This window comes from Stenella coeruleoalba (genome assembly GCF_951394435.1).
Source record: "Stenella coeruleoalba genome assembly, chromosome: 9".
Classification (NCBI taxonomy): Eukaryota; Metazoa; Chordata; class Mammalia; order Artiodactyla; family Delphinidae; genus Stenella; species Stenella coeruleoalba.
The window spans coordinates 54877160-55983700 of record NC_137155.1 but is presented as its reverse complement, the minus strand read 5'-3'; the positions used below and the strand labels follow the sequence as shown (position 1 = coordinate 55983700).

The window sequence follows — 1106541 nt, the reverse complement described above, 5'->3', positions numbered from 1 at the left end:
GTTTAAAATAACTCACAAGGTATTGGGGAGATTCCCAAGAGACTTACAACTCGAGGCTTGATTAGGACTATTAGGGCAATAAATAGTAAGTGCTCAATAGCATATATTCTACGACATATATAATACCTGCTCAAGCAGTGGTCATGGATATTAATATACGCAGGGTTGAGGATGAGATAGTAGGAATTTTTCTTCCATGTTATTAGTCCCAGTAGCATAGTCTAACTGCCTTATGCATTTCTTGTAGATGAAATAGGCAATTCTGGCCCTAGTTCCAAACAGCTGGCTGATAAATGAACTATTAGAAAATAGCCTCTTCATAAGTTAAAGGCTGCTGCTGCTTTTTTACTTGCTATTGTCAATTTTGATTACCAGATACCTCAAATTTCAAGTGTATATATAGTCCAGATTGGTGAGAAATGGGAATTTTCTCTTCATTTTATAGCCAGAAACAGAATATAATTGTTCGTTTGTTAGCTCACCAGCACATAAGAATGACTGGAAGAGGACTTTGCTTCTCAATGACTGCCTGCTCTTCAGAGCCGTGCTCCATAAGGTGCATCCCAGAACCAAAAGAAGCCAACAGTAATTAAGCAAAATTTCAAAGAGATTGTGCCTTTGCATGACCAAGATATCTTTCCCTTTTCACTCTAAGGCAGGTGCAAATAAGACTTGTTACTGTAGATTGAGTTAAGCTGCCTTTAAATTCTCTGTACTGGATTTTAAATGACCTGAAGCCAGACCGGAGCTACCAACCTAAGCAGTGCTGTTTCTTCATAACAACAACAACAACGAAAATAAGTAATATGTAATATATAATATGTGATAAATCGCAACAATAGTGATATAATATGTACATTGTAAATGTAAAATAGTAGTAAAATGTCATCTGTCAAGCCTTTTCACAGGTTCCCTAATACTCTTAAAATACAAACTAATTCTTCTGGACAGATTTTTAAAAAGACATCTCTCTGAGTTTCAGATGTCTCTTCTTTAAAATGGGAATCGAGGCTTCCCTGGTGGCGCAGTGGTTAAGAATCTGCCTGCCAATGCAGGGGACACGGGTTTGAGCCCTGGTCCGGGAAGATCCCACATGCCGTGGGGCAACTAAGCCCATGTGCCATGACTACTGACCCTGTGCTCTAGAGCCCACGGGCTGCAACTACTGAGCCCACATGCCACAACTACTGAAGCCTGTGCGCCTAGAGCCCATGCTCCACAACAAGAGAAAACACAGCAATGAGAAGCCCACGCACTGAAACGAAGAGTAGCCCCCTCTCGCAGCAACTAGAGAAAGCCCGCGCACGGCAACGAAAACCAATGCAGCCAAAAATAAATAAATAAATTTATAAAAAATAATAATAAATAAAATGGGAATCAGAAGTCCTTATCTGCCCATTGCAAAGGTTTGTTTAAAGAACCAAATGAAATCATGCATGCATAAGAAGTTTGTGAATAGTAACAGTTGTACAGATATAAAGCTTTGGTTTTGACTTGAGAAATATTTCCAGATCCACCAGCATTCATCTCTATAGCCATGATGAGCTCCCACCAGCTAGTTGTGTCAAGCCAAAAATTAATGTTTTGGTTATAATAAGAATTATAATGACTTAAATAGAGAATAATAATAGCAACAAACACTACATACAGACATTATTTTGAGTGCTTTGTATATATGAACTTATTTAATTTTTATAAAACTTTATAAGGTAGTACCATTATTTTCCCCATTTTATTAATGAGAATTTTGAATCATAGAGTGTTTAAGTAACTTGCTCAAGGTGACACAGCTAGACCCTTGTGTAAACAGAATGAAAATAAGGGGATCTTCTGATGTGATGCAATCAGAAATACACAATATCACCTATGCAGTGTTCTTTCTAAACGATTATGAACAAAGTATTGCCTTTCTTTATTTTCTCTAAATCAATCTAATTATTATCGAGTCTTCATCCCACCACACTGGTGAGAAATTCAATCTCAGTCATTATTGGGGCTCCCTTACCTTCCTCACAAGACACTGGAGGGCTCCAGGGCATCTAGAAAACAGAGGACCTCAGATTTCTAGGTCATATCCATTCCATCAGTCACCACTCATATAATCATTTCCAAGCCACATGGTCCCTGTTAAGTCTGGCCACCCTGCGAAGTGCGAGTGGGGGACCAGGAATGCCTGCAGAGGCTAGGATCCCTTTGTCTGGGTCTAGCTTGCCTGCCCCCTGCTGGGGACACTACCAAGTTTGTGGCCTGTTGCCCACCTCTCCCGGGATCTATTCCCGATCCACTGTCCTCCATGCCCACTCCTGGATTCCTAGCATAACTCTTCACAAAAGGCAGGAATAGCCATTTTCAAGAAGTTTCTTTCTTCAAGTCCTGTAAAAAAGACATAAGACAAGGACATTTAAAGAGCCTAACTGCCTCCTTGGAGCGCAGAAATCAAGGAGAACAAAGCATAGAAAGTATCCAACCGCAAATCTAAGTTGTCCTGCTGATACCTGAAGACCGGATCCTTGCTGGTCCTAACAGAACAGTGGTGAAATTCCCTGTAAGATGATGCATCGTCCCTATCTGCTTATGTGGAGCAGATCCAGCCACAGCCACGCCATATAACGTAAGCACCAAATCTAAAAGATGATACTGCATATAAAACCTTGATTGATTTATTTTCTAACTTGAAAGAACACCTAAGTAGAGGGCTTCTAAATGTGACAGCAACTAACCAAGTTCTCACAAAACCCCTTTGGAGGACCAGTGAGAAAAGGATAATTCTACTGCATTTTTTCCCCTTAAAGATCCTCCTCTGATGGCAATCCTTCAATAGTTTCCCACTACAGAGTAAAAGCCAAAGTCCTTTCAGTGATCTACAAGGTTCTACATGTTCTACCACCTCTACCCCCAGTAATGTTAACTTTAAAACTTATTATCAAGGGACTTCCTTGGTGTCACAGTGGTTAAGACTTCGCGCTCCCAATGTAGGGGGTCCGGGTTCAGTCCCTGGTCTGGGAACTAGATCCTGTATGCATGCTGCAACTAAGAGTTTGCGTGCTACAACTAAGGAGCTGGTGAGCCGCAACTAAGGAGCCTGCTTACTGCAACTAAGACCCAATGCAACCAAATAAATAAATAAATATTTTTTAAAAAAGGACAACTGGAGTCATATCTGACTTAAGAAAAACAAACAAACAAACTTATCATCAAAAGCATAAGGCCCCACCTGTGATGACCAGTGCCTTGATGTTGTCAGAGCATTTTGGGGTCTCATGCGTAGATTTGTGGCTCTAGAAATTTGCTTTTGTCCATAAGCCACAGTTAAGCAGACAGACTTAGGTTAACCATACCATGTCTATTTGTTAATTTTACAATGAAGAGCACATAAGTATCCAGTGAAGGGAATAGGCATGTCCTCTATCAACTGTATTCCTCTTCTGCCCAGGGGGCAGAATTACTGACCAAAAGGCTTCCTGGAAGCATGGAATCAGCGTATGGATTTATGGAGGTGAGGGTGGGGACGGTCTGACAGAGGTATATTTACCTTGAACCACAAGGGTTTGAACTGTGTTGTCTACTTATACCAGATTTTGTTTTCCACTAAATACCTACTGTAGTTCTACATGATCCACATTTCTTTGAATCCCAGGATGCAGAACCACTTATATGGGGGGCCGACTGTAAAGTTATATGTGGATTTTGACTTCGTGGAAGTTGGCGCCCCTAACCTCCGAGTTGTTCAAGAGTCAACTGTATTTAATCCACGAAGTGGATGCTCTCATACACTTTGATGGCAATGCAGATTGGTATACCTTGGGGGGCAATTAAGTACAATCTATTAAACTTTAAAATGCATATACCTTCTGGTATAATGATTTCACAACTAGGAATATAGTGTGGCTTTCACTTATGGAAAGGACTTCTACCCAAAGATATTCATTGCAGCATTGTTTAGAAACAATCTAAATATCTATTACCAGAGGATTGGTTAAATAAGGAAATGGAATATCAGTTGATAAAAAAGAATAAGTTAGGGGGCTTCCCTGGTGGCGCAGTGGTTGAGAGTCTACCTGCCGATGCAGGGGACACGGGTTCGTGCCCCGGTCTGGGAAGATCCCACATGCCACAGAGCGGCTAGGCCCGTGAGCCATGGCCGCTGAGCCTGCGCATCCGGAGCCTGTGCTCCGCAACGGGAGAGGCCACAACAGTGAGAGGCCCGCGTACCGGAAAAAAAAAAAAAAGAATGTTAGTTATGGATTGAAAAATAATGTCCAAGATGAATTTGTAACCACTTTGTTAAAAGTTATGTAGAGGCACTATCCCTATACTTATATAACCCAGGAAGGACAGATGAGAAATGGTAATAATGTGCAGCTATGGACAAACCACTTGGGTCCACCCCTACCAGTCAGGGGGCCACACCAGCTTTGAAGTCAGGTAGATGAAATCTGCTTAGCATCCCTGTGATAGGAAATAATGTAAAGCCCTTTTAGTGGCCCTTGTCTCTTTGTGTCCAGAAATGTCCATCCCTCTATCTTGAAAATAACTTTTGGGCAGTGTGATTAGATTATAAGCAAACGGGCTGTGAAGCCAGACCATCTGGGTTTGAATTCCAGCTCCACGGTTCATAAATCCTGCGACCTTGCTCAAGTTACTGAACTTTCTGTGATACAGTGTTCTCAGCTGAAAAATGAGATCATAAACTCAACATATTCTGAGAGTTGGGGGGGAGTTGAATGAGTTAATACTTGTAGGAAGTTTAGCTTCTGGCACGTAGTAACCACTAAAAAAATGTGAGCTATTATCATTACTATACCTAGAGAGGGAAGGAAAGCAATGTCTAACTCTGGCAATCTTAAGACAAGGACACTTGCTTTTTGCTGTATAAATATTAGTAATGTTTGATTTTTTTTCCTTTGTGAGCATGATTTCCTTCGGGAGAAAAAAATTATTCTGCTAAATTGAAAAAAAATCCAGGTCATGGTAGGTTTGAATGAACTATCTAGCTCTCCCCCCAGGGTACCCTGGGGCAGGTCATTTATTCATTCATGAGCATTAGGGTCAGGTTCCCTCTCCCCTCCATACAACTGGCTAAATGCACCCAAATTTGTCATGCATATCGTCCTCTTTTTGTTAATTCTTTCTTAAACCACAATATAAATGATTCAGTTTGATCTTTCTTAGTGATAACCACATCAGTCCACACTGTCCTGATATTTCATCCAGATGATTTTAATTGGATTTTGACTACCCTGAAGTGCCAATCCCACCTTCACAGCCTGCTTCACACCTCAGTACTTCGCATCAGGTCTCCCTGCCTCTAGGCCTCCTCCTGAAACTCCAGCCCTCACATTGATGAGCAAAGTCCTTCCTTCCCTGCTCAGAAGTTTCACTGGCTCTCTCAACTGCATATAGAAATAAGTACTAATTAAAACCAAGATAGAATAGCAAGCTGAGGTTTTTATTTTGTTTGTTTGACTATCTGGTTGGCAAAAATTAAGAAGACAAGGAGTGCCCATTTTGGTAAAGATGTTGAGAAACAAGAATTCTCATACCCTACTGGTGAGGTGAACCATCTCTTGGGATAAATCTGGGAATATGTATTAACGTTTTTAATGTGCATGTCCATTGCCTCAGCATTTCCCCTTCTGGAAATTTAATTTAAGAAAATAATCCAAAAATACAAAGGTGGTTGTACAAGAATTAAATGTAGCTTTAAATGATAATAGTAGAGAATTTGTTAATTACTTACGGTGTATTATAGCATGGAATACTGTGCTCCCATTGAAACGATTATACAGATTTATATTTATTGACATGGAAAAATAGTATATAAAACAATGTTTTATATACTATTGTAGATATTCAGTAATATTTATTGCATGAATTCATTTATAATATATTAGGTTTAAAAAGTTATAAAACAATATGTATGTTTCCATTTTTTGTTTTTTAAAAACATACATATCTCTGTGTTACATTATATTATATATATTATATATGTCTCTGTCTCTCTGTCTGTCTCTGTCTCTCTGACTCCCCACTTTCTCTATCTATCATCTATCTCTACCTTACTATCTGAAAAAATCCTGGAAAGATATTGATAAAACAGTGGAGAGTAGAGTTGGGAGAAGCAGGGTTTTCACTTTCTGCTGATTGGTCTTTGGTACTGCTTAATTTTTTAAATTAACATATATCAATTTTATGATTTATTTCAATTCTGAAAGATCAAAACCATATTGTGTGGAATGTACAAATAAATAGAAATTCATAGTATGATGGAAGGGTAAATTCCTACAATCAAAGATAATTTGACATTTTGTTTCAAAATCCTTAAACATTAGCATATCACATGATGCAGCAATCTCAGTTGAAGGAATTTGTGCTAAGGAAGCAAATAAAATTCCCACTAAAATATCTAATAATAGAAGGTAGTTAAATAAATTATAATATCCATATGAGGGAATAAGTTGCAGTTGAACAAAATGTAATTATGTTTTGGGGAGATTAAGAAAGGATCCCCCACATTTCCTAGAACCATTTGCTCTCTCCCCATTCAATATGTGGTGGTCATCTCAGTGGAAGAGATGAAGATTTTTAAGATTCAAAAGTTGAGGAAGGGGCTTCCCTGGTGGCGCGGTGGTTGAGAGTCCGCCTGCCGATGCAGGGGACGCGGGTTCGTGCCCCGGTCCGGGAGGATCCCACATGCCGCGAAGCGGCTGGGCCCGTGAGACATGGCCGCTGGGCCTGCGAGCCATGGCCGCTGGGCCTGCGCGTCCGGAGCCTGTGCTCTGCAACGGGAGAGGCCACGGCAGTGAGAGGCCCGCGTACAGCTAAAAAGAAGGGGAAAAAAAAAAAAGAAAAAAAAAAAAAAAAAGTTGAGGAAGCCAGTGTAGATAGATGAAAATGAGCTCAGACCTGACATTAGCCTTCTCTTCCCTCCCCCCAGCCTTGGGCAGAGAAAGGGGAAGGATATTAACTCTACTGAGAGTCAATTTCTACTCCTAGATGGAAGGGGGCTTGAAAAAAATATTAAGTTCATTTATATAGAAGAGTTTCAAAAGTTACAGTCCTTGCACAGCTGAGTTTATATCTAATATGATTCTAAGATTTTTTAAAGTATGCATGAAAAAGATTGAAGAATATATATCAAAATACATAGTGAATTTTTCTCAGTTTTAGCATTTCTTTTTTAGAATGAATAAGAATTACCTTTGGAATTGAAAAATAAAACAATGCTATTAGAAATGCTTCTAAGCACAACTTCTCCTGCTTTGCCTTTAATAATATACTGTAAATATTCAGTTTCCACTTTGCTCTTACCATCAAGGTGTTTTACTAATAGTTCTTGCTCTGCCAAGCTTGCCTTTTTTACTTTGTATTAAATCCAGTTTTCTGGGGATTTTTCTCTCAATTATGCTTGTGTTTTTCCATGTTCCCATGGTGAAGGCAGAAGTAGGCACTGAAAGCTGTTGTCATGGATATAGATGACACCATGTTGGCTCAGAAGTATGTGATGATATGGAAGCAACGTAAATGCCCATCGACAGATGAATGGATAAAGAAGATGTGGTACATATATACAATGGATTATTAGTCAGCCATAAAAAGGAACGAAATTGGGTCATTTGTTGAGACATGGATGGATCTAGAGACTGTCATACAGAGTTAAGTTAGTCAGAAATAGAAAAACAAGGATCGTATATTAACGCATATATGTGGAACCTAGAAAAATGGTACAGATGAACCAGTTTGCTGGGCAGAAATAGAGACACAGATGTAGAGGACAAACGTATGGTCACCAAGGGGGGAAAGCCGTGGGGGGGTGGTGGTGTGATGAACTGGGAGATTGGGATCGACATGTATTCACTGTTGTGTATAAAATGGATAACTAATAAAAAACCTGCTGTATAAAAAAATAAATAAAATACAATTCAAAAAAAAACGCAAGAAAAGATGGTGAGCATAGAAAGTGATTGACTTTTAGGTAAATCCAAACAAATATTTCCTTATAAAAATAATACTGTTTAGGGACAAGGGTACTACTTCTTCGTAGCTTTTTCAGTTTCATCACTGGAGATAAGAGATCATGGAGCTGTACATATTTTCTGTCAACCACCACCTCCCACACCAGCATGTATGCTCCCTGAGAATAGGATCTCTGTCTGGTTTGTTCACTGCTTGTGTCCAGTGCCCAGAACAGTGCCTGGCACATAGAAGGACTCAATAAGCGTATGTGATGACAAGATAACAAAAAGTAATTATGTAGTCCCTGAGACAAAATAGTCCTGTTTTAAAAAAAATTGTCAGTGAAAAATTTGACTGGTTTCCCTAGAGTATTTTATGCTTTCATTGTTCTTTTTAAATTATATGGCTATGAAGAGAGATGTCTGGTGGTGTGAAGGTCAAACCTGGACATGACACAAAGCTGATCTTACTTCCGTCACCTGGACATGACACAAAGCTGATCTTACTTCCGTCACTAATCCACTGTGTTCAAGGTCCTCTGAGCCCATTTCCAAAAGGGTTTTAAAAAATAACCTGGGAAAGCCTCGCAGTGTTCAGAATAGTGCCCTAGCTCCAGTTTTCAAAATCTTTTTGCGTGCAGATTTTTGTGCCTTTCTCTGTACGTTATATATTCTGAAAACAATAAGGTATTTAATTTACAGATGATGAAATTGCGAAAGAGATAGATTAAAAGTTGACCGAGGTCGCTTAGCTGGGTTGGGAGACAACAGAGATCCAAACCCAGGACTTCAGCCCCTGGAACACTAATCACTACAGGAAAAATACACAAGCAACAAACGTTTGTGAAGTACATCCCGTGAGCAGGCATCGCAACAGGACTCACTCATGGTGCTTTAAATTTCCCCACAGCCACGAAGGCCATGGGAGAATTATCATTCCCATTAAACAGATGAGGAATGGGAGGCACAAAAAGCATTTGTGACTTCCCCATAGGAAAGGGCAGATCTCAGGCATGAACCCAGGACTTCAGGTTCTATGTCAAATGACCTTGAATGGATTTTTGAATAACCTTTTCCCCACGGCTTGTGGGATCTTAGTTCCCTGACCAGGGACTGAACCTGGACCCTCAGCAGTGAGAGCACAGAGTCCCTGGACTGCCAGGAAATTCCTGACCAACCTTTAAATATTAACATTATGGTTAAAATGAAGGTCAGATGACCTCTGGGGTGGGGGTGAGGATTGGCTGGAGATGACCGTGAATGAACTCTGTGGGAAGAAGGAAACGTTCTCTACCTTGATCTGGGTGAGTGTCCAATAGCTGTAACCCTATGAAAAAGTCATTGAGCTGTAAACTTAAGATTTAGGCATTTTATTGTATGTAAATTATGTCTCAATAAAATACTGTAAAAATATTGCTCACTGTTCTACCACAACACCTGTATTATATCAGTGTCATCAGTGTGTATGTGCAAGGATGTGATATTTTCTTTTTCACTTATTTTGAAAACATTTTCCCACGTTGTTTCATAATGTCCATATTTGTCATTTTGAGATGATGATGTTGACATGTTTAGAAATATTTTCCTATTCTTTCACTTGATTCTTAAAGCCCCTCTGCAAGATAGGAGAGACTGGCATTATTTTCTCATTTGGTAAACAAAGAAATAAGACTCGGAATTTATTTTCAATCTGCTTTCAAAAAATATTAGAAATGGCAGTTAAGGGACTTGTCCAAAGCGCTGAAGAAGTAGGGGTAGAACTAAGACTAACTCTGGGATTGCTACTCATTCCCCTGGACCACAGGTTCCCATAGCTGCTTCCATCTGTGCATCTGACAGGGGTGTGTACTAGGGCTCAACACCACTGTCCACATGCCACCTGGACACCAAACTGGCCTCTGATTGTTTCAGGCAAGAAGATAAGAAAGAATATGCAGCACAGTTGTATGCCTAAGTTTCTCCCCCTTTTTAAAATTCCATAAGATGTACATTTTAATTGTAGAAGAATTGGAAATCCAGATTAGGCAAAGTTCAAATAATCACCGAAACAGCAATGCTCAGACATAACCACTGTTAATATTTCGGACTGCATCCTTTCGAACTTTGTGTTGGTATATGCATAGCTGTATTCTCTTTAGGTTAGCATCATATTCAGCAACATTTATCCATATTTATAAACATAAATCTGCATCATCTCAATAACTATACAGGTCTCAGGATGTCACCACACAGTTCTCTTGATGTAACTGACCCTATTTTTAGCAGCATAGGTTACTTCTAATATTTCTCTATGATAAATAATGCTTATTTTGAATAATCTTAAATGTATATTTTTTCTATTTTATTTTTTTAGACTACATTTCTAGAAATAGAATTGCTGAGTCAAATTTCTAGGTTTAAAAATATTAATATATTTTAAAATTACTTACACAAGCATATTTTATCAATAAAGGCAATTCATGAAATAAAGTCATTTTAATTCTACCACCTGAACAAACTTTTCTGATCTTTTTGTTTTTCTTTTTATTTATTTATTTTTAACTTAAAAAATTTATTTATTTATTTATTTATTTTTGACGGCATTGGGTCTTCGTTGCTGTGCGCAGGCTTTCTCTAGTTGCGGCGAGCAGGGGCTACTCTTCGTTGTGGTGCGCAGGCTTCTCATTGTGGTGGCTTCTCTTGTTGTGGAGCATGAGCCTTAGGTGTGCGGGCTTCAGTAGTTGTGGCGTGCAGGCTCAGTAGTTGTGGCTCGTGGACTCTAGAGTGCAGGCTCAGTAGTTGTGGCATACGGGCTTAGTTGCTCTGCGGCATGTGGGATCTTCCTGGACCAGGGCTCAAAACCGTGTCCCCTGCATTGGCAGGTGGATTCTTAACCACTGAGCCACCAGGGAAACCATGTTTTTCTTTTTAAACCTTGTCCATAAACATAAATGATTTGTATAGTTACAGTTTACTTACTTTTCTCTCTTTTTTTTATTATAACTTTACTATAAACTTATTAGCACCTACTCTTTCTAATTTTCGTTTTTAATGACTGTATGCTAGTTTATCAGCTTGAAACACTATTTTTATTTAACAGTCCCTTATTGTTGGACATTCAGATTGTTTCAAACTTTCAATTTTATGCTATTTTCGTTGCTGTGGATGCAGGCCGAATAACATTTTGGCTAGTTTTTGAAGTCCAGGATTAGCCTAAAAGGCATGTTCTTGTGTTAGTCCAGTGACCGACCACAGCTTCATGATGACATGGGACATACCAGATGACCTTGCAAAGCAGGGCCTTTAACACCTGGAGCTATAGCTGGTCCCAGTATCAGCACAATTAGGAGAGGCTAGCAAGGGCCTAGGTTGGGCTCACGTAGTCCCTGCATCTCTTGATTCACCTCTGCCACAAGAAATGGTCTTAAAACCCACTGCCTCTAAGACCCTCTCTAAAGACTCCCCATCATGTAGAGTTACCTATTAATACCACCAACCCCAGCCCTACCCAACCATGCTTGGTCGTACAGATTTTGCTCTGCACAACCCTAGGGGGTGCAATACAATGGGATACTCCCATTCTTACCACAAATCCAATCCCAAACTAAAATATATAGTTATGAACTCAACTGTTAAATTATCTGTGTGGCCCCTACCTTGCAAGGAAATTAAAATCACTTAGAAATTTTTAAAAATGCAGTCATGAGTAGGGGTTATGTAATAGGTGTTATCTATTTACTAATACAGACGGTCCCCGACTTAACGGTGGTTTGACTTATAATTCTTCAACTTTAAGATGGTGCAAAAGTGATACGATTCAGTAGAAACCATACTTTGAATTTTTTTTATTGAAGTATCGTTGATTTACAATGTTGTGTTAATTACTGCTGTACAGCAAAGTGATTCAGTTATACACGTACATACATATTATACATTCTATTTTTTTTAAATTACTGAATTTTTAAAAATATTTATTTATTTATTTTTGACTGTGTTAGGTCTTCGTTGCTGTGTGCGGGCTTTCTCTAGTTGTGGCGAGCAGGGGCTACTCTTCATTGCGGTGCGCGGGCTTCTCATTGCAGTGGCTTCTCTTGTTGCAGAGCACGGGCTCTAGGCGTGCGGGCTTCAGTAGTTGTGGCACGTCGGGCTCTAGAGTGCAGGCTCAGTAGTTGTGGCGTGTGAAGCTTCGCGGCATGTGGGATCTTCCTGGACCAGGGCTCGAACCCGTGTCCCCTGCATTGGCAGGTGGATTCTTAACCACTGCACCACCAGGGAAGCCCTAAATGCATTTTTGACTTAAGATATGTTCAATTTATGATAGATTTATTAGGACGTAACCCCATAAGTTGAAAATCGGTACTTTATATCTTTGGTGTGTCACAGACATCTTTCTGTCAGTTATCTGTGATTTGCCATGGTGATAGTTTAGTGGGCAAGGAAAGGTGTCTTATTTTGTTTCTTTTTATTATGAAAATGATATGTGTCATGCAGAAAATACAGCGAAGAGAATATGGTTGTTAACTCGTTGCTTGTTTAATATATAACATGCCCTTGTGCTAAATACATTACCTGTATTTTTTCATTTAATCTTCACATCAATCTTATGAAGTAGGCACTGACATTATTAACATTATCCCCATTTCATAGATTAGGAAACTACAGCATAGAGAGGTAAAGATTAACTAGCAGGCCAAAAGTTATATAGTTGTTAAGTGGCACAGCTAGAATTTTTAACTCCAGACCTACTGGTTATATTATCCTATGAGGAAACACCTCCTGCTGTACCTGCCCTACCAAAAAATTCTCCTATAATCTCACTCCCAGTGACAATCACAATTAAAACTTCATGCATACCCCTTTTCTTCTTTAATGTATATTACTTAGTATTACATTACGTATTCTATATATATATAGTGTAATACTCTATAGGTATAGTTCTATATTAGCAGTAGATCCATAATGTTTCTCAATTTCAATGTTCTTCATCGAAATTCTTTCAAATGGTTCCATTAAAAGTCCATAATATATCTGTGTCATAATTTACCATTCCTCTGGTGTTTGACATTTTGCTCTTCATGTGCCATTTGAATTTTATTTTTATACCTCATTTAATAGTTTTATAGAAGTAGAAGTTCAATGTACAATTATTGAGTGAGTCGCCAACCCCCTGAAGACAAATGAGGGGAAGTACATAAGTGTTTTCTCTCTCCTTTATCTCAGCAGACATGCTCAACCTAGCATAGTTTCATGGGTGTAATGAAAAATTTTTGAAGATTATACAGATGTTAATACTTCATTAATAAAGAATAAACACTATAGGAGCCATCTAATGAGGTAGTATTCCTCCTTAAAGGATTATTCACTTGCTTGATTTTTTGTCCTAGGTTTATTTATTTTTTCCCATGTTGGTGTTCTGCTAGATTAGCAAAACTAACTTCATCCAGTTTTCTTAGAGTTCTCTCTGTGAAAGACAAGGAAGTCATCTGTATTAGTTATCTATTGCTGCATAACAAATTATTCCAAAACTTAGCAGTGTAAAACAGCAATCATTTATTATCTCATACTAGTTTCTGAGGGTCAAGGATCTGGGAATGGCTTAGCACAGTGGTTCTGAGAGTATCTCCAGAAGGTTGCAGTAAAGGTGTTGGCTGGAGCTGCATTTATCTCCAGGCTCATCAGTCCAGTCAGAGAATCTGCTTCCAAGCTCACTCGCGAGGTTGTTGGCAGCCCTCAATTCCTCACTGGCTGTCGGCTAGAAGCTTCAGCTCCTGGCCAGGAGGACCACTCCGTAGGACTGCTCACCACAGAGCAAGTGATCTGAGGGGGCAAGGGAGAGGGGTAATTTGAGAGCACCCAGACAGAAGCTTCAATCTTTTATAACCTGATCTTGGAGGTGGCATACCATCTTTTCTGCTGTATGCTCTTGGTCACACAGACCAAGGCTGGTACAATTTGAGAGAGAACTACCTAATGGTGTGAATGCCAGGAGGCAGAGTCCTTGGGGGCCATCTTGGAGGCTGGCTACCACAGCACCTAACCAACGCTTCCTGTCTCTGCAACCTGCCTATGCCTCATGAAGATCAGTAGAAACAGGGGAATATAATTTCACTTTTAAACAATGAGCTTCCTACTCAGTCACCCGGGGAATTGTAAGCTTACCCATGGTTCACCAGGCCCTATCTGGTTTGTAGAGGCATATGTTGCTGGGAGTGGAAATTTCCTTGCTCTTTTCGTGGTATTTAATTGGCATTTTGTGCTTATCTGACACCCGGACGTTGTATACAATGTACTGTTGGTATTCGTTATTTTATCGTAGGTCTCTATTTCCTTACTGAAGAAACTAGCTTTACATAACATTTTACCAGTTCTTGACTTATAAGATTACTGGTGGGTTTTTTTTTCCCCAGAAGCTTTCTACCTTTATTTTAATAATTATGACATCTTTTCATAGAGTCTTTGTTTTACTGTGAGCTCAAATTCACATATTCCAGCATGTTTTAGAAAAGAAACACACATACCATTGTGGACATTGTGGGCATGCAGCTATATAATTTACTCTTAAAGTTTCCTATACCTAAATAAAAGCTTCTATTAGTTAACCTACAATTTAACTTAAAAATCTGTGGATGAGGACTTCCCTGGTGGCGCAGTGGTTAAGAATCCGCCTGCCAATGCAGGGCACACGGGTTCAAGCCCTGGTCCTGGAAGATCCCACATGCTGCGGAGCAACTAAACCTGTGCGCCACAACTACTGAGCCTGCGCTCTAGAGCCTGAGCGCCACAACTACTGAGCCCACATGCCCCAACTACTGAAGCCTGCGTGCCTAGAGCCCATGCTCCGCAACAAAACAAGCCACTGCAATGAGAAGCCTGCGCACCGCAACAAAGAGTAGCCCCTGCTCACCGCAAGTAGAGAAAGCCCACACGCAGCAACGAAGACCCAATGCAGCCATAAATAAATAAATAAATAAATGTTTTTTAAAATCTGTGGATGAAAGGTATTTACAACTAACATTCTACAAAAAGGGATGAGAGATCATGGAAAAAATACTAATACTTTTGCTTTCTCCTTGTGTCATAGGATAATAGGCATTCTGTTTCTCAATAAAGGATACAAATGCCCAATAAAGGATATTAACTGTGATGGTAATGGTGTAATCTTAGGTAACTGCTCTCTACAGTTAAAAAGGAATTATAGATAGAAATCCACATTTTATTTGTTTTATGGCTTACTTTTCTTTTGCTTACTAGATTTTTGCACAATTCAAGTATTTCTGCACACTGTCCAAGGACGTACACCCACTGTTGCAGGACTGAGGGGATTCCTTTCTGGGCCGTTACGCAAATTGGAGGAATGACGACTTCTGACTTCTTTTCAAACAATAAGCTGTCCTCATTCCGGAGTTCTGGCTCACAGCTAGGAGTGTGCTGCTTTCTGCACTGGGGTGCCGAGTAAGATAGCCCACTCCTCAGAAACAGCCACACTCATCACTGACTTTTGGCCTTTCTGCCTCTCTCCCATTCCTACTTTGCGCAATAACATTAACAACTTCATCGCCCCTCTGCTCCACCAAATCCTCCAGCTGCGGGTGCCTGCTTTGGTCTTTTGCTTTGGTCTCTTGCTTTGGTCTCCTTCGTCCTCCACATCCAGCCTCAGCAGGCCCCACCATTCTAACCCACCTGAGTCTAACTCGGATCTTCATTCCCTCTTCCCGAAGCCTCCATTGAAATGCAACTGCCTGCAATAGTGTTCTCACCAATATAACGTTCCTCTGACTCCAAACTCAGTCTGACCCCTCATTATGGCACAGCTGACACAGTTCATGCCTGTCTTCCTGCCACCACAGCGCTCATGTCCTCACTTACTACGATGGACACACAGCTTGGTGCTGTGTTTCTTGTATGTCCTCTCCCGTAAACTAAACCAGTCTCTTCAAAGCAAGAAGCATTAGGGAATAATGGTGGCCAGGGACTGTGGCAGACACTTTATATAACACCAGTAGTCCTCAACCAGGGGTTGTTTGTGCCCCCCAGGGGAGAATTGACAACATCTGGAGACATTTTTGGCTGTCATAGCAGGAGGGGGTGTTACTGGCATCTAGTGGGTAGAGGCAAGGGATGTTATTTAACATCCTACAATGCACGGAACGGCACCCACAAGAAGAATTATCCAGCCCCAAATGTCAATAGTGGCAAGGTTGAGAAACCGTGCTATACACTGTCTCGTTTAGTCCTCACAGAAGCCCCACAAGGATATTATCCTCTTCTTCCAGATAAGGAGGTTTTCCGCTCCTCAGTTTCCTTTTCCAAGAAACTGAGGCTGAGAAGTTTTTGCCCTAGTTTCACCCTGTGGTGGGAGGAGAATTTGCATTCACGTCTTAGAAAAGCTATGGTCTTTTTTCTACCACCTCCTGCCTGGAGCAGGGCTCTCCTGACTGCCAGTCAGGAACAGCTGGGCAGGACTGAGCATGATCTATGGCAGCATTGTTCAAACTGCAGGCTCCCATCTATTAGTGGGTTGTACGTGAAATTCGTGGTGGTCTGGGACCAGCAAAATAATAATTATAATAATAAAAATTAGAAAACGTATTGTTTTGTGAAACTTTAATTTCAGGTATGTGTGTGGGTGGGTGTGTATACTTATTCTCCTGTGACATTTATATCTTACTAAGATTTACCATCAAAATGTTTCAGAAACCTGCTCCATATAGTTGCTGAGTTGTGGGTGTAACCCCTTAAGGAATCCTTAGCTGTGATCCCTGAGGATCATGAAGCCAATTGGATCTAATCCATGGAGGATAGGAAGGGAAAGGTAAAGTTGGGTTAATCACATACTGGAGACACTATCTCCCCAGTAATCATTCGTTCATCAAATATTTACTAAGCATCTGCTCTACCTGGGCTTATTCTAGGTGGTAAAGATACAGTGGAGAACAAAACAGTTATGCTCTAATAGAGCTTACCTTCTGGTGGGGGAAGGCAGGCAACAGGTAGACAAAAAGTAGAAATGACCCACCTAGTACAGACTGCAGTCACTTTCAGAGCTGCTATCTTCCTGGGAACTTCCCCGCCCCCCCCAACTCTCCAGTCAGCCATTCCATTCACAGGCTCTACCCTGGTTTCTAGCGATTCCAGTTCCTATCTCCCTTCAGAATCAATGCAGTGATCAGCCTCAGCACACACAGAATTTAGAGACAGGAAAAATTAAAAGAAAAGGGCTGAAAATGAGTGAGAGATCGGATAGTGTAATCCCCAAACCTTATTATTTACTATAGCTTTTAAAATACTGTTAGGATGCTTCAGAGTTGCCATCAGGAGATGACAATAAATTGTAGAGCTTTTAGCCCTCTAGTTAAAAATATTATAAATTCAAGCAATTTGTCCTCCCTCCCAATTTGTTTTTTGAAGAGTGGGTTTCTTTACAGCTTTTTGGGCATCTATTTCATGCTTATAGATAATGAACAATGGATTCTGTACATAGGAGCAAGTGAGCTATGAATTATTGATATGGAGTCAATAAATAATCAGACTAGTGCTTCCCTTGTTGCTGTGATACAGTAACAACTGTGTGATATAGATGTACTGTTACAATATGTTGGACATATTTGGAATTTTACAAGATGTTGTGTACATACATGAACTGCATCCGTCTAGGGCTGGAAGTGTCTGGTTTGTGAAGTGAGTTGAATTGTTTTGATCAAAGGCGGGTAAGGACATTATGAAGAATAAACCTGTAAGTTTAGATGGAAATGGTCTTTAGGCTCTGGGAGCATGTGGGTGTGTGTGGTGCTTGAACAGGGGTAACTGGTTGAGATTTTATTCACATCTTTGTCAAATGGTTAATAAGAACCAGTTGTGTGTGTGCTAGACTGAGGCTCAAACAGTGACCAGGACACAGTCCCTGTTGCCTAGGAGCTTGTCATAGGAAAACAGGCAAATGAACTAGCAATTACAATACCATGAGAGGTAAGAGGTGTGATGGGGTAGAGACAGGAAACTCATGGCAGGAAGTCTAACTCATAAATTTCTTTTTAGGGTAAAAGTGTAAATTAGTAGGTAGAGGGTAACTGAAGGCAGAAAGAATCTGGTAAGAAATGGAGGAGGTAAGTAAAAGAAGGGAGAGATCACAGAATGGCAGGGCATGTCTAAGTCTATATGAGCCTTCAAAGGGGCACTTTGAGTCCTCTAGCCTACCAGTAATTCCAACTTTGCGTTTGGGTATCGTTTTTATGACACTGTTAAAGTGCACACATATTTAAAGGATGAGGAAGGAGGGCCAAAGTATTTCCTTAGTTTGCCTAAATACTGTGGAAAAACAGTATTTTTGGAGGAGGGGAGTGGGGAATATATAACTCTTTTTAACATAGTAATTGAATTCCACCACAGAAGACAGTGCAAGATTATTTCCCTCTTTTCCATTTAACAAATACAATTGAATAAAAATACTTTCTTTGGCAAGGAGACTTCCTTTCTTCCTTCTACGGATTTCATGGAAGCCGCCTGCGCCCACTCTGATGTAGCTGCTGCACCCACAGCTCCAGCTCCAGCTGTGTCCATATCTTCCCACACAAACCACCTTTCCCCTTTATGCAGAGGGCTGCATCTCATTTAACATGCCTGCAAATGTTACTTAGACATGGTTCTGAAAGATAGGAAACAGGATCTGTGGGTTTGCAAAATGCTGCAGAAAAGAACTGAAACACTAGTCTTGAACCAACTTTTGGTTGTAGAATTAATTGAGAATATGTTCCAATTATGGGCCACTTCCCCAGACACACACGTGCACACACACACACACACACACACACACACACACACAGAGTTTTGCATTAAATTCATGGGGTCTCTGGCATCAGGTTAAAAAGGCCCAGCTTAAAGCACAGGTGTGGATAGTCCCCAGTGGAGGAGAGCTGGGGCAGCTGTGGAGGAACCAGTGAGGGCACGGGGAATCTCGGGAAGTGAGGAGGAGGGACTCAAATAGAAATCTCACGATTTTCCAGACATTGGCCCTGGAAGGTAATAGTGTATGATGATTAAAAAAAAGCTATGCCACGCTGATAATGTAGGGTAAAGATTCTTAGCCATTCTTTTAGAGAGAAGGTTTATCCACACGCTTAATGCTGTAGAACAAGCATTGGCAAACTACAGCCTTCAGGCCAAATCCGCCCGTTTTTCTGTGACCCAAAAGCAAAGAACGGGTTTTACATTTTTAAATGGTTGGGAAAATATCAACAAAAGAATATTTTATGACTTGTGAAAAATATATGAAATTCAAATTGCAGTGTCAATAAAGCGTTTTATTGGAACACAGCCACCCTCGTTCATCTATGGCTGCTTTCCTGCTACAGTGGCAGAGTTGGTAGTTACCACAGAAATCATATGGCCCACAAAAGCCTGAACTATGTACTATGTGGTCCTTGATAGGCAAAGTTTGCCATCCTCTGCTTTAAATAAAGCTAGTAGGCGTCGGAAGACCTAAGCGGTGATGTGAATTACTGGGGGCTAATATCAATAATTATTCTCATAAAACCAGATCATTGCACTTCTTATACACCAGTTGGACTAGAGAGATATTTTACAAAGATCTTTCTCATGTACTCACATTCATATTAATCCTTAGGGAACATATCACTAAAGCTAAGACAATTTAAAATATGCAATAAATCTACATATGAACTATTAATCTAGGGTGATTCCTTATTTAAAATATAGGGGGAAATCAAGGGATATAACATCAAGGTATAATTTTAGAGTTGACTCACTTCACCTTCTACCCCCTTACTGGAATTGTCTGTTCACTGATTGGTATGGGTAGCCATTCTGCCAGACTGCAGTGCGGTCCTATTTATTTTAGCATCTCTAGCAACTTTCTATGCTACAAATACAAGTACTATGACAATCACAACTTAAAAAAAATTCTTCTAAAATTTAGTTGACCACTTTAGTACAAGAATCCTTTCAATGAGCATGAAATGTGACACCTCTCAGGAAAATTTCAATCAAGGACTCTTCTATGGTCTGCAAACTTCTAGAGCCTTTATCCTAAAGAGATTTATTTCTTGTGTTTGAGAATTAAACTCCTGGCTTATTGCTGCATAGGAACAAATTGGTAATAATAGTTAACTTTAGGAGACACATTAGGAGAAATTATTCCAAAAATTCACCAGCTTTTTTTAGTACTTTATTGTAGGGTTTTTCTTTGGGTTACTTTAGAAATTGCTTTGCATGTTGATTTTGGAATTTGGTTTGGGGGAGGGGGTCAAGGAGAAATCAGTAAAAATCAATCCGTAAACAAACAGTAAAAAATGGGATATTTTTTAACTTTCTGTTGAAAACCTGCCAAAGCTCAAGAATTGTCAAGCCTACCTCAGCCTTTTCTTTAAAAGAAAAATAAACTATTGAGATATAATTTATATACCATAAGGTTCACCTGCTTAAATTGTACAATTCAATGGCTTTGAATATATTCAACTGGAGGCATGACTCTTAAATGTGGCATATTCTTTCTTTCGGCTGGCTGAACATGGTGTCACAATTGCATGTCTTTTATTCAATGCTTTCTTTTCAGGCCAACCTGATTGGGTATTCTCACCAGTGTTCATCTTAAAATGTAAATGCCAGCAGGAAGAGAAGTATGTCTGTCTAAAATAGACCTGGGTCCAACACCTAGGACAGTACCAAGCAAGAACAGAGCAAATGGACAACACTTATTTCATAATAATTATACCATTTTTAACTGGAACCTGTTTGTTGGAAGGGATGATAGTGATTTCTGTGGTGTGTTCCAAGGACAAAGAACAAGATAAACTCAAAAGGTCGGAACAAAGAGTTACAGGACTCCTATTGCTCTGTCACAATGAGACCATTGCAATGTCCCAGAGCCCTCCAAAGCAGTATGCCTTGCTCCTTTCCCATCCCATATAAAGGTATTCATCCCACTGGAAACATGCAGACCCTGCCCAGTCGGCAGGTGACTCACAAGTCCCTTTGTTCCCTGGCTATAAAAAGACAAGCAACCCATGCTCATCATCGACTTTGCCTGGCTACCAGGAAGGTGACCCGCTGTTCTTGCAGCGACCGGTCTCTTTAATAAACTCTATCTTCCTTACATTCTGCCTTGTGTGTGGAAATTCTTTTCCAACCTGCGCTCAGACCATGACAGTTTCCACCATTGATTTAATTCATCCATGAAAATGAACATGTACTCACAATCTCTAAGTTCTTCTCACTTCTCCTCCTTCCTCTTACTTCTTTCAGGTCAAAATAGGACGATTTGAATCCAGTTTTCTTGGAATATATATGCTGAATGGGGAATGCATATTTGCTACGGAAGACAAATACGCTTTAGTTAGACAAATTAGAAGTAATAGAAGGAGAAATTATAAACAGTTTAAAAACACTGATAAGCACAAGGAAGGCCATTACAAATTACATGGGAGTAAATTCAAGTAGGCTTCATGATTCTGTAAAAAAAAAGAGTGAACATTCCCAGATGTATTTTATTAATTCAGGCACTTGACTCACCCAAACGACAGTACTTTAAATTTTAAAATATATAATTTTGCCCTTTTCAGCCTTAATATGAGGTCCATATACTGAGCTTGCTCTATTTTAGGGATTTACTTTATTTTTGCCTTTTTAAAATTTATTTATTTTTGGCTGCGTTGGGTGTTAGTTGCTGCGTGCAGGCTTTCTCTAGTTGCGGTGAGCGGGGGCTACTCTTTGTTGCGGTGCGCGGGCTTCTCATTGCGGTGGCTTCTCCTGTTGAGGAGCACGGGCTCTAGGCACGCGGGCTTCAGTAGTTGTGCCACACGGGCTTCAGCAGTTGTGGCTCACGGGCTCAGAAGTTGTGGTACACGGGCTTAGTTGCTCCGTGGCGTGTGGGATCTTCCCAGACCAAGGCTCGAACCTGTGTCCCCTGCATTGGCAGGTGGATTCTTAACCACTGCACCACCAGGGAAGTCCCTGCCTTTTTACAATTAAATTAAATTAAATTAAATTTCTTTACTGAAGTATAGTTAATTCACAATGTGCTAATTTTTGTCATACACCAAAGTGACTCAGTTATACACATACATACATTCTTTTTTTATATTCTTTTCCATTATTCCAGGAGATTGGGTATAGTTCCCTATGCTATACAGTAGGACCTTGTGGTTTATCCATTCTAAATGTAATAGTTTGCATCTCCTAACCCAAACTCCCAGTCCATCCCTCTCCCTCCCCTGCCTCCCACTTGGCAACCACAAGTCTTTTCTCTACGTCTGTGAGTCTGTTTCTGTTTCATAGATAGGTTCATTTGTGCCATATTTTAGATTCCATATATAAGTGGTATCATATGGTATTTGTCTTTCTCTTTCTGACTGACTTCACTTAGTATGGTAATCTCTAGTTGCATCCATGCTGCTGCAAATGGCATTATTTCATTATTTTTTATGGCTGAGTAGCATTCCATTGTATATATATGCTGCATCTTCTTTATCCATTCATCTGTCAATGGACATTTGGGTTGCTTCCATGTCTTGGCTATTGTGAATAGTGCTGCTATGAACATAGGGGTGCATGTATCTTTTTGAATTATAACTTTGTCTGGGTTTATGCCAGATTGCTGGATCATATGGTAGTTCTATTTTCAGTTTTCTGAGGAACCTCCATACTGTTTTCCATACTGGCTGCACCAACTTACATTCCCACCAACAGTGTAGGAGGGTTCCCTTTTCTCCACACCTAGTTTACGCGTTTACTCTTTTGGCAGATCCATTTTCAGTTTTTGAATGGTAAAAACACTATATTACAAGCCCAAATTTAAATCCAGGGCCCTCTCTCTCTCCATCACTCCCTTCCTCAAATTGATGCCAGGCCCTCTTGTAGGTACTAGGCACACTACAGTGAAAAAAAAACAAGTACTTGCTCCCATAGCACTTACATTCTAGAAGGGAGAAAGTAGAAGTTCAGGGTCCTCCTCTGCCCTCAGTTGCATAACACCCACCTGTAGAGAGATCAATATTCTATTTATCTATGATAGTATGAGAGAAGTGTAATTTAAGAATCCTCTCCTGTTAGGTGTAATGTTCTGGTGCTAGAAGGTTGCTGAGAGTGGCTTTCTCTGGAGAACAACTGAGATTTCAGAGTAAAACTGAGTTTTTCATTGTGTTACCACTCTGTATAGCAAACTGCAAGAAAGCTACAGCACTCGCTCTGCAAAATTTACAAACACTTATCCCTTTCAGCACATCAGAGATAAGTTTCTAGTACTCCGAAAGTTTTCCTGGTGTAGAGGAATCAGATACCCATGAAAGCTAAATAGAGAGACCATAGGAGTGAGGAGGTATAATAGGAGCCTCATTGTGACACTATTTACTAGAAAGATGAATTCACTTTAAAGTGAGTCCACCTTGGGATCTATCCAAAGGTATTCAGTTTCTGAAATACCGAAAAAGCCTTGTTAAGTGCTAGCCTGGATCCTGAATGTAATATGAATCTTCTTTGGCTTACCAATCTCATTCTCAAATTTCTCCATGCCCATTCTCACCTAGATTTTTCCCCTGGATATCTGCCCCTCGTTTCTCTTCCCACTTGATTCTCTCCTACTGCTTATCAAAATGGCTAAGAGCTTTGAGATACTAAAAGTGACCTTGGAGCTCTAAAAATATAAGCTTAACTTATACAACAACCTCTTCAGGACATTGTTTTAGGGTGTTATCAGTATCCAATAAAGGCGTCAGGGGAAGAGGTAGGTAGGAGTTGGTGGATACCAATGAGCTTGATCTGTATAGTCACACTGAAATATCACAATAATGAAAAAGGTTGCTGTGCAAGGTCACAATATTAGTTTCAGTGTCATTATTTTCTCCTTTAAGAAGGTAAAATGCAGGACTTCTGAATAAGGATAAAATGTTGAATGTATGGTTTTATTTTTAAAAAGTGAGGAATGACGTCACCAAGATGGCAGAATAGGTCATTCCTGACTTTGGTCCCCTTCACGAGAAGAACGACTAACAACCATTCAAGAACAAGACATCACTGAGAGAATCCTAGAACATAAGGGTGAGGCCCCTGCACCAGAGGGCCATGCTGAGAGGTCTCCCTTGAACCTCTAGTTCCTGCAGTGGAAAAAAAGAACCCAGGGAGCTAGTGGAGGGAGCTAACCCCTCTAGCCTTGGGTTGCTTTGTGGGACCCCCAACTCTGATTCACTCCACGAGGAGTGCTCAACAACTGTGAGACTCAACCACTGGGAATCTGTGATGGAGAAGAGGGAAGGGCTTGCAATAACCAGTACACAGATCTTGGCAGACCAAGTTCAAACCTGAAGTGCCCAAGTAGTAATCCCAACCAGCAGCTTTGCTCATATGCAGAACCAAGTCTAGGGTGCACTCTGACCAGGGAACTCAGCAGGGTGCAGCTCTGCCTGATTTGGATCCTCAAATGAGGAGTTTTGCTGGCCGTAGAGCTTGGTTTGCCCATGCCCAGGCAAAGAGCCTCATGCACTGTGAAGAGAGTCTTCCAGCTGCATCTGACCAGAGGGGCTGGTGACAATTTCCGGAAACTGTGTCCCAGTGCTGTTGGAGCTGAGAGGTGGGGGAGCACAGTCAGTTGCCTCCAGAGCAAAAGCCAGTACAGGGAGGGTTCCCATGCTATGAGTAGGCAGGGAGATTAATCCGTAGCCAAGGCTAAGGGTAGCTCCTGGCCCCTTCCAACCAGAGAGCTGGTTTGGGAAATTGAGAATAGCCTGGAGCAACCCCTCCCCCTCACACCCAGGAAAGGAAGCTGAGACATAGTCCCACTCACTGTGGAGAGTGTCTTCTGGCCCCCTGACCAGAAGGGCTGGTGACAACTCCTGGAAGCTGTGTGGCCCAGCAGTGCTTGAGCCCAGAGAAGGGCAGGCAGAACAGATAGTTTGCCAAGTAAAGCCAGTGGCCTTATCCCGCCAGGGAACTTGGGATTTGGGTTGGCTTAAGTTAAGACAACAGACAAAACTCTTCCTCAGCTTTAGAGCTACTTCTCCTGTTGCACTGGGCAGGGAATCTAATTCACAGCCCCACTCATTGCTGAATACAGCCTTCAGCCTGTTAGACCAGGGAACCTAACACAGTTAGCTGCATAGGCCATTCAGCAGCCCTGTGTACTGTGGCACTTGAACAGAAAGCACAGCCTATGGCTTCCCTTGTCTGCAGAACAAAACCGGTAGCCTCACCCAACCAGGGAATTCAGTGCACACTTTGGCCTGATTGAGGTCCCCAAACAATGAGCTGGACCCTATCCTGTTGCCCTGCAAGGGCAAGGAAGCTAATTCATAGCCCATCTACTACTGAATATAATGCCCAGTCCCAACCATGTAGTAAGCCTGACCAGAGAATCCAGGCAGCCACAGAGCTCATGCTGCAGCATCTCTTGGGTATGGAACCAAGCCAGCAGCCCTATTCAACTGTTCTCACCAGAGACACCCCACCCCCATCCTCAGAGCTTGAACAGTTGCCTTGCCCCAAAACAGACCATAATAGCAGGTCCCACCTGCCGAAGGACATTACCAGCAGGCATACCCAGAAACCCATACTGAGCTGACTGGTGTAGAACGGTCTCTGCCAGAGCAAACCAGTAAAGTCTAAAAGAGGAGGCTGATCATGAAAAATTAGGTAAATAGGACACCTCCAAAGAAATCTAATGAAACTCCAATAACTGACCCTGAAGAAATGAAGATCTATGAACTGTAGGACAAATAATTCAGAATAATCCTCTTAAGAATGTTTAGTGGGGGCTTCCCTGGTGGTGCAGTGGTTAAGAATCCACCTGCCAATGCAGGAGACATGGGTTCGAGCCCTGGTCTGGGAAGATCCCACATGCCACGGAGCAACTAAGCCCGTGCGCCACAGCTACTGAGCCTGTGCTCTAGAGCCCATGGACCACAACTACTGAGCCTGTGTGCCACAACTACTGAAGCCCACATGCCTAGGGCCCGTGCTCCTCAACAAGAGAAGCCACCGCAATGAGAAGCCTGCGCACCACAACGAAGAGTAGCCCCTGCTCGCAGCAACTAGAGAAAGCCCACGCACAGCAATGAAGATCCAACACAGCCAAAAATAAATAAATGAAATAAATAAATTTTAAAAATAATAAAAATAAAAAACTAAAAAAAAAAGAAAGTTTAGTGAACTACAAGAAAATACAGACAACAAAATTAGGAAAACAAGGCATGAACAAAACAAGAAGGTAAACCAAGAAATAGCAACCATAAAACAAACAAACAAAAACAGAAAACAAAAAAACAGAAGTCCTAGAGTTAAAAAATACAATTACTAAACTGAAGAATTCAATAGAGAGTTTCAAAAGCAGACTCAATCAGGCAGAAGAAAGAATCAGTGACCTTGAGGATAGGACATTAGAAATCACCCAGTCAGAGGAGCAGAAAGAAAAAAGAATGAAAAAGCGTGAAGAAAGGGCTATGGGGATTATGGAACACAATAAGAAGAAACAATATTCACATTATAGGAATTCCAGAAGGAGAAGAGAAAGAGAAGGGGACAGAAAGTATATTTGAAGCAATAATGGCTGAAAACTTCCCCAACCTAGGGAGAAATGGACATTCAGATCCATGAGGCCCAAAGAACCACAAGTAGGTTGAACCTCTATAGGGCTACACCAAGACACATTGTAATTATCAATAAATTGCCCAAAGTCAGAGATAAAGAAGATGTCCTTCAGATACACAATATAAAAGACATGTAAATTGTAACAGCAATAACCTAAAATGTGAGGGGAAGGAGGAGTAAGAGTGCAAAGCTTATGAATTCTAGTGAAGTTTTTATCAGTTTAAAATAGGATGCTATCAGTTTAAGATGTTTTATGTAAGCCTCATGGTAACCACAGGGAAAATCCTGTAGTAATTATCCAAAAGAACATAATAAACAAGTCAAAGCATACTTATACCAAAAGAAATCAAAACACAAAAAGAAAGACAACTGGATAGGAAACAAAGAACAGTGGATCTACAAAATGACAATAAATCAATTAATAAAATGGCAATACAGGTTGTCCCTCAGTATCATGGGGAGTTGGTTCCAGGACCTACTGCAGATATGAAAATCTGCAGATGCTTAAGTCCCTTTTAAAAATTGGCATAGTATTTGCATGTAATGTAAACACATACTCCTGTATACCTTATTTATTTATTTTTTTTAATCATTTAAAGTATTTATGTTTTTTTTTTTAGCTTTTATTTATTTTTTTTTAACATCTTTATTGGAGTATAATTGCTTTACAATGGTATGTTAGTTTCAGCTTCACAACAAAATGAATCAGTTATATATACACATATATTCCCATATCTCTTCCCGCTTGCGTCTCCCTCCCTCCCACCCTCCCTATCCCACCCCTCCAGGCGGTCACAAAGCACCGAGCTGATCTCCCTGTGCTATGCGGCTGCTTCCCACTAGCTAACTGCCTTACGTTTGGTAGTGTATATATGTCCCTGCCTCTTTATTGCTTTGTCACAGTTTACCCTTCCCCCTCCCCATAGCCTCAAGTCCATTCTCTAGTAAGTCTGTGTCTTTATTCCTGTTTCACCCCTAGGTTTTTCATGACATTTTTTTTTTTAAATTCCATATATATGTGTTAGCATACGGTATTTGTCTCTCTCTTTCTGACTTACTTCACTCTGTATGACAGACTCTAGGTCTATCCACCTCATTACAAATAGCTCAATTTCGTCTCTTTTTATGTATACTTTAAATCAGCTCTAGATTACTTAACACAATGTAAAAGCTATGTCAGTAGTTGCAGTCCACTGTCAAGTTTTGCTTTTTGGAACTTTATGGAAAATTTTTTTCCAAATATTTTTGATCCACATTGGTTGAATCTGTGGATGTGGAACCTGTGGATATAGAAGGCTGACTGTAGTAAGTCCTTACATATCAATAATTAAACATAAATGGATTAACTTCTCCAATTAAAAGACAGAGAATGGCTGATGTATATTAAAAACAAGATCCAACAATATGCTGCCTATAAGAGACTCACTTTAGCCTTAAAGACACATGTATTCTGGGAGTGAAGGGATGCAAAAACACATTTCAAGTAAATGGTAACAAAAAAAACAGACAAACAAAAAAACACAGTTAGCTATACTTATGTCAGAAAAAATAGACTTTAAAAATAGTAAAAAAGAAACAAAGAAGGTCATTATGTAATGATAAAGGTGTCAATCCATCAAGAAGATATAACAATAGTAAATATTTGTGTGCCCAACGTTGGAACACATAAATATATGTAAAAACTAACAGAACCAACAGGAGAAATAAACAGTAATACAATAATAATTGGGGACTTTAATCCCCACTCTCAACAATGGATAGCTCATTCAGAGTATCAATAAGGAAACAGAGGATTCAAATAACATTATAGACCAAATGGACCTAACAGACATATACAGAATGTTTTATCGAACAACAGCAGACTACACATTCTTCTCAAGTGCACATGAAACATTTTCTAGGATAGACCATATGTTAGGCCACAAAACAAGTCTTACGTAGCAAATTCAAGAAGATTGAAATCATACCAAGTATCTTCTCTGACCACAATGGCATTAAAATAGAAATCAACTACAAGAGGTAAACTAGAAAATTCACAAATACATAGAAATTAAATAACACTCTTCTGAAGAACCAAAGGATCAAAGAAGAAATTAAAGGGGAAATAAAAAGTTTGAGACAAAGAGAAATGGAAACAGCACATCAGAACAAAATGTGTTGAAGCAAAAGCAGTTCTAAGAGGGAAGTTCATAGCAATAAATGCCTACATTAAGCAGGAAGAAAGATCCCAAATAAACAACCCAACGCTACACCTTAAAGAACTAGAAAAAGAAGAACAAACTGAGTCCAAAGTTAGCAGAAGAAATGAAATTATAAAGATTAGAGCAGAAATAAATAAAACAGAGAACAGAAAAACAGTAAAAAAGATTAACTAAGCTAAGAGTTGTTTCTTTGAAAGGATAAACATTATTGACAAACTCTTAGCTAGACTAGCCAAGGGAAAAAGAGAAAGAACCCAAGTCAACAAAAGTATAAATGAAAAAGGAGACATTACAAGTGATAACACAAATATTCAAAGGTTCATAAGAGGCTACCATAAACAGCTATACACCAAAAAACTGGAAGACTACCAAGACTGAATCAGGAAGAAATAGAAAATCTGAAAAGACCAATTACTAGTAAGGAGACTGAATCAGTAATCAAAAATCTCTCAACAAAGAAAAGCCCAGGACCAGATGACTTCACTGGTGAATTTTACCAACCATTCAAAGAAGAATTAACACCAGTCCTTCTCAAACTCTTCCAAAAAATCTAAGGGGAGGAAGCACTCCCAAACTCATTTTATGAGACCAGCATTATCCTGATACCAAACTCAGAAAAGAACACTATAACACTATTAGAAAAGAAAACTAGAGGCCAATATGCCTGATGAATATTGATGCAAAAATTCTCAATAAAATACTAGCAAACTGACTTCAGCAGTATTTTAAAAGGATCATTCATCATGATCAAGTGGGATTTATCCCTGGGATGCAAGGACGGTTCAACATATGCAAATTAATTAATGTGATCCATCACAGTAATGGAGTGAAAGAAAAGAATGATATGATCATCTCAACTGATGCAGAAAAAACATCTGACAAAAATCCAACATACATTCATGATAAAAACTCTTAACAAATTAGGCATAGAAGGAACATATCTCAACATAATAAAGGTCATATATGACAAGCCTACAGCTAACATCATACTCAATGGTGCAAGGTGGAAAGAGTTTCCTCTAAGATCAGGAACAACACAAGGGTGCTCACTCCCACCACTCCTATTCAACATAGTACTGGAAGTCCTAGTTAGAGCAATCAGGTAAAAAAAAGGAAACGAAAGGTATCAGAATTAGAGAAGAAGAAGTAAAATTGTCTCTGTTTTTCTTTTTTTAAAATATATTTATTTTATTTATTCATTTTTGGCTGCACTGGGTCTTTGTTGCTGCGCATGGGCTTTCTCTAGTTGCGGCGAGTGGGGGCTACTCTTCGTTGCGGTGCACGGGCTTCTTATTGTGGTGGCTTCTCTTGTTGCAGAGCACCGGCTCTAGGCACATGGGCTTCAGTAGTTGTGGCACGTGGGCTCAGAAGTTGTGGCTCGTGGGCTCTAGAGCACAGGCTCAGTAGTTGTGGAGCACGGGCTTAGTTGCTCCGCGGCATGTGGGATCTTCCCAGACCAGGGCTCGAACCCATGTCTCCTGCATTGGCAGGTGGATTCTTAACCACTGCACCACCAAGGAAGCCCAAAATTGTCTCTATTTGCAGATGACATGATTTCATGTATAGAAAATCTTAAAGACTCGACCAAAAAACTTTAATCAATGAATTCAGTAAAGTTGCAGGATATAAAATTAACATAAAAAATCAGTAGCATTTCTATACACTAACAATGAATTTTCTGAAGAAGAAAGAAATTGATCCCATTTACAGTAGCACCAAAAACAATAAAATACCAGGAATAAATTTAACTAAGGAAGTGAAAGATCTCTACTCTGAAAACTAAAGGACACTGATGAAAGAAATGGAAGAAGACACAAAGAAATGGAAATGTATCCTGTGTTTATGAATGAGAGGGATTAATATTTTTTTAAATTTATTTAAGTATAATTTATATGAAGTATAGTTGATTTACAATGTTGCATTAATTTCTGTTGTACAGCAAAGTGATTCAGTTATACATATATATATTCTTTCTCATATTCTTTTCCATTATGGTTTATCACAGGATATTGAATATAGTTCACTGGGCTATACAGTAGGACCTTGTCGTTTATCCATTTTATATATAATAGTGTGCATCTGCTGATCCCAAACTCGCAATCCATCCTGTAATACCTGAAACCGTAAGACTCCTAGAAGAAGACATAGGAGTAAAGCTCCTTGACATGGTGTTTGTAGTGATTTTTTGGATATAACATCTGACGCACAAGCAACAAAATAAAAAATAAGTGAGATTACCTAAAACTAAAACCTTTCTGCACAGCAAAAGAAACCATCAACAAAGTGAAAAGACAACCTATGGAATGAATAAAAATATTTGCAAACTATATATCTGATAAGGGGTTAATATCCAAAATATATAAAGAACTCGTAGAGCTCAATAGCAAAACCCCACAAATAACCCAATTAAAAACTGGGCAAAGGACCTGAATAGACACTTCTCCAAAGAAGATATATGAAAGACCAACAGGTACATGAAAAGATGTTTAATATCACTAGTCATTAGGGAAATGCAAACTAAAACCACAATGACCTATCACCTCACACCTGTTAGAATGGCTATCATCAAAAAGACAAGAGATAACAAAAATACTGTTGTAGATGTGGAAAAAAGAGAACCCATGTGCACTGTTGGTGAGATTGTAAGTAGGTGCAGCCACTATGGAAAACAATATGAAGGATCCTCAAAAAATTAAAAATAGAACTACAATATGATCTAGCACTTCCACTTCTGGGAATATATCCAAAGGAAACAAAAACACTACACTAACTCAAAAAGTAATCTGGGGGACTTCCCTGGTGGCACAGTGTTAAGAATCCACCTGCCAATGCAGGGGACATGGGTTCGAGCACTGGTCTGGGAAGATCCCACATGCTGTGGAGCAACTAAGCCCGTGTGCCACAACTACTGAAGCCCTTGCACCTAGAGCCCGTGCTCCGCAACATGAGAAGCCACCACAATGAGAAGCCCGCACACCACAATGAAGAGTAGCCCCCACTCACCGCAACTAGAGAAAGCCCGCACCCAGCAATGAAGACCCAACACAGCCAAAAATAAAATAAAATAAAATAAAATAAATTTTTTAAAAATGTAATCTGCATCCCCATAGCAGCATTATTTATAATAGCCAAGATATGGAAACAGTTTGTGTCCATTGATGGATGAATGGATAAAGAAGTTGTGATACATATGTGATATCTATATCTATATCTATCTACAGTACACACACACAGGAATATTATTTAGCCATAAAAAATGCGGAAGTCCTACCATTTGCAACAATATGGATAGACCTGAAGGCATTATGCTAAGTGAAATGTCAGTGAAATACTGTATGATCTTATGTAAATGTGGAATCTTAAAACACAAAAACAAAAACTCATAGAAAAAGAAATCAGACTTGTGGTTTCCAGAGGTGGAGGGTGGGTGAGGGGGAATTGGAGGAAGGGGGTCAGAAGGTACAAACTTCCAGTTATAAGATAAATAAGTACTAGGGATGTAATGTACGACATGATGGCTATAGCTAACACTGCTGTAGGATATATAGGTTAGTTACTAAGAGAATAAATCTTAAAAAATTCTCATCACAAGGAGAAAAATTTTTTTCTTCTTTCTTTTCTTTTTATTGTGCCTGTATGAGAAGATGGATTTTAGCTGAACCTATTGTGGTAATGATTTCACAATACATGTAAATCAAACCATCATGCTGTATGCCTTAAACAAGTAATGTATGGTAAGTACTTCTCAATAGAGCTGGAAAAAAAAAGTGAAAATTCTCTATGCACTCATAGAGCTACAAGAGCAGTTTTTTTTTTTTCCCATTTTAACATCTTTATTGGAGTATAATTGCTTTACAATGGTATGTTAGTTTCAGCTTCACAACAAAATGAATCAGTTATATATATACATATGTTCCCATATCTCTTCCCGCTTGCGTCTCCCTCCCTCCCACCCTCCCTATCCCACCCCTCCAGGCGGTCACAAAGCACCGAGCTGATCTCCCTGTGCTATGCGGCTGCTTCCCACTAGCTATCTACCTTACGTTTGGCAGTGTATATATGTCCATGCCTCTCTCTCGCTTTGTCACCGTTTACCCTTCCCCCCCCCCATAGCCTCAAGTCCATTCTCTAGTAAGTCTGTGTCTTTATTCCTGTTTCACCCCTAGGTTTTTCATGACATTTTTTTCCTTAAATTCCATATATATGTGTTAGCATACGGTATTTGTCTCTCTCTTTCTGACTTACTTCACTCTGTATGACAGACTCTAGGTCTATCCACCTCGTTACAAATAGCTCAATTTCGTTTCTTTTTATGGCTGAGTAATATTCCATTGTATATATGTGCCACATCTTCTTTATCCATTCATCCGATGATGGACACTTAGGTTGTTTCCATCTCCGGGCTATTGTAAATAGAGATGCAATGAACATTTTGGTACATGACTCTTTTTGAATTATGGTTTTCTCAGGGTATATGCCCAGTAATGGGATTGCTGGGTCATATGGTAGTTCTATTTGTAGTTTTTTAAGGAACCTCCATACTGTTCTCCACAGTGGCTGTATCAATTTACATTCCCACCAACAGTGCAAGAGGGTTCCCTTTTCTCCACACCCTCTCCAGCATTTATTGTTTCTAGATTTTTTGATGATGGCCATTCTGACTGGTGTGAGATGATACGTCATTGTAGTTTTGATTTGCATTTCTCTAATGATTAGTGATGTTGAGCATTCTTTCATATGTTTGTTGGCCATCTGTATGTCTTCTTTGGAGAAATGTCTATTTAGGTCTTCTGCCCATTTTTGGATTGGGTTGTTTGTTTTTTTGTTATTAAGCTGCATGAGCTGCTTATACATTTTGGAGATTAATCCTTTGTCAGTTGTTTCATTTGCAAATATTTTCTCCCATTCTGAGGGTTGTCTTTTGGTCTTCTTTATGGTTTCCTTTGCTGTGCAAAAGCTTTTAAGTTTCATTAGGTTCCATTTGTTTACTTTTGTTTTTATTTCCATTTCTCTAGGAGGTGGGTCAAAAAGGACCTTGCTGTGATTTATGTCATAGAGTGTCCTGCCTATGTTTTCCTCTAAGAGTTTGATAGTTTCTGGCCTTACATTTAGGTCTTTAATCCATTTTGAGCTTATTTTTGTGTATGGTGTTAGGGAGTGATCTAATCTCATACTTTTACATGTAGCTGTTCAGTTTTCCCAGCACCACTTATTGAATAGGCTGTCCTTTCTCCACTGTACATTCCTGCCTCCTTTGTCAAATATAAGGTGACCATATGTGCGTGGGTTTATCTCTGGGCTTTCTATCCTTTTCCATTGATCTATATTTCTGTTTTTGTGCCAGTACCATTCTGTCTTGATTACTGTAGCTTTGTAGTATAGTCTGAAGTCAGGAAGCCTGATTCCTCCAGCTCTGTTTTTCGTTCTCAAGATTGCTTTGGCTATTCGGGGTCTTTTGTGTTTCCATACAAATTGTGAAATTTTTTGTTCTAGTTCTGTGAAAAATGCCAGTGGTAGTTTGATAGGGATTGCATTGAATCTGTAGATTGATTTGGGTAGTAGGGTCATTTTCACAATGTTGATTCTTCCAATCCAAGAACATGGTATATCTCTCCATCTATTTGTATCATCTTTAATTTCTTTCATCAGTGTCTTATAATTTTCTGCATACAGGTCTTTTTTCTCCTTAGGTAGGTTTATTCCTAGATATTTTATTCTTTTTGTTGCAATGGTAAATGGGAGTGTTTTCTTGATTTCACTTTCAGGTTTTTCATCATTAGTGTATAGGAATGCAAGAGATTTCTGTGCATTAATTTTGTATCCTGCTACTTTACCAAATTCATTGATTAGCTCTAGTAGTTTTCTGGTAGCATCTTTAGGATTCTCTATATATAGTATCATGTCATCTGCAAAGAGTGACAGCTTTACTTCTTCTTTTCCGATTTGGATTCCTTTTATTTCCTTTTCTTCTCTGATTGCTGTGGCTAAAACTTCCAAAACTATGTTGAATAAGAGTGGTGAGAGTGGGCAACCTTGTCTTGTTCCTGATCTTAGTGGAAATGCTTTCAGTTTTTCACCATTGAGGACGATGTTGGCTGTGGGTTTGTCATATTATTATGTTGAGGAAAGTTCCCTCTATGCCTACTTTCTGCAGGGTTTTTATCATAAATGGGTGTTGAATTTTGTCAAAAGCTTTCTCTGCATCTATTGAGATGATCATATGGTTTTTCCCCTTCAATTTGTTAATATGGTGTATCACGTTGATTGATTTGTGTATATTGAAGAATCCTTGCATTCCTGGAATAAACCCCACTTGATCATGGTGTATGATCCGTTTAATGTGCTGTTGGATTCTGTTTGCTAGTATTTTGTTGAGGATTTTTGCATCTATGTTCATCAGTGATATTGGCCTGTAGTTTTCTTTCTTTGTGACATCCTTATCTGGTTTTGTTATCAGGGTGATGGTGGCCTCGTAGAATGAGTTGGGGAGTGTTCCTCCCTCTGCTATATTTTGGAAGAGTTTGAGAAGGATAAGTGATAGCTCTTCTCTAAATGTTTGATAGAATTCGCCTGTGAAGCCATCTGGTCCTGGGCTTTTGCTTGTTGGAAGATTTTTAATCACAGTTTCAATTTCAGTGCTTGTGATTGGTCTGTTCATATTTTCTATTTCTTCCTGATTCAGTCTTGGCAGGTTGTGCCTTTCTAAGAATTTGTCCATTTCTTCCAGGTTGTCCATTTTATTGGCATAGAGTTGCTTGTAGTAATCTCTCATGATCTTTTGTATTTCTGCAGTGTCAGTTGTTACTTCTCCCTTTTCATTTCTAATTCTATTGATTTGAGTCTTCTCCCTTTTTTTCTTGATGAGTCTGGCTAATGGTTTATCAATTTTGTTTATCCTTTCAAAGAACCAGCTTTTAGTTCTATTGATCTTTGCTATCGTTTCCTTCATTTCTTTTTCATTTATTTCTGATCTGATTTTTATGATTTCTTTCCTTCTGCTAACTTTGGGTTTTTTTGGTTCTTCTTTCTCTAATTGCTTTAGGTGCAAGGTTAGGTTGTTTATTCGAGATGTTTCCTGTTTCTTAAGGTAGGATTGTATTGCTATAAACTTCCCTCTTAGAACTGCTTTTGCTGCATCCCATAGATTTTGAGTCGTCGTGTCTCCATTGTCATTTGTTTCTAGGTATTTTTTGATTTCCTTTGATTTCTTCAGTGATCACTTCGTTATTAAGTAGTGTATTGTTTAGCCTCCATGTGTTTGTATTTTTTACAGATCTTTTTCCGTAATTGATATCTAGTCTCATAGCATTGTGGTCGGAAAAGATACTTGATACAATTTCAATTTTCTTAAATTTACCAAGGCTTGATTTGTGACCCAAGATATGATCTATCCTGGAGAATGTTCCATAAGCACTTGAGAAAAATGTGTATTCTGTTGTTTTTGGATGGAATGTCCTATAAATATCAATTAAGTCCATCTCGTTTAATGTATCATTTAAAGCTTGTGTTTCCTTATTTATTTTCATTTTGGATGATCTGTCCATTGGTGAAAGTGGGGTGTTAAAGTCCCCTACTATGAATGTGTTACTGTCGATTTCCCCTTTTATGGCTGTCAGTATTTGCCTTATATGTTGAGGTGCTCCTATGTTGGGTGCATAAATATTTACAATTGTTATATCTTCTTCTTGGATCGATCCCTTGATCATTATGTAGTGTCCTTCTTTGTCTCTTCTAATAGTCTTTGTTTTAAAGTCTATTTTGTCTGATATGAGAATTGCTACTCCAGCTTTCTTTTGGTTTCCATTTGCATGAAATACCTTTTTCCATCCCCTTACTTTCAGTCTGTATGTGTCTCTAGGTCTGAAGTGGGTCTCTTGTAGACAGCAAATATATGCGTCTTGTTTTTGTATCCATTCAGCCAATCTGTGTCTTTTGGTGGGAGCATTTAGTCCATTTACATTTAAAGTAATTATCGATATGTGTGTTCCCATTCCCATTTTCTTAATTGTTTTGGGTTCGTTATTGTAGGTCTTTTCCTTCTTTTGTGTTTCTTGCCTAGAGAAGTTCCTTTAGCAGTTGTTGTAGAGCTGGTTTGGTGGTGCTGAACTCTCTCAGCTTTTGCTTGTCTGTAAAGGTTTTAATTTCTCCATCAAATCTGAATGAGATCCTTGCTGGGTAGAGTAATCTTGGTTGCAGGTTTTTCTCCTTCAACACTTTTAATATGTCCTGCCACTCCCTTCTGGCTTGCAGAGTTTCTGCTGAAAGATCAGCTGTTAACCTTATGGGGATTCCCTTGTGTGTTATTTGTTGTTTTTCCCTTGCTGCTTTTAATATGCTTTCTTTGTATTTAATTTTTGACAGTTTGATTAATATGTGTCTTGGAGTATTTCTCCTTGGATTTATCCTGTATGGGACTCTCTGTGCTTCCTGGACTTGACTAACTATTTCCTTTCCCATATTAGGGAAGTTTTCAACTATAATCTCTTCAAATATTTTCTCAGTCCCTTTCTTTTTCTCTTCTTCTTCTGGAACCCCTATAATTCGAATGTTGGTGTGTTTAATGTTGTCCCAGAGGTCTCTGAGACTGACCTCAGTTCTTTTCATTCTTTTTTCTTTATTCTGCTCTGCAGTAGTTATTTCCACTATTTTATCTTCCAGGTCACTTATCCGTTCTTCTGCCTCAGTTATTCTGCTATTGATCCCATCTAGAGTATTTTTCATTTCATTTATTGTGTTGTTCATCATTGTTTGTTTCATCTTTAGTTCTTCTAGGTCCTTGTTAACTGATTCTTGCATTTTGTCTATTCTATTTCCAAGATTTTGGATCATCTTTACTATCATTATTCTGAATTCTTTTTCAGGTAGACTGCCTATTTCTTCTTCATTTGTTAGGTCTGGTGGGTTTTTATCTTGCTCCTTCATCTGCTGTGTGTTTTTCTGTCTTTTCATTTTGCTTATCTTACTGTGTTTGGGGTCTCCTTTTTGCAGGCTGAAGGTTCGTAGTTCCTGTTGTTTTTTGTGTCTGTCCCCAGTGGCTAAGGTTGGTTCAGTGGGTTGTGTAGGCTTCCTGGTGGAGGGGACTAGTGCCTGTGTTCTGGTGGATGAGGCTGGATCTTGTCTTTCTGGTGGGCAGGTCCACGTCTGGTGGTGTGTTTTGGGGTGTCTGTAGACTTATTATGATTTTGGGCAGCCTCTCTGCTAATGGGTGGGGTTGTGTTCCTGTCTTGCTAGTTGTTTGGCATAGGATGTCCAGCACTGTAGCTTGCTGGTCGTTGAGTGAAGCTGGGTGCTGGCTTTGAGACGGAGATCTCTGGGAGATTTTCGCTGTTTGATATTATGTGTAGCTGGGAGGTCTCTTGTGGACCAGTGTCCTGAAGTTGGCTCTCCTACCTCAGAGCCCCAGCACTGACTCCTGGCTGCAGCACCAAAAGCCTTTCATCCACAGGGCTCCTTAATTTGGGATGATTCGTTGTCTATTCATGTATTCCACAGATGCAGGGTACATGAAGTTGATTGTGGAGCTTCAATCCGCTGCTTCTGAGGCTGCTGGGAGACATTTCCCTTTCTCTTCTTTGTTCTCACAGCTCCCAGGGGCTCAGCTTTGGATTTGGCCCCGCCTGTGCATGTAGGTCGCCGGAGGGCGTCTGTTCTTTGCTCAGACAGGATGGGGTTAAAGGAGCCGCTGATTCGGAGGCTCTGGCTCACTCAGGCCGGGGGGTAGGGAGGGTCACGGAGTGTGGGGCGGGCCTGCGGCGGCAGAGGCCGGCGTGACGTTGCACCAGCCTGAGGCGCGCCGTGCGTTCTCCCGGGGGAGTTGTCCCTGGATCCCGGGACCCTGGCAGTGGCGGGCTGCACAGGCTCCATGGAAGGGGGTGTGGATAGTGACCTGTGTTCGCACACAGGCTTCTTGGTGGCAGCAGCAAAGGCCTTAGCGTCTCATGTCTGTCTCTGGGCTCCGCACTTTTAGCCGCGGCTCGCGCCCGTCTCTGGAGCTCTCTTAAGCAGCGTTCTTAATCCCCTCTCCTCGTGCACCAGGAAACAAAGAGGGAAGGAAAAGTCTCTTGCCTCTTCGGCAGGTCCAGACTTTTCCCCGGACTCCCTCCCGGCTAGCCGCGGTGCACTAACGCCCTGCAGGCTGTGTTCTCGCCGCCAACCTCAGTCCTCTACCGGCGCTCCGACAGAAGCCGGAGCCTCAGCTCCCAGCCCCGCCCGCCCCGGCGGGCGAGCAGACAAGCCTCTCCGCTGGTGAGTGCCGGTCGGCCCGACCCTCTGCGCTGGAATCACTCCGCTTTGCCCTCCGCACCCCTGTTGCTGTGCTCTCCTCCGCGGCTCCCAAGCTCCCCCACTCCGCCACCCGCAGTCTCCGCCACCCGCAGTCTCCGCCACCCGCAGTCTCCGCCTCCGAAGCTCCCCCACTCCGCCACCCGAAGTCTCCGCCCGCGAAGGGGCTTCCTAGTGTGTGGACACTTTTCCTCCTTCACAGCTCTCTCCCGCTAGTGCAGGACCCGTCCCTATCCTTTTGTCTCTGTTTATTTTTTTCTTTTGCCCTAACCAGGTACGTGGGGGGTTCCTTGCCTTTTGGGAGGTCTGAGGTCTTCTGCCAGCGTTCAGTAGGTGCTCCGTAGGCGTTGTTCCACGCGTAGATGTATTTCTGGTGTATCTGTGGGGAGAAAGGTGATCTCTGCGTCTTACTCTTCCGCCATCTTCCCGGAAGTCTCTACAAGAGCAGTTTTAAATTCAATGCTCTTGTCCTACTCTCTCAGGTCAATTTTTCCCCCAATACTTAAATTTAAGTAAAAGGGCAGATTTCAACCTTCATTTGAAAAGTAGAGTTGGTAGGAAGTTCCAGGGTGTTCTAAGACACTGAAAATATTCACATTAGAAGTTTTCTAAAAGGCAAGGACAGAGGGTATTTTAAGAAGGTGTTTTCAAATTGGCTGAAATCCTTTGCATTAGTTATACATTTTGTTTATATAAAATATCCACCTTTTTTCTGGAAAGCACTCTTCCGGTGATTGATCCAATTATATTTCTCCACACATTTGGTTATAGTTGATAGTTCCAGGGAGGACATCTGACCCAAGCCTAACAGACCTCTTAAAGGATTTTTGAATTGGACGTCAGAGAAAGAAAAACTCATCGTTTCTTTAGAGGCAGATTTGGAGATCTGGGAGCTGTCAGCACTTCTGTTTTTGATTTGCAGAGATCAGTTCCAGAGAAGAGAGCCAATAAACCAGAGATGGCAAGTCTTGGGGTTGTGCCAGTCCAGGGTTGCAGTCATCCTGAGGTTTACAGTGGAGATTGGTAATAATATTTATCTGGTCCTTATTAAGTACTGGAGATTCAGCTCTGGGTGTTTTTTATTTAACCTTGAAAATCCCATGAGATAAATACCATCAAGATCCTCCTCCTAGTTTTATAGATGCAAATATTGAGGCATAGGGGTTAAGTAACTACAATAAATAGCTGAGCTGGGATGCAAACCCATGGGGTCAAACTCCAGAGCCCATGCTCTGAACCAGTTATTATTTTTTAAATAAATTTATTTATTTTTGGCTGCATTGTGTCTTCATTGCTGTGCACAGGCTTTCTCTAGTTGTATCGGGTGGGGGCTACTCTTCGTTGCAGTGCATGGGCTTCTCATTGCAGTGGCTTCTCTTGTTGTGGAGCACGGGCTCTAGGCACGCGGGCTTCAGTAGTTGCGGCGCACGGGCTTAGCTGCTCCGCGGCATGTGGGATCTTCCCAGACCAGGGCTCGAACCTGTGTCCCCTGCATTGGCAGGCGGATTCTTAACGCTGTGCTACCAGGGAAGTCCTGAACCACTGTTATTTTGTCTCTAGGCCAGCAGTAATTTCCCTTATCAAAGCAGGTTTGAATTGGGTATCTCCTACTTCTGGCCAAATTATGTAATGTGTTGTAAGCATACTAAGTAATATACTAATCAAAGGAATACCTCAGTATATGTCCAAAGCCACTTTAATATCCTCCCCTTCAAGGTTTCTCCTAGGTTCCCTTTCTCACTAAATCACATTTTCATCCATCCCAGAAAAAATGAATACTTGGGAGTCATTCTGGATCCCTTTCTTCCTGACCTCCACATCACCTCATTTTATATCCAAAACCACTTTATTCTACAAGCACATATTTGGGACTTACTATGGACAAAACCCTATCCTCAAACGAGTCCCCTTCTCTTTATTCCCGTAGTTAATGCTCTTGTTCATACAACTGACCTTGACCTTCTTCAGCCTTTTTGTGCCCTAGTTTCCTCACCTGTAAAATGGGGTCAATCATGCCTACTCTAGAAGGCTATTTTGAGGATAAATGAAATAAAATATAAAAAAGTATTCATCAACTGTTATTTATTCTACGAATGAAACAATTCTTATGTGTGATCATGGAGATTTTCATACTGTTTGCTTTTACAGTAAAAACATGGGCTGTAATGGGAAAATAAAGATTCCAAATGAACAGTTTCATATTTTTGTATTTTCCAGCTGACATGATTGCCTGCAGAAATCTTTTAACGTAATATAAATTCTTAAAACCCCACCAAAAAACCCAACAGCCCTAAATCCCCCCTCCTTATTCGCTATTAGCAGATATGCTGATGACTGTCATGTATCTGAATAGTGCAGCACATTTAGAGGAGATACTACATCCATAAGAAGAATCAAGCTATGAAGATTGGCATCTGCTACAATTTCCTTGATTATACCAAATCACCTACTGGAGCTTTAAGTTGTTAACACTGCTCTCCTTGATCAGTGAATACTCAAAGGTACAAATTCATTTTTTCAACAAAAGATGAAAGGGTCTATGTATCATATAGGTTACATACAAATATACTATTCATATTCAGCTTTATGTTAGAGATTTTTATCTTTTGCTCGATGCCAATATTTGTCCAGGTATTGAACACATTTCAGGCCTTTTACGAAAAAGAAAAACTTCAGTTTTATATGCTGGCCAAGTCTTTTTGTAGTGGCGTAATGATTATCTTCGATCCATGAGATTAGGGAAACTGCTACCTACACATCTACTTCTTCAGAGGCACTGATGTCCATCTCGGGAAACAAAAGTCAGAAGCCTTCACATATTCAACAAAATCTCAGATTAAAGACCTGACTATAAAAATGAAATGAAGAAAATGAAAATAGAAGAAATTTAAAAAGACTATCCATGTAACTTCAAAATGGGAGAGGTATTTTGAAACAAGACATGAAATCCAGAAGACATAAAGACTGACAAGGGTTGACCACATAAAATTTGGTACGACAAAATGGTTATCATAAATCATGTCAAAAAACATTGGCAGAAAATATTTGCAACACAAAAAATTAATAATTACATAAGGAACTGCTACAAATTAAAAAATCTGTAAAATTGGCAATTCATTTATAGATGAGGAAATGCAAATAGTAAGCATGAAAAGAATGTTCAATAAAAATATCACAGACATGCAAATTAAAACAAGATGCCATTGAATTGGCAACAAAATCAGTCTTAGTATTATTAATCTGCAGTACAACTAAGGATATGGGGTAATGACTACTGATGGAAGAATCGTACACCAGTACAAGGCCGACTTCATTAATTTCTGGAAATCCATCTGTATCTACTTAAGTTTCACTATGTATTATGTAAAAGAATGTTCACCACCTTGCTTCCCTGGAGTCCAGTGGTTAAGAGTCTGTGCTAGCAACGCAAGGGGCACCAGTTCAATCCCTGATCTAAGAACCTTGGAACTAAGATCCCACATGCCTCATGGCATGGCCAAAAAAATAAAAATACCTAGTAATAAATCTAACCAAGGAGATGAAAGACCTGTACTCTGAAAACTATATGCCACTGGAGAAAGAAATTGAAAAGACACAAAGAAATGGATGTTCACCACATTAATCTAACAGCAAAAAACTACAAACAACTTAAGTGTTCATACCCAGCAACTGATTAAGTTGGGGAACCTCCATACAACAGCCTACGGTGTCCCTACTAAAAATAGGTAATACACATTGTTATTACCACATACAAGGCATTGTTTTAAGTGTCTCATATGCTTATATTTCATCTTGATTTACCTCTATTTTATAGATGAGGAAACTGAGGTAGAGAGAGGTGAAGTAATTTGTTGAGAGACTGTGCTATACTGGTTTTGAAGATGGAAGGGGCCAGGAACCATGGAATATAGATGGCCTCTAGGAACCAGCCCTAATACCTTGACTTTTTAAAATTTTTAGGCCATGCCGCATGGCGTACGACGGGATCTTAGTTCCCTGACCAGGGACCAAACCTGTGCTCCCTGCAGTGGAAGTGTGGAGTCAACCACTGGACTGCCAGGGAAGGCCCAATACCTTGACTTTGTATTTTGGACTCCAGAAATAAATTTTTTGTTTTAAGCCATTCAAGTTTGTGACAACTTTTTATAGCACCAGTAAGAAACAGATACAACATAAGGGGTATTAAAATACATGGACAACAGTTTCCAGAAATGCTCTCACTAAGCTAAAATTCAAGGTACAGTCATCAATTTCTGATCTGAACAAAAGGTTCTGTATTATTTACAAACCCACTGTTGAGAGCAGTGCTAGGTCTACAAAAAATTGATAAACAGCTTAGTATAGATAATTTCCTTTTTTCTGTATAGATTTTGGAAATTAGAAGAAATATATCACAACAGGATCAGTCCTATCAGAATACCTGTTTTTTTTTTAAGATGGCAGCTTCAACAAACTAGAGTCTGGGTATCAAAATTTCACTTTAATGAAACAAGTTCCTCTTAGGCATCACCTGAAACTTATTTTTTTAAATAAATTTATTTATTTTTGGCTGCGTTGGGTCTTCATTGCTGCACACGGGCTTTCTCTAGTTGCGGTGAGCAGGGGCTACTCTTCGTAGCAGTGCGTGGGCTTCTCATTGCAGTGGCTTCTCTTGTTGAGGAGCACAGGCTCTAGGCACACGGGCTCAGTAGTTGTGGCACACGGGCTTATGTGCTCCGCAGCATGTGGGATCTTCCTGGACCAGGGCCCAAACCCGTGTTCCCTGCATTGGCAGGTAGATTCTTAACCACTGAGCCACCAGGGAAGTCCCCTGAAACTCATTTTAACAAGAAAACCTTTTTGTGTTAATACATGTTCTACTTGAAATTCCTAAACTCAAAGGATCTAAAACAGGTACTCTAATGCCTTAGTGATATCACACTATTTACAAATATGAAGTTAATACAGTGAATGTGTTTCTACTCCCACTATAAAGTCATCAGATTAAAAAAAAAGTCTAATCAATCACATAAAGGAATATAAAACTATTTATTGACCACTGTTCACCAGTATTTACAATAAAGTAAACAATATACAGTTGAATAACATTCTGATTACTACAAAGTTATTGTTTTTCCTGGCTTCTGCTGAACCAGTAACCCAAAATACTGAGAAGACTGAGCCTACATGTAAGGAATGGGTTGGGGTAAAGTTTGAAAAAACATGCAGGTCAAGTTTAGATTAGAAAACTTTGTTCACTCATTTATTCCTGCAGATCCTAAACTGCCAACATCTCTAACCATCTGATTAGGTTTCCATTAACAAGTCTGAGACATTGCATGTATTACAGTCTTTCATTAAATACAGCACACGGATTTCAACTTCTTAGAATAGTTTGCCAAGAGGAAGCTTTAAATGTCCATTTAACTAAGTCTTGCTTGGCTAATGAAAACATACCAGAATTTTTCTATTTTTTTCATTTGGGTTGACAGAGATAAAATTTTCCTTTCAGGGAGGTTTTACATATAAAACTGCATTTATATGATGGTAGATATGGATGCAGATTCTGATAGGGCTGCTTTAAAAAATTATCCAATTTAAATTGTTTAATTTGTCTCATTAATTACAAAATTATTTAATTTGAAAGGTTAAGACTTAAATTTTCAATTTAAGTTGAAGTGATTTCTTATATTGCTCAAAATGATAGAACCCCAGAAACATGGGCTCATCCATGGTTGTGAAAGGCTGTTTTTGTTTTGGTAAATGTGTTTAAACAATAACCAAAAAAACCCCAAACCATTTACATATGTATTTTATGTATACACATACAGAAAACCCAGAATGGTCCTTAGGCATATATGAGTTAAATGCAAATTCTAAATTCTGATTGAGTAATGACTATGGAGATTTTCCCCAACATTTAGAAAAGCTGTTCTCTAATGCAGAGGAAATAATATACCATGGTATATTATTCTTTTCTGCTAAAGGAAGCAACTTTAGCTTGCTTTTCTTTTCTGCTAAAGGAAGCAACTACAGAAAGCTTTTATTTGTTCAAAGTAACCAGTGCTACAGATGCAAAAAAACCAAAAACAAAACCCCCAAAAAACCCCCCAAAACCCAACAACTTCCCCAATACTACTTCAAAACGAACATATCAAACTTGACTTTCATTAGAATGTAGTTATTTCTTCACACTAATAAATCAAAAAACCAAGAACCAGATTTTATATATATATATAAATATATATAAAAAGCAATGCAAACAATTATTGAGCTTCATCTTCTGGACAAGAATGCCAAGTTAGTCTCTCCTCATAAAAAGCAATTACAATTTGAGGACACCTCATATTTGCCTCTTTTGCCAGCACCAAGTCCGCCTCATCTGAATCTTTCCTGTTGTGAGGGAAAAAAAAATTCAGTTAAAAAGTCTAAACTGTTTTTTGTCAATTGATAACCATTCACTTAAGGATCATAACTCAATCAAAAGGTATTGCTTCAGGGTTATGTGGTTACTTGTGGCTGTGTTCCAATAAAACTTAATTTTCCAAAACGGGCCACAGTTTGCCACTTGTTGCTTTAGCAAGGTAACTAGAATCATCCTTCTAGCAGATAATTACTCTCTACCTAATGATGCTCAACTATTTATAAAACCTAGGTAGATATGTTTTCTAAAAATTCACAAGTTTTAAAAAAACATTATCTATTCTGACTGTAAAATATAACAGAAATTACCCACACACTTACCATTTCATGAGAAACATTAATTCTCCACTGCTGTCTGTGGCACCAATTATTCGCTCTGGGTCAAGACCTCTGGCAAAACCTCTTGGTTTATCAGCCTATTTAAAAGAGGTTAAATGATTATTACATAAATGTTCCCACACATTTTTTTCAGAGAGCAAACTAACAATGTTAACTTCCAATTTGTTTTCATGATATATAACTTTTAAATAAAAACCTTCTGATGGTGAAACAAATGACCAGAGCAAGAGCCCATACTTAGTACTAAAACACATATTAATTTCCATTAAACTTACAAGCAGAAAAAACAAATCTGGATGTCTAAAATATTCTGAATCATAAATTAAGAAAACAGACAAAACTTTCTTCATTCAAAGACACCAAAAGGCAGGGAAAAAACCCCAATCTCTTTTTTTCTGGTAATTCTAAATCAATTAATAATTATAAATTCTTGAAAGTCAGTATTTCAAATTACTTCTAGGAATCCTCTAAATTACCCACGTTATTTTTTAAAGCACACAGAAACTATCAACAGCAAAGTAATAAAAACTTTAAAATGAGACTAATCAGTATTGTAATCAATCTGAATTACAGTAAACCTTATAAAATACTTAGTATAAACCAAAACTGTGGCCTGAGAGACTCCTGGGGATGCCTGAGACCTTCTGGAGTACCTGTTTATCTGCAAGATCTCCTCTTTTCATGTATCTGTGACTTTAGATTGTCTTTGCATATTTCCACCAAACAACATAGCACAGCAAATCGAATACAGGACTAATGCCTTATTAAGACAGACACTGACAAGATTTGCAAAAATGTAAAATGCCACTCTTCTCATTTAAAGTTATTTTTCATGAAAAGTTATGAATAACATGTAATAGTATTCGTCATTCTTAACTGAATATACAAAACTGCATAAGTTTCTACTTTAATTTCTAATGCAGTTAGTACAGATAGTTATAATCCATATAAACAAGTTTTTTGGGATCCTCAATAATTTTCTAGAGTGTAAAGGGGGCTTGAGACCAAAAAAGAGAAGTGCTTACATAACAAATCCTTTCTCCCCATGAGACTTTTCACATCATTACCTCGAGCTCTGGAGTCAGACTGCCTAGGTTATAATGATGACTCTAACCTTCACTCGCTGTGTGGCTTTGGGCAAGTTAACCTCTTTGTGATTCAGGTTCACTTTCTATAAAATACATACAATTAATACTATCTGTTTCACAGAAATTTTAAAGTATATGAAAAGCAAATTAAGTCATTTAGAACACTGCTTGGCACATTACGAGGGCTCAATACAGGATGACTATTGTTATTAAACAGTGCTTCTGTTGAGCATGTGGTTGACTTCCAATTTACTTACAACTGATTCTTAAGATTGTTACCTTTTTGCCTTGGCTGCTAAAGTGTTCAGAACCAAATTTGTAGCTCACTTCTGTTTCCCTTCTGTGAAAAATGAGGGTAATACCTATGATCTTGACAGAACTGTCATTAAGAGTTATTGGACTGGGATGTCCCTGGTGGCACAGTGGTTAAGAATCCACCTGCCGACGCAGGGGACATGGGTTTGAGCCCTGGGCCAGGAAGATCCCACATGCCTCAGAGCAACTAAGCCCGTGTGCCACAACTACTGAGCCTGTGGTCTAGAGCCTATGTGCCACAACTACTGAGCCTGCACGCCTAGAGCCCGTGCTCCGCAACAAGAGAAGCCACCGCAATGAGAAGCCCACGCACTGCAACGAAGAGTAGTCCCCACTTGCCGCAACTAGAGAAAAGCCCGCATGCAGCAACGAAGACCCAACACAGCCAAAAAAAAAAAATAAATAAATAATGGACTGCGAAGTACTTAGCATCTAGTTCAAATGATCAAATTTTTTTTTTTTTTGCGATATGCGGGCCTCTCACTGTTGTGGCCTCTCCTGTTGCGGAGCACAGGCTCCGGATGCGCAGGCTCAGCGGCCATGGCTCACAGGCCCAGCTGCTCCGCGGCATGTGGGATCTTCCCAGACCGGGGCATGAACCCATGCCCCCTGCATCAGCAGGCGGACTCTCAACCACTGCGCCACCAGGGAAGCCCCAAATGATCAAATTTTAAATCCAAAGTCCTTATCAATAAATCTGTATTGTATGTTTAGTCCCTAAGCCTAGATGTAATTTAGACCCAAGACCTTTTCCCAAATTGCCGTGTTAGGCCAAAAGGCAGGACAAGTATGTTTTAAAGTTGAGGGTAAAAGCAAGGATTTATGTAATTTGCTCAAAGCCACAAAGAAATCAACGAAGAAAAGATTGGCTCAAAATACACATGCAGTGAATGAACCAATTATCTCATTTTATGCTAATAAAAATTAATAAAAAAAATTATTATCCAAGATTATATACTTCAAAATCAAAGTACTGTTTGGCAATACAAGGATCATGTGCCAAAGTTTTGGTCACTACCACTCACTAATGATCTATAATCAAAATGTGCTATGTAGATTGTTTTCACTGTATTGTAAGGGATTTTCAATGATCAATTTTGTATTGTTTTTACTTAAGACAGCTGGTCTAGATCAGAGGAAATTGTCTGATCTGAAGTCAAATTCATCAATCTATCCAAAGTAACACTAGCACAATTTTAAGTGGTGTAAGCACTTACTAGACATTTACACAATGTAGGGTAAACCATGCCTATCCTTTCTGTCCCAAATATTAAATATTAAGTATTTAACAAAGGCCTTTTAATGATATTTTTAAAGTACTTGAGTTTTAAAAAGCATTTAAAAAATCAAGTCATCCTTTTACAAAAAGCCAGTTTGCTGGCCAATGTTTTATACGTACAGCATCTCTTTTCTTCTTTGATTTGCTATCATCAGATTCACTGTCAGATAAAGATTTTCTTTTTGTTCCATCTTTTTCTTTACCAGCTTTTTGAGAATTAAGAAATGCTTCAATTAACTCTGGACAATCTAAATTTTCTTCGGGTTCCCAAGTATTGTCTGCACTGTGTTCAGTTAAAAAAAAAAAAAATTCATTCAATTAAACATGGTTCATCACCATCATCCAGATCCATTTAATACATACCTGACAAAAAGTCCTCTGTACTGCAGATATTAATCATTTCCCCCCTCCCCTCACATTCTTTTGAGGAAATCTATACTTCCTTTTGTGTCTACTTTCACAGATCGTACTAAGTGGGCAACGTTATTACCTCCAAGGTTAACTGAATCTGACTCTAGCAGAATAACTGGAACCAATATTTTTCCAAGTTATGCGGACAACTCACTTTAGAATTCCTCTGGAAGAGCCTTTAAAAAAGGTGGATTCCTGGTTCCCACCTCAAATTACTTTATCAGATTGTTCTTAGGGTTGAGGCCTCCAATACTGTGTTTTAAAACACAGCAATTCAGAGGCGCTCTCAAATGTGAGACAGTATTTTCAATTTCTGCTGGGTACTCAAATTGGGAAGTGATATAAAACAGGGGTTGGCAACTCAAAGTCAAATCCAGCCTTTTGTATGGCTGGCAAACTAAGACTGTTTTTTACATTTTTAATTGGTTGGGAAAAAAATGTCACAGTAAAAGTCATATGGAATTGAATTTTGGGGCCCATAAACAAAAGCATTATTAGAACACAACCATGTTCATCTGTTTAACGTATTGCCTATTGCTGCTTTTGTACTGCATTCTCAGAATTGAATAGCTGTGACAGAAGCCCACAAAGCCTAGATTATCTACTATGTGACTCTTATTAAAGTCTGCCAATCCCTGATATATGGCAGAGATGACCATTTCCATGTGTTTTTCAGAAGGGCTGGAAAGAAAATGAATATCAATTACCAAATGTGAAAGTAAGATCACCCTACACCACTAGTTACAAGATTGCTAACTTTGTGTGGTCTGATCCAGAAAGCCTTTACAGAACTAGACAGAATGAAATAAATCATTTTAGAGATGCTAGGAAAGATACTTTTAACCTCTGATTACAACTTGGTCTATTGATGCCCAGATTCTACTTCTTAGAGATTAAGATACAGTAAACCTAGTGTAGAATCTGAATTATGATGAGCACTTCTGTTTAAGACCTACTAGTATACCTTACATAGCTTCACTATTTTTTAATGTCCTCTGTAGGAAAACCGTGTACATTAGGTATTCTTGGTAGTACAGTATCCAAAGACATTAAAAAGCAAACTGTACTCTATATTATATAAATCTGACTCTCCAAGGTAATCAACTAGACTCAAATCTGCTAGGTTACCACTGCAGGCAAAAGACATGGATGACTCTTTTTAAACATACCTCAAACAAGATACCCTGGGTTAAAGGTGCTTTTAAATTTAAAGAAACTTACAGAAAATGGATAAAAACATCTTAGACTAAAAACAAATTTTAAATGTTACTTAAGTGCAGTTAAACATATAATAAAAGCACTGAGATCTCTTACTCTGTAAATCCCTTCCACTTCAGGAAATACTCCACCTTCCCATTCACTACACGTCGGTCCAGTACTTTTTCTACCACAAATTCTTCAGGTTCTGCCTCTTCGACTTTTTTACTTTTTCCATTCTGTTTCTTTCCCATTTTTTGCTAAAACAAAACAAGACAGATTTAAGAAATGTCTTTTTTTGATTTTTTCAGTACATTTTAAAGGCTAGAGTACTTATATTACCGTTGCATTTGACACCTAAATTTCCACTTCTATATCCCAGAGCAGATACCTTCTGAAAAGGTAAAAGTTAACAGATAATAAAATAAGGGAATTCTTGATTCTGTGGGTTTAACTCAAAACTATCACCCACCACCCTTCACTGAAATAATACAATCAAAAACATTCTTTGAAAGCACTGTTTTATCTTTTCCTGGTCTTATTTCTATGTAGTCTACAAGACCAATTTTTGTAGAGTTTTCACTCATTTTAACCACAGGACAGCAACAAACAACTATTAGAAACTACTAGAGAATGATACAAAGGAGAATAGCTAATAGTGACAGGTCTTATTAGTGAACCATAGACCCATTAAAACTACAGCCCCCAAACACTAAGACCCCCTTTCCCAATTGAAACACCGATGTTAAAAGCCTCGACAATTTAAGAGAAAAGAGAACTGCAGAACAAAAACATGGTTCAGAACCCTGATATCAATTGCAGGGTCAACCAATGAGACCATAAATAGGTTAAAAAGGACAAGATCATTTCCCCATAATCTCTGCACATAATGTCACTGACCACTCGGAACAAACCTATAATGCTGTCACTTTAAGAGGCCAAAATGCTGGATCATTTTAATTATCTAATGTGAAAAAATCCTTTTCTTGGCTTCTCAAGAGAAAGACTCTAAAGTGGTAGCCAATGAAACTAACTTACAAGTTTTTAGGTTACATTTTTTTTTTTTTTTGGTATAACACTCTGAGAGAAGCAGGAGACCAAGCTCAACAGACAAATAACTCAAAACAGATTTGTTATTGAAAATGGATAAACTTTCAAAAAAACCCGGAAATGGTTATTAAGAGATTAAGGGGGGAAATCCCACATGTTATGTTCATCTTGGAATCATTTCACCTTAAAACAGGTGCTATTAAAAAAAAAAATTAATTGCTCAGTCACTAAAGTCATCCCTCCTAAAGCATGTAAGCAGAAAAATTAACAGGTATGCCTCAAGACTGCAAAGGACATTTAAAAATACGTAATCATTTAGAGGTGTACACACACATGTAAGAAATAAAAATCCTCTGAAACTTAAATAATGCAGCAAACACCTGATTTTGTTGGATACCATTCCCCATGTCAGGTCTTATAAGTTTCATTAGTCAAGATACTTGGGTACTGCACCCAGTCAAATAGCCTTCTGCCTCCGTACAGTACAAGGAAGGTAATGATGGTGGTAGTGGAAAGAGTGAAGAAAAACTGGTATAGACCAAAGCTTATCAGACACTGATCCTAAATGAAAAACAAAAAAAGTATGTCCATGAAACTAAGAGGCTAACAGGGTAAACAGGAAAACAAAAACAAACACAGAAAATGAAAGCTAAAAAAAATTTGGTCAAAGAAATAAAGTATTTACTACTATGGCACCCATAAACTAGTTTCAAATGCTCATCCTTTTCTTTTTAAAAGAAAATCCACCCACTTTCCCATTTAAATTACAGCACACATTATCTCACAACACTAACAAAATTATTTTAAAATGCAGAGTTAGGTAGATTCTGAAGACTATCAAACTGTATGCAAAGCAATTTAATTTTAATAGAAGCATCTATTTGCTTTCTGTATCTATACTTATCCTCACAGTCTCAGGGACAGCTATTTCGTTTCCCATCCAATACTTCTGATACTGGTGATTGTAAAGCCAATTTAATTATCTACATTTTGGTTTACTGATTATGAAATTTGAAGGACAGTTCAATCCTGAGGAAGCACAGATTATGCTTTGTGCTTTTTCCATTGATGGCTTTGATGGGAATAAATTATGCCACCAGACAGGCTTTATATTTAAATGTTTCTCAGGATGTTTGACTTTAAAGTGCAATCTAATGATGAAACAAATTAAAAATCACCAACGTGCCCTTTATATTGCAAAACTCAAGGGGAGAATACACAAACCAAAACCATTTTGCTTTATTTAGATGTTTACACTCACCTTTATATACTTGCAATTGTTATTAACGCAATGTGTTAGAATACCGTGGGAACCATAACTTTGAATTTCGTGATTTTTATGTGAATATTCCAATGACTATGTTAAAACTCCAAAGTTGACATGGCTGAATACATACATGTCTACAGGTTTACAGAAGTTTTAATGAAGCCTAAGAATGCAAACTGTGGGTTTAAGAAAACTGCTGGAGAGAAGATGCAGAAGATCTAGTTTCCTCTTTCCTGGACGTATGTGTGATGTTTTTTCATGTCGTGTATTAAAAAAACCACACTGCAATGATTTAAAGACCCTTCTGTATTTTAGAATAAGCAAGTTTGAAATATGACAGTGACCAAAACAATTCGAAACATTCAATGACTTTTGTCTCCATCTAAGCGTACAAGGTAACCGTTCTTTAAACAGGGCAATGCTAAAAATACCTGCTTTCTCTAGAATTCAGTAGAGTGATTTCGAGAATAGTATGCCAATCAACAAGGGCTTTATTGCTTTGTCTGTGTATGCTTCTAACATTCTTCCAGGTCACATAACTTTTTGTATCTTTATTTCAAGATAAGAATACTTGGTAAAAATTTATTTCGTGCTACTCTCCCAAGATTAGGTTTCCCTAAACGAATCAAGACACTATTAAACCAAGTCAATAAATATCTCAATGTAGTAATTTCCTTTTTGCTCCTAACTCTCCCCATAACAACAGTGGGGAGAGAAGGGACTGTAAACTATATATGGATGTAAATTTCTCAACCACAGAGATGCAAAGTTATAATATTTGAAGAAAAAGTTTGTGTTAGATCCTTAAATATTTTAGGTTGTCATTAACTTACCAACGTAGTTTTATTGGACGCCATTTTTTATTGCAGACTTGAAGAGCTATTACTAGAAAAATGCATGACAGTTAAAAAAGTTTGCAAGACACAAAAAAGTAGCTAAACATAAGCTTTGTTTGGATTCCAACCCCCACCTAGGTAACTCACGTTATCAAACATGTATACAAATCCACAGAGAAGCAGTTTTGAGATTCTGCACAAACTAGTGATACATGCCTAAGAGTATATCAGTGTTGTAACCAAGTGTACCTAGATAACCTTACCGGGCACGTTAGTACCCGAGAAAGCTTTAGGTAAAAAATAGACAATTTTTTTTCCCCAGTCCAAATCCCACTTATAACCATAGTCAGAATTTTTAAAAAATGGCCAAATAGTTTGGTTCAAAATCAAACGACTGCCCGAACGATCACAATAACCAATTATTGTGTATTTCTCCTCTACACTTAACAGTCCAAAGAGTCGCCTATGTAATGTAATCCCAACCTGGTTTCTTCTTAGCAACCCTCCCTTTCCAATCACTAGTTAAAAAATTAAAGGAAAAACACACCGAGATGTTCCAGTCCCATTTCGTGCCACTTTTGAAACCAAATCACTTCTTTTCTGCACTTTCATCCGCTCCCCTCAAGCCCCTGCCCCACTCGGCTTAACAAGGCCTTAGCGCCCGGCCCCCGCCCCGCCCCCTCCCCCCCTTGGGAGCGCGGGCCTCGTGGTCAGCGCACACGCGGGGAGAAACAAAGGCCGCGGCGCGGGGGCTCAAGGGCACTGCGCCACGGGGCCCGCGCCTCCCCCGACCAGGCGGCGGCCACGTAACGGAGCGCCCGCCGCAGCCTCCGGACATCGGGCCGCGCGGATACGGGAGAATGCACCGCCCTCCCTGGAGGCCCAAGTCGCCGACCGAGGCCGGGAGGGGAAGGAGAGCCCCTCTTCTTGATCCGGGATGGGGGAGGGGAGAAAGAAATGCGCTTTGTCTAGAAATAAGGCAGTTGTCGCCACAGCTTTCAACCTTGGGGAGGAGTCTCGTCCCCTAAACCAACTACAGACGCCGGCCCAGCGCCAGGCCCGCCGCGGGGTCTCTGTTCGCTTCTCCTTTCCTTCCCACCAGCTCCTGATTCAGGGTCGGGCGGGGAAGGGATGGGAAGCGGGGGAACTGGGGGCCTCTGGGGCGCATATGGTATCTTAAGCAACACCACCGAGTGAAAGCTAGAGAAAAAGAAAGACACCGACTTCACCGCCTCCGAGCTGCTCCGGGTCCCGGGTCTGCACCGTCTCCGGCCCTGCGCGCCTCAAGCTCCAGCCACATCCGAAGGGGAGGGGGCTGGGGAGCTGCGCGCGGGGCCGCCGCCGGGGGGAGGGGAAGGTGGCACCGCCCACGCCCGGCGGCCGCGAGGGGCGGGGTGGGCGCGCGCCGCGCAGTGCCCGCCGGGAGCCCGAGCCCGGGAGGGAGAGGGGGAGGGGGTGGCGACGGTGGCGCTTACCGTTCGTGGCGTGGCGCCTGGTGGTCCCCGGAGGGAGGGGAGGGAGGGGGAAGGTTGGGGGGGGGTTTGAGGGCCGTGACCGAAGTCTCGGCGGAGGTTTTTCCTGGTTTGCAGCAGTAGTGGCTGGCGCCAAAACAGGACTCCGCCCACTTCCTTGCCCCTGGGGTTGGGTGCCTCCGAACGCAGGGGGTAGGTGGCGGGGTGGGGAAATCGGGAAATAAAAACGAGCGCCCCTTTCGACTACCCGCGAGGTCGACCCCAAAAGCGTTGGACAGGGTTGGGTTGGTGGAGCGTGAAGTGTAATTTTTTGACTAGAAGCCGCTTCGGGTGTTTCCGGAAGGGGCCGAGTCGGTCCTCCGCGCAGAGGAGGAAGGGTGGGGGAGGGAAAAGGCAGTAGAGGAGGCTACTAGGTTTTTTTTAAGACGAGGGTGGGGGGAGATTATCAAAGTGTTGCTATAAAGACCACCTCCGGGGTTGAGGGGGCTGGACCTCTGGGCTGAAGATTAAGCTCCTCCCAACAGCGTTAATTTGAAAATGCGCGACCGTTTCTCACCTGCCCTGCGCTAAGGCGGGGGCTGGACCCAGTTCCGAGAGTCAAATACGCAGAACTCGAGCCTTCCACAATTCACAGAGCCCTTTTACGCAACTGACGTCAAGCACCACTACTGGCCGCAAGGGGGAGGGGCACGTAGTTGGCGCAAGGAGGTCGTAGAGCGTTCCCGCCATTGGCGGCGGTTAGGGCGTTTACGCAACGGCCTGACGTAGGGGAGGACGCGTTAGTCGGGGGGAAGGTTCTAGAAAAGCGGCGGCAGCGGCTCTAGCGGCAGTAGCAGCAGCGCCGGGTCCAGAGTGGAGGTGCTCCTAGCGGTGTTGTTTCTCGACCAGCGGCAGTTCTCACTACAGCGCCAGGACGAGTCCGGTTCGTGTTCGTCCGCGGAGATCTCTCTCATCTCGCTCGGCTGCGGGAAATCGGGCTGAAGCGACTGAGTCCGCGATGGAGGTAACGGGTTTGAAATCAATGAGTTGTTGGAAAGGGCATGGCGAGGCCGTTGGCGCCTCATTGGAAGTCGGCCATCCGCCTCCGTGGGAGAGCGGCAGCGAAATTGGGCCACTTCAGAAGCGGCTGGTCTCAGGATGTTTTTGAAGCGGGGTCGTTAGTGGAGGCCTGATTGTACAGCGCTTTCCCCACCCTCAGTCTCCCGGCGCCATTTCCCTTTGCTGGGGGTGGGGGATGGGGAGCTTCCACATGGCGGACGCAGCCCCACTTTAGTGAAAATGGGGCGCGGAGGCAGGAATTCTTACTCCCTTTTTACAGCACGCTGGTTTGGGGGCCCCGGCGTCTCCGCGCTTGAGCGTTTCGGCGGGCCTCGGGTCCTCGCGAGCGGGACTGCGGAGCTTCCCCTCCCCCCTCCCGGGAACCGGATTTGGCGGCCGCCATTTTCATTTCTCTCCTTCCTCGCAGTGTTTTCCTTTTAACTCTCTAAGTTCAACTAGTTTGACTCTTTTAACAAAGACTAGAACTGGTTAACTATTTTTTTTTTCTCGGACTGTTTTCATGCCGTTTCGAGGTGGACTCCTAGTGTCTTGTGAGCTCGGGTCTTTAAAGTCTTGCGCACCTCATTAGAGGCTCGCTCCCTTCCCCTCGATGAAATGGCGCCATTGCGTTCAGGAGCCGCACCGAAGGGCGGGGGGAGGGGGCGGCGTTCTCCAGGGCGGGTTCGCAAGGCTTAGGAGGTAAAACCGTATAGGGTGTCGGGCCCGGTTTAAGGCGAGCGGTAGTATGAAGACCACATTTTGTTTTCCAGCCCTTGTTTATTTGAGTAACGGTTTTATCTGGGTCTGCGGTAACTAAAAAGGCAGTTGAATCGTAGGAAACTTAAGAAATGAAGAATCAGATTTAGAGCCATCAGCTTACTACCGACTGTGTGGGAGGCCGTGGGGGAAGGAGGTCTGTGGGGGGCGGTATTTGGTTCAGAATCCTTTATTTTCCTGAAGGATTCTCTTTGAAACGTAGTATTTGTATTTTAAATATTATTTTTACTGGGAAATTTAATCTTTACTGGGCAAGACCACAGGTATTTATTAGTGATAAGTTAGAAATCATGATGAAAATGAAATAAAAATGACTTTATAGTTGTACTCTGGTTAAAACATGGTTCAGTCCTTCAATGCGTGTATTGCTATATACAAAACTTTTAGGCTGGGCCGCTATGTTTTTGAACTTTGTCACTTGCTTTTCTCGTTTATGTTTGCAATCATGGTTGATGATTACATTGATAAGCATAAGGTCTCAAGCGAAGGGGGTCTACCTGGGTATTTTCCTTGACCCTAAGCACGCTTATAAAATAACTTTGTTTGTAATCGATAGTGGACAGCGGGTAAGTTTGGAAAATGAGGTAAGTAATGAGTTTTTGCCTTTGTTAGTGATTTGTAAAAGTTGTTGTAGATGTATTTTTTAATCTATTTAATTTATTTGGGTTTTAAAAGGCCTATTAACTGACAATATTTGGAGTAAATAAAATTTGCTTAAGAGTCCAAATATCAGTATGCTAAGTAACTTCTATAATTGTTTTTTAAGTGTCTCAGGAGCTAGTTTGATAATTTGTTTTCAAAATTTTCAGAATCCTGAAAAGTTAACTATATAGGGAAAAAACTGAATTGCTTATCGCTGTATTTTCTGAGCTGTTGGGAGAATGTCATGCATGGAGAGAGGAACTTCATAGAACTATGGGTTGAAAGTTGTAATGCTGTTTGATAACAGTTGGTCACGGACATTGTGACTAACTTTCGTTTCTGAATATTCTTAGTTTTTTAACCTAGTCAACTGAAAACAATGACCCAGCCTGCTTTAACTCATAGCCCCAAATACAGAGCTGTTAATGCAACTTATTTGCTTGCTGGTTTGTAAGGATTGAGTTTTCAGCCCAGGCTCTTTTTCTTTTCACATGTGAAAGTTGTTTATGCTGTGTAATTTGCCAGAAGACCACTAAGTTCAACATGGTGAAGTGTAAATTGTAGTACTTTGTAGCTACGGGATAGTCACAGTGGTCATTTAAATATTTTTATGGCTTTGAAAAGTGAGATGATCACAGTGTCTTAACTATGTTTCAGCTTTTAAGCTCAGTAACGGTTCAGATTGTTTGTGTTGTCTACATGTCAAAAACTAGCTATGTTAAAACTTTATTAAGTTTTAGACACCGTTAATTATGAAAGTTATTCTGCCTTGGTCAGAAGAGAGGTAAATTTTACGGATATTTTGGTACCTACATTGAACGCTTAAAATTTTCTGTAATGGAGAGTTGGTGTATGGGGAGAGAACAATACTAGGTTTTTGAAAATTGCTTTGCATTAGAATCACCACCAGAGGGAGCAACGAAGAGAAACTCACTTTTCAAATAACTGAATCCTGAAATAAATGGCAACTCTTGGTTATAAAAAAGCAACAATTTTTATATTTTAAAAATTTATATTTAAACGGAATATTTAAAAGTTCTCTGTTCTGGGTTATAGGATTGAATGCAGATTTTGATAAGAATCTTAACTTTTCAGTCACCAGGGAGTAGATTTGCTCCTTTTTCTTCAGAAAGTTTTTTTTAAACTAAGTTATGCTAGATTTGTTTAAAATAATTTAATGTGAAGTAAATTTAGATCAAGCGTTAATGATTTTGAAACTTGTGTAGTTCAGCTGAGGCAATTTTTTTGGTGTAACACAACTAATGCAGTTTAACATATGGTTTAAATTTGATGTAAGTTTTTTTTTTCCCCCCCAGAAAACTTTAGAAACTGTTCCTTTGGAGAGGAAAAAGGTACTCTGCCAGCAGGTCACCTCATATTTAAGAATTTAATTTCCTGCATACAAAGAGAAAATGTAAATAAAAATTGAAATGATGTTTTCCTTTGCAGAGAGAAAAGGAACAATTCCGTAAACTCTTTATTGGTGGCTTGAGCTTTGAAACTACAGAAGAAAGTTTGAGGAACTACTACGAGCAATGGGGAAAACTTACAGATTGTGTGGTACGTTAAGTGTGGAAGTGCTTAGGGATAGTAGTCCTTCAAGTTTTGGGTTTCTCTGTTTAAAATGAGTGAATCATGGAGAAAATCACTTTAAAATTCATATTTATTATTTTAAAATGCTGTAAGTGATGAGATTAAATGGTAACATCACTCCTTTGGATTTAAAGGTAATGAGGGATCCTGCAAGCAAAAGATCAAGAGGATTTGGTTTTGTAACTTTTTCATCCATGGCTGAGGTTGATGCTGCCATGGCTGCAAGACCTCATTCAATTGATGGGAGAGTGGTTGAGCCAAAACGTGCTGTTGCAAGAGAGGTGAGCAAATACATAACTTGTTTGTTCAAACAGTTTTGAGGAAAATTCCATTTTGTTCTTGCTCAAGATTAGAAAGTGATTTTTGAAAGAACAAAGTTATCTGTATTTAGCTCAAGGTGTTTTTGTTTCTTTAATAGAGCTTCGTTGGGTTTCTGTACTTATAATTTCCTAGACTTAAGTTATTTCAAAGATTAGGTTCTTATTCATAAGTTGCCTTAGTATTTGGTCACAGGGTAGAAGCCATGTGTGTTACTCAGATAGTGTGCCTTTGTTTATGTTTGTGGTTTCTTCAGTCAGGATGATTTTTTCTGTTTCAGGAATCTGGAAAGCCAGGGGCTCATGTAACTGTGAAGAAGCTGTTTGTAGGTGGAATTAAAGAAGATACTGAGGAACATCATCTTAGAGATTACTTTGAGGAATATGGAAAAATTGATACCATTGAGATAATTACCGATAGGCAGTCTGGAAAGAAAAGAGGCTTTGGGTTTGTTACTTTTGATGACCATGATCCTGTGGATAAGATTGTGTGTAAGTGTCCATAAGTGCTAGGGGTGTGGCTTTTTCACATTTTAAGTTTTGAGTATGTTAACACCTAAAACTTTGTTAAAGTAAAGTTTAACTTGTAACTTGGCTAATATTATAGGATGCTGACTTAATGGACTCTGAACTTTTCATTCCAGTGCAGAAATACCATACTATCAATGGTCATAATGCAGAAGTAAGGAAGGCTTTATCTAGACAAGAAATGCAGGAAGTCCAAAGTTCTAGAAGTGGAAGAGGAGGTAACTTCAATTCCATTTTTTTCTTAAGATTTATTTGTATAAGTGTTTGTTACTAACCAGGGTATTTATTGTAGGCAACTTTGGTTTTGGAGATTCTCGTGGTGGTGGTGGAAATTTTGGACCAGGACCAGGAAGTAACTTCAGAGGAGGATCTGGTAAGTCCGTCTTCTAAGTTTAGAAGGGTGAATGTGCTTGAAAACTATGAGTGAGTTTTAATTAGAATCTAGGAAATCCAGCCTGATTTTTAAAAAGTTATTCTTAAGGTCTAATGTAGGTTCTGTCCTGATGGGATATTCTGATTTGGCTAGGCAAGAGGTAACATTTTAAAAGTCCTGTAGTTATAGTCAAGGGCAAATAATTGCATAGATCCTTTATGGTTTTCAGTTTCTGGAAAAGTTAAGATAGTGCAGCCATCTTAAATTTATGAGGTATTCCTGAATAGTCGGTGGAAATACTGTAGAGGCTTATATGTGTAGGTTTGAAGAGGTCTGTGTCTTTGTTTTTTGCTTTGGGCTTTATATGTAGGTTAATCTGAATTAAAGTAGTGGGGTGCCAACAGAAATACTGCCCCTGTCCATTGTCATTTCTTTTCATAAATGAATATCTTAAGTGGAGGTTTGCCAAGTGCAAGCCCCAAATCAGGCAGTTATCCTGATGATGAAATGGAATCATACTTTAGTGTATTTTTAACACTAAAATACAGCATAAAATATACAGTAACACCAGTGTACAGCTTAAGGGGAATGGGTTCCTAATAATTCTTATTCATAGATACTAATAGATAACGTGGAGGAAGGGAGGGTAAGGAATTGAGTGGCATGAACCACAGGAAAATAATCTTCTTTTTCCTGCCCATAACAGATGGATATGGAAGTGGTCGTGGATTTGGGGATGGCTATAATGGGTATGGAGGAGGACCTGGAGGTCAGTTTCTTCTACGCGTCTTGAGGTTTAATCACACTGTGTTGTCCGTTTTTGAGTGTATACATGAAATTTTTCTTAATGTTTTATCTTTTGTAAAGGGATTAGGTGATAATGGTTCTGTTTTGCATCTTACTTGTTGTAAATTATAAAAGGAAAAATATGGTTTGTAGGTGTTTGTACTTTTGCAAAATCAATTGGGTAGATATTAAATGAGAATTTAAAAATGCTGTTTAAAGCTGTCCTGTTGTTTTTCAAGCAAGAGAATTGGAGATAGATGTGATATTTTGTATACTGTTTTCCTGAAAAAGTATAGAAAAGTGGTTACGAGCAAGATCAACATGTAAGGGGAATGTATATAAGAGCCCTGTGTTGTCTTAGCTCTTACCAAGATGAGTCCAGGAGGATAATGTTCCAAAAGTCCCCGAAGGAACTTTTCCAAAACATACACAAGTGTGCTTCTGTGTCTAGCTAAGATGGTGAGCCACTGTTAAATTTATCAAGTGGTATGTTTTGTTGAAGTACAGAAAAGAGTGATACTTGCTGACAAATGTCTTAATAGAAAGGAACAAGACATTTAAAACTGATCTAAATAATAGGCCTTATTTCTGGTTTTGATCTCATTAGGCATGACTTAGGAGTCACATAAATCTCACTATTTCCAATATTGCTTTGAAATCCAAATATTGATTTGGTTTGAGAAAGATGAGTTTTTTTACTTATTGCAAGCAATCTGAGAATACCAGTTTAAGTTTAATTACATGTGCAAGTTTGCTAATTTCTGGTCCTCCCCCCCATTTCTACTCAGGAGAAGGGTGGTGGGCATTTTATTTAAGAGACATGGTAATTCACAAGGAAACATGAGTTGGGAACATAATCTTTTGGACCAGCAGGAAGATGTGGTACTTCTACTTTGTTCCATTAGTCTACACATCTTGTCTGCCCCACCCCACCTACAACCTTACACAAAACATAAATAGGATTTCAGGATACCTTCCAGAGAATCCATGATGTGTCTTTAGTTTTAGGGGAGACCCGTGGCATTACAGGTATTTGTTTCTAAAGGTTTTATCCAGTTGTTAGTGGGTAGGCACTCCCCACCGTTTACCAAGGATGGATATTAGAATCTGCCCTTGAGGATTTTAGAGATTTTGTAGAACGAATATCTTACTTAAAAAATACGTGTTTTGGAAAGCTGGAAGTGGGTGTTCAAATGGCATTGAAAATATTAAGTAATTACTTAAAGGCTTATTTTATAATAGGTGGCAATTTTGGAGGTAGCCCTGGTTATGGAGGAGGAAGAGGAGGATATGGTGGTGGAGGACCTGGATATGGCAACCAGGGTGGGGGCTACGGAGGTGGTTATGACAACTATGGAGGAGGTAATAAATTCACCTGCATCTTTATGTGGGAATTTGGATTGGAATTAATGATTTTCAACACGTGAGATTTTTCATTTCATTGTTGTTGATGGTTGTCTTTTTAAAAAAATGTAGAATTGTAGATAGGTGTTTTGCATTTATTCTGATTTGTTTCTGTGGGAATTTTAAGTACTTAGCATGTACCACTGGTTTTAATATTTGGTTGTGTTATGGGGTTTATTGTACAGAAATTTCCAAATTTTTTACAGGAAATTATGGAAGTGGAAATTATAATGATTTTGGAAATTATAACCAGCAACCTTCTAACTACGGTCCAATGAAGAGTGGAAACTTTGGTGGTAGCAGAAACATGGGAGGACCATATGGTGGAGGTAATTTATTAGATTTTTCAAATTTGTGATGAAAATATTAAGTGTTCCATGACTTTGAAGAGAGATAACTTTCAAGTTTATTTATGCTTGGGTAACACTTCCCATCAAATACAGTGTTATTGAGAGTAAATTTTTGGGAAAAGAAAAATGTAACATCACTGGGGGGGGGGGGGATTGTTGTGGTGGGATGTTCAGTGATATAAAATATTTCGGGGTTAGTGAAGTGGATTAGATGTTTTCAGTGGCTTTGGCTGATTAAGAAAAAGCCAGATAAAATTGCTGAGCATATTGCAAGTGGTGTAAATTTTGTATGACTCTTAGAAAGCTAATTTAGTAAATCTGAACTTTTCGTTCAAATCATCGTTGAGAGTTGTTAGTGGGACAGAAATAGATTCCTTATGTTTATGCTGGGTATACTTTCTTAAAAAATCATTTAAATGATCATGGAAGAGAGCCCTCTAAAGGAGAAGCAGTAGTAAAATGTTTTCAAGTTTAAAGGAAAAAATTGAAAAATCTGTGAATCTGGATAATTTAATCTTGAGTTAACGATGCTAACTAGAAACAAGTATGGTCTCTGATCTGCATGTTTTAGGGAGTGTATGGCTGTAAAATAAAATCAACTGTAGAACTTGGGAAATCAAAATAAGTTTGCTTTCTCTTGTTCTAATAATTCTAGGAAACTATGGTCCAGGAGGCAGTGGAGGAAGTGGGGGTTATGGAGGGAGAAGCCGATATTGAGCTTCTTCCTATTTACCATGGGTAAGTAGCTTTTAAGTTTCACGTTATTAATGTCTTGGGAGACCTAGCTGCCAGGAGTTAAAAGCTTTTTAGGATCATGTTATCTTTCCTTAAAATCTGGTTAGATGGATAATTTCATAACCTATTTTTTTTTTACTCTTTACTTCTGTTGAAACAGGCTTCACTGTATAAATAGGAGAGGATGAGAGCCCAGAGGTAACAGAACAGCTTCAGGTTATCGAAATAACAATGTTAAGGAAACTCTTATCTCAGTCATGCATAAATATGCAGTGATATGGCAGAAGACACCAGAGCAGATGCAGAGAGCCATTTTGTGAATGGATTGGATTATTTAATAACATTACCTTACTGTGGAGGAAGGATTGTAAAAAAAAAAAAAAAATGCCTTTGAGACAGTTTCTTAGCTTTTTAATTGTTGTTTCTTTCTAGTGGTCTTTGTAAGAGTGTAGAAGCATTCCTTCTTTGATAATGTTAAATTTGTAAGTTTCAGGTGACATGTGAAACCTTTTTTAAGATTTTTCTCAAAGTTTTGAAAAGCTATTAGCCAGGATCATGGTGTAATAAGACATAACGTTTTTCCTTTAAAAAAAATTTAAGTGCGTGTGTAGAGTTAAGAAGCTGTTGTACATTTATGATTTAATAAAATAATTCTAAAGGAAATTGTGTAATTATAGACTTTTTATTTTAAATAAGTTAAGGAGTGGGTAGTATAATTAAGGTCCATTGCAAAGCTGTTGTTATATTTGTGTAAGATAAATGCTGGTCAGATACAAGTGTGTTGTCTGCAATTCATCAGGATTAAATTATCTAGATAACTTAAGGGATATCTCTGCAAGGAGAAACACCTTTTTAGATCTTTTAGATGCTGCTTCTTCAATGCAAGGAAAGGAAATAACCCCAGCGAGGTACTCTTCAGGGATACAGGTCTAGTACAAGAGAACTCTTGACGGCTACTAAGTTCAGCCAGTCTTAAGAAACTGTGCTGTTTCTACAAAGCTTTAACTACAGTAGTTTATAAGGATGCCAACGAAAGCTGAGGGTGTAGAGCAAAATAGTTCTAAGCTTCAGTTAAACTTCTTTAGGTAAGATCTCATTTACTTTTCCTTTCTTAATTTTCCTCCCCAAAAGATAAACTAATACTCTTTAATGGTCTTTCAGTATAGTGGTTCTCATGTAGTTTAACATAGCTATAAATTGAGTTTAACAATTTATAAACTCAAGAGAATAATTTTATAAACCCTGTTTTCCAATCTGTCATTTACTTAAATTATTTTGGTTGTTTTTTTTCCCCTTTTTTTCCTTCTTTCCCATCCCCCTCCCCCTCTATGAAGATTCAGGTGCTTAACATATCATTTTTTTCCCTGCTGGAATTTTAGCATTGATATGAACCATGGACACGTATATTCTGCTGCCACAAAGACTGTAAAGTGCTTCATTTCAACAGCTGAGGCAAGCCAAGTGATCATTAATAAAGCTTTTCTTGGTTCCTTCAGTGGTGTTGGTAGTGAAATGGTAGGTAAAAGTTAGGCTGCAAGTTGAATGAATCATGAAATTTCCCATCGTTACACCCTTGTGTATTCACATTTCTTGGATCAAGCGTTTTGAGTGAACTAGGGATTTTTTTTTATTAAAAATAAAGACGTTTTGTTCTTCTGTTATTTTGATACGGTTCTAGCTTTACATGCTTATCAGGATCAGGCTAAGGAGAAGGTAGGGCAAGATGGTTAAATCTACTTTCAGATAATTTATATTTATGAATAAAAGTGTCTACATTATAAATCTTGTATATATCCAATTCTAAATACTTAGGTTTAAATGTGGTAATTCTTTCCCAATCCCTAACCTATAGGAGAGACGTAGGTTGGCTGCTGAAGTTTCATTTCTTAGATGTCATCAGAGATTGATTGCCTGGCTTTATTGCCTTTTCAGGAATGTGATAATCAGGGCATATTCTACTGTATGCACCTGTGAGTCTTCTTTGATCCTAAGACCACCACTGAAATTATTTAGGTTCTTTGGACAAACATGATAAACTTCTTCAGATACTTTTTTTTTCCTTTGGCAGGAAGGTGTCTTGCTGCAGGTAACTAATGAAGAAGTGGTCAACCACAGAATCTTCAAGAAATAAGAAATTCTGTACCATCTGAAAGTAGTTCTTGTTGGTGCCTTCATTTTAAAAAGCACTCTTTAAGATTAAAGGGAAATGTTTTCTGATAAAATAACAGACTTCATTTAGTACAGGTTCTTAATATAAAACAATTACAAATTGAGTATTGTTTGTAACAGAGTAACATCAGTTCAGCTAGAGAGAGAAATGTATCGTGTTTTGAATTAGGTTTTGTGAGTAGACAGATTAAAATTCTATTTTAAATATAAAGTTTATTAAAATAAATACTTTTGTATTCAAATACTTGGTGTAATGTTTACACATAAAATGTGAATCTTGTTCTATGAACATTAAGTTGTCTAAAGGATTGCCATCCACTAGATTTCTAAAGCAGTTTCACAAAGCAATGCATATTGCCATTTTCCTTTCAATATGGATAGACAAACGAGAAAAGCACTGTGGACATTATTGGCTGTCCCTAATAAAATGCCATTCTTTATACACTGTATATTCAGCGTTTGAATAATGCTACAGATTTCTGGCTTTGCCTTGTATGTTTAACATTGCTGGTGGTGTTTTAAAAGTCATTACAGATTCTAACCAGCTAAAGTGGTCCAACCAAGTTTAAGTGGCTATGCAAAAGGCACTGAGACAAAATCTGTCATTAGTTTCTCTCAAATGTGAATTAGCTCTGTTTCGTTATACACTTAGTATCAGGTGGTTGTCTTGAAGGGTTAAACATGGTGGATAAAATTTAATAGCAAGCAGTGAGTTTCTTACTTGGATGTTCACCTGAAATGATGAAAAACCAGAAAAATAGTAGGGGACAAAGTAAAGTTGACTTGTTCTAACTATCTCTTTTGGTTTTGATATGAGGTATCTCACAGGTAAGTCAAACTAATGATGGCTAACGGAAGATGAGCTTTGCGTCCATTGTCAGCTATAAATTTGTTTACATTTGGCTGTGGATTTACTAGGAAAAAATAATTCTTAATGTCTTAAAAATGTCTGGCTCTTCAAAGAAGTTAACTTCTGAAGATAAATCAAGTTGGTATAATACAACCCTAAAATACCCAGCATTTAACACTAGCACAAATAGGGGAAGACATCTGTATTACGTATTGACGGGGCGAAATGACATAGTTTATTGAAACATGCAATAGGTAATGTTGAGTATTTTGTGTGTGTATATGTTGTGTGTGTTGAGCTGCTAATTTTCTTTTAGAAATTGAGATTTAAGGACGGTTTTGTTCTAAAAGGAAATATTTTAGAGAACTTAAAATTTTCACCTCACTGTTTTTGTAGGTCAGCAGTTTGGAAACAGCTTAGCTGTGCGATTTCTAGCTGAAACTTAGGGTTGTGTGTAAGTCAGGGAAAACATGACTTGGGCTGGAATATTTGAATCCAAAATGGCCTGCTGACAGGACTGAAGGTTGGTACTGGCTATTTCCTTTACCCATAGTGAAGCAACAAAAGAATCTTCAAAATACAACCACTGTTTTTGTAAGTTATCGTGTGATCACAGTGTGGGAGGGGAGGGTTTTACTCACATGACGACCAAAAAGCACGATATTGGGAGCCATCTTGGGGGATGGCTCCCATACCTGGAGTGTTTTCCTCTTTGGTAAAAGCTTTTGAAATTGGATCTTCTGTGTGGTTTTCAGTATTGCGATTAAGTGCATGAGTATGTTAAAGTTGGTCTGAAGTGATTCTTAATATTTAAAAGTACTGAGGCAATTAAGGGAGGCTTTAAAAGAATCGTGTCTTGGTTCCTTAGTAATGACAATTACTAGTTCAAACGTATGGATATGTGGTGCCTTTGCAGAAGGTAGAAAACATCACTAATCTCAGTATACCCAAAGTGCGTGTGTACATTGTGGCTTAGTTATATTTTAAATCAGTCTAAAGTTCGGAACAAATATTCTCAGGTGGTATACCCAATGATTTTTTTTTTTTGGCGGTACGCGGGCCTCTCTGTTGCAGCCTCTCCCGTTGCGGAGCGCAGGCTCAGCGGCCATGGCTCACGGCCCCAGCCGCTCCGCAGCATGTGGGATCTTCCCGGACCGGGGCACGAACCCGTGTCCCCTGCATCGGCAGGCGGACTCTCAACCACTGCGCCACCAGGGAAGTCCCCCTACCCAATGATTCTAATGCTGCTCTGCTATTACTGCAACTAAACTATTTAAGTGAAAAATATTTAAATTATTAAGCACTAATATGTACTCCATAGGATGACTTTGTTCACTTTGTTGTTCTGGCAGCTGGGCTGACTTCTTAACTGCTCCTGTATTCTAAAGGTCAGTGCTGAACTGGAGCCAGCCTAGAAATGGAACCCAGATATCCAAATCATATTGAGCACACGTTGCTTGAAGATTACACGCAATAGTTCTATTTCCCTGTGACGATTTCATCATGGCCTGTTGTTAGCTACGAAAAGTAAATAAGGTTTTAATAGGAAAAGGACAAATGAGATGCTGAGAGCCTGTCGGAACCAGATTTCACTTTTAATTCTCAACTGATAGGGATGATTTCAGGAATAACAGTATTTTCTATAGGTAAGGAAGGTAAGACTGCTTTTATGTTGGGAGTAGCAAAAAATGTAAGTTTGGGCCAGTCCACTGAAATCAGGAGGGAAAATGATGCCTAGCAAAAAACATGCTTCAAAGAGGCCGAAGGCCAGTTATACAGACTACCAGATTTACAGGTGTAAACACTGCTGATCTTACCTAGTTCTGTGGGTCCTTTTGCGGCTACAGTCTGTATTTAAACCCCCAAACAAATACTTAGAGACACTTGGGAACTTAAGTTTATCATCCCCCTAACCTTGATTGATGGAACTGTTTCTCAATTCAAGTAAGTCTTGACTGTTTATCCATGTCTTGTTCAGATTAGCTGAAGAGTGATTTCACTATTTAAGGAATGGGTCAGATAGCTAACAGCTGTTCAACAGTCAGTAAAATTAAAATGCATATGGCTTCCATTAGAACTTGACATTTTGATCTGTTTATAAAAGCTTGAGAATCAAAATTTCTCAACATTCCACCTATTCCTTTCAACTGATAAAACCTGGCTTTTTTTTTTTTGAAGACTACTGAACTAGCAGAATATTCAATCTTGGTGTATCTTAATCTGTAAGTAGGGAGCTTAGGCTAAAATAGTGGTGTGAAAATTTCACTGCTGACATCAGTGATGGAAAGCAGTGTGGTATTTGTTCAAAGGGACTGTCCAGAAACTAGACTATGGCAAATGAGATGAAACTGGCTGGTGAAAGCTGCATTCGTTGACCTTTGGTCACTAGTGCACCAAATACCTCATGGATCTTAAATTTTCAGTTGCTGCGAATGTTTTGAATCCCAGCTGTCTCTGCTGTGCGCCTCTTTTTTGCCCGTTTGATGTTCTGGATATTTTCAGGGATTGGGGAGAATGCTGAGCCTGACAAGAGCAAGCACTGAAATTGAGCAAATTGGGATACCTGCAGTTTCAAAACTTATAATTGGTTGTGGCATTTTACATTGTATGTAGACTTGAAAGAATGTGCCTTGAAGCTCTGTATTTAAGAAGCTAAGATATCTGAGGTGGGCTCCCTTGCAAAAAGCCAGCCTGTCACCATTGAAAAAGTGGTTATTGCACAAAACTGGTCAGAAGAGCGAAACTTGCATCTAGAAGCATTTTGCTACTACGTGGGGCTTGGAACAAATTGCTAGCTCCAATTTAAAGTATAAAGGTTTACTATAAAAACCCACACCCTGCATTTCTGTAACCCAAAATAACTTTGACTTGTGACATTTACGTTTTGGGGCAGTTATAACCGCAGAAAACATCTGACAACCTTGATTCTAATTTTGATATTAGACTATTCATGTTAATGTTCTCAAACCGTGACAGGGCAGTTGTCTTCAGAAAATTCTTGAGGTTTCATTTCAAGTGCCATTCCTATTGTCCTTTTTATCAAATGGCTGTCTTTTTGCCTCTGAATATCTTTCATTTTGCTTCAGTATTTTCATTTCTTTACAAAGTCTGTGCTTATCATCCCTTAGTGGTGGTCTGAGTTCTTGTAGGGCCTCCTGTACATTTTTGATTAAATAGGGTTTTTTTTTGGTGTGAGCTGTCAGTGTTCTAGATGTGGAGCTATCCCTACAGGCTGGCTTTTACTGTCAGGGAATTAGTCCTATTTTTGTATATGCAGGCAACTCTAGTTATGGGAGGCAGGGAGGCTCTTTGTCTTCAGGTGTTAAAGCCTAATGCAGTAATATTTTAAAGCTTCTGTTTGTTTTGTTTGGGCATCCTGGTGTAGAGCTTGGTCTATTTCATGTCATGTTTTATGTGTTAGGTCTAAGGGGGGGTGGGATTTCACTTGTCAGTTCAGTGTTGACTATATTCGGTTTGACTTGAGTCTGATCAATTTGTGTAGTTTTTAAAATTTAACACTGCTGCCTGATTTGCTAGATATTCACCTGTGTTTTTAAATGTGGGTATTTTGGAAGAGAAGTTTGCTTAGAATTTCTGTATAAAAGGGGAAAGTTAGTACTTTATAAAATCAAATACAAAATTTATTTCCACAGAAAAAGCAACATAAGTTTTCATCAATTAAGCTAAAACAGTTCTTGAAAACTCTAAATGAAAATATTTTAAATCATAAAAACATGTTTTGAAATGTGTTTGCTCTCTTTGAAGGGACCATCACGTCACCCTATTTCTACATTAGTTCATGAAACAGGCCCCCAAGTCTGATATTGAAGTCCTAAACTGGTCCATATAAGCTTCAAAATGTAGCCTTAACTGAGTGATTCAAGTAGCAGTAGATAACACTTGAGCTAAACTTCGAAGCAGATTCAATGGTTTTTGATCAGTTTCTGAACATTACGACTTTATGCGTATGGATGGAATCCATCTTCAATTTCTTCTCTCACTTTTTCGTTTTCCTTTTTGGTTTTCCTTTTTTTGGCCTGGGGTCACCAATTCCTTGGGTACAATCAAAACACTTCCATCACGGCTGCACTGAAGAGCATACTGGTTTGGATTGACTGGCCTACCTTCATCATCTCTTAACCTACTAAAAACATCATGATAGAGATCGTGCAGTTTCTGTTTCATTATATTTATAGCTTTGTGACACTGGGATCGCTCTCTCTTAAGGGTTTCCTTCTTTGCTTGCAAGTTACATACGTCATCTTCCAGATTCAAAATTACATCCAGTTTGCGCCTACGGCAGTTCTGAGCAGCAACTTTATTCTTCCCTCTTCGTCTAATATCACGGATGAGCGACACTTGAAAATCTGTCAGATAGTACCTGCTTAGCATGCTGTTGAAAGAATCTACAGGCATCTGGACAATTTCATCCACAGAAAAAGGGATGTGCAGAGCTTTAGCACGCCGTTCATCACGGCTTAAGTTTCTGTCTGTGTCATTGAGGTACCCACGCCTTATTTTCTGTGACTTGCCAGGCCATGAAAAAGATTCATAAGTGGATTCTAGTGCACTTGGCTGTAAGTGGTAAGTGTGGTTATGTAATACAGGTTGAAATGCAAAGTCCCCATGAAAATGAGAATCACTTCTGTGATCCATGTGACAAAGTTTAGTGGGCTCTGGGTAGTAGCCTCCTACAGCCCCTTCTAAGTCACGGTGGGAAAGAGATTCACTACTAGAAAGTGAAGCACCTTCACATATAGAGTGCGAGGAGTTAGACTTGGTGACAGAAGTGCTATTGTGGCTTGAGTTTAAGGAAAGCCCAGAATCAGAATCTGGTTCTTCAAAAAGCTGAGAAATTTCCATTGGATCAAAACCTTCTTCTGTGGCCAAAGACATTAAATTTATCTCATCAAATATGTTTACATCAAGGTCATACAGAAGGTCTTGGTTTGTTAGGTCCCTCACCTGATTGTCAAATGGAAGAAATCCTGTCAAATTAGTTCCAGAAAGGGTCTGTTCAGGATTGGTAAGAGGAGAATTTAACTGCAGAAATAGTTCTTGTGGCTGTGAAGTCCTTGCTACTGGATCCCTTCTAAATGTATTGTCAGGACACAACAACATGGCCTCATGGAGATTTACATCGTGACTTACAGCCTGGCTATAATTTGCATTATAATGTGTAGGAGAATTCATGCCATCATTGATACTTCCTGGGAGAGGACTGTCTCCCAGTGAGATGCCCTGAAAAAGGAAAGGAAAAAAGAGCACTATAACATAAAACTATTTTAGTAGCAGTTCTAGTACCTAATACAGTACTTGTTCTTCTCGTGTTAATTCCTCTATGTAAGTAAGGATATGCTGTTGGCTACGAATAACTTCCCTTAGTTAAATAATGCAGGCAATAGAATACATGATGTGAGCCCAGGTGAGAATATGCTATGTCAGGAAAGACCTGTTCTTTGAACATCATGAGAAATTAGAAAGATTTATGTTAATGTGAAAGCAGGTCTTGTTCAAAAATTCTAATACCTTACTAGTGAAACAGTCTTAACTGCAGGGGGAGAGGTATCTAAAAGCAAATTGGACCAGCATAAAGTGTAATGCTGCCAGAAAAACTAAGGTGTGCCTTAGTTTGTCAAGTTGTGTACTGCCGTTTTGATTCAATATGGATTTTATGAATTTGATTATATCTTTGTGATTATTTGGAAGGGGGAACTATACATATTTGGCTAATTCTCCAAAGAAGTGTTTCTATAAGAAGTAAATCTTAAGTCTGTGCTTAAATAATGCACTAGAAACCGTTATCTAAGTATTAGTTTAAACTGCTGTGTATCCTAGGTAATAAGGTTGTGTTTATTCACAGAGAGAGGTCACTGCAGATATATTTCCTGCAAGGATAAAAGCCAAGATTCCCATTACCTCCAGTGGATTTTCAGGCTGTGATGAAAGCAACTGAAATAAGTCTTCCAGAGAGAAAACTGTGTCTGTTCCATTTCGATGTATCTAGAAAAAGAAGGTGCATCGTTCACTTAAATTAAGACTGAAGTGGTTGACTCGGGCTTTTAGGCTTAATCTGGAAAGGGTAACCAGGTGTTATATCCATGCTGGATTTTTATCTCTAGTTTTAAATTTTTACGTTCTATTCCTTTTTTAGTACTCAGTATTTTAACATCCTGCTGTAAACAACCTTTTAACTTGATGACTTCTCCATTCTTGCCCTAACCGTTCTTCATCTTATGTCTTTAGCTTATATCTTAGTTCCACCTTATTTGTCCCTCTCCAGCCAACTTTCCAAATTGATTACAAGATATTTAGAGTTACCAAAATTCTATCAACTTGTTATTGCTTTGTCTCCTGCCTTAAGGGTTTAAGTTTGTTGAAATAATTACTTTGATAGTTCTCTAGAGTGGCTCCAGGAACTCTTTAGTCTTTGTAACCTGCAATTATTTTGCCTTCATGCTTAAGTGATAGTTTATCTCTCACGCTTAATGTTTTCCCTCAGCCCTGTCTTATGGCATTTATTACTAATATGCTATCGGTCTGTCATTTTACAACAGCTAATCTTTTTTTCCCTTGGGTAGTTTTAAAGATTTTTTTCTTAGTCTTTGTTGCCCTGCCATTTCACTGTGATATGTCTGGGATTTAACTTACTTACTCTGCTTGGGACTCTGTATTCCTCTAATCTGAGACATAAGATCATTTTAATTTTGGATATATTCTGCCATAAACTCTGAATACTGCTTCTCCTTCATACTTCCCTGCCTCTCCTGGGACTCCTATTAGAAATAATTTAGATTTTCATATTCTATCACTTTTTTCTTTCTTTATGTAAAGGTGAGCTTGTCTTTGAGAACAGTTTCTATAGCAATGACACATACCAAGGGTTAGTATGAACTAGGTTTTATACTTTCCTCTGCAAGGACCAGTTTTTGTATCATTTTCTAGACCTTTTCTTGACTCAGGATTCCTAATGGTGATGGTAGTCGGAATCCACACCATTTAGTGTTCTGATTTCTAAAGGTTGGATGGACAGCTTCCTTGCTCTGTCTCCTCGCTGGTGGCTAGGATTGTTCTATTCCTCATTTCCTGAACCAGAAAAGGCTTTAAACATTGAGCTTTAAAGCAGGGAACTCTCCAACTCCAGCCTCTGTCATGGCATCTGGATACAGTTCAGCCTTGGGTGCCTGATTGTCTTAAATTCTGGATTTGAGTTCCCTCTTTGCTGCTTGTATCTGTAGAGTTCTGTGTCTTGCTTTTGAGTTCACTTATACATTTGCAGATACTATCCATTCTGTCTTATCCAGGATTTGTGCATCTGATGTGTCAAAGGGATGTCTTTACATGTTAGCAAGTTCAAACTCCTGACTTGTGCTGTGTGTAATTCCCATCCCCAACTTTTTACTTTAGGGGTTTCTCTGTCTGCAAAATACCTTGGGTTCTATGAAGCCATGTTTTCAAGGCTTCTATTTCTATGGATGCTATAGGACTTACTTAAGGTAAACTGGTGAATAATAAGATTTCTTGTTCTTCTTTAACTGGCAAATGACACATTCTTAGTGGGTAGCAGACTTCTTCACCAGTTGGATTATTTAAAATGATTCCTAGTTAAGAAATTTCATAAACCTGATTCATCAGTCCTGGCTAGCCATTGACCAAAATCTGCCTGATGGTCACAAGTGTGAGAATGAATAACAACACCACCACAAATCTGCATTCCTGCAAAAACAAATCTTAACTGTAGGTAAATAACACTTTGTAGAAAAGAAACCCGAAACCCTTAATATGCAGAATATGATGTATGAAGATCATTCTGCTTAAAATGAATTATGGACTTCTCCTTAGCTAGTCAAAGATGTGTTTTATTTAGATACCTGTTTTCCTCTTCAGTGCCCCTGGAGATAGAGGTCTGAGGAGCTAGCCCCCTGGGTGATCCACAGGAGACAGAGGCAAGAGATGGGAGGGTGCAAGGTGTGACAGAGTCCCTTAGACACCTCATCGAGCTGTATTTCTCCCCAGGTTCCTTTCTGCTCTTGAGGGTGGTATTGGCTGTGTTGGCTTCAGGTAACTGCTAGTCCATGGGGGGGCCTCCCTCTTCCTTTGTGTTTCCCTTAAACCTGCCTTCACCTCTTAAAAAAAATCTCATTCACTTCTCTTCAGAATCTCACGGGCTGATGCCTTCTACTTGAGGGCTTTAACTATGGACAGCATTCTGTTTGCAGTCATCCTCCTTCCTAAATCTTCACATAAAATACAAACAGTTCTATTTTTCGTCAAGAATTCACTGCATTTTGAACAGAGATCACTAGGAGTTTATACCTTTTAAAAGATGAAGCAATATATAAATTCAACTTGTCTTTAGTGAGAGGAAAGTATCTTCAGAGCAGTATATATATATTCCTATATATACTGTGTATTTTACTTCATTAACAGCTAGCCAAGTCCAGGCTTGCAGTGGGGCTAGAAAGAACTTACTGTTAAAGAGTGAATTATGTCAGTCATCCTAGGTATTTTCAAATGCTAGTGATTCACTTTGGTCACAGACAACTCCCTCCTAAGTAACATATCTCAGTAAGAGAGCAGACGCGTTGTTAGACGCTTCTACAAGAAATGTGTGTAATTGTCATGTCATGTTCTAAGTGATGTGTTTCTAGAAGGTTTTGTTCAAATTGATGTTTGTCTCAAGTCAAATTTTAAATTCTGAGGAAAGCTCCCTACTTCATCTATCTCTTCATTATTATTTAACGAGTGCCTGTTACCTAGCAGTGATAGTAACTACCTTAGTTACTATAGGTAATTCTAGAGAACACAGTTGCTATTTTTCTGGGAAGTCTGGTGAAGGGGTGTAATTGCAAAGACATACCCAAGAGAAAAATGAACCAAGAGCATAAATCTATACACAGTGAAGTGGTAAAGAGACTGGTAAAAAAAACATCTTTTGCCTCAAAAAAGATAACTTGGGAGGCATTCAGGAAAGTGAGCTGAAATGTCTCCTTCAAAACAAATATGGTTCTTTCAGTGTTCACTGGCACTGATGTGTGTGTATAAGCAGGTGGTAAAGCCACAGAAAGGTACATGAATTACAAGGAAAACACAAGGCCTGGGGAGAACAACAGTGGGTAAGAGCAGAGGCAGATGGAAACACCTGCATTTCACAGTGAAATGCCAGGCCGCAATGGGATCCTCAACTGTAGGTCATAAAACAGCCTGAGAGGTAAAGTGAAAATGGGAGGGTTCCTTGGGGTGAGCTCCCCACTGTGAGACTAGCAAAAAGGGACTTAGAAACCACATAGAAACATGGTGTGTTTAGGGAACACAGCAGATATGCATCCAGAGCTTGCCTGAAAAATGAGGGCAAGAGGCCAAGCAAGGGCTTGTTAGAGAAGTGATTGGACTGATAAAGGAGGTGAGGTGCAGGTTTCCAGGACCAGCACGTGGTTGAGAGGCCACCTGGAGGTGGAGGTGTATGTGTCCTTGTGAAGAGAAGGGCAGGTGAAGGACTCCCAGCTGGGCGGTGGGGTCTCCAAAGAACCTGTGAAGTGAAAGAGCCCATCCAACAGAGAAGCAGTTTTAAATAACATCCTACAGTCCAGGGAAAACAGTTTCAGGCTGGCACCAGTCAAGGAACACCTTTCCTAAGCTCCTACCACCCATCACACCCTCAGCTCCAAGACGGCTGGCTGTACAAGCAAGGGAGGAAAAACGGGGGAAAAAGAGAAGCTGGCCACACACACCCCTTTCCACTCAGCCAGGCTTTGAGGCTGCAGCAGGGATAGGAGGGGAAAAACTAAATTTCAGTTCAGTTTTTGAGAATTAACACTGGCTATATTTATCAACTGCTGCACTGGGATGACACGAGAAAAATTTTTGTCTGATTATCTAGAAGTCACAGGGTCTGTCCCAGGTTTCACCCAGCGTGTAGGGGAAGAACTAGTTCCCTAGAACAGCTTAGAACAGGCTGGAGGGGGTGGGGGCGTGGTGGGTGGGCAAAGGGAGCAGAGCTGTTTTCTGACTCCACTGTCAATCATGTGATGTTCGGTGTGATGTTACATAGGTAATAAGGCTACAATGATGGTGGGCTGTCTGAGAAGGGCCAAGGCATGGCCCAAATGCCACCTGGGGCAGTTCAGGGCTGAGAGAGACCCATCAGGGCAAGAAAAACCTGCAAGGGTGCCAGGGGAAGTGTCAAGTGGCTAAAGGTCTGTGGAACCTCCAGACCCGTCTGGAGCATTTGTTTGCCAGGCTTGTGGGCTAGGACCTCAGCAGGGATGAGCAGAATTATGTTCCAGGTGAAAGGAGGGAGGAAGCACAGGCTACAGGAAGAATCCCTCCCTTCAGCCTAGCTTCTGGAGTTAATCTTTCTACACACCCTTTTCACTGCTGATGAGTGTGGTCATAGAGAGGAGCCAAGGAGGTTATCCTACTCGGCCTGGTCAAAGATGCAAAGTGGGCTCCTGGACTGCCCCTTCAGCATGGCATACCAGGAGACTAAGTGAGGACTTGCGCCCGAGTCCCAGCTGACTGAGGGTGATATGCCTGCAGGGGCCAACCTGGCTGCTTCTGCAAATGGTTGGTTGGTTGGTTGAGGATTCCTGGGTTCAGGATGCCAGCCATCTCTTTATCCCTTGCAAACACAGCAAAACCTGCTAGCAAGTTTCTGGATGGGGTCTGTGAGTTTAACCAGATACAATGTTCTGTGGACTGATTCCTTCGTCAACCAAATAAGCACATCCACAGTTTTAAAAAAACATGTATTTTCATGTATCAGGTTTACTTAATGGTAAGGCACACATACACAAAATTCATTCTCAACACAAACTATCAAAAGCCGTAAAATCTACCTTAAAGCCAAAATGGTACGGCCAGGATATTCTAACTTGCTTACCTCGTTTCTAGGTTCAGAGGTCTTTTCTGCCTCCCAGGCAGGTTTATCTGCTACTTTATTTTCTTCATTCTTCTGCTGTAGTGATTTCTCCCTCTGGGTTGATGCTCTTTGCTCATTTTCCTCATGCTGGGAACTGTGATCCACAGCTCTTAGTACCTCATTCTCCTATAAAAGGACCCCAAAATGTGCTAAGTACAAATCCGCATTTCATCAATTAAGTCAGATCTTTAAAACCGTTGTGTACTTAACTGCTCAGTGATCAGGAAAACCCACAAGTCAAAAGCTACATTATCAAACATTTAATTCTGAAACAAAGGTCAGTTTTGTGTCCTGTCCTTTTTAAGAACTCACTGTGAGACAGGCTGTTCTGATCTGGATAATTAAAATTATATGCATTTATAAAGCCCCTGGACTTCAGGGTGGGTTAGAAGAGCTGACTTCACTTTATACATTTCTGTACTGTTTGAATATTTTACAACAAACATGTATTTCTTTTACAATCAGGAAAAGTAAATATATTTTTATTTTGAAAAAATAAAGTTTAACAATAAAGCTTAAACTAGCATCTCTGATATTTTCAACTATGCTTATTTACGCAGATGAGTCCTTCCACCTTTAACTGAGGAGACAAAAGGCAAGAGAATTTTTCTGAACATTCAAATAGTTATCATTTAGCATATACTGTATATTCTGATACTTTCAATTATATTAAAAGTTCTCTGTATAATGTTTCCCCTATAACATAACATCAAGGCCTCTTAAATCCTTTCAAAGGATCTATTTTTAATTTCTTCCAGCAACAAAACACACTGGACTAATAACTCAAGGACAGCACCACTGCCCCCCACTCTAAACCACAGAAATGTTCATCTTAAAAACAAAAAAGTGAAGGTCAAAGAAATGGAAATCCACAGATGCCAGAAACAAGGAGAGAAATCAAAGCAAGAGCAGAAAAGGAAGTTGATGTGCTGGTGGCCCACTTGGTTTTACTTGCTTCTCTGTTCACTGTACCAAACTATACAACAAACTCAGCCTCCCTCTTGACACTGTGGATGCTAGTCTTCCTGCCTCAAATGATCTCTCCGTTCAAGTACTTGATCACAAGGAGCTCGTGTGCTCAAGAACATTGCTTCTGCTGCCCTATCCTCTTTTCTGCGTCAAGTTGTTTCTTGTCTATCAGCTAATTCCCATCAGCCTACTAACACACTAACACCTCCCATCTTGAAAAGTTCCTCCCTTGGTCCCACATTACTCTTTAGATCCCATCCCATTTTTCTGCTCCTCCGGAGAGCAAAATCCTCTAAAGAGTCATCCGGACTCTGCATTCTCTCTTGAACCTATTTCAGTGAGGGTTTGTCTCCACCCCTCCACTGAAGCAGCATATCAGAGTCCCGCAAGGCTACAGTTCTCCGTCTTCAACCTATTTGACCCATCAGCAACATTTCACTGAGTTTACTCCCTTTTTCTGGAAACAGGTTCTTCACCTGGCATCCAAGTACCTTCTCTCTCTACTCTCCTGTCTCACCGACTACTTCTCCTTTGCTGATTCTTCATCTTCACCATATAAACATGGCAAATGCCCCAACGCTCAGCCTCAGGCACAGCAAGCACTCTCTCAACTTCCTCCCCCATTTCCCCGTTCCTGCTGCTTGTAAGGTGCTCCCTCTGCTCACCTCCCCCCATCTCTACCCCTCCCAGCGCCCCGGCCCCCCTTCCTTCAGGTCCCTATTCAAATATCACCATCTCACTTTTCTTTCCTAAGTACTCTATAAAAAAGCACACCCCTCCCATTAATATCAGTCTCTTTTATCTTGCTTTATTTTTTTTCCCATAGCATTTAGCGCCAGCTGATATATTTGTTGTCTATCTGACTAGTATGCAAATTCCCTGAGGGCAGGGACTCTGTCTGCTTGGTTCTTGCTGTATGCCCACTGCCTACCCCTGAGCCTGACACACAGTAGACCCTTAGTAACAGCTGTTGAATAGATGAACTCCCAAACACAACACCCTAAGACTTTGGTAGGGATCTGATTTCTGATGGGTGAGATACCACAGTCTTGCTCTTTCCTGCAATTAAAACACTGATTCCTATCTAAATTCAGGGAAGAAAGGAAAAGGTAGACTGGTCACCACTCTTTAACCTCAGTCTTTTGCCAAGGGAAGGTTTCTTTTGTTAAACCTTAAGAAAATCTAACTCAAAATTCTAGATTCCTGAGGCAGCTAACTTTGTTTACAAATAAATTTGCTGTTGGTGGGCACTGGAGCTGCTTATCTCTAATTCACATGATCTATTTTAGAGCCATGAAGCAGGGTCCTCTTAATCTGTAATATTTGAGTTAACACATGTGGAGACACACATGAACTTGCAAACATAAGAATGTTATCTTTAACAATATATAAATAAACAATAACAGAGGGAACAGGTGGCTAATACACAACTAGATCAAGCCCATAAGGAAACTGATCAAAACTTTTAGAGTGTATGAGAGTTTGGTAACAAACGTATGTAAGATGGGCCTGCCTAAAAACTCGGGAAGAGGAGAACGGAAGGTAGAGAAATTCTGTACGACTACAAATCACATGGCAAGAAGCAGTTAAAGGACTTGCCTGGTGGCACAGTGGTAAAGAATCCGCCTGCCAATGCAGGGGACACGGGTTCGAGCCCTGGTCTAGGAAGATCCCACATGCCACGGAACAACTAAGACTGTGCGCCACAACTACTGAGCCTGCGCTCTAGAGCCCGTGAGCCATAACTACTGAAGCCCGCACACCCTAAAGCCTGCACACCGCAACTAGTGTCCCCATGCACCGCAACTGCTGAAGCCAACATGCCTAGAGCCCATGCTCCACACCAAGAGAAGCCACTGCAGAATAAGAAGCCCACGCACCACAATGAACAGTAGCAGCCCCCGCTCACTACAGCTAGAGAGAAAAGCTGGCGCGCAGCAACAAAGGCCCAACGCAGCCAAAAAATAAATTAAAAAAAAAAATCATAAATGAACGCTAAAATTAGGGAATAAAAATTTGATGAAAATAAGATAAACAGTCTCAAAGCGTCACTCCACAGATTACTTTTTAAACACAAAGAAAAAGATAATAACACTTTAGGAGAAACCTGGCAAACACCATCTAAACCAAGTGGTCAAATCTATCATCACAATATGGCGATAAACCAAGATGCCTCCTGATACGATATGAAGGATACAATACCACGTCTGTAGTATTCATCATCTCAATGTAATGAGGAAACATCAGATAAATCAAAATTGGGAGCCACTTTACAAAATAACTGATTGATGCTCTTCCAAAACTTAAAGGTAAAGAACTGAAATACCTTTTCCAAATTAAAGATGACTTACGAGATTTGAGAACTAAACGCAATGTGTGATCCTGGGTTAGATGCAGACCCAGGAGAAAAAGTAGTTTACACAGGACGTTACTGGGGCAATAGATAAAATCTGAATATGGACAACAGATTATAGTCTTAAGCTTATATTAAATTTTCCTGATTTTGATTAATTGGTTATAGAAAAAATCATTTTGTAGGAAATACTATACACAATAGCTTCAATTCATCCTTAAATGTTTCAGAATGAAATAATTATATGTGTATAGAGATGTAATTATAAATAGGTAAACGGGGCAAAATGTAAACAATAGGTAAATCTAAGTAAGGGATATATACTATTCTTGCAACTTTGAAGTTTGAAATTATATCTGATTAAAGCTATCCCAAAAATCCCTACATAGCAAAATCACTTTGGCCAGGGCAACAGCAAAAGGTAGACTCAGGAAAACTATTCTTCCATTATAATTTCTGTTCATCTTTATTTTTCCCCCAAAGTATATATAGTCATAACAACTGCTTTACTAATTATTTTCACCTCTTCCTTCCCAACATTTAAATTTATTTCATTTTCTTGTCTAGTTGCTTTGATCATGCTTCCAGAATACTCTTCAACAACAATGGTGATACCTGACGTAAAAGAGAACACTCTTCGCCCCTCTATTCTCAATAGTCTACTACTTCACTACTTCACTTCTGACACCGGATGTGTGGGTCTTCCATACACCTAGCAATTCTGTGACATCAGCTGGGTGTCCTATAATTTAACTCAGTTCTGACACCATCTAATTGGGGATAATATCAGATCCCACAGCTTAAGGGCTCGGTCTCAAAGACGCCACCTCCCCCTTCAGAGGTCAATTCCAAGTCCAGGTTGTCACCTGTGCCTCCCACCAAGTGCCTATAAATAAAAGGTCCCCACAATCCCTCCTCCTCCAGTTTAATTTGCTAGAGTGGCCCACAGATCTCAGGAAAACAGTTTACTTACTAGATTACCATCTTATTACAAAAGGACAAAACTCAGGAACAAACAGATGCCTAAGAGCAAGGATTGTGGGAAGGGGCACAGAGCCTCCATGCCTTGCACCACTCTTCCAGCACCTCCACGTGTTCCCCAACCTGAAAGATCTCCAAACCCCACCCTTCCGGTTTTTTATGGAGGCTTCATTACACAGGCATGGTTGATCAAATCATTGGCCATTAGTGACTTAACTCAGTCTTCAGTTGCTTCCCCAGAGGTCTGGGAGGTGGGGTTTAAAATTCCAACCCTCTCATCACTTGGTTGGTTCCCCTGGCAACCAGCCCCCATCCTTAGGGGGCTCTCCAAAAGTCACCTCATTAACATAAGTCAGGTGTGGTTAGAAGGGGCATGTTATGAATAGGAAGACACTCCTTTCACTTTTATGGCTCTGGAGCTATTTCAGGAACTGAGGACTGAAAGACCAAATATTGTAAAAAAAAAAGTTGCTCCCATTGCTCTTAATGCTTAGGAAATTCCAAGGTCTTTGATAGCTCTGCCAAATGCGGACTGGGGGGGAGATGAGGACCAGATACACACTAAATCACATTACCACACCTGACATTCTTTATTTTTATTTTAATGTTTCACCAATAAGGATAACATGCAGTTTTATTTGAGATTCAACAGTCTTTTTTAAAGTCGTTCATTCAATCAATACATATTAAGTGCCAAATATTGGGTTGGCCAAAAAGTTTGTTCGGGTTTTTCGTAAGATGTTATGGAAAAATCCAAATAAATTTTTTGGCCAACCCAATACTATGCTATTGATAGATGCTGGGGATACAATAGTGAAAAAAGAATTCTAGACTGCCCCTTCAGAGCTTACATTCTAAAGGGAGAGGGAGCTCAAAATACAAGTGAACTAAGAAAATTTGCAAGTTATGGCAAGTGAAAGAGAGAAGAGGGGGCCCTCCTTTAAAAGACTGGTTAGGGAAAGCCTCTCAGGGGAGGTGATATTTTAGCTGAGATCTAAAAAAAGAGAAAGAGCTGTGTACAGAGGAGAGAAATGAATACATTCCTGTTACCATAACGTATTTGATTAGTTTCTTAATGATGGATATTTAGATGTTTCCAGTCATTTCTTTAAAAAAAAAAGATACTAAAATATCCTCACACATACTACTTTGCACTCATGTGCAAGTAGAATAAATTCCTAGAATGTATGCTAGGTCAACAGATAACTTGTATTTTTCATTTGATGGAATGTTTGTGGTAACTTACAATAATCCTACCAACAAAAGTGCCAGTGTGATAGATGAAAACTGGCATCTCGCTGTAGTTTTAATTTCTATTTCTCTTATTATGAATGAGGTTGAACATCTTTCACAAGTTTGAAAGCATTTTTATTTCCTTTTCTGTGAACTATTTGTGGTCTTTTCCATTTTCCTATCCGGGTCTTAGTCTTGATCAGTAGTAGCTTAAAATTTTTACTCACCTTCTCCCATTCAGTCTCCGATCGATGCACATATGAAACAAGTGGTGACTATGAAGACAGCAGGGGAGAGAATGCCTGAGTACGCCTAAGGATGGAGGCATGAGGAGCAAAAGGGCCAAGGAAGGAAAGTCACAGTCAGAGCAGGAATCTGAGCTTCCTCTGCAGCCACACAGCAAGGGGCAGAAGAGGCAGCGTGAGAGCTGGGGTGAGTCACCCCAGTGCTGAAAGCCTGGTTTCAGAAGAGGGCCCTTTCTGACACTCCAAGCGTCCGTGAATAAGTGGCTATATGATATATCACCCAAACCAGCCCATTTCTGAGAAGGTAAGAGGGTGCTATTAACAATTAAGCTGGACAACAGGCATAAGCCAAGACTGTCCCAATGGCCACCCTACCTACAAGGGCACAGGGGAAGAAGACCGCGTGACTGTCAAGAATCTTGGTGGAAGAATAAAAAGCACTGACTGAATGCCAAAGCCCTGGGGAAGACAGATACTTTAACTTGCACAGCCTTAGTTATTCAGTGAGTATTTTTTTTAGCTAGTCCTTCACTTATTCATTCAACAATCATTTACTGAGAGCCTACTATAAAGCCAACAGAAACAGGTGTAGTAAGAAGTGACGGACGAGAATTTCCCCAGGTCAGCGTAACGCACATGGTGCTGTGCAACCCAGACGGCCCTCAGCTGGGCCTTTACGGAATGCCTCACCTACCCAGGGCCACCTCACCTAGGGCCACACACTTCCCAAGGCACCCACATCCAAGGACTGAGCGGGGAGGGCCCAAAGGCCTGGCCACCTCGGCCCATCACGGGATAACTGTGATATGCCACTTTAGCCCCAGAGCTCCTGGCTTTGTCAGCCTGCTCCGCAGCTTCACTTCTGCCTCTGTCCAATGTGCTTTCTTATACTTCCTTCCACAGCTGTAAATCCCAAAGGTATTCCCTTAGAAACATCCTGCCCACTAAACTTGGGCTCAGAGTCCCCTTCCCAGAGAACCCAATTTGTGACAGTCAGTAATCTGCAGAGGGGAGAGGGGTGCAGACACCAGGATCTCAAGGCAGGGAGGGGTGAAGGGTCCAACATTATAATATTTCTCTTTAGAAAGTGAAAACGGCCTATTGCACTTATAGTATAATTTGCACAGTCTGCAAGGCCCCACGAAAGCCTTGCGGCTAGGAAGGCTCAGGTCCAAAACAGGCTGAGTAAAAGAGGCCCAGCTATGTGACCTTGGGCCATTCTGACCCTCAGTTTCCTTGTCTGTGATGTGAAAGGGTAATATTTCTAATTCACATTTTAAGGAATTCGTTGAGAAAAAGCATTTTATACATTTTAAGATGCTGTATAGACATTAATCACTACTCCTTTCTACTGCTTTTTGATTCTGAAGAGTTGCAATTAATGACTAACTGGTGACAACTCAATCAAAACCCCAAGAGAAAGTGAGTCCAGCCCTTAGTAGCCAGTAATTACGACCTCTTTGCTCTCTTCTTTTCCTGTCTTCCTCAACTCAGTGACATGGAGCTGAAATAGACGGTGCATGTGTTTTATTAGCACTGTTGTAAATACTGGAGATTTATGGCCCATGCCCTTAAAGAATGGGTTAGCTAAACCCATTATTAGGTTACTTTTTATTTGTGTGTAGGTAGGTGATTTTTACTCTCATGGGGCTGGGACTCAATTAAAAAAAAAAGGAGAGAAGAAAGTTTCCACGCTCACCACAGGAAGCCATCATAAACTTGTGAGCTGGGGTGCTTCATCACAACTAAACACCCAGGGACTTGTACTGAACTGGCAGCTGCTGGTAAGGCAGGCCCTGCCCACCACAGCCCTGGCTGTTGGAAGCTGACCCACCCCATCCTCTGCATGGATACAGAACCTTCTCAGTTTGGGCCCCTTAGCTAAAACTGGGTTCTTCTGTCTCTAAAATCCCATGGCTTCTAGGGTTTCTCCTAAGACATTTCTTCTACTCTACGTAAAATTACAATTATTTGGGTCTCTTCTTTCCTACTGGGCTGTAAACAGCTTTAAAATTTTTTTATTTTATTGGGTTGGCCAAAAAGTTCATTTGGTTTTAGGTAAAAATAACACACACTTCATTTTCACCAAGAACTTTATCGAACATATTCATTAACCAAACGAACTTTTTGGCCAACCCAATATATTATAGTTGATTAACAATGTTGTGTTCATTTCAGGTGTACAGCAGAGTGATTCAGTTATACATATACATGTATCTATTCTTTTTCAAATTCTTTTCCCACTTAGGTTACTACAGAATATTAAGCAGAGCTCCCTGTGCTATACAGTAGGTCCTCGTTGGTCATCTATTTAAAATATAGCAGGGTGCACATGTCAATCCCAAACTCCCTAACTATGCCTCCCCCCACCCTTCCCCCCTGGTAACCAGGGCTGGAAACTTCTGACACCTGTCCTGCAGCTGTGAACTCACCTTTGCCACCAACACAGGGAGCAGAGCTGAGCCTGGCATGAAGGGTTTCTGAGACAATGAAGGTAGTGGGAAGGTGAAGAAAGAAGCAAAGCTGGGCTTTTCTGCTGTCTTTGCTAAGTCTCTGAAGCTCCTGATAACTGACAACATGATTTCTGAGTCTGTACTTACTCTACTGTATTGGGACCTGAATAGTATGATGGAGAATTTGACCCTGAAAACACTCTTTGTGAACAGTCCCAGCTGGCTTAGCTGGGCCTTTCATTTAGTCATCTGGGGTAGGAAGGACTGAGACCTGCTGTGACCTTCAGGGCTGGATGAACCTTCAAAGACAAACAACAGTGCGGGGCCTATGAGAAGGATGACATCAGAGGGACAGGGGTGAAGGCCAAAGAATTCTCAGGCCCATCTCTAGGCTGGAGGCAAGCTGGAGTCATCAGGTCTAGAGAGAAGCAAGGAGCCAGGTAAAGAGAGAGTGTGACCTGTTTGGCCCGGGTGGTATCTAGCAGCAGTTTATAATAATTAGAGCTCACACTTACTGAGCACTCACTGTGGGCCAGGCAACACATACATGATCTCACTTAAGTTGCTTGGCATCCCTGTAAGGTAGGTACTGCTGTTATGTCCTCTTACAAAGGAGGAAACTGAGGTACAGAGAGGTTAAGCAACTTGCTTTACGTCACAGAGCTAGTAAGTGACAGGACCAGGGTTTGGCTGCAGGTGTTTTTACTTGATAGCCAGTGCTTGGACACTGTACTGATTCTTGTTTGCCCCTCCAGGTCCCCGCGTGTACCCCAGAAGCTGACCCCTGCGAACTCCGGGGCTCCCAGCAAGTTTCACCAATGGGAGGCTGCAGCAGGACACTGGAGGGGGCTGGGGAGAGGGGGGAGAAGCCCGGGCATTCCTCCCCGTATGCCGGGCTCCGGTAGTCACCGGGTGTCCCAACATCCCGGTCCGCTCCTGTGAGGAGTCATTCACTGAAGACTCTTCATTTGAGCCACTGGGGTGAAGCGTGCCTTCGGCGGGGATGCCGACTGCACAACCACCCATGCTGGCTCCCACTTGCTTCACACAGTTGAGAACAGCAGAGGTGGGAAGAGCTCATGCCGCCCAAATAAAGCAAGTTCCTCTCTGTCTGAATAGCACCTCATCAGGCAGAACAGCTAGCAACAGTGCAAGGGCGCTGATCTTACTTGGATTGCGGGTCCAACAAACCAATTGAGAAAAAACGTATCATGAGATAATTGGGGTTAAATACCGACTGGATATTTGGTGATAACAATTTTTTGTTGTCTTTTTTAGATGTGGTAATGGCATTGTGGTGATGTTTAGAAGAGTCCTTATATTTTAGGGATATACACTAAAATATTTGTAAAAGATTTTGGGAGTTGATGAAGGTTGTGGGAAGAGTGAGAGAGGAACAAAACCAGGCTTTCCTCTTCTCTTGGCTAAGTGCCTGCAAAGAGCTGGTATAAGAATCACAAGAAATGATGTCTGGGACTTGTTTCAAAATAACGGGGGGAGGGCCGGGGGAGTGACGATGAGCTAAGACTGTTAAGCTGGTGACAGGGATGGGACTCCATTATCCAATCTCCATTCTCTCCCCTTATTATATGTGCTGGAAACTTTCCACCATAACATGTGATATAGACTAAACTCACTTCTGAAGGTCCCTGGAGAAGACAGGGAGGCAGCTAGAAAACTGGCAGGCGTCCTCCACGTGGTCGAAACAGCCATGCAATGTGACTGCCCACCAGGAGAAGCTGGGTATGAAAATAACCAGTTTCTAAACAGGAGCCTCAACACCTAGGACACAAGGGCGTGAACGCCAACCTGCAGGCTTTGATTTTAAAAGGAGCTGCTTCTCCTGCAAGTCACCCCTGGTGCAGGCTGAGGGACCGGGAGAGGGTGGGGCAGGGGAGCAACAGAGATTCACTTATGATTCATTTAAGGCTAGATTACTCCAGCAGGCAGGACAGGACAACTGGCTTTCAAAATGCATGATGTTTTTGTATTTTCTTTATAATAGAAAATTTCAAGCACATAAAATAAACAGAAAGCAGAATACAGTAAGCCCTCCAGGTGCCCATCACACCCAGTGGCAACAATTACCTGCCATTCTTATATCACTAATACTGCCACCCCGTCCCCATCACTCAATTATTCTTTCAGTTTTTAGGCAGGATTTACACCGGCCAGAAATGCATAAACTTTAGCTGTACAATTCTGACAAAAGCAGGCACCCATTTAACTCCCACCTCAACTGTGAGGTAGAACATTTCTACCTCCCCAGAAAGTTCTCTGCTATTCTTACATTTTTACCTTAGCATCACCTGTTCTAGAACTTAAGCACGAGTTAATTTTAAACTGCACTGATTTGCAAGTTAGTTCTGCATTCATATTTAGTTTTGGGGGCAAGCTAGTTCCCCAACCCCAGCAAGGAACTAAAGAGATCTGGCTTTAACTTTAAAACAACAGCTGGCGTCTCGCAGTGAGAGACTGAGCGAGGAGGCTGGAGCTGCTGCTGGACTGTGCGCTTGAGGGATCTTGGTTCCCAGGCCAGAGGTCGGGCCTGAGCTCCTGTGGTGGGAGCTCCGAGTCCAAACCGCTGGACTAACAGAGAACCTCACACCCCAGGGAATATCAGTCGGAGTGAGGCCTCCCGGAGGTCCTCATCTCAGCACCAAGACCAGGCTCTGTCCAACTGCCTACAAACTCCAGTGCTGGATGTCTCAGGCCAAACAACCAGTAAGACAGGAATACAGCACCACCATCAAAAAAAAAAAAAAAAGAAATAACAAAAAAATTTGTCACAGATGAAACAGCAAGGTAAAACCCTATAAGACCAAATAAATGAAGACAAATAGACAACCTACCTGAAAAAGAATTCAGAGTAATGATAGTAAAGATGATCCAAAATCTCAGAAACAGGGCTTCCCTGGTGGCGCAGTGGTTGAGAGTCCACCTGCTGATGCAGGGGACACGGGTTCGTGCCCCGGTCCGGGAAGATCCCACATGCCACGGAGCGGCTGGGCCCGTGAGCCATGGCCGCTGAGCCTGTGCATCCGGAGACTGTGCTCCACAATGGGAGAGGCCACAACAGTGAGGGGCCCCGCATACCGCAAAACAAACAAACAAACAAACAAAATCTCGGAAACAGAATGGAGAAAATACAAGAAATATTTAACAAGGATCTAGAAGAACTAAAGAGCAAACAAACAGTGATGAACAACAGAATTACTGAAATTAAAAATACTCTAGAAGGAATCAATAACAGAATAACTGAGGCAGAAGAACGGATAAGTGAGCTGGAAGATAAAATGGTGGAAATAACTGACAGGGAGCAGAATAAAGAGAAAAGAATGAAAAGAATTGAGGACAGTCTCAGAGACCTCTGGGACAACACTAAACGCACCAACATTCGAATTATAGGGGTCCCAGAAGAAGAAGAGAAAAAGAAAGGGTCTGAGAAAATATTTGAAGAGACTATAGTTGAAAACTTCCTTAACATGGAAGAGGAAATAGTCAATCAAGTCCAGGAAGCACAGAGAATACCATACAGGATAAACCCAAAGAGAAACACACTGAGACATATTAATCAAACCATCAAAAATTAAATACAAAGAAAAAATATTGAAATCAGCAAGGCAAAAGCAACAAATAACATACAAGGGAATCCCCATAAGGTTAACAGCTGACTTTTCAGCAGAATCTCTGCAAGCCAGAAGGGAGTGGCAGACCATATCTAAAGTGATGAAAGGGAAAAAGCTACAACCAAGATTACTCTACCCAGCAAGGATCTCATTTAGATTGCACGGAGAAATCAAAACATTTACAGATAAGCAAAAGTTAAGAGAATTCAGCACCAACAAACCAGCTTTACAGCAAATGCTAAGGAACTTCTCTAGGCAGGAAACAAAAGAGAAGGAAAACACTTACAATAACAAACCCAAAACAATTAAGAAAATGTAATAGGAACATACATATCGATAACTACCCTAAATGTAAATGGATTAAATGCTCCAACCAAAAGACAAAGAATGGGTGAATGGATACAAAAACAAGACCCGTACATATGCTGTCTCCAAGAGACCCACTTCAGACCTAGGGACACATACAGACTGAAAGTGAGGGGATGGAAAAAGATATTCCATGCAAATGGAACTCAAAAGAAAGCTGGAGTCACAATTCTCATATCAGATAAAATAGACTTTAAAATAAAGTCTATTACAAGAGACAAAGAAGGACACTACATAATGATCAAGGGATCAATACAAGAAGAAGATATAACAATTGTAAATATTTATGCACCCAACATAGGAGCACCTCAATACATAAGGCAAATGCTAATAGCCATAAAAGGGGAAATCGACAGTAACACAATCATAGTAGGGGACTTTAACACCCTACTTTCACCAATGGACAGATCGCCCCAAATGAAAATAAATATGCAAACACTAGCTTTAAATGACACATTAAACAAGATGGACTTAATTGATATTTATAAGACATGCCATCCAAAAACAACAGAATACACTTTCTTCTCAAGTGCTCATGAAACATTCTCCAGGATAGACCATATCTTGGGTCACAAATCAAGCCTTAGTAAATTTAAGAAAACTGAAACCGTATCAAGTATCTTTTCCGACCACAATGCTATGAGACTAGATATCAATTACAGGAAAAAAACTGTAAAAAAAATACAAACACATGGAGGCTAAACAATACGCTACTAAATAACCAAGAGATCACTGAAGGAAATCAAAACATACCTAGAAACAAATGACAATGAAAACATGACAACCCAAAACCTATGGGATGCAGCAATGGCAGTTCTAAGAGGGAAGTTTAAAGCAATACAATCCTACCTCAAGAAACAAGAAAAATCACAAATAAACAACCTAACCGTAAACCTAAAGCAATTAGAGAAAGAAGAACAAAAAACCCCCCAAAGTTAGCTGAAGGAAAGAAATCATAAAGATCAGATCAGAAATAAATGAAAAAGAAATGAAAGAAACAATAGCAAAGATCAATAAAACTAAACGCTGGTTCTTTGAGAAGATAAACAAAACGGATAAACCATCAGCCAGACTCATCAAGAAAAAAAGGGAGAAGACTCAAATCAATAGAATTAGACACGAAAAAGGAGAAGGAACAACTGACACTGCAGAAATACAAAGGATCATGAGAAATTACTACAAACAGCTGTATGCCAATAAAACGGACAACCTGGAAGAAATGGACAAATTCTTAGGAAAGCACAACCTCTGAGACTGAACCAGGAAGAAATAGAAAATATCAACAGACCAATCACAAGCACTGAAATTGAAACTGTGATTAAAAATCTTCCAACAAACAAAAGCCCAGGACCAGATGGCTTCACAGGCGAATACTATCATTCAGAGAAGAGCTAACACCTGTCCTTCTAAAACTCTTCCAAAACACAGCAGAGGGAGGAACACACCCAAACTCATTCTACGAGGCCACCATCACCCTGATACCAAAACCAGACAAAGATGTCACAAAAAAAGAAAACTACAGGCCAATCTCTCTGATGAACATAGATGCAGAAATCCTCAACAAAATACTAGCAAACAGAATCCAACAGCACATGAAAAGGATCATACACCATGATCAAGTGGGATTTATCCCAGGAATGCAAGGATTCTTCAATATACACAAATCAATCAATGTGATACACCATATTAACAAACTGAAGGATAAAAACTGATAATCTCAATAGATGCAGAAGAAGCTTTTGACAAAATTCAACACGCAGTTATGATTAAAAACTCTCCAGAAAGTAGGCATAGAGGGAACTTTCCTCAACATGATAAAGGCCATATATGACAAACCCACAGCCAACATCGTTCTCAGTGGTGAAAGACTGAAACCATTTCCTCTAAGATCAGGAACAAGACAAGGTTGCCCACTCTCACCACTGTTATTCAACATAGCTTTGGAAGTTTTAGCCACAGAAATCAGAGAAGAAAAAGAAGTAAAAGGAATCCAAATCGGAAAAGAAGAAGTAAAACTGTCACTGTTTGCAGATGACATACTATACATAGAGAATCCTAAAGAAGCTACCAGAAAACTAAAAGAGCCAATCAATGAATTTGGTAGAGTAGCAGGATACAAAATTAATGCACAGAAATCTCTGGCATTCCTATACACTAATGATGAAAAATCTGAAAGAGAAATTAAGGAAACACTCCCATTTACCAACTGCAACAAAAAGAATAAAATACCTAGGAATAAACCTACCTAAGGAGACAAAAGACCTGTATGCAGAAAACTATAAGAAACTGATGAAAGAAATTAAAGATGATACAGACAGATGGAGAGATATACCATGTTCTTGGACTGGAAGAATCAACATTGTGAAAATGACTATACTACCCAAAGCAATCTACAAATTCAGTGCAATCCATATCAAACTACGAATGGCATTTTTCACAGAACTATAACAAAAAATTTCACAATTTGTATGGGAACACAAAAGACCCCAAACAGACAAAACTATTGAAAAAGAAAAACGGAGCTGGAGGAATCAGACTCCCTGACTTCAGACTATACTATAAAGCTACAGTAATCACGACAGTATGGTACTGGCACAAAAAGAGAAATATAGATCAATGGAACAGGATAGAAAGCCCAGAGATAAACCCATGCACATACAGTCACCTTATCTTTGATAAAGGAGGCAAGAGTATACAATGGAGAAAAGACAGCCTCTTCAGTAAGTGGTGGTGGGAGAACTGGCCAGCTACATGTAAAAGAATGAAATTAGAACACTCCCTAACACCATACACAAAAATAAACTCAAAATGGATTAAAGACCTAAATGTGAGGCCAGACACTATAAAACTTAGAGGAAAACATAGGCAGAACACTCTGTGACATAAATCACAGCAAGATCCTTTTTGACCCACCTCCTAGAGAAATGGAAATAACAACAAAATAAACAAATGGGACCTCATGAAACTTAAAAGTTTTTGCACAGCAAAGGAAACCATTAACAAGACGAAAAGAAAAGCCTCAGAATGGGAGAAAATATTTGCAAAGGAATAAATGGACAAAGGATTAATCTCCAAAATATATAAACAGCTCATGCAGCTCAATATTAAAAAACCAAACAACCCAATCCAAAAATGGGCAGAAGACCGAAATAGACATTCCTCCAAAGAAGACATACAGATGGCCAAGAAGCACATGAAAAGCTGCTCAACATCACTAATTATTAGAGAAATGCAAATCAAAACTATAATGAGGTATCACCTCACACCAGTTAGAATGGGCATCATCAGAAAATCTACAAACAACAAATGCTGGAAAGGGTGTGGATAAAAGGGAACCCTCTTGCACTGTTGGTGGGAATGTAAACTGATACAGCCACTATGGAGAACAGTATGGAGGTTCCTTAAAAAACTAAAAATAGAATTACCATATGACCCAGCAATCCCACTATTGGGCATATACCCAGAGAACACCATAATTCAAAAAGAGTCATGTACCACAATGTTCATTGCTGCTCTATTTACAATAGCCAGGTCATGGAAGCAACCTAAATGCCCCTTGACAGATGAATGGATAAAGAAGATGTGGTACATATATGCAGTGGAATATTACTCAGCCATAAAAAGGAATGAAATTGGGTCATTTGTAGAGACCTGGATGAATCTAGAGACTGTCATACAGAGTGAAGTCAGAAAGAGAAAAACAAATACCATATGCTAACACACATATATGGAATCTAAAAAAAAAAAAAGGTTCTGAAGAATCTAGGGGCAGGACAGGAATAAAGACACAGACGCAGAGAATGGACTTGAGGACACGGGGATGGGGAAGGGTAAGCTGGGACGCAGTGAGAGAGTAGTAGTGACATATATGCACTACCAAATGTAAAATAGATAGCTAGTGGGAAGCAGCTGCATGGCACAGGGAGATCAGCTCAGTGCTTTGTGACCACCTAGAGGGGTGGGATAGGGAAGGTGGGAGAGAGACGCAAGAGGGAGGGTATATGGGGATATACGTATACGTATAGCTGATTCACTTTGTTGTACAGCAGAAACTAACACAACACTGTAAAGCAATTATACTCCAATAAAGATGTTAAAAAAAATAATAAAAGAAAACAACAGCTGGCAAACCAGGGCACTAGCCCAGGTCCTGCTGCCGAAGCAGGTAACTCTGGCCCAGTCCATGAGCTCTTCTGGGCCTTCAATTCACAGAAAGGCAGTTTTCAGTCAGGCACCCCCTCCATTCACACGTTGCCGGGTAGTCAAAGGCCCTGGGGGAGGAACACCATGGCTGAGGTCAAGCTTGGGCAGCACAAGTATCACCTGGAGGTCTTCTAAACTGCAGAACCCAACCCAGGCCCCACCTGAGAGGCTCTGATTCAGCCAGTCAGGGGTGGGCCCTGAAATCTACATTGTAACAGGCAACCCGGTAATTGATACAGTCACTGGGATGAGAAACTCAGCTCTAAGAAAGGCTGAGAAGCTCTTCCTTCAGATGAGCCTTCAGGCTTCTGCCTCCCCAACACGCCCAAGGCCTCCTTCATGACCTAGCAGTCTTCCGTTATGTCCTCTGGAAGACAGGACTTTCCTGGGGATTCAACCCCCAGCTCAGGGGCACTGAGAGCAAATCATCAGTTGAATATTTATTAACATGCCAGGAACGGTCCTAGTCCTTTAACATACAGCATTATTTAATCCTCAAACTCTCCCAGAAAGAGGTTAATATTCTCCTTTTACAATTTGGATACCACGGCTCATGGAGGTTGCCCAGGAAGAGACGGAGCTGGGATGGGGTGACGACGAGTTTTAGGTGTCAGCGTGCCCAGGCTTTCGTACCTAGAAGTCAGTCGAACACTAACCTAGGTGTTGCTGTGAAGGTATTTTGTAGATGTGGCCAACAGCTGCAACCAACCAGGTGACTTTCAGTAAAAGAGATTAACTTCTGTAATCTGAGTGGGCCTTATTTCATCCAATCAGTTGAAAGAAAGCCTTTAAGGGCAAAAGTGAGGTTTCCCCGAGGAAGAAATTCTGCCTCAAGCCTGCAGCATTACCTCCTGCTGGTGGTTTCCAGCTGCCCTAGAGTCTGGATGTGCCCAGCCTCCACAAACACGCTAGCCAATTTCTTGAAATAAGTGTCTTAAAAACACACACACACACACACACACACACACACACACACACCTCATACTGGCTGTGTTCTCTAGAGAACGCTGGCTGATGCCAATGGGAACCCGGGTCCACCCAATCTCAAAAGGCCGTGCCTTGCTTCTAGCCACTGCCCGTACTCTGCCAACCACCACCTGCAACTCAACCAAAATCCACCCAGCTATGTACCTGAGGCCCAGCCTGCTCCAGCTCTCCAGAAGTGTATTTGAATATTAATGCAGATCCTTAACTAGATTTTGAGGATAAATTATTCATATCGAAAGGCTGCCACAAATAGGAGAAGCTTGTTTTTACGTTTTAAGTTTTGTAGTGGGTGGGAGGGAGGCATGGTTTACTCAGTGCTTAAGAACAGTGACTTGTGTATTCCGGGCAAGGTCACTAACTTGCTATATCACTTTAGGCAATCCTGAGTTTCACCACCTGATTAATTATGATGCCAACCTGCAAGTCTGCTTGCCACTACCCCATCCGTTCAAATTGGCATTAAGTGGTCAGATGGCGCATCAGGATTTCGGATATGACCTACTTTCTGGTTGGGACTCTGGCCGTGAAGGTCCCAAGACATATTCAAGCTCACAGCATCTTGGAAGTTCTGCAGAGCCAACGTGGAGGATGGATGAGGGGCGCTCAACAGACGCTGGCTGAACTGGCCTGTGCTCCCAACCCCGTCCCTGGGCGCCATTTGCAGGTTAAAAGCAAAGATCCAGTTTCCACACTCAAGACACTGCGGTTCAAAGTAGAGAATGCAAGTCCCACAGAAGAAATGTCACAAAGTGCAATAGGGCTCAAAGGAAAGAACAGGAAGTGCTTGTAGATGAGGTGATAGTGGAGAGAAGTCAGAATTTAACAGTAAAAGACTTGAGAGGAATGAAAGGAGGCATTCTGGGCAAAGGCAACAAAGTAAATGGCAGGAAAGCACTGCTGTCTGGGGAAAAGGAAGGGAGAAAGTTAGAGCGGGAAAGTAGGCTACAGGTGGAGGATCAGAGGGAGATGAGCTCAGCTCGGGGAGCCACACTGGCCAAACGGGGAGCCTTGAATGACAAAATATCAAATTGGTAGGTAACGGGGACCTAGTGGAAGCTCCCCAGATGAAAATGGTAAGGACCAAGGCGTGCTTTGGAAACCTGCACGTGGCAACGGAACGCAGAGGAATAAGTTGGGAAAGGGCATTAGAGAGGCCCCGCTGAATTGACAGCAGCTGCTAACATTATCGAGGGCTTACCACGTACCAACCCTGCTGAACCTGCGTGATCTCTTTTAACCCTCACGACAGCTCCTGCATCCCATTTTACAGATATGAGAACCAAGGCACGGGGAGGTCAACAACTGCGCTCTGGGTCCTATAACGAGTCAGCGGTGAGCTGAGACCTACAGCTACCCAAGCTGGTCTAACTCCAGGCCCGGCACACTGACCACTAGAACGGCCTGCCGGGGTCTGCTCGCCGGTGCAGATTCTGAGTTGAGCTGAGAAGCAGGGGGAGCAAAGAGGAGACTCATACACCGCAGAGATGACCTCTCCGTAACCTACCACTTCGGGTGAAGGGGGCTGACTGGGAAGAAGTCTGGAGTAAGGTTCCTGGGGGTTGTGGCACATCAAGCCAGCAAAAAACCCCGATTTCCTCATGAACGTATACCAAGTCCTTCTGCAAATGCCACTACGCATAGCCTAGCTGCTTCCAGGACGGCTGACTTCGTTTTCAACAACTGGAGTATATACTTGATAAGCAAGCCGAACACCCCAAGAGGTGCCAGGAAAGAGAGATGGTGACTGCATAACAGATTGGCTTGAGTCCCTTGAAATTCATATGTTGAAGTCACAGCCCTCAGTGCCCCAGAATGTGACCTTATTTGGAAACTGGGTCGTTGCTGACGTGATTAGTTAGGATGAGTAGGGTGGGCCCCTAATCCTATATGACTGGTGTCCTATAAAGAGGGAAATCTGGCTACAGACATGCGTACAGGGACAATGCCACGTGCAGAAGGCAGAGACTGGGGTGGTGCAGTAGAAACCAAGGGTTGCCAAAGATTGCCAGCAAACTACCAGAAGCTAGGAGCGAAGGAATCCTGCTGAGACCTTATCTCCAACTTTTTGCCCCCAGAACCGTGAGGCAATATATTTCTTGTTGTTTAAGCCACCTGGTTTGTGGTACTTTGTCGCAGCAGCCCTAGGACACTAATGCAGTGACCCATGCCATCCTTTCCAATAAGACGACCATAGGTGCATCTTCACTGCATATTTTAGTAAGTAAAACAAAGTCTACTGTGAAACCTTGTACTGCAATGGATGTAATTACATATAAGACTATCTCTGTACCATGGCTGTGAGCTGAAAACTGGCAAGTGTTTGATATTTCGTCTATCTCCAATTGCCCGGGCATCAGGGACTATCTTTGATTTTGAAAGAAAAACCAACTTTTACTTTATCATCAAGGACCTTCTTTCCCTTCCCTTTACTTTTAGAAGCAAATATTGACTGTATCAGATTCTTCCTGTGACCTGAAGACACCAAGTCCAAAGGACAGTAAATCTGAGGTCCTGCTGTACCCCTCTCCCAGCAGAGGGTCCCCGGTCTGTCCCAGGGCATGAAACCACATCAAGATGACCACAACCCCTCTCAGTTGTAAAGTGGCAACAGTTCTCTGAAATACGGATACTGGCTTTTAGCAGTCACCCCATCTTCACATATGCTCACACACACGATTCCGCAACAACTGTTCATTTCTTTGTTGAACCCATGCATGACTTTGAAGAACATGCGCTTCACGGGTTGGGAGTGAATGGCTGTGGTTAAGAAGGGAAGCTTGTCTACCCTGGGGAATTCCCCGTACTGTTTGCAGCTAATGATTAGCCCCACTAAGAAGTGACACCAAAGCAGTACTTCTTTTGATACTTGGAAAATCCCCTACTCCAAAATATTTTTGCACATGTACAAAAATTATGGAAAGTTACACTATAAAACTGGAATCTCCTACAGCTCAAATGTAAGCCACCAGAATTATCTATTTTAAAACAAAACAAACCTATGACGTTCCTATGGGGCACAGCACTCACTCTTCGAAGTTAACATTTATTGAGCATTTAAGATGGGACAGGCGCAATTCTAAACCTGTTGCATGGAATGAACTGTTTAATTCTCACAACAACCCCCTGTGGTAGGCACCATTATTATTCCCATTGTGCAGGTGCGAATGAAGCACAGACTGCTTAAGAAATGGCCCGAGGTCACACAGCAACGTGTGGTAGAGCTGGGATCCCAAACCAGGCAGTCTGGCTCCAACACACCCCACCCCCTTAACTAACAAACAACCAAGCCAGACATATAGACAAACAAGACAAAAGGGAATAATGTGAGTGGGGACAGGTTAAGGAGGGTGGGTTGAGGATGGGAACAAAAGAAGAACAACGATTACATCCCAGGCACCGGGCTGGCACCTCACACGTGCTTTTCCTACTTCACTGGCACACCCTTGAGGGTAAGCATTACTTTCCGACTCAACAGATGAAACACTGAGACTAGGGGAGATTAAAGTAACCTATAATGAGGGCAGATTATTACGTGACGCCCCAACAGGCAGCTTTGCTGACTGCAAAAACCAGTGCTGTTTTTTCAGCTCATGTTCTCCAGAGTCATGGTTCCAAACTGTAACTTTGGCATTACGGATGGTGCAATCTGCTTTTCAAAGTCAATCCAGCATCGGAGAGCAGTGGTGCTGGGGTCAGGAGTGGGGCGCATTGCCCCATTCCAGCTGCAAGCTTGCACGGAAAACCTGAGTACAGCGTAGATGCTTAATGTGCCAGCCCGGGAGCCAGGAAGCTCAGGGTCTAGACCCACTTCTGGCACTCATTAACTGTGTTGGTTTAGCCAAGCCCCCCAACCTCGGTGGGCCTCTATTTTCCTTAAATACGAATTGGATATAAGGATGCCTGGCCTGTGGACCTCATAAGGGCATGTAAAAGGTGTTACCAATAAAGGTGAATTGGCTGCGAAAACTGTAAGATGCTCGACAGCTGATCATCGTCAGAATGAACAAAATCAGGTCATCCCAGCAGCTACCACGTCCAGCAGGTCCACACATGCCAGCTGGGGAAGGCAACACCAGAAGAATGGCCCAGCGTGAACCTCACCCTCTCCCCCAGGAAATCTGGGCTCAGGGCATCCAAGGTCTGGCTGGGCCTAGGTCCTCAGAGCTTCCCCCAAGGCAGGCTTGCTGGTCTAACTAGGTATCACAGGAGAGGCTGGGCCGGGGAGGGAAGTCCTTGAAGAGCGAACAGCCTCATCTCCCTCACCGCACATTTTGCAGGCCGGCTGGCATTCAGCAGTGATAACGGCAGGGTGCCACCTGGGCCGGCAGCCCGCACTGGCTTTCATCCATGTATGTCGCAGGATCGGGAAAGGTAGCAGTGCAGTGCGTACCACTCCTGCAGGGGCAGGGGATGCAGGTGAGACCACCCCACAGGGTAGAGAGAGACTGGACGAGTGAGCTGAAAGAATCTTTCCCTCCTGGTGTTCTGAACAGACAGGAGCCCACCGAGACTCTCACCAACCCCCTCGCCATTAGTTCCGGCCCCAGGAAGAGGAAGGGATCAGATCTGCATAACACTGAATCACCCAGCACTTCGGCACAATGACCCCTCCAGGAGAGGGTGGAGAAGCTCGTCTGGCAACTGCCTACACAAACAGGGCAATTCTGAAGAGCAGCAAACAAACCAGTCTGGCCCCAATTCCCATTTTGCATAAGATTGCAGTCCACAAAAAACAACGTCCGAGGAACCCTTGTTGATCACTACCGACTGTTAACACTAAGGTTTGGGCCAAGAGTGAATGAAAAAGGCCCCTTTAAGGGAACTGTGGATAAGGCCATTTTGTGGAAATTGCTGTGCTGCGTCTTTAGACTCCAACTGGCCATTGGTAGCACCAGATGCTTCAGTCAACAGATCTCAGTGAACTTTGTTTTAAAAGAAAGTTACACTGAAAGGTTTGAACCTACAAACCAAAGGGGACTTGTTAGTCACTAGGTGACTGTCAGGGTACCTGTTTTCTTTATGCTAAAAAGGGGTTACACGAGTTCCGGGGGCTGGAGGATTGTTAGGTGTGGGGGATGGTTAGGTACGAGCAGGTCCGTTTGTGTGCTAGCCTCGGAGCTGACACTCACCACAGCTGCTTAATCCAGGGACGCATCAAAACACGAACTGCAATGGGTTAAAATCCAGAGGGGGCCACCGTGTTGGGCCGGTGCATGGTTCTTAAGAGAAACGTGCATCCTCCCGGGGGCCAAGGCCTCCTTCGGTTCCAGAAAAAGACATCTCAGCTTACACGAGGTACCGAACGAAGAGAGTGGGCCAGAAAATTTCCAGCATACCGTCTCCCCTCCCCACCCCCGAACTACCCTTGATCACCGTCAAACACAGCTGAAAGGTGTTCTCTAAAACCTAACGGATGATTTCACGCACTTCATTCCCAAAAGCCTAAGAGCCACAGCGACAGCACTAAGAGGCTTCGTTCGGATTCACAAAAAAGGGAGGCGCACAGTCGTCCGCAAACCCGCAGTCCCCCGGGGGTGGAGGGTGGAAGAACGCAGGGGTGCCCCCCCAGGTCCCTCGCTACCCTCCAGGGCTCCCGGCCAGGTCCCCCAACACCCCGCTCGCGTCCCGCTCTCCTGTTACCTCGCTCGCGTGTCCGCCGGCGTCCGACACTTGAGCCGTCGGTTCCGCGGGAGCCTTCTCCTCCTCCCCGGCGGCCAAGGGGCTACTCGGAGCCGCTCTGGGATTTCCGCCGCTACCCGGCGCAGCCTGGCTAACGCCGTTCACGCCGGCGCCCACTCCTCCGGCCGAAGAGGCGGCGGCGGCGCCGAGCAGCGCGTGGGCCCCGTCGGCGTCCCCGGCAGCCACGCTGTGCACCAGCCACGCGTCCACTCGGGTGCAGGGAATGAAGGGGACCCCCAGCGCGCGCACCTCCCGGAGCAGCTGGCTCTCCGGCGGCGCCACGGGGTCCCGCTCCCGGCCCTTAGGGTGCAGGAGCTCGGCGCGCCTCCACCCTCCTGAGGCCGGGAAGGGGCTGAGCGCGTAGGCAGGGCTCGTCGGGCCGCCCGAGAGCAGAAGCTCATCTCCGAGCAGGGTCCGCGGCGGCAGCAGCAGGTAGAGGTCCAGGTCCAGGCGAAGCCCCGCCAAGCTAAGCAGGATGGTGAGGTGCAGGAGGCTGCCGCCGTCCGACCACCACGGCTTCAGGTACTTCATCCCCCGCCGCGCGCCCGGGGACGCCCCTGCCGGCGCCCGCGGGTCCCTGCGCGCCGGCCGCCGCTTGGGCACGTGCGGCCCCTGCGCGCCGCCGGCACCTGCCCGGAAGAGACAGAAACAATGGACCCGGGCGTGCAGCGGCCGTCGCGGGCCCCCGGAGCCGGGCACAAAAACAGTTCCACCGCAGCCGCCCAGGTGCCTGCGGCTCGGGAGAGGCGGAGGAGGAGGAGCTACCTACGCGCAGAGCTGGCCAGCTTAGCCGCCCCGCTGCCCCGCAGCCGCGCGCTGCAACCAGGCCCCGCCCCGGGCCGCGGGCGCCGCCGCCGGGGACACGCCCACTGCCGCCCCAGGCCTGCGTGGGGCGGGGCTCCCGGGCTCAAAGGCTCTTTATTTGGGGGGAACGCAAAGCTTTCTGGGAGCAGAAGTTGTTCTGGGCGCCAAGTGGCCCCCAACCCTGTGGCCGTGGGCTGGGCGGTTGTGGCTGAGTGCGCGGGGTGGGAGTAGGGGGTCCGCGGTAAAGGTGGGTGGGAATGGACCAGATGTGTAGACTGGGGGCGGGGGGGGGGGGCGAGGAGGGGGGGAGTCGAGGCACTGGGCAGCATGCAAAGGGCTTCCACCCACACGAGAACACTGAGCTGGCACAGTGGGTTCACATCCCAGCGCCACTACCAGTCGTGTGACCGTGAATAAGTTACTTCTCTGTGCCTCAGTTCTCTTATCTGTAAAATGGGGATAGTAGTACCTGTCCAATAGGGATGTGGTGAAGTCAGAGGAAATATTAAATGTAAAGCCCAGAATTTGACATATAGATTCCACTGCTACCGTAAGGATCAAACAGCACTGCTCTCCGTTCCCTCCCGCCTCCCCCAACTCCCGACCCTGTGCTCCAGCCTCACAGACTCCTCCCTGTGTCCTGGGCTACCCCTGCATGAGGCTATGCCTTCCCTCATGGTCTCCTTTGCTCCTGAAGTGACGGTTAAGAGCACCAGCGCTAGAGTTATCGTGCATGACTTCAAAGCCCCCTCCATTTCTTACTAGCCTGGAACCTTGGACAAATTGGTCACTCTCTGTGCCTCAGTTTCCTCATTGCGAAATGGGACTAATAAGAGCACCCCCTCAGCACACCTGTTGTGAGCCCCAAATGAGCTGTATGTATACCACCAACCACAGTACCTGGTAGGTAGGAAGCAGTCTCTGAGTGTTACCCATTATTTGTACTACCTATCCTCCAAGGCTTAACCCAAAGATAACATCCTCTGAATTTTCACCATTTGTGATTCTCTTCCCCCATCTGTTCTCCCACAGTGATTTCTCCATATGCCAACATTGCAACACTTGGCACTTTTCACTTTGCATTGTAGGTGAAATTGTTCTGATTTGCCCATTATGAATTCTTGAGGGCAAAAAACCTGTTTGGCTCACCTTTGTGCCCGCGTGGTACCCAGCACTGGGCCTTGCCATTGTAGGTTTTACTAACTCCCATTTCATTCCGGGGCGGGGTGGGGAGGGCAGAGAGGCAGAAGGTGGTGATGCCTACCTGAGGGTTGGCAGTTGTGTAAGAAGTTGAGCAAGATTTGTTTTTTGTTTTTTGGGTTTTTTTGCGGTACGCGGGCCTCTCGCTGTTGTGGCCTCTCCCGTTGCGGAGCACAGGCTCTGGACGCGCAGGCTCAGCGGCCATGGCTCACGGGCCCAGCCGCTCCGCGGCATGTGGGATCCTCCCGGGGCACGAACCCGTGCCCCCTGCATCGGCAGGCGGACTCCCAACCACCGCGCCACCAGGGAAGACCCAAGACTTGTTTCTAAAGGCCCCTTCCTCCACCTGGTTTTCTCCTCTGTCTTGGGCCTACTGTAATGAGAACTTCACACCAGATGTCAGTTTGCCCCGTGAGAACCAGGGGAGCTGAAGCAGACTTCTTCAAAGTCGCTTTCGCTTTAAGCCTTGGGGGTGGGGTTATGGGGTGGTGAAGACGCTGGAAGAGAGACACTCGCAGGGTTAGTGAGATTTGGGACAGTAGCCCTGTTCACAGCATTTAGTCCCTGGACAGGGATTCAGGTTCTGGGCTTGGTTAACGTCTGCTGAATTCAGATATTTACCTCAGTTTTTACTGAGGACCCACTGAGCTGCCTAACACTGTGAAGGATAGGATATGATTTCATTAGGGACGGAAAGAATGTTCTCAAATGCCTAAATATTTTGGAGATATAAATGACTATACGGGAAGTGCCGTAACCCAGGTGAGAACAGAGATGGTACCTTCTTTAAGGTGGTATCTCCTAGAACCTTGCACGCAGTTGGAGCTCAAGACATATTTTTTTCAGTTGAATTGAGGCATTTACACTTGAGATGAGTTTTGAGGGATCCTAATAGACTAGGAACAGGAAGGACCTTCAAACTTCCTTCCTAATGTGGTTGGCGATAGAGGTTGACCCTCCACCTTTAAAATGTGAGCTGATAATCACAGTATCTGTCAGACTGCTCAATTCAAATGTGTGGATTATGGACTGGTGAGAAGGGGGGCACAGAAAGGACCTTGAGGCCAAATATGAAACAGGAGACTCATAATCAGTCCTACACACCTTTGACCTTCAACGTAACAAAAGCTCCCATTTTTAGGAAGGCAGAGAGAGTGGAGTGAGAATGGGTTTTTTTGTTTGGTTGGGGTTTCTTTTTTGTTTTTTTTTTCTAGAATACCTCCACCATTGCCTTGTAAAAGTCTTGAAAAGTCATCTATGTTTATTAAAATCCTTAAATCAGTGCTACTCAAGGGATAGTCCAAAACTGGGATCAGTCCATAACTGTTTGTTTCTGGTTCAGATGAGGGGAGTAATAGAATTGAGAGTGTTTAGAAATGTTTATAGTAATTCGACATTGTTGTAACAACCAACCCATGATCAGTGGGTTTGCTTTTGTATACTTTTGTTACTTAATTTTTCTAGAAATGAATTTTTTTTTAATTGTACGGAAGTACTGACCTATAACAAATTGGGGAAAAAAAGCTGGTCCTTCACCAGGATTAGTTTGAGATGAGCTTAATGCATTCCTGTGAGGTAGGCAGGTTCCAAGATGACTTCTAGTCCTCCCCTTTCCTCGAGTGTGGGCTGAACCTGGTGACTTGCTTCTAACAAACAGAATATGGCAAAAGTGATGGGATGTCATTTCCAAGATTAGGTTACAAAAAGACTCAGCGTCTTCTGTCTTGCTTACTATCCTAGTCGGGCTGCTATAACAACATACCATAGAACTGTGTGGCTTACAAACAGCAGAAATTTGCTTATAGTTCTGAAGGCTGGAAGTACAAGGTCAGGGTGCCGGCACGGTTAGGTTCTGGTGAGAGCCCTTGTCTGGGTTGTAGACTGCTGGCTTCTGATTGTATCCTCACAGAGAGGAAGGGGCAAGGGAGCTTTCTCAGCTGCTTTCTTAAGGACACTTATCCCATTCATGATGGCTCTGTACTCATCACCTAATCACCTTCCAAAGGCCCCACCTTGTAATACCATCACCTTGGAGGGTAGGTGTCAACACATGAATTTCGGGGGGATAAAAGCATTCAGACAGCACTACCTTCTCTCTCCATCTCTTGCTCTCTCCCTCTTGGAGAGGGCTGCCGTGCTGTGAGGATCCCTATATAGGAGCTCACGTGGCAAGGCACTGGTGTCTTCAGCCGACAGCCAGTGAGAACCTGAGGCCTGCCGCAGCCATCTGAGCGAGCTTAAAGCAGATCCTCCCCTGGCTGAGGTTTGAGATGATGGTAGCCCTAGCCAACTCCTTGATCGCAGCCTTGTGAAAGACCCAAGCCAAAGGATGTACCTAAGCTGCACACGGATTCCTGACCCAGAAATGACTCTAAGATAAGAAATGTTTCAAGCCACTAAGTTGTGGAGTTAATTTGTTACACAGCCTAGTTAACTAACAACCTGTGTCAGAAGTGGACATCAGACAAGTGGAAGGAAAAACTAAAAATGCAACTGCAGTTGTGTAGTATGGTTAGTGACATTCTCCATGAATCAGTTATAACTGTGAAGTAACATTACAGTAGTACATTCTGGGTCCTTCATGCAATAATCTGGCTTACCCCTATAAATATAAGATTGTAACTTGGCATGAAAGATATCACTAAAACACTGGCACTGTCAGCTGGTGTGAGGTGACCACAAGCATCAGCATCTTCTCCCATGGCAATTGCTTTTATCTATCCAAAATAAGCAAGAGGAGCTTCCCTGGTGGCGCAGTGGTTGAGAGTCCACCTGCCGATGCAGGGGACACGGGTTCGTGTCCTGGTCTGGGAAGATCCCACATGCCGCGGAGCGGCTGGGCCTGTGAGCCATGGCCGCTGAGCCTGCGCGTCCGGAGCCTGTGCTCCGCAACGGGAGAGGCCACAACAGTGAGAGGCCCGCGTACCACAAAAAATAAAAACAAAACAAAATAAGCAAGAAAGAAAACAGGTCCGAACATTGGCATCCTTCTTTTAGAAAGTTTCTGCTAATATTAGCTACAAGAAATTTAAATTCGTGGTAGAAATTCCAGGGTTAAGCAAAAAAAAAAATTCCAGGATTAATAGCATATTAAAAATCTAAGACATAAATTAAGATATAAGTCATATTATCTAGGAGGAAGAATTAAGCATAGCTAGTTTCAAAACAGGCACAGTCACTAGAATTTAAATGACTCTGCAACTGTTGAGACATTTTGCCAAAGGCTTCTGCAAAATAGGTTCATGAATGGCCTAATTTGCGATCTAATATCTAACAGTCTTGGTGATGATGAATCAACTGATACTTCGTGAAGAGGAAGAGTTTATCCTCATTCTCTTATCAGTCTATAATCTTCTGAAAGTTGCTCTGGACTTTGGGATGGTGATGCTCACCATCTGTGTGTTCACACATGGCATTCATTGGAGGAGCTGCGACGTACTGAACCCTGCTCTGTGCTGGGACCTTTCCAGGCACAATCTCATCTACTAGTCACAGCAACTCTATGAAGTACGTATTACCTCCATTTTGTATTATCTAGATAAGGACACTGAGGTTCAGCGTCATGATACCCTGTGCCCACAGACATGCCGGTGGTAAATGGCAGAGTCAGAATTCAAATGCGCAATCTCTCCACTTTCCACTGCAGTTCACACCTCCTCTGTGCTGTCTGGCTTGTTTATTCATGACTCAACCTCCTGCTCCTGCAGGAGAGAATGCCCTTCCTCAATCACTGCATTCTTCCACAGCTTTTGAAAGTGTAAAATCTGCTCGCAGTTTATCTTCTCTGCAGAGTTTCAGGGGAGTTGAAGTATTGGTTTTGTCTCTCCGTACGATGCTCCACCTTCTTGATCTTTTACACAAAAATAACCATCTCTGGATTTAGAGCAGCCTGTGCGGTTCGGTGATCCCTGCACAGTTTTCACTCCTCTGGATCCACGTCAGCCTCAATTACCGTCAGTGACAAAGCAGGCACCCGTTTGGTGACAGTCATTGGGATACAAAGACATGTAAGACAAGCGCTTACAGTCTTATTAGGGAAGCAGGATGTGCACAGGGTGAAATGCATGCCACTGATCTGGAGGCATAAGACTCCTCATGTGAGAAGTATGTTTAAGGCCAGGCCTGTGCCAGGGAACTCACAAGCTAAATAGCTTTGCTGCCCGCCACCTAGTCTCTATGGTGTGAATTCTTACATTCAGGTCAAGGTTCCAAAGTCTGCAGTTGCTGTGTGTGTGTGTGTGTGTGTGTGTGTGTGTGTGTGTGTGTGTGTGTGTGTAAGGGGATTGCAGGGACAGAAAGGAAATTAAGAAGAGAGGTCTAGGGGACATTGGAGTGAGGCCGGTCGGCAGGGAATGAGAAATCTACAACAAGTTTGCAGTAGAGACATTTGGGAGCAAAGGGGAACTGCCATTGCCAACCCTCGTCCTGTCTATCACATCCAGAATGCTGGACCCCTAAGCTATCGTGGGCCTGTTCTGTTTAACCACAAACCTAGTCAGTGTGGCGAACCACTATAATAAACAACTCCCAGACTCAGTGGCTTAACCCAATGAAAGTTTACTTTCTTATTTCACAGTCCAGAAGAGGGTTTAGGATAAGGGGAGTCTGTGCTCTCTGGGGTCATTTGAGGACACAGGCCCTCTTCTTATGTGGCTCTGTCCTCCTCTGGGTCCTCAGCATCCTCTCCATTCAGCTGGCATATGGAGAAAGAGAGTAAAGAGCAAGCAGAAGAGGATTTTATGGGCCAAACCCAGAAGTGGCCCCCATGACTTCCGCTCACATGCCATTGGTCAGAACTTGGCCATGTGGCCTCACCTAAGTGCAATGGAGGCTTGGGAGGTGGGCCTAACTGTCCTCCCAAGACCAAAGGGAAAGGGTGGATACCTGTTTTTGCCACATCTGTCCCTTGGTCTTATTTTGCATTCTATTCATTCAGAAACCATTTACTCAGCACTACTGGGTATCTAGCTCTTTTTGACTAAAAATATTATTTTAGCCACTCATAGGCAATTAGCACACAAACGCAAAACTAGAATGGCTTGTTCAAGGCAGAGCAGCACTTTACACTGACAGTCTGAGTGTTTAAGAAATGCTGACTGAAACAACATGGATGGACCTAGAGATTATCATACTAAGTGAAGTAAGTCAGACAGAGAAAGACAAATATTATATATCGCTTATATGTGGAACCTAAAATATGACACAAATGAACTTATCTACGAAACAGAAACAGACTCACAGACATAGAGAACAGACTTTTGGTTGCCAAGGGGGAGGGGGTTTGGGGTTAGCAGATGCAAACTATCAATATTATATATAGAATGGATAAACAACAAGGTCCTACTGTATAGCACAGGGAACTACATTCAATATCCTGTGACAAACCATCATGAAAAAGAATGTATATATACGTATGAATCACTTTGCCGTATAGCAGAAATTAACACAACATTGTAAATCAACTATACTTCAATAAAATAAAATTTAAAAGAAAACAGAAATGATGCCTGATGAGAATGGTCAAAGCCGACGGTACGTATGTGGCGAGAGCTTGGGATTCCCCAGTCTAATCCCGGTTTGGCCCAAGCAAGTCATTTTGGGAAGGGCACCTATATCTCTGGACGCTGCACCTCTCACCTGCACAGTCAGAACTTGAACTGGCCAGGTTTCTAAGTTCCCTTCTCACCTTGAGTGTCCCTGAAAGTCCTGGTGACCACTGATGACTATGTTAGATGACTACTAAATTCAGGCACTCGGCAGCGACCACCGCGCAGACCGGACTTCAGCTCGCTCGCAACTCACTCTGCTTCCTCTGCAGCCGTGTCTGACAAACCCGATATGGGTGAGACTGAGAAATTCAATAAGTCGAAGTTGAAGAAAACAGAAACGCAAGAGAAAAATCCACTGCCTTCAAAAGAAACGATTGAACAGGAGAAGCAAGCAGGTGAGTCGTAAATGAGGCGTGCACCGCCAATATGCACTGTACATTCCACAAGCATTGCCTCCTTATTTTACTTCTTTCAGCTGTTTAACTTGGTAAGATGCAAATAGGTTGGATCAAGTTTAAATGACTGTGCTGCCCCTTTTCACATCAAAGAATGGAGAACTACTAACAACAAAGGCCGCGCCTGCCTCTCCCGTCCGCCCGCCTGTCTGGCTGGCAGGGAAGGAAAAGAACTTGCATGTTGGTGAAGGAGGAGGCTGGGTGGGACGACAGTGAAATCTGGAGTAAAGCGCAAGCTGGTCCACAGTGTCCTGAGGGCTGTAAAATGCAGTTTAATCAGAGTGCCATTTGTTGTTGTGCAAACGATTTTAATTAGTGGAACGCACAATTTTTTAAAATATGCAAATAAAAAGTTTTAAAACCTGAAAAAAAAATTACTACCAGGTCTGTGTTCTCACTTAACTATGAGGCTATCAGGCCTAAAGCACCACCGCACAACTTTAGAAAAGAAAGCAAAAGACAATACACTCCACTCTTAACCATCTCCAACTAGAAGAAGAATCTGAAAGGCATCTCTCTCTGACAAGTTTGCATCTTTGTGATGCATCTTCCTTACTTTTTTTGCACATGCCCCGTCTGATGACATTCTGAAAGTCTAACACTCCAACTGATCTTCACTCTCCAACTTTACACTATCTGATGATAGGGAAGCAGCACATAAGTTGGGTTGTGGGGCAAGTCACTGATCATTCACAAAGTAGAAAACCCAAGCAACCACCATTGAGAATTAATATAGGTACAGTTTACAGAGGACTGATGTATTGCTCCTTTGCTATAAGAAACTCGTTTTGAGGCCAGTGACCCTGATCATTATTCCATAAGGTTGACGGTTTTTAAAAATTACCTAACAGAGGTTTCGTTTAGCACCTGAACTCTCTCATTTGCTTAATCATCTCCCTTAAGCATATTTGTAGTTTTGATAGCAGCTATAATGTTCTCTTTACTGATTCACATCATTAACCAGTTCCTGCCTAACTGTTTCTTTGTCCCTGCTGGTTTTCTCTAATTCCTAGTTTTATCTTCCTGAATTCTGGAATCTCTATCTGATCTTAACTCAGCAGCAGCCTTCTGATTGCCAAACTATTGATGCAAGAACAGAAGGCGGGGCTTCCTGGGCCATCTAGATCTGCTTCTGAGCCCCTGCCAACCTCTGCCTGCCTTCGCCCACCTTTTAAAAAGGTATATACTAGTCATAGTTTCTGCTTGCTGACCAAATGTTGTCTATGATATTGTAGTAGGTTGGATAGACCCCCCTGATTTCATGTCACCACACAAAACCTCAGACTGTGACCTTTTTTGGAAATAGGGTCTTTGCAGATGTAACTAAGGTAAGGATTGAGGTGACATCATACTGAATTAGGATGAGCCCTGAATCCAATGTGAGTGTCCTTTTAAGAGACAGACAAGGACACACACACCTATAGAGAAGGAGGTGATGCGAAGACAGAGGCAGAGATTGGAGTTAATGCTGAACAAGCCACCAGAAGCTGGAAGAAGGCAGGAAAGATTCTCCCCTTGAGCCTTCAGAGGCAGCACAGCCTGCCCGCGGTTTGATTTCAGACTTCCAGGTCCCTGGAACTGTGAAAGAACACATTTCTGTTGTTTTAAGCCACCAGGTTTCTGTGTCATTTGTTAGGGCATTTCTAGGAATGGAATACACATAATTTTACAATTTTCCTTCTCTTTTTGTTTTGTTCTTGTTATTATAGAAGAATGATTTTTGTCCCTGCGTAAAGACTGGGATACTCTGGGTACTGTCACGTTCATGGCAACCTCAGAGGCAGGATAGAGGAAGGAGCGTCGCTGAAACAGGAGTTACGACATTAGCACTCAGGAGGCCTGTTCAGGGAAGGGCAGATGGGTGGGTGGCTCGTCTTGGAAACCACCTGAACCTTGGGCCTCATCCTTGTGTCTTACCTTCAAGGCTCCATCTGCACTGACTCTTGTCCTGTCCCCCACCTCTCACCTGCTGGGAGGCCCCAGCAAAACACTGCATCAGGCTTTTGTAAGAGAAGTTGATAAAAACTTATCTCTGACTTCCTTCCTACAAACTTGAAATAACTTTCAGTTTTCCTCCTGATGATAGAAGTAATATGTGCTCCTTGTAAAACAACACCAACAGATAAGAGAGAAAGGAAATAGGAACTTGAAATCACCTAGAATTTCCCCACCCAACATAGTATACACACCTGTATTTATATTATTTTTATGAAAATAATTTTTATAATTTATATAATACCATATGTAAGTTATATAACAATTTTTATAAAAATAATTTGTTTTTGTAACAAATTGTTTTTGTAACTGCTTTTTAAAAACCACTATAAGCAAATACAGTTCCACACTGTCATCTTTATAAGCTGCAAAATATCCCAGAGCACAGATGTGCCTTGATTTAGTTAGAGTTTACTACTGATAAATTTTAGGTTGTTGTCATATATTTTCACTATTATAAACAATTTTACAATAAACTTCTTTTAGACCTAATTTTGGGCACATATCTGATTATTTCTATAGCATGAATTCCCCCAAGTTTTTGAGTGAAAGAATATAAACTCTTAGAGGAGTTAGATATAGTCTGCCAATTACTCTCCCGAAAGGACCATGTATGATGACTTTAAGTCCTTTTCATCAATATATCCGAATTTTGAGTTACAGTAAATATTCCCTAATTTTCTGAATAAAACTATCATAACCTTGCTGTTACTAACATCTAGATTAGAAAGGATCTTAAAAAAAAAGAGTTTCATACAGTAACTGGAATTTTTTTGGAGTGCATTTTCCTTCAGTTGTCTCCTTTCTCCCTTTCTGTCTTATTTCTGTTTGAAAGTGCTTTGTGATCACAGTGTGTTATTTACTACTTTGTGACTCTTACAAGCATCAATTAACCATGAACATGACTCACCCTGATGTATGTCTTTCTTAATTCAGTGGTAAGTGCACTTTCCCAATTCCGTTGCACTAAATATCTCCAAACCTTCAGAACTGCCAGAATGAGTTAGGAAGAAACAGTATCTGGATCTGTTTCCTACAGAAGTGTCAATATTTGCTAAAACAAAGAGCTGGGACTACCCCCAATGGAACGCCATCTGTCCTTGTCTTTGAGAGGCTGCAGGAAAATCCTTTCACAGCCAAGAGATGGTTATTTGGCATAACTGATACTGAAATTCAGCAAGGTGGCTTTCAGAGGTGAAACAGGCCGATAAAGAGAGACTTTGCTGTGTGAAAACGGGAAGTTTAGAAATGTGTTTCAGTTTTGAATCTATAAACTAAGGATTATTTACTTTACCAAAATATTTCCCATAGGAATCTTTTAATCAGCACGTCACCTAGCTGACTTAAACATTCCGGTCATGAACATGTTATTTTCTTGTACAGCTTTTCAGGAAGTAAGCAGCTGGTAAGATGAGACACAGCTTCCTTCTCAGAGTCTCATTATTTCAACCATGCTGCTTCTTAAGCAGATAAGCTCCCTACTTTGTTCTACGATATATGGAAGCTCAGTTCTGTTGCAGTTTTAGGGTGGAGGCATAAGACACAGAGTCCAGCTTCTGAAGTATGGTTAGTTGCCTGACTCGGGTTCCAAAGGAAACCTGGTCACCTGGCTTCCTTTGGAGAAAACCCAGATTCCTTTGAACAGCAACCTGAAGAATAATTGAAGAGATCATCTCAGGTTGGAGTGAAATTCTTCAAAATACATTCGACGGCTTTCAGGGCCCAGTCCTCCTCCAGAGCACTGCTCAGTGGGATGTTTGCCCCTTAGAATTTCAGTCCATCTGTGTAGTGTCCAGCTCTCCCCTGAGAACACATTTATTTGGGAACCTCGAACATTCCATAACATTCTTATGATTCCCCACTTTATCCAGCTATGTCACTTCTTCCAAGTTTATTTCCAGCAGATGCTGCCAGCCCTCAGTGGGACCTTCACCTAATCTCATTCTTCTCAGGAAAAGAGCAGTCATCCCAGCCCCAAGAGGGCTGTAGGCCACCTCCTCTAGCTGTCCCTGCTGTAGGCTGGAATGAACCAGGAGGGCAGATCTTCCCACACTGCTCTGCATCTTGGACATCTTGGCCCAGGTTAACTAGATCCAGCTAAACCAGAGGGTCTTGGCCACTATGGAAACATATATTTCAGCCCCCAAAGATACATGGGTATGTTTCTCTAATGGCTTTTTATATGGACTAAATTTATGCATTCATTCAATAAATACTTAGTGAACATTACTATGCGTCAGGCATTGTTCTGAGAACATGTTTCTGTGAATAAAACAAAGCGCCAGGTTTAATGGAGTCTGTAATCCACTGGGGGCAGACAGACAATAAATAATTTATCAGAGGGTGATACAAAAATAAATAAATAAAGCAGGGAAAAAGGGTTGAAGGGGAGGAGAGTGATGGTGGGTGTACGGTGCACACACCCGTGTTACATAAGGAGGGAGACATGGAAAGTCTGACCTGCAGGAGGTGAGGGAGAGCACCAGGCAGTTCAGTGGGGAAAGGCATAACCCAGCTAGTGAGAATAGCAAGGTCAAAGGCCCTGAGGCAGAAGAGCACCAACTGTGTTCAAGGAATAAGGGGAGGCCATGCGGAGGAAGGGAGAGCAGTATCCGGTGCCAGCTCACGCTGGACATGATAGCATGGTGAAGATTCTGTATTTTACTCTGAGTGGGATGGGAAGCCAACAGAAGATTGTGAACAAGAAATTAATACATGTAAGACACTTCAAACACTGTGCACAGTAAGTACTGAAAATTCTAGCTTTGTTTTTACTTTTCTTGACTCTAAAGGTAACTAACCTCCATTCTGCATTATGAGAATGATAATTTTTAGCCTAAAATATGGTACAAAGGATAGAAGTCCTGATCTGACAGATCAGATTTGTGGCTACCAGTGGCCGGGGTGAGGGGAGGAGAAATTGGAGGAAGATGGTCAAAAGGTACAAACTTCCAGTTACAAGGTAAATAAGCACTAGGGATGTAATGTACCACATGATCAACATAATGAGCACTGCTGTGTGTTATAGATGAAAGTTGTTAAGAGAGTAAAGCCTACGAGTTCTCATCACAAGGAAAAAATTTTTTTCTATTTCTTTAATTTTGTATTCATATGAGATGTTTACTAAACATATTGTGATAATCACTTCACCATGTAAGTAAATCAAATCATTATGCTACGTATCTTAAGCTTATCTGTATAAGTGCTGTATGTCACTTACATCTCAATAAAACTGGAAGAAAAAACCTCATTAATATTGAAAAATCCTGATCTTACAAACTTTAGGTCCAATTTTAACATCCTACATTTACAAAGAGGATTGATGATTAGAAAACTACCTCATGTCCAAGACTAGGTTCTTTTCATCTGCTGCTTGGCAATTTATTTTCTTTCTTTCTTTTTTAAAATTTATTTATCTATTTTTGGTTGCGTTGGGTCTTTGTTGCTGCGCACGGGCTTTCTCTAGTTGCAGCGAGCGGAGGCCACTCTTCGTGGCAGTGTGTGGGCTTCTCATTGCAGTGGCTTCTCTTCTTGCGGAGCACGGGCTCTAGGGGTGTGGGCTTCAGTAGTTGTGGCATGTGGGCTCAGTACTTGTGGCTTGTGGGCTCTAGAGCGCAGGCTCAGTAGTTGTGGCGCACGGGCTTAGTTGTTCCGCGGCATGTGGGATCTTCCCGGATCAGGGATTGAACCCGTGTCCCCTGCATTGGCAGGCGAATTCTTTTTTTTTTTTCAAAAAGCAGAAAAATCATTCTTACTTTTTATGCAAATGCAGCATAACTCTCCATTCTACACCGTATTTTTCTTACTTATTGATGTGTCTTAGAGTCCTTCCCTATTAGCACCTTTTTTTTATATACAGCAGGTTGTTATTAGTCATCAATTTTACACACATCAGTGTATACATGTCAATCCCAATCTCCCAATTCATCCCCCCACCCCCCAACCCCCGCCGCTTTCCCCCCTTGGTGTCCATACGTTTGTTCTCTACATCTGTCTCTATTTCTGCCCTGCAAACCGGTTCATCTGTACCATTTTTCTAGGTTGCACAGATATGCGTTAATATATGATATTTGTTTTTCTCTTTCTGACTTACTTCACTCTGTATGACAGTCTCTATCTAGATCCATCCACGTCTCAACAAATGACCCAATTTCATTCCTTTTTATGGCTAGTAATATTCCATTGTATATATGTACCACATCTTCTTTATCCATTTGTTTGTCAATGGGCATTTAGGTTGCCTCCATGACCTGGCTATTGTAAGTAGTGCTGCAATGAACATTGGGGTGCATGTGTCTTTTTGAATTGTGGTTTTCTCAGGGTATATGCCCAGTAGTGGGATTGCTGGATCATATGGTAATTCTATTTTTAGTTTTTTAAGGAACCTCCATACTATTCTCCATAGTGGCTGTATGAATTTACATTCCCACCAACAGTACAAGAGGGTTCCCTTTTCTCCACACCCTCTCCAGCATTTGTTGTTTATAGATTTTCTGATGAAGCCTATTCTAACTGGTGTGAGATGATACTCATTGTAGTTTTGATTTGCATTTCTCTAATAATTAGTGATATTGAGCAGCTTTTCATGTGCTTCTTGGCCATCTGTATGTCTTCTTTGGAGAAATGTCTGTTTAGGTCTTTTGCCCATTTTTGGATTGGGTTGTTTGTTTTTTGAATATTGAGCTGCATGAGCTGTTTATATACTTTGGAAATTAATCCTTTGTCCATTGATTCGTTTGCAAATATTTTCTCCCATTCTGAAGGTTGTCTTTTCGTCTTGTTTATGGTTTCCTTTGCTGTGCAAAAGCTTTGAAGTTTCATTAGGTCCCATTTGTTTATTTTTGTTTTTATTTCCATTACTCTAGGAGGTGGATCAAAAAAGATCTTGCTGTGATTTATGTCAAAGAGTGTTCTTCCTATGTTTTCCTCTAAGAGTCTTATAGTGTCCAGTCTTACATTTAGGTCTCTAATCCATTTTTAGTTTCTTTTTGTGTATGGTGTTAGGGAGTGTTCTAATTTCATTCTTCTACATGTAGCTGTCCAGTTTTCCCAGCACCACTTATTGAAGAGACTGTCTTTTCTCCATTGTATATCCTTGCCTCCTTTGTCATAGATTACTTGACCAAAGGTATGTGGTTTTACCTCTGGGCTTTCTATCTTGTTCCATTGATCTATGTTTCTGTTTTTGTGCCAATACCATATTGTCTTGATTACTGTAGCTTTGTACTATAGTCTGAAGTCAGGGAGTCTGATTCCTCCAGCTCTGTTTTTTTTCCCTCAAGACTGCTTTGGCTATTTAGGGTCTTTTGTGTCTCCATACAAATTTTAAGTTTTTTTGTTCTATTTCTGTAAAAAATGCCATTGGTAATTTGATAGGGATTGCATTGAATCTGTAGATTGCTTTGGGTAGTATAGTCATTTTCACAATATTGATTCTTCCAATCCAAGAACATGGTATATCTCTCCATCTGTTGGTATTATCTTTAATTTCTTTCATCAGTGTCTTATAGTTTTCTGCATACAGGTCTTTTGTATCCCTAGGTAGGTTTATTCCTAGGTATTTTATTCTTTTGTTGCAATGGTAAATGGGAGTGTTTCCTTAATTTCTCTTTCAGATTTTTCATCATTAGTGTATAGGAATGCAAGATATTTCTGTGCATTAATTTTGTATCCTACAACTTTACCAAATTCATTGATTAGCTCTAGTAGTTTTCTGGTGGCATCTTTAGGATTCTCGATGTATAGTATCATGTCATCTGCAAACAGTGACAGTTTTACTTCTTCTTTTCCAATTTGTATTCCTTTTTCTTCTCTAATTGCTGTTTGCTAGGACTTCCAAAACTATGTTGAATAATAGTGGTGAGAGTGGACATCCTTGTCTTTTTCCTGATCTTAGAGGAAATGCTTTCAGTTTTTCACCATTGAGAATGATGTTTGCTGTGGGTTTGTCGTATATGGACTTTATTATGTTGATGTAGGTTCCCTCTATGCCCACCTTCTGGAGAGTTTTTATCATAAATGAGCGTTGAATTTTGTCAAAAGCTTTTTCTGCATCTATTGAGATGATCATGTGGTTTTTATTCTTCAATTTGTTAATATGGTGTATCACATTGATTGATTTCCATATATTGAAGAATCCTTGCATCCCTGGGATAAATCCCACTTGATCATGGTGTATGATCCTTGTAACGTGTTGTTGGATTCTGTTTGCTAGTATTTTGTTGAGGATTTCGCATCTATATTTATCAGTGATATTGGTCTGTAATTTTCTTTTTTTGTAGTATCTTTGTCTGGTTTTGGTATCAGGGTGATGATGGCCTCATAGAATGAGTTTGGGAGTGTTCCCTCCTCTGCAATTTTTTGGAGGAGTTTGAGAAGGATGGGTGTTAGCTCTTTTCTAAATGTTTGATAGAATTCACCTGTAAAGCCATCTGGTCCTGGGCTTTTGTCTGTTGGAAGATTTTTAATCACAGTTTCAAATTCATTACTTGTGATTGGTCTGTTCATATTTTCTATTTCAACTGGTTCAGTCTTGGAAACTTATACCTTTCTAAGAATTTGTCCATTTCTTCCATTTTATTGGCATAGAGTTGCTTGTAGTAGTCTCTTAGGATGCTTTGTATTTCTGCAGTGTCTGTTGTAACTTCTCCTTTTTCATTTCTAATTTTATTGATTTGAGTCCTCTCCCTCTTTTTCTTGATGAGTCTGGCTAATGCTTTATCAATTTTGTTTATCTTCTCAAAGAACCAGCTTTTAGTTTTATTGATCTTTCCTATTGTTTTCTTTGTTTCTATTTCATTTATTTCTGCTCTGATCTTTATGATTTCTTTCCTTCTGCTAACTTTGGGTTTTGTTTGTTCTTCTTTCTCTAGTTCCTTTAGGTGTAAGGTTAGATTATTTATATGAGAGTTTTGTTTCTTGAGGTAGGCTTGTATAGCTATATACTTTGCTCGTAGAACTGCTTTTGCTGTATCCCACAGGTATTGGATTGTCGTGTGTTGTCATTTGTATCTAGGTATTTTTTAATTTCCTCTTTGATTTCTTCAGTGATCTCTTGGTTATTTAGTAACGTATTGTTTAGCCTTCATGTGTTTGTGTTTTTTACATTTTTTCCCCTGTAATTCATTTCTAATCTCATAGCATTGTAGTCAGAAAAGATGTTTGATATGATTTCAATTTTCTCAGATTTACTGAGGCTTGATTTGTGACCTAAGATGTGATCTATCCTGGAGAATGTTCCATACGCACTTGAGAAGAAAGTGTAATCTGCTGTTTTTGGATGGAATGTCCTATAAATATCAAGTAAATCTATCTGGTTTATTGTGTCATTTATAGCTTCTGTTTCCTTATTTATTTTCATTTTGGATGATCTGTCCATTGGTGTAAATGAGGTGTTAAAGTCCCCCACTATTATTGTGTTACTGTCGATTTCCTCTTTTACAGCTGTTAGCAGTTGTCTTATGTATTGAGGTGCTCCTATGTTGGGTGCATATATATTTATAATTGTTATATCTTCTTCTTGGATTGATCCCTTGATCATTATGTAGTGTCCTTCCTTGTCTCTTGTAACATTCTTTATTTTAAAGTCTACTTTATCTGATATGAGTATTGCTACTCCAGCTTTCTTTTGATTTCCTTTTGCATGGAATATCTTTTTCCATCCCCTCACTTTCCATCTGAATGTGTCCCTACGTCTGAAGTGGGTCTCTTGCAGACAGCATATATATGGGTCTTGTTTTTGTATCCATTCAGCAAGCCTGTGTCTTTTGTTTGTAGCATTTAATCCATTCACATTTAAGGTAATTATCAATATGTATGTTCCTATGACCATTTTCTTAATTGTTTTGGGTTTGGTTTTGTAGGTCCTTTTCTTCTCTTGTGTTTCCCACTTAGAGAAATTCCTTTAGCATTTGTTGTAGAGCTGGTTTGGTGGTGCTGGATTCTCTTAGCTTTTGCTTGTCTGTAAAGCTTTTGATTTCTCCATCGAATCTGAATGAGATCCTTGCTGGGTAGAGTAATGTTGGTTGTAGGTTCTTCCCTTTCATCACTTTAAGTATATCACGCCACTCCCTTCTGGCTTGTAGAGTTTCTGCTGAGAAATCAGCTGTTAACCTTATGGGAGTTCCCTTGTATGTTATTTGTTGTTTTCCCCTTGCTGCTATCAATAATTTTTCTTTGTCTTTAATTTTTGCCAATTTGATTACTATGTGTCTCGGCATGTTTCTCCTTGGGTTTATCCTGTATGGGACTCTCTGCACTTCCTGGACTTGGGTGGCTATTTCCTTTCACATGTTAGGGAAGTTTTCGACTATAATCTCTTCAAATGTTCTCTTTGGTCTTTTCTCTCTCTCTTCTCCTTCTGGGACCCCTGTAATGCGAATGTTGTTGCATTTAATGTTGTCCCAGAGGTCTCTTAGGTTGTCTTCATTTCTTTTCATTCTTTTTTCTTTAGTCTGTTCCACAGCAGTGAATTCCACCATTTTGTCTTGCAGGTCACTTATCTGTTCTTCTGCCTCAGTTATTCTGCTATTGATTCCTTCTAGTGCATTTTACATTTCAGTTATTGTATTGTTCATCTCTGTTTGTTCTTTAATTCTTGTAGGTCTTTGTTAAACATTTCTTGCATCTTCTCCATCTTTGCCTCCATTCTTTTTCGGAGGTCCTGGATCATCTTCACTATCATTATTCTGAATTCTTTTTCTGGAAGGTTGCCTATCTCCACTTCATTTAGTTGTTTTTCTGAGGTTTTATCTTGTTCTTTCATCTGGTACATAGCCCTCTGCCTTTTCATCTTGTCTATCTTTCTGTGAATATGGTTTTTGTTCCACAGGCTGCAGGATTGTAGTTCTTCTTGCTTCTGCTCTCTTCCTTCTGGTGGATGAGTGTCTCTAAGAGACTTGTGCAGGTTTCCTGATTGTAGAGACTGGTGGTGGGTAGAGCTGGCTGTTGCTCCAGTGGGCAGAGCTCAGTAAAACTTTAATCTGCTTGACTACTGATGGGTGGGGCTCGGTTCCCTTCCTGTTGGTTGTTTGGCCTCAGGCAACCCAACGCTGGAGCCTGCCTGGGCTCTTTGGTGGGGCTAATGGCGTACTCTGGGAGGGCTCCCGCCAAAGAGTACTTCCCAGAACTTCTGCTGCCAGTGTCCTTGTACTCTCGGTGAGCCACAGCCACCCCCTGCCTCTGCAGGAGACCCTCCAACACCGGCAGGTAGGTCTGGTTCAGTCTCCCCTGGGTTCACTGCTCCTTCCCCTGGGTCCTGATGCACACACTACTTTGTGTGGGCAGGCAGATTCTTACCCACTGCGCCACCAGGGAAGTCTCCTTGGCAATTTATTTTCTAAAAAACTTCTTATTATGGACATTTTCAAACTTAATACAAAATTAGATAGAATACCCAGTTTCAAGCAATTATCAATTAATGGCTAATGTTGTTTCTTCTGTATTACTATTTTCCTCCCCCTCCTCACACTGAATTACTTTACAGCAAATCCCAGACATATCTTTTCGTCTGTGAATGCCTCAGTACATAGCTCTGAAAATAAAATCTTTCTGTTTTGCTTTACCATAAGACCCTTATCACACCTACAAATTTAATGGTAATTTCTTAAGATCATAAAAAATCCAGTCAGTCATCAGATTTTCCTGGTTATCTCGTTAATGCTTTTTAAAAATAGTTGATTTGTTTAAATTGGGATCCAGACATGCACGTTGCATTTGGGTGTTAGGTCTTGTAAATCTTTTAAAATCTGACTATTCGTCTTTCCTGTTTGTTTTCTTGTCATTTATTTGTGAAGAAACTTGGTCTTTTGTTCCTTAGTTGTCCCTCATTTTGGATTTTGCTGAATTCCTCCCCACGGAGTTGTGAATATGTTCCTCTTTCCCCTTGTTTTTCCTGTAAACTGGTAGTTGGCTCTAGAGGCATAACCAAGTTGGATTTTTTGGCAAGACTACCTCACGGGAGGTGCTGTGAACTTCCTGTTACACCCTATCAGGAGGTATGTCCTGCCTCGCTTTCTCTCTCTTATATTTGGTAAAATACACATAACATCAAATTTACCCTTTTAGCCACATTGAAGTGTACAATTCAGTGGTATTTAGTACATTCACCATGTTGTGCTACTACCACCACTATCTAATTCTGGAACTTTTCCGTCACCTCAAAAAGAAACTCTGTACCCATTAAGTAGTCATTCCCCACCTCCCTCTCCCCAGCCCCTGGTAGCCATGAATCTACTTTTTGTCTCTCTGAATTTTTCATATAAATGGAATCATGTAATACGTGGCCTTTTGTATCTGGCTTCTTTCACTTAGTATAATGTTTTCAAGGCTCATGCATGTTTGTAGCACGTGTCAGTACTACATTCCTTTTTGAAATTAATTGATTAATTAATTAATTTTTGGCTGTGTTGGGTCTTTGTTGCTGCGCGTGGGCTTTCTCTAGTTGTGGTGAGCGCGGGCTCCTCCTTGTTATGGCACGTGGGCTTCTCATTGCGGTGGCTTCTCTTGTTATGGAGCACGGGCTCTAGGTGCGCGGGCTTCAGTAGCTGTGGCACACAGGCTCAGCAGTTGCGGCTCACGGGCTCTAGAGCGCAGGCTCAGTAGTTGTGGCACACGGGCCTAGTTGCTCCGTGGCATGTGGGATCTTCCTGGACCAGGGCTTGAACCTGTGTCCCTTGCATTGGCAGGCAGATTCCTAACCACTGCGCCACCAGGGAAGTCCCCTGCATTCCTTTTTATGGCTAAATAATATTCCATTGTGTGGAATTTTATTTATCTATTCCTCAGTTGATAGACATTTGGGTTGTTTCCACCTTTTGACTTCTGTGAATAGTGATGCTGTGAACATACACGTACCATTTTGCTGGAACACCTGTTTTAACCCCTAGGAGTGCCTCTCTTTTTGTGGTGTTAGGACTCATCGGTGGGTTCAGTTGGCCTCAGCCTGATCCATATATGATAATGTTCCCTGTGGGCCTTTCATCTATTGATTTTAGCCACTATTGATGACCACTGCCTGTTCCAATAGGGTTCCAATAACACACTTCTCATAGAGGTCAAGGTGGTCTAACCATTTTACTTTCAGTTAACATTAAAGCAGCACTGTTCTGGGCAACAAAGTTCATGCATTCCTATGAGGGGAAGAAAATGGGGGGCAGGGGGGCTGGTGACCAAAAAGTGTGAGAAAAGCTGCATATGATGGATGCCCTTGCTGCTCACATGCAGTGCTCACTCACATGCTAAGGCCCCTGGGAAGCTGTGTAGTCAAAAAGCCTGTTTAGCTTTAACTCTGTATTTCCCAAGTTTATTTGACTATGAATATTTTTTTCTCTACACTTATTCTAATTATTCATCGGAACATGCTTTGGAGAATATTGTTTTAGAGTCTAGGTTACTTAAAATACTACTAATTAATTTATACCTATGTGTTTCTTAGCTGTTTGGAACTGACCTGACAGTCCCCAGAATCTTCTATTATCACTTAGTGGCCATAAGTTAACCATATTCTTGCAAAATCCCTGGACAGCAGAGTTGGCAATATTTCTGGCAAAGTTTCACCTGGAAACTCTGAATTGAGATTATGTCCTTGGGAATGAATGCTTGAGTCAAAGAAGCAAATATCAATTTCACCCATCACCTCCATCTTAAGTGTTTGATGGACACCTGTGATAAACCTTAGAGAAGCACCATACTGATGTGTAAGCCAGAGCTGCTTATCATTCCTCTCTGCTCTTCATTGCTTTACTCTGCACGGCCCCCAAACCATGCCGAGGTCCCCCTTCATGTTTCCCTGGGTCACACTGCTGGGGGCTCTGTCCCACCACCCACACGTCAGTGTGGTTAGATAATGCTAAACACTGAGGTCATGTGGAGAGAGGGTCTAGCAGACTCCTTGGTTGACTTTCTAAGGTCAGGGATTTGACAGAGCTCCTTTCCCGTGGTCACTTAAATGCATTTCACTTACTAGTTTGTTTTTAAAAGTTTTTAACCAGTCAAGCTGCCATGCAAAATGCTGTGATCTGCACCTTTGAGGCCAGAAGAATGGCACAAAGGTGGTGCCTGCCCTCACCACTTAGGTGGGCTCAGCAGGGTAGCAGGGGCTTGTGGGGAGTGGGAGGAGCTGGTAGGAGGAAGAGTAGTGAGCAATCCAGTGCGGGGAAAGTGGAAACCCTGGGCCATTTCACTGTTAGAGAGAGGACCCAGCTCTGTGAAGTGTGTGCTGTAACTGGGGCTTCTAGGTAGAGGTGGTAATGAAGGTCAGCCGGAGTATAGAGTGGTTCCAGGTCAGAGATTTGCTGGGGATACAGGGGAAGGGGCCTGGCCAGAGTTGGGCAGGGTGCCAGGACCCTGGAAGTCATCTGCCTTGGTTCTGATGGGCTCAGGAGTTAAGCAGGGCCAAGTATGCTTGCGGGAGGCCTCACTGGCCTAACCTAAAAATTAACTTATACAACCTAACATCCAGCATCCTAGGACAGGCTGGCATTGAGAGGCAGGATAATGGAGTGGTTGAGAGCACAGATGTCGGTGCCAGACTTCCAGGGTTCAAATCCTAGCTCTGCTGCTCACTAGCTGTGTGACCTTGGGCAAGTCACTCCACCTCTCTGTGCCCCTGTCTTCCCAGGGAGGAATAAAAGTAAGACCTACCTTATAGGGTTGTTTATGAAGATTAAAGGAGTTAAGATATGCAAAAGCACTTAGAACCATGCCTGGCACCTAGTAAAGTGTTGAGATTTACCTGTTATGATTAAATGGTGGGCTTAGAGGACAGATCCGTGAGCTGCTGGGCACTGAGAGCTGCTGGGGTGCTGGGTAAGTAGTGGGGAGGAGGGGGGCTCCAGGGCAGGTGGGCAGGAGCAAAGGAGAGAGGGAAGGGACTCTGCCTGTGGGCAAGCCAGGGAGGGAAGAGCTGGATCTTGAACTCACCAGACACCCCACCGTTTTTGGAACAGGGAAGGTTGCAGAGCCCTGTTCTGTGCCAATAGGCCCAGATCACAGTTTGCTCCTGTTTCCCTAGGAAAAAGGGGGTCATGGCCATGCTCACATCCCTGTCCCTAGGTTACCTGAGTTCCCCTCCTGGCCTCCTTCTCCAGTGGTTCCCATGTGTCGCTCATCTGTTCTCTTTAGAACAGTCACAAAAGTTTCAACTGAACTTAGTATCAGGTTATAATTCTTTTTCCTGATGACTCAGCTTGCTTTTCCTTTTTATTTTCTGCATGAGAAAAGGGAAAACCTTCCCTAGGATCACTGAACACAGCCTTCCTTTCTCTTGATAATAGCCTGGTGAAGGTGGGGAGGGGGTAGTGCGCAGAAACTGCCAGGCAAGTAGAGCCGACTGTCCACACGTCAGTGTCCAGGGGCTTCCGTGTCCCCGTGTCCCCTGCTACCTGGCCTGTCGGCACCGGCTCCAGGGGGCTCTGCGTGCTCACTGGCCCAGCTTTCAGAACCAGGCCCCCAACAGCCAGCCTGGTGGGGGGCTCCAGCTCCATCCCCCCATGGTGGCGTGGGATCTGTTTCATCTCAGTATATAATTAGCTAAAACTAGACCAAGTCACTGCTTTTAACAGCCCTTTTGCCTCCTGATCTTACCCACTCCCATTTTTGTTTTGGAAGGATCTTCCTTTCCACTTCAGGGTCCAGAAATATACATTTGGTTTTGTTTAAACATTGTTTTCTAAGAATATCTATGCAACTGCCTTACTCTCTAACTTTGCCAGCACCCTCCTGCCTCTGTTTCTTACCTGTGCCATTTCCTCTCTAGGTCGTGTCCTCAGCCTTGTGTTTGGGCATGAAAGCATCCTGGACGTTGGGCATCTAGGTCTTCTCTCAGCACCACCTCTGGACCAGTTCGGTGGACCCCAGCCCTTGGTTCAGACCTTTCTGTTTTGGGGTCACACGGCAGCTTGGTGTGTTAAGGGCAAACCTCACTGGCATCTAGGTTTCCCCATACATTGCTTTGATGTTCCCTCGTCAGCAGCAGCCTCAGTCTCTGTGTCACACTGAGAGCCAGCCCCTATTTCATAATCACTATTAACTTTCAAAAGTAGGTCCCTATTTGGCACTGCCCACTCAGCACGAGGTGCTAACGTCGGCACTACTCACTGCTAAGTTCTTTGTGCGTCTGAGTCAGCTCCTTACTTTCCCTACTCCGTCTCTAAAGGTGGCCTCTGCTTCTTTTCCTGGCTTCACACTCTGGGTGAGGAGAAAGGTAGTGAGATGCTCCTAAGACCAAAGTCATGATTGCTCCCCTTTCCTGAGGGTCTCCAGACACAGGTTCAGGGGCACGTGTAGGTGGTGTAGGTTTGTATGTTCCGAGGGGAGAAGTGATTCCACAACAGAAAGAAGTGGCCTCACAAGAATGAAAGGACAACTTCAAACATGCTGTCAGTAACTCATCAAATGACAGCGATGCAGTAACCCTTCAGGTCACGCCTGGCAGCCAACTGATCCTGGGCAGGGGAAACCAATGGCCAAAGAAAGGAGGAAGCACACCTGAGCCAGCTTGCTCACAAGCTGCAATATGTAAACGTGGGTACAAAGCGGTTACTTAATTCCTGCACCTGTTCTGACTCAGCACACGCTTGAAGTACTTTTTTTTTTAATTGTAACATCTTTAGTGGAGTATTATTGGTTTACAATGTTGTGTTAGTTTCTGCTGTATGATGAAGTGAATCAGCTATACGTATACACACTTGAAGTATTGGGCCAGGATCTGACAGGATGCCAGTGCTGGCAGCACACGCCGAAAATTTCATGGTGACACCACCCAGATGGTGCCAGGAAAGGGACACAGAGCCCAGTGGGCTCTGCCTGCAGCTCTGGAGGAGAAGCCTTCCTCCTGCCTGCAGGGAAGACTTGGGCTGATGCCTGGCTCCCCTGGAGTAGCCTGCAAAATAAACTAGCATGGACCTGACATTTAAAAATTCGTCAGCTGTAGATTTTCAAAGTGTATCAATGGGGTTTGGGTTTCATGATTGCTGCTAAAAAAATGTGAGCAACTCTCATGACTATATTCAATTTTCACTGATTTAATTACTGCTAAGAAAAGAAACTGCCAGATGGAAAAGACATCGGCATCACATTTCTCACGGTGTTCAAGTTGGCATCAGCATTGATCAAAACCTTGCAGTGGCCTCTCGTTTCCATTCGTGGTTTTAAAGTGACTGTACTTAGCTGACTTATTTGTGATCCCCTCTTCATTACTGTGTCTTGGACAGTATCAAAGCAGACCTGCCTGGGGCTTCCCCGGTGGCGCAGTGGTTGAGAGTCCGCCTGCCGATGCAGGCGACACGGGTTCGTGCCCCGGTCCGGGAATATCCCACATGCCGCGGAGTGGCTGGGCCCGTGAGCCATGGCTGCTGAGCCTGCGCGTCCGGAGCCTGTGCTCCGCAACGGGAGACGCCACAACAGTGAGAGGCCTGCGTACCACACACACACAAAAAAGACCTGCCTGTGGCTGTTTATATAAATCTTTAAGTTCAGTATCTTGTGAGCTTCCAGAACTTTTGTTGGCAGAATATGGTAGTGCTTTATAAATGCATGTGGGAGAAAACCTTGAAAAGATGGTAGACTCGTTTATAGAAGAGGTAGCAAACACTGACCTTTCTGGAACATAGAAAAAAAAATATATGCATCTGCTTTAAGCAGCTTTTTATTAGTGAAATGCACGGCTTACGTTATAAGTAGTAAAACCTAAGCCTTGGCAGCAGTTTTAATTCTCCAAGGAGCACAGATTATGTTCAAAGGGCTAAGATGGTTCATGGTAAGATCAGAATGGGTTACGGAACAATTAGAGAGAAAATTCAACTCAAAATAAATGTCGACCGAGTGGTTCTAGGACTGAGCATTTTTACTGGCGGGTGAGGTGTCTAACATTTGGATGCATTTGAATTATCGTCACAGAGTGAGAGAGGACCTTAGCTGTCATCTTCTCTCTTTTCCCCAGCCTCCAGTCCTGGAACCTCTGACAGCCGATATGGTTGACCTTGCCCAGGACCTCACAGGCAGCCTACCTCGTGGATGCTTGCCCAGATCTAAGCTTACACGGTTTCCCTGTCGCCTCTAAATACCCAGCTTCCTCTCTGAATGGCCCACAGCGAATGCATGTCTATAAGACAGGTTTGCTAATACCTGAAGTTAGGTCTCAGGTGTCTTCCAACTTGGCTTTTCCTTTTTCAGGCTGATTCTGTGGATCTGGATCCTTCGTGAGGTGGCTCACTTAACCAAAGAGAATGAACTTCCTGGAGAGAAGAGAAGAGTGCTTCAGCCAAGCAAAGCTTGTGTAGCTGTGCTTCTAAACCAGACTGTCCAAAAAGCCCATGAGCATTTTCTAGACCAGCATCCCATCTCATTCAGCCTTTCCTCCCTTTCAGAGTTTCCAGAACTTTCACCATCCTGGAGGTCCAGCACTAGCTGGTATCAGTTAACCAATGGTCTTAAAAGAGATAATAATATTCCATTGTATATATACATATATACACACAGCATTTTGTCCATCTGTTCGTCCATTGATGCATGCTTGGATTGCTTCCACCTTTGACTCTTGTGAATAATGCTGCTATGAACATGGCTGTACAAATATTTGCTCAAGTCCCTGCTTTCATTTCCGTGGGGTATATACCCAGAAGTGGAATTGCTGGATCATATGGTAATCCCATGTTTTGAGGAACTGTTATGCTGTTTTCCACAGGAACTGCACATGATCATTTTTTTTTTTACTGCATATGCTATAGTATAATTATAACAATTTATTAGATATTGCCAAACTTTTTTCTAAAATTATATATATATATACACACACACACACACCCCTACCAGCAGTGACCCAAATCTTTGCCAACACTATTATCAGATTTCTTAATTTTGGCAAATTTAATGGTTTTAAAATGATTATTTTATCATGGTCTTAATTTTTATTTCCCTAATTACCACTGCAATTACTCATTTTACATGTTTGTAAGTTTCATTTTTCATATGGAAGTCATTAATCCATTAAGAATTAATTTTGGGGGCTTCCCTGGTGGTGCAGTGGTTGAGAGTCTGCCTGCCGATGCAGGGGACACGGGTTCGTGCCCCGGTCCGGGAAGATCCCACATGCCGCAGAGCGGCTGGGCCCGTGAGCCATGGCCACTGAGCCTGTGCGTCCAGAGCCTGTGCTCCGCAACGGGAGGGGCCACAACAGTGAGAGGCCCGCGTATCGCAAAAAAAAAGAAAAAAAAAAGAATTAATTGTTGTGTATGGTGTATGATAGAAATCTAATTTTACTCTTTTTTTTGATTTAGTTATTTTTTTTGGCTGTATTGGGTCTTTGTTGCTGTGCACAGGCTTTCTCTAGTTGCAGTGAGCAGGGGCTACTCTTCATTGCGGTGTGCAGGCTTCTTATTGTGGTGGTTTCTCTTGTTGCGGAGCACGGGCTTTAGGCATGTGGGCTTTAGTAGTTGTGGCTCTTGGGCTCAGTAGTTGTGGTGCACAGGCTTAGCTGCTTTGTGGCGTGATCTTCCCGGACCAGGGCTCGAACCCATGTCCCCTGCATTGGTAGGCGGATTCTTAACCACTGCGCCACCAGGGGAGCCCTTCACTCCTTTTTATGTGGATAACCAAGTGTCCTGGCTCCATCCTTTTCCCATAGCCACCATCTCATATGTCAAGTTTCCATATATGGTTGGTCTGCCTCTGAGCTGTTTGTTCATTTGGTTACTTTGTCAACCTACGTTAATGGCATCTGTTTTCTTTATAAGGAGGGGACAATGAGGTATTGAGAGAGACTGATCCTGGGTTAACTGGGCACTTACTGTCCGGCATTGTAATTGCACCTGGCTATGGACGAGGTGGTTGGAATTGGCCTGCTAGTTGAATAAAGTCCATGCACTCATGGAGCTCAAAGATACACATATTTAAATCCCGATGATGTAACGTGGTAAGTGTGGTAATAGAGGAATAGCTGACATGATATGAGAAAAAAACAGCAAAGAAACAACTAACTAGTATTTGGGTGTCCAAGAAGGTAACAGGGGGGTGACCATTTCAAATGAGCTGAGGTCTAGAGGTGCACAAATTTAATATCAAATCCCAGTGCTCCTACTTACTAGCTGTGTGACCCTGAAAAATTCTCAAGACATCGTTGAGCCTCAACTTCCTGTCTATTCAACAGAGGTAATAATAATACTTACCTCAGAAGGTTGCTGGGAACATTAAAACAGACCATATATCAGGAGCACTTAGCCCAGGGCCTGACACAGTGGAAGTACTCAATAAATGTACACCTATCAATTCATTCATCCAATAATATTAACTGAGTACCTACTATGTGTCAGGCATGGTAATAGGCTATAAGTACAAGTGTGAGAAGGCAAATGGTCTTTGCTCTCATGTAGCTTTTGGTCAACCAGGTTACACATATGCTTATAAAATATTCACACAAATATATCATTACAGATTTGATGAGTGCTATAAAGGGAAATTATAGCATGCTAGGACAGAACAGAAGAGGGAAACCTGATTTATGATGAGTGTTTTTATTATCACTACACATTTCTGAGCTGGGACTTGAAGGGTGGATAGGAGTTTATGGGCACAGCAAGCGGGAATGGCCATTCCAGGCAGACTAGACTTCAGAGGAAAAGGCATGAGATGCGAAAGCTTTTCTCTAGGTCAGGGGCAAGTGCCCCCTCACTCAGGACCCCCCTCACTGCCCAAAGACTTAGAGGGATTCCTCATGTCCACCTTTTCCAGGGAACAGGCAGGAGAAGTTGAGTGCCTGTGGCCCCCAAACATGTCTGGTGGCTCAGTGAACTCTGATCTTTTGTCAGTGTGATAAACTGTTCTCAGTCCACTGACCAGCTCCTTGGTAATACTGGGCTGAAGATAAATGGTGAAAATGGCTTAGATGAGCTGGATTACAGTGAAGTCCTTTTGATGTTAATGTTGGTCAAAAATGTATTTAGGACTGACCTCAGTTTGGCACTCCAAAGCTCAAAGATAAAAAGAAGTGCTCAGAGAAAAGAAAGTAAAGTGATTAAAAGATTTTCCAAGACGTATGTGAAGTATTTTTACAAGCTAACGGTGCATACTGTTTGCCATTTAGAGCAGATGGGACAAAGAGTTATATTTGCAAGAAGGGAAATACAGATGCTTGTGAGGAGGTTTTCTGGAACAAGTACAATTCAATAGTTCTCAAATTGCAGAGTCCCTCCAGGAGCCTGTTAAAAATTTAGACTCCCTCTGCAGTGATGGCCATTGTCAATGTGCTCAGGAGTCTGCATGGGTTCTCTCCCAGCTGGAGAGCCCTGGCTCCGCCCACTCCACACCACAGCTTAGCGCTAGGTCTGGGGCAGATGCGTCCTGGGAGAAGTTTGCCACAGAGGCAGCCCAGATCCCAGGGGGCAGCACAGCCACCTCAGTTCCTGCAGCCACTATGCCCCGACCCCCAGCCCCAGGCTACTCCACACCAGAGCCTTGCACTAGATCTGGGACAAACACAACAGAGAAAGGGTTGGGCAGCTTCTGAGCAGAACTGAAGCTGCCTGTGTGGGCAGTGCATAGGTCCTTACTTGCTTCAGCATCACCTCCTTTGAGGCAGGGCTCACACTCACAGGCAATGGATCCTACTGAACCCAACCCTCAGGGCTTCTAATCCAACAACTGGGGGTGGGGGGGCAGACCCCACCCCTGCCAGGGTGGCAAGAGAGGAAGCCCCATCTCATATCCTGCACAGGCTCTAGATACTACAACACCTACCACACCCCCTGTCCAGGGGATAACAGCCAGCACACCCTGAGGAAAGACGTGACTGGTGTCCATACTGAAACCAGCCCTTGCATGAAAACGCGGGACATACGTAGTCTACACAGGGATCTTCTCACATAAAAACACCCTTTCAAGACCACAGCAGATAACTGTTTCTCTTAAATTCATAGAGACAGAGAAAGTTAAGTAAAATGAAAAGGCAGAGGAACTACACCCAATCAAAAGAACAAGAGAAATCCTCTGAAAGAACAAATTATGAAACAGAGCTCATCTGTCTACTAGACCCCAAGTTCAAAAAGGTGGTAATAAAAATGCTAACTGAACTAAGAAAGATTATCAATAGAAACACAGATCACTGTAACAGGAACTAGAAACTATAAACATGAACCAATAAAAAATAGACAATTCCATTGCTGAGATAAAAACCAATCTAGAAGCAATGAATAGCAGACTAAATGACACAGAAGAATGAATAAGTGATCTGGAAGATAGGATAATGCAAATCACCCAATCAGAACAGCAGACAGAAAGACAAATGAAAAAAAAAACCAGAAAGAAAGCAACATATAAGATCTATGGGATAATATAAAACATGCCAACCTATGCATAATAGGAGTTCCAGAAGGAGAAGAGAGAGGGAAGGGGATCAGAAAATGTATTTGAAGAAATTATGGCTGAAAACTCCTCAAACCTAAAGAAGGAAACAGATATCCAGGTACAGGAAGCACAGAGTCCCAAACAAGATGAACCCAAAAAGACCAAGACACATTATAATTAAAATGGCAAATGTTAAAGAGAGGATTCTAAAGACAGCAAGAGAAAAACAAAGAGTCAGTTACAAGGGAAGCCCCATAAGGCTATCAGTTGATTTCTCTGCAGAAACTTTGCAGGCCAGAAGGGAGTGGCATATATTCAAAAAACCTGCAACCTAGGATATTCTACCCATCAAGATTAGCATTTAGAATAGAAGGAGAGGTAAAGAGTTTCTCAGACAAGCAAAAACTAAAAGAATTCAGCAATACTAAATCTACACTAAAAGAAATATTGAAGGGTCTTCTCTAAATAGGAAAGAAGGGCATCCGGCTGCAAGATTGGCCTGTCCATCCTCAACAGCGACCTGGACAGTTTAGGGGCCGATTACCCGCACCTGGATGCATTTTGTTCCCAACATCACCTCTGGTCACCCTGTGGTAGAAAGCGTCCTAAAGCAGCTAGGCCAGGACCCTTTCTTTCTTTCTTTTTTTTTTTTTTGCGGTACACGGGCCTCTCATTGTTGTGGCCCCTCCCGTTGCGGAGCACAGGCTCTGGACGTGCAGGCTCAGCGGCCATGGCTCCGCGGCATGTCGGATCTTCCCAGACCGGGGCACGAACCCGTGTCCCCTGCATTGGCAGGCGGACTCTCAACCACTGCGCCACCAGGGAAGCCCAGGACCCTTTCTTTGACATGCATATGATGGTGTCCAGGCTGGAACAGTGGGTAAAACCAATGGCTGTAGCAGGAGCCAATCAATATACTTTTCATCTCGAGGCTACTGAGAACCCGGCGGCTTTGATCAAAGACATTCGGGAGAATGGAATGAAGGTTGGCCTTGCTATCAAACCAGGAACTACAGTTGAGTATTTGGCACCATGGGCTCATCAGATAGATATGGCCTTGGTTATGACACTGGAAGCTGGGTTTGGAGGGCAGAAATTCATGCAAGATATGATGCCAAAGGTTCACTAGTTGAGGACCCAGTTCCCGTCTTTGGACATTGAGGTTGATGGTGGAGTAGGTCCTGACACCATCCATAAATGCACAGAGGCAGGAGCTAACGTGATTGTATCTGGCAGTGCCATTATGAGGAGTGAAGACCCCAGATCTGTGATCAACCTGTCAAGAAATGTTTGCTTAGAAGCTGCTCAGAAACGCTCTCTCGATCAATGGAACCACAAGGAGTCCAGTGTTTCTGCTTACGAGATCTAGTTTTTACTGGAAAACAAGACTATTACCTACCAAATCATACCACAGTTCAGGCAGTGCTGCTTTTCTGAGCAATTATTCATTCCAGTGACTAAAATCCATTTTGCAGAATGTTCCAAGAGGTTAGAAATTGGTGTGTATTACATTTTCAGTGATGCAATTTAAAGATTAGTGTGGTAAAATACCATTTTTACTGGGAGACTTGATTTTTATAAAGAGTAAAAATATGGCAATATCAAGGTTATGAACAGAAATGTGTCTTAATGCCTAAGAAAGGCATATTAGCTACTATGAAAAAAATTTTTTTTCTGAATTTCTAAAAAGAATTTTCTTTGCTTCTTGGCTTTTCTGAAAGCAAAGGAAGTCCGGTTTTTCCTGTTTCATGCCATTTTTGACTTGTGTATGTGCGTGATAACTAAGTTGGGATCTGGCTGGGATGGCTCTTCTAGCTTCAAAAACATCTATTTTTTACTTTGCACCTTATATTTGATACATTAAAAAAACAATGCATTATGAAGTCCAGGGATTTTCAGGTGGTCTGTTGTAAAACGCAGGCACAAGTTTTATCAGGGTGTTTTCTTTGTTAGCTTTGCTCTAGGGGCAGGTTATTCAGTGGTTCTTCCCCCAACCCCCACCCACCCTCCACCAACCCCATTTCCCCTTTTTCTTAATCACACCCGCTATTCTTAAGTACATAAGATGTTTTCCTAGCTCTATGCTAAAAGGAAAGGAAGGCCTCTATTTGGAAGTAATATTAAGTTGAATCCTGACTCTCTTCCCCTTTCTATTTGTTTGACCTTAGCAAACCAATCCAACCAACCTCTCTGAGCTGATTATTAACTGATTTATATATTGAATATAATCATAACAACAGTGGGGGGTTGTGTTGAGGATTAAGAGATACTATTAATTATATATGTAAAGCTTCCACTACTATTCCTAGAATTGTAGGGTAGTAGAATTTGAGGACGCTCAATACAAAGTAGCTATCATATAAATTTATGCTTTGTAGATTATAAAGTATGTTGATATAATCTCATTAAACCTACAAATCAGTCCTAAAAAAAAAAAAGGAAAGAAGCAAGACTCTATAAGAAAGGGAAAATCACAATAGAAAAGGCAATATATGAAAGGATTGAAGATCACTTAAATAAGCCAGTACCAAGATTAAAAAATAATTAAAATTATAAAAGAGGTTATAACCACAATAAACAGTAAAAGGATAAGCATGAAGATGTAAAATAGGATGTCAAAATCACAAAATGTAGGAGAGGGGAGTATAAAATGTAGATCTTTTAGAATGTGTCTGAACTTAAATGACTATCCATTTAAAGCAAGTAGATATAGTTATGGGTCAACATACTTGAAATCTATGGTAAACACAAATGAAAAACATACAATAGCTTCACAAAAACCAAAAAAGAAAGGAACTCAAGTATACAAAAGAAAATCATCAAATCACAAAAAGAAAAACAAAAAGAAGAAGAAATGAAAAAAGAAGAACTACAAAAACAACTGGAAAACAAGGATTAAAATGGAAGTATCTATCAATAATTACTTTAAATGTCAATGGACTAAATGCTCCAATCAAAAGACACAGAATGGCAGATTGGATAAAAAAACAAGAACCTACAATGTGCTGCCTATAAGAGACTCACTTCAGGGCAAAAGTTACACAGATACTGAAAGTAAGGGCATAGAAAAATATATTTCATGCAAATGGAAATGACAAGAAAGTGGGAGTAGCAAAACTCATATCAGACAAAATAGACTTTAAAACAAAGGCCATAAAGAAAGACAAAGAAGGCATTATATAATGATAAAGCAATCAATACTAGAAGAGGATATTACACTCGTTAACATATATGCACCCAATATAGGAGCACCTAAATATATAAAACGAATACTAACAGACATAAAGGCAGAAATTGACAATGATACAATAACAATAGGAGACTTTAACACCCCACTAACATCAATGGACAGATCATCCATATAGAAAATCAACAAGGCAACAGAGGTCCTAAAAGATACAATAAACCAGTTGGAATTAATTGATATCTACAAGACACTACATTCAAAAAACACAGAATACACATTCTTTTCAATTGCTCATGGAACATTATCTAGGATAGACCACATACTAGGTCACAAAATAAGCCTCAACAAATTTAAGAGGGTAGAAATTATTTCAAGCTTCTTTTCTGACCACAATGGAATGAAACTGGAAATCAACCACAGAAAGAAAAATGAGAAAAAAACAAACATGTGGAAACTAAACAATATGCTACTAAAAGAAACCAACGGGTCAGCAGTAAAACCAAAGAAATCAGAAAATACCTCGAGACAAATGAAAATGAAAACACCACTTTACAAAATCTATGTTTTGCAGCAAAAGCAGTTCTAAGAGGGAAGTTCATAGTGATACAGACCTTCCTCAAGAAACAAGAAAAATCACAAAGACCACAAAAGACCTAGAATTGCCAAAGCAATCCTGAGGAAAAAGACCAAAGCTGGAGGTATAACTCTTCCAGACTTTGGACTATACTACAAAGATACAGTAATCAAAACAGTGTGATATTGGCACAAAAACAGACATATGGATCAATGGAATAGAATAGAGAGCCCCAAATAAACTCACACATCTAGGATCAATTAATCTATGACAAAGGAGGCAAGAATATACAATGGGAAAGACAGTCTCTTCAGCAAGTGATGTTGGGAAAGCTGGACAGCCACGTGTAAATCAATGAAATCTGAACATTCTTGCACACCACATTCAAGAATAAACTCAAAATGGCTTAAAGATCTAAATATAAGACATGACACTATAAAACTCCTAGAAGAGAACACAGGCAAAACATTCTCTGACATAAATTGTAGCAATATTTTCTTAGATCAGTCACCCAAGGCAAAAGAAATAAAAGCAAAAATAAACAAATGGAACCTAATCAAAGTTAAAAGCTTTTGCATAGCAAAGGAAACCATCCAAAAACAAAAAGACAACCTACAGAATAGGAGAAAATATTTGCAAACAATATGACTGACAAGGGGTTAATATCCAACATATGTAAACAGCGCATACAACTCAAAATCAAAAAACACAAACAACCCAATTGAAAAATGGGCAGAAGACCTAAATAGACATTTTTCCAAAGACATACAGAAGGCCAATAGGCACATGAAAAGATGCTCAACATTGCTAATCATCAGAGAAATGCAAATCAAAACCACAGTGAGGTATCACCCACACCGGTCAGAAAGGCTTTCATCAAAAAGTCTACAGATAATAAACGCTGGAGAGGATGTGGAGAAAAGGGAACCCTCATATACCATTGGTGAGAATGTAAATTGATGCAGCCACTATGAAAAACAGCATGGAGGTTCTTTAAAAAAACAAAAATAGACCTACCATATGATCCAGCAATCCTACTCCTGGGTATATATCTGGAAAAAACAAAAACTCTAATTTGAAAAGATACATGCACCCCAGTGTTCATAGTAGCACTATTTACAATAGCCATGACATGGAAACAACCCAGTGTCTATCAACAGATGGTTGCTTTAGGAAGATGTGATACATATACATGTATATATGGACTATTACTCAGCCATAAAAAGAATGAAATATTGCCATTTGCAGCAACATGGATGGACCTAGAGAATACCATACTAAGTAGGTCAGTCAGAGAAGCACAAATAATATATCACTTATATGTGGAATCTAAAAAATAATACAAATGAATTTATATACAAAACAGAAACAGACTCATAGACACAGAAAACAAACTTATGGTTACCAAAGGGGAGAGGGAAGGCGGGGGAGGGATAAATAAGGAGTATGGGATTAACAGATACACACTATTATATATAAAATAGAAAAGCAACAAGGATTTACTGTATAGCACAGGGAAGTACTCAATATCTTGTAATAACCTATAATGGAATATAATCAGAAAAAATAACTGAATCACTTTGCTGTACACCTGAAACTAACACAATATTATAAATCTACTATAATTCAATTAAAAAACAGGGGAGAGGATCAGCAGGTGGTAGGTCCATTTGTGCCACAATCTATAAACACTTAATAACTGAGTAAAAACATTTCTAATAAACTTCTCGGGCTGTAAAAAATAATTTAGACTCCCTGGCCATTCCCAAGGCTCAGCAGGTGTTCCCTGGGCTCCATATTTTTAACAAGCTCCAGAGAAGATTCTGATGCTTGAGGACACCCTTTGAAAAACCTTGTAGATTTAGCATCTTAAACTTTTCCCTTTTTTTGTCTTTGATTGCAAATTCTTCTTTAGAAGAATCTCAAGAATTGCTCTTTCTTTTCCATTCCCCCTTCCCCTGCCTCATCGTCAGCTGCGGGTCCCGAGCACAATTCCCGGGGCAGGTCAGCTGTCATGTCGGTGTCACTGCCCCTCTGTGGCTCCACTCTGAGATAGAGCCTGCTCAGAGACCCTTCTCTTTCCACCCCAAAATAGAAGGACACTCTTTTCAAGCAACAGTGTTCTCAGCCAGCAGTGGACAGTCTGCACTGAACGTGATCACTGTTCCAAGGGGCTGGGCTGGGGGCAGTGGCAGGACACACCCCATGCAAGTGTCTTTCTCTTTCTCCTTTGTCTTGAAATAAAGCACACAGATTTCAAATTTCCTGTATCCTAGATTTCTCTCTTCTGGAGACACTCTCCAAAAGAGTGGCTTTCAGGGGCCGAACCTCGGGTCTGGGGGCTTGATCTTTGATCCCCAACACCCTTCCCTTTCCTCCCGGGAAGCCCAAGGTCTTTAATGCACTGCGCCCTCTAGAGGCCTGCTGTGGCATGCCAGTTAAATCCCGCGGAGGTTCTCACTACATCTTGACGCCAAATGAAAAACCCAGCGTAAGGAGCCCGTGGTGAAATGGGTCAGGGAAATGGGGAAAACGTTTCAAAGTCGCTGTTTCGCTTAGAAGAAAAATCTTGGCCTTAACTCTGACAACCAGTTTCTCTGGACAGCTCCCAGTTTCTTTAGTACATTTTCGCGTGAAGTTGGTCTGCCCTGTCCCAAAATTTTCTGAGATGCCCAAACGCCTAATTTTCAGTTTAGATTCCTTGTTTGTATGAATCTCTCCATAAGTTTGTCAAATCCAGGTTTTCTAGGCTGACTTGATTTTTTTATCCTTTACAAAAAATCTTACTCAATTTAGGATGGGAGAAAAAAACCCCATAAGAAACATCCACACTGCATGGATGCGTTTTCATAAACTCACCTACTGTCTGCAGATAGTTTTTGTGGTGGTCTTGATGAGTTGATGAAAGAGAAGAACCTGAGGTTTTGCAAGGTTTTCTGCAGGAGGAAACTGAGAAGGACCTGAACTCTCTCCTGCCTGCACCCAAGATCTACAGACGTGGCCTTTTCTGGAGAGCCGGACATTTCACAGGACCAAGACTCAGCAAAAGAGACTCGCAGAACTGCGCATGGGAGCCAGAGCCGGAAGACCACATGAAGTGGCCTACCCCGGAGAGAAAACGTGCCCTGGTGTTTTTAGTTAAGAGGTTGCTAACACTCACCTTGAGGAGGAAATTCACATCAGTTTAACCAACCTTGTATGCTTCCAATTCAATTCAAAAAACCTGATGTTGCCAAATAGGAACGTAGGTCCTTATGCATTTCTCAAGTAGAATGAAATAAAATTGACTGTCTATAAAATATTTATCAGATCTAGGCTACTGTTTGAATTATAATGTCTCCTGCAGGCTTTAAAATGTCCTCTCTCTGCTTATTTCATTATTGATTAGGCAGACAAAATTTTTACTTAATGCAGTCAGTGACTGTAATGTGTTTACTGGGATTAATTTACTCACTCTCGAGGATTAATTTAATTCTTTTATGATGGCAATTTTTCCCGGGACTTTTTTTCTCGCCCAAAGGGTCACATCCAAATTTATTAGACTGTTACATGGTTCACAATAATCTGGATATAACTGAATAATTTATGCCTGTGTTTGCCAAGCCTGGCTGCCCATCAGAATTATCTTGAGGAATATATTTTTTTCTTTAATATTCATTTTTATGTATTTATTTGGCTGTGCCAGGTCTTAGTTGCGGCACGTGGGATCTTCGTTGCTGCATGCGGGATCTTTACTTGTGGCAGGCGAATTCTTAGTTGCGGCATATGGGATCTAGTTCCCTAACCAGGGATGGAACCTGGGCCCCCTGCATTGGGAGTGTGGAGTCTTAGTCACTGGACTACCAGGGAAGTCCCTCTTGGGGAGTATCTTATAACTATTTTTTTGATTTTTGGCTGAGTTGGGTCTTTGTTGCTGCGTGCGGGTTTTCTCTAGTTGCGGTGAGCAGAGGCTACTCTTCATTGCGGTGTGCAGGCTTCTCACTGCGGTGGCTTCTCTTGTTGCAGAGCATGGGCTCTAGGTGTGCAGGCTTCAGTAGTTGTGGCTCACAGGCTCAGTAGTTGTGGCTCACAGGCTCTAGAGCGCAGGCTCAGTAGTTGTGGTGCACGGGCTTAGTTGCTCCGCGGCATGTGGGATCTTCCCGGACCAGGGATCGAACCCGTGTCCCCTGCATTGGCAGGCGGATTCTTAACCACTGCGCCTCCATGGAAGTCCCTTGGGGAATATCTTAAAAATAGAGATTACCAGGTCTCACCCCAGAGCCAGTGAATCAGAATTTCTGGGGGTGCGGCTGGGACATTCTTCCATTTAAAGATGCTCCCCAGTGATTCAGGGGCAGTAGCCAAGCCCCTCTTGATGGACTAGGGTTTGGGAATTGATCAATACAGTTTAGTCTTGGGTAATTTTAAGGTTAAAATGTTACTGACTTTAAATGTAGAGTTTTCTGCTGGTAGCACACATGTCCTTATTTCTTTGCATTTTCCCGTTCACTGGAATTACTCAAGCACCCCTCAGTATATTAGAAGTGAACTTCAGAGGAGGAGGATAAAGGAGGTGAATGAGGTTCAGAGTGGAACCGTGTTGTCACTGGCAGTAGTCAGTGTGGGTGAGGAGGCAGCCCAAACAAGTGGAACAGCCACCTCGTGGGCTCTCTCTCTCCCTCCTGCTGGATTAAGCTCTTCGGGTCAGTGTTGCTCCATTAGACTGGATCCCTAAAGATCCTCAGGAAAGCTAGGTGGGTCCCAGGTTATGTGCCAGGGGAATTCACCATATTCAGTGATATGAATTGGTACCTGGACACAGGACTTGAAGAATACTGACCTGTAAAGTCACTCGATGAGTAGAGACACAGTCAGACCATTTCAAAGCTCTCAAGACTAAAACACTCAATTATATCTCAATTTAAAAAAAAGGGCTTCCCTGGTGGCGCAGTGGTTAAGAATCCACCTGCCAATGCAGGGGACACAGGTTCGACCCCTCATCCGGTAAGATCCCACATGCTGTGGAGCAACTAAACCCGTGAGCCACAACTACTGAGCCTGCGCTCTAGAGTCTGGGAGCCACAACTACTGAGCCCATGTGCCACAACTACTGAAGCCTGCACACCTAGAGCCCATGCTCCACAACAAGAGAAGCCACCACAGTGGGAAGCCCGCACACTGCAACAAAGAGTAGCCCCTGCTCGCCACAACTAGAGAAAGCCCATGCGCAGCAATGAACACCCAACACAGCCAAAAAAAAAAAAAAACCAAACATTAAAACATGACAAGAAGAGATTGGCTCAAGATGGCAGAGTAGAAGGATGTGCTCTCACTCCCTCTTGCAAGAACACCAGAATCACAACTAACTGCTGAACAATCATCGACAGGGAGACACTGGAACTCACCAAAAAAGATACCCCATATCCAAAGACAAAGGAGAAGCCCCGATGAGATGGTAAGAGGGGTGCAATCACAGTAAAATCAAATCCCATAACCACTGGGTGGGTGACTCACAATCTGGAGAACACTTATACCACAGAAGTCCACCCACTGGAGTGAAGGTTCTGAGCCTCACGTCAGGCTTCCCAACCTGGGTGTCCGGCAACAGGAGGAGGAATTCCTAGAGAGTCAGAATTTGAAGGCTAGTGGGATTTGATTGCAGGACTTCAACAGGACTGGGGGAAACAGAGACTCCACCCTTGGAGGGCACACACAAAGTAGTGTGTGCATCGGGACCCAGGGAAAGGAGCAGTGACCCCGCAGGAGACTGAACCAGAACTACCTGCTGGTGTTGGAGGGTCTTCTGCAGAGGCAGGGGGTGGCTCTATCTCACCCAGAGGACAAGGACACTGGCAGCAGAAGTTCTGGGAAATACTCCTTGGTGTGAGCCCTCCCAGAGTCCGCCATTAGCCACACCAAAGAGCCCTGGGCAGACTCCAGTGTTGGGCCGCCTCAGGCCAAACAACCAACAGGGAGGGAACCCAGCCCCACCGATCAGCAGACAAGTGGATTAAAGTTTTACTGAGCTCTGCCCATCAGAGCAAAGGCCAGCTCTACCCACCACCAGTCCCTCCCATCAGGAAACTTGCACAAGCCTCTTGGAGAGACTCATCCACCAGAGGGCAGAAAGCAGAAGCAAGAAGAGTTACGATCCTGCAGCCTGTGGGACAAAAACCACATTCACAGAAAGATAGACAAGATGAAAAGGCAGAGGGCTATGTACCAGATGAAGGAACAAGATAAAACCCCAGAAAAACAACTAAACGAAGTGGAGATAGGCAACCTTCCAGAGAAAGAATTCAGAATAATGATAGTGAAGATGATCCAGGACCTCGGTAAAAGAATGGAGGCAAAGATGGAGAAGATGCAAGAAATGTTTAACAAAGACCTACAAGAATTAAAGAACAAACAGAGATGAACAATACAATAACTGAAATGAAAAATGCACTAGAAGGAATCAATAGCAGAATAACTGAGGCAGAAGAACAGATAAGTGACTCGGAAGACAGAATGGTAGAATTCACTGCTGCAGAAAAGAATAAAGAAAAAAGAATGAAAAGAAATGAAGACAACCTAAGAGACCTCTGGGACAACATTAAACGCAACAACATTCGCATTACAGGGGTCCCAGAAGGAGAAGAGAGAGAGAAAGGACCCAAGAAAATATTTGAAGAGATTATAGTCGAAAACTTCCCTAACATGGGAAAGGAAATAGCCACCCAAGTCCAGGAAGCGCAGAGAGTCCCATATAGAATAAACCCAAGGAGAAACACGCCAAGACACATAGTAATCAAATTGGCAAAAATTAAAGACAAAGAAAAATTATTGAAAGCAGCAAGGGAAAAACAACAAATAACATAAAAGGGAATCCCCATAAGGTTAACAGCTGATTTCTCAGCAGAAACTCTACAAGCCAGAAGGGAGTGGCATGATATACTTAAAGTGATGAAAGGGAAGAACCTACAACAAAGATTATTCTACCCAGCAAGGATCTCATTCAGAGTCGATGCAGAAATCAAAAGCTTTACAGACAAGCAAAAGCTAAGAGAATCCAGCACCACCAAACCAGCTCTACAACAAATGCTAAAGGAATTTCTCTAAGTGGGAAACACAAGAGAAGAAAAGGACCTACAAAACCAAACCCAAAACAATTAAGAAAATGGTCATAGGAACACACATATCGATAATAACCTTAAACATGAATGGATTAAATGCTCCAAACTAAAAACACCGGCTTGCTGAATGGATACAAAAATGAGACCCATATAAATTCTGTCTACAAGAGACCGACTTCAGAACTAGGGACACATACAGACGGAAAGTGAGTTGATGGAAAAAGATATTCCATGCAAATGGAAATCAAAAGAAAGCTGGAGTAGCAATACTCATATCAGATAAAATAGACTTTAAAATAAGGAATGTTACAAGAGACAAGGAAGGACACTACATAATGATCAAGGGATCAATCCAAGAAGATATAACAATTATAAATATATATGCACCCAACATAGGAGCACCTCAATACATAAGGCAACTGCTAACAGCTATAAAAGAGGAAATCAACAGTAACACAATAATAGTGGGGGACTTTAACACCTCACTTACACCAATGGACAGATCATCCAAACAGAAAATTAATAACGTTACACACGCTTTAAAGGAGACTATAGGCCAGATAGATTTAATTGATATTTATAGGACATTCTATTCAAAAACAGCAGATTACACTTTCTTCTCACGTGCACATGGAACATTCTCCAGGATAGATCACATCTTGGGTCACAAATCAAGCCTCAGTAAATTTAAGAAAGTTGAAATCATATCAAGCATCTTTTCTGACCACAACGCTATGAGATTAGAAATCAATTACAGGGAAAGAAACGTAAAAAACACGAACACATGGAGGCTAAACAATACGTTACTAATTAACGAAGAGATCACTGAAGAAATCAAAGAGGAAATAAAAAAATACCTAAATACAAATGACAATGAAAACATGATGATCCAAAACCTATGGGATGCAGCAAAAGCAATTCTACGAGGGAAGTTTATAGCTATACAAGCCTACCTCAGGAAACAAGAAAAATCTCAAATAAACAATCTACCCTTGCACCTGAAGGAACTAGAGAAAGAAGAACAAACAAAACCCCAAAGTTAGCAGAAGGAAAAAAATCATAAAGATCAGAGCAGAAATAAATGAAACAGAAACAAAGAAAACGATAGCAAAGATCAATAAAACTAAAAGCTGTTTCTTTGAGAAGATAAACAAAATTGATAAAGCATTAGCCAGACTCATCAAGAAAAAGAGGGAGAGGATTCAAATCAATAAAATTAGAAATGAAAAAGGAGACGTTACAACAGACACTGCAGAAATACAAAGCATCCTAAGAGACTACTACAAGCAGCTCTATGTCAATAAAATGGACAACCCGGAAGAAATGGAAGAATTCATAGAAAGGTATAACCTTCCAAGACTGAATCAGGAAGAAATAGAAAATATGAACAGACCAATCACAAGTAATGAAATTGAAACTGTGATTAAAAATCTTCCAAGAAACAAAAGTCCAGGACCAGATGGCTTCACAGGTGAATTCTATCAAACATTTAGAGAATAGCTAACACCCATCCTTCTCAAACTCCTCCAAAAAATTGCAGAGGAAGGAACACTTCCAAACTCATCCTATGAGGCCACCATCACCCTGATACCAAAACCAGATAAAGATACTACAAAAAAAGAAAATTACAGACCAATATCACTGATAAATATAGATGCAAAAGTCCTCAACAAAATACTAGCAAACAGAATCCAACAACACATTACAAGGATCATACACCATGATCAAGTGGGATTTACCCCAGGGATGCAAGGATTCTTCAATATACGCAAATTAATCAATGTGATACACCATATTAACAAACTGAAGAATAAAAACCATATGATCATCTCAATAGATGCAGAAAAAGCTTTTGACAAAATTCAACGCCCATTTATGATAAAAACTCTCCATAAGGTGGGCATACAGGGAACCTACTTCAACATAATAAAGTCCATATATGACAAACCCACAGCAAACATCATTATCAATGGTGAAAAACTGAAAGCATTTCCTCCAAGATCAGGAAAAAGACAAGGATGTCCACTCACACCACTATTATACAACAGAGTTTAGGAAGTCCCAGCCATGGCACTCAGAGAAGAAAAAGAAATAAAAGGAATACAAATTGGAAAAGAAGAAGTAAAACTGTCACTGTTTGCAGATGACATGATACTATACATCGAGAATCCTAAAGGTGCCACCAGAAAACTACTAGAGCTAATCAATGAATTTGGTAAAGTCGTAGGATACGAAATTAATGCACAGAATCTCTTGCATTCGTATATACTAATGATGAAAAATCTGCAGGAGAAATTAAGGAAACACTCCCATTTACCATTGCAACAAAAAGAATAAAATGCCTAGGAATAAACCTTCCTAGGGAGACAAAAGACCTGTATGCAGAAAACTATAAGACACTGATGAAAGAAATTAAAGGTGATACCAACAGATGGAGAGATATACCATGTTCTTGGATTGGAAGAATCAATATTATGAAAATGACTACACTACCCAGAGCAATCTACAGATTCAATGCAATCCCTATCAAATTACCAATGGCATTTTTTACAGAAGTAGAACAAAAAAATTTTTTTTTTTTTTTTTGCGGTACGCGGGCCTCTCACTGTTGTGGCCTCTCCCATTGCGGAGCACAGGCTCCGGATGCGCAGGCTCATCGGCCATGGCTCATGGGCCTAGCTGCTCCGTGGCATGTGGGATCTTCCCAGACCGGGGCATGAACCCGTGTCCCCTGCATCAGCAGGTGGACTCTCAGCCACTTCAACAGGGAAGCCCACAAAATCTTAAAATTTGTATGGAGACACAAAAGACCCCAAATACCCAAAGCAGTCTTGAGGGAAAAAAACGGAGCTGGAGGAATCAGATTCCCTGACTTTAGACTATAGTACAAAGCTACAGTAATCAAGACAATATGGTATTGGCACAAAAACAGAAATATAGATCAATGGAACAAGATAGAAAGCCCAGAGATAAACCCACGAACCTATGGTCAACTAATCTATGACAAAGGAGGCAAGGATATACAATGGAGAAAAGACAGTCTCTTCAATAAATGGTGCTGGGAAAACTGGACAGCTACATGTAGAAGAATGAAATTAGAACACTCCCTAACACCATACACAAAAAGAAACTCAAAATGGATTAGAGACCTAAATGTAAGACCGGACACCATAAAACTCTTAGAGGAAAACGTAGGAGGAACACTCTTTGACATAAATCACAGCAAGATCTTTTTTGATCCACCTCCTAGAGTAATGGAAATAAAAACAAAATAAACAAATGGGACCTAATGAAACTTCAAAGCTTTTGCACAGCAAAGGAAACCATTAACAAGATGAAAAGAAAGCCCTCAGAATAGGAGAAAATATTTGCAAATGAATCAACGGACAAAGGATTAATCTGCAAAATATATACAGCTCATGCAGCTCAATATTCAAAAAACAAACAACCCAATCCAGAAATGGGCAGAAGACCTAAATAGACTTTTCTCCAAAGAAGATAAACAGATGGGCAAGAAGCACATGAAAAGCTGCTCAACATCACTAATTATTAGAGAAATGCAAATCAAAACTACAATGAGGTATTACCTCTCACCAGTTAGAGTGGGCATCATCAGAAAATCTACAAACAATAAATGCTGGAGAGGGTGTGGATAAAAGGGAACCCTCTTGCACTGTTGGTGGGAATGTAAATTGATATAGCCACTATGGAAAACAGTATGGATGTTCCTTAAAAAATGAAAATTGAATTACCATATGACCCAGCAATCCCATTACTGGGCATATACCCAGAGAAAACCATAATTCAAAAAGACACATGCACCCCAATGTTCACTGCAGCTCTATTTACAATAGCCAGCACATGGAAGCTACCTAAATGCCCATTGACAGACAAATGGATAAAGAAGATGTGGTACCTACATACAATGGAGTATTACTCAGCCATAAAAAGGAATGAAATTGGGTCATTTGTAGAGACACGGTTGGATCTAGAGACTGTCATACATAGTGAAGTAAGTCAGAAAGAGAAAAACAAATATCGTATATTAACGCATATATGTGGATCCTAGAAAAATGGTACAGATGAACCAGTTTGCAGGGCAGAAATTGAGACACAGATGTAGAGAACAAACGTATGGACACCAAGCGGGGGAAGCAGCGGGGGTGGTGGTGGTGGTGGTGTGATGAATTGGGAGATTAGATTGACATGTATACACTGATGTGTATAAAATCGATGACTAATAAGAACCTGCTGTATAAAAAAAAAAAAGAAATATGGTGGAATTAGATAGTGGTGATGTCTGCACAACCTTGTGAATAAAAACTCCTGAATTATACACTTAAAAAAAAAAACACAACAAGAGCAAGCACAACAGTGACAACAAAAACACTAAAAAAACTAGTGTTGTTTCTTTCCCCCTCCTGTCAATCAATAGGCTTTTCTTTACAGAACAAAGCTCATCCATCTATTTATAGATCAAGGATTTCATGAAAATAAATGTATCTACTAGAAATGGTCCAAACTGCCGCCCCCTCACCTCTGGGGGTTGTGCCAGTTTACCAGTCACCGAGAGCATATGAGAGTCACCTTACTGAATGCTCTTTTGTCTGTAATAGTTTTTCTGTTGATTTTCTGTTTCTGTGTTTTTCCAGTTTTACAGTTCATCATCCCAGATAAGGATAATTTTACCTCCTTATTTACAGTTTTTTTTTTTTTTTTTTGTGGTACGCGGGCCTCTCACTGTTGTGGCCTCTCCCGTTGCGGAGCACAGACTCCGGACGCGCAGGCTCAGCGGCCATGGCTCACGGGCCCAGCCGCTTCGCGGCATGTGGGATCTTCCCGGACCGGGGCACGAACCCGTGTCCCCTGCATCGGCAGGTGGACTCCCAACCACTGCACCACCAGGGTAGCCCTATTTCCAGTTTTAATACCTCTATTTCTTTCTTTTTCAATGACTACTAATTCTAGAGCAATACTAAACCATAATGGGGAGAGTGGGTGTCTTTGTCTTTTTCCTGACTCTAATGGGAAAACTTCTATTATTTCCTTAGTAAATAAGAAAATTTTGAAACTTTATTTTCTTTACTGAGAATTTTAAAAATTGGACATAAAATGTTAAGTTTTATCAAATGCCTTTCGGGAATCTATATAAATTATTTATTAAAATAATTTTTTTATATTAAAATAAGATTGCCCAGGAAATCTAAGACTTCTGATTACCCTGAATCTATCAAAAAAATGTTATGGTGACAACATTACTTGTCATACAGCACAAAAACAAAAATCTAGAAACTGTGAAAATGTCTCTCAATGGGGAAATGGTTAAATATATTATACCACTTTCATATAGTGGAAAATGATTTACCTCTTAAAAAAAAATGAAGTAGATTATATATGCCAAGATGGCTCAATCTGCCGTCTGAAATCAAGTAAAAGCGGCAAGCACAATATAGTGTGTGTCCTCATTCGTGTAAACAAGAAAAAGGGACATGCACATATCAATATGCATGTATATACAAAGGAAAATTCTGGAAGGACGTGGAAGGAACTATCAGAAATGTCTGCTTTTGATGAAGGATATGTGTTTGGGGATTTGAGATAATATGCTGTGTTTCAATTTTTTTAAAAAAAATACAAGCATTATTCCTTTTTCAATGAAAAAAAAATAACAAAAAAGTAATGATTAAAGTTATTTTAAAAGAAAAAACGGAGTTCCCTGGTAGTCCAGTGGTTAGGACTTGCTGCTTTCACTGACACAGGCCGGGGTTCAATCCCTGGTTGGGGAACTAAAATCCTGCAAGCCATGCAGTGTGGCCAAAAAAAAAAGAAAAAAATTTTTGTTCATGTAAAAGGTTTAAATGCTAGTAACTAAAAGGCGAAGGATAAGCAATATTAATCATAACTCATGATGGGTCAAATTTGTCATGTAGAGGTTTTTGTGCTTTTTGGTTGTTGTTTTGTTTTGTTTTTGCACGTGAGGTGGGCACCTCTCTCCTCTTACCTTAGTTCCAGTTCTAGGATGGAGCTCCAGCTTCTGGAATTTTCCACAAGCCCCTAAGCCCTCTGCAGTGGGTGCTTATTCCAGCTGAGTTGGCCTCACTCTCGGGGAGTCATGTAGAGCTTTTATAGTAAATGTCCTCCAAATAGAATTCCCAATTCCATTCTTAATAGAAAATGGAAGCTTCTTTGGCTTTGTGCTAACAGGGGCTCTTGCAACCTGAATTAACAAAAGGAAAATGAATTACTAAGTTAGGGCCAACAATATGATGACATACGCTTTTGCAAAAATTATGATTATGAAACTTGAAACGGGAAAATGCCTGCCATAATGATAAGTGAAGAGAGCAGACAAACAGATCACATATACAATATGATTTTAACTTTGCAAAAATAAAAGGAGGAATAATTTGATAAAGTAGCTTTGGTAGAGCAATTTGGTAAAGTGATGGGTTTTCCTCAAACATCTTTTTAATATTCATATTACATCAGTATATTTTATTTAAAAATTAAAAAGAGGTGGCAAAATAAATTGTTTTTGAAATCCTGATATGAAAAGAGGAAACATATTTTCTTGTTTCCTTTTAATGCCCAATACGGAGAAGGGAAGTACCCAGGCTCAAGGTCACACATAGCTAAGACATTTAAGACAGCAAGTCAGGGAGGACTTCTTATTGGCATTTCCAAGCAAACGAATTGAGTTTCTGGCACAGCAAGGCTGGGCACAACTCTGAGCATGAAATTAAGGAGGGATTCCCCTTTGGAGCTTCCAAGGTTGCCACCATGGTTATAGTTTATACCAGCATGACTGGTCCTGCTGCTCATTTATCACTTGCAGGTGATCTGTCTCACCACCAGACTCGCTTTTGGGGGGATCTACCCTCCTCCACTGCCCACTGTCAATCAAGGGTGGTAGGGAGGCAGGATCTGAGACCCAAGTGAGCCAATCAGACTCTTCTGGGAGTTTGGATCATGAGTGAAAATGACATCAGGTCAGGAAATCAATTCAAGTCCAGTGAGGCACCATTAATTCCCACTACTTAAAGTAGCATATGGAGGAAGCAGTGTAGCCTTCAGAGTATGGTTTGTGGAGCTAGGTTGAGTGAGAAACCCAGCTCTGCTACTTTCTAAGCTAATGAACCTCCTTATGCCTCAGTTTCCTCAGGTTGTAAGCAGGGGATAATAGTACTTTCCTCACAGGGCTGTTACATGAATCAATGCAAGTGTATCAGGCAGAGCTCTTGTCAGGAAACAAGAACCACTCTGCATATTTGAAGCAGAGAAGGAATTTGATGCATGGAATTAGGAACATAAAAATCAATGAAAGGCTAGAGCAGCAGGGTCCAGGCTGCAGGAATGGCTCTGGAACACACTTCCAAACAGGCCTGCCTTTTGTGTCACCATCAGGAAGGCGGACCACTGGACCATCACAAGGACTGCTGACTTCAAGAGCTCAGTCCCACAGCTGTGCCCCAGGGACCAGGATGGCACTTGGCTGTTACTGTGCCCACCTCTCGTCACTCAGGAAGTTAAGAACACAGGCTCTGGAGCCAGACCCACTTGGATTCAAATCCAAGAGCCACCATTTCCTTGGCGGTAACCTTAGGCAAGTCAATCTCTCTGTGCCTCAGTCGACTTATTGGTAAAATGTGGGTAATAGGACCCATCTCAGAGTTGTTGTGAGGCTTAAATGAGCTAACCCATGTAAAGTGCTCAGCACAGTGCCTGGCCTGCAGTAAGCTCTCCATAAGTACTAGCTATTATCACAAAAAAAGAGCCCATGTATGAGTGAAGCACAAACACATCTGCAAAACCAATATTATTCAAGTAAGCCATGGTCGTTTAACATAACAGATGCTGCTATTGTTCTGAAACTAACTGGTTGTGCTGGGTTTAACAGTAGAAACATGTGGTCTGAGGTCCAGTTCTGTATTTATTTTGGCCTTTGGGTTCAAGGCTAAAGCAGAGAATGCCAGTTAACCAGGCCTTATTTGCTAGTGCAGGATAATTAGACCTCATAGTTAATTAAAATTCTACCCTTTGAGCATTCCTGAAATGCCAATTTTAATGAAATGCCACTTGATAACTCTGTGGAATCATCTCATTCATTCATAGGTAAGGTTAGCACTGCCACATCCTGGAAATCTGCATTAAGTGAATGTCTAATTGCATTATTGCCACAGTGAGGAACAGAAAAGTTCTTCATTGTTCATTTACGGCTACATTCACAATAAATGAACTTTTACAAACTCGCAGGTGCAAAACAGACTCTATGAACAGAATGAGAATGTGGTTCTCACTACTACAAGCTTTCTTTCAGTTTGGACACCAAAACACTTGGCATTCTAACTACTTAGATTATTCAAATTATTTTGGATCCTTCATTGTTCATCATAACATAGTATCATTTGGCGTTCACTTGATGAGAATATATTTATGAATATAAACTCTATATGGCAGAATATCAATTAAAAAAAGATTATCAAAATGAAAACAGAAAATTGAAAAAAACAACAACCACCAATACTCATTTGGAGAACTGAAGTCTTGGGAGTCCAAGGACTTTCTCACTTTGGTTACTCAGTGCCTGGTATACAGCAAGTACTCAATAAATATTGGTCTGATTGAGGAAAAGAGACTAGTAAGGGAAATGAAGGCAATAGCCATTTCTGTGGTCTGGGTCGATATGGCAAGGTGTGTAAGATGCTGGGACTTAAGAGATCGGTGGACCCACAGGGCTCACTTCTGGCACTCTGGCTTGGGGCATCTTCAGGGAACAAGTAGGAGGTGGGCTGGTTGGGCCCAGGATGTCAGGTCTGGAAAGGATGACCTAATTATCAGTCACCACGGGTAGAAGGTGGGGCTGAGATCCTGCCGTTGGGATTATGGCAGAAACTGGGAGTGCTAGCCCTGCAGCTGGGGCCCGTGTGTAAGACAGAGTCTGGGAAAACCCGTCCAGGGTACAGGCAGGGAGCGAGAGAACCTCCACCCATAGACCACATCTCAGTGAACAGCGGACAAACCACACCAGATACCTGTATATGAAGACTGTCAGTGCCTCTATTTTGTTCAACTGGAGAAGAATTCATTTTAACCGGACGTTCCCTGCAAACAGGATCCAGGATGCAACAGTTTCTGAAGTAGATCAAGATGGCCCACATCCACAGCAGTGCAGCCCAAAGGGTGATTCCTGGGCCCAACCCTAGAGCTCAGGATTCCTTCTGGCTCTTCTGGAGCCTGGTATCTGCATTTTAAACAGGCTCCCACGTGATCCTAATGCGGGAGGGCCATTTCCTTGAAGGCACAGGCAGACCTGATTTAGCTAAATAAGCTCCTGAGTTAATTAAACAGCCAGCCAATCTTTATTGATTGGCTACCCCACGCAGGGCTCTGGGGCTGTGTCTCTGCAAGAGGCGATTGTTCAACCGTGTCCCCAGTCCTCCCCTCACTGTACGCCCCACACTGCGCTACTGCTGTCTTTTTCCTGTAATTAAGCCTCCCTCTTGTGCCCTGGTTTTTTCACTGGCTACCTGTATTGTTCCCCTGGGCCAGAATCTGTGCTATTTGTCTCTTTGTTCCTCTGGGATCGAATTTCCTGAAGCAGCAGGAGTCTCTCAGGTTTGGGGAACTTGCCTGTCCTGAGCCCCACTGGCCAAAGAGCCACGCCAGTCCCACGGGTTCCGTTCTCTCTTCAGCCACGGCCCATTGGATAAGTGACTCAAGGACACCATTCTGCTTGGGCTGGAGGTGTGTGCTGCTGGGAGAGATGAGCTGGTTCTTGGGAATTTGGAGTCTAGTGTCATCACAGACCATGAGGAACTTCGGTGCCAGTTTTGTAGATCTGTTGGATTAATTTTGAAGTTGTTTAATTTATGCCTAGATTTGAGGAATATAATCAAAAGGACAGACAGTAGAAAGAAGAGTGGCCAGTTCTCAGTTGTGGCAATTCTAAACGTCCTGAGATCTGGCTGCCTTTCCTGGGACCCTGGGCATGTGTGTCCTGTCCATATGCCTTGTTGTGGACAGGACCACAAGTCCTGACTAGCTCAGCCTACCTGACTGCCACCCTGAGCCAGTGCATCTCACCTGTGTCTATACTGCGCATCCCTCCCTACCTGCATGGACGACCCCCAACCTCAGTCAGCACTCTCCGTATTACTTTATTGCTCTTACTCAGATGGACTGCCCTCACCTGTGTGGGGCGTGGCCCCAGGGTCTCAGGCGCCTCATTTGAGGAGTCTATCCCATGACCAGCCGTGCTCCTGAAGTAGCCTATATTTAGACTTCAGAGTAAAATGTTAAGTTTTAATTTCTGATCCATTCTTGCTTTTTAGAAAAGAAATATCACTTCCTAATTTTTTAAAGACTGGACCTTCTCTATTTCCATCTTTTCATCTAACATCAGAATTAACTGAGGAAAGAAATGTGATTTAAAAGGAAATGACAGAGCTTCCGCAGTGGCGCAGTGGTTGAGAGTCCGCCTGCCGATGCAGGGGACACGGGTTCGTGCCCTAGTCCGGGAAGATCCCACATGCCGCGGAGCCGCTGGGCCCGTGAGCCATGGCCGCTGAGCCTGCGCGTCCGGAGCCTGTGCTCCGCAACGGGAGAGGCCACAGCAGTGAGAGGCCTGTGTACCGCAAAAAAAAAAAGGAAATGACATTTTTCTTTCAGGAGGCCGAAATTTTTACTTGAAGCCCTAATTATGTAAAAATTCTGGCACAGCTTTTTTTTTTTTTTGTAGGGGGGACTAGAAAACAAAATGGTTCCCTAATTGTGATTTCTGATGTAAAAATTGCTAACTTTCATGCTTTCTATATCCTGCTATTGCAAAGTGACAATCCATAAAATTATACTTGTTCTTTTCCTTAGCAGTTTGCAGATACCTGTCACGTTTCATGCTCCTAGAAGTGATTGCTGATGTGTAGTTAGTGCACACCTGTTTTTGATTCTAGAATGTATCTGTTCCCCATTTCCCCCACCCCACTTCCCTTGCTAGAGTGTTCATCCCTCCAGAAATTGAACCAGATTGTTCCTGAAACCAGGAGTGTATCTCAGTGTCAAAGTCTGCATCTGCAGAGGCTGCTGCCAGCATGGCTGTGGCATTTATGGAGCTCTCTGAATTCTCTCAAGCTGAAAGGCAATGATATTCAAGAGGCTATTTTCCTGCTGGTTGGTACAGTCACCCAGCTCTGGGACTTCCGCTTCTGTTGGAGATGAAAGATAGCACCAAAGTTCATGTTGGAGTGTGTTCTTGTTGAATGTGCTGGAATATAAGAAACATTTATTGGGAGTGAACTAACTGTAAGGCCCCGTGCTGGGTGCTATGAATAGGGCAACAATAACTTTTATTCTAGGATCTTTTACAATAATAAAAGAGAAAAACCAGTTACAAAACTGACTTCTGGGGCTTCCCTGGTGGCACAGTGGTTAAGGATCCGCCTGCCAATGCAGGGGACATGGGTTCAAGCCCTGGTCCGGGAAGATTCCACATGCCGCAGAGCAACTAAGCCCGTGAGCCACAACTACTGAGCCCATGTGCCACAACTACTGAAGCCTGCGCACCTAGAGCCCATGCTCTGCAACAAGAGGAGCTGCCGCAATGAGAAGCCCATGCACCACAACGAAGAGTAGCCCCCGCTCGCCACAACTAGAGAAAGCCCACGAGCAGCAACGAAGACCCAACGCAGCCAAAAATAAAAATAAATAAATAAATATTTTTTTAAAAGTAGGTTGTAAAATAATATTAAAAAAATGAATTGTGAAAAAAAGGAAAATGAGATCCAATAAAATATGTATACACATTAAAAAAAATGACTTCTGTAGGACTGCAAAATTCTAGAGTCAGCAGGAAAGTTAGAGATGATCTAATCTGTTGGCTTTAAATGTTTGCCTGCAACCCACATCAAGCAATAAATTCGACATTGAGATCTGGTAGACAAGGACATATAAAATTGAAACATGCTTTACAAACAACACTTCCCTGCCATGTGCAATGTCCTCTAGTAGTTTCTATTGGGTTGGCCAAAAAGTTTGTTCGTGTTTTTCTGTAACATCTTATGGAAAAACCCGAATGAACTTTTTGGCCAATCCAATACTTGTTTTGTTCTGTTTTATTAAAAAAAATTAAAAGTGCTGTTCGTACCATAAAACTCCTAGAAGAGATCACAGGCAAAACATTCTCTGACATAACTCGTACTGATGTTTTCTTAGGTCAGTCTCCCAAGGCAACAGAAATAAAAACAAAAAATAAACAAATGGGACCTAATCAAACTTACAAGCTTTTGCACAGCAAAGGAAGCCATAAACCATAAAATGAAAAGACAATCTATGGAATGGGAGAAAATATTTGCAAATGATTTACAAAATATACAAACAGTTCATACAACTCAACAATAAAAAATCAAACAACTCAATCGAAAAATGGTCAGAAGACCTAAATAGACATTTCTCCAAAGAAGACATATAGATGGCCAATAGGCACATGAAAAGATGTTCAAAAGATGTTCAACATCGTTAATTATTAGAGAAATGCAAATCAAAACTACAGTGAGGTACCACCTCACACTGGTCAGAATGGTCATCATTAAAAAGTCTACAAGTAAATGCTGGAGAAGGTGTGGAGAAAAGGGAACCCTCTTACACTGCTGGTGGGAATGTAAATTGGTGCAGCCACTATGGACAACAGTATGGAGATTCCTCAAAAAACTAAAAATAAAGTTGCCATATGATCCAGCAATCCCACTCCTGGGCATATATCCAGACAAAAGTATAATTCAGAAAGATACATGCACCCCTAGGTTTATAGTAGCAGTATTTATAATAGCCAAGATATGGAAACAATCTGTCCATTGACAGATGAATGGATAAAGAAGATGTAGTACATATATACAATGGAATATTACGCAGCTATCAAAAAGAATGAAATAATGCCATTTGCAGCAACATGGATGGACCTAGAGATTATCATACTAAGTGAATAAGTCAGAAAGAGAAAGATAAATACCATATGATATCACTTATATGTGGAATCTAAAATACGATACAAATCAACGTATCTACAAAACAAAAACAGACTCACAGACATAGAGGACAGACTTGTGGTTGCCAAGGGGGTGGGGGGTGGGGGAGGGAAGGAATGGGAGTTTGGGATTACTAGAGGCAAACTATTACATATAGGATAGATAAACAACAAGGTCCTACGGTATAGCACAGGGAACTATATTCAATATCCTGTGACAAGCCATAATGGAAAAGAATATGAAAAAGAATATATATATGTATAACTGAGTCACTTTGCTGTACAGAAGAAATTAACACAACTTGTAAATCAACTTTACTTCGATAAAGTTAAAAAAAATAATAGTTCCAGAAAAGAAAAAAAAATGCTGTTCGTAATCCAATAAATTGATTTCATGACCCATGAAAATCAAATTATTGTCTGGTGTTTGAAAACTATGATGTGTAAGTTCCTTACTTACACTTGATGGTCCTGAGGCCCAGGGTGGCAAGTGCGGTATGGCCCAGGCATCACGGTGAAGTTGGGGCCTAGAACTTGCCTTCGTTTTCTTCTCTTAACCTGCTAGGTCACAAGCTTGGGAAGATTAGTTTTTGGAGGTGAGCACCAGACAAATAGACAAGATGACCTGACAGATGATGTCAGGAGAACTGTCTTCGATTCCTCATGGGCAGCTGTAATATATCTTACGGCCTCAGATGGGCACCTATTTCCTGTGATCAATGATTTGCTCTAATTTGCCTGGAATTGAGGGATTTCTTGGGATGTGAGACTTCCAGTGCTAAAACCAGAACAGTTTCTGGCAAACGGGGACAGTTAGTCACAGTAGGAGACATTTATGTCCTATCACTCATGGAAAAGGAATGGATGCCATTTAAATTCCACGTGCAAACGGCTATATGCACGAAGAGAGCTACTATTTTGATCTTGGTGTGTATTTTGACGACCACTGGGGAATGACTTGTCTCTTCAAGGTAATACTAACCCAGTGCCATAGACTTTCCCACGTGCACCAGTCTACCTGGTGCCACCAGAAAACACTACTTAAATCCTCACCTCCAATAGGTTCCAAAATTGTCCTCGGGGAGTGTTGGTGGCCTAGAAGTTCTTCTGGTTGCTCACAGGTATCTTGTAGGTTGTAGATATTTGATGCCACAATTATGTCTGGGTGAAAAGGATGGGAGGTAAGAGCTCTTAAGAAATGATGACTCGGGACTTCCCTGGTGGTCCAGTGGTTAAGACTTCAAGCTCCCAATGCAGGGGGCCTGGGTTCCATCCACGGTCAGGGAATTAGATCCCGCATGCCGCAACTGAAAGATCCGCCGTGCCGCAGGTAAGAGCTGGTGCAGCCAAATAAATAAATAAATAAATATTAAAAAAGAAAAAGAAATGATGAGTCTAATGATAGTAACAAAGATAATTTGGAATTAGGGTTTTACATTTCTTGCGGTATTTTAACTTCCTGTTTTCCCCTTTTGTTCTGTTGGCTTAGCATTTGTGTGGGATAAGGAGGTTTCACTCACGCCTACATAACCTAGTTGAAAGATCACATCCCTGTTCCTGCTACTGAGTTGCCACCTTTACCTCTAAATTACATACTTTACCTTGAGGCTCTTGTGGGTTTGGGGGGACTTGCTTAACTGCTAGAGGGACTCACCAAAATTGAGGACTATTGACACATTTTCATTGTTAAGTATTTAAAAATATACTTTACTAACTGTAGAACGTTACAAAAAATGGTATTAATATTCTACTTCCTAGATGCTTTTCGAGGCTGTACACATCACAGACCTGTACTGAGACCTGGGACAGGGGGAGTTAAGAAGGGTGAAGAAGGGTCTGTTATGCTGAAGCTCATGGTAAATGATAAATCCTAACACATGGGTATTCAGTGTAATGACACTTATGATGTGTTCTTTGTTCTGGTTTTGTCCCCTCTCTGGAAGTCAGTAGACTGACTAAATCAACCCTCAGAAACCACTTCTGGACCTGCTCCTTGAGATTTGCTTTTAGGGCCAGTTTATCAGCTACGTTAGAAAATTGTCTCGTTACATGGTAATCACATTCTCCTTTTGGCTTTAAACCTAGAATACTCAATCACCCATCCGTTCCTAATGCCTTTTACCTGTCTAAAAGAATCAAATTTACCCTCCAAATATGAAGATTTGTCACAGTAACAGATACTAAAAAGACTAGGCCTCAGGCTCCATACAAAGTTTCTAAAGAGGAACTTTTAAATGCTTTGAGCAGTGGTGTTGTTGGAAGAAGAGGGTAGACTCCTCAGGTTTGCACTCATGAGGATGTGTAAGTTTGGATGGATTTGTTTAAACATCTGTCCCATGACTTAGCGTCTCTAGACACAAATACTACAATCTGAACCACGTATCAGCTTGTTGTTGTTTGCACACCGTCTTCAGCCTGAAGGAGTACGCGTGGCTCTCTAAATTATTCTTAATGGAGCATGAACATTTTCTATAACTCAAAATAATCATGTAATTTCGTAGGATTCTTCATCTTTTTGTGATTTGAACCTGTCAGGCCAAGCTGGTTCTCGGGACCTGTTTCATGGATGTTAGGACAGATTTGAGTAAAGAAAGTAATTTATTGGGCCACGTAGTAAATATTTACTGAGCACTTACTCTGTGCTTGGCTACATGGAAAGAATGATTTGAATGCCTTATGGTTCTAATGAGTTGGATTTCCCTTTGTGTTGGAGGATTTCCTCTAACCTCAGGCCTGGAGTGAAATTCAAGGATTGTAAACACTATTCAAATGAGAACAAAAAAATCCCTGCAAGTCCTCTGTAAAGTGAAACCTTGCTTCTCCCAGCAGGCAGGATAATTCTCAGATGACATGGGGTATAGTTTTCCTCCTTGGGCTCCACTAATCAAAGCGGTAGCTCGTCTTGGACAAGCTTTACCCGGCTCTGACACCTTTCATTGAAGATGCTGAGGTTCTCTGTAAATAGCAATTATGTCTTATAACAGCCGTGTTGGCCCCATTTGACGGAAAAGAAAAGTCAGCTGGTGCAATATTCCATTGCTCACAGAGGAGCTACTAGCGAGGGATGATGCCTTGTCTGCTGAGTCCGGCTCTGTCTGTGGGTAACCGAAAAGCACCAAGTAACTCATTATGCTCCAGTTCACACCTCAGTAAATTAAATACTCTGGTTTCTTGGTTTGATTTTCTGACCAGCTGGGTTCACAAAGTGGGCTTCTCAACATCCACCCTAGGGAATAGCAGGGACCTGTGATGAGGTTCTGTAGATCCATCCCTTTTCTTTGTATGGGAAAATTGCTCCGGCCTCTTTTGGAATGAGTATGGACCATGTTTTCAGAACCCCAAATTGGGGTAGTATGGAAAATATGAGTGAATTCACAAGACTGATGGAAGAGAGATTCCACACTGGGGTTGTACTGGAAAATCCTGAGCATATGGCAACCCTAGGCACAGGAAGTGGAAGTGTCTTTAAGAGGGATATACGGAATAGGTGATTTTGGATCTGCCAAAGTGAATTATATTGCATCCCAGCAAATGTGGTGGTAAGGGGGGAAGGGGAATAGAAATTTGGTAACCTTCAAAGGTCAGGCAAAAGAGAAAGAGTTTGCACAGACATGGAAAACAAACTTGTGGTTACCAAAGAGGTAAGGGGGTGGGGGAGGGATAAATTAGGAGTTTGGGATCAGCAGATACAAACTACTATATGTAAACTAGATAAACAACAAGGTCCTACTGAATAGCTCAGGAACTATATTCAATATCCTATAATAAACCATAATGGAAAATAATATAAAAAAGAATATGTATATATTTGTATAACTGAATCACTTTGCTGTACACCAGAAACTGACACAACATTGTAAATCAACTATATTGCAATAAAAAAAAAGAGAGAAGGATTACAAATTTATGATGCTCAATGATGGAGTGGCAAGGAGGGCATGATAATCCAGGTAACGTATGCAATGATTTATTTAAGCAAATATATACATTAAGCTCAATGTAGTTGCAGATGATTAAAGATTTTCTGGGTTTCAGCTATCATTAATGCTTAAAAGTAATTTAACATCATTTTTTCTGCACTTGCTGACGCTTTGGAAGCCTTGGTAATGACACACACAGACACACACATACCTTAAAGGAACATCTCTCTCTAGCTCCCCTTTCTTGGAGCCCTCTGGTTTCTTTCTTTAACTGAGTGAAGTGCCCTAGCTGTAGACTACCACATTCCCCAGAAGAAAGCCAAGATGCTTTGGACTGAGGAGTTAGAGGTGTGGAAGGCAAAGGAAGAAGGGCTGTGGGTAAAGGTGGAGCCTGGGAAGGTTGTAGGGTTAACACAGCCATCATTAATTGCTCCTTGAAGGGGAACAAACACAAACTCTTAAAAAAACATGTTGGGAGATGGTATTCTAATATGCCCAAGAGAATCGAATTGCTTTGGGTTATGTGAGTTATTGTGGTAATGATGATGAGGACGGTGAAATTATACTAATAGTGATTATCTACTTTTTACTGAGTACTTACGTGTTCGGCATTTTCAACACTTTAATTCCAAAAACATCTTTTACATCAAGGTTGCAGACTTCACACTATTACACTCATATATGCAAGAAAACGTAGTATCTTTCTTTATAACTAATATGATATTATTATCCCCATTCTACCAAGTATATGAAAACTCCTATATTTAAGTCTAACCTGAGTCCAATTCAACAAGTGAATCTTTTTTTTTTTAAAAATAAATCCCATTATCTGTTAGATAAAATGGTCAGAGTTCTACATCACCTCAACAACTCTCCAAGATGCCACCTCTGTTGGGGACAGATGGCTTACGAAACCTCATGGCATAAGAGGGGGCAAGGGGCTGTGGCCTGGTGTTGACGCTTGGGTGTCCAGTGATGTTTGGTTGGTCCAGTCCCATTCCCCATTCTGCTGGTACCCACTGCTTGAACTGTACCTCCTTCAGGGCATGGTGACCGTCTCTGCTGAGCAGACCCTGTCTCTTTTAGGGAGTAGTATGGATCCCACTGAAATTTGGGCTGTGACTCCCATTTGGAACAGCTCTAGAATCTACCCTCTGACCCACAGGTATAGCATCCCCTCACTCCTACCACGGGGGCCACAAATGCCAAGGTCCTTAGCCAGTCTCTCGGCTCCCTCCTGCATCCTCCACACGCACTGCAAGGACATTTGAGAACCTCTGGATACCGTCTGAACTCCAGGGTAACAGGGCAGCTGGGGAAGCAAATGTTGGGCTAACCCTGCTGCAGCATGAATTTATTTTGATGTGCACACGCACTAGGAAGGTGGCCTGGGGAGACTGTCCATTAGCAGGGAGGGGGAGGATGCCATGCGACGCCCCCCTTCCCTTCCATGTCCCCTTTCACAGAGTCCCCTCTGCCCTTTGGAACTTGAGCCCAGAGAGGGGGGAAGGTTGGGACACAGAATGGATTGCCTCTCTTCCCTCCTCTGTCACCCCTTTAATCCTTCTTGGTATATTAAATAGGAGCTAAAGGAGTTTAGAAATTTTCATCTCTCAACTATATCTGGCTTTCATGAACATTGTCTTATTTCCTGAACATAAAAATAAGACAGATTTAAAATTCAAAGGTGCTCCCTGGCCTCTGTGTTCTAGGCAGTCCCTGCCGTGTTTGCCGCAGTATAAAGCCATGGTGAAATATCCAGAAAAGGCAAATCTATGGAGACAGAAAGTAGGTTAGTGATTGCTGAGGGCTGGGATGGGTAGCGGGAGGGTGAGGTGGTCAGAGACTGCTAAAGTGTTAGGGTTAGGGTTAGGTTTCTTTTTGAGGTGATGAAAATGTTCTAAAATTGTGATGATTGTTGAACAACTGTGAACATATTCAAAGCCACTTTAGACAGATGAACTATACGGTATGTGAGTTATACCTTCATAAAGCTGTTATTAAACAAAAAACAAACACACCACCTGGCTTGGCCTTGGAGGAAGCAGACTGCAAGGGAATATGATTTGAACAACTGTGGTCTATTCATACAAGGGAATAGTATGCAACAGTGAGGAGGAACAGCCTACTGCTTGTCACAGCAACATGGCTGTTTCTCAGGTAATATCATACTGAGTGCAAAGAGCCAGATACAAGGGATACATCATGTATGATTCCATTTATATAAAGTTCAAATCAGGCAAAACTAGTCTATGGTGTTATTTTTCAAGATAGTGGTTATTCCCCTTGTGCACTGTTGATGGGAGTGTAAGTTGGTGCAGCCACTGTGGAAAATAGTGTGGAGGTTCCTCAAAAAACTAAAAATAGAACTACCATACGACCCAGCAATCCCACTCCTGGGAATATACCTGAAGAAATCAAAAACATTAATTCAAAAAGATACACGTGCCCCAGTGTTCATAACACCTACAATAGCCAAGACATGGAAGTAACCGAAGTGTCCATCAAGAGATGAACAGATGAAGATGTAGTATGTATATGCAATGGAATACCACTCAGCCATAAAAAAGAATGAAATTTTTGCCATTTGCAGCAACATGGATGGACTTTGAGGGCATTATGTTAAGTGAAATAAGTCAGAGAGAAAAAATACTGTATGCTATCACTTATATGTGGAATCTAAAAAATACAACAAATTGGTGAATAAAACAAAAAAGAAGCAGTCTCACAAATATAGAGAACAAACTAGTAGTTACCAGTGTGGTGGGGGGAGGGGCAATATAGGGGTGGGGGGGTGGAAGGTACAAGCTATCCGGTGTCAGATAGGCTCAGGGATGTATTGTACAACATGGGGAATAGAGCCAATATTTTGTAATAACTGTATTGGGAAAGTAATCTTTAAAATTGTATAAAAAATTTAAAAATTAAATTTAAAAAGTGGTTATTCTTGGGAAGGAGGGAGGTGCAGGCTATGTTTTTTCTTTAACCTGGGTGTGTTAAAAAAATATCCACTGAGTTTACGATCTGTACAACTTTTCTATGTAGCAATATATGTTATACTTCATTAAAACGTTTAGTGAAAAATGTATCCATTTACTGTTTGCAGAAAAGTATCAGTTATACCTGCAAGATGGATTTTGTTATTCCCATTTAACAAATGAAGAAACTGAGGTCCAAGCGTTTAAGTGCCTTGCTGAAGGCCACGCTGCTACAAGTATTAATAGAGTCAGGGTGGGATAGGGAGGGTGGGAGGGAGGGAGACGCAAGAGGGAAGAGATATGGGAACATATGTATATGTATAACTGATTCACTTTGTTATAAAGCAGAAACACACCATTGTAAAGCAATTATACCCCAATAAAGATGTTAAAAAAAAAAAAATAGAGTCAGGTTCTAAGGGGGCCTGCCTGGCTACCGGGAACACAACTTCATATCCTTCCCCTGGGCTCCTCCCTGCTAGGTCTCCAGCCCCTTCGCCCTTTGGCCATGAGTGGAGACTGCTATGGAGAAATGTGTTCCTTTTATATAACAGCTACAGAGCTAGAAGGCCTTCCATTCCATTCCCCCCAAGTCTTCTTAGGCCTGTCCTGACTTTGTGACCAGCTCTGCCGTGTGAGCACCTTTTACCAGCTCTAAATTCCCCTAAAAGCTTCACTAAGGGGAGCAGCATTTGAAATAGACGGATGGTATTCACCTGTCACATAACAGCTAAAAATAAAAAAGGGGAGGTGATAGTGAGATGCCATTGGTGGCATAATACCAGCTGATTGACACATTCTCATTGTTATTTCCAGTGAAAGGAAATAGCTAATGCACAGCTGGCCCTGTCATCCAACATGGCAGTGAATTCTGGTCACTCATTTAGTACAGTTTGAGCCAGAATGAGGGTATTCTATGTCTCCTTTGAATACAAAGGAGAATGATACATTGTGAAAAAGTGAAATTTAGATATGCTTAGCATAGGATAATTGGATCAATGCTGCATCCAAGGATGACTCTCTTTTACATCCCGGAGAGGTAAGTAATGAGAGGCTCAGGCCAGGATTCTGCTGGAAAAAGACAGAGCTGTGTTTGGGCTGATGTGCCTTTCATTTGAAAATATGTTTTTCAACATAAGTTGACTCATTGAACTGAATTAGAATTTTAAGTGGAATTGTGAGATCTGAATAATTATTGGAAGTTCTTGAGGCTTTATTTCCATTAGGATCAGTCTCTTCCTAATGAGCCCCTTTTTATGTGGACGTGTGTTTTTAAGTGATGAAATAGGAGTCGATGAGTTTGCCTTAGTGGTCAGGATGTAAGAATGTGTCACCATAGAAACCTGAATCTTGCCGGGAACAGTTTGCCTGGGGCAGGTTTTGAGTATTTGGCACTTGACATTCAGAGGTTCTGGTTGAGAAGGTTTCCTTGTCTCATGAGGGTCATGCTTACCGAAAAGAGTTCCAGCAGGACTGGCCTGCTTTGACACGGGGAAGCCATTTCTCAAAGCCCATGTGGATATATTAAAGATGGGACCCCAATTTGTTTAGGGAGAAAAGCCTCAGCAAATATTATTATTTTCATTTAATTTTAAAATTCAGATTTCTTGAGGGGAAAAGGCATAGCAGGAAGGAAGTAACAGAACCTCTGAACTGCACTTTGGGAATATTTTAAATGAAAAATTACTGCCATCATAAGGTTAAATTCTTTTTCGGCAGCTCTTCTACTATAGGGACTTTCTAAAGAGGGTGTTCCATCTCTACTCAAGCTGGGCTTTTTAAATTATTAACAAAAGTTGGTCCATTCAGAAACTTTTACTTTGAGAGCCCAGAAGTTCACTTTTATCCTTGGGATGAATCTACGTTCCTTAAGCTACTTCTGCCAATTGTAGCGAAATTTGCCAATGAGTAGGATTTATAGTAAGGACTAAAGTTGAGGATAGCATATTCTTTAGTATAAGCTTGGTTTTATAAGATTTACTAGATATGGGCAAATGAGACTTGAATGCTGATTTTTTTGGAGATACAGACACTAACTCATTGTATTTCTCATTTAAAAATTAAGGAGGAAGGAAATTCTTTGCTTTTAGACAAAAGCATGTTGGGATCTCTGGGGACAAGTTGAGAAAGGGTTTTCTTTAATTGGATCTGAAATGTAGTGGCTGAGAACGGGGCGAGCGCTATTCATTTAGGAAAAACAGAGACATCTGCTGGTGGATTGGCAAACTTACTTTTCCAGATGATCCAAAGGCTCCTGAAGGGGTAATACTTACAAGACAGGGACAAATCTGTCACAGTTTATACATTTTAAAAGAGCTGTTGTTTAATCATGGAATGAGAATGTTCAATAAAAGGAAGAAAATTTACACATACCGTTTTCTGCGCTATGCTGCTTTAGTAAGACTTCCTCTTGACTACACCCGGATCAGAAAGCCAGAATTCTTCCAGAAAAGGTGTGTTTTTGTCTACTCTGTTTTCTGACTCCTTTTAATCCGCAGCCTGCGGTGAAAAGTCCCTGAGGGAGCAGAGAAAGGATCGCTCATTTCCAGTCCAGCCAGCGTATGTCCTGATGTGTGCAGCTTCTGGAATAGGAAGTGTTTGGGGTCTAACCCAGCTTCTCTACCGGCTAGCTTCTGAAGTTGCAGTGTGTTACCGTTCACAGGGACTAAGCAATACTCACTTCTAGGACTGTCATATAGATCAAATGAGATTTTTGGATGCAAAGGTTAAGCATGGTCAAGTAAGGCTCCCAGGGCCGTCCTAGGCACAGTCACCATCTTTAAGCTGGACTCAATGTTCAGAGATGAGCTCTGTTCTTCATCTAGTATTTTAAACTCTCTGCACAAATGCACCGTAAGCTCAGACCCAACTAACCCCAAACAGGATCCATCACCTCCAACTGCCTCCCTGCCCTCAACTGGATTTGAAGCCATTCAAAGCAGTCATTCCTGCTAAGAAGCTGAGGCATCTATTTGTTGCCAGAGCCTGTTCACGTCACTATGAGCACAAGCTCCGGAGTCAGGACCTTGGTTTTCTCTTCTTCAGAATGGCGACAATAATACCCCTGCTGTCAGGGTTGCTGTGCCGATGCCACAAGATGAGCTCTCAGGTTCTTAGCACAGGGCCTGGCTGACAGGTGAACTCAGCGTGGTTACTCACTTTTTAATACACAGTCTCACGTATGTGTCTTCTTTTCTCCATTTCTACTGCCTCCAGGCCTGGCTTAATGCAGCTGCTGCCATATTGATCTCCTAGCGTTCAAGCACTGCTCTCTTCCATTCTTCTTTTTTTTTTTTAATAAATTTATTTGTTTTTATTTTTGGCCGTATTGGGTCTTCGTTGCTGCACGCGGGCTTTCTCTAGTTGCAGCGAGCGGGAGCTACTCTTCGTTGCAGCGCGCAGTCTTCTCATTGTGGTGGCTTCTCCTGTTGCAGAGCACGGGCTCTAGGCGCGTGGGCTCTAGAGCTGAGGCTCAGTAGTTGTGGTGCACAGGCTTAGTTGCTCTGTGGCATGTGGGATCTTCCCAGACCAGGGCTCGAACCCGTGTCCCCTGCATTGGCAGGTAGATTCTTAACCACTGCACCTCCTGAGAAGTCCCTCTTTCATTCTTCTTACAGGATGTTGCCAAGCTAATGTCCTCTATAGCCCTTGCTGGGCTATTTCCTACTCAAGAAGACAGATATGCTTCTTAAATAATCAGCCAAACTCCCTTGCCTGGTGTAAGTCCTTTATAACCTGACTCCACCAACTATTATCCAAACTAACTCCTCACTAATCCCTGATGTACAGATTCCATCCCTGACCATACCCTCTGCATCCTGGTCCCTGTGCCTTCCTTTATGCTGTTTCCCTTATCCCTTATGCTTCCCTCTCCTATCTCTTAGTCTTGCCTGTATTTTAAGATGCAAATAATCTCACTCCCACCATGAACTTTTCTCCAGTTCTGCAGCTTATAATGATTTTTCTGAAGGGCTAACTCCTATTACCCTAATAATCCTTAATTCCTATTGCACTAAGAAATCCCACCCAAGAGCCATAAGTTAGAATTTACTTGTTCTCAATATTTTATTACAAGCTCTGTGAAGAAAGGGCCTGTGTTATTTCACCTCTCTGGGTCTCAGTTTCCTCCTCTGTAAAATGGTGATAAGGACAGTTCCTGCCTCATCGACTTGTTGTAATGATTAAGTTAATATATGTAAAGCAAGTGTCCAGCACCTTGAAAGTGTTCAATAAGTGTTAGCTTTATTATTATGGTTCTGAGCACATAAATAAGGGATCAATACAGCTTGTTTGATTACCAGCCATGTTTCACTAAGAAGCCATCAGGTGCTACACTTGGGCCCTTCACAGCCATCTGACCCAACATTGTGTATCTTTTAAAGAAGACAGTAATTTACTTGACAAATAATTGAGTGCCTACCATGCTCCAGGTATGCACTGTACTGTAAGTGCTGGTCTTAGCTTTGTTTATTTTTACATATGTGGCCAGCCAGCCATTCACACTTGTAATTAACAGTGTAGGTCAAATATCTTCATCAAAGAGGATTTGAATTCAAGTCTTGGCTCCACACATATGGCTTTGAACAAATAATTTACCATAGCTGACCTTTAGTTCCTCTACTGTACAATGAATCCTAAAGTTTGTTTCTCTATTTTGTGATACGTCAAAAGAACCAACTATAGTTTAAGTCACATATTTTCAGGCAGATAGTGGCCGTCTCTCTGCTCTTGTTCATGTCGGCCCTGGATATGTGATCTCCTTGTCCTGATCTGACACTCCACTATCTTGTTCTGTAACTGTTACTCCACCTGCTACTATTTAAGAAAGGGCCTCCGAGGAACTCCCTGACCTCATTCACATCACTATCCTTTTTTTGTGTGTGTGGTACACGGGCTTCTCACTGCTGTGGCCTCTCCCGTTGCGGAGCAGAGGCTCCGGACGCGCAGGCTCAGTGGCCATGGCTCACGGGCCCAGCCGTTCCACGGCATGTGGGATCTTCCCGGACCGGGGCACGAACCCGTGTCCCCTGCATCAGCAGGCGGACTCTCAACCACTGTGCCGCCAGGAAAGCCGCCACTATCCTTTTTTAATTGTAGAAGAATAGAGGAAATCTAATCTTGCTCCAGAAACGTTATAGGAGAGGAAGGGACGTGTATGCCTTTATCCATTTGTCATCTCCCTCTTCCAATTCCCCCATTTCCCTGCCTTTCCTAATTAAATTACACACATGCACACACACACACACTTCATCTGTCAAAAGAACCAACTATGGTTTAAGACACATATTAGTTAGGCAGATAGTGGCGCGCGCGCACACACACACACACACACACACACACACACACACGAGTTCATTTACATGCTCCTTAACCCAAGGCTCTAAGATATATTTTAAAAAAAAACTATCCATGCCCAGCGCCCTCCTAGTTCCTTACTGTTGCTTAATGCATACTTAGCGACAGATGGAAATTGCCCTGTCATCATGGAAATGGAATGTTTTGTTTTTCCAGTGGTTTCCAGGTATGGGTGGGCTGTGAACTATTATCATCTCCCTCTCTCCCTTCCCTGTCTGAGTCAGAATTTCTGGAGATAGGGCTCGGGAATCCATGTTTGACAATAATGCAGGTGATTCCTCTGCACATTAGAGCTGCAGGCCCAGGGAGGCCGGCCCACCTGTGTCAAATTCAAATCAACTAGAGCTGCACATAAGCTAGATGTGGATAAGGGCCCCATTTATTTCTGTCTTGTTGGATGGCCTGAACTACCAATGCTGCCTTGTTAGATGCCAACTCTCTGTCACCCAGTGCGGAAGCATGGTGTCCCCACGCACTCCCTCAGGGCTCTTAAGTCACCAATCGTGGCTTTTCCTTCTATTCTTGGCCTTCATGATGTGGGCTCTCCTAAAGAGGTTTAACTTCCTTTGAATGTGAGGTCTGCATACCTGGGCATGGTCCGGTTGCTTGGATTTTTCAGGAATAGGTTGCTGTATTCTGGAAAGGAGCATATCCTAGAGCAGATTCTGGATTTCAAAGTTTTTAGACCATGACTCAGTATGAGAAACCCATTTTATGTGGAAACTCACACCTGTATAAATATGCCCAGTGAACAAACAAATATATCCATCATATCTCTGCCCGGTGATATTTTCTATTCTATTTCATCAAAAAGAGTCTTTAGGTGCAAAATCCAGGCAGATCTAGAGTCTCTGTCAAAAATCTGATGGAAGCTGTAGCTCTAACCTGCATTATTTGCAAATGATTTCGGGGTCCACAATCTCCCCAAACCGTCTATGGATCACAGATGATGCAGTTTCTCGCTTGCACTCAAGAAAGCTCTCACCACACTTCTAGTGAAGCAGGGCAGCACTGGGGTAGGCCTCTCCGAGCTAGACGTGGAATATCAGTATGCTGCTCCCCCAATACACCTTCAGAATATCTGGGGCAAGGTGGGGCTCTCAGCCTTAGGAAGAGTAGTGGAAAAGCTTCTCAAATGATTTCTACCTGAACTGGGAGCGGGGTATAAACCTCCTTATAAAATCACTGCAGTTGGAAGCCGGCTTAGTATTTTAAGGGGAGACAAAGCTGAGACTCCTTCTGCTATTAATAACAAAGTACTACCAGTACATCCCACAAGCAACAGTGTGTGGTCACACCACGGCCAAAAAGCTGGTTCCACCTGCCCTGGCTCTACCTCCCCGTGGGCCTTCAAACCCGCCTCCCAGCCACCGGCCTCGCCTTTCCTCATGCCATTCCCTTTCCCACCTGCATTTCCTCCCTTTCTTTCTGAATGGTTCTCACCTTCCCAGATTTTTCCCGTGCCGTCTGTGCTGGGTAACTCCCAGATTGCATGACTGATAGCAGATACATGCTTCTTAACTTCAAATGAATGGACAAAAAGACTAGGTCTTGCTCTTTTTTTTTTTTTTTTGGATTTACCGCCGCACCCTCGAAACAGCAAATGCTCAATGAGACTTTCCCCCTACAAGCCCAGACACTGAGGTTGGCACCCATGCCTTCAGCTTACCTGCTCACTGGTGCCCAGAGGCGATCTGGCAAATGGTCATCAGCACATATTTGGGCGCTGGGTAGTGTGGTTCAAGTTTCAGCTCTACATACACGAACACAGAAAGTTCTCTAAAAAATATTCAGGGTTGAGGGGGAGAAACAGCTATAGGGCAGTGTGTTTACTCTTCTACCCTGTATGAGTGAAAGATCATGTGCGCACACGTTTGTTAATGTATGAAATTTCTTTGGATGAATCCAAAAGAAACTAAGTAGCAGCAGTTTCCTCCATTGGGGGAGGGAGGAAAGGAGATTTGCTTATTTTTCGCTATATACCTTATAGTTACACACGCATGTACTGCTAAGTCAAAAAGTTTAAATTAAAAAATTTCTGGTTTTGCTGCTTAGGGGTGTGACTTTTAGAAAGTTGTTTGATTTTCCTAATTTTCATTTTCTTCATCTGTAAAATGTAGCCAAGACAGCCTACCTAAATGGATTGCATGGGTTAAATATGACAATGCATACAAAATACTCAGCAGACGGCCTGGCACATTTCTCGTTAGAATTCACGAAATGGTTAACTGACCCAGGTCTTTAGAATTCTGTTCCATGCTCTCCTATTTTAACCCAAAGCCTGGAAGTCTGGAAAGTTAAGGCCATTCCACCTCCATTGCAGTGTTTGGTGGTTCTTACGAGGTCAGCATCTGGTGGAGGGCAGTGTAACCCATCCGCCTGCATCAGGGGCTGACCCTCTCTTCATTTCGCCCCCTCAATAAGTCTCCTGTTTCCCTTTTTACACTCAAGTACTCTCAGCTTTTTTCCTTCCAACATTTGTTCTTTAATACTTCACATACGCCTCAGGTGACACCAATGAGCATCTTAAAAAACTGGAAATTCTTGAATTGAAGCAATGAGCTTCTACCCCAAGGTGCCTAACTTCCAGCTGGTTGCTTCTGCCAAGATGAGAGAGCTCTTTAAGCAGTGATTCATTTCAGCTCACGTTGCCTGAGTCGGTGTAACTTTGTTAGAATTATTTGTGCGTCATATCACTTTTCTGCCTTAATTAACTTTTTCTGTTAAAGTGATTATAAGATGATTTATTTGCTTTTACTTAAGTAATGGGAAATAAGTAGAAGGTTGAATTTCTAGGGGTTAGCTGTTGGTGCAAAATGACTGTCAACTACTGTTATGCAATTGCTTTTCCTGAAATCTTTTGGTAGTGGCGGCTATACCGAATTGAATGACTTTCCAGAACCTTGTTCAAGAACAAGATGTATTCTAAACCTGGAATGGAGGACAGGGAGGCGTGGAAGAATACTATTATGTGCCAGTGTCTAATCACATTAAAACAAAAGTAGCTAACATTTATTGAATGCTTACCATACACCACACTCTGGGCTAAGCACTTAGTTTGGTTCTTACCCTCACTCTCCAAGAATTGGTCCCCAGTTTTCAGAAAAGGAAAGTAAATGACTTGCCTGAGAATTTACTCAGTGTCAGTGAATCCACCTGGACCACTGGCCACAGAGCTCATGCCCTTAACCATGATCTAGATCAGGGATCCAAAACCCTTTTCTGTAAAGGGCTAGACAGTAAATATATTAGGTTTTGAGAATGGAAAGTATGCAAACAAATGAGAGTGTCTGTATTCCAATAAAACTTTATGCGTAGTGAAATCTGAAATTCATATAATTTTTATGTGTCATGAAGCATTCTTCTTCTTTTGATTTTATCCCCCATCATTAAAAAATGAAAAAAAACATTCTTAGCTCATAGGGGCAAAACAGGTGTTGAACCAGATTTGGCCTGTGGGCCATAGTTTACCAACCCCTGTTTTAGATCATTGAAAACAGACCAGTTGCGGGAGAATCTCTGTAAGAGGCTTGCTCAGCCTATTCCAGAGCCTTCTGGACTTTAGCTAGGGCCTCAAATGAAGAGACGGGAGAAATGTGGCCTCCCCCGTCTGCCCTAATTTCTCACACTTGCAGTTCCTTTTCATCACCTGTCACCCGAACCCGTTCTTTCAGCTCCGAGCTCCCCGCTCTCCTGGGCTGCCCAGAGCCTCTCTTGGGTGCCCCACTTAGATCACACCTCTGTAGGCAGTTTTCCTTCCTCCCTCTCCCCCAGCCTCCCATTTCCTCAGAGAACTGACATAGCTAAAATGCTTTTTAAAAATTGGCGTTAATGTATTTTCATCTTATAGGAAGCTTCTGGACAGGGCGATTCAAAGATATGACTTTATGAAGCATTTATCTGGGGCAGATGAGTGAGGTGGACTGAAAGTGGGGGAGGAAACTACTCATATTACCTTAAAATCATACCTGGACAGACCCATAGGTGAGGCTGGTCCTGACCAGAGAACCTAGGGCTTCCTTAAGGTCCCTGGACTAAGCTTGGATGTGGGTGATGAGCTACTGGAGGCGTGCTGTGAGAAACCTCAGGGGCTCTTTACCAGACAGACTGAAGAGGACAACTTGGTACAGAACTAACAATTAAGGACTGATGAGCTGAGGGCTAGATGTAGGAGGTGGTGACTTCCTGGGCCCACTTAGGCAGATTTTCCAGAGGTAACAACCACTCCAGGCACTTACCTCGGCATCCATGCAGCCCATGGGAAAATGCTGCAACAGCTCCACTGTTCTTTTAGTTCCATCTGGTGGTTCTCAAGTACTGTATGCGGTGGAGGCTGTCTGAAACCCTGGACACAGCAGAGGAGGACAATGCCCATCTTCTAAAAGGGGCACGTGCTTCCTGGGTTGTTTTACATTTCCTGAACTTTCCTACATCTTGTGGTTGTTTTCTCCCTCCTACCCACCTCCTCTCCAAATAGAAACTACTGACACTTAATCTTGTGTTAATTACAAATATGTTTCTGAGCCTACCAGACCATCCATGTCTGGATGTTTCCTCTTTTAGCCCATGCCAACCTCACCAAGCATAAATACAGGTCCTTGTCATTAGCCTTCCTGGGAAGGCGGTAGGATACATGACTCCTTTTGTTATGGGTCCAGCTAAGACTAGACCTGTCCAGGGCGCTTTGTGTGTGTGTGTGTGTGTGTGTGTGTGTTAGTAACTGCAGCAGGGGAAGGACAGTATTTGGCAGGCCCATGTTTAAGGAATAGCAAGATAGGGAAAAAATGCCTGACCATTAACCTCACAGAGGCAGAATTTTCCCAGGAAAATACCTTTCTTTGCAATACGCTGTTTTGTTTTTTTGGTTTTTTTTCCTTTCTTTTTTGGGGCTAGATAAATGTCTGTGTGTATTTTTGGACCTGGAATGCACTGTTGTATTTTAATTTTCTTAGATATTTTTTGCTGTCTTCAGGGTAGGTCAGTTTGCAGACAGACTTTTACAGTCCCAGAAATATCCTTTCCTGGGGAGGAAAAAAAGTAAAATGAATAGTTAATCTGTGATATTATTTGACATTTCCATATAGCTTCAGAAAGGAAATGTGTATAGAAAATATCTGTCTTTGACCCTTCCTCCCCCCACGCCCCTCAAGTCTGGCTTTCGGATGTAGCCTATAATATCTTTATACTGACACACTGAGTTCAAAACTCATCAATATTTGAACAACATTCCAAAGCGGATGGTATGTGGGAAGTATTATATTTGGCTTCTATGTCAGCCTCTGAAGTGTTGATTTAGGATGGATTGATTAATTCAGAATGTTAAGGTTAGAATGAAATTTTGGGTGGCTCCGAGTTCAGAGCTCTATATATAGAATTTTTTTGCAGCTGAACAGTTTGCTCCACTCACCCATGCTGCTTTTTAAAGACCTGTGCTCTTTTAGTACACCCACAGATTTGAATTTCTGTTCTTGTTTGAACAGAGGAAGAGAGCAGTGAATACACAGGCAAGATAAAGCACAAGGGCGGACAACCCACTTACACGACTCCATTTTCAGACGTTCCAAATTCTAAAAGAATTTCTGAAAGAGGGATGGGTATTATTTAAATTTATCTTTCAATATAGTTTTCTACACGATCAGTCTACAGACAGCAATGTTGCATGGTGATGTCCCTTACATATCTGGGATGATGATTAGAGCTAATAAGGTGTGTGGTAATAACGAATACCATTTATTGGGCATCTACCACATAACAAGAAGCTATACACGTATTTCTCTTTAGTCCTCACAATAACTTTACCAGGTGGCACCTGAGGCTAAGAGCGATTACGTCACTTGCCCCAAAACACACAGCTAGTGAGTAGCAGAGCAGCATTTGTACCCAGGTCTGGCGGACTGCAGCCTGGCGGTGCTGTTTCAACCTCATTGCCGGGCGCCACCTGATCCTGCTGGCACAACGCATGCGCCAGGGGGAGCGTCGGCCCTCCTTTGTCTGCAGCGACTGGTCTGCGCCCCGCGGTCTGAACCAGCCCGGCTTTGTTTTCTTGGCCGTTGTGTTGTTTGCGAGCCCTTTACTCTCTGAATGGTATCTTCAGCGCACAGTTAAGAGACATTTAATGTTATCGCAGTGTATGTTCACAATCTTGTGACATGAAATGGTTCTTGGGGTTAAAACACAAAAGCTGGCTCACAGAGCAGCAGAACTGCTGGCAAGGAGTAACATTTAATAAATTGTTACAGAAACACCTGGTAGCATAATGAGTTATGTGAGATTAAAGAACCAAATAGGTGGATCTGGGTAATGTAAAGACTTATGGGCTGTAGAAACAACAGTAAAATGGTGATAGCACAAGCCCCTGAGGCTGATCTCTTGCATCCGATTATTATTTTACAATGCATTCTTTGAGATCCCGTTCCTATTTTTAATAATGCCTTACTCTATTAGAAAACAATCCTTCTTCTATCAAACATAATTTATTTTAAATTGCTTTTAAGAATAACTGGGAAGGAATACTGTTTCAGAGAATAGTTTACAGAAATCTCTACCATGACAGTTGCTTGTTAATAACCGCTATTCGGGAACTTGGGGGCACTCCGTTAGAGCTTGTAAGTTACCCAGGGTCTCGAATTAGAATCCTAAACAAGTGCACTGCTGATTTAAAGTGAGCTGTGAGAAACGAAGACGTAGGAAGAAGGAATTTTGAATTTGCTTGGTCATTTTATTTTCAAAAATAAATTAAAATGATAAAGCATCACTTTTTATCTTGTTACCTAGCTTTGTGTTTGACACCTATCTACATTTCCTAAATACTGTAAAAAAAAAAAAAAAGGCAGCATCCTAAATACTGTTAAGTTTAAGACTTCCTCCCTCCCTCACCTTCCTCTCTTCCTTCCTTCCTTCCCCCCCCCCTTTCCTTCTCTTCTCCCTGGTGGGAATGAGACAAGCACTTTAAAAAAAATATTAATCTTTTTATTTGTTTACAGATGTCATCTGAAGCGAAGCTTCCATACTTTTCTTCCTTTATGTTAAAAAATAAAATGTTTATCTGGAAGCCAGTCTTATTGAAGACTAAAAGATAGACATACCTTAGTTATAAGGCATTTTTATAGAGACTCTGATAGCAAATGAATTGAGAGAAATGCTATTTGATGCACCGTGGAAATGTAATGTTATTGTCTTCCTGTCAATGTAACCTGGAGTGATATATAGCCACCTCTCCCTGACATGAGAGATTAATGAAATGACTCTAATTTTGGCAACACTTGCACACTGAGAGTGGGTAACATAACTCTAAGTTGATTTGTGTAAAGGGTGGAGCTGACTTTAAACAGCACATCATAGCATCTAGTCATTTTGGTGACATTCAAACTGCTATTTCAGCCCTATTCAAGGAAGGCTGTCCAAAACCCCTCTGCCTCTTTTGTGTCTGTACCACGATGACACTGTGACTCTAGCTGAACTCTCATCTACTATCAGATGATATGCCCCTTCAATGATTGTGTTTGCCAGTTAATAAAGTTACTTGGTGCTATGATCTATCTTTAAAAGAACAAATGTATACTGTGTTTTTAAAGATTCAACCATTTTTTGGTTGTGGTTTACCCCCACTTCTTTTAATTATTTATATTACCTAAGGTGCAAGGGCTTCTCCTTTTGTAGCCCATGGGACCCGCAAGGTGATTTGTTTCTGTGGCAGCTAAGAGAACGGGCTTTGGAGGAAGACTGACTGGGTTCAAATCCTCCCCCAGCACCACCTCATAGGGGTGTCCCAGTGATTAAACGAGGCACTGTGTGCTGCAAAACACAGTGCCTGGCACAGAGTAAAATTATTTTTATTGGTTTGTTTTTTTAAACAAAACCTTCTGAATGTTTTGGTTCAGTGCTTTTCTCTAAACACCCTATATTAACAGAGAGCATCGATCATCAGTGACCACTAACATCACAGAAAAAGACAACCAGATACCATGACGATTCTGATGGAAGTACATGACACGTCTAATAAAGTGGTCTTGTCAAAAAATCAAATCTGAATCTAATCAGGCTCGATCTAACCACCACTTCTTAGAAAATAATAGGGCACAGAGGGCAAAACCCAGAATGTGGGAAACTCTAGGACAAATGACTCTGTGTCTTCAATAAGTGAATGGCCAGGAAAATTAAGGTGGGGAGACAGGGACCTATGGACTAAAGAAGACACAAGAGCCATGGCAACCAACTGCAACATATGGACCTTATTTGGACAATTCGAACAAACTGTAAAAAGCACTTAGGAGACAACTGGGAAAAATGAACACTGAGGGGATATTTGATGAAATTAAATAATTATTGTTAATGTTTCAGTGGTGATAATGGTTTTGGATTTGTGGGTTTTTTAAAGTTTATTTTTAGAAATGTGTACTTAAGTATTTTAGAGACATGCACATAAGTATTTAGTTAAAATTTGTGGGTGAAATGATATGATGTCTGATTACAGATGAAACAAAAGTAGCCCTGAGTCAGTAATTATTGAAACTCCATGATGGGTAGGTAGGGATATTTAATAATGCTTTCTTTACTCTTATGTATGTTACCATTTCCTTGAGAAGAATTAAAAATAAATCAAAAGAAAGCAAAACAATCTCAACCACGGAAAGCAAAAATTCTGTGATAATTTAGTCGGTACTTGATCCAGAGTAACAAACCTCCAGCATCCCAGAATCCTTGGGGCTGTGATACTTTCTACCCAAATCATGGTGCCCGTTTCTAGGTCATTGATTACAAGAGGCTTCCTTACTCAGGTGGGTGATTTTCTCCCAACATGGTTTACTATCCTGAACAGAATTTGAGAAAATGGCTGTTTCAGGTTGGTTTCAGTCACCTGCCTCTGAGGTCAAATACTGCTATCAGTTGACAGTTGCTATTTGGCTCAAAGTACTTGAGGTCATGGTCATTCCATTATCTTTCTAAGACTGCAGTTTTTGAATCTGACTTGACTGGATATCAGGTGCTCGGTTGGCCATCTTTTTATAGAGGACATCAATATCAAGTGGTACAGAAAAGCTTTCCCAAACCATGATTGCCTTATTAATGAACTCGTAAAACTGACCAGGAAAATGTTAGGGAGTCTGTTAATGTAGTAATTAGGAAATAAATCTAAAACCTACCTTTGTTGGATAAGTAGGCTTTGAAAAAAGGAGTGGTGATGAAGTTCCAAGAAACAAATGCACCTTACTATTTAATTTGCTCTTCTCTCTCTTGACCTATACTTTTTGCTCCACGACAATGTCTCCAGTTAGCAACTAAAAATATTTCTCTTTTCTGAGTGAGAATAGCCATAATTTGACAGCCTGGGTTCCTTTTGCTGTTATTTTCCTATCTTAGAGAAACTGGGCATAAGATTCCAAGGTTATTAGAAGAAATCCAGAGCTAAAAGATTACATTTTTTTAATTTAAAAATATCAATTCATTTGGCATAAATAAGATCCTGTCTTTATGCCATCACATTTAATCAAGATGGGCAACGTGAGTCTTTCAGAAATAATAATCAGTTTATCAGGATCCTGGACCAAAACATTTACTGTTTAAATAAAAGAAAAATACTTATTAAAAATCAGTATATTGGGAAATTCTGATTAGTTATTAAAAATCCATGGCCACATTAAAAGTTGAAAAGAATTATACTTGATCAGTAAATTGTACAAACATTATATCAGAGAAAGAGTGGTGTGAGTACAGTTGTTATAATCTGTTAAAAATTCCTCATTTTTTAAAAAATATATTTTATTTATTTATTTATTTTTGGCTGTATTGGGTATTCGTTGTTGCGTGGGCTTTCTCTAGTTGCAGCGAGCAGGGGCTACTCTTCGTTGTGGTGTGCGGCCTTCTCATTGCGGTGGCTTCTCGTTGTGGAGCACAGGCTCTAGGTGTGCGGGCTTCAGTACTTGTGGCACACGGGCTCAGTAGTTGTGGCTCATGGGCTCTAGAGTGCAGGCTCAGTAGTTGTGGTACACGGGCTTAGCTGCTCCGTGGCATGTGGGATCTTCCCGGACCAGGGCTGGAACCCGTGTCCCCTGCATTGGCAGGAGAATTCCCAACCACTGCACCACCAGGGAAGCCCAAAAATTCCATATTTTTAATGAAGGATATTAAATTTCAACATGAGGTTGGACTTTAAGAGTTTCTGATCCCTGCCAGCTTTGGAAGTTTCTAGATCTGCAGAACATTGCGTCACTCTCCTCCACAAAGCTTGACTATACATGTGTTCCTGGTTCCTGATAGCAAATCAACTGCATGTTGGTCATTTTCTCCACCTCCTTTCAGTGGTCTCAGGGCCAGAGTGGTCACACATCTGGATGGACTAGGAGTCTCCTTTCTCTGTTTGTCTAATTCTTCTACATTCTGCAAGAGCTGGTTTCAATGCTCTTTATTCTGTGAAGTTTTCTACTTTGCTACCCCACACTTCCCACCTCCCCAGCTGAATTATACTCCTCCTCAGCACTTAATCTGTTGTGTAAACACTGCAGAGTTTAGATAATCCCCAAACTCAGCCCTGAGCTCCCCCCAGGTTGGGTTGCTCCTCTTGGTTACTCGAAGGGCCCCCATGGATATTTATTGAATGAAGGTGTTTCCTGTTTTGCTTTGGCCTCCATTTTGTCTTTTTTTAAAAAAATAAATTTATTTATTTATATTTGGCCGCACTGGGTCTTCGTTGCTGTGCGCGGGCTTTCTCTAGTTGCGGTGAGCGGGGGCTACTCTTCGTTGCGGTGCAGGGGCTTCTCATTGTGGTGGCTTCTCTTGTGGCGGAGCATGGGCTCTAGGCACGCAGGCTTCAGTAGTTGCGGCGCACGGGCTTAGTTGCTCCGTGACATGTGGGATCTTCCCGGACCAGGGCTCGAACCCGTGTCCCCTGCATTGACAGGCAGATTCTTAACCACTGCGCCACCAGGGAAGCCCCCATTTTGTCTTCTGAGCCTCCTTTTCTATTTGCATTTATAGGTTGCCCTTTGCTTCACACAGGGCATTCCTTTCAGCTACCCCCTTTAGCACCTCATACCCACCCTGAGAAGTGGATATAGAAGCTGTAGCCCTGAGTTTACAGAGGTGGACAGTTTACCCAAGGTCCAACATCAATTTGTGGAAGAAATATGACTGCTACTCAGGACTCTGTGTTCTCCTAGGATAGGTGTTCAGTTTTATTTTGTTTTTTGTTTGTACCAAGCAGCTGTGAAAATAATTTAAATATGAATAATATTTCTTACATATTCCCCACTCCTGAGAGAGAAGACTCGAACCATTGTGCATTCCTCCAGAGCAATCGCTTGGCTGACTTTGGAGCTGTGTACAAAGCCTCGGAGAAGCACTGGACCTCAACTCTCTCCACAGGCTCCTGGGGCTCCTGGAAGGGGAAGTAACCTGAGATGTGGCTGAATCACCTCTGAGCCCTCAGAGTTTTCAAGTAAGAGTAAGATTCACAATGGAGAAAGGAGACTACATCACAGTCCCTTGCATACCTCTTTCTGATTGTAGAACTCTGGAGTCATGAGTATTTTCACTAAAGTGTGTCAATAAAATAGGACAAACTCCATCTCACAAGTTTGGCTGCTGCTACCTGAACAATGTAGCCGAGTTCCTTACAAAAGAGAGAATCAGTCAGGCTGGGCAGTCACTGAGTCAGGTCTGAAATCACCGGCCTGCCTTGCCTTCTGGGGGACCGACCTGACTGATGTTTTGGGGCTGAAGTTAGACACACTGCCTATGAACACACTCCTCTTCAGCTATGAAGAATCAGAGCAAGGACTCCCTGTGGAAATCGCACATGACTCTGCGTCCCAGTTTATGATAATCATGTAATAAAAACTGCTATGCAGCTTGCTTCCAACACTGCATTTACAAAAATTACATATTTCATATAATCAGGCCTGTCTCTTACTTAATCATCCCACACATCATATAAATCTTTAAAGTGGACAGGTCTATAAATCACTAGCATTTTTCATTTACCACTTATTCTAAGCCAGGCAGTTTCTTATTTAAATTGCCATATGAATAAATCTAATAATCCTTATTCACTTACATCATCTCAAACTTTAAATCTTATTCCAGCTGAGGTCATAAGTGAAATCAGTATTGAGGGCAAAACTAGCAGCTGTAACAACTATAATAGCTTGCCAAATTATATTAAAGGGCCCAAATAACATTAAAAAAATGAGGAAGAACTGAATTACATTATTAAAGTGTGATCTGCTGAATCAGGCAAATGCAGGGCCTAAACAGAGCTCCTGCATGGGGTGTAGCTTCTGTGCAGGGCTTGTACCAGTTGGAAGAGAGATACTTGCCCGAACCCTCTCATTTGCACACCCTGATTAAGATCTAGATCACAATTTCTCAACCTTGGCACTATTGACATTGTGGGTCATGCAAGTCTTTCTTGTGGGAGTCTGTCCTGTGCATAGCAGGACGTTTAACAGCATCCCTGGTCTCTGCCCACTAGATGCCAGTAGCACTCCCTACCCCCAGTTGTAATGATCAAAAATTTCTCCAGACATTCTCAAATTTCCCCTGTGGGAAAAATCATCCTTATTGATAACTACTGGCCTTGATGATCCGACAGGATTGAATTGGGGCCTCTCCCAGGGAGAACCCAGGGATGTTCTGAGGACTCTGGGTTTCATAGGGAGACATGCTCCACACCATACCACTTTCCTTAACATTGGTGCTGCCAACTTTGGTGCATGAGCAGTGAGTCCAGTACAGTTCTCAGATTAATGGGAGGAGGATCAGGGAGAGGGGCCAGTGAAGCAAGAAGCACAACAAGGAGAGTAGGGAGAACAGTCAGTGACAGGACAACTCTCGAACTCAGGCAAAACGTCTCCCATGTTGGGGCAGACCCTTTCCTCACCTTTCCCATCGAATTAGCAGCCTGCATCTCTAGCCTTCATGAGAACTCAAGGGCATCACAGACCTGACATTCACAGCATCTATATCAGCATGGCTGTGGGATACAAATTACTTTTGTATGCATCTTAAATGGTTCAGAAAGGTCATGTGATTTTGTAGCGATCAAAGGAAAATGGTGAATGTTTGTCAAGGGGACTTTCAAATCTGAATAATTGGTTCACGAGAAACTTAGCATTATCAGGCATGCACAAATGCTGAGAATGAGGAATCTGGTTTCCTCTCCTCTTATGGTTGGCAGATTGTACCTTATGATAGCTGGCAGAGATGCCGATAGTTCAACTCCAAGCACTGGAAGGAACTGGCTGCAATTCGTTTTCCCAGAAAGGTTCTGCCAGGTCTTTGACAGATTAAGGAGTTATACCCCATATAAATCATTCTTGCTCTGCCATCTTAAATGCACACGCTTTTCTAGAAGGGCATCCATCCTGTATCACCCAAGCCTAAATAAAGCAAATAATGCCATTACAATTTGGAGATGAAACCCACTGACAGCTCGATGTAACAGAGTGCTGGCCCAGGGGCTCGGTGTGGGGGGATTTGTAATTATGGGTTGGCAGTACCTCATGCCTAACTAGTGGGAACAGTGATATCACTTATAATGGGGACCAAAAAGAAAGAACCAGGAAACAATATCAGAATGAAATCTATTGTGTTCAGGAACTCTCCTTTTTGAGAGGTTTTTGATTAGCATTGAGAAGGGCAAAGCCATTCCACTGTCTTAAACCTATGGTGACTTCTGAGTCATTGAGTCGTCAAGCCCATCCACTTTGTATAGGAAAGAGGTTATTAATTTAGCTCAATTTTACCTGTAATTTTGGGAACCTCACTCCATCTTTCCCTTTATTTCTCTGTATAAAATAACATTTTCATTCGTGCTCTTTTAGAGATGAATTTAAAGCTCTCAGCGATTTCATTTAGTCATTGTATGGAAGATACAGATTATACCTTCTACCTACTTAAAATGCTCCAGGATGCCTGATATTTAAGATGGCTTTATTACTTCAAACACGAAGAGGATGAATCTTCCCCACAGCCTATTTTCTACATGTCCCACAGTAGATGGAGACAGGATGAGATGGCGGGGAGCATCAGATGCTTCCTTGGTGGAGTTGGGCCCCTTTGCCGTGGTCAAGTCACTATCTCAATCTCTGCCTTATCTTTCTACTAACAACGTATATTGGCAGTACTTGGCGTTGCTGTTTTCAGAGGGGTCTCTACATCTTAGTGAAACATGCTAATGTGTTTTCCGAGTTCCAGCACTGATATTCTGTGATGCCAAGGCCTGGAATAAAAAGGAAGAGGTAGAGAGACAAGATTCCTTGGCCTCTAATTAGCACCATCCATGGGCTCTGCTCGTTATCAGGACATGAACCCCTTCATCCAAGGCTCCATGTCAGCAGTGTGGGGAGCATGTGTTATTCGAGAAAACTCTCCTTTAAAATAAACTTCTAACAGTAACACCACTGCCTTTTTAGGAAAGTATCAAATACTTTAAAATCAGACATGCAGCCAGCTGTATAAACAGTACATTGACTTACCCTCTTATCAGGGAAGATGATTGAGCTGATGCCTATTTTATTGACAGATCATTTTGTGTCTCATGTAAGAATGTTTTGCATTTTTAATGACCCCTTTATTCTAGGAAAGTAAAAACATTTATAAGCCAATATCGGCCTGTTTTTCTCCATAAACATTGATGTCTGAGGGGATGATACTCATGTTCTGACGTTGGCACTTGAACCATCATGGTGGGATAACACCCACTAGAAGATTTCACTCCGGAGGCCCAAATTATCTGTCATGGCTTAAAAAATGGGCTACTTGCTGTGGGCGGAAGAATCTGTATCTTTTCTATTACCCATGCCTAGTCCAAGGCCTATAATATATAATAACAACGATAACTTTCATTAAGCACTGTTACATACCAGGCACAGTGCTACATACTTTACTTATATCTCATTTAAATCTCACAGCAGCTCCATGAGGTCCTGAGCTGGTTGCTGGCCTCTTTGCTGCTCCCAGATCCAGTCTCTGCCCTTTTCCTGCTCTGCTCTGTGTCACATTTCTCAGGCTCCTTGGCTTCTTGGGTTCAGCCAATTAGAGGCAATGGTAAAGGCTGATGGGCAGGAAGGGACAAGAAGTGAGGGAATTTCTCCTTTCTTGCTCTGACGCAGGTGGTGGCTCTGGAAACAGCTGGGTCTCCTCCATGGATCCAGCTCCCTCTAGCCCTGGCTTCTGAGCTGGTATCACTACCTGCTCTGACACCTATGAGGGGGAGACAGTAGCTTCCTGACGCAGCTAATCTCTGGGTTGCCTCCCCCTCCTATTTGGCCTCTTAGCCCTTCCACCATCCAGGTAATCAATTCTCCATGGGAAGTGCCCTCTCTTTGAAGTTCCTGGAGTGGGTTTTCTCTCCTGACCGGGACCTGACAGAGGCAAATACCATAGTACCCACTCTCTCCATATAAGGAAAACAAGGCTCAGAGGCATTAAGAAACATACCTAAGTCTGGTCATTTAGCCCATGCCTCTTAACCACGAGACAGTCCTGCCTCAATGTGCAAATGAAAAGTTATCGGGTGATTAACCTATCTGCTTGAACTTGGGCTTATGGGGCTAAGAAAACATCAATTACACCCAGATCAGGTCAATCGAGAAGACCTCTGTTCTAGCGCTATTTATTTCTTCCTCTAGTAAGTTGTGTGATTTTGGAGATATTCCTTAACCATCATAAAGCTGCCTTGATCATCTCACAGAATGATTCTAATATAAAATATAAGGCAAACAGGAAGTGAGACAGCAATTTGGATTCTTCCAAGGAACTGTGTCCTGCGGGCTGGATCTTAACCGTGTTATAAAGTTTATATGGTACCTGTATAAAAGATGCTGCATATCTCATCTTGGTTCAACCAGAAGTTCAACAAATATTTCTGAGTGCCTGCCACATCCCAGGCACTATTCTAGGCTCTTGGGGTTTAGCTGTGAACTAAACAGACAAAAACCGCTGCCCTCAAATACGGTCCACTTTCTGTTTTGTTTTGTTTTAAACACCCACATGTTAACAGTACTGTTCCTTAGAACCTCAATGCTGAGGTGTAGTCTTAGACACCAATCGCACTTAAAAACACATCATAGGGTTTTGTCCAAGAGCATTCTCTCTAAAGAGTATAAAAACCAGATAATACTGGATGTACCTGTGGGTTGAAAGGGGGAAGAAGGTGGAACGTTCGTCCTTCCAGGGGGTGGTACAATGAAGAGGTTAAAAGCATGGGCCCTGGAGTCAAACTGTCTAGGTTCAAATATCTGAGGTACCACGTACCAGCTGTGTCACCTTGGGCAACTCACTTAACTTCTCCAGATCTAGTCTCCTCATCTGAAAGATGGAAATGGTAATACTAGTAAACCTAATGCATGGGGCTATCAAGAAGATTAAACAATAATACATGTAAAGTCCTCAGAATGGTGAGAACCGCTAACATGTATTATTTTTACTTCGTGAAATTAATCGGAATAGAAAATTTCATGGAGGTCCCTCAGGCCATGTATTGAAGCTTTAAACAGACTAGTTCCATTAAAGTGGAACACTGCTTGTGTTTCTTAAAATCTTACCATTTGGATTCCTTTCTTCTCATTATTAGAAAATGTCCCTGTTTTTCTTTTCCTGTAATTCTCATATCCTCTGTGCAGAATAATTCCCCTTCTTCTGAGGTACTGGCACCAATAAATATGCTTTTTTTTTATAAGAGCCTAGGCATTTGGGACCCCACTAATAAGGTCTCATTGTAATTTAACTCAGTCCAAAGGGTTTTTATTAAGTATCTACGAAGGGCAACTGGATCGCTGAGAGAGCTATAGGGACTGATGTACACTGAGGTGATAGGAAGGGGCCCAATTTAGTCAGGATTTACATGCAGGCAAGCTGTCTTTGGCAGCCTTTATAATCTACATTTGCTGGTTATTTTGTTTACTTTATTCGTAATTCACCTTCACCAGTTTTTCATTCATTCATTCAGTCAACACCTACTATGTGTTTAAGCATCTCGCTGGGTTCTCGGGGGTACAGTGGGGAGCAAACAGGCTCGATCGCAGCCTTTCGCAGCATCTCTGAGGTTGGACAGTGTACCCAGTTGTGTGAAAGCACATTCTCTTACATAAGAAGGGTAATTTACTCTCCTAGCCCCCACCCCCATTGTTTTCTGGGAAGACCCACTAGGCTCACGGAGAGATCTCTCAGCCCTAGGAAGTCTAGTGGAACAGCCCGATACGAGAAGGAACTTTGCAAGGCGTAACATCGACAGTGTCTCAGGATTCTCAGAGGTTCTTCTTTCTTGGGAGCAGCAGGAAGGGCTTTTGCACCCCATCCATGTTCCCCAGCTATGAAGAGAATGAGGGTGACTTTCGAAGATCACTGTATTCCTGACGGTGGATGAGGGCAGGGAAGTCTTTCAGCAGTTGCTGAAGCCAGATTAGTGCTGGCGGGTTGGGGAGTGGTATCCCTCTGTGTGTGGGAATCCAATGCGATACATTAATCTCCTTGGGGGACAAATGAAATTAATCCTCTCTCCAGATGGCAGCAAAGTGACAAGGGTGTGGAGATGAAAAGAGATTGTGAGGTTGTACGTGTGACAGCACCATCAATCGGGTTATGAAACCCAGCACTTTGTTCTCACCAAAGGCAAATGGTACCATCTCATTTTTGCAAGTTGGATGGGTTTGGGGTTCTGGAGAAAAGCCCATTCCTACTAACTTTCCTCAGATTTAACTCCTTTAAATTTCAGAATTTCTCTTTATTAGAAACTATTTTCATTCATCTGTTAAATACTATTTACATACTGATTTCCTTGTGTCCAACTCTTCCTTTTTTAATTTTTACTGGCTTTCATAATACAGTGCAGCTGTTGGGTTCCCAGGGAAGCAGACTGTGAGATGGAGAGCAGCTTGTGGGAAGTTTACTGGGGGTGCTCCCAGCAACAACACCTGTGTGGGGAAGGGAAGGCAGGAAGACTGGGTGAGGGAGAGGCTGGGCTACGATGCAGTCCCAACGCTGGTCTCAGCTGATTCCATGGCGAGCTCTGAAGCTGGGATGACTCTTCTGAGTTGTCCATATTTGTGTGAAAGGACTGGGTCTTCATAACTCCAGGTCAACCAGTCAGCTGCCCCAGGAAGGGGCATGACCTTAGACAAGATGGCTTTCCTCAGCGAGGCAGCTGGCAGCTGGCAGCCTGCAACTTTCTCTGGGGAATAAAACCTTGGGTCCTGAAGGGGAAACTGGGTGGCACAGCATTCCTGACTGACACTTAACAGATGCCTTCAGGCTGACCTGCGCGTTTCCAAGACTCTATCAATAACTTCATCCAAAGGCATATTTAGTCATTCGTTACCTTGTAGTAGCATTTGGCAGTAGCTTCTCCGTCTTTCTCAATAATTCGCTTCTCTTGCTAGCCTTCTAATTCTTCCCTCTCTTTCACTGGCCTCTTTCCTATCCGTAACTATGCTCATGTCTCCTGAGATTCCTTCTTAGAGCTCTTCTTTCAGCCCCTTCTCTCTTGGTTATGTCACTCATAGCAAGGGATTCCAAACCCATCTGGATGCCCTTGTCTCTCTCCTGAGCTCCAGTCTGGCAGCCCTAATTGCCTGTCCACTTCAAACTCAGCATGCCTCAAATCAAACGTGCCTGTCTCTCAAACCAATTCCCCTTTCTGACTTCTCATTTTCTCCCCATTTTACTCTTTTCCTAATTGTCATGCTTGAAATCTACACTCGTTTTGAACCCCTTCATACAGCTCATTTACCATCTTATTGTCATTAAACTAGCTGCCCCTTTTTATTCCATTGCCACAGCTGATATTTGTTCAAGTCATCACATCACAGCTGGACTACTGCAGCAATAAAGATAATAAAAGTGTGATTTTAAAGACATTACTTTCATTTATGTAGCATTTATAAAGTGCCTGGCATTGATCTAAGCACTTTATACATAACATTAAGATATTTATTTCTTGTAACAATCCTATGAAATAGGGACCATTATTAGACCCATTCTACAGATGAGAAAACTGAAGAACAGAGAAGTTAGTAACATGCCCGAGGTCACACAGCTAGTAAGTGGTAACGCCAGCATTAAGAACTCCAGCAGCCCAGCTCCAGGGCTTGTGCTCTTACCCATTAGGCTAAACTGCCTCAAGCTGGTGCTTGGCTGCTGAGGGTATGAGCTTCATCATCTTCATCATCATCATTTTTGCCTACACCACTCAGCAAACACTCACTGCCTCCTAGCTCTTGTGAATTTAATTTAATATGTGTCTATCGTACTTCCCCAAGTTGGTTGAAAGCTCTCTGAGGGCAGAGATCATCTCTTATTCTTTGAACCTCATTGTGAATAGCAGGAATCTGGTAAAATTCATGGATTGAATTGTTTGAAATAGCATGTAAATAGCCTCCTAATGGGCTGCTCAGATTTCACAGGTGCAGTTAATTCTCCTTGTTGTACACAGAATGACCTATTTAAAGTGAGAAGCAGATTCACTTAATTCTCTGTTCAACACTCTGCAGTGGATTCCTGTGAAATCCAAATTTCCTACCATGCAAGGTTCTGTATCATTGGGCTCGTCTCCTAACCCACTCGCTAGCCGCGTGGCCTTCTGGCTGGATTGCTAACAGGCCCAGAGCAGCCCACCTCGCTTGGCGCCTTGTCTGGAATGCTCCTCCCACAGATCTTCCTCCCACTTCCTCCTTAGCTTCATTCAGTTCAGATGTTCAGTCTTCTGTCCAAAATAGCATCCTCCTCCCATCACTCTCTACTTCCTCTCCCTGCTGTGTTGTAACTCACAGCTCTTCTGATAGTATTTATCCCTACTTGACATGATATTGCATATTTATTTGTTTTCTGTCTCCCCTTGTACAATGTAAGGGCTCCAAGAAGGAAAAGACTTTGTCTGTCTTGTTTAACACGTTATGCCCAGAGCCTAGGACAGTGTCTGGCACATAGCAAGCCTCAACACATATTTGCTGCATGAATGAAACGGGAAAACGGGGATGTCTCAAAATGACTGCCCTGGTGCCCATTCATGGCTCTTCCTTTTTCAGCCAGCAGGGGGCTCTTCGACTCTCTCTAGAATTCAGTATAGTCTACAAGTACCTGGTGAGTTTACCTGAAATTCTACAGCCTCATGCAACCAGAAATACTCATCTCTTCCTTTTTTTTTTCCCTCTAAGTAGGATTTTTCCAACTCTGGTAAATATTAAACTTTGTGTTAGCAAACAGGTTTTTTCTTTTTATAGGTGGTTCTTCAAGGATTTTTTGGTTTGGTTTTTGAAGGGTATACGGTTTGCTGCTAGAAATTATAATTTTTAATTCACTCACAGACATGTTGTTGTCATAAACAAAATGTGTGTAACCAGGGGGACAATAGCTTAGCAGTAATGTAAGTTTATGTAAGTGCTTAAGCCCCACAAATTAAACTGCTGACTGAATGAAGCCAATCAATTACAACATGCATTTATATCCTTTTGAAAGGGAGATGCCTCTCTCTCTCTTTTTTCTAGCCACCTTCGCCCCAATAAGCTGGCAATATAATATATCTTGTTGAAAACAGATGTCAGAAATATATTGGTAAATATTAACATCTTCTTTTGGGAAAAAAATCTTCCCCTACTTAAAATAGGGTGGTTTTAAAGTTTGTATCAATTTAAAAATTGAAAAATCCCCACTGGAGACACTGCTAATGCACTTGAATGGGCTTATTGTCTCTTGGCCATTTCCTTTAGAGTCGATTCTGGCAGGAGAGCGCCAGCCTTATTGCCAAGACAAGAAGAACTATATATTATGATGTGTGCTCTGCCAACACAAAGTAAAGCTAGTTTGGCAACACTTAACTGTTGTTGGGAAAGCCCAGGTATCATAAAGATATTAATATGGCTAATAGACTCTTATGTCTGTTTCTGTAGAAATCGTCCTTAATTTTGTACACAAGAAAATTCACCTCTTCTGTCAGGCAGCAGTTTCCTGGAAAAACCACAGCAACCTTCTATAAATGAACCAGAGTAAATGGATTCTTGTAGAGGAAGGAGCAAAGAACTCATGGGAATGGATAGCTTACCTAGATGGAGAAAGTTGCCTATCAGGTTTTTTGTTTTGTTTTGTTTTTTCTGCAGTACGCGTGCCTCTCTCACTGTTGTGGCCTCTCCCGTTGCGGAGCACAGGCTCCGGACGTGCAGGCTCAGCGGCCATGGCTCACGGGCCCAGCCGCTCCGCGGCATGTGGGATCTTCCCAGACTAGGGCACGAACCCGTGTCCCCTGCATCGGCAGGCGGACTCTCAACCACCGCGCCACCAGGGAAGCCGTATCAGGTTATTTTTAACAAAGAAAATCCCCTCATTGCCATCTTCAGCTTGCAAATGGAAAACCAATTTTTGCGTGTGTGTGTGTGTGTCTTTTTTTTCCTTTCTGGAAAAAAAATGATTGAAACTGTTGACTCTAGGCAGGGGGGAAATGAACCCTATGACTTGTATGGACTGAGGACGCAGGTAAAGGTGTGTGTGTTGAGTCTGACGAACTAACTCAGCAGCTATTGTTTCAAGGGATTTCTTGGAATGGAGTGCTTCATGTCTAACTGTGTTAAAATAAAATGATATTCTTTGTCAACTGATAGTGTTTGCCTAGTGTGGGCAGAGATCCTTACCAGGAAGGCAGTATGTGTGAGCAACAATTACACCAACAAAATAGACACAATGCTGTCCTTGGAGAGCTTATGAAATTGTGCATGTAGAATAGGCACACCTGAAAGAGGCTTAAGATCATTACAAAGCAGGATACCAGTGGCTGTGACCGAGACTCATCTATTTCTGGAAAGTGTGGTCTTGATCCCATTTCTAAAAACTGAAATTGGGCTGAAACCTGGGTATATCTGGTCTCCAGAAAGAACATCACAATATATCCAAAAGTATTTAGCAGTGTGGCAGCTCTCCCAAGCACAAAGGTGTCACCTCATAAGTTAGAACTGGAGGTGGTGGGATGAAAGGCCAGTGTATTTTAGTCAGTATCAAAAAGTTAATTCATTCCAAGGTATTTACTGAGCACCTACTATGTGTAAGGCACAGTGCTGGGGCCTCATGTTAATTGGAAAGAAGATACGACATGTGCATAAACTGCTAAAATAGAATGGACATAGGGATGAGTGTCTCAAAGGAGGTACATATAAACTGTTGGAGTTCAGAGAAAGGTGGACTACTCATAGATGAGAAACCTCGTGACGGTGTCAGTGGCAGGTGGATCTTATAGAACAAATAGGGCTTGAACACTTTGGAGACAGGCATGGCCCTAGGGCTAAGTCCAGATCCGTAACAGGTTCTGAAGCTATGGTCCTCTGTCTTTCTGTATCAGATGCCCATCCAGAACTCCACATTGATAAATCAAATCTGGGACTTGACTGAAACTTCACTTAGTATCTTGCCCCAGTCATAACTGTCTCCCTGTCTAACCTTTAGTAGTATTTCTTCAGATTATTTTAGTTCACTCTCAGAAGCCATTTCTTCTGGTAGGAGTGAACGAATAAATGGTGTCTATTTTCCTAATCCTTTCATATCCTCTTTATATACAAGGACAGTTGTCACTCAAGCTCATAAGATGATGGGCCTTCTTACAGAGGTAGCAGAGCTCTGTTCTGAACAGAATGATGGTCCAGGTGCTCTATGCTTTTGTACCACTTATTTACATGATGGCCTGTGCTATCATCTGGAAAACTGGGGACTGAAAGCTGTCTCCACCTCCCGTTGCCGAAACAGCAAAACTGATGGACATCTTTTGAAAGAAAAGTAGAAAATGGAAGGGAGTGAATTATACTTGCGTTTGGGGGAATGAAACTGCCTGTCTCAACCACTAAGCATCCCAGCAGGGGTGTCAGCTTCCCTGAGAGACTTCCCAAAGAAACCCCAGGTTTTGAGTGGATTCAACGTTGCCCCGGGAACCTCATTTTACATAAAATGGTAGGATGGCAAAATACTGAAGCATACTGGGATCACCAGCCAGGAACAGGGCTTGCTCCAACACAACTAAAACTGGACTTACATGTTTTGGATGTAGAAATGACATGATAAACAGAGAGCTTTTAAGACACAGGAGCACTTGAATAATAATACTTCAAAGCCAAGAAGGGTTAGACACATACCAGATGCTTTACAAATGCCATTAGTGTTATCTTCAAATGTAAAGCATGACTTTACAGAGAGCTCGAGGTTACTGTCCACCTTCAATGACTGGTATCAATATTCTCAAATAAATCAAGCTGTGACCACACTTCAACATAACAGTAACTCAGCTGTTCCCCGGTCCATATGGTTTTGTACCCATTTCATGTATTTGGAATCCCTCCAGAATCTTCCTAACTATTTGCTGGAAAATGGAAACAGCCAACTTTGCTGATTGCCAGTAGACTTTAGACACCACCAAACAACATGACTATTGCACAAGTCTGATTATTTCTACATTTATGAGAATACCCACTTGCTTTCATTGTCCATCAGTTGTGCTGCCATGAGTCATTGTCATGCCTGAATTCTTCCAAAATATGCTTCTTAGGTGTAGAGTAACAGACCAGCTTGGGCTCGCCCCCTGGTAAACCTGTAACTACTACTTCTATGCAGCTTTGCTGAAGCCTCCTCTCCACCAGCAGGCTGCTTCCTGTCAAGCAGGGCAGTTTTCCACCTGGAATATTTCTAACCATCAGTTCCTCCATACTCTGCCTGAGCTAAAACTGATGCCTCCTTTTGGATGTGCAGAAAAAAATGTGGCCACACCCTGCACTTCTTTAGACTCAGCTAATTATGAATTTAGAAACTTGGAAACAATTACAAAACATTCTTCAAAATAAACTGCCGTCCAGGTTGCACTCTGTTATCTTCGAGAGCGTTATGTGCTGATTCGGATTACGGGCATACAATCCATATTTTTGTTTTAAAAAATGGATGTCCTTTTATGCAGCACCCGAATTTAATTACTCTTAAAGCTTTTTAGGATCCCAGATGAAAGATGCTACTGCAGTGGGAAGTTGTAGTATTATTTATTTCTCTAGTCATCAATATTAGTTGGTTTCCCCTTTCTTGAAACCTATTTATCATTTGTATAAATATAGTATTTGGGGAGCTTCCTGCATTAGATCATCTCCCGTCCTTTTAGTGCCCTTGACGTTCATTGCACTTTCCTGGTGAGGCTTGCTGAGCCATTAATGCAGTGGCCCCTCCTATTTTAAAACCTTTGGAAAGTCTTTAATGGTGCTTATTGCTATTGAGATGACAGTTAACAAATATTTTTCTTGCTTTTGTCCTATGTAGAACACAGTCTTCTTTCTTACCGGGGTGACCAGGCTTTTCTCCTGATGTCGATATTCGTTCACAAACGTTTATTGTTGTCTCCTCTGGGGCTAGATACTGCTAGGTTCTGGGGCTGCCAAGCAATTTCTGGGCCCTTACCCTTCTTCAAAAGCCAGCTCACATTGTGTCTCCTCTGAGAGGTTACATCTAGCATGATCTCTCCCACCCACTCGCCTTGTAGTATGGCAGACAGACTCTAAGGTAGCTCCCCTGATCCTGTCTCCTGGTATCTATGCCCTTCTGAAATTCCTTCCCCTTGAGTGTAGGAAGATCCTGTGACTTGATTAACCAAATAAAATACAGCAAAGGTGATGGGAAGTCACTTGCATGATGTTACATAAGATTTGTCACATCTCCCTTGCTGGCTTTGAGGAAGTAAGCAGCCATGCTGGGGAGGTGTGTGTGGTGAGGAACTGAGGGCCGCCTCTGGCTGACAGCCTAAAAGGATTCGAAGCCCTCAGTCCAACACCCAACAAGGAATGGAATGCTGCCGTCAACCACATAAGCTTAGACACAGATCCTTCCCCAGTTGAATGTTTGAATGAGGATCCATCCCTGGCCAATACCTTGATTGAAGCCTTAGAGAGGACCCAATTAAGCCATGTCCTGACTCCTGACCTACAGAACCTCTGAGATAATAAATGTGTGTTTTAACCTGCTTAGTTTGTGGTAATATTGTTGCACAACAATAGAAAACTAAGATATGTAGCTAATTTCCACCTCCTCTGTGTACCTGTGTATATAGTACATAGCTCTATAACTGTATTTAGACTGCACTGTAATCTTTTTTTGCATGTTTGGATGGCCCATAAACAATAAGGACCACAATAATAATACTAATAATCACTGAAGCGGAGAAGAATTGTACATCGTAGCTCTCAAATGTGTAGAAAAGAAAAAGTAGCTTTTTTTTCTTTTTCTTTTTTGAAAAAGTAGCTTTCTATTGTTTTCTCTAACTGCCCTCATCTCAGTCTCAGGGTCCCATCTTGCTGATGGCTGTGTGCATGGGTGAGGAGTTCCTTAAACTTGCTAATGAAACATAACTCTTTATGTCGGCTTGGTCTTTAGTCAGTCAAATTCAAGAATCAATTCCCTTATCAGAGCTGTTTCTCTCTCTTCAAAGCTTTCCTCCCTTCTCTCTCCAAAACTGTGTCAGGTATAGGGAAGGCTTATGTGTCTCATGGCCACTGGGGAAAATGGCTAGTTCATGTGATGGTCCTGTGCTGTTGTCTGCACCTGCACTGGCCTCCTCAGAATTGCACATTATTCCACCTTGTTGCCCGGCATCCTGCTGGCATCTGCAGGATGTTGAAGTCTGCAGCTGACATAACTCACGGCCAATCTCAGCTTGATCACGAGCTGGTAGACTTTTCGCTGACTAAGCGTCACACTGGCCCTAGCTGGCTCTGCAGATACTCTGATTCTCTTCCTTGTTCTCCATCAGATACTGGCCTGGAGTGTCTATTCTGTGGTCTCTGCTATGGATCACTTTGACACCAGCCATGCCAGCACTATGGCAGTCCTTTTGGTGCTCAGTGGTCAACTAGCTTCTGTGTCAACCAGTGGAGAGCCCACTGTATCATATGAATTCCTATCAGGCTACGAGGAAGCCAGGAGAGGCTCAGGATGCCTTCTGCCCCATTTTGGCAAAGGGATACCCTGTGAAGTGGCTTTCTCCCACAAGCCCCATCTACTTTCAGCTTTCCTCTTATTCTGTACAATAACATTATGGCCAGTGTGAGGTCCGGGAGAGGCAGTGCTTAGTCTTTGAGAGATTCAGGTACAGTCTTTTCTTTACCTGTTTCTTTCCAAATCTCTATTATCATCACTTCCGGAAGGACTTCAGGTTCCTCATTCTGCCTGGTGGGAACCTTCCCTTATGTCCTTATATCATTTCCTTCTGCTTTCCTTCTTTACTCTAAATGGGACTTGCCCTTTTCTTCCCTGGGACACTAAACCTCATGCCTTAACCTTGATGGTACATAGGCTGCGGGAAAAGGAATGGCTTACCAATTACAAAAGATGCATCAGGAGTTTTGACTAAAAAAGCATGCCATGATGGAAAAGATGAATGCATTTTACTCCACTGAAATTAAGAACTTATGCACATCAAAAGATTCTATAGGGCTTCCCTGGTGGCGCAGTGGTTGAGAGTCCGCCTGCCGATGCAGGGGACACGGGTTCGTGCCCCGGTCCGGGAAGATCCCACATGCCGCGCAGCCATGGCCGCTGAGCCTGCGCATCTGGAGCCTGTGCTCCGCAATGGGAGAGGCCGCAACAGTGAGAGGCCCGTGTACTGCAAAAAAAAAAAAAAGAAAAAAAAAGATTCTATAAAAAGATTGGAAATATATGTCACAAATTGGGAGAAGATATTTGTACACATACAACTGACAAAAGGTTAGCATCTAGAATATACACTGTGTGCCTAAGAGGAAAACAGAAAAAGTTAAATTGCAAATAGAAAAATAGGTACAGGACACAAATAGGAATTCTATAGAAGAAGTATAAACAGATGTTTAACCTTCTTAATAATCAGTGAGATGGAAATTACATCCACAGTGAGATACTATTTACATCCACCAAGTTAGCAAAAATTTGAAAGTCTCACAATGTTTAGTGTGGCAGCACAATGGGGACTCTGATATACGGATGAGAGAACAGATTGGTACAACTACTTCAGAAAACATGTTGCCATTACCTAAGTTTGCATACCCAGGAATTCTACTCCTAGATAAATCCTGAGAAACTCTTGCACCTGTGCACTAGAAGCCATGCAGAAGAATGTTCACAGCAAAGATCTGGAAACAATTCAAATGACCACCAATAGGGTAATGGATAAACACTTAAGCTGTGGTATACTCATACAATAGAAGACTATTTGGCAGTGGAATGGAATGAATGAACTACAGCTACACAGGTCAATATGGATGCATCTCAAAAACATTATTGAGTGAAAAATGGAAAGTCACAGCAAGAGAGAAAAAAGGCAAGCATGAATTCTTTCATCAAAGGTCAAAAACAGGCAAAACCAAGTGATATTTTGTTTAGCAAACAGACATTAAAACTGAAAATGAAAACAAAGTAACAAGACATGATGCAGGAAAGGTGACCTCTTTGTGGGGAAGGAAGGAGGGAGGGAGAGGCAATCAGGAGGGATGGATACCCCAAAGCTTCAAAGATAATGGCATCTTTCCATTTCTTAAGTCAGAGGTCTACACACTTCCAATTTTCCAGGGCCAGATAGTAGATATTTTAGACTTTGAGGGCTGTATAATCCCTGTCACAACTACCACTGTAGTCATGCTCATCGAATGTGCATGACTATCTTCCAATAAAACTTTACTTAGGGACATAAACTTAACTTATATATAATTTTTAAATGTGATGAGATATTATTCTTTAGATTTTTTTCAACCATTAAAAAATGTAAAGCCATTAGCCTGTGAGTCATACAAAAACAGACACAGGGCCATTAGAGTTTATATGTATACTGTATATGTGTGTATATCTATTTATCATCTACCTATCTTTCTACACTTTTGTGTACGCTTCATATTGTTTATAAGGAGACTCTTTTTTTTTTTTTTTTTTGCGGTACGCGGGCCTCTCACTGTTGTGGCCTCTCTCGTTGCGGAGCACAGGCTCCGGACGCGCAGGCTCAGTGGTCATGGCTCACAGGCCTAGCCGCTCCGCGGCATTTGGGATCTTCCCGGACGGGGGCATGAACCCGTGTCCCCTGCATCGGCAGGCGTACTCTCAACCACTGCACCACCAGGGAAGCCCATGGAGACTCTTTTTAAGAATAAAAAATTGTTATCCATCTCATTCTATCACCTATTTATCATCTGCTTTGTGCCAAGTACCATGGTAGGAGCTGTGCATATTATTTTTAATTTTGGCAAAAAGCATGAAAGATAGGTACTTAAAATTTTTTTTTTTTTATTTTTGGCTGTGTTGGGTCTTCATTGCTGCATGTGGGCTTTCTCTAGTTGCGGCAAGCGAGGGCTACTCTTTGTTGTGGTGCGCAGGTTTCTCACTGCGATGGCTTCTCTTGTTGCGGAGCATGGGCTTTCGGCACGCAGGCTTCAGTAGCTGTGGCACGAGGCTTCAGTAGTTGTGACTCGCGGGCTCTAGAGTGCAGGCTCAGTAGTTGTGATGCACGGGCTTAGTTGCTCCGCGGCATGTGGGATCTTCCCGGACCAGGGCTCAAACCCATGTCCCCTGCCTTGGCAGGCGGATTCTTAACCACTGTGCCACCAGGGAAGCCCTGTTCACTGCACTTTATCTAGAGTATGGAAAGCATGGAGTAATGGGAACACAGAATGCAAGGACAGCTTGGACTCCAGCACCTAGAGGTGCTGGTTCTTCTTGGGTGCTATAACCAAGGTGACAGACAAAATTTTAGTTTAAGAAACTGTAGATTAAGAATTTGTACAGAATCAAACAAGAAAAGAAGTCTTAAAATGTATAGTGTTTTGTTCTATTTCTATACATTGAAATAACAGGGTAACATTTTGAGGGGCTGTGGGGAGAGGGGTCAGTGATGGGTTTGTGCCCTCTTTATGACCTCCCCAAAGATATCTCCATATAGTTTACTAATATAATGATACTTATATACTATGTCTGAATATTTAATTATATTAGTAGATTCAGGATATAATTATTTAGTAGATGACAATTTCAGGCATGGTTTTTGGTTTGTTTTTGTTTTTTAAAATTTATTTTTGGCTGCATTGGGTCTTCGTTGTTGCACGTGGGCTTTCTCTAGTTGCAGCAAGCAGGGGCTACTCTTCATTGCAGTGTGTGGGCTTCTCACTGCGGTGGCTTCTCTTATTGTGGAGCACGAGCTCTAGGCACATGGGCTTCAGTAGTTGTGGTGCACGGGCTTAGCTGCTCCGCAGCATGTGGGATCTTCCTGGACCAGGGCTCGAACCCGGGTCCCCTGCATTGGTAGGTGGATTCTTAACCACTGCGCCACCAGGGAAGCCTCCAGGCATGGTTTTGGATATGTGGATTTAAGTAAGACTAGATTATCTTTAAACAAACAAAAACTGGATGTAAAATAAAGTGTGGCCTGAATCTTTAGAATGATGATATTGTTAACTCTGATGTGCTCAATTTTGAAAGTAACTTTTGAAAATACAATTATTAAATGAAAATATCCAAGAGGAAAACAACTGAAGGTCAAGAGATTTGCTGAATGCCAAATACGAGAGCAATTGGCAATATGATGGGTAAAATAAGATGTTGTCTGAAGCAGTGACACGAAAGCAAATTCAAATAGCTTAATCTATTTTGAAGAAAGAAATCTAAACCCAAAGCACATGATTTAAAATATTAGAAAAGATGTCTCATGGCTCTCAGGGAATGAAAAAGGAATAAAATGATAATCATAAACGTGGCACTGAGTCACGCCAGTGGCCCACAGCCCCAAATTCTGTCTTCCTTGACTCTGTGGGATATTTTGTGGCAGGTCAGGCCTGGCCCTGGATTCCCAGGTTACACAGTTATTGAGCTATAATTTATGAATTGATATAAATGTCTATTACTTTTACTCTCATTTTATGTCAGCTTTGGTGTAATGTTTTCTGCAGATAGTATTTACCTTGTATTGAACCAAAAGCTAGTATTTTGAAACATTAAATCACATCTTCATACTTCAGAGTTTTGGGATTTGGAGAACAGATTGCTGATCTGTGCATCTGTTTCTTTCACGGTTTCTAAACTTCAGTCTTAGACACTCTTGGCTAACATCCATTAGCCTTCTCTATTGTATAGAAATCGTACTGTTTTGGTTTCTCCTCTCTGATTGGTCTCCAACTCTTTTACATCTTCCTTGAGGTGTAACCACAGAAATCTTATGCAGTTTTCCAGGTAAAGCTGCAGCATGACTCTGTACAAGGGTGGGCTAGTGCTACTGCTAAAGGTGTAATTCAAGGATGTATTAAATAGTACAATACTGTAGCACTGACTGCTGGGTAAGGTACACCGGAATGGATGACTGGGACATTCCTCTGACAGCTAGGTGACCTTGGGCAAGTCATTTTGCCTCTCTGAGCCTCAGTTTCTTCTGTTTTATGTACCTCCCAGGGTAGCCACAGGATCAAATGAGACAAAGTACAGGCCTAAAGATACAAGTCTCTATTTCCTCTAATATAAAAAATCAATACATTCTCATTGTAAAAAAATATATATAAAAGGAATATGTAATGGAAAGCAAAATTTCTAGAAATAACCACTGGGGCTAGCTTGGTTATACTCCAGATTTTTTCCTCCCTCTCTGGCTAATAACATGTAATACAACTGAAAAAGCAAGATCATTCTACATGCTATATTTTCTCTTGTTTCATTCACTTCATACACTGTGACATCTTTCCAGGTCAGTGCCTAGAGGGCTACCTACCACATTCTTTTTCATGCCTCCATAGGATCCTAACTGCATGGGTGCCCCATACTTTAGTCCATTTCATAGTGGTAGTCATTTTAGCTTGTTTCCAATGTTTTATTCTAGCTTGTTTCCAATTTTTAACTTTTTGAAACAAAGCTGCAACGAATAACTTTGTGTTATGGTATTTTTACATATTTGAGTGATTACTGCCATATTCCTAGGAAAGCAATTGCTGGGTCAAAGGTATGAGCATTTAAATTTTAATGGATATTGCAAATTCGAACAAGTGTTCTAAGGCGTGGGGCTCTCTAGAAATATTTGTTATTAAACTAGGTTCTAGAAAACAAGCAGCTAGGAGAGGTCACAGAATGGTACTGGGAACAGAGTAGGTTTAGGCACACGTCACTTAACCTCTCTGTGCCTCAGTTTATTCATCTGTAAAGTGGAGATAAGAGTAGTTCCTGTCTGGTAGGATTGTTGTAAGGATTAAATGAGATAATATATGTTAAGTGCTGAGAATCCTGCCTGGCATAGAGAAAGCACTATTTAATGAGAGATGTTGCTGTTATGACTATTTTGGATCAGAACTGTGACCTTGGAATAAGTTGTTCTTCACCCGCCAGTGCACGGCTGGACTCAGCCAGTGACCAGGCACCTTGGGGAACCCTCCCAGCATGAATTCTCATGGCCTACACCTGCCTTCTTTAGATATAATCTAATTCCTTTCTTCTCCTTCCATGGCCTCATGAAGTCATTTTACAGTGTATTTGTGAGTTTGGCATGTAGGGAGCCAAAAGAGCTTTTATCACCAGCCTCTTTCAGAACATTTAAAAGTGAGTCCAGCCCAAATCCCCATGATGGAAGAGAGAAGGGGGGAACTACTATTTACTAAACTCCTGCTGTGTGCTAGGCCTTATCACACGTATAAACATATATATAAAACTTCTTTTAATCTCACTGTAACCTGTGATGTCAGTATCACTATCCCCATTTTAAAAATGAGTAATTGGAGGCATGGTCATCTTAAGGAATTTGCCCAAGGCCACAGAGTTAATAAGGGGCAGAACTGGGATTTGGCCCAAGTCCCTAGTTCTTCCACGGTGCCTCAGCTCTCAGCCCAGAGATGTACTTCGCCATGTGCACAGTCTGTGTCCTGATTCAGAGCCACTCCTCTGTCTATACTTTTTAATAACCTTTGGTGGGGAATCTGGTCTAATACCTTTCAAGTTGACATAAGCAGCACAGATCATTCAGGGCTGTTAACAAGTCCAATCATTCACTCATCTCCTACGGGATCACAGGGGCTATAGCACCACAGGCCCATGGGCTCTCCCATAAGCACTCAGGTCCCACCCCTTCCACGCTCAGCAATGCGAGGAAGGGGACTGTAGTGTGGTTCCCAGAGTATTCCTGGTCCTTTGTCATGGTGGTCATTGTTAATAGTTGTATACTTCTTCCAGACTATTTGGAAATAGGACTACTTTCCTCCTTAGACCAAAACAGAAAATTCTGAGTTGCCCTGCTTTTCTTATGTCTTCCTGAGCAACTTTTTTACACTGTGGCAGTCAAATCGTCATTGACTCCAATGTAAGCTATTAGGCGCTTTGAGGCATTTAAAGGATCATTTCATATCACCTTCTTTAATTCTTGTTTACCTTTTGGGGGGGCATTTTCTCTTGCTTCCTGTGGATGAAGTTCAATTTTTAAGCTGCTCCCCCGCCAACCTTAGCAGCCCAATATAACTCTCATCAAATCAAATGAGTTTTTTTTTTTTTTTTCAAATGAGTTTTTTAAACATCTTTTTTAGAGTATAGTTGATTTACAATGTTGTGTTAGTTTCAGGTATACAGCAAAGTGATCAGTTATACACACACACACACACACACACACACACACACACACACACACCCATTCTTTTCGGATTCGTTTCCCATATAGGTTATTACAGAATATTGAGTTCCCTGTGCTGTATGGTAGGTCGTTGTTAGTTATCTATTTTATATATAGTAGTGTTTATACATTAATCCCAATCTCCTAATTTATCACTTCCCTCCACATTTCCCCTTTGGTAACCATACATTTGACTTTAAGATCTGTGAGTCTGTTTCCGTTTTGTAAAAAAGTTCATGTGTATCATTTTTTAGTAGATTCCACACATATGTGATATCACATTTGTCTCTGTCGTCAGATGAGTCAAATGAGTTTTGAATAGTCTTTGTATGGGGGGAGTTTGGGCCAGTTGATCTGTACCACTCTCTTTTCTAGTCCTTTTCATAAGTAATGTTAAAGCAAACTCCAAACCTCCTGAGGGTTATTTTCTTTTTTTTTTTTTTTTATTTGCGGTACACGGGCCTCTCACTGTTGTGGCCTCTCCTGTTGCGGAGCACAGGCTCCGGACGCGCAGGCTCAGCGGCCATGGCTCACGGGCCCAGCCACTCCGCGGCATGTGGGATCTTCCCAGACCGGGGCACGAACCCATGTCCCCTGCATCGGCAGGCGGACTCTCAACCACTGCGCCACCAGGGAAGCCCCTGAGGGTTATTTTCTGATCTCTTTCTCTGGGAGCATCCAAAACAGATGTTCCTGATGTTCTTCTTGAATTGAGTGAGGTCCTGGTGATGCTTTTCTTTCCTTCTCTATCCGGAACGGTGACTATGACCATCCTTTCGCACAATACTTCCTGCATGACTTTCTGTTTATTACCTGGAACTATGTCTATTGTATTTTCTTTCCTTGTAGTTTCTAAAACTACCTGTACTTGGAAGATATCATTGAAATCTCTCTTCCACATAGGGCTGGCTGAGCTTGCCCACTAAAGGAACTGACTGCAGAGACAGGTGTAATTTAAAAGGTGCCACAAAGGACTTCTCCCCCAAATCTTCTATCACGCCTCTTCATTCAGTGAGTATTTATTGAGCACTTTCTCTGTGCTTGATATAAACTGGGATGTAACAAGGAACAACAGAGGCAATATCCTTGCTTGCACAGAGCTGGCATTCTAGTGGGAGTTTATAGGACAGTGGGCATGTGGGGAGACGGATAACCAAGCAAGGGGGTCTAAATGGTGCCAAGTGTGATGAGTAACTAAAAAAGGTGGTGCAGCAGAGCACAGTTAGGAGGGGCTCTTTACATTATGAGGGTACTCTCTGAGGAGGCGACATTTAGGCTGACACTTAAATGATACAAGAAGCCAATCATGTGGCAAGCCCAGGTAAGGTCTTTCCAGGCAAAGGGAAAAGCAAGTGCAAAGGCTCTGAGGCAGGACACATTTGGCTTATTCAGAGAACTGAAAGTAACACAGTGTGGCTGGAGCACAGTTAGCAAGGGCAACAAAGACAGAAGCTGAGGTCAGAGAGGTGGTGGGGCCTGATCGTGCAGGTAGTAAGTCTGGATTTTATGTCCAGTGCAATGGGAAGTCATTAGAGGAGAGTGCCATGACATAATTTTAGTTTTCAGGAGGCTGCTCCGGCTGCTGAGGACAGATTGTAGAGGGGCAAGCAGGGAATCAGGGACCAGTTGCAAGGACACTTCTAGCCCAGTTATAAGATGATGGTGGCTTAGGCTAGGAGACGGAGAGACATGTATGGGCTTGGGCTATATTTTGGAGGCAGAGAAGACACTGACTGATGGATTAGATGTAGAGGGTGAGTCGCAGGAAGAATCATGACCACCACCCTAGGTTTTTGGTTTGAGTGCCTGAATGATGCTGGATATTATTTATTGAGATGGAGGATGAGGAGCTGCTTGTGGGGAGAAGACGGAGTTTTGTTTAGGTCAGAAGGATCAAGTAGGCTATAAACTCAGCCTAACTTTAGGTCACTTATGCCAGAAGCAAGACTCTATCACGGAGAGCTCACAGCAGTAACATAATGCTGGACATGGAGGATATTTCCCAAGTGCTTACTGGATTAAATTGTCCTCACTAAAATGTAAATATTCCCCCAAAGTGATAATTCATTGTGTGTTGTTAGTCATTCTCACCTTAGCATGAATTTACATGTTTATTTTATAACAATTATTTAAAAGCTGCTGTTTAAAAAGGGATAATGGACTGTAGGAGCAAAGACTCCTTTGAGGGTACAGGCTGAGCATTATGGGTATCCTCAGGAGGGAGAGGAGGAAAAGTACTAAAGAAAACGCAAGAAAACACAAATTATAGAAATAGAATTTTGCCTAGGCCTGCTATAGTTTCTTCATTTTCAGACAAGGTACAGTCTTTTTCAAATATATAATTGCTGTCTGGCTTGTTTTTTTTTTTTTTTTTTTTTTTTTGCAGTACGCCGGCCTCTCACTGTTGTGGCCTCTCCCGTTGCGGAGCATAAGCTCCGGACGCGCAGGCTCAGTGGCCATGGCCCATGGGCCCAGCCGCTCCACGGCATGTAGGATCTTCCCGGACTGGGGCACGAACCCGTGTCCCCTGCATCGGCAGGCGGACTCTCAACCACTGCGCCACCAGGGAAGCCCTGTCTGGCTTGTTTTAAAAAAAACTACTAATCATATGTATTTCCAGTTTAGTCTCTTTATTCTAGTAAAATGTTCTATTGCATAGCTGCACTATGATTTTTAAATAATGTATAGAATTTCTACCCACAGAGATTCATAAAATGTTTTGCTTGCTTGGTAACATTGTTGTATAATAATATAATTAAAACCTGACTTACCAGTCCTCCATAGCTAGTGATGTATGTTTCATCTCCCTTTTTGAGGAAATCTTCAATAAGCACTGAATTCTCACTTGGCGACAGGTATTGTATTTAGCACTTAGTTCTGAGTTCCTTGAGGATGGCAACTGGGCTTAGTCTCAAAGACTCTCTGGGGCTGGTCCAGTGGAGATTTAATGAAGCTTTGGATGAAAAAGACAGATTTAAAGTAAGGCCAATAATAACTAATGAAACTGTTCTTTGGGAATCAAAACTAAATAAAACAAACCAACAGCTTCTGAGTTAGGCTTTCAGGTAACTCTCTGCCCACTGGACCCAATTTCTCCATGCTGTGGGTTTGAATCTATTCCTCTACATTGGGTGCAATCATTGTCTCATTACTCCTATTTTCTAAGTGGAATTAAATGACTCTGCCTGCCTGTGACCATGGTAAAAAGAAGCTTCATCTTGGGAACGTTTTGAGGAGCCTTTCCCCTTGTTAAGAGAGTTTTTAAATAAAGGTAAAATCATGATTCAGTAAACATAAAATGAACAATGTGGAAGATTTTATTTAACTCATTAATTAATGAGGAAATCAGATGTTACCACAGGTTCAAAGGAGAATTTTAAAAACCACACACAGATACAGGCCATCAGGAATGCTGAAATGGATTTACAAATAGATATAAAACTGGTCAATATCCACTGGGAGATAATCAGCTGTGTTTCACTGGACAAAATTCATTTGCATTTCAGTGGACAAGAGTCATCTGCATTACAACCTATATTAGTTTCCTAGGGCTGCATAAGAAGTACCACAAACTAGGTGACTTAAAGAAATTTATTGTCTCACAGTCTGGAGGTTAGAGGTCCAAAATTAAGATGTTGGCTGGGGCTTCCCTGGTGGCGCAGTGGTTGGGAGTCTGCCTGCCGATGCAGGGGACGCGGGTTTGTGCCCCGGTCCGGGAAGATCCCACATGCCGCGGAGCGCCTGGGCCCGTGGACCGTGGCCACTGGGCCTGCGCGTCCGGAGCCTGTGCTCCGCAACGGGAGAGGCCACAGCAGTGAGAGGCCCGCGTACCACAAAAAAAAAAAAAAAAAAGGATGTTGGCTGGACCAAGCTCCCTCTGATGCTGTAGGGGAGAATCCTTCTTGTCTTCGCCAGCTTCTGATGGTTTGCTGACAATTCTTGGCATTCCATGGCTTGCAGCTGTAGCATTTCAATCTCCGCCTCCAACACAACATGTCGTTCTCCCTTTATGTGTCTCTATCTCTATGTCTTTTCTCTTTTTATAAGGCCATCAGTCATATTAGATTAAGGGCCCACCGTACTCCAGTATGACCTTATCTTAACTAATAATACCTGCAGTGACACTGAGGTATTGAGGGTTAGGACTTACAACGTATCTTTTGAGGCAACACAATTCAATCCATAATACTACTCGTTTTCTACAAGTACAGAATTGTAAAATAGCTCAAAGGTAATGAAAGACATGACACCTAGTAACTGTTCTTTGCTCATTTCAGTCTTTCACAGTTTTTCCTAATACTCATCCTAGGTTGCCCCCAAATGTGGAGATCTTTACTCCACGCTGGCCACCACTGCTATGCTTGTTGAAAGACAGGAAGCTTTACTGTTTCTGGACTAGGTGGGTACAGAGGCCTTTGCTGCAGCTCAGAGGAGCCCCAGTGCTCAATTCCAGGTGCTACCGTAAGGTTGCCAGGTAACCAGGCACACACTTCTGAGGTGGTGCCTCAGAAGTCTGCTGCAAGGGTGAGGCCAGTGTCTGTGTAATACAGAAGAATAAATCTGACTCCATATTAGATCTGTTTCTTTTACTTTAACCTTTGTATTCTATTGCTTTTGCTTTGAGTTAAGAATATTGCCTATAGCCTGAAATACATAGGACAGCCCATTCTCAAAGCTCTGACCTTTCAGGGTACATACAACACTTTTCCATTTATATAATCAGTTGCAGAACAGAGAATAACACTTGTCTTGTTGGAGGTTTACAGGAACACTGTGACCTGACCTACCTACGTGGACAGCTACAAGAACAAAGGATTCCTACACCAAGAAGTCTGCAACAACCAACAACGCCCCTCCCTCAACCTTGCCTTTAAAAATGTTTTCCTGAAATCCTTCAGCGAGCTTGGGGTTTTGGGGGCACGAGCAAACCCCATGGTTTGCATGGCCCTGTGATAAACCTTTTTCTGCTCCAAACTCCGAGGTTTTGGTTTGGCCTCGCTGTGCGCTGGGCACACAAACTCGCATTCAGTACCATCTGCTCTTCCTAAAATGGCCAAACTCTATCCTGTTCTCTGTCTTAGGGGCATCCACTGTCTGCTCTGCCCTTCCCACACTCCATTCCTTTCCTGGACAGTCTCTCAAGGTGCCTGCACATACTCTTGCTTTCTTTCTCCCCGCTGGGGTGAGAGTCAGAGGATGAATTTCTCTTTCTAACTCATCCTTGCAACATCTTTCACTGACCCTGTACAGGGAAAACTGTGATGGGCTTTTGCCATCAGAAGACGCTGAGTCAACAGCTGTGCTGCATTTGGAGACTGGAGAACAGACTGGTGAGTCTGAGAAAGGTTGATGTTGAATAACAGGGGTTTCCAGCTCAGCTTGGGTTAAGAGCAAAGCACTCCATTCTGATGATACCAATTTTATCATGCTGCTGCTTAAATTGCACCCCTCAAATAAAACTGCCTCCTCTTCTCTCCCTCCAGCTTATCCTTCTCTGGGAAGCAATGGCACCCAATTGGTAAGCAGAGGAGCCCAGTTCCACTACTTCTGACGTTTTTCCACCTTCTGTAAGAAAACTGGGCCTGGTGGTGCTTCTCAACCAGTTCTGCTTGTCCCCAGTGGGTCATTTCATTAACCCCTGACTGTCTTGCCGGGCTTTTAGCAATCTGTGTGTGGTTCGACATTTGTTGTTTAGAAATGCTTTGTCATCCTTAACGTATTTAATCTTAGCAGCTTGATGACATTTTCCCTAGTGAATACTCATTTACCTAAATAGACTCCCAAACCCCTCCAAGACCCCGAATCTTTACTTTAAAACAGATGTGTAAAAAAGTGATTCGGCTTCCTTCCCCCACAGGTGGCATTTGGCAATGTCTGGAGACATTTGTTATTGTCACAACTGTGTGGCTGCTACTGGTATCTAGTGGGTAGAGGCCAGGGATACCACCAAATATCCTACAGTGCAGTAGACATGCCCCCGCACCCCTGACAAAGAATCATTAAGTCCAAAATATCGACAGCGCTAAGGTTGAGAAACCTTCTTTAAAAGAAAGAGATAATTACCTTTAAAAAAAATTACAAAATAATGCACGATCCTTATGGAAAACATTTAAAATAAGACAAGCTAAAAAGAAAAATGTAAATCTCTTGAAAACTCACAAAAGTACATTTTCTGCTAAGGTTAAAATTTTTTTTTCTTAAAGATATGTTAAGAATAATTTGACTCCTTTCTCATTCCCAGTAAAACTTAGAAGCAAAATATTTATTCTTGTTTTTTTTGTAAAATGCAATGAATTGAAGCAAGTTGGCCCAAGTGCTTATGGGCTAGTAGGAGGGAAAAGCAAAGTTACAAATAAGGACTAAAGCTCTTTCTTTAATGCACTGGACTGATTCCAGATGTATTTCTAGATATGAAATGCCACCAAAAGTGCAGAGCCAAGAACCTTGCCATAGGTGTAGGAAATTCCTTGGCCTCCTGCTTCCCAGTGAGCCGCTGGAATGTGAGAACGTGTTAGCAGTAGACCATGGGGCTTCAGTAGTAGGAGGAGGCTGGCTATTGGCTATTTTTAAAATGGAAGGCTTCTAAAATAGTGAGATGTTAAAATAATAACCTGTGAAAGGAGAGAAGCCCTTCTGTGGAGTATAAAGCCAGAGACAATGTGGCACCAACCTGGGAGTGTCTCTGAGTGACGTTCTGGCCACGTGGGAATACAGGAAAGTGGGTGGCTGAGTGTACATGGGGACTCTGTCTGGCAGCAGCTGAAGTAGCTGAGTGTGAGCAGACGAGTGTGGTTACAGAGAGAAGTAGACCCAGTGAGCGCCCTGCTGTTCCGGAATATCTTGGAGAAAGTGGAGTATTGAGGGGACCAGACACATTTCCTCACCAAGAACTTCCTGAGCTCCCAGTCTGTGGCAGACTGTGCAGGGCTAGATGTCAGGGGCACAAAGATGAATCAGGTTTTTGTTAAGTGGAGGAAGCCATAGAGTTTGCTGAGTCTGGGGCTACTTCTTTACTTTCCTAAACAGGAAGTTGCCAGCTCTTGAAATTTAGGGCCAGTGCAGAAATTTTAGAGCTGCTTTTCTTCGACTAGGTTGTATCAACATAATTAACTGAGACTGAATCTAGGCAGAGGCTGTCAGAAGTTTATCAAAAGGGCTTTTTCTTGTAAAGGAAGCATGATGGGACGGGTCGGTGCCTCTTCGTGAATTAAGTTCCCTCAGCTAAAAAGTGCTTCAAGTCTCAAGCTGTATAAGTGGAAATGGCTGCAGACAGCAAGGCAGATGTGAATAAAAGCAAGTCAGCAAAGAAGGAGTGAGAAGCTGAGGTTTGAGATCCAGGGTGGAGTGGAACTAGAGTAATAGCTTGTTTAAATTAAAAAATTTAGGTGACATCAGTGTGGTTTGTAACAAGACACTCTATACTTGTAATCTACCCAATGGCTATGTAATTAAACAAATTATTATGGAAAATCTGAAACATAAATAAAAGTAGAAAGGATAGTATAAAGAACCTAATGTACTCATCACCCAGTTTCACCACTTTTTAATAAATGGCCTATTTTGTTTCAGCTCTCCCCCCACCTACTCAATTCCCCAGTAATTTTGAAGCAAATTCCAGACAATTTATTATTTCATTTGTGTATATTTCAGTATGTATCTCTAAAATGACACAGAATATAATTTGAATTTCGGGTCTTTGTGTAGTGCAGAGCTATGCTCTAAAATAACACTGTAGATATGAAAACATGCTGAAGAGAAGGGAAAGTATCATCTCCTCAGAAAGGCTTCACCTGCTCCTTCCTAGGCTGAGGGGAAGGTCCTTCATCTGTGCTTCCCTGGTGCCCTGTGCATACCTGGATCACTGCCCCCAACACACTGTGTAGAAATGATTGTTTGCTTGTCTGTGTCTCTGCTAGTGTCACACTGATATTTAATACTCAGTAAAAATCCATGCACTCCCCACATTTCCCAGCCTCCTCTGGAGTTAGGTTGGGGCATGTGACCACTTCAGGCCAATGCCCTGTAAGTGGGACTAATAGGCCAATTTGCACCCAAGCCTTGAAAAACCAGTGTTCTACCTCCATGCTTGTTCTTCCTTTCTTGTGGCCCTGGAAGCCACATGTGAGATGGTGGTGTTCCAATACGGAGGGAGCCTGAATCCCTGTGTCACTGGATGGACAGGAGTCTTACTGGCCTAGGACTCCTAGGCCAGTAAGCCATAGGACTTTGTAGGAGTGAGAAATGAAATTCTGCTGTGCTAAGCCACTGATGTTTCAGGGTGTATTTATTAACTTCAGCATAAGACAGCCTATCCTCACTAATACAAATTAGACTGAAACTTCCTCTAGGTCAGGGGCTATGTTCTCCATTACTATATCCTTGGTACGTCTCATTGTGCTTGGCACATAGTAGGTTCTCATTAAATGTTTGACAGGAAGGAAAGATTAAAAAGAAGGAGGGAAGGAAGAAAAAAAGAAAGGATGAAAAGAAAGAAGAGAAGAAAGCGAGTAAGCTAGCTTGTTCGGAAGTGCCAAGATTAAATATGAGTTCAAAATTTCTGACTCTTTGGGGGCGATAGTAGTAAAAACCAACCAACCAACCAACCAACCAACCAACCAACCAACCCATAGAGCTCTCTTTCAGAAGTTTTCTGAAGCCCTATCCTAAGAAGTGTATCTTATACTATCGCTTTGTTTTGCCGACTGATACATATACAAAACTAAGATTTACAAGTCAAGTGTCTCATCAGTGCTACATTCCTACATTTGGGGACTTTGTTTGTATCTTCTTGTGCTCATTGGCACCACCTCCCTCAGCCCTTCATTTGCCTCTCTGGTACCCTGGCTCAATGCATACCTCCTCTGTGCCAGACAGGTTCCAGGTGCTGGAATGTTGGAGTGGGCAAGAAAAGGCACGGGCCTTGTCCTCTAGTGAATGGCACGACAGTGCTATGGGTGCGCTGGAGGGACCCCAACTTATCTCGGGGTAAGAGGGAGGGCTTTCTGGAGAAAGCATCTCTGGCACATCCTGGAGTAGAAGTTAGTCAGGGTCAGGGTTCCATCGTCAGTGCCTTGTTGTGTCTCCGGTATCCAACTGTCTCACCTCTTCTTTTCCTCCTTGCCCTCCTCTCTACTTAGGTTTTTCTCCTAAAACCTAAGTGGTACTTTGTGTACTTCCTCCTGCACCTGCAGGGCAACAGATGATCACACCAAGTGTATCTGGTGAAAAAGTTCTCAGTCTAGTTCCCAGCATTTGCTACAGATCGCTGGGAGATGTGCTTCCAGGGATGGTGTGTGCATGTGTGGTGTCAACAGCCATCAACGTGCTGGAAGGCAGCTGCACTCTGCAGGGATTCAGGGAACCAAACCTGATGTTACTACCCCTGTGCCTGGAAAGGGAATCGCTGGGAGACAGGAAGGGAGGAAGTTTCCATCGTAACCACTGTGTCATCTTCATTTCTCATCCTTGTACATATTTCACCAAAAACTTAGTAATGATAGAATTTCCCAGTCTTCTTTTTGGCTCATTTAGAAAAGATGACCACATAGCTCCAGAAAGTGTCTGTGTCCACGGAGCACTGTGGGTAATCTCCTAAAGCTGGTTTCAGCAGTTACCTAGCTAGGTTTGGTGTTAGGAGAGGGTTTAAATTTTTTTCAGTGCAATATGGTTTGCAATATCCTGCAGCTCCCATTAGCTTTAGCCTGACCCCTTCAGCATGTGAGGATGGGTCTGAAGAGCTGGGAGCCTCACCCTAGATGGGGCCGTGAAGAGTTTGGTACCAGGCTGGGCTTTATCTGACGATGCTGCACCTTTTTCTTCTAAGCTAGCTCATTCCCTGTGGCTAAAGCTAGAACCTTAATTTAGCAAATGCCAGGAACTAGGTGGCCTTTAAAAGAAACCATCTTCTGGTTATCCTTGGCAAAAGCAGGAACGCTTTTAAAGAACCCACTTTTGCATTTGGCCCATGTTTGGGAGAAAAGGCCTATTATGTTGAGGGATGTGGGAGAAATTACAGGGATATTCCTCCCTGACTCCTCCTTTGCTTCTCTCATTTAAATCCAGTGAAGGATCTCAGCTTCATTCCCCCACAGAGAGAGAATTTCCAGAAGGAGGGAACGCCTACTCTTTTTTAAAAATAGTTGTTACTGTGATGCTGATTCTGCCATAGTACACAGCACAGAGCAGCAGTGAACACTCGGTGGAAAAGGCAAACATTTTTCAAAAGTGAGTTTCTCGAGGCTACCGTCACCCTGATACCAAAACCAGACAAAGATGTCACAAAGAAAGAAAACTACAGGCCAATATCACTGATGAACATAGATGAAAAAATCCTCAACAAAATACTAGCAAACACAATCCAACAACACATTACAAGGATCATACACCATGATCAAACAGGATTTATCCCAGGAATGCAAGGATTCTTCAATATATGCAAATCAATCAATGTGATAAACCATATTAACAAACTGAAGGAGAAAAACCATATGATCGTCTCAATAGATGTAGAAAAAGCTTTTGACAAAATTCAACACCCATTTATGACAAAAACCCTCCAGAAAGTAGGCATAGAGGGAACTTACCTCAACATAATAAAGGTCATATATGACAAACCCACAGCCAACAACGTTCTCAATAGTGAAAAACTGAAACCATTTCCTCTAAGATCAGGAACAAGACAAGATTGTGCACTCTCACCACTATTATTCAACATAGTTTTGGAAGTTTTAGCCACAGCAATCAGAGAAGAAAAAGAAATAAAAGGAGTACAAATCGGAAAGGAAGAAGTAAAGCTGTCACTGTTTGCAGATGACATGATACTATACATAGAGAATCCTAAGGATGCTACCAGAAAGCTACTAGAGCTGATCAATGAATTTGGTAAAGTAGCAGGATACACTTTTAACGCACAAAAATCTCTTGCATTCCTATACACTAATGATGAAAACTCTGCCAGAGAAATTAAGGTAACACTCCCATTTACCACTGCAACAAAAAGAATAAAATACCTAGGAATAAACCTACCTAAGGAGACAAAAGACCTGTATGCAGAAAACTATAAGACACTGATGAAAGAAATTAAAGATGATACAAATAGATGGAGAGATATACCATGTTCTTGGATTGGAAGAATCAACATTGTGAAAATGACTCTACTACCCAAAGCAATCTACAGATTCAATGCAATCCCTATCAAACTACCAATGGCATTTTTCACAGAACTAGAACAAAAAATTTCACAATTTGTATGGAAACACAAAAGACCCCGAATAGCCAAAGCAATATTGAGAAAAAAATGGATCCGGAGGAATCAGGCTCCTGGACTTCAGACTATATTCCAAAGCTACTGTAATCAAGACAGTATGGTAGTGGCACAAAAACAGAAATAAAGATCAGTGGAACAGGATAGAAAGCCCAGAGGTAAACCCACGCACATACGGTCACCTTATTTTTGATAAAGGCAGCAAGACTATACAATGGAGAAAAGACAGCCTTTTCAATAAGCGGTGCTGGGAAAACTGGACAGCTACATGTAAAAGAATGAAATTAGAACACTCCCTAACACCATACACAAAAATAAACTCAAAATGGATTAAAGACTTAAATGTAAGGCCAGACACTATAAAACTCTTGGAGGAAAACATAGGCAGAACACTGTATTAAATCACAGCAAGATCCTTTTTGACCCACCTCCTAGAGAAATGGAAATAAAAACAAAAATAAACAAATGGGACCTAATGAAACTTCAAAGCTTTTGCATAGCAAAGGAAAACATAAACAAGATGAAAAGACAACCCTCAGAATGGGAGAAAATATTTGCCAATGAAGAAACTGACAATGGATTAATCGCCAAAATTTATAAGCAGCTCATGCAGCTCAATATCAAAAAAACAAACAACCCAATCCAAAAATGGGCAGAAGACCTAAACAGACATTTCTCCAAAGAAGATATACAGATTGCCAACAAACACATGAAAGGATGCTCAACTTCACTAATCATTAGAGAAATGCAAATCAAAACTACAATGAGCTATCACCTCACACCAGTCAGAATGGCCATCATCAAAAAATCTACAAACAATAAATGCTGGAGAGGGTGTGGAGAAAAGGGAACCCTCTTGCACTGTTGGTGGGAATGTAAACTGATACAGCCACTATGGAGAACAGTATGGAGGTTCCTTAAAAAACTAAAAATAGAACTACATACAACCCAGCAATCCCACTACTGGGCATATACCCTGAGAAAACCATAATTCAAAAAGAGTCATGTACCACAATGTTCACTGCAGCACTATTTACAATAGTCAGGACATGGAAGCAACCTAAGTGTCCATCGACAGATGAATGGACAAAGAAGATGTGGCACATATATACAATGGAATATTACTCAGCCATAAAAAGAAACGAAATTGAGTTATTTGTAGTGAGGTGGATGGACCTAGGGTCTGTCATACAGAGTGAAGTAAGTCAGAAAGAGAAAAACAAATACCATGTGCTAACACATGTATATGGAATCTAAAAAAAAAAAAAAGGGTACTGAAGAACCTAGGGGCAGGACAGGAATAAAGACGCAGACGTAGAGAATGGACTTGAGGACACAGGGAGGGGGAAGGGTAAGCTGGGACGAAGTGAGAGAGTGGCATGGACATATATACACTACCAAATGTAAAAGAGATAGCTAGTGGGAAGCAGCCACATAGCACAGGGAGATCAGCTCAGTGCTTTGTGACCACCTAGAGGGGTGGGGTAGGGAGGGTGGGAGGGAGACCCAAGAGGGAGGAGATATGGGGATATTTGTATATGTATAGCTGGTTCACTTGGTTATAAAGCAGAAACTAACACACCATTGTAAAGCAATTATACTCCAATAAAGATGTTAAAAAAAAAAAACAAACGAGGAAAAAAAGTGAGTTTCTCCTACCTACCAATCTCTATGATATAGTATGAGGCTTAAAGATGTAATGAAGTTATTTCTAGAAGATAAAAATGAGTAATTTACTTTACAGTGGTCATAAATCTTTAACGGCAACATATTTTTATTTAAAAAGCATATTACTCTGAATCTATTCTACAGACATAAAATGTCCCAGTAAATAAGAATAGATGTATGAAAGATAGCAAAACTATGAAAATGAAATATCAACGTCTATTGATAGAGAACAGCTGAATAAATTATGATTCATCCATGCAATGCAATATTACACAACTATTAAGAAGACAAGTTTGATCTATGTATATTGCCCGGGAAGATGTTTATAATGTTGTTATGAGAAAAAAAAGTTTGCAGAGTGCTTTGTATGATATGACGCTATTGTTTTTTTTAAGGTGCAAATCCCACATTGTGAATATATGTTTGTGTGAACCTAGTGACGAAAAGATACACACCAGTCTTTAACTCTGATTTTCTCTTGTGGTTGCTGTGGGAGCAGAGCTGGAAAGAAGTTTATTCATTTTCTTATAAACCACTTTTGTGTTGATTGATTTGTTTCAATGAGCACGTTATAGCAAAAATTAATCATGGAAAGGCTTAATTTTAAATTAGAATATAAGTATAATATATGCATTGAGAGAAAAATGCAACATGTATCTTCTTGTTGCTTGTAAATCTTTGCTAACAAGTGGTTTTTATTCTAATAGCTTGTGGATGTCAAGTTCACAGGTATAAATCTAAAGTGGGTACTTTGGATGATAGGATAAGCCATGCAAATTTAGAAGGCTTTGATCTAAAGAGAGGGGAAAAAAAACTGGCAAGGCATATGATTTGGGGTGATTAAGGTGAGGCCATATATTATTAAAGGGGTGAAGTGGTATAGTAGCATTGTGGGTTGCCAATGCCCATAAGGGCCAATCGTGTTACTTTCATGTTGGGAGAAACTTGTCTGATTGGTTCCAAGGCCCAACAGGTGAGTTGTTCAGCTTACAGACATAGTTTCTGAAACTACAGCACTTATTGTGAGAGACAAGACAAGGAACAGATGTGGAGAGGACTTGGGGAAGGGGCTGGATGGGTGGTGGCACCCTGATTTCTACTGTGAAGAGGCATGGGGAGAATTTTACAGAAACAAAATCTTTACTCTGAAGTGCAGCATTCAATGCCCCTCTTCTCACTTCAGTACCCTTACGATGCCTGTCTTAAGGATTATTTGGTAGCAAGAAGCAAAAGCTCATTCAAATGATCTCAGGTGAAAAAAGGATCCATTACAAAAACATAGGACAATCGCATCAAACCTAGCTGCAGGAAGTACAAGTGGGCCTCCTAGGCACTGGAAAATGGTCAGACAACTTGTCTGCATGAGGGCCACCCTGGCATCTTTCATATCTGCTTCTTTTTTTCCTTCTTTCATTATCTCTCTCCCTCTCCACTATTGGCTTGCCATGGCTGCTCTGACGCCACATGACATCTCAAAGGTCAATGCCAGCATCTCTAGGCTGTAGCTTCTGAGTCTCTTAGTTCAAGACCACAGGACCAAGCACCTGATTGGTTGCTGGCCAGCCCATGAGTTAGCTTCCGAGAAAGGGCACCAGCAGGTAGACCATTGTCCACCATGTATGGCGCATCTCATGCCTCTTCCCCCACCACATCCTTTCACTTATTTTCCGTTCAGATCTCTGATCATCCTCGAACACTTAATTTATTCTCAAGCCTCTTTGCCTTTGCTCAAGGTGTCCCCAAAGCCTGACATATTCTTCCCCCATTCTTTGCCTCTCTCGAGGCACCTCATACTCTCAGACCTAGTTTAAATATCATCTCCAATATGTAACATAACCAAAAATCTCAATTCAAAATGAATTACTTCTTCCTCTGGGGCCACCACAATTTTTATTTATACTTCATACATCCTGCTTGCATGTCTCTGTGCATTTACTTCTCCACCTTCCCTCCCCCAAACGGGGGCACGTCCTGCTTATCTCTGTACCCTCCAAACCTTTCCCAGCAGCAGCAGGAGGGGCTCATAGCCGTTTCCTGAATTCAGGTGCCCTATAGCTTAACTGAATCATGCACATCTGGATTTACTTCCTCATTAGCATTGTAATAAAATGACAGAAAAGATTTCACCATTCTCTGTTAAATTCAGAGAAGTCACCATGTACATTTGAGATGAATTTTCCTCATCAAGGCATGAAAAGATATAAGGACAACAATGTGTTTGCACTTTTGTTTTCCAGAAAAAATGAAAAGTAACAAAAAAGGTGGTTTTTCAATGAGTTCTCAATAAATCAGAATTATTTAAAAATTAGCACCCTTATGCCCAATCAGGTTTCCTAGGGTTAGGTCTAAAGTTGCTCAAAGCTTCACTTGGGCAGTGTAAACAATGGTAATTACTTCTTCAGTGTCTGTAGTCTTTTGTTTGTTGGTTGGTTTGGTTTTTGGTGCTGCCTGAGTGATAACAGTGCCAAGTCGGCCCAGATGAGCTACTGTCCTTATTATGTCATTCTCAGGAAATGTCATTCATTCCTGGCCTTCTTTTCCTCTCACACCCCATATTCAACCCATCAGGAAATCCTATCCTCAAAGTAACTGGGGAGTCTGGCCATTTCCTGTCCCTTTCACTGTGACCACAGACCCTTTTACCAAGATCACTGCAAAACCCTCCTAACGTGTCTCCTTGTGGCCACCCAGTCTATTCTGGGTACAGTGGCAACACAGACCTCGGAAAACACAGGTCAGATCTTGCCACTCCTTTGTCCACAATCCCATTTCACTAGAAGAAAATCCAAGTCCTTCTCTAGACTGACTGGGTTCTGAATGACCCCTCCACTTGCTTCCCCGACCAGAAGCCAAAGGTCCTACATGAAGGTGTTAGTAGGACCATGCTCCCTCCGAAACCTCTAGGGGAGGATTCTTCCTTTGCCTCTTTCAGCTTCTGGTGGCCCAGACGTCCCTTGGCTGTGGCAGCATCCCTTCAATCTCTGCCTCCATCTTCACGTGGCCATCTTCCCTCCATGTGTGTTTCCACATGGTGTTCTCCTTGAGCGTCTGTGTCCAAATTTCCCTCTTCTTATAAACGCATCCGTCATTGCATTAGAGCATATCCTAATGACTTCATCTTAACTTGATTACATTAGCAAAGACCCTATTTCCAAATAGGTCACAACAGATCTTTTTTTTGTGGAAGGGGTGGGGGGTGGAGAGGATGACACAATTCAACCTGTAACAAACAAACACCAGGCAGCTTCTGCTCCCCCAGTTATCTGCTTGGCCCACTCCTTCAACTTCTTCAGGGTTTTGCTTACACATCATCTTCTCATAAGAGTATCTTTCAACGAAGCCTCTTCCAATGACCCCTTTTAATACTCCAGTCTGCCCCACCTCTCTGCACCAACTTCCAATACCTTTTACACTGCTCTTTTTTCCTCCCATCACACATATTATCTTTTAACATATTAGGTCATTTACCTGTTGAGTATGCTCACAGTTAGCTGTCTGTCCCAACACCACCACTCCCCTGATCTTGAGGAGTGGGGGAGACCATCTTTGGCTGTTATTCACTCATATATCCCATCTCCTATCACGGTGCCTGGCACATAGACACTCAATATATATCTGTAGAACTGACTGCTTTTGTATTTTTTAAAAGGAAAATGTATATCTGTATTTTTGGAGGTTCACTGTTTTCTAGCAGTATTGTCTATTTAAAAGAAAGTTAAATTTCAGGTTGATGCCATACTGAAGCACAGTATGTGATTAAGAGTTATGTGGGGCTTCCTGGGTGGCGCAGCGGTTGAGAGTCCGCCTGCCGATGCAGGGGACACGGGTTCGTGCCCCGGTCCGGGAAGATCCCACATGCTGCGGAGCGGCTGGGCCCGTGAGCCATGGCCGCTGAGCCTGCGCGTCCAGAGCCTGTGCTCCGCAACGGGAGAGGCCACAACAGTGAGAGGCCCGCGTACCACAAAAAAAAAAAAGACTTATGTGAACCTTTTCTTAGGCCGTTTTCCATATATTTATTATTTGTTCTGGGTGCTTTAAGAAATGGCAATCCATGTACTTACATTTCTCAATCCCATACTTAGGACAAAATATATAATAGTCTTGGGTTGTGGTTTCAATTAGCATAGCAAACCCAGTACATACTTTCTTCCTGGCATCTAGATTAAAGAGGCTGTTTTCACTTTCTAGCCCAGTTTTTATTTCTGCTTTCTCTTTTTCTCACTAAAAACATCTATGGTATCCACAATATATTGGTAGTTTAAAAAAGCAAGTCATCAGACAGAATCTACATTATTATTCCATTTTTGCAGATTAAAAACAATGTAGGTATAGATCATATATGTTTTACTATGAAAAAGAAAGAGTCTGGAACCATACACATCAAACATGGGATAGGGAGAGACTTTATACATTTTTATATTGTTTGGATTTTTAATAAAAAATGAATAGGTATTACTGTGGTAGTAAAAAGATTAAGAGGCAAATAAAAATCATAAAAAGCCTTCCTCGAGAGAGTGAGTTTTCCATGGCAGAAGGAACAAAGCTGTTGGATACTGAACACAGCATATTCTTCCATGAGGAAACCTGAGGAAGAAACTTTGTGCTTTTCTATTTACTGCCCTGGAAGCCAATCATAAACATGAATACAGAACTCAGCCATGTCTTTCAAATGTGTACTGAAAGACAGGAAGGAGATATAACAGTACCAACTGGTCATCATGGTGTGGTGGGATTGCAGTTGATTTTTTTGTTGAGTATTTTGCTTTTATTTTTATTTTTTACTGTATTAAAAACATGCATCCACGTACATGATGCTGACCAGGGATAGGAATGTCTTGGTGCCCCCCTGACTCCTGGGCCCAAGGAAATCCTTTCCTGCCACATGCAGATGAGGGTCTGCGTTCATGGGCTCCCACACAGCAGATTCACCCCTGGGCGTTCCTTCTGGGAGGGGAAGCCACTTTAAGGCTCCAGACACAAGCCCCCACTTTAGAGATATGGAAGTTCTGCAATCTCAGGGCTGCTTCCTAGCCCAGAGAGGATTTGGGAAAGGGACTAAATTGAGGAACCCACCTCTCTTCCTGTTGGGTTCACAACCACCCCCCACCCCCAAAGGAGTCATGTATTATATAAGTGGGCCACGTGGGCACCCTGAGCAAGGTGATTCTTGAAATGGCAGGGCCCAAACTCCGGAAGTGTCCATTGTTCAGCCCCTCCAATTCCAGCAAGGCAGTACACTTGGCAAGCTGGTTAACTGCCAGAGTCCAGAGACTAGTGTCTCTGGCAAAATGAACTCTGGGTTTGATATGGAGGTTGCCAAAGCAGAAGTTGTGATAGCGCTTCTCAAAGGCTGGCGTGCCTCACCATCACCCCGGGGGCTTCCCCTGCTCCACCCACAGTCTGATTAAGCAGTTCGCACTGATGAAATAAAAATTCGTACTCTGAGCCAAGTCAAGGAAAATTTAAACATAAAAAGTTTTCTCCGGGCTTCCCTGGTGGCGCAGTGGTTGAGAGTCCGCCTGCCGATGCAGGGGACACGGGTTCGTGCCCCGGTCCGGGAAGATCCCACATGTCGCAGAGCGGCTGGGCCCGTGAGCCATGGCCGCTGAGCCTGCGCGTCCGGAGCCTGTGCTCCGCAACGGGAGAGGCTGCAACAGTGAGAGGCCCGCGTACCGAAAAAAAAAAAAAAGTTTTCTCCGCCCTTTGGCTTTCTCTCCCCCCTCTGCTGTGCATTGTGTATCTGCATTAAGTATCGACCAAACCTCCCACTGGCAGAAACACCTGCTCAACCATAAAGAACATTCTCCTACCACCAACAAGGCAGCTCCTTAAAGATAACATTCCTTCTTAATCTTGCAAGAGGTCATGACCACCCATCACTTGGTACCTGCAGATCTGGACTGTACAAACTATCTACATCCACAGCCCTCTGTCTCAAAAACCTATAAAACTGTGCTTTGACCTCAAATGAGCAGAACAGTTCTCCAAGATTTCTGAGAGGCTGTTCCCAGGTTCTAATCCTCAATTTGGTGCGAATAAAACTTCTCATTCCTCTCTTAGATTGAAATTTTCGTCAATAGTACTCTGGGCCTAGGAATTAGAATTTGAATAAATACCCGTATACCGTTTTTCAACACGGGCTCTCGGACAGGATCCTCCTATTCTGCATAAATTACTTGCCCTTAGCGTCAGACTCCACAAGTTTAAGGAATCGGTCTCACAAGACGCCCTCACTTCAGATGCCGGCTGGGAGTCCAGGTCCCCAGGCCCCCCACACTTCTGTACGGTTCGGCTACAAATTCAAAGGTTCTCATACCAACCCCCTCTCTCCCGCCATTTTCGATAATTCACTGAAATGACTCATAAAACTCTGGAAAGCCCTATACTTACAATTACAGTCGTCCTTCAGTATTCTCAGAAGACTGGTTTCAGGAGATCCCACAGGTACCAAACGCCACCGACGTGCAGGCCCGTGCAGGCCCCCGACATAAAATGGCGCGGGGCAGTGACTACAGTAAGCCTTCCCTATGTGCGGGGTTTCGCATCTGCAGATTCAACCAACCACTGACCTTCAATTAGTAGCAGGTCGAATCTGCTGATGCGAAACGTGAGGTTATGGAGGGTCGACTGCACTGCTTTATTATAAATGACACAGCTCAGGATCAGACAAATAGATCTATAGGGGAAGTAGGAAGTAGGGGGCACAGAGCTTCTGTGCCTTCTCTGGGTGTGCCACCCTCTCAGCACATGAAATGTTCACAAATCTAGAAGCTCCCAGAACCTCATTATTCAAGAGTTCTTATCCAGGCTTCGTCAGTGGGCACAATCGATTAAATCATTGGCTGTATGTGATTGAACTTGATCTACAGCCCCTCTCCTTTCCAGCGCGTCAAGGGTGGCACTGCAAGTTCCAGTCCTCTAAACACGTTTAGTCTTTCTGTTGTGGCCAGCCCCTCCCCAGAGACTCAGGGCCCACCAAGAGTTGTGTTGCCAGCACACACTCAAGTATGGTTCAAAAGGGGTTTGTTATGAATATCAAACATGATAGCACTCAGAAAATTCCAAGATTTTTTAGGATCTCTGTGCCAAGAACAATATATTTTTTTGTTATATGCCACCACCCTTCCCTGCCCCCACATGATTCTGATGTGGGTGATTCTTACATGTTGAGAACCACTGTGTAAGAAGATATTGATAACACTTGAAAACTCTAAGTATCAGTACCATTTTGGTAGGCAGAGAATTCTTTTTTTTTTTTGCGGTATGTGGGCCTCTCACTGCCGTGGCCCGTCCCATTGCAGAGCACAGGCTCCGGACGCGCAGGCTCAGCGGCCATGGCCCACGGGCTCAGCCGCTCCGCGGCATGTGGGATCTTCCCGGACTGGGGCACGAACCCGTGTACCCTGCATCGGCAGGCAGACTCTCAACCACTGCGCCACCAGGGAAGCCCAGAGAATTCTATTTTTGATGTAGTCTTCTCTCTCTACCTTATTATGTCCTTCCCTCCTCTTCACTAAAGTCCTTCAAGACACGGTTGTAGCCCATCTTTCAGTACCCATCGAGCTCCCTCTTATTGGTGTTCCATGGTGCCGGACTGATTTGTAGAATTCTCTTTGGCCCATTACATGTTTGCAATGCTCCTTAATTCTTGTGTGTGTCTGCCTGTCTCATCTCCCCAGCTGTCTATGGATCCTGCCTTACTCTTTATTAAGTCCTAATGCAAGATTTCTTATCTTTAGAGCATGGTGCTAACTCAAAGGAAGCTTTCAATAAATGCTTAATGGGAATAAGTGAAGGTATGAATGCTGGGCCTAATATAGTAGGAAGGTACAAGTGTCTTGTGTTCAATTTGGATATCATAAATTTTTGCCAATCACCTGAGTGAATTCAACATTATGATTAAAGTCCTTACCTTGAATCAGGTAATTTGTAATGAATGTCTAAGCAGAACTCGTACTTTGGAATGACCACAATGAAGTACCAGGCAACCAACTTGGGGGACATATCAGTAGATATGATGATCGGTGGAATGATAACTAGACTTGAAATCAGAGAATGTAGGGTCACAGCCTCCATCTGTCCCTTGCTAACTGTGAGGCCTTGGGGCAAGTTGCTTGCTTGAGTGTTTCATTCACTTACTCATTATTTCAGCCATCCATCATTGAGAACCTATTGTATGCCAGGGACTGCACTATATACTTTATATGTTATCTCACTTAATCAGCATGACACCTCTCTAGAGTAGATAGGCATCGTCCCAATTTATAATTTTGTACTTGAAGAAAAATCACATTTCTGTGTCCTCCTTGGCAATTGCACCTTTCAGCCTCCAGACTTCCTTCTCAGGATTCCTGAGCTCTGAACCCTGGAGCAGTTATCATCATCCTGCTTGGCCTCTGAGGCCTTAGAGTCTAGAAAAAGGACTCAAGGTTAAATAAAATTTTAGCATTGGAAGGAATGTGAGAGGTGGTCTAATTCACCCGCATTCAAATGAGGACTGGAGCCAGGGTCCCAAATCAGGGAATGGGAGGAGACATTTCCAGTAAAGCTTCCAATGCCCTGGGTCTCTCTCATCCTGGCTTCTCCCCACTGCCTTTGGGTTGAAGTTGTGGCAGACAGAGGGCCATAGGGAGTGCTATCAGATCCAGGACATTTGCAGAGGCTGGCAGCTCTGAAGTTTCCATCCAGACTCCGAGGACTAAGGTGGAATCAAACATGGTCCTTGCCTGGTGTCTTCATCCTAACCCGTATTTCCATTTCTCCACCAGGCTAACCAATGTAAACCAACCAAATCTATGTGTCCTGGCCGGGGTGGGCCAGGGTGGAGTATAGATGTGTTTGTCAGAAGAAACCCTTGAATGTTCCTGAAGCAGATGTAAGTTATGTGGTTCCCAGCAAAAACAAAGGGTTTCCCTTCAACTCTGACCACTGGTAAGGTTAGAAGACCAGAGTTGAAAAAAGGCAGAGTTAAACTACAGCTTGGCTAAACAAAATAAAGACACAGTGTTTAACTCTCACTTCAAAATGTATGAGCATTTGTTGTTATGTTAAAAAAACAAATCCTGTGGGAAGTGTAGTTACATGGGGCTGGTTTGGATAGGCTGCACCACTTCCCTCACCCCCAGAACGAAACCAGCCAACAACAACAAGAATCCTACAGCTGGAATGTATTCTGGACTTCTAATCTGAATATTTACCCGTGATTGTACTTTTTTTTTTTTCCTCACAGCGTTCCCATACACATAAGCGTACATTTGAAATCAAGACCCCAAATCCCTGGAGTAAAACCTATTTCATGAGTCACACTTTTCATCTAATTCAAGCTTAGCGGCTTGAAGAAAAAAAAGAACACTAACTACAATCTAAATTCACAGGCAAAGCCATCAACTCCAGTTGACTCACCAAAGTCTTATTTTAGGAACAAGAAGTACTTTCTTTTGCATGTGGGCTCACATAGGAGAGAGCTCTGATGATGCAAATATTGTTTCTGTTGGACTTTGGAAGGAGTCAAGTGCCCTTTCTGTCGTGTTGTTGTTAGCAGCAGATTTGCCCTCCAGATTATGGTGGACATAAGCTGATGTTAAAAATCATTTTGCTTTCCCAGGGTCACCCAGGTCACAGGCAGGAGAAGGGACATATGGCACAACTTGAGGAAACACCACTGCCCAGTGGGGACCAACCACATAATTTTCTGGATAAGCCTGATGCCTAGGAGGACTATAGTTTTTGGAAAAGCACATTTCTTACGTTGAACTGAATTTTGCCTTGGGCTTGTCCTGTTGCTCAGAAATAAGACACTCTCTGCAACAGGCGCTGGAGAGGTCTCTGCTGTACATTTGCTTCAGGGCTTTTCCTCAACTATCTGTGCCTGAACAAACACAAAAACTGCAGTTCTTGGCTTCCTGCCCATCTGGAGCAGGGAAGCATCCTGCTACATCGGCAAGATATCAACCGGAGTTTACAGGAAAGTGAACAAGAATGGCCTCTTATCCACGTCTGGAGAAAAATCCCTCCCAGGATTTGAGGTCTGCTGTGAACCACAGAGAAAACACCTTATCGGTAGGTAAGGGAGCCTTCCCGTCATTCTTATAACAATGTCCCCTCAGTCCAAATGTCATGCACACTTTAGAACAAGCCAAAGCCTTCGCTAAGAGGCGAGAAGGAGGTAGGTGAGCAGTTTGTGATTTGTGGTCAAAGTGGTGGGTTTTTTAAAAAATTTATTTTATTGAAGTATGTTGATTTACAATGTTGTGTTAATTCCTGCTATACAGCAAGGTGATTCAGTTATACATATATAGACATTCTTTTTCATATTCTTTTCCATTATGGTTTATCACAGGATATTGAATATAGTTCCCTATGCTATAGAGTAGGACCTTGTGGTTTATCCATTCTATATGTAATAGTTTGCATCTGCTAATCCCAAACTCCCAATCCATCCCTCTCCTCATGCCACTTCTGCCTTGGAAACGAAGTGGTGGGATTTTCAAGAATCCTGATGGTGTTAACAATCTGACCTTTAGAGGTTGCCTGCCACTGAATGGGCACATCTGGGTGTTCAGTGAAGTGAGTGTTGCCAGACTTCCAAAGTCTTCAGCACAGGGTGGAAAGGTAATGTGGAAGCTGCTAGGGTGAGGCAACAGGGGTGTGGGACTTGGAGCATACAGGTGGGTCCTGCCTTACGACCCTCAACGTCAATTCAAAGCAACAATAGCAGTAGCAGCAACAGTGGCATTCAACAGTGACCTATGTGGTCCCAGCTCTCAACTCAGACATTCGTGCTTATGGGCCCCTGAGCCTGGTACTGTTGGGGGTAGGCAGAGCAAATCTGGTTCCTGGAGGATCTCGCAGGTTTCATGTCTTAAAACATCACTAGTCCCATGTTCTGCTAATTAGCAACCAACAAGCAGCCACAGATGGTGCTCACTACCATGCCGTAAATTGAATGGATAACCAATATAACAATGAGTGTCACCTGAGCATCTAGTATTATGTACCAGGGCTTGAACTAAGTGTGAGGATTCATTGAACCTTTCCAACAAGCTTGTGAAGTTGGCACTCTTACCAACCCAACCTTGCAGCTGAGGATACCAACACTCAGGGAGGTGAGGTGACTTGCCTGAGGTCATGCAGCATTGCATGCTGGGCATTTCTGGCATGTAGGCAGCACTGCGGGGGTGGGTCACCATGTCCATGGTGGCCCCATAGCTCACTTTACAGAGAGAGCCTTTGATGATCTGACCAGTAGGGAAGGCTGATCTGCTGCAGCATTTCAGAGCTACTAGATAGTGGATCCTTGAAGGCAGGGTCCAGGCATGTAGTAGAGGCTTAATAAATATTGATAGGGACTTCCCTGCTGGTGCAGTGGTTAAGAATTCACCTGCCAATGCAGGGGACGTGGGTTCGATCCCTGGTCCGGGAAGATGCCACATGATGCAGAGCAACTAAGCCCAAGTGCCACAACCACTGAGCCTGCACTCTAGAGCCCAAGTGCCACAACTACTGGGCCCATATGCCACAACTACTGAAACCCACCGCCTAGAGCCTGTGCTCTGCAACAAGAGAAGCCACCACAATGAGAAGCCTGCGCACCACAACAAAGAGTAGCCCCCGCTTGCCGCAACTAGAGAAAGCCCGTGCACAGCAACAAAGACCCAATGCAGCCAAAAATTAAAATTCAAAGAAAAAATATTAAAAGCAGCAAGGGAGGGCTTCCCTGGTGGTGCAGTGGTTGAGAGTCGGCCTGCCGATGCAGGGTACGTGGGTTCATGCCCCGGTCCGGGAGGATCCCGCATGCCGCGGAGCAGCTGCGCCCAGGAGCCATGGCCTCTGGACCTGTGCGTGCAGAGCCTGTGCTCCGCAATGGGAGAGGCCATAACGGTGAGAAGCCCGCGTACCGCAAAAAAAAAAAAAAAAGCAGCAAGGGAAAAAAAAAAACATACAAAGGAATCCCCATAAGGTTATCAGCTGATTTTTCAGCAGAAACTCTGCAGGCCAGAAGGGAGTGGCAGGATATACTTAAAGTGATGAAAGAGGAAAACCTACAACCAAGATTAACTCTACACAGCAAGGATCTCATTCAGATTTGATGGAGAAATCAAAATCTTTTCAGACAAGCAAAAGCTAAGAGAATTCAGCACCACCAAACCAGCTTTACAACAAATGCTAACGAAGCTTCTCTAGGCAGGAAACACAAGAGAAGGAAAAGACCCACAAACACAAACCCAAAACAATTAAGAAGATGGTCATAGGAACATACATGTTCATAATAACCTTGAATGTAAATGGATTAAATGCTCCAACCAAAAGACACAGACTGGCTGAATGGATACTAAAACAAGACCCATTTATATGCTGTCTACAAGAGACCCACTTCAGACCTAGGGACACATACAGACTGAAAGTGAGGGGATGGAAAAAGATATTCCATGCAAATGGAAATCAAAGGAAAGCTGGAGTAGCAATACTCATATCAGATAAAATAGACTTTAAAATAAAGACTGTTACAAAAGATAAGGAAGGACACTACATAATGATCAAGGGATCAGTCCAAGAAGAAGATATAACAATTAGAAATATTTATGCACCCAACATAAGAGCACCTCAATACATAAGGCAAATGCTAACAACCATGAAAGGGGAAATCGACAGTAACACAATAATAGTAGGGGAATTTAACACCCCACTTACACCAATGCACAGATTATCCAAACAGAAAATAAATAAGGAAACACAAGCTTTAAATGACACAATAGATCAGATAGATTTAATTGATATTTATAGAACATTCCACCCGAAAGTGGAAGAATACACTTTCTTCTCAAGTGCACATGGAACATTCTCCAGGATAGCTCACATCTTGGGTCACAAATCAAACCTTGGAAAATTTAAGAAAATTGAAATTGTATCAAGCATCTTTTCTGACCACAACGCTATGAGATTAGAAACCAATGGCAGAAAAAATCTGTAAAAAACACAAATACATGGAGGCAAAACAGTGCGATACTAAATAACCAAGAGATTACTGAAGAAATCAAAGAAGAAATTAAAAAATACATAGAAACCAATGACAACAAAAACATGACGACACAAAACCTATGGGATGCAGCAAAAGCAGTTCTAAGAGGGAATTTTATAGCAATTCAATCTCACCTCAAAAAACAAGAAAAATCTCAAATAAACAATCTAACCCTACACGCAAAGCAACTAGAGAAAGAGGAACAAACAAAACTCAAAGTTAGTGGAAGGAAAGAAATCATAAAGATCAGAGCAGAAATAAATGAAACAGAAATGAAGAAGACAATAGCAAAGATCAATAAAACTAAAAGTTGATTCTTTGGGAAGATAAACAAAATTGATAAACTCTTAGCCAGACTCATCAAGAAAAAAAGGAGAGGATGCAAATCAATAAAATTAGAAATGAAAAAAGGAGAAATCACAATTGACACTGCAGAAATACGAAGGATTATAAGAGACTACTACAAATAACTATATGCCAATAAAATGGACAACCACGAAGAAATGGACAAATTCTTGGAAAGGTACAATTTCCCAAGACTGAACGAGGAAGAATTAGAAAATATAAACAGACCTATCACAAGTAATGATATTAAAACTGTAATTAAAAATCTTCCAACAAACAAAAGTCCAGGACCAGATGGCTTCACAGGTGAATTCTATCAAACATTTAGAGAAGAGTTAACACTGTTCCTTCTCAAACTCTTCCAAACAATTACAGAGGGAGGAACACTCCCAAATTCATTCTATGAAGCCAACATCACCCTGACACCAAAACCAGAAAAAGATATCACAAAAAAAAGAAAGTTATACACCAATATCACTGATGAACATAGATACAAAAATCCTGAACAAAATACTAGCACACAGAATGCAACAACATATTAAAAGGATCATACACCATGATCAAGTGGGATTTATCCCAAGGATGCAAGGATTCTTCAATATATGCAAATTAATCAATGTGATATACCATATTAACAAATTAAGGAATAAAAACCATATGATCATCTCAATAGATGCAGAAAAAGCTTTTGACAAAATTCAACACCAATTTATGATAAAAACTCTCCAGAAAATGAGCAATAGAGGGAACCTACCTCAACACATAAAGGCCATGTATGACAAACCCACAGCAAACATCATACTCAATGGTGAAAAACGGAAAGCATTTCCACTAAAATCAGGAACAAGAAAAAGATGTCCTCTATCGCCACTCTTATTCAACATAGTTTTGGAAGTCCCAGCCATGGCAATCAGAGAAGAAAAAGAAATAAAAAGAATACAAATTGGAAAAGAAGACGTAAAACCGTCACTGTTTGCAGATGACATGATACTGTACATAGAAAATCCTAAAGCTGCCACCAGAAAACTAATTAATCAATGAATTTGGTAAGGTTGCAAGGTACAAAATTAATGCACAGAAATCTCTAGCATTCCTATACACTAACAGCAAATATCAGAAAGAGAAATTAAGGAAACACTCCCATTTACCATTGCAACAAAAAGAAAAATACCTAGGAATAAACCTACCTAAGGAGGTGAAAGACTTTTACTCAGAAAACTATGAAACACTGATGAAAGAAATCAAAGATGACATAAACAGTTGGAGAAATATACCATGTTCTTGGATTGGAAGAATCAATATTGTGAAAATGACTATACTACCCCCAAGCAATCTACAGATTCAGTGCAATCCCTATCAAACTACCAATGGCATTCTTCACAGAATTAGAACAAAAAATTTTACAATTCATATGGAAACACAAAAGACCCCCAAATAGCCAAAGCAATCTTGAGAAAGAAAAACAGAGCTGGAGGAATCAGGCTTCCTGACTTTAACCTATACTACAAAGCTACAATAGTCATGACAGTATGGTACTGGCACAGAAACAGAAATATAAATCAATGGTACAGGATAGAAAGCCCAGAGGTAAACCCATGCACATATCGTCACCTAATTTACAACAAAGGAGGCAAGAACATAGAAATGGAGAAAAGATGGCCTCTTCAATAAGTGGTGCTGGGAAAACCAGACAGCTACATGTAAAAGAATTAAATTAGAACACTCCTTAACACCATACACAAAAATAAACTCAAAATGGATTAGAGACCTAAATGTAAGACCGGACACTATAAAACTCTTAGAGGAAAACATAGGAGGAACACTCTTTGACATAAATCACAGCAAGATCTTTTTTGATCCACCTCCTAGAGTAATGGAAATAAAAACAAAAATAAACAAATGGGACCTTATGAAACTTAAAATCTTTTGCACAGCAAAGGAAACCATAAACAAGACGAAAAGACAACCCTCAGAATGGGAGAAAATATTTGCAAATGAAACAATGGACAAAGGATTAATCTCCAAAATATACAAACAACTAATGGAGCTCAACATCAAAAAAAAAAACCAATCCAATTAAAAAATGGGCAGAAGACCTAAATAGACATTTCACCAAAGAAGACATGCCGATGGCCAAGAGGCACATGAAAAGAGGCTCAACATCTTATTAGAGAAATGCAAATCAAAACTACAATTAGGTATCACCTCACATGGGTCAGAATGGCCATTATCAAAAAATCTAGAAGCCATAAATGCTGGAAAGGGTGTGGTGAAAAGGGAACCCTCCTGCACTGTTGGTGGGAATGTAAATTGTTACAACCACTATGGAGAACAGTATGGAGGTTCCTTGAAAAACTAAAAATGGAACTACCATATGACCCAGCAATCCCACTACTGGGCATATACCCTGAGACAACCATAATTGAAAAAGAGACATGTACCACAATGTTCATTGCAGCACTATTTACAATAGCCAGGACATGGAACCAACCTAAATGTCCATCGACAGATGAATGGATAAAGAAGATGTGGCACATGTATACAATGGAATATTACTCAGCCCTAAAAAGAAACGAAATCGAGTTATTTGTAGTGAGGTGGATGGACCTAGAGTCTGTCACACAGAGTGAAGTATATCAGAAAGAGAAAAACAAATACCGCATGCTAATATATATATATGGAATCTAAAAAAAAAAAAATGGTACTGATGAACCTAGTGGCAGGGCAGGAATAAAGACGTAGACATAGAGAATGGACTTGAGGGCAAGGGAGGGAGGGGGGAAGCTGGGGCAAAGTGAGAGTAGCATCGACATATATACACTACCAAATGTAAAATAGGTAGCTAGTCGGAAGCAGCTGCATGGCACAGGGAGATCAGCTCAGTGCTTTGTGACCATGTAGAGGGGTGGGATAGGGAGGGTGGGAGGGAGGCTCAAGAGGGAGGGGATATGGGGATATCTGTATGCATATGGCTGATTCACTTTGTGGTACAACAGAGACTAACACAGTATTGTGAAGTAATTATACTCCAATAAAGATCTATTAAAAATAATAATAAATAAATATTGATAAATGATGAACTGCTTTCCTGACCTTACCGGTCTCCCAAACTCCCTTCCTGGAAATGAGGGCTATTGGCTGGCCCATTGGAGGAGTCACAGGATGCTCTCTGGAGCCTGCATTGGTAAGGTGAGGTCCTTGAGGATGGCCATGCAGAGCCAGGTTGGCCTCAAAGGATTGAGTTCCCAAACTCCCACCGAACAGCCAGCTTCACCTGAGCAGAAAGCTGGGTAAAGAACTAGAGTGGAGATCCTGAAAATGTCCTGAAGAGCCAGGATTATCCCTTTTCCTCTAAAGCCTAGAGGAAGAGGACTATAGGCCCTTTAACTCACAAGAAACAGTCAAATCAAATGAATTCTGAATAATCTGAGAATGAGAAATCATTGAGCACAAAAACAGGTGGGAAATGAAAAGTGTTTCATGTACATTCTCCATGCTCAGCATTGTAGGTTGTAGGTGATCTATGTAAGCAAGAACCAAGTGGACTTTTCTTTTGAAACTAATATGTCCCCATTACCAAGTAATGCCCTTTTATAACTGTCAGTATTTTAACACAAGGGCACCCCAGTGTCACAAAAGAATCGAGCTTTAAAATTAACAAAATCTTTTGTAACTGCTACACTAGCAGAGGAAATTGCTTCAGGGAACAAGAAAATGCAAAGAACCACTTGCAGTGACTTCTAAGGCAAAAAATACAATACGAATGCAAAATACTTCCCGAGTGGTTTAGTGAAACTATACCTTAGGTATTTAGTTAAAGCAACCTGTTAGAACAAAGTGAATTTCCCCAGATTAAGACAGTTTACCGGGAACCAAGACATTTCCCATGGTCTGGGGAAGGATTGGACACAAGCCATATCCCATTGGAAAGATCCCAGGACCGTGAATAGACAAAGCTGATTGCTTCCACAGTAGGGCGAAGGGACTGAAGTTTCAATAATGCAGGTGTTAGTGCTTTGTGTGACATGTGGTCTGGGTGGTGGGGCACTGTTTTTCATAACTGGGTGGTTCTGAGTGACTGATTCTTCGTTTTGTCGCTATTTGTGCCGTGCATGACAATGTGTCACGTCTTCCCCAGCATTGGTTTCCCCGGTGCTGACTCATCATGAAGAGTTTGCTTTGCTAGTTTACTCTGACCCCATCAATTATTTTTAGAACGACTTTGGGCAGGCACTACACTGGGGGAGAAATGAAAGAGGGGCTTGGATGCGCTCGTCTGCTCTTTAGTGGCTAATTTTGCCATCATCACCTCACACGTCGGGGAGTGGTGTAGCCTGGTGGCTAAGAGTGTGGGTTCTTGGGAAATATAGCCTGGATTCTCCTCCAGCCCCATCACTTACAAATTATGGGGCTTGCGGCCCCTTGGAGGGCCTGCTGAGCTCCTGCAGGTTTCCTCAGGTGGGAAATCAGCCTTCCTTTTATGAGTTGATCTCCATCAAGCGCTCAGAGCAGTGCCTACCTTTGCTGACTCCCCAGTCTGTATTCATGGTCATTGCTGTTGTTATTCAGGAGTCCACTGTATAACGTCTTTGCCTGAAATTCAAATTCCCCACCTGTTTGCCCTCCCTCACAACCTTATTTCTCAGTATCAGCTCTTCCTTATGCCAGACCCATCTCTCGCACATGTCCCCTTAGCCTAGACTCTCCTTGTTTTACTCATTTGTGCCTTTTCCCCTTTGTTCTTACTTCTTATACCAACTCAACCCTGGACTTGTCTTCCTCCTTCATTTTCTCAGTCCTTCCAAACTGAACCCGAATCCCCACTTAGGCTCCATCACACCCTGCCTGGCTCCTCCCACCCCTCCCATCTCTCCCTTCTCCGCAAGCTTGTGGAACTTATCTCTTGGCACACACATGAGTGCTGTTGATTGGAAGCCAGCGTACATTTTCCTGCCTCTTTCAAGGACCTCCTGAGAAAGAACACCGGTCCTGCAATTGTCAACTTTTGCTGAGGCTTTATCTCCGTTCTTGTTTTCCCAGGTGTAACCTGGCCTTGGAAAAGAGTCCTACTTAGCCGAAGGGTGCAGGACAGGGTTTCATTCATTCAGTCAATGAATATTTATGGAGCACAAACTAAATGCTTGGTATAGAACCAGGCATCTATCATTCCTTCCCCACAGGAGTTCACGTCTTCTGGAAATGACACTGAAATATATATTAAGTGTTCGAGAGGCAGCTGTAGCCTGGCTTACCTGGATGAGCGTGGCCTCGGAGGCAGCCTCACTGGGGGCTGAAGACTGGCTTTGCCACTAACTGGATATATGACCTTGGGCAGATGACTGAACTTTAGAGACTCAGTCTCCTCACCTGTAAAAATGGAATGATAACACATACTTCCAGAGTTACTGTTTTCTATTTTCCTGTATTTTCTACTGGTCTTGGGCTTCCACTCTGCGGGGTAGCCCAGGGACGGGTGTGTGGCTTGGAGGGCCTGCTTCCTTAAACTTGCCAATAGTGGTACCTTAGTTTCCTCACGCTGTGGAGTCTCAGTGTGAAACTGTGAGCTCTGGGTTGGATGCTCAGCTTTCAGAGTCTCTTTCCTCCTCCTCCCCTCCAAGCTGGTGTGTAGGTCTAGTGCAGTGGTTCTTAATCAGCAGTGATTTTGTCTCCCAGGGGACATTTGACAATATCTGCAGACACTTCTGATGATCATGAGTGGGGGAGCTGCTGGCATCTAGTGGGTACAGAGGCGAGGGACGCTGCTACATATCCTGCCGCGCACTGGACAGCCTCCCTCAATAAAGAATTATCTGGTCCCAATGTTAATAGTGCTGAGGTGAGGAACCCTGGTCTAGTGGGTAGCGTACGGGACAGCATGTCTTGGGTCCCCTTGTTGCTTTCTGTGGCTCAGTGGTGTGCCAGGCCTCTGTTCTCGCAAGCTCTCCACCTTGGCTCTCTCTGGCCTGGCAGACCTCTCTGAAGGTCAGCTTTGACCTCTCTGGTGGGGTCGACTCACCCCTCAACACCTCAGCTCGTTGGCAGGCCTGTTCTCTCCACTCCCCACACCACACAGGAACCAAGGGAGGTGCAGGAATACTGACTCAGGACCCTTCTCTGCTTTGCAGGACGGCAATTTGACTCTGCTGTGCTACCCTCTGCTGGCATAGTGATATCCAGGCCTGGGAGTCACTTCCTGGAGTCCCTGTAAAAAGCAGGTTCTGAAGCCTTCCAACTCCCCACCCCAACTATCAAAAGCCCACTCCACCTAGTGCCGAGATTTCTGTCCAGAGTGGGAAGAGGGGCAGGACCCATGGGTCCGATTGTTTGCTTCCCCCGTTCTTTCAGAACTGGAAGGCTTTCTTTTACTTTCCCATCCTTTCTGGCTCATCCACTCCTCTGGGTTGTATTCTTGTCCTTCCCAGATGGCATTTCCTTTCTCTCTTTCCTGGAGCTCTGGAATGTCTGCAGGGAACGTGACGGTGGGAGTGGAATAAAAACCCACACCATCAATACGTTCAAAATATTATTCATGTTATATAACATACGTGGCATGTGTTCTTTCTAGCATATAGTCCTAGACCATCCCGGGCCTTCCCTGAGAGTCAGCTTTTCCCTCGCTATGGGAACGGAGCAAAGGCAGTGAGTGACAGGACGACATCTCCTCAACATTCACCCGGGAACAAATCATTCCTAGGTTTCTCCTGAAACTCATTCTTCCTTTCCCTGACTTAGGATGGTGCCCTCTGATGAGGTCACCTGGCTTGTTCCTAGACTTTGAGCGACAGTAGGGCAGGTCAACACCTGCTCACTATTTGCCTGGGTTATCTTTTTTTTTTTTTAATGGGAAAGGCTGCAGCTTTTCAGTCTTAATAAAAGAGTATTAACTGCAGTCACCTCATGACAGGGGTTGAGACTTTGACCATGTGTTATATTTAACAACCACCCGCTGCTATGCAGATGCTGATCTATCTTTGGGAAACGTGTCCCAAGAAATCAATTGCACTAATCTTACTGTGGACTCCTGAAATCTTAAAATAAGAAAAGATATACATATACATACCTATCTTAAGAAAACACTGTTTCATTACATTATAATTTCTGATTTCAGTAATTATGACTTGGCAAATTTAGTTTTCATCGTATAAGAGGCAAAATGCAATTAAATGGTGTCAAGTGTAAAAGAAAAATAATATTTCTTTCCATAAATCATTTTCAAAAAACCCTTAGGACTTCACATGCTTTTAATGGTTTTTGTAATTTAAAACTCCTGCTTATATCACTTTATCTTTATGAAGGTGATTTTCAAAAAGCACAACAGTGTTCATTTTATTATAAATTATCATTTTATGAACATCAGAATTGCAAACTTGCAAACTCGTGTTCACGTTTATATGTCAACATGCTTAAGTGCCAGCAGATGTTCTGTGATCAATAAGGCACAATTTATATACATTATCCTGAAGTGTCCTTGGCTGGAAATGTTGGTTGGCAGTAGCCAAACTATGGCTGAATATGAGTGATGATAACCAACAAGAAGTGTACCATCCATATGGCTATTGCAGCAAGTCTTATTTTAGAGGGGAAGTAAAGTAGCTATTGATTGAGTTAAGTTGGTAAGCTCAACCATGATTTTAAATAGAATGGTGGGTCCAGTTGGGAGTTTAATTGTGCTAAAATTAACCTTTGTGTTGCAAGGGACCTGTAATTGCTAACAATCTTGCATTATTTCACATAAAGTTTGCTCCTGGAGTACATTTAGACCTAATAAAATATCTGAAATGTCTTGTTTGCCTTTGTTGTGAGCAAACAAAATACACCAGACCTTCCTTCTGATGTCTGGTAATCTCACCAAGAATAGAGACTAATGCGATTTATTAAATATCTTGAATTTGGGCTGCTGTTTCATCCTAAGTCAATGGTTTCCAGCCTTGACTGGTATTAGAATCACCTGGGGAACTTAAAAAAATTAAACAAAAATCGGTCAGACCAATCAAGTCATCTTTCTGGGGGTGGGTCCTGGGCAAAAATATTAAAAAAAAATATATGCTAGGTATTTTTAATGTGCATCTCGCTATTAGAACTTCTGCCCTAGGTGAAATATACCTGACACGTAGGCTTGTTAAGGAAAGCTTTAAGTAAGTAGTTCAACTGGTGTGCAATTGAATTAGTTTCTATTGTAGTTTTATTTTAGCTAACATTCAAGTAGCATTAAGAACAATAACGTGTGTAAGATCAAAGGAGGGTGTAACTTAGGTTTTCCCTGTGTTTCCAGAGCGTTCACAAAAACAGGTGAGTCTGATTATGATCATCTGGCAATCTCTGAGTTAATCAGTCCATGGGGATGATGAGAATCTATCTGGTTCTCAGTGGGCCCTTTCTCCTTTTGCTCCTTGTGAGGGTGGAGTGATTTCTGATGGACTCCCTGAAAGAGTTAAAAGAATTCTTGATCATGAGTCTAAAGATTCAGGTTCTGAGTCTCAGTCCCGCTGCTTCCTGGTCCCGAACCTGTTGACTCCCAGCATCACCTGGGAGAGCTTAGAAAGGCCAAGTCTTGGGCCCCATGCAGACCCACAGAATCCGACTTCTGCATTGTGACAAGATCCCCAGGGGATTCTAGGCACACCTAGAGCAAGTCAGTGGATCCCTCTGAGCCTTACTTTCCGTATCTTAGCAATGGGGGATCTCCTCTGCTTCCCCACAGGGTATTTGAGAACAAATACATGATATAAAAGCATTTCCATAAATTATCCTTTTACTGTGGTATAATATACATAAAACGGATCCCTTTAACCATTTCAAAGTGTGTAGTTCAGTGGCATAAAGTATATTCACACTGTTACCACTATTCATCTCTAGAACTTTTCATCATCCCAAACTGAAACTCTGGCAAAAACTCTGTAGACAATAATTCCCCACTTACCCCTCCTCGCAGCTGCTGCCAACCAACATTTTTTTCTGTCTCTATGAGTTTGACTACTCTAGGTATGTCATATGAGTAGAATCATACGGAATTTGTCTTTCTGTAACTGGCTTGTTTCACTTAACATGATGCCCTCAACGTTCATCCATGTTGTAGCATGTATAAGAATTTCATTCCTTTTTAAGGCTGAATAATATTCCATTTACATATATATATATATATATATATACATACATATATATATACCACATTTTGCTTATCCATTTATCTGCTGATGGACATTTGAGTTCTTTCTCCCTTTTGGCTATTATGAATAATGCTGCTATGAACATGTGTGTACAAATATCTCTTTGAGTCCCTGCTTTCAATTCTTTTGGGTATATACCTAGAAGTGGAATTGCTGATCATACGGAAATTCTATGTTTAATTTTTGGGGGAACTGCCTGTGTTTATTGTTCTTTCAGGTAGGCATGACCCTCAGACCATAATAGCAGCACCCCGTACCTGAGACTTTGATCTTGAATATTACTGCTGTTTACCTTTTGGGGAGTACCTTGGATGTTTACAAAGTACCATGTAATCAGTTGCATTTAGTTAAGAGGTAAGATTAATTAGATTTTTGAGGCAAGCAAGGACTGGACTTGGCTTTGAAAAGCTCAAGCACTAAAGGAAGTGGTGCTGGAGGCTCAGTGGGTGATTCTCTCTGCAAATCTATGAGGTGTGATCTCAATAATATTTTTTAGTATGCAGAACACCATGCCAAGAGTTTCCCCAAAGGGGTAAACCTGCCTTCAAGAAGGTTACAATCTTACCCAGGAGAGGTGGGAATGCTGAATTAATACAGCATGGAGTATTTTCAAATATACTATTCAATACTCATGGAAAGTGCTGGGGACGGGGAATAAGGGATTTGGTATGAGAGAGGCCATCCTCAACCCCACTACAGTTTAACAGAATCGGCAAAGAATGACTGTGTTTCTAACAGATTGTCTGACTTTCTTCCGTTTTTAATTAAAATAATGTAAAAGTTACTAATACATTTCTGTTACTTCACATACAGCATATCAAACTAGATGGGAGAACAATAAACATGTATTTACGTTCCCATAAAGAGAACTAATCATTTAAAGTAAAAGTTTCTGTCTTAAGGAATGGGCTATTCGTGGCTTTTGGTAAATAAAAATTTCATTTGGTTTCTAAATATATGTTTGAATTTTATAAATTGTACTTTTCTTACCAAGAAACCTAGTTCAGCTTATTTTTTATATGATACGATTCTATAACTAAGGTGTTAGACATGGTTATGTTAAACAAATAAGTGATTTTAATTAAGGTGCCAACAGGATAATGAACAAATTTCTTCACTGCTGTGAAGAATTCTGAAGTCTTCAAATTTATAGGACATTCCACAGTTATATACATGCCAAGGGAAGTGATTTAATTCAAGGATCATTTATGCAAAAGGCACTCTTTGGGTATGAAACTTACATTCTAGTAGATATCATTCAGGGTTCAGTTAGAAAAACAGAAACCACCTTAGGTATTTCAAGTAGGAAAGGATTTAACAGAAGGAATAAGATGCTAATAAAAAGAAGTTGGGGGCTTCCCTGGTGGCGCAGTGGTTGGGAGTCCACCTGCCGATGCAGGGTACACGGGTTCATGCCCTGGTCCGGGAAGATCCCACATGCCGCGGAGTGGCTGGGCCCGTGAGCTGTGGCTGCTGAGCCTGCACGTCCAGAGCCTGTGCTCCGCATCGGGAGAGGCCGCAGCGGTGAGAGGCCCGCGTACAGCAAAAAAAAAAAAAAAAAGAAGAAGTTAGAAGGCTGACATTGCAAATGAAGTCAGGAGAGGCAACTGCTAGCTTTCAGCTTCGCCACAGCAGTCTTATCACAAGAAGCTGCTGGTACCACCCAGATCAGGAAAGTACAAGAACATGCTGCCTGTGGTCACACCTGGTCATAGCTGTCCTGCAGCACCCAGGCAGATAACTAGAAGGGAAAACTTAGAAGTTGCTGCGAAACTTCACATCTGCTAATCCCTGAACTTCCAAATCTTGCGGAAGGTCATACATCTCATCGTCAGAATGTATTTCTTTTTGAGAACCATGAAAGAAATGGAGTCTGAGACATATAATTACAAGCCTTTCAGTCCTGGGATATGGGGGAGAGCATGTAAGGGGTGGGGATGAATGCTGGTTGCCAAACAATAATAGACAAAAGAAATGTGGATATTATTCCCATTTTATAGATGAGGAAACTGAGGCATGGGAGTCAGTAACTTGCTCAAAGTCCCAGAGTATGAGATTCAAAACCAGGTCTATCTGATTTCAGTACTTAGAGATATTTAGCAATTATATTGGCAAGTATCTATCATATGGCAGATAGCTCCAAAATTTAATTTGGTTCCTTGGCTTTAACCCTCATCAGCTCACATTTTTTTTAGGCTATATAATTCAAAACAGACCATTACAAAGGGATTATTTGGCAATCTACTTGGTGGTTTTTCCAAATTTGCAAACCTTTTCAACTCCTTCCAGAAAATGCGATCTGCGTAGCTTTTGGAATTAGGGTAAGCTTCCTAGACACAAAGCCTTGGTTTGGTGATATCTCTGGGAGTGGGGTAAAGAATTATTTGTGCCACAACTCTTAAGTCCAGGCTTAAAGCCAAATTGTACCACAGACAATATGTAAGAAATCTCTAAAACATGTCCAATTTTCCTTATTCTTTGAGATCCTTATCAGTCTTGGTTTAAGATGAAGTTATAAGCTAAGGAACAAAATTGACATTTACTAATTATGATACTCCGCCCCCAACAAAAACATAAGTAGAAAGAATGTACATTCATTATAACTTATTTATTCATGCATTACCATACATTCATTACCATGTACCCTGCTGGGTTCATTTATTCATTCAACAGACATTCACTGTGGTGCGTACTGGTTATTCTCCATTTGTTGACTCCACTCCCTTCTCCCCACGCCGCACAGATCCATATCTCTACCACTGCTTGAGTTCTGACTGTGCACAGGTTTCTGTGGGTGGTTGTTTCAACTTGCATAGATGCCAGATTTTCTAGATCTTATTGCTGGGTGATCATTTGTTAGCTCATTTGATGAGGCAATGAGCAGCAGTAAAGATTCTGGAGATTATACATATAAACATTGCAACAGAGACAAACACTAGGAGAAGGGTTACAGTCAGAGTTTGTAGTATACTTCTGTGTCAGGAGCCAGGAGTGCCCAATTCAACCAAGAGAATAGACTCCTCCCTTGTCCAAGAGCCCTCAGAACCAGATATGGTGGTATTACCCAAATCACCTAATTTTACTTTTTGTTTGTTAGTCTGTTTTTGCTTTCTGGATCTTTTTTAGGAATAGCAAAGATCCCAGAGGCTTCTATGGGGAAGTAAAGATAACATTCTTCTGCTAATACAGCTCCCTTTCCCCCTTGATAGGCCAGTATCATATCTAAAGTGTCTCTACTTGACAGATGATGGGAGACAACCCAGTTGGAAAGAAACAGAAGTGGAAAAAGTGGCATAAGTGGGAAATAGAAGGGGCACAAGTGGGTAAAGAAGGGGCTGTAGTTTGGTCTGGAAATACTACCTGGATTTGATTTAGAAGCTGTTTTCATCGGTGGCTCAGAGACTCTAAAGTTAGCTGGAAAATCTTCTTAACTTTCAATTCTAATATTTGCTCCTTTAGTCCTAATACTTTTAATCTGCTACATGGTTAGCTTGTTTCTTTACATTTTTAAGGCATTTTATACTCACCTCTAATATGGCCCCCCAAATAGTAATGTGATAACATTTTATTATAATTATATATTTGCTTACTGGTCCGTCCTGTAACTGGACTGTGAGGTCTCAAGGGCAAAAGGTGTACCTTAGTCATCGGTTATCTGAGGCATTTAGCACAATGCCTGACATGTACTATGTCTTAGTAAGGCAGTAAGTTATGAACACTGGTGTTCTTCGATTCCAGTAACCCAGGTATTAGCCGGGGCTCCAGGGCAGGCTCAGTTCTTGGCCTCTGCCCACCATGGAGAAAGAATTTGGTACTTTTATTGATTCCTCTAAAATAAAACCATAAGTCACCAGTGAGAAATGAATGTTTTCTTGCAGATGATTGCTTTCGTTGGTAGGGAGGGTTCACTGCATCTCTCTCTCTTTCTCTCTCTAGTTTTATATACATGGAATCACAGAATATGTACTCTTTTTATAAGGCTTTTTTCCTCTCTATACTGTTATTTTGAGATTTCTTCGTGTCATTGCTTGAATCAAAGTTCATTCCTTTTTATTGCTGAGTAGTATTCCATTGCACAGATATAGCACAATTTGTTTATCCAGGCTCTTGTTAATGGACAGTTAGGTTGTTTACAGTTTTTGGCTATTACTGAAAAAATTGTCATATACAAGTCTTTGTATGGACACATATTTCCTTTTCTTTTGGGTAAATACCTAAGAGAAGAATGGCTGGATCAAAAGTAGGTATTTAACTTTTCAAGAAACAAATTCTTTTCCAAAATGGTTCTTCCATTTTACATTTCCTCTGTAGTGCAAGAGAGTTCCAGTTTCTCCACATCCTTACCAACATTTGATATGTCAGTCTTTTTAATGTTAGCCATTTTAATAGATGTGTAATAATATCTCATTGTGATTTTATCTTGCATTTCCCTAGTGGCTAATGATGTTGAGCAACTTTTCATGTGCTTATATGCTATTTGTACATCTTCTTTTATGACGTGTCTGGTCAAATCTTTTGTCCACTTTTTATTGGCTTTTTCCTTATTGTTTAGTTTTGAAAGTTCTTTATGTATTCTGGATATAAGTTATTTGTCTGATATGTGCTTTGCAAATAATTTCTCCTAGTCTGTGGATTGCCTTTTCATTCTCTTAACAGAAGAAGTTTTTAATTTTAATGCAGTCCAATTGACCAATTTGTTCTTTTATTAATTATAGTTTTGTTGTCATAAGAAATCTCTGCCTAACCCAAGGTCACAAAGATTTCCTCCTATGTTTTATTCTAGAAGTTTCTTTTTTTTTTGAAACTATTATTTTATTAAGGAATCCACTTCTATGACTCATGAAGCCCAGGTTGAGTTAACAGTGACAAGTTCTGGAGGTAATGACACCCCACTCTGGACTTTCTGGTTATAACCACTGTCTTCTCTCTCTCCCTCAACTGAAAAACCAGACTCATGAGGCCTCAATCCTGCCCTTCTTTTCCTGGAATATGCCAAAGCCAACTATGTAAGAGGCTTTTTCAGAGGAGAAGACGAATTTGTCTTCCCAGAAGACACACCCTCTGCTTTATGAGGCAGATAGCAACCCCAAACCATAGACATGTTGGGACCTGCACAGGCCTCAATTAATAGAAGTTTTATAGGTTTAGATTTTATATTAGGTCTATGATAAATTTTGAGTTAATTTTTATATGTAGTGCAAGGTATAGATCCAAGTTCACTTTTGTTTTGCATATGGATATCTAATTGTTCCAACATCATTTGTTGAAAAGGCTATCCTTTTTCTGTAGCATTACCTTTTTGCACCTGTCAAAACTCAGTTGTCCATATATGTGTGTGTCTATTTCTAGATTCTGTTCTTTTTCATTGATCTATTTGTCTGTCTTTATGCCAAACACACTATTTTAATCACTGTAGCTTTATAACAATTTTTACAGTCAGAGAGTGTTATCCCTTTAAATTTTAGATTTATTTTGGCTATTCTAGGTCCTTTTCATTTTCATATGAATTTAGAATCAGTTTGTCAGTTTCTACAAAAAAAGCTTGCTGGGATTTTGATAGAAATTGCATTGAATCTATAGACCAATTTGAGGAAAATTGACATATTAACAATATTGAATCCTCTGATCCACTTTCTATTTATTTAGGTATTTAAAAATTCTATCAGCAATGTTTTACATTTTTAGGGTATAGGTCTTACCTATCTTTTGTCAGATATATCTCTAAATATTTCACATTTTTATGCTATTGTGAATAGTATTATTTTTCAATTTCTGATTGTCACTAGTATATAAAAGTACAATTGATTTTGTATATCGAATGTAATGTATTCCCAGGATAAACCCAACTTGGTCATGATGTATTATCCTTTTAATATATTGTTGAATTAAATTTACTAACATTGTGTTTAGAATTTTTACTTCTATGCTCATGAGGGATTTTGGTCTTCAGTATTCTTTGTTTTAATTTTAATTCTTCTGTTTAATCCTTCCTGTTTGATTTTTGGGGAAGGATTTGTAGGATTGATCTTATTTCTTCCTTAAATGTTCGGTAGAATTCACCGACGAAGCCATCTAGGCCTGGAGTTTTCTTTGTGGGAAGATTTTTAACTACAATTTCAATTTTTAAAATAGATATAGGTACTAAGATTATTTATTTCTTCTTGACTAAGTTTATGTAATATATGTCTTTCAAAGAATTTCCTATTTCATCTAAACTGTTGAATTTATAGACATAAAGTCGTTTGTAATATTCCTTATTGTCCTTTTAATATCTGTAGAATATATTGTGATATTCACTTCTCCCATTCTTGATATCAACAACTTGTATCTTCTCCCTTTTGGTCCTGACCAATATGGCCATAGGTTTGTGAATTTTTTTTTTTTTTTTTTAGGTTTGTGAATTTTATTGATCTCAAAGAAACTTTTGGTTTCATTGATTTTCTCTATTGTTTTTCTGTTTTCTGTTGGGCAAAACAATTTTTTTATAGGCAGAGATGAGGGAACGAATGAAAAATGTCCTGATGATATTTTTGATTTTTTGATAGATTCTGACCTTGATTCTGATTCTTCTTTTTTGCTTAGATTTGTGCTTAATGCATAGCAGGTACTTGGTTACGTGGTGGACCTCTTCTCCTTCTTTTGATTTTCCTTTTAATTTTTAAGGAATTGATTTAATATACCCAACACACCCTATTGGCCATTCCCCATTTAGTATTTTGATTGAACAGAATCATGTACTTGCTAGGATATTTTATGCTTCTCATGATTATGTGATTACCTTGAACTAACCTTACTCAAGTTATTTACCACAGTGTCCTCTGATTTTCCCATGTTTAAGGCGAGGGAGCTGGGATTTTTTTAGTGGGTGATGATCCATTAATGGGTCATGAAACAAATAAGGTAGGTCACAACCATTTTTTTAAAAATGAAATAGAAGTATCAGATGTCTTCACACATAGTAAGGATAAGTATTATCTTGTGAAAGTATTGTGTTGGCCAAAAAGTTCGTTCTGGTTTTTCTGTAAGATCTTATGGAAAAAACCGGAGTGAAATTTTGGCCAGTCCAATATTTATGGGGGGTCAGGAGAAACAAGTTTACAAAACACTGGATTAGATCATCTCTAAGGACCATTCCTTTGATTCTCTAATTCCTGTAATGGATGTGTTTCACTTTATCATTACATAGTATAAATTTCTACATGCTTCTGAGCAATGTTCTACGTGTAAATAAAAAAGATAAATAGTCTTGTGGTTTGGAAGGTTACGTTTGCAAGAAATTGAAGTGCTTCATCAGACTGGTTCTTCTAGATTTTCACCACAGAACTTGGATTTTAAAATATTTGGTCTGATTAAAACCATAGAAACTTTCTTTAAAAGTTTATAAATGAGCGATTTTCTTTAAAAAATTTTAAACATGTTTACTTTCTTTTCAATTTTCTTCTCATCGTTCATGTGTACATACACATTTTATCTGGTTTTTTTTTTTTCTTTTTTTTTTAGCATAGTGGATACAAAACGTACTTAGTGGTTTCCAGATTTTAAACTATAAGTTAGATGGTTGTGTCTAAGTTTTTGTTCTGTTTCAGCTTCTCTTCCATTATGGTTTATTACAAGATACTGAATATAGTTCCCTGTGCTATACAGTAGGACCTTGTTATTTATGGTTTTTTTTTAAAGCATATATTTATGTTCATGGTCACATTTTCTTATAAAGATTTCTACATAGTGAAAATCGACCCACTTTAGGGCTGTTACAGCTATATAGTATTGAACTGTGTTAATATGTAAATAGCTTGATTTAAAAAAACACAGTAATTTATACAGTCAGGAATTTCTGCATTGACCATCTGTGACAAAAAGGTGAGTGTTTTCTTCGGTTAGGCACTGTGCTAGTTTTAACGACTGGCAATCTATGATGTTAGCTGAGTACAGTGTTCAGAAGAGCAGGGATCGATGCCCCTATCCTCAGAGCCATGTAAATGGTTTCTGTCAAGCTGGGATACAGGCCGTGGCAGGGCCAGGAAGGATGCTCAGATGAGGGCTGTGGCCAGGAGAACTAGATCTGGAGGGGAAAAGTCCTTTATAGCCACAAAGTATCAGAGCTAGAAATTGTCTTGAGTACCTCCTAACTGAATCTAACACCCATTTTTCAGATAGGAAACAGGCTCAGGTGGTAACTTTCCCTGTTTATATAGTGCAGGTAACAAAACTTGGATCTTCTGATTATATGATCTTAGCTTGAAGTTTTAGGAGGTAAAAACCATTCAGACACTGGAAATGCAGAAGAGGCAGGAGAATACAGAAGGCATGCAATTAAGAGAAGTCAGACATAAGTCAGGGACTGGGCCATTTTTCCTGGTCAAAGAGAGGGAGGCAGTTGGGAATACAGAGATCTCTCAACCCAGAAAGTAAGGATAGTAGATGTAAGATGACCATCAGTGAGCTTAGCATTTAGGCAACACGTTTTGGGGCTAGTTGCTCCCTCTATACCAATAGGAGCTGGGGTCATGGCATGAACATGCCCAAGTCTGCAGGGAAAGGTGAATCCTTCTGCTGTATGGTTCTGACAGAGACTAAAGCAAAGAAAGTTCGAGGTGGGGAGAGGGAGCAAATTTCTTCTTTCAGAGAAAATATAGGACACCCTGTTAAGCTGGAATTCAAGATAAACCACAGATAACTTTTTTTTTTTTTTGCGGTACGCGGGCCTCTCCCGTTGCGGAGCACAGGCTCCGGACGCGCAGGCTCAGCGGCCATGGCTCACGGGCCTAGCCGCTCCGCGGCACGTGGGATCCTCCCGGACCTGGGCACAAACCCGTGTCCCCTGCATCCGCAGGCGGACTCTCAACCACTGCGCCACCAGGGAAGCCCCACAAATAACTTTTTAAGTGTGTCCCATGTATTATCATAATAAAAGTTTATATATAATAGGCTCAAAATCAGGTTTTTTGGTGCCATATAAAGTATCCTGACACCCTTCATGCTTGCACACAACAAGTATACGAACCATTGCTGGAGTTTCATTTCCCTATTTGAATAAATAGCTGATAGTTTTACGAAGGACGCTATTACTAACATGGTCTTGAGGCTGAATATTCAGACTTTTATACATCTCTGTTAGTTTCCAGAATAGTGCAAGTTCACAAACCAGTTATAGAGCCTGCAAATGGGGAAAACTGTTCCCAGTGTGGCGAGGCCAGGGGATGATCAAAGCTTTGCAGGACAAACACTTCCTGGGGCACCAGTTCAAGATGGAAAGCTGGCTTGCAGTCTGTTGGTACTCAATGGATGCAAAAACATGCATTTTAAAAAGGAGGGATAGTAGTTTGCTCCAAGATATTTCTATGCTCTATTAAAGTCAGTTCTAATTATTTTAAGGAAAACTGATATGAAAAAATCTAAACTTGGAGAGTAAGCACAAGAATTGCTGGCCCTTGAGGAAAAGCATACCAGAATGCTTCTTGCAACATTGTTTGCAGTGGTTAAAAAAATTTAAAAAGACAAGGAAAAAACAGAATGTCTATCTAAAGGGGCACGGTTGAGCAAATCATTAGATGTCCTCCCTGTGGAATATTTGGTAACTATGGCTGTTAGCAAACATAGTAAGATAGAATCATGAGTACTGAAGTGAAGGGATGACTGTACTATATAGGTAAGTGGAAAAAAAAGGAATAAAGTGTAAAATAGAACTTGTTTTAATCAAAAGAGTGAAAACAAGAACAAAAATTCCACCAACCCTCAGTAAGTATATGTATGTATTTGTATATATTGTGATGAGTAGAGTATGGAAGGATCCACATCAGAATTTATTAATCACCTGGGATGAAATGGGAGCTGCCGGGAAGGTTATTAGCTTTTTTTTGTACCTCTCTGTATTCTCTGGCTTATTACAACATGTGTGTATTACTTATCAAATTAAGAAAAAGATACTATCAAATAAAATTTAAAAATTATATGACATGTAGATTAAAAAAAGATTCACTGATGGGCTTCTTTAGACAGTGGACTCCTTACCAAACTGCTTCTTTCTCATTTCATCATACACATCTAAAATACAGGTCAATTCATAACATTTCAGTTGACATACAAGTATTCTAGGAATGGACTTTTGCTCTGTGGTATACCTATACCTTTTATCTAAGGAATTTAACCAGAAGTAGATTTTGGCTTACTGGGAAAAATGCTAGATTTTATGAGAAAACTGAGATGAGTTAATGGTAACAAACTGAGCTTTACCAGGAATCCCAGTACAAAAGCTCTGGCTCAATTATCTGTGAAGCTGCCCAGACGCTCTACATATCTTTATTGCAATGAAGGAACAGTACATGTTTGCATATATTTGTAAAGTCTTAGTTTTAGGGATGTGTCCATTCTCTGTTTGTACCATCTTTCAACGAGCCAGCATCCACAGGTCCCTTTTCTCAATACGGAATACTAATTTGGTATTTTATAGGTTAACCCATCACTAAACATCTGCTGTAGAAAGTTTTATGTACTCAGATCCAAAACCAAAAATGTATTAGATGCTTTTTTATATCTGTATATTTTATATATTTACATTAAAAATTATGTATTTTTTCTTTGCATGTTCTACAACTATCACAGATTCTTTTTGGAATAAGAGGCATAAAAGAAAATAAATATGAAACGTATAACAATGTTGTTAATGGGGAAAGGGAAGATGTTCAAGGCGGTTGATAGGTAAATAGAATGAGTGTTATCACCCTTGTAGCTCCCTCAGTTCCCCACTGAACTGAAGTATTGAGTTGGTTTCCAGCTAATAGGCGATTATGGGGAAGAGGAGGTTTTTGCTTCTAACTTACTGCAGATCACTAAGTTTGTCAGGCACCTGCCCTGTCCATAGGATTGCAAGGGGGGGATGTCAATGCCCAAACCAAAAGTTACTGTGAAGACAATGAGATAACAGGTATGAATTGTTCTGAAGTCCTTGGAAATGGCTAGATTGGTCCAAGGAACACTTGTTAATTAGCTGCCCTGTTGGCCTCAAATCCCAATCAAAACAAAACACCCATAGGTATGTATTTAACAATATTCTATTTTGCATTCATTAAAGGTATTTTTCGGTTATATGAGATTTATTAAGACACGAAAAGACTCTGGGCTCCCTCCAGGTTAAGTGCTTACAGCTCTAGGAATGAACTCAATGCATTGTAGCGCTTTAAACAATGCAAAGCAGAGCATTTCCTGCTTTGCTTTCCTTCAACATGTGAAGGGACTTGACCCAATCTGTTCCAGGTGCAAAGATGTCTCCTGTCCACATAGCCCTTTTCAGCCTGAGGTCCTTTCCACAGCTTCCTGGAGGCCTTGTGACTGGACCACTTCTCAGTAGATCCATATGATTTCTAATATTTTGAAGCCATGGGAAACAAATTATCCTTTGGACTTGAACTTTTGGAGGAAATTAAAATATATGCAACTTTTAAAATGCACTTTACATATCTGAAACAGTTTTATGGACACAAGAGAATAATACTGGAATGTACATAATTTGGTTTCCCCATAAAGTTTGGTAGTTTTGAGACTGAAAGAGCTGAAATATTTTTTTTGTGAGATATGTGAGCTTTTCTTGTAATCACAAGATTTAAGAAAACATTTAATTTATTATTCCATTTTTCCAAAAAACAATCACCTTCAGGATTCCTTTCCTTTATGAGAAGAGAAAGAATTACAGCAAGGACAGCCCTCCTTTAGCAGAGGGTCTGCTGGGCTCATTGCGTCAGTGTGAAACAAGCTACACCTGTCCGTGGCTGTATCTGTTCCCTAGCTCTGTTGTCCACTGTTGTATATTCTGTTCTGCACCCTTTAGGGTGGAAGGGAGAGGTGGTGAATACATTACCCAAACCACCTTACTATTAGCCAAATAGTACACACATGGACAAAGTCCAGAAGAAGGAACAAAACAGCTCGGGTCTATTCCAACCCATAAGGATCTACAAGGCAGAGATTTGAGAAGGTCTCCTTTGCTTTGCTCAGTTCACACAAGCTCCGCAGAGGGTCTGGTGTAGGCCTGCCAGATAAAATACATGACACCCAGTTACATTTGAATTTCACATAAACAAGGAATGCATGCAGTATTTGGGACATATACAAATTTAGTATTGCATGCATTCCTTGTTTATCTGAAATTCAAGTGTAACTGGGTACTCTGTATTTGTATTTGCAAAATCTGGCCACCCTAGTCTGGGACCTTACTTCTGGACTCTTGAGAGACCCCGCCCCCCGCATTTCTTCATTCACTCACTCATTCATTCCACAAACACTTACGGAGCATTTGCTCTGTGCCAAGCTCTGTTCTTGGCTCCAAAAAGAGAGCTGCAAATAAGACAGGCAGAGTCCCTGCACAGTCTTAGAACTTTCAGTCTTGTAGGAAAACAGACCAAAAAAAAAAAAGTTTTAAGAAAGAAAATAAAGAATCAGCAGGATAACTTCAAATGGTGATGAGTGATATAAAATAATGAAGAAGAGTCAGTCTGGCCCAGGTGGTCAGAGAAGGCCACCTGGGAGCATTTGCACTGGCTTGAGGCTTGAAGGATGAGGAAGAGACAGCCATGGTTGGAGCTGAAGGGAGAGCAATCCAGGCAGAGAGAACAGCAATTGGATAGGCCCTGAGGTGAGAGCATGATTTGATTTACAAACAACAGAAAGGAGGCAAGTGTTGCTGGATTTGTGAGCTAGTGAGCAAGTGGTTACAAAAAAGGTTGGGGAGGAACTGGGTCAGAGGGGGGAGGGCAGATCACAGAGAGCATTGTTAGTGCTGGGGAAATTGGTGCTGATTTATGGTTTTAAAAGGTCACCGTGGGACTTCTGTGGTGGCGCAGTGGTTAAGAATCCGCCTGCCAATGCAGGGGACACGGTTCGAGCCCTGGTCCGGGAAGATCCCACATGCTGCGGAGCAACTAAGCCCGTGCGCCACAACTACTGAGCCCACGTGCCAAAACTACTGAAGTCTGTGCCTACAGCCCGTGCTCTGCAACAAGAGGAACCACTGCAATGAGAAGCCCGCACTCACTGCAACTAGAGAAAGCCCGTGTGCAGCAAGACCCAACACAGCCAATAAATAAATAAATAGATAAATAAAATTTATTAAAAAAAAAAAGATCACTGTGACTGCTCCATGGAGAATGCATTTTAAGGAGGAAAGAGTGGGAGCTGGGAGACCCTTTAGGAGACTCTGCCTCTACTGGGTGATGATGGTGCACTGGACTGGGGAGAAGAGGGGCACACAGAGGATCCAGGGTGATTCCCCAAAGTTTCTGGAAGGGAAAACACTTTCTCTCTTCTCCTTTCCCCCTCCCCTTTATTCCTTCCTTTCTTCCCTTATTCACTGGTTTTGTTTGTCCCGGCCCTGGCTTAACCCCCTGATCCTGCTCTTCTGCTGGCCTCCAGGCCAGGTTTTCATTGCTTGAGGTCCAGACCTGGCTTTTGTTGCTGGTCAGGGCTGGAGCTGGGGGAGAGGGAGGTGCTGGATTCTAAGGTCAGAGAAGGAGAGGAGGAAGGGGGGCCCCCACCACAGCTGACCTTCCTCTGGAATCATCCTTTGTGTGGCCTTCTGAATGTATTGGGTCTTTCTCCCCTTCAGCTATTGTAACTTCACCTATCATTCCAGGCTCCAGAAAGGGGCAAAAGATGCAAACTTGTCTGTTTCATATTTCGCCAAAGAATAGCTACATTTCAAGTAAAAATTCCAGACAAGAGTGAGAAAACAGTCAGTGGCTGGCACTCATCCCTTCAATCCTAAGCTTGTAGTAGTTCTGTTTGGATCGTGATTCCAACCAAGACATTTCTTTGTCATTCCCAAGGTTCAGGAAGAATGGTAAATATGGTAAAAAATGGTAAATATCCCAGAGAAATAATGTATGGAGGAAGGAAAAAAGGGAGGAAGGAAGGAAGGGGAAAGGAAAGGAGAGAGGGAGAGAGAGAGAAGGAGAGAAAAAGAGAGTAAGAGCAAGTTTTCTCACAATAATATCTGAGCAAAAATTTACTGCTTTATTTTCTTAATCTAATGGTGACCAAACCCCACCAGCACAGACATAAAGCAGAACTAGTCTGAGAGCCAGTACTGATTCATATCTGGGAGACAGGGAGGCAGTGACTTAGCAGGAAAAAAAACCCCAACAAGATGAGAACAAAACCAAAACCACTCTAACTTGGATTTGATAATGACTCTGTAATGGCTGGTGTCGAGAGCCCAGGAGGGCAGGGCTGCCAGCGTCTCCCCACCTTTGCAGCCCTGTGTTTCGTAGAGGATGGTCCGAGGCCAGCGTTCACTGCCTGTACAAGGGAAAAAGGAAGGAGCCAAGAGCACCTCTCTGGGCCCCATTACCTCATGTTTAAGGGAAGGGGTTGGACCAAATGAGCTCAAAGGTCTCTTTCAGCTTCAACACCGTGTTCCCACACCTTTTCTGTTTTCTCTCTCCTGCTTCACTCACACATTTCTCTGTAGCCAGCACTGTTCTGAAAACGTTCGTCCTTTTCCTTGCCTCTCTTCTGTGCTTCAGGCATTGACCAGGGTTCCAGCAGTTTCTGACTTCTGATGTTGGCAGCTTATTATATTTAGACCTTGGGGGAGACAGATAAATAAAACCGTTTGCTTGGTGGGTCAGAATCATGTACACTAAAATCTTCATATTAGTATATAATCAAGTACCAGAGAAAAGATCTGTGAAATTTAGATTTTCAATATTGGTTCCAAAAATGCAGCAGACTGTGATCATCACATCAAGCTTCCTTCTCCATGAAGCCACAGAAAGTTGCTTTCAAAGACAATGGCTACCAAGTTCTGCGTGGTTTGGAGACTGGCAGCTGGCCAGGGAAATGGCTCCCTCCCCACCATTTACAGAACTCAGGGTAACTGCGTATGTGTTACTACATAAATGAATCAATCCTCTATTGCCTGACCAGGCCTACTCCTTATTTACATCTTGAAAAAAAAGAGAATAGAAAGAAAAAGCGAAATAGAGTATTAGTCGGGGAAGGTATTATCCTACCAAGCCATTTCAGCCACTGAGGATTTTTGTTTTTCCACAGACATGAAGGATGGTGGTATTTGGGGATAGATCAGAAAAGAATTATCCAAATATTTCTCAAATGTCCCCCTTATTTTTCAGATTATAAATGAAGTAGAGAGGTACCATACACGGAGATAACAGCCTTCCGACACTGTTGTCGCTAGATGAACCAGTTAGAATAGTTTTGTCTACAAGGAACAGGAAATCCATTTATATTTGGCTTTAACAATATCTTTATTTATTTAACATTAAAACCATAATTTTAACATCAAAACTCTGTGGGTTCAGAGGCTCAGATGTGTCATCAGGGACACAGTTTTTCTCTATCTTTCTACTCTGATTTATTTTCTGAAGCCAGATGCCCTCAAGGTACCAAAATGGTTGCCATTGTTCCAGGCAGCACACTGTGATGACAGTATACGGCAGAAAAAGGAATGTCACTTTCTGTCTTATGTTCTATCTGAAGAGAGAGGAAGAACCTCCCAGAAGCCTTGCCACTGACTCCCTCATTTTCGTTGGTCGTAACGGCATTATATGCACACACCCTCCTAGATCCTTTACTAGGTAAGGGAATGAGACCACCATGATTGGCTTAGACCTGTGTTGTCTAGTAGAAATATGTAAGCCACATATATAATTTTAAATTCTCTAGCAGTCCTATTAAAAAAGAAACAGGTGATATTAGTCCTAATAATATATTGACCCCAATATATCTAAAATATTATTTCAACATACAATTAATACAACAAATGAATAATGTTATATATTACACTTTTTTTAGGAAGAAGTTTTTGAAATCTAGTGTATATTTTACACTCACAGCACATCTCAATTTGGATTGGCCACATTTCGAGTGAGTAAGAGCCACACGTGGCCCATGGCTACTGCATTGGACAGTGAGGGTCTAGATCTAACAAGATTTATTGTGTGGGTGCTGGAAAGGGGTCCAGCCTCCCTTGAAGTCAGAGCCCCTCAAAGGAGGGTGAACAAAGTTGGGGTTCTCTTAGCAAGGAGGACGAAGGGAAACGGCCACTGGGGTGGCAGCTAACCTCATCTCTCCAGACTGTACCTCTTCCCATGGCCTCTTGTTTGGAGAAAGGTACTCCCACCTACTTAGTCACCAAGAGAAATATGGAATCATTCTGGACTCCTGTCTTTCCCTCATTCCTTCGACACAACCACTCAGTGAGTTCTAGCAATTCGACCTCCTACATGTCTCTTGAACATGTCTTCTCCTCTCCATCCCCTTTGCCATGGCCATGATTCAGGACCCTCTATCAGAATCCCACCTGGATCTGATCACGTCACTGACTTCTGTAAGGCTCCTCAGTGGCCCTCAAGCTTTCAGGACACAGTTCAGACCCTGTAGCACAGTACATATCAGCACGTGTGGCCTTATTCTCACAAGTACTCTCCGCTCCAGCCCTGCAGTGCCAGAATTCTTGGAATGTCTTTGCTCTTTGATGCCTTCATCCTTTTTCACATATGATTCCCTGTCTTTAGATCACTCTCTCCCTTCTCCTTCTTCCTCTCCCTCTTCCAGGGTCCTCTTCTTGGGAGTCTTCCTTACCCCTCCCCATCCAGGTAGGATTAAGCACCACAAAGCCATGCTCATTTTCTGCTCTAGCACATGTCAAACTGAATTGTGCTCGCTGTGCCCTTTTTCCATTAGATGGTGAGCTCCTTGAGTGCAGGGGCTGTGCTTTGATTTCTAGAAATCCACTGCATAGCACACGGTGCCCACCTGGCACACAGGGAATGCCTAGCAGGCCACCTGGCAAAGTAAAGCCTCCACGTCTATTGAATGGATGGATGGATGGATGAGTGGAGGAATTCTATTCTCCTTCCCAGTTTTTCCTCATCCATGATTGGAAAGCAGCCCTTTCCATCTTCCTCTTGCCTTTGGGAACCATATCATTTTCCAAGGGCTGCCAAAACAAAGTACCACGAACTGAGCAGCTCAAACAACATAAATATATTGTCTTAACAGTGCTGGAGGTTAGAAGTCCAAAATCAAGGTGTCAGCATGGTTGGTTCCTTCTGAGGGCTGTGAGGGACAGTCTGTTCCGTGTCTCTTTCCTCACTTCTGGTAGCCTCAGGCATCCCTTGGCTTGTAGATGGCCACCTTTTCCCAGTCTTCAATATCATATTCCCTCTGTAGATGTCTGTGTGTCCAAAATTTCTCTTCTTATAAGAACACCAGGCAAATTGGATTAGGGCCCACCCTCATGACTTTATCTTAACCTGATCATCTGCAAAGATCTTATTTCTAAATAAAGTCACATTCACAGGTACTAGGGGTTAGGATTTCAACATCTTTTGGTGGGACACAACTTAACCCATAACAAGAGTCACAGGTGAAGGCAGGTGTATTTATTTTTTATTGCTGTGTAACAAATTACCACAAATTTAGCAACTTAAAACAATACATACTTTTATCTCGCAGTTTCCATGGGTCAGGAGTCCAGGCATGGCTTAGCTGGGCCCCCTGCTTGTTCTCACAGGCTCTAATAAAAGTGTTGGTGGATGTGTTCTCATTTGGGAGGCTTGGGGAAAGAATCTGCTGCAAGCTCATTTGGGTTGTTGTCACAATTCATCCTTGTGGCTGCAGGACTGAGGGCCCTGGCTTCTTACTGGCTGGCACCTGGAGGTTGTCTGCAGTTCCCTGCCCGTGGTCCTCTCTGTAGGCAGTTCACAATGGGGAAGTTTTCTTCTTCAAGGCTGGCTGGAGAGAGTCTCTCTGTGGCTCCAGATGGAGTTACTCACTCTCTTATGCTCTCTTTCTCACTCTCTCTCCTCTTTCCAGTCATGGGAGGGACATATTCTATTACCCTATTCTATTGATCATAAGCAAGTCATAGGTGCCTCCCACCCTCAAGAGGAGGGGATTATACGGGGAAGTGACTAATTGAGGTCACCTTAGAGTGTGTCTGCCACAGTAGGTGTGTTTCGTGTGTTTCTTTCTTGGTCTCCCCAACTTGCCCATAGAAGCTTTACTCAGCTTTATTTCAGGCTTCAGATTCTAGAAAATCTAAGGAATGGGGGAGGAAAGGGGTCATGTTCAAGAGAATCCAGTGGCCCCAAAGGAGAGCATAATTAAAAAAAATTAAACTCTCATTAAATTGATTTTAATTTAATATTAAATGATATGAAGTATTTAAATGCATTCAAATTGCATTTATTAAAAAGCATTATTTGATATTGAAATAACTATACAGACATAATAATGACAACAGCTGATATCGAGGGCTGACCATGTGCCAAGCACCATTCCAACACAACTTAGCATATGGTACTCATTTCATCCCCAGAATTGGCCTGTTATTCCCATTTGACAGATGATGATACCGACATATAGAGGGGCCAGTGGAATGCCCTAAAGTCACACTGCAGTAGCAGCTAGTAGCCATGAGGTTCAAACCTCTGACCCCTAAAGGCTGCTTCATGGCACAGCCCACATACTTAACTATTAAGCTTGATTGGTTGCCCCTGGAATGGTGTTTCTCAAAGGGGTGATGTGAACCTGCCAGCATTTGCCACTGTGATTCTCTTTTCCTTAATCTATGACTGATCTATTCTTCATGAATGATGTCCTCATTCAGTCAAACTATAGCAAAAAGTATAAACAACTTACAAGGCAAAAGGGCCTAGTTTGTATTTAGATATTTGTCAGCTGGTCTTAGAGAGATTCAAATGGTTCTCTACAGTGAGACATCTTTAGTTTTAACTTTATCCAACGTCAACTTTCCTGCCTTGTTTTGCCTCTGTCCACTCAAATTTGGAAATATTTAAGAGTACTGTCAGTCATACCACTCAGGAGTCTAAATCTCTGTGAACATATGAGAATATTTTATTTCATTTTAGAAAAATGAAGACAAGAAGCAAACATTGGAAGGCATAATTTCCACAAGGATGTTTGTGACACTGGAATTTTTCGAGAGCACTTTGTATTTATGAAGTATGTGTAATGGTCACATAGGTGGCTGAAGATTCATTGATACCCAGAAGATAAACCACAGGAAGAGAGGTCAGGAACATCTCTATGCGGGCCGACTTTCCCCAGGCCCTGGGTGTCTTACCTGGAAATTTGTGCTTTGACTCAGATCCTAGTTCTGAGTGTGAAATCTCACAATAAAAGAAATTAATCATTAAAATTCTATGTGATGTTCTAGTCTTTTTTTAAAATTATTATTATTTATTTATTTATTTTTGGCTGTGTTGGGTCTTCATTTCTGTGCGAGGGCTTTCTCTAGTTGTGGCAAGCGGGGGCCACTCTTCATCGTGGTGCGCGGGTCTCTCACTATCGCGGCCTCTCTTGTTGCGGAGCACAGGCTTCAGATGCGCAGGCTCAGTAGCTGTGGCTCACGGGCCTAGTTGCTCCGTGGCATGTGGGATCTTCCCGGATCAGGGATCGAACCTGTGACCCCTGCATTGGCAGGTGGATTCTTAACCACTGTGTCACCAGGGAAGCCCGAGTCTATTAACATCTTACATATTGTGGCTACAGTGATATAATTCAGGATCTTCTTAAGAATGTGAAACTTTTGCAAGAAAAAAATATTTTTTTCTCTATCTAGTGACTGGGAACTTTCTATTTTCAATCGGATGAGGTGTCATTTGAGGTGCTATGAGCTTTACATACTCATTTACACATCCCCTGACAATTAAAACGAAAAATGTAGAGGAATTAATCAAAACACAAGGTTGATTTTTTTTTCTTCTTCTGAATGTCAGCTTTGAAAAACTCTTACTGCTAAAGGCCAGAATAAATGTTAATGATTCAAAAGAAGGAAGAAAGAGTTGACACATTCATTAATTAGGTTGTATTTGTAGCTCTACTGTGAAAAACACTTGTTAGCTTGAGTGATATCCTTAACTTGTCACAAGTTTTTTCTCTCAAAATGCAAATATCTTTTTCTTTTTGCTAATTTTGAAAAGTGATATAGTACACTCTTTCTCAATCCTCCCAGAGTTTCAGAATCACCTTGAGAAGTAGTAAACCTAGTAGTAGATTACTAGTCCCAGAGTTTCTGATTTAGTAGGTCTGTAGTGGGACCTGAGGTTCTGGATTTCTAATAATACAGAATGATAAAGCTCCAAATGATACAAAAGAACATAAAGGAGAAGGTTATAGATCACTTAGAATACTATCTCTAAAGACAAACGTTGTTAACTGTTTGGTGTACGTTCTTTTGATACACTCCTGGGGCAGACACTGCCAGGTACCTGGTCTGTACCATTGACTGCATTCAAAACAACAACAGTGTCCAACTGAAAATCAAATCACACAGCCTCCCTTGCAGCTAATCATGTCACAACAGTAATGGACACAATTTTGGCAGTGAAGTATAAGCAGAAGTGTACATGGGGAGGACCTTCTGAAAGCACTGTCATCTTCCTTGGTTAGAAAAAGAAAGATTCAGCTGGTCTATGCTTTTCGTAATTTGCCTTTCCTTCTTCACGCTGCCTGGAGCTTAGATGTGAAGCCTGGAAGGACAGCTGTCATCTTGTGACCTTACATGGAGGATGATGGTCTGGGGAGATGGAAGGTGGTTGGTTCTTTGAGCAGCTGCACCAGCTCTATACTGCCTACCCTTTGCATGTGAGAAAAATACTTTCCACGTCAATTCAACGATAACTTCTACATTTGTTTTAATGTCTACATAGTACTTTACTGTTTGGATTTACTATAACTGAATTTTTTAAACCAATCCTTCATTGATAGATATTCAAGTTCTAATTTTTCCTTGTACATATGAAAAAGAACACAGTTCCTGAGGTTTGTTCTGGGAAGAGGAAGACTTGATCATTTTCTGCCCCTTCTGCTCACAAAGATTGTCTGAGGTGTGTTCCCTTCCTGTCCCAGGATGATCAACTACAGGAACAGGAAAATATGCACCTGCAGTATATGGTCTTGCTTTTTTGGCTTGAATAAGGAAATTCCAATAATTGATTATATCTAAAAATTGTGATATACCTGAATTAGGGGAGATGTGGAGGGGGGGAAGGGTAAAATGATAAAATTCTGGGTCATTTTAAGAACAGTGTGTGTGTCCCTTGTAAATTCAGTCCAGACAAGTTTAGTCCCTTTTCACAATCTGGCATAAAGAGGTCAGAAGGATAGGCCTCCTGGCAACATCCAATCTTATCTCTCACAGGAGCAAATACTTGTACAAGAAGACAGACATCCATCCCCAAAACCAATTTTCAGAGATAGTTTATTCTAAACCCATATAGAAAGGAATTATAATTTAAAAATTCTCCAATAACATGATATTACTTAAAATGAATCCAATTTCCCTCCCTAAACACACCACTTAATCGAACAGCATTCAGAGTTAATGGCAACCTCACAGGGTGTTGTTTTAAAACAATGAGTGGGTATTGCTTTACATTTGGATAAAGGGATCATTTTGGTAATTTTTACCCAAACAAAGGAAGCAGACTACAAAGGCAAATTGATCTTTTCTTCAGAGAAAAGTTTTGCCAGCAGTTAAATAGATAAAATGAAATTTCTTCAGTTTCAAAACATTTTAAGCCCCACTGGGCACCCCAGTAAACTTAAAACCTTTTCTTTTTCACTTTGGCTTCTATGAACTCAAACCAAACTTGCATCCCACTTTTGAATAATCATATGAGACTTTGTGACACAAGATTCTGTAGACTAATTAGCCCTTAACTACATGTAAGGAAAAATTTTGAGACTTTCAAATGGGCAAAAGCGATTACTGGATATCCTTTCAAAGGAACACTAAAACCTCTGGGATTATCTGATCCTATAGGAATGTATATCCCTGTTTATCTTTGACTAGGCTTATTTTACAACTCCTTAAAAATTTATAGAAAACTGATAGGAATGTGAATAATTCTTGTCCATAAAAATATAAATAGTTTGTCTGTAGAATGTAATTGATTCTTGCTCTATGGAGAAACCACTTTTTGCAAATTCATTTCAACAGTTTTTATTGCATTTGTAGTTTGTAGTTCTTTGACTTCTCCTTTGAACCAGCTGTAATATCTTACTGGTTCCCTCATTTAATTAATCTTTGACATGTGTCATTTTATATTTTTATAGGAGTCATGATTTTACCTTTTTTGGAAAATCATTTTTTAAGCTACATCAAACTACACAAACTTTCTTTTCACTTATTTTTATTTCATTTCAAAAATAAAATGTACTTTCTAAATTATAAAAGTAATACATATTATTTATTAAAAAATTGGATAATATAGAAAAGAATCCCGAAAGAAATTAGAATCATTCATAATCATACTAGCCACATATAACCGCTGCTAATATTTGAGTTATTTCCCTCTATTCTTTCTTTTTTTAAGTTAAAATTTAATTTTTATCAAAGTAACAGATATATGTGATTTTAAAAAGTCAAATAGTACTAAATGAAAAACTAGAAATTTCCTGTTTTGTCTCTCCCCAGCCCACCAGTCCCACTTCTCAGAGGAAATCACCTTCAGCTCTTTTAGCTGCATCCCCAGGTGTTTATCTCCATGTTTAGAAATAACTTGTTCTGCTTGCTATTTCTTTAATTGTCAGTTTTATATATGAACTATTGACTTTAACATCTTGGTAAATGAGGACTGAGCTCTCTCTCTCCACTCTAGTCTTACCCCTTCCCTTCTCCCTATTTCCCTAAGTCAGTAATATCACAATTTTGAGTTAGCATTTACATCATTTTGCCTATACAAATCTTATTTGCTTCTGAGCAAGCAATGACTATGACTATGTCCCCTTTCTTGTATGAATGACTATGACTTGTCCCCTTTTTTTTTTCCTGGAGTTGAGAGCTGCTTATTCTTTTGAATCTGCCTGATTTTCTGTTTTTACATTCCCTCCCTTCAATGAAAAATTAATCAGTAGTCAATCTAAGAAAGAAACGGAAAATTTCATTTGAGCCAACTTGAGGATTATAACCCGGGAGACAGTCTTTCAGAAAGCTCTGAGGACTGTTCCGCCTGTTTGAGGTCAAGGCACAGTTATATAAGTTTTCGAGACAAAGGGTTATACATCAAAGTAACATATTGACAGTTTACATAGTCCAACAAGGCAAGTAGTGGATTATTCTGACCCCTTACAGGATTGAGAAAGGAATGTTATCTCCTAAGGAGTTACCTTGCTGGCGCCAGGAGAAAATTGTGTGTGTGTGTGTGTGTGTGTGTGTGTGTGTGTGTGTGTGTGTGTGTGTGTGTGTATGAATTCCTATGTCTTCTAACGGGATCTAGTTAATGTGTAATGCAGAGGAGGGGGTTAGTGGCTCAAATGGGCAGAGAGAGATTTTATGTTTAAAAATTATTTTGTCCTGCCTAAAAAAATTTTTATTTCATCAACCACTCTCCTGAATGCTCTGTCTCTACTGCATGCTTATCAATAATATTTTCTATATACTCAATTATATCAATTCAATTTTTTCCCCTTGGGGTCTGTCTTCTAGAGCCCATATATACGGAAGGATTCTTGTTATCTCTATTTTAGAGATGGAGAATGGAGGCAAAAGAGGTCAAGTAACTTACCCAAAGTCACACAATTAATAAGTTGGGTTACATGTCCAGGTAGCTGTCTCCAGAGTTTATACTCTTAACTACACTACGTTACCTGCAGTGTCATTCTCTTTCCAATATTTTCTATGTGGCCTGTATTGTCTTTCTGGGAAAATTTAGGTCTCCTCTTTAGTTCTGGAGGTCTCAAATTGCAGAATGATGAGCCTTGGTTGTGAGTATTTCATTTGTCGTGCTAGGTTTTCAGTGGATCATTATTACCTGGAGACATGTTTCCTTCAGTTCCAGAAAAATTTCCTTGATAATTTTTATTACTGTTATTATTGCTATTTGATAATTTTCTTTCCTCCATTTCTCCTATTACTATTTGGCAACTCCTACTATGCAGATGTTAGAATTCCAAATTGATCCTTTTCTTTTCTCATCTCTTTATTTCCTTATCTCTTCTTTCCTATTTTCTAACTCTTCAACACTTTGTTCTACTTTCTAAAAGATTTTCTTGTCTTTATCTTCTAATGTTTTGAATGAGTCTTAATTTGTTATATTTTTAATTGCCAAGAAGCCTTACTTATTCTCCAGTTGTTTTCTTTCTATCAAATTCTGTTCTTAATCTCCCTGAGGATATTAATTACTGATTTTTAAAAAATGTTTTTTGGTTCCTTTCATTTTCTCTGTTTCCTCCTGGTGCCTTTGTTTATTCATGTCATGCCCAGCTTTCATAGGTTTTCTTCTAGTGTCTGATTGTCCTTTTGTATTTAAGAGTGAGATGTTAAAATCTCACTTAAGTTCTATAAACACGGGCAAGAATTGGTGACTGGTAGGAATCACTACAGTATAGCCAGATATGAAGACAATCTTTTGTTGGGGAAACTTAAATATCATCACAAGATATTCCCCTGATGCTGTTTGGGTCTCCAAGTGTAGAATCTTCCAGCCTCCTGTCTTTGTATTTATATTTCCAGTTGCAGGTGTTCTAAGATCTGGGTAGGGGAAGGGGACTGATAGTTCACAGGGCCTATGGGCTTTCACTAATATCCCTGGTTTTAGCTCTGTGCCTACCCCCATCCCAGCCCTCTGATAAGCCTGGTGTCCTCTGAGTTGGGCCTTTCCATCTCGATCTCTCCAAAAATAAATCTCCTGGTTCTTTTAGGAGGCTGCTTGGGAAACATGGTCATCTGGCTGTGTGGGGTGGGGAAGAGGCCCAGTGCCTCTGAATCCAGACTGTAAACCCACGTCTGTGTCAAGCATCTCGCCTGACCCCTGCCTTCCCCGGCATCTGGCACCTCCCAGTACAGGGTCTCTGGAATGCTGTGGAGTGATAAAATGCCTCACATTTTATTGGCCTTGAGTTGTAACTTCATTCTTTTCTGCCAGGTCAGTTCCCTCTCCTCTCTCTGCTATCTACCCTCCATCTCCTATCGACTGTTGTCTTCCCTGGAGCTTCTTTCTGCACATGGATAAATAACTTTTTATTTTCACTTAATTAATTTAGTGAGGTTTTAGGAGGATGAATAGATAACTGTGTGTGTTCCGTCTGCTGAGAATTCCCCCATGCTTTCTTCATTTCCCTTTTTGTTATGGGTTGAATTGTATCCCCTCAAAATTTGTGTGTTGAAGTCCTAACCCTCAGTACCTCTGAATGTGATCTTATTTGGAAATAAGGTCATTGCAGATGTAATCAGTTAAGATGAAGTCATATTAGAGTAAGGTGGGTCCCTAATCCAATATGATTGATGTCCTTGTATAAAAGGGGAAATTTGGAAACAGACATGCACACCAGAAGAATGCCATGTGAAGATGGAATTATGCTGTCAAAAGCAAAGGGGCTACCAGAAATAAGGAGAGAAGCCTGGAACAGACACTTCCCAAGCTCCTTCAGAAGGAACCAACCTTGCCAAAACCTGATCTCGTACTTCTAGCCTCTGGAGCTGAGAGACAAGAAATTTCTGTTATTTAAGCCACCTAACTGGTGGTACTTTGTTATGGCAGCCCCCAGAAACTAGAACACTTTAAATATCTTATTTGATGTATGTATCTTATAGGTCACCACAAATCTTTTGTGGAAGGTGGGGAAAAAATAAATTAAAAAAAGATTGAGGCTTTGATTACATCCACCAGCAGTTTCTGCTCCTAGCTGGAGAGCGTGCCAGGTAGTGTGTCAACTGTTTCATAGGTTAGCATGGTCCCTGGAACAAACTGTGTTCAATATATTTTAATTGCCGTTGGTGGTAGTATTGTTATTATAATTAATGTATTTGGTAGTTTTCAATTTCTTTCAAAATTTAATTTAGAGAATTGTTATAACTTCTCTGAAGGGACTATTTCATTCAACAAATATTTGAGTCTCTGGGACAAGCAGGCACTGGGCTAGATTCTTGACTATGGGAAAGGGAACTTGGGACAAATACAAATCGGGTGTGGTTCTTTCTCTTAAAAGGCTAATAAATAGCATTGTTTTCTCGTTGGTTTTGTTAAGGGCCTCAACTCATCCTGGGCTGGGTGACAGGTTTTAGGGAGACAATACAAATCAGAAACCAATAGTATGTTGCCATTTTCTCTGCTAAAGCACCCCTCAAAAGGAGAAGGTCTGGTACACTTAGACATAGAAGGTCACTCTAAAAATTCCTACATTAGAGCTGCTGTATGGTACCTAACAACTGTACACATTGGTTATTGGTGATTTCTTAATGCATCTTTGAAACCAGCTCAGTGGTTGGGACACTTCCACAGGCAGTAATACTGGAAGCACAGGCTCTTTAGGGCAATTGTTAGGGGCAGTCTTACGAAGGCTTACTACAGTGGTGACCATCCTCTCCCCACTCAGTGGGTCTCCCCTCTGGATGGCAGCCCCCGCCCCTCTGTGAGCTGTGGGATTAGCCAGGCAGAATTTGGGTGGCAGGAACGTGTTGTGTGCCAGATGCGCTCCAGTCCTTTGCTGGGCAGCTGAGGCCATTTGCATAGGCCTGTGCTATTTATGACTGCATATTTGCTCCAAAGAACCATCTCATTTTCTGACTGCAGCTGCCCACACTGGTCTGGCTGCCGCTGGGGTTTTCCAGCAGGCCAGCATGCTGCCACGTCACTTCAGAGCGTTGGTCATGTGTCCTCTGCGGTTCTTCTGCTCTCCCAGTGTACCCAGGTTGCACCCTCGGCCCATTTATTCGTTTAACCACTATGCGATGATCACCTACTGTGTGCTAGACACTGTTCGAAGCCCCGGAACTACTAAGACAAATGAGGTGCAATTCCTCCCCGAGTAGCTTGCAGCCTGCTGGCGGCGGGGAGAGGGGGGCAGGGTTGGGGGAGAGTGGAGAGTGGTAGACGGTTGATTGTGCAGTTTCTTGGCCGCAGGTGTTAGTCTATCTCTTTCCTCCGCTTTAGAGCCAGAAACTTTGCGGAAACCTGCCACCCTGAGAGCTTCTTTTTGTCTTTCCATTCATTGTCAGACTTTACAATGTGATGACACCTAGTCATTAAACACAGTGTGGCTCCAGCCTAGACTAGGGCCATCCTGGTAAGATCATGAGTCACTCACCTGCTCTCCTCCCCCACCGAGGAGTCCAGTGCCTTTCCCCGGGTTTCACTTATCTTTTGACTGCAGGTATGTGGTGTTTGACCCAGTAAAACTCCTGTTTTTCTCCATAGATGGTGCCTGCTCTGCCCTGGAAGCCTTGATTTCATACTGATTTTCCTTCTTTCTGAAGAAGAACCCAGTCATTTCCAGGTCAACATGGTCTCTCCTCTCTCATGATCATTCATTTGGCAGGTGTCCTGGTTTCTCTTGTGGCATCCTTCATATTGATGTCTTGTAGTGTTATTTTTGTTGTATCTTAATTTCGCTTTCTATGTAGATCATGCGTGATCCTTGTTCTCAGAGCTAATACCATTTGCAACCCCTTCTTGTTGAATCTGCTAGGACTGGGATTAGATTTTTTCCTTTTCTTTTTAGTTAATTGGGTAGTGTGTCGGGTCTGGCTTGTGAATCCTCAGATCCATTCCTTGCCCTTCCCTGCTCTGCATCACAGGAGGCTGATCTCTGCAGGCTGAATTTCCTAGGATCCTGTGTCAGCTTGTTTCTGGCTGGGTTAGGTCAATGGAAGGCATCATGGTGGGAGAAAGGGAGAAGCCACGGTATTTCTTCTGTCCTTCCCTGAATCCATAGATTCTTCTCTGATGGCAGCTATGGCAGCTCCTCCATGGCTCCAGTCCTCAATGGACAGGCCCACTGTGGTTCCAGCTTCCACAGGGTGATCTGGCTTCTGGCTTCTGCTAACACCACCTCCTCTTTTTGACCCTCCATTCCAGGGATAGTAGTAACTTCCTTCTGCTCCTAATTTCTGAGTTGCCTCACTACCTCTTAGTAGCTACTCAGAATTTTTGTTTCTTGAGAAGTCAGAATACTCCGAGTGCTTTCTGTTTCTTGGTTGGACCATGGCTGGTATGGTTATTCCTTCCTCTTTCTTTTCCTCCCTTCCTTCCTTCTTTCCATCTTTCCTTCTTTCACTCCTTCCTGCCTTCCCTTCTGGAAGTGGTAGAAATCATCAGGAGATTGTTCTGGGGTCTTGTGCCACAAATTGTCTTCCCAGGTGTGACTACTACTCTTTGAATCCTCCATCCTTCTTTGTCTCTCCCAACACCATCAGCAAAACATGAAGGAAACAGATGTCTATGGGTTGTTCCGGGAACCTATCAGTTTTATATTGCTTAGACGAGCACCTATACTTGACACTCTGTAATCCAAATATACAGTTGAAATTTTTGGACACAATCCATTTGTAAATGACCAACTTGCTGGGATAACAACAATCACAAGTCTGCTTTTTGGAGAACTGTTGATTATTAAAATTGGAGAGATTGTTGTGCTCTTCCTGGCTGGGTTCATTTCACCCGGGACTGACATTAAAGGAAGTGTATTGTTCACAGTACAGATACAGGCTCTTCACTGCATCTATCTGTTGGGGATGAACTAGAGCATTAAAGTCAACAAAAAGACAATATTATTTCTTTAAAGGTAACTATCCTTTTGGAAATGGTACTTAATTTTTTTTTTTTTTTTTTTTTTTTTGCGGTACGCGGGCCTCTCACTGTTGTGGCCTCTCCCGTTGCGGAGCACAGGCTCCGGACGCGCAGGCTCAGCGGCCATGGCTCACGGGCCCAGCCGCTCTGCGGCATGTGGGATCTTCCCAGACCGGGGCACGAACCCGTGTCCCCTGCATCGGCAGGCGGACTCTCAACCACTGCGCCACCAGGGAAGTCCCTTAATTTTTTTTTAATGTCACTGAATTGCTACTGTCATCAGTAGCGGATCTGACCTCTGGGACCTCCTCTCCTCCATACTAGTAGTCATTCCTGTGAAATGCCACCTCCTTGATTGTATTGAGTTGTGATGAGTTACATTGCATCACTCAAAGAGTAGGTGAGAAATGAAACAAACATTACAGATACCATACTTTTATTCAGGTAGAAGAGTTGGTATTATGTTTTCTTCTGAGTATTGATTATTCTCCATCTCATGGCAATTTCTACGTCTGTCTTTGAAAAGAAATAAAGCAACATAATGAGAGGGAAATGATAAGTTGTAAATGTTGATCCCTTCATAGACATTGGGATGGATTACATTCTGACATATTTGTCATAAATACGGATATGGAAGACTGCCCATTGCAAGAGTCACCCATGTGTCTGCCAAAACAAATGTAAGCACTATTTAAGATGTCTGTCTTTAGAAAGTACAGAAACATACCAGTTTTTAAAAATTGAGTTTTAAAGATTATAATCAAACCCTCTGATTTATTCTTCCTATCCCGCCAAAAGGGAATCATTTCTTACACAGTTGTCCTAGCATTTAGGGCTTGGAAGAGACATGACATTTACTGTGCTATGCTGAGGTAAGACCAACGGGAGAGGGTATAATGTTGCCTAGGGGTTTTATTAAAGAAGTTGCGTAGCTTGGAAAGTGAGCCAGAAATCCACACTCCAAGGTAATTTCATAATGATCACAGCAGGAATTTTTGTGGTAATTTTGCATAGATAACTTTCATACCTAATTTTCAGTGCTTCTGCACATGTGGTCCACATGTTTATCCCAAAGTGGTTTTTTGCCTCCAGCTGGAACATGCTCAGAAGGGACCTGTGACATTTTCACATTCACAAGCTAAAAGGACCTGTATCTATTCCTCAGTGTCCCTTTACTTCTGTGTCATTTTCTGTTCTGTTGCCATTTCACAGGAATAGGTTGAAAGGTGCCCTTAAGGTGATCTTCATGGCTCCCAGTCAAGTGCAGAAAGCCAATGTAAAGACAGAGGCCAATTGTTGGAAAAGGTCATTGCTGCTTTCATCAGCTGACACATGAACCAAGGAACAGGTACCATATCAATGAAAAAAAAAGCCACGGGCAAAATCAGCCCGCTGCATCTTCAGTTCCGTATCCTGGGCAGGCTGGAGACCAGTCTTCCTTCTAATGAGAGAGATGGAGATAGTATTTGCTTTGGCTGGAGTAGGCTTTTTTTTTAAAAAAACAAAAAACGAAAAAACCCCAGGATAAAAATAGGTGGAACAGGAAGGCACGCATGCCTTATTGAAGGAAAGTATGCTGGTTGCTGAAATTTAGGGCTTTGTTTTTAAAGACTAACTTATCTTAATGGAAATACTACTCTTAGAGAGGTAATGAGGTCAGAGTCAACTGCAGTTACTGTGCATGCAGCCCTTGAGGGTAAACCATCCAATAATGATGGGCTGTGAGGTTGCTGAGCTTTGCTGAGCCTGTTCTAGACTCGTACTATTACCAGATGTCTCTAGATCCCAGCTGCAGCCCACCCTCTTACTCATACCTCCATAGAGTCCCCTAGTGTAACTGAGATCACAGAGATGCCCACCGGCGCTTCTTTGACCAAGCAGGCTTCACTAAAGATCTTTGGAAGGACTGGTTGCTTGGGGTTTTTTCTATTGCATTATAGATTTCAGTGAGAGGAAGTGTACATGAACCAGCAAATTGGAGCCAAGCAGCAGATGTAATTTAAAACATTCGTAAAACAAACAAACCCACTACACACACACACACACACACACACACACACACACCCCACACACACACACACAGATGTGTGTGTTTAAATATGTAGAAAGACTTAGCCCTCTAGACAACTGGAGTTTGCGACTGAAAAATGATATGTGTGTGAGGATTTGGGGGGTGACATTCTATTTCGTTCTTCTTTGAGCGACTTTAATTTTCCACTGTTCAAAAAGAAGAGCTATGTGTTTTGTAACAGCACGCACCCTTCACAGTACTAGCACAGCACTTGCTCATCCTTTTGCAAGAAGAGTGTTTATCATTAATAATTAGCTAAGTTAGATGATTTCGCTACCTGGGTTTTGGCCCTGGTTCTGCCAGCAGGCAGTGGCTCTGTAAGCTTGTCCAGATTGCTTAACCTTTCTTGACCTTGATTTCCTGCTCTACAACGTAGGGGATTAAAGTAGATCGGTGATTCTCAAACTGTTGGCCCCAGCCCATTAGTGAATCATGAAATCAATCTAGTGAGTTGTGATCAGAATTAAAAAAAATATATATATATATATAATAGCATAGAAAATATTAGGGTGCATTGCATGTCATATGACTAAATATTGTTTCCAGAAAAGCTTTTTAGTTAAACTTATGCTTATATAGTTATGTGTGTACACATAAACTATAGTTTATATAAACTATATAAACCTATGTTTATATAGTTATGTTGTGTACAACGTTGCAATGAGAGGTGCAATGCTTCACCTCTTACTATGAGGTGAAGTCGAAGTTTGAAAACACTGAGATAGATTATCTCTAGGGTTAAAACCTAAGATTCCCTGAAACAGGCACTCCTGGTCATACTAGTATGCATACTAGTATATATCAAAGTGCTTCAAGCTTGGTTGAGAAAATGGGACTAGAAGAGCTTGTGCAGCTCTCCCCTTGGTCGGGGTAAGCCTTTAGCCTACTGAGAAGAGGACTCTCCAGAGAGAGTACACGTTGGTGGCTATCACCATTACTGGCCAAGATCAAGGAGAAAAGCAAGCAGTATTCCAAGGCATCCAGACCGTGTTGTCAGGATATTGTTGAGATCCCAGTAGGACATGCCTCTCAGCCCCTTCTCACGCCTCTCTTCATTCCCTCTCCGCGTTCCGAAGAGTGTGCAGGAGGGAGAATAGATCAAGGGTATTTTTAGACAGTCTCAGGCACAAGAGAAAAGCACCGTTCCATTTTTCCCTCTTGTTTTCGTGGAACGCCCAAGATAGAAGACCAGGTCCAAAACAGTGAGAGGTCACTGAATAGCTGACAACCAGCAGGGCACACACTTAAAAATCATGTCTTGTCTCTAAAAAAATCTCTTTCATGCAAAATGTTGACCGGGTTCCATTTATTCTGGAAGACATTCGGTCTTTACAGGAAAACTTTCACTATTGTTAACAAGATAGTGTTATATCTCGCAATTGAACTAAGCAATGAAAAATATTGTTGTTGACGGATCCCTCTCCTATTTTGTGGTGGAAGTGTGGGCACAGGAATAGGGAAGATGAGTGTCCTCTCTGCCCTAATTTTTCTCCGGAACTTTATAAAAATACATAGTTGGTGTTATCCCATCTTTCTCTGACTCTCCCAGAGGAATGGGTGTCTTTTTCTAATTCATACAAAGGTGCCCTATGGGCTAGCAGTGATCCTGGATGTAAATTATTGATCTCAAAACACTGTGATAGGTGCTCTAGAGAGATTTGTGAAAGTGTTACTGAAGCATAAAGGAGAAAGCAACGGAATGGTGCCTGGTAATTCAAAAGAAAGTTGGAATTCCAGGCGGGAAGAGCAGGACACTGGAGCAGCTGTGTTCTGCCTCGTGTGAAAGGCTTTCCTCCACTGGTTGGAGTGTTGATGTCATTGAATCTTGCAATCAAAACCCCATCAGTGGGTAGAAATAAGCCTGAGGATCAGTGCCAGCTCCAATAGTGCAACTCATACTTAATATGCAAAATTGAATCCAGAGCAGAGTTATCCCTGCTGTATAGGTTAGTAAATTTGAATGCAGCTACATTTATAATGCCCTTATCAGCTTTTGATTTAACAAGAGATTCCTTGATCCTGAGTACATCAAACACTGTAGTGTGGCATTGACAGTGTATGGAGAAATAAAATTATAAGAGGTGAATCATTCTGGAAGCTTAAATGAGGTTGTAACATATTCTTCTTCCTTTCCCTCTTCTTTCATTTTTTTAGAGAAACAAGCTTTCTGACTAGTTCTGAACCTTTTAGAAAGTACCGTATGATTCTGTAGCCAATAGTTTAAAGGATATTGCTTAAAAAGTCACATGTACTCTTCATATGATCTTTGGTGAAAGTGACTTTTCTCAAGAAAGATAATCAAATTACTTTAAGAGGTATATCTGGTTGTTGGTGGTTGAGGTATTCAAAGAAAGAAAAACTCATTGTTTGATAATATTACTCCATATTCTCTGTTTTACATAACAATGCTTCACATATTTGTCTAAAGATTATTTCTTTAGAAAATAAAAAAATCCCCGCAAAGAAAGTCAGGCTACACTATATGTCTGAAAGCAAAAGTCCCTTTTTTCCCTGCTTTATTGAGGGATGGGTTCAGAACGTCCTTGACAGTTTTAACACCCATTGGGTAATTCTATAACCCTTTGCGAGATATTCATCACACTGTTACATGGAAAAGTACTGGAAAAGTTGTTTTATGTAAGTTTGTTCTTCACTCTCTTCATTTATATCATCCAATCTAGCCACATTTATTCATTCATTCAACAGACATTTATAGATTGCCTACAATATGTGTGTATTGGCCTCTGGCGACACAGCAATAAAAGACAAGTCCTCACCCTCAGGCGGCTTACAGTTTTGGGAGAGTGGGGAGGAAAAACATTGAGTAAACATATATTGTTAGATGATCAGAAGAAAGGTAAGAGAGGTGGGGAGCCCGAGTGTGGAGGTGGGTATGTTATTTCATAGAGTTCCAGGCATTCTTCCAGAAGGGTGGCTATATCATTATTTTATCACTAAAGGAGAAGAAAAGCTCTTTGGAGCAGAGAGAAACAGAGAAGAGGAAAGTTATAAAGGCCAGGAAAAGGGCGCTTGTCCAGACCTCTTAGCCCCAACGGAAATCTGAACAGGAAATGAGGTATCCAGTAGCCTGAAAATCAGGGGAGAGGGTTCTAAGACCTTAGAATTGGCGTCTCCTTTTACAAGTCTGTGCTCTATGGCTTTCCTGAGTCCTTGGGGTTTCTGAGGTCTCCCAGAAAGAAGGGCTTCTAGAAAAACAGTCTCTCTTATGTTAGAGCAGGAGGAACTGAATTGAGGGGAGGGAACAAAACAAGAGTAACGAACTGGGGTGCCCGGTAGGGGTCACCATGCTTTGTAGGATTGCAAGCAACTGAAGATAAGACTCTGCAAGATACCCCAGCTAAGAGAACTGATCCCCCAAATCTCTCTTCCCTTGAAAAGAAAACTCCTGAGAACCTGGAGAAAAGGAAGAACAATTCTATTAGGAATGTACTATATTTCCACAGACACAAAATTGAGAGATTTAAAGAGAGGTTGAGGGTACTTGTATGTGTGGTTTTGGTCAGGGTGGGAGGTTGATCTTCAAAAGGTGCTGTTAAGGGGGCTTATATTAGGAAGCACATGGTAGATTCCACTTTATAAGATCAGCATCTGAGGGGTAACATCCATACTGATTATGAAGTTTAAAGACTGAGTTTTTTCTGACTATGGTGTTAGAAAAGTTAAATCGTTTGAGATTTGTAACAGAATTTCCCAGTGATTTGTAAACGCAAGATAACACCTGACGCCATTTGATCAAAGTTGTTTGAATTTAGGGGGAACTTTTGCCCTTCAATTTGGCTCTGCTTTCAGACCTTGGAAGCGAGGATTCTTTGTGTGCAAATAGAAAGTTAAGTGATTCACAGTCTAGTCCAGCTTCTCTACTTCCTCTACCTTGGAAATAATTATCTCTACTGAATATTTAGTTCAGAGCACTTCATTTTGCAAAGACTCTTAGGAACGATCTTTCCCACTAATAGGTCTGTTTCAGGAGAGTCAGCAAGCAACAAGCAGGTCTGAGCTGATTTCAGGAATAAATCGTCTCTTACAATCTCCTGTTCAATTTAACTAAGCAAACATATGGAATAAGAGACTTGCTGGGCAGGATTTTGAGCTGTGTTTCCATCTACTTTAAATTCCCCTTCTCCTTGAACTGTGATTCTTGTGTACATATAAACTCCTCACTGGAAATTTGGCGGTGGCTGCGAAGTCTGGGCTGCACGCTACACACTTTACTCACGCTGTCTGAGTCACTTGTTCACTGCCGTTACGTAAGCTGTACAAATGACGGCCACCCTTGGGGGCTTAGCTTTGGTGCTTGACCCTCTGTGGAAGCAGCCCTGGTCAGCAAGAAGGTTCCCGGGTGGGCAGATCTCTTTGGCTTTATGAGGGACACTGACGTCAGCTCCTCTTTTTCCTCTGATTGGTGACATCATCTCTAATGTGACACAGACCTAACTATTAAAATTTCCTAACTTCTTGGTTGAAAGTAGCTAAAAATGACTTCTTACCATGGAGAAAGAATCCTCTATGAAACACTGTATCAGACATCAACTACTGGATAAAGTTTATCTAATTTTCTTGTTTCTCTTTCTTCCCCCTCATTTTTGATCTACTGTACTGAGCTTTCCCTCAAGTTTATAAACCTGATTTGAATGGAATTTGTGCTTCTGATTTGACCTCAGGATCAGATTGCCTGCCTAATATTCCTTCCATAAACAACCTGTAGACAGGGCTTTATGTCTCTTTCTCTCGCTCTCTCTACACATATTCTACAATATGCTAATATATATGTATATTACAGATACATATATGTACAATATATGTATTGGGTTGGCCAAAAAGTTCATTTGAGTTTTTCCCTAAGAGCTTATGGAAAAACCCGAATGAACTTTTTGGCCAAGCCAATATATGTGTATATATACAATATAGTATAATATTTACATACATATACATATATTCTGGTTTAAATTCTGTACAACATTGTTTGTAACCAAACAATAGTCCCATACACATTTTCTAATGCCTACTTTAATGTCTTTAACAGTGGTGTACTTGAATTTTAATATTAGTCAATCTCTGTGTATTTTAATTAAATACCTTAAAATAGGTTGAAACCATAATTAATTGCCATTTTTGTAGGTCAAAAAGGGACAAATACTGGCAATTTGATATGGAAAAACCTAGTATAATATCTACTCATTCCACAAATACCCAAGTGCCTAAAGTGTGCATTCCGCCAGTTGCCACGGGAGATGGAAAATGAGAATGAGAGGCTCCTCCTTGGAGCCTCTAGTCTATACACCACAACTTGAGTACTAGGTAGAAAGTGATTTGTTCTTTAGGAGGGGAAGAGCAGCACACTGTCTTGGAGGAATGGACCATGCTTTCAATGGTAATTCCCTACATCCCTGCAGTACCTGGAAGTCCACAGAATCCCATGACAAAGCCCCATTTTCAAGAATCTTTGGTGCCCCAAAGCCTCCTAAGTCAAGTTCAGAGCCCTTAGTCTGGCATTCAAATCAAACGCCTGACAAATCAAACTACCTGACATTATTCCCTTCCCCTTATGTTTGTACCTCTGCTCTCCTATGTTTCTGCTATTCCTGCCTCCTGGAAGGTTCTCTCCTCTCACTTGAGACGCAAAAGGTGTGGGCGCTAGACGTATATCGTCTGGGTTCAAATCCCAGGTCTCCACTTCTTAGCTGGGCAACCTCTGACACGCTGTTTGATCCTGGGTACCTCAGTGTACTCTCCTGCAGAAGAGGGGTAATAGTGAAGCCTCATTGGACTGTGTATGCTGCATCATTTATTATATGCAAAGCACTAGGGCAGAGCCGGATGCAGAGTAAGCACTCGTTAAATGTTTATTATTATAATTTCTGCATGTCCAAATCTCACTCATTTTGTTTTCTTTTTAAAATTTTATTTATTAAACTACAGTTGATTTACAATATTGTGTTAGTTTCAGGTGTACAGCTTCAGATTCTTTTCCATGATAGGTTATTATAAGATACTGAATATAGTTCCCTGTGCTATATGGTAGGACCTTGTTGTTTATCTATTTTATATATAGTGTTTGTCTATTAATCCCATACTTCTAATTTATCCCTCCCCTCCCCTTTCCCCTTTGGTAATCATAAGTTTGTTTTCTATGTCTGTGAGTCTGTTTCTATTTTGTAAATAAGTTCATTTATATCATTTCTTTAGATTCCACATAGAAGTGATATCAAATGATACTTGTCTTTCTCTGCCTGACATACTTCACCTAGTATGATAATCTCGAGGTCTGTCCATGTTGCTGCAAACGGCAATATTTCATTCTTTTTTATGGCTGTCACTTATTTATTTATTTTTGGCTGGTTGGGTCTTTGTTGCTTCGCGCAGGCTTTTCTCTAGTTGCAGCGAGCTGGGGCTACTCTTTGATGCAGTGCGTGGGCTTCTCCTTGTGGTGGCTTCTCTTGTTGCGGAGCACGGGCTCTAGGCGCGCAGGCTTCAGTAGATGTGGCTCGCAGGCTCTAGAGCACAGGTTCAGTAGTTGTGGTGCACAGGCTTAGCTGCTCTGCAGCATGTGGGATCTTCCCAAACCAGGGCTCGATCCCATGTTCCCTGCTTTGGCAGGCAGATTCTTAACCACTGCACCACCAGGGAAACCCGAAAAGCAGCTATTCTGGTTGTCTTTAAATCCCCTCCCAAGTCTAGTACAATGCTTTGCACATAATAGACACATTTATTAAAGGAATGGGCAAAGTTGTGCTCTAGGAAGATAACTGTACGTAGGATGGGTTATAGAGACCAGCTAAGGCTACGGTAATAGACCTGATGTTGTTTCATTGACCCTTTCAATACTCTGTTGATGGTGAGAATGAAGAAATAAAAACCTTACAAAAGTTAAATCCTTCTATTGCTCTCCCCACTCCCTCCGACTATAAAGTTCTGCAGTAATTCCCTGTATCTTGAATTTATCCAAGATAGTCCTCCACTGAGAAGTTAAAAGTAGTCTTAAGTGGAAGAACTCTTGCCTCTCATTTATTTAACTGATTTTAAAAAATAGCTTGCAATAATGTTGCAAAGAGAGTTGTACTCTATATTGCCATTAATAATGCATAGTAATGTTATGTTACACATCAAAGGAGAATTAAGGTAGCAGATGGAATTAAGGTTGCTAATGAGCTGACCTTAAAATAGGGAAATTATCCTGGGTTACCCGGCTGGGCTCCATGTAATCACAAGGGTTCTTAAATGTAGAAGAGGGAGACAGAAAAGTCAGTGTGGGAGTGATACAGTCTGAAAAAGACTCCACCAGCCGTTGCTGGCTTTAAAGAATAAGGAAGGGGACCATAGCCAAGAAATGCAGGCAGCCTCTAGAAGCTGGAAAAGGCAAGAAGACAAATTCTCCCTTAGAGTCTCCAGAAAGGGCCACCACCCTGTTGACATCTTGATTTTAGCCCTAGGTGATAGATAGAATAATGGCTCCAAAGTTGTCCCCATCCTAACCTCTGGAACCTGTGAATCTGTTACCTTACATGGCAGCAGGAACTTTTCAGATGATTAAGAATCTTGAGATGGAGAGAATATCCTGGATTATCCAGGTGGGCCCAGTGTAATCACAAAGATCGTTTTCAAAAGGAGGCAGGAGGGTGAGAGTCTACCGAGAGATGTGACGACAAAAGCAGAGATTGGAGTGCTGTGCTCTGAAGATGGAGGAAGGGGCCACCAGACAAGGAATGCAGGCAGCCTCTAGAAAAGGCAAGCAGACAGATTCTCCCCTTGAGCCTCCATAGGGGAGATTTTGGCCCAGTGAAAGCCATTTGGGGACTATCTCCAGAACTGTAAGATAATACCTCTGTGTTGTCTTAAGCCACCAAGTTTGTGGTAACTTGTTACAGCAGCCATAGAAAACTAATATACTTAGTTTACAGCTGATCACAGCCACATGGCTAGTTAGTGATAGACAGAGATTTGTGTGGTGTGCTCCAAGGACAAAGAACAAGATAAACTCAAAGGGCCAATATTGCTGGGACAAACAGTTACAGGACTCCTATCGCTCTGTCACGATGTGACCATTGCAATGAACCAGAGCCCCCCTCCCAAGCAGCGCGCCCTGTCCCTTTCCCATCCCATATAAGGAAAGACATTTGCCCTGTTTTTCTCCCGCTCAGCACACTGAAAGTATATATACTCTGCCCAGTCAGCAGATGTCTTGCAGGTTCCCTGGCTATTAAAAACAGACAAGCAACCCAAGCTCACTGTCGACCTTCCCTGGCTACCAGGAAGTCGGCCCACAGAAAGGTTCTTGCAGTGACCCTTCTCTTTAATAAACTCTATCTTCTGCCTTGTGTTTGGAAATTCTTTTCCAACCCACACTTGGACCACAACAATTTGAACTCAAGCCATCTGGCTCCTTTACCATGATGAGATATACATAGATAGAGATTTAAACAGTACATGCATTTCAATAAATGCAAATCTTTGATATTATTTTAATATCCATTCAACACCACCATATTAAATAGTTGTGTCCCACTGAATAAATACCATATTTTATCTAATACATCCCCTATTATTGGATACTTACATTGTTTCTAATGTTTCAGTATTCTAAAATTGGCAATGATAAACATCTTTCCAGTGATATTAATCATTTCTTTAGGAAAAACTCTTAGAAATGCTAGGTCAAAAGAAGTGCATTTTAAAAAATGGCCAAATTACCCTCATAAGATTGCACTGGAATATAATTTAAAAGAAAGTAAAATACACAGCTAAGAGCAGGAACGTATCTATCTTCTGTTTCTGCAACACTTCTGGTATTAGTCTATTTTTCTTATCCGTGAAATAAGAAAAATATTTTATTTTTGTTTTTGAAGGTTTTAACTATTTTATATATATATATATATATATATATATATATATATATCTTTTTTTTTTTCCTCTGTAGAATCTTTGGTGTTAGAGCTAGAGAGTATTTAGAGGTCATTTAGTATAACCCTTTAATTTGTAAAGTCCCTGAGGCTCAGAGAAGTGAAAAGATTAGAAAGGCATCCCCAGTGGGCCATGTCCGGCCAGAACCCACTGGCCTGACTCTACGCCCAGCATCTTTCCACATCTGCTGCAAATGTCATGAGGATGGCCCCTAAGTTGGTACAATTATTTTTTTTTTCTTCAAATCATGCCAGAAATCTCTTGTCCTCATTAATCAAAAGCATATTTTAGGGGCTGTAGATTAATAATGATCCGTATATCCAGTATTAAAAGATGAACTCTAGTCCTTTCCTGGAGTGAGCCTGTTTTTATTTTCTCATTGTGAAATTTGGTAGGATCGAGGCAGACAATAACTTCCCCTTCTCCAATGTCTTACCGTAGGAGTTCTTAGACTGGATAATCGGACGTTTCCATCACATTTTTGCCTAAGAACATAACTTTCTAACTTGGTTCGCATGTCACCCAACAGCACTGTTACTCTGTCCTGGAATTTGATGTACACAACGGTATGCAAATTCCTTCCTTCTCTCTGAAGCAAACAATGAAATAGGAAAACACACTGCCATTTTCTGACTGATCTCAATCGCTGAGGGTGGACCCCACATGTTACATCAGCAGGCCGGCTCCATTACACTGCCCTGCGCTGTGCTCGAGCTACTGAAATATTGATTTTTACAGAGCCGGCGCGCACACACTGAAAAATCAATATTCCAGTGCACACAACAGAGCAAGCGGCAGAGCCGGGACCAACTCCGAGGCCCAGCAAGCACTGCCGGCAGGCCTTGGCCGAGGACGGGAGGCCGGTGGGGGGGGGGGGGGGCGATGCTGGACGAGACAATGCCAGGGGAGAGGCCCCTGCAAACCTGGGAAGGGTCAGATAAACCAAGTGTGCAGAGCAAAGAGAAAGGAGAGTGGAAAAGATCCTTGAGGATAAAACAGTTGGAAGGAGCAATGATTTATCTTTCCATGGGGGAAATGGGGAGAAGGAGAGAGTAAATTAAGAAGAGAGGATGGGAAGAATTTTACAGGTAAGAATCTTCCCATGAAAATGTATCTTTTGCTTTTCTGTATCATTCGGTCAGACTTATGATAGAAACATGATAAAGATGATACAGATATTTTATTATAGGAAGGAAAAAATAACTAGGCCAATTGTGAGAAAGATTTATATTTTTAAAAATGCAGCCCCTTTCCTTTTCCTTGGTGACTAAAAGCTGGCAGATCTTACAATAACCATCAGAGTCAGCATTTATAATATGGGCTCTACCTTTGCGTTGCTGTTACTTTCTTTTCCTTGGGGAAGGGGGAGGGAAGGAAGAGGTCCTGGTCATGTGGGCCATTCATCGATTCCCTTTCTTTCTAGAAAAGCACCTTTCTTGGCATGCTTGGGGAACCACGTTAAGAATTGATTCCTTTTACGTGCCCCGTGACTTCTCACGAAATTCTGAGCTCCTCAAGTCACAGCTCCACCCAGATGTAGAGAGGAGAACGCGTCCTGTGTTCCACCCTCGGCTGCCCAGTACTCAGCAGAGGACGGGGTGGAGATGGACCGGCCTTTCGGTTAGTCCTTGTAGACGTGTTAAAAAAAAAAAAAATCAGGAGTGGTACTTTTACTTTTAGTATTTTGGCCTCTTTTTTATTGGGGGTGGGGTGGAAGGCAATTAAAAGGGAGTACTTTTAACCCCTATGAATTCTTGATTTTGCTTTGTCCTAGAATTCTCTTACCGGGAATCTCGCTATTAGTTCTCTCAACTCCCTGCCAAAGGAGGAAACTGCCCTCCCCGAGGTTTCCATTTCGTTCTCTGCCCTGCAGGCAGCCTCCTGCCTCCTCTTTCCCGGCCCAGGAGACATGAGGCCCAACAGGGCTCGGGTCTGGTGGAAGGGACTCCGGAGGAAGCCGGCAGTGAGGGGCACCTTACAAAACCCGGCTCCTCAGGCCCTGCGGGGCGGGCCGGGGACGAGGTTCTGCAGACTCACTAGAGGTAGAAAGGGTAGGGGGTCCGGGGTGGAGTGGGGTGGCAAGGGGGGCGGGCCGGGACGCCGAGCCAGGTGGGCACCTGGAGCACCCCGCCCCTCCCGGCCCCTCCCCCGGTCCGGCCGGCGAGCCGAGGCCCCGCCCCCGCCCCGCGCGCCCCCGCCCACTCCCGCCTCCGCCCCGCCCCCAGCCCCGCGCGGCAGCTCTATTTGCATAAGGAGGTGGCTCCAGGGCCTGCCCGGGGCGCACGTGACCCCGGGGAGGCGGAGGGAACCTGCTGACTTGACACGAGCCGCTGTGCGGCTCCCCTTGGCGCGGAATAGCGAGAGCAGCCGTGACCTCCGACCCCGCCCGCCGGCAGCCAATAAGAGCGCAGGTCGTCTCCAAACCCAAAATTTCCACGTCGGCAAAAGTCAAGATGGAAGGGAGCGGAGCGGAGCGCGAGGGGGGGAGCCCGCCCGGGAATGCCTGGCTGCCGGTGCTGGAGGGGCAGGCTGGGGAGCTTGCGGCGGGCGCAGGAGGGGCCACGCGGGAGGGCGCCCCGGCCCTGGGAGACCGGAGCCCGACCACCCGCCCCCAGTCCCCGGCGCCTCTGGGCACCCCGCACTTCGGCAGCCGCCTGTGCACCCCACTGCCCCTCCGGCCCTAAGTCTCGGGGGTCGTAGGGTAGGGGACGGTGGCGAGCGGTTGGGGGGGAAGGTGGGGAAGACACTTTCCAGACCTGTTGCACGGGTGCAACAGCTGTTCAGGTGCGGTAGGTAGGGGGAGTGGGCTGTCGGAGTTGGGAGGGAGGATGGCCGCAGAGACTGCAGGGGCAGGGGGTACAGGGCGGGGGCTCAGAACGGAGGGGTGGTGTTGGGAGCTGGGTGCAAGGGGGAAGGTTGTGTGCATACGGGGTCCGCGGGGAGCTCGCTGCCTACTGGGGCAGGGAGAATCCCACAGAGTGGGTGGGTGGAGTGGAGGGGAGAGGACTGCATAGACTCGAGTTCTGGGGCTGGGCGCGGGCTGCGGGAAGACCGGGAATAGAGTGTTGGGAATGGCTGGGGGAAGGGGAGCCGCTGTGGAGGCCCCGCACCACCTTGCTTTCCTGCGCGGTCCCGTCCGCGGGGCATTTCCCGGGCCTGTGTTCATCTCCCCCCACACCCCCCCCCTTAACTCTTCCAGCTCCGAGAATTCGTCTTCGTGCAGCCCCCCTCCCCCACCAGCTTTCCAGATGGGAAGGTAAAAAGTTGCCACAAGTTAGATGGAGTGAGTTAGCTGCTTGCAAAAGTTTAAATAGCAGGACCGAGGAGGAGGTGGGGTTCGATCGGGAATAGGTTCTAATCTGGGATGGGTTGGAAGGCAGGGGGAGGGTGTGTGATTGCTGCAGCCAGCTTGCTGTGACATTGCGACCAGAATTTGTCGTACCGGGCTGTTAAAACACCATTTCTGTTGGGCATTTGCTCCTGCTGACTGCGGCAGTAACTTTCCATAATTAATGACCCGTTCCATTATCTGTCGCATCCTGAGCTAAATTGCTTTCAACAAGTTATTCTTCTTTGTCTTAGCTGGGGGTAGGGGGGAGCACACCTGCAGGAAGAAACTTCTGGAGGAAGACGGGCTGTTTGGTCTTTTGAGGCAAAGTTCTGAGACACTCCGACTCTGAATATGATAGAAGTCAGTGCACTACAGAACTTTGTCTCTAGAGACTGTGATCGCCGCCGCCGCCGCCGCCGCCACCACCACCACCACCACCACCCGCCGCGAGGGTGTCCGCCGACACCCGACGGGCTAGACGGGTAGCCCTGGTGGCCACGTCGCAGCGCGTTTCCCTTGGGGGAGGGGCGACACCAGAGGGGGGTGTCCAAGTACTGCTCGGGGAACGTGGCCAACTCCCTTGAAGCTGGTGGGTTAAACCAAAATCCGAATTTCCCTTCGTTCATCTTGCCCTGGTGGACTTCTGACTGCAGAGTTCTTGGTTTTAAAAAAAAAAAAGGTTTGGGCTTTTCAAGGTTATTTAAAAGGTGCTCAAAAGATGGACTTCACTTACTGAGCGAGGAGAGGAGAGCCACAGGTTTATAACTGGGTCTGTGGGTGCGCAGTGCCTTACAGGAATTTAAACTCTCTACCCTTGAAGAAGAAAATGTATTTGTACAAAAGCTGCGGATAATGGTCCTTTTACTCAAGTGACCTGTCAGATAAATGAGATCCTGCAAGGATTGAGTTTGGCGATCTATTCTCAATTCTGTTTCCGATTCAGGTCCAATTCACTCTTATTTTTTAAAATAGGTTTTATTAATGGAAAGGAAGCACTTTTTTCAAGAAAGAATTTTGAAGGGCAGCTGGGTGGGGGGCAAGTGGGGGAAATATTTACTTGTTGGGGCTGTAGAGACACTTTGCACTGGAGACACTGCTCTTCTCATTACTGGAATGTGGGCTTTGGTTTGGGGAGTTCCTATCAATAGCGTGCCCTTTGCAATGGGCCATTGGTTTCTAGTCCTGTTCCATTGACACTGCCCTATTTTGATTTTATGAGCTTTCGGCTGGAGAGCTGATTGCTCCAAAGAATTACAAAAACTATATTAACAAAGTCATTTATCTAACAAATATGCTTGACGTGCTTGCTGGGTGCCGGGCACAGGGTGGTGAGTAAAAAGGAAACGGTTCCTGTGCCTTGTTGCTGACAGTCAAGTGAAGGAGGGACTCACTTTTGATGTAGGATTCTCCAGAAGCCTGGGGGGTTGCCTGTTTGTGTCTCTGAGAGGTCCTTGATTTTATAAAAGCCACCATCTTTTTACCTGTGTGTATTCCATCAGGAGAGGGTGATAATGGAAGGAGGATCAGTGGGGGTTGGGGGGTGGGAAGTATTCAGTTGCTTGGTATCAGAGCTTAATGGTAGGACTTAGTACTTGCTTTTCACAGGAATGATGTCTCCTGATCCTAAGACATCCTGGATTCTCTTTTACATGGCTCTTAGCCATCCTCTCACCCACCTTTCCATCATCAGTGACCGTTTTACTTCAGTTTCTCAATCCTTTACTCAAAAGATGGCTGAATTATATCTGTGCAGTAAAATAAAGTGTTTCGAACTCATGTACTTGTATTCATTTGAGATGTAAGATGTGCTTACTTGTAAAAAGGATTCTTGCCCGTTTTTGTGTCTGAATATGTCCACGAGATATTCTGAAAGTACTAACCTCCAACAAAACTTAAACCAACCTTGCAGGAGAATGCAGGTGGTTCTTTGAGGGTGGGGTTGTGGAGTGGTTGACTGGGAGAGCAGTCATCCTAGCAAAGAGATGAGATCAGGGTCTCCCCTCCAAAGAAGTGTAAGGTTTGGAGTCCCCTGATGGGATTATGTCTGCTTTCACTTTATGCTTAAATGATTTGCTTAGGAATCTTTTGCCTTGTCTCCTGCCTGTGATTCTCGGTGAGTTAAAGGACTGAGTAGACAGGAGGGCTGTGGTATACTCTGGTGATGACGTTGATGGGGTAGGAACAGGAAAACTGGCATTCTGGGGGTTCTGACCATAAACTTGGCGTTTTCTCATTGACCTTGGTCATTCAGCAACCTGTGTCTTGTCACCTCCTGAGTATCAGGTGTTATTCTAGATGCTAAGGATTGGGCAGTGAACAAAATAAGCCAGAATCCCAGATCTCTTGGAGGTTATCCTCGTGCCAGAAGCAGACAATAAAAATATAAAGTAAAACGAGAGAAAGCACGCCAGGAAAGGGAGAACAGGGAGCGCTGGGGAGGCAGGGTGCTAGTGGAACCTGGGTCGCCAGGCTGAAGAACGCCACCACCGGCAGCCTACTTGGCATGGCCCAGGCCTCCCGTCTTTATTTTCAATTTTCAAGTGAATGAACCAAACAAGAGGTGCAACAGAAACTGTATATTATTAAACATTGGTACCTTTCACTTTTTTAAAGAGCATTTTACTTTCAAGTGCAAAGGTTGGGAAATGTGAGGGTGCTAGAAAATCTTCCCATGAGGAGCTGGGGAAACACAACACTAGGCCACACCGATTCCGCACCTGAATGTAGTATCTAACCCCATCTTCCAGCAGCAGAAGTCTAGGATTCTAGGTAACCTTGCATTTCTAAGAATATGTATTCCAAAGAACTCCTAAGTGCTCCCCCAACATGCTTCGAATAGTGGCGGGGAGGGGTGGGGGGTGGACACGTTTTTTGGGATCCCCAGGAGCCAGAGGAGTCTACCATCTAGGCCACAGGAGATTTCAGGAGTGACGCTTGCTAAACTTCTGCTACTTGACTTAGATTTTTCTTATTCATGTGGGCAGTACATACAGGGTGCTTCCATGGCATAACTGCTACAGACACAGAGAAACCTGACACAAACAAAAGCTGTGGACAGGAAAAGAAAAAGGCAGAACTCATTGTTCACGCTGCTATATGTGATGTGTCAGGAATAGAAACCTGTGTCGCTTTGGTCACCTTGGTGGAACCAGACGGAAGGACGGTGTGTCTTCAGCAGACCCCTGGCAATATTAGACACACGTCTCATGATTCTGACCTGTGACTTAATTAAGTGGGCGCTAGGAGAGCTAGCTTTGACTTCAGCACAGCAAAAAGCCACTCTTGAAATGATCTGTCTGCTTTGCTCCTCAGACATGCCTCTCTTTTTGCCATTTAATAGGGAAAATCTAGTAGTTAAATAGTACTTCATTTGTGCCAGGTGCTATTATAAACATTCGCATATGTTAGATCATTTACTCTGAGGTCAATTCTGTTAATATCATTCCCATCTTACAGATAAGGAAACTAAGGCACAAAGAGATTAGATAACATGCCCATGGCACAAAGTCAGTGGCTGAAGCAAGGCCCAGGCCCAGGCAGTCTAGATCAGAGCCTATAATCTTAGCAGCGGTGCTGTACTGAGTATCATTCAGTTGCCTAATTGGTTGCAGCATAGGACAAAGCCTGGGCGTCTAGGTTCAAAGTTAGAAGCATTGAATATAATCAGGGTTTATAGCTCAATGCAAATCTTCCGGTCTGTCTTTAGCATGTGAGGTCGGTTCCCAGGGCTCTGTGGTAGCACTGCTTTGAGGATTATTTTACAGTCTTCTGGTCACTTTTGCCACTGGGCAGAACTGAATGCTGAAGAAAAGAGAATGGCAGTTTCTTCAAAGTGTGCTGGGTGATACAGTACAAAATAAAAAATTGAAAATAACTAAGCTGTATTAATGCATTCATTTAACAACTTTGAGTTCCTACCATGAGTCAACCCCTGGATGCGAGCAGCTTCAGTGTAGTGTGAAATGCACAGAGTACTGGGAACCACTGCTCACTAACCTGGAACATCCAGGAAGGCCTCCCAGAGGAGGTGATAACTGAGCTGAATGGTGTAGGGTAAGTAGGAGGTAGCTGAATGAAGGGAGGGAAGGGCATTCTAGTTCAAAGGCACAGCAAGTACAGACTCATGGAAGTGTGCAACAGTATGATGTGTTTAGGAATCTGTAAGTCCTTATGTGTGGCAGGCATAAATGTCATGTGTGAGTGACAGGAAATGAGGCTAAGGAGATTGGCAGGGTAGACCATGAAGGGCCTTGTGTGGTATGTTTAAATTTTTGAACTTCAGCCTGAAAACCATGAAGCAACTAAAGGATCTTAGGCCTGATGAGCTCTGCTTTCTTAGATAGATTCTGGAAGCAAAGGGAAGAGGGTGGATTGTGTAGACGTAGATGAGCCAGTTAGTAAGCTATGAGAGTAGTGCAGGAGACAGAGTGAGAGCCAGTGGGATGCACAGGAGGGGCGTGCCTGGGTTTAGGATGAGAGCAGGAAGGCCAGCTGACCTGGGGCAACCGTCCAAGGCAGGCTGCTCCTGAGGCCCTTGCATACATTTTGTTGGTCGTACTTACCCAGGGAATAAAATTGGCACTAAACTGCACTGTGTGTGATATTTCGAAATATTGAATTGCTTGGCTATAATCTCAAGTAAATTCCGGAAGTGTAATATTAGAAACATCTCTTTAACCCTTTATGGCATATTGGAAATTTTACCCTAGTTCAGCAAATCTGAGAAGTCAACAATTTCAAGACGCACCATCATTTACGTGTCACTAAGAAAGAAAAAGTGCTGCCAGTTAAACTGACACAGTGCTTATGTAACGCTTAGATTTTCAAAGAAATTTTAAAAGTCTCTTTTAGATTAAGATATAGATTAAAAAAAAAACAACCCCAGCCAGAAACAAAGAGCACCCTCAAAAGGTGGGGGACTATAGAGGGTTTGATGAAAAGAATACTTACAAGGGATATGGGCAGGGTTGGGGGAAGCCAGTAGGGAAGAGTGAAGCGGCCTGGGGCTGGTAGTGGTGGAAAGCAGGTACCAACCACTCCCAGGCCGCAAGGGGTGAAGGACAGATCCTGGAGAGGGCTGAGGCTCTAGCAGACAGCTGCCCCACAGGAGCTGGGGCCTTTGGTGAAGGAACGCAGCTATTACCAACACACAGCCCAGCAGGGAGGGAGCCAGGAGAGTAAATACTCAGAATTAGGAGTCAGTCCATAGAGGTCAGCCTCCCACGGGTAGGAAAGGGTGGAGAGTGCATCTGCGGGGTCAAATAGGGAATTTGCCAGAACAAAGTTTTGTTGTCTCATGTCCTCCTGTGCATACATAACAAAAAAAACTATCAGAGAGATAAATTGCTTAAAGTGTTCCTGGAACTTCCTACTCAGGGTCCTCAGTGGCTAATGTTTTCACACAGTCTCATCCTCTGTGCCAATAAGAGCACAAATCAAGATGCAGTGTTTCTGAGAACGGTGCCCCACTGTGGTCTCTGCATCCAAGCCGCCGATACCCTTTGTGCAAGGTTGATGCTGGGCCTTTAAAAATGTTTTTTTTAATTTAAATAACACGAAATTTACCGTTTCATTTTCAGTACACATTTTTAAGTGTACGCTTCAGTGGCATTAAATACATTCACACTGTTTTGCCACTATCACCACCATCTGTCTCTAGAACTTTTCATCACCCCAAACTGAAAATCTCTTCCCATTTAACAGTAACTTCCCATGATGCTGGGGTTTTCCTGACCTTACCAGAAGGGGCCAAAAGAAGATTTTCAGATTGAATTTGTGCAAAGGTAGAAAATGCCAATGAAATGATGCCTGCTGCTTGGCTGACAGTGCTTATAACGTGTTACCAGTTGTCAGATGCATCTTAATTTCAGAGATAAAATGTGAAAAAATATGTTGCTTAGAATCAATGAAATATGATGAACCTCTCTAGAGTATTACTCACAACCAGTGTTCCATGAGTGGGTTTCAAGTGGGCCAAATACTGTTCTCCTCTGCCCTCAGGGACGCCAGGCAGCTGGAACCCCTAGTCTGGAAACTTGGCTGTGAGCAGCGTTATCCATTTACCCCCCTGTGCCCTAAAATATTATCATTTACTGTATGCAATATTATGTGAAAAAGGCTAGGAAGCACAGCTCTGGAAGGTTCCTATCTTTAGTCTGGCCAGATTTCTGATTTTATTTTTATGACAGTATCATCTGTGTGCATAAGAAGGCAGGGGATACTGATGGAAGAGCTGTTCAAATACGCTTGGATGAATGTAGCGGTAAAGCTCCCCTTCTAGAGGACGGAAGATGCACCCAAAACAATGAGGTCCTTTCCGTATTTTTGCTATGAAAAGCTTAAACAGAAATGACTTTAGGGTACTTATCAGAATGAAACCCCTTTCATACCCTTTCAACCAGCAATCCCATTTGCATTGGTTAAGATAGTTTGGGCTCTAAGTATTACAAACCCAAACTCAAGTGGCTGAAAGGAAAAATAACTTCTCTCACTTGACAAGAAGCCCAGAAGGAGGGAGGCTTCAGGGGTGGTTAATTCAGCAGCTAAACAGTGCATTAAGGATTTGGGTTTTTTCATCCTTCCCCTCTGCCATTCTCAGCTCCTTTGCCTCATTCTCAGACTAGGTCCTCTCATGGCTGTGTGAAGGCTACAGCAACTCTGGATGTGACCAGAGAATGTCCCTGAGCCCCTTGTTTTCTCAAAGGCCCAGCCACTTTCTGCTGTTTCCCATTGGGCAGAATCTAGTTGGATGCCCAGCCATTAACCAATGACTGCCAGTGGGAATGGGACCATGTGACTGGCCTGGACCAATCAGGACTTAATTCGGACTCAGGAGGAGTTGAGGTGGACCCTGATCCAAATCTATTCCGTTAGCAAAGAAAAGATGGGGGAGGGTGTGTCTCTTGGGTAGGCAAATGAAAGTGTCTGTTGAACCATTTTTAGGGAGCAGTCTTACAAAGCTGCAACTCCATGGTGAGTGTACACTTGTTGCAATATTATTTTTAAAGGCAAAAATTTAGAATTAACCAAAATGTCCATCAGTAGAGGACCTGATAAACTACGGTATCGGCGTACAATGGAACAGCTATTAGGAGAGAGTAAGGTAGACATGCATGCAATCAACATGGAGGGATCAATGAGATGTAGTTTTCAGCAAAGAAAATGTTATAGAACAATAAAGGGAATTGATTCTATTTTGATCCTTCTAGGTGCACTCATCTACATATACACTCAAAATAGGCGTAGAGTTGGTATGTTCTGGTCTGAAGGGGATTAGGATGGGAGAGGTGGAGGTGGTGGAGAGAGGAACTTTCACTTAATAGGTTTTGATTTTTTAACTTTTTTAACACAATATAATGCTTTTGTGATTAAACATTAATTTGCCACGTGATAAGAAGGCAAATAGAATATGACCATGGCAATAGTATATTGCTAGTAATGAGATCATACTCTCCCACATCACAGCCACATGTATAAATAAATTAATCACTATTTTATTACTATCTTTTTTGAAGTCTCATGCCCACACTGGATGTACCTAATCTTTGGTAGTTTACAGTGTAGCCTCTTGAGCTGGGCTGTCCAACACAGTAGCAACTACTCACGTGTGGCTATTTAAATTTAGATTAACTAAAATGAAAGAAAATTAAAAATTCACTTCCTCAGTCACACTAGCCACATTTCAAGTGCTCAGCGGCCACACGTGGCCAGTGGCTGCCGTGTTGGACAGCTTGGGTTATAGAACATTTCAATCATCGCAGGAAGGTCCATCGGACTGTACCGCTCGAAGCCTGGCCGCTGGAGTTCAAGTGTAGGCTTAGCCTCTTAGTTCTGTGGCTCTGGGAACGTTCTTTAACATCCTTGTTCCTTAGCTTTCTAGTCATTAAAACAGGGCTAATAATAGTACTTACCTCACAGAACTGTTGAATAGATTAAAATTCTTAGCGCCTGGTATATGGTAAATCATCAATAAGGTTACGCATTCTTATGAGATTTGTTGTTAGGAACATTTCTACCCACAGTGATTGAGCACTTGCTGAGTGCTGGGCACTGTCCTCACACCATCATTTTATGGATAAAACTGTGGTTTGACAAGTGAAGTAAAGCTAGCCTGTCTATCCAGTAGAGGCAGGGCAGAGTCTGAGCCAGGTCACATACCAAAGCTTGTGCTCCTAGGTGTTTTAATATGTAAATGACTTCTTTTTAGGGGGGTGGGGACGACTGAGTAGTTAACCCTGCCTCTGGCATCCTTGCCCCCCTCCTGCCCTCCTTCTCCCTTTCTGAACAAGAGCTGACTGATTCCAAAGGACTATAAGATTTTAGATTTGTGATTAGCTTTTTTATTCTTTCTACTTTTTTGATGGCGTAAGGCTTGGAGATGAGAGAACAGTGAAATTTATTAGCAGCTGAGTACCCATTTTCTGTGGTGTGTGAATATTCTGTTTCTTCTTGTGGGTTTTCCAAAAGTCAAACAGTTCTTTTAAAAGGAAACCACTTTGTGACCAAATTAAAGAAGGGGAGATCTTGTTAGAGGATGAAACAGGAAGAGACAATTATCTTCAAGAGCTCCTAATCAAAGTTTAAAATCATCATCTATATCTGCTTGAAGGTTCAGTTACACATCCCTTGCTTGGGGATGGGAGGTCTATAGAAAAGAACGTGGATCATGCAGACATTTATTATGAAGACTCACGAGAAGCGGCTAGAGGTGTCGTTTTCACTTCATTTGGGAGGGGACTTGTGTCTGTCACAACTTCTTGGGCTGGACCTGGGTTCACCTTCATTGGTGAAAATGGCACCCTTAATTAGAGGACCTTTAGAATTGTTTTCCTGATTATGCTGCATGCTGTCAAAAAGATGTGTTCATCTCAATGGTGAGGATAAACCCCTGTAAGCAGCACAAAAAAGAACTAGTATCTGCAGATAAGGTCTTGCTTTTTATTTCATTTCTTAAGCTACAATTCCAGTTGGCTACTGTTTCCCTGTGAGTCAACATTTATATTGAAGTTATTACCATGAGCTGAAGTGCTATGGAAAATACGCCTTCAGTTTTTTCAGTCTTCCTAAGCTGTGTGTATGTGTGTGTGTGTGTGTGTGTGTGTGTGAGAGAGAGAGAGAGAGAGAGAGAGAGAGAGAGAGAGAGAGAGAGAGAGTGTGTGTGTGTGTGTGTGTGTGTGTGTGTGTGTGTGTGTGTGTGTGTTACGGGAGAGGAAAGACAACTAATGCAGTTTTGAAAGGCCATTGAGAATTGGTTTCTTAGGGTGTCATGATGTTGTCTGGGGATTAGAGAAAAGGAAGAAGATGGTTTAGCAAGACCAGCTCAGGCTGTTAAACCATCTGATGTTAACAGATTTATCTGTACCCTGTGAAAACTGAAAATTGAATTCAGTTCATCTTTCTAGCTTCCAAACAGTGAATTTGAAATTATCTGAGGCACTTCACTGTATAATGAATTGTAAATAATTTATCTTGAAAAACTGAATTTGAATAGAAAGGCAAGAAATAGTAGAAAACTTTTACTCTCTTATTTTATTTCTTCCTCCCCAATGCAAATCATGAGTTTTCTTTTTGTTTCTGAAATATGATTTATTGAAAACAAATTATAGCACAATGCCTAGAACATTGGCTACATTGGCTTTGATTCTAAGCTCCATGAGGGCGGGGCCATTTGTGCTTGATTTGTTGCTACATCCCAACACCTATCACTGTCCCTGGCCACTCCATAGAGATTTGAATGTGTGAATGAGTTTGTGCATCTTAACCTTATGTATGTGTGTGTTTTAGTATCTTGAGAGTTAACATAGTTTCAATTTATCTTCACTGATGTGGGCTCCTTAGATGTTTGATATGATCATAGGTGAGATAACCACATCCTTCCATATATTTGCTTTCCAAGGTTTTCTTTTGTGGAATTAGTGAAAGCATACATTTCTCTTCCAACATTTCTTTTTAGGTTGACCCTGGATTCGGAAGTTTCCAGCCTGAAATGATTATAATCGAAAGAAGCTTTTCTCCTTATTCTTCTTGATGCCAACACACCCACTTCTCTCTTTTAAAACAATAGCATGACATCTTTGATTAATATTATGAAGCCCAGAGATCTTCAGACTGGGTCCTGCATATCCAGGGAGGTATATGAAGACTTTGTAGGGGTTACTTGGGAACTGAAATGTCAATGGAATCGATTCTGTGTCCTCAGCTTCCCTACTGATGATTTTCTGAAACTGACCTGCTCATCTGGGTTCTGGGTGATTTATCCTCTCCTATATCTCCTATTCCCAGCATCCTTCTCCCACTCTACAAAAGAAGGGCACTTTCTTTCTTTTTCCTTTACCCCAAATCTTACTGAAGTGCATTGCCTGTGGTATAAAAACCTCTGAGGCATCAAACAAAAAAACAATTTCCTTTGACAACATATATTTATTGAATACCTACTATGTGCCGGGCACAGTTCTAGATGGAACAAAACAGTAAAGAGTCTTTCCTCATGGGGCTTCTATTCTAGCAGGAAGAGATGGCCAAGGAGCACAAAAGTGTCACCTGGGTTGCTTCCTTTAATCAAGGCCCTACAACTTTCTGCCTAACCTCATTGAAGAAATGGCTTCCAGAAAACGTTTGCTTCTTATGTTTAATAATTAATAATCAAAACTTATGTTTAGGGCTTCCCTGGTGGCGCAGTGGTTGAGAGTCCACCTGCCGATGCAGGGGACACGGGTTCGTGCCCCGGTCCGGGAAGATCCCACATGCCGCGGAGCGGCTGGGGCCCATGAGCCATGGCCGCTGAGCCTGCGTGTCCGGAGCCTGTGCTCCGCAACGGGAGAGGCCACAACAGTGAGAGGCCCGCGTACCGCAAACAAAAACAAAAACAAAAACAACTTATGTTTACATTAGTTTTGTACTCATAATAATTGTAATGAAGGCTCAATCTAGAAAAAATATTTAACACTTGGAAAGTCATGGTCATGGGAAATTAAAACCAATTTAAATCACAATTCATATATGCATCTTAATTGCTGAGAAGTATGACAGGATAATCAATAAAAATGTAAAAAATTAAATCAGAAAAATTCTTTGGGGAAAGTGTTATTAATTACAGTTTCAAAAAGAACAGTATAAATATTCTAATTATTAAATAAGAGGTTGTTCATATATTTTTCAAATGGGTAATTTGTTGGTATCAAATTGCTATGACTTTTAAGTTTCATTGGATACATATAAAAGAGTAATGTCACACTTTAAAAAAACCTCAGTATTTCCAATGACCAGAAATTACATCCTTTGTAGTTACAAAGTTTAAATTGTTGTTTAAACTTATGAAAAATGTTAAGCATCTACTTAAATTTGTGCTTGGGGCACATAGTTTTTCAAAGTTCTTGAGGTGAAAGGGGGTCGGGGGGATATATAAATAAACTTGTGAAGACCAAACTATAGGTTATGTTTTTTGGAAAGGGAGCTGGAGGTGGAATGGCACAATATATACATGACAATATTGCCTGGTTGTAACTGATGCTTCGTAGAATCATACTAAAACTTTTCCTGGAGGGCTAGGAAAAAAACCTTCAGATCACTTACAAAATATTGACTTAATAATCACTGGTTTTAAGTGACCAACATATAAATACAAATATTTACATTTTACAGTCACTTTGGACTGTCAAGTCTAGAGGCCAGAAAGTGGTGATAACGTAATTAAGATACTGTTCTTGCTTGATGAACCACTCTGAGGCTATGATCCTAAAACAGTTCATACTCAGGCACTAGCATCGGTGGATGCAGGGTACCCTTCACAAGAAGCTTGCACAAACAAAGTTAAATTTCACAGAAACTTGCTGTAGGAACAGTGTGCTGGTTATGGACTGCCCCCTATGTTGTGCAACATGGTTGTCCTGTTATCCTTCATGCCTGGAACAAGTATTTATTGAGCACCTACTACGTGCCAGGCATTGTGCTAAGGGATAGTAATATACTGGTGAGTTAAGGGATGTGACCTGTCCTTGGCTGGGCTCAGTGTCAAATTCCTGGGGAGGATCCAGGGAGCTTTGCTGGGGAAAAGATAGGCAAGGAGAAACTTCCAGACTAGCATGAATGCCAGCATAGAGCTAGCATGCAGTAAATGTCAGTTGTTTTTAATTAGTAAAAAGTAATGCTGCTGCTATTGCTTACTAGTACTACTAGCATTAACTGTAACCCTCGTTACTGCCACCAATATTACTACCTAGGTCCTGTATATCTTACTTGTAAAAAGCTCTGTTGGAAAGAGCACCACCCTGAAGGCTTCCTTTTTCATGTGACAGGTGTTGTTTTAAACACTTTACAGACTTGCCTCATTTATTCCTTGAAACAACCTGATATTACATCCCTTTTACAGCTGAGGTAACTGAGGCACAGAGAAGTTGAATAACTCGCTCGAGGGCAGACAGGTATGAAAGAGTGGAACTAGGGTCTGACCCCAGGCAGTCTGCTCCATAATACTGACTCTTCTCTCTTAATCATAAAAGAATTAAACGTTAACATTTATGGAGCACTTAATGTGGACCAGGCCTTGTGCTAGCCACTTTACATAAATTATCTAATTTAATTTTCACCATAAAGTAACTCTGGTGTATTGTCTCCACATTATAAGGAAACGGAGGCATAAAGCAGTGGAGTAACTTGGCCAACCTTGCAAAGCTGGTAAATGGCAAAGCCATGATGGGGAGCCAGGATTCCAATCCAGAGCCCCCAAAGACCACTTTGTCAAGCTCCATTGCAGCTGGTCTCCATGGGTGCTTCTGTACCTGATGACATCACTTAAGGGCTCCTTCCTGAGAGCCTCCCTGACCACCTTTCATCCCCTTGCTTACCCACCATCAGAAGCTGTCACAGGGTCTTAACACACCATTTAAATAACTTCAAATGCCTCACCCTAGTGTCACTTTACTCAATGGATTGAAAGAGTGCCAAAGACTGCTCAGGGCAGGAGGCGCAGAATTCACCTGGAATCTGAATCTTACTAGCTGATATCACAAACCTCTGTATGTTGGTGTTTTCACATCGGTACATTTCAGGGTGGGGTCACCATTAAACCTCATGGTAAAATCTAAAGCTGGATCTTGCATCCACAAGGGTCATAATTTGACTGTGAAATGGTAAGAAATGGTGGCTTGTTTTACAAATGAGCGCTCAGAAGGAAATGGATGTGCCCCCCAAATAGCTGTCTCTTGGGTCAGGCTGCCTGAGTAGTGCACAGCACAGTTCAAGCAGAGATTCTAGCCACAGAATCAGCCAGCTGGCACTCAAGAGCAAAAAGACACACGAGTGCAGGCGTGCTTGTGTGCCGCAGGGGCTCCAAGCTCAGGGAGAGTCTCCCCATCAGCAAAGGATTTGTTTAGTTAATAGACGTTTACTGAAGACCTGTTATTCACTAGATGCTGTCAAGCACTGGTTCCACAAAGATAAGTAAGATGCAATTCTTGTCCTACAGAAACTCAGAACCTGATAGTAGAGAGAAATGTGTAATCAAATCCCTGGGCCATACTGTGGCAGATGGGTATTTATAAGGTTGGGATGGCAACAAGAGAGCAGTGATCATCTAGTTCCAGAAGTGAGGGTCCAGGAACACTTCCCAGTCTATAGACTGAATGTTTGTGTCCTCTCAAAATTCATATGTTGAAACCTAACCTTCTAGGTGATGGTATTAGGAGGTAGAGCCTTTGGGAGAAGATTAGGTCATGAGGGCAGAGCGACATGAATGTGACCGTGTGAGGGCACAGCACAAAGATGACTGTCTATAAACCATGAAGGTGGCTCTCTCTAGGCACTGAATCCGCCAGTACCTTAATCTTGGACTTCCCAGCCTCCAGAATTGTGAGAAATAAATGTCTGTCGTTTATAAGCCACTCAGTCTATAGTATTCTGTTATAGCAGTCCAAACAGGCTAAGACAGATGGATACTCTAGATCTGGGTCTTGAAGGATGAATAGGAGCCCAAATGGAGAGAAAGGAGAAGGGCACTCCCGATAACACAACATGCAGAAATGCATGGAGTCACTGAACTGCATGGTGGGTTTGAGACCTCATGTAGCTGTTGTGCAATAGTATGGGCTTGTAAGTGTAGGAGACAGACGACAAGGCAAGAGAGACAGATACGGACCACACATCATGGGTGGCCTAATATTCAATGCCAGGATATTTGGACTTTATGCTGAAAGCCAAGAGGAGCCCCTGAAGGGCTATAGGCAGGAAGAGACATGGTGAGCATTTTGAAAAATAGCTCCTGCTGCAGAGAGAAGTATGATCTGGAATAGGTTTGTGGAATATTGAGCAGGGGGTACGGGCAGTAAGTCTGGAAGATGGTAGACGCAATAGGAAGTTATGGTAGTAGTAACTCTTTTTTAAAAAATTTATTTTATTGAAGTATATTTGATTTACAATGTTGTGCTAATTTCTGCTGTACAGAAAATGATTGTTATACATATATATACGTTGTTTTCCGTATTCTTTTCCATTATGGTTTATCACAGGATATTGAATAGAGTTCCCTGTGCTATATATACAGTCGGACCTTGTTGTTTATCCATTCTATGCATAATGGTTTGCAACTGCTAGTCCCGCATTCCCAATTCATCCCTCCCCCACGGCAACCACAAGTCTGTTCTCTCTGTGAGCCTGTTTCTGTTTCATAGATAAGTTCATTTGTGTCGTATTTTAGATTCCACATATAAGTGATATCATATGGTATTTGCCTTTCTCTGTCTGACTTACTTCACTTAGTATGACAATCTCTAGGTCCATCCGTGTTGCTGCCAATGGCATTATTTCATTCTTTTTTATGGCTGAGTAGCATTCCGTTGTATATATGTACCACATCTTCTTTATCCATTCATCTGTTGATGGACATTTAGGCTGCTTCCATGTCTTGGCTGTTGTAAATACTGCTGCAACGAACATTGGGGTGCATGTATCTTTCTGAATTAGAGTTTTCTCTGGATATATGCCCAACAGTGGGATCGCTGGATCATATGGCAACTCTAGTTTTAGTTTTTTTGAGGAACCTCCATACTATTTTCCACAGTGCTGCACCAATTTACATTTTCATATGGTAGTAACTCTTATGTGAAATTGCTCAAGAGACATTTAGGAGGTATGAGAAGCCAAACTTACTTTTGGCCTGAATGTGGAGAATAAAAGAAAAAAAATGAAGCTTAGGCTGACACTCAGATTTCTGGCTTGAGAAGTCTCTGGACTACCACTTTTGGAGGTGTTGGTGATGGCATAAAAGAGAAGGGAATTTGGAAGGATAGGTGGCAGAAATTCAATACAGAATGCTGGGATGAGGACCATTAGTTCTCTCCTAAGTCCAATCTTCTCTTCTTCTGGAGCAGTAGAGACTCTGATTTTTAGTTGAGCTAAATAATTACATTGTTCAGGTTTCTTTGTATCTAGGTATGGCCACGTGACTAAGTTCTTGCCAACAAGGATAAAACTGAAGTGTCATGTGGTAAATCTGGGAATCATCTTTGAAAGACAGCTGATACACACTTCTTACTCTCATTACTTTTAAAGAAATATTTATTTACTTCTCTCTAGTTGTGGCACCCTGTGGCATGTGGGATCTTAGTCCCCCGATCAGGGATCAAACACACATCCCCTGCATTACAAGGTGGATTTTAAGCCACTGGACCACCAGGTAAGTCCCTTACTCTCTTATTTTTGTTCCCTCCTCCATCCTGCTGCCTGAAACATGGGAACCAAAAGAGGATCTTGGGATAGCTCAGCCTGAGCTCAGATGAGCCTGGATCCCTGAGGACTCAGTGGAGAATGCCATAGCCGCCCCGGACTGCCTGCTTCGAGATTTCACTTACATGAAAAAGACGAAGCTTTTTACATTGTTTAGGCCGCTGTTAATTTGATTGTGAGCCAAACCTAACTCTAATGAATTCACAACCAAGGGGGGGGAAGCGGGGGTGGGGTGGTGGTGGTGGTGGTGGTGGTATGCACTGGGAGATTGGGATTGACATGTATACACTGATATGTATAAAATAGATAACTAATAAGAACCTGCTGGCTTCCGGGAAGATGGCGGAAGAGTAAGACGCGGAGATCACCTTCCTCCCCACAGACACACCAGAAATACATCTACATGTGGAACAACTCCTACAGAACACCTACTGAACGCTGGCAGAAGACCTCAGACCTCCCAAAAGGCAAGAAACCCCCCACGTACCTGGTGCGCGAGGAGAGGGGATTGAGAACGCTGCTTAAAGGAGCTCCAGAGACGGGCGAGGGCCGCGGCTAAAAGCGCGGACCCCAGAGACAGGCATGAGACGCTAAGGCTGCTGCTGCCGCCACCAAGAAACCTGTGTGCGAGCACAGGTTACTATCCACACCCCCATTCCGGGGAGCCTGTGCAGCCTGCCACTGCCAGGGTCCCGGGATCCAGGGACAACCTCCTCGGGAGAACTCACGGCGCGCCTCAGGCTGGTGCAGCGTCACGCCAGCCTCTGCTGCCGCGGGCTCGCCCCGCCCTCCGTGCCCCTCCCGCCTCCGCGGCCTGAGTGAGACAGAGCCCGCCAATCAGCTGCTCCTTTGGCCCCGTCCTGTCTGAGCGGGGAACGGACGCCCTCCGGCGACCTGAACGCAGAGGCGGGGCCAAATCCAAAGCTGAGCCCCTGGGAGCTGTGAGAACAAAGAAGAGAAAGGGAAATCTCTCCCAGCAGCCTCAGGTGCAGCGGATTAAAGCTCCACAATCAACTTGATGTAACCTGCATCTGTGGAATACATGAATACACAACGAATCATCCCAAATTAAGGAGGTGGACTTTGAGAGCAAGATTTATGATTTTTTCCCCTTTTCCTCTTTTTGTGAGTGTGTATGTGTATGCTTCTGTGTGAGATTTTGTCTGTATAGCTTTGCTTCCACCATTTGTCCTAGAGCTCTACCCGTCCGTTTTTTTGTTTTTGTTTCTCTTAATAATTATTTTTAAATTTTAATAACGTTATTATATTTTACCTTACTTTATTTTATTTTACTTTATCTTCTTTCTCTCTCTTTCCTTCCTTCCCTCCTTCCTCCCTCCCTCCCTCCCTCCCTTCTTTCTTTCTTTCTTTCTTTTTCTTCTTCTACTAATTATTTCTACTTTTTCTCCCTTTTATTCTGAGCTGAGTGGATGAAAGGCTCTTGGTGCTGCAGCCAGGAGTCAGTGCTGTGCCTCTGAGGTGGGAGAGCCAACTTCAGGACACTGGTCCACAAGAGACCTCCCAGCTCCACATAATATCAAATGGCGAAAATCTCCCAGAGATCTCCATCTCAACACCAGCACCCAGCTTCACTCAACGACCAGCAGGCTACAGTGCTGTACATCCTATGCCAAACAACTAGCAAGACAGGAACACAACCCCACCCATTAGCAGAGAGGCTGCCTAAAATCATAATAAGTCCACAGACACCCCAAAACACACCACCAGACGTGGACCTGCCCACCAGAAAGACAAGATCCAGCCTCATCCACCAGAACACAGGCACTAGTCCCCTCCACCAGGAAGCCTACACAACCCACTGAACCAACCTTAGCCACTGGGGACAGACACCAAAAACAATGGGAACTACGAACCTGCAGCCTGCAAAGAGGAGACCCCAAACACAGTAAGATAAGCAAAATGAGAAGACAGAAAAACACACAGCAGATGAAGGAGCAAGATAAAAACCCACCAGACCTAACAAATGAAGAGGAAATAGGCAGTCTACCTGAAAAAGAATTCAGAATAATGATAGTAAAGACGATCCAAAATCTTGGAAATAGAATAGACAAAATGCAAGAAACATTTAACAAAGACCTAGAAGAACTAAAGATGAAACAAGCAACGATGAACAACACAATAAATGAAATTAAAAATAATCTAGATTGGATCAATAGCAGAATAACTGAGGCAGAAGAACGGATAAGTGACCTGGAAGATAAAATAGTGGAAATAACTACTGCAGAGCAGAATAAAGAAAAAAGAATGAAAAGAACTGAGGACAGTCTCAGAGACCTCTGGGACAACATTAAACGCACCAACATTCGAATTATAGGGGTTCCAGAAGAAGAAGAGAAAAAGAAAGGGACTGAGAGAATATTTGAAGAGACTATAGTTGAAAACTTCCCTAACATGGGAAAGGAAATAGTTAATCAAGTCCAGGAAGCACAGAGAGTCCCATACAGGATAAATCCAAGGAGAAATATGCCAAGACACATATTAAACTGTCAAAAATTAAATACAAAGAAAACATATTAAAAGCAGCAAGGGAAAAACAACAAATAACACACAAGGGAATCCCCATAAGGTTAACAGCTGATCTTTCAGCAGAAACTCTGCAAGCCAGAAGGGACTGGCAGGACATATTTAAAGTGAGGAAGGAGAAAAACCTGCAACCAAGATTACTCTACCCAGGAAGGATCTCATTCAGAACCTTAACAAACTGAAGGAGAAAATACATATGATCATCTCAATAGATGCAGAGAAAGCTTTTGACAAAATTCAACACCCATTTATGATAATAACCCTGCAGAAAGTAGGCATAGAGGGAACTTCCCTCAACATAATAAAGGCCATATATGACAAACCCACAGCCAACATCATCCTCAATGGTGAAAAACTGAAAGCATTTCCACTAAGATCAGGAACAAGACAAGGTTGCGCACTCTCACCACTATTATTCAACATAGTTTTGGAAGTTTTGCCACAGCAATCAGAGAAGAAAAGGAAATAAAAGGAATCCAAATCGGAAAAGAAGAAGTAAAGCTGTCACTGGTTGCAGGTGACATGATCCTATACATAGAGAATCCTAAAGATGCTACCAGAAAACTACTAGAGCTAATCAATGAATTTGGTAAAGTAGCAGGATACACTTTTAATGCACAGAAATCTCTTGCATTCCTATACACTAATGATGAAAAATCTGAAAGTGAAATCAAGAAAACACTCCCATTTACCATTGCAACAAAAAGAATAAAATATCTAGGAATAAACCTACCTAAGGAGACAAAAGACCTGTATGCAGAAAATTATAAGACACTGATGAAAGAAATTAAAGATGATACAAATAGATGGAAAGATATACCATGTTCTTGGATTGGAAGAATCAACATTGTGAAAATGACTCTATTACCCAAAGCAATCTACAGATTCAATGCAATCCCTATCAAACTACCACTGGCATTTTTCACAGAACTAGAACAAAAAATTTCACAATTTGTATGGAAAGAGAAAAGACCCCAAATAGCCAAAGCAATCTTGAGAAAGAAAAATGGAGCTGGAGGAATCAGGCTCCCTGACTTCAGACTATACTGCAAAGCTACAGTAATCAAGACAGTATGGTACTGGCACAAAAACAGAAAGATAGATCAATGGAAAAGGATAGAAAGCCCAGAGATAAACCCACGCACATATTGTCACCTTATCTTTGATAAAGGAGGCAGGAATGTACAGTGGAGAAAGGACAGCCTCTTCAATAAGTGGTGCTGGGAAAACTGGACAGCTACATGTAAAAGTATGAGATTAGATCACTCCCTAACACCATACACAAAAATAAGCTCAAAATGGATTAAAGACTTAAATGTAAGGCCAGAAACTATCAAACTCTTAGAGGAAAACATAGGCAGGACACTCTATGACATAAATCACAGTAAGATCCTTTTTGATCCACCTCCTAGAGAACTGGAAATAAAAACAAAAATAAACAAATGGGACCTAATGAAACTTCAAAGCTTTTGCACAGCAAAGGAAAACATAAACAAGATGAAAAGACAACCCTTAGAATGGGAGAAAATATTTGCAAATGAAGCAACTGACAAAGGATTAATCTCCAACCTTTATAAGCAGCTCATGCAGCTTAATAACAAAAAAAACAGACTACCCAATCCAAAAATGGGCAGAAGACCTAAATAAACATTTCTCCAAAGAAGATATACAGACTGCCAACAAACACATGAAAGAATGCTCAACATCACTAATCATTAGAGAAATGCAAATCAAAACTACAATGAGATATCATCTCACACCAGTCAGAATGGCCATCATCAAAAAATCTAGAAACAATAAATGCTGAAGAGGGTGTGGAGAAAAGGGAACCCTCTTGCACTGTTGGTGGGAATGTAAATTGATACAGCCACTGTGGAGAACAGAATGGAGGTTCCTTAGAAAACTAAAAATAGAACTACCATATGACCCAGCAATCCCACTACTGGGCATATACCCTGAGAAAACCATAATTCAAAAAGGGTCATGTACCAAAATGTTCATTGCAGCTCTATTTACAGTAGCCTGGAGATGGAAACAACCTAAATGTCCATCATCGGATGAATGAATAAAGAATATGTGGCACATATATACAATGGAATATTACTCAGCCATAAAAAGAAACGAAATTGAGCTATTTGCAATGAGGTGGATAGACCTAGAGTCTGTCATACAGAGTGAAGTAAGTCAGAAAGAGAAAGACAAATACCGTATGCTAACACATATATATGGAATTTAAGAAAAAACAAAATGTCATGAAGAACCTAGGGGTAAGACGGGAATAAAGACACAGACCTGCTAGAGAATGGACTTGAGGATATCGGAGGGGGAAGGGTAAGCTGGGAGAAAGTGAGAGAGTGGCATGGACATATATACACTACCAAACGTAAAATAGATAGCTAGGGGGAAGTAGCCGCATAGCACAGGGAGATCAGCTCCGTGCTTTGTGATCGCTTGGAGGGGTGGGACAGGGAGGGTGGGAGGGAGGGAGACGTAAGAGGGAAGATATATGCGAACATATGTATATGTATAACTGATTCTCTTTGTTATAAAGCAGAAACTAAAACACCATTGTAAAGCAATTATTGTCCAATAAAGATGTTAAAAAAAAAAGAACCTGCTGCATAAAAAAATAAATAAAATTAAAAAAAATTCACAGCACATTTATGGAAATGACTGATACATACTCTACTTTGAAGACTTCCACGTATTATCAGCTCAAATGAAAGGTTTTATTGTTATTCAGTGAAAAGTCTTAGACAAGTAGGATTTCATTTCTATGCTTCAGTTTTCATTTCTACGAAATTCTCAGAGTCTTCCTGGGTTCAGGAGAAGTGAGGGGGTGAAATGCATGTTTGGACCTTACCTCTCACTTCCTGTTTAGTTCCAGAGAATTACAGTTGGTATGTCTATTAGTCATGTCTTTTTATTCCGCATTTTTGGTCTTTGACATCTTGGAGCTTTGTTGACCCTGGAGAGGCTGCCCTTCCCAGAGCCAGCTAATGCTATCGCTGGTGTAGCGACAGCAAACACCTCACCTGCGAGCCTGCCTTTCATACGCAAACCGACCAATCCAGAGACCCCATCCCCAAACAAGGCCTCTACTGAGTTCTTACTCACTGAGCCACTCTTCCCCTGCCCTCATCACCGCAGAGCCAGACAACTAGAGACAGCCCTACACCCCCGAGACCACTGAAATTATTCAAACTAGCCAATACTAAACCTGCTTACCTTGTCTTGTCCATTTCTTCCTGCAGAAACCACAATAAAGGCTCTTGCCCATGTTTTTCCCTCTCTGTGCTTCCTACTGACCTTTTTGTGTGGGTGTGTGGTGGGGGATAAATTCTTTATCGATACATAGGTTACAGTGAAATAAATAGAGTGATGGTGTTTAGGGGAATAAAAAAAGTAGTATCTCAATCTCTCTCCACCATGCCTCTAGCTCTCGGCTTCTGCCTTCTTACTGGCCACCTGGGATGATTAGGACTTGGTGGGAATGCCAGACCTTCTCAGGCCCTTGGGGGCCTCTGCCTTCCTGGCCAGTGGTACAGGCGCCATCTTGGATGCAACACCCTCAGGAGAAGCAGAGTCCTTGGCTTTTGGCCCCTCCCTGGCCCCCTGGGCAGCAGCCTCTTTGTTCTCCATCTTCTTTTTGGCTGGGGAAACAGCACCATTCTCGCCCTTGGCTTCCCCACGTGGCCCTGTATGGCATGCTATGCCTCCTGTTTCTAAGGCTCTGTAAGTATAAAAACCTTCTTCCTTTATGGCAGTCTTTTCTGTGTCTGCCTGCCTTACCATACTTGATGGTATGGTAATCCCAGGTGCCCGTAAAACAATGTGTGCCTCGATTTACCCTGCTGAAAGACCAGTGTACAATTCTTCAGCAGGACACATTGATAAAATGTTTTGGAAAGAGAAAGATGCAAGAGGGAGAGGACTCAATAAAATGATGTACATTCATTCATTCATATTTATAACATTTGTTTTACTGAAATGTTGATTCAGTCTGGCTGAGAATTTGTGTCTTAGATGTGATGCATAATTAGTTATTAATAAAGGAATGTTATTGAATCCTTAGAGTAAGTACATAATCTTTTAGGTGCTTACTGGGTTTTTTTGTCTGAATATTTGTTCTGTTAATTCATGTTTACGTAGCACTTATAAACTGCATGTCGTACTTTTACACAGGTAAGTTATATGCTTAATAAGAAATAAAATATCTGTCCCTGGGAGCCAGTAGTTAAGAAAACTATGTTATTTGAAATTAATGTAATATACTAGGTGGTTATAACTAAGATGGCCTTTCGTTTAAACAGGTGGAAATCCTCTTCTTGAGGACCACAATGGAGTGTGTTAGAATCCTGAGTGAGTCATTGCCACACATGGCTGGAGGCCCGATCCACTGCCTTCCTTCTTAATCCCAATTGCTGCTGTCAATGCAATCATGCATTGATAACAGCAGTTTGTTAGCTGAAGTTGAGGAATAAATCACTCCTGGGGCCCCTTCAGTTCAAGTATATATATAGTTCAAGCAAACCCAAAATATAAAAATCTGTATTTACACAACAGATAGATTAAGGATAATAATTCACTTTCCAAAGGATTTACTGCTGCAGGTTCTTTTAAAATGAACTAACCCTATATATTTAAAATGTGATTTGATTTTCAAAATATCCCTTCTATAGGCAATTTTGGAGGAAGTATCTATCGTGTAAATGAAGGCAGTCAGGGGTGATAGGACTTATAGGCTAGCCATGGAATGTGGCAGGTTGTTTTTTAGTTCCTTTGTGAGTTTATCTCCATGCTCTGTCAACTTCAAAGTTGAGACATTCTTTAGAAAGTGTCGTGGTGTACAGAGATGGAGGCGTGAATACAAACTATTAAAAGATTAATTGAATATATAAAGTTCTAGCATTCCTTAATGTAATGTGAATGCTAACAGTTTTTGCAAAGGTCTAAATAACTCTGCCTTCAGTAGAGCAGTTTATAATTGAGCACATTATATGCATTATCTTATTAGCTCTTCAAGCAATGCTATGGGGTAGAAGGCAGGGTGATGTTTTCATCTCCATTTCACTGATCAGAGTCCAAAATCAGATGGATCAGAAGAGGTGGAGCTGGGTGGTGAACACAAATGTTCTTTTCCTAGTCTATGGCATGTTGCATTACCCTAGGAGTACCCCCTCTAACTGCGGTTGGTTTTAGAGTGAGCCAGTGGCCCCTGATTTATCATTTTAACTCCTTGATTTCATAAATTCTCATCATCTCTGCAAGAAAACCAGTCCTCCTTACTGCTTCATTGGTGTGTCTTAATCAGCTCTGCAATGCAGATTTAATGATTTCTGGATTGCATTTGTGACTGTAGTTATTGATAGTGGAAAATATTTATTCCTGAAGCCCTAAGGGAAAGTAACATGAGTTGCACTGCTTTCCTGCCAAATACTCATTAGCTTCTTCAAAGTAAGGAGAAATGTTGAGAGATCCCTTTATTTATTTGTGGTGATGAATGTTTATATAAGATGAGAATTTGAAAACTACTTGGATAATAATCCAAATTTTTAGAGAAATTATATTAATAGTGTTCTCTTTAGTAGTACATGGCAAATACTTTCATGAGAACGGAAAATTCAATGCAATCATTATAAAATAATTCTGCTGCAATAAAACTTATTTTCAAAAGAAAGACTTTTAAAAAGTCAGATACAGTTATTGTCCAATAAATGCATAAGTTAGGACAGGCACCTTGGGAAGGTCAACTTTGCCTAGAGTAAGATCTTTGGGAAGAACCATCTTCACATCCTCAACTCAGAAGGAAATTCTCCTCAGAGTAATGAACAGGTACTGAATTCAAATCAATTTGACTCAAGTACAGATAACAGCAATTACCCATTGGTAGCAAGAACCTTCTGGCGTTTCTCTTTTTAGACAAGAAATGGTCCCCTGGGACCCAGCAGTTGAATGCTGACAATAGAAGGAGCATCATGTCCTACTTGATTGCAGAGGGAAAAATTGTTGATATCATGATGATTCTCAGAACAAGAACTTCTCTGAATGCATCACAAGTTTTCAAGACAAACAATTATGTGTCATATGTGACCTTCCTACTGACTAAATTTTGTTGAGCTTTATGCATAAAACAGCCTTGGAATTTGTGGCCAATATCCCTTTGATTTCTGTTTTTTGACTTTGTAAACATTCTTAATTTTTTGAACAATCTCTTGACTTCTTGACCAAATACACTCTAAATGTAAAATGAGACAATAAAGTAGTACCTATTCTGTAATTAATTAGCATAATGCAGTGGCAATACAATGTGGTAGAAAGGCCATAGGTGTTCAAATCCTCACTTTGCTACTTTCTAACCATGTGATCTTGGATAGATTATATAGATATTTATGTCACATTTTCCTCGTCTTAAACAGGAATAAAGATACCCGATTTGCTAGATTGTTGTGAATAGTACATGTGGCAAATATGTGTGGTGTTAATGTCAACTTGGCATATAGAAGGTGCTCAAAAATGTAAGTTTGTAAAAGTTAGAAGTAAGCTTCAGCACGAGAAGATTCAGCCTTGATCTATCTACATATTCTAGCTTTAAACCATAAACTCCTAAAAGCTGACAATGAGAAAGATTTTGTTTGCTGTATATTCGACATGGTTTAGCCAAACCATGCAAAAAAGCTGTTCCCTCAGACAGGGATGTGAAACTTGTTTTATCTAATGTGCCCTCCCAATCCATTGGTATACCTGTCTGGGAACTGTGAAAAGGGTACTGAGACCTTGTGTGGCCTCAGAGGGAAACAGTGCTATCATTGATTAGTCATGCCTGCTGTGGAGTTGGAAGTAGGGAGTGGTGGCATGTGTGCAGGCATTTTCTGTGCCTGGCCCAAGATGCTTTTCCTCGTGTCTTTGCCCAACACCAGAGAGACAAATACCTAGTTCTACTACTGCTGAACTGCATGCAAAATGCCCAGAGGTAACCCTTCATTATATTGGAAAGGCAGAGAGCAGGAAACCTGTCTCACTGGCTTCATGCCTCCACACTCCATGCCATCCACCTAGTGATTCAGCCACATTGAAATGTCTCCGATTTCCCAGGATGGACCCTGCCCTTTCACAGCTAAATACCTTGGCACCTGCTGTTTCTACTTTTAAGAAAGCTTTTCCCCATCTTTTGCAACTTGGCAAATTCTACTTATCCTTCAAGATCTAGCTCAAGTGTAGCTTCTTGTAAGGAAAACTGATAGATTCAATCCCTGATTTTCCTTGTATCCTGATGCCCAGCTCATAATTGTCACTCAATAAATGTTGATTGAATAAGGTACACGGATATAAAGAGGAAGATGTTGATGTGTTAGAGGTCAGGAATTTTCCTGAGAAAATAATCCAGGATTGGGGACTATATTGTTTCTGTCTGGAGTTTGTATAAACATCTTGTTTGGGCTCCTCCATATTTTAAAGGAGTACTAGCTCTGATTAAGGGTCAAGACAAAAAACAAAGCAAATATTTGAAATGGACTTATTGAATTACGATGATTGAGACTTATAGGAACTAAGACTTGATTTGAAGCTTTAAAAAATTGTGATAAAATACACCTAACATAAAATTTACCATCTTAGCTATTTTAAGTATACAGTTCAGTGGCATTTACGTAGTTACACAACTATCACCACTATCCATCTCCAGAAATCTTTTTCTCTTGCAAAACTGAAACTTTGTATCCATTAAACAGTAACTCTCCATTCCCCTACCTCTAGCCCCTGGCAACCACCATTCTACTTTCTGTCTATAAGAATTTTATTACTCTAATAACTCAGATAAGTGGAATCTTATGTCTCCTTGTGATTGGCTTATTTTGCTTAGCATAGTGTCCTCAAGGTTCATCCATATTGTAGCATGCATCCAAGTTTCCTTCCTTTTTAAAGCTGAATAATATTCTATTATATGTGTATTTCATATTTTATTTATCTATTCATCTGTCCATGGACACTTGGACTGCTGCTACTCCTTGGCTATTGTGTATAATGCTTCTATGAACATGGGTGTACAAATATCTCTTCAATATCCAGTTTTCCCAACACCATTTGTAGAAAAGAATGCCCTTTCTCCATTGAACTGTCTTGGTATCCTTGTTGAAAATCATTTGGCCATAAATGTTAGAGTTTATCTCTGGGTTCTCTATACATCTCTATATGTCTGTCTTTATGCAAGTACCACAATTTTTTGAGTACTGTCACTTTGCAGTAAGTTTTGAAATCAAGAATTTTTTTTTTTAAGATTGTTTTGGCTATTCAGGGTCCCTTGAAATTCCATATGAATTTTAAGATGGATTTTTCTATTTCTATTGGAATTTTGATAGAGATTGCACTGAATCTATCTTTGGATACTATTGAATCTTAATAATATTAGGTTTTCCAATCCACGAACATAGTTTGTCTTTCCATTTATCGGTGTCTTCTTTAATTCCTTTCAGTAATGTTTTGTAGTTTTCAGTATACAAGTCTTTTACCTCCTTAAGTTTATTCCTAAGTATTTTATTGTTTTTGATGCCATTGTAAATGGAATTGTTTTTTTAATTTCCTTTTCCAGTTGTTTACTGTAGGCATTTAGAAACAACTGGTTTTTTGAACGTTGATTTTTTATCCTGAAATTTTTTGGAACTTATTTATTAGTTAAAACAGGTTTCTGGTCCCAAACTTTTCTTTGTTGGGAGTTTTTTTGATTACAGTTTCAATTTCCTTAGTAATTATAGGTCTGTTCAGATTTTCTATTTCTTCATAATTCAGTCTTGGTAGCTTTTTTGTTTCTAGGAATTCATCCATTTAATCTAGGTTATCTAATTTGTTGGCCTACAAATGTTTAAAGTACTCTCTTATAATCTTTTATATTTCTATAGAATCAGCTGTACTGTCTCTTGTTTCATTTCTGGTTTTGGCTGAGTCATCTCTCTTATTCTTAGTCAATTTGGCTAAAGTTTTTCAATTTTGTTGAATTTTCGAAGAACAAACTCTTGATTTAGTTGATTTTTCTATTCTTTATTTTGTTTATCTCTACTCTTTATTATTTTCTTCCTTCTGCTAGCTTAAATTTTAGTTTATTCTTTTTATAGTTCTTTCTGGTATAAATTTACGTTGTTTAGATCTTTCTTCCTTTTAATGTAAGTGTTTTGTACATGTTTAAATAGCACTATTGACATTTATTTATTCTGGTAATTTTGCAGGAAAAAGTAGTGAGCTGTTGGCATCATTTCACCCCAGGTGTGATACCATCAGTAAACACTTTCCCACTACTTGTATTTCAGTTTCAGACTTCCATGCAACTTTTGCATCTAAGACTTTGGAGGGACTCTTCCTGTCTATGTAACTCCATCAAGTTTGCACTAATCAATTTTATTTTAGACCTAAGTGATTTTATTTTATTGTGATTATGTCTATATTTAACAATGGACTCATTTTGTTTGAAACAGCACTTAGAGGAAATGAGTCTACTTTTGCTTCTAAAATATTAAATATGAAGTGCTACCTTAACTTCGTTAAGAACAGATCAACTGCAGTAGTATTTAAACAACAGTAAAAATAGTAACTCTTCAGGGAAATAGGTGGCTTAGAGTTTTATTGGCTCTCCCAATTTATAACCCGGAGGAGAAATGTGTTTGGCTTGTATCCATTTGCTTGGGAGGGCAAGTAAATCCATCACACCAAGGGCTGGAACACTCCTTCGTGGCAAGAACATGGATGGGAGGGGTATGTAGATTAGCATGTTTTTGCTGCATTTAACAGAAAGGCAGACTCAAAATGACTTAAGTAATAGAGGAAAAGGATACAGTCTGGATTACCTCATGGTCCTAAGGTGGCTGCCAGCAACCACAGGGGTGATATGTTTTCTTATCATAGCCTGGAATACCCCCTTCTGTCCATCCCATTTTAAAACATGGGATTAAAGTCCTACCCTCTAGCATTATACTGTCCATTATGGTAGTAGTAACCACATGTGGCTATTAAATACCTGAAATATGACTATTCCAAATTGACATTTGCTATAAGTGTAAAAAGCACGCTAAATTTTGAAGACTTTGTATGAAATAAAGGAATGTAAAGTATCTCAATAATTTTTATATTGATTATGTGTTTGAATGATAATATTTTGGATATATTGGGTTACATAAATATATTTTAAAAATTAATTTCACCTGTTTCTTTTCACTTTTTAAGATGTGTCTACTGGAAAACTTAAAATTACATTTGTGGCATGCTTTATGTTTCTACTGTACAACACTGAGTCTAGTCTTTCTTTTTTTTGGCCATGCCACGTGGCTTGTGGGATCTTAGTTACCCGACCAGGGATCAAACCCGGGCAGTGAAAGCACGGAGTCCTAACCACTGGACTACCAGGAAATTTCCTGCACTGCTCTAGTCTTATGGGAAAAACTTTGGACAAAATTTGGGCTGGACAGGAATGCCATGTGTTAAGTGGCTGAGGGGGTGAGTGGCCTGGGGGTGAGTGGTTATTGGTAAGAATCAATCACAATGTCCTGCACAAAGAGAGAGGAATGGGGGGGGCAACTATGTGTCTCTGTGCTCATCCAGTTCTGGGAGAGATGAAAAACCACTTTTCCGTACATTGAGTGTGTTCTGGGATGTGAAACAATGCCAATCCTCCCAACTCAACTTGTCTTTTTCTTCTTTCAGGCCTGTTTTCTAGTATACAGGGAGCCATTCTCTACTCTGGTCATAGAGAGGATAAGATGGATTAAAGAGTGATGGGAAGAGGAGGGTGGAGTGAGGGTGCTGGCAGCAGAGGGTTAGCTGCACAAATAGCTAAGGTTCCATCACAGGTGAAAAGACACATTGGAAATGCCATGTTAAAACTGCTTTGCATTAAGGTTGTCATTTCCCCCTTCATATGACGGAACATTCCAACAGATACGGCTTTTCTGCTGGCTGTGTTTGTCTGGCTTGAAAAAGCACATAGAAGGACTTGGTTAGTGGGAAGGAGGTGGTCACTGGATTCTTTCCTGGTGCGCTGTCTGCGAGTGGGAAGAAGCTGGGGCTGGTGGAGCTGCACTAATTTCCTGTACAATCCCTGAGTTCTGATTGCTTCCCAGGGTTGCCATCTTAATGCTTTCTATTTCTTTTCTACTCTCTTAGCCCTATACGTACTAACCATTCTTACCCACCACATTCTTTACTATGGAGTTTCTCCAAATGCTCTCTGGCTTCCTCTCCATATAAAACCTAGTGTGTGTTACTCACCATCACATGTTCTCTACCATTTCTGTCTAGTCTAGTCAACTGGTTTTTCGAAGTGTCATCCAGACTGCCTGCTTCAGAATCATCTGCGGAGCTTGTTTAAAAGCAGCTCATCAAAACTACTGGATTAAGATCTCTGGTGGGGCTGCGGGGGTGGGGGTGGGGGACAGGAACTTCCATTTCTAACAGACTCTCCAGGCAAATTCCATCCTTGCCAAAGTGCAAGAGCTTCAGAGACTCTTATGGAGAGAGTGGGTGCAGGCAGATGTGGAAAGGATTGTTTTCCAGTGTGGACCCTTGTGAGGGTTAAGACCTAATCCAGACCTAATCTCTGGATTTCTGTCAGGAAAGCAGGGCTAGCATCTGGTGGACTGAGGGGCAATGGTGCCCAGTAGTGTGGCCGAGAAACTGTGCTTTTTTGGGGGCACAACAACCGAGGCCCGGAGGCAGCTCGTCTCTCTAGTGGCTCAAGGGCTCCCACAAGGATGCCACACCCTGGAAAACCCGGGTGTGTTTGTTTCTGAGAAAATGGGACACTAATTGGGGATTTTCAGGAATAACTATGGAGGTAGGGGAGGACGTGAGGCCCTTCCGTTGGGCAGGTATGTTTTCCCAGGGCTTCTGGGCTCGGTAAAAATTGTAACCTGCAGTCAAACTAGTAAGGCTGGACCACAGTTAAGTCACAATCAAAAAATTTTGCAAAATAGCAGGAAAGCATCACTCGTAACGCGTCTCCCCCGGCACTTCTGTGGCTTCAACCCACACATTTGGAGCCACATCTGTCTGGTAGATGTGGGTAGAAACATTCATGCTTGTTTTCCCAGCTCTGCTCAGATCTCTGTGCCCCGCTTTCCACTATACATTAGAGGACTCAACCTTTTCCTTTGAAGGGAGGGCCAGAGCTCCCCAAAGCTGGCAGAGACATTGGAGTTGCCCCCAGAAGGGAGTATCCTGGCATTTCCTGCTTCCAGGAGAGGCTGGAGAAGCAGCAGGCATCGGAGTCAACGGCCTATCCTGGAGCCAACATAGGCCTCACCTCTGTACTTCGCTGCTGCAGCTTTTGGGGAGAGACCCAGAAGAACTGGGAGCCGCAGGCCACGCTGTGAACATTTCACCATTCCCAGAGAGCCCAAGATCTGAGTCTGCTCCTTGGGGTGGAGGTGAGCAAAGACAGAAGCAGCCTGGCAACTTCCCTTCCATGTGTGCAAAGGAATCTCCTCTGCGTCAGCAGGAGGATTCGGCCTCTAATCTTCAGGCTTCTCCCTTGTAACTCCTCCACCCAAGAAGCCTTTGAAATTGCCACAGTACCATCCAGTAAACTGAAGTTTCAGAGCTTCGGACTTCCAAAAACTGGAGGCTCCTGGAAAACCAAGTCCACAGATGGGGATGCCTATGTGTGAAGGGAAGGCTGTTGTGGGGTAGGAAGCACCATGAGGTTTGGAACTCTGGGTGGCCCAGTGCAGGTCATTCCCTATTGAAAAAACATTTCTGTCCAGTCTAGTCAACTGTCTTTGGATACATACATTTTGGCCTTTGACAACATGAATTATTAGAAATACTCCTGCCTATTCTCTATTGATCTTACCTGTGTATAACACTTTTTATTATATTAAAATTCAATTGCTAGAGAACACGTTGGTATCCTCTAGATATAAAATGCAGGAGCTGCTTCTGTTTGGGTGTTTAAGGCAGTTGAGGTCACCATTCTTTGCAGGCTACATCCGATGAAACGTATGGGATTTATTCTGCCACTGGAACGTCTAAGAGTTATTACTTTTCCCACAGAGCACGTTTATTTCTTTTTGACAGTATTTGAGGTTATGGACTCTATTTCTATCTGTAGAAAGGAAACAGTACACAATAAAATCTTGTGACATTAGACTAGGTAAAACCAAAGGCACTGATTTTTTTTAGATGAGGACACCCATTGCAATAACTGAAGGAACTGAGAATGTTTAACATTCTGAGAACATACTAAGCTGAATTTAAATGAAAGATGATCCCTGCTTCTTTCGTTCTTGCTTTAAAAATCAACTACATAATTAAATGGATACAGATACTTCTCTTGTGGGGAGGAAAACAGCAGTCAAGATTTTTTGCATTCATGCCAACAGGGCAGGAGTTTTCCTAACCCTTTGGCAAAATAGAGAATCAATACCAATCAGAAAAAATGCTAACAAAAGGCAAAAATCTCACGGGAGCCTCAGGCGATAAAAGATTTAAAATGTGAATAAAACATCATAGGTCAGCATTAAAATAGACAATACATTTCTCTGCCCAGGCGAAGTATCCAGCCGATAACTAGTAGCGTAGAATGGACCTAACCACACTGAGAGGCCAAAGAGAAAGCCCTAGAACATCCACTTCACTTCCCCCTCATTTCCATGCAGAAAGATGTCCCTTTTCAGGGGGAGACAGTTACTCCATAAGCAGCATTTGGGGTCAGATGTTTTTCCCCCCAAGGTAAAAATCTCTGGAAATATAAACCTTGCCCATGCATAATTTCTAAGATTTGAGAGCAAAGAAACCAGACTTGCTTTCAAAATGAAAAGATGATTACCTATTGGTTAGTTTTGCGAATAAATAGGACGCTTTAAAACACTTACTGGGGAAATGATGAAGTTAAAAAATGGTCCATTATAGACAGGCTGACTTCTGACTAAAAGGAAATTGAAGCCATCTCCAATTGGAAGGGTTTTATGGACTCGGTGGAGAGGAACTCTCAGTTGTTGGTAATTATTCAGGATCATCCGTTCTTACTGAGTGGCCTCTCAGCATGGGAATTTCCATATTTCAAAGTCAAATCCTTAAAAAAACAAAACAAAACAGAAAACACTGTTTTGGCATCTAGCCATTATCAAGGGAATGCATTTGGCAAATATAAATCAACTCTATTATTTTTTGCCAAATCACGGAGAGTGCATCTGTATCTTCACCATTTGAAAGAATGCAGTCAACTTCCAATCAGAGGCAGCCTATCAGGGGTGGCCCAGGTGACCTTGGTCTCATGTCCCTCCAAGTCACTGGCCTAACTGCACCCATGCCTAAAGGTCTCAGTTCCACGATGAGTCTGGCCATGACAAATTAAATATCTATCTTAGTGACTAAAATCTAAGCTAGAAACTTGCACACAGATTCATAGTACTTCAGAATTTAGAATGTTTTCAAAGTGGTTTGTAGAACCCAGTTTACATCCTTGTGTTAAAATGACTACAGAGTTTATCACAGAGGCATAATAAAAACATCTAGTTCCTACTCCTGTTTCTCAACTAGCCACGTGGCTTTTCTTAATCTCTTGAAGTTCATGTAATGATGGCTAACACTCACTGAGCACACACAAATATGCTAGGCACTATGCTAAACCCTTTATTTACACTGGTTTTTGCATTCAATTCTCAGAGCATCCCTAAGAGGTACAAGATGTTATTAGAGCCACTTTAGAGATGTAGAGACCGAGGGCTGGTGAACTTGGCCAAGGCCACCCAGCTCTACCACTGAAATGAAGCCAAGGCATTTTGATTCGAGCGTGGGCTTTTAACAGGCACTTCATGCTGCTTCCCTGAGTTCAGGCAGTGTGGACTGTGTCAATATTCACATGCATCTCACCTCATTATTCAGCTAATATCCCTGCTCTGGAACTGCCAGTATTTTCAGTCCTGATGAAGCTTGTCCAATTTTCTTCATTTTAGTTTCACCCATTTATTTCCTGTTTCCAGAATTGTCTTCCATGATATGTAGTTATCTAGAAACGCTTGTTTTCCCGGTGTTAAATGAAACTAATGTTGTTGTTTGATGTATTGTTCTTGCTGTTCTAGCTGGCCCAGCTTCGGTAATATAGTTTTTACTTCAATTTAGAGGCAGCCTGCAGAGGAAATAACTCGACATCTCTTATGTATATACTGACGAGTGAGATCTACAAATAATAAGGGTGGCATCTGGTAATGCAGTATCTGTACTGCCCCCTTTTTTTTTTTGGCTGTGTCACGCGGCTTGCGGGATCTCAGTTCCCCAACCAGGGATTGAACACAGGCCAGCAGGGAAAGCCCGGGATCCTAACCACTAGGCCACCAGGGAACTCTCAGTACTGCTGTTTTCTTAATTCTTTCTAAAATGGTGATACAAACCATTATCACCTGGCTTGATGTTTTCCTGGAGCAATCCAATATTTGTAGAAAGATCTACAATGCAGGGTTTCTTTCTTTGTTCAAAATTATGGCTATTCTTCCTTCAGATGAAGTTGTTGTATAGCTGGTCTCCAATTGGGAGCATTCTAATTAGGAAACAGAAGAAGAACTTAATGGTGCAAAATATATTTGTGAACAATGAAGTAAAAATAGTAATGTTTCAAGTTTCAAGTTCATTATAGCACTAGTTATAATAGTTGAAAATTGAGAATAATGTAAATTCTAAATTTACATTAGATTTAGTGCCTAAATAAGTGATTGGTTAAATAAATTGTCATCCATATTTTAGAATATCATGCTGCCCTGAAAAACCATATTTTAGAACATATTTTAAAGGTATATGAGAAATGTTTATGATAGATTATTAAGTGACAAAAGCAAATGATAAAGTCATATGAGTTATTCTTTAGTCCAAGAATTATTTAGGTGTCTATTTTTTCCTTTCCCAAAATAGGTCTTTTATTTTTGTTCTCATGTTTATTATTGGTTTATAATTTTTACATTATTGCGGACAGACAACACTGTCTCTATGATATCAGTTCTTTGGAATTTGTTGAAATTTTCTTCTGGTTTGGTACAGACCTTAGGGGCAGCCAATTTTTATACTGGTGTATTGGCTGGATTTTCATGTCACATGATAACTCAAAATTAACTTCTATACACAAGACTGGGCTTGGCGCCCCTATCTTTCTCAGATATCTCCCAGGTATACCTGGTATTAATATTTGTGCTAGATTTTTGTCTGGATTTTGGAACATAAAGACACATCTTTGGCCAGTTCTGGTATGCAATTCAGAGCCTACGGGATTAATCATTTTCTTTTCTCAGTTTGATATTTTATAATGTAAATATTAATCAACAAATGATGATCAATTTATTGGTTGACCTTGGCTATAGATCAGGATTTCTTATCTTCAGTACCACTGACATTTTGAGAATGTCTAGCAGCATCCTTGGCCCCTAGATGCCAGTAGCAAGGCCCCCCCTCTCCAGCTGTGACAATTTAAAATATCCCCTAGGGGGCAAAATCACCCCCAGTTGAGAACCACTACTGTAGAGAAATGGCAGTTCCCTTTTAAAACTAGTGACTAAGTGTGAGTTTCACTGAGTCAATAAGCACATTTATCGAGTCTTTAATGTGTACAAGGCACGGTGCTTTTATAGAAGCAGTTTTATTTAGGCATGGAGAAAGGAAGCTATGGTCTGCCTTATTCTCATTAAGCCATTTGTGGGGCACAAGGACATTGTAACACCAGGCTTCACTCCGTACAAAGAAGGCGACAATTCTGTCCTCTTAGAGCCCTTGGGAGGACGTGTGCACAAGGGCCAAAGCCTGCTGGGACGTACTGTCACTCAACAAATTGCAGCTTTTACTATAATTATTATTATTCAAGCTGACTTCATGCAGATAGACCAGGGCCATCAACCAGCTTGAGTAGTCTGCCCCTTCAGCTGATGATACACACCACACCCACACGTCTTTCCTAATTGTTTTTACCAAAATAACCTCAGCATCCATGAGCAAACAAGCAAACAAATGCGTTAAAAAACAATCATGTGAAGCAGCGAAGTGTTTGGCCAATAGTTAAAAGTTCACTCTCCAAAGTCCCTCTGTGCATCGGAAGAACCGTGGTCTCTGCATCCGCGTATGACCCACGCGCCCTGTTTCTGTCTTGGGTGGCGCATAGATTCAACTGCTGGGGGAATGAATGGTTGTTCGGAGGTTTCTTTAGCCTGGTTCATTATCTGTTTCAAACTATCAGGGCTCCATCTGAGCGGGCCAACAGGAAGCCTGCTTTTGATTTAACAGTGCTCTGAACAAGCTCCTTCTATGGCTTTCCAAGAATTAATTACAGAGCTTAGTAAAGGCGCCGGCCGCAAAGTCCCGCGGATGCCTTTATGAGCAATTACAGCAGCGGCATTGATGCCAGCAGAATAAGAATTTCCTTGGAGGACTGCTTGGAAAGAGAGGACTGGCTTGTGGAAATATAGACACACGGTGTTCCCATCTATAGCTTACAGGGGAATTTAAATTCACAAAGCGAGAAGAGATTGGTTCATTGGCACACAACCTTTGGGTTATTGGACACTTGTAGACCTAGGCTTGTGTAATTTAACCAAAGAAAAAGAGATATCATTTTGATATGTAGCAACTGGAGCACTATAGAGGGAAGGAAACACCAAAGTGCTCACCAGGGAAGGGTTCAAAGCCTAAGAACGCTGGGATCTCATTGCACCGCCCTGCAGCGCGGAATCCTTGACCGCTCGGTTTACAGCTCTGGGGATAAAGCAAATCCATACAGTGGCTCTTAACCAACTGCAGCAAACAAGTGGGTACTGAGAGCACGTTTACTTTAGGAGGGTAAACTGAATATTGCTGAATTCCTTGCCCAAAAGTTTCCGTTGTTTGTGTCGGCAGCATGGGACGGCAGGATGCAGAGGTGAAACCAGTGGGAAGACGATTGAGAGAAGGTTGTTCCTTTGCTGAGCAAATAAGTGTACGAGGCGTCCAGGGGCAGGTGCCAGCTATCTCTTACAGGGCAGGCTCACTTCTCCCGTGTTGGTGGATGGAGCTGAAATGGCTTTCCATAGCTACTTAGTGAACGAATGAAGTGATGAATGACTCCACACTGGTCACTCCACAATCCAGCCACTTTCACCATTTGGAGGAGATGAGGAGAGTGGGAGGGCCTTGGTCTCCTATTCACGTTGGTAACAATGGTAGATTTTAAAAGGGCAAACGTTGTAACATAAATATCCACCTGTGCAGTAGTTACACGGGCTTTAATTAGGTGTCCCACTCACCAAGGACCTGTGTGTCCCCTCTCTCCTCGTGTCTGGGGCTGTTGGATGCTGGGCCAGCTGTGCAGATGTGCAACTTAGTCTCCCAGTAATTGAAGAGTGTGGCCTCTGGGATTCTACCGCACTTTCTGGTTTTGCCTGGTGCCAGTGTTTTCATGTACACAAGAAATTCCACACTTGCTTCTTGCCTACACATTTGTGAGTTTTCTGTAGAGGCCTGGGTCCCCTGGCCAAAATCTGTTACCATAACTGAGAAAAATAAATTTAAAAATTAAATTTGCTCCCACGATTTTGTTTTCCTTTGGGGGGCTGTTCAGAAAAATAAATCATTGTCAAACAATCCTGTTGCTCTTAATCATTTCTCCCTGTTCTTACAAGTTTGGGGAAATGAAATTCTCCAAAGAATGGTAAACCAGCCGTCACCAGACAGCATAAGCTCCTTAGTGATCTCGTCCCGTCCTGCGGTTTTGGTAGAATGTAACACCCAAATTCACATCTCCAGCCCAGCCTTTCCTCCTAAGACAGGCTCATGTCTCTAACACAACCACACCCAACTCCTGAATTCACTGCTGCAAATCTGTGCCACCTGGTCTTCCCCAGGAGATGACAAGTTCAGCCTTCCAGCTGCTCAGGTTAAAAACTTTGGCATCCGTATAAAAGAATGAAATATTGCCATTTGCAGCAACATGGATGGGCCTAGAGATTATCATACTGAGTGAAGTAAGTCAGACAGAGAAAGCTGAATACTATATATATATATATATATATAATATATATATATTATATATAATATATATATAATATATATTATATATAATATGTATATATATCACTCCCACGTGGAATCTAAAAAAATAATACAAATGAATCTATACATAAAATAGAAACAGACTCACAGACATAGAAAACAAACTTATGGTTACCAAAGGGGTTACCAGGATAAATTAGGAGTATGGGATTAACAGATACACAGTACTATATATAAAATAAACAACAAGGATTTACTGTGTAGCACAGAGAACTATAGTCGATATCTTGTAATAACCTATAATGGAAAAGAATCTGAAAAAGAATACATATATATATAATTGAATCACTTTGCTATACACCTGAAACTAACACAATATTGTAAATCAACTACACTTCAATAAAAAACAAAAACACTTTGGCATCTTCCTGGACTCTTTTCTTTTGCTCACCTCCCCTACACCACACCGTCTAATCTGCTAGGAAACTCTGTGACTCCTTCTTCAAAAATCTATCCAGAATCCAATGATTTCTCCCACCTCCTCTGCTACCACCCAGGTCTAGGCCACCTTTGTCTCTCACCCGGATTACTTCAGTTAGTGAAGATTCTGGACCAGTTCCAGTGTGTGTGTGGGGTGAGGTGGCGTTGAGTTTCTCCACATATCCAACAAGAACTCTGCTTCGTCAGCTGGGTGTCCTACAATTCATTTCAATTCTGACACTGCCTACCCAGAGATAGCATCAGATTCCACAGGTTAAGGGCTCAGTCCTACAAGACTGTCCCCCTCCCCATTCAGAGGCCAGTCTCAAGTTCTGGTTGTCACCTGTGCTTCTGTCCGACCTAAAGATAGCAGCTTCCAACGCCCTCCAATGCCCTCCTTGGGTTTGATTAATTTGTAAGAGCAGCCCAGAAACCTCAGAGAAATGTTTTACTTACTAGATACTGGCTTACTCTAAAAGGATATAACTCAGGAACAGTCAGATGGAAGAGATGCTTAGGGCAAGGTATAAGGAAAGCGCAGGGACCTTCCATGTCCTCTCTGGGTACACCAGTCTCCCCAAATCTGCATGTGTGTACCAATCCAGAAGCAATCTGAACCCTGTCCTTTTGGGCATTTATGGAAGCTTCATAGTGAAGTCATGTAGTATAGGCATGATTGATTAAATCATTGGCCATTGGTGATTGATTCAACGTACAGTTCCTCTCCCCTCCTGGGAGGTCTGGGGTGGGGAGAGGGGGTTGGAACCAAAAGTTCCAACCCTCTAATCACCTGGTTGGGTCCTCTGGTGACCAGCCCCCATCCTTATGTGACCCAGGAACTTGCCAAAAGTCACCTCATTCAAAGACACCTGTACTGCTCTCCTCACTTAAGAAATTCCAAGGGTTTTAGGAACTCTGTGCCAAGAAGAGGTCGAAAAACAAGTATATATTTCTTATTATAAATCACAAGATCACAATTAGAGATTTAGTGTCTCCTGACCAGTCTCCTTGCCTCTACCCTTGCCCCTGAAGTTTTTCTCAACAAAGCAGCCAGAGCGGTCCTTTTATTTTTATTATTATTATTATTTTTTGCGGTACGCGGGCCTCTCACTGTTGTGGCCTCTCCCGTTGCCGAGCACAGGCTCCGGACGCGCAGGCTCAGCGGCCATGGCTCACGGGCCCAGCCGCTCCGCGGCATGTGGGATCTTCCCGGACCGGGGCACGAACCCGTATCCCCTGCATCGGCAGGCGGACTCTCAACCACTGCACCACCAGGGAAGCCCTAGAGCGGTCCTTTTAAAACCTGAGTCTCATCATATCACTCCTCAGCCCACAGTCCCTAGGGATGCCCCATCTCACTTAGAGTAAAGCCAGGTCCTTCCAGTGGACCATGAGGCCGTGCCTGATAGCAACCCTCACCCCCTTATCTCTCTGAGATCTTTCCTCCTCTCTCCCTCTTGCTCATTCTGCTTCAGCAACACGGGCCTGCTTAAAGCTCCTAGCTATCTCCTTGCACTGACTGTTGACCTTGCTGGAATGTTCTTTCCCCAGAAATCCACAAGGCTAACTGACTCACGTTCAATCAAACTCAGATATTCTCCGCGAGGCCTGCTCTGGCCGTCCTCTTTAAAACTGCAATCTGCCCCACTGCCCCTCCGAATTCCAAACTCCTCTTATCCTTCGATATTTTTGTTTTTCTCTAACCCACATCACCTTCTAATATAATATATAATTTCCTTATTCATTGTGGTACTTGTTCATTGCCTGTTTCTCCCAATTAAGATGTAATCTCTGTGAGGACAGATATTTCTGACTTTTTTGTTTAGCGATGCATTCCAACTACCTAGAAGTTTCCTTGTAAAAATATCTGTACAAGGTAACGCCTTCCTTCACCGTATGTAAAAATGTACCAGATACTATAGAAATAGGTACAGGGTTCAAGTATTGAAAGGGTACTATTATAGAAATCAACAGTTTGAATCAACTTCACTTTTTTTTCTCTTCACCCATGGTGTATGATAAAAGAGTCAAATTCATCAAATTTTAGATTCATCAGGCTGAAAACTGCTCGCCTAGGCGGGGACCAATCAGCCCAGTCTGGCACTGTATTCTGACCCTGACCTTGAGCTCTGCACTTGGTAGGTGCTCCAAATTGTGAGTTGAATGAACAATGAATGAATTTAGGGCTTGGCCTTTCCACCCACACACAAAAGTATATGACAGACTGCTATTCTAGATCATTGAAACATTTAAACCATTTATCTTTTTTTTTTTTTACTAAGAGGTAAATTCACTAATGTGAGTTATTTTTTAAAATGAGGGGTGGGGTAGGGTAGGGGGATGTTATGGTGGAAGAGAGAGACTTGGGAGTTCGAAATCCTGGATACAGGTTCCGGTCCCAACATACCGTGTTTGGGTTTTACTTATTCAAGGTACTACATAACATTGTGAATGCCATTTCACTTGTCTGAGTATCTCTTTCCTTTTCTAAAAAGTGTGGAAAGTAGCTGGAAAATCTGGAGAGTTGTTTCCAGCTCTGAACATTCTTTCTTTCTAAGAAAAAGATGCAGCAGTAGATTTTGTTCACTTCCCTTTCCTTCCTTCTTCCATCTTTCCCGTTCCCTTCCTCACCAGCAAAAGGATGAGGCTATATATATTAAAAAAGACATATTAGGGCTTCCCTGGTGGCGCAGTGGTTGAGAGTCCGCCTGCTGATGCAGGGGACACAGATTCGTGCCCCGGTCCAGGAAGATCCCACATGCCGCGGAGTGGCTGGGCTCGTGAGCCATGGCCGCTGAGCCTGAGCCTCCGGAGCCTGTGCTCCGCAACGGGAGAGGCCACAACAGTGAGAGGCCCGCGTACCGCAAAAAAAAAAAAAGACATATTAGTGCTGGAGTCGCTGGACCAGGTTTGAATCCAGGATCCCCTTCCTACCAGCTGTATGACTTGGGGTAAATTATTTAACTTTGCTGAGCATCTTTTCCTCATCTGGAAAATGGGATGAATACTTCCTGCCTTACAGGATTGTATCATATGGATTATAGGAGATGATGTTCACTGCACTGTACAAAATCTGGCACAAAGGAAGCATTGGGTAAATGGTAGCTGTGTGAGAGGGTGCGTGAGAAGGAAAAAGGGCACATCTGGCATTTGAGAAGTGGAATAACTCGGAGGTGGGAGCCTCTTGTGAATAGAGTTTGAGGGGTTTGCAAACTGACCTGCAGGGCGGAGTTTCTCAAACGCATTTATTTTATGACACACATAGAAAATGACAGAAGGGTTCTATAATTACATTTTTGTTAAAAAAAAAATTGCCACTGCCTTTTCCCTTCTTATGTCATAATTATGGAGAAGAATGTGGCCTCTCCATGGTGGGTGGATATATTCGACCGAAGGCTCTCTTTCCTGCCCTAGAGAACAAAATGCCCATCTGCATCGGAAAGTGAACACGTGCCCCTTGAGACTGTGACCTGGGCTCGGTAATATAAGGCTATGATTTTCTAAGACAAAGTAAGTTATTTAAAAAAAAAAAAAAAGAAAGGAAGAAAGAAAAAGAAGCCCAACGGAGTGTTTTTCCCCTAAAGCAGAATTCGTGAGCAAAACTGGTGGCCTGAAGGCTGTATCATTCATGTCTCCTCTTTTTATATAGGCCATAATTAACCTCTGTTGGATCCGAATCCCGATGTGTCTAATTAGATTTAATTTTTGGAGATGAAGGAAAAATGATTAAATTATCCAGACTCCAGAAAAACAAAAGATCTTTATTTCAGCCATCCACCAGGCCTTGACATCTAGAGTGTTGCATGCTATAATTCAAATGAAAATATTTCACCTAAAAGTATAGTGTCCCTGTCCATGATATCATTAAGGGAAATCATTAAGCATTTATGCAGCACTTTGTGCTGGAAAAGTGCTTTACAGTTATTTTTATTGCTCACCAAAACCCTCTGAGGAAGGTCCTTCTCTACTTAAACCAAAGCAGAGAGAAGAGATTAAATTACTTAGGGTCTGAGAGAGAAAGAAATGACTGGATCGGAATGAGATCGCTGAGTGCCAAAGTCAGCTGTTTTATTTTATCCACTAAACCATTCTGTTAGAAGTTTATTCACTGTATAATGCATTATCTGATTTGGGGTTGACTGTTTTTTCTTTAATACCTAGATCATCGATGATGTAGTCCTAGTGCAAGAATCACTCCATTTACAATCACTTCCTTCCATCATGAGCATCTCTGAAGAGCACTGACGCTATGTTCTGGAAGAGATTTAATTAAAAAGAAAAAAATAATCAATGTATTTTAAAAGATAGGCTTTATTATGCTCTGCCATTAAGTGAGCACTGGACTCTTTGTGACTTAGCCCTTATACTAATGTTTGCCTTCCAGGTTGGAGGGCACTCCTTCATCAAGTGACTCAGGGATCCAGGCTCCCTCCATCTCAATGCCTGGTTTCCAGGGTCACTGAAGCAGGAAGTAGGCAACGGTCAGGGGACTCATTCCTGTTCCTAAGTCCTCTGGACCAGAGTGCTACACAGTCCATCAGCCCTTCTGCTTGTAGTCTTTTGGCCAGAGGCAGTCACACAGCCCCTGCTAACAGCAACAGAGGCTGGAAATGTCGGGGAGCACATGGACCATTTGGAGAGCGCTCAGGCCTCTTTTGTAGACTGATTTTGATTGGATTCTAATTCTCTCTTTTGAACTTTGAATTCAAAATGTTAGTAATTGCATTTATTCAACTTTTGCCTGAAATCAGTGACAGGACACCTCTTGCAATACTTCTTTTATGGTCTCACATTTTCTCACACTTCATCACTTTCAAAGTCCTTTCCCATGTTTCACCTCATTTGATTGCAGCAGAATTTCTGATAGTCAAGGGGACTGCTGGACTTCCTTTCCATTTTCTCAGGTTCAACAACCGTGGTACCTGGGAAGCAACGTCTACAAGCTTACGGAGGGTGTATCTTGTTAGCTCAACCTCTGGAACTGGGCTATCACACAGGATTATAGTCGGAAGCAGTACTTCTTTCATGACTGGAACTACATCTTGGTAGACTGTTACCTCGTCTTTTGTTCACTATTAGTGACATGCGTGACGGGCTCAGCCTCATCCAGCTTGTGTCTGTGGAAGCTGAGACGATTGGAGGAAGGACTGGAGGGAGGTGGAGGGATGGGATGGTGCGACTGAGGCTGGGAGCCAGGGTAAACGTACACCGCTCCCCGAACCGTGCAAAGCCAGGGCTTGGAAGCTGTTTACAGCTTTACCTAGTATCTCTGTTTCAGTAATTATGACACAAAGTTCTGAGGTGATTCTAAAATTAAAAGAGAGCTAAAATGGAAATGAAGTGTGAAATGGCATGTACACAATTACACAAGTAATTGAAAGTTCTGGGTTGTGGAATGATTTCCTCTGGCAGTGGTGCGGGCAAACTTAGAGTTCAATTTTTGCTCCTAATATGTTTTCTAAGAAAATTATTGCCAGTAGAGCAGATAGAGCCCATGGACTGGTTTCTGAAGAAGGTCAGTAATGAATGTGTTTACAGACTGGCTGGTCAGTATTCTGACTTTAGCGTCTGGGTCCTCCACTAACGTTGACAATTTTGACCTAATTTTGGGAGGCGATTATATCTGGCTGGGTGGCGGTGCTCTTTCTCAGAACCTCCTCTCTGGACAGTTGCCAACAGCTCTTTTTGTAACTGTGTTGTAAAGTCTGAGGAAAGTTGTCTTGGGTCATTGCCCAGGACCTAATGCCCCAATTGTAGACATACATGGTTGCAATCTTTATATTCCATTAGAGCTGCAACCAGGCATCACCAGCTTCCTCCCACGCTTCTCAATAACTAGAAAGGTTTTCTGAACTCCACCTGTTGCTTGATGGGAGGCGAAGAATCTCACTTCTCTATTATGGTAACAACACCCAACTCCTGCACAGTCCTTTTCGATGCTTTGAAAACCAGTATTCTCTCTTGTAACTCACACAAGATTTCAAGCTTCATGTGCTGGAAAGGCTGGTACAGCTCCCTTACCTCCATTCTGTCCTTTGACTTGAATAATTTGGGTAGCTTTCTGTTTCTTGCAATCACACATTGCTTAACTAAGCCTCTGGAAATTGGAATGTATCTAGAATTGTCAATAAAACATCATCAAGTTTCATCTCTCCAAAATGTGAGTAGGATATTGTTGTCCTCAGAACATTAATATTTCTTTGGGAATCATAATGATTATACAGAAATGCAGCCTTTTTTTTTTTTTTTTTTTTTTGCGGTACGCAGGCTTCTCACTCTTGTGGCCTCTCCCGTTGCGGAGCACAGGCTCCGGACGCGCAGGCTCAGCGGCCAGGGCTCACGGGCCCAGCCACTCCACGGCATGTGGGATCTTTCCAGATCGGGGCACGAACCCGCATCCCCTGCATCGGCAGGCGAACTCTCAGCCACTGCGCCACCAGGGAAGCCCAGCAGCCTTTTCTTTCGTTTGGTTTAAAAAGAAAAAAAAAAGTGACGTTTGATCAGAAAGAAGATATATATTTAGCAAGGAAGAATAGGGTGAGGAAAAAAATGAAAGAACAAAACTGTCCACATTAGCCTTTGCCTCTGGGCTGTGAGCTATTCTTATTCTGTCGGCGCAATTAATGAGGGAAAAATAATCCCCAGAAGAAACGTGGCAGGAGGTACTGACCTGCCCTCCATCCCCCTCACACCAAGGGGGACAAAAATCTAGAGAAAGTTTCCCCAGTGGAGTTACTGGGAAAGTGACTCCTTGGCCCTGGGTAAAAGCTTCTCTCTTTATCAACCTCAAGGGCAAGTTAATTTAGGGCCGAGAGTGCGCAAAAGCAGAGGAAGAATCTCTCTCCTCAAATCGTTTAAGGTGTATCTGGGGAGGAAATATTTACACACTAGAAATGATGAAAGGACCTCACAAAGCAGTGGGTAATCCGGAGCTGACTTGTGAGGTTCACAGGTAAGAAACCTGCGAAGGGTAAGCTTTCACTCTGGGGCACCTGGGAAAGACTTCAGGAGAAAGGCGGTCCTGGGTAAACCTTAAAGGAAATACAGCTACAGACGGATGGGGAGGAGGAAAGAATATGGACGCAGGGTCCTGCGTTGGAATAATGGGAACAGAGCAGCCTGATCAGACGGATGGCTTTCAGCTGTGTTGCGGCAGTGACCATTGAAAAACTTCTTGAGTTTCTGCCACCTCCAACTAAATGACAATTACATTTGAATCCACTTTCCATAAAAGTGTTAACTATTGGTTTAGTTTGCGTAATCCAAGACAACTCCAACTTTATTTCATACATTACAGTAGGCTCATCTGAGATTTCAGATACCGCCTAATTTTTGTGTGTATGTGTGAGCTCAGAAAGAGATGTGAGAAATTATGCTGAGAAAGTCACCTTCTCTTAGTTTTAAAAAGGAACCTTAAATCAGTATTTCATCTTTTATTTATAATTTGTTTACTCAAGTCCTAATTTGTCTTAGGTACTATTAGCAATGGGTAGGTGCCTTGCAGTAAGTAATAAAAAAAACCTTACGTTTTACATTTACAAAGCGTTTTTATTCATTATCTCACGTGGGCAGCCATTACTGTTCCAACTTTTCATCCTTCCTGCTAAGGGTTTTCCACAGAGTCGCAGAGCTAACTGACGGAAGAGCCTAAATTCAAGCCCAGGTCTCCTGACTCCCAGCCTACAGCCCTCCTCACCCCTGGGCCACACCACCTGTTTCAACACCAGAAGTATCTATTGTATTGACCAAGGTAGGAAAACAGCACTCCTCCACGTGGATGAGAACACGGCTAACTGGGGCATCTCAGTCACTGCTGGTGGAAGCACAAATGGATAAGCATTCCTTGGAAAAAAGAGTTTGGCAAAATGTATTAACACTGCTCCTACACTTTGACCCAGTAATTTTACTTCTAGGAATCTATCCTAAGGAATTAATACTTAGGATATGTGGCCAAAGATTTACATAGAAATATGATTACTGGAATGCTACTTATAATATCCAACAATAGGAGAACGGTTAAAAACATTATGATACATTCCAATGATGGAATAGTATCGAAGTCATTAAAAATCTCATTTTTGAAGATTATTGATAGTAAATAAATATTGAGAAGATACTTATGATATAAGATGGAATGAAAAAAATCAGCATGCAGACAGTGTAGCTACCAGAGGAAAGAAAGAATATACGGAAGTGTTAACAACACTGAACCGTGGGTGATGAAATTACAAATAATATTTTAAAAATTTTATACTCATTTCTCATGTTCCCTATAGAGAAGGTAGTAATTTTATGGTTAGGAAAAGATTATATTTAACTTTTTAAACATGGTAAAAACAGTTAGAGTAAACGCTAAAAATCAATAGTGATTAAGGGATTGAAATGCATCATCTTACCTAGATTGATCTATTAACTGTGTATGTCTCATGTAAAGAGAAAAACAAACCAACAAATGTAGGGCTAATTTGTTATGTTTCCAAGGAGACGATGATGGATTTATGATATAAGATTTGCAATAGAGCATGTGGCAAATGTTTAAAGCTAGAGAAGTTTGGCTCGAAACAGTTGACTCTCTTCCATGAGCCAAGCCAGTTTCACTAAATGTGCAGGAGCTGGGCTCTAGGAAGCCTTGCTACGAGAAGTTCTTGAAACTTCCTCTACCACGTAGTCATTTGGCTTCTTCCTTCACTGTCTTTGGCCCTGGCTTGTTCTGCGGGATCAAGAGAAGCAGACTCATCCACAGCAGGCAAAAACCAGAGATATTCGGGGACTTTCTAGGTAGGAGAGAAAGAAGTAGAGACCCGGAGGGAAAAGCAGCCGAAGGACTCAGGGTTAACATTCCGCTTTTGGAGGAGACTTTAGTCCTTGGAGGGCTTCCAGTCTGAGCCTGGAGAATTCATCAACAGGAAAACAAATAGCTGGCATGCTCTGTATTTACTTTGCCTTTCTCAAGGTTGCAACATAAATTTCCCAACTTTGCAAGCTCTTAAAACTGAGGAGATATTCTGCGAGTTCGGAGCCTTTCCTCCAGTCTGTGTGACCCACGTGGAGCCCCGTTTGGGGAAGATCTAGGCCCCAGCCCTCAGGATGCTGGGAGAGATGGCGCAGGCACTCTCGGACTCTCCTGGGGCAGACAGTGTTGGGGGAATCGAGGGCCGGAGAACCTGAATTCTCCAAATGAGAGCTGCTGGGCTGCTTAGGAAAAAAAAAATCCACTTATGCCACAGGAGCGAAAGCCCTGAGATCTTCTCGCTGAATTTATGGTAGGCTGGCCGTGCAAAATACCCAATGGTGTTTTAGTGAAGTGGTGTCCGAGCTGTGATACAGCTGAATCAATTCCTGAAGCAACCTTTTCCCACACCACAGGAATATTTGTGTTCTCACTCCCCACATTTCCAATTAGCAGAGCAGCTAATGCTGAAAACCACCACATATAACCCAGAAAAATCTGTCAACGTAACATTATAAAGATTGAATGTGTGTCAGAAGTGGATTTAGATTCTTTAGGTTAATATTATTTTTGCTATTAGGTAATGAACTGACATTAATTTACTTGCGCTGTGTGATTAGGTTAATTTACTCCAGAATAATCTTGCATTTTAAAAATTAAAAATGGTGGCTGTATCTTCTCGTTATCAATCAAAGCAGCAGCAGCATTACAGAAACCATGGCCATTTTGTACTCAATTGTGCGCTTATAGGCAGTCAAATAAGCACTAAAAATGACAAATTATCATGCTTGGATAGATCTTCACGTTTAAGTACCTACAAATAACTATCCATTTGTGAATGGCTAAACTTAATTATTTTTCCTATAAGCAAGATAACCTCTTTCATAAATAGAAATCTACAAGTAACACTAGAGCAGTTTAAATCTTATACATAATAATGTCACGGTACGTGAAAACCAAAACAGGCTGACACACAACAAAAGAAGACTTAAGAGTTCATCCTTTTTTTTGACCTTCACAAATATAAGTGCTCCCTCCATGGCTCTATAAATTGTTTAAATTCTTTAATGATTCAAATGTGCTGATAATGTTCCTGCACTCGCTGGAACTATGGTTCTGTTAATATTTTGAAAATTGCTTTAATTAACCTTATTTCGTCTCGTAGTAGTTATAGAACACGTTTATATATTTTAAGTATGCATTAATTTGTTTCATCATTAACCTTGGATTTTACCCTTGGTAATTATGGTAATTTGTAATTTGGGTTGAGTCAGGTGCTAGTGCATTAGAACAATGTATATTGTGGGTCCTGTCAATAGCTTGAGCTTACGGGGGACAGAGATACAGCATGGAAGGGTAGAAGCAGTGGGGGGCATGTTTCAGCAGAAAACCCCAGGGATGGATTTTATTTGGCCAGTGATTTTGGTGGGGGAGGAGAGATTCTGAATGACCAAACCTGGGTCAGACATCCCCCTCTGTCTACGCCACTTCCTCCTGAGATCAGAGATAGAATCTGTTATAGACAGAGGGGAAGGAGGAAAATCAGTGGCCAGCTCTAAAACAGTGTCCACCATAATTGTTAGTCGAATTTAGTTTAATATTTAACGTTTTAATATTAACAGCATCTACTGTGTCGCTGCTGATCTGACAACTTTCTCTCCTCTCCTCCTTTTTTTTTTTTCTCCTTTCTTTTCTGACACATCCAGACAGCAAGTACTCCCAGCATATGAGTCCTGGATTTTTACATCTGCACCCCCATTTATCACAACTCTCAAAAACCCAGGTTTCAACCCTCACTGGTTTTTCTAGAAACCCCAGTGGTATCCAATTCAAGACACCCTGCCGTGGGCACTGTGAGCCCCAGGGACACAGAGCTCCCTGCCCTTAGGTGCAGAACTCTTGAAGCAGGTAGGCAGCGGCAGGAGTGATTTGCAAGTGTTCACATCTTGTCTCTGGAAGTGCCAAGCGAGGCCAGAAGAGGGCGAGATTCATCTCAGCATAGGGGACCCAGCTGGAATCACAGGTGCAGCGAGCAACACACTCCTTTCCTGATTTGGTCTGGAGTCTGTGCGGTTAAAATCCTCGGTTCTGCCTTTCTCTCTATTGACATTATCTTCATTTTGCACACATAGTATTCAGTGACAGAAAGCGATATCACAGGAGCCACTGAAGATACTCCTATTAAATATCTTAAGTATAGTGTTTTATAGATGTCAAAGTGAAACTATTTGAAGAATCAGTGCTTTCAAAGAGCAGAATTCCTTCTATTTATTCTGATGCCCAACTGTTTTCAAGGTCTTGGTCTACAGTCAGCCCTACTCTTGGAGGAAGATGCTTCTGTCCCATGCAGACCATGGAGGAGGCAGGACTGGGAGGTTATGAAGTGCCCGGCGTGAGCCATTCGAAGACACTCATCCTACTGAAGGTACATCTTACATCTCACGTGGCCGGCACAGCTGAGGGGGTGCCCAGCAGATGGAGGAAAGGTGTCACACGAAAAGGAGACCTGGGTGGGTAAGAGTCTGGGCCAAGTCCTTCCTGGTCCAGGCAACTTTGCTCCTGCAGATAAGGATGCGTAGTTGGGGGTGGGTAGGGGCTGCAGTAGGTGAGGGAGGGGCACCACACAATTACAGGACGTTCTCAGATCACGGAAGGACCTTAAAGATCATTTGGTTCAGGAATTCTCTGGCGGTCCAGTGGTTAGGAGTCCGCGCTTCCACTGCAGGGGGCACGGGTGTGATCCCTGGTCTGGGAACTAAGACCCTGCAAGCCGTGGGGCGTGGCCATGCTCTTTTTTTACTGACACCCAGGAAGGTTGTGACAAGTTCATGATCAGAGAATTAGAGCAAGGCCCCCAGGCCCCTGGGTGGGTGAATGGAAGCCTTCACAGATGCCATCATCTTTCCTTGTCTATTATTATGTATTGAAGGTTAACTAACACACAACCCCAAATCAGAGTGGCTTAACACAACAGAAGTTACATCTTGTTTGTGGAATCATTTAAAGTCAGTGTCTGGTGGGTACCTTCCGTGCAGTGATTTAGGGATGCAAACATCTTTTGTTCCGTGGCTCCCCCATCCCCAAGGGCCTCGAAGTTAGTTGTTGGACTGAGACAGGGAGAGAGGGGGAGTGAAGGATTGTGTAGGAGATGGGCAGGCCTGGAAGTGGGGTACCTCACTACTCACATTCCACTGGCTGGAAGCCACTTACAAGGCTGCCTTCCTGCAAGGGAAGCTGGGAAATGTAGCCCAGCTGTGTGCCCAGGAAGAAGGTGGGATGGGTCTGGGCAAGCACCGTCATTTTCAGGCTTTGGGAGGTTTATGTTGAGCAGCAGAGGGCACGTGATCTTTGCAGGTAGATGGACTTGGGTTTGGATACTGGTTGTGTGTCCTTGGGCAAAGAATTAAACTCTTCCAGCCTCAGTTTGCTCAGCTGGGAAATGGGGGCAGCTTGTGGGGTCACTGTGAGGATTAAACGTTAATGGTTGTGAATGTCTACGTCAACGGTACACTCTCACCTTGATTTTACAAACCATTGGGACTAGATGGAGGGGGGAGGAGGAGGAAACAGACTGACTACATCTTATTTTGACCAACCCTGGGTGCCAGGACTGCCAAGCAGGGCCCAACTGAGTCCAGAAGGCATGCCTCATCAGATGCCAGGAGTGGTGGCATGTTCCTGTGTCTTTTGGTAAATTTCAACATAATTCATTCTAACTGACATAGGACTTTGAAAGGAAAATAAAAACAATAACTCACAAGCATCTATTTTATTCGATTAATAAAAATTCAGTCACTTAGCATGTAGGTCCTGCATGAGAATTGTAAGCTCTCGTGCTCAGGCTGAGACTGTCACATCTAGAGAGCAATGATTTAACTATTTTCTTTTGAAAAAAATAAATTTCTGGAGAGCAGTGAAAAGAGAAATGGTCTAAAACAGCAGTGTCACCTTTCACTTAGGGATTTTGATGCTCTAAGAACAAATCTGGCTCGCAGGAGGGAAGAGAACTGCTTTCTCACCCTGGATAATACCCTGGGGGGAGGGACGTGGCTCAAGTCTCATGGCATGCCCAGGGCCGGCAAAATAAGGGCTTAATAAATATTTGTTGATATTGAATTAATAAATGAATGAAGACAGGTAATAATGAGAACAACCCGTTTACCTGAAACATCACGATTTGGGGGGGAACTCCCTACATTGTAGTTTTGGGGACACACACACACACACACACACACACACACACACACACACACACGGCAACATTCTACAGGGAGGTAAAGCCAAGAAGCCTGATTGTGTTTTCTTTTTATGGCACTGTTCTTTAAAATAACCTTCCAAGCCCGGTTAGTTAAGATGAGTGGCAATGGCATATTGAAAGTAATAAATACAACGACATCCGGGGCTCAGAAGGTTAAAATTTTTTTCAAGAAATTATTTTCCCAAGTCCAAGGGTAAAATGGCGCCTAGAATTACAAAATGTGGTCCTGTAGTGCCCTCTGGTGCCTCTTCTATGGAACTGCCAAAGCCTGTAATTGTGCCCGGCTTCAGTTATTAGCCTGATTCTTGATTTGTTTATGAGTCTGGGTCTTTGGGGGCCGGGCTTACTTAGACGGGGAGTGGGATACACAGGAGGCTGGGAAAATCCTTTCTTTCAACACTTTTTCAAATGGGTTACTACCACAATGTCAATATAATCAATACATTAACATTGGTATAAGATTTAAAAACTGAAGCCTTGTGTTATCTTGAAAAAAAGCTCTTTCACCTCCAAAAAATGATTGGCTTTTTTTTATTTGTCAGAAGGTGCATTATTAAGCAGTTTCTTTTGCCTGTTAAGAGGTTCTTTGTAAATCAGTTGGACAGAGGACAGTTTTTAATTTCAGAGATTATCACACATAATAATTGAGCCATTCTCTATGTTTTTCTTGAGACCTATTCATTTAAATAAAAGACATACAGAGCTACTCTATGAAATGAGAATGAAGATTGTGGACAAAATGTAAAAGACAGTATTTTGCCATTAAAAAAGTGTTGTTGAAATTTATTGCAATAAGGATATTCTTATTCCCAGGAAAGGGAAACCAGTTAAATCACACCTATTTAGCGAGTGAAAATGGTGAAAAGTAATTGTCAAGAATTTGAGGTTATTGGGTATCTATGGATGAATCTGGCTTAACTCTAAATGCTGCAGCCAAAATTACAAAATATGATGAAAAACAAAGGGCCTTTTCTTCTTCCACTCCCTCCATGAACACAAGTCAGTTTAATTCAGTTTGCAGATATTTTTTTTCTTTTTGGCCGTGCCACATGGCTTGTGGGATCTTATTTTCCTGACCAGGGATTGAACCCACGCCCTCAGCAGTGAAAGTGCGGAGTCCTAACCCCCGGATGGCCAGGGAATTCCCTCATTTTGCCCATGTTTAATGTGCAGCTCTGGGTGCCAGGTACTGCACTTGGCCGAGGAATAGTGGGGCCCCTGACCTTCGGGAGCTCCAAGCCCAGGAGGGAGACATGCTGGCAATTCCCACCATTCCCAAACTGTGGGATGGATGCTGGGCTAGAGGGGGAGCCTGCAGGCTGAGCCTTGAAGGATGGAGGAATCAGGGAGTGCTTCCCTGGAGGACATGACCTTGGGAGACAAGAAATAGCCAGGGGGGAAAGAGGGTCAAGGGTGTTATAAGAAATAGGCACTGGCCCAGGCAAAGGAGCCAGCATAGCACTTCTGTCTAGCAAGCCCGTGCAAAGGGAAGAGGAACAAGCCTTGAGAGGGTCCCCAGCATGCCGTACTAAACCGAGGCCTGGGATGCTCCAGAGGGTTTGGCAGGAGAGGGACATGAGCAGCCTGGTAGCCCCTGGAGGCTGGGTTGGAGAGGGATCAGCAGAGGCGGACAACAGATTTTCAGAGCAATGACAGTGTGGCATCTCCAACTCTCTCTCCTGGCTTTGTGAATAGTCACCAGAGATCCCTGCAATAGGAGGAGGGAGTTCAGGGTAAAGAAGAAAAACAGGAGGTATGGAGTTGTTGTTCCTCATTCAAACCCTGGCTTGGCCCCTGCAAACCTCAGGCAGGTTTCCTGGCTGCTCTCAGCCTCAGTTTTTCTTACCAGTAAATTGGGCACGATAATCCCTACTTTACAGGATTGGGATGTGATCGGCAGAGGAGCTGGCACATTGCAGGCGTCCTTTGTAAATGGCACTTAACTTTGATTAAAGTGAAAACGATTCGCATCATAAATGCTCCAGACCAAGCCAGGCCCCTGTGTGCTCTCACAGCATCCTGAAACCATCCATAGTGTGTGGTTATGTAATTGTATGATTATACCATTAAGGTCTGCTCCTTCTTCTGGCCTGTAAGCCCCATGAGGTCAGGGGCTGTATCTATTTTGTCACCATGGTTCAGGTGCACCACAGGTGCTAAAAATTGCCGTCAACCCAAATCCAGAACGCTGACAACACCAAAGGCTGGCAGGATGTGGGGCAGCAGAAACTCTCATCCAATGCTCGTGGGAATGCAAAACGGTAGTCACTTTGGAAGACAGCTTGGCGGCTTTCTAGAAAGCTAAACATACTCTTACTACACCATCCAGCAATGCATTCCTCAGTATTTACCCAAAGAAGTTGAAGTCATGTCCTCACAAAAACCTACACAGGGATGTTATAGCAGTTTTATCGACAATTGCCAAAACTTGGAAGCAACCAAGATTCCCTTCAGTAAGTGAATGGATAAATAAACCGTGGTACATTCAGACAATGGAATATTACCAGTGCTGAAAAGAAATCAGCTATGAGGCTGATTTCACGAAAAGACATGGATAATCTTAAATGCACATTGCTAGGTGAAAGAAGCCAATCTGAAAAGAATACGTACTGTATGATGCAAACTGTATGACATTCTGGTCAAGACTGTGAACACAGTGAGAAGATCAGCTGTTGTCAGGGGTTGGGGATGGCAGTGGGGGACATGAATAGGTGGATCACAGAGGATTTTAGGCAGTGAAACTGCTCTGTCTGATACTGTGACGGTGGACACGTCATTATACTTTTGTCCAAACTCATAGAATGTACAACACAAGGAGTGACCCCTAATATAAACTATGGAGGTAGAGTGGCAATGATGTGTCAATATACAATAGGTTCATCGATCGTAACAAGGCACCACCCTGGTGCAGGATGTTGATAGTGGGAGAGGCTGTCTGGGGGCAGGGAAAATATAGGAAATCTCTGTACCATCCTCTATATTTTGCCGTGAACCTAAAACTACTCTAGAAAAATTGTCTTAAAAAAAATAGCCGGCAAACGACGGACAAAGGACAATATCTGGGGACAGTTCTGCCAACATCTCATCTTGCTAGGGTGATGACAAAACTAAAAACTGGTAAAGGAACCCTCTATTCGGGGGGCATTATTTCCCATAGCCCTATGATCCTGGGACTGATAACTTGTTTTGGAAAGTGCAGTTGAATCAGAGGCATCAGCATCCTCATTGTAGCCAAGTGTGAGGGCAGAGCAGTGGCTGAGAGGTCTGGCTTCTGGGGAGGAAGACCTGGCTTGGAGCGCCAGTCTCATCACCAACTTCTCCCAGCCTCCATGTACTCATCTGCAGAATGGGGATAACACGCTTTATTAGCAGAATCTTTCTGAGGATTGAATGAGATAATCCATTTAAAACCCTTAGCACACATTCACCTCTGTTATTATTGATTATTGAATTTACTGACAAAAAAAAAAAATCTCTGGTTCTGGTTGACTGTCGTGTAATAGCAGTACCCACATTTATTCTCTGCAGTAGAGACAAAGTATCCTATATTCAGCTTTACCTTTCAAAGAAATCTTAAAAACAATAACTCCTCTTGCATCATTACATTCACATCAAAACTTGTCAGTGTATAGATGAAAGCTGTAGATAGTTGTAATTAGTCAATGTTTATCATGTGCCCTTTTCAAGTTTCACATAGCATTCTTTGAACATATATTTGTGTGTGTGTATTTTCATGAAATAAAGGAATTAATGCATTTCTCTATGTAGAAATGTAAATATAAAAAATTTTTATACAAACATGAAAACAACAAGAGACTGGATGAGTTTGATTGCATTCCCATGCCATGTACTGAGTGCTTGATAAATATACTATCCCTATTATTATACTATTTATTTTTGTTTTGGAGTGGGTCCATACATTCATCCCACAAATAAGGACCAAGTGCCCATATGAAAGAGACTGGCTAGGCTGGGAGCTCCAGAGAAGAACAATGTCCCTGCCTTCAAAAATCGAAGGCTCTGGAAGAGGAGACAGGGGAGTAAAAAGTTGCCATGGAGGGTGTGAAGTTCTATGGCAGAAATGTGCCCAGCAGGATGTGGAAACTCTGCGCAACAGTTTTACGTGCTCTAAGTGCTTATTGTGGGGAGACTCCGGTTGGGCGTGAGGATAAAGGAGGGGAGCTATCAGAGAGGGCTTCCTGGAATGTTCTAGGCCTTTGTCTGGAGGACAAAGTGGAGCTGGCCAGGTGATGATGCACCTGGGTTCTCTGCCTATAACTGGGGGATGCTTGTTCCACATTTGCCGCTGAGGTAGTCACGATGGGGATAGATTAAAAAACACATGCCTGCCTTAAACAGGGCATCAAATGCCACCAGGAGTGACAAGACACAGCTCTGTTTTGCTCAAGTGAGACCAAACCCATATCATTGAAAAATGCCACCATTCCTTTCCCTAAAGCCAGGGCTTATCCCTAGGAGGCATATGGGGCGTGCGCCCCGTGTGTGATGCCAGGCAAGGAGGCGTGCTGTGTCTATTGCTCGGTCATCCCCATGGGCCTGGCTCTCACACCATCCAGAATCCAATTAGGATGACATTTCCATCTACTCGCAATTTGCTAACCAAACAGCGCAGACAAGCTCCCTCCCGCACGTGAGCGGAGATTCAAAGCGATGGGCCTTCCTCTCTCCGCCCACATGAGCACTTGAGTTAATCTGTATCTGGGCCTCGTGACTCAATAAATTATTTTGTGCATTTGCTTTATTGCAGACTAGTGGTTTTAATAAAATTAGTTCTATTCCACATTATTGGTTCATAATTAGAATTGCATGAACAAAACAGATACAGTCTCACCAAGTCTTCTATGGCTGAACAATTGAACTGACTGCACAAATTCTTCCTTTTTTTTTCTCCCCACTCCTCCAGTTTCATTTTCAGAGTGTTTTCAAAGCCTTTAAAAAATAAAGACCTATTTCAAGAAGCTGGGTTTTCCTACAGCTTTTAGGTAGGCTGACTATATAATTTAGCATCCAAACTGGGACAATTGTGAAAGTGAAAGAGAAGCTGTTAATAATCGAGCCAGGACAAGAGCCTCAGCCAGAACTGCCCCAGGCCAGCTACCCTGGTGTTTGCCCTACTTTTAGGGATGAGCCGCCCTCCCCAACAGTCATAGATTAGTCTTGCTAGGCAATGCTGCTTTTCCTAATTGTCTTTTTTTTAATGTTAATTTGGGGCAATCATCTTTGTCAATTAAAAATTTCCTCTTGCTATATGGATGGCTATGTTGCAGCTTCAGAACAAATTTGAGAGATTGAGATGACAAGAAGCAAAGTATATATTTGCATCCAGACATACGGATGCTGGGGACTTTCTTTGACATGACCACCGCGAAGGGTGGGGAGAAATCTGAGCTTGCAATTTGTTTTTTTATTCTAAACGTGTGACCTGGACCGAAATATGAAACTATACTCACCTTCACCTAAGGCATAGGGAACTTTGCACAAAGTAGCTTTATAATCTCTCTCCACCCCCACAAAAATCAGATCACACAAATGAAATTTCACCCTTTGGCTTGAAAATGGAATATACATCAGTAAGTACGAGAATGTGTTTTTCTGGGAAATAACTGTCCGTAATATCTGGGTGGCATCCAGCTATCCTGACCTCGACTCCTGGTTGATTCAAGTGAAACTAGCTGCTTAGCATCCCTGCCTTTAAGGCTGCCACCAGCCATCCGTTATCTACTCTTGGCCAGCCAAGGAATGGTTTTGTGTGTTAAAGTATGAGACCTTCTGCTTTTGGTTTCTCCAATGATCCTGAAACACGTGAACCTGGGGCAGAAAAGTAAAGTACCTTGGGGCCCTTGAAGCAGCAGTGATTTTTCCAAGTGCAAGGACAGCGTGTAGGTTATGTCCTGCCTACTGCCCTGTCACCCATGTCTGTGTGAAGACCAACTGTGAAAACAATACATAGTAGATGGACGTATTTTGCTAACTGTAAAGCACCGGAACAGCATGAGTTATTATTCTCATTTCATTGTCTGCTGGATGGAGGTGAACTATCTTGGCCGTCACAGAATGAACTGTAGATTTGTATGCGAATCCGTGTACAATAAATCATGTTTTCACAAGGTTACGCTTCCCTGAGATGTAGTTTACATGTTTCCCTATAACTGTCAAAAGCAACCTACACTTAGCCAGGTGGGCAATGGCTTTAAGTTAAGGCATATATGGAGTCCTGGAGAACTCTAGAGAATAGATGGCCGCCAAGGAAAGAAAGTAAGGAAGAAAAGAAGAAAAAAAAGAAAGAGAGGAAGGAAGGAGGGAAGGAAGGCAGGAAGGAGGAATTCATGTTGGTTTCAAAAGAACAGTTTGCAATTCACCCTAAGTAACCAGGGGCAACCACCCCTATGACCAACCAAAGGAAAATCTTGTTAGAATGAGGTCATATTTTCCCTCAGAACAAGACGATAGAACGTGGCAGCTGAGTTTGCGTTGTACTACCACCTTGCAATGTGTGGGAGAGATTTGATTTCTCTCTACTGTGTGATGGTCTCAGGCACCCATGCAGACAGGGGCAGGGCAGCACTGCAGAGGGACAGCGGAAGCCCACGAGCTAGAACAGTTGATAAACAAATTTTCATCAACGTACAAATGATCATCTTTATCAAGATCGTTCTCTCTTCTATCTCACAATAAACGTGTCTGTGTTTTGCGTGTGTGTGTGTAGCAGTTGGGCGTATGCTGTTAAGTGAGTGCACGTGTGTGTGTGTGATGGCTTGAGATCTCATCTGGTGTGATGAAGGGAGAAAACGGGGCATGCGGGGCCTGTTCTTTGTTTATTTTGCAGATAAATCTCATTTCTAATCCGGATGCAGAGCAATGTTTTGTGCAAAGGAAAGGAAGCCCTTACACCACCCTGATGACAGCCCTATAAATCACAGGCTTTATTCCTCTGCTCTAAGGGGCATTACAGACAGGAGCAGCATTGCAGACTCTCTTTGGATGATGCTTCATTACTTGGCGGAAAATCCCCAGAGCCGAAACATTATTTAAATGTGCTATGAAAATAAATGTGATTTATATGTGTGTTGTCTGCTGAGATGTTCTTGCCTATTACTGCCCATGCCGTTGTGCATCAAGATTAGGGCCTCGATTTATCGCAGTTCAAGCTACACACATGTTCCATGACAGGATGTTGTCTACATCCCCGAAAGTTCCAGGAAGGAGATAATGTTTGCTGAGTGGTGGGTTTCAGCTATTCAGAGGTGTCGTTGACTTTTATGGGCCGGGGATGCGTGTGCGTGTGTGCGTGCATGTATACTTGTGTTGAACCTGGACCACATTTGTTTGAAGGGTGCAGGGAACAAACGCTTTGTATTCGGGTGCATCAGTTTCCGACGGCAGCAGAATGGTGTTTCTGGTCAAAAAAGAGAAAGAAGCAAGCACGATGTCCATTTCGGTCCAGGGCTGAGCCCCACATGTTTAGCTCAAAGTGAGTAGAAGTTTCTGAAAAACAGGTTTGGGCTAATAAATGTCAGCAGGTGTTCAGCCCAAATGGGGTTTGGTGAGCAGGAAGAAGTGCAGTTGGGATGTTTCTGTTACCAAAGAAAGAGATACAGGGTAAGGCTTGTCTTAGAGGGTGAAGACAATCCCCCAGGCGCCTAAGCAGAGCCTTGGTGATCACTGCCTTTCCCACTGGGCTTCCACCAACACTCAGAAAACTTGGGGCCAACTGTGACCCCTACCACATGCCATGGGTGCCATCTCAATGCTCCAGACAGGACAGGAGAGGTGGCAGAGCTGAGACTAGACACCCATCATTGAGCAGGTGACAGGCCCTGCACAAGACAAAACATCCTAAGCTGATCCTCATTACAGCCCTGCCTTTATGCCCATTTTAAAGATGAGGAAACTGAGAGACATAGAGGTAAAAGTCCCATAGCTTGGAACTCTATAGGCCTGGAGGATCCAGGTCTTCTTCCAGAATCTCCCTTCGCTGGACATTCTCTTAACTGATAGCTTTACCAGTCTTGTCTCCAGCTCCCTATCCTCTGTTTTTCAAGATTAAGTGCTCTAAATGATATCCAAAATAGTGAGAACCTACATCAAATCATTTTTAGATTGATATGGGGAAACAAATAAAGAAACTTACAAGTATACTCTATTGGGCTTTTATTTTATTTTTTTCCCTTTAAACTTTATTTGACTGAGTGGTAATCTTGTTTATTTTAAACCTCCCAAACTATGTTTACAGGCTTTTATTTTAAATAAGAGAGTGGGGGGCTTCCCTGGTGGCACAGTGGTTGAGAGTCCGCCTGCTGATGCAGGGGACACGGGTTCGTGCCCCAGTCCGGGAAGATCCCACATGCCCTGGCCGCTGAGCCTGCGCGTCCAGAGCCTGTGCTCCGCATCGGGAGAGGCCACAACAGTGAGAGGCCCACATAGCGCCAAAAAAAAAAAAAAGAGAGTGGGGAGGTGAGGAGTGGGCTAAATGGGTGAAAGTGGTCAAAAGATATAAACTTCAGTTATAAAAGTCCCAGGGATGTAATGTACAGTGTGGTGACTATAGTTAATAATACCATATTGCATACTTGAAAGTTACTAAGAGTAGATCTTAAAAGTTTTCATCGCAAAAAAGTTTGTAACTATGTGTGGTGACGGATAGTAACTAGACTTATTGTGGTGATCATTTGGCAATGTACACAAATATCAAATCATTATGTTGCACACCTGAAACTAATATAATGTTATACCAATTATACCTCAGTTAAAAATAAGTAATTTAAAAATTTAAAAAGGCTAAGTGACAGTAACTCTGGGCGGCCTAAATAGGAAGGCTTTTGTTCAAAAAAAAACTTTTACTTTTGAAATAACTTCAGATCTACATTAAAGTTGCAAAGATAGTAACAAGAATTCCTGTAAATTCAGATTCTTCAAATGTTAGTAAGTTACCTCGTTTCCTTTCTCATTGTGTGTGTGTGTCTGTGTCTCTCTCTGTGTTAATTCTTTTCTGAATTGTGTGGGAGTTGTAGACATGCTGCCTTTTATTCCTGATGCCTTGGTGTGTATTTCCTAAATTCATTTACTTAACCACAGTGCAGGTATTAAATCCAGGATATCAACATTGCTACAGTATTAATATCTGGCTTAACAGACCTTTTCCAAATTTCAGTAATTGTCCTACTAATGTCTTTTCTAGAAAAAACTTTTTCACGTACTTTAGGTTTGTGTGAGACGTGTCCCACTTGTGGGGACTTGTGTGAGTTTGCTAAAGTTTTAGGCTATTTAACTAAAAACTCAACATCACTCATATATATATATATATATATATATATATATATATATATATAGCATATATATATATAGCATATATATATAGCGTATATATATAGCATATATATATAGCATATTCATATAGCATATATATATAGCACATATATACATATTTATATATACAATTCTCCTTCTATGGTTGCAATGAAATGTCCATACTGACAAATTCAAAATCTTTATATCCTTGAACCAAAAAATCAAACCAGATTCTGGATTTCTCCGTGCATCTGCATTTAGCGTGAGTCTCTTCACACATCTGTTTGGTCCCTCTCCGGGGCTGCACCTTTGCCTGTTCAAAAGATTTCTGAAAGTCTCAGCCATGACTTCGCCTCTGAACCCAGAGTGGGTAAAACAACGGTCTGAAGGGGTTTTTTGGCAAAGTGTGACGAGAAAGGGCAATTTGGTCTGTAAGTGGGTTTCCGTGAAACTCAGTTCCTGGTGAAGTTGTGACCCTGGGGACGTCACACCTTACAGCTGCTGAGAGCAGGTCATCTGGCTCCCGTGATCAAATTGTGTGTCCTAAGACCCAGGGGTAGGCAAGTGACAGAATGAAAAGACAACACCCGTCCAGGATTTCGTGCTACCCACGAGGAAGATTAGTGAGACGCCTTTACAATGCCGGTGTTGACAGACAGGACTAGCGTCTGTTTTATGGGCTATCTACTGAGCTATATCAGGCTTCTCCTGTGGGTAGCAGTTATGTTTCAGCCGACATGATTTGACCTGTGGTTTATCCAAATCGGTGTAATAATAAGCCAGGTTATAAGGGCGTTTACTTTTCCATATATGCTCCAGCGTAGTCAATCTGTTACAAAACCAAGCAAATCAGGGCTTCTGTTTCTCCCTCTGGTACACAGTGAGGGTGTGAGAGTAATCAACTTGTCCCCCTCCAAGACACATCCATCCAGAAAGTTTGTAAACGCTCTTTATTCCTCGTAGGGAAATGATTTTAGTCTTAGGAAGGAAACACATGGCTTTCTTCTTACAGCTTCAAACTCCGTCTTACCAGCTGTGTTGATTTCCCCCGGCGTGGCACTCATGAAAGGAGACTTTGATGAGCTGTGTGAACGGTCATTCCAGAGGGAGGGATGCAGAAAGACTCGACTTTCTGGAAGGTGCACATTTGCGAGTATTTCTGTTTTATCTCTAACACACATCCCAGCGAAACATCACTGGCACTGGACGGAAAGCCCATGGGGCCTGATTTACCTGCCAGAATGGCTTTCTTTGAGTTGGAGTCCGCGGAGAAGTGATACAGGGAAGGCAAACCAGTTTTCACGTTCTGACGGCTTGTGTCTCTCCTGCTCCCTGCTGGGCCGGGGACACTTTAAAGCAAATTCCTGCCTTTTTTTGGTTTAAATGTTGTTGTTTTTTTTTAAGGTGTTAGCAATCTGTCTTACATTCTCCCACCCCTGCTGGGATTTATGGTCCAGTTCATATTTTACTACACGGTCTTGGCAGGCTCCCCTCGTTGAAATTCAAACCGAAGCAACCTGATGGGGGAACAGACATAAAAATATTAATTTGGTGGATATTAAAAAAAAATCACACTGGTTATACATCAGGGGCTGTCCACTGGTTCCTTTCATCATCTAAATGGTCCTTCTAACCAGACCACAAATCTTACTGGGGAGGAGGAGGGGGCTTGGAAGGTGGGGTTTCCTTCCTGAGGTTTTGGAGACAGCTGACATCCAACACTTCCTCAAACCTGGCTTTGTTTTATTAAAGGTAATAAAAAGTGAGTACTTCTGGTACAGGCAGGCTAATTAGCTGGCCTCACAGAACAGAACAGGCTTAAAAGAATGTTGGTTTGGTCTAAAAGAAATCAGGTTGTGGAAATGTCTAAATTTTGATTAAAAATAAGGTTTGGGAGACTCAGGAGACATGTTCTGCTCCTCCAAGGCTGTGGTGGTGGAGAGTGGATGAAGCAGGGCTGGGTGGCAAGGATGGGATGCATGTACGTATCCTCACCGAGGATAAGGCTGAGGACGGTGTACCATGTCTCCACTGACCCCTCCCACGCCAGCCCTTGTCTTCTAATAGGGAGCCATATAGGTATAGCTGAGGGAGGAAGGGCAGTTGCATTCCTGTGGGGTAGAATTAAGAAAAAGTGGCAGGGAATTTCTCTTCCTATAATGAGATTTTAATGGACTCTTCCATTTCCATCTTATGGCTGATCTCTACGGTTAAGAGACTTTTGATAGACAATTTAAAATTTTATGAAAACTCCAGGAACTGCTTTTTAAAAACTGTGGCTGGTTGGAAGGCTAAATACTTCTGTAAGAAGGTGCTGATACCAACTGAATGTGCAAATCTTAGTGCTGGTGCTGAAATCTCTTCAGAATAGTTACCATGATCTTAAAGTTTGTTTCAAAATTTGCAAAGATCAAGTGTCAATCAAAAATGAAGATGAGTGCTTCCCTGGTGGCGCGGTGGTTGAGAGTCCGCCTGCCGATGAAGGGGACCCAGATTCGTGCCCCGGTCCGGGAACATCCCACATGCCGCGGAGCGGCTGCGTCCGTGAGCCATGGCCCCTGAGCCTGCGCTCCGCAACGGGAGAGGCCACAACAGTGAGAGACCTGCGTACCGCAAAAAAAAAAAAAAAAGAAGATGAAACACTAATGAATGTTGAATCCTCATGCTTTAGGTGTAATTACTTTTTAGATTAGTTGGTTCTCTGCTATTTTTACTGTACAGTTTCATTTAAATTTCCTACATGCTAACTTCTTTTTGAGATTGAAATTAAATTGCAGTATATATTAGAAAAAAGTGTTGAGTGTAAATCTCATACTAAATGTTCTTAACACAATAAAATAAATTTAAACAAAACAATAAAAGGAGGTGCTAATAAAAACAGAAAGCTGTCCCTATGACCAATATCCACATACACAGATGGATGTGTACTGTGATGTGAAATTCATCAGCGTTCTAGAAGCCCAAGGTTTTATTTAATGGCACAAAATCTAATAAAGCAAACAAACCAGAAATTCACCCCAGCCAGGCTCACAGCTAGAGTGTATGCTGTAACGGAGTTCCAAACACATCTGGATCTTGGGATTAAAGAGAAAGAAAATTCAGTAGCTGGAAAGGGGGCAACCAGTTTTCTATAGAAACCAAAGCAAGTTCTTGATTCAAAATACTACCATGATAGTAGGAAGGAAAATGATTATGAACCAATTTTTTTTTTAAGGGAAAAGATTTCTAACCAACAATTGGTTCATATTACTTCTCTGCCACCTTTATAGGCAGCATTAAAACGGGGGCCTCATTGTTTTCCTAAAGAGTGTAATGATGGGATTATCTCATCTTAAACAGAGGTTTTCCTACTTGGTCACCACGCAATCTAATACTGACAGTGCCTTGGACTTGAAAAATGATATTGAAATGGGAGGCGGGAGAAGGCACAGTCGTTTTGAGCTTCACTCCAAAGCAATTATGAGCCCTTCACAACGCTCAGACAGGAATTGATTTTTATTTTTAGATTATTAAGCTGTGGGTATGAGGAAGTCAGGATATGTGACCTAGCTTTGCCCTTGTCGATTGAATTCTTCTTGAATTGATTCAGTATTGACAAAGAAAACTTTTTTTTTTTTTTTGGCGGTACATGGGCCTCTCACTGTTGTGGCTTCTCCCGTTGCGGAGCACAGGCTCCGGACACGCAGGCTCAGCGGCCACGGCTCACGGGCCCAGCCGCTCTGCGGCATGTGGGATCTTCCCGGACCGGGGCACGAACCCGTGTCCCCTGCATCGGCAGGCAGACTCTCAACCACTGCGCCACCAGGGAAGCCCCAAAGAAAACTTTTTAAGAAGCATTTCTGCCTTATAATCTCCCCAAATTTACTTTGTGTTTTTCTCACCTTTACAAAAATCTTCATGTTCATAAAAATAGTTGAATAAACAGGACAGCAAGTGCAGGATATTAGAATATCAGAATTCATTGCAATGTCCTAAAGAAACCTCGAAATAGGGAAAACTTCCAAAAGGTAATGATATGTTAGATTATGTTTCATGCCATCATCAAATACATTTCCTCTCATGCATCCAGAATACTAAGGTGTCCAACTTTTATACTCACATTGTGGGCACTCACTTTACTAATTGCTTTTAGAAGTAGTAGTGTTTACATATACATTTATATGCTGAATTTAATTGCCTTAGTAAGCTTAGAAGGGTCCTCTGGCTACATTAAGGGCACCACCCAAGAGGTGGAAGGACCCTCGTGACTATATGACCATTGGGTCACCATGCTTCCTTCTTTGACCCCTTGGAACAGCTCAGAATGTGCCCAGATTGAGCCAACTTCCAATGTCTAGACTGTGGAGTCTGGAGCCCACTGGCTTCTTCCCACTCCAACCTGGACCTTAAACAGGCCAGCGCTCTCACTGCTCCCTGAGAATGTGTTCTGTTCATTCATCACTTAGATTCTCTTCTGGAATGTTCTCTATACCTACAGCTATCCAGCTCTTACCAAAGTCTTCTGTGTGTTTCCCCAAACCATCTATCCTAGCTTTTGCTCATCTTTCTCTCTTCTCAGCCTCTGCTCCATTTCTGGCAGGGATGGCCTGGCCTGGCACTTAAGAGTCATATGCTCTTTTCAGTTGTGTTGCTTCTCCCCTAGAGATAACTTAACTTCTTTGAGTCTCAGATTCATCATCTACAAAATGATAATATATGCAGTGTTGTTGTGAAGATGAAACAAGACAGAGCACAAGGCCTGGCTCATAGTATGTGCTTAATAAACATTTGTGGCCCCTCCCTTCTTCCTAAGGACCGTGTCGCATTTCTGCTGTGTCTTCTTCTATACCTCATAGTGTACAATAAAATGTTTTTGGGTGTTGTTGTTGTTGAATGGTTCTGCAAAAGTCAAGCCACTCTGCTGTACCCTACTTTATTGTAGGCAGGCTATAATTTTCCTTGATTTTTCAGGAAGAGAATAGTCAAATGCTTGGATGGGAATGACCCGGTCTGATGTGGGTTAGCCTAGAGAAATGATAGAGTCCTAGAGAAATGATAGAAACCAAGCTACTCATGACAGAACACTCCTGAATTCTGAATCCCGGGGTTAGAGGTACCTTGTAGATCAGCCAATGCAAACTTCTCATATTCCTGAGAAGGACAGTCTCTAGGATAAACTGTGACAAGGGGCAGCCCCAGTAGTTAGTCCAAAACAATCACAAACACAGTATTTACTATTTAGAGGAATGAGATTATGACAAGGAAGGAGTCCCGAGGAGATGTTGACACCTCCTTCTGACAAGGAATCGGGAGACCTGGAAAGGTTTAATTTTCTGCAGAGGTGTGTCCTTGCCAACCAGACTACTGAGCTGATAGCGGTGACTAGGAGCACAGCCCCCTTCTTGGCACTGCTCCTGAAGGGACCTCCCAGCAAAGCAGAGCTTCGGAGGCCGTATCCCCGCCAACCTGTGAGGTGAGCGCAGCCTCCCCGTGATTGCACAAGGCAGAACCATCTCAGCTAAGCAGGCCTCTTGCTGGAAACAGAAATCGGAGACTTGAATTCATATTTCATGTTCATTGTGTTTGGTTTAGTCTGAAAAACAGAGTAAAGTACAATGCATGTGCATACATAAATGCTATAAAATTAGTGCAGACATCTGGCAGATCATTAATTAACAGCAGTAATGGTCTTCAAATAGCACTCTAGGGAAGCCACAGAAAGAGGAAGTTCCTCGGACCTGGTTTCAGTTTTGCCCATGACCCGAATTCATCCTCGTAACATAGAGAGGAGGTGGGACGGGGAAGGGAGAAAAGCCACGTAAATGCCACTCTAACACCTTTTAGCCCCTCCCTCCTCAGCAGCCCCCAAAAGGACAAATAGCAAACAAGCCATACCACCCCTCTGTCTGCAGGGCATCCCCCAAAACAGACAGATGCCAAATGAGCGGCCGGCATGTGAGGATGTGCCCAGCACAAGATAATTGCGCCATAAATATAATTAAAGTCAGCAGGAAGACCATTGTGGAGAAAACCAAACTTAGGAAAAAATTAGTACTAGTGAAGAAAATATCATACATTCTTTTTATTTCAGTCTAATTTTGTTTACATGATTCATACAGTTTCCAAGAGGATCCCTGGAGAACATTAGGCAGGCACCACATGCACTAACATTCATATATAACATGTAAATTAGAAACAATCTCAGGATTTATATAGAAATTACAGCCACTTCTAGCAAATTAATTCAATGACAGAAAAAAGTGTTACTGTCTCTCTTCAGATCAAGAGGGGGAATTATTAGGTAAAGCAAATTTATTTATTCAAGAGGCTTGTTCCTTGCCAGGAGCTGATGTCCCCTTGGCCTAGAGATTTCCATTTTTTTTATTGGATATGTATTGGTGATTAAATTTGCTTTGAATGCGGGAGCAGTCCGTGAGGACCATGGTGGGTGGTTTTAAGTTATAGCATTGCTAATACAGTCATAAAGTCAATGAGGCTGCAAGAGTTTGCTGGCGGGAAATGATGGAAGAAGGCAAGTTGCTTGAGTTAAAATATTCAAGAATATCGAATCTTAGAACTGCAAGGTCCTATGAGTGCAAGCTTACCATTTTATAGATGAAGAAACTGAGCCCCAGAGAAGAAGTGTTCTGCCCGAGGAAACAAAGGAGATGATTTACAAAGCCAGCCTAGAACCCAGGTCTTCTCCCCTGTAGTTGCCAGCCTTGAACACTTCCTCTTCTGTATTTGAATAGAAGGGATAAGTGCCGTGTGAGTACATTTTCTTGTAGGGCATTGTACCCACGTATTTGGCTAGTGATTTTGCTGTTGGGGACCATGGTAGATGGTTTGTCAAAATGGTCCCAACTTTCAACTTTTCTGTATCTATGTCTTTCTCAGTATGACTTTACAGTCCTTGAATCTGCGCTGGGCTTGTGACTTGCTTTGGTCAATGGAACACAATGAAGCTTCAGTTCTGAGCCCAGAGCCCAAGCAGCTGTGTGTGCTTCTGCTGTTCTTTCCCCAACTCGCTGCGGAAACACGCCAGGGTCACCTGCTATTGGGATAAAAGAGACACGTGGGTAGGGTTACCAGATTTAGCAGATATTTGGGACATACTTATACTAAAAAAAATATTTTTTGTTTATCTGAAATTCTAGTTGAACTTGGTGTCCTGTATTTTATTGGTCAGCTCATGTGAGGAGATCCCAGATGGTTCTATTCTGTATTTGTCAGCCAACCTCTAAACATATATGAGGGCCCAGCCAAGGTCAGCACATCTGTCTGCCCATCCCATGGCTGACCACAGGTGCATAAATGAGCCCCACCAAAATCAGCAAGACTTCCCTTTGGCTCATGAGCAAAAATATTTATTGGTGTGTGACACTGAGGCTTGGTGTTTGTTTATTATGTAGTATTATTGTGGCAGAAGCCAACTACTGATACTTAGGGACTATCAGTAAAAAATATTTTAAGAAAAGGAGTTCGATTTGGGCTTCAGATGAGGATGATCTAATTGTTGTGATGCCCTTTACGCAAACAGAAATGGCAAGAAAAAATATACTGATGTACATTCCAAGGCTAGAGACTCAATACATAAAGACACATGAATAGAGTTTGTGTCTTATGCATATTTCTGCCTTTTTGGGATCTGGCCATTGTTCTGGTGGTTTGTTTTAAATGACTCACTTTGCGGTTATGTCTTTGTCACAGAAGAACACGCCAGAATGAGACAATGTGGCTTTTCTGACTTCCCTAGACCTTTGCCATATTCTCTCTGGACTAGTGCTTGTTTGTGCTGTAGCTTTCCTGCCTTCATGTGTCTCCTTTCCTGTCCTTCAGGGAGGCAGGTGATTTAAGCGAAGGTTCATCGCAGAGCCTAGTAAATGTGCCTGATCTCCACTTACGGTTACATTTTCCAGAGGTCAGCTTCACTTATCAGAGGCCCTGCACTATATATCTTGTCATTGTGTAATATTTTGTACTTTTCAAAGCCCTTTCACATTTGTTGCCGTCGGGCAGGCATTGGAATCTCTCTTTTGCAGATTAGGCAACTGAGGCTCAGAGACTTCAAGTGACTTTCCCAAGGTCACACAGGCTAGTTAACGGCAAAATTAAAACTAGAACCCAGATTCTTGTCTCCTAACCCTGGACTCTTTCTGGTATGTTCTGCTGTCTCCTTCATCCTGGGGCTTTGGATAATTGATGCCATAGCCAGGTGTTCATTGGGCACCTGAATAATGCTTCTGTCTAGGACTGACTCAAGTGGAACCAGGACATTCTTAAAGAGGCCATTAGAAATCCCCAGACCTCCACTAAAGCTGGTTTTGTTACAGATGACTGACGACTGTGTAAATGCTTTCACCTTGTAATAGCTGGTCTCAGCCTCCAGAATACAGTTCTACATTGTGGATTAATCAGTCCATATCTCTGTTTTAAAATCATGTTATGGTCTTTTAAAGGTATGTTTTAAGACGTAATGTTGTGTAAGAAGGCATGGTCCATTTAAAAGCAGGGCTGCTTGCAGGTTGCTGGTTGAGAAGAACAATTGAACGCAGATGAAGGGGAAAATACCAGGATATTACCCCAGGAAACTTCTTTTTCTCCAGATCTATAAAGTAAGGGCATGAGCCACCCACTCAAGGCTAGTACTTGCCTTGATTCTCTGCTTCATCTGGATTCAGGAAGATCAATGATGTTATTACCAGTCTTAGAGTGAGCAGCTATCCTGATTTGCCCTGGGCTGAGGTGCTTCTTGGCATGTGGAACGTGGAACATTCAGTGCTAACACTGGATCAGTCCTGGGCAAACTGGGATTGTCTGTCACCTATCTGGTCCTCTGTACAGCCCTTTGAGATGAGTTGATGGACACCCCTCCTCCTCCACTGAGAGGCACCAACTCTCCTTTGTGTGTTTGTCCTACACACAAGAATCCTTGCACAGAGGAAACACAAAATACATGTCTGTTGAAAGAATGAAAGAAAGAATGACTTTCTCTGGCTTTCAGAACAGGTCTGTCACCTACCCAGGGAGGAGGACTGGCTTGGGAATTAGGAGAATGACTCCATTACTCACTGGTTGTGTTGACTTTTGCCAAGTCATTAATTCATTGCTCCGCAGTCTTCTCATCTGTAAAGAGGGGCAGGGACTAAGGTCCCTTCTCTGTTACACATTCTAGGGTTTTACTGTGTATGAACCAATGAGGTGAGTCCACCCTGCCCCAACTCCTTTCCTCCTGATGCCCCAGGAGTCTTCACCAGGCCCTCTTGGAGACCCCTCTTGCAGCTCAGCCCAAAAGATGAAGCCCAGCTCGGGGTAAGACAGGGGACAGATTCCCAAGGCTCTTGCTCAGGGATAAACCCTTTAGATCAATGTTGTCTCATAAAATTTCCTATGATGATGGACATGTTCTATATCTATACTGTCCAATATTATAGCCACTAGCCACATGTGACTATGTAAGTAATTAAAATAAAATGAAATTTAAAATTTAGTTCCTGAGTCTCAATAACCACATTTCAATTTTTACATCCACATGTGGCTAACGGCTACCATACTGGACAGTATCTATATAGGACATTTCCATCACTGCAAAAAGTTCTATTGGACAGCACAGCTGTAGAGGGTTATCTTGAGCATTTTCTCAGTAACCTGGGAGGTAGCCAGGGTAGGAAAAAGAGGAGGTGGGTAGGAAATGAGAGGGATAATCGCCTTTCTCACCAGTAAACGTTATCTCTTGGTTTGGTATCGTGGGAATGATGTAGCCAGCTTACTGAAGACGGACCATCTTAAGTCTTGCATTGGCAGTGATTTTGTAAAAGTTAATGAAAAAGGACATGAAAATATATCCTTCACTGACACCAAAGCAAAAGGACGTGGTAACTTTCTTTTCACCAATACCCCCCGACTGGGCTAACTCTTTAGTCAGCTATAGAAAGCACCAGGAAATAAAATTAAATAGCCAGGCGACTTCCTTGGTGCTGCAGTGGTTAAGAATCCGCCTGCCAATGCAGGGTACATGGGTTCGAGCCCTGGGCCGGGAAGATCCCACAGGCTGCAGAGCAGCTAAGCTCATGCGCCACAACTACTGAGCCTGCACTCTAGAGCCCGCGAGCCACAACTACTGAGCCCATGCACCTAGAGCCAGTGCTCCGCAACAAGAGAAGCCACCGCAATGTGAAGCCCTCGCACCGCAACGAGGAGTAGCCCCAGCTCGCTGCGACTAGAGGAAGTCCGCGTGCAGTAATGAAGACCCCCAACACAGGCAAAAAAATAAAAATTAAAAAAATTAAATAGCCAAATGTAAAAGTTGTGGAAAATTCTTTCTTTTTGCAAAGATCATGATTGAAGATTTTTCCAAGCATCTTGTAGGATGAAAAAAAAAATACATGGATACTGTTTTGTTTATCGTTGAGATTAATTGTGCAACTCTTGAAACCACCATTACTGTCCTTGTTTAGGAAGTAAATATACAATGCTTTGTGGAATTAGAACCCCCAATGATGACATTGGCAACGAAGAACTGGAACTACAGGAGCAGATTCTTAGTTCCAACTATGCCACTGGAAGCTGTGTGACTTTCAGTGAGTGACTTACCCTCTCTGGGCTTCAGTTTTCATCTTTAGTTGGAGAAAGATGGTGCTGGACTGGATCTCTAGTATCTTTATCTTTCTCGGATCACTCTTGTGACCATGTTTTTGACTTTTGCTATAGACATTAGAGCTTATATCTGTTATCATAGCCATAAACATTGTTTCTTATTAACACAGATCATCAGTGTTGTCAGTTGCCCCCACTTACGGCTCCCATAATCAAACCTCCAAGTGTCCAGGGCCTGGCAAACCTCTAGATTTTCTGGAAGCCTCACGCTTAAGAATGTTCAGCATTTAGCTACTCTTTCGAGTCAGGAGCAAACATGTCTCCCTAAAGTAGAAGCCCCAGTAACCTGTGTTTACACAGGTGAACACAGAGACTCCACCCTACTTCTAAGTAGGGCCGTGGTGTCACACAAACAAGGATGACTGGCAGCTGGTTCCAGCTCGGGCCACTCATGAGCTGCACACCCTGGGACAAGTTTTTTCCTTTCTCTGAACCTCCATTTCCCTGTCTGTAGAGCAAAGATGATGACATGGTTGTAGGCAGGATGGCTTACCTGGTAGTAACGAAGCTCAGACCTCAGGACCCTCATCTGCACAGGCCCTTTTCAAGACTCTGTACTTCATTTTGACTTTTTTTTTTGGTAATTTCCTGATCTTTTCCTCAAAGAGGGGCCCCCAAATTGTTTGGGCTTCAGGCCCTACAAAACCTGGTTGGCAGTATTTAAAAATGAGATGGCACAGGGGTAGGCTGCTCTCTCTTAAAAGAGATCACCCATCAAACAAGATCTTGCCAACCCAGGAGGTCTGCAGCTTTTCTATTTCTTCCAGATGCCATCCTCTCTCACATCCTGGCGCACCTGTGGGCCGTGCTGGCTTGCGCCTCTGGACACCACGGGAGAGGTTGCACCTCCTCAGTCACGAGTGTCTCTGAGCATCACAGTGCACGTTCTTGGAGGTCGTATAATTATGGAATCTGAGAGCCAAAAACACCGCCAGGGACGTCAGGGACCCTTTACACACTCCCCCTCCCCACAGATGTTCCTTCCTCTCCTTTCCTTCAAGTTCCTCCCAAATAAAGATCCCCCCCCCCCGCCCCCCATCTCCTTTCAAAAACTGGTCTAGGGCTTCCCTGGTGGCGCAGTGGTTGAGAGTCCGCCTGTCCATGCAGGGGCACGGGTTCATGCCCCGGTCCGGGAAGATCCCACATGCCGCGGAGCGGCTGGGCCCGTGAGCCATGACCGCTGAGCCTGCGCGTCCGGAGCCTGTGCTCCGCAACGGGAGAGGTCGCAACAGTGAGAGGCCCGCGTACCGCAAAAAAAAAAAAAAAAAAAAAACTGGTCTGGTATGATGTCATAGATTCTTAGGAACATCTTCCTTAGGGTTAACCCTCATTTCTCTTCTAATTCAGATGTGATCGTACCTTTAGCTTTCTTTTTAATTCTGCTTTATGTAGATGACGTAGCACTTTCACAGACGTACACATTTGCTGCTGCCATAGCATCCTCCTTTTAGAGAGAAGTAACCGAGGTTCAGGTGGTACCACACTTGCCCAGCAGAGTAGCTAGTGGGGCTCAGGACCCTGAGAGGACAGCTCTACTCTCTTATCCCCACTGTCACCAGAGGGGTGTGTTAAGCCTCGCAGATCTTACACAATGTGTTGGGGGGTCAAAGCTCAGGAACAACTTGCCTGACTCTCGGGGTTGTTTCCGCTTAGGTTAACTGTCTCTGCTTCTGTCAGCTGCCACTGGCTCTGTTATTAGAACCTAGCTTCCTCGGTCACTGGACTCAGAGTTCTCAGTTTCTGTCCTTGGCGATGATCCCAACTTCCTGCAGGTGCTAAGGGAGGTACTTACTTATGCCTCGACTCTTCACATACACGACCCCCTTCCATCCCCTCCATTATTAAAAAATGAAGTCATAGTCCATTCTTTCTGCATGCATTTATTATAAAGTTATTTATTGGGTGCCTTTTATGGGCATGGCACTAATCCTATGCGAAAAAAAAAGAAAGAAAGAAAAAGAAAACAGAAGAAACAAAGAGAAAAGAAAGCATGTAAACAGGCCTAAATACAGTGAGTGACATCAGCAAGATGGAAAAATAGGAAGCCCCTGGCCCTCATTTCCCCAGGGAACACCGACTTAACCACAATATATGGACCCAATTTCCTTTGTGAGAACTCCTAAAGAGGCCTAAATATCCTGTTTTCTAGGCAAAGCGAATTTCTAGTGTTTTTAGTCGCATAGGCTACCTAACACTTGTAGTCTTAGGAAAAAATAATCTTTTGATTGCTTGCTATGTGTCAGGCACTAAGAGCTTTATGAATATTAATGTAATTTCCACCCCAGTTCCTTGAAGTTGTGGACACTGGATTCTTCTCTTTGTACTGATGAAGGAAATAGAGACATAAAAAGCTATACAACTGGCCCAGAGTCACACCGGTGGCCAGTGGCCGAGCCAGCAGCGAATCAGTCTGGCTCTAGGGTCTACACTCCAGATTGTGTTTGAAACTAGAAGTTGGCACAAGATGGGCACGTTTCTGGACTGTTCAGATGAACAGATGCTCGAGTTATGCTGCTTGTAGAGATCTGCGTTTCCAAACAAAGATGTGGTCTTCAAAGGAGTAATTGAATACACCCGGTCTTGACTCTTGATTTAATAAACAGAAGATGGAAGGAAGGAGCTGGTTTAAGTTTGAGGTCTCCATCTTTGATCCTACTCTTGATGGGTTTTACCAGAAAAAAAGAACAGAATGATCAATTAAAGCTGGCAACAGGCAATGACAGGGAGAGCTCTTTAAGAATATTTCTCACAAATGCAATCTCCTCGGTCTAGAATTTCACTATATTTGCACATGGATGTAGGAAGTACTTTACTACTCTAGGCACTTGGATATTAGCAATGCATACACTCTGACACACTTACAGACATTTAAATAGATAGACACACTCATACTCATTGTTCCTAGATTCTTCTACAGTTCAGAAAGAAATGAGGGTTTAGAAAATATCTAGTTAATGCACAAAATTGAAAAAAATTAGAAAAATCTGGGTGGCTTAAATTGAGGAGAGACTACTGTTGCTCATATTAATTAGAGAGACAATAAATAGCTCCCGTCCTCTGTGCTCTGAAGGTAAACCTCAAGAAGGATGCACGTGCAAAGATTCAGTTTGCTTGTGGACAATACGGCACCAACTCTGATGCCACAACCTAGGAGTTCTATGGGATTTTTTTTTTCCTGAAAGACTTGATGCCTTTGCAAAGAGACTACATAAAGAGGAGCCAGGCATTTCTGAAAGATCGAATGTGTGTCAGCACCTCTAATGGAGCAATAATAATTAATTTCCCAGTGCAATAAAACCATATAATTAGAATGGGTTGGGTGTTCTCAAAATTTTCCAACATGGGATGAGCAAACAGAAAAGCTTTCTTTTTTTTTTTTTTTTTCAGGCTCTTCCTTAACTTTTTTGGAGTTGGTGTGAAATACAGAGAGGAAGTGAGCCCATCTGTTTCTGATACTTCCAGGCTTGATGTATCAGAATGTTTTGTAGCAGTTATTTGATGTCTAGTATGCCTCTAAAGTATTTTCCATAAGTTTGAAGCCTGTGCCTTTACTGACAGGAAGTTTATTTTCATGGCGTTTTAGGAACAGTTTGACACTCAGAAAGGAGAAAGGAGTAATTGGTCAATTCCTAAGTTCCACTGTTTTTAAGTCAGTTCAGTTTTGTTGATTTATGTACTGGGAGAAATTTGGAAAAGAAACAAAAATGAATGGAATTATAGATTATTCTTATTATTTACATAGTTCTTCCTCTGCCCCTCTTCTTTATCGTCATTACCACCCCCGCCCCCTTGCCTCCGCTACACCCCTCCTTTATGGTAGGAAAGAGTGATCCCACTGGGGATAATGGAGGATCTCACAATGGAAGGAAGGAAGCTGGAGACTCATCTTTGCGTAAAGGTCAGGAGGAAGGAGAACGAGGTGGCACCGCTATGACACAGCTGTATCCTGTACTGTCCTCATACTCATCTGCCTCCCCTGGCTTGGCGTCGGGAATGTGTGGGTCAGTGGGGCAGGGAGCGCCGGGAAGGCGACTTTGCTCAGGGGATCGCGTTATACCTGCAAGAAGCACTTCAACGTGCTAAGTCCTCCTTCCTGAGCCCTTCAACTGCAGCATCCGCTTCACTAAGAAGGTAACAGAGGTCTCCTTCCATTCCGCTAGAAACCCCACGCTCCCGGATCTCCCTCTGCCTTCCCCGAAACTAGGAATAAGGGAGTGGAAGACTCGAAATTCACTTCTGTCACTCCTACTTTCTGAGCATTATTGGTACTTACTGAGGGAATTCTGTTCTACTTAGTTCTAAAATTGCTTATTAAGACAGCAAAGTCCAGGCTTGGTGTTCATTTTCTACAAATCGCTTGGGCATTTCCTAAGGTAATATTGGACGGTGCCAACCAGAATACACAACTGCACGCTGTAGGACGGCTAGGGATTTGATTCCAGACTAGGAATGACTCTGCTTGGCAGTCCAAGGGCCTCCTCATCACCTTTGTGGGTTGAATAAACTGCGGGCTGACTTGGCACTAGGTAAAGAAAGGATCACTACTTTTTAAAAAACTCTAAGCTGCCTTCTCCAGTCGTGGAAAGGAAATAAGGAAGTCAGTACCTTCTTTAACTTAGCTTATATATTTTCATTTTGCCTGATTACCAAGCTTTTAATTTCTCTCCCTCTCTTAAGGGATGTATGATCATCACTGAGAATGAGTGCAATTCGAATTATTGTAATCGTATTTAAGACTCTACAGCAGTGTGATATATTTTCTATATGTACATGTATGTTATCTGTAAATGTATACAAAAAGAAATAAAAAGCTACACATCAAACCGAGGAGGAAGAAGCTCGTCTATGGGAACTTTAGGCTTTTTAAACTTTTAATGTTTTGATTTTTCAAAGGAAGAAGAGAGTATTTATGGGTCACTTTTAAAATAAAAAAACAAAACAAGCAATCAGTCTGAAGACCAAAACCAAAACACACTGACACACACACACCCAAAAAAGGAGGAAGAAAAGAGGAGGAAAAGAAAAAAAATGAAAAAGAAATGAACAAAAAGCTTTGAAAATATGCCATGTCTCTCACAGGAATTACCCTACAAAAATAGTCACAGCTGCTGACGAAGATGTAATGTCATGTGTGCTGCAGCTCTCTTCATGATGCCAGAAAATTCGACATAACTTAAATGGCTCACAATGTGGAATGTGTTGAATAAACCCAGTTATGATCATTGAAAATAGACCTGTCAGCTAATCCAAATATTGTTGCAGAAGAATCCTAGACCATGGGAAGATTTCCATTACCTATTAAGTGTAATAAAAAACTCAACAGTTTACAAAATAGCATGTGCAGTGTTTAATTTTTTGAAATGAAAATATATACACAGAAAAGCAGTGATTCTCTACTATTGGGGTGAACTTTGCTTGCCTCTGTGCTTTTAAAATTTTCCACAATGCACACATGTTATTATACATGTATTATATAATATAATGCTATATATATATATATATATATATATATATATATATATATATATATATATATACACACACAGTTTTGAAAACGCATAAGCCCATACATGGTCATTTTCAATGATCAATGACTTTTTAAAATCAGGACAAACAGACCCCAGATGTATTAAGTCATCTGCCAACTTCATACTTTAATTTGGTCATCAAGATACCATTCATGTGCCTTGAATATCCCTTCAAATATTCTTATGAATAATAGTGACATTTTGCGTATGTTGCAGAAGATAAACTAAAAAGAGAGGGAGAAAACTGTAGTGATGACATACATTTATTTTTCCAGGAGTTTTCCCCTCAAAAATATGTAGCATTACCACCTCTAGAAGTTACAGTACTATTTCACAATTTTAAAAAGAAGTATAATTTTGCCTGGCATTCAGTTGTTCAGCACCATGAGAATGTACAAATAACACTGTCACCGAGAAACTGATCCCTCAGGGATCCTGGATTTTTTTTTCTATACAAAATTCATTTCACAACCAAGTTTAAATAAATAAGATCGCTTAGTTTTGGGAGGCTGAATATTACTTTGAAACCTCACTTGACTGCCGCAACTAAGACCCGGCACAACCAAATAAATATATAAATATTTAAAAAAAAAAAGAAACCCCATTTGAACTCCTCTATGATATGAAGGGAGAAAATTGAGGCAATTTTCAACATAACCCAAGCTTAAAAGGAAATGAAAAAATTGTTCATTTTGCATTTTAGAAATAGACTGTATGTTTCTTTCTCTCTTCAGATAAATTTTGTCTTTCCATGGAAAGTTGGTGTTCTGGCACTATTTTGTTTTTATTCTATATATTGCATTTTTATAGCAAATGAAAGTTAAATTATTTTATAATTGCTTCACCACTTTTTAGAAATGGCCATAGAATATGGGATCCTTAAATAAGGTAATTATTAGTAAAGCCACTCATTTTTTCAAGAGTCTGTTTTCATTACTTAATGATGGCACTTTGGCACAAAACACTTCTTGTTTCCACGAAAGAAAAATTTTCATACACACACACACACACCCATCTTCAATGGTGAATTCATGCTGTTAAAATATTTAAAAACACACTCATGATGAAAGAAACCTGAAACTAAGAAAACAAACACCCCTACTATGTTCTTAATTTTCTTTCTTGTGGATGGTGTTTACCCACAAAGTCAAATGCAGTCTTTTCAAATGTATGTGAAGCAAGCACCTTCCAGCTGTGAGCATGTAATTGGTCAATCAGTTTTTATTTAGAGAGTTTCTAAAATGTCACTGTATATTCTTATTCAGTTCTTGGATTCTTGCATCCATAAAAAGAGTGGCTTTAACTGTTGCTCTTTTATGAAGCATATCAATTTCCTTGTCTTTTTTTCTTATAAAACCATCCTGGAAAATTGAGGAAAGTATCCACTTCATACATTTAAATAAAACAAAATAGCACAGGACACAGATTTAAACTTTCTTGCAGTTGGCAGTTTAGTTTAGAGAAAGGTTCAAATCTATCATTGGAACTCTTGTTAGAATATGTTAGAGTTGGATATTACCGTAAGTTGAAGGGAGCCAAGATGCAAAAACGGATTTCTCTTTGCAAAGTTCTGCTGCCACAATGAAATGATTTGGCTTAGAAACTTACGGGATATGTGATATATTATAAAGACTGTATTGTTATGAGTTTATGATTTAATGATTAACAGGGTTATTTGCTTTGTTACTGGAATCATAACATCAAGATGGGGAAGAAGTAAATAGCACTAGAGACTGTAAAATGAAATGGTGAGATACGAACTTTTGCTTAATGTAGTGGCTTAGTCATAGCTTAATCATGCATCTGGTTAAATACTTGCTTGATGATATTCTTAATTACATGTCCTTTGTGGCTTGCTGGTATTTTCAGGTGCTATTAATAAAATCAGTATTTCTAAAAGTGCAAATAGATTGGAAGCAGATGCTGTTAGTAGAACATAATTGGACTAAAGGGAAATTTTTGCAATTTGAAAACAGACTAATGTCTTTAATGTGTTGGTTTGCCGTGATTATGCATTCTTACAGGATTTAAAACAGGAATAATCAACAAATACATCTTAAGAGTAGTAGAAAGTGTAGTGAAGAAGAATTTTTGTAAAACTCAGAGAAAATGTTTATATGAACAGTATTGGAGTTGCTAGTATATGTTGCAGAAGATAAGAGAAACATAAAGAACACTCAAATTAGCCTTTCCTAGATTAGAATATGAAAATGCAACTTTTAAAGGTCTGCAAAAAGGTAAATTAATTTAAGGGGTACTGGTTTGTTTTTAACCCAAAGGTCCCATTAACTGTGTTTAAAAATGATAATACTGTGTTTTTTAAAAAATTCAAACAAGTGACAGTGGGATTATTTATGAACAGATCATTATACCTTATTTCTATTTTTTGGTAGGTTGAAATGGTTATTTTATTAACATATTTCTATATAATAAATCAAGTTTAAAAAATATGAATGTAATAAAACTATAAATTCTTACAAAGTTAAATTACAGTTCAAGCAGAAAGTAAGAGCAGTATAAATCTGAACTTTGAACAGTGAGTTCTTAATATAGAGTCCAATCTGAATTTTATTTATTTATTTTGCGGTACGCGGGCCTCTCACTGCTGTGGCCTCTCCCGTTGCGGAGCACAGGCTCCGGACACGCAGGCTCAGCGGCCGTGGCTCACGGGCCCAGCCGCTCCGCGGCATGTGGGATCTTCCCGGACCGGGGCACGAACCCGTGTCCCCTGCATCGGCAGGCAGACTCTCAACCACTGCGCCACCAGGGAAGCCCCCCAATCTGAATTTTGTAACAAAACAAAACAAAAGAACAATCCTAGTACTTATACATAGCGAAAGTTAGAAAGGAAATACAGGAAAATGTTTAATTCTTGATTGTGCGAGTATGTGTACATTTTGAGGGTTTTTTTCCCCTTATGCCTTTAAGTATTTCTCAGATTCATTTCAGGAACATATGTTACTTCAGAACTAGAAAAGCCTTATTCATTTAAAAGAAAGAAAGAAAGAAAGAAAAAACAATTTGATAACTTGGATTAAATAAATTTTCATTTAGATTTGTTAAATTGGTATTTTATTTATCATCTCAAAGCTTATTAAAACAGAACCAACACAGTCATATGGAGCTAACTCCTAAAACTGATAAACCTGAGCATATATTTTTTGCCATTAGACTGTAAAATTGGCCACTTATAATTACTAAGAATTGAGTGTATAAAACTGCTAATGTTTAATTTGTCTATCTTACCTGGAGTTCAATTTCAAGTAACAATTTTGACAAATTATCAACTGACGTAATGTTTCTTGGCTTAAAGATGGATTTGCATTATTTTATTGCTTGGAATATCATAGTTATTAACATGTATTTTAACATTAAATCACCCATTAGCAATGGAATAATATTTCTGAATATAATTTCAGGAAGGAGGCATAAAATAATGTTTCAAGCCATTTACTTTTAAGACTACAAAATTAAATAGGAGTTGAGTTAAATGTAATCAACACATTGATAGAACTCCAGGAAGGCAGTAAGTAAGCAAAGTTTTCTACTTTTATTACATGTCAAAAGTGTTTCAAAGAAAAAACTTAGACCACATTGACCTATCAAGAAAACTTTTCCTTTCCCCTTGATCTTAATTTTCCTGGAATCATTATTCTCCGTTTAGAGATCGATCAGGATTTTACTAATGTAGTACTTGGAAACCTCTTTTACTTCTGCGCTGGAGGATTAGGAGTTGGAGAAATCAAACGTGTCATTTGTCTTCTAGTACGGAGATCCACCCAGAATTTAGGGACGGGATGCTATATATTCGTTATTGCTATAAATTTTAATTTCTGCTTAAATGAAGCCCCGCAAGCCCGCCAAAAGAAAGCAGCCCTTTCTTCCGTCTTTACTTTATGAACTGGCCTGAGAGTAATCTAAATCAAGGAACAAACGCCCCCAAATTTTAATTTTCATCTAACTATGGTAATTATTTGGGTTGGCCAAAAAGTTCGTTCGGGTTTTCGCTGTTACAGACGAACTTCTTGGCCAACCCAATACTTTTCTGATAGATGTGGAAATGTTATCCAATATTAACGCACAGATGGTATTTAAAAATACTCAGGTTCCTGGGATCCGTGTTCGTCCTTTGCTCTTCCAATTATTTGCCACCTGACATCTTTTTTCATGAGTCCTCAAAAGGTTAGTCTATGTTCAGTTGGACATAAAACAGAAGGGAAATTTTTGTAAAATAAAAAAACACAACCCCCAAACAAATAAATCACACGAATAATTCTCTTATTTAAAAAATGTCAACCGAGTATCCTTGGGGTATATCACTGTTGGAAACAATTTTAACACTTGCATCATTCACAAGCAATTCACGAACGCTCACCCTGCAAGAATTTTCCACCCTTTCTTGGCTTTTTACACACTTCAACTCGGCTTTCTGTAGCTCCACTAGTGGAAAATTAGGGAGACAGGTAATTCATAGCAAAGACAAAAATGAATTCTGGTGAAAGAGTAATTTATCACAAAAAAATTTTTCCCCCTCACGAAAGGCCACGGGGAGCCGCGGACCTTACGCAAATTCAAAGGAAATTTTCTTTTTGGATGTATTGGTAATGTCTATTTATTTCATGGTACACCCCTGAATGACTTGTAAAAATAAACGAAAAGACCCATTTAGAAATACGTGATTTCCTTTAAACGGTGAATTAAAACGAATCTTTCCAGAAAACCGTTTGTTTTTCTAAGCTCTTGGCGGAAAGCTGGGCGAGGCTGGTCGGGATCCACCCCCCGACCCGCCCACACACCCCAGGAAGAGGGGCGGGGCACCCGTTCTCGAGTTACAGCGAGAATTCCGGATGCCCCCCTCCCACCCTTTATGCGAAATGAGCCCGTGCTGCCTTCATTAACCCAGCCAATGACCAAACGGCATCCCGCCCCGCAGGAGGTGGAGCCGCGGGGGCGGAAGCAAGGAGGTAAACGCAGTCCCACGTGTTACGGCTCTCCCCGCCTCTTCCTCATCCCCTCCCTCCCCCCGCCCTAAATCGGCCCCTCCCACCCAGTTTAGTTCTCCCCGCCCCGGGAAGAGGCGGGGAAGCAGGCGGAGCGAAGAACGCTCGCGGTCTTTCATTTACATGCAGCCACTCTATTGGCTAAGGCTGGCTACGAGCGGAGGAAGGAGGGGCGGAGGAGTTGTCAAAGTGAACTTCACGGATTGGCTTAACAGTACGACGACGTAAAAGAGGGCAGTCTAAGCAAATGAAAGCGCCTGGCAAATGCGTCTCCTCCCTCTTGCCCCACGTAGTTGGGAGCAACCCAATGAAAGAAGAGCCTGTGAGGCACATTTTCTTGAATATTTAAATGAGAAATCTAGAACTCTAATTATTTGAATATTCACGAAGAGGCGGGGAAGTGTAGCGTGTCCCCCGGAAACGCTTCTGATTGGCTGGTTTTCTCAAGCTTTAGCTTCTGGAAACACGCTTGCCTCTCACCGAACAATTAAATGATTGCTGCATTTTTTTTCCCTCAAAAGCGCCATGTCATATACACCTACTTTTTTTCTCGGAAATTGATTTCATGTGTGGTCCGACTGGCTCAACTTTGTCACTCTTTCGCTCTCAATATATTTTATTTTTTGTAACTCAAGTTCCATTTTCATCAATTTTTAAAATGCAGAGTTGTGGGACAGATGGAAACAATTAGAACCTCGCTCTGCTGATGTGTATAATCTTATTAGTTTAATGGGTCACAGGGCGCAGGACCCATTTCCTATGGATCAAAGTGAAAACAAACACGGTTAATAACCCATTTTGTTTTAGAACCACATCGGATCGGGTTCCCTCTGTCGGCCGTGGTAATGACAATATTAAGAGATCTTGGGTTGCCTTGAAGTTTAGAGGGCAAATGGAGTCATTGAAATATTCTGGCTTAAAAACGCATTAATATTAACACCAGGTAGCCGTTTGCCAGTTCCCTGAGTTCTCTTGAGTTTATCACAATGGCATGGTTATTAAAGGATTTCAGTATCGCTTGTTTTCATATGTTGCGTTAAAGCAGGCGAAAACTCGTGGCTAGTTCGCTGCTAATTATACCAGCTTCTCAGATTTCGTCTATTCAGGCCCAACATAAGGCTTCGGAGCTCTTGGTGTAAATTTCAACTTATGGCTTCTTAATGATTTTTTTTCCTTTATCTGTAGGTGGTGGTCACAAACTTTTTTCAAAACTTGATTTTCAAGAAGTTAAAGAGCCCCACAACTGCTACCCAAAATTTAACTTTCCATTTGAGGGAGTTCTAAGGCCAGTTCGCAGATCCCTAAGCATCCGTGGACCCTAGTTAGCAATTCATGCCTTAAGGAAATGTTTTTCATATTTTGGGTTGTGTTTGAGTGTGTTTTTCCGAGGCAAAAATATAATCTTCCAAGCACGTAGGGGTTGGGCCGCGGCCTCTCTCTTCGTGCAAAGGCCCCCTTTGGAAACCCCCCCTCAGTAACTTCTCACCCCAATAAATTAAGTGCAGCCACAGTGTGGTCCATTACCCGGGAGTGTGAGGTGACGGCGCCTGTCAAAGGTGGCCGGCTGAATACAGACCCTTAAATATTCCTACAGATAATAAATATCTGTGCAAGAAACGGATGTAAATAATAGGTTCCTATTCGTTTAGAAAGCTCTGAAGTACAGCAATGAAATAACGCATTGCAGACTTGATGAATGCTCCCAAGTTCTTCACAAAGGTGGGGAGGCATGTCTTGGAAATATTTTGCCCTGGGCCTGAAGGCCCGGTGCAGAGCTCTAGGCACTGAGGACACCAGCACCTCTGCGAGTTCCTCAGCGAGGCCTCTAGGAATGTAAATACTACGAGTTTAAACAGGCCTGGGCCCCGGAAAGTGCGAGCAGTGCTTATTAGCAAATCATTTTAATTCCGAAGCTGTCGAGAGAATATCTGCTCTCCCTTTACCGCGCGGGGCTGGGATTGCTAAGAGAGGGGCTGGGATTGCTAAGAGAGAAAGCTGTTCTTATCATTCTCTCCTTGTGAGTTAGGAAACAGTGTCTTTGAGTCCTGGGCTCCGTATTCATAGTTTCTGGGGTGAGTTCACACACGTGCCCAGAGGCAAAGGCCACCTTGCACCCTGGGGCTGCAGGCGCTCCCTTCCCGGTACTCGCTGCTGTGTTCAGAAACCAAAGTTGAAAAGCGTGGAGCACACTGCAAGGAAGTCTGACATCTGGGACAGACGTGGCTACTCCATCCATGGCCGTGACGGCCCCGCAGATAAACCCTGAAGGCCTTTTTAAAATTTGCCCTTGAATTTTATTATTTTGGTGCTTAATCTTTAAATCTTTAAACATGCATCAACATATCACAGTCCCCCCACCTTTTTTGAGGGGGTTATATCTCTCTTAAGGTTCTCTATGCCTTTAACTTTATTTTGGGAAACTATTATTCCCCTCCATTGGGGATAATGATCAAATCTCCAATCTGTTATTTCCTGGAATTTAATCCTGCTTTTACTTATGGATCATAAAATATTTAAACCGTTAAAAATGTATCCAGCTCTGAACAACTTTAGAGTTATTTTAAGCTTTTAAAAATGGAAATATAATCCTGGTGTGTGTGTGTGTGTGTGTGTGTGTGTACCTTATTATAGACAGACCATGTTAATCTCCCTTCCACGGAAAAAAGAACATTTACATGTGTGAATCCAAGTAATTATTCATCTATGATAATTAATTCTAACAGGCTTGATTTTTCGTTTTCGAATACACTTTTTTTTGGTATCTAATATTCAGGGACAATAACAACATTAAAAAAAATCTTCCGGTGTAGTGAAGGAACCTGGCTTAGGTCCAACAACAGATACCCTTTCTTATTTTCTTTTTTGTTTTCTTTCTTTCCTCCCCCCCCCCCTTAGTCAACAGTCTCCTTCAGTTGTTTATTTTAGCCTGGTGAGCCCAAGCTGTAAACTCCACGTAAACCAGGGGTCGGTTTTGAGACACTCGCGTCCCTCTCGGGATATGACACGCTTAAAATTTTGTTTACTTATTGTTACTGCTGGGAACGTGGGCCCTTGTGATGAAGACCTTCCTGGCCTTCCTGGGCAGGTCTGCTCCCTAGCTCCACCGCGATGGCTTTTATTTAGGGAGGGCTAGCCTGTGGATTCAGGTGATATTTCCCTCAATCTAAGAGTCAACTGCAAGGTGCTTGGTCCACACCTGGAGTTTTCCGCGCGGAAAAGCCGGCAGAAAATCCTCGACTTGATTTTTACCATCACACCGGGATGGCCCCCTCCGGACTGGAGGCGGACCCTTCACCGCTTCCCCGGCGCTCCTGGCCCAGCGGTGCCACTAGCGCGCTGTCCAGCGCTGAGTTACAGGCCTCGATCCAGCCAAGATCAGAGGCTGCAGGACTCGCTCGGCTTTCAAGGGGGCTCTACTACCGGAAGTCATTTGATAAATCTGAGTCAGGCCTTTCCAATCTTTACTGCTCGGCAGAGCATTGCGAATCTCTAAACACGCTGTAACCTTCTTGTAACAGTGCTCTAGACACACTTGAAGGTTGGGTTTTATTTTAGGGCCCAGCGGAATGGAAGTGGCCACTTCAGGGGCCCCCTCTGTGGTCGGGCCCGCTCCCTTTCCAGCGTCTTCCCGAGACCATCTCCTCCTCCAGTAAGCCGATTCCCGCGCATCCACCCGCCCACCCAGCCCCAGGAGCCCTTCTGCCCCGGGAGGCCGCCGACGACCTCGGGCTGGAGGATCACCCCGCGCCCCTGCAGCGGGCGATGGGGAGAGAACCTCTCGGGAACCGAGCAGGACCGGCGGGGGTGGGGCGGGTGATTTATGGCCCTGATCAACTTTTTAGGAAGCAGAAATTAACCTGAAGGGGATTAGGCTCGAGCTTTGAAGTTCACGGTTTTGTTTTCCTTCAGCTCAGCCCTGCGATCAAATAGTTCTTAGTTCCTCTTACCCGCCGCCTCCTCCTCCTCCTTGGGTCTCTCATCACCCCACTCCTATTCCCCAGCAACGCTTCCTGCACGGATTTTCGTAATTTCAGGTAGAAATATTTCCAGACCAGCGACTGAAGTTCCTGACTGTGACCTAGCCATCAGAGACACTGTCTGTCCACATCCCTGACTTCTTGGAATCATGTTTTACGTTTGAAACTGCCATTTGTATTTGGAGGTCGGGAGTAGCAAATTTGTATCCGTTTTTTCCTTTGCTCTTTCCCGCTTATTCTACCCCTGGTGACTGGTATTCCCCCGCAGAGCAAAAGTGCAGCCATTGTAGGGGTGGTCGGCGGCTCCGTGGGTGACCGCTAACTTCTCAGCGTGTTCTGCAGGTATTGTGGGTTTGTAGATTCCTCCCCTTGTTGGCCCGAAAATTCAAATACAAACTTGAATGATCTGCCTTGCCGCCCTGCACTCTTACCTTGGCCCCCTTTATTCCATACCCCCAGACTCCCCTCCCCCGCAACTGCAGGTTTCCAAGGGGAATCTGTCTCCTGCGGTTCTTTCCCGCAGGCGCCTGGTGAAAAGGCAATTTCCTTGGGGGTGTGGTTGGGGCGAGAGAAAAACAGAAACCAGGATTGTTTGGGGCCTGAAACCATCCAAGTTTTATTGCATCCGCTACAAAGTCAACTAACTCTTAATGAGCATCCAAGCGGAAAAAGGCCGAGGTTTACTCCTTGTTAAGGCGGGGGGGAGGTTGGGGGGGATACTTTGCGTATTTCTTTCTCTTGTAACACCTTACCGAGAGGCTCTTACCAACGTCAAGAATACAGACACGAAAGTGGAAGGCATCAGGTTTCAGCTCCCTGAGTGATCGAAGATCATTCGGCCACGAGGACCTTCGAAGTTGGCCCTGTCTACAGCTTGTAATGAAAAGGATAATCTGTCTTGCAATAAAAAACAGGACCCACACAAACAAACCCGGCATCCAACTACCTTCCCCTGCGCCTCACTCTTCCCTAATAAGGGCCAGTGACAAATATTGCCATCCAGTTCCACGCTAAAAAGAGGAAGCAGTAGATCTTCCTTTTAATAACTTCCCAAAGTGTTACAAATAATAAAAGGGACGCATAAATCATCGCGGGGGCGGCTGAACGTGGACCACGGAAGGATTTACCCCTCTCAATCCTTGACTTTCAACCGCGATCTCATTGGCTGCTTCCTTGTAGCCCGGCCCCCAAATCCGCCCTCTTATTGGTCCATCAGGCGGGGTGACGCACGGAAAGGGCGTGGGGTCGGTAGGGGCCGGAGTCCATCAGCGCGCATGCACCTTATGGCGCGAGCGTGTGATTGACAGCGAGGGGGATGTGCGCGCGTGCGCGTGCGTAGTGCGTGTGCGTGTGCGTGTGTGTGGTGGTGGTGGGGGTGATGGTGGTGTTAGTGGTGGCGATGAGCGGTCGAGTTGAAGCTGCTTCTGCCGGTTCGGTGGCTGCAGTCCTCTTTGCGGGCATTTTCCGCAGAGTCAGAAGGGCTGACAGTTACAGACCACGCACTTACCGGCTCGGGAGACCGTCTGGAAGCGATTTACTGAGGAGGGTCTCCAGCAGCAGGCTAATTGGGGAAGGAGTAAAGAGAAGTAGAAGGCATGCATGCTTTACTGGGTCTGAAGAAGATAGTCAGAAATCCTGAAAAAGAGATTTAATTTTACTACCTTGTCGATTTGTGCGTTCCTTGTAAAGCACACACTAAATCATGCTTCATATCAAAGCCGAGCCTTCATATGCACCGCACACCCCACTTCCTCTCAGATTGACACAGACCGGTTTGGTCCCTCTGCACACGGGTACACACGTCTTAGCTTCCTGTAGTTATGCAAACCAGCAATCCAGGGCGAACTTTCAAGACCCGGAACACTGTGATCCTTAACTGGAAGAAAGACAGAAAAAAGAGGAGTAAAGAAACGAAGAAGAAAAGAAAACTAGAAATATGTAGCCACCAGTAAAACAGTAGTGTCAAAGATAGTGAAGGAAAAACCCGTTGGCTATTGAATGTAAAATTTGAAATTAATTTCCCAATCCGGTCAATGCCGTAGAAGCAACTCCAGTTTATTGCAATGCTTGTTGTTAACGCCTCGTACAAAATTCTTCAGAGGCGAGGGCTGGCTTAGTGGAGAGGAGAAACGTTTCTCCGTTGCCCTGTTGCTGCCAAATTCTGGTTTCGGAGAAGTTTCTTCGGCGTGCTGGAGCTGGGGAGGAGGCTGGAGAGTGTTTTCCTATTACAAGGTGTTATGTCGTTGGTTCGTGTTTGCACATATTTTAGGGAGATAATAAATGTCTCATAGCTCTGCACATATTTTAAATTACACTAGCCCTAGCTGAATTTTGTAGCTGGCAAATCAAAGCTTCGGTTTTACGAATTCTGAAATTTAAAACTTGCAATTACCTCTTCGCTGGCCCTGAGATTTTTTTCTTTTGTTTTTATTTTGGGGTGTGTGTGTGGGCGGGGGAGAAATGTACAAATACAAGTATTACAAAATCTCCATTCAAGTACTCTCCTGTCTGTGAGTGCACGGTAAATAAATTTTAAAAGCAGAGTGGTGGAAATATATGACTGTTAAAAGCAAAATAACGTTCTTTTAAATCCCCCCCTTGGTGCATTTTTTTCTTTTGAAGCAGTGCTTTCAGCCTGCCTAAGATTGAATGTAGTGTTTTTACATCCTCACAGTAATTTTATTTAGAAGCCCCATGTTCACCTTTAATTTTAAAATTATCATTTATGACACGAAATTATTAGCACCCATATTCTCTTAGCGTTTCAATATGCTTTTTACTATTTATGTATATTTTAAAACAGCAACCATTAAATAAAATTAGTAAACAAGGCTTTGATAGCTGCTTATTTTTGTTTAATCGAATGTCTGTTTTATTAGATAAATATACACTTAAATTTATTTTGAAATAAAGAGCAAAATAATACTTTTCTTTCGCTTTGCTAGAACAAACTGATTTTTCATTCTTCTCCGTCCGATTCTTTCCCTTCAGCTGCCACAGTCGACTGAAAAGCTCCTACGGACCGGCCGACTAGTATGCAAATTTCAGATGATTGACACGTAGGGTAGAAACCAATCACGCTGTAGTAGGTTGCTGATTGGTTGACAAATATTTGACGTAATATTGACGTTTTAAAAGACTAACATCCAATCAAGGCAATTCATGCAAATAAAGGAAGGAATCAGATTACTAGCTGCCGGGGAGACTTAAGCGCGCCCTCACGTGTTCAGTGGTGGATATTGCACAGATGCCTGCACAGTGAATAAACGCAGCAAAATATTCAACTCCACAGTTCGCCTTCACCGTTCCCAAACTTCTATGTTACTGGAATATAATCATCCGTCTTAAAAAACCAAGAGTTTTGTCGTGCACATATATGATAGTTTAGATTAGACATCTATGCTATGTAACTGCGGACTTCCAGCGCACACAATTTCCCTCTCCATTTTTACCAACACAGGGAATCTCTGTCTTTAAATTTATCCTTGGAGAGGGAGGCTGTTTTCCCCCTTGATTTCAAAAGGACGAGATTTACAAAGCCTTTCCAGGCACAGATGGTCGATAAATTTAGCTCCTTCAGCGAAATTCCGCATGGCACCGCCAGATGGCACAAGGATCGCCTTCCAATCTCCGTACCAACCCCACCCCTGTACTCCGTAAGTAATTTAGAAAAATTGAAAACCAAACACTTTTATATTTTATAGCCAAATGAAGTGAGAAGGTACTGGCACTCTTGAGGAGCTACATATTATGAAAATAAGCCTTGTTGGTTGTTGCTTTAATGTGGAACTTCCTCTTGAGATTTTACCCAAGAAAGTTTGCGAGGAAAATACTCATGCAGTGAAAGTGTTTGCAAAAACATTTCCTTAAAGCAAAGTGTGCACCAGAAGCACAGCACTACGCGAGTTAAAGAGGTAAGAGTAAAAGGCGTAAGAAGTGTTGTGTGCAGGGCTTCTTAGGGATTAAAATGAGATTGAGGGTGAACCTAAACTTCTTTCCGAATGATCTTCCGTAGCAGAGCTTGGCTAGACCAGTGGGGCCGAGGTTGGATCAAGCTGCTGTTAGAGCAGCGTGGCTTTTTTGAAGGGTTCTTTTTGGCGTCCCAATTACAGATAGAGACTTTCTTTCCATTCACATGTCACTGTAGTCGGAGGCAACGCCTTTGTTTTGCCAACCCGGGCAGTGGCTTTGGGGATGGGACCCTGGAAAGTATTGACCTCCACTTCTTATGCCTTCGTCTTTATGAGTATATACGTTTTTCTGTTTGGGTTTATCAGGAAGAGGGGTGTTCGTGCTGCCCATAATTCAAGGCCAGACTTAGAGCTAATGGTATTTGCACAGGGGAGAAGGGAAGAAAGAAGAAAATACCCAAGAAAGCCCATTTACAAGTTGATGCTCTCTTCCTGGGAAGCTTCAGGTTTTCTTCTCTCATTTATACAAGCAGGACAATTGTATTTTTGCTTTCGATCATTCAACCCCATAATCTTGCATTTTAGAATTGCAATCAGCAGTTCAAAGTAGATCGTAAGTTGGCATATTTATTATCTTAGAAAATCTTTCTGAAAATAGCCATTAAGCCTTCACCTTACAAAAAGGAGGATTCATTGAGTTTGTTGCTTACGCTTTGTCTGTTGACTTTTGTTTCAGGAGAAAGTAATGGTTAGGGTGCCCAGGTGAACTCACGTCTCGCTTGACATCCTAAATATGGGTAACTGTCTGACCTAATACCATATCCTTAGTGTCTGCAGAGCAAGAATCTGCACCAACTCCCGTTTCTAGTGATCAAACTGTCGGTAGGAAAACTCATCACACCCAGCCAAGTATACGTACAAAAATTGAATAAAATGCTTTAGAACTACCACTTCGGATTTCTTAGTTCAAGTTGAAACCATACGTTTATTTCACTATTTGCACATCACCCCCTGCCCCCCGCCCCAAGTGAAGTTTGATCAGAGAGCATCTTACAGAGGCTAAAGGAAAAGCCGAACTTTTAGGGAGTGCTTATTTCTCTGAGGTAGTAAGAATGATGAGTAGAGGCAGAGAACTCAGCAACGAAACTCTCGGGCCATTTAGAAGAGAACCTTAAGTTTCTAAGCACAGTCTCGCTGCTCTCTTAGTGCTTATTTTCTACGCTGCAGAAAAAGGAGCAAATTGTGTTTAAACAGAGGTGGAGCCTAGGGGCTCTCCAGGATTCTCCGGGGACCTCCAGGAGCTAGCAGCTCCTCTCCCTAACCTCTGTGTCTAAGTTTCTTTTACCTCCCCCCAATAAAAGCGGACCCAACGGTGCTAATTTGGCGCCCCGCGTGCGGTGGGACCGCAGCTTTCGGGAGCTGGGCCGGCCCGCATGCAGAATGCCCGCGAACTGCGCGAAGGGCGCGCGGGGCAGCGGTCCCCGGGGGCGAGGGTCGCCCAGCTCTCCCCGGAGCTCAGTTCCCGACGAGAAGGTGGGCAGAAGGCGGGAAGCTGAGTGGCCGCGGCCTCCGCGGCCCAGCCCGCGCGGGAAGTGGAGGCTGGCGGTCCCCCTGGCCCCTGCGCCAGCGCCTCTCCCCTTTCAGGGCCTCTTCCGGGCTGAGCCTTGGGAGTCGGTTTCCCCGGTCGCAGAGATTTCGCTCGAGCCCGCCCGGCGAGGCTGTAAATTACCCTCCCCGCCCAGACCCCCCCGGCCGCCCTCCGGAGCCGGGGCGGGGGCGCGGGGCCGCCGGGGGGCGCGGGGTCCGGCTCGCAGCCACCCGAGGCCAGCGGCCGCAGCTGGATCGGCCACCTCCAGCACGGCGGCGGGGGTTAAACGCCGTGAATCAATCAATCAGCCCACGCAGCCCTCCCCGAAACCCGGAGCGCCGCCCGCCGGGCCTGCTTTGTGTCTGGCCCGCCTGCCTGCCCGGGGCCTGGGAAGCCGGGCCGGGCCGCTGCGGGGTCCGGGGGGCGCGGTGCGTTCCCACCAGCGGCCGAGGTGGCCTGAAAGCCACCCTATCTTGCCCCACCCGGTAACGGGGACAATTCAGGCCTAGGACAACTATGTCGCGCCGCTAGCCCCCTCCTTTGATCACTCCCTCTTGTCTTCCAACAGAATAAGGCCTACTCTCCTCAATCTTTCGCGGCAGCTTGAACCCCCAAGCCCTGTCATCCCCAAAAGAGCAGCGTGGCTGGGATTACGGAGATTAGTCCATAGCAACCAGGAACCCCGAGCAAGTCATAGTATCTTTCTGGGCTTCAGGTTCCCGTCTGTTTTAGTACCTGCATTTTTTGTCCAGCTCTAATGAATTTTTGTTTGGGGGTGGAGAAGCCTGAACCCCTTTGGCTGGGTGAGTTTCCAGAAGTTCCCTTTCCCCCTATGTTTATTTTTCCTGCAGCCCCCTCCCTCCCGACACCCCGGCTGGCACCAGGGCGTCCCAGAGAGCTCCTCCGGCCGCCAAGGGCGGGACCCTGCAACCTTTGAGGAGCTGAGCCCTTGGCCATGTTTGTTTCGGAGATGCCACCAGGGGGCGATAGAGCCCAAGGATAGAGCAGCAAGGCTCCACAAGGTCTTTCCGAAAGTTTATCAAACTCGGAGTTGATTCCTTTTTCTATTTGTGTGACTTGTAAATGACGCAGAGTTATTTCTTTTAAGATTCCATTTGGTCATCAGCTCTGGATGCAGTCTGAGATTCATGGGGAATCAAGTACAAAAGCATTAATGAGAAACAGACTTGTACACCCCCAAGACCCAGCGGCCCAGCAAAATGCAGTGGAACGTGCGAAGTACTAACTTTAAATGCAAAACTCTGGTTCTGAGACTGAATACTCAGTGGGCTCGCAGGCTCTGAGAAAGCGATGGAGGCAAAGGCCAGAAGGCATTGAAACAGCGAGGACACACAGTAGTGGATATTTTCCTAATTTTTTTTGCAAACATTGGGTTCATTTTGGGATCCTGAGTAGGGGGTAGGCTGATGGGGTGGGAGAATGCAGAAGGAAGCAATTGAGAGAGAGACCTTCTCAGGCTGGGGGAGGAGGTGGGGATGGCTTAGGTTAGAGAGACCCAGTGCGGCGACGTTCGTAAATTCTGGAAAGTTTCTGTCTGAGTACAAAAGGGAAGAGCCACATCCTGGCCCCTGTCTGCGACTGCCCTGTCGGATAGTTCTTTCATTTGTTTGCTGCAAATGTATTACAATACGGATTACCGGGGCCTTAGAGCAAACTGGGACTTGTTCACTGCAAACAGCCAAAGGATCTTCAAGAGAAAACGTGTTAGGCTGGAATAGCATCTTTCCCCACATGTGCAAGCCTCTTGGATTGTGTTTGCTTTCAAAGTCCATAAATGTTTTTATTAAACTGTATCTTTCTTGTGGCCCCTACACATATAAAGTATTCTCGGCGTATGTAATCGCTTCCATTTTGGTCCTCCTTTAGGGAAACTTTGTAACTCGGCAGTAAATATTTGCTCTAGGGTGAACCTTGGCAAGCCAGAGCTAAAGCCTAAAATCTGGTTTCACTGTATGTGTTTGTGTGCATGCGTGTATGTTTTAACAGTGTATGTATATATATTGGAAAATTGGCGGGAGAGCTTGGTATTTTTACTTCTTTGCTGCACATGGGGAGGTATAATGACTGTAATTACTTGGATGACATTTAAAAATTAACAAATTCTCTTTCGGATTCGATTCTTCCTTGTGTGCCGCCAGCCCCCTCTCCCCCAATCATGTCAATTAAATGTTCTTACAGTGTCACCCTTTATAACACCCTTTAATGTAGTGATTTTGGAGGTATATTTTAAAGCAATTAAATGTAGTTTTGGCTTCCTAAATTATGCCTTAATAATAAGAATGTAAAAATATCAAACAAATCATGATCTTTATTGTTCTTTTCATGTTTATAGTTTTATTTCCTTTAACGTTTTAATTTGTAAGCCGTGCCAAAAAATTTCAGGGAGAAAAATGAAGACAGCTCAGTAATATGGCGCAGATGGAGTTAGAATTTTGGATTCTCATCCCTGGAGGAAAGTTTGAGTTGAAGCTCTTCCTCTGTAAAGAAAGGGACTTTAGTTTTATGAAGACGTTGAATCTGCTGAGGTTGATTAAAGAGAACTCCACGGAAAATTATTTTAAAATATGAACACTGTAGACGAGGGCTGCGTGTTAGTCATCTTTGAAGGAATGATCAGAGTCATTAACTCAGTTCAGCCTCACGAGCCTGGGTAGAGTGACTGAAGTCTGCGGATTCCGGGGTCTCCCGCCTCACTAACAGCTGAGGTCCACCGCCATCCAAAAGGCAGTCTCTCCTTTCTTCCTTTCCTTTTGTTTTTCTTTTAAACAACAATAGAAGCTAATGGGAGAAGGCTTTCACATGTGGAAAATTCAGTTATGTGTTTGTGTACACCCGTGTATGCGCTTTCCTTCTGTCCTGGAGGGGATGGGATCACAGGTTTGTCTTTTCTGAGAGCGCCTCCCTGTGGAAGAATATAACTCATTGCTTCTGGGTGATGGGGACTGTACCGACAGGCCATGCTTTTTGTTTCTTTTTCCTTTTCTTCATCCCCTTGCCTCCAGCATTGCAAAAATAGTGTGTCATCTGCTCCTCATGTTGATGGTCAGGGTTTTATTTATTCTAATGACCGCTGCAGAGAGAGTATGCAGCTCTGAGCAGAGAGAACAAGGCCCCCTAGGTCCACGTTTGCTGTGAGGTGGGCTGGCGGTTGAAGTTGGAGTAGCCTTTGGCCAGAGAGCCGAATACACACCTCCCCCTCCCATGAAAGCATCGTCCCTGTATAACATCATGTGGGTTTGAGTCAATCTCTGGAGGACCTGCTTCTCAGAGTTTGGTTTGGCAGTTCAGGCAGATATAATCCTTCCTTTCATATTTTCCCTGCCCTTTTGAAGAGCAGTCACTTTCAGTCTCCTCACACCAGGGGCACTTTGGGAGATGGCCTCGGACCCCATGGAGGAAGTCCCTTTGGCTTGGCTTTTTGGGACCTGGCAATATTTGAGGTTGTCCCAAATGGGGACTGCACCCTTTGAATGAAGTGTTACACAGATGTGTGATTGAAACCATGGGAACGGAGGCTGTCGGTGCAGATGTTGGGGAGTTAGAGAATTCTGAGATGTGTGTCAGTCTGAAGAAAGGCAAGATTTCCTTTAGGTGCAGCACGTGAGTGCAGTTGTCCTCGAATTGGCCTCGATTCATCCACCCTTGGAAATAACTAGTTATCTGACCACTGAAAGTGTAATAGAACTTAAACCAGGGGCAGGGGAATACATTTTATGGGGACTGTAGATGAGGCTTGGGCAAGCAATCTATGCATATGTGCATCTTGTGTCTTAGAAAGATGGTAGATGGAGAATTGAATCACACTTTGGCAGAATTTTCCTTTTTAGATCATTTAAGTCTAATAGAAATATCATGTGAGCTACATAAGTAATTTTTCATTTCCTAGAGGCCACATTTTAAAAAGTTAAAAAGAAACAGATGAAATTATTTTAATATATTTAATTTAACTCAGTATCTCCAAAATATCCTTTCAGTGTGTAATCCATATAAAATTATGGCTGGGATGTTTCACATTCTCTCTGTCTTTTTCTCCCCACATTTTCAAATAGCTGGTGGGTACTTCACACTCACAGCACATCTCAATTCACATTTCAGGAGGTCAGGAGCCACATGTGGCTAGTGGCTACTGTATTGGACAGTGCAGTTCTAGAGAGTTCCAGCTCTAGAATGTCTAGATGCATGTGCAAAGTCCGCAGCAGATTTCCTCCCACATGTCTGATAGGGTCAACAGAACTTTCAAGTATCAGGAAAAGGCTGAAGAAAATAGGTTCTAAAACAGAAATACCTTTTTAACAGTGTCATTTTCAAAAGCTTCGAAAAGGAGAATCCTAGGCCCCAAGCCATGAATTTAGGAAAAATCTGGACGGGACACCACACTGAACCAGGATTGTGTCAAGAGAACAATGAAGGGACACTTCTTTTGAAAGAAGTAGGTGATGTCTTTTAGGGATTTTATCTTATTTTAAAATATTATTTTTAATTATAAAATGAATCCCTACTTGTTATAGAACACCTAGATGACACAAAGTATAGAAAATAATAAAAGTCATCCATAAGTTCAGCACCCGTAGATGACCACCATTCAAAGGTTGGGGTGTTGCTGTCCATGTAGGCAGACTGTCCCCATAATTGTGATTACACTGCAAATGCACTTGTCTATCTTGCTTTTAATTCTTTTAATGTTGTTTCAGAGCATTTTTCTATGGTGTTAAAAGCTCTTTGTAAGAATAATTGTTAGTGTTAGCATGGTATTCCATCATTTGGGTGGCCATTGTTTACTAAAGTTGGTGACTTTTGGTAAGGTAAGTGTTACAGTATGCTTATTAAATGGTGACCAGGACAAATAGACTAGTTTATGGAAAAGTAGTTGCCCTACAGTGTGGTCACCCTCATCTCTCATGTGGGGAACTTGCCTTCCGTGACCATAGTCACCCCAGGCAACCACTTCTGCTGATCAGTTTTTAGAGAATAGATGTAAATATCGTAGAAAAGAATTGCTGCTTCTCGTGCCCAGTCATCCACCCAATCAACCTAGGTGTGTGGTTAGTACTTTGCCACAAAGTACTAACTTTATGGCAAAAAAGTTATTATGACTTAAGGGAGAAAAGTAAATTTTTCCAAAGAGGTTTTGAATGGAAAACAAGAACATTATGAAGATACTCAGAAAGCATTTTCTTTCTTTCTTGTTGAATCCATGCCCCCTAAGATCTCACGGTACCCACTGGGTATAGGTACTGGGCCACCTTTGGTTAAATCATAGTTGGATTGATTTTTGCTTCCCCTTTTGGCCCCCTTTCCCACAATTTGTCATTTTCGCAGCCTTTCATGACATAAATCTTGTGGAATGTTGGCTATGCACATAGCATGAAGGATTCAAACTCTCCCATTTCAGGCAGGTTGGCCAACGAAAGCAACAGAGGGTGGTGGAGATCGGCGACAGATACGGCTGGAAGAGGCAGGGGTAGACGGGCTCTGGAAAGAACACATGACGTATGAAAAGGACAGCTCTGAGATTGCTCCACTTCTGGAAGTTTAGCCAAGGGTGATTGCAATTGGCTCATGATCGCCCGGTAATAATAAAGTCCATTGGAAGCGGCACAGTTATGAGCTGTCATTATATATATCTTTTCTATCTATATGCAAAGGCCTGTGGACTGACTCCAACCATCATTTGCTTCTCTTGACACAATCCTGGTTCAGTGTGGTGTCCGGAGGTTGTAGACGTCTTCTCTGGGAATCCAGAGACTTGCCCTGAAGGATAGCTCAGGACCGTATTTCTGTGGCCGGTCTATTCTCTTGCTAAGCTCAGCTCCCCAAACTTCCAAGCACAGTTGGGCTGGAGGGGGCAGGAGATTTTTGACAACGTTCTCTTTGGCCTCCCACCTTCTGTCACAAAAGAGCTTTTTCCTGACTTGTTGGAGAATCTGAAGGCACACAAGAGCTGGGGGGATTTTATTAAGTTGGCAAATATTAATACAAGTTTACTTAAAACCAGTGGCTCTTCTCTCTCTCAGTCTGGCTGAGTTTACGCTTTTTTCCTCCGGAGCTCTTTTTGGCCCAAGCAATTCAGGGCAAGGAGTTTGAAGGGTATTTTGTTTCTGAAGTGGGCAGTCTGTAAGATAGTGGACCTTTTAACATCGCACTGACAGACACTTTCAGGGCTAATATAATTGATGTATGCATAGAAGCTTAAGCAAAATAGCTTTCCAAAAGGGAGAAAAACTTGTCTTTTCACCTAAGCACTGACCGATTTGTGGTTTGGATGCTTACACGAGATATTAAACAGACTCGATGGAAAAGGTTTGTTCGCCTCAAGTTTGCCTTTCCCTCCTCTTGTAATTTTTGGCCGTGAGTCAAGTTTTTGTCCATTTCCCCTGCACTCCTTGGGTCGAGGCCAGAGCCACGGGCTTGCTCTCTCCATGGTGTTGACAGAGTGTTTTTCAGCTGTACCAAAGGCCACAGATTTTATGTCAGACTGCGAGATGCACAGCTTGATAAACATGTCTGCCTCTGGCGATTGGCAGCATTCTTTCTGGAAAAGAAAACAAAAATTGTTTTACATAAATAAGGAAAGTGGTATGAATAGCATAGAATAACACGACTTGGAAGGTGCGCCTGAGTCCTGAGCTTTTTTGCAGTATGTTTTGCTCTTTAGCTCGATTTATTTTTGAATTCTCTTTTCACCCCACCGCCATCTGATGGCTTTCAGCAGCCAGATGTGTCTGGTTCTGTAATGAATAAACAGATCAACAACTGATTTGTTTAGAAAGTTGGAGGGTGGTAAATAACTCCGGATGGTGTTTTAGAAAAGTATCTTGGCTTTGCGTCGATATTTTCTTTTTCATGAAATGGCACCGAAACACTTTTCATTCACTGTAGTTTAAAGAAACTCCACGATGCTCCGTCCGTCTGATATTTCCTAATTGAGATTTTTAAACATTCACTTTTTTCCCTTGGCCAGAGGTCAGTCAGGCCACCAAATCTGGGTAGGGGGTCAGCACGCCGTTATGACACAGAATTCAACTCTGTGTTAAGTAGAAAATTCACCCTTTAGGGTGGCAGCCAGCTTGTTACTGATCCCCACCATAGGAGGACTCGATAACTTCTTTTGACAACTCCCGATAATAGGAGAGGATTCTTGGTGTACTACTTAAACTTCCAAGTCTCTTGTTTGGGAAGGAAGAGAGAAAAATACACCCCAATAGCCAGCACCCTCTTCCTAAAGCTGCTTTGCCATCGAGCGGATGCCCTGGAAACCTGCAGGTAGTGCTGACTTTCAGGTTGCACCTCCCTTTGGAAGACTGATGGGAGGCTGGAGGACCCTTCAGCAAGCCTGTGTGGACATGGGGCTCGGGGCCAGCCTCTCCGATAGGTGCCAGCTCACCTGGAGGCTGGCTGCTGAAAGACGTGGGCTGTCGGGTCCCTTGGCAACGGCTCACTGGGTTCCTCAGTGGCACTTAACATTCACCACCCCTCCCCCAGAACCTTCTGGAAAGCCCAGCGCTAGTCCCCTGTTGTCATTGCACGCCCATGATTAAACGCCAGCTCCGAGAGCAGCCCAGTGACAGGGAGGGTCATCGGTAATGGGTCTGAGAGGGGCTTCGAGGCCCGGGGTAATATTTTATTCATTATCAGTGTCGGTGGAGGAACTGTGAATCTGTCTGTTGGTTGGGGGCCCTTTATCTGACACCTCCCCAGGGTCAGTGCAGAAGCTTCTGGAGGCTGGAGTGTAGTTTTTGTTTGGTGAGAGTGTGTGTGTGTGTGTGTGTGTGTGTGTGTGTGTGTGTGTGGTGTCGGGGGCGTTGTAAACACTTGATATTAGTATCTTATCACCTAACAGAGCTGGATAGAAGTGAAACAGTCCATCAGTTTTAATCAGCTTTAGAGAGCTGCATCAAAAGTAAAAACTGGGTGAGTCCTAGTCATGGTAATTCATACATAAATACATAGAGGTAAACATATATATGTGCTTGTATATAGACACATCTGTGGTGTTGTTTTTTGAGGTTTTAGAATGAGCTCTGAATTGAGGACACCCTCTGTCACATCTTGAAGAGCCCTTGTGTGCACCTGTTCTGTCTGTGGGGGGCAGGTTCCTAACCTGGGGACCTGCTCAGTAGTCCACGGTTGGGCTTTAGTAAAGTCTGGGAATCCCTATAATCATAAACAAATTTTTCCTGGGGTGCTAAGTTACTCAACCTCTCCAAGCTTCTAAAGTCACCCATAAGATGGGGGAAAATAATACCCACCTCGCTGGGTTAGTGTGAAGATTAAATGGGAGAGTGCATGTAAAGCACTTAGTACTATGCCCAGCCCCAAAGCGTCCTCTAAATATTAGCTCCTATAATTATAATGATTGGGGTTATTAGGGTGTACCTATGTGAATTTTAAATGGATGTAAGTGTCATAGATTTTTATCAGATTTTCAGGGGGAGCTTTGGACCAAACAGGTCAAGAACCACAGTCTTTGCTAGAGCCACTGAGAATAAACCTTTAACAGAGTCAAACTCGCTTTGTCGGAAATGGAAGACGAAGATGTGTGATTTGTCAGGTTGACCAATCTGGGGAAATTCCTACGATCCCCCCAAAGCAGGAAGACTCAGGCAAAGTTTTATGTCACTGCTGTTTTTCTTCCACCTTCTGCTAGTTAAAATAATTTTTATCTTAATCTCCCCACGCTTTTTCTCCGAATAAAGTCCACAGGGCATAGTCATTTGTCTTGTACATAAACAAAGCCTGTTTTCTCACATCTTGCATTCTTTTGGTGTCTTGCCTATTACAACAACAATAATAATACCTTTGCATCATTTAGCTTCATTTCATAATTATCAAATACAAATTTCAACACTAAACTTCAGCTTTTCTTGTGACATAAGTAAGTGTTGCTATTTCTACTTTACAGATTTGCAAGCTGAGCCAGAGGTGGGCACATTTTCTCTATATGTACTAAGTCAGAAATAGTTACTCTCAATTCAGGTTATGCCAAACCCATGTGCCAAGAAAAACATCACAAAGGGGACTTCCTACAGTCCAGTGGCCCCAGGAATCTACTGACCGCAAACTCTTTTGGGGAGGAAGTGTCTCCCTCCCGTCATAAATCTGCAGACCCTGTAGACATGGCTGAATGGTTGAAACTACACTCCTGATTATCTCCATGATTTTCCACGTGAAAATGAAGACCAATAGCTGTGAAAGTTACAGAATACCAAATTCCACATAGTAAAAATAGACGGTTAAGCCCTTCATCTAAAAATTAACTGCTTGAGGAAAGATATGGTTATAAAGTTAAATGGCATAATTTCATGTATGGAAATGGTTGTCCTTTCTTATACTTAAAATTTACCTTAGGACATGATTAGCTCTCCACAAAGCCAATTTCTAAATGGGAAACATTCCTCTGGCTGGATGTTCTTTCCATTTCTTGGGGCCCCTGTGGGACAGCGCTACTCAGTGATCCGGGGAGACGGTGTCAGTGCTCAGAAGCACACTTCCTCAATGAAAGCCTCGCTGGAAATGGACCTCATTCATCATTATCTGTTCTCATCTGGAGGCAGCACACCAGCTTTCCATCCTGTGGAATTTGGTGGGAATTCTCTGAGACGGCCGTTCTGGGGGGTGAGAAACTGACCCCATGGGCAGAGGGGTTTCTGGTAGAGTTGCCAAGGAGGAGACCAGAGGAATCCCTCTTTAGCCCACTCACTTTGCTTCCCCCATATCTTCAGTGTTGTTCCGAATGCAGGACCCGATTGTGTACCAGCAAGATGCTAATTCGGGATCATTTTGCAAATGACATTCTGCTTTTCTATTTGCAATGACACCTTTTCTCTCTGGAATTTGGTTTATCAAGCCTTCCTTGTTCCCACAGCTCTTCATTAGCCCTGTAGAAAAGTCTGATGTTGATTTTGTCTGCAATTTTCTTGTTATCAAGGAAGTAGAGGTCTTTCGTATTCTTCTAAACTTAATTGGAGGGGAAGTCCCATTCAACAACATCATGACTTATAATGCCAAATATCTGTGCTGATGCTGGCCCCCTGAGTTCCAGAGACAGAGGCAGGAGCTGCTTTGTTCATTAATGACACATTTGTTCAGCCCCGACTTCATGCGAGGCACTGTTCTGGGTGCTGCGGAGACTGCAAAGGTGGATGGGACCTGGATCCTGCTCCGGGGGATACAGATGCAGTGGGTAGGATGGGCTCGTGCACATCGAAGCATAAGGTGAGCCTGTACAAGGTGTACTGGGGAGATGCAGAAGAATTCCTACGGAAGCTCAGAAGCAAGAGAGATTGTTTCTAGCTTCTAGATCGGGCAAGACTTCTTGGAGGAGGTGGCACTGAACTAGGTCAATACTGTGGGCAGATCCAGAAAAGATGAAATAAAGTGGGAATGAGATTTTGACTTTTTGTTCCCTGAAAACATCATTCTAGGCACTTATATTCTTTATGGAAATTAGGGTTGGATGATGATCAGAATGGACCGTTCTTTCAACTTCCAACTTAGGTGCTTTCGCCTAAGCCATGTGACTTTAAAGCAAGAAAGTGGGAAAAAATTAAAAAGGCAAGAAAAAAGAACAAGTCAACGTGGGCGTTATGGATCATAAAGTGCGTCTCTTCACATTGGAGTAATTTGTCAGGTCATCGTGCTAGTTAAATATAATCTCTGGAGTTGAAAAACATGACCAAGCTTTCAAAGTCCTTCATTTCCAAATAGCTGTCACGTGGTCTTGACCTGTTTACAGAAGGAATCTCAGCAGAGTAAGGCAATCACCCTTTCCCGGAAAGCAAGAAGGATGCATTTCCTGGCGCCGTAAATAGAACCTCTGTGAGCCTGGCCACCCCCTCTCCTCCGTAGACTGCAGACGGTGGAGGGTAACAACCCCCCCACCCCCGCAGTTATTTGGGCAGGAATAATTAATGGCATAAGTGTAGGTTTGTGGCTTACAAGCAGCCAGGGTGAAACTGCTTGTCCATTTCAGCTTTCGCCTAAACTGCCAGGACACTTACTTCCTGAGTCAATGGTGATCCCGCAATGCTAACAAAAGACCCCCATTGATCACTGCCCTCTAGTAATTGCTGCCAGTGTGAGGCTGTCCCTCACAACTTGTTGACATCTCCTGACAATTTAAATACGGCCCCTGCTAAAGACCCAAAGCCACCATAACACACAGGGTGAGGAATGAAAAGGCAAATGTGAACTTTTCCAGCAAACTCAAGCTGGAAGGTTGAGTGTAAAAATGCATCTCCAGTGATGACATTTTAACGGTGTATTAGGAGCGTTTTCTAAGGAGCCTCCAGGTCCTGCTTGTGCCGACAGGTTGCTGATAAGCTCACATTCAGTGGTTCCCGTAACGTTTTGTAAACGAGAGCTCAGGAAGCAGTAATGTATCCGATAGCACGTGAGCATCCCTTTGGAGATTAAACAAAGGTGTGCTAGGAACCACCAGAAGGAAAGGTCTCATTCCAGGGGCAGGGGTGGAAGTTGGCAACCATTCATCTGGACTCGACACTTAGCCCTCACTTAGTCATGAGGGCTTAGCAAACAGTCATGAGGGCTCAGCAAACTGGGCTTTGGCCACATCTAGCCCAATGCCAGTTGTTAATAAAGTTTTACTGGAACACAGTCACGCCCATTTGTTTACATCTTGTTTAGGGCTGCTTTTGCTCTATAAGGACAGAGTTGATTACTTGAGGCAGCGGCTGTATGACCTACAAAGCTGAAAATATTTCCTATCTAGCCCTTTATGGAAAAAGTTTGCCGACTCCTGCTCTAACATATGAGGCCCAATGACAATTTGCATACTAAGTCACTGAACTGAGGTTCTGTAATCTTAGAGAAGCCGTGTGATTAATTATGGGCTTTGAGGACTAGAAGGCTGGGCTTGAGAGAAATGGGGATACAGTCTGGGCTTATTATGGAAACTTTAAAATTTTTTTGCATTATTCTGATACTATTGCCCTAAGATACTAGTGCTTGTAGCTAACCGGTCCAGCCTCCCATGACTTTAGGGAACATGGGACAACTGGTGGAATCTTATGCCCCTTGGAGCCCCCATGGTCTAATCTGCTGATTTCCTATTTATTTATTTAAAAATTTATTTTATCAAAGTACGGTTGATTTACAATGTTGTGTTAATTTCTGCTGTACAGCAAAGTGATTCAGTTATATGTTTATGCACATTCTTTTACATATTCTTTTCCATTATGGTTGATCACAGGATATTGAATATAGCTCCCTATTCTATTCAGTAGGACCTTGTTGTTTATCCATCCTATATATAATAGTTTGCATCTGCTAATCCCAAACTCCCGATCCATCCCTCCCCCACCATCCTCCCCCTCGGCAACCACAAGTCTGTTCTCTATGTCTGTGAGTCTTAAACTCCTGATTTCTTAAATGGAGATGTAAAAGTTCAACACAGGATTTTGATTGGCATTTGGTTTAGACGACTATAAAAATTCCCAGGGCCACAGGTAGATTTAGTTAAAGTTAGGTGTACTTGTTCTGGTATTCTATATTTAAATTCAAACTTTTTCTGGACTGCTTAGAGAAAGAATTCTTCTTTATAGCTGGAAAGGAATTGCCCTTTAAAGCACCAGATTGCTATAATGTTAAAATTTTAGTAGTTGTTTGGGTTGTAAGCTCTCTAAAATGTACTATATTCTTACTATGAAAGTCCCCAGTTTAGGTCTGTCACCAACATGGGCACTGAATTGAAACTCAGCACTAGAGGCTCCCCTTCCTGTTTTCTTCCACTTTCTACCACCAACTTCGTAAACGCTCACACAAATAGAAAAGATGTCCTTTGCCTTGGATGAAAAACCAGTGGGTTGTTGTGTTGAGAAAGATTCTGAGGATGCATCTAGGAGGAGTAGGAAAAAGCTCCATGAGGCATGATTGATGTCTGTGAGGATTCAAGAGGGGAAGTTATGAAGCTCATGCTACATAATTCTTATCCTTGCTCTGTGGTTGCAAGGGCTTTTGAGTTGCAAAGTAGTCTTTTGTTTCTTTATCAGCTCTCTTTTCTGTTGTCAGCAGGGCTGAGACTCCACACTCCTGTCACTGGGTCTTATCAGCACCTCGTAATCTGTTACCTCTGATTACTTCACTTCTTTCCCCCTTTTCCAGATTTATTTTTCTTGGCTCCCCTGACTATAATGAATTCTCTGGAGAAGTCTGTCTTTCAGACACTTCTGGTCAATGAGGTGCTTCTTTCTGCTCCCCGGGGCCACCTGCATACAGGTGTGCAGATTGTGACCTGGACAAAGTTGCCTGGATAAAGGGAGTGAGTGGAGGCACCCTCACTCCTTTCACATTTCTGCTTTATGGAAGGGGCTTCCCTTCTCCTCCTTTTCTCTCTTTTTTTATCTATTACTCACAGATTCCTATTTTATTAAATGGATTATAAACCATTTGTTTTGATGCTCAAATCACCCCAGATTTGGCCAGTGAGAACTCTTTCAGTCTGGCTCCTGTGTTCTTCTTTTTGACATATCTCTGTCATTTTTGTGAGTACTTTCTTCCTTTCTGTGTAAAAAAATTCCAGATTCATCTTTACATTCCCTGCCCCAGCCCTGGAATCAGCCACTTCTTCAGCGAGCCCTGGCTCCTTTTAGTTGGGAATGATATTTAGAGACCAAGACTGCGGTGCCAGATGTGCTCACAGCTAACTGGAGTGTAACTGATTTTAGAATTTAAAAAACTTTAAAAGTTATTAATAATATCATGAATTGATATTGATACTGCCAATTCCAGTTCAACCCCACAGTTTCTTGTGTTCCCCATTCCATTTTTGTATGTCTTTTCTTTATAGTTAGAACCCTGACCATCAACATCACCAACCCATTTCCTCATTTGATCAGTTCTACAGAGTGTTTAATTTCCATTTGAATCTATTCTCCCTTGGGCATCCTGTAGTTACCGAGATGTTTTTGTCTTTTCTGTTTCTTTCCTTAGTAAAATGAACTCTCATTATATTTCTTCCTATTTCTTGTCCATTTTTAGTCTTAGTTTTTGAAAATATGTATTTATGTGTTTATTTGAAAATAATTCAATCTGTAGTACTGTGTCATACATAGCTCTGCTTCATGGTTGGATTTTTCTGGGAGAGTTTTAATTAACTGAAATATCTTTCGCAGTTTTGTTTTCTTTTTACAGTGGTATTGCATACAGTTCGTTGGATTTTTTCCTATTCCCAGGCATTCTGTGGACAAGTTTTCTGTCCACAAAAAACCATTCTGCACCATTTTCTGCAGTAAAGTTCGGTATCCTTAATGGATAATATTGGTGGTGCTGGTGGTGGGGTAGACTGGAAGTGGCTGAGATGTTGTATTTCTTTTTGTTTCTACAGGTTTCTTATTTTTTACTTTCTTACATCTTTCCTGTCCTCCATTGCTACATCTCCAAGGCACACGGCTCCTTATGTATTTTTGTAATTCTCCCCCAGAAAGAATGATTCTTCAAGGCTGCCACCTCTGTCCTCCTCACTTTCAAATCCCTTCCAGTAGCAGCTTCCCTGAACCACTGTTTAATATTTTGACAGCTAGTTTTGGACTTGCTCTTTATGGGAATTTCTCTTCTGTCTTCAGACCTGAAATCTTCTCCTAACATTACTTTTTGCTTCTGGATCTGTAGGTCAGCTCTGGCTTGACTTAGCTTGAGTTCCACATTTCTTTTCATTCCAAGATCTAGGTGGAAGGAACAGTCCTTATTTGGGACACATTCTTCTCATGGCAGAGGGCAGGAACAAAGAGGCTGACCCAACTTATTCAAGCACATTAAAAGCTTCTGCTTAGATACGGTGTACATAATATTTGCTCATATTCCACTGGCAGAGGCAAGTCACATGGCCAAGGCTCCCAGGGGGGACAGGAAGTAGATTCTGCCCACTGGCAAGCACAGCAAAGGCGAGGAGTAGATCACGCTTTTACAGAGAAGGGGATGTTTAAATGCTCAAGTGCATGGTAAATCTTCAAGTAGGAGATTTTTTTTTTAGCAGAATTTCCCAAATTAATTGACCACAGAACCCTTTGCTTGAGGTACATCTCAAATTTCCCAGAGAACACTTTGGGAAATGCTGCTCTGATTCATCTTGAGGTGTTAGAACTGACCTTAGAAAAAACATTCCTTTGAAAGTCTGAGTGAATGGAGTATATACAGTTCTGAAACTCAGTTTCAATGAGTGGGAACCAGACATTAAAACCTTCCCATGTCAACAAGTCCAATGCCTCTTTATTAGCTAACACATCTTCAGCCCTGAAGAGCTGTAAAAAACAGATTTGGAAAATAATCCTTAAGTTCTCATGGCTTCTGATCCTTATGGATCATCAGTAATCTCTTTAGAAACCACCCCCTTCCCCAACCGTCATTTTCTTTCCTTAAATAATCTCTTGCTAAGGAATTCTCATTTGTATTTCTTCAAATAATAAAATCAAGCATCTCTACCTGGTTGTTTTATGTCTCTTTCTGTATGAGTTTTGTTTTTCTCAGATTCCAGCATTAGTCAGAACTGAACTGTTGAACCCACTAATTGTAGCAGCTAGTTTGGTATCTGATATATGAATAATAAATTGCTTTTAATGATGAAAAATTGCTTACTGAGCATGTGATATGTTCATGGCTGCCTATCGCCATTCTGTGGGCTTTGGCTATGTGGAAAGCAGAGAACCAAAACTTAAATTAGGGACACATTCTTTCTTTGCAGCATAAGGTGTCCCATAACCTTGAAGTTACGAGATGCAGGCCATTGGGCTAAAAGATAGGACGGAAATGAGGGTGCCCTCATTTGACTACCCCGCTTGGGGTTAACTTGGGACAATTTGTTATTCCTTAGTCTTCTCACCTTCAAGATAAGAGATACTACCTGGGGTCTTGAAGAAATTCTGCTAATGAAGACTGAGAAGATGAGAAAAGTGTTGCAGAGGGATGGAAATGTGCACTACAGTATGGTTTAAGTTGCGTTCATTTTCTTTTTATCCAAATACCTGATCTTTCAAGCCTTTGTTTTCTAATGTTTTTATTGTGATAAAAGATATATAACAAAATTGTTCATTTTAATAATTTCTAAGTGTAGAATTCAGTGGCATTAAGTACCTGCGTATTGTGGTGCTGCCATCACCGCCATCCACTTCCAGAACTCTTTCATCATCCCAAACAGAAACTCCACCCATTAAACAAAAACTCCACGTTCCCCCTACCCCCAGCCTCCGGTAACCTCTGTTCAACCTTCTGTCTCTGTGAGTTTGCCTACTCTAGGTGTTTTACATGAATGAAATCATACGATATTTGTCCTATAGCGTCTGCTTATTCCTCTTGGCGTACCCTTTTCAAGTTTCATCCATGTTGCTGTATGCATCAGAATTTCACTTATTTTTACAGTTAAATAACATTCCCTTGTATGTATCTACCACATTTTGTTTATCATTCATCTGTTGATGGGTACTTGGGTTGTGTCCACCTTTTGGCTATTGGGAATAATGCTGCTATGAACATTGATGTGCAAGCTTGCCATTTTCTGGAAAATTCCAGTCCAACTCTGCAGTCTTGCAGTCCTGACACCCGGCTGGGTGGAGGTACAGTGTCTGGCAAGTAAAAAAGGCCAACTGGCAGCATGCAAATGGTTAAAATTCTGGCTTGAAATTTTATACACTTGGTTGCTCTCCCCCCTCCCCCTTTTTTTTCCTCAGGGCGGACCTTTCCCTGGAATCAAATTTAGCTCTTAGAACCACCCCAGGGTGGCTGATGGACAGAGCAATGAAGCTGACTGAATCTTGCTCCTTTTCATATTAATGGGGTCATTTGCTGCTGTGGAATTGAATGTATTACAACTGAGTGACAGTTGTTTAATATTCTAATTACATAAACTTTCTATGTTATGGTTTTGCCATTTGACATATTAGATTTCATAAAGTGATTGAATTTGTATGTTGGAACCATGTTTATTAATAGAGACTGACACAGTTCTAGTAAGAATTTATGTTAAACTGACTGAGTGATGTGGGAAATCCATGGTGATAGTTTGAGAGAGGCTGGAGCACAAACTGACCAGAGTCTTTTCTGCTTAAGTTTCCCAAGAAAATTTCTTGGAGATGAAATACATGTTTTCACTCATTTGGACACATTCTGCAATGATTGGATGTGAGATGAGGGAAGGCTGGCTCAAAATAGGAACTCGCTGAGGTCAAAAGTCAAAGGAATTGCTCTGTAAAGAGATTGCCCAAGGTAGGGGCGGGGCCACAGAAAAAACACTTGAGCCTGATTTTATTATCTTTTTCCTTCGCAGCGCTTTCCTGACTGTGGGTATAATTGTGCACTAGTTAGCAGAAGCTTCAGGCCTGTATTTTCTCTGGAAAATAGCTAAGGTCTACTCATTCCAAGCTAGATAACTGGGTGTGGAGCCATCTCTCAAGGCAGCTATGGCCTAAAAACGTGGCAGCATGATTTTTGCCCCTGCACTCAGCTTAGATCTGAATCAAAATGGACCTCAGCAAGGAGGCTTCAACAATTTATAATTTAGTGAGGTTAGACTTGCCCTGGTCTCAAAAGGTGGTTTAAATTGGGTTTAAACTGATTTTGCAAAGCTTCACTGCAATCTCCAAATAAATCAGAAAACTGTAGGCCTTTTCATCTTCTGCAATATTATGGTTTCAAACCAGCAGAGAGAGTTTGTAGGCCAGCAAGTTCAAAAATTATAAAGCAAACAGATGGGTTCTACCCCTAATCAGATTACAGCTTTAAAAAACTGATACATTGGGCTTCCCTGGTGGCGCAGTGGTTGGGGGTCCGCCTGCCGATGCAGGGGACGCCGGTTCATGCCCCGGTCCGGGAGGATCCCACATGCCGCGGAGCGGCTGGGCCTGTGAGCCATGGCCACTGAGCCTGCGCGTCCGGAGCCTGTGCTCCGCAGCGGGAGGGGCCGCAGCAGTGAGAGGCCCGCGTACCACAAAAAAAAAAAAAAAAAAAAAAAACTGATATATTAATTTTTTAACTTATGAAGGTAATATAATTATCTTACAGAAAATATATAAAAGAAAAAAAATTACTCATAAGCCAGCATCCTAAAGCAGTTACTCATGTACTTTGGTAAAATTCTTGATCGTCTTTTCCCTCAGTGTAACTGTTTATCTATTTTTCTTCACATAGTTGTCATCGTAAGTTAAGGACAAATTTGATTCTTATGCTTTTCAGTTCATGTTCCACCAAAACATGTCTCATGTTTCCATATTTTCTTCATAGCTGTCATTTTAAGTGTCCTACTTGAGGGAGACCATGTAATGCAGAGCGTTCACTTGGTTTCCGACTTTATAGTCAACCAGACCATGTGCATCTGCAGATCTGTCATTTGAGATTTCAGCTTAAGCAATGCCAAAGGCCCAGGGCATGTGATAATTAGTAATTTCAGCGAAGAACTGGGCGGCATTCGAATCATAATGTTGGAGTCCAGGAGCTAGCCAGCCAGTCTATGAACTGATTGCCCAAGATCAGGATATTAACATAGCTTGTCTATTCTTTATTCGTCCCATTTGAGTTTTATGGAGGAAATTATTGTATTAGCTTTTGCTGCATAACAAATGACCCAAAACTTAGACGTTTAAAACGATAAACATTTATTGTTTAGCTCATGGTTCTGTGGTGAGCTGAGATGGCCAGGAGAATTCTGGTGTGGGATGACGTAGCTGGGGCCGGATGGCCTTGGAGGGGCTCAAGCCCATAACGGGGCTTGGCAGGCTGTTGGCCGGTGTGCCTCAGTTTTCCAGCATAGGACCTTTCCAGCAGGCTAGATTGGGTTCATGGTGGTCTCATGGTTTCAAGTGCAGAAAGAGAAAGCAAAATTCACGTGCAAGTATTTCTGTCATTTTTCAATGTGCTTCCATCATATTTGCCAATGTTCCATAGGCCAAAGCAAGCTATATGGCCAAGCCCAGATCAAAGGGTGGATAAACAGATCTTACCTCTTGAAGGTTGGAGAAGCAATATCACATTGCCAAGGGGCATGCATACTGGAATGGAAACAATTATTCTTTGCAAATAAACTAACACAATTTCATATATAGATGTATGGTTAAATGTGGGAATCTGCAAATATCTCTGGGAGATTCTCCCAGAAATCCAAGGGCCATACAACTTGTGACTCATGGTGGGTGAGGGAATAGCTTGTAGTCATGGGCAAGTATTGTAAATAATACTTTAATGAGCTTCTTTGTGTATATGTTTTAAAAAATATTTTGAGTTATTTGGTTAAGATAGATTCCCAGAAGAGGAATTAACTGGGGCAATGAGAATGAACGTTTTTATGTCTCTTATACTTGTTTCAAACTTGCTTTCCAAAAAGTTGTGGTGAATCGTGTGCTGTCAGCAGTGTAGTTTTGGTTATGGATGAGATTACCTGTTTTATTGCACTTCACTTAGCACTGAATGTTGTCATTAACAAAATTTCCTAGTGAAAAGTTAAAAAATGGTTCCTAATTTCTAAGGGAGTTTATTAGTCTTCTAGGGCTGCCGTACTAAAATACCACAATGTAGGTGGCTTAAACAACAGAAATTTATTTTCTCCCAGTTCTAGCAGCTAGAAGTCCGAGATCAAGGTGTTGGCAGGTTTGGTTTCTCCTGAGGCCTCTCTCCCTCAACTTGCAGATGGCTGTCTTCTCACTGTGTCCTCACATGACCTTTTCTCTGTGTGAGTGCATCTTTGGTGTCTCTCTATTTTTTTTTATAAGGGCACTAGTTATATTGAATCGGGGTCCCACTTTTAAGGCCTCATTTAACCTTAATTACCTCTTTAAAGGCTGTATGTCCAAATACAGTCACATTGGAGGCAAGGTCTTCAAAATAACATTTTGAGGGAATACAGTTCAATTTGTGACAGAGTAGATCTAGGTTTGGTGGGACCTGAAGCTTATATAATTTTGTGGCATTCTTTTAAAAAGTATGAAATTATGAATATAAAATTGCCAGGTCCTCTCCCTAGATCTTGGAAAGGACTTAGGCTTCCCTGATTGCGCCGTTAGTCTGCCTCTGGTCATTGTCGTTCTGCACTGTAGTTAATAGTGGGAATAAATGTTATTTATTTGTATTTGACAGGTACTCAGCTAAGGATATTGGTTTTGAGTAAAGAGAGGCAGGCGAGGAGTGTTATCATTTAACACAGGTTTGAAGCTTTGGGTTTCAACAGACATGTTAGGTTTTTAGGAGAGGCCTTACTTGCTCCAGTGGAGCAGCAAGCCACTTATCTGGTGATTTCGGTGACCAGGAATATGTCTTATTACCTAAAGTATTACTTCTGTCATCTGAGCACTGATGTCTGAAACATGATTAGCAGGAACAGGTCTTCATTCTTAGGTAGATATGGGTTTCTGAATCTATTTTCCCCTCGGAGAGGAAACATACCAACTAAGTCTATATTAAGTTATACATGCCTGCTGCTAGATTTTCTAGGAGTAGGTTATCGTATGGGGAAGCAAGATGGCACTGGGTTCTTCGACATGTGGGTTTGAAGCGAAGGCACCAAAAAATAAAGTTTGGGGTGCTAATGATAAGCTTTACACTTAAAAATTTTGAATGGGCAACTGCTGGCTACAGAGGGCATGGTTGTTGTGTCCCAGTGGAAAGCTTGTTCACATGGAGAATCTGATGTTACAGAAATGTGTTTCTGCTGCTATTCCTGCTTCCCTCCCTGTCAGATACAGGGGCCTGAACACAGCCTGGGACTCACGGGAAGGGGTGGGGTTCTGATGTGACAGACATTGCCTTAGACCAATGAGAATGTAGAAACAGATAAACAAGGCAGAGATCCTTGGGCGGTGATGATTAATGAAACATGGGTCTTTAGAAGTTGCGAGGAGTTTGGAAAGTTGGTTTGCCAGGGGGCTGGCTGAAAGGCAAAAGTAACATGGGCGTGGGAGTAAAGAAGAGAAATTAAGAAGAAAACCCCTCATAAAATGACATATTTAAAGATACATTAATTACAAACCAAAAAGGTAAATCTAACTTTCTTTCCCTCTTGCTGAATAATACAGATAATTCATATAGCTATGGAGATCATTATTCAAAATCACCATGAACCTTCGGGCTCCTGGAAGACAGCCAGTGAGATTCCCAGAGCTTAAAGGGTCTTGTCTTAACCACCAACCTGAGTTACCACTGACACCGATACCAAACATGTAGAAAAATATTAGCGTTTCCTATTCAAACAAATAGGATATAGTCTGGGGACATAGGGTTATCTAATTTTTCTTTGAAAAGATAACATTTAAGAAAGCACAGATTTTAAACAGGAAAATCACTCTGTACAACGTGACCAGCGATGCAAAGTGGGGTAGCCCTCTGAGAACAAGCAGGGCATTGTCTCAACAACGGAATGAAGAACACCCCCTTATTTTCTAAGTTTGTTCTGAATAAAATTCATGGTTAGAATCTACAGATACATTTTCTTTGTCCTCTTCTTGCCTCCCTTCTTAATTTCTTTAACCTCCTATTTTTAATGGGGCTATCTAAGTGGATGTTGAAACAGTCTGAATGTTCAGAAAGAGTACATTTCCTATGTAAACAAACACAATTCAGCTTAGAGAGAAAGGAAGGCAGTCTTGTCAACCCGAAAGGACCCAGCACATGGTAATTTTTGTAACTGAAGTATTCCAGGGATTCCAGAGTGCAGGAACAACCCATAAAACGGGAACTGGACCACACAAAAACACCCCCATGGCTCCAGGCGGGCCTGTTTGAAAATAAGCAGGCCGTTAGGAGTAGGAAGCAGGGGGCTTGCATCAAATGATCTTTATAAATGCCCTTCTAAAATTAAAATCCTCTCTAAGCTTCTTCCAGGTAAATATGTTGTCTGGGGGGCTGGAGGCTGTGAAACCCAAGTGCTGCGGAGAGGAAGACAGACTGCCGGGGTCAGGACTGGAATGACATGACCTTGAGACTTTCTGTTTTCTTTCTCAAGGTCTTTTATATGCATCATTAGATTACAGACTCAGGTCTGGGATTCCAAAGGAATTCGTATCCACTGAGAATATACTATACCCTAGGCACAGAACTAGATGGTTTAATACACATTCTTTCGTTTGGATTCTTCAAAGATAACATCTAATCATCCCCCAAGAAGTCACAGCTGAAAAGATAGGGTGGTGAGAGAGTTCCTCAATCTATTCTAGACCTGGTTTTCTTTGGAAGTTCTCTGCCACAGTCAAAGATGCCTTCTTGCCTACCTATCGGTGAAATCCTTGACTGTCCAAATTCTCCAAATAATCATCATTGGAGCAATCAGATCATTTTTAAAAACAGCAGGAGAGATGTTAATGTTTTAAAATATAGTCTGTGGTTCTCCCAGCTTCTGTTCTAACTCCAGGTGAAGGGCGACGGGTGCCAGCGTCCAGACGAGAATTTTGGCGCCTCCAAGGATTGGCAGAACATAGGGGGAAAAAGTGAGACCCCGTTATCTTGCCATCGGGGTGCCCATTTAGCCTCTCAGAGATGGAAGCCAAGGTTTCCTTCAGTAGAAGTAGGAGCTTTTGACTGGCTGCGAGAGAGCCTGAGTTTGTTTAATTTGGAGTAAGGTTTTACGAGTTAATCTCTAGTGAGGGAAAGCAGCAGTAAACACAGAACATACTGGTCATTATTCTAAGTATTTCTACGTTCTTTCTCATGCATGAAAGGAGAAAAAAATTTCAAAAAATCTGAAAAAAAATGGGGAGGCACGATGCTCAAATGTGTGTGTGTGTGTGTGAGATTTTGTTTTGACGGAACCATCTGGTGTACAGAATGCCCCAGGAGTGTGAAGGCAAACATTTACCAGGAGATTCACATGGTTTCTGCTGTGTATACACATATTTGTAGAAGACTCTTATGTTTCTAGAAACTGGAGATAAACAAAGATTTCTCTATGCATATATTAATGCAGCCCAGGCCTTTGCAGACAAAACTGTTATTTATTTTAGCGGGCTTGATAAACTCAGGTGGGTGAAAATGCCAGAGAAACGCACGCAATCTGGAAATGATCAGAGCTGTGTCTGAGGAAAACTACCTTTCTCCTCAACTTTAATAACACAGGTGAAAAATTCAGGGACATTGTGATACGATTGTGTGCTGAAAAGTGGATTAAATCTCGATTAAATCACAACATAAATAATACCTTAACTAAGAATGTTAAGAGTGAACTTGAAATGGTCTTAAAAACAAAAGAGGTAATTTACCTGATTTATTAGGGGAGAGAAAAAGTAGCTTGGTGTGTGTTCTGTAGATTTTATGTTTAATGGGACAGACTTTTAGGGAAACTTCTGGTATTTGGGGAAGTTAACCAAGAGCTCCTAGCATGCTGGCTAGATTTTTAAGAGATAGAAGAAAGGGAAAAACAACCCACCCATCTATCCATCCATCCATCCATCCATCCATCCAACCAATCAACAAATCAACCAGACAAATAACTATCAAGCAACCAGACAAACGCACGCTGAAGGCGCAGGCCTGGGAACAGAACACGGCTCTTGTTGCCGAAGGGGGTCCTGGCTATCAGAGGACCACTCAAGAAGGGAGCACTTCAGCTTCAAAAAGGAAAAAGGAGATTTATTAGGAGGCTGGAGGGGAATGTTCCTGGTAACTGGGGCTCCTGCTGTCCTCATTCCCCGGCTTTCATATTGTTGAAAACCCTTCTGTAAGGTCCAAATATGGTTTGGGTTCTTTTCACATTAGTTGCATCTTGAACATTTTGAACTACCACCTCTCCGGAAAGTTCAGGATGTAAGGCGCTTCCTTTGAAGATCTCTCAATTCTTCATAAAGAATAGGCCGTGTTCAGCTTTGTTATGGGGTGGGGCGTGGGGTAGGGGTGCTGGAGGGTGTGCTTCTGGCTGGTCGTGTGTCAGTGGGCAAAGGATGTCATTTCTTGGGCCCTGTTAACTCATCAGTGAAATGGGGGAGCTGGTCTGTAAGGGCCCTTTCCAGCTCTAAAACCCTGTGGGTCTCAGTGGACCAGAAAACCCAGCTTCTCAGCAAACTCACCTTACAGTGGCAGAGTGCAATAGTTTGCCAAAGGTCTCGCAGCAACTGATTGTCAGTTCTAAAAAGAACTTGAGAGCATCCCTCTCTTCTGATGGGGCTGTGGGCTTTGGGAAGGCAATGACCATGCCTGTCTTGCTCACCATTGTATGTCCAGTGCGCCTGGTGCATAGCGGACAGTCACAAGATATTTACTGCATCAATAAATGAAAGGATGGATAGAAACATCCTATTTTCTATTGCATCCTAGGAGCAGCTTGGTTTTGAGAGTATGGCTTGCTGAGTTCTGTGGCAGGGAACCCCATGCCATCAGCGAGTACGAATTTCATGCAGAGGAGGGCAGACACCCAAGCACTCTGGACGGAATGATTGTTAGGCAGAATAGAACTTTTCCATCCGTCATTAATACTGATGGCAAAATCTGGATTGCCGTTTCACAGACCCACTCGTCAAGTGTGATAGTTTGGGAGGCCATCCAGGGCAAAGGGGTGATGGCTTTGACTCTGGACATTGATGAGCAAAGCCCGAGCTGTCTAGAGTTGTGCAACAGAGTCACCTAGACTGATCAGACGCATGAGGAAAGGAGGTCACTTGAGGACTCTTCATAAAATACGTCACAAGTTTTTGAATTAGCACGTGACCTGGTGCACACAGACCAAGTGAAAATTACAGCTTTAGGAAATGATACTTACCTTTACTCTGTACAGTGTCCTCTGATATTATCTGTTATATTCTATTTTCTTTTTGTTTTATTATTTAAAAATGCTCAATACAATGCACTAAGTGGATTTCATGATTAAACCACCGTCGGAAAACAATACTCAAGGTTTTGTTTCAAGGTGGACTGATTGTGGCATGTGTGGATTAGGCATTTCGTCTTTTCTGTTTTGATTAAAAATAGCTTTATTGAGTACACTTGAAACTAACACAACATTGTAAATGAACGATACTTCAATTAAAAAATAGCTTTATTGAGATATAGTTTGTATACCATACAATTCACCCATTTAAAGTGTACAACTCAATGGCTTTTAGCATATTCACAGATATGGGCGATCATCCTTACAGTCAATTTTAGAACATTTTCCTCACCTCAAGAAGAAACCCCTCATTCTGTGGCTATCACCCACTGTGCCTCTACTCTGCTGGCTCTCTAGCCCCAGGCAACCCATAATCTACTTTCTGTCTCTGTAGATTTGCCAATTTTGGACATTTCACAGAAATGGAATCATAGAATATGAGGCCCTTTGTGACTGGCTTCTTTAACTTAGCATAATGTTTGCAAGATTCATCCATGTGGTAGCTTATATCAGTGCTTCATTCCTTTTTATGACTGAATAATATTCCACTGCATGGGGTATACTTTTTTTTTTTTAATCCATTCCTGGAATGCATTGCATCTTCATTTATAACATAGAACTGGTTCTGATGGAAATGTGGGCCACAGATCCCCCGTTCCTTCTTCAGCTGGCAGACAGCCACTGGCGGACAGTCATCGTGGGAAACACGATGACTGCAGGAGCAGTGAATGTATCGATCCATTAGTCAGGGCCCATGAAAATCCTGCTCTGTCCTTAGACAAGCTCACAGCGCACAGAGCCGCCTGGCAGGAAGGAGACCTTCACCTGCCTGCCGTAACTTCAGGGGAAACCACTTCCGCAGAAGGAAATTACTCCCAACCGAATTTTATCACCTCTAGTTCTTTCAGCTTGCTCTTTTAAGTTTCCTTAGACTCACCCAAATCACAAACTACTAAGCTGCAATTTGAGCCTCTTTTAAGGTCAATGTTATTATTATTTTTTAACATCTCCTTTCATGCTTTTAAATGAAAACATAAGTGATACACACACATCCCCGGATAGAAGCCAGAGGGTACACTCTTGCCCTCCAAGGACCTTGCAGCACTTAATAGAGGATTTGATTTAGTGTCCACTGAAAAGCCACCTTTGGCTTGACCTGATTTCTGGAATTTTCTGGGTTATTGAAGCTGTGCCGTTTTTCATTTTCTTGGCCTCGTCTGTGACATTCACCATGACATGGTTGTGTCTGCCTTACCATGTCTGAAATGTTCCCGGCATTTCCCTTGGGTGTTTGCTAAGCTAACTTTCTGTGTGACGGAATCAGAGAAGAGAAGCAATGCCCCAGAGCCAGGGCAGACAGGAGGCAGTGCTCCTCAGAGGGAACCCCTGGGCTTCCCACACTATGACAGGTCACTGGAGCAGAGTGATGTGCAGGCTCAGGTGACCTCTCTCAGCCTCACCCTGAAGTGTCAGAGGACGTTTCCAGACTTGGGCCGCATGTGTGCGCATGGACAGACCTCGGAGAGTAGGTAGGGCTGGCTTTCTCAAGCAGCAGGTCCTGAGACTAAGTCACTTGGGTGGTTCCTATGAAGCTGGAATCTAGGAGGGCTTTCATCATCGGGAGGATTTGTGTTGGGAATACACTTATTGAATTAATTCCATAGATACTTCTTGAGGGCTCGCTCTGCCCCAGGCACCATTCTAGGCATTGAGATTATATTGCAGGACAAACTAGATGATATTTCTATACTTATAGAGTTTTCTTTTTTTGAGGGGGGAATCAGTAAGGGATGTAGAATGAGGTGCTACTACAGAGGTCAGGGAACAATTTTTCAGGGAGGGGATGGTGAAGTAAGGGAGCAAGCCGATGAGTCTGGGGATGTGTATTCCAGGCTGAGGAGTCAGCATGTGCAAAGGCCCTGAGGAAGCTGCTGGCTTGGCGTGCTAGAGGAGCAGCAAATGGGACAGCGTAGGTGGCACGAGGTGACTGACAGAAAGCGGTAGGGAGTGGAGTCACCGGGCATCCAGGGACCCCATCATATAGGGCCTCATAGGGGGTATAAGTCTTGAGGTGAGGTCCAGCCTGTGCCTCAGTTTCCTTATTTTTGCAATTATGTTATTATAGGATATAAAGAATATGAAATATCTGGCATGTAGGGGGCCTTTAGAAAATGCTAGTTATCTTTCTTCTCTCCTTAGAGAGGGCAACAGAAACATTTTTGATGCCCACATTGTTTACTCGGTTTTCTTAGTTCACCAGGATTGTCACACTTTAATTTTGTCTTGGTTTGGGCATTTAGAAAGTCTAGTGTATCTCTACTTTTGAATATCACTAGATCTCCTGGGTGTTGACTTTGATTGTGGTGGAGAAAGGGAGTGGAAGACTTACGCCATGAGAATGCTCTCCTTGGATAGCCAACAGGGACTGCATTTATAGTTGGTCGTTGTATTTGGTGTCCAGAGATGGGACCTGGGTGCCAGACAATCGCTTAAGCTCCCTTCTGTGATTCCAAGACACTATAGTGAATGATCACCTTACTCCTCACCACCCTTTTTTTTTTCTCCTGACAATGTAAGACAAAGCTTTTCAAACAATAAATGATAGTATGAGTATAAGCAGAGTATATAGTGCCTAGAAATGTATCTGGAAGACAGTGAGAACTTTGGTCTGCACCAAGAGAACCCGTTACAACATAGAAACTTATTTCCTTCATCAAGGGTCCTGAATCACCCTGATTGCACTGAATGCCAGGCATAATTTGCCCCCAGGGGACTTAGTGCCAACTTCCAAGGAGTGACATTTAGGTCAATGGGCTCCAAACTGGTACTGGGAGCGGAAGGCAATGTTGGAAATCCAGAAATCATAAAAATGAAAACCAGATCAATAAAATAGTATTTAGTAAGAGTTTATTGTGCACAAAAGAACAGTTCGAGACCTGGGAATCTTCAAATCCAAAACTGGTAGGAAGCTCAGAAGCGCAACATTAGAGGATGGCTTAAAAAGTGAAAATGAGGACACTGTTTAACCTTGACAATGATTGGTTATTACAATGGGGTTTCCAGATGGCAGGGGGTGAAAAGTGATTATCTTATACCATTTGAGGAAGGTGACTTAAATTGCTTTTATGATTATCAGAGGCATTTACAAGAAATAACAAGTTTCTCTTATGTTCACGAAATAAGCTAGGTTTAGTTTTCCTTACGTGGCTTAAATGGTTTTGCTGCTTGCGAGATTTTCAAGCCTGGTCCCCATTTTAGTTTAACTGTAGGAACCCCTGGGCGTGTGCAAGATGACACACTGTGGGTCCTGGGAGAAGATGGTGGAAATTCTAATTTTATTTTTAAGATCTCATTCTTTGATGGCTCCTCAGATCCCTCCACTCCACCCCCCACCCACCTCCCAAGTTCTATCAGGTACCATCTTATTAGTTAAGAGAGAGACTTTGGAACTAGATGAGCAGGGTTTGAATTCTGGCTCTGCCACTTCCTAGCTGTATTCCTTTGGGTAAATTCCTTACCCTCTCTGTGCCTAGTTTCCTCATTGGCAAAGTGGAAGAATATTACCCACTTGGTAGGGTTGTTGTGGGGATGAAAAGTATTCGTGTCTGTAAAGTGCTTGGAAGGGAGCCTGGCACACGGTTACATACTTGTTGGTCACTAATTTCCTATTATTACAACAGGGTCATAATTGATAAGTCAATAAATATGAAAATATTCGATGTGTGTGTGTGCCCTACAGTTTTTCACTGATGGGCTGGACGATTAAAAAATCTTGGAGATCACTCCTTGAGGTGATGAGAATCGTTTTTCATCTAACAACTATGACACTGACGTTTGTAAGGGCACAGTTTGCTGATGGCTACGCTTTTATATAAATGGATCAGGTTTTCATAACACTAGAGAAAAAGCACTAGAGATAGAAAGGAACAAAGCCTCCCGGGGCGCCCAGTGCCTTTCCCATTATAGACATATTTTCTGAGGCTTGTTTACAAAGGGCAGAGCTGTGTCGAGAACATAGGGACGTTCTAGTCTTAAAATTCCTGGAAAAACAGATTATTCTGGAATCATTGCACTTTCCACATTCTAGTAACAGATCCAGAGAGAGATTAATTTTGAAAATCAAGAAAACCTTGGAGACCCTTCAGCTAGGGAATTTTCTTTTTGAAGTATTAGGGGAAGAGAAAAGAAGTAAAGTGAGATTCATTTTAATGCAAGATATATTTGCAGATAGTTTCCTTTTCCTGTGTCTTGGATTCTCAGTTCTTCAGGTTCAAACAGCCCTAGTTAATCCATTTGCCAGGCCGGTGACAGACCCAGCGTGGACTTAGCTTTCCACTTCTGAGCTGAGAGGGAGAGTTCTCTTGGGAGCTAGATGTCCCTCGTGCCCCTTTTTCTCCCTCCTGCTTCTCCCCTTCTCTCCCTGGACTGGAACAGCCTCTCCTCCTCCACCAGTCAATCCCCTGGGAGTCATTTGCACGTGTGGGGTGGAGGCGCTGAGAGCTCTCTCCAAACAGCCTTCTCTGGACCAACAGATAAAGTTCTGCCTCGAAGGGAATCCCACAGCCTGGGTTTTATAGGACTCAGCCTTGGTTCTGGGTCATGGATCAGTAACTGCATCTAGTCATAATAAAAATGTAGTGTCTGTGCCCTGACTCTGTCTGCCAAGGGCTACCCAGCCACAGCCGTCCAGAGTGGACCAGACCGTCAGCCTGGCTGTGCAGTAGGGAGATGCATGTAAATTCTCAAAAACTGAATCAAACCAAAATGAAACCCCAAACAACACCAGTTTCTAACAACAATATTTAAATACCTTTTATTATGGGAAATTTAAAACATAATACAAAACAGAAAGAAAAGTATAATAAACTTCCTTTGTACCCATCACCCGCATTCAAAAATTACCAACTCACGGTCAATTGTGTTTCATTTATAGCTCCCTGATTTCCCTTATTCCCTGGAATATTTTGAGGCAAATCTCAGACATCGTATTATTCTACCCATACATATTATTTAAAAAGACCATTTAGGATATTGAACCACATGGTGAATGGTAAGAGGCAGAGAAAATAAAACGCAACCTAACTAAAAGCATCCAGTGTGACTGTGAGCTCGTGAGGGGCCTCTGTAAAAAAACTGGGTGAAGACACTGCCGAACTATATTCACGCTCCCAACTCTGAGGCAGCCACTAGGGACACATCTGGTCATGAGCCTTCAATTCGTTCACAGTATCAATCAATTAAGAAGTAAATTTTCTGTTTTCTGTCTTCTATTGCACTTCAGTAAAATTATAAGCATGACAAAGAATATATGAACAGAGGAATAAGCTAGAATCTGGGAAACTGGTTGTAGTTTGAGAGGGGATTCTGATGTTGCTATCAGCTTGGGAGAATGTTATTGACTCTTGGAATTGTAGAATCAGTAATTCAGATATGTCAACCAGGGGTTTTAAAATTTCTGGTGAAAAATGGCAAGATTGGTGTAGAAAAAATAATAACGCCCAATTTGCCTTCTAAAAACCTGGAGAAGTCCTCAGTGGCCTTTCAGTTGCTTTCAGTTGTCATCCTGCTTAAGAGGGTCATAGGTATCCATTTCCCTTCCTCCCTAAGCAGGCCAGTTGCATGGGACAAACCTCTTGTATCATTTTGGAAAAGTTGCGAGTTCCTGTCAGAGATACAACCTATAAGAAATGCTAAGTGAATAACTTTTTTTTTGGTTTTGTTTTTGTTAAGAACCTAAAATTCCAGAATGTTTTATCCTGCATTTCTACATTTATTTCCTTCCTGAAGATACAAAATAATTTCTTTTATTTTATACGTCTTGCTCGACAAATTTATTTTTCTCTGTTACCATTATCCTAATACATTGGGTTCAACACCTTTTTGCCTTTTTTTTTTTTTCGAATAATTTCCATTTGGTAAACAGTACCACAGGAAATGATAGAGTTTTAACATTAAAGCAATTTTTCTTCCACCCAAGTAAACCATCAAGGACAATGGAAAGGAGAAGAAGTGTGCTTTTCAAGGGCCATTTTTTTCTCTCCATTGTATCAGCTCATTGCAAATGGCATGTGTACAATTCACTTTTGACTGAATCATAATAAATATGAGACAATCTGGTATAAACCGCTTTTTATAATGCAATGCTCACCAATAAATTCCACTTATAACCTTAAACCAAATTGGTGCAGATGCAAAAATTATGTAAAGCTGGTGGTACCTGCTCCTGACCTTGTGCAGGCCCTCCCAGATTTGACTCAATAAACTTTTTCTTCCCTAATGATCTGGCAGTTTTTCCTATCAAGAGAATACAATGGGGGTGCTGCGAAGTGGGGGCAGTGAAGTTGTGATTCAGAGACCACCAGGACCCTTCAGAAGATTAATTTGTATGAGGTACCTAAAAAGTTGAAAAAAATCTCAATGCATTTCTGAATACACATATTCATTTTGAGCTGATTTCTGTTCCTCCTGTGGCCTGTAAAATTTCAGGGAATGTAGTTGAGGTCTGGAGATTTCCACAAAGAGATTAAAAGAGGCTATAAACCCAAGAAATAGTGGTTTTGTATAACTGTTGGGCATGAAATATTTTCAGTACCAAGGTGTCCTGATTTTCAGTATCGAAATTGAGTAAACACCTTATAAACATTCAGGGAACATTTCTATTAACGCTTTTCATAATTGGGCATATGAGTTTAAGTCTAAAAAGGGCCTGCCTTGTTATCTTTACTTGGAATAACATATGAGTCTATTTTTATATTTATTTCATAACCGAGTCAGTGAAGTGTACAGAAACCAGGTTTCTGTAGACATCTAGGTCTGATTTTGTGGTTTTTTGGTTTCTGTTTTTTGTTTGTTTGTTTTTTAGGAGCCAACCCATTTTGGACCCTCAATAAACACTTTTATTTAATACTCACTGGATTTCATTATACTAACCAAGTACTTGAAATGTCTCTGTTTTCAAGAGAAGTTGGGTCTTCTCCGTCCATATGAAATTCTGAAATGTTTTCTTGCAGTGTGTGAGTCAGTCAACTTTACAGTGAGGTTAGAAAGACTATTTCCTGGCTCATTCTTGCAGTCTAGATGTTGGAGGGATTCTGTAACTGCTTGGAGGGAGATGTGGGAGCTTACTTATTTTTGGGGTGGTCGGGGCAGGGGATTTCATGGAGTCTTACCCAAGATTTTGGGTATTTCTAGCTCAGAGGGACCCCAGGGTGAAAGGGAGCAGGACATGATAGGAGCAGGTGTAGTCAGGTAGGTCTGGGATGCAGCCTCACTTGAGCTACTTAAGGTATGCGGACTCGGGCAAATGACTTATCCTCTTTGAACCTCTATTCTCCCTTGTAAATTAGGGATAATACTATTCCCTTCCAAGGTAGATGTTAAGGTTAAATGAAAGACCATTGCAAAGTGGTCTGTAAAATATAGTTATTTTATTATTATCATCTAGTTATAAAGTGGTCCAGCATCCTTGAGGGACAAATAATAGGGGAACAACTTTGATGATAGGAATTTGATGGTTTCAGCACATTTTGGTCACCCCACCCCGAGGTACTCTTAATTCCCAATATACTAGTTAAGTGCTCTCTATATGCTAAGGAGCAGTTTTATTTTTTAAACAATGGTATCTCCATCTATTGTAAAGTATGCTGCTAATAACAGTTACAACAATTTAGTTGTGGGAATTTTAAGAATGTTGTTGAACTATGATTGATACAATACACTGCACATGCTATCCCTTGATAGAGATTCACCTTCCAACAGTTCTGGCTAATGGAACATGGAGGATGTCTGTGGGGATAAGTTTACTTCCCAGATAAAAATGTAGAACATGTTTGGGAGAAAGCCTTCTGACCATCCCTTTCTTTGTTAATTGCCATAGTTATGTGAGAGCATGGTGCTAGAGCCTTAGCAGCCATCTTGAAACCATGAGGCAGTTGGCAAGAGGATGAAAAGCCAAAATGCTGAGGAAGATCCATGTGGAAACAAGATCTGGGTTGTCTTCCTTGTCTATATAACATCTCCTACGGGGGCAAGAAGGCTTCCTTTCTTTGCATACTGAAGAAGAGAAGGGGTGATTTCATCTCGTAGGGGAGAGAAACTGTAACCATGCTTAAATAGTGACTGGGGCCCTCCTGACAGCCACTCTTTTGAATATCATTAGAATTGTCTTCCTAAACACTTCAATTTTTCATTCAGAAATTGATCATTCTTGTCATAAAAAACCCCAGCAACAGCAACAACCTAGGATTGAGGCATGAACTATCCACCTGAATGAAAGTTTGTTCTTATGTTTTTGAACAGATCAGACTCTTCACACAATAGAGTAATTCTAATAGGAAAACCTTAGGCAAAACTCTGCAGCTAGCATAGCTTCTTCCTTTAGGGTTTTAAGAACTAAAGAGTGGGCATAGTTACAAGTGTAAAATAGGGAGAAAAATCCTTGTTTATTTTTCTGATTACAAAATAATATGTTCACATGGTGCAACTATACAGTCTATAAAGTGAAAGTTTCCTACAATTTCCTTCCTTCCAGATAAACACTGTTAATAAGTTGATGAATTAAAATGTTTCTACTGATAAAGCAACATGTTTGCTTCCATATGTGAATGGAAAGGACCTATTTTTACATTTTTGGGTGACACACTATGTGACAGAAGCCATCTCTTACACCTACAGTGGAGATTTTTCCAGGAGGAGAGCAAGAGGAGGATTTTGCTTCTTTTGTTTCATCCAGGTCTAAAGAGTACAGCTGATATTCTGCTGGTATGCACCAGTCCAGCTAGCATCTGACCAGACTTGGCAAGCGTCTGTTCTGATTGATTGGCGCCTGTGGGCAGTAGTTAGATATTTTGAATATTACCCCTCTGCTCCGGACTGAATTGCATCTCCCCTCTCCATTCATATGTTGAAGTCCTGATGCCCCCTCCACCACCACAGTGTGGCTGTATTTAGACATAGGGTCTTTACAGAAGGAATTCAGGTTAAATGAGATTGTGAGGGTGGGGTCCTGATCCAATGAGATTAGTGTCCTTTTACGAAGAGACACCAGAGATATCTCTCCTTTTCTAGAAGGCAGCTGTCTGCAATCCAAGGAAAGAGCTCTCACCAGACACTGATGCTGCTGGCACCTTGATCTCAGACTTCCAGCCTCCAGAACTGTGAGAAATATATTTCTGTTATTTAAGCCACCCAGTCTGAGGTATTTTGTTACCTGCAGCCTGAGCAGACTAAAACATCCTTCTAGCAAATATTGTTTCTTCCTGAAAATTCCAGCAGTTCATTTAGTTATCTTGAGGATATAATAGCTTGAAAGGAGATTTTTGTTTTTTGGTGGCCATTCACAGTTTATATGTCCATATGCGACTACATAAAAGCAGATTCCAAGTTCAAATTGCAATAGCATCAACCTGCTAGGTTCACTGTGTTCAGGGCACCACTTCTGCCTCTTCTGAACACCGTCTGGAAGAAGATTGTCCTACTCAAGAGGATTTCCTCATCAAATTCCCAGCCAAGTGATGACCTAAGCTCACAGCCCACAGCCATGTTTCCTTTTCCTCCATCCTCAAAATCTCAAAGCTTGGGTAAAGACGGAAAGGAAATCTTTCCCATGGAAATATTGTTTCTCACACATCCTCTTGTCTAAAGATAAACCAAGTGATCATTTGGGACAAATGTATTCTGGAGTGGACCATGGGAAGAGAAGGGGAGAGACAGAAAAACAATTTGATTCAAATCATAGTTGTTGCAGGAATTTGTATTAATCCTTAATTATTTATTAAAAACATTTAGTCCTGGTTGTTGAAGAAGGATATTTTTTCTCTGTATGTTTAGAAACAGGTGAATGTGTTTTCTAATATGCAATGACGTAACAGGACACACATAAAGCTAGGTGACCTTGGAACTTTCGATTGATTTCAATTCGAGTTTATTTGAAATCTCATGGCTTGATAAAAATATTCTCAAAAAGATATTCCTTAACTTTCTTGGGAAAAGTCGGGCTTTCTCACGTTTACCTAGAGATGACCTTTTTTGATGACCTGTTAGATTACTTTATTGGTATGATTCTTCGATGTTTCTTGTAAAAATAGTTTATTAGCTCTTTTATTTAATTCATTTCAGCAGAATTTGAGAGATTCCTTACATACATATGAGAGCTCTTTGGTTAGATGGAAATGTATTTCAGTATATGCTACAAAAGTACTTTTTACTTATCACTGGAAAAAATCCAAAGAATAGCTTACAATCTTGACCCCTCCCTGAAGGTTGGGGCAGACCCAAGCCTTCCTCACCTGTTTAATAGGAAATCCTAATTTTCTCCTTGCTAAAGGTCATACCCATTAGGATTTGTCTAGAATGCCCTTAAGACACCTATGCACTTTGTTCTCAAAAATGACCACAGCATATCTAGAAGGGAGGGGACTTTTCTTGGCCATGCATGGGAACCACTGTTGGAATTTATCTGTGTGAGAAGAATGGAGGAACCAGGTTGTTGATGCCCATTCCCTGAGCTGTGGGGCAGGTCAAAGGCAGAAGCTGAATTGCATTTCATGGTCATGGTGGCTTTACTGTGTTAATCAGCCATCCTTGTCCATCTTCACGAGGCACAAAGCCAGGAAGATCCTCAAAGGGAAGAACCCCCATTTCCTGTTATCAAATGGTTCCCATGTCCCATTTGGTTTGAATATGTTTCACATATTCTCTTTTCGAATGCAAAAAAGTCTCAGTTGAAAACTCACTTTATTTACAGGCCCTTTACGTTCTTGGAGAAAAGAAAGCCATAGAATCTCAATGCTGTGAACACGTGGCTTCAGATCATGGTGGGTTTTTTGGGAAAGTGCCAGGAAGGTTGTTTCTGGAGGAGAAACATTGGCATTTTTCCTGTGGAAACTTGATTGGAAATAGAATGGTGGTTTAGCCTAGACCAGAGATCAAAATGAAATGAGCTGGTATTTTCATCCTTGTCCCTTAATGGACCATAATCCTGGTCATAAAAATCTACCACTTAAACTCTGGCAGTCTTGCTTTCCAAGAAAGTTTTATTACTAAGTATCAAGACATAGCTTCTCCAAGCCAGCTTTGAGACAAGGCCATGGGTGAAGAGAATGTGTTGGTGGACCAGTCAGGGCTCCCTTACGATCCTGCAATAAGCTGTGCAGTGGTCCTCTGAGGCCTCATGACATTTTTCGGAGTGGAGAAATGATGCTTCAGCCCAGTCCATACAAACCATATGTCTGGCCAAGGACACAAAAGGAGGTGTAGAGAATTCTGAGCCTCCGGTTTTTCCAAGAGTGGCAAGTTAATACATAAAACCCTAAACCACTTCAGGAACGCTTTTCCCCCTTCAGATGAATCCGGCGTGCTCTGGATAATCTCATGCAAAAGGGTCAGGACCTGCAGGCCTCCTGGGGATGGTGTTCCTAACCGGTTCTTGCTCATTTATGCCTCGTGCCTGGTCTGCTTACCTTTGTGCCAATCAGTCAACTCTGGGCGCTCTTGACTTGGCACTTGGCCCTGGATATTTCATGGTCAGACTGATGTGTTCCATCCATCCTGTCAATCAGGTCTTCTCCTGCGTAGACAGTTACATGCTGAGCAAGCAGCACCCTCAGCTTTCCCTCATAATAATAAGTAAGTGGGATTTCCTCCAGCAAAAGTCCATCCAAGACCGTTTTATGTAGTTTTAATGTCAAAAGTGGACCCACTCCAGAGGTTACCTAGGCTGGGGATCAGCCATACTTCTATAATTCTAGTAAAAGATAATACATTTCCAAATTAAAACTTTTTAAGATACAATGGACTTCTGATCACTCCCGTAGCTTAAAAAATGCAGTGGGAGTTAAAGTGTTTTGACTTAAGATGACTAAATCTTATTTTTCCAAATATAGTATAAAAACCACTTAGATTTCTGTTGCCCATCTCCCTTGCCTCAGAGCACTTTGCAGGGCCCCCAGAGGAATGCTGCTTTGTCACACAGTGCCCATGCAATGGCAGTCCTGTGAAAAGTCAGCACAGTCCTGCCTGGCTAGCTTTCAGAGGATGAAGTGAAAACCATTTCTGTGTCTGAAACAAGAGGGGGTATATTGTCTAGGCAGGAGGCAATTATCCAAGTTGGATTTGGGCCAGACCAGTAGAGTTAAGTTGCTCCTCTTGCAAAAATGACCATCTGGGCTTTAGTGACCCAGAGTGGCCAGGCTGGCATTAATTTACACCTCATCCCAGGAAGGCACCTCTGAGAATGAGAATGCCTAGTAATGTAATACTGGTCCTTGGCTCTGAGGGAAGGGGGCTGGTGTTAAGTGGAGATGGGAACTTTTTGTGCATAAGAGAGTGTATTCCGGAATGAGGGCAGGAGTTCACAAAAAGGCTACCCTTTGAAACAGAAGTCAGTAAGAGTCAACACCAAAGGAATGAGCCCACACGCTAGTCATGAGACCCATCCTAAGATGTGCTGGGTCCATTCGTATCATTTACCTGTTCATTTGGCAAAGGTTTATGGGAAGCTCACCAAGCACCTAACACTGTGCTAGCAGGTATACAGTGATAAATGGACAGTGGTCTCTGCTCACAGTCTAGCAGGGCTGTGGATATAATAAACACATGCTTTTGTAGAAGCCTGTTCAAGGCTATCACAGTACAGGAGAGGCAACAAGGGACATTTCCTGGGGGTGGTACGTGTAGAGTGAAACAAAGTTGGGAGTTTTCAAAACTCATTGAAGGTGACCCAAGTGTTGAAAATCATGCTTTAACACAATATTTTTTAAAAAGCTACAATAGTTTACATTTATTTAAGCCTCACTATATATCAGCTGCTGTTCTAAACTCTCTATATGTTAATATACTAGATTAATCTTTCCCAAAGCTCTATGAAGTAGAGGCTACTATTATTCCCGTCTTCCAACTGAGGAAAATAAAGCACAGAGAGATGAAGCAAATTGGCCAGCACTACCCAGAAACTAAATGGCAGGTTCTTATTTTAAAAAAAAATATTTAATTTTAAATTTTTATTGAGGTATAGTCGATGAACAATATTATATAAGTTTCAGGTATACAACATAGTGATTCATAATTTTTTTTTTTTTTTTTTTTTTGCTGTACGCGGGCCTCTCACTGTTGTGGCCTCTCCCGTTGCGGAGCACAGGCTCCGGACGCGCAGGCTCAGCGGCCATGGCTCACGGGCCCAGCCGCTCCGTGGCATGTGGGATCTTCCCGGACCGGGGCACGAACCCGTGTCCCCTGCATCGGCAGGTGGACTCTCAACCAGTGCGCCACCAGGGAAGCCCGTGATTCAGTTTTTAAAGGTTATACTCAACTTACAGTTATTATAAAATATTGCTATATTCCCTGTGTCATACACTATATCCTTGTAGATTATTTATTTTATACATAGTAGTTTGAACCTCTTAATCCCCTTAAGTGGCAGATTCTTGCCTTGAACTTGGAACAAGACGAAGTTATATAAAAGGATATGAGAAAGAGATTAGCATAAACCAAAAGATTACTTTGTAAAATGATGAAATTTTGGTTAACAATGAAAGATATTTTCTTAATATTAAGCATACTCATAAGGAGACCAAACGTTCTTTAAGTCTTTCCTTTTGGGCAATGGAATATTCCTTACTATGTTGTTATGATAAGAAAATGAAACACAGTTAATTAGAACTTTGAAGAAATCTTATTTCAAAAGCTTTTAAAAGCCATTCTGCCCAATACAAATTTCTGCAAACTCTACAAATAGTTGTAAGAAACTAGTTTTTAATAAATCAGTAGTGATTTATTAGTGAATTGGGCATTTAGTTAAATGGATTCTTTGGCATTTGATTTTCAACAAATTAGTTTTTGATGAATTGATTTTCTGTTACTGACTTATAGCCAATTCTCACACCTGGGAAACCCTAAGGTAAGGCCCAGCAAATGCTTTCTCTTGTGCCTATAGTCTGCAGGTTACAAGAGCAATATATGTCTTTTTTCAAAAAAATTTATTTTTTTGAAATATAGTTGATTTACAATGTTGTGTTAATTTCTGCTGTACAGCAAAGTGATTCAGTTGTACATATATACACATTCTTTTTCATATTCTTTCCATTACAGTTTATCCCAGGATATTGAATATAGTTCCCTGTGCTATACCGTAGAACCTTGTTGTTTATCCATTCTATGTATAATAGCTTGCATCTGGGGAGCAGTGTATTTCTAAGCACAATGGCACTTCAAGTGGCAACCAAAGACCCATTAATGTGATGTGGTAAAGAAGAAGTAAGGTGGGTTTGGACAAGAGAATTTAGTGGCTGCAACTTTTTATGACTTAAGCAGATTCAGAATTCTACTGCATTTCTAATTCCAAATTCCATGTCTTTTCTATGGTGCTCTGTTGCCTCACAAGAACATTGTCGTATTAGCGTCAAATTCCAGTAAGTATTTTCAGACCATGCTCTGAAATCTCCTTGGGGTTCTTTCCTGAGATAGCTTTGTGGAACTATACTTACTGTGTCTTATCTTTTACAAATGTTAATCAAGAAGGCTGGAGGCAAACGTGAAGGAGAAAAAAACAAAACAAAGCAGCTAACCTACCCACAGTCCTGCAGTGAGTAATAGATGATGTTAAAAAAAACGGTACCAACTCTCCTGACATCTTGCTTGAGGAGGCATGAGGGGCTTCGAGTCTTCCTTTAGCTCCTTACATCTTGTGAGTCTGACAGCTGCTGGATTTTGTGGGATGCTTATTGCTTGTTGGACCAATGATTTGGCCATACTGTCTGTAGGTGCTGCCAGGGCTATGGTTTCCCTGAAATGTTTCCATAAGATCTTTCCATCTTAGCATTTCCATTCCCACCCTCTGTAGAATTTCCTGAAGAAATTCTTCAGAATATGTTCTAGCAGTTTTCCAGCACATCATTCCAATGAGCCCAAGCTGTGCCCAGCATTGCTACCCATCAAATAGGTGTTGATGCCACGTTGGCACCAATTTGGCACTGCTCTGCACAACTGCGTGTGTCTGGTTTGTGAACATAACAGCACTGAGCTTTCACTAGGGTCTAAGGCAAGTCTCAGCACTTACTCCCCTGCCAGAGTGCCCTGATGCGAAAAAATCCGACATACTAACATCACCCTGGTTAGCATCTCTTGAAGACAAGCCCTCCTTCCGAGAATGTTGCTACGTGTGGGTCTTTCTCTGGGGGATTTCTGCATTTCATATCTATTACATGTGCCCTGTTGTGGATTTCTCCTTTTTTTCCTCATAAAACTTTTAATAAAGCATGACGTTCTTAAAACAAAGGGTATTTGCTTCAAAATCCTCTTTGGCGGCCATCTAATGATTTTTTTAAGCATAAAAATAAGCTGTTAATACTGGAGACGTTCCTTAAACAGGGCTACCGCTCACCAGGGGCCTGGGAAGATTTGTATTTCAAATGTCAGGACCTCAGAGAGGAAGCTATTGTGGCTCTAAGAGCTATTCCGCTTTATAATTGTGAAAATTTGTTTTTGAAACAGTTTTTTACAGATTTACAATACCGCATCAGCCTGGCAACAAGGGCCTCATGCTGTTTGGTGAGATTTTTGCTCACTCCCTTCTCCCCATATTAGCACCTTCATCATGGGTCACAATAGCTCCAGGGGACCCCACTTCTGCTGACATGGCAAAGTGTGGTACGAATTAAGCTACCCTGGTTGCGTACAGAGAACTGCCAACATTCTCTTTTTCGGTGCTTTTATCTTCAAAAGGGCAGAATTGGCCCTAACCATGTGTATTTTATTTACATCTCATACATAAATGGACAAAAATTGTTAACCAGAACTAAGGCTTATAACATTTTCCCACCACAAATTTGGCAATATATACAGAGATTGTAACTGCCCATAGGTCTGTTTTGCTTTGCAAGCTAGCTTGATGGACAAAGTTCTATTTTTAAGCTAACACTTTATTTTCACTTGTCAATCCAGTTCTGGCCTTGGAATAATAAAGTTGAAGTGTTTTTATAGTGTTCCAAATAGAACTATCAAGAAAATAATTGTGACTATTAAAAATCATCTTGGGCCTTCAGTTCCAAGATAGTAATTTCATTAATTAATGTTACCAACTTGTTTTTCATCACAGAAACATTTGGTTTGGTTGCTTGGCCATCCATTAATTATTGGGAAATAGAAATGGTTTGTGCTTGGGGCAAGTTATCTTTTGGAAGGAGACCTTTCTATGAGTGATCTGGAAAATGGTAAGTTGGTTTGCATTGCAACTGAATAAGCAAATGAATACAAAAGCGTTTAATGTGCCTCTGAAGGAACAAATGAACTTGAGGAAACGCTTGTCTTGAGGGTTTGGGAGGATAGGGAGGAGAGTAAATGAACTCTTTCAAAACAAGGGGAGAGGGCTTCCCTGGTGGTGCAGTGGTTGAGAGTCCGTCTGCCAATGCAGGTGACATGGGTTCGTGCCCCAGTCTGAGAAGATCCCACATGGAGAGGCCACAACAGTGAGAGGCCCGTGTACAAACAAGAGGAGATCTCAAGGCAAACAGTATGGAAGTGATTTTATCTCAGGAATTCAAACAATGATAGATATAACTGAGGAATGGTAGTGTGGACAGTGGGGTAAAAGGAAATAAATCTGGGTGTAGATGAATGTTTTAAAAGTCATGGTTGGATCTATTAATAAACGAAGAATAAGAAATGCCCTTGTGCCCAGTAATAGATACAAAGTATGGTTTGTTTGCAAAAGTCAGCTGCGGACAAGTCACAGCCTTCCTCTAAGAAATTTTTTCTAGAAGAGCAAGAGGAAAGATTCCTGTGACTTATTGTTGAGACACGATGTTGGAGAAAACAGCACAGCGTTTGTCATGTGCTTCAAGAGTCAAGTGCTACGGCCCCACTGAAAGGTGGAGAGAGGCTCTCTGGGGATGTAATTTCCAGATTCTTTTCCCATGTCAGATAACATCTCTGACCACAGCAACACGTTCCTATGCTTTTAAATATTCTTGAAAGAGTGCTCATTTCGCATAGCAGAAAACTTTTTGCTGCATTTGAAAATAAGTTTTATGAATTGAGTCCCCATTCTGCATGACTGACTTGGATGTGGTATTTACACAGCACGCTCCCCTTTAAGTTAAAGAGGGGGGATTAAACATTTTTTTAAAAGAGGAAATCAGAACTTTTATTTTCCTTTTCTAGTGGCAAATCTTTTAAAAAGTATTATGTAAAATTTCCAACCAGAAACAAAAGGAGAGAACAGACCATAATGAACGCTTGTGTATCCATTATCCAGCTTTATGGGTTGCCAATCTCACACCAAGTCTTTATAAAGTACAGGTGTTCCTATAACGAAGCATATAAATTGAGTACCATAAAGATATTGGAGAATCTTCTCTTAAAAATCATTAAGAGAAATCCGTTTGTTAAAGTGAATAATCACCCCCTTATTTTTCTGTTTTATAAATAGAGTAAATATCTTCTGTCTTCCTTCCCTCCTTCCCTTTTTTTTTTTTTTTTTTTTTTTTGCGGTACGTGGGCCTCTCACTGCTGTGGCCTCTCCCGTTGCGGAGCACAGGCTCTGGACGCGCAGGCTCAGTGGCCATGGCTCATGGGCCCAGCTGCTCCGCGGCATGTGGGATCTTCCCGGACCGGGGCACGAACCCACGTCCCCTGCAGCGGCAGGCGGACTCTCAACCACTGCGCCACCAGGGAAGCCTCCTCCTTCCGTTTTTGATTCAATAGGAAGTACTTTTTGCAATATGTTGGACCAGGAAGTTGTCGTTTTCCATAAGACTATGTAATCTGATAGTTTTGATGAGAAAGTGAAGAGAGTTATGAAGCCTTTTTTTTTTTTTTCCAATAACTGTCTTTGGTTCCTGTTTTATGTCAATCTTGTATGAGAAAATCCTGAAGCTACTTGCTTCCAGAATTAGTAGTGATTATATCTTGATCCCATAATTGCGCACTTTGTGTAAGTCATGATATGACTCAGGATTTCACCTCTTAGGAACTGAGTTCAAAATTCTCTCTCTCAGGAAATGAATGCCTGTGATACTCCCGGAGTCTTGCAGAAGAAGCCCTGTCTCACTGAAGCCTGAGTATGGCCCTCCACTCTGGGTAGAGGCATATGACGAAGGATGCACTGCAGTGAACTCTGGCAGAAGCCTTCCCAATAGCCATTCTTCCCCTCCCACCTTGCTGGTAATGTACCCAGCCACTAAGTGTCCCAGTTTCCCCAGTGATAGTAGATAGTAGAACTTCGCTGGGGATTGGGGGGAAAGATTTTGCTTTTCTGGTGTAGGCTGGTGTCACCTTCTTCCTCTCCCCTTTTCTTTCTGCTGGGATGGGGGACTGGAGGTGGGCCACCATCTTGTGACCTGAGGTAAGAAGCATATGGGGATGAGCCCAGTGAGGCTGGGACCGGGCTTGTGCTGGAACCACCACACTTGCCCGGACCAGCCACTTCAGGACTTCTTGTTATGTTTGAGAAATAAATCCTGTTTGATGAAGCTCCTAGAGTCAGGTCTGTGGCATGCACAGAAATGCAATTTCAAACAGACACATGCACGGTGTATAAGGAAATATTGCTGTTTCTTATCCCAATCTCAGGTAGCAACTCTTCAATTAGGGAAGCTTTCTCAGAGAAACGTGACACCAGGACTCAGCCCTCCAAGTAGTGAATGTCTTTTTTGAAAATAGCCTGTATTTTCTTTGGAAGGCACAGTGAAAACATCGCCCCTCCCCAAGGAAAGAAATAAAGATTCCCATGCCCAGTCTATGTTCACAAAGTGAAGCGGAGAACTGAGGAAATTGCCTGACTTCCTGAATCCTTCACAAGAACTATTCATATAATTGAGTCACAAATGATTTTTAGGTATGTTAGGGGATCATTTTCCTTGGCTGGTGTAGATTTGCTTTGAATGTTTACGTGTACTGCATAAGTAATGCAAAGCAAGTTAGATGTGTGTAGTTCTGTTTTTAAAAATGCTTTTGTTGGTTAGCTGAGAAGGTACCAAATGATGGTGGCTTATTCTGAGATGCATAAGCTGGGCCTGGCATGGTGTCACCAAAATACCTTCAAATACTCAGAGAGCAGTATGTATGGGAATGACATTAAAGTTGGGTGTTTTTAAGAAGTGACAGATTACCTAACTCAATAATCCATGCTATCACACAAATTGGTTTGAAAAGGAAGACAGCTGGCTTTGTTCCAACACCAATAATGCTACTAATGGCAGCGACAGAATGATGCCAGGAGGGCGGGGAGGCCCTGCATGGCAGATCTGGCTCGGGGCCAGTGGAGGGGAACATGTTCAAAGAACTTTTTTTTCTTGTTTTTCTGTTTATATTTGCCATTTGGCAACTGCATAAGGGCTGTTAACATTGGATGTTGTGCAAATCTAAACAGGTAAAGAACAGGACTGATTTTTAATATAGAGAATTTTCCAGCAATTCATCTTGAACACAGAACTCCAGGATTCCTCATTCTCTGTGACTCTTCCTGTTCCATTAGGTAATTTATGACTCCCAGATGTTGGCATTTCATTAAAACCCAAAGCATTTGACAAACTACATTTTAGGAAAGTTTTTCAGTGAGTTGGTTTCTAGCAGGAGGAATTTATGATGAGTTGACTTAATCCTCGCTTTTCGGAGATGTTGAAAAAAAGTTCTTTCTATAAACAATGGGATTGTGTGTAGGGGATCATAGACCAAGCAACGGGTAGGATGTCAGTGCTGCCTTGTGAGAGAAATCTCACCAAACGACTTCTTAAAGGCCCCTGTGTGCAGTCCAGCATCGGCGTCTGCCCTCCGAGCTAACTGTGCTGTCTGGGGATTGGTGTGTTTCCAGCTTTACCTGGACCAGCTCTGCTCCTGAGCCCAGGTTGCCTGTGTATTCACTTATTACAACTAACTACTGTGAAATCATTCACAGACCTTGAAAATAACATATGTAAGGTGATTTATTTATATATTTTGACTAATAATATTAACTTGTCATTTCGTTTTAAAAATTTGATAAACGGACTGGGAATTTAAAGAGGGCGCTGTTTGTGTTAAATTTATAACCCTGCTTCCTGGCATTTTGGGGTGGGTTATTGATTTTGGATTCCTTTTTTTGTCAGAGGTGTGTGTGTGTGTGTGTGTGTGTGTGTGTGTGTGTGCGTGTGTATAGGAGGTCTCCCACTCACTCCTTTCTGGTTTTTCCCAGTATGTCAGTATGATATTACACAGAAAATTTTTGAGAGGTATAGCCTTCTCAGGATGCATGGTGTTTTCCAAAGTTTGATGCACTAACAAAGAAGAAAACTGAAAAATGTGGGTAGAGTCTTTTATTAGTGCCATTTTTTATTTCTATTGCTATATTACCCAATATAAAATCAAGTGGCATTTCAGCAATGATTCATTTATTTTGACAGGCAAAATAGGAAATTCAACCCCAATTAAATTTCCTGTTTGTTTTGCCAGATATTGCCATCTACGTGGAATTCAGTGACGTTCACAATTTCACTTCACTTTGACCTGAATAGACATCGAATCCTCTTAAACCTTTCTTGTCTATTGACCAGAGAGAAATGGATGGAGAGATATGAAGTGAGAGTTTGAATATTTCATATTACAGTTGCAATTGCTGGAGGGAAAATATGAGTCGTGTGGTTGGCTACTTATTTTGACTGAAGGCAATTGACTAAGTTCCCTGCTAGTCTCTGCCTGTGCAGACATAGTTTCGTGTGGCTTGGGTAAACAGCAATAGCATGGGCCAGGAAAATTCGAGATGTGGCAGAAAACTACTTACTTGAAACTGTTTCAAGGGAAAAATGGTTTTGTGATGACTTATTTAGGATCAGGGTCTAGTAAACTTTCTGTAAAGGGCCAGACAGTAAATATTTTAGACTTTGCATAGCATACAGACTTTGTGGCAACCACTCAACTCTGCTTTGAAGCATGGAAGCAGACATAGAAAATACTTAAAGGGGTAAGCATGCTGTGTGTCAATAAAACTTTATTTATAAAAACAGGCAGTGGACTGGATTTGGCCTGTGGGCCAGTGTTTGCTGACCTCTGATCTAATCCTACTTCCTCATTTTACTGATGAGCAAACGGACCCAATGGGATGAAGCTGTGAAATGAAGTTCACATTTTATGGCAAGACAAGAAAAATTTAAACATAAAAACGTCTTCTCGGTCCTTCGGCTTCCTCTCTCCGCCCCCTACTGTGCATTGTATATCTGCATTATGCATTGACCAAACCTCCCCCATCAGCAGAAATACCTGCTCCACCATAAAGAGCAACATTGTCCTAGCACCTTTTAAGGCAACTCCTTAAAAGGTAACTTTCTTTCTTGATCTTGTAAGGGCCCACAGTGATACTCAGATCGGGATTGTGCAAACTGTCAATAATATGTCATTTAATGTACAGCCCTCTGTCTCAAAAAACTTATATAATTGTGCCTTGACTTCTAATGGGTGGAACAGTTCTCAGAGCTTTCTGAGGTGCTCTTCCCGGGTTATAATCCTCAACTTGGCTCGAATAAAATTTTGCATTTCTTTCTCACATTGGCTGATTAATTTTTCATAGACAAAGCAAATCACTCAAAACCATCCAGCCAGTTATGGTGAGGCTAGAATCCTTCTCTCCTGGCTCCCAGATGCCATGATTCTCCACCTAGACAGCTTCCCTTAGTCACTCCCTGTGGATCTTCATTCTCGAAGTTGTGTAAACCTGGACAGCCGGTTATTGTTCTGCAGTGTGGGAGTGGCAAGTACATGTGTAAGTGATTGGGCATAGAGATCTGATTAATGTTATTTATGGATGTTAAAGTGAATCAAAATATAAGAAATCTGAAGTGTCTCTAAGCTACTCGTTTTCAAAATTTAAAATGTTCTACGTGGTCTTTTCTCCTGTCAGTCTTTTCAATTGTTCCAAGCCTTCCTGTGTACGTGCTGGTAGAGACCAGGGCCGGCCCGGCTGAGAGTGTTGACAGACGGCAGGAAGGGGCTCCGAGGCAGAGAATGAAAAATGGAAAACTGACACCTTATAGAAATCGAAGGGGTTGGCATGGCCCGGGATGTCTGGAGAAGGGAATAAACGGGGTGTTAAAGCAGCATGAGGCTGGGAAGACTTTGTGAGGTTTAGGACTCATCTGCTGTGGGTAGTTACTGCTTTTGTCTGCCCCGTGCCTGCTCCAGGAGCCCGAATGACTGGGGCAGGACGGTCCCACGGCACCGGCCAGGTGAATCCGACACTTCCTCAGAGTGTCAGGAGGTGGTCCTGCCAGCAAGGGAATCTTTCCTCTCATGTCTAAACAGGAAGGGCACAGGCCAGAGCTGTCTGTGACCAGGCTCCCCGTAGCACAGACCACCCCTTGGCAGAACAGAGAAAGGCACTAACAGCACCAGACACAGAGAGATAAGATGAACAGAAGGAACCTGGTGCCTAGCTTCCCTCTGCGATGCCCAGATTAGATCCGTGAACCATCCCGGTACCTCCTGATTAATCACCACCCCTCTTTATTTTGTTTGGATTATTTTTAGTTGAGTGTTTGACACCCACAATCAAACAGTCCTGTTTTTTACCATCTCGTTGGTAAAAGTATCTGTCTTCAAATGTCAAGTTGCATATACAATCTATATTTTCCTAGAGAATCTGTTTCTTTTTAACAAAACCGATGCTGCTATATTGCTCTTACATTCATTATGCTCCTAAGAGAAGTAAAACATACCTTCCAATGTCTTTTTAGGAAGAAATGTATATGTACATACAGAACTTTATGAATTGATGTACACACACTCATGAGACACACATACACAATTATACTCACCTCTCTCTCTTACTCTGCAGGAAAGTTTGCTATTTTTTTGTGAAGGCTACCTTTCACAAAAAAGAACAAATAATAACATTTCGCAGAGGTTTAAACCACTAGAGAGAAATGCAGCAGTTGATGTAAGAGTTTTTTCATTGTTTCAGGGAATTCCTCGAACTTTGAATTCAGAAACTTGGTTGTCACAGAAAGCCTGCTGAGGTGTTGATTGAGATTGCATCGATTTTACAAGTTAATTGGGGAGAATCAACATTCTAACAATATTGTGTCTTCTAATCCATGAAAATGGTCTATCTCTTAATCTATTTAAGTCTTTCAAAATTTCCCTCATCAGTGCTTTGTAGTTTTTGGTGTACAGATCTTGCAAAATTTTTTGTTACATTTATTCCTAGGTATTTTATGATTTTCGGTACTATTGTATTCGGCATTTAAAAAATTTCACTTTTAAACTGTTTTCAGTATTACATAAATATGTAATTTTTTATATCCAATAGCCTAGCTAAATTAACTTAATAAATTGAATAGTTTGTAGTTTCATTTGGTTCTCTCTGTACAATTAATCATGTCCTCTATCAACACTGACGTTTTACTTTTTCCTTTCCAATCTTTTATCTTTTCTTTCTTTCTCTTGCCTTATTGTACTTTTATATACTCTAGTATAATATTGAATAGAAAGGATAGGAGAGTGTTAAATGTAGTTTTGTTTATATCCTTTATCAGATTAAGGACTTTCTCTGCTATTCCTAGTTTGCTGAGAGTTTGTTTGTTTGTCTGTTTTGTTTTTGTTTTTTAAGATCCTGAACTGTTGAATTTGTCAAATGCTTTGTCTGTGATACTCTTGAGATATAGAGTGTATTTGAGATGAGATGCACATATTTCTCTCTACTTTATTCTGTTAATGTGAGGAATTACTATATTTTAGAAAGTTAAGCCAACTTTACAATCCTGGAGTAAATCCCATTTGGTCATGGTGTATTATCTTTTTGCTCTGTTGTTAGATTTGATTCATTAATATCTTGCTTAGGATTTTTGCATCTGTAATTTTCTTATACCAGGTTCTGATATCAATGTTAAGGTCTTCATAGAAAAGTTGGGAAAAGTTGTTTCTTCTTTTTTTATTCTCTGAAAAGGCTTGTCTAAGAATTCATGATTGAAGCCATGTGAGTATGTGATTTTCTTTGCGGGAAGTTTTTAAATTGTAGATTTAATTCCTATAATGGATATGAGTACTCAGATTTTCTATTCCTTTATTTATTTATTTTTTGCGGTACATGGGCCTCTCACTGCTGTGGCTTCTCCCATCGCGGAGCACAGGCTCCGGACGCGCAGGTTCAGTGGCCATGGCCCATGGGCCCAGCCACTCCGCGGCATGCGGGATCCTCCCGGACCGGGGCACGAACCCGCGTCCCCCGCATCGGCAGGCGGACTCTCAACCACTGCGCCACCAAGGAAGCCCTATTCCTTTTTAAAATTTTTTTATTTTTAACATCTTTATTGAAGTATAATTGCTTTACAGTGGTGTGTTAGTTTCTGCTTTATAACAAAATGAATCAGCTATACATATATCCCCATATCTCAGTTTCTGCTTTATAACAAAGTGAATCAGCTATACATATACATATATCCCCATATCTCCTTCCTCTTGCGTCTCCCTCCCACCCTCCCTATCCCACCCCTCTAGGTGGTCACAAAGCACAGAGCTGATCTCCCTGTGCTATGCGGCTGCTTCCCACTAGCTATCTATTTTACATTTGGTAGTATTTATTAGTCCATGCCACTCTCTCAGATTTTCTATTCTTATGTCAGTTTTGGTAAGTTGTTTTTTTTTTCTGGAGTTTGTTTATTTCACTAAATTTTCAAATTTATTGTCATAAAGATCTTCATAATACCCTCATTATTTTTTTAATATCTGTAGGACTTGTAGTGATGTTCTCTTTTTAATCCATGGAATTGTTTACTTTTTAAAAAATCAGTCTTGTTAGGTGTTTATGAATTTTATTAATCTTTTCAAACTGCCAACTTTTTGGTTTGTTGATTTTTCTCCATTGTATATATATTTTATATGTCACTGTTTTCTGCATTGATCATTATCATAGCTTTCTTTCTATTTTTCTTGGGTGTAATTTGTTGTTTTTCTCCCCAAGCTTCTTGAGATGGAAATATGTCATTGATTTTCAACGTTTCTTCTCTTAAAATATATGCCATTACTTGTTATATTCATTTATATTTTAATGTATGCATTTAGTTCCATAAGTACCCCTTTTAGCACTACTTTAGCTGCATTCCACAAGTTTTGATACGTTGTATTTTCACTACGTTCAAAATGTTTCATTTCCATTTTGATTTCTTTGATGACCTATGGGTTATTTGAATGTGTGCTGCTTAATTTCCAAACACTTGGTGGTTTTCTATTTATGTTTCTGGTATTGATTTCTCATTTCATGCTACTCTGATCAAAGAAAGCATGCTGATTTCAGGCTTTTAAAAGTTGTTGAGACTTATTTCATTGTCCAGTTTATGGTTTATTTTGGTAAGTGTTGCACATGCACTTAGAAAGAACGTGTAGTGTCCAGATATTGGGTAAAGTACTCTAAATATGCGAATTAGGTCAAGTTGTTTAACCATGTTGTTTCAAATTGTTTTTTACTGATCTTTTATCTGCATGTTCCATCAGTTACTGAGAGAGGTTTGTCACAGCTGGTACTAATCTGGCTGGAGAACGTAGGCAGGGCTTCCTGTACAGCTGCAGAGGCTGGTCCTGCCATTACAGAATGTGTGAATGGTACTCTCTGGAGTTGTGGGTCGGAACTTATGCTGAAAATGAATGTCAACCCTAGGACTTGGGCCTAAATAGACTAGGCAACCTCAAGATGAGCCAGAGGCCTGAGTTAAAAATTTAATTCCATGTTTTTTTTGGTTTTTTGCGGCACGCAGGCTTCTCCCCGTTGCAGAGCACAGGCTCCGGACGCGCAGGCCCAGCGGCCATGGCTCACGGGCCCAGCCGCTCCGCGGCATGTGGGATCCTCCCGGACCGGGCGCGAACCCGTGTCCCCTGTATCGGCAGGCGGACCCCCAACCACTGTGCCACCAGGGAAGCCCCTAGTGCCATGTTTGAATGAAAAAAAAAAATCAAACTCTGTCAATTACATAATTGGCTTTTGGTTGGATTTTTAATTTCTTTGGTCTGCTATTTCTTCTTCATTAAGTAAGGCCATAAAAATGCTCTCTTTTTCCAGGCTATAGAGCACATGCTAAGTAAGGACTTGGCCAAGCTCAATGTGAAGACTCTGAGGAATGTGAATGTGAATAGGGATAATGCAGGTGCTGGGAGGTACATGGTAAGTGCCTTTTTTCCTGTCAGATTTGCCTCCTGAGCAATTTCTGAGGAGTCCATATGACACTGCCGGACATATGGGTTCAAGTATCCCTCCAAACCCATTTCTAATGATGAACTTTTTCCAGATGGGCAAATGTGCTGACTCCAAATTGTCTATGGATCTCGGCTTGGCACTGGTGAGGGGTTTACAGGTGAACATCGACTTCTTAGGAGCATCGGATAGGAGAACAAAGGTTTTCGAATTCAGAAAGACTTAGAATCGAATCCTATTTTTGCACTTTCTAGCTATGTTGCAAGGGCAAAGTCACAACATCTCCGAGCCTCAGTGTTTTCATTTGTGAAACCTGCTTCATAGGATTTATGGTTAGGATGAAATAGGTAGGAAGCTCCTAGCACTGTGCCTGGCTCTAGAGATCATCATCACATGCTAGTTCCTCCTCCCCTTTCCCAGCCTCTCAGCTAAAAGAATTGAATCCTACTTCTGGGTTTAGTGTCAGAGACTGAGAGTAGGGTTCGCTGAGGAACCTAAAACTGGGATAAGCCTGAGAATAGGGAGGACTGCGGTCTGCAGGCCCAGGCTCTACTGAAAAACAGCAAAGTTTTCTCACACGAGGAATGAGGCCCTGTCCACAGCTACATTCAGCCCTGCCCATTACCCTCCGTTTATGCCAATGCAGTTACACATCCCAGGAGAATTGTAAGCCAGCCAGGAAAGACATGACGGCACTTCGACTTCTCTCCAAATGTGGAAAAGCCCCACCACACGTCAAAAGTTGACCCAAATTTAATGCTAACGTGTTCCTTTTGCACAGGACTGGGATCTGTTAGCATTCATCACTTTCTGAGATTTGCAGTAAAGCACATCATAGGAAAATGTTATTGCCAGCGACTGAAGGAGGGCTGGTAGTTTGGGCTTAGCAGGGACTCCATCAGAAATGGAAGCATCAGCTCAGGCTGGTGGATCGTGGGTCAGGAGTGATGACCTAACCGTGAGGGCTTGTGTGGGAAGTTCTGGGAGGGTATTCAGGTTAACCTGGAGTAATGGAGGACAGGCATCTGGGCAGAGCCTGTTTAAGCTGTGAGAACAAGTTCTGGGTCTTCTCCCAGGTTGGGCTTCATCTCTGGCAGGCTGCATTGAGGATCCAGAGGCTTCTCTTGGCTCGGTGGAAGATCAGGCTGAGGCTGATAAGTGATGTCTGCCATGGAGCGGGGAGGGGCTGGTTGACTCATGGGCTTTTTCTTTTAAAATTTAATTTAAATTTTTCCTCAAAGGAATATATTTACATAATGGGAAAAAGCAATGAAACTACAGAGCTTTCATGGAAACAGCAGCCCCTGATCTCACCTCTTCCCATACCCAAAAGGCAAACTCTTTCAATTTTTAAAAGCTCTAGATTCTTATGTTCATAGTTCCTTTTTTCTTTTATTAAGGACAATTTCAAACCCAGCTTCAACTGCTATCCTCACACGGCCAGTCTTGTTTCATTTCTCTCTCTGCACTCTCAGATTATTTCAAAGCAAATCCAAGTCCCCGAAACATTTCACCTGTAAATAATTTACTATGTCTCTCTAAAAAGATAAGGAATCTTGTTTTTAACATAACCACATACCATGATACCATGATCTCCTGAGTATCATCAAATATCCAGTGTTCCAAATTACCAGATAATCTTATCATTTAAAAAATATTTTACCTCAGTATTTCTAAATAACATGCTTAGATTTGTGTCATTTATTTTCAAATCCAGTAGCACAGTTGCTCTATTCCAGGCATCCCCATCTATTTTAGAGCAAGTCTGCAAGTCACTGAGGGGCAGAAAGGAGCCTGTGGGTGAGGCATGATGGTCGCCCAGCTGGGGTCCCTCTCCTGTGGCCTCCCCTCCAGACTCTGGCATTCTAAGCAGATGCATCTTCTGAGTAGGTAACGTGGGGCTTTGTGCTTTCACTTTGTGGATGTGAGCACAGTGTTGGAGACGCTTGCTCCACCCAAGTGTATGTGGTGCTCATTTATGCAATTGCTCTTGGATTCATTCCTGACCCTGGAAAAGCAAGGGTGACAGTGCCAGTTGTTTCTGAGATAGCCAGCGTAGTGTAATGGAAAGACACTGCAGTTGTCGGAACTAGAGAGCTCAGGTTTAAATCTAGGCTCTGTCACTGGCACCTGTGTGACCTTGGGAAAATTACATAACCTCTTTGGGTCTCTGTTTCCATACAATGCAGGGATAACTATGCTTACCTTGAAGGGAAGTTGTTGTAAGGACTCAGTGCAATAACACGCATGCATAACACACTGGAACACCTGGCACATAGTAGGGACACAATAAATTCACATGCCCTCTCTCAGTTGTACATATATATACTGTATATGTATGTGTATATATCTATATATGTCTAAATATAATATTTTACTTTTTATAGATAAGGGACAATAAGTTAACTCACTTTTTTTTTTTTTGCGGTACGCGGGCCTCTCACTGTTGTGGCCTCTCCCGTTGCGGAGCACAGGTCCGGACGCGCAGGCTCAGCGGCCATGGCTCACGGGCCCAGCCGCTCCGCAGCATGTGAGATCTTCCCGGACTGGGGCACGAACCCGTGTCCCCTGCATCGGCAGGCGGACTCTCAACCACTGCGCCACCAAGGAAGCCCTAAATTAACTCACGTTCATTTTGCATATTTACTACTGTATTTGTTAAAAATTATCTAGCCTTCTACTTAAACTGCTACTTATACCTGTCTAAAATTAAAATGCAAAACAGAGTAAAATAATTCCTTTTAGTAAAACTTTCTTAATTCAAATTTAAAAATCCAAATTATAAAAATTTCTAAATTTATTAGTTTCATGTAATGCTAACTAATTGAAAGTAAACTCTTCTCTCTCAGTCAGACTTGCTTTAAGAGACACATGACTCATACAGTTAGAAGCGTTTCAGCCAAGCCTCCTCTGGTTGCAAGGGACAGAAAGATAACCCAAATTAGCTTAAGCAAAGAGTAATTCTACTGGCTCACAGATGTGGGAAGACTAGTGGTTGAGTTGTCTCCACTTACAGCATGATCCAAGGCCTTATAAAACATTGTTAGATTTTTCTCTTTCTCTTGCCATCTCTCAGTTCTGTGCATTGGCTTCAATCTGTAATTTCTTCCAATTTTCAAAGGTGTTCAAAGTAGCCACATAGCATCTCTAGCCTGTTTGGTCCTTGCAGGTCTCAATCCCCAGGGAAGAGGAACTCTTCTTTCCCAGGATCCAAAAATCACATCTCAGGGAAGACTATGATTGGCTCACTTTGGTCATGTGCTCACACATATGGTGAGAGCAGAGCACAAGGATGGGGGTGGTTGCTGAGATAGGCAGTCTCACTATGACCACGTGGAAGGAAAGGGATGATTCTCTAGAGGAAAAGCCAAGAGTTCATATCATATTATAAAAGGATACTGCTTAGGGAAAAGCAATTATATCATTTATATAACTTATTTGGCAAATGATTACTGCTCATGCTAGCACAAGCAATGTATTATAATTTTTATCAAAGTTTTTTTCTTTCAGCTGAAGTGAACATTCTTCTCCACAAATGTGTTTATCTTATTAACTTCATACCAGATAATTTAGCTACAGACAATAATAACTAAAAATGTTCTTAAGCACTTACTATGTGTCAAGCACTAGTATAAGCACATAAAATACCATAACCCATTTAATCTTCATGCAAACCATGTGAGATAGGAACTCTTACTATGTCCATTTTACAGTTGAGTAAACTGAGGCTGGGAAAGTTAAGTAACTTTCCCCAACCACACGCCTAGTAATTAGAAGAGCTCAGATCAAACCTGGACAGTCTGGCTGCAGAGCTTATACTCTTGAGTATCTAATGACAACAGGAAATTTCAACTCAGCATGTGTCACAGTGCCACAGATGACAACTGAGTAAAGTCCATGTTACTTGTAACACACATGATGCTCTTTATTCTGAAATAAATTTAATTCATCAAAGATTAAGATGTCTCTGTGCAGTTAGCATTGTGGTAGGTGTCTTAGGGATTAGCTGGGTCATATGCAACACTGGAAGACCTGGTCCTCCTTTAAGGAATCTGTAATTCTATTTCAGGAGGTAAAACATACAAATGGGAAACAAACAAATAATATAAATCAAACCACCCAGGAGCCCTATTCATACGTGCTGGGGAACAGGGACTGAAGTCATGCCTGGGGCTGACTGGGCTTAGCTAGGGAAGCTTTGTGAGAAGACGAGTTTTAAGTTGGGCTGTAAGGGAGGAAACACTCATAGATTAGCAAAAACTCAAGGGAAGACTTTAATAACGATAAACGATAGGCATGAAGGCCGATGTTTGTGTGTGCGACCACATCCCAGGCGATCTACTAACCCCGTCATATGATCTCTCATATAGTCCTGTTGCATGCTAGCCCTGTGAGGTAGGTATTACCACTACCCTCATTTTAAAATGCGAGGAAAGTGAGTCACAGAGAAGGTTGGGAAATGTATTCAAGTTCACACAGCTACTAAGTAGAACTGGGATTCATGCTGAAGTTGGCGGACTCCAGAACCCAAATTCCCAACCACTATGCGATTAGATCTATCCTATTAAAAAAATCCCACTTAAAAAATGTTGAACTTTATCATGTACCAATACACTGGTAGGGCTGACAAAGCATTCACTGGATTCTAGATTGTGGGAGGATACCCTCAGGGATCCCGGTGCACGTGTGGATGTGCTGGGTTCCATCCCCTTCACGCGAGTGGCTTTACAGTTGACCTGGTGAGAGGTATTTACAGACATAAGGAGCTCAGAGAGTGTGACACCAGGAAATGCCCAGGCTCCGTTTCGCCCAAGGCGGATCATTACAGAGTTTCCACAGGTGTCTTTCCTGGGGCCATACATTATCAAGGCTCTGCTAAGATAGTAAATGTTCTACTATAAAGTATCAGTCTAACCTTAAATGAGTGAAACGGCAAGGCAAAATTATTCACCGGGTTTGCTCACATCAGCATAATCTGAGTGAACCATCCCCAAGGACAAGCCAAAATGAGCAGGAGAGGCATGCGGATGAAATATAATCAGAGGCAGGGGAAAAGACACGAGAAATCATCAAAATCTGCTGAAGGACATTTTCTGACCAACTTTCCATCATCCTTTTTGCTACAGTGTCCACAGGCACACCCCAAGTCCCTAAGGCCTTGAGGCTGACAAGGAAGAAACGAGATGTGTGTGTGTTCATTTTGTGTACATGTGTGTGTACGTGTGTTTAAATTCATGGCTAGAAACTCTGTTGTGTGTGTTAAATGGCTGAAAAATTAGGAAAGTGCCAGGCTCTGCTTTAACTGGATTTTCTAAAGCATAAATAAAAGTTAGCGAAGGGTGATACATTCTTTGATCCATGTCTTCCTTCAGAGAATGCACAGCTGGTCCAGAGTCACTCTCTTTCCTAATTAAGGGACCTTATTCCACTCACACTCAGAGCTGCTGCCTGTGTGCTGGTCTGGAAGCTGACATCAAACCCACATAGCCAGAAATGCCTTTAGAGTTGGAGCGGGCCCAGAACACTGGACCCCCAGAATGTTATGGAAACTATATGGAAACAGATGATGACATAACGGACAGCAGAGAAACACGATGCCCAGCTCTCGTCTGGAGAAACGATCCTTAGAAAAATGGCTTCAGCTGAGACTTGGAAATACACCCAAGGGGTTAACCTTAGGAGGCTTAATGAAGGTAACCCCCCGATAGATTCTGAAGGCCAGCCTTTGTTGTGGTGGCAGGTGAGGTAGCAGTGAGTTTGCCCAGGCTGGGAGTAGAGAGAAACCATCCTATAGATCCTACCTCTGTTGTCCATTTTCCTCACCAGGACCAGGACTATGGAGAGGGCAGACTAGGTACTTAGGGGGAAAAATTTAAGGAGATATTCTCTCTGGTACTTGCAGTACTACAGCCAAAGGAGTTTGCCAAATGTGCACATGTACGTGGCCCAAAGATGGAGTCCAAAGGCCTTCACAAGGCTTCCAGCAATGCTTCCCCCACCTTCATGTGCCTGCAAACCATCTGGGGAGCTCTCAAACATCAGATTCAGATTCTAGGTATCGTAGGTCATAGGTGGGTCCTGAGGTTCTGCATTTCTAACAGACTCCCAGGTGATGCTGGGGCTAGTGGTCTGGGGACCATACTTAGAACAGTGAGGGTTTAGGTGCCAGTAAAATAAGGCCATGAGCCATATCTGTCCCGCCACCTGTTCTTATAAATAGAGTTTCATTGCAACACATTCATTTATGTATTGTCTGCAGGCATTTTTCTGGATACAGCGGAAGAGTTGACTAGTTTTGACAAAGATTGTATGGACCGCAAAGCCTAAAATATTTACTATCTGCTCTTTACAGAAAAGTTTGGTGATCCCTGGTTTATGGAATCTGTTTTTGTTTCTCATCACTCACATTTCAGCCAAATGCCACAGGCTGAAAGTTCTGGGGCTTTGCAAATGATGTTAGCTCTCCCTTGATGTTCTATCCCTCCTCTTTGTTACCTCTTACCTTGTTGTCTGATCTCAGCTTAGATGTCATTTCTTCCATGATGCCTTCCTTGACCTTCCCAAACTGAGCTAGGTGACTCTCGCAGCATGCAGAGAGACTGGAACTTCCCATTGGAACACTAATTACCTTGAACTGTAACTGCCTATTTCACCATCTGGATCTCCCATTAGATCATAGACTTTTTAAAACATTTATTTTACTGAAGTATATTTGATTTACAATGTTGTGTTAACTTCTACTGTATGGCAAAGTGATTTAATTTCATACATATGTATATTCTATTTCATATTCTTTTTTCCATTGTGGGTTATCACAGGATACTGAATATAGTTCCCTGTGCTATACAGTAGGACCTTATTGTTTATCCATCCTGTATGTAATAGTTTGCATCTGCTAACCCCAAACTCCCAGTCCATCCCCCACTTCCCCTACCCTTGGTAACCGCAAGTCTGTTCTGACTTCTTAAGGGTCAGGACTATATCTGTTAATTATTGAATTCTAAGCACCAGGTACATAATATTCAGTTTTAAATTTGATAATTTTATGACAACTTTGGACAGCTTTCTTACTTTTAAGCACCCGGAATGGAGAGAGGTCTTGCCATTACAGAGAAATTCAACCCAATCTACTTCCCAGTACTGGTCTTCTTGAAGACGACGAAACGCTCGGTGGTCGTCCGCCCCAGTGAGAGCAATGCCACCACACCCACCCAACACCACACACGCACATATACACATATACACAGCAGTTCTCAGCTCTGATTCCTGGGTTGGGCAGAGGACCTACGTATCTTTTGAGATTAAAATATTTGAGGATTTAAGAATCGATCTAGTTTTCCTGGAATCTTCTGTACTCAGACTCTTAAGAGCGGCGGTAAAGATTTTAGTGTGGCGGAGAGTGAAACTTCTGCTTATTACGATTCTTGAATTGTGTTTGTCCCTGCTCTCTTTGAACAGGGAGAATGGAAATCCAGTTCAATGGGTCATTTCAAGAAAGTAATCAGCCATTAGGTCAATTGCCTCTTTCAAGAGGCCAAGCAGTGGTTTTTCAAAGCTCATTTCTACCCAGCAGGGCTAGTGGAATCTTGGGTGGAGAGCCGGAGCCTGCACAGAGGGTCGCTGTGGGCCAGCCTGGGGTCTGGCCACTGAAGACGGGCCCCTGCCGTTCCCTCAGATTCTTCCTGAATGCATGGTCTGTGCTTCCAAGGTGGCCCTTCTGTAGTAGGAAGGAGGCGTCCAGTGGCAAGGCTTAAACACATTAAGCCAACCATTGATTGAAGTTTGGTAAGATTATCTGCGTGAGATGTTCTGAGTTAACCAGATGCACCTCAAGCCACCCATTCTTTAATTCTTCCTGGAGATGTTCAAATCATCACTCCTATGTTTGCACGCCAAGAGGCATGTATCTCTTTTCCTCACATTCTTTATTTCTGCCCATTTCTGGTCAGTCCCACCAGGCCCCGTTCCCTCAAGTTCATAGTTAACTCTCAGAATCTACGTATGTCCAGTGCCACTGCCTTTTCGTTATCACAGATGAGTACTTATGACTTTTTAATATCATAGGCATTTCCTCTACAATATTTCTCATTCTCTTTTGGAAGCGAGAAAAAAAGCTCCTTAGGAGAAATTATGTAACTCTAGAAACAACAGCCAGCATTTGAGACATTCTGTGACAGTGAAAAGCCACATTCCAGATGTTGGGTTTTGATTCTCCAAAGCAATGTGTGCAAAGAAGGGCGGGCTTGCAGTGGGATCAGGAATTCATTAGAGATTTACTGATTTCCCTCCCTGGGCAGTTAAGAGTCCAAGGCAGGCAGCTGAGAAGGTCTTTGAGGGACAGGTCAAAATGGGCAGCGCCTTTAGCTCTATCTGCTGAGCAAGGAACCATTCTCCAACTTTCAGACGCCTGGACTATTTTCCCTCCTGATGCTCTCAATAAATGCTCACCAATAACCATCCGAGGTAGGACAAACAGGACTGGGTCCTTGGAGAAGGTCATTTATTTATCTGTTTATTTTCCTTTGTGCAGTCTGAATATGTCGAATGAGTGACTTCTGAATTTTTTGAAGTTTGACCTTTTTTTCCCCTCCCCTTAAAAAATATGAAGTAGTTGCTTATTTCTCTGTTTTGATTTTGTCATAGTTGGGATTTTTCAGGCCACACACAGACATACTTTTTACTTTTGGCAAGAAGTAAACATCCAAGGCTCATAAATTACATTCATAAATATTTAGTGTTCTTCGATGTGTTAAGAGGTTTTAAAGGAAGGGAAAGAAAACCAAGCCTGGGTGAAAACAAGCATTTATCCAGAGGAAAATGAAATCCTTTATCTTATTGTTCGAAGACTTGAAAGCAGTCACCAAGAAACAAAAATGAACTGTTGAAGTGTTCAAAGGCATCATATTCTGCTCCCAACGTAACAGCAAGGAAAATATCTCTTGATTTCAATAAAATTTTGGATTAAGTGTCCCACAATGACAGGGTGGAGAAATAGTTGCATTTAAGAGTCGATGAATCATGGAGAAAAAGAAATTGTGGTTCTGGAACCAATCAGTGATCGAGTATGGAGTTGCTTTGGGGTTAGTTAGTGGGCAGGAGCAGGGGACCTGGCTTCCCATCTTCCATTTCTTGGGGTAGGGAGCCTGCATTGCCCTCCTGTGTCTGCAGGAGAAAAGTCGGGTGCACCCCACATTAAGAAACTTGAAAGCACAACTATTAGTATATATCAGAATGGATGCCGGGTAGGAATGGTGCTTGCATGGGGAAAGGAATGCCTCACTTTAGAAGAGTATTCAAGAGTATTTAATCTAGTAAGTTGCTCCACTACATTTAAAGTAGGATTTAATTTCTGAAACATTGATTGCTGCAAAGTCATTTAGGAATCTCTCCATTGCGCAAAGTGAGATATCCTTGTGCTGGCTGACCTCCTCTCAGGTTTATGAAGGTAACAGCACCAACATTAGTTGGTCACTTCCCTGCTCAAACACCTCCAGGACTCCCCACTGTCTCCTGCAAGCTTTCTCAAACTTGGTATTCTTTTTTTTTTTTCTTTTTTGGCCACGCTGTGCGGGCTGCAGGATCTTAGCTCCCCGACCAGGGATCGAACCTGGGCCCACAGCAGTGGAAGCACAGTCTTAACCACTGGATCGCCATGGAATTCCCTCAACCTCAGCATTCTTGATATGGGGATGGATAATCCTTTGTAGTGGGGAGCTACCCTGGGCGTCGTAGGATGCTTAATAGTGTCCCTGGCCTCTACCCACTAGCTGGCACTCTCAGTCATGACAATCGAAAATGGGTCCAGACTTCAACAAATGCTGTTCCCTTGGGGTGGAGGAGCACAAAACTGCTCCCAGCTGAGAGGCATGGATCTATCAAATAAAGGGTATAGGTCTTTGCTTCTCCACCACCAAAGGTTTGGTCCCCACCACTCTCACCCTCACCGTGAGGCACATCTGTCTCCTGGTCTCCATGCTACACACTCTGCTCACTATTACCCTTCGTTCCTGTGTCTTCCCCCCTTGAAACGTCTTTCTCCTTGCTTGTTCCCCTCGAAATCCTTCCCCGTCTTCAGCTACATCTCCAGCCCCACCTCCTTCAGAGTTCCCAACCCACATGGCTTTCTTCTTCCTAACACAGGTGGGGTTTATTGTCCCCCTTGCTCTTTGGGGGACAACAGATATGGCTAGGGTGACCTGAGAGCAGGAGAATCTTGCTTCTGGGGAGAGCACTGGAGAAGAATCGAGAACCCACAGTAGAAATGACTGCCTGGGGGCAGTCCCGAGAGTTCTTGTTACTCAGAGGGGACCAGACGTTGCTGGGAGAGGACCAGCTTTATTGGGCAAGAGATAATTGATGCAAGAGCCTTTAGACTAGCAGGTAAAGGGTGATTTATCAGTTTCCTAGGGTTGCTGTAACAAGGTACCATAAGTTGGTGGCTCAGAACAACAGAAATTTGTTTTCTGCCAGTTCTATAAGTCTGAAATCAAGGAGCAGGCCCATGCTCCCTTTGAAGGTGCAAGGGAGGTGTTCCATGCCTCTCTCCGGGCTTCTGGTACCTTAGGCATTCCTTAGCTTGCGGGTGCCTCACCCCACTCCTCTGTCCTAACACGGTGTTCTCCATGTCTTCTCATCATCTTCCTTCTGTGTGTGTCTCCACCTAAGTCCAAATTCACCCTTTTTATAAGGACATCAGTCATGTTGGATTAGGGTCCCAACCTAGTGACTTCATTTTAACTTTATTAAACAAGGCAAAGACCTTGTATCCAAATAAGGTCACATTCTGAGACACTGAGGATTGGGACTTCAACATATCTTGTTTTGGAGGGGGACACAATTCAGCCATAACAGGTGGTAAAATTACCTCAAGTTACCACTGAAAGGCATGAGAGCCATTTATATGATGTGATGTAACGGCAGACTCTTAATACATCTCCTTCCCAAATCCCTTCTGTTAACCCACTGGTATTATTCCTATGGTCTGTCATTTCAGCACAGAAAAAAAAATAATCCCTTCACAAATGTCCCCCTGGGATGTTGGGGTCAGGATATAAATAATCATTAGCTAATATCTTTGTTAAAAGCTGAAGTGAGCAAAAAGATGACTGAGCCAGAAGAAGGGAGAGGAAGAGAAGGAAATCTGCAGGGAGGGGAGGGGAGGGGTCAAAGATCACCTCTGCCTACTCGGCAGTTATCCCTGAGCCTGGACTTGGTGGCAGCAGGGGCATTCCTGGGGGCCAGTTGTGAGAGGTGTGGCAGCAAGAATGAAGGCTCAGGTTCCCGAAAGGCACTCCTGTGCTCCCCAGGACACTCCTGTACTCCTGGCCTTGAAGTCCCATCCTCTAGCCAGTGATTTTGCTGGTCTGAACTACGTAGGCAAACACTCGTCTAATTCTGAGTTTGTTAATTAAACACGTATAAAATGCATCTAAATGTTTTCAAATCAATGCACCACAAAAATACTAAAGTTTTGATACTTAAAACTAAACCAAACAGGCATACTGCCTCTTGATGCCTCAGCTGCATATTGCTTCGTGTTTTCAAGCTTTCTCAGCCAACGAGCAGGGCTAAATTTTGCAAATATATTATCAGCCAGTAGTATCAGCTTTCCTGAATCTCCTGCTATCGAAAATGCTTTGCCCAGCTCTGGCTACAAATATTCCTGCCATCTTGAGGAGATTTATTGTGTCTCAACACAAGCCTCCAGGATCTCATGTCAAGCCGTAGGTCATGGGCAAATGATCCATTTCATTCTGGATTTTCCTAAGTTTTAAAAATTCAACCTTCTCTCTAATATAGAGATTTCTAATTTGAGAGGGTTGGGAAGAGGATAAATAGGATAAACGTTGGTCATTCACTGAAAAACATTTGGAACCTGCAGCCAAAATGTTCTATGCATGATGTGATTGCTCTACCTACTTTCTTTTTTCTTTTCTTTTGGCCACAGCGTGGCATGTGGAACCTTAGCTCCCCATCCAGGGATCAAACATGCACCCCTAAGTGGAACTACGGAGTCTTAATGACTGGACGGCCAGGGAAGTCCTTACCTACTTTCTAGAAAATCTATAAATGCACCTTTTGGCTTCACCTATATCTGTACCTACAGAAACTTTCTTTCCTTGAAAGAAGCAGTACCTGGTTTAGACAAGCACCTCATCTGTCTGTATTCTGGACGGTTTGTTAATAGCTAGGCAGTCTTTGGTTCTGAAGTGATTGTAGGCAGTTGTGAGTATGTGAAATGGAGGATCAGTGGTTTTCCACCCTGGCTGTACAGGAGAAGTACCTGTGGGGCTTTAAAATGGCCTGTGATGGTTAATTTTAATGTGTCAGCCTGACTGAGCCATGGTGCCCAGCTCTTTGGTTAAACATTATTCTGGATGTTTCTGTGAAGGCCTTTATGGATGAGTTTGACATTTACATTGATGGACTTTGAGTAAAGCAGATTGCCCTCCATGATGTGGGTGGGCCTCATCAAATCAGTTGAAGGCCCTAATAGAACAAAAGACTGACCTCCCCCCAAGCAGGAGGAAATTCTGCCAGCAGATGGCCTTTGAACTTCAAATGCAACATTGGCTCTTCCTGGGCCTCCAGCCTGATGGCCCACACTGTAGATACTGCACTTGCTAGTCTTCATAATCACATGAAGTAGCTCCTTAATCTCTTTATAGATACACATCCTGCTGGTTCAGCTTCTCTGGAGAACACTCATTAATAAAACTCCCACATCTGAGCCCTTTTCCCCAATCATTCTGATGCAGTTGGCCTGCGGAGGGCCAGAGGAGTGTTATTTTAAAAGGATCTCCAGGTGATTCTCAGGTGACCAGCCTTGAGGACCACTGCCAGAGCCACTCTCTTCCCTTCACAGACAAAACAGGCCCTGGTCCAATCACATCACTGTCATTGGAGTCCTGACTTTGCCATTAATTGCCTGAATAACCTTAGGCACATAACTCAAACTTTCTGAGGCTCAGCGTTCTTACCTATAAAGTAGAGAAAATAACACTGGGGTCATCAGGTTGTTGTGAAGATGATGAGATGTTAAGTGAAATGCGACATGGAAAGGTACAATATTTTCCTTTTTATTAGGTGGGAGTGAATGTGTGTATTGTATGCCTGTTACTTTTGTAATCACCATGTTGAACCAAATACACGGCTCTTTTTTCATCCTCAGGCACTAACCTTTGGCCTCGCTCCCTGACAGACAGCTCAGACCTGCATTTTCCCCACTGTGGCTGAGAGCCCTGCATCTGGCCTGGTTTCAGCACAACAGGGAGGGGCCAAGTCAGGATGGGCGGGACCCTCGGTACTCAAGGTTAAGCAACTGTCATTGACTTGGGGTCTCTCTGCACAGGGGGACGATATGGGGCTTTGGCTGAAGTCATAGGTCACTTTGCATGTGTTGGTGAAACAAATTGAAATACTGTGGTCAAATCGAGCCCGTGGAAGAGACCAGGAGACATATGTGAGCGATTTTCATGGTTAGCCGCGAGACCCACCATTGCCTGGAGTGAGAGGCTTCAGCTCATGCGTTGGTGAAAACGATCCCGCTCCAGCTCTGGAGCATCGGGTAGCTCGCTGGTGACGGTGCATTGCTTTCTGGTGGCCATGAGCCCCTTCAGGCTGGGAAGCACGCCCCTTGGTGCATTTCATACTGGGACATTTGAGAGGGTTATGGGAAACCACTTTCCCCTTACTCCATCATCCTGAGTGAAATGGATTTAGGACATGTAAAAAGCATGCCCTTTAATTGATGGCAACATAAACAAACCTGAGCAGCCTGGACCGAAACTACAAAGAGGAGGGTGATGAAAGAGAAGCGTGGGCGTGGATAATGCAGTTAACATCCCTGCCCCTCATGTGGAGTGAGCCTGGGCAGCATGACTTTGCTGTTTGGGCCATTAGCGACATGCTCCGTTCACATTAAAATTGTAAAAAGAGTTGGCTTTTTTACATCCTGCGTTGTAAGAGGGCATTTTTAATAGCTTAAGGAGAGTGCTTCTCTGGAAAGGACTGAAGAATAGGAAACAAGCCTACATTCAGAAAAGCTTATACCAGGTATGCAAATAATATTTCATCCAGGAAAATAAAGCTATTCAATGGCCGCCGGTGGAAACCACTTGCAAGATCATGAAATTCTTGATGGTTTCAGATGTAATCCATTCACTTCATCATATACTTATAGTCTGCCTCTGGGTAAGACTCTGCTAAACTCTGACCAGGTATAAAGATGTGTTCATCTAATGTCAACCTTAAAGGGACTTATATTAAAGTGCTGTACAGGGCAGTGATTAATACAGTACACAAGTCCCACATTTTACTAGTTTACTATGTACAAATTCCTTTAAGACTCTGTTTCCTCATCTGTAAAATGGATTTGATGATGGTGATGAAGATGATGATAATGGTGATGACGTGGTGATAACGAACATGGATTGAGCATTTACCCTGTGCCAGGCTCCCGGTGAACTCAGCTGTAAGAGCTTTTCATGTATTCCTTAATCCTCATAATAATGCAATAAGGTAGGTAGCTATTATCTCCAGTTTTATTTCCTTCATAGGACATAGTGAGGAGTAAATGAGTTAATGGATATAAAGCCCTTAACACAGTGTCTGACAATTGGAAACCTCAGTAAATGTTAGCAACAATTATAATAAATATCACATTTTAATTGGTTGCTAGAAGCCAGTCCCCAAATGGGTATAATAGCTGCTCTAAGAGAGGTGTAAGCAAAATGCTATGAGGGTTGAGAATGGGGAGAGAGTATATCTAGGAACTGGGCCTTCCAGAAAGGACGTGTGGCTTGAAGGCATGCAGGCACAGGCGGCAGGAAGGATGGGACAAGGACGGGGACCAGGGAGCAGGGAAGCGTGGGCATGTTGGGGACAACTGTGACAAGGTCAGTTGCCCAAGGGCGGAGGAAATGTATACGTCAAGACTGAGAATGTGGGTCATATGGGGGAGCACCTCAGATGCCTTCCAAGAGTTCACACTGAATCTGGTAGGCAAGGAGGCCACTGGAGGATCGTAAATGGTGAACGCCACGGTCAACGCTGTTTACTTCTTGAATGCAGTGGCGCTCCAAGAGTTACCCAGGGAACACTTAAAATACTCGCAAAGCCATTGGTCCTGGGATTTAAAATGCACTCGGAGCCAGGACACAGTCCAGAGTGGATGCGAATCTGGCTTTAAGAATGAGGATTAAATCAGACCTAAAAACTCACAGAGGCCGGATTTAGCTGGTCTGGTCCCTGCATCAAGGGCAGTGCCAATACTTTATCTGTTTTTAAAGTGATCTCACCCATCCTGCTCTTGCCTTTTTGTCTGTGTGATGGGGACAAAGGAGCGCCAGCACAGAGCACACACCTGAGACAGAGCCACGCTGGGTGACGTTTGTATAAAACTTGCCACTCAACGTTGCAGCGTTTCTTACCCCCTCCTCGTTACTTCTAAATGGGACAAAAAGTGATTCAAGGACAATCAATTCCTCGTGTACTTTTTGTGCGCCGTCAATGTGCAAGACACAGAGCTGTCAAGCTGTGTCATAGGGCCCCTGTCCTCTAAGAGCTTAGAATCTAGCTGAGAACCTAAGACATGAGCGTAAATAACTCATGACAACTATCATAAATAACTAAGATAAAGTGAAAAGGGGGTAAGAGCATGTGAGAGAGTGCAGACAGGGTGCTTGGGAGGGGAAGGGGGTGCTGGTGATGATGACAGCTTTTCTTTGGAGAAGGACAACATATATCAACCCCCCTATTTTGTCCTTTATAATTTAGTATGCCATCTACTGTGGGCTGTTTGGTATAGTGTCTTGAAGTCAGAGAGATCTTGGTCTGAATCTTGGCTGCACCTTTTACTGGCTAGGACTCCTCTGGTAAATGTTCTGAGCTTGCTTTTCTAAAAATGGTGTTGATATTGCTTCCCTCACATAATTGTTATTGGGGTACAAAAAGGCAGCAGTTAGGGTATGCAGATACTTTTCACTGCAAGTAACAGAAAACCCAACCCAAACTGGCCCAAACAGGGAATTTGCTATCTTGTGAAAGAGGCACTCGAGAGTGGAGTAGCCTCAGGGATGAACTCTCTTGTCAAGTAGCAGGCTCTTTCAATCTCTATTCTGCCATCCACGGTGGGAGCTTTCCCAGACCTACTCCACTCATGTTTGTAGCATGCATGTCAATGGCCACATGTCCTCATCCATTTCCACTTCAGTGGGGCTAACATAGGTCAGTGCCTGCTTCTGAACAAGGAACAATCATCATGGGTTCCTGTGTGAGCTTCTGGAAAGCTGTGTGACCTTTTGGAAGCTGCTTAACCTCTCCGTGTCTGTTTCCTTATCTGTTGTGGACTTCACGAAGGTACCTACCTCATAGAGGTTCTGTTAAAATTTAATAAATGATGGTTACCTTGAATCAGTATTTTTTTTTCAGACCATCTGCAGTTACCTATTGGTAAATTATGAAATAAATTTAAGGGATTGTGACTAGCTTGAAAACCACAAAGAAAAGTGACTAAACAGTAGTGCATAGAGAATCCCAAAGCGTGTTGCATATGACAAAGGTGAGTGCTGTTTCTTGAAACTTTCGTTTAAATTTTATATGTATTTGTGCATGTATTTCATGAACTTGGTTCATGAAAATAAAAAAGTTGAGAAACAGTAACATGGGCTAATCAGGGTAAATGTTGGCGGCTGGGGCTACTCCTTTAACCAGGGCTTTGGGAGAGAGGAGAAATCAATGTTGGGGAGAAATACGAATTGCAAGCCATTCTATAGGGTTTATCAAGGGCCAGGCATTGGTTTAAATCTTTATGTATATTAACACATGCAACATTCACAGCACCGTATGAGTTAGACTCCTTTATTAACCCATTTTCTAGAAGACAAAACTGTGGTAGAGAGGTTAACTAACTTAGACTGTCACACAGCTAGTACTGGTGGAGCTAGGTTGAGGCCCATGCAGCCTGGTTCCAGAGCCCATGTTTCTACTACACGACATGGGGAGTCAACATTCAACATTCACTCCCTGGGTGTAAGGGCTCAGCGCAATGCCAGGCACAGAGAGCAAGCACTCCATAAATTGTAGCTATCATCGGGACTATTATCTCGGAAAGACCGATTTGCAATCATGAAAAGCCCCTCCTTGATGTTCTCTCCAGCTCGAGGACTTGTAGCAAGTCCATGGAAGGGAAGGAAGCTTTGACTTTATTCTAAGTCACATGCTTAATAAAGTGGGTACCGTGGCGTCCTCAGAACTTTTAGAGCACAACCGCGTTTTTCAAAGGCTGTGTGTATGTCTGGGATGGCACTGGTCAGGAACAAAGGCAATTTCCTCTAAAACAGGCCACTGCTGTCACCCTGAGGTGTGTTAAGTAGTGGTTTCATGACATGACCAGAAATGCACAGGGCTAGCCACTGAGAGCATGTGGTAGATGGCAGGTCAGTTTGAATCTGGTGTTTAGAAGATGCTCTGAGCTCTTCCTGGTGTGTTCGGTAGGGAAACTGGAAGACCGAACAAAGAGACCTTCATGTGCCCTGGTGTAGGTAGGAGTGACAAAGAGCCTGACCTTATTTTCTACAGGGCCATATCTTGGTGGGGCTAATCTAATATAGCAGAAAAAAATTTTTTTTAAGCAGTCCCAGGAGGACTAATAAAATGGCTTTGAATTTCATTACGTTTAAGATGGAGGCACTAATTCAATTAGCCACAAAATGAGAATTTTCTTACCTCTTCTGTTTGAAGCAGTTCTGAAGATAGACTTGCATCCAAGGAAATGCCTGGACTCCTTTTGGATCTAATCTTCCTCCTGAAGAAAGACAGTCCTTGTCAAATTGCAGGCCAGCTTCTGAGTCTTCACTTTTCTCCTCTGGAAAATTACTGGGAATGAGAATAACATTGGGAATAAGAGCATGGACCTTAGTCAGCTCTCTTGCGTTCAGATCTCAGCTCTGCCATTATTATAGGTGTGTAACCTTGAGCAAGTCACTTAATCTTTCTGAGCCTCAGTTTCCTCACCTGTAAAGTGGGGATAATGAAAGTAGCATCATAGTCATAGGACTCTTACGAGTATTAACTTAGTTAATGTATAGTAAAGCATTTAGAAGTGTGCCTGGGACACTCTATTGAATTTTTTTTTAATGTTACTTCTTTTTTTTAAAAATAAATTTATTTATTTTATTTATTTATTGGCTGCATTGGGTCTTTGTTGCTGCACGTGGGCTTTCTCTAAAGTTGTGGCGAGCAGGGGCCACTCTTCATTGTGGTGCCCAGGCTTCTCATTGCAGTGGCTTCTTCTGTTGCAGAGCACGGGCTCTAGGCACATGGGCTTCAGTAGTTGTGGCACGTAGGCTCAGTAGTTGTGGCTTGCAGACGCTAGAGCACAGGCTCAGTAGTTGTGGCGCACGGGCTTAGCTGCTCTGCAGCACGTGGGATCTTCCTGGACCAGGGCTTGAACCCGTGTCCCCTGCATTGGCAGGAGGATTCTTAAACACTGCGCCACCAGGGAAGCCCCTCTATTGAATGTTTGCTATTATTATTGCTATGTGCAAGGCCCCATGCAGGGAGCTGGAGCTATAGGGGTGATCAGGGCAAGATTTCTGCTCCTCAAGTCTTGGAGTCTGTAGACCTTCACACAGAAGAGCATCAACACACAAGCGGTCAGTGCTCTGACACGGCCAATGGCCTGAGGAAGAAGCAATTGTTTCTGGAAAATAGAGGGAAGGCTTCACAGAGGAGGTGAACTTGGATCTTGACAGATAAATAGGAGGCTGCATGGGCAGGCGAATGGAGGAGACGTGCCAGACTCAGGAATAGCATGTCCAATACCATGTCTTGCAAGGCTAACGTGTGTCCAAGGATTGGTGGGCATTTACCAGGGGGTTAAGCCAAGGGTTTATGGGGTGGACTGGTGAGGTATGAGGCTGGAAGGTCACTGGGGGCAGGCAGTGAACCGGACTGTTCATTTTGGGGAGACAAGATAGTTCCGTTAAATTAGGATTTCTGTGAGCTTTATAGAATTCAACAAAAAGGACTGCAGAGTCCCTTTAATCCCATCTCCAGGTTTTTCCTGGAATTTATCTTTTGCTTAGGTGGTACATTTCAACTATTTTTCCCAGCGTATTTATTTGTAAAATGGATTTAATTCTGTTCTTGTAAAGCCTTTAGAAAGGTCTGTTAGGGACACAAAATGCTGAAGAATGATGGTAAAGTTTTAAAAGAGATTTATTTGACCCTGAGGCCAAATGGCACAGCCTGCAAATGTGATAAATCTAGCAAATAAATAAACAAATAAATTAATAAACTTACATGCCTTGGAGGAGGCAGCTGTCCAATAGGCAGCTCTGCCGTTGCCACTTACTTTTACAAGAGCACTTGTTAATCCCACATGCTCCGGACAGTTATAAAGGTTTCATTTCCGCCCTAGACCTTGCTTCCCCCCCGGGTGTGTGGAGTGGAGTACTTTATTTGAGACCGGAGTCATGAATGTACTCCCTGCAAGGTGATGACTTCATGTATATTGATATTGCCAGTAGGGGTTTATTTTCTTTCTTGTGAGGCTGTGATCTTTTGAAGTTAGGAACCACGACTTACACAGCTCTTTGCACAGAGCTTTATACGTAGAATGTGTTGGGCAAACATCTGTTACATGAAATGAGGAATGTCCCGCTCACTGTGTATCTCCAGCACTGAGCATCGTGCCAGCACGTGGGAAACACTCAATAAATACCAGTCGGATGAATGAATAAATGAATGAGTGGTGCAGATCACAGTTTTGGCAGGTATTTCTAGCTTCAGCACTCCTCTCCTGCGTATCAGAAGCAAGGCGACATTGGAATCTTTTTGGTTACTAGAGTGGCATACTGTCCCTGTTTGAAAAATGCAGTGTCAGAACTTATCCCAATGAGATAAGGTGCTAGACTATAGATGTGGGAGGAGAGATGGATGACCGGAGCAAGAGAGGAGAGAACAAGAAACACAGATGCCAAACATATCTATCTGTCTGTCCATCTGCCTATCATCTATCTTCTATCTATCTATCTATCTAATCATCTATCTAGTCTATCCATCTATCTTTACATACATAAAACTAGCTGTTGAAATTTATTAATCAACGTGGAAAACTTTAAAATATCTATCTATCTATCTATCCATCCATCCATCTCTCTAGTTTTCATCTTTCTCCTGGTTCAATTGCTGTTGGACATTTCTACTTGTACTTCCACTCACAGCCTAAACTCTGCCATTTGTCCTCGAGGGCTGAGCAGTTGGTCCATCATTGAGGCTGACCGTCTCCATCTCAGGATCCACCACTTTAGATGAGGTCTCCTCTATCTCAGTGATCCTCTCCCACTGTTTAATCAATGTAAGGAATTTTTCCATGGGGTCCGCCACAGACACGTTGCAGGTGATCTGTCTAAACCTACTCTTACCACCAGTTCCTGATCAACAATTTTCAGTGGCTCCTCATTATGCATAGGTTAAAATTCAAATACCTTAGTTTCTTTTCAAGGAACTTTACAACCTGCCCTTAGACCTCTGTCTTACTACTCTATTTATAAGCCCTCTGCGCCAGCCAAGCTTGTACTGACTTACTCTGGAGAAACTGCTGTTTGTCTCCATTTCCCCTCAAGGACCCTCACTGAACACCCTGCTATGTACTGAGCTCTAAGTAAGATTTCATCTGTTTCTTCACCTGTTTACTGGACACGGGTACGCCACCCCTCCTCCTCCCAGCTGAGCTCAATCTTAATCATCCTTTAAGGCCTGTCTCAAATCCTTCTTCCTCCAAGTAACCTGCCTGGACAGTCCCAATCCACGGTTCTTTTTCCCCTATTTGAGCTAATCACTTATGATTTTGTATTGATATATTTTATTTCATTTTTTACTGAAGTATATACTTGATTTACAATGTGTTAATTTCTGCTGTACAGCAAAGTCACTCAGTTATACATATATATACATTCTTTTTTATATTCTTTTCCATTATGCTTTATCCCAGGACATTGAATATAATTCCCTGTGCTACACAGTATTGATATATTTTAAAACGTTTATCTCATCCCCCCAATTCCATTGTAATTGTGTTGTCTGTTCCCATGAGGGAGGAATTCTATCATAGCCTTTCTGTTCGTGTGTGTGTGTCAGTTGCTTGCTGAAGGTACTCATCAACTTTGGGCTAATTGATGGTGCAAATACTTTCAACATTTTGGACTTCTTATCATTTTCTAAATTTATGTCACTTTAACATTCAGAAAAATGTGCCCCAGAGGCACAAATTATTTATCATACTAAAATTTCAATGATCAATGTTAAAGTAAACATTGTTTTAAACCTGGTGATTTAAAACATGCATTTTCCTTTTTAACTTTCTTAACGAGCAATTTTTTTTCTGGAATGTTGATAAAAAATAGATTTATCATGATCACTGTTCTACTTTTTTTTTTTTTTTTTTTTTGCGGTACACGGGCCTCTCACCGTTGCGGCCTCTCCCGTTGCCGAGCACAGGCTCCGGACGCGCAGGCTCAGCGGCCATGGCCCACGGGCCCAGCCGCTCCGCGGCACGTGGGACCCTCCCGGACCGGGGCACGAACCCGCGTCCCCTGCATCGGCAGGCGGACTCTCAACCACTGCGCCACCAGGGAAGCCCCACTGTTGTACCTTTTGAGCTTGAAACGATAGAAGAAAGGTCTTCCTAGGGCTAAATCTTCTCTTGCCCCTTATGGAATAGTTGAAGGAAAGATCATATTTCTCAGGGATCTAGTCACTTCTCTACCATTGACTGTGCAACCTTCGGAAAGGCACCCAACGGTGTGTGCTTCAACATCGTCATCTCTAAAGAGGGAGACAGTGATACCAGCTGGGCCTGAGATCATACAGTGTTGAGGAAAAAGGTTCTGAACACTGTAAAGTTCTATCTCAATGTTAGGTCTCATTACTGTCGCCATATTACCATCTCCATCCCCAGGCATCAAAAGCAGGTGACCAGGCAGAACAGGTGACTTCTTGAGGCAGCAATATGCCATTTTCCAAAAGTGTGTAGTTCACAGGTCATCCCTTCCTTTTGTATGTTGGAAGTTCTAAGGCAGCTGAGTGGGTAGGTCATTTCTCTCTCTTGCTGTATTGGGATCTCTTCTGGTTTTTGTGACTTCTCCTCCCACCGCTGCAATGGACCTTTGGGCCTGTAAAACGTCTTTGGGGAATGGGTAGGGAGTCTTAACATGGTGAGCAGGTGATCTTGATATACAGTATTTTGTGGAACCTAAAACACCATCAATTTTAAAATACACCATTATTTCAAAAATCATCGAGAAAGGAAAAAGTGCCACCAATTTTAAAGTATGACACATCATTGATTATAAGATGCATCCCTACTTTAGCGATGTGAAAGATGAGTGTCTGAGAATTAGTCAAATACAGTGCAGCTGGCCTGTTGCAGCAAGAGGCTGCTTCGCGTCTTCTGAGCCCCATCCATGCTGGGTCCTGAGGTCTGCCTGCTCCCTCCTCCTGCCCCAGCCTCCTCTGCAGACCTCCGCTGCTAAGTCCCCCTAGCTGAGCTGCAACCGGCTGTTCTCCTGCTTCTCCCCCGACAGTGGGAAGAGGACTGGCAGAGGCTAAGGAGAGGCGAGTACAAAGCCCAGGAGCCTGGGCAGCTTCTTGTTCTGACTTGGCAATGCCACGTCTTCAGTGCCTTGTTGCTTCGTTAAATCAGCATGGTAAGCAGTTGCCCCAGAGGCAGACCCTTCTAGATCCGAGGAGACATGTCGCCGGGCTTGTATGTTCTCTTATCCAGAAGCACTAGAAGACCAAGTGACCACTCGAGGTTTTTCCCAGCCCTGAGTAGCTCTTATTTGGTGAGGGTTCATCTTGTGATATGGACCTGATAAATGTCACTTATGGGTGACAAGTAACTCAATGTGCTAGGCCTAGGCCCACGAGCAAAGTGGCTTCCTTCTTTCTCCAAGATAGAAGTCAGGGCTGGAGGTAAGCAGAAGGTTCAAAGCTATTTACAGAAAAGGCATGATCCTTGCCCTGTACGGAGGGTGGGGGGTGGTCACCACGTTCTCAGATGTCACTGCCAACTGCAGATATTTCAGCACCTCTTTTCCTTCAAACGTCTTGGGTTTCAGACAGGGAGGTAACCAGACGCTTCCCATTTGCTACACTAATGCTGTTTCGGGCCCTGTTCCTTGACCTTACAAGTCACCTGCTCCTCTTGAGTTATTGTTACCCTGTGGGCTGAGATATCTTCTATCCAGGTTTGCTAATAATACTGGGAATAATGTGTAGCTCAAACTCATGTCATCATTTAGTGTGTAGCTTTGGGTAGCAAAATTGATCATTCTGTATGGCTATAGTATTGGTTTCACTTCTTCCACTCACAGAGGGAACTAAAAGGTTCTGTGGATTATTGCCCCTTACCCCTGAAAGGTTATTTAATCTCTGCACAATCTTCTGTCTGCTGTATAAGTCTTTGTTCTCTAAGCATTTGAGATTAGAAGTCTTCAGTGGTTTTCTTATCTCAATAAGCCCAAACTCCTTAGCATGACACTCACAGCTGTTCTAGTCAGGACTCTTAGCTCAAACTAGCTGAAGCAAAAAGGGAAGTTAATGACTCAGATAACTGAGAGGTCCAGACATAGATCTAGAGCTTCAGGCATAGGTGGATCCAGGGGCTCAATCAATGCTTTGCAGGCTCTATCTCCCTCTCGTCACCTCCTTGCTCCAGATCTTTCATTACTGTGGCTTCATTTTACAGACACGCGCTTTCCAGGTAATGGGGAAGATGGCTGCCCACATCCAGAAGTGGATGAGACAGGCATTTCTTTCTTCTGATATTGTTACATGAATCCTGCTTGGGTCTTGTGTTCACCCCTGGACCAGTCATTATTGCTGGCCCTGATTAGCCCCTCCTGAGCCCTGTGCCCACCCCCATGAATATGGGTGCCTGGACACAGTGATGACAGACCCACTGGGACCACACGCAGCAGAGGAGAAGCAGCTGTCTAAAGGCAGCATGGGTAGTGGACAGAAAAAAATACCAGATGTCCTCTCTAAGGTCTTCTATGGTTTGGCCCCTTCCACCTGTCCAGCTCCTCCTAAGATTTTTCTATAGGCTCTTATCTACTAATCACATTGGACTATTTCCTTCCGTGAAAACCTGCCTTCACCTTAACACCTTGTTTTCTTTCCATGCACTGTTCCCTGGAATTTTCCTCTTCCCTTACACTTGTCAACATTCTTCTCAGTCTTCAAGCCTTAATTAAAATGCTACTTCCTTTAAAACTCTTTCCTGTACTTCCAATTCTTCCACCTTGTAGTCAAAGGATTTGGCTGATGGTACTTTTATAGAAGTTTGTTTATTCTTCCCTCTATTTGGAGCTACTGCCGAAGAAATGCAAAGATGAACCTAACCATTTACTATTCTTTCAGTATCACACAGGAGATATGCAATAAACATTTGTTGGACGGATAAATATTCGCTCAAGATTTTTTTTTTTAGAGGATTCTATGTATTGGATCTACCCAAATACACACTCATACACCCTCAGAGCTTGAGCTCATGTATGTAATTTCTGCTAAATGATACACACACAGGATTTTTGTATATTCCCAGCAACGCTCTGGGAATAACATCGTTAGCTTCTTACAAGCACATTGTGTGTGTTATCTGATGACTTTTCTGTCTCTGGGTTATAGGGAGTGGGGTGAGTTGGGAATGGGGTCGTGGGAGAAAATCTGTCAAGCAAAGAAACTGGGCAGGCTGTAGGATTGAATCCCGTCACGTCTGGGAAAAGAGCAAAAGCTGGGGGAGGTATTTGAGCCTAAAGGGTAAGAATGCAGCCTCCACATATGAAGTCAGGTCCCACTACTTGTTAGCTGTGTGATCTTGGGCAAGCGAACGAATGTCTCTGAGCCTCAATGTCCTTGTAAGTAGGGAAAATAGAGTTTTCACAGGATAGGATGGCCATGGAAACAAAACATGATAATGCATGCAGAGCACAACACAGTACCGGCTTCTAATAGGTACTCTCCACCCACCCACCCACTCTGCCATCTCCCAACACATACACGCAGGCTGTGGTATAAATAAGTGCATGGTTTTTCTTCAGGGTGGCCAACCGTATTGGGTGGGTCAATATTGGGAATGCGTTAAAGAATGTTCTCTTGGGCTTCCCTGGTGGCGCAGTGGTTGAGAGTCTGCCTGCCGATGCAGGGGATGCGTGTTCGTGCCCAGGTCCGGGAAGATCCCACATGCCGTGGAGCGGCTGGGCCCGTGAGCCATGGCCGCTGAGTCTGCGCGTCCGGAGTCTGTGCTCCGCAATGCGAGAGGCCCCAACAGTGAGAGGCCCGCGTACCGCAAAAAAAAAAAAAGAATGCTCTCTCTTAGTTCTGATTGTAGTTCCCTGGCTAATATTGTCACTGTCTAATAACCAGAGCGATGATGCACTGAAAGGATGGACTATGGGGATGGCGAGACGCCAGCCGTCTCTGTTGAGGCCGCAGTGTCGTCAGGAACATCAGCAATGGACGACGTATTTTTATTTCCACTGCATCTGAAATGTACAGTTAGTTTGGAGAGAGCGGGGAAGAAGTAGCCCCTTTTGTCCAAATGACACCCAGTGTGTGGAGGGCCCCCCATCTCTGGCTGAAGGATCTGTGTGTTGAGGGAAGGAGACCAAGCCATTTTCTGGATTCACTTTGTGTCTCTATATAATGACCTAATTGTAGTCACTATAGGAAGGAACCTCAGACTGCAGTCCACTGCTAGAATGATGACAATGCCTGGAACTTTCTTATTCCCTCTCCTGTGATACCCATATATAGCATCTATTCAAATGCTTTTCATATTTACATTGAACAGCTATGAGGCTTCACCCAGACCAATGTACATCACGTCGGAGAGGAAGACACATATGCGATTCATTTTCTGAAGCCTGATGTCTAAGGATTTACCTAAGGACCCAGGAATGTCATGAGGTAGGTTTTGGAAGTGTCTCAGGTGGTGTGATTATCGATCGGCAGGCTCACTTCTTCCACTAATTGGCTATGGGTTTGCATTTCCAAACTGTGACCCACCATGTTAATAATCTGATGGAATCTTTAAGGAGGCAGAGAAAGGTACACAGCTTTACTGTAAACGGCTGGCTGTGAGGCACGCTCATGCCCCGTGGAGCCATTGCGGATGCCAGGAGACAGGCCCTCATGAGTCAGCTTTGTCCCTGAATCATGTTGGGGGTGGGATAGGGTGGGGGGACTTTAAAGGTTACTCTGCAGACCCAGTCGTTTTACCAGTAGGACCCAAGAGAAGCAATACTTTCTGTCTAGCGTTTCCCACGCGCTTAAGGTGAAGGTTCTCTTCACCTTAAGATTTATCACGTTGCATTGTGATTACTTATTATCTATCTGTCTCCCTATATCAGTTCAGACAGGAAACTCAAACTACTTTAAGCAAAAAAGAGACTTTATTGGCTCAGTAACCAGTGAGGTCGGCTGGATCCAGAGGCCCCAACAGTGCTCTTGGGATCCAGTCTCTCTCTTTTCAGTCCCGCCTTCCTTTGCGCCGGCTCTGGTTTTCAGGCCGGCTTTGCCTGTTGAGGACGAATGGCTGCCAGCAGTCCTAGAGATCGATGGCCACGCACCCAGATCCAGAGGCAAAGAGAAGGCCCTTCTCTCTGCTCAACTGGCTAACGTTGGCTCCGGACCCCCCAGAAAAAATGCTGTGGCTCTGATTGGCAAGGCCTGGGCACAGGCTTGTGGAGGTGGGTGTGAGGTCAGCCCTCCCTAATCTGCAGGGACGGAGACTAGGGGAGGGGGGGCGAGCAAATGACATTTGGGGCACCGTTGTTAGAAGGAGGAAGACTCGAAGCTGGGCCTGCAAAAGAGTTCATAGCCGCTGTGCCTCCTGACTAGAATTCGAGCTCTTCAATAGAAAGATGACGCCCATGAATTTTGCCTCTGCCCTGCTTCCTGGTACCATGTCTGGCAAAGCAGACTCATGCACGCAGATTGGAGTGAACTGCTAGTCCTCAGAAGAGCTGGGTCTAATTCCCAGTGTAGTGCTCTCACTCCCGCGTTATCTCCCCTTGGTGACATGGTGGCTTCTGGAAAGGGTTAAAATTATCTCTGCTTTTAGCCTGTTGTCCCTTCCATTTAAACAATTTATTAGAGAAAGTATTCTAACTTGGCTCTTCAAAGGCAGAGATGTCCATTGTCTTTCTTAATTTTGGCCAATGTACTTTGGCAAATTGACTGACACTCTGGTAACTCTTGGTAACTTACTGCTATACCAGATCTGTGGTTATAGTAGGGATCCAACATGGCTAAATGTGTTTATGTGCTTGTATTGGACACATCTCATGAGCCTCCTCAGATGCTCTCAGCACCGCCTCTCAGCTCGCAGCTGCTTACTGAACTCAGGCTCTGCTGTGGCTTTCATTCTCCGAGGGCCAATACCATCCTGCGGTCTCCGGGTTCTCCCATCAGGACCGCGCTTTGATGCGGCACCACGCTGCAGGGCCTGGGCTGTGTCATGGGGGCCAGATGGTGCAACGGGGTTATCTCCCCGTGGCATGCTCTTTGGCCAATGGCAAACAGGAGATGGATAGGAGCTGGGTAGAGAAGTTTTCTCTCCTTCCTCCCTCCGTGGGCTCTTTGAGGCCTACCGTGAAGCCACGGCCAACACAGTAATTCATCACTTGGCATTGCTTCTTATCCTGCCTCAGTTCTCTTTCCTTTCGTGTTCATTGCCGTGGGATCGCACCTCCCAAAGAAAGCCTCAGGACTCCATTCCCGCTTCACGCTCTGTTTTCCAGGAAAGCTGGTCTAACACATTACTTTGTTTTTATGTGACGTTTTCTCTCAAAGCTGCCGGAAAGGTTTTTAAGTTCAATCATCTTGATTGGCTCTACTAAAATGGGGTTTCTGTTCCTTTCTACTTGTAAGAGGGATAAACTGAGACACACAGTGAATGTAACTTGCAACTTTACAGGCTTCATCATTGACCCACTTAACACAGAATCTGGGTTTCCTGTCTTCCCTTTCAATGCTCTGCTCCCAATCACAATATAAATCTGGATCTGCACATACAAAGTGCAGAGAATAATTGGGACATTTACCTCTATCATTCAAGCCAGGCAACCAAACCTAAGATAGCTGCATAATTGAGCTCAATGTCTTCACTTCACACTGGGCTTCTAGAAACAGCCAGGCAGGTCACCTGAATCTTGCCCTGACGTTGTTATCATGCTACTGGTGATGGCAGGTATATATTTTTTAATGCAGTTGATTTCAATTCTTGAAATATTTTGCATTATGGGCCAAATTCCTTTGCTTTTTATTTTTATTTTTTGTGGTATGCGGGCCTCTCACTGTTGTGGCCTCTCCCGTTGCGGAGCATAGGCTCCGGACGCGGAGGCTCAGCGGCCATGGCTCACGGGCCCAGCCGCTCCGTGGCATGTGGGATCTTCCCGGACCGGGGCACGAACCCGTGTCCCCTGCATGGGCAGGCGGACTCTAAACCACTGCGCCACCAGGGAAGCTCTCCTTTGCTTTTTAATTAATAGAGATGAAAATAAAGTTCCAGGAAAGATAATAGAATTTTGACAGGTGGGTAAATGTCATAATTATAAATAAAACGTTTCAGATTTGCCCAGTGGCACACTATAAACATGAAGGTAAGTTTAACGAGTAAGTGGCTAGTTTGTGCTCTGGTGTCATATTGATTTCAAAGTGGTCTCTTGCCACTGCTTTCCGGTTCTGGGTTTGCTTAAATGAGTTTTGTTTTGTTTTTAAGATTTGAAATTATACTCAAATACTTATAGAAAACCAATAATAAAAAGGAATCTATTAGGAAAAAAAAAATCTGCTGATGGAATAAGTTCCAATCCAAACCTGAAAGGAAAATGTTATTTTTTTCTGGCCTTTTGCCTGCGTGGTGGTTGACATTCAGGGTGGGGGAGATTGAATTGCCCTGTTTTATATCAAAAATTATTAAATTAATAATTGTGTTATACTGGGGATCCTACTCTCTTTCAAGAAATTTTAAAGCACCACTGAGGTCCTGATGCTTAGAATGCAGTTGCTTGATCATGTTACTATTGTCAGATACCATGATGTACATTCATCTAGAAAAGGCAGTGCATCAATCTAGCATGAAAGCCGCTTCTGCACATTAATGAGCCTGAATTGTAAATGTCGAACCAATATTAAGAGCACAATAGTGTTTTCTGACACCTATTTAAAAGTACATGCGTGGTGACTATTGTAAAAAAATAACCAATCATATAAACGTTTCAACAATATAAAGTAGAAGGAACTCAGTTTTAATGAAATGTACATCTAAAAGAACTGAAGAAAAGTTTTAATTGGATTGATGTTCGCAAACACGTCAGATTGGAGAAGATGGTTTTAGATTCTTAGTTGGCCCCCAGCTTAGATTTTGGTTTTCCCTGTGGTCTGGATCACGGAAGAAACCAGGAGAAAGATCGAGACCAAAGATGGAAGATCTTTACTAGGAACTTATAGAAAGGCCACAAGTATATTCTGTCATGGCAAGACTGACGTGAAATATTACTTATGTTATGTAGTTAAGAATTAGAGAGAGACTGTGACTTAGCCATGGAGTCCTTGGTGAGAGAGACTGTTACAAAGAATGACATCTTTTAGCACCATGAATTTGTCTGCGGCTTACACCAGTCTCACTTAACCTTTTGGCTGAGTTCCATGCTCATGTATTCACCTGTAAAATGCCTATAAAATAGATCAGGTGTTGACCAATTCTTATGGAAAAGTAGGCATTTAAAATATTCTGATCAAATATATTGAACAAACAAAAACCAAGATGAGTCAGATTCTTTTGATTCTTTCATCTCCACAGTCTTATAAGAAACGTAGAGATTTCAAAAAGCTCCCCCTTCCCTGGAAAGATAAGTAGGTTCCAGAAAGGAATAAGAATTAGCTGTTTCGCACTGTGAACTTGTCAATGCCACCAGATAGATAAACAAATGGTGAAGGGCAAGAAAACTGAGTTTTGCACCTTGGAACCACATTTTAAAACAAAAATCTTCTGCCAAAGATTCTTGAACATCCACTCCCTTTTAACTTATAATAAAAATAGCAAGAAATTCAATGAAACACATTCATTTTCAACATACAAATAACGCTAGACTTTTGGTTCCAATTAAAGGCACAATTTCCCAGGGCAGCTGAAGGCTGCCTTGTGAGAATTTGTCTTTTGTTTTCTTTTTTTTAACAAATAATTAGGCAGCATCTTAGTACAAGCTGCTTCAGTTTCTAAACGCATAAAAGGCAATAAAGGGTAAAAGTTAGAAAAAAAGATTATGGGACAGAACTTGTTTGACGATTAGTTCCTTCAGGCGATGCAGCACCATGATGCCCAGCTTCATTTTGGAACAAGATGAACCTTTTCTTCTTACTTAGTTTAAGCATTAATCAAATGTCAACAGACTGAGAAAAGTCATCTGTGACTGGCTTGTTTTCGTGTGGCTCCCGTTCATCTTTTGGGCTCTGTGGCTTTCTTAACCCAGCTGATGAATGGACATTTCAGGGATGAGTCATTTTTAAACTTAGTAACATGCTTAGCCATCTTTCTTTCTTACCTCTTCCTTTGTTCTCTCCTATTTCCTTCCATTCCTTCTCCTTCTATCTTTAAGAACAAAACAAGTGTTGAAAATTAAAGGGCATAATATTTTTTTAAAGTTGATCATGCAAAAGAAACAAGATAAATCCTAACTATTTTGATTATAGTCCATTCAATACTCAATACTCCTAACCTGGGTTAATTTTACTTTTAGATTGGCTTTTCTTAGCTAAGTTCCTTTTGAAAAAGTCAATTTTCTCCTATATAATGGTTATTCTAGTAAAGTCATTTTATATTATAATCCAGGGGTCTAGGAAAGTAAAGCAAGGATTAATGTGCCTGTGTATCTTTAATCTCTAGTCTAAGATCACTGCTGAGGAACAAGGTCTTGGAAAAATTTAGCCTCATTACTGTTTTGGGATGACAGCTGTCTGTGTACTTTTTTTTTTTTTTTTAAGCTATTTTGTTGGGGATGGTTTTCCGCTTTTATTTTATTTTTTTCTGGATTTATTTATTTTTGGCTCCATTGGGTCTTTGTTGCTGCGCACAGGTTTTCTCTAGTTGCGGCGAGCGGGGGCTACTCTTCGTTGCGGTGCGCGGGCTTCTCATTGCGTTGGCTTCTCTTGTCGTGGAGCATGGGCTCTAGGCGCGTGGGCTTCAGTAGTTGTGGCTCGTAGGCTCTAGAGCGCAGGCTCAGTAGTTGTGGTGCACGGGCTTAGTTGCTCCACGGCATGTGGGATCTTCCTAGACCAGGGCTCGAACCCGTGTTCCCTGCATTGGCAGGCAAATTCTTAACCACTGTGCCACCAGGGGAAGCCCTGTCTGTGTACTTTTAATAGATCAGTTCTATTCATCTTTTCAAATGAGCTTTTCCAAAATGCTTCCACAAATTGCTAAGAATACACTTCTCATACGTAAGTTTGTTATTTAAGGCTGATATATTGGATTTTTTTCTAGTCAGTTGTTTTTGGTTATTCTGATACTTTCTGTATCCCAATTCCTTCAAAGTTTTCTGTTTTATCAGGAAAGCTGTATGTGTGGCTAAAAAAGTGGTGGATAATTTTAACAATAATGTAGTTTTATATACCTTTGAATATGGGTCAATGCGATCTTCAAGAACTTTGCAACATCCCAGGCAACGTGTTGGAACCATGCTCACTGGATTTGTCTCAGTGAAGATTACAGGTGGTCATTCAAGTTCCCACTTCCTATCCCTTTCTGGAGAGAGACAAAGAAGTAACTGTCAGCACAAGGTGACATTTATATTTCTGGCTTTAGAATTTTCCCAACTTGGGGCGTGGGGAAGGAGTTAGGTATTTTTATGTCAAGTGCCTCTTACATATAACTATGTCAAGTGCCTCTTACATAACGCCTTATGGTTTGCATGGAAGTGAAAAATGAAAGATGGAAGAGTGTTGTTTGTGATGGATTTGATTGTTCTCTTATGTCTATAAAAGGGAACATGAAAGGAGTAAGCTAATTCACGGTTGGGCCAATCCACTCACATAGTGAGAGTGAATTGTCTGAACTTATATATAAAGACTAAATAGTCTTTTTATTCCAACTATTTATTCCACTGAAATTGAACTGTACCAGGCTTGGTTTAAGGTTATCTCCAATGTAACGAGTCATGGGGAAATATTCTAAGAATAAACAATTCAAAGAAAATACTACTCAATGGATATCATACACAGGGAAGGAGGCATCACTGTTATTGAGGGCCCAAAAGACCATTTGATTTTTGCTAGCACAATGAAAAGAAAATCAGGAAGGGCCCAGTGCCTAATATAATAGATGTTGGAACATGAAGCCAGAGAGGACTATGTAGAGTCCAAGGTGGGTACAAACAGTCAGGAATTCCTTGAGAAGGTGGTGAACAAAGATAGTTGTCTTTCCAACACAGACAATTCCATATTCAGATCTTATACTATTGGGCGTTTGACTGAGAAATGTCTGGAAACCGTTGTCTATGGTAAGACCAGAAATGTGAGCATCTCACAATACTGGATCTGAGGTCCTTGTGAAAACCCATGGAGAGAAGGGGTGGATTTATAGGACACTGGATGGTGGTGCCGCAGAGCCACAGGACGGGAATCCATGCTCCCAGCCAGCATCCAGGAGCTCCGAGCAGCTGCTGACTGGGGGCTGCTCCCGGTGGTGTTTTCAAGGTGATCCATCCTGAGCAAAAGGCTCCCAGCATCTTTGGATTTAGGAACTGAAGTTCCTTTTTAATGCCCCCAGGATGTTAGAGCTCTTTGTGTGTATCTCCACCAGCCTGTCCAGTCCCTTAGCTGGGCTTCCTCTCTGCTTCAGTAATGAAAACGTGCAGCAATCACAACTAAGGACCTGCAGAGCAATTTGGAAATGTTCACTCATTAGTGAACTAACAGTGCTTCCCGTGACTCCTGCAGTTCTGTTGGTGCAGATGGCAAAGGGCTGGCTCCTGAGTGTGTCTTCCTGAGGTTATAGTGCAAGAGGATGATCAAGTTAGCCTCCTTCTCTCTCTCATTATCCTGTCCGTTGCTCCTCTGTGTATTCTCCCAGTGCCCCAAACCTGGCTAATTCTGAATCTCCCCAGGCATTGTCATGGAGGTGGTACATAGCTGAGGTAGAGCATCTGGGTGCCCGAGACCAGCGTATTGCTGTGGGAACAGGTTTCAGCCACCCCCGTGGAATTTACACTCAGGACGTGCAGGACCCCAGCAGAGCTTTCAGAATGAAGGAAGAAAGAAGCAATAGAGAAGAGATAGACATCATGGCCCTGGGAGCACGGAGACAGCTTTATGTACATGTTTTTACAGGATGTGGCTGAACATATTGTACGGTTCATGTGGAACACATGAAGCACTGTCATCCCCTCCCTGATGTGAAGCAGAAGTATTGCAACACAGTGGCCCGGCTGTGGCGCTTGGCAGCCATGCTCTCCAGCGCTCAGTTTGGTACTAAGGGCTATCATTACCGTTTGTAAGTAGCTCCCTGTGATGTGAAAAGGCTACCAGGGAAACGGCAGCCACCCCAAATGCAGCCATCACAGAACACAGAAGGACCACCGGGCATCTGTGCAGGTTGCTGTCGAGGTCTGATTCGCTTCCCGCTCTCAGACAGAATCCAGAGAGGGAAGAAGGGGGAAAGGGTCAGAGGGAGGAGGGGGGTTTTTCCCAGTCAAGCCAGGACGCTCAGGGACCCCTCCTTTGTAGTCCTGGGTCTTCAGTGTGATCAGCTGTGGCGAGGAGTCTTTGGGACCAACCCAAGTTAGCCTGTGAGTCTGGCCTCGGGGAAAGCAGCGAACGAGGCAGAAAAACAGAGAAGTGGGAAGTGGTTGCTTGGTGCTGAGTTTGGCTTAGTGTTTAGAGCTCCACTGGAGCTTTCAGGCTCCCAGCAGAACTCAGAGGGGAATGAAACCCACAGGAACCCGAAGTTAAGGCTTGGCAGGAAACCACTGGTGAGGCCACGTGGCTTTTCACACAGCGTGGCCCGAGGCCTGTCGGGGGCTTGAGCCACCTTTCACCACCAATCCCGTTTCTTTGGACTCATTGGAACCAGAGTCATTGAATGTATTCAGTCAGGACTCCAGTTTTCCCAGAAGCAGAGCCCCCTTCTCACACCCAAGACTGTGTCCTCGGCTGGCGAGTTATTATTTACCCCTGCTGCCCAGCTGGGCAAGGAAAGCTGGGGTTGTTTTTGTGAAGAAACTCACACTGGGATTGAGGAGATGTGAGGGTTGGAAAAGGAAAATATGAACAGAGATTTGGAGCCGAGACTCTCCGACTCTGTTGGGTGAGCCCCCTACCCCGGCCCCCCTTTCTCTCTAATAGTCCTAGAAAAACAGAGGTGATGTCGTCATAGCAGCTGCTGATGGCCTGACAGACAGTTTCCGCAGCGCTACATGAGGCCCTTTGGTGTCCCTGTCAGGAGATTGGCAGCTGAATGACACCAATGAGGCCAGGCCCGTATTCCCTCTGGGAATGCAGCCCTAATTGATAGACAGAGGCAAAGAGAAGGATTGTTTTTGAACCTGAAAAGAATCCCCTTTTTCTCTCCCTAAAGCTCATGCCCCTACTCTCCACAGCTCTATTTTTCCCTCCCCCCGACACTTTTTTTTAAAGGTGTTTTGTTCCAGAGCAGTTACAGAGCTTAATGGAACTGAATGACTTTTACCCTTCACAATCTGTCAGTCAAAAGCCTGACTCCAGGACGGTTAAATAAAGTCCTTTCAGAGGCAGACAGGAGAGGAATGTGTCAGTCAGGCAACAGACCCCTTGTGTTTTCATCTGTCAGAGGGGTGATGGGAGAGCGGTGGGCCCCAGGCAGGACGAATTCCCAGCAGCCGCTAAGAGGCCTTGACAAATCCAGGTGTGGAGCCAAAATGTCAGCCAATCACAAGCATTCTTGAGGTGTGGGCTCAGAGCCCCCAGGCCCTCGGGTTTGCAATCAGCTATGAGATGTTTGGGCAAAGTTTCAGCACAGGTTTCATACTAAGCATTTTTAACATAAAACCAGCCACTAAGTGCTGGGTATCTGTACAAGGCATGGCTTTCAAATTACTACACTGCTTAGCTGTGAGCCCTGCAGACAGTAATCCTCCGGCTGAAAGGCCTTCAGGTAGACTCCAATTCCAAACCAATTTTGTAGAGCCACTTGGGTTTTTTTTCCTAATACTTTCCCTTCACATTATAAGACAATCCATTCATCTTGCCCATTAACTTAAAATTGCTGGGCAATTTTCTTCTTTCTTTTGAGGGTTCTGAACAGTTGCTTTTGTTCGCTATGGATCCAGAGCTTTGCACTGAAAATGTCCACCGTTGAACATCCTAACGATCTATTATGTTTCGGTGACATTTCCTTTAAGGGCTTTCCCTGCTCCCACAAAAAAAGAAAAAAAATAGAGAAGGATGAGAGCGGGAGGAAATGAGGTAGAGGGCGTGGAGACGTTAATATTTAAGTAAACAGGGCTTGTTCTCCTCAGGGCCCTACTAAACACCACACAGATCCTTTGACCCAGGACTGAAGTTCTAGGTGTTCAGGTGGGAAAGCCACCCACAGACCTGGACGAGTGGCCTGCTTGTGGCCCTGGGGCCGGCAGGAGAGGAACTCTCTCTCAACTCTGAGGATTGTTTTGGCTGCAGGGTGAACTTGGGCATGTTGCTTTTTACTTGCTCGCTTTCTTCCCCCTCCTTGGGAGATTTTTGCATAAAATAAAGGGATTTCCGTCTCCTCCCTTGTTTTTTTTTTCTTTGATGGGCTACCTTCCACCTCTTAACACACTATTCCCAAAATAGGCAGAGTCAGCACTGATTCTGTCTCTGACTTTTTCCCCTTTTCACCACAAGGTCAGATCTAGGTATTGCAGTGTCCATCTCCTAACCATTCCTGGGACCACTCAGGACACTTAGCGTACGTACCTGGGTACATCAGGCAGTGAGAAAGTTCCCCCTCTTCTCTCCTTCCTTCCCTCTTTAGCCAAAATGTAGACACTGTGTTTTCTCCTATCCGTGTGTTGGGCCTCTAGGGATAAGCTGGTTTTAGACAAACTAAACTGAAATTCAGAAGGCCTTTGGCACAGACTAATAAACTCTGTCAAGTTGAAGAAGTCCAAAACGTGGTTCAAATAAATTGGCGCATTCTGTGTTAGGAAAGCTAAACGTTTTCCAGAGAAATGGATTTTCATCATTTTGCCACAATATAGGAGATTAGAGAGTCAAAAGAGGCTAGACCTGAGCTGATCAGCAGCAACAGAGCAGAGCAGCTCACTTCCACCTTGGGCTGAGAACACACTTCTCGCATCCTCACAGATCAAGTTCTAGGCGCTGCCTCAGAGCCTGCTGTTCTTCCTGCTGTCGACAGGGACTCTGAGTGAGATTTTAGGCCCGCAGAAAACTTCCTGGGAACAATATTCCTCTAGACTATTAATGAAGTCTTCAACTTCAGTCCTAGAAATCTGTGCTCGGAGGCTTCCTGAGTCCATCCTTCACTGATTATTAATGATCTGCCACGCTTGGAAGAACAGCCACTCCTCAGCTCGCCTTCTGCCCGCCTTCTCTTCCCTCAGCCTAAGCAAACATCATGTCTGGGGCACTGCTGGGAACACAGCAGCCTTCTACACGAGGGAAACTGTTTTTCCTTTATGCCTGAGACTGAAAATAGATGCCGTGGCTTCTGTTTTTAAAATTAGTGGCTACATGAAACTTTCAAGCAAAGGCTAACTGCTTTTGAAAATGGTAATGCGTACCCTAGCGGGGACAGAAACTTCTTAGGGAAAGCCTTCGTTCCTCCAAATTCTTCATAGGTGGCACTCAGAAAGTGCTCTGGTTAAAAAGCAAATGAACACATGCACAAGCCCCAAACCCCAAATGAACACAGATCCTACTTGTTGCTCTGGCAGTCCCTGAATTCAGTCCATTAAAACCCAATTAGGAGCAAACAGGTTTTCATCCTTCCTGCGCCATTTCCTACACCTGTGGGTGGGGAAAGGCAGACAGCAGCTTGTTGCTAAGTCATGCTCCTGTCACGCAGTGCTGACGCCTCAGAGTTGGTTTGCTTGTGCCCACCTCTAAGCAAAACCTCCTGTCCACTCAGTTCCGAGTGCAGTCAGTCCTGTGGTTTGACGGTGCGTGGACACGGCATTCACATATTGGCTATAATACATCTCTCAGCCTTCATGCTTAAATGTTTCTTGTGGGAAAATATCCAGCTGGGTTTTCATTCAGATGGCTGCTAAATCTTTTGTCTTGGATATATGCTATAAGGAACACAATTTCCTTCCTAGAATTGTATATGGAAGCAACCAAAAGCCACATTTGAAAGTCTGGTTGATAATGCTAAATTCATTCTTTTTTTTTTTTTTTTGACTGATTCAGGTTTGAAATTCCCTTGAAAAAGTCTTACTATTTTAACGTTTGGCAACTTTAGTGCCAATTCTGCAATAACGCACTCTTGGAGTTTCATCTCAAGATCTCTAAACCCGATGACCAAAAAGCCCGAGGAGTTGTCTGTACACGCAGTGCTGGGGGAAACTAGGTGTGAGTTTGTAAATCAGTACATTAGTGACTTGAGGTTAGAACAGGCTCAGAAGCTTGACCACCTGCTAGTCCAGTTCATTTTGTCATTAGTTCTTACATGATTTTTAGTCAAATCAGATCACCTTTCCCATTGATTATTTGAAATAATAATCCTTGTAATGACAATTATTAATTATAATATGTCGATTAGACACTGTATTATTGGTATAATAATAATAGTATGTGCTCCCTGCCTTTCATATAACTTCTGTATACATTAGCTTGTTTAAAAGACAAAAATCCCCTGTTTGGGGCAGTGTTTATAGCAGTTAAGAGTATGGCCTCTGGTGACAAACGGCCTGTTTTCAAATGCTGGTCCTGCCACTTACTACGTGTGATCCTCGTCTCTGAAATAGAGGTGATAATAGTATGCACTTCGCAGGGTTGTTGTGTAACTAAATGCGTTCACACACAGAAAGCCCTTAGAACTTCACTTGGCACATTATAAGTGCCTAAAAGGTTATTACTTATTATTATTTTGTTCCACTGTGTGTAGCCTACATTAATAATTCAAGGGGGGCTTCCCTGGTGGCGCAGTGGTTGAGAGTCCGCCTGCCGATGCAGGGGACGTGGGTTCGTGCCCCGGTCCGGGAGGATCCCACATGCCGCGGAGCGGCTGGGCCCGTGAGCCATGGCCGCTGAGCCTGCGCGTCCAGAGCCTGTGCTCCACAACGGGAGAGGCCACAGCAGTGAGAGGCCCGCGTACCGCAAAAAAAAAAAATAAAATAAAAAAAATAATAATTCAAGGGTTAGTTTCAACCAGTTAGGAAGAGCATTCTTTACCAATAACAATGAGCATCCTACCTTTCCTCTCACCACCATTCATCGTCCAACTCGTTGTTCTGTTGATATAAAAAGTGGCCCAAGGCTGGCAGCAGTGAATTTCTAGTGAGTGAGTGGGTTTTTAAAACCTTCCGGGGAAAGCTTGCTGGTGAGCAGCTCACCTGAAAGGGAAGGTGTTCCTGAGGCCCCTAGGATGGCACCTGGCCCTCTGGATCCCTATGCATTCTTCTTGCCCTGCAGTCTCCAAAGTGCTGGGCCGGGTCCTTGAGGGCCGTATTCTTTCAAGATGTTTGACTCTGGTCTCATTAAACCTGTCTTGGTTCTCCCCCAGGCTGCTCTTGATCTTCACTGTTAAGTGCCATGGCAGGGTATTAAAGTGGCCTTCTCTGTTTCTCGAAACTAGAGAAGACCTCCTAGCAGGGTACTCAGAAGAACATGGCTGCCCAGTTCTCAAAAACCAAGACCCCCTCCCTCGGCCCATCCTGGGGTGTTCTCAGGCCATCGCATACAGTGGATGCAGTCACACACTCTGGGCATCAACCACAGCCAGATTCTACCAGGGCGCTGTGCCCACTGCTTCCTAATTGTAACCAGATCTGCCACTTTCCTTTCAGGAAGACAGCTAGGTCCACCAGCCATGCATACTGGCCTATTTACTGATAGGTCAGATAGCCCTTAATTTAATCCAGTTTAATTCAATAAATATTCATTAGTCATCTGTATATGCCTATAATCATTTATTTTATCTTGTTTCCTATAAAGAACGCCTTACATACATATTATCGAGAAAAATGAAAACCTGCAGAATCAAACTATTTTAACTTCATTTTCTGATAACCTAGGTCCTCCACGAATTAATTCTGAAGCATCTATCATTTTTACTTCATTTTAGAAATCAGCCTAGCGTGCTCTCTGGTTCTCACCTCTTGCAGGTTCACCGGGGTGTGGTGGGTTTGCACCCATGCCCATACACACCTTTGTTCAGTTAATGGTGAAATAAGGAGCGTCTGATTTTGAACCTTGTCTGTGTCTGACCTGGCCGCAGTATAGTTCACAGGCATGATGAAAGTCAGAACTAACTGGCTCACGTGGAGACCAGATCCATTCGGCACAGCCAGAGGGTGCACTAACTCCCGTGGCCCCTCAGCCCGGATACGAGGCACTCTGCCCACACAACCTGCTGCCGGGGGTGGGGGAGGGGGGGTTGTCCATATTAGAGTAAGTAGTGGTTTGGTCTTTCAGTCTCATGAATACCAACTTTGCAATGAGGACATAGTTTGTAAATCAGCAAACAAGTTGTCTTAGAGTGCTCAGGCAGGATGGTGGGCACATGGAGATGGGCTGAAAAGGTGATATTGGACCTCTGTGGTTTTGTCTGCCTCCCTTCCCTTTCCACTGGGAAATTGCTTCTTCTCTATCCTAGATGGTTCTGGTGGATTGTTAATTATTGAGCCTCATCCCTGGCTGTCTTAGTCTGTTCAGGCTGCTATAGTAAAATAGCATAGAACTGGGTGGCTGATACAGAGTAGAAATTTATTTCTCACAGTTCTGGAAGCTGGAAGTCCGAGATCAGGGTGCTGGCACAGTCAGGGTCTGCTGGGAGCCCTCTTCCAGGTTGCAGACTGCTGACTTCTCCTTGTGTTCTCACACGGTGGAGAACAGAAAGAGGAAGCTCGCTCTCTTATAAGGGCACTAATCCAAATCATGAGGGCTCCACCCTCAATTACCTCCTGAAGGCCCCACCTGCTAATATTGTCACGTTGGGGGCAGGATTTCAACATACGAATTTTGAGGGGACACTGATATTCAGCCTATAACACAGGCCCTGCCAGGGGGGTAGACCCATGACCTAGACCTGGCTGAATCCAGTCTTCTTCTCCACGGGGATTGGGTCAAGGCATGGGCAGGTGGCCTAAAGTAAGGTCAGTCATGTCCTTTCATAAAAGCCAGTCTGTGGACACTGGGACAATTTAGGGCCTCTTGCTCTTTCATATAGAGATAGCCTATGATAAGAAAGAATGAGGCCAACATACAAAAGCAGAGAGACAGATAGAGAGATGGGGTAGTGGAGGGTGGGGAGAGAAAGAGAGAGAGAGACAGAAAGACAGACAGATAGACAGAATATTGCTATTACTTGAGTCCCTGTGCCTGAAAAAAAATCCACTCTTTAACTTCCCAGTTTATGAACCACTAAATCCACTTTTCTGCTATGGATGTTTGCATTGGGTTTCTTTCACTTACAGTGGAAAGCTGCCTGACTAACCTACTAGGTTTAGCTATTCTTCAACTAACTACTTGGCTTTGGCAATCACTTAACTAATGCACACAGCTCTTCCCTCACTCGTAAGTGGAGTTAAGTCTAGCTACATGGTGGGTCTGCTGTGCCTCTTAGGAAATGTTCGTGGAGTAAGTGTAGCTAACAGTATAGGCAGAGTTAGTAAGTATTGGGTTTAACTATGAAATCGCCAATATTTGATCATTCTGACCTACAAAAAAGCAATTTCACGTTGTTAAAGTAAGAGAATTTTTAGCTACTGAGAAAACAGAGCCACATTTCAGCTACATTTATTGAGGCCCTGCTTTTTGCAGGCCTCGTGCTGGATGCTGTGAGGAAATTAAGGTGGAAAACGCAAGGTTCCACTTCTCAGGGAGACTAGAGCCTCCTGAGGGACTTACAACTTACTAAGAAACTGTTGCTAGAGTGTTGGCCTCACTCCATACATTAATGCAAAGATTAGTTTTTTTTTTCTGAGGATTTCATCTTTATTGATGAAATGTGCCACGTATAATCTAAGGATCTAGATAGTATCACTTTCAGAGAAGAGTTCTGTCACTACAGTTCCTAGAACCCCTCCTTTGGCAACCTCTCTCTTTGAACCCTTTTGGAGCTGTTGTTCTTCAGCCCAAAGAGTCAAGCGTCAAAGAAAATATTGAACACGAATATGCCTTTTCGATCATCTCTGTGCCACTTCATCCTGTCCCCATGAGAATTTTCTACTTTTGTCCCCTTTGTCTGGGAAAGAACCAACTTAAAAATGTATCTGTGCTTCATCAAATCCTCAACTCACATCAAGCAGAGGCTGAAGAATAAGTAATGGGACACAGGCAAAGAATAACAAAAATTTTGCTATGACTTCAATCTACGTGTGACTGGGCTCTCCCACTAAGTGGCATTGGAAGTGACCTTTCATGCTTCTTCTGTCCATATTTTTTGATTTAGATTTCTAGATCTGGTACAGCAGTCTGGTGTGGTGGTGATTTTTTCTAGATATCTCAATTTCAGGGTACTTGCCCACCAGTTCTCCTCCACATAATGTGTACTTAAAAACAGAGCCAGAGCCTGGTAAGTTGCCGAAATCAGGCTGGCTACTGATCCCAAGTAGAAAAAGAATTCCCTATCGAGAGCACAGTCCTTAACCTTCACGCAGCAGTCATCTGGTCCACCTTCCTTTGCCGACTCACTGGAGCCTAATGACTTCTTCCCAGAAAACGAACACTTCTCAGCTTTAAACAAACAGCATTTACCTTCTTTTCTTATTTGTTTAAGGTGAGGCATCTTCTTGTCCTGCTCCCTCCTTTTACTTAAAAAAAATCACCATCTTGTGGAATAACTATTTTGCCAAATCTGTCCATCAATATAGGGAACCTTGGGAGTGCCTTAATGGACCTATAGAATAAGTGCTCTAATTTATGTCCCATGGACTTAAAGGGCAAAATGCATGTGGTAGGGGTCATGGTCACTAGCACACAACCCTGATGTTTTAACTTATCTTCTGCAAACAGGAGCGAAGTTATTCTTCCAGGTGTACATAAATACAGCAGTTCAATGCAGTCCAAACTGTGGTATGTGGCTACAGAGCCCTCTGGCTTTGCCAAACCCTCATGCTCGTGTACACACATTTTACAAGGGGGCAGTCCCGTTGCTAAAGGAACTCAAGTCACTTTTTCGTGAATGTCCAGTGATTGGCAGGAATGCTGGCTGTTTTAAATATCATATTGTTCCATGGTGAAGAATATTTTTTATTGCTAGTTCAATAGCATTTCACAGTTATTAAACCAGAGTCATTGTCCCTGGAGGCTCCCAAAGGTTCAGAAACCTTGGGGCCTGCCAGTTATCCCCATTGTTTCAATGTGGCTGTCATACTCTGACTGTGGCACTTAAGGTGTTTTGGGGGAAATGCTGAGAAAGAGGCTTTTCAAGGGTATCGTTTATAGTCAACTTCTTTTCATAAATAAGAGTTTATGGGACCAAATTCAATCACAAAAAATTATTCTGAAACGCTTAAAAATGAAAACCTTAAGGAATGGTAGACCTGTACTATTATAAATACACATGAAAGCATGTTGATTAAAAAATGTTTGCTATATTAGATGTGGCAAAACCTCTTATAAATCCCGAGAGAAATGCCTGCCCAAAGTCATTGCTACACCCAAGTAACATGATCCAAGAAGGAGATGAATGGATGTGATCAGTGAAGGGGTACATAGATTTCTCTGCAAGGAAGGCCTTCCCCAGCTTAGTTAGTGGACAATGAAAATAGCCCATAAGTGACCTGGGTGGATGGCCTTGTACGACTGGCAGTTGTTAGTGACAATTGAGGACTCGGCCAGGAGAACAAGGCACCCCTTTGATGAAGCTAAGTGTTAGTGTGAGGAGAGAGTGCAGGGCCTGGGGCTGTTTCTTCAGGGCCAATATGAGATCCCAACAGGAGCACGGCGTCTTATGGGGGTCACCCCAAGGGGGAAACACTTAGGGTCTTTTGCGAACACCCAACTTTCTGGGAATTTGACTAATGTTTCATTATATCTCCTGACAGCACCGAGCTGGTTCGTGCGGATTTCACTCTGCTCATCTCTTTGTGTACTTTCTGTATTGTTTTCTTTTTCTTCCTTGGAGAAGAGTTTGTGAGGCCCTGAGGACCACACCAACACTCAAGTCAGTGGATGCACAGCTAATCTTCTGCTGAAAGAAAAATGGATTCTTATTTCTCTTCAAGTATCTCTGGCAACAACTGGGTGTGGGCAGGAACTTGCGTTTATCTAAACAAAAACAGAAGATGTATGACCTATCTAAGCTCTTCTGGCCAACTCTTCTCTGATGATACCACTCCATGGCAGGTTTCTGAGAATCTTTTATTTTTCTAGAACTTTAGAGGAAAATACCCTGTGCTTGATATTGTGGTCGATGAGTGTACGACGGTTGTGTGGGCCCTGGGTGGACATGGTATTCTACTTCTCTTCATGAAAAGGAGACTCTCCCCATTCCTGGAAACTTCCTCTAGTTATTGTCTCTTCCCCCCTGCCTGTCCCCCATCCCAATTCCTGCCACTCTTTATTTCTCACCAACGGAAGTTAGGGCTCCCTTTATGCGATATGGAAGGCATACCCCTCCCCGTGATAACATTGAGGGACCATTGTCTCCTGACCGCATCTTTCCATCATCTATAATGCACATTTTGTACTGTTAATTTATATGTCTTTAGTCCACATCTTACATTTTTCCTCCAAACATTTCCTGCATCATTCAAAAGGAGTTTTCAAGGCTCTGCCTTTTAACATTTAAAAGACAGAAATCTTTAATGTTAATTCTAGACTACATCAATAAAACTTTTTAAGAAAGAAATGTAATGGTTGAGTTTTCTCATTATCAAAACAATCTTACTTTTGTCAGTGTTGAATCCTCCCTTCCTGTTAGTATTGGCTCAAGGAGCACTTGTGAGATGACTCGAATAAAATGGATCAGTGTCTGACCTTAAAACAATAATATCTTATAGAAAAAACCTGGAAGGATATATACCCAAACGATAGCATGGTTAGCTTTGGGGGATTTGGGTCATTTTTTCTGTCTTTTTCATACCTTTCTGTATACTATGAATTTGTTCTTATACTAAAAAAAGAGGCTATTTTACACATAACCTCCCCCCCAAACTGTTTCGCATTATGGTGGTTTTGTAAGGAAGGGGTCATTGGCGAGGAGGTTGTGCCTCCAAAGAGGAGCGGTGTGTAAGGGCTTAGTCTGCTACCTACATTCGTGTGTCACTCTGAGTAAATCAGACTTTCTCGTGTGCAAGATGAGGACAGTGGCCTCCACCTGTAGAAATTAAGGTGAGACTCTACTGAGATAACCCATGGAGAAAACGCTGATGTGTGTGAAGTGCTATCCACATGGGAGGAATAACAATAGCTCTCCTTTGTTTGGGAGGAATCCGTGGGGCAAATGTAGACCAAGGATCTGAAACGAGGGCGTGTATACTTGGTGACCTGACACACAGGTTAGCACGAACGGAGGAGCCTTTCCCAGGAGCCTTTGAACTTGTGCAAGTAGCTTGATATTCTTAGTGGCTGCTCCCAGCACTGTTTTGTGAAGGGAAAGTGTGTGTGTGTGTGTGTGTGTGTGTGTGTGTGTGTGTGTTGGTAACCAAAGTGCTCAAAATGTAATATGCAATGACATCAACTACATGCAAAAGTAATCACCAGAGCACCCAAATAACCCCACCAACTGACTGATCCAAGCGCTTTTGCAAAGTCTGGTTGATGTGGTGCCAGATGTTCGATAAAATCACAGAAAGGGAAAATGATTAAAAAACAGAAACCAAAAACAAACAGGAACAGCAGCAGCCTCTCAAAGAACACCCAACTAACCCACTAAATATAACAGTGGTCCAGGTGACATAAACCCCAGTGGAGTGTTCCTGGCTCCCTAGGAAGCAGTGGATGGACCTGGGGCCTGGCCATGGTGACAGTAAAGTGACCTTCTGGAAGCAGAAGCAGGTAGTAGAGAGCATGGGGGTGGGGGGTATACCTGGACCATCCATGGAGGCCCTGGACACCCCTGGGTCCTGGTGATGATGTCCTGTCTGCAGGGGCTCAGAACAATTTTCAACACCACTCACATGCCACGAGGGGCTGCTGCTTTCACAGGTCTGGACTGCTCAGCAGTGAAGGGGTTACGTGTAAGAGGGATCAAAGTATTAAACTGTCATGTTGACAGTAAGTCGGGGAACTGGCTGTGCAGGGGCCTTAATAAATCTGCCCTTGACTTATGGACGAACCTCATTCAGCAGAAAATTATTTCTGCAGCATATTGAGTGCTGTGCTCTGATTGAGTCGCTGGAAGTTTACTTTAAAAGAAAGGTGGCAATGAGGAGAAGAGAATGGAAATTCAATCCACATGCGGTGCGGAGAACTATCCAGTAAATTCTTTCTCAGATAAAATAAGAAACAGAATGTGTAGGACTCTCAGAATATGGTACATTCCTTTGATAACTAAAATGTCTTAGGGGAAGAAAATGGACGAGGAGTGATTCTCGGTGAAGACTGATATGAAGCAGAGGGAGGGGTTAGGAGGAAGAAAACCTTAGTGATTTAGACGGGATTGTTCATTCATTTGTTCATGGAGTCCACCAGGCTTTACTGAGCGCTCACTATGGATGAGAAACGGTGGGTGTGGGGATGAGCGTAGCATCTTGCAGAGTCCATAGCTAATGAAGTAGATCTGCACACTCATTGTACACCTAGAATCTGTCCAGCACCAGCTCAGCTCCACATAGCACTATGGCGACCTTCTCTGAATAAACTGAGAGAATATAGTCAGATTTTAGGTATGAGAGAAGGGCTGACACTTTTTCCCAGTACATTTTCCCAATTCAACATAAGGAGTAGAGCTGTCATGAATCTGAAAGGCCGATTTAACAAAAATAGATATCTCTTTCTTAGATGATATATGATTTATATCTTCATATTGCTTTTTTTTTTTTTCTTTAAAACATTTCAGAAAGAAAAGAAAGGTTAAGACCGGGGGAGTCTGTATTTTTCAGTCCAGTTCATGAAGGCACAAAGAATCCTTTCAATCCCAGACCAGAGAGAATTTGAATTCAAAGGATAATTTGGGAGACAGAACTTCTCTTTCTGCCAGTTTTGAAACTATTGGGAAAAGTTCAAGAAAATGAGTTTTCCTCTTTTGAATAATTTATTTGCTGTTTGTTTGCTGGCTTTCTCTGTATCCTTTCACCCCCAGAGCTGCAAGGAGTTAGGAGCATAAGGTGTCAGATATTGGCTTCTTGTTGCTGTTGGGGGTCTCTAAATTTATGACCTCTCTGGGCATTCCAGGCACAGATAATATATATTTTACAGAGATCCGCAGGTTTCATTTTCTCCTCCAAGTTTGGGAGCTTTTTGTTCGAAGGGGTGATTTGTTTTGCTGTAGTGAAGCCAGCCACGTTGCTGGAAGTTTCAGCAGAGAACCTGATGCTCTGTGGTATCCGAGCTTTGGGAGAATCTTCCTGACCAATTTACTCGCTTCTGTGAGCAGGGATGGTGGGTTCTTCCCATCTAGGGGCATGGCGGCACCAAGACAGAACCTGCTGGCTGTTGTAAGACAGAGGTTCTAAGGCTCAGAAAGATTCTTGTCTGCTCGTGAGTGTGGTGGTTGGATGAGTGCGGGCAAGGTAGTGGTGGGCTGAAAGGATGAATTATGCTCATGTCCATCTCTCAGCGATTCAGGCGACAATGATATGGTTAGTCCAGGAATTGTTCCATGAAGGACTGGACTGCCACTTAACAGACCCAGGTTAACCATCCAACGTGCAATACCCTAGTACAGTTTATTTGCTCGCAGTAAAGAGAATGTCCAGGAGGGTACAGATCCCCGGAGGTGGAATGATTTCAGAGGATCCTTTGTGACTTTCCCATCTCTATCCCTACCCCTAACCCCATCCCCATCCCCATCTCCACCTCCACCTCCATCATTATCTCTCTTTCTGAGAAGGGAGGGTTGAACTCTGAGTAGCCTGAAGAGGACTGGGGCTGTGGTTAGCTCTCCAGGTAAACCTGGATAGAGCCTTGGGCTTACAGACCTGGAGAGGCTGATGAAACCAATTATTGCCAAGAAAACTGACTGCTATTGACCAAGCTTCTCTCAGTGTGTTAAGTATTTAATGATGCATTTTATTATTTGAAGGATGTTATTCATAAGCTTAATTTAATATCTTTTTATGAACACATTTTTTAAAACCTTAGCACCTATTTAACCATACAAATAAATTTGATCCTAACAGGGGATCCTGGTGAAGGACATATTATATACGGATGCTTAGAACCCTGCGATGATTTTGGCCACCCTCGGTGAATTACGTCATCATGCTGTTCCTGGCTTCCCCTACATACACAAGAACACACCTCTTTTACTTTCCTCATGGTGTGTAGAGACTAAGGTGATGCCCCTCCTCACCCTATCCCCACCAAGATCCAAAGTTCTCTGGGAAGCTTTTACAGAGTAAAAATAATGATGATTTTCTTTTATTTTGATCATTGTAATTTGGTCACCTTAATTTAGAACCAGACGCGAAGTAGACATTTGATGGTGTCATGAATATTGTGAGTTATACGATCTATTTTAATTCCCAACCTATAAATAAATTCATGTTGTCTTTTTAGGAGGTCATCTATCTCTTTTTGCCCAAATCCTGCCATGACATGTACCAAATGTGTTCTTGAGCACTTTTCTCTCTCTGCTTAAGAGATAACTGCTAGAAAACATCTGGTCCCAATGCTCAGAGTGGCTCTTTTCCTTTCCCGCTGTCCAGTCTCCCCTTTTCTTACCTAAGCCAAAGTCTTTTTCTTCACACTTGAATTCAGAGAGATCACGCTGGACAAAGGGACTGGAGAACTCAGAGGGAACTTTTGACAAATGCCTCGGCAGGCATGAGGTGGTGAGAAGGAGGCCGGAGAAGCTGAAGGGGAAAAAAAAAAATGTAAGCTAAGAATGAAGAGGAGGGGGTACCAGTGATCGGGGAGGAGGGCTTGATTATCAATTGAAAATTCCTAGCCTGAAACAAAGGAGACTTGAAGCATTCAAAAGAAAGGCAAACCATGGAACTCAAACAAAGCTGGTGAATTACAAGAGAGAGTATTATATGAGCGCCCAACAGTGTCAGGATATTCCATCCTCAGAGGGCGTGTGGAAATCCACCAAGTGGCTTGATTAAAAACTCAGGAAAAATGAAAAGAAAGGAATGTGCCTGAGTAGAACTTTTCACAAGGCAAGCTTGTTTTTTAGCTTGGTATATCTCAGATTGAAACTTAGCCAAATAATTGCTGGGAAAATATTTGGTTAGGTTTCGAAAGACTGTTTGGAGAAACTCACTAGTTGTAAAATGGAATATTTGGAATGACTGCCTGGGAAAGATAAACTTAAAAGCTGGAGAGGTGTGCTCAGTAGACCTAAGGGAACAAAAAGGCGTAGGGAAGGGCACGGTATTTGGTATTCTTAAGGATGAAAGCAAAGGTGTCCGAGCAGTAGTTAATTTGCCAAATTTTGAGTTTTGAGTGGTTTTCTTGATGTGGTTTCCAGGAAAGATTATAGCTTTAGTCTTTTATGCAAAGTGGTGTCTTGTTATAGAACAAAAAGCAATAGACTCTAGTCACTGTATCTGAAACCCTGAATTCTGCTTCAGGCATCCGTCTCACGTCTAGTTAACTGTAGAAATAAAATTGGAGGGAATTTGGCCTCTCAGGTTATAGGGCTGGAAAATGCTTTGAGAGGCCTTCTGGTTGGATTACTTCTAAACCCTCCTGGACAGATGAAAATTTATCTTATTTTTAAATGTTCCCCAGAGGAAGAGTGTCCACAGGCTCCCTTAGTAACTCATTTCAGTTTTTAACGACCTCCACATTCAGGAAATTCCTTCTTCTGTCTTACCTAAACCCACTCTGCTGCAGCTTAAGTCCATTTTCTTTTGACCTGCCCCAGAAAAGATGGGAAAAAGAGGTCACCCTCTTTGCATAAACATCCTTTCACATAATTAAAGATAAAATTTTAAATCGAAAATGTTCTCTATCTCCTCTTCTTTATCACATTGAATCTCCCCACTTCCTTTAGCCTTCCCCGAGGGGTTCCATCTTTAATCTCTTGTTCACCTTTGCTGTAGCCTCAGAAACTCCCTCAGTTGTCTGAAGTATAGCTCTGGGATGGGAGAAAAGAGAGACTGTGGCAATGCACGTCCTCACGTCCTTCCCCAGGACAGAGCTGATGGAAGAGACTAAATGGTACTGACGATATTTAAAAAATTTTCTTGCCCGCATTATATTTGTTTTCAAGGTCAAATTGTGCTCGTACAATAGGTCTGTGGACATTATTAAGGATACATATCTTTAGGTTTTGGAGGAGTGAAAATAAAAAAGAAGTAGAACAGTACTTTCATACAGTATACTAAGAATTACTTGGTATAATACAAGGATAAGTTCAATTATTTTTTCAGATAAGCAAAAATCTATTTTTGCTCATGGGGTCCTTCCATTAGGTAGAGGCATTTCAGAAAATATCCTTTCAGCTTTGCCCAGTTGTTATTTGAAATTTTCCACGAATTCGTTTCTGGTCCTGGGGCTGAACCACTGATCTTGCCCTCATTCTTGGGAATGAGACCCTAGAACCTAACTAGATACCACCTTTACCAGAACTTTACACAAATACTTCCAGGGCAGGGCTAAGTCTCGACTTGCTTTCTTGGGCATCAAAGCTGTTGGCTAAACAAAATAATGTATCTTTTATAATTTATTTTTGCATTAAACTAGATCCTTTTCTTATCCGTTTATACAGAATGGCCAACATATTTTGATATTTGGGGATCAGAGGATCACAGAGATGGCTTTTTTGTAACTTGTGTTTTTTCCTAATTTCTAAAAGAACTCGAGAAACAATGTGAAGCATTCTCAGATTCCTTGTAGTTTTCAAAACATGCTTGTGGGGGAGTTAAATGGGAAACAGGTGCTTTCAAAAATATATTGCTATTTTTATGAATCATATATTTACTCTTACTTGTGTCTTAGCAACAGATCATAGAAGAAATCAAAGCATGCAGAGAGCAGCTACTTGTCAATCACCATGAAGAGTGAGTTCATAGCAAACCAGGGGGCAGTGCTGGTTAGGAGAGGGGGTCCTAGATGCTTCTAGGACCCCACATGTGGTCTCTAGGACTCCACATACTCATCCATGTTTATTCTTATGTAGTAAAGGGCCCCTATCATGGGCCAGGCATTAGTCTAAGTCCTAGGGTTACTGCAGAGAATAAAAAGACAAAAATCACTGCCCTCAGAGAACCTACATTTAGTTTTGGTTTCATATACTTACGTCTCACAGCACCTAATAGAGTTGGAAATTGTACCCTTAAAATGTATTACTTGTTTTGCAGCCATAAAATGATTACTTATGAGAAGTTTATAATCATGTGGAAAATGCTTCCTGGGTTATAATGTTAACTGAAAAGAAGGATACAAAGTTGTATATGAATCTGTTCTAAGTCAAAACTGAAAACAGCAATGTCATCATCCCTTTTAACCCCTCCCCACACACAAATAAAGGTTACAATAAACAGATATGCAGGAAAGACTAAAAGAAAATACAACCAAGTGTTAATGGTGCTTGTCTTTGGGTATCAGGATGACAGGTAGTTCATCTGCTTTGTATTTTCTGCATCTTTCTTTTTTTGGTAGTAATCAAATATTACCTTTCAAACGGAAGGACACATGTTCATTGCAAGAAAACTAATTATTCAGAATTCTAGTAAACTTGAGAGGTATTTTTCTAAGGCTTGTCTTCTAAGAACCAGAGGCTGTAGAATGATCCAGCTGGCATTTTACTATTTTCTCTCTCAACGTGGAGGCCTTGTAGGTTACTGATCACTGCACTGGAGATTCTCTTATTTACCACCTTACAGGAGGTAGAGTCAGGAAGGTTGAGTCCATTGGTTCTGTGTGCAAACGTCCAGAGTTTGCCCGGCATTGGGTGGTTGGTACACTAATGCACTTTCTATTTTGGGTACCCAAATAAAACGGCTGTTTAGCACACTCAAGTCTGGTTGGTCTGGAAGCCAGGGCTCCAGGACTCCTTTTAAACTCCTGTTGTCAGAACATCTGAAACTACTGTAGCACCAAACACTTGAATAATAAGAGTTAAGGAGGAAGCAAAAGCGGCCTGGGTGATTTTTTCTTCTTCTTCTTCTTTTTTTTAATAGGAAGGAAACTCAATCAAACTTTGCATACAAATGTGATAAAGCTCTATTGCTCAGCTTTTAATGAGAGCATGGAATTCTAAGTAAACATGGATGAAATACAACTTGTCAGCACAAAAATACCGCCTGTCACAGCCATTTGTGTATAAAATATGACCCGCAGGTTTGAACCATATGGTTACATGAGTTCTAATTTACGCGGCATCTTCTTAAGTCAGCAGAATGCGTCCTGGCCTGCTTGTGGGAGGTAGAGTCAGCACCTCACCCAGCGAAGTGGAGAGGGCTCCCCGGGGGGTTAGGCCGGTTTCAGCTGCTGCAGTGGAGACTGGAGCTTTGCAAGGCGAATGGCACATTCCCCGGACGACGCAGGCGCTTCCAGGAAGAGGCAGGGCTGACCAGCCTGTCCCTATGATCAGCTTGCAAAGTCTAACGTGTGAAACTGAAAAATATTAAACATCACAGCTTGGACTTAGGCATTACTTCTGTCCCCACTGGGGACGTCGGGTGGGGGGGTGGTGGTGGTGGGGAGAAACACAATCCCCTCTAGACGCGAAGGGGAGAGCGGACATTTGGATGCTATTTTAAAGCAATGTTTAATGAAGTGAGAAAATGCATTTGCAGCGTTGTGCTCCGTGGCACATATACGCAAGCCCAGAAGGGCACAATGGACACATTCTGTGATTTAGACAGGAATTGGAAAAGCCAAGGAGATGCCACCGAAATAAAAATCAGACTCGAAAGTCTAAGCTGAGCCAGAAACAGATGGACTTTTGCTACTTAAAAAAGAAATTCTTCTGTCCTCTCCTCTTTTTCCCCCTCAAGCTGTGCCCTGTCACTATCTTAAGATGACCTTTCCACCGGGTCTCCCTGAGATGCTTTCAGTGAACTGGTTGGAGCAAGTGACTCTTGACCTTTCTGCAAATTCGCGGGGAGCCCCAGGGTTCTCTGGCTGTCCTCTGGGTGGTCCCCGAAGACCAGGCTGCAGATGTCTGCTCCTGATAAGTCCGGAGACCAGGGGCGGGAAGAGACCCATCATGGGCTCCGCTGGAGGGTTAAGTAGCTGCCGGCCAAGTGCTGGGGCCCAGAGCAGCTGCTCACCCTGGGAGACAGGGCTTCGGGCTTCAGTTTTTTGTTTTCTTGGCAGGTGCGGGGGAGGGCACTCTTGCTTTTTGAAGATTCCTTTTCTCCTGCCACAGTCAGCTGACAATGAAGTCTTTCAAGTGTTGACATTCTGCTAAAGGATATTATCAGCACTAACACGGAAAATAAGGCTCAGATGTTCATTCTAAGTAAGTCTCTAAGCGGAGACTGTGATTCACATTGCTTTGGAAGAATAAACAGAGCAGCCTTCTCAGGAAAGAACGTTGTCCAGCAGGTATAAAAGGGGAATAACTGATTAAGCATAACAGAGAAAATAAATCTAGAAACCATTGTTTTTGTTGCTAACAAATCGTTGTCACTACAGAGAAGCAATCTAACGTTTACTGAGCACCTACTAAGTACCAGGTACTGACCCGGGCATTTTTTGACCTCACCACACACTGCGAAGGTGCTGGTATTGCTCCTCTTTTAAGATGAGGAAACAGAAGTTCACAGAGATTTAGACACATGTCCTTGGGCACAAAGCTAATAAGCAGTTGAGCCAAATGACTCAGATCTGTTGAATCCGAATCTCATGCTCTTTCCCTTATACTCTCACAGTTAACAGCTGGTTCGAGGGAATATTAGGCTGTTGCTCAAAACTGAGAATGTGTTTTCTTCATTTCCTGTAATAAGCTGGAATTTACTTGTGATTTGAGGTGAGGTGTCCTACATGGGAGAGTGAAGACTGAGGTTGCTGTCATTTCTAACTATATGATGGCTTCCTATACAGAAGCCGTTCATCATCATCATCATCATCATCATTATCAAAATAGCTAACATGTATTTGTTTTATAGCTTACAGAGGACTCTTCCAATTGGATTCTCCTAACATTCTTGTGAGACAGATAATATTAGTTTCCTAATTGTGCAGAGAAGGAAGTTGAGAGTAGCTCAAGTTCATGGTGGCAGGATCTTTGACTCTAGAGCAGAGCTGTCCAATAGACCTTTTTTTTTTTTTTTTTTTTTTTTTTTTTTGCGGTACGTGGGCCTCTCACTGTTGGGGCCTCTCCCGTTGTGGAGCACAGGCTCCGGATGCACAGGCTCAGTGGCCATGGCTCACGGGCCCAGCTGCTCCGCGGCATGTGGGATCTTCCCGGACCTGGGCACGAACCCGTGTCCCCTGCATCGGCAGGCGGACTCTCAACCACTGCGCCACCAGGGAAGCCCCCAATAGACCTTTTGCCATGACCGAAATGTTCTCTATCTGTGCTGCTCAGTATGATAACCACCAGCCACGTGTGGCTGTTAAGCACTTGAAATGGGACTAATATAACTGAATTTTAAGGGGCTAGTGGCCCCCATATTAAACAGCACATCTCTAAAACCTGTCCTGTTCTTTTTTTGGCCATGTTTTCTCCATTTGGTGCAGCAGTTCTGAAGACTGAAGGAAAGAGAATGAACACAAACCCTAGGACCCAATTTTGATGGCTACAAAACTTTTCCAACACTGAAAGGAGCTGCAAGAGGTTACACGTGAACCTTGCATGATTTCCCTGTGTGAAGGCCACTAGGCTGTGTGATACTCTGATTTGTCTGGGGTTCTTAACTATGTTGTTCCCCCCCACCCCCAAAACCTCCAGGACAGGCTAAACCAAACTCTTCCAGTTTCTTTCTAGCCATATGGTCTTATGACAAACATGACAAATTCCTGCTCTGTATGGTCTGAATCTTGTTAATCTGCCAACTGCTTAGCAGCCATTATAAAGCAGCTTTTATCTGGAGATTCTCATTAGAATGTGAAATTAGTCTAAGCCCAAACTACATTTTGCCAAATCCCCCCTCAGTCTGCTTTTGAAATAGAGTCTGTTCACAATAGAGCTTTTGTTTCTTGAGTGTCAGGCTGTCTTCCAGGAGGCCAGATAATTTGCTTTAAAATTTTTTTATTATCAGATATATAGTATTTGCTGCAGCCTAAACTTTGGTAGCAATACATATATATTAATATGTATATATATATATATTTAAAGTTTCACTTCTGCAACAGAGAAAAAATATCTTTTGTTGCCCAATAAATAAATGATTTTAATGGCCTCATAAAAAATACTTTTAAAATATTATTTTGTTAAATTTCATCTGACCTATTGATGCATCTAGTTATTCCTTTGTTATTAAAATCTCTCAACATTGCCAAGAAACAATTTTGCTTTTCTACACTCTTCTTCAGTGATGGTAAGTGATACAAAGAATCAGAAGTGGACAGATTAAAACAAAATTATAAAATAAAGTTAAACTAAGGAGGATAGGTATGTATATGTGGTTCCCCTAAAAATTTATAATTTATTTTTTTAAAATAACCTTATTAGGTTTTACAAAACAATTCATGCTAAGAAGAAAAATTTTGAAAAGTTATCCCAAGACTTTCTTAAGTGATAAAATTTTTTTAAAAGGTTTTTTTTGAAAAACTGAAATGAAGTGACCTACTCTATATTTAGTGAGAAATAAAGACAATTTTAAAAAAGAGAGAAAGAAAATGAACATTTTCTATCATCATCCCTTCTTAGAAGAAAGGATATCGTAATACTGAAAAAAGAAGGAAACAATGTCAGAATAAAGAATAGCTACTTAAGGTGAACAAAGTTAGCCTTAGAGTGATCACTGCAAGGTCTTCTCTTTCTCATTTTGACCCAGACCTGGAAATGCTGGAAGGCACTTGTAGACAATACGTATAGAGAAGAAAATAAAACTCCCCTCGAATTCCACCTGGCATGCTGTTTGATTTTATTACACTTTATCGAGATAGTTCTGACTATGTCTGTGAAAGGACTTGAATTTTCGTTGGTATTTCTTGTCGCTCGCTGCCTCTCTGCCTTCACTACTTCCCTTTCTAGAGTGTTTGCAAAGCTTGCCTAAAGGCAAAACGACTGCAAGTACCATACTATCAACACAATCTTTAGAGTCATGTACGTTTTTTCCGTCTTGTTGACTTGCCTTAAAAAGTATCTATCAGTCCAACAAAACAAGATGGGAGATAACTTGAATAGGAAGTGTGTGCCACTCAAAGCCCATATTTTCCTCTGTCCCTGCCAAGAACAGTTACTAAGCAGTAGGACGAATTATTGTATACTAGCTAAGAGCTTGGGCTTTGGAGCCCGCTGCTCTTAGCACATCCTTATACTAGCTTGATAAGGTTCTGAGTATCGGTTTTCCCATCTGCAAAATGGGGCTGCCTATGCCTTCCCACTTACGAAAGTTGTCATGAAGGTTAAATGTCAGTTGGTTTGCACAGGATCTGGACCATGGTAAGGGTGCAGTGAATGGCAGCCATTGTTATTTTTATCTGCAGGACACTGGGCACTGGGTGGAAGGTAAAGAAGCCTTTGTGTTTCTCATTGTTTGGGCCGCATTGTCACTGCTCACTAAGTATCAATACTAAGCAACAGAGAAAGTGGGTGGATGCTTGTTGGAAAGGGCATGAAGGGTCTGTGCAGGGCAAATGTCGACTCTTTGATGTGCTGCTGGGTCATAGCAAGCTTCTCAGAAACCCCTCCGGCCTCGAATTTGCCTCCTGCTGAATGTCGACGTTCTCTGAGGTGTGGCATCCAAGAGGGAGAAGTTGAGAGAAAGCTCAAGTGTGGGTGGGACTCCCCCCCGAAGAAAAAGCTGCCCAAGGAATGTGGGGGGCTGGGACTTGAATCATCAATCGCCTTTTGTGAAGGGGTCCAAGATCTTAGATGCTCCCTGGGAGGGCTTAGCTTTCAGAGAAGACAAGTTCTAGAAAAAGGTTTGTTGCTTGAGGAAAAAAGTAAAGATATTTTTATTTTTTCATTTTTATTCTGATTTTGTTTTTGTCAAGGAGCAGGGGTGGAATCCGGGGAAGATGGAGCAGTTCCTAGAAGGACTCAGAACTCATCTGCAAATCTACTGGGCTAAAGCAGCTTTCATGTCTCATGTTCTAAACAAGCTTTATTTTATTTTAGTCCATCAGAACTGGCTTGATTTTTGTTGTAGAGTTTTTGGTTAATGGGAGAAGCCCATTTTTGGCTGCAGATACCAGTGTCTTCTTCTTTCTTGGCTATTCCCATCGCTAGGAAAGAACTCTCGGTGCCTGCAGTGTTCCAGAAGGTATTGTTTGAATGTAGAAACATTGGTTGACTGAAATATTGGGGCTATAACTTTGGAAAATTATTTCCAAATAATAACTCCCCTAAGCTTCATTTTCCCATCTTTCAAATGGGGATAATAATAACACCTAACTTATAGGGTGTTTGTGAAGAGCAAATGTGATAACACTTGCAAAAAACTGAGCACCGCACCTGAGCTGTCAGCCCCAAGAAACTGTCAGCTGATACCGTGATTGTCGCCAGACAAGTAGAAAGAAGCTTGACATCTCACAGCTTATGTCGCTGATTTCTGAGCTCGGGACAGCACCGGTACGTTTCCTTCTGTCACAATTTTCTGCTCTTAGGAACTTGTGGGGTGTGTCCCCCCAGCCCCCAACCCCAATCAGAAGCAAAACTAGGGGTGGTGAAAAAAGAAATCATTGCTCCCTGTAAGCACTCTTCCAAAAGTGGTGCCTTTTTAACACATTTTAAGACATGTTGACTTGAGATTTGTTAGATTTATGATGAAAAGATACTAGACAAAGCCGGGGGATATATATCAGTGGAACACAATTAAGGCAGTCAGGGGGGTGGAGGCTTTCTCATGTGTTCATTCCCTCACCTACCCATGGTGTGGGTCCTCGCCCCTCCCCACCCCCTGCTCATTCCCGCTGTAACAGGAACATGGCTGCCCCTCTGCCTCCTGGTACTGGGGTCTCAGGCTCCCCTTTCCTCCCCAGGCTCTTCTCAGGGTTGAGTCATGCTTTATTTGGAATCTAGAGCTATGGGAGGCCCCTCTCGCATAGCTGTAGGAAATGAAGGTAAAATGAGGCAAAAGGTGCTTAAAAATTCTAATAAAAGTCAAGAAAACAAAGCCTGTCAATAAGTGGTGCCTTTTTTGAATCTTCTAAGCATGGTGATAGATGGTGCTGCATCTTCCATTTTCACCTCTGTGATCAATGCTTATTAAATGGGTGGTTAGGCTCCAAGACGCATTCTGTGGCTGTGCAACGGAGTTTGTGTTATGTTTAATTTTTGTTTTTCCTGTTTCAACCTAATTATTCCACTATGAGGACACAGTGCATGCCTTTCAGTCTGGTGAGTATTCCCTTTTCCCAATGTCTCCTAAAGCTGGCTGTGTGTCAGAAAGAAACTGGGGGCAGGAGTTGTCGAACAATTATGGGCCTTGCCCTTAAAGGTAATTCAGTGGGTCTGGGCTGGGGCCTAGGGATGCCCATTTTTAATCACCCATTCTGGGAGATTCTGATGGAGTCAGTTCATAGACCTGCATTTAGGAACTGCTCTATCAGTGATACACACACACACACACACACACACACACACACACACACACACTCTGCTGCTCTCACCAGATAATAAATCCTTCCATGGGATCAGAAGCTCAGGGCCTCCCTTTTCCAAAGGAGACAGCCCTCAAGAAGATTTTGAATGATAAGAAGCCAAGCCTGGTCAAATTCCCAGGGATGGAATTTAACAGTGACTGATTAGGCATCATCTGCTATTTGAATGTTATAATAAAGATGAATGAGAACTTGGGAGAAGATCTCTCTGTAACTCACCTACAGCAGTCAGTGCCCTACAGGGCAGGCCACAGGGCAGGCTGCTGGGTCCCAGGAAGAGCACTTATTAGTTAATAGGTATGCACTGAGCTTATAAAATGTTTTGTTAAACGACAAAATCCTAACCATTATACAGGGTCCTATTTTGTGGTCCATATGCTGACTAAATTCCCAGATGACTTTAATGAGCAAATGGCAGCCCATTAAAATTACAGTAGTTTTGCAGAGAAAATAGCTCCCCAGAGGAGGGGAAGAAAACCAGCAGGCTGCTACTGAGTTGATAGCTGTCCCATGAGCTCCCTTCTCTTGCCCAAAGCTCACCGGTGGAAGAAAATCTGCTGTTCTGAAAAATCTTCGCTCCTGCGTGGCTCATCCTCCTGTGTCTGAGACATTGCTAAACAGGTCCCAGCCTTGCTAACCTGGAAGCAACAGAAAAAACAATACTTCTGTGTGCATTTTGCCTAATAAAGAAAACATTTATTATTAACCACTGGGAGAGAATGAAGTTGTTTTTCCATTTTGGTATAGAGACCTCAGCTTGCTTTCTAAGAGGTGATTTTGTAAAGCAATAACCACTTACTTTTACTAAGTTATCAAACTGCAACCTCTGTTTCTGTTAGAGGTCACTGTAATGTTTGCTTTGCCCTCAGAAAAGGCACTGTCATGCAGACCAAAGGGGCAGTTTCTGAGCTCCTCTCTTTTTTCCCCTGTATTCTTCTGAGAGCCCATATGATGCCCAGACATGCTCAGGATATGGTTCTCCCCACCTTAAAGTTTGTTCTTTGGAGACAGCATCCTGAAGATTTCTTTTCAGTGCACATCACCACGCAAGTATCCTTCATCCTGAGCCGTGGGGAGAGTTTTTAAGATAAGCCTTAGATAAGCCTTCTGTTTCAGCTCTCGTGTGTGATTTGTGCTAAACACAGCATTCTAGAACCCTTGCCATCACAGGTCCCTAAGAGGGCCTCAGCCTTCAATTGACAAATTATGAAAGTCAGCAGAACAAAAAAGATATTTATTATATTAAATGATATTATAGTATACTGTACTGTAGCATATATCAGCACTATCTAATGGAACTTTCTGAGATGATGGAAATGTTTTATATCTATTCTATCTAATAGGCGGCTACATGTGGTTACTGAGCACTTGAAATGTGGCTAGTGTGACTGAGGAACTGAATTTTAAATTAACTTAATTTTTTTAGATCTCCTTTTTTCTCGAGCAGTTTAAGGTTTACAGCAACGTTGAGAGGAAGTTATAGAGATTCCCCATGTACCCTCTGCCCCGACACATGCACAGTCTCTCCCATTATCAGCATCCCCCCACCAGAGTGGTGCATTGGTTACAATTGCTGAACCTCCACCGACACATCAGTATTACCCAAAGTCCATAGTTTACATTAGGGTCCACTCTTGGTGTTGTACATTCTGTAGGTTTGGAGAAATGTAAAGTAAGTATCCATCATTATAGTATCCTACAGAGGTCTTTCACTGCCCTAAACAATTCTCTGTGTCCTGCCTTCTCATCTTGTCTCCTCTCTCTACCACCTACTCACCACAATCTCCAGCAGCCACTCATCTCCCTACTGTCTCCATAGCCTTGCCTTTTTTCTGGAATCTTACAGAGTTGGTCTCATACAGTGTGTAGCCTTTCCAAATTGGTTTCTTTCACTTAGTAAGATGCATTTAAGTTTCCTCCATGTCTTTTCATGGCTTGACAGCTCATTTCCTTTTATTGCTGAATAATATTCCATTGTCTGCATGTGCCACAGCTTATCATTTACCTACTGAAGGAATTTGGTTGCTTGAAGCAAATTAGGCAATTATGAATAAAGCTGCTGTAAACATCCGTGTGCAGGTTTTTGTGTGGACACAAATTTTCAGCTCCTCTGGGCAAAAACCAAGGAGTAAGATTGCTAGGTCGTATAGTAATTTAATTTAATTTTAATGAATTACAACTTAAATGGAAATGGCCAGATGCAGCTAGTGGCTACTGTATCAGGTAGCATGGGATATATTGGGCTGGCCAAAAAGTTCGTTCGGGTTTCTCCGTGAGGTCCTATTAAAGCTTTTGTCCACAAAGAATTTGAAGCACAGGAAGACAAAGCAGTATAACTTTGAAAGAGGGATAAGAAGGATAAAGAAAAGAGTGAGGCAATGGGGAGCCAAGGATAAAGGCTCAAAATATATGCCAGAGTAATCCACCTCCATGATGGACTGGCCCTGACTTGGACTCCTTGTTTTCTAACAGAGAAACATAGGAAAGACAAATCTGGTCAATTACCCAAATGAGGATGTCCAAAAACCCTAAACAAACCACTTGTTTAGGAGAATTACAGTGAAGTTCTAAGATTAAACGAGAATTCTTCCCAAGCATTCTTATTTCTTTTTTAAGACTTTTTTTTTTGATGTGGACCATTTTTAAAGTCTTTATTGAATTTGTTACAATGTTGCTTCTGTTTTATGTTATGGTTTTTGGATGTGAGACATGTGGAATCTTAGCTCCCTGACCAGGGATTGAACCTACACCCCCTACATTGGAAAGTGAAGTCTTAACCACTGGACCGCTAGGGAAGTCCCAAGCGTTCTTATTTATCTGTGTTGTTTTCCTGCTTAAAACCCTTCAGTGGCTTCCTACTGTCCTTATAATAAAATTCAAAGTTCTTCCCATGTTGTGTCAGTCAGAGTTCTTGGCTGCAAGCGAAAGTAAACTCTGGATGATTTAAGCGGCAAAGACAGTCACTGAAAGGACTTGGGAACAAGTCGGGCTGGGAAGCATAGAAACCCTAGTGAAGCTGCAGGAGCAGGCTCAGAAGGCAGTCAGGGGCAAGGAAGGCCAGGTGGAGCCAGCACCGCAGCCAACAGCTCACCACCAGCTGTGTAGTGAGGACACTGCTCCTGCCAGGGTACAACACCACACGCCACTGTGTGCATGACCACTCCCCTTGCCTCCCTGCATAAGACACTGGACTCTACTCTCAAACTGTGGCCGTTACTGTCCCTGGAAACCTACTCTGATACGATGCTGGCATCACCTAACTCCAGGTGGATTCTCCAGGATTTGTGCTTCTTTGCATCACTCCCAGTTTAAAGACTGGGGCTTGTGCATCTGACCGGCTGAATGTAGGTCATGCACCAGCACCCTAGCTGCAAGTGAGGCTGGATGAGCAAGTCTTTCATGTTTTCAAGTTTTACAGCAAGATGCATTATGCCTCCCATAAAGACTTGGAAGCTGAGAAATTCCTAAAACATAGGAAAAGGGTTCAGCCACTGGCCAGACAACAAAGAAAAGAAAGGAAAGAAGGGAGGGTGGGGAGAAGAGAAGGATGGAGGAAGTCCACGACAAACGTGCCACAGGTCCTGCATGATGTGGTTCTTACCTGACGACCACTCTCACCTTTGGCCCCTATTTTCTAGGCGCACTCATTTTCTTTTTGTTTTTATAACACGCTCCTGCCTTTGTACTTACTATTCCTTCTGCCTGCAAAACTCTGCTTCCAGATCTTTTCATGGCTGACTCTTCCTCATTTAAGTCACCTCTAAAATGCTACCTCCTTAGTGAGGCTTTTTCTCTGACCAGCTACTCTGACCCCTGTGGCCTCTGCTAATCACTCTTCGTCTTGTCACCCTTTGCTTTATCATCTCATTTTATTTTCACTCTAGTTCTTGCCACTGTGCGATGCTATCATATTCACGTAAATATTTACTTCTTTATTGTTTGTTTCTTCCTATCCCTGACCCTAGAATGTAGGCTCCATGAGAGCCGGGATCTTCCATACCTTGTTCTCACTGCATCTCCAGCACCTAGGGCGCTAATTAGCACCGGGTGAAAGACAATATTTGTTGAGCGAATAATCAATGTAAATCCTTTACAACATCATATTAGATATAACAATGTGTTTCATTTAACCGGTTATAACAACCCGAGTACTACTAATAATAGAATCCTTTATATTAAAAGAATGCTTTACAGCTTTAAATTTCCTCTCCATTATTTCACTTATTCCTGAAAAAAAAAAAAAAAACAGCCCAAAGATACACATATAAGCATATGTGTAGCCCAGAACATCATGGCCATCACACCTGTTACATGCTACCTGTTAGCTGATCCTTGAGACCACAGACCTGTGGTCTCTTGTAAATTATGCTGATTGCCATAAGGTTTTGATTGGTAAGAAGGTTATGCTTTTGACATTAAGAGTTTTTAAAAATTCAATTCAGTAGACCCCATATAGAAGAGCACTTGGTAAAGACTTGAAAAAGGAGGCGGTTTCCTACCCAGCCTGTCTCCTCTAACCCTCAAAGTGGAACTGACTTTTAAGTCTTTAAGCTTCTCAATCTCCACCCTAGTCTGCAAAGTAGAAGACTACGCACAAATTCCATCTTTGGCATTCTCCTTTCTTACTGTTGATATCTTACTTCTTGAGTTACAGAAGTGGTATCCCACTAAATTTCCTTCTTGAACCATTGGTGTCATATTCTTTTCAGGTTAAGGAACTTCCTTTAATAGCTTTGGAACATTATTTGCATTTTCGGACTTGCTGTAGTCTAATGGTGAGGTCACATCATCGAGACTAACTGTGATAAAATATATTGACCAGGTTAAGTATCAAAAACATGGGGCAGGGAAGGAAGTCACTTTTTCTTTAATCCCACATCACTTTTCATTTTGAGATTCTCAGGAAGGAAGGCTTGCTGCCCGGGGTACCGGCAAGTTGGAAGTCCAAATCGACACTGGAGGCAGGTGGTTGTGAGTATCTCACCACTGAGCCCTGTTGAAGGATCCCGAGGATCAGCAGGTAAACTAGGGCAGGTAAGGAATTCGTGGGCTCTAAGTCTGACACGGCCTCTCAGCCTGTAATACATGTGTAGATATTAGAGTAGAGAACGTGCGTCCTGGGATAGAAGGCCCACCCTGAGATTCACTGGAGTCTGTAAGAGGCACACGGCCCTCCAGACGAGCCCCGTGACCCAGAGTGTTTAGGGAGTGATGAGGGATGTGCCGACATGAAGAGCCACAGTCATTCCTCCTGACCTTGCAGAGCTTAGCCAGGGTCCCAGATGTAAACTCTTGCCAAACTAACTATGGAATGTCTTACATGGGCCCAGAGATGGACAAGTTCTTGAACTACTTCCTAAAATAGCAGTAGTGCATGTAGGAGAAGGTGCATCGATTTTCCCTGTAGCTGTGATATCACAAGGTAATAGACTACGTTTGTCAAGTGACCATGTGAGCACATCACTCCTCAAGCCACAAATGAATATTGGTCCTGTTACTATGTAGTCACACCTTACCAAGGACACAACTGCTATTTCCTTTATATCTTGGAAATGGTTATGGTGATTTAAAGGGAAAACTTGTATTTGGAGGTATACGTTTCTATTCAGAAGAAGATTGGACAAGGATGAGGAAGTTAGGTCTTCCTTGATCCTTGCCTTGCTGGTCCTTTTTTGGTCTGTGGGTAACCCTGCTTCTGTCTGAGGGATGCCTTCACGCTCTGGAGGCAAAGGTGCTCTTTGTTTCCAAGACCATCACCTCCACCCACCGCTACTTTAGGTGACTGTAGATCATGAGACAGATTTGGGAGAGTGACGCCAGAAACTGAAAACCTGGCCTTCTTATTTTATGAGTGAAATCAGCTTTCTGAAGAATGAGTAGAAGAAAATGATTTTTCTCCTCTGAGGCAACTTAACATAACGTGGAGGCAGGGTGGAGGGAACCAGTGTAAATTCAGCGTAAGTTCAGCTCCCAATCCTTCATGAGGCACTATCATGTGCAGCCCTCAGTGATGTGCTGGGTATACAAAATAAATAAAGTAGACATGCCAGGATCCATTAATTATGAGTAATTAATTATGAGTAATTAAATGCAGGTCTGCATAAAGTACTTTCAGAATTTAGAGGAGGGGTACCTGGCTTAACCTGGGGAGTATGAGCGAGTGAGTGAACCTGAGGGATGATGTCCGGCAAGGGGAGGTGGGACATTAGGTCCAAGTCTTTAAGAAGAATTAACAGTTAGACACAGGCAGAGGGAGAGGGATTCTAAACAGAGAGAAGAGCATCTCGAAGTGAATGAAATCAGAGCAGCTCCAAGGGACTGGGTCAGAAAATGCAAAGCTGGAGAGGATGGAGAGGAAGGTAATGTCATCAGAGCTGCCAAACTTTCTGAAGAAACAAACATGGCAGCGACTTGTGAGGTCTGTCTGCTTGGAGATATGTACAATTCTTCTGACAATAAACGTACTTATAAGGGTCGAAAACAAGATGCATGTCACATACTTCAAACTCACTCAGACACATGTCGGGGAAACTGAGAGACTTAAGTTCAAGCATTATTAATATTCTCCATCAAATGTGGGACCCAGGCCAGAGAGAGTTTTCTGTAATAAATTTTTTTCCCTTGGATTTTATCCTGTATGATACATAAAGCTTTGGGTTGTCTGCTGAGAAACATTTTTAAACTACAAGCAACTGACATTTTGGTCTTGCAGAAACTGAGTATGTATGGCTCCAGTCTGAGGGGGATGCAAATGATTTTTATTCAGCAGAGTATCTTTGTTGGAGAGATTATAAAGCACCCGACAAACATTAAGTCATTGAGCTTTCCTCTTTGCGTGGAAAAATGTGCTTGAATGGCCCATGCAGAAATCAATGTTCTTGCCTGCGATGGAGAAGAAGCACTGATATGAGAATAGGTTTGGAGATACACGCCAGTCACATACCAGGTGATCTCTAAAGACTGGCCTTACAAAGTACTGTCCTCGTTAACACACCCCTAGTTACCTGGCCTGCGGTGCTGATTCATGAACTCAGCAGCTATTTAGGAAGTGCCTTCATGTGCCAGGCTCAGCACCAGACTGTGGGTCACAGCGACCAACAAGACAGAAACAGGTCCCTGCTCTTACGAAGCTCAAGTTCTGGTTGGAGGAGTCGACAATAATCAAATCAAACAGGAGAATGTAAGATGGTGGCTCATGCCGTGAGGTAATCGAACAGGATCACAGAGCAGAGAATTACCCTTTTGGGGAAAGGGTCAGGGAAGGTGTCTCTGAGGAAGTGACACTGGCAGACCTGAGTGATATAAGGAGGCAGCCATGCAAAGATCCAGGGGGAGGGAAGAGCAAAGGCCTTTAGGAAGGAATGGGATTGGCAAGGTCACCAAGTGCTGTGGGGTGATTCAGGCTCTGAAGTTTTCTGAGGGTTCTGAAATCAGCCTGTCCTGGTTTGATCCCAGCTCTGCCACATACACACTATATGACTTTGGGCATGTTACTTAACCTCTCTGAACTTTTCTTTTCTCTGTAAGATGGAAACTGTTATAGAGTCTACCACAGGATGCTTTTATGAGATAAAGCTAGTAGAATGTCTGACTAAGAGTGAGCTTAAATAAATGTAGCTTTTCTTTAATAATTGGTTCAACTACATTTTACTGAGCAGCTACTATTTGTGCATCTACTATGGTAACCACTATGGAGATTCCTCAAAAAAATTAAAAATAGAATTACCATAGGATCCAGCAATTCCACTTCTGAGTATATATCCAGAGGAAATGAAATCACTATCTTGAAAATACATCTGCACCTCAATGTTCATTGTAGCACTATTTACGATAGCCAAGACATGGGAGCAACCTTAAGAGTCCATCGATGGATGAATGGATCAAGAAGATGTGGATACATATATACAATGTAATATGATCCACCCATTAAAAAGAAGGAAATCCTGGGCTTCCCTGGTGGCGCAGTGGTTGAGAGTCCGCCTGCCGATGCAGGGGACGCGGGTTTGTGCCCCTGGTCCGGGAAGATCCCACATGCCGCGGAGTGGCTGGGCCCGTGAGTCATGGCCGCTGAGCCGGCGCGTCCGGAGCCTGTGCTCCGCAACGGGAGAGGCCACAACAGTGAGAGGCCCGTGTACCGCAAAAAAAAAAAAAAAAAAAAAAAAAAGAAGGAAATCCTGCCATTGTGACCACATGGATGGACCTTGAGGGCATTATGCGAAATGAAATAAGTCAGACAGAGAAAGACAAATTCCATATGATCTCACTTACATGTGGAATTAAAAAACACTGAATTCATAGAAACAGAGAACAGACTGGTGGTTTGCCTGAGGTCGAGGTGGGGTGGCATGGGAAGTGGGTGAAATAGGTGAGGTGGTAAAAAGGTACAAACTTCTAGTTATAAATTAATTAAGTCCTGGGGCTGTAATGTACAGCATAGTGACTATAGTTAACAATACTTTATTATATATATGAAGGTTGCTAAAAGAGTAGATTTTAAAAGTTCTCATCACAAGAAAAAAACGTGTAGTTATGTGAAGTGGTGGATGTTAACTAAACTCATTGTGGTGACCATTTCACAATATATACATATATCAAATCATTATGTTGTACATCCTGGACTAATACAATGTTGTATGTCAATTATATCTCAATAAAGCTGGAAAAAAAAGAGAAATAGTGAGAAAGAACCTCTAATTGAATATTTGCTATGACCCTGGGAAGGTTTTCTGTAAAATGAGACTAATAATTAGCCTGTATACAAAAAACAAGGTTCTAGAGGGGACAATACATGTGAAAATGAATTTCAAGTAAATAGGTGTGATAATAATTCAAGAACCTGTAAAATTGTAGCCAGTGGCCTAGAAGAGTAAGTAGAGTTTACCTGAGTCAACAGCATATGATTAACCTAGGCACATGGAGGAAAAATAATAATAATTTGTTCTACACGTTTTTTGAGCATCTACTATGTTTCAGGCATTATGCTGCAAACTTATTGCTGGGGTACCTTCTTCTGCTGTCACCTTGTCCTACTGTTTGGGGAAAGAGTTCTCTCTTTAGGCTATGACCTTAGGATTGATAGAAGACATATCCACAGGGAAGAAGCTCTTTATTGCAACATCACAGATGGTATTTGTGAGCTAAATGCTGGGTTATTGTACCTCAAAACACTTATTTTCCCAATAAATATTTACTGTGTTCCTGCTCTATGTTAAGCAATATTTTAGGTACTGGAGACAAACAGTGAATAAAGTCCCTGAGCTCATGGATTTTATAGTCTCTTGGCAAAGAGTTATCAATGTCTAACTTGATAGAGATTTCAACAGATAATCCTGGAAAGACATAGATGCTCCTATTGTAAACTTTCTTTGGGCACAACTAATACCAGGTGTTTGGAAGAAGGATTCTATTTGGCCACCAAAGTTTTCACAACTCCAAATTTGGAAGCCAATTTTCAGGGTTCAACAGATGGATAACGTAGAAAATTGCAGTGGCGATCTAAGCCATTGGCTCATTTTCTCAATCAAGAAGAAATCCAGAGGCAGCACATTGCGTATGTCAAAAGAGCTTGTGTGTTGGAGTCAGAGAGACCTGAGTGTGAAGGCTGCTCTTAAGCCTTACGCCTCAGTTTCCTCCTCTGTAAAGTGGGGATAATACCTGAATTTTTGTGTAAATTAAATGAGATAATATAAAGTTTCCAGCACAGTACCTGATATTGGCATGCGATGAACGCCACTTTCTAGCCCCCTCCTTCCCTACCTGCATCTCCCCCAACCCCCAACGCACATATATGCTCAAAATAGCAAATCTCAGTAATGAATCTGGCTCATGATTGACCTCAATGATAAAAAATTTGTTGAGGCTGGAGATTTGAGGCATCACTGGGGGAATTATTATCTCAGGTGCCCACCACCTCCTGGCCTGAGATGCAGTCTTCTCATTTAAAAAAAGGGTGGGTGATGGCTATTGACGGCAATCACATAGGCCGTTTGTGAGGACTGAGTAAGATAAATATATAAAAGGCATAGCATAGTACCTGGCATGAGGGAAGCAAACAATCATGGCTGTTATTCATATGCAGATATTTTAGGCTCACCACATAAGGTTCCCAGACCAAATTGTCACTGTTGATTGGTCTTAGGAAAGAGTCCACACTCATAGACTGAGAACCCCCTTGTTCTAAATTTGAAGCTGAGAGAAGGCAGTGCAGACTCTAATCTCATTCACTCTTGGCCAATGGCAGTGTGCTGTCTCTTGAGATAAGTTCAAATAAAGTATCACTTTGGACATTGGACAAACAACGTGTAGGATAAGTGTGATGAACCAAAAACTCACAGGGTGTTTTCATCTAGGACACAAATGGGTAGAAAGTCAAAGAGAAAGAGACTGTTTAAGAAAAATTCACATTTCGGTTTGCTAAATAGAGAATGTTGGAAGTTTGAGTAGCGTTATGCTTGAAAAATCATTCGAAGAGTATAATAAGCTTTACATATATATATTTATCCAACTAATATTTATTAACACCCAGTATTTTCTCACTTTCTATTCGAGCATCCCAGACATCCATTTCATTGTGTATCTTGTGTACTCATCCCTAGCTTATTCTGAAAGTATAGCTAAAATTCATCCCAATACCAAAAAGTCAGCATATTAGTAGGAAATGCATAGCTTTTCTTTTGATTAAACTTTTAAATTTAATTAGTAAGTCTCAGGAGAGTGCAGTTGACATTACTGTCAACATAATGCAATAGGTGATCCAGAAGGACCTTGGCCAACTTTGTTCTAATTGTAGCATAGGGAGAAGAAGGCTTAGGCTTTGCCAGTCAGCAGTTCCCAAACCCTTCAGGAAAGGACAGAATTCGGTCTGAACACTAATTTTATTTGTATATATATATATGTATGAATATGTATACATAAAAATATATGTGCATATATTTCAGTTTTTAAAATCCATGTTTTAAAAATTACATTGTTAGATTTATATCTTTAAGTGTCACTTTGCTTCCTCTGATGCTCTGATTTGCATCTTATTCAGACTCTAAATTGACAGGCAATCTTTAGAGGTATTTCTCTACCAGCTCCTCTTCCATCTCTATATCCTACCCTTATTAGTGCCAAAATCACAGCTATTACAGGAAAAGAAAACCACAGATTAATATCTTTCATTAATACAGACGCAAAAATCCTGACCAAGATATTAGTAAATTGCATCCAACAAAATATAAAAAGGGTAATACATTAGGACCAAGTGAGTTTCACCCCAAGCATGCAAGCCTGGTTGAACATTCAAATCAATGGGTGTAGTTTGCTAAATTAACAGACTAAGGAAGAAAAGCTGTTTGATCATTTCAATGGATGCAGAAAAAGCATTTGACAAATTCAACAATCATTGAAGGTAAAAACTCTCAGCAAATTATTCAGCAAATTAGGAATAGAAAGAAAATTCCTCAACCTGATATAGGGCATCATGAAAAATCTACAGCTGACATCATACTTGATGGTGAGGGACTGGAAACTTTCCCTTAAAGGCCAGACAAGGCAAGGATCTGCTCTCTCACCCCTCTTATTCAGTAAAATTGAGAAGCAAATGAAAGGGCATACATATTGGAAAAGAAGAAATAAATCTCTCTACTTGCAGACAACATGATTGTCTATGTAGAAAATCCTAAAGAATCTATAAAAGTGCTCCTAGAAATAAGAAGTGAGTTTAGCCAAGTTTTCAGGACACAGGATCAATATATAAAGTCAATTATTCCTATATACCAGCAATGAGCAATTGTAGTTAATGAGAACAAGGTCTCTCACTGTGGAAGAAAGGGGATAATATTAGAATGAACCTGGTTGTGCTAAATTGGAGTCAGAGATATGAAGTCACATTTATTTTTGTATGTACACAGACAGATACAGAAGTACATATATACAGGTACATACACGTGGGTTAGTATACATACATACATATCCTACCTCTGTCCACTAAGAGGGCCTAGAAGCAGCAACATCTCTCAGCAATGAACATATCTAACTCTACATCTTGGTTTCTAAATACCACTCTTCAGTAAAAGGAATCAGGTGTTTTGGAAAAATGGTTAATTCCAGGGCTGCAGCTGTGAGAACATAAAAGTGAGCATAGAGTATCTTATGGTGCCAGAATGTAAAGAAATGGAAAAGAGAGAGGAAAGAAAAGAAAGCAAGCACGAAAGAGAGAGAGAAAGAGAGAGAGAGAGAGAGAGAGAGAGAGAGAGAGAGAGAGAGAGGGAGGGAGGGAGGGAGGAAGGAAGGAAGGAAGGAAGGAAGGAAGGAAGGAAGGAAGGAAGGAAGGAAGGAAGGAAGGAAGGAGGAAGGAAGGAAGGAAGGAAGAAGGAAGGAAGGAAGGAAGAAAGGGAGAAAGGAAGAGAGGGAGAAAGGAAGGAAGGGAGCATAGCTAATGGATACAAGATCCAACATGAAAGAGTTTCCAATGACCAAAACCAGAAAATCTGAGCAGCAAAATAAATAATGATAGTATAGGATTATAACCCAAAGGATAAAACAAATATCCTTGAATTCACATTGATATAAATACATGATTAAATCAATAAATACGTGAGAGAAAAGGGAATTCCTCAGTGAGGAATTCCAATTAATAAATGCAGACAAAATGAGAGAAATAGAATATCATCACTAGAACATCACAGTACAGTAATAATTGTTGCAAGCGAGATCCACTGAGTAATGCTAAAAATATTGGATGAAACTTTAAAGAGAATTTTGCGTAGCCTCAAAGTATATTCCTCAAAATGTTTGCTTATTTCTGTGGTGATTTTAACATGTGTCTGCAAATTCTTCAATACTCTTCCCTCCAGGAATTGGAATTTAATTAGTCTCCCCTTGAATGTAGTCTGTGCTTAGTGAGTTGCTTCTAATAAAAAGGGAAAATTAGTAACGCTTCCTTGAAGAAACACTATCTTAATCGAGTGATCAAGGTCAACATTACCACCAATAAGACATGTTGATATCCTATCCCTGAATGTGCAAAGGGCACACCACCTCTGTGGTATTCCTTCCAAAAAGCTGTAACTCAGCCTAATCCTGAGAAAACATCAGACAAACTCAAATTGATGGACATGCTACAGAATATCTGACCAGTCCTGTTCGAACATGTCAAGGTCATGGAACACAAAGAAAGATTGAGGGATTGTCATATTTCAGAGAAGACAACTATATGCAGTGTGGTGCCCTGGACGGGATCCTGGAACAGAAAAGGGACAGTAGTGCAAAGACCAGAGAAATCTCAATAATGTCTGTAGTTTAGTTACTAGTATTGTACCAAGGCTAATTTCTTAATTTGATAATTGTACCATAGTTATGTAAGATATTGGCATTAGGGAAAGCTGGGTGAAAGACATATGGGAAATTTCTTTCTTGCTTTTTCTACTTTTCTCAAAGTCTAAAATTATTTTAAAATAAAAAAATTGGGATTTCCCTGGTGGCACAGTGGTTAAGAATCTGCCTGCCAATGCAGGGGACATGGGTTCAAGCCCTGGTCCGGGAAGATCTCACATGACGCGGAACAACTAAGCCCATGCACCACAACTACTGAGTCTGCGCTCTAGAGCTCGTGAGCCACAACTACTGAGCCCTTGTGCCACAGCTACTGAAGCCCACATGCCTAGAGCCCGTGCTCCACACCAAGAGAAGTCACCACAGTGAGAAGCCCACACACCACAATGAAGAGTAGTCCCCACTAGCTGCAACTACAGAAGGCCCACATGCAGCAACGAAGAGCCAACACAGCTAAAAATAAATAAATTAAAATAAATTTTAAAAAAACTTTAAAAAAATAAATAAAATCAAAAAGTTAAAAAAAGAATAAAGAACCATCACATCAAAAAGAATAAAATATCTAGGAATAAACCTACCTAAGGAGGCAAAAGACCTGTACTCAGAAAACTATAAGATACTGATGAAAGAAATCAAAGATGACACAGATGGAGAGATACACCATGTTCTTGGATTGGAATAATCATTACTGTAAAAATGGCTATACTACCCAAAGCAATCTACAGATTCAATGCAATCCCTATCAAATTACCAAGGGCCTTTTTCACATATCTAGAGCAAAAAATTGTACACTTTGTATGGAAACACAGAAGACCCTGAATAGTGAAAGCAATCTTGAGAAAGAAGAACAGAGGTGGAGGAATGAGGCTTCCTGACTTCAGACTATACTACAAAGCTACAGTAATCAAAACAGTATGATACTGGCACAAAAAACAGAAATATAGATCAATAGAACAGGATAGAAAGTCCAGAGATCAATCTACACACTTATGGTCACCTAATCTATGACAAAGGAAGCAAGAATATACCATGGAGAAAAGACAGTCTCTTCAATAAGTGGTGCTGGGAAAACTGAACAGCTACATGTAAAAGAATGAAATTAGAACACTCCCTGACACCATACACAAAAATAAACTCAAAATGGATTAAAGACCAAAATGTAAGGCCGGATACTATAAAACTCTTAGAGGAAAATATAGGCAGAACATTCTTTGACATAAATCACAGCAAGATCTTTTTTGACCCACCACCTAGAGTAATGAAAATAAAAACAAAAATAAACAAATGGGACCTAATGAAACTTAAAAGCTTTTTCACAGCAAAGGAAACCATAAACAAAATGAAAAGACAGCCCTCAGAATGGGAGAAAATATTTGCAATGAAACAACGGACAAAAGATTAATCTCCAAAATATACAAACAGCTCATGGAGCTCAATATCAAAAAACCAAACAATCCAATCAAAAAAAGGGGAGAAGACCTAAATAGATATTTCCCTAAAGAAGACATACAAATGGCCAACAAACACATGAAAAGATACTCAACATCACTAACAGAGAAATGCAAATCAAAACTACAATGAGGTATCACCTCACACCAGTCAGAATGGCCATCATCAAAAATTCTACAAACAATAAATGCTGGAGAGGGTATGGAGAAAAGGGAACCCTCCTAGCCTGTTGGTGGGAATGTGAATTGGTACAGCCACTGTGGAGAACAGTATGGAGGTTCCTTCAAAAACTAAAAATAGAGCTACTATATGACCCAGAAATCCTACTCCTAGGCATGTATCTGGAGAAAACCATAATTTGAAAGGGTGCATGTACCCCGATGTTCATTGCAGCACTATTTACAATAGCCAGGACATGGAAACAACCTAAATGTCCATCAACAGAGGAATGGATAAAGAAGATGTGGTACATATATACAATGGAATATTACTCAGCCATAAAAAGGAATGAAACAGTGCCATTTGCAGAGACGTGGATGGACCTAGAGACTGTCATACAGGGTGAAGTAAGTCAGAAAGAGAAAAACAAATATTGTATAATCTTACTTATATGTGGAATCTAGAAAAATGGTAGAGATGAACTTATTTGCAAAACAAATAGAGTCACAGACGTAGAGAACAAACTTATAGTTACTGAAGGGGGAAGGGGGGTGGAATAAGTTGGGAGATTGGGACCGACATATATACACTCCTATGTTATAAAATAGATAACTAATGAGAACCTTCTGTATAACACAGAGAACTCTACTCAATGCTGTGTGGTGACCTGAATGGGAAGGAAATCTTAAAAAGGGTGTATATATGTACACTGATTCACTTTGCTGTAGAGCAAGAAACTAAACACAACGTTGTAAAGCAACTATACTCCAGTAAAAATTTAAAAAAAGAATAAAGAAGAACAGTGGGGGCTGATAGTGAACTATTGATAAATTCTCATCAATCAGGGCAGGAAATTAGTAGTTATTGTCTAAAATTAATTAATTAAGGAATAGTATTTTAAGAATACTATCTAGTGATACATGGGTAACTACTTGAAGAAAAGACTAAAAGAGTGAAAAGTGGTTGCTTCTGGGGTCTAGGACTGGGATGGAGGATCACTGCAACTGTGGGCCACTGCTTTTTATTGCAGGCCTTTCTGCATCAGTGCCTTTAAAAAAAAACTTACAAAAGAACTTGCAAAAACTGTACAAAGATTTCTCCAAATGTTAACATCCTACATGATCATAGTACAATGATCTAAAACCAGGAAATTAACTTTGATAGAACATTACTAACCAATTTACAGATTACTAACTTTGATAGAACATTACTAACCAATTTAGCTACTGTTAATTAATCTACAGATGTCTTTTTTGATCCCCTAAAGTCCTTCATCTGGTCCAGGCTCCCATCTACGATCTCACGTGTCCTTTGTTACCATCTCACCTTACTCTTCTCCAATCTGTGACACTTCCTCAGTCTTTCTTTGTCTTTCATGACTTTTTGAAGAGTACTGGCGGGTTATTTCGTAGAATATTTATGGATGTGGGTTTTTCTGAATTTGGATTTGTCTGATGTTTTATGCTTTTCTGATCATGTACACATTGCTCTTGATTTAAATAAAAAATGCATAATTCAAATAAAACTTCTCTTCTCCATGAACATTACCTGGGCAGTCTTTTCTGATGTTAAATGCACTCCTTTGTTGGGAATTAATTTTTATATATTGTCTTTTCTAAGGCTCCGAATGTGGGCTGTTTTTTTCTGGTTCCATCTTTGGTGGAGGTGAAGAACCATTCTAATTACTAGCCCCTTCCACAGGATTCAAGCTGACAGCGAAGGAACACGTTGGCTTCCCTCAGGTTTGGGAGGAGACCAACTGGAGAGGCAGGGCCTCTCTTTGACCCATGCAAAGGTGCCTCCAGTGCTGTTGAAACGAGGGCAGCAGCCTCAACCGAAGGTTCTGGCACACCCACCCGAGGCACCCCTTCTCCCTTCTGTTGCCAGCACTTCTGTTGCCACCCTTTCTCCCTTCTGTTGCCGACCTCTTCAGGTCTCTGCCTGTCAAACGCTTGCCTGTGGCCTGGTCTTACCTTCTCACTCCCTTTGGGGTGTGGAGACTGTCGGCATCTCCAAATGCGCTCTCTGCCTTTTGAAGCTTTGAGAGACTCTTTGCACTGGCATAAATCAAAGGTGAGGGAGCTTATTCATGTAGCTCGTCAGAAAAATCCCACTGTCATCATGTCACATATAGGAGTTTATTCTTTTAATAGCTTTATTCTTTTCCTGTTAAGAAAGGAATTTTTCCAGGGCACTCATTCCATCCTGTATATTAGCCATTTCATTTTTCACAGAGGGAAAAAAAAGGCCTTTCCACACATGATTAATCCTGCTGTTGAATACCAGAAGAGCCAACCATGTGCTGGCTTTGGGCCATCCATCAGCAATTTAGCATCTGTAATCTAGCCACAGTGAGTCACCATGAACATCATGAACAAATCATGGCTGGTCCGTGGTCAGAGCTGTTTATGGATCTTGTGTGAGCAGAGTGTGCATTTTCCCCTGGGATTTAAGCATGAGGATTATCTAAAGGAAAGAAAGTCACATATGAAAAGGGGATCCACAGATTTTTGTCTTTAAAGCATTCCTATTAGATTCTTGCCAATGGGAGTTCAAAGCCCTGCCCTCTCCCCCTTAAAGGAGATCAGGAAGTGAAGCATGAGGCTCATTTTTTAGAGAGAGGGGACAAGCTTGTCAGAATGGTATTGTTTGCAGAATCACAATAGTGGCATCCATATTCTTTCTTTTTTTCTTTCTCCCACGGGCCTGAATTGCGAGGGCACAGAATTCTTGCTGCAACGCTCAGCGTAGATGCTTTCCATTAGATGCTCAGGCCTGGTGGAAATAGCACGGTGTGTCTTGGAGTCAGTGGACTGGGTGTGAGTCTCCGTTAGCACCTCAGCATTTGTCTTTGGATGAGCTGCTTACCTTCTCTCACCTGCCGTTTTCTCTGGGTTGTTAATTTCCACCGCACAGGACTGTGGGAGGCCCCGTGGAGCAGGACTCGTGTATGTGCCGGCGCCTGACACACTGTAGGTCCTCTCTGAACATATGTTTCTGCTCTTCCCATCCTCTTTCCTCTCCAAAGAGAACAAGGTGTCTCGCCAGGATTAACCGATCAAGACAACTTTTCTGGAAGTTAGTTGAAGGGCAGATCCTTTAGGAGAACACGAACAGCTTTATAAATTGCCTTCAAAAAGTCGCACCAAATCCTTCAGTCAGTTTTAAAGGAACTGTTTACCGCTGCATATGGCAGTCATTATTTGGAATAATAAACCCTCTGAGAATCTGAACATTCCTGGGCCAACAGATGGGTCAACCTGCTTCATAATTTAACAAAGTAATTTATTTCAATCACTGGGACAGGGCACGTGAAGATTACTAATTCAGTTCACAAGCAAAAGGAGCAAACACTACTATGGGGCTGAATTGTGTAGCCATTATGGAAATGCACACCTGCTCAATTGTTTGTTTTTTTTTGCGTTACGCGGGCGTCTCACTGTTGTGGCCTCTCCCGTTGCGGAGCACAGGCTCCGGACGCGCAGGCTCAGCGGCCATGGCTCACGGGCCCAGCTGCTCCGCGGCATGTGGGATCCTCCCGGACCGGGGCACGAACCCGTGTCCCCTGCATCGGCAGGCGGACTCTGAACCACTGCGCCACCAGGGAAGCCCTCAATTGGTTTTTGAGACAGTCATCATTTCGATTAGTGTTTCCTTTTCTTCGAAGGTGTGTATTAAATTGCCGTGAATTCTTCTGCTGAAACTCATGTGCTAACTGGTGTCAGCATGCGATAAAGATCTCAGTGAAAATTTATACCATAGCGTAGGTAAAATTAAGGTCATCAAAGACGTCTTCGGGAAGTAAAACAGGTGTATCAGAAGTATATTCTTATAATAATTGGGCTGTGTGTTTTCTTTCTTCTTGAGACCATCTGCCCAGGGTTTAATGGGAAGGAAAAAGGCCAGGATCTTTTGTCCCTCGTCTTCAAATTTGCTTAAATCTCTCACATCTTGACCTTATCTCTCTCCATCCATTTTCACTCAGGAGCCAAAGGGAGTGAGGAATAGAAAAGGTGGTCAGAGAGATTCTCGGGAGAAGTTTGTACTGTGTTCAAAAATGGGATTCGAGGTGTTAAAAAGAACTGGGGTGGCATTCCCCTCATCTTCCCATCTCTTCACCTTACATCCCAACACTGAGTTGGACAGAACTTCCGTGATAATGTCAGGAAGCTTCACACAAAAGATGGCGCCTGATTCGCATTTGAGAACTGCCAGATGTTAGGTAAGATTGCTAATGCTACAAGACTGTTTTGTTGCAATTTTTGAAAGGAAGACACTTGTTTTTCTTCTATATGGCCTTTTTCCATTTTGATGTCTGTAGTTATTACTTCAGTATAGATGACTTCCCTCTTCCTCACCAGCCCTCCTCAAATATTTATTGAGCTGCCTTCTCTCTGCCAGCGGTCAGGCTAGCTATTGGGATTCTAACCCCATGCCACCCCTCAGGCAGTGGGGACATGGGTGTGGATGCAGCAATTATAGTTCAGTGGAGAGATTGCTATAATTGGTGGTAAATGCAGGTTATGAGGGGACCTCTAGTCAGAGCTATTAAAAACATTTCTATTTTTTTTAAAGTCTCCCTGTATATTAGAACAGTGAATAAATATCCCAATAGGGTTGCAAAATTGTGGTGTACTTTTAAAATTTATATTTATTAAATTTTGAACACCCACAAAAATTCAAGAATGGTATATATAAACTCAGAGACAATGCCAAAAGTCTCAGTGTGAGAAATTTCATGGCCTAGGCCATGTGGTCCTCCTTCCTACCCTCCTCACCCTCTCCACCCTCCCTAACAGCTCTGCACTGCCAGATCCCTGTTCATCCGTTTGGATGACCCACCTTCCCAGCCCCCTCGCCCTGTCTCCCCCAAGCCCTTCAAGCTCAAAATGTCTCAAACCAAAATGTTCACTTCTCCCTCAATCACCAAATGAGTTCTTCCTCCCAAAGTTCCTCTTCCTGTGAATGGCAGCACTGTCTAGTCACATCCCTAGCTCTCCTCCCTGGTCACTGTTCCTTGAAATCTGACCAGTTATCAAGAGCTGTAGCTTTTCCTCTGCCTTATGCCCCCAACTCCTCCTGCCCTATCCCTCCTCTCTATCCATTGCCTCAGATAGGGCCCTGATGCCATCCACCTGCATTGATATCAGGCCTTGCAGAGGCCTCTCCTCTTCCGGCCTCTCTCACACACACTGCATCCCCTGACCACTTGGCAGATCGATCCTCCTGGTACTAGACCTCCCCAGCTCCCTGGTGCCTACAGAATTAAATGGAAACTTACCAGCCTGAGAATCAAAGCCCTTTCTAGAACAGTCACAACCTTCCTTTCCATTCCTGTCACTTATCCCTCCCTTCACACACTTTAAGCACAAGATAAACAAGAATACTAGCTAGTCCTCAAACGTATCTTTGCTTTTTCACTTCTGAGCGTTTACATATGCTGTTCCTGTACCTGCAGGGCCATTGCTGAAATGCTGCTTGTTGAAACTCTATCCGTCCTTTAAAATCCACTTCAAACGCTTCAGGAAATCTTCCCCGCCTCACCACCCTTCTTGAGCCAGATGCGTGGTGCTCTCTGAACACTAGTAGCTCTCTGATTCTTTTACTGTCTTACGGAATTTATCTTTTTCTAACTTGCACTAAATTCAGTCCCATTCCACAAGAGTTTAGCAAGCACCTATTAGGAGCCAGAGTCTGTGGTGTCTGCTGGGGATAAATAAGATATAGAGTATTTCTTTCCTCATGGAGTTTATCGTCTCAGGGAGGAGGCTGACAGGTAAATATTCAATTATCATAGAATGATGAAGTGGGATCACATTTGGAGGTAGCTCAGAGAAGGGCTGCTCGGATAAGCTGGGTGGAAGGAGGCACAGGATGGGGCAGGAAGAACCCTCAGGTGACCCTCTGTTATTTATATCTTAATTTACCTTTTCAAGGTGGACATGCTTTTGAGGGAAACTGGCTCACGTCACTGCATCACCTTAGGTCTGAGTACTGTGCCTGCAGATCGGCACTTAAACAACGTGTGGAAAGGCTTTTTTGTAAAGGGTACCTGAGTCTTAAGTTTGCATGAAGTTCTCTTGTGGAGAAATGGCAGTCGTGGGAGAAAAGTAAAATAGAATAAAATGCAAAAAGGATTTTTGACTCCAAAGCTTGTACTCTTTTCCAGAGCTGGAATTGGTTAATGTGCATCTCCTGTCTGTATCATTAGTCTCAACTGACAACTTTCAGAAATAAAGGTTTTGGAGCTGAGCTCAGGAAAGAGTGTCTAAAGTCCCGTGACTTTCCTGCCCCGTTAGTCTCCTCAGATCTCCCAGGGCCTTCAGTAGAGTGATTTATATAGAACCCATAATAGGGATTGGATAAGTGAATAATGAACACTGAACATGCTGGAATTTGGAAAGAAATTTTAATCTTGTAACGTACTGACTGGGATCTGTGGACTGGCTAGCTGTTGGCCAAACCTTCTCCTTGGCCTTCCTGGGAATGGTTTGCGGTTCTCACCTCCCTGTGGTTAGTTTGGTCACGCGACTGAGTTCTAGCCCATGGCATGTAAGCAGGCCTCATGGGCACCATTTCAGCCTCCATCCTCTTTCTCCTTGCTGCAGAGCTCCCTGCGGAAGGGGCACAGTCGGAGATGGAAGGAGTTAGAGTCCCACATCTCAATGTGGAAGCTGCCTGCCTACTTAGCACACCCACGTTGGGCTGTTAGGTGAGTAGGAAAAAACTTCCCTATGTTAAGCCACTGAGATTTGGAGTTTATTTGTTAGAGCAGCTGGCATAACCCTAACTAATATATTCCACTTTACACTGTGTGCAGAAAAGTGAGGACAAAGAAGCAAACCATCCCTAAAGGGCTCTCTGCCCTTCGGTGGGTTAGCCGCTTTGTCTCCGGGTGCCCTCAGTGGGCCTTTGGAAGCTGTTGCTTTGAGATTTGTTCAATAGTATGTCTGAGGTTGTTCTGCATTAAATTAAAACATCAGTAGTTTGAATGCGGATGCAAATTCCTAGTAGCTTTAGCAACTGAAGAAAAATTTCCAGATGTTTCACAAAGCACTAAAATATTGTACATTGTTTTCTTTTTCAACGGGAAATTATTCACAGGGCAATAAAAAGTTGTTTTTTCAGTAAACAGATTATGTTTCAGTCTGCGGTGTGAACACTTAAATGGAACGATGCAATATGCCCCTTTTTAAAAGAGGGTTTTAAACATGTCAGTACAAACCTTTCAGTCCTCTGTCCCATAAATTCAACTTTTTAAAATGAAATCAACCTGAGCCCTGTGAAATCTCCTACTACTATATCAAAACCAGTGAAATTTGCCTGTTTATTGCCACCTATGGAATGTGGCAAAGAAACATTCTTTTCACATGGGACAATTTCTTCAACTTTACACCAAGTGAAATTTAATTGCTTTCACTTCCTGGAATCATTAGGCATTAGTCCTGCAGGAGGCGGAGCCCAGAGGAGACGCTGAAAACTAAGTCTGCATTTAATACATTTCATCTTGTAATTGCATCCTTCTTTCCTCTACCACTTGTGATACAGCAAGTTTCAGCCTGGGAAGCCACTTTAGAAACATTTAAAAAGGAGGGGAAATTATAGAGGAAGAAGAAATAATGGGTGTCCTATTGGGAGAACACATCAGAGGTGAATTGGCCCAGAAAACAATGACTAGTCATACCTCCATCATTACTATCAAACAACTGGAATATCTCATTCTTCCAAGTTCATTTATTGGGGTGTTTTTGCCTTCCTAAAAAAAGTAGTAAGCACAGTTATCAGGTAAGCAAAAAGACACCCAGGCAATCCTTTCACAGAACTATGTTGTATCACAACCAGGAAAACCAGAATTGTATAGGACAAGTGCTGTGCAATCATTTTATTCACATGACAACAGGTTGTTACATTTTTCAAAGGGATTCACAGATCCTTTCATATTTAATTATAAATCACATATTAAAGTTCCTTACACAGTATTTGAATGAAGATTACAGTAATTACTCAACAGAGATGATGAGAAAGGGTAAAATTAAAGCCCCTTCTTAAAGTCACTGCCAGAAATGAAGATGAGCAACCTCTGCACAGACAATGTAAGATCAAGGGAAGCAGGAGCTCTTGGGAGCACAACACTTCCGGATCACACACACATACTGTAAAGCAAGGTCCACCCGTGTGACATGTTATAAATGTTCTTCCTCATTGTTCTGGATCCCAAGCCCATGATAATCTGCAAAAAGCTCACTGTAATCACAAGACAGGACACTGTTAGTCGCTGGCTGATGCTTGAAGACACTTCACTCTTTGGGGGACGCTAAGGATGGAATATTGAGTTGGAAAATGGACAAAGGAAGAACAGAGCATGACTTGTTCTTGGGATAGATATGAAAGGGGAGAGACAATTAAGTGAGAGCAGCAATTTCTTTATAGGCAGGCACTTCCACTTGTACACACGATGGTTTTACAAATTCAATAGAAGTGGATTCTGAGCTTCCTATATAAATCTTAGTAATTTTTCAAAACAATGGAAACTATTTTTTCCTAACAGTTATAGATAACTATAAACTCGGGTGTGTGTGTGTGTGTGTGTGTGTGTGTGTGTATTTAAAGGATGAAGAAAATAATTACTTCCTACTTAAAGAATTTTCAGATGTGGATAATTTTGGTGCAGAAAACCCAAACTGATTAAAGTCTCTATATTTCCCTGTTTGATGACCTGACTTCCAGTTTACTTTGAAGGCATATTTTTCAAGATAGGAGGATAGAAGATACTTCATGTGACTGTTCATTAGCTTGATTTCAAGCTTATAAGTATTTAGACCAGGGGTTTGGGGGCCTCCATCTGCATTGTTGAACCAGGCCACACACCACTGGGGAGGGCCTGCTCTCCTATGCAATCAACATAAAAATCCTCAGTCTCTTTACTTTCTCTCCCTTACATCCAGCAGATTGTCAAGAATTTTTCCCCCTCTGAGCCCCACCTAGGCATTCACTCCACTGACTTCCACCCCAGTGTAAAATTTGATTAGGAGGAGTTTCTCCTTATTAAGGACTTTCTGGCACAAGGAAGGAATGCTTTCCAAGGGCCTATTTATAGGTTCTCTTCTAGGCTCTTGGGAGGATATACTAGCCTAATGGACCCAATTTCTGCATTTATGAGGCTTAGCGGGGGGACAGACATAAGAAACAGACTACCTCATAGCTAGTTATCTACCATGTGGTCAGCGTGACAGAGAAGGTCGACAGAATCTGAGTGTGTTTGAGGCAGAACTGGGCAGTTTCTTTGAGGGACTGACTCTTATGCTGATATTCAAAGGTTGAGTGGGATTTGCTTGAAACAGACACGAAGACCATTTTGGGCCGAGCCTTAGTTCAGGGAGGCTAGGGATGGGCAGTGTACAGGACAGGAGGCTGGAGCAGGTGATCTGTTAGGGGTGAGGCTAGTTATGCAGACAGGTAGAACAGAGTGGTGGAAAGCTGGTACACAGTGTTAGGGCAAGAAGACTGGAATGGGCCTTGGCTAAATAAACGTTGCTTGCAAAGATCTTAACCTGTCCATCCTTGTTGGGGGGGATTCTAAAACCATTTTTTCACCTGGGCTTAATCTACTCTTGGTGGGCCATAGTGAGACTGTATATCATGTCCTGAGAGCAATGGGAAGCCACAAGAGTGTTTTAGATAGAGAAGTGCCTTCTATTTGTTAAGTGCCACCAACTAAACTACCGTCTGAACTCAATAGAATGAGTAGTAGCTCCTGATTTTGAGAACCTGGATGAGGTTTGACAAAGAGCATTATAATGTGTGTGTGTTTGTAACAAGTCACGACAATTACGTTTTAGAAACTGTTCAAAGGAGGAAGAGGCTAGTTAAACATGAAGACGTTAGATCTGCCTAATTGCTGTTCAATCTGACAACACATAACTACACTAAAAGAGAACTGAACTCAGTATTAGTATCTGACTTATGATCAATTTGAACCAGCTAATTTCTGCAGTAATCTCACTCTTAAAAAACTGTACTGTTAAAAGAAATCCAGGGTGAGAGGAGCAGATCAAACACTGACATCAGTCTTTGATATGGAAGTATAGTAGGCAGACATGAATTTTCCTAGATTAGAAACAAATGTGTAATGGAAGTTGAAATATAAAGAATTTCTCCATTTATCTTCTTGAATAAAGGGAGAAAAAAGAATCATACACATTGTAGATCATTTGTGTTTTCGGCTGATGATTTGAAACATTTTTATAATAATTCAGTGGCTCTTTTTGAATATCCAGATGTCAATAATGGTTCCCTGCTATGTGATTAGGAATGAATCTGCCAAGAAAAAATGAAGCCTTTTCTCTTGGGGGAAGTTGCGTTACTTTTTGTTATTTTCCCAGGCTTCCTGGGGAAGTCTATCAACGTAGGAATAAATGATGGGAACGGGAGTCTGGCTGGTCACCATGGAATTATCAGCCTTGTTTTCTGAGTTCAACCTTTCTTATTTACACACTCAGCTGGAAACTACGATAAATTAAGTTATTACGATAAATGTAGTAACTTTCCAATGATTTTGTTCCTTGAAATCCAACAGTCCTTACGGATGTTGAAGTCTGTGCTGTTTGAATAAAAATTTCTGTTGTCATTGGTTGTGAAGGTCATGACTCTTGCCCAAATTAAGAAATAATATGACTAACAACTGGGGATTCCCTCCTTTAGATTACATTTTTCTTGGAAGAAAAATATCATTCTTTGAATAGAAATATTTAAAAATTGCAACACTCTCTTAGACATGCCCAGTAACCAGCTTGGATAATTTTTGTTTTTTTGTTCTATGTCTGATATGCCACCCGCTTGAATATTCTCTTTAGTATTGAAGGCTACATGCTTGGGTTGTCTTAAATCTAAAATCTCTTTCAGAATAATTATGTTCAAGCATTAAAATACTCTAGTTGGTCTTTATTTATTTTCATAATCTTCATTTATACTGAGGAGCTGAAGCATTTCTGGCATAATATTTAAAAATAGAGAGACATCTGCAGTGACCTCTTTCTATGTATCAATCTTTCTTCAGTCAACAAGCATTTATGGAGGGTGTCTTTACTGCTTTGTTGTTAAATCAGGGCTTTCAAAAACAAAAACTTATCATCTGAGAAATGAGAAGACTATTACTTTTTTAGTAGCACTTACTGGACACAATATGTATAGCATTTTGCAAAGGTGCAGAAGTTAATAACAACATGAATAACAACAACAGGCTTACTTCATATATATATTTCATATACGTTAACATTGAGAGCTAACATTTGTCGCATACAGTGGGACAGGCACTGGGGTAGACATGTTAATACTTTGGCTTATTTCTTCCTCAAGCACTCTTTTGAGGTAGGTGTCATATTATCCCCATACAGAGATGAAGAAACAGAGGTTCACTAAAGTTTAGTAATTTACCTAACACTACACAGCCAGTGACAAAGCCAGGACACAATCCCAGGACATCTGTTCTAAAGCCATCTTTTTAGTGCTTTTTCAGTGGGGACCCTCTAGATCAGATGCCCTCAAAACATGATTCACAGATTGCTTTCTGGCGACCCACAGATGAAAGTTTTTTCATGTTAATACTAGGATGTTATTTGCCTTTTTTCACTGTGCTGACATTTACACTGAAGGTGCAAAAACAATGGCAGGTAATCCTATAGGCTCCTCAGCAAGAATCAAGGCAGTGGCATCAAACTGTACCAGTGGCCCTTGTGTTCTTCACCGCCATATACTCACGGGGGAAAAGCCAGTTTCACTTAAGAACGTCCTTAATGAAGGAGTAAAAAAATTATTCATTTTATTAAATCTTGACCTTTAAGTACACGTCTTTTTAATATTGCATAAGGCAAATTGGGCCATGTGCATAAAGCCCTTCTCCTGCACCCTGGAATACGGTGGTTGTCTTGAGGAAAACTCTTGCACGATAGTTTGAGTTGTGAACTGAATAGTTACTGCTTTCACAAAGCTCCATTTTCACTTGAAGGAATAATAAACTGATAGCTAACGTTGACATATTTAGTAGATCTTTTTACAAGAATAAACAAGGTAAGCTTATTGTGTCGAGGAAATCACTGATAGTATTTATGACTAATAGTAAACTTGAGCTTTCAAGAGAAAATTAGAATTTTGGAAAACATATTCACCACTGTCAGCTCAATAGCTTCAGAATACTTAAAGACATTCCTGATGACATCAGAGGTGTCAATAACACGTAATTTTTTGATATTGTAAAACTAAATGTGTCAACATTTGGAAGAATGCATAACTCAGTGAATCCATATTTCCCTAATAACCTATGCTTGATGTTCAAAAAACTCATGTATGGGTAAAAGCTTCGTTCAAAGCTCAAGTAGAAAATGGATTATAATGTAACAGAGTATCTAAAGTTAATTTGTATAGTTTCAGATTCCACATCATAACAAACCTTTAAGAAACTGCCACTTACTGAGTTTTGGTGTAGTATCAAAGAAGATCCACAGTTATCTGATAAAGTTATCAAAATGTTCTTTCTTTTTCTAACACTTAACCATGATGCTAGATATTCTTTATATACTTCAATCAAAACAACATATTGCAACAGATTAAATGTAGGAGCAGATATGAAAGCCCAGCTGTATTCCATTAAATTAGACAAAAAATTAGATGTGCAACACTGTAAAACTATACCATTCCTAAACTTAAAAAAATTTTTTTAATTGTGATAAAATACACATAACAAAATTCTACCATCGTAAGTATTTATTTATTTATTTATTTTGCGGTACGCGGGCCTGTCACTGTTGTGGCCTCTCCCGTTGCGGAGCACAGGCTCCGGACGCGCAGGCTCAGCCGCCATGGCTCACGGGCCCAGCCGCTCCGCGGCGTGTGGGATCTTCCCGGACCGGGGCACGAACCTGTGTCCCCTGCATCGGCAGGTGGACTCTCAACCACTGCGCCACCAGGGAAGCCCAATCATAAGTATTTTTAAGTGTACAGTTCAGTAGTGTTAAGTACATTCATATTTTTATGCAAACAATCTCTAGAACTCTTTTCATCTTGCATAACTAAAATAATATCCATTAAACAATAACCCCATTCCCCCCTTTCTCCTCAGCCCTGGCAACCACCATTCTACTTTCTTCTCTATGAATTTAACTACACTAGGTACCTTATATAAGTGGGATTATCCAGTATTTATTTTTTTAAGACTGACTTATTTCACTTAAGAAACTTTGTCTTGGGGGCAAAATATAATCATTTTCATAGAAATGTACTTTATGTTAGCATGTGTTTATTATTGTTGTTTTAATGAATAATAAATAAATACTTCAAATTCTAACACAATAAATACAGATGTATCTAACTCACATAACCCTTTGGGATTCTCAATAATTTTTCAGAGTATAAAGGGGCCCTGAAACCAAAACGTTTGAGAGCCACTGTTCCAGATACATCATATCACTGAATGCTTATCACTCTGTATGGTTTAGAGAGGTTGAGTAATTTCTTAATATTCTACAGCTAACAAGTACCAGAAGTCAGATGCTATTCCTTCCTGGAAGCTTCCCTAACAGAATTGAGTGCTTTGTCTTCTGCCCTGCTTAGTGCTTTATACATATCTCTTTTGTGTCACTAACTGCATTACGATAATTTTTTGGGCTGTGTTGGGTCTTCGTTGCTGCGCATGGGCTTTCCCGCTACTCTTCTTGCAGTGCACGGGCTTCTCATTGCGGTGGCTTCTCTTGTTGCAGAGCATGGGCTCTAGGCGCGTGGGCTTCAGTAGTTGTGGCACACAGGCTCAGTAGTTATGGCTTGCGGGCTCTAGAGTGCAGGCTCAGTATTTGTGGCGCACGGGCTTAGTTGCTCCGCGGCATGTGGTATCTTCCCAGACCAGGGATTGAACCCACGTCCCCTGCATTTGCAGGCAGATTCTTAACCACTGTGCCACCAAGGAAGTCCAATAATTTTTAATTCTAATGTTTGCCTTCCTACCTTATGATGACTATCTTGGTAGGAACTGTGTAACACTCATATTGTATATATATTAATTTGGTATCTATATCAACTCAGCATGTATAAGTGGATGATTAATGAAACCCAGATGACAGCCAACAAACTTTGAAAGTTACAGATCAGCTCATTGTGTAAGTGCATAATGTATAATTTTAAGGGGCTCTGAATTGAATGTTTTTAATAGCTATTATATAGTTTAATGCGTTTGGGAAGAAATAACTTGCATATTGAACTTGTCATTTCACAGATTTCACTGTTTAGTATGAACATCAAGTAAAGGTTAATAATATTGTAGAGAATACACTGGAAACGCAAAAACTGGTACCTTAATGCTGGAATTGGAAAACTTTATCTTAGTCTCAGATTACATTTCCTCTGACAAGTGAATTTTCCTGCTATCCTCCTTTTGTACATCTGCTGATAAGGGAAGTCTATTGGTTGAGAGTCCTGGAAATTTCCATATTATGTGCAAATATGAATTAATACAGAATATAAGAATTATAATATGGGACTTGAAAACCAGTGCTAATATATCCTAATAATTATTTTTTTTAACCTCATCTTGACAATGAGTTAATTTCTCACTTGTTGAAAACATGGTTTAAAGTCTTCCTCTTGATGGGTGTTCTTAATTTCTCTAAAGACATGAGAGCCACTGAGGAAATTTTTTGAACTTGATTAAGAGTAGTCTGTGTTAAAGACAAAAACTCATGGAATGACACATTAAACTCTCACACTCTCCATTTTTATTAGTAATAAATACTGTTAATAAATATAGATGATGCCATGATAAAGGGATCTTCAGTGCTGAAATGTTTTCTGGTTTACTGTGATTTGGGTATTTGTTAATCTAAGGCAGTCGCCAGCCTGAAATTACTAGTGTTTGGGGTCTAAATTAGGAAGGATCTCAGGAGATCTTAAATTGCATAGGGAAGACTGTCTGGGAAATGTGCCTTTTGTGGGTCTCCACGGAGTAAAGCTTTTGATCTTCTGCATACTTGGTTTCAATTTACCTCTGGAGCCATGTTGACCACTTTGGTGCAGAGCTAAGGCTGAGTCTTTTAACTAGAATGGCAGGGCAGGCTTCAGTTCCTGCAGCATTCAGATCAGATGCAGGTCCCGCCTCTACCTGCCCACTGCAGAGGCTGGAGAAGTTTCACTATGAATAATGTCTTCTTCTTGGAGACCTGGTCCAGGGATCAGAATTTGTTTGGAAGTGATTTGGCCTGATCTTTTGTCTAACCATGAATTTTTTTTTGAATTTTATTTATTTTTTTATATAGCAGGTTCTTATTAGTTATCCATTTTATACATATATCTAATGTCTAACCATGATTAATTGTGGAAAATCACAAATTGTCTGAATTGAAAGAGAATCAAAGACAAGACTATTCAACCCACTTCTTTCATAGTTGAAGAAACAGAGAACTAGGGGTTAAGTGACTTGCCCAAGTCAACAGTGAATTGGTGATAGAGCTAAAACTCAGGGCTCTCATTAGTACTTTAGTTTTCATTCAGCTACCAGTTAATGGAGAATATTTGTGGGACTTCTCGGAGTACAGTCCTAGAGCATGTAGTGAAGTAGGATCAACCCTACCCTAACTCATTCCCTCTCTGTCTCTGTTCGGTCTGTCTGTCTGTCTGTCTGTCTCTCTCTCTCTCTCTCTCTCACACACACACACACACACACACACACACACACACACATGCACAGTATTCAAGTTTCAGCTCCAACACTCAGCAGCTGTGTGACTCAGCAGTGGGTCACTTATGGAAGCTAAGACTCAAGGGGGTCATGGGCTCCACAGAGATGCTAATTCCTGTGCTGTTCGTTGTATGGATCCCATGAGAGTATGTATATGCAAGCCCATTCTGAGGTGTAAAACCCCATACTAGTGTCACAGCATTTTAAAGTGAAGCTCTGAACTGCTTTAGTTCATGCACTTTTGCGTACAGGTACAAGAGATCACATGAAGCTGTGAATCCTGCTGTCTGTTCTCCTTTGCATGATTCACAACTCTGTAACTATGTCATTGTTATAACCAAACAGTCAGGCCTCTCCCTTTCTCTCCTCATCCCTGGAAGCCTTTTAAGCCAGATTCTCAATTTCACACCTTGTTGGCAGTTCCTTTGGACCTTCAGTTTGTTATTTCAAAGCTAAGATTAAAAAAATTTAAAGGTACAGACATGTTTAAGAAAAATACACCTATTGCTTTGGGCTGTTTCTGTCATTCTGCAATATTTGGCAAGCTTGTTACACTTGCTAGAGCTGTGGGCTGTGGGTTAGGGGACTGGCTGGGTTTTGATCCCGGCTCTGCTCTGTGCCCCTTTGGATCTCTGTACAAAATAAGAACACTGGCTCAGAGGACCACTTAGCTCTGTCTTAGCCAGCTCCACCTGTCAGAACAAAATACCATAGACCAGGTGGCTTAAACAATGGGGATGTATTTTCTTACAGTTCTAGAAGTTGGATGTCTGAGATCCTGGTGCCAGCCTGGCCAGGTTCTGGTTGCAACTCTCTTCCTGGCTTACAGATGGCTGCCTTCTTGCTGTGTCCTCATGTGGCAGAGAGACAGCAGTTTTAAGAGAGAATTTTTGTTTTTTGTTTTTTTGTTTTGCAACTTCACTTTTTTATTTCCTACATGACTTAAAGACAAATGCATGCAGAATAATTATAAATCTACGTTATTGGGCACACAATATAGAAAGATGTAATTTGTGACATAAAGGGAGAACAGAGCTTTACAGGAGAAGAGATTTTGTATGCTATGGAAGTTAAGTTGGTATCCATTCAAACAAGATTTTTGTAAGTTTAGGATTTTAAATGTAATTCCCATAGTAACCATAAAAAAACACTTAACAAATACACACAAAAGGAAGTGAGAAGGGAATCAAAATCGCTCACTACAAAAAAATCAACTTAACACCAAAGAAGGCAGCAATAGAGAAAATGAGAGACAAAAAAGGTAGAAAGTATAAAGAAGACAAATGACAAAATGGCAGAAGTCTTTTCTTATACTAATTACTTTAAATGTAAATGGATTAAGCTCTCCACACAAAAGACAAAGATTGGGCCCTGATGAACAGTGAGGGTTGATGGTATGGAGTCAGGTGCGCCTGCTCTGAGGGGGCTCGTCAACCAATGGTCAGTTATTAAACATCTCTACTGAACGGCTGTTGTGGGGAAACAGAGGTGAATAGATCTCTCCTCACAGAGCTCACACTCCAGTTGAAGAGGTGAACATGTAAATAACTGCAATTAAAAAGTACTATGGTAGGATTTCCTTTTTTTAAAGTCTGTATTATATTCCATTGAATGTATATACCACATTTTCTTTATCCCATTCATCTGCTGATGGGATCTGCAACAACATGGACGAACCTGGAAGACATTATGCTAAGTGAAATAAGCCAGTCTCAGAAGGACAAATACCGCATGCTCTGCTTATATGAGGTATCTAAAATGGTCAAACTGACAGTAGCAGAGAATGAAGTGGTGGTTGCCAGCGGGGAGGGGGAGATGGGGAGTTGATAGTGGGTATAAAGTGTCAGTTATGCAAGATGAACGTATTCTAGAGCTCTTCTGTACAACATAGTGCCTGAAGTTAACAACATGGTATCGTGCATTTCAATTTTGTTACGAGGGTAGATCTCATGTTAATAAGCATTCTTATGACAAAAAGAGGAACACAAGGAAACTTTGGAGGTGATGGATATACTTATTACCTTGATTATGGTGATAATGTCATGGGTGTATGTTTTTGTCCATGCTCATCAAATTATATACATTAAACATGAATTTTTTGTATATCAACCGTATCTCAATAAACGTGTTAAAAAATGTTATGGATGAGGTATCCTGTAACATAGAGACACATTCATCAGCAGCAGTAGCAGGAGAAAACATCCAAGGTGGACAGGCTGTGATGTTGGCCTCTGGATCCTCTGGGTGGATAATGGGGTTTGAGCATATGGAGATGGCACGAAGTATGGGCGAAGAAAAGCAGTGGGGCACGCGAATGCCTAGTGAGCACAAAGCACTTGCTAAGCGTGCTGATGGATGCAGGAATCCAAGGAAAGAGCCTTGTCTCAAAGTGGTCACAGTAGAGGCAGGGATGAGACACATGCTCACCAAAATGCTGACATGAAAAGTGAGTCCTGAAGACCCCTGGACAAAGCCACTCCAATACTCTCTGTAAAGATCTAGTTTTATAGAAATGGACTCACAGACATAGAAAACAAACTTGTGGTTACCAGAGGCAGTGGGTGGGGAGGGATAAATTTGGAATTGGGGATTAACAGATACACACTGCTATGTATAGGATGGATAAGCAACAAGGACCTACTGTGTAGCATAGGGAACTATATTCAGTATCTTATAATAACCTATAATGAAAAGAATCTGAAAAAGAATATATATATATATCTAAATTACTTTGCTGTAAACCTGAAACATTATAAATCAACTATACTTCAATAAAAAAATTTTTAAAATAGATCTAGTTTTAGAATACCTATTCCAGAATGAGCTCCTTCAATTTGAATGAACTTCAAAAGTGGCAAGGCTTTGTAGAAGTGACTAACCCAATGGTGTGCTTGCTCCCTCAGATCTCTGGTCTAAAAGAGTGCCCTTCTAGAAAGCTTCTTTTTAAATTTAATTATTTGAATATGTAATACATGCACATGGCGTAAAAAATACAGGAGGAAGGTATATAATGAACAGTAAGTCTCCCTGTCACCCCAGTCACCCGCCACCCTGTTACCTGCCTCTCCCACATCGTTTCCAACTTCTGGTGTCCTCTTCCAGAGATATTTTATGTCTATGTAACATAATCTCTTTCTCTCTCTACACACGCACACACACACACACACACACACACACACACACACACACACATCTTTAAACATAAATAGGAATACACCATATATTCTGTCTATGCCTTGCTTGTTTCACCTAGAAATATATCTGGGCTCTGATACCATATGAGCTCATCTAGAGCTTCCTCAGTCATTATAGTGTCTTATTATTAATTTATGGTGTGCCTATTTTAGCATCCCCTATTGATGGACAGTTAGACTGCTTTTAATCTCTTGCTGTTACAGTAATGGTGTCATAAATATACCTACCATACATTATTTTACATTTGAATAAAGTGCTTGTAAAGGGCAATACGTTTCTAGAAGTGACTTTGCTGCATCAGCTTGTATATTCATTGAAATTCAGGTAAATATTACCAAGTTACTTTTTTTCTTTTAAATTAAAATTCCTGGGCTTCCCTGGTGGCGCAGTGGTTGAGAGTCCGCCTGCCGATGCAGGGGACGCGGGTTCGTGCCCCGGTCCGGAAAGATCCCACATGCCGTGGAGCGGCTAGGCCTGTGAGCCATGGTTGCTGAGCCTGAGCGTCTGGAGCCTGTGCTCCGCAACGGGAGAGGCCACAACAGTGAGAGGCCCACGTACCGCAAAAAATAAACAAATAAAATTAAAATTCCTTTATTAATGATAATGGTCTATACTCTACAGTATGGAAACTGTTCATCTTAATTTACTGCTGTATTTTTTTATATCTTTATTGGAATATAATTGCTTTACAATGTTGTGTTAGTTTCTGCTGTACAACAAAGTGAATCAGCTATATGTATACTATAAAGGTCATACCTCTTTCAATTGGTACCAGAAATGTATGAGGGTACCACACTCTTACCAACACATTCTGTTTTTAAACTTCTTGGTGCTTGCCAAACTGGTGAAAAAAATGTTTTCTCATAATAGTTACAATTTGTGTTTCCTATTATCCTGAAAGAGGTTGAGCATCTTAAAAGAATACCTTTAAAACTCATGCACCATCCAGTCCCTTTTGGAATAGGCAGAGGATAGAATGGAATAATAATTCAGAAAAAAAGGTCTCCATCAGCTGAAAGATAATCGTAATAAGTTCCCTGAGGACAAGCACGCGTCTTTTCCCTTTTCATCTTCATTGGTGTGCAAAATTCACTATAAATGTGTGTCAGGTTGAATTTGTGTCACATTGGTGTAAGAGGGGGAGCCTTTTTCATATCTGCCCTTCAAACTTTGATGTTTCCCTTTCAAGGGTTTGAAAGTGCTTTCCTGAAAAAGTCAGTTCAAAGAGTTCAAGTTTCATTTCTTGTTATAATATTACCGTCTGAAGGACCCATTAAACGATAATGCCATTATTTCCGTGACTTTTTTTGTTGTACTTTCAACATCATGGTGTATCTGTGAGGAAGGTGTCAGAACCACGTTGATCTCAGAGTATGAGGAGAAAATATTCTGTGAATTGCTTGGACTCCAAAGCTTGAAGAAAAGTTTTTCAATGGCCTGTATTTGCTACCACATTTTTCATATTGCATCAGCCAGTATTAAGTGTCAGTGAGTTACAGCTCTTTGGTGCATTAACCTTAACTCTAGGACATTTACCAGAGGAGTTCTGATTGCTTGATCCCATGGGAAACATTAGTATTATAATCTACATTATAGCCAGTAGTGAAAACTTTATTAGAATGCAGCATGATATATCAAGATCTCTAAAAAGAAAAGAATCATTTTTACAATTTGACTTTGCAACCATTAAAACTTTCTATAAACATAGATCTATGCATCCAATAAAGAGCATCCAAAATGAAGCTTTCTGTACACTCAAATATTTCAAATTTTAGGATAAAACGGTTAGTGGCAATAAAGTCGATATTTATGTTTCTTGTTTTGCCCCCTTAGGAGTAGAAAAATATCTGTTTTTAGTCACCAAGTTTCATGCTAGAAGCCATGTAAAAAGATTATGGATTAGATCTCATTCCCTCTCTTCTTTCCCTCCTTCCTCTTTGCTTCCTTCCCTTTCATCATGTATTAAGGAGCTATCACATGCTACTCACTGGGATAGAGTCAAAAGCGTATGTAATTGAACTTATAAGTATCACCGTATGTTTCTCAGCCTTTGTACCGGCAATTTTTTTTCCCTGAAGACCTTTCTGCTGGTCAAACACCAAGAAAGTAGTTGATTTCACAGCCCATATCTAGTGGTAAACACCACTTTCTTGCGTAAAAATTCATGCAAGTGCCAGAGTGCTTGAAATTCTATCACTAGGGTTTTTATTCATTTGGTTTAAAGCATTACCCACAAAGTCCCTGTTTAAATGTAAATATGTAACTTGAATAGATAACAAACTGATAGGTACTGATATGATATGTGGGATTTAAAAAATTAGATCATTAACCATCATCTAGCTGAGAACTGACTCCTGAGGAAACAGAAACCCCAAGTGGATGATGTGTGATGAGGGATGGGGTAGACCAGAACATGGGATATTGCTGGGGATTTGAGAGGATGCACCAGGCAAGGGCCCTACAACCTAGGTGGGTGAGGACAACTGCTCCATCGTCTCTGGATACGAGGAAACCTGGTGCTGCTGGGGCCACGGTCCCTTCTCTTGGTACCTCTGCCCTTCTCTCTTGGGCAGTGACTGGCATTTGTGGTGAGCTCCCTGCTGTTTGTAGGATGAGGACTAAGGTCCCCTGGTGACCTGTGGTCTATTTTCAACTCCAACTCTCATCCTGGTCTCTGCTCCTCCGCTGACCCTCAGCCAGGGGAATTATCCCCCAAAACCAGCCTGATGCACTTTTCCCCATGCCTTTGCTCCCTCTGCTGCTTGTGTTGAGGATGGTCTTCCTGACAAATGCTGACTTATTTCTCAAGGCCCAGTTCAGAAATTCCTTCTTCCTTGAAGACTTTTGTACCTTTGCTATCTTCACATCCTGATCCCCAGGTAGAGCTGATGCCCCCCTTCTTTGGGCACTCACTGAATTCTATAGCACTTCTAGCATGGCATCTATAATTCTGCAGCACTTAATGGTTTCCCTGTCTATCCCCTTTCTAGATTCCAAGCACCCTGAGGGCAAGGGCCATGTCAAACATATCTCAGGGTCTCTAGCCTCAGTGCCTGGCAGATAGCATAATCTTATACTTTTTGGCCAAATAAATAACAAATCTATGAATGTCTTAGAGAGGAGACCTAGTGATGTATAGAAGAATTTATAGATCAGGAAGATCGGGTTTTGCTTCTCAAAAACTTCATTTGATCGGGTATTTCTTGAGCACTTAATAGTCTGTCACTGTGATTTAATCACAGGTCCCGTTTACTGACAGCTTCGTATACTATCTAATGCTCAACACAACCTAAGAGGAATGTATTACTATCCCCTTTTTTTGGATCAGGAATTGAGTCTCAGCAAGATTAAGAAATTTGTTCGGAGTTCCACAGCTACTATTCAAGGTTCAAAACCAAGGCTGTCTGACTCCAAAACACTGGCACTTTCTGAATTGCTGCAGTAAGCTAGGGACCCAGGGGATGCAAAGGTGCTGCAAGCATTTGCAGTCTAGTGGCAGAGGATAAGCAGGCACCTTCAACTCTATCTAATCCCAGGCATTGGATAAGTGCTATAATAAAGGTATAAACAAAAAGATTTATAACCAAACACTTGTGTATACTCAGAGTTTTACCCTCACAATATATAAATAATTAACCTCTACTGTTCATGTATCTTATAAACAGATAGGAAAGTAGATTAATTGCAATTTCAAGTGCATACATTGGGTTGCATGCACATTATGATACTTTGTTTTCTCCCAGTGAACCAAATTCAGCCAGTGATCACTGGCCTAGGGCTCACCCAACTCAGGGAGTGTCTCTGAGTGACAGTCCAAGGTTTGCCTTTGTTTGAATTAACAGCCTTGGCATTACGGATTTAAACATGGAGTAGACTGGCAGGGTCACGGTGGTGGATTGGAGTATCAGGATTCATTTAGAAGTTGTTTGAAGTCGAATCTGAACCACGTCATGCTGTAGTCCATCCGAATAGGTGATGTGTATATTCTAATGAATAAACTGGACAGTTCATGTGGGGAAAGCACTAACAGTGGATGGAAATGTAGCCAAGTGAACACATGAAAACCAAAAGTTTGGCCAACTCAGGGAATGGTTATTTGGGGCAGAGTGGGAAAACATATGGCCACTCAGACTAGACCACCCAGGCTTGGTTGGCTGATGTGCTAATCACTGTGGTGTGGATGTCTGCCCAGCCAACTCCTACCTCCTGTTCTCCTTGTAAAAGGCCTTGTGTGGGAAAGAGTCCAGATAGAGGGGGCAGAGAGACTCGATCTCCAGAGAGAGATCCAGTGGGGTCATCCTGATGCTAACTTGTTCCCAGTCAAGATGACTTTCTGAGAGGTTGTTCTAGGAAGTAATCTGGGCTTTTAGTTCATCCTTGAGAGATCTGAGGGGTTAGCTAAAGAGAGGAGCCAAAGTAATTAGAATTACATTCTGATGAGGTGGCAGAAACCCTAAAATAACAGTGACTTAAAAAAAAACTCTATTACTACTTCCCATTAAAGAAACCCAGATGTGTCCTTCTGGACCTGATATCTCACTCTACAGTGTCAGGGACCAGTCTCCTTCTGAGCATGTGACTTATACTACATGACCCAAGGTGGCTGCTCAAGCTCCTGCCATTGCATCCTTATTCCAGAAGGAGAGAGGAGAAAAAGGGGAAGAAGAGCATGCTCCCTTTAAGTACAGTTCCTAGGTGCTGCACACAGAACTACCTATGGCTGTACACCTAGCTGCAAGGAAGGCTGAGAACTGTAGTTTTATTCAGAGTGGCTACATGACCGGCCCAAAATTAGAAGTTCTTTTATTAAAGAAGGGGAGAAATAATTTTGCAGGACAACCATCAGTCTTTGACACTTTAAAGCAGACAGGAGGAACCTCTTGAAGTTCTGTGAGTAGTTGGGGCTGAGATCTCAGGGTTGGTTACTCCAGGTCTGCGTCTTAAGCATTACCAGGAGCTGCTGTATGCTTGTGGGTTGAAGAGAAGGCAAAGAGGGTAGAGAGTGAGCTTGTTTTCTGAGGCATGGCACATAACAAGCAGTTGGATCCTGGGTAGACCCACCATGTGGATCAGCGACATCTCCTGACACATGCTCCTCAGAACAGCAGTTCTGCAAAATTGTAGAAGGCATGACTCAAAAGATGGGGTTCTAAAATAAGTTTGTGCAACACTGATTTATAGACATTAAGCAGGCCGCTTTATGGTGAGAAGTCTCAAGACCTTTAGTGCGGACTAATGAGTACTCTGGAACTCCGAGAGGAGAATAAGGCACTCAGCATTTCCCCCTGTCCACAGTGCATCTCCAGGGTCCTGGGGAGCTCGCCTCGTGGACTTCTCAGAGATAGGCAGGATAAGGGACTCTGCAATTGATTCTCCTGATGCCATCTCTGACAATGTGAGTGACGGCAGATTGATGTTGCAGGGGGAGATCTGGTGGGGCAGCAAAGAGCCGAAGATGCTGAGGCACAAGTTGAAAAAGTAGGAAGTTATTTGCAATCCAGATGAGGCAGCAAAGGCACAAGGATTAAAGTGGAAACTCTCGGATAAAATGGTGTGGAAAGAACTCTGATCCTTTTTCCAGGATGGCAGAGGGAGAGGACTTGATTGTTCCCACCTCAACAAAGATTAGCAGTGTGTTCAAACTCACAGGAGTGGGCTCACTCCATCTGTAAGCTACAGGCCAAGCACAGAGCCAGAGTACCATTAACCATATACTTCCACAGACCTTAGCTATTCTGGATACAGTGCTCATCATCAACACTGTTTGTAAGCTGAAATGTAGTCCTCCAACAATATATAGGATTATCCTTCCCCCAGATTTAAAAGTTTGCATTTAGGTAAAGCTTTCCCTTTCTCCTGAAAGGTGTAGGGAAAATAAACTTCCATAGTAGTGACTGATGGTGGTGGTGATGTTTGTATGTGATGGAGAAGTGGGACTGGCCTCTCCTATTTTCCCCTTTTCTCTGCATGGGGTTCTCTACGTTTCTTTTTCTTTGCAAATCTCACCTTTGACAGGGTGAAGCAAGAGAGGAGGAACAAGAGAATAGTTTTCTCTTGCAGCATACCTCCCTCCTCCTTCATCCTATGTTCTCTTACTTCTGACTCAGTCTTTCCACATTGACTGAAATATGCTGCTCCGACAGTCTTCTGGATGTCCCTTGTCTCTTTCCATTTTGGGGGTTCCCATTGTGTACTTCGTCTTGACCAGAGAGCTCAGAGCTCGCCTGCTGGCTTTTCTAAATGTTGGGAGTACACAGCCATGGCTTTGTGACACTGCACCTCCACAGGGAAGCCTCGGTCCTGGTCCAGGCTGGGGGTGGGGAATGTTCCCGGCTGCAACTGAGGAGCAGGTAGGGGATCTGCCAGAAGGTACCAGGTGAGGCCTCAGTTTCCTGTGCGTATGAACTCTCCCAGTTATCTTTAACCTTCTTAAAGCTGCCCTTGTTGATTATTTTAACCAGATTTTACCGGAATAAATATGTTCAAGGTGGAAGTTAGAGGTAAAGGCATTTTACCTCTGCCCATTGCACTGATCTGGCCACTTGGTGCAGCTCTACAGAGTGGAAGAGAAACTCTCCTAGTCTTGTTTCCATGTCCATTGGAATTGAAAGTAGAGGGCAATTATAAGTAACGGAGAGTCTCTACTTTCTATATTTGAACATTAGTCCTACAGCAGGTTTTTCCAGAACGACTTGATATGACCTAAGGAATGTTACCAGCACTGCCTAGGGACACTGTTCAATGCACAAGCGTGTCTCACTTGGGAGGATCATTTGCCCCAAAGCTGTGGAAAACCAGCAGAGGGAAAGACAAGAGAATCCATCAACATGTGATCTAAGTCTTGGTGGCTGTTTACTGGATTCATAAGCCTAAATGACTGATAAAGAGGAGAGAAAATAGCAGAATTGTGAGTGGCCTTCATAATCTGTGCTAAAGGGGAGAGGCACCTTGAGGAGGGTGAAAAAACAAAAACAACCCACGGACATCAAGAGGATGACGTTCAGGAACCTCTGGCCAGTGCCGCTTAAATAATTCTGTCCTGGACCCTAAACTTGAGAATCTCCCATTGAGACCTGATAAATGTGCCACTTCATTTCTATGAGTTGTGTCTTCCATATGTGGCTAAACACTTCAACACTTCAGACCACATCCTTTCTGATTTCAAAATTTTTCCGAACAAAGTGGGTATGAAAACCTGAAATCTTGAATGCAAGAAGAAAACATCCGTGGACTGACCAAGCAAAATGTTGAGCTGCCCGAGGCTGCAGAGCAGGGAGACAATATAGGCATTTACAGTCCGGGCCTTCTGGAATCCTCGTTGAGAAGTGCTGGACGAAGGCTCCATAGAGGGCTGCCTACCTCCCGGCTCCTGCCCAAGCTGCTCCCTCTTTCAGACATCACACATCACCGGCAACAAACAGAGAGCTTCTTTCTTTCCCCGAGTGGGAAAAATAGTCTCAAATTTTCTGATGTATATGAAGGGGGGGTATTTTTTATTTTTTACCCTCATTAACTATTTTGAAATCAATCTATGTTCACTGCCCCCTTCCTCCACCCCATTCCTCACCCCTTTCTCGGTGGCACATAATTTTTAGGTCTAGAATACTTTCAAAACCCATAAAGAACGAACTTCCACTAGCCAATTGGTTTCCCATCACACATGTCACATACATAAACAACATATGTGGCACTATCCCACATAACACAATTAAAAGATGTAAATACAGGGTCTTTCAGATAAATCAACAGCGCAAATAAATACACTATCAAATGTTTTACATATGTGCAACTTTAAAATTATAAACATGCACATCTGTTTAAGTTGTGTATATGCAAAGTTGACACACAACTAAAAGTTGGTGATACTATTTCTCTACCCAAACTGTTAGAAAAATGTCCATGTGTGTGTGAGCAGAAAAATTAGGCACAGTCTAAAAACAATATGTATTTCCAACATACATTTTTATATAAATGCCATCTAACTTGGCATTTGCATTCACCTCCTTCGTGAGCAATATGTTGAAAGGATGGTTTTATTATTTATATGGTGCCTGCTGGAACCTGCTAAGGATAATTATGACTGAGGGATTAAGGTAAAACCAGACCTGTGATAGCAGCTCAGACCTCACCCTCATCTGGGATAGCTCCGTGAAGTGGGCAGGGATGCAACAGTAAAATGAGGTGAGTGGTGATGCAGTGACACCAAAGGGTGCCTCTGCCTATAAATATTAGTACATCTACACAGGCCACCGAGAGCTGCCAGTCACACTGGTGTCATTCACATGGCAGCTAGGAGGCGGGCAGAGGCCAACTTTCTGTCAGGCAGCTCAGTGCATAAGCTCAGAACCTGGATGCAGAAGGAAGACATTCTAACGCTCACACCTATTCCTTTAAAGTTGACATATTTTGTGGGTGCCAGTTTCTATCATACTGCAAAATAATTAGCACTGAAAAACACACTTTTTTAATGTTTGAAGAAGTCGGGATTTGGTAACTGTTCTAAACAAAAAACAATCACAACCACAAACACATAGGTAACTGGGGTCCCCAAATGCAAAATGACCTCATGTGCAAGAGGGAAGTGATATCATGGATCCTGATCCCTTGATGAAAATATCCAAACCCTCTCAGGTCCAACATTCACGGACCTGAGGCCCAGGTACATTGGATCTCTCTCACGCTTCAATGAAGGGAGAAAATCCAGCCAACGTACATTATCTCAGAGTCATGGGATGTCCACTCGTGGTGGGCCATGTAGTGGCCTCTTGGTCTATAAGACCCAGAGGGGCTACAATTTGCTCAAAGAACTGGTTAGTGACAGGGCAAGATGTAGAATCTGGGTCTAGTCCAGAAACCTTTTTTTAAAATTAATCCTTTTTTTCAAGTAGTTTTAGGTTTACAGAAAAAACTGAGTGAAAAGTGCAGAGTTCCCATATGCATTCTCTTCTATCCACCCCAATTTCCCCTATTTTTTTTTACCATGTTGCATTAGTGTAGTACATTTGTTGCAGCTAATAAGCCATCATTGATACATTATTATTAACTAATGTCCACAGTTTATATTATGGTTCACTCTTTGAGTTGTACATTATATGGGTTTTGACAAATGTACAATGACGTGTAGCCACCATTATAGTATTACAAAGAATAGTCTCATTGCCCTCAAGTTCCCTTGCGCTCCACCTACTCATTCCTCCCCACAGCCTGTCTCCAAACCCCTCGCAATCACTGACCTTTTCCTGTCTCCATAGTTTTGCCTTTTCCAGAATCTTATATAGTCGAATCATACAGCACGTAGCCTTTTTAGATTGACTTCTTTCACTTAGCAATATGTATTTAAGGGCCCTCCATTTCCTTTGGTGACTTGATAGTTCATTTCATTGTACTGCTGAATAACATTCCATTATTTAGATGTACCAAAGTTTGTTTATCCATTTACTTATTGAAGGACATCTTGGTTGCTTGCAAGTTTTGGCTATTATGAATAAAGCTGTCCTATCAGTAACCTTTTTGACTGTAGCACATTTCTTCCATATAGACTCAACATCAAACGTCAAGACTTTGCAAGATCTATTCCTAAAAGTGATTGCATCTGGCAATGTTTGAGCCCAATCAGACCTTTCCAGTAGTACCTGCCCTGTGCAAACTCTGTACTTCCAAGAGACCCCTCTATTCCATCTCTGAACCACCCTAAATATAACATACCCATTCCAATGTCTGTTCTCTTATTCCCATCTCTTTATTCTATTTAGAATTTTTTCTTCCCTCCAATCTGACAATCTGACTCTTATTCACCCTTCCAGGCCCCTTCACATCCTACCTCTTCAATGAAATATCCCCTCAACATTGAGAAAAGAGCAGTCAGACAGATGTGGTTTGGATCCTAGCTCTTCTACCTTACGAGCTCTGTGCCCTTAGGCAAGTTACTTCTTGCGGGTTCAGTTTTCCTATCTGTAAAATGGATTGAATACTATTAACATTTCAGGTTCTATATAAAGTGCTCGGAATACTTCCTGACACCTCAATAAATGATGAGGCCCTCCTTCTCCTCTTATCACTGTCATCATCACTGCCAAGTCCAGAAATGATTTCTCCTTCTTCTGGATTCGCATAGCCGCCTATGGGTGTCCATGTCACGTCTCCAAGCTAGAGTGTGTGTGGGGGGGGTGGTGGTGGGGGGTGGAGGGAGTGCTTAACCCTTTGGAGCCAGGCAAGGTTTCTGAATTGCATTCATTTTGATATTAAATTGGTGAGTTTAAACAGCAACAACTCCTGTGTTTATGGAATCCTGTCCCACCTAACCTCTCTGTGTCTGTGTAGGGTGTGCAAACATACCTAAACATCCAGTTTTGCTGGGGTTTCAGCAGGATGGTCTTCTTGGGTACCCAAACGTTCCTGAAAGAGTAAGAGAATGTAAGTCTCAGTGGGGAAGTGTGGGAGTGTGTGGCTAGTGTGCTCTTATGCTTTTCTCTCCACCACTCATGGCTAAGGATTCCACTGGAGGATAATCCAGACTCTCTGGTCTTCTCTTGTTGGTGTCCTATCCCTAATTCAGGCTAAAGCTGGGGAGGGGACTGAGATGAGAGCTCAGCTTTGAACCCACAATGATGAAAGTTTTATTGGGGGTGAGAAAGTTATAATGTGTAGGAAAATGAGAAAAACAAGTAACTTGTATTTAAGTGGACCCTTACCAACCTGATGACATCTGAGCGTACTACATGTAGAAATGATGCAACATTATTTATGTACATATTCCATAGACTTGTGGGATTTGGTACCTCTAGAAAATCATCAACTCTGCTGTGCAGGCCATGTAATTGGTCTTAAGGTCTTATATTATGGATCAGCAAACATTTTCTGTGAAGGGCCAGAGACTAAATATTTTAGGCTTTGGGGGCCATATAGTCAGTTGCAACTACTCTGTTGCCATATTGCAAAAGCAGCTATGGACAATTTGTAAACAAATGGTAAACAAATGGGCAGAGCTGGTGTGCGTTGAAATATAAATTTCATATAATTTTCATGTCACAAAATATTATTCTTTTTTAATCAACCATTAAAAAAATGTAAAAACCAGTTGTCTGTACAAAAAGAGATGGCAGCCCTATCAGGCTGTATTTTGCTGACCCCTGCTTTGTAAAATCACAGAGAAAACTGGCTTAGTCAGAATTGGCGTGCATCAGGCCCAGCTCTTTGATGGGGCGAAGATGATGAAAGAGGAATTTGGTAGCCCTTTGTCTCATTGCTTTCAATCTGAGCCTAAATCCATAGATCTACCAAGTCACCTCATGTTAAGTTGGTCAAGTCAGTGTAGTATTTCTCAGCCTCGGCACTGTTGACATTTGGGCCAGATAATTCTTTGTGTGTGGGTGTGTGTGGGTTGCCCTGAGCATTGTAGGATGTTTGGCTGCATCACTGACCCCCACACACGATGTCAGAGGTACCCCTCTTCTACTCCAGTTGTGACAACCAAAAACATCTTCAGACATTGCCAATGTCCCTTGGGGGCCAAGTCAACGCCAGCTGAGAACCACTGAGTTAGTGAAACAGTCAGAGTGACAGAAAATTCGGTAAACCCTTAACAACCAACTAACTGGCGCAGAGAAGAAGTGTGTGTGTGTGTGTGTGTGTGTGTGTGTGTGTGTGTGTGTGTGTGTGTGTGTGTGTGTGTCTGTCTGGACAGGGCAGTCTTCCTGAGATTCCCATGGAGGAGGGAGAAGAATAGTTTGCCTTCTCAAAGACAAAAGTGTAATCACAAAAAATGCTTCCCCTGAAGGGGGCACAACCTCAGGACAGACGACCCTGAGGTCCCATCGTTTAGCAGAGCACTTTCGTTATCAGGTAATCAAGTCAGGCTCCACAGCAAGTAAACAGTGCTCTGGGATTTTAATAAGGCCTTTATTGCATGATCACTCTTTAAATGGCCATTAAAAAAGTCTTCTGTTTTTAGTGGGGAAAAATACCTCCTCCTTTCAATGGAAAAGTAACCTCAGCAAGAATGGAATCATTCCATTTTTTAACCAGGAGAAAAAAAAGATAGAGAAAAAAAAAGTAGAGAAAGAAGAGAGGATCTTTCCTAGGAGGTGGTGGCGAGTGTTTAAATTCAAAGGAAAGTTTGCATGAACGGATTTAACCTGGGCTTCCAGTTAGAAAATGTTGACTGAGAACTGCTATGGTGTGGAGAGTGGTCACTGCTCAGGGTCTGGCCCCTGGTGTATTATGAAGAGAAATATCCGTGATAGATGTCGTATTAAGAACTTGTTGCTTAAACAAACAAGAAAACAGACAAAAAAGCACAGGCTGAATGAAACATTTGGCATGGTTTTTTACTTTACGGGACACCATTCTGCACTGGTTCTTTACCATTTCCGGTAAAACTGACACAGAAGCATTAGTTTTGCCATTGAAACAAGTAGATGCTTTGTTGGCACTGCCTTTTGCTTTTCCACTGGGGCAGCTGTGGCGAGGAAAAAAGTCAAGTTTCAGCTGTTTGCCAAGAGCCTCCCCAACTCACCACCTCCCATCCAAAATTCAAAAGAAAACAAAAATAATCCCAAAGCCCTTTGATCCTGGGGAGGAAGTTAACTGAAATTACCCAAGTGGGTTACTGCTCTTCCTTCACTCATTTGCCACAAATCAGTTTGTTTTTATTTGCCTCAAAACACCCATTAAATAAAATATGTCTTGTAGTGCACAGATCATTTCCCATGACCAAAATGCAGATCTGTCTCCTTTTCCTAGTAAAGAATCTTAGCTATGTTTCTTTTTAACAAATCCCTATTCCCCAACCCATATTATACATTTCACCATGTTTTGTCTGCTTGTCTTCTGATTCCAGCTGTGTCACTTTTGTTATCATGCTTTTGTGTCTCTGGACAAACATCGTAGGGTAGCAGCAAGGCAAGGATGCCTCCGGTACACCATTAACCCACACTCGGTTCTTTCGAGCCGGCATCTTAACCAATGACCTACACCCTCTCACTGTTGACAGGAGCATTTTTTTCCTAATGCATATTTCAGTCTTGATTGACCATCAACCATATGGCACGATTGTCCTGTGGGTAAGTTTATTATTAACAGCTCACAGCTGGAGTTACAATAACTACACACGGCTGTGACATTGCACTAATTGACCAAGACACGTCTGAGAACAAGATGCAGAAAGTGGCCCTTGCAAATTACTTCAAGCAGAAATGGAGAGCTTAGTGGGAAACACCGGTTTCAGATTAGAGGTTTCTATGTTAAGACCAAACTGGTGTGGGGAGAGAGGCCGGCTAGAGGAAAGGGGAAAGAAAGAGGAGGTACGTGAGTCACGCAAAGGCATTCTTCTGAGCCTCCATTGGGTCTTTATTGAAATGAATTATTTAAAGCAGATTCCTGTTAATGAGAAAGAAGCAACCACACTTACACTGCCATTAATCCTGAATTTTTAAGTGCTCAGACAATTAAATCACTAAATCCATTGGGTACCTTCTGTGCATATTTCCCTGTCTAGTCCTGCTGTCATAGGCGAGGCTAAGCAAGGTTTGAGAACAGCGTGTGCTGTGTTAGCTGCATCACTTAGCATTAAAGTTGAGGAAGCCGAGTTTGGAGGGAGCCTGAGTGTTGTCTGCACGAGCGAGCGGGGTGATGAGGGGCAGGGACACTGGCCAGGGGTTGTGCATGAGTTAACAGGCTACCACCGGATCCTCTGGGGAAGGCTCCTGGAAATTCTGGAATGTGAATAAGCTGTCTGTGCATCTCTCAGTAAATTTCTTTCTCAGATGTTTCCAGCCAGTGCGACTCGATTGAGAAATGACTGGGGGAGAAGAGGGGAGAAAGCCAATAAGCTCAGCGTCTTATAAATCAGCAACATTGAGCCGAACTGGAACTGTCAAACTGTGGAAAAACCTGCTGCCGTGCGAGCTTGTGAGTCTTTTCCAAAACAAAATCTAACCCTTGCCTTGCTCTCTAGATGGGAGAGAGCTTAATTCAAGTTCACGGAGGAGTGAGGAGTGCAAGAAGAAATATGGTTTGCTAAGAAAATAAAAAAGAATCAACTCAAGGTAGTGCATATGCAACATGTTCCAAGTGCGATCTTGGCTCAGGCACAGAATTACAAGTGGGGTCATGAAGACTAGCTCAGAGCTGTCATTAGTAAATCACACCAAGAGGTCCAATAATACTCTCTGCTTCAAAGGCAAACTAACCAAACAGCCCTGTAGTCTACCAATGGCATCATCCCCATTTTACGGATGAGGAAACTAAGGCACAGAAAAGGTAAGTACCTTGCCTGGGGTCATGTCCAGCACCAGAATCCATGCTCCCAACAACTATGGCAGCAGTCGCTCTTTACAGACATCACAGACTCCAGGTTATAAACCCTGCTCTAGGCAGCAGGCAGGTCTCATCCTGACAGTTCACATTCTAAGAAAGTCCTGCTCTGCCATTCTGTGCCTCAAATGTATCCTGAATCTGGAGTTGTGCCTATGTTGCTTAATCATTCTATACCTATACGCGTCTGAGATTATGTTAGTGCTTTTTTCCCCACGTCTTTATACCAGCTGCTGAAAAACAGCTTTAAATTTGGAAACCCAGGCTTTTGGAGGCTCCAGTAACGTTTCCAATGGCAACTGTTAAGTCTGCCAGATTGCACTGTCCCCGACATGTGGAGGCGTGAGGGTCAACCCCTTGTGCACCAGGCCTGAAGTTCAGTTACTGTTGCTGGGGAAACCATAATTGAATTTCCTGAATTATACACAGTGCGATAGAATGTTGAATAACCATATTTATTTGCCTTCTAGGCCCTGTGGCATCTGTTGTTCAGCTCACAAAGCGTTTATTGACTGAAAGAGGGGTTTGTTGATCCAGAAAGCTGCGATGGGCACATGAGGCAGTGGGAGCTTGAGGACTCCTGTGCAGGGCTGAGATTTCTCATCCAGTTCAGCAGTCTCCAGCCAAATGGCCTGGCACAGGAAAACCCGAGAATACGGCTGAGACCCTTGTGTGAAATTGATCCTTTTCTCCCCTGATGCACTCACTTCTTGGCTTGGGGGAGAGAGAGGCAGTGCAGGAAAGGGGTCATATAGAAAAGGAGAGGAAGCAGGAAGGAGGCAGAGGGGATGGGAAGGGAGAGACAAGTGTAGAAGAGGGTTGCAAGGTCAAGGGCCACTCTGCACAGGAGAGGATGGCTGGGGACAGGGTGTGGCTTGGGGGATGGCTACAGAGTTGAAGGAGACACATTCCAGCCCTCCAGGGGTTAACTGCCTAGTTGGCAGATACTTAACATATTATCAAAGGTCTACAAGCAAAGAACTGGGGGAATCAGAGGAAGGGTCCCTTAGCTCTGATGAGCAGGTTGGGAAAAGATCTGTGCACCTGGTGGCATTTAAGATGGCCCTTAAAAGATGAGTAAGATTTCAGTGGGTGATCAGCTTCTTGAACTCAGGGAGCAGCGTAAGTGAAAATACAGGTCAGGGGGGTGCAAAAGCCTCCAACGGATGCTGGGGATCCCCTGAACTTGCCGGTCCAGCCATCAGCTTTCCCAAATCCTCACTGCTACGCTGAGTTCACAAATGAACAAGTGACTTCTCTGGGGCAGAGAAACACAGTGCAAAGGAGGGAGAAGGTAAGAGCATCGGCTTCAACCTCGGGGACGTGGAGGCCCAGAGCCCTCCCTTCAGACAGGGTGCTCAGTCTGAGGGTCACAGGGTTTTGCAGCTTGAACTGAAGTCTAGGAGTGTCTTCTATTAGAAATTAGTTTCTGTTGAGGCGTGGAAGCTCTGACCATCTGGTGTGGAGTGATTTCTTCCCTGACCCTCGCTCCAGTTTGGCGTTTCAATAACAGGCATGGAGAGTCACACGTCCAGAACCCTGTGACACCCCCCCCTCTTCTGATATCCCTTTGTATTCACCATCGGACTTTCCAAAGAATCCGCTTTGTCCACCTTGCTGGAGAGAGCATTTTAGAAGTATTTTCTTCCAGAACAACAAGGTGAAAAGAAATGACTTTTTTCTTTTCCTTTCTATTTTAAAAGCTTTTTTAAAGGGACATTTCAAGCATTTCCAGAGAGCAGAGTATACGGCACATGAATCCTCAGGCTCTCATCATCCAGCTGTATTAAAGTCTCATCTCATCTCTCCCCAAGCAGAACTTCCCCAGCATCTCCAGGGCCCATGGTCCCATCCCCTGGATTATTTTGAAGCAAATCCCAGAGATCGTATCATTTCATCCGTAAATACTTCCGTACTTATCTCAGTTAAGACAAGGACTTTTAAAAATATGCCATTACAATCCCATTGTCATAGCTGAAAATAACAATTCCTTAACAGAATCACTTTTTGGGTCAGTGCTAAAACTTTCCCAGTTGACTCATAAATGTTTATTTACTTATAAGCAGGATAAAGCCTCCACGCTGCATTTGGTTATTGTGTCTCTTAAGCCTCTTGTAATCTGTAGGTTCCCCTTCACCTTTTCTCCTAGCAATTTGTTTGTTGCAGACACTAGGTTATTTCTGCTGTAGAGTTCACCACATTCTGGATTTTTCAACTCCTAATGAAATAAAAATAAATCTAGGCAATGATAATCAATGGCTGTGAACCCACTTGGTGAAAGGCCAACAGGAAACTTTATAACAGATGAAAAGCCTGACGGGACCTGATGCCACCGATCCATCCTAACATCTCAGGATAACCTGGTGTTCATATCTCCTCCTATGATAAATTCCACCAAAATATTCTACTGGAGTCCCATTGAGCTCCCAGCTCTAACTACCAGTTAATAGAAAATACAAGGGACAGAAGAACATGAAAAACCACATGATAGGCTTTTTTGGTTCTATTTTAATGCAGCAAGCATTTATTTTAAATTTATTTGATTACTCTGTTATTGTGAGGCATTACACTGTGATGTTTTCCTCAAGGATTACTGAGGTATTAGGTATATTTATGCTACTAAATGGACTCCGATTTCTGTAATGTTTTTGTTGTTTTGCCTGCTTTGGGTAGATTTTAATCTACTTCCTAATAACCAGTGACAGTACTGTAACAACTTCTGTAGCCTCTGCGATCTTCCTCCCTAATCTTCCTCCACCCGAGCCCCTCCCCACAAGGTTTTTTCCATTTTACAGTGGATTTAAAAACCAAATATCAACTTTTCCAGAACTTACAAGATTCTAAGTGAGAGCTAGATAAAGAGTGCCTACTAGTAAATACATAAATATCAGTGACCAGACTTCTGCAATAATCATTACGTTTTTCTGTTTTTTGCTTTTATCTCTCTTTACTAATTCTTGACCGCATTCTGTACAGCCCTGAAGTGTCTGAATAAATGAGATGTAACCCAGTGTTCATACACTAATCGTATTAGATAGAAAGTCTGGTCACAACACCCATCAATAAGCCATAGTGTGCACAGGAAAATGGCAAAAGTCCAAGGTGGAAAACTCCAAGACTGCACATAAACATGAAAGTTCGAGAGGAATGTCACCTGGATTAGGTCATTAGGATAAGCCCATGTGACAGCCTTGCAGTTGACATTCTCTTCTCAAAATACCTTTTCCTGTGGATTCCATGACCTAACACTCTCCTAATTTTCTCCTACCTCTGGGGCTTCTCTTCAGTCATTTTCCTGGCTCATCTTCCTCCTCCCGGCTATTAAATATTTGAAAATTTCAAGGCTTGATCCACTGCCCTCTTCTCCTTCACATTCTACACCCTCCCTCTGTGATCTCGTCCACGCTTATGGTTTTAATTATTATCTATATGTTGATGACTCTTAAATTTATATCTCCAGCCTAGACTCTCCTCAGAGCTCCCAATCATAAATCCAGCTGCCTCTTCAACATCTCGACTTGGCCATCTCACAGTGCTTCAAACTCTGCACGTCCCAAAACTGAACTCATAGCTTCTCCCTCAAACTCCTTCCTCCTCCAGACCCTCAATAAATAGCACCTCCATCCACAGATGAGTGAGCCAGACACTTGGCAGCCATCCCTGACACTTCCTTCCCCTTCCCTGCCACGTTCATTGGATCAGCAGGGGTCGCTGATTCTCACTTCCAACTCTGTTCATGTCTCTTCATCTTCACAGCTGCCACCATGGTCCAAGGTCTCAGAATCCCGCTCCTGGATTATCTCCAGAGCCTTTCTATTCTCCCCATGTCCACTCTGTGCCCAATCCTTTCTTTGGTCAGTATTCTTTAAAAATAAACCAATCTGTTTGTAACTGTATCATCTTCCCAGTGCCTTTAAGATAAAGACTAAAATCCTTACCATGGCTTATAAGGATTATTATGCTACTGGCCCGTACCTCTGAGGAGCCTCCTTTCATAACCCTCTTCCCCTTGTTCTCTGGGATCTAGCCATACTGGTCCAGGAGTTTGGGCCTCAGGACCTTTGTACATGCAGTTGCCTCTGGTAGGATTGCCCTCTTCTCTTCTCCTCTTTAACTAGCTAATTCTGATGTGTCTTTCTAAATTCAATTCTTCTAAAATGTCTCCTTTGGCTGCTGGTATGCCTCCCCAATGCCATATTCACAGTTCTTGTTCTTTATGATTGAAATGACTTTACAGCTAAGGAAATTTAGGTCCAGAAATGTTATATAACTTGCTTGGCGATCATACATCCAGGTAGTGGCTGTGCTGAAACACACCCTGGAATTATCTCACTTTAATAATAGCTAGATCTGTTGTCAAGTATTAGAGCTCTGTGTCAAGTTCTGGTCTCTAAATGATGTGTAGAAGCTGGAGTGAGTTGAGAGAAAAGGAACATGCTAATTAAAGGGAAGGCGAGTAAGACCTTTGAAGAAAGGTTAAAAGAGATGGAACCTCTAGGATGAGGTAGGGACATGGGAAGAAAAGGAGATTTAGAGTTTTCAAGTTGAGGAGGTTATTACAGTGGAGATGGCAATAAAAATATTTTTTTGAATGACAAAAAAGACAGGGTACAAAAGGCATGTTTGGTCTTATATCTCCTTAGGGATGAGAAATTTTAGCTGGAAAGGGTTTCGTTTGACCAAAGAAAAGGTGATTAAAAATTTGAACAAAATATAGTTAGTCCTGAGTCTTTTGGTGTAAGTGGTTAAAAGCAGGATCAATAACTAATCTAACTTCCTGGTGGTTTCAGTGTTGACTTATCTCAGGCAGGAAGCTGGGCCAGCTGACCCCATGAGGTTGTCTGGAATGCATGAAGCAAAGAGTGGATGTGAAAGTGAGCACTGCCATCGGTCTCAGGCTAGATGGTGCTCCTACCCCGCCTGGTGTGGAAAGAGAAATACTGAGTGGCATGCGTCCCCAAGATCTCATCAGCTGATCATGCTCAGTTGGCCTTATCTGGTTCCCAGGTGTTTCCATTTATCTCTGATAAACTGTCAGCCAAGAGTCAGCTTTGGAGTGGGAGGTGGGGGAATGAGTGGAGGGGAGGGTAATACCCCAGATGTTTTCTGAGAAGATGGGAGAAAGTTATTCCACAGTACTAATGCATTTCGTCATCCTCTCTGCCTGCAGATGTTAAATTTGGGAATATTTCCAGGTTCCCTTTTCTCCCTTAAAATAAAATTAGTTGTGTATTTAAAACACCAGGACCCAATCATCCCCAGGGATGTATCTCTTTTGCATATGGATGAAGCTTTGGGGGTTTAAGAGGATTCTAAGTTTTACTGGCCGTATTTCTTCCCATCTAACCAGTCGTGTGAGTTTTCTCCTTTGGAAATCAGGAAAAATGATAATAAGCAGAGGTGGCATATACTGAATGCCTACCATGTGCCATAGAAAGTCAAATCTCCACGGCAACACCATCAGGGCTGGATGAAATTCCATTTTACAGATGGGGAAGTCACCCCAAAATGGCTGTTTCCCCAAGTTCACAAAACTACCGAGTAGCAGAACCTGTTCAAACCCAGGACTGTGTGACTTCAAATAATAATTGCAACCATCTTTAGAGCTTTTTTATGTGCCAGTCATTCATTAAAGCCTATGGAGTAGGTACTGAGGAAACCAAGGCATAGGGACATCCAGCAGCCTGCCCCAGCTCACACAGCTAGTAGGCGGCAGAGTGGACAGCCAGGCAAACAGTGTGGCTACGACCCTGTGCTGACTGTCACCCCCTTTCTACACTCTAGAGAGCTGGGGTTGGCTGCATGCATTTTCTTTTTCTCAGAGTAGCTGATCTGTTTTCAAGGTAGAAGCTTCTCTTGCCTGTGTTGTCATATCTTTCCGTTGATCTGTGGTTCGAGCAGCCTCAGGCTCCCCACTCTGTGAGAGCCTTTGCACGCCAAGCCATTGGTTACAGGTGGCAAGGTTGTGGCTCCAGTTCAAGTCTCTCCCCAGGAGTTGGATGTTCCAGAAAGGACACTCTGTTCCGTGGGGCTGTCTCTCTGGTGCAGGCTTTGATCTGGGAAAGGATGAGCCACGCTGCAGAGCCGAAGCTGTCTCCCTGCCTTGTTTACGTGAGAGACCTTCCAGGACTCTGTCTGCTTTTGGGGTGGAAGTGCCCTGCCAAGAACTCCAGCTCTCCAGGCTGGCTGTGCAGCCAAAACACCTCCTGCCTTTTCAATGATTTCTCTGTCCTGGATAGAGAGCAGTGTCTCATAACAGTTTGGAGACTACAAAAGTTTCCCTGGCAGGATGAATGATGGACTCGGCAGCATGTTCTTGCCTTTTGGAGTTGCCCTCCAATTTTTCCAGGCTTGATTCTGTAAATCATTTCATCTTGTACAAATACTGGGCTGTGAGTACACATGATCTCAAAGGCGAGGGTTATTTGAAACTGCATTTAAGTATCTATCCTCCTTTCAACAGATTCATGTAGCTTAAATTTTTGAATAAAAATTTTCTTCTGTTTGTGCCAGTGCACAGGTAGTTCTGGGGTCTTTGAGAGGAAGTAGAATATGCTTCTACTCTAGGAGGCTTTGGAAAAAGGGTTTTGTCTGTGCATTCACAACTCATTTATCATCAAAAGCATTTAAAGCCCTACTCTATGCAAGTACTCACAAGGCGGAATGGGGTAAAGGGGAGGGATGAAATGGGGAAAACTCTGAAATGTTTTGAAAGAGATGGGTAAGCCTGAAAATGTCATTTAGAATATCCTCTTGCTTTCTGTCTTTTCAAGAAGGTGGAAATCTATTGTGGTTTTCAAGATAGATTAAGGTTAAATAACTCACAGATTTGGAAGAGTATTTTGGGTAACTATCTGATGTATTTCATGTCACAGTTTATGCTCATTTGCCCTTATTCCAAAAAGGAAAGAGAATTGGTTGAAGACAGATTGTGACAGGGAAGGTCCAACAACCACAAGCTGTAAATGTTCTATCAGAGAAAGAGTCTTTGACATCTCTGCTCTTCTTCAACCTGTTGATTAAACAGTTGCCCAAATGCAGTGACCACACATTTTTGAAATGAGCATTCTTGAATGCTGAATGTTAGAAGTTATCTTGCTACTTTCTGGAGTGAAGACAGAAGTGCCTACCTTTTAACAGTACTTACGAGTGGAAGGCCTAACTTGATTTTCAGAATTAGAGCACATGCAATTCAGTGTGACCCAATGAGTTTAACAAAAAAAGTAACAAAATATTGTTTAAACTTAAAAAAAAATTTTTTTAAGATGGGTAACTCTTTCCATCAAGGTACATCCAGCTGACAGAATTTTATAAGTTGTTTAGTAAACTTATAATGATGAAAGCTTATCACAAGGTGCTGTAAGCTGATTAGCTTGGAAGGGAGAGAAGAAGACCTGGAACCTTCTATATGTTAAGCCTTATAAAATGTTATTTCGTTTAAATCTCACAGAATTTTCTCCTTTTCACATGTTAGGAAACGGAGGCTTAGAGATGTGACTAAACATTTCCAAGCCACAACTAACTTGTAATGGAATCATGGCTTTCAAACTCTGAAACTAAGGCTCGTTCAACTCACCAGGCTACTTCACTTACTACCTAGGAGCACTAATCATGGAGGGCTTCCCATCCGCCTCTTGGCAACAGCTCTAAGGATCTGAGACAAAGCTGCCTCCTGACCAAGGCAATGATGTCACATCTAGAAGGGGAAGTCAACTGGGTCTTGAATTAGGCTACTCGGACTAGGACTCCAGCTCTGCCGTTCACTAGCTGTATGGCTTGGGACAAATTACTGAGACTCTTTGTATCTCACTTTCCTAATTCCTTAATAAAGGGGATAACACTCATGCCCAGCTCATAGGGTTTCATGAATATTAAATGAAATAGAAAGTGTTTGCCCAGTGCCTGGAAAAAAAAAAAATTCAACATGTGTATACATATTCTCATTCTACTTGGAGCTTACACTATGTTTAGTTATTAATTTCTTTAGCATACAACCTGCCAGAATAAAACATGGAGATTCTTATGAAAGGCAACAGTGAACACCTGTGAGCATGATTAGCTACACCAAAGAAGATGTGGAAAATCTTAAAGAGCATCATGAAATGGCTGACCATATTTCTTTTTTAAACAAAACAGAGGTTCAAAATTAAGAAGTGAGACTAGAACAAAGGTGAACATTATAAGCAATTGCTGGGAAGCCCAGATACCTGTTAGTGACCAGTTACCCAAGAGCTACTAAGGAGAAGGAACCAGACTAAGGCAATGTGTCTTTGTTATAGTTAATTCCATCACTGCCATTGCTCCCAGCACATTTTTTTTTTAAAAGGGATTTTTTAAAAAGACTCAATTCTACAAAAAATTGAGTGTTGTATAGCCCCAAAAGTGAGATATGAAACATTGCCCTAAGCCAGAAAAAATAAGTCAGCCATCTTATCAGAGTATTCTTTAAAAAAGAATTAAATATTTTTTTGCTGATTATTATTATTTACATTGAACATTTTGAATTTTCCATTTTGTGAAGGATCTAAAGTCTTTTGCCAAGAGCAATGACAACTGTGGGAAGAAAAAAGTCAACAACACACACCCTTTGTATAAATTCCATTAATTTTTATGCAATCAGAACACATATTAGCTGCCCTTGTACCAACAGAAAGCATGCTGATGGACAGACTCCATCCTGGGTATGTCAAAATCGGACCTTTTCCAAACAACTCAGACAATTTAAAATTTCTCCTTGAAACAGAAGCTTATGTTTTTCTCCTAGATATTCCTTTAGGGGGTTTGGCTTCAGACTCTACTCACTCCACAAGCCTGCATCTCAGGGGTATGTTATTCAGCACTTCACCTTCAGTGGTGATCTCATCCCTCCCTGGTACATGGAGGAGGAAGGGAGGGATTAATGATAATATAGGTCAGCCCTTCTCCATCTCCACTGGGGCCATGTTGTCTTGGGTTTTGATCATTTCCCCCAAATTAAGATTTCTGCATAAAACCCCCGTGTCTGTGCTTGGCTGGCAGTTTTATGGCTGACCAAATTGTGCACTGGCCGGGGTTCTGGTTGGCTGAATGTTTACACAGGCTGTTAATCAGATGGGGAGAGGGGAATGGATGTGGGGACTGTCTGTGAGCTGGAGCGGCCCTGTTTGCTGTCTTGTGCAAGGGCCTGCACTTTGTTACTACAAATTACATAATGACATGTTACATTTCAAAGTGTATTTTTACTTCAGGGAAAATTAAACCAATAAACAAACAACTGGGGTGGAAAAAAAAAAAAAGAAAAAGAGAAAAAATAAGATCCCTGGTTTCCAGATCTTCCTCTTCGAAAAGGTTCTTCATTAAATTGTGGCTATAAACAAATCTTTGTTTTATTGAAAAGAGCGCAATTGCATATAAAAGCTATTTTTAAAAATTAGCATTCGAACGCTTGCTGGACTAGGGTCTGGCCCGTGTTATGTGTTTTATGATCTGTTCAAAATGAAAAGGTAAGCTTGTGTAGCGATGGTAGATTTTCAATTTTTGATTATTAATCCCTTTCAAATGTTGCTCCTGCTCTGCTTGAAAGGAGTGTGTAAACACAGGAATTATCTTAGTTTTTCCAGGTACTGATTCAATCAGAGCTGCTCAGGGTAAGCAAGAAGTGGTCAACTTTGGATTTTTGGTCATTGTAGAAAATTTGGGTCTCTCCCGAATACTAACTATACTTTAGCAACTTTAAAACTTAAAAAAAAAAAATCAACCACTCTAATTCAACTTCTAAACCTCTCACTGCACACTTACAAACACAATATTAATTCTTTTCTGTAAGCTATGGAATTTCAGTATATGTATCCCAGGTTATAATGATAGGCCTTTTGGGTCTGTATTATTCAATTATGCATGTATGTAATACTTGCTCAAACTTTTTTTCAGCATAAACTATGTTATCAAAAGAGAATGTATCTTCATTTTCTTTCCCTCAGCTAAGAGGAATACTGAAAGTAAGGACACTTATTAAACTGCACTTTAAGTGAGTTATTTCACTAAATCAATCCTGTCCCAGATCTGCTGTTATCAGAACCATTTGGCCTGGAATTCACTGGGTTTGTTCAGGTGTTTGGCTGCTATTAGGAATAGCAGCAGCGCAGTAACTGGCTGGATGAAAGATTGCCCCTCTTATATTTTAGAAACATCCCACGATGCTTACATTTCTTAGGCAAAATTACGATGTGACTTTGGATAATTTATCAGTTCAATCCACAAAATGAAAAATCACAAGAGCAATTGAGATAGACTGTCTACGTCTTCCTGTTCAGTTTATTTATTTTTAAATTCAGGATGTTTAAAAAGAAACCTTTCCCCCTCAAGTCTTAGAAATAAATAATGGGGTTTTGAACCTCATAGTTAAAATTTCAGATTTCACAAAGACTGAAAAAACTTAAGAAGTAGAAAGTATAGCAAAATAAAGGACAGATACATAGTATAGATGTTTTCTGGCTAAAATGGGACCACTGTAGACAATATTATTTGGTAATAGCCATGCAAATGCATCAAACACCCCTATTTTATCTAGCGGCAAAGAATTCTCTCCTCTCTCTCATCTTGGATTCTTGACAGTCTGTTTGAATAATTAATTTGGATAACTTTATTACTTATGAAAGTACTCAACCCTGACCCAAATCGACCATCCTCTTTTCAAGTGGTTTTGTTTTCGACTTCAGGCATCTTAGTGTAAGGATTACTGTCTGGGACATTCTGATGGGGCTTGAACTTGACTTTAGAGGAAACAAAAAGAACCAGATTTTTCACCATTGACTGAACTAGCTTTCACTGCCACCAAATAAACAACAGTCCAAAGGGAAGGGTCAGATATTAATCCAAGGCTTTCATTCTATGAATGACTAATCCAATAAGAAGGAAGATTTTGGGCTAAGCTATAGTCAAGGAGTTGCCTAATAGGCCAAGATATGCCAGTAAATGGATAAGGTGTCTTCATCCTGGTTTTATGCTTAGCCAGCATTTGAAGTGATAGATGGGGGAAAAGTCACTTGTTGAATGAATGAATGAGTGAAAATGGGTAACATAATAGTAATAATAGTAGTAAGGCCTTTCCCTCTCAGTCTTTTTGATTGGATGTTCTCAATTTACCTAGGTTGACAACTTCTCTCTTCTGCCTACTTTGCCTTTCACGTCATGGTTTGTGTCAAGGCTTCAGGGAAGTCTGCCATCAGCACCACAGCTCCTCTGCACAAATCCAGACAGAGGAAAGAGAGAGGCTTAGGCAGAAGGAAGGGTAAAAGTTCAATTCTCAGATGGCAGTTCGGATTTAGAAAACAGAATGAGAAAGAATTGGTGGCGGCCATCTCACAACTTCTTTCACCTTCAACTTTGAATTTAACTCTTAAAATGTATCTGCATTTATTTCTATCAGTCTACCATCCCTATCTAGCTAGCTAGCTAGCTCTCATCTATTTTCCTATCTATTCCTCTCCTCTCCCTCCCTCTTTCCTTCCTTCCTTTCTTCCTTCCTTCTTTCCTTCCTTTTCAGAAATAAAACTCATACTAATGCAGAAGTCTGAAATTAGACATTAAAAGCTAGTACTACTCTTATTTTAGAGGAGTGAAGTTTTTTTCCTTGTTTGGCTTTAACTCTCTGATACTTATCCTTAATGTGATATATCAGAGAAGCTCTTTGAAAATGTTTCTGTTTAATGGGGCCCAGTGAAATGAAGGTTTTTAAAAAAGATAAAATGAAGCTTTCTGATATGGCTTGGTAGTTAGCATCTGCAGATGTCTATTTTCATACGCATGCAAATCTGTTTAAAATGCTGTTTTAAAGGTTAAATTATGTATACATATATAAAACTCATTTGTGTGTTTTAAATGCTGTTTAAAAATTTTAAATATATATATACACACATACACACACATATATATTTATATAGAGAGACAGAGACGGAGAGATACCTAGAGAGACAGAGCGAGCACTTAATGTGGATTATATCAGCAAGAAACCTGAAAAATAAAAGTCTACTTGAAAGCAGTCTTCGCAATGCAACAAACTAATCAAGTAGCATTTTATATAATGCATATGCCAATGAGTGTGGCATGTGAATGTGCAATTTTCAAATATTTTTCTGACTGAACAAGCTGACAGGTTCACCATTTTATACTTGTTCTCTTAAAAATATGAAACTCGTTTTGAAAATGTTGGTTTAAATGGGAATTATTAAGTCTTTATCAGTTCGGAGCATTTCAGCCTTTTGCATCCAGAAATTTCTCAATCTGACAGAATAAGAAATGCATTTACATGGCCTAAGCTCTTAAATTGTCCCTTTCAATTAATGCCCCATCATGGAGCAATCTGGAAACCATTACTCAGTAACTCTTCATTATAATTGCTTGCAGCTGAGTATCCCAGCCCTTGGTAATATAAGAATAAAAGAAAACTCAGTTAGTAACAAGTGCAATTGATTCCATTCAGAATTCCCCTGGTGCTTTGCCATGTTTGGCCTGCATGAGAGGAAACATGAAGTTTTTTTCTTTTCTTTTTTTCCTTTTTTTTTCCTTTTGGGGCCAGGAAATGAATTGGCAGACATAAGATGGTTTGTGTGGTGCTTGCGTTCATTTTTCAGCTGGTCCTAGTTAAAAATGAGACGGTGGGGCTCCTTGCTTTCTCCCCTACTGACTACATTTTTTGGGGGAAGGCTTTTCTGGTAACAGATAAGACTACCAAACTTCAATTTGCTGCAAACTAACAGCATCCAGAAACTGTCACCTTCTGTGGCCACAGCCGATCCTGGGACTTACTTCTGCTAAGGAGTGGGTTTTAGAATTTGATTCACTCCCACCTTGATCCTGCCTTTATGAGAGCGAAGTCCCTGGTGCATTTTGTACAGGTGGAGAGTGTTTATATGTTTGGAGGCTATCAATCACCAACTCCAGAAATGTAAAGATCTAAATTATGATAGATGAAATGTGAAAATGTGATGTGGTAAACTCCCCCCCACCCTGCCCCCACCTTGTGTAAATCAGGAACTTGGCTTTTTAAAAATGGTGGAGGAAAATGTTCTTATCACTCATTCCCCTCAGAGACCACGCAGCTCAACGCTGACAACCAAACTCCAATGTCCAGCGCCCATGGCCCCCTGGACTCCGAGCACCAGGGACCATAGGCACAGTCAGTTCATAACATCCTGCCCCCCTTCTCCCTTACAGATGACTGAGGCCAGGTGACAAGCATGTCCCTACTTCATGAATTGAAATGTGTAAATTATAAAATAAATTTTTATTACAAAAGGAATTGATGTTCAATGTAGAAAAGTTGAACTCAATAAAATTCTAACTGCTCTAATTAATTTCCATTCTTTGCTTTCATAATAGAAAAAAAAACCCTCTCTGTGAATTTAAATGGCATTTCATTTTGATTTGCTATAGAAAGAAAACTGTAAAATCTCCCAAGACCTAGGAAAATTGCTATAAGTATCTTATTTTTTTAATGCATTTATATTTTGGGGGGTGTTATTTTTTGCATTGGTGTGATTTCTTATATTTTCCACTCTCTTGTAAACGTAAAAAAAAAACTGCTGTTACAGTTATTACTAATTACATATTTTGAAAGCCCACACAGGGATTTTTTTTTAAACAAGAGAAGCACTTTCATAATGACAACAGAGGCGCAATTGAAGAGGTAAAAGTCTTCTTGACCTTTGGAGACTTTAGGACCTCAAGGGAAAAGGAGTTGATGCAGTATCAGCTGGTGTCACAGACTGTGCTGGAACCGGAATCCCAGCTTTCCCAGACTCTCAAACTCTACAGTGATTAACAGGAACTATAAACAAGCCTTAAGGGAGAACATTTTTTCCATTAAGAAGTAAATAAAAATGCAGACTTAGAAGCAGGTTTAGTGCAAGTAGAATTGTTTTGTGTGTTCGTGATTTCACATTCTCCTATCAAAGAGCTACACAACAATCAACTGAGTTATCTTAAATTTATACTGATTAAAAATTATCAGTCACTCTGGTAGTATTTTCAATTTTTCTCCAGTTTCATTTCTTTAGATATAAAGAAATGCAACCTATTAAAACCTGGATTATTAGAAATATAACCATTGTTTTATAATAACTTTTAACAGAGTATAATCTATAAAAATAGTGAATTACTATATTGTACCCCTGAAACTACTATAATATTATAAATCAACTATACTTCAATAAAAAAAAAAAACCTAGATTATTAAAATCTTTAACTAGAATTTTAACAAACATGATAATGAAATCAGCTGATGTCCAATGACCTTGCCCAGTGACTATGAATTCAGGTCAATTACTTATATTATTGGTTCCCAACCTAGGGGGGTAGTGGTGGGATGAAGGTAAAGTCCATTTCTAATAAAGAAGGGTTTGTCCAGTACTTGGGCGCCTATATTTGAAATAATCGATCCCTAAACTCCTATCTTTATAAGCTGGTCTGGCCCAGGGCTTGGGCCAAAGGGACTTATGGCTACTTGCATGTCTACCAATTTTCCCTGTTGAAAGTTTCATCCATCTTTCATGGGAACTGGTTGTGTATGGGTCCTGTTCCTTCATGAGCCAGACAGGCCTGTCTGCTCCATTCTCCAGGCTGTTTACAGGACTTTGGCTTTGTTTCAGGCTTTCAACACCTTTATCAAATCCTCTCTCCCTTCCCCCTGAGGCAGTATTTAAGCAATTCTCCCCTTCCAATCAATCAACAGATCTTTCTTGAGGCCTAATTGAGTGGAATCCTCCACCCCTGTCCAAGGCTGTTGATTAGTAATGTTTGTGGGCTTTTCCAATGACCAAAATCTTGGACCTTTATGACCTTTTTTCTCCCCTAAATTGTGCTAAAATACACATAACATAAAAATTACCATTTTAACCATTTTTAAGTATATAGTTCAGTGGCATTAAGTATATTCACACTGCCGAACCTTTTAAGATCTTCTCTTTCAGGAGATCAATTATTATGGAGCAAGAGGGTGTGGAGCTCACCTCTCCCCATGAATATATCAAAAATACATTTATATGTGGAACAATTCTCACGGAAAACTAACTGGAAACTGGTAGAAGGACTCCTATACAATTAAGGCTATCAGAAATTTATACACGCCAAGTGGGTAGGAAGTGAAGAAAAACAATTGGATCAGGACCTGAACCCCTGGGAGGGCACTCAGAGGAAAAGGGAGAATTTCACAGGTGGAGACCCACCCTGGGGAGTGAGTGGTGAGAGCCACAGACAGGGCGCCTCAGTCCTGGGGTCTTATGTGGGGGAGGTGAGCCCCCTTGGCTGGTGGGAGGGCCAATGTGACTAACAGGAGAGCTATGGGAAGCCTGGATTTCGGGTGTGAGGAGTGCATGTGCACTGGCTTGTCCCCGAGGCAGGGTGGAGACAGTATGTTCTAGAGAGGGCTTCCAGGTTTCCTGCAACCACCTCTATGCACACCCCAGCCCCAGCCGGGCCAGCACCCCAGCCCTGCTTACCCCATCTAGGGCTGCCAAGACCAGGCAGGAAGCTCCACTGTGGGATGCAGAGGTGAACTGGTCCTGGGATGGAGTGTGGGTGGGGTGGTGGTGACCATTGCTGGCACTTACTCAAGCCAACTTACTCACTCATCGGAAGGAGCCCAGATCTCTGACAGCAGCCACAAAACCATAGCTCATCCCCAATACATGTTGAGAGTCCATATGGCCCCTGCCTGCCCTGCGTTGTAACTCCACAACAGGGTGGGGGCAGTGGAGGCTAGGGGCAGTGATTGGCTGTGAGGGACAGGGAGATTTGTACACAATTGCCCCCTTGCTTCAGCACCCCACACCCTGGGGCAAGTGTCCCAGTGTGAGGAGAGGGAGAAACACACACTTAAAGGGAACATAGCCAGCTTGGGCCTAATCCAGCAACTTGGGATCAGACCCTGCCCCAATAGGGTGGTGATGACCACTGAGCAGAGGGGAAGTTCCACCTCATACCCAACTCTTGCTCTAGCCCCCACCCCTTACCACGATAGCTGCCAGTACACCCTTAGGAAAAACGTGACTTGCATCCATGTCAAAGCTAGCTCTCCCACCAAAGGCACTGGGCACATGTAGTCTGTATAGGGACACTCCCACATAAGAACACCCCTTCAAGACTGTAATAGCTAATTGTTTTACCTAAATTTGCAGAGGAAGAGAAAGCTCAGTAAAATGAAAAAGCAGAGGAACGGCTCTCAATTGAAAGAGCAAGAGGAAACACCTGCAAATATAAATAATAAAACAGAAATAAACGATTTACCAGATAAAGAATTCAAAGCATTGGTAATAAAAATGTCAACTGAATTAGGGAAAAGAATAGATATACACAGTGAAAATTTTAACAAGGAACCAGAAAATATAAAAAAGACCCAATCACAAATGAAGAATTCAATAGCTGAAATAAAAAACACACTAGAAGCAATGAATAGCAGACTAAGTGATACAGAAGAATGCATAAGTGATCTGGAAGATAGAATAAAGGTAATCAGCCAATCACAACAGCAAAAAGAAAAACAAATTAAAAAAATGCAAACAGTGTACGAGATCTCTGGGATAACATTAAGCGTACAAACTTTCACATTATAGGGGTACCAGAAAGAAAAGAGCGAGAGAATGGGATCAAAAGTATTTGAGAAGATTATGGCTGAACACTTCCCAAACCTGAAGAAGGAAACATATATCCAGGTACATAAAGCACAGAGAGTCCCAAACAAGATGAACACAAACAGACCCACACCAAGGCATATCATAATTAAAATGGCAAAAGTTAAAGATAAAGAGGGAATTCTAAAGGGAGCAAGAGAAAAAGAGTCGTATAAAAGGGAATCCCCATAAGGCTATCAGCTGATTTCTCTGCAGAAACTTTGCAGGCCAGAAGGAAGTTGCATGATGTAGTCAAAGTACTGAAAGGGAAAAACTTGAAATCTAGAATACAACATCCAGCAAGATTATCATTTAGAATCAAAGGAGAGATAAAGAACTTCTCAGACAAGCAAAAATTAAACGAGTTCATCAATACTCAACCTAACCTAAAAGAAATGTTAAAAGGTCTTCTCTAAGTGGAAAAGAAGTTAGAATCCATAGGAAAGGGAAAATCCCACTAGAAAAGGCAATTAGATAGTAAGGACTGAGGATCAATTACTTAAATAAGCCAGTGTGAAGATTAAAAGACAAGAAAATTGTAAAAGCAGCTATAACTATAATAAGCAGGTAAGGGATAAACATGAAGTTGTAAAATATCACATCAAAAACACAAAATGGGAGGTAGGGGAGTAAAAAATGTAGGTCTTTAGAATGTGTTTGAACTTAAATGACTACCAGTTTAAAACATATACTTAAAGGTCAAAATATATGAGCCCTGTGGTAACCACAAATCAAAAACCTACAATAGATACATAAAAACTAAAAAGAAAGGAAAACAAACATACTACTAAACAAAATCATCAAACCACAAAAGAAGAAACAAAAAGAAGTGAAAAGAGAAGAACTACAAAAGCAACTGGAAAACAAGGATTAAAATGGCAATAAGTACATACTTATCAATAATTACTTTTAATGTCAATGTACTAAATATTCCAGTCAAAAGACATGGGGTGACTGGATAAAAAAACAAGACCCATCTATATGCTTCCTATAAGAGATTCACTTCAGAGCTAAAGACACACAGACTGAAACTAAAGGGATGGAAATGGAAATGACGAGAGAGGGGAGGAAGCAATATTCATATCAGATAAAATACGTTTTAAAACAAAGGCTATAACAAAAGATAAAGAAGAGCATTATATAATGATAAGGGGATCAATGTAAGAATAGGATATTACACTTGTTAACATATATGCACCCAGTACAGGAGCACCTAAATATTTAAAGCACATACTAACAGACATAAAAGGAGAAATTGACAGTAATACAATAATAGTAGGGGTCTTTAACACCCCACTTACATCAAGGGACAGATCATCCAGACAAAATTCAACAAGGCAACAGTGGTCTTAAATAACATAAAAGACCAGTTGGACTTGATAGATATCTATAGGACATTACATCCAAAAGCATCAGAGTACACATTCTTTTCAAGAGCATGTGGAAAATTCTCCAGGACAGATCACACACTAGGCCACAAAACAAACCCCAACAAATTTAAGAGGATGGAAATTATGTCAAGCATTTTTTTTCTGACCACAACAGTATGAAACTAGAAATCAACTACAGAAAGGAAAATGGGAATAGAACAAATGTGGAGACTAAACAACATGCTACTAAAATACCAATGGACCAATGAAGAACTCAAAGAAGAAATCAGAGAATACCTTGAGACAAATGGAAATGGAAACATAACACTCCAAAATCTATGGGATGCAGCAAAAGCAGTTCTAAGAGCGAAGTTTATAGTGATACAGGCCTTGCTCAAAAGACAAGAAAAATCTCAAATAAACAACTTAACCTACCACCTAAAAGAATTAGAAAAAGAAGAATAAAGTCAGCAGAAGGAAGGAAATAGTAAAGATCAGAGAGGAAATAAATTAAATAGAAACAAACAAACAAAAACCAATAGAAAAGATTAATGAAATCAAGAGCTGGTTTTTTAAAAAGATAAAATTTATAAACCTCTAGCCAGGCTCACCAAGAAGAAAAGAGTGAAGACACAAATAAACAAAATAAGAAATGAAAGAGGAGAAATAACAACTGATACAACAGAGATAAAAAAAAAATCATGAGAATACTATGAACAGTTATATGCCAACAAATTGGACAACCTAGAAGAAATGGACAAATTTCTAGAAATGTGCAAATTGCCAAGACTGAATCAAGAAGAAACAGACAATTTGAACTGATCAATAACTAGTAATGAGATTTAATTTATAATTTAAAAATCTCCCAGCAAACAAAATCCCAGAACAGGATGGCTTCACGGGGGAATTCTACCAAACATAAAGAAGACCTATCCTTCCAAACTATTCCAAAAAATTGAAGAGGATGGAACACTCCCAAATTCATTCTATGAGACACCACTGCTGTGATACCAAAACTGGACAAAGACACTACCAAAAAATAAATAAAGAAAATAAAGAAAAAAAATATTACAGGCCAATATTTTTGATAAATATAGATGCAAAAATCTTCAACTAAATATTAGCAAACCAAATCCAACAATATATAAAAAGGATCATACATCATGATCAAGTTGGATTTATTCCAGGGACCCAAAGATGGCTCAATATTCACAAATCAATGTTATACACCATATTAACCAAAGAAAGGATAAAAATCATATGATCAGATTTTATAGATGCAGAAAAAGCATTTGACAAAATTCGACATCTATTCATGATTAAAAAAAGAAAAACCTCATCAGTGTGGGTATAGAGGGAACATATCTCAACATAATAAAGGCCATTTATCACAAAACCATGTACTCAACTGTGAAAAGCTGAAAGGCTTTCCTCTAAATTCAGGAACAAGACAAGCCTGCCCACTCTTGCCATTTCTATTTAACATAATATTGGAAGTCCTAGACACAGCAAGCACTCAAGAAAAAGAAATAAAAGGCATCCAAATTGGAAGAGAAAAAGTAAAACTGTCACTTCGTGCAGATGACATATTTTATGTAGGAAACTCTAAAGTTTCCACCAAAAAACTATTAGAACTAATAAATGAACTCAGTAAAGTTGCAGGATACAAGATTAGTATACAGAAATCTGTTGCTTTTCTATACACTAATAATGAACAATCAGGAAGAGAAAGAAAAAAAAAATCCCATTTAAAATGACACCAAAAAAAAAAAAAACCTAGGAATAAACTTAACCAAGGAGGTGAAAGACCTATACTCTGAAAACTATAAAACACTGATGAAGAAAACTGCAAATAATATAAGGAAATGGAAAGATATCCTGTGCCCTTACATTGTAAGAATTAATATTGTTTAAAATGGCCATACCACCCAAAGCAATCTAATCTTAAAATTCATATGGAATCACAAAAGACACCAAATTGCCAAAGCAATCTTGAGAGAAAAGAACAAAGCTGGAGGTTTCATCTTCCCAGACTTTAGACTATACTACAAAGTTACAGTAATCAAAAGAGCATGGTACTGGCACAAAAACGGATGCACAGATCAATGGAACAGAACAGAGAGCCTGGAAATAAACCCATGCACCTATGGTCAATTAATCTATGACAAAGGAGGCAAGAATATACAATGAAGAAAAGATGGTCTCTTCAATAAGTGGTTCTGGGAAAACTGGACAGCTATATGTAAAACAATGAGATTAGAACATTTCCTCCCACTGTCTACACAAATAAACTCAAAATGGATTAAAGACCTTATGTAAGGCCTAAACCCATAAAATTCCTAGAAGAGAACATAAGCAGAACACTCTTTGACATAAATCGTAGCAATATATTTTTGGATTTGTCTCCTAATGAAAGTAAAAAGGCAAAAGAAATAAAAGTAAAAATAAACAAAGGAACCTATTAAACTTAAAAGCTTTTGCACAGCAAAGGAAACGATCAACAAAATGAGAAGACAACCTATGGTACAGAATGGGAGAAAATATTTGCAAATGATATGACCAACAAGGAGTTAATATCCAAAATATAAAAATAGCTCATACAACTCAATATAAAAAAAAATTACCCAATCAAAAAATAGGCAGAAGACCTAAATAGATATTTTTCCAAAGAAGACATACAGATGGCTAACAGACACATGAAAAGATGTTTAACATCACTAATTATTAGAGAAATGCAAATCAAAACCACAATGCAGTACCACCTCAAACCTGTCAGAATGGCCATCATTAAAAAGTCTACAAAAACAAATGCTGGTGAGGAAGTGGCAAAAGGGGAACCCTTGTATACTGTTGGTGGGAATGTAAATTGGTGCAGCCACTATGGAAAACAGTATGGAGGTTCCTCAAAAAACTGAAAATTGAGCTACTGTATGACCCAGCAATCCCACTCTTGGGTATACATCTGGAAAAAACAAGAACACTAATTCGAAAAGGTACACATACCCCAATGTTCATAGTAGCACTATATACAATAACCAACATATGGAAGCAACCTAAGTGTCCATTGACAGATGGACATACAATATACATATATTGTATGTATATACAATGGAATACTACTTTGCCATAAAAAGAATGAAACATTGCCACTCGCAGCAACATGGATGGACCTAGAGATTATCATACTAAGTGAAGTCAGACAGAGAGAGACAAATATCATATGATATCACTTATATGTGGCATTTAAAAAATAAAACAAATGGATGTATATAGCCAAACAGAAACAGACTCACAGATATAGAAAACAAACTAGTGGTTATTAGTGGGGAGAGAGAAGGAGAGAGGGGCAAGATATGGGTATAGGATTAAGAAATACAAACTACTTCATATAAAATAGATAAGCAACTAAGATATATTGTATGGCACAGGTAATTATAGCCATTATCTTGTAATAACTTTTAATGGAGTATTATATGTAAAAATACTGAATCACTATGCTGTACACCTGATACTAATACTGTAAATCAACTATACTTCAGTTAAAAAAAAAAACTCTTTTCAGTGAAAATTATATCTAGTCATGTTGAATAATTTAAAATGTGGACAAAAGATCATACTTTTAGAAAAGGTAAAACACATGAAGGCCTGTAGATTCTTCTCACTGTAGATTACATTTGTTTTGTTTATCTCTATTTCTAGCAATAAGTCTTGAATGTGGATTGTTTTATTTTGCACATGGAAATCCTATGACCTGGAACTGTACCAATGGACAAATGGAGCATTTCAGTAATAGCTGGCTCTCCACTTTGCTGTACACCTGAAACTTACACAACATTGTAAATCAACTATATCCAATAAAAATTAAAAACAAAACAGCTGGCTCTCAATTATTTGTAGAGGGGTAGGATTGTAGAGGTTATAAACCAGAGGCTCCATGGGCAGCCATCATCAGATGAGACTGGTTAGACTAGCAAAGTATTTTAAAATGAATTGATTTTCGTCATTGCATAATTGGGATAAATTCATATAGACGTATTTATTCCCAGCTTCTCTTGAAAAAAATCTGTAGATCTGGCAACACTGGGTCCCCACTGAGCCTGGGGAGCCATCAGGAGCTGGGGATGGTGGCCACTTCAGATACAGCAGGTGCTGTTCAGTTGACCCCAAGCTCCACCCAGCCAGCTTCACTCTTTATTACCTTGTTGACCCCCCAGCCTCCCCACCCGTATCGGCCTTTGAGTGTGTGACCTCTACCATATTAGAGCTTCTTGAAGTTTCCTAATTGCCTCCTATTCATCACTGATGACAAAACTCTTCTTCTTAATGCTGCGTTATAGGCACTTGGGTGTTGACTATGAACTAAGACCTTCATGATCAACTTGAAATTAAATGTGGCTCGGGATTGAAAAATAAGGAAAATATGGAGGAAGCCCCACTTCATTCACAGGGGAAAAGAGATAGGTTTTAAAAATTTTTACTGGAGTATAGTTGCTTTACAATGTTATGTTAGTTTCTGCTGTACAGCAAAGTGAATCAGCTATACGTATTTCCTTTTCCTGCCCAATGGCTGTGAAGATAATAATCAGTGAAAGGAACATGAGATGGGAGACCAGGAGGCATAACGAAGAAGCAAAGATTAACAAATGCTCAAATGGATCTTGAGCAGTTGAATTGCATAGAGTGCTGTAATAATGTCATAGGAAATCTTTCTAAAGATTGAATAGCACTAGGCATTCTAATCCTGAGAACCACATAAAATGGCCCAGATGCTTTGCCTCCACGGGGACTGCAGACCTCTCATGAGGTCTCTCACCTAAGCAATGAAATATTTCTGAGGTAGGCTGAAGGCTGTGGACCCTCAGATCAGTGAGAGAAGAACTCTGACAGACCTCTAGTCTCTTCTGGGATCTAGTTTATTCTATGTTTAGGAAGCAGGAGTGAACCCATATAATGTCGTCCTTCTCAGAGGTCTTCTAAGAATGGAAACTGGGCCTAAGGGAAGAAACACAGTCCTTTCCTTGACCCCTCTCGATTCCCCAGGCCTTTGTGATGTAGTCTGCAAGGATGAGGTGATTGTGCATTTGTGTGTTCTCCCAGCTTCCAGATCCCTTCCCTCCCTGGGGTCCCCAAATCTGGTTTGGATTGGCAGATCTTGTGAAATGATGGCCAAATCAAATCTGAGAACTCTTTCTCAGTGTTAATGGTTTCCAGTCTTTTGTGTTCATAAAAGCAAACAAGATAAAGTTAACCAAAAAGAGGAACAGTAGGGGAAAAGCTCCCCCAGGGTTTACCATAAAAATCAAATTACCCCCAGGACCTCGGTGACAGTTAATTCACTGGGTTCCTTGCATTATTCAGAGAGATTAGTTGTAAAGAGTCTTTCTCACAGTTCTTCTGATGTCTTGCTGTCTGTATTCCCTGTGCATCTGAGCAGGTAACACCTGCTTCCACAACATGCATGGCACTGGCATCTAACAGTTGCTAACAAATGAGAAGACAGACACCAAAAGATTGCATTGTGTAGCTCAGCAAAATCAAAGGCCTTAGATGAGCCTCCCTCTCACAATGGGAAGCAAAAAGTCATCCCCAGCTGTATATTAAGGAGGTGCTAAAATTTTGTGGGCTACCAGTTATTTCTCTGAGCTTCTCACAGTGAATGCCTAACTTCCTGTTATGTCTGCTAAATTGTTTTAAATTCATGCACATACATTAATAGCAACAAAGGAGCTATGATTTCTTGGTATTCATTTTGTCATTTTGTTTCCTTCTCTTCTCTTAGAAGACTCTTCCCATGGGCAGGCCTAAGATTCCCCTTACCACGAAGTCCAAAAACCAGGAATAAGAGAGGCAGCAGACAGCAGGTCAGCCATGTTTCCTTCCTATTTCCGTCTTCAATCAGTGAGAGAATGTCCAAAGGCCGCTGTGGCAGAGGCTGTTGGGGAGTCACCCAAACCTGCTTCCTCTTCTTCCTGAGCTTACAGAGCTGACTACATTTCCAGCCTCTACTGCAATTGGGTGGCTGTGCAACTAGGCTTGGTCCAGAGTAACATAAGTGGCAATGATTTGCACCACTTTCCACATGAGGTTCTCCATACTTATTGCCCCTTCAGCTGGTTAGGTGGCAATGACTTCTAGGACAACTTTGGGAGCTGCCTAATGAAAATGATGAGCCACAAGATGGAAAGAGTCTGGGTCCCTAAATTGTCATATGAAGGGGAGCCTTCTAATCAAGAACAAGCTCACTGGGCCGTGACATGAGTGAGAAAGAAATTTTTTAAACCATTGAGATTTCTGGGTTCTTCCGTTATAGCAGTTAGTATTGTTTTGAAAAATACAGACATTAATTTGGGGCTTTCTCAAAGAAGGGGATAAGGAAATAAGGCCTAGGAACAGCCTATATGAGCTGGAGAATGGTGCTTATGATGGATAAAGGAGGAAAAAAAGAACCACACGTCCTCCACAATCTTCAATGCAGATTAATGTCCAGAGTAGAACAGTATCTGGTGTGGATCGGTCAGGGCTCACCATATATTCTCCAAACTTTAAATCCTTGTAGCTTGGAAGTATTGACACTTTTCAGGCAATCAGGAGCCAACGATACTTGTGGATGTTCACTTGGGAAATGTCAGAACTAGAGACTGTAAGATTCCTGTTAAAGCTTATAATTGGCACAGAGTGCAACATGGAGTATGTAATTAGGTCTATCCCAGAATTACAACCTTTACCCATGCAAAGCTGGAGACAAGAGTAAAGATTTATATGCTGGACATTTTAATTACAGAGTAGGAGGAAGAAAAACAGAGAGAGAAAAAGGATGTGGCAGTATGTTGACTATAATATTCTTAGAAAAGTAGGAAGAAAGTTATGCTTTCACAAAAACTCTCAATAGTTTCCTGACTTGGAAGAGAGGAGACTGTGGGTATGAAAGAAGTGGGAACTTGAATTACACTGACATTATTATTGTAGAACATTCCTCAAGTCTTTCCTGAATAATTGGATCCTCTAATAGGTGTATTACTTTGCAACCCTAAGATGGGATTGAATTGGCAAGAATGCCTTCCCAGAGGCTGCCGTACTCCGGGAAGTCAGAATTTGTAGAGGTAGCGGCCATGTGTGTGGTGGTTTCTGTTTGGGATAGCACCAGTTCCTCACTACCCCCAGCCTTGGGCATGAAAAACTAAAAGGCAGACATGAAGGAAAACATCGTCATTTCCAAACATCAGGAAAACAATCCTCCATTTAAAAATCACTATAAAAAAATTTAAAAAACATTAAAAAAATAAAATAAAATAAAAACCACTATAACTTTCTGTTAAATTAGTAAGATTAGAGATATATAAGAAATATCTAAGTATGTATATATACTATTAAAATTTTGAATTTGTATATCTATTGAATTTAATTTATGTATATTTAATTTAATGCATATATATATGCTACTTTTTAAATAAAAAGTTCAAACAGCCAGGCACGAAACCATTCTCAACCAAAAGTTCTTAAGTGATTCTAAACAAAAGATGAAAACGGATCTGAATTTTTTCAAAGTTTGGGAGTTCTGGACTCTGGGAAAGAGACTCCTCTAGTCCTGATGAAGCCATTGGTAAAAACGGTTTGTTCAGTGTCTTTTTCTTTCCACTGTGTAAATTGCCTTTAATTAGCTCACTTAGCTTTATCTATGTCACCCACTGAAGCCAGGGAACTAGCTGTGAGGTGGATTTCTGCCTTTCTTCTTTTCATTCCTGTGAACTGTGTAACTTCTATTTTCCTTATTACAGTAAAACACATTCCATGGAATACATCACTGACACAGTTTATGTTTAACTATGCACACTTAGCATGAATTTTTAAGTCCTGTCTGTGAAGGACTGATGTGTTTTAACGTTATTTGCCTCTGAAATGTTTTATATATCTAACTTGCACTTGATTAATATGCGCATCTCCTGCATGTTCTGAATCCTGTGGTAAGCCGGCACGTTAACCCTCTATCTTGAGTTGAGTATATTCTGTAACATGTGTTATTTACTCTCTTACGGCTTCTTTTTCTGTTGGTAAGTTTGACTGATGATGGCTAATGAAATATACACATGTGAGAATGCCTGACTTAGCTCAAAGAAACAAAAAAAGGAGTACTGCTCTACATAAAAAAATATTGAGTGTTCTAGCAAATATAGGCACTGTTGGTGAAACGATGGAGAAAACTGCAGGCCAATATCAGCAAGGAATTAAAGACTGAACTCCTTCAACATTGTGAAGGCCATCATACGTTCATCCTCAGCCTGGGAAAACAGACCAATAATAATAGAATGAAGTGAAGCTAGCAGAAACTACAGCTGGAGACAGGTGGCTGCTTCGGGAAAATGGAATTGTGGCAGTAAATGGGCCAGTAACACATCATGACAACACGAGGAAGTGGTTAGAACAGAAGCTCCCTCCCATCAGTCCACAAAACAAGGTCCTCCCTAAAGCAACTGTTCTCCAAGTGTGTTCAGTGGACTGGTAGCAGCATCACTAGGAATGTAGATCTCAGGACCACCTCAAACCTACTGAATCAAAACTCTGGGGGTGGGTCCATCAGTCTGTCCTGCAGCCAGCCTCTGGTGATTCTGACGAGGGCTGAAGTTTGAGAGCCACTGTGCTACAGTGTACACGGAGTGGGAAGCACAGCCTTGCTCCTCTTGCAGGTGACTTCAGTCTTCCTGTCCCCTCACAGCAACAGCCTCTTTTTACACTTTGTGTCATTCTAGTGTTTATGGACACAAATTTTTCATACCAACTAGTCCCTAAATAAAAGCTCAAGTGAAGACACAGTCATGTATTTCAATGCCACAGAAAATCTAGCTTGGTTGACTCTACTGAGATCCAGGCTGTCCATCTCCAGTGCATACCACCCTGAGTGATTTTCAAGGATCATTTTGCCTATGGTCAATTTTCACCTCATTGTGATCACTTTGAACCTCCAACGGATTCTACTCTACCAGTCTCCGCCCCTCTATCTCACTGTTTTGGCTTCTGATCAAGCAGCCACATAGCACAGGGGGATCAGCTCAGTGCTTTGTGACCACCTAGAGGGGTGGGATAGGGAGGGTGGGAGGGAGGGAGACGCAAGAGGGAAGAGATATGGGAACATATGTATATGTATAGCTGATTCACTTTGTTATAAAGCAGAAACTAACACACCATTGTAAAGCAATTATACTCCAATAAAGATGTTAAAGAAAAAAATTAAATAAATTAAAAAAAAGAAAGACTGCCTTGGTAGCCCAGCACACACTTAGCCCCTTCTCAATGATTCATTTTATGTTCCACACACCTCTCACATTCAGCTAAAACTCCAGCTAGATGACCTGCAACACAAAAGATTTTTGAAGGGAACAAATATTCTTTTCCTATTTTTCTGAGGGCTTTAAACACAATTGAGTTTCTCCTAGCAGTTACCCTCCTACACTTGGGATGACCATCCTGCATCATAGTTTGTATTATTAAAAGGTTTTCTGTCTGATTATAAGCCTGGAGATCCCAGGTCTAAGAGCAGCAAGCCTAAGAATCCTAGTCAAGTGCAACAGTAACATGGAGAAAGCATTTCCTCTGAGCCCCAAAGAACTAAATGCTCAAGTTGTTGCTCAGGAAAATGCAAGAGAACCGTGTTATTTTGTTGCGGTGGAGGACAAGGTGGACTTGACTAAATATTGCTTTCTATGGGAGCCCAGCTGCCTTACCATGAGCCCCAAACATGTGGTGGTGCCTGATGCTTTACTGGCTGTAACCTGGTTCCGATAGAAATGAGAGGGTTGGAAATTGAGGAGGAGGGGAGTGAGAGAGCTATAGCTTACAGAGTGTCCAGCGTTACAGCCTGTCGGGCACCTGACATCGCACACAGATATTACATTTTGTAACTGCCATCGGATGTTGGAGGTTTCATAGATGATAGCTCCATAGGGAGCTGGAGAAGGCCACCTACACAAAGGTCTCTGGCTGGCTCCTTCTTTATGTCTGCTACCCAACAAGAAACCAATATCAGGAAAAGATTTACGATTTGGTGGGCAAAAGATAAATGATTTCAGTCTCTGGATGCTTTAAGAGCAAATTTTTGTACATCATACAGTTAAAATTGATCACTCCATTGACTTTTGTATGGGAGGGGCCCAAACTAATGATGTTAGGTAATCAATGAGAAAAGGCTGTGCATAAAGAATTCAAAGCCACAATAATGGATTGCTCCTCACAGCAAGAAATGTGAGGGCTGGTCATGTCCAAAGAAGGCTGGACCCAGAGCCATCTCCCCTGGCTCTGGTGCTCTGAACAGACACTATTAGAGGCCTGTTGGTGAAGCATGACCCATGAAGTAAGTCCTCTGACGATTGTATTTCTTTTCATGGAGATTCTGATTTCTCTGTCTTCTTACCTCTATAACTTGTCTTTTACTCCTAAGAAATAGATCCCAGGGTGCTGCTGGTTGTTATAATTAGCTCTTCCTGTTTAAGTGTGTGTGAGAGGACCAGACCTTGGTAGTGAGCCACTCAGAGGGACAGAGCACTCTTTTCCTGACTCCTAACACATGCTTGGACTACTTGCCTCCCTGTGTAACTGCTGCACATTCAGGGCATCTGGACCTATGAGACTTGCCACCCCCCACCCCCAACTTCCCAGCCAACATGTGGAGAATAATATAAGGGCATTAAATTAGACCTCATTACCCAGCCAGTTGGGCTGTCCAGCTCTCCCGCACATAATAATGAGGTCTGATTTATTGTGATCATTATTCCGGCATTACAGGTCACTAAATAACATGCTCTGCCCACACATGTCTTCTAAGCTAATAAATATCCTGAGAGGAAACAGTCTTGAGGGCACAAGTCTCAGGTTTAGATCGGTAACTGCAGGCTCATTAATTGTGTGAAGGTACTTTGCCTATTGCTCACAAAATCTTGGGAATAGAGATGGGACAAGTCTAATTAATAACCTGGTGGATGTGAGTGAGAGACAAAGGAGAGAGTGTCCACTGGATTCTCTGGCCTACGGGGCAAAGGCCAAGGAGGTATGCTGGTGGGTGGAACAAAGCTGAGGCCAACCAGGCAAGTCAGCCACGGTGCCACCCTGACAGCACAGCATCAAGATGGCAGGCCTTCCTGGAGCTGGCTCTGTGTTTCTCTCTCACCTCACACCAGGTATTCCCGACAGACCACCAGAGAGTTCCCTGCCGTGTCACTCTCTCTCACTTCTGAGCCTTTGGACGTGCTGCTCCTTCCTGTCTAGGATGCTGTACCCCTTTCCCACGTCCCCGTTTACATCATGGTATTAGCATGTTTGGAGACTCAGCTTAGATGTCGCCTCCCCTAGAAGGCCGTCCACAACCCTATAGCACCAAGCATTTACTCTTATACCACATAGTGCGCCATACAGTTTCCACTTACTTGTCTGTATTCTCCGCTAGACTGTCTCTCAAGGGCCCAGTCGGCATCTCATTGATCGCTGTATTCCTAACGCCTAGAGCAGTGCCTGGGACATGGCAGGTATTGACTAGTTGCTTGGTAAATGCAAAAAAATTAATTCCTGTGCTCAAGAAGGAAATGGAAAGCAATGCCATAAATGTGGTGGTGGTTTTAGAGGGTGGTGAGTTTTTCATCCTGGCAGTCTCCACTCAGGGAGAAGAGGCCCCCAGCCACCCTGCACATCTCACTATAACATGCATCAAATTGGGAACGTCTTGAAGGAAGGAAATAAGATTTGGTTAATCTTAGATCCCTCAGAGCCTTGCCTGCATCTTGGTACATAGTAGGTGTTCATTAAATGTGGATTAAGCTGTTGGCACTGGTAGCTGGGCTTTCCTATTCATCAGATGCTGGGGCTCTGGGGTCATTTCCTAGAGTGTGTGGGAGAATGTGGTTTGCAGCTGGGGAGACCAAGGCTACTTTTTTGTCCCGCCCTGGTTTAGAATTTGCCAGCAGGCAGGGAAGAATGAGGCTCTGGCAGGGTTAAGTGTTCTCTGTAAGTCTAGCTAAAGCAGGCCTACACAGTGACACCTGGCTATATGCTTTTCCTTGCAGTCATAATCTTACATCATAGGGTATTTTCAGCTTTAGACAGAATTACAAGAAAATGACAGCATCAATGGATTGCCACAAGTCCTATATGGATAACGTCCATATTTATCTTTTTAAATTGCAATATATTCTATGAAAGGCCTATTTGCCTCCAGGAAGACACTGGGGATCAGGAAAGCAGGATTAAAAATAATCCCTTTTTTCTAACTCATAATGTAAAATGTGTAACGGGTAAATACTAAGTAAATCTGACCATATATCTACATTATTTATGGGAATAATTTAGGATTATTTGCTTTATAGGAAATTTGTTGGAATGCTTTAAAAATTACTGAAATTAAATGAAATCAGGCTCCTTGAATTATCCATGAATGCAGCTTCACATAATCAATACTTTAGCCATTCTGGGATGACATTACATCTCAAGACTATCTTCTAACTTAATAAGATTAGAAATAATAAACTGATATTATTTCTTTGTGAACTGGGGCCTCTGACGTCGTAATTTAATGCCTTCATTATTGCACTCAGAGAAGCTGAGAGACCCACCGAGACCCACATATACGCGTGACTACATGTCCAAGTGATAGCCTGGTTCCTCTAGCTTTCTTTGGATGGCGGGTTATGTGCGACTGAGGAATATTCTTATTTTTAAAACCCTCTGAGCATTATTTTCAGGAGAGCAGTGTTGTAGTTATTTAAAATGAGAAACTTTTATTGATCCAATAACAAAGACTAGCAGAAAATGAGATGACTTATTCCTGAATTGTATTATTACAGATATTTTCATGCTGGTCAAGAGAAGAGCTCTATGTAATGGGGCCACGAGAGAGCTGTTATTTTGTGTGTGTGTGTGTGTGTGTGTGTGTGTGCGCGCGCATGTGTGTGTGTGTCTCCAGCCTGGGCTTGAGGCACTCTTGTGGTACATACTGCTTTTTGCTGCTTTCTGGGAGAAAGCGCAGGAAAGGGTGTGGATATCTGAAAGTATGGTGGGGTCTTAGACCTGAACGCTTATCCTATTTCTCACGAACTCTGCTCCTGCCCCTTCTGAGTTGAGGAGTCTCCTGAGTCTGTGCGTATTAAAGCACTTTCTCATGAACCTTTGCCATGGCCTATGCAGCAGCTCAAAGGGATTTCCTTCCCTGCTTAAAATGTGTTGGGCCCACATCTTAGCCCAAGAGATTGTCGGAGTCCCTCTGTGAGGCCTGTTCCCAGAGAGTCACCTATGGTGAGAAACCGATGGAGGATGTGATTCCCAAGGCTCTGAACCAGACTCTAAACTGGACAACGCAATGAAATGGATGGGAACATTCCATAGAAAGATGGTCCTGGCTGGGAGGGGCTGGGCTAAAAGGAGATGGAATGTGTTCTATTTACAGAATGTGATTTAAAATGCTGAACGCTGAGGGAAGGAGGCAGTTATGACTTCTTTAATTGACCAGGACAACAGGAAATTGTCTCTCTCTCGGCGAGAATGGAAATTGCTTGCCCGCTGGCTCTGTCGACTGTGCGTGACCTGTGGAACCAGCTCTGGCATCGGGAAGCTCTGTTGGAAGTTATATGGCAGAGACGACTTGGGGTAACCAATTAGTTCTGGACTAGGCAACAGTAATAACCAGGGCAGCCCACTGTGCTCCAGATGCTATTGTAAGACTTTGCATTCCTCCTCTCATTCACTCCTTAAATCAACCACAGTTGTATGAAGTGGGTGATACTACTCGACATGTGGACACTTGGTGAGACTGTGACTCACCCAAGGCCACCCAGCTGGAGAGGTGCAGCTGGGACTGAAATCCAGGTTGTCTAAATTCAAGATCAAGTGCTCAAACTAATGCTGCATCATTTGCCAGACAGATGCAAGAAAGGGTTGTGAAGGCATAACATGTACATTCAGAATCCATTGCTTTCTAGGGGAAATATTTTATTTTGTTCTGTTTCTCTTTTTCTCTCATAACTGGCTCCAGTTTTATAGCATAGTGTTTTGGAATTATTGCAAATAGGGAACCAGTTATTACTAAAATGCATACTTCTGGCCACTTCTACTGAGGCTCTAATTGCCCTTGGAAATGCCTGTGCTAGGTAAAGCCTCATATTGAGAAGAGAGCATTAACAGCAGATCTGAGCTGGGACGAGTTTTCCCAGGTCCCAGAGACGCATTTGCCCACAGGAACTGGAATATGATGGGGAGATGCTTTGTTGGTTACTTAGTCCATCGCAATGTCTCCTCAAAGATAATGAACTCTGATAAACAACAATAAACAAACAGCCTCTCGATCAGTAATGAGAAACTAGTGATACCACATGGTTACGAGAAGAGTGGAAGATTCATAATCCTTCTGCAATGAATACAGAATTGGAAATTCAAATAGTAACGATGACTGACTGACATTTATTGAGTGCTCACTCTGAGTCAGGCACTGCTCTAAGTCCTTTGTGGGAAATGCCAGCTCACTGCATTCTTAGAGCAACTCTGTAGAGTGAATGCTACTGTACAATTTATTTCTGCCAATATCTTATTGGCTGGAATGAGTCACATGGCATGGTTAGATACAAGGGAGGTCCAAACTTAGTGGCCAGTGCCCAGATAAAACTCTGGGCATTATGTTATTAAAATAAAAAGGAAGAGGGCTTCCCTGGTGGTGCAGTGGTTGAGAGTCCGCCTGCCGATGCTGGGGGACATGGGTTCGTGCCCCGGTCCGGGAGGATCCCGCATGCCACGGAGCGGCTGGGCCCGTGAGCCATGGCCACTGGGCCTGCGCATCCGGAGCCTGTGCTCTGCAACGGGAGAGGCCACGGCAGTGAGAGGCCCGTGAACCACCCCCCCAAAAAAAATAATAAAAAAAATAAAAAGGAAGAATGAATCCGGGGACAGTGAACAGTCTCTGCTCCAAACACACTTGAGCAAATGAACTTATTCTTGGAGTGATCCAAGAAAAGAAGTCTTTCTTATCTTTTCCTGCAACTAGTTTTCTAGAAGATGAATGTAGAGGAACATGATTTTACAGGGGTTCCTAGTTTCACTGAGGTTCTGGGTACTCTGAATAGATAAGAGATAAGAAAGGGTGAGTGAGAAAAATAAACAAGCTTAAACGTTGCTTCTTCTGTAAAGCTTCTTCTTTTGGGCAGAACCAACAATTTTGTGCGTAAAGCATTCCCAGATCTTTCCCTTATTCTAGAAGCTATAGAAATTGTTCGCTTGTTTATTCAATAAGTATTTTTGAAAGCCTATGATGAACTGGGCCCTGGGTCTACAAAGACACACAAGACAAACAAGGTGCTTGCTGTTATGCAGTTTGTGTTCTGTTTGGAGGAGACAGCAGTAAACAAGTAAACAAGTGAACCACAATTCCAGAAGGTGATAGATACTATGCAGAAAGAATACAAATTAAAACGTAGAAATCAGTAGCTTGTAATAACAAGCATTTATTTTTCTTGATTACTAGCTATGTATTTTGGGGCCCAATACAAAATGAAAATGTGTGGCCTCTTGCTAAAAAATATTAAGAATTTCAAAATAGTAACAGAGATCCACTGAACCAAGCATAGGCCCTTCTAAGCAAGGAGCAGGGAGAGAGTTTGGCCTACCGAACGAAGCCCACTGAGCCAGAACCCACATCTGATAAACCTATGAACATCATCAAGAAGAATTCAACCAAGTAGCTGTTTTAGAAGCATGGTGTGGAGTCAATATCGCTTTCATGGGCTTCCCTGATTCTGGCATTTGTAAAGCCTGAAGTTAATACAGTGGATCTAATTATTTTCTCCTTTCCTCTGTGCAAGGTGTGGAAAGTCTGCTCAGAGGTATTTCTGCTCTAAGGGTGATTACGCAGCAGTCTGGGATGTGGGGCTCTGTGGCAATAGCTAGGCTCACAGCAGTCAACCTTGGTACTGTGGACATTTAGGGCTGGGTAACTCTTTGCTGTGTGGGGCTGAACTGTACATTGTAGGATGGTTAGCAGCATCCCTGGCCTTTACCCACTGGATACCAGTAGCAACCCCTCAATTATGACAACCAGAAATGACTCCAGACAGTGCCTTGTCCCCTGGAGGGCTGGAATCTGAGAACAACTCTTATCCTTCCTTTGCTTGTCTCAGCTACAGTAGTAACAATACTAATAAGTATAGCTAAACATGTATTAAATATTTTTTCCAGGTACGCTGCTGAGAGTTATTTGGATTTTATTTAATTCCAAAAAAAGTTCTAGGTGGAGGGTTCTGTTCCCTGTTTTACAGTAGAAGAAACCAAGGCATGCAGCTGTATCTCTCTAGTGCTGAGGATGTCAACTGTTTATTTTTTTCCCACTATATTCCAGGTGAATTTCAACCCCACCATCTAGAAAGTTCAGAGCATCTGCCCAGTAATTACCCCTATTACCCTATGCAAAAATTGACATTGGATCCCTGAATAATTATTATATTTTACAAGCACTGTAAGCCAGCTGCTGATACAGCATTTTCCAGATGTTAACTCATTTGATTCTTATAACAACCTAGGGCAGGTAAGTCCTATTATCACCTCCACTTCATGGATGAGGAAATGGAAGCACAAAGAGGTTGAGCAACTTGCCTGAGGCCACACAGCTAATAAGCAGCAGAGCCAGGGTTCAAACCCAGGCAGTCTGACTTCAGAGTCCAGCTCTTATCCAGCACACTATGCCTGGTGCCTGGTAGCAGCCAAGGCCAGTTTTGCTGTTGAGTTTGGGGGAATATCCAGTAGCCATGAGGAAGCCAGGAAACAGGGTGGTAGCTGGGTGTTTGGAACACATCACAGTGTATAGCGTATGGACCAAAGACTCCTCCCAGGTGCCTTAGAGTTCATCATGAGGGTGCTGGAATCCCTTCCCAGCTGCCTTCCCCACTCTCAGACCCCTGTGGCTCCCAATGACCTTGGAGTGTTGAATCAGGTATATGGGAGCTCCTGTAGTCAGACAGAGCAAGCTGTGGTACTAATTCCATCCCTTTGGTCTTTAGTCCAGATGAAGACAAGCCGCCCCACGTTACAGCATCACCAGGCAGCTCTCCATGACTATAGAGGCAACACTTTCTCCATCAAGCACCTTTACCCGGGGGATAACAAAGAAAAGCCTGGAAAAGTCCTGCTGGGCATTGTTCTCAGAACCGAGGAGCAGCTAAGCCTGCTTTGGGCACAGAGACAAGCCAGGAAATGAGAGGGTGGACGCATGGGTACTGGCTTGGGCAGACTGGACATAAAGACAGATGTGGTAGGCAGGAGGCCAGAATGGGCCAGTGACCACAGGGCTTAACTAACTTCAGAAGAAGCAAAACATTCATAGCACAGCCTCCAAAGGTGCAGGACAGGGTGATGACAAGGAGACTGGCAATGGCTGTGTCAAAGCAGACCCGAAGAGCTACCTTCTCAGCTTGGGGTGACCCGGGAGGGGGAGCTTCAACATTGACCTGACCTTTGACCCAAACCTAAGCCAATCTTTCAGCAGGCTGAGAATAAGACATTTTCAGATTGTCATGCCATTCTTTCCAGATTTCTGTGACGGTTCAGTTGTCTTAGAATAAAACTCAGAGGCGCCATCTGTGAGCCTGTGGAGTGGGCCCTACAGGAAGCAGGGAAGGGTAAACACGAGGTCTCTTCTCTGCAGAGGTTCTCACTGTGGTTTCTAGACTGGAAAGGTCTGAAGAGGCAAATGGCTGGGCATCCTGGGCTTCCCCACTGTGTCCCCCGGAGCCTCCCAGGGTTCGGGTCAGGGGAGGGTTACACACACAACACCGAGCCTGGCTCACCAGGATGCCCAAGCAATTTGTTAAAAAGTTAAAAAAAAGTCATTCGTCTAACAAATATGTATGGAGAAAGGCTCTGTTTAAGACTGGAAGCTGAGGTGGAGGGAAGGCTGATAGATAAGGAAAATAAGAATGACGAAGAAACTGCCCTATCCCAAGGGGCCCCAGGCTCTGAAACCAACCTCTTCTGTGAGTAGAGCTTCTTCTCTGATGTCAGGTATGTGTAGAAAACCAGCTGCTCATGGCAGGTAACTTCTCTGAAATTAGAATTATTCACTTCAATAATCACCCCCATGTGACAGTCAATTACCCACAATGGGTGCCCCATCTCAGTGTATGCTCCAATGGGCGTCTCCTTGAACCCAGGAAAGAACATAAGGGAACAGAGGCACCGTGTCCCTGCTTAGAAGACTGGCCATTGTCTTGTGGTGCTTTGCGGCCTAAGCTGTAGTTTCACATGTGTAGACCATCTCATTGGATCATTATAACAACCCCTTGCTGAGACAGAGCAGAGCCTGTGGCATTATACATGTGAGAAAGATGATGACAATAATAAAACCTCCCATCTATTGACTACTTGCAATGCGTGGGGCACTGGGCCAAGTGGTCTATGAGTATTCACTGTTTAATCCTCACAGCAACCCTATGAAGCAGCCACTTTTTCTGTCATTTTGTTGATACGGAAAAGGAAGCTCAGAGAGGTCAAGTGATTGACTCAAGGTCACAGAGCTAGTCAGTGCCAGAGCCTGGATGACTCTAAGTCCTTGCCAAAGGCACTGAAGTATGTCTGCAAAGCATTTATGATTTGCTGCAGGTAAACAGCCAGGGGAGCAGCACCCTGGGCTCCTGCTCCAGGATCCTTCCCTCTGCCCATAGTCGGCTCTGTTGAGTCCCTCAGAGTGGGTGGCTTCCAGCTTTTCTCATCCCACCCACCTGCTCTTCAAGCCCGCTTTGCCCAGACAGGGACAGCTGCCTTTCTGTGAGCACTAACGAGCTCTCTAAGCTCAGGCAGTGGCCTCGGGTGCCGATTAGGGCCACAGTGGGAGTTAGCCAGGAACATAGGCGTCTCCTGCTTGTTTTGGGAAGGCACCAATACTGGACCACCCAAACTGCCTCTTAGCCAGGCCTCCACTTGGGAACACTGACATGGAGTTGGCAGCTTTCCTGCTCCTTCTCTACCTCCTGATATCTCCCCTGGGCCAAATACTCAAGTACCATAAGCCTCTCAAAGCCCCAAGACCAATGCACTCCCGGGGCTGATGACACAGCCCTCAGCTGGGGATGTGCAGTTTCCCCTCATTCAGTTAGGTGACAGCGCCTGCAGCCCGACTTAAAACAGTGGTGCTGCTGCCTCCCTCCTGGCCCACCTGGCTTCAGTCTCAGCCTGTGCGGGTTTGCACCAGGACCGGCCACTTCCACAGCCAGGCCAGCAATGAGCTTCCAGCCTGGAGCATCTCACTCACTGTCACAATTGGTGTTACTGTCCTGTGCAGATGGGGCGGAGAGGGTGAGGCTCATTGTGTGGCTTTAGAATCAGACAGTTCTGGCTCTGAATCCCACATATGCTGCTTAGGAATTGTGGGACCTTAGGAAAAGCCACATTTCTCACCATGGTGGAGTGTCTTTATCTGTACGATGGGGCTGATGCCACCTCTCTCTCAGGATTGTTCTATGGGTTAAAGATGACACTGCAGGCAAGGTGCCTAGAACCAGGCCTGGCACATAACGGGCCCTCCGGGGATGTGAATGCTTGCCCTCCGCTCAAGCTCTTCCCGCCGCTTCTGCTCTCTCCCCTGCCTGGAGCCCTCGGGGGCTGATCACGCCGTGTCCACACGCAGAGGGATGAAAGGGAATGTGCATAACCAGGGCTCCTGGTGGCTTGGAGACAGAGGCCAACAGGGCGACTTCTCTACACAGAAAGTACAAGCACCAACCCCTCTGCTCAGCGTTGGAGACTTCTCCACAAGCTTCCTGACCACTTTTTCAGGCTCATCGTGGATTTTCCCCCATTGGTGGTTCTCACTAACCCTGCATGCTTCCCCCCCTCTACACCTTGGCCTTCTGTTCTCTTTATTCTCTTTATCGGGAACACCCTCCATTCCAACCTTTGTCTAAAACTCAGTCCATTAAAATGCCTTCTCAGTGAAGACCTTTCTTAGCCTCTTTGGACGATAGTGTTATAAACAAGTAATAACAGCGGCTCCACCCTTGAACCCCACAACTAGAAGGAGTTCATCCTGGACAGCACTGACTGTGAGAAGTTGTCCCTGCCAGCGGACAGGGGCAGGGTGCCTTGAAGGACAGCTCTTTGCCTTGTCCTGTTCTCTTTGGAAGACGGTAAACTCTATGAAGGCAGGGACTATATTTTATCTATCTATCAACTCTATCCTAACAGGACATAGTCTAGGCCAGTGTTTCTCAGTCTCGGCACTGTGGACTTCTGGGGCTGGCTAATTCTTTACTGGGGGGCTGTCCTGTTCATTGTAGGATATTTAGCAGCATCCCTGGCCTCTATCCATCCATGAGATGCCAGTACCATTCCACCCTCCAACTGTGACAACCAAAAATGTCTCCAGACTTTACCACTTGAATTTAGGAGGAGTAAGGCTTCCCTTGGTTGGGAACCACTGCTCTAGAATCTTAATCAATACCTTTAAAAATACTTTATTATAAAAAAGTTGCAAGCAAACATAAGAGTATTAAAAAAAGAAGAGGTAATGAACCATAAGTATCCACCACTCCTCTTCAATAACTATTAATATTTTGCAAATCTTGTTTCATCTACCACCACCTACTATTTTTCTGGAGTATTTGAAGCAAATCTCAGGCAACATGTCATTTCACTCCTAAATACTTAGGTATGTATGTAAAAGATAATAACTTAAAAAAGCTTTATATCATAATAGCATCACATCTAACAAGATTAATAATTATTCCTTAATATTACCTAATACTCAGTCAATGTTCACATTTCCATGATTGCCACTTTCTTTTCTTGAAATCTGTTTGTTCAAATCAGGATTAAATAAGGCCAAGAAATGCATTTAAATTTCTTTTTATCTATCTTTTTTATGCCATTAATTTTTATGAATAATTAATACATATTTTTAATTACTGAAAATGAGAGGTGCTGAACAAACTTTGAGGCAAAGGAAAAAGGTTTCTGAAAGCTGGTATAAAATTTTCTTCCCTGAAGGTGCTAAAGATAAATACTCTTGTGGCCATCAATGTTGGTTTAGTTTTTTGTTTTTGTTTCTGTTTTTTTGCGGTACGCGGGCCTCTCACTGTTGTGGCCACTCCCGTTGCGGAGCACAGGCTCCGGAAGCACAGGCTCAGAGGCCATGGCTCACGGGCCCAGCCGCTCTGCAGCATGTGGGATCTTCCCGGACCGGGGCACAAACCCGCGTCCCTTGCATCTGCAGGCGGACTCTCAACCACTGCGCCACCAGGGAAGCCCTGTTGGTTTAGTTTTGCTCCGAGTCACCGACACACTCATTGTCTAAAATATTTACTTCATGCATTTGTAAATAAATATCTTCATTTTGTTTTTAAGTGTATTTGTAATGTTCAAAAATTAAATTCAATGCACTTCCTTGTTGAAAATGATGCTACGTGTAACTCAGAGAAGAAACATTATCTCCCCCTGTTTTTTTCTCTTTGCTCTTCCAAAGTCAAGTGGAAATGGAAAAGCATCTCCTATTGATACTGCTTGCTTCTCTAATGACCAGGAATTTCAGATATTTAAAGCAATTTCTTGATCCCTTTGATCAGTGGTATACTCATGTTTAAGCATGTTTCCAGACTTTAGATAATGACCTTCTCTTTGTGTTTACAAAATTATTTCTACAGCAAAATAAGAGTACGATTTATTTTTCTCTGCAAAAGTAACCTCAGGGTGATAGGAAAAATTATATATCTATCATGTTGCTTTGTTGTTTGCTTGTAGAAGCTGTAATTTGTTTTCCTCTCTTGAAATATTTGCTTTCCTTATGACATAGAGAATATTTGGAGATATATTATATATGCATCTGCTCTATGCATATATTCTTGCCCTTGGGTAGAAATCTAGTGTCCATGGAAGAACATGGCATTTGATTGAAAGCCAGCGAGCCTGGTAGTTTTCCACCAGTTACAATTCACAGTTCTGCTTGAAGCAAATACCTCCAACTGTGGATAATGGACCTTCCTTGAGAATCTGAGACAAGTTACTGGTTAATGTCTCTGAAACAGCCTGTTAAGACTGTTACTACAAATTAGAGTCTGGATCATTCCGAAACCCAAATAGACTTCTTTCATCTTCCAGATGGCCGTCTGATTGGGAGCTGGGCAGGATCACGTTTCAGGTTGTGACTTAATGATTCAGGACAATATTTATGGTTATTACTTGACAGAGGGCAGTGAGGAAAATTAAAGCACAGCCCCAGGCTTCATTTATGACAAAAAACAAATTCATGGCAGGGCTGTAGATTAGAGATGGCATCTCCAAGCTCCAGGCAAAGCCCTGGCACACTATTGTGGGATGACTCACTTAACCAGATACAGCTTGGTTAGCCTGGCAAGTCCCGACTTCAAAATTTCAGCTGATGCATTATCGCTAGAAATGACCAAGCAACTCTCTAAATAGAAATCTTGGAAAAGGTATAGCTATGAGTGAGAGCTTTCAGAGGAGACAAATAATGCGATTATGTTCTTTGCTGGTATGACGACTACATGCAGCTGAAATATTATGTTTTGAGGCACATTTTAAACTTTATTATTACAGTTGGTAATATCAACAGGAGAAAAATAATTACGCCTGCCAGTTGTGGGCATTCTGTTTATGTAATGTGTGATTTCTGCATTAACTTTTCCTTCTAAAACATGCTCTGCATGATATAATACACTACCCAGAATTTTAGGAATTCCATAATTGGGTGCTATGGGGAAGAGAAAGACAAGACGGGGAAGACATAGAAAGGGGATAAATAAAGCTCGAGGCAGTTAATGAAAGTGTAGATTGTCTAGAAAAAAAGCCAGGAGAAAGTTTATCTTGCCCCATTAATCCTCTACTCACTCTGTGAAATGAGAATGCACATATTGTTCTGCGGCGGAAAAAAAAGAGAGAAAACTAAACCATATGCCATTAATACATTTGACCAACTGTGACATTTTTTAAATAAGGTTTTAACTGGTTTTATTACACCAACTGTGTAATTTCAGAATGACTCCATCATCTATTATATCTATTATAAACAAGTACTTTGTTTAACCAAGCCAATAATAACCTTCACAGACAGAGAACGTTGGGATTTGAGAGAACCAAATCCTCTGATTGTTTAGATAAAGGGAAAGAGAGTCTTTGGCTAGAAATAGAAACAAGAACATGATCTTGAAAAACAAATTTTAATTTATCACACAATTACCAATAATTTGACATTTCTTCTATGGTGTGTGGAAGCGGCTGTCCAGTGCCTGAAGCCCACCCCACACTGTCTCGGTTCCACACTCACAATCCAGCTCCCACAGGCACAGTAAAGTCTGGCTGTGTGAACATCACTTGGGGTGCCCTGGCAAGGCGGGGCTTTGCCAGAGAATGTGTGGTCGGGTGACTTACAGAGGAGCCTCTACCTCTTCTTTAGGCCTCTGTCTGGTCAGCCCAAGCCACGAGCAGCTGCGGACGGCAAGTGGAAGCGAGGGCACAGAAAGGAAGTCTCTTTGCCTCTTCACATCCTGTAAGGAGCATCCAACACTCTCCTGGGTTCAAAGAAAATGCATCAGCTGCCCGAATGTTTTTCAGCTGGTGGCCTCTTTTCCTTTTGACAGTCTTTTAACTCGTTGCTATGCTCGTCATTTTTATTTCTTTCCAAGCACTTGGCTTTGTTCCTGCCTTCTGGAGAAGCTCAGGCTTTTCACTTTGCAGGAGGAGAGACTGGATGCTTCTTCAGTGTGCTGTGTGTACCTTTTCATTTCCTTGGTGTGGGGTGTTCGTGATGAACGCGCCCACAGTTGGCTCTTTTCCTGAAGCACACTGGTGTCACTTTGGGCTGCTCCTTGGGGACACTGGGGGCCTGCACCATGGCTCAGATGGATGGACAAAGCTAGGTTCACATCCTGCTTCTATCTTCTATGTGACAGGAGGAAACTAACCCTCTGAGCCTACAACTTCGTCTATAAAATGGGAACAATAATTCCAGCTTCACAGGATTGTAAGGATGACATGAAATTGCATGCCTGAATCACAGGAAAAACACTTCTTAGTTGAAAGGCTGACCCCGATCTCTGCAAAAGGAAAACCATCCCTCCAGGAATATTATACCATCTGTGCTTTATACCACACAGTCGCAGCAGTAACCATAAACCCAAGGCCATAGGATCAGTGCTCTCAGGTCGTCCATGCTTTGTACTGTAGCCCCTATCCAGCGCCAGTATCCCATGATATCCCGCTCCTCTGACTCGACCTTGCATTTGCAACTTCATCACATTCAGTCTTGCAACACCCTTATGTTGTTGTTTGGTATCGTTGGAGCCACAAATATTGTCAAGCCAAAATTGACCTAATTTACCTTCTGGGCCAATGCTTCCACTTTAGAAGGGAAGCCCAGGAGGCCCAGAAGGTTGTGTGACTGACTCTGGGCACCAAACCTAGCTCGTGGCAAAGCTCGGTCTCTAGACGCATAGGCCAGCAGAGTTTTACCCACCTGAGTCTTACAGTGTTACTTAACTCCTGTGTTTTCATGTGTGATTCATATGCAGGGCTCCACCCCTACCACACCCACACCAGATTTAAAGTTCCTTTCAGACATATCTTCTTATAGGCTGTCCTGCCTTGGAAGGGGGTAATCGATGAAAACTTGCTAAACTGGGCCAGTTGAGGGAAGAAAGAATTCCTGGACATGTCAGTAAGCAAACATTTTATCAAGTAGCTTCTCCTTCAATTTTACAGACATTATTGATCTGAAAAGCAATACGGATAAAATTTTCATGTAGGTAGAGGGGGGTTATCCTGAGCCACTGGCGACCGCATTCCTTCCCTGGGAGTGCAGTGTCCATGGCTGCACACCGAGAACATTACTTAGCGCACAAAGGGCAGGGGATAGTCAGTGTCTTTCCTGTACCTTATGATGAACAGGACCTCTTTACAACAGACTAACTCTATCCTCAAACTCAATCAAGCAGCAGCTTCTAACCTGGTTAACTTTCAAGCATGCTGGTGGGGGACCAAGGTACAGAACCCAATGGAAGGCACTGCACACATTTATTGAGAGAGGTGGATGCAGGCAGAGTGGAGGCCAGTCTGCCAATTAGGGGAGAAGTGAAGCAGATGACACCTGACACTGGGTAGAGAAGGCAGGGGGATTGCAAATACATATCAGATTCCATTTTCACTAAGAGGTCAGCTTTAATCAAGTTCCCAGTGTAAATATTACCAATATAAACCAAATAATGGAGGTTAAACGGCCGCTCTAGAGGTCAGTGACTCTTGGTCAAGCTGGAAGATTTCACATCAAATGGACCAGCTGGAATATACCTGGAGGGCCTCTGTGCCTGACCATGAAACCTGAACCCACACCTACTCTTCTGGCTGTGGATGGAGTGCAGAGCGATGTGAGCGTGGCAGGGCTGTCTCTGCTTTCAGCTCAGTGGTTGAAAACCAGATGCATTGCGGCCCGGGGTTTCCATAAACACAGAGGGCTGTGGTTCCTCTATGGCTGAGAATCAAAGTGAATGTTTGCTGCACGAGCTGATGCATCCTGCTCACTGACATCCCCAGGGAAGGACACCTGATGGTCCAGGGAGGCAACCCTTCTCTTACTTGGTTCTGGAAGCTATGGTTCCTGATGAACCCTCAGGCAACCCTTTATAAGATGTGCTATAAGATGTGTTACAAGATCTTGCTATAGAGATGAGGTCACTATGTCAAACTAGAGGCAACCCTGGTCTGGAAATAGAGTCAACATAATCCTGATCATCTGGGCATTTCTGAGCGTGTCCTCCCCTCTTACTGCCCTTTTGCTTTTGTCTGGCCGTCTGGAGTGACATGCACGCAGCAGCACTTGTCTCTGTCTCCTGTTGTGCCTGCTGCCCAGTTCCCAAAACCATTGTCCTCAGCCGTCTCATGCTACCTACATGCTTCCTTGCCTTCGTGGAGTTTATGGTCTTCCAAAGAGAACAGGACAAGAAGACAAAGTCTCCCACAAGGTACTTCTCACAGTTAGTGCTCTCCAGGAGCGATGTAAGATGTAAACCCCTTCTGGTTGGGGGGTTCATAGGAGGTGCTTTTTATTATTACTTGTTTATAACACTAACCTACAGAAAAAAGATGCTAAGAAAGGTCTTCACTGAGAAGGCATTTTAATGAGCTGGGTTTTTTACACAAAGGTTGGAAGGGAGGGTGTTCCCCATAAAGAGAATAAAGAGAACAGAAGGCCAAGGTGTGGAGGTGGGGGAGCACGCAGCATTAGTGAGAACCACGATGGGGGAAATTCATGATGAGCCTGGAAACGTGGTCAGGGGGCTTGTGGGGGAGTCCAACGCTGAGCAGAGGGGTTGGTGCTTGTACTTTCTGTGTAGAGAAGTTGCCTTATTGGCCTCTGTCTCCAAGCCACCAGGAGCCCTGGTTATAAACGTTCCCTTTCATCCCTGTGCGTGTGGATGTGGCATGATCAGCCCCCGAGGGCTCCACGCAGGGGAGAGACCACACGGTCAGAACTTCTCTGCTGCTCGAGCTTTGTGTTCTAGTTTTTTAAACAAAATATATCAGGTATCTTTCTTTTACTGCACCCTATGAAAATTGAAATCGTTGCTAAAGTTTTCTTGTTGTTCTTGCAACAAGCTAATCGTTATGCTAAGAGATTTATGTGCCTCATTGCATTTAACCCACACAGCAATCCCACAGGCAGATCCCATTCCCAATTTACAGACGGAGAAACTGAGGCAGAAGGAGGTTAAGAACCTTGTCATACAGTGGCAGATAAAGGGCTTGAACTCAAATCGATCTGGTGTCAGTCTGAAGCAGCAACTCCTGCTGCTTCCTTAAATGAAATCATTGAACTGCTATCTTCTCGGCAGGCATACTTTTGGGGTCTCATTCATTCCTAACCAGGTTCTTGGTAAACACACAATTTTCCGTTTGCATGTCTTAGCTCTTTCTTCCAAAGGCGGGCTTTTAATCAGAGCAGTGGAAAGGCGCCATGTATTTTACCCTGAGGTAAATCTCAGTGAGAAGAACAGCGAGGGGCAGCAGTTTTGTCAGGCTGGCTGACTTCAAGTGGTGTGGAAGAACGTTCCACGGATATTCCCCCAGCGATGCTCCGCAGCAGCCGGGAGCCGCGTGACTGTCCAGGTTGGTGCCTCGTTCATCACTGAACCATACATCCAGGAGGAGAGCATGGGACCCATCCCGTTGCGTTAGCTTTGTGCCTGTCTAGTTCAACACAAAGCGGCAAGGGCGGCGGAAGGCTGCTGCCTGTGAAATGCACCCCCTTGTCAGCTTTATGGGCACGCCAGACCATAAAACCTGCAGACAGATGACTGGAATAACCACATTATCTCTTTCAAGGCAAAAAGGAGAGGAGGATGTACACGGAGACTGATGTACAAAAGCGCTAGTCTAAATAAACAATCTACATAAATTTGCATTTGCATGGGAGCATTGTTATAAAATGTGGTCTTCATTAAAGAGAGGCTGGTGATGTACCTTAGGAGGGCCTGACACATGTGATTTCTGATCATCTGGCTCCCTTGTCTCTTTAAAGTCAAATCCTGTACATGGAATATTTGCCTTGTCTAAATAATGCAACAAAATCACCTGAAGCGAAAGCCGCTGAAATCTAGAATAGGTAAATGTTATACATACTGTACAATTAATAGGGGTTAAAGATGGGTATTCACATGTCAGTTTCCAGGGGGCTTAGAAACAGATGCATCCTGGTGAGATGTTTTGGAAAAATTATTTAAAGGGGGTATCCTGGTTAAGAACTAATTGTAACTCACTGATCCCAAAGGAAACTGGAACAAAGAATAACCAAGAGGGGCCTAAAAGAACTTCGTTAATAGGAAGATGGGAGAGAATAGTTGCTCTCTTTCTCAACGCACGACTGAATAAATAGAGAAAATGGCCTTAAACAACAGCATGAGGGATTTAGGTTGAAAAAATGACAAGCCTTCCTTTCAGAGAATTGCTTTGTACAGGCTGTCATCTGTTCAGGGGTGAAATGGAGACAAAAAGAGTAGGATGGCTTGGGACTCTTGCAGTAGAAGAAATAAGGAAGAAGAAAAGTGCCCAGACTTGCTAAAGATATTTGAAAACAGAACCACAGTCACTGGAGTTAAAATGAAAGAACAGCATTCCAGACTCTAGTTTTCAACTATTAGCTGAGTGACCTTGGGAAATTACATTGCTTCTCTGGACTTTATTTTCCTTATCTGTAAGACTGGAGCATTGCACTAGAAAATATCAAAGGTTACTTCCAGTTCTAATAATTTGTTGGTTTGAGATTCCTATAACAAGGAACAGCATGTTGTGGTTTGCCTGGAATGGTCCTGATTTATGCCTACTGTCCTCACATAATTATTCATAATGCACATTTTCACACTCAAAGTGTCCTGGTTTGAAGCACATATTATATGGTCACCCTACCTATAACAGTTAATACAACAATTTCCCTTGATATTTGCTTAGATTGTTTCCCACAATACAGTTGTTAACCAAAAATGCAACAGAAGTATTTAGCCAAACAACTAGCTCTTTTCCTTCCAAGAAACAGATAATAGTAATAATAATAGCTCTTGTTTTTTAAGCTGACCACCTGCCTGGCCTTCTTGCCTAGGGCTTTCCAAGCATTAGCTAATGTAATTTCTCATTAAACTCTAGAAGTTAGATGCTACTCATTTCTCTTTTACGTTTGGGAGCATTGAGGTGCAAGAGGTTAAGATAACTTGCTCAAGTCAGGATTTGAACTTAGGTCTCTCTGATCCCCAGGAACCAGCATTTAAGCTTTCTGTCATGCTGCTTGCAGTACAAGGCATTTTACTAATATCCATAGTGTGCCTCCCTCCCCTGCCCGAAGTGTCTTGCACTGGTTTTAGCAGCCAATCTTCTTGGATGTGAAAACAAAACCATTGCAAGTTCCAAACCATTCCATATGACATTTAGACTTATAGATGAAAATCTTCCAAAATCACCATGATTTCACATGAAAAACATTTTTTGCTTTCCAACAAAGAAACTCAGACCCCTGGGTCATTCTGAACGCGTCTTTGGAGCTCTACACTTTTTGATATTTATTAAACAAGGCCTGCCCAGAGATTATGGGGAATTGTGATATTGATTAAACCATGATGTTCCTGTTATCCAACAAGGCAAACGGTTGAGTGATAAAAGCAGTCCGGTGTTCTAAAATCATTTTCAAAGCAAAAGAAGGTCTGAACAAAATAAATGATTTGAATGCAAGACATAAACAACAAAACAGGCTGGCAAACGGACCAATAACGAGGCATCTGGGACACCAGTTCTGCTCCTGATGACTTTCAGGGCCAGCCTTGATGCCTTTCAGATTTCCAAAGAAAAATAAACTGGTGACAACAGAACAGCAGCTGTGGGCACAATAAGGAAATTAGTTGGAGCAGATTTGTAATTAAGCACTGAAAATGGATCAGTGTGATCCCTCCCTGCATACAAGTACCTTTCGCTTTTTGCCTCTTTTCAAAATTCCTTTTTTTTTTTTAAATAAACACACGCTTCAGCTTCAGTCATGCATGTCCCGACCTGGGATATTAGCTAAAGATATTACTTTTTCTGGGAAAAACAAGAAATTAGCTCATAAGAAGCACAGAACCCCATGAAGTAAAATAACATTGACTCTGGATTCCTATTTCCTTTTTATTTTTGTCATTTTATAACTTTGGAAAGACAAAAGAGTTGTCTGCATTCAAAGGATTATATATTTATGTATACTAAAGGAAGGGTGAAGCATCCTGGGGCATTGTGCGGACAATTAATTTTCATTTCCCAATACAAGATGAGGATGAGAACTTTATGATCTGCATGATTGTCTTTACATCATTTAACGATGGCATCACAGACAAAGCTTAGGCTCTAAAGATACTGTTATACACTGATGGTTTTGAAAAAATAGCAGTATTTTTGTATGGGATGAACTTTAGTGTTAAATATATTGATTATGCCTTCTGGGCTAGAGATGGCCCTCCTCCTCCTCCCATGCCCATCGTTAGCTCCCCCCACCTCTACAACTCCCATTCAGATAGCCCTGTGGGTGTGTGTCATGGCTGTGATTCCAGGCAGTTACTAGAGGGGGACAGACCTAGGCCCTTCGTGAACTGGAAATGAGGGTATTTCTCAGAGGAGCGAATTCCTACTTCCTGGTCCACCATGGAGTGCATGCCCTGCCTCTTGCCTCCTGGATCCTAGCCCCTGTTCCTGTAAATCACTCCGAGCCCAGAGAAACGTAAGAAGCGCGGGTCAGACCCAGGTGTCCTGAATCATTAAGCACACTGGCTCCTCCGGGGGCCGGCCAGACCCTCTGAGCTTTGACAGCGGTGAAATGTGACAAGAAAGTAAATATCCTAGTGACCCACTTATCCAGAGGTCAGGCATCCCTCAATCTGCCTTCTGGAACTCAGTTGAGAAGCAGGAAGGAAGCGAAACAGGCTCGAAGCAGCGGAAACACCAGTCACAAAGCAATGCACTTTAACTATGTCTAATTGACTCTTAATTAACACACACTCCTAACAAGCCCATTTATGTAGTCTCCCAGCCCACAAAGAATTAAAAGCAGAAAATTAGAGGGGGACAAGGAAGGAGGGAAGAGAGATTAGTAGTGATCATGCTGAAGGCAGTAAGAAATGATGGCAAATAGTCTGACATCAAAGGAAGAGATAAAAACAAGCCCCTAAAAAAGCAGCCCCAGAATTAGCAAGATCAGCAATCCACAGCCCCATCGGTCAAACACCATGTGCAGCTGTTCCTGAGGGCCACAGTTCCTGCTCCAACAGCAAAGACAACCCATGTGAAGGAGAGAGCCTGGCGTTGGGAACACAGGGACCTTGGCCAAGCGTCCATCTCCCCTCTCCTGGGTTCTCCATCCCTGGAGTGCTTGGGAGTCTCCTGGGGACATTGTTAGTACGGAGCCCAGAGCTGAGGCCCTGTCCTGGGAGACTCTTGATGGAAAACCTCCAGATCCTCAGTCCATCATTCTGCATCTCCACAAGGCCCCTCCCACAGTGTTGGTGACTCAGAATCACACTTTTAAAAACATCGCCAACTCCTTCACCAAATTGGGAAATGGCTTAGGCAAATCACTTATTGTTCTGGGTTCTGCAGCTTATGTGAAAGAAAAGGTCTAGTATATCATCTCTAAATTCACTTACAGCCCGGCTGGCTAGGAGCATATACTAATTTTTTTTTTTTTGCGGTACGCGGGCCTCTCACTGTTGTGGGCCTCTCCCGCTGCGGAGCACAGGCTCTGGACACGCAGGCTCAGCGGCCATGGCTCACGGGCCCAGCTGCTCCGGGGCATGTGGGATCTTCCCGGACCGGGGCACGAACCCGTGTCCCCTGCATCGGCAGGCGGACTCTCAACCACTGCGCCACCAGGGAAGCCCTAATTTTTTTTTTTTTTTTTACCATCTTCATTGGAGTATAATTGCTTTACAATGTTGTATTAGTTTCTGCTTTATAACAAAGTGAATCAGCTATACATATACATATATCCCCATGTCTCCTCCCTCTTGCGTCTCCCTCCCATCCTCCCTATCCCACCCCTCTAGGTGGTCACAAAGCACTGAGCTGATCTCCCTGTGCCATGCGGCTGCTTCCCACTAGCTATCTATTTTACATTTGGTAGTGTATATATGTCCATGCCACTCTCTCATTTCATCCCAGTTTACACTTCCCCCTCCTTGTGTCCTCAAGTCCATTGTCTACGTCTGTGTCTTTATTCCCGTCCTGACCCTAGGTTCTTCAGAACCATTTTTTTTAGATTCCATAGAGCATACACTAATTTTATGATGAACTCCCAGGCAGCTGCTGAGCAGCCAAGAAAGTGTTCACGAGGATGACAGACTGAGTGCTTTTTTCAAAAAGGAGGGCTTCCAAATTACGCTCAATCAGCGTCTCTAAACTTTTTAAATTGCACACCTCATTAGTAAAAATTGGGGAGGTACTTTCAATAGATGTGTATTTTTATTTACTTATAATTTATCCATGTGATACTACACTCATATATTGTTTACATCATAAAACATACACAAAATAAAAATAAAATTTGAAGTTCTAATATTTTCTTCACATACACCCCTTTTTAAGACTTTTGGGATAAATTTTAGGACAAATTCTATTCAACATCCAGTAGAATGTAAGCTATTTTGAGGGCACATTTTGCTTTATTTGTCATTGTATTCTCAAGGCCCAGCACAATTTCTGACTTGTGGTTCAGGAATGTTTTTGAATGAATGAATGAAAGTATGTCTTGGGATATGAAGTGGCTAAGCTCTGGTTATCAGGAGTATTCATCTATATGGAATATCTTTTCTTCCATGGTAGTCAACAGTGTGACTGAATATAGAAAGTGCAGAGTGAAGTTGAGAAGTATCATTCGCATTTGAGGAAACTGCCTGTTAGAATTAGGGAGTATGATCAATATTTATGAAGCTCAGAAAACCCTCTCTGGAGCAGGGGAATGACTCATAGTTCAAGAAAAGGTAAAAGCACTGGTTGTTGTATAACAGGTATGCATTAAATACCATATGTGTTCATCAAGGGTTTTGTGTGGGTGTGTATGTGTGTGTGTGTGTGTGTGTGTGTGTGTGTGTGTGTGGGTGTGGGTGTGGGTGTGGGTGTGTGTGTGTGTGTGTCTGCGCGCGCGCGCGTGCGCGCTTGTGTGTTGAAGATATTCTCTAGGAAGTAGTAGAGATTTCCTTTTCCACCTATATTCTCTGTCAGATGCAATTTATTTAACTGATTACTGTTTTGGTTTGGGGAAACAAGGTAATATTTTTTTAAATGTACTTTTAAAACTGATATATACTGGACCCTTCTTTATGCAAAGACATTTAAAATCTTGTTGCTTACTCAAAAACATAGCTGCAGTTTATGTCATATGAAGAGTCACTTTGCAAAGCCCTATAGGTGTATACCTTTAGTATTTTGTTTGTCATAGTGACCAAGGCTGAATTATAGTATCTACCCATTGGTCATTGGCGTAGCAATATCTTAGTGAGTTATAAGAATCACTGGTGACTGCTGGGACTGTGAGAAAGAATTATCTTGGGAAGGAGAGGGTAGTTTCATCTTTGAGACAATGCAAAGTGCGATGGTTACCTACTTCACTTAGTCTAGCACCTCTCAAACTTTCTGGTCTTAGGACCACTTTACATCCTTTAAAATTAGTGATGACCTGAGAGAGTTTATGCTTACCTGGGTTATACTCATAAATATTAACTGTATTGGAAATTAAAATGAAAAAATCTTTAAAATACAAAAATATACATTCCATTCGTTAGCCAACAGAACAATGATTATAGCCTCTAGAAAACTACACTGTCAACTAAATAAAAGTGAAAAAGGCAAATAACATTTTGGTATTATTATGAAAATAATTTTAGCTGGATGAACCCATTGGAAGGGTCTCCAGAACCCCCAGGGGTCCCTGGACTGCACTTTGTGAACCACTGATTTAGTGGATTCTAGAGGCAAAAACCTGACTGTTTCCCGTCTTAGAAGACGCTATCAACTGAGATGTAAGAGTGACATCTGACTGGTGAGGACCAAGGAATTTCACCTGGATGGGGGCTCTGCTGGTGACCCACCAAATTATGACAAAGCACATACCATGGTATGCTGAATGTGGAGGAGACGGTATTTATGAGAATGACCTTTTCACCCCTGAAATATTTGGAACTGGGGACCTCGTCTTTTTGACATGATCCTTGACACAGCGACCCATGTTCCTGTGAATTCTTTGCTGTGGCCATCTCTGGAAATCATTAGCTTCTGGGTGTGGGTGAAGAATTATGAAGGGTAGTTGCGCCAGAGCTCAGTCCTCGAGTTTCAACAGCAATACTCTTTTGAACTGAGATCTCCCCACTTCAGCTGGAATTTTCTGCTGTGTCAGAAACAGGGTAGAAGAGGTAGCTATTCTCTAGGGCAAATACTTACCATTTTATCATTTAAAGTTTAACTATATAAATACACAAATATTTGTTAAATGAATGAAATTTGAAGCATGAAATCAACTGAATGTATTAACCATGGTCTTGGAAGGACAGATGTTTTCTTAGGGCAAAATGGAGGAAGAATTTTCTCTCTCTCTTCCAGTGAGAGAAGGGAGTAGGGCGGACTCACTCTTGATAGAGATAGACTGGTAATTTAGAGATGAATCAGGGGCCACGGGGCAGAGATGTTTACAGTGTAAAATACCAATGTGAGGCCCCTTGTTCAAAAAGCAAGAACAAAGGGCATTAAAAGTAGTAAAACACAGAATGTTTTCCTTTCTTCCATAGTCTCTCAACTTGTCATAGTGTTTTTCATTTGCTATCTGATGTCATTTTAAGTAAGTAAAAATAAAAATTTTAAACTATTAGCATGAATTATACCATTCATCTTTATAGTGTGGGATGCCAGTTTTAAACGCAAATATAAGAGCATTTAACTTGCGTGCAGAATCACTGAAATTATGCAATTTCTTTTTTGTAGTGCGTACAGGCATATAAATTTAATTCTTACCAGAACAGTGGAAATACTTCACAAAACGAACTCAGTTGTTTTTATTTCACTTCTTGAGACATGCACATTCTACCACACTTGGGAAGCAGATGGCTCCCATAATCAGCTTACCTTGTACTCACTTTGAGTCTCACTAAACTCCCGCACGCAACGGGTCCACTGGAACACTGTGCTTGTGAGGCATTGCTAAAGCTATATGTGAGTGGCGCAGCACGGGGGTGGGGGAGCATGCTGTACTGTACATATCTCTTCTGCTCACACGCATGCTCCCTTGTCCCACTGGACCTCACAAGTTAAAGGATAAAATTTTTGAGAATTTCAAGATGGCGACAGCTGCAGTTTAATCAAGCCCGGGGCCCTTCTGAGTATGGGGTCCTGTCCGACTGCACAGGTTCCATACCCACGAAGCTGAGCCTGGCTTGGGGTAATGCTCTTGTGCTAACAGTGGAGGCTTATTCTGGTCAGCCTACCTGCTCTTCGTTACCGTGTATATAAATCTCTCTCAAAGGTGGGATGTCCAGGATCCCAAGGGAGAATACTCTTCTCATAGGGCCAGGGAGGCTGGACAGCAGCAGAGGGAGCCTGAGGTGATCTGTTGGGGTACACAAAGGAAATGATTGAATTCCTTTATCTACTTACTTTTTATCTCATTCTTTAAAAATTTCTGTGTGGTGTGTATGTGTTTTCAGAATGCATAAAATATATCAGCAGAGTATCACATGCATAAAATTTATAAATATGTAAACATACACTGATGTGTGCACTCAAAAATGTTTTACTGAAAGGAGTACTAGAAAAACCAACTGGAAGGCACCACCCCAGAAGATAGCATAAGGAATGAGTCAAGGAGGAGTGTCTGGGGACTGAGGAGATGACCATTTTGTTTACTTAGCAATGGCTTCCTGAGAGAAGAGGCTGAGTAGAATGTGGAGATGGGACAGCACCCTGACTGGGGGTCAGTCCACACTCCCACCCTACCTTCCCCTGATGTGGGACTAGCAGTCCCATGTGAGCTTCAGCCAGACAGGTGGTACTTAAGTTGATGGGAACCCCTTGACTTACAAGGGGGAGAATTTAAGTTGTGTCCATGGAAGTGAGCCAAGGATAAAGCTGGGGCATCACTGGCTCCTGTTGGATTCCCATGAACAAGAAAGAGACTAAAAATTCGAGGCAAAACAAGAGAAGCCAAGTCAGAAATGATAATTTATTGAGTTTTATGCTGTTGAACTCACTATGAAGTGGGTCTTGTTCTTCTCGTATTAAAGATGAGGAAATGGAGAACCAGAGTATGAAGTGACCAGCTTGCTGAGGGTCACAGGGCTAATTATGACCAGGTCTGTCTATTACCCTGCTCACCTATAGGTCGTAGCAGGCTAAGCAGAAATACCCCCATGTGGCAGGAGTTAATATTGTTATCATCCCCATTTTACAGATGAGAAACCTGAGGTTCAGAAGAAGGCTGTGATGACCAGAGCTTGTTTCTGGACAGAAGTTGGTCATGTGGTCCATGGGTGGGTCAGCCTGAGTTAAAGTCTACAGACCAGGTGTCATGGCTGAGATGATGGCCAGTATCCTGTTCAGAGTGAGCCCAGTTGTCTAAAAGGTTGGAGGGATCCAAGGGCTCAAACTGTAATCCCTGGTTTTAGAAATGAGTGGACACAATCTTCAGCCGCTGCACTCTGGAATTTATAAACTCAATTTACTTTATCTTTCAAAGCAAGCTCAAGGGCATTAAGAATCACTTTATAGCGATCTCTTTGGAATTTATGATATCCCTAAAAGGTAACAAAGCTGCCTCATCTCATATTTATATCTATGCAGAGCTAAGGAGCAGGGACAAGGTCTTCCCACTTACAATTTCTCAATCAAGATGCATCCAACTCCAAATCCCTGTACTGGCTCTGACACGGTGCTGCAAATAAGGCAGCTTCTCGCTGTCCTTCCATTTCTTATTTTACCTCATTTGGTTAAACCACACACGCTCAGTGCTTGGAACTTCCGTTTTCTTATCTTGAATATCATGTACTGTTCCAGCTCACAGCCAGCCACCCAGGAAGGAAGCGTTTTGTTCCTTTCAGAGGGCTTGGCTAGCCAGTGGCCACGCTGTTGAAAAGCTCTGTAAGTAACATTATCTCTGCTGTGTTAAAAAGGTCTAGAACTGGAAAGTGTGCAGCGTTAAGAGTTTAATAGTTATCTCTGGTCTGCTTACCTCAAAATCAAGTATGAAAAGAAAACTTGGAGAAGCAAGAGAGGGAGGGTAATGGCGAGCGAGCGAGAGAGAGAGAGAGAGAGAGAGAGAGAGAGAGAGAGAGAGAGAAACAGAGAGACAGACAGACAGATGGAATCAAGCTCATGCCTCTTTCCCTATCAATTTTGAGTTTTTCTAAACCCAATTAAAACTTAACAAATCAATATATCAGGCCTCGATCTATTTCATACTTGTTGGAAACGTAAGCGGTGTTAATTCTTTATTGTAGTCAATTCATTATTTAAATTGCTATTATATGCTTGTCATTTTTAATATTACTTGAAACATATTTATTCTTCTTTCTCTTTTCTTTTTTAAACACTGACTTCGTTAAGTATTTCATAAAATATATAGCTGTCTCAGTAAATGCATTCTTTGGGATGGGAAAAAAAGGAAACTTGCCCAGCAAGTTCTCAACCTTATGGGTTTTGGTTTTTTTTTTTTGAAGCTTCTGGTTTCTCGGAACCTATGCTTTAAACGAGCTATTTACTTTCGATTTACACGGCAGATGATTTTGAGAAGTTCTAAATTAAATGGGTAAAAAATGTTTCAAGTGGTGCAAAAATATAAAGAAATGTGACATGGAAAAATGTCTGAATCTATTCTACCTAAAAAGTTATGTCGGGAATTAAATTGTGAATTGGGGAGAAAAAAAAGCTCACACTCATTGTTTTTATATTGTTGGAAACTTAAAAATATGCATTCAATTCTAGACTATTAGGAGTCATGGAAAGTTCATGGATGGTCTCAAAAAGCATTCCTGCTTATTCATCTTTGGCATGTATATTTGCACATGTAGGAAGCATAAATAGAATGGAAGAGAAAATACATAATGTTTCAAATCACAGTTTTACTCTGAACACTTGATTCTGTATGACTGGAGAACTGACTGCTTTAGCTCTCCCTCCATCTGTTCAGCTCTGATCCTCTCCCTAACCTAGAGATGGGTCTGTTTCTTATGCTGGCAGACAGCACATGCTTGGTTGGAATTCCTCTCTCTTCCTCTCCCTTGCCATCCCCCTTGCTCTACTATCTTTGTACCTTCTTGGTCTTTCATAGACAGTCTCTGAGAGGGGGAGAAATGTCCCAGCATAAATAATAGCTGGTGTTTTCTGACTTACCCTGAGCTTTTCTATTTACCTTGATCTAAGCTCTTTAGATGTACTGTAGCATTTAATCTTCATCACGACCTTGTGAGGTAGGTTCTGTTAATATTCCCATTTTAAAGTTGAGAAAACTGAGTCATAGGGGAGTTAAGTAACTTGCCCAAGGATGTACAGTTTGTAAAACGTATAGCAGGATTTCAACCCAAGCAGCCTATTTCCAAAATACATGCTCATAACCAAATACTCCACACACACACACACACACACACACACACACACACACACACACACACACACACCCCTCGCCCCTGGCTATAAAGGAGACAGGGGTATAAAGGAGTATAATGTTTGGGGGGATGGGAGAGTAATGACTTGAAGGAAGGCACAAGAGAGGCTTGTGGGTTGGAAATAATCTGTTTCTTGATCCAGATGCTGGGTCCAGGCTTCTTGTGAAAATACATGGAGCTGAATATTTGTGTACTATGCTTCAATTGTATTAAAATAGAAAAAAGGAAATGAGCAAAAATAAAGAATTAAGGTATATATATATATATATACACACACACACACACACACACACACACACACACACACACACAAATACACATCAGTGGGAAACTGAATAGTCATTTGCCTTAAATAATCTTGTCGAAAACATCTCTGAGGGAATTTGTCTCACACGCAGGTGGCTGAGTGGGTGGCCTGGATTTGAGTGGAGGTCTTGCCACTAGGTAACTCTGGGATAATGACTTGATCTCTGTCCACATCTCAGTTTATTCATCTGCAAAACTGGGGATAGCTTATTCCTACTTTGCATGGCAGGATTAAATGATCACTTTACATAAAGACTTGGAAGTGGAGATAATCTCCTCTCAATGCCAAGGTGATCAGGGTGACTAGGGTGTCCCAGAAGGTGCAAGGGAAGGAGCACTGGGCTTCACAGGTAGTAACCATGATTCTCTTTCTGAAGTAAAGTGGAGGTATTTAAAAGCCATTTTGTTGGCAGGATCAAGGTGTGTTCCTTCTTCTGGTAAAAAGCTCTTTCCTTCACAACAAACTGTATGACCAGATCCAAGGTTAGCCAGCCTGACGCTAAAAAATCCACTGGCTTCCCCCTGTTCAGAAGATTCAGACATTGCAAAGAATACATTTTCCTCTCTCGGGTGTAAATCTGAGTTCCAGAATTAAAACACTAAAGTGGAAGTGAATAGGTCTATCTCATTTCTCAGCGTTTATGACAGAGGTTGAATTCCAGGGAGAAGCAAATGAAGGAAGAAGTTGTTAAATTTCTTGGACGACATGACTGTTACTGTGTCTGCCCGTTGACTTGATGTGTTTTGAACCTGTAACGTCTGAAATCTTTGCTTCCTTCTTTTGGAGCCTCCATCACAAGAAGCTGGCCCACAGGCACTTATAAGACGCCTACTCTGTGTAGCCCTTCACCGTGCTCTCCCAAGCCTGACGGCCGGCCCTACTTCACAAAGGCCCATTCTACTTTTGCCAGCGGCCAGCTCCACTTGCCACAATCCCGTCAAAGCAGACAGATTAAACACGTCAGGTGACATACGGAAGAGTTACTGATTGATTAAGGCATTTTTTATGGCTAGGAGCTATTTCTCTTGGCCTGCTACCTGCTCTCAGGTCTTGATCACATTTCAACCTACTGCAGCCATTTACTCAAATATTCTAGGTCCTCAGATGTTTGCGTGCATGTGTCTGTCTGTGTGTGTACGCGTCTGAATACGGTTGGAAGGCTGCAGCAAGGCTGTTGATTGTAAAGTGAGAACGAAGGGGAAAAGTTAAGGCTCCCTCCAGTCCTCGTTTCTAATGATTTTCGTGTCACTATGGCTATCTTAGTTGGGAAAAGGACTTAGGGTCACATTGCAATGAAAAAAAACCTTTAGTATGGACAAGTTTGAAAACAATTGTACTATTTATTTGAAGAAGTACATAGAAAGCTCTATTTTTCCTCCTATTTTTGTTTGCAAATCGAATGCTATTGTGTCTATCTCTTGTGGTGTAGTTCTTTATAAAAAAAAGACCTAGTGGTATGGGAAGGTCAGATTTGGGGGTGATCATTTTCCCTGTAGGTTTTCAGATGTCACGACCAGATGAAGGATAATTTAAGAAGCACGGAGCTGGGTGATGGGTCTTGCAGAGCTGCCTGTCTGTTGGACCTGCAGAAAAGCTTATCCCCAGCAAAGGTAATTTACGACAGAAGACCATCTCAGCTCCCTGCAGGCAGCACTACCTAAGTTCTCCGAAGAACTCCTGCTTTAAAATTGGAGAGAGCTGTAAGGCTGGAGACGGGATAAGTTATGGCTTTCCAGTGGCTTTCCCCTTTCTCCTTTTCCTTGTTGTGATTGTTATTTATTATTTGTGGGTAGGGATGAGAGGGTTCACTTTGCCAACTTTTGAACCCTCTCTGGATTCATGGCTCTGAATTTTGAACCGTCCCTGAACCTTCCTGCCTTTGAGTTCCTAATTCTCTTAGCCTTCCGCAGCGTCCTGTTGTGAATGGAGAAAGACTCTAAAAGGTTTATTTTAAAAGGGTGAAATATTTTCTTAAACATCAAATAGAACTTAAAAAAAAAAAAAAGCAGCCTATTGTGATGAGTCAAATGTAAATGAATTGAAAACATATGCTCCAAATCTCCCCCAGTTTATGCAGCAGTTTCATGGCTGAATTACTATTAGGCTTCCTTGGATTCAAAGTTGATATGAAATGATGCGACAAGGGATGAGCCCAGACACATTAGTTCTTTTAGTTTCTACTGCTTTTTTCCTATTTAATATAAAATGGGCTTTGGTTGAACTCTGAAAGCTGGAGAGAAGAGGAAAGAGCAGGAGGTATTTATAGGCAGCATTTTGCCAAGTAAGAACACTATTAGGATACGGGGCATTTTGGCTAAAGAACTAAATTCTTGATTTAATGGCTGTAACATTAGGAGGTAGAAATAGCTTTGAAATCTGGGCTGCCTAGCTCTCCACTATGTTGGAGCCCTTCTCCTCACCTTCACGCCTGCAGGTCATTTGGCACTTCCTTCCCAAGCTTCAAGTCCTGTCCTTAAGAACCCTGAGAGGATATTTGGGTCTAGTACTTTCTACAGCCAATTGCCTTGAATATGCCTTTCTGAAAGTGAGCCCTGCGTGCACACAGACAGCTCTGCAAAGGCAGCTTGGGATGAAGTAGAGGAAATTTTAAGAAATTCTGCTCTTCCTTCTGGTCCCTGTGTTCAGGCGTGTCCAATGCTGCTTCAACCTCAGGAGACCTATGTGGGAGCAGAGCAGGCTTCTGCGAGTCAGAGTGCGTGGCATGTGGCTGAAGTTTAAGAAATGTCTGCCAGATGAATGTCTTGGCAGCTGGTCAACAAATGCACATCTGATGCCTACGGATGATACCCTGTAATCTGTGTTTGGGAGGCAGTAGCCATGAGGCCACAAACCAGACAGAGCCATGCAAAAAATGTTTACTTTTGCTGCTAACATTCGCCATACAGGCTTGGGAAAACTACTTGCCATGTTCTATGGGTCTGCCCTGTTTCCCCACCTGACAAAAAAGTTGGGCTCACTATTTGCCACCCACCGTGTGGGGTGGATGTGGGGTGGATATGAGAAATCCCACAAAGAGCTCAGGGATTCCTGGTTTAAAGTCAAGTGCCCATACAAAGTACCAAGCACCAGTAAAATGTGTTTTTAACATTAGAGACAGACGCTCAGAGGGAAAACTAGGTACATTTTGCCGCCAGCTCAAAACATGCTTTCTGCTCCCGTGCAGAGAGGAAAGCACAGTTGTTAAAAGTTACTTTGAGATGACAAAATGTGCTGAAAAGAAAATGCCAAGAAAACCCCTTTGCCCAGCCCTGGCCCTGGGATTCCGCTGCCAGCAGGGATTATCTAAACTGGGCATCCTTAGAGAAAGCAGGAATTCTCTTCCACCACTGACTGTTGAAACCTTCCCATTCCACTGTTTTAAAAGCTGCAGAGAATTAAAAATAGAAGCTTTTTGGAGGGAGGAGAGGGTCCTTTGGGGGCACTTTGTTTGCTTTGGTTTCTATCTCCCTCCCTGGAATGCAGTAAAAACCTGGGGAATCAGCACTCAGAGAGGAGGCCCTTGCAGAGAAACGAAACCCCCTCACGCCAAAGTGAAGGGTGAGGAACTCTTTCTGGGTTCTGGTTTTATAATCATTTCTGTTTATAGTAGGAAAGAAATAGCCCCCTTCTTGAATTCAGCACATGTAGTCTTTTCTTAACGGCTCCCCTCCTTATACAAACATTAACAGGCCTAGTCCTTCAATAGGTTATTATTGAGCAGCTAATGTTAAATACAGATGAACACTTGCCAGTTGAATGGATGACTGTCGCCCAGGTGTAAAAGTGCCATTCATGCATATGAAGTGACGACTGCAAATGGCGGCCACCAGAAATCAAAACAGTTGATTGAATGAGTGGGGAGCAGAATGGCCTGTATATTCTTTTGAAAATTCAAGAAAGGGATGAGGGGAGGGGTGTGAAAGGCTGTTTTGGGGCTACTAGTCCCTGGAACACTGATTTTAGTCCCTGAGGTCCTAAGAAAATGAGGAGGAAGGAAAGATGTTGGATCTCAGGGCAGCCTTTAGCTATTTTCTCTCTCTCTTACACATACACACACACACACACACACACACACACACACACACACACACACACACACACACACACACACACACACACACACACACACACACACACACACACACACACACACACACACACACAGTCCTATGGTTTATTCTCCTAGTTCAGATTATATAAAACACCAGAATATAGTAAGTGTTACTCCAGAATTATCTGAAATAAATTTTTTATCAGGGATCCCAGTGGGTTGTCTGACCATGGGACTTTCATCCTTTTCTCAGAAATCTCTGTGGGGAGGAGGGCCCACAAAGAGAAGCAAATAAATGTATAGAGATTCTGAGCATGCTGGTTTCAAGAGGGAGGTTCCCAGTGCCCTCCCTGCTCTGGCTCAGCAGTGGAGCAGGTTCTCTTCTGTTTCCCTCTTCCTCAGCCCCTGCCTGACACTGGTGATGTTTTGTTGTATCCAGCAGGATGCCCTGGCGGCCCTGCTGTGGAGAGGGTCCTTTCTCCCTCCTAGAGGCTGGACTCTGAATTGGATCTATTTGTGCCCAGTTGAGGCCTGTGCAATACACAAGAGGCTGAGTGGATACACCTTATACTCCCTTGCTAAGAAGGAAGATTTCTCTTGCCTTTCTGCAGTGAAAGAGGGATTATGAGAAATGTCCCTCCTTTCTTTACCTCACAAGGGTGATATGAAAATGAAAAAGTTAATGTTTTGACAGGTGCTGTCATACTCAGGTGACAGGCAAAGCAATATTACGTTTATTATCATGGTTCCCACCACGTCCCTGTGTGCTCATTGCTCTCTCTCTCACATCACAGGGGTATGTATGGTCTCCCTGGGAAAAGACAATGGTGCAGACTGCTAATGAGGAAATTCATGGGGCCACACTAGACAAACATTTCAAATTATAGTTTCCTTGGGCACTGATCATGCTTCATTCCCACATGAGGAAATCTGGCAATCTGGCTACCTTGAAAGTAATGGTATGGGCATGGAAGGGCTGGGACAGACCTAAATATTTTAATTAATATGTCAAGCAATGCAAAACTTAGCTAGCTCACGAATGTTTGATTTATATAGCCCTGTCCTAGCCATGGGCCACATGTGGCTAGTAAAGCATCTGAAATGAGGCTAGTCTGAATTAAGATATGCTGTGAGTGCAAAACATACACTGGCTTTTGAAAACCTAGAATGAAAAAAAGAATCTAAGATACCTTATTAATAATTCTTTCATATGATTACATGTTGAAATGATATTTTGCATGTTTGTTTAAATATTTTATTAAAATTAATTGTACTTGATTTTTTAAAATGTGGTATGGGGTGGCCACCCCCCTGGAAACCACCCCCTGGAAACCACCCCCCTGGAAACCACCCCCCCTGGAAACCACCCCCTGGTGGCATTAAAAATGCCATATATGGCTGCATTTGTGGTTTGCATTATATATTTTTTGTACAGCCCTGGTATAGACTTTATTAACAGATAGTGTGGGAATCGCTATCTGGAATTCAGTATTTCCTCCCCAGTCCACAATATCAGGATATGTCAATCTTGAAAGGACTACTGTTATAGTATTGTTGGGAAAAATTGTGAAACTCTTTAAATAGATAAAAGAGAAGTTACTGCATGTCCTATCTAATGCATTCTTGTGGTCATATCCCTTTTCACTGTTTTTAAACTTCTTTATAATTCTGCAAGTTGTAGAAAACTGATAATAATGAAAATGATTCTTATCTATAAGAAAGCAAATTAATTGGGTCTGGTGGAATGTAACTGATAATTGCCATATGGATAGAGCCTTTTGCATTTCTGTGTAAATTCATCTCAGCATTCCTTGTGGTCCATATATGTGTGGTTCCTTGAATTATTTGACCCTATGGTAACATCCTACTTGTTGGCTCACTAATTAATGAGTTAACAAAATCTTTGACACGAGTTCATTGTACATTTGTGTGAGAGTTACGATGTTATCTTTTTAAACAATACTAGGGAATTTAGGAGTTCATGGTGGTCATAATTAACTACCCTGTCCTTTCCTCCTCCCTTCATCCCCCAGCTACACCTATGGTCCCAGTGGTAGAAGTACCTCTGAAAGCCTGAGATGGGTTAGAGAATGCATTTTTCTATAGAAAGTATTTTACATGATAGTTGATTGTCATTTAAACACTACTCACATAAAGCAAGCTAAATTGTGGGTTACTGTGAATTTTGTGAGCCAGCCAGGGAATCCTCCCACCCAGTGGAATATCTGATTCTAAGAGAAGATGTGCTGAGTTCCAAATAATGAAAGAGAAACCTAGGATGTAACTCATTTGTAAGGTATACATTGTGGATACTGATTAAGCACTCAGTTGCACAAAGTCCTCAAGTTTAATGGTAAAACGTATTTAAAAGAAAGTGGGTCGTTAATGATTTTTGTTGCCCACCCCCCCCGTTTTTTTTTTCTTTTTTGTTTTATAAATGTTAAAAAAAAACAGTCCCATTCTTATTTTACCTTGTTGTCATTTCCCAAACAGAACTGGCTTCCTTCAAAACAATGTGTGACAAGATGGGCCAGGCACATCAGTATTTCTTTCATATTTCCATTTATTCCTGTGAATAGAATGAATTTTAACAAATATAAGCAAACTAAAAATGTAAAACAGGTGATTTTATGCACTCTCCTTTTTTAAGAATTTGGAAATACTACACTTAAGTTGTATACGTTTTGTTTCTTTTCCTTATTATTTTTTTAAAGACATTAGCAGAAAGATCATTAAATTTTGTGAGTATTGGTTTCCAGCATTTAAGTTTTTACAAAACATGTGAAAGTTTACTGGTCTTTCATCAGCCGGGACATATGATTTTCTACATCTATAATTCTGAAAATGAAACATTTACTCTACAAAAATGCAGAACAGTCCACTTATAAATTTTATGTTTTGTGGGCTATTTTCTTATGTAAAGCAGTCACCTTGGAGACTCCTTTTAAATTACAAGTATGCGATATTCTCACGTATATAATCTGCCCATATGTAATTATTTTCTTTTTTGGTTCTTTGGGACGTAACAGGAGGAGGCTTTGTGACATAAGTAAAGTCCTTGACCTAGGTATTTTAATACCATAATTTACTTGGTGATGTTATCAAAGAGAACAAAATATATGCCTTTTTACAATTTTCAGTTGTTTGAAATTAATTTTCGAAGTTTGACTGTAAGTTGCTTTTGATTTTTTATATTAAGAAAAAATTTTGAAAATTGTTAACAAAGAAGAGTATGAATTTATTCAACTATTTGTTTCTGATTAAGATAACATTATTTCAAAAAAGTTGATTTAATTAAATAAAAACTGTTGATAAAATATCTTTATGTGTTTTTAATGTATCTTATTAAAGAGTCGTGGTGTATCTTAATTCTCAATAAAATGGGGAAGAAACACTGGCATATTAGATCTTCCAACATTATTCAAAAATAATAGAATACTGTACTCTAAAAATAAAACCAAGGTTTCATCTGCATGGAAAAATTGTTTCTTATGGAAGAGCTTTACTCCTGACCCATTTTCCATAAACAGCAAGAGGGAGGAGATATGGGGATATATGTATATGTATATCTGATTCACTTTGTTATAAAGCAGAAACTAACACACCATTGTTAAGGAACTATACTCCAATAAAGATGTTTAAAAAATAAAATAACAAATAAAATAAGGCAAAAAAAAAAAAAAGGAGTTACTATATTCTTTGGCTCTTTCTTTATCCAGGATTTTTCTAATTGGTATTTTCTCTCAGGTTGATTTTACTTGTTTCTTCTCTAAGAAAGAGTTTGTTGCAGTGATGATTGACAGTTAAATAAACAGACAGATGTAAAGATATAGATTCTTTCTGGAAAGCAAAGAGTTGGGGAATCTTTTCCAGAAAATAGTTTTTTTAACTTGACAATATTTGAAAGATTAATAAAAGGATGATGTCTCTATCATCTATTGTCTATTCAGGACTAAACACTTTTGGAAACAAAAAGTTACTATTTATCATATGTAACTATATTATTTATCAATACTATTAATCACATAAATAATATCACATACTATTTAGGACATATGGCTTCCTACGTCAGGAGATTCTCCATTGTTAATATGTCCATTATTCATGTGAAAAACAGCTAAGAAAGGGGTAAATTCAGAAGGTACAGAAGTACTTCAGATACTTGTAATATGGAGTCCAGACAATCCATGAAATGCCTGGAATTGTTGAGCAAAATTTTGTATTTATCGTTTTGGAAGAGGAATCTTTATCAGAATTTCAGAAGTATTCTTGACTATCTCCCTTCAGAAAAGGTTCAGAATTCTTAGCTTGCAGGATTACTAAGGCTAACTGCTTACCTCTATAACATCAAGATGAAAATGAAGATTTTAAAGAACATCTAATTCTTTTGTCCACATGCTGCCCAATTCAATCCCAAAACTATAATTTTCATAGTTATGGTAGTGTATGATTTTAAGGAGACACAGTTCTTTAAATAACAGACCTCTTTTCTCCAAATCTAAAGCCATCTTTCTTTTGAGTATTATACCTTCTTGTCTCCTATCCCAGTTTTTTTTTTACCTCCTCCCTCTGAATTAGCCAAAGAAAACCTCACAGTACTCTTGATTTACAGAGGCATAGATAATTCTGACTCTATGGGTAGAAATGCAGTACTGTGATCCAATTAATAATGTGATCCAATATATGTTCATACAATGGATATATGTCTGGAATAAGTTATTAAGGAATATTGTGCTGTCTATAAGGGGTTTTATTAATTTAGAAACTCAGGACTCCAGTATTTTTAACAGTAATACGAGTGAGAAAGTGATGAATCATTTACAATCAACTGTGATGGAGATGATACGTCAAAGCCTAATTCCAGAAGTTTATCCACAATTGATTCCAATTTTTCATTCTTCAAAGCTTTTCCTATATCCTGAAATAAAGGCACAGTTTAACCTGCAGGTGAGCAGAAGTTGAAGGAAAGTGCAAAGCAACCTCTGCATAATGAACATCTTGCCAGGAAAATGTGCGTGAGCTCCAAGGAAATGGCGTTGGAAGAGATATGAGATGGCAGGAGGATTTTCTCTGACACAATTTTGAGTTTTTGACAGCAATATCTCCCTGTTTATGAAGCACATAGAACTATGCTCAAGACGTGAGGAAGTTTGGGAGACATAATTGGAAAGGGAGAGCTGCAGATAAGGAAGTTATTCAAACTAGGTCACTTCTCATCTCGGTGTTTTCAGAATTTTTCCCTGCATCCCACTCTAGCAACAACCTGTACAAAACACAAACCTTTTCCAGATGGGTTGGTGAATTTACTCTTTTCTTCTCTATAGATGGTAGTAACTAACTTTCAATTAGGGCTTTCCAATTTTAAAAGTATGTAACATTTCATTTTCACAATAATCCTTTAAAGTTGCTATAATAATAATAATATGATAGTATTGTTATTATGCTGATTTTTCTAAGTAAAATTACTGATGCTCAGACTTTTTAATCATCCAATAATAAGCAGAGTAGGAATTTATAAAGACAAACTATCAAACCTCAAATTCCCTGCTTTTCTCCCTCCTTTCGGAATGACAATGGGATAGAATACGACATACATCTTTTAATAAATTGTATTTGCTTTTTTTTGGTAAGAGCTTGGAGGAATGTAACAGGCCATTTTGTGTATTCTTGTCAGTGGTTTTTTTTTTTTTTTTTTTTTTGGCCACACTTCACGGCTTGTGGGATCTTAATTCCCCAACCAAGGACTGAACCTGTACCCTCCACAGTGAAAGCACAGAGTCCTAACCACTTGACTGTCAGGGAATTTCCCCATTTTGTGTAGTCTTAAAAATCCTTTGCTTGAAGAATTTAAAGTACTTTTGCCTTTTTAGACTTATAAAATAGTCACAACATTTAGAAATATTTAAGAGAGAGGAAATATAATTCTTCACTATGAAAATAAACTCACACCATCAGGCCAGGAGTTGGTACCAACCAAAACATCTTGATTGCTCCTTACGTTGTTGGTGGCATTTCTGAAAGTTGTTGATTGGAAGAAGTAGAGCCAGCATCACCTAGATTGAGTTGTGAATCTTTGCCATCCCTCCAGGGTACACCACAGGGCCCTTCCTCCTCCTGTCACTTCCTTCCACTCCCTAATCAGTGTCTTCAGAGGTGCATGAGAAGTCACCTGGGCTGTTAATGTTTGGTTTGTAATTGGAAACTAACCATTTCTATTTTACAAATGGAAGTGGTGAAGCAAAGAGTTGTCAGGCACCTACAGCAAGTCAAGGGCGAATGTCCATATCCTCCCATGATGCTCCGCACTTGCTTCAGACGGCTTTGCAAGAGTACCTTTCAGCTAAATTCAAAGATGAACATCAGAAAGAACCTTTGCAGTCATTTTTGTCTCAAGGAATGAGCTCCCTTTCAAACATGGAATGGCGTCTCACTAATATGAGGTTATTTTTCAACAACAGATGGGTCTATAAGTGAAAAGAGACCTCTTCGTTTGTCTGGTGGCATGTGGACTTCTTCAAATTTACATGGGGTTCTGATTGTCAGGAAGGGACCACATGACATTAATGCAATTTCCTCTTTAATGTGCCACCTTGCCATCAGCCCTGATGTTCAGGCATCAATGTTTAAGATGCAGACCTCCATCAGACCAGCATGAATGCCACGGAGCTTTGTGGAGATTTGCTAAAACAACAGGCCAGCATTTGGGAGAGAGTAGGGATGATGTGATTTCAATTTCATACCATCTGTCCCCAAATTTCTTTCACTACCAGGCTGGCCACTGACTTTGGAGAACAGTCAAAATGCCAGGGCTCTGGAATGCTCTGCATAAGTTGAAAGGAGCAGGCATCACTGAGAACCCCATGGCTGGTCCTTCCCATGGGGAAGTGGACAGAGACTGCTGCCTTCCCTGAAGACATGCATTGAAAGTCCTAATGAAAGCAGTGTTAAGCCTTCAGGAGCTGGCTTTGTGTCCGAGAGGCTGGGCAAGAGATGTCAGATTGCTCCACAGGCAAGAGAGCAAACAGGCATCCAAGGGAAAGGGAGTAGAAGATATGCTGGTATTCTTCTCAGCAGGGGGCATTCTTTATTCTTGGGAGAATAAAGCCTCACCCCCTATTGTCAAGCTGTAACCATCCTCCAACCTCTTTCTCCAGGAAGATCTCACCATTCCAATAAGAACATAAACCATAAAGCAAAAACAGGAAAAAATGGCTTTTTTTGGCCAGTGAGTCAGAGATTTTTTTTAACGGTGGATTATTTTACACAAACTCTTGAATGATTATTTTCTTTGCTCCCAGGCAATCTGGATTAATTGATACAATAAAGGTCTGGAAGCCCTAAAGTGCTGGTTCAATTCCCAACTCTGACACAAAGAAGCTAAATGACTTGCAAGAGAATTTGTAGAAAAACCAACAATTTTCCTATCTGCAAAAATACGGCTGGCGTGCCACGCGGACGCTGTGTGGCATTTTAAAAAATTGTGTTCCAAATGCTGATTATTCACTAGTTGGTGTTCCAGGTCATGCCTCTTGCCGTCAGTAAGTTGACTGCTAACAGGATGATGATATTGGTTTAACTTTTAAATGCGAGTTTCAGAAGTATAACTTTTCAAAGTCATCAGAGAAATAGAGTATTGCATGTAGAAAAAACCTTAGGCCAGAATCATGATATCAAATCCCGACACTTCACAACGAGGGCCCGCAGAGGTTAGTGACCTGGCCAAGGTCACAAAGAGTGTTAGTGAAAAGCGAGGACGAGAATGCTGGCTTTACCTTTGATCAGTATCACAGTTTGTAAACCATGGTGCTTTTTGTATGCCTGCTTTCTGTGATGATTCCTGGGGAAAGGATTTCTCATGACATGGGTTTTTCACAGCTCGAGATGGGTGATTTGGGGCCAGCGTGCAAGGGCACTTTTTGATACAGCTGCTTCCCTACCATGTTCAACCCTCACTCCCCAATGACAGAATTGCCAGCATCTCCATCAGTCGCAGGAGGCTTAGAAGGCATGAAATAAACACAGCCTGACAACTCTGTTCCCGTGTTATGACCTGTTCACCTCTCTGCCACTTCCAACTTGACTTCTCTCTGAGTAGCCTTCATGTTATTTAAGTCAGCAGGACTTTTCGAAATCAGGTAGCATGTGCTGAGGCTGCCAGGAGGAAGGGCTGTGTGGCAGTGTGAGTGGGTCTGAGCTCTTAAACTCCAGGTCTGGACTAGCACAGAAGGAGCTGAGGCTGTTCTGAAGGTCACTTGGTAGTCTTGAAATTTCCAAGTGTTCCCTTCCTTTATTCTTAACTACTTCATGTCTTGGAATCACTACAGTTCTCACTCTGATAAATATTTCTCGAAGCACTCACAAGCCTACTTCACTCTGGAATCTTTCAATAGACAGCTTTAACAAAACCATGGATAACTCCTTAAAAAAGTAAAAGTAAATCCAACTTACATTTTACGATGAATGGCATTAACAATCCTACATCAAATTCATTCAAAAATGCCTGTTTGCAAACGAATATTTACAGCTACATTTTTCATAGCAGCCTCAAAGTGGAAGCAACCTAATGAATGTCTGTCAGCTGGTGACTGGGTGAACAAAATGTGGTATATCTATACAATGGAATACTAGTCATCAATAAAAACAAAGCACTGATCCATGCTGAGATATGGATGAACCTCGAAAAGTTTATACCAAGTGAGAGAAGCCAGATAAGAAAAGATCGCCTATTGTATAATTCCATTTATATGAAATGTCCAGAAAAGGCAAATCGATAGAAAGAGAAAGTAGACGTGTGATTACTAAGGGCTGGAAGTGGGAATGGGGAGTGACTGCAAGCGGTCATAGAGTTTCTTTTGGGATGATGGGATTATTTTCAAAGTAGGTTGTGGTGATGGTTGCACAACTCCACAAATTTACTGAAATCATTGAATTGTATACTTCAAATGAGTGAATTTTATGGTATGGAAATTATACATCAATAAAGCTGTTAAAACAAACAAGCATGCAACAGATGTCCTAGCTCTTAGCATGGAGGACGTCTTTGGAGTAGATTGATGTCTGGTGTGGTTGGGTCCCTGGACTGATCCAGCATTAGGATTTCCCCAAACCTAACCACCACTCCTGGAGAACCAGCCACCTTCAAATCAGGATAGGCGCCCTGGACATGATGCAACAATTTACAAAATCAACTGGCTGCCCTTGCGAGGTGAAGTCTGACAAAAGGCTCAGTTCAGGGAAAAATGCATTCAAAGGGAAAAGCCCATGGCAGTGGCAACAATTAAATCTGCAATTAAGACACTTAAAAGTGTTTAGGGCTGACAAGGAGTTAAAGTAAATGTTGATTCAGTTGTAAAGTTTTCAAAGCCGTAACTTTGCAGAAGGGTCTTGCACAACTACAGGGTTTTATTTATTTATGCATTGTTATTGTCTTTAAAATATTCTTTTTTCCCCCAGAAAACTCCCAACCAGCACTGGGACCCTTACCAGGGGAGACTGGGAACAAGTCTGAATAATGCATTCAAGATAATTTCAAAAAAATCACCCTTTAACGAGTACCATATTCCCTCCAATTTTCCCTTATATATGATTCACCGTTTTGCAAATACTGATGTATAAAGAATGCATTGAATGTGGCAAAAGTTGAAGATAGCCCCTGTGGATAAGACCTAATGGACACCATCCTGAAATAATACATACAACTCAGGCTCCAGACATGTGTCTTCAATTTAAAATAATTCAGCAATCATGTTCAACCAGAACCTGATTACACAAAATGGGACTTTTAAACTCCCAGACTTGGATCAAATTTTGAGGCCACAAAAAAAGAGGGGGGATATAATATGTGCCATGTTTATATATTCCAGATACTGTGATTAAATGATCCACACACAGATTTGACTGTTTCTTTGAGCTTATCAAGGCCCCTATTACCATTTTCTATCTGTAAATATTTGTCTCGCCTTTATGAGAACTGTGTGAAAGTCCGGGGCTGAGATGCAAAGGAAGGAAGCTGAACATCAGTTGGTTTCCTCTGTCAGAATATTATGGCTTCTAAAGCACTGAACTGGGCCTCATTCTCCACTTTTTATGGAGGCCCAGGAGGGAGGCAACAGGACTGCACAGATTTGGCTGTCCCTGGGGTGGCACTGGGGAGTCCGGCACATTGTGCCTGCTGTGGTCCCCAGCAGATGCTCCATTCCCCTTGGATGTTTTTATAATTTATTTTTTATTGAAGTATAGTCAATTTACAATATTGTGCTAGTTTCAGGTGCACAGCAAAATGATTCAGTTATACTATATATAAAACAGATAAGCAACACGGATTTACTGTATAACATAGGGAGCAATATTCAGTGTCTTGTAATAACCTATAATGGAAAATAATCTGAAAAATATATATATCTTCCCTCGGATTTTTTTTTTTAAATATCTTTATTGGAGTATAATTGCTTTACAATGGTGTGTTAGTTTCTGCTTTATAACAAAGTGAATCAGCTATACATATACATATGTTCCCATATCTCTTCCCTCTTGCGTCTCCCTCCCTCTCACCCTCGCCATCCCACCCCTCCAGGTGGTCGGTGATCTCCGGATCTTTTACTTTGTTGATGGTTGTCTTCCTTCCCTCCCTTGTGACTATGACCCGTCTCCTTTCTCAGAAGTAAGTTGGACCTTTGCCTGTATTGTGATTTCTGAAATGCTAAGAAATCCCCAAATACTTCTCCTTTGATAGACTGCCCAATACTTGAACTGCTACCATAATTAGGTACTTATTACTTCAAATTCCTTTGACCGGAAATAGTGGATATAAAAGTGTTTGGTGAGTCCCAAGCAAGCCAGACAAAATACAAACACCCAACTCAATTTGAAATCCAGAGAAACAATTTTTAGCACATATATGTTCCAAATATTGCATACGACATTCACATACTAGAAAATTATTTGTTGTTTAACTGAAATTCAAATTTAGCCAGGTATCATGTATTTTTATTTGCTAAGTTTGGCACCCCTATCTAGTGACCACCAATGTATGGCATGTGGGTAACGGATCTCTTGGGTGGGAAGGATGGGAAAATTATATTGTAACATGGTCACCTCCACATCACTGGGAGAAGGGCAATGGGCCAGTCCATTTTACCCTTTATTAAAGTCTCAACCCTTGGAATGTGATGGTCTAAAAATTAAACATCATAAACCTGGGCACACTAGAAATAAAGGTTTTCGTTTGTGTGCTTTGTTTTTCAATAAGACGAACATATTTAGAACGGGTGATTTTCTTCTTAAATTGGTAATATTTCTACTTTTGCTTTTGTTTACAGGTCTTATGGGTATTTTATAAGTTAAAAGAGGAAAGCAGGGCCTTTTTGGGAACTGGCTGAGGGCAGAGTTCCTGTTACTGTGGAGTCTGACTTCTAGGTCTGAATTGCGGGTGGAGGCAGGCAAACTGGTGGAGGGCCTGTGGGGTGGGAGCTGCTGGTGGTGACGGGGCATCCACAGACTGGTTTGCCTCAAGAAGTCTGTTACTACAAATAAACTGGCAAAATGTGCAGGTGATCTGCTTCCACCACCCCGTAAATTAGAGTGAATTTGATATTATCTCTTTAATAACTTCACTTCTAATCACTTGCATACCAGGTAGGAGAGAAAGGTAGTTTGCAAGTCAATGCCCTGAGAATTTCAGGTAAATTGACTAAGCCCCCAGACATCTGTCATTCATGTGACTATCAGCTGTCATATATGCTGGGGCAAAGGTTAGGCTGAGATTCACTGCTCTCAGATACTTCCTGGAGGGAAAACCCAGAGTTGAATTTTCTCAGCACTCCAAGATACAATTTCCTTCTTGTGATGCCCCCCCCCCCCAATTTCCTACAGTTTATTAAACTCACAAATTCAAGAAGATAAGCTATCTTCCTTTCTTTCTCTTCCTTTCCTTCTTCCATGCTACAGTAAAGTTAGTTTTTGGGGTCTACTCTGTGTCAACATTGCCTTGGTTCCTGCCCTTGAAGAGCTTCTAATTCCAAAAAAAGGAGGGGGGAACGCGTTATGAGAAGATTGAAGATGAAGGACTTTGAAGGCAATTGAAAGGGTTGAGAGGAGTCAAGGAGGAGCTGAGTAGGGAAGAAAAAGGATAGCGCCATCATGGAATTAGAATGGGGTAAACACATTAATGGTAGGCCCTATCTTTGGATAGAAATCAGTGATAGCAATTATATGAGGCCTGGAAATTTCGGCTGACTGCGAAGCTTTCAAAATATGTAGTCCTTGCTATCCCCCAGTGGATGGCAGTTATCTCTTTAAATCAATGATGGAAGGGCTACTTTGGGACACTGTTCTGAGCTCCCCCACCCCCGGGGTTCTTTTTTTCTGAAACAGTCATGTTTCAGGGGAAGGGGGAGAACAGCCTTCATTCTGTTATATTTAAAGGTCAATGTAACACTGTGAAGTGATACGGACCGCATGTAGACATCACTGGGTCTTGGTTAGAGGATTCATTTCATTCTTTCTTATGTGAGCATTCGTGGTTTACAGGTTTTCCTCTCCCTGTTTAGACTGTAAGTCTCTTGAAGGCAAAAATAACATCCCATTGTTTCTATCCTCTAACAGCACTTCCTAGTGTCTGACCCATCTTAGGGATGGGTCAGACACTAAAATGTTTGGATGAATAAAGGAACTGAAAAACGTTTCTTTTGCTCAATTAAAAATATTTCTAAGTAGTTTCTACTGACACATTATAGATAATATATCCTAAGAAACAGTCCCCTCAAATTATGGCTTCAACAACGGATCAAAAATCAATTTCCAAATGAGTTTTTCGGTAGAAGGCACTACACACACACACACACACACACACACACACTCTACAATAATAAAAAAAAGTCACCTGTGAATTTAAAAACCATAGAATAACAATAGATAATCCATACTTAGTTATGATACGTTTCTAAGGCCAAGGAGAGCTTGAATTAATGAAACATGCAGATCATCTTCAAATCACACAAGCTCCAAGACCTCTTCTTTTGCTCCAAAAGCTGATGATAAGTGAAAAGCTTTCTGATTTGTGAGTTTTGACTCCTCTTATTTTGCATATTCCTTCTTTTGGTGAAAGCAGACAGGTCATGGACAATGTGGTATTCCATCAAATCTAAAAGGTCACTGGTTGTAAGACATAGAGTTGTTTTTGGTACTACTAAGAAAGAAAAAGGCAATGCCATGGAAACATCCTGAATTCAGACATTAAGTGTTGAAAAATGCATGTCTTAGAATCTATGAAATACAGATAATTCTGCCTAATGCTTGGCCCAGAGCTTTGCATGCTATAGGTGGTCAATAAATATTTGTTGAATGAGTGGGTAAACAAAGATGACAGGAAGAAATCCTTGGGTTTTATGATGCTTACAATCAGCCTCTGAGAACAGTGGACTAGATCTCTTCTTGAGGTTTTAAGTAATCACTGAAAAAAGGCAGAAGACTGCTCTCTGATTGCTAAAAATAAAACAAAACACAAACAAAAAACTAGGTTGCAGATTGCATCCTGCAAAACTACCCCCAGAACAGTTAGACCTCCTGTGTTTTTCAAATAAGAAGAGTGAGTTTTCCATCCCCCACCCCCCCATCCCTGTCAAAAGGGATTTTTCTCTGAACAGTCAAAGAAGGGATCGTTTGTACAGGAATCATACTGAAGTGTGTAAGAATGTGTGAATGAGTGTGCGTAAGTTAAGGAAGACAGGTTGATATAAATACATAACAGAGAATAAAAAAATTCCCTAAAAAAAGCTTGCTGGGTTTAACATATACATCAGAAAGCAGCACACGCTCATGACTGAACCCACAAGTCTCAGAATTGCAGCTTGCACCTGTGCCTCCTCTCCGTGATAAATATGGGCAATATTAATGTCATCTTCTAAGTCCCCAGAAATATAGCTGACTCTGTCCAACAGAGCTGGTCACACTGTGGCAGGTAAATCATCTCTGGATCAGAACTCCATGTACACATAATCTTCCGAGCATTTGCAAAGTCTAGGGGCACAGAGTGACAGATCCAGAATATTGCCATCACTTCCTAGCCTGTCCTACTTGAGTTTGTTTGTTTTTTTCCCACCTGTAATAAAGATGTGTTCTCTGATATAAACCTCCTTATGGCTTCTAGTTCTTTTCAGGGGTCCTGCAAGAGAACCAAGAAGCCATTTCAATTAAGAATAGAATTCTAATTGTTTTGGAACAATGACCTGACTTCCGAAATATTCTTTTTTATTCTTATATGCTTGTGCTGTTTTCAGGAGAATACTGCACGAACCTTATTATTTTCATCCAGCAGAGTGTCAACCAAGGCCAGAGCTTAAGAATTTGATCATTGTTATAGGCCCTATAATGAAAGGATTTACTTAAAGGATTTAATCATTGTATGTGATTCGAGTGGGTATTTCCCAAGGGCCTGGCCCAGGTTTTTGAAACTAGTACGCTCTCAATTAATGTTTATTAAGTGAATGAATAGATGAATGAATGAATGATGTTGAGAGCACACACCTCCTGGTACTATAGTGCAGCAATTAAGATTTTCAAGCATATCTAAATTTTTGTTTCCTGAAATGCATGCTGAAGACTATGGATAAGTATTGTGCAAGAAAAGGGATTTGTGTTTAAAAATATTGAGGCATGGTGAATTTGACAGAGGTTTTCAAATTCTTTTGCTTGTGTTTCCCTCGAAAGAATTTCGAGACTATGTACCCTTATCACACTTTTAGGTTGGCATCTAAATTTTTTCATCACAAGTTGTAACAGTTACAAAGAATATAATTTCCAGCTTGTTTTAAATACTGACATTACAAAATAAAACCGTTTTAAATGTATCCACAGAATCTAGGTCCCACAGCAATTTGATACCCATCTTACCATTTTTTCAAAATATGGAAACTCTCGAAATTTTACATTTCTTTATTTCCATAAATGCATTATTTATTTTCTACTCTCCCTCCATAATTTCATGCTAATGGAATTATTTTTCTGCTTAAAAGTCTAGTTATTGAACATTTTATTTTACTTCTTTGTACCAAAAATATGTATATGATTTGAAATAAATATTTTAATTTATTGTCTTTAATGCTCTATATTAAAAATTCTACTATTGATATTTAACAAATGAAAATCTATTATAAACTTTGATTTAAATTATTAAACATGAAAGGAAAAGTTACTGAATATTCACCTCAATGAGATGCAATAAGTTTTTGTTCAAATCAGAATTCAAGTAAGGTCTGTACATGGCAATTACATGGTTGCTATGTCTTTTAAGTCTCTTTCAGTCTTTAAATTTCAGGCTATTTCTCTCTCTTTCTCTCCTGTTTCTCTCTCTCCAATTTATTAGAGATATCAGGATGCTTTACCCTGAATTTCCTATAAATTATTAGCTAAATCTAGAAGGTTGATAAGGTTCGAGTTCAACTTTTTTTTTTTTTTTTGCGGTACGCGGGCCTTTCACTGTTGTGGCCTCTCCTGTTGCAGAGCACAGGCTCCAGACGCGCAGGCTCAGCGGCCATGGCTCACGGGCCAGCTGCTCCGCGGCATGTGGGATCTTCCCAGACCGGGGCACGAACCTGTGTCCCCTGCATCGGCAGGCGGACTCTCAACCACTGTGCCACCAGGGAAGCCCTCGAGTTCAACTTTTTGACAACACTATTATATTTTAGCCAATAATACTTCATTTGTGTACCTTTCTTAGACTATTTATTTATTTTTATTTCTGTGGCCGCACCGCAGGCGGCTTGAGGTATCTTAGTTCCCCATCCAGGGATCGAACCCGGGTCCCCTGCAGTGGAAGTGCAGAATCCTAACCACTGGACACCAGGGAATTCCCTGGGCTTTTTAAATTTAAGTTTGTATCTGCCTTTCTATCCAAGCTATGAGATGGGTAAACAAACATCTTCCTACCAAAAGGATGGGAGATGATGTCAAATAAGATTCAACTAGATTGGGGGGGGGACCTTCAAGATGGTGGAGGAGTAAGACATGGAGATCACCTTCCTCCCCACAAATACATCTACATGTGGAACAACTCCTACAGAACACCTACTGAACGCTGGCAGAAGACCTCAGACCTCCCCAAAGGCAAGAAACTCCCCATGTACCTGGGTAGGGCAAAAGAAAAAAGAAAAAACAGAGACAAAAGAATAGGGACAAGACCTGCAGCACTGGGAGGTGTGAAGGAGGAAAGGTTTCCACACATTAGGAAGCCCCTTCGCGGGTGGAGATGGGGGTGGGTGGGGAAGCTTTGGAGCCACGGAGGAGAGCGCAGCCACAGTGGTGCGGAGGGCAAAGCGGAGAGATTCCCGTACAGAGGATCGGGGCCAACCAGCACTCACCAGCCTGAGAGCCTTGACTGCTCACCTGCCGCAGCGGGTGGGGCTGGGAGCTCAGGCTCTGGCTTCGGAGGTCAGATCCCAAGGAGAGGACTGGGGTTGGCAGCGTGAACACAGTCTGAAGGGAGCTAGTGAGCCACGGCTAGACGGGAGGGAGTCTGGGAAAAAGTCTGGAGCTGCCGAAGAGGCAAGAGACCATTGTTTTGGGGTGTGCAAGGAGAGGGGATTCAGAGCGCCGCCTAAATGAGTTCCAGAGATGGGTGCGAGCCGGGGCTATCAGCGCAGACACCAGAGACAGGCATGAGATGCTAAGGCTGCTGCTGCCGCCACCAAGAAGCCTGTGTGCGAGCACAGGTCACTATCCACCCCTCCCACCCTGGGAGCCTGTGCAGCCCGCCACTGCCAGGGTCCTGTGATCCAGAGACAGCTTCCCTGAGAGAACACACGGCACGTCTCAGGCTGTTGCAACGGCATGCTGGCCTCTGCCACTGCAGGCTCACCCCACATTCCGTACCCCTCCCTCCCCCCGGCCTGAGTGAGCCAGAGCCCCCTAATCAGCCGCTCCCTTAACCCCCTCCTGTCTGAGCAAAGAACAGATGCCAGAGGACGACCTACATGCAGAGGCAGGGCCAAATCAAAAGCTGAACCCCAAGAGCTGTGCGAACAAAGAAGAGAAAGGGAAATTTCTCTGGGCAGCTTCAGGAGCAGCGGATTAAATCTCCACAGTCAACTTGATGTACCCTGCATCTGTGGAATACATGAATAGACAAAGAATCATCCCAAAATTGAGGCAGTGGACTTTGGGAGAAACTGTAGACTTGGGGTTTCCTTTCTGCATCGAATTTGTTTCTGGTTTTATGTTTATCTTAGTTTAGTATTTAGAGCTTATTATCATTGGTAGATTTGTTTATTGATTTGGTTGCTCTCCTCCTTTTATATATGTATATATATATATTTTTTCTTTTTCTCTTTTTGTGAGTGTGTATGTGTATGCTTCTTTGTGTGATTCTGTCTGTATAGGTTTGCTTTTACCACTTGTCCTAGGGTTCTGTCTGCTCATTTTTTTTTTTTTTTAGTATAGTTTTTAGCACTCATTATCATTGGTAGATTTGTTTATTGGTTTGGTTGCTCTCTTCTTTTTTTTTTACTTTTAATAATTTTTAAATTTTTTATTTTAATAACTTCATTTTATTTTATTATTATTTTCTTTCTTTTTTCTCCCTTTTCTTCTGAGCCGTGTGGCTGACAGGGTCTTGGTGCTCCAACCGGGTGTCAGGCCTGAGCTTTGGAGGTGGGAGAGCCGAGCTCAGGGCACTGGTCCACCAGAGACCTCCTGGCCCCATGTAATATCAATCGGCAAGAGCACTCCCAGAGATCTCCATCTCGACGCTAAGACCCAGCTCCACTCAACGACCAGCAAGCTCCAGTGCTGAAAACCGCATGCCAAACAACTAGAAAGACAGGAATACAACCACACCCATTAGCAGAGAGGCTGCTAAAATCATAATAAGTTCACAGACACCCCAAAACACACCACCGGACGTGGTCCTGCCCACCAGAAAGACAAGATCCAGCCTCATCCACCAGAACACAGGCACTAGTCCCCTCCACCAGGAAGCCTACATAAAACACTGAACCAACCTTACCCACTGGGAGCAGACACCAAAAACAATGGGAACTACGAACGTGTAGCCTGTGAAAAGGAGACCCCAAACACAGTAGGCTAAGCAAAATGAGAAGACAGAGAAATACACAGCAGATGAAGGAGCAAGATAAAAACCCACCAGACCAAACAAATGAAGAGGAAATAGGAGGTCTACCTGAAAAAGAATTCAGAGTAATGATAGTAAAAATGATCCAAAATCTTGGAAATGGAATGGAGAAAGTACAAGAAATGTTTAACAAGGATGTAGAAGAACTAAAGAGCAAACAAACAATGATGAACACCACAATAAATGAAATTAAAAATTCTCCAGAAGGGGACTTCCCTGGTGGCACAGTGGTTAAGAATCCACCTGCCAATGCAGGGGACACGGGTTCAATCCCTGGTTCGGGAAGATCCCACATGCCACAGCTAAGCCCGTGCACCACAACTACTGAAGCCTGCGTGCCTATAGCCCGTGCTTTGCAACAAGAGAAGCCACCACAATGAGAAGCCTGTGCACCGCAACGAAGAGTAGCCCCCACTCATCGCAACTAGAGAAAGCCCACAGGCAACAACAAAAACCAATGCAGCCAAAAAAAAATTTAAAAAAAAATTCTCCAGAAGGAATCAATCTAGCAGAATAACTGAGGCAGAAGAAGAGATAAGTGACCTGGAAGATAAAATAGTGGAAATAACTACTGCAGAGCAGAATAAAAAGAAAAGAATAAAAAGAATTGAGGACAGTCTCAGAGACCTCTGAGACAACATTAAATGCACCAACATTCAAATTACAAGGGTCCCAGAAGAAGAAGAGAAAAAAAAAAGGGACTGAGAAAATATTTAAAGAGATTATAGTTGAAAATTTCCCTAATATGGGAAAGGAAATGGTCAATCAAGTCCAGAAAGCACAGAGAGTCCTATACAGGATAAATCCAAGGAGAAACACACCAATACACATATTAACCAAACTATCAAAAATTAAATACAAAGAAAAAATATTAAAAGCAGCAAGGGAAAAGCAACAAATAACATACAAGGGAATCCCCATAAGGTTAACAGTTGATCTTTCAGCAGAAACTCTGCAAGCCAGAAGGGTGTGGCAGGACATATTTAAAGTGATGAAAGGGAAAAACCTACAATCAAGATTACTCTACCCAGCAAGGATCTCGTTCAGAACCTTTATAGACAAGCAAAAGCTAACAGAAATCAGCACCACCAAACCAGCTTTACAACAAATGCTAAGGGAACTTCTCTAGGCAGGAAACACAAGAGAAGGAAAAGACCTACAAAAACAAACCCAAAACAATTTAGAAAATGGGAATAGGAACATACATATCGATAATTACCTTAAATGTAAATGGATTAAATGCTCCAACCAAAAGGCATAGACTGGCTGAATGGATACAAAAACAAGACCCATACATATGCTGTCTACAAGAGACCCAATTCAGACCTAGGGACACATACAGACTGAAAGTGAGGAGATGGAAAAAGATATTCCATGCAAATAGAAATCAAAAGAAAGCTGGAGTAGCAATTCTCATATCAGACAAAATAGACTTTAAAATAAAGACTATTACAAGAGACAAAGAAGGACACTACATAATGATATAAGATATAACTATAAAAATTTCTGTACCCAACATATGAGCACCTCAATACATAAGGCAAATGTTAACAGCCATTAAAGGGGAAACTGACAGTAACACAATCATAGTAGGGGACTTTAATACCCCACTTTCACCAGTGGACAGATCATCCAAAATGAAAATAAATAAGGAACACAAGCTTTAAATGACACATTAAACAAGATGGACTTAATTGATGTTTATAGGACATTCCATCCAAAAACAACAGAATACATTTTCTTCTCAAGTGCTCATGGAACATTCTCCAGGATAGATCATACCTTGGGTCACAAATCAAGTCTTAGTGAATTTAAGAAAATTGAAATCGTATCAAGTATCTTTTCTGACCACAATGCTAGGAGACTAGATATCAATTACAGGAAAAAAAAATCTATAAAATGTACAAACACATGGAGGCTAAACAATACACTACTAAATAATCAAGAGATGACTGAAGAAATCAAAAAGGAAATCAAAAAATACCTAGAAACAAATGACAATGAAAACATGACAATCCAAAACCTACGGGATGCAGCAAAAGCAGTTCTAAGAGGGAAGCTTATAAGCAATACAATCCTACCTCAAGAAACAAGAAAACTCTCAAATAAACAACCTAACGTTACACCTAAAGCAATTAGAGGAATAAGAACAAAAAACCCCCAAAGTTAGCAGAAGAAAAGAAATCATGAAGATCAGATCAGAAATAAATGAAAAAGAAATGAAGGAAACAACAGCAAAGATCAATAAAACTAAAAACTGGTTCTCTGAGAAGATAAACAAAATTGATAAACCATTAGCCAGACTCATCAAGAAAAAACAGGAGAAGACACAAATCAATAGAATTAGAAATGAAAAAGAAGTAACAACTGACACTGAAGCAATACAAAGGATCATGAGGGATTATTACAAGCAACTATATGCCAATAAAATGGACAACCTGGAAGAAATGGTCAAATTCTTAGAGAAACACAACCTTCCGAGACTGAACCAGGAAGAAATAGAAAATATAAACAGACCAATCACAAGCACTGAAATTGAGACTGTGATTAAAAATCTTCCAACAAACAAAAGCCCAGGACCAGACGGCTTCACGGGAGAATTCTATCAAACATTTAGAGAAGAGCTAACACCTATCCTTCTCAAATTCTTCCAAAATAGAGCAGAAGGAGGAACACTCCCAAACTCATTCTACGAGGCCACCATCACCCTGATAGCAAAACCAGACAAAGATGTCACAAAGAAAGAAAACTACAAGCCAATATCACTGATGAACACAGATGCAAAAATCCTCAACAAAATACTAGCAAACAGAATCCAACAGCACATTAAAAGGATCATACACCATGACCAAGTGGGGTTTATCCCAGGAATGCAAGGATTCTTCAGTATACACAAATCAATCAATGTGATAAACCATACTAACAAACTGAAGGATAAAAACCGTATGATCATCTCAATTGATGCAGAAAAAGCTTTCGACAAAATTTAATGCCCATTTATGATAAAAACCCTCCAGAAAGTAGGCATAGAGGGAACTTACCTCAACATAATAAAGGCCATATATGACAAACCCACAGCCAATATCATTCTCAATGGTGAAAAACTGAAACCATTTCCACTAAGATCAGGAACAAGACAAGGTTGCCCACTCTCACCACTATTCTTCAACATAGTTTTGGAAGTTTTAGCCACAACAATCAGAGAAGAAAAAGAAATATAAAAGGAATCCAAATCGGAAAAGAAGAAGTAAAGCTGTCATTGTTTGCAGATGACATGATACTATACATAGAGAATCCTAAAGATGCTACCAGAAAACTACTAGAGCTAATCAATGAATTTAGTAAAGTAGCAGTATACAAAAATTAATGCTCAGAAATCTCTTGCATTCCTACACACTAATGATGAAAAATCTGAAAGGAAAATTAAGGAAACACTCCCATTTAGCACTGCAACAAAAAGAATAAAATACCTAGGAATAAACCTACCTTAGGAGACAAAAGACCTGTATGCAGAAAACTATAAGACACTGATGAAAAAAATTAAAGATGATACAAACAGATGGAGAGATATACCATGTTCTTGGATGGGAAAAATCAACTTTGTGAAAATGACTATACTACCCAAAGCAATCTACAGATTCAATGCAATCCCTATCAAACTACCACTGGCAGTTTTCACAGAACTAGAACAAAAAACTTCATAATTTGTATGGAAACACAAAAGACCCTGAATAGCCAAAGCAATCTTGAGAAAGAAAAACAGAGCTGGGGGAATCAGGCTCCCTGATTTCAGACTATACAACAAAGCTACTGTAATCAAGAGAGTATGGGACTGGCACAGAAACAGAAATATAGATCAACAGAACAGGACAGAAAGCCCAGGGATAAACCCATGCACAAATGGTCACCTTATCTTTGATAAAGGAGGTAAGAATATACAATGGAGAAAGGACAGCATCTTCAATAAGTGGTGCTGGGAAAACTGGACAGCTACATGTAAAAGAATGAAATTAGAACACTCCCTAACACCATACACAAAAATAAACTCAAAATGGATTAAAGACCTAAATGTAAGGCCAGACACTATAAAACTCCTAGAGGAAAACACAGGCAGAATGCTCTATGACATAAATCACAGCAAGATCATTTTTGACCCACCTCCTAAAGAAATGGAAATAAAAACAAAAATAAACAAATGGGACCTAATGAAACATAAAAGCTTTTGCACAGCAAAGTAAACATAAACAAGATGAAAGGACAACCCTCAGAATGGGAGAAAATATTTGCAAACGAAGCAACTGACAAAGGATTAATCTCCAAAATATACAAGCAGCTCATGCAGCTCAATATCCAAAAACCAAATAACCCAGTCCAAAAATGGGCAGAAGACCAAAATAGACATTTCTCCAAAGAAGATATACAGATTGCCAACAAACACATGAAAGGTTGCTCAACATCACTAATCATTAGAGAAATGCAAATCAAAACTACAATGAGGGGCTTCCCTGGTGGTGCAGTGGTTGGAAGTCCGCCTGCCGATGCAGGGGACACAGGTTCATGCCCTGGTCTGGGAAGATCCCGCATGCCGCGGAGCAGCTAGGCCCGAGAGCCATGGCCGCTGAGCCTGCGCGTCTGGAGCCTGTTCTCCGCAACGGGAGAGGCCACAACAGTGAGAGGCCCGCATACTGCAAACAAACAAACAAACAAAAAAATGAAAAACTACAATGAGGTGTCACCTCACACCAGTCAGAATGGCCATCATCAAAAAATCTAGAAACAATAAATGCTGGAGAGGGTGTGGAGAAAAGGGGACCCTCTTGCACTGTTGGTGGGAATGTAAATTGATACAGCCACTGTGGAGAACAGTATGGAGGTTCCTTAAAAAACTACAAATAGAACTACCATATGACCCAGCAATCTCACTACTGGGCGTATACCCTGAGAAAACCATAATTCAAAAAGAGTCATGTACCAAAATGTTCATTGCAGCTCTATTTACAATAGCCCGGAGACGGAAACAACCTAAGTGTCCATCATCGGATGAATGGATAAAGAAGATGTGGCACATATATACAATGGAATATTACTCAGCCATAAAAGAAACGAAACTGAGCTCTTTGTAACGAGGTGGATAGACCTAGAGTCTGTCATACAGAGTGAAGTCAGTCAGAAAGAGAGAGACAAATACCGTATGCTAACACATATATATGGAATTTAAGAAAAAAAAATGTCACGAAGAACCTAGGGGTAAGACAGGAATAAAGACACAGACCTACTAGAGAATGGACTTGAGGATATGGGGAGGGGGAAGGGTAAACTGTGACAAAGCGAGAGAGAGGCATGGACATATATACACTACCAAACGTAAGGTAGATAGCTAGTGGGAAGCAGCCTCATAGCACAGGGAGATCAGCTCGGTGCTTTGTGACCACCTGGAGGGGTGCGATAGGGAGGGTGGGAGGGAGGGAGATGCAAGAGGGAAGAGATATGGGAACATATGTATATATATATAACTGATTCATTTTGTTGTAAAACAGAAACTAACACACCATTGTAAAGCAATTATAATCCAATAAAGATGTTAAAAAAAATCTACAAACAATAAATGCTGGAGAGGGTGTGGAGAAAAGGGAACCCTCTTGCACTGTTGGTGGGAATGTAAAGTGATACACCCACTATGGAGAACAGCATGGAGGCTCCTTAAAAGATTAAAAACAAAACTACCACACGACCCAGCAATCCCACTATTGGGCATATGCCCTGAGAAAACCATAATTCAAAAAGAGTCATGTACCACAATGTTCATTGCAGCTCTATTTATAATAGCCAGGACATGGAAGCTACTTAAGTGTCCATCAAAGATGAATGGATAAAGATATGGCACATATATACAATGGAATATTACTTAGACATAAAAAGAAATGAAATTGAGTTATCTGTAGTGAGGTGGATGGACCTAGAGACTGTCATAAAGAGTGCAGTAAGTCAGAAAGAGAAAAACAAACACCGTATGCTAACACATATATATGGAACCTAAAAAAAAAAAAGATGGTTCTGAAGAACCTAGGGGCAGGACAGGAATAAAGACTCAGACGTAGAGAATGGACTTGAGGACACGGGGAGGGGGAAGGGTAAGCTGGGACAAAGTGAGAGAGTGGCATGGACATATACACACTACCAAATGTAAAACATATAGCTAGTGGGAAGCAGCTGCATAGCACAGGGAGATCAGCTAGGTGCTTTGTGACCACCTAGAGTGGCAGGATAGGGAGGATGGGAGGGAGATGCAAGAGGGAGGAGTTATGAGGATATATGTATACGTATAGCTGATTCACTTTGTTACACAGCAGAAACTAACCATTGTAAAGCAATTATTCTCCAATAAAGATGTTAGAAAAAAAAAGATTCAACTAGATGTTGGAACAGGGAGGATGCTGTTTGAAAGTCAAGGGATTCATTGGGGCATGTCCCATTATTTCTTTGCCCAATAATCCCTGACTATGGGGAACTGAGGCAACCCAGTAAAGGTGAGGTTATCAAGTTTTCAGATCATCTGGGCTGAAGGTTTGGTAATCCCATCAGATAAAGAACCTCTCCAAGGGAGTTGCTTGCAGAGGATAGGGGAACATGGAAAGGGTGGTGGAAGCGGTTGCTGTGATTGCCAAGCTGGGCTTCCTGACCAACTACAAGAAGTGAGGATTGAGGTTTGGAGTCTCTATTCTACATCTATCTGTATATATCCCCAAATCTGAGAAGTAAAGAAGCATTGGCCTTTAATAGTACAATGAATGGTGGCATTGCCATTCAAGTCCCATAGAAGAGTAGTACTGGGGGGTGGAGTGGCATGTAAAACATACCTGGGTGGGCATGGGCTCATTTTCTTGAATCTCCTCAACAGCTTGACCGTCTGGCATGTCTGCTGCCCTAAATGCACACATCTCCCAAGACAAGTATTGATTCTTATTCTTGTATAACTGAACCCCTTAAAAGCAGGAGACGCAAGAGGGAGGAGATATGGGGATATATATATATGTATAGCTGGTTCACTTTGTTATAAAGCAGAAACTAACACACCATTGTAAAGCAATTATACTCCAATAGATGTTTAAAACAAACAAACAAAAAACCAACAACAACAATAAAAAAAGAAGAGCAGAAACATTTCCTGGACTGTAATCTGATAGATACTCTATCTCTATGGGTCTCCTAAGTCATGTTGCTTGGTTCTTTCCTTCGTATCCCTTCTTCCACACATTCTTCCTCCCCTTCGGGTCTTTGGTGGCTACTCCCTAGATTTTCAAAAGAAAATTTGAAGATTACTATTTTAATAAGGCTTGCTATATTTTTAGCCAAGAGTTCTTCCTCTCCTGCTAGTTCTTCCTTATAACAGTTTAAAAATCCATTCTCCAAATTGCACAAGAGATCACAGAACCTACAGAGAATATGTGTGTGGATGCATAATGTAAATACATTTTTCAACTATGTGGATAAAATGTTTTGTAGCAAGAGGAAGATAAAGAATTAAGAGTGGAAAGGGAGATGGGGTTATAAAGGGAGTGAAGTGAAAAGAGACGGAAGAAATCCGTGGTTACAACTAGTAGATGATCATTATTCCTTAGATCCGCTTCCTTGACAGATATTTAAATGCTTTCCATTTCTGACTTCATGGGAAGGGCTGAGTTTCCTGGGGCATCATCACACTACTGTTCTGGTGTTTCCAGCAGCATGGTCAGGTCAAGGATAGACATTCAGGAGGCCACCTGATGGTTCTAATTTAAAGTGCTCAAGACTATCTCTCCCATGCTGCCTGGGATTCTTCACCATACTTGGCCTCACTGCCTGAAATTCCATGACAGGAAATTACCCTTTGGTAATACCAGCATCCTGTTTTATAATGAGAGCTGGATTGCAGTGAAGTCTCACAGCTGCCTCTGCCTTCCCTCCTAGGGCAAGGTGAGACCCAGTGCTAGAAGAGTAGAAAAGTTGGGGGTAATTTGGAGTATGATCGCTTCTTGCCAGGCCACGTCAGGACTGGGCCCATTGTGGACTGTGTCAAAGCATGAAAGCCCTGGGTGGAAGGCAGGGCTACTCAAGAGACAGAGGTCTCTGCACTTCTAATAGGGTTGAGCCTCACCAGCTCTGGGCAGATGTTCTGGACTGGAGGGTTTAGGTCATGGATCATCTTCTCAGTGACGTGAGACAGAGTTTGCTTAGCTTTTGAATGAGCTAATTAAATAAAATAAACCAAGGATCTAGTAAAATGCCAAAAAGTTGAGGATATTGAAATCTAGTATCACGAGGTTTTCCCAGTATGACAAACACTGTTATTTCACAGAAGAAAGGACATTTCTTGACCTTTCCTCTTGCCCTTGATAAAAATAAAAGAGCAAGAGCCTATAATCATTGAATAATTGACATTTCTTCCCAAGAAAGAACATTCACAAATTTATAATCTCTCTCTCTCTCACACACACACACACACACATACACACACACACATTATATCACTGCCCTTATTTTTCTGGGTCCATAAAAGCTTTATTATCAACTGGCATTTGGAAACAACTAGCCTAGAGCATACAGTTATCACTTAGAATTTCTGAATATATCCCATGATATGATGTATATCAGAATTATGCATATGAAATATATCTCATATATAATACTTCGGTACTATCTCCCAGGAGTTTCCTTAGTAAAATCACTATTGCCTCTTAATATGGTAATACTATAAAATGTGTCATTATAAGTCACCAAAGAAAATCACGGTTCATTATTCAATCCTAACTTATAATATTCATAATATTTGATTCACAATATTCTGATGGTGCTTCAATACTGTAGGGAAGTCAGGTTCAGTTGAAACTGAGTAAGGGAACAAAGGTAGCTGCAAACCTCATTCCATCTGGGCTCACTGTGAAACCCTGGAATAGGGAAAGCTAGTCCCATGCTAGGCGATAGGCCAGTGCAGGCTGTGTGGTCCCCCATCTCTTGGTAAGGAGGGTTTCAGGCCCAGGGCCTATTCTTCTGTGGCTGAGCAGGGGTTGAAAGAGACTGCCTTTTCCAACAGCTGGCTATATTTTGGGGAGTGGCAGAAATGAAGTTGAGAAAGTCAGGAGGGGCAGGATCATAGAAGGCCTTACGTTGCAAAGTAACGTTTTGGGGCATTATTCTGTAAGCAAAGGGGCAGTTCAAAGAAGCCTTAGAACAGAGGAACAGCATGGTTAAATGGGGACTCTCAAGCAAAACTACCTGGGTTTGAGTCCTAGCTCTGCTGCTTAGTACTGTGTGACCTTCGACAAGTTACTTAACCTCTCTGTGCCTCAGTTTCCTCACATGAAATGAGGATAATAGCAACAAGTCCCAGTGTATGAATCTTTTCTGAGGATTAAATGGGATAAAGTGTAAAGTACTTAGAAAAGTGCTTGCCCCCCTGTAACAATGTTGTTTTATTGGAAGGAATTTAAGGACAGGATAACATGATATGATTAGCTCTTTGACAAGCCATTTCATATTTCTGAGCCTCAGTTTCTTCCTCTACAAATGAAGAGATTAAGTCAGATGCTCTAAGTCCTCCCCACTGCTCTGTTATTCTCTGCTTGTAGTTGCAATGCAGTGACAGATTTGCATTTGAACTTTAAAATGGGCCTCAGTCCTTACCCCCACCCATTTGAAAGCAGGAGACTGACAGCCTAAATGGAACCAAAGCTCTTTGAACAAAAAAGCTCACCTGACTGTCAAGTGTAATCCAGAGAACTCTCCTGAGAAGCCATCTTCCAATTCTCAGGATAACAAAAAAGGCAAAGCTGTCTGATAGCTTTTGAATTTACACAAACCAGGTCTCCTCCCACCCCTCTTTTTGAGCATCTCTAGCCAAATGAATTCTCAATGTCAGCAGAATTTTACATATGTTATGTAAAAGCACATCACTGGAACACAGAGAAAAGACATAAATAATGCAGACTGAGCATCCATCTTCGCCCTGGCCAGATGAAGTGTGGGCTACAATCAGCTAGCTGAGGCCTGACACGTGGTCACTGTTGCAATATTATCTATGGGAGGTGTCCAGTTAGACCAGCACATTTGCAAGGTAGAAATATAGTGTTTGATAAAAGGGAGGGACAAAGAAAAATTGTGAGGGACTATGAAACAAGGTAGGAAGAGAGGTAAACGGAGACTCAGAGAGTGGGACGGAGAGAAGAGGTGCTCACAGGAGCAGGGCCAGCATCGGCTCTGAGCAAGGACAGAAAATGGGAGTGCCACCCTCTGAGTCCTCACCATGGCGTCTTGATCAAGCTGCTGATTCTCTCTGAGCCTAAATTACAAAGGACTGTGAATTATACATGGAAAATTGCCTGGGCCCATCCCTTAGCAGACGGGAAAACCACGGTGGCAAATGAAGTTAGCAGGCTGCCTCGTGGAAAAAGCTTCTGTGCCTTTCCTCCTTGATGCTTTGAGAGTCTGCATGGGGTATAAACGCCAGGACCATCATCGGGAGGTTTTTCCGTCATGCACAAAACCACCATTAAAAAAACCCAAGAACAACAACCCTTTTTGCAAAATACTGGTGTACACAGATTCTACAAGAGCCAGCTTACAAGGATCAGGTTTAACAGATGGGAGAGGCCTGAGGGAAGGCAAGCACACGGATTTTATTGAGAAAAAAAGCTTATATACTGTAGGGTTGCTGAAGTTTAATAAATAAAGGTCAACTTATAATATATAAAAACAATATAAACATTCATATGCTACGTGCATATTGTATAATTTAAAGTAATAATTTATATATGGGGAGAGATGCTAATTTATGTTCTTCCGATTTTTCTCGACAAGGCACACACACAGGATGTGTCTATCCGTATCCACCGCCAGCCAACCAGCTTGCTGTTTTCTGACGTCAGTGCCCGGACGTAGGTTTGGGAGGTTTTGCACTGAGAGTTCCAGTCCCTTTTGCAGACTTAAGAGACAAATTTCCTTTTCCAGTAGATTACCAACTGGTTTCAATTCTTGGAGGCTTGGGTTGGAGTAAGTATGAGATGAGACCCTGGGTACCCTGGGCTACACTGTCACCTCAGGAGGGTTTGATATTGGGCACAGAAGGAACAGTGGAAAGGAGCAGAAAATCAGCCATCCCAGGAGTGAAGCCTGCTCTGTTCCTCCAGGGGGCCACACTGGCCAGAACTAGTGGTTTCTGTTGAAACAGCAGCTAACCCTGGTTCCTTGGAGGGTTCCAAGTGAGGGATGGAGCTCTGGGACCTCCAAGCAGCCAGCACAGCAAAAACTCAGAGAGAACAGCACTCACCAAACATCCATAGGAAGGCAGACAGGGAGCTCTATGAAATCACCCTCCCCTGATTAGCCGGCTCCTAGGAAGCCAGCTAGGGTTTCTATAAGCCTAGACTTTTGGACTTTTGCAAAGCATTTCACTAGACTTGTATCCTAAGGGGAGTCATAACCCAGCAGACAGATACTCAGAATCACAGTAATCATTATAACAACTACAATAATGATGATAATAATATTAGCCACAATCATAAATGCAAGCATAATAAAAGCTAATACTTATTTAATGCTTACTCTGTGCCACCACTGTGTGAAGCACTTTACATGCATTTTCTCATTTAATCCTCAAACAAGACTTTGAGGTAGATACTATGATTAGCTTCATTTTAGAGGTGATGAAATTGTGGTGTAGAGAAAAGAAATGCCTTGCAAACGTCACGGTGGTAGACTGATTGTCAAAGTTGTCACAATTCTTCACTCTTCCCAGCGTCCAGACTCTGCAGCATGACTTTGCTGCTTTTGGCTGGTCTCCTGTCTTGCTTTTGTCCAACAGAATGAGGCTTTGCTGATAGTGTCTCAGTTCTGAGCTTAGACCTCAGAACTCTGGCCAGGCTGCTGGATGAACAAGCCCAGACTAGCCTGCTGGAGGATGAGGGACCACACGGAGCAGAGAGAGAGAAGCTATCCCAACTGAGACCATCCTAGACCAGCCAGCCTCCTGTGGACACTTGAAAGGGTCCAAATGTGCTCAGACCAGCCTGGCCCAGATGAGCAGGACCACCAAGCTGATCTGTTGACCAGTATGCAATAATAAATGGTGATCGTTTTAAGCCACAAAGTTTGGGGGGTGGTTATTACACAGCAGTTAATAACTGAAACAATGACCCACGTAATACTAGGGTTCCAAACCAGGTTTCTTTACTCCAAAGTCCTTTGCCACTTAACTTCTAACATCTAATGACACACTCCCATCTCACTCACGAGCACCATCTTCTCCAATCCCACCTTTCTCTTTCCAGTAGCTTCCAGTAGCAGACATCTCTGGTTGCCCACTGATATTCAATTGCTGGCAAATGAAGAGTTGGGGTCCCTATCCCAACTCTAGGGGCAAATCTTGATTGAAAAAGCCAGCAATGGTGGCTGCACTCTCTTCATTGCCCATTGAGCAGGAGCGAACACTTGACTTGTTTCTGATTATGAGATAGGAGGGTGGGCCAACTGGAAGGCTTTGGGAAAAGATTTCTTTTTTTTCTGAGAATAGAAACGCCAGAACATACAGTCTTTTGCTGATTTTCTTTGCTGTCCACCACCCTGCAACAATGAAGGGAGACTACCTGAGGCTGAAGCTAACGCTGAGGACAGCAGCACACAGACACTGAGGTCACTGGGATCACTCAGGCATGGAGATAGACCATGCATGGGATCCATACTGTTCATCCTTTGAATTTCTCCTTTTGTTCAAGCTCGTTTGATTTTTTTTCCTTTTTTTTTTTTTTTTACTAATAACCAGAAACATCCTAATGAATAGAGTTCCAATCATCAGCTGAAAGGACCTAGCCATTTGCTTGTTGAGTCCTTTATTCCTACAAAAAACAAATTAAAAGCCCTTTATTCCTACAATAACCAAACTGGCAGTTCAGAGGACACTGAAGCTGATTCCCAGGAGGCAGACCCCAGCTTCTTGGAGCCCCATATTTATAACCCATATCTACTCCTTTTGTCTGAATTCAGCAATAAGTAGCTGCCCTGGGGTTCAGAGCAGGATGCCTGCAGGGTGGGGGTAAAGGCAGAAGACCTTAGGGAAGTTCTGGGGAGCATGACTGAAGTGTGGCCAGAGGTCCAAGGAGACAACAGACATTCAATCAACATATGTTCTTGGGGTATATTCTCCCTTCAAATGATTCCAACTTTTTCTCCCCATTCCTCTACTCCTGGGAAGCACATGGTATGTGCCTTTATTCAGAGATGACACTCAAAATATTTGACAATTGCTATGCTCAGATGCAGACTAATCAAGGACTTGTAGTGCTGAGGCTGGGTCTTGGAGGTTCCTGTATTTGGACCATGGGGAAGCTGGGGGTCATTGGGGGTGAAGGAGATGCTTGAGGAAGGGTCAGGGCAGAAAGGGTAAAATAGTGGATAGTGTGGGGCAGGTGGAAGGGCAGTCAGGACAGTGAATATTTACCAGTTTGGTCTTTCCAAAGTTTAACAACTTGTTCAGCCATACCGGAGCATACCAGACTATTCTACAATATGTACTACATCCTATGTGCATCTGTCTTCTCTGCCAGCTTGTGCACCCCAAGGCCAGAGGCACTGTGATAGTCACTCATTTGCATATCCCCAGCACTCAGCACAATCTCCAGCACACAGGCCATCTCAATACAGTTGGATGAATTGAACAGAATCAACAATATAAACACCCAGACCCATTCTCTTCTTCTTGTCCAGATTCTGAAAGAAGAGGAATCTGACTGGTCACATCTATTTTCCTCTGAAACAGTTATTTCTTTGGAGCAGAGTTATGGAGAGTTAAGGTGACGTCTGGATGTTCCGACCTCCTTCGCCCTGAGATAGCTCAAGATTAAACTGTCTCACTGAGCAGAGCAGATGGCAGAGGGAGCTGGGGGAGAGAGCAGCCCTGTGTCTTACAGGCCTTGGGGCATGCTGTGCCACCATTCCGCAGTTCTCATTGGACTGAGAAAGGGTGAAAAACACTGCCCCGCAAAACCTCACCCCGGGGAACTACTAAAATAAGCCTTGAATCCCAAGACTTAGACACTGTCTGGTTCTCAAAGGCGCTGCTGTGTCCTATTCATCTTTCTTTCCCCCAACCCCAAGTATGGCAGGGGCTCAGGGGCCACCTGCTGAGAGCACAAGTGAGGGGATGAATGAACTAGTGAATGAATGAATGAATAAACTAGTGAATGAATGAACTAGTGAATGAATGAATGAATGAACTAGTGAATGAATGAGTGCACCTCCTTTGCAAGTAGTTTTGGTACAGAGAACATGAAATTAACTTGGGAGTCATTAATTTGGGTTCACATCCAGGTTTTGTCACTTAATGGCTATTGATTCAGGCAAAATCCTTAAGTTTTTGTTTCTGTAAGTTTCTGTTTCTGTAAGTTTTGTTTCTGTAAGTTTCTGTTTCTCCTGTACAAATAGGTAAAACAAAACCAACATCAAGTGCTCACAACTCATGTAAAGTCCCGAGTGGAACACCCAGAAGTGCTCAATAAATTGTAACTACCTTCTTCTCCTCTTCTGTCTTCATCTTCTTTTCTTCGTTTCATCTTCTTGATTATTATTATTAAACTCACTACTCAGAGATACCCTTTGCATGTTTTAGAACTGCCTAGTTTGAAGTTTTTCACCTAAATAATGTCCAGATGAATCAGCATATAAATGGTCTCTGTGAACAGTCTTTGTTGTCCACGTATAGTCATTTCACTTGCAGGCACTAAGGAGGAAGATGCATTTGAAACAAGCCTATGGAAGAATGTAACATACAAATACAATGGATACCTACTTTAGTTTATCTTCTCCTTCATAATCTCTACTGAGCACTTGGTGTGCCAGTCACAGCACAAAGCTCTTTATTATCTTTATCTTATTCCTAATCTCTACCTCAGCCAGGGAAGTGGATAATCTTTATTTTATAGATGAGAAAACTGAGGTTCAGAGAGGTTAAATGACAATGCCAAAGGAATGCAAGTAGCAGAGCCAGCATCATGAACATGATAGTTGTCTCCCAGCATCTATTCTTTCCTCCCCTCTGGTGTAGCATACTTTTGATTTTGGTGTATCAGCTCCGTCCCCAACTCCAATGAGTGACTCTAACTGGTTTAAATCAACCACAGTATTTTACCCCGTTTGCATAGTGTTTGGCTTAGATAAACCAGACCTGACCCAATCATTGCAGGGCATTTCTCTAGCCAAGCATATTGAAGTGACTGATTCTCTTTCACTTGTTGGGGGAGACCAGTTCTCCCTCTTCTTTCCCTGCTGGCCCCTAATGAGAAAGCCCTAATTGTAGCCTGCAGCCATCTTGCAGACTTGAGGGGAATTAGGGAATCAGTCTTAGGATGAAGCTGAAACAGTAGAGTGTAGAGAAAAGCCACCGACATCCTTGAGTCCCTGGAACAACCAACTCAGAAGCCTGTCTGTCTCGGGTCCAAAATGAGCCACTAAATTTCCTTTGCCATTAACCATTTTGACTTGGTTTTTCTGTTACTTGCAATTAAAAGCGTTCTAAATGATAGGCTAGGAATCAAACCCAGACCTGTCTGACCCATGACCAGTGGGTACCCCCTATGTGACACGGCTTTTCACTTCTCCAGCTAATGGTCTTGAAACTCACATTTCTCAGCAGCCTGGAGCAGCACTGTGTCCCAGCCCATTCGCAGCATTTCTGGGGCCGTTAGTTTTCTGGCTGGAAGGCTGACACCCCAGCAGGTTGCTGGTGGGCACTTAAGGTCACTCTTTCAAATTAGTGACTGGAGGGACTTCCCTGGCAATCCAATGGTTAAAACTGTGCCTTCCAACGCAGGGGGTGCAGGTTCGATCCCTGGTTGGGGAGTTAAGGTCCCACATGCCTCGGAGCCAAACAAACAAAACATAATAAAAACCAGAAGCAATATTGTAACAAATTCAAGAAAGACTTTAAAGATGGTCCACATAAAAAAAAAAAAAATTCTAAACAAAAAAATAAATTAGTGACTGGAGGCCATTAGAACAAAGCAGATGGTGATTTCTACACACAAAGTAATGAAAATCTCTTCTTGGGGTGACTCTAGCCACGGAAGGCTTTAGAGAAGCACAGACTTCAGTGGGACTAGAAAAGCAAACAGACAGCTGAAATGGCTGCTTATCAGGCCTCGATGTATTATTGAACATGTAAAAATGCTAACCTCCTCCAACTGCAAATTTGTATAAGTGCTTAGAAAGAACACGGAATTTACCAGAGCTCAAAGTGCAAAATATTAAAAAATAAATCACTGCTAGTGAAATCCTAGAGCTATCAGGAGATCCATTTGAAAAGACAGTTAGCAAAGTCAATCTGAGGGATATTCAGCAAGCTTTGAAATCATGGAGGAGGCTCTGTTCACATGGGTTTCCTTCTAGCCAACCACAGAGGATACTACAATTTAAGGATGAGAACGGCTGAAACCTGACAACTAGGAATCAGATCACTGGAAATTTTAATAATAATATTTAAAGAGATCAAAGAAAATGCCAGCCCAAGAGGCTGAGATCAAGAGGATGATTTTTTGCTTTCCCTTTTCCTGGGCTAGGCCTTCCTGGGAGCACCCATGATGGGGATCGCTCTTGGTTTCCACCTGCAGACCTAGTCATGTCCAGGCTTCTATTAAATATTAAGTCAACTTCCCAGACCTAGGATTCAAGTGATTCTGTGACAATTAAGAATCTTCTGCATTGGGTTTGGAGTCTCCTTGGCTGCCTGCAATTCAGGGACCCATGTTGACCTCACTGGGAAGCATCCAACCTTCCTGCTTACCTAGTTTGACCCTTGCAGAGGACTAGGCATCCTACATTCTGACAGGTCAGTTTCTCTGATAGACCTCCAGCCACAGAAAAAGCCTGATCTCATTGGCCCCTGGGCTGACTCACCACACTGAGGTATGGTGTCATACCCAGGGCCTATCTCTACAGCCTTGTCTGTTTCCCCTGGGCCTCTCCAGGTAGAGGGTGCCAGACCAAGGCCTGGCCCCTTTTCCCTCCCAACTGCCCCACATTATATGAGAGGGAATGACCCTGACTCATTTGTCTGTTAACCACTTTTTTAAAAATGAGGCAGTATAACACAATGGTTTAGAGAGCATTGTTTCTCAAACCATCTATGGTGAACAACCAGTGTTTAATACCTTCAATCTATCACACAATAAAATGTGGGCTCCCTGTGCATACTAGCATGTAGCTTGTACTACATGTGACTCACAGTGCAAATCTGACATCCCTGAGCTCATCCATACTTTATTTAGTAAGATATGCCCACTGATCATGCACTTGATGGCATGGCAATGTCAAATTATAAAAAATTCCAACGCTTCCTTTCTGTTTCTGTACTTATCTTGTCGCAGACATGTAGCAAATAGTTCACATCTGTATTTGGCACTTTGAGTAACATTTATTTACAGCAATGGTTCTCATGATGTGGTCCCTGGACTAGCAGCAGCAGTATCACCTGTGAACTTGCTAGAAATGCAAATTCTTAAGCTCCCTCCTCCTGGACTTAAGTAATCAGAAAGTCTGCAGATGGAGCCCAGAAATCTGGACTTTTACCAGCTCTCTGGGTGATCGCAGGATCTGTGCCAAGTTGGAGAACCATCACTCAGGCAGTTGGATGGGGGGAAAGAGCAGCAACAACAACAGGTATGTTAGGAGACTTCTTCTATTAGAGCCTTAAGTATCATTCAAAGGAAATTATGTCTGTCTTAGTGACTATTGAGCTCAATTTTTAAAGCTTTGAAATGTAACCACCCTGAAGTCAGTGAGTAGTGCAATTCCACAGAAATATACTTATGTACTCATCTTAACCAAGCCCACAATTTGGGTTTCCAAAGTTAATCTTTAACAGATTTAAGAGTGAGTGACCATTTTATAGCTACTCCTCACCCCACTCCTATCTTCTGTACCATTCTTCATCAACTTTTCAATAGCACACACACACAGATGCTCAGAGGAATCAAGGAAGGGAAGGGATATCAAGGGAGGGAGGATGAGGATCCCTGGAGCCCCTGTTTGTGTGTCTCCAGTACCTGTATCATTGTAGATGCTCAGTCTATCTTAATGGAATGAATGAGTGGATGAGTGAATAAAAGGAAGAATGAAATTTGATGAGCTAGAACACTTCGTGAAAGGAAGTCCTGCTTAATTGAACTTTCTGGTTAATTGTATATCCATTTTGTTCTGGTTCTTATGTTTGAAACACTTCCCTGAAAAAGTGCATTTTGTTTTTCACCTTTGTTTGATTGAATGCAAATCCAATGATCACCTGAGTGAAAGACAGTCCTGTTCAGGTGTGATGCATCCAAATTACATCTATCCTAAAGGAGATGGCCAAGTTTCTTGGGTCACATGAAGTAGTAAATTTGAGAATTCTATTTTTAAAATTTTATTATTGAGAATGAACTTTATTGGAAGCCACATTCAGAGAAAAGCAAATAAAGCGATTATAGCTCCTGAAGTATAGCAAACATATGTCATTATGTTGGGTGAAATGTAATTCTTTTTATTATTAATACTTAAATTAAGGCCAGCCGCATTTGGTATTCCCATGAGCATAATTGGTAAAATGGTTCTAAAACAAGCTCAGAGTTGTTTAGGCAGGATTTGTCAAACAGAAATCAGAAAATTAAGCAAGGAAAATCATATGATGTAAAAAAAAAAAAAAATCAGAGAAAAGTAAAGAAGTCTACCAACTCGTTTGTATACAGAGGACCAAAGAGTTGGAATGATGGATTCACAGAAATTGACTAATTCTTTGTCTACAATGTCATCGGCACAATGCTAAGACAACCCATCCATCTGAACAGTTCAGTCCTGAATTAACTGAACTGACTGGTCAGCTGGAGCACCTGGAGGATCCAGCCTCATCATGTGTGTCTTGAATACGATGCTTTGCCTCCTTTCGGATTGTCTTCAGTTACACGCCAGCCCTGGCTAATGGAGAATGAAAGTTCTGTGGGACCCTAAATGCAAGGAGACCTAGGAGTACTAACAAGAAACTGACTACACTGGAACTCCTTTATGATCCAGGCCAGCTCATACCAGAGAACTTGATGGTCTTTTCTAAAATAAATTTTTTTAACGTGACCTTTACATTTTAAAGGGTGACTTGAGTTCAAATATGAACTCTCCCTCTTTAGCCTTAGGGTTGCCCTCTGTAAAATGGGAATAATAATACAATCTGCCTTATGGGTTTTTTTAAAGGATTAAATAAGATAGCATATAAAGCACTTACTGTTATGCCTGGCATTTAATTAATATTACCTATTATTATTAAGCATCAAGTATAGAGCTTTTCTTGGTTTGCCTAGCAATATGTTGAGTTAACATCCTAAGTCAGAGATTAGTTGCTTAATGCCAAACTCTTCACTCCAGTGCTGAGTTTACATTATATCAATACTTTACGAGCTTGTTGGGAAGAAAATGATGCTTTTCCCACCCAAAACATATCATCCCTAGAAATATTCCAATTGATGGCCATGAAGCTGAAAAGCAATAGTAATGAAAATAATATCAGGCTCTAAAAGGAGGGACAAACTAAAGAGAATTCTAAACTCATGCCTGCCAAGTTTTTCCTTATTTGGAAGTAGCTCATATGAAATTCTAGAACCCTCTGCAGGTCACTCAGAGTCTGTCCATTAACTTTCCTATTTGCTGTCTTCTTGTCTACTCACATCAACTCTTCTTAATATTTAAGAACTTTTCAGGAAATTCAGTTTTAAAAAGACAGCAAAGGGGCTTGGAATTGGCAAAAGCTTCACATTTCAGAAGTGATACTAATCTAAAGAAACACACTATTATCTTAGTAATTTCCAATTTTTCCTGGAAACATTTTACTGCAGAGACCACTGCCAGCTATTAAATAGAGGAGACTCATTTTGGTTGCCAGAATTAGCTGAAATTAAGATCCTTTGACATCTTCTTACAGAAAAAAGTCAGTTTCAGTACAAACAATTTGGAATTTAATAGATTGTGACAGGTTATAACATTCTATGCATTTGAAAGAAAAGCTTTGCTGGTGGAATAATGTGTTTCTAATTTACACATAATAGGCCCATGAAGCTATGACTAGAAGGACATTAAAGTAATGAGGAAATTCCAGTTACAGACACTTTCTGTAGAGATCTTAAAGATTATGTTTAGGGCGGTCATTTTCCCACGTACCTTAGGTAGCTAAAGCCAGAATGAAGGTGGCCAGGACAAAGAAAAGAGACTGGAAGGGGAATGGGTTTCGGTTTAGCGGGTAAGAAAAGCCTTTTTGGGATAGCTGCTCAACCCAGAAATGGAGGATTTTATTAACCTAAATAAATGCTGAATCTACTGAATACCCACTCAGGGCCTAGCACTGGATGCCTGTCCATAAGTGGGGAAGAATCACCAATCATGGCAGAAATAAGAAATGTAGTGTGATTTTTGTGGATCAAACTTTTCCCCAATAAAAAAGAAGAATTCTACTTTGCTTTGATTCTTTGTGCCCATAGTTGTCCAATCAAGACCCACTTTCCCATCCTACTCATGATGAACTCAATGCAAAATGGATCTATTGAATGCTTTCCTTATTTAAAAAGTCTCAGTGCTACTATATTATTTAAAATGTATACTAAACGACACAGAAAATCTGGAGTGTGTCATTTAATATGACTTTGGGTAGCTGTTCTCATACCACACATTGACACAGAGATGGGGAAGTGACTGGTGCAAAACAGCAGAACATGCTCGTAATGAGAGGCACATGCTTCGCTTTATTACAAATTAGTATTTTCCTGCCCTTTCTTTGAGATCAGTTCCTCAGGTAAAGTTGATATAAGCTAGAAACCTTCTTTCTAACTAGAAAATGTTTGGAGTCTTGTTCTGTTATTGCTTCTGCTATTGTTTCTATTTTGGGTGCTGCATCCATCATATTATATAGGTGGTCAATAAATACTGACCACCCAGGTGTTAGAAGATCTAACAATTTTGTTATTTCTTTAAAACTTTCTCCAGTACAAATTTCATGGCTCTCCTCTTCTCTCTGTCTTTCAAAATAATTTTTTTGGAGCGTGCTTTATATGCCAGGTGTATTCTAAGCCCTGGAGAACGAGATCTCTGGGTTCACAGAACTTCCGTTCTGGGAGGACAGGTAGGGCGGTAGGAGATAGTCAATTCAGAAAACAAGACAATTCTTCTTTGTGCCTCATTTTCTCATGTGTCATGTTTCAGCTCTAGTGCTCTTTGGTCTGTTAGGGTCTCATCTACCAGAGAGGCCTTTGTTAGCCTTGGTCTTAACTACGGAGTATGGTGGGGGGAGGGGGAGGGGGAGGGAGAGAGAGAGAGAGAGAGAGAGAGAGAGAGAGAGAGAGAGAGAGGAATTTGCAAAGAAAGTTGGTAGATGTCACCCCTCACCTAGAACCCTGCCATTGGGCCAGTTTGAGAAGATGATGGGTTTGCAGTTTAAAGATCATCATGTAACCACAGAAGAATAGAAAAAATCCAAACAAAACAAAGAAATGCTTATGCCAGCAGCTTTGTTCCCCCAAAGCCCATCACTTCCTGACCCATTCAAGAGGCATGATATTTAGCTACAAGATACTATTTCCTTCTTCATCCTCCATAATGAAGAGTGTCTTTGTGACACTAAATAGCTGGGCAGTCAGGTCAATTCAGCCAGAGAAAACAAACCCAACAAGTTGTTTAGCATCAAATAGAAAGATAATTTTTTTAACCTTTCAGCTGGTTTGTTACCTTGGGGTGTTCTGGAATCCATTTGTCTGTAACTCAAATTTCCTTCAAGAAAGACTATGAAAGGATTTTTTTTCTTCATCCCTCTGTAGTCATTGTGCATTAACCATGAATAAAGTTTCCACAAATAAGATCAAGAGCCATGGTGGCCCCATCTATTTAGAATATACCTGTTTTTTCATTGTGCTCAGTAGAGGTTCTTCCTATAATAACATGAGAATTTCCTTGTTACAGGAGAACTAGAATCCAGGTCTTTGCTGTTCTCAGCATCCTGAGGACTTGAAAACTTCAACTTCATTCAAAAGGAAATCATATTCTTCTGAAAGAATTTTGGACATAAATTTGGGTTGTTGAGTAATGAAGGGTTGAAGTTACTTCAATGATCTTTAACATGAAGAAACAGCCCTGGTTTGTGGTTGAAAGATAAGCTATTGTCACTGCTTGGGCTTCTAGAAAACTAAACTCCCAATAGATTGCAATTTAGCCTCCGGACAGGTCTGTGATTTCTTCCAGAGTAGGCCCATGCACCAGATAATTGTATTCATTTCCTTGTAGAACCTCTCACAAAGAATTTTAGATTTGGAAAGAATCTTAATAGTCATTTAGTTTTATCTTCATCCCTCCCAAATCTAACGTTTGTGTCTCTTAAAGAACCAAATGTAGTTACAAATAAATCACCAGTTCTTGATTCATGAAAATGGCATAGCACAGATATATGCAGTGAGAAATATATAGAGAATCCATGGAGGAACAAAAAGATGCAAAAAAAATTGCAAGTAGCCAACTGCACATCAGCAACCCGTGCTGTGGGAGGTATATACCAAAACTGGCTGACTCTATCCATGGCTTCACCATAACCATTAGGAGACTAAAAGCACCTTTTTAAAAAAATAGAAGTTCCCAGCCAAACACATAGATGTTACTTGCTGCCATTTTTCTTTAACCCTTATTTCTTAAAGGTGCCTATACTATTCAGGCAGTTGCTGAAATCTACACTTCAAAGTCATTTTTAAAATAACAGTATTTCCTTGTGCATATGTATTTTGAGCATACATGAATTTGTTTAATACTTAACACATACCTAGGATCTACTAGATACTCAGAAGCAATCAAAGTGAAACGCTTCAGATGGCTTCCCATCTAGTAAGGAATATAAGAAGTCTGAAAGAAATTTTGCCAATAGTTTCCAAAAGTAGTACAAATGTACATACCCTTTGACCCTGCAATTCTACTTCTAGGAATTCATCCTAAAAATACAGATTATAATAACAAAAATGGGAAGTAATCTAAATGCCCAATACTAGGCTTTAAGGGAGTTACGCATTAGCTTGCTCTAACAATACCACATCACAGTGGCTTAACACAATAAAAAATTTATTTTTCTCTCATGGTACAGTCAGAGGTTGTTGCCTGGTGGTTTTTCGTGTAGTGATTTAGGGATCCTGGCTCCTCTGTCTTATACTTCAACTATCTTTCAGAACCTCTAAAAGAGGGGTAGACCCCTGCATTCATCCAACAGGTGAATGAAGAGAGAGGGAGAGAGAGAGAGAGAGAGAGAGAAAGAGAAAGAGCACAAAGAGGGATGCCTGGATTTGTTATGGGTTGGACATGGCTTACATCATTCTCACCACATTCTATTGGTCAGAATGGTCATGTGACCACAACTAACTGCAAGGAATGCTGGGAAATGTAATCATCCACTAGGCCCAAGAAGAAAAAACAGGATTGGTGAGCTGATCTCTGGCACATTCACAGATTGGCTAAATGAGGTATTGTATATTCATAAATAGGATACTTATGCAATCATTAAAAATGAACCTTTAGAAGAATAATGAAATAGAAAAAACTTATTCTTCATTAAATGAAAAAGGCAGTCAACAAAACATTATAATCCTGACTTTGTGAAAAAATGTTTTGTCAAAAAATATATATTTATAAAAATAAGATTTAAAAATAAAAATCTTAGAAGTATACATTAGCTTTTCTTTTCTAGTAGTGGTATAAAAAGATTTTGCTTTTTTAAACTGCATTTTTCTACATTTTCTCAACTTTATGCCATGAATATGAATTACATTTTATAATCAGAACAGATGTTAAAAATAGCTTTAACTTAGAATAGTGCTCTCCAATAGAAATATAATGAAAATCATACATGCAATTTTAATTAAAACTAAGAAGCATCATGTGAAATTAATTTCAACATATTTTATTTAACCTCTGTCCAAATATTATCATTTCATATAATCAATAAAAAATAAAATATTAAAAATAAAAAATGTACTTTTTAAAGACTTCCTTTAATTTTTATACAGTCTTTGGAATATGACTGTATCTTACACTACAACAGATTTCAGTTTGGACCAGCCACACTGCAAGTACCCAATAGCCACGTGTGGCCGGCAGCTACTGTTTTGGACAGCATAGCCTGAGAGTGTGTGAAAGGATAGACTGGGCAACAACTTGAGGTAGCTCAGAGGAGGATGCTGTCTCAGGAAAAGCTTCATGAAAGAGGTGGCTTTGGGACTGGGCCTTGAAGGGTATTAATAATAATGCCAACAATAACCATAATATTGATAACACCTAACTTTTATTATATGCTTGCTATGCCCATCACTGTGCTCACCACTAGGGGTCAGTAGAGAAGAGGAGACAGACTATCTGAATAGGGAGAACACCAGTGGTAGCAAAAGCAATGACCTGGAGGAAGGTCAATACACTTCAGAGTATTTGGAGGGGAAACTGGAATAACGGTATTGGACTCTTAGGAAAGTAGCAAGAGAAAAGACAGGGAAGGCCAGCTGGAGCCAAATTTAGAAGCACCTTAAATGTCAAGGGAGAAAGTTCATTTATACCTAGTTCAGTAAGAGATGGAGGTGCTATTCCAGTGCTTAACATGTATTAACCCACTGTGAGATAAATACTAATATCGTCCCCATTTTATAGATGAGAAAACTGAGGCATAGCGAGGTTAGGAAATTTCCCAAGGTTACATAATGTGTAACAATGTTTGGCAGAGCCTGCATTCCAGCCCAAGTACTTCTGGCTCCAAAGTCTACCCCTTAACCACTCACAAAGACCATGAATTTTGGAACCAGAAACCCAGATTTGTAGACCACGCTCTTCACTCCCTCACTGGGACTTGAAGCAGTTGCCTATACTCCTAGGAGTTTCAGCTTCCTCCTCCATAAAAACGGGGCATGTTCTGCCTATCTAAAGTGTCATTAGGTACATGTAAAGACACTAGGATCAGAAAGTACCACTTATACTGTCTAGCACCGAGTAGACGCCAATAAACACTGGTTGTCCTGCAAAATGCCCCAGGGAGCGCTTTCAGGGCTTCGGGTAGTGGAATGGAATTAGACTTATACTTTAAGAAGTTTATGCTAGAAATAACCATCTTCCCTCATTATTCTGCTGAATTGGAGCTGGGAGAGATGTGTTTTTAAGATACTGCAATAGTCCAGATAAGAGATAATGAGCACCAGTGCTGATACAGTGGCAGGGAGAATGCAATTATATGGTCTAATTGTAGGACATTAGAGCCAGAACAAACCCTATGGATAATATAGTCCAAACTATCCTCATTTTACAGAATAAAAGAGCAGATATCCAGACTTCAATGACTTAGAACTAGTAAAGTTCTTCAGCTTCCTGGTTCACTATTTTCTCCTCAATTCATAGCCAGGGCTGATGTTAGACTTCAACACCAATATTTTCTTTTTTTTTTTTTAAATGTTCACCACATTTTAAAAAATTAATTAATTAATTAATTAATTTTTGGCTGCATTGGGTCTTCGTTCCTGCACGCGGGCTTTCTCTACTTGTGGCAAGCGGGGGCTACTTGTCGTTGGGATGCACGGGTTTCTCATTGCAGTGGCTTCTCTTGTTGCAGAGCACGGGCTCTAGGCACATGGGCTTCAGCAGTTGTGGCACGTGGGCTCAGTAGTTGTGACTCGCGGGCTCTAGAGCGCAGGCTCACTGGTTGTGGCGCACGGGCTTAGCTGCTCTGCGGCATGTGGGATCTTCCCAGACCAGGGCTCGAACCCATGTCCCTTGCATTGGCAGGCGGATTCTTAACCACTGCGCCACCAGAGAAGTCCCAACACCAATATTTTCAACTCAATAAAAATAACAAACATCTCAGTTTTGTCTAAATCATATACTTTCTACTCTTCAGTAGCATCCATGGATGTTAATCTCATTTAATCCTGTCAATGGCAACTTCCCAATCCCTAAAGGATAGCAGACTGGAGTCAGAACAATTTCCACACTACAGATGGGTAAACCGAGGCACAGGGGAAGATGACTCATTCCTGGCCCAAATCCTCTCACATTTACTTCTAAATTAGTTTTCTAAAAATTAAAGTTTGTTTTAGCTTTGAAATGTTACCAAGATGTTGATACAGGGATGGTGTTCATAAAATTTCATGTTGAACAGAATCTCATGGGGACAAAAAGGTTTAGATCCTTTACAATAATTCAGATTTTAAAAGTTAATAATCAAATGATTCACTGGAAATTAGGTCCAAAGGAAGACTATTGTGTGAACAATGGGAAGCTGGATCTTTGTAGTTGTTCTGTTTTAAATATAGTGAATGAAGGCATATTTTGCTTAGAAAATATGTGGAGATGCTATCTCTTTTCGTCTCCCATTCAAAGCAAAGAAACCATATTTCCTGCCTGTGAGGAATGCTAAATTCTACCACAGGAGGGCGCAGGAAATGTCCGATGCTTTTTCAGATAATCGACACTAGGTGGCGCCGCTCTGCTAGTTTTCTTCACGTCTGTTTTTAAATTCTTATTTTTTATTCCTTTGTTTGGGAACAATGTTAATAGGTTAGCTGTAGTCATGTGAAAAAGCATTTTTATTTTTCTATCCTTTTCTTAATATGTTTGGGTCAGTCATTATGCCTTTATAAAAGTGTGATAAAGAAAGCAGAACTAGTTATTCATCAGTATATTTTCCTTATAGTATATTTTGCTTTTGCGGTAATTTTCTGGACATTCAAATATGAGTCCAAATTAAGTTTTCCTTTTTGGTCTGTCATTGTCCCAGATTCTTTAGAGTTGTGTTGGCGATTTCATTTTGGTTTGATTTTAAAAGAGACATAATTCTGAATCATATCAGAGCTGCAAAAATGTAACAAAACTCAAATGCTGAAAAGAAAAATAGGTATCATTACAGGAACTGAAAATGGATTCTCCTACTTGGGTTTGTGTAAAGAGGAATTCGCCAGCATTATTTAGTTAATTAGTTGTGCGTCTGAACCCCTCTTTGGAGTTCAAATTCCTAATTATAAAAATAAGGAAGTTCCTCCAAATGTCCTCAAACTCCTCTTTCAAATTTGAATAGTTACGATTTTATGAGTATATAAACATAGCTGTGCCCCCTGCTTGCCCCAAATATACATGCATAAGCTACAACTTAAAAAAAAAAAAATCTGAATAATTCTCAGTGGCACAATGCATGCAGTTATAAGCCCCGGCTAGCTTTCCAATCCACGTTACTCTACAGGAGTTCCTGTGAGAATGAAGTCTGAACACGGAAACATAAGTTGACTACTCTGGCAGAATCACACCCATGGAACAAACCTAGTTCAGCCTGCTGGATCTGCCTATCATGAGACTGAATCCAACTCTGGCTCCATCCCTTACTGGCTGGGAAATGCTAATCCATTAATTAGCAAATAGCTAGACAGCTAGACACCATGATGCATGTGTGGAGAAGTAAAAGGCCAGGCACTGGGTAGCTCACAATCTACAGGGGACTCAAGTTGTCTGTTATTAGTGACTTAGTAATAATGGGGAATAAGTGACAAATGAGATCAGGTCTGTGCCTTTGGCCTAAACCCTGGCCATGCTTTTGCCCACAGTTGTCATCCTGAGAAGTGAAATCACTACTGAGGACTGGGTGATTGTGGAGAAATCAGCAAGTTTGGGGCAGGAAAGAGCAGGGAAGGGCTAGAGAGGGGTAGTAATGAAATTGCCTAACATTCTCTGCCAACTGGAAGCAAATGTTAGATATCAGAAGGGTTATATTTTCTATGAAACAAAAGAAAATGGTACTGACATAAGTAAGTTAGGTTCCCACGGACCTTCACCAGCCTGGAAGCTAGTCTAGTGTCTGCAAGTCTGAAAGGCAGTAGGCAGAAATGGAGTAAAAATCCTGAAGTCACGCCATCCCTGATGATGTCCACAGGAGCTGGTAAAACAGCCAGTGTGAGCTCATCAAGCCCAGCCGTTCATGTGGAACCCCTTCAAATGCAACGTTGGCAATATGGGCCTCTTTTCTCAGCTCTTCTAAATGCAGGTGGAAAGAGTTGCGCATCTTTATGGATGCGATGCCAACTGTTCACAACAGAGTGGCTAAATGACCTGCTGAAGGCCATGGAACATATTAGTATTACAAAAAAGCAGGCAAACTTGCAATCATTTTGTACCTGATGTCATACAGGCTTTGGAATACATGGTGTGAACAAATTTTCTCACTAGTGAGAGCTACTTAATTGAAAAAGTGGCTGAACCTAGTAAAAATAGAGTAGGCATGGTCTTCCCTGAGCCCCGCTGCACTTGTGAGTGATGAGCCTGGTGATGTGACAAGTTCTCCTGGGGCAGGGTTGGTGGTAGGGAGGCGTGGGGAAGTGGGAAACTGGAACTGAGTGGGGTAGAACCTGGGTTTGGAGGCTGAGACCGTGAAACAAGGGAAAGGGATACAGATGAAGCAGCAGACACTCAGGAGCAAAAGTTCATGAACAAAACCTTTGTAAATCAGGAATGGCTCATTTCGATTCAAGATGGTGGCAACAGTGGCCATCCACAAAGGTGTGGGACTTCTAGGAATGAAGTGGCCTTCCTTTTTCCAGATCTAAGAGCACTGATTCCCAAAGGGTGTTCCTCAGCACACTGACCCTCAGGGATGTTAATGGATGCGGACAACAAATGTTTCTGCATTAGATTAGTTTGCAGAATGCTGGTGTCAACCAAATCTCTTTCCTGCCTGGAACCTTTAATACGCCACCATATATTATAACTCCTTAAGGAGTTATAAGGTTTATCATGTAGGATTTCCCACAATTTTGGGGTTCAGAACCTTTTTTTTAAATCATAGAGTATCTCAAGACAAATGATCTGAGAAACACCTTTTGGAAAACAATATCCTAATGCATCTAATTTATTTCAGATTAAATTCTACTTTAGCAATTCTCAGTGTGAAATTTTCAGGATAAAAGAACTGACAGAAAAGCAAGAGTTATTGAAACAACTTTTTTTTGTGACGTGAGCAAAACCAAGGGTTCTTTTGATTTATTTATTTAAGCCATTTGTGTGTGTAGACCCACACTTAAAAGGAATCATGGCCCTGTTTTCAGATTATTTTTTCTCTCAGCCAGCTACATTTGATCAGCTCTGCACACCCAAAATTAGGCCTTGCCTAAACAGTGTCACTACCTTGGAGCCTGTCACTGTGGCTGTCAGTCTCAGCATATCTTCTGCTATGAGAATAAGAAGAATAAATACAGTTCCCGATTTCCAAGTCAAAGACAGTGTGAATTGATATTACACAGTAAAATGCAATGAGATTAAATCAATAACACCTGCAATAAGGCATAATGAAGGTGAAATTATATCGCTGGCTTCCTGAACAGCTGTGAATCTATTTTTAATGATCCTCATTTTTGGCAGTCAGCTAACAACTTCTAAAACGTCCTAGAAATTGGATTGTTAAGCAGATGAGCACTGCAGTGGCTCAGAATGTCATTAATTTCAGCTGCCTTATCCATCTGCATGGGAGAGATGGAGGCATCACAGACTCACCCTCCCCAATTCACCCCACTGAGCACCCCACTACCCAGGCCTTCGGTGGCCCCACAGATGCTGGGAACAGCGAGGCAGGAGAACTGTGGGGAGAGGGACTCTCCCGGGTGGATGGTGGGCTGTTGAATTATGGAAAGAAAGGAAAAGTCCTCCTTGCTTCTGTAATGCCAGTTACAGCATATAATCAACTTTGCAGTCTATATTGTACTATTGGAACCTCAAAGTCATCAAGAGCAGGACATTCTAATGATCCCCGTTTACTACTGGGGCCCTTGGGTTCCACAAGCTTGCTCTGCCCAGGACTTGGTCAAGGTCACACTACCAGCAAGTGCAGGAACCAGGACTCAACCCAAGTCTTCTCATGCCAAAGCCAGGGCCATTTCCATGGCCCAGCAGTCCCTTGCTTGTTGAATAGCAGTCGTGGGAAGGGCACTGTGAACAATGTGAAACTGAGGAAACGTGAGCATTCAGGATTACCCACGTTTTTCTTCTCTGCCTGACATCTTCACATTTTGCAGCAGCATTTACTAGAGCTGCGTCTGGGAAACAGGCAGTTGATCCCTTTGGCTGATTGTCTTGAGCCTGCTTCACCTCTCTGGGCTGCCAGGGGGAGGAGCATGGTGGGTGGCACCCCACGAACAGACTCTCAGATTCCCAAGTTAGGCTCACTGGCCAGGAGGCTCAGGAGACCCCAGACTAAATGGTGTTCCAGAAGATTGCAGCTGAGAGTAGAAAGTTGCCGTTCAAATTTCTTCTTTGCCTGAGTGAGAGCCAAGGGAAGGAGAATGAATTCCTTATTCTCTTCCCTGCACTGGGAAGCCTATGACATTGAGAGAGAAGGGTTTTTGTACAGATGATACAGCTGCAGCTAAAATAAGCCATTCGTTTATGGGGCTGACCCTATTGCCTGGCTTGCTTTCAGCAGTGGCGCTGATCCTTTGCTGCCTGAAACATCTGACAGTCAAGAAGTTTATGGTGCAGGGTGGAGAGTTTGTGCTGTGGCATGTTTTTGGACTGGAGAGAAGAATCCGTTTCCAGGAGAGTCATCTATGATAAAGGGTTATTGAGTAGAAAAGTATAAATGAATACCTCTACTAAGCAAGGGGATTACCTCTCTTAAGCAAGGGGATGCCTTCCAATGGCTGACTTGATGGTCAGGAATGCTGTAAAGAGAGGTGGAAACAGACCAGAGGGAAGGGGGTGTTTTGTGATAATGAAATGATATCATAACATGCTAGTGATTAAAACAATGTCTGAAGTGCTAGAAAACTAAGTTTGCAACTGAAGATAGTGGGAAAATGGAAGAGATCAAGGTTCATGTGAACGTGGACAAATAATGCTCAGAAGAAGGCAGGGGAGGTCTAGAGGAAATGGGAGAGCTGGCACTACTGGGCCGACGCAGGCAGGCCAACCCCAGGGGCCAGGAGGCAGTGCACTGAACGAGTGGGACACAGGGGCTGTCCTGTGCCAGGACCTGCCCCGCCTGCCACGGGAACGGCAGTGACACTCCCAATGCACAGGGGATTGACGCATTTCTTCTGGCTCCTAATCCTCCAACAGTCCCCTCCACTCCCACATACATTAATGGACAATGTGGACATTTTGCTGTGGTTTAAGAGAAGCTCTTAAACAGGCTCATCTAGGTTGCTTGCTTAAGAAGAACACATATTGACTTTAAAGCGTTGGCTGGGGGACGCAGCCCTCCACTGCACGATGAGCTAGCTGTCAGTGATGTAAACCTCGCTCCTTTCCTGTTCATTAATAAGGGTTTAATGCAAGGTTGGTAAGTAGGTTTCCCCTTATGTGTCGACTACCATCTTTTGGCTCAATGTGTTCAGAAGGACTCTGAGGCTAGATCCAGGTTCATGAGGAAGAGTCTTGCATTCAGTTGGTCTGCCTTGGATGAGGGAGGGAGGAGGGCAGTTGCCATACCCCCCTGCATCTCCACCCTTCGACAGCACCCACTGAGGTGTTTGCACTTTAAGTGGAGCTGGGTGAAGTGTCAAAAGGCAAGAAAACCTCAGACTCACCAATGAGGGAGATGAAGTAGATGGAGGAGAGCTTCCTGCCAATCTCAAAACACACTACCATTTCAGGCTTTGGAAGCACTGACTGCAATTCACTGCTAATAAGGCTATATGAGGAATAGAGGCTCTGAAGAAGGGCTAAGCAAAAGCTAGAGGCCAAACTAAGTTGTCCAGTTAACCTGATTTAAAGTTAAGGGTCAGGGAATTGGGACAATTACTCACCAGATATGAGCTAGCTAATGCTCTTTTTCTTCCCATGATGAACAGTGAAGGGAAAGCATTCCAAAGGGAGAAGGACGCACATTCACACACACACACACACACACACACACACACACACACACACACACACATAATATACATACGCACAGATCATACACATTCATGCATCGTCTATTTTGGAAATGGAGGAGAACAACTTAGAGAACGTAGTGCCAGAGGCCATACTCCCTTGCAGGTCCGGGTGGGGTAGCTGTTATCTTCACTAACTAATTGAAGACAAACAACCAAAGGCAGTGGACCAACACCCAAGATTAGATGGCAGCCACCTGTTGGTCAGGTACCTAAAAACTGACTTCAGGGCAAGTTGTTGACTCTCTGAGGCCTCAGAGTGAAGGCCACAGAGTTGGGGAAGCAACACGCCTAGTGGCTCTGAGCAGATCAAAACCTGGATGTTGGTGGTGTCTGGAAGCTTCACCATGAGTTTTGATTGGTTTTGGACCTGCAGGGCTTGAGTAAATTAAAAAATGGAGCTTAACAGTATCTTTTCTTTTTTTTTTTTTTTTTTTTTTTTTTTTTTTTTTTGCTGTATTAGGTCTTAGTTGCAGTGCACAGTCTCTAGAGTACCCAGGCTCATTAGTCAAGACATGCGCTTAGTTGTCCTGCAGCATGTGGGATCTCAGTTCCCTGACCAGGGATCGAAGCAGCACCCCCTGCATTACAAGACCGATTCTTAACCACTGGACCACCAGGGAAGTCTCTTAACAGTATCTTAAACAAGAAGGTATCATGTTTCTGAGGTAACTCTATATATTAATATCTTTCTCCAAATGACAGCTTCTTAATAAACTGCACTTCACTAGTAGGTAGTATATTGTGATACAAAACACTGGGGATTTGCTTTTTAAAAGGAAAAGCCACACCGAACGTCTGCTTTGGCTAATCTACTTTATGTGTTAACTTCACACATTTGGTGTAGAATTTACTCAGCAGGCCTGAATTGCTGAGCCAAGGCACCTGCCTGCAAGGGGCATTAAGTGATAGGCTGCAGGTCTAGGAAGGAGCCTCAGCATTTAGGGCTGGGACTTAATAGGATCAGGTGGTCACCACTCTGCCCCTTCCGGGCTCAGGAGCAGACATCAATAATCACGTTAACCCATCGCAGAAGTCACCAACACCCCTAGCAGGGAACAGAACCTCAAAATTGTTCTCAAGACAGCACACTAGCCTTCCCTACAACCTGAGAGCAGTTGACACAAACACAGTGAAACTACTTCCATTTAGGGGACTTATCTGCCTACTAAATTGGGTAGTTTTTTGTGCGTTCTGCATAGAATGAGAAAAAAGTCTACTTAGATATTACTTTTGCTATTTTCTAGCTGTTGAGATTGGAAATCATCTCCCTACTTAAACATTTTGAGTCCTTTGCACTCACTCCCAGATGTCCCCCAAAGTGGTGCAATATAGGGCTTCTGATCTTGGGGTCTATAAACCCCCAAGCGTCCATGCATAGAATTTGAGGGTCTATGATCTTGGCTGTAAAAAAATTATATATATTTTTATTTTTGCTACCTCTTACCTGAAATTTAGCATTTCCTTCGATTATGAGTGTCAGCAACAAACCAATATTAGTACTTGTGATTTTGTCATTAATAGTAATCACAGATTTCATATCAAATAACAGTCATTGCAGACATCTTATAAAATCATATATGTTCATCACGACTTTGAAATTACAGTAGTTCTCAGACCAGCTGCTAGTTCTTGTTATTTAATGTGCTGTTATAGAAGCACATATATTACTAGATCATAAATTTGGTTTTAAAAAAATACTTTGATAACGGCATTTTCTTTGTCATTCCATGTATGGTATTTTTTATGTTAAAAACATGATTCTGAGAAGAAGCTCTTTGAATAGAAAGGGCATTCCTTTCAGATGAAGAGGCCTGGATTATGGTCCTTGACAGAAAGCTTTGGTCAAGTCCCCCCACCTCCTTTTTCCTTTTGCCCTTTTTTTGGACAATTAAAATAAATTGAGATAAAATTCATATAAGATAAAATTCACTGCATTAGTGTATACGATTCAGTGGGTTTTAGCATATTAACAAGGTTGTGCAAGAATTATTATCTAATTCCAGAATATTTTTATCACCCCAAAAGGAAACCCAGTACCTGTTAGTAGTCACTGTCATTCTCCCGCCCCCAGCTCCTGGCAACCTCTAATGTGCTTTCTGTCTCTATGGATTTGCCTATTCTGGCATTTCTTATCAATGGAACTGTCAAATATGTGGCCTTTTGTGTCTGGCTTCTTTCACTTAGCATGTTTCCAAGGTTCATCCATATTGTGGCATGTATCAACACTTCACTCCTTTTTATGGTTGAGTAATGTTCCATTGTATGGATGTACCACATACTCTTTATCCATTTGGCCAAGTCCTTTTTTCAGTCTTCGTGTCTACACTTTCAAAATAAAGAGATTAGGGCAGACTATGGCCAAGGTTTCTTCCAGCTTTCAAACCCTGTTGCTACACCTCCTTTTAGCCCTGCTGTGTTGGTTTGCATAAAGTTCTGCTTAGACTCAGTTCCAGGTCTCCCGTCCTCAAAAACTGACCTGTCAGGCTTCCCTTGTGACGCAGTGGTTAAGAATCTGCCTGCCAATGCAGAGGGCGTGGGTTTGAGCCCTGGTCCAGGAAGATCCCACATGCTATAGAGCAACTAAGCTTGTGCGCCATAACTACTGAGTCTGCGCTCTAGAGCCTGCAAGCCACAACTACTGAAGCCCACGAACCACAATTACTGAAGCCTGCACACCTAGAGCCCATGCCCTGCAACAAGAGAAGCCACTGCAATGAGAAGCCCACACACCGCAACGAAGAGTAGCTCCTGTTCGCCGCAACTAGAGAAAGCCCGCGCGCAGCAACTAAGAAATAAATAAATTAAATAAATTAAAAAAAAAACAACTGACCTGTCAACTTCCTGACATGTGTTTTTAAATTCCATCTGTTTAAGTCCACCAAAAATGTTTTTAAATTGGTTTGGAGATCTTATCTAATTTAAGCATTGTGTGTCAATGATCTAAAATAGAATGCTACCTTCTCTTCTCCAACTTCTGTTTACAACATTACAGCAACCAATGAAACTATGATGGGCTTGGACCATGCATAGGAGACTGAATTTTTTGAAGTGCAATCAACAGAAAAAATGCCACAGTACTTTGTATGCCCTAGGGAACAATTCAAGGTCTTATTCTAAGGCTCTCACTATGCCACTCTCAGAAAAAAAATGTTTTTCACCTGTCACTTTAAAATTTCAGCAGATCACAACAGCTTATTTCCACAAGACTGTAATGGATTGGAAGATAAAGGAGGAAAGGGCTCATGGAAATAAGGGACTAGCAATAAATCCTCAAACTGTAAGTATAGAGTACTGTTAACAGAGTTCATTTGAGGATCTCAGGCTACTTCTTAACTCACGGGCTTTCATTCTCGTTTTTATTAGATTATAAAATAGCACCCACTAACTACGGTCAGAAATAACACAAAGGTTTCTTATGCAGCACCACAAATACATATGCAATGTGAGAAAAGAAACAGTAAATTACATATTATATTATTGAATTGCATGCTATCTCCCCCACCACATACATAAATAAAAAATGAACCGTCCATGTTTTATCCCCCCAGCTTTCTGGACATCAGCTGAGCCCTGTTTTGCTTTCAGCCTTTCCTTTGTTACATAACCACACTAGCGATCCATCCTTTCATTTCCTTCCAAGTGCCTTCCATCACGGTGGTGGTGTCTGAAGCTCATTACACCTACTGGCGCGTGGTGCTGAAGCATTTACTGTGCTCAGCCCAGCACATTCTTTGCTTTCACATTCTTTGCTTTAGATTCTTTTCCTTGGGAGATAAACCCAAGAAATCTGCAAATTCATACTTAATCTGTCATAGCCCTGTCACCCAATCCAATCCCCTCTAAACAAAATCCTTTTGGTGAGAGGAAGACAATACCCTCGTTTCATAAATAATTTTTCCACCAACCTTAATCTGCTGTCTATGAATATTAATGAGTCTCATCGATTGATGTCTCCATTTTATGTCCAGTATCAGACACCTTTCCAGAAAGCTAGCTGTCAAGGTTGCAAAGAAACCTATTTCACTTTCACATTAAACTAGCAAAATTAAAAAGGGTGGCTTCTTTGGCATGTAGATTTCCAGAGATACCCCTTCAGCCCTACACTCTGATTTCTTTTACATTGTTCCCAAATTACAGGTCAGTCCTTGCAGGAAGGAGAGACAGGTCACTTCTTTTTCGTCTGTTCCAGGCAAGAGCTGACTGGTAATTGGTGACCTGATACCATGAAAATTTTTCAGAGACCCATTAAACGTGTTTGTTTTACCAGTCTCTATTCCTTTGCTTGCCTTTTTTTTTTTTTGATGCCTTCTTTGTTGAGTCTAGGTCCGAACTCCTATGAGATTCTGCTTCCTTTGGCTATTTTTGCTTAAAATTTTCTGCGTACAAACCACAGATTAAGTGGGATAGATTCCAGGGCTGCTGCTGGCCTAAAAGTAATCTTTGTCAAAATTAGGAGAGTGTTCTTCTGACAGGCTAATTAGAATGCAGCATTCCCTCCAGATGGACATATTAGAAAGAGGAGCCTCTCTGGGTGAACATATCTGTGTACGAGGATCCAGGGTCTGGCAAGGGGAATGCGGGCTGCATTTCAGCACCTACTCCCTCTCCATAGGGCACCTTGGTTAGTTTCTCTCTTAAATCTTTCACGTTTCCCTTAGCTGGTTTCTTGGGGCCAAAGTGTTTTGGGGACATGAGTGATTTGCTTAGATCCTTCTCAATTGCAGTTCACTTTTTTCTCCTTTATTCTTTTTCACAGCATTAATGTTAAACTCCTTGTTTATATGCCAGGTTTACTGAAGCACCCTTAATTCATCTTTCCATCTTTGAGCAATTTGAATAGGAATTCAAATGACATCTTTGGGCTTTTTTGTTTATTGTTAACTTGTTGGAGTAGCTGAGAACTCAGGTTGGTTGATTTTTTAATACATGCTTTCACATGTTCAAAGACTTGTTTGCTGATAGCATTATTTGTTTCTTAAATGACAAACATATGGCCAGCTGCCAGAGGAGCTGTGTTATTCAAGGGGGTCCAGGAAGTCTGCTCTAGGTCTGACTATACCCTTCCTTGCTTACTACTCATGCCTGAAATTCTACCTTAAACCATATTCTTTTGGATTAAGTAAATAGCAGCCCTGTTTCAACACACTACACTTGGAAAGAACTAAGTAGACCACATCAGTCATTGACACTATAGTGAGAATTAGTGTATCAAATCCTATTCTAAGGGCAGCTATGTGAGAGAAGAAAGATGGTTTGGGGCATGTAATATACTAACCCCCTAGTGGGAAGGTCTGGTTAGGCTGGCAGAATACACCTTGGTCATTTCAAAGGATCCTTCAGAAAACAAGGGACATGGAAGGCAAACTTCCCTTTGCCATGTCTCTGTCTAGAGTAATCCCAGGGTAGCAAGAGATATAACTTGGTATTAACTGTTCAACAGTCTTGGTGTTTCCCAGTGTGACTGAAGGTGGGAGTCCTGTTAACTTGTTGGAGTAGCTGAGAACTCAGGTTCCTTCCTTTGTCCTACACCAATCACTCCCTTAACCTTTGGTATATGCATTGAACTTTTCGAGGGCCCAGGGTTAGTGATGTTAGCAGGTCAAGACACACACCTAAGGAATTAATTTCTCACATGAACGTGGCCTTCTGTGGAAAGATCTACAGGAGACAGATCATGGATGCAGAAGAATATTGGAGAAATAAGGGTTTTTAAAGATTATCATTAGTCTAGTCCTGGCCCTCTCAAAGTGGGCAGCATACACACTTGAGAGCACAAAGCCACACGAGTTATGTAGAAACTAAACATGGTGCACCTTCCTGAGGGTCAATTTTACTAGGTAATAAAAAATTTTCATGTTAAGTTTTATATTAAAACAAGCTTGACTGTTCTATGGAATGGAATATAGCAGTCACAGGAATGCTAACAAGTACCAAAGAAAATGAACACCTGATCACAGAAGCCAGCTCTTAGATCTCAGAGATCCTCTAGCCTGTGTTTTCAGAAATGATTGTGCATCCACTTACCTGAGAACTTCAAAGGAAATTTCAAAACAATACCAATGCTGGGCCCCTTTCCAAATGGATTCTAGAACATTGATATTTCTCTAAAACCTCTCAGGTGATTCGAAGGTGCAGCCTTGTTCTATCTATGATGTGCTTCTCAAAAGGATCAGCTACATAACTTGTGGGGCCCAGTGCAAAAGGGAAATGCAGAGCCCTTGTCATACATTATTAAGAATTTTAAGATGGCGGCAGCAGAGCGTTAAACCAAGCACGGAGCCCAAGTGTAGGTGCCCAATGCACATGCCTATGAAGTCAGCCCTGCCTCTTAAGAGCCTGGAGAGCGCATTCAGTGCTGCAGCCACCCTTAGAGCAGCACGGAGCACGTCTGCAGGATGGGGAGGAACCGTTCCTTCCTCTACATGCCCTAGTTTATGGGGCCATTCACAGACACACACACAAACACACACCTGGATAGGTAGTTCAGAGACACCCCCTGGTAGAAATGTTTAGCAGAGATTAAATGAGGTTTTTCTAATGTGAAAACAACACTTGCTTCTTTATCTAAGTTAAGGATGAAACTGTCACCTTTTGACTAACCTACGTTGGCTAGATTTTAAATTCTAGTTTACACTCTCTCCCCAGACCACAACCCCCTCAACCATCCCTGCACAATTTCTCATACTTCTAAATCTTATCCAGAATTGTAACTCAGATTACTGAGAAGCATTTTGCCCTTTCGACCACAACTGAGATAGGTCCCTCTCTGAAATGACTACGTCTGCTTTGTTGGGGGGTGGTGAGAACTACACACACACACACACACACACACATACACACACACCAATATCAGAGAAGGAAAGGCCGGTAGAACCTATAAGGATTACAGAACCCGAGAATAAGCCTTGTGGTAAGGAGGTAAGCAGGCTATCCTTTCCTGAAGAGGGGAATGCACACTCCGTGCCTGGATAAAGACCTCTGTGAGGGGCAGGAACAGATGCACGTGTGCGTGTGTGGTCCTGGGGGAAATTCAGGGAGGAGAGGACCGGGTGATCTGCTGGAGGAACAGAGAGTGCATTTGTTCTCTTGAGATTCAGCAGCTGGGCAAGGTACAGAGAGTTAATGAACCAAGGGGAGGATGGGGTACACAAGGGAATTCAGAGTAAGCAGATAAAATTCTCATTATGTCGCCTCTGGAATTAATATGCAAGCCTTCTTCTCTCCCAGGGTTTCTTTTTGGCACTGGCTGCTATGAAATACTTGGGGCCAAAGATGGTGCAAAGCCCTACAGGAAAGAAGGTAATTCATGTTTTGGGGAATTTGCAGCCAACCCAGGAGACACAGCAGACAGAGGAGGCCAGAGCCTACAGGACTGTAGAGGCTTTCTCAAAACCCTGGAAATCACTAGCCATCCAGCCCTGATGGCAAGGGCAATCTACTCAGACGAGTCTGCAGAGAGACCCAGTGTGGCCCATTTTATGAGGACCACTGTTACCTGATCAGCCTTATTGATGCCAGACCCCTGGCAAACTCATCCCTTACTGTCTAAGACCGTCCTTCAATCCAGAACTTTATAAAAATGACAAAGGATTCACTGAGACTTGGAAAAGCCATATGATGTAATACACCATAAACAGTTTGCTAAATATATAACTGCAGGCCATACATATGTATAGATAGGTGATTACACAAAACAAACCACAAATCCTGCAGGGAGGTTCTTGTTGCAATGGTCAGAACAGATTTTCAGGTTGGGCAGATGTGAGTTCTGCTTTTACCTCTGTGTACTCAGAGACACAGAACTTAACCTCTCTTAGACTTGTTATCTCTAAATAAAAAAGAAGTTGTGCTCATGAATGGATGCTCAACATCACTAATCATTAGAGAAATGCAAATCAGAACTACAATGAGGTATCACCTCACACTGCTCAGAATGGCCATCATCAAAAAATCTACAAACAGTAAATGCTGGAGAGGGTGTGGAGAAAATGGAACCCTCTTGCACTGTTGGTGGGAATGTAAATGGATACAGCCACTAAGGAGAACAGCATGGAGGTTCCTTAAAAAACTAAAAATAGAACTACCATATGACCCAGCAATCCCACTACTGGGCATATACCCTGAGAAAACCATAATTCAAAAAGAGTCATGTACCACAACAGTCACCGCAGCACTATTTACAATAGCCAGGACATGGAAGCAACCTAAGTGTCCATTGACAGATGAATGGATAAAGAAGGTGTGGCACATATATACAATGGAATATTACTCAGCCATAAAAAGAAACAAAATTGAGTTCTCTATAGTGAGGCGGATGGACCTACAGTCTGTCATACAGAGTGAAGTCAGTCAGAAAGAGAAAAACAAATACTGCATGCCTACACATATATATGGAATCTAAAAAAGAAAAAGGTTCTGATGAACCTAGGGACAGGACAGGAATAAAGACGCAGACGTACAGAATGGACTTGAGAACACAGGGAGGGGGAAGGGTAAGCTGGGACGAAGTGAGAGAGTGGCATGGACATATATACACTACCAAATGTAAAATAGATAGCTAGTGGGAAGCAGCTGCATAGCACACGGAGATCAGCTCAGTGCTTTGTGACCACCTAGAGGGGTGGGATAGGGAGAGTGGAAGGGAGACGCAAGAGGGTGGGCATATGTGGATATATGTATACATATAGCTGATTCACTTTGTAATACAGCAGAAACTAACACAACATTGTAAAGCAATTATACTCCAATAAAGATGTTAAAAAAAAAAAGTTGTGTTGAATACCTATTTTATAAATTTGTCTTGAGGATTAAATGAGAAGGTGTAGGTAAAAGTCTTAGCATAGAACATAGTAGGCATTCAGTATACATACATATATACTATGTAGTAGGCACACAAAGTATTCAATACTAATTATTATTAGCCAACAATCCTTTCCTTCCCTCGGCCCCCACTTTTGGGATTAATGAAATACTTTGCCAAGAGTGACTTAAAAAGGAGATGTTAACAGCCATAAAAGGGGAAATCGACAATAACACAATCATAGTAGGGGACTTTAATACCCCACTTTCACAAATGGACAGATCATCCAAAATGAAAATAAATACGGAAACACAAGCGTTAAATGACACATTAAACAAGATGGACTTAATTGATATTTATAGGACAGTCCATCCAAAAACAACAGAAAACACGTTCTTCTCAAGTGCTCATGGAACATTCTCCAGGATAGATCATATCTTGGGTCACAAATCAAGCTTAGTAAAATTAAGAAAATTGAAATTGTATCAAGTATCTTTTCCCACCACAATGCTAGGAGACTGGATATCAATTACAGGAAAAAATCTGTAAAAAATGCAAACACATGAAGGCTAAACAATGCACTATTAAATAACCAAGAAATCACTGAAGAAATCAAAGAAGAAATCAGAAAATACCTAGAAACAAATGACAATGAAAACACGATGACCCAAAACCTATGGGATGCAGCAAAAGCAGTTCTAAGAGGGAAGTTTACAGCAATACAGTCCTACCTCAAGAAACAAGAAACATCTCAAACAAACAACCTAAACTTACACCTAAAGCAATTAGAGAAAGAAGACACCACATTGATTTTTTTCAATCAACGTGATACACCATATTAACAAATAGAAGGAGAAAAACCATATGATCGTCTCAATAGATGCAGAGAAAGCTTTTGACAAAATTCAACACCCATTTATGATAAAAACCCTGCAGAAAGCAGGCATAGAGGGAACTTTCCTCAACATAATAAAGGCCATATATGACAAACCCACAGCCAACATCATCCTCAATGGTGAAAAACTGAAAGCATTTCCACTAAGATCAGGAACAAGACAAGGTTGCCCACTCTCACCACTCTTATTCAACATAGTTTTGGAAGTTTTAGCCACAGCAATCAGAGAAGAAAAAGGAATCCAAATCAGAAAAGAGAAAGTAAAACTGACACTGTTTGCAGATGACATGATACCATATATAGAGAATCCTAAAGATGCTACCAGAAAACTACTAGAGCTAATCAATGAATTTGATAGAGTAGCAGGATACAAAATTAATGCACAGAAATCTCTTGCATTCCTATACACTAATGATGAAAAATATGAAAGAGAAATTAAGGAAACACTCCCATTTAGCACTGCAACAAAAAGAATAAAATACCTAGGAATAAACCTACCTAATGAGACAAAAGACCTGTGTGCAGAAAACTATAAGACAATAATGAAAGAAATTAAAGATGATACAAACAGATGGAGAGATATACCATGTTCTTGGATTGGAAGAATCAATATTGTGAAAATGACTATACTACCCAAAGCAATCTACAGATTCAGTGCAATCTCTATCAAACTACCACTGGCATTTTTCACAGAACTAGAACAAAAAATTTCACAATTTGTATGGAAACACAAAAGACCACAAATAGCCAAAGCAATCTTGAGAAAGAAAAACAGAACTGGGGGAATCAGGCTCCCGGACTTCAGACTATACTACAAAGCTACAGTAATCAAGAGAGTATGGTACTGGCACAAAAACAGAAATATATATCAATGGAACAGAACAGAAAGCCCAGAGATAAACCCATGCACATATGGTCACCTTATTTTTGATAAAGGAGGTAAGAATATACAACGGAGAAAAGGCAGCCTCTTCAATAAGTGGTGCTGGGAAAACTGGACAGCTACATGTAAAAGTATGAGATTAGATCACTCCCTAACACCATACACAAAAATAAACTCAAAATGGATTAAAGACCTAAATGTAAGGCCAGACACTATAATACTCCTAGAGGAAAACATAGGCACAAATCACAGCAAGATCCTTTTTGACCCACCTCTTAAAGAAATGGAAATAAAAACAAAAACAAACAGATGGGACCTAATGAAACTTAAAAGCTTTTGCACTGCAAAGGAAAACATAAACAAGATGAAAAGACAACCCTCAGAATGGGAGAAAATATTTGCAAATGAAGCAACTGACAAAGGATTAATCTCCAAAATATACAAGCAGCTCATGCAGCTCAACATCAAACACCAAGCAACCCAATCCAAAAATGGGCAGAAGACCTAAACAGACATTTCTCCAAAGAAGATACACAGATTGCCAACAAACACATGAAAGGATGCTCCACATCACTAATCATTAGAGAAATGCAAATCAAAACTACAATGAGATATCATCTCACACCAGTCAGAATGGCCATCATTAAAATCTAGAAACAATAAATGCTGAAGAGGGTGTGGAGAAAAGGGAACCCTCTTGCACTGTTGGTGGGAATGTAATTGATATAGCCACTATGGAGAACAGTATGGAGATTCCTTAAAAAACTAAAAATAGAACTACCATATGACCCAGCAATCTCACTACTGGGCATATACCTTGAGAAAATCATAATTCAAAAACAGTCTACCACAATCTTCATTGAAGCTCTATTTAAAAACCAGGACATCGAAGCAACCTGTCCATCAACAGATGAATGGATAAAGAAGATGTGGCACGTATACACAATGCCATAAAAAGAAACAAAATTGAGTTGTTTGTAGTGAGGTGGATGGACCTAGAGTCTGTCATACCGAGTGAAAGTAAGTCAGAAGGATAAAACAAATACTGTATGCTAACACATATATATGGAATCTAAGGGAGAAAAAAAAAAGGTCATGAAGAACCTAGGGGTAAGACAGGAATAAAGACACAGACCTACTAGAGAATGGACTTGAGGATATGGGGAGGGGGAAGGGTAAGCTGTGACCAAGTGAGAGAGTGGCATGGACATATATACACTACCGAACATAAAATAGCTAGCTAGTGGGAAGCAGCCGCATAGCACAGGGAGATCAGCTCGGTGGTTTGTGACCACATAGAGGGGTGGGATAGGGAGGGTGGGAGGGAGGGAGACCCAAGAGGGAGGAGATATGGGGATATATGTATATGTACAGCTGATTCACTCTTTTATAAAGCAGAAACTAACACACCATTGTAAAGCAATTATCCTCCAATAAAGATGTTAAAAAAAAAAAAAAAAAAGGAGATGTTTCTGGCCAGGTTCTGTTCCAACCTTTTAAGATGTTCTTGTCCTAATTTCGTGTACTTGGCTTGTCTTCTACACCCCACAGGCCCTTATCCACAAAAAGCCTAAAAGCCTGGGTCATAACAGGCTCCATAACAGGGCCGATATATTAATGAAAAGACAGATTTCTCAGCCTCTGTCTCCTGCTGTTTTCAAATATCACACTGGGAGTTTGAGTTGAGAATGCAGTCCAGATTTGCTTCCTCATCAGTTCGGACAATGCTGGAAAATGAGGTGGCTCCTTTTACTTCTTCCTATGCGTGTCCACAGAAGAGACCTCAGAACTGTGTTTCTCTGAGCTACCTTCTAGCAGCCAGAGAGAGAACTCACACAGCTCAGAACTTCTCAGGGAGCACAAGCCCTTCAAAAATGCATCTTTGAACATTCTGTTGCAAAATGAGATAAGTAAGGATGATGAAGTGAGATTTTTTTCAACAAAGGTTTTAATTGAAATGATCATCCTCTGTGCTGAGATTATAGTTTGCTTATGTTTGAGGTATCAAGATGTGCTTTTTGTGTGTGTGAAACAATAGAGAGAGTAGATGGGAGTGGTTTTTTATTTTTATGGCCTGACTTGGAAAAATAAAAAGTAGGCAAACCCATGTTCCCCCCCCACTACCACTCAATTTTTTTTTTTTTAAGTTATTTTTACCAGCTCATGAAATAAAAAAGTTGGAAACCACTGACATGGACCACCCAGGCTGTTTGGGAAAAGTAAATAACTTCCATATTAGCAGCTACCTGGAACATTTTCCCCCAGACCACAGACCCCTGGGCTTTTGCTGCGTAATTTATTTCATGTCTCTTATACATGTGAATATAGCAAATGAGGGTGAAAGGAGCTTTATGAGAGTTCAGAGGTTCCCCCAGTAAACCAACGGTGTACTAGTAAGGAGGGATGCAAGGTCAAGTGTGCTGCCTCCACTCCCACCACTGATTCAACCCTTCCTTTGTGTAAATAGGCCTGAGAACATTCGCTGTTGATGCTGATCCAGTACTTCCAAAACATTATGTTAATATTTTAAAACTTTAAAAATAAAATGTCTTTTGTTAGAGCTTCAAAAGCTGGTTTTGTTTGGGTTAGAAAAGACCACTTTTTTTTTTTGGTTGGGGTCCAATATTGTAAAATTACTCCTTTCATCATCATAACTAGTAGGTCCCAAACTTCACTAACCATGATGTCACATTTCCAGTAATATATTCTGAATTATGTGATGTTTTGCACTATCCTCTTGTGTTTGCTAATGCTGCTTCAGCAAGTATTTCTAGAACTCCCTGAGAAGAGCTTATGTGGTTCTCTGAAGCTTTCCTGGGGGTAATGTGATGCTGCAGCCAGCCATTGGGCCTTCACACCATCCCATGTCCTCCAGTCATTCTACTATTCTGGGCTTTTCCTCCTGGGCACCGGTCTCCCTCATCTTTTCTTCACCTCTCAGACCTTTGTGATTAATTTCTGCTGCCCCTTCCTGGAATGATTACTTGTTCAAATCCTTCCCCTCCTCCAAGGTTCAGCTCAAATCACATTTCCTCTAGGAATTCTAAGATCCTTAGCATAAAAATAGCCTCTTCTCCTCATTTTCCTGATGCACTTTGTACCCCCCAAATCCAAGACACATGTGATGAATGCTGAAATGGTTATTTTTATGTTTATCTTCCTACCATTTCCCATTACCACGTGAGCTTTGGATGTGAGGACTAGATGGTATTCTTTTTTTCTTTTAACTCACCGAAGCACTGGCAGACTATATTGAACATAGTAAGTCTGGTAAATACTAAATAAAACTGAATTGTTTTAAATTCTCACTAAGTTGTACATGACTGATTGCCATACCTCTCCAGAATGTGTAAGAAAAAACTTTGTTTTTCCCAGTAGGAATTTTTGCTCTAATTGGTCCAAGGAGGGAAATAACAATTTTTGAACCTTCTAGGAAACCACTCAGGATGGGTAGCCTGAACCAAATTCAGGAAGGTAAAGTGCCAAAGAAGCATATGGATGCATGACAAGAATCCCCACTGTGTCCCCCACCAGTCACTCCAAACAATACCAGTGGCAGATTTTGCACAGCATTAGCCTCCTCTAACCAGCCATCGTTTCCTCTTAAAAAAAAAAGAGTTAAGGGCAAGTAGAAAAAAAGTACCTTTGAATGAAAATCTTAGCTTTTCTTTGAACATCCAGATGATTAAATGAAATCCAGACAAAAGCAGGCAATTTCCAAAAAATAAAACCCAGCCGGGGCTATGTGCATTCCCTCATGTTTCTTCTGGTAACCTCGTGGTAAAGTGAAGTAATGATTGATTCGGAGAGAATTATGGCTATTATAAACTGTAATCAGTGGTGGATGAGAATAATTACACAGGGAAAGGGGGAAAAAGCTGAAACATGGCTGAGCAGTGTTCTGATGGATGAGGAAGTCATTTCCTGGCTGTTAATGACTGATTTTTCAACAGTCAGCACACAAGCTTTAATCCCAGAGGCGAGAAGGAGAAAGAAATGGCCACACTATTAAGGATGCTACTGATGTAACCTTACCAATTTAAATCTGAATATAGTTGGTGCCTGGCCCCCTGTCTGTCCTTGCTTTTGTTCCTGCAATTGCAGACATACCCTTTGGGGGTGAGGTTAGGGCTGGCCTTTATCTGAGAGACACCAGGAAGAGTTATGGTTGTAGAGAACTTCCCTGTATCATGGTGGTGGTATACAGCATCCAGATGTCACAGCAGTGCAGGCTGTTAGAACTGGAAGGGCCACAGAAATCACCTAATCCTGCCTGTTCACTTCATAGATGAGCCCAGAGAGGTCAAGTAACTCGTTCAAGTCACACAGCTGATGGGCTTTAGACTTAAGGAGAAGTTGCTCACACAGGACCAGAAGGGAGATTGGCTTTGTCAAAGAGGCATGATGGGACCTCTGAGGGAGACAGCTTTGCTAAACCTATTTCAAAACTGGCATCAGCTTAGTCTCTTGCCCTTTGAGACAGGCTTTGGAGTTCAATATTCTGCCTGCGTGAGTTGTTATGGGTGAGATTACAAGAGATCTGAGAGGGCATGGGTTTGTGGAATGATCTGTTTTGGTTTACAGACCAGCTGAGAGAGAGTGAGAGAACCCAGTTTATCTTATCATTTGCAGCCATAAAACAAGATAACTGATGGAAATAGAAGTCATAAAACTGCAAAGCAGGACAGCCAAGAGTCAGTTGGTGACAGACAACCCCCCTTCAGAGCCCCATGACTTTGAAGAGCCTTTTGAATACTTCTGTGAAGTACTGGGTCTCTCTCTTGCCTCCAGTGCAAAGTCCCCTAAAGCAGAAAAGATGGGCAGTGGTGATGAGCCTGTGACACATTCCAGCAACTCTCCTCTCTCCTCCACTCAAGGACAAAGCACATCCTAAGGAATGAATAGATCATCTTCTTAGAAAAATATGACTGCCTCTGAGGCTAAATTATGTCAAGATATAAGATCAGGAATGTCCAGATGCTGTTTATCCCATCTTAATTAAATTTGGACTTCTTTGGGGGAAAAAAATACCTCAGTTCCAGGAAAAGTTGTTTTGACTCTGAGGCTATTTGGACTTTGTTTTATGAAAACAAACACTTTAATCAAGATACCATTTTTCCTGAATTTTCACTGTGACGGTATTTTCTGAAGCAAACTCTCTTGAGCCAATAATAATTGAATGATAATATTCTAGTCAACACTGTTAAATCATCTCAGTTTTTCCTCTGTTCCCACTTATAGTTTCCTGAGATTATTTTCATCAGGATCAATCTCTTTCCAGGTACATTTTATAGTAATGCTTTGAGAAATTATTTGTCCATCTGGCATTCCCTTCCCCTTCTTCAGGTAAGCACACCTTACTTTTCCTTTAGAGAACTGTGATTCCACACTTCCACAGGATCCTATACATTTACAAATCCCAGAGCAGCATCCCAGCCCACCAGCACCCGATCCCACAGCAATCCACCCCACTAGCACTCCCCGTGACCCCAAATGCAGAAGGGGGGCTGTGATCCTGATGGGCCGGCCAGTCCAGGTCCTCTATTCCCAAACCAGAATGACTGGCATTGAAATGGTCACTTTTCTTGAACCGTGCTATATGGATGCTGAGAGAGAGTGTACACGCCTGATCAATTTGGAGCAACAGCTGTAAGGATATGGTTTTCGAGCTGCCGGCACTATCTTCCCAACTGTAGGGAAAGAGTAAGAGCAAGAGAGAGAGGAAAGCGAGACTGAGGGAGAAAGAAACCCTATGTGTCATCTAAGCCCTTGGATCCAGCAGAACCTGACTTTTTAAATCCCATTAACTGTGGACTTCCCAATTATGGGAATGGATGGACTCCCTCTTGTACTGTAAACTAGTTGGATAGAATCTCTCTTACTACTCAAAGTCCTGACAAAAACTAAGGCTTATCACTGGCCTTGCTCTGATTTAAATTTTGGCCAAAATCGAAATATTTATAATGGATTATAAATTCATTTTTATAATTACTAGCTTTTGCTAGTAACAAAGGCCTATAGTACTTTATATAGCAGAAAGTAAACATATCTTTTGACTATAACTTGGATTTCCAAGCCCATTATGCACCTAGTTACAACCAATCTTTGCATCATATGTTTAGAATGAATGAACAAATGATTGAACAGACAGATGGGCTATAAGTCTTTCAGATATCACCCAGCACCTACTGGAAGCCTCCATCTTGCCAATGAGTTACTGGAGTGAACAACTATTTTTCTTAACCATGCATGCATGAAAATACACACACACACACACACACACACACACACATATACACACATACGCACCCCAACATTGTCCTACAAGGATTAACCAGAAAAAAAGCAAAAGCTCTCTGAAGAAAATATTTGGAATGATTGTTTAACATGTTGTTTAAGGAAGCATGCCATTCCCCCATAGGTAATAACAAAGGTGGGATCAAATTTTAAAAACTCCAAAGGGATGAAGAAACTCCAGAGGGGAAATTTGGACATCTGGCTCAGCATCCCTTCCCCTTTCCCTCTGAGGTCCCCCCTTTTCCCACTGTGTCTCTAAGGATCAGGTCGTGCATAATGAGCCTATTCCTCATAGGCTCCACCCCGCTCTGCACAAAGCCTCCAGGATGAGAGTGGGGCATACACTGAGGTGCAAGTCCTGAGAGCTCTCAGGTGTGGAGGTTGAGTGCTCAAGGCTGCTGGCCAAGGCACTCCCAAGGCTTTTCCCATAAGGGGATCCTTGGGGGTGCCACACGGGTAGCTGTCAGAGGGAGCACTGGTTGGTGACCCACAGAATAGGTGGATGGGGCAGCCAGGCCAGCCGAGCACACAAGGTGTTCCATACCTGGCACTGGGCTTGCTCTGCTCTGAGAGAAAACACTCTACCCTGTTCCATCCATGTGAAGTGCAGTTTCTCACTTGGGAAGAGGAAGAGAGAGAAGCCAGCCCTGGGCACAAATATCTGTTAAGATCACTGTCACCATGGTGGCACACAGCTTCTGCTTCAGGCAGGATCTTCCCCATTTTATTCTGTCAAGATGGCCATCTTCACAAAGAGCAAATAGATTATTTTGCACTTAACCCCAGAAAATGAAGACAGACCCTATCACAGCTAGTGGTTGTGTCTCTTTGTCTTATCTGTTGATGGCCTCCTGGGTGTGACGCATTTCTGTGGGTTTACCAGTAGGTCAATTTTCTGTATTGGTGGATCTCTGAAGATAATCATGAAATTATATATATATATATATATATATATATATATATATATGTATATATATATAAATTTATATAGTCATAGACACAAGCATATTCATTTGTTCACATTTATATACGTGCACGGTATATGTATCTAGATAAGCATCACGCACACACACACACACACACACCCCCAGGCGCACACACACAGGCACACATACCTGTCTTATCCATAATTGTCATTCTGTAAAGAGGTGTTCGGCAGATTTTTGAACAAATGGCTTAGTGACCTTTTCTGCTAATAAAGGTAAGAATGCTCATTGTAGAAAAATTAGAAGCTGAAATTTGTGAAGAGAAAAATAAAGATTGCTGACAATCTCACTAAGCAGAGTAAACTGTTTTGCTTTATCCATTCCTGTTTTTCTCATGTATGTCGTAGAGGTGTCATTTTTACATTGTCAGAATTGTGGTATACACGATTCTGCAAACTGCTCATTTCCATTCAGCATGGAAGGCATTTTCCCTATATTTGTCAAAATGATTTTAAGCCTCCCTATGTATTCCTTCCTAGGAGTCTTCATAAATATAAGTGTGTGATGCCTGGGCGGAGCGGGCCACACCCCATGCACTCTTTCTTTGAGATTGTTGCCAGGTCTGCCTGAAGGAGCTGGGGAGTGGACAAGGCACTGCTCACTGGCATGCACCACCCCAAACCCCCCTCACCCCAGCACCAGTGGTGAGCCCACCACTTGCCATGACCCTGAGGAGGCCGCTTGCTTAGCCCTGGCAAAGTGCAGATCCCTTCCCTAGGATGTGGAGGGCAGCCCTGGCACCAATATGACCGGCATTTTGCCCTGCAGAGGAAACACCTGTGAGGGCCAGTTAGAAAGGTGCCTGCAGATTCGGGTTCAGACCTTAAGCTGGCACTTCGCACCTGGCCTCCCCAGGGCATCTGAACTCTTAATAGCTGAACAGTAGTCTGGGAGGTGCTCTCAGCTATTTGTGTAAGTGATGGCTCCCTGCTAGGTGTGTGTATTATTCAGAGAGAGACAGGGGGACCAGCTGCCTGGGGGCAGAGTCTTGCCAAGTGACTGAGTGAGTAATGGGCCTTAGCAAGGGTAGCAGCTCCTGGCTGGCAGCCCCAGGGCCTGGCTATCCACCCCCACTTTCCCCCCCCACCCCCCCCCCCACCCCCGCCCCATCCACATCCATGCTCCAGCCTTTACCAGATCCATTTCCATTTGGTTGAGCCCAGAAGCACTGAATTCAGAAAAGGAAAAAAAAAAAACCCCAAAACCCAGGATAGAGAACAAACAGTGTAGAGAAGCCTGATAAGAAAAGATACAGGCATAAAGACATTTTTATATATTTTTAAAGCACCAATAAATTCCTTCTCATAAAAATGACAGGAAACCAATTTGGAATGAAAGGGAGAAACTTACAGAATCACCAAAGATACTTGAAAGCACATGAATACGAGAGAAAAGAGCTCAGAACCTCAGCAATGATGAAGGTGAGCGGCCTTTGCTGGCCCAGCTTGAATTCAGCACCACCCTGCAGTAGCCTGACTCCAGGCCATCAGAGGTGCCCTCCTGAGGCTGTGAAGGTTAAGGGGGAAAAGTCAAGGCGTGCTGGGCTCCTAGGACCAGCATAGCTCTCTCTTGAAGATCTACCCATTGAGGCATCTGCTGAGACCCGGGCTTTCCCCTCCCAGGTGGGGCCCAGGTAGGGTTATGTGCCCTGTGGGCGTCTCTGAGTACCTCTCAGCCCTCGGAGTCAGCTGTTTTAAGATTGTCTGGGACTCTGCATTTATTAACTAGGCCATTCTTGTTTCTGTTGGTTCACAATGCACAGGAATGTTTCTCCTCCTAAAATTGTGAAACACTGATTTTTAAAAAAAAAGTCTACTTTCATTTTCTGTTCTCATATCTTAGCTAAATCTTAAATCTGAAAAAATTGTTTTAAGATAAATGTTACCTGGTTTTTTGATTATAGAAGTAACGTACTTTTATACATTCAGGAAAACTGAGAAAAGGACAAAATATTCACCCTTACTATTATTTGAAGGTTGTTGTTCTTTTCTTTTCTTTTCTTTCCTTCTCTTTCTTCTTCTCAGTTGTCCTGGGATGATAAATGCTAGACCCTTGGAGCTTTCCTTTAATTGGGGCATTTTTTAAAAGTCCCAGGAGGTAATCTGAAAAACACAGGATGCTATGGTTAAAAGCGGTGGGTGAATCCCGCCATCCCCTTCTCAGACATGCTCAGAGGAGTCTTGCAGAAAAATATCACTGTTGGACTTGGTTTACAAAGTCTCAAAATCTTATTTGATTCTGGAACACTCTGTTTCACGTAACATACATTGCCATCCTGTGGAACTATTCTGCATACACAGTCTTGAAACTGCTGTTATATCATGCAAAAATTTAACAGCCTGCTGCCTTTTCTTGTAATGCTGGCTTGTATGCTCTAAAGAGCAGCTGGTTGGCATCCCCAGGCCCTCATATGATGATGTTAATTTAGGGGCTGGCCTTCGAAATACCATTCATTGCAATTCCAGTTCGACATACTGAATAGTTTTATTATTGGGCCTCCTCTTACTGTTCTGTTAAAAATATTCAGTGTCTTGTTTCCTAATGATTATCATCATCGTTATCATTAATGACATTTGTTGAACATTCATTGCTTCCAGGCACTGTGCTGAGTCCTTTATGTGAATTACCCTATTTAACCTCACCAGCTTTATCAGGGAGACAATATTAGTCTTCTCATTTATTAGATAAGAAAACTGAGGCTCAAACTGGTTAAGTAATGTGCTTGGGGTCAGTTAGCTACTAAGTGGTTCAACTAGAATTGAAATTCATGTGGCCTGTCTGTTCTTAACCATCATATGTTACTCATTTTAAATATCTCGGGTCCAAGGTTTGCAAACATCCAATGGAGATTTAGTGTGCACATCTTAAGATCTTACGGACTTTTCCCTCAACATAGTTATATCCCTAATCTATCTAATTACCTAGCTGACTTCCCTTTCTCTTCTGGCCCTTTCCTCTTACAAGTATTGATTAAATTTCTACAAGATTTGAAACACTGAGTTAATGTAAAAATGAAAATTCAGTCTGAGACTTGGACCCTTTCCTTAGGAGGCTAACAGTCCAATGTAAGATTCCAAAGAGTAAATCACTGACTAAAATAGAGCACACATTCCTCAGAGAAACCAGAGGAATTGCATCTAGATCAATGAGAATCAGAGAGAATCCTCCAGAGAGGGTGGCAAGAGAGGTGAGTTTTAAAGAGTAGGTGCCCCCTAAAGAGGCCAAGGATTGACATTCCAAGAAGACAGACAGGTATGCTCAGGGCCAACGAGCCACAAGTGCTGGAGCTGGGTTGGGCTGAAATGAAGGCAATGGGCCCAGACAGGAGGAAGACTAGCGGGACAGGCAGGGTCAGGTCTGGAAGAGGCCCTGTGTACTGAACAGAGGGAGTTTAGACGTATAGTAATGAGATGATTAGGTTTGTGTTATAGAAAAACCACTCCAGCAGCAGTAGGGAGTCTGCCTGGGAAGGTTAGGCACAGGGAGCAGAATGAGGAAGCAGGAATTTAGTGGGAAAAATGATCTAGAACTGCCCTAAGGCAAAGATAGTGTGGGGAGACGAGAATAGATAGATCAGAGAAAAATGCAGGAAGAAAAATTGAGAAGATTTGATTGACGTTTATATGTGGGAAGTGAGCGAGGAAGGAAAATCACTCCTGGATGTTTGTGGAGGTGATGGAGGCAGGAACTGGAAAGGACAGAATGACAGCCATAGAGGACAGACAGTACCAGTGACCGCGGGAGCCCAGAGGGAGACAGAGCTGGTGGCAAGGAGCCTGTGTGTCTGGCTTGGACAGCTCAGTGGGTGAACACTGAGACAATGTGGGGCTTCATCTCAAGAAGCTTACCTACTATTTGACTTGTCTATCTTCCTAGAACTGTGAAACATCGGTTTAAAAAAAAAACATTTTTACTTTCTGTTCTCAAATCTTAGCTAAACCTTAAATTTGATAAAATTGTTTTAAGATAAATATTTTTTTTTATTATAGAAGTAACACATTTTTATTTCATACACTTAGGAAAACTGAGAAAAGTATGGAATGTTCACCTGTACTATTACCTTAGAGAGATGTATTTGAAGGTTGTGTAGTCTTTTCCTCTTCATTCTCCCCCAACTTTCCCTCACTTTCTCTCATATGTACGCATTTTATTTAGCCATTTATCCATTCATTCATCTATTTATTCAACTGACATTTATTGAACATCAATTATATGCCAGGCATCGTTGTAGGCAGTGGGGAAACAGCAATAAACAAAACAGTACCTCAAGGAGTGTAAATTCTAACGGGAGAGAGTCTGACAATAAATAAACAAGCAGATGTATGTTGGGTGGTGGCGTGTGCTATGGGCAAAATAATTAAAACTGGGCAAGCGAGATGTAAAGTACTGGATGGAGATTTGCCATTTTATGTAGAGTGGTCTGGAAAGACCTCTGATAACCTGAGGCATTCCGTAGAGCCTTGACAGAGTAGGGAAGCAAGCCATGAAGCAAGCCCAGGGAAAGAATGTTCTGGGTAAAGGCAAATCAAGTGCCAAGGGGTGGGGTGAGAGAAGGCTTAGCATGTTTGAGGAACAGAAGCTCATGGCTGGAACAGAAGGAGTGAAGGGGAGAATAGTAGATGAAGTCATAGAAGGAGAGGGAGCCAGATCAGACTTATTAGAGAACAAATTCTTGGAAGGACACATAGAGACCAGTATAGGAGGCTGTTTAAATATTCTGCTGAAGAGATGACAGTGGCTTGGACTGTAGGGTAGTGGTGAAGTGGTGAGAAGCAATCAGATCTGGATCCATTTCCAAAGCAGTTTGGAGAGATGTGTGAGGCAGCGGTCAGATGACATTTTGAATGGAGCTTTTGTTCACTGAATATATTATATTTGTTTATTTACATACCTGCATATGTTTTTATATAGTTGAAAATAATTTTATATCCTGCTCTGCCCCACCCACCACTTGTTTACTCTAAAAGCAGAAAACTAAAGGATGCCAAACAGAAGACATACTTCCTGTTCACCTTCTTACTTTTTCTATCCTTATCCCCCTTTTCCTCTTTTTTCTTATCGGACAAACGAAATATACATGAATTAAGCCATGCATTCTGAAGTTTGCTTGTGAGGGGACTTGGCTAGAGGCTACACTTTCTTTGAACTGTGTGGCCTGTGGCCAAGGGAAATAAAGTTTAATTAATGCTAATTTTTCTAACCCCTTTCTTTGCCTTTTCAGCAAAATAAAACTACCTTTGGGAGAACTGGCAAAAAAAAAAAAGTTAAAACAGATACTACACTACTGAGCCTAGCCATTGATATAGCAAAAATATTTTCCTACATGACTGCGTTTGGTCACAAATGATAAAATATTTTATCTTGCTCCTTCCCCTACCTACCTCTCTCTCTTTTTAAAGTTTGAACAAGTCAGTTGCTTTTCATTCATCTTTATTTCTTTAGAAGATTTAGACAGTCTGTGAGTTTGTTTGCATTGGGCTGTGATCTGAGTGCTGGGCTTGCTTGGCTGTTATTACAATGGCTAGATTGTAGGGTACAAAAAGACCTAGCAGGGCAGGCCACCTGCTGGGATACTCACTTAGGTTCATTTGTTGGCCTTTTCCCATCTGTGAGAGACGACATTAGACCAGCTACTTAGGGCCCAGATATTAGGGAGTAATTTTGCCTATTTCCATAGGTAACGGTTTTGTTAATTAAGTTTAGAAACAAGGTATGTCCTCATTATTCTACCACGAAGACCATCAGCAGCTAGAGTTTAAGGGGCTGCTTTCCTGCCTTTGGTCTACTTGCTGAACATCTTCAGGTTATGTTTATAAGTAATTGAAGGGTAGATTATGCAGTGGTCTCTGGAAGCTACAGCATTCCCACGAGAAAATGCTATAACATAAAGCCTTAGAGTCTTATGGCGGGATAATCATTTGAGAGAATCTAATCTGGTCCCATCCTCTCCCCCACTTCCCCATGCCCAGATCAAAAAACAAAGCAAACAAAAAACAAACAAATGAACAGAAACAAAATCTTCCGCCACCCCCTCCCACTATTACCTCCAGCATACTTTAAAAATGAGGAAACCCAGGCCAAGAGTATGAGGGGTCACCCAGCATGTGAACAGCAGAGCTGGGGCTTGGCTCAGGAGGCTGGTACAGAGGACCCTGTGGCTGCCGTGAAAACCCAAACACATTTGCTGTTTGGTTACTCTTTGGCCGTGGCTTTGGATTAGGTCATGAATGGGGGCAGTGACATATCTAACATGGACCAGTGCATTGGCCTCCAAAGTAAAATCCCTTTATAATCCTTTCCCTCCTCCAGTTCCAACTGGAAAGATCTGGAGCACTGAGAGCTGTGGGAGGTTGGGGCACAGTAGAGGAAACTCAGAGCCTCACAGAGATGAGACCGAGAGTTGTGATGTGCTTGCCTTCAGTGGAGTGCTGTGTTTGTTTATGAGGCCCTATTCCTGTTGATGGTAGAAAACACTTGATCTTCTCAATTCAAGCTCCATCAGTCTCTTCTGATAATAGTAATAGCCTCTTTGGAATAATTACTTTCCCTCTTCTCAAGGGCTTCCCCTACATCTTCCTGCACAAAGAGGTATTTGGTTAGTTGCAGGGAAAACCCATGTATTCTCCTTGCATTGGGATGGACATTCTCTAGGACTTCACTGAATCTGTCACTGAGTGGCTAAGGTTGATGAATCTACCTGTGACCAGGCATGTCACAGCCTGATGGTCATCTCATCCTCCACAGAACTGCTTGAGTGTCCTTATGACATGGCAGATGGCTTCCTGCAGTGTGAGTGATCCAAAAGACCAAGGCAAAAACTCCAGTGCCTTTATGAACTAGTCTTAGAAGCCATATATTCTCACTTCTGCTATATTTTATTGGTCACACAATCAAACCCTGATGCATTGTGGGAGGGGACTATATAAAGGTTTAAATATGAGGAGACAAGGATCATTGGGGTCCATCTTGGAGGCTGGCTTCCATAGTAACTGAGGTATGTGCGCTCTAAGATGGTAGGAACAGATAACCCAGCAGACAATTTACAGCAATCCATGCACCATCACCAAATTCACTGCTCTGTCAGTGAAAGTTGCAATAATATATGCACTGTGGAGAGGACTTAAGATTAGGAGGGGGGCTTCCCTGGTGGCGCAGTGGTTGAGAGTCCGCCTGCCGATGCAGGGGACACGGGTTTGTGCCCCGGTCTGGGAAGATCCCACATGCCGTGGAGTGGCTGGGCCCGTGAGCCATGGCCGCTGACCCTGTGTGTCCGGAGCCTGTGCTCCGCAACGGGAGAGGCCACAACAGTGAGAGGCCCGTGTACCGCAAAAAAAAAAAAAAAGATTAGTAGGAACTCAAATGTTTCTCGTGTGAAAATACTCTTACTCACAGTCTCTTCATGTTCTTCAGTCTTCGAATTACAAATAACCCCCCTCTGTCATTTTGTTATGTCAGATGTAAATATTTAGAAATCTGTCCTTGGTAAGCACCTGAGAGGGTAATGTGTCAAGTGTCACTTAGTGCTACCATCTCAGCCAAGGCATCCTCTAGATATCAACTTGTTATTTCTCTTTACTTAGGGGGTGGTCTGTCATTGTGACTTAATGCGAGAAGAAAAGGAAGACCCAGGGGGCCATGAGGCCCTTCCACAGTCTTTACTTTAGATAAAGATAGTCCTTCTCATTTTTTTTTTTTTTTTTGGTACACGGGTCTCTCACTGTTGTGGCCTCTCCCGTTGCGGAGCACAGGCCCCGGACGCGCTGGCTCAGCAGCCATGGCTCACGGGCCCAGACGCTCCACAGCATGTGGGATCCTCCCGGACCGGGGCACGAACCCATGTCCCCTGCATCAGCAAGCGGACTCTCAACCACTGCATCACCAGGGAAGCCCCTCATTTTTATTAACAAAAAATGATGCAGTGTGGTACATGTTCATGGAACCTTACCATGTTAGAACCAGAAGAGATTTTAGTAATCATGCATTCCAGTTCCTTTATTTCACAGGGGAGGAAGCTGATGCCCTGATGAGTGAGGAGATTTGTCCATTATCAGACAGCTTATTAGAAGCAAAGAAGCAAATCTAGAACTAGAATCCAAAATCTTGAATCCCGGTCCATTGTGTTTCCTACTACTCCAAGCTGTTTCTAAATCTTCATTTCAGAAATTTTTTGATGTAAAATATTCTGCCTCTATAATAAGTTTCTGATGTAGATCATTCTTTTTTTTAAGGAAGTCATTATTCTTTTGGAATCAGAGTCTATTTTGAGAATTCGGTGACAGTTTTGTGCTCACTTCCAGAAACAGGCACACACTCATATACATACGACATTCTGTGTGCAAATTCAGGGCGTACAGACCATCTGAATGCCATCCTAGGGGAGTGAGCAAGTCAGGTCAAAAACACTATTTAAAAGTTTATTTATAAATGTTGCTTTAAATATTAATGTGTTCTGCATTTCCAAAATTATTATACTGTAAAAATATTCTTGATGGGCTTTCTTCCCCCAGCATTTAAACAACATTCTGATTTAGATTATGTTTCCTCCTTTGGAAGCTGCATTATCTTTTGGCTTCTTCGCTTGCAATGATTTTTCTTCAAGCCTGAAATGGTTCTTAATGCATCTTCCAAAGCGTTCTATTTCAGGTCTATCCTTGTCTAGGGAGACTGTCTTTACCTTACTTAATTCAGAATACTTTTGTTTTATAGACTAATGAAAGACTGTGAGGTTAAATCCACCACCTGTAGACCTTCCCCCACTGTGCGTCAGGCATTATTTCATTACCACATGACAATTCCAATCAGAATTCAAAGCTCGTACTGACAGCTTGAGTCTGTGTGGGGTCATGTTTAACTTTACCACCTAAAACTCCAGAAATAGGCTGCTTTGGGTTGTTCATCTAAGTCTTTCATTCTGCCATTCAACTAGATGACTATTTCATATCTTTCATATTTTCCTCCCTCCTCAAATTCCAATGCCCCTTCCCTCATCCTCATCTCAGATAAATAGCTTATTTTCTATTTCACTAATAAATTGAAGCAATCTGAAGAGAATTTTCATAGGCTCCTATCACCATATCCTCCCATCTCTCTGCACCAATACTGTGAGTATCATGTGCCCTCTGGTTAGGATGAGTGAACTGTCCACGGTCAATTCCTCCACTCATGCACTAGGTCTTATTCCTTCTCTCCTACTCAAGGACACAACTCCAGCAATCTCCTCTTTTTACTCAAGCTCTTCTCTCTATACCTAATTGCTCCCATCAGCATGCAACTGTACCATTATCTCTCCACTGTTCAACAAAGCAAAGAACACGCTCTTGATCTCAGATCACCCTCTAGCTATTATCAGATTTCTCTGCTCTCAGTTACAGCAAAACTCCTTGAAAGAGTAGTCTCTACACTCAAGTGTCCATTTCTGCTCCTCTCATTCTCTTTTGAATCCACTGCAACCAGGATTTCACCCCCACTACTCTGGAGAAATAGCTCTGGTCAAGGCCACCAACGAAGGCCATGTTGGTTACCACAACTACTTACCCAGCCTAAGGTATGCCATCTATTGCCTCTCTGAGACCTGCCCCTAAATTTCCTGTTTGTGAAATACTCAGGCTATCACAAATGGAAGGAAAGAGATTTTACCCATGTGCTCCCCAAATTTGATAATGCTGCATATCTAGCCCCTATTTTGTACAATGCAATTTTATGAGACAATTAAGTCCATTCAATTGAAAATGTAAATTTTTCTAGGTCTACACATACAAAGGGGTTCATCGGCAACTATCCAGTAACTTTGGACTGTTTAGGCAAAGTGGTAAAATAACCGAGACATTCTGCTTCCCCTGGCCCCCACCCTCTTGGCCTCAGTTGGAGCTATTTGACCTTGAAGGATGTTAGCGATGGTCTCAGTGTTTGCTTTCCCTTTTCCTGGAGAGAAGGGCCCAAGGTCTAGAATGTCACATATTTTACTTCAAAGGAAAATGCACAGCATGAAAATGGAGTTTTAGGAGCCAAGCAAGCTGCACCCTGTCTTAACAGACAGCAACCAAAATGGTCTCTCCATGGGCCCTGGAGCAGATGACTGCACATCAGACTCCCAGGGGAGGCTCAGACGGACAAGACAGCGGTGGTGGACTCTGGGGGGTTGGAGGAAGGCATTCCAAATAGATCTACATTAGAAAGGACTGTGTTATAAGTGACTCAGGATTTACTGCAGTGGGATATGTATGTCTTCCTCACCAACCAGGAGGAGAAAAAAAAGGATCTCAATTCATCTTTTAAGAACTCAGACTATTTCTTCTTTGTCTCCTCATGTGGCATTCTCCATTCTATCTCCTTCCAGAATGAAAGGTTCATTTATTTTCCTAGATAAGGTCTGAATAAGGGCAAAATATAATTTGAATGCAGTCAGGCTTAAGATAAATCAGTCATAAAGAGGCAATTACTTTATATTAAATCTGTGTCCTTTCTAAAAAGGAATCTGTATTTATCAATTAACTCATTTTCACCATTTAATTTTTCTAAAGGAGATCATGAACTTAAAAAAATTCATGTTTTCTTTTTTTCTATTTGTAGAAAGATTTAGATAGCTTGGGGTTTCATATTATATTATAGTCATCTTTTTCATCAACATTTTCTAAATACTGAGAAGTACTGTAGATCTCATTTTCTAATTCAAACATTCAAAAAAGCTCATGCTATGCTATATTTTTGTCATACTTTCCAGATTATTAGATTAGTAAAAGGCATGTATAGCAGGCAACTGAGCACAGCAAATAATCAAATGTCATTTGCAATCAGACTTGAGTTTGAATTTCAGGTCTACACTGCAAGATCTGGGACTTGTTACTTAATCTTAAAAAGTCTCAATATCCTCAACCAGAAAATGGAGACACAAATGACATGTAATTGTAGTGAATATCTATTGTTTTTGCCCATCTGTCATGCATTTTCTTTTCTTCTAGACCAGATCATTTCCTTTTCCTCAGGAACTGTCCCTCCCCTGTTCCTGGCCCATAAAGTCCTGGTGGAGCCCACCTCCCTCTAGGCTTGGGGTTGGACACATGACTTGGACTCAGAACTTCCAATCAGGGCACCATATTTCCTTGGCTACAGTGACAGGTGATATGTATGTGTTCTAAGCTGGATCAGTGACTTCTGCTAATGCTACTGGAAAATCAGTACATTCCACCAAGACAGCTAGAATATAAGCCTAGGGGTATGCATGCCCATTTTTGCCACCCTATAAAGGATCTTTCTTGAGAATGAAACCAACAAAGAGAAGAGTAAAGCCAAAAAATTAAGTGGAGAAAGCCACTCTACTAAAGGTATCATTTGGGTTACTGGCTACAGCTATTCCCAAAGCTCAATGCAGCTCTGGATTTCTTAATTATGCAAACAAAAAATTCCATATTTTCAAAAGCCAATTTAAAGTGGTTTTCTGTCACTTGCAACCAGAATAATCCTGAATACTGCAGATATTAACACCTGGAGGTGGGGAGCTGCAAGGGATGAACATAACATATGAAATTGGTTAAGTCAGGATGGGGGGTGGAATGCCGAGGATTCCTTTTCTCCTGGCTAGAAAGCTGGTAACACCTGTAATGTGGTGACAAAGCTTACTGTTGCAGGCATTAGTATCTCACCCAACAGTTGCAGCTCTCTGCCCTCCAGACGTATGTTAGAATTTAATTTTATGGTTCCTGTGATTGAGTGGGGTCATGTGACCTGCCTGTTCTGACCAATACATTTTGAGCAACATTGAGCACTTAACTGTTGGTACAAGATTTTCCTGAAGCACTCCTTGCTCTCATCGTGGCAACCCACAATGCTGGGTTCAAGATACTGGCTGAATTGCTGAATTTCTCAGTTTGGATAAGTGGGGCGCCCCCTGGTGACCAGAAAGGGGCATGAAGCATGAATAAGAAACAAACCTTAGTAGTTGTCAGCCACTGAGATTTTGGAAGCATTGGTTAATATAGTGTAATTCAGTCTTTCCTGGCCAGTGTGCCTACTGTATTTTGGGATTTAAACCATATTTCTATCACAGATCACAGACTTGGTAGGAAGTGTTAGGATTATATCTTGCAGGCTTCAGTATGGCCTGACAAGAAAGACAAAATCTTTCCTACAGGCTGACCCATCTAAAAGCATGACATGACAGGGGAAAAACAACTTTCTTAGGTGAGGCCTTGTTAGCCCGTGGTCAGCAGTGCTAGATGACTGCAAGTCAGCTATTCATGAGCTTGAAGGCTTGGAAAAGTCAAATCCTCTTCCCCAAGTCACAGTTAGTGCCAGCAGAGGCAGGGGGAAAAAAACTGCTGGAAACTCAGGGGGAGATAAGAGTAAGATCTGGGAAAATCCTGATCCCTGATTAGTTGCGGGCTCCCAGCTGACAAAAGGGGTGACTGTCAAATTTCAGTGTGCTGAGTCATGTACTGGACCAACTTCTGGGAATGAGGGGTGTGCCTCCCCACCTAGGCTATTGTTCAGCAATCCTCAGAGGCAGAGGCCAAAATGAGACCACAGAGGCACACTGCTAAGGGACAGAAGCTTTGAGATCTGGGTCTGTGTTCAAGTCACCATAACTCAAGCTTTTGTTAAGCAACATGACATAGGTGTTAAAAAGCTTGGGCTCTGCAGTCGGTTTAGCTGAATTCCATCCCAATGTCACTAGCTGTGTGACTCTGGGCAAGTTATTTAAGTTCTCCCTGCCTCTATCTCCTTCCCTACAAAAGAGGGGCAATAGGAGTACTTACTTCATGTGGTTCTTTCAAAGATTCAGTTAAGACAGTGTATATAAAGAATACTGCTTAAACATAGAAAACCCTCAATATATGTATAAATGTTAGGTATTATGATTATTATTAGCCAAAATAATGTACAGATAGTTTGAAGCAACTGGAATTGCCAGAGAAACCCCAGCTTGGCATTAAAATGCCTGTAATTGCTCAACCCCTAAGATGAGCAGGCCCCAAATCCAAACTAACAGGAAGTGGGCAACTACAGGAATGATTACGGCCTCTGGAAGGGACCTCCTCCCTAAAATCCTCTCACATGATGCCATGGTGGACAGTGTACAGGAGAGAACATTCCAGAGAGCAGAACTGGAGGCAGCCAGGTTGACTGTTCTAGAGCCCACTCTACTGCCAGGGCAGCCAGTCCAGCATGGCCACTCTTGTCCAGCATGAGATATCACCAGTTTTAAACAGTGGCCACTGTATGTTGGGTTTTTTTTTTTTTTCTTTTCTCAAATGAAGTATTTTTATTGCAATTATCCTCTTTTTCTTCCACCACTGAATGCTGGGTGTGATTTGGATTTGTTGAAGGTGGGGACCAGAGCTGAGCTTGGCGATAAGGGTCAGTGAGATTAGAACTGCTCTGATTAATGATTAATGATCATTCCATCAGGGTTGATGACTGAGTTAAAAGTTTAAAGGTGAGTGGTCCATGAGTCGCCCTGGTCCAGCTGACGGTCGTCTCAGCATGTGACATACAATCGTGAACTGCCGTGTTCAAGGGAAGGAGCGTGATGTGCACGGCAGGTAGAAAGCTGGCAGCACTGTCTCCAGCACCATCCTTGGTCTCTCTATGGACTGGCTGAGAGCATACCACTTCTACTTGGATTGATTTCCACTACCCGGAGCGGGGCACAGAAAATCCATCTCATACCCAGTTATCAGGACAACTGGGGGACCTAGCACAGGGTTTAAGAACAATTACCAGGGAGCCTTGTTCTAGAGGAAGACCAAGGCTCACACTGGCAGAGCTCCTTACACATTTACAACACATTTCCATACACACTAGAAAGTCTCTTAGCCAACCTCCACTCTACCTGCTTGCCAATCCCACTAACTCTCTCCATCTCCTCCATATAAGGTACTGGCTGAGGACCATATCATACTCAAATCTCTTGATTAAAACTGACCCTGGGCTTCCCTGGTGGCACAGTGGTTGAGAGTCTGCCTGCCGATGCGATGCAGGGGACACGGGTTTGTGCCCCGGTCCGGGAGGATCCCACATGCCGCGGAGCGGCTGGGCCCATGAGCCATGGCCGCTGAGCCTGCGCGTCCGGAGCCTGTGCTCCGCAACGGGAGAGGCCACAACAGTGAGAGGCCCGTGTACCGCAAAAAAAAAAACAACAAACTGACTCTGTAGGACAGGGTCTTTGCAAACTCCATGTTGAGATCCATGAGTGCATCATGAAAACAATCTAGAAGGTTGTATCCAGAAATTTTTTTCAAGTCAATAGGTAAAATAGAAGAAAAAACACCAAAGTATGTGACACATGATAAGGGCAAGGTTAGATGTGTTTTCTGAAATTTTTGTTTGAGGGGCATGTGTGTTTTGCATTTGTATGAGTGTGTGTGTATGCGTGTGTGTGTGCATGGCTATGGGGCTGCAACAGCAAATGTCTTTCCTACTCTGGATGTGCACTGAAATAGTTTGAAAGCTACTGCTCTAAAATGCCATGCGTCTCTATTCCTATCTGCTGTGTGGTATACCAAGTTACAGTTATTTCTCAATTTAATTTTAGCAGTTGTACTTAACTTATATTAGTATTTATACTAATTTAACTTGATTAATTTAAAACTGATGAGCTATGAATGTGAAGAGGCAGAGAGTTGTTTCCACAAAAATAGAGTTGAATGATTTGGAAAGATTACATAAAATGAGTTGCCAAAATAAGTGCTATCTGTCAGGTTAAGTTTGGGTGAGACCACTGTAAAATATTGGTGAAAAATGTTTTAAAAATTTAGGACTCTCAATTTATATCATTTTACAAGGGTCTTTAAGTTTTAACTTCTTTATAAGAAATGGATCCAAGCCATAAACACCATGGGAACATCCTATCGGCAAATCCATACTGGAAGAAGAGACCTATGTCCCAGAAAAAAGCTTGGTCATTGAAGATACAGGTCTATGTTTTAGATATATACACTTAGATAAAATGTCTGTGGTATATATATATATATCCTTTTCTATGATTCTCTGCCATAAGGAAATTTTCAGTTAACAAGTCATCCTTTGAGTTGCCACCAAGCTTGGTAAAACATCTTATTTATTTGGATAAAACATCCATCTTATTTGACTCAGAGAGACAGGTAATGCAGACACTAGCATCCCATTCTGCAGATGGCGAAACTGAGGCCAGGGAGTTAGTAGGGGCAAAGTTAGGCCAACTGGGGAAAGTGTGGCAAGTCTTAAAAGTTTAGTCTAGTGATTGTTTTCAGCTGAGCAATAATCCATTGCTTGCTATATAACTTTTAAAAAGACATTCATTATCTTATTTCTCTAATATCAAAGATATAAACAAAGATAACTGAAGTCCTCTCCCTCGGGTTAATGATGTCCCTGGTGGGAGAAGCACTTTTCAGCTCTCTGGTTCCATTTTATTATTGCCTATGTCCACTTCCTATTTTTCTACTACAAACAAAATCATTCTTGGCTACGTAACAATGGAGTTTAAAAATCATAGGTGTCACTGGTAGATACTCAAATACAATGAACCAGCAAACAATTAATTGCACAGACATTAATTCTGTATCAAGTGATACTAGTTCATCGATTCATTAAATAGCTATCTATTGGTTGTCTGATATGTTCCAGGACTGTTCTAGTTATACTGCGGAAGCAGAGGACAAATGCAAACTTGAGTCAGGGCACGAGGCTCAGGTTCTGGCTCTTTCACAGATATAATCACTCTTGAAACACAGCAAAAATTATTGACCATCTGCTACATGTCAGATATGCTGTTAAATTAAGTTTAAGTGACACCACTGTAAAATATTGGGGAAAATGTAAAAGCTCAAGAATCTCAACTCATCTAGCTTTATAAGGGTCTTTTAGCTGTAAACTATCTTTAAAGAAAAGGATTTGTTCAAGAAAGATTAGGGGGACCCTCCAACAGCAAATCTACTGATTATCTACTACGAGTCTAGACATGAAGATTCAGTGATAACAGGATCCATTAGGAAAATGATAGTGAACAAGACCCCTAGAGTCTGCCCTCATGGAGCTACAACCCAGCAGGGAAGACAGACTTTAAGTAAATAATTACATAAATAAATAATTATGACGTGATAGAGCTGTGAAGCGGAAACTCAGGGCTAGGGGAGCATGTAGGGAACTGGAGGGCTAGAAGTCACTTTCCTGAGACTGTCCTTAGTCTCTTTCCTCATCTAGAATGAGATGGACACAACTGCCCTTCCTACTGTCCTGTTAGGGGTTTCAAGAGGATGAAATGAGAGAGTGAATATGAAAGAAAGTGCCTTACATATGCAGGAATATTATTAGAAATAGTCTCTGGTGCAGTTCACGGTCCAATTGTGCTTAATAAATGCAGGAGAATGGAAAGAAGGAATAGAGTGAGAAATGATATATTTATGGAAGAGTAAATCAATTATTTGGAGGAAAATGCATTATATACTTGAATACAGCTAGAAGGTTTAGAAACTTACTTTCCTTGTTGTTGCTTTTGACTGGAGCTAGTATTTGTTGAGATCTTTCCCAAATCTGCTAAGGCCTTTTCTTCCCCCTCACTCCCCTCACACCTGAGTCCTGAGCAGAGAAAATCTGTTTGTTTCCATACCCAGCCAGGGTTGAGTTTTATTCTTTATTTCTCAACAGTACCCAAGATACCTCTAGACATTTGTACTGAGAAACTGCTTCTCATCCAGCCCTTTCCTAAGAGCTCTGGGCAATGTGACAGAAGCCATCTCAGCATTTTTCCATTTTCCCCCCAGCCCTAGTCCCTAGTCTTATCTCCCCTCCCTAATTCTTGGTAGGACAACACCTCCCGCCGACACACACACACACACACACAACACACACAACACACACACACACACACACACACACACACACACACACACACACACACACACACACACACACACACACACACCCCACCCCACCCCCCCTATTTTTCCTGAGAAGAATGAGGCTGCATGGACAAGAGTTCCTTTCTCCTCAAAATAACAGCTCTTGTGTCCTCTTCTATTGAACCTGTCTCAGATTCTCTTCCGAGGATAAACTAAGGCTAATTCCTGCTCATTCCTTCTTGACTCCAGCCTTGGTCCTTCATTTATCCTCTGGAACTCTTCCTTCTGTCCATGCACAGCAGATCTCCTCTATCTTGGAAAGAGCATAGCTCTTGACCCCACTGCATCTTTAACCCGCCATGTGATTTCTCTCCTTCCCATCTCTGCCACTTTCTGGGTGAGTCCTCCCCACCTCCACCTCCTCGCCACCGGCTTTTTCTGCGTCTGGTTCCCGCCTCTCCTGCTACTGAGATTGCCCTTAAGAAAGGCTCCATGACTTTTTAACAACAAACCCAAAGGGGTTTTCTCAGTTCCTCTCCTCTCTGACAAGAGAATGAATGTATGAAGGGGAACCAAAGACTGAGGCAATGCAAAGAATCAGAAGGGCCCTGAAGAGGACCGCATCAAGAGTGTGGGTTTATTCATGGCCCTGGGTTCCTTTCTCTTCCTCTCCTCCTTGGAGCAGTCATCAACAGTAGCCTCTGTGCATGATTCCAGGTTCTCCATCTTTAGCCCTGGCTTTTCTTTAGTCACTAGAGACCATTAGGGCTCTGGTGTTACAATCTGTAATGCAGTTCATGAATAGCCTGAACAATCTGCATGGTTTTCAAATGTTCTCTGTCATGTCATCAAAACTTTGGGACTTAATAAAGGCACACCACCCAAGGCTTGTGAGGCGCCTCATCCCATTAAGTCCTATCAAGTGCCTGCCTCCAGAAGGTAAAGAGCTTTACTCAGGAATGCATGGAAAGAAATCAAGCCTGTCTGAACGGAGTAAACGCCCAAAGCATAGGAGCTGTTATGAGTATTAACGAGCCCACGGGTTAGTGGAGAAACGTCCCCCTCATGGCCTTGTCAACCAATCTGCCTGTTCTCTCCATTTTCTACTAAGCAGAAAAAAAGCTGGCTTTCAGTAGTGATTGTCAAGAGAATACAATAAAAGAGCAGATTCCTCTCTCTCCTCATATGCTAGAAATGAGAAACACCATGTCCTTGCCTGGCCTCTACAGTGCTACAATGTGGTCCATTTCTTTTTCTCAACCATCACTGGCCTGCCACCCCAACCTCTGCATTGGCCTAAGCCAATGAATCAACCATTTCCTAGATCAACCACTTTACTATCGTGGACATGATCTGAGCCTCAAAATGTGGTCTTTGTAAATTGTGTGGACTGAAACTTCTGTATATAAAGAAACGCAGGAAGATTTTAATATTCAGTTTTGATGTTTCCACCATGGGTAAACCATTCAAACTCTGTACATCTCAGTGTAGTTATAAAATACCTCTTTTTAGTTACAAAATGCCTTAATTTTTCTTTTGATCAATTCAGGATTCCAACTCACTTTCTCTGTCAGCTAGTGAATTCCCTAAGGTCTCAGTACTAGGAATAGGAGTGCTTCTAAACAACATCTTTCTTTTTATCTTTTGATACTAAGAAGCATGGGCTGGCCCATATTTCCCTCTTGCAATGGCCACAAGGAACCTCAAGCTCAAATTTGCAGACTGATGCTGGTAGCAAAGTGTATGATCTACATACACTAGCAAAATTTAAGGTCTAAATTTTATATCTAACCTTACCCTTGCTTAATTTTTTCTACCTTTATCCCAATCCCCAATCTTTTTCTCACTTAACTGATTTTCTTTTATTCTTTATATCATTTGTAATTATGTAAGCTTCCATAAGTCATACTAAAATAAATCCAAACTCTTTAGTATGGCAAAAACCAACCCCTCTCTCACGTTGCCCCTGGTCACCCCTCTAACGCATCCTCCATCACCTTTCCCCTTGTTCACAATGGCCGCTGCTGTTCCTTACACTCACCAAGCACTGTTCTATCTCAGAGCTTCTGCACTTGCTGTTCCCTCTTCCTGCCATGCTCTTCCCCATCAAGGCTCACCCCTCCCTTCATTCAGGCCTCTGCTCCAGTGCCACCTCTTCAGATAGGTTGCTTCTGTTCACCATGTCTAAAGCAGCATCCCCTATTCGTTTTGCCTCCTACCCTGCTTTTCTTATTTTAGAATCTTTATCATGACCTAACATTATAGAAAATTTTATATCAGGCAGACTGGAGGAGTGGTTATGAGCACAGACTCAGGAAGCAGATTGCATTCATATTCCAGCTTCTCCACTTACCAGTTGTGTGACCTTGGACAAGTGATTTCACTTCTCTGTGCTTCAATCTCTTCATCTGTAAATGAAAAACATACAAAATAGTCCCTGGCACATAGTAAATGCTAAGTATCTCATTGTAAATAATTAAATTAAATACTGTTTATTGTCTAACCCCCACTACTCTGTCCTATGTATGACTATATTCTTAGCTTGAAGAACTGTGCCCAATATATGGCTGGTGCTTAAATGTCTGTTGAATAAATTCTCTTTTGGAGTGAAGTAAGGACGTTAAAAGTTAAGTAAATACATTTTAAACCTGGGGTTAAAAAGAAAGAACACTGGGCTAAGATTTAGAAGACGGAGATTTCAGCTCTTGCTTTGTCACTTAGGAGCAAGTTGATTTTAGGCAAATTAGTTAAAATTTGCCCAAGTCAACTACAAAGCTGGAATGAGACAAGTCAGCTCTGCTGCAGAGGCATAGGGAAAGTAAGTCAAGTCTTTAACAAACCTGCATTTGCTCCATAAATAGAGGTTATATTGTTTCCTGAGGAAAAAGTGAGGCTGTGTTTATTAAGCACTTCTATGCTGTGGGCTCTGAATTAAAGCCCTGGGAATATGGAGACTAAAGGCTTGGCTCACCTTGGGAATCTGAGGACTAAAAACTTTTTTTTGTCAGCTCTAAAGGAACTAACAAAATCATAAGGAATACAGAAGAGTCAGCAATTACAATAGAGTGATGAGTGCTCTGGTTGAGGTAAGTTCTGGAAACACAGAGGAGAAGCACTTCCAGGTATGACCTTCACACTGAAACTTGGAGGGTGAAGTAGAGACATCTGGGTGGGTAGAGTTGTTCTAGACAAGAGTGTGTATGCAGATGTGGAGCTGTTTTCACAGCATATTTCAGGAACTGAAGGTAATGCAGCCTGCCAGGTGGCAGGTGCCTATGACAGGAAATGTCAAATGACGATGCAGAACAGGTAGGCAGGGGTCAGATCTCACGAGGTGATGCTAAGATTCTCCCCCTCGCCCTCCCACTCCTCCCTAAAAGTGGCCTGAGTATCCTCCGCAGGTCAGAGATCCCTCTTGCCCCAGGGGACTTTCTGACTCTTGTTTGGCTTCAATGTTGCCTGCTGAGATATGTGCCCTGTGCCTGGGGGAAGCCAACAGCATTTCTCAGAGAGGAGCTGGATGATAACCCAGGTCATAAGACCTGGTCAAATTTTTCCTAGGCAAATATGCATTAAACCTTCCAATGCTTGAGGAGATGGCTGAAGAGACGGCATGGGGAGAGGAGAAAGAAGGGCAGCGGGAGTTAGATGCAATCCCATTCTTTTAAACACCTTGGAGCTATTTCTCCTTTTCCCCGAATTCTTTCTTTCATTGCCTTCTCCCATCATGGCAAATGAGTTACCCTGACGGCACCAATTCTCCCCCGTCTCTGTAGTCATGCCCTTTGCCATGTGAGCTGTGGCATGAAGAGGCTGGATGTAATTCCCCACCCCTTGATATGGCTTGGCCACGTGCCTCTCTTTGGCCATTAGAAATCATTGGATGTGCTGGCATGCAGGTTCCAAGCCTAGCCCTCAGTTCCCTGCTGGAACCTTGCCTCTGTCGTGAGGACAAGCCTGGGCTGCAAGAAGAGAAACCAAGTGGGAGATTGCCAAGTCATCCCCTCTGAGGCCATTCTAGAACAGCACCCCACCCCCCCCAGCCCCAGCCAGCCCAGCAGTTGACGGCAGAAGCATGACCAAGTCCAGCTGAGATGTGCCTAGCCCTGACCACCGGCAGAATCACTTACCCAACCCTTAGGCTTGGCAGAGATCATTAACGGTTGTTGGTTAAACTACAACATTTTAGAAGGTTTGTTATTCAGAATGGCTAGCTAATACTCTTGCCAATATTTATTATATTTCCTTTTTGTCCCTCCTTCCTCTAAAAGGGTTGGGGAGGCATGACCCTGGTAAATAAATTAGGGATAGGGATAGACTCACCATCTGGGGACCTCTTCTCTCTACTCTTTCATACCAAGGTGTAAAGTTTCTATTTATATGAGTACTAATGGCAACTTTTGTGCTGCAAGATGTGTTTTCCCTTCCGATAAGCGATTTTTCCCTTCACCCATAGCATTACTCCTCTTCATTCCCGAGGCTGAAGGTCAGTGCTAATTGGCATGGTTGCTCAAATCTTCTCTGGGCATCACCTCCCAGAAAATCTTTGCAAAGTGGAGGACTCAGGGGTAAACAGCAGAATTCGGATCACAGCCTGCGGATAATTTCTCTGGCTCGCCACAGGCCTTGTTTGCTGGTGGTGATAAAATAAAGGCTGGGAGCTCAGCAAGTAAAGTGGCTCCAGAGCGATGTGTGGCCAAGTTGTCTTGATGAGAAGGCAGGGAGTTGTAAGGCCAGCTCGCCCTTTAATGGGCACTTTGTGCCTGTCTGGCTCCTCATCCCAAGATGGGAGAAAATCTGTTAGTGAGATCCATGCCGTTCACTTCTCACACTAGAGCCATCTGGGAGAAGTCTTACTCATTTCTTTTCTGATGCCCTAATTGGAACTGCTGACGCACTTGTGTGTACCTGAGGTGGCTTAAGATGGGGATGCTGAGAGCTCTGGTAACCAAAGCGTTTTAAAGGGCAGCGGGAGATGTCATTCACATTGTCTGCATATCCATTTGGATGGATGTGGATGGATGCCAGGAGCAGCCAGCCTGGAAGGTCTCTGTGCAGAGATTGCTGATTTGCAGTGACCTCTGACTGCACTTCAGCTGCTAAATCCTGCAGACCCCAGTGAGCTGAGATTGAATATGTTTGAAGTCAGCTGGCAAAGAGTCGGGGCTCATTTTCTCAGCCTTCCTTCAGCATCTCAGGGTAACACAGACAGGATGCCTTCTGAAAAAGGCCTTCTGGCTATGGTTTTCAATGGCAGGAGGTGGGGCTACCTCCAAATTTGACGTGAAAAAACAATTCAGACGTGGTCGGTTGGTTCCAATTAATCACCCTCATGGATCTGCAGATGACTGCTAAGGGGTTATGGATCAACCTTTTGGTTAACAGTTTACAATCTCACAACTTGCTCATTTAGTCAGTCATTCCCTGGGAGGCCAGGCCTGTTGTTGTTTCAGGTAACTAGGTTGCAGCATCTCCAGGGGAACTTGTGAGCGTAAGTGGAGATGAGAAAGGGTCCAGGGGAAGCCAGGATTCCTTCTGCACTGTGTTCCTTTGCATTTCACGGAGTAGGCTCTTCCTATGTAAGGCATTCAAGTTATTCATCAAATTTTTATTGGGCACCTACTATGTGCCAGAGACTGTTGTGCATGGGAATGCAGCGTGGCTCCTGCTCGTGTGTTGCTCCAGAGGTACAAGGCTCTTCTCTGGAATGTGCTGTTCTGATTCTCCTGGCACCCAGCACAGCAGCCCTTCCCTCCCTGCATCCACCAGGCTCTAATGCGGCTAGAAGTACTTGGGAGGTTGAGGTGGAGGCTTTTCCTTTCCCCAGAAACGTGATGAGAGACTCTTCTTGTATATCTATGAGAATGAAACTTTTGTGTTTTGTTAATTTTTACCCTATTGCATTCCAAAATTGATGTAAAGATTACAGGATTAAAGGATATGAGGGAAAATATGGGTAGGAAGAGATACACAGAATATGTGCCATAAAGCCCTATAAATTTGATTGAGGTGGGTATGGGGAGCATGAATTTGGCTCTGAGTGGAAAGAGGAAAACCTGACTGGAATGTGTGGACAGAAGAGGCAGCAGAAGTAGGTGTCCCTTACTCTCTTAGCCCCTTGCAGAGAGGTAGGCTGGGTGTACTGGGGGCTACGCTCCAGGAGCGGGACCACCCTCTATGTTGTTCTTCCTTTTACCAGGGTGAATATGAGAGTTCTTGCACAGGAAACGTTAGGCTCAGGTGCCAGTCATGCTGGGGTACTAGATTTTAGAGGATGCTGAGCAGTACCAGCTGCCCCACACTTGGAGATCTTGGGTCCTGTTCTTTGAAAGTGAAGTTGGGGAGCAGCCTCTCCAGCTAGAGGGAAGGGGACTCACTGTCTCATCTAGCTTGTTGCCATGCAACCCAGAGGATGTCCTGGGGTCATTCTTTGAACAATCTTTTTATTTCCGAAGCTCTGTGTTTGCACTTTAGAGCTTCCTGATATCAAAACCTTCATCTCTAGGCAAAAAAATAATGGGACCATCAAGCAACAGGGTATGTCACAGTGGCAAACATGGGGCCAAAGGATCTTGTGCTGACCCTCATTTCACATTGCAGAAATGGCTGCCCACAAGATACCATACAAGGGGCTGCCTGTGGGTCCCTCCCCTCCCGCCCTATATAGGAAGCATTCCCATAACATCTATTAGATGGAAGAATCCTGGGAACTTGCTCCTGGAGGTGCCTCATCACTGTGCCCTGAGAGCTCTTATTGCCTTTAATCTCCCTCCCTGCCTATGTATGATCTTTATCCCTTCTTATCTCCTCCAGAGAAAGGAAGAATATAACTGAGCATACTCCCCCTGGGTTTGTCACATAGCTGGCTGATGTGTTGGATCAGTCACGCGTTCTTTCAGTCCAATCTACTATTGAGTGCTGAGAAAATCAATTTCTTAGGTAATAAAATTAATTTCTTAGCAACTAGATGAGTGTGCGTTATCTATAACACAACTGTGCCAAGGTATTTCAAAAAATCTACAAAGTGATGATAAAGTATCTACTCATTATAGGTTAATAAGCTGATAATATAAGACATTTATTCATTTTCATATAAATGTAGTGGCTACCCGTTATCATGATTTATTCCCCAAATTTAGTCTTGTGTGCTTAAATTGAGAAGTTACAATGTAAAAGTTTTATCTTTATAGCTGTCACTGGTGTCATATTTATATACATGCTACATTCACCAACATTTTAACAACTGAGTAGCAATATAAATTGAATAACTTTAAAGACTATATATGTTTCCCTCTAGGACAAGGGTAGATTCATTTATATTACAGCCTCATTTCTGTACCGGCTTGGCTGCAGCAGAATGGAATCCAAATGGATTCAATCATTGCCCCTTTTATCTACTTGAAACACAAAAAATATCATTTTACTTTCCTTTCCTATTACTGTAAAAATACCTTTAATATTAAACGGAAAGTAGTGACTGATGAACATCTATGCACAATGAATTGTTAGTTTGAAGTTAACTTTTTACTTATATTTGCTAGGGTACAGTTCACATTTTCATATTTCTCTACATTTTTTGAAAAGTAAGGCCCTACATCCTATGATACAATCACTGTTAGTGAATGCTCCAAAGTCAGGTGGACTTAGATTTGAAAGAGCTGTGTGGGCCACTGAAAGCCATTTAATCTTCTAAGCCTTAGTTTTTTCAACTAATAATATTATTCTATATTACATATGTGCATTTATATAATTAAAAAGATAATATTATTTCCCTCATACGTACGTTGTCAGAATCAATGGAATAGTGTATGTAAAGCATTAGCGTTTAGAGTAGCAGCCAAATTAATAAATGCTAATCCACATTATAATTATTGCTATTATTTTAAAATTTGAGCAAAAGGGTTCCAAATCAAGCTCTTTGTACTTTCCCTGTAAGTTCTTTGGGTCAGTTCAACAGTTAGTTTAATCTTTTTCTAGGTGTCAGATCAACTGAAGGAAAGAGTTAGAGTTCCTAGCAGTTGCTCCCACATGATAATTTCACTCCATGAGCAGATGTAAACGTTAAAGAAATCAGCAGAGAGGAACCAAGATGGCGGAGTAGAAGGACGTGCTCTCACTCCCTCTTGTGAAAACACCAGAATCACAACTAGTTGCTGGACAATAATCGAGAGGAAGACACTGGAACTCAACAAAAAAGATACCCCACATCCAAAGACAAAGGAGAAGCCACAATGAGATGGTAGGAGGGGTGCAATCACAGTAAAATCAAATCCCATAACTGCTGGGTGGGTGACTCACAGACTGGAGAACACTTATACCACAGAAGTCCACCCACTGGAGTGAAGGTTCTGAGCCCCATGTAAGGCTTCCAAACCTCGGGGTCCAGCAATGGGAGGAGGAATTCCTAGAGAATCAGACTTTGAAGCCTAGTGGGATTTGACTGCAGGACTTCCACAGGACTGGAGGAAAGAGAGACTCCACCCTTGGAGGACACACACAAAGTAGTGTGCCCATTGGGACCCAGGGAAAGGAGCAGTGACCCCAGGGGAGACTGAACCAGACCCACCTGCTAGTGTTGGTCTCCTTCAGAGGCGGGGGGTGGCTGTGCTCACAGTGGGGACAAGGACACTGGCAGCAGAAGTTCTGGGAAGTACTCCTTGGCGTCAGCCCTCCCAGAGTCTGTCAGCCTCACCAAAGAGCACAGGTAGTGTTGAGTTGCCTCAGGCCAAACAACCAACAGGGAGGCAACCCAGCCCCACCCATCAACAGTCAAGTGGAATAAAGTTTTACTGACCTCTGCCCACCAGAGCAACAGTCACCTCTACCTACCACCAGTCCCTCCCATCAGGAACCTTGCACAAGCCTCTTAGATAGCCTCATCCACCGGAGGGCAGACAGCAGAAGCAGGAAGAACTACAATCCTGCAGCCTGTGGAACAAAAACCACATTCACAGAAAGATAGTCAAGATGAAAAGGCAGAGGCCTATGTACCAGATGAAGGAACAACATAAAACCCCAGAAAAAAATCTAAATGAAGTGGAGATAGGCAACCTTCCAGAAAAAGAATTCAGAATAATGATAGTGAAGATGATCCAGGACCTTGGAAAAAGAATGGAGACAAAGATCGAGAAGATGCAAGAAATGTTTAACAAAGACCTAGAAGAATTAAAGAACAAACAAACAGAGATGAACAATACAACAACTGAAATGAAAAATACACTAGAAGGAATCAATAGCAGAATAACTGAGGCAGAAGAACGGATAAGTGACCTGGAAGACAGAATGGTGGAATTCACTGCTGCGGAACAGAATAAAGAAAAAAGAATGAAAAGAAATGAAGACAGCCTAAGAGATCTCTGGGACAACATTAAACACAACAACACTCGCATTATAGGGGTCTCAGAAGAAGCAGAGAGAGGGAAAGGACCCAAGAAAATATTTGAAGAGATTACAGTTGAAAACTTCCCTAACATGGGAAAGGAAATAGCCACCCAAGATCAGGAAGCGCAGCGAGTCCCTTACAGGATAAACCCAAGGAGAAGCACGCCAAGACACATAGTAATCAAATTGGCAAAAACTAAAGACAAAGAAAAATTACTGAAAGCAGCAAGAGAAAAATGACAAATAATATATAAGGGAACTCCCATAAGGTTAACAGCTGATTTCTCAGCAGAAACTCTACAAGCCAGAAGGGAGTGGCATGATATACTTAAAGTGATGAAAGGGAAGAACCTACAACCAAGATTACTGTACCCAGCAAGGATCTCATTCAGATTCGATGGAGAAATCAAAAGCTTTACAGATGAGCAAAAGCTAAGAGAATTCAGCACCACCAAACCAGCTCTAAAACAAATGCTAAAGGAACTTCTCTAAGTGTGAAACACAAGAGAAGAAAAGGACCTACAAAAACAAACCCAAAACAATTAAGAAAATGGTCACAGGAATATACATATCGATAATTACCTTAAACGTGAATGGATTAAATGCTCCAACCGAAAGACACAAGCTTGCTGAATGGATACAAAAACAAGACCCATATATATGCTGTCTACAAAAACGCACTTCAGACCTAAGGACACATACAGACTGAAAGTGAGGGGATGGAAAAAGATATTCCATGCAAATGGAAGTCAAAAGAAAGCTGGAGTAGCAGTACTCATATCAGATAAAATAGACTTTAAAATAAAGAATGTTACAAGAGACAAGGAAGGACATTACATAATGATCAAGGGATGAATCCAAGAAGAAGATATAACAATTATAAATATATATGCACCCAACATAGAAGCACCTCAATACATAAGGCAACTGCTAACAGCTATAAAAGAGGAAATCAACAGTAACACAATAATAGTGGGAGAGTTTAACACCTCACTTACACCAATGGACAGATCATCCAAAATGAAAATAAATAAGGAAACAGAAGCTTTAAATGACACAATAGACAAGATAGATTTAATTGATATTTATAGGACATTCCATCCAAAACCAGCAGATTACACTTTCTTCTCAAGTGCACACGGAACATTCTCCAAGATAAATCACATCTTAGGTCACAAATCAAGCCTCAGTAAATTTAAGAAAACTGAAATCATATCGGGCATCTTTTCTGACCACAGCTCTATGAGATTAGAAATGAATTACAGGGGAAAAAACGTAAAAAACACAAACACATGGAGGCTAAACAATACGTTACTAAATAACCAAGAGATTACTGAAGAAATCAAACAAAACTACAAACAAATGACAATGAAAACACGACGATCCTAAACCTATGGGATGCAGCAAAAGCAGTTCTAAGAGGGAAGTTTATAGCTATATAAGCCTACCTCAAGAAACAAGAAAAATCTCCAACAATCTAACGTTACACTTAAAGGAACTAGAGAAAGAAGAACGAACAACACCCAAAGTTAGCAGAAGGAAAGAAATCATAAAGATCAGAGCACAAATAAATGAAATAGAAACAGAGAAAACAATAGCAAAGATCAATAAAACTAAAAGGTGGTTCTTTGAGAAGATAAACAAAATTGATAAAGCATTAGCCAGATTCATCAAGAAAAAGAGAGAGAGGACGCAAATCAATAAAATTAGAAAGAAAAAGAAGTTACAACAGACACCGCAGAAATACAAAGCATACTAAGAGACTACTACAAGCAACTCTATGCCAATAAAATGGACAAGCTGGGGCTTCCCTGGTGGCGCAGTGGTTGAGAGTCTGCCTGCTGATGCAGGGGACACGGGTTCGTGCCCCGGTCTAGGAAGATCCCACATGCCGCGGAGCGGCTGGGTCCGTGAGCCATGGCCGCTGAGCCTGCGCGTCCAAAGCCTGTGATCCGCAACGGCAGAGGCCACAACAGTGAGAGGCCCGCGTACCGCAAAATATAATAATAATAAATAAATAAAATTAAAAAATGAACAACCTGGAAGAAATGGACAAATTCTTAGAAAGGTATAACCTTCCAAGACTGAACCAGGAAGAAATAGAAAATATGAACAGACCAATCACAAGTAATGAAATTGAAACTGTGATTAAAAATCTTCCAACTGGGCTTCCCTGGTGGTGCAGTGGTTGAGAGTCCGCCTGCCGATGCAGGGAACACGGGTTCGTGCCCTGGTCTGGGAAGATCCCACATGCTGCGGAGCGGCTGGGCCCATGAGCCATGGCCACAGAGCCTGTGCATCCGGAGCCTGTGCTCTGTAACGGGAGAGGCCACAACAGTGAGAGGCCTGCGTACCGCAAAAAAAAAAAAAAAAATCTTCCAACAAACAAAAGTCCAGGACCAGATGGCTTCACAGGTGAATTCTATCAAACATTTAGAGAAGAGCTAACACCCATCCTTCTCAAACTCTTTCAAAAAATGCAGAGGAAGGAACACTCCCAAACTCATTCTATGAGGCCACCATCACCCTGATACCAAAACCAAACAAAGATACTACAAAAAAAGAAAATTACAAACCAATATCACTGATGAATATAGATGCAAAAATCCTCAACAAAATACTACCAAACAGAATCCAACAACACATTAAAAGGATCATACACCAAGAAGAAAAACCATGTTATCATCTCAATAGATGTAGAAAAAGCTTCTGACAAACTCCAACACCCATTTATGATAAAAACCCTCCAGAAACTGGGCATTAACATAATAAAGGCCATATATGACAAACCCACAGCCAACATCATTCTCAATGGTGAAAAACTGAAAGCATTTCAGGAAAAGATCAGGAACAAGACAAGGATGTCCACTCTCACCACTATCATTCAACATAGTTTTGGAAGTCCTAGGCATGGCAATCAGAGAAGAAAAAGGAATAAAAGGAATACAAATTGGAAAAGAAAAAGTAATACTGTCACTGTTTGCACATGACATGATACTATACATAGAGAGTCCTAAAAATGCCACCAGAAAATTACTAGAGCTAATCAATGAATTTGGTAAAGTTGCAGGATACAAAATTAATGCACAGAAATCTCTTGCATTCCTATACACTAATGATGAAAAATCTGAAAGAGGAATTAAGGAAACACTCCCATTTACCACTGCAACAAAAAGAATAAAAGATCTAGGAATAAAACTACCTAGGGAGACAAAAGACCTGTATGCAGAAAACTATAAGACACTGATGAAAGAAATTAAAGATGATACAAACAGATGGAGAGATACACCATGTTCTTGGATTGGAAGAATCAATATTGTGAAAATGACTATACTACCCAAAGCAATCTACAGATTCAATGCAATCTGGCATTTTTTACAGAATTAGAACAAAAAATCTTAAAATTTGTATGGAGACACAAAAGACCCTGAATAGCTAAAGCAGTCTTGAGGGAATAAAACAGAGCTGGAGGAATCAGACTCCCTGACTTCAGACTATACTACAAAGCTACAATAATCAAGACAATATGGTACTGGCACAAAAACAGAAATACAGATCAATGGAACAGGATAGAAAGCCCAGAGATAAACCCGCACACCTATGGTCAACTAATCTATGACAAAGGAGGCAAGGATATACAATGGAGAAAAGACAGTCTCTTCAATAAGTGGTGCTGGGAAAACTGGGCAGCTACATGTAAAAGAATGAAATTATAACACTCCCTAACACCATACACAAAAATAAACTCAAAATGGATTAGAGACCTAAATGTAAGACCGGACACTATAAAACTCTTAGAGGAAAACATAGGAAGAACACTCTTTGACATAAATCACAGCAAGATCTTTTTTGATCCACCTTCTAGAGTAATGGAAATAAAAACAAAAATAAACAAATGGGACCTAATGAAACTTCAAAGCTTTCGCACAGCAAAGGAAACCATAAACAAGATGAAAAGAGAACCCTCAGAATGGGAGAAAATATTGCAAATGAATCAACGGACAAAGGATTAATCTCCAAAATATATAAACAGCTCATGCAGCTCAATATTAAAGAAACAAACAACCCAATCCAAAAATGGGCAGAAGACCTAAATAGACATTTCTCCAAAGAAGACATACAGATGGCCAAGAAGCATATGAAAAACTGCTCAACATCACTAATTATTAGAGAAATGCAAATCAAAACTACAATGAGGTATCACCTCACACCAGTTAGAATGGCCATCATCAGAAAATCTACAAACAACAAAGGCTGGAGAGGGTGTGGAGAAAAGGGAACCCTCTTGCACTGTTGGTGGGAATGTAAATGGATACAGCCACTATGGAGAACAGTATGGAGGTTCCTTAAAAAACTAAAAATGGAATTACCATATGAGCCAGCAATCCCACTACTGGGCATATACCCAGAGAGAACCATAATTCAAAAAGACACATGCATCCCAATGTTCACTGCAGCAGTATTTACAATAGCCAGGTCATGGAAGCAACCTAAATGCCCATTGACAGACGAATGGATAAAGAAGATGTGGTACATATACACAATGGAATATTACTCAGCCATAAAAAGGAACGAAACTGAGTCACTTATTGAGACGTGGATGGATCTACTGACTGTCACACAGAGTGAAGTAAGTCAGAAAGAGAAATACAAATATCATATATTAACGCATGTATGTGGAACCTAGAAAAACGGTACAGATGAACCAGTTTGCAGGGCAGAATTTGAGACACAGATGTAGAAAACAAACTTATGGACACCAAGGGAGGAAAGCCGCGAGGTGGGTGGGGATGGTGGTGTGCTGAATTGGCCGATTGGGATTGACATGTATACACTGATGTGTATAAAACTGATGACTAGTAAGAATCTGCTGTATATATAAAAAAAAAAAAAGATGAAAGAAGGATAAATTTAATCTTTGTTTGACTGGCATTTTCTCCTGCTCTCGGACACTGATGCTTTTAGTTCTCTGGCCTTTGGACTCTGACTGGGACTTAACATCATCAGCTCCCCAGTTCTTGGGCCTTCATTTTTGGACAGAAACTGTACCATCAGCTTTCCTGGGCCTCCAGCTTACAGATGGCAGACCATGGGACTTCTCAGCCTTCATAATTAAATAAGCCAATCCCTCATAATAAATTTCGTTCTTTGTAAAAAAAAAAAAAAAAGAAAGAAATTAGCGGTGGGAAGGTCTGTATTAACATTTTTGGTCACCATGTTTTAAAGTGAGAAGATGGAGGCAAAGGAAATTTAGACTTCTTGTCCAAGACCACAGAGTGAGAACCAGAGTAGAGACTAGAATGGAAGCCCTTTGACTCCCAAGTCAATTTCTTTCAGTATCAATTTTCAAATGGTTATTGAATTAAACTCATTTAATATGAAGCTCATCTAATATGAATATGGAATCCTAATATTAGAACCCATTATTAGGATTCTAATAATAGGAATTGTGTTAATATATGGAGAAAATGCTCTTGAAATTGGAGATGCAGTCCTGCTACACTATGTGTGTTAATATATGTTATGTATCATCAACACCCAACAGCTGCATTTCTATACTGTACAACATGATATAGCCTTTTTGAACTCCAATAAAATTTAAATATTCTATTTTATGATAATGTTAAGCCCCTCCTACTCTTTACTCTTGCCAAAAGGAGAGAGAGAGAGAGAAAGAGAGAGAGAAGAGATGGATACTTTTTGGTTCTTAATTTTCAACAACTGGAATTCAGATAAAAGTAGTTGCTAATTCCTAATAAATTAAACTTTGTCCTTTTATTTTCAAATAGTTTTTAAACCCCCCAAGTTGACACTGAATTTCCTTTGCAGTGTTATTTATTGCCATCTGTGTAGCTAGGTTACTTGGGAGAACGTAATGGAAAACTTTGTGAAGTGTGCTGAGAGTACCAAGTGACGTGTGACCAGTTCTTACAGAGGATGTGTTCTTGAGTTGTCAGTGGTTCTCAGCATTATATGTCCCCTCTTTTCTTTGAAGTTGATATACATGTACTTTAGATGTTATTTACGTTAGACTTGACTTGCTTTTCTATCTCATAGAATTGACAGGATCTTCTTAGAAAAGTGTGAGAAACAAGAAAGAATTCTGAGGAAGAAGGATCTCTTGACCCCTAAGAGTAGCTGCTACCTATCTGCAGATCCCAAATTGGGCCCACCACCCTGTGCAGGCAGCAAGCCTCCAGCAGCAGACACGGCACCGTTAAAAGCTTCAGAGAGACCTGGGCGAACCACGTCACCTCGCTTGTCTTCTAGTTTCTGCATCTTGAAAATGCAGCCGTTAATACCTACCCTACCTCTCAGAATTGAAATGTGATCATTTCATTATGTGACTGAGATCAGTGATCATGTGATCATTGAAATGTATATATGCAACATACCTGCTGCACAGAAAGAATCTATTATCACTCCAATAAAGATGTTAAAAAAAATCAGCATGTCAGGGAATGTTGCCATCGCAGCAGAAAAAAATGTGGTCTCAGAGACCATCAAAGTTAAAGGATGGGGGCTTCCCTGGTGGCGCAGTGGTTGAGAGTCCGCTTGCCGATGCAGGGGACACAGGATCGTGCCCCGGTCCGGGAAGATCCCACATGCCGTGGAGCGGCTGGGCCCGTGAGCCATGGTTGCTGAGCCTGTGCGTCTGGAGCCTGTGCTCCTCAATGGGAGAGGCCACAACAGTGAGAGGCCCGCGTAACGCCAAAAAAAAAAAATGTTAAAGGATGGTTGGTGCTCAAAATGTTGAGAGGAGGGGAAAGGAAAGTGTGATTACAGATTACAATGCTGTTGGCACCATCTTCGTCAGCCCAAAGACATTGCTGTCAGGCGAACACTGGAAAGCCCTTGTTGAGAGAAACCACTGCATTATGTCTACAATACTAGACTATGATGGAGAGCGCGCCACATGTTTTTCCAACAAAAATGGACACTCCCATGCATCCTCAGGCCTCCCTTGCATCCATTCAATCGCAAAGGAGCGATTATGCCCCAATGGCTGCCTGTGACTTGAGATCTTTCGGGTTTCCATGTTAACGTGCGTTATCTCAGTGTAACCCTAAGGAACACATCTTAAAGGGGCAGGGTTTCCCTCTGCAAGGACATTTGGAGTCCAGATAAACGATTGTGAACCAAAAAAGTTGGACAAATCCAAAGGAGGGGAGGAGAGACTTTTCCTAAATGTTCTAAAAGTGAACATTATTTTTAAAAATAACTTTTATCAGAGTTCTCTTATCACAATACCAATGCTACCAGCAAAGATGTCATATCAACAAATCCTTACAAACAGGAAGAGAACCCGGAGTCAGGTTTGTATGTTTAGAACTCAAGCAAAAACTTTAAAAAGCACCCTCCCCTTGCACACACGGACATTTATTCAACATTTTACAAAATTATGCATACTGCACCTGGCACACTCCTCTTTCCTGGACTTCAAATCTGTCAGGGCTGCTTCAGAGGTAGTTATTTCAACAAGACAGAAGCGATGAGAGGAAGAGGTGGTCAAGAGGTGCCTGCCTGTCACAGACCGGAAGCTCGAGCTGGGTAGAATCAGGACCCTGGCAAGGAGACATGATGTTTCTCGTATGTCTGGTGGTGTTGAGCCAGATCTCCACATAGCTGACAGTTTACAACATAAGCCCACCCCTCATCTCTCAGAACATCATGCATCAGTTTGGCACAAACTGAACTGAAGTCCAACAATAAGAACTCGGTTGCTGAGCGGCAGGGTCCCTCAGAGTTTCCCAAACAACTTTTCAAAGATCTGTAGTTCGGCAAAGCTAAAACTGTCTCAATTTAACTAAAGATACTTCTCCCTTCGTTTGTTAAATTGTGGTAAAATATACATAACACAAAATTTACCATTTTAACCATTTTTTAGCTGTACAGTTCAGTGGCGTTAAGTACATTCATATTGTTATCCAACCATCACCACCATCCATCTCTAGAACTTTATTACCTGAAACTGAAACTCTGTACCTATTAGACAATAACTCCCCATCTCCCTTCATTTTAAAATTCATTCATACTGTAAATGAAGTTTAATGTTAGATATGGTTTTGATTTCCATTTGTTCCCTTGTCAATATAGTATTCCCCCAAATGATTTTTTTTTTTTTTTTTTTGCGGTACGCGGGCCTCTCACTGCTGTGGCCTCTCCCGTTGCGGAGTACAGGCTCCGGACGCGCAGGCTCAGCGGCCATGGCTGACGGGCTGAGCCGCTCCGCGGCATGTGGGATCTTCCCGGACCGGGGCACGAACCCGTGTTCCCTGCATCAGCAGGCGGACTCTCAACCACTGCGCCACCAGGGAAGCCCCCTCAAATTATTTTTGATGCCCTTATGTGCTGCTACACAAGATGCTGAAGAAGGCCTCTGGAAATTGTTATTTTTCATCACTGAATTGATTTTTCACCAGACACATTAAAATTCTAGAGTAGGTGACAGAACTTAAATTCTGCTTTCTGTCACTCCTAAGTGACTCCTAAAAGAGAGTGAGACCAACCACTACTAGTGACTACTGCAGATACCTCCTGACACACAATCTCCTGGTCGGCAATAGGGTGGGGACCTCAGAGGCTTGAGCTGGGAAAGGGTACCAATATCTAGCATCACTGTAGTTAGTCTTATTTCTCCAGCCTCTATTCTTCCGAACTCCAGCATGCAGACAGCCCTACTTTCCCTAAGAACCATTCCCTCACAACTATTCCTTACTAGAATATTTTCAGTTGTAACAGAGTTATTTTCATAAAGTCCCATATTCAGACTGACTGCCTTCTACATTCTCACTGTGTACTGAATTTGCCATGCCTTGATTCCCTTAAAAAGCTTTAAAAATATTATAACAGATTAGATGTACAATTTGGATCAGTACAACCTTAGGAACTGTCTCAGTCAAAGTGAGGTTTTCTATTTTAGTTTATGTTTAGCTAATCATATCTTTACTTGTTCTTTCATTAGTTCCTACAAGCATTTGTTAAACACCATCTAGGTGCCTGTTGCTGTGTCAGGCACAAAAGATCCAGAGATACTTGAATTACAGTCCAGTGGAAAGACAGGAACACCTAGTCAGAGCACAGCAGAGCTCCCTAGGAAACATGTTTTGGGGAAAACAAAATGCAGTGGGAACCAGTAGAAGTGACAACTATCCCTGACTTCCCAGAGGAAGTGCCCCCGGACTGATCCTGAACAAGGAGGAGGGAGTTGCTTGAGAGAGAAGGGAAGGAAGGTGTTCCACGCAGAGGACCAGCATGTTGACAGGTACGGGGTCCTCCTGGTGGTCACGTAGTACCTGATACGTGGGTGGAGAGGAGAAGCCAGACTCAGGAGATACTGTGAGGCACAACTGGTTGAATATGAGGACTGGTGGGTGGAGGAGGGGAGGAATTAAGAGCAAATGAACCTGCTCGTTTGAGAGACTAGGTAGATGGTGACTATGTTCATTATTACTTTACCACAAATAACATCTTCAGTTTTAATCGCAGTTTAGTCTATCATCCAGAAAAAAAATGAGCTGTGCGAGTTTTCAGGTAGACATATCGTCTGTCATTTCTAATAAATCTCAATGAAATATTGCCTTGACAGCAGGTTACAGAGATATACGACTGTAACAACCAATATCGTCACTTCACAGAACCACTAATTTATGACTTTTTCTCCAACTTTTTATTTTAAAATATTTCAAACCTATGGCAACTGTTGAAAGACTATTACAATGAACACCTGTAACCCTTCGCCTAGATTCAACAGCCATCAATATTTTACCACATTCTCTCTCTTTCTCTGTCTCTCTCTGTCACTAACGAGCCCTTTGAAGTGAGTTGCACTTATGATACTTCAACCCTAAATGCATCTTCTTAGAACAAGGACTTCTTCCTAGATAACCACAGAATCATTATTGCTGCATTTTGTTTTTGTTTACTCATGATTATATTCAAGTTAAGCATTTTTGTCAAGTATACTAAATAAGTGATGTTATGTACTTCCCCATCATATCAGGAGGCCCATAATGGAGGTTTGACTTATTACTGAAGATGCCAATTTGGACTACTTGGTTAGATGATATCCTCTAACCAACATTCTCTCTATTGTAATTAACAAGTAATCTGTATGATGATAATTTGAGACCATGCAAGATATTATCCAGCGGTTTAAGAAGCTGTTGATGACTTGCCTGAATCAATTATTACACTGGTAGGCATTATTTTTAAATTAGCTGTTGTTTAATAGTGTTTTCTCCATTCCAGCATTTAAGGTCAGATGTAATTTTTTGCTGTTGTTGTTTGTTGTCAAAAAATTTGAGACCAAAGGAGATCATCCAATTCTACGAAAACATTTCTCATGAAATAAAGCACATGTTAGGAAAACGGCCAAAAAAGCATTGTGCAGCTATAGTTTAGAAATCACCATGTATTTTTTAAAAGGGATAACTCTTGCACAAGATTTAGTATTGTCCATGATGTTCAGCTTTTGTAGTTTGTGGAAGAAGCGCTATGTCATTTAACATCATAAAGCAACCTCATGTCTGTCCACTGATAACTCACTGGCAATACACTACAGCTGTTGAGAGGCAGCTCAGGAAGACAGGGAAAAAACAAAACCCAAAACCTACAAGCCAACCATCTGACTTCAATTAGGAAAGAGAATAGTCCCCAAATGTACAAGGATGAGGTCTTTTATAGGTCAAAGTATTACAGTGGAACTTAAAAAGAGGCAATATAATGACCCTATATGTGAAGGTTAGCTCATACTTCAAAAGGATCTTACAGTATGGAGACACAGTCTCCACCCTTTCTTGATAAGTCATCCTGTCCTATAGCTATAGTAAATAATCATCTAGGCACAAAAATCCAAGCTCTCTAATTACTGAGGGCCCATCAGATAACAGGACAGTAACACCATTAGTTGAGAAGGCAAAGGCTACATGGGTGGAGCAAGTTCTGCGGGTGGAGAAGATCAGAATTTCAGTTTGGAGCATGATATATTTGAGATATTCATTAGACATCTGAGTGGAGATACAGAGTTGACAGGTAGATACATGAGCTGATGCTCAGGGGAGCGGTCATGACTGGAGACATACATTTGAGAATCATTTGCAGTTAGATGCTACTTAAATGCAGGGAACTGGAAGAGAATCAGCAAGGGGGTGAGTACAGAGAGAGGAGAAGAGATTAAGATATCCATGGACTGAGGCCTGGGGCACTTCAGTGCTATAAGATTAATATGCAAAAGAGGATCCAGCAAAGGAGACTGAGAAGAAACAGCCAGCGGAGTTGAAGGAAAATGAAGTGTGCAGTGTCTCAGAGAACAAGTGAAGAAATCACTGCCGTGAGAAGGGAGCAATTCAACTGTGACAACTGATAAGCTGATTTTGATGGGGACAGAGATTTGGATTTAGCAACATGGTGGTCATTGGTGATATTGACAAGCACAAGTTTGATGGGGTGTCAGGATCCAAATCCTGACTGGAATGGGTTTAAGTGAAAAGGGGAGAGAAAATGGAAGCAGTGAGATTGAATCATCTTTCAAGAAGTTTTTCTATCATGTGCAGGTGGAGGAGGTGGGGGAGACAAAGAAAAGGGATAGATGGTGTCCAGAGGAGAAGTAAACTCAAGATAATTTTGTGTTTTGCTTTTAAGATGAGAGAGGTAACAGTATGGTTAACATACTGGCAGAAATGACTTGGGAGAAAAGGGAAACGATATAGGAGAAAGTAGGGAGGATTGCTGGAGCCAAGTCTTTGAGTTAGGAACAGAGAGGCAGGGGAGCAGGGGAGCAGTGTGTACAGTCCAGATCCTGGTAGGTAGGAAGCTGCTGGTATCTAAGTTTGTATCTGTTATCTTAATCTTCTGAGTGTTTCCATTTTGTAATCCAGTGAAGTGGGAATCAAGGTTATCAGCTAAGAGTAAAGACAGAGAAAAAGGTATCAGAGGTTTGAGGCGCCACAGAATCTGTGAACTAGTTATCCACGAGAGAAGAAAATATCAGTAAATTCCCCCAAATTAGAAAGAGTACAAACAATACTCTGTCACAATGCAATAAAACTGGAATTTATGAATAAAAACAAAAAGTTCCTACTCTGGATATTAATAACTCTCTCTTAAATAACTTGCATAAAAGAGAAAAATCAAACTGAAACTCTTAGATATCCTGAAAATAAAGATAATGAGAAGACTATCTATGAAGTCTCTGCCACAATGACCAAGTGGCATTTTTTTCCAGGAATGTAAGGAGGCTTCAATCTCAGGACATCTATTGATTTATTAACCATATTAATAGATTCCAGCAGGAAAATCATATGACCAATCCCACAGATGTTGAAAAAACATCTGATTTGAAAAAATTAAATATCCATTCAAATTTTATTCTTAATAAATTCAATACAAGGGTTTCAATTTTGCTGCTGTTACATGAGATTGAAGTGGGAGGGAATGTATGTGCTGGGGTGCCAGGAGCTGGGCCCATTGCTGACTCATACTGGCTGACTTCAGGCATATTGCCTTTGCATTTCTCATCTGCAAGTGGGGAAAAAGCATAAAGAATAGGAAAACAAATTGTCATGAGTTTCAGTTTTTGCTGTTTGATGAGAATCAAAAAGTCTTTTTTCTGCCCTGTCTTTCTTTTATTTTTGTTTCTGTTTCTCTAACCTTTGTCTCTTTGCCTTTTCAATCTGACTTTATTGTTTCCTACTCAGGGCTTTCTCCTCTTTTTCTCAAAGCTGGAGGAGAGTAGCTTGCCACTGTTCAATCCGTGAATGATACAGTCCCAAGAGACTATTCCCTGCTAATCTGGCCACCTCTCCTGAAGCAGTTTCGGAGTTGTCTTGAGCCTTTTAATGCGAAAGGGGTTTTGTGCAAGTCATTTCTGGCTGCCTGAGCCAGGAGATGCAGGTCTCTTGCGCACTGAAGGAAAAAGATGCATGCGTGGCAACAAAGGTCTCGTGCATCATTTCACAATTTAAGAACGGAGGGCCCAAATACGCTCTGAATCAGTGATGCTTCTCAGTCTTGACAGATTTTTAGAAGTCTTTAAGTTTCACCCTTAATAGAAATAAACTCTACAGCCATGTGACCCACAAGAATAATTTCAAGTCTTTGGAAATTTTTTCTCTACTATTTGATGCGGTAGAAGCAATATTATACCTACCCACTAATTCTAAAACCCACGTTATAGGAAAGCAATCTATTTCATATTTATGCTTTCTTTTATGGGCCTGATTGAAATAAAACGCTGGCTGGAGGTACATTAGCGTTCTCTGAACAGAGTCTCAACAGAATTGGAAAGAATATAAGCTGGTTGTTCTTAGCAGAAACTTGAAGTATAACCGTTTTATTTGTTCTTCCAGAGATACTTTCTTGTGGTTTGTTTTTGGTTCTCTTCCAATTTGCATGTTTACCAAAATCCCAAGGAAAGAAAAGAAACCATTAAGATTCTTTCCTATAATCCATTTAAGTCAAAACTGAAGAAGAGAGAGAAAAATTTGTAGCTTTCAAACACCATTAGTTTGCTAATGATAGCTTTCATCCTATGACAGTTCTCAGACTGATAAGATGCTCTAAACATCCACCACGAAGGAAGAGGGCCATTTACAGGCCCCGCTCTGTCTCTGCAGCTTGCACATGTTTTCAAACATATTTTCATGCCTGCTTTCTGACAGCTCATTAAACAAAGGCCTCTCGGTGCCTATATTGCCCGTCTCCCTGCTGAGAGTGTAACATATTTACAGCCTCTGCAGATTGCTGGCTGCTGGCGCCTTCTCTTCCCTGTGGCCTGCCTGCCAACTGCTTATCAGTCTCCCCCAAAGGTGACATCCTCCTCATTTGTTTAGGCAGCAATGGTCCCCTGTTTGACCCTTGGAGGCCAGAAGCAGCATGATTAGGAGCCGCTCCTGCACCAGCTAGATAAAGGCAATCACGTGGGCAAAGACAGCGCCGGGCGGCTCAAGGGAGCCTCGCCAGGCTGAGTGCTCCCATTCAGGAACACGCTGGCAGTTCTTCAGCTCGACAGCTGGCAGTGTGCAGACCTTGTGGGATTTCTGCCTCAGAGAAAGCAAACAAGGTTTCTGGAGTGTTGAGGAGCTATCTGGGGCTGTGTACAAGGGCGATCAGAGCGGATTGCTTCTAATTACCTGTCTCTTGACTGCCATTAAACCATCATTACATATCCAAAGCCATAAAAGCCCCTATGAATGTAGCACCTTATACTTAATTTTTATCCTTTCCTCCTGCATTTGCCAAAAGCATTTTGCTGGGGTCCTGGGAGGACAGATGAAGACATCTTGGAAGCAGGGAGAGGCTGCAGGCTGCATCCATCTGCCATTTCAGGATCCAACAAAACTGGTAACAGGTTTCTGCCACTGCAGTGTTCTGGGGGTGATGCATCATTTCCACTGAATAGGAACGGAGAGAGAGCAAGGAGGGGAAGAGGGAAAGGAGGGAAGAAAAAAGAGCAAGACCTCTTTTTTTCCAACCAGGTCTCAGTCAATTCAGCCTTTAAATGTTGTGGGTTAATGGCCAGACTCCAGAGGCAGGGTCTTTGTCAAAGCCTCAAATGACCTTGGCCCCAGTAACGGCTGTGTTGTGCCTCTGGGATCTGATTGGTGCTAAAGCCGATCAAGATTATGGTGTGACTGCATTTGCCTCCTGGGCAGGTGACGGTGATGGCTACCACTTTTCAAGCACCTCCTACGAAATGAGGCAGTGCATTAAGCATTTTCTTATAAAAGGTCATCTCATTTAACGCAATACCACTCTGAGGTAGGGAGCATTAGACCCATGGCACCAATGATAAAGCTGAGGCTTAGAGAGACGGGAAAGCTCCAGCAAACTCCTAGTTAGTCAGCCACTGAATTCAGGTCTGTTGGTTCCAAAGTCCCCACTCTTAATCTCTCAGCTTCTGCCCAATCGACGACTACACTGGAACATCACTGCAGATGACTACACTGGAACAGCACTGCAGAATTCGCTGTTGCTAAGTCTGCTTCCCCTCTGGAAGTTCTCAAACCCCAGCATGCATGCCCACCAACCAGAGAGAGAATGAGTAGTGGAGACTTCCAGACGTTCTGCATTAGGAGAGGCCTCCAGATAGGGGATGAGAAATCTTCCTTTTTTCATTTTTCAGAAGTACCTTGGGTGATTCTACACAGAGGGTGTTCAGGTCATAGTTTGAGAAACCATTTCCCAACCTGGGAGTTTCCCGGGGAGTGAGCAGTCTCATTTACCTTGGCTCCTTTTGTACTCCATCAAGAGCTCCCAGCACATAGTAGGTGCTCAATAAATGCCGAACAATCAGAGGAATGGTTCTGTTCAACTTTTTTCCCTTTGTGTTTTGTTTTAGATTATACTGAAATTTCCATATCCTTTAATCCTCTTGGAAGAAAGCAGGGAATAAATTTTATCCAAATAAAATTTGTTTCCAGTATGCCCAGAGAAATGACCAGGTGAAGTCTTTCCTAGTCATACCACCTCCCCCTTATGTGCAGACAGCTGAGCCTCTGACCTACAGCAGTTCAGCATGGAGATGGCTCTGCTGGACCTTATTGTTTTATTAAATATTTACAATAGAACTAGTGTTGCTAGGAAAGCATCCCCATGTGCACATTTGTTGGTTGATATACATAAGCATCGTAATCTATTACATGTAAAAATTATTTGCCACACTACTTATAAATAATCTGAACTGGGTATGGTCTATAGTTTCATACATACTACAGTTTCTGCGAATTGATCTGTGTGCACTTTAATTCTTTTTGTTTTTGTTTTTTTGGCTGAGCCATGCGGCGCGCAGGATCTTAGTTCCCCGACCAGGGATCAAATCTGTGCCCCCTGCAGTGGAAACACAGAGTCTTAACCACTGGACCACCAGGGAAGTCCATGCACGGACTTTAATTCTTTTTTTTTTTTTTGCGGTACGCGGGCCTCCCACTGTTGTGGCCCCTCCCGTTGCGGAGCACAGGCTCCAGACGCGCAGGCTCAGTGGCCACGGTTCACGGGCCCCGCCGCTCCGCGGCATGTGGGATCTTCCCGGACCAGGGCACAAACCCACGTCCCCTGCATCGGCAGGCGGACTCCCAACCACTGCGCCACCAGGGAAGCCCATACTTTAATTCTTTATGCATGCTATTTCTGATGAATCCTGACTTAGAAAACAGGTATCACTGTCTCCGTTTTATGGATGGGGAAAATGAGGCTCAGAGAAACTAAATAACTTTCCTAAGATGGCATAGCTAGCAAGTGGCAGAGAAAAGATTTAGCAAGCTCTATATGAATCCAAAGTAAAACATTATTTCTATTTCACTATACTGTCAAAAGACCAAACCAATGATTTAAAAACTGAATAGAAAAATACTGTAAGGAAGTTAGTAATTATTAATGATGGCTGCCTTTGGGAGATGAGATTTGGTTTTTTATACTTTTTGTATTTTCTAAATGGTATAACTTTTATAATTGTGGCAAAGTTTAAGCACACACATATACACACACATACTACCTTGGAGCACACTCTCTGATTAAACTTAATTATTGGTAACTTATTAGGAGGTTCATTTGAATATATGAATTTTTGACCAAAAAAAAAAAGCAGAGCAAATATTAAGGCACAGCAGGACTTGCTCCTAATTTAAAATATTCTCACCACAATTTGGTTTGATTCTTAGCAATAGAAAACAGAATAGTATTTGCTGTAACTTAAAACCACCGTTTTCACTGGTCATGATTGCCTGATTTTAAGACTGAGCTGAGGATAAGGTTAAGGTCGGTCTTATTTTTTCCACAACTCTGCAAGTTCATAAAGGACTCTCTCTCGTCATTTCCTTATGTTTCAAGAATCACTGATTCAGCGCACCCCATGCACCAGGCACGCACAAGTGATTCATGAACATTAATTACTAAATATGAACACAATTCCTGTGGCTTCATAAGGTAGGTTGGGTGTGTTCTATTATCCTCTTTAATCAAGGAGGAAACTGAGGGGCGGAGATGAAGTGACTTGCTCAAGGGCTCTCAGTTAAGCAGGCACTGGCATGGGAACTCCAATTTAAGCCATTTAACACAAACCTAGTTTCTTTTAACTGCACTACCTGCTGGTGCTTTTTAGGGTCAAATCTGTTTTGGAGCAAGACTGTAGTAAAGGTTATGTTGGATCTTTTGTTATCTTTCCAAATGTTGTATTTCAGAACACATTTTCCACTCTCACATTTACCCGGGGCCCACCACAGCATCCCATGGACCATCCAACCCCCTTACGGAACGATACCTCAGGATTCCAGACTCTTTCTTTCTTCTCTTTTTCCCTCTTCCCTGCCTCTCAGTCAAAATCTGGGGAACTTGTATCTCATTTGCTCAGGAAACAAGTGAGTTAAGTCTGTGATAATGCATGATGAAGATTCCTAGGTAACATTCTTGCTTTTTTAAAGAGGAGATTTATGAATACTGTGCCTTTGCCCAAAGGAGTGCCTTAGTAGTAAGATAATTAGAAAATATAGGCACTCAATGGGGAGGAAAATGATAGGGAAAAAAATACCACAGAAATACACTGCAAGGAAAACAAATGAAAGCATCATTTCATTTTAGAGAAATACTGTTAGTAGATGCCCAAATTTTATAACTCCTGGAGAGCCATTTGGCAAGGGATAACAAAATTCTTTAAAAAGTTCATAACCTTTGGCTTAGTGAATCCAGTTTTGAGAATCCATACTAAGGAATAATTCTAAATACAGAAAGAGCTTTGTGCATGAAGAAGTTCATTACTTATGATATTGAAAATTGGCAAAAGGGGCAATGATTATGTAAATTATGATACAATGGAGTAATCATTACAAACCATGCCTGCAAGATGTTTTAAAATAATATGCAAATTCTTCTGTATTATAAGACTAAAATGAGAAGAATAGAATATAATTTAAACAGGCACTGTGATAATCATGTCCAAAATATTTGGAAGGTGATTATCTAGAAGCAATTATGTTTAGAAATTGCTACCATATTTTTCTTCTTCTTATGTTTTTTTTCAAGTTTTCTTAAATGAAAATTTCACTTTACTAATGGAAAAAAATTAAACTTATTTAGAAAAATATTATTTTACTTAATACCAGTTTTTACATAACTCAGGTAATATACAAGGGCTATATCCAAGAGTAATTTAAGAAACGAACACACTGTGTAACTATGCAGAAAATAGTTAATACAGCAGGTCTGACTGCTATCCTTTTGAAAGGCCTGCTTACAAGGTTGGCCCTTGGCTGGGGTCTGGGAACTTAGATTTCAGGAGGGCTCCTGTCTTAGTCTGTTTGGGCTTCTATTACAAAATGTCAGAGAATGGGTGGCTTATAAGCAACAAACATTCATTTCTCACAATTCATTTCTCGCTGGAATTCTAAGATCATGGAATCATCTTCTTCCTAGATGGATGTCTTTTCCTAGGGGCAAGGAATCCTTCTTGGGCCACTTTTACAAGAGCACTGATTCCATTCATGAAGGCTCCACCCTCATGACCAAAGCACCTCCCAAAGGCCTCGCCAATACCATCACATTGAGCATTAGGTTTTTTTTTTTTTAATATTTGTTTGTTTGTTTATTTTTGGCTGTGTTGGGTCTTCGTTTCTGTGCGAGGGCTTTCTCTAGTTGCGGCGAGCAGGGGCCACTCTTCATCACGGTGCGCAGGCCTCTCACTATCGCGGCCTCTCTTGTTGCGGAGCACAGGCTCCAGACGCGCAGGCTCAGTAGTTGTGGCTCACGGGCCTAGTTGCTCCGCGGCATGTGGGATCTTCCCAGACCGGGGCACGAACCCGTGTTCCCTGCATCGGCAGGCGGACTCTCAAGCACTGTGCCACCAGGAAAGCCCGAGCATTAGGTTTTAACGTATGAATTTGGGGGAGGACACAAATATTCAGTCCACAGCAGTTTCCACCATCATTAACTAAGAGTGGCTCACTACATTTAAACTATTTGTACAAACCATACAGTTTGTGCTGAACACCTGCCTTCCCTCTGGGAGTCTGGAATTTGCGTGTGTGCCAGGCAGAGGCTGCCTCTGTGACAATCCTCCAGTAAAAACCCTGGGCACTAAGTCTCTAACAGGCTTCCCTGATGGACAACATTTTACACGTGTTGTCACACCTGTTGCAGGAGAATTAAGCACATGCTGTGTGACTCCTTGAGAGAGGACCTTGGAAGCTTATGCCTGGTTTCCCTGGATGTTACCCATGTGCTTTTTCTCTTTGCTGATTGAGTCTGGTTTCCTTTTACTGTAATAAATCACAGCCCTGAGTACTACTACATGCTGAGTTCTGTGAATCCTCTAAATGAATCTTCAAACCTAGGGGTTGTTCTCAGGACCTTTCAACATAATCATCACTATGATGTAGCTCTAAAAAAATTACCTTCTCCCCATTTTCATCCTTAAGAATTTAACTATATATAAACCATAGAATGATGCATTTCTAAAATATATTAAACCTGCATAATTTTAGTGCTAGGAAAGAGAACCTTTCAACACTTTTGCTTTACAGATGAGAAAACAAAGCTAAAAGCTAGTGAAGTGTTGTGTCCAAATCAGCATCAGAGCCCAGAACTCCTAATTCTTCAATTTTTCTAGAATATTCCACCCCCTTCACAGATTGTTTTCTTGTGAACTGGAGACCATGAAACATAGTAGCCAAAGAATAAACAATATAATGTGGAAAAAATGAAGAGTAACTGAGGATATTGGATGTAAATCAGCTAGTGATGATAAAATGGGCTCTCTTTCATTATTTATAAGCCATGTATAAATAGCTTGTGCTAGAACATGGGGCACATTCAGTGTCTCAGGCTATAGATTCAGTCACTCTAAATAGGAAATATTTTTAAAAGGTGAAGCCTAGAATGAAAACTGGACCAAATGACTTTCATTCTTTTGACTGGTAGTTAGTTCAAGCCATTGAAAATGAGATTTGTTGGCATTTCTCCTTGGAAATATACATGTCCAACTCAGGTTGACTGCAATAAAAATGAATATTTAGATGCTTACTTCAAGTAGGCCACACCCTTCTGCTTGCTTCCTAAGGGGAGAATGGGAAGAGTTACAGGGAGGGAGACTCTTAAGAAAACTGGGAGATTTCAATCAAATGTCTATTTCTTATACTTCAATTTTATTCATAAGTTCAGAAACCTGCCAATATTCATGCTCATCACTTAAAACCTGATGACAGGGGCTTCCCTGGTGGCGCAGTGGTTGAGAGTCCGCCTGCCGATGCAGGGGACGCGGGTTCGTGCCCCAGTCCGGGAGGATCCCACATGCCGCGGAGCGGCTGCGCCCGTGAGCCATGGCTGCTGAGCCCGTGCGTCCGGAGCCTGTGTTCCGCGGCCGCAGAGGCCCCAACAGTGAGAGGCCCGTGTACCGCAAAAACAAACAAACAAACAAAAAAACCCTGATGACAGGATATTATTTTTAAAGATCTGTTTTGCACTTATCATAACCCTCTTCAATAAACGAGTAAGACCATTGATTGTCTAATTAAAAGCAATTTATTCTTTTATTGGACGGCTGAAGAGGAAAATAATGAATGTCAAAGGGCATACACTTTTTTGTTTCCAACAGGAAACTAGTACAGAACTTGCACATAGTAATTACTCAGTATATTTTCTTTAAATTGATGGCTGTGTGAATTCAGGCTTAAGGTAGCACATGAAATTTCCTCCTACAGCTTATCCCTACCTCCCACCAAAAAATTCTAATGACATGAAAAAAGTAGGAAGGAAGGAAGAAACAAAGAAAGGAAGGGAGAGAAAGAGAGAAAAAGAGGAAGAGAGAGAGAAAGAAGAAAAGAAAGAGAGAAAGAAAGAAAGAGAAGAAAAGAAAGAAAAAAAGAGAAAAAGAAATAAAGGAAGGAAGGAAGGAAGAAAGAAAGGGAGGGAGGGAAAGAAAAAGAAAAGGAGGATGAGCAGAAAACTGATAAGGAAATGAGCATTCAATGCCATAAGCTTTAAAAAGTGGCAGCAAATAAAAGGCAGAGTACTCAAAGCAATATACAGATTTAATGGGAACCTTATCAAAATATGTGACATTTTTCACAGAACTAGAAGGAATAATCCTAAGATTTATATGGAACCACAAAAGACCCAGAATTGCCAAAGCAATCCTGAGGAAAAAGAATAAAGCTGGAGGTATCACCCTCTCAGGCTTCAGAGCTATACTACAAATCTACAGTAATCAAAAAAGTATGAGAGGGTGAGGAGAAAAAGCAACCCTCCTACACTGTTGGTGGGAATGTAAATTGGTGCAGCCACTATGGAGAACAGCATGGAAGTTCCTTAAAAAACTAAAAATAGAGCTACCATATGATCCAACAAGCCCACTCCTGGGCATATATCCAGAAAAGATAAAAACTCTAATTAGAAAAGATACATGCACCCTAATGTTCATACCAGCACTACTCACAATAGCCGAGACATGGAAACCACCCAAGTGCCCATCAACAGACGATTGCTTAAGAAGATGTGATATATATATATATATATAATGGAATATTACTCAGCCATAAAAATGAATGAAATGTAAGTCAGATAGAGAAAGACGAATATTATACAATATCACTTATATGTGGAATCTGAAAAGTAATACAAATGAATCTATATACAAAACAGCCACAGACTCACATAGAAAACAAACTTATTGTTTTCTGTATAGCATAGGAAACTATATTCAGTATCTTGTAATAATCTATAATGGAAAACAATCTGAAAATATATATATATATAACTGAATCACTTTGCTGTATACCTGAAACTAACACAATATTGTAAATCAACTATACTTAAACTTGAAAAAGAAAAAGCATCGTAGAGAATGACATTAACCCTGTTGATTCATGAAGGCCATTCGAGTGAGCTGACAAACTCCTAGAACTTATAACCAATGCCCCCATATCAGCCTTGGGCTGTCATAACAAAATAGCAAAGATCGGGTGGCTTAAAATAAAGACATTTATTTTTTCACACTTCTGAAGGCTGGAAGTCCAAGATCAAGGTGCCAGCAGGATTGGTTTCTGGAGACCTCTCTCCTTGGCTTGTAGACAGCTATCTTTTCCCTAGTCCTCATATGGCCTTTCTTTTGTGTGCACATGGAGAGAGAGAAGGCTCCAGGGTCTCTTCCTCTTCTTATAAGGATATCAGTCCTATGCGATTAGGGCCCTTTTGACCTAACTTAACCTTAATTACCTTCTTAAAATCCCTGTCTGCAAATATAGTTACATTGAGGGTTAGGATTTTAACAGATGATTTGTGAGGGGGCACAATTCAGGCCCTAACAGTCTCCACACTGAATGGGTTTACTCATCCCCTCCAATTCCTATATTTGTGAAGTACTGGAATCAAAGCTGTTGCTAAATTAATATCATGCCTTTGGCCCAATAACCCTGGGAGCCGAACAGTAGCATTTGGGCAACCCAGACTTCCCTGTGTCTTTTTAAGCCCTTGGTAGTTGCAGAGGTACTTTGGGCGGAAATGGGAAATTGTATTCAGCTGGTGACACTATTAATGTAACTAACAATTGAGTAATTTGCTGGGTTTGCCTAAGTAAATAATTTAAAATCATAAATCTTTGCATAGGCCAAACCAGACTGGGGTTTAGTTACCCAGTCTAAATTCTGGGCTTCTCTTTGTACAATAGCATACATATACAATTGTTCTAAAGAGGTTAAGGTGCCTTCTTAACTATATTCGGTTATCTTAGTACAAATGTAGACAGATAAAATACATAGCACTGAAATCTTGCTTTTTGTAGGAAAATAAAAATCTTCATAATTGTCTTCAAGTTCAAAGGAAAAAAGTTCCAAACTCCTTCTCCCTCTCCTAATATACATCTCTATTGATTCTAAATCTGATCTCTACATTTAATATTTCAGAGGTTCAATATATAACTTTAAAACCTAATTGATTATTAGTGCTTTTACCAATCTTAATAATAATAAATGATGGTTAAATAGACACTATTTAAATTTTCAACATGACACCTACATTCTTTTTAAAAATATTAACTACAAGAAACTTCCTATGCTGGCCAGTTTTTCTCTTCATCTGCATTCCTGAGTCTCTTCTGTTGGTAAATATTAGTAGCAGTAGTGAAGAGATACTCCAACAACAGTTCTACAGAGAAAATAGACCCCCACCGTCATATCCTAAGTCCCATGGACATATCTTTCCAAGTAAGAAGAGTAGGAAGGCACTGGGGAAAATAAAGGACAAATTAGCATTGACCTACACAGAATCATAAGTAAGTGCTTACTACTCTTCTTCCACTTTCCCATTTTTTCCCCTAATGCATTCAACAGTGAAAAAGACTGGCTTCATAGTGACTGGAGTAATAGAGGAGAGCACCACACTGACCTCTAAGAACAGCTGATGAAAACATGATCCTTTTTAGACTATAGGGAGATTTTAAAACATCATAAGTCAACATTTTATTAGTGCATTTGTACATTACATTTCTTCGGTATTTGGCATTTGTTTTGTCATTGGCAATTAATATATGCTAAAAATGAACTTCTGAAATGCAGTTCTGGCTTGTGTCCATAAGAGAAGAGGGTCCTGGACAATTTTTACTTTTGTCCCAGTTCTTAATTCTTAAGACAATTTAAGAATTCTTCTCATTGAAGAAAAATTCATACCAAAATCCACTTTTAAATAAATACAAAGAACAAGATGTCTGGGTGTAAGAGGTATGTGTCTTTGGGCAGATTTAAATAACTGTATTTGTTTAATGGGAAAAGATTAGGGTAGTTTGCTGTACTGAGTCAGGTTTCCTGGAGACACCCTCAGATTCTGAGACAGAGCTTTGTGTGCAGTAAGTTCATTGGGGAGCGAACTTGAGAACATTTGTAGGGAAGTGAGAGTAGCAGGATTGGGCTGAGGAAGGAGTTGAACTGGAATGCAGTTGCAACAGAGGCTTCAGCTGATCCCACTGGGAGCTCTGGAGTTTAGATGGCCCTTCAGAGTTGCCCCAAATTGAGGCAATGAGTGGGGTCTTTGTATCCCTGCATCAATCCATCTTTAAACCAAGGCTACCTCTGGGGAGAGGGCAAGGCTGCTTCCTTTGGCAGAGGGCAATTCCCAGAAAGAATTACAACGCTGTGATCCTTCAGCAGCCAACCCTCCTGGCAGCTGAGAGAATGAGTGCCTCAGTCCAAAACGGGAACTGAGCAGGTACACAGCATTTGTGCCCTTTTAAATCTTCATAAAATGTGTGTACAATCCAAAGAGGAAATCAATAGATCATCCCTTTATTCAATATTGTACTGGTTTTTGACTCTCAATCCTCAAACTAAGATGTACAAGAAATAGATTATCTTTGATGCTACCTAATTTCAATTCCAAGTCTCCATTCTGCCAGGATACATTGGAAATGTAACTTCACATGTTCTTAGGCCTTCCTTTCCAAGTCAGGGCTATTTCTAGGTTCTAGGGTCTTAAGCAGGGCCAAGGCTTAAAAGCAGGGGGCGGGGGAAATAGGGGATGGTTATTTATAACATGGTCATTCTGGTTGTCCCTAAGAAGACCACTGGCCCCTTTTGTTTGCTTCCTTCAAAGTCACACTTAGGAAACGCCTAGACCTATGGTCCTGTTTCTCTAGCCATTCCCTCTGGAAACTTGCCAACTCCCAAGAACAGTGACAGGGAGAAGGGTCCCTTTCCTCACTGCCCCAGACCCACTGACCTCGTTATTCCTGTGGCCCTAGGGAATATCTTTCTGATTCAGGAGAAGTCCTTATCTACTAACTACGTTGGCAAGTCATTCCACATTTTCGTATAAAACCCAATCCCCTTGAATCTCCAGCAAAGAAACACCAAATGCTTTTTTTCCAGAGGCAGGGAGGACTAATCTTAAACCCTCCTTGAAGGAAATATTTTCAGTCTACCTTTAACAGGAATCAAAGAAAGGAAAAAAAACAAAACAATTCAGATCCCATATTAAAACAGGCTGAAGATTAATATTTTGCCAAATCACTTAGAGAGTTCTCATTTCCTACATATTCTGGCTACAAGAAAAAAGTTACATAGTTTTCAATAGTCATGACCAATTGGGTTTTATATACAAGACAATTTCAAGAACAGTTGTCCAAAATGACTCTTAAGTTGAAAGGTTACCTCTTTGAGGCTGAGTTTGAATATAAACACATTGAAACATTTTCTTTTAAATGTATCCAAATTTTAGGCCGGTATTTCCCTCCAACCTAGCCTGCGTATTGTAATGATTTCTGTTAGCAAGCATTTTGAACTTAAAACCCTGGTTCTGACACACTGGCAATGTAATCAGCTACAGGCAGCCCCCAATCTTTGAATGTGTGTTGCTTGCCAAAAGATTGTTTGCACATCTGTTTTTATTAGAATATATGTTCTAAGTGTCACAAAACAATAGTATAAATTGTGTGTGTGTGTGCAAAGTTTTTAAGATCTTTATAGCAGGGATAGTTTCTTTCTCCCTTTCTCCCTGTTTATAGAATTTACTATTTACATTATAAAACTAATATATGCTCATGCAGAAAAACCTAGAGAGCAAAGGGTAAAAAATTTTAATCATCTATAATTTCACCACTGCTAAAATTAGGTATATATCCTTTTATTTTTCCCTGTGATTGGGAATGTGTATTATTTCTTTTTATCAAGAATTATTATCTGGGCCCGTGAGCCATGGCCTCTGGGCCTGCGCGTCCGGAGCCGGAGCCTGTGCTCCACAACAGGAGAGGCCACAGCAGTGAGAGGCCCGCGGACCACAAAAAAAAAAAAAAAAAAAAAAAGGAATTATCATATCAAAGAATATCATATTCTGTAATTATCATTATAGAAATCCATATTTCACTTGGTAATATACTGGAAACATAAAAGGCCGATATTTTAGAAGATGACATAGTCCCACTTCCCTTTCTGTGCCTTTATCCTAGGTTTATCCTAGGCCTTGTTCTCTTCTCCCCAGTTTTCCACTTTCAACCCTCCTACCCATACTGCCTTTCCTCTCCCGCTCCCTGGCTCCCTTCTCTGTCTCCTGATTAAAATGTCTACAGTACAGCTGTTCTTGTTTAGGACTTGGAGAGAAATCTGAGTGACAATATTCACATCAATAGTAAATGACAGGTAGCATCTTAACACCCATCTCTAAGTTGCTTTTTGAAGAAAGTTTATTATGCCTCCTCCCTACCCTTGCCTGCTCCACCCGCCCTACCACCCAGTCCCAATCCATCAGGTCCCAGGCCTGTTGAACTTCCATGCTCCCTCATGCAGTGGCCCTTTCTCTCTATGCCTTCTGTCACTGTCCTAGAGTAGCTGTCATGGAACTCCACCAAGATCTGCAGTGTCCTTCTGCTGTGCATTCCTGACTCCCATCTTTGCTACTTCTACCCGCTTTATACACTGACAACAGATCTGCCTGAAGCACAGCTCAAACTATCCCCTTACTGTCTGCAAAATACAGTCCAAATGCTCAGGCCACAAGGCACCCCTCCAGTCCCATCTTCTATGACACCTGACTTCACACACTCTGTGCCACTGAAACTGAAGAGGACCTTGTGGGGCCCTCCTGGGTACAAAAACCTTTCTGTGTCCCCAGTTTCTTGTTTGTAGGGGTGCCCTGAGTTCCAAAGGCAAGATCCAAACAGTTACTAATTAGGGAAGTGAGGGAATGCAGAAAAAGAGGGAAAGCAGTCAAGAAAAAAATACGGCAGCAATAAAGCAGAGTCCTAGCTCCTCCTCAAGGGATATACATAACATATATGTGTATAGTATAATTGATTCATACCTTTGTATTCTTCGACAGGCGCTAAGGCCCCTACCTGGGGGAGGTTGATATCTTCAGGCTGAGCACAAGCATGTAGACCCCAGACTGTTTAGAACCAGAAGGCTAATCATTGAGATTCCTGGAACACCAACCAATCAGAAGAAAGGCACACTCCCTGCAGCCCTTACCTCAGATTTGCGTTTAAAACTCTTCCCTGAAAACCACCAGGGAGTTTGGGTCTTTTGAGCATGAGCTGCCTGTACTCCTTGCTTGGCACCCTGCAAATAAATGCTGTACTTCCCTTCACCACAACCTGGTGTCTGTAAAGCGACTTTGCCGCAAGGCAGGCGAGCAGACCCAAGTTCGGTTTGGTAACACCACAACCAAGCCTATCTATTCTCTGTTCCCCGTGCATCCCTTAAACTTTCCCTGGTTCTTGCTTTTGCTCTTCTCATCTTCTCAATCTGAACACCCTTTCTCCCTCCAGCCCACTTTTAGTCTTCACCTGTGTATTTGTATCTAACAAATACTTGTATGAGGTTTGCAATATGCCAGGCACTGTTCTCATCAGTTTCTCTATATTAACTAATTTAACCCTCATACCAACTCTAAGACACAATTATCATTATTATCCCCATTTTAAAAATGGGAAAACTGAGATGCAGAGTTAATCTTTCTGCTGCCTGTTTAAATACAACCCAAATTTTGAGCCTCAGATTAAATGCCACTGTCCAGAAAGCATTCTCTATTATTCCGAAATGAAATAACAAGAAAGATAAGGTGAAAGAAGAGGATACGGAGGAGCAATTTTTTAAATGATAACTATATGCAAGGCTTTCTGCTTAGCATTTAACTTGAATTGAACCCTTACCACAAAACTATAAAATTATCCTAACTTTTCAAGTGCAGAAACTGAGGCTCAGAGAGCTTAAGTGCCTTCTCCAAAGTCAAATAGCTGGTTTCTAAGTGGCAAAGCAGGGAAATGTCCCTGCATTTGGGATGCCTATCCCTTCCCACTATCTGATGTATTGTATAAAGAGTGCACATATCCTATATATGATGCATTTTGTGTGTGTGTGTGTGTGTGTGTGTGTGTGTGTGTGTGTGTATTTATCTCCCTGTAGTAGACTGCATTATTGTTTGCAATTATTTGCTGCCTTCCCTGCAAGAGGATCAGACATTCCATCCTGTGGCCATATAACTTGCAGTACTTCCTTGTGGGAGAACATTCATGTCCCTTTCTCATCAAGCTCTGCCATGTGACTTGCTTTGGCCAATGAGACAAGAACACAACCTTTAACTGCCATCGTGCGCTCTTTCCCTTTCCTGGTTTCCTTTCTCCTTTTCCCACTGACATGTAAGTGGCATGCTCCTGATAGAGGCTGCTTCTTCAGGCTGAGTCCTAGAATGAAGTGAACACACCAGCTGATCTGCATGTGATATGCGCATGAATAATAATAATCCTTTGTTGTTCCACTGAGATTTGGGGATCGTTTGTTACCAAAGCACAATATATCGAAAGCTGACTGATAAGCTCCTCTTTTAGACAATAAGCATTTTGAGGGCAAGATGTCTGATTCATCTTTGTACCCTCTTGTACCACTCCCCATATATCCATCCATATCCAATATAAACTTTTATTTGGAAGTCTCTCAGTAAGTATTTGTTGAATAAATGAATGTAAATGAATATAATAAATAACTGAAATGAAAAAATATAGGAATAAGAATATAAAACCAAATGCCTTCCTTCCCTCCCTCCCTTTTTCTTTCTTCTTTCCTTCCTTCCTTCCTTCATCTCTCTGCACCTCTCTCTCTCTCTCTCTTTCCCAATAGTGGGCAACTTGCAACTTGTGTGATAGCTAGTATTTAACAGATAGAACTGGTCTCTAGAATTAGGAGGCATATTCATGCAGGAAGCATCTCAGTTCTGATGCCAGATTTTCATCACGACCAATGGCTCTATGAGAGACTATCCTTGCCCAGAGCGCTCAAACAGTGCCCAGACATGGACCCTGTGGCCCAACATTTGGTGATAGTTCTTGGATTCATAGCTTGATATCCAAAATTCCAGGGACATCGTGTCTCCTTTGTGGAAATTTTTAGCTTTATCAGTACTTCTTGACACTTTGCCACCAGTTATTCTATAATTCAGACAAATCTGAGATTGTTCTCCAAGAGGAGCTATAGAAATTTAAATACAACCTCAAACCTACACCAGCCTATGAACCACTTCTGAAATTGTGACTTGTTTAACAAAGCAAACAAACAACAATGACAAATAGCTCTCTAGCTATTTGACTTTCCTAGCTGAGGATGTAGGGAAATAAATTCAGCCTTCGGTTGTTAACTGCTCCATCCATACGTTCATTTGACTTGGCTGATATGTGAAAGGAAGGAAAGATATTCAGAGTTCTTCTAACTTTCCTTCAGCATTTGGATGCTGGGCCACATCAGCAAAAAAAGTAATTTTATGAATTTGGAGACAAACAAATAAATAGTCTCAGAAACCTTTAATTCTTAAAACTCGCATGATCTGAAGTATCAATGAAACAAAATTCTTTAACAATTTCTACCACCTAGGAGGGTTTAAAAGTTTTTTGTGATGCACTCTTTGCTCCCACTCTGACAAATATCCCATAAATTGCTCATGATTAAGACCAAATGGAAGAAGATTAGTGATCTTGATTACATTCTCTATCTTAACATAGAGTTATCCTGGCTTGCAAAGTTCACTGCAGAGACTCCACTAATGAATGAAGAAATGAAGATGGTATGCAAACTTTTCCTTGGATTTCACTAAGGCTATTGAAAACCTTTTTTCCCCTTTGTACTAGAAAATAACCGAACTTTTACAAGTGCATTTAGTTTTTTAGACATTTAGACCAAACTTCTCAGATGTTTTACAGGCCTTACAAATACATACAAGATTTTTGCTAAACTATTCAGGCAGTTGAGCAGCATTTGACCCACACATCATAAATTGATGCCTCTGTTCTATCACTCTGTTCAGTACATTCAATACATAAATGTTAGCTTCCCCCCTTTGTTCTGAAAAAATTTTTAGCACCTATACTTATTGGTTATTTACCATTATTATTATTATTACTAGGCACCCAACAGGGAGCCCTTGATCATTAAGTGCCTATAATTTTTTTTAACACATAAGTTTCTTTTGATGCTCTCTGTTTAATTTGCTTTTCCTGTTTTCCATGCTCCCTTTCTCTATTCAGGTTGAGCCAGGTTTGGGTTTACAGTCAGCAAGTAGTGACATACTGTGTCACAATCACAGCTGTCCCTCTTACCGACACTCAGCTGGAACCTCTGGAACTAACCTTATCAAGCACAGTATTGTTCATTCCAATGTGTTTATTAAAAATCTCTACTACGTGTCTGCTCTGCTCTTAAGCACTCTGAGCACAGCCAGAATTAACCTGATGGAAACGCTGAAAGAAGACCTCTTTCCACTGTCCCTTCCACCCAGAAATGCCAAGCCCCACAGGTTAGGGACAGCCTTGGCCCTTGCTACAATGGCATATGGAGGCAGGGCTACAACAGCAAGCTGGCACCACATCTGCCCACCAAGACTTTGGTTACAGACAGGGGCTTGTCTCCATCAAGATATTAACCTGACACTTTTCATCTTCACCCAAATGACTTCGGCAGGGAAGAAGCATTGAGCCGACCCTGAATAATAAAACAGTGATAAAAATGAGAATCAGTATCATTGGAGCCTCTGGATTTGATTCTCAGCAAAGAAAATGCATAGAGAGTGCCCCTGAGGAAGAGCCAACATCCTAAGCTATACCTTTGTCCTCCTCCCACCACCCCTCTTGTCAATTCTTCGATGTTCACAGGGAAACTCCTCTATAGGGGCCAGATCCTCTCCCACTACATTGCCCCCAAACCCTTATAAGAGGAAGACCTTTCACTTGTGTGGTGCTCTTGGCTTACAGACTGCTTCCACATCCTAGGCCCCAACTCTGCCGCCCACTAGAGGAAAAGAAGCCTCTGTGTTCTCAGGATGCACACTCAGCTCGAGTCCCTGCCCCAGCCATCTTGCCTAAGGTTAAGAAAGTCTGCCTTCCCAACAAACCATGTGTAACTTGCAATTTCCTTAGCAGTTACTGGGGCAGTGACATACCTCTCATCCAGGTTCCTCTGACCTGACAGCTTGACTGGCAAGTGGTAGAAGCAGGGAGATTCCTAAGGGCTAAAGGAACAAGCCATGTGTGCCAGGGCAGGGGGCTTTCTGCCATAGCTTCTGTGTTTTGCACACCTGCTGGATCATGTTTCCAAAGGCAGTTGACATCTGCTGACCTAAGTCTACCTGAGCCTGGAAATAAAGGGGGCTGAAGTCTTTCCATTTCTATTCATAGATTTCAACATCTGTAACCCATAAGCAACAAGGAGTAGTGGGATTTGGGCCTCACGGTCCCAACAGTCCTCCTTGCTTCCTTGTGATCTGGCCCATCATGTAATTCCTTCTATGAATTCTCTCTTAGTGAAAAACTGAATCTCATACAAAAAACATGTTAAAAGTACAAAGCTGTAAACAAAAGAAAAAAGTATACCTCCTTTCCACTCAAACTCCCTCATGCCTCCTGTCAGAGGTTACAAATGTTAATGGTTACTTGCATATTCTTCAAGGACTATTCTATACATATATAAGGGGGAAAATATATGTATATATAAACCTGAAGTTCTTAAAGAATGAAATAATAAACCTGCATCAATATAAAAGCAGAAAAGAGACAGTGTGAGACTATTCAGCATCACTTAGAGGCCATCTATGGACCAAATTCTTCATTGGCTTAAAGACACTCATATCACTCGTAGATTAGAGCTTTTCAAATGATAAGTTAAATGTACATTATGCACTTTTTCTTTTTTTTGCTAAGGCTAGCAACCAAAGTGAATAATCTTTCCTTATCAATGTAATTCCTTCCCTCCAAGGAAGCTTTATATGGTATCAGTCAACTTTTAAAACTTAACATCTCTGAGAGCATACTGGCTCCTAGTAAGTTTATTGTTGAGCCTTTGCTTAGAAAACAAATCTCTTTTTGCACATTGAATAGGAGGGCTACTGAGAAGTGGCCCTTTAGCCTCATGCAGGTGTTCTACTTTGCTTCTAGCTAGCCAAGTCCTTCAGGAACTTCTAATGGCAGAATTAACAGGCTTTACTAGTTGGCTTCTGTCCACTGGAAAAGACTCTTGGACCAGGCAAACACTGGACAATACTGAGTCCTGAAACTAACAGCTAATATTCACTTAGAACTTCCCTGTGCCAGGCTCTACCCTAAAATTGCATGTACATATACGTGTACCCTCTGACCCCTTGTGGTACGTATGCCTAGTAGTCATGCTTTACAGATGAAGAAAATAGGTCTTAGAGAGGTTAAGTAAACTGGCCCAGGAGCAAAGCTCTGCTCTAATAAATGGCAGGCAGGGACTATTTTGAGAGCACAGCCTGTGCTCTCAAACCCTTGGATCACTAAATCTATTCCCCGCTTTTCGGAAGTTCACATTACACCACTAAACACATTTTACTAAAGACTTACATTAGTATTTGTTTTCGATAACAGGAAGAAATCCGAAGAGGACTTTTGCTTTCCCCAAAACAGGTGAAAAGTGAAAATAGTGGTCAGCATTTGTTTTGCAGTGAGTGGTTATAGAGGCAGCAGGCACTCTGAGTAGTGAGAGCAGCACCATCAAGCTCCTTCCCCTGGAACCACGCTCAGCAGCTCAGCATCAGGCTGCCTTCACTTTGAACTGTGTCTGTGAGCATCTGTGCTTGATCTCGATTTATTTTGTGCACCTGTTAACAAGATGTGTCCTAAGGTAATTGCTTCTTTGCCGTATGCCATTTCGGCTTAGGAGAGTTTTCGTAGGAACACTCTACTTTCCGATAGCAGGGAAATCCTGTATATCATGCCCGCTTTCAAGTGAATCTTGATTACCATTCACAGCATTCACCAACTTCACCAGCAATCCCACGTGTTATTTTATGCACATCATTCCCCCTGAAAGGAAGGCTCTCCTTTCTCCTCCAGCAAGGCTGACCCGAAGCCTCTGATACCTGTTCTTAGATCTTAGTAGATGTCTCTGGGTATGAATTTGCACATCTGGCATGTTTGTGCTTTTTTAAATTATTTGTTATTATAACTGGTGATTTGTATGTGGTTGAAAGACCTTTCACCCTTGTGGACTGACTGGCTTCGATGCCAATGCGGTCTTAGTGAATTGGTGCCATCAGAGAGAGGTGTGCCCTTTAATATGAGGGTTAATCCAGAGACAGGGTAAAGAGTGAGCTCCACACCAAACCTTTCCTGCTGCTATGGCATGGATATGCACTTTGGAAATCCAGGTAAGTTATTTCATCCTGGCTTAGGAAGTGACACATTCAGAGAGAAAGGGAAATGTCTTAATTCTGGAGTGTGGGCTGAACATGGGCAGTGGATTGTGACAAATGCTGCATTTGGTCTCATTGGTATTCCCAGCATGGACTGTGCTACTGAGAATCCAGAAATTATGTTCTTATCTGGGGACTCCTGCTCCTGCACCCCAGAGGATCTTTGTCTTTTGAGGAAATATAGCTCCCATGGTCTCCAGGCATGTTCCAGAATTGCTGTGGTTGCTGAGGTGTGAGATGAGAATGCCTATTTCCATGGAGGCCAGACACTTCTGTGGGCCCTCAGGCAACTGCTTTTACCTCTCCTATTACTCTCACTGTTTAATATTCACCATGCTATCACTGGAGCTAAAGTACAACCAAGAAGGTCTCTCTAAAGAACAGGCTAGGCAAGCAAGAGCTGCTGCAGCCTAAAGCACTGGAGGAATCACACACCCCATGGACAAATGCAGATCAAAAATAGCAATTTGGGGTCATAACTAACTTCTGGGTGAATGGCTTTGTAAAACCAAAGGCCTTTATCAAATAAAAAACAGGTTTGAATAACTGCATTTGGCACAGGAAAGCAGGAAGAGAACCCAACGGACTAGGCCAACTGGTCTCCTGTTGCCTTCCACAGACACATCACCAACTCCTTCCTCTTCAGCTTTCCCTTGGTGGCCCCGGGAAGGTGAGCATTCCTTCCTGAGCTTGTAGCACAGATTAGTTAGAATCTCTGTTGGAACAGCACAGTGGATTTGGCACTGCTTTCGAGAAACAGTCAAAACAAAGTTATTTATCATCCTTTAAACTCTAGAGGTCCATGTACACTTGACACACAGAGAAAGAACAAGAAATGGAGGGACTGGGCTCTGTTTCTCCCCTAGCCAGCTACTCATTCTCTCTCAGACTCTCACCTCTGAAGTTGAATTTGTTCCTGATATGATTTTTAGTTTAGTAGATCCATTATGTTTTTAGTCTGAGAGATTAGCATGCAGTGCAGGTGTAAGTGTAGGTGAAGGCACAGTGTAGGAGAAAGTAGAGACTAAGTGTACAATTTTCTCCTGATGCCATGATAAGGGTAAATGAGGACAACCAACTCTGTTCTGGTTAATGCATAACCATTAGGTGGAGAGTGGAGCTGTCATACTCAATGCCCTCTTTGGAACCAAAGAATCTTTCTTTCCTCTGCTCTTCCCCCTAATTCTTACCCTGCATAAAACTATTGCAAGGCTAGATTTGAATGTTTCTGTTTCTTTGGTTATGGATTCCTTACAGCCCTTGGGCTGCTAATATTTCAAGATAAAGGTCAGCTGTATCAATAGAATGTAGCATAAATGAAAATAATTTTAGCTACACAGCGTGCTTTTACCTGCTAAGAAACAAAAGTGTGTGTGGTTTTCACAAATGGGATGCTGCTTATTAGATGCAAGAAACAAGTATCTGGTCCTTCTCCAAAAGAGGCTGCCTTGAAAACTCTTGCCCAGTCATTAAACCAGGGAGGTCTGTTTCCTTACACTGAGGTGTTCGCTCTTTCAATTCCATTTTCTGCCACATCCATCCTATTTCGTTTATGTGTGGGGGTCTCTTGTTAGGAAAAAGGGAAGTGGGTTAACGGAAGTATCTCAGATTCTTTTCTTATACGCCTAAAGTCCCTATGGAATAGATATCATAGTTTCTACAACAACAGCAGCACCACCTTTACGTTCTATCTGGCTCAGATAAATATCTTTAATCACTTTCAAGTTGAAGCAAAAGGAGTTTGGCAATGGGAAACTTTGGAACACTCTGATTCCTAAAAAAGAGAACTTAGGGGCAAGTTGTAGATACGTGTGTAAGTCATCTTGTGAGCATCAGAAGGACTCCTGATCCCTATGCTACTTTCAGGATCCCCTAATCAAGACAGCCCCTACCTGTTGCAGTTATATCCATATGACTCACGTACTCTGCACATAGCAGAAGGCAGCTGCTCAACTTAAGCTGCTCCCTCCAGAGCCGAACCTTGTCTTTATAAGGCACATTGCCACTTAACAGGTTGAAGACAGATTCTAAGTAGTAAGTGAGCTGGGTCCCTGCCGAGTGATAGACAAGAACACAAGCTGACAAAGGCTTTGAGTCTGTCTGTAGTGTCCCCTTCATCCATTCCACATGGGGGAGAAGGGAGGCTAGGTGGAGGAATGTGCCCCAGGAGCACTCCATAGTGATGGTCAGAAAAATGCCCACCCAGTCAGATCTGCAGGAGCTGTGGATTGTCCTTTAAGGGAAAGACAAGGAGACGGTTAAGTCAGAAGGGCTTAAATGTCTGGCTCCTTCTTGGTCTCTTGACTCTGAAGTGAGTGAAGAAGACATATGCCAAATTTGGACTCATCTTGCTGTGGGGACCAGAATTCCTGATGCACTAGAGAGCTTTTCCATTTCCAGGGCAATTACTTTGCAGATTCTACCCATTTTCCACCTAAAGTCTAAAAATTCAGCTCTTCCTAAGAGCAGCTGCTCCATGAAAAAGAATCACAATTCCTGCCCCTTCGCTGTTTCAACTCAACAATGAAGAAAACAAAGAGAAACCTAAGAAGAAAGTTCTCCATTCTCTACTTTCATAACCCTCATAGAGGCAGAGCAGGAAGCGTTCGACATAAATATTCTCTTGCTGGATCCTATTAAAAGGAGATTTTTCAGCACACGATAGAGAGGCAAAGTATCAACAAATTGTCACTGCTCATCTGCTGGCTGCTCCTTAGTTTCTCACTGAACCCCAAAGCTATATCCACATAGAAATCTTCTCCTCAGTGACTTTTCTGATATTGGTGTTGAGACTTAGTTGTACTTGTTTTTATCTTACAAGGAAATTATTGGTTTCAGTTTATTGGTTTATTTTCAAACTTCTCCTAAAAGCAGAACTTACTGCATTAGGTTGATAACACTACCGATCGTTCTCTTTTACTAAACAATAACCCAGTTCTCTCACTGAGATAAACCTCACCATTTTGGACCTCAAAGTTTATCCAGTTCAGTCCAACATGATTTTCTCCTAAGAGCTTTAAACTTCTACATGGATGCAATTAAGACTCTGTCATTTTAGAGGGTTGGGCAACCACCTTTATCAGAAATATTGAATCAATCCCCTTTGAAGACCTCATCTTTTCAAAACATGAGCTATATCCAACATTGATTTCTAGAAAATTCCCTTTGACTCATGAGCTGGGCCTAGACATTGATTTTGGAAGATGGACCGACATTTTCTTACTAACAGGGTTTTGCTTTCTTCTCGTGATGTAATGTGGCCCTCATATTCCTAATACAAATTTATGAACTTTTCACTGCTGAATTGATGCTATAAAAACAAAATAATTTTCAGACCAAAGGCCATGTATGTGTGATTTTGACAGCCCTGTGTGTCATATTGCAAGCAATGATTTTTCTTAATATCAGCCACTGAAACAAAGTTATGTGTAAGTGATGTTGTTATTATATGGACCTACTGATGGCCAGGCTAAATGCAGTATGATTTCTCTTCTGGAAATTGTTTGCTGTCTCATCCTTATATGCATCCAGGCACTAAAAATCATTTTGACTTCAGCCTCAGGTTGCCCTGTCCCTAACTACGTGTTCCAAAACTTGCAAGGGAAATCAAACCATCCCAGAGAGAAGCTGTATCTATTTTGGATCATCAGATTATATAAATGATCCAGGTGTTTATTTGACTCTTTATTTTCCTCCTCTTAATTAAAACTCTTTGAAGTTAATTTATTGGCATTTTTAACCTATTGCACTATTTGCCTAAAGATGCAATTTAAAAAATTCCTACCAGGAGTAACCACAGCAATAACCAGGTGGCTTTCAGCAATGCTTGTTTATTTTGAATGCAGCATCGTGGTCTTTTTTCATTTTTAATCTCACAAGGGGAAATATAGCGTTTGTACTTTTTTGGGGCTGTAATCACCGGAACAAACTCAAGAAAAGAAAACAGAGCCCAGAAGAAAGAGGGATAATTTACAATTAAACCCATGAAAATAAAAGGGAGAGAGCAAAGAGGGAATTAATGACTTAACAAGAGTTCAGTCCGACCTGCTCCACGGTTTTGTTGACGTCCTGACAAAACCAAATATCGCTTTGACCCACTTCAAGCTGCCCTAGAACTGGCACCTGGTCTCAATCTGGCCACGTGTGTGGGTCTCAATCTTTTCTTTCTGTACCTCTGAGAAGTAGAGGAAGAGAACTTTTAGGAATCTGAACTTATTTTTCCCTGTCTGGCTTTTTTTAAACCTGCTCCCTGCATTCTCTTTGTACATAATGATTTCTTTAAAAAATTTAGCCAATTTCTTATACATGATGTTCAAAGGCATTTGCTCTCATTTTCTTTAATTGATTTTGCACATTCATTTGTTTCATTCATTCTTTCAATGGGCCGTTATTAAGGTCCAAACAAGCTAGGGATTTGGGGAAAAGGGAGGCCCGCCAAAGTGAATTAGCAACGTTCTTGACTACTCCAGGAAGCTAAAAATCTCTCCCTTGTAAGAAGCTTATAAAAAAAAAATTGAGAGGACTTGGCCTTGGAATTTATTTGGCACGATGGAATCATTTTCAAGAAGCCGGGAGTAGGCCAATGGGGAGTGATCAGTAGGAAAGCAGGAAGAAGAGGGCACAGTCATCAAGGCGAGGGGAGCTTCCAGTTTTACAGAAGCTTAGGGCTCAAAGAGCAGAGCTGGAGAAGCTGGCTGGGGGGTGGTCACACAGCGAACGCCACTCTGGAGCAGCTGGAGTGGGGACCTGTAATGGAGAATCTCTCATACAAATGCCTTACAAATTTCATTTAGGATCACAGAGTTAGTAAGCTGAAAGTGATGGTGGAGATCCAGGCCAGTCCATACACGTTACAGATCAGGGACCTGAGGTCCCGATGGGTTACATTACAGTCTGGGGTCACATAACCAATTAGAGACAGCCTGGACAAGAACTCTTTAGAGTCAGCTTTTTTATTGCTTAAAAGCAATAGTATTCAGTAAGAAGGAGATAATAGCACAAGAAGGCAAGATTAGAAGACAAATAAAACCATACAGCATTTTTACTCCAGATTCAGGCTTGTTTTCTCAGAAGAGTAGAACTATAACTAGGACATGTACTATTAGAAGGAGTTAAGGGTGGGTCTCAAGGGGCTCCAGACTAGAAGAGAAGGGCTCATGGTACAAAGAACTTCTCCTGACCATCTTACCCTAAAGTGGTCTGTCATCCTACACACAGAGACCTTGGCAGCCTTCCTTCTGACTTATTCTTATCTAGAAATGGACAACCAAAGAATACAAGCTATGAAGGAAAGTCTATAATACAGCAGAGAATATATGAGGTAAACCAAGAAGAAAACATGACCCTGGAGGATACAGAGGAAAGAGACACTGCTACCTCTGAGGCCTGGAAAATGTGAGCAAACACTTAACTTCTAGTAACGTATAATCATAGTCACTGTAACACGGTAACACATGTTCAAATGTAGTCTCCACTTGGGCATGGCTGATAGAAAGAATTTTGTTATCCAAAGATTAGATGGTGAAGGAAAAGAAATTCCAAGTAAATCAGATCTACCTAAAATGAGAATCAAAATTTTAATTTTTGATTGTGACCCTGTCTTCAAAATAAAACTAAATACTATAAAATGTAAGTTTACTGTATTTATAAAATTTTATCTCACAATTGCAACTACTAATTTTTAGAACAAATAATCAATTGTGACCGTATCTATTTATTTTTGAGGGAGAGGTATAATTTTTCCATATAGCTCCTTGAGTTATATTCTACTTTCTCAGCATGATCATTAAGAAGGTCATTTTTGCAGAAACATTTGGGAGGTCAATTCTCTCAAAGGTTTCTATTAATCCTTTGATATCCAGACAATTCTCTTTTGGAGTTACTATTCTGTTCTCTTCTACCACTGTTAACTTAAAAGAAAAACTAACAGATACTCTTTTGTCAAAGGCCTTCTAAAGTTTCAGTTTTTTGTCACCACTTAAAAATGCTCTGTCTTTGCTTGAGTCAAAGCTTTGTTTTGCAATTTATTTGCCTTGTAGTTACATCACCTGCACTTCCCTTCAGAGGGCAGTCCTAGCCTGATGTCAGTTAGTGAGTTTATTTCAAGTGTACAGAGGTTCCTTCTCCTCCTGCTGGATTTTGGAACAGCTTAGGCTAGTTTATGTTCTGAAACTAAAATGCTAGTTGAAAGCCTAGTCATGCTCATACACATAAAAATTCCCCATACACATATACCTTCTGCAGGTTGACTTATCTCTTTCGTGTGCCTGAATTTGGGAGGAAAGGTGTTGCCACTACCATCTCACCAATTATGAAATCATGACCCCTGTGACTTCTGGAATAACAATTTCAAGGTTAATTATAAAACCTATAATGTGATGCTATAATTTATAGTGAATCCTTTGGTAAGGACCACTGTCAGCTCACCTGGAGGACATAAGCCCATAGAGGGCTGAGAAGTGGCTGGTAGAATTATGGGCTCCATAAATTATACCCCCTTTGCCACTAAAACAAATCCAGCACTACAAATTCTGCACAGGGTGTGACTACAGAAGGATGTGGTTGGATATCAGTGATGTGGTGGAAGATTCTGTGTCCACCTGTGACGGCTAATTTTATGTGTCAAACTGACTGGGCCAAGGGATGTCATATATTTGGTCAAACATTACTCTGGGTGTGCCTGTGAGGATATTTCTGGATGAGATTGGCATTTGAATTGGTAGACTGAATAGAGCAGATTACCCTTCCTAATGTGGGTGGGCCTCAACCACTCAGTAGAAGGCCTGAATAAAAAAGGCTGGATAACAGGGAACGCCTCCTGCCTGACTGCCTTGAGCTGGGGACATCACTATTTTTTTTCCTGCCTTCAGTCTCAAACTGAAACATCGGCTCTTCTAAGGTCTCAAGCCTACCAGCCTTCAGACTGCATATTTACACCATCAACTCTCCTGGTTCTCAGGCCTCCAGACCCAGACTGGAACTACACTATCAGCTCTCCTGAATCTCCAGCTTGCTGAGTGTTCTTAAGACTTGTCCTCCTTCATATATAAGTAAGGGAGTAGCTTCTGCATCAGATGTTCAAATCTCAGTTCTGCCGCATGCTAGCTATGACTCATCTACCTTCCCTGTACCTCAGTTTCCTCACTTGATAAACGGGACTAATAATAAAACCTATCCCGTAGGGTTTTTGTAAGGATCTAATAAGTGAAAACATGTAAGAGTATGTGGAATATAGTAAGTGCTCTATAAATATTAGCTATAGACTTTGATCTCAGAAACACATACAAATTATGACTCTTGTATTTATGCCCCTGAATTTGGTGTCTCCCAGAGCCCAGTCTGCTTACTGATGGGGTTTTAAGATCTGGCTCATGCTCTCTTCGCATCTCATCCCTGGCTTTTGTGACCTTTTGCTTGTTTTTACCTCTCTTAACTATCCTGAATCACAACCATTCCTGCAAATAATTATATCCCTGGGCTGACATTGTCACCCTGACCAACAGAATCCACCTCAGAGGTCCCAGAACTCAGAATGTGAAAAAATGTTAGGACTAGAAAGTAACTTTGAGAGCATCTACTGCAAACAGATTTAAAACTTTTTCTTTTATGGAGATAAAAGTTGTATGTGCCTTTAGTAGTAAAATTCAGAAAACACAGAAAAGATCATCTTTCCTTAGTTTGCATGGTAGATAAAGTCACTTCGTTCTCTGGACTCCCACAGCAATTTTTAATAACCTTCTTTTATAAGTCAGTGGTTTGTGTTTTTCACTTGTCTTCCCTTGAGACTGAGGCCTTCAAAGCAAATCAGTGTATGTCCTGTGTCTGCCACTTTCATTCATGAATGCATATATGACTAAATTACTAATTATATAATAGAATAAGTGGGTGAGTGAAGGAAGAAGACTAATAACATTTTTCACCACAGTCTTATCCTATAGGTGCCAAATCACTGGAGACTGGAATGAAAGTCTTAACTATAATTCAGGCTGTATTATATGTGTACACATTTTTATGGCTTACACTGAAAATTAAGTGCTTGATAATGACCTATTTCATTTTTATGAATGTGTAAATTAAGATAATAAAATCTGAAATTAAATTCACAGACCAGCCTCAATTCAGCCATATCCAGTTTTCCTTGCTATGTCCTTTCTAGGGCATTCAGCTCAGAATTTTAGCTCAGTATATTTGTAAATTTTCTGGGCTATCTCTTTCCCTGTATTAACTTTTTCACTGATTCCAATAGCTTCTTTTAGAGATGACTAAGTGATCCAAGGTTAGTTGTGGTAAATAAAAAAACAGATTCACAAAGGCATGTCTCTTTCTGTGACCTTCTCAGGAACTTAATGAAAATTAGCTCAAATATAAAGAGCTAATAAAGCACATTTTAAAATGACATGGAGCCTGGACCTTATCAAGCTCCTAGATCTATTAATAATTTGTAGGAAATAAAGCCTGGAGAAATATGGCGGTGCAGTTAGCAAAATCACAACTGTAGCAAAAACTCTACAAGGCGAAGACTGGTTCCTGAAAAAATAAACAAGGAGAGAGTGAGGTATGGAGAGAGAAGAGGGAGATGGAGGGGTAACCTATAAATTAAAAGAGACTTAAGATGTGCACCAACAAAACCCAGGTGTGGACCTTATTTGGATCTTGATTCAAGCAAACAAATGGTGAAAATAAAGTGACATTTATGAGATAATTGAATAAGGTACATTTTAAAAATCATCATCAGTTTTTAAAAGGTGAGAAAATGGTATTGTGGTTGTATATTTTTAAAGTATTCTTATCTTTTACAGGTAAATATTAAATTATGAGTAAAATAATTTAATTTTTCAGCTTTCAGATAATATAGGAGGCACTTCTACTTTCAGCCAAGATGGAGTAACAGGGGGCCAGACTCACCCCCTGCCTAAAACTCCCTCTCCTCCAAAAAAGACAAAATGTATGAAACAATGGTTATTATGGCAGTGGACATCAGGCAACAAAGGACAGTATTCCCTGAGAGATAGGGGAAAAAAGAGGTGAGTCCTATTATCGCCACTGCTTTCTGCATTGAGAAAGCTTCTAGATAATGGTCCAGGAAAGATGTAACCCAAGAAGAGTCCAAGGGACTCCCTGAGTTGAGCTGAGAGTCCAAGGAGAGTATTGTTGGCAGGACAGAATACTGCAAATGAGAGATGTGCACGAAGAATCCTAGAGATACATGGCCAAGTCCCTGTTGAGTATTCAATTAGAGTACAGGTCAGTGCATACATGTGAGGAAAGTATCTTATGCTGGGGAAAGAACTATCCAAAAGAGTAAGAGGGAATAGTGCCCTGGTCTCACACAAGGCTGAGGTAGTGCCTGCTACCACCAACCAGACTGGAGAACCTATAATTCAAGGGGCATGGGGTTGAGTCTTGCCTCAGCAGTAGGGGATAATTAGACCTCGACTGAGCATTGCTCTGGACCTGTTTAACAAATCATAAAAGCAAGACCCAAAAGGATCAAACTGTTTCCAAGTAACTTAGCTGTATCCAAGAACTATGCTCAAGATTATTCATAAGAATACAAAAATATCCTCTACCCAGCAAGGTAAAATGTATAATAGATAGATAGATAGATAGATAGATAGACAGATAAATAGAGATAGATAATGTATGATTTATAATAAAAAATTAGGTCTGCAAAGAAGCAGAAAAGCACTACTTATAATTAAGAGGATAATCAATCAATAGAAACTGACAAGAAACTAGCACAGATTTTAGAAACAGCAGACAAGGACATTAAAAGTTATAATAACTGTGTTTCAGATGTTCCAATGCAGTGGCTGGAGTGGCTATATTAATAAAAGAAAAAATAGAGTAAAAGATGAAAAAATTGCTAGAAACAAAGAGGGATGTTTTAGAATGATAAAAAGGTCAGTTCATCAGGAAGATAAAATAATTTATACATACATGCACCTAACATCAAAGCCTGAAAATACAGGAAACAAAAAGTGACAGAATTGAAGGCAGAAATAGATAATATAACAATACTAGTTGGCGATGCAATATCCCGCTCTCAATAATGGATAGAAAAACTATACAGAAAATTAACAAGTATATAAAAGGTTGAACAAAACTATCAACCAACTTGACCCTAACATCTGTAGGACACTCCACCCAACAATAACAGAATATGCATTCTTTTTAAGTTTACACAGACATTTACTAAGACCATAATCTGTTACATAAAACAAATATTAATAAATTTAGAATAATTCTGTTATACAAAGGGTTTTTTCTGACCACAATAATATTACTTTAGAAATAAATAACAGAACAATATCAGGAAAATCCCCAAATATTTGTAAGTCAAACAACACATTTCTAAGTAACCCATGTGTCATAAAATAAATTAAAAGAGCATACACAAAGTTTTTTCAATTGAATGAAAATGAAAACATAGTATATCAGAATTTGTGGAAAGCAGCTGAAGTAGTACTTGCAGGGAAATATATGACAATACATGCCTTTATTAGAAAAAAAGAAAAGTCTCAAATCAATTACCTCAGCTTCTACTTTAAGAAACTAGAAAAAAAGAGCAAATTAAATCAAAGTAATCAGAACAAAAGAAATAATTATAATCAAGTGGAAATCAATTGAATGAAACACAAAAAAGTAGAGTAAATCAATGAAAAAAACTGATTCTTTGAGAAGATCAATAAAGCTAATAAACTTCTAGCTACAATGATCATGACACAAAGACAAAGAACAAAGTATCAATATCAGGAATGAGAAAGTGACACTATTCTACAGATATTAAAATGATAACAAGGGAATGTCATGAACATCATTATACATGTAAACTTGACAACTTAGCTAAAATGAACAAATTCTTTAAAAAACACAAACCATCAAAGCTCCCTCAAAAAGAAATAAATAAATTGAATAATCCAGATCTATTAAAGAAATCATATTAGTAGTTAAAATCCTTCCCACAAAGAAAACTCCAAGCCCAGATGAATTCTACCAAACTTTTAAAGGAGAAATAATGACAATTCTATACAAATTCCTCCAGTAAATTCAAGATGACAGAATATTTCTCAACTTTTTCTGAGGTCAGCGTTATACCAAAATCAGATAACAAAATCAGACAATGGCATTGTAAGGAAAAATATCCACAGAAAACAGAGATTCTTACAAAGTTATTGTAAGATCCAATGAGAAAACCAATGCTCAAGTCCTCTCTATTCTACCTTCTAATTATCATCTAAGACACTTCTTCCCATTCCAAGGAACTTTCAGATCCCCATCCTGTTGTATCTGGACCATTTCCCAAACCTCCTTACTGTCTTCCCTTTTACTTTCAATCTCCCAAATGCAGTACTCCAGATAGAGGTATCTTCTTAAAATGTAAATCTTGGCCTCAATGGCCCTCTGTCCCCAGGTTAGAGTCTAAACTCCTTGACAAGCTTATAAGATCCTTCATGATCTGACCCGCTGGTCCCCAGGCTCATCATCTTCTTCTTCCTCATGCTTCTTTCTGTGATCCAGCCACACTGCCCTGCTTGCCCTCCCCCAACATGTAAGTCAAGTGCTCGTTCTTTCTTCTGGACTCAGATATCCACTGTTCCCTCTTCTTGGAATATTTTCTCTACCCTACCCATCCCCATCTCATCTGCTTCTGGTTAACTAGACATATTATTTTTAAATAGGTAACAATTCCTCCATGGACTTTTTCTGACTCTTCCCACCACCCATCTCTGAGTCAGGTGCCCTCCTAATGCTCCCATAGATCATTTTGCTACCACTGCTACAGCATTCATTATGACCTATGACAGTTTCCTGCTTATTTTCTCATTAGGTTCTTATCTCTTTAAGGTCAGAGACCATGTGTTGCTCACTGAGATCCTCCCAACATCCAGAACATTCTGAGAGATAGAAAGGATGCTCAACAAATATTTGTTAAATGGATAATAGTTCCATTTATTAAATGCTTACAGTGTTCCAGGCCTGTGCTGGGGACTTTATAGGCATTATCTTTTTCTTAGCACATCCATCCAAGAGGTACTATTCTATATCCACTTTCCAGAGGAGAAAACTGATGTACAGAAAGTGATACAACTCATGTGACATCACAGATGTCAGATATATTCTAGAGTCAGAATTCAAATCCAAGTCAAGGGGTCTCTAGAGTCTATGCTTCTAACCACAATCATTTACAAAGTAATGAATGAATGATTTCAACAGCTACTTACTGAGTACCTCCCATATGACCTGGCCTGTTCTTGGTCCTGAGGATACTGCAGTGAATAAAATAGACCAAAATCCATGACTTCGAGCTTACCTACAAGGGGAGAAGACAGTCGATAAGCAAAATACGTAAATAATTTGATGTACTGTAGAGGGAAGAAAGGCAAGAAAGAGACATTGGGAGTCACCCAATTTTAAATAGGGTGGTCAGGGGAGGCATCACTGAGAAAATGACATGTGAGCAATGACACAAATGTGAATAAATGGACAAAAGCTCGTCTAACATTTCACAATGCTCTTCAAGCAAAGACTTTCAGATAAATAACAAATGTGTGGTGTTTTTAGACTAAAAAATAATTTGTCTTATATTTGTATTTGTTAAATTTGGCAACCCTGCACTCATGGGCAAACCCTACCTCTATGTCAGACCAGGAGGAACTGCTTTTAATTACCAATTGTGGGTCTATGGGATCTGTGATTTTCTGACTATTCTGAAAGATGAGATTGCAGGGCATTGGTGTATTAGCATGCAGCTTTAGCAGTTTTCTCCTTGACAGGGCACTCAGCTCCACATCAATGTCTCCTATAAGCAGGAAATATCATCTTGTAGATCTTGACAGATGGGTCTTGCCCATGAGGGAGGACATTTAGGATGGTTCATACCAACTGGCATATCAACAGACTTTGAAAGAGAGCTATTAAAAATGGGATTGTGTTAGCTCTGATTTATGCTGAACAAAATAAGCAAAACAAGCAGCCCATCAGAAGGAAGATGTAAGACATTTAACATTTGAGGACTTTGAAAGGCAGAAGAGTGCATAATTAGTTCTTATTTTGCTAGGCTGTAAAATTCTTTTCAGAGAACAGCTAATAGTAGAATGATTTTTCATTGAACGTAAAATATTATCTAAACTTGTGCAGAGCCAGATGTGTGTACAAGAGGGTTTCCTCTTCTGTGCTCTAAACTATACAACCACATGGCAAACTCTAAATCGAGATGTTATAACAAGTACACCCCCTAATCATATGCGTTTCAATTCTTCCCTTAACTCCAATCTCTGTAGGCTCTTACCTGACTCATCCTTCATGTGACAAGCATAAATGTCACTTCCTTAGCAAGTATTCCTGCACCTCCAGGACTCCATTAAATTTCTGTGTTATCTGTCCCCTCTCATAACACTTAACACACTGGTAATTAATTGTACAGTCTCCAACTTCCCCAGTAGACTGGTGTCATATATTCATCTCCATTACCATCTCTCTAGCACCCAGCTTGGTTTGGGTAAATGGATGGTGCTCAATGAACTGAACTGACTACAAAGTTTTCAAGGCACTGGCAGCCTCACCACGCTGAACTGACAATAGAGTCTGGTCTAACTTTCAATGAAATCAGACCCACAGCAGAGTCAAGAAGAATGGTTAATTGCAATTCTTTAAATAACGAGTCTGTATAACGCTGTTTTTTTAAGGGAAAAAATTATAAACATGATTCATTGAAAAAAGTGAAGCCTAGAGACTCAATAGTTTATCTTCTAAGATCAAAGGAATAAAGAGAGCTAATGTATACATGGTAGCTTAGATTCTTCTTTCTTAAATAGTAAGCTGAGTACACATTATAGGATGACTAAGAAATTATGATCAACATATGTACAAGTTGATCCCACATCCAAGAGCATCCACTTGTTTTCGTAACTTACTCACCTGACGATAGGATTTGATTTCTCGTATCTCTTCCATATCTAGTGTTCTAGGTCTCCAGGATGCAATCCAGACTAAAGAGGTATTATGTCCACAGGAATAATAATATGTGTACAGCTAACCCAGGGTTTCTCAACCTCAGCACTGTTGATATTTGGACAGGATAATTCTTTTTGTTTTTAGAGGGAGGACTGTCCTGTGCATTGTAGGATGTTTAGTAGCACATCTGGACTCTATCCATGAGATGCCAGTAGCACCCCCTCCCCAAGATGTGACAACTTAAAATGTTTTTAGATATTGTCAGATACCCCGTGGAAGCAAAACTGACCCCAGCTGAGAATCACTAAGCTAATCTTTACTGAGTGCTTAAAACATTCCACCATTCTACTAAGTACTCACAGGAGCTATCTCGTTTAATCTTTCCAAAAATTACTATGAGATAGGAATAATTAGTATACCCATTATATAGATGGGGAAATGTTTAAACATTGCTTAAGGTCACACAGCTGGTAAGTAGTGAAACTCAGGATAATTGTCACTACTCTACTTCAAGTGGTTTGTGGGTGGAAAGGAGTACACTGGGATTTGGTGAGGGAGAGCAAAGTTCATACTAGGTGTTAGCTAGTGTGAAGGATTTCTAACTGTTTTCCAGCAAAGGCCAGCTAGGGACAGCTAGGGACAGTTAGGACTTCCTCATAGGACTTCACGAAGGACGTAACCCTGGGGCAATCAGAACTAGTCAATCTTCATTTTCTGTTTGTGAGCCTGCCAGCTGTCTGCAGGCCACATGTTTAAGTAAACAAGAAAGAGGAACAGGAAGATGAAAGCTAAAATTAAATGATTGTTGTTATTATTTGTTCTCAAATATTTAGAAATACTGAACCCACACAAGGTTAGTCTATCGCTTGTGTGTCAGATTTCAACAAAGGGTGCCAGACAAAATTTGAGGCCAAATTTCTGATCCCAGAGCTCCCTAGTCCACCCCTGCCCTCCATGTCTGGAAGAGCCAGAGGAAGAAATTAGACAGGCAAGGTGGAGCAAGAAGTCTCTGTGTGTGGTAAAGTTGCTTTATGAGCAGTCCCCATCCTGCACCAGGAAAAGCAAAGCAATCCCAATGACACTGGAGGAGACTCTTGAGAAGATTCCCTGTCGGGGGGGGGTGGGGGAAGTCCTCCAGACTTGGCTGATGGTAGATACCTCAACTACCAGGACAGTTAGTCTCTCAGCAGGATGATTAGTTAAAAGCCCTCCTTGTAGGATGCAGCCCTGGCTGGAGAGGCTGCTCCAGAGAGAAGATGAGAGGTTTTCTGCAGAATATCCACAGGCCAAATTCCTGGCTCTAGACCTCCCACCCTAAACCAGGGCTCCAAATCTTTGAGCACTACTAGGTCTAACTCACGGGAAACTCTACCACAAATACACCAGGAAGCATGTACAGCAATGTACACATACATGTACACTTCTGACACTAGCAAAACCTGGATACAAACCCAGATGTTTACGGATGGGAGAGGCAATCACACAAGAGACTCTTGTAGACAGTCACACAAGAGAACACTATATAGCATTCAGAATGAATGAAGCAGCCTTTCACTTCCAAATGAGATGGAATACAGGAACCAGGTTTACCCTCCTGCCTGAAACAACGCACACACACACACACTCCACCAGCATCACCACCACCACCATCACCACCACCACCACCAGCAACAACAAAACAGACACACTATATCAAATCAAAAGTTTTCAAGACACTGGAAATCAGGCAATGAAGGGCAATGATGTCTGAGAGACAAAAAACAAGTGACATGAGCCCTACAATTACCTGGAGCTTACTGACTTAAAAGAATTTCTAGGCCAAGCACAGGAAAGGCATACCCAGGTAAGGGCCAGCAGACTCCCCAATATTTGCTCATAAAAATACAAATTGTGTCCTATAGAGATGCCGTTGATATTGCCTGTAAACACTGACCATTTTAACATTTATATGTAAATTCATTTCAGCATCTTTATCTGACTATATATATGTGTTCTTTTAATTCTCCTTTGAACAGTTTTTAACATCTTACAGGCCTCCTCATTAACTAATGAGTTAAATAAATCTTTGACCCATGCTCATTTTACGTTTATGTGAGAGTCATGATTTTATCTTTTTAAAAAACCCATATTCTTTAGCATGTGAACTCAGGAATAGCCAAGGAGACCAGCTACCCACACTGGAAGGGGCACTTATTGAATGCCTACTATATCCTAGGCACTTTCACATATGTTATGCAACAATCTTGGAAGGTACATAATATTACTGCCATTTTTCAGATGGCAAAAACTGAATTCAGAGAGGTTAAGTAATTTTCCCAAGGTCACAAAGCAAGTAAGGTGTGAGGTTAGGATTCACACTCTGGTGTGAATTTCTAAAGCCCGTATTCTCACTGCCTCAGTTTGTTTTCAAAAGGGAAGTGTATGAGCCACAGAAATATAAGTGCACTTTAGGATTAAGACAATGATTTTTTAGGATGCATGAAAGAAACATAATTAGAATTTCTATATTTTATCTAAAAAACAAATTAAATCTTGCTAATACTTAATAAATGGATTGACACTTGCACCATCTCCCAGTTCACATATTACATGGGGATCTCGAGGTCTCCTGAGGGAAGAAGAGGCGGGGGGTGGGGGGGGTTCCCTGACATGGAGAAGTTAGCAGTGGTATTCTCAGGTACATATTTACCCCCAGATACTGCAATGCCCAGTGGTTTAACATTTATTCATATACGTAGAGTGACACAATAAAATCTAGTTTCAACTAAATTAACATTCATAAAACAAATAGCTTAAAGGAATTTAGAAAAAAAGTATCAGATCTAAGAAAATACTATAATACAATTGCAAGAGAACAAGAAGAAAATAGTAGAACTCTCTAACATTCCTTAAATATTATTATGATAGCAATATAGATTAAAAATAATAAATAATACCTATAAATATACTGATGTGCATGTTCAGCCTTTATTATTCTTCTGATAGAAGTTGCTTTCAAAAGTTTGGAGCACTCCCCGACCCATGATACATCTCATAATAGTGAGAATAGAAAAACAGATCAGTGGAACAGAATAGAGCTCAGAAATAGACCCACATAAATAGAGTCAATTGATCTTTGATAAAGGAGCAAAGGCAATAAAATGGAGAAAAAGAGAGTCTTCAACAAGTGGTGCTGGAACAACTAGACATCCACGTGCAAAAAAAAATGAATCTAGACATAGACATTACACCCCTCACAAAAATTAACTCAAAATGGATTATAGACCTAAATGTAAAATGCAAAACCATAGAGCTCTTAGAAGATAACAAAGAAGAAAATTTGAGTATTGCAAAGACTTTTCAGGTATAATACCAAAGTCACGAAAGAAAGAATTGATAAGCTGGACTTCACTAAAATTAAAAATTTCTGCCTTGCAAAGGCACTGTCAGAGGAATAAGAAGGCCAGCCGTAAACTGGGAAAAAATATTTGCAAAAGACATATCTGTGATCCAAAATATACAAAGAATTCTTAAATTCAACAATAAGAAAACAAACAACTCAACTGAAAAATGAGCAAAACACCTGAACAGACATTTCACCAAAGAAGATATACAGATGGCAAATCAGCATATGAAAAGAGGCTAAAAAGTATACATCATTAGGGACATGTTAATTAAAACAGCAGTTAGATACCACTACACACCTATTAGAATGGCTAAACTCCAGAACAATGACACCACCAAATGCTGGCAAGAATGTGGAACAATAGAACTCTCATTCATTGCTGGTGGGAATGCAATGGTACAGCCACTTGGGAAGACAGTTTAGCAGTTCCTTATAAAACAAAACATACTGTTACCATATGACCCAGCAATGGGCTCCTTGGTAGTTCCTTGAATGAAGTGAAAACTTACGTCTACACAAAAACCTGCACACAGATGTTTACAGCAGCTTTAATCATAATTGCCAAAAGTTGGAAGCAACCAAGATGACCTTCAGTAGGTAAATGGATAAACAAACTGCAGTACATCCAGACAATGGAATACTATTCAGTGATAAAAATAAATGGGCTATCAAGCCATAAAAAGAGTGGAGGAACCTTAAATTCACACTGCTAAGTGAAAGACGCCACCAAGAGGCTACATACTGTATAATTTCAACTACATGACATTCTGGAAAAGGCAAAACTATGGAGACAGTTACAGGATCAGAGGTTGCCAGGAGTTAGAGGGAAGGGAGGATGAATAGGTGGAGCACAGGATTTTAGGGTAGTGAAACTATTCTGTAAGACACTGTAATGGTAGATACATGTCATTGTATTACATTTGTCAAAACCTGTAGAATGTACACCATCAACTGAACTATGGACTTTAGTGATTATGATGTGTCAATGTATGTTCGTCTACTGTAACAAATGTACCACTTTGATGTGGGATGTTGATAGTGAGAGAGGTTGTCCATATGTGGAGACAGAGAGTATATGGGAAATCTCTGTACTGTCTGCTCGATTTTACTGCTAACCTAAAACTTCTCTAAAAAACACCAGAATAAATAAATACACACACAAGTTGACACACCAATAAGAAATTTTAAGCACAAAATGTTTTGGAAACAAGTCCCCGTTTTGTTATAATTAAGGTACTGGAATCCAAATGATTATGAAAGTATAATGTCAATTAAAATCTGATTTTTAAGAAAAAGTCCTGGACATTTTTATTCAAGGAGTTATTAGATACAGAGAAACAAGAGACTGGACAATGCAATAATGTAGCAGTTTGCCAAATGCCATTCTTGATCAAAGTAGGTTTTGGGGTTTTTTTTGGTAAATTAATTTTTATTGGAGTATAGTTGATTTGAAAGTAGTTTTTTTTTTTAAAGCTTCTTAGGCATTTTTTTTAATTTAAAAAAATTTATTTATTTTTATTCATTTATTTTTGTCTGTGTTGGCTGTTTGTTGCTGCGCAGGGCCTTTCTCTAGTTGTGGTGAGTGGGGGCTACTCTTCGTTGCAGGGTGTGGGCTTCTCATTGCGGTGGCTTCTCTTGTTGCAGAGCACGGGCTCTAGGCATGCGGGCTTCAGTAGTTTTGGCATACGGGCTCAGTAGTTGTGGCTTGTAGGCTCTAGAGCGCAGCCTCAGTAGTTGTGGTGCACAGGCTTAATTGCTCCGTGGCATGTAGGATTTTCCCAGACCAGGGTCGAACCCTTGTCCCCTACATTGGCAGGCAGATTCTTAACCACTGTGCAACCACGAAGCCCGAAAGTAGTTTTTAATTGCCATAATAAAAATTATTCTGACATGAAAACGTATATATATATATAAAACAAGAAAGAGTAAAATACTTAGAATTAAAATAAATGAAGGCACTATATACCAATATTTGTGGGAATCAGGTAAAGTGATACTTAAAGGAAAAAATTATAAATTTGAATATATTTATCATAAACCAAAAAGAAATAAAAATTAACTAATTATTCAACTAAAGAAAGCTAGAGAACAAGCAACTGGGTAAACATAAGGAAGCAAATAAAGATAATGGTGGAAATCAATGAAATGAGAGAACTTAAAAAATTTAAATGATTAAAATAAAAGTTGACTCTGAAAACACTAATATGCTTACAAAAGCTTACAGTAAAATTGATCACGAGAAAGAGGAAAAACACAAACAAAATATGAAAAGAAAAAGAGACAACCTCAAAGCAGAAATTTTTAAAGTCTTACAAGAGGATTATTATGAATAACTATACACCAATTAATTTTACAACGTAGATGCAAATGCAAATTTTCAAGAAATATATAACATGCTAAAATTGACCCTAAAGAAACAGAAAAGTTGAACAAACTGATACCATTTACAAAGACTGAAACAGTAATTATCCCTCTACGCCTTACAACTTTCACACAAAGTATTTTTATTGGTGAGGTTTATCAAATTTTTAAGGAACAGTAAGACAAAAGACATTCTGGAGAAAAGAAAAAGAGAAAAGGTGTCCAATAAATTTTTTCGAGGTTAGTATAAACTTTTTACCAAAAGTAGATATGGAGAGCACAAGAAGTGGAAAGGTTTCTTAAATAAGACACAAAAAGACATGATATAAAGAGAAATTATTTATTCCTTTTCAACCCTTTGATAGCAGTTAGTATATGCCAGGCAGTGTTCTATGTGCTTCACAGTCATCCTTTTATTTAATTGGCATAGCAACCCTATAAACTAGGATACTATTATTACACCCATTTAATAGGTAAAGAAACTAAAACAATGTTCCCAATATTATACAGCTAGTAATTGATATTTTGATAACCTAAAAATGAAGATTTCTACTTTAAGGAAGAGCATCATAGATAAAATTAACAAATTGCTTGAAGAAATTAACAATATGTAAAACTAACAAATGATTAGTATCTAGAACAGATAAAGAACTTCTAAATATCAGTAAGAAACCCCCCCCAAGTTTTATAGTTACCATGGTTGCAAAACAAATTACTCCCAAATTTTCAAACAGTACATTTGTTTTGTTCATGGATTTGCAGTCTGGGGAGGGCTCAGTGGGGACAGCCCATCTGCTCTACTCACTTTTAGCTGCAGTGTGAGGAGAGCAAGCTACAGCCTAGAAGGCCAAATACTGACAGTTTTTGTGTGGTCCATGAACCAAGAATGGTTTAAATATTTACTATTTGGCTCTTTAAGAAAATGTTTCCTAGAGACCTCCCTGGTGGTCCAGTGGTAAAGAATCCACCTTGAAATGCAGGGGATGAGGGTTCGATCCCTGATCAGGGGACTAAGATCTCACATGCCGTGGGGCAACTAAGCCCGTGTGCCACAATTACTGAGCTCGTGCTCCTCAACTAGAGCCCGCGAGCCACAAACTACAGAGCCCACGTGCTCTGGAGTCTGCACGTCACAACTAGAGAAGAGAAAACCCGCACATCACAATGAAAGATCCCGCATGCCTCAACAAAGATGCCCCGTGCCACAACTAAGATCCGACACAGCCAAAAATAAATTAAATAAATAAATCTTTAAAAGGAAAAGAAAATGCTTTCTGAACCCTGTCCTAAAGGCTCAGCAACTCATGTGTGTCACCACTGGCAAGCAGGTGAATGCTTAGCTAGAGAGGTAGGTGGGTACATCTAATACTGTTTTGTCATGTGGTCTAGGCTTCCTCCAATATGGTGGCCGGATTTCAAGGGCAAGAAGAGACAGAGAAAGAAAAAGAGAGGAGGGGAGGAGAAAGAGAGAAGCTGTATTACTTTTTATGACCCAGCTTCAAAAGTCATGCAATGCTTTCCACCACATTCTATTCACTGAGGTAGTTACAAAGTTCTACCTAGATTTATGGAAGCGGAAGTAGACTCTATATCTTGATGGAAAATGACAAAGTTCTGGAAGTGAATGTGGAATGGAAAATATTACTAAGGCCATTTTTAGAAAATATAATCTGTTATAAGAGGAAACCCAAAAGAAATGTGCAAAGAATGTGAGTAGGTATAGCAGGTAAGCCTGGATGACTAATAAACATATAAAGAAATACTCAATAACCAGAGGAAGGCAAATTAGAATGATGACATCTCATTACTGTCTACAAGATTGGCAAAATTTAAAACAAAAATCATGTTGGATAATATTAAGCACCATCAAGGTTGTGGAGGAAACAGTAAACTTCATGCCCTTATAGTAAATTGTGCAATTTAGTGGAAAGCAATTTGGAATAATTTAGTTAAATTCTGTGTATATGCTTATAATCCAGCATTTCCACACTTGGTATATATAACAGAAATACTCTCATAGGCATAGCCAAGGAGGATGTCTGTTATAACATTGTTTGTACTAGCAAAAAATGGGAACAGTTAAATTCCCACTGATAGGGGAATGAATAAACAAAATGCAATATACGCAAATCATAAAATTCTATGCAGCACATTGATATAAATATATCTCAAAAATGTAGTGAGTGAGGAAAGTAAGAAGTAGACAGACAGGTACAGCATGGTATCATTTGCAAATTGAGAGCATAGGGAAAGGGACCCACACAGAAGATGGATTAAAATTAGAAATCAGGGAGAAAAAGGTCAAAAATTAAATTTATTTTTCGAGGAAAGAACAGATTACTTGGAGAGCATACTGGAACATTTTTCTTAGGCCTCACTCCTGGAAATGCTGCCTTAGTGGACCTGAGGTGGAACCCCCAAATCTGTATTTTTTATAACTGTTCTAGACTAATCTTAAGATCAGGTGAGTTTAGAAAACATTCTTTAACATGTTCAGAGTTGCAAGTAAGTTTAAGTTTCAAATTCTGGTTTGCAAGCAACAGAAACTGACTCACTCTATTACTGGAAGGATCTCAGGGAGTTCAGAGAACGGTCAAAAGGGTACAGAACCTGGCGTGGAAAGAGCAAGAACCTCATAACTCCAGAGGGTTTGGGGAACAATAACTGGAATGAATGGAGACCAGTTGTTTCCCATTCTTTTTATTGCTTTGCTCACAAAGCAATTTAAATTTCGTGTAGGAAGTACCTTACTGGCCTAGACAAAGTCATCTTAATTAATAGTCCCACTAGCTTGTATTAAGTGGGAAAAGGTAATTCCCTAAAAATAACCCAGGGTGTTGTTACAAAAAGAAGAAGAAAAATGCAACGGACAGTGACAAAGCATTAATTTTCCACTATGTCAAGGCGGAGAGGAAAGAACCAGAAGGAGGAAATGGAAAGATGAGCGAGACTTTGCAGCTAAATAAGATCTAGGTTCAAATTCTGGTTATGCTTCATCCTGTCTTTGAACAGTTTCCTTAACCACGTCTATGAGCGTTCCTTAACCCTCTTAAGAGTTATTCTGTCATGTGCAAAATGCCTGGGATGACTGGTTCTTTCCTTGCCTGGCATTAGGGTAAATGGTCCATTGTGCTCATACAAATGGGCTGGTAACCATGGAGTCCTGTAGGAAAGGCTCATGCACATGGGCTTTCATCACTGGGAATGTAAAGATGCTTGAAACCAGTCTCTTTACAGGCTGTTTTTAGGGTTAATGGTTTGAGCCTCTGTCTTGAGGCAGCTGGAGACTCTCAGATGAACTGTGCAAACATCTCAAACCTTTAGAACTTCCTATCACCATCACCATCATCATCATCATGATCATCTCAGGACTCATGTGTGCTTTCCAGTCTTCTCTTTGACAGCATATTTACACTCGATGAATACTTTGTACACAGTAAAAGTAAATAAACCGTTTTCCTTCCTTAGACTCATTTGCTTAAAAATGAAGGGCTTAAAACAAAGATTAAAACTAGCAATGTGTGGGCTTCCCTGGTGGTGCAGTGGTTGAGAGTCCGCCTGCCGATGCAGGGGACACGGGTTCACGCCCCAGTCTGGGAAGATCCCACATGCCGCGGAGCGGCTGGGCCCATGAGCCATGGCCGCTGAGCCTGCGCGTCCAGAGCCTGTGCTCCGCAACGGGAGAGGCCACAACAGTGAGAGGCCCACGTACCACAAAACAACAACAACAACAAAACTAGCAATGTGATCACTTATGAACAGTGCTCTCAGATACCTGCTGCCCTCATTAGTCTTGCCAGCTCCTATGGCTCCTCCTCAGTCCTATGGTGCCTGCCTCTGTGAGGCTTGTGATAACAGGCAGATGTAAACAATGAACTCCACCAGGAGCAGAGTTTAGGTCAGTCAGTTGGGTCCTATAGGAAGGCAATGTTCTCAAGAGTTCTGCCACTGCTAACTTTAAATATGGGTGGCCACCAAAGTTAACAAAAGTTCAGCTGGTTAATTCACCATGAAAACCAGATTCCCGATCCTCCTGGTGTTATCTCATCCTCCCTTACCTCACCCAACTAAAGCACCCATTCATTATGTTGTCAGGTATTTAATATCCTTTGAAAAGTTATAGATGGCATCCACCCACAGAATACTCAGTTGGTGGCAGAAAAGAATGGTGGGGAGAGTTTATAAGACAATGAGATGTCAAGAGTATAGGGCTTCCCTGGTGGCGCAGTGGTTAGGAGTTCGCCTGCCGATGCAGGGGACGCGGGTTCGTGCCCCGTTCTGGGAAGATCCCACATGCCGCGGAGCGGCTGGGCCCGTGAGCCATGGCCACTGAGCCTGCACGTCCGGAGCCTGTGCTCCGCAACGGGAGAGGCCACAACAGTGAGAGGCCTGCGTACCGCAAAAAAAAAAAAAAAAAAAAAAAGAGTATGAATGTTCTGGAAAGATTAGAAATGGCATATACATAAGGAGAAATCCAAAGAGGTATTGCTGATAAAGACACAGAGGCAGTCTGGGTAAGGAACTAGGATACACAAAGAGGTAAGGACAACAGAATTTTCTTGAGATTTTTGGTGCAAATATATTTGGGCTACACTTGGATTTTGTAACAGCATTTTTTTTTTTTTTAGATGTTGGGGGTAGGAATTTATTTATCTATTTATTTATTTTTGCTGTGTTGGGTCTCTGTTTCTGTGCGAGGGCTTTCTCTAGTTGTGGCAAGCGGGGGCCACTCTTCATCGCAGTGCACGGGCCTCTCACTATCACGGCCTCTCTTGTTGCAGAGCACAGGCTCCAGATGCACAGGCTCAGTAGTTGTGGCTCACGGGCCTAGTTGCTCCACGGCATGTGGGATCCTCCCAGACCAGGGCTCAAACCCGTGTCCCCTGCATTAGCAGGCAGATTCTCAACCACTGCGCCACCAGGGAAGCCCCTATAACAGCGTTTTTAATTTCTATAAAATTTTACAAAAGTAATTCTTATTAACCAAATTCACCCAAGAAATTACCTCACTGTATATTCAGGGAGAACATATTCATTTCTGGGACTTGTCCAGGGAAGTAGTTTGAATAAAATGATACTATGAGCAGATCAAACCAACATATAATTTCAACATTAAAAATTTCAGTTTTGGGGGGTTCAAGATCCTTCTTTTCCTCATACCACTCTACTTCATTCCGTGTGTGTGTGCGACTCCTAAAATAAGAATTTTTAAGATAGTATAAATTATGGAATATGTATTCATCTGCCCAAAGGCTCCATACTATGCAGCCATGAAAAATTATGTTGTAGAATAGAACCATATTTCTTAAAGTATGGTTTGAGAAAGAAGGGTATGGTTTGGGAAAGCTAGGAGTGCCTATGAAAATTACAGATTCCTGAATTTACTTTAAACTCCTTGGTTCAGGGTCTCTGGGCAAAAGAACTAGGAATGGGCAGTTGAACATCCTTCTCAGGTGGTTCTTGGGCATAGCAAAGGTTTAGAGTCACTGTGGTAGAAAAATATGTAATGTTTTGAGGAAGTGTCTTTATATAATATGTGTAGTGTGATTCTAATTTTGTAAAACAGAAAAAATGCATTAAAATGCTCAAAATATACACTGGGAAGTAGAATGACATATGCCAAATATGAGCAGCTGTTACCTCTGGAGTGTAGGGTGGTAACTTTTATTTTCTTTCTTTCCATGTTTTGACTTTCACATTTTTCTGTAATGGAAATATATTAATATTACACTAGGGAAAATCTTAATTTTCCTTGAAATATTGGTATTTGTATGGATTCTGAGGAAGGTCTTACTGATAGTGTCTTGTTGTAAAACAAGAATAAACCAAGAGTCAGGAAGATGGTTACCTGACAAGGATAGAGCATAGAAAAGAAAAAGCGTCCTCTCAAGTTAAGAACAAGGTCAGGGGTGGAAAAGGGATATTAAGGGGGTAGACAGGAAGGACAGACTTCAATCCCATAAGTTACATGTTGGATAAGACTTGAAACCGCATTTTAAGCCTTTAATGTTTGGGAAAATATGTTTAAACATCTCACAGGAAAAAGGTTAAACCACAAACTACAGACCCCATTCTCTGTTGTTTTATTTCCACCTAACACTACTCTTTATCAGGATGTATTTACTGAGAAAATATTTTTCATGTCTCACAGAGGAAGAAGGCATCTTTCTCTGTCCTTTGCAGAGCAATCAATGAATAAAGACTCACTGGGCACCTCCTATGTGCCCAGCTCCATGCTCTGGGCTGCAAGAGAGGAAAGCAAACTATGGGTTGAAAGCCTCTTTTAGGCTTGTTCTGCATCAAGGAGATTATAATCTGTTTGGAGAAATGCGAGCCCACTGCCTTAAGCAGTTAGCACAGCAGTGCTGAGGCATGTGGGTGAGGGCTGCAGGAGACAGGAAGGCACCTTGCACGTGGGAGAGCTCTCTGTGGGCTCGGCTCACATGCTGATCCGAAGGAGGTGTTTAAGATGAAGGACGAATTGTAATGTTTTCTGACAACTTCTCGGCAAGTTGCAGGTCTAATAAGAAAAATATTACTCTAAATACAACTTAGAGAAAGAACAGTTTCTCTGAATGTTCTTTCCGAAATATAAAGTATATACATATTATAGTGAGGAAATAAATGACAGTATTCAGTACACTACGCCATTTTGCAAACGTGCCTTATTTTAATGTTTTATAGATGGCTAGCATCATATACCCAAGGATTCTCTTCTGTGGCATTTATAAACTAATAAATATATACATTTTTCTAGGCACTGTGCTAAATATTTGGGAAATGTTTGTTGTATCAGGGTTTATTTAGAAATTGAATGCTTCGCATTTATTTGGTCTCTTGTTCAGAAAGCTGAAAGGACTTACACACTCATATTCCATCAATGTCACTTTTCAGATCTTTTCCAATCTCAAGATTAAATAGCTCTATCTAGGATTCTCTCCCCAACAGAGGACAAAAATAAGCTGCATGTGTATGTAACACTTTGTACTTCGGTGCACCGGCTGCAGAAGAAAATCAACAGAACAAGCACTGGGTACCACTGTTAAACCATACACTAATACCTGTCTATTATAAAGTAATAGTGGGAACATATTTAGGGAAGTGAATTTACAGTTTTAAAATTGTGTTACATATCCCATTAATTTTCCCAACATTATCTTGAAATAAAAAGTAAAGAAGGGAATTTAATTTTCCTATTTTGCTGATAGACTATATGAGATATTGAGATGCTGATTATTCATGGCTATGAAAGGTGTGGGCAAAAAATGATTGCATTGGGCTTCCCTGGTGGCGCAGTGGTTGAGAGTCCGCCTGCCGATGCAGGGGTCACGGGTTCAGTGCCCCGGTCCGGGAAGATCCCACATGCTGCGGAGCGGCTGGGCCCGTGAGCCATGGCCGCTGAGCCTGCGCGTCCGGAGCCCGTGCTCCGCAATGGGAGAGGCCACAACAGTGAGAGGCCCGCGTACCGCAAAAAAGAAAAAAGATTGCATTTAAAGCAAGTGCTGATTTAGTTGGTCTAGTGAAAGAAGTGGTCAACTCAATGGGGGGTGTTGGGAGGGAGGATCTAATTCAGTGTGGAAGCTCTATCTGAGCTTCAGTAACTGGGCCTATGTCCTGACAGTCAATACAAAAGCCATGTGGAGATGCAGAATTTGGCTTTTTATAAGGATGTTGAAACAACCAGTTGATTCAGTTAAACAAACAAACAAAATCACTTGTCTTGTTTGAATAGAAAAAGAAACAAGTTAATTATTTGAAGTTTCAAACAGGGGTGAAGAATTATCTATTATTGAATGTATTTGATGCCTATCTAATCATTTATTGTCCAGAATGAACATTTCTTGTTGAATAAATAAGCCCATGTTTAAAGACAGGCTCTGTGTTATTCTTGAGAATCGGGCCTATTTCCTAGAATTCCTCATGCTCTCTGCTCTTCTCTTCCCTGTGTCCCGCTCCTGTGAATAAGGGGGCCTGGACTCAGTTTCCATGGCTCCTTGTGGAAAAGCAGAAGAGATGGATCTTTTCCTCCTGTTTGTGGGCGTTTGTGTGAAGGTCAGAGTTTTACAATGTTGTCCTCTCTGGTTTCATCCCAACACACCTAGTTTTGAGGGCAAGAGGTTATGATCTTGAGCATGTAACTAAGCCTTTCTGTTAAAAAAGCGATAATAACATCTACCTGGTGGCCCCATGGGCAAAGTTGTTTATCTTCTCAGAGCTTCAGTTTCCTTCCTTATAAAATGAGGGTAATAAGAATGCACACCCTACGGGGTCTTAGGCCAAGCACTGTACCCAGTGCTTTACATACATTATCTCACTTAACTCTCACAACAAATCCCATGACACAAGCATAGTCATCATTCCCATTTTACAGATAAGGAGACTGAGACACAGAAATGGTTACTAAGCTGCCCGAGGTCGTACACTGAGTAAGTAAGTGGTAGAGGGAAGGTTCAAACCCAGGTCTACCTGATGCTCAAGTCTGTGCTCTTAACCCACATACTGGACTTTCCCTTCTTCACACACATGCCAATGGCAATCCAGTTTTCATATCACAGGTAGATGGACTGAGGCCAGTGTCCAATAAGGCTCAAGGCTGCTACACACACACTTTCAGAGGACAGTGGCCTAAACAAACGTTTTCCTACCTCAGCTGCTATCACTCATGCAATATGGGTTATTATGAGGGTCAAACCTCAGGTCCTTAGCCACAGCCAGTTGAACTGGATACTATGGGGGTGGCCAGAAGGCAGCCAGCCATACATGGCCTGGGAACGTTCTTTTTTCAATAGAAGCTTCAGTTCCACTTGGCCGGCATCAGACTAACCCTAATGAACCACAGCTTGTATGCACAGTCCCTCTCTTTGGGGGGCATCAAGGCAGAGCAAAAAAGAGAGGCTCTCCCACATCTCTCCTAAGGAAGCTTAGTAACTCTCCTCCCTGCTTGTGAATCCCACCTCAGACCCGAAGAAACTGGGCCCAAGGCAACCAGGCCCCAGAGTGAGGGTCTACCCTATGTTCCCAGGTTTGCTTCTAATTAATCACTTTCCTCCATGGGAAATTCTCTGGGCCTATCCCATTCATGTGGCCTTGTGGAATTAGTCCTGCTGGGCCAGTCCAATTAGCATGACATTGTAGAAAATTGCCAAAAGCCACAGCCCTGGGCTGGAAGGGGGTGGTGGAGGGGCACAGCTTCTCTTTGAGACCTCACCACCTCCCATCGTCCCTTTTAAATCCCCTTCCCCACTTTCAGCACTACCCCCTACTGTAGATCCCCCAAAGACTTCTGCCCTCCTTGGCTACATGCCTGTGACTTTCTGAGTGACTTCTTCCCCACTTCAAAACATATCAATCTATTGTCCTATTCCCAGCTAATCTGATAAAGAAATTTATTCTGCTGTGATACGATTTAATATGTAACGTCAAACAACCTACCAAAGTCTTTCATTTTTATGATGTATTCTTTTCCTTTTATGGTCCCTGAGTGCTTAGCAATACCCATACGTGAAAAGAAATCATATCTTCAGCTGTTCTCATGTCCTAAAAGAGATCTCCCTATAACCCTGATGGAAGCTTCCCAGTACTGCACATGGGAACAGAAATTGATGTCCTGTCTTTAGCTGGCCATGTACTTGGGATCTCATGCCCTTGAGTAAGTGAAAAGTTCCCCTGAAGAACATCTACAAATGGTTAACTGCGTGTTTAAGTGGGACTCATAGACTAATTGTTTAGAGTTGTTTTTTTTTCTTTGCAGGAAATTCATGTCCCTATGTGCTTACTCTTCTCTTTGTGTAAACTCTGCACACTTGTTAAAATCTTTAAATATATATATTATGAACAAGACTTTCCGGAATGATATCCCTGGGATCAGAGACATAATTTAACTTTATGTATTAAATACATAATTTGTCCACACAGACAAAGGGAAATGAAGAGCTGAAGTAATTACTGAGATGATTCAGATAAAATGGCCCTTTTCTGCCACTAAGGGGATGGCATTGTTCCTTGGGTCAGAATTTTACAGATTGGCTGTTAATCTCGTTTTTCCACTCTCTACTTTGTCCATGTAAATTATTTTTCAACTTGAATGGATTTTGTTTTTCTCGTGGAGGTGAGGGCACTGGGGAGGAATGGAGAGGGTGAGCTGGGGAAAACAATTGCATTTCATTCATCAAACTGGGACCACATCCAGTTTGAGGTCCAAGTAGGCTGCATTTCTGTGTTTTAAACCATTCCAAATCCTCACCTTGGTCTGGTAATTTGATAAACCAAGAAAAATAAGCCAATTGGCCCTGTGGTACTTCAATCACAATGACTCCAGAACAAACACTTCCTCTCTCAGTAATAGCTGCACACCAGATCCCAGAGACATCCATTTCCATGCCCTGGCTTTGGCCCAGGTGACTGAATTCCTCTCCCATCTGCAGCATAAATGTGCCCTCTATCACCAGCCATTTCAAAGTAGAAATGTTGCGTTAAGTTTGGCCTGGGCAAGAGCCTGTCTCATTCGGGGATGATAGCTCCTTTCACAAGCTTTATTATTGGCATAACCATTCTTTCAAATGGATCCCTGGAGGTTTTTACCTTCCCCAGCTGCTGTGCATTTTCTCTGATGGGTTTTAAAAATAAACAACAAAGTTCCTGAAGTCAAGGAATACTTAGCGTTGGCAGCACTATCGAGATGAGTCAAGTATCACAGGGACATAAAGTAGAATGGTGGTTGCCAGGGGCTGGGGGCACTGGGGAGCTATTGTTTAATGGGCACAGAATTTAGTTGGGGAAGATGAAAAAGTTCTGGAGACGGGTGGTGGTGGCAGTTGCACAATATACTTAATGCCACTAAACTATGCACTAAAAAGTGGTTAAAATGGTAACTTCTATGCTGTGTATACTTTATCACAATTTAAAAATATTTTTTAAGAAGAGCCAGGTCCACTTCCAGCATTGATTAACATTTCATGCGACAGTTTCTATCGTCATGGAAATGTTTCTTGAGCCCCCTCTTTTTTGATACTGACTTTTCTGTCCCACTCAACTTCGTAGTTGTCACCTTTGAATTTTCTGTTCAAAGGGCAGATCAAAGACACAGAGTGGCAGGATATATGCCATGTGGAGTCAAACTGAAAACAAGAATGGCTTTCCCAACTGACTGTACTTCAGTAGGACAAGGGTTATGCCTATGGGTTCAGTCATAACTCAGGGCACTGGAAATTTGTAGCTTCTAGCTTTTTTGAAATGTGCACTGAGAGCTGGGAATGCCTCATGAGTTTGATGTGAGTGTTAGCTAGACCTGATCTTCTTCCCATAGCCCCTGTGGGTATGTCTTACCTTGTGCATTTTCTCAGAACATCTAATTATTGTACCTACTAACACAGTGACCTGGTTCCAACACATTGCTCTACACTTGGAGAGTCAAAAATGGTTCACTGAAGAAATGTATTTCTTTCCAGATAATTTACACTATTTTGTTTATTTTGGGGGAGTGTGGTTTTGCTGGTTTGTTTCCTTTTTTGTTGTTTGTTATTTACACATCAAAACTATTCATCAGGATATTTTAACAAAGAGATGGAATTGACAATAGAGTGAAATAAGGGTCTCTACAAATATTTTTGTAAAAACCTTAGAATGTTCTTTAAAGCAAATTCCTGACTAGAAAAAGAAAAGAAGAAAGCAATTACATTTCTTGCAAGCCCTAAGGAATTATGCTAAAGTGCAGTACATTGCTCCAAATGGAAAACAAAGGGAAAATCTAGCGAAGACACTAAACCCTCAGCAGAATAACGATCAGTGTTAATGCTTTCTCACACCTTCTGCTCTGCCATTATTTCCACAGTTAAGTAGTTACCCAACAGCAGCACTAACACCAGTACCTGTGCTCTTGCATCAAAATCTCACTTAATGAGACCAACTTGTGCGTAGCAACTGCTGTTTTGAATCATTTCTGCAGACAAGATGAAGTCATTATGTACAGGCATTGCATCTTTTTCAAATTATTAATTTGAAAAGCTCAAAATGGCCCCCAGCCAACTCGACACACAAGCATTCAGAAAGATGCAACAGCTATTGGAGTTTTTACCAAGCCTTCCAAAAACAACACTTAAGTCTGTCTCTGAAATTCAGATTCAGAATCTGCAGGAGAAATAAAACTTTATATAACCGACTGTGCTCTCAGTAAATGGACGTTGAGCATGAGCACAAACAGTAGGTATGTTAGTATTTCAAACCTTTACCTTGTAAATCATCCGCTCAATCACTGAGCCAGTTTCAAGGTTTCTCCACTATTGTTTTACTTGTATCCTATTAACTTTTAGGATATTACCTTTAACCTATTAATATGCCTGGCAGGTGTTCCCAACACATTTATATCGTATTCTATGCATCATAAATATACAGCCATTTACAATTTTCCCTGATTTGAACCTCAGAATTCTGACTTTAAGTCTCTGTTTCTCCATATCTGAATCCACAACATCCTTCCTCCTCCATACGCACCCTCCACCCTCAAAATAAAAGTAACTAAGAGATGAAGAGATCTTGCAATGAAGAGATGAGATGAGTTGCTATTATAGCATATTACCTGGAACTTTAAATGAAAGAGACTCCTTTAATAACTAAGTTCATCTTCCTATAGAAGCTGACAGTCTTGATGAGAAAAAATGTCATCTTGTTCATGAATGGTTTAATATCTTACCTGCATCTGAAATCTCTATGTGCTCAAAGGAAATAGATGGATTCTCTTTAAAGAAAAAAAAATGAGATGACAGTTTAGATGGTGTCATTGACTGACCTCCAGGAAAGATCAAGAATTGATTACCAAACACCATTTGATAGGTACATAATGCATTGCCTGGAAAGAAAGAAAATCAAATAAAATATCCCAATAATGTCTTGGACTTGCCAAGAATGAAGCAAGAAAGAGAGCAGAGAAAAATACAGCTGACCTCACCTATGGGCCTGTGTAGTTTTTTCCAATTTCATTAAACAGCTGAGGAAGGTAAGAAATATCAAAAGCTCCTTAATTATATATATTTTTTTAATTTCACACCTAGTAAGAGCAGCTGTAGTTATAGGAGGCCAATTCAGCACCATGAGAATGGCACTTCCTTTTAAAATCATTTTTGTCTAATTCCTATACATTGCATTCATATCTTTAGTTTTATTAACCCCTTTACTCTGCTTTGTGTCTTGCCTCTTTTAATATCAGATTCTCAATTCTGTCTTCAGGTTCCTAAAAATCCACTTAGGCCCTTGCCATTTTCTTTCTGGTAGCCTTTTTTTATCTGGAATTTCATAAAAGAGACTGTTCCAAGGGCCCATCAGGTATAGCTGGCTGTTTGCTGAGCTATTTCAAATGGAAAATTGATCCAAAAGCACCAAGATATTTTTTCAGCTTTTTAAATTTTTTTCTGGGAAAAAGGAAACAAAAGGGAGGAATAAAAATGTGTGTGTGTGTGTGCACGCACGTGCATGAGTATGTGAGTGTGAGTACTGAGGAAGGAAATGTGGATTGAAAATCATTTTTCTATGTTCAGGATAAATGTTCATCACATATTGACAATTAGCTCTATTACCCCAAAATTATTTCTAAAACCATACAATAGCAAATGTACGTAAAACATTCTACAAGTCATTGCATCTGAATCAGACTTGACTTTGGTCACCAAGGTCTTAAAAGATGAACTGGAAAAGGTTAATGTTTCTAAGGAAAAAAAAGATTAAATAAAGAAGTGCTTAAGTTAGAAGTCAGTAGGCAGCACAAAGCACTTCATTAGCCATCAGAAGCTTAAAAGCAGTCAGTCCATCTCCCTGTTGTAGCTAGCCTGTAACTTTGAGTCAGCCTTCCAGGCTTCAGCCTCAGACTCCTAATCTATAAACTGTTGTTTCCAAAGTGCTGGTCTGAATTTTAACTTCCTCAAGTCCTCTCTGTCCTGAGCAATGTAATTATGGTTTGACACTCTCCTCCTCACCCACTTTGTTCTTGAAGTTCATGTGGGATAATTTAGATCTTTAATGATTTGCATTCTTGTTTGGGGAAAGCTCTAGATTCAGTGATCCTTCCCATTCTCTTAGGGTGTGACAATTCACAATACAAAAGAACAGAAGAAGAGGGAGGGTATTTTCACACAGAGCATCATGTAAAACATCCAAAGTCCAGAAACAATCCAGAATGTTCTAGTGCCCCTATCTCCTACCATATAACAGTAAAAGTTCTGCATAACCACAGCCCCTGCTAATTTTATTTCAAATCCATCTTAATTTTCTTCTTCTTTTATTGTGCCTGAAGGAGAGTAAGAATTTGGAAATACAACAAATCAAGAAATAAAATAAAGTGGGATAAAGTGGGATTGGAGATGATTTTTAATTTCCTCATTTACTTTTCTGTGTTTTGCAAGTTCTAACTAACATGGATTATTTTGAAACCAGAGTAAGAAAGAGAAACCAGAAAGAATTATATATTAACCAATATTCAAGAGTCAGACTTCATCTTAATCTGGGCATATGGTTGGGTTTCAGAAATCCAGGAAGATGTTAAAAATCAAGAATTTCTTTCTAAAAATGATAGCTCAGGAAATGAGACTATCCGATTCTATATGGAAAATATACTTGCTAAGTTGGTGTTTTTGATTTTTTTTGTCTTTGGGTGTTTATCTATATGGCTATATTTATTTATCTGTCAGTTTCTTCCTCCACTAGAATAGTCCATCCATGAGGGCAAGGATAATGTCTGTTTTGCTCTCAATTATGTCTCAGAACCTTAAAAAGTAGGTGCTCAATAAATGCTTAAGGAATGATTGAGTGATTGAATGTTTACTCACCTAGTGTTGGGACTTGAAGAGGTAAACAGCAAGATAAAAGGACAAGACAGGTCACCTAAATATAGATCCTGTTACCTTAGATGTGTCATTATTTATCAGTACTGCTCTTTGGACCAAAAATGAACAAAACAAAATGAAAACACTTTTTGCCAATATATCAAATATAGACAAGTTAATGGGGCACAGATGAACCGTAGCCAAATTCATGGGAGACTGAAATGTAAGCCAGAATGTAAAGTTCTTCCTTTAAAGAATCATGCGGAACTATAATGCTAAACAAGCATGGCTCATGGGTTGTAGGCCAAAAGTACCTTTACTTTTGTTTTTTGTTATCATTTTAAATTCCATGAGTCTGTCTGGCTCTTCTCTTGCCCCTGCATGAAGACTCAGGTCAAATAATGGGTCGGTCATTCCTAAGTAATAAATAAAGTTCCTACAGTTCAAGTGGAAAAACAGTCTCAGTTTAGTAATGAAGGCACCCAGTGCGACAAAATAATCGATACTCTGTGACTTCTCCCCTCCCCCAGCTTCAGCCCACTTTCAGGCATGAAGCCTGAAGTCAAAGGCAGGCTAGATCCATTTTTCTCAGTTTCCTCTCCTTGAGCTGCTCTTCTCTTAATCACAGATTTGACCCTTCAAGGTCAGAGCAGGGAGAGGGAGGAAAGGTGAGGGACGCAGGCACACTCTTCCTGGAACGGTACTGCAGCATTGTCTGTGTCTGTTTGTGGTTTTTATTGATGGGGTAGCAGCACTCTGCCATCACGAGCAGTAGAAGAGGGGAGAATAGGGATATTTCATCTTCATCTCCTTAACAGAAGATATATACACATGTGTCTCTATTCTGCCCACTGCCTGAGAGTCCTTCCTCAGTGCCTAGGTATCTGTTATAGGTTGAATTGTGTCCCCCCAAGAGAAAAATTGAAGTCCTAAACCTCAGAATGTGATCTTATTTGGAGATAGGGTTACTGCAGATGTAATTAGGTAAGTTAAGATGAGGCTCTACTGGAGTTTGGTGGACCCTTAATCTAATCTAACTAGTGTCCTTGTAAGAAGAGGGAAATATGGACACAAAGACACGTGGGGAGAATGACTGTGTGAAGAGGGAGGATGATCCTGCCAGCACCTTGGTTTTGGACTTTTGGCTTCCAGAACTGTGAGAGAATAGCTTTCTGTTGTTTTAGGCCATCCAGTTTGTGGTACTGTGTTATGGCAGCCCTAGCAAAATGATACAGCACCCACAGTTTCTTTCCCTTCACACCTCAAGGCAGCCATTTTGGACTGTATATAAGATAATCCTCTGCTGGCTTTTGCTTGTATATGGGCCACATCTGGCCTGGGAAACATTCGTGCATCCTTTTCCCCCAAGAATTCTGGGAGGTCTGTTACTTTCCAAGCCATACTACTTAATTCTAATGCCATACCCCTCTTCAGTCAAGCTCACACACTTTAGATTTCTCAGGTGTGATTCAGAAACCAGCAACTGAGCACCCCGCCTAGATTGCATAGGACACATCTCATGTCCTTTGGGCATTCTCATTAAGACGCCTCTTCTTCACTTGGGCTCCAAAAACTCCTGAATTTATATATGAAGCTACTAGAAGAGACAAATGAGAGCCTTTGAATCTCAGTTATAATTTTATGTGATGGAGATCTGACTGCCCCAGTTCTGTGTCAGGAGCCTGAGCCCTGCAGTCAACTTTGGCCTCGGGGCGTAGGGTGGTATACTACAAATATGGCTTCCAAAATCAATCACTGTGGGTGGGGAAGGCTTAGAGAATGGGGCTATGGGCTGGGCAGACACACCAGAAGGGGTCAACAGCACACCCTTGAGTGGAGCAGAGACAGGGTTTCCTGTTCACCACACACTCCTGGATAGCTGCAGCTTTTCTGGCTCTCCAATTACCAATTTTTTATTCCATGCAGACCCCCTCCTTCTGTTGATGTATTCTGCTTAACTGGGCTAATGCCACTGATTTGTTATATACTCTGTCTCTTTAGATCTCTAGGTAGGTATCCCATCTCTTTAAAGTAATTCTGCATATATTTGATTTCATGCAAAGTGTTGAGGTAATTAATCAAACTAAGTTCTGGGGGAGAGTAAGTGCTGCTGCTTACATTCATTAAGTTGCAAAACCTCAGAAACATTTAGTTCCATAAAATTCAGCAGCTCTTAGCTTCATTTATAAGAAAATTTTAACTCACTTAAGAATAAATTGCATTAGTGAGTTTGTGATTCTTATGAGAATAAATTAATCTTGGAATTTCATAAATAAAACATGTCATCTTATGAATAAACCAAAGTATACTTAGTGCATGTTGACCTTAGGGTCTTGATTTTCCTAGTATCTTGGTAAATCTGAGCAGGTCTATTCACTCCTCTGCACCTGCCTTCCTCCATTTCAAAAATGAGCATTAATCACCTGGGCATGTTTGTTAAAATTCAGATTCCTGAGCCTGACCTCAGGTCTACTGAATGTGGATTCCTGAGTTGGAGCCTGAGAACCTGCATTAACCACAAATTGTTAGGGACTTTCTGTGCACAGTGAATATAAGAATTATTAGGAGGCATTATGACATCTTGTAGTTTAAGCATTCTATAAGTCTATGTTCTTAATGTTTCCAATTAAAAAGAACTGCATATGTTTCCATCAGCCCTCAAAATTTCTGCTCAATTTTTTTTTCCCGAAAGGAAATATATTATTTTTCACTCAGTGCTCCAAAGTTCTGGAAATATTACATACTACCTTGAGTAAAAGAAATTTGCTTCATAAAGACACATCAGGAAGTGTACTGATTTGGGAATTATGAGCAAGGGTTTGAATTCCAACCCTGGCACTTACTAACTAGCTCATTTCTGTGCAATGAGTATTTAATCCTCAAGAAAATGGAACCAAACATGCCCACTTTGAGGGTGGTGGTAAGACTGAGAGGTAGGTACAACAGTGTCGAGGTTAAAAGCAGGGACTCAGGAAGCAGACTGGATCCAGATCCTGGATCTGCCACTTCCCAGCTGGGGAGCCTAGAACAAGTTCCCCACTCTCTCTAAGCCCGAGTTTCCTCATTTGTAAAAGAGCACCCAGAATCACACAGGAGAGAGTCAGCATTGGGGATCGAGTGAGTTAATATGTGTGAAGCCCTCTGAACAGAGCCTGGCACATGCAAGCTCTATCAAAGTGCTGGTTAAATTAAAAACAAGATTCTGTACATGACAGTGTTTTGTAAAGGACTAACCAAATGTAAGGAATTAAGGAAAAAAACATGTTATTAATAATTCTGTTCGAAAGCACTCAGAACTCTTGAAAGGTCTCTGAAGTCACAATAGAAAAGAGCTTTAGAATCCATTTTCCAAATCATCAATTATCCCTTCTGCTGTCATAATTAATTCCTATTGTTACACTTAATAATGGCCAACATCATCATCTTGGGAGTTATTGTTTTATTCTATTAAGCTATTTCATTACACTCAAATGGGCTGAGGGAATGTGTGTAATTGACTTGTGAAAATTATTCAATTTGCAAAAGAAATTCATCCAATATGTAAGAGAATTGGGTCAAAGAAAAGCCACACCAACTAAATTATGAGGCCCTTCTATTCACTTTCCCACTCTCCCAGGGAACTTTTTTTTTTTTTAATTAACTGAATAGACAAAAAAACCTAACTGAACGTTATTTGGAATTCTGAGGATGCCTCATTATTGTGGAAGCTCTCACTTTTTTCTAAACAGAGTCATTGATATCCAGGCCCTAGTGTCACATGCAGAATATGTGAGGTATAAGAGAGAGGGCCCTCGAGAAGGAAAACAGCCCCAGTGGGCACCTGCTACGCCTACTGGCCGAATACTGACCTGAAACTGATGGCCTTAAACCAAAGGGTACCAGTAATCTTTAATTGATAAGATTATGTCTTTCACATCCTTATCTCCTCCCCATCTCAGTGGCAATGGGGGCTTGTGAGAAAGGGGATTTTTTTAATAACAGAGAAGAAGTAAACTATATTTTTGGCACATATAAGTTGTAGTAAATAAATGCAACAGTCAAAATTTTATTATATGAGTAATAGTAGCCACTATAATCATCATGACAAACTGTGGAGTAAACATTATTATTCCCTACTTTATAGATTTTTTTTAAATTCACCATATATACAAAAAAGGAGGGGAGGTGAGAACACCATAAAATTGTTTCTTGATCTGTACACTAGCGAGTATTGATGCTATTTGGTCCATTGTCTTCAACAAGTATTGCTCATCTCTACAATTTTCATCTTCAAATAGATATCTAATGATTAGATGAGTCTATGTCTACATGGTGACTATTACAGCTCTTGAGATATCATAGATTCTTTTCACCTTTGGGGACAGTGTGGCAGAAGCTTGTCCTGTATTTCCTATTTTGAGCAGGAGCCAGAGCCACCTTGGATATAATTTTGTTGAGGCAAGACAGCATTGAACAGATTCTCCCAATTCACTGGTAGTTCCAAAACAATTGCTTTCTTTGCTCAGGCCCTGAGTCTTATATTGCCTTTGCCCAGGTTTTAAGTCAAAAGTGGGGGAATTGGGATCAATGCAGAAAAGAATCACAGGGATTAGGAAGCCAAGGGAACCCTGGAACTGAGGGCATTCCAGTGAATCTTCCTTTTTTACTCAGCTGTCATGGTTCAGACATAGTTCTAACAGATCCCTCCACTGGTGGTGTTTATAGTTTTCCTTTGTTGTTAGTGTCTTGTTTGTGACTTTTATGCAATGAGAACAAATAGAACTATGAATTATGCTTCATGTTGAACAAAGCTGATCCCTTGTTTTGTGTTGTTATGATGGTTATAATTATTTTTCTTTTCTGGGACATGGACATACAGCAATGTTTAGTGTATGCTCTTGGTGCCCTGCCCAAATCCCTTACTAGTGCAACCATCCCCCAGCTGCTGTACAAATTGGCTACTAACAGCTCACAGCTGTACGCTTCCTGGCTTCAGAGATTTGCCATGGCCAGCTGGACAGCATAGCTCAGAGATGCTTGGGAGGTTCTGCACCAACCCTCCTGGGAGGGCTGACAACCAAAGACTGATTGATACATTCATATAAATGCCCAGCCCCTTTTCCTTGAAAAGGGACAACCATTCACACTCCAGAGCCTCCCATGAGATCAGGTTGAGGCAAGACTACAATTGAACCCACATCGCTGCCTCCTTTTTTTCCTGCCCTACACTGCTTCCCTCACTCTCTTACAGATTTCATCTAAAAGCAAGTCTCTCAATAAATTTGTTACTCAAGAATCAGCATCCCAGGTTTTACTCTAGAGAATGTGACTTAAAAGACACTTGGGGGTTTTATGTTTTGAGGGGGCCACGTTATAAAATAAAGAGGAAAGAGCTCATTGTGATTGGTGAGAGGGGAGCTTGGGTGTACATTCCTGTTCTTACTGGTCAGAATTTGAGACAAGTTGTAGTTTTTTTAAACTGTTTCATTTTTCAGATGATAAATTGAAAACTTCCTGCCCTAGGATGAGATCCAGCCTACTGAGTAAAATCTGATGGGCTAACACTTGGGGAAACAGACATCAGTCTGCATGCAATGAACAGGGCTTCCTCAACTCTCCCCTCCCACGGGGTGGATGGCTGTAGTGCAAAATGGGGAGTGTGCAATGGTGACACGGAAGGAAGAGAGATGTTTCTATTTCTTTTGAAAAAGAGGAGAATCAGGCATCGTATCACTTTTCATGCAGAGCCCTAACCATCCAAATAAATGTGCTTGTAACCAGTACTTGTGGGACCTGGCTTTAGTTCTTGCTCTGCTATGAGGCAGCTATGTGACCTTGGACAAGTCACCGAACTGGTGACAGTCTCAATTTCCTCATCTGTAAAGTAGGTAAAGTGGAGGAGATGGTCTTTGAGAATATAAGCATAGCACTGGGGGCTATGGATAGGCAAATTCCATCCCACCTCATAAATCTCAGAGTAGGAGAAAAACCTTTTTACTGCCATAAATGTGAAACAACTGTGAAAATTATGTGGAATCAGCTACATAAATTGTATAACATTAGTCACAGATCCATTTGTTCTGCGACAAAGTAAAAACTGCTGATTTCCCAAATTAGAGGGAAAAAATCTACTACTACCACATCTGAGTAACCTGAGCCCCTCCACCACATATTACATTTCATCACACTACTTCCATCCTAAGAGTAGCAGAATGGTGGAACTAGAGGGGTCTTATGATCTCCCCTGGAATCCTTGCAAGTTATTGCTGTCTTTTCCCTATAACAACACAGATCCTTCAGGAAACATAATCTGATATGTCTCCCCTTGGCTGAGCCCACCTCTTTTGCTAGACAAAACAATTTTCATTCTGGGTGAGAAAGAGGTGTGAAGACAGATTAATGGTTCCTGTGTCCTACCACATGTGCATGTGGTCAAGTGGAAGTTCCAGGTACCGTGGTCTTGCTGAAGTCATGCCATGAATCATCTTTCCTGTTACCTCCAAATATCTGATTCCTCTGTGTAGGCTGGTCAACAAGTCATGTTTCAAAACCTTTGCCAGGTTTGTCTGCTTTTCTGACTGGAAGTTGGTTTTACAGTTTATTATTTTTTTTCTTTAGTGTGAGCCCGGCAGAACGCCTTGCCCTACTTGGTAAGAACCACTGGAGTTTCAGGAAAGATTCTGGCATCTGTGTAATAATAACAAGACATCATTCCAGCATAAACAAAAGCAAGACACAGGAGCCAGTGAACAGAGGAAGCCCTAGGACCTGAATTCAAACCAAGGTTCTGTACTAACCAAATTTACTAGATCACATTTATGTCAGGGCACCTGCAATGTGGGCTTGAGTGAACTTTTAGACACAAAAATCCATTTAACCAGTCCTCTTAGAATTCATTCCAGAGATTCCTTAAGCAGTGAATTATTCATTTATCTATCCATTCAGTTAGCAAGCACTTACTGATTACCCCCACATGGCTAAGTTCTGTTCAGTGAGATGTGAGTAGAGGTGTTGTAGACAACTTCCACACTGCCCCCTTAAAGGGAAAGGGAAAGCTACCTCTTTCCCTTCTTCTTCCTCCTTCATGCCTGCTGGAACAGTGAGCCTGGTTTCAAGCCATTTTGGACCATGTATATGAAAGTAATCCATTAAGGATGATGGAGCAAAAAGATGGAGGAGCCAGGACAACTGCAGGCATCACGGAGCATTGCCACATATTGGCTCAGACTTGAACCTTGTAAAGCCACTAACATGGAGCTGAACCTGTATCCTAACCAACAGGATGTGTGGCTATGTAGAATCCTTTAGCATTAACTACCCTAAAGCTTTTGTAAATCTCAGAATGTTTGCACCCCAATATTCATAATAGCATTATTTAAAATTTCCAAGATATGGAAGCAACCTAAGTGTCCATTAACAGATGAATGGATAAAGAAGATGTGGTATATGTATACAATGGAGTACTACTCAGCCAAAGAAAAGAATGAAATCTTGCCATTTGCAACAACATGAATGGACTTAGAGGGTATTATGCTAAGTGAAATAAGTCAGAGAAAGACAAATATTGTATGATATAATTTATATATGGAATCTAAAAAATAAAACAAACTAGTGGATGTAAAAAAAAAGACAGACTCAAAGGTATGGAGAAAAAACTAGTGGTTACCAGTAGAGAAAGGAAAACAGAGAGGGGCAAGATAGGGGTGGGGATTTAAGAGGCACAAACTACTGTGTATAAAATAAATAAACTACAAGGATATATAGTACAACACAGGAAATATAGCCAACATTTTATAATAACTATAAACGGAATATGACCTTTAAAAATTGTGAATCACTATGCTGTACACCTGAAAGTTATATTTTAAAAAATCTTAGAGTGTTTATGGATGCTATTGCTAAAGAATGAAGCTTCATGTCTAGTGTTGGAGTTTGAAGACCCTCTTCTCCCAAATTATGAGCCAAGTGAAAAATAAGACAAAAGGGTAAAATACGGAGAGATCAAAATATCACTATAAATACTGTAAAGCAGATATTGGAGAATATGTGGCCCAAGACTGTGGTGAGTGGGCTGCCTGACACTGAAATAAACACAATTATCCAGAATTAAATACAATTATCCAGCATTCATGGGGACAAGTGGTCCAATGTAGACCTTTCCTATGGAGCTGGGCAGGAATGTTACCCTACCAAGCTCCACATGGAAAAAACATTAGGACTGGGGAAGAAGCATTAACTTTTAATATTTCAGATCCCATCGGGCCAACAGAAAACGCAATTTGAGGTCCATTTAGCTTGACACTAAAACCTGAGATAAGGTGAACAAAGGAACTTCAGCATCAGGAAGATCTGGGCTTCAAATTGGCCAGTAACACTGCATCAACCAAGGTTTTTATAACGGGCTGTTCCAGGTTTCTAAGTAGATATCCAATGGATATTCATGGCAATTCCACATTAACCCCTTCTGTAGCTTCTCCATGAGATCAACACTTCAGATTTGGTCATTATCACTCTGGGAGATGAGAGTGGGATGGCGAACCAAGTTCCTAGGAGAGGACTGGACTTTCCACAAGATCACAGTTTTCATGTGTCTAATCATTCTAACAAGGAAGGACCAGAGTTGATACTAAGGCTAATTGATATCAAATTATAACTTCGTGCAGTGAAGAAGAAAGGACATGCAGTGATCTCCATCCATAAGCTAAACCAGTCAGAGGACAGATTAGTGGTTCTCCATGAGGGGCTGTGCACTGCTCCTAGGGGGAGTCCAGTAATGTTTGTGTTTGGGGGTAGATTTTCGGTTGACACAAATGACTGGGGTTTGTGCTGACATTTACTGGGCAATAAATTACATTCTATGGGACGTCTGCACACAATAAAGAATTGTCCTTTCTCAAATATTAATTGCTCTGGTATACATAGACTTAACCCGAAGGAGGTCTCTTGTATGCAGCTCATGCCGCACTGTAGAAAAATGTCAGGTAGACCCCAGGTCCTATTTTCCATATTTGCTTCCATGGTGTGCTTCTTGCCTTGGTATGACTCTCCCTAGAACACGGTATTTTGGAGGGCCAGGACTGTAACTATTCCTAAGCAGTGTATCTCAGCATTACTAAATTGTGTCTAAATATATTTATTTGTTCATTCATTTACTCAGTATTTGTTGAGCAGCTAGTCTATGCCAGACACTGTTCTAGGTCCTAGGGATATAGTAGTGATTTCAAGAAAAACCCTGACCTATTCAACTTACTCATTTTGAGAACAATGGCAAAATTCCTCTTTGTATCTAAAGAAGCCAGGAATTATATAGATTTACAAGTGAAAGAGAGAGAACACCTTCATTTTACAAATGGAGAAACAGGCTCAGAGAAGCTTAGGGCTTATTGAAGGTCACGCAGTTCAAGGTCACAATAGCAGGGTTGGAGCCCACAAATGCCAGTTAACAATAGTTACTCCAGTATTTTGTTGCTCTGTATTTTATCTCCATCTCTTCGAGGAATGGTATTAAAAACTCAAGAATTATAATCACTCTACCTTTGGTTCATGAAACTTGAGATTGCTTCATAATAATCTCCCAAATTATCCTTCCCAATAGGAAAGCTCAATGAACAACAGAAAAGTGAATGATTATAAGAAAGTCTTTTTAGAGTTTCTGAATCATTCCAATTTTACAAATATTTGTTGAGCATCTACTGCGTGCCAGGTACTCTGTGCTGTGGGGGATTCCAAGATAAATGGACTCGTCTTCCTACCCTCAAGAAAGTTACTGTGTGGTGACAGAGACAGATGGCATATAACTACCGTACTGGATAGAATATGATAAATGCCATAATAAAATTATAAAGACCTGAGGGAGCTAAGAGGGAGAGATGAATACCAGCTCTTCCATAAAGCGTTTCCTAAGTTCCCCAAATGGAATTTGAAAGGGAACTTGAAAGATGGACAGAATGTTAATAAAGGTGTTTCATCCAAGGTGACAAATCTCCCGGAGGTCAAAGAAAAAATCTGAAACCCAAAGATGACAAAAAGCAAAGCAAGGTTAAGTTTTTGGCCACAATTAGGCAGTTCAGGTCTTGAAAAACCATTGGGAATCATTTCCACAACAGAATGAATCTCAGGGTCTAGTAATAACAAAAAAAAATTAATGAGACTGCATTTATTAAGCATGCAACGTACATCAGGAGCTAGACTCTTCACGGTCATGCATTATCTTTAAACCTCAGAACAACCCTTTGAAATAGGTGCTACCACCATTCTCACTTTACTAGAGACAACTGTGCCACGGGGAGGGGGGGCATACCATATGTCTGAGGTCACTTGCATGTACGTCAGGGCTAGGCTTGAGATCCAGGATATGTTGTCTCAAGCCAACATTGTCCCAGTACATCCCAGTACGTAGTGATATGATGAATCCTTTTCCTCAGAATTGCAACATTCATTCTTGTGAACATTTCAGAAGCAAATAAAAAGTAGCATATCTCAAAAGTGGCTGTTTAGCTATTGATAGCTTGGCTGAGCAACACCTGTACCTGTCACACATCCTTGTGATGCTGGCCTACCATTACAAATGCCAGAGAGGTGTTTTCAGCCGCACCTGATTAGTCCGTAAACTATTAGCCATGTCGGATTTATTCAAACCAATCCCTAAGATTCTAAAAACCACTACACATACCCTGGATCAGGGAATCAGACGATATTCTGCAAAAGACTTCATTTGATCAGCTCCTGCTTCTTCCTCAACACCCAAGTCAACTCTTAAGCCTTCATGGAGCTTCCTCCTGCCCACAACATCCTCTCCTCCCAGCTCCTACTTCCAATATGATTTATATGCCACTTACTCACATTCTGCTGCCACAGGAAGAATCCTATCTCCGATTATCATGTTTACTTAATTCAGTGTTATCCCACAAGACAGCAAATATAAAAACCAATGCTTCTAGTACCTCCCTCAACCCTCACAGTTTCCCTTCTCCAAAAGCAGAAGAAAGATTTATCTGATTCAGCAGAAGGAGATAGGGTTAGCTGTTAACCACCCTGTTTGGACCTGGGGAGAAGGCAGGATGTCCCTCTTTGGACCCACCTACCCCCTTGCACTCAGGCATGGTGGACTCATCTCGTTCTTCCTCTCACGTTCAGCAAATGGAAGGAGCAGAGTCAGGCCCCGCCAGGCCTGGTCTAGTCTCTGCTCTGCTCAGCTTCTCATCCTGTGCCTGCAGCAGGAGATCAGGGATGTCTGGTCCACTGGCTAGGTTCAGGGAGCACGAGGGGACCCTGTCACCTCGTCCAATCCAGCTGCAGCATTAGGAAGCTGACGCTGGGTGTGGATTCCCATTTGGCTTTCCTCATATGATCTCGACCCATTAGTACCTTGGAATGTTTTATTACCTACTCTGCATTCTCAGTACATTTGTTTTACGCGTGGATTCATCTCCCCCCAGCTGGTGGGAGCAGAGTCAGTGTTGCATGGTGGGAGGAGCACTGGACTCAGAGTCAGATGACTCAGCTTCAGGCCAGGCTCTGCTCGGAAAGGTCACTTTCCCTTTCTGAGCTTCAGTTTCCTCATTTGAAAGATGGAAAAGGTAGTCCTCATATACTCATATTCATTTCATGTGATAATGGTGAGGCTTAGAACAAAAATAAATTTAAGAGGGGGCTTCCCTGGTGGCGCAGTGGTTGAGAGTCCGCCTGCCGATGCAGGGGATACGGGTTCGTGTCCCGGTCTGGGAAGGTCCCACATGCCGCGGAGCGGCTGGGCCCGTGAGCCATGGCCGCTGAGCCTGCGCGTCCGGAGCCTGTGCTCCGCAACGGGAGAGGCCGTGACAGTGAGAGGCCCGCGTACCGCAAAAAAAATAAATAAAAATAAAATAAATGTAACAGTAAACTGTAAAGTGCCCTAAAGATGTAACTGTCACTGGCAAAGCCCATTAACAATTCCCAGGGAATAAAAATAGTATCTAGGTAATGAAATAAAGTCTAACCTTTTTCTTCGCCTTGGCGCTTCGTCTAGTTTCACTTGCTCACAGGGAGCCACGGGCAGAGGCCTCACACCAGCCCTTCGGCCCAAAGTTCCTGGTGCAGAACCGCCCTGTCGACACCTCGGCTCGGAACAGCGTGCAGAAGCGCCGAACGCGGAACGATGCGACTCAAGATGGCGGCGGCGGGCTGTGTGCAGAGAGTCTGCGCACAGCACCGCGACGATCTGGAGCCTGAGCCGTGCAGCCCCGCCCACCCCTCGAGAGCTCCGCCCCTTCCCCCCGCTGCCCCGCCCTATAAAGCAGCCCTGCCCGCGACCTGTCGGGGAGGGTGTGTGCTCTAGAGCCGGAGCTTATCCCTCTCCATTCTCCGATCAAAAGAACAAAGTTTTCCTTTGCTTCTGAACCAAACTTCGTCTCATTCTATTGGTGTGAGTGACACTGGGCTTGGAGGACCCTTGTTGGGTACCAACTCAGGAGGGTCGGTAACATAACGGCTTGCTATTATTACTATTATTATATTATTATTATCATCATCATTATCATTAAACTTTCTAATAGAAAATGGAGCTATCATATATTAAGCATCTACCATGTGCCAGATGCTTTAAACACATTCACAAGCCTTGAGGTAATATCTTGTTTGTAAAGCTCAGTCTAATGGTTCCCAAACTTTGCTACACGTTGGAATCACCCAGGGCTTTTTAAAAAATACTTATGCCTGGCTTCAACCCCCCAGACACCTGACTTACTGGGTACGAACTGTGACCTGGCTTTGGGACTTTTCAAACATCTCCAGGTGATACGAATGAGTACCTTGGACACTGTTGCCACAATCTTTTGACAGCTGAAAAAGCACACAAGCAGGCTTGGGTGAAATCAGATCTGAGGGTTTATTTTTCACCTCTTCACCAAACCATTCCTAGATTTCCATAGCCAGTGGGAAGCATGGTACCCAGCTGAGCTGTCAGATGTCTGGGTGGTGGGCATCTGCCTGTGGCAGTGGGAAGGGTCATCTGAACAGCTGTGGGGTCCAACAGTTGGGAGGTCACTCAGCCTGAGAACCAATAGGGGCTGAAGGAAAATAGATGTCCTTTTAACAAGATCTCTAGCCCTCTAGTTGACCTCAGGGTCACTGTTTTACTCTCCTTGGGGGTGCAAAAAATCTGGATATAATAATAGGGAGCTCCAGCAATCAATTTAAGAGTACCAAACTGGTCTCCCTAATGAGGAGGACCAGAGCATACTCTGTGGCTAAACCCACATTTCTCTCACTTCTCAGCCCATTTTCTCCAGTTCAACTTAGTTTTTTACAGGTCCGCTAGTAAAAACAGTTTAGTTTAAGGAATTTTTCCACTTAAGAGTAAAACAAGCACAGATCCCTTTCTGTCGGCTCCTTAAGCAAGCTACATGTTTCAAAATTATAGCAGCACCTTGTAAAATCTTAAAATCTGTTAGTTCTGTAGGTTTAAGCCCACTTCCTTTTAACTTAGCTTTCTAAAGAATTTTGTCACAGTAAACTATAAATACCACAGACTCTCTTTCCAACTCTGCAAACTGGCACCTACTGTTTTAATACAGCCTCATCAATTTCCCAGTTTCATTGGTCCCCCTAAGGGGAAATAGATGTTTATTACCAAATAGTAGTACATACAGCCCCAGCTTCCTAATAGGGATAGACTGGGTCCTCGTTTATAGGTAGGCATTATGTTCCTCATTTTACAGACAGGAAACTGAGGCTGAGGTTAATGACTTGTCTTAGAGTCATGCTAAGATTCAAATCCGGGTTTGCCTGACTCCAAAGTGTATATGCATGTGCCCAGTGTATCATGTCACTGCCTTCTGTATAACTTTAACCCCCAAATATTCCTTCCTCATTAAGTTAGAGAGCACATGGAACATTAGATCACCCACCTTCCCTTCTGTAAGCCACATCTTGTCTACATCAGATGATCTGGTACTTGACCATATGATGTTTGCCAGTTGTTTGGTGAGGGTGATGTGAATGAAAAAAGTTGGCAACTTCAGTCCATTCATCAGTCTGAAAGATTTCACATTATAGAAAATTTTGGGGCTTCCCTTGTGGCACAGTAGTTAAGAATCTGCCTGCCAATGCAGCGGACGTGGGTTCGAGCCCTGGTCTGGGAAGATCCCACATGCTGCAGAGCAACTAAGCCCGTGCGCCAAAACTACTGAGTCTGCGCTCCAGAGCCTGCGAGCCACAACTCCTGAAGCCTGCGTGCCACAACTCCTGAAGCCCACGTGCCACAACTACTGAAGCCCACATGCCTAGAGCCCGTTCTCCTCAACAAGAGAAGCCACTGTAATGAGAAGCCCGCACACTGAAACAAAGAGTAGCCCCCGCTCACTGCAACTAGAGAAAGCCCACACACAGCCAAAAATAAATAATTAATTAATTTATAAAAAAAAAAAGAAAAGAAAATTCTTAAGTCTTTCCTCAGTAAGTGCATTGACACATCAGTAGTTTGCTTGTGGGTAAGAGTTCCACTAGGTGAGAGGATGTATTGTACAGACCACTAGTAGTTTGCTTGTGGGTAAGAGTTCCACTAGGTGAGAGGATGTATTGCACAGACCACCACTGGGAATGTTCCTTCAGGTTCTATAAAAGACCAGTTGTCAGCATGTACATTGTTTTTTCCTATCACACAAAGACCTCCATATGTCACTGTGCCCTCAGCAGTCAATTACTAGAAGCTCTATGTACCAGAGGAGCCTAGACACACAAAAGGACAACCCAGAAGGTGCCCTCAGTTGTGTTAGACTAATCTACTATTTCTGATAATCCAGAAGAAAATAAGATTTAGGATGTTTTCCTTGTGTGAAGACAAAAACCCAAAGAAGGAAACAAGTGCCAAGAGAAACACCAGAATGTCCTTTGGTGCCCATTCTGCCTTGATCAACAGTCTTTACTTCCTACCACCCTTCACTTCATAATCTTGGACACGTTCCCTTGAACAATAACGTGGTCAGCTCTGAAATAGTAGGAAAGAAATCTTTGGCCTGAAAACTCTTCTCCAGTTTCAAAAATCCAAATCAGGTCACTTGATACTGTCATCCCCAACAGGAAGCAAGGGAAGGAGGGAGAAAGGTGAGGGGATAAAAGGAAAAGCAGCCAAGTGACAGCTTTAAATAAAGAAGCCAGAACTGTCACATGAGGAAAGGAGAGTCATTTAGGGCCATTTTTGCAAACTGCAGGATCCTTCCCTTTGATACCTCACAATAAGGGTAAAGGCACCTTCCTTCTGTTCCACCTCTATGTCACTGTCAAGCTGACATTGTGATTACTTACTATTTTATCCTTGTCTCCAAGCCTCAGCTTTGATCCCCAAGTATGAAAGCAACAGAGAAGGGAACTAACATGAACAGATGCCTGCTATACATCAACATTCTTCTGGGTGTTTTATGTGCATTATCTCATGTAATTTAGTACTCCACTACAACCCATTTTACAGATGAGGAAACTGAGCCACAGAGAGCTTATGTGACTGACCCAAGATCATGCAGCCTGTAAGAGGCAGATCTGAGACTTATATTCACTTGTGTTTGCTCCAGAACCTGTACTTTTTCATTACATCAGTATCAATAAGGATTTTGTTTTGTTTTGTCTGAACAAACTTTACCAGGATTTATCCAACAAAATGAGGGCTGCTTTTCCAGGGATGAAAATATATGCCTCCAAAAATGTTGTAAGGATCAAATAAAGTAAACTCAAAAGCTGAGGTACCAGAACAAGGTATTCACAAGTATGAGTCCTTTCCCCTAGAGGCCAGCCACTTGCTCTCTGATGCTCCTCTGGCCAATCGTGACGCAAGCTACACTTTCATAATAATCTTCTGAAAAAGCTGTAAGTCCCATAAGCCTTATCACTGCACATACACACCTTACTGTTGACCCGAACAATGGTAACCTTTTCCTGATTACCAGCTTGACTCCCAGACTTGCTCTGAATGACCTGTAATGGAAACAGTAAATTAAACCACTCTTAAAAACAAGAACATGTCTCTACTGAAGCGCTTCACGAATATGCTGCTGACTCTGAATTCTAAAAGAAGCTCTCCAAAAGTATGACCAGCAAAGGCATTATCACTGGGGCTACATTGATATTCCAAGTAAACTACCATAAAAGACCTGTATTCATTTGCATGGATATTTTAATATGCTTTTAAAAATCAATCTTATTACCCTATACTTGTGCCTCCAGGGGGATTACAAACTTTCCATGCCTGGAATATTATCATGGTGCTTTACTTTGGAGAAAAATATGTGTTAATTAATCAGTTCGGGCTGACATATCACAGACTGGGTGGATTAAACAACAGAAATTTATTTCTGTAAGTTCTGGAGGCTAAAAGTCCAGATCAAGGTGCTGGCTGATTCAGCTTCTGGTGAGAGATCTCTTCTCACATTGTGGATAGCTGTCTTCTTGCTCTCTCCCACATAGTGAAGAGAAAGATCTTTCTGTCATCCTCCCCTTATAAAGCCAAAGTCCTATCAGATTAGGGACCCCATCCTTATTACCTTCTTAAATTACCTTCTAAATCTTAATTACCTTCTAAAGACCCTATCTCCAGATACAGTCACATTGGGAGTTAAGTCTTCAACATATGAATCTGGCGGGGGGGGGGGGGGGGGGGGACAGAACTTAGTCTATAACAGGATGTTATAGTGTTTTAAAGTCATTGCCTTCCTTTAAGCAAGCAAAAATCTCCAGTGACTTTTGCATCTGAGATCCTGCAAACATATGGATATTCATTCACTGACCCTCAAGGTTGAACTATTAATCAGCAAGAATTTCCTTCCTGACGTATTTTTACTTTCACATCTTTCTGAAAAGTGTATACCTGACAATACACTAACAATACCACCTTTGTCTTTAAATTGGGTATTAATTGCTTTCTAATGCCAAAAACTGGGGGTACTTTGAGAAAACAAGGCATTTTCTAGAGCATCACCTCCCCTTCAGGGCAAGAAAGCACACGGGAGAAGTGCAAATTGACAAGAGTTACCAGTGTTTCTTTAAGGCTTTCCTCATTAATATCAGTATTCTTTCCCTTGCACTAATCAAACAAAATTACTGGTTTGGGGGACCCTCCCCAAGCGTGAAAAGCAATAATAATAGTCTGGGCCACCTAAGCTGGAGATACAAGAGTCGATTAAGATTAATTTCCTAATTTAAAAATTATTTTGGTGGGGTGGAAAAGGGCATTTCAGTCCTGTCACCTCCACACACAGCCAGGCCCCACGCATGGCCGATCTGATTATTGTGGCGAGCTCTGCCCATCCGCATTTCTATCGGCTCAGGGGAGCTAGCGTGTAGGGGCAGAGATTGCAGCCTGCCCTGCCACCGTCTTCCATTCTCTGCTTACATTTTCCTTCAGAGCAAAGATGAAAATCATCGTTAAGCCTGAGTCCCAACCCCACCTCCCCCTCTTCTCTCCTTTTAGATGACCTGCTTGTTCCTCTGATCAGCAGACCAGCAAGAAACATCTGCAGCACACATAACAGAAAAAGAAACACATAAACAGCTGCACCCCCTGGATTAAGGGTCAATAGACTTCCTGATACAGAAGGTCCTCTCCCTTTGCAGGGTGTCTGGTTGCTTTTGCACACCACTGTTAGAGACTCCACGTTTCTTCCCCAGCCTTTGCCATTGCATTTGACCCAACTTGTTCAGAACATCAGCAAGGTGTCACACCATTTTCCTCCCAGTGGCTCCCTCTTGTCCCCCAGTCTAGGAGGGGGCTGTACCAGATGCACAGCAGGCCCTTCCCTCAGCTTCCCTTTGCAAAGCCCAAGAGAAAGATTCAGAAGAGGACAACAGCTGCAGTGCTGGCTTGTTCTTGACAAATGGGCCTGTCACTCTTCCTATTGATTAGCAATATTATGACATTTCCCTTCAAAAAACACAGATGTGGCATGGCTAGTGACAAGGCTGTAGCTCTGGGTGGAGAAAGGTTTACCTTTGTTGGCTCTTCCTCCTCTGCATCTGTTCAGCTTCAGGGGGATTAAGAAACAGATTCTGATGGTATTCAAAAGATGTGAAGAAGTGCGGTTTCTGACACTATTACAGAAGGCATCATGGTAAATATGGGAGAGAAAGCACATGAGAGATCGGTCCAGGACAGTGTGGAAAACAAAGGGCACCCTAGGTGATGGGGCCTCCCTCTGTCTTGGCAGAGCCACTCTTCAAGTCTCCTGACTACATAAATCAAGCCATGGAAGGATCTGTCATTTCTGTCCCTTTGCATGAAACGCATGAAGGGAACTGGTGAATTGGTGGTTCACTGCCTTCTCCCCTCCAAAAGTGTCTTTAATCTTCTCATCCTGGCCCTATGGGGCTGAGGGTGTATTAAGGGGGGGAATACACCTAAGTCCATTTTCTTTCCCTTGTACAAAGCATTCACATGATAACATGTGCCTACTTTAATTTGTGAAACTTCTGTGGGGACCTTCCCCCCAACCTATTCCCAACATCTATTCCCATGTCAAGGGGGAAAAAAAGGTGTTCTGAATAGCAGTCCATTTAAGTAAAAAAGGAAAAGTGCATCTTGCAGTCCAACATATGGTACATTTTGAGGTAAATTACAGGTAATTCATGAACATTCCCAGCAGAGAGATTGCCATCATGGGACTCTTGTATATCCATTATGTTCTATTCTCATTTTTGTGGTTAAAGGAATCTCTCAAGCCTTTGAAGCAGAAAAGGCAACACTCTCTGCACCATTTTGTCCTGCTAAGGAAAGTTATTATCCTGCTAATACACAGGACTGATCCAGCAACTTGATTTAGGCAAAGTTGATAGAAAGCAGGCTGTGAGGGGGCATGTGTAGCACGGGTTTTACAACGCGAAAGATCTGGGGGCTGGCAAGCGCAACAGTTAAATAGGAAAATAAAACCTGAGCAAACCAGAAACAGTCAGGCCAATGCTATTGGATGAAAGAGAAAAGAAAAGAGGAAGACACTTGGGGGATGGAGAGAAGAAACAAAAGGAAGAAAAATACTGCCTGTTAGCCCTGGGGGTCGGTGATGTAAATTAATATGAGCTAAATGGGATGTGACCAATTTGCAAGGCATTTGTTTCTCTCTCGTGAGATGGGAAATCTCTGTCCCAAGCAATCAGAACTCGCCTTAGGCTACCCCCAGACTAGTCGCTATAACTGTGTTGACCATATCTCTTAATATACAGAACCCCTCACAGCTCCTATTACATTCCAAGTCCCGCAACCTTGTAAATGTACTCCTGTGGCACTAACATCTCTCTCCTTGGGACAAAACCTACATGTTGGGTCTGGGGTTGTTGAGAAAGATGAAAGGGAGATGGAGCAGGGGAGAAAAGAAAGGACAAAACAATCTCTCTCGGCATATTTGGCCCCTCTGCATTGTTTGAGCAGCCTTTGTGTCTGGACCGCCTGCAAGAATTACGCAACTTCCAACATCTCCTTCACATCAAAGAGCTTCTGGAAGAGCTCTCCAAGCTCTGAGGCTGAGCTGTCCTGTGCCTCCCCTACCCTTGTCCTAAATCAAGCTTTTATCTGCCTTCCCATCAGAACTGATGCTAAGCGTTCCTGACACACACATCCTCCAAATAATTTGAACTTGATCTGAGGCTTTTGGTCCTCTTAACTCAAAAAAAAAAATTGCCTACGATTTGCTTGGCAGCCATCCACCTCAGCATAATCAATTGTGGGTAGTGATGTTGATGTTCGAGAAGCAGCAGTTGCCATGGCAATGCAGAGTTCAAAGGAAGGGCCCTCGGTGGTATCAGAATAAGGGAGAGTGATAATGTAACACGAAGGCTTGTGTCTTCTCAGGGAGGGACAGGAGCTGGTCATGTGATGGGGGGAGTGGGGCAGCCTGGACCATTCAGCATTACAATTATATCTGAACTATGCATTTATTTGGCATTTTGGGGATCTACTTGCTTAATAAGAAGTGTTCATGGTAGGGATTTTGAGGACTGTATCCTAGCCTCAACTCTGTAGTTAAAGAGTTGAGAGACCTTAACCTTGTTGCTCATAAGTTTCCTTAGCTATAAAATGAAGGGTTGGACTAATAAAATCCCACTTCTTTTCTATTGCTAAAATGCTCTGATTCAATCACTCTAGGCGATCTAGGGACTTTCTGGATCCATCAGATAGTACCCTGATGTGGGCCACGTTCTATTTATCAAAGTCCTGCAAGACGGAAAAATGGGTGGATATCGCTGACTCTGGGAATCAGACATTCATGGACCAAGTGCTTATTAAGCACCTAGTTGGTTCTGGGTACTGAGACAAGGAGCTGAGAGGGTGGAAAAGGCAGACAAAGCCCCTATTCTCAGCAAATGAGCATTCTGGCAGGAGAGACAAGTGTACACATAAATACACAATGGATCATGTAATAGTGGTGTGGAAAGGGTCACCATGGTGAATACAGTGTGTGGCTGAAAAATTCCTTCGTGGTCTAGGTGGGCTGGGGGAGTGTCAGGGAGGCTTCTCGGAATAAGTGGTCTTTGAGATAAGATCCGAAGGATGAGAGGGAGTTAACTAGACAAAGGGAGGAAAGATAAGGCCTTGCAGACAGAGGAAAGGGCATGTGAAGCTTGGAAGTGGGAGGAACTCAGATGAGTTGTGCAGTGGGCCTGGGGAGGGGGGCATGGCCCCATCAGGCCAGGTCAGGAAGGGCACATTCAGTTGTTTTGTTTTTAACCTGGGAGCAACGAGAGGTCAGTGAGGGTTTATAAACAGGGTTGGCTACTCAGATTTACATTTTTAAAAGACCACTTCTGCTGCATTATGGGGGACAATGGCAATTTGGGGGTTGGGGGTGGTACTTGGATTTCAGAGATAAGAACATCCTCAAGACAATTGTAAATAATTCAGGAATCAAATTTCCTTTACTCCAAGTTACCTATTTTGATAGTTGAAGGCAATTCAAAAAATAATTTCACAACCTTTTCTCCTTTGCCTTGCCTGGGTGGACACATCCTGCAATGACTTTCCTCAACTCCAATTGGTTGAAACTGCCAAGAGAATTTGTGTAACCAGGGTGAATTATTATTGACCTATTATTCTTCCAGAGTACCTCCACTGGCCTGCAGACACTTCCTTCCAAGCAGGGTGGGAGTTGGGGAAGAGTATGTATGAAATGTTTTCTGAAATGTTTCCTCCTAAATTTCAGAAATGTTCACACAGCCATCCATGGAGTTGTACCCAATAATATATCTACTTTGGAATGGGACAAATCTCAGCTTCAAAAATGCAGAAAGTATGCCTGTAAAGAGTTATTTTTATGCCAGTGCTTATTGGGGGTTTGGGGGGTATCAGATGGTCCTTGCAGGGAGAAGTTGGGTTTTGTGGTTTTTTTCCGGCCGTGCTGTGCAGCTGGTGGGATCTTAGTTTCTTGACCAGGAATTGAACCCAGGCCCTCAGCAGGGAAAGCATGGAGTCCCAACCACTGGACTGCCAGGGAATTCCCAGGGAGAAGTTCTGAGCAGCCAGGGTTTTCAAAGTGAGAACAACTCAACAGTCAGCTAGGTGATGAGTTTGGGATGCCTGGGGGACAGAGGCAGGGCAGTGGATGAATAGCATAGAAAACTCTTGTCACTTTTTCCAGTTAAAATGCATTGCATTTTTGCTATTTGCTATGGCCCATGCTAACTGCTTTACGTTCTTTACCTTGAATAATCCTCAGAACAGCCTCATGAATAGGCACTCTTATTATCTCCATTTCATAGATGGTGAAAGGGAGACTTTTCAGACCCTCACATGGACCCCTCTAGAAGGAGGGAAATGATGGGGAGAAGCTCAAGGAAGGAAGCTTCAGGCTTCTGACCCTTCTCTCCCTTCAATCTCATGCCCCCTTCCTCTCTTGTTCCTGCCTCCTTCTTCCCTACTCCTAGAGGGAGTCTGCAGGGAAAGATTTACAAACAAGGAAAAGCTCTCTAACCCCCTTATAAACTTTATGGGCCATGTGGACATGTACAAATCAGATATAAACATGATGTCCAGGGCCAGAGTTCTGTAAATAGTGATATCACTGAGGAAAATCTCCAGGAGAATCTGGTTCCTGGGAGAGAACAGACAAGGGTCCTGAAAATAGCGTGTGAAGAATGATGAAAGCTGCTTTGAAGTGAGGCCCAGGGCCTGTTGTGTTTTCAGCAGCTTTCCCCCTGCAGCCCTTGGAATTTTAGCTGTAATAAAAAGATACCAAAAGAAAACAGCTGGTCTTCGGACTTGTTAAAGTAGAAGCAATGTGTGGCCCTCTAGAGAGCAACGTTATGGTGGGAAAGCAGGTGTGACGAGGAGGAGGGCCGAAGGGTGGTCTTCAGAACTAGTGCCTTAGGCCCACGAAGGTTTCACCATACATGTCAAATGCTGGGCGGGTTTTAGGGCACTTCCACTAAATTCTCTCCTTGGGTCCACACCAGCTCCGTTGGGTAACTAGGGAAATATCAGCATACCCATTTTACAAATGAGGATGGTAGAGGGTTGACTTGGCCAAGGGGAAGGCTGAGAGGGGTTATACTGCCCGGGTAGTGTCATCTGGTGACAAAGATGGGAGCCTGAAGATAAGACGGAGGTTCTGAGCCAAGCTCTGCCTCTGCCTGTGAGTCTTCTCATCTGTGTCCACAGTCCTGAAGACTGTCCTGTGACAGAGTTGGTTGCTGAGGGCCTGACACCTGAGAAAACATTAGGGAGCACACTCAGTCATTGATTCCAGTAATAATGTGGTCCAGAGACCCTTAAGAGCAATAGTGCCGGGGCTTCCCTGGTAGCGCAATCGTTAAGAATCCACCTGCCAATGCAGGGGACACGGGTTCGATCCCTGGTCCAGGAAGATCCCACATGCCACAGAGCAACTAAGCTTGTGTGCCACAACTACTGTACCTGTGCTCTAGAGCCCGCGAGCTACAACTACTGAGCCAGTGTGCCACAACTACTGAAGCCTGCACACCTAGAGCCTGGGCTCCGCAACAAGAGGAACCCCCACTCGATGCAACTAGAGAAAGGCTGTGCGCAGCAATGAAGACCCAATGCAGCCAAAATAATAAATAAATAAATAAAAGCAATCATTTAAAAAAAAAGAAAAATGAGCAATAGTGCCATTAAGGTGGATAAGAGCCAGCCCCCAAGATCCCCACCTCTTGATATTCATACCCTTGTGCAGCCCCTCTTACATGTATCAGGGTTGGTCTGTGTGGCCAATAGAATATGGTGAAAGGGATGGATGTCATTTCTGAGACATAAATACTGTGGCCTCCATCTTTAGTTCTCTCTCTCTCTCTCTCTCTCTCTCTCTCTCAAATCACTTGCTCTAAGTACAGCTGGCCTGCAGGTTGTGAGGACAGTCAAGCAGCCTATTGAGAGGACCTTATGTCAAGGAACTGAGTTCTCTACTCAACAGTCAGTGAGAAGCTGAGTCCTCCCAACAACCACACAAATGAGCTTGGAAGTGGATCCTTCCCCAGCTAAACTTTCAAATGACGGCAGCCCAAGTTGAGAGCTTGACAGTGGCCTCATGAGAACTGTGAAAAAGAAGCACTCAGCTGAGCTGCTCCCAAATTCCTGACCCATAGAAACTGAGATCATAAAGGTTTGTTGTTTTAACCTGCAAAGTTATAGGGTAATTTGTTACACACCAATAGATAACTAAAATGTTGCCTATGCCACCACTCTTCTGCTCTGAGGCACTAAGGAGAAATGGCAGAGGAAGAGAACTGTTATAATTTCTAATACTTTATTGCTGTTCATCTAAGAAAGATGGTCAACAAAACCCTGCATTGTAAAGAATACCACAAAAGAAATGCTTTTCATATACAGATTATGTGATCAATGGGACTAAATAGGCATTCTGCTAAGATCTGGGGATACACACAGCAAAAAACAGAAGTACTATAGTGGCAATAACTTAGAGACCTGAGTTGAATCTCAAGGATGAGTAGGGAGAGGAGCAGAAGACAGGGAGGAAAGTGAGCAAAGTAACAAGGAAAGAAAGAGCAGAATATATATGAAGAACATGAAAGACTTTGATATGACTAAAGCAAAGCAGAAAATGACATAAGATGAAACTGGTTTGCCAAGAGAACATCAGCCTTGACTAAAGGGGTTGGCAAACAATGGTCACCCTGTTAAATCAGTTGCTGCAAGAAAAGATCAAATGTTGGTTCACAGAGTTCATGGACAGCTGTGTTGTCCAATATAGCAGTCACTAACCACACAGAGCTATTTAAATTTAAATTAATTAAAATCAAGTAAATTTAAAATTTTAATTCCTCAGTTGCACTATCCACATTCAAATGCTCAAGAGCCACCTGGAGCTAATGGCTAGTTTATCGGACAAAGCAGATATAGAAAATATCTATCATCCCGGAAAGTTCTATTAGACAGCTTTCATGTATAGCATTTGCTAGATAATGTCACAAGTATACACTGAAATTTTAAGACAAGCTGCATAAAAGATCTGCATGCGTCATAGAGACAATATCCAATACAGCTTTTAGGAGGCAGATGCTGCCTAGGTATCCAGGCTTAGACCAAATCTCTGGAATGTAATTGTAATGTGATTCTTCAAGTGCCTTCCTTGTACCCTTGGGCATGTACATTTCTTAAAGGTAAATAACTGCATAATAATAACTATATAGATATGCTTAATATTGTAGTTTTATATATATCAGTAAATTTCATAAAACTCTGCATGGTATTTTTTCTCCACTGAAATCCTGTTAGTGGAGGATTTCACACAGGTTACACATAGGTTACACACAGAGCTGTAGTGTTCTAAGGAACACAATTGGAGAAATTTTATCGGCCAGGAGGAATCTGAAGAGAGTGATATGACTAGCTTCACAATTTAATAGCTTTTGTGGAAAACATCAAGCAGGGGCCGGTGAGGAAAAGGCAGGCAATTAGGATATGGTTGCCATGATCCAGGAGAGAGCACTGAGGGCCTGAAATAGAGCATGGATAGAGAGCAGGCCCTGGGTGAGGTGCCAGAGATGCAAAAAGATAACCTGAACATGGTCCTTGCCCTGAAGATGATCTCAGTCTTGTGGGATGCCACAAAGAAAAGGACAGATATGTCACTGTCTAAAGACAAAGTCTTGCTACAGAAAGCCATTTAAAGTACAAGATGAGGGACTTCCCTGGTGGTGCAGTGGCTAAGACTCTGCGCTCCCAATGCAGGGGGCCTGGGTTCAATCCCTGGCCAGGGAACTAGATCCCACATGCATGCGGCAACTAAGAGTTCACACGCCACAACTAAGGAGCCCACATGCAACAACTAAAACCCGGCACAACCAAATAAATTTTTTTTTTAAGTGCTTTTCCCTCCTCCTATTTTTCACTATTGTGGCACTGATGTACCTTTTGGTTGTTGATTCATCTATAATTTTATTTTTATATTCTTCCAAAAATATCTGTTAGTTTCCTAGTCTAATTGTATTTTTTACTTTTTTATTGTTGTTTTTTTTTTTGTCACCCAGGCAGCTTGTGGGATCCTTGTTCACTAGCCCGGGGTCAGGCCAAAGCTCCTGCAGTGGGAGCTCTGAGTCTGAACCACTGGACTAACAGAGAACCTCAGACCTCAGGCAATATTCATCGGAGTGAGGTCTCACAGAGTTCCTCATCTCAGCACCAAGACCCAGCTCTACCCAATAGCCTACAAACTCCAGTGTTGGAAGCCTCAGGCCAAACAACCAGTAAGACAGGAACACAATCCCACTCATTAAAAAAAAAAAAAAAATGAGATGGCAAAAAAATATGTCACAGATGAAAGAGCAAGGTAAAAACCTACAAGACCAAATAAATGAAGAGGAAATAGTCAATCTACCTAAAAAGAATTCAGAGTAATGATAGTAAAGATGATCCAGAATCTCAGAAATAGAATGGAGGCACGGATCAAGAAAATACAAGAAATGTTTAACAAAGATCTAGAAGAACTAAAGAACAAACAGAGATGAACAACACAGTAACTGAAATGAAAAATACACTTGAAGGAATCAATAACAGAATAACCGAGGCAGAAGAACGAATAAGTGAGCTGGAAGATAAAATGGTGGAAATAACTGCTGAGGAGCAGAATAAAGAAAAAAAAAGAATGAAAACAATTGAAGACAATCTCAGAGACCTCTGGGACAACACTAAACGCACCAACATTCAAATTATAGGGTCCCAGAAGCAGAGAAAAAGAAAGGGTCTGAGAAAATATTTGAAGACATTATAGTTGAAAACTTCCCTAACATGGGAAAGGAAATAGGCATCCAAGTCCAGGAAGCATAGAGAGTCCCATAAAGGATAAACCCTAGGAAAAACACACCAAGATACATATTAATCAAACTAACAAAAATTAAATTCAAAGAAAAAATATTAAAAGCAGCAAGGGAAAAACAAAAAATAACATACAAAGGACTCCCCATAAGGTTATCAGCTGATTTTCAGCAGAAACTCTGCAGGCCAGAAGGAGTGGCAGGATATACTTAAAGTGATGAAAGTTGATGAAACAACCTACAACCAAGATTACTCTACCCAGCAAGGATCTCATTCAGATTCAATGGTGAAGTCAAAAGCCTTTTGGCCAAAAAAAAGCTAACAGAATTCAGCACCACCAAACCAGCTTTACAACAAATGCTAAGGAAACTTCTCTAAGCGGGAAACACAAGAGAAGAAAAAGACCCACAAAAACAAATCCAAAACAATTAAGAAAATGGTAATAGGAACATACATATCAATAATAACCTTGAATATAAATGGATTAAACGCCCCAACCAAAAGACACAGACTGGCTGAATGGATACAAAAACAAGACCCATATTATGCTGTCTACAGGAGACCCACTTCATACCTAGGGACACATACAGCCTGAAAGTGAGGGGATGGAAAAAATATTCCATGCAAATGGAAATCAAAAGAAAGCTGGAGTAGCAATACTCATATCAGATAAAATAGACTTTTAAATAAAGACTGTTACAAGAGATAAGGAGGGACACTACATAATGATCAAAGGATCAATCCAAGAAGAAGATATAACAATTATAAATGTTTATGCACCCAACATAGGAGCACCTCAATACATAAGGCAAATGCTAACAACCATGAAAGGAGAAATCGACAGTAACACAGTAATAGTGGGGGACTGTAATACCTCACTTATACCAATGGACAGATCATCCAAACAGAAAATAAATAAGGAAACACAAGCTTTAAACAACACAATAGACCAGATAGATTTAACTGATATTTATAGAACATTCCATCCAAAAGTGGCAGAATACACTTTCTTCTCAAGTGCACATGGAACATTCTCCAGGATAGATCACATCTTGGGTCACAAATCAAGCCTTGGAAAATTTAAGAAAATTGAAATCGTATCAAGCATCTTTTCTGACCACAATGCTATGATACTGGAAATCAATTACAGGAAAAAAACTGTAAAAAACAAAAATACATGGAGGCTAAACAGTGCGCTACTAAATAACCAAGAGATCACTGAAGAAATCAAAGAAGAAATTTAAAAAATACATAGAAACAAATGACAATGAAAACACGATGACCCAATACCTATGGGACACAGGAAAAGCAGTTCTAAGAGGCAAGTTTACAGCAATTCAATCCCACCTCAAGAAACAAGAAAAATCTCAAATAAACAATCTAATCTTACACTTAAAACAACTAGAGAAAGAAGAACAAAGAAAACACAGTCAGAAGGAAAGAAATCATAAAGATCAGAGCAGAAATAAATGAAATAGAAATGAAGAAAACAATAGCAAAGATCAATAAAACTAAAAGCTGGTTCTTTGAGAAGATAAACAAAATTAATAAACCCTTAGCCAGACTCATCAGGAAAAAAAGGGAGAGGACGCAAATCAATAAAATTAGAAATGTAAAAGGAGAAATCACAACACTGCAGAAATACAAATGATTATAAGAGACTACTACAAACAACTATATGCCAGTAAAATGGACAGCCACAAAGAAATGGACAAATTCTTGGAAAGGTAAAATTTTCCAAGGCTGAACCAGGAAGAATTAGAAAATATAACCAGACCTATCACAAGTAATGAAATTGAAACTGTAATTGAAAATCTTCCAACAGGGATTCCCTGGTGGCGCAGTGGTTAAGAATCTACCTGCCAATGCAGGGGACACGGGTTTGAGCCCTGGTCCGGGAAGATCCCACATGCCACGGAGCAACTAAGCCCGTGCGCCACAACTACTGAGCCTGTGCTCTAGAGCCTGCGAGCCACAACTACTGAGCCCACGTGCCACAACTACTGAAGCCCATGTGCCTAGAGCCCATGCTCCGCAACAAGGGAAGCCACCGCAATGAGAAGCCCACGCACCACAACAAAGAGTAGCCCCCACTCCCCACAACTAGAGAAAGCCCATGCACAGCAACAAAGACCCAATGCAGCCAAAAATAAATTAATTAAATAAATTAATTTAAAAAAAAATCTTCCAACAAACAAAAGTCCAGGACCAGAAGGCTTCACAGGCAAATTCTATCAAACATTTAGAGAAGAGCTAACACCTATCCTTCTCAAACTCTTCCAAAAAATTACAGAGAGAGAAATATTCCCAAATTCATTCTACGAAGCCATCATCACCCTGATACCAAAGCCAGAAAAAGATATCACAAAAAAAGAAAATTATAGACCAGTATCACTGATGAACATAGCTGCAAAAATCCTGAACAAAATGCTAGCAAACAGAATCCAACAGCACATTAAAAGGATCATACACCATGATCAAGTGGGATTTATCCCGGGATGCAAGGTTTCTTCAATATACGCAAATCAATGTGATACACCACATTAACAAATTAAGGAATAAAAAACATATGATCATCTCAATAGATGCAGAAAAAGCTTTTGACAAAATTCAACACCCATTTATGATGAAAACTCTCCAGAAAATGGGCATAGAGGGAACCTACCTCAACATAATAAAGGCCATATATGACAAACCCACAGCAAGCATCATACTCAATGGTGAAAAACTGAAAACATTTCCACTAAGATCAGGAACAAGACAAGGATGTCCACTCTCACCACTATTATTCAACATAGTATTGGAAGTCCTAGCCACAGCAATCAGAGAAAAAAAGAAATAAAAGAAATACAAGTTGGAAAAGAAGAAGTAAAACTGTCACTATTTGCCAATGACATGATATTATACATAGAAAATCTTAAAAATGCCACCAGAAAACTACTTGAGCTAATCAATGAATTTGATAAGGTTGCAGTATACAAAATTAATGCACAGAAATCTCTGCCGTTCCTATACATCAACAATGAAAAATCAGAAAGAGAAATTAAGGAAATACTCCCATTTACCATTGCAACAAAAAGAATAAAATACCTAGGAATAAACCTGCCTAAGGAGGCGAAAGACTTGTACTCAGAAAACTACAAAACACTGATAAAAGAAATCAAAGATGACATAAACAGATGGAGAGATATACCATGTTCTTGGATTGGAAGAATCAATATTGTGAAAATGACTATACTATCCAAAGCAATCTACAGATTCAATGCAATCCCTATCAAACTACCAACGGTATTCTTCACAGAATTAGAACAAAAAATTTTACAATTTGTATGGAAACACAAAGACCCCAAATAGCCAAAGCAATCTTGAGAAAGAAAAACAGAGTTGGAGGAATCAGGCACCCCCGACTTCAAACAATACCACAAAAGTACAGTAATCAAGAGAGTATGGTACTGGCAAAAAAACAGAAATATAGATCAATGGTACAGGTTAGAATGCCCAGAGATAAACCCATGCACATATGGGCACCTAATTTACAACAAAGGAGGCAAGAACATACAACGGAGAAAAGACAACCTGTTCAATAAGTGGTGCTGGGAAAACTGGACAGCTACATGTAAAAGAATGAAATTAGAACTCTCCCTAACACCATACACAAAAATAAACTCCAAATGTATTAAAGACTTAAATGTAAGACCAGACACTATAAAACTCTTAAAGGAAAACATAGGAAAAACACACTTTGACATAAACCACAGCAAGATCTTTTTGGACCCACCTCCTAGAGTAAAGGAAATAAAAACAAAAATAAACAAATGGTACTTAAAAGCTTTTGCACAGCAAAGAAAACCATAAGCAAGACAAAAAAACAGCCCTCAGAATGGGAGAAAATATTTGCAAATGAAACAACAAACAAAGGATTAATCTCCAAAATATACAAAGAGCTCATGGAGCTCAGTATCAAGAAAACAAACAATCCAGTTAAAAAATCGGCAGAAGACCTAAATAGACATTTCACCAAGGAAGACATACAGATGCCCAAGAGGCACATGAAAAGATGCTCAACGTCACTAATTATTAGAGAAATGCAAATCAAAACTACAATGAGATATCACCTCATGCTGGTCAGAATGGCCATTATCAAAAAATCTAGAAACAATAAATGCTGGAAAGGGTGTGGTGAAAAGGGAACGCTCCTGCACTGTTGGTGGGAGTGTAAATTGATACAGCCACTGTGGAAAACAGTATGGAGGTTCCTTAAAAAACTAAAAATAGAACTACCATACGACCCAGCAATCCCACTACTGGGCATATACTCTGAGAAAACCATAATTCAAAAAGAGTCATGTACCACAACGGTCACTGCAGCACTATTTACAATAGCCAGGACATGCAACCAACCTAAGTGTCCATCAACAGATGAATGGATAAAGAAGATGTGGCACATATGTACAATGGAATATTACTCAGCCATAAAAAGAAACGAAATTGAGTTATTTGTAGTGAGGTGGATGGACCTAGAGTCTGTCATACAGAATGAAGTAAGTCAGAAAGAGAAAAACAAGTAACACATATATATGGAATCTAAAAAAAAAAAAAAAAAGGTTCTGATGAACCTAGTTGCAGGGCAGGAATAAAAAGGTAGACATAGAAAATGGACTTGAGGACATGGGGTGGGAGGGTGAAGCTGGGGTGAAGTGAGAGTAGTATCGACATATACACACAACTGAATGTAAAATGGTTGGCTGGTGGGAAGCAGAGCATAGCACAAGGAGATCGGCTTTGCGATGACCTAGAGGGGTGGGAGAGGGAGGATGGGAGGGAGGCTCAAGAGGGAGGGGATATGGGGACATGTGTATGCATAGGCTGATTTGCTTTGTTGTGCAACAGAAACTAACACACTATTGTGAAGCAACTATACTCCAATAAAGATCTATTAAAAAAATAAACAAAATAAATAAAAAATAAAGTACAAGATAATGGCTCTGCAGAGCATTCCCCACCCCCTACAATTTGTCTCATGGCTGAAAACTACATCTTTAGAAGATTAATGTATTTGGTTGAGGTGTTCTTTCTCTAGGACTTCTCTTTTCAGAGTAGATACAGAGGCAGTCTGGATCATGGTTTCAGAGTGCAGATTCTGAAGCCAGATGGTGGGAGTCCAATCCTGGCTCCACCAATCGCAAGCTGTGGGACTTGGATAAGACACTTAACCTCTGTGCCTCGGCTTTCTCATCTGTAAAACTGGGCTGTTAGCAGTGTCTGGCTCACAGGGCTGTTGTGAGGTTGAATGAGTTTTATGTCAAGTGCTTAGAACAGTACGTGACACGTAATTAGTGCTATATAAATATTTGCCCCTATTATTGTATTTTTTCAGTCTTAACTAGGTAAGTTAGTAATGGTCATATGTGACAGCTCAAATGATTCCAGGGCATGAGGTCAATGGATTTGGGTGGATAGCAGGAAATGAAGGGTTTCCTGGGCAGTATATGGAGTGTCTGGCATGAGCTCCTCAGCCTTGGATGACCAGAATGGGGGAAATGCTAGGAGAGACAGGTGAGCTTTAGTGAAAGAGGTGAGACAAGTCTCCCCTACTTTATAATTTTTGGTGAAGCTGATGTGGCTGATTGCGGGCCATTAAGAGCATTGGCTTTGGAGTCAGTTGTAGCTCTGACTTTTAACAGCTATGTGATTACTCTGAATCTCATCTTCTCCACTGACAAAATAGAGAGAATAATATCTACATCATGAAGCTGTTGGGATAATTAAATAAGGTAATATGTAGAAAGTAATTACAGACAGTAGGCCATCAATAAATGATAGTTTTTACTGTATTTCATCGTAAGATATTATTGATTATAAGACACAAACCAACCTCAGAAACACTAACATGTGAAAAATAGATAGAATGGAATGGAAGGGAAGGAAGCTCACATTTACTGAGTTCCTTCTGTGTATCTAGGCACTGTAGCAAGAAATATGATATATGTTATTCATTTAATTCTCTAAACTGCTCTACAAAGTACGTGGCATTATTATCTCTGTTTGAAGCTCAGGAAACTGAGACCCAGAGAGTTTATAGAGGTGCTCAGAGTCACACAGCTGGTAAATGCTAGTGTCCAATCCTCCCTAACTTCTCCTAAACTTTAAATCCGGCCCCTTCCTCAGACCAGGTGTGGCCCTGGTAAGGGAGAATGCTGCAGGTGAGTGAAAGGGCCACATGGCTGACTACTGACAGTCTCATGGAAAGAAAGTCTGCAGAGAGCATGAACGTGCTCTGCCCCCCATCCTCTTCCTCAGGAGAGAAAGAAGGGGGAGGTCAGAGCACAGGCCCACGCGGAGGGCTGGCTGCCCTGCTAATGGGCAGGGGTCTCCCAGTGAGGGTCAGACAGAAAAAGCACTTCACCCCCACCCAAGGCTCCCCTGTGTGGACTTCAGTTGCACCTGAAGGCCCCAAGCAGGGACAACACGCAGAATTGGTCCTCTCTGTGCCACCAGGCTTGGCTCTGCAGGGCTTCACTTTGTCTTGGGGGCGGCACAGTGAGGGTTTGTGACCTTGATGTGGAGGAGAACTAATGGTCCCTGTTTTTCCCAACATTTGTTATGAATCCTAGTTCTCATGGAAAACAACATCCAGGTTGTGGCGAGAGAGAAGGTAAATAGGACAGTAAAGGAGGACACAGGGGCAATGGGCAGGGAGAGTAGGAAATGGGAAATGGAGAAGAGGAGACATGGGTATTCTTACTGATGCCAGCAGTGCCAGGACTACTGGGATTTCAACAACCCAATTAAACTGAGGATGGAAGAAAATCTATATGGCCACCCCTGGGGATGAACCAGGCATCCACAAACAAACAGGAACAACAAAAACACCCATAAAGTCACACAAAAATACTAAAATGATAGATAAATTTGCACTGGGCAATTCCTATGCATTAACTCCATCACTCCTTGTAATAACCCTACAAGGTAGATGTCATTATTCTCCCCATTGTACAGAGGGGGGGAAAATCTAAGGGTCAAAGAGATTAAGGAAATTCCCCAAGGTCACATAGATGGGAAAAGGCAAAGCGAGGTCTAAATCCAGGTCTGGGTGATTCAAGAGGCTGCACGCTGACCAGATTGCCTTAATGGTCAGGAAATTTTTGGAAATGTCTACCTAAACATGGAGGAGGCAATGCAATGGCAAGTAAATGCTCTGGAGCTGATGTCCGATTTGCCTCTAGAATGTAAAAATTAAATAATTCTACCCAATTATTGAGGACCATTTATGATCCATGGTCTCAATAGACATGTTACATAATCATATATGGTTTAATATGACGTAATTTAATAACAGCACTATAAGGAGATATTATAGTCCCCCTTTTAAATAAGGGAAACAAGAGTTTTAATTTGCTTGTGGTATGGATCAGACAGGATTCGCACCTAGGTATGTCTGATGTCAATGCTCATTCTCTCGAGCATTTGTATCATTTTGTTGGTGTTGTGTGATCTGTGCACTTAATATCTAATTTACTGCAAGTGTTTTGTTTTTGTTCCTATCCCCACTTCCTGCCTCTGACACGCTATGCAACAATCTGTTAGCAGTGTACTACACACTTACACCTCATTTACACACCACATATTTTACCCTAATAATTTCACTGAATGGATAAATGCCAACCTGAGTTATTGGAGATAATTAAGCATGGCCGGGCTTCCCTGGTGGCGCAGTGGTTGGGGGTCCGCCTGCCAATGCAGGGGACGCGGGTTCGTGCCCCGGTCCGGGAAGATCCCACATGCCGCGGAGCGGCTGGGCCTGTGGGCCATGACCGCTGAGCCTGCGCGTCTGGGGCAAAAAAAAAAACAAAACAAAGACTGGCCAATCGCCATGTTGGAAAATTGGCCAACTCCATTTCCTACTCAGTGAAGTCCCAGCAGACCACAGACCTGGAAGCTACCTTTCTCTGATTCCTTTTGTAACTTCCTATTTTTTGCTGCTCTATCCAGCTGCAGGCTGGTTGCAATTCACCTTAGGCAGTCTGCTGCAATTTTCCATGTCCCAACCTTATCCTTCATTACAAAAAAAGATGGAAAATATAATGGACTAAAAGAATTCAGATAGCAGGTGCCAGACATCAAATTACACAGGTAGTAATCACACAGATTAGGAAACATAATGAATACAATATTCAAGCTGAACGCAGCCAATGAATTTTTTCAGTATGATACAAGCTTCTTGTCAATTAAATAACAGTTTTCTTCTTATTAAAGCTAAAGCAATCTCTATTTTCTAAAGGGACACATGTCACCCAGACCTCTGAGCTGAAATGATTTGAAACTCAATACACACAGAACCAAATGGACATTTTGACTGACTCTTACATTTCAGATTGTGTTGACATTATTGTTCATTACAGAGTGGATTGTAAGTTTCATCTAATGTTTCTGAAACCTTTGCAGAGACAAATGTATTATTCACAAGATGTTGGGCACAGAAGGGTACTGATGTGGGAATCAGGAGAACTGGCTTTTAGTTCTAACTTCCACTGTTAGATCTGGTGACCCTGGATATATAGAATGATGTACAAGGATGAAGTGGTGGGAATGGTCTGCCCTGGGGTTAAGGAATAGGGGGTGCATTGTCTGCAGAGAATTGTAAACAATAGCAAAACTGACTAAAGTCAGTCTGCTTTTTATTATCATGCTTCATCCATGCTCAACAACGTCAGTGATTAAAATGCTCCTCCCCCTCAAATCTTTTGTTGGTCTAAGGTATAAGCAATTGATTTTAATCAATCAATCAACCAAATACATATATATGCTTCAAATGAGCAAATTCCTATTACTTATCTTTTAATAAATATTGTATTCTACATGGAAATTAATTTTTTAAACTCCCAGTTACAAAGTTTGGCTCCAACATGCGTGGACTCAACTATATGCTGTACACATTTGTTCCCAGAATCAGTCTGTAATGACTGAGAATCATTCAAGCTTGCTTTGAGCTCAGTCTGTGTCTTCAGCCTCAGGATATGATAGACTCCCAAACAGTAGATTTGGAATAAACAACAACAGCAAGTGATTATAAAGACAAAAACCAGAACTTGAGTTACTTCAATTCTGTCTTTCCATGTGACTACTTGAAGGTTTTATATGTTTAAAATTTACAAGAGGGAAACAGTGTACATTGTGAGATGTAAACTTTTTGTTTGGTAAATACAAATTTTCATTCGTTCATGGAATATTTAACTGAATTTGAATTATATTTTTCAATCAAAATTTATGCTTTAAAAATTTTAACTTGTTTTACTACTAAAGAAACCCCCTAAAATAATGATTATTGATTATACATGTTTACTACTAAAAATAATTTTGTTGTATAGAAGAGGGAGGTGTTAAAAGTGATCCACTGGGGGTGTCAAATATGTCAGGTACACACTAAGTATGTGAGCCCATCTGTTTAGGGCTTCTTTCTTAGATTAGAAGCAGCATTTCCCAAGGAGGGGTGATCTGTATGTCACTAGCTCCCTAGTTCCCTGAGGCCTACCATGAAATTAGGGGTCCAATAGAGGTGGGAAGTTCTTCCTTCCCTGAACCTTCTAGAGGATTAAAAAATGTACATTACTATATTCAAGCTCTGAGAAATCCCATCATAAAACAAAACCAAACCATGTTTGTCCCAGTGGCGTGTCCCAATGACCACTGGACATTTTTGGTTTTATTTTGGAGTAGGGGTTGGTGAAGCATGGCAGGGGCAGGGGTAGCAGGCGAGAGTGGTCAATGGCTGTTCAGGAGAGGGACACATCTATTACCATCACGTGGAACAGCAGAATTCACTTTGGATTAGACCAGTGGGTTCTCAATCTTTGCTTCACACGAAAATCCTCTGGGGAGCTCTTTAAAATCCCCAGGCTCAGGCTGTACCCCAGATTAATTGAACCAGAATCTCTGGGGGCAGACCCAGTATCAATGTTTCAAAAACTCCCAGGTGATTGTGGTGTGTAACTAAGTCTGAGAACCTGTAGTTTAGATCACCTGAAGGTATATGTCAGCTCAAGCTGTGCGGGTCTAGGACTTTTCATCCCCATCATATCCCATTCCCATAAACAGACTGGCAAGAGGAAGCAGGAGGAAGGGGTGATGTGACCTTTCTGCTTCAGTCAGGCAAGGGATCAGGCCACGATTCCTACCTCCCAGCCCACCTCAGTGAACTGAACTGGCAAGGCTGTCTGGAGCCTGTCAAAAAAAAGGATGCCATTAATAATGATAAAAAACAAATGGCTCCTTTAGCCAAAGCCCCCCAGCAGTTGAAAAATGGGATATCTGTGCACTAAGATGGTGCCCAGATGCCTTGAATTATAAGAAAAGCAGGGAAAGAGAAGAGCTACAGCTGGTTTCTCCATTTCTAGGTTGATTTGCCTATTAACCTCCTGGAATTTTGAGCAGCGGTTCGTTTAGCTTGCTTCTCAGCCCCACACAGGCCCTGCCTCTGGGACATAGTGTGCAAGGGTTTTCATTAAAAAGTTAACATTTGCCACAGAGTTCAGAGCTCCCTCAATATCTCATTGAAACGAGGGGAAAACAGCTCAGCTTCGATGAGGCAAATGTCGCAGTAAGATAAATGCTAACATTTTCTTGAAAGCACTGTAATTACTCAAAGAGCAACCCGCCATCCCACCCCTCACTCCCAGCTCTTTCTTTTTCCAAGGATCTGCTCCTGCTGTCCTTATTTGGCAAAACTCCCAGGGCCATTTTCAGTTTTGTAACCTCGTGGGCACAACTACCACCATCAGTGGGCGACCTTCAAGCTTTATCTTCAGGCAAAATCAGGTGCAGTGTTCTCAAGAACACACTTGCCCATTAATTCCAACTTCACAAACTGTTCCCAAGCCGAACAGCTGTACTTTGACAACCAGATTTAGGAAGTAGCAACCTGAATTGGGAGGCTGTAGAGCTGTCCCAGAGAGGCTCCCATGTTCCCATATCACCCTATTCCACGATGGGAGTCACGTTTCTGAAGGAGACTGTGGCAACAGGCGGCGTGAAGTCAAAAGGAGATTTGCTTCCACTCTGAGCACGTCTGCTGAGTGCAGGGGCAAGCACCACCTCCCATCTCCCTGTTTGTTGGCTATGCCCCTTGCCCGAACGAGTAGTTGCTGTCTCCTGGACCAGTTTTAGGCCACTAACTTCATCTGATGGCAAATACCCCTATTTGGAAAGGGCACTGCTGTTCATAATTACCTTCAGTAGCATATCAATTTGACCAGTTAGACGTGGTTACCAGTGCTCTATGCTGAATACCATCTAGAGACCTTGCCGGTTACCCATCATCTTGAAATTTCCTGGCTTTATGAGTACTTCCCAAAGGGTTTTCTGCAGAATATTAAGAACAGTTACACATAAAAGGGTTTCCATACTATATCAATTTGAGAAACACTGGCTTAAACAACATTAAGCAGGCTTGTTCTTACAGAACTTCTCAGAACAACTAGTGAGCTGAGTGAATTATTCACTAAGGAGCTAGAAATCAGGAGTTAGAATAAGCAATGCCCCCAAACTTATTTGCCCATGAAATTCTTCTTATTGCAGAATATAGGTTGGTAAATAATGCCTTAGAACCGCAGAGTGGCAATGTAGCAGCATTCTATGCTTGGGTTTCCTTATCTGTGAAATGGGAATAAGAGAGCACCGCTCAGGATCTGTGTCTAAGACTCTAATGAGACAAATGCATGTAAATCACTGAGAATAGTGTTTGGCACAAGTGTTACCTCTAATCTGAGTTCAAATGCTGGCTCCTTATTAGCTGTGCAATATCGACATGTCATGTAGGTGCTCAGAGTCTCAGTTTCCTTATTTGTAAAATAAGAATACTGTTAGTTTCTAACTCAAAGTTTTTAAGGATTACATGATACATTGCATTTAAATTGCTCAGCTAACTTTTGACACAAAGTAAATGTTCAAAAACAGCTAGCTAAGAAAAGCAGAAAAGCATTGCCATGTTTGGTGAAGGAAAGCTTGGCCCGTGTTTTCAATGAATTTGAAACTTAATTGACTGAGGCTCCTTGAGTCTGGGGAAAAGGAACACAATTTACATTCTAAAACTGGACCAGGAGCTGGGCCCTATTTTCATATAGCAATTCTGAAACTGACTACTATAATCCCACAAAGGGGGTTGTGAATATCATGCTATATTTAGGCTGGTAAGATAAAATAAAGGCAGGGTTATTATAAAATCTTAAAGACCTTGTTTCTGAATTACAAAAGGATGAATTTGGAGACGATCAAAGCTGATGTAATTCAGATTTAAATTGCAAACAATCTTGGCAGATTACCATATGCTATCACTCTTTTTTTTTTAAAGATCTGAACATTTTTGGTAACTTTAAAGAAAAGGGATCAGGACTTTTCCCCCCCAGGTTTATTGAGGTATAATTTGTATACAGAAAACTGCATATAATTAATGTAAACAATATTGTGTGATTGGAAATCTGTATACACTTGAGTTACCATCACCACAATTCAGATGATAAACATAAAAATGATCAGGATTTTTTTTGTGTGTGTGTGGTACGCGGGCCTCTCACTGCTGCGGCCTCTTCCGTTGCGGAGCACAGGCTCCGGACGCGCAGGCTCAGCGGCCATGGCTCACGGACCCAGCCGCTCCGCGGCATGTGGGATCTTCCTGGACCGGGGCACGAACCCGTGTCCCCTGCATCGGCAGGCGGACTCCCAACCACTGCACCACCAGGGAAGCCCCCGATCGGGATTTTTGAAAGCCCTAGCAAACTTAAGTGGAACAAGCACCCACAGATACTCCATGTGTCTGATTTCATTTCCAGTCTCGTTCTTCTCACCCCATAATAAATAAGTCAATAAGTCTTGATGAATGCGAAAGTTCTGAGGGGGCCCATGGACTACTGTTTTCACCATTATATTTCTGGATGCCATTCCCTTTACTTAAACCAACGCGAATCTCAATATAGCACTGCCAAAGCTGATTGGAAAAGGACAATTATAGGTTAAGCTATTCGAAAATTCTAATATTCAGCCATTTTAAACAAAAAAACAGCAATCGCATATAGCCAGATTTTATACCCAATTAAAATTAAAGCAATGATTTGGTAAACATTTTCCTAAGCTCTTAAAAATTTTTTTTTCTTAAAGAATCAAGAGGCAAGAAATGAAACCTACATGCTTTTGGAAGCTAGCAGAGCCAACCAGTGTTTCAAATAGGACTCAAGTCCTATTTTATATTTATTTTGAACAACTTGCCGTCTGGTAACATTTTTCTGTTCTATTTTTAATGGCTATAAAGTTTCTATCACACTCAGTAATTATCTGCAATCTCAAAAGGAGAAAGGAAATTCCATAATAAGAACTACATGCAACATTGAGTGTACAGGTGCCAGAAAATATTGTTTTGTTTAGTGGAGATGAGATAGTAAAAATATGGCTCTTTATAATGCATGTTCTCAAGTTTATTTATAGACACTAAGACACCCACTCAAACTCCTTATTTAATCACTAACAGAAACATTATTTCAAAAGGGAATTAGGGTGGTGAAAATATATTTTTGAATTGTATATTCTCTGGAACTATCTCATTTTTTCTTACTGTTATTGGCTATAGCTACCCAGAAAAAAAAGTCAGGAGGCAATTTAAACCACAACAAACAAAAATGCTTTAAATTTCTCAAGGGCAAGCTGCACTCCATCTTGAAGGAAATTGGAAGGGATATCAAAGAGAATTTATTGTCTGATGACCACCCCTAGTTGTTTAGTGAAAGCTGCAAGAGAAAAAAAAACTTTAAGGGCGTGCAACAGAGAAAAAGCTTGAGATACCACTAATTTATGCTTTGGGATGGTGGATATCTTTGATAATAAGTAGTTAATTCACTGTTGCATTTTTAGTTAAGTAATATTAAGCAATTATTCCAGGTTATTATGATTACTTTGAAAAATAATGACCTCACTAATGGTGAATGCCATTCAATACAGTTAAGAATAAAAGTGGCTACCACCCTGGCCATTCACAATGGAATCATTAATAATTACTTCTTTCCACTTATGCATAATGCACATTAACTGGATGCTAGAAAAGTAAATAGTGCTTTTCTGTCTACTAAAAAGTACTTTCCCAAAAGGAAAAAAAAAAATTTCTAGAATACAAAATTCTGTATTTTGCGTCTTTCAAAATGTCTACAAATATATATTTCTTAAGTCTCCTTCATTATTAAATAGGGGTCTCCTTCAATAATTGAATCAGTTAACTATTTATATTTTTTGTTCAAATCTCCATGCCCTAAGTTTATCTTCTTTGTGGGAGGTAAGTTTGCAAGGGTTTATTCCAGAAAGGACATTGGACTAAATGGTTGTGATGCAGAATATTAATGGTGGAAAATTTTCACATACTCACTGATAAATAAAAGGCATTTTTCAGGATACCTAGTCACTTTTAATGAAGGGGACTGGGATGGAGAGAGAACGTAAAAAAGGAGGGGAATATTTGTACACATTCCTAATAGACCCACTTTGGATTTCTCTGCTTAGTTGATAAAGCCATGCTCCTGTGTTTAATTTTTTCCTGATACAGTGAATACAAAATAATCCACCAAGTCCACCTTCATTTCCACTAAAAGCCTAGCAGCTGCTGAACTCCTGATTTGAACAAGATCCACTACAGAACCCCAGACTGGCTAGTCACAGAGGGCGATGGCCCCATGACATTTTAATGCATTGGGTTTTCTTCTGCTGACCTACGACATGGGTAAATAAAGATAACCTTCACCAAGAAACACAAACCACTCCCAGGGTGCCACTGGGGGTTGCCGGCAAAGAGAGCAAATGTCCTGCTAGCATCAGCTGCCATTATCATGACTCTGAAGAGACAGCACGACAGCTAAAAGCCATAGGTGAGGAAGTCTAGAAACCTGACTGCTGATATCAGTTATCTGACCGCAGAGCACAGCTGAGGAAAACCCTACACAAAATCTCTTTGTTATCCGGTTCAGATGAGTGATTTTCTTAGCTTTGCTTCTAACCGATTAGAAAGGGATTATCCCAAGTTTTGCCTATTTAATTGTTTTTGTTTTCTGGCTTAAAGTACCACACGTTACCTAATAAAAATCACACCATATTAAACAGGCTGTGCTGAATATGCCGCTGTTAGTGTGACTTTACTGGTGTTATTTTAAGTGTCTGTTCTCTGAATTCCCTTGGAATTTATGCTGTTAACTCCCACGAACAGACCTCCCAAGCTTGCAGTTACACACGCTGTATATTTATTAGGAGGCAACTTAACTTCTAGGCACTGCACAGAGGGCTGTATTTTGTCCCTGAACACTTGAGTTCCTGAACGTACTTGTTTGAAAATGTCTCTTAAAATATATGGTTTAGCTGGACAGACTAAAAATTTCGTGTAATCAGAGAGAATGTTTAGAAAACATTGTTTGGGAAGGAAAGTAATGCTTTAATGCTACTTCCAAGAGAATAAATAATCCAATTTTCCTTCACCAGGGCTGTGGGTATGCTGGCTTTAGCATTGCTAATAAAACAAAGGAGAGACACAGTCCTCAGAAGGGGGTGGTACAAAAACATCAAACATTTAACCATTTGGCCTGGAAATGTGTACAGGGGCCAAAATCAGGCCATTTCACTAATACAACAAATACAAAATAGCCATTTCAAAGGCTTTGGGGTTGGGGGGAAGATAAGGCTAAAATCAAAGAGAAAAATCTCTTGGTGATGTCAGTGGCTGTATATCTGAAGAGAACGTATTCATTTTGTCAAGAAAAGTTTTCCCTTAACTTTAAAACATTAGAACTTGTTTCATATTTAAGCTGTGGGGTTAATATCCTTCTCTAATTTGTAAGATATTTGTTTGGTATTGTTTATTATGTTATAACATAATTTTGTTCTATATGGCACTCCATTTCCAATAAGAGAAAATTCACCCCAACTGTGATAGGTTTTTCATTTGTAACATTCACAGCAGTTCTGAACAATTAGCTGAATGTTGTAGAAAACAGGAGTTTAATTTTTTTTAAAGTTCCCGATTTATCCTGATTTGTATTACTTCATGAAATCTAGTCCTGAAAAATCATGGATCCTGATAAAATCACAGATTAGAAAATATGTGAATATTAAGGTTTCCTAAACGTTCATTTCATCCAAACCCATCTAAAACGAACAGAAAAGGGTGTGGAATCACTGAGGTAGTAGCGCCACCATCTGGACATTTTCAGAATGACAGTCATAAATTCCTTTTCAAGGGTGAACTCTTTCCAACTGCACTTTTATCTTTGGGAAAAAACTTGTTCAGTTTACCTAAGGGTCCTAAGAGTACTCAGTGTGACACTTTACCCTTTTCCTGTACTGTTGTCCCTACAGAGAAAAGAGGGATTCCTTCCACATTGGAGATGATGCTTTTCTAGATGTCTGAAGAGTAAACGACCCATTGTAAAGTACAGAGGAGTATGGCATGAAGGGAAGCTGAACTCCCACATTTTCAACTTGCAACTTAGACACACATATGGTTAGTGCACATGCGTGTGTTCCAGGGCATTAAAGTTCCTCACCTGTAGGATGAGGTAAGAATAGTATCTCCTTAACGGGATAATTGGAGGGTAAAATGAGATAATGCCTCTTAGGTGTTTAGTATCTGGAACATAGTAGCAATCAAACTTGGGAGGTAGTACTAAAACTGGTAGTTCTTAACGTCTTTTCAAACATCTGAATGAACATTCATGGGGTTGGCGAGGACCCCAAGACATGGTCAGGTCCGGCTCCTGTCCCCAAAAGAAAGCTTCTATACTTTTCTTTAAAGTCGTGAGAAAAGAAGGCCCATCCATCCTCTCAGTGAGATAATCTCCTCACCGGGTTCACCTCCGACCGTCTGGCCTCAGTCTCTCCCTCCAGCCTCAGTGACCTCCACCTCAACCTTCCACCCCAACCGTGGGGCCTCCTTCCAGCCCCCAAACAAGCCACCTGCATCCTGTCTCTAAGTATTTCATCCCCTTCGTCCACCTGCACCGTCCACCTCTCTGCTTTTTAAGGCCCACCTTTATTGAAGGCTCAGGTTGCACCGTTTCTGAGAGTTTATCTCCCCCTCTCTTGCCTACCACCCCTCCACACCTGGAAAGTGTCAGTGTTGGCGGCCTTTCCTTTTCACCCTGTTTACAACTTGGCTTCGCTTAGCTAGCTGTAAACCCCTGATGGGCAGGGACAAGGTGCTGAATGTTGTTGTGCCCAGAAAATCAGCTGGGTGTTTGCTTTTATGATAGTAACCCTAAAACATGAAAATATGGAAAATACATTTCCATACCCACAAGTTTACAACTAAGATGAACTGCCAAAACTTTGACCCAAATTGACCATGAAAATGAAACCCAAATCCCTGACCTAAATTAGGAGAACAACTGTTTACAAATTAGCAAACATGAGGCCTAAGCTCCCAGGCCACACTTAAAAGGAAGCGAAGAACAGATTTGCTATTTAACATCTCAGTTCTATGTAGAAACTGTTTTCCCCAAGCAGCCCTCATGTAAGGACCTAATTGTGCATCCTTATTTACCACCCCTGCATCTCTCTGGGGCCGTGGAGCGGCTCCTGGACAAAGATGGGGAGAGCCCAGCAGAGCGGAAGCTTAGGCTGTGGACCAGCTGGCCCTGAGCTGGAATCCTGCTTCTACTACTTACTAGCTGTGTGACCCAGGTAAGTTGTTTAACCTCTCTGACAGTCACTTTCCTGCTCTGTAAGATGTTCATAATAATGCCGCTCAGAGCTTCGTGAGGAGTAAATGGTTTGCATGGGGCCGTAGCACACACACTGAGGGCCAAAGAAGTTCGCCCTGAGAGAACATGGGTGTTTGAGAATTCCTCCCACTACGTCCTTGGCCATCATTTCAGAATTCCCTAGCGTTCTTCTTTTTTAATCCAAAGGTTTAAATGCGACTTCATCCTAGAATCACCAGTAGAGGTCACTCAAGGACAAACTGAATTCTTTACCAACCCCAGTCCTGACTTCTAAATTGAAGACTGCATCATTATAGTCCAAACAGCATAACATTTTATAGTAACACTTCTTTTTAACATTATTATTCTATATTGTCCATTAAGAGCTACATCACAGCAATTTGATCAACGTTCTGCTTACAGCGTTTTCTTCACGGAGAGTCTGTGTGGAGAGAGCCAGCTACATACCTTCCTGCTAGAGAAGTGGTGGATGCAGTGTGTAGAAGAGGGACAGGAGAAAGCCATCTCCTGTCACATTCTAATGACATAAAAGCAGTCTAAAACGATGATCAGAGCAGGCAGAAAGGGACCTGAGCCTGCAACCGCGTAAGCAGTGAAGGGGTGGCTAGTGGGAGAGACATGATTGTCTCAGAGACTCAGATGTGAGTTAAATGCTCTGGATGGTCTGGTGATATTGGGAAAGGAAAAAGGGGAGCCCCAACCATCAAAAAGTCTGACCTGCTTGCAGTATATACAATAAATATGTGTGAATAGACTTAAGATCACTTAAAATGAAACAGAAACATTACAAATCCACACCTTGTAATTTTGATTATTTTTTCAGTTACAAACATACAATACTTCACAGTTTAAAAAATGTTTTCATATCTATTATGTTATCTCACCTTCAGAATAATCCCAGGAGTGTGTAAGATCACGAATGCTTCTTCTGGGCAGCTGCCATATCTTATGGTGTTTTGAATCTACCCCAGATCATTGGACATAAGAGACGCTCAGTAAATATTTGTTGAAAGAATGATCTAAACAGATAAAATCAGAACATCAATCAATTGTTTACACACAATTCTATTATTTGCATAGTAAATTTATTATACAAATTTATCAGCTTATTTGGCCAACATTCTAAATTGCAACAATATCTAAATAGGCTATAGTTTTAGTTACTCATCAAAACTGGTAAAATCCAGCACAGGGTCTCAGTGTTGCTCCCTTCCTCTGTGAAGTTTGTGGAAGCTAAAAATCTTGCAATGGCCTTGATGGCTAGAAAGCTGAAGATTCTATATCAGTAGATGTCAGGGTTTTTGTAGAATTTACCCCAGGCCACATCTCATGGATGACCCTCTCCGTTTAGTAGTGGCGGTGGAGATTGGGACGGGCAGGAGATGTCATATCCACCAGAGCACTCAACAGAATAAACAGCGCCGACCAGTAAAAATAATGATGTGGCAACTAGGTACATACAACACTAAACTGAATGGTATGGAGGAGGCTGAGAGAAATTGAGCAAGTGAAACATTATAGGGGTTAAAGCAAGGTTTTAAAGCAGAATCGGGAAATCACCTTCAAAAGGGGCACAGGCATTCCTGGTGTAGAGGAAAAAACAAAGAGAGTTGAGAATGATTAAACTGCCCACAGGGTATCCCAGCAAGTTTGTCTGAGGTATAAAGATGGAGAGTACTTGTTAGACAGGTGGTAATTTATATATAATTATTAGGAGATGCAGACTTAACACAGGAAAATCACAGAATTGTGAATCAGAGATTCTCAAGGTTTTATTTATCAGTGTTCAGTTCATATTTGTCCCAAACGGAATTGGACAATCAGACAATTCTAATTGTTAGAAATATCTTCCTTTAGGTTTTTTCAAATTTTGGCTCCTTTCAGCTTTCGCCTATCAAGGATTACTCAGAACTCTGATCTTCCTAAGTGGCAACCCTTCAAGTGCGTAAAAACGGGTCCTTCCAGTTTCCTGCAGAATAAACACTCTCAGTTTTTTAGTGTTTCCATGTGTTGTGCTGCCAACACTTTACCCTTCAGCTCTTGTCTTCTGGCCAATGGCCTTCCTTTAAGAGATGTCCAACGAGAACATCCAAAACTGTGGTCCTTAATGAAGCCAAGCCTCACCTCATAAGCATTCCATAACCATCACCAAGTTCATCACCTCTCAGCAGAATTTACCTGTGATGAGCTCTGTATTTGTAGCCCATTTCCTTTACAAAATTCCAGGTGCACCAACCATATAATCCACTCTCACCACATTCTTATAAGGGAGTGTTTGCTGCCACCATTTTTCAGGGGTGAGTGGAGATGGAATAGAGTAAATCGGAGAAAATTGAAACATAAAGGTGGAAAATAATTTACCTGGCTGACACTGCTAGCCAATAGCCAAGGAATTACTAACATCCTAACTTCTTGCCCAGGAGGACTTACTTGTTTCCTCACATGAGACCACACTGCCTATAGACTTGGTCTGGCAACTGGAGATCAGAGGGAGAGAGCCTGCACATTTCCTGAACCCCTAGGGAGGACGTGGCCTCCCCTCTGTGCAGGGATCTCTCCACTCACCTAGGAACAATCTAGTGCCTGCCTCCCAGCTGGGTCACAGAGAGAACATCGCAGCAAGGGTGCTCTGGCCCAGGTGTTTGTCTTATTCGCCAGCTCCTATTCAGCAGCAGCCAGGACGTGAGCTGTAGCCTTGATGAGCATAAATGGATACGGTACATGCTATCATTCATTAGGGAAGAAGGAGGCAGCTTGTGCCTTGGAAAGCATGGGGTTTTGTCCAATGGGTGAGGATCAGAACTGTGAACAATGAGAGGGGGCCTGATACGTGGGCCAGACAGAGGCAAGCACGTGGCAGGGTTAGTTCACTGCCAATAATTTGATTCCAGTGTAGGTTATATATTTTACATCAAATGTAGGGGGGGTGGGAAATGGCTGGATTAAAAATAGCAGTACCCACACTCCAACTCGCTCTCTCTCTCTCACACACACGCACGCACGCACGCACGCACACACACACACACACACACAATGAAACCTTCCTTCTCAGAGGAAAATTGCAGAGATCCATCTCATGGCAGTCTCCTACTCCAGAGGAAGAGCATCAGCCAGGAGGGGCAGATTTCTGCTCCTATGGTGACTGGCCACTGTCCTCACAGCTCCTGGCTTCTGAGTGGCTGGCCTGAACCCTGGGTCTGTCAGCTGCCCGTCTTGGGTAATGGACTACGGGCTGCAAAGCGACGGTTTTCTACCAGAGGAGCTGAGAAAGTGGAGCTGGGCTCTCAGCTGCAACTTATCTCGTGGTCACCCCGCCCCATCCCCTCCTGACTTCCCTAGTCACTCTGGCTCTCTCAGGACAGCTTGCATCTTAGCTGAATGTAACGAAAGAAAGTTGGCCCCGGAGGTGTCTCCGGGTGTCTCTGCCCAGAACTAGTGAGAAGTTTTTGGCAGGACTTCCGAGCTACAAGCAAACTCCTAACGGAGTTTGGCAGATCACACACAATTCGGCGACTGCACTCCGTACTCAGTCCGTGGGGATGGCGAGGCCGTGCACCTGCCAGATTTCTGGTAGAATGTTGCTTTGGTTGGAACCAGGGTGCCTTTCTTTCAGCATCCCCAGGCCTCAAGGAAGCTAGAAGGCACACCACGACTTCTTATTTTGGGTAAATCTGAATTGTCAGCGTTTACAGAGGAGTTTGAAGCTGGCAATCACAATAAATCTATGAGGTCTCTGAGATCCACGTGAATTGTCTGTTGGGAGAGAGGTACACTCATGCTTGAAGGGAAAGAGCCCCTTTTCCGCTTTGTTCCAAATCTATGGAAGCTGTGAGGCCTGGTGATCAGCTCTCCTACCATGAGGGAGAAGTGAGCCGAATGCTCTGTGGGCCTGGTTTCTGCCTCCAAGTCACAGGGAAGCAAGTCCAAAGTGAAGTGACTTCTTCTGACTTGAGGCCACAAGAATGATCCAGAGCTTCCAAGAGGGCCCCTTCCCAGGAGAGGGGTTCGGGGGGAGTCTGTCTGCCACCTGTGAGGTAATGGGTGTGCCTCACTCAGCTGGGCTTCTCCGAGGGCAGCCCCGCAGACAGCCTCAGACTTCCCCAGATGAGAAACCTGGGGCTCTGGTGCTTCTCTGCCCACTATCCCCGCAGGTCCGATGGCAGGTGGGCTGCCCCCTGGTGGAGCACAGGCTCTGACAAAGATAGAAGTGGTGATTCTGCTAATGGGGAAATGCTTCCAAAACGGGCTACAAGTCAGCTTACAAAAATAGAGAAGGAAACAAGAAACCTATTAGGTTTCTTTTGGGGGACTGTGCAACCTCTTTTGGGGGACTGTGTTTCTAAAGGGAGTTTACATGCCATGGAAACAAATCACTGAAGCCCCGTTACAGCTTATTAGTGCTAAATTGGCCACAGCAAATGAGCACTGCCATCGTCGGTGACCTGAGGTTTTATAAGCACGCTGGGACTGTTTGCAGAGAGTTTTACATGCCCCCCGCAGGGAGACGATGCGACCCGCTATTCCATTTCCAGAGCCTAGAACAGCAATGAAGCCACCCCATAGTGCCCCTCCATGCAGGGATCTCCCGGGGCCAGAACCTTGCTTGAAATCTTTGCCCTACAGCTTAGCTTTATCGAAAAGGCAAGAACAGGAAGTAAAAGGAGCCTTCATCTCTGTTTAAAATGGATTTGAAGGAGCTGTATCCTGGCAGGGAAGTGGTGAGGGTGTCCCATGAAATTCAGTGATAAGGGGCAAGAAGTAGTGTCTATTCCCAGCCCTGTGGCGGGGTGGGGGACAGGCAGGAGTGACTGTTGAAGTGAGCAGAAGAATATCCTCTTGCCAATAAGTACACAGCTCTGGCAGGGAAGTAGATCCAAGTCTGCCTTATTCTATTTTTATTTTCTATCTTCTCTCATTGTCATCCTTCATGGGGTTCATATTCTAGTGACAAGTGAAAAATAAAATATGTGCATGCGTGCATCCAGCAATTAAAAATCTGATCAGTTCTGTGAAAGGAATAAGCAGGAGGCTGAAAAGGAGAGTAAAATGGGAGCTTGCACTGGGAAGAGTGGTGAGGAGGGCCTCTGAAGGGGGACATTGCAGTGAAGACGGAGATGGGGTCTCTGGGAGAAGCAGGAGTAAAGGGCGTTCCAAGCAGAGGGACTATGAGTGGCAGGTGTGTGAGGTAGGAGAGAGCTCTGATGCTTCTGGAGGTGAAAGAAAGCCTTCAGTGAGGAAGACAGGCACATCTTGGAGTTGTAGAGGTGGGCAGGGGCTCAAACAGCAGAGCCCTGTTACGAGAGGTTTTTTTTAATGTTCCTTCTTGAAACTCTATTTCTTCATATCTATAAAATAACAGTATTGTGGTGCTTCCACAAGCACTCTTTGTTAGCTCATCTACACACACACACACACACACAACTGAGGGTTTGCTGTGGCTGGATTCTTGACCATTTTCTCTTTCTCTTGCCTCTCTTCCTCTGAGCCACTCTTGTGGCATAATAGCTCTAGGCTAGTGACTTTCAATTCTGCCTTCTCTTCAAACTCCAGTATTTAATTAATTGATTAATTAATTCAGGAAACACAACATCTGCTGTGTGCCAAGTATTCTGTTAACTTCTGGGAATATAAAAAATTTAATAAAGTCCCTGCTTGGGTCTCTTCGACCTCCACTTGCGGATTGGATATTAAGGGCGTCTGTAGGCATACAAAGTGGAGAGGCGCATGTCATCCATCACAGGGTTTTAATGAGATAATGTCTGAGTTGGGTCCCCAAAGAAGAGGAGAAGATTTCCATTGAGAAGAAAGCGCTGTGGACAAAACACCAAGACAAAGAACCAGCACACACAAGGCATAGAAGAGGAACTGGTCTATAACTGACCTGGAGTAGCCCTTTGCACCCTCTTTTCTGGGCTCCAAACCTGTTAGATGGATGTGTCAAGGTCTCAAGAGGAACCATGAAATACTATTCCCATGACGGTGAGCACTGTGTTTATGAAGAAGAGATTCAGACATCTGGAGAGCAATGCCCATGCATGAAAAGGATGTGAGTTTGAACCTGGGGGAGTACCAAGAAGATGATGCAATGATTCTATGATAGTTTATCAGGAGAGATAAAGCACAAATGAGCAAAACTGAAGTCACAAACCGCTCTTGGTAGTTATTAGCACTTTCCTAGAATCCCCCAGTCTAGATATAAGACCTTCAACATGAATGGGAGTGAAATATGGGGAAAGTCTACTAGTGGGAGTGCTTAACAGGTGACTAGATGCTTGGAAAATGCACCCGTGGGGAAATATTAACAAAACTGGGATTGTACAGCTTGGGGAAGGTGGAAGAGTGATTACATGGCCACAATATATAAGAGGCTTTACTGTGGGGAAAAAAATGGTTGATATTCTTTATAATTTATTTTCTCTGGGAACAGAAGGAAAATGGTGTTCTTGTAACCAAAAAGTTTTGAATGGATATAAGAGGTTTTGAGACAAAGAGTCTTTTTAAAATATGGCCAATGCTTGTATCTCTGACATAATTTATGAATGGATTTGCCTAAAGCATGTTGAAATAGACCAGATGACCCCGTCTCAGAGTAGAGTTTTTATTCCTGGGCTGAAGAGGTCACGTTGTCTATGAACAATCCAGAACTGGCCGTGTCGGCCCATGGTAGACACCTCAGATTCTTTAGAAGTGTTTTTATCTAAATCCTGTTTACTCTGTACCCGTGCACACTCTCCCCCTTAATACAAACAGTTCATATTTTCATTTGCTGTCTTTGTATCATCACAGGCTTTTTTCCGGTAGTTCCTAAGAAAAGCTCTATTTATGCCTTGATTGCTAAACCTTGTTGCCATGAGACAGAATCCTTGTGCAAAATGCATTCTATAAACTCATACAATAAATGAAATTCAAACATTACCTCGCCTTTCTGATGGAGGTGTGAGGAGGTCCAAAGATGACAGAGAAGATAGAGGGCGAGAAATGAACTATGTGCCCCTGGAGTCATTAAGAGTCCACTGCAGGATGGAAGATGGAACACATCTATCCTTAGAACAAGGGAAGCTTTGCAGCTCAAATCTGAAGCCCTGTCAGAAGCAGTCCAAACAATAAGTATCTGCAGACCATGAGGGGTCCTTTGTACATCTTTCACTTCATATAACCACACCCCCCTTTCATTCTCTCCCTCCTCTTTCATGTCCCTGGGGGATGCCCTCTAACAGCTTGTATATTGGTGGGCTGCTTGCCTCACTCAACCAGAGGGCAGCCCTGATGGGGATCTGCACCACATGCTTGGTGAGTCTGAATTGGGACTCTTGCCTGAGGGTTGCTGGAGTGCCAAGCACTGCAGGAAACACCAGATTCTAAGCACCGTCCTGTAGGACCCACTAAATAGACCTGCCACTTCTATTATCAATCAAGCTGCAGAGCCATCCGATGCTCTGTCGCTCTTTGCAGGAAATCTATGGTGCCTCGGAAGCTTCCTTGTCACCAGCCTGAATAAAGCTACTACTTTGGATCTAACCTATTTTTCAAAACTCCTCCCAGCTCTCCAACTTCGATGTCAAACGATGTTAACACGGCTGGCTTGGAAAGTCCCTGTAGAATTTGTAAGAAATTAATGTTACCTTCATCTCAACAGAAAGCTAGGGCTTTGCAAAACACACCATATGCTTGTCACCTTGCCAATGAATCAAGGTGTTTTTGCAGCCTTCTGAGTCTAAATAATTAATGGTAATGTCTAAAGATTACCCCAAGTTTCAGAGAGTAAGGATAGGGCCTTCGCAGTGTCCAAAGTTACCCAACCTCAGCCCAGTCCAATATTTCATGTAATAAATGGTCAGGCTGCATGGCCACCCCCCATCCACACCCCACTCATCACCACTGACTGTTCATTCCCTTTTTCTTTTCCCTTCCTCTTCTTTCTGCTATAATTAGATTCTCTGGGTTGCTTCAAGTAAGTGCTGCCTCTCCCCAGCCCTCAAAAAATATACTTCTACCCAGGTTTCTCCAGCTTCCCTTAATGGATAAGAGTGTGTGCGTAATCGTTTATCCATTAACATTAGCACTGTTCTTATCAAGCGATTAATTTCCTTTCGATACACTCTCACCAACCAATTAATCCAAACTGAGAAATCAAGCTAAATAAATCAATAGCCCCACTAATTTTGATGATTGTAGGGATTATAGGTTTTGCTAACATTTTTTAAAGTAGTAGATACTGAGGGTTTTTTTCTCTATAAAATAAAAAAACACCTTCATGATCATTTTGAATGCTTCCTCTTAATCAGCAGAACCTTTTTCAATTCTACGATCCTATGGGAAAAAATGAACTTACATCACTTAGTACTTATTTTTGATGCATCTCATCTCTCATCTTACCTTGTCAAAATGAAGTGCTGTTCAGCCTTCCCCTGAATGAGCCATTGTGATATTGTAATTGAATAAACAGAAAGGTCTCGTGCACTGTAGAAGATGATAATAAGAAGAGTTCATTGTAATGGAGTATTTCCTGTATGCCAGATATTGTGCTAAGAGCTTTACAATCATTATTTCATTTGATTCTCCAAAAAATTCATTTCTGGATGAGGTAACTAGGGCTTGAAAAAGTTTCAAAACTTTTGTCCTATATCATGCAATCAGTCAGAGGAATAGCTAGATTTTGAATGGGGATACTCTCTAGTACCTCAGACACTCCTTAGAGTTATTCCCCACGGAAGGCTGAACCCAAACACAGCCCTTCCAGGAACAAAAGGCCATAGATAGCAGGGTAATAAAACTCTTACTACTAACAGTAACAGACTTGATACAGAATTAGCCTTCAGACTAGGACTCAGCTGATGCTGTTTTCCAAAGGACGTATTTGTTAATTTACTTCAAGTAATTAGCAAGAAGTCTAATGTTTACTGACAGAGGCTTTAATTTATAATCGATTCCTATAAAAATGGAGAATACCCTTACTGTAAGTCCAGGTTATTTTATTCATTAAATCATCTTTACCATTACTTACCATTACTTTACCATTACTTATGTTTCATGTAGTTCTTACTCCTATCTTTCTCTCTTAATTGTGTGACTCTTCAGAAATATTAACTGTTAATGATGAAAGTCGGCATGGTAGAATAACTGAGTTCATGGCCTATATTTTGAAATAATAATAAAAAGAGCAATGTATTGCCCATAGCAAAAGTCAGTGTTGCAGGAATTCAGCAACCTTTCAGATACATTTTAGTATTAGTTCAGCATATCTGTGAATTGAACCCACAAGTCATGCTTAACATCTTAAGAATGAAATCAAAACTACAATGAGGTATCACCTCACACATGTCAGAATGGCCATCACCAAAAAGTCTACAAATACAGAAAGCAGGCATAGAGGGAACTTACCTCAACATAATAAAGGCCATATATAACAAACCCACAGCCAACATCGTCCTCAATGGTGAAAAACTGAAAGCATTTCCACTAAGATCAGGAACAAGACAAGGTTGCCCACTCTCACCACTCTTATTCAACATAGTTTTGGAAGTTTTAGCCACAGCAATCAGAGAAGAAAAAGAAATAAAAGGAATCCAAATCGGAAAAGAAGAAGTAAAGCTGTCACTGTTTGCAGATGACATGATACTATACATAGAGAATCCTAAAGATGCTACCAGAAAACTAAAAGAGCCAATCAATGAATTTGGTAGAGTAGCAGGATACAAAATTAATGCACAGAAATCTCTTGCATTCCTATACACTAATGATGAAAAATCTGAAAGAGAAATTAAGGAAACACTCCCATTTACCACTGCAACAAAAAGAATAAAACACCTAGGAATAAACCTACTTAAGGAGACAAAAGACCTGTATGCAGAAAATTATAAGACACTGATGAAAGAAATTAAAGATGATACAAATAGATGGAGAGATATACCATGTTCTTGGATTGGAAGAATCAACATTGTGAAAATGACTATACTACCCAAAGCAATCTACAGATTCAATGCAATCCTAACAAACTACCAATGGCATTTTTCACAGAACTAGAACAAAAAATTTCACAATTTGTGTGGAAACACAAAAGACCCCGAATGGCCAAAGCAATCTTGAGAAAGAAAAACGGAGCTGGAGGAATCAGGCTCCATGACTTCAGACTATACTACAAAGCTACAGTAATCAAGACAGTATGGTACTGGCACAAAAACAGAAATATATATCAATGGAACAGGATAGAAAGCCCAGAGATAAACTCATACACATATGGCCATAAAGGAGGCAAGAATATACAAGGGAGAAAAGACAGCCTCTTCAATAAGTGGTGCTGGGAAAACTGGACAGTTACATGTAAAAGAATGAAATTAGGACACTCCCTAACACCATACACAAAAATAAACTCAAAATGGATTAAAGACCTAAATGTAAGGCCAGACACTATCAAACTCTTAGAGGAAAACATAGGGAGAACACTCTAAGACATAAATCACAGCAAGATCCTTTTTGACCCACCTCCTAGAGAAATGGAAATAAAAACAAAAATAAACAAATGGGACCTAATGAAACTTCAAAGCTTTTGCACAGCAAAGGAAACCATAAACAAGACGAAAAGACAACCCTCAGAATGGGAGAAAATATTTGCAAATGAAGCAACTGACAAAGGATTAATCTCCAAAATTTACAAGCAGCTCATGCAGTTCAATATCAAAAAAAAACAAACAAACCACCCAACCCAAAAATGGGCAGAAGACCTAAATAGACATTTCTCCAAAGAAGATATACCGATTGCCAACAAACACATGAAAGAATGCTCAACATCATTATTATTAGAGAAATGCAAATCAAAACTACAATGAGATATCACCTCACACCAGTCAGAATGGCCATCACCAAAAAATCTAAAAACAAATGCTGGAGAGGGTGTGGAGAAAAGGGAACCCTCTTGCACTGTTGGTGAGAATGTAAATTGATACATCCCCTACGGAGAACAGTATGGAGGTTCCTTAAAAAACTAAAAATAGAACTGCCATTTGACCCAGCAATCCCACTACTGGGCACATACCCTGAGAAAACCATAATTCAAAAAGAGTCATGTACCACAATGTTCACTGCAGCTCTATTTACAATAGCCAGGACATGGAACCAACCTAAGTGTCCATCGACAGATGAATGGATAAAGAAGATGTGGCACATATATACAATGGAATATTACTCAGCCATAAAAAGAAACGAAATTGAGTTATTTGTAGTGAGGTGGATGGACCTAGAGTCTGTCATACAGAGTGAAGTAAGTCAGAAAGAGAAAAACAAATACTGTATGCTAACACATATATATGGAATCTAAAAAAAAAAAAAATGGTCATGAAGAAATCTAGGGGCAAGACGGGAATAAAGACACAGACCTACTAGAGAATGGACTTGAGGACATGGGGAGGGGGAAGGGTAAGCTGGGACAAAGTGAGAGAGTGGCATGGGCATATATACACTACCAAATGTAAAACTGATAGCTAGTGGGAAGCAGCCGCATAGCACAGGGAGATCAGCTTTGTGACCACCTAGAGGGGTGGGATAGGGAGGGTGGGAGGGAGGGAGATGCAAGAGGGAAGAGATATGGGGATATATGTATATGTATAGCTGAGTCACTTTGTTATAAAGCAGAAACTAACACACCATTGTAAAGCAATTATACTCCAATAAAGATGTTAAAAAGAAAAAAAGTCTACAAATAACAAATGCTGGAGAGGGTGTGGAGAAAAGGGAACCATCCTACTCTGTTGGTGAGAATGTAAATTGGTGCAGCTAGTATGTAGAACAGTATGGTGGTTCCTTAAGAAACTAAAAATAGAGTTACCACATGATTCAGCAATCCCACTCCTGGGCATATAACCAAAAAGATGAAAACTCTAATTAGAAAAGATACATGCACCCCAAGATTCATAGCACCACTATTTACAATAGCTAAGACATGGAAGCAACCTAAATGTCCATCGACAGATGAATGGATAAAGAAATGTGGTACATATATACAATGGAATATTACTCTGCCATAAAAAAGAATGAAATAATGCCATTTGCAGCAACATGGATGGAACTAGAGATTATCATACTAAGTGAAGAAGGTGAGACTAAGACAAATATCATATGATATCACTTATTTGTGGAATCTAAAAAAATGATACAAATGCACTTACTATATACAGAATGGTCTTGGGCAAAATAAAGACAGTCATCCCAGCTTCAGAAGTGTTGCCAGCCTTGGCCAAGTAAGGCTGCAACCAGTGGGTGAGTAGAGTGGCCACTAGAATGGGCACAGGACTAAGTAATCAAGAGTCTAGGATTCTGGGTCCAGTGCCCTTAACCTGCTGAGTGATGTTGATGTGCAGTCAGTTGGCATCTCTGAGCCCACATTTATTCATCTGTAAAGCCTAAGTGTTAGAATAGATGACCTCTAGGATCCATCATAAGTCTAGGCTTATAGGGTTCTGGTGACAGCTACAAAAATCACTGCATTGTTGGTGAAAAAATTTTGGTTCTCCACTTAAAATATGAGCAGAAAAATTATTAAAAATTTATAAATGTAAAGCTGTCAAGGTTGAGTTCAAATTCCCATTATTTCCCAGTAATGGGAAAATACACATTTCATTACTGACCTACTCTTGTATTGAGTAGGACTACTAATCCCCAGAGGAATAAGGTGTATAGAATCTTTATGGGGGGGGAATGCCCTTTGACAATACTTGAGAGAACTTTCTCTTGTAGTTCCATTTTATTTTGAAGGACAATGGCATACATATTCAGACATTCTACAGGACAAATGATTGTGTTTCTTGAACAAATAGTGGCATTTACAAGAGGAAAGGGGTTGACATAGATTAAGAGAAACCTGAGACATACCAAATGCAATGTATAGATCCAAACTGTAAGGGACCATTTTTAAGACAATCAAGCTTTATACTGTTATTCATTCTTGCTTATTCTGTTAGGTGTCCTAGCGGCCTTGTAGTTTTTTCTAAGTACTGTACTCACTTATTGGATTAGGGAGTCATACTAAAATACTTATGAGTGATTTGATTGTGTCCCTTGTTCATGGTCTTGCATTACCATCTTATATATTTGTTTTTCTGGGTAGCAGCTCCGTTAGTGTTAGTGTGAATATGGTCATTCATAGATTATCTGAACGTGGATTATCCACTTTGTGGATGGTCTGGGACAAAGTTTTAATCCAAAATGGCTTTTTCTTTCATTCACCAAGCAAGTGTGACCAAGTAATACAAGTATATTTTTAAATTAGCCTAAGAAAAATATCACTGACTGCATCTCAAAGATCAAACTTTAGAACCCCCGCAGTTTTGTGTCATCTCCCCACTGCTTCTCTCAAATTTCACATCATTGTTTAGGTTCCTCAGAACACAGAGCATGTATGTGTGAGTACCAAGGACAGGGGGTGAGAGGGAGAGAGGGAGGGAGGGAGGGAGGAAGGAAGGGAGGGAGGAAGGAATGACAATACAAAGACACATCATAGAAGCAACTGGGAACTTGATACTCCAAGACCAAATAACCAGCCACGGAATTTCAGATGGTATTTCAGAACCCTCCATTCGAGGGAAAGACAGGAAAAGAATTTATGCTTTGGCTCCCAACCCCATTGGTCAGAGATTGTCCTATGGGGCACTAACTGCCCTGCACTTGTAGGTCACACCTGCATAGGCACTGAGCAGTTCCATGTCTACTCCCTTGATAGAGATGTGCTGAGTAGGAGGAGAGGCAGGGACTGTCAAGATGCACCTGAATGAAGCCAGTTGAAGCCCATGTGGGTGAGTCTGAGAGGCTCCGAAGTAATGTGTAAGGCAGTCTGATGCGCATAAATATTTAGAATTGACTATTATATGGCAAACTATGATCTTTTGGAGTTGTCAATGCAGAAAAGTGGATAATTGAGGCCTAAGAAAATAAAGGACACCTTTCACCTAAGAGGCCTATATTTGGAGTTAAAGAAAAGTTTTGGAAGCATGAATTATCTAATTTCCTCAGCTCCCAGTTTCACCTTAGGTGTACAGTATCATTAGCACATAATACCATTTTAATTACTATATTATTAAAAGTGGAGAAAGTGGATTCTAGGGGCATAATAAAAATTAGGAAGTGATTCATTATTATCATTGTTTCAAAGTGAAAGGGTAGATATTATCCAGTTAAATTTCTGGAAGTAGTATTCTAAAATTCATTTTCATTATGAAACTATCTTCTTGTTAAAAAAAACTTCCATTGTTTTCATAATTTATGACTATTAACTAGAAAAGTATTAATATTATTGGGCTGGCCAAAAAGTTCTTTTGGGTTTTTCTGTAACATCCATAAAATATTATAAAACATTTAAAATACTATGAATTATATTTGCTGTATTTTATGAAGTTGAATGCTTGGGAAAAGTATATAATTTAACTGAGTCAATAGTGATATATCACCTTCTTGGTCATCACACACCAAGTTGATATAAAGATTAAAAATATTTTTTTCTACTCCTATGGGGTCTATGATCTGGTTAGAGAGACAAACACATATATAAAGCTGAAAATAAGTGTTTTCACTGATTCACTTTGAACCTTTCCAAGGGAGAATGATGTCTGGGGGGCACTTGGGAGGGTAGTAGCAGTACTGATGGTGGTGATGGCTTCATGAAAAAATTGGTCTTGGAGGATTATGATTTTGATCAGAGAGAAGTGAGCCCTCTGTTGAAACCAAATAAGTATTACACAGATACTTGGATAAAAAGCAAGATTATTTCTCCTTGGAATCCTACTTGTAGTTCTGCTTAGTCACTTTTATGTTACTAAATTATCTATATACTAATTGCATATTGTTGAAGTTTCCCCTTGGAATACAAAACAGTCCTCAGCAGGCCTGTGAGATGATTTTCTTCCTTACAAGTTCATTCCCAAACTAGGAGCACTTCATATTATCTTTAAAGAAATTCCAACTCGTTCACTGAGAGCAGATTCCATGCTGCTGGGGTTAATGACAAGGGAGCATGCTCATGGGATTCCATCATAAGTGGATCGTCTGGATCTTGAGAGCCTAGTCTCTAGAGCAAGTTTTCTTTAAGATGGGTATGTAATTCAACCACCTGTGTGTTTAAAATGCAAACAATTGGGCTTCAACTCAGACCCACTGAATCAGACCTTTTTCCATTGAAACCAGGAAAACAGATGTATTTTTTTCAATTTCTCCAGATTACTTTTGTGTATGCAAAAGGTTGCACACCTTTACTCCACAAAGGAGTTGATCTGAAGGTGTAGAGAGGCAGCTGTTTTACATGATCCAATCTGGCTCTTCTGCTGATGTGATTTTCCCCAAATTTCCTTGGAAAGTTAACTGCAAAGGATACTTGGCTCGTCTCAAGGAGTGGGGTTGCCAAGGGAGCCAGGAATCAGGACTGGCTCTAAGAACTTTGGGGACCAAGGAAGGAGCCTCCTGACGCATGGCTGGATTTGTATTTAACTTTGCTTTTTCCCTCTTCGTTCCATATCTGTGATTTAAGAGCTGAAAGAGGAAAAATTATGGCTACTGACTCCAGACAGGGAAATGTATTTAAATGATTGTAAAACCAACAACTCCAAATCCATATTCTTGTTCTCCTTTTCACCCCTGTGAACTTCTGTGTGGGATATGAAAATTTCTAGTGTTCCTAGCTGTCATCCTGGGGATCTCCCTTCACTGACATCCTGGTAATTATCTTTGCTTCTCCTTTTTCTTGGATTGTGTGTCTTCCTCTTTCTTGGTTTACTCCCTCAGTGTGGTGGAGCACATCATCCAGTAGCTTCCTCAGAAAGAGTGTATGTGATGTAAACTCTTTGAGAGGAAAAGAATAACTTGTTCAAGACCGATATCCTACAAATTGACCTCCCAGCAAGTGTTGACTTCCTTCAAAGCCCAGTTTAAACAAGGTGTGCCTTGTGCTTCTGGCAATCAATTCCAACCATCAACAACATTTGGATCCCAGTTCCCCAATCATTCCAGAAGGGCTGGTGCTTCACTAACTATAAGGTCCACCACTACTTGCCTCTTCATACAGCTGCAACCTCCGGGCTTGGATCCCAGCACCCTGATCACTCTAGGGGAGGGGCTGATGCTATCTCCAGTAATGTCTTGGCAGAAGAAGGCTGGAGATAAGTTTCTGCCAAGTACCATTACCATTGTATCCTTGCCTCTGATTACACAGAGAACGTATTGATGCTTCCCTAAGTATGCAGTTTAAAAACTCCAAAGCTGAAGTATCTGAGTACTTTCTCCAGAGTCTGACATCTAGCTCTGTCAGACCATGCTCTTCCCAGAGTGTGGTGAGCAGTGGGAGAACATCACACTAGCTACTGATGCTTTCACCATGAACTTCCCCAGTGAACACTGCTCCAGCAGCACTGGTGTATATGCTGTCTAGACATGTGCCATTGTTTGCACAGTATCTTGAACATGTGAAAAAGTCTCTGTTCTCCTGCTCCTGTCCCATCCTCACTATCCCCACCACCCACACCACTCCTACCATCTAACTGATAGTTTGGCTGGGTATAAAATTCTGAGTTGAAACAATTTTCCCTTTATAATAAGTAAACAAATTAATCCATTGTTTACTCAATTCTACTGTTCAAGAGTTCAATTCCACTCTAATTTCCAGTCTTTTGTGTCTGAACTGTTTGTTTTCATTTTTGTTTATGTGACCTGTCTGGATTTTGTTTGGTTGTTTTTTTCTCTCACTCTTTTCTTTATTTTTGGAAACTTAGAATCTTCTCTCTGAGCCACTATTCTGAAATTTTACACTTATATACCTTGGCATGGGTATTTTTAAATTTATTAAAAATAGATTAGTTGTTAGGCCCTTTCTACTTAGAAATTCATGTACTTTGGGTCTGGAAATCTTCTCTTGAATTATTTATTTGATGACATCCTCTATTTTATCCAGGTCTTCCTTTTATTCAAATGTTGGATCTCCTGGACTAATCCTCACTTTTTTTCTCCTCTATTTTCCATTTCTTTGTCCTGTCCTCAACTTTCTCAAGATTTCCTCAATTTTGTCTTCAAATTCTTCTTGTGAATTTTTCATGTCTGCCATTATAATTTTAATTTCCAAGAGCTCCTTTTTGTCTTCTTTGTTCCTTTTATATAGATACCAGTTCATTGTTTTATGAAGCATCTTCTTGGTTCTCTGGGTATATTAATGAGTTATTTTGTTGTTGTTACTTTTTTTTCTTCTCCCTGCATTATAGTCACTATTCTCTGTGTCTATTTTGATTTCTGTCTTTCATATTAGAAGTTTCCTCACATGTCTATTGATCCTTAGCGGAACAATCATGTTTAAGGTGGAGCCGTAATGACCTAGTTGGAAGCTTTACATGGAGAGGTTAACTCTTTACGTGGATAGCTTATAATTGGTTTATCATGTAAAAGAGCTTGTGATTAAAAAAAAGAAGAAATAACCTCCTCCAAAAATGTGCACATAAAAATAATTCTACATTCATGTTTAGGGGTTCACAGATTAAGAACTCCTTAGTTATTTAAGTAAAAATGCTCATTGCTGTTTTTACACCTTAGAGCTAATTAATGAACAAATACTTTTATAGCCTTTTCTTGAATACCTCGACTAAGGTAAGCCCAGTATAAGCCAAGTCAATCTATTTTTATCTTGGAACAGCTCTATTATCAAAAAGATATTCTTTGAGCCAAAAGATGTCTCTCTGTTACTTCTATCCTTTTGTCTTATTTCTTCTTATTGTATACATTAAAATCCAGTCAAAGGATTTTTTTTTCTACTTGGAGCTTTTTAACATAATTGATATTAAGCATATCAGTAATTTAACCTTTGTGAGCTAGCACTATAAAGCCAATACCTCTGTTTCCTTGAAAATAACTGGAAAAAAAGTAGAAAATAATGTATCCTCCATTGAGTCTTTCAAGAACAATCCTGGATTACTAGGTGCTTAGACTTGTATTCTGTTGAGATGTAAAGATCCAACTGAAGTATTTAGAGAGCATACATTCATTTATATTGGGAAGCGTTAACTGCTGGGAGTGGGTGGCAAATCAAAACTAGATTTGGTTAAGCTGGGAGCCGGAGAAGAGCCTGCATCAGCTACACTTTGGGAGTTTTGAGACAGAGAGACTTATCCAGACAGGTCAGACCTTTTAATTTCAATTCTCCAGTGACACCAGGAAGCAGCTTTTAACATTTTACAATAGCATAATACATGGCTTTATTCCCTATCTACCTTACAGTAACAGGGTTAAGGAGAGAAAGCCTGTTCTTTCACAGCCACTCCACACAAATCCTGGAGTACAGACGTTATGCAACAGGGTGTCCAAGGAGCTTAGTAAATCTTTCGCAGACAACAAAAGCCATTTGTTCCTCCTACATACAGCCAAAGAGGAGCTATGACAAACAGTCACCAATACATAGGGGTATGTTGCTTTGGCAGAGGCAGAAAATTCCCAACTTTCAAAAAACCACTCTTAAGCTACCATCTTGTTCCCTGAAAAGCCAGTTCTTCCACACATCACCCTCAGAGTGGAATCAAGACTCCTTTAAGCTTTCTCTCTCACATTTCCTCCCTAGCGTTAATATCACAAAGGTGGATGAACTTCCAGTCTCTAACCTGGCTCCACCTCAGCACCTAGCTCTACCCCAGCGCCTAGCTCTCTTGCCTTTGAGTGAGGACCAGCCAAGAATGAGCTCAGCTGGAGAGAATGTGCAGGGAGCTTGGGAGCCAGGAAGCCAGAGGCAGAACGAACTCTCCCTCCCGAGGTGATGGGCTCCACAGCTGTCCCAGGCCTCAGAGCCCTGCAGTGCCAGTCAGGAGGCTGGCTCTGCCCCGTCTCCTCCTCTACACTCCTGCCAAGGGGTCTTTTTGTTGTTATTCCTCCTCCTTCTCTCCTGATTCCAGGCCCGGTGTTTGCTTATCTTGCAGCCAAAGATAAACTCCAGGCATTCAGAGGGTTACTCTAAATATCGGAATAGAGCACTGCCTAGGGAAAGGAATAATTTGTCTCAGGAATTGCTTTCCTGTTTGCTTTTTCCTTCTTAGCTCATTCTCACTAAGCAACGCAGTGCACATGGATTCAAAGGATCTCAGATTGGAAAAGTATCATGAAATGCATTGAAGCCTAACCCCACTTCATCCTTGGACCCCATATTCACACCATTCTATATCTATTTTCCCTCCCTTGACATCAAATTTACTGTTTCCCTAAGAAGTGACCACATTTGCAGACAGTGCTATTAGAATCCTCTTCTTCTACTGAATTCACTGAAGACATCTGAAAAGAAAAAAAGTCAAATTTGTGGGTGTGTATGCTGTGGACAGGAACTTTCTCCATTTCTGGTGTTTGTGTTCAAATCAAGAAATCATACAGCTTGGGAAGTCTTCCTTCAACTTATGGTATATTAAAAAAAAATTAGGAAGACATTGGGATTTACCCCTTTAGAGGATCAGGACTGAAAACAAAATGCTAAAGGACACTGTTGAGTTTTAGAGTCGTGCTCATTTTCGGAGAGTCCAGCAGAGACAGTGGAAGACAAAAAGGTTACTTACTGCCTTCTGGAGAGGTCATTTGACCTAGCAAATACCATATTCCACTCCAGCTCAGTAATGAGCCTTGTGCGTTCAGTGGCTTATTAAATGCAAAACATGTACAGTCTTTACTGAATAATAAATAAAAGCAAACAACCCCTGAATCTGACTAGGGAGAGAGAGGAGAGACAGTGAACATGGGACACAAGCTAAAGGTAAAACATGGTGCAAAGCCAGAGGTGTCTGTTGGCTATCCAAACCTGGGGCTCCACAAAAGGTGACCTCAAGACAGGATGAGCAAAAGGGCTCAGAGGGGCACACTGGGGGTGTACTTGGAAGTCAAACCACACTTGCAAGATAAGGATGAACATGATTTGTTACTGGCTGCAAATAATTGGATCTCTACTACACTGAGAATGAATGTAGAATTGGGACAGTCTCTGCTGCCCAGGCGTTCAGCATGCCAATTAGAAAACCAGGGGCAGGGACAGCATCCGAAGGTGCCACGTAGCTTTATGAATGTTCCCCTGTCTCTGGACAGACAGTTTTGGGCCTTGGTGAGGACATAATGGATGGTGACTGAGCTTCATGCCCTCCTCAGCACAGGAGGTGATGCCCACAAAGCCAAGGACCAGGAGGAGCACATGGGGGTTGGGGAATGGACATTTTCCTTCTGTTCTTAAACCATTCAGCGAACAGCTGGGTACCGAGAAAATGAGCAGGTGATTTCAGATTTACGAAGCTGCATCCTGACACCCTAGGAAGAGCCTTTGCGGACAGAAGGTGGGAGGCTGACAGAGATAGGTAGATGTGGGCATCTGAACCCAAAGCACTAGCTCTGATTACATATGGACCCTTGAACCAGCTGCTAGAAAGGGCTGCCATGGTGCCAGTAAACTGTTCCTCTCTCAGCAGGAGAAGCCAGGTAAGGACCACCATTTGTTGAAGATTTCTGTTGAATAAGTAAATTCTTGAATTGAGAATGTGATTTAAAATTTCTGCTGGCAGTGTTTCCACTGGTGGTAGGGTCTCCAAATCATCCCCCACCATTCCCTTCCTGTGTCAGTGAGAACAAAGATGGGAAGAACAAAAGGTAGGAGATGTGCAAAAACTGTCACACTGAGAAAGCCACATCATATTAATTTTATAACAATTCCAGTATTTGCAAAGGAGTGTGGAACATGAAACTAGCTAAGTGGCATAAGTGTTACTGTTCACAGATATTTCCTGCTCCTCCCTGAGAGGATTGTATTTTCTTACCCATTGATATTAAACTTGGGCAAATGACGTGCTTTCCAAAATAAAATGAAAGCAGAAATGATGTGAGTTATGTGTCACTCCATGCAAAAGCTTAAGGATCAGTTTAAGATCTGTCTCTTTTCTCTCTGAAAGGAGATTGTTCCAAACAGAGGCTGCTCCTTCACTATGGGTCCCTGGAATGGAGGTGATGTGAAGCACAGATGGATCTGGTCTGGAATGGACATGCAGCCTGAATGAGAATTAAACTTTTGATATTATAAGCCACTGAAATTTGAGGATCTTTTGTTCTAGCAGCATAACCTGGCCTATACTAATTAATACAAAGTACCCTTAAAGGATAAACATCAACTTTGTTCTTGATATGTAATATGTGTATATTAATTTAAAAGGTTGGTAAGAACTACAGCAAAATAATACTGATTATTTCCTGGGTTGGAGATTATGATCTTTTTCTACTTTATGCTTTTCTGTAATTCCTAAATGTCCTACAGTTAACAAATATTGCATTTATTATTAAGAAAAACATAAATATTATGTTCTTTAAAAGGCAAGGTATCAATCCATGCCTAGATGGAAAGTTCTATTGTGAGTCTCACCACTGACCCTAAAGTATGGGAATTTGGGTGACAAGTGTAGCACCTTTAAAAGTATCCCTAAGATCGGCATCATTAACCCCAGCCGACCTCCTGTACCCTTTCATCCTTGCTTCCCCTCAGCCCACAGTCCTCAGCACATATTCCTCCAAGCTGGGACTTGACTACAGTGTCCTGAAGTCCCCATCTGCAGTGTGGTGGTACACAAAGCTAACAATCACTTAGCACAGCAGAACCTCCATCCTTCTTGGGAGCTCTGCGGACATGTCCTTTTCTTGTTTCTCATTTATGACCATAGAATGAAGGAACTTTTTTTCTAAGCCCTATTCCTTCACTATCAAATGCAAAAAAAAAAAAGTCTAACTGTGAGTATGGGTATAGAGGTTCCTGCAGATTTATCAGGAAATTAATAGTGTATCCCAGAATTAAAACACCTTTGTACCCCTACTTGAAAAGCCCAAGAATGAGGCCATGACCTTCTAATTGTGGTGGGTATTCTGATTCACCCTGATTCCATTTTAAAATCCCCAAAAATTATGTCAGTTATGTTATTAAATTCCTTCATGACTTAAGCAAGATAAGAAACACTACGTACTATAACAAACAATCCAAAAACCTTGGTAACTTATCACTATCACCGTAACCTGGTAACTTCCTAACTTATATTACAGGCTGATGTGGGTCAAGAGGCTCTTCTGGGTGGCTTTTCTTAAAGCAATGACCCAAAAACCAGATTCCTTTTATCTTGCGATACTATCATTTTCAACAATGGCACTATGGTCGCCATAAGAGGGGAAAATATTAAGTGATCATACAGGGACTTTTATGCAATACCTGGAAGTGAGATACATCATTTCAGCCCACATTCTCTTGTTTAGAAAAAAATTAGATGCACCAACCAAACTGAAAAGGAAACTGGGAAATGGAATCTTCTCTGTGCTCAAGAAAAAATAAATAAGATTGGTAAGCATACAGCAGGTCCCTGACTCAGTTTTATGTTCTAGTCATCAAATATCCATTTTATTCTTTCTCCAACACACAGAACTCGCTCACTTCTCCCAAGAGGGGCAATTCAAAGTTCTATCCTCTTGTGGAGTCCAAAGCACGAGTCTCAGATCTTTGGGAGAAGTGCAGACTTCTCCATGGAGTGACACATAACACACATCACTTCTGCTTTCATTTTATTTTGGAAAGCACGTCATTTGCCCAAGTTTAATATCAATGGGTAAGAAAATACAATCCTCTCAGGGAGGAGCAGGAAATATCTGTGAACAGTAACACTTATGCCACTTAGCTAGTTTCATGTTCCACACTCCTTTGCAAATACTGGAATTGTTATAAAATTAATATGATGTGGCTTTCTCTGTGACAGTTTTTGCACATCTCCTACCTTTTGTTCTTCCCGTCTTTGTTCTCACTGACACAGGAAGGAAGACCAGCTATGGCTAGGGTCCACTTGGAGTAATTTAAATACAGTAAATTCAAGACAGAATAGGGAATAGAAATGCATGATCACTAGAGCTTTTTTGACAGTTCTGTCTTTTTGCCCATTTTCCAATTGAGATTCCATGTCTTTCTTTTCACTATACAGTAGCCTTATTCATTGGAGCCACTGCAAAGGCCAGATCATGAAATCTGCTACAGAGAGCTAAGGCAGAAGTAGCCCATTGCAGTAACATCAGGGAACCCAGGAATGTCTATAGTTTTATTATTCTCTTAGTCTGTTTGGGATTCTATAACAAAAATACTGTGAGCTAGATGGCTTATAAACAACAGAAATTTATCTCTCAGAGTTATGGAGGCTGGGAAGTCCAAGATCAAAGTGCCAGAAGATTTGGTGTCTTGAGAACCTGCTTCCTGCTTCCTAGATAGTCATCTTTTCACTGTGTCCTCACATGGCAGAAGTGACAAGGGAGTTCTCTGTGGTCTCTTTTGTAAGGGCACTAATTGCACTCATGAGGGCTCTACCCTCATGAGCTAAGCACTTTCCAAAAACTACAGCTAGAAATACCAACATATTAGGGATTAGTTTCAACATAGGAATCTGGGTGTGGGGGACACAAACATCCAATCTATAGCAGCCATGTCCTGAGGACCATGAATTTCTACCAGCTGTGACATGTCCCCCTGAATCTCTGGAGCCTGGGATAACCCTGCACTTGGCCCTCAAGCTCTCTCATTTCTTTCTGAGGTCACCATGTGGTCACAAATCTGCAAAGCACCAGAAGTAGTGTGGCTCTTTTGTTTAACCATGATTCTAAATGTGCCTCTAGATCCTCGACTTCCTCAAAGATCAGCTCAAACCCCACATCTTGTTTAATTCTGTCCCTGACCACCAAAACCATGGTGCCTTCTCCTCTGACCTTACTGCCTCTGTGACTTAGGAGTTGTTAAGGGCTGCTAGTGTTAACTCGTTCTAGGTATGGATCCTCTCCTCTCAGGAGAAGAAAATGAAAAGCTCACAGACTTTAATGTCATAGCATATCAGGATTTGAATCTAGGTTATGCCCTGTTCTAGCTGATGACCCTCATGTCACCATGAACCTCGGTTTTCTCATATGTAAAAGGGAGATGATGATATCAATACCTCCTAAGAAGCATTAGCATAATGCTTAGCATGTAGTAGCTGCTCAATAAATACAAGCTACTTTCTTCTCCTTCCCCCTTTCCCTGACAAATTCCATGTATTTGTATCCAGGGCACTTTTTACCCCGTAGACAGTTGTTAATTCTTTGTTGTTGATAAATGATTCTGATAACAGTATATCTGAAGCAGAGCTGAGGAAGGCTTGTGGTAACAGAAGATAAATATACAACTCCATCTTTTTCATCCTCCTTTGAGATCTTTACAGTGGAAGATCTCATGGGCTCCCTCTGGTAGGATTCCTGATTGAACAATCATAGAAAATGTTGCACAAGTCATGTATTTTTCAAGACCTCTATCTGAGTCAGCCTACACTTAAGGGGAATTGGTAACCTGATCATTGTCAGTGAATATAAGTGTAGACAAACCACAAGTGAGTGCAGGGTTTTTATTTTGGGTTATCTACAATACTACCTCAAATTTCCAAATCTCTGTTCTTTTTCTATTATGTTGGTGAAATACAGCAGTGAGGTTTTTTCAACACCTTGATAAAATAAGAGCATGACTCAGAATTACAATCACCTCTGGGAAAAAAACTACCAATCTAGGACACCAGTGCCCCATGAATGTCTCGAGATGGCTCTGAACAAAGTCGTTCAATTATCAAATAAGGCTGGTAAAAGTAATTTTTGCCCACAGGCTTCCTCTGACAGTATTTCTGATTGAACAATCATAGAAACCACATATTTTTAAGAGCTCTCAGACTCGGTCTACCCTTAACTCCTGGGATTCTTAGTATTCATGTTTAATTTAGTTTTACACAGAGTTGATTGTTTTGTTGGTTTGGGGTTGTTCCAGAAGAGCTATTAACACATGTAGACATTGGTGTCCACTGGAACACAATTTGAAAGAAGTTGATCTTGCCCAAACCCCTCATTTTAGAGGTGGAGTCATTGAGACCCAGAGATGTAGTCTATCTAGTGAGAGAAAATCTGAGTTCCAGATCTTCAGCGCTCCTCCTCATTTCCTGCAGTCTTCTTGCAGCAAGATGTGGATCTCGCCAGAACCTCCTCCTTTCCTGCAGTCTTCTTGCGGCAAGATGTGGATCTCGCCAGAACCTCCTCCTTTCCTGCAGTCTTCTTGCAGCAAGATGTGGATCTCGCCAGAACCTCCTCCTTTCCTCTGTGACTTTTCTGTTGCATTATTTTCTTTGTGCACGTGCAGCATGCACACACCACAAATCAGAAGAACATACTCTTGCGGCTCTCTCCTCCTCAAGTGGACAGTAATGTAGGCATTCATTCCACAGAACTAGAAACAGACAATAACACGTGCGGCGTGTTGTAAAGGCAGTATGATCAGAGGACGGCATGCCTGATTCCACTCAGGAGCTGGGTTGTGATCATTCACTCCTTCCTCATTCATTTATCCCACAAATGTGTCCAGAAGGCCTGCTGTGCCAGAAACTGTGCTAGGCACTGTGGATACAAGGTTCAATAAGACACAATCCCTGCCTTCAAAGTGCTTACATTCTAGTATGAGAAACAGGCCTGCAACAGATGAATGTAATGAAGTTATGCAGCTGCTGTGAGAGACGCTGATTTCTACGTGAGCCACAGAAAATCATGGAAAAGTGTTTCAGGCAATGGCATTTTGAGCACCTCCAAGGAGTCACGCATTGACTATTTCCCACAGCGTTGGCGATCTTGCCTTAAGAGCTGGAAGCGTCTCAAGTTTCAATTGTTCAAATTAATCAGATCAGCAGCACAGATCATACAAAACAGGGGCTAAGGAAATGCCAGCTCTGCTTTCGCGAGTATCATGTGTCGTATGAATAACCACCTCCTCATCCCACCCCACACCCCAGACGGCACCCCACCCCCAACAGCAGCTTGCCTTGCTAATGGTGTTTTCTCAAAGCAAGTGCTAACATTGGTTTATATCCCTCGAGCACACACCAGCTGGATAGTAGGAGGAAGCCAGTTCAGCATTAAAAATTGACCGCAGATAATTTAGAGGGCAGACAAGCCACAGGCAGATAGATAACAGAGTGGAGTCCATCGTTATTTACAACCTGTGAAGAACTGTCCCCACCCACCCTGTAGCGCCATCTCCTGTCTCTGATGAGGTTGTAGTCTTGTTACAGGTCTTAATAGACCCTTTTTATGAATATATCAGTAGGAGCATAAACAAGGTCACGTGAAATTTACAGGACGTTAATGAGACTTATGTAAATTTAGACCTATGTAAATTTTAACTGGAATGCAGTTATTAGATCATTTGCAAGTGAATAAAACCTGAAATTTGCTTTTCACTTTGCAAATCATCTCACCAGCAACTGCCCACTGTAAGCGCTCTCCAAAGCCCATAGAGCAACAGACCTACAAAGGATGTTTCACGGAATAGCTGAATCAAATTAAAGTGCCCTTTATTTTTGCTGTAGAAGCTCTGACAAATAAAATGGAAGATGCTGTTGCCATTTTCATCGCCTAAAACAAATCTTTGCTGGGGAGAAAAAGAGGAGAAAGAAACTTAAATGTCAATGGCCGACACTGTCATTCCCTACCACTTAGTAAATAAACATAATGTCTATTGGTTGTCATGGAAACATTCCTCCTGATTCCGAGCATCAAAGCTTAACAACAAAGACACCCTGATATCTGCAACTGGGCGCAAACAACTCTTTTGGCATTTCTCGCAAGCTCACCAGCACAAGAGCCATTTTCCCTGTTTGTTTTCTTAGGCGTGAATGCATTTGCTTTGGAAAAAGAGACATGTATCTTAGAAACCTATCAAAAATATTTGAATACAGCTACCTTGCCAATCTCAGTTTCCCCTCCCCGCCTTTTAACATTTGCCTGAGAAGAATTTAAATGGCATATTTAGTCACTACATATTGTGCTTCCTGTACTCAATGCTGCATAAAAGGGATTGATTTAAATCATTTACAGTAACCGCGTGTGGGGGAGGAGGGTCCAGTTTTCAGCACCAAGTGTTCCTGGATCCATAATAAACAACCACAAATACAGACAACAAATGTGTGTGCTTGTATTTGTCTCTTCTTGGGTAAAGAATCATTCTTTAGTAAAGACTCATTGCATACTTGCAGCATTCAACAAGAAAGCAGCTTAGATAAGTGAGCAGAGATCTCCATCCATCTCCCAGGTAACCAGTCTCAGAACTGTTGGCTACAAAACTCCAAGAATGTTCCTATTACAATTTTTTTTAATCCTGGAATTTATAACCCCTCACAAAGCAGGAATGGACCAGGTGTAAAGGTTACAGCTGAGAGCCACTAAACCTTTGGGGGCAACCATTGTTAATAATGATCAGCTGAAAGCAGAACACAGTCAAACATTTAGCATTTCTAAAGCCCTAGAGCCTCTGACAAGCTAGCCATAAATCAGGGGGTATAATTTAAATTCCTGATTTTCTGGCATTTTTCAAGCTATAAATCTCACACATTCCTAAAACCACGTTGTCCAATAACCAGAGCTGAGGGCCGGAGTGGGTTCCAACTGAATGCAGCTTAAGTAGAACTGGAGTGAGGACTCCTGCTTCCCTCCTAGTCTTAAAACAATTCTTTCTGAAAGACAGTTAAAGATTTTTTTGAAGCCTTCTGAAGTGAGCCCAAGAGGGGACTGCATTTATCCCAGCACTCTACCAGGCTTTTCTCAACTTTGGATGAAGCCATCTCTGGATTTTTCTAGATGATCCCATTAAACCGTGTCTACATATGTGAAATGGTTTGGATAGTCAGAGGTAAGGAAGTGATTGAAAAGGGGAAGCCGAATGGTCCATAAATAAATGAAGCTGATTCATAGTTAAACTGGGCTCCAGGACCACTTGTATTAGGAACTCAGATTCATCTGCCATGTTGAGATCCACATTCTCCAACCCCACTGAGATGTACAGAATCTCTCAGGGGAGAGGACTGAAGCAGCATAGCAGATGTCCCCAGCTGATCCTTTTTGTTTGGAAAACCATTTACTAAACCTTAGTCTCAAAAAGTGGAGCCCAGGAATCTGCACTTTTAACCACCGGCCAGGCACAGGCGTGAACCCATAAGTGTTTGCTATGTTAAATTGAATGTATCTATTAACCAAGATACATTCAATCTATATTTCTTCCAAGAAAAACTCATTGTGCTCTCTCACTCTTCCATTTATTTTTAATTGTTTTTCAAATAGATTCTTCCCCCACATTGCCATGTTCTCTCTCCCTTCTGAGGAGCTGTTTGAAGAGGTTTTATCTCTTCAGAACTTTGCAGAAGGGGCTTTTGCTCATCCTAAAGGCAGTGATGTCCCAGGAACCCAGAAGACCTCTGTGACCTTGACTAAGTCCTACTACTCTGAGCACCAGTTTCCTTATAATTTGAGTTCCTCAAACTCCAAGTATACTGCCGCGTGGTAAACTCGAGATTCTCTAACACTAGCTAGTAAAGAAATGAGGAAGTAAAAGAAGGAGAAAAGGAAAAGAGAAAAGGCTATAAAATATTTTAGGCCAGTTAAAATTCTTTTCCAGCAGTTGGGAAAAATGGAATTAGAAGGCCTTCTTACTGTAGTACTTTTTATTTTATAACATCTTTTCTCCCTAAAGCTGGAAAGAGTCTTTACCATGAATACCCCCAGTGGGCTTGCTGTGAGCAGTATGATTCCAGGGGAGCCTGTATTGTAAAGGTCAGGAGAGGAGGTGGTCCCAAGTGTAGTAAGGGTCATTGAACTGCTGAGGGACTTTTATCCACTTCTTTACTCTTGAATATACTAGCCTAAACATGTTTGTGTAGGTTCTTGCCTTTTTGTCCATTTTGCAGACACTGTAGAAAGGAGGGAATTAAAAAGCTTAACATCCTGTTTTGTTTTCACTCTATATTTCTAAATTCCATAAAGAATAGAAATAGGAGAAGGACTAGAGACCTGGGAGGAAGTCTGCACCACTGGAGCAAAGAAGAGGAATGAAACAGTTGGCACACATAGCAGGTAGCAGGGGTGTGTCAACAGTGAGGCTGGCTCAGGCGGGATCATTGCAGAGCCCCCCCATACCCCCCGCATCAGTTCCCTCTACCATGCAGGCTTCCAGGGATTCTCAGAGACTCCTCTCTGGCCTGCCAAAGTGTGGGGACAGTCTTGTTTCCTCTCAGTCCTGGGAGGGCAGCGTTTGATTTTTCCCAAAGGAGTTTTTCTAGCAAACAGAGGAAAAACGAGACCAATTTTCCATAAACAGGTAGCAGCCTGAGAGATCCTTAAGTCCAGGTCTGCTCAGCTGACTTTAACTCACTTCTAAACAAGTTTGGTTTTTCTGGCACAGATCCTGGAGAACCAGTCCCAGAATCTTCTCCTCACCCTCTCCTGCCTGAACTGGGTGCTAAACAAACGTGCTCCCTCTCTTAGCTAGAAGTCGAGTTGAGTTTGCCCTACTTCTAGGCCTGATAGGGGTCCTAATGCTTTTCTGAACATCATTTCCCATGCCTTCCTGTAGGGAGATGTGGGCAGAAGAGGGCTTTGGAGACAAGAGGTCAGGGTTCAAGTTCCCAGTTGTCACTGACAGTCTGTATGACCTTGTACAAGCTACTTACCTCTTAGTTATCTCTCAATTTCCTCTTGTTAAAATGAGGTAACAGTGCTGACTTCATGGACTGCTGACAAGATAAAAAGAAATGCAAACACCTAGGACAGACTTTCTCCTTAATCACAGGGCACAAGTGCCCAGATCCACCTATCACCCTGGTTCCTCAGCATGTATTTGTTCTCCCTTCTCTCCCCTCTGGGGGCCCTGTCCTGATCCATGACTTTAGCATGAAGAACACATCCACAGTGAATAGAAGGAAGAACAGAGCAGAGTCAGGTGTCTAGCTACGGGGTAATAAGTCAAAATGAGAAGAAATGGGGACCTAAACTATATGACGGCATTGAAAATGCAGGGTGAATGTGGAAAACTTGATGGAGGCAGGATCTAACTGGATGTGCATGAGGAAAGCAGTAGAAGGGAGGATCAGTCATGGCAGGAAGGGAAGAGCAAAGCATTTGGAACCAAGAGACCTGGTCTCAAGGTTTCTTTTCTGTCATTAACTAATTTTATAAACTCTGGGAAGCCATTTTACCTCTGAGTCTCATTGTCCTTTGTAAAATGAGGCTGGAAATATCTACAAATTAAATGAGAAAATGTATAAAATGCCTGAAACACGATGGAATGGACCATTATTCAATAATGGTCACTTTAATGCTAGTTATCACCTTGAAGCCACTTATCTTTCTTGTGCCGCCTTCTTCATTTGTAAAGGGTGGGCCTAGGTGAACCGTACAGGCCCTTCCAGCTCTAATGTATTTTGAATCTATCAGGAAGTGATGAGTTTGCTTTGTACATGTTGAGTGCGGGCTGGTATTCCTGTGGAAAGTTTCCTTGTCAAGTTGCTAACACAGATCAAAACTTCTAGAGAAGTAGTTTTTCAAAGGGTCACTACAGCCCCTAGACGGTATTGTGGAAATTTGTGGGCATTTTTGGTTGTCAGCATGATGGGAAGGCACTACTGACATTAGCGGACAGGAGCCAGAGATATCATGACATGTGCGGTGTGTGCAGTACAAACACAACAATGAATTGGCCTGTGTGACTTTGACATGTCCCCCTCAGAAATCCAACTAGGACATTGGTTCTCAAATTATGACCAGGGACCCCTGAGACCCTATCAAGGATAGTCAAGGTCAAAACCATTTTCACAGTAATACCATCATGTTATTTGACTGTTTTACTGAGTTGACACTGACTGTTTTACTGAGTTGACACTTGCAATGATGAGACAAAAGTGGGTAAAAATGTTGGTGCCTTGCACAAATCAAGGCAGTAGCACCAAACTGTACCATACTAGTGGCCACTGCATTCTTCATTACCATGCACTCGCAGTTAAACCAACAAAATCAAAACCCTCCATTTTCACTTAAGAATGTCCTTGATGAAGCAATAAAATGTATTAACTTCATTAAATCTCAACCCTTGAATACACACTTTTTAATATTCTGTCTGACAAAATGCTACATATCAAAATACAAATTTGAGTTGCAAGCTGAATCAGCCATGTTTTTCAAGGAACATCATTTTTACTAGGAAAAACAACAGGCAGACAAACTATGGTTACTATTCAGGTGAGTATCTTTGCAGACTATTTTCTCAAAAATGAACACTTTTTTTCATTTCCAAGAAAACAACTAAAAAGTACATGTTGCCAATGATAAAATTTAAGCATTCAAGCAAGAATTGGAAGGAAAATTTGCACCTACCACCATGAGCTTGACAGCCTCTCAAGACTTAAAGTCCTTTCTGATGAGATTAGTGGCAATATTAGTGAATGTGATTTATTGATTTTATATGATGAAATATGTCAACATTTGGAAGATCTTTATAACTCAGTGATCCAATACTTTACAAATAACCAATGTATGATGTTACAAAATCATACATGGTAAAAGGTCCCTTCACAGAGCAAGACAGAACAATGGATTTTAATGTAACAGAGTACATGATATTCATTGATATGATTTCAGATTCCACATTCCAACAAGCTTTTAAGAAACTATCAACTGTTGAGCTTTGCATCTTATAAAAGAAGAATATCCACAATTACCTGCAAAGTCTATTGTAACACTCCTACTTTTTCCAACTACATATCTGTATAAGGCTGGATTTTCCGCAAACACTTCTAACAAAATACCATATTGCAGCAGACTGAATATGGAAGTAGATGTGAGAATCTAGCTGTCTTTGATTAAGCCAGACATCACAGAGATTTGCAAATCTGTCAAACAATGCCACTCTTCTCACCAAATTATCTTTTGTTTTGGAAGATATAGTTATTTTTAATAAAAATGTTATTTATGTTAACATGTAATGAGATTGTTATTTTTAAATAGTAAATAAATATTGTTAAAATTTCTCAGTTTTAATTTCTAATACAGTTAATATCAATAGATACAACCCACATGAACAAATGCTTTTGGGGTTCCCAATAATTTTAAGAGTATAAAGGGGTTCTGAGACCAAAAATTTGAGAACCACTGATGTAGGAAAAATTCAATTTTCTAAGCCTAGACTCTGACTCTATTTTATATATAAATGCAAAGTACTTTTATGTCTCCTAACGTATACCAGCTTCCAGGAACACAACTACCATGTAAGTCAATGGTAGATTGTATGTTGCTTGGTTTAAAATTTCACCAACAACTGTTGACCATTTTACAAAGTCATACCACCAATGGCAACACTAGGCATAATATTAGAGTTGCCAATATAGTACACCTGCATTTCCTGGCTTTGTAGTTGTGTCATCCCTGAGATTTTTTGGTAAGGTGCTAACATCTGACACTTCACTTTGTCTTCTGGTGTAGTTGTGCCCAAGGATTTATACACTGAAATACACATTGTATTGTTACTTTATTTTTTATACTACAGTTAAGGCATTTTCTTTTTTAAATTATGTATATAGGTAATTTATATTATTTATGAGTTTCACTATAATAAAAAGGACATTACAAAATTTTTGTTATGAAAGGGGCATTGGGTCTGACATGGTTAAGAATCACTCCTCTAGGAGGTAAAGGCTGATGTGAGAGATTTGTGATTTATCTACGTGGAGGTGATAGCTGAAACCACAGGGAGGAGTCAGCTTATGAGACGTCTGGTTCAGAGTGCCGTGTCTTTAAAAGTGATGGAGGAATAAGCACAGGCTAGAGGATATCACACAAGAACACTGCTCATCAAAGTTTGTCCAAAGTTCCCCAGTAAATTGCTACTCCCTTATCTATCTCAGATTCTAAGCTCCCATTTTCCCACCAACTCCGGTGCATATGCTTTTCCTCTTTGGACTTGTCAGCTTGCTTGAATCAACAGATATTGCAGCCCACCTCCAAAACCCATTCTTCTAGCCACATTTTCTTGGATACTGGACCTCAGCCCGACCTGGTATGTTGTTCTACTCCTGGTGGACTTTAACTCCAGAAAGCCATCTTCATATCTGACCACAGAAAGGACAGAGATCAAAGAGGGCAAGTATAAAAAGAGGAAATGTGAAAAATGACCTTCATAGATACGACAAGAGGTTAAGAGGTTAAGCTCCTGCTACCTAGGGCCTCCCAGTCTCAGCTAAGCCTTTGTTCTCTCCCTCCCATGAATTCTGAAATTCATTCAATTTTACTTTTTTGTAAAATAGCAAAATGTCTCACTTTCTTAGCCCATGATTAAAATCTAGTTGTTTATTTGTAGGGCCATGTGTTGCTGAAGACTCTCCTTTAAAAAAATATAATAGTTGCTTCTTCAGATGATTTTCTTCTATCTGCCAGAAGATGTCATTTTGGGATGAGGCCATTCAAACTTCCACAAATCTGAGCAATAACTCAACTAAAATGAGGTCACTGTAAATGACTACCCACAATGGGGGGAAAACCTGTTAAATTAAATCCAGAGTAAGTACCAACATATCATGTACTGAGAGTTACATGTGTCAAATGAAGGAGTGTTATGAGGATTAATGAGTCCATTATTAAAAAACGCTTTGAGATTCTTAGATGAATGGCATTGTTGAAAGTGGGGGTAGGGCTGGCATTTACATGTTGTAGTTAAATCAAAGACTTGTTACAGACTCTGGGGAAATATAGAGAAAGCAATGGAAGAACTTAAAATGTATATTTTTATTTACTTGTATTTTATACTACATTTAGCAATCCAAATATTTAATTCAGCAAAATGTGTAGGCAGATGCCAGTGTCTACTTTAAAGTTCTACAGAGAGTAATGTAAGCTCATCTGAGAATCTCAGCATGGTGTTGTAGTCCATGAAAGAAACACTGGGGCAATAGCAAGAACCAATTCAGAACAAATTTATTCTTATTCCCCACAACGGTTTGTGTAGTTGGCAGATGTCAAAGATGGAGAATATCAAGGAATTTTCTGTTGGGTAAAGTACAGGTCTAGCCAGAGGCAGTGACATGATTCTAGCCTGTCTCCCTATAACGCTTGATGTTGTCATAGATACTGGAAGTACAGTCAATTGTCTGGTTGTTTCTAAATGCCTGCAGCCTCAGATGGGCTTTCAGATGACTGAATTTTTCGTTTCATTTTCACCTGCAGGTTTATGCGTCATAAAATGGGCAACTGAGATCATCCTATTCTTTGAGATCTGTATAAAATCCTCCCAAGTCTCCTATCACATCTCTTGCAAAGTCTAACACCCTCCATAGCTCTCTGTGACTTCCTGGGGGCTGTTCTTCGTGGTATCCTTTGACCATGGGCTCCTGCTGCAGCTGAATCCTCTCTCACAGTCTCCTGCTGCTGTGTGGCACTCCCATCCTCACCAGTCCAGCCATGGAGCCCAGGTCTTCTCCTGGACTCCCCCCAAGCCTGCTAACATAAAGCCTTTGCTGTGCAGCAGCACATTTTACTGAACACTTGGGGAGCAAATGGCATTTAATTCAAACAAAACAAAACAATTTAAATTACAGTAACAGATATTCCTGTTCTCAAGAGTCCCCCAATCACCCCAGGACCAAGAACTGCTCATAGGCCAATTTTCTCTTTCAGTTTCAGTCTCCAGCAATGCCTCAGTTCCAGGATGCCACCATCCCCTCCCACGTCGCCTTCTCCTCTACTCTTTCCAACTTCCAAATTCCTATTCATTTTCTATGCAGAGATGTTTAGCTATTTCTTTGTGATCTCCTTCCACTTCATACCCTCAGAACATTGTGTTCCATTCTGGGTGCAAGTTATCAAGGTATTTTCCTGTTTAAAACGGCTTCTTCAGGAAAGGAATGAAAATAATTCTTTTCCCAAGAGGATTCTGCTGCCTTCCATGTGGAAGCCACACTGCAACTACTTAGGGCCTCTGGAGGGAGCCCCAGGCACCAACTGTGCTGCCCTCCCCCCACTTCCTGGTGAGGACCCTCTCCTTCCACCAACCACTGCCCACTTGACACCCTGGTCTCAGCAGAAATGACACCATCCACACTGAACTCCATCCAGATTACACTGCATGAACCTCTCCTTCACATTAACACACTTACGATGTTAAATGCTTCAACAGTACAAGAGGTATCTCACAGCAGGAAATTACAGATTCCAGTATGAAATACCACTCTGCCTGCTCTGAGAGGAAGAAGAGATCTCTAGACTGAGGACGTCAGAAGAATTGTTTGTTTATTTGGGTTTTGTTTTATCTTGTTTTTGGTCACACCGCCCAGCTTGTGGGATCTCAGTTCCTCAACCAGGGATTGAACCTGAGCTCTCAGCAGTGAAAGCGCCGAGTCCTAACCACTGGACCGCCAGGGAATTCCCCCTATTGGGGTTTTTTTTTTTTTTTTTGAGTCATAATTTTTCACAATTAAATTGAACTTATTATTTTGAATAGATAATATATGTACACGGTATTGACTCCAAAAGGTACAAAAGGGTATGGAGTGAAAATTAACTCTTCTTTCCTCCCTTGTCCCATAATTGCCCAGTCCCCCTTCCCAGAGGCAGCCACAGGGAACAGTTTTTTCTGGATCTTCCCAGAGATTTTCTGTGCACTTACAATCATAAATATGGGTTTATTTTTCCTTAGACAGCTTGTGTCCACCCTATATATTCCTCTGCCCTTCGTTTTTGTTTTCATTTAACAATATATTCTAGAGGTCATTCCTCATCAGAAGATACAGAGACTCCTCATTGTTTCTATTGGCTCCATCATTTCACATTGTCTGTAAACACCATATATTCAACCATTGATGGACATTTACACTGTTTTTACTATCTTCCTGGTATGAACACTCCTGCAACGAATTCTCTTGGGAATATGGTATTTTAACTATGTGCAATATATCTATAGGGTAAATATTTTGGAGTGAAACTCTTAGGCTAAATGGTATTACATTTTAATTTTATTAGATATTGCTCAACTGCCCTCTATAGAGATTCACTACTTTACCTTCCTAGCAATGTGTTGAAGAGACAAGAATTTATCTGCACTTTAAGAGATGGGTAAGAGCTGGAATGACATATAAAAGGGTGAGCAGAATTCTACTAAGGAGAAATGACTTGCTGCTAGTCTGTAAGCACCTTGAGAGCAACTGTGTTGTTCATCATCATACCATCCAGCCAGTGGAACAATGCCTGGCTATGTAAATATGTAGATACCTATTGATGGAGTGAATGACATAGTAACAGTTTAGGGTGGGAACTAAACCTAGGCTGTCTGAGGGAGAGAGAGTAGATCAAATGACCTAGGGTGTTATGTATAATGGGGGAGAAATGGCCAAAAGAAATGTTAAAAATGTAACTGCTTCTTTTTGTCTCACCTAAGAAATAATTGTGTTCTAGTCATTGCTGTAATCAGGATGAACAGAGAAAGTGTGGTGAATTCTACCATGAAAATTGTAGCCATCTATGGGAAAATATTGATCATATCATTCTAGAAAGACCATTAACTTGCACTATTTTTCCAAGCACTGGTCATTAGTTTGTCAATATGTAGCCATTGGATAAGGATGTGGTATGTCCAGACTGGTGGTCTTGGCTGCCCTTAAAGGCAGGCCAATTGCTGGAGCTGCCTCACTGGCCAGCAATCCAACCTGATCATCCCATGGGGAGAAATGATCGGATAAGTTTGTCTGTGGCCAGCCCATTTTGAATGTGTGGAACCAACTGAGGCCTATAAAGGGAATGGAATTCATGAATTCAGTTATTGGTTTAACAATCCAAGAAAGTCAAGTAGCTATTATGAGGTAGGTAAATTCACGATTATACATACATACATACACACACACATACAGAAAGGTACAGATATACTTCATTAAATGCTACTACGTGCCAGGCACTGTTGCTGTATTATTGCTAGACTTCACAACTCTAGCTTTAGGTATTACTGTCCCATTTTACAGACAAGGAAACAAGTCTTATATAAGTGAATTTGACTCTCCCATGATCACTCAGCTAAAAAAGAGAGGAAACAGGAATTCCAATCTAAGTGTATGTGGCTCTAAACCCATATTTCTACTATACTGTCAGACTTGAATTGCAAGTATGAACTAATGCCATGGGTCATTCACCATTCATTGCCATTATCACACATCTCTTTCTTCAGACTGTCTCACTAAGTCAGTGAGATGGCAGCATTTATGACATGCAATTAAATCTCAGCCTCACTGACATGCAGGCCAACTCCTCTAAATAAAGTGCTACACCCTTTCCACAAAAAAATAGATTAAGCTTCAGATCTTGTAATGGTACATTTGTAGTGTATGACTTTTTTTCCAGAACACATCTGATCACCCTGGGCATTAGGGATACTTCAGCATTTAGGCTCCACATTTATCACAGTGTGTTGCCTGAAATGCCCTTTTTTTTTTTTTTTTTTTTGTACCTGGCTCATTAGAGAGACCACTAGACATTTTAAAACCAAATTGAGTTTAAATACATTTCCTTGATGCATCTGTTTTGTTAAACGTATCCCTCGAAACCAATATTAAAAGCCAATGCCATTAAGAGGGCATAAGGTAAGCTCATTTAGTTGACCAAATTGTATAACACAATGAATTAATATGGTAATACGCCTTTGGAGACCAGCAGCAGATAATAGAGGTGAACAGAGGAGCTCGAGCCCAGTTTTGGAAAAGCAAAAGCAATTCATCATCATGCTATAACAATATAGGAGAACATTTCTCATTTCCATGTGCCTGCCCCCATTCTGAAAACCTTTGGGTTGTACTTTTTCCAACAGCAACTCTGACCAGTACAACTTTGCTCACTTAAACTGCTGCATTTTAGCTACCCAAAGAATTCTCTTATTTGTGTATTGAGGCAGTGGTAAATAAGTGGAGATTCCAGTTATAAGTGAGAGGTGGAGGGGCATGAAGCTGTGAAAGCCAGGTCCTTGTCACCCTGCAGAACAACTAGCAAAATACTCTTAAATAGACAGAAGGCAAAGACAGGGAGCAGAAAAGAGCAGATAGTACAGAAATACCGTCAAGGTTCCAGCTGTCCTCCCCTTGGAGTTAAGCATTAGCAATGATGTACTATGTAAATTGTCAGTCATTTCTTGGACTCAGTCCTTCTCTCAGTGGCTTGGATTTCTGTTTCTATCCTGCCTGAAAGAATCTAATTAAAGCTTACTGTGCCTGGTCAGCAAGAATGTATCCCCTAGCTGCTTAAAAAAAATAAAACTACCTAAATGTTTTCCCTCAACTATAAAATTAGATATGCTCATTATAGAAAACTTCAGAAAAAAACAGAAAAGCATAAAGGAGAAAATGAAAAATCATTTATAACCTCAATGCTCATAGATTTAGTGCATTTATTTCACATACTATTAAATAGTCTTCAAAAACAGGATTTAGTTGTACATAAAGTGATTTTTAAATATTTCTTAGGTTGAACATTTAGGTTTTATTTTTGATTACAAACAAAGCAATAAGCAATTTTGCATAAATGTTCACCCAGCTTTAGTTTCCTTTATGAGTACATATTCCCAAAGTATAATTCCTGGGCCAGGGGTTGTGAATAATTTTAGAGCTCTTATGTTAAATCCACCAAACACTTTTCAATCTTCATCTTTCTTGACCTCTTGGCAACTTTCAACACATTGATAGCTACCCTTTTCCTGCAATCCTTTCTCCTTTGCTCCGTGGCACTGAGTTTTCCCAGTTCCCTCCTCTCTCTGGCTCTGATTCATAGTTCTTTCTGGGCCCCCTCCTCTGTCTAACCATCAATGTTGAAGTCCCTTAGGTTTTCACCCTATGCCTTCTTCTTGTATCCACACTCTTTCTCTAAATGATCTCATCTACTCTCAGGGTTTCACTCGTGGCTTCTAGCTCTAAAATTCCTGAAGTTTAAATATGTCCCAACCCCCTTTTCAAGCTCTAGGATGTACATCCTAGACTCCCTGACTTCTCCCACGTCATTAGGTCGCAGACATTTCAGACCCGTGATCTTACCGCACCAATCCTACACTTTCTGTTCCTTGTTTTATTAGAAAGATAAATAATAGCATAGGGTGCGTCATTTTCTTGTTTCTTGATTTTAATGGGAATGCCCCCCCTGTAGATCATTTTGCAGGATATTGCTTGTTGATCTGAGGTAGAAATTTTGACCATGTGAGACTGTACAAAGGAAGACCTTTCCTTCCTGGTATTTGGACCCTACCATTTGTCTGCAGTGTGCTAATCCTACCATGCAACCTGACCTCATGCTTTACTCTTACCAACAATCTTTTTGTTGGGTGCTAAAACTGCCCAGCTCATAATGAATACTATAGAGTTGACAAAGGCCAAAATTGCACAGTAACACAGACCAAAAAAATATTCAATAAAGGGCCACATTTTATTAAACACACAAACCAAAAAAACTAGTAAATTGAAGACAAGAAATCTATAGAAAAATTTAAAACAAAATCAAAAGCAACAAATGGTTATAGTGTACAAGGCAAGAATAATGTGGATTCAAGTTGACCCTCAGAAATGTTCTCCTCAGAATTAGGGTCTGCAAAGTTTGACCCAGAAAAGTAGAACTGGAAAAAATAATGGCCACAAAAGAAAATTCATAAAGGCAGAAATTATTATTTGCAAGATTTGATATGGGCCAAAGTAGGGGAAAATCCACTAAAAAATGAATCAAATCTTTGTTGAGCTCAATGAAAATAATTTCAGAAAAATCAAAATGGAAGTGGGGGCTTACCTGGTGGTGCAGTGGTTGAGAGTCCGCCTGCCGATGCAGGGGACATGGGTTCGTGCCCTGGTCCGGGAAGATCCCACATGCCGCAGAGCGGCTAGGCCCATGTGCCATAGCCGTTGAGCCTGTGCGTCCGGAGCCTGTGCTCCGCAAAGGGAGAGGCCATGACAGTGAGAGGCCCACATACTGCAAAAAAAAAAAAAAAATGGAAGTGGGAAAAATTGGGATCCATTTAACTGTACTATAAAAAAGTAAGGAAGTAGATCTTATCATAGGACTCCTCATGGAATAAGGGATAAGTGATTTCCTCTGAAGAGGTTTCTTATGTTGAATTTGGCGGTGTCTCTTCCTGTTCCTCTCCACACCTTACACAGAATGAGGCAACTAAACCACACTCCACATCCTCAGGCTCACAGTGAGGCTGGGTGGCAAAGCCACCTCCATGTACGAGATTACATTTGGAGCTCCGGGGACCAGGGGGCAGAGCTGACCTGAACATCATTCATGCCCTCATCACTCATCATTCATTGCAGGACCCTCTCACACTCTTTCCCTGGTGTCACACCTACGCCTGCTCGAAGAGGACCTCAAAACTGAAGACTTTTAAAGCATTAAGTTATCTTGAAAAACATCTGCTTCGAGACTTCCCTGGTGGCGCAGTGGTTAAGAATCTGCCTGCCAATGCAGGGGACACGGGTTCGAGCCCTGGTCCAGGAGGATCCCTCATGCGGCAGAGCAGCTGGGCCTGTGCACCACAACTACTGAGTCTGTGCTCTAGAGCCTGCCAGCCACAACTGCTGAGCCCGTGCACCACAACTGCTGAGGCCCGCATGCCTAGACCCCGTGCTCCACAACAAGAGAGGCCACTGCAATGAGAAGTCCATGCACCACATTGAAGATGTGGCCCTCTCTCGCCGCAACTGGAGAAAGCCCGTGCACAGCAACGAAGACCCAACGCAGCCAAATATTAATTATTTTTTAAAAAAAGGAGAAAAGAAAAACATCTGGGCTTCCCTGGTGGCGCAGTGGTTGAGAGTCCGCCTGCCGATGCAGGGGACACGGGTTCGTGCCCCGGTCTGGGAGGATCCCACATGCCGCGGAGCGGCTGGGCCCGTGAGCCATGGCCGCTGAGCCTGTGCGTCCGGAGCCTGTGCTCCGCAACGGGAGAGGCCACAACAGTGAGAGGCCCATGTACCGCAAAAAAAAAAAAAAAAGGAAAACATCTGCTTCAGTTGTTTCCAACCTGAGGCCGCAGCATCCTCAAAACTAAATGCAGACTGAATAAATAATAGATGTTCTACCATTTACTTTAAAATGCCACTAAATTAGTTCTAGTGCTTTCTCATTCTGTAACTTTTCAATCAACAGATTCTAAAAGCCCAAAAATTATTCTGTGGGAGTGCATGACATCTTTTTAAGATTAAATGAAATCTTTAAAGCCAAAATTGATGCAGTCCAATCCCTTCATTTTACAGATGAGGAACAGGTAAGTTCAGTGACTTACTGAGGGCCACTTATTGAATTAATAACAGAGCTGGATCTAAATAGTTGTACTCCTGCTTGCACACCAAAGGTTCTTTCTACTAGATTTCTTTCTAAGGAAGGTCAAACTGAAACATGGCTCTATGCCTTTAAATTTGCTTCTTCTGAGGTTTTTGTTTTGTTTTGTTTTGTTTTTTGGGGTGTGTTTGTGTGTGTGTGTGTGTGTGTGTGTGTGTGTGTGTGTGTGTGTGTGTGTAATTAGTGGTAGCTAAGTCCAAATATCCTAGAGAAGCTGGAAAAATAAAACATCACACTGATCTTCAGTAAATAAGCATTATATGACAACCATACCTAATTTAAGTGAAATTTTATCATTGATATGAGAAAAGTGACTTTTTTCTTCCTAAGCCAACTTAAGACAATGAACACAAAGTCTCCATGATTGTGACCTAATGTTCCCTCTTCCAGGCATATAGTCACCCTGGTAGAGTTTCCCAGCCTCTTTTGTGGCCAGGTGAATCTATGGGACTAATGTGATGAAGGACTTGCCAACAGGATGTAAACAGAAGTGATGTGTGCAATTTATGCCTTACTTGCTTAGAAGACAATTTCTTGCCTTGGATCTTTTTCTGTCTTTTCTCCTTCCCATTAGCTGGACTATGCCCACATCTATAAGCCAGCTTTGGGTTAGTAGACAAAGTTAATGCCCCCACATGATGGCAGAACAAAAACAGGGCAGGCACTGAAGTCTCTGAGTGGCTGCATGGAGGATAACTGCCCATCAGCCCAGATCATGAAAGCTTTGGTCCACGTCACCCACTGTACTTTGGGGACTCCTGGTTACAGTCATTCTGCTTCTACTATAATTTGTACTGTGAGCAAACACTTTTTTGCCCTTTGGGGGCATTAAGAAAGAAAACTAAGGTCATCACCTTGCCACATTGGCCAAGATATATTTAATTCTAGATTAGTCTGTACAGTGTCTGACTGAGGTGGAAAAATGCCAACTCTGTGTTTTGGGATCAAAAGTGTGGGTCTGGTTCATGTTAAAAAAGTAAGCCATAGATGTCTGACCCATATTTTAGGGATCTCTATCACCTAACAAATAGTTTTTAAAAAAAATCTCCTCCTGTTTTCATAATTCCTAGTGAAAGAATTATGTGAACAGGCAGAGAAATAAACATGAGAACTATGCTGTGCATTTCATTGAAAAAATATTTATACTTCTGAAATCTTAATAGTAGAGCATTAATTTAAATCATATTTGACATTACTAAAATATTTTCATGTTGATCTTTTGAACTGCACTCCCATTCTCCCCTTTACACTAGGGAGCTTTGTAATCAGTCTTCTGGCAAAGATGGGAGAAAGGGAATTCTAAGTCCTTTTCCCCTTTTGCCATATCCCTGAGCTCCCAACTTGACCTGAACTCATATCCAGATGCAGCTAGATTGGGAGAGAAGGACCTGTAAGTTTGGGTGCCTGGGTCCTCCTGAAAAATAGAGTGTTCCCTGGGGACACTCTTTTCCTACAGACACAAGAGCCTGAAAACAATGTTATCAATGTTCCTGCCAGCCACCCAACTGATGTCATCATGGAGCCCACACACAGAGAAGGGATGTTCACCTTCTCTTCCTCTCCTTCCCCATCCTGCAAAGCAAGACCCAGCCACCCTTGTCCAAGAAAGTACCACCCCCTCCCTGCTGGGCATCTCCAGGGAAAATGGATTCAATGAACCCTCTTATTCCTTTTTGGTTTTAAAAATCTCATAATTCCATTATTTCTAATTGGAAGTTTCTCCTCTCCAATGGGAAAACCAAGTACTTTTTCCCCAGTCTGCTCTGTATACCTGAATCTCTCTCTTTCTCAGCCTGCTTACAACTCCCATTGTTCTCCCAAAGGACTGATGGTGGCTGACTACTTTCTTTAACATGAATGCATCTTTCTGTTCTTGTCTAACCATTCAAGTCAGGTAATTTCCAGTTCTTAAATTAGGGACTGGGCAATCTGAAACCCAATCTGTGTCATTTAAAAAAAAAAATTGTTGCAACAAATGTAACCCCAACCACCTCCTCCCAACATGTGAAAAAGAGACTAAATCAGGTTTGGTGCACTACATCCATCCAAGTCCAGAAACATGTAATAGAGTACCCTTCCAAACCGCAGGGAAAGGATTTCTTAGCTCTTTCTCATTTTTTCTACTCTGATTCATGGATGTTCAGACTTTCCAATCACTGTCTAAAGGAACTGAAAGTTCTTCACAGAATATAACCTTCTCCTGCTGCTACTCCTAGCTCAGTACCCACCAATAATCCCCATTTCAGTGTTTTGAAGATTTGACAATATTGAAAAATTTTTTATAAAGTCTATGGCATTATAGATAATAAATATGTAACAATGTGAAATATTCTTCCTGTTAACAATCTGTTTGTATTAATTTAAAGGTTGAATTGACCTACCATATCTTCAAAGAAACAGCAATTCAGGATACCATTAGTATTTTATTGTTTTGTAACAGTGAGCAGGGTCATGAAAAACTTTTTCCTCATTCAACTCTGCATTAAAACCATTCCTTATCTAGAGACAACATCTTTGACTGACTTTAATCAGAACAATCAGCCTCCAAAAATTTAATTATTGGCTTTTGCATAATACAACTAGCTGATACAACCTAAATCTTATACCATATTATCAACTGACACAGTAGGTCTTGGGTAGACCAGTAGTATTAGAACTTTTGGCAGGACATTGGGTTGATGGTGTCAAAAGTCATGTAAATACAGAGTTCCAGTTAATTTACTTTTAAGCTCATTCTCTCCAACTTAGATCATAGAAATCTCTTCCTTCCTTTTCTAGCAGAAGCAAAAGTCAACACAGCTTCCCTCCCAGCTATAAAATAGACAGAGAGACCAATATATTTTTGAAGACCATATTCAGTGACAGTCAAGTTTAGAGATAATGCTTTATTGCAACCATTGATTATAAATAGTGCAATAATTCAAGCAGTCACCTTACTTCCATTGTTTGACCCCAAAATGTTAAGTATAAATATGCAATGCTCCTCACAGACAAATGAGATTTCAGGAAGCAGAATTGCTTTATGATCAAACTAAAACCTATTTAATAAAAAGCCTTTAATAGAGCTGTGGTTGAAAGCCAGTCAAAAGCAGTGACATATGATAAATGTTCTACCTCATAATAAAATCATAAGGATAATTCAACCCAATGCTCGCACCGTTCTTGTGTTCACCATTTATATGTTGACACTCCATACTGTGACTGAAGAAGAATCGACACATTAAAAAGAAAAAAGAGAGAGAGAGAGAGAGAGAGAGAGAGAGAGAGACAGAAGTATCGCTTTCCTTCAAGTGGAGAGAAGGCAATGTGAACTCTTATTCACATTGTACACACACACACGCCACCCACAGCTAAATATTTATACTTCTCTAGTGTCTCTGGGAGCTTATTTTAAGTGAAATCTTTAGAAAGCTGTATTAAAGAATCCATCTATCAGAGAAAACTCTGAACCCTCCATTTTTAATGGTTAAAAAATCTTTATTTCTAAACTCAACTGTGAGTACTTATACAAGCTCCAAGTTAGTCTTGAAGAGAAACATTCGCTAAGTCACTGTCCTAGCCTAAATGAAGTTGGGATCAATCTTGATGATTTGAGATCACTTAAATGATCACTTAAACCTAAAGGCCAGAGGTTGGACTAGGTGGTGTTTCCAAATTCTTGACAGATATGAATCAGAATTCAGGATACAGAATTGGAATTCCTGGAATTTCTCTGGAATTCCCCAAATCATAAACTATTATTAAAACTTTTAATATTCTTCATACTCTTTACTCATCACCATGGATATCTTAAAAATTGTTTAATTAATAAGAAATATTAACTTGATCAGTATTTACAGAGAACTGTAGCATATGGAAAATACTGAAATATTGAAAAACACCGGCAAACATTATCTGGTAATATTCAAATAACATTCGTTATTCCTAGCAAAATTAACAGCACTATACAGAATCAAAGTGTAAATTGCCAATTTAAGATTTTGTTTCCAAAACTCATTATTTCTTGGACCACCACGCAGAGGATTTGTATAAAATACACTATGTATATAAATTCATTAGTATTTATTTTATCTGCAAGAATGAGTCACCAATAGCACCAGACTGGCCCATGAACAGATACTTACAATGGCCTCAGCTACAAGCAAGGCTGGCTGATAGATTAAGACAGTTTTTCCCTCTGTGCTCCTAACCAGGTTCCTGGAAATGTCAGCCTTAACCTCAGAACCCACATGTTAATGTTTCTTGCTCATGCTTTCAATTTGGTGTCAGTAGATTCCTTCCGATCAGTAGTTGCTCTATGTTGATCATTAAACTTTAGTTCTCACAGGAGAATTATACTTTTTTTTCTTTTTCCCAATTTCTGGTTTTTCTGGGGATTTAGAAAAATATAAGTTTCCTGAAAAATGTTGGGACGGAATTCCCACGTGGACACACCAGGTTTGACAGGAGAAACAGAGAAGTGAAATAATGCAGAGTTCCATGACAGCATTTTGCTATATTTTTAATAGTTCCCAGCAAAAATATGAGGAACATGAAAAATGGTTCTTCAGCCATCCTTTTTCTTAAAACTTCACGACCAGCTCTCTGTCCCTCAGCTCCCTCAGCCCCATATAGAAACCAGCTCCCTTCCCTAATACCACATCCCCTAGGAACTTAGTTTCATTCCAGTTCATCTCTGGTCACAAAACTGATTCTGGCAAGACAGGGTGTTCAAACCATGTTCCATGGAACGCTCCAGGGTCAGAGAACACCTGAGGGATACCTAAGGTGTGAGGGCTTATGCAGCCCTCATCTCTGCTTTCAAACACAGCAGCTCCACATCTATCAGTTTAACAGAGCTGGTTTTTACCAAGAATTGTTTTGTGTGTTTAAAGGAACAGTTCTGCTACTAAAAAGAAACAGAAAAGAGTTGACAATTGCTGACTCAGATTGCCCTGCAAGGCCTTTGTGACACCTGGTGGTGCAGACCTCTGGGAGACTGAAGTCAGTTTCAGCCCGGGGCCTAAAAATCTAGTGTAGGACGGGACCACAGGAAAGGAGTGCCTGTGGCACTAGAGGCTGGCCAGAGCCATCTCCTCTCAGCTCAAACCCTGGTGGAAAACATGGAATGACTCAGCCTTCAAAAACCCAACCATGTACTGAACCAGACTTTCTTGGTCTTTCTGGCCACACATAACCCACCTGAACTGGTCCAGCAAACCAAGGACATAGTTGAAAATGGAAAGACCTGCAGACTGTAAATTTTGTTGTATTTCTAAGTATTTTCCCCCCCAAATGAGTTTCGTATGATATTGCAAACACTTCCATGGAAATTGCAAAGTGGGTAGGACTTCCCTCCTTCTCCCCCTTCTTCCGCTGAACTCCACTTTCTTTCCCCCCTTCTTCCTTCAGCTGTTGCTGCAACTTATTCTGAATCTGCTTCTTTTTCCTGAAGAACAGATTTCTCCCCATTGTGTTACAGAACAAACCTCCTAAACTGCCATCCAGGATGCAGTCTGCTTAGCCAGTCAGTCAGCTTACACCCTCTCCCTCCCTCCTGGGCCCCGCCCCTGCAAAACTCCAGGCCTGCTACACCTGTCACTGAACACAATTGTACTTTTTCTCTCCTATGCCTCTGCTCACACCGAGCCCTCAGAATGCGTGCCCGTCCACACAACACCTCTGCCTGTTGAGATCCAAGTGGCTCTCAAGGCTCTGTTTACACACACTTGAGCTGCCACTATTCCTCAAGCCATTGTCAATTCCCCTGGAAGATGAATGATCCATCACAGCACATAACACTCTGCCTTATAGGTGCTACATTTTCAGTAAATATAAGGAAGGAATTAAACTAAATCCCCAAAACACACATAATGCTCTTCATGTAGTAAGCTTGGAAAATAGGTTATTGACTAGCTAACCAAATAGGAGAAGATGAAGGAAACATCCCAGAATATTTATGTTACCTTGGGTCTCAATTTCATGACATGCATTTTCTCATACAAAATGTAAAGAAACAAAAAGATCCTGGATTTTATTCAGGTGGAAATGTTTCCAGATTTTTTTTCATAATTTCACATGTGTTCATTCTATAAAGTTTTCAAATCTTACGTTTAGCATTGTCAGAACAAATCTCAGCAAAAAGCCAATAGCTCCCCTTCCCAGGGTAGCAAATTCATAGGATATGTTAGCAATAAGAACGTAGGAGTGGGGAATACTAAGTATATCATTCCCAACTACATACCCTCATTACTTATCTTACCATCCTGTCTCAGCAACTTGGGATGTTGGATCTCCATGGCAGCAAGTGAATGGAAGATTGACACATCGAAATAGATCAGACTGCCAAAACATATGCACTGAATAATTCAAACAAAAACTGTCTTATTGGATAAACTGCAACTTTGATGATAAAGAGGGATACAGTGGACCAGGATCCATTGCTGCCTCAATTTCCTCTTCTGTAAAATGGGAATAATAACCACTTGTAGGGCTGTCATAAAGGTTAGATGACATATCTTGTAAGCTCTGTGAAAACAGGGATTATGTCCTGTTTACAATCCTTGCTGCATTGCCTCAACATGAGAGGCACTCAACAAATTTATGGGGACTCAGAAAAATATGTAAATGTCCCGAGAAATGTCAGAAAGGAATTCCCACATGGAAACATTAGGTCTGACAGGAAAATACATCAGTGAAATAATTCAGAGTTTCATAATAGCACTTGGCTGTGTTTTCAGATGGGATCCATCAAAAGTCCCAGAAACACTGTAAATAGATGAATAAGTAAATTTAGTTAATTAATAAAATCCTCAGCACGATACTTGGTATCTATTGAAAATTTAATGAACAAAGCTTTAAAAGCAGACTTTATAAAGAAAATGACTCAATCAGCAGATCATGTGTGGCAAAGTGCTCGCTGTACTTGCAGGCCAGGTCAGGCTGATGCCGGTATTTATTGGTATTTATCACCTTGTGTGAGGGAGGGGAAAGGCTTTGACCTTTATAGCTATGTGGTCACGTCTGCAGCATGAGCTTTTACCAAACTTAGCTGCCGTACCTGAAGAGCTCCAAGGACTCTCCCTTGAACCTGCAGAGAGCTGAGACATTCTATAGAGTCTGGGAGCAATTTACACTTAACTCTAAGTGCCAGAACCCTGTTTTCCAACTCCCCATTGCCCTCTTATGACCTCCTGGGACGGCTCACTCTTCCTCGTAGCACCTTCCTCCTGAGAATTAACAAGAAGGCAAGGAGGGAGGGGGGAGTCAAGGAACATCCCTTTCTTCTGGACAATCATGGGTGATTGACTTTGTTCTTTTACCAATTATTTACTGAACACCTACTAAGTGATGGCCCTGAGAATACAATGGTGAACAAGACAAAATTGCTGCCTCATGCAAAAGGTGATAATAATGGTGCTGAGGTAGGATGTGGGGACAGCTACAGCAGGAGCAAGTGCTGGGATGGGAGAAAGCAGCTCTACAGAGAGCTCTACATGCTGCTCTCAAACTGGTCTGGGGGATGGGCTCTATAGTCAGTCTTTGGCATTGGCTGAGGAGTACTGGGCACTCATCTGCCCCGAAATTCTTCCTCATGGGCCTGACATCTGACATATCATCATTTCATTAGAAAAGTGGATAAAGCAACTCTGAGGCTGGCGAGGCTGACCCTCCCTCCTTTAACAGATGTGGCACTAAAGTCCACAGGGACTAAGTGACTTATTCGACACTATGGACCTAATTCAGGGCGACACCAAATCCATCAGGGCAAGTCCTAAACCCAGTTCAGTGCCTTTGGCTTCCACACAGAGTTATCTAAACCATGTAGGAGTCTCCCTTTCGGATTAGAACAGCCTCCAGAAGAGAAGGGACTTGAGAGGAATGACAGCCCTTCATTCCAGCACTGCTAGCACACCAACTCCAGTGATTCCACGCAATGAGCCAGTTATCAGGAACATCTTTCTGTTTTCACATGCCTCGGCCCCTAAGAGCAGCTCCCAGCTGCCTCCTGCTGCTGCTGTCTGACTAAGCTGATCTCACTGGGAGCCTGGCTCTAGAAACTGCAGCTAATACATGTAGAGTGCTTGCTAGGGGCCAGGCACTGATTTAAGTGTTTCTACATGTATGAAACCATTTAATGCTCACAGCAACCTATCAAGGAATTAGGTACTATTATTATTCCCATTTTGCAACCAAGGAAACTGAGGTGCAAAGAAATTAAGTAAATTGCTCAAGGCCTCAGAGCAAGTTTGTGAGGATTCAGACTCAGGCAGTGAGGCTCCAGAGTGCATGCCCTGAACTACTACTCTATACTTTTTCCTGTCTATTGTCTATGGCTGGATAAAAACGACTCCAAACTTAGTAGCTTAAAACAATACAAATAGGTTTTGCTCACCATTCTGTGTGTGAGAAATTCAAGCAGGAAGCAGTAAAGATGGCTCATCTCTGTTCCATGACATGTGGGGCTTCAGCTGGGATAGCTCAAATGACTTCACAAAGGTTATATGTTTGAGGCCTCGGTTTTCCTTCACCTGGTCTCTCCATGAGGCTAATATGGGCTTCCCCACAGCATGGTGGTATCACAGTTCCAAAAAGGAGCATTCCAGTATGCAAGTGCTTAGTAAGCTTCTGTCTGCATCAGACTTGCTAATTGGCCAAATTAAGCCACATGAGCCAAGCCCAGAGTCCACAGGGGAGAGTAGTACATAAGGGGGGAATACCAGAAGGTAGGGTTCATGTGGGACCACCAGAGGAACATCTTACTACACCAGACAAGTGGGACACAAAAGTAGGGTGAGAACAACAGATCTTGGGGCAGGGTTTCTGCTTCATTTTTTCCCTGTACTGCCTTTTACAGTGAACATGCTCGCCAGAGGAAGAAGGAGCCTAAAGCCAGTGCATATTACATTACAAAGTGCGGGGACGAGGCTTTCTAGACTCACAGACAGTTGTCATTTTTTGACACAAAGGACAGCATCAATTAATTCACAATCTGAAATTGTTTTCACCTCATTTGAAGAGACCCAAGATAAATAAACCATTCAGGATGCTGAATAGGTTAATGGAAAGTTTTCTTGAAAATAATATTATAGCTTTCCAAGGGACTTCAAGATGTTCTACATCAGATGTAAACTGTTAATGTTAATAAAGTAGAACAAAAAAAAAACCCTGTGTCTTTAGCAAGTTTGTCGCTCAGTAAAACCTGATTGGAGAAATAAATAAGTTAATACCAGGCTGTTGAGACACCGTTTTAAAAAATGATCAGGTCAATAATTTTCTGAGGCACCAGGTGAGGAACTTGAAAAAACTACCCAGATATCCTTCCTTTGCTCAGAAAACAATAGAACCACCTAGAAATTTCAGTCCAGTGAGTAGAATCCTACTTCTATTCCCAAATGATACAAGTCATTTATTTCTCTACTGCTTTAATTCCTCAGTTTTAAGTTTCAATGATTGAGGAAAAAAATTTTAAGTCTAAATTCTAATTTTAAAAGCAAGTTTTGGCCCAATTCCTCACCTAAAACCAATCAAAGTTAATCATACTGTAGCAAATAATTTAATTATAATTATATAATTATAATTCAGTTCAGTTCCTGTCATACAGGTACATTTTTACACTGCTAGAAGCATCATTTTAGCAATGAACTACTAATATGTACACCTATCTGTATTGTGTACCTATGAGTATGTACTTGCATTTAGTCTGTTCTGAAGTGTAACTGAAGTTATATGAGGTAATGTCAGACAAAGCTGTAAACCAACGCACAGGTTCTAAACCTGTGTTTAGAACTCACTTGTCCCAGTAAAACCACACAGAGATAAACATGCACACCCTTCAAAATATGGAGCAGTTGAATTTAATTCTGTTACCCTCAGTCACTTAATTAGAAAGAATTCATTGGTGATGTCATTATGTCACACTTGGGACAAAAAACATTAGAGTGATCAGACAAAATGTGGCAGCCAGAATTCCAGGGCTGAGCAGAGATGTGATGGTGTTTTTAGAAAGCATTCCCAGATTATAGTGGAGAAACTCTTGAGTCATTTTCAACCACTAACTCTTCTAATGAGAGAGCCCATTGCCAGCAAGTTCATAGAAGACCATAATTCACCAAGAGTTCCCTTAAGAATCTGAGTTATACGTGGTGATTTAAGACTCTCAAAATACAAAAGAAATGTACAATTTTTAAGAGCCTTGGACTCTGTAATTCCAGAAATGGAGACACGTCTAAGTTCACACTGCTAATTTTCTAGAGTTCAAGGGAGAGAGGCCAAATCGACACACAGAATGAAGGAATTTGTAAGGGTTCTGTAGTGTTCACACATGTACCTAGGCACAGCATTTTGGAAAGAGCTAAATCTACTGGACAGATTTCATTCATACCTGCTAGAAAATGTGATGACCCCTATCCCACCAGAGCAATCTACAATTTACCAAGTGCTTCCGGGTACACGATCTCATCTGATCCACATGTCTATGCTTGAAAGTGGGTATTAGAGCCCCCATTTTGAGGTGAAGAACACAGGATGGGAGAATTTTAATCTACTTACCCAAGGTCCTGCCCCTACTGAGTGGCAGTGCTGCAACTTGATCCTAAGTCACCCAGACAGACTTGATCCCAGACAGACTTGATCCAAGACGGTGCTCTTTATACCAGGCAGAGCCTCACCCTCCCACTTCCTCTGTCTCCCTTTGGTTCTTAAAAGTGTTCTCAAAAGGTCATCTCAACTGCTGAAAAACTCTTGATCTCATGTTTAGTCAACTCTCCATATCCATGGAGTAGGGAAAAGTATTTTTGAAAAGATGAAATCTCTTAAAGTGAGAGTTTTATAAGGCAGTACTTCCCTGAGGATGTTCTATAGAAATTTTGAGACAAGTCAAATTAAAGTGGCTATTCCATTCTCTTAGAGCTCTTAAGATTCAGAGTCCCTGACCTCTTTGGGTCAAGGTTTTCTCATTGATACAGGCCTCAACTAGAAGATATCTCAAGCCTTTTCTGAGCCTATGATTCTATGATAATAGCTATAGTCCCTAAATCTTCTTTGAATTATGATAGCTAGAACCCACCTCCTCTATCCCAGCCAGAAATAACTGCTAAGAAGATATTTTCCTTCTTAGGAAAAGCTGTCAAGAAGGGGGCTTCACAAAAGGAAAGAGAGTTAACATTTATAACTGTCCACCCTGATAGTTGCCTTATACATGATGTTTCACGCAATGTAACCCTCACAACCATTCTATTATTCTTATATTAGAGAGGAGGAAAAGCAGGTGCAGAGAAACTTAGTTTGTACAAGGTCACAGAAGCTATTATCATCAGAGCTAGGATTCAAACTATTTGCTTTCAAAGCCTCTGTTCTCTTTCCACGGACCTATTTTGGCAATAGACAAGCTAAAGATCAGGAATACAGATAAAACTAAATGTTAGCCCCTAAATAATAGTAGAAGTACTGGAGAAAGGTGAATTCCTCAGATAATGAGCAGTCACAGGATTGAAAGAGTATAGATTTTATGGTGCTATGTTCCCAAAGTGTCCAATGGAAATGCTGTGACGGGGAAAAAGCACTGACCGGGGAGTCAAGAGACCAGGGTTCTGGTCCTGATTCTTTTCATGTTCAAGGAAATACATTTTTAAACGCCATGCCCTAAGTAAGTAGTAATTCTGACCACAGCCTAGAAAATAATAACAACAATAGCAGTTAACATTCTTGGGGTACTTACATTGTGCCAATCACTATACCTGGCATTGCCTCATTTTCATCCTTACGATAACCCTAAAAGATGAATATGTGATTATCCCCATTTTACAGATGAGAAAACCAAAGCACATAAAAGTGATGTAGCCTCAAGGCTGTACAGTAAGTGTAGAGCCGTGATGCAAAACGAAGGAACCTGATTCCAGTGCCCAAGTGCTTAGCCTCCATGCTTTGAGTACAAGGCCCCTATATATGTGGCTAAAAATCACTTAGAAATGCAAATCCAAAAAGCAGATTAGGGGAGAAAGACTTCATTGAAACACCAGATGCCCCACCAAGAGAGTGTCTTACATAGTGTCATTATTATGCTTCAAGAACTGGCTCTGCCAGAGGTTACACTTGAGTATCTAACATTTTGGTCAGAACACCTTGGTATGATCACATAAAACTGCATCTAACAGAAACCCAACAACAGTGGCTTAACTGAATCAAGGTCTATTTATCTCACATAACAAGCAGTCCTGGGCTGCACAGCTGCCACACTGACTTGGGGACCAGTCCAAGGGCTCCTCTTGCCTTTCCAGGCTGCCACCCTTAAGAGTGTTGCTGTCATCCTCTTGCTTGAAAGATGGATGCTGCATTTCCCTACCCCACCAGATATGGAGTAACTAGCCACATGAGGCTATTTCAATTTAAATTAAAATAAATAAAAAATTCAGTTCCTCAGTTACGCTAGCTACATTTCACGTGTTCAATAGTCACATGGGGCTAATGGCTACTATATTGGCCAGTGCAGATGTAGCACATTTCCATCATCTGTGGACATTTTATTACACAGCATTGCTCTAGACATCACATCTGCAAACTTGGCAGGAAGATGGGAGTGGGGGGGGAATTAATGCCAAATGAGACTATGCCCTTTTAACAAGAAAACAATAGCTTTCATAGAGTCTTCAGTCCATAGGATCTTGCTTTCATTTCATTGGTCAGAATTACACCACTCCTAGATCTAAAGGGATTTTGTTAAGTGGGTCTATTGCTGCCCTGAACTAAAATGGGAGCTGTGGGTAAGGAAGAGGAAAGAATGTATAATTAGCTAAGCAAGTAGCTATCTTTGCTAGCCTCATCATCACATGTGAGCTGTACTTAGGCCAGGTTTACCAAAACAGAATGGAAAGGCTAGGCAGTAAACATCTGTCGTTGCACAGATGTGGGACCCTGTGCAGGCAAAGGCAGTAGGTCAGTGATGACTGCCACCTGGTAGTTCCTCTCAGGCATGAATGAACCCTGAAGCAGGAAAAACAATGTGTCTAGAATTGTCCAGAAAGAACCCTGGCTCTTAAGCCCTTAGGCCTTCACCAGCTGGAATTTCAGGATGACAGACTGCATTGGGCAAAGCGTATGGTCACGCTGGAGGAGAAAGTTGGCCTGCAGTTGGCCCCACAGACATAGCCAATGTGGGCAGTGGCCAGCTTCTCTGAGGCGGCCACCTGGCCTGACGTGGCCTCTGAAGTGCACTTCCTCACAGGCTTCCTTAAGGAGATGAGCATTTTCACTGGGCTCAGACTGCACATGACCTGGGAGGGTTTGCACAATGGATACAATAGCAAGAAGGATGGCTGCAGATAGCTTTCAGGCCCCCAGCTGGCAAAGCCCTAAACTCCTGCGGTAATGAATTCAAGTTGTGGTGGCATAAAAATGGGGGGTAACAGCATCTGGTTGCCTGTACAGTCATAAATGGAGTGTCTCAAGATGATAGTGAGCAAGAGGTGAGAGCTGGGGTTAGGAGAATGAAGGTAAACTTTGCTTCAACATTTTGTCTCTGGCCAGTCTATAGGAAAACAAAAAATTATTATATACAAATATGTAAAGATAAAAGGCAATGAGCTTACATCTTTCACTTATTGTCACCAGCCCTTTGTCTAACTCCAGTTTTTGACAAATGCTTGCTTTTTGTTGTTGACAGAACAAAAGGATAACTTCGTTTGAGATGCATCAGGAGAGAAGGAAAATGATTTGTTTGACCCTAAGTAATTTTTCATGAGGAAAAGCAATGATGACACTTAGTTATTTCATTTCTAACATATGCAAACCCATCCCCAAAAAGACATCTGGAGGCTGAAACACTGAACTGATACGTTGCATCAATGATCATGTTGATGGCTATTTTGAAATAGGGAGATGGCAAAAAGAAGTCTGAAAAAGCATTTGGAAATAAAATCTATTGCTATCTAGATCTTTTAGTAAATAAACATCCAGCCCTGAAACTATGATTCAGTGTGAGATGAAGGCTGGGGAGAGGAAAGGGAAGGAGTTCTGCCAAATATGTGTTGCAAGCCTATGAATCTTGGAGAACGTGAAACCCTTAGCTACTCTTGGAGAGAGAGGAGCCCCACTGCTATTGTTTAGATCCATGGCCAGGATTATATTTGCTGAAAAGGTTGAGATTGATCCATTTATCCAGATGTATTAGTTTCCTGAGTCTGTCATAACAAACGCCACATACTAGATGGCTTCAACAACAGAAATGTATTGTCTCACAGTCTTGGAGGCTAGAAGTCCAAAACCAAGGTGTCAGCAGAGTTAGCTCTTTCTGAAGGCTGTGAGGGAGAATCTGTTCCATGCATCTCTCCTGGCTTCTGATGGTTTGCCAGAAATCTCTGGTGTTCCTTGGTTTGTGTCAGCATAAGTCTAATCTTCACATGGCACTCTCCCTATGTCTTTGTGTCCAAATTTCCCCTTTTTATAAGACATAGTTATATTGGATTAGGGGCCACCCTCAGGGCCTCATCTTAACTCGATCAAATGCAAAGACCCTAATTCCAAATAAGATCACATTCATCAGGACTGGGGGTTAGGATTTCAGCATTTTCTGAGGGGATGCAATTCAATCCATAACACCAGGTAGCCCTAGTCAAAGAATTACTTCACTTTTCCACTTTGTCATTGTAGACCAGGCTATGTAAAAATTAACTTGATGGTATCACTTTTGTTCCTTAGGAATTACGGACACAGAAAAACAGCCCCTCTCGTTTTCTGGATGTTTTCAAGCTATAGTCCTTTTCTTTATAAAGCTCAAAACATATTGTTCCAATCTAGGACTCAGTATCAGATATTTCCAGTAGTTTTCTCTACCTTCTCACCTTTCAACCCATGTAAGAAAGTCAAGACCTTGAATTTGGAACCTACTCCTGTTTTAAAGTTTAGTGCCTTCCTTAACCTAATTCAAAAATTAGAAAGTTTGGATATTTAATACAATTCAACCAGCCTTTGCAGATAAATTTCTCCGTGTCAGGCATTGTGCTGGAGATTTGAAGACAAATCCCATGATTCTGCTACCTGGTTGCTGCTGAAGGGAGAGTCCAGAATGGCTGGTCCCTCCTCACCTAATCATTCTCAGCTCTCACAAGGGGAAAGAATAGAGGGCAAGGTGGGGATCTCTGCTTTTAAACAAGTTGCTGCATTTTTAGGGAAGCAATGAAAAAATTAAGTGAATTTATTTAGAGGGCCCAGAAATTCCATAAGCCCAAGTCCAATTCCACATTAATGTTCTTTTCCTTGTCCTGCTACTTAAGGTCTGTTCCCAAGGGTTCCGGAACACAGAATAGAACTGACGTTCCTTTGCTACAGACTCTTCTTTTCCCACTCTTCCCACCCCCAAAATAAATGAACAGATAAGAGAAAAATACTCAAAATCACTTCCTGTAAAAAAAAAAATCCAAGAGATCATGGATCAAGTGAGTGTGTTAGGGGTGGTTTTGACTTTTTTTTTTAATAACCTCCCAGAAAACAGCACTTACAGACTCTGTTAAACACTATTAAGTCACCCATCATTATTCTCTTTTCAAAGCTAAATAATCTCAGTTACTTTAACCTTTTCTCCCTGGTCCTATTTTATAACCTTCTGATTATCTGTGTTGCTCTCCTGGACGCTGTCTGAGTTCTTTTCAATTTTACAGTCAAAAACTGGATGCTATGATCAACTCAGTGAACTCATGTGAAGGATGCTGCAAAGAGTAAAAACACTGTTGTAGCCTAAGACGTGAGAGCAGAGAAAGGGAAGGGCAGTGGATGTGGGATAAGTACAGGATTGTAAATGATTAAAAAATAAAATGCATGCTATAAGTGCCAAAGAGCACTGGTGCTGCTAACTGGACAGGATTTCCCCCCAGAAACATCAGCATGTGATATAAGGCACAGGAAATGTTGAGGCTGACAATCTCTCTGTTAGGAATGGCCTCGTGTCAGCAGTGTTTGGGAAGCTTACCAGGAGGATGTCAGTGGCGTGACAAGTTAGCTCACAGGCCTCTACTTATAACGTAATCACATTCACTTTGTGACAGCGATTGGGCCATTTGTTTCATGCGGAGATTTGTCGGTCTTGTCAAGGGCTCTCCAAGAAGCCACTTAGAAACTAGTAGCAGTGAGGACGTGGCAGCACCGATGCTGTCCTGCTGCAAAATCCTTTGGCCTTGAGCCTCTATCACAGCCCTAAGTTATGTTTAACTTGATCAAAGTTCTGTACAGCCTTCTATGTGCTGCTTTAGGAAGCTCACTGCTTCCCGGGCTCACCTTTCCCTGTGCACCCAAGCCTCACGAAGACCTTTTTCCCTTTACAGCCAATAGGATAAACCAAGTGTGCTCCTTACTACTTACCATCTTCACTGCTCCTGGTGTATCTCCTTCCTCATCTATTTCCCAAGATCACCAATCATATTCTAATTTCCTCCCAACCTCAACACAAAAGATTCCATGGTAAGAATGTCATCCTCCAGTCTACCCTTTATTTATGTTTCCCCTAATTTATTCTTCATATTTCTTCTTTCCCTCCCACCCTCCTCCCCACACTCCCCACCCATTTTACACACACACACACACACACACACACACACACACACACACACACACATCTCCCTAAAAACATTTAGTTCCTGAGTTGAGTCCCAGATAAACAAAATTGACCTTTATTTTGCAATCCATTCAAATCTCATCCTTTGAGCATCCAGGACTTATTTGTCATTGTAATCTAGACCAGGGGATAGGTTATCCAAGTACCTGCACACTCCTCCCTTCAGGCTCTCAAATTCACAGGCCTCAGTGAATGGAAGGGACATGTAATCCTGGGTAATAACAGAAAATTTCACGGGAAACCCCAGGCATTACAGGGAGTGCAAACTAAAAGTAATCAAGTAGAGCAACAAACACAGAATTTACTGGGAGAACAAAGGTTATGGGAGAGCCTCTACTTATTTTTCATGATACAAACAATTCTATTGACTCTTTAACTTCCCATCCCAAGACCTTCCTGTATCATTCGGTATTTGATGAAGATGAAATGCAACAGGGTCACATGTCATGTCATTTATGGTAACTTAGCATTATGGTTGGTTGGGAAATGAGACCAGGCATATGAGGCTCACAAATCTGCTTGCTGTAAATTCCCGGCACCTGTTTATGATGCGTCTTTACTGAGAAAATAACCCCAATAGCATTATAGAGTGTGGCTCATAAATGCTATTAACCATTTCTGGTGCACATTACAAATTTAAAAGGTTTTTAACTTTACAAACAATCCATAGGTTTATGAATTAAAAGCCACTGAAATAAATCATCCTTGGTAATGAAAAAGAAATAAGGGCATGATATAATTCCTATTTGTCAAGATATAATGATGTCATCGTCCATTTATCCTCTGCACTTAAAGGTTGAAGCTATTCAACAAAGCTCTCCTCAGCCAGATACTTCTGGTACCTTAATGGAGGCCACAGCACAGGTTTCTGATTAGTTCACACATCACTCACCAATTAGAACAGGAGGCACAACTTGTTTTTTCCTATCCTGAGCAATTCATTTGAATAATAACCTTTAATGTAATGAATAATAGCAAGATCTTAAAAAATGTAATCACCTTTACACGATCTCTCTGAGTAGTTTACAGATTAAACAGACTTGCTTCTGGAGGTGCTATTTGTATCCCAAACACTGTTTTGATTTAGCGGTTCTTTTAACCAATAATTCAGTTAATCATTAAAAAGACAGAATATGGGGTAAGGGGCTGTTGGTCAAGTTCTACCTTAAAGACAACGTGTACCTATTTACAGGTCTGCCATGAACTGTTGGACAGATTGGTCACTGCTCAAGAGGGCCAAATTGAGGCCCAGTACGGACTGAAATACAGCCTTCAATCCAGAGAACGATCCTCATGCCCTGACATTGGCTGCATTTGCCAGGGGAATGGGGCACATGTTGTCATACAGACTATTGACATCCTTTGTACTTAGGGAGTATTGGATATAGGATAATCTTAGAAAGAGCTCTTAATTCTGCCTTTATGGCTGCCCACATGCTGGGGAGTACCAGGCAACACCAATTCCTCACCCAAGATTCAGTGCTGGTTGAGTGTAAATTGAAGGTGCTCAGTGAAAGGCCTGGCCTCCTTTAAATTCTATTCAGTGATAGAGAACATCATCTCTCAGCACTCCCCTGGGAGATTCATTCTGGTTAGGAAAATGGTTTGAGAAGATCTTGGGATAAAAGTAAAGTCTAAGAACATGAAGCTTCAGAGAAAGGGGGTGTTACTCTAGATGTTAGAAGGGATAAATAGAGAGTGGGCTGTAAGAGGGAGAAGGCAAGTCTTCAAAAGGAAAAGGGGGAAAGATCAGAGAAGAGAGTTAGGAGTATTATGGCCCATGCTTCCTGTCGTGAAACCTCACCCCCTCCTATAAACACCCTCCAATCATCAGTGAAGTCTACAAAAATCACAAGATTCTTGGTATAATTGGTTGCTTGCAAAAAAAAAAAAAAATAGTTAAGTGATTCAATTCTGCTTCCATGTCAAAATAGACATATCAAGTGAGGTTGCAGGTGCCAGAAAAACCCCAGGTGTGTGACTTCAATTTCTTCCAGCCGTGAAATCTGGGGCCTGAAGACAATCTCTCCTAGAACAAGGGGAGCTCCCCGACCCCAGAGTTCACATTACACTCTCTTTTGCCGAGGGATAAAGAAAGATGTTCGTAATGTAAAAATAAGCACTTCAATGTTACATGTACATCATCTCATTTAATCTTCAGAGCACTCTTTGCTGGGCAGATGGAATTATTCATCCCATTTTCCAGCTGAAGAAACTGAGACTTGGACGCAGTTATCTAATCTGCCCAGAGTGACAAAGCCCATGAGAAATGGAGCTGGAATTGGTATCCAGCACTTTCAGAATCCAGAGGCTCTATTCTTTTTTTTGTAATTGGGGTATAGTTGTTTTACGGTGTTGTGTTAGTTTCTACTGTACAGTGAAGTGGAGTTCCCGGTGCTATACAGCAGGTTCTCATTAGTTATCTATTTTATACATATTAGTGTATATATGTCAATCCCAATCTCCCAATTCTTCCCAACCCCGCCCCCCCCCCCCGGCTTTTGCCCCTTGGTGTCTGTATGTTTGTTCTCTACATTTGTGTGTCTACTTCTGCCTTGCAAACTGGTTCATCTGTACCATTTTTCTAGTTTCCACATATATGCGTTAATATATATTTGTTTTTCTCTTTCTGACTTACTTCACTCTGTATGACTCTGTATTCTTTTTCTTTAAATGGTGGTAAAATCCACATAACATAAAATTCACCATTTTAACCATTTTAAAGTGTACAATTCAGTGGCATTTAGTACATTCACAATGTTATCACTGTCTAGATCGAGAACACTTTCATCAACCCAAAAGGAAACTCTTTATGCTTTAAGCAGCCACTCCTCATTCTCCTCCCCACACCCCTCCCTCCAACCACCCAGAAACCACTAATTTGCTTTCTGTCTCTCTGGCTTTGCTGAGGCCCTGTTCTTATCCATTGGTCTATACTGTACCCAGCACCCTGGTGAAACATGGAAGAGGCCTTAGGGTGCTCACAGCAGCCCCCAATTGAATCATGGGGATTAAGAGCCAGAGCTGGACAACAAAAAACAGTGGGATATTGAGAGGGTAAGAGGCTCTTCTAGTAGCTTTACTTGTAAAGCTACATTTTCAGTGCCTGGGTCTCTGAGCAAGATACAGATTAATTTAAAGATGTGAGGGGAATTGAAACTTAAGTTATAGAAAAAGATGAAAAGATTCCAGTGGATCCAGCTTAGTAAACCATGGGGGTGAAGAAATGGAAATAATCATTAAGTGAACAGGAATACATATGGAAAGCCTTTTGAGAGAGAGTCCCTCCAGGTTATGGGAAATGATTCAAGAAAGTGAGAGCTTTTAACAAATGAACACAATCTTTTATTTAAATTTTCAAAACACTATTTTGTTCTCCATATTGTTTGGCTGTCTTAAAAACCAGAAACCACTGCACTCCTGGCTGCAGGAGATACAGACTATAAGCTGTTTTGGGGGGAGCGGGAGCAAGGGCATCAGCCACTCAGTAGCCATCCAGCTAAACAGAACAAGACGAGAAGGAGCTAGAGCCAGGGGTTTGGATGCTTCTCTACTCCCCAGGTTCATGGATGGCCTCTGGGTTGGGCAACCCCATTGGGACCACTATTCGGGGTACTCTGAGAAAGGAATTACTCTATGTAAGCTTGTGTGAAGTTGAAACAAAAATAGCTGTCATATCCCTGGCCCAGGTGAAAGCTTTCCTAAGCTTTTTTGATTCCCAAAGAATCTTAGTCCCCTTATTATTTCCCCAGGTTTTACCCTCCCTTTAAAATACTCTATAGTCTTAGAACACAGGCTTTCAATTTCTCTGGAAGAATACTACTCTCTTATTCCCACATCACAGAAAAATATCTGGGTCCCACTTTTCTTTGATCCCTTTGTCTGTGGCTACCTGTACCCACGTGCTGCAAAACAGCCTAAGCAAGCAGTTTTCACCTAGGAGTCAGGGAAAGGATTACCGTGCCCAATAGGTTGTAGGAAGCTGGGGGTAAAACAGGAAGAGATGGCATCTTCTCTGTCATAATTTAGGACTTGTTCTTGCCTCCGCATAGGTGGGAAAGTGGACTGGACGCCCTCCCTCCTGTCCACTCCTGGCACATAAGCCCCTCCTGGCACTTAGGTAGTTCCTAGCAGTGAAGAGCTGAACGCCCAACCACCAAGCCTCCTCCCCCTTCATTCTGTGAGTGAACTGAGCCTTCCTCAGGATGAGCATGGCTTGGCTTTTCCCCTGTGCTCCACCAGCTCTCTGCCATACTTGCTTCAAGGTGCAGCTCTCAGCCACTTGTAGCTTAATCTGGGCCCCAGGAATTTTTCCCTTTTCTGTATTTCTATATGTATTTTATAGTCTGTGCCACAAAATCTAGTATTTGAATCTAATTTAGAGCTTGTTTCTCAACTCTTAATTTTAGCTCATATTCCTATGGTTAACAGTGGCTCCTCATGGGGAACTGCTTCTGAGGTCAGAAGATCTAGGCTGAAGTCCTGCCTCTGCCCATTACTCTGTGACCTTGGATAAATCCTATATCTTCTCTTTGAAGAATAGGGATAATAACACTTGCTCATTCATTTACAATTATAAGCATCCAATGAGATCATGGGTGTGAAATTATATTGTAAAGCACACATGAACAATATATTTTTTAAATTTCACGAATCCAGGTCTTGTGTCTTCCAGTTAAGTTGTGATTTCTTTACCAATCATCATCATTATCAATCAACTTACAAAAAATAAAACAATGATATCTCCTTCTAAACTAATTTTTAGGCCGAAGTATTTATTTCCTTTCTCCTCTTAATGTAAATAAACATTTAAATGCTAACTTGAGCATGCCAAATAATTCAGTGTAGGCAATTCTTTTTAGGTTTCTGTCTTATTAACCTTATGCTAAGAACAAAATTGTCTTATCTAAAATACTATATGCAGAAGAAAATACACTCAATATGGAATTTGTGAATATAGATAGGCATTGAGATGACTGTATCCATTATGGGGTTAAAGCAGGTTCAAGGCAGCAAAACAACTAAGAGTGAAAAGAATATTACAAAAAAGATATTTACATTGCTAAAGAGAGCAAACTTTTGGGGTCTTCTGGAAGTGCCTTTTTATATATAATTTATATGCTAATTGTAAATCATTTGAATATATTAGATAAAGCAGATTCCCTAAGGACCTAGTGCTGGTACAATTTGTCCTTGAAAAAAACAGAGAGAGTTAAATGTTATAAAAGCCCAAGTCTCTGCAATGGCCTCTAGAGCCTACCTAGTCTGCCCCCAATGCTCTACAATTTTCTTCCTTGTTCCATCAGCTCTGGCCACATTGCCTTCCTTGCTGTTCCTTCCTTGCTGTTCCTTGACTAGACCCACCCGGGGGCCTTGGCACTGGCTGTTCTCTTCACTTGGAGTGCTCTATTCCAGGACTCCCATGGCTAACTGCTTCCCTTTCTTCAAGTCTTTGCCCAGACATCCCCTCCTCAGACAAGCTCCTCTGACCACTTTACAGTAGTTGAATTTGCAGTCCTCCATTTTGTACACTGTTATTCTGCTGTTTTTTTCCATAGCACTTATCACCTTTTAACATAATAGATAACATACTTCCTTCTTGAATGTATTGCCTCTCTCTCCCTGGTAGAATGTAAGCTCCACAGGCAGGGATTTTTGTACTGTTTATTATTGTACCCCAAGCACCTAGAACAGTACCTGGGATGTAGACACTCAATACATTGTTTTGAATGAAAGAATGCTAAAGCTGCTTGGTATTTGTAATGTGGAATTTGACTTCACAGATCTACCTGGAAAGAGAGATTTCCAGGGAGACTGCAGAGATCTTCTGGTGAGAAAATGAAAACTAGTAGAACATAAAAACAATGGAGCAGAGAAAATGAAAAACAGAAATGAGGAAGAGGAAATGAAAGTGGAAAGAGGAAGGAGGGGCGAACCCATGGATCCCCTTTCCCTCATGGAACCAAAGACTTTTCCACACAATACATAGGTTGGTTTTAATTTTTTGTTTGTTTTGCTCTCTTTTAGGCTGGTCAGCAAGGAATTGAGAGTAGAGCTGAGACAATCTAAAGACTTCTGGGTGGCTTGTGGATTCCTGGAGTTCAGGGCAATTTGAGCACCAGCCCAAAAGGGACTCAGCAATAAGAGAGCTGAAGAGGAGGAAATTTCTTCACCATCCCCATTTCAGAGGAGAAGGATGGGAGGGAGGAGGAACTGGCCATCTCTTTAAATGAGTCACAGAGTTCATGGTAAATATCTTTCATTTGATCAAACTTCTCAGTATGAACTGGATCTCATAGGGCTTACAAACAGAGAGAGAGAGAGAGAGAGAGAGAGAGAGAGAAAGAGTGTGTGTGTGTGTGTGTGTGTGTGTGTGTGTGTGTGTGTGTGTGTGTGTGTGGTAGAAGGAGGAAAGATGGGGAAAGGGGTACCGGGCCTAATCTAAATGACATTCCCTTTTATAATTCATTCTAAACAGAACTGGATATTCATCCAAGTCTTTATCTGGACACTCATGGCCTTACTGAGTAAGCTGGGAGGTGATGCTTTTTAACAATCTCTAATTCAGAACGCCCATGCCAACTTAGTGACATTGAGCCTTTAATTTGATACTTTGATCTAAAATATAAGCGTGACCTTGGAGGAAAATGAAGGAATTAGGTTCCCTCACTCCAGATTGTATAGGACTCCTTCTTGGTCACAAGGACATATGTTAACTTCTTATTTTTCTCTAGAACCCTAATCCCAAAGTGTTCCAATAAAATTCCCAGATTCAGGAAGGAAGGAAGGAAGGAGGAAAAGCGAGGTGGGAGGAATATCACTTATTTTCTTCCACTGAAATATCATCCTCCCTTTGTCAGTTTCCCCTGTGGGTATGAAGTCACCTCTGAAGCTACCCGGCCTCTGCCACACCTGAGAGCAGAAGCTGCTTCAAAAAGGAAAAACACACTTAATGGAATCGGGTAGGAAGAATGTATATCAGCTGTATTTCTCAACTGAAAATTTAGCAAGATTCAGACTCGACCTCCACTAGTTACTACCCTCAGGTCAAGAACAATCCCAAATGGTTGGGACATGAACCTAATATTTTCTTTCATAAAACACAGCAAGAGACATGTTGGTTCCCTATTTCTTTCTGTTCCCCAGTCTCATGCACTCCCCATAAAGCAAGCTTAATTGTGTTATACAATATGGAAGCAGGTTTTCAAAATGAAATGGGGTTTCTATTGATTGCCAGCAGATGAAATTCTCATTACACACAATGGGTCTGTAAGATGCTTCTTATGCCACTGCTCTGGGCGACATCCTGGGCACCTATGTTTTTTCAAGAGATGGCCACACATAGTAATATAGTGGTTGAGAGTTTTATCTTTTCCCATTAGGCAGGAGTCATTTCAACAAGCTCTCCTTTGAAAAAGAACATGACAAGCTATATGACAGTCTGTCCTGTACTGTTATGAGCTCCCAGTCACAGGGACTAGAGTTTCTTTAAGCACGGACCTCCCTACAGATTAGAACATATATCTTAAGCGCCAGTGTTAAAGTGAATGCAAAAGTTCAGAGGTGCAAAATAATTTAAATGTGCCCAAGTAGTAGCAATAACATCTCTAAAATCTCGGCAGTGAATTATGGATATGTGGAATATTAAAAATGCAAAGCTAACTCAATTTGCATTTGCAATGCCCCCTAGCTGTTACTGGGAAGGAGGAAATTGCTTTCTGCTGAATTCAAGGGCACACTACTTAGTGCTGTATTTAAGTCAAGGAGGAAAATCACTCATTTTTATTCTACCACTTAACTTGTGCTTATGTAATCTGTCTGGCACTGGAGTCAGTTGTCTGATATTAGTTTCAAACACAGAAAGAGAATATATAATTCAATCATTACACCTTGATTTTCACTTGCTTGGTGATCTCCCGGAGCCTTATTACCACTAGCAAATGCCAGTCTGTCATCAGTCAGTGCTCAACTCCAGGTCCATCTCTGACAGACAGCATCGGCCACAAGTTTATTATTTTTATTTTTGAGAAGGGGTGTGAAGCGAGGGTAAGGTTACATTTCCCCAATCAGATGGGCAGATAATGCATTCCTTCACTAGGGGCTCCCCCACCCCCAACCCATCATTCCTCATCCATAGGCTATCTCGCTCCCCATCAGGGAAATCCTCAAAGGTAGGGTAGACATGCAAATTAGTAGCTAATATATTGCAAAGCAGAAGTCTGCTTTCAACTTTGTGTCTTCTCCCACCTTGTTCCTCCTCCTTTCCAACTAGTCCTTCCTTCAACTGCTCCTTTTCATTTTCCCCTTTCGGTGGCATTGCCTGATGCTGCCCTTCCAACATTGGGATGGATGTACGAAGAGCAGCTCTCCAGGCAGAAGAGGCAACAGTTGACGTTTCTTAAGATGGAAGCTCAATAAGAAAAACTACGTGAAGGGCTAGAGTCTGTTCAAGGGGGATAAGATTCCTCTGATTCACAAATCATGTGAGGAGCCCTGGTTACAGTGAAAATGAGAGATAACACCATTTGGTGGCTGAGGCTGACCATAAATCCCAGTTAAGAGAACACCACTTGGTGTTGGTCCATTTCCCATTGATCTTTGTGATTGTGTTTGACAATCATATTGGTCGTAAGTTGTTTTGTTTCCCTTCCCTCCACATTTCCTTGTATTTATTGCCTCATCGGGAGTCATTGCTTTTTTAAAAAAATTTATCCTGGGTAGATACGATATGACTGATAATAGTGGATCTTAAACCTCAGTTTCATAAGAACGATATAGGCCACACACCCAGGAACTCTGACTCATTAGGTCTGAGTAGAGGGTCTAAGGATCTGCATTTTTAATAGGGGCCCCTCTCCCCATCAAGTGGTTAGTTCCAGACCACTCTTTATGAAATGGCCTTTTGAAAGCCACAGAAAGAGGAAGATGCTGTGGTGTAGTCTAGCCTAAACGGTCTCTCCACTCTCATCCCTTTCCTCCTCCACCTCATTCTTCTCCTTCTCCCCTTCCCCTTCTTCTTCTCCTCCTTCTTCTGCTTCTTCTCTCTCTCTCTCTCTCTCTCTCTCTCACACACACACACACACACATACACACACACACACACACACACACACACACACACGCTTTAGTCCATGTGATGAACGGGTCAAGGTTGTCTCTTTGTTGCTGCCTAATGAAATCAACAATCTTTCTGGAAGATTGACATAATAGGCTAAAAATGAAACGGCAGAAATTATTCCCAAACATCAAAGATGAGGCCCAGGGGATCCCCAGAGGGCGGCGTATGAGAAACTGAATTGGAAATTGAGTTCCGCTTCCTAAAACCAATTCCCCTATTTTTCTAACAAATGAAGCATCCCTGGATTTTGTGGTTTGGGATTTGGTGATTCTAAATAGAGCACTAAGAAAGATGAATAATTGTAATGGGGGGTAGGTGGAAAGGGGTTATTCAAAAGACATGGGATTTCCTTATAATGTACATGAGCTGCAAACCAGGTGAGACAAGCTAATGAGGAGTATCTTAGACAACAGAAAGCCCATTTGGTCCTTGGAATCTCAAGCTCAGTCTCTAGCCAGATAATATTTTACAATCAGAGTCAGGCTATTGTTTTGAAAAATACATCAGATAGAAATGAGAGCACACAAATGAGAGATTTATAATCCCCATGGTACATGGCTCATAAATTGGCTGCCCTTTTTATCTCTGCAGCAGGAGAAATGAGGAAATCCTGAAAACCCCAGAAGGAACAGGCAGGATGTCTAAGTTAAGAACACAAGGGGGAAAGGACTCCCTATTAAAAGAAAATACTGCCCCCTTTGCCCTGCATGTATCATAACTTACCTGTTTTATTCCATCCTAGCCGGGCTTTGCTAGGTGATTTATTAGTTGGTCTGAATTTAGCACAAAAGGAAGGACAACTAGAAAGTGGCTCCCCACAGCGTATTTCATGAATCTCACTTTCCTCTTGAAATTCACACATTGTGATTCCCACTGTTATTCACCATCTTGCCCCAGATATAAGCAGCTTCCATTATAATTACATGAACCAAGTATGGACGAAAGCTCCTTATCATTTATTTTAACACAACTAAAACCAAATAAAAGCTGTCCCTCCTTACCACAATTTATGAAAATAATAAGGGACTGCATCAGTTCAAAACTACAGAGCCCCTTGAGCACACCTACTCTGTTCCTTTTTCCAGGTTTAATGTGTCTCTTCTAAAGCTGGAGGCCAGGGACAACAAACAATCTAATTCTTCAGGTGAGAAATTATCAAATTATCCTTTCCTTACAGGAAGGACTCTGTCCCCATGGGTCTAACAACATACCAACACCATAACAATACAACATCACAGTGTCTGTACAATGGGAATTATATACATACAGTAACAGGAAAGTCATGCCATCTCAAGGGAAAAGAAAAGGTTTAGATCCATGATATATGTTGGGATGATAAATCAGAATACTGCTAAAGATAGGGCAGCATAATATGGAAGCTGGCCCAAGGGGAAACCCTTACAATATAGATAACCCTGCGTTAAAGCTACAGAAAAATGAAAAGGGAAAAACCAAACTGTTTAAACATTAAACATTTGTTTAAATATTAAAGTAAAGTTAGCCTGACAGCAAAATCGATATTAAATCAGGCCTGGAAACTGTTTTACGACCTCAAATCCTGGGCTTCCTAACTGCTAGTGTCATAAATGATGTCACTTTTCAGCATGGTGGTGGCTGCCAGCAGGCAGGTCAGAAATGCCAGCTTTCATTTAAATTGTTCGTTTGTGATACAATTTAGAGTTTACTCCCGGGGACAAATGTCACTCTCTGGGTATCAGCCCCTGAAAGTGCTGCTGTGAGCAAAATACTTTCCCTCCTGGTTCCCTTCTGCCCCCAACAGCATGGTTTCCAGAGGGTCCTGTGAGTTCTCTTGGGTTTGAACAAAGATTTGAGGACAATAATAATGAGTTGAGACTCTTTTCCAGTCGGGGAAGGCAGAGACTTTGAGGAAACTCTTCTCGGGTGAAAGAAAAGGCAGCTGTGGAAAGCTGTACCTGCTAGAGAACATTTCATGAGCAGGTTGGGATTTGAGGTCAGCAATGTGGACACATGGGGGTTTAGCCCGGGGGGCAGCCTCCAGATACCAACTGCACAAGGGGACTTGCTGGATAGATGGGGAGAGACTTCCTTTGTTCCCAAACTTAGCCCCATCAGAAATGGTCCTCCCCTCTCCAACTACCTCCCCACTGGCCTGTCATGTTGACTTGTTTAGTTTGAAACACGGAAGGACCTGCTAAAATGCAAACATGCTCTGGGAAGAGGAACACCAGGCTCTCCCAGGTCTGCCTTGTAGAGGTGCGGGGGTCCCTTGATGCAGGACTGTCTGCAGCAGGGGTTGCTGCCTCCAGTAAGTGGGGTGGACCTGGTTTACATTCTTCAGAAATGGTTTCAGCAGAACGTAGTACAGGATTTTTCAGTTATGGCAGTCCGGTCACACCCTGGAGATGTGTCATTAAACTAAGCAGTCACCCATTAAGGTCCTGCTACAATGGAACAAAGGAAAGCTAAAGTTTGGAGTGAGCGAGTGCGTGAGTGAGTGAGTGAGTGTGAGTGTGTGTGTATGTATGTGTGTGTGTGTGTGTGTGTGTGTGTGTGTTTGGAGGAATGGTGATAATGAGAAAATATATTAGGTTGCTAGGGTTCCATAACAAAATACCAAATACTGGGTAGCTTAAACAACAAAAAGTTATTGTCTCATAGTTCTGGAAGCTGGAAGTCAGAGATCAAGGTGTCAGCAGCCATGCTCCCCCAGAAGGCTCTAGGGAAGAATCTGTTCCAGGTCCCTCTCATAGTTTCTGGGAGTTCCTTGGCTTGTGGCAGAAGAACTGCAATTCTCACATGGCGTTCTCCCTGTGTCTCTGTGTCCAAATTTCCCCTTTGGATAAGGACACTAGCCATATTGGTTTAGGGGCCTACCCCACTCCAGTATGACCTCATCTTAACTAATTACATCTGCAAAAACATCTCCAAAAAAAGTCACATATTGAGGTAGTGAGGGTTAGGACTTCGACATATGAATTTGAAAGGGACACAATTCAACTTGTAACAGAGACAAACAGAGGTAGAAATCAGGAAGGATGCAGATAATGAGAATGATAGAGAATGGCCTTGAGCAATAAGGGAGTAATGGGTGTCCAGTAAGTAGGAAAATCAAAGACTAGAACTTGTTCAGGAAGGAGCATTGCTAGGAGCTGAATTCAACACGGCCATTCTTAGCTCATCCTGAGACACCAGTGAATACTTGTTCTTCTCAAACTGTGTAGTCATTTATTTTGTAATTGCATTTCTACTGAAAATGGAGTGACGCTCATCTTTCTCTTCTTAAAATTACAAGACCATGAGAAAGAGATTAGTGGTCAGAACTATTCAGAAAAGAAATCAATGGTCAATTTATATTCCCCTCCAGGGACAAAAGAAAGCACAATCAAAAAGCATACATGGGGGCTTCCCTGGTGGCCTGCCGATGCAGGGGACACGGGTTCGTGCCCCTGTCCGGGAAGATCCCACATGCCGCGGAGCGGCTGGGCCCATGAGCCATGGCCGCTGAGCCTGCGTGTCCGGAGCCTGTGCTCCGCAACGTGAGAGGCCACAACAGTGAGAGGCCCGTGTACCGCAAAAAAAAAAAAAAAAAAAAACACAAAGAAAAACAAAAACAAGGCTGTTATTTAACAAAAGATGATCTGCATTCAGACTCACAAAAGCAAGAGTGCTTATAGCCAGTTCTAGGAGTAGTTTGTGATGGTGACCTTTTTATGTCACATCACAGGCAAACTCTAGCAGATGACTCCTATGAAAGATTTAGTGTCTGCTCTGTGGAAATGTTTCTTTTATATGGGCATGGGGTTTAATCACTTTTGTCAACATTTAATAGATTCTATTTTTATTTACATAGAGGTTGAAGCAAATAAGAAAATTTATTTAATCTAGAGTTCTAACATATCAGGCTCTGCCTTTGAGGAGGTCCACAGTGTCCTTTCCTATCCAGGTGTATAAATTTACCTTATTATCTTACATGACTTTAGTGTAATAACACCAAATTTCTATTTATTAGCTGGATTACTTTTAGTTTTAAGTAACTGAAAACCCAACCAAATTTGTTCAAAGAACAAAGACGACGGTGCATTGGCCTGGGTAACTGGAAAGCCCAGAGAGGTAGAGTAGCTTCAGGTGTAGTTTCCTTCAGGTATGGATTCTTACTAAATTAAAGCATTCCAGGCGAGCCTGAAGCACCTAGGACAGAAGCATCACCCTGCAGTGTGTGATCACGGGAACAGTTTGGAAATGGAAACAGTTGCCTAGACAATTGCCAAAGGTCCTCCTCTTTTTAGTTGGAGCAGCAGAGAACTTCCTGAAAGTAGCAGCTGATTCCAATGAACCAACACAGAGCAACGGCAGCTAGTTTCTGTCACCTTACCAAAACCCTGATGAATCTTTGTATCATTCAAGAACGTTTATTTTCAGCAATGTAGGTTTCCAGTTTTCAAAGAGCTTTAAAGATAGCATTCAACATAAAGAAGTAACACCCATCATGATAATACTGAACTTGCATAAATTGTTTTGGACTTAAGGTTGCCCTTGGACCCCTCAAAAAATTTCAGCTAATCCCCAGTCATCCAGAAGAGCCTTGGGCCCTTCAGAAGGCCCCAGATCACTGCTGTGCTCTATCTTAACTGCCCAGCAGACTGAACACAGCCCTGCTGACAACAATGAATAATCAGATTCATCTCAGCTGTGACAGGGATGATTCAAAGTCCCACCCCGAAAGCCACGATTGCCTCTTCTGGTACCCCATCCATGAGGATGCTGGTTTCCCATTTCATGCATCAAAGGTCTCACGTGGTTCAGGCTGGAGGCTGAGTGAAGGCGGCTTCCAGGAAAGAAGGTAGAACCTGCAAACCTGCAGCAGGTAGCTCTGCTTTGGAAGGGCATGAAGGAAAAGGATCAATGCCCCAGGAAGTCTGGCCTGTCCATCTCCTTGATCCCTAACTGAGAAGGAGAGAAGACAAGGAACCCTGTCCCTCCTTTTGGCTGAGGGATGGGGCCTGGAGCCTTTGCTGAACTGAAGGTATATATACTCCCCACCTCAGCCACCTTACAGCCCAGATCCCCCTAGCTGAACCCCAAGAATTCCTAGTGGCTATAAAATTCCCCGCGGCCCAGAAGCACTGGGTTTGCAGTGAACCCTCACTACAATGTGCTCCTGCAGCCAGACCGTCAGTTCCAAAAGAAAACTCCTTTTAATTTTAACTAGAGCCCTGGGCATCAGAAACAGTAGAGAAAGGGGATTCATTTATGAGTTTCTATGGCAGATTATGGGTTTTATTTGCTCCTTTACACCACTTTTCAGTCTGTCATTTTGGTAAGGTTAACCCCAGTGTAAAATGTTCCTGTAATTATGCTCGGAAACACTCCCAGACTGCCGCATGCCAATAAATGCCTGGAATAACTGTCAGGCTAAATGAATCCCATTTGGACAAAATGATTATTGAAAGTTATTTTAGTTCCCTATTAAGCAGTTGCGGAACAGAGCTGTAATCAAAATGTTTATTTCAATTAGAATTATTATGGTCAATAAAAAGCTCAAGTAGAAAGTAAACTACACTTAATCAAATAAAGGCCACAGCTAGTTAAACTTCTTGTTTCACACAGCCTCTATCCTTGAGTCTGACAAGAGGCACCATTATCAGCCTTTTCCATAGTATATTAATGGCTTTTACAGCCCAGTTTCTATCTAGCAGATCCAGAGTCGCTTGCTCTGGGTGGACAAAAACGCCAGTTCTTTCTTGATGGTTTACCATGGTTAGCAAGCAGGCATGAGCCCCTCTGATTCTGTAGCTAGAGTAGGGGAGCTTCCCTCACACTGAATAGCTGAGAAAAAGGCCATGGGGGGTCGCAAGGCCAACAGCAGTATTTATTCATTACCCTGCCCCCAGGACTGGCTGTGCACAAGCATTCCCCATTACTACAGTAGTGATTTCTTTTCCTGTGCTTCCCAGGAAAAGCGCTTTTGCTTATTAGGTCAATGCAGTCATCCTCACCAGAAAACAGCTTTTGGGAGTTTTTTGTTTGTTTGGAGAGGGAGCTAATAAAAAGAGCCTATTTCTATCCTACTATGATCTGCCCTTGAAATGAAACCTTGAGTACACACAAGCAAATTACTTTTCCCCCCTAAATCACAACAGTTTCAGTCATAATCTTCTATGGCTAGAAGTACTGTGCTGTTCTTATAAATTCCAATGCCCAGGCCATACCCAAAGTCAATTAAGTCAGAATCTCTGGAGTGGGGTTTTTAAAGTTCCCCAGGACACTTTGATGTGCAAGTAATGGTAGGAATTCTCCTCTAGGACAGTGGTTCGCAGAGTGTGCTCCCGGAACCAGCAGCATCAGCACCACCTGGAAAGTTGTCAGAAATGCAAATTCTCAGCCTCCATATGTTAATTACTTCCTCAGAAACGGGTGTGGGCCAGACAATCTACACCTTAACAAGCCTCTGCTTGAGTCTGACGTATGCTTAAGTCTGAGAACCACTCCTATAGGGGATCTTCTTTAAAGAGGAAGATAGAGCAAAGATATTTATCACTAACTCACATATTAAGAGAAGCCAACATTTACGCATAATAGAACAGGAGCAAGACTGATAAACCGACAGTGTCCACTGATTGTCTTCCTGAATGTTAAGACAAAGGATATAAGAAGAGATGCTGAAAGTACCTCTTAATTCCTACCTAGACAAGGCAGAGGGTCTCTAAGAACCATCATCATAAAAGCCAGGGGTGGTTGAATAATGAGGAAATAATGAGTTCACAATCTACAATCAGAATGTGAAAGGAAGCTAAAATGCACAGAAAAAAAGGAAAGCTGGCTCAAAAACAAAACCTCGAGTCAGGTAAGCATTTGCTTCACCTCTTCTTTTATGTATAGCAGTTCTTCTGACTTCTCTTGTTCCTAGCTTCCCAAGGTCCCCATGATTCTCAGAGCCCCTAAGAACAGACAAGGGATTAACTCATGCTAAACGACTGACAATAACTTTGTGTTCTTACATTTCCTTGCTTTTTTTGGATTTTAAACAACGTTCCTACGACATCAATACTTAACTTGGAGACTTGCACTCCTTGCATGCCAGTTCCTGTTCCAAGCCTTTTACGTACACTAACTCATTCAACACGCATAACAGCACTATGAAATAAGTACTAGTCTATACCATTTCACAGGTGAGGAAACTGACCCACAGAGGTGTTACGGACTTCTCCCAAGGTCATCACCTGGCACCAGGCAGTCTCCCTTTAAAGTGTGTGCTCTTAACTATTATGCTAAACATCCTCTCAGAACAAGTGGGCTTTTAGTCATGGAAATCCTGGGCTGGGAAGATTTGGGGAAGGAGCTCTCTGAGACCTACTCCCTCCACATCTGGTAGCTAATTGCCAATTCTATCTAAATATCAGGTCAGGTTGGTCATACGTTTTCCACTTCGGTGGAATGTTCCCCTTAGAAGATGTGTAGTGTCAGCCTTGTCTTCAAAAACTTATCCTGTTCCAGCTACTGCCCTGGGTATTGACTAATCCAGACAAAGATCCTGAACTAATTATTTTGGAAGGACTTGTTTTTCTTATAAAAAAAATATGATCCAAGTCTAGGGCTTCCAAGACATATTTCTTCAAACATAGAAGCATCACAGGAGTGGGCTGTGAAGTCTAACATCAGGTCTTTTGAACAAAACTGCTTTGCCCTGAGTGGAGGATCAGAATGACGACTGAATTTTTTTCTCCGACTTTTTTCGCCTTAAGTCTTTGTTAGAGCCTTTTTCATGAAATAAAGCCTTGAATTTGACGGAGGCATTGCTTTCTGGCTTATGGCAAGTCTGTCCAAAAAGACAACACATTTCAACTTCATCCCATGTCTAAAGACCACGGAATCCACTGGCTCAGTGTTAACCCAGAGAGTGCTTACTAAGTATTACACATCTGCATCTTCTGGGCAAAAGCCTTCTCGAGCTGGCTGGGGAAGGGCTGGGGTGGCAGCTCTGAGTAATCTTCAAATTTTATCCCTTGACACTTTAATTAAGATAATTTAACAGCCTGTTAAGCACAATATGCAGAATTTCCCACTAGGAGCAAATGAGGAAAGAGTCTTAGGGAACAGGGAGATATGTGCAAGGATGGAGATCCAGGCAGCATAGAGTTGGAAGGAGTTATGGTTATTATTCAGCCCAATGACTGTGACTTTCCCAAGGTCACACAGTTAATGAGTGAACTCCCCAGATCCCACACTGTGTGACATGCTGTGGGATGTTAAACGGGACTATCCAAGCATAACAAATTGTGAGCACTTCTCTGGAAAATCTCAGTGTCTGGCCTTCTCAGAAATTCATAGTCAGCTTAAGCAAAGCCTTGGGGTGGGAGAAAGTCTGAAGCAAATACCAATGACATGACTCAAAACCTTATGATTTTGTTTCAGAGGGCGGAGGGGTTGCCAGATGCAGTCGGAGAGCCTCTGTCTCACCTTGTCTCCTGGTTTCACTGTGTGGCCCACGCAGCAGCTGCCTGCATCATGGGTACTCTACAGACATGATAGTGTTCCCCGTGCCTCTACCTATAAGGCAGTTTAGAAAAGTGCCTCCTACTCAGGCTTGTGCAATCAGAAGTTACACCCACACCATTAATCACTTTAATCAAGAGACACTGTCAGCTCTGACATTCAGAAGTTCTATTCTTTGCCTAGACTTTTTCCCAAGACACTGAAGAGCTTACTTTTAAGTTCTTCCTTTTGAAAATAAGAGTTTTCAGTCTGATAGATAATATGCATTCACCCTAAAAGTGGGTGAATTTACCCTATTCTCCAGAAATTACAACCATTGTACTTCGACATATGCTCAGCATTTATCAGGATTCATTTTGATTATTTATTTCCAGCTTCATTGGCTAGATACATACATATATATATAATATAAAAATGATGGATTTCAAATCTACTTATAATAGACTGAGAACTTCACAATGCAAGCTCTTAGATTCTGGGTACCACTAATCCCTTCTTTCATATTTAGGAGTCAAGAAAAAAGACAGTGGGCAGTTTTAGGGTAAGAGACTAAGTTATGTAAAGGCAAGGAGCGAGGTGAGCCAGGGGAGGCTGGGGCAGGGGAAGCAAGGGTCAGGAGTTCTGTCTTAGTTTAAGAGTAAATGATCCACTGTTCAAAAAAACTTTGTGATTCTGTGATAACTGGGCAAAAATAAAATAGAGGGAAGGAAGAAATGCATGTGTGTGCAAAGGCATGGAATTGCAAAAGTGCCTAGGGATCACTGAGAAGCTCAATTAGATGAGGTAGATAGTTGGAGGTGGATGGTAGGAAGAGGCAATCAGAGTATGATGGGCAAAGGGGTAAAGTTAGTTGGGATTAGATGGTGAGGGTCCTCCTCCTCTTCCCTGAAGCCTTCCCTGATTACACAGGCACGGAAACACATCTTCCTGTGAAACTTCCAGCCTGTATTACCCAAACCTTAAAGTCGAAAGGAACAAAAGAAGTCACTGATAGTTAATCATGTGACAGATTCCATACTGTTACTTAACTCTGCATTTTGTTTATGTTTCCCCATGTCTGTATTTTGACTATTTAAGAACATTATCAACAATTTCCAGGGGAGGACCTTTCCTTAGATAGTTGTAACTACAGTAGGAACACGCATGGTGCCTTAAGTAATAATGACAACAGTTGTTAAGGGACTTCTACATGCAAAAGCTTCTTATGTATTATATCTAATTCTCAAAACAATCCTCTGAGGCACATACTATTTCCATTTTTTAAACGAGTAAATAAACTAAGGCAGGAGAGGTTAAGTAGCTTGCCCAAGGTCACAGAGCTCTAAATGTGGTTCCTCTAAATGGAGGAACCACAAACTAGTGTTTGTGTTTTTTAAACCACAATACTCTACCCATCACATGCAGGGCTTTTTAAACTACACACACATAACACACACAATTCTGATAGATTCCCTCTTCCCACCACTGAGACCTACTGCTAAAAATCGATGGCCCATGTTGCAACTATTTCTCGTATTTTTCCAAAGAATCAACATATTTGCTGTTATTGTAACAGACTCTTATTCCAGAAAATGCTGTAGAGATGCATTTGAAATGATGATAATTGACTTAGTCAACTGAACACTCTGTCACTCTCTTAGCAGAAAAAGCTCAAAACAAGAATTTCCTGTTTTTAGCCAGAGGCAACTGCAAAGCATGTGTTTGACCAAAAGTTGGTCACTTGAAGAAATACATGAGAAAGAAGTAGCATGCTTCTCACTATACTTGGATCTGCCGTATGGTTTTCCTACCCTATCCCCACGTTTATAGTCCCTAGGACACCAGAGAGTTTTAAGAGGATGTTAAATCCAAAAGCAAAAGGAAAGTTTTGAAGTTCTTTTATATCAAGTATTTCAACATATATTTTTTTAAAAAGTATTAGGGTCTACTAGTGATTTTCACGCATAATCCTTTTCTTTCAGTGTTGATATACAATCTGTCAGCAAACCCTTTGATTTGCTTTATTATGTCCTCCTCCTTGCTATCACTTCATTGTCTCCCAGCTGTCTGCTCATTTCTGTCTTGGTTAATTTCTTCTTGGGTGCCTATATGCCTGGTTTGGGAAATGATGCTATTCTCTTTGAGCAGTTGGCTTTTTGTAATAATGAATAAAATGAAATGTAATAAGAAACTACATAGCCTGAGAAATAAATGATGCTGAGAACTAGAAAGGCTGACAAGAGATACTGGTAGTGTGTAAATCTTACTGGAAAGCAGTTTTATTCTTATTTTTTAAAAATTCATTTACGTGGGCTTCCCTGGTGGCGCAGTGGTTGAGAGTCAGCCTGCCGATGCAGGTGACACGGGTTCGTGCCCCGGTCCGGGAAGATCCCACATGCCGTGGAGCGGCTAGGCCCGTGAGCCATGGCCGTTGAGCCTGCACGTCCAGAGCCTGTGCTCCGCAACGGGAGAGGCCATAACAGTGAGAGGCCCACGTACCGCAAAAAAAAAAAAAACAACAAAAAACTAGCAATGTGATCACTTATGAAAAAAAAAAAAATTCATTTACGTAAAGAATATGCATGGTCCACTCCAGATGGGTCCATGGCTAAGACCGAGGCAAAGTCAATCCGTTCAGTTCCCCACGTGCTCGCCCTCTGGTACACCTTCTTGTGCACTCTCTTTTGAGTTCATGCTTTCTCTTTAGTATATTAGTAAGAGTGAAGACTTTAAAAGGAGAAAAATGGATCCACTCTGCAAGATTATTGCACTGAGGACTATTCTGCTTTTATTAACCTGGTGTCCTGATAAAAAGCTATTACTCAACATTTTAATAAGAGCTTTAACCACTAGCTTAAGAAGAATTAGAATGGCAGTATCTATAGAATATCAGAACAGCTGGTTGAAGAGATACATTTCCAGCCATGGCGAACTCCTAGCCAGTCACTCCTTTAAGCTCTTAATTTACATGAGTTTTCAGTGTGCTGTCCTACCTATTGTCATAAAAATTACTTTAATAAGGTTTGTCAAAATAATTTTCAGTTACTGGTAAGTCTCAACTGCTCCCTGGCTAAAAACTGTCAACTAAATTGTCAACCTTGCAGGAGGCGAAAGTTGTAATTTCGTACTCTGAAGTAGAGAGTCAGATAGATAACCAAAACAACCATTAAGTACAGAAAGTCATACTTCAAAGACATTTCAAGCAGTCAAAACAACCTCTTCGGGCTTCCCTGGTGGCGCAGTGGTTGAGAGTCCGCCTGCTGATGCAGGAGACACAGGTTCGTGCCCCAGTCCGGGAGGATCCCACATGCCGCGGAGCGGCTAGGCCCGTGAGCCATGGCCGTTGAGCCTGCACGTCCGGAGCCTGTGCTCCGCAACGGGAGAGGCCACAACAGTGAGAGGCCCACGTACCGCAAAAAAACAAAAAAACCTCTTCATGCCCATGAATTTTGAAAACATTAAGAGTTTCTCAAAAATTCAACAGTAGTTTACACAGAGTATAAAATGTGTTCACACAGGTACTTGAATCTTTAAGTGAACATTTGCTGTTGGTAGCAAAGTTGCTCAAGTTTTGCTGGAACTTTGGATCAGAGTGGAGTTATAAATACAAAACACTCTCAGAGCTCAGATAGTCCCATCACCAAAATCTCTCCACTGGAACAGGACTACATCTAAAAACCAGTCTGGGGACAAATGATGAATTGACTTTTAAGATTTTTCTAAAATGCTTTACATTTGCAACGTTTGTTGCAAATTTTTCATATATAGAACATTAACTCCTCTGTACAATAAACCTTTTGCATGGACAGATACTCAGGGCTATGATTCAAATATGTAAAGTAGTAGACTCAGTCCTGCCCTTCTTGACACACAACACAACAGTACACTCTGCAGAATCCTGGATGGTTGAAAACCTCTCCTCCAGCTCCCTCCTGATTTTTCAAGGTGGTTGTACCTGTGATGCCAGTCCTTCCTAGGGATACAATGGTAAGTGAAAATAATAAAAAAGGCTTCCAAATAAATGTACTCACAAAGGATAGTAAAGGAAGGTGTCATGTACAATGTTTTAACTTTTTAACATTAACTATATTTATTGGGGTCTCTCCTGATTATAAAATAACTATAGGCCCTTTGTAGAAAATGTCAGGCAATTATTTTTTTTAACCTCACGCACTAAAAAAAAAAATACCCGTCGGTGCATTTTTCTTTTACTCCACCCATCATGCAAACGTTTAGGAACTTGCCAAAAATGAAGTCACTGGGAAATGTCCATGCAAAATGTCGACTGACATAAATATGAAACTTCTTTCGGCCTCACCCTTCCTTACACTTCCTCTGAGCTGAAAATGCTAGCAGAAATAGGTACTTAAAATCCCTCAAGTAGGATGCCCAATAAATGCTAGGTAAGAAAGAAAAAAGAAAATAATAAGATTCCATGTGCTCTAGCAATAGCTGCCGTGACCATTGCTCATGGAATTTCTAATGGCTTATGGTTGTCGGAGGTGGCTAGAAATTGGTGCCACTGAGTCTCATGGGAAGATGGACTTGTGCATGAAGTGAAAACTCATGCTATCCCTTTGTCCCTCTCTTGCTTTAGCAAATATCAGCATGAGGGAACCTGGGAGCAGGAGACGGAAGAGGTACTACACGTTTATATTATCTGATACCCTAACTGTCAAAGGATAGCTCTTCCATCTCAAAACAAAATCTAAAATCTTTGTGACAACTTAAGCACAAAATGAAGACACCCCTCATAAACCAACTTCCCTTCTTTGACATTATCACTAATTTTCAATAATGTACGGTAGATCTTGCTTTGCAATAATAAAACTACCCATGTTACAAGTTTAGTTTTATGTAATACTCCATATGGTGGATTCATAATAAATTTCTACTGGGAATACAATCACAAACCACTATTTTCTGCCTTAAAAAAACATTAAAGCACAGACATGCACAGACAAGGTAATCTGCAATAAATTCGGAAATGTCAAAATACTACAAATGTAAATGTATTCAGCTCCACTGCAATGCATGTAATTTCCATAGCTTTATTAGAAATCTTGCTTTTGCAGTGGTTCAGTGATAGGTTATAAATACAGTAGGAATGAGTCAGCATGCAAATCCCTTCTCTGTGAAAAAACAATTTGAAAGGTTTTATAGCTCAAAGGTGTTTATTATTTTGTAAGAATAGTAATGCAAGTTTGTGTTTGGAACCTGCTGAGAGGAGAATTCTCAAAAACATCTGTTTATAAAACAGCAAGAAGGAAAAAAATCTCAGCAAATTAAAAAATAGAAAAACTGACGTTTGATTTATGTAAGGTCATGGAAATAGCATTTCCCAAATTCAGCATTTAGCTGATAGACTTCTCTCTGCACACATTAGGGTCACACAAGAGACAATCAATATATCCCGCTAAGAAAAAGAAAGCAGCGTTAGCCTGGATAGTTTGAATCCTGGAGGCAGATAAGTAAGTATCTCTGGAGATGAGAGGAGATAAGGTAACAAAGGTGAAGAAGAGGACTAAGGACAGAACTGTCAGGAAGAGCTACAGTAGGGCGTGGCATGAGGAAGCGGTTTTGGCAAAGCGGGAGACTACAGGGTGCAAGAACCTGAGCTCAGCACGTAGGCTGTGAAGGAGAGAAAGCTGCAAGGAAGAGCGTCTCAGATATGGAAGAAAACCCAGGAAGAATGAGGATCAAGAACAGATGGCTGGATTTGGAAGTCAAAAGCTCCCTGTAGCCTTCACAGACTAGGTTCAGGACCTGGTGGGAAGCAGAAGCCAGCCCACAAGGACATGAAGAGTGAGTAGATGGGTGATGGTGTGGAAATTACAGACCTAGACCACTTAACAAAAGGAAGGGAGGGACTTGTTGGCTTGAGTACACATGGATCAAGGGAGGGGCTCTTGAGATAGAAAAGAACTGAGGAGGTTTAAAGCAAGTGAAGGGGGCAAAAGCAAAGATGCAGGAGACTAAAGTTATTCCTAATAGGATGAAGTTCAGGTGGGATATCAAGGAAGTGGTCTCAAGGACATGGGTGGAGAGATCTGCTTTGGCAAGAAGTGGAGCATTTACTTGGAAAGAAAGAAAGAATGGGACTGGTAAAGATAAAGAGAAAATCTGCAGGGAGTACAAGGAAAGAAGTTGGTGAAACTGAGGTCCAGAGGCCTTCAATGACTTCAAAAAACCAAGAAGAAAACTCTTAAATGTATCAACTCATTTTAAAAACATATTATCATTTCTTTGTGAGCATACAGAGAGGGTCTGTGTGTATGCTGTGAGGGACCCAGAGACTATAAAAGATCCCAAACTATCTAAACACATGTGTATGCACTGTCATGCACGTGCACATAGATACACACACACTCAACACGTACACATGCACACATGCATGTACACACAGAGCAAAAATGCAAGCCCATTACAAAACTAGATATCATCATTTACTACATTGCTCACAGTACTGACCTATGACTTTTTTCCAATTTCTCTTCTTCCCCAGAGGCTCTTTCTATGAGTCTTGTGCCCATCTCAAGCATAATGGAGCTGAGCACCCACCACACTGTCCATAAAGCATGCAAGTACAGAAGCCGAAGTGCCTGTCTACAGAACCAGGCCACATCAGCACAGGGCCAGGAATGACCGTTTCAGATGAAATGTGGAAGGCCAGAAATAGAAATTGAAAAGACAATGTTAAAAAAGGAGGTGAAGCACAAGTTTATTTTCCAAAAGAATTGGTGCACCTTCTTGTCTGATCACGTGGAGAGGAGACTGTTTGAACGAGGCCAGAAGGATATATGGAGCTACTATTTCAGGATTCTGACCCCCTAAATTGAGGAATTCATTCTTTTATATTAAGAGGAAATTGGAGAGGAATGTAAGGGAATATATAAGAGCCAAAAACTCTTTTAAAAGGAAGAAAAGTTTAATAAGGAGGAAATAAAGTGGTGACATGGATGAGAAAATTACTTAGGGAAGAAAAAAATCAAAAGTGTGAAGCAAAAAGGTAACCAGAACTCACAGAGCTATTTTGAGAGTGAAAACCAAGTGAAAAATGTCAAGTTTAAGATTATTCTTATTTGACATTTTTATGCAGCAGCAACTTATAAAAACATAAAACACTGACATAATCCTTCCTCTAGCATTTTAACACACCATTATATTGTTAACGACAAATGGCTGTAGCCATTCATGTGACTTTTTAATAGATTACTTTTATCATAAGTATGTCATTTTTAGGATAATCTGCATTCTCACATTTTTATGTTCAGCTATGGTCTTAAAATGTCAAGTATAGGAGATATCTGTATCTCCAATGCTTAGTTTTACTACAGATCTTGAGAATATCAGTATAAAATAAGCCTTAATCTTATATGACTGCTGTGCTCAATTCATTTTTTCTACAATCTTTCTCCTTTTAAAAATATTTACAAAGTACATGAATTAGGTAAAGATGAAATTGTGGGTTAAAGCCATAATAGACAGGAAATTTGTTGTGAAGGCTGCCTTGACCTACATGAAAGTTATCTTACTACATGTTCAATCACCCAGGGTCACATTCCCATAGGCACTATTATATAGGAGACATTTGGTCTGCCTACTCAATTAGTAATGATGGTAACAATGTATCATTTCACTTTCAGGAGCTAACATGTGCCAAATATCCAACCAGATTTCTTTGACCATTCCTCTTAAATGTGGGGAAAACAAAGCAATTAAATATTGTATCAAAGATCAGGCAAGTCAGCCACAGAAGGAGAATTAGAACTCCAGTGAGTCAATAGGCTAGGGCAGAGTTTGACAAACTTTTTCTGTAAAGGGCTAAATAATATTTTAGGCTAGCAGGCTACATGGCCTCTGTTACAACTCCTCAAATCTGACACTATAGTGCAAAAGCCAATGGAGACAGCACATAAATAAACGAGCATGGCCCAATAAATGTGTACCAACAAAATTTTATTTACAAAACCAGCAATTGGGCCAATCCTTGGTCTAGTGGATCAACTCACACAATCTGTCAAAGACTGAAGCTCAAACCTCAGCAAACACTAAATTCATCTAGATTGAATAATTATAATAACATTCATGAGATTTTCCAAATACCAAGCAACATGCTAGACACTTTACACAAATTATTTCATTTTCATCCTACTCAGTAAGTACTGTTATTACCTTCATTTTGCAGATGAGGAAACTCAACTTCAGACAGGTGTATGAATTACAGAAGGTCACTCAGCTTAAAGGAGACAGAATTTGAAAGTAGGTATCTGGATCAAAGCTTATGATCTTAACCACTGCCTGATGCTCAATGCATGTAACTTGTGGATGCTAAGAAAACATGAAGCCATAAAAAAAATGGACATTTTCCTGAAAAGGGATTGTAGGGTGATCTGTACTCTTTAAACTTACAAAACTAGAGAGGGAACACTCCCAGTGGCTAGGTATCCTGAATTGGTCCCATTCTGATCTATCTAATTGTGGGCATGCTACTGCAAACCCACCATCACCACACTGGAGAATAAGACCTTCTACGAACTGAATTCTCCAGCCAGCTGGAGACCAGACCATTAAATGCACTCGGCTAACATTGGGAAAAGGCCCTGGACTAGGGCAGCAAGAAGAAACATGGTAGATGCGTTTAAGTCGTAGGTAAAACCAGAAAAGAATCTACCCTCTTATGGCCACCTGCAGAAAGGCTTGCACCCTGAATTTCTCAGCTCATCCTCCACCACTCTCCAGCCCCACTGAGAATGAATGAAAAACAAATTTTCAACATAAACGGAAACCAAGATGTGATGCTTCTAGCATCTTTTGTTTGCATGGCACATTCCCAACTCACAACATCCTCCAAAGTAGACAAGTATTATTTTATCCTCATCTCACAAATGAAGTAAGAGGGGTCATTAAGACTCAGGCCACATAATAGGAAAGATTCAATCCCAACTCCTCTGCATCAGCCTTGGGGCCTCTTTACTCTCAACCAGACTGTCTTCTAATCTTCCAAAGTGACCTACAGAGTGACAGTTTGAAAAAGGAAGCCACATCAAACACTGAATAGCATTATACTAACATAGAATTTTTTGTTCAACCGAGGACACAGTTTTTCAAGACAATCATAATAACCCAAATCTTAAATGACCTCCCTCATTCTGGTGAATTTCAGACAGACTATAAAAATAAATAAAGGAGGGCTTCCCTGGTGATGCAGTGGTTGAGAGTCCGCCTGCCGATGCAGGAGACACGGGTTCGTGCCCCGGTCTGGGAAGATCCCACATGCCGCGGAGCGGCTGGGCCCGTGAGCCATGGCCGCTGAGCCTGCGCGCCCGGAGCCTGTGCTCTGCAACGGGAGAGACCACAACACTGAGAGGCCCGCATACGGCAAAAATAGATAGATAGATAGATAGATAGATAGATAGATAGATAGATAGATAAATAAATAAATAAAGGAGGGGGAAACTTTGGTAAAATTTTCCCCAGAGGCCCAGAACTTACAAGATCTGCTCTCAACCCTTTCCACCCAGAAGCATCTCTTCAGGGAGCCTTGGCTGCCTAGGTCATGTCACATCCAAACCAATTCTTGATTTGGTGGTCACAGTAGGAGGGGAGCTCTGGGCTCAGTCTCTCCTGCATCCTTTCCCATCTTTGCACAATGGTTGCTCTTTGCTTATCTGCCCCAGCAGCTCCTCTCCCTCCCAAACAAAGGGCAAAGAATGCAAAACATCAAAGTGAGGTCTAAATTTTGTTAACTAAACTTGATTATGCTTTCAAACACCGAGACACACCTCTAGTCTGAACAAAGTTGTCGGGAGCTGGGTACGAATAACTGAAGACAAAGACTGTCCCCATTTATAAGAGATAAAGTCAAAACTCTATCATTTCTCCTTGAAGCAAATGTGAGTGCTGTTTACCAACACACACACACATTACTTTTTCTAGAATCCTCGTTAAAGAAGAAAATGTCTAATTTACATGTAGAGTCCACACAAATTATAGCCATGCCAGACAAGGAAGCAGATGAAGATTGTAATTGATATTCCAAAATTTCCGTCTTGATTTCCCCATCCTCAGAATTAGCCGCTCTATAAATCAAACCGACATATGAACATCTGACGTTGAAACCAAGAGGTCACATCTGTGAAAAGCATCAGAAACATAAAGAATTGGATCCTTCTGTTTCTCTGAAAAAACACCACCCTTTCCACTATCCCCACCACCATTTCCACCATTATACCTTAAAATATCCTGTCTCTTCTAAGAAAATGTTTTCCATATGTGTGTTGGTATAAACAATGGCCATTTTTTCTTTTCCCTTGGTTGTGTAGAAAACTAGGAATTAGCACTATTTTCCACAGTAAATCTGAATGAAACCTTGGCTGTTTCTAGGTAAATAGGTATTATTGAAACACACGTGTGTATATTGTCCACCAGTAACCTAATAGAGATGAAAATCCCTCATTTCTTACGAGTGTTTCTGTTTCTGTGATCTGGGTTAATATAACTCAGAGTTGAAGGCACAGACTACAAGTTTAAGAGATGTAAGAGTTGCTTCCTATTCTTACCCACAACACCTTAGGAGAATCACTTGTGACTCTGGGCCTTGGGTCTTCTCTCTCTAAGAAGCTCCAAGCACAAATACTCATGAGGGCAACATTGGTGACCCACCATCCCCGGAACATGTGTTCCGAGCTCTTTTCTAGTCATGGTGATGGACTTACAATTGTAAAATGTTTAGCGCTGAAAGAACCTCATAGACCACTTCAACAAAATTTCTTATTTACAGCTAAGGAATCTGAGTGTGAAGAGCATAAATGACCTCTTCAAGGTCATACAACTGTGGACAAAAGATCTTGGTCTCCTGATGCCCAACCTCATTCTTCCCCACCTCCTTGCTTACATTTTCAGCTGAGTCATCTGTACACTTGCAAGGTGTCTTTGGCGACCCCAGCACACTTGCTGAGTGGCTGGTGAGGAGGGGAGCAGCCCCTGGCTACTGCAACAAACTTTAGTCTTCCTGAAGTTAACCAGTCCCTCCAGGAATGATCCATGGCTCACCTCATACTGCTTGAACAAAATGACTATAACATGTTGCACATGGTATAAATTCAATTAAATATTTGTCCAGTGAATAAAATAAGCTAATCAGCCCAGATGATAGAACCACATGGTTTATTTTGTGGTTATAAATAGACAAATGTGGGGTTTCCCTGGTGGTCCAGTGGTTAAGACTCTGAGCTTCCAATGCAGGGGGCGCAGGTTTGATCCCTGATCAGGGAACTAGGATCCCACATGCCGTGCGGCCAAAAAATAAATTAAAAAAAAAAAGAGAGAGAGAGAGACAATAGTATTGCATTGTAGAACATTGTAGAAATGAATATAGCTTTCCCAAATCAGGAGACTGTGAGCCATCACCAACCTCAGGGCCACAGTGACCCTCACTCCATGTGATGACATAGTTAAAGGTTCACGTGTTATGGAAGAATTTAATAAGGTGCCAAATGAATGGAATTGGGAGTTGGAATCAAAATCACTAGAGAATCTTTAAGATCATGCTCTTATTTTATCTATTTGGGAATCACAGACTCAGAGAACTAGTGGAATTTGCTAAGCTGCCCCTGACCTCAGGTGCAGCTGTCTCCACCACTACAGGCTGACTCCTACACAGTGGAGGGCTTTTGCCCATGAGACTAGATCTCTACAACATGGAACCAGTTTCTAGAGTTCAATGTTCTATTCATAGCCCTTCAAACATCTACTGGCTAATTAATATTGGAAATTTAGTCAGTTTAGTTGGTCCTGCACCACTGGTAGGTTATTAACCATGAGATTTCAGTCCGTATGCTGTGTTGATCAGCTAAATCAAACTGCGGATTCCTTCCATTTAACTTGGATAGGCGATCTGACTCAACACCTGCTCAGAGGCTAGCTTTGGTTTCTTTCTCCAGGTGGACTGAATTTTGACTTCCGCCTTTTCTCCATTCTTACACTTTCTGAAGGGTCTGCAAATGGTGGCTACTCTGTGGGCAGAGAGAACACCCAGTCCACGATCACCAGGCTTGTCATCCTAAGTGTGTCAGTTAGACCGGCTGTTCATTCCACAGCCTACACACCCCACCCAACTGTTCACAAATGTCTGTAGGATAGATTGAGCCTTCTGCTCAATAGCCCAGGAGAATGGGGATTATTGTCCTCTTGGTTAAAAGCGAGAAAACAAGAACTATTTGTCTGGGAGCATCTAGAAGACGTGTAAGGTAATACATCCTCCATGCCAGCTTCTCTCTTTATCGTGGGCAAAGGTCAAAGAGTCTATACTCATGCTCAAGTGAAATCTAAAGAACTGTAGACCTCCCCCTCCTCTCCAACACAGCCCCCAATCAGGGCTGGTATAGGTAAATTTCACCTCCTCTGAAGGGAGAGAGATTTACCTGTGTGCTCACTGTACACCCAGGAAAATCGTTTCTCTGCAAGCTCCTCAAATGCTCCATGTTCTTAGGTAGTCTTACTGCCTTACTAAAAGGCTTCCACTGTTGACTCTACTTGACCTCAGTCTCCTATCTGAAAGAACCATTCTTTTTGATCTATATGTAAGTACTGCCCAGCCAGATTGCCCCAATCAACCTGGTGATCCAGGGAATGACATGTTGCATCCAGATTGTTCTCATAACCCATTGGTTCCACTTGTTAGCTGGCTCTCTGAACTTAAATAAAAAAGAAAGAGAGGGCTTCCCTGGTGGCGCAGTGGTTGAGCATCCGCCTGCCGATGCAGGGGACACGGGTTCGTGCCCCAGTCTAGGAAGGCCCGTGAGCCATGGCCGCTGAGCCTGCGCGTCCAGAGCCTGTGCTCCACAACGGGAGAGGCCACAACAGTGAGAGGCCCACGTACCGCAAAAAAAAAAAAGAAAGAAAGAGAAAGGAAAAAACTCTAAGGAAATATGGTCAAGTAGGAAATGGCATCCTCCTGTTTCAGAAAATGTTGGCAGTATGGGGTCAGCAATCTGGGCTGCAGTGCCAACTCTATCAGATAGTAATTAACAAACAATAATAATAACAAGCAGGGTGAGAGTGACAACAGGTGGCTTCACTTAATTGGTACTTATTGGATGCCAGGCTACATTCTTAGTGCCTTACACCTATCTCATTTAATAATATTTCCAGTGTAAGCAAATTGGTCAGACTACTTTCTCTTTCAAGGCTTTGATTTTCAGATCTGTTACACTGAGATGATAGTTACATCACAGGAATGTTGTGAAAATTAAATGAAAAAACGGAGACAAGTGCAATTATTAAACTCTAAAGTGATTTACAAATATTCCTTATTATCCTTATTATTATAGAGGTTCCATTCCTTCCAAGAACATTCAAGGAAAAAGTCCCCAAGCCATAGCTGAGTTCTGATTCCTGATCAAGTACAGATGTCCCCTAGCAGTCAACCCTGTACCCTCAAACACAAAGCAAGGCACCCAAGCATCATCTTTGAGAAACCAGCTTCATTCATCTTTCACAAAATTTAACAAAATGTTCTAAACTAAGTGAATGCCAACGTAAAGGTTGGGAGGTTGATCTCTCCTTCTCCCTCACAATAAAGCAGTGACATAAAGTAATCTGCATGCATTTGACAACCCCCCCCTCCCCAGCTAGAAGTTTCCATGAAAGCAGAAGAGGCTGTCAGCATTCAAGAAGGCCTTGCTCTCTGGAAACTTTCCCAGACTGAAGAGGCCGCTGGAAACCTGCTCCCTCCCACAGGCCCCTCAGGCAAGGAAGGGCATCTTAAAGGGGCTTCAGGCCTCCTGTGCCTCTCTCTGGGCTGCTTGCTCCAGAACTGAATACCCTGATAAGGACATGGTTTGGTTTTTTTGAAATGCTTTTAATGGCTATCCTCCCTGCTAACTAGGGTTTTAAGTGTTTTCCCAGTCTTTATTTTTAAAAATAATCCCCTGTTCCTTCAAGAACTGAATTATATTTTCACATTTTCCACTTTCTTCTCCCAGCACTAACTTCCTGAAAAACTGCCAAACTGAACTGGGTGAAATTCTGCCCAGATACCTTCAGGGTTGTATTGTGCTCTCAAAGGGAGGAATGCTTTCTGTATCTCCTACACCTCTGCAACTTGGGAGAGTATAGCTTTCCCTTAAATTGCCTTTTATGGAAAATTACTCACTTTAAGACAAGAAGCTCTACGTTCTAGTCTGTTGGATTTTCAAGAGGCCCTGTCACCACAGCCTTACAGCAGTGAGCACCACCAGCTGTGACAGAATACAAAGTGCTGGTCCCACTGGCCAGTGAAGAAAATACCACATGGCGGGCTCCATAACCGCCATGTGGTTATGACAGGTAGGAGGCAGACCTTAGAGGTAAAGGAAAATGAACTCGGGGTTTGAATTCCAATTTCACTTATTAGCTGTGTGACTTTAGGCCAGTTATATAACCTCTCTGTGCCTGAGTTTCCTAACTTCTAGAATGTCAGTAATGATAGTACCTACTTTATAAAATGATCATGAGGAATAAATTTATATAAATAATGAATGTAAAACTTATTTAGAACATTTAGTAAATACTGGTGCTGCTATACTTTCTGTATTAGTTTTCATGTGGCTGCTATAACAAATTACCACAGACTAGGTGGCTTAAAGCAACAGAAACTTATTCTCCCTCAGTTTTGGAGGCTGGAAGTCCGAAATCAAGATGTCAGCAGGGTTGGTTCCTTCCAGGGGCTCTGAGGGAAGATCTACTCTATGCCTCTCTTCTAGCTTCTGATCGCTGCTGGCGTGTCTTGGTGTCCTTGGCTTGCAGCTGCATCTCTCCAATTTCTGCCTAGGTCTTCATGCGACCTTCTCCTCTTATGTGTCTTCTGCCCTTTTTTCTCTTATAAGGACTGTTGCCAATGGATTTAGGGCCTAAACCAACATGATCCCATCTCGAGATCCTTAACTTAATTACATCTGCAAATGTAATATGGTGATAACCACATAAGGTCAAATCCACAGGTCCAGGTAGACATACCTTTTCAGTGGGCTACCATTTAACCCACGACACCCTCTCTCCAAATAAAAATGTCAATTTAGGTCACACGAGCCTCAAACTTATTCTCCCTGTGTGAAGCAGCAGGACATGGGTCAGTTTTTTGTTGTTGTTGTTGTTGTTTCTGCGGTACGCGGGCCTCTCACCGCTGTGGCCTCTCCCGTTGTGGAGCACAGGCTCCAGACGCGCAGGCTCAGTGGCCATGGCTCACGGGCCCAGCCGCTCCGCAGCATGTGGGATCTTCCCGGACTGGGGCTCGAACCCGCGTCCCCTAGCATCGGCAGGCAGACTCCCAACCACTGCGCCACGAGGGAAGCCCCCATGGGTCAGTTTTTTCCTACAAATTTCTTCACTCACTGTTCCTGTTCAGAGGCACTTCTGATCAGACTCTTCACAGATATGGTAACACTTGTTTTCTTCCTGTCGTGTGGCTCATGGATTTGCAGATGGAACATGGGCATAAGTGATGGGAAGTGGGGAATAGTGTTGTAGACAGAAGAAACAGAAGATGGCCTCACTCAAACCCTCATATCGTAGATGAGGTAACAGAGACCTGACAAGGGGATGTGCCTTGCCCAGGTACTTCAGGTGACATGATGACAGAGCCATCACAGAGTCAAGCACCTGGCGCAGGACCCTGCTTCTCTTCCCTGTCACCTCCCACTGCGTCACCTCCCACCATACCCACAGGTATAATAAGGTCACACCCAGCTTTCTATAAGTCCACATGGGGAAAGTCAGCTTGTAACACACCTTACTCGACACCCCTGATTAATTCTAAAGGTCACACCAGTTTTAGTCCATTAAATTAAATCCATAAAATTAAGATGTAAGTAGCAAAAGTTAGCCATGCCAGGATGCCAATCAATCTTTGATTTGCTTTTTTAAGTTTTGGGGTACAAGGAGAAAGTTTGGAAAATGGTTCCCATCCTATATAAGGGCAACAGAATCTTCTAACTTCATGTGAATCTTTGATCATACTAATAATCTCACAGCCCAAAGATTCGCCTGATACACCAATTGTTTGGAACTCAAATATTCCATTCTCTAGGATTGATATTAACCATAATGAATAAGTTCCCAGGCTAAAGCACACAAAATAATACAATTACAAAAAAAGAATCAAGATAAATATTAACAATATAAGTAATTTAAAAAGAAAACTTAAATTAGACAGTTAATTCTTTTATTAATTTGTCCAGAATTTCAGCTTGAACAAAAATAGGTTTAATAAGAAGAAAATGAGGAGGCAGAAGGGAGGTTTTAGAAATGCTGATGGGGGCTTCTGGGTATTTTCAAGGACAATTTAATTCCATTTTGAATTTATAGCTTCTTTTTCCCAAATGGAGAAATATTGTTTAGCTCTTTACAATTTCAAACTGCTTTCAACACAAAGTTTCATTTTCAAGACCAGACAGATGAGTGAAGATTTTATCAGGCAACCACACCAGATGAATTCCAGCAACTGATAAATTAGCAACTGGGAAGAAGTCATCACTGGTCTCTCTCAAATCCTCATTACTCAGAGTGTGGTCAGGAGCATCAGCGTCACTGGGGAGCTTGGTAGCAATGCAGAATCTCATCCTGACCCCAGTCCTACAGGAATCAGAATCTGTACCTTAACAAAATCCCCAGGGGGGTTCCTATGCTCAACAGCATCTGGCAAGCAGTGCTTCTACCAGTGAACAGTGGTGTCTTCATGAAATAAAATAAAGTGGTTAACAAGAGAAAATTCTCATAAGAAATACACATTTGATTTTTAGTTTCAGCAGTGTTGCAAACTGAACTCAGATCCTCTTTCCCTTTACAAAGCAGAGATGCTGGATAAACTACAGTATTTTTTTTAAGTCAAACTCAAAAGACAGACAGGGGAGTTTTCTGGTTTCCAAAAAACTACATAGGAACTCACACAACTTGAGGGAATGCAGCAGAACCCTGGAGGGTAGCAGACCCTAAAAGAGAGACACTAGAGTCATAAAATCCCAATGAAAATCAGAGATGAGGCCTTGGGTCCATATGAAGTGTGATGCTAGAACTTACACTTCTACATAAACCCTCCCCACATTGTGTAAGGTGAATGGGAGAACTTCACAAGAGGGCCGAGTAAGAAGCAAAGAAGCATCAGGTCTGGTGGGCCCACAAGCCCTAGTTTGTGCCACGTATAGATATGGAGTCCAAATGAATACTATCCACATGGTGCTGGAACAGACATATTACTGTGAAAATTCACCCTAGACAAGTGAAATCCTGGGGACACCCAGACAGGACAAATATAAACCATCTCTGTAAACATACTCCCACAACCCAGGAAACATAGGACTCATACATTATGATAATAATCCCAGCTGAGGATGAGCGCGTAAGCACAAATTAAAACAACATGAGAAAAGAATTCACTACAAGAGGGCATTATCAGGTACCATGAGCAGCGGATTAGCACGCCCCAGAACACAGGATAACAGAACAATCCCAAGGAGACTATCATTTTATTTAAGCCTCAAAGCAATTTACTAGATAAGAAACCTGAGGCTAACAGGTTATTTAAAGATGTGGAAATTGAAGTTCAGAGAGTCTAAGTTCTAATAAGGATTGAGGGCTTAAATCCAGTCCTAATACTTTTTCTACCACATCACATTATCTGTTAATAAATGTATGACTAACTCATACCCTAGTTGGATCAATTCTTTGATTCATTTAAAACAGAATAGAGAAAAGTGACTTTCTTAGATTGGGAAGGGAGAATTCTCATTCAGTTAATTTGATCTTAAGCAGTCCTTTTTTCACACAACAAAGGGAGGAAGGTAGGTAGGTATCTTTGTATACTCAAGAACTTTTGTTGGGGAAAAAGGAAGCGACAGTGTAAGAAGTTTGAGGCAGTTGGACAAAATGGGAGGTAATAGGTAAATATCCATCTGGATTTCCAGAATGTTCAGAAGACAAGGATTTATACCTTGGCAATTGTCTTTATTTTTCTAAGGTAGGATGTCAGGTAATCACTGGAACTTGAGCCAAGATGAGGTTTTGCTTTTACTCAGAGCATCATCATGGTGTCCCTGAAAGGCTTCTTGAAGTTGCAGCTTCTAACCCACAAACCCCCATGAAGGCTGCTAAGGAATTGGTGTACAGCTCAGGCATTACAGCAAAGCCATAATTTCTTATCTCTTAGCCCTTTACTAAATTACAATTAAATTCCATCATTCAAAACTGCCTGATCTTGAGCCAGATGCATATATCACAAGAAGGCATTAAAATCTGACCTTTTCCAGTAAGAAATGTCACGAGTCCATCACAGAAACATAACTCCCTTTCAAATTAGAGCTAAGAAAGATTTGAACTTCAAAGGGGAACTCTTCAATTACAGGTGAATCAGAGGACTTTTCTAGTAACCTCTTAAAATTATGAATTCTAAAGAAAAAATAAGATGACTTTTGTGTTTCAGAGCACAAGTAAAAATGAATGAGTAAATAACAGGTGGGAAAAAATGCTACATACAAAAAGTGAAAAAGGACTGCACTGATCCATCTGTTTGAAGTCAGTTCTAAGTTTACTGGAAACTTGAAAATCAGTAACATTTCAGCAGAGGCCCTAAAACCCAAAACAATTATCCATTGTCTCTTTTACTCGTTAAGACTCACATCTAGTGGCTTCATCAGTATAGATAGCACAGAGACTGCAAAGAGTACTGTGGGGCTTGATGATTTCAGAGCTTGCTCTTGGAATATTTATCATTTTAGCTCAGTAAATAGCTAGTTCTTTGTCAGAAGGGAGATAAGCAGGCACCCCTATCAGTCTTGGTACTTTCAAAAGCACACTGTGGAACATCTATCTTCCCTCTGATGACCATCCAAGCCTAGAAAGTAAGTATTTAGACCTTTGTAAAGAAGAGTCATTCAAATAAGAAAGAAAAAACTTAACTGAATAGTAACAAGAGGAAAGATGGGGACTGGGAGCAACCAGAGACAGAGATTCAAGAGCAACGGCAGCTGGGCTCTGCCATGGTTGAGGGCTGGGGCTGGGGCGGGGGGATGGCTACGAGGCAATTCTAATTGAGGAGTGTAGACTGAGGCCATACCTAGGCATCTCAACCTCCATCAACACAAAAGCAAACTTGGCGTCCATGGGAAGCAGGATGGTTTTCCCAACATCCATTTATGTCTTCATTTAATTAATACTTATTGAGTTCCCACTGTGTATACATACATATCAGAGACATATCATGAGTATAAGGAGAAGGAAAAGAGATAATAAAGCATACGATAGGTAGAAAAAACAGTCCAAAATAAAATAATAACTAATTTGAAAGAAGAAACGATGCCAATTGTGGGACTCTGTAGCTTCATGTAGAAAATAGTATTTCAGCTGGGCCTTAAAGAAAAGGTAAGATTTGGACATACAGATACACTACGTGGGACTGGTGTCCCACCCCCAGATATTTTTATTTAATTAATCCAGGGTAAGACCAGGCATGGGTAGTTTTGCTTTTTTGAACACTTCCCAGGTGATTGTTACGTGCAGCCAAGGCTGAGAATCCTGAGCTAGAATAGGGCAGACACTGAGACTGGTAGTTTGTACCCTTGGAAGTTTGTCCCAAAACTCTGTAAGAATATCAGCTCCCAGTGTGTCATGACTCATGAATTGACACAATGCCCCACCGATAAGATACAGGAAGAGAGGACAAAACAAAATACTGACTTCAACATAATCATAGTCCTTTGGGAAGTTCCATTTATCAGATGAAAGGCAATAACACAGGACATTTATGGACACTGTTTGGTGCTCTGGTGGACTCCTTACCAGAACAGCTCCCACCTGAAGGAACTAAATGAAGAACTGGCCACATGGAATCAGGAGTGGACAAACTCACAGACTGTGCATAATGCTACTTTTGGATCTGTGTTTGAGAATAGAACCAGGAACACCCAATGGTCTCACCATTGTGGTGGTCTCTGTGAAAATTCAATAAAGCAAGCATGAGCTTTTCTCAATGAGAAGGCACCTTTCAAAGTCTGAACTTGAGAAGGTATGATATTGTAAGCTTAGGTGGACCAAATATTTGCACTGGGCAGCAGGGAATCTTCCAAGTGTGAGGCTTGTGAACATGTCTGAAAGAGTAAAAATGGAATCATATAGCTTTAGAGTGGCCTCCTTCTATAAGTAAGTAGAGCAACTTGTGTTCCACTTATCTACTGCTTGAAACAATTTATCATTCTTTCTCATAGTTCTGTGGGTTGCCTGGCTCAGCTGACTGATTCTCCCTTGGTTCTCTCACACAGTTGTGGTCAGACAGTGGCTGGGGTCATCTGAAGGCTCCACGGGACTGGACATCTAAGATGGCACACTCACGTGGCCACTCGCTGTGAGCTCAGCTAGACCGCTGACTGGAAGGCCTACATGTAGCCTCTCTCTGTGACTTGGATTTCTCACAGTATGATGGCCAGATTCCAAAAGACAGGAAGTAGAAGCTGCCAGTTTCTCAAAGTCTGGGTCCAGAAACTGGCAAATATCATTTCCACTATATTCTGTTTTTGTTTTGTTTGCTTTTTTTTTACCTGTGACAATGGTCAATTTATTGCCTCTCAGCTGTGTAATTTCTTCTTTGTCAGCAGAGTTAATGTTAAGCTTTGTCAGTGGAGGTGCTGGAGGAGGGAGGGCTTTCTCTTCCTGGTTCTGACGTGCTCCTGTCACCTGTAGCTTCTGTAGCTCCTGGCTCTGCAGTTCGAAGCAGCCAGCAGCGCGCAGCAGCAAGCAGCTTCCCCGGGCATTCCTTTGGTTTGGTTCACAACAAATTCTGAGGAGTGCCACTTGCCCGTGGGAGGTTTCTCCAGGCACCTCAGAGGGCAAGTTTCCAGCAAGTTCCACAGTGAAGATTTCCAGCTCGTTCTTCTGGCACAGCATCAGAGCAACTTCACAGTCATGTAATGGTCATGGCCATGCCTTGACTGTATTCTGTTGACTAAAGCAGTCACAGAGCCTGCCCAGATTCTAAGAGAGGGGACTTAGACCCTATATCTCGAAAGAGGAATGTCAAAAATACAGCCATCTTTAATCTTCCACAACTTGTCAACAGATTAGCTCTTATTCTCAACACCATATATTTGAGCTTTAAATGGATATTTTTCACAGTTCTTTAATAGCAACTCCCACAGCAAATAAAAAAGAGCAATACTATATACAACTATAAAAGAGTAATATTGTGTTATTCTTCACTGCAAGCTCATCACCTATAAGTCTGAGTTGGTTTTTTCCAGCAGTCAGGATGAGTTTGCACCAAATATCTCTTCTCTCTGCCTAGTTCCCTCAGTGACCAAAAACATTATGTCTACAAAGACAGGGGCAAAGACAGGGTAAGAAGGACAATCAGTGGAGCAGGACACAGATCAGGCCACACAAAAGGGTCAAATCCACAGCCTGGGTTTTACGGCCACTCTAGAATGTTTCCACAGATCGTGACTGCTGGAATTCTGCCAGCCGCAGCCCCGCAGTCCATGATGATCCAGTGCTCAAGAGCTTCTGCATCGCTAAATACTTGCGGGGCTCAGAAATCAATATCTAATCACCCTTAAGCTGGAGCCCGATATTCTGTACACTCAGCAGTGTAGGTTTCTGGTTGCTGGGTATATAAAAGTTAACGTGGGAAGCAGAACATTCGTTGGAATGAGCTGCATTAAAAATATCACCACTCTGGTTCAAATCACTGTTAATGACATTTATCGAGTGCTCATTTTGCGAGGGTCCCACTTTACCAAGAGCTATAAGATGATACAAAGGAAACAGAAGACGCTTTTTTTTTTTACCTCAGAAGCTAATGTTACTTTTTTCTTTTCTCACCCCTTCACTAGGAACATAACAGCTAGATTATGTCTCAAAATCTGTCAGCTTTAAAATCCTGAGTAATGGGAATATCAGAATGGGAACATCAGCTACACCTGGTTCCCTGGTAGGAAACTGCTAGTCTCTTTTCAGTGAGGAGCATATTAAGAAACCAACTAGGCCTTTTAGTAAGCTGTTGTGGAGTCCCAGGTGTAGCCAAGTCCCTACTGTCCCTTCTCTGTCCCTAAGCTATATAATTCACACCAAATTCACAACAAAATCCCTAATGAAATTTCTAGTAGCAGCTAGACATCTAGCTGGGAAGTTTGTACATCTAGTGATGTCCCTTCCTTTTTTTATAGGCTAGCTCCCCTATCACCTAAGAAACGGATTTGTGTAACACTTCCTAGATGAATGCTTCTCAAACATTAAGGTGCATACGAATCTCACTGGGGATCTTGCTACAACGCAGGTTCCAATTCAGCGGGTCTCAGATGGGGTCCTGAGATGCTGCTGCATTTCTAACAAGTTCCCAGGTAATGTTGATGCTGCTGGTCCTCAGACCACACTTTGAGGGGCAAGGATAGAGGTTACTATGGAGAGAGCTTTACCTGCTTCTGGCAGTGTTCAAAGGAAGAAAAACAAAACAAAGGTCTCCAGTTCCCTATCTTTTCCTCTCTCTCACTCAAGCACTAGAGACTATATGACAATCAAGCCTCAAGAATAGCCTTGGGAACCTCAAAATTCTCCAAGTTGGATATGAAAACTAAACTCCAACCGTGACCTCAGGTTTAAAATATCAACCCAGTTTGCAGACACCGACAACCAGAAAACACTGAAAACTTAATTTGAAAGCTTTGACTCTATCCTCACAGTCATGAATATCAGAGAATCACTTGAAATTCATTGTCTTTTTTTGACACCAAAAAAAAAGAGGTGCATGTTTGCTTGCCTTATAGGTCCTGTAAATTTGTTTCTTGACTGAGAGTTTAAGACAGAAAGTTAGAAACTAAACTTTTTCCTGAAGCATCTATATATTAGAAGCATAGAGGTTTGGATTTTTAAATTTATTTTGGTTTGAATTATCTAGATATTTGTCCTGACTCCTCAGATCATGCTAAGAACTTATTTTGTTGTTTTCCCCAAGTCTTTTATGTTCCTTATCCGCATATTATCTTAGGTCACCCTGTCCCTTAAGGTCCATAAAATTGGTTCAACCTCCTGTTCTGTACACTCTGGAATGCCTGCCCAGGACCTCTTCATGTTCCTGGGGGAACTTATGTTCTATGCTTATTTCTATTTCAAATTATACTGAGTGTCTGTTCTCTACTTCTTAGCTTTCTTTTTCCTCCTAGATTATCCCCAACCCAGTCCCACCTTCATTTTTTTACTGAAGGTCATAAGTGGAGGATTTTACTGCTGCACTGCAAACAAGCAAATTTAAAGCATGTATCACACAGCACCCTTCTTGAAAATTCCATCAGGCACCTGCCTTCAGTACATCTCTGGACCTTTTGCCTTCTTGCTGATTATTCCTCTTCCCTTCCTTCACATTTCTCTCTCTGCACCACCTCTCTCCCTGATTGCCCCTGAACAGTCCAACTGTGTGTTCACCCCCAGTAATGCAGAGCAGTTTGGCTCTCCACATTCTCTATTCCCACACTGTGCCAAACTCACTTTTTAGGCAACATGCTAATGAAGTGGGTCCAATCTTCGGGCGCTGATTTGTTTATTCTTGTTCCACAGATGCTTTAACCCCAAATTCACAGAGCAGTTCCTGTAGTTCAAGTGAAAAAGTGAGAGTGGTTAGTACAAGGGCTCCAAAGCTCTTAGTAAACCTATCCAAATTACATACCACTCGTTTGCATGTATCGATGAAGAGATCGGTGGACACACACGAACACTCAATTTTGGAAATGACATCACAAAGCTTTTCCATTTTCCTCTAACTTAATTCCTTCAGAAAAAGAGAAAAGCACCCCTGACATCCAAGAAGCTGACCTAGTACTGTTAGCTGGGCCTTGACATTCTCCTGTTGAACATAAACAGTTTCACAGAAAATCATCCTCAGACAAGGCCACTCTGTGACCAGGATGGAATGAGACAAAAACACAGCCATTTAGTGATTGTATCTAAACACAGACAAAGCGTGAACATTGTCCAGACCACAGCATAGCAGACAGCCTGGCTAATGTGAGTGACTGCTGCTTCTTTCCCAAGTACAGCTTTAGCTCTGCTGCACTCCCTATACATAAGATTTACAGGGATATTCAATAATAGAATTGTCCTTGATTTCAGAGAGTAGCAATCCAGGATGAACCTCTGCTTCCTTGGGTCTTCCCCAAAGTACTCAATCAAACAAGTTCTATAATAAGTCCTTCCTAACAGCCTCTTGCTGAGACACACCATGGTTGCCCATGGTGTGCATTCTCCCTTTCTGGGATGAGTAATAAGCATACTTGTTCAAATCCAGGGGTGTTCCTGTGGGTCTTCGACTGGAGGGCAATGACAGGAAGCAGGACGGATTTGAAACAAAGGTTGAAAAAGCAGGACCATGAATGTCTTGCCTCTGGCAGACTGTGGTACAAACAGTGGTGTGGCACAGGTGAAGTAGTGATTGTGTGGCCATTTTCTTCCAGGACGCCGTTTTGCGACTACATGGAAACTAGACGACTACCACTGATGCGATCTACATGAGTCTATGTAAATAGCAGCTGTGCAACTGGAATCTGCATCGATGTTCTCTCCAGTCCAAATTGGATTTCTTCATATAATCTCTACACCTCGCATGCTGTGATGTATCTTTACACACAAAGACTTCTACATTTTTCATTTTGAATACAAAATAACATCCAGACGCTCATCTGAAGACTCCTGGCAGACTAGAGCACCACCTGTTCTTGATTTTTTTTCAACCAATTAAGCATTTGAATTGTTTCTCATCTAAATTGAATTTGCTTTTATTATTTTTTTCCTGCCCTTGTTCTTTTCCACAGCCATCAACAATATCTAGTAAACAATTGCTTAATGTGCTAAGGAAACAAAAGTGAGGTTGTAGGGAAGTGAAAATGAGAGGGGATAGTATGGAGTGAGGAAGGAGAGCTGTAACCTGGCACCAGACCTGGGACTGACCTTGTGTGAGGTGACCTTGGACAGGTCACTGCACCTCTCTGGGCTTTGGTTTCCTCTGCCATAAAATGAGGATTAGATGAGGTCTCTGAACTTTTACAAGGTAAAACTGGCACCATCCTCCTTGCTCCCCTTCACTTCCTCCTGACTCAGAAGAGGAGCAACTTCTTCATTCTAAGACTCTCCCTTCCATTGAGATTCCAAACTCACCCTTCCTGGGTTCAGTCAAGTTGTTGTGCTTTCTCTTGAAGCTTTGATTCCCCCCCTTTTTTTATTCATTAACTTCTTCCCTTTTTTTTACCAAAAGCCCTACTACCAATTCACTGTCAAGAACTGACCAATGATTTCTATTCTTTCTCCAGAGTCCAATTAGTAGATTTCCCGCTGACTCCATGCTTCTTCCTTTGCATCTAATCCATTTTCAACCACTCCAGTTTTCAAGTGATTTGGAAAACAGATATGAGTTCAACACAGCTCAAGGAAACATTTTGCTTTTAAAGCAGCATGTGTTGTAAATGATTGCTAACACAACAGTGTTACACTTACAGCAATCAATATGTATTTAATAACTTGTTTGAAACAAGCCATATTTCTATTTTTCCATGAAATTAATCAGAAGTGTTCATGGAAATCTTTATGGAACACATGATTGTATGAATGTAATTTTTAATTTAATTTGCATTTAAGCAAATAGGTTAAAATTTTTTCAACCAACTACTAATTTATTTTCTTTGGCTTATTGTTTTATTAATTTATGATTGCTTTTGTTAGACTAGAAAAATATATGAGAAGTCAGTTCTCTTAAAAGGACTAGACTGAACTTAAAGTCTGTGCCAGTTAAATAACTGAAAACCAGCTTTTGCAACTCTTTGAAACAGGAAGTACAGAGTTTTGACTATCTTTGCCCCAAAAACAGCAAGTAGAGAAACTCAAGGCTTGTCTCCTCTGCTCTCACATTAAGGAAGCCCTGAACCCACTCCCTGACAAGCCTCGAGACTGAGGAATAGGCACTGACAGGACTAGCCAAAGGTGTAGCTGCTTTCAAAGTGATTTCAGTAAATGATGTCATTTTGTTCTCATCACTCTAGGAAAGCAGAAGGGGCAGATAAGCAACCTCCCTTTTTCTCTCCACAGTCTCCTAGTGTCATATAAAAGATAATCTTCCTCACCTTCACTCATGAATTCATGCATCCAGAAACATTTACAGTGCACTTATCGTCTGCCAGGGACTGCTCTAGATCACTGGTTCTCAAAGTGTGACCCCCCCCCCCCCCAGGCCAGCAGCAGCAGCAACAACACCTGAGAACTTGTGAGAAATACAAATTTTCAGCCCTAACCCACACCTACTGAACAAAACTCTGGGGATGGGCCAGCAATCTGTGGTTTAACAAGCCCTCCAGGCGATTCTGATGCCTGCTAAAGTTTGAGAACCACTGTTTTAGATAAAAATAGGAGCAGTACATATGCCTTGGCTTCAAAAGTTTCTCTAGGTCAGTGGAATAGATGGCCAGGTAAATAAATCATTAAAATATAATGAACGGGGGCTTCCCTGGTGGCGCAGTGGTTAAGAATCCGCCTGCCAGTGCAGGGGACACGGGTTCGAGCCCTGGTCCGGGAAGATCCCACATGCTGCGGAGCCACTAAGCCCACGCGCCCCAATTATTGAGCCTGCACTCTAGAGCCCGCATGCCACAACTACTGAAGCCCGTGCACCTAGAGCTCCACAACAAGAGAAGCCACCACAGTGAGAAGCCCGTGCACAGCAACGAAGAGCAGTCCCCACTCGCCACAACTAGAGAAAGCCCACATACAGCAACAAAGACCCAATGCAACCAAAAATAAATAATAAATAAATTTTTAAAATATATATATAATGAACAACATCCAGACTAATAAAAACATAGAAGAAAAGCAAAGTAAACTGACCAGTAGCATTCAGAGAAGGCCCACTGACTCTAAAGCACTGCACTGTGAAGAATTATGAAAAAGGGAATTAAACAAACAAAACGTTCTTTAATGAGGTGTGGGATCTCAGGCCTCTGTGCTCATCAAGGGAACAACAACATCAAAAATGCTGAAACCAGTCTAGTCCAAATATAGGATCTCTGATTCTCCTTCCGAATTCTGTGACTCTCTGCTCCCACTCCACAAGGAGATTACAATCAAACTTGAAGTCAGATACTAAGAATTTCAAAAAGGTTGGATTCAGGGGCTGCTGTAGTTCATTTTCTTTGGGGAAAGGTAGTAATCAATTCTCTGAGTGGAAGGGAGGTGAGTGCTAGGCGTGTCTCTTACTTTGTTACCAGCTCCCTTATAACACCAACAACTTCCTACAGAGGAAAATCCAATGACCCATCCCTGTCTTTCTAGCCGTGATGAGAGAACGAGGGGCTTGAGGAGTTTCCTTTAGTGTTTCTCCATGCAGATCTCTTGATGGGAGCCTATATGCAAACATATCAGCATTATCCCTTAGTAACAGCTACCATCTGGATAGCACTTTTCCATTTACAAAGTGATTCATCTATGTTATCCTATTTACCTTCCTTTGGTCACAATCCTATGACCAAAGGGTCTCTTTCAATTCTTATTAAGAAAAAACTCAAAAAACCTTGTAGGATCAGTGTTATGGGTTGAATTGTGTCCTCTTAAAAATCAGACGTTCAAGTCTTAACCCCCAGTGTCTCATAACTTGGAAACAAGGTCGCTGCAGACGTACTTAGTTAAGATGAAGTCATACTGGAGTAGGGTAGACTCTAATCCAATATGAACAGTGTCCTTATAAAATGGGGGAATATGGAAACAGACATGCACACACAGAGAGAACACCATGTGAACATGAAGGCAATGATGAGGGTGACACTTCTATAAGCCAAGGAACACCCAAGATTGCCAGCAAACTACCAGAAGCTAGGAGAGAGGCCTAGAACAGATTCTCCCTTATAATCCTCAGAAGAGACAATCCTGCCAACACCTTGATTTCAGATTTCTAGCCTCCAGAACTCTGAGATAATAAGTTTCTGTTCTTGAAGTCACCCAGGTTGTGGGACTTGTTATATCAGCCCTAACAAACTAATACAAATGGCTCCACCAAAATCTCTGAGGGGTACTGGCCACAAGTGGCTTTGGTGCCACTTCAACAGAGAGGGCACAAAGAGGAGTCAGTGGCACCCCACTGTGGCACGAACCTTATGAAGCTCTGGCATCTCACAGGCTTCCTTTCATCAACAGTGGTGCTCAGGGTCGTAACCAAAGGAGCCAGCAGAACTGGCTGGCACAATGGGATGCTTGGGGGACCCAGCAGAATCCCAGAGTAGAAGGAAAGAGGAAAAGCTGAGGCTGCCACTTGTCTGGGAAGGCATGTGTGACATGAACCCCCCCATCCCCCCCATCCCATGGGACCCCCATGAACACCTTGGGGGCTATTACCAAGCAGGAGGTACAATTCCCCCACCAACAAGAAGAGCAAAAGTCACTGAAACAACCAGTTTAATCTGATCAGAATTTTAGTTAAGAAAATGACTCTTAACTTTGAGTTCTGTTCTGGGATTGCTCTGTTCATCCTGGGAAAAGCAAAGCAGAAAACTCTCACTTCCCATAGCATTAAGGTAGAGATGTTAACCAGAATCATTTTGTGTAACTATAACTGTATAATTAATATAACTAGCTTAGAAATAATTATCACAGATATTTTCACAACCCAGAACTGACAACTGTTAATAATTGTAAATTCTAGTTGGCAGAAATATCTGTTAGTTATATTATTCTTTTTCCTTTTCTGTTTTCAAAAATATCTCCAAAAAATCTTTTTAGAGAACTCTTATCTACCAACCTATCTGACTATAGATCTGACATTTACCAGCATTGTGAGTTTGAGCAAATGTTTTACTCTCTCTGAATTATTTCCTCATCCACAAAGTGAGGTTCATAATAATACAAAGTTATTTATGAGGATTAGAGGTGATGTATATAAAGAGGTGATGGTAGACAGTAGGCATCCTCAAAATGGTGACTACTCTTATTCTGAATCTCCTCACTAATGTCCCCAACGTGTAATCATCCAGTCCAGCCATGAGCACTTTAAACTTTGACAAGGAAACCTGACTTCTTAGGCTGGCCTGTTACATTTTTTCATTCTTCATTGTTAGAAAGTCCACTAAATAGTCTTCCTGCAAGTCACTATGGTTCTAGTTGGGGCACAACATCTTTCCATTCGGTATTCTTTCAGCACTTTAATTCAGCTAAGAATCTTCCACCCTCCTTCAGCCCCCGCCCCCCACCTTTAATGCTTCTCTTTTCCATGTTTAAATGTCTCAATCTCTCTATCATCTCAGATGGGACTTAATTTTCAGTTCCTGCACCATGATGGTGAATTTCCTCCAAGCACGCTTCCATTGACATTTACCTCTCTAAAAATTGTAATGCCTGGAGTTGAGATTGGAGCTGAACTCTTCTCCCTACCCCATATCCTTGTTCTAGATCATGGATGGGCAAACATTTTCCATGAAGGGCCGGATAGTAAATATCTTCACCTTTACTAACCATACAGTTTCCATGCAATCACTCGACTCTGACACCATAGTGCAAACGCAGCTATAAGAGTATGTCAAGGAATGGGCATGGCCATTGAAAATGGGAATCTTTCTTTAGTAGAATATCATCTAAAACAGAGGTCAGCAAATTGTGACCCATTGGTCAAACATGGCCTGTTTTTGTAAGAGAGATGTTTTACATAGCCATGCCCATTCTTTGACATACTGTTTATAGCTGTGTTTGTACTACAGTGTCAGAGTCGAGTGACTGCACTCTTGGCATAGAGAAAATCTGATTCCCTCATGATGGAAGTTTTCCACAGATACACAGCAGATCTGGAGCTGCCAAGTGGAGAACTTTGCCTTCATCTATATTACATAGCATCTTGATAGATTCAGCTCACCTCGCTAACCTGTTGAGTACTTTTTGGGTAATCATTTTATTATCTAATGCGCAGAGTCACATCCATCCTTTCCTTTGTTTATACATTATTTTCTCCTTTATTCATAAGCTGTTTGAATAATTAAGGTATTTATGTGTAGCAATTAATTAGCAACTAATGAGGCACAAAACCCCACAAAATTCCTTTCACCAGCTGTTCATAATTCAACCCAATTTTTTTTGTTCACTCAGACTCGGGTATGTCCTTAATTAACATTTGTTATCATTTCCTGCCTTGATGACTCAGTGTCTATAGTGTCACGAGCCTATTATTGGCACAGGAATGAAAGGAAAACTGGATTCTGAGTCAAAACGCAAATATTATTTCCATTTTTGTTACTTATTAGTTTGAGCACTTAAGCAGGTTAATTAAGTTCTCTCCATCTCTATTTCTTCATGCATAAAATAGAATAAATAATACGTTCCCTGACTATTTCATAAAGTTAATTTGTCAAACATGGACATAGATTTGAAGGTTATTTTCTCCATGTGTGTAATGTGTTTACTATATAGAACGATAGTCACAATACACTGTTAGCAGAAAAAGGTAAAAGATCAGTGTGACCTTATCATTTTAATTTTTCTGGAAGAAACCACATCAAAATGTTAATAATGGTCATCTCTGTGTGGTAGAATTACAAGCAACATGTATTTTGCTCTTTTTTGCTTACATGTAGTTTCTATGTTTTCTATAATAAGCAAGTACTACTTGTATAATAATAAAAGGTCAAATTTTAAAATAATTGCTTATTTAATTATAAAATAATCCATGTTAATTCTAGAACATTTGGAAAATACAGAAGAGTATAAAAAAGATTACATATATTAACATGTACTTACCTACTGGGGTGTTACTACAACTCAAAAGAGGAGTTGCAGGAAACCATCTTTAAGGTGAGTTCCCACATTCCATGGTTACTGGTACTCACAGAGTTAGCCTAAAAAAGCAGCTGAATAACCTACATGCATCAGGCAACATTTTTAGTATGTAAATCTCCATGGCAATTTAAATAAGGAATTAAAATGGCTATGGCCCATGTAATTAGGGGTGACTCATGGAAAGTCATGGAAAGTCATTTCAGTTGGCAATGCTGAAACTTACTTTGTGATGCTGTCAAAAAGAGCAACATATAAAGAATTAGCTTGTTTGGGGGACCTTGATTTTAAATAACTGGAAATAAATAAATTTTCTCTAAAAGAATAGATTGAAAAAACAGAGTAAACAAGACTTTTAATTCCTTTAAAGGGCAGTAAAGTAAGAGTGAACTTTGGAAAGGGCTTACATTCTGCACTAGAATTCTTTCAAACGCCTCTCAAGTCTAAAGCACAAAGTCTAGCTGTTCCATCACTGTGACTCTAAATCAGCTCTAAAACTTGGGGAAATACACTAAGGCTAATGCAGAATATTAGGAGCTTATATATAGCACAAACAAATTTCTTCCCACTCTTGTATTACCACCAAATGGGAAACAGAATGAATTCGTGACTGACAACCTATACAGCAAGTACATTTTACATTCTCCCTAAACCTTAAGCCGCATATAAGAAGCCCCTGAATAGAATTTCATAGTGATCATAAATATAGTATCCCAGCAATTCTCTTTCATTCTTTTCAGAAGGTTTTCTGCAGTGGCTAAAACTGCTAACTAAAAATAAACCCAGAGGGAGAAAATATTTACAAATTATATATCCAATAACAAACTTCTATCTGGGATGTTTATATCAATAGAACACTTACAACTAAATAGTAAAAAGACAACCCAATTTTAAAACAAGCAAAGGATCTGACTAGACATGTCTCCAAAAAAGATATACAAATGGCCAGTAAGCACGTGAAAAATGCTCAGTATCATTGGTTATCAGGAAAATGCAAATTAAAGTCACAGTGAGATACCACTTCAGACCCACTAGAGTGGCTATAATCAAATACATGGAAAATAATATATTGGCAAGGATGTACAGAAATTGGAAGCTTCACATGCTGGTAGTTGGAATGTAAAATGGTACAGCTAATTGGGAAATAGTCTGGCAGTTCCTAAAAAGGTTAAACATAGAATTACCACATGATCCAGCAATTCCACTCCTACACATATACCAAGAGAGATGAAAACATAAGTCCACACAAAAATTTGTACACTGTCCATAACAGCATTACTAGCAATACCCAAAAAGTATAAGCAACTCAAATATCCATCAAGTGATGAATGGAAATATATGGTCATACAACAGAAAATTATAAAAAAGAAATGAATACTGACACAAGCTACAACATGGATGAATCTTGGAAACATTATGTTAAGTGAAAGAATCCAGTCACAAAAGACCACATATTGTATGATTCCATTTTTATATAAAATGTCCAGAGATAAGCTAATCTACAGAGACAGAATGTAGATTAGTTGTTGCCTAGGGCTGGAGGAGAAGGTGACTGGGAGAAAACAGGGGTGACTGCTGAAGGGACACATTTCTTTTTGGAGTGAAAATGTTTTAAAATTGATTGTGGTAACAGTTGCACAAGCCTGTGATATACTAAAAATCATTGACACTTTTAAAATGGGTGAATTGTATAGTATGTGAATTATATCTCAATACAGCTAGTACAAAAATAATAGATAATTAGAAGATAAATAGGTAGGTAGGTAGATAGATAGATAGATAGGTAGATAGGTAGCCGGCAGAGAGACAGGTAGATGGACCGACCAACCCAGGGCAGAGCTATTGAGCCTGACTTCCAGAGCTGAATGGCTCTCAAAATTTGTCTAGTGAAGACGGCTAAGCCACTGCTAGGTAATGGTGTCTTCTCTTCTTCTACCTTCACAAATCACTCCATCAATGAAAAATAACTGGTGCCTTGGTGGGATGAATTGGTAGATTGGGACTGACATATATACACTAATATGTATAAAATAGATAACTAATAAGAACCAACTGTATAAAAAAATAAATAAAATTAAAATTTTTAAAAAAGAATCAATTTTTTCCCTCTTAAGGGTGATATCATCCCTGTTAAGAATATATGTTTTAGATGAAATCTTGTCATTTTATGCAATGTTAATTAATAAAATTAGTAATTATAAATAATTTATAAAATTATAATTTATAAAATTATAATTTTTATAATTTATAATAAGTTAATAATTATATAATCATTATAATTTTATAAATTATAATGATTATATAATCATTATAATTTATAAAATTATAAATTATTTTATAATTATATATAATTTTATAATTATATAATTTATAATTATAAATTATAATTTGTGGTTTATAGTGGTACCTTCACTAAAGTTAGTTCTATCATTTAAATTTTTTAAAAAGATATAAAAGTAATTATTTTAACAAACATCTTTTGACTACTTGTTAAGAGACAGGTACTGTGTAGAAATTTTCTGACTTCTTTTACCTACCTTTATCTCCACTCTCTATATCAAACATTTCACCCCACTTACCAACTATGGAGTCTTTAGGACCCATCCACTGAGCTGGCATCCTGTCAATCCCATTCCAGTCTGGGATCTGATCAAAATAACCCCATTCCTGTCCCCATGGAAATACAGACTCCTTTTTCAGAAAGGAGAATGTCATTTAGATATGAAATTAAGTATTTTGCTTATTCAGAAACAGTGATGTAAATCCATCATCTGTATTAATAAGGAAGCCATATTTATGATATAGGAATAAGAAAAAGTAAGATTAAATTTAACAAACACTCTGCTCTGTCATATGTGGCAGATCTCTGTTATACCTCCTGTAAAAATATTCATATTTCCCTAATGACAAATTTGCTAATGACACATGAACTTACCTTTGCCCATCTAAAATGTAAAGCTCTGTATTTATATGAACATCTATATCAAGATGTGTGTCTATTGCTGTAAATAGTGATAGCTCAGGAATTGCTTTTTAGTACTCATTTAAGGTATTAGTGAACTTATTAGTTTATTAAATTATTATTATTTTCTCACCTAGTCTTAAGCCCCTTTCCTTTTCAATACTATAAAAACCACAACACTTCTGGTTTTCAAGATGGCTGTTTTAAAACTGTCAACTCCCTGCTGAAACATTTCACTGCAAGCTTAAATTAGAAGTACTTCTGACCTTTCTAAGCCTAAAACAAGACACGGAGCTTTGTATCTTCTCCTCCTTCAGTGGCCTTCAGCCCCTCTTCACTGCAGATTCTCATGACCCTGGCCACACCCTAGACTCTTTCCTCTTGCTGCTATGTGTTGGAGGCAGTTGCTTGTGCTGTAAAGAAGATATTTGCTAAGAGTCTCTGGTCTTAGCCACCATTCCCCAAAGGACTCCCTAACCAGGGAAAGTAAACACAGTGGGTTGAGCTGGACCATAGGGAGCACCCTTTTCCCAGAACCTAGTAAGTCTCAGACTAAAGCAATACATGAGGGCCTCACTGCATCTTGGATTTCTCCAAAAACCAGGTAGCCAAAAGGAAGAAAAAGACAAGGGTATGAGGCCACAGTGCTTATGTATTTAAGCTGCATGGACAAGGAAGGCAGAGGAAGGAAAGATGGACAGTAGCCCTCAGAATAAACCCTGATCAGCTAACCACTTTGGCCACATTGGTGAAAGAGAAAAGAGAGTAAGTCATATCCATGAACTGACATCTTTTCTCAAAATGACTTCTCCATGAGTAAATGTGGCCTAATCAATATCCTGGATCTGACCAAGGAGATCAGCACGTCTTCTACTTTGAGTAAAGGAAAAAATGTAGGCATAGGGAGCCTCCCCATTCTTTGAGGCCCATGATTTGGAATACTCAACTTTTGAAATCTTAAAATCCAATAAATTACCAACCTCCTTTGACACCTCCATTTTCACTTCAACTATTTGTTGCCAGTACTCTTGCCCCCTTGTCTCTCCACTTGATCTTCGCTGGAACCCCCAAGCCTCTTCCTCGCTCCCCAAATAGGCAAATGAACCATGCTGTAGGAGACCACATTGTCAGACCAGCAACTCAGAAACACGCTGCACCCAATTCTTTTGCATCTTCCAGTTCACACTTTCTTCCATTCCACACAGATGTTTTTCCACATCTCCAGTCCTCTCTGATGCCTCTTCCTTCCTTTCCACCCCACCCCCCTTTTCCCTAGCAGATGTGCTTGACTCCCTCTATACAGAGAAAATACGTTTGTGAAGGCAGGAAATTGAAGTTCTTGCATCTGAACCAATCCTATTTCCTTCCCTCCAGTCTCATAGAAAAAGATGTTCCTTCTCTTCAAACCATAAGCAATATGCACATCGTCCCTGAGTAGGATCTACTTGTGTCTCAGTAATACTGCTAGAAATAGAAGTCCTTATCTTAGTGTTTGTTTGATTTGCATTTCTCTTAATATGAGGGAAGTTGAGCATCTTTTAAATATTTTTGTACACACTGGATCTTCTTTGCCTGTTTTTTCCATCTGTCATTTTCCCTCATCCTTTTTTTTTTTTTTTTTTTTTTTGTGGTACACGGGCCTCTCGCTGTTGTGGCCTCTCCCATTGTGGAGCACAGGCTCCAAACGGACGCGCAGGCTCAGAGGCCATGGCTCACGGGCCCAGCCGCTCTGCAGCATGTGGGATCTTCCCGGACCGGGGCACGAACCTGTGTCCCCTGCATCGGCAGGCGGACTCTCAACCACTGTGCCACCAGGGAAGCCCTTCCCTCATTCTTTTTGACCTTTTCCTTATTTTCCTTATTTCTTCTTATTTTTCTTCTCTTCTTAGTTGATCCTCTATGTCCTTTAATATATTTTAGCAATATCTGTTCTTACTGTTTTCCTTCCACTTTTGCCTTCATTTCTATGATGATTTTACCTCTTTTCTTATATTCCTTTCTTGAGCTCTTCTAGTTTACATCTTCTCCTACATTTCACCATCTCTTCCCTGGGCTCTTATATCTCTGTTTGAAGCTCTTATTTCATAAAAACAATTGTTATACTGATTCTTTTTAATTCATGCAATATATTTTGTCACAATACTCATCTGCTCCAAGGCAACATTTTTCTCATGAGTATTCTCTAACATTTTTTCCTGTTCCTTCTTCCCTTTCCCTATGGTCTATTTTTATATGGATTCTCACTTTTTGGTTCCTCATTATTGAAAGGGATGAGTTTTTCTGGAACAACTAATTGCAAGTGTATGTTGGGAAGGGGCTGGTGTCATTTTCCAATCCAGGTGGAATTTTCTCAGTAACCAGTTTTTTGTGAGTGGTGGTGATTGACAGCAGTGACGCACAAAAGAAACTTTCTCTTCTCCCCTGATGCCATGAGAAAGGGAATCTATTTCCTCTATATATAGCCTTTCTGAGTGACTTCTTATTTGGTCCTGCTTCCTCAGATTCTTAAAAGCAAACAAAGTCCCAAAACACCCCTGCCTCCTAGATATGCATCCTGTTGCGATGAGGGTTTGAGGTTTTGTACCTCAAGGAATTTCCACTTTACCTTTGCTGGCTCCTTGAGACCTGTAATCTCTACATTCTCATAAATTCTCCCCTTCTCTATTACCATTGCTCAGGGAATTTACAGTTCCTTAGTTTCATCAAAACTGTTGTCCGGGAGTTTGCAGGGTTTTCTTGAGCTCATTTTTGTGGGGATGATTTCTAGAAAGAGCTAGAGGAAATGCCCAATTTATATTGTAGTATTCACAGCAGAAGTCTGTCTCTTTATATTTTCTCTGAAACCTTGCTTCATGTGCATTTTTCAAGTTCTACATTTTTCCTCAAATTTAGTAAAGAAAATAAAAATCTTCCATTGTACTTTACGCCTTTTATCTACCACTGTGCTCTCTTTTCCCATTCACCGAATACTTATTAAATGGCTACTGCTGATGGGGACTACACTCAGTACTAAGGTTATAATGTTGACCAAGATCAGTGATGTCCCTACTCCCCCGGGGCTTACAATCTGGGAGAAAGAACTCAGATTTAAATAAGCAACATAAATAATCTGCATTCACTATCCCTACTTTCCCCACCTCCATTCACTTTTCAGCTCTCTGCAATCAGGCTGCCACCCCATACTCCTGCTATTATTTAGGCAACATCGCTGGAGAAATTTTCACTGACAAATCCAGTGACCATGTATCGGTCTTCATCTCACCTTTCTTCTCCATGGCACAGTTCACCATTCCTTTCTTATTAAAATGAGCTCTACCCATATTTCTATGGCCACTCATGCTCCTCATCTGCCCTTGCCCTCTCTGTCCTCTGACAGTTACTCCTGCTTGTCACTGAGAGCTGGAATTCTCGAGGGCTTTGTCCTTAGCCCTCTTCTCGTCACTCTGCATGTTCACCCTAAATGACTTTACACACACACACACGGTTTAGCCACTCTTTCTATGATGAACAACTCTCAGATCTGTATCTTTAGCCCAGACTTCTCTTTTGAGCTCAAAGTTCATATATCAGCCACCTCCTGGACATCTGCACCTGGATGTCCCTCTTTCAATTCCAAATGGATAGATCTAAAACTGAATTGATACCTTAATCTCCAAACCTATTAGTAAGTCTATATTCCCCAGACTGTTCCAGTAGCTTTACCAAATACTCCATCACCCAATGCTAAAACCAGCCATTTACCCTTCATCTCTGCCACTTTGATACCTTTTATGTGTTGTATTTTAAATCTGCTCCCTTCCCTCCAAGCCCACCTTTACTTCCCTAGTCCAAGCCCTCACCATCCCAGGCCCGAACTACTGCCGTAGCCTCTTAGCTGGTCTTCCCGCCTCACTGTCCCCCTCTCTAGGCAATACTACCAAGAGTGCCAAAGTGATCTTCCAAAAATGCAAACCTAATCATGGTATACTCCCATTTCATTTAAACCTTTTAATTTTTCCTCCTCCCCATGGATAAAATATAAACTCCTTACTATAATTTAAAAACCTTTCATGATCTGGCCTCTGCCTACCACCCTGTGTCCTGTTGCTTCCCTCTCTTCCCTGCCCTATACCCTATGGTCTACTGTATCTCTTACTCTCTCAAACCTACCATGCTAGTCAAAGCCCTATATCATCCGACATAATCCTTCCTGGAGTACACTTCCTGGAACCTTCTTTTTCCTGGAATACACTTCCTCCTTGTTTTCATCTGATGAAGTCTTGCTCATTCTACAAAATTCAACCCAAGGGCTGCCTCCCCACTGAAGCCTTGCCTGCCCCCCGGCCCACCCCACAACGTTATCTCCTCTGAGCCCCTGTCTGACGTCCTAGACGCACCTAAGAACATCTGTTCCATCACGTTCCTATCCTGTGTTTATTCATCAGGACTTTGACTAGTTTGAGAGACCCTCGAGGGTCTTATTCATTTTTGCACCCCAAGTGGCTTTCCAAGGCCTGACACTTGTGAATGAATGAAGGAGGGAGTGAATGAACCAAGTGTGGCAAGATCACAATGTATGGAACAGTACACCCCAGTCAGTGGAGAAAGGCATTTAACAGCCGTGGTGGTGTTGAAAGACAGGAAATATAGTCCTTCCCCTGGCTATTAAGTGTTTTACATCAGATCCTTACTCAAGTGTTAAAAGTTAAATCAACTTCCAGGAAAACATGATTGCCAATGTAAAATATGTCCTGAGAGGAATATTTCCCTAATACTTTCCACACACATGAAAGGGAAAAGTGTACCTGCTGCTCATGTTTGATGTTGTCATCTAGAAGCTCATGTCCTCTCCATTCTCCAGGCCCCTGTTCAAAGCCTAGTAAATGAGTATGTTGGCCAGGCAGCAGTCTGTGCACAGGTTCTTAGCAGTGTAACAAGCCATCTCCCCGTCAGTACCTGGTCAGGCCCAGCTGTGAGACAGAGCAGGCCAATCTAACCAGACATGAGGAACAGTGCTCCAAACTGGCAAGGGGTTGTCAATAGAGCAAGGACAGAGAACCCCGTGCATTCTAGAAGACAGGTGTTGGATTCTGGGGGTGCCCGAGATGAAGCCAAAGTGGGTATTTGGCCACCATTTAAGGAATCCACAAGTATTAAGAAATATTGATAAAATGAGCATCATGTCCTGTCATGGAAGCCCCATGTGAGGGCAGGGGCAGAAGCCAAAGGTACAGCTTCAAACTAGACGCAAGGCAACAGACAAAGAAGAGAAAGCAGCATCACAGTTTCCTTAAGGGACAATCTCACACTATAAGGCAATGGCAAGATAGTATTACTCCCTGGAGCAGTAGCATTCTTGATGTGTATAGATAAAGACATGTAATGGACATTTTTTGTGTTGGGTGCCCAGAATCACTTCCCCATATGATTTAGTGATGGAAGCTAACTTTCCTGAGGAAAGCCCATTCCTTGTAGTTTGGGTGGAGCTAACCTCATCCACCCCTGGCTCCAGGGGTGGGCACGTGACCCTGACCTGACTTCACATTCCCTCCCCAGTCTGCTGAGGTCCCTAAGGGGGTCGATTGTAAGTCTCAGGCATCTGGCAGCTATGCTGCCTACTTGGCTAAAGAATGAACAAGTACAAATGAAAACTGCAGAGAAGTCCAGTAACATCACTTGATCCGTAAAGAAAGAGGCATCCCTGGAGTTCCTTTTAAGAGAAGTCTGAATTGGGTGTCTGTCACCTGCAGCTGAAGTAGTCCTTCCTCTTAGAGGCCAACATGGACTGCTCCCGAGAGCAAGCAAGACCTGGCAGAACCTTGGGGCTCGGTTTGCAGTATGGGCAGAACATCGGGTCTTCTGAGAACTTCTCACAATTATTTATGTGACTGCCAGATTTTATGTTGAGATTATTTTTCAAAAAAGAAGATAAGTCTATATTTTTGGTCACTGCTGTTATTTTTTCTACTCCTTTTTGTTTCTCATCTTTTCACACCCATACTCAACCTTCCAGCTGAGGTGAAGGGAGGGGTTGGTCATGTAACAACACTAGACCACGTGAAGCCACCTATCCATGAGATGCTAGAAGCCATCCTCTGGGTACCTAGGGTCCTTCTGTTTAGTGGAAGGGAAGGACGCCTAGACCAGGATTACCTGCCATCTGAGAAGTCAGCATAGGCATGACCTCCCTTGAGGTTTAGTTTCCCCCTAAAATTAAAGCGGAGATGGAGCTTTGCTTCATCCTGGTCCCTGCGGGATCCCATAATGGTCCTGTATAATTAGCCTGAAGATATTCCCTGCTCTTTGTTTGTCAAGAAAACAAGTGGAAAGCACTAAAAAGAAGAGTAGTTGTTCGGAGGTAAATAGCAAGGGAAAGGTGGAAATGTTTGATCTCATATATAGATACGGCCTTTGTGTTCTCCAAGTAATTACTTTTGGTTTACTTTTTTCTAAAAGTGCATCAGACTTGATGGTTGGTAAGAATGAACACTAAAATTATGTACTAAAAACAAACGAGGCTCTCAGGGGATGGAGCCAAATAAGAGAAACCCAAAGCCTTGGCGCTCACACTTAGTTGAAAAAAATAGACATCGTGAGTTTTGTCAGCCCTTCTGCATCTATCAGACCTTCTCTCCTAACACTAATTAACTAAGAGAGGGAATCTCAAAGTCTGAGGCAAAGCCTTTGATTTTCAGTTAAGAGATCACATCAACTTTCAGAGGGAATTCCAGATGTCCCTGTATTTCTTTATTATTGAAACTTCTCCTCAGTCCGTATTCCAGAAAAGTTTGAATCATGTTTCTGCAAGGTACAAATTAACAGCCCTGACAAAGACCATGTCAGAGATTTCATTTAAAAACACTATTAAACCAAGAAGGTGGTGGCCAAATTGGGGAGGATGTTTGATCTTCTCCCAATTTTCCACTGCTGCAAAGACAGAAACTAATGGTAAATCATTCTTTATCATTAGTTCTCCTATTTTTTAAGAACAACTCATTTTAGCAGGCATTTCTTTTTTTGTTTTTTCTTGCCAGGGCTTCATAACATTGGGATGCAGCTTGCAACACTAGAAGGAGAAAACCAGAACCACACCCAGAAATACTCATCTCCCAGTCACTGTAATGGATTATAAATGTTAAAGGGGCCGTCAATTAAATTAACGTGATGGTGTTTCATAAAGTAGGTAAATCTTTTTAAATAAATTTATTTACTTCTTTTAAAAAAATTTTTGGCTGCGTTGGGTCTTCACTGCTGTGTGCGGGCTTTCTCTAGTTGCAGCGAGTGGGGGCTACTCACTGCTGCGGTGTGCTGGCTTCTCATTGGGGTGGCTTCTCTTGTTGCAGAGCACGGGCTCTAGGCGCATGGGCTTCAGTAGTTGCAGCATGCAGGCTCAGTAGTTGTGGCGCACGGGCTTAGCTGCTCGGCAGCATGTGGGATCTTCCCGGACCAGGGCTCGAACCCGTGTCCCCTGAGTTGGCAGGAGTATTCTTAACCACTGCGCCACCAGGGAAGTCCTAAAGTAGGTAAGTCTTAAATGGATGTAATGCTCTTCTCATTATACTTAGGAATGAGGAGATAGTGAGACCCAAGACCTTGCTACAGAACAGTACTTTTGCTTCACTTCTTCTTGTGCCACCAAATTTAACAGACAATTTGAATAAAACTGTGGCCTCGCATACTCACATAAATTGACTTTTATTGCTAACTGGGGCATACTGAAAAGCATGAGACTAATGGAGCCAAACTTCCCATAATTATTTGATCAATTTGCTATCCCTTTATTTTTAATTTTTTTTAGAAGAGCAAAGTTGCATTTTCCTCAGTCCTCACTCAACCAGTTGATAGTATAAAGTTCTTATTGCAAATGGGATTCTTTATCTCAGAGGCCAAATCACCATTTCAAAGAGAAGATTTTTATTTTTAAGAGATTCTGTTTTTAATTGGCTACTTAGAAAGTCTATTTTGGAAAATGTACATTCTCGCTGGAGTTAATCTATATAGTTCAAAAAAGGGCAAATTCTACCAGAAGGAAAATAGCATGGACATTGGAATGCAGTTATCTGGGATAATAATACTTAACAATTTGGGGAGGTGGAGGAAGTAGTTCCTCTTCAATATCTCAGCTCAGACTTCCTTTTGTTATCACTATGTCAGTCACATTATGTTCAGAAACCATCACATGCATACGACAATTGCTTTTTAAGCACCAAGGAACTAGCTGCAGTAATTTGGTTGTTTCCATCCATTCTCCAAGTAAAGATATTCCGTTAACACAAAGGCTCAGAGTTTATGAATTTTTTTTGAAACTGAAAGACACACTTCCATGCACTTGATCACCGTGCACTGAAAGTGTAAGAGAAGCAAAGACTGCAAAGGAGCTGGAAGAAATACAGAAGAGCCCTTTCCAACCTTTTGAAATGCCTGAAATAATAATGCACATGTAATGTACAGGCAATAACCCTCCAGTAAAAAAAAAAAGACAAACAGAAAAGAGAGCCCTGCATAAAAGCTTGGGTGATTCTACACTTTAAGTAAGCAGGTGAGATGTCAAAGCGTTTTTTTGTAGGTGATACCTGTTTAACTGTAATTCCATATGCCATATTATGTAAGAATCTGAGCTTGAGCAAAGCTGGCTTTTTTTGTCTTTAATCCACCCAGGCATTGTACCCAGAAATAGGGTTCTAGCTGTTGAGGGACATGAAGGGCCACAGGGAGTGAATGATGAGGTTAACGCTGAATCCTCTCTCTACCAGGACGATTGCGTTTTCCCTGCAGCCTTCGCACCTTGTTGCTCTTTCTTGTAAGTCAAGTCTGCCCCCACGTGGTGAAAGCGAGAGGCTGCTCTCACTTTCCAAGATGCCCTCCTCATTCTTTCTAGGTCAGTGGGCGGGTATTAGGAGCATCTGGTCCCTTCACCATTGTCCTATCCATGAGCTGCTTTTTACTGCTTCTCTCCCCTCTGTCCTCCATCCCCCTTTTCTTCTTTTTCTCCTTCCTTTTGTCATCTTTCTTTTTCTTCCCCTCTTCCCCCCTCCCCTTGCATTCGAGAGCTATCCACAGTATTATTATTATGCAGCCCAGCCATGAAGGCTAAAACCAGTAGACCCTCTGCCAGGGGAGAAGATCTGAACTCTGGTTTAAGGAATTCAATAAATCATTAAAGACTAATCACCCAAAGCGGTACTACCATGACATCAAGATCCTAGCAGACACTGAACAAGAAATTGGGACACATGGATTTCTCTGGCATTGGCTCTGTTCCTGGAATATGATATGGATGTAACATGTTTGTAGGAAAATCAAGAAACCTGGACAGAAGCATAACTTCATAGCAAAGCAGGAGGCAGGAAGGTAAAGTGGGTTCCTCTGCCCTCAGCAAAGAAAAGCAGAAGGGCACCCACCAGCTCCTTGGTAAGCCACCCCCCACACACCCTAAATAATCAAAAACAATGCTCATTATGCAAAGGCAGCCTCAAGATAAAGCTCTTTGTTCCCCTCGTGGTCCTATTCCAACCAGCCCGCCACCCTTAGGGCCATCCTGAGCAACCAATCCATTTTGGGTATCATTTTCATCATATCATCTTCCTACACAGAAATTTTCAAAGATACCTTCATAGGTATGAACCTTCAAAGGTATATTGCCTTCAGCGTCTGAATACCTCGTGCATTCAGGATCTCTTTCTCACGCACACACACACCCCACACACTCAAGTTCTCTACTCTAGCCACACTTCTCTCCTGGGTTTCCTCCCACATCCATCGTCTTCTCACCTTCATGCTTTTTCATTTGCTCTTTTCCAACCCAGACTAGTCTGACTCAAGGACCACAGCCTTTTGTGAAGCTTATGTCAGTGGAAGTCCATTTTTACTTTGCAAAACTGAAACTGCATTAGTGCACAGAGCAGGACAGGTCACCCTAGGACATGTAAGTTGAGAGCATTTCCATACCCAGATGAAAGCCTCATATTGAGGTAAAAATATGTGTATTGTAATACAACTGTAATTTACGGAGTTATTAATCTTCCAAGGCAGGTGTAGGGTGGGGGTGAGGAGGGTGAAATGTTCATAAGCTAACAAGAAAGAACTCAAGTGGCTTACACTATTGCCAGAATCCTGAGATGGAATTATGGCCCCATAACTCAAAGTTGCCAGCTCTTTCCATTCTCTAATGGAGGTACCGGAAGACTGGGCTCCTGCACACTTTCCCTGTTTTACTCTCTGGCTTCCACTCCCTTCCAGTCACACCAGGAAGCCCCCTAACTACTTCATGATCTGCCTCAGAGGCAAAAAGTGTGACGGTTATTTAAGTTGCATCCTTTTTTAAAAAAAAATTTATTTATTTATTTGTTTTTAATTTTGGCCGTGTTGGGGTCTTTGTTGCTGCGCGCGGGCTTTCTCTAATGGCAGCAAGCAGGGGCTACTCTTCGTTGGGGTGCGCGGGCTTCTCATTGCGGTGCCTTCTCCTGTTACGGAGCATGGGCTCTAGGCACGCGGGCTCAGCAGTTGTGGCTCACGGGCTCTAGAGCGCAGGCTCAGTAGTTGTGGCACACGGGCTTAGTTGCTCCGCGGCATGTGGGATCTTCCCGGACCGGGGCTAGAACCCATGTCCCCTGCATTGGCAGGCCGATCTTAGCCACTGTGCCACCAGGGAAGCCCCTAAGTTGCATCTTTGTTGAGGAAATGCAAAAGGAGGTCCCCATAACCTTCCCAATCCAAGGACTCAGCACAGGATTATGGTGGCAAAACCTCTCTTTCATAGCAGATATAAATACGGTAAAATGTCCATCCCTTGCCTCCAGATCTGGCCAGCACTGATCAGTCCCAGAAGCAATAATGCATGGTGCACAAAACACTCACAGGAGAGGGCAGACCTAAATACCACTCAAGAATTACACCAAAAGCTCATTGTTCATCTTTTGGCTATTTCTCTAAGTGTAGTCCATCAGTCCCCTGCATCAGAATCACCAAGAATGATCATTAAATGCAGGTTCCTAGGCAGCATCCCAGACCTATACAGTCAGAATCCTGGAGATAGAGCCTTGGAATATGGATGTGTATGTAATAAGCAATTGAGGGCATTCTTGTCCATTCTTTCAAGTAGTTGCTGTTTTCCTTCACTGTATTTCAGACAGGGCCTATCTCAGACAGAAACATGCCGTTACTAAATATGTTCAAATCCCTGCTTTGTGGACCCGCTTATGCCCCTGAACCTACTGTCCCAAATGCCTTCTGCAACCCTCGGCCCTGAAGATGTATCCGTGCACTCACACTGCTCCTGGGCCTCCGCTTAAGTTCCAACCTGGACTTTTCCTGCCCATATGAGCACTCTCTGAGCATCTAGACCTTTCCATCCACTCTCCTGTCCAACAAAATGTATATCATCTGTGCCTGATATTCGCAGGCTTTTGCTGTTCATTAGATGACATTCATCAATTTAACCTGATGAGGAATCCATGGTAGAGGGTTAATGGGTAGGTACTTCTTACACTTTGGCAGTTTTAAAGGACATATTTTGGGACAGACAAGGAAAGCTTTGGCCTTCTCAATCACATCATTAGGTCTAGATTTAACCATTTGCTAGCAGATGTGAAATTCTCTGCAACTTTCTCTCTAAAATGAATTAATAATCCCTCTTTATTCCCAAAGTAGGGCTTCAAAGCACTTCAGAAACAGAATAGTAGAATATAAAAAGAATTTGTTATTATGATTCATCTCGAGACCAGCCCTGATTCAAAGATATCATGGCCATTGTTTTCCTGATTTCCAGGAAGCAAGCAAAAAATTCTGATTAAGGTCCTTCCAGCCAAGTCTATGTCAAACATGTCCTTTGATTGGTGCGGGTGGCTGGAGCTCCCAGAGCTGGCCCTGCCTGCAGCTCATCCTCTTTGTCCTTCTCTCTCCTCACCATTAGACCTGTCACATCATGTGGATGTGGCCTACTGAGGGTCACCCAGGGAGTCGTACCCCATTACTTGACAAAAGGGAAAACTGTTCCACAGAAGTGACAAAAGGTCCGAGCAGAACTAAGACTGCATCTTCTCTCAAACCAGTACATCACACTGCTTCAAGGTCAGTTTCCAAATGCACCTGAAGATGGTTTGGGGACAAATTCATAGTCCTTAGGGATGTGCCTGTTACTGGCAAAGCCCATTGACAGTTCCCGGGAAATAAAAATAGAATCTAGGTAATAAAATATAATCTAACCTTTTTTCTTCGCCTTGGCGCTTCGTCTAGTTTCACTTGCTCACAGGGAGCCACGGGCAGAGGCCTCACACCAGCCCTTCCGCCCAAAGTTCCTGGTGCAGAACCGCCCTGGCGACACCTCGGCTCGGGACCGTTTGCAGAAGCGCCGAGCACGGAACGACGCGATTCAAGATGGCGGCGGCGGGCTGTGTGCAGAGAGGCTGCGCCCAGCACCGCGATGATCTGGAGCCGGAGCCGTGCAGCCCCGCCCACCCCCCGAGAGCCCCGCCCTATAAGGCATCCCTGCCCGCGACCTGTCGGGGAGGGTGTGTGCTGTAGAGTCTGAGCTTACCCCTCTCCATTCTCCGATCAAAAGAATAAAGCTTTCCTTTGCTTCTGAACCAAAGTTCCTCTTGTTCTACTGGCTTGAACAAAAATGGGCAGGATGACCCTTGTTGGGGCCCGACTCAAAAGGGTCAGTAACAAGCCCATGTTACCGGGCCCAATACCTTTATTATTTTTTTGGTACGCAGGCCTCTCACTGTTGTAGCCTCTCCCGTTGCGGAGCACAGGCTCCAGACGCGCAGGCTCTGCGGCCATGGCTCACGGGCGCATCCGCTCCGCGGGATGTGGGATCCTCCCGGACCGGGGCACGAACCCGTGTCTCCTGCATCGCATCGGCAGGCGGACTCTCAACCACTGCACCACCAGGGAAGCCCTGGGCCAATACCTTGATTTCACCCCTTCTCATCATTCTGTGCCTTTGGCAAAATTGCCCTCTAGACAGCCCTTCCCAGAAGGCATTTCTTTCGGTGGTAAAAATATCTTGCAGGAGTGACATAATACCTCCAGATGCTGTAGGAACAGAACCCACACCCTGTGATTTGCTGGCCGTTATCCGAGTAGACTAGGGCTTTCTCTGGAGTTTGATGCCATGTTGACGTTTGGCTGCCGACTCACTGCCGAAAGCCTTTCATGTGGAGGAGTAAGTACTACAAATGGGGAGATGGGTGGGTTGTTAGACTGTCATAGAGTCTGCTCCATACTAACATAGGTTCTCACATGGACTATGGAAAGAGATCTCAAAAGTCATGCCTGACTCCTCCAGATAGATGGACAAGATAGGCCAACAGGGCGTCATTCAAGGAAGTTCCTTGAACTTGGACATGTTCAAGGAAGTTTTCTAAACCTGTATTTCAAAAAACTGAGCTCCAGCCTTTGACCTTTAGGTTATATTAGAACACTAAAATGGGCCGCATGGATAGCCTATGTGCATAAATTGCTGGCACACTGGTGTTCTTAGCCTCAGAACTGCCTTGAATTTTGAGAAGTGCTAATTGAAATGCAATGCACATGTTCTTTAGCCTGAGCCAGAGGGAGAAATGTAAGGGCTGGACAAGGCTGTCAGATAAATATGATGCACAATAGCAACAGTGATCATATGTAACTAGCCTAGTGAATTTGAAACCCAAATCTGAGAACATTTGGTGGCTTGATTAATTTGCTTTGCCTATTCGCCATCTGTTGTTATCTCCAGGAGGCCAGGGTGGGCAGCCCTGCTGGTTCTGCTGACTTAGGCCAGCTGGAAACTCTCCTTCTATAGGGATTGGGGGGTGGGGTCTGCAAACGAACAGAGGTCCCTGGTCCCTGCTCTCATCTCACGCTGTGGCTGGGAAATCAGGTTTTGTATAAACAGCTCCTCCCATATGCTTCAAAACTACTTTTACATCACCTACCTCTGTTTAAAAACTGTGTAAACTCACAAGTTCACCTGTTTTATATCTTCCCCTTGCTGATGACCGAGGAGAAAAGTGAGGTCACCTGGTGACAATCAGGCAACTGTTTCTTTTGAGCTGAGCTATAGAACCTCACATTTGAATTTTGCCTTTTTTTTTGGCTGAATTAGTTCATTCTTTTCACGGCAAAGCTTTTCATCAAAAGCCTTATGTAAACTTGGAGAGCAGGGCCCTAGGTAAGCCAGCTTTGCTTTCTGAATTAGATAATGAAAGTATCGCTCATCTTCCCCTTGTCCTGCTCCCCCCATTCATACACTTTACTTGCTTCATTCATTCTTCAACAGAAATATAACTTGCTTCATTCATTCTTCATATAGGAGGGGCAGTGAGCTAGATACTAGGGATTCAGAAGTGAAAGCACAGGCCTTGGTCCTCAAGGAGCTCAACAGGCTAGTAGGGGAAGAAAAAGAAATAAAACTATCCTACAAATATTATGATAGAGATTTACACAGGATACTCAGGGCAAAGATTTATGTCTGCCCACCAAGATCTATTCCACTCTTCTTCCCCAGTAATAGAGTTTTAGCCGAGTGTAGAGCCAGCTCTGTACCCCCAGAACTCCCTCCTGGGCAACTAAGCATGGTCATGTGACTAAGGTCTCCCCATCAAGAATACAAGTTGGAAATGTCATTTGCCACTTCCATATGGAATGTCCATCAAATTCTTTGACTGTTAGCCCATTGTTGGATGGTCTTTGCAAATGATCCAGCAAGCCTAACAACACATGACAGTTTAGTTGTAAAGGCCACAATGATGTGGCTAGAGTTGGCTAATTGGACTGGAATAGCAATACCGTACCCTGACAAAATGTCAAAGCAGAGAAGCAATATCAGTAGTCCCAAAACGGAGTCAAAGATTCAATGTAGTCAATCTGCCAGGAACAGACAGAGCTAATATTCCATGTAATGTGGCCTCCATCACCACAGAACAAATAGGCCAAATTTTTGCAGGAGTCACTAGTCTGGTATGCAGTGGAAGCTTCTGCATCCATGAGAAACATCCTTCACAGTGTGCCCAGTCTGTGGTGGTGGATGTGTTACCATGCCCAGTACCATGATGAAATCAGATGGCAATGGTGGCTATCTTGATCAATTGCCTAATTCTAGTTCATCTGAGCAAAAAAACAGACCTTTACCATCACCCAGGTGATGTCTGATGGGCAGACACAATGTGTTTACCCAGTTCACGACACAAAGAGGAATATCTTTAATCTACCAGTCTTAGTCTTCCAAGTGGCAGACCAACTGGCTAGGCCATTGTGAAACAACCCCAAAGTCATCAGGGGTCCTTAAGAGTGTTTCCAAGGCAAAAGTGGTTTAGCACATTGTGCTGCATTTGGTCTTCCAGAATTGTCATTGGGGTTGGATGGCTGCTGCCACCTAGTGAACACCATCAACTTTCAACTTTGCTGAACCATCAGTGAGCTAGATAACTCTAGTGAGACCACAGACTTGACTATTCACAGCACAGCAAGCATCATGAGTGTTAGCATGCTTACCAGGTTCCCCTTGCCCCCAAATCCCATGAGAGCAATGTGAAGGACCCAGATAGGTACGCACATATGAAGCTACAATACATGCATATAAAGCATCATTACCAATTAGACATCCAGCAGCGGAAACCACAACAGTACACTGAATTGACCCAGGAGCCCCACCCAGTAGGCCACTTTAGCTACCCTTCCCCGCTTCGAATAGCGCCCAAATAATGAAGTGTGCTGCGTTATGGGAGAGAAACACTTAGCTTCAAAAATCTACCAATTTTATAGCAAGTAGTAAGCAAGTTCGCTTTTTGTCCCAGAGGGAGACGTTACCTCGTCCTTCAAAGTTGTTCACTGCAGATACAACCCTAAGAAATAGCCTGGGTTGAGAGAGGTCAGAGTCTTCCGTTCTTGGCATACTCAGCAAGATGCATAGAAGCAGGAGAGACCTATGGTGGTGTTTCTCCCAACAACAACCACCCCTCTGGAGAAAAGTAATAATTTTAAAAGGTCTGCGCTGTAGCATTCATTTACCAATTTCCTGGTTTAAATACTCCCACCATGGCTGACTTCAAGCTACCACTGTGACATCATTCAAGTCGGGGTTGGGAAGAGATGAATCACCACTTGCTAAACCTCCCATTGGTAATTCTTACTTGAATCAATTATTACTGTGATCATTGCCCTTGACTTTGAAGTACATATCTGAATCTTTTATTAGTTCTGTACATGATTTCACATACTATTATTTCCCCTTTTTTCGAAATGTATTCCTGCTTAGCTTGTCAAGTATATTATCAACTTTTTATAGTTTGTTTACATGTAGTACAAGAGCCTCCCTCCTCTGAGGATCCTAAAATAATTTCTGGAGAAGTCTAGGGGGAAATATTGGGTTATACTCATAGATTAAAAAGAACCCATAAAATTGAAATGTTGAGCAGTGGGGTGTGAAAGTTCAAACCTCTGGCTGGTAGTCAATCCCTTACATTTCTTTCTGTATCTTTAGTAAACCACCAAACCCACGTTTATAAATTTCTGAGTCTGTGGTCATTTTCTCCAACATTACCTGGTTTTAACTTTCTTCCTAGTATTTATTACTCTCTTAAATTTCCTGCCTTTTTTTCACTTGTTGATTACCTTACTGCCTTTAGAATGCAAAAACAAGAATTTTGTCCATCTTGTTTACCACTTTATCCCCACACCTAGAATAGTGCCTAGCGTGTGAAAGATAATAAATATACAGTCAGCAAATGAATTCTGCTTCCTGTCCTAGTACCTATTCCACCTCATTAGGCTGCCTCTACATTCAGTCACTTTTTGGGATGGTTCTCACTGCAGACAGCAATCAAGCTGTCAGATAGAAGCTCCAAGTCTTTCCTTTATAATTAAACTTTGATTGGGTTTCAGGCTATCTGATACCTCAGTGCTGCCACTCATACACTAAGTCAAATTAAACAAGTCATCAAACCTTTCCGTGCCTCAGTTTCCCCATCTAGAATGCTCAAGGATCTCTGAAAGCATGGCTTCAGTTTTCATTGTTGTCTCTGGGACCATGCAGTGCTGAGTATGTTATCAGTGGGTTTTCATCTCATTCTGATAATATCTTTGCCTCTGGAGGGTGGTGGGAGAAGAGATGAACAGCTGTAGTCTTGCTTTACTGTCACCAATGGAGTGATTCAGAAATTCTGAAGATTCTTTGAAGGCAATTTCTCAACTTCTCTTTAACCAGGATTCAAACTATTCTTCTGACATGTATCCCAAACTCATCCATTATTTCTTCTATAAAGTGGGGCCAGGGGCTTCCCTGGTGGCTCAGTGGTTGAGAGTCCGCCTGCCGATGCAGGGGACACGGGTTCGTGCCCCGGTCCGGGAAGATCCCACACGCTGTGGAGCGGCTAGGCCTGTAAGCCATGGCCGCGGAGCCTGCGGGTCCGGAGCCTGTGCTCCGCAACGGGAGAGGCCACAACAGTGAGAGGCCCGCGTACCGCAAAATATAAATAAATAAATAAATAAAATAAAGTGGGGCCGATAACACCTACATCACAGGGTTGTGGTGACGGTTAAATTAGATAACCTAAATCAGTGGTTCTCAAAGTGGGGTCCCTGGACCAGCAGCACCAGCATCACCTGCCAACTGCTTAGAAATGCATAGCCTTGGGCCCCACCCCATACTGAAGCAGAAACTCTGGGGTTGCCCAGCCGCATTGGTTAAAAAGCCTTCCAGGTGATTCTGATTTACATTAAAATTTGAGAACCACTGACAGAGATGAAATCAGTTGACACTTGTCTGACCTTCAAGTGTCTGCTTTTCACTTATTCATTCAGATTTATTAGCCACCCAAACCAATACCAGATAAGCTGCAGAATTATTTGTCCTCACCCCACTTGGCAGATGTGAACAGTGGGTGGGAGACTTGGGAGTAGACCCTGCTCTAAAACCCAATTATAAACACTTTGGGCTGCTTTTGCCCTTGTCCACAATTACTGCAATTTGACAAAATTTTACCTTCATGTTCATATTTTTCTTCCTCCTATCTTTTTATTTGTCAAGGAGTTGGTTCAATAGACATTTTGTGCTTCCATGAGTAGCTAGATGGTTCCCTGCACGGCAGATTTTAGCACCTGGTAGGACACAAATAAAAGAGCACAGGCCTCAGAATCAAAGAGGCCTCAGTTCACACCATCTGGATGGCACTGGACAAGTTAGTGTTGGTGAAGCCTGAGTTTTTCAAATGAAAAATGGGGTTAACAACAAGAAAAGCCCCCATTTATTGAGTAGCTCCTAGGTGCCAGGCAGTATGCTAGGCATTTCACATTTGATGTATATTACCTCATTTAAACCAAAACCATGAGTTATGGGTTTTTTTCTTTAAACATATCTTATTTAAATACTTCTAACATTTTCAACATGATTTTGCAACATTCAGGGCCCATCATTTCCTTTTTCAATGTAATTAAATGATAGTAAAGACACTTGGTGGGAAAACAGCACCTAATTAATAACTAGCTTTTCGGCAAACTCTGCTAGAATGCTTCAATTCCATTAAGTGAGTGATGTCAGTTGGAAAAATGAGGCTAATTTTGCAGCAGTTTTAAAGAAAGAGGAAATAACCTTTAAATAGTGGTATATCTGTACTTTGCGGTAGAAGTTCTTAGTTCATACTTAATTAAAAAGCAAGTTGCTCTTGAATGTTGAAAATCCTGGAAGAGTTTTTTAAAGTAATTTAATGTAGCATTTTATGGTTGCTTTTGCAGTTGAGAATTTGCGATGGATATCGAGGGATGTAAATGCCTTCTGATCCCTTAGATTTAATCAGACTGCTCACTTGCTCGCTTGCATAATGGTTTATGGTACCTTTGATGATTTGCCGCCAACCTACCACTTTTAATAATTTACTGTAAAAGCATTTAATTTTTAATGGACAAGAATGGGTAAGAGGTAACTTTTGCATTGGTAAGTGCTCTCCTGAAGACTGGAAAAAAGGAACAGTATGTTTAAATTCCAAACATTATTGCAAAACACGAGTCTTTTATTACCAAAGTCAAATGCATAATTGAAAAACATACCTAACACAAAATTATTGTTCGTGCCTTATTTAACCATAACATAGTATTGCTTTCATGATGCTATCATGAGGACATTTTTTCAAATTCTCATTTTTTTCTTAACTTCCATGCTGTTTTCAATATTCTGTTCCACTAGATAAAGTGTACCTACCACAGGGTGAGAATATACGTCATTTTATTACATCTTGCTAATCAAGAAAAGCCCAACAAAAGAATAGTTTGTAACGTCTGCTTCATAAAAGAAATATCACTTTATATTCATTTTCTTTAAAAGTTTTTCTAAGATCTCCATGTAATGTGCATATCTAGGAATGATTTCACAACTAGTCTTAAAAATATCGGAGTTTCCATGTGGAAAGAAAAATGGGAAGATGCCAGGATAAATATTTTTTAAGACTTGATGGAGGACAAAACACATCTTGCCTTCAGAGGCACATAAAACAAAAAATGTTGCAATTTGGCAGATAATCCCTTTTTCAGATATGCCATGTGTAAAAATAAGAATGGCTTCACAGGACTGCTTTCTGGGGAATCAACTAACAGCCTACAGCCCTGGAAACTTATTCTACCCTTCTAACATTCCACAGCTGACTGTCCCCAGGCTTACCCTGAAATGGGCTACAGGGAGAACTCTGATGGTCAAGGGACCAAGTCTGAGCTCTGTTTCTGGAATGCCTTTGGAATTCAGACATCAGAGCAGTTGCGTGAGAATGTGAAACTCATTCTCTTTGTTTTGGCCTTCAAATAGTCTTGAGTCTAAACCCTGCTACAGAGGATTGGTTCCCAGGAACCCCTGGTACTTAGCCAAGGAGTTTGTGCCCTGTCAAAAGTACCCCATCTAAAGATGAGGGTTTGAAGATCCAATCACTATTTCCATGCTTGGTTTCCTGGGATGAAGCAGCAGGTTCCAGACTTAAATGATAAACAAGGACTCTATCTATTCCCACCATCTTTTGGCTTCCTGGCAGGGGTTATATATAAAACAGCTCCTTTCTCTGTAAGCTAGATATTCATCTCCACCCCAGCTAATGAACAGAAACTTCTAGGTCTAATCAGGTGTTCCCCAGATTTGAGAAAGCAGGAATTGCTCCTGAGCAAATTCAGGTGCACCTGAGTTGGGTGGCTTTAACAATCCTGTGCATGCATATCTTTTTCTTCTCTCCAGCTCTCTTAAATTCTTTATCTCACATCACCAATGTAACCTTTTAGAGGTAGAGAGCCCTTAGAGATCATCAGCAATCCACAAACTTTTCATCTGAAGAAACTCTGAGCTAGCTAACTTGCCAAGGTTACAGGGAAGCTGGGAAACCAGAGTTTACTAAATTGAGTGCTTTTCCCGTTACATCACATGGTCTCCCTCTCCTCTTCCTCTGTCTCTTTCTTCCTCCTCCCTTCCCTCCCCAACTACGGTCATCCCTTTTGTTTTTCTTTTAGGCCTCCCCGTGGTGCCAACAGTACCTATGAGTGTCACTTAGCTGCAGTGGTAGTCTTCATTGCTAAAAACATTAAGTGGGGAGGTGGGGAGAGAGCAGGTGTCTAACAACCTTTCTGGCTTAACTCTATTTTTCCTCCTCCTCTTCCAATCAGGTGTGCTGCCTCTTTTTTTACATTCTGACAACACTTCACAGTGAGCTTCTTAACCGCAGCTAATTTGCCAGCCTAGTATCTATGACAGAAACATAATTAAGTTTCCTGGGCATATTCATTCCTCTTAATGTCCTTAGTAGGTTGGGGCTTTGTGAAACATCTTCAGAAGAGAACAGGGTAGTGTACAAAAGACTGCTATAAGTGTAGCCTTCTAGGTCCTTACACCCTCCAAAATTTATGCCAACCAAATATACGAAGTGATACACCAAAGGGTTAACATTGGCAATGAACTAGAGCAGGGTAGAGTCAGGGAGGGAGATTATTATCTTTATTCTAGTCCATCTTTATCTTTTCAAAGATGGAAAAAAAAAAAGAAAGAAAGGAAGAATGAAGGAAGGAAGGAGGGGAGGAAAATATGCCTAAACCACAATAAAATTTATAAGCTTGAAACTTAAAGAGTATATCAGAAAAATGTTTAAAATATTATAAATAAAACGGCTAAAAGCATAATATAGCCTAATCTGCAATTCTTTTCATCTATAATGCTAGGTTTTTGAGGAAAAGTAAAAGGGTCTATAAATGTCATTTTTTTTCCTTTAACAGTTAAATAAAAGAAAATTCTGAGTTATGGACTGATAGTGAGTATAAACAAGAAAAATATCAGCTATGAATGGGTACTAGAATTTTTCATATACAGTAGACGACTCATGTCTATACAAGGGGAAAAAACAGACTAAATAACAGTCAATCTTGTATTTTTGGCAGACTAAATGATTAACCATTTCACATCAGAGTCAATCTCAATCTAATCAACTGTATGGGAATTAGTCACTATAATGGAAAAAGTACTTAACTCAGAAGGGTTCATTCATTAATCACATACCAACACCCCAGAGAGATAATTTTTCTGCTTAAGTTCCCAAGCTTTACTTACTCATTCATTCCTTCAGCAGTTATTTGTTGAACTCTTACAATGAGCCAGGTGTTCTGTAGGACACTGAGAGTAAAAACACACTCCTTAAAATAAAGGAAATTGTAGACTAGAGGGGGGAAATTAAAAATAAATAACTCATGACCTAAACACTGATATGGACTTGAAAATATTGCTATGGGGGTAGGGGGCGAAGGGAAGAATTACATATTCATTCTAGGGCAAGTGGAGAAATCTTCACGGAGGGTGACATCTGAGTCAGAACTTAAAGGATGAATTGGAGGTCATCTCAAAGTTCCCAGTGAAAACCAAAGCTTAAAAATCGAGGAGGTGGGGCTTCCCTGGTGGCGCAGTGGTTGAGAGTCCGCCTGCTGATGCAGGAGACACGGGTTCGTGCCCCGGTCCGGGAAGATCCCACATGCCGCGGAGCGGCTGGGCCCGTGAGCAATGGCCGAGCCAGCGCGTCCGGAGCCTGTGCTCCACAACGGGAGAGGCCACAGCAGTGAGAAGCCCGCGAACCGCAAAAAAAAAAAAAAAATCCAGGAGGTGGGCTTCCCTGGTGGCGCAGTGGTTAAGAATCCGCCTGTCAATGGGGGGACACGGGTTTGAGCCCTGGCCTGGGAAAATCCCACATGCCACAGAGCAACAAAGCCCGCACACCACAACTACTGAGCCTGCACTCTAGAGCCCACAAGCCACAGCTACTGAAGCCCGCGCTCCTAGAGCCTGTGCTCCACAAGAGAAGCCACCTTAATGAGAAGCACGTCCAACGAAGAGTAGCCCCCACTGGATGCAACCAGAGAAGGCCCGCGTGCAGCAACGAAGACCCAACGCAGCCAAAAAAAAAAAAAAAAAATCGAGGAGGCCCAGTTTATGAACACCTCCACTAGACCAGCATTTCCAAATGTGTTTATAGATCTTATTTGAAAAATAAGATCAAAAGAAAGTTAGGTCAAAAGAAAGTTAGGAATGCTAGAGTCTACCCATTAAATAATTTTCTTTACAGCAGGACTTTTCAGAACCTTTACACCCCAGAATGGATACCAACTAAATACATGAAATGATACCCCAAATGTTGACATTGGTTACTTCATGAGCGGAGAAATGGAATAGAATGAAACCAATGCACATCACGAATTTAAAGACATAGTGCAGTGATTCCAGGCTTAAGGAAAGCCCCCTCTTCCTTGTAGAACTTGAGGGTCTACTTGTCTGTGTACACAATTTATGTCTGTATTCATAGTCTGTACTTATGAATTTATTTTCATGTGTGTTTTGGGCTAAAGTAAGAAAAAGTGATTATATGCTCCACTAATGAATATTTGAATTTCTGCTGAAAAAAGCAGCAGATGAATCTTAACATTTATTATTACTGGCATTTATTATATTGGTATCAACACTGCAATCATTCTCACTCCAAAAAGATTGTCATTGTCTTATAGGATTCTAGAGAGACTCAGCCACCATTTTGTGGGGTGTCAGTGTTAGAAGACTAGGAAACCCTGAGTAAGATGAACAATACACATGCATATGGTTGATAATTATGTACTAGATAACTAAATCAAATAGCAACCCAGAAATCACTTTTTTCCTTGTATAATGATCAACGAATAGATTAAGAATCAGATCTTCCCTTCACAGTCACTGCATGTATGAAATAGTATGTGTTGAATTATGCTTTTTCTATTTGTGAAAAAAAGTACGATGGAAGTATATTTTAAGGAACACTAAATATTAATAAAAAGGGGAAAATGCAAATGGTCTAGATGACATAATTAAAGATGGATGACCCGGTGGGTCACTATTCCTGTGAACAAAACTTCAGAAACTGCAGGTAAAGAAAGACTTCAAGTCTCCCACATGACACTATTTAAAGCATGTGCTGCCTGTATAATAGGCTGGAAAGGGACTATTCATTTGATGAAGGGAGACTTAGATCTATGACTTACATTATCATGATGAATCCTATATTAATATTAAAGTTCTATCCATCACATTGGAAATTTCCCTAGAGGGTTTTTAACATTTCCCTGGTGACTGCCTTAATATGTAAATCAATGCCATCCTGAGAGGCCAGAGCAGAATCTCTGCTTATAACTTTTTCTACATTACATTTTTTCCCCACTTTATTTCTATGCAAATTGAGTCCTTTTTAGTTTTAGAAAAAAGTTGCCCTCTCTTCGGATAATCCGCGTTCATACTGCTCTCACAAATGCTCTCATTCAGCCATTCCATATGGTTTCCTATTTCCCTTTTCTTTGCTGATAGTAAAATTAGCAGCAGTAAGAGGTCTTCTCTGTAGGCTTAGGAAACTTGACTCAAGCTGTTAGTACAAGCAATAAATGCTGGCCAGCTTATGTTTTGTAGCCTGTAAAATGTTGGAAACTGTAGTTCAGATTCTTTGGTCAGTGGCCACAGTCTTCAAAGGTCATATTTCATCAAAATCACTTCAGCAACTGCTGTTCAACATGCCTGTCCAAAGAGAGAGAGAGGGTGATGCAATCAGATCACGTGGGAAAGGAGGTAGTCTCTCGGTACTAATTTGCAGTGTATTAGGTACAACGCTGCCCCGGGTTCTCAGGTGTAACAATAAACTCGGGATCTCCTTGACCCTAATTATAAGACGCTCCAAGGTGAACTGCATTTGAGATTTGGAGTGGGGGTGAAGGAGAAGAATAACAGGCCAAGAATCATTCACTAGGCCTGATTCCTTCTTCTGTGCCAGAAAGAAAACCTAGAAGATAAAAATCCATCTTCTACCAACCTTCCAGTTATGCTCTCCTCTCTCCCAGGCTGCACCCCACCTTCTCTTCCTCCAGCCCACAGTGAACTCTAGAATAATAGCAGCAGTGGTAGCAGCAACTAGTACGCAACCCTTTGGGGGAACTTTCTGGGCTGATGACTCAGCCAGCCCTGCAGAGCATTTGCTCAACTTTTTCTCCAAATGGGCTGGTCAGAACCTTTGACTGGACCACTGAACAGAGAGCACGTGGACACTGAGTGGCTACCCTTCACCCCACAGCTTAATTTTATTCCAGACGTAGCCAACTGACATCACCCTCCCCAAGTCCCTTTTCACAATTTACACCTCAGAATGCTTCCCAGGTGTACGCCCTCTGCCCAGGCTCTCTCCCGAGGGAGAGGGGTCACCATAACTCAGGGGATCCTGAACTCTCTTAACTGTTATGTAGTTAGAGGAGAGCGCTGTGGAACCAAACACTCAGCCTCTTAGATGGAGAGCATCTACTGCCAGCAATGGAAGGGAGAAATTACCTGGCAGATTTTTCATTTGAAAAACTTTATAAATTTTTAAATCTTACTCTTTCGGAATGAGCCATAAATGGGTCAAATGATACAGAATAGTAAAATGGATGTGATATGAATTCTTTATAATTATGGAAGTGGCAGCCTCCTTATTGGTTACGAGTCACGTAACATGTAATCCCCGTCTTGGGTTATTAATAATGGATATACAGTTATCAAATTGTTTTAATGAACACTTCTGAAATACTTTCTGTCACTAAAAGCAAATATTTTATTGTAGACAGATATGGTTGTAGGATTGAACTAGGATATCCCATTATTACTACTTCTAATTTAGTGTAAATACTGTCAAAAAAAAATGACAGAGAACAATGAAGCTAATTACCAAAGAATATATGCCTATATTTGGAATTATACACAAGAGTCTTATTTTTACTGTCTCCAAAATAAACACTCCTTGCTGATCTCTACGTAGTTCATTATATAAGGAGAGGAAATTTTGGAGTGTTTCCAAGGAAGACTACCCAAGGATCAGGCAAAGAATGGTAAATCTGCCTAACTTAATAGAAAAATAAACTTTCTTGTTCAGAGGGCAATGAACCATTCTACTCTGGGTCACAGAACTCACCTGACCTTAGTAAACTCAGTGCAAAGAAATGAAACAAGCCAGTATCACATAGCAGCATAAAGGGCTTCAGAAACATTTAGGAAAGAGGACCATTTAGGGACCAAACCACCTGGTCCTGAAATTCTCAGGACAGTACTTCATATCCAGTACTGAGCATAATGCTGGAATCAGGAGTGCCTCCAAATGCCGAAGAGGAACACTTGAGCCAGGGCTCTCGCCTGCCAGGGGAGAAAGGGAATCTTACAGGCTCTCAAAGTTGGCACCGCTTTTCATGGATATATGGAGAAATAGCTGGGAATTGTGCCCTCGGCTGCCCCTGGGGAAGGAAGATCTAGAATTTATTTTGTTTTGTTTTGTTTTTATCATCAAAGCCCCAAACGAGCCACAGAAATATCACCCAAGAGCAGCTGCTTGCAAAAACAAAGATCTAGACGGCAGCAATGAAAGCACTGTCTGTTGGTATCACTGGGCTAGGATAAAGACCTCCTCAGCACCTTTAGAGAGGAACAGAAATAGCCACACCATCACAGGATGGTTAAGATGCCCTTTGACTGCATGTCAGAACTAGTTTTTCATCAGCTTGGGAAGTAGTTTTCCTCTGCAAAGTGAATTGGATTTAGGGAGAGAAGAGTCCAGATTCTCCCTTATACTCTGTCTTTCCTGCTCTTTTGAACACCTACTGTACTGTCTTCCCAGTAGTACCACCCACCCCCAGCTCTTCCACAGGTTTGCAATTGGATCTTCTATGTTAGGGCAGTGTGACCCACCCTGGCCACAAATGACTGGTTCAGGATGGGGTACCTTACCTAGACCGGGCCAATCATAATCTTTCCCTGGCATGTTGAATCTGGAACTCAGACGAGGCAGTTTCTCATAGGGTGGCTGAAACTGAGGATGTGTAAACTCAGAAGTTTTGGCAGATAGAGAAGCAGAGAGATCAAGACAGCGGTAGGAGGCAATAATGAAGCTGATGCACAGAGAGAAGAAACGAGGATGCAGGAGAAAGTCCTGATGGTGATTTGAATCCTAGGCTCCAGATGTTCTATAGGCCCCAGTCTCATTCATAAGACATCCCAGTATCCTCATAATAAATTCCCCATTTTGTTTAAACACGTTAGAAATTTTAGTAATATGCAACAAAGGATTTGAGTAATCTCTCAGGTAAAGGAGAGCCTAGTTTTGCCGCTGTCCTCAATAATGAAGGCCTCAACTACAAAACACTTACACAAACAGGAAACCACTCAGGAGGCAGGGAGGTCCAAAGTGAGCCCACAGTGAGTTTTCTTCTATTCCATCTCTCACTACGCCCTGCTTAGCCTGTGTATCAGGGACTGCCTAGGATTATAGGACCCCTTCCCCCCTGGATATTTTAATCCAAATGAGATCAGGTCAAGATATTCATTAAGGAAAGTTTTAAAGAGATAATTTAAATAAACTTCAGCCTAAAGTATATGAAAACATAGGAAGGGCGATTCTACTGCTCTTGACGTAGAGGTTGGGGAATGGGGCACAGACAGAGGAGGTATTTATTGGAAGATCCACATTGATGCTTCTAGACCATGGATCATTGGCTACTGCTATCATTAAATCAGAAGGGGCTCCACCAGGGCCCATCAGCCAAAGCCCACTATTCTTAAACTGCTCCGGGTCATTCAAGCCTGTATTTATAATCGGCTATTGTCCCTAGAGATGGTATGCCTGCTTGTGCGTCTAAATATATTCTGAAACCTTTCCTAGCTTTGTCTATTTTCTTTACTATAGGTACTCAAAAAGGAAATATCTGATTTCTTAAATTCACCTGGTACAAAACCCAGTTTAGAATTAAATCCAGTTGATATTTAACAGGATTAGGTTAACACTTATTTAGTTCATTTAACCTCCATAAGTATAGAATTTTCTGTCTAGATCTCACCTTTTACAATGAGAAGATTACCAGAAAATCTTCTCCTTTAATTAAATTTATACCCAAAGTCACTGTAGGTTTAAAAGTATGTTTTTAAGTGTCCCCTCCAAATACAACTATTTGGCCGAGGGCTTTTCTATTTGCTTGCTCAGAATTGGTTGCATTTTATATGTCATGGACCTGACTGAGTTTAGCCAGCAAAACTGCCATGCAGTAATTCCTGGCTATGTCATGGACACATCCCTTTGAGGGTCCAATAAAACCAGTGTTGAAGAGAAGTGTAACCCCCTTCTCAGTGACGAAGTCCAGCCAGTGTAATCCAGGGGCCCACTGGTATGAGGTACTCACATGAGCTCAGACCTAGAGCAAAGAGGCAGGAAGTATGGCCAAAGCCAAAGGACTGGTAACAGAAAAGAATAAAGTCCAAATGCCCATGTGTTAGTGCAAGTGTGGTCAGAGCCAGGCCAGCTTCTACTCAGAACCAAGGCAATTGCATGGCTCCTGCAGACCTTGTGGGAGCTCTCACCAAGAGCCCACAGGAGCACAGAAACCACGTGACCCCCAATCAGGAAGAAAAAAATAAACGAACAACAACCCATTCATACGCGTATTTCAATTCACCCCCTTTTCATTTTTTTCCATCAGAGATGAAAGAGCATCTAGGAGGGTCCATTTGAATGATGATGCTAATTTTTATTGGTCACCCATCTGTCCTTATTCCTCTGTTTGAGATGAGAAACAGTTGTCTTTTTAAATACCCTCCAAAACCCACATCCGTGTAGGTTTAAGCGACAGATTTCCTCCCCAGTGAAGGTGTGGCCAGGATAGTGGAAAACGTCAGCCTAAGGATTAGGCTAGGTCCTTCCTAAGCTATTCAAAGTCTCACACTTTCTTTTTATTAAAGCAAATTATTATTTGAAGAACACATTCCACATTTTGGAGCAGAATCCTTCAAAACAAAGATAAAACAAAAAAACCCAAGGTATTGAAAAAGCACACACTTTGTAAGAAACTAAATTCTTCTGCTCAGGTTAGAAAAACAAGATGGCTGCTTGCTTATTTTAAAAATATCGAAAGACAAGATTGGCCAAAAACAGAGAAAAAAAAAGAAATCCCAGTAAAGGTCTTGGTTTTCCATTACCTATATTTGTATAAACGCTATGTGTTGTTTTAACTAAACATCTGGCCTTTGTCCCTCATGTAGAGAATTCGTAGTTTTCTTGACACTTTGGCAAGAGGTACCACAACCCCCTGCCAGGCTAGTAAAAATCACACATTTTTCCTGCAAGGGAAAAAATGTCAATAAAAATGAAACATTAAAAAACATAAAAGCTCGAGTTGGAAGGCCTTGCTGAGGAGAGTTTGCTTCCTAATCAGCCTTGCACAATTGCTTTAAATTATTTTTAAACAGTACCACACCATATCGTTTGAAAGATCTAATACTGATACTGCAAGTTTGTTCAATGTATTGTTCTAAAATACGTCCTTTAGGGCTTCCCTGGTGGCGCAGTGGTTGAGAGTCCGCCTGCCAATGCGATGCAGGGGACACGGGTTCGTGCCCCGGTCCGGGAAGATCCCACATGCTGCGGAGCGGTTGGGCCCGTGAGCCATGGCCGCTGAGCCTGCGCGTCGGGAGCCTGTGCATCCGGAGCCTATGCTCCACAACGGGAGAGGCCACAATAGTGAGAGGCCCACGTACCACAAAAAAAAAAAAATTAAAAAAAATAAAAAAATAAAATACATCCTTTAGATATATCGACCTTGCCATTTAATCAACCTCCTAGAATAAATCATGTGAATTAATTTTTATAAATATTTAATGTCTTTTCTTGTATTCTACAATTTGACTCTTTAAGTTATTTCAACCAGAATTGAATTTCAACTGCTTTTACTACATAAAGGAATAATCTTTGTCTCACATTCACATCGGCACCTTCCAAGGCCCTGGCATTGTAATCTGTCATCGTAAATACAGAAGAAAATACAACCCTGCTACCAAAATATGACAAGCTCATTATAACAAGCCACTCATAAATCTTGAAACAAAGGCACCACCACACATTTTAAAAATAATAATTTTACACAATTTGCATAGGGATATTTTTGTTTGGAACCAAGGCAGGTATTTCTTTCTCTTTGCACACATAATACTGAAATAAATTATACAGTAACACCACCACCCACCTCTAAAGAGGGCCAGATATTAACTAACAAATAGTTGTAAAATACTTCGCAAACATGAAATGCAAAATAAGACTATAATGGCCATCAATTCTTCTGCATAGCATAGCAGTTGGATTATGCTTAGAGAGAAAGGAAGAAATAAGCAGTGTAAAAAGGCAAGTGCCTGGAAGTAAATGGCTGGGTTGAGGGTAAGAAGAAGGGCTCTATAATGAGGTTCCTCTGGATATTAAAATTCATCACCTCTTTGGTAGATCTTGCCACGGCCTCAGGGGGCCTAGATCAATGTGTGGAGTGAGCTGGCCCTTCTATATAAAGATTTAAATAAAAACATACAGCCCATGGCACAAAAACAGTCTCTTATTTGAAATGTTTTACTAGGAGTTCAGATAAACCAGAGCCTTACAAAGTCCTAAACCCAAAACAAGTCAGCTCACTTCCTGATTGATGGAAATGATTTGTCCCCAACTCTGACTGCCTGCCAGAGGTTAGCGTGCAGCTAGTGGTTGTGAACAAATAATAAGCAATCAGAGAACCCTTTTCTGTGCTCAGCCAGTGGGCCTAAGAAGTCTGCCTAGTGAGAGACCCTGAAGCATCATCAGGATGCCCTCCTTAGGGCTGTGCAGTCCCCTTTCACACCCTTCCTCGTGTTTTGGCCCATCAACACAGCTGGATCCATCAGGACATATTGAACTTATCAAGCTGCATGCTCCACTACAACAGAATAAACCTAAGTTCACATTCAACCTACCTATCCCTGACGGTCCATGTAGAGGTCTCAGTCTGGGAAAGCCCTCGATGCGAATCCTCAGCAAGAGAATGTTAAGATGCTATGGTTTCAGAATAAGCCACAAACTTAAGGTCTAAAAATATATGTCTCAGGCTTCCCTGGTGGCACAGTGGTTGAGAGTCCGCCTGCCGATGCAGGGGACACGGGTTTGTGTCCCGGTCCGGGAAGATCCCACATGCCGCAGAGCGGCTGGGCCCGTGAGCCATGGCCGCTGAACCTGCGCGTCTGGAGCCTGTGCTCCGCAACGGGAGAGGACACAACAGTGAGAGGCTCGCGTACCGCAAAAAAATTTTTTAAATTAAAAAATATATATAAGTCTCAGTAAAGAGAAAACTCTGGTCGGTGGCCAAAACCAGGAAAAATAAGTAACAAGCAACTTCAGTTTTAACTCCTATTCTCAATACTAATGAAAAATTTATTCATTTATTTAGAAATAAAATTTTCTGAGCATCTGTGAGATAGACAATAGAAATACTCCTATGATCTGCAAAAGCAAGGTCCCGCCCTCACACAATTTACAGAGCAGCAGAAGAGGAGACAAGAAACAGGGCAAGTCAGTGAAAGGAGCCATTGACGGAACGCCAAGTCAGAAGTCTTCTCCCAACATAGGATGCCTCAGCTGAGACCCAAACAATGAATCGGTGTAAGAAGGACAGAGGGGAGTGGATACATACCCCATGCACAGGAAAATCCTGGGCAGAGGCCTGGAGGCAAGAGAAACCTCATCCATTTGGAAGAACAGAAAGAAGTTAGTCATAAAACAGAGCTGGTAGGGAATGGTGAGAGAGAATGCTGGAGAAATAAGCAGAGAACAGGTCCTAGAGAGTGGGCTTAGGGATTCCGAGGGAGGTGGGAAACCACTGGATGATATTAAGGAAGAAATCATAAATATATTGTATTATAAAATTTTTTCTGATTGTGTGGTGGAGGAAGAACTGAAGAGGACAAACACAAAGGTCTAGGCAAGAGAAAACGATGAACTGAGTAAAAGCAATGGGGATGGAGAAAAATGAACAGCTGTAAGAGCTATCTAGAAGTTAGGAGATAACAGGCTTGATTGGGCAGACCAGCATAGGGAGTGAGTGTTCAGACTGCTTGCATTCAATCCTGGATCTGCCACCTATAGGGAAAGTTACTTACTCTTTCTGTGTCCTAGTTTCCCTTTCCGTAGAATAGGAACAATAATGGTACCTGCTCATGGGATTATCATGAAAGATAAAGAAGCTAATTCACAAAGTGCTTAACAGCACTTTAACAGAACAGTTCCTGGCACATGACAAGTGGTCAAAAAATATAGGCCATTATTATTGAGTGCAATAGCTCAAAACTAGAAACAACACAATTAACTGTAGACCGTGATGCAGAAGACCCAAAAGTCTGTTGGGGTGACCCAACAGACTTCTCTACTATCCACACCTTCTCCAATACAGGCTGAATTCCAGTCAGTTTGTCCTTCCCTTGGATACTCTCCCTTGGCCCTCGAGTATTCTTTACCCCTTTATAGCTAATCTCCTATTATAACTAGTAATTCCCTATATTAACCATTTCCTATTCAAATTACTGTGTGTTTTCTGTCTTCTGATTGGACCCTGACAAATATAGTAACTATTCACTGAAATGGAAAACAGGAGGAGAGACAGGTATTGAATGGATAAATTCCATTTTGGACATACTGGACTTGAGATGCTTGTGGGACATCCCAACAGCACTGTCTGGTAGGAAGCTAAGTATCTGGGGTTTCCAAAGCTCAGAAGTGTCCAGGATGGAGAGAAAAGCTTAGAAGGGAGTAGGCTTAAGTTCTCTAAAGTCTTAGTAAACGAAGCATGTGTGGAAATGCCACACGTCAGGGAGATAGATTTTATTTTTGTATGCTCATATGTCTCATCAAGAATCCCTAAATGTGCTAGGTATATGGCAGCATATTTCATCAAAAGATTTATGGTGATTTCGTATTGTGTATGTTAGGTAATGTTCTCTTATACCTGTTAACATTTTCAAAGCTAATGGAAGATGTAGTTGAAAAGAGCCAAGCCCTATATTAATAAGATTAGAACTCTAATTATACTCTAAACTTGGAAGTTTAAACCCAGTCGAGGCAAGGGAGTAATTAGTCACATCAGCTACTCTGGATACTGACTGCAGTCAGAAAAATTAATTGATGTGCCAAAACCCCAAGTAGCAGCACTGAAGACTGGTGAACTGCTAACGTTTGAAACAACTACATACAAGCATGTTTTGAAAGAGACCCAGGCTGATCCATTCCACTTTTTCCAGAGTCTGAACTCGGCCAACATAACTTGCTCCTTGCTTCACCCAATTCTCAAAAGTTTGGATCTACTGACCACAATAAACAGGAAGTTCCATCAGCAGTTTGCAAAGGAACAATTTGGAAGAGAAATGTATTAAATCCTCAGGGAAATTAAGCCCAAATAATCCAATAACAACATTGCAAAATTAACAGTAGACTATGAATTGAATTAATTGCCTCCTGCTGTGGGGATTCTTGGCTACCAGAGTCCAAAATAAATGAGACCAGTGATGTCAACTGCCTTAAGAGAGGCCACAGGCAAGTGTGACCTTGGGGTACCCAAGAGTTTACCCACAATTGTTTTTCAACTTTCTGATTTATTCTGTAGATCTTTAATAGATCTGCCCATCTCATACCTCAAATTATGGTAGGTTGGTAAGAGAAGCTAGAGGTGGTACAATTCTTGACATAAAAGGTGCAATTTTATGACTTGCTCTTTTGTGAATTCAGCTCTAAGTGCCTGTATCTAGAAGTAGCTGGAGTGTTAGAAATCGATCAGTGCAAGGTCTTTTTCTTCTGAGAGGGTTGAATGGAGAGGTGGGAACAAGTAATGATTTCTCTAGAACCTAGGCAGTCTAGTGATAAAGGAGGTCTTTAAGAATACCAGTCAGGGACTTCCCTGGTGGCGCAGCGTTTAAGAATCCACCTGCCAACGCGGGGGACATGGGTTCGAGCCCTGGTCCGGGAAGATCCTACATGCTGTGGAGCAACAAAGCCTGTGCGCCACAACTACTGAGCCTGCGCTCTAGAGCCCGTGAGCTAAAACTACTGAGCCCACGCGCCTAGAGCCTGTGCTCCACGACAAGAGAAACCACCACAATGAGAAGCCCATGCACCGCAACCAAGAGTAGCCCCCGCTCGCCACAACTAGAGAAAGACCGGGTGTAGCAACAAAGATGCAAGGCAGCCAAATGAATAAGTAAATAGAATACCAGTCAGCTGCTCCAAAAAAGACCTGCTTTGGCATTTCAGTAAATAAGCATTTATTTCTGTAAATTCTTTTCTTATGCCATGATGTCCATGCGCCTGTGGCAATGCGAGATTACCTGTTGTGGTCCAAGTGCAGGTTGGAAAAGAATTTCCAGACACAAGGCAGAATGTAAGGAAGACAGAGTTTATAAAAGAGAAGGGTCACTGCAAGAACAGCAGGCCGACTTCCTGGTAGCCAGGGAAAGTCGACCCCCTTTGCGGGCTAGTAGCCAACTTTTATAGCCTCAAGACAAAGAAAATTCCTGCTGGCAGGATGGCATTAGGTGATTGGTCAGGATGCAATAAGGTTGCTACATGGTGAATATTTTACCTGATATGGAGTCGGGGGGCTGTCCAGTTTAGATCAGGAGAGCCCATGGCAACAGTTGTTATGGGGGATTGGTTAATTCCAGAGTTTTTGTCCTGTGTCCTTGATGTAGGGTGTCCTTGATGCAGGGCTCCACATTCTCCCCTCTTTTTATTTATGGGCCAAATCTTTGGCCCCTGAATACCCCATTCATGACTGACTATCTACCTATCCCCATCTCCGGCCAGAGGAGCCCAGGTTATTGGGGAAAGGGGTGATGACCGTTCCTAGCTTCTTCCTGCTGGACAGGGGCGTTATAGGGGTCCTGGGTTCCCGATACCCGCTCTCTGTCAGGGTGTATTTACGGAGGGTGATGAGAGCCCGCGGAATGATAAGGTGGCTTGCTCCAACATAGTCCATGTGCCAACTGGCCGGTATCCTTGTTGTAGCACCATCTGGAATTGAATCTTTTGAACCTGTTGGGAGATGAACTTAGATAATGTGTTCATATGCAGGGTCCAAACAACAAAACAAAGGCTATCAGGATGGATGGTCCCAACAAGGGAAACAGCCATGTCCATATCTGGATCCCCATAGAGGAGAGGAGGCTCGAAAGCCAGCTGGGGCACTGTTCTGCTCTCTCTTTTAAATATTCTGTTAATTTGATCTTTTTCTTTAGACTCTGAAGGTCTTCTTCAACCTGGCCAGAGGTATGAACGTAGAAGCAGCCTGTCTCATTTAGTAGGGCACAGACACCTCCCACCTCAGCTGTTATAACATTAAGGGCCCTCCTATTTTGTCAAAGCACCTTGGCCAGAGAGCCTAGGGCTGACTGCTGTTCCTCAATGGCTGCTACTGTAGCATTCCAAGATTCCTGGACCATGATGGTGAGATGGAGAATGCTCCTCGCTAAGAGGGGTATGCCTGCAAACCAAAGAGCCCGCTAAAGATGCTGTGTACTATTTCAGGCAGTTCAAGAACTGGGTTATCATAAGCATGTCCCCCCAATCAGTGGTTTGTTTTTGTCTCTCCCAGACAGGTCTGAAGGCCTCCTTGAGGAAGGACCCAAGGTTGGGAATGCCTAAGGAAGCTAAATCCTTTGTAGTCATAATGGTCACCTCTGGGACCACCACAGTAATTGTGCAGGAGCCCCTCCAAAGTGTGGGAAGATCCATACAGACCCTGTTACTGCATAGAAATGAAAATCTGGTGCACCTCAAGGATACCCCTGTTATGGGTCCCCAGAGCCAGGCCCTGACGTTTTGGGAGTTTTCCTCTGGAAATAGACTGGGGTCCCATGGCCTAGGATTACATTGGGAAGGCCAGGCACTGAGGAAATAATCATCTATACGTAAAGGGGAGAAGCCAGGCTCTGACTGATTATGAGTGTGATGGGGGGATTGGCATAACAAATTTCTAAATATTAGTTGAATTATGTTATATTTTGGAGGAAAGTCTTGTCGGGAGGTTAAACTAAGTAAGTGTCGGGTGGTCACACCGATCCCCACATATTTAGTTCCCAGGGCCGAGCAATTTATGGGTATGTGGTCTTCATTAATATATTTCTTAGTCTCATTTTTCCTTGAATTTCCCCAATACAAAGTGAAATTACCTTCATGTACATCATATTTATTTTCCTCTGACCAGGGATTCCACTCCAGGCTAGTCTGATTAAAATTGAGGGTGTAGTTACAAAGAGAGTCATTTAGCTAGCCCCAAATGGGTCCCCATCCATCCAGGTTTTGGAAACAGAGCTGTGACTCATCTGCCCAAGCTTGGGCTAATGCCCATATCCTGTTTTTCTCTTCATGAGTACAAGTGGTCAGGACTAAGTGAATGGCTTGCCAGGTCAGGTCAAAGGCTATAGTGAGGGCCTGAAATGCCTTAATAAAAGTGGTGGGATCCTGACTGAAGGAACCTAACTTGTTTTGAATTTGGGAAAATGTCAGACATGGGAAAGGGAACATGGACTCTAATAATGCCCATGTCTCCATTTGCTACTTCCCTTAGGGGGAGCATATTAGAACCTGTTTCCTGGCGTTGGGCAGTTCTTGATCTTGTGTGAGGAGAGTGGGCTTTCGCCCCGATAAGGGGGTGCCTGTTGGGGAGCTGTGGGTTGAGGCGGGGGCTGAAACAAAGGGGGTTGATGAGGTGGGGGACAGGAAAGGTCGAGTAGAGGGTCGTCTAGGAGATCTGCTAGAGAGGGAGACAGAGGGGGTCGGGGGGATAAGGCGGCAACAGAAAGACACATGTGCATGAATCCCTCAGATCCGGATTCTGACTAAGGGCCATAAAGGTCTGGACATAAGGAACCTCTGAGTCCTTTCCTTGTTTCCGGCAAAAGAGGTCAAGTTGGAGGATCGTGTTATAATTTAGTGTGCCATTAAGAGGCCATTGTTCTTGGTTCCCCAATGTAAACTGGGGCCAAGCCATGTTACAAAAGAAAATGAGCCTCTTCTTTTTGAGATTTTCAGGGTCAAATTTTTCCAGTTCCTAAGGATACAGCCGAGGGGTGAGTCTGAGGGAGGCTCCCGAGACGTACCAGAACCCATTCTTCGCCTGTATGCCGTAGAATGGGGGTACTGAGAGTCACTGGCTGACGAAAGGCATTCCCTTTGTCCCAGTGATCTCTCCGCATGACTAAGGCACAAAATGGGCCGACTGTCCCAACAATCACACCTTGACCATGAGAGATGACCCCTGAGCGTGTGGCTAAGGCACAAACCATGCAACTGAGGTATGAACCGTGCACCATGCGACTTGGGCAGGGAAAGAAAGAAAGGAGATACAGCGGGCGGACTTCCTGATAGACCAGGGAGAGCCGACTGGCTGTATCTGTAGCGCCCATCACTAACTCTGCTCTTTGTTCTCAATAAACTCACTCTTTTCTAAAATACTTCGTGTCTGGAAATTCTTCTTCCAACCCGTGCACGGACCACAACATTACCTAAATAATATGGGCCAGGGGAGCAACAAAATTAGCATGTGTGTGATTTACCAATCCTCTGCCAGGGTTCTTAAGGGGTTTGAGGTGGAAGGTAGGAGGCGGCATCGTCATAGAAATAAAATCCCGGTGATTTATACAGTTTTGCCAAATAAGGCCCACAGGGCAAACACAAAAAGCCTTGAGCTGCCTCCAGCTTCTCCTGAGACAGCCAGTTTGTCAAAATGCCAATCGCTGGGTCTTATGCACACCCTCCACGTTGCAGTTGACATTTACTCCTGAAGCTTTTTAATAACCAAACAGCATTTTACAAAAAGTTAATTAATGGCATTTTATTTGGGTCTTATGTGATTTGGAATTCTTTTCACACTTGTAATTTTGTCTGACATTTTGAAAATACTACGCCTAACTCTTTTGTGTGAAAAAAAACACTTTTTTTTAACAGAGCTAGCATGTATTGAATACTTTTCTTTCCTTCTCCCAAGAATTGACGTAAACACCAAAAAGAAAATACTTCTTGTTTGAGCTCAGAGAAATGAAGCATTCTGTTTGGAATCTTAATGACGATGGCCCCAAACTTATCTAATTAAATGCTTCTTCATAAGGAAGAAAATTATTTTCAAAGTTAATGAATTTGCAAGCAGAAACGTTGCTGTCTTCCTAGAATGAATTACCCACATTCCTTACATACATATTTCAGTTAAACACTAATTAATGTTGGTGCTTAAAACACGTGGGATTGAGTTCGCTGTGAAAGTGAACTTTCCTTTGTTTTTGGACAGGATAAAAAGACCACAATCTCCCTTCATATAGACATCGGGCTGCACATATAAACTTAATTCTAGATTTTGGACAAAATGGAAATTATTTCATCAAAACAATTCATTTTACTGACTCTAGCCACTTCAATCTTATTAACATCAAACATCTTCTGTTCAGATGAATCAATGATGCCCAATCTTCACAGCAAAAAGAATTATGACAAATATTCTGAGGTAAGTTTTTAACTCTATCTAACATGACTAGCATAAACTACTGAACATCTGTCCTGAGTCCAGTGCTTTTGTAAAGAGTAAGGAAGAAGTTCGTGTTTTGTTTTTTGTCACACTTCAGCGTTCGCATGGCAGCGTACGGCTCTAACTTGTATTTGGTAGCACAACAGCACACAGCTTGGCCTCTCACGACCATTTTAGTGCAGAGTTTGATACTTTGCAAGCATAAGGCGCATTAATTTTCTATTTGACTCAGAAGTGCACAGCTGTAATAAGTAATTGCAGAAATAAGTACTGGATACATTTCAGCTGGACATTTGAATTGTCTTTCTATATCAAAGCAAAATGTTTATCCCTAGATGGTGGAATTCCCTGTTATTTTTATTTTGTTCTCTATGCCTTTATAGAATTTCCCAAATTTGCTGAAATGAATAGGTATTACTTTTTACAATCAGAAAACAGTTATTTAAAAATCTTCATATGGACAAACTTTCATGGTAAAACTAAATCCAATTAAATATTTGCCGTATTTTAAGTGGTTGCTTTAAAGTTGGTATAGTAGTGGTGTAGTAACCCACAAAGCAATCGGTGTTTTACTAATATAATTTACATACTGACAAAAATGCAATCAATTTCTTGAGAAATGCTTTTAGAGTGGAACTCTGAATATGAACAGGTAAAAAAGAAGTCTCCTCCAGCTGTACCCCAAAATGTGGCTAGCATCTCTGCTTTCATGAACCCACCACTTTGGCTTTTAAAGAGGAGGGAAACAAGAGAAATGGAGAGGCAGTGGGAGGTGTCTCTAAAATCAAAATATAAAAATCTATGAAATAGTTCATAAACAACATGAATCAAAACTGAAGGAGAATAACTGCAGTAAAATAAACTTTTGCCTCATTTCACTACTTCATTATGTTCTTGCTGCTCGAACACATTGCTGCATGCACTGTATATATTTTATTAATATTTTAGAGTTGTCTTACGGTAGTCCAGGGACGGTGAAACTAGACTGCTTTAAGAAGCTTAATACAAATTATTTATTTTAAAAATTCTGCACATGAAAGCACAAACTTTGTTCATAGCTTTAACAATCCTACAGATTAAAGTCTGGATTTAACTTAATTTGGGGTTTAAATCCATTGCTTATCATAATAATGTTATTTTAATGGTTATTTCTAATTATAGCCTAGAGGAGATCTCTGCTGGGGAAAAGAAAGAAGTCTCAATTTTGAAGAGTTAAAAGACTGGGGTCCAAAAAATGTCATTAAGATGAGTACACCTGCAGTCAACAAAATGCCACCCTCAGTAGCCAACTTGCCACTGAGATTCGGGAGGACCGTGGAAGAAGAAAGAAGCACTGGGGCGATGGCCAACCCGCCTCTGAGATTTGGAAGCAATACAGAGGACAGCATCTCGAGACATGTTCCTAATCTGCCCCAAAGGTTTGGGAGAACAACAATAGCCAAAAGTGTCACCAAGACACTGAGTGATTTGCTCCAACAATCCATGCATTCATCATCTGCCAATGGGTTACTTTACTCCGTGACCTGCCAGCCCCAAGAAATCCAGAATCCTGATCAAAAGAACCTAAGGTAAATACTTGAATACCAATTAAAATGCATAGGCAGTTATGTAGAGCTAATCCAGAAAGTTTAAAAAGGCTTACGTGTTTTCAAAAGAAGTTTCTAAGAAAGTTAGGTTTCTTGGAAGGCAAAAGGAAAAGGCACAGGGAAATAAACACCTGTAAAGTGAGAGCTATAGAAGGTCAGTTATAAACACGACTACAGGTATGAAATAATGAGATAGCTTCCCCTAAGCCACATATGGGCATCCCTCTCATTACTCTACAGCCAGTCACTAAGTAATAACAGGCGATGACGGAATCAGGAATTCATGCCTATGACATATTGTCCAACATTTGACCTCTCTAGCATAAAAGGTCCTGCATGAGGGAGTTGCCTGCAGGTACAAAGGACACCATCTCAATAACCCAGGTCTCAAATTCAGAAGATCTTTTTCCTCAACTTTAAATCAAAATTTCTTTTTCTAGGATCTTTTTATAAATAATTCCTGTTATTATAATCATTCTTTATATTGATATGTATTTATTGAATTATCTACTAGTACAAATCAGAGCACAAGCTACCACAAGAGGTTCAAAAATTTAATAAGCTACTATTATGTTCTAGTACAGAGCATATGTTAAAAAAATTTTTTATATAAAATTGAACCTGACCCTTTGGTTAAGACCTGAAGGAAATAAGGAGGCAGGTTGTGACATCAGTGAGAGCTTCTCAGAGAACTCCTGATTTATTTTTACCATGGTACTTATCCTCATCTGACATATTATATATTTAGGGTTCATCCTTTTTACTAGAATTTCAGTTCTATAAATCCCATAAGTTTTGTCCATTGTCATATTCCCAACGCCTACAACTGTCTGGCAGGTAGTAAGCCCTCAATATTTGATAGGATAAATGAAATGATATGAGAGGCACTAATAAGGTCTTACAGAGACTCAAAAAAAAAGAATGTTTCTTCATGTGGGAATCCAGGGATATTTCATGAGTTGGACTTTGAATGGTGACTCTATTTTGAACATTCAGAGACTAGAGGGAAGAGAGAGGGTATTTTCAGGCAAAGAGAGGAGTATGAGCAAAGGCACTAAAGCAAGGTGAGTCAAGAAGAGCTGGGGCTCAGTTTGGTGAGAAGAGGAAAGAAGACAAGAAGGGTGGGGTAAGAGCAGAGGGTGCAGATATTCAGAGCCACATAAAATATTCTGAATGTTGTTTATCAGGAAAAGGAGAACCACTGATGTTTCTGCTGAGGTCCTGAGATATTGTACAGGTAGAGGTTGGCAACTAATCAGATGTTGGGAGTGGGGTGGCAATGTGGGAGAGAGATGAGTCAACGGTAACATTGTCATTCTAAGTGCCCATGACAAATTCAGGATCCCATCAACATCCCATTCATTTCAAGTGCAACACAATTCAATTCAGGTATAATTAGGCAATTAGGGTCATGACTTGCATTTGCATATGCTTTCTTTTACATGCTATTGTTGTGATGGATGAGAATATTTTGTACTGCTTACATTTTAGGAGACTGGGATTGAAGAAAATAGATGATGCAGAATTGAAACAAGAAAAATAAGAAATCTGGAGCCTGTTCCTAAAGACGACATAAAGCTGTAACAACTCTGAGGTGAAGACAACAAGGCATGAAGTCATTGCCCTCTCTTAATAGATTATCATTCACAGCAATTTTTCCTTCTCAGTACAGCTAATATATTGAAAGTTTTAAAAAAATGTGAAGAATATTGTAATGTAAAGATGAAATGAAAGATGAAGTAATTTTGTCTAAATAAAAAGAGCATTGAATATACTTAAGAAGCCTCTAGTAATGGGGAGAAGAGGAGAGAGAGAGACTGATTTGCCACACCACTATCGTATGAACACAGTCACACTTAAGTAAAAAATTAAATAGAGGAGTAGCCTGGCAAATTTTATGATGAATATTAAACAATTTAACAGAATAACATGTTTGACAAATAAATGAACATGAATAATAAATTATTTACAAATATTTTTATACACCTATTTCTGCCATTGCATCAACTGTTAGTGAATCCGTGATAGATTGAAAATTTTTTTTAAAAGAAAGATAAAAGAAAAAGACAGTTATTAGATACCTAAGTGTCTCTTCTATCTATATCTGGAAATTTGCCTTCTGGTGTATCTCTTTTCTCCTCACTTAATATTTCAAGTTTTTGATTTGCAGAGAAAATCTAATCACACTCTTAAAACTAACAATTTATAAACACAGTACACCACCACGCGAATGCGCAGTGATTCAACTTCTGTCATAGAATGAGAAGTCCTTAGTCAGATATTAATCAGTTTATTGAGCAACCTCAATTCCTTAGGGTGCAAGCCAGAAATGGTATTAATTCTCTCCCATCCTGCCCCCAGCTGGGCTGTGTTGAATCTCCTTTTCCTGCTGGGTAGAGACCACCTTAATGATACCCTGGACAGACTCTAAAACTTCCTCGTCACTTCTTGATATTAAAAAAACTCAGTCAAGTCCAGCTGAAGATGGCAGCCTCATATCCAAAGGAAAGTTTCTCCTCCCCCATTGCTGGCAGGGCTGGGGGCTGGAAGGACGTGAAGTGGGAAAGGAGCAAGGCTGCTCTTTTTCTCTGCCGGCCCTTTCTCACGCCCGAGGTAGGGTGGTGGGAGGGAAAATGGTAGGCCTCTGGAAAAAAATCTCCTCTCCTATCTTCTCCAGGGTGTTGGGTGGGCAAGGGAGGGGGATGGGCAGGATGGGGATGGGAATCAAGAGTCCCTGTCTCATCCTCTCTATATAATGTTGCTTCTGCTACAAGGGAGTTCTTCGGGAAGCACTGAGGGAACGTCACACTGCCTAGGTCAGTGACCTAAGAGACCTGGATGCTCCTTGATCTCTTCCAACCACCCTCATCCCACCTGTACTCTCCATGGCCTCTTATTGCCAGAAAGAAAGGCTCAAGACAGCTACCTTCTCAGCGTCCACTTCATCTATAGAAAAGGCAGATGGCCTTGTCATGCCAAGGCAGGACTGAAGCTGCTCCTCGGCTGCCCCACCACGGCCCCCATCTGTCTCCAACCCCCTTTGCCCTGCTTAGGAGGGGCAGAGGCAGATCAGCAAGCCTACTGCCAATACAAACTACCCATCAGAAATGAACCACCAGTACCTGCTTTGTGATCCCACTCTGTACGAGTGATTTTCTAGGAACCTCTCTTGCTTGGTTTCGGGGTGAGGGGCAGCTGCAGCAGCCCCCTCCCAGTCAACCTCTCATACATTGCTGGGAGGGGCATGGGCCACGGCAGGGGCTGATGTGGCTCTGCCATCTCTTCTTAAACCCAGAAGGAGTGTCTGGCCCCCACCATCCACGGTTTCCATTACAATGTCAAGTATTTAGAGCCTCTGTACTTCCAGATTTGGTCCCCAGTTGCCCATCCTGAGCAAAGTGCAAGTATGCAACATCCTGCTGCACTAATAAATAAACAAAAAGGCCAATCGATCCCTTGATACCACATGATGCAAGGAAATCTCTTGTCGTAGAACATGGGTTCTTTACCTAAACCTTTGAAATTTATAGAAAACGTTAGGTGCATAACCAGGTGTCAGCTGTCCCCTTAACCAGGTAGCTTACTCTGTTTTAGCCACTTGCCACCCCCTTCACCAGCTTCTACAAGAAATCCATTCACATAAGGAAGTTTGCGATCTCTCTGCAGATCTGTGGGATCTCAAAGAGGCGATCACATTGCACATCATTACACTGAAAAAGTCTTGACTAGACAAGCTTCTTCTCCCAAGTCTCTTAGCAGGGTCTCCTCCTCTTCTAACCTCTGATGCTCACTGGGGTGGCTTTATGGGCATGTGACCCATGTAGGTGCACAGGGCCCCACATTTGGTTAAGTGCTTTATTGTCACTGTCCTGAAATTCTTAATAATTTTGAACGAGTGCTGCATTTTTCATTTTCCATCGGGCCCCACAAATTATGTAGTCTGTCCTGCTCCCCCCCATCTCAGTCCTGCTGGCTCCTCTGCCTACTCTCCCAAAATCCAGTGCCCCCTCCCCCATTTATTAATCAGAGCAGCTTTCATTTTCTACATGAAACACCAGGGCCAACCTGTCACACAGGCCTGAGAGGTCTACTTACATCCCACAGTGGGTAAAAAATATAACTGCACAATTCATGAAATGTAGTCAAAACGCAATTTTGTGTGTGTGTCTCACTATCCCCTTTAAAATGTAAAGGGTGGGGAAGGAGATGTGCAGAAATCTTCCCCTGGCCCTGGATGGAAACTTGGCCAGATGCCAGGAAATTCCCTGACGCTCTTAGCTGTTCTTTGGCCTAAGTCAAAATGCACAGTCTCAATTCCATTGTAATCAACGTTTCAATCTACATTCTTTCATTCACCTTCAACACTTCACCTCACCATGTGAGGTCTGAGTTGGGGGACAGGAATGAGATCGACTTCTGCTCTCTTTTCCAACCTCAACTGCTTCCTCACTCTCCGGCTCTGTTGGACTCTTCTGGGATGGAAGAGAATTTGAGATGAGAAGGAAGGAGTTATAGAACGGTTCTTGCCAGGGTGCATGGATTCACTCTCAGGACCCAGAGGATGGTACCACGCATCATGGCTGGCCTCAGCCCTCACCCTGGGACACGGTCTTCTAGGGGTCCTCTCGAGTAGGACTCGAAACAGCTTCTGCAAATCTCTCTTCCCTGCAGCTCATACCTGGTTACCCACAGCTCGCCCTCCACACTGGGTGTGATCCCAACATGCCTCTTCTATCTTGTTGCCCCCAGACTCTTTAGCTTTTTGACCTGGAGTTGAGCATCAATTTTTTGTTTCTCTCAACCACATGGAACACATTTCCTCATCGTATAGAAGATGCTCCCTGAAGAGTAATGGACTCAGTAATCCCCAGCACGTGGGCATGGGTGGGGGGCATTCGCAGTAGGGTAACAATGCTCCCCAAAGAAATCTCTTCATAAACCCAAATCTTATACTTTCATGGTCTCCACGTGGGTGAGAAAATTGAGGACTTAGTGGAACCACTTTCCAACCATTTCCTTTAAAAAGTCTGCACACAGTGATCTGGCTTTGGAATTTTACATCTGTCAGATTTTAGTGTTTTGATTAAAACTTCACTTTTGATATTCTTTGCAACAAAGATGGATCTCTACTTGTAAAGAATGCTTACAGCTGCTAAAAATGACATTGTCTCTGCGTCATTACACATGTATGTGCATTTTTCTGGGGGAAGAGTTCAGAGTTCTAGGGTAAATTCTCAGTGGAGTTTGTACTCCATAAAGTTTAAGAATTACTGCCACACCTGCCGATGCAGGAGACACGGGTTCATGCCCCGATCCGGGAGGATCCCGCATGCCGTGGAGCGGCTGGGCCCGTGAGCCATGGCCGCTGAGTCTGCGTGTCCAGAGCCTGTACTCTGCAACGGGAGAGGCCAAAGCAGTGAGAGGCCCGCGTACCGCAATAAAAAAAAAAAGAAAGAAAAAAAAGAATTACTGCCACAGAAGATTTCTATTTCTAGAATTATTTTAAATTAACATCTAATTCAATTTATAAATAAATATTGTTATCTGACCGGCCATTTAAGTGCTGAGAACATAACGTGCCAAAACGATCAGAATCACTCAAGTGGTTTAGCCTGACCTTCCTCCAAATACTGGCTTTTTATAGCAGCAGAAAATAGAAGCGAGGTGGTAATTGCGCTCTTCTCCTTAGTGTGCTTTCCCAGGCACCTCCTCCCAAATACTTCATTCTCCACCCCTCCTCCTCTCTTCCAACACTTCACTTCCTCAAGGAAATTCCATTTGGATTGGGCTTAACCTAAACCTCGACCAGTCTGTTAAGGTGAGCAAAGTGTGGAGCTTCAGGGGAAAGTTGGGGATGACACACGCTATACGTCAATGATTTTCAGGGAAGGGAACTTCCATGTGCTCTCAAGTCCACATTTCATACATCATGCTGTGACAATGACCTTGAGAAATACAAAAAGGAAAAAAAATGTACTGGCTCTGGGACCAGTTTCTCAGTGAGAACAATGAAAGGTCCAACAAAATGAAATAGTCAAGAAAGGGGAAAGCGTTGGCCTCTACTTACTTCATGTGTGTTTTTTCTTTTTCATTTTTTTCCATAAAGATCTTCCTGCAAACATTACGTGACACTTTTCCTATGCAACTTATCATTTTATTTAATAAGCATACCAAGCTACATGTTATTCCCTAGAAACATGCACTTTCACATTTCTGTGCCTTTGTTCATGCTAATTCCTTCGGCTCAAAGGCCCCTTTCATACTTATCAAAAATCTTTCAAGACCCTGGTCAAATTTGGATGCAGCTGCATTTAACAGAAAACCTAAATAAAATTGTTTTAACCAAGAGAGGCTTTTCTTTCCCCACACATAAAAATGCCTGGAAGGGGCTTCCCTGGTGGCGCAGTGGTTGAGAGTCCGCATGCCGATGCAGGGGACGCGGGTTCGTGCCCCGGTCCGGGAAGATCCCACATCCCTCGGAGCGGCTGGGCCCGTGGGCCATGGATGCTGAGCCTGCGCGTCCGGAGCCTGTGCTCCGCAACGGGAGAAGCCACAGCAGTGAGAGGCCCGCGTACCGCAAAAAAAAAAAAAAAAAAAAAATGCCTGGAAGGAAGCAGCTCTGGGCTGGTGTGGGAATTCCATAGTCATCAAGGATCTAGACTCCTCCCATCTTTCTGCTCCATCATCCTAACCACAAGATTCCCACCAGGCCATCTCGCAGCAAAAACAAAGGGGCAAAGCACAGGCGTGCTCTTTTTCCAAAAGGCCCCATCCAACAACTTCCTCTTTCCTGTCACTGGTTGCCCCAATCTGCAAGGGAAGCTGGGAAATGTAGTTTCTCCTTTGGGCACATTGCCTCAACCACGATGATGATAGAAAAAAAGAGCATGGATATCGGATAGGCAACCAGACGGGTCTGCCCAGCCTCTCCTCAAGCTCACTTCCTTGTTGTATAAAATATATAGCATATCTTAATTTTTTTTCCTTCACTAGAACAAGGTCAACGCTATTGACATTTTGGGGCTGGACAATTCTTTGTTGTGGGGCTGCCCCGTGCATCACAGGATGGTTATCAGCACCTGTAGTCTCTACCCACTAGGTGCCACCCTGCAAATGGGACAACTAAAAATGTCTCCAGACATTGCCAAATGTTCCCTGGCGGGGGGGAGGCAAAATCGTCCCTAATTAGGAGCCCCTGCACTAGACTGTCCTAATCTTCTTTGTATCCCATCCCCAGCTAAATAATAATGACTGTTGATTGTTATGATAACTGTTTTAACATTTAATGCTGTTTTAGCCACTCCTGTTATGTTCATTTTTACACATGGGAACTGAGCTCACAGAGAACATTCTGAAAAAACGGGAGCTAACAAATGGGCTCCACCGAGGTCTGTTTCACGTCAAAGTTTACACTCTTCCTCTTCCATCCACTATCCTATCCACCACCGCGTCACCTACCTCCCATCCAGCCCTCAAATACTGTAAGCATTCAGGAAACATTTGTTGAATGAAGCTTTAAACAGAAAATATGAGTTCAATGGAGCCCAGGAAGAAAGTCTCAATGTTCTAAACATTATATACAGATTTTAGAAAGAAGGAAGGAAGGAAGGAAGGGAAGAAGGGAAGGAGGGAGGGAGGAAGAAAGGAAGAGAGAGAGAAAAAAAGATCTTAGATTCCTAGACAGCTTTAACCTAGCCACTCCTTAAGGTATCTACCTTAAGAGCAGGTAGGGAGGTGCCTACCTTATCAGAATGAATGACCATAAAGGGTAAAAACATCACAGAAGAAACGCTGTACCATTTTTAACTTAGACTCTAAAGAAGCAACTAATGATTTTTTTTCCTTACAGCAAACAAAGTGCTATTGTTGTTGATGAATCTCAAATATCAGTTTCTGCTTCAGTGGGAGAACCATACAGGTCAAGAGAGCCACTGAATTACACAGTCACTGGCAAGTGGAGCGGGAGAAAGGCATCAGTAAGTACGCTCCTGACGGGTTAGGTCTCTCACTCCCTGGGCTGTCTGCAGTTTCTTATCAATCCCATTCATGAAGTGGGACAAAGCAATAAGGGAATTAAAATAAATCCGAAGTAAGCCTGTCCCAGCCCGACGATATGAATTGTGGGAGTACTTGGGTGTTGCAGCCTTTCCCTGCTTCTCACAGATTGATGTTGGTTACTGAAAGCCCTGTGGAAAATATAATCACTTTGCTGTTTGGAGTCAGACTGAATTAGGAAAATATTTTCTGGTGAACATTATACCCAATGTTTATTTTAATTTACTACTTATTAAGTGGCCTTGAGTTCCTAAAATGTTTATTAGACATTGCACATTTTATTCACTGTTAGAAGTATTAACATTAAAAAATCAGGGAGATTTCATTTGCCTTTTTTTATGTATTCTATTTTGCTATGGTAAAATATATGTAACATAAAATTTGCCATTTTAACCATTTTTAAGTGTACAATTCAGTGGTATTAAGTCCATTTCACTTACTTTTTACATAGTCGGGCACTATTTTCTAGTTATACTCACACTATTAATATTTAAGTAACCATACCCAAAGCTCTAACATTATTTTGCCTGCCAGGAAATGCCTCTGACAACAATAAGGTTGATGCTTTTTAGAGATGCTCTGATTCTGACAGACTTATTTAGGAATATTAGATTTTTTCACCAGAACATTAAATTTTTCCTAAATTCCCTTGAAGCTTATTTTGAAAGGAAGTAATTGTTGCTAATTTTTTTTTCTCCTGAAGTATTTTATGATCTCACTACTTCATACTATTTTGTATTCACCTAGGGCAGAAGCCAGTGCTTCTTTAGAAATACCTGGGACAGCAAAGGTTCTGTTACCAGTCAGATATGAGAACACATTTATTTCAGAACAGTAATGAAAATGAAGCATTTGATTAGTTTAATTTCCCTGAGAAATGAAGGATGGACGACAGCCATTCACCTACTATGTTATATCACTCCTCTTTGAACTCCAGGGCTCTATCACATTCTTCCTAATAGCCCATTTTTGTTTTTCATATATCATGAAGTTTTCCTCTCACAATATAACACAAAGGTAATACATATTATCACATTTGTAGCTTAGGAAATGCGAAGTATTATCACCCATTATTCTCTTCCTATATATAGGAACTAATGTATTATAGGAGTCAAACAGGAAAATCACTATTAGAATGAGGAGCGGCATAATATTATAATGAGATTAATGTGGAATTAATACTCTCTTTGTAGAGATAGAGAAATATTATTTTAATCATGAAGAAAAACTATCTCAAAATTTATTTTACCTCTTGGCAGATTTCCAGGCATTCGTATATTGTGGTTAATAAAACATAAAACTATGGTTTCACTTTGTTAAAATATGCAGCAATACTAATTAGCTACGGCCATGCATCTAATTTTCAAACTGCTTTTAAAAGATCACATAGCTTTTCCCTGGTAATTTAAAGCACTGAATTGTAACCGATATTGCAAAGCTATTTTTAACCACCAGAGGGAAGAAAATGCTCCACATTTGTACGTAACTAATTTAAAATCCTTAGACCAAAACAATAATGACCACAAGAGGGGCTTTCCTGGTGGTGCAGTGGTTGAGAGTCCGCCTGCCGATGCAGGAGACACGGGTTCGTGACCCGGTTCGGGAAAATCCCACATGCCGCGGAGCAGCTAGGCCTGTGAGCCATGGCCACTGAGCCGGCGCGTCTGGAGCCTGTGCTCCGCAGCGGGAGAGGTCACAGCAGTGAGAGGCCCGTGTGCTGCAAAAAAAGAGAAAAAAAAAACCACACCACCACCACCACAACAAAAAGTCTTTAAGATCCTCTTGTTTTATATTGTACATATACTGCACACTAAAGGCTCAGTTAACAACTTTAAAATTTTAAACTAATGCACAATCATCTCAATTCAACAGCTTATAGTAGGCAAAAGTAAACATTTTTGCAGCCTGAGCCTACCTATGAGTTAAGGATTATTAGCATTAGGGAATGAGCACATCCTTTAGGAAAGGCAGAATACTTAAACAAACAAAACAGTACCCATTAAGAACTTGCAAGTTTCTTTCTACATTAAAATATCTACAATGGAATGCAAAGGTCGTATTTATCACAAAATTGAAATATTAACTGAAGTCACAAATTGATCAAATGCTAAAATATTTACATCTGACTCTTGAATTTCTATATGTACTTTCTTTTACCACAAATCAACTGCAGATCTAACTGTGACAGAGATGCTTTAAGTTTCCTCTTAATATAACTTTTTGACCTGATTAATTTTTGTTAATTATTTCTATGAATTTCTGTCCCTCCCAATTAAGCCATTTGCATTTCAGTAACTAAAGCATTACTTCCTTTGTTTAGAAACCACAACCTCTTTACTTTTTCACTCTCATTGATTCAAATGTATCATGGTGAATTAAGCCATTTGGATTTCAGTCTGTGTGGGTGACATTTTAACAACTGTCCCTTCAACCTTCTCACTGTGTGAATCTTGGCCATGTCCTACATCATAGAGGACAGCAGGAGGGCAATGGTGGCAGCCTGATAGAAGAATGGAGCAGGCATGGAGCCAGGGGTTACACAACACTGAAGTCAGCAATTTCTCTGATGCATGAGCCTTTCACTTGCCAATCAAACCTGACAAGGCTTTTACCTTGTAGAGTTATTCCTGACCTTACCCAAGACACTAAATCATTTCTGAAGTCTTGTTTCTTAGCCTAAGCAAACCTACTCTCCCCACTTTTCAGATCTGTGTGCACTGTTCACTCTAATACTAATAAATACAGCACAGTGGTGCAGAAAAGCAGAGGAGGTGTCACTTCTTTTGGACTAATGAAAGTGATGCACATCTAAAACCAGAGCTAGTCAGAAAGCCTTCTGTATTATGACCTATTGGCAAAAGTTATAAACTAGCAGTTTTGAAATAAGCTCCTAACAATTATAGTTGCCCAGGAATAGATCTGACCCACATGTGCAACGGAAAGGCGTTTGAGCAGAGACTGGATGGTTATACAACAGATAGGAATATCAAAAATGAGTTATCACAGATGTCATTTCTGCAAGTGTGAAGCTGTACTAATTGACTTCCAAAACCTTATCAATCTTCTTTTAAGATTAATTTTATGTTTAGCAAAGAAATACATGCACAAGTTTAAAAAGTCAAAAGAATTCTACAAGGCTTATAGTTAGGGTGACTGCATCCCAGTTTTCCAGGGACAGTTCTGATTTATGCCTAATATCCCTGTGTAATTATTAATAGTGCCCCCTCTTTCACTCTCAAAAGTGTTCCAGTTGGATGAAAAACCACTGTCTCAAGTCCCAGCCACATTACCCCCAATTTCTATTTCCCAGAAGCAATTACTTTTAATATGTTTAGGATTTTTTTCTATATGCGTTCAAATTTCTAAGAAAAAAAAAAAAAACATGATTATACTACTTGCATCAGTTTAAACTGCATTAGAATTCAAAGACCGGGGGTAAAATCATTGACTTAAATAGGTAGAAAGAGGTGCCTGGAAGGTACATTGTTTGAAGACTTATTCATCTGAAAATGACTTCCTCCTTCATACATTGTTGGGATTTTACATCCATCCAAATTCTGACAAAGTGTACGGGTAGGAAAAGTAATGACATTGCTGAGACACACTACCTCGATCTCCCTTCAAAATAAGATTTGCTACCCAAGCTGTCAGCCCTGTCAGGGACTGCCTCAGCTGCAGAGAGCTACCTGACCCCACCATAACGCCCTTCCCAGATCAGAGGCATCCAATGCCTGACTGAGGCAGGGATAAAAAGACGCTTTCCACCCAACCTAGGACTGCTCTGAGAGGCCATCAGTGCTCCAGAGCTCCCCAGAGGCTAGCCAAGGTTTTGTCAGGCTCATATAACAGATGGACTGGTCCCTCTGCCCAATACTGCTTCCTTTCCCTCTTTCCACAGGTGTTGATCTTTAATAAACAGCTTGTACCCCAAACTCCATCTCAGCATCTGCTTCCAGAAAACCCAATCTGCAACAAATAGGTACTATGGTTCAAAATTCAAAAGGTGCAAAAAAGGAATATGGTGAACCACCTCCCTCCCTCCGCTGAGATCCAGTTATCAGTTCCCCTTCTCAAAGTCAACCAGCGTGGCCAGGTTCTTGTGCATATTTCTACAAATAGTATGCATATATAAGAAATGTTGGTAAACTGCCTTCCTTTTATATTGTACCAATTTATACTCCCTTGAAAAATATATGAGCGCCTATGTCCTCATACTCTTCCTTTATTGTATCACTGAATTAATAGAGTCCAGTATAAAATATAACAAAAAAAGACATTATAAATGTTGGGCTAAAAGTGTATAGAAGTTCTAAAATTTTTCCATGCTCTATTGAATCATCTTGTGCCATCTTGGTGATGGTTCACCCCACTTTGGAAGGCAATGGTTTACTAAACAGGAGAATTTTTCTGTAATCAGGGAGCAGACATTTTCAACTATCCATCCCCTGTGTTGGACACACAGTAGTTGTTCAATTAACAGTTATGGAATAAATGAATGGAAAAAAATGAAGAAACTTGGTTAGTAGCTTATATAAACATATAAAATGTCTCTTTTAAAAATTTTTATTGGAGTATAGTTGATTTACAATGTTGTGTTAGTTTTAGGTGCACAGCAAGGTCAATCAGTTATACATATGCATATATCCATTCTCTTTTAGATTCTTTTCCCATATGGGTTATTACAGAATATCGAGTTGAGTTCCCTGTGTTATACAGTAGGTCCTTATTAGTTATCTCTTTTATATAGAGTAGTGTGTATATGTCAATCCCAATCTCCTAACTTATCCCTTCTCCCCTTTCCCCTTTGGTAACCATAAGTTTGTAAGACGTCTCATTTTAATGTGCATATTTTAACACCAATATGTGTCGGACTTGTGTACATATTTATGATATATATTGATAAAGTGATATGTGTGTAACTAAAATACACATACAAGAGTTGATGCTTAAATTCCTTTTACTAATTCCATTTTATATATATGTACCACATTTTCTTTAACCATTCATCTATCAATGGACACTTAGGTTGTTTCCATCTCTTGGCAATTGTAAATACTGCTCCAATGAATATGGGGTACAGAGATCTCTTCAAGATAGTGATTTCAGTTGCCTGGATACATATATACTCAGAAGTGAAAACGCTGTATCATATGGTAGCTGTTTTTAATTTTTGAAGAATCTCCATACTGTTTTCCATAGTGGCTGCACCAATTTATATTCCCACCAGCAGTGCGCAAGGGTTGCCTTTTCCCCACATCCTCACCAACACTTGTTATCTCTTGTATTTTTGATAATAACCATTCTAACTGGTATAAGGTGATATCTCATTTTGGTTTTAATTTGCATTTTCTTGACAATATGTGATATTGAGCACTGTTTCATGCACCTTGAACATCTTTTTTGGAAAAAATGTCTATTCAGGTGCCTTGCAAGTTTTTAAATCAGATTATTTGGGGTTCTTTGCTATTGAGTTGTATGAGTTCTTTATATATACTGGATATTTACCCCTTATCAGATATATTGTTTGCAAATATTATATTTTCTCCCATTCCATAGGTTGCCTTTTCATTTTGTTGATCATTTCTTTTGCTGTGCAGAAGCTTTTTAGTTTGATGTAGTTCCACTTGTTTTTGCTTTCGTTGTTTGTGCTTTTGGTGTTATCCAAAATTGTTTCCAAGACCAATGTCAAGGAGGTTTGCACTGTAGGCTGGGCTCTGTTATGGGGTCCTGTGCCAGACAGGGAGGGGCAACGTGGTCAGAGTGTAGCTGCTCCTCTTACCCTTCTAATATGATTCTTCTCAGTCTCTGTGGACACAGAGGTGCTTCAGCCCCACCCCCAGGTTCTGGGTATCTTCACAACAGTGTCTTATCTATGGATAGTTGTACTTGTTGGGCTTCTTGTGAAGGGAATTGATGCTGGGAATGACCAATGTCACTATCTTGATTGTAACAGTCTTTCTGCCTGTGTTTAATTTAAGTAAATGATATGGTGCTTCAGATCTCATTCTGTTTCTTACTTTTCAACATTGTTTTTCTTTTCTAACTATGCATGGTATGATACGTGTAGTTAGGAAAGTAGAAACCAAACTAGGCATTTCAGCAGAGGGAATTTAATATAGGAAATTGATTACACAGATGTTAGAGGCCTGAATGAGCTAAAGGAGACTAGAAAAAAAAAACAATGAAAGTGAGCAGTTACACCCCTAGGGCTGGGGAAGCAGAGGAAAAAAGTAGGAGTTATCAAATACTGGAAGCTCAAAGGAAACCCACAGATCTTGGACTCAGAACACTAGCAGGCGGGGGTTGTGGGGGGGGCGGTCTCAGCCGCATAGTAAGACTCTAGGAGGCCTAGAACAGGACAGCTGCTAGGAGCATGAGAGCTGAAGAGAGATTCCGGACATTGAACTGTGCTGGTGAGACACTGGCATTCAGGCCCAGCTAGAGTGGACAGATTCTGGTAAACATTCTGGCCATTCAGTTGAGACCCTTTTTTAAAAGGCCACGCTCCAGGAGTGGGGACAAAACTGGAAAAGGCTCACCCTAACAAAGCCTAAAACCAAGCCTCAAAAAACTTAAGGTAATATGCTGGTAATTTAATAAAGCAGATGCAGAAATGACTCATAAATTAGAGCCAATGGGTATGAAATTAACTGTGGTCAAGATGTTTTAAAATAAACTAGACTTATACTTTCAACTCTGACACGTAAAGACCTTAGAAGTTCCTACTCCTGTCCTTAGAAAAAAAAGTCTGAACTAAAAACGAATGACTTTTCTTGGACCCATCAGAATTGAGGTCACAGGGCAAACCATCATCCTAAAACCTGAAGACACAGACAAATACAAAAAACTATAGCTGAGTTTTGCTTACCTGGAGCAGAAGCTATTGGAGCCATAAACTGGTGGTAATACTTAAACAATAATTTTGATGAGTTTCTGGAAGCTGAGTGTGGATTAGCAAGAGAGTGAAAAACTTATTGAGGCTGCAGTCTTAGAGGGTTTTATCTTTTGTGGATTTTGTCTCTAGGAACCCCACCAGGTTTTCATGATAAAGAGTCAAGAAAGATTCCCTCCTGGCTCTGACCAGGGTAGGGGAAAAGTAGTCATTTAAAAATATGCCCAGAGTGTTCTCCATAACAAATGCTTACTACTCCTCAGGAGGAAAGAATTTACCAGAGCCTTATCCCACCTGGGGGGGATGGGGGGGGAGGGGACTTGTAAAGGCCACAGTCCAGGAACACAGGCCCACTATAAGACTGAGATTTTATCATAATATTATAGAACACTTCCCCTCCTCCACACCTTACCACATCAACAAGCTCTAGTATAATAATAGCAGATAACATCTGAAAGAGCTGCAAGGTGTAGATTCTATTTAAGAAGGAGTTCTTAGGGAAATCCAAAGTCAATAGGGGAGACAAAATCAAGGACACTAGAGGAATTTGAAGCCTCTAGTACCTACAGCTATAGCACAGAGGACTCCAGCTGAGGTCTGGTTATTGATAAATCCATTAGCTGGAATTTCCTGATTGACCTTTTCAAGCCAGGGATACAAGGAATTGGGATAACATTCTGTGAAGGTCCATCCCATCCTAAAAGGGTCTTTTCTAAAAGCTTTGCAAAGAGGAGTCAGTCCGTTTGTATTTCCCTTGGGTGCATGGGGACAGGTCATATTTAGAAAAGAATGTGGGGGAGTGAAGGCTATACAACTGACCAAGGTAGAGGTGTTTAGTATGACTGGGGAAAGATTGAAATAAAGTATGGGAACACTCAGTCATAATAGCCTAATAGGTAACAAACATAGGTTTATGGGTATAATCAGCAATAACACTTGCGATTAAAGAGAAATTGGTTACAGATAAGACCAAGGGATGTTCAACATCATGAACAGATCAGAGTTTCTGGTGACAGATCCAACAGTCAGAAAGGTTTCTCGTTTTTGCAACAGATTGGGAAATGCATTGGGATAAGAGCATTATCTTTCTCTAAGAAAGAGAGGGAGAAAATAAGGTAAGAAGCAATGGTGAGAAAAGGATGTACAGGCCTGGTCCAGTCATCTTGTGAAAGCTGTTTCCTTCAGCTCTTGCCTGCTTTGATTCTTGGAAACCTTCAGTTTGAGCTCATCAGTTGGTGTGCAGGTCCAGTCAGGGTTTAGGGCTTTCTTTTGGGTGGTGGTGGGCAGGGGGGCTGGGGGGCAGCTTTCTTTGGATGAGACACATTGATCCAGGAGTCAACTCCTTGAAGTTTGGCAGCACAAGAATTGATCAGTAACACTTGATAAGACCCTTTCCAATGTGGCTGAAGAGAGTCTTTTTTTTTTTTTAAGATCTTTATTGGAGTATATTGAAGAGAGTCTTAATGGATACGTCTTTTCCAATAAACAAAATCTCCAGGTCATGAAGTATGGTGTTTTGAGGTCTTCATCTCCTGGGAGCACACCATAGAAAGATTGCTCTACTAAAGCATAGTTATTTTCAATGGATGAAATACTGCAGTATATACTTTGTAATACTGAAGTATACCTCCTTTTATTAGTTGTGGATCAAAGGAAGCGGGAGCCAGATGCATGAGGAACCCAGCAATTATTTCACCCATGGTGAGAGTTTATGAGTTCCAGTCGGGGTGGATCTGAGATTTAGAAGGACCAACAGCAATACTTTTGCCTGAGGTAGTTGGAGGGTTCCCACAAATTTTGCCAGTTGAGTATTGATGGTGCCATTTGTTCCTTCGACTGGTCCTGAAGACTGAGGATGATATGCACTGGGAAAATGCTATAGGACTGGCTAAAGAGCACAGACTTGCTGTAATATTTAACTAGTAAAAATAGGTTCCCCAGTTGCTATGGAGTTCAAGAGGGGTTCCCCAGGTAGAGGTAAACTTCTCTAATAGTATTTTAGCCACTAAGAGGCAGTAGCTTATCTACATGGAAAGGCTTTGACCCAGTGGGAAAACAAACAAACCATGACTAAAACATATTTATACCCATGAGACAGGGGAAGTTGTATAAAATCCATCTGCCAAAACTCGAATGGTCTATTGGGCAATTTAAAGTGTTTGGGGGCAGTGCAGACAGTTTCCCAGGAATGTATTTTGGACAGATGAGACAAGAAAAGTAGACACTTTGTGCAGCCTTATTAATATTTCCTCACCAGTATTGATTCATGAACGTTATTATTTTATCCACAGACCAATGGTTTAATGCATGTAAAGTTATCAGTAATGGGAATTTTAGAGTCTCTGGTAAGACCAGATTATTTGGCCCAAACCAGAGTTCTCTCTTTTTATAGAACCAAGGTATTAGATTTCCAGTATTGTTTTTTCCTTTTCTGAAGCCAATTGTTGGGCACCTCTAGTCAATTTTTCTAGATTATTATTTGGGGGAAACACCACTTTGGACCATATCAGAGGTTTGATTGTGGTCTTTTGAAAGCAGCATTCTTGGCAGAAATATCAGTGGCATGGTTTCCTTTTGCCTCCAGGGAGTTGAGTTTGGAATGCCCAGGGACCTTAATAATAGCCAAAGCAGCTGGTAGGAGTATGGCATCTAATAAATTTTGGACACAAGAGCCATTTTAAATTTTGTCCTCATTAGAAGTAAGGAAACCTTGCTGTTTCCATAGCATTCCAAAGTCATGGGCAAGCCCAAAGGCATACTATCAGTATAAATGTTTGCAGTTTTGCCCTTAGCTAAAGTGCAAACCCTAGTAAGAGCATATAATTCAGCCTACTGGGCCAAGGTAGCCAAAGGCAAAGGTGCCGCCTCAATAACTTAAAAAGGAGTTGCGATTGCATATCCAGCACAAAATTTACCATTTTAATCCTTTAAAGAAGAACCATCAGTAAACCATGAAACCTCAGCCTTAGGGGAGTTTCCTGTAAATCATCACGAGGGGTCAAAATGTTATCTATCAAAGTCAAACAGTCATGAGGTGTATCGTCTGCAGAGGAGGGAAGAAGGGCGGCAGAGTTAAAGCTATTACAACAAGAAAGAGTTATGTGGGGTACAGTTAGCAAATGGATTTTTGTAGGAGGTGAGATAACTGGCTGAATGGTGTTAAGTGTGATGAGAATTCAGGAGGGTTTCTACTGTATGGAGTACAAAGATCAAGATCGTTAGAGGGGATCCCATGACTGTTCTTCAGTGGCCTAAAAGGATGGGGCTGGAATGGCTCTGAGGCCAGGGGTATCCACATGCCACAGAGTCTACCTGCTGACTGTAGTACCCTATGGGGCAATGGTGATACTCATGTTTGGGGGTAAGTACTCCAAGAGTGTTTCCCTCCTCATATAGGAAGAGGAAATAGTGAAGTTGATGATTAGGGTGTCGAAGGAAAGAAGGATTATCAAGCTTTCCCTTGAGGTATTAAAAGCTAGGTCATCCTGATTTTCCCAAGTAATCGGGTCAGGTTTGGTGTTCCTTAGTAAGGCATAGAAAGGCTGGGTCATGAGAGAAAAGCTCAGAAACCAGTTCTCATAATAGCCAGCCAACCCAAGGAAACCTTGTAGTTGACATCCGATTTGGGGTTTTGGTAAGTTCCAGATGCCATGAAGCCTATCTGGATCAAGGTAAGCCCTTGTTCTGAGATCAGGTGCCCGAAATAACTTGGGTTGGAACAAACTGCAGTTTCTCCTCCGAAAGGTTATACCCCTTTGAGGCTAAAAGCTTTAACAGGTGGATGCTGTCTTCCTGTGAGGAGACCTGAGAAGGGGAGCAGAGAAGCAAATCTACATATTGCAATAAAATAGTCTCTAGGAAATTTTATATTATCTAAATCTGTTTTTAAGGTTTGTGAGAAGTCTCAGTAAAACCCTAGTGCATTACTGTCCAGGTGTATTGTTGTTCTTCCCAAATAAAGGCAAATAGATATTGACTAGCTCTATCCACAGGGATGCTAAAGAAGACGCTACATAGATCAATCATGGTAAAAAAAAAATTTGCTTTCGATGGGTCTGGAGGCTAATAAAATATGGGGATTAGGAACAATAGGGTGACAAGGGAAGACAACACTGTTTATGACTCAGAAGTGTTGGACCAATCTCCACCCTCCCCCACTGGATGTCTTTGCATGTAAAATAGGGATGTTGCAGGGCCTAGTACAGAAAATAACGAGGCCCTGGGCCTTTTAGTCTTCTATTATCAACTTAATGCCCTGGAGGGGCTCTTTATTTACAGAGTATTGACTGATTCTGGGGAGAGGCTTTGAGGAATCTATTTGTACCCTAATGGGAGGGGCACTGGGGATTCTGAAAATATCAGTTGAAGATTTTGCCCATAAGGAGGGTGGTAGCTGACCCATTAGGGACAAATGATTAGTGTCCTTAGAATTAGCTCTAGTGCTGCCAGAGACAGAGCACATAAAAGATGTTAAAGGGTCAAGTGATTCACCCAGTCAGCTATTTTGGCTGTTATCAAATTCTAGAATTATTTCCTTCTTTTAGGAGAAAGAAATTCCAGGATGATATTTTTCTAAGAAATCTTGGCCCAATAAATAAATGGGGCAGAGGAACTAAGGAGAAAGGGGTGATTATCTCTTAGAGGGCTTAAACAAAAGGGGATGGGTCTAGTAACAGAAATCTGTTGAGATTTATGTGAGATCCGCACTATTTGAACCATTTTGGTATTCCAAGGTAGGGGCTGTTTAATAACAGTGGGGTTGAGCATCAGGGGTGTAGCTCCAGTTCAATAAGGACAGAAAGAGATTCATTCCTCATCTGGAAAGTAGTTTCTCCAAGTCAATTAAGGGGGAAAATTGAGAGGAAAACCTGTAATTCCTCGCAGTCCCATCACTGGGAGTTAAGAGAGCACGGGAAAGGCTGGTTAGAGGGTTGAAGGTAGCTGGAGTGCTTAAGCTCCTAAGTCTTTCTTCCAATGTCCTGGCTTTTTGCAATAATGGCAAAGACTGGGAAGGTTTTGTTTTTCTTTACAATCCTCCATTTGCTGGAGTTGAAAATTGAGGATTTTAGTGGTCTTCCTTTTAGCTGAATCATCTAGGGTGTGGGCAAGCTAGTTTGCTAAATTAACTAAATCTGGAATGGACATAATTTCTCATTCCATCCTGGTCCTTTCAACTAGAAGAGAAAGATCCTGGTTCAGCCCGTTACTGAACATAGAGTTAAAGGCTACCCAAGTGGGTTCAACATTCAAAGGAAGACCAGAATTTTCTTTAAAGACAATATAGAGCCAGGTATGATAGTCATACACAGGCTCACTGGGCTTCTGGGTACAAGCCTGAACTTTATTCAATCGACTGGCTTTGGGAAAGCCCTAGGAATTGCCAAATGGAGTCACCTGGTGATTCCCTGAGCCTCATCGTATGATAAAACAGCAACAGCAAGGGTTTGTCTCCAGGCCTTGGGACCATCCCAATTAGTAGTTTCATCCAGTGTTGGGCCTGGCCTTCGCCAACAAGCGAACTAGCTGATATAAGTCAGAGAAACCAGAAACCAAAAGTAAGTCTGAATGACTATATTACATTCCTCTGCAATCCTGTGGGGATCCTCACTTCCTCTGAGAAAAAATTTTGACTATGGCACATAGTTCAGCTTTAGTCCAGGGAACATAAGAAATGAAGGGGTTTAGCATTTGGATCCTCAGAGGGTCTGATTTTAAAGGGGCAGCTTTTACTAGGTTCAGGAGAGGGGGAGAGAGGGAGAGTTTCAGAGAAAAAGGGAAGTTCAGTGAGAGAATTAGAATGAGGAAACAAAGGTATAGAGGAGGGGGATGGTGCAGAAGGAAAAGAAGAATATGGTGCTGAAGACAAAGAGGAGGAGGTAAAGAGGCCTCAGAAGACTTTTTCATTTTTTTGCAATTGTTTGTTTGCCTTAATTTAGAAATGATAGTTTGTAAAGAGGCAATTTTAGAGTATTGAATGCATTTGGAAGACTCCAGGTACCAATTAAAATACACATCTTATTCAGTTTGTTTAATTTTAGAGCCATGGTCTTCTATTTAGTTCTGAGAAAAACAAGTTTGAAGAGGTCGAAAGTTTCCAAAAGTGACCCCTGGAGTTATAAACTATTTTTGGTTTAGTTGGTCCACTTAGTTAAAAATATGCAAAAGAAAGGACCATAGTTTTTTGTTTTTTTGTGTGTGGTACCCGGGCCTCTCACTGTTGTGGCCTCCCCCATTGCGGAGCACAGGCTCCGGACGCACAGGCCCAGCGGCCATGGCTCACAGGCCCAGCCGCTCCGCGGCATGTGGGATCTTCCCAGACCGGGGCACGAACCCGCGTCCCCTGCATCGGCAGGCAGACTCTCAACCACTGCACCACCAGGGAAGCCCGCTTTCACTGTCTTGATCAGACTTCCATGGATCTATTCCAATTTGTAAACATACTCTTTATATGAAAAAATAAAAAGATAGCTTTTCCCCCTAGTCAAAAACTAACACATTTCCATATAAATAATATTGAAATCATGGAAATCCACAAAGAAAACATTTTTCCAACCAAAGGAAAAATTATGAAATTAAAGCACAAGGAGGAAAACCTCTGTACTTCCTTTATCCAGAAACAAGAACCGTTGTTAATATCTCAATATGTGTCCTCTCCAGTTTTTAAATTTAAAGATCATATTCAACATATTTTTTGTAAACTGCTATTTTCACTTAATGAAAAGAAATATTTTCATATTTGTGGGAAAGACGGCTCAGCTCACTTCTACTGACTCAGTCCTTGCTGCACCTGCTGTTACCTGCTTCCCAAAAGTGGCTGTGAGCCCTAAATTCCTACTCAGTTCCGAGGACCATCAGATTAGACAGGGCTTCCCTGGAGTCAGAGGAAACCCTTAGCAGATCGTGTGTGATCTGGGGATGGACAGTTGTCCCAGGATCAAAAGCAGCAATGTGAGGTTTTATATTTGGCCAAAAGGGATCTGAGTAGGAATTTAGCGCTGCCATGTCTGACTGAACTCACTATGCCCTCTCAAGCACTTGTATAGGCGTTTCACTGAAATTTTGATCCCCTCTACCTAAGTGGCCCTACGGTTGGTTAGTAATTGGCTCCAAAACCCTTTAACTGGCATGAAATCTAAGAGAAACATCTTTGAGAAAATATTGCTTTTCATTAACTGACTACAAAATTAAACACAGCATATATTCAATTACCTATAAACTATAATAAGGTATTATTCGAAGCAATATCTATGTACAACCATGTTCCTAGCTCCTAATAAATAAAGTTTGCTTTCCATTTTATTCCATGTGAACTTTTTCCTTTCATAGTCCCCAAATGGGAAAGCCAGGATGATCATGTGTTCTCAGACCCCCTCCATTTAACTTCCTTTTAAAAAGCAGCTGGGCAGCTTACAGAAATAGAAGTTCTCTTTTCTCTCAGTGGTATTCCTCTGAACTGCTCTGGAAAGTGTCATCAGGGTAATATTGGTCCCTCTGCCCTATCAATGCTGAGGCTTACTTCTTACAGACCAGGTTCAGGGTCTATAGCTCCCAGCTCAAACCTCAAGGTATCTCAAAAACAAAACAAAACAGTGAAAAACAAAATCTCCTGGCTTTTAGGGATTACCTTCATAATGGTAAGGATGAACATGAGTCCTAGCATGTGTTAGCTCTCAGCAGCTTAATTTTCTAAACATGGATGTACTTAAAAGGATGATTTTTTTAAATATTATAATGTATTTTAAACTAACTTGGCAATTTTACAGGGATGTAAAATGATTTCTTCACATCCACCTATTTTTTTTTTCTTTCCAGAAAAGACAACACAGTCTAACTCCATTGTTACCCAGCATTGGTTTGACAACTGGGCACATCAAAATCACATGAGGAGTGTTCTGAAAATACAGATTCCCAAGCTCTATCTGTAAATATTCTGACTCACTGGGTCTGAGTTGGGTCTAGGGAATCTGCATTTTTAGAAGTTTTTCAGCTTATTTTGAGAACCACTCGGCTAGCAGAAAGCACTGTAAACAAAAAGAAAACCAGGATTGCAGTTCTGGCTTAACCAGTGACCAAGGGCAAATTAATCTTTGTACTTCAGTTACTTTCTTCACTGGTATATTTTGGAACAATTATGTTAGTCACTATTATGTATAATTACTTGCTCTCCTTTAAAAATATTAATAAGCAGGTGGTATTCTTTTGTATTTCTTCCATTGAAAATTTAAGAGTGGCAGGTACAGATACTCAAAATCACAGACGCCTACCTCCTTTTTCCATTCAGTTGACATCTCCTTACCTCTAGCAAGTTCCCTAGTCCATTAGGAAAATAAACATCAATTAAGGAAGTGTCTTGAGAATTGCTTAAGATTTAAATATAAGTTCCCATTTTTGTTTCTGGCTTCATCCCATTGCTTTCTGACTCCTGAATTTTTTTTTTTTGACTGTTAGCTTCCTGTCTAAAAATGTTTGTTCTAGGCTTTCCTTTAATCATGCCTTCCAATAATTACTGGCCAAATTCAGCCCCCCCGAGTCAAAATTCTGTACAGTGACTCCAAAGCAAGATATTGGTTCATCCATAGGGAATGTATCTTTCTCAAAAACAAGTAAACATTCATTTTATGTGGCTAAAGATCGCAGCACTAATAATTTATTTTTATTTGCTTTGGAGACATGTATTATTTAAGCTATGAAGTTATTTAATCCTAAAACTTCAATATTTAATTTAATTAGTTCCTTCTATAAATTCTGTTAATATTAAAGCTAGGGCATGGCAGGGAATGTAAGACGCTAAAATGAAAGAGAAATATGACTTATTTTTGCTTTGCCTTTTATTTTAAATGGTCTCCTGCAACTTACTGGCTTTAGATGAATGCCAACCCAAATGACTGATTAACATATGCTACTGGCTCATCTTCCTAGGCTAGTGTAATATATGAGGGTCAGATGCTGAGAAATTAACTCATCTAATTTAAATGTAACTTTTAAAAACTTAGATATTAAAGCTTAGGTTGTCATTAATCAAACGTGTTTAAATATTTTTCACTTGTCATGCCCCCCAAACTGTGGCTGTTGATCACAGTCATAGATCATACCTCAGAGGTCTGAGAACTGAATACCTGCATCCCTTCTACAGCACCCCAAATCAGTGGTCACCAGATTCTCCTTCACTAGCTAATGCAGCGGTTGACAGACTTCTGTAAAGGACCAGATAGTAAATATTTCAGGTGCTATAGTCTCGGTCAGACTACTCAACTCTGCTGTTGTAGGGTGAAAACAGCCATAGACAATAGCCAGTATATAAATGAATGGTCATGGCTGCATTCCAATAAAATTTTACTTACAAAAATGGCAGTAGGTTGGATTTGGCCTGTGGGCCATAATTTGCCAATGCCTATCTAGTGCAACCCCTGTCTAGTGACTTTATGAGCTAATGCATTCCACGTATAAGACAGTCCCGAGTGTTACTCCTTCATTTCATTCAGCAAATATGTACAGGGGGATTACATTAAGCCAAACGCTATCCTGGTACAAAGAAGAAAGCAGCTCTACAGTCCACACCTCTCTCTCTGAGCTCCCTTCCCATGTTTCTAACTGGCTCCCCATTGCTCAGACGGTATAGTCCAAAGGGCCCATAAGGCTGTGCAGGATATTGTCCTTGTCTTCCTCTCTTGCTTCCCCTCTCACACAGCTCTACTGACATAACCCAAAATTCAACTCTGTCTTCTCAGCCCTTAAGATCCAGATAAGTTCCACTCAAATCTTTATTCCGTGCCTTCTGGAAATCCAAAGCCTTCCTCAAAATTTATCCAAATTCCCAGGATGGGGGTGGGGGGTTGGTCATTACTGACTTTGGGTTCCTGGTTCCACCTATACTGATTCTGTTCAACAACGTTTTGACCCAGGTGTGAAACTCAGTCATTTTTTTAGGTTCCTCCAAAGACCCCATCCACACAGAGCACTTGTGAGCCTGGTGAATTTCACTAATCAGTTAGGGGTCAAAAGGAAGAATCCTATCACACCATACAATACATAACTAAAAGCCCCTTATTAGCCGTAGCTTCTGTGTATTTTTTAAATTTCTTTAGCCCAGCTGTCACCAGAGTTCTCTCACTGGCTTTTCACCCAATGCAATCCCTTACCATCCTGCTGGCCTTTTCTCTTCCTCTCCCTTTACTTCCCTTTCCTCTCATCTTCCTCTCTCGAGAGCAAAAAACCAAATCCCTTCCACTGCAGAGCAGCTTAACAAATCTTGGGTTGCTTGAGTCCTTAGCAACACCTGTACTTGCAGAGTCTCTGTCTCTTTACCAAGCGACCTAACAAAATATTTTATAAAACAAGCAAGTCCTCCCCCAAGAAGGATTCTGGAGCCAGCACTGTCAGGAATTTTCAATCCCATAACCTTTCTAACCTCTAGGCCTTTTTACATGTTATTCCCCCGTGCCTAGGGTATTCCCTCTCTTGCACCTAGATAAGTCCTACTCATCCTTTAGAACTCATCCTAGACAATGATTCCCACAAGAATCCTCCCTCCAGAAGGGAATCCTGTTGGTCTTGCATATATATGTACAGGAGGTATCCCAGACCACTTAAATCTAAGTTCAAGTCATGGACAGGTGCAAACTTGGGCAGAAGATGAGAGAGCTGGTTTATTCCTGACTCACTTTTAACATGAGTGGGAAGCCTTTTAAGGTCCCAGCTTATTGCGGAGATGGTGTCCTTTCAGTTCCTCACCTGGCTGATTTCTGTGCTCCTCACCCTGCAAAACCCTTAAAACAAAAATTCGCCAGAATCAGCACTGCCCTAAGGGCAAAAGTGGCTTCTGTGCTTGTTTACCTCTCTGGATTCCTGTCTTTCCTCTTATGGAGCCCTGGTATCCCTTTCTGTCTTATTAACAATGAGCTGTTTTTAAGAAGAAGCTTTTCTTATTTTTTCTTTTCAGCATTTTGTTTCATTTTGTCTTCTCCCAGCAAATCAAAACAGTCAAATAAAAAGAGAATTCAACTTCTCCAAGAAAATTTAACCCAAAGTACAATTGGTTCCCTTTCTAAGATTATCATGTCATTGTCTGCTCTCAAGGAAAACCACCTAGTCAATGAATATTTGTTGAGTGCCATATATTTGCAAGGAACTATACTATATCCTGGGGATTCCGTGGTGAGTGTGCCAGAGTCCTTGTCTACAATGACCTGTCCTCTTTTTTCCACAGCTGTGCTGTGGAAACTGTGATGAATCAATGTTCTTTATTCTCTAGAACCCTGTACTGTTCATCTTTTGGTGATAGATTACAGGTTTATTATAAAAAGATATAACTTAAGAACAGCCAGATGGAAGAGATGCATAGGGCAAGGTATGTGGGAAGGGGTGCAGAACTTACATGAGGTCTGAGGGTGCCACTGACCCCCCATCTCCACATGTTCATCAACCCCAAAGCTGCTTTTTCAGCATTTTTAGTTATTTTCAGTGGGAAGGTTAGTCCAAATATTTCAGACTGCCATTAGTGGAAACTGGAAGACATTAAATCCTTCCTAATTAGGATGCAGATCTTTAGCCAGATATTCTTAAGAGTTTTGTGAGGCCTTCTCCCTAGCCTGAAGCTTTCATTCTGTGTCATAAGTTGCAGTCCAGGAAACAAATTAGTCTCTTAGGCCTTGCTCATTCACTCAGGCATGCATTCATTTAACAGACATCCACTGAGTACTTCCTGTAAAACATGGTTACAGCAGTGAGTAAGCATCCTTGCCCTTTATTGCCTTGTTAAGAAAGAACAGAGAAAGTCATCTGAACTACCAGTTTTCAACATCACACTAGTCCTACCGGCCAAATTTAGGAAACTTCCATGTCTCCAACCTACTGAACGGTACAGCTGTAAAGGGTGGGACTATTGGAGACCTGTTTCCTATGGAAGGTAACTGTTGAACAGAGCAGTGCATCTAAAACTTAAGCATGCAAAAGAAGCATCTGGAGGGCTTGTTTAAAACAGATTACAGGGCTCTACCCGCCCCCAAATTCTGATTCCTTGGTCTGGGATGGAGCCTGAGAATATGTATTTCTGACCAGCTCCTTCTTGCTGTATCCTCACATGGTAGAAGGGCCTAGCAAGCCCTCGGGAGTCTCTCTTACAAGAGCGCTAGTCCCATTCATGAGGGCTCCTCATGACCTAGGCACTTTCTGAAGGTCCCACCTTCTTATACCATCACACTGGGCATTAGGATTTAAACATATAAATTTGGGGGGACACAAACAGAGCATAGCATTCCATGCTGAAGCTATTTCAAAAGTCTCTCTTTTTTCCCCGTATCAGGAATTAAGGGAGTCACTCCAACGATGTAGGCTTCCGTGGGGCGCTGAAAGGGAATATGGTGGCATAATACCCATTTCACTCCCTGAGGAACACAGGCCAAAATGTGAACCTCCTCGTGTCATGGGCAAAGGACACCAGCATTATGGATTTGGTGGAGAAACCTGGCCAAGGTAAATAAACTTCCAGTCCCTCACACAGAGGTCATTATTATTCGATTATCTATATTTCTATTGTGAGTCCTTTGTTAACTTAAATCTACTTCCGAACTTTTACTATTTATGAAAAGACACAGATGGGACACTAATTATAAAATTAGTAAAAAATTTTATAATTAAAACTATAAATAAAATTAAAATTAAAAAAAGACACTAATTATAAAATTTCTAATTTCAGTAAAAAATATGTTATAAATGACTTTGCTTTCCTTAGAGATGTTTAAGTATGTGATCAGAAATTTTGATGAATTTAATTCCCTTGCTAATCACATTTTATCTAAAACTAAATAGGAAGGCTCCTGAGAAAGATTAAATTATTATTTTTTTTGACTTGAGCAAATAGCTGGCCTAATTTTACAGATGTTCTTGACTTTTTTTTAATATTTTTTATTAATTAATTTATGTATTTGGCTGCATTGGGTCTTAGTTGTGGTTCGCGGGCTCAGTAGTTGCCCCGCAGCATGTAGGATCTTAGTTCCCTGACCAGGGATGGAACCCACGTTCCCTGCATTGGAAGGCAGATTCTTAACCACTGGACCACCAGGGAAGTCACCCAGATGTTCTTAACTTTTGATTTCTAATTTGTTTATCAATTAGAATCTACTGGGCATTGTTTTCAAGTATTAAAATATTTCAGTCATCATTTATATATCTTAAAGTTACCCTTTCAGCAACTTTATTCAAAGTACAGGTTAAAACTGAAGGGAAAGCACAAAAAAAATCTGAGCAGTAAATTAGATGTCACATTAAGAAGTATGAAATTTACTCAAAGCAAAATCCATCACACCTTCTCCACACACAGCCTGGTTATTCCTGCTTTATCCAATCCTGGTTACCCAGTGTACTAACAATCTAGCTAACTAGGTTAAAAGAAATAAATCAGGAAAGACAAGCCACAGCTAGAGAGAAAAACAGTAACAATAGGGACATGTGGCAGCCTTATGGAAAGCCTCAATAAAGCAATAAAAAGCAGACAAATGAAAAGTCCAATTGGAAAGATGCAAATATTGACACATTATAGATAGGACTTCAAGTTCATTAACTCATCCAACAGATTTGTTTAAGCCCTCACTCTCATGGAACTTACTTTCTAATATAATATAGATTTATGTTATCTTTGTAAAGTAGATATTGTTATCCTGGTTTTACAATAAATAGAGACCCAAGAGATTCATTACCTCTCCTTGGGTCAGACAACTATGAAGTTTCAGAACAGGGATTTGAGTCCAGTTTTATTTAACTCCAAATCCCACATTCTTTTCACCTATTCATTCATTCGCTTATTCCAGCTATTCATTTATTCAGTAATTTGAATATAGCAAGCATTGGTCTAGAGATTAGGGGTATAGCTAGCTCCTTAGGGAGTTTACAGCCCTGGTCCCCAAAATCTGTATATTAAAAAAATGCACAATATTCTAAAAGAATTACAAGTATACTCACAGAATTCCAGTGTGTAAAAAGAAAGCAAAAGACTAGCTTCTTAAGGGAAACCCAGCTTGAAATGAGAGGTTTGTGTTTAGTATCTTATTGAATGCAGCCCTAGGATACTGGGAGAGAAAATATTTGTTCCAATTAAAATGTCAGCCATCCCTGATTCAGAAATGCAGGCTAATGTATTCAGATTCTCTTCACACCCTTTTATGTTAAATGTTATCAGTTTGGCATATTTATCTCTTAAAAATATATTTAAGACAAAGTATAAATATCTTCTGATACAATGTAAATCACTTGGCAAACAACTACAGAATAGGTTTTATCTTATTTCCTAACAGGGAATAACTTCTATCACAATATTTTTCTTTTTCCCCAAGAAGAGCCTTTTAAACAAACTAACAGTATTTTTCAGTTCTCTGACGGGTCAAGCCTCCTCTGGCCCATGTAAAAGCTTGTTCTCATAACCACACCCTGTCACCTTCCCCGGAGGAGATTTTTGGTGGGTGTTGTGATACAACTCACCCCACTCCCCGTGGGGAATAGGATCACAGAATATCCCACTCCTATCGCCTAAAAAATAAAACAAATACAAAATTTACCAGCAGCCCCCAAACAATAAAAGGATGCCATAAAATTATGCCATTAATTTTAATGTGCCAAGGAAAGATAATTCTGTGTAGTTTATTCCAGTTCCTAAGTGTTTCTCAAGACAGCATTTTGGACAGGGCAGTTCTTTGTCGCGCACATTGCAAGATATTTAGCATCTTTGGCCCTTTACCTATAAATACCGGTAGCATCTTGCATTCATTGTGACAACCAAAATGAAACCACCCACACATGTTTTCAAACTCTCCCTGTAAGTGTTGGGAGTACACGGGGAAGCCACACTATTGGTTGAGAGGCATTATACCTACCCCCACCCCTACATTCCAAATGCATGTTGAGGCAAGGTGAGTCTACAAAATCTGCTAATTCTCCAGTTTGAAGAGATTAAAAGATTGAGTAGATAATCCTATCAGAAAAGACAAAAAGCCTCAAGAGTAGACAAAAAGCCTCAAAAAGCCCCTATTTAAAAACAGCAAGATTTCAAGAGATGAGGCTCTGCAGAACGTGTGCTCTTCCGGAATGCAATGATGACTTCAGGGAATGAGCAGAAGCCCCTGGGTATGGGCACTTCCCTGACTGGAAGGAGTGGGAATTTTCCCCTGTAGAGGGAAAATTATTATTGTAGAACCAGTGTTCTACAGTAATGTTATAAGCCCTGGCAAAGTACAGATTATATAAACAACCAAAATGGGGAGATCAGGGAAAGGAAACAGAAGTGAGTGAAACTGGGTTTATCATCTTATCTTTCATGCCTGAGAGTCAATATTATCTAAAAAATGATAATGATTCCAAAATCCTAAATGTTTCAAAAACTTTTTCCTAAATTTCTAAAATATCTGTATAAAATTATATCTATGTAATAAAGAGATATTTATCTATAGTTCAGGAATTCCTTCAGGTTTACCTTTTCATCTGTTAGATGCTAATAAAATTAAAAAGATTTAGGGAATTCCCTGGTGGTCCAGTGGTTAGGACTCCATGCTGTCACTGCTGAGGGCCCAGGTTCAATCCCCGTTGAGGAACTAATATCTCGTAATCCACATGGCACGGCCAGAAAACAAAGAAAAAAAATTTAATTTTCTTTTAGAAATTTCATGAACTTTGATCCCATTCTTGAAACTTTAGTTCTGACTAGAGCTGTCCATCTCTCCGTTCCTTACTTCTTTACATCTATTTTTTAGAGAGATATCTAGAATCATGTTCTACATGAGGTTACTTGTGCTTTTTTTGTACTTACTGAAATGTTTATAATAAGCATGTGCCATTTCCATAAAAATAAGAAAATATCTTTTTTAAACAGCAGCATTAATCAAGAACTTTTATATACCACACATTGTGCTAAGTGTTTTATAGACATTATCTCATTTAGACCAAATTACATGTGATTTTTTTAAAGTTCATGTTTCTAATAAAACTACTTTTGTTCTTTTTTTTTAATATTTTTTCTGCCCCTTTCTCTCACTCCTCTCTTTTTTTTAAATGAATTTTTAAAATCTATTTATTTATTTTTGGCTGCGTTGGGTGTTCGTTGCTGCTCGCGGGCTTTCTCTAGCGGCGAGCAGGGGCTACTCCTTGTTGCAGTGCGCAGGCTTCTCATTTTGGTGACTTCTCTTGTTGCAGAGCACGAGCTCTAGGCGTGCGGGCTTCAGTAGTTGTGGCATGCGGGCTCAGTAGTTGTGGCTCATGAGCTGTAGAGCACAGGCTCAGTAGTTGTGGCGCACAGGCTTAGTTGCTCGGCGGCATGTGGGATCTTCCCAGACCAGGGCTCGAACCCGTGTCCCCTGCATTGGCAGGCAGATTCTTAACCACTGCACCACCAGGGAAGTCCCTTTTTTTAATTAAATTTTAATTGTACAACTTATTCATTTGTATGCATTAGGATTTTTAGTTGCAAATAACAGAATCCATTCTGGCTCATTTAAGAAGAGGTTATTAGAGGATAATAGGTTAACTCACAAAACTGTAGGAGGGCTAGAGAAATAGGCTAATTGCTAAGCTTCCAGAAATAATAGCCAGACTCATTCCCAGGACTGGCCTCATCCAGGGAAGTGCCTCTGCTAAAAGTGGACACCTCTGATTCTACCTTATGAGCAATATGGATGCCCCACTTGAAGCCCGTGTTCTCAGGCTACTCACATTCAAACCAAAGTCTAGTGCAGATGCGGATGACAGCAGAACTTAGGGTACACATTTGCACCCTGGTTGCTAGGGAGGCTGGGAAGTGGATTTTCTGGATGCTACCTAGGGAAGTGGGGTGTTCAAAATGTGGAAAGCTAGCAAAATGTACAGAGGATATGGTAAAGATGTTAGATAGCGATCAGTGCCAGCTGACTGTCACTTTAAACAATAGCAGCAACAACAGTAACGTGCTTTTCTATTGAACAAGTGGTCCATGGACCAGCAGCATGAGCATCACCTAGGAAATGGTGAATGCAAAATCTGGGGCCCCATCCCAGATTTACTGAAACAGAATATGCATTTTAATAAAATCCCTCAGGTAATTCTAACGTGCAGCAAAGTTTGAGAATTGCTGCTCCAGTGTAAGAAAATGCAACATTTTTCACACAAATGAAAATGCACTCACCTCCCCAAAAGAGGAGATCCAAAGTCTCATCAGTTCCTGCATCCAGCGCCAAGTCCAGGATCACTTGGTGATGGTCACTCCTCTCTATTTCAGTCATAATATTGTCCTGATAGTCCACATTTAGGCATTAAATAAAGTAAACCATCGCCAACACACCCTATATGAAATAATAAGGAAAAGGGAGAGGAAATAAAGAAAAGTTATATATATATATGTATATACATATATGTATGTATGTATACAGGACATAGCAAGGAAGGAAATATGGGAAGTGACTGCAGTCTACAGCTGGTCCTGAGGCTATTATTGGTGTTATAATTTCCTTCCTCCACTACCCATTTCAAGTTCCCTTGCCCTTAGCTAGTAGGAATTCATTACCTTGTGGGGCAGCCCCAAATTTGTTCCTGAGAGATCTAAGCTCTTAGTGGTTCTGCCTGTGTGCAGTAATAGAATACTACAGTATTCTATTAATTTTATGCCACTGGAAGCTATGCTAGGAGGTGTCCAAAAGATGCTTTAGGTTCTAGAAATACTCCTTTCCCCCAGCATGGTATAGCAGCAATCCTCTTACCCTTGATATTTAGGATCAATCATCCCAGCCTACTTGGAATAATTCTTTCTTGGCTGTTTTCTCCAGAATCATAAGGAGCCCCAGATTACGACCTCATCAGTTCAGCTTCCAGTTCAACGGGACCATTGTTGTGTCGTCTGATGGAAGCATTTCTCCCTTAACCTCTAAACCAGCAAAGCCCAAGGTGGCTGGGGAGGAAGTAAAGATTTCCTCGAGTGTAATAATAAGAGTGAAGGGCATCACTCCCACTTCCCCCTATTGCTTTTTAGACCATGCATTCTGGCTATGGGGGAAACTATTTATTAGTCACCGCTTCACAGCATGTGCCACACTTCAGGATAACATTCAGCCATAGCTGAATTGTCAATAGGCTATGCTACCACTCTGTAAATATGACAAGGCCAGTGAACCCTTAAATTCAACCACTGCCTTATTTTTTGTGTGATACATTGAGTTCCTTAGTCAAGAGTAATATTGTTTAAGATGGCATGCAGTGAATAAGGCATTCTGTTACATTCCACTGATGATGTAGCTGGCAGAAGTGAAGTGAGGAGGAAAGGAAAATCCATAATTAGAAGTGTCCTGTGAGGATAAATCATCTTTCAAGATGGAAGGGGTTGAATGTAATCAGCCTCCCACCAGGTGGCTGACCAGTACACCCAGAGAGATTTTTCTCTATGAATTACTTAGGGTTGGTAACTTCTGCTGGTAAACTCACATGTGGCCAGGTCAGTTTTGATGAGGTCATGTTGCTGAGTCCATAAATAAGAACTTCTGCCCCTGCCCCCATGATAATTTAGTTTATGAAGCCACTGAGCAAGTACCAGGGTGACTGGAGAAAACCTGGCTGATGCCCACAGACTTGATATTATCTATCTAATTACAAACATCCTCAGTGTGGGGTTCTGTTGGTGAGCGTTCTTGTGGGGTATGAATAACCCTCATACTTTAGGGCCAATCTCAAAGGCTGAGAAAGCAAGTTTTTTGGAATCTACATTGGGTAGATGAGATACAGGGTGGGTGTTCAAAAGATATTGAGCAGCGAGGAACAGTTCAGCACTACAATATATATTAAAACATTACGGGCTTCCCTGGTGGCGCAGTGGTTGAGAGTACGCCTGCTGATGCAGGGGACATGGGTTCGTGCCCCGGTGCAGGAAGATTCCACATGCCGCGGAGCAGCTGGGCCTGTGAGCCATGGCCGCTGAGCCTGCGCGTCCAGAGCCTGTGCTCCGCAACAGGAGAGGCCACAACAGTGAGAGGCCCACGTACCACAAACAACAACAACAACAAAAAAACATCACAAGCTCCAAGAGTGAAGGCTAATGTAAACTATGGACTTCAGGTGATAATGATGTGTCAGTGGAGGTTCATCAGTCCTAGCAAAGGTACCACTCTGGTGGGAGGTGTTGATAATGGGGGAGGATAAGCATGTGCAGGGTAAAGGGTGTTTGGGAATCTCTCTACCTTCCTCAACTTTGTTGTGAACCTAAAACTGCAATCTAAAGATTGTAAATACAATCTATCTCATTCTTTTTAATTTCTCACAGTGTTCCACAATATGGATACATCAGATTATTCAGCCATTCTTGTATTTTTTTTCTTTTGTATTAATTGAATGTAATAAATATCTTTGTACAGGCCTCCCTGAGCTCAATACACAAATGAATGTTTCTCTAGGGAAAATCCTAAGTCGAAGTTATGGGTCACAATATATGAATATTTTTAATTTTAGTAGATATAGCCCAAATACTTTATATTCTCATGGTATTGTCTAAAAGTATCCATTTCACCATACTATTGGCCAATTGTATTATATTATCAAACTGTATAATTTTTGCCTATCTAATGAATAAAAATGTTATCATGGTTATCAGAATGCATTTCTCTGATTAGGTTAAGTACTTTTTTTCTTACGTTTATGTTTTCTTATGTATGACCGTTTATATTTCCTTTTCTGTTCTTATTCTTTGCCCATTTTTATTGCTTGTCTTTTAGTTATAGATTCTTATTGGTTCTTTATGTTCTGGATATTAATCCCTTATGTATCTTTATTGTAAACATTTCTTCCAATCTTTGTTTTATTTGAGCTTTTTTATGCTGTCTTGTCTTCAGAAGTTTTTCACTTGATGTTATCAAACTTCCTTTTGATTTTTGACTTTTTTAAAATCTTATTTAAAATGTTTTCCCTACCACTAAGAAAAAAACATATTCTTGTATATTTTCTTTTAATATTTGTATGCTTTTCCCTAATTCTTTAGATTTTTAATTCATCTGAAATTATCTCTGTAATATGAAATAAAAATCTTTTTTTCCAAATGGCTAGTGAATTTCTCCTGCATTGTTTATTGAAAAGTAAACTCTTGCCACTGATTTAAAATGCCATCTTTTCATATACTGAATTACCATATATACATCGTTGTATTAGTCTATTTTTATCTTTTACAATCTCACCATTACACTGTGTTATTAAAAAGATGTTCAATTTAATCTTTTCTTTCTTTTCAGAAAGCTTCCTCTTGAACAATTTTATTATTTGTCACAGAACAAAAAAAGTGACGTCTATGGAAATGATTCTTTGTAAGTTTGAGGTTTATTTTCCTTATATGAGATCAAATAACATTTTCAAGTGGAAATGAGTTATATGCAAAATAAAAAAGCTCCAAAGTGGGAACTTATAGAAAAACAAGTGTTCCTTTTTTTTCAGTAGAGATTATTGATTACAGAAACCAAGACCAAAACAACAAAAATAAAACAAATAAACTAAAATCCACTAACAGTTTGTTGCACTTAAACAAAGAAAAAAGTAGGAAATAAGGAATAGTAATGTTTGAAAAGATTCATACAGATCGTCTTGGCCCATTTCCCTGCCTTTGATCTAGTTATTCAATCTAATAAGAATCTGTTAACGTTTCTTAAAAGGTTCATAGAAAAAGCCCTAGTGCCCTCAACAAAATTTTTAATCAGAATTTTATGAGAGAGGTTTGTTATGACAATCTATAAATAACTCTTAATAAAATTACTCCCTAAGTCTCTTTTTTGGATACAGAATACTTAATTTACCCTTTGCTTAGAGGAATTATTTTCTACTATATTGTTTTTTGCTCTTTGAAATAGTTTGTTGTATATATTACAAAGGCATGCTTTTAAATTTTCAGATAAAAATAAAACACCAACAGCACTGAAGTAAAAATGAAAACATTAGTTTTTACCTTTGTTAGAATTGTTAGGAATCTGTTTATAGGTAAGAAGTTAATATAGAGTTCAGCCACAAGAGGGAGCCAAAAAGACATGAAATTTGTGGTTGCTGGGCCTTGTATATCCCTTTGGGATTAGTAAACTGAAAAGTATTAGAGTGGCAGTAAAATCATGGATAGGTTCAAGCAATTGCTGTCTCTGAGCATTTTTTATTTTCATTTTATCCTTTCAAACTTTGAATTTTTAAGAAAGCTTTTCTTTTTAAATTTTTATTCTTATTTTTCCATTTTTTTAAATTATAGCTCATTTACAATGTTGTATTAGTTTCAAGTGTACAGCAAAGTGATTCAGTTATACATATATATATGTGTATATATGTATAATTTTATCCATGTTGAATCAAATCAATTTTAGGCATGTACTTGTCAATATCAGCTAAATTTGTCACATGAGAAAAAATTTAGATGCTAATTTAATGTTTCATATATAATAGCCAATCTGGTAACTCTAGATCTCATAGACTCCTATAGTCATTGCTTCCCATTCCCCTACTCAACCAGAAATATAACTGGAAAACATGCTTTTTTTTTTTTTTTTTAGTTCCAACAAACTTAGAGTCCAAATAAAGAAAGATATAAACCTTTTAAGGTTCACATGAATTGTCTGTTTATAATACAATATGGACTAATAAAATTACATGGCTTATGTACCACTTGCTAAATAGAGGAACATATAAAAAAGCAAACAGTATATTCAATTTTACTGCCTTTACTACAACTGATAAGTCAGTTCATTTTTCATAACTGAAATATTTCAGAAATATTTGCATAGGCTGAAACTAATTGCTGAAATGCAATGAAAGCAGATGACAATCCTTCTCTAGTGTGGAGTTTGTCCCTGGGCTGCATTGTTATTTCTTGGCATGTAGGGTTCAGAGTAATTAGTAAGTACCCAACCTTCAAATGAAGTGATTCAGAAAAGCCATGCCTCTGGGAACTTGTTCAGTTTTGTTCTAGCCTCTCTGCAACTGGGCAACATTTACTATCATGAGAGATGAGCAATCCTGGGCAAAGGGACAAAGCACACACCGTACTTATATATTTTCTCCAACCAGGCCACACTCTGATCACTTTAGGTCATGTAATTGTACCCCATGCATGGTGTCAGGCTACCTCAGAACACTTTGGTGCTCTGCCTATGAGAGTGAACATCAGTAAGAACCAGAGCTCTATTATCATTAGAAGAAGTTAGAAATGCAAAATCATTATCTTAAAGACACTGTAGTTCGCAAATGGGATACATCTTTATTCTTAAGCAAGTTTCTAACAGGAATGTAAGCTTTAAAAAGTCCTTAATATAAATTAGGGTTTGTTTCCTGTTTTTATTCTAGGATGCCCACACCATCTAATTCAACAGTAGGGTAAGTAGACAACTATATTTTCCTTCCCTGTTATAATCAAGAAAAAAATATTGGCCATCTGTATATCTCAGACAGTGTGAGGACAAGTGAGACTTTTCACAGAAGTTTTTTTTTGGTTTTTTTTTTAAACAAGCAGGAGAAGAGGCTGGTACAAGTCCAAAGTAACAGTATTACTGATTTCCCCCAATTATATTCCCTGCTAATCTTTTTTTTAATAAACTTTTAAATTCAGTACTATTTTCGATTTACAAAATTACTGGGAAAATAGTACAGAGTTCCTATTTACCTCATATCCAGTTTCACCTATTATTAACATCTTACATTAGTATGGTACCTTTGTCACATTAATGAGCCAATACTCATGCATTAGTATTATTCAGATTTCCTCAGGTTTTCCCTAATGTCCTTTTTCTGTTCTGGGATCCCATCCAGGACACCACATTACATTTAGTAGTCATGTGTCCTTAGGCTCCTTTTGGCTGTGACAGTTTATCAGACTTTCCTTTCCTTTTTTTATTTTTTTATTTTTTTAATGTCCTCTATAGTCTGAGGATTATCTGTCAGATATTTTGTAGAATGTCCCCCAATTAGGATTTGTCTGGTGTTTTTCTCATGATTAGACTGGAGTAGTGTGTTTTGGGGATGAAGACCACAGAGGTCAACTACCATTTTCATCACATCCTATCAAAAGTATACATGCGGGCTTCCCTGGTGGCACAGTGGCTGAGAGTCCGCCTGCCGATGCAGGGGACGCAGGTTCGTGCCCCGGTCTGGGAAGATCCCACATGCCGCGGAGCGGCTGGGCCCGTGAGCCGTGGCCGCTAAGCCTGCACGTCTGGAGCCTGTGCTCCGCAACGGGAGAGGCCACAACAGTGAGAGGCCCGCGTACCGCAAAAAAAATATATATATATATATACATGCTATCAACATAACATCACTGTTGACACTAACCTTGATTACCTAGCTAAGGCAGTGTTTACCAGTTTCCCCCAGTGTGCAGTTAACCTTTTTTTCTCCTTTTTCCATCCTGTACTCTTTAGAAGAAAGTCACTGTGTGCAGCCCATACTTAAAAGTTTGGAATTATACTCCACCTTCTTGAGGGCAGAGTACCAACATAAATTATTTGGTATTCTTTTGTAAGGGAAATGTGTGTGTTCTCCCTCATTTATTTATTTAATCACTTATTTATATCAGTATGGACTCATGGATTTTATTTCATACTTTGATACTTTAGTAGTAGTCCTGTACTACTTTGTTAATTTTGTCACTCAAATTGGCCATTGAGAGCTCTTTCAGTTGGCTCCTATATCCAGACCACTATCATTGTGGGGTTTTGTGTATAAGGGATTTTTTTGGGTTTTTTCTTTGTTTGTTTTTGAGTACTTCATCACTTGTCACTGTGGGGTTTTTTTTTCTTTCTTTCTTTCTTTCTTTCTTTCGTTCTTTCTCTTCCTTTCCTTCCTTCCTTCCTTCCTTTCTTCCTTTCTTTCTTTCTTTCTTCCTTCCTTTTAGCACTTCCTTACTTTCTGGCACTACAAGATACTCCAGGCTCATCTTATTAATGTCCTGCCCCAGCCCTACAAGCAGCCATTTCTCCAAGGAGCGCAGCTCCTTCCACTGGAGAATGGTATGAGAATCCACGATCTGAGTACTAGGTGTGCCTGATACTACTGGAGTCCCTGTCAATCTTAGCCAGAAATAACTAAGCTGGCATTTAAAAACTGTGTTTCAGTTAAAGCAAAGATCTGCTCAAAAGGCTATTAAAATTACAGTCTAGGTTGTTTGGGGTTTTCTTTTTTAAAAAGCAACTATGTGAAGACCTTTGTTTTGGACTTTTCAAATTCTCTTTGTAGTGACATGAAAAGTAAAGCCCTTTTTGTTGTTGTTGTTTTTCTCGGATCACCTTTCTGCTTGTAGCCTGATAAGTTCCAAAGTCTCTTCCTTTGACCTCAACTCCTCAAACATCCCCTTGGAAGAGCTGTGTAAGATTTTGATAAAAATCTTGGTAGACCTGCTCAACAGGGAAGATTGAGTTCAGAGACAGCCCATGCCTCTAACTGAATGATTCAAAGAGAAACTGAATTCCTTTCAAATGTGTATGTAGTTAAGTGAGTGTTTGATATTCTGCCTTTTCCTTATTATTTCTTCTCTATTTAGGGACTCTAAATGAAAAGTAATATTTATAAATCATTTAATATAACAGGAATATACTATAATTATATTCTACACAGTCTTAATTTAAAGGAGTAAATATACATTCTGGTCATTGTACTCAAAACTTGAATGGGTTACAACTTGAAAATTTAGTTGAAGGTATAATTTGCAATTTTTTTAACAAACAAAAATAACCTTTGCAATATATACAGGATATTAAATTAAATTTCATAATGTAATAGACACAAGACACGCGGAGTCCATAGCTTTCAGGTCTCAAAAGTAAAAAACATTTTCCTAAATCATTACCAGCTATAACTTAATGCTATTTGCTAGGAAATATACATTTCTAGAATCTGAGGGGAAGAAAATTTTGGCCTCAATCCCAAGTGATAAGAATTAACTGGGGCCTCTCCCTACCTTCCTAACTCCCACCTTTACCCCTTCTACACAAAGCGAAAATCCAGGACACAGACAAAACCAGAAGATCCCAAGAACTACCAATATACATTTTGCAGATTTACTTCCTATCAAGGGGACCAATCCCCAGAAAGAAATAGCTTATCGAATCCTCATTGTTCTTTTTTTTGTGATTTAACATGCTTTTGGCCTTTAGAACTTATTTTCTAAATTAACAAGTTAATCTCTACTTTTTGGTGTCTCTGTAACAAAAACAAGATATAATGAAAACAAATGTAATGGCTTTTGTTCAGGAAGTTCTTACCAACATCAAATTAGTAAAACATGGGGTCACCTTGCCCTGGACTCTGGCCTGGGGGCTAAATGCATATCAGCAGGTTATTCTCTGTGGATAAAGCAGTTAGCACAGGGCCTGGCACATAAGTGCTTTATTAGCATCATAGTTACTGTTGTAGTTAACAATATTTAAAGGCAATGTCCTCTGAGTATAATACCTGCCCATGCAGCAGTTACAATGTCTGAGGACCTTCCCAGATTACCTACTGAGATATTTTCTAGGGACAGTGGGCAGACATGACCGTTTTGTGAAGTACTCATACCACATTTCCTTAAACTGCATCAAGTCCATGGAAAAAGGTATCAGAAGTTCAAAATTTAATCCCACTGATTCCACATAACTACTGATTCTTACACCTTAGCTCAACCTGGCACATACTGGGAAGAACCCAAGAGAATCAAAATGAATTTTCTGCCCAGAAGAAGTTAATTAGCACGAAGACAATCTTCGCATTCTGATTTACTCCATTAGCCATTCTTTCTAGTGTGTTTTATGACTCAGTGTCTCCCGGCTACTGGACAATATTGGAAGCCCAGCCTTTCTCATTCATTCCTCACTGTCCCTAGGGTTTCTTTCTTCCCTGCTTCCTGAGTGCTCTACCTGAAGGTGAATGAGGCAAGCCTCCAAGGCTTTGCATGTGCAAGACCTCCCTTAGAACATGGGTTTTACTACACCACAGGAAACTCCATCCTTTCCTGACTCAAGTAGACTGGACACTCTCCATGAGCACAAACATGTTCGTTCCTGCTTTATTCACACAAACAGTTTGCTCAAACTATAAAAATGCTCACTTATTTTCAAACAGATTGTTAAGAGGAAATAATTTCCTCTCAGTTCACCATAGAAGCCATTGAACTGGACACTGGAAATATTTATTTAGAACAAATGAAAATCATTGTGTAGCAAATAAAATGAAATACAGCCAGTATTGCTTCGGTGAAAGAGCAGTCACTACACCAGTGTTTTCATGACTCCCAGGGACATCAGTCAGCTGGAATTCAGGAATGCCCTGATTCTGTGTTCTCCTGTCATCACAGCGTTGACAACCTTATATTCAATACCTTGTACCAAGCTGTCTAGTAGTTGATGTGGCACTTTTTAAGCAAAGTAAATAAACTGGAAAAGTGTTTAGTGACTAGTGGTAAAATAATGCTATACCCAATTCAAAAATGTGTTCAGGGCTTCCCTGGTGGCGCAGTGGTTGAGAGTCTGCCTGCCGATGCAGGGGACATGGGTTCGTGCCCCGGTCCGGGAAGATCCCACATGCCGCGGAGCGGCTGGGCCCGCGAGCCATGGCCACTGAGCCTGCGCATCAGAGGCCTGCGTACTGGAAAAAAAAAAAAAAAAAAAATGTGTTCAAGTGACAAGAGCAAGAAAACCGAATCACTTTACACAAAAACAAAAAGAGCTGACTGACCTCAGAAATGACTTTTGCCTAGAGTCCAGGCTTTTTCTCTTACAAATCAATCTTAACTTCTTTTTTTTTTTTTTTTTTTTCAATCTTAACTTCTTGTGGCGTCTGTAAGAGACCAGGAACTTGCTAAGAATCGTGAACTGCGAGGTATTTCAGAGAGCCCACCAAGATACCAAGGCTGCTAAATTCAGTACAGATTTGCATCAGCGTCATGAGAACACATGGCCAAAACAACCAAAAATGACTGGGATTGAAAAATATCATATGATGGAAAAGCAATGAGACATTTAAAAATATGTTTCTTATAGAAATTATTCTCATTATTTCATAGTCACACCATCCATAGTGACTTGCAGAAGCTATTATATAAACTCTGCCAATACTTAGATGGGTAATAGTGAAAGAAAAATTTCTGTAACAAGACACTAACATGAACATTTACGGCATAACCTGTACATTTATTTTGGCCTGGTAAATACAGACATTACACAGCTTTCCCATAGCTTCTGCGGGTTCTCACTATGAGCACTAGGAATGCAGTTCATCTTTGAAAGCCTTTCTCTAGCTCTTCTCCTTTAAGAGCCCAGAGCACCTGTACTCCTGGTGTGTGTTTCCTGTTCACTGCCTGCATGTGCTCTGTTGGAAGTCTGAATTCTCTCTGGTTGTATTTGCTGGGGGAAAAAAAAAAAAAAACAACGGAAATTTACTGTCTTACAGTTCTGGAGACTAGAAATTCAAGATGAAGGCTTCAGCCAAGTTGGTTCGTTCTGAGAGCTGTGAGACACCCTGTTTCACGCCTCTCCCCTGACTTCTAGCAGTTTGCTGGTAATCATGGGTGTTCCTTGGCTCACAGATGCACCACCCTGATCTACCTTCATCTTCACGTGGCATCCTCCCTGTGCGCATGTCTGTGTCCAAATTTCTCTTTCTTATAAGGATACCAGTCATATTGGATTAGGGGTTCACCTTATTCCAGTATGACCTCATCCTAACTAATTACGTCTGCAATCACCCTCTTTCCACATAAGGTCACATTTTGAGGTACTGTATGTTACAACTTCAACATACACATTTTTTTGGTGGAGGGACATAATTCACCCACTAACACTGGTCTTGGATTTTTTACTTTATTTTCCAATTATATGTAACATTTCTCTATTCCATGGACTTCCTAATCTTGATTCTCTTCTAATTTAGACAGCTCTCACACAGTTTTTTTTTTTAAACCTCTCCTAGTTCTTTTTAAGAACTCTGCTAGTTCTTCAAATGATAGGAAAATTGTATCCCCATGGCCTTTTTAAATTGTTGGGGATTTTTTCCTTTCAGTATATGAGCTATTTTTGGCTTTTTGATTTCTAAACAGTACTTACTGTGTACACTGTGTATATAAACAGGTGGCATATTTTGTTGATTGAGTGCTTAAAGAAACAGATGACCTGGTTGAAAGGTCAGTCCAAGATGGTAAAGGATCATTTTGCACATTGAAACTGAATGCCTAAAAGGATTCTATAAAATAAAGTACTGGGATCCTCTAAAAACAAGGGGCAGGAATGGAAAGCAAAGAGAAATTCTTCCTGTAATGTTCCAAAAACTACAAAATTCATATATCTTCCACTTCATATTTTTATATCAGTTGCAAAAGTTATGCACTGATAAAGAATTCAGTATGATTTATTTTAAAAATAAAACTTATTTTTTATTTATCTAGAAAAATTAAGAAAATTTCGTATGTTTTATGGTATATATTCCACCAGAATGCTAATTCCATGAGTATAGGCACTTTGACTCACTGTCATATCCCAGGGATTAGAACAGTACCTGCCACAAAGAAAGGGTCCCAATAAATATTTGATGATTAAGTTGTTTCAATTGTACTTCTTTGTATTCTGTTTTGTTTTGTTGGCTCAACTAAATCTCAGAGAAATCTGCTGCCCGTACCTGCCTGAACACCTCTACCACACACACCGCTCTAGCAGAGCCACGTTCCTGATGTCTCCATCACCTGAGGGTCTCTACACTGGCATTAAAGCCCAAAGCCAATAGCCACTTCCTCCCACTGTGCCAGCAAGGCCTTACGATGCAGCAGTTTTGAAGACAAGAGGTAAAATGTGATTTGAAATCAGAACAGCATTAATTCTTTTTATATTTGGAGTTTATTCAATAATAAAATTAAAGAAAGGACCCCATCACAGACCAATGAAATCAGATTCTCTGAAGATGCCCTTTTCTTCTTTAGACAGAGCTTCCCATGATAGAACCAGAAACTAAACGTTGTAGAATTAGTTGTTTTTATTCTACTTGTATTTTCAATTTTTATTTCCTTACCATTCTCTCTATGGTTTAACTTTTAAAAATTCCATCCTAGCTCAAGTGATCAGCACAAAGGTCAATGTTTGGTTCAGAGCATCAGAGTCTAGACATGGGTGTAGCTGTTGCGATAAAACTGAAAAGATCATCATTGAAATAAGACTCAGGAAGTAATGAGAACAATTTGATCAATTCCTCTTAACACCTTGGAGTGTCTTTTCGTGGATGCAAACCTTGGGGTCTTCCCAGATATGTTTCATTAGAAAGGATGGTAAGCTCATACACTAGCCATCAATTCCATCCCACACTAGACACCTCAAAACAGAGAAGAAACCTATGGAGAAAGACAAGATACTAGAGGGAAGATAACTGAAGGTGACAGAAGAGGTACATGGTAGACAGAGATAAATATTTGTTGAATGAATTTAGGCTGTGAGGTAGGTAAGACACAAGAACTGTGCTATATAATGCAGCTCCTCTGTACATGAATATTTGGACCCAGATATAGGAACACAATACTGCCATCATCAATATCAGCATCAGCATCCTATTAGGAGGCAATAACTTTTGAGAGATATTATGGTGGAGTGTTTAAGAGCATGGACTAGAGAGTCCAACTGCATGGGTAGCATTCTGGCTCTGCCACTTACTCACCATGGACCATGGGAAAGTTCCTGAACTTCTCTGCCTCTACTTCCCAATCTGTAAAATGGGAATATTTGTACCTACTTCACAGATAACAGAGATTAAGTGTTAGCAGCTACTATTCTTATTATATACTCTGCTACCATATAATGATTCTGTATGTGTACAGCATGCTGAACCTTTCCATTGATAAAAGGTAGTGAAAGCTGTATCAAATATATGTATATATAGATACATACATATATAGGTATGACACTAAATGATACATACATACATATACATGTATGTATGTATGTATAGGATGTATACAAGATAGGATATCTAAGCAGTTGAAATTTTTATGATCTTATTAGGTAAATCATCAAAGTAAACTAATATTTTTCAATCCCTAAATTAGATAATTTCTGAAATAACATGAAATGCATACAGTTAGGAAGAAATCACAGAAATGTGTGTTGAGTTTATAAAAACACTTTTCAGTGCAGTTGTAGACCAGGGACTGAAGAAGTAGCCAAATCCAACCAGAAGTCAGAGAGCAAGGGGACCCAGGTGATGCAGTTCTTAGATAACAATGTCCTAAGGCAAAGAAGGAGGAAATGGATCTATAGAGGCAAAAAGAGGACAGCCAGCACAGTGACTCCTGAGGGCTGAGAGGTGCAGCTCCCTTCCCCACTAGGCTACCAGAAAACTGACAGACATCAACTCTCCAGGAGAAAGAGTTCCCAGCTAAGGTTGAACAAGGCAATGCTCTCCCTTCTTGCCTCAGCTCTCATATTGTAAACATGTGTCCTTTTTGCAGTCTACTTCATGCCACGTTTTTCACATTTTGTGCCCTTTGTTGGTGATTTTGCTGGGTAAAATGGCCCAAGATAGTGCATGTGCACTGTTCCTAAGTGCTGGAAGTCTGTGATGTACCTTACTGAGAAAACATGTCTGTGCTTCATTCAGGCTTGAGTTCTTAGACTTGACACAAAAAACATGATTCATAAAAGAAAAAACTGACAAATTGAACTTCATCAAAATTTAAAACTTTGGCTGGTGAAAGGATGAAAAGATATGCTATAGACTGGGAGAAAATATTTTGCAAGCCATATATATAACAAAGGACTAATATCTGCAATTTATAAAGAACTCTAAACATTCAACAGTAAAATAACAAACAATCCCGTTAGAAAATGGGCAAAAGACATAAAGAAACATTTCACCAAAGAGGATACAAATGGCAAATAATCATTTGAGAAGAGATTCAACATCATTCATTAACCATTAGAGAAATGTAAATTAAACCACAATGAAATATCATGACACATCTATCAGAATGGCTAAACTAGGGGCTTCCCTGGTGGCGCAGTGGTTGAGAGTCCGCCTGCCGATGCAGGGGACATGGGTTCGTGCCCCGGTCCGGGAGGATTCCGCATGCCGTGAAGCGGCTGGGCCCGTGAGCCATGGCCGCTGAGCCTGCGCGTCCGGAGCCTGTGCTCCACAACGAGAGAGGCCACAACAGTGAGAGGCCCGCATACCGCAAAAAAAAAAAAAAAAAAAAAAAGAATGGCTAAAATAAATAGTGAAAACACCAAGGGCTGGTGAGGATATGGAGAAACTGAATCATTCAAACATTGCTAGCAAGTGCTGGAAAATAGTTTGCCAATTTCCTAAAAACTAAACATGCAACTTCCATATGATCCATAAATTGTACTGATGGACATTTATCCCAAAGAAATGAAGACTATGTTCACACCAAAACCTGTACATGAATATTCATAGTAGCTTTGTTTGTAATAGTCCCAATTGGAAACAACCCAGATATTATTTAATGGATGAATGGATAAACAAATTGTGGTATATCAATATAATGGAATATTATTTGGCCATAAAAAGGAATGAAGTTCTAATATATGCTACCACATGAAGGAACCTTGAAAACATTATACTAAGTGAAAGAAGCCACAAAAGACCACATACTACGTGATTCCATTGATATAAAAATCCAGGATTTAGTAAGCTATAGAGACATAAAATAGATTAATGGTTGCTTAGGGCTGGGGGATTGGGGTGATATGCATGGGAGGATAGAGGGGCAGAGGAGTAATAATTAAATATATGGGTTTTTCTCGATGTGATAAAAATGTTCTGAAATTGACTGTTGTGGTGATTACTCATATCTCTGACTATATTAAAAATCACTGAATTATATAATTTAAATTGTATGGAATGTGAATTACAGCTCAATAAATTATAAGGTTAAAAAATAAATTTGTGAAGGGATTACAAACTTCTTTGAAACACAATGAAGTATCTGTTAACTGAAGGGAGAATACTGAATTGAAATGGGTTCCCTGATTTTAAAGGGGATAATAGAATCCCTGGTTAGCAAAAGCCAAGCTTACCACTCACTTTCAGAGGCAAAATGGGAATGGCTACTGTAATAGGCAGTAGGATGGGAGGGTAATCAGAGGAGTTTGATACTGAAGGATGTTGGGCACTGCTCAGTTGCTCTTGGGTTACTCAGGATTGAAACAGACAAGCAGCACACTAAGGTCTATGTGTTGTGTATAACAAAAAAACATTAAAACTAAAAAGGATCCAACTTGAGTCACCAAAACAGAGTCATAATCCCTTGCCAAAACTCAGGTCAGAATTACTTCACAATTCCTGAGCATGATTAATGAGGGTGAAACTGATTAATGAGGTGAGGAAAGACCCAGCAAATAACAAGTATCTATTCTAAACCTTCTACCTAAACTTTCACAAAGAGATCCAAGGGATAACTGTGCACTGCAAAAAAAGGAAATACCTATTCATCTCAAGATTATTAAGCAATGGTTCTTACTAATCCCTTTAGACCCAGAAGACCATTGTGAGCCACCAGTCAGAGGAGGGAGGCCAGGAGGGAGGCCAAGTTTACTTCTTGATGGAGCTGATAAGAACCAAATTGTAGTTATTTCCCCAGTTCTTGAGTGTGTCTTTGGAACAGATAAACTCAGCAACTGGCAGAATCCCTTCTTTGGCTCCCTAACCCATAAAGAAAGAAGAGGTCAGTGGAAGTATCACTGTAATAAGGAAGAACAAATCTGACTCCATATTGGATCTGTTTCTTTTACTTTAAGCTTTGAATTCTATTGCCATTGCTACAAGTTAATCACAAAAGGGATGTTGCCTATAAGCTTAAATTATACATGATGGCATACATCTGAGAATCCTGCCTTCCATGTAATGAGCGTTAAGCTAAAATTTGTTAATTTAACAACAAATTGTTTTGCTCACAGGAAACATCCTGACCAGGCCTATCTGTGAATGGCTGCAGGCAGGAAGAAATTAACACATCCCCTCCAGAGTCTGACCAGAACCAGGACTTTACCCCCTCCCCTTTTAGTATAAAAGAAGCCTGAATTCTAACTCAGGGAAGATGGTTCTTTGGGATACTAGTCCACCATTTTCTCTGTCTGCTGGCTTTCCGAATAAAGTCGCTATTTCTTGCCCCAGCGACTCGTCTCATGATTTATTGGCCTATCATGCAGTGAGCAGTATGAACTTGGACTCAGTAACATATTGAGCACCCTCTCTCCCCAAAATAAAGTTAATGTCAAATCTTGCAGAAGGGGGTGAGGAAGGCACACTAGTATCAGGGCCACCATCCAAGACTTGAAAAATGCAGGGGTAATTATTCCTGTCACATCCCATTTAGATCACCCATGTGGCATATTCACAAGACAGATGGATTTAGGAGAATAAGAATATATTATTTTAAATTTAATAAGGCTATAATGCTAATTGAAGCTGCAGTTCCATATATATACATAAGTATACTCTTTTTCTGTCCTCCAAAAGAATTTATTAGTTACTGGGATTATTTCTTCCTTAAATGTGTGGTACAATTTACCACTGGGGCCATCTGGGACTAGAGTTTTCCTTGTGGGAAGACTTTAAATTATGGATTCAATTTCTTTAATTTTAAAGAATTTTTTCTTTTCTATTCTTTTTTAAAAATATTTATTTATTTGGTTGCACCAGGTCTTAGTTGCAGCAGGCAGGCTCCTTAGCTGTGGCTCGCTGGCTCCTCAGTTGTAGCATGTGGGCTCCTTAGTTGTGGTATGAGAACTCTTAGTTGCGGCATGCATGTGGGATCTAGTTCTCCGACCAGGGATCAAACCCAGGCCCCCTGCATTGGGAGCACGGAGTCTTATCCACTGCACCACCAGCGAAGTCCCCTCTTTTATTTTTTTAAATAGTATTATTTGTTTGCTCTTTATTCCTATGTCAGTTTTGATAAGTTCACTTTTCAAGGAATTTTCATTTGATCTAAATCTTCAATAAAATAATGCTCTTTTTTTCAGTGTCTACATGATTTGTCATTTTTCACATGAATTTTTAGTGCCTTTTTTCTTCATCTTTCTTATCAGACATTTATCTGTTATATTACTCCATTCTTTTACTTTCAAACATTCTTATGCTTTAGATACACTTTTGTAAAGAGCAAATATTTGTTTTTAGAAAAAAAATTTTTTTGAAATTGTTTGTCTTAAAACTATAGAATTAGACTTCCCTGGTGGCACAGTGGTTAAGAATCCACCTGCCAATGCAGGGGACACGAGTTCGATCCCTGGTCTGGTAAGATCCCATATGCTGCGGAGCAACTAAACCTGTGCGCCACAACTACCAGGCCTGCGCTCTGGAGCCCGTGAGCCACAACTACTGAGCCCACATGCCACAACTACTGAAGCCAGCACGCCTAGAGCCCATGCTCCACAACAAGAGAAGCCACCACAATGAGAAGCCCGCGCACCGCAACAAAGAGTAGCCCCCACCCGACACAACTAGAGAAAGCCCATGAGCATCAACAAAGACCCAATGCAGCCATAAATAAATAAATAAATAAATGCTTTAAAAAAAAAACGACAGAATTTAGGGAGTTCCCTGGTGGTCTAGTGGTTAGGATTTGGTACTTTCACTGCCGTGGCCTGGGTTCAATCCCTGGTCAGGGAACTGAGATCCTGCAAGCCACGTGGCCTGACCAAGATTTAAAAAAACAAAACAAAACAAAACAACAACAAAAGACTACAGAATTAAGTTCATTTAATATAACAACTGATCTAATTGGGTTTTACTCTACCATCTTACAATGTGGTGGGTTTTTTTCCTGCCTGTTTAAGTTATTTTTCTCTTTTTTCTTGTCTTTTTAAAAAAAATTAAATACCACTTTATTTTTCCCATTACTTTGAAAATATACTATTTTAATATGATATATTACCTTATTAGTTTCCCTAGAAAACAGGGAATTCCCTGGCAGTCCAGTGGTTAGGACTCATCACTCTCACTGCCAGGGGCCTGGGTTTGATCCCTGGTCTGGGAACTGAGATCCCACAAGCTGCATGGCCAAAAAAGAAAGAAAGAAAGAAAGAAAATATACCCTCTTCCTGGAAATGCAAGGATCTTAGAATATTTCAATTTTATTTATTTTTCTATTGACTTATATACTATTGCTGTCATGTATATATTTCAACTACAAAGGACATTACTCTTTGACCAGTGTTCATTTGGATTCAACCACATATTTACCTATTTTATTGCTCTTAAACACATTATTGACTGGAGACATGTTAATACATTTTTAGAGAGTGATACAATTAACATCACCATGCGAAGTTGTTAGAGCTTAACATTTATCAAGGGTTCATTATACAACTTGTGATTGTTGTTATCATTCACATTTTGCTCCATTAGGTTTTTGTTCCAACCTTGTGTATATTATAAAAGTAAATTTTTCAAAAATGACGCATCACAAAATTTTGAGTGAAGAGGAATTTTTCAGTGAATTTTATGCAGATACTTTCTCTGATTGTCTCAGCAACATATATAATAATGTCTCAGAAGATGATAGTTCTTCGGAATATAGTTCTGATTCCGACGATGTGAATATTAGGCCAAGAAAAAGACAAAAAGCCTTAGTGATTGGTTCTGATGTGGAAAGTAAAAATGAAACTCACGGTGCTAGAGAATGCTCCTTTGCTTCTATAGAAGAGTGGACTGAAGACATCTCACGAAAATTAGAAGACTTTACAGGTGTGGCAGGTGTAACTATTGAATGTAAATAACCTGCAAAGTAATAGTGAAATAACAGAATTAATTTTTGGCCAGCCAAAATAAAAATCGCCGGTCATGGGCATTAGTTTCTGCAAAAATCCCCTGGTCAATAGTGAGTTAATCTCGGGACTTCCCTAGTGGTGCAGTGGTTAAGAATCCACCTGCCAATACAGGGGACATGGGTTCGAGCTCTGGTCCAGGAAGATCCCACATGCCGTGGAGCAACTAAGCCCATGAGTCACAACTACTGAGCCTGCGCTCTACAGCCTGCAAGCCACAACTACTGAGCCCGCATGCCACAACTACTGAAGCCTGCGCACTTAGAGCTTGTGCTTCGAAACAAGAGAAGCCACTGCAATGAGAAACCTGTGCACCACAACAAAGAGTAGCCCCCGCTCGCTGCACTAGAGAAAGCCCACGTGCAGCAACGAAGACCCAACGCAGCCGATAAATAAATTTATTAAAATAAATAAATAAAATGCCAATACGATCATGTATTTTAAAAAAATGAGTTAATCTCTAACTTCGTCTCTGATCTCCCAATCTGGAATCACTCTCCTTTTGTCTAAAGAACACCTTTCAGAATTTCCTTCAGTGTGGATATGCTGGTAGCAAGCTCAGTTTTTGTTTGAAATGTCTTTATTTTTCTTTCATTCTTAAGAGATATGTTTGCCAGATAAAGAATTTAACTTGACAGTTATTTTCTTTCAGTACGTTGAAGCTATCCATATACTGTCTTCTGGCTTCTGTTGTTGCTGTAGAAAACTTAACTGTCTAAAAGGTCTTCGAATGTGTTTTTCTCATTTTGCTTTAAGTTATTATCTTTGTCTTTGGTTTTTTACAGATTTGGGAATCACAGGGTTTCTTGAATCTCTGGACTTATATCTTTCAAATATTGCTTCTACCCCATTCTCTCTTCTCTCCTTCTGGGACCCCACGAAAAGTACATTATATGTTAAAACTGTATCCTCTTAAAATTTTTTCTTTTTTTTGTATTATTATTTTAACAGCAGTTTATTTATTTATTTATTTTTGCTGTGTTGGGTCTTCATTTCTGTGCGTGGGCTTTCTCTAGTTGTGGCAAGCGGGGGCCACTCTTCATTGCGGTGCGCAGGCCTCTCACTATCGCGGCCTCTCTTGTTGCGGAGCACAGGCTCCAGATGCGCAGGCTCAGTAGTTGTGCCTCACGGGCCTAGTTGCTCCGCGGCATGTGGGATCCTCCCAGACCAGGGTTCAAACCCGTGTCCCCTGCATTAGCAGGCAGATTCTCAACCACTGCGCCACCAGGGAAGCCCTGTATTATATTTTTAATCTTGTATTCTCTTTTGTTTTTATCAGTTCCAAAATTTCTATTTGATTCTTTTTCACATTTGTTATGTCATATTTTTTGAAAATATACTTTCCAGTTCCCTTCTAAAATTTTCAAGCCTGTCTTTTATCCCTAGAACATAATAAACAAATGTTTTATAGTCTGTCTGATAATTCTAAAATCTGGAGTCCCTATGACCTCTTCCTTGCTTCTGCTGGTTCTCACTCATATTGTGTATCTAGTTATCTTTCTTTCTTTGCCGAGCACTTTATCTTAAAACTTTATTGTAGAAATAATTTGAGATCTAGTCTGATTTTATCTTCTTCCAGAGAGAATTTTCATTTGGTTTTGCCAGGTGGCTGAAGGCAACAGAATTCCTTATTCCATATTCAAAATTTTAGGTTTCCCTTGGCCAACCAGAAAAGAAGTCAGGCTACAGACCTCGTAAGAACAGTTTTCCTTCTAGTTCACCCTCACACCCAGGGTGTAGCCCTTTGAAATGCTGACCTAATGCAAGAGTTGTTTACCAGGTACCAGGTTCCACAACCTCTGCAAGAGCTGAATTGATATTATAGAGATATAGGTAGATATCTAGATATCTATAGATAAATAAGCATGTGGCTATTACCACCCAGTGTGCCCAGTGATCTCTGCATCATAATATTTACACACTTGGGAAGGCCCCTCCTACATTGTACCAGCGTTAGTCTCTGTGACCAATGGTAGAAGTGATGGTATATCATAAGATTATAAACGGTTATAAAAGACTGGCCTCTGTCTTGGGTTCTCTCTCAGTCTGGGGGAAGCAAGCTTCTACAGTGTAAGCAGTCCCAACCAGAGGCCTTCAGCCAAGAGCCGACAAGGAACTGAAGCCTGACAACCATACAAATGAGCTTGGAATTGGATTCTCCAGTCCTATTTGAGCTCTCTGTCCAACAGTTTGTGACTACAAACTCCTGAGACCCTGAGCCAGAATCAGAACACAGCTGAGCTGCTTCCAGATTCCTGACCCACAGAAATTGTAAGATGATAAATATGTTTGTGTTTTAAGCTGCTGAGTTTTAGGGTGATTTGTTATGCAGTAGATAACTAAAACACCCGGCTTTTCAAATTGTCTTCAGCAAAGAGTTCGTCTGCATTAACTACTCTGTTGTTCCTGGAAGCAGAACTTTTGACATTCTGTTTATTTTTCTCCTTCCCTAACATCTTCAGGATTGGGTAAATTTTTAAATTCCATTTTACCTTTAAGTGTTTCAGAAGTTATACACTCTATTCCTATCCATTTAGTGGTTATGCTTAAAGTGTTAACATGACTACTTCAAGAACAATATACTGAACTTAAAACTAAACTCTGATCATACTCTCCCATCTTAAATGTTATAGTGAATATTTTAACTACTTTGGCTTTTACTTTCCAAATTAAACATTTTTATTTTTTATACAGTTAATGTTTTCATTAGATTTATCCACATATTTACTTTTTTCACCCTTCCTTCTTGAATTTCAGGCTTCCTTTTGGATAATTTTCTACCTTTTTTGAAGTACATTCTTTAGAGGTTTTTCTAGTAAGAATCTGTTGGTGATAAACTCTCACTTTGCTTTTCTGTAAATATTTTTTGCCTTCATTCTTGCATAAAAGTTTAGCTAGATACATAATTCTGGCTTTACACCTATTTTTTCAATCAGTTGAGATGTTAAGGACTTCTATTTTTTACTCTACTCTTTTACTTTACTGTTCAGCTACTCTACTGACTTCTGGTTTTCATTGTTGCTATTGAGAAACCTGTTACACGTCTATTTGTGATTTTTTAAGTAGATAATATTTTACATCTGATTTTTTTTTTTTTTTTTTGGCCGCACCGCATGTGGGATCTTAATTCCCTGACCAGGGATCAAACCTGTGCCCCCTGCAGTGGAAGCAGAGTCTTAACCACTGGACCTCCAGGGAAGTCTCTATACCTGATTATTTTAAACACTTCTCCTTGTCTTGAGGGTTCTGATGTTCCACCAACATGTGTCTTAATGTTGATTTTGTTTATCCTGCTTGCATTCATGTGCTTCCTGAATCTGAGACTCATGTCTTACATAAGTTTTGGAAAATTCTCAGACACTATATTGTCAAACATAGGCCTCTCCTCAATTTTCTCCATTTTATTGTTCTGGAACTCTAAATAGACCTCCTTGTTCTATCTTTCCTATGTCTTAACTTCTCTAATTTCTCTCTTCTATAGTCTACCATTTGTTTTCTATATTACCTTTAGTAATTTCTTTATATCTACCTTCCAGTTCATTATTCTTTCATTTGTGTCTTTTTTTAAAAACTGTTTTTAAAATGTGCTTTGTGGCCCATTCTTTTGAGTTTTTAATGTGGGATGGCTGGCCATATTTATTTATTTTATATTTTTTAAAAACCAATTAATCTATAATCCAATCACTCAAATATTATCAAAAACCTCCATCTTCCTATATGCTCCTCCTCATTCCATTCCCTGGCCTGCCCTCTCAGAATTACAGTATGTATTTGTGTTTATCATTTCCTTTAGTTGTAGCTATGGCTTAGATTTGCTTGTCCTTGAATTTTCTATAAAGCTTATCATACTATATTAAGTTTATTTCAATGATTATAACTTTCATTTATCCAAGTTATCTTTGGCTCTTTTTAAAATCTGCCACATTATTTTTGATAGTCCCTTGTTTGTTGCACGTTTTTGTTTATCTAAATGTTTTCAATGTCATTTCATACTATACGTTGTAAAGATAAATAAAAATTATTTTTTCTGTTTATAAAGGAAAAAGAAACCATTTCCGCTCTTTCCCTCCTTCTAAGAGTGTTTCCTAGGAAAATCTAAAGAGCCTAAATTCTCACTCTAACCTTTTGGAATGTAAATAAGTCTCTCTGAAGGCCTGGGCTTCAACTGTTTTGAAATGTAAACACCTCGGAAGATACAGCTTCACCTTGAGAGCTTAATGTAGGTGTAACCATTTGTTTCTCAGGAAAATAAAAGTTTTATTTTTCTTTTGAATGAGGACAACTAATTAAACAAATGGCTACCACAAATCCCAAGTGAACTTAGGGTGAAGGAATGTGAAAAAAGAAAAACTTAACTAAGAAGGATCTGGCCACAAACTGTGATGTCAAATCCTCCTATGGAAAACAAGTTACTATTAATCCAAATAATAAGTGATAGTCGTGCTGCCAAATGGAAAATAGGGTACTACTGATCCCAAAGCCTCATGTTATATGCTAGCTAAAAACAGCGTGAGAGAAAAGGATTATAATTAGCTTAGCTGTATAAATTGTGTGAGGTCTTATTCTGATTTGGTAGTTTCTTGTGGATTACCTATATACAGCTATTTTATAATGTGCTTATTCAACAATAAATGTGTTTGCTTTCTTTCCACAGTGATGTGAAGAGGTCTCTCTTTGTTGATAAGGTTTTTACTTCCCCAACGATATCTAATAATTCCAACACCTATGGACTGTAATTTTTCTCTTTGTTGTTTCTCATCATCATCTCATGCTTGGCATTTCTTAAGAGTGTGGGAATTCAAGGGGCCTCGGTTGAGACATTCCTCTGGAAATTTGAGTTTGTTTTTGCCAGACACCAGAATACACTGCCCATACACAACTACTTTGCTCATTTTTCTGCTAGAGGTTCCTTAGACCATGCAGGTAAAATAAAATCAAACCCTAAACCTGCATGAGGGCAGACCTGTGGTTATGAATTATCAGGGGATACTTTTTCCTCCCACCCAGTACCTAAGGCCAAACCAGACAAGACTAACTTGGTTCTTCCCTTTGCCAGTAAAGCAGACTATATTTTATCCTTTAGATTCAAGTGTTCTAGTGTTATGCAGGGGTCTCAGCCAACCTTCCCCTCCCCACTCCCCCACTCCTCCCTTGTATAAGCTTTACTTCTATTCCACAGAGCAGCTCTTAAAACCTAAGGCTCTTTCACTTCAGCAAACGTCCATAAGGTGGCTCTAGAAATCAGCTATGCTTATCACAGTTTTCAGTTCTTATTCCCTGCCTCACCCCTGCCCCCAACCAGATTCCCTCACTTTCTTGCAACCTCATTATAGTTTGATTTGAGGGGGTGGTATTTTACTCGATTTTTTTCACCACGAAGGTTTTTAAAAATATGTCACCCATTGTGTTGCTGGAAGGAGAAATCTAAGGCATTTGTTTTATAATGGTTATACCTCTTACCAGCCACTACTCTAGGAAAAGATGGAGGTAGAGAGAACAGATATATGAGTATGAAACAGAGCAACTTGCAGAATATTACTGTTCTCCTCAACTAATTCTCTCAGGTATCTTGAATATACTGTAAGCACTATGAATCTCTTTAGAACCTGAATACATGATATTAAGCACAAATTTTATGGTATCTGCTTTACTACAGGAATGTGCCAAGTGTTCATTTTTGCTCTTGTTCTCTTTCTCCTCATTTTCCCAATACTTTCAATAACAAGACTCTTAATCCACAATTTCCTTAGTTAAAAGTATTAAGAACTTCTGTTTCTATTCTCCCCCTCATAGGAATAAACCTGAAATGTCAATCAATTCACTAGGCCAGTTGATTTATTGCTACTTCTACATGACCTGCAGCACCAGCACTATGCTGTTACTCCCCATCAGTCCATTGAACAAAGACTAGTAACTTCTGATACCACAAACACAGAAGATTTTAATAGGACAATTACCTATTTAAGGACCAAGTATTCCTTTAAGGGATATGGGCGGCAATATCAGGACTTGGCTTCAGAAGTATAGGCTGAATTTGCAAAGTGTTGCTAAGCTTGGTCTTTCAAAAACTTGGGTACCTAGCCAAATGAGCCTACTTCAGTAGTACACTTAAACACTACCTTGGTCCCCTCCAAAAGGCACAAAATGTCTTGAATATTCAAGTTGTGATTTCTGCTCTGTTTTATAGCACACTTCTGTGGCAGCAGTGTGTGAGATTAGAGAGAGGGAAATGGGAAATCGGGACACAGTTAGAAAACAATAAAAATAATCTAGTCATATGGGGAAATAAGTGGTCTGGAGCAAAAATTATAGGAACTGTGGTTTAAGAGGGATCTGAGGCAATCTAGGTTAACCTCCTGGTATCTATTGCTTAATCTGGAGGCGAGAGGAAGATGGTAGAACGTTAGCTCCACCAGAGAAGAAGTCCCTACTGATTTACTCCACGTTTCTAGACAGTGCCTGGCACATAATATGCATTCAATATACACTTGACTGAATGAATACGGCAGCGTTAGACAGAATATGGGAAAGGAGGAAAAATGCATTCGAACTCGGGGGCTTAATTTGAGGGAGAAGGGAGTCGAGAAATTTCCCACTGACAAAACGGAGCATGTCAGGAAGGGGAGCTAGTTCTGGAGGAAAAGTATGATTACTGGAAGTTGTAGTGATCAAAACTGCATTTCTAATATTAGAATTAGAATTTCTAATATTAGCTACCCAATAAGGGGTTATTTATCTAAAGGCCAACCACACTAGCTTACTTGAACATGACCTTCGCCTAGGTTAGCTGGGATGCAAATTCTCTCTAGATTTCCAAGAATTCTCTAACCACGTAAAAATGTTTCTTCCTGGAGGCTGTTCGCACACACTCCTCCCTCTTTCTGCACACAAACGCGAGAAGCAGGTGTTGGCAGAAAAGAAGCCGGCAGCTGAAGGACCAGAGCTATAATCCAGTCTCTGCCTCAACTGCCGCACCTGCCCCTGTCTTCTGGGCTCCACCAAGGGGAGATTTGGAAGAAGATGACTTAAAGTCACAGGGTGTAAGCAAAACCAGAACAAGGTCAGGAGCTCGTGTCCAACTCTTTAACTCCTGGTTCCGGGTTATTTCTCTGGGGTGCATCTGGCGCCAGCCGCGGAAATACGACCGAGTCTGGGTAAAGGTCGCCAGGTGAAGGGATGATAGCCAGGAGACCTCTACGTTTGTCAAAGTTGACCGTCTCCCTCTAAGCAGGCAAAACGTGCGGCTCAAACAGCATTAAGTCAACCAGCAGGAGACCCGTTACCTTACAGGCTAATGCCCTCGATCCACCCCTCGACTCCGCTCCACCCTCCCCGTCGGCACGCGCATGCACCCTAAGGCCCGAGGTTGACGTCAGCCCCTCCCGGCACAACCTCGGTGTCGTACCTCTAATGGCCTGTCGTAACTGCCTGGAGGGAAAGGCCGGGAGAGGAAGGGCATTCACGCTGTTCCCCTCACAGTAGTAGCAGGTATGCGCGCGCGCAGGGTCCTAACTCAGCCCCGGAGACCCGAGCCAATGGGGCGCGGCGACGTCACTACGTGTCAGTTCGCCGGGCCGCACGTCAGGAGGGCAGAGGGCGGAGCCAGCTTGGTTGCATTTTCACCCGTACTTAGGCGCGGACCGGCGTGTCCTTGGGATTACAGAGCGGGACGTTTGGCTTGTGAGCGGGAACGGCTTAGTCGTACACGGAGAAAGAACGGTGGGCGCGGAGCGCGGAGGCCACGGCAGGCGAGAAACCGAGCCATGAGGGCGCGCGCCTGCGTGGGGGGCGCGCGGGTGGACTGAGGCCCGTGAGCGGGGGCCGGGTGGGGGACAGGGAATGGGGGGCCCTGGACTGCGCCCAGCCCGGCGGGCTACGGCGTGAGGTGGGGCGGGACCCTAATTAGGTCGTGGCGTGGTTTCGGTCAAGGTCCTGTAAGCTCGGAGGCGGCTTGTTCGCGGTTCCTTCCGAGACGCGGGCCCTCCGTTGTCGGGACTGCGGGGCTATGGCAGTGATAGACAAGATTTCCTCCGGAGTGAGGGCGGGAGTCGGTGGACGCTGCGCAGCGCGTCACGTCCTCTTTCCAAGAGAGCAAAAGCTGCTGCTCTTCCAATAAGTCATTACTTTTCCTGGCCACCTGTCGCTTCCCCCCTTAACCTGCTCAGGCACCTCGGAGAGGTAGGTTTCATCACAGTGTCCTTGAAACCGGCTTGGATGGATGACCTCGTGGTCTCCCCCGGGGATCCCAGAGCTGGAGAATGGGCATTCCCGGGGAGACCTCAAAAGCCTGCTGCTGGCCTCCCACCCACAGCAAGGCAATTTAGAGGGACCTGAGCAGGCTGAATCAACCATTATCTCCCTTTTTGTAAAAATGTATTTTGCCTTATCTTCAGAGGTGGCTTTAAATTGTAGTATGAATAATTAGACCGCCTTAAAAGTTGGAATTTTGGTGGTTTGGGTTTAATATATTCATAGTTCAGCTTATTCAGATTTGTGACTTTGTGACCTTGATGTCATCTTTTGAAATGGTTTTGAAGTAGGTTCCTAATTTGCTTTCATCACGTATGTCAACTGGAAAAAAATGCACAAAGTAAGAGCTGTAAGTTCTGTTTGGGGCAAAATGGGGACCAGAGACTGGGAGACAGCATTTCTTTTTTTTTTTTTTTCCTCGGCCCCAGCATGTGCTTGTGGGATCTTGGTTCCCCAGCCAGAGGTTATTTATCTAAAGGCCTCTTTTGCCAGTTTTTCCCAGACCACAGAGTGCCTCATTCCTGATCTCTACCCTGAACTTTTCAGGATGTGTTGAAGGTCAGCAGCTGCAGTGGCTTGTGCCTTAACGCTTGTAGAAGCAGATGTCAAGTGTCAATTTTTAGTTGACACACACTCAGAGACGTGTTTTTAAGGAAGTTCTTCCAGATAGTGTTTTTTGTGTTAAAGAATCTTTTGCAAGTGAACTAAGTAAAACAAAATTCAACCTGGTATATAATGTCATAAGTTTGCAGTGCGTTAGTGGCTGGAGTTGATCATTGGTTTACACTTTTTTTACTTGGAGAAAAAAATTAATTAATTGAGTCTTTCACTTTTAGATTTAAAAATGGGTGATATTGAGAAGGGCAAGAAGATTTTTGTTCAGAAGTGTGCCCAGTGCCATACTGTGGAAAAGGGAGGCAAGCACAAGACTGGGCCAAATCTCCATGGTCTGTTTGGGCGAAAGACAGGTCAGGCTGTCGGATTCTCTTACACAGATGCCAACAAGAACAAAGGTAAGAGGCGGGCCATTGTTAACTAACACAAGCACAAATTGCATGAATGTAACCTTTGGTAAACACTTTTTCAAGAGTGTGACATACTTAACAATACATCCCTCCTTGTTTAGGCATCACCTGGGGAGAGGAGACGCTGATGGAGTATTTGGAGAATCCCAAGAAGTACATCCCTGGAACAAAAATGATCTTCGCTGGCATTAAGAAGAAGTCAGAAAGGGCAGACTTGATAGCTTATCTCAAAAAAGCTACTAATGAGTAATAGTTGGCCACTGCCTTATTTATTATGAAACAGCTGTCTCATGACTTTTTATGTGTACCATATTTAAATTGATCTCATACACTAGAATTCAGGTCATGAATAGCTGATGTAATATTTCTGTCCTGATTTAAATAAGATTGGCTTGTGGCTAAATGAATATGGTCAGCTTTTTGAATTTTGATAGTAATTCTGGTTCAGCAAGTACTGTCAGTGTTTTCCCCTTCTAAAGAGATGATTAAACTTGAATAAGGAATGTTAAACTTTTCAGGGATATGGTGAATGCCTTCTCAAACCCTATAGGAGATTGGTTTTATATTTAGATTTCTATAACTGGTTATATTAATATATTTAAATATTGAGAAGCTCCCTTCACTGTCTCATAGACCAGCAAGATTCACCTGTGTTTCAAGTTGTGTTCATTCACCTGTTAAGGCAAGGGCTGAAGATACACTGACAATGTCCACTTTATCTTTTTGGTCTTAAATATGCCAATTTAATTAAAATTCTCCATCTAAAATATTGCGTTTTACTTAATGAAGGGCATTTTAGTGTGGTTTATGTATAGCATCAGATAAAGAATATTTAGTACTTCTCACATTTTAGAGATGATCTTTAAGATCAGATGTTTTTAAAATTCACTGTGACATGATAGGTTGGGAAACTTGCTTGTGAATTCTTTACAAAGTCAGACTAAGTTATAATTCAGGATTGTCTTTTAAACAGGTATTCAGAAACACAACTGTAGAACTACTGTAGGTATGTGATTGGTAATGATGCTTTTGCCAACTCAGAAGGGTTAAGGTAGAGGAGCTCTATCATTAGCACAGATTTGTAAATTATCTGATCATAAGGCTTGAGAATTAAAAACAAAGTCACAGATCATGATTTTTCTAATGTGCTTGATTTAATGACATACCAAGATGGTTGAAAAATATAATACCTCAAAATACGCAGCATTGTTACTAGTCATAGTACTAGATTGTGTTTACTTGGTCTTCTAGGACAGCCTGCCCTAGAACACTTCAGTAATCCACCCGGTTTCTTTGGCCAGAATGAGCACTGCAGCATTTATGCCAAATATAGAAAGAAGAATGTGTTTCTGGCCATAGTTTTGTGGTATGTATAGTACATGGTTGTAGTATATATACTAAATTATTTCATATACAGTTTGTGCTGTACATGTTTAGAGTAGTCCCTAGAAATTTTATGGAATGGTGAGCTTGAACTAAGCCATAACGAATACTGAGAGAAATTCTCGGTGGGGGAAGTAAGTCTGTGCCGGTGGTGAGAGCCATCTCTTTGTGTGACAGTGAGGAAACCAGGAAGAAGCCTTATCAACAGTGATGGGGATGAGTACGTAGGCCTGTAAGGCCTGGCAAAGCACTTTGTAACTTGTGAATCTTATTTTTAGTCATTGGAGAAATGTGAGAAAGTAGTCAGTCTGGAAACATGTGCAGAAACAGTTTGGGGAAGCAAAAGAAAGCCTGCTGTAATTCAGGTGATATCCAGAGATGGTGTAGCAGTTAGCTTCTGAGAGAGTTCTGGACCAATATGGGAAGACATGGAGACCAGGGAACTGATTTATTTCTGTGTTTCCCAAGTCAACTAAGGCCTATGCTGGCAGAGAATTGCTGAGTCCCTGCTGCTTTCTAGGCCAGTTGTACTCAATAAGTGCCTCTAGTGATTTATAAGTTCCTATAGTTAATTCAAAAGAAGGGACATTCCTAGCTGTAAGGGGTGTGTGCTCTCTTAGAAATAAAGAAACCCAAAAAGCTAGCACTGTATAACCCACATGTCTTCATTCCTAGTGTCTCTTCATAGGTGGCTTGGTGAGTAGTATCAAAAGTGAGAGCCAGGTGTATTTAAGAAGTGTTTCTTCCAGGTGCCCCCTATATTCTGGATTTTGTCTAGAATAGCACTATCCAATACAACTTTCTGTGATGACAGACTGAATACGTGCTGTCCAGTTAGCCACCAACCAGGTGTAGTTACGGAATTTGGGTAGTGTGGCTACAGAACTGAATTTTTAATTTTATTCAGCGTTAATGAGTTTAGGTTTGCGTAGCCACATACGGCGAGAGTGTTAACAGCACAGGTCCAGAACTAGAACCATGCGTGGTCTATAACAAAAGTGCTTCCTCTGAACTCTTTGTTTTCCTAATCTAGGATTCTTACACTAAGTGCCCTTGAATACTGATTCCAATTCCTGTCTCTAAATCTGATATGTTCACCTTTATAATTTTACCATACATTCTACATATTCCATTCATAAGTTGGCAATTTATTTTAGTTAGGTGTTATTCTCATGGTATGTAGGGATACACCTTTTTGTCATCCTTTTCCTCAAACTTTTCTTCAGTTTCTTTTTTATTTTTTTTTTTAAATTTATTTTTGGCTGCTCTGGGTTTTCGTTGCTGTGCACGGGCATTCTCTAGTTGTGGTGAGCAGGGGCTACTCTTCATTGCGGTGCACGGGCTTCTCATTGTGGTGGGTTCTCTTGTTGCGGAGCACGGGCTTCAGTAGTTGTGGCTCATGGGCTCTAGAGCTCAGGCTCTGTAGTTGTGGCACACAGGCTTAGTTGCTCCGTGGCATGTGGGATCTTCTCGGACCAGAGCTCAAACCCGTGTTCCCTGCATTGGCAGGCGGATTCTTAACCACTGCACCACCAGGGAAGTCCCTCTTCAGTTTCTTTATAGACATTATATTGTACCTTTTCGCTTTAACCCCTAAAGATTGTTGTAAATTGAAAAGGGTGTGATGAAATTCACATGCTGTCTATGAAGAGGCCTTACCAGTGGCTCGCCCTCCCCAGTTGACTAGGCTAAAGCTATTTCATTTCAGTCAAGGTCACACAAGAGTAAACCAAAACCAACTTAGCTACAACTTAGCTTCATTTCTGGTGATGAGATCTTCTGGCTCTTCATATTAGAGTACCTTGAGATACCAAGTAAGATTGCTGGGCACAGAATAAGAGTGGCTATTATGGTACAGTTCATACAGGCAAGGCTGATACCTATATGAACTAAAGTTAGCTATTTTAGTCACATTAGAGGTCTCAGTATTGGAACTGGAAGAGATCTTAGAGATTCTTAGAATCCAGCTGCACTATTATACAGATGAGAGGTGAAATTAACCTTTTTTAGGCTCAGGGAACTATGGGAACTACTCAATTGAGCTGGACCACTAACAGGACCTTGTAGTCCAACCTAGCAAATCACAGAGCAGGGGAACTGAGGCATACGGCAGATACCTGGGTTTGGAGAGGAATAGGGTTAGTAACACCTATTAGTAACTCAGTCCTGAAACACCCCTACAGTGAGCTGTGACACCTTCCTCTTGAGGGGCTGAGGTATGCTGTGGGCAGGAGGCAAGTAGCCTGGGGTGGGACATAGCCCATACCCTTTCCAGAGTGTTGCTCCCTTCCCACATGTGAGGAGCCCTCCTGCCTGGGAGCTTACTTGAGGGGTTCTGGACCCAAAGTGACCATAGTCAGGTGCTCTTGCTCCAGTGACCTGGTCACAAAGTCCTCACTTAGGGGAGGGGAGCATGCCCTGCCTCCTTTTCCATCCCTCTGGATTTGTTACCATTTTTCTTGCACTCAACACCTGCCAATAAAGATTGTCTACACTGTAAAATAGATAGCTAATGGGAAGCAGCCGCATAGCACAGGGAGACCAGCTTGGTGCTTTGTGACCACCTAGAGGGGTGGGATAGGGAGGGTGGGAGGGAGACGCAAGAGGGAGGGGATATGGGGATATATGTATACGTATAGCTGATTCACTTTATTATAAAGCAGAAACACCATTGTAAAGCAATTCTACTCCAATAAAGATGTTAAAAAACTGTATACTAAGAAAGATTAAAGAAGTAAAAAAAAAAACAACACATATTTACACTGGAAAAAACTAGCTGAGTGACATAGCTGAAACCACCACCAAGATACTTTGACCACAGTTTGGTCTTAGTCTAACCCCATTTTACCAGACATATTAATGGGCTGCTTCCTTTTTGCTTTTTTTTTTTTTTTTTTTTTTTTGCTGTACGCGGGCCTCTGTGGCCTCTCCCGTTGCGGAGCACAGGCTCCGAATGCGCAGGCTCAGCGGCCATGGCTCACGGGCCCAGGCGCTCCGCGGCATGTGGGATCTTCCCGGACCGGGGCCCGAACCCATGTCCCCTGCATCGGCAGGCGGACTCCCAACCACTGCGCCACCAGGGAAGCCGTTACTCTTTCTTTATTCATTAGAAATGTGCCTGTGTTCACATTGGTGCCATTAAATATGTGTCTATAGCTGGAAGTCTCCTTTGAAAAACGACCATTGGACTAGTTAATTTTATTTGTGGTGTAACAAAGAATGCTGGGTTTGGGATTGGAAAATACATGTTTAGAGTAGGGGTTAGTAAGCAGCCCATTGTCCCAAAGTTTTTGTAAATAAAACTTTATTGGAACATGGCCACATTTATTCATTTATGTCTTATCTAGGGCTGCTTTTGTGCTACAACATCAGAATTGAGTAGCTGCAACAGACTATGGCCCACAAAGCCTAAAATAGTGACTGGTGCTCACAGAAGTTCTCGGCCCCTGGTTTAGAGCTTTGCAGTTACTTTTTTTCTGCCATCTGGAGAATAGGAATAACCTGTACCTCATAAGATTGCTGTTGAGCGTTCACTGAGTGGCATCTGAAAGCTCTCAACTGGTAAGCACTGAAATAATTTATTTTATATCCTCATCAAATTCCTTGAAAGTGGAAAATTCACATAGTGGAAAATTAGGTTAGCAGTTACCCAATTGTCGTGTCTAGCTTTCTTTTCTATTCTCAATGGCTCTGATGACTCTAGGACATTTGACACCCTAGACTGCTCTTATTTTTTTTACCTCCCTCATTTAAATTAATTTCACATACTCATGGAATAAAATACATAGGCATCATAAAACCTTTATACACATATAGCTGTAACTGTCTCTTAGTAATCCAAATCAGCATGGCATTTTACCCAAATTCTAGTCCCATCACTAAACTGCTTTATAGTTATAATGTATATTCACATTTCATTTCATCCTCACTAACTCATAAGGTATGTGGAACAAGAATTGTCCCTATTTTATAGCTAAGTAAATAGGCTCAGGTTATTACTGCCAAAGGTCACACACAGGTACATTACCTTGGTAGTATCACATGTACTGACACTGCCTTTTCATGGTTACGAAACTTCATATTAGGTGAGTCATCTCTATTAGCCTCTTTTTTTTTTTTTTAATTTATTTTTGGCTACGTTGGGTCTTCATTTGCTGCTCGCAGGCTTTCTCTAGTTGTGGCGAGCAGGGGCCACTCTTCATGGTGACAGGCGGGCTTTTCATTGCGGTGGCTTCTCGTTGAAGAGCACGGGCTCTAGGCACACAGACTTCAGTAGTTGTGGCACGTGGGCTCAGTAGTTGTGGCTCTCAGGCTATAGAGCATAGGCTCAGTAGTTGTGGCACACGGGCTTAGTTGCTCCACGGCATGTGGGATCTTCCCGGACCAGGGCTCGAACCTGTGTCCCCTGCATCGGCAGGCAGATTCTTAGCCACTGCACCACCAGGGAAGTCCCTATTAGCCTCTTTATATAACTCCCACACCTCCTTTTGTTGCTAAAGACAGGGCCTTTAGCACTAGGCCTCTGCACTAATGCAGCCCTCACAAGTGGAGCCTACATGTTCTTCACGCTGTCCACAGCAGAGGCTTTGTGGTCTTGGTATCTTCCAGACCTGCATTCTCCATTTCCACACCTGATCTGGGTACTGTTTGAGAAAATCACACACTTCTATTGATTGCACCCCTGTAAACTTATCTTTGATTCAACTGAATCAGCAGAAACCCTGTGCAATTGTCCTATTATATATTCATTCTCTCCCTGTTTTCCTCGTGGTTAATTTAGAAGGTCATCATGCTCCTCAAGCTTGTATCACTGGTCTCCCCTGCTCTCACAGCAGATGACCTTGCCTCCCATTTCAGATAGGAATTTTCTACTTCCTGAATACAAGGAAGGTTTTTGTCAAAACCTTTGAACTTCACAGAACTTCTTTCTGTGAAGTTCTAGGCATCATAAAACCTTTTGTCCCTACCTTCAACAATGTTGTTCTTAATTCAGATATGATTCAGAATGTTCAGTTACATCGAAACGTAGCTCCAGATGTTACAGATGCCCCAGCATGGTCAATCTAACACCCATTCCCAACCCCCTTGTCCTCTGCCTCCCTCTCCCATAGAAAATGAAAGATATAAATGCTTGCTTTCATTTCAGTGCAGGAACTTTGCATTGGGAGCTACACTCCAACAGAACACGTTCACTGCCTAAGTTCTGGAAATTATGGCTTTTCTTATTCAGTTTATAAGTTTAATGAAATTCAGGATACCTACCTGAATCAGGCAGGGGTAATACGTCTGGACCAAGAGATGACAAATCTTTCCAGTTTGCGATAATAGGGGAAATCTATAGATTTCTGAGTCACCTGCCTATGGTATGAGTTGGGGCATGCCGTATTGTCTGTAAGACAAGAATTTCTTGTTCTTTTTACTGGTTAATGTTGGAAGACAGCCTAAGGGTCTGATTTCTCTGTTGATGCTGCTTAACAGAATCGTAGACATATTAGCTCTCCTGTGCCTTAAGTTTCCTCATCTGCAAACTGACCTTAATTATATTAGTCCTTAGGGTTATTGTGAGGCATACACAAGTGAATGTGCTTGGCGTGTTGCCTTGCACTCAGTAAATCCTTAAATGTTAGCTAATTTTGAACTGGTTGGACAGGGCAATTTGTCAAATTAACAGTTGGGCAGATTGCATGGAAGGGAGAGGACGCTTACTGGAATGACTTTTTTTAACTGAAGTGATATAGTGGGAGAGAAGTGCCTGGAATTAGAGATTTATATCCATGACTCAGGTCCATAATTCTAATAACTCACTCATGAGGTGATGTCTCATTCTCTATTAGTGACCAGGACCAAGAATCAATGAAGTACAACCTTCACCAATGCCATTTACTTTGAGAGCTTTTTTGAGACATTTGGTCAAAAGGTTAAATGGGCACCTAATTTTCATAGACTCATCATCTAAATATGTCTAACTTTTCCAGTAACCTAACAGACATAGTTTTGTTTTGTTTTGTTTTGTTTTGTTTTGTTTTTTTGTGGTACGCGGGCCTCTCACCGGTGCGGCCCCTCCTGCCGCGGAGCACAGGCTCCGGACGCGCAGGCCCAGTGGCTACGGCCCACGGGCCCAGCCGTTCCGCGGCACGCGGGATCCTCCCGGACCAGGGCACGAACCCGTGCCCCCCACATCGGCAGGCAGAATCCCAACTGCTGTGCCACCAGGGAAGCCCAACAGACATAGTTTTTAATACTGTATTTACTAGGATTATGCCAGCCCTAGCCAACTTGTCCTGAACCTTTGAGGGTAATCTCAAGAAAGGAGACATATCAATATGGAAATACATGCATTAGAGGCAGTTTAGAGTAGGAAATGTTTAGGAGGTTGGCTCCAGCCCACCACTATTCCCTGTCCCAGAAAGATTTATCTGTAGGCTTAATCCAGGTGATAGCAGAGTCCACCTGTAAGCTTCTTACCTCACAATGGTTGCTAACTTGTCTTGAGTAATATTCAGTAGTTATAGGGCTAAAGAATGTTGGTTCTGGAAACCAGCACCTCATATAATTCTTGGATGGGGCATGTGTGATATAAGAAAATATCACTATGCTAGCCAAACAAACACTGTATGCTGTGTACACAGGTTAGAGACTGGGAAGAGATCTATGAGAAGATTTTTAACTTACAAGCCTCCTGAATCAGACTAGGTTAGGAGACTTAATTTTTTTGGTATGCACGTAATAATATTAAGGGGAAAAAAAAGATATTTAAAGAACCAATGCTTACAAATAAATAACCTAAATTTACACCTAAAGGAACCAGAAAAAGAAGAACAAACAAAACCCAAAGTTAGTAGAAGGAAAGAAGTAATAAAGATCAGAGCAGATATAATGAAATAGAGACAGAGAGAGAGGAAGAAGGAAAGAAAGAAACTAAGAGTTGGTTCTTTGAAAAGGTAAACAAAATTGATAAACCTTTAGTCAGACTCATCCTTAAAAAAGAAAGAGGGCCCAAGTAAAATCAAGAATGAATGAGAAGCCTCTTTCAACTGACACCACAGAAATATAAAGGGTCATAAGAGATTACCATGAACAACTATACATCAATAAAATGGACAACTGAGAAGAAATGGATAAATTCCTAGAAATATACAAACTCCCAAGACCAAGTCAGGAGGAAGTAGAAAATATGAACAGACCAATTACCAGTAATGAAATTGAATCAGTGATTAAAAAAAGAAAAACAAAAATACTCCTAATGAGCAGAAGTCCAGGACCAGATGGCTTTACAGGTGACTTCTACCAAACACTTAAAGAAGAGTTAATTCATCCTTCGCAAACTATTCTGGAAAGTTGAAGAGGAAGAAATGCTTCCAAATTCATTCAATGAGACCAGCATCACCCTGATACCAAAACCAGACAAAGCTGTAAAAAAAAAAAAAAAAAAAATTACAGGTCAATATCATGGATGAACATAGATGCAAAATTCAACAAAATATTAGCAAACTGAATTCAACAATACAGTAAAAGGATCATATATGATGATCAAGTGGGATTTATTACAGGGATGCAAGGTTGGTTCAATATATGTAAATAAATCAATGGGATACACCACATTAACAAAATGGAGAATAAAAATCACATGATCCTCTCAATAAATGTCAAAATTAAACATCCATGCATGATAAAAACTCATCTAAGTGGGTATAGAGGGAACATATCTCAACAAAATAAAGGCCGTTTATGACAAACTCACACCTAATATCACAATAGTGAAAAGCTAAAAGACTTTCCTCTAAATTCAGGAACAAGACAAGGATGCCTGCTTTCACCATTTCTATTTAACAGTATTGGAAGTCCTAGCCACAGCAATCAGATAAGTAAAAGAAAGAAAAGGCATCCAAATTGTAAGGAAAGAAGTAAAACTCCCTATTTGCAGATGATGATACTATATCTAGAAAATCCTAAAGATGTCACAAAAAAAACTGTTAGAACTAATAAATGAATTAAGTAAAGTTGCAGGATACAAAATTAATATACAGAAATCTGTTGCATTGCTATACACTAACAATGAACTGGTAGAAGGAAAAAATAAGGAAACAGTCCTACTTACAATTGCATCAAAAAGAATACCTAGGAATAAATCTGACCAAGGAGGTAAAAGACCTGTACTTGGAAAACTGTAAGACATTGATGAAAGAAATTGAAGACAACACAAATGTATACTGTGCTCATGGATTGGAAGAATTAATATTGTTAACATGACCATACTACCCAAGGCAATCTAGAGAGTCAATACAATCCCTATCAAAATACCAGTGGCGTTTTCCACAGAACTAGACCAAATTCTAAAATTTGTGTGAAAACCTAAAAGACCCCAAGTTGTTTTGTCTTTCTCAAAACAACCTTGAGAAAGAACAAAGCTGGAGATATCACACTCCCTGATTTCAATATTACAAAGCTACAGTCATTGAAACAGTATGGTCCTGGCACAAAAACAGACCCATTGATCAATGGAACAGAATAGAGAGTCCAGAAATGAACCCACACTTATATGGGCAATTAATCTATAACAAAGGAGGCAGAATATGCAATGGGGAAAAGACAGCCTCTTCAATAAGTGGCATTGGGAAAACTGGACAACTACATGTAAAAGAACCAAATTGGATTACTTTCTCACACTATACACAAAAGTAAACTCAAAATGGATTAAAGATTTAAATGTAAGACCCGAAACCATAAAACTTCTAGAAGAAAACATAAGCAGTATGCTCTTTGACATCAGTCTTAACAATATTCTTTTGGAAATGTCTCCTAAGGCAAAGGCAACAAAAACAAAAGTAAGCAAGTGGGACAACATCAAACTAAAAAGCTTTTGCACAGCAAAGGAGACTGTTAACAAAACGAAAAGGTTACCTACTGAATGGGAGAAGGTATTTGCAAAGGATATATCTGATAAGATGTTAATATCTAAAATATACAAATAACTTATACAACTCAACATAAAAAAAAAACAAACCCAACTTGATTGAAAAATGGGCAAAGGACTTGAATAGGCATGTTTCCAAAGAAGACTTACAGATGGGCAACAGGTGCATAGAAAGATGCTCAACATCACTAATCATCAGGTAAATGCAAATCAAAACCACAATGAGATAACACCTCACACCTGTCAGAATAGCTATTATCAAAAACACAAGAAATAGCAAGTGTTGGGGAAGGATGTGGAGAAAAGGGAACGTGTGTGTTGTTAGTGGGAGTGTAAGTTGGTGCAGCCACTATGGAAAACAGTATGGAGTTTCCTCAAAAAATTATAAAATGGAAATACCATATGACCCAGCAATTCCACTTCTGGATATTTTTCTGAAGAAAACAGAAATGCTAATTTGAAAAAATATATGCACCCCTATATTCACTGAAGCATTATTTACAATAGCCAACATATGGAAGCAACCTAAGTGTCCATAAGTAAATGAATGGATAGAGAAGATGTGCTATAGCTACACAATGGAATATTACTCAGCCATAAAAAAGAGTTAAATCTTGCTATTTGTGAAAATATGAATAGGCCTAGAGGGTATTATGCTAAGTGAAATGTCAGAGAAAGACACATACCATATGATTTGACTTATATGTGAAATCTAAAAAACAAAACAAATGGACAAACAGTAAAACAAACATCATAAATACAGAGAACAAACAGGTGGTTGTCAGAAGTCGGGTGGGGGATGAGTGAAATAAGTGAGGGAGATTAAGAGGTACAGACTTCCAGTTACAAAATAAATGAGCCACAGGGATGAAATGAACGGCATGGGGATGTAGTCAGTATAATGTAATATCTTTGTATGGTGGCAGATGGTAACTAGACTTATCATGGTGATCATTTAGTAATGTACAGAAATAATCAAATCACTATGTTGTGCACCTGGAACTAACACAGTGTTGTAGGTCCATTATACTTCAAAAAAAGAAAAAAAATTTGCATAAAGTAAGATTTAAGAATTACTAATAGATTTTGCTGTCCATACTCCTCTTTTCCTTATCACCACAGAGAAATGATGAGCTAACTGGTTTTTCAATGGGAGTGGGACTACGGAGACTCTATTAAGGATAAGTAGTAGAATGTTAGAGAAAAACAACACCAGAAGCTGTTTCTTAACTCCAGAATATGGAATAAAAATATTTTGCTTTCAAAAAAAAAGAAGAATCAGTGCTTAGTGGGAAAAGACAGGGAGGGCCTGCCGTTTTCACCACTTCTCAACCTACTATCTCTCAAGATAGGTAATGAAGAAGGGCCTTTTGTATCATAAATCAAGGTCTTGAGTACTCTTTTAGCATAATAAAACAAAATGTAGGCTGTAATATATGCCAGATTCTTTTTGTAGCTATCATGCCTGAAGATTTTGATAGCTTTCTTCTATTTTCCACCCTAAAGTTAATCAAGCAGGTCACAACCAAGCCCTATATTATTAGTAAATACGAAAAATTCAGGAAAGGTATGTGATTTTTTTAAAAATTATTTATTTATTTTATTTTTGGTTCTGTTGAATCGTCGTTGCTGCACGTGGGCTTTCTCTAGTTGTGGTGAGTGGGGGCTACTCTTTGTTGCGGTGCACGGGCTTCTCATTGCAGTGGCTTCTCTTGTTGCAGAACACTGGCTCTAGGCACACGGGCTCAGTAGTTGTGGCTTGCAGGATCTAGAGCACAGGCTCAGCAATTGTGGTGCATGGGCTTATTTGCTCCACGTCATGTGGGCTCTTCCCGGACCAGGGCTCGAGCCCATGTCCCCTGCATTGGCAGGCAGATTATCAACCACTTCGCCAGCAGGGAAGCCCAGTATGTGATTTTCTAATGGATCCTCTCAGGGGAAGCAGTTGCCCCCTCTACCCAAGCCGATTCTCCAGCAGAATACCTTGAAAGTGGAGAGGTAATGCTTTTCTTTGGCCTTCTTCACAGCAGGTGCCATATCTAAATCCACTTCCTTTTTGAATTCATTGGAAGACGGGGAACTGCCCTTCAGGACACAGCCACAAGCTCCCTACTTTTGGTTCCTCTCCTATTTCACTGAACATTCCTTCTTAACCTCATTTGTAGGTTTCTTTTTGTCCACTCTGGAAGAGACTTTTTGCCTCCTTGATATCCACTTTCCTCTTCACTTCTAGTAACAGAACCTTGGTTATTTTTATTTTTTTAGGGTGGTAATGGACCTATAAAAGACTACACTGTCCAACTTCCCTAGGTGTGGTCAGTGAGTCAAGTGAAAGTGAGTCACGTGGGACTTCTGGGAAGAGCAGACTCAGCTAGGAGAACTGCCCTTTCGTCCCTTTTCTTCCTGCCTAGAACCTGGATGGGATTGCAGAACTCCTCTGGCAGTCATCTTGACTTGCACCATTGAGGATGGAGCTATGCACCTGAAAATGGCAGAGCAGAAAGATAGGTGGAACTGGTGTATAGGTGATCTGGTGAAGCTGCCATACTAGTCCAGACTTCCTTAACAATTTAATAAACGTCTTTCTTATTTAAGCCATTGTTGTTTGTTTCTGTTCCATGCAGCTGATTCTAATCCTAGCTGATACACCCACTCCTTATGTTATCAAACCAGGTTCATTTGCCCAACTCGCAGCAAGCCAAATGCTGAGACGCCAAGGTTTGCAGCAGAGAAACGATTTATACACAAGGCAGCCAAGCGAGGAGACGGGAGAACAAGTCTTAAATCCACTTTCATGAAGGTGAGGGGCTCAGGCTACTTACAGCATAAGGAAGCAGGGTGGTCTGAGGTGTGGGGAAAGATGATTAAAGGTAAGAAAAATGTACAGTAATTGGGGTTCTGTACAGGCATATCTGAGTTACATGCTTCTTCATGGGATGCATGTTCAGAAAATGGTGGCATTTATATGTTCTGAGGGTGAAGTTTTTGGCCTTCTGATGTCAAAAGGTTATCCACTGGACAGTCACCCAGTCCATGGTCTCGACTGGTTTGATCTGGGCAAGGCAAGCTCTGTGTTCCTGAAAAACAATTTGAGCAACTGTTACTATAGTGACTCATATATCAGAGGTGTTATCTGTAGGAGGTGATTTAAGGAGTCTTGTGATATATTGTCTAAGCTACATGAAGCTTGAAGGGTATGCAGTCTGCAAGAACAATTGAGGCAAGCTTGATTGAGGACAGGTTACAAGATATTTATCAAGCAAGTTATGGTTTAAGGGATACGATGACCTCCCTCAGTTTCACTTATATAATATTAGTGTTCCCCAAAGGTATGCCTTTCTTTACATTTTGTCCCCTTGGCAATATCCACACCCATGACGTTAGCACACACATGCCAGTGACTTCATAGCTATAGCTGTAGTCCAAATACCCTTGAGCTCAAAAGCCTTATACTCAACTGCCTTTTAGACATCTCTATTTGGGTTCCCCCAACACCCCACCCAGACATTGTGGTTGGCTGAATAAGGGCCTCCTCCAGATAGGTCCATGCCTTAATCCCTGGAACCTATCATAAAAGTGACTTTACAACTGTGATGAAGTTAAGGATGCTGATATGGAGAGTTTATCCTGGATTATTCAGGTGGGCTTGATGAGTCAGAGAAGAAGGCAGTGTAGCAATGGAAGCAGAGACTGGAGTGATGTGGGCACAACCAAGAATGCTGGCAGCCTCTAGAAGCTAGAAGAGACAAGGAATGGATTCCCCTTTTGAATCTCAGAAGGAACTACCCCTTCCAGCACCTTGATTTTCGCCCACTGAGACCCATTTCAGACTTCTGACCCCCAGACTTGCAAGATAATAAAGTTTGTGGTAATTCGCAACGGCACTGGGAAACTAACACAGGCATCTCAAACCTAACGTGTCCAAAAGTATAGCTGTCCAGGGTTCCAGCAGATCTGGGGAGTTGACTGGGCTCATCACTAGGTCAGTCTTGATTTCTACCCTTGTCTCCTCAGTAGTACAAGACTGACACCAACTTGATTCTGTTCTTCAGAGCCCTTCTGCTTGACTTCCTAGCTTCCTGCCTTGTTCAATTGGAAAATTTGGCAAATGCCTTAAGGGCTGGGTGTTGGGCACATACTTTACCGTCTCCTTCTTACTGAGCCCTTCACCTTTCAAGCCTCTGCTTTTCATTTCTTCCTCCCTGAGAAGTTTCTCTGCCTTTTAGTAGAGGCCCTCTGCCCAAGCTCTTCTCTTGCCTTCTTAGATTTTTGCCCCACACCCAGAATGGTTAACTGCTCTGAGAGAAAATGCAGCTGCAGACTGTTACCTTACCTCTCCCTGCAGTTCTCTCTTCTCCAAGATTTTACATTATGAAGTCCTGGTTGCTTCTACATTACCTTCAAACAGCAGCTGCAAGTGACTTCATTTTAGCTCTGCACACGAGAGAGAGGTGGATACCAGGCCTCCTGAACTGCTCCCCTCGCCCTCTCTACCCTGGACCTTCAGGTAAAGAACTTGCCTGGTATCTGAGCTCTGCTTTAATAATAGAGGGATGACATTCTCTCTTTCCCCACAATCTAACAGCATCTCGGTCCTGTTTATGTCCCAACCCCCAAACTAGCCTCATTCTGCATCCCAGGCCAGAGTGTATAATACTTGGGCTTTCTTAGTTTTCCTGAAAATCAGGATTGCCTGCTTTCTAAATCCTGTGATTTTATTTTGTGGCTCTCTAACTCCTTTCTCCTTGTTGATAATTCTGGACTAAGTGCTGTGCCAGCTCCAAACCAGTCGTTAAAGAAGGCTCATTTTGACATTCCCAGATATACTGCATTCTGTTTTTCAATTTATTCCGCAAATAAAAGCCTTGATGGCAAGCACTCTCATAGGTTGCTTTCTTTCCTCTGATTTGTAAATGAGTGATTTGTGACAATATTGGTAAGCAGGGTCAAAGATACTTATTAAAAAAAATAATGGGGGCTTCCCTGGTGGTGCAGTGGTTAAGAATCTGCCTGCCAATGCAAGGGACACAGGTTCGAGTCCTGGTCCAGGAAGATCCCACATGCCATGGAGCAACTAAGCCCATGCACCACAACTACTGAGCCTGCGGTCTAGAGCCCACAAGCCACAAGTACTGAGCCCACGTGCCACAACTACTGAAGCCCACACACCTAGAGCCCGTGCTCCGCAACAAGAGAAGCCACAACAATGAGAAGCCCGCACACCACAACGAAGAGTAACCCCTGCTCACCACAACTAGAGAAAGCCCACTCACAGCAGTGATGACCCAACACAGCCCAAAATAAAAACTAATTAATTAATTAATTTTAAAAAACGCATAATGGTAGCTTTTTATAGCTCTGAAACTTTGTGCTTCACTGGCATGAGTATCATGTGTTTTCTATGCCTGGTCTCATTTAATTAACACAACAATCATGTGCAACGGAGCGCAGGGGTTGGAGGGCTGGAGGGTAGAGTGGTAATTATTGACTGCACTTTGCTTATTAGGAAAGAAGCTGAGAGACGTTAAATTCCTCATCAGTGAGTGGTAGAACTAAGATTCAGACAGGTCTCTCTGACTCCAAAGCCCTTACTCTTTCTAATACAGTTCTACCTCCTGACCTGTAATTCTCAGTGTCTGATGCCACAAACAATTTCTAACCTCAACCCCACCTAGTCATTGTAAGCACCTGTGGGCCCCTGATTACAGTGTGGATGATTCTGAATAGCCCATCACCTTGACTGAACAGTTAAAATGCAATGACGCACAGAACATTTTTAGAGGCCAATAATAAAATTTAAGAATATTATGCCTAAGAACTAGTTAGTGACTGAGAATACACAAAGAAGATTGGAGACTCTTATGTACCTTGTGGTCTCTAAAAAGAAAAATACAGGAAACCCTTGAACAAAGAGGTTAGGGGTGCTGACCCTCCAAGCGGTTAAAAATCTGCATATAACTTATAGTTGGCTCTCTTGGCCACGGTTCCTCCATAACTGCAGTTTTGCAATCCTGAATTCAACCTACCACGGATCGAGTAGTACTGTAGTATTGACTACTGAAAAAAATCCACATATAAGCGGACCCACGTAGTTCAAACCCATAATGTTCAAGGGTCAACTGTATACAGATTCTTGGTACAACCATTAGTGACTTGCTGTTGGAGTCTAAGGGAACTATTGGCCTTACCTGGATTATGCAAATCTGAGGAGCAAAAGGTGTGGGTGAGGAAGTGAAATTGTGGCCACGCAAATACTATTAGGAAGATCCTGGGCTCAGTTCTGGGTATGTCTGCTTGTGCTCTTAGTTCTTAACCCTAATTAACTTTTATGTCATTCCTGTAGTTACAATTGCCTTTTTTCCCAGAATGAGTTTTCTTTTTTTTTTTTTTTTTTTTTTTTGCGGTACGCCGGCCTCTCACTGGTTGCGGAGCACAGGCTCCGGACGCGCAGGCTCAGCGGCCATGGCTCACGGGCCCAGCCGCTCTGCGGCATGTGGGATCTTCCCAGACCGGGGCACAAACCCGTGTCCCCTGCATCGGCAGGCGGACTCTCAACCACTGCGCCACCAGGGAAGACCCCAGAATGATTTTTCTTTATGGAGGTATAGTACAATCGATAACAAAACATGATATTAATTTCAGGTGTATAACATAATGATTCAATACTTGTGTATATTGTAAAATGATCACTACAATATCTACTTAATATTCATCATCATACATAGTTAAAAAAAATTTTTTTTGTGCTGAGAACTTTTAAGACCTATCTTAGCAACTTTCAAATATGCAACACAGTATTATTAATTATAGTTACTATGTTATACATTACATCCCCCTGACTTTTTTAAATTTTTATTTATTTTTTTGGGCTGTGCTAGGTCTTCGTTGCTGCACACGGGCTTTCTTTTTTACTTTTTTTTTTGCAGAGAGCAGGGCTACTCTTTGTTGAGGTGCACAGACTTCTCATTGTGGTGGCTTCTCTTGTTTCGGAGCACAGGCTCTAGGCGCGTGGGCTTCAGTAGTTGTGGCGTGCGGGCTCAGTAGTTGTGGTGCACGGGCTTAGTTGCTCCGCGGCATGTGAGATCTTCCCGGACCAGGGCTCGAACCCGTGTCCCCTGCATTGGCAGGCGGATTCTTAACCACTGTGCCACCAGGGAAGTCCCCCCTGACTTATTTTATAATTGGAAATTTGTACCTTTTGACCCCCTTCACCCTTTCGCCCACCCCACACACACACCCATACCCCACTCTGGCAAACACCAATCTGTTCTCTGTATCTATGGGTTTGGTGGTGGTTTTTTGTTTTGTGTGTGTGTAGGGGGTGTTAGATTCCACATGTAAGTGAGATCATATGGTATCTGTCTACTTCTGTCTGGCGTATTTCGCTTGGCATAATACCCTCAAGATCCATCCATGTTTTTGCAAATGGCAAGATTTCATTCTTTTTTATGGCTGAATAATATTCCATTAGATAAATATACCACATTTTCGTTATCCATTCATCTATCAGTAGACATTTAGATTGTTTCCATAGCTTGGCTATTATAAATAATGCTGTAATGAACATGAGGTACATTTATCTCTTCAAGACAGTGCTTTCATTTCCTTTGGATATATATATATATATATATATATATATATATATATATATATATATATATACTCAGAAGTGGAATTGCTGGATCATACAGTAGTTCTATTTTTAATTTTTTGAGGGACTTTCATACTGTTTTCCATGATGGCTGTACCCATTTACAATCCCATCAACAGTGCACAAGAGTTCTCCTTTCTCCACATCCTCACCAACACTTTTTATTTCTTATCTTTTTAATAATAGCCATTATAACAGGTGTGAGGTAATATTTCATTCTGGTTTTGATTTGCGTTTCCCAAATGATTAGTGATTTTGAGCATCTTTTCATATTGTGTGTCTTCTTTGGAAAAATATCTATTCAGATCCTCTACCCAATTTTTAACTGGATTGTTTGTTTTTTACTTCTTTATATATTTTGGATATTAACCCCTTATCAGATATATAATTTGCAATTTGCAAATACTTTCTCCCGTTCAGTTTGCCAGAATGATTTGTTTTAAACATGTTCTAGTCAGCGCTCCTAGCAAGGAAAAGAGACGTTATCGAGATATCTCAGATAAAGGGGAGTTTTGAAGGCTCATTTTGTTTTTATAAGGTATATTATCACTAGTGAAGAGTCAGAAATTTTACTCTACTTGCAAGCTAACAAGTCAGTCTGCTGCCATTTCATGGATGCTGGAAAAAGACATTAGACTCCCAGATTAGAGGCAGAGGATAGTTTATTAATTGCTGCAGTAGCAGAAGCTGGAGTATCAGCATTGTTGTGTCAGTTGCCCAAACCCGAATTCCCACAGGGCATCACCAAGAGGCTCAGATAAAACATGCACATGCAGTGGTTTACATTACATGAAGGACCCAGGACATAGGGAACCCATATCTTTTATTATGGGCCAAAGACTGCCTAACCTTTGCACCTTTGGGAGATACTGTCTTTATTTTACCAGTCAGTAAACAAACCTGCCCTTTGCTTCAGAAGGGCACACTATCTCTCTCTTCCAAGGCTGTTCATTATACAAATATCCTTGAAAAGCACAGACAAAGGGTTTGTCCTTTAAAACAGTGCCTCTGTTCACATAGTAAGTAGAAACATGAGAAACCCATGGAGAATTGCCTCCAAACATACTCGTAGGATTTCATGAAAATCCAAGAATGAGGCTGGGATTCACTGAGACTAGAGCTAAAAGATGGCAGGAGTTTGGGGTTTTTAACACTAAATCACTACCATTATTGGGATTCAGCCATACTCCATGTGTCCTTCTGTCCTGCTGCCAACTGGAAAATTCTTTTTCTTTTTTTTTTACCTTTCAGTACAAAATACAATTGGCCCAGCTCATTTTTTTCATTTCAGACCTTCAGTCACATATTCCTGACCAGTTTTGGCTTTGGTCTAGTTCCACCAATAGTCTAGAGAACAGTGGTTGGAGGAGTGCATACAGGGGTCTTAAAGACCTCCATGTCTTTAAGTTGGGTGTTGGGTGTTGTTGCCTCCAGGGTGTTCACATAATAATTTCTCTTCCCCACACAGGATCTGAACAAAAGGAAAAATACAAGAACAAGGCAGATGGGAAATTAAATACCACTGTATTTGCTGATAAAATGAAGTTGGGAAGCTTAGATGAAGAGCCAAGTAGGCCTACTTACTGAACCCCAAAGTTAGGCAGACCTAAGTACCACTTGTAGGCAATGTTGGACCAAAGTTAGAATGTCCTAGATCCCAAAAGGAAGAAGAGAAGATTTGGTCCACACATGCCGACTTTAATTCTTCCTAAGATTAAACTTCCCCAGAGGAAGGAGTAGGGGAATGGAAGAGGCCATGATTTATCTTAACTGAGCTTCCTCCACATGGACAGAAACATCGAGCAATATTCTTTTCTAATGGTAGGAAGCAGTAAGTGGACTTTAGAAGCATCTTCAGTTCCTCCCCTATTCCCTCTGCATTCTGGACATCACTTTCACACCATCCACTTCCCACTGGAGTCTCTGAGCCCCTGGAGGACAGGGTCTATGTTCTACTTATCTTTGTATCTCTAGTACTTAATATACTACTCAGCAGTAGGAAACTAATAAATATTCCATGAATTAATATGCATGATCCTCCCAACTACAATTCACATTTTATGATAGCAGAGACTATCTCCTTTAACTTTGATTCCCCACACTGCTGTTACTTTTCTTTGTTGAATGAGAGATCTCACAGGTAATGGGGGTTTATTGGAATAAACTTCATTGCAGAGAGGGAGGCTGGTATCACTTTCCCTTCCAAGAGTAGCTCCATTCACAATCTAAACCAGCTTTAGGGACCAGATTAACACTTGCCCTTTCAGCAGGAGTTGATGGATCTTTAATTAATATGCTGCCATTCATATGACTCCTCTTTTGGACTTTGCTTCTCTTTTACGTCTTATCTACCACCTGTTATCAACTAGCTGACTCTTCCCCATTCAACTACCTGAGGGAGAAAATCCAATTAGCTCTATTATCCCTGATAGGTAGAGCTTTTTAAACCAAGCCACGTCAGAGGTTTCCAGGTGCCCACTTCTGTCCTAATCAGAGGGCTTCTCTTACTACAAAACAACATAGGGATGGCCCACTTCAGTTAGCTCGGGGCTCTCAGGAATGTACTTTGCCTCGGAAGTAGTTGATGGGCCTGACAGTCCTGTGATTGGCATATCTGTAAAGTGCCTTACACGGGGTTCAAAATAAATGTTTATTTATGTTATCTGAAGGGAGAGCCAGAAGAATTTCATGACTATGTGTGATTTAATCCTGTTTGGTGTATCCTGGGTAATTGTTTGGGTTTTGACATTGAGCTAGGGTATAAATGCCCTATTCTTTGATTTGTAGGGGTCATTGCCATTTTGAGATTCTGGAAGAGTTTGAATCTGTCTCTCTTCACAATCAGTTTCATGTCTTTTACTAAAAACCCAACTCATTTCTGAGGGTAAACGTTTTTCCCAATGGAGTCTAGAGCTGTGACACCTTAAAAAAATTTTTTTTTTAAATTGAAGTATAGTTTATTTACAATGTTGTGTTAGTTTCAGATGTACAGCAAAGTGATTATATATAGATATATATTCTTTTTCAGATTATTTCACAAGATATTGAATATAGTTCTCTGTGCTATACAGTAGAATTTATTTTATATATAGTAGTGTGTATCTGTTAATCCCAAACTCCTAATTTATCCTCCTCCCCTTTCCCCTTGGTAACCATAAGATTGTTTTCTATGTCTGTAAGTCTGTTTCTGGTGGATTTTTTTGGGGCTGCATTGGGTCTTTGTTGCTGTGCGTGGGCTTTCTCTAGTTGCAGTGAGCAGGGGCTACTCTTCATTGTGGTGCGCGGGCTTCTCATTGCGGTGGCTTCTCTTGTTGCGGAGCACCAGCTCTAGGCGCACGGGCTTCAATAGTTGTGGCTTATGGGCTCTAGAGCGCAGGATCAGTAGTTGTGGCGCGTGGACTTAGTTGCTCCGCAGCACGTGGGATCTTCCCGGACCAGGGATCAAACCCGAGTCACCTGCCTTGGCAGGAGGATTCTTAACCACTGTGCCACCAGGGAAGCCCCCGAGTCCGTTTCTGCTTTGTACATAAGTTCATCTGTATCCTTTTTAAGATTCCACAAATAAGTGATATCATATAATATTTGTCTTTGTCTGTCTTACTTCAGTTAGTATGATAATCTTTAGATCTATCCACGTTGCTGCAAATAGCATTAATTCATTGTTTTCTTATGACTGAGTAATATTCCTTTGTATATGTGTATACCATGTGTATACGTCACCTGTCAATGGACGTTTAGGTTGTTTCCATGTCTTGGCTATTGTAAATAGTGCTGCAATCTTTTCAAATTATAGTTTTGTCTGAATATATGCCCAGGAGTGGGATTGCTAGATCATATGGCAACTCTATTTTTAGTTTTTTGAGGAACCTCCATACTGTTTTCCATATTGGCTGCACCAATTTACATTCCCACCAACAGTGCAAGACGGTTCCCTTTTCTCCACACCCTCTCCAGCATTTATTTTTTGTACTTTTTGTTGATAGCCGTTCTGACCTGTGTGAGATGATACCTCATTGTGGTTTTGATTTGCATTTCTCTAATGCAATTGAGCTCTCTTTGGTTTTGTCTTTCCATCTAAACAACATATTTTGATGACTAATGTATCAAAATATTTCTTGGAAGCATAAAAATTACACAAATTTAAATTTAGATTATTTAATAGTAAGTTACAGGATCAAATATGATCTAGGAGCTCTGGAGGGAATAAAATGGGGGAAAGGAAACTGTTGGAGTGAATAGGGATCTAATGAAAGAAAAAATAAAAGGGATGAAAAGAAAGAGAAAATAAGATATCTAAAGAATTTCATGTTTGGTTTTTCCTAGAGTTGGCTCTGTGTGCATATGATTCTCAGGGTGCCAAATCCTTTTAAAAATTGGAAGCCAAATTCAGACACTTCCCATAAAGATGCAGTTAAAAATACTTCTGGTAAATCATGGAGAGCCCTCTGTGCTTGACTTCGTAGTGAACACAAGAGGGCGCTAAGCTCCAGAGTGATGCACAGGCCACACAGGCCCGCATCTAGCATCACAGCATATACACAAATAGTTGTTTTCAAGTAATATTTCTTAAAGGTCATGCCAAGTGTTAAGCAGAGACGTAGCTACTCTCCTAGGTAGGTCTAACTCTAGATAGATAGAGATACCCATCTCATTTAATTTTGTGACTTTATGTGCCTGTAAGATAGTCTGCCACCAGTTTGAAGATATTAATATTTCTAGGGAAATCAAAAGAATGTTGTCAGGCAGAGAGGCATAGAAAGAAAGGTTGGTAGGGACCACCTAAGCTTTCTCAGGGGAGAGGGAGCCTTAGCGAAGACTCCAGGTGTTGTAATCCCATGAGAAGGCCCACACACCACACCATCTTAGCTGGAGACATTAACTCTTCAAACCGTGTCACCCCCGTGCTCTAGTTCTGTGCTCACAAGCAACCTCTGATGATTATTTGGCTTCTCACGGGGGTCTCTGGCCATGGATGCACACTCAAGGGCAAAACAAACTTTAAAAAATCTCATTTATTAGAGCAAAACCAAAGTAAAAATATTATAATTATTTGGTGGCAGTTATATTTCTTATTTTAGGAGCGTCAGAGGACAAGGAAGAGTTTAAAATAGCTGCCAGAGTTTGAATCTGAGTGGACTATTCACAGAAAAAGCCAGTAACGAAAGCATTGGGGGACAATGGGAATAAAGGTTTTGCCATGAATTTGATGTGTAGGTTGTCTGTACAGGGGGCAGCTCTCAACGAGCAGTTGGAAATGATGTCGTGTATTGGTACCAGGAGAGATAAGGGAGAGAAATAAATCTTTAGGAGCCCTTGGAACGGGGGATTATTGCATATGGATGGGATTCTGAGGAAGGGTGTGTGGAGAAAGAAGAAATGAGGCCCGAGGACAGGCTTAGGGTGTGAGGAAGGAAGAGAAAGAGGGCAATGGAACAGGATTCTTCGGTGATATCATAGGGAAAGATGGAAGCCTTTTGGAAAAGAAAGGAGTAAAGTGTGCAGAGAAGACAAAAATGATAAGTACTGCATTTTCCTGTTTAAAATCATTGGTTACAGTAAAGAGAACAAGAGAAGTTGAGATAGAAGCCAAATTCTATGAGTTTACCAATAGGTGGGCCTGTGGCATCTTGTCGTACTAGAAAGCAAGAGAATTCAAGGAGTTGGAAGCCAATTTGCAAAGGATAACACTGGCCAAAGATGGATCAGTATGGGCATCAATAAGGATAGCAACCCTCTGTGTTAACCCTCTGATGTGGCTGTAACAAATTACCCCAATTTATCAGCTTAAAAACAACAGAGTTGCAGTTCTGTAGGTTAAAAGCCCACACAGGGGCTTCCCTGGTGGCGTAGTGGTTGAGAATCTGCCTGCTAATGCAGGGGACATGGGTTCGAGCCCTGGTCTGGGAGGATCCCATATGCCGCGGAGCAACTAGGCCCGTGAGCCACAACTACTGAGCCTGCGCGTCTGGAGCCTGTGCTCCGCAACAAGAGAGGCCGCGATAGTCAGAGGCCCACGCACCGCGATGAAGAGTGGTCCCCGCTTGCCACAACTAGAGAAAGCCCTCACACAGAAACGAAGACCCAACGCAGCCAAATAAATAAATAAATAAACTCCTACCCCCAACATCTTCTTTAAAAAAAAAAAAAAAAAGCCCACACAGGTCTCACTGACCTAAAACCAAGGTGTCAGCAGGACTGCATTCCTTTCTGGAAGCTTTAGGGAAAAATCATTTTCCTTGCCTTTCCAGCTCTGGAGACTGACTGCCTGCCTTCCTTGGCTCACGACCCCCTTCCAATGCCTCAGAGCCAGCAGCGGTAGAGTCCTCACATCCCATCACCTCCTCTTTTTGCCTCCCTCTTCCACTTGTAAGGCCCCTGGTGAGTACTTGGAGCCACCCAGGTAATCCAGGATATCTCCCTATTTTAAAGTAGACTGGTTGGTGAACTTGATTCCATTTGCTACCTTAATTCCTCTTTGCCATGTAATGTAACGTTCACAGATTCCTGGCATTAGGACATGAGCATATTTGGGGAGCTTTATTCTGCCTACCACAGTAACTAGAACAGATTGAAACATCAAATATGTTAAAATCACGAGTTCAAGATGATATTAAGACAAACAATCAGAACGATACTATGACAACAAACAAACAATATTCACTGCTAAGAAACTGACACAGCATTTTGAAAAGTGGTAGATAAAGGGAAATTACCAAGTATTCATCCTGCCTTTCCTGTATACACTGTACCTTGATAACCAAAAAACTGATGAAGGAAAATTTTTCTTTGTTAAAACAGTCCAGCTAATACATGAAGAGGGAATGTCATCATTTCCCAATCCTCAGTGAATTAATGGACCTGGGTGATAATTATCAATGATGGTTAACATCACAAAAAATGCAGCAGACACTTGGCTGTTCTGTGCTTCCTAACGGGAGTACAGAGCACCGCCTAGGAATGCTTCTTGCCGAAACAGCAGATCCTGAAACTGGCGAAGACTCCAGATCCAACCGCTTTACAGGAAATACAGGGGACAAAGGAACATTCTGAAGGAGGCAATGGGCAAAATCTGAACTGTGCAGAACTCCACAGAACAAATGACACACATCATTTAAAAAATACAAAACAACAACAAAACAACCTCTAAGAACAAGAACAACAAAAGATGGAGGGGGGACTTCTTGTTGGAAGGCTTAGAAACATCAACCATTTGCAGTGTGTAAGTTTTATGTGGGTCCTAATTCAAACAAACTTAAAAATTTGTAAGGCAATTGGGGAAATGTGAACAGTAACAGAATACTTGATGATATTAAGAAATCGTTAGATTTTTTAAAGTGTTACAATTTTTTAAAAATTATTCTTTCAGAGCTATGTATTGAAATATTTACAGATTAAATGACATGATGTCTGAAATTTACACCAAAATATCCTAGAGGCAGGGCAGGGAATAGGTTGGGGAACAGATGAAACAAGGTTGGCCAGAAGCAGATAATTGTTGAAACAGGGTGATCGGTATGGAGGTTCTTTATACTGTTCTCTCTTTCTTTTTAAAAATATGGGCAAAGAACCTAGGTTCTGTAGTCAGATTGCCTAGGTTCAAATCCATCTATTAGTTGTATAACACATCTTATAGAATTGAAGATTTGAATTAGAATAGGTTTTTGTGGTAAAATATACATAATATAAAATTTACTATTGATAGTTTAGCCAATTTTGGGGGGGGGGTACGCGGGCCTCTCACTGTTGTGGCCACTCCCGTTGCGGAGCACAGGCTCCGGACGCGCAGGCTCAGCGGCCCTGGCTCATGGGCCCAGCCGCTCCGCGGCATGTGGGATGTTTCCGGACCGAGGCACGAACCCACGTCCCCTGCATCGGCAGGCGGATTCTCAACCACTGCGCCACCAGGGAAGCCCACATTAGCCATTTTTAAATGTACAACTGAGTGGCTTTAAGTACATTCACAACATTGTGCAGTCATCACTACCATCCATTTCCAAAATTTTAAATCATTCCAAACAGAAACTCTCCTCATTAAACAATAACTCCCCATTCTCCCCTTCTCCTGGCCGCGGCCACCTCGCTATTCTACTTCCTGTCTCTATGAATTTGCCTATTCTAGGTACCTCACATGAGTGGAATCATTCTATATTTGTATTATTGTGTCTGGTTTGTTTCACTTAGCATAATGTTTTCAGGGTTCATCTAGTTGTAGCATATGTCAGATTTTCTTTCCTTATTGAGGCTGAATAATATTCCGTTGTATTAGTATATACCACATTTTAGTTATTCATTCATCCATTGAAAGAACTTTTTTTTTTTTTTTGTGGTACTTGGGCCTCTCACTGTTGTGGCCACTCCCGTTGCGGAGCACAGGCTCCGGACGCGCAGGCTCAGCGGCCATGGCTCACGGGCCCAGCCGCTCCGCGGCATGTGGGACCTTCCCGGACCGGGGCACGAACCCGTGTCCCCTGCATCAGCAGGCAGCCTCTCAACCACTGCGCCACCAGGGAAGCCCTGAAAGAACATTTTTAAAGAATTTAGAAAAGAGTTTAGCATATGAGCTTGCTAAATGGCACCTAGTAATTATTACTGTTGTTATAGGAGAAATGTTAGAAGAAAAATTTAATCAATTTTTAAGCAATATTTTAACTATATCTGGTTTTGGGTAGAGGGATTCTGTTTTCTTTTTTTACTATATGCTTTGCATTTCTTGGTGATATGGTTTGATAATTGAAAAATCATTTTAAATAAACATACACGCATTTTAGCTACTCCTTTCTCTCTTTATATTTTTACCAAACTATTTTATAAAGGTGTATACATGCTGTCTCAACTACCTTTTTTTTTGAATTTTATTTTACTTATTTTTTTATACAGCAAGTTCTTATTAGTCATCAATTTCATACACATCAGTGAATACATGTCAATCCCAATCTCCCAATTCATCACACCACCACCACCACCCCCTGCTGCTTTCCCCACTTGGTGTCCATACATTTATTGTCTACATCTGTGTCTCTATTTCTACCTTGCAAACCAGTTCATCTGTACCATTTTCCTAGGTTCCACATATATGTGTTAATATACGATATTTGTTTTTCTTTTTCTGACTTACTTCACTCTGTATGACAGTCTCTAGATCCATCCATGTCTCTACAAATGACCCAATTTCATTCCTTTTTATGGCTGAGTAATATTCCATTGTATATATGTACCACATCTTCTTTATCCATTAGTCTGTCGATGGGCATTTAGGTTGCTTCCATGACCGGGCTATTGTAAATAGTGCTGCAGTGAACATTGGGGTGCATGTGTCTTTTTGAATTATGGTTTTCTCTGGGTATATGCCTAGTAGTGGGATTGCTGGATCATACGGTAATTCTATTTTTAGTTTTTTAAGAAACCTCCACACTGTTCTGCATAGTGGCTGTATCAATTTACATTCCCACCAAGAGTGCAAGAGGGTTCCCTTTTCTCCACACCCTCTCCAGCTTTTGTTGTTTGTAGATTTTCTGATGATGCCCATTATAACTAGTGTGAGGTGATACCTCATTGTAGTTTTGATTTGCATTTCTCTAATAATTAGTGATGTTGAGCAGCTATTCATGTGCTTCTTGGTCATCTGTATGTCTTCTTTGGAGAAATGTCTATTTAGGTCTTCTGCCCATTTTTGGATTGGGTTTTTTGTTTTTTTAATATTGAGCTGCATGAGCTGTTTATATATTTTGGAGATTAATCCTTTGTCTGTTGATTCATTTGCAAATATTTTCTCCCATCCTGAGGGTTCTCTTTTCATCTTGTTTGTGGTTTCCTTTGCTGTGCAGAAGCTTTGAAGTTTCATTAGGTTCCATTTGTTTATTTTTGTTTTTATTTCCATCACTCTAGGAGGTGGATCAAAAAAGATCTTGCTGTGATTTATGTCAAAGAGTGTTCTTCCTATGTTTTCATCTAAGAGTTTTATAGTGTCTGGTATTACATTTAGGTCTCTAATCCATTTTCAGTTTATTTTTGTGTATGGTGTTAGGGACTGCTCTAATTTCACTCTTTTACATGCAGCTGTCCAGTTTTCCCAGCACCACTTATTGAAGAGACTGTCTTTCCTCCATTGTATATCCTTGCCTCCTTTGTCATAGATTAGTTGACCATATGTGTGTGGGTTTATCTCTGGGCTTTCTATCTTGTTCCATTGATCTATGTTTCTGTTTTTGTGCCAGTACCATGTTGTCTTGATTACTGTGGCTTTGTACTATAGTCTGAAGTCAGGGAGTCTGATTCCTCCAGCTCTGTTTTTTTCCCCTCAAGACTGCTTTGGCTATTCAGGGTCTTTTGTGTCTACATACAAATTTTAAGATTTTTTGTTCTAGTTCCATAAAAAAAATGCCATTGTTAATTTGATAGGGATTGCATTGAATCTGTAGATTGCTTTGGGGAGTATAGTCATTTTCACAACATTGATTCTTCCAATCCAAGAACATGGTTTATCTCTCCATCTGTTTGAATCATCTTTAATTTCTTTCATCAGTGTCTTATAGTTTTCTGCATACAGGTCTTGTGTCTCCCTAGGTAGGTTTATTCCTAGGTATTTTATTCTTTTTATTGCAATGGTAAATGGAAGTATTTCCTTAATTTCTCTTTCAGATTTTTCATCATTAGTGTATAGGAATGCAAGAGATTTCTGTGCATTAATTTTGTATCCTGCAACTTTACCAAATTCATTGATTAGCTCTAGTAGTTTTTTGGTGGCATCTTTAAGATCCTCTATGTATAGTATCATGTCATCTGCAAACAGTGACAGTTTTACTTCTTCTTTTCCAATTTGTATTCCTTTTATTTCTTTTTCTTCTCTGATTGCTGTGGCTAGGACTTCCAAAACTATGTTGAATAATAGTGGTAAGAGTGAAAATCCTTGTCTTGTTCCTGATCTTAGAGGAAATGCTTTCCATTTTTCATCATTGAGAATGATGTTTGCTGTGGGTTTGTCATATATGGCCTTTATGATTTTGAGGTAGGTTCCCTCTGTGCCCACTTTCTGGAGAGTTTTTATCATAAACTGGTGTTGAATTTTGTCAAAAGCTTTTTCTGCATCTATTGAGATGATCATGTGATTTTAATTCTTCAATTTGTTAATATGGTGTATCACATTGATTGATTTGTGTATATTAAAGAATCCTTGCATCCCTGGGATAAATCCCACTTGATCATGGTGTATGATCCTTTTAATGTGCTGTTGGTTTCTGTTTGCTAGTATTTTGTTGAGGATTTTTGCATCTATATTCATCAGTGATATTGGTCTGTAATTTTCTTTTTTTGTAGTATCTTTTTCTGGTTTTGATATCAGGGTGATGGTGGCCTCATAGAATGAGTTTGGGAGTGTTCCTTCCTCCACAATTTTTTGGAAGAGCTTGAGAAGGATAGGTGTTAGCTCTTCTCTAAATGTTTGGTAGAATTCACCTGTGAAGCCATCTGGTCCTGGACTTTTGTTTGTTGGAAGATTTTTAATCACTGTTTCAATTTCATTACTTGTGATTGGTCTGTTCATATTTTCTATTTCTTCCTGGTTCAGTCTTGGAACATTATACCTTTCTAAGAATTTGTCCATTTCTTCCAGGTTGTCCATTTTACTGGCATACAGTTGCTTGTAGTAGTCTCTTAGGATGCTTTGTATTTCTACAGTGTCTGTTGTAACTTCTCCTTTTTCATTTCTAATTTTATTGATTTGAGTCCTCTCCCTCTTTTTCTTGATGAGTCTAATGGTTTATCAATTTTGTTTATCTTCTCAAAGAACCAGCTTTTAGTTTTATTGATCTTTGCTATTGTTTTCTTTGTTTTTATTTCATTTATTTCTGCTCTGATCTTTATGATTTCTTTCCTTCTGCTAACTTTGAGTTTTCTTTATTCTTCTTTCTCTAGTTCCCTTAGGTGTAAGGTTAGATTGTTTGAGATGTTTCTTGTTTCCTGAGGTAGGCTTGTATAGCTATAAACTTCCCTCTTAGAACTGCTTTTGCTGCATCCCATAGGTGTTGGATCGTCGTCTTTTTGTTGTAATTTGTCTCTAGGTATTTTTTGATTTCCTGTTTGATTTCTTCAGTGATCTCTTGGTTATTTAGTAACGTATTGTTTAGCCTCCATGTGTTTGTGTTTTTTACAATTTTTTCCCTGTAATTCATTTTAATCTCATAGCATTGTGATCAGAAAAGATTCTAGGTATGATTTCAATTTTCTTAAATTTGCTGAGGCTTGATGTGTGACCCAAGATGTGATCTATCCTGGAGAATGTTCCACACGCATTTGAGAAGAAAGTGTAATCTGCTGTTTTTGGATGGAATGTCCTATAAATATCAATTAAATCTATGTGGTCTATTGTGTCATTTCAATCTTGTGTTTCCTTATTTATTTTCATTTTGGATGATCTGTCCATTGGTGTAAGTGAGGTGTTAAAGTCCCCCACTATTATTGTGTTACTGTCGATTTCCTCTTTTAGAGCTGTTAGTGGTTGCCTTATATATTGAGGTGCTCCTATGTTGGGTGCATATATATTTATAATTGTTTTATCTTCTTCTTGGATTGATCTCTTGATCATTATGTAGTGTCCTTCCTTGTCTCTTGTAACGTTCTTTATTTTAAAGTCTATTTTATCTGATATGAGAATTGCTACTCCAGCTTTCTTTTGATTTCCATTTGCATGGAATATCTTTTTCCATCTCCTCACTTTCAGTCTGTATGTGTCCCTAGGTCTGAAGTGGGTTTCTTGTAGACAGCATATACATGGGTCTTGTTTTTGTATCCATTCAGCAGGCCTGTGTCTTTTGGTTGGAGCATTTAATCCGTTCACGTTTAGGTAATTATCGATATGTATGTTCCTATGACCATTTTCTTAATTGTTTTGGGTTTGTTTTTGCAGGTCCTTTTCTTCTCTTGTGTTTCCCACTTAGAGAAGTTTCTTTAGCATTTGTCGTAGAGCTAGTTTTTTGGTGCTGAATTCTCTTAGCTTTTGCTTGTCTGTAAAGCTTTTGATTTCTTCATCGAATCTGAATGAGATCCTTTCCAGGTAGAGTAATCTTGGTTGTAGGTTCTTCCCTTTTATCACTTTAAGTATATCATGCCACTGCCTTCTGGCTTGTAGAGTTTCTGCTGAGAAATCAGCTGTTAACCTTATGGGAGTTCCCTTGTATATTATTTGTTATTTTTCTCTTTCTACTTTCAATAATTTTTTTTGTCTTTAATTTTTGCCAATTTGATTACTATGTGTCTCGACGTGTTTCTCCTTGGGTTTATCCTGTATGGAACTCTGCGCTTCCTGGATTTGGGTAGCTATTTCCTTTCCCATGTTAGGGAAGTTTTTGACTATAATCTCTTCAAATATTTTCCCTGGTCCTTTCTCTCTCTCTTCTCCTTCTGGGACCCCTATAATGCGAATGTTGTTGCACTTAATGTTGTGCCAGAGGTCTCTTAGGCTGTCTTCATTTCTTTTCATTCTTTCTTCTTTAATCTGTTCTGCAGCAGTGAATTCCACCATTCTGTCTTCCAGGTCATTTATCCGTTCTTCTGCCTCAGTTATTCTGCTATTGATTCCTTCTCGTGTAGTCTTCATTTCAGTTATTGTATTGTTCTTGTCTGTTTGTTTGTTCTTTAATTCTTCTAGGTCTTTGTTAAACATTTCTTGCATCTTCTTGATCTTTGCCTCCATTCTTTTTCTGAGGTCCTGGATCATCTTCACTATCATTATTCTGAATTCTTTTTCTGGAAGGTTGCCTGTGTCCACTTCATTTAGTTGTTTTTCTGGGGTTTCATCTTGTTCCTTCATCTGGTACATAGCCCTCTGCCTTTTCATCTTGTCTGTCTTTCTGTGAATGTGGTTTTTGTTCCACAGGCTGCAGGATTGTAGTTCTTCTTGCTTCTGCTCTCTGCCCTCTGGTGGATGAGGCTATCTAAGAGGCTTATGCAAGGTTCCTGGTGGGAGGGACTGGTGGTGGGTAGAGCTGACTGTTGCTCTGATGGGCAGAGCTCAGTAAAACTTTAATCCGGTTGACTGCTGATGGGTGGGGCTGGGTTCCCTCCCTGTTGGTTGTTTGCCCTCAGGCAACCCAACACTGGAGCCTGCCTGGGCTCCTTTGTGGGGCTAATGGAGAACTCTGGGGGGCTCACACCAAGGAGTACTTCCCAGAACTTCTGCTGCCAGTATCCTTGTTCCCACGGTGAGCCACAGCCACCACCACCCCCACCTCTGCAGGAGACCCTCCAACACTAGCAGGTTGGTCTCGTTCAGTCTCCCTCGGCGTCACTGCTCCTTCCCCTGGGTCCCCATGCGCCCACTACTTTGTGTGTGCCCTCCAAGAGTGGAGTCTCTGTTTCCCCCAGTCCTGTCGAAGTCCTGAAATCAATTCCCACTAGGCTTGAAAGTCTGATTCTCTAGGAATTCCTCCTCCCATTGCCAGACCGCCAGGTTGGGAAGCCTGATGTGGGGCTCAGAACCTTCACTCCAGTGGGTGGATTTCTGTGGTATAAGTGTTCTCCAGTCTGTGAGTCACCCACCCAGCAATTATGGGATTTGATTGTACTGTGATTTCGCCCCTCCTACTGTCTCATTGTGGCTTCTCCTTTGTCTTTGGATGTGGGGTATCTTTTTTGGTGAGTTCCAGTGTCTTCCTGTCGATGATTATCCAGCAGCTCGTTGTGATTCTGGTGTTCTCACAAGAGGGAGTGAGAGCACGTCCTTCTACTCCGCCATCCTGGTTGATTTCTCAACTACCTTTTTTTAATGGCCTTTTAAAAAATTATAGACTATTGCCCAGTTTGTTCTAAGTAAAGAGCTGCATTACATTCTGTGCCCAGTTGGTGGCAGTATCAACATTTGATCCAGCCTACCACATAAATCCTCACAACCAGAGCCCTAGTTAACATACACTCCAATTTAATAGTCTTAAAAGTGTAGGCAGTAGCTGTCTACTTTTTACAGACAGTATTATATACCACCGCCATCAAAGACACCAGTTCCAGATTACATCTGTGAAGTTCCACCTGTCCTGGTTCTAATCAGTTGCATCCCGAGTCCTCAACCCTGTGAACCATGGAGTTTCCAGAGCCATTCTGGTGTCTGGGAAGGAGGAGCAGCAGGTACAGGCAAGGAAAGAGAAGCTGAACTTCCCTTCTTTCCTCGGTCTGGGGTAGAGGAAAGGCTTTAACATGAAATAAAGTTTAACATTTTTAATAACATACAACATAAAACTTGAATCAGTGACTTGGCACTAGACATCACCAGAGGAATTTTTTTTTATTACCTAAGAATAAGGCTGATCCCAAGCCAAGCCAGTAGGGCTGGTGCAGTCATCAAACTATAACCCATAAGCACTGCTTCTAGACTAGGTGGTAAATGCCCCAGCCTTAGCCCTCTGACACACACACAGACACACACACCCCTGCCGTGACCCCCCTCCTGGGCTCAACAGGCTCCAAGAAACAGAAATTAAAGAGGTAACACGTAGCCCCGCAGGGGGCCTCCAGGAGCCTGCTCCAGCGCTTGGGCCAGAGTAAGGTCTGATAGGTTGGGGCCCAGCCAGAACAGTTGTCAAGGATTTTTAATAACACACCCACCTAAGACTGACCAGAGAAATCATGAGACCTGCCGTGAGATTTTGTCCAGAGGCAGGGAAGGAAGGAGCGCAGTTTAACAAGTAGTGTGGAGAAAGAATAAAGTTCTTTTCTGATTGTACTTGCTTTGCGCTAATATTACCTGTTACAGTATTATTCATATACCCAGGGAAGTCAACAAATAGAACAACTAAATGAAGGGAGTGAAAAAGCTAGAGTTGCAGAATATAAGAGAAATCCACAGAAATCAATTGCATTGGTGCACCAAGTTAAACTTTATAATGACTAAAAATTCCACTCATAACAGAAAAAAAAAGCATTAATAACTCAAGGTAGGAGATTCTGTCAAGGAAGTAATTTTAAAATCCTGGTAGAGATAAAAAAAAATAACAGCAAGTCACATCAGTATGCATGGAAAGTTTGTGTCATGTTTAAGAAGACTAAATACAGAAAGATGGTAATAGTCTATAGGTCTCTGGTTCTCAAAGTGTGTTCCTCAGACCAGCTATTTTATTAGGAACTTGAATATGGTGTCAGTCTTTTTTTTTTTTTTTTGCTGCACCCTGCGGCATGTGGGATCTTCCCTGACCAGGGAACAAACCTGCAGCCCCTGCAGTAGAAACACAGAGTCTTAACCACTGGACTGCCAGGGAAGTCCCTATGGTGTCTCTTTCACTGTTCATAGCTGGATATCATCACCCATACTTACCAATGAGGAATGGAGGTTAGGGGAGTAAAGTACTCAGCTCCTAAAGTCTCAGAGTTGCTGAGTAGAGGCACCAGAGTTAAAATACAGCTCTGCTTTACTCCAAAGCTATGTGTTTCCCACCAAAGAAGGCTGCCTCCCAATTAATATGATGTTGGTAAAAGTATTGGGTTGGCCAAAAAGTTCGGGTTTTTCCATAACATCTTGTGGAAAAACCTGAACGAACTTTTTGGCCAGCCCAATAATTTCATATACGTACTGCTGCAGCAAGCACAAAAAAATAATGTTGTAAATAGTTGGGTGATACAATGAAAACCTGATTATTAAGTATGGCCTGACTTATTCCTCTGCTCCTTAATGCCAGGAAGCCCTAGAAGCTTCCACGTGTCCTATGTGTCTTGCTTTCTTACATGTTCTATTAATACAACCTTAGATGACAGTATTTTTAGAGCTGATTTTCCTGCATTTGACAAGTGAATGCAGAATGAGTACCTTGTGGCCAATTAGGTGGGTCTCACTGCAAAAGGGAAAACCAAATTGCATCACTGGACGTGCTGGATCTAGAGGAGGAAAACAAGTCTAGTCAGAGGAGGTTTCTGTGAGGTCAGGAGCTGGCTCCTCTCCAGCAAACCCCTTCCATGCACAGCTCTGGCCTCCGCTCTGCCAGTACTCTTATTGGGCCCTCTCTGCCCCTGGCAAAACACAGAGACAGTAGAAGTTTCTCCTTGGCAACTACATCAGGCGACAGTAAGAACTGAATCCCCTGAGGGAAATGGTCGAGACTAATGTGGCCAGTTGACTGACAACATGGAATATCTCACCCTTGAATTTCTCCCGCTGATTAATCCGCATGCTAAACACCAGTGACGTGTGTGGCTCTGGCAATTTCCAGAGAAAAAGGGCATTCCTACAAAAAAATATTTCTGTTTTCTTTTCTAAAGGACTTTACCCTTATAATATTTGTTTTTAAAATTACCTTAAATAGAACCATATGGGGACTTCCCTGGTAGCATAGTGGTTAAGAATCCGCCTGCCAATGCAGGGGACACTGGTTCGATCCCTGGTCCAGGAAGATCCCACATGCCATGGAGCAGCTGAGCCCATGTGCTACAACTACTGAGCCTGTGCCTTAGAGCCTGTGAGCCACAACTACTGAGCCTGTGTCCTAGAGCCTGTGAGCCACAACTACTGAGCCCATGCACCACAACTACTGAAGCCTGTGCGTCTAGAACCTGTGCTCCACAACAAGAGAAGCCACCACAGTGAGAAGCCCACGCACCACAACAAAGAGTGGCCCCTGCTCACCACAGCTAGAGAAAGCCCGCAGGCAACAATGAAGACCCACTGCAGCCAAAAATTAAATTAATTAATTATTTATTTTTTAAAAAGAACCATATGAGTTTATTAACTAATAAATGACATGCTGTATTTCAACTTTTAAAAATCCCGTGTCTTCCCTTTTGCAAAATTTATCAAGATTTGCCACTCTTGCCTTTGTTCAAGATATTCCCCAAAGCTCCTGGTTTCACTAACACTAATTATAAGTGGATTTTTTTTAACATCTTTATTGGAATATAATTGCTTTACAATGGTGTGTTAGTTTCTGCTTTACAACAAAATGAATCAGTTATATATATACATATGTTCCCACATCTCTTCCCTCTTGCATCTCCCTCCCTCCCACCCTCCCTATCCCACCCCTCTAGGTGGTCACAAAGCACCGAGCTGATCTCCCTGTGCTATGTGGCTGCTTCCCACTAGCTTTCTACCTTACGTTTGGTAGTGTATATATGTCCATGCCTCTCTCTCGCTTTGTCACAGCTTACCCTTCCCCCTCCCCATATCCTCAAGTCCATTCTCTAGTAGGTCTGTGTCTTTATTCCTGTTTTACCCCTAGGTTCTTCATGACATTTTTTTTTCTTAAATTCCATATATATGTGTTAGCATACGGTATTTGTCTCTCTCTTTCTGACTTACTTCACTCTGTATGACAGACTCTACGTCTATCCACCTCATTACAAATAGCTCAATTTTGTTTCTTTTTATGGCTGAGTAATATTCCATTGTATATATGTGCCACATCTTCTTTATCCATTCATCCGATGATGGACACTTAGGTTGTTTCCATCTCCGGGCTATTGTAAATAGAGCTGCAATGAACATTTTGGTACATGACTCTTTTTGAATTATGTTTTTCTCAGGGTATATGCCCAGTAGTGGGATTGCTGGGTCAAATGGTAGTTCTACTTTTAGTTTTTTAAGGAACCTCCATACTGTTCTCCATAGGGGATGTATCAATTTACATTCTCGCCAACAGTGCAAGAGGGTTCCCTTTTCTCCACACCCTCTCCAGCACTTATTGTTTGTAGATTTTTTGGTGATGGCCATTCTGACTGGTGTGAGATGATATCTCATTGTAGTTTTGATTTGCATTTCTCTAATAATAATGATGTTGAGCATTCTTTCATGTGTTTGTTGGCAATCTGTATATCTTCTTTGGAGAAATGTCTATTGAGGTCTTCTGCCCATTTTTGGATTGGGTGGTTTGTTTGTTTTTTTTGATATTGAGCTGCATGAGCTGCTTGTAAATTTTGGAGATTAATCCTTTGTCAGTTGTTTCATTTGCAAATATCTTCTCCCATTCTGAGGGTTGTCTTTTGGTCTTGTTTATGGTTTCCTTTGCTGTGCAAAAGCTTTGAAGTTTCATTAGGTCCCATTTGTTTATTTTTGTTTTTATTTCCATTTCTCTAGGAGGTGGGTCAAAAAGGATCTTGCTGTGATTTATGTCATAGAGTGTCCAGCCTATGTTTTCCTCTAAGAGTTTGATAGTGTCTGGCCTTACATTTAGATCTTTAATCCATTTTGAGCTTATTTTTGTGTATGGTGTTAGGGAGTGATCTAATCATACTTTTACATTTACCTGTCCAGTTTTCCCAGCACCACTTATTGAAGAGGCTGTCCTTTCTCCACTGTACATTCCTGCCTCCTTTATCAAAGATAAGGTGACCATATGTTTGTGGGTTTATCTCTGGGCTTTCTATCCTGTGCCATTTATCTATATTTCTGTTTTTGCGCCAGTACCACTCTTGCCTTTGTTCAAGATATTCCCCAAAGCTCCTGGTTTCACTAACACTAATTATAAGTGGATTTTTGATGGTTCGACTATTCCCCGTGGCATGAAGACAGAAAGGACTTCCAGGGAAACAGCACATTTTCTCAGATTTTTTGTTCATTTATCCTTTTCCGTCTCTCACAAGTGTTTTTGCCTGGCCTCTCAAGAGTTAGAAAGTCACAATCCACAGAAAAAGTAGCACCCACCAGCAGATTAACAATTAATGCAGATTCCATATATGTGCATTAGCATACGGTATTATCAGCTCGATGCTTTGTGAGGACTTAGAGGGTTGGGATAGGGAGGGTAGGAGGGAGGCTCAAGAGGTAGGGGATATGGGGATATATGTGTACGTATAGCTGATTCACTTTGTTATACAGCAGAAACTAACACAACATTGAAAAGCAATTATACTCCAATAAAGATATTTTAAAAAAATGAAAAAACAATTCAGAACTGCCCACTGAGTGAATCATAGGATTTCTAACAGTGCACAAAATTCTCAATGGGACTTCAGCTCTGGCTTCAGCTAATAGCTGGAAGGAAGTCCAGGAACCAAATTAAGAAAGGAAAAGAAGTTTTCCTTGGACTGTCAAGCAAGATCAATGCAACCTTAAAATTGCGTGTATAAAATGATTAATATTTAGAGAGGAAAAACACCTATGATTCTTCCTCCCTTTACAATTCTGAGATTTTCAGTCTACTCTCTTTATTCTTCTCCTTTTGGATCTGTGAAAAAACACATTCATCCAGAGAAGACTGAGAGATGGGTCAAAGTCTTGTGGCCTGCTTCAGGGATATTAAACATCAGCCCAAAGTCAGATATGTCATCAGCAGTTGCAGCTTAAGCTGGAGTTAGAGGGGCATCTTCTTAATCAGGACCTCCCTGGGGCACATAAGAAAGGGTAAAGGTGGTCCATTTATTATCAAATGAATCAGGTCCCGCTGCTCACCGCTTACAAAATCAGTACTCACAGATGTTGACAGAAAGGAAATGTGTCTTTAATCAGAATGCCAGCAATCTAGGGAGATGGTGGACTCAACGTTCCCCAGAAACCACCTCCCAAGATTCTGCTTGGCCATGAAAGTTTTAAAGGGAAGAAGGGAAGTAATCTGAGTTAATCACCGAGATGGGGGCTCAGAGTCGTCGCCGTCCTCCACTGTGTGCAGGCTCATTCGTCGACTTCTTGTGATGTTGCTCTAGATGCTATCTTAGTCACACAGTTTGGTCGCACAGTTTGTTCACGAGATTACTGAAGGGGAAGCTAGGGAAGAGATCTGGTCATCCGTTAATTACTTATTCTTCATTTCTACTTCTTTGGTCTATGGAAAGAACCGACAAGTTAGGCAAGGGTATTGTGTGATTAAAAGATTTGAAAGGTGTGCTTGGGCTGGAGATGAGTAGAGCATGGGGGTACCTGGTTAAAAGTTAGTTACAATATAGCTTTGCTAAAGTGGCAAGAAAAGGGGCTTCCTGCTAAGGGCGGTTTCCTGCAGAGAGCTGCTTTCACATTTTTCAGGGCCTCTTTCTGAACATATTAGGAATGTTTAAAACAGGGACAAAAATATTTAAATCTGATGCCATTAGATGTAAAGCCCAAGTGTCATCTTCGGTCTCAAGAAGACCCTTAAAAATAGGCCATTAGTGGAGAGCACTTGCAAGGCTCCAGGGAAAAAGGCACTCAGAGTAAAAAGGATTATGACCTTTAATAGGCACATTTTGTACATTCCAAGAGGTTGAGGGTGAGGCAAGAAGCATTGCTAAGTGCATCAGTGTGCATATATTATGGCATATAACGCTTGTCATTATAGTCTGGTTTTGTTTGGCAAAGCCTGAATTAGACCCACATGCATTAACCATTGAAAATGTTTGGAGTCTCTTAACAGAAAATAAAGCGCTGCTATGCTTATAAATGTTGGAAGCAGTGATGGGTCAAATCAAATCGGTTGAAGCCTGGTAGTTGATGGGTGGGAGGGTCCTTAAACACAGGGTTAGATACAGCTAGGCTGCAGGTGACATACTTGGGAGGAAGGAAACACTGTTATACATGGGAATTTGCTTTGCTAAAACCTTTGGGGAAACACTCAGGCAATATTTATTAAATTTGGAGTTACAGATATTTGGATTTCAAGCTAGCTTTCTGTTATTGGTTTCTAGTTTAGTTCTATTAAGGTCATAGAGCATACTCCAATTCTTTTAAATGTGTTAAGGTTTGTTTGAGGGCCCAGAAAATGTTTTACCTTGGTGAATGTTTCATGTGCACTTGGAAAGAGTATGTGTTCTGCTAGGGTTGTGGGAGAGTTCTATAAATGACAATTAGATCCAGCTGGTTGACAAGAGTCCTTCAGATCTTCTATTTTTTTATCAGTTTCTGTCTACTTACTCTAACAATTACTTAGAGGAGTGTTGAAGTCAATTATAATTGTGGATGTGTCTCTGTGGAATTTGCAATTCCATCAATTTTTGCTTCACACAGTTTGAAGTTCTGTTATTAGGTACATACACAATTATAATTCTGTTGTCTTAGTCAATTAACCTTTCATCATTATGTAATATCACTTCTATCCATGGTAGTAGCCCTTGTTCTGAAATCTACTTTGTTTGATATAAATATTAGTACCCAAGCTTTCTTTTGATTAGTGCTTTTCATGGTATATCTTCATCCATCCTTTATTTTTTTTTTTTTTATTTTTTTTATTTTTTTTAGCGGTATGTGGGCCTCTCACTGTTGTGGCCTCTCCCGTTGCGGAGCACAGGCTCCGGACACACAGGCTCAGCAGCCATGGCTCACGGGCCTAGCCGCTCTGCGGCATGTGGGATCTTCCCGGACCGGGGCATGAACCTGTGTCCCCTGCATCGGCAGGCGGACTCTCAACCACTGCGCCACCAGGGAAGCCCCATCCTTTACTTTTAACCTGTGTATGTATTCATATTTAAAATGGGTTTCTCATAAATAGCACATAGTTGGCTCTTGTTTTTATTCAACTTGACAATATCTATCTTTTAATTGTTATGTTCAGACCATTTCTATTTAATGTAGTTATTGATATGGTTGGATTTGTCTGCCATTTTATTATTTTGTTATCTGTTTCTTCCCTCTGTTTTTTGTTTCTCTGTTCCCCTTTTCTGCCTTCTTTTGGATTATTGGAAAAAATTTTTGTATTACATTTTCATTTATCTATTGGCTTTTTGAATATAACTCTTTGTAGTTTTTTTCCCGTTAGTGATTACTCTAGGATTACATTCACATTTCTAAACATTCGATTTATTTAGTGTTTTAAAGAACTCAAGAGAAAAAAAATCCATATTTATATATATTTTATATTTATATTAACAGATAGTTACTATCTTTGTGGCTTTTTCTTCACTCTAAAGATACAGATTTCTTTCTGGTATTCTCTCCCTTCAGCCTGAGGACTTCCTTTAACAATTCTTTTAGAAAAGGTCTGTAGGAGACAAATTCCATTACTTTTTTTCCTCTTAGAATGTCTTTTACTTCACCTTATTCTGGAAGGTTTTTTTTTTTTCCTCAAGATATAAAATTCTAGGTTGACAGTTCTTTTCTTTCATCATTTTAAATATATTGTTCCATTGTCTATGTTTTCTTTTTCTTTTTTTAATTTTTAAATTTTATTTAATTTATTTTTTTATACTGCAGGTTCTTATTAGTCATCCATTTTATACACATCAGTGTATATATGTCAATCCCAATAGCCCAATTCAGCACACCACCATCCCCACTCCACCGCGGTTTTCCCCCTTGGTGTCCATAAGTTTGTCCTCTACATATGCCTCTCAATTTCTGCCCTGTAAACCAGTTCATCTGTACCATTTTTCTAGGTTCCACATATATGCATTAATATACAATATTTGTTTTCCTCTTTCTGACTTACTTCACTCTGTATGACAGTCTCTAGATCCATCCATGTCTCAACAAATGACCCAATTTCGTTCCTTTTTATGGCTGAGTAATATTCCATTGTATATGTGTACTACATCTTCTTTATCCATTTGTCCCTCGATGGGCATTCAGGTTGCTTCCATGACCTGGCTATTGTAAATAGTGCTACAATAAACATTGGGGTGCATGTGTCTTTCTGAATTATGTTTTTCTCTGGGTATATGCCCAGTAGTGGGATTGCTGGCTCATATGGTAATTCTATTTTTAGTTCTTTAAGGAACCTCCATACTGTTCTCCATAGTGGCTGTATCAATTTACATTCCCACCAACAGTGCAAGATGGTTCCCTTTTCTCCACACCCTCTCCAGCATTTGTTGTTTGTAGATTTCTGATGATGGCCATTCTAACTTGTGTGAAGTGATACCTCATTGTAGTTTTGATTTGCATTTCTCTAATAATTAGTGATGTTGAGCAGCTTTTCATGTGCTTCTTGGCCATCTGTATGTCTTCTTTGGAGAAATGTCTATTTAGGTCTTCTGCCCATTTTTGGATTGGGTTTTTTGTTTTTTTAATATTGAGCTGCATGAGCTGTTTATATATTTTGGAGATTAATCCTTTGTCTGTTGATTCGTTTGCAAATATTTTCTCCCATCCTGAGGGTTGTCTTTTCATCTTGTTTATGGTTTCCTTTGTTGTGCAAAGGCTTTGAAGTTTATTGTTTATTTTTGTTTTTATTTCCATTACTCTAGGAGGTAGATCAAAAAACATCTTGCTGAGATTTATGTCAAAGAGTGTTCTTCCTATGTTTTCCTCCAAGAGTTTTATAGTGATCGGTCCGACATTTAGGTCTCTAATCCATTTTCAGTTTATTTTTGGGTATGGTGTTAGGGAGTGTTCTAATTTCATTCTTTTACATGTAGCTGTCCAGTTTTCCCAGCACCACTTATTGAAGGGACTGTCTTTTCTCCATTGTATATCCTTGCCTCCTTTGTCATAGATTAGTTGACCATATGTGTGTGGGTTTATCTCTGGGCTTTCTATCTTGTTCCATTGATCTATGTTTCTGTTTTTGTGCCAGTACCATATTGTCTTGATTACTGTAGCTTTGTAGTATAGTCTGAAGTCAGGGAGTCTGATTCCTCCTGCTCTGTTTTTTTCCCTCAAGACTGCTTTGGATATTCGGGGTCTTATGTGTCTCCATACAAATTTTAAGATTTTTTGTTCTAGTTCCGTAAAAAATGCCATTGATAATTTGATAGGGATTGCACTGAATCTGTAGATTGCTTTGGGGAGTATAGTCATTTTCACAGTATCGATTCTTCCAATCCAAGAACATGGTATATCTCTCCATCTGTAGGTATCATTTTTAATTTCTTTCATCAGTGTCTTATAGTTTTCTGCATACAGGTCTTGTGTCTCCCTAGGTAGGTTTATTCCTAGGTATTTTATTCTTTTTGTTGCAGTGGTAAATGGGCGTGTTTCCTTAATTTCACTTTCAGATTTTTCATCATTAGTATATAGGAATGCAAGAGATTTCTGTGCATTAATTTTGTATCCTGCAGCTTTACCAAATTCATTGATTAGCTCTAGTAGTTTTCTGGTGGCATCTTTAGGATTCTCTATGTATAGTATCATGTCATCTGCAAACAGTGACAGTTTTACTTCTTTTCCAATATGTATTCCTTTTATTTCTTTTTCTTCTCTGATTGCCATGGCTAGGATTTCCAAAACTATGTTGAACAACAATGGTGAGAGTGTATATCCTTGTCTTGTTCCTGATCTTAGAGGAAATGCTTTCAGTTTTTCACCATTGAGAATGATGTTTGCTGTGCATATGTCATATATGGCCTTTATTATGTTGAGGTAGTTTCCCTCTATGCCCACTTTCTGGAGAGTTTTTAACATAAACGGGTGTTGAATTTTGTCGAAAGCTTTTTCTGCATCTATGGAGATGATCATATGGTTTTTATTCTTCAATTTGTTAATATGGTGTATCACATTGATTGATTTGTGTATATTGAAGAATCCTTGCATCCCTGGGATAAATTCCACTTGATCATGGTGTATGATCCTTTTAATGTGCTGTTGGTTTCTGTTTTCTAGTATTTTGTTGAGGATTTTTTCATCTATATTCATCAGTGATATTGGTCTGTAATTTTCTTTTTTTGTAGTATCCTTGTCTGGTTTGGGTATCAGGGTGATGGTGGCCTCATAGAATGAGTTTGGGAGTGTTTCTTCCTCTGAAATTTTTTGGAAGAGTTTGAGAAGCATGGGTGTTAGCTCTTCTCTAAATCTTTGATAGAATTCACCTGTGAAGCCTTCTGGTCCTGGACTTCTGTTTGTTGGAAGATTTTTAATCACAGTTTCAATTTCATTACTTGTAATTGGTCTGTTCATATTTTCTATTTCTTCCTGGTTCAATGTTGGAAGGTTATAACTTTCTAAGAGTTTGTCTATTTCTTCCAGTTTGTCCATTTTATTGGCATATAGTTGCTTGTAGTAGTCTCTTAGGATGCTTTGTATTTCTGCAGTGTCTGTTGTAACTTCTCCTTTTTCATATCTAATTTTATTGATCTGAGTCCTCTCCCTCTTTTTCTTGATGAGTCTGGCTAATGGTTTATCAGTTTTGTTTATCTTCTCAAAGAACCAGCTTTTAGTTTTATTGATCTTTGCTATTTTTTTTAAAAAAAATATTTATTTATTTTTGGCTGCATTGGGTCTTCGTTGCTGCACGCGGGCTTTCTCTAGTTGCAGTGAGCGAGGGCTACTCTTTGTTGCAGTGCACGGGCTTCTCACTGCAGTGGCTTCTCTTTATGCGGAGCATGGGCTGTAGGCACGCGGCCTTCAGTAGTTGTGACATGTGTGCTCGGTAGTTGTGGCTCGCGGGCTCTGGAGCACAGGCTCAGTAGTTGTGGTGCACGGGCTTAGCCGCTCCACGGCATGTGGGATATTCCCAGACCAGGGCTTGAACCTGTGTCCCCTGCATTGGCAGGCGAATTCGCAACTACTGCGCCACCAGGGAAGCCCCTATGCTATTGTTTTCTTTGTGTCTATTTAATTTATTTCTGCTCTGATCTTTATGATTTCTTTCCTTCTGCTAACTTTGGGTTTTGTTTGTTCTTCTTTCTCTAGTTCCTTTAGGTGTAAGGTTAGATTGTTTATTTGAGATTTTTCTTGTTTCTTGAGGTAGGCTTGTATAGCTATAAACTTCCCTCTTAGAACTGCTTTTGCTGCATCCCATAGGTGTTGGATCGTCGTCTTTTTGTTGTAATTTGTCTCTAGGTTTGTTTTTTTTTAATTTCCTCTTTGATTTCTTCAGTGATCTCTTGGTTATTTAGTAATGTATTGTTTAGCCTCCATGTGTTTGTGTTTTTTACAATTTTTTCGCTGTAATTCACTTCTAATCTCATAGCGTTGTGGTCAGAAAAGATGTTTGATATGATTTCAATTTTCTTAAATTTACTGAGACTTGATGTGTGACCCAAGATGTGATCTATCCTGGAGAATGTTCCATGCACACTTGAGAAGAAAGTATAATCTGCTCTTTTTGGATGGAATGTCCTATAAATATCAATTAAGCCTATCTGGTCTATTGTGTCATTTCAAGCTTCTGTTTCCTTATTTATTTTCATTTTGAATGATCTGTCCATTGGTGTAAGTGAGGTGTTAAAGTCCCCCACTATTATTGTGTTACTGTCGATTTCCTCTTTTAGAGCTGTTAGCAATTGCCTTATGTATTGAGGTGCTCCTATGTTGGGTGCATATATATTTATAATTGTTTTATCTCCTTCATGGATTGATCCCTTGATCATTATGTAGTGTCCTTCCTTGTCTCTTGTAACGTTCTTTATTTTAAAGTCTATTTTATCTGATATAAGTATTGCTACTCTAGCTTTCTTTTGATTTCCATTTACATGGAATATCTTTTTCCATCCCCTCACTTTCAGTCTGTATGTGTCCCTAGGTCTGAAGTGGGTCTCTTGTAGACAGCATATATATGGGTCTTGTTTTTGTATCCATTCAGCAAGCCTTCGTCTTTTGGTTGGAGCATTTAATCCATTCATGTTTAAGGTAATTATCAATATGTATGTTCCTATGACCATATTCTTAAAAGTTTTGGGTTTGTTTTTGTAGGTCCTTTTCTTCTCTTGTGTTTTCCACTTAGAGAAGTTCCTTTAGCATTTGTTGTAGAGCTGGGTTTTTGGTGCTGAATTCTCTTAGCTTTTGCTTGTCTGTAAAACTTTTGATTTCTCCATCGAATCTGAATGAGATCCTTGCCGGGTAGAGTAATCTTGGTTGTAGATTCTTCCCTTTCATCACTTTAAGTATATCATGCCACTGCCTTCTGGCTTGTGGAGTTTCTGCTGAGAAATCAGCTGTTAACCGTATGGGAGTTCCCTTGTATGTTATTTGTCGTTTTTCCCTTGCTGCTTTCAATAATTTTTCTTTGTCTTTAATTTTTGCCAGTTTGATTACTATGTGTCTCGACGTGTTTCTCCTTGGGTTTACCCTGTATGGGACTCTCTGCTTCCTGGTTTTGGGTGGCTGTTTTCTTTCCCATGTTAGGGAAGTTTTCGACTATAATATCTTCAGATATTTTCTCTGGTCCTTTCTCTCTCTCTTCTCCTTCTGGGACACCTATAATTTGAATGTTGTTGTGTTTAATGTTGTCCCAGGGGTCTCTTAGGCTGTCTTCATTTCTTTTCGTTCTTTTTTCTTTAATCTGTTCTGCAGCAGTGAATTCCACCATTCTGTCTTGCAGGTCACTTATCCATTCTTCTGCCTCAGTTTTTCTGTTATTGATTCCTTCTAGTGTAGTTTTCATTTCAGTTATTATATTGTTCTTCTCTGTTTGTTTGTTTTTTAATTCTTCTAGGTCTTTGTTAAACATTTTTTACATCTTCTCGATCTTGGCCTCCATTCTTTTTCCGAGGTCCTGGATCATCTTCACTATCAATATTCTGAATTCTTTTTCTGGAAGCTTGCCTATCTCCACTTCATTTAGTTGTTTTTCTGGGGTTTCATCTTGTTCCTTCATCTGGTACATGGCCCTCTGCCTTTTCATCTTGTCTGTCTTTCTGTGAATGTGGTTTTTGTTCCACAGGCTGCACGACTGTTGTTTTTCTTGCTTCTGCTGTCTGCCCTCTGGTGGATGAGGCTGTCTAAGAGGCTTATGCAAGGTTCCTGATAGGAGGGACTGGTGGTGGGTAGAGCTGACTGTTGCTCTGATGGGCAGAGCTCAGTAAAACTTTAATGCATTTGACTGCTAATGGGTGGGGCTGGGTACCCTCCCTGTTGGTTTTTTGGCCTAAGGCAACCCAATACAGGAGACTACTTGGGCTCTTTGGTGGGGCTAATGGAAGACTCTGGGAGGGCTCTCTCGAAGGAGTACTTCCCAGAACTTCTGCTGCCAGTATCCTTGTTCCCACAGTGAGCCGCAGCCACCCCCCCTCTCAGGAGACCCTCTAACACTAGCAGGTTGGTCTGGTTCAGTCTCCCCTGGGGTCACTGCTCCTTCCCCTGCGTCCCAGTGAGCACACTACTTTGTGTGTGCCCTCCAAGAGTGGAGTCTCTGTTTCCCCCATTTCTGTCGAAGTCCTGCAATGAAATCCCACTAGGCTTTAAAGTCTGATTCTCTAGGAATTCTTCCTCCTGTTGCCTGACCCCCAGGTTGGGAAGCCTGACGTGGGGCTCAGAACCTTCACTCCAGCGGGTGGACTTCTGTGGTATAAGTGTTCTCCAGTCTGTGAGTCACCCACCAGCAGTTATGGGATTTGATTTTACTGATTGTGCCCCTCCTACCGTCTCATTGTGGCTTGTCCTTTGTCTTTGGGTGTGGGGTATCTTTTTGGTCAGTTCCAGTGTCTTCCTGTTGATGATTGTCCAGCAGCTAGCTGTGATTCTGGTGTTCTCGCAAGAGGGAGTGAGAGCACCTCCTTCTACTCTGCCATCTTTGTTCCTGATCCCATTGTCTATGTTTTCTGATGAGAAAATCTTTTGGTTTCTAACGAGAATTCCATGCTGATTCCCCCATATGTAATGTGTCATTTTTCTCCAGCTGCTTTAAATTTTTTTTTCTCCCTTTCTCCTCCTCCTTCTTCTTCTTTTCCTTCTCCCTCTCCCCATCCCCTGCCCCCTCCCTCTCCCTCTCTTTCTCCTTCCTCTTTTTGGCAATTTGATTATGAAGTGCTTAGGCATTTTTAAAAATTTATTCTGTTTTGGGTTGGCTAAGCTTATTGGATTTCTAAATTTATGTTTTTCAACAAATCCAAGAAGTTTTCAGACAATTCTTTTTCAAAAATTTTTTCTGTGCCAAGTTTTTCACCTCTTCTTTTGGGATTCCAATGACATGTATTTCCAACCTTTTAATAGTGCCTCACAGGTTCCTGTCTCTGTTTGGGTTGGTTGTTTTTTTTCAATCTTTTTTTTTTTTCTCTACTCTTTAGATAATTTCTGTTGATGTATCTTCAAGTTCACTGTTGCCTGTCCATCCCTCCAAACTATTGGCCACAGCCCATGAATTGATATATAATCACATGTCTGGCCATTTTTCCTTCAAGCATAGTGAACAACCAAGTGCCCCGTCTCAAGTTCTGCACATTGGGAGGACTTCCCTTCACCACTGTCCCTCAGGGATGCCCCAGAAAGGGCTGGAGTGCTGTGGCCATTCACTTTAGGGTGGTACTTGCATATCATGCAGAGAACTGTAAACCAGGCCTGAGTTTTCTCCTCCTCTGTCAAGTAAAATCATAGAGAACTCCTCATGGGGCTGTAGGTGCAGTCTGGGAGAGGGAAGGGAAGGCAGTATAGCAGGAGTGGGGACTGTGGGCGTTTGGGCCTTCAACAGATTGGGTGATGCCCACCTACACTGGGGATGGCCATCTGTTTTACTCAGTTCACCAATTCAACTGCTAATCTTTCCTAGAAATACTCTCAGAGACACATCCAGAAATAATATTTTACCAACTATCTGGACATCCCTTAGCCCAGTCAGGTTGAAACATAAAAATAACCATCACAGATATAGAAAGCTTTGTCTCATTTAAGTTTCTATATTTTATAGTATCTTTGATATAGCAGCTGAGCTTATATCCTAACAAATATATCCATTGACCTGGAGAGATACATTCAGTATTATCAAGTGAAAAAAACGAATTGCTGAGCAATATGTACACGATGATCCTATATTTGTAAACATCAAACCACAAAATAACCTATACATATTTGTGTATATTCATAAGGCTATACATCAGCTATTAGCTTCAGTTACCTCAGGTGTGAAAAATGGAAAGAAACTGGAGGTTAATATTTGTTTTTATATATCTGGGTTGTTTCACTTAAAATGAGCAAATGTTACCTTTTATAATCAAATTAAACTTTAAAATTTTGTATTTAATTATAATTATTAATTAGCAATTATTCTTTATTATAATTACTATTTAGTAATTTTTTTAATAATTAAAACATATTAAAAAAATTTTGTAAGTCTCAATGTGCTCTACAAGTAAGGCCCCCATGAAGAAGGTCATGGATAATAAAGAGAGAGAGGGTAGATTCTCTAAGGGTCTGATAGCATCAGAAAGGCTATAACAGTTTTTGGAGTCACAAGTTCAAGTCCTCAATCCCCACACCAAAGAGGTCAGCAGAAAATGTCGGTCATCTTTTTCTGTCTGTGTTTTCCATGCCAGAGCCACACTGGTGCTGAGTCCACCACAGTGACTTAGCTCAGGCTACTCATTAACTGAGGATATCTACTGTTCAACAGTCTGAACGTTTATAAATCCAACAAACAGGGATGGGAGCTAGGACTAAGGAGTGACCAGAAGCAGTAGAAGGGTTTCCCTATGAGTGGGACTGTAATGGACCCACAGTCACTGTTACTCTTGGTTTCCATCATATGCTGCAACAAAATGTGTTTTCTCCACATGTGTATGAATTCTTTCAGTGGATGTGGGAGCTATATCATGTGCATTGTTCTGCTGAATTCTTAGAATAAGTCCAAACCCCAGGGCAGTGAGTCAAGTCTCCCCTACAGGGGGTTGGACATTCATGGGAAGAGGTAGAACTTTAGGCTTCTGTCTAAAATGACAAGTCAAGCTTTAATGGTGATAAAAGGGGATTTGTGTCTCTGTCTGGATTCATTTTCCTACTAATAGCTCAGAGTAGTTTCTGCTTGGTGAAGGATAGAGAGTTTCTGCCTGTGTATATGGTAAAGAACTAATCTTACCCACAGAGACCTGGCCTTTGCCCTTAGCTCCTGATCTCTAGGCCCTTGGAATGTGCTACATGATAAGAGTGTTTCTGTTTACCAGGGAGTCTTGGATCACACCAGATAGTCTGACACTGGGATTTCCAGTGAGGGCTCTAGGCCATGCAGTATCTGTTCTGCCTCCAGAGGGGTTGGAGACTAAAGGTCAGCCACCTGGGCAGTCAAGCATGTTCATAGACCCAATAATAACTGTGGCTATCAGGGCTCAGTGAACTTCCCTGGTTGGCAATACTCTGTGCATGTTGTCACACATTGTTGCCAGGAAAGTTAGTGCTGCCCACAGCTCCACTGAAAGAGAACAACTTTCCTGGACTCTGCCTCCTGCCTCTCTTCCCTTTGCTGATTTAAATCTCTATCCTTTCTTTATTAAAAATAACTATCACAGTGACTGTCACAGAGTTCATTGATTCCTGTGAGTCCTAGTGAATTACTGAAACTGATGGTAGTCTTGGGAGCCCCCAAGCTTGCAATTGGTGTAAGAAGTAAAAGTGGTCTTGTGGACTCTTCCCTAACTTTATATTTTTATGTCCTATCTAGTTGTATATTTATTTCTGTGTTTGTTCTAGCTAGATCTCACCAGGCTTATCAGAAATCAAGGAACCAACTGTGTCCATGATTGGGCCAAAGCATTAGAGGTAGGTCAGGGAGGTCCCCTTCCTCAAGCCAGTGTAGGGTGAAGCTGGGAATCTCTAGTAGGGGAAGGTGAATTAGGGAGTAGATGGGCAAAATGGGAGCTCTGAAGTTTTGACACCCTTTCTCCACATGGAAGTTGTTCCTCACCAATCAAACTTGGAGAACCCACCCTTTGAGCTAATAGATTTCCGTATTAAATTCATCTGGGCCAAGGACCCCATCTTATACTTCTGCATCCATCATAGCACCAAGTACAATGTAAAGCATAGAGTAAGTACATACTAATTCTTTTTTTTATTAAATAACTTTAAAAACTTGAAGTTTAGTTGATTTACAGTGTTGTGATAATTTCAGGTGTACAGCAAAGTGATTCAGTTACATACGTATGTGTGTGTATATATATATATATACATACACATATATATTCTTTCTCAGATTCTTTTCTGTTATATGTCATTACAAAATATTGAATATCATTCCCTGTGTTATATAGTAAATCCTTGTTGCTTATCTATTTTACATATAGTAGTATGTATCTGTTAACCCCAAACTCCTAATTTATCCCTTCCCCCGCCCTTTCCCCTTTGGTAACGTAAGTTCATTTATTATGTCTGTCAGTCTATTTCTATTTTGTAAATTAGTTCATTTGTATCATTTTTTTAGATCCCACATGTAAGTGATATCATATATTTGTCTTTGAGTTACTTCACTTAGTATGATCATCTCTAGGTCCATCCATGTTGCTGCAGTATTTCATTCTTTTAAATGTCTGAGTAATATTCCAGTGTGTGTGTGTGTGTGTGTGTGTGTGTGTGTGTGTGTGTACATACATACCACATCTTCTTAATCTAGTCATCTGTTGATGGGCATTTAGGTTGCTTCCATGTCTTGGCATTATAAACAGTGCTGCTATGAACATAGGGGTGCATGTATCTTTTCAAATTAGAGTTTTCATCTTTTCCAAATATATGCCCAGGAGTGGGATTGCTGGATCGTATGGTAACTCTATTTTTAGTTTTTTAAGAAATCTCCATACTGTTTCCATAGTGGGTGCACCAACTTACATTCCCACCAACAATGTAGGAGGGTTCCCTTTTCTCCACACCCTCTCCAGCATTTATTATTTGTTGGCATTTTGATGATGGCCATTCTGACTGGTGTGGGGTGATATCTCATTGTAGTTTTGATTTACATTTCTCTAATAATTAGCGATGTTGAGCATCTTTTCATATGTCTGTTGGCCATCTGAGTACCTACTAATTTTTGATTTTTAGATTGATTCTTTGGTATATAATATCTCACAGGGAAAAGAAGACTTTTTGAAGAACTTAGGCTGAAAAGATGTTATGAAATGCTCACTTTCTTGTTGCAAATTTTAATTTTTCTCTTAGTTTGATTTTGATTGGAAAAGAACATTTTGAAGAGAAAAGCACCCATAATCTTACTCCATTATCATAAACATTTTTCTATACAATTACATAGCCTTTATATCATTACCTGCAATCCCTACAAGAGTCGTGATCAAAGTATGCCTTAGGAAGGAAACTGGCGCTGTGCAGAAGAGAGTTTAGAGGGTTCAGTTGTTGATCAGACTCAATGGTGGAGCAGAGGAAAGAGGAAGCCGAGTCCTAGAGTCACCACATGAAGGAGAACACCACCATCCTGGAATGCCTACCTTGCTGGACTGATACAGGAGTCAGAGGAAACATATATTGTATTTAAGCTATTACATCTTGGTTCTAGTTATTACAAAAGTTGAACCTACCCTAAATGATGTGAAAATTGATGCCTTGAAAAAGGGTACTGCCATAAAAAGAGACCAAAAATATGTGGCATTGTCTTGGTGGTTGAACAGGAGGAGAAAAGAATATAGCGTGCTGTAAATCTGGAGATTCTAAAGGCTGTACTCTCTCAACCATGCTGCATTGCCCAGATAGGGCTTCCTGACTCAGGTGCTGTGAACAGTTACACATGTGCTGACAAACCGACGTCCTGTGCACTCCAAGACTAGTCAGGCCCAAGGTGCCCTCATGCTGTTTGCCTCCAGCCAAGAGCAGTCTTGTGTTTACCTCCAGGGAGCCATTTAAATGTGTGGTTTTTTGGTTTTTTTTTTTTAGTATTGCTGACAATTTTTTTTGTTTGTTTGTTTGTAGGGTTGGGTTTTTTTGGAGCAGAATATCTTTTTTTTTTTTTAACATCTTTATTGGAGTATAATTGCTTTACAATGGTGTGTTAGTTTCTGCTTTATATCAAAGTGTATCAGTTATACATATACATATATCCCCATATCTCTTCCCTCTTGCGTCTCCCTCCCTCCCACCCTCCCTATCCCACCCCTCTAGGTGGTCACAAAGCACCGAGCTGATCTCCCTGTGCTATGCAGCTGCTTCCCACTAGCTATCTATTTTACATTTGGTAGTGTATATGTGTCAACGCTACTCTCTCACTTCGTCCCAGCTTCCCCTTCCTCCACCGTGTCCTCAAGTCCGTTCTCTATGTCTGCGTCTTTATTCCTGCCCTGCCCCTAGGTTCATCAGTACCGTTTTTTTAGATTCCATATATGTACATTAGCATACAGTATTTGTTTTTCTCTTTCTGACTTACTTCACTGTGTATGACAGACTCTAGGTCCATCCACCTCATTACAAATAACTCAATTTTGTTCCTTTTTATGGCTGAGTAATATTCCATTGTATATATGTGCCACATCTTCTTTATCCATTCATCTGTCGATGGACATTTAAATTGCTTCCATGTCCTCCTGGCTGTTGTAAATAGTGCTGCAGTGAACATTGTGGTACGTGTATCTTTTTGAATTATTGTTTTCTCAGGGTATATGCCCAGCAGTGGGATTGCTGAATGAATGAAAAAGAAGCTTTCTGTTCATTGCTCTTGAAGAGAACAACCTCTCTAAGCTCTTTTATAAAACCACTCAGACTTTTTTCTGTCTTGAGTTATACAGATGATTAAGACTCCTGGCCAATTTTAAACTAGTCCTTTCCCCTGTTTTTTTTTTTTTTTTTTCAACTTCCTAAAGCAAAAGCTATCAAAATCAGCATATATCACAAGTCCCCTGCATTAAATTGATTCCTCTGATTGTTTTTCTTCCCTGCTTAACTATAGTTTCAGGTCGCACCGTAGTTACAAGGAATTTCATTTTTGAATTCCCTTTTCAAAAATTTACTTAAATCAAGGATTTGTGGTTTCCAACAGTGACAGTAGGAAGTGGGGTAATCCATGTGCAACATATTAATGCAGTTTGTTCCAAATTGTGAAAATGGGCTAGCTGATGGAGAACCCCGACGGAAAATTGATCCCCAGGCGGGTTAAATTCTGAACTTGGGACATGACTGAGATACCACTGTTTCCTGGATCAGTTGTATTTTCTCAGGGAACTCTCATATTATACTTTTAAAAAAGCATATGCCTTAAAAGATGATTAAAATGGTAAATTTTATGTTAGGTATATTTTACTACAATAAAAAAAGTTGTATGAGAGAAGAAGCTTTACTTCTGACCATCCTATTCCCAGATGCATAGAATATCAAAGAAAGAAGTTTAGCAATCACCTGAACATTTTGATTATTAAATATTATTAAATTTTGATTATTTTGAACATTTTGATTATTAAATATTATTACTTACTATTTATTCATTTATACTCCAACTTATTTCAGAAAGAATGTAATGCAAGTTAAAAGCTATATAAAATATAGTAAGGCAATATAAAATAGAAATAGTAAGTAAAACTTTTGAAAAGACAGAAACAACAATAATTTTCAAAAAGATTATTTAAAAAATAATTTTTAGAAGATAATTTTCAAAATACGATAGAATCATGACATAAATATAGACATAAAAGTGAAAATGTGTTAAAGATTTTATTAATGAGGAAACTGGTAAGCGTCTGACAACTAGATTAAGGGAGAATCTGAAAAAACATATTGGAGACCAGGAATGTTGAAATGAATGTACAAATGGAGGCAAAACTGTCCCCTTTCACTGTGGGAGAAGGTAGTCAATTAAACCTCTACCAGACAGGACAGAATTTGCTTGCCTATAGACAATAATTATTTTGCATTGCTATCAGTAATCTACAGTGTATAGAGTTACAAAATGGCTCCCATATAATTGGAATCTGATAACCCCCAGAGGGGCGTCCTCTAGAGTATAGACAATGCACAGTTTCCAACCAATCATAAATTTTATCCTACACATTAAACAAAACTGAAATGAAAGCTAACACAAAAATACATACCAGGTTGGAATAGGATGAGAAGAATTCTGTTTTCACAGAGAACTTGAAAAACAAACTACTGCGCATTTAAAGGGTTACCAGCACTGTGCTTCATGTTTTATTTACCTCAAGAATCCAACTGGGAAGTTGATTTGCAAGGCCAACCCGTGAATTTTATTTGTCTTCCAGTCCCTGTAGTCTTCCCATATGTGTGATGATCTTTAATGATATTATTATGGTTAATACTTTAGGGTAGAAACATTTTTTCAGCTGTGTGAGTTTCTCCCTTTATCATTTTGGATGTTTTCATCTATTTACACAGTTTATTCCTTTCATTATTTAAATTAAAGGCTGAAATAGGATGTATTGTGACACTAATGGGATTGCATGAGTTGTCACATCTGGAGAATTGTAGATTCTTGAGGACCTTCTATAGCACCAAGCTATTGGCAGAAAAAAAAGAAATTTAAAGCTGTCTTTAAAATTGACTGTAGTGCTCATTTAGGGGCCTTGGGAGAACCTATAAATTAAAAGCCGACCAAAATTCACTGGACGTGAACACGTACTACGGCCCTTATTCTATGGTTCAAATTCATAAAGTAAGACCCCCTGTCGGCCAGAGTCCCTTCTGACCCTCCTCTCAGTTTATGTAGCAAAAGTATTGTTAGTAACAGCCCAAACCACTCCTCAGAAAATTCAAGTCAGAGGAGAACCCAGCTCCCTAAATTACCCGAAGAGCATTTATGCTCAGAGGATGAATAAATAGTTTATATTTTTACTCAAATTGTGACTCTGGGCCCCCATCCTACCCACCAGGAAAATGACTTTTCCCTTCTCTGGGGACGTCCCTCCTCAGATCACTCTAAGACACTTTAGGGATGTTTATTCAATAGAAAATGTCAGTCTAGATATTATCACCTGAGGAAGAAAAAAAATGAAAAATTGGCTCAGTCAGGAATTAGATTCTTTTCAGCTAGTGATATTTACTGCCACTAGGTGTTGCTATTGAAATCTGAGTTATCCACCGGACGCTGGTCCAATTCAGTCATTTTCCTGTTGTTTTAGCAGATTTTTCTTCTTTTAAGAAATGGGTTGAAGAACGTACACAAAACTTAAATGTAAAATACTGTTGCAAAACATGATATAATAAGGTAATTATTTACAAGAGAAACTTGTAGGTGTGAGTACATATATTGCCTGCTTCTGCCACCTACCTGCTCTAAATCTGGGACCCTTACCAATTTATATTACAGGTTTTAGTGAAGCAGGAGGGGAAGAATGCGGAGCACACATCTTGGAATACAAGAGCTTCGAGAAACTGTGTTATTTGTTTTGGGATTAGTTTGGACTCTTGCATCATTACTTTTTTTTTTCTGTTCTGCTGAATCATTCCTGTTAGCAAATGAACCTGCTTCAGTAGCTCACATTTTTAAAAAAATCCTCCTTAGACCCCACATCACCTCCAGTTTCTGCCTGATTTCTCTATTTCCATTCACAGAAAAATTCAAGAGTTGACTATACTCACTGTCTCTACTTCTCCTCCTCCCATTTTCTTTCCAATCGGTCTTTTATTCCCACCCTGCCCCCGACAAACACTCTTTTCTCCATGTTGCCAAATCCAGTGTCCAATTGAGTCACAGTCTTCATCCACCTTGACTGTCATTGCCACAGTTGATTTGACCTACTTCTGATGAAACCGTCTCATCTCTTGTTGCACTTTTCTGATTTACCTTCGACCCCCGCACGGCTTCTCCTTCTTAGTCTTGGCTGAATCCTCCTTGCCTCCATGGTCTCTCAGTGGACCATGCCCAATCCCTCGGTGATCTCATCCAGCCCTGTGGCTTTGGATACCATCTCTACACTATGACTCCCAAATTAATGTCTCCTCCTTGACCTCTCCCCTCAACTCCAGCCTCTCTGTCCAGCTCCTGTTTGACACCACTGCTTGGTCATCTGACAGGTGTCTCAAGCTTAACATACCAACAACCTAACTCTTAATTTCCCCTCAAAACCTGTTCCTCAATTCGTACCCATTTCAGTCCATAGTGTCTCTGTTGGCCAGCTGCTCAAGCCAAATACTGTAGAATTATCATAGATTCTTTTCTCCCAGATTTCATCATCAAATCCCATCCAAAAGCAACTCCTTTTGCCTCCAGTTTCAAAATGTATATTGAACAGATCCTTTCTCACCATCTTCACTATCACACCTCCATAATACATATCACCACCATCTCACTGCTTATACTGGCCCCCCTACTCTGACCTTGCCCACCACTTACACCCATCCTTCACATGGCAAACAGAGGGAACTTTTAACAAAATTAATCAGATCAGGTTGTTCTCCTGATCAAAACACTCCAATGGCATCTGTTTCACTGAAAATGACATCCAAATGTCTTACCACTCTAGACCCTACCTGGCCTGGCTCCTGGTTATCTCTCCTACTTTATCTTCTATGACTCTTTAATCCACTCAACTCACTCCAGTCACAGTGGTTTCCTAACAGTTCTGTGAACCACCATGGAGCCTTTCACTGGTCACTCCTTTTGCTTAGAATTCTCTGCCTCTTTCTTGGCCTAATTAGGGAGGCCTCCTCTGATCATGCTATTTAAGATGACATTCCCCCCCCCACACACACCTTATTTCTCTTTATAGCATCCATCACTGCCTGAGATTGGGTTATATGTTGACAAATTTGTTTATTGTTTGTTTTCTTCTGCTACAAATATAAGTTTCATGAGGACAGGCCTTTGGTGAGTGCTCTAGACCAATAGAGATGTAAAGGACAGTCAATAGGTATTTATTTACTGCAGGAATGAATACTTAAGGTCCTGTCAGGATTACTGATTCTGCTTTTGGTTTTCTGGGCCATTAACCAGAGCGTTACTTGAGAGTGACCTATGCTGTGCCTGGGCCTCTAAAGCCAGCCCATCATTCCAAGTACTCCCCATGTACTCTCTCAGCACCGTACACAAATACTTACAGTATTTACATCCTCTCACAGACTGACAGTTCCAACAGCCAACCAGCAGCCATGGTTATGACAGCATCTTACAAAAACATTCTCAAGAAATCAATGACATTCATTGCATTTAACTACTTAGTCCTTGTTAATAGTCAAGCAATTCAGAATGATTTCCTTATAAATTCACAACAGTTTTTGTATGATTTCCAAATTCACTAGTAATATCCCTAAACTATCACCCCAAACGTTTTCAAAATTTCCTTCCAGGAGCAAAAGTGATCCCTACAAATGGGCTATCCACCCATCTGATGTCCTCCTTCTTTTGTTTTTTTTTGGCTGCCCCGCACGGCATGCAGAATCTTAGTTCCCCAACCAGGGATACAACCCATGCCCACTGCAGTGGAAGTGTGCAGTCCTAACCACTGGACCACTAGGGAATTCACTGATGCCCTCTTCCATTCATTGTCAGATCATCTGTGGTGACTTGGTCACTCCTCTGCTTAGAATTCTCTTCTCCCTTCATGGCCTGGCTCATATATAGCCTCATTAGGGAGGCCTTGCCCGTAATGTTATCTAAGATGACATTTTCCCCCACCCCCTGCTTTATTTCTCTTTATAGCACCCATCACCCATCTGACACGATCTCTGGCCACCCAAGGAAGAGGCTTTGATGACTTGGAATCACTGATATATTCACCATCACTGGTTTGCCATTGTGCCTCGGGGTCCTGGATCACACCAAAAAGGAAATCTCTGTCCCTTGGCTCACTATGGATTTCCAGGCCAACACTATAGCCCTCTCATGACATAGCTCTTGGAGTGTCAACACACATAAAGAAAGTGATTTTCCCCAAGACAACCCCTCAGGGCCAAGGTGGCCAGGTCACAGAAGGTTACAGACTGCAGCCCCAGATGTCCTGAGGAGTCACCCCTCCACCCCGACCTATACATCTTGGGGTTGGCAGTAAGGGGAATCCCTTTCTTCTGAGCCTCAAGACTTAGCCCATTTCCTGTCGAATGATGTGACATTCCTTGGGGGAGGGAGATAGGACCATTAGTTGTCTTTAGGCATTATTAAATAAGCTAAACATCAAAGTGACAAAAGGTGCAATCAGCTACCACCAACCTGCAAATTTGTAACTAAAGTAAGGTAAGATTAACTCAGACAGAAGGCAAGCGACAAAAATTAACTACTGTACCTAACTTCTTCTTTTGGAAAACAAGTCAAAATGTAGGTGGTTTTTTACCTTTTAGATTATGTGCTAATTATCCCCATTGTTAAAAGGATAGGGAAAAGTTCTCTTGGGTAAAATTTCCTGCCCGGGGTGAGATGGCATGAGGCTGCGGGGTAGGGGAGGTCTCCCCAGGAGAAGCGTGACTCTGCATATTGACTAAAAGGTTAAGGAAAAACCCAATGTCATAAAATGACTTTGTGAAGGGCTTGGTGCAATTAAATGTGAATATTGCACTCTTTGTTCCTGCCTAAGGAGCCTGTTCTAAGCCCTTTCTAGCCATGTGTTTTGAAACCTTTGCTCTGCTCCTTTCAGTTTAGCACAGCAACATTTTTGGAAGACAGAACAACAATTTAAAAGGAGGACTGGTGTTAACAGATTTTATGGTGGCTTATTTATGGAGAAAGCCCTGAAAATTGCCTAAGGTTATTGTCCTTTAGAATGCTGCCAGGATGAATGATTGGTATTTAATTATTTACAGAGTCCTTTGCCACCACTTTCATTTGTTTTTCTCCACAGCACCCTAATATTGATAGCTTCAGATGGGATAATATATAGGAAAGAGTTTAAAGTACAGAAAGTCAGAGGATATTATTCTATCATTATGACTATTATTATACGTCTCTTCTTCTCTATAACACTGTTACAGCTATTCATCTTTCCAGAGAGCAGTGGTTGGAAAGCAATGGAATAGCTGAGACTTGCTCCATTTCAGAGAAAAAGCTAAGAAATAGAGAACACAGGCATCTTCCTGAAACTGCTCTCTGACAATGATGTATATGACATAAGACTGAAGAATCTCCTAGGATCCCCACTTCCATTGAGCATGTACATATGCCTGTGTGTACACAAGTGCACCTTTATCAGCTCACAGTCCTGGGAAGAAAGGAGAAAGAGGGTCTGGAAGGTTTTTCCATTGCAGGAATCTCTTTGCTAATGTTTGCTGAGTTCCCGCTTGTGGCCATTTTCTCATTAGTTTCATCATTAATTTCACCATTAATTTCTTTGTTAGCCACTAACGAGCTCATTTGCCACACAGACTGGTCCTTCATAGAAATCATCTCTTTCTCTGGTGTCACCCCTTCCACTGACCCATGTGGCCACTAATTGATGTAATTGGTGGCTGACAACTGTTCTCTGTTATGACACTCTGGCCGTTCCCTTGGTGCCCAAGTCTTAGGGCCTGTGACTTCCTTCCACACCACACAACAGCATATCCCCTGCTTTTAAACTATCAGAGGATTTAAACTATCAGAGTGCTCTGGGCTTCACTGTTAATATTTCACACCCTCTGCTCAGTGTGACTCATCCTATAGGAACAGGCAGCCTGAGCTTTCTCAAGCCTTTCATTTTACTTTGAGCACATTCAAGGCCACCAGTGGATACTTGTATGTCAGTCATCAAGGCCTGTATAGGCACCCCCTTGTTTGCAATGCCTTAGGGAGTCATGGAGCCAGAAAAGGAGGAACATATGCTTTCCAACCCTGGACCTTAATACATCTGAGGGGTAGTAGCTTCCACAGCTGGGGTCAGGGCAGAAAGGGAAAGTGGGAGTCTTCATCCCTCCTGCATTCCAGTGAGAGAGATCTTCTCCAACGAAGGTGCCAGGGACCTCGAAAGGAGGGCTGGTACTACCCCCCATCTCCCCACCCCTGCCAGGCAGCTCAGAAGGGGTACTTCTCTCCTTTAGCCTGGGTGGGGGACATGCTGAGCATCTCTGTGCTGATCAAGGCTAACACTTGCTCTCTGGTTCCTTTGTGCTGCGGATGGTATCAGAAGTTCAGAGCACAGGGTCCGCGGGGCTGAATTTGCCTCACATGTACCAGAAGAGGGATAATAAGCTCTCAAGGTCCCACCATGGCAGGGACGCTGCTGCTAGTCCTTATGGCAGCTTTCTGTGAATTAGAAAATGCACCCCTTCCTCAAGGCTCTAGACTGCCATCTGTTGGAATGTTGTTGTAATAGACATGCACGTATACAACGAGGACAGGAAAGGTGCTCTTGAGCCATGCGCAGTGTGGTGGGAGGAGGTGGACATAGGGAGGCATGGTTTTGGTGACTTTAGGGGAGAACAGGCCTGGATGGGCCACACAATCCTGCAGAACTGGCATGTGGGTGGTGGCAGTAAAGTGTAAACTCAGTCCTGAGACCCAGAGCAGATAACAAGTGGAGAAGTAGAGGAGGTTAGGTGTGTGTGGGCCTGACAGTGGCCTGGCTCAGAACTTGGCCCTAGTGTCAGGCTTCTCTGAGGCTGACAGCACATCAGCAGAGGGGGGAGGAAGGTGCCATGGGCCAGACAGCACAGGTGAGGCCCACTGCTGGGGAGCAGCAATGAGGAACTAGCGTGCAGCAGGGATACAGTTGCTCTAGGTCTCTGCTGGAACCAGGAGGCTCTTGAGGGGGTGGAGGTGAGGGTTAGGTGTCCTGCAATGCTGCAGGCTGGGACTTAAGCCGGAGAAATGCTGTTTGGTTGCCATTATTGTGGTCAATTATGCTCCCAGGACCCTGACCTGGGAAAACGCTTGTTAAACCACAAACGCCTGCCATATCCTTAACTGCTGCTTATCATCCCCAAAGTAAACTAGTTTGACCATTTTTCTCTCCCTCCTCTAGACCACTGCTAATCGCCCATCTGGACCTCTTTCCTCCCGCCAAGGCTACCTTACTGCTGTAAAAAGAGTAGAGAATAGACTGGCAAGAGAATACAATTCAAGAGACCACTCTTCTCTAGATCCTCCAAGGGGGAAGGGGAAGGGAACAGAAATTGTTGAGCTTTAGGCCTTGTATGCTGGACTTTGCAAGTCTTTCTCCCCTGCTTTGGAATTTAAAAGTATAACTTTTTTCTTTTTTTTTTTTTTACTTTTTTCAAAATCATTTTTTAAAAATTGAAGTATAATTTACAATGTTGTGTCAGCTTCAGGTGTACAGCAAAGTGATTCAGATATATACATATATATATTCTTTTAAAGATTCTTTTTCATTATAGATTATTACAAGATGTTGAATATAGTTCCCTGTGCTATACAGTAGGTCTTTGTTGGTTATCTATTTTATATATAGCGGTGTGTATATGTTAATTCCAAACTCCTAATTTATCCCCCGCCCCACTATCCCCTTTGGTAACCATAAGTTTGTTTTCTATGTCTCTGAGTCTATTTCTGTTTTATAAATAAGTTCATTTATATCATTTTTTTAGACTCCACATGTAAGTGATATCATATGATATTTGTCTTTCTCAGTCTGCCTTAATTCACTTAGTATGATAATCTCTAGGTCCATTCATGTTGCTGCAAATGGCATTATTTCATTCTTTTTTATAGCTGAGTAATATTCCATTGTGTATATATACCACATCGTCTTTATCCATTCATCTGTCAATGGACATTTAGGTTGCTTCCATGTCTTGCCTATTGTAAATAGTACTGCTATGAACATCGGGGTGCCTGTATTTTTTGAGTTAGAGTTTTCTCTGGATATATGCCCAGGAATGGGATTGCTGGATCATATGGTAACTCTGTTTAGTTTTTTAAGTAACCTCCATACTGTGGCTATACCAACTTACATTCCCACCAACAGTGTAGGAGAGTTCCCTTTTCTCCACACCCTCTCCAGTATTTATTATTTGTAGACTTTTTTTTTTTTTTTTTTTTAGTGGCACCCACAACTCTACTTTATTATGGCAAAATGATACAGAGTAAGATCAGCAGAGGGAAAAGACACATGGGACAAAGTCGGGGAAACCAGGCACAAGCTTCCAAAAATCCTTCCCAGTGGAGTCACAGAGGACACCATTCTCCAGCAAGGAGTTGTGACATGTATGAAATGTTGACAACTAGGGAAGTTCGTTGGAGACTACGCACCCAGAGTGTTTATAGAGGGCTGGTTGGTAGGCAGCCTCTGCTGGCACATACCAAGTTCTAGATTCCCAGAAGGAAATGAAGTGTTCAGTATAAACCAAAGTGAGAGTAGCGTTGACACATATACACTACAGAATGTAAAATAGTTGGCGGTGGGAAGCAGCAGCATAGCACAAGGAGATCGGCTTTGCGATGACCTAGAGGGGTGGGATAAGGAGGGTGGGAGGGAGGCTCAAGAGGGAGGGGATATGGGGACATGTGTATGCATATGGCTGATTCGCTTTGTTGTGCAACAGAAACTAACACAGAACTGTGAAGCAATTATACTCCTATAAAGATCTATTAAATAAATAAATAAACCAAATGGTTTGTACAAACAATTTAGGAGAGGGAGCCAGAACTGTTACCAGTTCTGGGAACAGTGGGAACACTCTGTGTTCTGAGACACAGTCAAGGCCAGTCAAGGGCCAACCTTGTAAGCAGGTCTTTCACAGGAGAGCAGTCAGGTCTGCTATGTTAATCTTTTCTGCACACACCCTCCTCCCTTCAAGGCACTCTCATGCTGCACTATTCACCGGTCCTCTCTCACTATAATGTCGAACCCCTACTCTCAGCACAATTCTAGCCTCTTCCTCCTGGGAAACTGCAGCCCAGGCAGGCTGCCTCTCAACCCATGGACGCAGTCGATGTCTCTGTGAACTCTGAAGTTCCAGGCCTCTCCTGCTGCAGCTTCTAGCTCTGCTGGCAGCTCCAGCCAGCCCTCTGCCAGAGTAAGAACCAGACAACTTATTCTGTCCTGCCAAACTCTAAGACATACCTGTTACATCCTTTCAAGAATTTTCTCACTACCCTGGACCCCTGTTGATCCTGGAGGCCACTGGAGTTCGCCTTCTTGGCTTGGCAGGGAAGACTTTTCCTTATGTCCTCAACAATGTTCTGCAAAGAAATCTCTCTGGAACAAATCTCTAGGCTTCTCGTATGTGAAGAATGGAGGTGGGTGATGGGCTAAAGGATTCAGGAAGGGATTTGGCCACTTCTTAGCTACTTCGTTGATGTGTCCAGCACCTCTTTGCAGAATTTGCAAGTGTTTGCTCTTTATCGTTTAGAGCTTTGGGCTTCTGCCAAGATTTGCTGTGCATCATGCCTGGGAAAGGACCACCTCAAGTGTCGAAATGGGGCTGGGCGTTGTCGAATTCCTTTGTAACCACGTCGGCAGGAGGCTTTTTCTACTCTCCTGGAGAATAGCAGTGAACTACTGTGCACTTTTAAGGCTGAATAAAGCCCTCTTCTTCCTATTGTAGGTCTTCCTGGAACAGGTGCTGGGGTTGAAGATGTTATTTTAATTGCTCCTCTCCTATTTCTATGGGAGAAGTTTCCACTGGTGTAGCTCTCTTGGGCTCTCTCATTCCATCGCCGACCCAGGAAGAGAGTCTCTTCTGATCGGTGATCTGCTAGTGTTGGAGGGTCTCCTGAAGAGGCAGGGGGTGGCCGTGGCTCACCGCAGGGACAAGGACACTGGCAGTAGAAGTTCTGGGAAGTACTCCTTGGTGTGAGCCCTCCTGGAGTCCACTATTAGCTCCACCAAGGAGCCTGTAGACTTTTTAATGTTGGCCATTCTGACTGGTGTGAGGTGGTACCTCATTGTAGTCTTGATTTGCATTTCTCTAATAATTAGCAATATTGAGCATCTTTTCATGTTTGCATGTCTTTTAACATCAGATTTCATCACTGAACAGTCTCCATTACCCAGATAGTTTATATATCTTTTCTTTTAATCCTCACAACAACCTTGTAAATTAGGTGCAGTTCACAGAATAATAATGGCCCCCAAAAGTTGTCTTCATCCTAATCCCCAGTATTTTACATGATGAAAGGGACTTTGCAGGTGTGATTGAGTTAAGGCCCTCGAGTGGGGAGATTTCCTGGGTTATCCAGGTGGGTCCAGTGTCAACACAGGACCCTTATTAATGAAAGTGGGAAGTGGGAGAGTCAGGGTCAGAGAAGGAGATGTGACAGTGAGAGCAGAGTCAAAGTGATGTGACATGAGAAAGGCTCAACCTGCCATTGCTGCTTTGAAGGTGGAAGGGGCCACCAGCCAAGGAATATGGGCAGCCTCTAGAAGCTGGAAAAGGCAAGGAAACCCTGCGGAATGCAGCCCTGCCGCTATCTTGATTTTAGCCCAGTGAGACCCACTTTGGACTTCTAACCTCCAGAACTATAAAGTAAATTTGTTTGTTTTAAGCCACCACATTTGTGGCAATTTGTTAGCGCACCAATAAAAAACTAACACAGTAGGTATCCTTGTCTCCATTTTATAGGCAAAAAAACTGAAACTTGTAAGAACCTGAGCCACAATTGAAATCTAATTCTCTATGACTTCAAAGGCCACACTTTCCCTTAGAGTCCATTGCTGCCCCTCTTAAATTTGTAGAAGTAATGTCCTTACTGAAATCATCAAATATTAATTGCTGGAACAAATACTTTAGAAAGAATCACTAATGGCATGCTTCTGAATAAATCTGCTTGCCACAGGTAATTTATTGAGAGAAAAGAAAACATCAGTTAAATCTTGCCTGGAGATTCATGAAAAGAAAACCAGAATATCTGAAGCACTTAATTTTAAGGGGATTAACAAAATCATCACTCTTTAGCTTGTTTATTCACTTGGTTGAATTTGTAATGTATCCTAGGTACACTTAGTAGTACACTGGTCATAAAAAGATGCACAACATCATTAATCATCAGGGAAATATAAATTAAAACCATAATGAGATAGCACTATACATCCACTGGAACTGTTAAAATTTGAAAGACTGAGTATACAAGTGTCGGTGAGGATGTGAAGAAACTGAGACCCTCCTAAATTGCTTGTAGGATATAAAATAGTACAGCTACTCTAAAAAACTGGCAGTTTCTTATAAAATGAAATATGCATTTACCCTATTATCCATCACTGCCACTCCTAGATATGTCTTTTAAGGTGTATACATTTGTCAACACTCATCAAACTGTTCACTTACAACCTCTGTAGGTAATTTATATCTTAAGTCTTGAAAAAAGAAACAGGAGTTGAAACGAAAAAAAAAAAAAGACTCCTCACACACTGGGGTTCTTGGAATAATCAGTGTGCACAGAGTTAGGACTTTTAAAAGGGAAGTGAGTGGAAAGAGCACCAGGCAGGAACCAGAAGCTTCCTTCTGGTCTCAGTCCCTTCTTTGACTCATCCATGTGACCTTGTGGGATGCATTCCGCCTTCCTGGGTCCCAGATCATCATCTGCAAAATAAATGATCTGCATTAAATGACCTCACAGTTTTCTTCTAACTCTAAAAGTCCATTTTTTTACAAGTTCAAGTGGTAAATCAAATTACTTTAGAAGCTTCTAGTTGATGGAGCACTGTTTTCCCACCACACTCTGATTCTCATCCGTGATTCAGTTCGTACTGGGTCATCAGTTAGCAACATGACTCTAAGAGGTTACATTTTCCTATGGGAAACTTGAATCCACTTTATCAATTAGTTTCCAGGAGCATATCTTTGAGAAAACCAAGTGTGGACCACATACATTCAGATTATGGGCATTTTCCATATTCAGATACAGCATATATGTATATATTAATAGAGACATGGGGATTAGTAAGAACATGCTCTTTAAAAAGCTTTGAGCAAAAGGGTAATGTGACACAGTCAAAATACCACCAGCCTGATAGGCTCTGTGGCCTAAGACAAGCCACTGACATGTTCAGATGACACCTCAGTATCTGCACACATCAAAATCTGCTTCCCCAGTGTTGGTTAAAGGTGAAATGAGATCTTGTCAAATAGGTAAAGCGCGTTTTAACTTGTACAGTGTTGTGCAAATACAAAGTGGTTTGTTTTTATTGAAAATGAGGAGGGGGAGGAGCAAGTGTCCAGGAGGGGATCCTTCTGCAAACAACAGTTGAGGTCCGGCCAGTACTAATTACTGCTCTGATGTGATATAGGAGATAATGAGAGAGAGGATGGTCTTTTAAGGACTCAGAGATAAAGGCATTTTAGAAGGATACCCTTGGTTGCACTGGAGATTTTTGCTGCTTCCAGCAGTCTCTCAGCTCACCCCCTCGTTTGTGTCTGAATAAAGCCCAACCGGCCCTCATCTGCAGGGTGATTGACTTTTGATTTGCCAGGCCTGGTTGGGAAGACCCACGGGAGCCCGGTGTCCATAGCTGGAGGTGGGAGAGGAGTCACAGAGGGTGCTTGGGGAAACTGATTGTGTCATACTGCCAAGGCTCTGCCCAGTGTGGAGCAGGGATGGAGGTGGGGGGTTGGGTGGGAGGGTGGATGGGTAGACAGATGATGCGAAGGTAACGTTACAGCAGAGGTGGGAGGTTGGAGAGCACAGGGTAGAGGAGAAGGGAGGCATGGAGAATGACTCTCTTCCCCAGAGCACAAACTCTCCCAACAGACTTACTCTTTGATGCTGTTATTTCCCCACTGCTATAGTCCCAGGACCTCAGACCGTGTTATCCATGCAGAACGTGCTTAATAAATACTGGTTGAATGAACCGAACGGATGCATAGAAAAAGAGGGTCAAAAGGCAGCATTGGCAGTGCCTTTCCACCCCCACTGTGCCCGGAGGAGTAGGAGAGTCCTGGCCCATCTCTCTGGTCTGGGAGGCAGGAATAGAGAAGGGTTCAGCAGGCTGATGCAGCCAGCCATCTAAACTATCAAATCATGCATTGTTAATACCCTTTTTATGATTACCCACACCCACCAGGCATACTTGATTCTTTCCTTTGCAGTCGAGGAGCCCCAAGAGCAGCACCCTCAAAATGTTTTTTGAATCTTTCAGTTTTCACCACTGCTCTTACTCCAAGCTCCATCATCCTCCATCTGGACCACTGCAGTGTTCAAAGTGTCCTAACTACTAATGAGAGTGCTTAAAGCCCTGTGAGTGATGAATTGGTAGATTAGGATTGACATAAATACACTAATATGTATAAAATAGATAACTAATAAGAACCTGCTCTATAAAAAATAAATAAATTAAACAACAACAAAAAAAGTCCTATGAGAATTGACCTCCGTTTTCCTTCTCTACTTTGTCACTCACCATGCTGCCCCTTCCTCACTTTCCTATAGCCACACTGGCCTTTCCTCTGTTCCTCAAACTTGTCAGATTGCCTCCCTACCTCCGGACCTCTGCACCTGCTATTACCACAGCTCCAGCTTATGTGGCTGGCATTTTCTTGTCATTCAGAGAGCCTTTCCTAACTAACATGCCTTCCCCATGTCACCCTGTACGCCCTATCTCCTCATCTTGTTTTATTTTCTTTACAGGACTTACCTCTATCTGGAGATAGTTTTAATTGCTGTTTACTTGTTTTTTGGCCCCTCTTCCTTAGGAATGTGCTCCCTCCGTGGGCAGGGATTTGTAAGTGTTGTTGAGTGTTGTGACCTCTATTTTCAAATGTTTGTGGCACCTAGTAGGCACTAAGTAAAATTTTGTGAATGAATGCCTGTTCACCAAGTGCCTTCTTGACTCTAATTTAGTTTTCCGAATAGACTGCTTATAGAGAACGTGCTGGCCAGGGGACAGGGATGTCTGTCCTATTCCCTAACAGCTCTATTTTTCATATAAATAAATACATAGATACTTGAGTTTGTGTACCTTAGCCTCTGTGGGTCTGGTTAATGTGAATCTGTCCCTAAAAGATGGATTGTCTCTCAGGGCACTAACAAATCAGGTGTTTGAGCCTGTAGATCTAAGAGCTGTGATCCACACTGAGAAGCATTCATTAAGAAAGATACCCTGCCTCAGTGATCCTTGACCTTCCACTCATGACCTTCGTGGCCTTATCATGAGTGTCCCCTGGGCTTCTTTTAGGATCTTCTCTAGAAACAAACAGAGAAGAGCTCTTGATGGAAAAACCTCCAGAAAGGAAAGGAAGGCTGTTATAAGTATTCAACAGGTCTTTCATCTTGAGCTTTTATATTTGTAGCATCTTTCCATCCTACCCCAAATGCTATCAGCATAATAAGACAAGCTTACACTTCTGGAGAATGAGAAGAAGGATAAGCTAATAGCTATTGAGTGCTTTATTACACATCAGGCACTAAGGACTTTATAAATATTATCTCACTTAAAGCAATATTTATAAAAACCAATAGGAATAGAGAAAATATAAACAGTGTATAAAACTTGGATATTTAAGATGAAATAACACAAAGGGTCAGACTGGCAAATCAGACTCATAGGAGTTAGAGATCTCGCCCAGTAAATATAGTTTCTAATAGTTTCAAGAATACAGGTGATTTTGAGATACAGGTGAATCCTAGAGCCCCTGATCTATGAAAGCTGCTCTCTGGTCTTTTCTTGCCACATCAGGATTTTCTCTGGCACAGATTTAACATATGAGGCCTTTAAGCAATGTATGCTGTCATCACTAAAGCACAAACAACAACTTGGGTCATGAAACATCTCAATTTTATACTCACATAGTTACATAGTTTACATGTCACCTTCCAAGGAGCCGTGCCTCATAAATCCATAGATTCCAGGTGTGTTTATCATAAGCCATCCTAGACTGACCAGGTATATCCTGCTAAAAAGTTTTCATAGGTAAGAGCTCTCTCAGTGGTAATACCCATTAGTTTCCTTTCCAGGAGGTCTATCATTAGCATTTTTACAAGGATCTTTAATCAACTAACTTATTTTTCCACCCCTCCCCCCCTTCCTTCGCTCCTTCATTCCTTCCTTCCTCTTTCTTTCTTTCTTTTTTCTTTTTTTCTTTCTTTCTTTCTCTCTTTTCAGCCAGTGGCTTCTCAGGAAAAGAGAAAAAATAGCTCTGCTAACCTCTTTTTTCCTCCAAGGAATAGGTTTCTGATCCTAAGAATTCCACTGAAAACAGTGCAGTGGTTACTTTCATATGCCCCCAAAGCCTTTCACCGCAAATGAACTCTGCTGCTGTCCAGGGAGAGCCAGCACAGATTGGCAGCTTCTCCTTAAGCAGTCTCGTACCCCTTTGGCTTCCAGACCTGTTTCTCTGCTGCAGGGGTCATATATCTCACCACTAACTATATTTCTATCACTGAGTTTACATTTGGTTATTTTTCCACACAGTTCTTAGGTTTTTGTTTTGTTTTAAGGATTTGTCTTTCAAACAGCTCTTAATAGCGACGTTTTGTTTCTTTTGTTCCACTGACCAACATCTACCACCAACAACCAGTGGGGTTAGGCTGATATAAACAGTGTTAGCACACTGAGTCCAAGTTCTATTCAAATGCTATTGAAAGCCCACTGCATGCCTACTCAGTACTGAGGATGGAAAAGACATGGTCCCTGCTCTCAGGGAACTCGCAGTCCATTGGGACATAAAATGTGTCTATCCCCCAATCCTCCAACATCATGGAGTCACCCTGCCTTTAACATCTAAGTAAAAATGGCTGTGTCTTCAAAGAGGAGGTAATGACAATTCTCTCCCTAATGGTATCCTGGAGTCAATTTAAACCAAATGTTTTTGTTCTTCTTAAACACCAGTAAATAAATAGAAACAATGGAATGTGCTTGACGCTGTTGCATAAGCAGAAGGAGGAAGTGACTAGTAAATTCTAACTGGGGATGTGAAAGATAGCTCAGATAGGAGGTGGTAAGCTGGGTCCGATGAATGACTAGGCATTTATTAAGTGGGAGAAGGACATACCAAGCAGCAGGCACAAGGCAGAAACATGAAAAAGCAAAGAATATTTAGCGAGCTCCCAGTGGTTAAGTATGAATAAAGCATTCACTAAAAGAGGAGTGTGAAAAGTGGCAAAGATGGTGTAATAAACAAAAGGCAGCTTACTGTCCTCAGCATTTTCTAAACATAAAAGCAAATCTGGGGGCTTCCCTGGTGGCGCAGTGGTTGATAGTCCGCCTGCCGATGCAGGGGACACGGGTTCGTGCCCCGGTCCGGGAAGATCCCACATGCCGCGGAGCGGCTGGGCCCGTGAGCCATGGCCGCTGAGCCTGCGCGTCCGGAGCCCGTGCTCTGCGACGGGAGAGGCCACAACAGTGAGAAGCCCGCGTAACGCAAAAAAAAAAACAACAAGCAAATCTGGGATAATTATCATAAACAATCGAGAAGTATCCCAGCCAGGGCCAGGACTAGGGTGAGGCAAGTGAGGGACTCATCTTGGGTGCAAAGACAGATAATATTTCAACACAAAATTTCAAATAAAGATAGGATCAGCATTACTGAGTTTTCCTTTTGCCTCAAGCTCCAATATGCCTCTGCAAGGCACTTCTTTATTTGAAATTTTGACATTTGTTCATAATGGATTTTTTGGCACTGATTTTGATTTTTTAAATATTTCATTGTTTTGTCTTGATGACTGAGTTTTTTGACTACCCTCTTAAAATTTTTGCATCTGAGTGCTTTACTCACCCTAGTCCCAACCCTGATTCCAGCCAAACTTTATCCATTAGCATGTGTGAAAGACAGAGCATGTCTCCCTGGAATAAAAGAACAAATTTTCTAATAATAACAAGTAATAAAATTCACAGCAGTGGGTGGCTGATGGGATACAGAGATAAGGGAAAGACAGGAATCAGGAATTTCATCTTGGAAAACCGTATGGAGGTTCCTCAAAAAATAAAAATAGAACTACCACATGATCCAGCAATTCCACTCCTGGGTATTTATCCAAAAGAATCAAGAGCGAGGTCTTAAGAAGAAATTGTACACCCGTGTTCACAGCAGCAGTATTCACAAGAGCAAAGAAATGGAGGCAACCCAAATGTCCATCGACAGATAAATGAAAAAGAAAATGTGCTGTATATATGCAGCAGAATATTGTTCCTTAAAATGGGATGTTATGCCTTGAAAAGGAAATCCTGTCACATGGTACAACACAGATGAACCTTGAGGACATTATGCTCTGTGAAATAAGCTGGTCACAAAAAGACAAATACTGTATGATTCTATTTATATAAGGGATCTAAAGTACTCAAATTCATAGAAACAGAAAGTAGAATGATGGCTACCAGGGGCTGGAGGGAGGGGGAATGGACAGTTATTGTTTAATGTGTGCAGAGTTTCAATTTGGCAAGATGAAAAATTTCTGGAGATCTGTTTCACAACAATGTGACTATATTTAGCACTACCAAACTGAACACTATGTATGTACCTATATACATACATTTCCTATCTCTGCTAAGAGGGCCTAGGAGCAATGACATCGTAGTAGCCAAAAAGGCTCAGGAGTCACTTACTGTCAAGGCCAATAGCCTTATCTATTTCAATAATTTTTCTTTTTTATTGAAGTATAGTTGATTGACAATACTTTGTTAGTTTCAGGTAAACATCAAAGTGATTCAGTTATATATGTTATATATATATATATTTCAGATTATTTTCCATTATAGATTATTACAAGATATTGAATATTGTTCTCTATGTTATACAGTAAATCCTTGTAGCTTATCTATTTTATATATAGTGGTGTGTATCTGTTAATCCCATACTCCTGACTTATCCCTCCCCCTTTGGTAACCATAATTTTGTCTTCGATATTCATGGGTCTGTTTCTGTTTTATAAATTGATTCATTTGTATTATTTTTTAGATTCCACGTATGAGTGTGGAATCATATAATAATTATTTTTCTATGACTTCACTTAGTATGATAATCTCTAGGTCCATCCATGTTGTTGCAAACGACAATATTTCATTCTTTTTTTATGGCTGAGTGATATTCTATTGTATATATATATACACCATATCTTCTTTAACCATTCATCTGTTGAGGGACACTTAGGTTGCTTCCATGTCTTGCCTATTATAAATAGTGTTGCTATGAACATTGGGGTGCATGTATCTTTTCCAAGTAGAGTGTTTGTCTTTTCCAGATATATGCCCAGGAGTGGGATTACTGGATCATATAGTACCTCTATTTTTAGTTCTTTAAGGAACTGCCTTACTGTTTTCCATAGTAGTTGCACCAATTAACATTCCTGCTAACATCAATAATTCTTGAGGTCATTATTTTATCACTTCAACAACTGATATAGGCAATAATGACCCTGGATCATAACGAAAAGGTTAAAATTTAACATACAGTCACAATTTCCTGGTTAAGGAGGCATGTAAAAGACTTCCATCAAAACTTAACACCCAGGTCTTAGTTTATCAATAACCATTTTCCAATGTAAGGAGCCAAGCTTTCTTGGAGAAGTGGTTGATTCCAGGGCTTGTGCAGGAAAAATACAAAATGAGCTTGGAATATTTTACACTGAGAAAAATTAAGGAACTGCTTGAAAAAGGATGGGGGGGCCTCTCAAAAAGATACAAAAGCCAGCTAGAAGAGGTTCCCAGACAGCAAAGATGGAACAATTTGAGCAATAAACTAAATCATGTCGAATTGATTATAATCTATAAAATAAAATGAATTTTTGCTGATAGTAATTAAGTAATTAACTTTTTTTTTTTTTTTCGGTACACGGGCCTCCCACTGTTGTGGCCTCTCCCGTTGTGGAGCACAGGCTCCAGACGCGCAGGCTCAGCGGCCATGGCTCACGGGCCCAGCCGCTCTGCAGCATGTGGGATCTTCCCGGACCGGGGCACGAACCCGTGTCCCCTACATCGGCAGGCGGACTCTCAACCACTGCGCCACCAGGGAAGCCCTTAACTTTTTTTTTTAATGTATTTATTTTTGGCTGAGTTGGGTCTTCATTGCTGCGCGCGCGGGCTTTCTCTAGTTGCGGTGAGCAGGGGCTACTCTTCCTTGCAGTGCGCGGGCTTCTTATTACGGTGGCTTCTCTTGTTGCGGAGCTCGGGCTCTAGGCACGCAGCCTTCAATAGTTGTGGCACACAGGCTCAGTAGTTGTGACGCACGGGCTTAGTTGCTTTGTGGCATGTGGGATGTGGGATCTTCCCGGACCAGGGCTCAAACCCTGTCCCCTGCATTGGCAGGTGGATTCCTAACTACTGAGCCACCAGGGAAGTCCCATAATTGACTTTTAAAAGGAGAAGGGACAAGTCTTTCTTACAAAGAATACCAGTTTAAAAGGTAAAAGAAATTAAGGAAATAGAAAAAATCAACATTGGAGGAAGGATCCACCAAGGGATGCTAAAATCGGTGAGTGAAAACTTGAGGAAAAACAGTATATAAGCATAGTCTCAAAGTATCTCATCCAAGATATTGGGTAAGTTTACAGTAGAAAAATCCAGCAGACATCCCCTTAACTAAGCAATCAAAGGTTAACATCACTGGTCATAAGACATCTGGACATGATGTGTCCCTGATTCTATGCACCAAGAAAGGTACTTCACTTCTATGGTAGTCTTCCCCAAAGTGTGTAACCTCGATCTAATCACATTACACATCAAAACCAAAATGAGAGGCATTCTACAAAATCACTGACCAGTACTCTTCAAAAGTGTTAAGGTCAAGAAAGATAAGGAAAGACTATGGAATGATCACAGATTGGAGGAGACTGAGAAGACATGACAACTAAATGCAATGTGGGGTCTTGGATTGGATCTTGGGTCAGAAAAAGGAATGGGTGGAATTCAAATACAATGTTTAATTTAGTATTATACCAATGCTAATTTCCTGATTTTTATAATGGTACCATGGTTACGTAGGATATTAACATTTGGAAAAACAGTTTGAATGCTATATGTGAATTCTCTGTACTGTTTTTGCAACTATATTTTCTGTATGTTAAAATTATTTCAAAATAAAAAGTTGAAAAATTCCTAATGGACAGAACTTTATGGTGATGAAAATATATAATACATTTCATTTATTATGATTTAACTGCAAATGCACTTCTGATATTTTGCTGATATACATGTTTCTCAGTGTATAGTTATAGCCTGTGTTTACATACTGGTGTTCTCCTCCACTCCCTCCCACCCCAAGTAATTGCACTCATGGAATAATTTTTTTTTTTGCAGTACGAGGGCCTCTCACTGCTGTGGCCTCTCCCGTTGTGGAGTACAGGCTCCAGACGCGCTGGCTCGGCCATTGCTCACGGGCCCAGCCGCTCCGTGGCATGTGGGATCCTCCTGGACTGGGGCACGAACCGTTGTCCCCTGCATCGGCAGACGGACTCTCAACCACTGCGCCACCAGGGAAGCCCAGAATAATTTTTTTTAATAATTCTTTTATTGAAGTATAGTTGATTTACAGTGTTGTGTTAATTTTTGCTATAGAGAAAAGTGATCCAGTTATACATATATATGCATTCTTTCTTAATATTCTTTTCCATTATGGTTTATCACAGGATATTGAATATAGTTCTTTGTGCTATACAGTAGGACCTTGTTGTTTATCCATTTTGTATGTAATAGCTTACATCTGCTAATCCCAAACTCCCACTCCATCCCTCCCCCAATCCTCTCCCCCTTGGCAACCACAAGTCTGTTCTCTATGTACTCATGGAATAATTTGACTTGGTCAGTATGGGTGGTCCCATGCTGGGCACTGAGAACAAGAAGGTGAATAGCACTTGGTTTTTGCTTTTGAAAAATTTACTGAAGAGTAGGGATAATTAATGTGAAAAGAAAAGAAATCAATATGATATATGAAAGAAATATGAAAGAAATCAATATGATATTTCATATATATATGAAATCAATATATGATATGACAAGCTTCATAAAGGTAGATAAGCAAATAACTGTGAGATACAAAGATGCTACTGTCTTTTTCTTTTTAAAAAGAATTCAGAGTCTAACATATTAACATAATCTGCATAATTATGTTTAAAGAACATACAATCATCCATAATGTAATATACTGCAGTTGGCCAGGCTGTTCTCTAATGGGAACAGAAGTGTTGGGTATATGGGAGCTCTTCCCACTTTTCAGGGAAGAAGACATTTCCACAAGTTTCCTTGCGGTCAGCAGGGAAGAGCAGGTCAAGGAGGTTGGACGACTTCCTCTGCAGGCGGAAGAGCGCTCCAGCCTCCCAGCTCTGCAATTGCAGACCATGCATTTGCTGTTCCGAGCCCATCAGTTGCAAATCAGTTCTCCTAAAAGGAGACGTATGGGATGGCCCGAGCTCAGTTTCATGAAGGAAGAGGTCAATCAGATTCTCACCTAAGAGCTCAACTAATTTGTCTCATTTCTGACTTACAGCCTCCCCAAGCCTCCTCTCGGAAGTACCACCTATCACACCAATTTTCGTAATTGCAGGTAACTGAATAATTGGCACATTCATTTCTCTGGCAAGACTTTCCTGTCGATTCTGTCCCCAGAAGCCTATAAGGACCCAAGGCCCTGCTGAGGATGGCAGGGGATGGATCTCAGTCTCCCGGCTCACACTGCCCCCAACGATCACCCTCACTCCTCCATCTTCAGCCTCCTCTTTTCTGGCTTCTTCCTTCCTGCTGGAAACATGTGGGGGGTCTCTCTCTGCTGCTTCCATAGTGTGACAATGCTCTCCTTGAACGAAAGGTGCATGGCTGAGGGCAGTAAGGAAATATTTTACTCTGCCCAAATACACAAATAAAGGCAGCAAATAAATGAATAAATATCTTCCTTTGACACTTTACCCACCTTTAGCCACTCCCCTGTCTATCTCTTTCCCATCTCAGAGTCTTTGGTGCCTTAAAGTCATTGGGCCGAACACTGAACCCATTGTTTATCGCCATGCTGGCAAACTAACAACCCCCCAAACCACAGTTCCCTTCTCTTTCATGACCTTGGTTGCTGGCTTCTCTATCACCCAAGTCACCCACGCCAGATCCTATATATGATCCTAGACATTTACCAATCTCTTTCTTCTGACATCTAAGTGGTCACCAATTTCCATCAATTTTACCCCCTTAATATCTTTCAAATCCATTCCTTTCCCCCGTGCCCCCATCCCCACTGCCGCCATGTGGACTCAGGCCTTCTCAGTCTTGCCTGAACCATTGAAATAGCCTCCACTCTGCTCTCACTCCACCTTCTCTCTGTCCACACGGCTGCCCAGGTGCAGATCTACCTCCCCACACCCTGGATTGAAATATTTCAGTGTTTCCCTTAGTGTGGTTTGCACAGATTTTCTTTTCTTTTCTTTTCTTTTTTTAAATAGAAGTATAATTTATGTACAATATTATATAAGTTACAGGTGTGCACACAGTGATTCACAACCTTTAAAGGTTATACTCCATTCATAGCCATCACAAAACACTGGCTATACTGTCTGTCCTGCACAATACATCCCCACAGTTTATTTTATACATAATAGCTTGTACCCCTTAATCCCCCACTGCCATATGACCCTTCCCCCCTTCCCTCTCCCCACCGGCAACCACCAGTCTGTTCTCTATATCCACAGCTTTTCTTGATCTGGCCCTTGCCAACCTCAAATTCTCATTTCCTACCTCCATAAGAAGCGATATTTATGAAAAGCTTCCCTCATTCTAGAAGACGTAGTACTTCGTGTTTTGTTAGTTATTTCATTTAATGTTCATAAAAATCCTTTGGTGGAGGTATTATTTTTTTATCCACCTCTTCACAGATAATAAAAGTGAAGCAAAGAGAGGTTAAGAGTTTTGCTCCACTTTACATGATTGTAAGTGGCAGAGCTGGGACTTGAATCCAGGTGTCCTGGGGTCAGAGTCTGCTCTTGGCCACAAGCTCTGATGTCACCTCTCTCCTCCAGCCTCCAACCTCAACATATACACACCAGCACACCTGAATGGCCAGTGTTTGCACACACTCAAAATACTGTTTCATGATTTGCATGTGTTATTTTCCCTCTTGGAATACATTTCTGCCTCTTATTTGCCTGAACTTTATTTAGCCTTCAAAACCCTACTTTAATATCAGTTCTCTTATGAAGATTCGCTGTCTGCTTTTTCCATAGACCGTTGTCCATTTTGTTATTACTTGGTTCCTTACATATATATATATATATATATATATATATATATATATATGACGTGACGTGGAAATTATTTACTTTTCTGTCTCACCATTTTGTTAGGACATGTTAACAGTCTTATTTATTGTTATTCCTCAGCAACGGGCATACTTTATGTAGAAAATATGGACACATTTCAAATGGTGTTGGTGCTAAAAGTTTTACCTTTTTTTTTTTTTTTTTTGCGGTACGCGGGCCTCTCACTGCTATGGCCTCTCCCATTGCGGAGCACAGGCTCCGGACGCGCAGGCTCAGCGGCCATGGCTCACGGGCCCAGCCGCTCTGCAGCATGTGGGATCTTCCCGGACCGGGGCACGAACCCGCGTCCCCTGCATTGGCAGGCAGACTTTCAACCACTGCGCCACCAGGGAAGCCCAGTTTTACCTTTTTTAGATTAAAACAATGAAAGTCAAAGGGCTGAAATATGAAATACTGGAGGGCTTCTTCATCACATAAGTAAATCAGCTTTTGGTTTTCTTTTATTTTGAAGGACAGTTTAATAATTAGAAAAAAGGAGCCACCAGTTATTCAAAACATGACTTGCAATAATCTACTTCCTAACTCAGCCTGGCAACTCTGTTCTAAGAAAATGATGGGATTTGCTTAAAAGTCAGCATAAGTTTGGGGGGGGGGATTAGCAAAAGAGAGTGTCATTTCCTTCTACCATCTCAAGTAAGTGATCACAGATGCTCTCCTTATGGAACTGTGTCCCCCCCACCCAGAGGACCTGGAGCATCAGATAGCGGGTCCACTCTTGCAGTCACTTCCAGACCCAGTCAGGAACCAGGAGCCAGAGATGCCCCAAGCATGGCCACGTAAGACCTTACAGGGAGAGTCTTACAGGAAACGGTCAGCTGGTCATTGCAAGGTTTAATCCAGAATGCGAGACTGGCTCAGATTGAGCGGGCTCCTAGTGGAACAGGAGTGCAAGAAGCAAACTCCCCACAGTTATGTGCCTGCGTCTTCTCTATGCTATAAATATGACAGTGCAGCAAAAATGGTGCTTCTGATCAGACGGCAGAGTCCTGCCACAGACAAGTAGAATTTAAACACATCAGTTAACTTGAATCACTACTTTCGTTTCCAATCAGCCTGGTTGTGGGAATAAATTTCTACCTGTTTTCTTATAGTTATCACCCAGTGCTTATTTTCATTTCACAGCAGCCTCTGGAGAGAAAGAGAGAGAGGGAGGGAGGGAGGGAGGGAGGGGAAAACCACGCTGAATCGCTAAGCAGAGCACCCACCCATTTGACAGATATTTTTTGATGGGCCACCCAAAGATGATGAGGACAGAGCTCCTATCTTTAAGGAGCTTCCAGTCTAGTGGGGGATTAAGGCACACAAGTACTTGTACAAATTATAACAAGACCTTAGAGATGGTAGAGAAAGAAATAATCAGTCTACCAGGTGGAGCTAGGAAATGTTTCCCAGAAGAGGTCAGGCTAGGTCATGAATGGGTATTGGAACTATACCAGAAGGGAGAAAGGAGGCTTTCGAGGAACGGTGACAGCGCGGTGCAAAGGCTGGGATGTACGGAGGACCTTGGTCGGCCCTGGGAGTGGGGAGTAGTTCTCTGTGGCTGGAGCACAGTGTGTGTGGCCTTTATGGTAGGAAGGACAGGATTGGGCTCAGGGGTCCAGGGGCTTGGAGGACAGGCCGAGGAACTGGATTCCATCCTAACTGCCTCAGTAACGTGTCGTGTCTTCCCCTCTTCTCCATGCCTGCTGTCACCTGCACCGTACAGCTCCTGCCTGGATACTACCGAAGCCTGCTAATGGCTCTCTCTCATCCATTCTTGCTGCCTCCAATCTGTTCTGAGGGATCACGGCTGTTCTTAAATCTCTTCATTTGAGTTCCAGAACAGGTGAAACTAATCCAGACTAAAAGAGAAAGCAGAGCAGTGGTTGCCAGAGGAGGGGGGCTAACTGCAAAGGAGCATGGGGCAACTTTCTGAGTGAAAGAAACATGCTGTGTCTTGATGGCGGTGCTGGCTGCTCATTGAACTGTACACTTTGAACATGGGGGCATTTTACTGTTTTTAAATTATACCTCAATAAAGTTGATTTCTAAAAAAAAAGACAACCTTTATTTGTCCTGGGAGGAAGACCAGTACCCTGCCCCGTGGCACACCAGACCCCAACGCCTGCCGCTTTCCCCGGCCTGGCCTCACCTGCTTCTCCTGATTGCAGGACTCACCGTGCCCTTCTCCTCACTGAGAACCGTGCCCGTCCTTTCTGACCAGGATGCTCAGCCTGTCTCTGCTGCCCACTCAGCCACGCGGCCCAGCTGACTCCCGCTCGTCCTTCACGTTGTGGCTGAAATTTCAGATCCTGCAGGGTGCGGTTTCTGGACCCGCAGGCTCTGGTGCCCCTGCCCGCACTTCTGTGAAGCACTGAACACTTCTGTGAGTATTTGTTCCACATCTGTCATCCCCTCTAGACAGCAAGCTTCATGAGGATGGGGCTTACTTACTGCTACCTCCCCGCCACCTAGCCCAGTGGCTGACTTGGGAAGGCGTAACAAATGTTTGTTGAATTCACCAACTCATTTTAGGGTTTTAAGCAGGTTTGAGAGAGATGCTCATATGTATGTTTGTTGGTGGTGGTTTTTGGCCACGCCTTATGGCACGCGGGATCTTAGTTCCTCTCCCAGGGATCAATCCCGGGCCCCCTGCAGTGGAAGCGTGGAGTCTTAACCACTGGACCACCACGGAAGTCCCTGCATGTTTTTTCTAACAGAGGTTCTCAACTATGATGTTTGAACGTGTCTAGGGTCTTGAGAAACATCATTTAGAAAGATCCCTCTGCCTGTGCCAGGGAAACATTCGTGAGGCACGGAGGAAAAGGAAGTGGAGGTTGAAACCAGAGTGATTCGCGGGGAGAGTGACAATCATCCAAAATCGGGGCTGGCTGGGTGGCTGGGGAGGAAGCTGGAACTAAATTAAAAGGAGACAGATTGAGAGATAATTAGGAAATAGAACCAACAAACTTGGTCATCAATAGGATGGGAAGTTACCCTTCAAGGAAGGAGAAGGGGTGTGAACACGAAGGTAGGCAGACAGATATAAGTTATGTTAACTTGGGCAAGTTACTTAACCTCTCTAATTTCCTCATCTGTAAAATGGGGAGAAAATACCCACATCGCAGGGCTGTTGTCAGGATTACAAGGACTGAATTAATTTCTGTAACGCACTAGGAGAACTGCCTGACATAGGGTAAGCCCTGGATGAGTATTTGACCTTATAGCTATAGATACATGAATAAACAGATATGTAGAAACACTGACAGATAAGTGGTGGGAGGGGTGGATGGATGGACAGATGGATAGATGGTACAGAGAGAGATAGACGGATATTGGACGTGGAGGATTAAGGAGAGAGCATGATCCCTGGAATATTTTTCCGAAAGCAGTCACAGATTGGAGCAAATCTACCTACACTCTTCTTCTTTCTTTATGTCCAGTGATCAGGGTACCAAGTGGTCTTTGGTTTATGGGACAGAGCCACGACTACTGACCCACATGGGACCACTGGAAGCATGCAGTAGGCAAAGGGCTGCGGTGACAGGAATGTGCCACACAGGCGTCCCCTGAGATGGGCTGTGGGGCACGTGGGGCAGTGATGTCAGACACAGCTCTTGCCGCTGTGGCTCGGGGTCCTCACAGAGGTACTCACCCTTCTCAACTCCCTTATCTTTCTTGATCTGTAGACATTTTGTCACTCACCTGCTTTCTAAAGTCTGTTGTTCGTTAAGATTCACCACCACAGGATAATTTAGGAATCCATGTATGCTACCTGGAAAGACACTGGCCTGGGAGTTAGAAGGCCTGTGCTCTAGCATGGATAATAAAGTTAGTGTTTGGTCTTGAGCTGGTCATTTCATTTCTCTGGCTTCAGTTTTTGGATGTATAAAATAAACGGACTACACTAGATCATTTTTGAAGCTTCTCACAGCTCTAACACACCTGCACCTGCAGCCTGACCAGCCTCTGTTCTCGTTCTTGTCCCTAAACTCAACTCTCTACCCCTACTCTCTCATCTTCTATACCTTTGCCATTTCCTTGGTGTAGAATGCCCTCCTCTCCTTGTCCTTCTGCTAACCTCCCATACATAGTTTTCAAGTTACAGTGCTACCTTCCCTGTGAATCTTTCCTTGGCACCCTCAAGTTTAGGCACTCACTCCTTATGCACCTGGTATACTCTCTATGTACATGAATCATAGCATATCCTCAGTGATTTGTTTATATGCCTATATCCCCAAAAGGTTATAATGCTTTTAATGCAGGACTTACATTTGTATCAGTCAGGGGCCAGTTTCAGAGAACAGAATCCCCTCTAACCAGTTAAAGCAGGAAAGGATTTGTTACAGATATTAAATGGGGTATTAAGTCATTAGGAGGGGAAAAGAAAGACTCAAGATTAGGCTTTCAGGAACCACTCACAAAGCCACATTGCAGAACTGGGCCACTGAGAGAGCTGCTGCCTCTTTTGGTAGCGGGAAGTCTCCAGCTTCACGACAGTACACCATCAGAACAATCAGGAGCTAAATTCTCTCCATGTAAATATCATAGTCAGATTCTCAAAAAGAGCAAGAATCTGTTGAGCCATCACCACCCCTGTTTGGACAATGTTTCTCGCACCAGGACACCCCCTAAACTTCTAACTAGTCCGGACATTGATTACACTGGGATCAGGTGCTAAGTGTGGTCTAAAGAGCTGTCGCCAAAGGAAGTTAAGTTCACGTGGCACAAACATGGTGAAGGGGGCTGCTACAGATGAGGGTGTGGCCAGTATGTTTACTCTTTCTTTTTGCTGAGGAGACCAATTTTCCCCCTCCTAATGGGATTTTTTAGTGGTGATCAATGGCAAGTCAATCTCCTGGCTGGATATTAATAAAATTTAAATCTGCTCTTAACCCTAACAGTTTCTTCAGCTTATGCCTCCCACAAAACACAAACTGCTTTAACAAAATAGGGCAGGATCAGAGAATCTTGGGAATAGGAAGACGTTCAGGGGTCATAAAGTCCAGTGGTTACCAAATACCACTTTGTAGTAAAAGGAGAAAAATAGTATAATGTAATTAGCTTTATTTTATCTAAGTGTATTTAGTTTAAAGTCTTGGCTTAAGACTTTTTTGTCCTCCTATTTCTTTAGTGATAGACGGTATTTGTAGTTCATAGCTATTTTTTGTTTAGGTTTTCCTTGGCAAAATAACAATTAGGTTGTCCTTTGTTGTCCTCCTTTTGAGTTGCCTGTTGGTTTTTATTTATTTATTTATTTTTGGCTGCGTTAGGTGTTCATTGTTGCATGCGGGCTTTCTCTAGTTGCTACGAGTGAGGGCTACTCTTTGTCGTGGTGTGCGAGCTTCTCATTGTGGTGGCTTCTCTTGTTGTGGAGCACAGGTTCTAGGCGTGCGGGCTTCAGTAGTTGTGGCACGCGGGCTCAGTATTTGTGGCTCGTGCCTCTAGAGCGCAGGCTCAGTAGTTGTGGCTCATGGGCTTAGTTGCTCCGCGGCAAGTGGGATTTTCCCAGACCAGGGCTCGAACCCATGTCCCCTGCATTGGCAGGCGGATTCTAACCACTGCGCCACCAGTGAAGTCCCTACCTGTTGATTTTTAATCTATTCTGTCATGCCCCTAAAGGTCTATACCACAGTTTCACTATGACACTTGTGTTACTGTCATCCTTCATACCCTATCATCTATCAGGATTTTAAGACACTGAACAAGTACCTGGACATGTGTTAGGACCTCAAGATACATAGGATAATTTCATGTGTGTGTGGTGCTCATTTTATTTTATTTTATTTTAATTTTTTATTGAGGAATATTTGATTTACAATATTATATTAGTTTCAGGTGTACAACAGTGATTCAAAATTTTTATAGATTATACTCCATTTATAGCTATAAAATGTTGGCTACATTCCCTGTACCGTACATTTCACCCTTGTATCATATTTATTTTCTACCTAGTATTATATATTTTTTTTTCTTTTTTTTTTTTTTTTTCGCGATACGCGGGTCTCTCACTGTTGGGGCCCCTCCCATTGCGGAGCACAGGCTCCGGACAGCCGCTCTGGGTGGCATGTGGGATCTTCCTGGACCGGGGCACGAACCCGTGTCCCCTGCATCGGCAGGTGGACTCTCAACCACTGCGCCACCAGGGAAGCCCTCTACCTAGTATTATAATTTGTACCTCTTAATTCCCTAAGATAACTGGTATACTTTCTATGATTCCTTGTCACTGCCTCCATCCCATCTCACGTCACAAGGAATTATTTTGACACTCTACTCATAAATAAGGCCCAGCTCGTTTGTGAGAAAGTAAGCTGTAATGTTTAGTGTGTCTTGGCATGCTTTCCCTACTTCAGCTAGGGTTATTTTCCTCTTTCTCTTATCATTTACATATGTGTAGTCTATTTTTATTTATCCTAATGTTAGCTTTTATTCTATCTATATTTCAGTTACATTTTCCAGGACTTCTTTTCCTGGAATGCTTCTGATGATGTCATTTCTCTTAAATCCAAACTTACTCTTTATGATTGGGTGGAAGCATCTATGACTTCGTCTATCCATTTGCCAGCATTTGGTACCCATTATGTCACTCTAGTTTGCTTTTCTGGGCCTGCGTGTGAGCCCTCAGATGCACTACCTGCCCTCCCTGGGTTCTGCTCTGCATCATGGGAGTGGGCGGACCCCTGCAGGCTGAGCTTCTCAGGCTCCTGTGTTAGCGCGTTTCCTGATGGATTTGTCCAGTGGCAGGTGGAACTGGGAGACTAGAGTTGGAAGGAGAGGGAAGGTCATGGCCCACTGTGGCTATGTCTCTCCTCAGTGGTCCCACTGCTGCAATAGGTCCGTCGAGGTCCTGCTTCTGTTAGGTGACCCTAGCCTGTGGCTTGATTATGCTACCTCTCACCTAGGTCCCATCAACCTTAAGGAGTTGGAGGGGCTCCTTGATGGTGATGAGCTCTGCGGAGCCCCTGCTGTAAATACTCAGAGGGGTTTCTCTTTTCCAGGTTAGACCCCAACTAATATAAGGATAAATTCTCAGAAGTGTTGGGTCAAAATCTGCACGATCTTTAAAGTTTAAAGACATTTCTTCCTGCTGTCCTTCTCTCCCGTAAGCCCTTTCCTCCACCTGTAGTTCTCTGTACACAGTCAGGGCCTTTCTCCTTCTGCCACCCCATCTTTTTACATGTCTCAGCATTTGGGCACTGGGCTAGCCCTTTGGTTACATTACACTCTTAAAAAAATGATAAACAAAACAAAGAGGTAAGGAGGAAAGCCACTACTTCCTGGTGATAATTGATATGTGTGCTTTCAGACCATGCCCAGGCAAGTGGAAAGAATTAAGCAATTATCTGGGTGGTTCAAGCAAACATTGACTCTCCTTTGTCCATTATGAGTGAGTGGTGGAAGGGAGGGAAAGTTGGAATTAATTATTAACATCTTCAAAATTGCTGGAATTAGGCAGAGACTTACTGAACTCAACACTTCATTTTCTATCAGGTGTCTGGTGCTCGGCCATTTCAACTGCCAGGTTTTTAATTTTGGTAGGAGTCAGTCAAGGAGCAAAGTGGTCTTTGTCATTTGTGGGACTGAACCACTTGGTGACCTTGACTGCACACAGCTGGTAGGAACACTTCAGGCCCTGCCTCCCTGGGCAGTGGCCATGGCTTGCTGTAAATCAGTCTCTGCATCTTCTCATTGCCTCAGGCTTGGCTCTCATTAGAAAACAGGTGATCATCCAAACGTGGGTAAATGTCTGGCTTCCTGTTGTCATTTACCAAATTAAAACTACCTGTTTTTTTAAAGGCTGCTGATTTATCTCTAGCTTTCTCTGAATGTGTGGCCCTTAAAGACTCTGCTTATTTAGCTATATAACATAGTCATGAAAAATAAATTTTACAGCAAGCCATTCTTTGAATGCAAAGATAGAGAGGCAGTTGCAGCAGGGAGAACCCTTATCTTGGAGTCAAGAGTTCTGAATTTGAGTCCTGGCCTTGCCACTAATTAGCCAAGTCAGCCATTTAACCCTGGTGAGTTTCTTGTTAAAATTAAGTGCTCTGAAGGTGAAGAAGTTTAGATGAAAGAGTTACATATAGGTACATGCTCATATTAGTATTCATTTTTTCAATTTTCTTTTCCAGTACTGGTTGTGGATTGGTATGACCTCTCCGGCTACTTGCATCTTTTCATTAGCCCATTGGTAAAAGCAACAGATTAAACACACGTGTTGTGGTAACTGGTTAGAAGCCTCATCAACATTGGTATATGTGTTGGGGGCAGCATCTGAAAGCCATGAGCAAAGTGACCCTGTGTTTGATAATGTGGTTTCAAAATGATACACTGAAAGTGTCTAGCGAGGCTTGGATTAGAATATGTCTCCATTTCTCCTGCCTCCTTCCTCAGCTGGTCCTTCCTGGTGGTGTTTAGACATCCCAAGTCAGTCTCCAGCAGCTTTCCTCTTGTATAGTTATAGGGAGAGGGGACCCTCAGCAAGCCAGACCCTGTCTCAGGCCAACTGGGGACAGGGAACAACCTTACAGAGCAGACCCAGAAGGTAGCATTAACCCAAGAACAAAGTAGATGTCATTTGTGATTTAACATGTGGTACCACAGGAACAAAAGCATTTTTACTGTCGCTGAAGCTTTGTTTCCCCAGGCCAGAAGCACTAGCTAAGGGAAAACCAGTAGAAATGAATTTACCAGCTTTCAGTTCTGTTCTCATAGAGGCTGGGCTGGAGCGTGCTGCTCCAGGTTCCTACCTCCCCGCAGTGTACTGAGCAGCTAGCGGACATCCCTCTTTCCTGCATGCTAATCAGCCGAGCTCCACAGATGTCCTTCAGACATTATTTCCATCCTTAATCCAATAGGGTTTTTCTGAGTGTTTCTATAATTGCATCAGGTACTTAGAGACCATGAAAACAGCATGGAAGTCAGAAACAGGTCAGGGTTTAATGGATTGATTAATTAAATGAGTATTTGTTGAGTGCCTTCTATATGTCAAATACAGTTCTGGTCAGTGTGCTGAAAATACAGCAGTGAACAAGGGTTGAACCCAGCCCTCCGGGAGCTTATATTCTGGTGGGGAGTTGGGGGGCGGGGTGGTAGAGAAACAAGTACACAAATAAATATGTAACATAAATCCAGGTAGTGATAAGTTACTAAAACTAATAATAATAATAGCTTCTTTCTACCATGTGAGGATAGAGGCTGAGGACGGGGGCCAGGTTTCATCAATCTAAGAAAAAAGATGTGAATGAAGCAGGGAGCATTGGGGAGAGGAAGGGAGAAAAAGTAAATTTGTCTAATCCACTTTAAATAAAAGAATGTATTGTCAGTGTATAGAACCTACATCGAACTAAAAAACTTGTGCACAATGAAAGAAATGATGGACAAAATGAAAAGACAACATACGGAATGGAAAAAATATTTGCAAATCATATACCTGATAAAAAAAAGGTTGACATCCAAAATATATAAAGAATTCATATACCTCAATAGCAAAAATATATAGTAATAATAATGATAATCCGGTTAAACATGGACAAAGAAACTGAATAGGCAGTTTTCCAAAGAAGATACACAAATGGCCAACAGGTACATGAAAAGGTGCTCAATATCACTTATCATCAGGGAAATGCAAATTAAAACCACAATGAAATATCACCTTATGCCTGTTAGAATCACTATTATCAAAAAGACAAGAGATAACAAATGCTGGTGAGGGTGTGGAGAAAAGGCAACCCTTGTACACTGTTGGTGAGAATGTACATTGGTGCAGCCGTTATGGATAACAGTATGGAGGGTCCTCAAAAAGTTAAAAATAGAACTACCATATGTTCCAGCAATTCCACTTCTGGGTATTTATCTGCAAGAAATGAAATCACTAACTTGAAGAGATATCTGCATCCCACGTTCACTGCAGCATCATTTACAATAGTGAAGACATGGAAACAACCTTAAGTGTCTATTGACAGATGAATGGATAAAGAAAATGTGACATGTATATATATATTATATATATTATATAAATATTATTCAGCCATAAAAAAAAAGGAAATTCTGACATTTGCAAAAACATGGATAGACATGGAAGGCATTATGCTGAGTGAAACAAGTCAGAGAAAGCCAAATACCGTACGATCTCACTTATATGTGGGATCTAAAAAAACCAAACTCATAGAGACGGAGAATACATTGTTGGTTGCCAGAGGCGAGGGTGGAGAAATTGGGTGAAGATAGTCAAAAGGTGCAAAGGCCCAGTTATAAGATAAATAAGTACTAGGGATGTAATGTACAACATGGTGACTATAGTTAACACTGCCGTATGGTGTACTTAAAAGTTGCTAAGAGAGTAGATCCTAAAAGTTCTCATCGCAAGGAAAAAAACTGTTTCCTTTTTCTTGGTAACTATATGAGATGATGGCTGTTAACTAAACTTGTTGTGGTAATCATTTCACAATATATTTACATATATGTAAGTCAAGTCATTATGCTGTACACTTTAACCTTATACAGTGCTATGTCAGTTATATTTCAGTAAAACTGAAAAAAAAAAAGTAGAGAAAGAGGTTAGAGAGTGCCTGTTTTAGATGAGGTTGTCAGGGTAGGTATCTCTGAGTGACATTTGAATTGAGACCTGGATGAGATGAGGGAGTGGCCTTTGGGCCTGTCCTGAGCAGGGCAAACAGAGCCCACTAAGATGGGGGTGAGATTGGTGTGTTTGTGGAATAGCAATGTGGCCATCATGACTGAGCAGAGAGTGTGAGGAAAAGAGCACGAGGAGACAGGCTTGTACCCCAACTCCTACCACTAAGAAGCCACAGAAATTTTCTCAATTTACTTAATCTCTAGGAACCACAGATTCCTTGCACTTAGTAAGGTTTTTGGTCACAAGTAATAGTACCCAACTTTGAGCTGGGCTAACTAAAAAAGAGAATTTATAATAAGTATACAAGAATGTCTCCCAGAAAGCAAGGCCAGGAAAGAATCTGGGCTTCTGCAAAGAAGTAGAACCAAGACCTGGGAATAACAAAACACCACCACCACCTACAAAACAAAACTCTTAGTTACTCTGTTGCTCACCTTTATTTCTGTCTTCATGCCGGCTATCTTCTCTCTGCACGGCCCAGCTTGCCTGCTGGTCCTCCACAGGGACCTCCCACAGCCCCTGCATTCACTCCTTTAGCCCAAAAGCCAGCCGTCCCATGTGCGGTGTTGCTCCTGTCCCACACCAGCACTGACACAGGGCTCAGCACTGCTCCAGAAACAGCCTGCTCTCTGAAAACATGAGACGCTCACCCCATGTCACTGAGGAGGTCATAGGAAGGCCAGAGAAGGGGTTACCCTGCACACTGCCCGGCATGTTTTTCAGATCCCCGCTCTGCTCCCAAAACTTGCCCGCAGCCCACTAATCAAGGGTTCTTCTCTTCTGCCTCACCCCAAACCCATTACCTAGTTTGCTGTGGAGTCTCCCCTTCCCCAACCCATCCCAGCCCTAACAGAATCCTCCATCTCTCAGCCTTTTTCTAAGCAGGGGCATTAACTTTCTCACAGTTTCCACAGCTGATTGTGAATTTTCTTTTTTTTTTAATTAATTAATTAATTAATTTATTTTTGGTTGCGTTAGGTCTTTGTTGCTGCACGCGGGTTTTCTCTAGTTGCAGCGAGTGGGGGCTACTCTTCATTGTGGGGCACAGGCTTCTCACTGCGGTGGCTTCTCTTGTTGCAGAGCATGGGCTCTAGGCCCACAGGCTTCAGTAGTTGTGGCTCACAGGCTCTAGAGCACAGGCTCAGAGTCATGGCACACAGGTTTAGTTGCTCTGCAGCATGTGAGATCTTCCTGGACCAGGACTGGAACCCATGTCCCCTGTAATGGCAGGTGATTCCTAACCACTGTGCCACCAGGGGAGCCCTGAATGTGAATTTTCATACCACTCATCCCAAAGATTCTCCAGACACTAGGATCCACTCTCAGAGTGCATGAATTGTTTGACCAGTTACAGCTCCAGCCACCACTCTCTCTGAGTCCTGATTCCAAACTTCTGTGAGAGAATATCTGATTGGCCTGCCTCATGCCATATACTCACACCTCTGGCCCAATCAGTGGCAGCCAGAGAAGAAGGTACCTTTGTGGATGGGGGAATTCGATGGGACAATTCCTAGAGAATGCAGTGCTCCTTAGGAGAGGGACGGATATGCCAAAAGTGCCTATTACATTCCTCACGTGTGAAATGGAGACAATAATACGTCCCTCTCAGGGTATTGTGCTAGCTAAGACAACAACATAACATGCCCCTGAACAAAAGGGGCATCCCACAGTAGCTTGTGCTCAGTAAATGCAACTTTCTTCCTCTTCTCAAGAAACAAACGAACAAACTGCAAAAAACTTCTCTCTTGATTTTCCAAAATAATCCCAGCTTCACTATGCTTCCCAGTTCTAGATCGTTAGATATAAATTGTCCACCTGAAAAATATAGTCACAGTAGGTATATTTAACAAATATAAAACTTTTTTAAGGGCTTCCCTGGTGGTGCAGTGGTTGAGAATCTGCCTGCTAATGCAGGGGACACGGGTTCGAGCCCTGGTCGAACATGTGGATCCCACATGTTCGGCATGAGGATCCCACATGCCGCAGAGCAACTAGGCCCGTGAGCCACAACTACTGAGCCCGTGCGTCTGGAGCCTGTGCTCCACAACAAGAGAGACCGCGATAGTGAGAGGCCCACGCATCGCGATGAAGAGTGGCCCCCACTTGCCACAACTAGAGAAAGCCCTCGCATAGAAAAGAAGACCCAACACAGCAAAAATAAATAAATTAATTAATAAAGTCCTACCCCCAGCATCTTCTTTAAAAAATAACAAAAAAACAAAAAAAACTTTATTAAGCAAAAATATTTAGATCTTGTCCCATCCCTCATGTCTTCCTCCCTCCTGCTAGGTCACTTTTGGTGTTGTCTGGTGGGATCGTTCCCTTCCACCTCTGCCTCTACTCCAGGGTCCTGAACTATGGATTACAGGTAATCCGTTGGGAAGAAAAAAGAAGCAAGGATGGGAACTGGCTTTTAAAAGGGAGAGACTAGAGTGAGCTATAGGGAGAGAGGTTTTCGGGCAGATTTTTGAGAAGGGTATGGGATGCAGAGGACTAGGGAAACAGCATTGGAGAAATGTTAACATAGGCTATGTGTCGGATCCTCTCTAATGATATTTGAGAGATGCCAGCAAGATTCTAGTTACTCAGATTCTAATTACTCTCAACTGCTAGAATCAGTCTGCAATTCCCTGATGAGACAGAGCCAGGTGGGTGCCTGGGTTTTATTTTGTCTACATATAGATAAAAGAAACCTTTTCTCCAGGAAGTTACCATATTTGAGGGATGCAAGGCTTAAATACTTAAACTAAGGAGGCATGAAATGATTGCATCATAAGACAGTATACAGAAATGTATGGAACTGAGTGTAATCAAAGATTTAAGCTATATCTAGGGTAATAGAGGCAATTATGAGTCACAAAATATCCAACCTACTGTTTCCTGGGCATGAAGGATATTTACAAAAATTAAGAAGAGTCATTTGACATTTAGACAAATAATCCATTCTGTGTGTGAAAAGCACATTTCCTCAAGGGAGTTTCTAAATAATAATATTGCTTTTCCACTGTGCAAACAGGAGTCTTTATTGATAAAGTGTTCAGTATAAGAATGCCTTGCAGTTCAGCAATGCACCCTTTCACGAACCATCTTTGATGAAAAATTAAACAGAGACTAAAGAATTCCTGCTTCATAGCTCACACGCAGACAGAAACATATTCAGGAAACGTGAATCAATTTGAAATGTGCATCTAAACTCCTTTAAAATAAAATAATGTGCACTTTTCAAAATTTTGATTATAAAAGTAATGAGTACTATGGAACACTACGTAGAAAAGAATTAGGTGGGTCTAGACATATTGTCATGCTAACGTATTTATTATTTGGTGTTTTGATATTTTAAAAAAGCACTTTACAGAGCAGTATGTTAAAGAGATCCAGGGTGACAAAGACAAAAACCTAGGAGGCCTAGGGAGGCCAAGCAGGTGACAAAAATTTTAAGGGCCAGGCAGGTGTATGGCAATAGGTACCAAGCTCTTTATGTTGTAGAAGAGCACGACTTGTGTAACTAGGCAACGTTTTAAATCATTGTGTGGGTCAAACAAGACACTGAACTGGGAGTATCCAGCTACCCTAAGTCTGTTTGTAAGCAATAATTTAAAAAAAACTCTGTATATGTGTATTTCCTTACAAATGTATGCATGTTTGTAAATGCAGAATAAAATACCTGGAAAGTTACATATATTTATAAACTTTTATTGGTGCTTATCTTTAAGAAACCAAACTTGGGGAAGGCGGATTGGTGAGAGAATATGTTAAAGGATAGTTTTTATGTTTCTCTGATTTCTGTATTGTTTGACTTTTACAATGGGGATGTGGTCACATATTAATGAGTAATTATGCTTTATAAAAATTAAAAAGTAATTCATAAGATTGCAAAAAATTTGGAACAGAATAAATAGATAACAAAAATCACCTGTAATCTCAGATATAACTATTGATCATTGTCTTAGTCTGCTTGGACTGCTATAGCAAAATAGCATAGACTTGTTACTGAACCAGGTTCGTTTGCCCAATGCACAGCAAGCCAAATGCTGAGACGCCGAGTTTCCAGCCCAGAAAGTTTATTCACAAGGCAGCCAAGTGAGGAGACAGGAGAACAAGTCTCAGATCCGCCTCCCTGAAGGCAGGGGATTGGGATATTTTAGGGATAAGCAGGTGGTCTTAGGCTGGGGAAAGGTGATTGGAGGCAGGTTAAAAGGTGAGGTAATTGATGTTCTGTGCACATGTATCTGGGTTACATGTTTCTGCATATTCAAAATGGAGGCGCTTAGCATGATCTGTGAGTGGAGTTTTCCGGCCCTCTGACATCAAAAGGCCATTCACTGGACATCTGCACAGGCCCAGGTTTAGGGTCGGTGGTCCCAACCAGCCCCCAGCCAGCCTGCAGTGGGCAGGAGCAGACTCCAAATTCCTATAAAACCCCTGGGCTGCGTAAAGCTGGGAAGGGATGCAATTAAAGAGAGGAAAAGAAAGAAAGAAAAAACTAAAGCGAACTTCATCAATAATGAGGCAGTTTATAAGCAAAGGGGCTTTAACAAGCTGTTCTTTATCTGTTATTCTGTAAGACAAGTTCAATAATTTCTATTAGTTATCAGCTTCTGTTAACTCTGTGGGGCATGGTATCAGACTGGGTTGCTTCAACACCAAACATTTATTTTACATAGTCCTGGAGGCTAGGAAATCCTAGATCAGTGTGCCAGCATGGTCCAGTTCTGGTGAGGTGTCCTTCGTGGCTTGTCGATGGCCACCTTCTTACTGTATCCTCACATGGTAGAGAGAGAGCTCTCATATCTATTCCTCTTCTTTTTTTTTAAAATTAATTAATTAATTAATTAATTTTTTGGCTGTGCTGGGTCTTTGTTTCCGTGAGAGGGTTTTCTCTACTTGCGGCGAGCGGGGGCCACTCTTCCTCGTGGTACACGGGCCTCTCACTGTTGCGGCCTCTCTTGTTGCGGAGCACAGGCTCCAGACGCGCAGGCTCAGTAGTTGTGGATCATGGGCCCAGTTGCTCTGTGGCATAGTGGGATCTTCCCAGACCAGGGCTCGAACCTGTGTCCCCTGCATTGGCAGGCAGATTCTCAACCACTGCACCACCAGGGAAGCCCTCTTCCTCTTCTTCTAAGGGCACTAATCTCATGATGAGATTCGTTCCCCTATCCCCACTATGACCTATTCTGAACCTAATTACCTCCCAAAGGCCATCTCCAAATACCATCAAACTGGGGTTTAGGACTTTGATATGAATTGTAGTGGGAGGGGAGGGTAAAAGGGGAGTGGGCACAAACATTCAGCCCATACAGTCATATTTTGGCATATTTCCTTTCAGTCTTTTCTTTTTTTCTAAACATATTTAAAATAGTTGGGATTTTATTATATGTACATAGTTTTACACATAGTTTTGTGTACTGTCATAATTTTCCTTGTCATTTTTTGGAGTGAATTATTACCTTAAGATAGATTTGTGGGCTTCCCTGGTGGCGCAGTGGTTGAGAGTCCGCCTGCCTATGCAGGGGACACGGGTTTGTGCCCCGGTGCGGGAAGATCCCACATGCCGCGGAGCGGCTGGGCCCGTGAGCCATGGCCGCTGAGCCTGCGCGTCTGGAGCCTGTGCTCCACAAAGGGAGAGGCCACAGCAGTGAGAGGCCCGCGTACCGCAAAAAAAAAAAAAAAAGATAGATTCGTGTAAGTGGAATTAATGGATCAAAGAGCATGGACTTTTAAATATTTTTATGCATATTGCTAATTTGCTTTCCAGGAAGGTTGGTTGGATCAATTTGCAGTTCTGCCAACAGTATATGAAAGCATCTGTTTTACTGTACTCTTGCCAACACTGAGAATTACCAATTTAGAAATCATTTAAAAATGTCATCTGATTATTATTTTTAAGCTCTTTGTTGAAGGATAAAGACACAGGAAAGTATCTGATTATCCCAAAGCAAGCACACCTGAGTCGGCATTCATATCACGAAAGAGAACAAATTCGCCATCCTCAGGATCCCCTTCATGCTCCTTCCAGTCATTATTACCACAAGAATAACCGCTATTCTGACTTCTAAGAGCAATAAACTAGCCGTGTTCGATTTTCTCATTTCGGTGTAGTGTTCCATTTTATAAATACAGTATATCACATTGTACTTGTTCATTGTGCTGTTAATGGACATTTGGTTAGTTTTCAGTTGTAGATTATAGGCATTTCTGTACATTTCTTTTGGTGACAATGTTTATGCATTTTTGTTGGCATGCACCTTAGAAGTGGAATTGCTGGGCGGTAGGCTATGCCCGTATTCAGCTTCAATACTGCCAGACAGTAATTTCCAAAATGGTTATATCAATTTAGATACCTACCAGGAGTGTCTAAGAGTTTCAGTTTCTCCAAATTTGGGTTAACACTTGATAATGTCAGTCTTTTTCACTTTAGCAAGTTGGCTGGGCTGTGTATTGATATATCATTGCTGATGCCATTTGCATTTCTTGGTGATTAACGAGCTTGAACAATTTTTCAAATGTTTACTGGCCATTTGGAGATATCCTCTTTTGTAAGTAAACTGTTCAAGTATTTCGCCCATTTTCAAATTAAGTTGTCTGTCTCTTATTGAATTGTATAAGAAATTTTTATATTCTAGAGCTTAATCTTTTGTCAGTTATCAAATTTCTTCTTCTACTCTTTGGGTTGCCTTCTTACTCTTTAGCTGTGTTTTAATGAGCAAAAGATACATTTTTAACAGACTCCAGTTTATCCATTATTTCCCTTTATGGTTAATGCTTATTGTGTCCTTTTAAAGAAAATTTGTCTACACCAAGGTCCTGAACATAATCTCCTCTTGTGAAATTTGCATTCTGTAATGCTCAGTGAGATTGAATTTTCTTCTATTTAAGAAAAATTTCTTTTGGTGCTTGCAACTTAATTGCCAGTCTTTATCTTTTACACATTGTTTTATAAACATATTGGTGTTTTTCTTATTGATTTCTATAAAATATTTATATATTAAGAAAAAATTTGCATTTTTGGTTCTAGGTATTTTCATAACTTTGTTAGCCTTGTAATTACTTTTAATAGATATTAAGATGGTAGAATCATATTTTCTTTTGTAATTTTTCCCATTTATTTTAAGTGTAAAAAGTCTTTTTAATCTGTTAGGAAATATATACCTTCTAATTTTTGTGGTGCTTTGTTGTTATTTTGTTTTTCTACATTTAGCCCTTTGATTCACATGGGGATAATATTGTGAGGTGAGAATCTAAATAGATTTATTTCCCCTGATACCTAAGTCAATTTTCCTTTTATTAACTGAATGATTCTTCTCTTTCTAGTTGACTTATAATGCTTCCTTTTAATAAGCTGAGTTAGTTTATATACTTTAATTTGCTTTTCTAGTTACTCTGAGCCATTTATTTGCATGTCAGTTCTAGCGCTGTGATATTCATTTTAAGTGTGTGTGTATGTGTGTCTGTGTGTGTGTATGCTTGGTTTGGTTTGGTTTGGTTTAGTTTGGTTTGGTTAGAAATGCTTCCCCTCATTTTTCATCTTTTTCAAACATTATTTTGACTATACTTGTCTGTTTACTCTGGATAAATTTACTTCTGGATAAATTTTAGAATCTTTTTCTTTCTTTCTTTTTTTTTGAATTCCAAAGAAGTCCTTTGAGATTCTAGATTAGAATACTTTAAAGCTGTAAGTTAGGAGCTTCCCTAACCTATGTCCCCTGCATTGGCAGGCGGATTCTTAACCACTGTGGCACAGTGGTTAAGAATCCGCCTGCCAATGCAGGGGACACAGGTTCGAGCCCTGATTGGGGAAGATCCCACGTGCCGCGGAGCAACTAAGCCCGTGCGTTACAACTACTGAGCCTGCACTCTAGACCCTGTGCGCCTAGAGGCCATGCTCTGCAACAAGAGAAACCACCACAATGAGAAGCCTGCGCACAGCAACAAAGAGTAGCCCTTGCTCGCTGCAACTAGAGAAAGCCCGTGCAGCAATGAAGACCCAACGCAGCCAAAAAAAAAGAAAGAAAAAAGAAAAAAAACTTCATTAAAAAAAAAAAGAGTTCTTCACAAGTTAACTTGTAGGTTTTTTTAAAAAAAATTAATTTGTTTATTTTATTTATTTTTATTTTTGGCTGTGTTGGGTCTTTGTTGCTGCACACGGGCTTTCTCTAGTTGAGGCGCTCGGGGGCTACTCTTCGTTGTGGTGGGCGGGCTTCTCATTGTGGTGGCTTCTCTTGTTGTGGCACACGGGCTTAGTTGCTCCTCTGCATGTGGGTTCTTCCCCGACCAGGGCTCGAACCCATATCCCCTGCATTGGCAGGCAGATTCTTAACCACTGCGCCACCAGGGAAGTCCCAAGAACTCTTTCTTTTTCCTTCAATGTTTAGTCTTTGATACCAGAATGTATTTTTATACCTCTTTATGATTTATTCAAAGCTTACTCTACCTGAAGATACATACATATTATATATAATATATGTTATATACAGTTATATACTATAGTTATATATTATATAGTTATATATTATATATAGTTACGTATATAGTTATATATTATATTTATCTCTATATCTTATATATTATCTATATACTATACCTATATAAAATAGACTCCACTATAATGAAAATTTGGATATTATTTGATTGATGATTGGCTGCTGACCCATCCTATTGTCAGATGCCAGCAAACTGATAGTTTACATTAAGGATAGGACTCAGGTTGGGGAGCTGGCCACACCAGAAAGACCAACTCTATGATTAGAGGGCTGGGACTTTGTGCCCTGACAGCTCTGATTTCAAGCCCATCTTTGCCTCTTACTGGGCAACCTTGGGCTTGTTTACTGATGATAAATTTCCTTATCTTCAAAATGGGAGTCACGGCAGAAATGGCAGGGTCCTAGCAGGAAACCAATGACACACTTAAAATGGATACTTTGAAAAGAGTTTAGTAAAATTTAATAAAGGGACAATTTACAAAGCTGTGGACAAATTATAAGGAAGTCACAGCGATAGTGCATTGTCTCAAGGCCAGAAACATTGAGTGTCATTTCCACCCCCAGACCTGAAGACAAGAGGGACAGGGTCGGTTGCCAGAGCTTAGAAGTGAGTAACGTCAAAGGGCAAACCCAACAGGAGCAGCACCTTTTGTGGACCCTGATGTGACTGTGCAGGTGGGAAGCTGGGGGAACAAGTAACCTGGGCTTACGCACCTCCTCCCTCTCACCTTCTGCAGGGGCTTTCCTGTTGATGAACCCAACTTGAATCCCGAGGGCAAGAGAGCCCTTTTAAAGAGGTCCAGTGGTTCTGGGATTTGGGCCTGCATCAGAATCACCTGCAGGTCTTGTTGAAATACAGAGCTCTGATTCAGTGGTGGTGGAGGGGGCTTGGATTTTGCAGTTCAAACACTTTCCCAGGTGATGCTGATCCAGCTGGTCTGGGGACCACACGGGGAGAGCCACTGATGTAGTCCTGGGTACAAAGGAAGGTGGAGAATGGTGGGCAGTGGCTCTGAAAAGGCAAGTGGAAGATATCTGGCCCAGTTTTCTTAGTTGTTAGAGGATTCAATGGATGTATGTTTAAGTGCTTGTCATGCTGGAGGTTATCAGTAAATGTCCCCTTTCCTTGACTTCAGGCCTCAGCGTGCTCTTTGACTCCTCTTGACCATTATGGCTTCTACCAACTGCTCTGTTCAGATCTTCAAGACCTGCAAGAGGGCTCCCCAGAATCCTAACTCTGAACTTGGTCTCACCATCTGTTTTCTGCAGCTTCTCTCAAGCTCAGAGGACTCCTGTGCCAGCCTCAAGTCACCCAGGTTCCGACCCTGGGACATCTTCTTCCCTGCAAAGGTGTCGCTTTAAGCCTGAGGTGCTGACACTCTCTTTCGTTCTTGAGCTTTTATTTATTTATTTTTCAGGATTTATGACCCAAATACTTTAGTTTTTCTTTTAAAAAAAGTAACTCTCAATATGGATGTTTTCTTTTTCTTTCTTTTTTTTCTTTTTTTAATTCCAAATGGCTAAACAAATACCTACTATATGACTTCTTTGGGGAGGTACAAAAAATGTTTGCATTTCAATGGAAAACATGCATTGTCTGCAGCATACCCTTTCAAGTTATCAGATTCTGTCCCTATTCATTGTCTTTGAGTTGTTTTGCCATGCTTTCTAAATTGTAGGTAACTGATATGTAAATTTCATCTTGTCAGGTGGTGATTTTAATTGACTTCCTTCCCTCTGTGGAAAAACTAGTTTTGTCTCTGCAATTATGTGAGATAATAAATGTTTCTTATTGTATAAATTGGGTTTTCCATTACTTGTAGGGAAGACCCTCCTGACTGACAGATCCCTTACAAATTGGGGTTAGTAATACTTCCTGCCTGCCCCACAGGATTGCCCTGTGAAAGCACTTTAAAAGGTGTTTGAGGATACATGTTCTAAAGACTGACGCAGAGTATATGGGAGGTATGATGCATAGGCCCCTAGCTGGCTGGAGGCTTTATAGCCTCTTCTTTGAGTTGAAGAATTAGAAAGGAAATTAGTTCACATACACTTCCTCTAGGCTTTAACATAGCTGCAGTTTTTGCTTTTGTTACTGTTACCGAACCATGTCAGCCTGACACACAGCAAGCCAAACGCTGAGACACCAAAGTTTCCAGCCCAGAAAGAGTTTATTCACAAGGCAGCCAAGTGAGGAGACAGGAGAACAAGTCTCAGATCCGCCTCCCTGAAGGCAGGGGATTGGGATATTTTAGGGATAAGCAGGTGGTCTTAGGCTGGGGAAAGGTGATTGGAGGCAGGTTAAAAGGTGAGGTAATTGATGTTCTGTGCACATGCATCTGGGTTACATGTTTCTGCATATTCAAAATGGAGGCGCTTAGCATAATCTGTGAGTGGAGTTTTCCGGCCCTCTGACATCAAAAGGCCATTCACTGGACATCTGCACAGGCCCAGGTTTAGGGTCGGTGGTCCCAACCAGCCCCCAGCCAGCCTGCAGTGGGCAGGAGCAGACTCCAAATTCCTATAAAACCCCTGGGCTGCGTAAAGCTGGGAAGGGATGCAATTAAAGAGAGGAAAAAAAGAAAAAAAAAAACCCAAACCTTAATCAATGAAGATATTTTTACAAGCAAAAGGGTTTTAATAATCTGTTCCCTTATCAGTTGTTCTGTAAGACAAATTCAAGCATTTCTATTAGTTATCAGCTTCTATTAACTATAGGGCATGGTTTCAATGCTAAACTGCAAAACACAGTGCTACTCAGGTATTTGCAGTAAACTGGAAAGTGGCTATTGGAATTTAGGGAAAATGGTCAAGTAGAAAGGCCTTTAGTGAATGCAATTTTTAAAACACAGTGATCAATACTACAAGGTTTAATTAACTGTTGTTGAATTTGTAAAGAAAAAAAAATGTTACCTGCCATTCCAGTTCTACAAGGATCAAGCCATCAGCCACTGCAGTTGCCCACTGACAGTGCACTCTGAGGGAAATTCAGGATGGAGAAAAACAGCAAACGTTCTGTGCTTTGGATATACCGCCCCTTAGGTATTTAAGATGAATATCTATGGAAGAATTTCAAGTGACCCCAGATTGTTGCATCTTCCCATACATAGAAAAGCATTAAAATCATTAACTTGAGCTATCTCTCTTCTTTGTGATTAGCAATACTCTTTTGACACTTGACTGCATGTTTTTCCCCAACAAAAAGGTTCATATATCTCCTGGTTCCTCCCTTTACCTCTTGGAGTTCCTCTGAGCTATCTGAGAGGCTGTCTCTCAGGCTATAGTCCTCAATAAAGTCCCCAAATAAAACTTAACTCATAACTTTTACATTGTGTGATTTTCCTTGTCAACACATTTCATTACCAGTATGTCATTTGTCATTACCAGTATATTATTTGTCCCAGTCCTGTAGGTGGTTGAGTTTCTAGCTCATTGTAGTACTGAGGTCTGATTTCCAGCACTTCTGTCATCTCTAAGGGGTGTTAGTTAGTCTGCGCAAACTCTTAGCACATAAACAAGTGCTCTTTATTAAATCCTCTTTGATGATTACAGTTACTATAGAATTCCTCTTCACCGACCCCTCCCTCCAGAAAAATTACAAGCACTTGAAAATTAGAGTCTAAATTTTTTTTTTTTGTCTAAGCATGTTCTGAATACTGGGTTTGTGTTAGGCTTTATTAACACTTGGTCTTCAGGCTATAAAACCTTTCACCTCAAGCGTCCTCACTCTTCTAGCAGCTTCGATTGAATGGACAGAGAGGAGGAGACATCTTCCTAAAAAACAATCGTCTTCAAGGTTTGAAATCTTGTGACCAAAGTCATGGTTATAAAAGTCAGAAGGGGCCAGGTTTCTGTGAGCTCATCTTTGCTCTGGGTTAGAATTTAATGGGGGTTTTTTTGTTTGTTTTTTTGCTTTTGTTTTTGTTTTGCCATGCCACGAGGTATGTTTTTTGTTGTTGTTTTTGGGTGTTTTTTTTGCGGTACGCAGGCCTCTCACTGTCGTGGCCTCTCCCGTCGTGGAGCACAGGTTCCGGATGCGCAGGCTCAGCGGCCATGGCTCACGGGCCCAGCCGCTTTGCGGCATGTGGGATCTTCCCGGACCGGGGCACGAACCCGTGTCCCCTGCGTCGGCAGGTGGACTCTCAACCACTGCGCCACCAGGGAAGCCCTCACGAGGTGTGTTTTATTTTCATTAATCATACAAATAACTTTCTATAGTATTCCACGGCAAACCAGAGAATTTGGCAGTCCCTTTGGAGGGTCCCCTCAGAGACCTATGGGCTGGTGGCATCAGCAAGGAGTGCCTGGGTTCACAGTGCAGCTTGTCACTCATGTCCATCTTGCAGGTGGCTCTTCCTCCACATCACAGCTAGGGTCTCCAAGATGATGGGAGCAGAGGATCGTCCAGGTTCTTAGAAAATTTCACTCCGCTTGCTTCTCCTGCTCAGTGGTCTCTTTGGTCAGCAGGGTGTTCTTCTCCTGTGCCTCCGTCTTCTTCAGCTTGGCCTTATTGAAGCTGGTGATTTCCCCCATGTCCTGCTCACCTGCCATTTTCTTAAAACAATCCAAGAAGTTCTGCTCCAGGCCCACAGTCCCAGTGCTCCTACTCACGTTGCTGCAGCAAGAGACTAGAATTAATTGTGAAATCATTTTAAAAAGCTGTTGCAGACTTCTTATATCTTCATTCCTGAGCACCAACAAGCTCTAACCAACCAACCAACAGGTCTATGGATCTATTGAGTTTTAGTTTTTGGGTTTTTTTAGACCTATTTTTAAAAGGTAAATACGTATTCACTCTTACGCTGGTTTGGACAATATAGACATGTTTGCTATTGATAAGAGGTTTTCATTTCCTCTTCTGTTGTGTATTTTAAAGCCATCTGTTGTTCTCAATGCTGATTCCACATGAGAATCAGTAACATAATCAAAATATAATGACTCTGGGGCTTCCCTGGTGGTGCAGTGGTTGAGAGTCCGCCTGCCGATGCAGGGGACACGGGTTCGTGCCCCGGTCCGGGAAGATCCCACATGCCGTGGAGCGGCTGGGCCCGTGAGCCATGGCCACTGAGCCTGTGCATCCGGAGCCTGTGCTCCGCAACGGGAGAGGCCGCAACAGTGAGAGGCCCGCGTACCGCAAGTAATAATAAATATATATATATGTATGTAATGACTCTAAAATTATTAATAATATATTTCTTTTTCTTCATACTAAGTCTTTGAAATCCAGCATGTATTTTATACATAAAGCACATCTCAACTCAGACCAGCCACATTTTAAGCGTTCAATAGCTCTGTGTGTCTAGTGTGACCATATCAGACGGCACAGATCTAGACCTAAGACTTCAAATGATTTTAAGAAAATGAAGACATAGGTGAGCAGTAAAAGCATGCAGAGTCTCATCTTGTCCTCAGGGTTGGGTAGGCAGCAAAATACAGATCCTGACTAAAATGTCAACTAGGCAAGGCAAATACCATGCATAAGTTGTAAACACTGGAGAAAAGAAAGTAGAACCAATCAAATAAAAGGCGGGAAGTGAAAAGAAAATTAAAGAAAATAAACAAGAAATCATGGCTGATAGTTTAAAATATTACAGTTGGTCCAAACTTTGGAATACTGTGCTAAAATTAAAAAGAATAAGGTAGGCAGTGTCTGATGGCCTCCCCGCAGTGATCTCTGCTTACTAGTGTTAATTCCCCTGTGTAATGCCTTCTCCTTGAGTTTGGCTGCATTTACGGACTCTCTCCTAATGAACAGAATACAATAGAATTGATGACATGTCACTTCCGAGATTAGGTTATGAAAAGGACTTGGTTTCTGTCTTGTGCACACTCTCGCTCATTCTCTCTTAGATCACTAACCCTTGGGAAAGCCGACTGCCGTGTCCTGAGGCAACCTTGCTGAGAGGTCCATGTGGCAAAGGACTGAGGCCTGCCAAAAACCACATGAATGAACTTAAAAGAAGATTCCCACCTCACTCCAGGTCAGGCATTCAGATGAGATCACAGCCTCAGCCAATAGCTTGACGCAGCCTCATGAGAGACTTTGAGCCAGAGTTGCCTAGGTAAGTTGCATCTGAAACTCATCCACAGAAACTGTGAGATAATAAATGTTTGTTGCTTTAAGTTGGGGGATAATAGGTTATGCAGCAATAGATAATGAACACAGTAGCTATATATTAACATTAAATATAAAAAACCCCAGTTACTGTTTAGTACATGTAGAATGAACCCGTATGTAAAAAAATGCAAAAATTAAAATGTGTGAGAGGTAGACAGAATAAGATTTATTAATATATGATTATTCCTGTCTTTCCTTTCTCCTTTATTCTCCTTACATACACTAAAGTGAGTCTTTTCCTTCCTTACCCTTCTCTTAGATGCTAAATCAGAAGAGTATAAAGAGATCTGCCTGAAAGTAGGAAGGATTTAGTGAAAAATCAAGCTAGTGTACAGAATAAAGAACTGGAGGTTAAAGAGAAAAGAAAGGAGAAAAATATGCACAAATTGGGGCTTGACAAAGTTTTGTGATTTAGCATATCAGAGATCCTAGCGTGAAAAGTATAGTATGGGTTTGAACTGGGGCACTTTTAGGGTTTTCAAGAGATGGGTACAAGGATTGGAAATGCTTCTTCATTAATATTTTGTGGATGAACTACTTTCTTTGAATCTAATATTATTCAGAGACTGGGCTATGTGGAAAATAGAATTTAGTAGGGTAATGTATGTATATAGATAAATGTTGGTACATAAAACCTTATAAGGAAGCAGTGAAAGGCTTTCATTTTTCATTATCTGTTCTTCTGTATTTGAAATTTTAATAGCAAGCTATATTGATAAAAATCTGAAGAAGTTATTTCACTAAAATATCTGTGCGATGTTGCCAGTGCAAGACACACATGATAAATTCTTAGCAACAGCTATGACACAGGTAGGAAATGGGTGCTGGTGGCCCCAGTGGTGACATGAGACAGAGAAAGAGAGAAGAAAAGATCGCACCATGGGTAACTGAGAAGCTTTGCAATGAATACATTCAGAACATCCTAGAATTCATTAGGAGGAACTTTGAGAGGTGTCGAAGATGAAGCAATTGTGGATTGTGGGAGAGTCAGAGAAATCCTGTTTTTCGACTGACTTGTGACCCAGTTTTAACCCTGGGATTGTGAAACCTGGGGGAATAAGTATGAAACCTCCATAAAATTATTGACAACTGTAATCATCCCCTAAACAATATTATGCAAAAGACTCTCAGAAAGTCAGGTCAGCTACTGGGTGCAGAGAAATGGGAATGCTCAAATACTGCTTGTGAGCAGTTACACAGGCAAAAACAACAAGTTTGTAGAGGGTAGTGTGGCTTTTAAAATACCTGAAGGAAAATAATTCTCTTTCTAAACGCCCACTCTCCCATTCCCCAAACATCTCAGTCACCCTTTGTCTGTGAAACATATGCAAACCCCCAGGAGCACTTAGTTTACTATGGTGCAGTAACTTTTGCTGAGTACCTTCCTCGAGTTTAGCACTGTGCCAAGGGATTCAAGCATCATACAGGATATATCCCCACCCATCAGTTCTTAAACTCTGGTCAAGGAGAGAAATCACACCCAGCAAACAGTGAGTGACAGCCTTGGGTGTACTGAGACTATCTCCTCACTGTCAAAATATAAGACTGCATGGTACAGGAAAACAGATAATAACTAGGCACCACATCATATAACATCAACTCGATGAGGATATTTGGGCATTTATAAACTTTTCCATTATAAAGATTACTATGGGGGTGGGGGGAGAAAGATTTAGGGACTTGCTTAAAATCAAACAGTGCCCTCCCTCCTCCTTCCTTCCTTCCTTCCTTCTCTTCCTTTCTTCCTCCTTCTATCCATCTATTCGTTTAATCAATGTTTATTTAGCGCTTACTATGTGTCAAGCTCTGTACTAGGTCCTGGGGATAAAAAGGTTAGCAAAAACTCTGGCCCTCAAATATCTTGGAGTGTGTAGGGGAGATAGATCAAATAATTATACAAAAATATGTAATTATAATTTTGATAATGTTATAAAGGTTAACAATATAGTGCTGTGAGACTATGTAACTTGACCATGGGATTCAAGTCTAGATTGACCCCAAATTCCCTGCTGCTCTTACTAACCACTCTTTGCCTTTTGCAAAGTAGCCAAACTACCATCCTAAAGATTGTATTGCTAATTCTGCTTCTGGAATTTCCTTTTCTTTGTTGAAGCTGCCATGGTAGTCCACTGTACTTGCATCACAGTTGTCACTGCTGGTGTGTAGCAGAACCATTTCAGGCTTGAGGTTCAGAGAGCCCCAGTTCCAAATGCTCATTTTGTCACTGTCTATCTCTGTGACATTGGGCAAGTCATTAGACCTCTCTGAGCCTCAGTTTTCCCAACCGTAAAATGGGAATAATGGTATATGTCAAGCACATGGGACTTAATATCCATGCAATAATTGACTATTATTATTATTAACAACTGAGAATGTTACTGCCTGTAAATCTGGACCCAGGGAAACTGGTCAGTTTGTCCAGAGTTAGAGCTGTACCTGATGCCTAAATTAGAATTTTATACCTTATGTTCATGAAATCTTTCTCAAGATTAGAAATAAGCGCTGTAGGGACTTCCCTGGTGGTCCAGTGGTTAAGACTCCGTGCTTCCATTGTAGCGGGCACGGGTTTGATCCCTGGTCTGGGAACTAAGATCTTGCATGCCGCACAGCATGGCCAAAAAAAAAGAAAAGAAAGAAGCATTGTATGTTTGAAGACAGAAAAGCAATGGAACTATATGTCCATACACAAAAAGATGGGACCTTCAGTGTTTATATTAATGGAGCTGTCATTTTCTGTTAAAGAAACACATTTGAGTAAGAAGCCTCCAGCCAGAGCACTTTAGTTACATGTTTTGGCAACAGTAAGGGTATGGTGTAGGGACTCTATGATTCTGGACAGCAGAATCAGGGTTTTGTTCCTGGAAAAGTAATGTTAGATTGTTTATCCATTTACATCCAGTAAGACTATTATCCGCTGATTGCAATTACAACCCCCTGGAGATATTTGGACATCACATCCATTCTATTACATTCTTGGCTCCTTGCTACCCACTTCTTTTTTTTTTTTGGCACCTCATCTTTATCCAGATGAGCAAATTGTTGCCAACCAGTGTACATTATTCTGATCAGTTCTTAGGAAGGAGGCTATGGGAGTACAAGAGACCCATCCAATGAATGGCTGAGCGAGCCCTACACCCCCCAAACTGGAGGTTTGGAAGCCCTTTGATGTAAAGGATCGTATTGGGACTAGATCCTAATCCTGCTCATCCACTCATTAGGTGGAAAACTTGAGCTGGTCACCAACTTCTCTGAACTTCAACTTCTATATCTTGGGCACATAGTAAGCACTTCTTTTTTTTTTTTTTGCGGTACGCGGGCCTCTCACTGTTGTGGCCTCTCCCATCGCGGAGCACAGGCTCCGGACACGCAGGCTCAGCAGCCATGGCCCATGGTCCCAGCCGCTCCGCAGCACGTGGGATCCTCCCGGACCGGGGCACGAACCCGTGTCCCCTGCATCGGCATGTGGACTCTCAACCACTGCACCACCAGGGAAGCCCAGTAAGCACTTCTTAAGTGTTTTAGATATTAATTCTGTGCCATAGGTTTTATTCTCCCCATTTTTCATATG

The 1106541-nt window shown here is 41.5% G+C and overlaps 8 protein-coding genes, 4 long non-coding RNA genes and 1 pseudogene across 26 annotated transcripts; 8 read left to right on the top strand and 5 right to left on the bottom strand.

Annotated features, from left to right (window-relative positions):
- Positions 1-43006: 43006 nt before the first annotated feature.
- On the bottom strand, positions 43007-54736 carry CBX3 (chromobox 3). Of its 2 annotated transcripts, none has more exons than XM_079932248.1 (6): positions 54664-54736; positions 53186-53237; positions 50153-50295; positions 48548-48710; positions 45728-45822; positions 43007-45376 (listed from the first exon to the last, which is right to left on the bottom strand). In XM_079932248.1, exons 2-6 carry the CDS (start codon positions 53207-53209, stop codon positions 45250-45252), a joined length of 552 nt encoding a protein of 183 aa, XP_079788374.1. In that variant the 5' UTR covers positions 53210-53237; positions 54664-54736; the 3' UTR covers positions 43007-45249. The 2 variants fall into 2 exon arrangements, with proteins under 2 accessions (XP_079788374.1, XP_079788373.1); XM_079932247.1 differs by lacking the exon at positions 54664-54736 and adding an exon at positions 54413-54502 and having other exon boundaries at positions 43008-45376.
- A 368-nt stretch (positions 54737-55104) lies between these two features.
- On the top strand, positions 55105-65589 carry HNRNPA2B1 (heterogeneous nuclear ribonucleoprotein A2/B1). 9 transcript variants are annotated; one of them, XR_013829884.1, is made up of 13 exons: positions 55105-55663; positions 58434-58469; positions 58567-58677; positions 58845-58991; positions 59309-59519; positions 59672-59773; positions 59848-59928; positions 60635-60697; positions 61957-62076; positions 62325-62447; positions 63124-63206; positions 64583-64655; positions 65272-65589. XR_013829884.1 is itself a non-coding variant. In XM_079932244.1 (12 exons), exons 1-11 carry the CDS (start codon positions 55658-55660, stop codon positions 63183-63185), a joined length of 1062 nt encoding a protein of 353 aa, XP_079788370.1. In that variant the 5' UTR covers positions 55105-55657; the 3' UTR covers positions 63186-63206; positions 65272-65588. The 9 variants fall into 9 exon arrangements, 5 of the variants coding, with proteins under 5 accessions (XP_079788370.1, XP_079788369.1, XP_079788368.1 ...); XR_013829885.1 differs by adding an exon at positions 63364-64288 and having other exon boundaries at positions 55378-55663; positions 64583-65584; XR_013829886.1 differs by having other exon boundaries at positions 55378-55663; positions 63364-64655; positions 65272-65584.
- A 181-nt stretch (positions 65590-65770) lies between these two features.
- On the bottom strand, positions 65771-101248 carry NFE2L3 (NFE2 like bZIP transcription factor 3). Its single transcript, XM_079932241.1, has 4 exons — positions 100203-101248; positions 77105-77269; positions 72142-72225; positions 65771-71463 (listed from the first exon to the last, which is right to left on the bottom strand). Exons 1-4 carry the CDS (start codon positions 100770-100772, stop codon positions 70207-70209), a joined length of 2076 nt encoding a protein of 691 aa, XP_079788367.1. The 5' UTR covers positions 100773-101248; the 3' UTR covers positions 65771-70206.
- A 6826-nt stretch (positions 101249-108074) lies between these two features.
- LOC307191854 (thymosin beta-4) lies at positions 108075-108200 on the top strand (the record flags this gene model as incomplete). Its single annotated transcript, XM_079932103.1, has 1 exon — positions 108075-108200. Exon 1 carries the CDS (start codon positions 108084-108086, stop codon positions 108198-108200), a length of 117 nt encoding a protein of 38 aa, XP_079788229.1. The 5' UTR covers positions 108075-108083.
- Positions 108201-112832: 4632 nt separating this feature from the next.
- LOC307191740 (ribulose-phosphate 3-epimerase-like) lies at positions 112833-131950 on the top strand (annotated as a pseudogene). The gene is made up of 3 exons: positions 112833-112961; positions 131051-131199; positions 131409-131950. The product of its transcript is annotated as a ribulose-phosphate 3-epimerase-like (transcript).
- A 23517-nt stretch (positions 131951-155467) lies between these two features.
- On the bottom strand, positions 155468-218709 carry LOC307191524. 2 transcript variants are annotated; one of them, XR_013829795.1, is made up of 5 exons: positions 218607-218691; positions 170943-171725; positions 168374-168483; positions 163723-163864; positions 155468-155612 (listed from the first exon to the last, which is right to left on the bottom strand). It is a non-coding gene; the product is annotated as an uncharacterized lncRNA (long non-coding RNA). The 2 variants fall into 2 exon arrangements; XR_013829794.1 differs by lacking the exons at positions 155468-155612; positions 163723-163864; positions 168374-168483; positions 170943-171725 and adding exons at positions 192712-193303; positions 202057-202238 and having other exon boundaries at positions 218607-218709.
- Positions 218710-435675: 216966 nt separating this feature from the next.
- LOC307191370 lies at positions 435676-445639 on the top strand. 3 transcript variants are annotated; one of them, XR_013829734.1, is made up of 3 exons: positions 435676-435805; positions 435878-436007; positions 445308-445639. It is a non-coding gene; the product is annotated as an uncharacterized lncRNA (long non-coding RNA). The 3 variants fall into 3 exon arrangements; XR_013829735.1 differs by lacking the exon at positions 445308-445639 and adding an exon at positions 437192-437645; XR_013829736.1 differs by lacking the exon at positions 445308-445639 and adding an exon at positions 437189-437645.
- Positions 445640-451233: 5594 nt separating this feature from the next.
- Positions 451234-998646, bottom strand: LOC307191369 (uncharacterized protein; the record flags this gene model as incomplete). The annotated part of the gene is made up of 22 exons (XM_079931381.1): positions 998520-998646; positions 990959-991067; positions 890741-890840; positions 831528-831707; positions 800253-800336; positions 798793-798958; positions 797758-797934; positions 792761-792895; positions 785365-785496; positions 763773-763844; positions 725633-725721; positions 687665-687814; positions 673222-673276; positions 656015-656153; positions 588592-588689; positions 578592-578713; positions 521610-521669; positions 478423-478498; positions 477977-478074; positions 468585-468626; positions 467486-467616; positions 451234-451262 (listed from the first exon to the last, which is right to left on the bottom strand). Exons 17-22 carry the CDS (start codon positions 521615-521617, stop codon positions 451234-451236), a joined length of 384 nt encoding a protein of 127 aa, XP_079787507.1. The 5' UTR covers positions 521618-521669; positions 578592-578713; positions 588592-588689; positions 656015-656153; positions 673222-673276; positions 687665-687814; positions 725633-725721; positions 763773-763844; positions 785365-785496; positions 792761-792895; positions 797758-797934; positions 798793-798958; positions 800253-800336; positions 831528-831707; positions 890741-890840; positions 990959-991067; positions 998520-998646.
- Positions 816797-817335, bottom strand: LOC307191962. The gene is made up of 3 exons (XR_013829910.1): positions 817008-817335; positions 816906-816956; positions 816797-816854 (listed from the first exon to the last, which is right to left on the bottom strand). It is a non-coding gene; the product is annotated as an uncharacterized lncRNA (long non-coding RNA).
- NPVF (neuropeptide VF precursor) lies at positions 938676-941963 on the top strand (the record flags this gene model as incomplete). Its single annotated transcript, XM_079931649.1, has 3 exons — positions 938676-938813; positions 939996-940402; positions 941912-941963. 3 exons carry the CDS (start codon positions 938676-938678, stop codon positions 941961-941963), a joined length of 597 nt encoding a protein of 198 aa, XP_079787775.1.
- Positions 961194-991066, top strand: SPMIP4 (sperm microtubule inner protein 4; the record flags this gene model as incomplete). The annotated part of the gene is given in 7 exon segments (XM_079931942.1): positions 961194-961243; positions 967542-967838; positions 975587-975658; positions 977667-977696; positions 983942-984062; positions 984066-984123; positions 990696-991066. Coding segments are annotated over 7 exon segments (999 nt in total).
- On the top strand, positions 998492-1004328 carry CYCS (cytochrome c, somatic). Of its 2 annotated transcripts, none has more exons than XM_079931379.1 (3): positions 998492-998833; positions 1000201-1000377; positions 1000491-1004328. In XM_079931379.1, the coding sequence occupies exons 1-3, from the start codon at positions 998605-998607 to the stop codon at positions 1000637-1000639; spliced, it is 555 nt and encodes a 184-aa protein (XP_079787505.1). In that variant the 5' UTR covers positions 998492-998604; the 3' UTR covers positions 1000640-1004328. The 2 variants fall into 2 exon arrangements, with proteins under 2 accessions (XP_079787505.1, XP_079787506.1); XM_079931380.1 differs by having other exon boundaries at positions 998745-998862; positions 1000491-1001754.
- An 87-nt stretch (positions 1004329-1004415) lies between these two features.
- LOC307191371 lies at positions 1004416-1074839 on the top strand. Its single transcript, XR_013829737.1, has 3 exons — positions 1004416-1005333; positions 1013360-1013486; positions 1074759-1074839. It is a non-coding gene; the product is annotated as an uncharacterized lncRNA (long non-coding RNA).
- Positions 1074840-1106541: the final 31702 nt, after the last annotated feature.

Excerpts from the sequence above, each read along its gene's own strand:
- CBX3 (XM_079932248.1), bottom strand. The coding sequence starts at position 53,209 with ATGGCGTCCAATAAAACTACGTTG. Across the intron at positions 50,296-53,185 it reads CGTCCAATAAAACTACGTTG|CAAAAAATGGGAAAGAAACA; the intron begins GTAAGTTAATGA and ends GTTTTGTTTTAG. Across the intron at positions 45,377-45,727 it reads TTAATGTTTCTCATGAAATG|GAAAGATTCAGATGAGGCGG; the intron begins GTAAGTGTGTGG and ends CCCTCACAACAG.
- NFE2L3 (XM_079932241.1), bottom strand. The coding sequence starts at position 100,772 with ATGAAGTACCTGAAGCCGTGGTGGTCGGACGGCGGCAGCCTCCTGCAC. Across the intron at positions 77,270-100,202 it reads CCGGCGGACACGCGAGCGAG|GAGAATGAGGTACTAAGAGC; the intron begins GTAACAGGAGAG and ends GTCCTTTTATAG. Across the intron at positions 72,226-77,104 it reads CCTCTGAACCTAGAAACGAG|ATACATCGAAATGGAACAGA; the intron begins GTAAGCAAGTTA and ends TTCTTTTTCTAG.
- CYCS (XM_079931379.1), top strand. The coding sequence starts at position 998,605 with ATGCGCGCGCGCAGGGTCCTAACTCAGCCCCGGAGACCCGAGCCAATG. Across the intron at positions 998,834-1,000,200 it reads TCGTACACGGAGAAAGAACG|ATTTAAAAATGGGTGATATT; the intron begins GTGGGCGCGGAG and ends TTTCACTTTTAG. Across the intron at positions 1,000,378-1,000,490 it reads AGATGCCAACAAGAACAAAG|GCATCACCTGGGGAGAGGAG; the intron begins GTAAGAGGCGGG and ends CTCCTTGTTTAG.
- HNRNPA2B1 (XM_079932244.1), top strand. Across the intron at positions 58,992-59,308 it reads AACGTGCTGTTGCAAGAGAG|GAATCTGGAAAGCCAGGGGC; the intron begins GTGAGCAAATAC and ends TTTCTGTTTCAG. Across the intron at positions 59,774-59,847 it reads TTCTAGAAGTGGAAGAGGAG|GCAACTTTGGTTTTGGAGAT; the intron begins GTAACTTCAATT and ends TATTTATTGTAG.